Source organism: Trichosurus vulpecula, chromosome 9 (assembly GCF_011100635.1).
Source record: "Trichosurus vulpecula isolate mTriVul1 chromosome 9, mTriVul1.pri, whole genome shotgun sequence".
In the NCBI taxonomy this organism is placed as follows: domain Eukaryota; kingdom Metazoa; phylum Chordata; class Mammalia; order Diprotodontia; family Phalangeridae; genus Trichosurus; species Trichosurus vulpecula.
In genome coordinates, this window is record NC_050581.1 from 4,364,826 (window position 1) to 5,295,113 (window position 930,288).

At 41.5% G+C, this 930,288-nt stretch overlaps 2 protein-coding genes across 2 annotated transcripts; both read right to left on the reverse strand.

Annotated features, from left to right (window-relative positions):
* Positions 1 to 97,238: 97,238 nt before the first annotated feature.
* PRKCB (protein kinase C beta) lies at positions 97,239 to 744,187 on the reverse strand. Its single transcript, XM_036739147.1, is given in 18 exon segments — positions 97,239 to 98,960; positions 186,863 to 187,003; positions 231,764 to 231,871; positions 233,367 to 233,447; positions 241,050 to 241,188; positions 250,056 to 250,118; positions 258,241 to 258,332; positions 287,038 to 287,211; positions 305,915 to 306,061; positions 353,084 to 353,180; positions 367,768 to 367,902; positions 372,530 to 372,686; positions 449,755 to 449,883; positions 460,375 to 460,486; positions 510,338 to 510,420; positions 743,098 to 743,129; positions 743,857 to 743,914; positions 743,917 to 744,187. Coding segments are annotated over 18 exon segments (2,013 nt in total). The 5' UTR covers positions 744,029 to 744,187; the 3' UTR covers positions 97,239 to 98,807.
* Positions 744,188 to 886,867: 142,680 nt separating this feature from the next.
* Positions 886,868 to 898,243, reverse strand: AQP8 (aquaporin 8). Its single transcript, XM_036739467.1, has 6 exons — positions 898,189 to 898,243; positions 897,378 to 897,636; positions 893,123 to 893,249; positions 891,573 to 891,787; positions 888,076 to 888,210; positions 886,868 to 886,916 (listed from the first exon to the last, which is right to left on the reverse strand). The coding sequence occupies exons 1-6, from the start codon at positions 898,241 to 898,243 to the stop codon at positions 886,868 to 886,870; spliced, it is 840 nt and encodes a 279-aa protein (XP_036595362.1).
* Positions 898,244 to 930,288: the final 32,045 nt, after the last annotated feature.

Genomic DNA, 930,288 nt, shown 5'->3' on the forward strand with positions numbered 1-930,288 from the left:
TTAGGAAAGTTAATCTGGTAGTTTTAAGTATGATAACGGAGGTAGGAAGCTTTATAATGCTCCAGACGAGAAGCAAAGGAAGAGAAGGCGGTTACTTGGAATACTGTAGGTGTGTATAGGGAGAACGGGCAGTGTAACCGCACTCGAGGTGTCAGGGCCGTTGATCTATGGAGCATGAAGGCCTGTTGTGTTAATGAAGTCTTTCCATTCTTAGAAAACATTTCAATATGAGCTTTTTAAGAGTTGATATCTTAACTTGTACATTATATTACAATGGCAGAACAGTAGGCATTAGGTGTTATGGCTTAAGAGAAAGTTCCCTAAGAAAGCAGACTGAGGCATGGAGAAGTACTGGGAGCAGAAGGCAGGAGGAACTGCAGTGCATTAAGAAACTGGAGGAGAAAGCGAGTTATTAGTTACATGAGGGCAAATAAAGAATACAGGCCCTGGAAAACTGTGAGTGATTGATTTATGGTTCCTTATATTATCCCTGCCTACAGAAGTATTTAACTTGGGATATTGAGTAGAAATGAACGTGCAAGTGAGGGCTGAGTATGGATAGCTGGTGAGGATGCAAGAGTGGCAAATCGACGCAGGTAATTACAGTGAAGTTATGAATTAGAACCATTGGATATTTTAGCTCAGATGTAATAAATGCTTATTGATTGAAAAATAAACACAAAAGATGCTTCATAGAATTCTTTTCTTCCTTCAAATTCCATTTCCTTCACAAAGCATTTCCAGATCCCCCCAGCTATCAGAGCCCTCCTTTCCTAAATACCTTCTATTTAACTGCTTTGTATTTAATCTGCATATAATTATATATGTTTGCGTTATCTCCTTTAATAGAATGCAAGCTCCTCCAGAGTAGGAATTGTTTCATTCTTTGCATCCCCAGCGCCTAGGACAGTGTCTGGCCCTTAATAAGCGCTTGTTGGTTGATTGATTGATGTCCAGGTCTGACGATGCCAATCTCCTGCTCATAGATCATCAATGACTCCCTATTGCCTTCTCCCAAAAGACCAAACTCCTGAGCCTCACATTTAAAGGCCCTCTACAATCTGGCTCTGATCTATTTTTTCCAGCCTCATTTCACACTCTTCCCCCTCCCATACTTTATACTCCAGCCAAACTGGACTATTCACCATCCCACCTACATGCCCAGAGCTTTCCCACCTACGTACTTTTGCTCATGCTGTTCTCTGTGCCTGGAATACCTTCCCCCTCATCTCTGTGTGCTCAGCGCCACATCAATTTGTACCTTTCTTAGGGTTGTTAAATGAATGAATGAATAAAAAGCAAGGGCTTCTGGGGTTAGAGACTCATTCCTTCAGTAAGTACTTAAAATCTGCCACTACCTGTGGCTCAGAGACAAAAGGACTGTATTTAGGAGAAAGATATTTCCAAGGTTGCTTACATTAACGCCCCCTCACTGCTGGCACCGGTGCCATGGTATAAACTTTTCTTCCCTGTTGCCTGGACTTTTAATAACCTCCCAACCGGCCTTCTTGTCTCTACTCTCTTCCCCCTCTAAGCCATCCTACACATGCATATGTAGTCAGATTAGCCTCATTAATGAATAGCTCTGGTAGGTTCAGTCCTCCTGCTCGAAAAACCTTTAAAGGCCACTATTATCTACATCTGGGAATAGCCAAATGTGGAGGCAGAATAGGTGACTACCTATGTGATTTCTCGGGAGGATTTTCTGCCCCTTCCCCTAAAAAAATTTCCCATATATTGTTCAGATGCTTTAATTCCACAATTAGGGTTTCATTCCTTTAGCTAATGCCCCATTGAAATGCAAGTGCTATTAGAAGGTAGCAAATCATGAAGCCTTATCAATCATTGATCCTTTGGTTTCTGAATGTTGTTTGTATTAAGGGTAGTGCAAGGGGGAGAGAAGGGAGGGGAAGTAGAGCATGGAGATTTGGGAACATTCATGAAAACTCCCTCATAACAACTCTGTGTTGGAGGCAGTACAAGTATTATTCTCCCCATTTTATACATTGAATCTCAGAGAGATGAAGTGGCTTGCCCATGGCCATTCTGCTGATGAATGGGGGAACTGAAAGTCGAACCCGGGTATTCTGAGTCCAAGTTCAGGGCCCTGTCCCACCTGAAGGATTAGAGGAGGAGGTAGGCAAGGGCAAGGGTGAGAGGGAGGCTATAGAAGGTGGAGATCAAAGTGGTCAAACACAACTCACCTAGACACTTCTCCCTGAGCCAGCCCTACCCGGAGCAACGAATCGGAATTCCTCCCTACTTGACACTTAGAATCCTTCCACGATCTGGCCCTAGCTCACCTCTCAGGTTTCCTACCCTGTTTTCTCTTCTTTACTTGGTCAGTTCTCCTCCATCCTCCAAGGCTCACCTTCTCCAAGAAGCTTTTCCCAAGGATCCCATTTATCATGATCTCTCCCTCTTCTGTCTGCCTGAGGTCATAATATATAACTGTAAGAAACAGATAGGATCACAGATTTAAACCTGGACCTTGATAGGCCTAGAGGTTGAATCTACCCTGCTCACTTTACATTTAAGTAAACTGAGACTTAGAGGGGTTAAGTGACTTGCCCAGGGTCACACAGCCAGTAAGTCTCAGTGGAGAGATCTGAACCCAGATCTTCTTGATTCTGAGTCCAGTACTCTATCCATTAAAACATGCCATCTTCAATACTCAAATCACATTACTTCTCTACCTAAAAGCTTTCAGTATCTCTCACATATTTCCACTGCCTGCTGAATAAAGTATAAACTCTTTAAACTGGCCTACTCCCCATTACCCATTCTTGTCTCTTCCTATTACATGCTTTTGCTCAATCGATCAAAGGACATTTATTAAGTGCCTACTATATTCTCTGGGGTAAAAATTGGTCATTGCAATTAGTTAGCCTGCCTTTTAGGGTTGCTTTCATATTAATTTACATTATCATGATCATTTCTATATCGGTTCCCAGTCTCTACTCTCTTTGCTGGGCAGGCAGCCGTATAAATAGGCAGTACCATGGCGTAGTTTTATGTATTTATCTAACCTCCCACCCTGCCCAACAACCATTTGACTATGAGATCAGTGAGGGCAGAGTCTGTCCAATAACCAGTACAAGACCTTGCACATTTGAGGCACTTAATGTCTTTTGAATTGAACAGGCTTCTGTTTGTTTCTTCATTATTCCACATGGGAGTCTTCCAAACTACTCGAGGAGAGATCTATGTTTGATCCTATTCTTTGGTGAAAAGGCTCTCTACAGATCCCCACTGCAGTGAGGGATTGGGTCATAGTAAATGCTTACTAAACCTTTGTCAAATGCACTCAGACATCCTAAACTAAGAAGGTACCCAGCCAGTCTCGGGGTATCAGGATAAATTCCTCAGATCATCTAGGACTTCTTCACAGCTATGAGATGCTTTCCTTTCCTTCCAGGACCCCTCTGCAGGAGGGGAGTGGCAAGTATTTTTAACCTTATTTCATAGTGGAGGAAGTGAAGTGATTTGCCAAAGGTTACAGCTAATGAGTTGGGTCTGGAAATGAAGTGCTCTGGATACAAGAAGTGTATTACTCTTTACAACATACCACACTCAACTACTTTCCTGGACAAGAAGGAAAAAACCCCTGTAATTGATAGGTTCCACAGCCTTGAACGTTAACGTGTAGACACTATTTGTTCTTAGGGCTCATGACTTGGCCTTCTGTCCCAACTAAAATCTCACCATCCATAGGAAGCCTTTCCATATTCCCCTTAATTCTAGTGTCCATCTCCAACTTGTCCTGTATACAGCTCGTTCATATATAGTTGTTCACGTGTCATCTCCCCCATTAAGCTGGGACTTCCTTGAGAGTAGGGACTTATTGATTTATTTTTGGCCTTTCTCTGTATCTCAAGTGCCAGGCACATAAGAATGTTTATTGAATGACTTACTGACTGACTCAAGACCTTGACATTAGGTACCAGCACTGGCCTGTCCCCAGGGCGTTGAGTGGCCCTTGTTTAATGCTAAGAATAGAAGAAATGCCTTATCTCCCCACTGCTCATGATGGATAGTCCAGTTTACCCTATCTCTATCTGGATCGATTCCAAAGGCATTTTTACTCCAACCCCTTACTATTTCCTCATCTGTGAACTGAGGAGGTTGGACCACATGATCCTTGTGGTTTCTTCCAGCTTTTAACCTATGATTCTTTAGCAAGCAGCTCTAATGATTAGGAAGCCATCCTTGTATCTGCCATTCAGAAAGTCTTAGAGTCATAGAGTTAAAGCATCTCGTCCAATTCAAGTAAGTGAGCTACTGAATGTCAGAAAAACTTCACAGAATCTCAGAGATCCCAGAGGCCACCTTGTCCAACCCAAACTTGAAGAAGAGCCTTCTCTACAACATCTCCAACAAATGGTATCCTCTTGGAGACCTCTACTGTGAACTCACTACCTCCATGTCTCTTTTGGATGGTCCTAATAGCTATGAGGTCCTTCTTTAGGTCAAGCTGAAGTCTGCTTCTTTCTGACTCCCATGACATTTTCCTTTCTGAAGCTATACTGAGTAATTCTAATCTTTTGTCCCATAATGGTCCCTCTAATTTTTGAAAAGGATTCTGTCTCCCTTGCCTTACATCTCCTCTTCCTCAGGCTAAGCATTTCCATTTCCTCTGACAGTTTGTACTCCTACCTGGTTTCTGGTCTGCTCACCATCAGTTTAATTCAATTCGATAAGCACTTAATAGCAGTAATGATAATAATAAACATGCATATGGTGCTTACTATATACCAGGCACTATGCTAAAATGCTGACTACAAAGCATTTGGCTTACTGCTAGGAATGCAAAGACAAAAATGAAACAATCACTGTTCTCAAACAACTTACAGTCTACTGGGGAATGTGGCATGTATATAGATAAGTAACTTCAAGGCAGTTTGAAGAGAGAGAACAGTAACAATTGGAGGAACCCGGGAAAGTTCTGAGTAGGAGGTATCTCTTTAGCTGCGCCTCAAAGGAAGCCAAGGAGTCTAAGGAACAAAGCTGTATATGTAATTGTGGAGAGGAAGTGAATTCCAGAGAAGGGGTACAGCTTGTGTGAAGGTAGGTGATGCAATGTTGAGTTCAGGAAGTAGCTAGTAGGCCTGTTTGGCTGGAACATAAGTACGTCAAGGGAAATAATATGAAATAACTCGGAAAAGGTAGGCAGGAGCCAGATTGTGGAGGCCAAGAATGCCAGGCTGAGGTGTTCATGTTTAATTCTAGAAGTGATAGGGACACACCAAAGGTTTTGATCAGGAGAATGGCATATCAGCTTTGTGCCTTGTGGAGATGAATTTGGTATATATGTGAAAGGTGAATTGAAGACAGAAAATGGAATTGGAGACGGGGCAGGAAAACCACTTAGTTAGTTATGATGGTGGTCCTAGAGCCATGTGAATGGAAAGAAGGGGACAGATTCAGGGGATATTGTGAAGCATGATGCCACAAGACCTGGCACCTGCTTTGATGAGGGAGATGAGGAAAAGGGAAGAGTCAAGGATAGCTCAAAGGTTGCAAACCTGAGTGAGTGGAAGGAGTGGTGACTTCATCAGTAATAATATGGAAAATAATGAAGGAGCAAGATGAGCAAGGAAGGTTAAGACTTCCATTTTGGGCACACTGAGTTTGAGATGCCAATGCACTGTACAGATCCATGTGGATCTATAGTAGTCGAGACTTAGAAGTTGATAGATTTGGGAGTCATCTGCATAGAGGTGATGCTTGAACCCGTGGCAGCAAATGAGTTTACCAAGGGAGAGGAGTGTAGAAAGTAAAGGTGACTAGGATAGAGCTGGTTTACTTTGTCTGTGCTCTAGACTGTCAATGTCCTCAAATATGACCTCCTTGACCCTGGATCCTTTACTGCATAATGTCTTCTAAGGTGAGCTTGGCATGCTTCCCATTTGGGGCCTGACAAAATGAGCAGTTTAAGAGGAGTACCACCTTTGGATTGTGGGTAGTCAATGGGGCATCTCAAGTTGGTGAGTTAATTTCCACCCATGATCTTAAAGTTGAAGAATGGACAGAACATTATAATTATTGTCAGAAGACTTGGGTTTCAACCCCAGCTCTTCTACGTCTTACTAATGTGAACTTGGAAAATCATTTCCCCTTTCTGGCCCCCAATTTCTTCTTCCATAAAATGGAAGAGAACAAGGAGAAGTGTTAGATTTCTAAGCTCCAGATCCTATGAATTCTTATCCTTTAGAACAGAAGTGTCAAACATATTGGACTTCAAGGCTCCCAAGTGTTGCTGAAACTGATTAAAATTGGGAAATATTTGACAAAATAAATAAAAATAAAATAGAACATAGATAGTGTTAATATATAGTTTTCTGAATCAATATGCTGCTGCAGGGATCCTTATACATGGTTTAGTGACTTGCATTTCTATTTGAGTTTGACACCACCGCTTTAGAAGATGCCTAATCCAATTCACCTCTCACAATGTCACTTTTATTCTCCTGGCGGAGTAGATAGGGTTTTGGACTGGGAGTCAGATAGATCTTGGTTGAAATTCTGTCTCAGACACTACTAATGCGATTTTGGGCAAGTCGGTTAGTTTCTCTGTGTCTTGGTTTCCTCATATATAGAATGAGGATGTTGGGTTTGTTGGATTCTAAGGTCCCTTCCAATTCTAAGCCCATGATACTACGATATGATGATGAATTTGTCATAAGTGAATTTATTGGGTAAACAATACTCCCCTCCCCCCTCAGGCCTTAGCTTTTTTCATCTATAAAATGGCAGAGGGTAGAGAGCAGACCAGATGCTTTGTAAAGTTCCTTCCAGCTTTGAGGTGCAGAAGAAGGGATACTGAACTGGCAGTTGGAGAATTTGTTTAACTGCTGGTAGGCCAGGTTGCTTCTGTTGGAGAGAGGGCTCAAAGCTACCATGTGGGCAGTAATGTAGAAGGAGGGCCATTTTCAAACTTTGAATAGAATGGATAGCTGTCCTGTTCTGGCTTTATGGAGGACCCATTATGGGCCTCCACAGGAAGATAACTATGAAATCATAAACATATGATGGTAAATGTTGTCATGGTGTAGTCAGATGTTGGTCAGACACTTAGAATCTCAGATTTGGAAAGAATTTTAGAGGTCATTCCATCCTTGATTTACCCAGATTGTGAATGATGGAGCCAGACTGAGATGGCAGCTAGGTGATGCAATGGGCCTGGAGTCAGGAAGACCTGAATTCAAGTCCAGCCTCAGACCCTTACTAGCTGTGTGACCGTGGGAAAGTCACTTATCCATGTTCGCCTCAGTTTCCTTATCTGTAAAATGAGCTGGAGAAGGATATGGCCAATGACTCCGGTGTCTTTGCCAAGAAGACTCCAAACAGGGTCACAAAGAGTTGGCTGAGACTGAATGACTATACTTGTTAGGTGTGTGACCCTGGGTAAGATGTTTCGCCTCTCTTTGCCCCAGTTTCCTCAACTGTAAAATGGGAATAATGGCTCCTACCTTCCAAGGTTGTTGTGAGGGTCTCAAATGAGATGATATTTGTAAAGCATACAGTAGGTGTTATATAAATGCTTATTGTCTTCCTCTTTCCCTCCACTTGACCAAGAATCCCATATACAACCCCCTCCCCCCAGCCAACACCCGCCTCCCACCAAAGGACTCAAATAACCTGTTTGGAGACTTCTAGTGATGGAGAATTATCCCTTTTTGAGGAAGCCCATGCTACTTTGGATGTATCAAATCTTAGAAATGTCATGTGTTGTAGGGTTATAGCTTTAAAGCTGGGATGGAACTTGGAGCCATCTAGTCCAACTCCTGCATTTTTCAGGTAAAGAAACTGAGGCCCATAGAGTTGATTAAGGGACTAGTCCAAGGTCACATGGATATCAAGTAATGGAGGTGAGATTTGAACCCAGGTCCTTTGACTCCAAATCTAGTGGTCTTTCCAGTACTCCATGCTGTCTGCCGAAGTGCATCCTCATACTTCACTATGTCCACTTGGTTTGTTTGTTTATCTTCATAGCAGAGGATTGTCCATGTCCAAATGTTCCTGGCTCCTAAAGTGGGGGTGGGGGGAACACCGCCATCACCTTCATATAGCATTATATCAATGCTGTCCCTCACGTTTCTCTAGAGCTGTACCATTATCCATCACTTTGTTTGATCCCCACCATCACCCTATGGGCTTGGTGGGACAGAATCTTGTTCCCATTTCATAGCCGAGGAAACAGAGGCCTGAAGAGGAGAAGGCTTTGTCCAAGTGGCTGAGCTGGGACTAGAACCTGATTCCAGGTCCAGGGTTCTCTCCCTGGCTCGGCCCCCTTACCCCGACCCCAGGCTGCCTCTCAGTATGAGACAGCATTATTATCCTTATCATCCTTCCTCCAATGTACGCAGTCTCTCGACCTCCCTCCCAGTCCAAGATAAACAATTATCTCCTCCGATGCACTGGCTTTGGGGCCTGGCTGTTCAGTCAGGGATGACAGACTTTGAATGCAGCCCCGTGGGCTCAGCTAATGAACAGCAGCTGTGAGTTCCCCCTCCTCTCCACTCCCCCCCGTCCCCACCCCCAGGCCTGCCAGCAGAGCCTTAGCCAACAGCAGGAACAACAGCAGGCTCCTTTCCACACTGACAGGTGTAGAGGGGGGTGGTGGCATTTCTCACCAGAGGCCAAGGGTTCACGGGCGAAACTGTCCTGCCCGTGGATCTACCTGGTGCCTTGCTGTGATGTCCTTGCTTCCTTCCCTTTCTCCACCATCTGGAAGTAAGGACCTAGCTGGGAGTCAGGAGACCTGAGTCCTAGCTCCAACTCCCCCACAGATCTGTGGCGTAACGTTAATAAAGCTCAGTTTTCCCATCTATAAAATGAGGGGTTTGGGCTGAAATGATCTCTAAGGTTTTTTGGCAACTTTAAATCCTAGGATCCTATGAAGGAGTTGGGAGATGTGGATTCCAGTCTTGGCACTTTAAACAACTCACTGTGTGGCTTTACATAAGTACGAGTCCCTCTCTGAGCCTCAGTTTCTAGAAAATGAGGGATTTGGAGTAAGTGATGTCTGAGGACCCTTCTAGGTCCGACATGATATGTTCTCTCTCTACATTTGCACAGTTATTCCAGGAAAATCTCTTCCCTCCTTCTCCCTCCCTCTTTCCTTTTCCCTCTGTTCTTCACTTAATTAGTGAACCCCAAATATACCCTAATCCGGGTTAATAAGCATAAAAGTTGTTCTAGTAATGCAACTGTTTCAAGGAAAAGAAGAGCCCTAAATTTGGAATTATCCCTGTCACCCTCCTCCCTCCCCTTCTCTGGACATTAAGGAGTCCTCTGGAAGCATTGGTCAGGAAGCCTGAGGGACTATGGGCAAGTGTAGACCATGCCCACTTCATTCTGTTAAGGCCTCACATATTAGAATGATGGTTTGGATCGGGAGGAAGGCCGAGTGAAGAGCACTGGAGTACGATTCGGCCAGCTCAAATTCTCATCTGGCCTCTTCCACCAATCTGCTGTATGATCCTAGATTAGTCACTTGTCTCTTCTGGGCCTGAGCTTCCTAATCTATCAAATGCACATGATGGACCCTAAGCTCCCTTCTGAGTCTGACACATTTTATTTTATGTCCTGGGTTTCCTTCCGACTCTTACCAAGGTCTTTTCTTTGAATGATCTGGCAATACAAGCTACCCTCCGTTTCCCAAGCAATCCCAATAAATGGCATCCTCTGAATGTATTTTGGACTATGTTATTTGGTACCTGCATACATGATGTTCTCATGTGTTCAGCTATGGCTTTCCTATCTTGTCAACTAGATTATACACTCCTTTTAGGAAAGAACCAAGTTCTTTATGTCTTTATGTGTCCCATGATCTCTAATATGGGATTAAACGCTTTTCAATGGATGCTTGAGGAAAGAGAAAAAAGGGGCAGTGCCATAACTAGGATGGAATGGCTATGGCTTTTCCCCAGGCTCTGATTTCAGAGACCATTGATAGCAGTATAAAAACAATAGCATTTATCATATAATTTGCAAAAATAATTCATTAAATTAAAAAGCTCCTGGATGGCAAGTTATGGTAAACTCCTCTGTCCCACTCACCCCTACCCTACTAGGGGTGAGACCGTGTCTTCCAATTTCCCAGAATCCCTACCATCCCCTCAGTTAGATAATGTCCCATGGGGCCTACTTCCTCCTCTCTTTCTACCTTTACGCAATTATTCCAGGAAAATCTCTTCCCCTCCTTCTCCCTCCCCCTGTCCTTTTTCTCCTGTTCTTCACTCAATTAGTGAACCTCAAACATACCCTCATCAAGGCTGATAAGCATAAAAGTACTTCCAGTGATGCAACCATTTCAAGGAAACGCAAAGGCCTAAATTTTGAAGTGTAATTAGGAATAATAGAAACAGTGCCATCCACCACCAAAGCCTTGGAAAGTCTCCACATGTGCCCTTCAGACTCTTCTCAAGACTCCATTTACCTTCTCTTCCTCATCTCACTAAACCTACATTTCTACAGGCATAATGACGGAAACAAATCTCTTTTTACTCAATTGGACCATTTGTTTGTTTTTTGATTTACTAATGCTGCAGTAGCATTGCTTTCTATTCCTCTTCATGACAAATAGCCAGGTGCCAGCTTACAGATGGGGCCCGTTCCCAAAGCCACTTATTTGGACCTTGGAGTGCATTTTCCCACAGAAGCAATGCTATAAAAGATGTTTCGATTTCAGGCCTCTACTGCTAATAGTGCTTTCGTGCTAATAGTTCTATTTCTGTTGTGCTGGGGGATTAAACAGCTCTCTCTGGACTAGCCTGTGAACCTAATCACTGCGTATAACATGCCTCTAAGGGAATAATAAGCCTTTGGGGGTCCGTGGTGAGAAGTGCACGATACGGATCTAGGAACATGCCTTTCAATTCTGGATACAGTTGAAAAGAGCATCTGGCTCTGGTGGTTGAGGTCCGTCCTGGGTTCAAAGTCCACCTCTAACACCTACTACCTGTGTGAACTTGGGCAAGTCACCCTCCCTCCACCTCAGTTACTATAAACTGAGGGAGGGGTGGACTCCGTGGCCTCTGTGGTGCCCTTCCGCTCTGTGTCTGGGATCCTGTGATCTGCCAAATCCCCCTGTCAGTGTCTTAGCCTTTGCTACGGTTAAGAAAAGAACAGCGTGAGGGGACTTGGGATATTTTCCTCTCTTCCCCCACTACTGCTGGAGTTGTAATAGTCACCGTAGATGCCTAGAATGAAAACACCAAAAAACACTTTTAGAGGTAGAAGGGGCCTTATAGACCTAGTTCAGCTGCTTCAATTCACAGATGAGGAAAATGAGGCAAGAGAGGCCTTGATTTACTCAGACAGTGAATGATGGAGCCAGAACTGACACCTAAGTCTCCTGATTCCAAATCTGAGTACTTTCTAAAGAGCTTCTGAATTTATCCCCTTGTCTCAAGTCCCTTCCTTCCCCAATGTGTGGTCAACACGTCTGCCAGTGTTTTTCCTAAAGTACAGGTCTGTAGGGGCAGCTAGCTAGGCGGCACAATGGATAGTGTACCAGGCCTGGAGTCAGGAGGGCCTGAGTTCAAATCCGGCCTCAGGCACTTACTAGCTGCGTGACCCTGGGCAGATCTATTAACCCTGTTTGACTGAATCTCTAAAATGAGCTGGAGAAGGAAATGGCAATCCACTCTAGCGTCTCTGCCAGGAAAACCCTGAATGGGGTCACAAAAAGTCAGAAACGACTAAAGCAGCTGAATAACAAGAAAGGGCCTGTGTTGAATTTCAGTGACACCATACGCTAAAGAGGCTTTGGGGGGAGAAAGAGGGTGCACACTCACTGGGAAGCCCAAGTACCATTTACGGATACTTTACTGTTATGGAATAATGCAGTCTGAGTTCTAAACAACTGAATCTCAAATGAGATTTGGGAACATAGCACATCTCTAAATTGGGGATTTCCTGCATTAGAGACTGTCACTCAGATACCTAAACATGTCCCCATTTTAAACATCTCTAGGGGGTAAATATTTAAAGTTATCAGCTGGTGCTCGTACAGAAATTCTCCACCATGTTTACCATAATGCCTCATCTCTTAGAGTCTTCAGTCAGTTGAGATCCACTGGTTGATGTTAGAACCCAGGCCGGATCTAAGACGGGTGAGTAATAACAGCCATGCTGTCCTCTCTGTAGTCTGTGGGTATTTTGGGGGCACTGGGGGGAGCTCCACTGGAGAATCTCCTCCCCCTTCCCCACCCCCTCACTGTCTGTAGCTTGGCTAGATACCATTCCCTCTCATGAACTAAGAGGCCTTCCCTTTAGGTTCCTGGCTGCATTGATTGTGGGTGGTATGCAGATGGGAATAGCATTTTACAAATTGCTGCTTAGATCATGGGATTTGGAGTGTAGAAGGGACCTTGGATATGATCTACTCTAGGGGTCCTTCCTTGTTTAGTGTCACGGACCCCTCTGGCAATGTGGTAGCACCTATGGGCCCCTTCTCAGGATGCGGTTTTTATAGGCGCCAAATTAAATACATAGGTTTACAAAGGAAACTAAATATATTGAAATATAGTTATCAAGTTATTTAAAAAAAAAACAAGTCCATAGACACTGGATTAAGAACCCCTGACTTATCCCCTATTTTACAAATGAAGAAACCAAGGCATGGAGAGATGAAGTGATGGTTGCAGTTACAGAGCTATGAAGTGATGGAGCTGAAACCCAAGTCGCAGGATTCCTACTTTTGTTGTAAATAACCACAGAGACAAATCAAAAATTCCCAAGGGAGATTCAGTTTTGAAAATATAGATGAGATAATTCGCCTACAATTTCTGACTCGTTCCCTCCCCCACCCCCAAGCCCTGCCTCCTACAAGGAAGTACTTTAATATAATGATAATAGCTAGCATTTATATAGAGCTTTAAGATTCACAAAGCATCTTATACATGTAAACTCGTTGGAACCTCGTAACAACCCATGGGAGGTAGGTTCTGTCATGGTTCCTCATCTATAAAGTGGGGATAAAAGCACCTGCCTTCCAGAGTTGTTGTGAAGATCAGATATGATAATATCTGTTGAGTGGTTTACAAACTTGAAAGGTGCAGCAGTGCTTATCATCATCTTCCTCCTCCTCATTTCCATTTTACAGATGAGGAAACAGGCTGAGAGGCTAAGTGTCCAGGTTCACACAGCCAGTCAATATCTGAGGCAAGATTGAAACTCAAATCTTGATTCCAAAACTCCAAGTCCTACATTCTATCCACCATACAGCTTAGCACCAAATATTACAACAGACTTCTGATTTTGTCTTCATTCATCATGTAAAAAGACTCAAACATTTATAAAATGCCTCCTCTGGTGAGTGCTGGAAAGTATAGAACAATAAATCATACCATCATAATACTGTATTTTAAAAGTGTTATATATTGGCATATGTAATGTTATATAATATGTATCTATATGCACATATATACATATATATATATATATATATACACACGCACATGTACATACATAGTAGTGGAGCTATCACCAGACACAGAAAATGACCTTGGCCTGGTCACTCGTCCGGTGAGCCCCCATTTCCTCGTCTGTAAAATGGGAATGATAATGCCGGCACTCACAGGGGTTTTGTAAACCTTAAAGGATGTAGAATTCTGACATATGTTATTAGTCAGATGATGCATAGACCCTGTTCTCCTGCAATTTAGATTCTTGGAGAGAGTCAAGACACAAACACAGTCACCATGGGACATGACGTTACGTAATGAATGCACCAAAGTGTTATAAAACAAAATGCAAGGTGAGGCCTCCACGCAGATCGCTACGGTACTTTACCTTCAACGATGGTTAGTTTCATGTGGCCAAAAATATTCATCGCCTAGTAGCCAACCATCTGGCAACAACTACACGGGTTGTCAAAAAAAAAACCTAATGAAACAGCAACTCTGCCAATGTATCTTGCCTATTTAGTGTTGCCTATCACATCCTATTACCCTAAGTTTCCTCCATCAGACACGCCCACAAAAATTCCCAGACACCTTTAAGGACCTTTGGCAAGAAGATCTACTAGTCTATATGAGGTCCACATGGCAGGGGACTTATCTCTTCTAAACACTGTACTTTTCACAGTTGCTAGCACAGTGCCCTGTGTACATTAGGTGTTTAATAAATGTTTACTGAATGAACAAATCATTGAGGATTCCCTAGTTCAAAGAGAGTCCCTATTTCAAGGTAACCAAGAGCCTAAAGGGCCCTTAGCTCTGGCCACATCAACAAATTGCCTCTTGCAGGAAGCCAGGCTTCCTCCAGACATGTTCAAATACTCAGGAATGAGGCAATGGGGAGACCAGAAGTCTGGGTGACTGGCTGGCTTGTTCCATTCTCATTAGCTGGTTTGGGAGTCCTATAAACATTGCCCCAAGCATGGTTTGCTTTCCCTCATGCACACCGTTCATGAAATCTTCCTCCCTACCCCTCCCTTTCCCCTCACCCGTCTGGGAGCATTGGGTTCTTTCCCCAATCCATTTTTTAAGTATAATTTTTGCTTTATTCTAGTCTAGGTTTTACCCAGATTTCTTAGGACTGACTCAAAGAAAAAGGCATTTTGCTAAAATAGCTATGTTGCTTTGAAACAATTCTTACTCCTACTCACTTTTCTTTTTGGAAGACAGTGACTGAATTTAGATTTGAGAGAGAAAAGGAGGGAGAGAGAGAGAGCTGGAGAGAGAGAGGAGGTAGGGGATGGGGGAAGGGAGAAAAGGAGGAAAGGAATCAGGGAGGGAGAAATGGAAAGGATGAGGGAGAAAATTGGAGGAAGGAGGGAAAGAGATAAGGAAAAAGAGAGAGGAGGTAGAGGGGGGGAAGAAAGGGGAGGGAGTGGAGATAGGGGGAAGGGAAGGAGAGAAAGAGGGGAGAGGAGGAAGAGAATGAGGGAAGGGAGGAAGAGAAAGGAGGAAGGGAGAAAGAGAAAGGGAGAAGGGAGGAAGAGAAAGGGAGAAGGGAGGAGGAGAATGAGGGAAGGGAGGAAGAGAAAGGGAGAAGGGAGGAAGAGAAAGGGGGAAGGGAGGAAGATGTAGAGAGCAAAAGAAGGGAGAGAGTAATATAGAGGAGAGGAGAGTAGGAGAGAGAAGTCAAAGAGAAGGAAAGGACAGTGTGATATAGGGGGAAGGGAGGGATACAGAGATAGAAGGGGAATGAAGGAAGAGAAAAACAAGATATAAAAGAGGGAGAAGGGAGAGAGGAAAGAAAGAGGGTGAGAATGACAGATGGAGGACAGAAGTGGGAGGGAGAGAGAGAAGGGGAGAAGAGAAAAATAGGAAAAGGAAGAGATATAAGCTCGAGGCAGACCTGACTAGGTGGGAAAATTATTTCAAATCTTGAAAATATCCAGCACTTTGAGTTGTCTGAAGCTTTACCTGAAGATGAGCTCTTGTTCATTTGCTAGAGCAGGAGTCACTCTTCACGTTGTTCTCAGGTTACATTGAACAGGAGACACTTTCACACATCCAAGGAGATGTTTCTGAGTCTTTTCTAAGCAGGGATTGGGTGCCCTAGTGGGTAGTGCAAGACTAGGTCAAGCGCAGACTGGATTCAAAGTCCTGCCTTCTATTGACTCCCCTTTCTCTACCTGGCTGAAAACAGACTCCAGAATCTCAGAATGCCAGAGCTAGAAGGGCCTTCAAGAAACCTCTCATTTGACTCCACTGCACCATTGAGGTTACTGAGGCCCACAGTAAAGAAGGGACTTGTCCAGGGTCCCACAGTGAGTTGATGACAGTATAGTATTTGTGTCCAGATTCTCAGTCAGTTCTCCCCACCTGCCACTCCCACCATGCCTTCTCTTATGATTGACATGGAGGTGGTTGAAATCCTATAAATACAATTTCAAGTGTATCTTATATGAACAGGCTTCCAGGCAGCCAGGATCTGCATGGTAGGAGGAGGAGTGGGGTGGGATAGGAGGAAGCTTTTATTTCTTGTTGTGATCTTTTAACCTGATTTCTCCCCTGTATCTGCCCCACTCTTTTGACTCACCCTAGGCTACTACCGTCAAGATCTCATCACCAAAGGCCTTTTCCTGTGGTCCTTTTATCTTTTGCTTCTTCTGGAGGTTTAAGTGGTGGGGGACCATTGGCCATATAGCACAGGCACGGGCCAGAGTCTGAGGGACAGGCTGCCACTCTCTAGGGTTAACTCTCCCTGGGGCAGACTGTTTTCTGTCTGACCCCCCTCGAATGAATTTGACCCCTGGTGCAAGAATTCCTAGTTGGATGTAAAGTGATGGTGGGGTTGGGGAGGAGAATTCATCTTTCTTTATCAGCACCCCCACACATTTAACCTGAAGTTAATAGTCTATAACCTTTCCATACCTGCTTCGATGTTCCCTTCCCCTTCTCTACTTTCATTTCACATTATGAGAACCCACACAAGGAAGCCTCATCACAGCCTATCCTGGCTGGGATCCCCTCATACCGCCTACCCGTAGTAAGTACCGTCCATCATAGCCATGCTTTCTGGATCATCCCTACAGGGCCACCTTCTCTGAGTCCTACGGAAGTTGACTAGAGTCATCTAATCTAACCCTTGCCTAATGCAGGGTCCTGGAAGGCACAAGCTCTGTCTTTTACTTTTAAAGTAACTGTCATAACAGCGCTAAGATTTGTGAATTGTTTTGCATATATATATATATATATTAATTATCTCATTTAATCCTCACAGTAGCCCCATGGGTAGGTTCTATTATTATCCCTATTTGAGGAAATGAAAGCCAGGAGAAGGCCAGTGATATACCCAGGGCCATATAGCTTGTTATTGTCTGAAGCAGGATTTGAACCGAGGTCTTCCTGATGCCGTGTCCAGTACCCAATCCCCTAGGCTACCTAGCTGCCTTATCTGTCACGGCCTTTAGCAATTACTGACATGACTCACCTTCAGAGATAGAGGCTCTAAAGTGACCCCATCATGTGGTCATCTAATATCTCCTTGAATACCTCCCTTGACAGGAGATTCATTACCTACTGAGACAGCTCATTCCATTTTGGAACACCTTTCATTTTTGAGCAATTCTTCCTTATGGGTTATTTCTTCTATAACTTCTACTCATTGCTTCTAGTACTCCTTGCTGGGAGCAAACAAAGCAAGCCCAATTAATCTTCCATCAGATAACTTGTTCCAGTTCTTTGATATTATTTATCCTATCTTCCATAAGTTTTCTCTTATGCAGGCCAGGCATTTGCAATATGCTCCAGTGCCTGGCATATAGTAAATGCTTTATAGATGATCGCTGACTGATAGAGGCATGATGAGATTCAAATCTGTGATGTGGAAGTACTCCCCATACCACCGACATTGCGGCTCCATAACTCTATCGACTCACATCGAGCTTTGGGTCTATCAAACTCCTAGGTCATTTTCATTTGACCTACTAATACTCTCATCCCATACTCATGAACTATATTTAAAAATTGCAGGGTGATGTCCAAAAAGTGTGTTGTAATCTGCACATTGTTAAAATACCAGTGTGAACGTTTACACTGTGGAAATCAGTAAATGCCATAAATTGGGACTTGATTTATTGTTTTATCGATCGTGTAGATGTAAGAAAGTGGTGGGTTAAATGTTACTAATGAAAATTAAGCTTAAAAGTGTGTCCTGAATTTTTGAAGAGCCAGTTGTTAAACATTTAAGCATTAAACACTGCTGGTATTATGTTTCAAAATGAGTGATCTGGAATTATAATTGGTTGTTGTGTTTATTAGATTTCTTACATCTTTCAAAGTGGTGAGTGGAAGGGGATCATGGGCAAGGAGAACACGGGTGCTCAAAGGATCTTGAGTCAGAAAGTCTATTACTCACAAACATACAAGCTTCCTCACCCTATAGTTCCATTGAGACAGGGTGCAGCAGTGGCTGAGACATACAGTGTGATGTGCACCCTGATTGAGAGCCTACATCTCCTGGGTCTTTGCCCTTCCGTTTGATCGTCATTGCTGGGCAGACTCACTGGAACCGAGTGTGATGGGAACCTTAGGGACTGTCGATCTGCAGGTGGTTTGGACCTGAACCTCCAGGACCAACCACAAGGAGACTGTATTGCTGATAGTTTACCAATCTTGCATTCCTAACCTTAATGTAGTTGACCAACCCAGTTGTTGGGTAAATAGGCACTTATTCGTTATATAAGCTGGGTAATTGGTGGTCAAACATGCAGTCACTTCTGTCAGCTAGGGCCTAACAGCAGGCCAAGCCTCCCAGTCTCTACAGTGTTTGTCATTGAATAAAGTGGTCTCCTGGTTCTACTCACTTCACTCTGCATCAGTTGATACAAGTCATCTGAAGTTTCTCTGAAGCTGTCCCCTTTGTCATTTCTTATGGCACACTATGTTCTATTGTAGTCATGAAACATGAGATTTTTGCTTGGTTATGTATTTTATAGAACTTATAACAAATTTACATATTATAATAAAACAAGGATTTTGTTTTTCATTTTCATTTCAATGGGAGAGGGGAGGTAGGAGGCAGATAAAATAGATTTTTGTTAACTTAAAAAAAGATTTAAAAAATTAAATGAGGACATTGGAGAAAATAAATCCTTTTAGGTGACAGCCAGATAATTTGATAAGCAAATCAAGTGGGGGTGCTAATGGGAGAGAACCCAGAGACCCTTCCTTTGCTTCCAGGGAATACATATGCAAAGAATTATTTGATTCTGAACTGGAAGGGACCTAAGAGATCACCTAGATGGCCCTTTCACTTTAGAGATACAAATACTGAGGCCCAGAAAAGTTAAATAACTTGCCCAAGATGGTGGCATAGTTAATCAATAGAAGCTAGAATCCAAGCCTGGGACTTTTGACTCCAAGTCCATTTTCTTTTCCCTGTACCACAGATAATGCCAGTGGTGGAATTCAGCCAGTTCGTACAGGTTCGGTAGAACTGGTACCTAATTTTAGGTTGAGTTCTGCGAACTCGTTGTTAGTGGGGGCAGGGCCTGCTCCCCCTCCCCCCGCCACACACACACACACATCAGTGATGGGGGCGGTGCCTCGGCTTGGTTTTGTGGAGAACCGGTCATTAATTCATTTGAATCCCACCAGTGGGTAAAGCTATAAATCAACAGGGGAGTTCTGGAGATGATACGTTCCTCTTTGTTGCCTAACTTGTTACTGATTCTTCTGAAAGGGATCATATTATACAACCCTATTTACAAGACACTTTCCTTAAAACAAACTGGTGAGGTAGTGGCCTGGAGTCAGCAAACTACTTAACCCCTCTGGTCGTCCTCAAACTTCTCAAGTGTGAGTAATAACACTCACAAAGGTTATCTCACAGCCTGATTGTGAGAAAAATACTCTGTAAACCTAAAAGCAGGTTAGGAAAGGTGAAATATTAACTAACATCCCCATTTCGTGGAAAAAGAAATGGGCATTAGGAGAACTAACGTACTTTTCCCCAGTTAGCCGGCTGGTTGGTGCTTAGGGGTCAGACTTGAACCCAGTACTCTCTATCCTAAGCCACATTGCTTCTCATGGTGGGAAACTCAGCCCAAGGAGAAAAGAAGAGTAAGACTATTGGTGGCAGGTGGGGTTGCGCTGTGCCCTCCAATCACATGGCGGTAGGCACCCACCTAGTCCGCCTACGCCCACAGGACTGGGCCCTGTGATCATGCCAACACTTGGAGACGAGAAGCTTTGCAAAACACTTCCCACTCTCTTCCAATTGAACTTGCTTTGCTGACTTCGGTTAGAATCCTGCCAACTTTAAAGTTTATCGTTTCAGCTGGTAGGGAATTACACAAGCCCCCAAATGCTAGGGTGCTTTTTTTAGAGTAACAGAGTTGCATGTCTTTCCCCCCACCGTCACAGAACTATTTGAAAGGTTTTTTGTAGATTACTGCTATGTATATATATATATATATATATATATATATATACACACACACACACACACGCGTGCGCGCACACACACACACACACACACATATATATATACGTATACATATATATATATATGTATATATATATATATATATATATATATATATATATAAATTTAAGATCTTTGGCTAAAACCCAAGAATGGAAAATTTCAGGGAGATGTCAAGGAAGCTATAAGGGTCTATGATGAAGAGAAATAATTGTAATCTCTCTTCCAGCAGATTCTGAGTTCTCTACAGAGGATGCTGCTTATCCACAGCTTTCTATCTCCCTGTCTGGAAAGAGCTCCAGCCATAGGTTGTCCTCTTGGCTCAGAGCCCCTGAATGTCAGTGCCTGTGCGGTAAAATCAGCCCTCCAGGCATGCCTTCAGCGAGGACTCACCAGTGACCGTGAAACACCTCACAAATTGGTGGCCACTTTTCCAAAGCACACAATTATTCCATGGACGAGGTTTTCAACCACATGCACACACATACACACATATACACCAGTTTTGCTGGATTTATTCCTCTTTGAAATCTCAGAGCTCAAAACGACCTTAGGATATAGAATATGACACCAGAACAAGAAAACATAGGATATCAAAAGTGGAATCTTAGAACATAGAACATAGTGGGATCTTAGAACATAGGATGAGATTATCAGACCTTAGAATCTTAGAAGATAGAACATAATAGGTTCTTAGAACATAGAATGAGATTATCAGAACAGGAAGGGTCCTTGGAACATAGAATGTAAGTGGAATCTTAGAACATAGAACAAGATTATTAGAATAGGAAGGGACCATGAAACATAGAACACAGCCTATCAGAGCAGAAAGACAGCTTAGAACATGGGCCATCAGAACTGCAAGATACCTTAGAGAATACAATATAGATTATCAGAGCTGGAGGAACCTTAGAACAGAAGACAGATCATCAGAGCTGAAAGGATGCTCAGAACATAGAATATAAGCTATCAGAATGGAAGAGACCTCAAAACATAGATTGGTAGAGCTGGAAAGAATCTTAGGACACAGAATATAGATTGACAGTTAGAAGCGACCTTAGAACATAGATATAGAATTACAACTGGAAGGGACTTCAGAACAGAGAAGACAGTTACTTAAGAGCTGGAAAGAGCCATAGAACTACCATGGAAGCAGAAGGGACCTCAGAGGCCATTTGACCCAACCCTTTTATTTGACAAATGAGGAAATCAAGGCCAAGTAGTAATCCAAAACCACCCCCATTAACTGAAGAGTATGAAACCTGCTCTGCTTCCCCACATGGGGAGATCTTCTTACAGATTTCACACAGCTCAGTGTTTTGCATTTTTGAGGGCACTCTTCGTATCACCATGTGTTACAGTTATTTCTGCTTGTCTCCTAAATCCCACACTGATGCCTCATCATCATGGATGATGGAGGATATGCCTTTGGAAAGCTTGGAAGGCTCCAGTACCTCCTAGAAAGTGACAAAGGCTTCAGATATGTGTTCAGTGGCTGACTACATGACTGGTGGTCCTCACCAAGGTCATAGAAGACATCACCAAGTTAGCTTCTGGGGGGAGTTTTTTGGGGGAGGAGAAGGGGTCATCATTCTCAAAAATGATGTCAGGTGTAGGAGATCCATGATATGTCTCAGTGGAGGGGATATCTATGCCAACAAAATCATAAATCCTTGAGGTATTCATGAGCCATGACTACTACAGACAACAAGAACTAGCTTTTATATGTGGCATCTTAGGATTTCAAAGCACTTTGCAAATATGATCTCATCTGATCCTCATAACAGTCATGGGAGGGATGTGCTATCATTATTCCATTTAACAAATGAGTAAACTGAAGCAGGTAGAGATTAAAAAACTTGCCCAGGGTCACACAACTAGTAAGTGTCCAAGGCTGGATTTACACTCAGGTCTTCCTGACTCTAGGTCTGGAACTCTATGTACTGTGCCACCGAAATGCCTATTAAGCTTGCTGAAAGTCACATACTCTACCAAACTGAACTCCCTAAAGGCGAGGGATGTGTCTCACTTAAACTCTCTAGCCCCCTCAGCTCCTGACACAGTGTCCTTTTTACGCTCTAGGTGTTTAAAAAATATCTGCTAAATTGAATCAGAGAGGCCCTTGGGACATTGAATGTTGAAGGTGGAAAGGATCTCAGAATACAATATCTAATAATAACACTGGAAAGGCCCTTAGAGTATTGCAGCTTGAAGGGACCTTAGAGCATAGAACATTCTAGTCAGAAATTAGAAACAATCTGCCCGTTCTTCTCATTTTACATGTGGGGAGAATGAGGTCTTGAGAAAAGTGAGAAGCCTATTGGCTTGGAGTCAGAGGACCTGGGTTCAAATTCTGCATCTCATGCAGCCTTTTTTATTTCTTGGTTATTTTTTTTTTTACTTTTTTTGTGTGGCACGGACCCTTTGGTAATCTAGTGATACCCGTATGTCCCTTCTCAGAAAAAAAATTTAAATTGATAAAATAAAAAAAGACTGCCAAGGAAATCGATGATTAGTGAAAATGTAAGGTTTATTCCCATCCCAGTTCATGGGCCTCCTGACAGCTATTCACAGATTCCATGTTAAGAACCTCTGCTGTAAAGTACCTGCCTGACCTCAAACAAGTGACTCTCCACTCATCAATTTCCTCATCTCTAAAAGGAGCAGACTGGACTAGATGACCGGTGAGGTCCCTTCAAGCTTGAGATTTATGACATTGTATCTGCCACTAAGACTTGCTTAAGGTCGCATGGGTAATCAGGATCAGATCTGGGACTCAAACCCAGGCTTCCCGGATTTACTCCTCCTTCTTTACAATAGTACCAATTATCAGACTCTCTGTGTGTGTGAACGTGTTTAGATACCGCTGACACTCCTGCAGAATGAATCAGCTATACAATCATTGTACAGTATTTCAGCTTCAGATTGCAAACAACCCCCCACAAATAGGATTCTTGCTTTCTAACGAGCTGGGAATGTGTGGAAAATAGAATCAATCACATTAATAGTGAGCCACAGATGCTCCATGGATCAGGCAGGCTGTTCAAAGCTCAAACAGAGTTTGTGGCAAGGAGAGGGATGGGGTGGGGGTCAGGGATCCAATTGCTGTCAACTCTGACAGGGCGTCATGAGATGGAGCCAAATGGGGACGTGGATTTGGATTCCGTCACTAAAGCCACGACCTTGGGATATTACTGCTTATGGGAGTGCCTCCTGGCATTTCACTTACGCTGATTCTCCCTGAAATACAGCCGTTCTCTGAATGATTCAGGCTCCAAACCTACTTTTCAATCTATCTGTCTAGTCAGCAATCATTTTTGAGCACCTACTATGTGCAATGCATTGCACTAGATTTTGGGAGAGGTACTGGGATGAATAAGACACAGTCTCTATCTTCAAGGCAGAAAACTATGACAGATCCACAAACATGTGGTAACTCTTCAATGAATCAGTGAAAGTAAAAAGTGCAGGTGACCCCAAGGGCAGTACCCAGAGAATGGGGGGGCAGGATATAAATGGATATCAATGTTTTGCATAGGAAGAATGAAGGAAGGAAATACTTTAGTATAGCCAGGTCTTGATTAGTGTGAATAATGAATTCCCTGAAGGGATCCCATCTATTAAGGTCTGTGTTATTTGAAGTTATGGTTCTGCAAAATATGGTAAGTGATTCTAGCCCAGAGGAGCCAGGCAGAGTGAATTAACATGACCCTTGGCTACTCGCATTGATCAGGACATAGCTGTAGTAGCTTGCCTTTAAGCATTTTACATACCTCCCATTTGATCCTTATACCAGCCCTGGAAATTAAGGGCTACTATTACCCCATTTTAACGACGAGGAAACTGAAGCTGAGGCAGTTTAACTGAATTGCCCAGCTAGGAAGTATCAGAGATGGGAGATTGACCTCAGGTTTTTCTGTACCAAGTTCAGGGCACTGTCCCCTACTAAAGCCACCTCTAAGGAAGAACATGGATGGCTAGAAAAGGCCATGGGCAGCTGGTCATGTAACAAGAGTAAGGGATAACTGATGGGCGACCCAAGCATATCATCATTGTTATCATTATTAAGTATTTATATGGGGCTTTAAGTTTTGCAAAGCACTCTACACACATTTCATGTGATCTCACAATTATCTTCTGAGGGAAGTGGTATTATCTCCATCTTACTGCTAAGTAAGGCTTATATAGGTGACTCCCCTGGCGAGTAAGGGCAAGAATTGCACAGGGTGAGAATAGATGGAAGGCTTGCAATCTCCTCTAGTAGAGGGAATGCCCACACTCATGACATCACCAGTCTACCAAAGGAGCAAAGTAACCATATATGATTTGCAGAATAGAATAATAATGCTGTATAGAATTTGGTAAATCGGGTCAATAAGAATTTTTTAAGTCCCTACTGTGTGCTCAGTGTTGAGGATACAGAGAGGATTAAAGAAGAATATAAAGTTCTGTGATGTCTATAGAAGAAAGATCATTTCTAACTGGAGGTGGAGGTGAAATCAGGAGGAGCTTCATGGAGGAGGTTGTATTTGGGTTGGGCCTTGACAGAAGAGTAGGCTATCAACAGGTGAAGAAAGTGTGATTGAAAGGCACCAAATTGTGGGAGGCTTTCACATGTCAGGCTAAAGAGTATGGTTTCTCCTCTAGAGACAATGGGAAGCCATTGTAGAATGTAGCATCTGGGAGAAGAATGAAAGATGGTAAAGAGGAGGTTCACATAGCACATTAGAGTATCTCAGAGTCCACCTGGGCCAGCCTTCTCATTTTGGTAGTTGGTGCTTGAATCCAGATCACTCTTCATCTCAGTATACCTCAGAGGCAGGGTTCCTTTTCTCCTTCGCTGTCTCTGGGTGTATATTTTTGGACCAGAGTCTTGGTTACTAGTTCAGAGGAAACATGTTGAGTCCTTTGCCTCCCTTGGAGGATAGAACTCTTTTGCTCTCTGCTTGTCTGAGTGTCTTTGAGGCACCATCCTTGCCACAGGTGTTGTGGGGCAGGGCTGACTGGAAGGAAAGGAAATTCCCTTTGAGCCAGGAATATGAGATCTGCTAGTCCCAGGGCTAGGATGAAATGACTGCCCCCCACCCCCATCTCAGAGGAAGGCAGCATCTGGAGGTTGAGACCATCAAAATAGATATTCAAGCTACTCACTCCTGCCATCTGGTTGCTTAAGGATCAAGTTCCTGCCCCAGGAGAAAACAAAATGACCAAGAGGCCTAGACCAAGACACTGCAGTGGTGGTCAGAAGAATCATGAACCTCAGAGCTGGAAGAGACCTTAGAGTCTTCCCAATATGTGAATGAAATCCATTCTACACAGATCTTACAAGTGGACATCCTAGAATACTAGATCTGGAAAGAGACCACCAAGATGAAACACTTCCTTTTGTACTGAAGAAGAAACTGAGGCACAGAATAGGCAGGTGACTCCCCATAAATCACTGTTCTGTTGGGTGGTAGAGTGCTCACTTTGAATCATGTCTTACCAATGTTCCTTCCTTCCTCTGTAAACTTGGGCAAGGCATTTAACTTCTTCAGGCCTCAGTTTCCCTGTCTGGAGGTTGAGAGGGTTGGATTTAGATGATCCTTAAGGGTTCTTCCAGCTCCAGAACTCATGATTCTATGTTCTGGGAAAGCTTACTATGCTAGGGGGTACCAGGTAGAAGAAACCCAGGGAAAAAAAAGTGACAGATGTGACAAGCTCCCTGACTCATTGTCTATGAGGTGGCACTGTGTATTTGTATCTGGGGAAAGGGGGTTCATGTCCACAGAGAATCCTGTGATTAGTGTATGATTCTTCTTTCCCTCCCCACCCCAAATACTTCCTGCTTTATGTACTGCTGTGGTTATGAGTGATCTCTCTGATATCTAGAGCTGCTATATGGAGAGGTCTGAAGGTAGGTTCTGAGTTGGACACTTTGTCAAACATTGGTGGCCATCGATAAACATCCAGAGGCTCAATCCATGTCTGGAAGTCAAGGAAGACACAGGAAAACCCAGGCCCCTTACAGAGCATGTCAACGGGAGCCCTTATAACTAGACAATGAAAGATAGGGTCATTCATCCCCCGACTTTCTTCTCCAGAGGGCAGTTTGGTGTCTACCAGACAATCGATTCTGAAGGATTCAAAGCTGGCTACAACTTTATTGGTTGTTTCTGTCTCAAGTAGAGGCAGAGCCTTGTGGGTCCATTAAAATTTTATCGATTTTTTGTTTGTTTTTGCTTCACCTTCATTTCCAAACATAGTCCCAGAGAGCCATCCTCTATAACAAAGAATGAAAAAGGGGGGAAAAGGGAGTTCATCAAAACTAATTAGCACATCGAACAAATAGGACAATGTAGGCAATGTTCCAGACCCATGGTCCCCTACTGTTACAAAAAAGGGAGGGAGATACATTTTCTCCTTTCTTCTTTGGGGCCAAACTTGATCATTATAACTTGTAGTTTCACTTGGAGAGTCCAAAAAGAGAGAATGACTGCTCCTAGGAATTTCAGGTACTACATTAGAAAACAGAAGGTCTGAGGATGCAGAAGTTAACCTGAGATCTAGAGAAGGAAGAGATATCCTGAAAGGACAGCTGGGTTTCCAAGGTCCAGACACCAACATTCTCTGTGAATTCTTCCATGATGTTCCAGTCAGAAATTAATTTTTCCTTCCAGGTACCTCACGTTTGCCTTTCACACTTTTATGGATGTATACCTTCATCAGGCAGCTAGGTGACACTGGAGTGCACAGAGCACTAAGCCCGGAGTCAGGAAGACTCATCTTCCTGAGTTCAAATCTGCCCTCAGACTAGCTGTGTGACCCTGGGCAAGTCACTTAACTCTGATTCAGTTTCCTCATCCATAAAATGAACTGGAGAAGGAAATGGCAAAGCACTCAGTATCTTTGCTAAGAAAAGCCCAGATGGGGTCAAGAAGAGCCGGACATGACTGAAAATGACTAATCAACAAGATTCTTTCATAGTTCTTTATGTCTATCAGAAAGTCACGGGATCTCAAAGTTGAAAGGGATTTAGTCCAACCTCCAACCTGACCTGAATCCTCTGCACTATACTCTGCACATATAATCAACCTGTTGAAAAGTGAGTAGAACTGCAGATTTGGAGTCAGTAAGGTCTAGTGGCAAATCCTGGCCTTGACACTTGGGCAAGTTGATCTCTTTCAGTCTTAGTTTCTTCACCTGTGAGACGGGAGAAGTGATAGCAACAACGTCAGAGGATAAAACGAGATACTGTACGTGGAGTACTTTGCAAAACTTTAAAGCTTTTTATTAATGTAATAACTATTTTTACTTGAAGACCTCCATGATGGAGAACTCACCACCGGTTGTGGCAGCTCATTACATTTGTTGATAGTTATGACTGTTAGTTTTCCCTTATATTTAGCCAAAATTTGCCTCTCTGCCACTTTTACCCTTGCTTCTAGTGCTGCCCTGGGAGGCTATCTCTCCTCTATTAGAGTCATTCAAATATCTGGAGATAGCTATCATACTCAGAATTCCATGCTCCCCCTCCTTCCCTAGGCTAATCGTCCCTATTCCTTCAACTGATCCTTATATTATGTGGTTTTGTTTCTCTATCCATTCTTGTCTCTTTCCCCTGAATGTATTCCAGCTTGCTAAATGTCCTTGAATGAATGGATGAACAAAAAAGTGTCTTTTATTAAGCACCTCCTATGTGCTATGTACTCAGGATATAAACTAAAAAAGAAAGACAGTCCCTGATCTCAAGGAGCTCATGTCTTACTGGGGGAGACAGAAAACACGTGGGAGGTTTCATCTTCAAGTCAGATGCAAAGGCCCTGGGATCCTTAGGGTGCAGTGGCAAAGCAGATGGTAATGAATCGTGCTGTCCAGAAATGAATGCAGAACTTTGGGTATGGGATAGCCAGAGAAGACTGTCATCTCTTTTGCTTTATTTGAGATGTGCTTCACCACCTGGCTGCCCCATGCAGTCATGGGACCTGAATCCAATAAGATAAAGTTTCTTTTTGCCTCTCATCACAAATTTCACTTTTTCTTAGATTCAAGCCATCCTTGTAGCCTGTTGTACTATTCTTCCCCCATCTGCTTAGACTGTAGGCTCCTTGAAGGCAAAGATGATTTCTTTGCATTTCCTCACCATGCCTAATGGTGTTCTGTAATAATACTACTGGCTGAATTAAAGTGTATTGAACTGGCTTCCTGTTAGGAGAATGGAGTACTGCAGGTCTGGGAGGCAGACGGCAAGGACCATGGATTTAGAGCTGGAAAGGAGCTTAGAGGTCGATGCGTTCAACCTCCACATTTTATGGGTGGGGAAGAGGAGGCACAGAGTGGTTTGTGTGGTTTACTCCCCTCACAGTAGTAAATACTTGAAATGGGATTCCAGCTCGGGTCTTTCTGATTCCAAATCCAGCATCCTAGCCAGTCTGTGGTTCAGAAGGAAAGTTCCCTCTCGGATCTTTATACTCCAATAGGATTTGATGAGGGCAGTGTTTAATGGAACAAGCTTTTCTGCTGGAGTATTCAGGGGTTATGGAGAGTAGGAAAGAGACTGCTATGAATGGTTTAATGGGTACAGAGAACAGTCTTCATTCTGGGAGAGCACAGTTGTGATGGCCTGTGGATGAGGGTTAAGGGATTGTGTGCAAATATGTCCTCTGACCCTGGTCCCTTAGTTTCTCAATTTCTGCTGTTGTTTTCCTGGTGCTGAATGCCCACTTCTTTGGACTGCTAATATCTAGAGGCAGTTGGATGGTCCAGCAGATAGAGGGCTAGACCTAGAATCACAAAGACCTGAGTTCAAATCCAGTCTCAGAAACTTACAAGCAAGTTATTTAAGTTTTGTCTGCCGAGGTTTCTACATCTCTAAAATGAGAAGAATGATAAGACCTACCCCCAGGACTGTTGTGAGGGTCAAAGGAGACATCTGTAAAGGGCTTTGCAAACCCTTAAGTGCTATGTAAATGTTATCATTATTATCTTTAATTACCCATCCAACCACTGCCTGGATTGACATTCTGGATTTTGGACTCTATTTCTACCTCTACTTACAGTCATAATATCTGACTTGTCCTTTCTCATAGGACACAGAGAGGTCTCAGATAATGTTTTCTTGGCTCCCACATAACTCCCTACCCCACCCCTGACTGTCTGTTCCTAGATTAATGGCCTCCTGGGTATGTACCTATGTTTAGATCCCTGGCCTTCACCCAAACCCTTTGGGGATATCTGGCCTTCCCCTGGCTTGGCTCGTTCAGATTTATGATGCTATATGATGAATGCCACGCCAGCATCTGAGACAGGCCGCCTCTCTGCTCCCAGGATTATGTAGATGGTGTAGTAAATCATGGAATGCAGAAAGGGGAGAGCAGAAAGGGGCTTTACTACATAAAGCCGAGACTATTACAACTAAAAGGGAATTTAGGTTAGAACATAGAGTGTTAGAGCTAGAAGGGCTTTGGAACATAAAGAACATTATAAGGCAACTTTAGATGTCATCTAGTTTGATGATTGAGCCTTTGTTGGACAAATGAGGAAACTGAGGCCCAGAGAAAAGGAAGGATTTTTATAGGGCCACACGTCTAATTAACTTCAGAGCTGGGATTAGAACCTTGGTCTTCAACTTACAGTCCAATGTTCTTGCTATCGCTTCACCTAGTTGGCCTGTATAACTACCTAGAGGCTGAATTATCCCTCTCCTTCTGAAGGGAGCCCTTCTTTTAATATTCCCTCCTCTCAGTAGCCCAGTAATTATTTCTTAGGTGGCTAATATATGCCTAGTCAAGGTATTTATATTTTATATATAGGTATATATACATACACACATATATATGTATATAGTATATGTCTTTCTGGGTATGTGTTGTATCCTCTGCAGTAGAATGAAAACTTCTTGGGGGCAGGGCCTGTCTCACTTTTATATTTGTGTCCCTAGTACCTTGCAACGTGACTGGTATATAAGAGGCTCTCAAATGCTCATCACTTGATTGATTGATGCCCGTTGAGAGTACAGGAGAACACCTGGACCTCTCTATCCCTAACCTTGACATGCTTATAGATGAGTTAATGAGACAGAATACCCAAGAGGTAGGTCCCATGTGTCCTTTGCCCAACTTGCTCAGGGAACACACACACACACACACACACACACACACACACACTTTAATAACTACTCACATCCATTGAGAACAGAACATAACAGGAAAATGGGGTTGAACATGTGCTTTGGGTCCATTATCTCTGTTACATATATAGTACTTTATGGGCACCAAGCACAGATAGTAAGGAATAGAAGTGGGGAAATTGAGATCCAGTGAGATTAAGGTGCTTGACCAAAATCATACACAATTAGAGCCATAGGGACCAGGATGAAGAAGGTCACAGTCCTACCATACTTGGGTTTCTTCCAAGAGTACTGTTTTCAGTTCTAGGGGCCACTCTTTAGGAAGGACCTCCCTTGCCAAAGGAAGTGTGTCCAGAGGAGAATGTCCAGGAAGGCGAGAAGACTAGAAACCATACCATGTTATATGATGTAACCATGATAGATTGATGGAACAAGATGAATGGGTTTAGCATGGGGGGGAAAAGACTTGTGGGAAGGGAATATGTTCTTCAAACAAGTATTTGAAGAGATATTAATGGAAGAGAGGGATTAAACTTGTTCTCCTTGGCCCTAGCCAGAAGAACAAGAAGCAAAAAGGGCAGATTTAGGTTCTGTGTAAAAGGGAAAAAAGTGCTAATAACTATAACTTTCCCCCAAGAAGAGGGACTGTCTTGGACATAATGTGTTCCACATCACTAGAGACTTTCAAGTAGAGGCTGAATGACCAATGGGAAATATTACAGAAGGACTTTCTATTTAGGCGGGAATTGGATGAGATGCCTTTTTGAAAAAATATCTTTCAACCTTGAGGATCTATTAAGTAGTTGATCTCCACATCCAGGTTCAGGGCTTTTCCCACCTTTCCAGGCTGTCTCTCTGTTTTCTGTTTTCAAACTGTCTCTTTGTCCTTTGGGTGGCACAGACTTCTTGTTAAATCCTCTTGACATGCCCACCTTTGTCTCAAGCCTCCTGTAGCTTATAAGAAATACTGAGCACAGCCTTTTTCTAATCCCCAACTCAGAGCAAGGTAATAACGAGGAGCCACATGACCCCAGCTCTCAGACATATTCTTCAAGCCTGACCTATATCAGATGCCTTGAGGCCAGAATGACAATTAGTCAGAAATCACAATTTCAGATTGCAAAAGGTCATCACTGTGAGAGCCAGCTTCGGAGTTCATGTTCTGATCACAAGATAGGAGGGCGGGGGGGGGGGTTGGAATTGTGGCAGAAGAGGTGATTAAACAGACCATATCTTGGTGGCCCCAATAAATTATGAGTCTGATGCCAATCAAGTTGCCAGGATCTCCATGTAGTCATAGCATTCTTACTCTCATTGAATGATGTACCTATCAGTGTTCTGCACACAGTAGCTGCCAACAAGTATTTGTTATCTTGAATGATCCTTAATATATCCTCTTGGTTAAATTTTCTAAATGGGAAGGAGTATGTGTTTGAATACAATAGACACAGACATCTGGATTCTAAGAGGCAGCAAGGTGTCAAAGGAAAGAGCCTTGTTCTGGAGTCAATGTACCTAGGTCTGAGTCCTGGTTAGGCCACTAAGTTTACTGTGTCACCTTGGTCAAGTGATGCTACTTCTCTTAGCCTCAGTTTTCTCATCTGTAAAGTGAGCTAAAATGACTTAATCACTATTTTCCCTCATAGTTCTATATTCTAGGTTTTTTATTCTCTTCCACTTCTGACATTTTATGATGTGTTCCTTTTCTGACTTCCTTCTGGTGCTGTTCTAACACCCCTTCCAGCTCCCAGGTTCTTTGTGCCAAGCTCTTCTCCAGCCCTAACATGTTAGATCCCATTCTTTATGTGCTTTGGGAGGAGTACTGTGTTGTAGTAAAGTGGGGACTGGTCTGTGATTTGTTGTCTTGAGTTCCAGTTCTAGTTCTCCCAACAACTTAGAGACAAGTAATTAATCTGTATGCTTCCCTTTCATCATCTTTTTAATGGAGAGCAATCAGATTTGCCCTGTTTACTTTCCAAAGATGTCGTGAGGGTCCAATGAGCTTCATTTCTGTGAGGGAGTAGTGTGTATGAAGAAAGAGAAAATATGTAGGCGTATATGAGTACGCATGAGTGTGTGTGCATGCGTGTGTGTGTGTGTGTGTGCATATGTGCACATGCATGCAGGAGATGGTGCAGAAACTCACTTAGAAAGCCCAGGCCATGAAGAATGGAGTATAGGTAATGGCAGAAGTCTTGTGGGATCTGTAGGAAGAAGGAGTTCTGCCTGGTCAATGGCTACAACGCATTTGGGGGAGTTTGGATCTGCTGAGGCCTGAGCTGTGTTCTCCTACCTTTGGTGTGGAAGGAAAGAACGTAAGCTCGCTGAGAGGAGGGACTTCTAAATCACTGTTTTCTTCCGGTGCCTAATACAGGACCTTGAAGTAACTTTGCTGCCGTTTAATAAGCGCTGGTTGAATTGAATTGGCTTGGACAGCAGGAATTGGAGTCAGATGTCAAGAAGAAATGAACGTAGGAAGTGGGAGTGAGGGGAGAGGAAATGAAGGATGTCCTGTCTTCTGGAAGAGCTGTGGAAGGGAAGCATAGGAGACAGTACCGAATCCCCGATCAGTGATGATCTTCCAGCAGAGACTGGATCAGCATTTCTCTCACATGTTGTAGAGGGGGTTTCAGGTATCCCAAAGATCGCATGACCTCTGAGACTCCTTAGAGTTCTCAGATTCTGTGATACTATAAGAGAATCTATGGAGTTCTTACTAGAGGAATATGGTAGGAAGTTTCTTTGAAGGGAACATTCATTGAGAGCTTGCTTATAGAATCATAGATTCTTTAAGTTGAATGGGACTTAAGAGTTCACTTACTCCAACATCTTCTCTACAGCATCTCCTGGTATAGTTGGAGAAGTACTGGATTTAGTGCTGCAGGATCTGAGTTCAAATTCTGATGGTTATTGCCTATGTGACTTTTGGCAAATTTCTGGGCCTTGGTTTCCTTATTCGTAAAGTCAAGGAGTTGAATTAGGTGATCTTTAACGCTACTTTCTTCCAGCTCTAAATCTTTTTATCCCTTACATGGGACCATTCAGTTTGTGTTGTAAGAGCTCCGCTGACAGGGAACTTACCACTCACAAGACAATTCATTTCCCTTTTAGACAACATTAGTAAGTTTTCTTTTACATTAAGGCTAAATATGCCTCTTTTGCATTTGGAGGTAGCAAGGTGTCCCAGTGGATAAAAGGCTGGATTCGAAGTAAGGAAGACCTGGATCCAAACCTAGCCTCACACACCTTATTAGCTGTGTGATCCTGTCTAAGTCACTTAACCTCTGCCTTAGTTTCCTCCACCCATGAGTATGAAAAGACATAGCATTTAGCATGGTATCTGGAGCATTGTAGGTTCTGAAAAAGGCTTATTTCTTTATTCCTTCCGTTGCTGCCCTTCACAGATGAGCAGAAAAAGTCCAACTGCCTTTTCATGCAACTGCCTTTCATATGCTTGTAGATGATTATTGTTCTCCCGTTAGTCTCCTATTTTCAAGTAAAATAGCTCTTGTGCCTTCGACTAATCCTTTTATGACATGACTTTAAGACCCCTCACCAACTCAGTAACATTCCTCTGGAAGTTCTATGTGAAGTCAATGTTCTTCCAGCGGCAGTAGGGGTTGGATTGTAATATAGTCCATGGACAATGGAGCCGGTGCCCTAGCTGCTTCAGAAAAAAATAGATCAGCACTGAAGGACTTGGATTCTTTGGAGTGATGAAATTATCTTATCGGCAGCCTAGCAGGGAAAGCTGCTGATTCAGCAATCTCCAAAAAGCAATGACTCTACCTTCCTCCTCTTCTTTATTCTAGAGCTTATCAAAGTCTTCCAGTCTTTCTCTAGAGGGGCATGTGTGAGGCTGGTATCCTCACCTGGTCTTGGGGGCGGGGTGTAAGGTGAACTGTGAGCATATGGAAAGCTAAGCCTGTGTGTGGCTTTAGGCAAGCTTGCTCCTGGTCCTGGGGGCCTAAGTTGCTATTTCTGTCTTATTTCTTTCCTGAATATAAGTGATCAAATAATGATCTTGAGATCCTGAGGATACCTTGTGAATTTGAGGGGTTCAGAGATCCTGGGTCTCTTGGTCATAGTTGACTGGATACAGAGGGAGTTTCTATATTGGAGATGATGGCCACTAATGGGGGAGAGAGAACCTCTACTCTGAGACTAGCTTGCCAGAAGACATGGTCTTAGAGGGAATTGATTGGACAGTGCAGAGCTGAGGTGAAATGTAAAATGCTTATTCAGCAGTCTCACAGGCAGATCTTGATGTTTTAATAATCAGTATCCTAGGAGAATCGAGCAATACTATGTCATCACTGCTACTTTAACATTTTCTGTCAGTGCACGTTGGTGAGTCATTTGTGTTTAGCATTTCTTTTTATGTAGGGGAAATAGATATCCTGTGTCTGATGCACATTAAATATTAGGCACCTTTTTATCCCTTCTTTTGAGAGAGATCCCAGACATGAGGCAAAACCTAAGCATTAAGTAATTACTCTAGGCTTGAGGTGGAGGTGGGGGATATAAAGAGCCAAAGAATCAATAAGGCAAAAGGGCCCAACTCCTTTCTTTCAAGGTTAGGATCCCCCAGGATTGAACCTAGTCCGTGTTCATTGGCCTAGGGCTGAGAAGGGGGCCCTTTAGTGGAGGCAGAGGGTGCCCGGTGCCTTTGGGTCCATCATCTGTTTTTTAGTGTAATGCTGAAATGTGGCACCCGTAAATTAAAACAGTAATCCAAATATGGTCTGCCCAAATCAGAGTACCCAGCATCTAGCACCCCCTTTGTTCTGGGTACAGTATTAGTACAGCCTGAGATGTCAGTAGGTCTTTTGACTGGCGTAATACACAACTGATTCACATCAAGCTTGTGGTCCAGTTGGATCCCTAGGTCTTTTTCTTCCCACATGCACTGCTTTCACTTTCTCCAGGGGAGGAGAGCAATTGACCAGCAAGGCAAAACTCCAAGTATCAGTTCACTTTAGGCAAATCTAAAAGATATAATTGCAGTGATTCAGAATCTTGTGAGGAAGGACTTTGACATGAAGAACAGATCAGTGGAGATTATATGAGGAGAGAAAAGACAAGGACTGCTAGGAGGGACTAAGTTAGAGCTTCCACTGCAGTAGACCACCGCTCCATCCATTCTCTACAGTATTAAAATAGTATGTAAAGGAAATTAAAGAAACAAAAAACAAACCACAAACCAATCTAACTTTCCTTTAAGAAATTGTAACAGGACCTGTAAAAGGGGGGCAGGCTCAATTGGGGTTGGGAGCTGGGAATAGAGGCTACAGGGAGAGGATGTTAAGGGATCTGGGTTCAAGTTACAATTCTGCCATTAACTAGAAGTGTGATTTGGTGGAAGTCTTTAGCACCTCACCCAGCCTCAGTTTCTTCATAAGTAAATAAGGACATTAGATTAAATGGTCTCTTAGCCTTTCTAGCTCTGACATTGATGGTTATGTGGTTCCAGAATGTATGAACAAGAATTGTAATAAAGGGAGGGAGAAGCAAACTACCTACCAGGGGCTTTTCATTTAGGGACAGGAGGTTTTGGTTGGGATTGGGGATGGTTAAAAGCTTACAATAGATGTGACTCATGAGGCCATCTGAGTGCGCTGTCAATTCAAGAATAGCGTTTTAGGTGTACAGGTCAAGAGACTAGGAGTCTCTGCTGTAAAAAGAAGACAGCCCAGAGCGTGGTAGGCAGGGCAATTTATGCAGACTTCCCCAAATCAAATTCCAGTATAAGTGTAAGGGGGGCAGGCTTCAAGGGAGTCAGGAGAAAAAGAAAATAAAACAACAGAGCCAACAACATCTGCTGAAATTGAAGGCAGGGAGAGAAGAGAAGGGAAAGCCATTTATTTAGAGGAAGTTTGGGGAAGAGGCAAGGAGAAAGAGAAGATGGGCTTTGCATTGTGGTTGGGGAAACTGAAAGAAAACAAGGAGAAGAGGAATGAGAGGTATATGAGAGAGATCGCAGGACTGAGGGCTGGAGGAAACTTTGGAAATCATTTAGATTAATCTTCTCCTGTTACATATTGGGGAAACTGAAGCCCAGGAGGGAATGGACAAAATGAGTTGCTCAAGGTCATAGAGCTAACAAATAGCATAGCCAGGATTTGAATTTAGGTCTTCTAACCCCAAAGCTCTATTTACTAAAATTTTCACCACCATTCCTCCCCTACACAGACCTCAACTTATAAAGTTATTTTGGTTCATAAATTTACTGGCAAGTCAGTTTGGAACACAGAACATACTTTTCCATAAAAACAATATTTTAAATGGAGAGGTAAGGGTCCTGGGCTAAACCACAAAGACTATTTATAACCCACAGTGTAGATAAAATATTTTATGTGTGCAATGGAAAACAGTTTAAAATACTTTCAAAAGTAGCAATTAAACAAAACAGAATAACAAAATAAATAACCAATATTTATCTTGAATGCTGCTACTATGAGGAAAAAGCAGGCTTAATTAGAAGAGGTGAAGAGGGAAATGTTAACTGGGAATTGTGCAGTATTTTCAAGGGCTTTAGGGGTTGGTGACTCTGCTTCATCATTTCCCCCGTCCCAGCTTTATTTTTTAATCTTTATTGATCTCTCTCTCTCTCTTTTTAGATCACTTTCATTTCTGATTAAATCCTTCCCTACTCAGCAAGCTATCCCTTGTAACAAAGAACAAAAAGGAAAGAATAAAAGAAAAGCAGCCCAGCAAATCTAAACAACACGTTAGCCAGCTCCGATGGGGCATACAACATCGCATGCTCGTAGTCACCTGCCTCTGCCAAGATGGAAAGAAGGTGTGTTTTCCAACTCTTCTTCGGGACAAAGCTTCATCCTCACAGCATGTGAAGTTCAGTGGGTTTTTTGGTTGGGGGGAGTTTGGTTGTTATCGTTCTTTCAATTTCCTCCAGTTTCTGGAGTCCAGGGGGGTGGGAGCTTGGCGTGTTTGGAACAGGTGAATTGAAACTTCCCTCTGCTTAATTTTTGGCAATGGGGAACATGGCCAGTAGTGACCTGGAGACTTATTGCAGATGTCCAGAAAGAAGTAATGTTTGGGTTTGGCTGAACATGCTATGTGGGATGCTGTTTGTAGGACTAGGCACAGGGAGAGTGTCTGTCTTTTATGTGACTTCTGTGTCTGTAACTGCCTTTGTGACTGAGCTTCCTACTGTAAGATGATGGGTACTATTAACTTACTAGCCCAAGGCTTTCATGATAATGACAGAACAGTCAGTTGTGATATGATGATGATGTAGTTAGCACGGATAACGATTTGAACCCAGGACTTTTGACTTTAAGGCCAGTTAATCTCTTAAGATACTTTGTTCAATTTCATTTTTTCCTTCCCTTTTCATTTGCTTCAGGAGAACATAACACAAACTCTACTATCGTAAGTGCATAAGGGTCATTATCATCACCTTAATGACATTATCTTAATGATAATTTCATCCTCCAAAAGGTGAAAGTAATGACAAAGGGAACTGAGGTTTTGGACCTGATTCCCAACAATAAGAAGGTACTGGTTCCTAGAGCAGAAATGGTAAGAATCCTGGGGATAAAGTGACAATTCCATTATAGAATGCATGATAGTAAAGGAATGAATGAAAGCAATTATTAAGCACTCATTGTGTACCACCTTCTGTGCTAAGGTACTGGGGAAAAAAATAGAAAAGGAAGACAGTCCCTGCCCTCAAGGAGCCCATATTCTAATGGGGGAGACAACAACCATGGGAGGTTTCAGCTGTTAAGTCAGAAGGAAAAAAAAAGAAAGAAAAAGAAGAAAAAAGTCAGAAGGAAAAATCTCATGATCCTGAGAGGACAGTAGCAAAGGAGATGTTAACGATTCTTCTTGTCATTTCTTTTTCTCTTTTTGGGGTGGGGAAAGGCAGGGCAATTGGGGTTCAGTGACTTGCCCAAGGTCACACAGCTAGTACATGTGTCAAGTGTCTGAAGCCGAATTTGAACTCAGATCTTCCTGACTCCAGGGCTGGTGCTCTACTCACTGTGCCATATAGCTGCCCCCTTTTTGTCATTTCTACTGATAAAATCATATGTTTCTGATATTGAACTATTTGACAAGTGGCAAAGGAGAGGAGCACTGTGTATAGGATGGCATGAACCTTACATATTTGAGGAAAACAGTTTTCAAAGGACTTGGATAAAGGGCAGGTAGGATCCCATGGCCTAATATTTTGAAAAAGAAATTTGGTGTAAGGGAGATGAGATGGTCTTTGGAGGGAAATTGTGAAAACACAAGCAGAAATGATTCTAGAGAAGGGCAAATGCCATTAACTGAGGTGTTTTCAGAGGATGGTGAAGAAACTACACCATAGAAAGATTGGCTGAAGGAACTGGGAATGTTTAGCCTAGAGAAGACCTGATAGACAGCACATGATAATGATCTGTAAGTATTTGAAGGACTGTCACAGAAAAGGATTCTATCCATTCTGCTTGGCTCCAATGTGCTGAATGAGGAGGAAGGGGACAAAGTTGTAGACAGGATAGAAAATATTACAAGATATAGAATGGATAACTTTGATTTTATTAAATTAAAAAGTTTGCACTAACAAAACCAATGGAGCCAAAATTAAAAAGAAAGCAGAAAACTTGGAAAACATTTTTACAGAAAGTGTCTCTGATAAACTGAGTCAAATGTATATGAATGCAAGTCATTCCCTAATTGATAAATGGTCAAAATATATGAAAAGGGAGGTTTCAGATGAAGAAATCAAAGCTATCTATAGTCATACAAAAATGCTCCAAATCACTATGGATTAGAGAAATGCAAATTAAAATAACTGAGGTACCAACTCACACCTATCAGATTAACTAATATGACAGTAAAGGATAAATGTTAGAGAGGATTGTGAAAATTGGGGCAGTAATACACTATTGGTGGAGTTGTGAACTGATCCAACCATTCTTTAGAGCAATTTGGACCCACATCCAAAGGGCTATAAAACTGTGTGCACCCTTTGACCCGGAAATACTAACAAGGTCTGTATCCCCAAAAAATGGGAAAAAAGGGAAAAGGGCCCATTTGTACAAAAATATGTATAGAAGCTTTTTTTTTTGCAGTTTCAAAGAATTAGAAATTAAAGGGATGCCCATCAACTGGGGAATGGCTGAACAAGTTGTGATGTATGATTGTGATGGAATGCTATTGTGCTGTAAGAAATGGCAAGCAGGATGATTTCAGAAAGACCTGGAAAGACTTACATGAACTGATGCAAAGTGAAGTGAGCAGAACCAGGAGAATGTTGTGCCCAGTAACAGCAACATTGTATGATGATCAACTATGAGTGACTTAGCTATTCTCAGCAATACAATGATTCAACGCAATTCCAAAGGACTCATGATGAGAAATGCTATTCACCTCCAGAGAAAGAACTGATGGAGGCCGAAAGCAGATCGAAGCATAATATTTTTCAATTTATTTTTCATGTTTTTGTCTGTGCCTTCTTTCACAACATGACTAATATGAAAACATGTTTTGCATGATTGCACATGTATAACCTATATCAAATTGTATACTCGCTTAGGGAAAAGGGAAGGGAGGGAGGGAGGAAGAGAATTTGGAGCTCTAAATTAAAAAATGAATATTAAAACAGTTTTCATATGTAATTGGGAAAAATAATTTTTCAAATTATTCAAATTCAAATTCAAATAAAAAGAGATCAAAAACAAAAACCAAACTTGTAGAGAGACAGATTCTGGTTTGTCAGGAAAATCTTCCTAGTAGTGAGAACTATACAAAAGTGGGATGGACTATCTTGGGCAGTAGTGAATATGTCCAGAGAAAGGTGGCCAGGAAGCTGAAGGAACTTGAAACCACATCATGGAAGGGACAATTGAAGGGACTGGGATATTTTGCCTAGAGGGAAAAATTACTTATGGGGTGGGGGAGATCTTTTAGTGGTCTTCAAGTATTTGAAAGGCTTTGTTTTGCATATTCTTTTGATGATGCATTTTTGCTAAGTTTTGAGTTTCTTTTTGTTTTTCCAACAGGGAGGAAGGAAGGGAGGAAGGAAGAGAAAAGAAATCCTTGCCAATTGGGAAAAATTTAAACAAAAATAGAAAAAAGAAATTAAATTAGACTTGTTTTGTTTGACCTCAAAGGTTAGAAATAGGAATGATGAGTGGAAGTTATCAAACAACACCACATTTTAGCATTGATCTAAGGAAGGATTTTCGCAGGGAGGCATAGAGGAAGGAGTGCTGAATCTAGGAAGTAGGTCTCAGTTCAAATATTCTCTATGCCACTAGTTACCTGAGTGACCTGGGGTAAATAATAACCCCTGTAGGCCTCAGTTTCCTCATATGTAAAATGAGTTGGTTGGACTAGAAGACATCTGAATTCCCTTTCAGATTTGAATCTACAACACATGATCCAACTACAATGGATTGTTCTGGGAGGTGGTGAGGTCTCCATCCACAGGAGTCTTGAAGTGGAGGCTGGATGATTGCTTGTCTAGAATGTTCTTAAGAATTTCCTCCTGTACCAGCAAAGGCAGCTAGGTGGTGGGTGAATAGAGTATGGGGCCTGGAGTCAGGAAGACCCGGGTTCAACTCTAGCCTCAGATACTTCCTTGCTGTGTGATTCTGGGCAAGTCACCTAACTTCTGTTTGCTGCAGCTTCCTCAACCTTAAAAAGGGGATAAAAACAGCATCTACTTGCTCTGCTAGTGAAGATCGAATGAGATAATATTTGGAAAGCTCTTAGCATAGTGCCTGGCAAATAGTAGGTGTTTAATGAATGCTCGTGTCCTTCATTCCTGCAGGTTAGACCAGATGCCTTCTAAGCTCCCTTCCAACTGTGATGAAAGCATTGTGCAGCTCAGTCAGAGATAAGTTTGCTTCCTGCTTTCAGGATGCAGGTTTTAAACCCTCTCAGGCCAGGCTGAGTTCATCTGACCTTTAATATTATTGAGTCAGGCTGTAGTGTGCAGTGTTCCATGCCACCCTCCCCACTCCCCAGTCAGGTAATTGGCCAGGCTGAAAGCAATAGATTTCTTTTCTGGGGTAGTGGTAAATGAAGGAATGATTCAGGAAGAATAACCTTTTTGCTGCTGTACGAAGATATGTGTGTGTGTGTACTTGTCATCCTTTATAAGTAATTTCCCTATTAAAAATACATCACTTGCTTTGAGATGCCTAGAATGCTCCTATTGCTGCTTCCTTTAGATAGCAGAATTTGGAGCCATGGGGCTTAATTTTTCTCTTTGTTACTGGAGACTTCTTTTCCCTTCCCATGAATGGAGGTTTATGGAAGGAGCTTAGAGCTAGATTTTGAGAATAGACTGTCATCTAACTAGAACAGGGGTTCTTCACCTGGGGTCCACAAACTTCAAATTTTTGCTAACTATATTTCAACAGACCGGATTTACTTTGTAATCCTATACATTTTATTTTATTCATTTAAAAATGTTATTCTGAGAAGCAGTCTGTAGGCTTCACCAGGTTGCCAAAGGGGTCTGGGACACATGAAAAAGATTAAGAACCCCTGGGCTAGACATACTCTTGACAGACTTCTGGTCCATTCCTGTTCATGAAGGACTGCAAACTGCTTATGCAAAGGGCAGAGCTGGTTTTTGAAAAAAAGAGGTTATCGATAATCTCCATGGGCATCAGTTTCTACATTTGTAAACTGGAGAGCAGAAGAACTGTAAGCATGGTGAAGTGACCCAGGTTTGGCCTCAAAGTTCACATTTAGAAGGCACTATTAGCACTTGTACCCCTTCAGCAGATGGGTACAATTGAGCTTATCCCCTTGAGGGCAAAGGTGGTTTAATTTTTTTGTCTTTGCATCTCCACCACCCAGCACAATTTCTAACATACAGTAGTCACTTAATACATGCTTACAATTGATTGGTGATTTAGGACAGGAAGATATCATGTGGGCCTAGCTGCCCACCAGAAGCCAACATCTCATGTGAACTCTCCTTTCTCTGTTTCCTCCCTGTCAGTGGCCAGGGTGTTATTGTGGGCACCAAACAGGGTCTTATGTCCCCAAATCCAAAGATTTTTTTCATATTTCCCCAAGGATTTGTCTTAAAGATTTGTTTTGAGGGCATCTGTCATGCCCAGGGGATGCACGATTGGGTCACAAACAATAGCTGACATTTATATAGCAATTAATATGTGTCAGTTACTGTGCTAAATGCTTTATAATTATCTCATTTGACATAGCCTGAGTAAGACCATGCCTTTTCTTGTTCAGTCATTTTTCAGTTATGTTCAACTCTCCATGGCTCCATTTGGGGTTTTCTCAACAAAGATACTAGAGTGGTTTGCCATTCCCTTCTCCAGCTCATTTTACAGACGAGGAAACTGAACCTAATAGGATGAAGTGACTTGCCCAGCATCACACAAGGTCAGGTTTGAACTCACGAAGATGAGTCTTCCTGACTCCAGACCTGGCACTCTACCCAATGTACCATCTAACTGCCCCAAGACCATGCTAGATGACCTCCAAGGTTTTTTCCAGGTCTAATATTCTATATTCTGCCCTATAAGGTTCCTAACAATTGTAATATTCTGTGTTTTATGTCCTGAGGGTCCTACCAGCCCTAAAATTCTGCATTCCTAGTTCTAAGGTTCCTACCAGCTTTAATAAGCTATGTTTTATGTTATTAAGTCCCTTCTCATGTGAACATTCTGTGTTCTATGGCCCCATCTGAATGTAACATTCTGTTATTCTAAGGAAATTTCCATGTGGTTGGACCTTACTATTCCAATGAATACAAGTTCCCCATATCATCCTCTTTTTCCAAGCCAATGATACACACGAATTCCTTTCTCTCACTGGTCCTGTCCTTGTGCCAAGTTGGAACAATCCTAGTGCTCACTAGCAAGTAGCCAACCTACCACTTAGGGGCCTGGCTTTCCTGGGGTGGCTTGTGAGGGGCTCTGTTGCAAGGAGTACTCCTTCTACGTATGGGGATGAAAGTGCTTATAAAGAAATGGTCGGGGTACCATGCCCTCCCATTGTGCCTGAGAGCTGACCTAGGCATCCTGAGTGCTGATTGCCTCCCAAGCCTTGAAGCTGTCTTTGCCTTTAGACATGAACAGCATGGGATCCTGGGTGGAAGTAGTTGATCTCCTGTTTGTAAAGAGTCAGGATGAGCTGAAATCTGTTTAATTTCAGAGAGACCTTTTCTGGGTGTGGAATCAAACAGATAATCTTGGGATGTTACAGAATTAAAGGCCTCAAAAAGTTTGAAACCTTTATTAGAGCAATAGCCAATACCATGATGTTTGTGAGCCTGAAGATCTCTCTGGCTTCTGACTGTCATTATCTTTGAATCACTTGACTTTGCCTTGTGTATGGTCTCTTGCTAATGCCTTGAACCCTGCTGACCACAGCCACCTGCTTCTGCTTTCTCCCAGTCCTTTGACAGTGATGTTAACTCTGTGAAACTTTGACTATCTAACCCTGTTACTGCCTGAATTCTCACATCCATCTCCTTCTACCCTGGGGTCTCACTTGGGGCAAAGTAGAGGTTCCCCCACATCACTGTGAAATAGATGATTTATTACTAAAAGTTTAGACACTGTGAGCCTAACTCCTCTAGGCATTAGAAGAGAATGCCCCTTTGTAATACACAACTCCTGTACTTATCTGATAGGATCCCTATAGACACAACTCCAGAGTCTCATTCTCATACTTTCATGGGGTTCATGGGAAGATGGGTGACACCTGAAGACCACCTCTGAGCTGGAAATTACAGGACTGAGTTTGGTTCTTCCACTTACCTAGTATGGTGCGTTACCTTGTGTTTATCTCCCTAATCCTCTACAAATGGAGACATTGTATTATTTGTATGATCCATTCCATATGGATATTGTGATGATAAGGTGAATAAATTTAGTGAATTAAAACACTTACAAAAAGGCAATATTTATTGAGAAGCAGCATGGCATAATGGAGGGAGATCCAGGACCAGAATCAGGAAGTCCTAGGTTCAAGCTCTACCTCTGACATATATTGCCCATGTGACCCTGAGTAAATTATGAAATCATTTGTTCATGAAGAAATGTTCTAAGACTAAAAGTTGCACAGTAAGTGACGATCTGCCTGGTGGAGAGAATTTCTCTGCTGGAAATGAAATCATCAATCAGGTCTCTCTCCACTCCTCCCTTCTCTTCCCCCATCTCCATTAAGAATGTGCTATTTGCTAAGCACTGAGGGATACAAATACAAAAGAGCAAAGGGGAGATTCCTATAGGAAGAAGCAACATATGTAGGAGCCTGATGGCCAGGGAACAGAGTTTTGGCCTGGGAGATTACAGAGATTGTTAGTAGAGCCATAAGGGAACATGATGTTTTTATAACCAATGGTAACATTGATTTATTATAGTTTCCAGAGCAAGAATTAAAAAGGAGTATGGGGGTTATGATACATGTTTGGTGGCAGGTAAGATGGCAGAGATGGATGGATGGTGTCATGGGATCTGAAGAATGATCCGTTGGTCTGGGGCTCATTAGATGTGGTAGTCAATGTGAGTTTGTCCTTATTCACCAATCAGGATAACTCACTACCAGAGGAGAGTTCCAAAGCTGAGTGGGCTAAGTCTCTAAGGGAGCTTAATGATATCATTAGAGTAAAATTCTTTATTAGCTAAAACTGAAGCCTGGGCTGGTGAGTAGAAAGACTTCCTGAGCTATTAGCCCAAACCTATGGCCATGGCCATGGTTCTCATTTATTTTAGCAATGATTTAGAACTTAGCTTTGAACTTCCTGGGACCATGCCTCTTTATCTTGGCTACCTCCCATCCTGCCTAGTATATCATTCCTCCCTCACTCTCTGCCATACACAAACACTTTCCACCCTTTTCATTGAAGGTCTAGTCAAATCAACACTACCATTGCTTTTGGAAAGGGCATGTCAGACAATTGCCCTATTGTTTCCTCTCATCATTCCTCCTCATCATTCCTCTGACTTCCTAGACAAAAATATCCCTTTCATCATTCACTTCTATGTTGTTTACCCCATTAGAATGTAAGCTCCTCCTCTCTTCCAAATGCTCTAAACAAAGATACTGAGGGGTGCCCACAACAACTGCCTTGACATCACATTTCTCCAAAATGGACTATAATACCTTAGGCTTTGGCTTATACCAGGGAATTTAATGGCATTTTCAACCTTGGAAAAACCTCTTCAGAACTCCACACTACCCTCTCTTTATGACCAATCTGGTTTGGAATGTATCAAATCTAAAAGTCAAGGCTCACCTGTCAACACTTCCCCCACCTGCATACTGATGGAAAGATAGAAAGAAGGAACCACATGTTTGAAGCTGCTGGGGGAAGAGGTGTGTATGAGAAGTTAACCAATGCAGCTTCTAGTTTCAATTGATCCACTAGAAAGCTGTGTGACTGTGAGGAAGTTACTGTCTTCTCTGGGTCTCCATTCCCTCATCACCAAAATTAAGGTATCAAACTAAGTAATCTCTAAGGTCTCTTCTAGTTCTGACATTTTATGTTCTTAAGTCCCCAATATTCTAACAACATACATGTCTCTACCTCTTTGGAGACTAATAATTCATATGCATATAGACCTTTAAGAGCTACAAAGCATTTCTGTACAATAACACTGAGAGATGGGCAGTGAATGCATTATGAGCCCCATTTAACAGTTGGGGGTAACTGAGATATAGAAAGGTTGAATGACTTTCCCATGGTCACACAGAAAAATCACTGTTGCAATCTTGAATCAAACCCAGATCTCCCAGTGCCAAGTCAGGTAGTCTTTCTACTACACCAAACAACATATTCTCAACAAGATGCTGAACTATATTCACACTCCTGGCCGCACTCACAATACTACTATAAATACTAATATTTATGAAACACAACTCTTTGTTTTCCAGTGAAAAGTGGCCTATAAGATCTGGTAGATGAAGTTTAACCCCACCCCCTGCAGGAAGCCCCCTTAGGTGTACACCTAATACCTCTTACCTGTACAACCAATGAAGAAAAGAGATGTCCACTTCCATGGACTTTCCCCCAAAACTCAGACGATAAATTCTGTGACCTTTATGTGTGTAGGTATAATGGTATGGTGAAAAAAGTCTTGGACTTGGAATCATCGAATAGTGCCTCAGTCCCTTACTTGTTGAGTGACTGTAGGCAATCCAGATAGCATGATGTAATGGGGGGAAAATGCTAAACATTAGAGAGAGAAAACCTGGGCTAAAGTCCCAGATCTTCCTTTCCCTGTGTGACTCTAGACAAATTATCTAATCTTTTTGGACCTCAACTTCCCTATCTGTAAAACGGGTACTAATGATGCCTACAGACCTACCTCATAGGGCTATTGCATGGATCAAATGTGATAGTATGTTTAAAACACCTTGCATCCTTTAAAGTATTATATAAATATCACCCAAAGTGCAGTCAGTGGCAAAGTGGATAGAGTGCCAAGCCTGGAATCAGGAAGACCTGAGTTCAAATCCAGTCTCATACTTCCTAGCTGTAGAACCCTGGGCAAATCACTTGATCCTGATTGCCTCAGTTTCCTCAAGTATAAAATGAGAGGAGGAATAGAAAACCTCTCCAGTATCTTTGCCAAGAAAACTCCCCCAAAGGGGTCACAGAGTTGATACTACTGAAAATGACTGAGCACCATCAAACATCAGCCAAGTGACATTTCACCATTCTCTGCTCTACTTCAGAGAGTCTGATACAGACTTACATCCCTGGCCGTGTTTTCACTGCTCTTCTGCAGAAGTGATGAGGAGTTTAGAGTCCTCATAACAGATTCAAGTATCCATCTCAAGCAGTTACAGTACCTGATTGATTGGAACAGCTATGCCCACAAAGGCCATTTCTGAGAACTCTTCATCAATCTGCAAAAAGCTGGTCCTCTCCCAACCCAGGGAGGATACTGGGAAAGAGGGTTGTTTTAGGTTCCTGCAGTCAGCACTGTTCTGGGCCCCCCACTCCCAATCTAGCACAGGAAGTTCTGATGAAGAGGAAGGAAGTCAGGGCTTCACCTTCCAACCCTTGAATATCTCCTGTCTCTGAGCTCCAACCCAGCTGACTTTCACTGCTGAGCCTCAGATCTGGCCAGAGGCTATGGCCCTGGCCTTAGGCATGGATATTGAAAGCTTGGGGATGGATAGGTATATGATTCCCTGCCTTGAAAAGGTCAGGACCTATCAAGGTCTAATTAATCCCTGACAGTTCTGCTCTGTGGGACTGAGCTGACCTGAATAAAGGCTTGCTACTTTTGTTAGAGCGCTGACTCCCATGGAGCTGTCCTTAGTCCTGAAACTGCACCCTGCTTGAGACCATTCTGACTGCAGATTACCTGACTGCGTTTTACCTTGGTCCTATGCTATTGGCTTTAATCCTCTGGTCCCAGCCGGTTGATAAGGCTGTCATCTGAACCATGCCATCCATACCACCCTCTGTGGTCCTGCTCTGTACTGTGTGCTACCCACAAGGCCAGCAGGGATAGGCTTGATGCTCTCTAGGTTACCTTAGCTTGTATAATCCATTAGCTTGATTCTGCCTAATCAAACCCAACTTTGTTTAGAGATAAGTTATGGGGGAACCCTTACCCCACCCATTCAGAAATGACTCTATTTTCTCCAATCTTAGAAAGTTCCTTATTTCTACCTCTGTTGTGCATTTGTTCTATTTGTATTGTATTTATCTTTGTATGTATCTTATTTTCCTATATGATAGTGATCTCCATAAGCAAGGATAACAATAGCTAGTATTTATGTAGTGCTTTAAGGTTCACCAAACACTTTACAGATGTCATCTCATTTTATTTTCACAACAACCTTTTGAAGCAGATGATATTATTATCCCAATTCTGTCGATGAGGAAATTGAGATGATGGTTAAGTGACTTGACCAGGGTATTATTCATCTTTCAGAATCCTCAACATCAAGCACTCTATTGTGCCTAGTAGGTGCTGAATAAACATTTGCATTATTGAAATAATTTCAATCTATTTTTAAGGGAGATGGATATTCCTTCCTACCCACCCACCTTTATAAGGTCTCTGAGCTATTTTTATTGGAGAAGGCAGAACCAGGCTGCTGATATTAGCCCACTCAGCTCTCAGCAAGCAGCTCTCTCTGAAAAAGTTCATTACCAGCCTCTGATCTCAATGACTTGGCAAGGTATGGCATTAACAGCCCAAGAAATAAGGAAACTGGGTTCAGATGTGGCAAGAGCCTAAGAACATGACTGTTTGGGGGGCTGCCTACCAAATATGCAGTCAAAAGACTGGCACTTCCTGGTTGTATGGTCTGAGAAAGTCACTTAATTTCCCTAGCATTCAGGTTCCTCATCCGTAAAAATGGAGGCAATACATTTATACTACCAATTGTACATGCTTGTGGGGATCTAACGGGACAAAGTGTGCAAATTGCTATGTAACCTTTGAAGTGATATTTAACTAGAAATGCTACATCCCCACCTCCCTCTTCCTCTTTCCCTTTTTCCTTTTCTTTCTCATACCTCTTTCCTTCCCCTCAGCCTCTCCTCTCCATTTCCCCTCTCCTCCCTTCCTTCCTTTCCATCTTCCTTTCCCTCCCTTTCTCTCTCTTGCTTTCTTCTTCTTCCCCTCCTATTCTTCTCCTCTTTCCTTCTTCTTCCCCTCCTCTTCATTTCCCTACCTTTCTCCATATCATTCTTGATGTCATATGAGTTATTTCCCTCCCTCTGCCTCAAATATCTTCTTTAGATAAAACCTAAATGTGATACCTAGCTGCTTTTATTTTTTCTCTCTGTGGATGTTTGGAGATGTAGGTGTGTGGGTATGTACATGTGTGTATTCCTTTAAAGAGAATTCATTTTAGAGATGAGGAAGAGCTGTATTTCAGTGTGATCTATATTTATGCCAATAAATTATTTCCTGATTCCAAGGCTATGTCTAAATAGGGTCTGATGGAAGCTTAACAATCTAGTCACTCCCTTAGGTGCTACCAGACATTCAGATATTGGTGACAGCTATGGGGTGGTAGAAAACACCCTGAACAGAGAGTCAGGAGAACTGGGTTCTGGTCCCAAATCTTTTTATGAACTAATTGTATCATCTCTTTTGGCATTAATTGCCTCCTCTGTACAATGAGGAGTTTGAAGAAGACCATCGGTGAGGCATCTTTTAGTGTGCTTTAGAGACAAGAAACAGATCACTGAGGACATTTTTTGCACTTCATCTAAGTGTTGTAGCTCTATGTATGGCCAGCTGGCTCCACTGACCCATTTGAATTTCTATAGCACTTTCAAATTGCAAGGTGTTTTTCTTGCAACACCCCACTCCCATCCACGACCACTTCTGTAATGTAGGTAGTGCAAGGATTATTATCCCCATTTTAAAGATGAGGAAACTGAGGCTCAGAGAGAGGTAGCTACTTGTCCGTGGACATGTGGCTGATAAGTATCAGAACCAGAATAAATCACTGAAATCCCAAGACAGTGTGGAAACAGAATTAAAGGATCTGATACTCAAGGCCAAATAGCTTAAGTAGCAGAATTTAAGATTCTTGAGGGTAAGAATTGTTTCATTTTTGTCTGTCTCCAGTACCTAGGATGGAATCTGGTATGTGGAAAGTGCTTTAAAAATGTTTGCTGAAGCGAATTGAGTTAAATTAAGGAAAGAAACCTCACGCTGAGATGTGGGTTTGTCACATGTGAGTGACAGTGCAAAGCTCCAACACCATACAGAATGCAAGCCTTCAGCAGGTTTCTTTAAAGAATGAATGATTTAAAAATACCCCAAGGTGCATTCTCTTTAAATTAGAAGTCGCCTGGATGGCGAGAATATGAAGTTGTAGCAGCACCTATCATTAAGTTGAGTGGTAGCAGTTCAGTTACTTTGTTGTGTCTGACATGTAAGACATTTGAATATTGCATTGTTCTCTGTACTGAGCCTGAGCATTTGCCTGGGCTCTGTCAGTGTTCAGGAACAAAGAATCAAGACGCTGCGAATAGCCCAGGCTCCGTGGTGCTTTCTTGTGGCAGGACGGCTTTTTAATCAAAGGCGCTTCTCCCCATGCCTGATGAAAGCTTGCTTTGCCCTCTTACATCTTGGTTCAGGCTGAACAATGCCTTGCTATAGCTTGAACCATATAGAACTTGAGGAAGAAATACCAGAAAATCTGTTCAGTGTTGATGCTCTGCCCCAGAGGACAAGGCAGCAAAGATTCCTGAAGGAGAAGGAAGGAGATGAGAAGGAAGGATGGCGATGAACCAGAAGGAAAGAGCCAGTTCATGTAGAGATGCGCTCTAGGATCTCTTCCAATCATAATCTAGATTTAGAGGTCCTCCACAATCTTTCTAGCTTTATTATACTACTGTGCGCTCTAACCAAACCACACTATTTACTCTCTCCCTTTCCTTCACTCAGCAAGGATGTATTAAGTACCTACTATGTACCAAGCACTATGCCAGGACTGAGGATGCAAAGGCAAAAAGATAAACAATGCCTGCCCTCAGGAAGTTTATATTCCTTGTTTCTCATCTGATTTCCTCCTCTTACTGTGACTTGATTCATGCTCTCCCTTGTGTCCTACCCACACTCCCACATTTCCCTGTAGTGGATTATCCCTGCCTCAGCCTTCTCTACATCATCTACATACTCTGTTGACTTAGATCTTTCTCCTCCTTCAAGGCCTCATTTCAGGTGCCACCTCCTTGAAGAAACTTTCCCATATCTCTTTCTACTTCCTTCCCAAAGCTGTCGGGTAGTAGTAGATAACAATGGCTTTCGATTCAGGAGCCCTGATTTTGAATCCTTGCTTGGCCACTCATTTTCTGTGTGATCATGAACAAGTCACTTACCTTCCTGGAGCTTCAGCTTTTTTAGCTGGAAAACAAGGATAATAATATCTGCCTTGCCTACCTCACGGGTTTTTTATAGAGTCAAGTGAAAGAAGTTATGCGCGCATTTTATTAACAGTAAAATGGCACAGAAATGCGATCCACTATTATTGTTTGGAAGTATTATTGCATGTTTTCGTCTCTCCTATGAGACTAGAAACATAGTACATTGGCAAGTATGCCGGTCTCTGAGGCAGAAGCCTTAGGTTCAGATCTCAGGATTTTCATTTACTGGCTTTGGGGTCACCTGTCTTGGTCTCACTTTCCTCATCTATACAATTAAGGCACTAGACAAGATGATCTCTTAAATCTCTTACAGCTCTAACATCCTATAATTCTAGGTCTAATATGCTGGCATCTTTTATTCATTCCAACTCCAATATTCAAAAACTCTATATGTCAGGGTAGTGTGCAGCTTAAATAGTTTATCTTCTAGCTCTCTTCAAGCTCTAACATTCTGTGATTTGGGGCCCTGGGGGTTAGAAAAAGGAAAAAGAAGGCAAGATGGTAGCATACAGCAACTAGTGTGTGCCAAGTACTGTGCTAAGCATGATCGCACATTTATAGATGTTATTGCATTTGATCCTCAACCACCTACTGTTTTCCTCATTTTTGTAGTTGACAAAACTGAGGCAAACAGAGGTTAAGTGACTTGGCCAAGGTCCCAGCTATTAAGTGTTTGAAGCTGTATTTGAACTCACCTCTTCCTATCTCTAGGCCCAGTATGCAATCCATTCTGCCCCCAGCTGCCACAAGCAGGAAAAGGAAGCAGGGAAAACAGCAATTTCCTGACATGGGTCTTTGTTCCATCTTGAAGATCTTGAGTCACTAACCTGGCCCACCTCCTTCCCTGATATCTTTCCCTCCCCTCCATAGAATATGAGTTTTAAACTTTTAAAAATGGTATCATTCCACTTAGATTCTTAAAAATGGGCAGTTTTGCATTAGAGACAATAGGAAAGAATAGAATTCTTCAGGGACTGATTTTAAAGTCATATATTCCAAGGGGAGGCCCATCCTTTTCCTCCTATCCCCATGTTCAAATATATAAGGAGTAACCAGCTTAGATTTCTTTCTCTGAATTTGTCCATTCCACGCCCTCTCTGTATCTTGGCTTCATTGATTCATTCATCCATTGAGCACCTCCATTGGGCCTAGAATTAAACTACGCCTTGTGGGAAGACACAAGGAAAATAGAAGATGGGCTTTCATGGAGTTTACAGTTTAGGAAGAGAGAAAAGATATCCAGATCCAAAATCTCAGTGGTAATAATAGCTCACATTTCTGTAGGTCTTTACAGTCAAAAAGCATTTTATATCGATTATTGAATTTGACCTCACAGCAAGCACTGAGGTAGACAGAATAGGTATTGTTTCCTCCATTTTACAGAAGCCCAGAGAAGTTAAATCAGTTATCTAAGGTCAGACAGCTGGTAAATGACAAAGGCAGGATCTGTACCAAGGCTTTTGTGACAGAGGAGGAGGACATGTGGATTTTGCCTACAAAAAAGAGGTCATCTGAAAAAGGACTGCAAGCGCCATATGAGTCAAGTGTGATATGGCTGTCAAAAAAAGCAAATGCCATTTTAGGTTCCATTGAGAGAGATGCCATGTCTAGGATGAGGGAGGTGATGATCCTGTTGCATTCTCTTCTGTTTCTACATGACTGGAGCATTGGGGGTGGGGTGGAGAGTGCTGCATCTTAGGAAAGACACTGACTAAGCTGGAAGATATCCAGAAGAAGGTAACCAAAGTGGTGAAGGGAGTTGAGCTCATGCTGTGTGAGGCTTGGCTAAGGGCTCTGGCTATATACCATATTTTCCCATGTATAAGACACATCCTTATTTGAAAAATTTGGGGTCTAAAAACTGGGTGTGTCATACAGCGGCTGTAGATTTTTTTACTTGCATTTCCTGCTTTTTCGCACTTTTTGTCTTTGCACTCATTGTTTCACATTTGTTACTGGTATGTTAGGTTATGTTTTGCCACGTTCTGCCCAGAAATGGCTCAGAAAAGATTTTCATACAGCTGCCATGAGAGATGAATGGAACCCATGGATGAAGTCTCCTGGGGACAGTTTGATACCAGCAGGAAGAGTGAAGAGACCAACTATAGGAGAAGTTTGTACCTGGGTGAAAACATCCTGGAATAATATCAAGATTGAGATCGTTGTCAAGTCATTTAAGAAGTGTGGCATTTCAAATGCCGTAGATGGAACTGAGGACGAGGCAACATATGAAGACAGTGATTCGTCATCAAACACAGATAAGGTCAAGCTAATGGAGGGGAGTTTTGACAGTGATGAGGAGTTGTATGAATTTTATGATGAATAAAACTTGAGTTCAATAACTTTATGTAATACTTTTTTTTCAAATTTCGGACCCCCAAATTAAGGTACATCCTATACATGGGGGAATGTGGTAGTAAGCCTGGAGAAGAGAAGACAACGGAGACCTGCTAGCCATCTTATAAGTATTTGCAGGTTGGACATGTGGATGAGGGATTAGGCATGTTCTGCTTTGCTCCAGAGGGCAGAACTAGGAGCCTTGTGTTGAAGTAACAAAGACAAAGACTTGATGTCAGGAAAAAACTTCCTAATGATTAGCGCTATGAAGCCACAAGAAGTAGTCATCCCTCCTCCCTGGAAGCATCCAAGAGTGCCACTTGTCGGGTATGATGCAGAGAGGATCTTTGTTCAGATGTCATTTGGACTCGATGCCCTTTGATGTAACTTTCACCTGGGAGGCTCTGTGATGATGTGGGTGAGATCCATCAGGTAAGGCTCATCAAAGGAGACAGCCTGAGCTGAGTACTTAAAAACTTGGTGATGTGGATTGGTGAAGTTTCTTCATTTGTAATAGAAGTCCAAGCCATGCATCCTGATGGCCACCAACCCAACTGAAAATGTCTTCTGGGGCTGCCCCAACCCAGCCTTCCTGGGTGAGAACAGAATCTAGAATTTTAATAGAGTGATATTGCCTGAATGTATTCCATCCCAAATAAAAATTCATTACAAGCAGATTGGTTAATTCAAAGGTTTCAGCCTGAATCCACTAGGCCACGAGGATCTCAGCCATGTCACTGTGACCCTAGTTACCTAGACCCAGTTACTGTGATCCCTAGTAGACCTCTGATTCCGATTACATCACAACCACTTGATTTTGTTTCAAAATACCTCAAGCAATTCAGTTGCATCCCAAGGCTAGCATATTTTACTAAAAGTCGTTGAAACATACACACCCCTCAAACCAGTGCCCACTCTGAGTTATGCTTTTGCCAGGGGGTTGTTTTAATCTGATAAACATCTAATTTGTTTTGCTCTCATGTAATTTTCAAAAGGTCGTAATGCTTTGTTTTAAACATGATTTTAAATGACCAAGCTTCAGCACTGAGTGGATTTGCATGACTGAGAACCGGCATTTTTAATGAAACTGTCTACAGAGGCTGAGAATGGCAACTGTGAACAGTTACCCCTTTGCAGCGTGTTGCTGTAATTTGCCAGGTTTTCTCCCTGCATTTCAAAGGCCGTACAGTGCACACTGTGGACCATACAGTAGAATATTTTATGTCTAGAATTCCATTTCCTTTAGATCCAGGAAAAAGTCATAAATTCTTAAGCATCAATGAGGGAACAGACCCTTTAGCACATATACTCCCCCTTTCAGTTTCCCACACTTAAATTCTCCCTTGAAATAATTGAATGGTTGTCACAGGGAAGAGGCATTAGACTTATTCTGCTTGGCCCTGGAGGGTTGAACTAAAACTAATGTACAGAAGTTACAGGGATTCTGATTTGATTTTAGTATAAGGAAGAACTTCTAACACTGAAGCAGTCCTGAAATGAATAAAGAAGTGCTTCTTGCTCTCTGACTATGTGTCAAGCATTGAGGATAGAAATAGAAAAATGAAACAAGTCTTGCTCCCAAGGGGCAGACATTCTATTCAAGGAAGACAACATGAATAGGAGGACCTGGAAGGAGGGCCAATGATAAAGCCATGGGATCTTAGGAAGCAGTGTTTGGGCAGTAGAATGAGGTGCTTAAGCCACTTCCCATTCACCCAGGTTTGCTACCTTGGGGAGCCACCCTTGACTCCTCTCTCTTTCTCACTCTGTATGTCGACTCTTGTTGATTCTCCTTCTCTCAGATTCATTCTCTTCTCCCCACTCCCACCACCACCACCTTAACCAGACTCTTGCCCCCTATTGTTGCGCTTATCTCATAGTCTCCCAATAGATAATCCAGCATTGATTTTCTCCCCCTTTCATCCCCTACAGAACTGATCAATGAACATTCCTAAAGCCCTTTTCTGACCATGTCACTCCTATTAAAGAGGCCTTGAAAATGTCTCTTCAGTACCGTCATGATGAATGCAAACTCCTCTGATGGGCATTTAATTGTCCTCATAATCTGGCTCCAGCCTGTATTTCTCGGGTGTTTACATATTACTCTTCTTTTTTGCCCTCTAAGTTATAATCGTACTGGCCTACTTGCTATGTCCCGTAGGTGAAATTCCACTTCTCTTCTCTGTGCCTTTGTACTGGCTATTCTCCATGTTTGCAAAGTTCTCCCTCCTCACCTACACCCCTGGGGACCCTTACCAATCTTCCAGGTTCAAACCAATAGCCACCTCCTTCAAGAGCTGTTAATTCTCTTATCCCAATCACTCTATAATTATTTTATATACATCCTTCACTTATCCATCTGTGAACATATTGTGTTATCCTAATAGAACATAAGCTCCTTTAGGAAAGGCTTCTCACTTCTGTATGTTTACCTCTGTGTAGTCCAGTGCGTTGAAGAGAGGGGGGAGGTGAAAGTAGACTTGGGGGTTCTTTTGGCCCAGAGAACTCTCAATGAGTTTGCTTGGCTCTAAAACTGCTACATACCCAAGGCAGGCCTTGAGCTCAGGCCTATTCCGATTGCCAGTCTGGTTCTTTATCCTATTAAGCAATACCACACACTGAGTAGTGTGACATGGAAGGAGAGACATCAGAAAGGCTTTCTGGATGAGATGGCTCCTCTTTGAAGGAAGAGAAATATTTCAGTGGGTGAAGGTAGTGTTTACAAAAACATGAAATCAGGACGGGGCATATAGGAGGTGCTCAAGAAATGCTTGTTGGGTACTTTGGTAGGTATGAGTTCACTGACTCTGTCTAAGCAGAGACTGGACAGCCGCTTGTGAGAAAAAGGAGGAAGCAGGCTCCTTCTCATGTATGGCCTTGACTAACTGACCTCTAAGTTTCCTTCCAACTCTGAGATTCTGTGATTCTTTGATAAAAATAACTCGATTGGTTCCTTTTACCACTGGTTGCAACATCAAAAGAGACAAAACAACAGTTATTCAGGTATGAGATATTTGCATGTTAGGTAGTTCTCCCAATATATAATTTCTCCAAGGCTAGGTTTCTAAATCAAAATTCCTGACAGTTGGGTTGCCCACCTCTACAGGGAAGCCTGGATTAAGATGGTATCCTTACAACCCTCAAATATCTCATCGACTGATCTTGGTTGCTTTGATACTAGATAGCTAGGTGGCATAGCAGACAAAGTGCTGAACCTAGAGTCAGGAAGACCTGAGTTCAAATCCAGCCTCAGATACTTATTAACTATGTGACCCTAGGCAATTAACAATAACTAGCATTTCTTTAGCACTTTAAGGTTTGCAAAGCATGTGATAAAGATCTCATCTTATCATCACGACAACCTTGGGAGGTAGGTCCTATTATTACCCGTATTTTACAGAGGAGAAAGCTTAATCTCTGCCTGACTCAGTTTTCTCATCCACAAATGGGAATAATGCTAGCCCCTACCTCCCAAGGTTAGTGTGAGGGGAAAATGAAGTAATACTTGTAAAGCCTTGCAAACCGTAAAGTGCCGTAGAAATGCTAGTTGTCATCATCATCATCATCATCAGTACACCAGTTGACACGGTGGTTTTATATAGGATGGAAATAGCCCAGCAAGGGGTCGAGGGGAGTGCATTGAGAGGCAGGAAGCTACAATTCAGTATTGGTCGTCGTGGTCCACTATAATAGGGTCCTGCTCAGTGTCTTAGCTTCTAGGCTTATCAAATTGGAACTATAAAATCCCTGTTTTCCTTTCCTTCTTCCCTCCAAACACACGAGGTCCAGAGCATTAATGAGATGCTATTGAGGAGGTCCTCTAAATAATTTTGACACAGGCTGTCATAGAAACTGTGTCTGCTTGGTTCCCGAGGGCAAAACCAAGACCAACAGACAGGAACAACGGGAGTGTCTCTAGTTCCTGTAACCTGAAGCAGGACTTCCCTTTACGTCAGGAGCTCTTCACCTTTTTTTCATGGACCCCTTTTGGGGTCCATGAATGAAGCCTCTGGACCCCTTTTCAGAAGAATATTTTAGGCTTATAAAATAAAAGACATAGGGTTTCCAAGGAAAGCAGTTATACTGAAATTCAACTGTCAACATTTATTTTTAAAAGTTCATAGACCCCAGGTTAAGAATCCCTTCTCTAAAACACCCCCTTGATTGGATGGCCACTCTCTCCTTGACCATCTCCAATGACAGAGAACCAACTATCTGCCTAATAATGAGAGGTGATATTTATATGCCATCTTGTGTTTTACAAGTCACTTAGCACACTTGATCTTATCTGAGCTTCACAATAACTCCAATGAGAAAGACACTATAGATATTAAAACCCCCATTTTAAAGATAAGGAAACTGAGACTCATCAAGAGGTTAAGTGGTTTTGTCACTGATCACAAACCTAGTAAAGGTCAGTATGTGGATTTGAACCCAGCTCTTTCTTTTTTAATAGAGAACAAGATTTTTTTTATTATTTTATTATTTATAATAAGATTATATAATAAGATTGTTTATTATTAGATGGATTGCCAGATCTTTTTTTTTAATGGTTTGTTTAATGTTCTTCTTCAGCCTTCATTCTTAAGTGCTCCTCTGGAGATGTGGTAGGATTGGATCTCTGGCCAAGCTTTCTGTATGTGTTATTTTCTTCCCATTGCTCCTCACTCTTTTTTAAATAATATTTTATTTTTTCCCCAATTGCATCTATAAACAATTTTTGGAGGGGGGAAGGCAAGGCCACTGGGGTTAAGTGACCTGCCCAAGGTCACACAGCTAGTAAGTGTGTCAAGTGTCTGAGGTCAAATTTGAACTCAGATCCTCCCAACTCCAGGGCCGGTGCCCTACTCACTGCGCCACCTAGCTGCCCCAACAATTTGTAACATTTATTTTTAACCCACTTCTTTCTAACTCCAAGTCTAGCATTGTATCCATTATGCCCAACTGTTTTCTAAGATGGCTTGATTTGTTAACAGCTAGGTGAGGCAGGAGATAGAGTGTAGGAATTAGAGTCACTGAGACCCAAGTTCAAATCCTGCTTCAGATTCAAAGATCTTAGGCAAGTCATGTAATAGCCATGTGCTTCTCTTTCCTCATTTGTAAAACGGTAATGCCAACCGCTTCTACCTCACAGGATAGTTGTCAGGGTCAAAATGAGATGACATCTACAAAGCACTCTGCAATCCTTCAGGGGCTATAAAAATATGAACTATTGTGGCAGGGCCGATTGTTAGCCAACTAGCATTTACCAAGTGCCTACTATGTGCCCGGCACTCTACTACATGCCACGAACACAAAGAAAGGCAAAGATATAGTTCCTGCTCTCAAGGATCTCACAGTCTAACGGAGTGGAGGAGACAACCTGCAAACAACTATGCATGCCTGTTATGAGTTCTTGCTTATATTTCAAGCAGCAGAAGGGACCCGAGGACACTAGACATCTGAGGAATCTTTGACATCATGTAGTTAAGTTCCAAGGCTATAAAGCTGGTCGGTGACATAGTCCAAACTAGAAAGCAGGACTGCTGCTGCCTCGTCCAGGTGGCGTGGTGTTAGTGAGAAAGGTTTGCAGTCAGGAGCTGAGTGGTCTTGGACAAGTCACTAAACCTGAGTTCTCAGTTGTTGTGTCTATGTGGTGAGAGATAATATTCTTAGTCATTTGCTGTATCAGTTTTCATGCTGCGTCTGGATATTTCCACCTTGTGTCATGACAATTCCCCAGACACCCTACAGAGGCCAAAGGGAAGGGCCTGAAGAGCCGTGTGAACCCGCTCTGGCTGGTTTTACAAGCCCGTGTTTGCATCCAGAGTAGACGCCGACCCAAGAATATGTTTCCATATTGATTTTATCTGGCAAAAAGGAACTTGTTGGAGTTACAGAAACAGAGACCAGAAAGGCTATCTTCTGCCTGATGGTAGCACAATCCTCCCTCATCTGGGAAACCCTTGTAGGGATGAGGGTTAGGCCGACTTATAGTATCCTGGGAAGGTTTGTCCTGAGGAAGGTGCCATGGAAAGAAGAAAAGGCTCGGGTTCAAGCATTGGCTCTGCTGCTTAATAACTGAGCAAGTGGGTGATTTCATTTCTCCGAACTTCACTTTCCCTATTTCTTCAATGGGTATATGGCACTTCTAAATATATTAAGCTCTTAATGTATATGGAGCACCACACTGGGGGAGATATAAAATTAAGTAATATATTTATTCCCCGCCTTTATAAAACTCACAGACCAGTAGAGGTACAAGACACGAACACAGAAAGCTATTGTCCAAAATAACATGCTGAGGGAGTAGGAAGAGTGACAAACAGTGGGCTAGGAGAGACTTGAGGGCAAGAGAGCATTCAGGGAGATCAGAGAAAATCCCTAGTGGAAACCGCACTGGAGCAGAGCTTTGAAGGCTAGTTAAAAACCTCACAGGATCAAATCAAGTTACAGATGTGAAAGTACTTTGTAAAGCCGTAATAGAAATGTAATCTATTATGGTTATTCTTGAAATGGCCATGAAGCAGTACGCAAAATATTGTGACTGATGACAATGGATGTGAAATGGTCTTTGTGAGACTTCAGACTGAAACATGGTTCAGCACAGACATGCCTTACATCAGGAGAAAGAGGAAGGGAGGGGCCAAAGCCAGTTTGTAGGGAAAGTATCCACCAGTGGGAGCCATGAGGGTCTTTGATAGAAGTGAGGACAATAACATGTTTATTAAGGACTTAGGGTGAACAAGGTCCCATGCTGAACTATAAAATCCCTCTCTTACTATGGAGCAGGGAAGGGAATAAGATATACCCATGTTACTGTGTTATAATTTAGTACATAATAGAGCTCAAACAAAAAAGAACAAGAGATTCAGGGATAGAGAGATCAGTTCTAGGGAGGGCTGAGTAAGGAAGATGAAGGAAGACTTCGTGGAAGAGGTGGTACATCTGAAGAAAGATGATAATTTCAATGGGTGGAGATTAGAGTTTGGGCAGTGTCTCTTCCCAAGATGGGAAATAGCACGCAGACACAAGGAGCCAGGAGAGGGAGAGCAAGATGAGACTGGAAATAAAGAACAGTTTAGTTTGATAGGAGCATAGAGTTATAAAGGGCAAGTAGTATGCGATAAGCCTAGAACAGTCAGTTGGAGAAAGATTGTAGAGAGCTTGAATGCCAGACTAAAAAAATCCACATTTTATTCTGTAGTCATTAGGAACTAAGGCTCCTGATAACACCCTAGGTCAGGGGTGGGGGACCTGCAGCCTTGAGGGCACATGTGGCCTTGAGGCCACAGGTCCCCCACCCCTGAGTGAAGTTTGGATTTAGTCAAAGGACCACACTTGAAGACCTAGAGGGACACATGTGATCTCCAGGCTGTAGGTTCCCCACCCCTGACCTCAGATCTATATTGGTGGGCATAGAGAACCAGCTGCTCACTCATCTGATTGGAGAATGACAAAGAGTAGCTTTTAAAAGCATCTCAAATATCAGCTAGACATTGTCAAAGATTTGGGACCCCATCGGAGGAATCACCCTCAGAGAGGAGGGAAGGTCTCAAGTCAGATGTGTCAGATAGACATGCAGCCGAGCTGTGGGCACTCCCTTAATCGCTGGCCTTCCCTCTGGTGCTTACGTTGCCCCTGTCTCCGTGTCACCGGCTCTCACAGTTTCTAACAAACACAGTGACAAGACTACTCCCCCAGGGAACACAACCACTAGACACATCCTCTGGGTGTTCAATTGAGCTGACTAAATCCCTTGGGGTGCCAAAGAAAGTCACACATAGGGGAAAGAACTTAGGAATCTGTGACTGAGTCAGCACCCTTTGATGAAGGCCACTCTCAAATGTCTCTGATATTCACATCGCTTGGCTCCCCAGTTTGCTATGGCAGATGACCGAGGGGCCCTTTCTCAGTCATCAATGTCCTTATGCTGCCGAGGGCTTCCCAAGTAGTGTTGCTTAAAGGTGTTGGTGTCTGTCTCCTGCTCCCTTTTCTGTGCTGTGCCCCTGCGGGCTGGTGCTGCTGGCAGATAGAATGGGGAAGAAGTATTGTGGTGCAGTAGACAAGCTGCTGCATAGAGAAGCAGAATGTTATTGTTGTTCAGTTGTCTCAGTTGGATCTGACTCTTTGTGACCCCCTCTGGGGTTTTCGTGGCAAAAATACTAGAGTGATTCACTATTTTCTTCTCCAGCTCATTTTACAGATAGAGGAAACTGAGGCAAAAGTGACTCGCCCAGGGTCCCATAGCTAGTAAGTGCCCGAAGCATGATTTGAACACACAAAGATAAGTCTTCCTTACTCCAGACCCAGCACCTTATCCACTGTGCCACCTTACCACCCCCATAGAATCAGAGCACTTGTGTTCAAATCCTAGTTCAGCCACTTGCTAGCTGTGTGATCTTGGGGAAGTCACTTTTCCCTTCTGAGCCTTAATTCCTTCACCTATAAAATGTGGAGAGATGACATTTACCACATCCGTCTCACAGGGTTGTTTTGAGGCATGTGCAAACCATGAAGGACCATAGAGATAGCAACAATGATCGTAAAAAAGACTAGAATGCCCTCAGTCTAGGTAAAAACCAAGAAAATCTCCTTTCTTTGTCTTTGGCTCTTAAAGTCCTTCACAAAGTGGCTTCAGCACGTATTATACCAATTTCACACACCGCGTTACAACTACAGTAGTCTATTTGCTGTTCCCCATACACAACACTTTACTTCCTGCCTTTGTATAACAAACCTCCATGCCTGGCATTCATTACCACCTCCCCTCTAGCTCATAGAATCCCTTTCCTTCAACACTCAGTCCGGGTAACACACATTCTGCCTAAGGTCTTTCCTGGCCTCTCCTTCTCTTCCAGCTGTACAGTACTTCCTTATATTGTACATAGTTTGCATTTACCTATGTATAGACACGATTCCCTGTTCCACCCCGTCCCCCAGTTGATTGTGAGTTCCTTGAAGCCAGGGAGTACTTTAATTTTTGTCTTTTGTGTCAAGTGCCTAGCACAGGGTAGGTAATTAATGCTTATTAAATAAATACATGAACATTTGTTTAGACTGGTTTCTGAAATTTATATCACTGCTACAAAATGGAATTGTCATGTTAAAAGGAGCTCCTTAAGCCCACTACCGAGGATATATTTAATTAGCTGGAGAGGATTGGTATCAGGATGGGAGTGTTATGGGTGGTGAAGGAAAGAAGCGCCACAGGGGAACATTACTGTTGGGTAATGTGGAGTCCATGGACCTGGATAGATTTCAGGGAATCTGCCAACTTGAGTGAGAAACAATTACAATTTTATTTCAGTATGATTGGTTTCCCTTGTAGTCCTACATATTTTATTTTATGCATTTAAAACTACTTTTTTCCTGAGGAGTCCATAGGCTTCACCATGCTGCTAATGGGATCCATGACACAAAATGGGTCCAGAACTCCTGCTATAAAGGATCTGGAGAAGTGGATACATTAAAGAGAATCTTGGGTCCAAACAGTAGCGTGATCCAAGTTGATAATAAATGAAACTGGCTTTCTCAAGATAGTTCACCAGTCCTAGGAGACAAGTTGGATCATCCACATTTTTGTTTTTCTCATTCCTCCTACTAAGGACCCTAAAATGCCAGGACAGAAGGCATGAATAGCTTGATTACAGTCTAGGGCTTTGCCCGGGTGAGCATGAACATCTTTTGAGAGGAAGCTTGGTGTAATGGAAAGAACACTAGACTAGGAAATGTGGGTTTAAGTGATATCGCTTCCACTTGCAGATTTGTGGCTATGGCCTAGCCACTCCAGTTTTCTGAGTCTCAGTTTCCTTATCCATGAAGTGGGGAGAATAATATACTACCATCCTCTTTCTTCCCTCTGAGATTACCTACAAATTTATACCATACACAATGTACATAGACATGTATACATATGTGCACATACATATTATATAGAATATGGGCATGCATGATATGCATGTTGATATGATGTATATATTCATATTATAACACGTCCACTTGTATATATTATAATATTGCCACCTAGCTACCGGTGTGGTACATTATACATGTATACATGTGCATATATCATCTACACACATTTGTGTATGTATTTATTTGCATGTTTTCTCTCATTAGAGTGTGACCCTCTTGTGGGCAGTGGTTATTTCTCCTTTTTTTGTGTCCTCAGTGATTAGCAGAGTGCCTCATACACAGTAAGTGTTCAATAAAGGCCTGTTGACTACCTCACTCTTACTTACCAGATCATCGTGGAGATCCAGTGAAACAATGTGTGCAAAGTTTTTTTGAACCACAAAGTGCTATATAAAAGAGAACTCCTGTTTCTATTGTCTGGATGCTGAATAAGAAGGAGGAGAGAGGGGAACTTAGTTAACTTAGTTAACTAAGGGAAGATATTGGGGAAACTAAGAAAGTGCCCAATCTGGGTCTCCCTGATAGCAGCTGGATTGAAAAAATAGCATGAGCCTGTTCCATTGTGGTTGTAAGCAAGTCACTACCTTAGTAGCAGGGGCTGATCCTGCCTTCTTCACCCATTCCAGGAGCTATGCATGCAGCTGCAGCAAACCATACCTGATTCCATTGTACTGCTAGAGACCCTGGTAGGAATTCTTAGCCTGGTGCCCTGGCAGCAATACATTTTGAAGCATCAGCCAATGGGCAGGCAAAAATTCTCTATAGGTAATCACTGTGCCCTTTGCTTTGCTCATATTTAGAGGAAAAATTGATGTGGAATAATATGCTACCATTCAGATGAAGTAAGAGTGGATGACGTCAGAGCTTTGTGTGACACTAACATATGAAGGTAGCAAAGGACCTTAGAACATAGAATGTTAGAAAATAAAAAAATAAGATATCAGACATGGGAGGGAAACCATAGGATGTTAGAACATGATAAGAGTTGGTAGGGACTTTGGAACAAAGGATAGCAAACATCAAAACTGGAAGATGACTACCTCCTCATTTAAAAGATGTGGAAACTGAGATTCTCTGTGGTGACAGAGATGGGACCTAGGTGTCCTGGATCCCAGTTCAGCATTGCTTCCATTACACCAAATTGCTTCTCAAGTGGCTTTTCCACAGCTGCAGCCTCACAAACTGCAAATTTGTAGTATTGAAGACTGAAGTAATTTTAGCTGTGCTACAATCAGGACAACAGTTTTCCACGGTGTCAGGACTATGGGAAGAAGGCTGAGAGATGATGTAATATTACACTGGCGAGTGAAGTCATAGCACTAGCTACTGAGACATTTGCACAAAGACATTTTTCTAATTAGTGTGTGAGAGGTACACCATTAAAAACAGCAGTAATAGCTAGTGTGTATATAAGTCTTTAAGGTGGTCGAGGGGTGGAGAGATGACAGGAAGGTGGGCAGGGGCCATCTAGCCATGTGGTATAGTAGAAAGAATGCTGGATTAGAAGCCCAAAGAGCTAGATTTTAGAACTATGCTGTCATTAACTATCTATATGATGACCTTGGACAAATCACTGCCCATTTTTGGCTTTAGTTTCTCCATTTATAAAATGGCTGGGTGGGTGTGGGTTGGGGGGGATCTGACTCTGAAATCCCTAAGATTGCTTCCAGCTTTGATATTCTGCTTCTGTGCAGCAGTGGCATCATATAATGGAAAAATTCCAAATCAGAATATCTGACTCTGCTACTAACTTGATGCAAGACCTTGGGCCAATCACTTCTCTCTCAGTCTCAATTTCCCCATTTGTAAAATGAGGAATTTGGACTGGTGGATTTCTCAGATTCCTGCAGATTTTTATTTGGTGCACCTGATCTCTTTCCGATTGAAGGAACTCTTAAAAATTGTGTTACTTTAACTAACCTCTCTTCCAAGTCATTCATGAAGCTTTTATACTCAGTAAGAGCAGCACAGTTGCCATGTTGGACTCTCATCAGTATTCTGAAACAGTTGTCTTTTTCCTTGCCTTATTAATCACTCACTTGGTTTGAGGTTTTTATTCATCACTATTGGTAAGTTACACACAAACAGCAACGCAGACATTTTTCAGTTAATGGGTAAATGCCAGTCATTGAAAAATCAGCATAAAAAACATGTGGATACAGGGGAGGAAGAGACTCTGGCTTTCATAGACTCAAAGAATGTTAAATACAGGAGGGACCTTAAATGTTGAGTGTTAGAAATTGAAGGCATCTTAGAACATATCACATTGAATGTTGGACCCAGAACGGACCTTTGAACATACAGAACATAGAATGTCAGAGCTGGAATAGACTTTAGTAGTCAATTAGTCCCCTCTCCTCATTTTGAAGATGAAAACTGAGATCCAGAAAGGGGAGGTAACCTCTCTGTGCTCCAGTTTTAGGGGCTTCTTCAAGTGTGCCCATCACTGTAGCTGTTGCTCCAGGTTGTTCAAAGATTCATCTGTGCGGCTAAGGGGACCTCAATCTTGGCCTTCTATTTTGATCAACTTCCTCCATCCCCTGATCCCTAAAGAGCTTTTATGTTATGCACGATCTGCCTAACAGTTTCTACTGGCACTTGTACACTGCACTATCCCCTTTCAAACCTCTTTTTCTGCAATGAGAACAAGTTTTATAATAAGAAAGATTAACCAGAACCTACTACCACAGCCAAACAAATACATCTGGGAAAAGCAAATATTTGGCCTATATTCTTAATTACAACTTGGAAGATACCCTTCTAGTTTAAGCCAAAGACAAATTTTGACTTAGAAGAACCAGTTACAATGCTGCTGCATTTTGAGGAATCAGTCATGGTACCTTAGAATCAGCACATTTTGATTCATAGAACATTAAAAGCAAATAATCACAGAATCTTAGAATCACAAAATATTAGAATTATAGAATCGTAGAATCAAAGAAGTGACCTCACAGACCATCTAAATCACCCCGTACAAAAAGCATTCATTCCCCAGATGACGTACCCAACAAGTGGCCATGCTTTAGCTTCCAATGACAGGCAGCTCACTACCTAGAAGGCACCCCATCAATCTGACAATCTGAGGGGGCCATAAACAAAATATATCTCCGGTGTGTGTGTGTGTGTGTGTGTGTGTGTGTAGGATTTGAGGGAAGGAAAAAAAACCCTTCTTTTTGGCAATAGATGGTTTCCTGGGAGTTGTCAGCCCGAATGCTGAGGTTTCAGCTTCCTTTGATGTGGCAGTGGGTGGTAGATATCCTGATGTGAAATAGGGGGGAAAGACAATGAAGTTTTCCTTAGCTAGTGTGTGTGTGTGTGTGTGTGTGTGTGTGTGTGTGTGTATGTATGCCTGGGTTTAGTAGGAGTGTAAGTTACCATGATAGTGTATGTTTTTGAAGGGGGGGGTATGGGAATATTGGGAGGGACAGGGGGGTCCATGAAAGGCACCCACTTTGGAAAATTTTTGATAAGCTAAGATTTCTGGTGAGAGATGTGTAAAAGGATAGAAAACTGTCCCTGTCATAGGTTTCACCCGGTATGGTGCAATGCAAAGCATGTTAACACTTGCAGCCAGAAGTCTTAGATTAGCGTGCCCAGTTGACCACTTATTAGTCTTGTGACCTTGGGCAAGTTACTCCCTTCTCTGAGCTTCAGCTTCTTCCTCTGCCTGCATTCCAAGGCTGTTGAGAGGAATGGACTTCGGAAATCGTGAAGCGCTATGGAACCGTGGGCTTTCAGGGGAATGCCTGATCTGGATAACTCCTGGCCGGCGAATGCGGATGACAACTAGTACAGGGAGAACCTTGGGAGCCAACACCTCCCCCTTCCCGCTCTCCCCCCCCCCAAGCTCTAAGAAGCCTAAAAGACTTTGGAAGGCTCTGGGCTTTGGCAAATGACTTCCTTAAACACCGTTGCCACCTACAGTCCTGTGCAGTCCCAGGCCAGCATGAAACCATTCCCTCCACCTCACAGAGCTACACTGCTCTTGATGCCATTCCGAGTCTACGGTCTCAGTTAGCCTGAGCACTGGACACCTAAATCTTCTCAGCAATATCCTGAACTAAGCACTCCCCGCATTCCCCACCTCCCACTCCCCCCCCCCCCCGCCCCCATCCCTTGGCTCGAGAACATTTGGAAAACCTTGAGAGTCAGTGTGAGGAAAGATGTAAATACCTTCCAGGCAGCAGGTCCTCCAAAGCCCTGAATGGGTCATGACTTCCTCGTTCTTCCGACTGGTTTCGTTATCACTTGTAGACTTAGTCCTACATACGCCTCGGGAATACAGCCAGTAGTCTGTGCCCACCGCAATGGTCATTAAACTAAACGCAGCGAAAGCTCCCACAGTGGTGATCAACATCTGGATACCTCTGTCACACATCCTCATAATTCTTCATGGTACGCTGCTAGATTGGGGGGTGGGGGAAGAAGTGGAGGGCGGGGGTCTGGGGCGGAGATGAGGAGGGAGCTGAATTACCCCACAGCTAGACAGCTGGGGCAGGCTGGTACCCTTGGAGATCCCAGAGCAAGCCTTTCAAACGAACAGGTTCTTCCCTTGCCTGGGGCTTTGGCAAGGCTAGGACTGGTACTGCCCGTCCGGGAATGGTCTCTCTCCAGCCTGCCGCCTTGTCTATTCCCCTCCGAGGGGGGCGGGCTCCACCGGGCTTGCCAGCATCTCCTGGTCCTCCCCAGAGCACCCGGGACTCCTTTCATTCCTCTCGGGCCTCGGGGCTGGATTCTGTGTGGGGCATGGCCCCTGTGGTGGGAGTGGAGGGTTCCGGGATGCTTGGCTATCTGGGGAGGATCCAGGCGAAAAAGAATCAGAGAGGTGGCAACCGGACTGTGTGCGTGCGTGTGCGCGCTTGTGTGTGTGTGTGTGTGTGTGTGTGTGTGTGTGTGTGAGAGAGAGAGAGAGAGAGAGAGAGAGAGAGAGAGAGAGAGAGAGAAGCAAGCAAGCGTGGGGAGGTGGGTGGGTGGGTGGTGAGGGCGGATGGCAAAAAATAGCTGTTATTTCAGCTGTGGGGACCAGCCCTTGAGAGGAGTGCCCTCGCCTTTCCCAGCCTCAGGAAAAGCTATCTGCTTGTCCCTAAAGCCCCCGCCCAATTGGGGAGGAGACGCTGTCCAGGGGACATAGCCAGCCAGACCAATAGAAGAAGGCAAAAGGATCTGTCTGTGGTCCTGAATGTACAGCTCCCACGACTGTGCCATCCAGTCACTGGGCTGAAGTTACAGGGTGTTAGGGGGTGGGTTGGGGGTGACTGGATGACTGTGTATGCGTGTGTGTGCATGTGTGTGTGTGTGTGTGCGCGCGCGCGTGTGGTAATATTGTATTGGTGATGGCTGAAATAGCGCAGACTGCTCTGGTTCCCGTCCCCAGAGGCCAGCAGCCTCAATCCCACCAAGACACCAAAGTTTCTGGGGCCAAAAGGACAGTAGAAGCTCCCTTCCTCAACCCCCTGACTTACCAGTCAAGTTTACATCTTGCTGCGGGCTCCACCAGAGCCCACTGATGCGGAGAGAATGAAACCCAAGAGAAGACTCCTGCTTAAAGGGACAGGCTGCTCTGGGGCGCTCTACCAGCCCGGCAAGAAGTGTTGTCAGCACAGCTGTGTGTAGTCTGTCTCAGTTTGTCCCCACAAAACAAACCAAGATGTCTACCCTTCTTTCTCTGGAGTTCTGGCTAACACCAGATATGACAACAACAACCTAAATGGTATGTGTGTATGTATACACACACATAACCCATACACACACATATATACATATATATGCATATATATATACACATACAAACAAATATATAAATATATAATACATATATACTTACATCCTTACATACACACATATTGAATGGCCAGAAAATTCTGTATCTTTGTAGAGCACCTTTGTATCAATAGCTCTCATTCTCTCACACTAGAAACTGGTTAACAGAATATTAAACCTTTGCATGTGATGTAATCATAGTTAACAGATTATTGAGAACCCTTTCTATGTTCAATGAGGATAGCATCATAGAACCTAGACTGTCAAAACTAGAAAGGATTTGTAATAATAACTATACCATATTTAAAGAGCCCACATTAAGGCTTATATGATCCTTTTCTTCTAACAGCCTTGAGAGGTAAATAGTAAAAGTATCCATTTAACATGAGGAAACAGCTTTATTGATGTTGAATGACTTGTGCTGGATCTCAGTAAATAGCCAAGTTACAAGTCAGGAATCTCTCCTGACTTCATGTTCAGAACTCTTTCCATGGTATCATGTTACAGAGCGTAGAATACAAGAGCTGAAAAACACCTCGAGAATAATCCAAACCAAACATATCATTTTACACATGAAGAAAATGAGACACTGATTTAGAAAATGACTTGACAGAAGCAAAGAATAATCTAGAACCTGGGTCTCCTGACTCCCAATCATTTGCTACTGAAGCCCAGTGTAAGCACCATCCTAGAGCTGTCATTGTGGCTGTTAGAGCCTAGGGACAATCAAGGTATGAAGCTAAGGAAAGAATGAAGTGGGTCTGTGTTGATGAGATTTTTTGTAGGGGGAGGAGGATGACAAATAACTGACTATAACATGGTTAATCATTTTCTTTTGGATTGGTGTCATAGGAAAACAAAATGACCCAGGAGTCAGTTAAAGAACATCAATAACTCCAAAACTATGCTTGCTGAGTGAGTATACAAACCAGATCAATAGGTAACTAAGATTAACAAAAAAACCTTTGGAAAACTTTCTGGAATAGTCTTGGTCAAATACATCCTTTTTACTCCTTCCCAGTCCATCCTACTTCCCAAGTGCTCCTCAGTTATCCCCTCTGTAAAATCAAGAGGTTGGATTGACTGATCTCTAAGCTTGAAGCCCTAACATTGCGTATTCTAAGGTTCTCTCCAGTTCTGATATTTTGTGTTCTGTATCCTAAAATCCATTACATCTTTACATCTTATGTTTTAAGGAACAACAATCCATTGTTGTAAGGTTTATTCCAGCCCTAAGATTCTTCAAGACTCTCAGAAAGCAAAATCAACGAAACCTCTATTTGTTGTTACTGGACCAATTTAAGTTGCTACTTTCCTAGCCCAGCCTTCCAAGATATTAAGTTCTCCTTCCTCCTTGCAGCTATCTGCTCCTGGTGATTCCAGCCAATTTTGATCTCACCTTTCTCTAGCTCCATTTGCATTTATCATCGGTATCCTGCCATTTATACCTGATCACAGGTGTAAATGGAAGCAGCCAGGTTGTGCAGTGGATAGAATGCTAAAGCTGTAATCAGGAAGACCTGAGTTCAAACCTGGCCTTCGATACTTACCGGCTGCGTGACTCTTGACCAGTTACTTAACCTCTGCCTGCCTCAGTTTTGTTGTCTGTAGAATAGGAGTAATGACAGCACCTATTTTCCAGCACTAGGAGGATTAAATGAGCTAATAATTGTAAAATGCTTAGCGCAGTGCCTGCCACATAGTAATCACTATATAAGTGTTGGCCCTCCTGGAGGTAGAAGAGAAAAATGCACGGCAAAGAGTGACTGCGACAAGATGGTGAAGGATATAGGGCATAGAAAGGGTTAGGATATGAAATACACAATGTTAGGGTGGTGAAGAGGGGATAGGGTAGTGGGAAAAGTAGGAGGTAGCAGAAATTATGGTGCCAAACCAATTGAAATATTAAGAATACCTTTGAGGTGACAACTGGGTGGGATCTCCCCCAAAAAACTCAGTGAGCATTAATAACCAGAGGAGACCTCAGCAGAAGTCCCAGCACCTTCTCAGGTGATCCCAGAGAGTCAATTCCAGGTGCTTATGAAGGTGTTCTTCTGGTTAAATGAGAAGGGATAAGTAATCCAGTTCAGTAGTGCAAAGTCACCCTCTGTGTGCTGGAGCTAAATCTGAAGTGATGATGGTGGGGGAGGCCCAGTGTTTTCCTGATCCATTTAAGATGAGGAAACAGCTTTACTGAGGTTAAATTACTTGTCCAGGATCTCAGTAAGTAGCCAGCTTCTCATCCAGACCTGTGCCTTTTATTACCCAGGAGAATAATCTCAAAAATGGCAATCCATCTTGATTTAATTTAATCAATTTCAATAAACATTTATTAGGTATATACCATGGCAGACATTGTTTTAGACATTTGAGGAAGTTTGGTTCCTGAACTCATGGAGCAGTCCAGTAGCTCTAAGAAGCAGTGTAGCAGCTTGGCCTATGAAGCAGGATAGGCTTGGTTCAAGTCCTGCCTATAATGAGTATTGTCTGTCACTTAGCTTCTCAGGACCCTAGACAAGTCTCTAAAACTATCAATTGCAGAACAATTGCCAATCTGAATTATAGTATGTCCTGACCTGGAACTTTTCTCTCTACACTGATCACTTCACAGGTCTATACTAAAACAAACAAACACAAACAATGAAAAACAACACATCTTCCTGAGATGCTTCCTCTTTTTTCTGTCCCTTTTTTCTCTCTGTTTTCTTATGTTCCTGCTCCTCTATCCACTGTCTTTTGTTTTTTCTCTTTTCTCTTCCATCTTCTGTCACTTTTCTTTTCTCTTTGTTCTCTGTCATTTCTTTCTATTCTTTCATTTCTATTTTATTCCCTCTCCCTCCTTTTCTTTTCCATTTCCTCTCCACATTTTCCCTTCTTTCCCTCTTTTCATTTCCCTGTCCCTTCCTCTTCCCTTTCTATCCCTCCAATTCCCTTTCTCCTCCTCTCCTCTTTTTTCCTTCTCTTTTTTCCCTTTCCCCTTCCCCTTTTTCTTCTCTTCTCCTTTCATTCTGTGACCTACCTTCTATTTGTGAGCGTACCCTAGGTTATTGTCCTGGGCAATCTTCTCATCTCGCTCTCTCTATAGGTAAATTCATCAACTCCCATCTCTATACAGAACTCCCAGATCTATATATCCAATGATAATCTTTCTCCTGAGCTGCATTCCTAAAGTACCAAGTGCTTGTTAGGCATTTCCCACTTGATGTCCTATAGGCATTTCAGTATCAAAATACTCAAAACAGAACTATTTGTTTCCCCGTCAATTCATTTTCTTAGCCTTCCTAGTTCTGTCACTTGGATTTGCAATCTTACCATCATCCTTAACTCCTTGTTCTCCCTCAATCCCCACATCCAAATAACTAACAAATCTTACTGATTCCACCTCTTTGATATCCCTTGTATTCTTCCTCATCTCTCTGTTCACAAATCTATCATTTTAAGTTAGGTGCTGATCACCTTTCTCTAGACCAGTAGTTCTCAATATGTGGGTCAAGGCCTCCTGGGAGTCTCCATTCAAGTCAAATCTATGTTCATAAACACAAAAAGATATGATTTGCCTATTAAAATTCTCCTCCCTTTTCCCATTAGACAGATGTGGTCTTTTTTGCCTATACTTCAAACAAAATATATTACAAAATATTTAATGCAGAAGTAGATATGGAATCCAGCTTTCTTCTGTTAAGTCAGACTTCAAAGAGATTTGCCCAAATACATAAAACAATGAAGATACAGTTGTTTTTTCATAAAATACATTATTATGTTAACATCATTAGTAGATTTATCATTATTTGCAATTGAATCAATAAATAATTTCACAATATCCATTTTAATTTTAACACTATACATATCAATAGCTATAACCCACATAAACAAGAAGTCTTTGGGGTCCTCAATAATTTTTATAGGCATGAAGGGTCCTGAGACCAAAAAGTTTAAGAACTAATGCTCTAGACTCCTCTAGTAGTTGCCTAATTGATCTCCTTGGCTCAAGTGTCTTTTCCCTCTCAAATCCATCATTCACAATGTTGCCAAATGGACATTTCCTAAACCACAGGTTTGACCAGGTCAACACTCTTACTCAAAAATATCTAGTGGCTCCCAATTGCCTCTAGGCATTCCATGTGTATATATTGTTTACCCAGATATGGTACGGATCATTTTTTTTCTTTATATTCCCAGTGTCTGACACAGAGTAGATACTTAATACATTTGCTTTTCTTTGATTAAGCTAAAGTCCTACCCCATATATCTCTGAAATATCACTTTAGTTATTATAAGTACAATACTTATTTAAGTACTAACACAAAATTTTTACTTTTTTTTCTTAAATAAGAATAGAATGAGTGTAATTGGGCAGGAGAGACAGGAATGTAGAGTCAAGAGGTGACACCAAAGACAGACTGATTTCCTCAATGATTTGCCCAAGGTTGCCTGTGAAGAAAAGCAGATACTGAAGAGAAAGGCCTTAAGTAGAGTTGATTTCCCTTTCTGGGTCTCAGGTTCTCCATCTATTACATGAAAAAGTTGGGCTGAACGAGTTCTAAGGTCTCTCTAGCTCTAGAGTTCTAATTATCCATGATTCTATGGTTCTAAATCCTTGGGAGCAGGAGGTGAATGGGGGAATTATTCAACACTATCAACTCCCTTCCTCTCTTCTTGACAATATGATCTCTCCTTATCCCCACTCTACCCCTTTGCTTCTACATAGAGTTCTTTGTCTTGAACCTACTGAGTTCATTTTCTCCTTTGGACTCCATGGAATCGGTTCATTTGGTCTCTTTCTAACTCACAGTGCCTATTGCTTTTAATGGAGTTTCTTTCCTCTCCAAAGGCAATGCAGAACAGACTCTAGTCTCCCAAACCTGTCTATCCATACTTTCTATTCCATGAATCAAACCCAGTCTTTATCAGAGTTTCCAAGAGATTTTATGACTCAAAGTTATACAAAAATAAACATAGAATAGAAATGACAAATGTGGGAATAGTCACAAAATTTCAAATAAAAGTTATCCACGGACTATAAACGGAAGTGGGCCTTACTTCTCTTAATTCCCTGGTTCTATAGCTACATCATTATTGTTGTTCTTAGGATATCTCTGAAGGTTTTTGTGCCTCACAAAGCATTTTATGTATATGATTGTTACAGACATGTATTGTTGGTACTTTCATGATCATCGTCATCATCAAACATTTATTTAGTGCCTAAATATTCTGAGAACTGTGCTAGGTGCTTCTATTCCAAAGGAATGGAAGAGCTTTCACCATCAAGAAGCTTACATTCTAATAAAAAAGACAACAAGAAAAAATGTTCAGTATATACTGAATAAATATAATGAGAAATACTAACAAACAAGTTAGGAAAGTTGGGGGAGGTCAGGGAAGACTTTGTGTAGTAAGTGATGTTTGAGCTGAATCTTAATGGAAGAGAATGACTCTCAGGTGGAGTTTAGGAAGGAGTATATTCCAGGCACAGAGATGGGAATGCAGAGTCATGCTTGAGAAACACAGGTGGCAGTTTGGTCAGATCGTAGCATATAGAAGGGGAAATAATATGCAATAAAGTGGGAAAGATAGTTCCAGGCCATGTTATAAATAGTTTTAAAGGCTAAACAGGGGGTTTATATTTTATTCCAGAGGCAATAGGGAGCTATTGAAGTATGTTGAGTAGTGGAGTGACATGGTAAGAAAGAGTGAGGAGTCAAGGATAATACTCATGTTAAAATCTGGAGAAAGGAAGAATGGTGCGACCTTCAGTAGAAATAAGGGAGTTTGGAAAATGACTGGGTTTGAGTGGAAAATAAATAGGTTCTGTTTTGGACATGGTCATTTTGTGGAAGATGTGTCTGGAACATCCAGCCTGAAATGTCCAATATGTCACACTGGACTCAGGGAAAAGACCAGGGCTGAATAGATCTTTGTGACATCTTTGTAAAGGTAATATTTAAATCCAAGGGAGGTCACCAAGAGAGTAGAGTGAGAGAAAAGAAGATAACTTTAGGAATCACTCACAGTTTGTTGGTGAAATGTGGATGGTATTGGCAGCGAAAGAGACCGATGAAGGTTGGTCACCTAGGTGGGAGGAGAATCAGGAGACTGAGATCTCAGGTTCTGACCTGTGAGTCAGGTTCTGTAATTACTGAGATCCTCATGTTATAGATGAGAAAATTGAGAATGTGAGCCATGAAATGATTTGCCTGTTTGTGCAACTAAGGTCAGAATCTCTCGAAGTTCTGCTTTGCCATTTCAAGTCCAGGGTTCTTCCTCCAAACCCTCTGCACACCTTTAGTTCCCAAGCTAGTGTTCTTTTACCTTCCCATTCATGAAAAAGTCTCCATCCTAGGTGCCTTTTTCTCTTTTTCATTTGCAAACCTTGTAAGAGGAGGCAAAAATAACTGTAGGGTGTAATGGTGGGTCTTTGGGTGCAGGAAGGAGAGAAGAAAGATTTAGCTCAAAGGAAACTCAGCTGTTCTGTCTCTTCCTCAGGTATCTTTCTTCTCCACAAAGAAAGGTTAGCAAACATTGTCTTACTGTGACTCATTAAGTTTCTATTTAACTGGTTAGTAGCGGTCAGGGCTGCTGTCTGGGGAGAACTTAAGGCTGAAATCAGCTTTAATGAGGGTGCTGGAACTAGGGCTGTCCTTGGGTTTCTGTGAGGGCCCAAGGCAATCTCTCTGGGGGAGAAATCCAGGGATGTACTTGGTAGTGTGAGTTGGGAACTCCGAGTTTGTAGAGGAAATGTAGGCCTGAGGTAATCCTTAAGAGGGACTGTAGAGCTGGCGACAGTCTTCTGAGTCATATGAGATGGACAGTGGAAATGGGCTTAGACAATGCCTAAGGACAAATGACCGGGAATTAACCCTCAGGGTAGGGGTTGAGGGGCCCAGATCATCCTTAGGAGAATTTAAGGTATCATGTCAATCACACTGTGCCATTCATCTCCCCCTCCACACACAATTTGTGTGTTTAGTGGAAGAGGTAAAATGAATATCAAAAGAATCCTTGAAGAGAAAAAAGGTCATCAAAGGGAAGCTTGATGTAACAGAGGAGAGTAGTGATGGTCCCTGTTACTTCATTGCTTAGTAATGGTGAGATATTAAGGAATACTTGCCCACTTATGATGCTTAGGCCTTTTTTATTTAGTGGATCTTCACACAGACCCAAGAACAGCCTCAGACCCCACTGAGGTGGTGCCTGGGAGATCGTTATTACCAGCTAAGGACTGGGTTATTCATCTAATTAGCTGATTGGCGTGATGTTGGCCTGGTGTCTGGCACCCGCAGATAAAGCAAGACCAGGAAGACATATCTGGATGGTGCTTTCCTTGCTAGTATTAGCATCAATGCAGTCCAACTTAAGCAACATTCTTGCTCAAACTAAGGGCATCAGGCTCCCCATGCCACTAGATTCAGTTACCTGTCTGTTGTGTAGAGATGACTATTTGCTATGGAAGATAATGAGGACAGCAAGGTAGCAGAAATCCTTCAGATGAAAAAAAATGAGTAGAAGCTGATAGCTGGGGCATAGTCACATCGAGATGGGTTAAAAACTCAAATGTGCTCATAAAATGTTGAGTGCAACAAATTATGTTTTTGAAAAATATGTATTTAATTGATTTTTCAATGGCATATTCATTTTCCAAACTCCTCCCTGCAACAGAACCCTCCTTCATAACAAAGATAAATGATTCAACAAAAGAAACTGACAGTGATTTTTTTAATCATAAATGAAACATTCTACACCTATAGTTTACCACAGGGGTGTAATGAAACCATCTCTAACCAGGAAGCTAATTGTTAGATTTTCAGTGTGAGCATTTACCTTCGAATTAGTCAGGCCTTGGTTTTTTTTTTTTACTACCTATACTTAAGCGAGTGTCAATAATACAGATTAAACTTAAAAGGATATGTTCGTACATTTTCCCCACCAGAGAGCCTGGTGGTTAAATATTTACCAGCATACCCCTGTTTTGCTCTCTAAATAATACTTATCTCAGCAGGAATATAGTAGAAGGTTCAGGTCATCACCAAGTTGGAGGTCTTGTGATTGTAAGCCTAACAATAATAAAAGTAACTAACATTATACAGTTCCCTAAGGTTTGCAAAGTGCTAAATTTACATTACATTATGTACAGATTACATTATATACATACATTCTCTCATTTGAGTTCACCACCTCTTCCATATGGAGAGAACTGTGTTTCATCATCGGTCCTCTAGATCAGATTTGGTCATTACATTTAATACAAATTCTGATCTCTTTTAGTATTGATTCCATTTACATTATTATAGTTCTCATATTGTCTTTTGGTTATCTTGTTTTGTTCTGGATCAGTTAATACCTGTTTTCCCAGGTTTCTCTGATTTTCATATTTTCATCTCTAGCAGGTAACAGTAGAATAATATCCCCTGGCACTTATCTACCGTAATATGTTCAACCATTTCGCGGATCTGGCCTTCACTTTGTTTCTCGTTTGTTTGTTCATTACAACAAAAGTGTTGTTATGAATGTATTGATATACTTGGAGCAGCTATATTTCTGTCTTTCACTTCCTTGGGCTATGTTCCCAGTAGGAGAATCAGTGAGTGAATGGGAACAAGCAGTTTCTTTTTTGTTTGTTTGTTTTTGCATAATAAAATGGATTACAGTTAGTGAGGTTCAATAGCCAGTGATCCCAGAGGGTAGCGCTCCTCTGTCTTGTTACTCTTAGTTTTTTACCAGCATTTTAATGTATCTTTTCCTTTGGCCCCATTAGTATGAATGTTCTACCAACACCCTACCTGTAGGTCAGTGTAAGCCATGCCAAGAATCATCGTTGGGAAGGGTAGCCATTCTTCAACTTTGATACCTGAGGAAAGCTTTGTATTTAATGTACGTCTGCTTCCATGTAGATAGAAGAAATGGTATTATACTCATGAAGATCTTCTTTTAGGGACATATTTTTTAAATTCAATTTCAATTTATTTTCAGTTTGGAATTCTCTTGTTTCCACCTTTCCCTCCCCCATCCATTGAGAAAGCAAGAAAAACAAAATCCATTACAAATATGCAGAGTGAAGCAAAAAAACCCAACATTTCTGTATTAGTAAGATTAAAAAAAGCTTCAGTCTGTACTCTAAGGCATCACTTTTCTATCTGGAGGTGGATAGAGTACTTCAACCTGAGTCCTCTGGAATTGTTGATCATTGTATTGATCAGAATTAAGTCCTTCAAACTTGTTTGTCTTTAAAATATTGCTGTTATTGCATAAATCGTTCTAGTGGTTCTGCTGACTTCACTTTGCACCAGTTCATGTAAGTCTTTCCAGGTTTTTCTGAAATCTGCCCGCTCATCATTTGTTATAACACAATAATATTCCATTACATTCATATACCACAACTGGTTCAGCCATTCCCCATTTGACGGGCATCCCCTCAATTTCTAATCCTTTGCCACCACGAAAAGAACTGCTATAAATATTTTTGTATGTATAGGTCCTTTCCCCCTTTTTGTGATCTCTTTGGGATACAGACCTAGTAGTGGTATTACTGGATCAAAGTGTATGCACGGTTTGGTTGCCCTTTGGGAATAGTTCCAAATTCCTCTCCAGAATGGTTGCATCAGTGTTCAACTCCACCAAGAATGCATTAGTGTCCTAATTTTCCTTCACCATCTCCAACTTTTGTCATTTTCTTTTTCTATCATATTTGCTAATTTGATACATGTGTGGTGGCACCACAGAGTTGTTTTAATTTGTATTTCTCTCATCAACAGTGTTTTGGAGCTTTTTTTGCTATGACTATAGATAGCTTTGATTTCTTCATCTGAAAACCACCTGTTCATAGCCATTTACCATTTATAAATTGGGAAATGGCTTGTGTTCCTTTAAATTTGACTGAATTCTCTATATATTTGAGAAATGAGGCCTTTATCAGAGACACTTGCTGCAAAAATTGTTTCTCAGCTTTCTGCCTTCTTTCTAATCTTGGTTGCATTGGCTTAGTTTATGCAAAAACTTTTCAATTTAATATAAACAAATTGTCCATTTTAAATTTTGTGATGCCCTGTCTCTTGTTTTGTCATAAATTCTTCCCTTGTCCAGATATATGACAGGTAAACTATTCCTTGTTCTCCTAATTTGCTTATGGTATCACCCTTTAAGTCTAAATCATGTACCCATTTTGCCCTTCTCTTGGTATATGGCATAAGATACTGGTCAATACCCAGTTTTTGCCATATCACTTTCCAGTTTTCCCAGCAGTTTTTGTCAAATAGTGAGTTCTTATCCCAGAAGCTGGGGTCTTTGGGTATCAAACACTAAGTTACTATGGTCATTACCTACTGCGTCTTGTGTCTATTCCACTGATGTACCACTCTGTTTCTTAGCCAGTACCAGATAGTTTTGATGGTTGCCACTTTGTAATATAGTTGGAGATCTGGTATGGCTGGGCCAACTTCCTTTGCATTTAATCTTTCATTCTTCTAGCTGAATTTTGTTGTTGTTTTTCTAGCTCTATAAAATAATTTTCTAGTAATTTGATTGATATGACACTGAATAAGTAAAATAATTTAGGCAGAATTATCATTTGCATTATGTTGGCACAGCGTACCCATGAGCAATTGATATTTCTCCAATTATTTAGATCTGACTGTGTGAAAAGGGTTCTGTAACTGTGTTCACATAGTTTCTGGGTTTTTCTTGGCAGGTGGACTCCCAAGTATTTTATATTGTTTACTATTAATTTAAATGGAATTTCTCTTTCTATCTCTTGCTACTGGGCTTTGTCAGTCATATATAGAAATGCTGATGATTTATGTGGTTTATTTTATATCTTGCCACTTTGCTTTGTTGTTAATTATTTCAAGTAGTCTTTTTTATTTATTCTGAGAGGGGAAAGTTGAGGTCACCCACTACTGTAGTTTTGCTGTCTATTTCCTCCTGTAACTTATTTAACTTCTCCTTTAAGAATTTGGCTGCTATACCACTTGATGTACATATGTTTAGTACTGATCTTACTTCATTGTACCTCTTTAGCAAGACATAATTTCCTTACTTATTCCTTTTAATTAGGTCTGCTTTTCCTTTTGCTTTATCTGAGCTCATGATTGCTACCCCTGTCTTTTTTCACTTCTGCTGAAGCATGATAGATTCTGCTCCAGCCTCTTACCTTCATTCTATGCATGTCAAGTATGTTCTTCTAAACAACATATTGTAGGATTCTGTTTAATCCACTCTGCTATTAGCTTCTATTTTATGGGAGAATTCATCTCATTCACACTCACAGTCATTGTTACTAACTGTGTATTTCTCTTCATCCTATTTTTCCTCCTTTTTATCCTCTCTCTTCTTTCACCCTTTCCCTCCTCACCAGTGTTTTGCTTCTGACTACTGCCTCCCACAATCTGCCCTTTCTTCTGTTAGGACCTCACCCCGTCCTCCACCCCTTACTTTACTCCCTCTTCTCCTACTTCTCTATAGGGTAATATAGATTTCTATACTCAAGTGATTGTGTATATTATTTCTTTCTGGGCCAATTTCAATGACAATAAAGTTCAAGTGATGCCCACTGTGCACCTCCTCCCATCTTCCCCTTCACTGCAATAAGTCTTTCACACTTCTTCATGTGAGATAATTTACCCCATTCTACCTCTCCCTTCCTTCTGGTCCTAGTATAACCTTTCTCACCCCTTAATTTTTTATGTCCTCCCCTCAAAGTCACCTTATACTTACACCTTCTGTCTATATATAATCCTTTTAACTACACTAATGATGATACAATTCTTAAGAATTATAAGTATCACCTTCCCATGTAGGAATGTAAACAGTTTAGTCTTATTGAATTCCCTGTTTTCTCTTTACTTTTTATAAACCTTTTCATGCTTCTCTTGAGTCTTGAAATTGAAAATCAAATTTTTTGTTCAGTTCTGGTATTTTATTTAGGAAATCCTGAAGGACTTCTATTTTATTGAATGTCCATTTTTTTCTCCCTGAAGGATTATGATCCATTTCACTGGGTAGGTTATTCTTGGTTGTAGTCCTACCTCCTTTCTTCTGAAATATCATATTCCATGCCCTTTGATCCTCTAATGTTGAGGCTGCTAAATCCTGTGTAATCCTGTCTGTGGCTCCCTGATATTTGAATTGTTTCTTTCTGGATGCTTGCAACATTTTTTTTCTTGACCTGGAAGTTCTGGAATTTGACTATAATGTTCCTGGGAGTTTTCATTTTGGAATCTCTCTCCCAAGGTGATCAGTGGCTATCTATTTTACCTCTGGTTCTAGGATGTCAGGGCAGTTTTCTTTGATAATTTCTTGAAGTTCGATGTCCATGTCCTTTATTTTTATGGTTGTGGCTTTTAGGTAGTCCAGTAATTCTTAAATACATCTCCTGGATATATTTTCTAGGTTAGTTGTTTTTCCAATGAGGTATTTTACATTTTCTTCTATTTTTTCATTCTTTTGATTTTGATTGACTTTTAATGACTCATGGACTCATTAGCTTCCACTTCTCTAGTTCTAATTTTTAAGGATTTATTTTCTCCAGTTAGTTTTTCCATGTAGCCAATTCTACTTTCTAAGGAGCTCTTTTCTTCAGTAAATTTTTGCACATCTTTTTCTATTTTTTGTGCTTCCTTTATCAAGCTTTTGACTTTTTTCATGATTTTCTTGCATTACTCCCATTTCATTTCCCATCTTTGTCTTCTACCTCTCTTATTTGATTTTTAAGCTCCTTTTTGAGGTCTTCCAGGAGTTCCTTTTGGACTTGAGACCAATTCATACATTTCTTTGAGGCTCTACGTGTAGGCATTTTGACATTATCATCCTTGTCTGAGTTTGTGTCTTGATCTTCCCTGTCACCATAATATCTTTCCATGGTCAGGTTCCTTTTTTGTTTTTGGCTCATCTTTTACAGCCTATTTTGTTACTTTTAAAGTTGAGCTGTCCTCCTGAGGTGAAAGGGGCATTGTCCCAAGCTTCTTGTGCCAGAGGGTGCAGGCTCTGGCTGTTTGCCTGGTGCTGCAATAGGGATGCAGGATGAAGGGTCTGGCGACTTATCTGGTGCTTCACTGAGGTACACAGGGAGACCTGGTGCTAGAGTCTGCTTGTTTGCCTGGTGCAATACTGGGGTTCAGGGTCTCCTGCTGGCTTGCTAGGATGTTGTCTTCCTGGACTGCACTCCCCTTAGTGAGACAGACCTTTTCTGCTGACCTCCCAAGTTGTCGTGGGCTAGAAAATTGTTTCACCCTGTCTCTTTGTTGGTTCTGCCATTCCAGAATTCATTTTGTGGAACTATTCTCTAGCTTTGGAAGTGACTATAGGAGAATTCAGATGATTTTCTGCTTACTCCACCATCTTGGCTCCCTGAAACTCCAGTTTCCTTATATGTAAAGTGAATGTGTTAACCTAAAGTATATCTACAGTCCCTTTCAATTATGGTGTTCTTCTGATCTTGTAAGGTGCCTTCAAAATCAAACAATCTATATTGTACAAGGTCTGAGAAGACTGTGTTCTTTCCAGTGCTAGACTTATAGGGCTTATTTGCTAACATCTTTGGCAGCACTAAAATCCTAAGAGTATGACACTTAGTGTTAAGGCTGCTGATGTTACTCTAGAAAGCTAATGGGTGAGACTGGGTTACAGAGAAGTTATGAAATGAGTACCAGCCAACTACTACACAGAATCATTAGGAAGAGTGATCTGGGGGTAACGAAAGACTCACATGAGCCTAAATCTCCCTGTCTTGGACCATGAGATACTGTGGCATGGCACCTAAAGCATAGTTGTGGCCCAGGTACACACTGACATCTCAATAAAAAGTTATATTTTGTTTTATTTTTCAAATTTGTATTTTCAAAGTAAAGTTTAGTCATTAATTAAAAACTATTTCATTAAGTTTTAATTTCTTTAGTTTCTTATGATGAATAAAAAAATACCCTTTGTGATTGAGCATTTAATAAATGCTTGCATCAAAAAATAAAAAAGCAAAAATTCCTGGCTGCATAGATTGTGATTGTTTATAGCATGGGATCATAATTTTGGACTTGAAAGAGACATTAGAGATTATGAATCTAATCCTCTTATTTTAGCAATGAGGAAAATGCAGTACAGAGAGGACTTGTCCAGGCTTACATGCTTAATATTGAGATGGAGTTGAAACCCAAGGCTTGCTGACTACAGGTCCAATAATCTTATCCAGAAGCTATGGTACCTCATGTAACCTTAAGGTCCACCTAGATATATGAATTTCATCTTGGTTAAGACATTAGAGTCACAAAATCTTGGAGTTGGAAGGAGCCATGGAGATTATCCTAGATGGTCACCCAACCTTTGCTCTGCTGCCTCCATGTCTTCACTCGTTCTCTTCCCTAAACTTGCACTATTTTTCTCTGTCTCTTCACCTACTAAATCCCTATTGAAAACCTAAGTCAAATCTCTTTTGTTCCAGGAAGCCTTCCTTTATTCTTCTTGTAAGTGATGACCTTGTCATTCCCCTTTGCGTCTCACATAGAACTTCATTTTGCACATTGTTAATGTACTTACTGTGCATTCCTGTTAATTATAGTTATTTACATATTTTTAAGCCAAGAGGATCAAGACTACTTCTTGTGCCCAGTCTATGACAGAAAGTTGGATGAGTTAGTCCATGAGCAATGTCTATTTTGGACAGACACCATAGATAGACAGTGAGTACATTAGACAGTGGATACTTGGAGTCAGAGAACCTGGGTCCAAATCCTGATGCTGACTTTTATCTGCCTGTGGGACCTTGGCCAAGTAACTTGGCCTCTATTTACTCATATAAAGGACTTCAGTTTATGCATATAAAAATGAAAGGGATTGAAACAGATATCTGACTCTGAAGTGTCTCTATACCTCTAAACTTGTGATTCAATGACAGTGACCTCAGCCCTGAATTGAATAGGAAGGGGTAAAAGAGAGGAGTAAGGCTAGTTTGCAATGAGGAAGTTATATGTAGCTCTTTAATTGACTCTCAAGGTTCACCCTGACATGACAGCCCATTTTTCGAAACACAATATCCTCTTAGGGATGCTTATATTCCTATTAATCAGTAAATATCACGATTAAAGCTGTAGGTGAGCTCCAGAGGGCAACACAGAGAAAGAGAGAGTCATAGTGGACATAAATAGACTGCAACGTTATACCAATGACTACTTGTGCACAAGAGGGGGCATAAAAAGATTGTCACCTAGAACATGTATAATTGAAATGGAAAAAGATGTGGGCAGACCATGTTGTGAGAATGAGGGATAACAGATGGGCAGTCTGAGTAATGCTTGGGTACCTAGAGAATGGTAGAAGACCCAGAGGAAGGTATCTAGCATGTTGGGTATTGATTTGATTTGGAGAATTTGGGAATGAATGTGGACGAGAATTACCCATGATGAGAAGGCATAGATGGGATGTTATATCCTCATTGATGAGATCATGAATTGATCTAAGTATTTGAAAAGTAGATACCCTTTTGTTCCTTTTCTTTATTCTGTATTTGTGTTCTGGCCCTTGAGTCTAAAATTAAATTAAATTTAAAAAAAGAAAAGTAGTTATCTGTATATATGACTGTGAAGTTTATTATCTAAACATCAAATCTTCCAAGACGCACATTTTAGGTGAAGAAAATGGGACCCAAAGTGTTAAAGTGATTTATACTCATGGGCACGCAGCTAGACAGTGAGAGGGATAAGCAAACAAGCACCAGGTTATTTGATTTACCTGTTAGCACTTATTAACTATGTGACTTTGACTGAATTCATTTATCTCTCTGGCTCTCCGGCTCTGTGAATAATGGAAGAACGTTTCAAGGTTTGCAAAGTGCTTTCCATGGGTTACCACATTTGATTCTCAAAACAACACTATGAGATAGGAGATGGTATTATCTGCATTTCCCAGGTGAGGAAACTGAAGTTGAAGAGAGTTGAAGTCATTTGCTCAGGATCACATAGCTAGGGAATACCTGAGGCAGGATTTGAACTCATCTCCTTGATTCCAAGTTGCTTAGCACTCTATACACTGAGCCACCCAGATGCCTGAAATTGGGGGAGAAAGGGCAGGGATAGGGAGAGAGGGAGGTGGAGAGGCATCCTGAGAGAGTGAAACTGGAGTCCTGGACTGGGAGTAGAGACCGAGGTTTGAGCCCTGATTCTGTCACTAACTAGCTGTGTGTCTTTGAGTGAGTCATTCCCCCTCTTCTGGACCTTGACTGCATCCTTTGCAAAATGGCAAAAGCTGGATTCCATGTCCTCCAAGATTTCTTCCCACCCAAAGGATAAAAGGAAACCAATAGCTCCCATTTTCTAGCACTTTCTGGCTTGCTAAGAGCTTTGTGTTTATTATAGTTATTTCATAGAAATAAATACAACAATAATAAATATCAATAATTAATATTATATTGAGAGAGAGGGAGAGAGATTTGGGAGCTTCATTTTATCTTCACAGCAGCCATGGGAAGTAGATGCTATTTTTTTTGGAGGGGGGAAGGCAGGGGAATTGGGGTTAAGTGACCTGCCCAAGGTCACACAGCTAGTAAGTGTGTTGAGTGTCTAAGTAGATGCTATTATTATCTGCATTTTACATATGGAGAAACTGAGGCTGAGGGAAGTTAAAAGACTTTGCCCAGGGTTCCATAGCTACTTAGCATCTGAGGCAAGATTCACTCAGGTCCTTCCTGATGCCAAGTCCCACTCTGTAATAACTATGTAGTACTAGCTAGCTATATCTACGTCTATGTATGTGTACCTACATGTATATATATATTATATATATATACATATATACATATATACACATATGCTTATATAGTGATACATAGTAAACTCACATATATAGTCTATGATTCTGAATAATTATATAAAATCTTTAAAAATCACATGTTATAAAAACCAAAATGAAAAACTGAGAATCAAGGCAGGGACAAGTGGGAAGATTTTGTGAGAAATCAAGTAGAAACGATCCCTAAGTGACGTAGTAGGCGATTTGTGGTAAGGACTAGGCACCGTGGGTGGCTCTTAGGAAAAAGAGCTTTTGTCTTTGTTCTAGAATCTGTGGGTCAGAAGTAATGGTCAAACCCAGACAGAAGAAGGCAGAGACTACAATAGCCACTGCAAGTTTGGGGTATAGAGTGTGACCAGCATACCTTGGGGGAGCACTCCCATTGACCCTTCCCCCAGGGGTCAGCCTGAGTACACTTGACCCACACTCTATGCACTCCTATGTTTTTGGGGAGGCATGGAGGGTTTAAACCAGCAGAGGCCTACAGAGGCCAACAGTGATCACAACAATGAAGTCACTGACCCAAAGATGGTACATGTTCCTACCAACCAAGTATACCAAAACCCCCACCAAGTCCATGGAGTGAGAGAAGTATTGGAGTGGGATTTTTGGTGGTTGTGTTCTCTGCACGCTTCTTCCAGGGAATCCTCGTGCAACCTTGAAGAGCAGGGTTTAAATTCGCCCGGTCGGGCCTTGGTGTAAGTTATGTAGTGATGATAAATAAGGCACTTCATTCAGTTTGGAGGCAACCTCACACACCAGACTGCTGAACTATACTGTTTATTATGCTTTTATTACTACTATCTCCTGAAACTTCTTCAGGTCCGTGCCTTTCATTACAAAAGGCTGGCCCTTCATCTAAAATGACAGCTAGCCAGAGCATTTCTTTTCTTCTTATCTACTCCTTTGCCTTTTCTTGAGCCCTGCCTGGAAACCTGGCCTCCAAACCACTTCTCCTGTTGAGGAATTTCTCCACCTGAGTTCTTGGAGAGCCCAGGGAGATTCCTGCCTGGAGGTCAAATGAAGTAAGGAGCCAAACTGAAAAGAAAAGAAACATGCTTAGTGAACTGTTGTTACTCATCCTTCTTGGCGCCCCAGGTGAGAGTTGGGTGATGGAGGACACCAACGGTGAATGAGCAGCCTCGAAAAGGGCTTGGCAAGTCCTCACACCAGAGGGGCTAGTTCTCTCTGAACACCCCATATACACCTCAACCCATAATAGAAGGGGCGGGGAGGGGAGTGAAATTCAGTTAAACAACACATTCCAATCAAGGTTGTTTTCCTACCTCCGTGCTGGGGCACATGTCCCTCCTTCTTCCTCTTTCTAAGGTCCCCTTTATGTATTTTTTCTCCCATTAAAATATAAGCTCCTTTAGGGCAAGGACTAGTTTTTGTGTGCTTTTATTTGTATCCCTAGCACTTGGCACAGTGGCCTGGCATATTTTTGTTATTGTTCAGTCATTTCGGTCACGTCCAACTCTTCATTGGTAGGGTGCTTGGACCCCATCCCTAAGACTATAGATCTCCCCGGCCCAAAGACCATATTTCTGGCAATAACTCACAAGTAGGCCCCAGTGAGGCAAACTATCTCTCCCTGTTATAAGAACAAGCTGACCTCTGTAGAATTTCTCTATCTTATACCAGCAGAACTATCATGTACTGATTTCCCAGAGTTACCATATACAATCTAGAGGTCAAGCTTTAGACATCAACTCCCAAGGCTATCTTGTTACAGATGTAGCAGACCAACTTAGAAGTGCCTCCCCCCACCCCAGGTTTTCCAGTAGTGAATGACACCTGTGCCCAAGGTACAGAAACTGACCACCATAGAGCTGACCACTCCCTAATCCCATCCTGGACCACATAATTAGCATAGTTGGCACACCATTCACTCTACTTTTTCTTTATAAGCTTTAGATTCACCCCCCATTAGGATACAAATTTCCTGAGGAGCTCTGTCCACTTTGCTAGCACTATAATAAACTTTTGCCACTTGACTGGAAGACTGCTTGAGTCTGTGAATTCTTTGCAGATGACTCTGCCCTGTATCTTGATAGTTTTGGGTCCCTGCGCTCCTAACCACATCATCATGATCTGATTTGGGGTTTTCTTGGCAAAGATACTGAAGTGGTTTGCCATTTCCCTCTCCAGCTCATTCTACAGATGAGGAAACCGAGGCTAACAGGGTTAAGCGGCTTGCCCTGGGTCACACAGCTAGTAAGCGTCTGAGGTCAGATATGAACTCACAAAGATGAGTCTTTCTGAGTCCAGGCCCAGCATTCTGTTCACTTGCACCGCCTAGCTGCCCAGCCTGGCACATGTCAAACACTTAATAGATACTTCACGTAATTTCTCTGTCTGTATGTCTACTTATCAGCGGACCTCCCTTCCCGCCCTTCCGGACGGCAAACCAAGCAATCATAGACCGTCGCTTGTCGTCTTCACGTATCGGATCCTCTCGGCGCATTGCCTCGATTGTACCTGAGCAGGGGTTGTTGAATTGAAGCGCTTCTTAAACACCAAGGACTGGATCCTCTCTGCTCTTTACTTCTGGTTTGCAGAGATTCTGGATGTTTGAAGGTTCCGGAGTTTTCTCTGAGTAACCTCGGGCTTGACTGTGTCTGCTGTGATTTCCTCGTGCTGTGATAAAGCAGGTTTACTTCTTCAGCGGCAAACTGAACGTGGGGGCACTGAGAGGGACGCTGGGATACAGAATGAACTGAAGCTTAACGCAGGACTTGTCCCCTAACATGGGCATTTAGTAAGCGCTAAATAATAAGGCAGTGATTGGCAAGGACAGGGTCTTAGTACCTAGGAATGCAGTAAAGCTGATACAGTGAAGGGATTGGTGGTAATGGGTGGGGAGGAGGACAAAGATGACTGGCAAGCAGCTATATTAAAAAAAAACTGTCTTAGTGGGAAAAGTTGCATGGGACCATCATTCCGCTGACATCTGCCACTCTCCATCGTGATGTATTCTCCTTGATTCTGATCTGATGTCCGAAGCCCTAGGCCGCTGCTATAAGCTTTTGTGCTTTCTGTCTCCTGGAAGAGGTCTTGCATTTGGTTCCCCCATGAACTCTGACTTATCTCAGTGCTGTCTGTTGTTTACTCTCTTAGATCAGGACTCTGACCTTGCTCTCTTTTCCCCATGAAGGTTCTTTCATTAGAGGTTGTTAATTGTCCCCTAATCACCAGCATGAGTCTAGTCTAGCTCTCATCCTCTCCCCACAGGGCCATAATTGAACATTCAGGGATGAAATCTAAGGAGGGGAAAACACTGAACACTTGGGTTGTGACAGGGGTGTGTGTGTGTGTGTATGTGTGTGTGTGAGAGAGAGAGAGACAGACAGACAGACAGACAGACGAGAGAGACAGACAGACGAGAGAGAGAGAGAGAGAGAGAGAGAGAGAGACTCCTATTAGGGGCCTGATGTGGGGTTTCAGGTGGTGGCTGGGAGATTCATCTGTGCCAGAGAAGACAGTGGTCTCAGCAGGCTCCCTGAAGCATCCTCACCACTCAGGCTGCACAGACGGCTCAGAAGATAGTGGGTGGAGTAGGCTTCTTCAGCCGTGAAATTAAGAGAAGAGAAATAGTTCCATTCCTCATTCAGCCAATGGGGCTCTGGCTCCGCTCCCCCAGTGAGAACTCTAATCTGTTAAAGCCCATCCGTCCATCCCCCTCTTCCCTTTTGTCCCCTAACACTTCCATTGCAGTCCCAGGAAATCTCTGGGTTTTGTGATGATGCTTCCCCAAGGCAAAATGATGTAATGCTAGTTTTCTGCAGTCAGAGCGGATCAGTCTGAACCCCTTTTGATGGTGCTAAATGGAGAGTGACAGGGGATGTGATATAAGCCTCTGGCCTCAGACACACCCAGGTTCTCCTCCAGCATCTCTGCTCTCCTGAGGCCCTCCTGTCTGAAGGACACTGGTGACATTCCTTTCACTTTACATTTTAGCTTCACAAGTTCAGCACTTAAGGGACTGCTTCCTGCTTCCTGGATACTCTGTCTTCAAACAAGATACCCTGTCCACCCAGTAAAGTAGGAGGTTGCATCTTGGAAGTCAAAGGTCAGAGATGGTTCTGAATATCTTTGTTGTTCAGTCATGTCCAACTCTTTGGGACCTCATTTGGGGTTTCCTTAGTAAAGATACTGGAGTGGTTTACCATTTCCTTCTCCAGCTCATTAAAAGTTGAGGAAACTGAGGTAAACAGGGTTAAGTGACTTGTCCAGGGTCACACAGCTAGTAAATGTCTGAGGCCAGATTTGAGCTCACAAAGATGAGTCTTCCTGACTGCAGGCCCAGCACTCTATCCGCTTCTCCACCTAGTTGCCCTTTTGAATCGCAGCTCCAATATTTCTTGATTGTGTGACTGTGATTAAGTCACTTCATATCTTGAGACTGAATTTTCTCATCTGTAAAATGGTGACCATAATATTTATTCTACCTACTCTTCAGGGTTCTAAAGAAAGTATTTTGTACACGTTAAAGCACTATAGAAGTGGGACTGTGGTAAGTATTATTATGTTGGTTACATCTTCCTATGTCTAATACTTAAGGTATTGAGAGAGGGAGAAGCATCCACTCACTGCTCATTTTTTAAAACAGATAGAAAAAATAGATCTCTTTAATAAAGCAGTTAAAATATTTGGCATTACTAAATTCACAATGGAGTAGGATTTCAAAGAAATAACCAGATATAATTTGATAGCTTGCTCAATAATCCTTAACTATTAGCAGCTACCATTTTACCTAACTCGTTTTATCTTCTAGTGTTAGCAAAAAGCTCTCTTCCAACTTGACCAGTGATCTCACATACCCCAACACACCGCTTTGTTCTTTAATTCCCAATTGCCTTTGCTGTCCTTCAGAAGCAGAAGATGCTTCATCTTTTGGGACCCAGTTTTCACCTCTCTTCTTCCTTGGCTTCCTCTTCTCCTCACCTCAATCTGAATCATCTAGAATTCACAACTCGGTAGGGCACACAACTATGCCTTAGTACTCGGGTGAGACTATTCAAGGTATGGGCTAATTTGCCAAATTGATAAACAATAGTCAATTGAGCTTACTTTTTCAGTTTTTATTTTGTTTTCATTTTAAAATACAATTTATTGATATATTTTGCTTTTACTTCACTTTGATTTCCCACAATATTTCTTCCCAACTGATCCCACAGAGCCATCCCTTATATGAAAGATTTTTTAAAGAAATATCCAAATTAATTACAAAGGACATATGAAGAAATATACTATCTTCATCCAGAGAAATAACTCATAAGTAGATGTATAGAATGACTTACATTTATGTATATATATACATATATACATATTTGTGTTTAATGGTGGCCATCTATAAGGAGAGAGGGAAGAAAAAAAAGAAATTTACAGGATAACTTTATAATATATTTAAAAGGAACAGCAAGTTGTACATAATAAATTTGCAGTTTCATGTGCAATCATCTTTTTAAAATATACTATGTTGTGGAAATGCTTGTTTTATTCCATAAACTAAAAATAAAATAAAGAAATAAAGAAAAAAGAGGAAGAAGAGAAAAAATTTAGCAAAATCATTTAATACAGCGGAAAAAATATTATATGTAATAATCCACACTTGTGGGCTCCCATGTCTTCAAAGGAGCAGTGAGAACTGTCATCTCATGTCTTTTCTTTGGGGCCAAATTTATTCCCTATAATTGTAAAACATTCATATTTGATTGTTTTGTGGCTTACTTACCTTTTAAAACAACATTAACCACCTAAGGATGAAGACACGTCATGGATATTGTTTGTCTTCATTTGGTCTATCTGCTAACCCTGCCTTCCATCTTCAGTCAGTCTACTTTTCATATAACTAATGTAGACATTCAGACATACACTAGGCTCCACCCGCAAAGCCCACAGATGCATACATAGATCCTTCTTAAGTACTTCATTACTGACATAACAGTCATTTCCTTCATGTTTCGGAGGATCTTGCTTGATATCTAACCTTAAAAGAAAGTCCTTGAGAAGATATGTGTATACACACATTTGTATATGAATGATCCACTGATAAGTGCACGTTGTTGTGATATGGAAGTATGCTAAAGCAGTATAGAGTTTGATAGGTCATGCCAAGCTGGATGGGCTTGGAGTACAGGCAGAGAAATATGCCTTGGGTCTGTCATCAGAGAACCAGCTCCTAAATGCAAAGAGGTTCTTTACCAGGATGGAGAAGTCATCTTTGTTGATCACAGTGACTCATGAAGACTATCTACTAAGTTATGTAGGGCTAGGACTTGTAAATGTGAAGGGGGAGTTGCACCTTCACTAATGAAATCATGAATCTTTTGAAACATGGACACACACTAGTGCTGTGTGAGATAGCTGGCTGAACATCTGGACCTGAAGAGGGTCGATTAATGGATTGCTGCACATTTGGAGGGAGGTCTCTGGTGGATACAACAGGACCCTTTTCTTTACCTTGCTTCTGTGCAACGTGTTAATTAATGATTGAGATGCAGACACACATGGCATGTTTATCAAATCTGAGTGTGATACAGAGTTGGCAGCAACAGCTAATACATTGAATGAGATGATTAGAATCTGGAAAAATTTAGACAGACAAATGATGAGTGAATCGAATAAGATAAAACTGAATAGGGATAATTATAACACCTGGGACCACTGCAGAGGGACAAGATGGGAGGAAGAGGTGGCTGGGCAACAGTTTGTGTGAGAAACATCTTGGCGGGGGTGGGATGGGCAAGTCCAATAGGAATAAAAAATGAGATGTAGCAGCCAAAAGAATTAATGCTGTCTTAGGGTGCCTTAACAGAAGCACAGCATTCTGAACGAGGAAGCTGGTCATTCCATTGATCAGACCAAATCTAGAACATCGTATCTGGTTCTGGGAACTCTACAGATAAACCGTAATCTGGGCATATTCTGAGGAGAGTCACCAGGGGTGGGGAGAGGACTTTAATCCATGTCAGACCTGTTAAAGGTGATGAACAAGGAAGCTGGTAATTCCATTGACCAGACCAAATCTAGAGCAGTGTATCTGGTTGTGGGAACTCTACTGATAAACCATAATCTGGGCATATTCTGAGGAGAGTCACCGGGGGTGGTGAGAGGACTTTAATCCATGTCAGACCTGTTAAAGGTGATGAACAAGGAAGCTGGTAGTTCCATTGACCAGATCAAATCTAGAGCAGTGTATCTGGTTCTGGGAACTCTACTGATAAACCATAATCTGGGCATATTCTGAGGAGAGTCACCGGGGGTGGGGAGAGGACTTTAATCCACGTCAAACCTGTTAAAGCTGAATCAAGAGAAGACACATGGTCTCCATTGTCATTTCATCTCGAGTTCATATCATGTCAAGTTAACCCAGGCAATAAGTGGCAGAATGGGGATTTGAACTCAAGTCTTTGATTCTGAAGCCAGTGCCCTCTCCATTAGACCAAGCTGCCTCCAACTAGAATGTTAAAGCTGGGATTGACCTTAAAACACAAAATATTAGAACACAGAGGGATCTTAGCACAAGGAATATAGAGTTCTAGAGCTGGAAGGGGTCTCAGAGGCCATTTAGTTCTATCCCCTAATTTAAAAAGGCAAAGGCAGCTAGGTATTGCAGTGGATAGAGTGCTAGGCTTGGGGTCAGGAAGACTCACCTTCCGGAGTTCAAATCCAGCCTCAAACACTAGCTGTGTGACCCTGGTTCCCTCAGTTTTCTCGTCTATAAGATAAGCTGGTAAATCATTTCAGTGTCTTTGCCAAGAAAACCCCAAGTGGAAGCATGAAGAGTCAGACATCACTAAAATGACTCAACAACAATGATTAATGAGGAATGAGGACATTGAGGTCAGTTTCCTGTCACTGGGAAGGTGTTAACATACCTATAAATCCAGGTTCTAAGGATCATATATTTAGAACTGTAAAGAACCTTTGAGATGAAGACAGAGAGACCAGGGACGAAATGGTGGCTAAGGGCATGGAGGTCAGAAAGGGCAGAGATAGGCTCACTAAGGATAAATAAAGCTAGAGTAGCCTTGGTTGCCTTTTTGACAGGATTATTTGAGTGGTAGGTTAAGATAAATCCACGGGTGTGGTATACCTAAATTTGGACCGGGTATTTGCCAGTGGTCGTAGAGGCGACAGAGAGATGTAGAGTAGATGTAGCACTGGTTAGACAGGGACCCAAAGCATAATGATCAATGGATTAATGTCAATTTGTGGGGAGGTTTCTTGTGGAGTATCACAAGGTTCAACCTTTAGGGCAGTTCATTTCACCATTTTCATCAATGTTATGAGTGAAGACACTGATGACACACTTATCACATGTGTACGTAACAGAAAGTTAACAAGCATAGCTATTACATAGGATAGCAGAATTGTGATATAAAAAACTTCTGACAAGCTGGAATGAATAGGTAGGATCTAATAAGAAGCAATTTAATAGGGATAAATGTAAAGTGTTTCACCTAAGCATACATACACACACACACCCCAAACCCAACTGAATCACTACAGGACTGGAAATGTGTGACTATGGAATATAGCTCATGTGAAATGAGATCTGGGGTCCTGAGTAAATTGAATATGAATCCTCACTACAGTAGGGCAGCCAAAAGAGTTGATGCAATCTTAGGCTGCATTAACAGAAACACAGAATCCAAAACAAGGGAACTGATAGATGTTAGTTGACTGACTAACCGACAGTTTCCTTGGACTTTGCCTGCTTGGACACTACGTCCAGTCCTAGAAGACATACTCCTGACAACATGGAATACCTAGAGGCAATGATGATTAGAATAGTGATGGGGATGGAGAGGGCTCTGGGCTGGAGCAAGGAAACCCAGGTTCAATTCCAGCTTCAGACACTTAGCTGTGTGACTCTGGGCAAGTCACTTACCCTCTGCCTTGGTTTCCTTAACTGTAAAATGGGGATCATTACTTCATAGGGCTGCAGTGAGGGTCAAGTGAGATAATGTTTTTAACATCTGCAGCACTGTGCCTGGCACATAGTAGGCACTTAATAGTTGCTATTCTCTTCCCTTCTCCCTTGCTTTTTGGAGAACAGTCAGACTTCTGATGTCGAAAAGAGAAGACTTAGGCAGTCCATGATCACTATCTTCTTTAAATAAATTCCTCAGTTCTCAAGAAATGACACACAGAGTCTTAGATTTCTATAAATTATAGCTTTATTTATTTTCATACATGCAGCAAGTGGAACTGAGGTTATATATCCATCTATGATGCAGTCTTTAGAATTCCTTTAGTCAAACACATTAGAGTTAAGATAATGTATCAAAATTATCAATACTTGCAGATGAAAAGAAAGTCACAGTACACACAAAATGGAAAAGTGGATCATAGCATCTTTGCATTCCCCATGAAACATGATCAGAAACAATGCTATGTGGAATCCAAGAGTCCCTTAAGAGCCCTGCCTCTTGGGGGAACAGGGAGGACAACCACCATTTTTGGGTGGGCCAGGGTCTTCCTTTTCTCCTCTTCTTTTTATGTTCATTTTAGAAAAAGTAAACCACAAAGACCAGCCAGCTTGGCACAGCATGGCCCAGCACACTGAATCTAACATAACCCCCTCCTTTGGTGGGGCCAGTAGTGAATAGTGCTTATGTTTTCTGAAACTTGTGTGAAGAAGCAGGACCCCAGGCAGGAAAGAAGACTGGCTGGATTTAGCCAGCTCTAGGGTTTTCAAACTCTACAATTCTTCCTGCAATCTTTACTGACTGGTCCCCAAGGTCTGGGGCAGGAATAGGCCCTTATATAGCTTTCTACCTCTATCATCAACTTTGGTCTGGTTTGGCCTAGATATTCCCCTCTTTTTCCCTTAGCTCAATTGGAGACAGAGTTTGGTTGTTGAATTCTTTAAAAGAGCTTCACTAGTACTTAGGGAAAGAAAGTAAAAGTACAACAAATTTACGGATCTGTCAAGCCAAAAGCCCAAGAATCACAGGCGAAGAAACCCTAGGTTAGCCAAACTGGCCAGCATTAACTGTCCAGGCTAACCAGTTCTGAGAGGGATGAGTAGAAGATCTTTCCTTTCCTTTCCGGGGATTGTTTCCTCACATGCTTTGGGGCAATCTTGCTGGCCTGTTTGAAATAAATGCTTCAGACCTAGAATCTGTTCATCATGTTGGTCTTGAGGCCTTGGGTTACCTCTACTCAGGGGGAGGGCAAGGGGGACTTGAAGAAACTCCCTAAGAGCATTCTCATCTCATCCCTCAGAGAGTTCCAGACCTCTATAAAAGACCCCATCAATAGAGTAAAGCTGTTAGGTGGACCTGGTTTGACTCTTCTGAATCACATGAGAAATTGGACCCTGGTAATTGATCAAAGGTGTTCCATCTTTCAGGTGTATAATTTGCATTGGCTTTTCTTTGTGCATGTTATTTCTTCCCTGCCTCCTCCCCCATCTCAGTAGAACGTAAGTTCCTCGAGGGCAGGGGCCATTTTGTTTTTGTCTTTGTGTACTCCCCAGCCTTACACAGTTCCTGGCACACAGCAAGCACTTAATAAATATTTTATTGCATTGAATCTGATTGAGACCAATCAAGAGTTCAGTCTTCAGCAGCACCGGGGAACTTAGATTTCAGTTAGGGCAACATCGTCTTCCCTTTCTTAGGTCTCAGTTTCCTCCATTGTGAAAGGAGATGGCTGAACTCGATCGCTCTTCCCAGCTCTGGCATCCTGTATTCAATGTTCTAAGGTCCCTCCCAATGCTCACCACCTGTGTCCTTGTTCTAAAGCCCCTTCCAGCTCTGACCCTCTGTGTTCAGGAGGCAAATTTCTAAGACTGTAAGTTGTAGATGCTGACATTGATGGGTGAAGGGAGTTCCTTTAATCAACTTAGCTTGGACTAAAAGTCAGCTGAGCCCTATAGCTTCAAAGTGCATTTTGTGTAGAGTTTGGCTTTTGCCAATGTGATAGTAGCAAGGGGTCAGTAAAAATAGGCTGTGAGGATGACATCAGGCATGAGCCAAAAGGACAAATAACTGGGAAAAGTTTGGTTTTTCTGGGTATTGACAGGTTTTATTTCTCCCTATCTATCACCTCAGAGGAAGGAGAAACATCTAAACCAACTTAGGCCTTCTCAGGCCTCTATATATCTTTATGATGATCTGCCCCATTAAGACAAACTGTTTAATGCATCTCTCACTGTGTTGTAGAGAAAATTAGTCCCAAGGTTATGTGGCTAGGTGCCCTTTATTCTACTCACTTCATTTTGACACATTCTGTGGATTTTTATTTTGTTACCTGTATGTGTGTTGAAATATTTTTGCCATGTGAAAAGTGGCTGTGGCTGGCAGAGGGACATGGGGGAAAATAGAGTCACCAGGATTGTTATAGCTTGCTCCCTTAATACGTCATTTCAAAAGAAGATATATCCAGTGGGAAAACATTGGCATTCGTAAAAATGACAAAAATCTGTTTTTTAATAGCCTACAAGAAGAATATACACATTTTGTGCCCCCACCTTCCATTCTTCTGGTCTTGATGGGTACAAATTTTAATGGGCAACTCTGCCATGTCTTTGAGAAGATGACCCTAAATCTGGGGGGTGTGTGTGTGTGTGTGTGTAGTTGGAAGTATAAACATCTCATTCCAGGTCTTAAGTCATGGGAGTTGTACTGCGCATGAGGCGAGTGAGTGGTGGGGGTGGGGAGGACCGTGAGTCATCTTTGGAGAACATCACAGTTCATTCAGTCTGACAGCAATGATCTTTGCTACTGCCTACTAGCCTTGGCAAGAGCAGAGACCTCTTGCATGGTACATCCAGGCTGGGATTACCACGTCTTCACAAACAGAATCAAAGGAAAAAACAATATAGAAAAAAAAGAAATTAATAGCAGTAGGGCTGAATTTTGAACAGGGCTGGAAGACTGTTGAGCAATGTATGGAGGCTAGGTAGGCCCTTGCTGGAAGCCCCCACCCTGCTTACTATCATTTTTATATGCTACATAAGAGTCCTTTTAGGACTCATTGGAGAAAGGTGGAGATGGGCCAAAAGGAAAAGCATTCATCAGATTTGTCAGAAAAAACATAAGATCCTAGAATATAAGATTCAGAGAAGAAATGTTAGAACAGAGAGTGTCAGAGCCACAAGGCCTCTTATAGCTTACCTAGTCCAAACCGATCCTTTGACAAAGGAGTGGAATGAGGCATGGAGAAGACGAACTTGCCGATGACCTTTAGAGACCACTACTTTACTGTTCCCTGCTGAGTTTCATGGTCAAATATATCTTTGGAGAGAGGAAGACAGATGTATACCCTTTATAGAGTAAGGAAACCCTCACAGAGAGGTGTGTGGGCTCAGCTCTGTGGTTTGGGCTGTGCCCCTCCCCCTTGCCTTCCTTCCTGGGGTGACTGCAAAAAGAGAAAAGTACCCTTTGAACAGAAATGTCCTATTTAGCCAATGGGCAGATAGAGACACCCCGGAGCCATTCCGGCTCTAGGAAGCTGGCCTTCTCTTTTGCTTGTTTAGTGCTGTGTAGACATTTTTGCCTGAGTCATTAATAAACATGAAAAACAGTGAATGAATGGCCAAGTGGATACATTTCCTATGAGTGAAGGAGGAAGACATTAGCTTCATCAAGCCTGTTATACTATATACAATGCGCTTAAAAATAGAAATGGGTAAAGCGTACATCTTCAATACATTAATCAGATTTAATCATCTCAACTTCTTGAACAAAAGGTTCCTCTAAGAGATACTAAGTTCACAGTAACAGCAAAGCTTACTCACAACTCTTAAATATACCGACCATGCTTAGCATTCGAAGGGGGAAAAAGAAAACCACTGTGGAATAACTGTAAAAACTTTACCAGAATGTCAGCTTCTGATTTTAAAAATTACAAAGATGGAAGCATTTTGGGACCAGACACAGGAGTTGGAATATTTTTTTTTTGCTCATTCAATGCATAACTAAGGTTGGATTAGAGGTTGGAAAAGTTAGACCTCTTGCTATTAGGTTAATGCATTTTACTCCAAATGAAACATTTTCAAATGTAGAAAACAAACTGGCAAGATACACGTACAAAGAGAGGCCCCAGAAAACAATCTCTCCACATGGTGAATGGTGGCATCTGCACCTCACATCCCAGAAGACTAGAATTCCTATTTACAACTGGGTCTAAAGTCGCTGACTTTAGGCATGACCACAGGGTTATACATCTCATCTACACATTAATAACAAATTCTGGGTTAGTGTAGGAGAATCCAGCAAACTCATTTTGGTCCAAGTTCATGATGAAGAGTTTATCAGTGGGAGTGAGTTCCACAGGCTGTCTGGTGAACTCTTTATCGAAGTTGGACGTATCACGCTTGTCCCTCTGTTAAACGGAAAGCAGACACATTAACACAGAATGAGAAGGGAAAGAAACAAAGACAGAGAAATGCCCCATCACTGAGATCCTGACACCTTCTTGGATACAATGGCAGGAGGTATCAGTGCTTTTGTAAGTGGTAACGGACACAGCAGCATAATACTGGAACTTCCATTCTACATTCAGGGTTCACTTCAATACAAGACACCCAAGCAAACTTGATAGGAAGTTTGCAAATTAACAAACAAAGGAAGAACGAACCACAAACACAAACTGTTCTCTAACAGATGCCCTAATATGATGGAGTCTTCTTGCATTATGAAAGGTTACGATGTGATTTTTTTTTGTATTTTCATATAGTTGTCCACACACAGAGACAGACAGACAGACAGACACACACACACACACCCCTCTCTGTGTTCTGTCCTTCCAGTGGAATTATTTTAAAACTTTTTTTTTGTAACATGTTAAACAGTCTCTGCAAATAATCATGGGTTAGCATGTTAGCATTCCCCAGTGGGGAAAAATGTTTGCTTACTGCCCCGAGTGCCCAGGGAGGAGTTCTTCATGCTCCTGTGTTCAGCCATTCAGGAGGCTGAGAAACAACATGGACATCATTCATCAGAGGATCCTTCCCAGCTTTAGCGCCATAGTTTTCCTTTATACTGAAGCTTGCCCAAGTGACCACATGGGAAACCAAGTGATGCCTGAGCTGAGCTGCAGCTGGCAACTATAGAGAGGGCACAAAGCAGGAGATTTCCTCCAAGGGCATTCAAGACTAGATAATAGCACTCACTTTAGTAGTGACAAAAGCCCCAAATGGAAATAAGCTCCAGATGTGTGACCTTTCCCAAATAAGGCTGTCTCCAAAATTGGCGCTTAAACAAAATCAATCGCTGAGCTGATGGTATTATTTTAATTAGGTTGATAGTCTCCTCAGAGTCGTTAAAATTCAGTCAGTTAACAAAGAGCTATAGTTTGCTCCCCCCTGAGTTGTACCAGAGAGTATCTCAGTGGGAGCTGAAGCTCCTGGAACCTGCGTGGAGCTTTGGACTCTCCCCAAGCTCTTCCATGGCTAATATCTATTCTCCTTCTCAGGACAATCCTGTGAGGATGGTAGATCATTTATTACCAGCCTCATTTGACAGAGGAGGAAGCTGAGGATGAGGAGAGAAATGAAGTGACTTGCATAAAGTCACCCGGTGGAGTTAGAGAACTGAGACCAGATTTCAAGAACGATATTGACTCTCACATCCAGGCTTGCCCTAGACTCCAAAGATCTAATTATGGCCTGGTCACTCAAATCCTCCGGCTAGGGGCCAGTATGGTGGTGGAGCAATAGCGGTAGATCGCCTAGGGTCGGGAAGCTGAGTTTTACTGCCACTCTTGAGAAGAGTCTCGGGACTAGTGTATGGTCAGTGATGTGAGGTGTTCGTTCTCAGAATTGTTTAGAATGGAGGGATAGGGCCATTCCATTTCTTGGCAGAAGTTTGGCCTTGCGGATTGCCTAACTTGATGGCAGCTGAGAATAACAATTTTTCTGGTGAGTATAGCCTTCTGTTCTTTTCAAACTTTTCACGTCCATTGTTCATGTGGTCTTTCTCCTGCTCACCTTTCACCTCCCCTCCCATATCACAAGCTGGGTGAACTTCCGAGGCTCAAGAACTGCGTTGTGAGATCAGATGAGCCCAGTAGCTGTGAAGCATATGGACTGGGAAAGACGATCGTCTACAGTCACAGGGTGGGAGGGGTTAGAGAAGGCTGTGCAGGGAGATGCCTGGTGTTACATCGTGGAAACGTGGCTGTGGGTGGGCACTGCCAAGCAGTTTACTGTTCCACTAGCCCATTCCATCCCATGTGATACCACACTGCACACCTGGGGCTTGGACAGGGCTGGGAGACCCTCCCTTCCCGGGTGCTGTGTAGTTGGCATGAGACACCAATTCCCAACTATTCTATGCAGCCTTGTCCTGCAAGATCCTGAATGACTGAGCTAGAACCAAGGCTGAATCTGTAGGGAGATATGTTTTAACTTAGTATAAGAAATAACTTCCTTCCTTCCTTCCTTCTTGCCCTCCCCCTCCCTCCCTCCTTTCCTGCTTCCTTCCCTCCCTCATTTCCTTCCTTCCTTCCCTTCTTTCCTGTTTACTTCCCTCCTGTTTCCTTCCATCCCTCCCTCCTCTCTACCTCATTTCCTTCCTTTCTTCCTTTCCTTCTTTCTTCCCTCCCTCCCTCATTTCCTTCCTTCCTTCCCTTCCCTTTCCTTCCTTCCTTTCCTGCTTCCTTCCTTCCCTCCATCATTTCCTTCCTTCCTTCCTTCCTTCCTTCTTGCCCTCCCCCTCCCTCCCTCCCCTCCTTTTCTTCCTTCCTTTCTTTCCTTCTTTCTTCTTTCCCTCCCTCATTTCCTTCTTTCCTACTTCCTTCCTTCCTTCCTTCCCTTCTGTCCTGCTTCCTTCCCTCTCTCATTCCTTTTCTTCCTTCCTTTCCTTCTTTCCTGCTTCCTTCCTTCTTTTCCTTCTTTCCTTCCTCCTTCCTTCCTTTCCTTCTTCCTTCCTGCTTCCTTCCTGCCTTTACTCCCTCATTTCCTTCCTTCCTCCTTCCTTTCCTTCCTTCCTTTCCTTCTTTCCTGCTTCCTTCCTTCCCTCCTTCCCTTCCCTTCTTTCCTGCTTCCTTCCTTCCCTTCCTGCTTCCTTCTTTCCTTTCTTTCTTTCCTCCTTCCTTCCTTCCTTTCCTTTCCTTCTTTCCTGCTTTCTTCCTTCCTGCTTCCTTCCCTCCCTCCCTCCCTCATTTCCTTCCTCCTTCCTTCCTTTCCTTCTTTCCTGCTTTCCTTCCTTCCTCCTTCCTTTCTTTCCTCCCTCCCTCCTTCATTCTCTCTCTTTCTCTCTCTCTCTTTCTTTATTTCTCTCTTTCTTTCTTTCTTTCTTTCTTTCTTTCTTTCTTTCTTTCTTTCTTTCTTTCTTTCTTTCTTTCTTTCTGACAATCAGGGTCAATTGACTTGCCCAGGGTCACACAGTTAGTAAGTGTCTGAGAGCAGATATGAACTCAGGGCCTCCTGATACCAGGGCTCTATCCACTACTCCACCTAGCTGCCCCATAACTTTCAAATCATTAGGGTTGTCTAATGATAATTGGCTATCTCTCAGGGTAGTGAAGCAGAAACTGGGTGACCACTTGGGTTGTTTTAGTGGGGAATTCATGGTACAGTTAGAGGTTGGGCTATTTGGTAACCCATAAGTTACTTTCTAATTCTGTGACAAAGGATTCTATATGAATGGCACCGAGATATTCAGGAGGACCCACTTCAAATTATTCCATATGACATGGTGTTATATTGTGAGCCCTTAACCTTGGCCCAGATAATAATGATACATTTCAAAAGCAGGGGGTCTAGGTTAGGATTTTCCTAGAGTATAAATTCTGGCTTTTTTAGTAGCTTAGGTTGGTCATCTTATTGGTACCCAGGTCTTTGATGCATGTTCCTGATAGGACACAGTTCTAGTGGGAGCAGCCCAGAATAAGCCCTTTTAACCAGAGGAACCACAGAAGAGTTTGGACTATGAAAAGGTCTCCTCTATGGTTTTTTAATGGTCGATGAACTCATCCAATCTATTTTTGGCCCTCCATTCATTAACTTTCCATTCTTAAAAAAAATCATTAAATGTCTAAAAGTTGGAAGGAATCTTACAAATAATCCTGCCCATTCTGAAGAGGAGGAAATTATGACCCTAATATGCTAAGCGATTTATTTAAGGTCACACAGTCTAGACTACTGACTTCTAACCCAATGTTCTTTCTATTATCTCATGATGCTCTCTTCCACTTCCCTGCTCCATCCATCAAACTGTTTTCTTAGAAAGCCATGTAATATGGAAGAAAGAACATTGGTTTAGGGATCAGAAGATATACTCTTGAGCCTTCTGTATGATCTTGGGGAAGGCACTGGTACTCTCTGGTTCTCTATTGTAACATGAAGGGATTGGATTGACCTAAAGGTCAGCTTTCACCTTCCAGATTCAAGGATGTGGTCCTGTGAGGGGGATGTCTCCATCATTGATTGTTCCTGCCCTTCTAGCTGTCCCATCCCAATAGCGCTTTAATGATCAGGGTTCTGGCTCATTTCATAGGATCAGGATTTCCAGTTATGCAAAGCAAAATCTGCCAGTTTTTCATCATTTTCTCTTTTTTCTAAAATAAAAGAAAGTAAACATATTTCTTCCTGGAGAAATTTGAGAAGCTGTTCTTAGGAGACACTAAGGGACACTGACGTCATAAGATAAATGAATTGCTTAATCTTTTGGAACTTCAGCTTCTGTATTCATAGGAGACACTTAAAAAAAGATCCAGTAATAAGCCTAGCACTGCATATGTAGATGTATGAAGTATGGGTAATAAATGAAGACCACTGGATATCCTAGTACAAAGAGACAAATTTGACTTTACAGCTATCACCGAAACTTGATAAGATGTGACCAGAGACTGGAACCAGAGACTCCCACAAGGTGCCAAATGGATAGAAAGGAGATGGTAGCAGAACAGCCTAGGAAAATAAGAAGGTATGTTCTTGTAAGGGCTATCCACAGTCCTGAGTGGGTGAACCATAGTAGGAAGCCTTTGGGAAGAAGCGATAGAGAACAAAATAGAAACCTGGATAATAATATTCTACTTGGTCTCAGAGGGCACAATGAGGAATAATGCATGGAAACTGCAAAAGGAAAATTTAGGCTTAGTGTAAGGAAAAACTTCCTAATAATTCTGGCCATTCCAAGGTAGAATAAGTGGCTTTGAGAAGTGGCGGATCCCCCCACCCCAGGAGAGGTTAAGGAGAGGTGGGATAACCAGTTGTTGGGTACATTCTGTTGGAGATTCTTTTTCTGCATGGGTTGGACTGGAAGGCTATTGAGCTTCCTTCCCATTCCCAAAATCTGTGATTCTATAAATGAGGAAATATAAGAGTTGGGAAGCATTGCAAACCTGACACAGAGAAATTACATGATATTGGGCAGGGAGGGTCTGCTACAATTATCGGAATGTTTGCTAGACCAAGCAGAGCTTTCCATGATTTCTTCAATGTGCCTAGTGATGATTTCATCTTGCAAGAGGTAGAGGAATAGATCAGGGAAACTTCTATTCTGAGTTTGACTCTCACAACAAGGAGGAAATGGTTGTCAGTTTAGAAAATATGGAATTCTGTCTCAGAATTTATGCTAGAGGAGAGGAGAGCCAGGCATAGTTAGATATAGATCCACGATTTTGAAAGTATATTTCAAAGGATTTTGAAGAAGGTTCCTATGGGGGAAGTTCATCTAGGAGCCGGGGGAAGCTCTTGAGGGTGAAGTTTTGAAGACATCATTCTGAAGAGAAAGAAGAGGAAGAGCTGTCTAAGGTGGATTCATCAAGCAGTAAAAAAAGAAAAAATAAGACACGCAGAAGGTAGGAGCAAAGGCAGGTAACAGAGGATGAATGCCAAATGTGATGTGGTCCTGTAAGAATTCTGACAGGTGTGCTAAAGCTCAGAATGAGCTGAAGCTGCTGAGGAAAGTTAAAAACAACAAAAGGGCTATTTCAGCTGTGTTTGGGGAAAGACTAGGATCAACGAAGGTATAGGACTGCTGTTTGGGGTGAGTGATGAAAGATGTCAGAATGGAGAGCTGCTTGATCTTTATTTCTATTCCACACGCCTCCCCCCCCCCCCCAGGAGAATGATCTTTGACCTGAAAAGGACAAAACGAAAATGGTTAATTAGGGAACTGGTGTCCAAGATAAATTGGAAGATTTGGGGGAATGAGAAGAGCAGCGCTGCAGATTCAGAGAAGGGCAATATTTTTCTTAAATAAGGGGAAATAGATTGATACCTGAACATGATAGGCCAGGGAAATTGACTGTATGCCTAGAAAAATCCTAGAGCAGGCTATTTAAAAAAGGATGACTAGCGAACATTTAGGAAAAGCAGCCTGCAGCGTGGCTTCATCAGGAATAGGTCGTGTTAAACTAACCTGATTTCTTTTTTTGACATACCTGCTGGACTCTGTCGAATAGAGCACTGCTGTAGATCAAGTTTACCTAGATTTTAACAGAGAATTTAACAAAACCTCATGTCATTCTTGTGAAAAAAGTGGAAATAGGTGATCTGGATGATAACACAGAGGGGTAAATTTGTAACCTGTTGAACAAGCAGACCCAGACTCAGTGGTTTAATGTCAGCTTGGAAGGAGGTCTCCACTGTGGACCCAAAGAATCGGGGGTTTAATGTCAGCTTGGAAGGAGGTCTCCAGTGTAGACCCAAAGAGTCAGGGGTTTAATGTCAGCTTGGAAGGAGGTCTCCAGTGTAAACCCAAAGAGTCAGGGGTTTAATGTCAGCTTGGAAGGAGGTCTCCAGTGTAGTGAATCAGAAATCTGTGATTGACTGTGAGCTTTTTGACATTTTAAAAAAAAATCAATGACTTGGTTAAGGGTGTAGATTACACACGCTTATCAAAGTTTTAGATGTGTGTCATCTAAAAGCTGGGAGGGGTAGATAACATCATGGATGACAGAGACAGGATCTATAAAGCTATGGACTATGGATCACATTGGAACAAAGCTAACATGATTCTATTTAATAAGGACAAAAATGTAAATGTTGACACTTGAGGGTCATTATTAACTTCACAAGTATTAGATGTGGGAGATCTGGCTATTTCCGAAAGAAGATATGGAAGTCTTAGGGGCTTGTGAGCTCATTATGAATCACCAGCCTAATAAACAACCAAGAAAGCTAATGCACTTTTAGTCTTTAGGACTGGTATAGTGTTAGGAATGCTAGCCCTGCTGTTTCTTCCCTGGCCAAATTACACCTAGCATATTGTGTTCAATTCTGGAACTGATAACTGGGGAGAATCCAGAGAAGGGCATGAGGGTGGCAAAATGCCTTGAGATTACATATGTTAAAGGACATTGAAGGAATTAGGAATATTCAGACTGAAAAATTAAAGGCAGGATATTTGCTTTCAAGTGTCTATGGGGTTTGTCACATGGATGAGGGATTAGACTTTTTCTGCTTGGCCTCAGAGAGCAGAACTGAGAACAGTGTGTAGAAGCTGCAAACAGGTAAATCTAAATTTAGGAAGAACTTCACAATTATGCTTACCCCAAAGTAGAAAGGACTAACCTCAAGCCACAGTGGATTCCACGTCATGGGATGTCTTCAAAAAGTGGCTGCGTGACCGCTGGTTAAGAATGTCATGATGAGGGTCCTGATTCAGGTACAACTTAAACTAGATAGCTTCTGAGGTCCCTTTGAATTCTGAGATTCCCATTTCTTTTTGCATGTGTTTATGGATATTAATGTGAAAGGAAGATATTTGCCTGGTACGAATCCTTAATCTTCTGCTAAAGTCATACTTCCTTTGATGCCTCATTGGCACGAAGGCGACCCTGGGCTCTTTAAACCGCATTCAATAGAGTTCAGTAGGTATTCGCAATTCCTCCTCAAAATATAACTTTATGCCCTGAGGAGTATTTGGAAAGGGCACAATTCAGTCAATTCTCCAGGACCTTAGAGAGTCTTTCAGCTTTAGTTAGGGTTTAGATTATGTACCGGTCATCCAGGGAATAGCCTAGCTCAGTTGGAAAGGGCTCATTACCAGGAGTTTGGCTTACATGTATGAAACCTGGATCCCTGAAAAAAAAATTCCTGCTAAGATTCCCTGTTTTTTTTTTCCTCTTAAAATTCATTAGCCCTCTGATGACAGTACTACTAGCAAGACCAGGAAGAGATTGAGTGATAGGATGTGCTGAAGAAGAAAGGGAACAACTATAGAGAAGAATTCAGCCTACATTCCTAAGGGTGGAATAGTTGAGGCACAGGTTAAACTTGGGAGGGAACAGGGTGAATCTGAAAAATGATGTCTAAAGAAATATTTTTTCTCCCAATGCTGTCCACAAAATAGTCTAACATCTAACATTCATGAGGGTCAAATTGGTTCTTTTGTTACAAGTTTCATATGAATCATCTTTGCCAGAAAAAATGCCTGGGTTACCAGATGGCCACTCTAAAATCAGAACTGTCAAAGGAACTAATGATTCAGAGTCTAATCAGAAAGAACAGCCAGGTGAAGATTCTAGGAGCTCCACCAGCCTGTCAGCCAGTAGACATGGCCTAGGGCTAAATCTGAAATTCTGTTTTGTGTGTTTTGGACTGGAAGTCAGGAGATCAAGGTAGTCTTGATAGTCTTACTGACCAGCAAATCACCTCTTATTTCTGAACCTCATTTCTGGACTAGATGACTTCTGGGATCTTTTCTAGATCCAACATTCTGTGTTCAAAAATCCAATCTGGAACAGACATTTCACATTTTGTGAGTCTAAATGAACCCTAAGGACTAAGGTCTCTGGCCCTTTCTAAATGGGGAAGAAGCGATATCTGTTATAGAGGACTGCCTTCCCTTCTCACAAAGGAAAAGCCACTAACTCTTTCTGATTTTGGAGAAGTTACTTCTCTTTGGGTCTCAGTTTATCTGTAAGATAATTTTTGGGGTCTTATTGGTTCCTCATTTTTCTTCTAGTTCTAATATCCTACTACTCTCAACTATAACTATTTGTCACTGCCTGGACCATAGTCAGTGACAGCAGAGAAGGAAATCCCATGTTATAGAGTGAAGGGAAGAGAAAGGGCAAAAGAATAGAGTTCAGGGTTATAGGGGATGAGCAGAACTCTGGAACAATCTTTCCCCTTAAGGAGAAGAAATCTTACCTCGGTGCTGCTGGTCAGGTTTTCTAAATGCCCTTGACGATCTTTTGGAAGTTCTGGATCTCGATAGTATATAAGCTCCTTGAAGGCAGGAACTATTTCATTTTTCCTTATATCCTTGGTGCCAAAACAATATCTGACCCATAAAGTAGGTGCAAATATATGCTTAGTTGATTGATTGATTCTAAGGGATGCCAGGAATATATGGAGACCCAAGCCAAAGGCCGCTGGGGCTGGCGGGGAAGTCATTTGGGAGTGTTAGCTTATGTTGTGTATCCCTGGTGAACAATCATTCTTCTTCAATAACTTCTAGGTCCCTTCATTCATCAAAGCAAAAAATGCATTTATTTTATTAATTGGGGAAGTAGCACAAAGGGACTGCACCCACAGGAACTCTTTCAAACCTCATGGGAATATTCCCAGTCCAAATATTCCCAGTGAAGGTTTTTCTATCCTTTCTTCCTCATTCTTCCTAATGGGAATGGTTTTCTTGGATCCACTTTTGCCTAATGATTCAAAGCTTCTGAAGAGAATAGTGAAAAGAACATCAGGTTCTTTTTACTGGCCCAGAGAGGAGAACTGGGTTCAAATTGTGACTCTTCCCCTAGTTATGGGACCGTAGACAAGTCACCATCTCTGTTTGCCTCTACTTCATCTATAAAATGAGAGGAATGGGGTCAACATTTTGCAGGGATCACTTTCATCTCAAAAATTCCACTCTTTCCATATGTTATAGTAGCCTGCTCTCTGCACATACTCCCTGCCCTGGGGTGCATTTGGATGGGGCATAGCTCAGCAACATCTGCAGATCCCTGGTTCAGCTAGAGATTGGGGGCTGGAGCCTGATCAACCATGGGCCAGAGGCAAGGAGGGATTTGAATCCTAGTCCTTACCCTATAACTAATTTGGTGACCCTGGCCAAGTCACTTTCCCCACTGGTTCTCAATTTCCTCATCCTCAAAATGAAAGGGCAGGACTAATTGATCCTCAATATCCTTTCTAGTCCTAATTATATGATTAATGATCTACAGTCCATTCCTAGTCTAATATTCTGGTCTTTGCTTCATCTCTAAAATTCGAGATATAACATTCAGGCAGTTTTGAATAGCATACTGAAATTGGAATCAAAAGACCTGGGTTCAAATCTTGGTTCTTCCATTTGCTAGCTGTGTGACCATAGGGATGCACCGTTACTCCTTTGAGCCATTTTTCTCATCTGTAAAATGGGTCTAATAATATACCACCTAACTCATGGACGTGTTGTGAGGCTCCAAATAGATTATATATTTCAAAGTGTTTTGAACCGAAAAGTGCTACGTAAGTGGCAGGTGTAATTATTAGTTGTTATATTCTAAGGTCCCTTCCAACTCTGACATTCCATCCTCTGTGATTCCAAGGAGGAAAAGTAAGGGTAGCTTGTGAAAAGACAAGCCTGAGTGAATGAGGAAGAAGACCAAGAAGATGAGAAGGGGTCAGGCAGAAGAGGATGGAAAAGAGGGCAGGAAAAAAGGTGAGGCAACAAAGGGTGGAATGAAAATGAGGAATCCACACAAAAAGGAGCAGATGGGAAAAGCAAGAGCCCATGGAAAAGGGTCAGAGAAGAAGTGAGGGGAGGCGGAAGTGGGGGAGGGGGAGGGAACATAGAGGACTTGGCTGACTTGTCTTTTGGTTAATTTGACCATGGAATCAAAACATCTCTGTCAGGGGACTTCCTGAGTTTTACCTCCAGCTGAGACCCCAACCCCATGCAGCCAGTATCTGCTCTTTAAGGACAAGTCAGGTGTGTTGGGTCATTCAAGAGGCATCGTCTCTACGTGGGGCAGGGGGGGTCGGGTGGGTGGAAGGAGAGCTCTCTTACAACCACAAAATACGTCATGGAATTGGAAGAAAATGCTGAATGGAATTAGACATCAAGGCAAGTTGAGAAGAGTTGGGGAAGGAAGCAATGAGTAGCAGATGAAATTAGGGAACTGGGGACTCTAGTCCCTGGTCGTCTAACTGCTATGGGGAACATGCTGTCAAAAGTGACAGAGTTAGGAAAAGAGAAAGAATCTTAGTGACTAATGCCTGGTTTTCTTTTTATCTCACTCGTTCAACTTTACCTTCTGTCTAAGAGCACAAGGCCAGAGCCAGTGCTCCTATCCAAGGGCCCACTAGACCTGAACATCTCTCCTTGAACTTCTTCAGGCTGCTCTGTCTGACCTTTGACACAAGGTTGAGACTGGGATAGTGATAGAGGCTGGACTTATGATTCCACAGGTATGAATTCTGATGAGTAAACTCCTACCAGTGCATGTTAACACCTTGTCTGCAGTGTATAGTCTTAGACAGTTGCCCAGATAGAGCCCCAAGAGAGTATGTGGCAGGGAATAATGATGATAATGATGATGCTAAAATGTGTTTGACACTGGCATTTACGTAGCACTGAATGGTTTACAAAACTCTTTCTGTTTCCCTCATGTGATCTTCACAACAGCTCCATGAAGGTATGCAGCATTCCCCCCCACCCTTTTTTAACACCTAGGGAAACTGAGACTCAGTGAGACTAAGTAACTTGTTCAGTGTCACATAGGCAATGGCATGGCAGAGTCAAACCTCAGAGGAAGTAATCCTTTGAGCCTCGGGGTGGTTATTCTTTTAATAAGAGAAGGAAGAATCTAGTTTTGAGGGAATTTGGGTCTTTGTCTGACTCTTAAGTTGGGTCACTTCTCCTCCTAAACGATTCTCCTGTAGTGACTTACTGTGCTCTAATGTGGGCTTCAGGGTTCTATAGTTAGTGTTCGAATGTCTTCCCCTCCGACTGAATGCCCTATGACCCTTCACCTCTCCATCTCATCTGGCTTTCTGCTGGTACACGGCATCAGGGGGCCCCAAACTATAGCACAGGTCAGCGTTTATCAAAGAGAGTAGTTGTCGTTTGCTTCTCTTTCCTTCCATTTTTATTATATCTCAATACTGGAAAAAAAATGGGCACATTACAGATATTAAGCATACCGGTACAAACTGACACGTCCACAAACATCTCACAAAACATCGTAAAAGGAAATAAGAAAACTGTTTCAAGAGACTTGTCCTTCCCAAAGCTCTGAACTATTTTCCCAACGGCAAAAACAAATCTAGACAAATCCTATATCCAAAGGCAAGTATCTGTGTGAATATCCACTCTGACACCTTTTTTTTTTACAGGTACGGTTAGGTTTCACAGGCTCTTCTTTTTTAAAATCATAGCAATTCATTGTTGTTAACATTTTGGACACATATTTGAAGCACGTATAACAAAGTGAGTAACTGTTTTGGCATTTGAATGACAATCAACCCCCCCTGCCCTCCCCCCCCAAGAAAATCAAGTTTGGAATGTAATGTAAAACCATATTATGTAGGGAGCTAACTAGAGTGACCATGAGCTTTCAAGAGTTTGTTTCAAGTAGTTTGGAGATGGTGGTGGATACATGCTGTTTGGAAGCAAAAGCGTCATGACAGTAATATAACAAGCAGCCATATTAGATCACCAGCAGCAGGATTTCTGTTGCTGGTTCCTATAAATTAATTATCTATAGGCAAGAGGAAGGGCTAGAGAATGACAACCTAGCTCAAATGCCTGTCTACAGTTGATTCTCCCCTAGAAATAGAAAAGCATATTCTTAAAGGAGAATGTGTAATCTTTGTTTGTAGATAAAAGAGGAATATGGTTCCTTTTGTGGTTTTACTTTAAGATCTCATTTTCTTTGGGAAATTTTCAAATATTAGGATATAAATTCTGTTCCGGATCATGAGACAAGTTTAGTGCTAAATGCTTCAGTCTCTCCTGCTAGGAAAAGAAAAAGGCTAGTCTACCAAAGTGGTCTCAGATTGTTGGGTTAAATATCTTACCCAATGGTCAACCGGATCCTTAGCCAGCTCAGAGGATCTATAAAAATGATGCAGCAGAACAAGCGACACGAAAGGAAAGATAAGCTTCCTTTCTTTTGACCAGTTGGGTTACCCAACATCTGGATAGAATCCACTCTGAGTACAATTTGATAATGTGCGTTTACGTGCTGTGCCATTTTGCGTGATCCCAGATGTTAGAGATGCTCTTAACTACTTGAAAACACTTATGGCTCTGAAATATGGTCACTCTAGTCTAACTACAAAAAAAAAAATCACAAATGCAACTTTGCAATGAAAAAGGTCACCAAGACAGCTGTTGGGATTGCATGATAGAAATGAAGGACGGAGATCTACACAGCTACTTAGCTCTTGACTTCGGGTTTTAAAAATTCAGAGTTAACAAAGGAAAATCCTTCGAATTCTGATTGGTCAATGTTCCTGATGACTTCCTGGTCAGGAGGTGTTAGGACGGGTGGATGGCGGGTGAAAAACCGGTCGAAGTTTTCGGCATTTCGCCCACACTATGAGAGGGGAAGAAAAGAACTTGTGGTGGGTGGAAACCAAAGCAAATTAAACAAAACAAAACTGGGGTGTGGTTCTCTTTCATTTCTTCCCATTCACTCTTTGTCCAGATTAGTTCAATGATCAGACATGATAGAAAAGAAAAGCAAAAGCAAAATATTTATGACTTTGGGTTTCTGCCATGTTTTGGGTTAGCTCATGAGTAGCTCTTATGATTATGCAGCCCAGCCAGGGATTGTGGAATAGGAATGAGATGGCAGGGCCAATGACATGTGGTGTAGCCCCCACTTCCAGCTCATTGGAAACAAGGGAACCAAGCTTTAGAAAGAAAAATTGTTACTTGAATAGCAGCCTCTGTCCAACATGCTTCATCTTTACAGTATGCAAATTGACTTCTGGAAAATCATTTATACGTCACCTGAGAGCTCTCAGTACCTTGCTGTGGAGCAGGCACAATCCTTTCTTCCTGTTCTTGGTGAGAAAGCAACAGATGTTTTCCATCTTAGAACATATACATTTAAAAACTCTGTTACCTGATGGTGTTGAGGGGACCATGGAGTTCCATGGCAGGGTATAGGTCTTAAGGCTGGCAGATGAAGTCAGTCACCGGGAGATGTTTGATAAATATTTGTTATCTCAACAAGTTAATATGTCAACATTTTATAGGAATACTTACTTCTTGGGCAGAGTAATTTGATGAGAAGATATGTGAAGTTATACTTTTAGACAAGACCCAATTATTTTACTTAGTCTGGGGCCAGGTATCCTCAGCAGTGGCTATCCTTTGTAATTTAGTTGGGTCTTCCTGTAGTCTGTAGATAGACATTCTCTCCCATTCACACACAAACAAGACTTTGTTCCCTGGATTCAGACCTGAATAAGCCAGCTCCTAGGGAACATCCATTCACACAATTGAACAAGGTTGGGGGAGGGGTATCTCAATACTGCAGACGAAAAGGTTCCCAGTTTCTGTGGCCCAGTGAGGGTTCCAAGGAGCCAAACAATACTTCATCCAACCCTAACATGCTCTGCCCAAGCAGCAGCAAGTGACCAGATCATATCACCAAATGATGGTATCTTAGGGTAGCTGCTGGCTCGCCTTGAACTTGTCCCTACTGTATGCCTCCTGATACTGTTCTTTCCCTGTGCCATGCCTATACGTTGGAGCTTTTACTATCTTGGTGTGTCTGATAGTTGCCTCCCTTGCTAGTTCTTACCTTGAAAGGATTTGACTTTTGCCAAGCACTTGTAACTGTGCTGATAGTTTATCAACTTACCCTGAAACCTTTGTAGCTAGGAGAACTTGGCAGGAATTACTTTAGATGGTTAAGTAAGATGTGTGTCAAATAATGACTTGAATGTTCATCTCCAACCTCCTTATTCCTTCATTCTCTAGGTTCTCCTCAAAGACCAATACCTGCCAAAGGCACAAACCAGATGTCTCCTAGGCGATAGTGAAAATTAGATCTCAGAAAGGTACAAAGTACAGCGTTCTTTGTTCCTCCAAGAAGTCAGGCCATTACAAGGAGTGTTTGGTGGAGCACAAGAGGATGATTCAGCGGGGGTCATTAGTCATATTCCTAGACTCCATGGTGCCCACCTTGTTTCCCTCTCAGATCAGACCCCGAGAATTGACAACAACGAGGATCCACAAGAGAGAGCAAGAACAAGCTAAAAACTACTATAGAATTCTTATGGCCCTTTGAACTTCTTTATCTTGGTGTTTATAAAATATCCTACCCTCTCTAATCCATTCTCCTTAGTAGGTTAACCTTTGTTGTGTATAGATAAAAATCACATTCCCCTCCCCACCACACTCAAAATAGTTCTGTGGTTCACTATTGCCTACTAAATTTCTGATCATAACATTCAAGGCTCTCCCCAATAGGGCACTACTTTGACTTCCTAGACTTATCTCCTATGCTCCAAGAAGGGCAACTGGTCATCTTGGCAAAGACTGGTATTCTCCTGTCTTAATTTTGAATGTTTCCTCTATCCTTCCTCACACCCCATTTCTGTTGAAACCCTAACTCTTCTTCAAAGAAGCCATATGGGGTGCTGGCTTGAGAGCTGGGCTTAAAAACAAGAAAACCTGGGTTCGAGTCCTTCTCCTGACATATACTGACATCATCCTCTCAGTGCTTATGGGCAACCCTCTAAAACCTACAGATTTCAGAGAAGGTGTTGACCTGCATTCCTAGAAAGCCTTTCAGTACGGCAGAGCTACAAATGAGATCATAGTTAACAACTGATGATGGAGGGGGTGTTTTCCTGTCCCAGATCTAAGGAAAGACCCCCTTTGGTTTGGTGCTATGGCCCTCAAGGAGGGATGGGGATCAGCTTCTGTGTCTGCCAAGCTTAGGCTCCAGTGTCATTGGCATCGCCTCACCTCCAAGCAGGTGGATTTAGAAGCATCCTAAGCTACTGGATTCAGAACTGGGGAGGGTCTTAGAGGCCGTCCCATCCAATCTCACCATTTTACAGATGAAGAAACTGAGGCTCAGACAAGAAAACTTGTCCAAGGTCACACAGACGGTGAAGAGTAGAGCCAGGCTTCTAACTCCGAATCCAGTCCCTTTTTCCACTCTACTACAATGTCTCCCCAAGACACAAGACCAAGCATGTGTGGCCAGAAGGAGTGGCCAGGGCTTCTGGGGTTTTATCTTTGACCTTACTTCTTCTTGCTTGCCTTTCAGATGTGGAGGCAGCACCAGTCCAATAGCTCTCCTCTTTTTCTTTTTTTCCTTTTGGTGGCACAAGAGAACTCTAAGTTTCCATCTCTCTTGGTTTTATATACATGCCTGGATGATTATCCCCATTTTTACAGTTGAAGAAACTGAGGCACTGAGTGGTTATGAGGCTTGTCCATGGTCACACAGTAACCACCTGAGGTAGGATTTGGGGTCAGGTCTCTTGATTCCAAGGCCAGCAGTCTATCCACTATGTTATCCTGACTCTCAGCATTTAATTATTAAAGTCTGCTTCAACAAATTTATTGTAGAGACTTCTATACATTCAACAAATGTACTTACATCATTAAATCCAAAGTGGTTAGCCTTGGGGAACATGTGACTTTAAATGAAGCCTTTCCTGATTTTCTGTAATTCTAGTGTCTTCCCTCGGCTGAATATTTCCAATTTATCTTGTATATAGCTTGCTTAAATAGTTGTTTGCATGTTGTCTGCCCCATTAGATTAAGAGCAGGGATATTCTTTTACCTTTCTTTGTATGCATAGTGCCTGGCAATAGTAGGTGCTTAATAAATGTTTACTGACTAAGCTCTGGTGATGCCTTTTTCCATTCTTCTCTAAGCAAACAGAAACTGGAATATGATGTGGATACCTGTTAGTATCTGCTAACAAGTGAGGAAGATCGAGTGGATTTTTTGGGGGTGGGGCTCTTGATGTCACAATTGTTTATTTCTTTCCTGGTCCAGGAGCAGTTGTAACTCAGTTACATAAAACTCAGCAACATTTCTTGCTGTTTAAAATGGGCCTCATGCACTCGAAGAGCCTTGGTGTGAATCAACATTTTCACACATGACTCGAATCAAAACCATGGCTGTGATCACAGATGTCAGATGTTCATTTGGAAGACCAAATGAAACTGAATTCGAGTGTCACACCAAGTTCTGAGTTTACAAGCAGATGCAAAAGGGGTCATTAAATGGTGAATGCTTCTTTGTAACTTGTACTTAAATCACGGTAAACATGAAGGATGGTACTAAATGATTGGCCAACAGGGGATGACTTTTTTGGCAATTCATGGAGCCTAAAAAATGGAGGTGCTGTCATCTCTGTTGGTAGAGGGAGAGTACCCATTCTGATGGAATCCTTGATCTTTTGAAGTAGTGAAATGAATGTAAAGAAATATAAGCAACCTTAGTAGGAAAGGGAACAAACACATATAAAGCACCTACTATGCCCCAGGCACTGTGCTAAGTGCCTTACAAATATTGTCTCATTTGATCCTGGGAACAACCCTGAGAGATGGGCCCTTAGTCCCGTTTTACAGTTGAGGAAACTGATACAAACAGTTTAAGTGACATACCCAGGCTCACCCAGACATACCCAGCTAGTCATACCTGAGGCTGGATTTGAACTCAAGAACTCCTGACAAGAGGTATTCTTTTGGGGGGGCGTCTTTCACAAAATATCTCTGGATCATTCTGGTCACACCTACACAAACTCAAGGCATGTTAGTGAATGATATTTCCATAAAAGGAGTGTACTGAGCTTCCTTGCAAGTTTAGGCTAAGACATAAAATACAGAAAAGGTTTTATTTAACACAATAAAAAGACACTAGAGACTCATACCCAAGCCTACATAATAGTTGACTATATAATTGTCAAGAAACTCTCCTCTTTCTGGTGCCTCTTTCACCCCCGGCCAACAGGAAGCTACAGGATCCTTTTGACTTCTAGTACTAACTTACGTATGGTGCTCTGCCAGATAAAATAAAGGGAAAGAATTAGGCATTGCTCGAATCAAGCAACCCTCCCCTCAGAATTATGTGTTTCACTAGGGTACTAAGTCCCTACACCTGATGACTCTATGTGACCTTTCATACCAGTAAGGATCAAGGTCTGAGTTTATTTCTCCAACTGAGGCGGACTCCTGTTGCTCCTCAGTGACCCCTCCTCAATTTACTGGTTCCCATCAGGTCTGTGTCTGTCTCCCCATCAATTGGTGGTTCCATTGTGATGGCTCTCAGATATTTGTAGGATACCACAGTAGTGTTATATCAACTCTCTTTCCACCCACCTGCCCCAGGGGGTGATCACTGTTGGTCTTTTTCCCTACCTCTCCCTGGGGCACATCAGTTTCTTCCCCCTTCGGTGCTCAGCCTGCTGCTGCCACTATCTCTGTTGTCACTTCCTGCTGTCTCCCTTAAGGAAGGATAACAACTCTTTTTAGGATGTGATCGCCATAGCTTCTGAGTCATTTACTGCTTCTGTTCTTTTTATCCAGGTTTCACCGTCCTGTCCTTCACACAGTAGGACCCCACAAGGTGGCTTGTTCTCAAATGGAAGTCCCTGGTTCTCTCTCCTATCAGTGTTGAAGTACGGCAGCCTGGATCCATTTACCTCTTCAAGGCCTGAGTGCTACTTGGTTCAGGTAACTCCCTCCTCCCCATGGGGTCACCACCAACTCTGGGGTCTTCTGGGAATTGGAGCAAAACATAACACACACCCTTTTCCATTTGCCATTCTGTTTTCTATCATACTCTAATCCTCACCCCAGTGATGGAAGTCAGACTATGCAAATCCCTTGAGACTCAGAGAAGCCTGGAGGAAGTACTGGAAACATCAGTGTAGTTCAAGGACGTCCTCACGTTTTATGCGGACTATTGGAACAACCTCCTAATTGATTTCCCTGAATCCAATCTTTCCCCTCTTCAGTCTACCCTTTACACAGATGTTAAGTTAATATTCTTAAAGCACAGGTCTGACCATGCATGTCCCTACCCAGCTCAAGAAGGTACTGTGGTTCCCTATTGACTATCATCCGTAAAACTCAAACTCCTGTTTGGCTTTCAAAATCAGGTTCCGCCCTATGTCATATTTTTCCCACTTGTTCCCTATCATCCTTATCCCTTATTTCCTACCTCTGCTTTTATACCTGGAATGTTCCCCCCACTCACCTCTCTTCTTGGAATCTCAGTAGGCCAAGGCTCTGCTCGGGTTAGAGCCTCCTGCACCAAATCTTTCCTAATCCCTCCGCCCTGCGCCCCCTTCCCCCCCCATTGTTAAAGCTTCCATCCAAGTTACTCCGTATGATAATGCATATTTGTACAGCACTTTACAAGGGCCATTGCATCAATCCTCACGACAACTCTGGGAAATAGGTGCTATTTGTATGCCCATTTTAGAGATCAGGAAACCGAGAGAGATAAAGGTTAAGGAACTTGCCCAATCTAGCCAGTGACCGAGGCTGGATTTGAACCCAGGTCTAGCACCCTATTCACTGCATTACCTACTATATCCAGGCATAGAGACAGAGGGCACATATTTTATATTTGTTTATCTATATATGTATTGTCTCCCTGCCCTCCCCTACCTCCCACCCTGAAAAAAAGGGATATAAATTTCTTGGAGGGCAGGGGCTGTTTCATTTTTGTCCTTGTATTCTAATTGCCTGATGCCGTGCATTACACATTTTAGGGACTTAATACATTCCTTTTTGATTGAGTATCTAAAAAGTGACCATCTAACTTCTACTGAAAGTCCTTTAGAGTGAGAGATAATATGTTCCCTTCTCAGCTAGTCCAGTCTACTTTCAGACAGCTGTGATCAGCAGAAAGCTTTTCCTTATATCAAACTTTCTGGGGTTCAATGGAACACTCTTTCTTCCAGATTACAGCCCCTCAGATAGGAGGACAAATATCAGATCAACTCACCTTCCCCCACCTCAAGTCTTATCTTTTTCAAGCTAAGGGTCCCTACTCCCTTCATTAAATCCTTTTGGGGCCTGAACTTGAACCTTTCAGCATTCTGGTTGACCTCCTCTATAAACTTTATCTAGAACAGGGGTTCTTTACCACTTCTGTTTCATAGACCCTCCTCCTTTGGCAGTCTGGTGAAGCCTCTGGGCCCTTCTCAGAATACTATTTTTATATATATATATATATATATATATATATATATATATATATATATATATATAAAATAAAATGCATAGGAAACCAATTAGATCTAAACACAGTTGTCAAAATATTGGGGAAAAACAAATGAAACAAGTCTCCAGAGCCCAGGACAAGAAGCTCTATGCTGGCTTATTAACGTCCTTCCTAGGAGAGCTTGGATACCAGATGCTTTAGGCCTTCTTTTGAGAATAGATTCCTCACCTCTGGGCTAGCTTTCCTTCACTAACATAGCATCAGTACATGATGCCAAGGAATGGAAAACCTAACCATTTTATTCTTTCTGCTCCAAGGAGAGTATTGCCTGAGCAGGGAATTCTGCAGTCAGTTTCCTTCTAACTAAGCTTAGGCTTGACCAGAAGGAAGAATAAATTTATTGGGGGAGGGGGATGTTGAAGACTGGTTCTACTCCGAAGTACTATTTCTCATACCTTCTCTTCCCCACCCTTCTCACTTGCAAGGCTCTGACCTTAGCCCCTGTCTAGGCTGCTCAGTCAAGGTTGGAATTATCAGAGGCCACATTCTCCACGAGAGACATCTGGTGGAGACGCCCCAAAGGGCAGGGATTCCATCTCTCTACTTAATTGGTACTTGAATCTCCACTTTGCCATGAAATGGCTGTATGGCCTTGGGTAAGTCATTTTACAGTTGAGGTAACTCACATTGGTATTATCTATCTCATGGGGACTATTGTGAGGATCAAGTGAGATAATGTAAGTAAATTGCTTTGTAACTGCAAAATGTCCTATAGAAATGCATCTCTCTAATTCAGGGGTTCTTAACCTTTCTGTGTGTGTCAGACTCCTCAGAATAATTTTTAAGAATTCATAATGGTGAGAAAAAGAAAATGCTATTAAAATAAAAAATTCATAATGGAAGCAAATGTTAAATTTCAGCTAGAAGTTAGTGAAAATAAAGATATATTTTTTTCCATCAAAGTTTACAAACCTCCTGAAATGAATTCATGGATTCACCGCCCCCCCCACACACACTGACTTTGGGATTCATGGACCCAAGCTAAGAATCCCTCTTCTTCATTAAAAATCTTCTTTTGAGGTGACCCTATGTTGTTTAAGGATCAGCCAGTGGAATATAAGCTCTGGTAGTTTCTACCACATTGAAAAGACCTTAAGTGTAGAGATGGACTGTGTGTCTTTCTAGGAAGGACCTGCTTAGTCGAGTCTGAACACGTTTGTCGTTAGAAGATAGGCCACTGAGTGAAAAGGTTTGCCCAGAGCTGCTTACAAAGACTGTCTGCTGAGGCATGGAGAGAGAAAGGGTGGATCCTTCAACTACTGAAGTATGAGTGCTACTCATTCTCATGACTTACATAGATACCACACAGCTAGTAAGTGTCTGAGGTCAGATTTGAACTCATGAAGATGAGTCTTCCTGATTCCAAGCCCAGGGTCACCTAGCTGCCCTTATACACTATTACCAATGTAATTTTCCTTAAGTTCTGATGTGACCATGTGACTCTCCTACCCAATCAACTCTAATCATCTGTTTAACTTTTAAAAACCTATACAACCTGGCCCCAATCTTCCTCTCATCCTCATTGGATATTAGCATCCTTCCTACACTCTGTGATGCGGCCCAACTGGCCTTCTTTCTGTTACTGCCATATGCCTAGAAGATACTTTCTCTTCTCTTCCACCCGATAGAGTCTTCTTCCTTTAAGATGCAGCTCAAGTACCATCTTCTCTCTGGACTCTTTCCTAATCCCCCAAACACTAGTAGCTTCCTTCCCTTACTACTTTGTATAGATTGTATTTATTCACTTTTTATTTATGCTGTGTATTTTTTAAATGTACTTGTCTTCCCCATTGGACTTGTGAGTAGGGACTGCTTTGTTCTTTGTAGTGCCTAGCATAGTTTCTGCCACATAATGGGTGCTTAATAAATGCTGATTGTTCTAGACACAGCATGGTGTAGTACAGACCAAAACAGATTGGGAAACTGAGAAATAGTTAACAAAATAAATAAAACATAATGTTTGATTTTCCAAGTCAATATGTGGCCCTGAGGGATCCTCATTTATAGTTTAGTGGTCCCATTTCTAATGAGTTTGTGGATATCCACACTGAGTAGTGGATAGAAAGCTGGCCTCAGAGTCAAGAAAAATTGGGTTCAAGCCCCATCTCTAACACACTGGCTGTGTGCCTCTGGGCAGATTATTCAGTTTATTAGCACCCTCCCACAAAGCTCTAGCGCTAAATTGTAGAGCAAGCATTGATCTGAATTGATAGAGTTTCATCAACAGGAGTTCTTTACTCCAATGAAATGACAGGTTTGGTCCAAATAAGCTTTAAAAATTGTTATTACTCTTACAGATTTCCCACCCTTCTCCCAGAGAGATCCATGATTTCTCTGTAAGTTTGGAGACTGAAAACAAAGCATGTGGAGTAGGGCGGATTTATAAACACATTCAAAGTTAGGCTGGGTGATACCTAAGACAAAAAACTCTGCCCTGCCTTCCTGGGGCTGTGAGCTCCTCAAGGGCGAGTCCAAGTCTCAGGACCCAGACATACATCTGCTCCCCTTGAACAGGCACCAGAGGTTAGAGTGGACCGTCCTCACCAAGGAGTATCATTTTCTTTAGTCCCTCACTGAATCAGAGCTCCTTGAAGGCAGACCTGAGAACATCTAGATTAGTGACTGGAGAAAAAAAAAGGTGATCTTATCTATCAATATGCTAGATAATTGGACTTCATGATACATATCTCCGAATATTAAAGCTGGAAGGGAACTTAGAAGTCATCTGGTCCACACTTTTCATTTTATACATGATAAATCTTGGCCCAGAGAAGAGAAATTACTGATCCAAACTCACATAGCAAGTTAGTTGGCTAAGCTGGTGCCCAATGAATGAGTATCTTATCAATAGTTGTTGAATCTCTTGAAATCCTTCAGGGAAAGGGAACCTACTACCTTCCAAAGCACCTCATTCCATATTTGGTCAGCTGTTAATGTATCACGCCTAAATCTGTGCTTCTATAACTTCAAAAGACTGTGTTCTACATCTAATTTTCTTGGTATCCCCCCTGCAAAACATTCCTTTTCCAACCCCTAGGTCTTTGAACAGGCAGTTTTCTATGCCTATGCTATGTTCTCTCCTTATATATGACTCCTAGAATGCCCTGGTTTCCTTCCAGATTCATCTCATGAAGACCTTTCCTACTCCCTACCCCCAAAGTTGTCAGCACACTCTCCCTTCTTTGCATAGGCTTAGTATTATTATACAAATATTTGTAGGTTATATTATAATATCTCCTAAGTACAATGCAAGGTTCTTCAGGACTGGGATTCAGGATTTTGTTTTTGTATCCACAGTGCCTTGCCTATTGTAGGCATTTAATGAATTCTTATTGAATTACTCTTAATTCTATGCTCTGGGGCCAAGTAGAACAAGTCTAATATCTCGTCCTCATGTTTCCCCTAAATCTTTTTCAAAATAAATACCTCAAGTCCTTTCCACTGATCATTATGGTCTTTAGTACCCTCATAATTTTGGTCCTGCTTGAAAGTGATTTGACCTATTATCAAGGTCCTTCCTAAAACATAGCAGTCATAATGAAACACAGTACTCCATACGGGGTCTACTGGATGGGGTGGAACATTATCTTCCTCTCGTTCTAGACGCTATGCCTCGTTCAATGCAACCTAAGACTGCATTAGCTTTTTGGGGGGGTGGGCAAAGGGAGCTCCAATATCAATGTCGCATTGTTGACTCTTACTGTTGATCCAGTAGCCCACTTGAACTTCAGTATTTCTCTTATGTGAACTATTATCTACCTACATCTCTCCATTATTTGGCTTATTTCTTGAGCCAAAGCACAATAATTTACATTTATACCTAATTGTTGTCATTTCATGAGATTTAGCTAATCAGACTCCTCTTTAGATCCTGTCTACCATCCAATGTGTTGGCCATCCCTCTCAGTTTTGTCATCTTAAGCTGTGATAATCACACTGCCTGTGCCTTTATCTAAGTCACTGATAAAAGTTCCCAATGGCACAAGGCTAAGGGCAGATCTCTCAACTTGATGCTGACCAAGTAATGGTGCCGATTTGATTCTGTTCCCTGTATCCTTCCTGCTGGACTATCACCTGGCCTACCTCTTTCCATCTTGTCAGCAAGGATGGAACAACAGACTTTGCCAAATACTTTATTGAAATCCAGGTAATTATATGTTTATGGCAGTTCCTCGATTTAACAGTCTAGTGACCCTGCCAAAAAAGGAAATGAGGTTATTCCAGCAAGACGGATTCTTAGTGAAGCCATTCTGCCATACTGTTTCCCTTTCAAAATCATCCCTTTAATAATAGGCTCTTTAATTTTTCCAGGAACAACAATAATAGTACCTACAATAATGGTTGTCACTTATATAGCACTTTAAGGTTTACAAAATGCAGTATGTGTATTGTGTTTCTAATGACAAAAAAGCCAAATTAGTGATGATTCAGAGCAGTACCATCAAATTAAATAGAAATGGGGCCACTGAATTGTACATAGAGATCCCTGCCAGCTGCATATTGTCTTAGAAAACCACATATTAACATTATCTACATTCTAGTGAATTTTTACATATGTTATCAATTATATTTGTCAATATCTCATGTTAATAAATTATGCTATGTTATATTTCTATTTATTTACATATATTTATATTTGTCAATCACATTTTAACCTGGTTCAGACTGTCCTTGGGAGTATAGGGACACCTCTGATCCAGAGGATGGCATCTCCACCTCCTTGAAGGGAAACAGGCCCAGGCTACATAAAATAGGAGTTGCTCCCACTATAACTTCCAATGTTTATGATATGCTTTCCTCACAACCACCCTGTGAAGTGAATGGAATAAATATTATCCCTATTCTACAGATGAGGGAATTGAGGCTCAGAAAAGTTATGCCAAATGAGACAGACAACATGTGCAAAAGCACCTGGCACATTGTAAGTGCTGTATACACGCTTGTTCTCTTCCCTTATGTAGCCCAGAGTGATGTGGCCAGTCTTCGAGTCAGAATTTGAACTAGGTTCCTGAGTCCAAGTTCAGCCCTCCTGTCATGTCACCAACCTGTTTCTAGTGAAGACAAGGAGATGAAAACTCTTCTTTAAGGTGCCTAACCAGGACAGCTGTAAAATGTACCATGCAAAAGTATGCTGTGGTGCTGTGAGCCTTGTGGGAGTCGCTGATTCATGGAGAGGACCCTTAGCCCCTCAGGAGTTAGTTTGCTCCATCCTAGTATTTGCCCCGACTGTTAAGAGAGTCAGTTTCTTCCTCCAGATTGTTCCTGCCACTCGCGTGGCCGATACCAGTGCCGTCTCAGAATGGGCAGGCAGGCGTGAGTTTAGAAGAAGGCTAGCCTGGGGTTGCCTCACATCACTCTGCTCAGACCCCTGCTGTCTTGATCAGTGCACAACCTGTCTCCAAACCTTTCCTGTTCCACCCAAATACACAGAGACCAGCAGGGAATTCTCACATGGAAGGGGCACAGCAGACAAACAACTGCTCTCCTGGGGTGCAGAACAAGGCATAGCATGGGATCTTAGGGGTCTCTTAGAACAACGTCCTAATTTTATAGATGAAGAACCCGGAGCTCAGAGCCACCGTGACTTGTCTCTGATCAAGTAGCAAATTTGTCACAAAAACAGGACCAGAATTCACGTCTCTAGACTCCCAACTTGTTACCCTTCCTACTACACTACAAAACAGGGCCCTAATACTCATAACCCAAGATACCTTGGGCCGGGGGGCTGGGCACAGCAGAGCTCCCTTGGAAGAAGATTCTGTTGTCAGCTCACCTCGTAGGTGATTAGAGTCACTGCTTTGGAACAGCCAGGTCAGTACAAGTAGTCTGGGATCTCTGTTCTCTGCTGGGCTTTAAGAGGTGCTGGGGCTGCAGTTATGTGGGTGATGTATTTACAGCTCCCACATCTGAACTCTAGGTCAAGTGGGCCTGCCACTTACTAGAGGATAGCCCTCTTTCCTCAGCAGGTGTGTGTGTGTGGATATAGATAGATATACATACACACATATATGCATATATATGTATGTATGCACACGTGAACATATGAATGTCTCTGCATCTATATACATTAATGTGTTTTGTGCACACGTATACATATGTGTATACAGACATGTAAGTAATGCACACATGTATATACCTGCATGCACATACATGTACATATGAATATATTGTATGTGCATATATAATTTTTACATTAATACATGAAAATCTAGTGGGATACCATTAGAACATTAGAATTGGCTGCCAAGGAGGGTACGTAGGTTCTAAGTGGCAAACTACTGAGTTCTCTCCTGTGATATTACTTTCCAACTGGGGGAAGGAGGAGATAATATCTCAGCAGCAGTTCTCAGGTACATGTTAGCCAGCAGGGCATGTGGACAATTATCATCACGGACCAGTTCCTGCTGTGTTCTTCGTGATCCAAAGCACATTCCTCACAGTTCTAATTCTCTACTTTAGCCCACAGACCCACAAAGGCCAGTTCTATTCTCCTGTAGCTCACAGAGACAGGCCCAACTCCCTGTGGTTGGTTTCTGTCGAAAAATACCAGTGAGAGTTACACAAAAGTCATATGTATTAAGGCAAAGAATGGTGCCCAATGCCATTATGGAGAGATAGGGACACATAGGGTTGGTTGGATCTTTATCAACTTGTCATCATGCAAATGTATTCCAATGATTCAAAAAGAAATAATCAGAGAGTTGCTTCTCTTCTCCGGACAAGCTCCAGCTGGTCAACATCCTTTCCAAAATATGCTACTCAGAACTGATGTGGTTTAAGTTGGGCACATGACAGCCTAAGGTAGTATCAAACAGCAGCATGGCTTAATGGAGACAGGGGCAGCCTGAGGCTCAACTGTAAAATGAGGATCGTAATAGCACCTGCCACCTAGGATTGTTGCCAGAATTGAATGAAAGAATATTTGTAAAGCACCTAGCACATAGTAGGTGGTTTATAAATGCTTATTCTCTCCTTCCCCTCAGGAAGATCTGGATTCAAGTCCTGTTTTTGATACAGACTAGCCAATTGTCCACAGATGTATTACTTATTGGTGTCTCTCCCAAATAAATTCTCTCAAACTAAATTATAGGCAAGGTGTCGATCTTCATCTCTTCGTGGGGGGAAATTTCTCCGGTGGAGTTTTGCCACACCAACAAAGTCACACACAAGAAATACTATTAGATTTTGGGCTGCCAAACCATGCAGGAACTTAATATTGAATGTGCAGCTCATGATAAGCCACTGGGCTTTTTCACATGAAACATTGCCTGGCCCTTCCCTCTTTTGTTTTGTACTTATGCAGTGTTGTTTGTAGGATGTTCCATTTACCTTGTGAAATTCCGTCCAGTTTGCTTTGATTTGCCAAACTAGCTTATCAAGGTCTTTCGAATGTCTAATAGAATATATTAGCTGTCCCATCCAGCTGCCTGCCACCTGTACATTGCAAAGCATTCTATCATCTGTGCATTCATCTCAGTATTTAGGGGGTCTTAACTTTTTTGTGACACGGGCCCCTTTTCAGAATTACATCTTTAAATACACAAATTAAAATACAGCAGAAAACAATTACTGTATGTTGAAATACAGTTGTTAAAATATAAGAAAAAAAATTCATAGGTCCTGGATTAAGAATCCCTAATCTAAGTCCACCAATAAAATGTTCTCCAGGACAACTGGCTCATCCTGACAATCACCAACCTTACAGGAATTGGTGCAGTCCCTCTTCCAAGTTGCTCATAATGACTTCCCTGAGGACATAATTGCCCATAGCTGACTGCAGAATTCTGCCCTGAATTTCCTTGTGCCTGAGTGCGTACTATTCATGTTGACATCTCTTATTTTGACATGGGAAGAGAGTGTACCCTGGTTTCTATGAGATTTTTTTTAATCTGGACTTAGTGGCATTTTCTAAGTGACAGCAAAAGAGATGAGATATAACAGCTCCAAGAGAGCCAAGGAACACAAATTGCCTCGAAGGATAATCAAAGTCTTAGGATAGCAGAGAGCTTTCTCAGGAGACTTGTCTGGAATTCCCTTTCTCTCCAGGATTTTCACTACCCCAGGAAGAACTAATTGTTCTTGAGAGAAAGTGTTAAGACAGAAACAATCCACTCCTCTTTTTGCTCATTGGCAAGTGAAGACTGATTGAGAAATGAATCATCTGAAATGGCTGATCCCTAGGAGACAAAGGTCCAAAGGTGGGAAAAGTTAACATGCCTTTGGTTTCACAAATGGAAACAGATAAATTACCTATTTACAATGATCATCCCAATAAATGATATCATGGCAGTGGGGCGGAACAACTTGACCTCACTTACCAAGCTCTATCCAAATTATCAACCTCCAAGACCTTATCAATGTAACTGGCTCTGCGGTACCCTGGGCTTCTAGGTCTAATACTTTCATCTTATGGAGGAGCCAGGACAGCTTGAGGCTTTTGTGTGTTAAAAGAAACTGCTGAAAAGTCCTCCTTCCAAAGATGCTGTCTCTCCCATGACATCCAGAGGCTACTGAGTCAATCCCATGTGGTCCTTCCCACGTCCTTCCCCATTCACCTGTTCATCAGATGATTTCCATCAAGCCTACACACAAGTCTGGCTCACAGTGTGCTTGTTCTTCTCTTTTCTTCTTCAGAATGAAAATAAAGTAAATTTAAAGGAACTGCGGAAAGCATTCCGTGGTGCACCAGCTACTAAGCCCTTTAGACAAACTAAACATATCATCAAATACAACATTTGTTCACGATGTCAGTCTGAGTAGTTTTTTTTTTTCTTTTCTCAGCCAAGGGAAAAGACAAAGTTTATTAAGGGTTTGCCATAATTAAAGGGTTTCCGACCCTTTGTGACTCCTGTTTTCACAAGCAGGCCAGACTCAATCTACTGAACTAGATTGAATCTGAGCCAATCTGGGTATTTTTCCTACAGTAAGAGTTGAAAATCTTATTTCAAATTATGAAAATGTATTTCCTATACAAAGAGATGGTGCTGGTGTAATGGGGCTTTCATCTGATTTACAAATCTACTCTCATCAACTAAATGGAATCAAACCAATGATAGTGACAACTGAACTCAAGTATTTACTGAGTACCTACTACATGCAGGGCCCTCTGCTGATAAAAAGAAAAATAAAGCATAGTCCCTGCCCTCATGGGGTTTACAGTGAATTAGGGAGCAAGAGAGAGAACAAGAAAAGAAAACAAATAAATAAAATACAAGGTAGGATATGCAAGTTAAGTGCATGCTAAGACAATTGCATGGGACAGTGGATGGACAGCTGGACCTGGAGTCAGAAAGACCTGAGTTCAGCTCTAGCCTCGGACAATGAGTAGTTATGTAACTGGGAGCAGGTCATTTAACCTCTGTTTGCCTCAGTCTCCTCATCTGAAAATGGACATAATAACAGCCCTTAGCTCCCACCAGGGTTATAGCCCTTTGCCAACCTTAAAGTGCTACCATCATCATCATCATCATCATCGTCGTCGTCGTCGTCACACAATGCTACAAGTTAGCTAGAACCCATGTCGCACGATGAAAATCTTGAGTACTTTCTAGCACACCTGGCTTCTCGATGCCACTTAGGAATTACTTTAAAAACAACCAAAGATTATGGAGAAGTTCAAATTTTACATAAAAATATATTCAAAGTAATTTGGAACATCAGTAATACCCCATGTGATTATCCCAGTCTAGAATCAGACTGTGTTTAATTAGTCGGCAGGACTATGACTTTCTCCTAAGACAGCAAATTGTTATTTAGTTGGACTCCACTAATTCAAAATTTGGGAGAATTTGAATACAGCCCAAGTGAAGCTTGCTCTTGTACTCCTTAGAGGGGAAATTTTTTGTTGAACATCTAATAAGACTTTGGGATAAAGAGTTAGCCAGCTGAAGAACAATTGTTTCTGAGGATACTTAAAACCACTTCAGCAATGCCAATTCTGAAGCTGCATATTACAAATGATTCTTGTATGTCTAGTCAAGGTCTGGAAGGGCAATGACTTTGTAACACCTTATTAGATTCTTTATAATGGTATATACTTCTTCAGTGTGTCTATGACCTCATCATTGTGGGTACTGTAGAGGAGAAAAATCTGATACAGCATTTGGTTTTGGGAAGCTTTCAAGATTAAAAGGTAGGTTTTCCACTAATTTAGACAAGACTTTTTATTCCCATTACTTTATTCTTTCATTAGGATCTAGTGAAGCCTGGAGGGCACAGTAAAACAAACACTTAACCGGAGTCAGAGGAACTGGGTACAAATCCTGCCTTTGATGTTTACTGCCTTTGTGACTGTGGACGAGTCAGTGAGCCTCATTCCCCTCATCCGTACAACGAGGGGTAGAGTCAGATGACCTCTGAGGCCCCTCCCACACTTAAATCTACTATCCCATGAGCCTGGAAGCTAGAAGGGGAGGTCAGATGTAAAGTAAAACCCCAAATCTCTTAGGTCTCAATTTTAGTTCATTACGCTGCCTGGAATTTGACTAGCAAACGGCACAGTCACCATCTCATCTGTAGGCAGGATTACAGAATCATAACACTGTAGATCTGGAATTAGAAGCTACTGAATCCAATCCCTTCATCTGATAGGTGCAGAGAGTAAGACCAAGAAAGGCTAAGTGAATTGTCCTAGGTCACATGACTAGTGGATTTGAACTCTGGTCTTCCTGACTCAAGCCTGGCATTCTATCATGACAAATATCTAACTATTTTATCATCATATCTATCATAGTGTTGGGCTAGATATTCTAGGATTTTCTGAGTCCATGGTTGTCCTTCAAGGCTCATAAGGAATCTTTGATTTGAAAAAAAAAATTAACACAACCGATCAATACATTGAAAAAGCCTGAAAACATGTGTCATGTGTAATACCTGTGAACCCTCCACAAAGGGATGGTTTAGGGGTGTCATTTCATATCTCTTTGAGTTCTGCTTGATCTTTATAATTTTGTTACATTTACTTTTTAATTTAATTTTATTTTTTTCCAATTACATGTAATAACAAATTTTAACATTCTTGAAAAAAAATTTTTTGAGTGCCAAATTTTCTCCCTTCTTCCCTCCTCTTCCCTCCTCCCTAAGATGGTAAGCAATTTGATATGGATTATATATGTGCAATTATGTAAAGTATATTAGTCGCGTTGTGAAAGGAGAAACAGAGCAAAAGAAAAAAAACATGAAAAAATAAAATGAAAATCACATGCTTCAATCTGCACTCAGAGTCCATCAATTCTTTCTCTGGATGTGAATAGCATTTTTCATCATCAGTCCTTAATAATTGTCCTGGATCATTGTATTACTGAGAATAGCCAAGTCATTCATAGTTGATCACCATGCAATGATGCTGTTACTATGTACAACGTTCCCCTGATTCCGCTCACTTCCGCATCAGTTAATGTAAGCCTTTCCAGGTTTTTCTGAAATCCGCCTGCTTGTCATTTCTTGTAGCAAAATAGTATTCCATCATGTTCATGTACCACAACTTGTTCAGTCATTCCCCAATTGATGGGCATCCCCTCAATTTCCACTTCTTTGCCATCACAAAACAGCTGCTATAAATATTTTTATACAAGTAGGTCCCTCCCACTTTTATCTCTTTGGGATATAGGCCTTAGTAGTGGTATTGATGGATCAAAGGGTTACATTTACTTTTGATAAAGACTCCTGAATGTGGACTTCTTCATAAAGACTTCATGGATCTCCTTCAGTTAGAAATTATCTTTGCTTATTCGGAGTTCCCTTAGCATCTTCCTTGTACCTCCCCCTTGTGTAGTTATTATATACTCCTTTGCCTTATAGCATGTTTTATTTCCATTAGTAGTCTACCAACTCCTTGAAGAAGGGAACCAGACCTTATTTATCTGAGTATTTTCCTTAGCACCTAGCACAGAATTTTTCACATTGAGTTTCTCTTTTACTTGGAGGCATGGAGGAGGGGTAAGTCAAGGGAGCTCCTGTCTCTAATCTGTACTTAGGAGGTTGTCGAGAACATTCAAACAAGACTAGATAATCTCTAAGTTCTCAGGCCAGAATGATAAGATATGACACATAACAAAATCCCATTGAGCACAAACTGGTTGTGGAAAGAAAAGGAATTGAAACCAGAATTCTGGGATCTCTTAAAAATCCATCGAAAAGAACAGCATTCATTTCTCAAATATATAGGGAACTGAGCCAATTTTATAAAAATATGAGCCATTCCCCAAAGGATAAATGGTCAAAAATACGAATAGGCAGTTTTCAGAAGAAGAAATTAAAACTATCAATAATCATATAAAGTGCTCTAAATTACTATTGATTAGAGAAATGCAAGTTAAAAGAACACGTCACCTATTAGACTGACTAACCCAAGAGAAAAGGAAAATAACAAATGCTGGAGGAGGTGTGGAAAAATTGGGATTCTAAGGCACTATCGGTGGAGTTGTAAACTAATGTGACTATTCTGGAGAACAATTTGGACCTATGCCCAAAGGGCTATAAAACTGTGCATACTCTTTGACCGTGCAATACCACTACAAGGCCTATATCCCAAAGAGATCAAAGAAAAGGGAAAAGGATCTATTTGTACAAAAATATTCATAGCAGGTTTTTTTTTGCAGTGGCAAAGAATTGCAAATTGAGGGGATGCTCATCATTTGGGCAATGGCCGAACAAGTTGTGGCATATGATAGTGGTGGAATACTATTATACCACAAAAAAATGATGAGCAGGATGGTTTCAGAAAAACCTATGAAGACTTACATGAACTGATGCAAAGCAAAATCAGTGAAGTACAATGACGAACACTATACACACTAACAGCAATATTCTAAGGATGATCAACTATGAAAGACTTCATTAGTCCTATCAAGACAATGATCCAAGATGATGCCAAAGGACCCATGATAAAAAATGCTATCTACCTCCAGAGAGAGAACAGATGAACTCTGAGTGCAAATCGAAGGATACTTTTCTCACTTTCTTTATTTTTCTTGCCTTCTTTTGGCAACATGGCTAATACGGAAATATGTTTAGCATGACTTTTCATGCATAATTGATATCATATTGCTTACCTTCTCAATAGGAAGGGAAGGGGTGGTGAAGGAATTTGAAACTCAAAATTTAAAAAAAATTAATGTTAAAATTTTTTTACGTGTAATTGAGAAACATTTAATGAAATAAGTAAAAATATATTTAAAAGAAAGGAATGGCACGTGTAGTACCCATTATATAATTTAATTTTTAAAAAAAAATCTTTTTTTTTTCTTTTCATATGCAGGAGAAAGAAGATTCATAGACTGATGGCTGGAAGGGACCTTAGAGACCATTCAGTCTAATTTCCCTTATTTCACAGATGAGGAAATGGAGGTTTGGCAATAGGAAGTGATTCGCTCAAGGTAACTCAGGTTGTACATATCAGAAGAACAATTCAAATCTAAGGCCTCTGACTCCAGGGCTAGTGTTGGTTTAGTTTTTAAGACTATATTTGTCTCATAAAAAGATTCTGGTAAGGTGCTTTCTTTCTTCACTTTTAAGAATAATTGGTAAGTATGGGTATTAACTATTCTCTAAAAGCTTGATAGAATTCTCCTGTGAATCCGTTGGAACTAGGAATTTTTTGCTTTGGTAGTTCTCTCACAGCTATATCTACTTCCCTTTCTGAGACAGGGTTATTTAAGATCTTTATCTTGTCTTCTGATACTTTGGGTAATTTTTTAAAATGTATTCCTCTATTTCTTTCATGTTCTCAGTTTTATTAGCAAATAACTATATGGTATGTTCTCATTCTTTTTCTTCTGATGCTATGATTTCACTTTGCTCATTTGCTATTCATTGATTTGACTTTCTTCTCTTTCTTTTTAATTGGATTAGCTAAAAGTTTATCAATTTTATACCTTTCAGTTTTATTTATTGTTTCTATGGTCTAATTTGTTTCCAATTCATCTATTTCTCATCTAATTTTTAATATCTTTTTGCTCTGATTTTAGTTTTATTACTGCTTTCTCATTTTAAAAAAGTGCATATTCAGTTTACCAATCTTTTATTTTTTATATTTTGTTAATATATATTTGCTAGGATATGATGTTTCCCCTAAAGACTGCTTTAGTTGCATCCAAGGAATTTTGGTTATGTTGTTTCATCATTATCTTTTACACAATTGTTAATTTTTTCTGATTTGTTTTTTCATCCACTCATTTAAAACTTGATTGTTGTCTCTTCATTTGGGTCTATGTCTTTCATTTGTGGTCACTGAACCAATTCCCATTTTTATTGCATTATGGTCTGTAAAGGATGTACAAACTATTTCTGCCTTTCAAAATTTGTTTGCAATAACTCTGTTACCTATTACAGGTCACTTTTTGTAAAAGTACCATTTGCTGCTGAGAAATATGCATTTTCTTTTGCTGTCCTCATTTAGAAGATGTCATAGGCCTTTTGACTCTGGATTCTCCAGGAATTTTTCAGTTCCATATTTTCCCTTTTGTTTATCTTTCTGCTGGATTTATCTAAAAGTAGGAAAGGATATTGAAGTCTTCTGTCACTATTGTGTTATTGTTTATGGCATCTTGCAGTACAGATAATGTAACCTTTATGAATCTGGATGCTAAGACATTTAAAGCATATAAGTTTATTACTAATATTTGTTGCACATGGTTCCTTTTAAGCATAATTTTCTTATTTATCACTTTTTTGAATATGTTTTTTTGCAGGGGAGAGGCAGGACAATTGGGGTTAGGTGACTTGCCCAAGGTCACACAGCTAGTAAAGTGTGTCAAGTGTCTGACGTCACATTTGAACTCAGGTCCTCCTGATTCCAGAGCTGGTGCTCTACTCACTGCACCACCTACCTGCCCCTGAATATGTTTTTATTTTGTTGGATAGCATAATTGCAACTCCTACTTTGCTTTGGATTTGCCTGACACATAGTAAAAATTTTCCCGATCCACTCAATTTTATTTTTTGTATGTCTTTGTTTTTTAAATGCATTTCTTGTAATCAACAGATTATAGGGCTTTGTTTTTCATCCTGTCTGTTACTCTTTTTCATTTTGTTGGGTTGTTTAATCCATTCATATTTAAAATTATAAGAGTGAGGTTACATTTTCCTCAATTTATCTCTAATATTGGAGTTTTGTTCAAGTTATATATTTTTTCTCTTCTATTGTAAACACAGTACTATTTTCCTTTAATAACTTAATCTTATTTTTTTAAAGTAGCTTTGTTTCCACTGGCTTTCTTCACTTTACCCCTAATTCACTACTCTCCATTGTTATTCCTTTCCCTTTGGGGTTTTGCTTATTAGTTATTTTTCTCTCCTGCTTTTATCTTGTTACATAATTCTATCCTCCTCTTCTTCCTCTCAGTGAGTCAAATAGATTTCCCCCTTTCTCTCCTCCCCTTCAACTAATCCGGTTCATTAGTTTTTTTCAATTTCATTTTATGAGCCCCTTTCCAAAAAGGATTTCTCTCACTCTCTTCATTATCATCCTCTCTTTCTATCTTCTCTAGACCCTCATTCTCTGATTTATGATGCCTATAATTAACTAGTCTCTCTCTTTTCTTTGTATTCCGCATGCAATCAAAACTTCCAAAGGATCCATTCTAAGCTCTGCCCTCTAGGTGGTTTCTGCCACTGACTTAATCCATGGGGCAGAACTTGTCCCATGGATTGCGTTTTTCCATTGTGTCTTACTCCCAGAACAATGCTAATTATTTCAATGTCAGAGAGGACACTGCCCTGTGGTAGGGCTCCTTTCCCACCACATCCTTGTGTGTGCAGCTCTCCACTGATATATGCTCTCCCCTGGTTACTTTTTCCCTCCATTTGCCTCAAAATTTCCTTCCTAAGTTCATGCTCTCCCACTCCCCCAGGTGCTAGCTGTCCCCAGGAGTTCCAGGTCCCCATCTCCTTTCACCTACAGGAGCATTCACCAGTGGGGTCCTCTCCCACTACCAAAGTAAGGCCAATTCCTTTCCCCCCTTTTTGATCCTTTCCCCTTCCTTCTCACCTCCTCCCTTGTAGTTTTTTCTCTAAGACCTCACTGCTAGCTCTTGATTTGATCCCAGCACATTACACATTCCTCTCTATCCTCCTGCTCCCCTCTTCTATTTCATGTAACCTCCCATGTGGTAATGTAATTCCACAAAACCATTAATTCACCTGTAGGCAGCATGTCACCAGATTCTGTCTATAATGCCCTCTATCCTTCTATTCATTGCTACCTCCACAGGACTTCTGCTTTCATCCCTGTCTCTTTCTTAGAAAGAAGTTTCTCATTGGTCTCTGTGCCATCCCTCTGTGGATATTGTTGTCCTTAGCTGCTGCGTTTATCCACCCCTCCTACATCTCTGTTTTTTGTGGGGAGTGTCTTGGAAGCAAATCATTTCTTCACTTCTGGTTTTCTTTCTGAAAATGTTTCAAACACCTCTATTATTCAATGTCCATCTTTTCTCACTTATAGTTAAGCTCAGATTTGCAGAGTAGGTCACCTTAGACAGAATTCTAAGCTCCATTGCTCTTCAAAACACATTATTCCATTCCCTCATACGTTTTCTGGAGGATGCAGAATAGTCTTGCATTATTAGAATTTCCTTTCCTTTGTATTTGAAGGTCTTTCTCCTCATCATTGGCAGAACTTGTTGTTTCTGAAGTTAATTTTTAAATTTAACCATTATGAGTCCTGGAGTTTGAAGCCTTAGGGTTTTGTTTTATTTTTCCTGCAGGTGATGTATGAATCCTTTTAATTGGTATTTCCTTTTCTACCTTTAGAAGTTCTGGTTAATTCTCTCTTATTATTTCTTACATTATAGAGTTAAGGTTTGTTCTGTAGTGTTCTCCTGGGAGACCTGTGATCCTCGAGTTGTCTCTACACATACTGTCCTTGAAATCAGTATGTTTTACACGCATAGTGACCATATTTCCTTTTAAAGTTATTATTATTATTTTGCTTCTCTCCTTCTAGACTGGCCTTCACTTTTACGCATTTGAATTCCCAATCTATCGTTTTCTCTTTTGTTTCTTTGGTGCGACTTGACATCTGAGATTCCAAGTGTTCTCTTCCAGCCATTATTTTTGTTGCGCAGGCCACGAATTCAGCTCTCATAATTCTCATTTCTCTATTGAGACATTTAGGAATAACGCGTTATGGTTCTGCGTTCTTCTCTCATTCCGCAGGGTCCTTCGTCTCCTCAGCTGTTGGATTGTTTTCCTTAATTTTGCAGTATTTATTCACAGATGCCTGAACTTGTCTACGAGACCCGGAGGCTCTATTTCCTTCTGGTGTTAATGTCATGTCTTCTTCTGAGATCTTTGGTAATCTCTTTTGTTCCTCTTGATGTTCCCCTATTTACTTCCTGACTCTGTCCCTTCAGATTGTGGTTTCCTTTGGGGGGTTAGATCTCAAAGTGTTTCAGCCTTCTCCGGTGTTTGGCAATTTATGGTTCACTAGCCTAGGTTTCTGCCCTAAGTGGCTTCTGGATAGTCAGAACTGGCCCCAGCTAGATGTTGTACTTTTTCCTTCAGGCTTAAAGGAATGATGCACAGGCCCCTCCTCCCCCTCACACACAGTTCTGGTGCTGTTCTATACTCCCTCTGTTTTACAGTTCTCTAGCCTGGCACCAGCAGTTCAGAGAGTTGCCAGGCTGGTGCTACAGATTTGTCTGGCCAGCCCTGGCAACTCAGAGCTTTGTAGTGCTGGTGCTATGGTGTTGCAGCCCCCAGCAGGCTTTTGCTTCTGAAAGGCGGCAGCCTGTCACACTGGGTTTCACTGCGTGAGCAGACTTCTGCCGCAGACATCCAGGGTCTCCATAAAGCACTGGAAAGAGGAAGGGGGGAGGGGACCAGCTTGTGCATTTGGGCTTTGCCATAAGCCCTGACTGATGTGTTGAGTCTTTGGGTCTGCTGGCGTAGCCTCGCTGCCCTTGTATGGGGGAGGGGTTCTGAGTAAGTTCACGGTCAGTGAGTGTCAGATTTTTTTTAACCTTTTTTTTGGATAGTGGGTGTCCTAGACTATACAATTGCCTTCTCTTTGGCATGCAATTTCTGTTTTGGATAGGTTGTGCAGATGAGAGAAAATGTCATCTTGTCGCTCACATGACCCTTCATTCTTAAAGGTTAAGGCAGTGAAGGGCTAACCAAGTTGGAAAGGCTTAGAGTATAGAGTGACTGTCTATTATCAAAGGACCAGCATAGCAAAGCTTAGAGGGACTCCCTGGAAGGGCTGTCACCAGGGGAACTGCTTTGACTATAGCAACTCATTAAACTGTCTTCTAAGGCAGGGTGGTCCAAAATGTGGCCTGCCTACAAGCATAGAAATTTACATAAATGCTTTAGTAAAGAAAGCAGAGCTCTCACAAAAATGGCAAATCAAATATATTGTCTATTGTTTCAATAAAAACCTAAGGTCGAACAGTCCTGTTCTAAGGCATATCCATAGGAGTGCTCAGTCTGATGAAATCATAGCCCTTCTGAATTACTGAAGTACCAGATAAGTTGAGAAAGACATAGGGCTTGTACACCTCTATACGACTTGAATTCTGTGCTCTCTCTATTTGAAGACCACAACCGCTCCCCAAAAGTGGTGAATACAGTTTCTCCATAAAAACTTGGCAAGAACCTCAAAATCTCTCCAGGCAGTCCATTCCAAGCTGAAGTAGCTTTAATTGTTAGGAAAAGGCCATCCTGATATCAATGCCCAAATCTGCCTCCTTAGAATTTCCACCCACTGACCCTAGTTAGACTCTTTTGGGCTAAGGGGATAACATCTAATTCTTTTTTCATAGTGTGGTCTTTCAAATACTTGCAGACATTATCATGGCCAACTCCCACTCTTTAGTTTTCTCTCCTGCTGCCTGACCATCCCCAATTATTTTAGCTGAGAAAATAGGGCTGTTTAGACTAAAGATGATCAGGTGGTGGGGGGAGGGGGAGCATATGATTGCTCATTTCAAACATTTGAAAGGCTCTCTTTCTAAATTTTTTTTAATTTATGAATTTAATCATCAATAAATATGAACCTTTCAATATACAAGGGAAAGGATTGTATAATGGAATCCTGTTATGTTATATTACCTTTACAAGAAAGATTGGACTTACTCTGTCAGACTCCAGAGAGGAGAATTGAGACCAGCACTTTGAAATATAAACAAGAACTTCCTAACAATTAAAGCAATTTAAAAAAAAAGGCATAAAGAGGAGAGACCAAGGGCAGGAACAAGTAATTATTAAACACCTACTAGGGGCCAGACACTTTGCCAAGTGCTTTACAAATATTATCAAATTGATCCTCACGACAACCCTATGAAGTAGGTGCTGTTTACTATTTTCCCCATTTTACAGTTGAGGAAACTGAGGCAGAAGCTAAATGACTCACCCAGAGCCATACAGCTAGTATGTGTCTGAGGCAGGATTTGAACTCAGGTTCAATGCTCTATCCACTGTGCCACCTACTTGCCTGCTTGGGCTGCTTAGGAAGGGAGGGACTTCTCATGACTAGAATCTTTAATAATTTTCCAGCATAAATAATTTCCTTCCTTTTTTCTGCCTGATGCTTCCCACTGAACTCCTTGGGGTCAGAGAAATCCTGGGGCACTGAATCAGATTTGCTCCACCTCACTGGCCAGGTCACAAAGGCCTGGCACAAATCCTTCAGCGAAGAGTCGACCCAGCAAAGTCAGCTAAATCGACTTCTCATTTTTCCTTCCTTCCCAACACTCATCCCTAAAGATAACATATGCTTCCTGCAAGGGGGCGTTTTCATGGTGTTTAACTTCTATTTACAGAGAAAATGGACTTGCATTTTTAATAAACTCCACGTCAGATTTTAAAGCACACACTCATTATTCAACTCCAGTTCATGCGAGCTTTAGTTTCACACGCTTGGGGGGGCTCCCTGAGAGCCAAGTACACATAGTCACCCCCTGACAGTATGTTTGGCTTGGTACACTTGACCAATGTGCTCCTCAACTCTGTTTTCTAATTTGATGGAACTAGAGATAGTTATTCAGAAGAAGAAAAAACCTAGGGGGCACAGGGTTAGCTGGTCTTGAAATATTTGAAAAGCTATGTTGCAGAAGAGAAAAGCAGACTTGGTTTGCCTAGCCTCAGGGGTCCCAGCCAGGAGTAATGACTGAAAGGGGAGGGGCAGAAAAGGCATTTATCAAGCCCCCACTCTTGGGTCAGGCGCTGTGCTAAACGCTTTACAAATATTATCTCGTCTGATCCTTACATCCAATGAGATGAGTGCAAGTCAGAAAGAGGCAGATTTTTATCCTTCAGAAGGAAAAAAGTCTTACCTTCCTAACACTTAGAACTGTGCCTGAGTGAAGTAGGCTACTTCCTTGGGTAGTGAGCTGACTGTCCCTGGAGGTTGTAATTGGAAGTTAGATTGCTGGGTGTCAAGGCTGTAGTAGAAGGGATTCCTGTACAGTTGTGTTGTTCTTCGGGCATTTTTCAGTCTTGTCTGACTCTTTGTGACCCCATTTGGGATTTTCTTGGCAAAGATACTGCAGTGGTCTGCCATTTCCTTCTCCAGCTCATTTTACAGATGAGGAAACTGAGGCAAACAGGGCTAAATGACTTGTCCAGGGTCACACAGGAGGAAGTATCTGAGGCCAGATTTGAGTTTGGGTCTTCCTGACTCCAGGCCCAGAGCTCTGGCCACTGCACCATGGTGGCCAATATGATCTCTCAGGTCATGATTTATGTCTGGAGCCCTAGACCTGGGTTTCACTTTCACCTCTGATACTAGTTCTGAGACCACGGGCAAACCACTGAACCTCTCTAAGGTCATTTTCCTTGACCGGGAATTCAGGACAGTAAAGCCTGCAGTGCCAACCTTATAGGGCTATTATGAGGCTCAAATGAAAGAATGGATATAAAGGGTTCTATGAATTCTAAAATGCTATTTGAATGCCAGTCGCTGTTATTTCAAATCTGGATTCTATGAATAGATTATGGCTCAGATTGGAACAGATTCATCAGGTCCAGCCTATGGGTCTTGACATCTACTCTACCATCCAGACTCCAGAACTTGAGGTCATTTTGAAATTAAATGTGGTACGGTGATGACCATTTTCCAGATCCAGAAACTGAGTACTAAAACTAACATGATTCAAGGTCAGATAATGTTAACATCTATGTTTGAATCCAAGAATGATATGTTTGGCTTAAAAGGATAGATTAAAAAATGGTATCAATGAAATAGAAACCAACTTACCTTAAATGTATTAGACTCTATGTTAAATCTTATCTATGCTGAATTTTAGGAATGATTTCAATTAGCAGATAAATGACACATCTTTGCTTAATCTCTCCCACAACCCACCTGGAACAGCCTCCCTTTTTCCTATCAAGTCTTGGAAGTTCCTTATTAGTTGTAAGGATTTAAATAAATTAAATTAATACAGCATGTACTTGCCACTGCACGCAAGATGCTTGGCTATAGGTTGAGGGAAGAACGGTCCAGCTCTAAATCTTGCCACCATATTTTCCTGTGCTTCCAGATAACTGGAATATGAAAAAAATTCTTCCTTTGCCTTTAGTCAGTTTCTCTCTTCTTGTGGGATTGCTTGTCCAGGAACACAAGCTACTGATCTCTTTTGACCTCCTTTGTAAAGCAGGACTAGTGTTAAGATCTGAATTAACATCTGTGATTTCCCCTCTGAATATCTGATGGGTGTGGTATAGTGTAGTGGAAAAAGAACTGAAATCGGAATTAGGAGACTGGGATTCCAGTACTGATTCTTCTCTTCACACACTGTGTGACCTTGGGAAAATTACTTTACCTTTCGGGAAAGCAGGAGGTTGAATTAGATTAGATCTCGAAGGTCATTCTTCCCCTTTTAATCTAAAATTCCATTTAGGAAATTAATCTCTAGTCCCTTACAATAAAAGAGCTCATATATTTGTTGTGCTTGGCAGTTAACAAAGGACTGAATCCATGATCTCATATGATTTGCCCAAGAATCCTTGTAAAGTAGGTAGCCAATCACTTTCATTCCCATTTTACAGACGAGGACACAGGCTCAGAAGGGTAAGGCGATCTGCCTGAGGTTGCAGAGTTAGTAAATGAGGGAGTCTGGATCCCTAAATTCAGTGTTCTTTCCCTTTGCTCATTCCTGCCTTGGAAAGAATTGGTGTCTGTATCAAGAAAACAGTATACAGCCTTTTTTCCTTCTTCTCAATGGCCCATGACACTGAGGTCACCACCTGCCCTTTCGGATGAAATAAATACCATACTTCCAAAAAGTCAGGTGCTCTGGGGAATATTGTTTGCATTTTAAAAAATTAATCTTAGAATTTGACACAATATACTGCATGCCACACATCTCAGAGGTCGGGACACACAGAAAGGTCTGCTGAGACTATAGAACAAAATTTTCCAATCTTTAATATCTAGCTATACAATAAAAAGGTCACTGTGCACACTGGAGAGGGAAAGAGTTCTACTTCCTGCCTCCTTTCTTCATATTGCTTAAATGAAGGTAATTAGGCCCCCAAGGTATCTCTCCCTTCCCCTTCTCAAGGGACTTGCTATGCCGGCCAGCCCTAGGTGGAAGAGCTCCCTAATTTTGGAAGGTGTCTTGGGCCTTGAATAAACTCATGTCCCAGGCTTGACGTTTTTGAAATTGTTGCTCAAGAACAAGCTGAACAGACAGCTACACATAGGCAAAAGGAAGGGGGAAGAAGAGAAGGGAGACGGGGAATGAATTGCATTGCAGAATCGATTAAATGATTAGGAAAGGAAGGAGAGGAAAATGTGCCTTCCCTCTTGAACATCTGGGAGTCCCACATCTCTAATCAGTTGCCAAAGGCTATACATGAAAAACCAGAGTGGATGCTGCTGTGCTTCGATATACTCATGTGTCCAGGCTTTACCTCCTTGTCAGAGCTGGCCCAGGCTGACCATCAAGCCCAGTCACCCCTTGCTGCTTTTTTTCTTTTTCTTCCCCCCACCCCCTGCTTTTCTTGTTGACATGGACCTTTAGGAATCAGAACCACAACTACGGTGCAGTAGCTGGAGTTTTGTCCATCTGCTTACACAGGTAGGGGAACATGCTTCCTACTTGTGGCTCACACTTTGTGGCTACCCCACTCCCTCTGAGCACTCCCCACCCCTCCCACCTTATCCCCATGAGGGTAAAGCAGGCCTGGGAGAGAATGAGAAGGTGGATTGGAGGCCAAGGAGGATATTGGGGCAGGGGTGGGAAAATTAAGACTTTTTCCCATGTATATATCTCCCTCTGTTATTATCCTTTGTGCACCTGCCCCCCGCCACCCCCACCCCAAATGGTCTTTTCACTGCCACCCCAGCCCCTCTTAGCTCTTTCTACCTCATTTCAAAAAAAAATACCCATTTACAGTTCTGCTTGGATCTACTTTTCATTCTGAACAATCGGCCAGGAAGCTGCATACTTGGTTGGTACCTAAGCTTTTCAAAAGGAAAATTGGACCTTTAGGGGATTCCCTCTCTGCCTATCTCCTCTCGGATATCTACTTTCCATCAAGGCACAAATTGCAAAGGGGAGATTTAAGCAGTTGATCCCTTTCCTTCTGATAGCATGGAGCGCATCAATTATTCCCTGTCCATGAGCTGAGATGGGGTCCTTTGAATCTTCCCCTCTGGAATGCTGTAGCACACAGGCCTCCCCTGACAGAAGGCTGCCCGGCACTGCCTTTTGAAGATGCCACAACAAATTAGAATTTCTACATCCTCTTGGAACGGCGCAGTCTGTTGTCCCCAGGGACTAAAGTCTGTGCAGCCGTCCTCCATTAAACCCATAAGCTTTAAACTTTTTAATTTAACTTTGACAGGGAGATGTATCTGTAGCACTGACACAGAGGGAAAGACAAGACCTATGGCTATAGCTTACACGCACACCGGACATGGGCTTCTCGACAGAGAGGAGCACGACGTGAGGATCATCCATCCATTTGGCTGCAGGAAAAAGTGACACCCGTAGTCATAACACCAACAACGGGAGTGATAGTAACGACTCACAATAGCTTATGATCAGAAGAATTTTGTCACCAACATTCTCCCTTTGTTCTGTGACAAGGAAGGAAGGTGGAAACACTTATGAAATACCTGCCATGTGCCAGGCACCGTACTCAGTGCTTTATAAATATCATCTCATCTGAACCTCACAACAACCTGGGAGGTAGGTGCTATCATGATCCCATTTAACAGTTGAAGAAACTGAGGCAAGATTTGACTGGATGCCAGGCTCAGCCCCCTGGATCCATTTTACGGGTGAGGGTCCTAAGGCTGAAAGAAGGAAGATAATTGCTCCAGGATATGTGGCTATGAAGGACTTGAAACCAGCCCTTCTAATTTCAGGCCTTTTCCAAATGAAGTATATGTATCACCAGCCTCTAGACCATGAGCGTGGAAGGAAAAGAGAGAATTGCAGCAGGCAGCTGGCGCTGGTGAGAGGCAGTGCATAGACCACCCTAAGGAGGTTTCCACCATGTTGTGGCTACAGCCAGAAGCTGCTACAAAGCCAGCGGACTGCCTTGGCGCCTGTGCCCAGGGCTGTGGGAGCCAGGGTAATTAAAGGAAGCAGGCAGAGTAAATAGTCTGGGGCATTCTTATGAAAGCTGGCTGTGACCCACGTCCAAGGAGGACCATGCCACGTCTCTCCCTTCACCTCCACTCAATACCTTCAGTGGCTGCCTATTACTTCCATGATTAAATACAAAATCCTCTGTTTAGCTTTAAAAACCCCTCATAACGGGGTTTCTGTCTTCTTAACACACTCCAAATACTCAGATCCAGTGACACTGGCCTCCATACTGTCCCTCCAACACAATACACTTCCTCTCTAACCCCCGGTGCTTGTCCCTGATGTCTGGAACTCCCTCCTTCCACCTCCTGGCTTCCTTCAAGACTCAGTTCAAATGCCACCTTCCACAGGATGCCTTTCCCAATTCTTCACACTGCTAGTGCCTTCTCTCTGAGACAACCTTCCATTTATACTGTTTATATCTTGTATGTATATAGTCATTTGCACATTTGTCTGTGCTGTTAGAATGTGACCCCCTTGAAGGCAGGAGGGTTTTTTTTTAAGGCAATCAGGGTTAAGTGACTTGCTCAGGGTACCACAGCTGGTCAATGTCGGAGGCTGGATTTGAACTCAGGTCCTCCTGACTTCAGGGCCAGCGCTCTATCCATTGTGGTACCCAGCTGCCCTGCTACTTTTTGTTGTTGTTAAACTCTTCTTTCTCTCCTTAGCTCTTAGTATAACACCTGGCACAGAGTAGCAACTTAATAAAGGCTTGTGGACTGACTGGGTGGTCAAGAGTTGTGTGCGAATATGGAGTGAGAATAAGCTGAGTGGGTGTGGCTGAACGGCAGGGACACGGAAGCCGAGGGTCACACCATGCCCCTCGGTGCTCGGCACTTCCACGTTCCCCTCCATTGCCTTTGGGAATTCAGCTGGGGTCTTTGTGTCCTGGAAGTACAGCCTATGGGATGAGGCAACCCTGCTACCCATTGCCTGGGAGTCACCTGCACCCTCACCTGCAGACTGGGCATGTCCGAGGATCTGGTGCTCTGTCCCTGAGAACGCACTGAGTCACTCCCTCACCTTCAGGGCATCTCTGCAACCCTAGTGGGAAAAGAGTTGAATATCTGCTGTGGAACCTATAGAGGGCACCTCTTCCTGTAAATGTCAGAAGATCTGGCCCTAGAAAGGGATCACAGGATCTCGGATTTAGAACTAGAAGGTGCATTTGAGGGGGAAGGGTCCAACCCCTTCATTTGACAGATGAGGAAACGGAGGCACAGAGAGCTTACGTGATTTCCCCAGCTTGTGTCTCAGGCAGGATTTGAACTCGGGTCTTCTTGATTCCAAACCCAAGAATTTTAACCACTGTGCCACCAAATAGCTGCCTTTTCACTATGTCCTCCATATGATCCTCACCATTACTATGGAATCCTAGGCCTGGAAACCACTGTGTCCCTCACTGTCAGCCAGCCCCACACCTGCCAGATATACCAGAGAGGCTTCCAAAAGAAAATCTGTAGGAGTCCTCAGAAGAGGCATTGCTATAGATTAAAAATAAAAATATTAGAAATGGTCTTTATGTCTTGCTCAGAGGAAGCAGCATCTATCACACATTTACATAGGCTTTCCCCCTCCCCAGCCCACTTATTGATCTCAACAAAAAATACACTCAGAAATACGAGGCTTTTTCACATGTGCTGGGGTTGGCCTCCGCTTCTTGAACAAACAGGAAGATTGTGTCACACACATTCTAGCCGCGATTTGAGAAAAGACATTGGCCAGCTCTCATAAATCCCGAGGACGCTGACGAAGACAACGTGGGGACTGGAGAACGTGCCACGTGGGGAGTTCCAGTGAAGGAACTGGGGATGTCTTGTTGCAGAGGAGGAGATTTAGGGAGCACATAATGGTGATTTTCACATATCTAAATAAAGGACTGCCGCATGGAAGAGCAGTTAGATTTGTCTTCTCGGCCCCAGGGAGCAGAACAAGAATGAATGGGCAGAAGTCAGTGAAGTGGAATTCAGCTTACAGGAGGAAAATTTCCTATCCAAAAGTGAAATGGGCACTTTGGAGGGCTCCCTCTTCCTGGAGGGTCGTCTTCAAGCAAAGACAGGCTGACCGTTCGTCAGGAATGTCAGTATGAGCTGGAGGGGAAGGGAATACGCACTTAACTAGTACCTACTATGTGCCAGGCCCTGAGCTGAGAGCTTTACAAATGTTCTCTCATTTGATCCTCACAGCAACCCAGGAGGGAGGTACTGTTCTATCATTTTCCCCATTTGACAGTTGAGAAACTGAGACAAACAGAAGCTAAACGACTTTCTCAGGGTACACAGCTGGAGGGTGTGTGGCTGGATATGAACTCGGGTCTTCCTAACTCCAGGCCTGGCACTCTTCATTGTGCCACACAGCCACTGTTGGACATTTGGCTGTGTGTGGCCCCTGAGGTTCTTTTCCGTTCTGAGATTCTGTGGAAATGTTCATTTTGTTCCTTATTCTGTCTTCCCCCTTCCATGATTCCGTGCTCAGCCCTTGGAGATAAATTCCCAGTCAGCTCATTCTCCCTTGGGATGGCAAGGATTTTGTCTTTTCCCATAAGGCCTTGATCTTGATGTCTACAACCTAAATGTGCTTTCTGTTGATCTTTTTTTGTGTGTGATGGAGTTGCCCCCTACTCTTTCTTTATGAATTTATCTAATTTAATCATTTTTATATACTCAGATGACTGGTCCCAAAATTCTTGTACGTAAATAGTTATTTGCATGTTGGCATCCCCATGAGAATGTGAGCTTTCTGAGGGTAGGGATTGTGTTTATCCTTTTTTTCACACCCCCTCTGTCTTGTGTAGATGTTGGGCTCTAAGGTCCCTCGGCACAGTACCTAGCATATAGTAGGTGCTTAATAAATGCCAACTGACTGACTCTTTGGCCACTGAGGGTGATAAAATGCCGAGAGAACATGAAGAATCTAAAAGATTATCTTGTTTAACTAGAAAATTGAGGCTATTCTCATTCTCTCTAAATGGGTTGCCTCAGAAAAACTGAGACCTGGGAAAGACCTTAACTTAGAAAGACCAAGGTTGCCCACTGCATCCTGGTCTTGACCTTTGTCTTGCCACTGGACTTGGATGACTCTGGAGGAGAGAGAGAGGCTGATGACTTTGCACAGCTCTGCCTCAACTTAAACCCAATTCGCGCACAGGCCAAGACATCAACCTCGTGATGCCATCGGTCCTCTTGGAGAACTAAGGACGCACAACAAGGTTGTCCTGGCATTGAAAGCCTTTCTAGCTCCAGCCAATCTTTCAAGACTTTTTTTTTGATATTGCTCCCTATGATGCACATGTATTCTAATTCCAACTAAATTAGCCTCATCATTATCGCTTCCTAAACTCCTCCCTCTAGTTCCTTCTTCCCTCCATTACCTTTCTTCAAGATTCCACCTCAAGAACCCATTCCTGACGTGCTCCCTCCCCTACCTGTTAATGCTGTCCTCCCCCTCCTGAAATGATCTTACAATTCCTTATCTGTATCAAGGTTTCATGCCTCAAGAAGCAACAGTGGTGGTGACAGTGAAGACAGCAGCAGCTCGCATTTCCAAAGCATTTTAAGATTTGCAGTCTTTTGCACACATCGGCTCCTCCGGTTCTTCCCAAAGCCCTGAGAGGTAGGTGCAGGTGCCATTATAACCCCTGTTTTACAGATGAGCTGCTGTCTGAGGCAGGGTTCAAATCCAGATCTTCTTTGTTCCCTGACACGTATTTTTCAATCCAGTGACACTGACCCAATGGGCCTTCCTCAAAGAAGACCCTCCATCTCTCAGCTCCAGGCATTCTCTCTGGCTGTCCCCAATGTCTGGAATGCTCTCCCTCCTCTGCCCTGCCTACTGACCTACCTGTCTTCCTTTAAGTCTGAACTGAAATCCTGTCTTCTACAGGAAGCCTTCCCCAACCTCTTTTAATTTCAGTGTCTTCTTCTTACTCTGTATAGAGCCTGCTTTGTATTTATTTGTTTGAATGTTGTCCCTTCCAGTTAGACTATGAGCTCCTTGAGGGCAGGGACTATCTTGCCTCTTTCTGCATGTTCACCGTTTAGCACAGTGCCTGGCACAGAGCAGGCACCTAATAAATGCTTAGCGACTGAAGTCCCAGCTAAAATCCTTCCCTCTACAGGAAGCCTTTCCTAATCCCTCTTAATTCTGGTGCTTTCCCTCTGTTAATCATTCCCATTTATCCCGCACATAGGTCATCGGTACATGGCGTTTTGCATAGTGTCTCCTCCATTAGACAGTAAGCTCCTTGAGGTCAGGAGCTACCCTTTGCCTCTTATTGTATCCCCTGCACCTGGCACACAGCACAAAGTCTTGTTGATGTGAACAATGCTGTCCTACATTTACACGGTGTTTTCAGGTTTATAAAGTGCCTCATAAACATCTCCTTTGATCCTCACAATGACCCTGGGAGATAAGGGCTAGTATTATTATCGCCATTTACAAACGAAGAAACTGAGGCAGACAGCACTTACATAACCTGCCCAAAGCCACACAGCTGGTAAACGTTTGAGGCTGGACTCAAAAGTCGTCTTCCCCAACTCCAGGCCCAGTGCCCTATTCACTGCGCCACCTTGTGGAATTAATGGCAGAAACAGGCCTTGAACCCGGGTACCCTTGTTTGGTGTTCCTTCCATTAACTCGGTGGTTTCTCTCCTTCCTCCGTACATGCTGCTGGTCTTGACTAATCACCTGCTGCGTGCGCTCCATGGGCCACAGCCTGCATGGCGTTCTGCTCTGCCCTGGTTATTTCCTATCTCAGGCAGTCTTTTATCTAAGGATCCTTTTCATCTCATTTCCCTCCAACCTTTCAATGACTGTCTTCTGTTTTTATTACCCTTATTCCTGCAATAGCTCTGTCTATGGAACTCTGTTTTTGTTCTCGAAGGGAGGCAGCCTGCTTTTCAAGGCAAGAGAACTCTGCTTCTAAGCTGATTTAAGGAGTAGCAGTCACAGAGATTTAAATACTGAAAAACAAATCTGTCAGGGAAAAAAAAATCTAACTCCTAGCCAAAGGGTTAACAGGATCTTTGGCTGTATTGTTGTAAGGGTACCTAGAGGTCAATGAGTCCAACCTTGACATTTTGTTTGTGATGAGGAAACTGAGGTACGGATCACAAAAGTCACTTACTCATGGTCACATAGTAAGCTGAAGGCCTAGACTTTGAACTCATTGGCTCCAAATTCAGTGTTCTTCCCCCTGTACTAGGTTCACCCTTTGAGTTGCAACCTCTCCATAAGTTGTCAACAAACTCTATCTCCCGGGATCAAATCTTGGGAGACCTTCAAGGGTGGTGGTGTGGGGAGAAGAATAAAATAGGATTCTGGTCAGATAGAGATCCGGTGAGGGAAACACTCTAGCCTACTACTGGAGAGAGAGGAAAGAGTCTAGATAGCTCTGTTTCCACAATGAACCAGCTATGTGGACATTAAGCAAGTTCTACTCTCTGAATTTCAGTTTCTTTTGTAAAATGAGGGTATCAGAATGGATGGTTGTATTCTAAGGTCCTTCCTTGTTCTGGCCTTCTATGTTCTCATGTTATACAGGAAGCCCTTCCTAGTCTGTTCCCCACCTACCCCCACTGTTAATACCTTCCTCTTGCAGATTACCTTCCATTTACTCTGCAAAGTATGTACATGTATACGCACATGCAAAACTCTAACACTATGCTCTATGTTCCAAGGTCCCTTGTGGCTATGGCATTTGGTGTTCCAAGGTCCTTTCTAATTCTGACATTCTATATCCTTATGACTATAAGTAAAAAAAAAAAAAACCTGGTTATTTACCACATGCCCAGCTGCTCCTGAAATTGGAAACCAGAACAAAGTGAAAGGTCTCCAGAATGTTCTCCCCACCCCCAAATTTGTGACTGTTCCCACTGGTTTGTATGCTACGCCACAGGCTGGTATATCAACCGACAGCTCTCAGATGGGAGATGTAGCAATGCCTGCAAATGCTTTCTTTTCGAGCCTTCAATTTTGCATCAAAAACTCGAAAACAAATTCATCCAAATGACGCTGCCCTCCCTAAAGGCTAAGCGATCTAGCAGACAGATACGGACTCTGCTCAGCTGCCACTGTCTGAATCCCCACTGTGTCAAGATAAAATTAAATAAAATAAATCTCTTGGTGAGATAACTGAGAAAATACACAAGAAAGACTGGAGATTACCAAGAGGGTAAAATCTATCCCAACAAGATTTTCCTGTTAATAAGCAGCTTAAGGTAATCGTGGTTCATATCCATCCTATTAAGTCTTTGGGTGCTTTTAAAATCTGGTTGTCACTGCCCATTAGCTCCCTAAGATCTTTGGGCAAAGGGGTGACAGCCCATCTGAACTCTCTGACAGCACTAAGCCTGCTGTTGCATCCTTTGAAAGAAACGTTCTGGCTGGCTTTTGCCTAATAGCAAGAAGGTGTGCTCACACAACAGCTCCTTCTCCACTTCTCCCAGGCAGGAGGGATAGATTTCTGTTTCCTTACCTTCAGCCACAAAAGCAATCAATGATCCCATGGTCAGAAAATGCCCACAGGGTACTTGATAGCCAAGAAGCTAGAGAGAAATCCACTGCTCACATCTGGTATTATTTACCAAGCTGAGGCTTTTCTACATCTGAAAAAACCAGGATACCAGGATTTTGCACTTTTGGAAGGGTCTTGGAATGGTGGGACCCAAGGAGCTCTGAAAAAGCACATCTGTGGGATGTTCTTCTTTTAAAAGAAATAAAAGGTGTAATTGTCTCATAAATACCAAACTTCAGAAAGTGTCAAAAACTCATGTAGATTCCAAGCCTGTGAAGCAAGGTATTTTTCTAAAGGACTAACTGGCTTAGGACTGACTTTCAACCCTTGATCTCTTTTATTTACTATCTCATCCCCCATGCCTACAACAGCATAGTGTATCCAGTAATCATTCAACAAATATTTATTAAGCACCTGCTGTATGCCAGGCGTTGTGCTTGGTACTGGAAAACACCAAGACAAAAGCAAAACAGTCCATGTCCTCGGGGAACACACAGTCTAGAAGAGAGACAGTGTGTGTCTATACTTACATCCATATATGTATATACACACACACACACACATATATATTATAGACAATATATTATAATACATACATGTATTATACCATATGTATATATACACACATATATACATTCATTTATATAGCCAGTCCATATATAGCAAATCTAACAGTGTTTCATATATACACATACGTGTCTATATACACATACGCACATACATGTCCATATGCATGCATACATATACACTAGATTTCAATATGATTCATAACCTGAATGGCTTTGGGCAAGTCACTTCTCCTCCCTAGGCCTTGATAAGGAAGTTAGACTAGAATATTCTATAGGGTGTTCCTAAAGTCTGGACACATAGGCAAAAATGCATATTTTCAAGAAATGAAATGTAAATTTCAACAACATTTTATTTAATTGGAATATTAACAAATAACATTCAATATGATTTCCATCATTTGTGATGCAAAGGTTGATGCGCTTTGCAAGAGTCACGTGAATTCAATGCAGTAACTCCACACTGCTGTCAATTTTAGCACATTCCCTCTTTATGCGTTCAATCAAGTGTGTCGCATCTGTGATTTTCATTGAGTACCTTCTCCTTTAGCGTACCCCAGAAAAAGAAGTCAGGAGGACTTAGGTCTGTTAATATTCCGAATATTTCAAAATATGCATTTTTCCTATGTGTCCAGACTTTAGGGACACCCTACCTCCCTGGAACACCCTCCCGTCTTTCTCTATTGACAGTGTTCCAATCCTAGCTGAAATACTGTTTCTTCTGTGAAGGCTTCCATGATGCATTCAGCTAGAAGTGAATTCTTCTTCCTCTTGGTATTTCTCTTACGTGCTAATCACATCCTAATTTGTATTCTATCTATTTGAGTACATATCTGTTCTTCCATCCCCTTCTGAACTATATGATCCATTAGAACCTTAGCTTTGTCATATACAAACAGTATATTTCCCAATTCCTGGGACACAATAAATAAATAAATTGTGGATACAATAGGTACTTAATAAATGCAAAGCATTGTGTTGTAGTGGAAAGAATACTGAATTTGGAGTCAAGAAACCTGGATGCATATCCCAGCTCTGATGCTTTCTCGCTGTGTCACCAAGTCATTAACCTCTCTGACACTCAAGTTTCCTAATTTACGATATTTAGATAATAACACACCACTTACCTCCTAGGGTTGTTATGAAAAACATGCTTTGTAAACAGCAAGAGCTAAATGTGTGTATATGTGTATATACACATAAGAGTTATGACTACATGCTTGCTATCCAAATGTGATAAATAATTTTAGTACCAGAGGATAAGTGATAAAAATCTATCTTACTTCTGCTCAGTAGGAAGATGGGGGACTACAAAGCAGAATGCCGTTACACAGCAAATTCAACATATCCAAAAGAGAACTCATTACCTTCCTCTCCCCACCCCCCAAACCCTCCTTACTACTAAATGTTCTCATTTCTATGAAAGGCTCTCTGTTTTTCCAGGCTTCCAGGTGTGTAAGCTTGCCTTTATTTTTGACTCCTCGCTCGCCCTCATTCCACACATCCAATCTGTTGTCAAATTTCTACCTCCACAACATCTGACCCTTTATTTCTACTCATAGAGCCACCAATTTAGTTTAGGCCCTTGTCACCTCTCTTCTAGACCATTACAATGGCCAGCCTCCAAATTAGGCCCCCTGATTCAAATCTCTCTCCACACCAATTTATTCACCACAAAGCTGCCAAAGTGAATTTCCTTAAGTGCAGAGCTGACCACATCAATCCCCTACTCAATTAACACCAGTGGTTCTCTCTTGCTCTAAAATAAAATATAAACTCTGGTTTTTAAAGTCCTTCACAGCCCATCTCCAAACCTGTTGTTTCAAGCTCATTATATATTATATTCCTTCTTACATTCTGCTATCTGGACAAACTGACCTTTTCTCTGTTCTTAACACATGGAATTCCATTTCCAATCTGCATGCCTTTGTGCACTGGTCCTCTCCCATGCCTGGAATACATTCTCTCCTCACTTTTACCTAATAGACATTTTTTTACTTCCAAATACAATGTAGGAAATTTCCATATTATCTTTCTTTATCACACTAACTGCTGGTCCATTCTTCCTCCCACTTTGTAATTTGTGTGTGTGTGTGTTTGTGTGTGTAGATGTTGTCTCCCTTGCTAAAATGTAAACTCTTTGAGAATTGTGACTTTGAATTCCAAGCACCTAGCACAGAGACTTTCACACAATAGGCACTTATCTGGCACAATGGATAGAACGAGTCAGGAAGACCTGAGTTAAAATCTGGTCTCAGACACTTACTAGCTGTATGACCCAGGGCAAGTCACTTAACCCTGTTTGCCTCAGTTTCCTCATCTGTAAAATGAGCTGGAGAAAGAAATGGCAAACCACTCAAGTGTCTTTGCCAAGAAAAGCCCAAATGGGGTCACAAAGAACTGGACACAACTGAGACAACTGGACAACAACTTAACGCTTATAATTGACTGATGACGTGAGATGGGAATCACTGTGTTGGTTGGCTTTGCTTAAAATGTTTTTCTTCCTTTTAAGAAGGAGGGCTCCTTGGAGAGAGTGTAATGGCAAATGACTATGAAGTCAAAATAAAAGACATCAATAAACTTTAGAAATGTCTGCTGAATGAATGAATAACTCACAGCAGTGACCTTATCACTGGGTCTGATCATCACTATGCAGTTTTAGGAGGTTCCCTGATAGCTGTGACAGTACCAGTAAGTCATGACATCAGACGGTCTCCGCAAGAAGATTTTAGGTGGGTATTCCAAAGGCCTTTTAGCATACTGCCCACATCTTCCTCATCTAACTTTGCCTTCTGTTAACATCTTACAATACAAGACCCAACTCAAATGTGACCTCCCTCCTGCCTGAAGCCAACCCTGACTTCTGCAGCTAGATGTGAACTCTCCTTCAAATTGATAATAGCATTTTGGATCTCTCTTAAAGCACTGATCATCCTCTTCATTTGATAGCCATCTATATAAATGTCTTATTCTTGCTACTAACTTCTTGAAATCAAGAACCGGGCTTTATTATTCTTTGTACCCGTAGAGCCTAGCAGAGTGCTTTAATATATAATTGGTGCTTAATAAATGGTAATCAGAATACAAATGAATTTACTTTCTCGGGCTGAAATGCTTAAAAGGGCTTGCCTAGGAAGTGGCAGCCCCAGAGCTCAGCTTTGAAGGGAACCAGGGATTCGAGGAAATGGAAGTAAGGAAGGAAAGCATTCTGGGCCTCAGGGATTGCCTGCTTAGGTAGGGCCTGGTATTTTCCTGGCTAAATGGATCATCATTTTAAGAGGCAAGCAAGGAAGTCAACACCATATCGTATAGTACTCTATCTGAAAACAAGTGTGCCAAGGGATGAAGTGGAGGAAAGTATTGTTTGTTCTTGGGCATCACGACAGTTCAATCATACGAGGTAATTAATAAGCACCTATTATAGCCCCACACTAGCCTAGAACTTTCTGAATATTACTCTTTCCATATTGTGCACTGACATCTAGTTAATCCGTTAGATTATAAGCTCCTTGAGGGCAGGGACTGCCTTTTTTCTCTTTTTGTATCCTCTGCCCTTACCTGGCACATAGTAGGCACTTAATAGATGTTTAGGGAATTTAATTGAAAATCTAATTTCTGTATGTGCATCAGCACCCACAGGCCCACAGGAGTTGGACTACGTTGGAATTGGATGAGGATGTGAGAACAAGGAGCAAAATATCTTAGACCTGGATGGACGGATGACGTGGACATGATAACAACAACTGACGTTGGCATAATTCTTTAACGTTTATAAAAGTTTTTTTTAAATCTCTTTTGAGGTTCACAATGATCCTGTGAGTTACCACTACAGGTAATCTTATTCCCATTGTATGGGTGAGGCACAGAAGGGTGAAACAGCATACCCAAGGTCATGCAACAAGACTAGAATCTAAGTCTCGTCAACTCCAATTGAATTCTTTTCCCACTACGCCAGGCTGCAGTCTGGTCAGAATCATATTTTTGGCTGCAGAAATAAAGTTACTTATGTGACAGCTTTTCATTTTTCCAATACACAGTTTCATTTTCTAAAAGGAGAATGTACATATGCATAATCTCTCCCCCTTCTCTTCAAGAGGAGGTGACAAAGCCTCTGTCAAAATGTCCCTGGCTCCCGTCTTTACCATATGGAAGACTCCCCTCTTCTCAATATGCGTGTAGGGTGCAACAGTGTAAGGACCTTGGCAAAGTCATGATGTCACTGAACCTCAATTTCATTCTCTGTCAAATGGGGACTCAAACTAGCTACCTTATAATAGGCAAAATACAATAATGAATGTGAGATCAACATTCATTCAACAGATATTTATTACGAATTTGTTACTTAAATCATGACCACTTAACGATTCTTCCTTCTCTCCAGGAAATGGAGTCATAAAATCTTAGAGTTGGCAGGGTCTACAGAGGTCATATAGTTCAATCCCTGCCTGAAGAAAAGAATTATTTCTACAACATATCCAACAAATAAATGGTCTCTCCACCTGGAAGGTAGAAATGAATCACCTTTAAGATAGCTCATGAGTCCTAGGACGTTGTGGGAAGAAGTATAATTCATGTTCTTCAAGGCTCAGCTCCAATCTAGACAGAAGTGGCCTCTCTCTATTCAAATCTGCAACAATTGGTTTGTATTTAATTCCCAGGAATTAATCATATTCCAATTTGCGTTATAGAATTTCTTATTCTCCTACCACACTGTAAGCTATAAGAGGGTAAAGGTCATGTATGAGCTAAACCTTGTACCTCTCCCTATGCCTAGAACTACATTCTGTACATCAGGTCCTTCCCTAGCCTGGCAATCCTTTGTTTTCTGGGTGCTTAATAAATATTCACTGGCTGAACCAAATGAATCAATCATTCCACATTTGGTCAGAAAAAAATGACGGATTTAGGACAGTTTTCTCCTCAAGCCACCAACACCACTCTCACCCTTTTCTTTCTCAGTGGGCTGTCTTGTATTTCACTGTCCTGAGAAGAATCAGTTCATCCAATACAAAGTTCTTCATTTCCTCCACTTCATACCTCAAACACTATTTTAAAAAATATTTTCCATTTTCTCCTACTTTCCTGTGGTTTCTAAGGATGTGATAGCCTTCTTCTTTGCCCAAGAAAGTATTTCTACCTGCGTCTTTGATCACTTCCTCTTCCAAGTCCTGCACTATAACTCTATCAATTTTCCCTCCTTTTTTGCATCTTGAATGTCTCCCTTTCCATTGAGTTCTTTCTTTTGGTTTCTAACAATGCTTAGTTCTCCCCATACTTAAAAAATAAAAAAAATGATTTGGTCTTGGCTCCCATTTCAAGTCACTGTACTTTCTCTCCTCTCACACAATGCTAAACTTATATAAAGAAGAGCATATACTTCTATTGTCCACTTCCTCACAGTCCATGTATTCCCCCAATTCTCTGCTTTCTGGTTTAAGTTCTAATCTTCTATTGAAATGACTCTCTCCAAGGTCATGATGACAGCTTATTTGTCAACATAATGAAAGTTTGTTAATGCTCAGAACTGTGAAGTAATCAACATTGATGGCCACGCACTCCATCTTGACCTTGTCTCTGCCATTGGCGAATAGGACACTGTTTTCTTCTGGTCTCTTCTTCATTCTCTGAGAATACCTCCCTAATCTCCTTAACTGGTTCCTCTTCCTCCTTACTTCCCTCCATGTAATTGTGGACATTCCCCTCAGCTCTGTTCTCTCCACTTTCTCCCTTGGCAACCTCATCTATTCCCTTTTTTCCAATTATGTGGATATAACTATGTGGATAACTCCCAAATCTACATCTTTGCCTGATTTCAGTTTGCTCACCTGTGAAATGAACAGATTGGATGACACGGGCTAGAAAGACCCTTTCGGCTCTCGATCTATGAGCCGGTGATTGTCTTCAGTCAGTTCTTGACACACTTAGTCAATGTAATAATACCAATATATAGCTCTGAGATGACATTACTCCTCTACTCAAAAACATTCAGTAGTTTTTACAAACTGCACAACGCAACGAAATCCTCAGTCTAATATTCAAGCCCTTTCGCCATCTCCATTGGATTCCTCAATCTTTACTTCGCCGTCCCATACTCTTTCATGTAGGCCGTGTTTTGGCCAAAGTGACTATTCCCTGTTCCTCAACGGGCAGCATTACTAGCTGTTTCCCAGAAGACATGGTGTCCCTCATGCCTAGATTTGATTTCTCTTTTGCCATTTTTCTCTATTGAAATACTTCTCTCCCTTCAAACTCAGCTCAAATATTTTCTATTTCCTGAAACCTTTCCCGTTTCTCCAGCAAGAAGCTATAGTTTCTTTCTTGAATTTCTTGGAGGACTCTTTTTGACCTCTTCTATGAACCAGGATCATCTAAAACTTGTATTATAGTTTCTTGTTTACATTTCTAATTACACACTCTTCCCTGCCTTCCCAGCTCCATTTATTGCTTTTCCTTTCTGTCCTCAGTATATAGAAAAATGCCTTACACTTAGTGGACATTTAGTAAATGATAGTTGAATCATATCATATTCTGAGGGTTAACTCCCTCAACAAGCACAGACTACATAATCTGATGAACAAGCCCCAGAATAGCTAACATCTTATCTTCCAAGAGCATGCCAATCACTTTTTTTTGGACCTAACTTTCATAGAACTCCGTATCATTACTTAACAGTATAGGAGACTCCCGCTTAATCCAGAACCCAAACTATAAGAAAGCACAAATAAACAGATTTTTTATGGGCAGAAGTTAAAAAGGGAAGTTGTCACTGAGAAATCCTTAAATTTAGGCAAATCATTGCATCCGTTTAATCTCTCTACAGATTCTGTTTCTTCACCTATAAAATTAGGAGATTGGTCTGTTCTAGGTCTGGCATTCTCTAAAGTAGTGGTGACACATATCTCCTGAATCAGATTAAAATGCAATTAGAAAGTATTTAACAAAATAAATAAAAATATGATAAACATAAAACATAAATAATACTACATTTCAAAACAGTCAATATGCCATCTCCACCCAAGGATAGTTATGATTGGATTAGTGGTCTCCATTTCTATTTGCTCTAAAGAACAGAGTTCTATGTTCTGCATTTCGAAATCTTTTCCTTCTCTATTATTCTATGCTCAAGATTCCTTGTCATTATAACATCACATATTTTAGGGACACTTCTAGAACTGTTTTAAGTACTAACTTTAAACTGATATTCTAATTGGTTGGTTTGCACATCAGCAGTATATGAGACTAATCCTGGGAGCAGAGTATAGAAGAGAAGAACCAAGGAAGATTAGAGATAAGGGATAGGAAAGAAAATCCAAGGCCAAGGAGAGAAGGGAAACATCCATAGATGTAAAGGAAAGAAACTGTGACTCTTAGGGGCTGAAGGGGTAGAAGGGCCATAACAACAGAACCCTGGTGGAGGGAGGGGGGGTGGAGTCAATCCATACCATACATTAAAATATGCAAATAACAGAAGATTACAATCAACCCAGCTCTGCAGGTTCCAAAAACCTAGGGTGGTAGCATTGAGCAGTGGAAAAGAATCCTGTTTCAAGAGCCCGGGTAGATCATGAACTTGCTCTGTGACTTTTATTAAGTCACTTTGTTTCTCTGATCTCTATCAATACAGAAAGAGTCTGGGCAGCTTTAGAATTCTGATGGCCAGGTCTATTTGGGCAACGGTAGTTGGGTGGTACAGTGAGTGGAGCACAAGGTCAGGAGTTCAAATCCAGCCTCTGACACTTACTAGCTGTGTGACCCTGGGCAAATCACTTAACCCTGTGTGCCTCAGTTTCCTCATCTGTAAAATGAGCTAGAGAAGGAAATGGCAAAGACCTCCATAATCTCTGCCAAGAAAACTCCAAATGGGATCACAAAAAGTTGGACGTGACTGAAAAGTGACTGAAAAACAACAGCAGCAACATGTCTTAGTCATTTAGGGTTTAGGGCTAGAAGAGACTCTTAATCCAACCCTCTCCACCCCATCTATCAGATGAAGAAACTGAGGCCCACAGACCCTAACTGACTTGCCAGAGGTCCACCCTTCCAAAGGGTTACAGACCTACAGAACGTTAAAGCTAGAAGGGACTTTCAGAATCCTCTAGTCCAGGGGTCTTCACTTTTTTAAGTCATAGACTTCTTTAGCCATCTGCTAAAGCCTTTGGATCCTTTCTCGGAATCATAGTTGTATTAAGAAATTCATAGCAGAAATATTAAATTTTAATTAGAATTTCATAAAAATTCAGATGTATTTTTCCCTATCCAAGTTTAAAGACCCCCTAAAATCAGTCTACCCTAGCCTAAGCCAAGTGTCCCCATTCCGTTGTATAGTGGAAGAATGTGACACCCAGAAAATCAAGGTTGAAGTCAAGTAAAGGAAGATGTACTTTAAAAAAAAATTATGCTAATGCCACAGGCCTTTCCACTTAGGGCCAGGATATCTGTCTTATGTTTATCTTGGACTGGAGAAAACTTCTTGTTTTTTCTCTTGTTCCTTTTTATCACCAATCTTTAGATCTATTTTTAATAATAATCATAATTCGTACAATTGTATAGCAGTTTTACGGTTCACCAAATTCTTTCATTTATCACTGTATTCTGACAATAGCCTTGGGAAGTAAGTAGAGCAGAGATTAACATGACTTGTAACAGGGAGGGGAACAGAGCCTCAGAAGGGAGGCATGAGCTCTGGACCAGAAATGAAGAGACCTGAGTTTGAATCTCACTTCGTGCTAGTCAGTGGGAGAACTGAGATTCCAGTTTCCTTATTTCTTGTCCAGGGCTCTCTCCTCTGTACCACGCTGCTAATCCGACATGGAAAACAATGTTCATACTCACATTACAGGACAGATTGAGATTTGCAAACCAGCATCAAAATAAGGCTAGGGTTGCTTGATTCCGGTTAGGCACATCTAAGGGGAACTCAATCATTTATAATCGTACTCTCTATTACTGGAGCCTATTTGCGTTCATCTCTGCCATCAAGGTTTTTGCTATCATGGCCAACAGCACTATTAGAGGTGGGAAATGGGGTGAACCTAGAAAGAGAGAGAAGACGGGGAAGGGGAGTCAAAAGCCTGGCCGCTAAGAACACAACGGACGTGATGTGTTCCATTGGTTCTTAGTACAAAGCTGAGCTCTGAAGGAAGGTAGGGATTCTACAAAACAGGAGGGAGAAGAGAGTACATTTTAGGCATGGAGGACAGGAAGTCTTTGCAAAAGCACGGAGAATGGTTGTGGGAAGCACAGAAACAGGGAATTGCAAACAGCCAATGTGGCTGGAACATAGAGCACATGAAGGAAAGCAATTTGTACTAAGTCCTGAAAGGTCGGCTGGACACAGATTCTGCCAAACAGGAGTTTGGGGCAATATGGATCTATTAAAGATTCTGGGGGGGAGTGACTGGTCAGACTGAGCCTTTTATTTTTATTTTTTTGTCTTTTTATCACCAGCACTTTTGTGCACAAAACCTTTTGTGTTTGTTGTAATCAGTGCCTTGGGCATTTTAGATGCTTATTAGACATTTATTGAATTGGATGGATGATCTCTAACTCCCAACTCAAAGATTCCATTTTATAGATGAAGGAGCAGAGGCCCAGAGAGAGGTGGTTTTCCTAGCATGGCAGCTATTCAGTGACCCACCCGGAACTAGAGCCAATGTCTCCTGACTCCAAGCTGAGGCAACTGGTGGGGGAAGGGTGGATTTCAAAGGTCTTAATGAGGTGATGGGCCAGTGCCCTGGAACACAGGCCATGTTCTGTTCCTGTTCTAAGACTGCTATTCCTGGACCAAATTCAAAATGCCCCAGTTAATGGTTTAATTAGGAGAGAATCCTTGACACTTACATAAAACCTTCCCTATGAGGAGTGGAAAATTAAAAAAAACAAAACAAAACCAAGGTAAAATGTGAGTAGGGGGAGCTGCGGGGGTCAAACCAGATCTTGAGGCTACTATTGTTGTCCCTGAAGTGTTAAGATGAGGATAAACACGAGGGGGGAGGGCCACATTTCCTCATCTGCACAATAGATTTATCCATTTAAAGAAAAATCTCAATGTTGAGGTAGTTTCACACCCATCCCTTCAAACAGAGTTGTTGTTTTTTGTACCCCACTTAGGGGAGATTTTTTTTAAACAGAAATTGATATAGTAAAACAAACAAAAATCAAGATCTGTTACTTTGCCTTTCTGGGTCATGGCTGTGTCCCTTGCATGGGGAATTGGAGTACACGGTGCCTTCTTTAGCTCCAGTCATGACCAAGGAGAAGAAGCAAGGCCTCCGCTGCCTGCAAAGCACAAAAGTCCCAGGGATGTAGTTGTGAGGGTTTCCTGTTCTCTCTTAGCCTCCCTAGGAGAAGGCAGTCTGGTTATATGTCTTGGAATAAGGGCCCCAGACTTGGGGGTAAAGAGACCTGGCTGGGTCCCAAACCTGGCTGGGCCATTTTGATTATAGATTAGAGACTGAGAGCTGGAAAGGATTTCCAAAATCATCTAACCCAACCTAGTTTGGTCCAACTTGGATGTCTCACCATAGCATGGAGGCAACCCTGGGTCACTGAAGGCTATTCCATGAAATACAAGTTCTGGAAGGCTTCAAGAATGGTACCAGCTGTAACAGACTGTGTCTTCAGCTTAAGGACCAGTCTAGTTAAGTAGGGTAGGCACCTGGTAAGGAATTCTTTGGCTGTCGCAGCCCATGAAATGAAGAGTAATACAAAATGGCCCATGGTATTGTAAGTTCTTCTTCTGATAACCTAGTGATGGTGACAGAATGGGGGTGGGAGAAGCAGGAAGATGATGCTAATAATCATGTGGTTTTTGGATGCTCTTTAGACCTCAATTTACTCTTTCTATGCCCAATGTGAAATTTTTGTCAATAACCAGTGAGCTGACGTACTCCTGGAAGAACTGAGCCACGTTAATATGGATCTTCACTCACTGTATGGGATAATAAATGGGCCACCCAAGGGCTGCATGGGTAACCATGCAATGTTAAAAGACCTTCAGAAAGTCTCCCAGGTCATTGGGTAAATACTCCATGAGGGAGAGACAGGAAGAGCATGGTAGGCAGCTTGGCAAAATGGAAGCCATATAACCTGGGTTCAAATCTTGTTACTGATACGTCCTGGGCAGTGTGACATTAGGTAAAATCACTTAATCTCCCTGGCTTTCAGTTTGCTCATGCACAAAGTGAAACTAGACCTGAGGTCTCTTCTAGCATATCTCTGACCCTATGAAGAACTGGATGGGATCAGCAGAAGTGAAGGAGAAGGTCTGCACTTTGTAGGTGTTCTCCACAATCATGAGTTCACAGCTTCATTAAAGTATCCCCTAGTAGAGGATGAGCTCCATCCAGGCATATACTGTTTTATCTATACACCCTCCGTCCAGAGCAAGGCAGAGTACTATGCACCTAGCGATAAATGGAAGATTTTTCATCTTTGAAAAGTCCCCTGTATACTCTGCTGTGGCAGTGAGAAAGGAGAGCTGTACTTTACTGTGAAGTCCCTGAGATAATTTCTAGAGCTCATCCCTCATCTACTTCCATGACTACCAGGCCCCATTTCTCCATCAAACATTTTAAGCCCAGACAGGAAACAGCACAAATCCCATCTTGTGATGCAGTCAGATTTTCATAGAGAGGAGGCAATGTGGATTAGTGGACAGTAGAGTAGTGAGTAAGAAAGTGATGAGAAGAGCTGGGTTGGAGTCCAAGCTCTTCCCTCTTCTAGACATGGGGCAATTCAATTCAACCCAGGAAATATTTGTAGAGTTGAGCCTACTCTTTGCAAAACACCATGGTAGGTGGGACGCTCTAAAGGCAAAGGTAAAGAATACAATTGGTACCCGATCTCGAGGAATTTATGCTGTAGTATCTTTCTGGGTCTTAGAATACAGAATATCGGAGAGTTTAGAACCTCTGATTTATGACGTTACAACTGGGAGGGACCATTTGTTTTGGATGAGTAAACGAGCTTCAACATCGTACATTCAAAGTTCTCTTTCAAGTCTCAAAATCGGTGATTTTTTAAGATCAAAGATCTCTCCTAATTCTAAAATTCTGTGATTCTTCAGGCCTTTTGATTGAGGTGGTGAGTAGCCCAACATCTTTACTACTTTAAGGCTTTCCCCCCAAGTCTACTCTGTGATGTCTTAGCAGGTTCCTGTTATGTACTTTAGCAGGCCATCTTCTGGGCTTCAGCCCCACAGAGAAGGAATGTCTGTGAGAATTGACTATCTTTCTAACCTGGTGCCCATGAATTTAGTTGAAAAATGTTTTTTATAGCTGTACTTCAATATAATTGATTTCCTTTGTAATCCTATGCATTTTATTTTATAAATTCAAAAATGGGGTTCTGAGGGCTTCATCACACTGCCAAAGGAGGCTTTGAGACAAAAATGGTTAAGATCCCCTCTACATATAAACCATAAATTTGAGAAAGAGCCTTGTTTGTTCCTCCAGAAACATTCTTGTAATGAGAACCGAGTCTCATGCATTTCAAATGGAGCCCATTTAACTTGAATTTCAAAGGGCTCTCCAGCGATTCATACATTCAGATGGGTTAAGTGTTCCTGACCTAAACCATGGTTGGTTAGTTCTTAGTCACTGGCTGAATCTAGGCCAGTCTCGTGGATGGAATAATAGGAAACTTAGAGCCTGGATCCTGAAAAGAGCAGATAAAACAGACTAAAGAAACATGAGCTCATTAATAAGCCTTGTCTTAATAGCTCATCCCAGATTCTGAAATGCCCTGTTTCCCTCGGTTTGGTGAGCTCCTGTTAATGACTGCTTCTCTGTGGAAGCTGGGCTTCAGGGAACCAGTGAGATTTGCATCTTTCTAAACTCTGACAGTCGATTACAGAAAGTGTGAACATGCTACGTGTTTGTTGTCATCTTTTAAAATAAACTTTGAATCATTTGAATTCTATTAATTTTTGGTCTTTTCTGTTTCATAACAGGCAGCCGTGAGAGTATGTTATCAAGACCTCCCCTCCTCCCAAAACCCAATTAGTGTGATTACAGCACTTAAAAAACAATCAGGCTGCCCCAAACACAGGACATCTCCAATAGGGTCATACAACCGCCCTGGGGGAAACAGAATGATTCACAGTCATCAGCCTGATTTCTAAAGGTTTGTACAGCTTTATACCTTTCACTAAAGACTTTCAAAGCAATATTGGAAATAACATATCAACTCATTAAATTGCTTGTGAGGGTAGAGGAGGGAAGGAGAAGCATTTGTAGCTGGAAAGGATCTTGGAAATAATATAATCCGACTTAGTTTTTACAAATGAGGAAGCTAAGGCCCAAGAGGGCAGTAAATTGGTCAAGGTCATACAGGTAAGCAGCATAGCTACCATTCAAAATCAGGTCTTTTGACTCCCAGCCTAATACCCCCCACCCTACTACTCACTGCTGCCCACACCAGAACCGTGGGAAGTAGGTAGGGCAAGGATAATTATCTCCATTTTACAGATAAGGACATTGAGGATGTTGAGAGGTAAAAATATTTGCCTTTGATCACAAGGCAGAGGTGGGGCCCAAATTCAATCCCTTGTCTTCTGATTCCAAATACATCATCTTTTCTGATATAAAACATTCTCTCCTCTCTTATTCTTTTATCACTCAGAGGACATGAGCTTCAGTTTCACCAACTCATGGGCTATATAAAAGTGGCTGTTACAGATGTATCTTTGGGGTCTTTAAAGGGTCTTCTTACAGGAAATGAGATGAGCCTTCCTGACTCTGGGTCAGGAGCTCTATCCACTACATCACCCACCTGCCCCAAATGGGGTCACGAAGAGTCGGACGTGATTGAAAAATGACTCAACGACCACAGCATTCAGTTTCTGTGATCTTTCTTGGGCTACTGTTGACTCACATCAAGCCTGTAGTCCACTAAAATCCCCAGATCTTTTTTTCTGCTGAACTATTGGCCATGTCTCACTTATCTCCGACTTAAGAAGATGGTTTTTTGGAACCTGTATAAAACTATATTTTCCCCTATTAAATCTGACTCCATGTTCTTGCTATAAAAAGATTTTGGGATCCTGACTCTGTCACCTGGTATTTCGACTATCCCAAAAAACTTTTTGTGCAATCATGGGCTATCACAGACTCAGCTTTCACAGACAACTCCAAAAGACTCATGATGGAAAATGCTCTCCACACCCAGAGACAGAACTTTGGAGGCTGAATGCAGATCCAAGTAGACTATTTGCACTACTTTTTTCCTCATGCTTTTCCCCTTTTGTTCTGATTTTCCTTTAACAACATGACTAGCGTGGAAATATGTTCAGCATGGTTGTGCATGTGTAACCTATATCAGATTGCTTGCTGTCTTGGGGGAGGGGAGGGAGAAAAAATTGGAACTCAAAGTCTTATAAAAATGAATGTTGAAAACTAGCTTCACATGTAATTTGAAAAAATAAAATAGCTATTAAGTGGGGAAAAAAAGCATAACAAAAAAAGCAAGACGTGGCATATTGAGAGGAGGATAAGGACACCTAAGAAATTCATCAGATGTATATGTGAGAGTAACTGCTTTCCTATATTTGTAGTCTTTTTTCTTCAATAAAAGGAATCAGTCACAGTAACCCTGCCCGCCCCCCAAACCTTTGGGTAATCGGCAAACTTGATAATGACATCTGTATCTTTCCTGGATGTTTAGAAAATATATCAACAACACAGGATCCCTAAATCATCCAAGAGAGACCTCTTTCGAAGTTGACACTGAACCACATTCAATCTCTGTTTAGGCCCAGTCATTCAACCCATACCTCACCTACTGTATTATAATGCAGCCCATATCTCTTCATTACTTTTTTTTCTTAAGTGGCATGAGAGACTTTGTCAAATGCTTGGTCAGAATCTAGACAGGTTACGGCAACAGTACCGCCTTAATCTACCGGGTCTCATAGACCTGCTTAAAAAGGGAATGAGATTAGGCTGACCCTCCTCGGTCCTGATGAACCACACTCTTTGTGGTAACTGCTTCCTTTCCCAGCTGTTCATTATTCATTGTGGCTGTTGAGTTGTTTTTCAGTCGTGTCCGACTCTCCACAACCCTGCTTGGGGTTTTCTTGACAAAGATACAGGAGTGGTTTGCCGTTTCCTTCTCCAGCTCATTTTACAGCTGAGGAAACTGAGGCAAACGGGGTCAAGTGACTTACCCAGGGTCACACAGCTAGTCAGTGTCTGAGGCCTGCTAAGTATTATTGACTCCAGGCTGGGCAATCTATCCACCATGCCAACTAACTGTTTATTATACATCCTTTTAATAATACTTTCCAGTCAAAATCAAAACTCAACTTCATAGCTTACAAGCTCATTCTCTGTCTTTGGTCCTTCTGCAATTTTATGGTAACCTCTCCCTTTCCCCATGAACCCAGGTATCCTTCCCTGCTGCCTCACTGTGAGGCAGAGCTGACCCTGGATTCTCAAAGACTATTCCAGCAGATCACAATGTCTGCCAGTCCTACCAAGCTGGAAAAGCTTCAAGAATGGGTCTGGCAATGGATTAGGTCTCTGTTATGTGAATGCCAGCCTAGACGAATGTAGAGAGGTTCATCACCAGGGGGCTGGCTGCCAGTTCATGAGTTATTTTGGACACAGCTACCCGTGAAGAAGTCCTATCTACTACTAAGACACAGAAAGGTAGCAATCTGTACATCAAGCCTCTATGCTGCTAAAACGGCTCATTTGCCGAATCATGGCCATACGTATCATTCTGACAGGAAAAGAAGGGAGAAAAGGTAGAGGAAGATGGACCCTTGATTTTATATTTAAGTAGAACATATTGACAAAAAATGAAATCCACCACTTCGACCTAGAGTTTGGATTTGGGGTGGAAACGGACAAAGGCTCTACTTTCTCTCTCTGATTGGGAAATATTGGCACAACAAAAACACTTACCAGAGCGAGGCTGCTGCTCGTGGAGTTTAAAGGGCAATTCGATCTGGCACAGAATGTTATACTAACAGAATTTCATCTCATTAAAACCCGAGTTGAAGCTTTTGGCCTGAGATAGATAAACAATGTTTTCAAATAACAGAATTACCACAAATCTGAGACTCATGAAGAGCCTTATTTTATTTTTTTTTGAAGCAATTCATCACCAGATCCCCCAGAGTGATCTGAGTAACGCAATATGATCTACGTGGGCCATGAACATGGCATTTAATTAAGGGTAGTATTAAAAGTAAATGGGGGAGAAGACCATTGCTTTCTCAGCCTTCCAGTACCCTGGGTTTCCTTATTTCAAACTGGTGCGTGTTTCAACCCTCTAATCACTCTCCCTTTACAAAAGAGAAAACATGGAAGCAGCAAAAGCAATTATCTCAATCAGAACCAATACATTAGGTCCAGGGTGAGTGGGGAGAAGTATGGAGGACCGGCAGAAAGTCAGGGCAGATGGCATGCCAAGTCTGTGAACCTTTCATAGAACAGTCACATTTATGTCTCCATGTTGGGATCTGAGGTTTCTCACATAATTAAGGAAGGACCAGAAAACTTCCCTTTCCTTCTGCCACCCCCCACCCCGGGCTACTGTTTTCTTCATGGGATTATGTCTAAGATGTTGACACTTATACAAGTGAGATCAGCAGTGGGCACAAAGCCTAGATGCCAGGTGCTCCCTCCTCTTTTTAAGTGTCTTAGATGGTTTGGAGATTATTCTTTAATTTTTTTAAATTCTGAATTTAATGAATACAAAAAGAACTTTCCAGCATACAAAGTAGAACAAAAAAAAGACCATATACAGAACACTAAATCTCTATTACATACTTTTAAAAAAGCATATAATAAATTTAACACGTTCTTAAAATTGTTCTGCTTCTCTGTTTTGCCTTCTGAACTTCCTTTTCTGAGCCCTCATTTTTCAGTCGCTATATTCCCATACTTTGACAAGAGACCATGAGTCAACTGACCATATCCCCTCCCCCATCAGGTTTCATCCCAATAAATTTGGCTTCAGATATGTATATTCTTTGCATGGGCATCTTCCGATGGGTTACTGCTAAGTGGCTTGCTTAGAGAGCATTTGCTGCTAAATGGTAGAGATGACAGTACGTGCCCTGAATTATCCTTTAACTTAGCACAGCATTCTACGTGCAGGAGTTCATTATGTTCTTGGTTGATCTGAACTGAATGACTTCATTGCCTGCTTTACAGGGGCTATTGTGAGGATTGAATGCTTCAGCTTCCTCACTGTAAACTTAGGGGGTTGCACTAAATCATCTCTGAGGTCCTTTCCAGATAGATTTTGTGGAAATTCAGCTAAAACGAGATAATCTATGGAAAGTACTTTGTACACCATAAAGTGCTATATAAATGCCAGTTATCATCAGTATTCTCATTTGTTATTGATTAAGTTTTCTTACCAGTGCTCCTAACAAGTTTATAGTCAGAATGAAATTGTCAGCTTCAGAAGAGTTTATTGCAAAGTGTTTCTGGATCACTTACTCAGGGATTGGAGCACAGCATTGATAAAGACAAGTTTCAGGATTCAGTTCTCTTTTTGACCAGTTAACTTCACACTAAGAAAAATATTCTTCTCCATGACAATTTATTCGTGCATTCATTCTTCAAGCATTTATAGTAAATACTTGCTAAAAGCAAAGTGGACATTTCCAGTCTTGGCCTCAGAGACTTTCTTGGGACCTACTAGGTTCTAAGGTCTAGGGCGGCAAGGATCACCTCTCATCTAAATGTTTTTACCTTCTCTCCCTCATCCCTACCGAGCATTGGACAGAATAGGCCCTTTCTATGTGTCTACGGACTTCAACAGAATGATAATGGCTTGCTTTCTTCATGCTCCTTTAAAGGAAACAGTGTATTAGATCTTCCAGGTGAGAAAAGTAGCTCTCTCTCCAGAAGCTCAGATGAGTCAAGTTCTACCTAGTTAAGAGTGGGTGGTAGCCCTGAACTGGAGTACAGGTCTTTGGATTCTGAGGTCCAAGATCTTTTCACTAGGCCATGCTCAGCTTTCCTAACCATGAAGGTTCCAGGACACAGTGGCTGCCTGATTCCATAACTTGTCTGACTCAGTTTCTTCACCTGTGAAATGAGAATATTAATAGCACCCCCCTCCCCAGGGCTGTCAGGCTAAAATGAGTAGTGTTTGTAAAGTGCTTTAGAAACCTTAAAGCTTTATATAAAGGCAAGTTATCATTACCAGGAAAGGTTTCATGCAGATTGTGGCACATGAGCTGAGTCTGTAAGGAGACTGAGAATTCTAAGAGATGGAGGGGGGAACATTTATACAGCATGTTAAGGTCTTCAAAGTGTTTCATGCACACTATCTCACATGAGTCTCATAAAATCCTGTTTGGCAGGTGCCATAGGCATAGTCAGTCAATAAGCATTTATTAAGCACCTACAATGTGCCAAGCACTGTGTGGGGTGCTGGATGCAAAAAAAGGCAAAAGTCAGCCTCTGCTCTCAAGGTGCTCAGAGTCTAATGGGTGAAACAGTGCGCGCACACACTCTCGAACACACACACACACACACACACACACACACACACACACGATAAACTGAACCTAATCAACAGAAAGAAGGCATTAGCATTAAGGAGGAGCCAAGAAAGACTTCACATAAAAGATGGAATTTTAGTTGAGAACTTAAGGAAACCAGTAAATCCAGGAGACAGAGATGAAGAGGGGGAACATTCCCGGCATGGGGAACAGTTGATGAAAATGCAGAAATGGGGCAACCAAGTCTCCGAGAGGTTAAATAATATTACTCAGCGTCACAGAACTTAAAAGAAGGGATTTGAACTTAGCTCTTCTTGACTCCAAGTTCAGCATTCTTATGACCACACAACTTCTTTCCTCTTCCTCCATAGCTCTTAAGACAGGGCAGGAAACATGTATTCTTACTGATTGATTATATTAAATTGATCTAGTGTGGTTCTGTGGGCAGCTAGGGTGGCAGGTCTGGGGTCAGGAAGATTCATCTTCCTGAGTTCAAATCTAGCCTCAGGCTCTTACTAGCTACGTGACCCTGGGCAAGCCATTTAATGCTGTTAGCCTCAGTTTCCTCATCCTCAGTAAAATGAGCTGGAGAAGGAAATGGCAGAAGACTCCAGCATTTTTGCCAAGAAAAACCCAAATGGGGTCACTGAAAATGACTGAACAACAACAACAGTGTGGTTTTCATTTTGATGGCCATTTCACTTATACCGTTTTTGCTTAACTTCAAGACTTCAAGACTTAACTGTCAAGACTCTAGAAATCATGTTAAGTATCTAACCTTATTTTCTATGAATGGTCTGATTTTGGACTTCAGTACTGAAAGGATTTTCCCCCCCTTTATCACTTGGTTTTTGAATTATTTCTTCAAACTTAGAAAGAAATGAAGCAGCAAACAACAACTAACATAATACTTTATTAAGACCAAGCGCTTTCCATTTGTTAGTTCGTTTGGTCATCACACCCATCTGAAGAGGCTGGTGGTGTACACGTGAAGGTTTAAATAAAAGCTGATAGTCACAGAGCACTGGAGTTTGGTCTCAGAACAAAGAGCCAGAATATCAGAAGTGAATGGAATGCTAAAACATAGGCTGCACAATGTTAGAGCTGAAAGGGGTCTCAATTATTTTTTAACCAGTAGGGAAACTGAGGCCCAAAGAGAAGAAAGTGATTTTCCTAAGGTCTCACAAAATTAATGACAGAGCCAGAATTAAAACTCAGGTCACCTGACTACCAAACCAGCATTATTTTTTAGCAAGCCTTGTTATCTCCCTGGTTAATTTTAAAATGCTAAACCAATATACTTGAGGATCTCAAACTTTGGAATGTAGTTTCCATAACAAGGGTATGAGTTTAATAACAGTAAAAATTTATATAGCGCTTTAATGTTTGTGAAATGTCTTAAAATACTTTATTCTCACAGAAACCTGGGGGAGTAGGTGCTATTATTGTCCCAAATTGACAGATGAGGAGACGTAACCTGAGAGAAGGTAAGAGACACAGCTAATGTCTGAGGCAGGATTCGAACTCAGGTCTTCCACACAGCTGTGTCAGGGCCCCAAGTAAAATATGCATAAAGCTTATTCTCCCACAAAACCCTTCTTCTTTCACTGTTAGCCTCTATTTGCTCCAGGGACAGCATCTCCTGTATCAACAAATAGCTACCTTCTCATGCAATTTGTCTTCCACAGCCTTCAGATCTGTACTGAATCTTTATCACTCTAACCAGACTAAACCTGATTGCACAGAATCATACAATATCAGAGGAAATGACCTTAGAGGTTGTCTGGTCTAAGTCCTAGCTAAAGCAGAGATCTCTGTAAAACACCCACGAAAACTAGTCTTCTAGGGTTCTTTGAAACTCTCCAGTCACAGAGAAAGCTCTATCTGATAAGGCAGGGACATTCTATTGTTGGACAGTCCTAAATGCTAGGACATTCCAGTTTCTGCTAAACTTAAATATGCCCCCCTGAAACTTCCACCCATTCATCCAGATCTTCAGATATATTGGCCTCCTCCAAATATCTGAAGACAGTGCTCATCCCCACCTTCTCTTCTCTTCTCTTCTCTTCTCTTCTCTTCTCTTCTCTTCTCTTCTCTTCTCTTCTCTTCTCTTCTCTTCTCTTCTCTTCTCCAGACTATGTCTTTGTTCCTTCAATCAATCCTCAAATGAAACAACTTTGACCCCTTTCACCAGGCCATTCACTCTTTCCTGGAGGCCTTCAGCTTGTCAAAATCTGCCCCCAAGATGGCCAACAACTGGGGAACAGCTGAACAATTTGTGGTATATGAATGTAAAGGAATATTATTGTTCCATAAGAAACAGTGAGCAGGCAGAAAAACCCGGAAAGACTTACATGAACTGATGCTGAGTGAAGTAAGCAGAACCAGGAAAACATTGTGAACAGAACAGCAACATTGTGCAATGACCAACTTTGATAGACTTAGCTCTTCTCAGCAATGCAATGATCAAAGAGAATTCTCAAAGACCCCTCATGGAAAATGCTATCCATATCCAGAGAAAGAACTATGGAGTCTGAATACAGATCAAAGCAGACTATTTTTCCTTTTTTTTCCCTTTCTTGTGGCTTTTCTTTTTGGTTCTAATTCTTCTTTACAACATGACTAATTTGGAAATATGTTTAATATGATTGTACGTGTATGGCCTATATCAGATTGCACATTCTCTTGGCTAGGGGAGAGGGGAAGGAGGGGGAGAAAATTTAAACCTAAAAATCTTATAAAATTGAATGTTGCGGAGCCAAGATGGCGGCTGGTAAGCACAGACTAGAGTGAGCTCCGTACCTGAGTCCCTCCAAAAACCTATAAAAATGGCTCTGAACCAATTCTAGAATGGCAGAACCCACAGAACAGCAGAGGGAAGCAGGGCTCCAGCCCAGGACAGCCTGGATGGTCTCTGGGTGAGGTCTATTCCACACGGAGCTGGGAGCTGGGAACGGAGTGGAGCAGAGCCCAGCCTGATCGGCGTGGACGATCCAGACCAGAAGCCGGGCGGAGGGGGCCCTAGCGCCCTGAATATGTGAGCTGCGGCAGTTACCAGACCCCTCGACCCACAAACACCAAAGACTGCAGAGAAGGTTAGTGGGAAAAGCTGCGGAAGTGGAAGGAGTTCGCGGTTCGGCTTCCAGCCCCGGGGGCAGCGGAGGTGGGGCAGCTACAGCTGTTGTTACTTCCGGCTCCAGGCCCACCTGGTGGGAGGAATTAAGTGGCCAATCAGAGCAGGAGTGCAACAGCCTGCTGAAGATCTAAGCCCAATCTGGACTGGGGGTCCTTGGGGAAGGAGGAGTGTGGCTCTGACAGAGCTGGCACCTCCCCCCCAAACATAGAACATAGAACTCTGTAGTCTACAAGCAGTCATACCCCACTGAAAAACTCAAGGGTCAAGTTAGTTGGTTGGGAATATGGCCAGGCAGCGAAAACGCGCCCAGATTCAGTCTCAGGCTTTGGATTCTTTCTTTGGTGACAAAGAAGACCAAAACATACAGCCTAAAGAAGACAACAAAGTCATAGAGCCTACAACCAAAGCCTCCAAGAAAAACATGAACTGGCCCCAGGCCATAGAAGAACTCAAAAAGGATTTGGAAAAGCAAGTTAGAGAAGTAGAGGAAAAATTGGGAAGAGAAATGAGAAGGATGCAAGAAAAACAGGAAAAACAAGTCAATGACTTGCTAAAGGAGACCCCAAAAAATACTGAAAAATACACTGAAGAAAACAACACCTTAAAAAACAGACTAACTCAAATGGCAAAAGAGCTCCAAAAAGCCAATGAGGAGAAGAATGCCTTGAAAGGCAGAATTAGCCAAATGGAAAAGGAGGTCCAAAAGACCACTGAAGAAAATACTACTTTAAAAATTAGATTGGAGCAAGTGGAAGCTAGTGACTTTATGAGAAATCAGGATATTATAAAACAGAACCAGAGGAATGAAAAAATGGAAGACAATGTGAAATATCTCCTTGGAAAAACCACTGACCTGGAAAATAGATCCAGGAGAGATAATTTAAAAATTATTGGACTACCTGAAAGCCATGATCAAAAAAAGAGCCTAGATACCATCTTTCAGGAAATTATCAAGGAGAACTGCCCTGATATTCTAGAGCCACAGGGCAAAATAGAAATTGAAAGAATCCATCGATCGCCTCCTCAAATAGATCCCAAAAAGAAATCTCCTAGGAATATTGTTGCCAAATTCCAGAGCTCCCAGATCAAGGAGAAAATACTGCAAGCAGCCAGAAAGAAACAATTTGAGTATTGTGGAAACCCAATCAGAATAACCCAAGATCTGGCAGCTTCTACATTAAGAGATCGAAGGGCTTGGAACGCGATATTCCGGAGGTCAATGGAGCTAGGATTAAAACCTAGAATCACCTACCCAGCAAAACTGAGTATCATGTTCCAAGGCAAAATATGGAGTTTCAATAAAATAGAGGACTTTCAAGCTTTCTCAGTGAAAAGACCAGAACTGAATAGAAAATTTGACTTTCAAACACAAGAATCAAGAGAAGCATGAAAAGGTAATCAAGAAACGGAAATTGCAAGGGACTTACTAAAGTTGAACTGTTTTGTTTACATTCCTACATGGAAAGATGATGAGTATGATTCATGAGACCTCAGTATTAGGGTAGTTGAAGGGAATATGCATATATATATATGTTTATGTATATATATAAGTGAATGTGTATGTATGTATATATCTATGTGTATATGTATGTGTATGTATGTGTATATATATATATATGTTTATATATATATATATGTAAAAGAGAGAGAGCAGACACAGGGTGAGTTGAAGATGAAGGGAAGATATCTAAAAGAAATAAAATGAAATTAAGGGATGAGAGAGCAACATACTGAGAGAGGGAGATAGGGAGAGATAGAATGGGGTGGATTATCTCGCATAAAGGTGGCAAGAGGAAGCAGTTCTATGGGAGGAGGGGAGAGGGCAGGTGAGGGGGGAATGAGTGAACCTTGCTCTCATCAGATTTGGCCTGAGGGGGAATACCATACATACTCAGTTGGGTATCTTACCCCACAGGAAAGAAGAGGGAGGAAGATTAAAAAAAAAAATAAAAGGGGGGGGGGGGATGATGGAGGGGAGGGCAGATGGGGGTGGAGGTAATCAAAACAAACACTTTGGAAAGGGGACAGGGTCAAGGGAGAAAATTCAATAAAGCGGGATGGGTTGGGAAGGACCAAAATGTAGTTAGCCTTTCACAGCATGAGTATTGTGGAAGGGTTATACATAATGATACATGTGTGGCCTATGTTGAATTGCTCAACTTCTTAGGGAGGGTGGGTGGGAAGGGAAGAGGGAAGAGAATTTGGAACTCAAAGTTTTAAAATCAGATGTTCAAAAACAAAAAAAGTTTTTGTATGCAACTAAAAAATAAGATACACAGGCAATGGGGCGTAGAAATTTATCTTGCCCTACAAGAAAGGAAGGGAAAAGGGGATGAGAGGGGAGGGGGGTGATAGAGGGTAGGGCTGACTGGGGAACAGGGCAACCAGAATATAAGCCATCTTGGAGTGGGGGGGGTAGAAATGGGGAGAAAATTTGTAATTCAAAATGTTGTGAAAATCAATGCTGAAAACCAAATATGTTAAATAAATAAATTGCATTTAAAAAAAAATAAAATTGAATGTTGAAAACTAAAAGTGAATAGATTTTTTAAAAAAGAAAACAATCTGCCCCCAAATGTGGCTCCTCAAACCGGACATGTTTTCAGATATAGTCCAAACAAGGTGGACCGGGGTTGGCTCTTTGTTCTCTTTGCCACCTGGTGACTACTTTTGGATACGCTCTTCAGGGGTCCCCTTCCTTTGCTGACTACCCACCTTCTCTCATTTTGACCCCACACAGGGGTCTACTGGAGCAGATGCATTGACCTTGGTAGCTCCCACATGGGTTCATTACCATGGATTTGAGAGGGCAATGTATTTTCTGAGCAAAACCTGCAGGCACCAGAAACCTGAACTGATTCAGTTGCACAGATTGCTCTCCCTTGACTGTTACTGAAAGATTTCCCAAGGCAAACCATTAGGAGAGAATCGATAAAGCTTGCTTCCCATTTCAGGGCCTCAGATTGAAAAGGACATTCATCAGCATGCAAGGGCACATTGCATAGAGTGAGAAGTGTCTTCAGAAAACATTTGGGACAGATCTTAGCCCTTCAGATGAAGGATGCCTAGTACATAACCCTCTGGATGAAGACCTAGTACTTGGAAAACCTGGAATGTATGGAGGAAGAAAGGAAGCCAAAGACAGACACAAGTGGAATATATGTGTAAAAGAGGAACCTTTCCAACAGGATTTAGGGATGCTGGACACAGTCAAGAATAACAAGGACCCTCTTATTACCTCAGCCCACTACAATTTCTCTGTGTTGCCATCTTGGTGTGTGATCCTAGTCAAGTCACTTCTACTCTTTGGGCTCCAATTTCTTCCTTATAAAATGATGGAGTAGAATTATATGAGCTCTAATGTTCTTGCTGGTTCTAACATGCTATGTTCTATTTTCTGAGATCCTTTTCAGTTTGAACATTTTATGTTCTAAGGTCCTTTCCAGTTCTAACATTTTAAGAGCTTCACTTACCATCATCTTGGGATTTAACTACTGAATTGGTAACATTCAATTCAGTCCAGTCCCTGGGCACCCAGAATTCTGGCCCACATTCTGCACCGCCTTTCTCCCTCATTAAGTCACCAGTGTTTGCTAACATCACATTCATATCACCTTCTTACATTGCAGGATCCTAGAAAGTTGAGACCCCAACTAATTGGTACCAATGAGTAACAGATTTGCATCTCCTGCTTCCCTAATTCCAGTGATTAGAGCAATTAGGTGGTATTGTGGATAGAGTCTGGAATTTGAAATTAGGGAGATATGAGTTTGAATCCTGCTTTGGAAACTTACTAACTAGTTGTGTGATGCTGGGCAAGTGACTTAACCATTTCATCTCCTTCAAACTTCTCCTGCTCTCTCAGCTGAAAACCTTGTTTAGTATTTTATAGAAAAAAATTGAGGTTGCTCGCCATGAGCTCCCTCTCCTCCCCCTTCCTCATCTCCTGTCACTCAGATGCCTTCTGCTACCATCTCCCTCTTCACCTGTCTCACAGGAGAAGGTGGCCTTACTCCTTACCAAGGTCTACTCTTCTGCCCGCGTGAAGGGTCTCCTTCCATCCCCTTTCCTCCAACACATTGCTCTTCTGTCACCCCCGCTCTCTTACGATCTTCCATCTCTCCCTATCTATTGACTCTTTCCCTACTGCTTACAAACATGCTCGTGTCTTCTCCATCCTCTAATAATTCTCACATGATCTTTCCATCCCTGCTCCCTATCATCCATCTCTTTTTTTGAGGGGGGAAGGCAGGGCCATTGGGGTTACGTGACTTGCCCAAGGTCACACAGCTAGCAAGTGTATCAAGTGTCTGAGGCTGGATTTGAACTCAGGTCCTCCTGACTCCAGGGCTGGTGCTCTACTCACTGCACCACCTAGATGCCCCTATCCTACATCTCTTTTGCTGTGTGTCCAAACTTCCAGAAAAGACCATCTACAATTGGTGCCTCCATTTTCTCTCCTCTCCCTTGTGACCTTCCAAAGACCTAGGGAGAAGAGAGTAATCAACAGTGTCAAAGGCTGCAGAGAGGTCAAGAAGAATGAGGACTGAGAAAAGACCATTGGATTTGACCATTGAGATCACTGGGAACTTTGGAGAGGACAGGTTCAGTGAAATAATAAGGTCAGAAGCCAGATTAAACCTAGGTGTCAGCCTGACTCTTCACTCTCTCTCCCCTCCCCCCATATCCAATCAGGCCTACTGACTTCACATTTGCACCATCTCTCCAATATGCCTCCATCTCTCCTCTAATATTGCCACTACCCTGGTGCTAGGCCTTGATCAACTCATGCTTAGGCTACTACAATAGCCTAATGATGGGTCTGCCTGCCATAAATTTCTCCTCACTCAGATCCATATTCAATTCAGCCACCAAAGTAGTTTTCCTGAGGGGCAAGTCTGACTACGTCACCCTCCTCCTCCATAAACTCTGGTGGCTCCCTATTGCCTCTGGTATCAACTACAAAATTTTCTGTTTAGCATTCAAAGCCTTTCCTAATCTACCCCAACATTCGCAGTCTTTTTACACCTGACCACATACTTTTTAATCCAGTGATGGTGGACTCCTTGCTATTCCATAAATGAGACATTCCATTGCTCAGATGCAGGCATTTTCTCTGGCTGACCCCTGTGCCTGGAATGTTCTCCCTCCTCAGCACTGCCTATTACCTTCCCTAGCTTCTTTTAAGTTCCAACTAAAATGCAATCTTCTACAGGAACCCTTTCCCAACCCCTCTTAATTCTAATGCCTTCCCTCTTTTAATTATGTCCTATTTTTTTTTCAGTATCTGATTTGTTCATACATACTTGTTTGCTCACTTCTCCCAACAGATTGTGAACTCCGTAAAAGTTGGGACTGTCTTTTGATTCTTTTGTCTCCTCAGTGCTTAGCAAAGTGCCTGGCACACAGTGAGTGCTTAATAAATGTTTATTGACTGATTAATTCAACCTCTTTCAGCCTCTGTTTAATATCAACTACCCCATAGGGTGGTTGTGAAAATCAAATGAAATAATAGAAGTGAAGTGCTTTGCAAGTTGCTATATAAATGATAGCTTTCATCATCGTCATCATCACCATCACCATCATCATCACCATCACCGTCATCATCATCATCACCATCACCATCGTCACCATCACCATCACCACCATCACCACCATCATCATCACCATCATCATCACCATCACCATCATCACCATCGTCATCACCATTGTCACCATCATCATCACCACCATCATCATCCGCAACTGTGGGCTCCTGCAATGAATTCTTCTTTTCCTTCCTTCCTGAACTCTTATCCTTGTCTAGTTCAATACTACCTGGCCCAGTCCTTTTCCTCTTCTTTCCTCCTTTTCTATTCTAACACCAATAACCCTGCTACCACACTTCAAGCTTCTTTTCATCTTTTATCTCTTATTTTTCATATTTATGGAAAACAGAGTCTTTCTGGAAGATTGTTTGTCCTTTGTTCTTGAAGAGGACCATGACATGAGGACAAGGATGCCGTGAATTGGATTTAAGTGAGGGAGGGCTGTGCAGAGTCACCAGCCTCACTTTCTTCTCTGGAGCCATCTGGGTCCAGTGGTCAGACATAGATCAGGATGACTGGAGATAGCCATAGATATAGCGGGAAACCTTGCCCTTTTCAAGTTAAGGTCTTTTGGAGTTCTCACTTTGACTGAAGCAATACCCATTCACTGATAAAGGCTAGTTAAGAAATGAGCCCAAGAATGGCTCTTTTTAGTAGGTCAGAATGTTATCCATTTGTGCCGGAGCTACAGTCTCCCTGCTTCTAATTTGTACTTTCTCCAATCCATCTTCAACTCAGTTGCTAAAATATTCTGAATGAGCACAGACTGATCCATGTTGCTATTCTGCTCATTTTGTGGCACCTATTTTGTGGCACCTGTTTTGCGGTACCTTATTGCCACACTCCTTTTTTAAAAAAAATGTGAACCTAGGATTTTATTGGGGTAGTGAATTTCCAGGAGGTAGGGGTAGGGAGGGGATTCTCTTCCTAGTCATGCAGGCAGCAGCAATGCATCTGGGATTTATAGTCTAAGGAGGATTGCTGGGGAGGCACTAAGCAGTTATATACATTGCTTGAGATTATCCAGCCAATGCATGTCAAGGCAGGACTTGAATTCAGGATTCTCTGATTCCAAGACCAGCCCTTGATCCACTGAAGCATGTTCTTTCCCAAACTCTTTAGCCTGGCTCTCAAGGCTTCCCACAATTTGGGTTCCATCTACCTTCTCGGTCTCTGTTTATAGTAGCCTTTAGAAAAAAAAAACAAAAACAAATTCTACCTTCTATCCACTCTGGACAATGAGCTGCTGCCCATTACTCATCTCTAAGCATTCCCACAAGCCATTCTCCATGCCTGAATGCATGATAACACCACCTTTGCTTCTCAGAAATCTTTTTTCCTTTGAAGGCTCAACTCAACCCCCACCTCCTTCATGAAGTTTCCTCCTATTTCTCTCTCCCTCTACACTCTGCCTGAGTTGTTAGTGCATGTTCCCACCTTAATTTTTTCTGCTTATTAAGACATGTTTTCTCTTCTGAGACGTGAACACCTGGAGGGGGGCAAGAGCTGCTTTGTTTTTTTGTCTTTGTATTTCAGAGGCTAGCACAGTGCCTAGGTGCCTTGCCACCTTTGAAATTTTGTGTTCTGTGTTTAGTGCTAGCATTTTTATGTTCTGTGATTCCAAAGAAACTATCACACGATAGGATTCTCATTTGCATTTCTGTCATGTGTCGCTTGCTGTTGTCAAGTTTGCTATTCCCTTCTGGGTTCTTCTATCCCATGGAACTCTGGCATCCTTTGAAGACCAGTTCAGCTATCTGTCCAGAGATGGTGCCCTTTTTCTGACTATGGTTCCTGTAACCCTCTGGTGCCCATGGAGCTCAGGGTTCCCCCGAGGGGTTTGCTCAACAACACTACAGCTATGCTATATATCTGCACAAGTTCAAACAAAGACCTCTGAGGAGCCATTTGCCTCTGGAATGGAGAAGGCTGAAAACAACCTTTAGAATCTCTTTCTGAAATTATTTTCCCGAGCACACAGTGATAGCATGCTTTATTGCTCTTTGAATATTATTCTGTTATTGTTACTTGATTTTTCTATTACAACACTTGGCTTAATAGCATCCATGAATCAATAAGTCCTGACAGATGAATTTATTCTTTTTAATATCCTTTATGTAACACACATCCTTGTGCACATGCTTTGCCATAAGCCACCGGAAACTGATGGGGTATACAACAGGTAGTTAAGGGGACAGAGATGGGAGAAGGGGGACCAGATAGTGCTATCCCAGGAGCAGGTGGGTCTTAACGGGAATTCCAGACTGTGGTGTGTGTGTGTGTGTGTGTGTGTGTGTGTGTGTGTGTACGCATGCACATGCTTGTGATTTCATGGGTTCCTTGGTGAGGAACTGTCCACCGAGGCACAGCCACAATTATTCTGCAAGTTATAGGAGGATTGCCTGAAGTACTAAATGGTCAAGTGACTTGCTCAGGGTTAAACAGCTCGTATTTATAAACAGCAGGACAGCAGGACTCGAAGCCCGATCTTTGCAACTCTAAGGCTAGCACTCTAAATGATCTACTTGTTGCCCATGTGGGAGGGTCTTAGAATCAAATAAATACTAGAGCTGTACTATATCTTAGCCCATGGAATTTCACAGCTGGAAGTGTTCCCATATTTATACTGAGGAAGGAAAAGATCCTATGCTTTGTTAAAGGTGGAAGAGAGCACGGTTGATGTTTACATGCTAGCGTCTGGTATACCTCCAACGAAGCCTTCCTTCAATGGCTCACAGTAGAATAAAGGTGACCTTGACTTCTCAAAGTTTATACCCATGGAGGGAAAGCTATCACGTGCCTCCCAAGCTAGAAGGGCTCTGAATATGGGTCCAGTGACAAATGATGAATTTGTGGACCAATCCGGCTCAATTCAGATGTACTCATCACCAGAAGGCTGGACACTAGGTGATGGTGTTTTGGAGAACAGAAACTCATGAAGACTGTCTACTAAGGCTAAAGAGGCTGTGATTTGAGTAGTTTAGCGATCCAATGAGGCAAGTCCACACTAGGCCTCGGTTCTTTATCTACAAAATGAGAGAATTGCAATAGATGATGTCTAAGGCCTCTCTCAGATCCAAATCCTATGCTCATGTGACAAGGGACAGAGAGAAGGGGCACCTCAGACTTTTATCACATCACTTCCTCCTTGAATCCCTGTATTAGCTTTTTAATGTAGTACCCTGTTTCCGGTCTTTCCACTGTGAGATATATTTCTACTATCAGAGTAATTACTATTGCTACTGCCAGTAATTAATATTACTATCAGAGTAATCTTCATACTCTAAAGCATGGGGCTTGACTAGGTCACTTTCAGAGTCAAAAATCTTAAGAGGCTCCTATTACCCATAGAGTGTCCATAGAGTAAACTAGGCATCGATTTACTAGCCTGACACTCAAGGCCCTCTAAAATCTGGCCCTAAACTACCCATTTAACTTTATATCACAATGCTTGTCTTCATGCATGCTCTATGCCTCTCAAACTACGCCACTCTCCAGGCCCTATTCTTGTCCTATACTCCCCTGCCTCGGTACCTTTGCCCATGCCAGCTCCTGTGCCAACTTTCCTCCACATGTCCAATAGTTAATTTTTTTTTCCTTCAAGACCCAGCTGGGGCGTCATTTCCCTCCATGAAACCTTCCCTGAGGCTTCCAACAGGAAATAATCCTTCCTGTCCCAACCTTTCACGCCTTTCTGTCTGATGTCTAACATATTTAATCTGGACTTTTGTGTGGAGATCCCTCCTGGATTTACAACCTCCTTGAGGTCAAGGATTACGGCTCATTTCATCTTTACATCTCCAGTGCCAGCTAGCACATAGTAGGAGCTTAGTTAATGCTAGCCTACTAAGTTTGAATCTCACCTCAGACACTTACTGTCTGTGTGACTTTGGGCGAGTCACTATGATTGCCTCAGTTTCCTCATCTGTAAAATGGGGTGATAGTAACACCTGACTCACGGGGTTACTGTGAGGGTCAGATAAGGCATGTGCAAAGTGCCTTGCAAAACCTCAAAGCTCTATGAATGGCAGCTGTCGTTACACTCAAGGTCCATTCTGTCGGTCTACCGTCTACCGCAGAACAAGTAACTCACCGGGGCCTGAGCGCCAACGCCAACTCCAAGGAGCAAGAGGACAAGAGGGCATTTCTCTTAAGAACTTCTTCTTTGAGGAGACTTCCTAGTCCTGGCGGCACCAGCCATTATGGAATATGGGACAACAACAACAGCCTTTGCAGCTATCCCAGCTTTAGCACTGAGAGGTGGTTGTAGGGGTGGGCGTCCACTCGCATTGCTCAGAAAGCTTCGAATTCTCCCCTTTCCCATCCCAAGGCCCAAGATTTCTGAACCAATAAGCTCACTTTCTGTACTGAGGCTCCCTGTCAAGCCTTCTCCCAAACAACTCATAAGCGAATTTTAAGTGGATATCTCAGAGAGGAGATACTTTACTACCTTCCTCCAGGTGGCCCTTCAGAGAGGACCCAAGGATGAGCCCCTGTGAGCATCTAGACTGTCCTTCAGGGACACGGCTGTCAGAAGGAGTTACATCAGTGCCTTAGCGGACTCCAGGTTCACCCAGTTTAAGGACACAACAAACAACGCACCCCAGGCATGAGACAATGGCACCAAATCCTTTTCACACAGGGACAATGCCATTGGATCATACAGGGGTCTTCAAATTACCATATAGAACTAAATCTCCTCACTCCCATTTTCCACATCCCATGATATAAGATGGTTTTTACATTTTTAATGAGTCACTAAAAATCACCAAGGCCCACTGCCATCTACTTATGAATTGGATACCCAGCCAGGTGAGACTTTATTTGCCTAAAGTCTTGGAGCTAACAAACAGCAGAGCTGTGATTCAAACCCAGGTCTTCTGATTTCAGATCTGGTGCCTTCTGTTATGTTATATTTTTATGTTCTTTATATAGACACTTTCATCTGGAATGAGGAGAGGCAGGAGAGAAGATTAAATATCATTTTAATTGACGAGGGTCCTATTTGCATGGCTGGTATTTCACAGGTGACACCAAGGCAGTACAGGCTCTGGAGGGTCTTATCAAGCTGGAAGGGTTCAGAATAGAGGACCAAGGACAGACAGTCTTGAGGACCAGTTGAGCTACCAAGTTCAGAGACACTTCACTCCACATGATCAAGTTGTCATCTGCATTGGCATGAGAAACAGACACCCACCCTAAGGAGATTGCAGATCTTTGAAAGTACTTCACGCAATGATAATTGGTCCGAACTAAGCCCTTCTGCATTTATTAGAGTCATTATATCAGTTAATTAACTTCAGCAAGGCATTCAGCAAAGTCCCTTATGATATCTTTCTATACAATGGAGAAATATGGCTTTGATAACGGCAGGGTTAATTGGACCTCAAAATGACTAGATAATGAGACTCCCAACATGTTGGTTAACTTGGAGGCGAGACTCCAGTGGAAGGTCTCAGGGCAAGGCTTTGTCCACCATTTTTAGCAGTGGCATGGGTGAAGTTGTCCCTGGACTCTGAGGCTGGGCTTCTATCCTCCTTGGGCTCGTGTTGCCTCTACAATCCTGTGCCTCATTGTCAATCCTAAATCTGCTGCTCGTTAACCAACAAGACCTTGAACAACACACTTTAATCTCCTTGGGCTTCAGGTTCTTCATTTGTAAAATGAGGGGGCTGGATTAGGTCATGGGGAGAGTAGCTTCCAGCTCTAGATCTAGGATGCTCATCTTTGGAATTGGGAGATACTTGCCCCTGACTGGCTACATGACCAGAGGCGAGTAATTTAATTTTTCTTAATCCTCATATATAAAAAGAAGATAGTACTACCTGCAGTATTGTGGTCATAAAAGCACACATTACAAATAAAAATCTATAACATGCACACACAAATGTGAATATATACATCTGTGCACCCATATATACATTTATATATGTTAGTATCCCAAAAGGCTTAGTGCCGTTTCAAACTTTAATAGAGCAAACCTGTATAAGACATTTTAAACATCATATGTATGTTTATGTGTATGTGTTTGTATGTATAATATGTCTTGTAGGCTCAAAAAAATCCCAGTGACTGGGATGAACATACGGAAAGAATGATAACCAAATCTGCAGATGACTTGAAGGTGAGAGGGGTAGCCAGTATGTGTAATGACTGAATCAAGATTTAAAAAGTGATTTCAATGGGGTGGAATAATGAACCCAAACCAGGAAGGGAAATTTCTATTTCAATACTTAGGATCACAGAAATGTAGATTTAGAGTTGGAAGGAGCCTTAAAGGGCATCCAGTCTAAGCCCCTCACTTTTCAGATGAGGAAACTGAGGCACCGAAGATTGTCTTGTCAACAACTAATAATGAGATAGGATATAAGATAGGAGTTTTTCTGACTCCAAGACTAGACCCATCTCCACTACACTTCAAGGACCTGTGATTATTAGTCTGTCTACTGACTCAGACCGCAAACCTCCCATGCTTTAGTCCAGGGGCATCAAACTTGTGGGCAACATGTCTGCATTGCTCCCAAGTGCTACCTGAGCCATATTAAAATGGAAAATATTTAACAAAATAAATAAAAATACAATAAAATATAGATTAATGTTACATTTTAAAACTAAGTCAATATGTGACCTGGAGGGATTAGTGGGCCCCTATCTCTGAGTTTGATGCTGCTGCTTTGGTTGACCATCTTCAGGATGGTCTTGATCTTCCTGAATTGCTGTGTTTGCAAAAACAAAAAAACAGGAGCCATCACTCGATATCCAACTTCCGGGCCTTGATTCTTCCTGAAGTTAAGTACACTTACATTTCAATGACAAATAGTTTGTTGCCAGGCTCATACAAAAAACTTTTCATTTGAGGAAGACCATTCATAGCTTGCATTGCACTAAAGATAAACGTAAGGACCTGCATTTAGGTTTAAAAAAAACACAGGTCATGAGAATAGGATGAAGGGCATCTGGCTTGAGAGCAGTGTTTGAGGGGAAAGTCTTGTGGTTTCTACTCAGTCAGAACTCAACAGAAACTAAAAGGATGGTGCAGCTACTAAAAATATGAGCCAAATTGTGGTTTGTATCAATGAAAGATTGAGGGAGATAATAGACCCATTATTCTTTGGCCTGGGCAGAGCATATTTGGAATATTATTTCTTTTCTTGGGACACTTTAAGATGGATGTCAGAAACTGGGAGGGTGTCGGTTCCTTAGGTCCAAGAAACAAGGCAGCAAATCCATGGAGGTGGGACGGTGTTGACTGCTCCCAATAGCTCCAATAAAGACCTCAGCTCCTCTTCCTCTCTTAGGCTGCCTCTTAGACAGTTAAAAACAGGGAAAGTCCAGGTCTCTCAGCTGGCATTCTTTAAACTGATCTTCATGCTTGGTTGTTAAGTGATGGGTATTGATAGCAGGGAAAGAAAATGAGCCAAGTGAGTCAGGTTATAGAAGAGCCTGTGCTTTCTGGGGAGTGAGGTTATCTGGGAGGCTTTCCGTTCATGTTTATATCTGTGTGCCCAGTGCATGCCACTGAGAAAACTCACAGGTACTGGGCTGTGTTGTAGACTGTCTGAGGTCTTAGAGACAAGCCTCATAGCAAAAGGTCAAGCAATGATAACCATGTCATAAGGACAGCAATAGCGTTGCCTTTGAGACCTCCTGAGACCTTTTCTATTTTCTCAGGAATACCCTAGTTAGCAATTGAGAAAGCCTTAAAGTTTTGAAATGGTGTCATATTAGAAATATTTGAGAGACTTAGGGATGTTTGTTTGTTTTTTCCAGGAAGAGTAGATATTTGAAGGGTTGTTGTGTGGAAGAAGAAGTAGGTATCCTATCTGTCTTCAAGGCATACAAGATTTGAAATCTGAGTTCATTATGAATGAGGCTGAGCCTCTACCAATCAGGGATGACCATCAATGCAACAGACTACTTTTCAAAGCAGTGAGCTTTCTATCAATAGAGATATTCAAGTTAAAGTTGTCATGATTGTAACAGAAGAGACTCCTACGCTGAATGAACCAGCCTGTCCTTAGATTTCCTAAGTTTCTATCACATAGAATTCTATGGGAAGGTTTAAATTTCACATGCTAAGATTTCTACAGAATTACAAACCATTTCTACACAATAACACTTCTAATTAAGTCATAGAGCCCCACTTAAACTAAAAATATTAAACAGAGTCAAGAGACTTGGGTTCTAATGCTGGTTTTGCCTCTGCCTAGCTATGTGACGTTGGGCAGGTCCTTTGTAGACTTCAGCTGCCTTTTGATTTTGAAATTACAGTGTACTAGATGAACTCTAACGTTTCTTCCTTCTGATTCTGAAACTCCATGACCTGGAGCTTCTAAGAACTAACCTTCCTCAGTGAAGTAGAAACAAAACCTTAATTAATCAGAGAACTAATTGTCCTTTCCTGTTGGGTCCTTAGCTATGACAAACCCTCTAAGGCATGAGTGGAAAAATTCATAAGTATGCAGGAACACACCCATAGGTACACACACACACACACACACACACACACACACACCCCTTAGAGAACTGTGTAACTTGAGTTCTTAAATTATAGAAGAAAAATTGCCAAGGATAGTTCCACAGTCAAGACCCTCAAAGGGGCTGGCTAACATTCACAAACCATTCCAACTCTGATGTGTCCTGTATTTCACCTTGGGCAGAAGTGGATCAGAGAATTACCACAAATTACTGACTCAGACAGCATTTGAGTTTCTGAATTAAATTTAAATATGGTTGAGATAAACAATGTGACCTTTTCAACACCAGTATGAAGAGAAAGTGACATAATCAAACCAATGGAAAGAACCCAGGTGAAATTAGATTCTTCGTCACAGCCCACAAAGAGAGCAGGATGAAAAACCAGTCATTCTCCAAAAATTTTCACTTAAGACACTCATTATAATTACAACCATAAAATCAAAACTCACTAACCCTAATACATTTCCTGTAACTATAAAGGGCAGATGGTCTATGTGTGGAGTTAGAGTTCTAAATCTGTTAGTATGTGTGTATTTTACAGGCATCCATATGTTTTGGTATATAGGCTTGCGTAGACGCATGAGAAAGTACATAAATATATACAGCATGTCTGTATCTTGCACAGTGCCAAGAGCACACATACTCTAAGGAGAGAGAAAAAGAGAGTATGTCAGAGGAAAAGAGAGAGAAGGAAGGAACAAAGGAAAAAAGAGAGAGGTGGGATAGAGAACAGAGGAAGAAAAGAAAGAGAAAAGTGAAGAGGAGAGAAGGAGAGAGGGAGAGGAAAAAAAAATGAAATAGTTGACTTACAGCCTTTGGCTTGTATGGGGGCTGAATCTCCTTGCGTTCAAGTTTCTCCCAGTCAATATACCGGAAAAATGCGTGTTCCTTAATATCTCGTTCACCTTCAGGCCCACATCCCAGACGTTTACCGGGGTGTTTGGTCATCAGCTTAAAAACAGAGAGAAATGTTTCATTCACCTGGTTTTAGAAATAGAAACAATATGCTGACACACTATTTCCCAGCTGAATTAGTAAAGGAAATGAATTAAAGAATTTCAAAGGTTTGCCTTCTTCCCACCCATCCTTCATCTGGCCGCCCTTGCCAGCATCCGCCTGCTTCTCATCAGCGTCAACATCTAAAGCAACTTCATCTCACGGAGAGGTCTCTCGAACAACCTAAGCTGTAGCCTAGTCGAATGTAAGCTCCTAGGGGGCAGGAATTGCTTTTCATTTTGTATTACCAGTGCTAGATACAGTGACTTGGACATTTTAATTTTGGAAAAGACCTCTGGCTTCCTTGGTGGAGAGAATTCCTGATGTGAAACCTTCTTCTACTAATTCAGGTCTGTACCTGCTTTCCAACTTAGATCCTTAGACAGCTTCCTAGGGCACTGAGAAGTAAAGTGACTTACCCAGGGTCACACAGCCAGCATGTGTCAGAGTAGGAATTTGACCCCAGCTGGGTCTTCCTGATTACGAGGCAAGCTCTCTATTTACTGTGCCACGCTGCTATGGTGCCAAGAGCCTTGAACAGAAGGCACTTAATAAATGTTGGGTTGGGTTGATTTTTAACTGTTGGACTACTGAAACACAATCATTTTGTCTAGGAATAAATTTGGTGAACCTATAGATATGATCCATGAGGATGGCTTTAAATCCTTCAAATTACATACCTACAAAATCCATTGTGAGAGGCTGCTGAGTCGACTATATAATAAAATCCCTGTAGAATGTCAGAGTTTTAAGGTATCTTAGAACTTATTGTCTATGAAAAATGGGGGAGAGGGAGCCACTAGATCTGCTTTCCCTCCCTCATTTTTCACAGATGATGAACTCTAAGCTACCTTCCAATTCCAACACCTTACCCACCTTTCATAGATGGGGGAGGGGGAGCAGATCTAGTAGCTCCCCCTCCCCCATTTTTCACATAAGGAAATGGTGTTCCAGATAAAGGAAGAGACTCAGTCAGGGTAAGCAAGGAATCAAACCTGGGATCCTGTCTCCCAGTCAAGGGCTCTCTCCACTACATGAGGCTGCTTCCCTTAAAGAAACTGCCAAAATATTAGAGCAAACATTGGTCACCAGTAATTACTTTTTAAAGCTCATTAAATAGTCAAAACACACATAGCTCTTATTTTCCCCTGGATCACACACCAGGCTCAATTCCACTGAGATTTCTCTGGTTTGCTGTTTAAATTACTTAGTTATCAACGTGACATCTTTGTATCTTTGAGCTAGTGCAAAAACACAAGATGAATAGCAGCTCTGAGACACAAACAAAACAGCCTTCCTTTTTTAAACCAGTATGAAATGGTGCGAAAATTTATTTGATCTCAAGTCTTCCATATATTTGGGGGCAGTTGGGAGAGGCAGCTGGTATAGTCAAGCAAGCAAGGAAAGCTAGGCTTCAGTCCCCTCCTTGCTACTCACTATTCACAAGAATGAGCTTTATGAAGCAAGTCAATTAACCTTTCTGGGTCTCAGTTTCTCCACCTGAAAAATGGGACTGATTCATTGCCTACTTCACGGTGTTGTTATGAGGAATGCTCTTAGTAAATCATTAAGCACTATATAAGTATTCTAATATGTAATTTTGTTATATATAATAATATATATAATAGTATTTTGTTATATTAAATGTGAGCTCTAAGACTTATTGTAACAGTGAGTATGGGACTGCGGAAAAAAACAGTGGTGAGCAAGAAGGCATTCCAAGGGGATAGAAAATGCTAATGAGGAAATATAAAATATTAAATAACGGGCATTTATTAAATACCTACTGTATACAAAGCACTGAGCTTGATGCTGAAGAGACACAAAGTTTATATAAGGCAAGATCATTGCCCTCACTTAGTTTAAAGCGTAGTAGAAAGGAAACGTACACAAATAATTATAAGACAAAATAATCCAACATTTCCAATCAATTCAACAAACATTTTTGGGGTGCTTGGTATGTGCAAGGCACTGGGAAGATGAAGAAACAAATAAAAGAGAGCCTGCCCTTGATAGCTTACGAGGGGTAAAGGACATGCAGGTAAATAAAGATCGTACAAAGGAAATGTAGGTGGGAGAGCACTAAAGGGATTGGGAAGGTAGCATTGTGCAGAGTCTTGGGGGAAAAATGAGGCTCGGCAGTGAAGATGAGGAAGGAGATCATTTCAGGCACTGGGAGCAGCTTCTGTGGACTCAACAAGGTGAGAGATAAGAGTATCAAGATCAGCTAACCTCTGGACTGCAATATAAATGTCAATTTGGAAAATGGGTATATAGGGAGATAATAAGTAAGGGCCAGATTGGGAAGGGTCTCAAATGTCAGGCTAAGGAGTGTGCATTTTATTCTATAGGCATGCTAAGTGAGTAAAAGAAGGACAAATGAGTCTTGGGGGAAACATGATGATGACAGGGACCATAATGATGATGGTGAGGACAACCATGAAGATGACTGTGGTGGTGATAAGGATGATGATGGCATGAGGTCTCTCTGCCTCAATTATGCTGGAGGTACAGCGGCCACTCATGGCTGGATCCCAACATCAAGTGGTACAGAAGCTTTGCCCAGCTCTATTTCTGACCTGGGGCATTTTGCCCATCCATAGGCAACCCAGTGGCTTCCTGCTGCCAGGGCTTCCCAATAGTGCTGCCACACCTAGGTGGAACCTGACTGACTTCAGCCCTACCACGTCTCAGAATTCCTAAGCTCATGCATTCCATGAATCTGAATCTCTCTGGGGGACTCTCTAGCAAGGACTGTAGGCAAATACCACCACACTTGGCTAGAATGGTCATTTTGAAAGGCAGAGTCAGAAAAGGCTTTTCTGGAGGAGATGGCCTTAGAGTTGTGGTGCATAAAGTACATAGGAGAACAAGAGATGGAAGGGCATTTCATGCATAAGGAACAACATATACTGAGATTCAGAGGAAGAACAATAGGACAGGTTGCCAGGAACCCAGGTAGTGGGTTCACCCTCACTGAAGGTCTTTAAGCAAAGGCTGGATAAACTACCCCATTGAGTGTACTAAAAGGGACATTTTTTTCCTGCTATAATTTAGAGTGGTCTCTTCTAGCTCTGAAATTGTGTGTGTGTGAGTATGTGTGTACATGCGTGCATGCACGTGCATGTGTGTGTGTTTTGTGAAGTATACAGTATGCTCCTACAGGGAACAGAAAGTAATCTAGTTTGGGTGGAATAGTCAATATGAAAAAGAGAATAGGACTAGATCGTGCAGGCATGACTGTGATAGTTTCCTAGTCACAAAGTGGAACTCAATAACTAGTCTGTCGGACACAACATCAGAATTCCATATTCATGGGAGGCATCGCAGCAGAATAGAGAGCCAAGAAGACCTAGGTTCAGGGGCCATCTCTGACACGGTGCCCCAGGCAAATCTTTTAATACTGTAAATTGCAGGTAAGGTACTAATCTGCAGTAAAAGAAAGAACTTCCTCACCTGTTCTATAAGCCAATGAAATCACAGGTTTGGTTCCTACTCCTATCTATCTATATATATATATGTTAAAAGTTGTGTTCAGATAAATATAAACCTCTTTCTCTCTGTCTCTGTCTCTATTTCTCTCTCTGTGTCCCTCTCTCCAGATAGACAGATGGCTAAATAGATAGATATTGCATTGATACTATGAAAGAACTGCTCTTTTGAAGGTAGAGGCTTCATAAAATACTATTAGAAATACATTTGGGAAGTAGAGTCATGAGCAGGCCTCTGTGATCTGACCTCTATGGGTTGGTCTCCAAGGTCTCCATTCTTCCCCCTCGAGAACTAACATATCCACAAACCAGGGATTTCTGCCCTTCTGAGGTAGAATAAGCCTTCTTAAGGCTGAATTAGGTGGCAAAAATATCCAGGAAGACATTCATACAGGTGTCCCCCGCCTTCAGGGACATGCTGATATCTCACATGTGCAAAGTGCTCCTCGTTATGACTTGAGGCAGTCTGAGCTAGGTTGTTTCATATTTTGACATTTCCTCATAGCGATTAAGTAGTAAAGACCTCATCCCAGAAATTCCAAAGGGAGTGATTGGATCAGCCGATTGCCAGTGTCAGAGCTGCTTCTGTCACTGCCTCATATGTCCTAGTTGTTAATTGCTTTCTTGAGGTGCCTATTATATTACAGGCACCAAGTATACAAAGACCAAAAGGAAACAGTTTCTGCTTTCAGGGAGTTTACAATTGACTAGGGAAGATAACATAGTCACCTATAAGTATAAACAGAAAAAACACTCATTAACAAAAGACGAAGTAGTTTAGGGAGGGAGAGAACTAGCACTTGGAGGGATGGGCTTCCAGTAGATCAGAAAGGCTTCCAGTACAAGATGGTGCTCGATCAAAGTCTTGAAGGAAGTAAAGGATTCTACATGGCAGAGATGAGGAGGCAGTTCTTTTCCAGAATGGGGAATGACAAAGGCATATGAAGACAGGAGAGGGAGGGCCATATGTGAGGAACAGAAAACTGGCCAATTTGGCTGGACAGTAGAGTATGGAAAGGAAAGCAACACACCACAGAGCTGGAACTTGGTTAAGGGGCAGCTTGTAAAGGAATTTAAAAGTCCAATCAAGGCACTAGGGAGGCACTGGTCAGACCTTTATTTAAGGAAAATCACTTTTGTATCTGTGTGGAGAATGACTTGGAGTGGGAAAAGACTAGGGGCAGCAAGACCAATTAGGAGGCCAAGGCAAGAGGTGATGTGAGGGCTTAGATTAAGGTGACTGCCATGAGAGTAGTTAGAAGGTGACAGATGAAAGAGATCAAGATGGTAAGATTGGTCAGCTAAGTGGACATGGAGGATGTGGGAGAAGGAGAAATAGAGGGTAAGTTGCAAACCTGGGAGATGGGAAGGATGTTTGGTGCCCGCAACAGAAGAAGAGAAGTTTGGAAATGAGTTTGGGGATAAGAAAATGAGTCATTTGGGGTAAATTTGGGGTTTCTATAGGATGTACCATTTAGAATGTCCAGCAGGCAGTTGGTGATTAAGGACGTAAGCTCAAGGAAAAGACCAGGGCTGGAATAAATCTGCAAATCCTGTACATGGAGATGATGATTAAAGGAAGTAGGGATCCCCATTGCACTTGATATGGTCACCACTACACCTGCACATTTACTCTTGTCTCGCTGTACCTCCCTACTAGAAAAGCTCACCCTTCTGCCTGTGACTGAATGGGGGGGGGCATGTCCTTTGCCAACAATATGTGGCATGGTTCATTTTCCTTTCGATTCCTGCTAAACAGAAATGCTGTTCACAAGATATATACACAGAACCTCCGGAAGAGAGATTGCCCAGAACTGTTACGAAAACTGATAGATGGAACTCCCGCCATTTTGTTAAGCAGAAATAGCATACTTATAAAAATGGTAGATGACATGCTTTCATCTGCTCCCAAAGGTTCAATTATCATCTCTGTGCAGATGACATACACCTATACATGAGTCTTACTCATCTTCAAATCTCTAGTCCTGCATCAAAAACTGCCTTAGAGATTTCTACCTTGATGTCCTTACTAGCTCCTCAAATGCAACAGAACTTATGGTTTCCCCTTTAAACCTTTTCCTTCTCCAAACTTTCCTGTTTATATTGAGGGCATTGCCATCTTCCCAAACCCCATATTTACAAGTTTATAATCATCTTAGACCATGGGTTCTTAACCTACAGTCTACTGTAGATTTCAGGGTCCATGAACTTGGATGAGGAAAAGTTACATCTTTATTTCAATAAAATTGCTTTCCTTTGTAATTCTATAAATCTTGTTTCATGCATTTAAAACATTCTGAGGAGTCCATGGGCTTCATTAGACTGCCAAAGGGAAACATGAAGCAAAAATGGTTAATCTCTGGATTAAATGCTTTTCTCTCTCTCATTTCCCTGATCATTGACCAAATCCTATTAATGTCCTCCACATGTCTCTTATCCATCCTTTTCTCTATACTCACATAGCCATCCCCTCAGTAGAGGCCCCTACCACCTCTTGCCTGAAATATTTTAATTAGTCTCCTTGTTTCTAGTCTTTCTCACTCCACCAGAACAGCCCCAAAAGAAACTTGCTAAGCTGTCAATGTCACTCAATCTACTTTAATACCTTCAGTGGCTCCCTAGGATAAGCTCCTTACCTGGCATTTAAGGCCCTCACAATCCATTTCCAACCAATGTTTCCAGGCTCATTTCATGTTGCTCCCTTTTCCACACTCTCTGTTCCAGGCAAATTGGATTACTAGCTAGAACCTGACATTTCATTTCTGCCCTCTATAAATTTTCCTAAACCATAAATCTGTGCCTAGGATGCACTCTCTTCTAAACTTTGCCTTTCCCAGTTCTTATCTTTATCTTCCTTGCTAGCTCAGCTCAGGTGTCACCTACTTTGCAAAGCCTTCCCTGATACCCTGGTTGTTGATTCTCTTTTCAAATGGCTTTGTCTTTACTTATATGTGTTTATGCTGTATGAGTCCAGCAGAATGTAACCTTCAGAACAGCAGGAATGGTTTTACTTTTTGTCAGTTTAACGCATAATGAGTTTTTGATAAATGCTTGTCAAATAATTCAAGTGAAAAAGATAACTTGCGTGTTGGATGATGGAATCATGTTTAAAAAAAAACAATCTCAAGGGGCTACAGTAGTGGATCAAATCTAATGGGATAAAATTAACAGGGCTAATTTTAAAGTCCTACGGCTAGGTTCAAAAAATCTGCCACTGGCTCTTTTTGTGGTGGCAATGAATGGGAAGTTGAGGGAATGCCCATCAACTGGGGAATGCTGAACAAGTTGTGATATACAAATATAATGGAATACTATTGTTCCATAAGAAATGGTGAGCAGGCAGACTTCAGAAAAACCTGGAAAGACTTACATGAACTGATGCTGAGTTAAGTGAGCAGAACCAGGAGAACATTGTATGTGGTAACAGCAACATTGTGCAATGATCCACCATGAATGACGGCTCTTAGAAATACTATGATCCATGAAAATTCCAAAAGACTCATGACTGATAATCCTATTCACATCCAGAGAAAGAACTGATGGAATCTGAATGCAGATCAAAGTATATTATTTTCACTTCTTTGGTTTTTTTTGTTTTTTTTTCTTTTTTTCTGTTTCTTTTTTCACAAAATGACTAATGTGGAAATACGTTTAACATGACTACACATACATAACCTATATCAGATTTCTTGCTGTCTTGGAGATGGAAGAGGGAAGGGAAGGAGGAGGGAGAAAAATTTGGAACTCAAAAATCTTATAAAAATGGATGTTGAAAGCTAGGTTTACATGTAATTGGAAAACATAAAATGCTATTTACATAAAAAAATCTACTGCTGGGTGGAAATTTCAGTGGAGTAAGGGCTTGGCAGGACAAACTGTCAATAAGTGATATATGCTATTTTTTTAGCTTCCTTTTGATTTCCTTGACTTTCACAGCACCTTTGGCTTATCTCCTTAGCATTTGATGTGTGAAATGCCTGATTCTGAGGTAGAGCTCACCTGACATTTTTTTCCCTTGGAAAAGACTGTTTTTTAGACAATTAATTAACACATCTGAACTAAGAGGCCAGTAGAGTATAGCTATATTCCTTGGTTAAGTGCTATGTAACTGGTAACTGACTACCACCAGGTGTCATGGCAGCAGACTTGGATTACTCATTAAGTACAAGAATTTAACAAGATCTACAAACGTGGATTTCCATTCAACATTGAAAACACTTAGATGTTTCTGGATTAATACTGTCTTAATACTTTTTCATGGACCTGCTTTTTATTCGTCTTTGCTTATTCCAATGTTCCAAATAGAGCCTATTCAGTCAGAGTCCAACTCCTATTGCTGCCAAATGTGCTAATTCTTTGACCACCACCTTCCCTCAGACCCTAATTAAGACATCTCAAGACCCCAAACCCAAGAACCTTGGAAATAGCAATGCTTCCAACCTAGTGGCAAATAGTTCAACACCAGAAATTAAGGCGTATCACTATTTTCTTTGCTGCCGCACCCTAAGGACCACGAGACCTTTCCCTCTGACTTAAAGTTGAAACTTTTTCAATGTGTTGTCTCCCCTATTAGAATAGACAGAGGCTTGACAGAGGCTTCCCTATTTGTATGCCCAGCATTTAGCACAGTTGGTTGCACATAGTAAGTCCTTAATGCAGGCTTTATTCATTCATTCAGTGTTGTAGTGGCTCTTCTCTCTGATGCTGGTCATTGATCTTTGGTCCTGAACACTGGCTACTCATTGCTGCTTCTGCACCTGCTCCCTACCCTGTGCAATTAAAAAATGGTGTTCTTGACCATCAGTGGTACAGATATTATTCCTGTCTTTATCTGGATAGACAGGGACATGTCTGGATGTGATGGATAAGTATAAAACATAAATCTCTTCTGATTGAAAAGAATAATCAAGGGGGAGTTGTTGTCCCAAATGTAGGGTACAAATGGCCATTTTCTCTATATTTTTTCCTTTTTAACTGTGGACAGGAAAGGATATAGAGACCCTACACACTTAGAGAGTTGGTCAGGTGTTCAATGAAGGTGACTTATGGTCTTCCTTGGATAGCTGGGTGGTGAGGGGATAGTGTTGGAACTGGAATCAGGAAGACCCAAGTTCAAATCCTGCCTCAGATATTTAACTAGCTGTATGATCCTGAGCAAGTCACTTAACCTCCATTTGCCTGGGTTCCCTCTTTTATAAAATGGGGATAAAAATAGCACCTGTCTTCCATGGTTGTTGTAATGATCAAACGAGAAAACATAGAGTGCTTTGTAAACATTAAAGCATTAAGTAACTAGCAGAAAGCAGAGGTGAGATTCTTTCACTAGACTAGCATAAAGACCTCAGCAGCCTCCCTCCTTCTCCCTAACCCCCTCACCAAAGGAAGATGTTCCTAGAAACTCAAATCTCTAACTGAAGTAAGGTAATGAGGTTTAAACACCAACTAGCTAGCTATTCCCTAGGTGTTCACTGCTAGGACGAATCAGCACTACCTGAATGTGGACTTGCATGCCAGGTCCAGGCCCTCTGCTTCCTCTCCTTGAGCCTGATCCTGCCTGACCTAGAAGAGAATCCTATAAAAATCCACCAGGCTTTACCAGTCTTGGTGTGCCCTTCTGCTCAGGGCCCCGATGGAATCTGACGTGTTTCAATCCTCCCCGACTGCCCCTCTGATTGTATTTCCTCTCTGACTCATTTACATTCTCACTTCTGACTCCAATACTTGCTACATTCTGCATTCTGGTGCTCTGCCCTTCCTCGTACTGCAAACTGGAGCCCTGAACCTCGCTCAAAACACATTAAGTGTGTAGTCTGGCTGGAGAAGGGCTGCAGTGGTAGCGATACCCAATGAAACTATAGGAAAACTCCCAAAGGGTCTAACTTCAAGAAAGATTCAGGATCATCTAATGTGGATCTGTTCCAGTCTGAGATAAAACCAAGTTTAGATTAAAAAGTTAGTGAGGTTAGTGAGCAACATTAGCCTATACGCTGTGCATATATTCCTTTAAATTTTGCTGTGAACTTTTTAGCAACACTTTTAATATAATAATATTCTAATAGTTATTCAGTCATATTTTAGCCATGTCTGACTCTTCATGCCCCTATTTGGGGTTTTCTTGGCAGAGATACTGGAGTGGTTTGCATTTCCTTCTCCTGCTCATTTTACAGAAGAAGAAACTGAGGCAAAGTTAAGTGACTTGCCAAGGTCACACAGCTAGCAAGTGTCTGAGGCCAGATTTTAACCCAGGAAGATGAGTTTTCCTGATTCCAGGTCCGGCACTCTATCCATTCTACCGCTTAGCTGTCCCATTATTCTAATACTAGGTAATATTTAACAAAAGGGCTGTTAAAGTGCTGGTCCTGGGGTCAAGAAGACTCATCTTCCTGAGTTCAAATATAGCCTCAGACATTTACTAGTTGTGTGACCCTGGCAGGTCAGTTAACCCTGTTTGCCCCAGTTTCCTCATCTGTAAAATGAGCTGGAGAAGGAAATGACAAACCACTCTAGCATCTTTGTCAAGAAAACCCCAAAAGGGGTGAAGCAAGGATGCCCATTATCACCACTATTACTTAATATTGTACTAGAAATGTTAGCTTTAGCAATAAGAGAATAAAAAGAAATTGAAGGAATTAGAATAGGCAATGAGAAAACAAAACTATTCCTCTTGGCAGATGTTATGATGGTATACTTAGAGAACCCTAGAGAATCAACTAAAAAACTACTTGAAATAATTAACAACTTTAGCAAAATTGCAGGATATAAAATGAACCCACATAAATCCTCAGCATTTCCTTATATGACCAACAAAGCCCTGCAGCAAGAGATAGAAAGAGAAATGCCATTTAAAATAACTGGAAACAATATAAAATACTTGGGAGTTTACCTGCCAAGACAAACCCAGGAACTATATGAACGCAATTATAGAACACTTTTCACACAAATGAAGTCAGATCTAAATGACTAGAAAAATATCAAGTGCTCACGGGCAGGCCAAGCCAATAGAATAAAAATGGCCATCCCATCTGCCTAAACTAATTTACTTATTCAGTGCCATACCAACAAAACTACCAAAAATTATTTAACAGAGCTAGAAAAAATGACAAAGAAATTAATCTGGAAGAACAAAAGGTCAAGAGCGTCAAGGGAATTCATGGAAAAAAATACAAAGGAATGTGGCCAAGCAATACCAGATCGCAAACTATATCACAGCGTAGGAAGTAGGAATCACCAAAATGACCCGGCACTGGCCAAGAAATAGACTGGTGGGTCTGTGGAATAGATTAGGCAAACAGGACACAGCAGTCAGTGACCTAGTGTTTAATAAACCCAGAGACCCCAACCTTTATGATAAGAACTCACTATTCGACAAAAATTGCTGGGAAAACTGGAAGACAACAGGACACAAACTAGGTATAGACCAACATCTCACACCACATACCAAGATAAGGCCAAAATTCATGAGTCACTTAGACTAACACCATAAGCAAATTGGAAGATCAAGGAGTAGTCCACCTGTCAGATCTACGGAGAAGGGAAGAATTCATGACCAAACAAGATAGAGAACATTACAAAATGTGAAATAGATCATTTTGATTACATTAAATTAAAAAGCTTTTGTACAAACAAAACCAGTGCAACCAAGATTAGAAGGAAAGCAGAAAGCTGAGAAACAATCTTTACATCAAGTGTTTCTAATAAAGACCTCACTTTCTCAAATTTATAAGTCAAATGTGTAAGAATATAAGCCATTCCCCAATTGATAAATGATCAAAGGATATAAATAGGCAGTTTTCAGATGAAGGAATTAAAGTTATCTATAGACATACAAAGAAGTACTCTAAATCACTTTTGGTTAGAGAAATGCAAATTAAAACAACTCTGAGGTACCACCTCATATGTATCAGATTGCCTAAAGAAAAAAAGAAAAATGATAAATGTTAGAGAGGGTGTGGGAAAATTGGGGCACTGATGCACTGTTGGTGGAGTTGTGAACTGATCCAAGCAATTTGGAACTGTGTGTTTGGGCAACCAAATTGTGCATAGCCTCTGATACAGCAATACCACTACTAATTCTGTGTTCCACAGAAATCATAAAAAAGGGAAAAGGACTACATGTGCAAAAATATTTATAGCAGCCCTTTAATGGTGTCAAAATATTGGAAATTGAGGGGATGCCCATTAATTAACAAGCTGTGGTATGGGAATGTAATGGAATACTATTTTGTAATAAGAAATGATGAACAGGCAGATTTCAGAAAAACCTGGAAAGACTTGTATGAACTGATGTAAAGTGAAATGAGCAGAACCAGGAAAATGTTGTGTCAGCAACACCATATAATGATCAACTACGAATGACTCAGCTCTTCTCAGCAACATAATGATCCAAGATGAGTACCAAGGACTCACAAAGGAAAATGCTCTCCACATCCAGATAAAGACCTGGTGAATTCTGAATGCAGATTGAAGCATATTTTTTCCCTTTGTTCTTTTTTGCGTTTTTTTTTCCTCTTGATCTGTTTCTTCTTTTACAACTGTGACTAATATGGAAATATGTTTTACATGATAGCACGTGTATAGGTTACTATACCAAATTACCTACCATTTTCAGAAGATGGGCAGGGGAGGGAGGGAGAAAAAATTGGAACTTAAAATCTTGTAAAAATGAATGCTAAAAATTGTCTTGACATGCAAGTGGGGGAAAATACTATTTAAAGAAAGACAATCTCAAAAGGGGTCATGAAGAGTTAGACACGATTGAACAATAACACTTTAACAAAAAGTCCTGTTACTAAAGAAAAAGAAAAAATTAACGGAAATGAATCAGAATCTTTGATTCTGTTAACCTCTGTGGAAAGCCTAGCGATGTGGAAGCTAGCAGTCAGTGTGTGGTGGGGAAGGAGCACTGGACTGGCAATCAGGAAAGCTGGGCTTCAGGAGCAAGAGTCCCGCCACCAACTAGGTGTGTGACCTTAGACAAATTACTTTATCTTCTGTATATAAAATGATGGAGGTCGACTAATTAACCTTTAAAAGCCTTTTCAAGCTCTAAGATCCTGTCTCCTCTGACCACTAAGCCAGTCAATATATCACTGACCATATAGTGGCAGCTTACTCAATTAGCATGTATAATACCCAAGGGGAAAAAAATAAAACAGCCTTGCAAAACCAGATGTGTAAAGCCACTGCGAATACTGTACTGACTCTCCTGAAGTGGTTATTTTTCTTTTGTGTCCCAGGCGTAAAACACTGGCTTTTGCAGGAATTAAATTCATGAGATCTAGGGTTGCTGTGCCCTTCAGAGCCTCAGAGAAGAAGCTGAAAGGGCGAGGCAGGGTACAGAAATCTGTGGGTGGGAAGAGTAGCGCTTAGGGAGGAAGAGGAGCAACGTTAGTTTAAAAATGTATGGAGTATCTAGAAGAAGGATTTTTATGTTTTGTAGGCCTGTAAATATTAGTTCCAGGCTAAAGTATGGGAAATACTGGTGAAGATAGAGACTAAATTCTAAACACCTCAAGGGGAGGGTACTTTTTTTTGTTTTGGGTTTTTTTCTTTTTGGAGGGGAGGAAGGGAGGGCATTGGGGTTAAGTGACTTGCCCGAGGTCAGACAGCTTGTAAGTGTGTTAAGTGTCTGAGGCCGAATTTGAACTAGGTCCTCCCTGACTCCAGGGCCTGTGCTCTAATCACTGGGCCACTCAGCTGCCCCAAGGCTAGGGAACTTTTTTCTGTACACTTTCTTCCTGGAAGCCTAGCTTAGGCCTTTTGAATACAGTAAGCACTAAGTAATTGAGTACTGTAGTGCATTAGTTTTTTTTTCGTGGATTGAAAGAAACAGGGATAAGAGAGATAGCCAGTGTGAGCTATGGTGCCTATATAATGTTAAGAAATCTAGAGCAAAGATCCCAGCACCTCTTCTAGAAAAGTTGCTGGAGGACATAGACAACAGTCACCCAAGACACAGAGGCAACTCAGGGCTGTGGTGAAGGGAGATCCAACCTGGGATGGTGCGGTGTGGTGCAGTGCGGTGTGGTGTGGTGCGGTGCGGTGCGCTGTGGTGCGGTATGGTGTGCTGTGCTGTGCTGTGATGTGGTGTGCTGTGGTGCGGTGCCGTGCGCTGTGCTGTGGGAAGGCATCATATTGTATTGTGTCATATTGTATCATCTCATATTGTGTTATGTTTTATCATATTGTATCTTGTAATTTGTTGTGTTATATTATGGAGTATCTCCTTAAAGTTTCCCCTAGTCAAAGCCTGTGAGGAAAGGGATCCTTGAGAATTGGAATCTGAATTTGGGACTGCTTGGCTATATTTTGAGAAAGGAGATTGGAACTTGTAGCAGCAAATAGCCTGTTTTAGTGTTCTACAGTGACAAGTAGAGGATCCCAGATAGAGCTAAGATGAGGCAAGGCAGGAGGAAAGAGAGAGAGAGACAAGGAAGGATAAGGGAGAAAGGAGAGGGAAGTAGGAGAGTGGGAGGCTGGGGCACAAAAGCGGAAAGGTGAAAATACCAAAGTTAAATGAGTCAAGAAGAAAAGTTTGTTTTGGAAATCATCATTCTATGCTTCTGCCATGACTTTCTAAGCACTTGTTCTTTAATGTATTCCCTGGATTCTCTCTTAAAAGCCTATTTTAGTGGATAAGAGGGAATAGAAAAAGAGTTTTTTATTGGGTCTGGGGACTTGGAAAATTCAGAGAAGAAGGCTTGAGAGAAGAGTTGGTGGTGGCTACCAGAAGTCTCCCTAACCTGTATTAAAATGAGTGTGACGTCAGAGGTCACACTTATGAATAGGCTCAGGAATGGGCAGACAGGGCCCCTTCCTTGCTGCTTCAATGTGTGTTTGTTTTGCAAGGTCTATGACCATCCTGTGCACAGTCAACACTACTTAATGATTGTGGATGACTCCATTTGTGGAAGATGCTAATGAGAGGGTTCCTGGGAACGGTTGTGATGTACTCCTCATTAAGACAAATTAACCTTGCCATGGACCCACAGGAAGAATAAATCATTGTGGGCTGAATAGCTTGCTCTTTTCTAAATTTTGACAGTCATTAATTTAGCCGGTGTAGATCAAAGAAAGTCAACCAAGGATTAGGCAGGTGATTTGCCAGGTACCCAGGGAGGTATAACTAGGAATGTCCTGGAGTAAGCAGCATGTGGATATTGGGGAATGGATGGTTAAAGGTGGGACCAAAGAACAGGTGTGATATCCTGCCCAAGGGCCTATATATGCATGTAGGTAATTAGGTAAATACCCAGGCAGGGAAAGACTATCCCTGCTTGGAGCAGAGAATGCAGGCCTGAGTTAGGAAGAGAACAAGTATTAATTATAGTGATGATGATGAAAGCTACCATCTATGTAGCATCTAAAGTTGTGCAAAGCACTTAACATTTATCATCTTATTTGATCCTTACATTGTCTCAGCGAAGTAGCTGGTATGATTGACTCCATTTTACAGATGAGGAAACTGAGGTTGAAAAAGATTAAGTGACTTGTCAAGGGTCAAAAAGCTAGCAAATGTCTAAGATGGTATTTGAACTCAGGGCTTCCTGACTCCAAGACCACCACTCGATCCACTGGGCCACCTGTCTAGGTAGAAAAAAAAAAGCTAGACCAGGTAGGTAAATATTAGAATATCTACAAAACAGTAAAACACAGAGGGACTATTGTGAAGCCTTGAGGCTCTTGGGAAAACCACTTGGCAGAGGAGACTTTTGTACCAAGAAGCCTATGTAGATCAAGAACCAAAACTGTAGGGAGGTAAAGAGAGTCAGCTGTTTGACTCTATCCGTATTCCCCAAAATCTGTTTTGTTTTATTTTTTCCTTTTATGGCACTTATTGAGTTTCCACTCTCTATCCCTCTGTTGATGTGGTCAGGAGTGCAGTCTTCCATGCCTCCTTCAGATTCAGCAGGGCCTAAAAGGCCATGGGATTAGACATAGGGGAGGAGATCTCAGTTGAATGAGAGATGGCTTATTTAGGAATGGAGAAGGATCCTGGGATTAGAGAGAAAACAAAATCCCAAGCATCAAATACTGCAGACGTTTTCTAATTCTTTTTCAAATATTCTTTCCATACACACACACACACACACACACACACACGCGCGCGCGCACGCGCGCACAGAGGGCATAGGATGAATTGAATATGAAGGGATGATATCTAAAAAATTAAATTAAGGGGTGAGAGAGGAATATATTGGAGGAGAAAGGGAGAGAATGGGGGTAAATTATCTCACATAAAAGTGGCAAGAAAAAGCTGTTATAATGGAAGGGAAGAAGGGGTAGGTGAAAGGGAATGAGTGGATCTCACTCTCATCGGATTTGGCTTAAGAAGGGAATAACATACACATTCAGTTGGGTATCTCACCCTACAGGAAAGTAGTAGGGAAGGAGATAAGGGGGGATGATAGAAGGGAGGGCAGTTTGGGGGAGGTGGTAGTCAAAAGCAAACACCTTTGAAAAGGGACAGGGTCAAAAGAGAAAATTGAATAAAGGGGGATAGGATAGGATGGAGGGAAATATAGTCAGTCTTTCACAACATGACTATAATAGTCTTTCATGCCTCCTTCAGATTCAGCAGGGCCTAAAAGGAAGTGTTTTGCATAATGATACATCAATAACCTATATTGAATTGCTTGCCTTCTCAAGGAGGGTGAGTGGGGAGGGAAGAAGGGAGAGAATTTGGAACTCAAAGTTCTAAAAACAAATGTTAAAAAATTTGTTTTTGCATGCAATTGGGAAATAAGATATACAGGCAATGGAGTACAGAAATCTATCTTGCCCTACAAGAAAGTAAGGGAGAAAGGGATGGGGTTGGGCAGTGGGGTGATAGAAGGGAGTGCAGACTGGGGAAAGGAGCAATCAGAATACATGCCATGGGGGGGTAGAAATGGAGAGAAAATTTGTAACTCAAAATCTTGGGGAAATGTATGTTGAAAACTAAAAATAAATTTAAAAAATAAAAATATAAAAATTCAAACACTCTTTCCCCACAAGGTAGATGCTGAGAATATTCCCTCACTTATCCTCAACCTTTCCTAGCAGAGTTCTTCACTTTTGTTTACATTCTAGTTGACTCTTGCCTCAGCCTTCCTGGAATACTCTTCATCAGTGTAAAATCCTCCATTGACATGGACCACAATTTCTATATGCCTTAACAGATGGTCTTTATGAGTTATGTTTTCATGGCCAAAAATAGTCATCATCTCATAGCCATCCTTAGCCACACAACTAACTAAGTCCTTAGATGATGGGAACAAAATCTATCACTGGGTTTGCACCTGAAGCCTTTCTACCTTGAAAGGATTGGCTAAAACATGGAGTCCTTAAGCCCTGAGGGCTGTACCAGAGGGAATGATGGAAGAGGCTTTTGGTGTAGGATGTTCTCTTTATCAATTTTAAATGCTGCTCCCCACTTCTGCTGTTACCAGTGTGATGTTGTAAACAACCACCAACTCACCAATCGACAGTCATTTATTAAATGTCTTGGCCCCCACATAAAGTACTAGGATATTTCAGGTGGAAAGAACCATAGATGCTAAAAAAAATAACAAATAAAAAAACCCCAAAGCAGGTTAGAGTCTCTGTTCTGGATTATTAGTTGGCCAAAGGGGGAAAAAATAGAGAAATTGAGAAGCAATTTGTCATTGTCCTTTATACCATATTATTAAACATGCCATTTATTAAATGTCTTATTGATCTATACATATAATCTATACATGTGGTTTTCCATTTTGTAGATCAGAGGTGTCAAACATGCAGACTAAAAAGCTCCTGAGTTTGGCTATTAAAATGTAATTGGGAAATATTTTACAAAATAAATAAAAATACAATAGAACATAAAAGGGGGAGGTTGATATGTTAGATCTGTGAGTGTTTGAATGTGTGTGAATTCTCTAGCACTGTTTATGTACTTTCCCCTGTATTAATCTTCATAAAAGCTTTAACTTCAAAGACAATTCTATTTTATTCTGGCAGGTAAAACGAAAAGCTCTCCTACTTCCTAACGGATATTAAACCATATGTTAGCCTAGAGGAAAAAAAAAGAACCTTAGAAATCATTCCATGCATAGATTGTGTTGTGGAAGGAATGCTGAGTTTCACGTGAGATAAGCCGGGTTCAAGTCCAAGCTCTGTTACTTACTCTGTGTGACCTAGGGCAAGTCAAGGGGCTACTCTCTTTTAGCCTTGGTCTGTTCCTCTACAAAATAAAGGGCTTGTATTAAATGGCCTTGAAGATCCCTTCCAAGTCTCTATCAATAACAGAGCTATAAGTAGCTATGAGTATACCCCCAAACTGTCCTGGGTACTCTTCTCTTTTCTGTCTATATTCTTTCATTTGTTTTTATCAGTTCCCATGGGTTTAATTACCACCCTTGATTTCTATATCCAGCCCTAGTCTCTCTCCTGAGCTTCATTTCCACATCACCAATAGCCATTTGGATATTTTGAAATGGATGTCCTGTAGGCATCTAAAATTCCACACGTCCAAAACAGAACCCCTTATCTCTCCTCCCCAGACTTCCCCTTCTCTGAATTTGCCTCTCTTTGTCAAGGGCACTACCATCCTTCCAGTCACCCATATTCACAACTCTGGTGTCAAGCTTGACCTCTCGCTTACGCCATATATCCAAGCAATTGTCAAGTCTTACCACTCTTATCTTCACAATATCTCTTTGCAAATGGCCCCTTTCCTCTATTCCAAACAGCTACAAGCATGTGGTGGAAAGAACACTGGACCTGGAGTGAGGAAGACCGGAATTTAAGTCCTACCTCGGACATTAGCTGTGGGACCTTGGGCCAGTCACTCCACTTCCATTCGCTTCAGTCTCCTCAAATACAAAATGGGGATAAAAATAACACCTATCTCCCAGGGGAGTTGTGAGGATCTGAGATATCTGTCAAACACTTAGCAGAGTGCACGAAAGGTGCTATATAAATGCCATTGATTATGGTTATCTACTCACACAACTATCTTACCTTGGGCCCTCATCGCCTCTCACCCGGACTACTGCAATCATCTCCTAGCTGGTTTCTTTGCTTCAAGTCTCTCCTCCTTCCACTCTGTTCTTCATATAGCCAAAGTGATCTTCCTAAAGTCCAGGTCTAATCACGCTACCCTATGCCTCAATAAACTGTGACTGACTTAGGGTGATGCTAGACATTGAAAGCATTTTGGAGCCCGGTCTCGCAGAACCTTCCCAGTCTCCTTCTCACACTCTGCGGTTCAGCCAAAGCTATTTGCTGTTTCTCACAAAGGACGCCATACCCCGTCTCTGTGCCTTCACATTCGCTATCTTTCATGTCTGGAGCACTCTCCCTGCTCACCTCTGGCTCTGGGGATCCTTTGTTCCCTCCAAGGCACAGTTTAAGTGTCTCCTTTTTTTCAGTCAAGAAGTGATAAACTTATTGATTTGCTCCTCATAAAGGCACTAAAAGTCAAGTTTAAAAAATATTTTATTTTTCTCCAGGAGGGAGGGGGAAGGCAGAGCAATTGCAGCCAAGTGACTTGCCCAAGGTCACACAGCCAGTAAGCATGTCAAGTGTCTAAGGCTGGATTTGAACTCAGGTCCTCCTGACTCCAGGGCCGGTGCTCTACTCACTGCACCACCTAGCTGCCCCTTAAAGACAATTTTGAACATTCATTCTTTAAAAATTTTGAATTCTAAATTTGCTCCCTTTCTCTTTTACCTCCCTTCTCCCTGAGACAGCAAGCAATTGGATATAGGTTATACATGTGCATCCAAGCAAAAAAACTTTTCCCGTTAGTCATGTTGTTAAGCATCTCCTTCTACATGAGGGTTTCCCTGGCTCTTCTAGCTGGTACTATCTTCCCCTCCAAGGTGACTTTTTACCTCTATCTGCTTAATATACATTATGTATATATCTAGATATGTAAAATATAATAGCTACCGCATCTACATCCCGCAGAGATCAAAGAAAAAGGAAAAAGACCTGTATGTACAAAAATATGGCAACTTTTTTTGTGTTGGCAATGAATTGGAAATTGAGGAGATGTCCATTGATTGGAAAATGGCTGAACAAGTTGTGGTAAATGATTGTGATGGCATATCATTGTGCTATGAGAAATGATGAGCAGGTTGGTTTCAGAAACACTTGGGAAGACTTACATGAACCGATGCAAAGTGAAGTGAGCAGAACCAGGAGAATGTTATACACCGTACAGCAATACTGTGATGACGAGCAACTGTGAAAGACTTAGCCATCTGATCACTACAAGGACCCAAGACAATTCTGAAGGACTCATGATGAAAGATGCTCTCTACCTCCAGAGAGAGATCTGATCAACTCTTGGCATATTTTTCACTTTCTTTTTTCTCTTGCTTTTCTTTCAGCAACATGGTTATGTTTTGCATGATTGTACATGTACAATTAACATCACATTGCTTGGCTTCTCAATGGAGGCAGGAGGGTGGAGGAGAATTTGAAATTTAAAATTTAAAAAAGAATGTTAAAATAAATTATAAATTTACCTAAAACAATAATAATGATAGCTAGCACTTACACAGTGCTTCAGTGTTTACAAGGTACATTGCAAATTGCATCTCACGTTATCCTCACAACAACTCCAGGAGGTATATTATTATTAATAATAATAATATTATTATTAATATTATTATCTCCACTTTACAGATGAAGAAACTGAGGCTGTGAGACATCAAGTGACTTGTCCAAGGTCCCACCACTAGTAAGTACCTGGGGCTGGATTTGAACTCAGGTTTTTCTGATTCCAGGTCCAGTACTTTATCCACTGTGTTACCTAATTTTCTCATGCTGCATATGTTATCTCCCATTGTAATGTGGGCTCCTCAAGGGCAGGGAGTGTTTCCGTTTTTCCTTTTTGTCCTCAGTTCTTATCATTGTGCCTAAAATATGGTAGATGCTTAATAAATGCTTGATTGTTTGGTGATCTATGTATGGTCTGTCATTTTACAGAGAAAGAACCTAAGAGCTATAGCCTTGACCAAGAGCCTCCTCATTGTCAGTCCAGTGCTCTTTTCTCATGAGAGCCAACTGGGATATCGGCCAATCCCTTCTCTCGATAAACACTTCTGATTTTTTCATTTGCCTTGAAGTGCCTAGAAATGATTTTATTTTTTAATTTAAAGAGAAAACTGTGGTCTCTAATTACATTTTAGTGCTACATTTCATGCCTCTTAATTAACAAGCTGAGAACTGGCTTTAACCACCAGATGTGGGATTTCACAAGATTAAAGATTTAGAGGGAGAAGGCACCTTCAAGGTCATCAAAGGCAATACCCTAATTTTCCAGTTGAGGAAAGTGAAGCTCGAGGAGATTATGGGACTTGGTGAATATGTGAGAAAGGATTTGAACTCAGGTCTTCCTGACTCCAAGTACAATGCTCTACAATGCTCACTAAGCCACCTAACTGTTCCTCATTTTACAGCACAGGACAACTTTTGGGGGTTTTGTTATCTCGTTTTTGGTTTGGTTTTGTGGTAAAGAAGAATCTTGGTAACACCAATAAATATGGTTTGATGCTACAGTGATAGGGGCCAGTGATGTTAAGGTTTGGGAAATTATGCCTTATGCCCTTAGCCTCTTCCTGTATAGTTTGGTCCAAGTAGGAATGTTTGCCACAAGCCCTGGAATAGTACTGGAGTCCCTAGGAAGCTGAAGCCATGCAAATACTCCCCAGGTTTGTTTTGGGGGGATATGGTATGAGCCAAGTTACACCTGTGACTATACTTTGTACATATTCTGTATTTAATTCTATGTGTACATGTGGTTTCCTTGCAGTAGAATAAAAGCTCCTTGAGAGCAGGAACTATTTTGTTTCTTGTTCTTTTATTTCCAGTGTCTAGCAAACTGCATGGAGCATTAAATGCATGGCATTTAATAAAGGCTTGTTGAATTGAACCACACTAACGATCATAATTCCTTTTCTATTGTCATGCTATTCAATCTCTTCAGTTGGTCACATTGTACTTCAGGAGAGAGTCCAGTGACAGGAACAAAGGAAGCAGTTCTGACCTATTTGCTTCATCTATGATTTCTTTCCTCACTCGCCCTCTGACCCTGGAGATGCCCATCACCTTAGTATATAGTAGTGACCTCGCATATATGAGCAATGAATTGGGTATCCCATACCTTTAGAGCAAGGAGTTTGGTATTTGTGTCACGGACCATTTGGCAGTCTGGTGAAGCCTATGGACTCCTTCTTGGATTAATGTCTTTAAATAAATAAAACAAAATCTGGCCAATTAAAGTAGGATCCAGTTGTACTTTGCATGAACATCCTGAAATCTATTCATGGACCCTAGGTTCAGAGCCCCTGATTTAGAGGATCTGGAAGGAAAATCACGGCTTGCTTGAGCAAAAAGGCTTTTGACCTAATCTGACAAAAGATTTTCCTGACCTCCCTGCTTTGGTATGTTTCATCACATCTCCTAAGTTTTCTGCGAAGTGATCTCCCACCCTGTTAGGGCATCCCTAGAATTACACAGCATCATCAAGTCCAATCTCGGTACCTCATGTGCCATTCTGTGTCTGACCCCTGGCAAAAGGACTGTGCTCGTCCTCTGAACTACAATGGTGCAAATCACAAACTTCTGCCTTCCTCAGTTTCCTTAACTGTAACATAGGAGCAATGATAGCACCTGCCTCCCAGGGCCGTGGTGAAGATTAAGTGAGATGTTTGTAAAGCACTTGACGCTCGCTGGCTTGTTTCTTTCCTTCCTTTCTTCCTTCTTTCTTTTTTTCCCTCCCTCTTTCCTTTCCTTCCCTATCTTCCTTCCTTCCCTCCTTCTTTTCCTTCCTCTCTTCTCTTTTTTTCTTTCCTTCCTACTCTTTCCTTTCTCTTCTCTTTCCTTCCTTCCTCCCTCCCTTCCTCCTTTCTCCTCCTCCTCTCTTGCTTCTTTCCATACTGCAAAGCAATAGAGTCCAAAGAAAAGAACTATTTCTTTCCTTTACTAAGTGTCTATGTTCTTGGGCCAGTAAACTCATTTCTCTAGGTCTCAGTTTCCCCATCTGTAAAATGCAGCTTTTGGACTAAATGACCTCTAAGTGCTCTTCTGACTCTACTCTATGATTGCAGTAAATTATGGATTTAAAAAACATTCCTCTCTTTTGGCACCATGGCATTCTGGCTTGTATTCTAGGTATCTGAATACATGCTAAATCTTCCCTGCTCTACTGTGAGCTTTCCTTGGGAACTGAGGCCATGCCTTACCCATTTCATTTCCTCTGCAGGACTGACCACAAAGCTGTGCCCACAGTAGGTCCTCAACACATAGCTACTGAATGAAGGAATCTCATGTGCTCTGTCAGCCTGTGCTGCAGGATTCTAGCAGAGTCTTATTATTAATATTTAGCTATGCCAGTGGCTCTGGTTTTTAATATCCTCCCTTCTCCTTCTTCAAATTTCATAGTTAATAGCCCTTTCTGTCACTGGCTTAGTCATTTCTCTTTTCTCTCTCCCCTCAATACTTGATGAAACACTCACAGTTAACATTTGCTAGGATGGCCTTCATAAGCTTCCTGGAACCCAGCTGTGAGAGGGACCATCACACCCAGAAACACTTCACTCCTTGCACCCTGATGGAACACTTTCATCCTCATTCTTGCTGACATTTCCAGAGTTCTTGACAGTTTACAAAGTGTTTCACATCCCTTGTCTCATTTGAGCTTCCTAATAACCCACTGGGATAGGTAGTGTCAGTGTTATTATGATTTAGAAATAAGGAAAGTGAGGGTCGGAAGGCTGTGATGACTCATGCCCTATGTGTCTCAGCTAGTTAGTGACAGAGCTGCGACATACACACGTGTGTATATGTGAATAAATATATATGTATATACACACGTGTGTATATATGTATGTGTGCCCATGTTATATATGTGTGTGTGTGTGTATAAATATCTATGTCTTCTGATTCCAAGTTAAACTTTCTTTCATACTTTCACATCCTTTTATCTCGTCGACATCCCTACTACTTTCACATCTTTACCTATGGATCACAAATTTAATATTATTTGTTAATTGTAATGACCAAACTCTGCACTTAAAAGAGTCGAGAAAATGCACCTCCTTTTCTTCCTTGCAGAAGTGGGGGATTATGGGTATGGAATACTGTATACACTGTCTGATGTGCTGGTAGATTTTGCTAAACTGCCTTTTTTCCAATTTCTCTTTAAATATTTTTTACAAACAATGGCTCAGAGGGCAAAGGGAGGGATCTATTTGGAAATAAATGTGATGTTAAAAAAAGCATCAAGAAAAAGTAAAATAAACATTTTGAGTACTGGCCCCACTTCCAGGGGTGTTGTAAGACTCCAGTGAGATAGATGTAAGGGACTTTGCAAACCTTAAAATACTACATAAATGCAAGTTGTTGCTTTTCTTATTATTATAATAATCACCAGTCAGTAGGCCTCCAGTCTGGGGATGATTTTATGGAGCAATAAGAGGTGCGATGGTAAATGTTTAACAATCAAGGTTTTTAGCAGAAAATAAACCTGCAACCAACTTTCAAGTTAAATCTGTATTATTAACACTCTTTAAATCTAGAAAATCAGCAAATAAAAAAGTCAGGCTCTGATTTATAGCACTGCTGATATCTGAGGTGTAAATGCTCACACCAATAATTTAACAATCAGCTGTCTGAAGCAGGTTAGCAACAGAAGCATGGGAAAGGGATTAGAATAGCTACGCTGAAGTCAGAGGATCTAGGTTCAAATCCTTCCTTTGACACGACTACAGGCATCTAGGTGGATTAGTGCAGGGCTGTCCAAAATGCAGCTGGAGGGCCATATTTGGCCAGCAGTGAGATTTATGCAGCCCGGCCTACAAGCATAGAAATTTACATAAATGCTTTAGTAAAGGAAGCTGAGCTACTGCAGAGCTCTCACTAAAATGGCAAATCAAAATATACTGGCTATTGTTTCAGTAAAAACCTAAGGTTGGACAGTGGGTAGAACACTGGATCTGGAGTCAGGAAGACTCATCTTTGTGCGTTCAAATACGGCCTCAGATACTTACTAGCTGTGTGACCCTGGGTAAGTCACTTAATCATGTTTGCCTCAGTTTCTTTACCTGTAAAATGAGCTGGAGAAGAAAATGGCAAACCACTCCAGGAAAACCCCAAATGGCATCACAGAGAGTCAGACATAACTGAAAAATGACCAACTAGAATGATACCATGCAAGATCTTGGACAAATTACTGAACCTCCATAATTCTTAGTCTTAACATTTGTAAACTGAAAGCTGCTGGACTAGATGACCTCTGAGGTCCCTTCCAGTTCTTTCCCTATGGCCCATGACCCTTCCCAGCCTCAGAATCAATCCAAGTATTTCTCAATCCTAGTATTTCCACTAGCCTCTGAAGAATGCAAAATATAGTTCAAGACATAATTCCTGCCCTCAGGATGCTTATAGTTAAGAGAAACAAGATAAATGACACACAAAGCCACGCTTAGGGGCCAATAGTTCCAAGAATAACAGATCTGTACTCAGATCCACATTCCAAACCGAGTTCTGTCATTTACTAGCTGTATGACTAGAGGCGACTCAGCTACCTTTGTTGGCCCTTACCTTCTTCTTCTGAGATAAAAGACTTTTACTAGATGGTCTCCAAGATCCCCTTCCTCTCAAGACCTGGGATTCAGATCATGTGATTTGCTAGTCATGGGGATTCAGGAAAGCCACTTAACCTCTTTCCGAGACTTTGCGGTCCTTATCTGAAAATTGGGAGTAATACCCCTCACCCGACCTACCACGCAGGGTTCGTGTGGGGAAGTAATGAAATGAAGTATACAAAAATACTGTGTGGACTACAAAGAACTATACAAAAGTCATGTGTTGTAATTGCTAATATCATTTCTCCACTAAAGTCACCCTTTGCAGCATTCCCTACAATGGAGAGGTGGCTTTGGGTTCTTCTAGGCTACTCCAGGAGATCTCAGTCTTTAGCAGGTCCATCCAAGCTGTAAAGGCTTTAAGGATGGGCCTGGCAAATAGACTGGATGTCTGTTGTTAAAGAAGCTAAGTGTAGGGGCAGAGCCAAGATGGCGGCTGGAAAGCAGGGACTTGCGTGAGCTCCCTGCCAAGTCCCTCCAAAAACCTATAAAAAATGGCTCTGAACAAATTCTAGAACTGCAGAACCCACAAAATAGCAGAGGGAAGCAGGGCTCCAGTCCAGGACAGCCTGGATGGTCTCTGGGTAAGGTCTGTCACACACGGAGCTGGGAGCAGAGTGGAGCAGAGCCCAACAGGGGCGGCGGTAGGGCCAACCAGACAGGGAGCCAGGCGGCGCAGGCCCTAGTGCCCTGAATCAGTGAGCTGTGGCAGTTACCAGACTTCTGAACCCACAAACACCAAAGACAAAAAAGAAGAACTGCAGAACCCATGAAATAGTGGAGGGAAGCAGGGCTGCAGCCCGGGACAGCCTGGATGGTCTCTGGGTAAGGTATATCGAACACGGAGCTGGTAGCGGAGCAGAGCAGAGCCCAGCATGGGCGGCCACAGGACCAACCAGACCGGCAGCAGGGGCCCTAGCACCTTGAATCAGTGAACTGTAGCAGTTACCAGATTTCTCAACCCACAAACACAAAAGACAACAGAGAAGGTTAGTGGGAAAAGCTGTGGGAGTGGAAGGAGTTCACGGTTTGGCCACCACCCTGGGGGCAGCAGAGGTGGCTTAGCTACAGAACTACAGCTGCAGTTGCTTCTGACCCCAGGCCCACCTGGTGGGAGGAATTAAGTGCCCTGAATCAGTGCAGAGTAGGAGTTTCAGAGCCTGCTGAAGATCTGAGTCCAGTCTGGGTTGGGGGTTCTTGGGAAAGGAGGACTGTTGGTGTGGCAGAGCTGGCTGTAATAGCTCTGAAAACAACAGCGCATCCCCTCAAGCTTGAACAAAGTACTCTTTACTCTACAAGCAGTCATACATCGACGAAAAACTCAAGGGTCAAGTTGGCTGGGAACATGTCCAGGCAGCGAAAACGCACTCAGATTCAGTCTCAGACTTTGGAATCTTTCTTTGGTGACAAAGAAGACCAAAACATACAGCCAGAAGAAGTCAACAAAGTCAAAGAGCCTACAACAAAAGCCTCCAAGAAAAACATGAACTGGTCTCAGGCCATGGAAGAGCTCAAAAAGGATTTGGAAAAGCAAGTTAGAGAAGTAGAGGAAAAATTGGGAAGAGAAATGAGAAGGATGTGAGAAAACCATGAAAAACAAGTCAATGACTTGCTAAAGGACACCCAAAAAAATACGGAAAAAAATATTGAAGAAAACAACACCTTAAAAAATAGACTAACTCAAATGGCAAAAGAGCTCCAAAAAGCCAATGAGGAGAAGAATGCCTTGAAAGGCAGAATTAGCCAAATGGAAAAGGAGGTCCAAAAGACCACTGAAGAAAATATTACCTTAAAAATTAGATTGGAACAAGTGGAAGCTAGTGGCTTTATGAGAAACCAAGATATTATAAAACAGAACCAAAGGAATGAAAAAGTGGAAGACAATGTGAAATATCTCATTGGAAAAACCACTGACCTGGAAAATAGATCCAGGAGAGAGAATTTAAAAATTATGGAACTACCTGAAAGTCATGATCAAAAAAAGAGCCTAGATATCATCTTTCAAGAAATTATCAAGGAGAACTTCCCTGATATTCTAGAGCCAGAGGGTAAAACAGAAATTGAAAGAATCCACAGATCACCTCCTCAAATAGATCGCAAAAAGAAAACTCCTAGGAAAATTGTCACCAAATTCCAGAGTTCCCAGATCAAAGAGAAAATGCTGCAAGCAGCCAGAACGAAACAATTTGAGTATTGTGGAAACACAATCAGGATAACACAAGATCTAGCAGCTTCTACATTAAGGGATCAAAGGGCTTGGAATATGATATTCCGGAGGTCAATGGAGCTAGGATTAAAACCAAGAATCACCTGCCCAGCAAAACTGAGTATCATGCTCCAAGGCAAAATATGGATTTTCAATAAAATAGAGGACTTTCAAGCTTTCTCAGTGAAAAGACCAGAGCCGAATAGGAAATTTGACTTTCAAACACAGGAATCAAGAGAAGCATGAAAAGGTAATCAAGAAAAAGAACAAGAAAAAGAAATCATAAGGGACTTACTAAAGTTGAACTGTTTTGTTTATATTCCTATATGGAAAGATGATATGTATGATTCACGAGACCTCAGTATTAGGGTAGCTGAGGGGAATATGCATATATATATATATATATATATATATATATATATATATATATATATGTATGTATATGTATATGTATGTGTATATTATATATATATGTATATATATATATATAGACACATATATAGACAGAGGGCACAGAGTGAGTTGAATATGAAGAGATGATATCTAAAAAAATAAAATAAAATTAAGGGATGAGAGAGAGGAAAAAAGGGAGAGATAGAATGGGGTAAATTATCTCACATAAAGGTGGCAAGAAAAAGCAGTTCTGTAGGAAGGGAAAAGGAGGCAGGTAAGGGGGAATGAGTAAATCTTGCTCTCATTAGATTTGACCTGAGGAGGGAATACCATACACGCTCAATTGGGTATCTTACCCCACAGGAAAGAAGGAGGAAGAAGATAAAAAGGGGGGATGATAGAAGGGAGGGCAGATGGGGGAGGAGGTAATCAAAAACAAACACTTTCGAAAAGGGACAGGGTCAAGGGAGAAAATTGGATAAAGAGGGATAGGTTAGGAAGGAGCAAAATATAGTTAGTCTTTCATAACATGAGTATTGTGGAAGGGTTTTACATAATGATACACATGTGGCCTAGTTTGAATTGCTCGACTTCTTAGGGAGGGTGGGTGGGAAGGGAAGAGGGGAGAGAATCTGGAATTCAAAGTTTTAAAAACAGATGTTCAAAAACAAAAAACAAGTTTTTGCATACAACTAGAAAATAAGATACACAGGCAATCGGGCATAGAAATTTATCTTGCCCTACAAGAAAGGAAGGGAAAAGGGGATGGGAGGGGAGTGGGGTGACAGAAGGGAGGGCTGACTGGGGAACGGGGCAACCAGAATATACACCATCTTGGAGTGGGGGGGGGGTAGAAATGGGGAGAAAATTCATAATTGAAACTCTTGTGAAAATCAATGCTGAAAACTAAATATATTAAATAAATTTTAAAAAAAGAAGCTAAGTGTGGAGAAGGATGGCCAATGGGGGCTGTGATTTTTTCACCCTAGCAACTCATGGAAGTTTCTTCTAAGGGGGAGAAAAGGCTTGTGATCCACATTAGCGAAAGGAATCATCACAATGAAGTATTATCATGATTATAAGACACTATACATGCCATAATGTGTGGTACAGACAAATTCTGAAGAGGTTAGTTTCAAGGAGGGACAGGTAGGTAGAAGACTTCATAGAAGGGATAGGATTTTTCTTAGGGTCACAGAAGAGACATTGTAAATTTTATAGTACAGCCCCATCATTTTACATTTCCCTATAAAAGGGAGGTCGGAGCAGTAATCTAGGCATGAGGGCCCGCATTAGCAATGGTATGGGGGAGAGGTGACAATAAAAATGAATTAGAGATACGTGTTGGAGATAATGTGAAAGAAGAAATACCAAATTTGTAACTCAAAATCTTGTGGAAATCAATGTTGAAAACAAAAAATATTAAATAAATAAATGAAATTAAAATAAATTAAAAATCTAATTAGAAAAAGAAGAAATACCAAGACAGGATTATATGTCTAATACGTCTAGAATATTGTGATGGCAAGGAAAGTGGGAGGGAGAACTATCTTGGGGAAGATGTTTTGGTCACTACACGAGATGGTAGTGGCAACTAGACCAAAAAAAATGTCTAGGGGATAGATGGAAATATAGGACTGCAAATTAGGGGAGAGGCCAGGACTAGAGATTTAAATAATCAGAGCCACCTACACACAGAAAATACCTACAGCCATGAGAATGGCTCAGCTTTCTGAAGCACAGAGCGTAACTCCCGCCTCTGACAATTGCCAGCTGTGTAACTATGGACAGATCACTTCACCCCAGTTTTTCTCATCTATTGAATGGCAACATTTATAATCACAGTCCCTGTCACGTAGGGTTTTTGTGAGGCTCAAGTGAAATAATGCGTGTACATTATTCTGTTACTCTTAAATCACGTTATCGTCAGTTATTATTAAAAGAACCGAGTTCTGGACTCTGCAGCCTAGCATGAGCCCACCATCAGAATGAAGGAAGAAGAACCAGAAAGGGAAGTAGAGAGAGAAGAAGGAAGAGGGAGAGAGAAATTGGGAGGGAGGGGGCAGAAGAAAAGGAAGAGACAGGGAGAAGGGGGCAGGGAGGAGGAGAGAGAGGGAGAAAGAAATGGTGGTGCGAAATGTGGAGAAAGGGAAAGGAAGAGGGAGGAGGAGAAGAGAAGGGGAAGAGTGAAGGACAGAGGAAGAATAAAAGAGAAAGAGGAAGATGGGGGAAGGGAAAGAGAAAGAGAGGGCGTAGGAGAGAATAAACAGAAATGAGGGAAGAGAAGCAAGATCACATAGTGTTACAGAAACCATGGAAGAAGTGGGGGCTCAAGAAGGGGGCTGTCAGAAGTTTCAAATGCTACGGGGAAGTCAGGAGAAATACCAATGAAGAAAAGGCCACCAAGTTTGCAAGAAAGAGGTCACCAGTGACCTTTGTGAGCAGTTTCAGGACAGTGATGAGGAGGAAAGCCATATTGCCGGGGGTTAAGGAAGGAACCATGGTAAGGCAGCAGGTGTCAACCCACTTGTTCAAAAAGTTGGGTCGTGAAAAGGAAAGAAATAGGACAAATAGGCCATAAGGACTAACTTCATTTCTCTATTTTTGTGGAGTTTCTAGATTCTTAGTTTTGGATTTCTGCATGGGCTCTGAAGAAGTCTTTCCTATCTTTGTGGGGAAGGCAGCGGAAAGCCAACCCTTAGGTGGACTCATAGCTGGTCGGAAAACTACTTGGAGGGCTAATTTACTATCCTAAGCAGGAATTGGGGGAAAGGGGCTCTCTCGGGGCCTGATGCTTGTCTTTAGCCCTGATCTGTTCAACCTTTATACAATGGCTTAGACAAAAGCCTAAATACCATACTTCACAAATTTTTTGGTTACACAGAACTGTGTGTGGGAATCCAGTGCCACAGAATCAGGATACAAAAAGCTTTCTACCACCATACATAATGAGTTGAAGTCAACAATCTGAATTGTAATTAATAGAAATGATTTAGGTCCTAAAAATCTACAATGCGATTTAGAATAAAGAAAATTGGACTTAATAATAAATCACAAGAAAAATACTTAGAGGTGTTATTAGATTAAGGCAGGAGTGGGCTGGAGAGACATCTTACTGGCTCATGAGAGCTGATTGTTAAATGTGTGGGTGTGAGTATTTATACCAGGAAAATCAGCAAGTGCTATAAACCAGGGCTTGATTTATTGTTTTTTATTGTCTAGACTTAAGAAAGTTATGGAGAAAATGTTACTAAAGCAGATGAAACCTAAAAGTGTGTTATGGGCATACTACCCTACCCCAACCCCAAGCTGGTTGTTAAACACTTGCCAGCATACCCCTGCTGTAAGTTAAACATGAGTCAAAAGTAAGACATAGATGCATCCCTCCTCCGAGACCATCAGTGCTGTTGGGTTTATCAAATAGAGACATATCTAGAACACGGAAGGCGATGATTCTACGCTTCCAACCCGCTCTGCAAGGCCAGTCCTTAGAGAAGCCAGCCCATCTCCTCATCTAGAGAGCAGCGCACAGTTCTGGGTATCACACTTTGAGAGATAAAGGGAGAAAAGGAATTTTTTCCAGAGGAGAGCAACCAGGATGATGGGAAACATGAGGATCAGCTTAAGGAAATGAAACATTCAATGTAGAATAGGGAAGAGACAGGAATGGGGAGGCAGGAACATGGCTGTTACTTTCAAGAATTCAAAGGGTCAATAAATTTCTAAAGGACTGGGTTTATTCTGTGGTTTCAGAAGGCAGAATGGAATGTTTACAGAATAAATTAATTAGGGCCAATTAGTGGTTGCTGCAGAGAGGCAGATTTCAGTTCAATATAAGGAAAATCTTTTTTTTTTTTTTTTTTTTTACCATTTTCAGAATGCTTTAAGCTTTACAAAGCATTTTCTTTACAACAAATGTATGATGTGGGGAGTCAAAATCTTTTTATCCCCGTTTAACAGGTGAAAAGACTGAATTGCCACAGCTGGTGTTAGCTATGGGATCTGAACCTAAATCCACTGCTTTTCAAAACACCCCTCCCATCTCTAATGCAAGTTGGGAAGACTGTGAATGAGGTAGAGTTTGCCTCCAGAATAATCCCACCTCCCTTTCATTCATCTTGCTGCCTGCTTTCAGCGCTACCTTCCTCGCCCAAAGTAAGGACCGCCTCAAGATGAGTATTTTGCATAGTCAGGAATATAAGATTGAATGCAATTTAATACTCATATTATAATTACATGCTGATGTTTTATCCCTTTAATAGAGGAACAGCAACAACAGATAGCATTTATATAGTGTTTTGTTGTGGTTCAATCCTTCCCAGTCATGGCCGACTCCATGTCATGACCCCATTTGGGGTTTTCTTGGCAAAGATACTGGAGAGGTTTACCGGTTCCTTCTCCAGCTCATTTTAGAGATGAGGAAACTGAAGTAAACAGGGTTAAGTGACTTTCCCAGGGTCACATAGCTAGTAAGTGTCTGAGGCCGGATTTGAACTCAGGAAGATGAGTCTTCCTGATTCCAAGCCCAGTGCTTTAGTTCCCCCATATAGTGCTTTAAGGCCTGCAGATTGCTTTACATATATTATCTAATTTTCCCGAGAAAACAGAGGGGATGTGACTTGCCCAGGATCACACAGCTGAGTCAGGATTTGAACTCAGGTTTTCCTCACTCCCAGCCCAGCAACACTCTACCCACTGCGTCACCTGGTCATTAGTAAGCCTAACACTTAGAGTTACCTAACCATGAAATGGGACATCACAGGAAACAGTAAGTGCCCTATTCTTTACACCAAACAAATGTTAGACCACCATTTGTTGGAGATATTATAAATGGATGTCTGTTCCTGACCAGGGTTGGACTAGATGACCTTTGACATTCCAACTCCAAGATTCAGTGATTCCATGATTCTAATAAACAACAGTATGATTCCAATAAACAATCCATCCTGAAGTACGGTTTCATGACTTCAGTGCTGCTGACGATTTCACTTCTTCGCACGGAACAAACCCCTTTTCACCCACAGTCTGTAACCGTGCCCGGCTCTGGGTTATAGATGCCCAAGCCCTGATGAAAGGTCTATTTTCTTCAAACAATCTATGCTGTATCAGGTTCTAAGAAGGCCCTTGGAGTTGCTGTCAGAGGATTTGACCTACATTTGCTTCATTCTCATTACCATGAAGGCACCATCTGTTATTGAAAACTAAAGCCTGCTCAAACCAATGGACTGTTCCTCCTGACGTCAGGCAGAAATTTTGTTTTAAGTGTGTGTGTCACAGAAAACAAAACTGGCTTTATTCGGGTGGCAGAGCAACGGCAAATGCACCTTTGTACAATTTCACTGGAGAGACAGGACGTATATACGCACATACATGAAAAACTACCACATAGAAGAAAATGTATAGATGCTAAACATACAGATTTAGAGCTAGAAGAGATTTCAGACATCATCTACACCAGTGGTATCAAACTCAAAAAGGAACAGAGACCGCTAAGTAGTACATAAGGACTCCCATGGACACATATTGACTTAGAAAACCACATATTAACATTATCCACGCTCTATTGTATTTTAATTTTGTTAAATATTTCCCAGTTATATTTTGATCCATTTGGGCTCACATTCAGCCTGCTGGCTACATGTCTGACACCTGTGATTTAGATTAACCCCTTTTGTTTTATAGATGAGGAAAATAAGGTCTAAAGAGGTAAATGACTTGCCTAAGGTCACACGGGGAGTAAGAGAAAGGACCCCTGGACTTGAATCTAAGTCCTCTGACTCTAAATCCCATTTCTTTCCACTGTACCATGATGCCTATAGGGATAAAGTCAATCATGGAATGATAAGAGCTAGAGAGGACCATAGAGCATAGAGTGTTAGAGCTAGAAGGGAAATGAGAACACGAATGATTGGGATTGAGAAAGTACAGACCGTAAGTGGGATCACAAAATTAGAGCTGGAAGTGACCTTTGTTGTTCTTCAGTCATTTTTTCAGTCATGTTCAACTCTTCATAACCCCTTTGGGGGTTTTCTTGGCAAAGATACTGGAGGGGTTTGCTATTTCCTTCTCCACCTCATTTTACAGATAAGGAAACTGAAGTAAACAGGGTTAAGTGACTTGCCTAGGGTCACATAGCTAGTAAGCGTCTGAGATCAGATTTGAACTCAGGCAGATGAGTCTTCCTCTCTCCAGGTCTGACACTCTATCCACTGTGCCACTGAGGTGCCTGGAAATGACCTAAGAAGTCATCAAAAACAGCCCCCCTTAATTTATAGATTAGGCGCTGAGGCCCAGACATCTTAAGTGACTTGCTGAGGGTCTCACAGCTAATATATTCTCTGAGGTGGAATTAGAACCCAGGTCTTCTGATTCTGAGTCCAGTACTCTGTCCACTATAGCCTGCTCTCTCTCAAAGTCAAACTCCTTCATTTGATAGATGAGAGGGGAAATTACGTCCAAGGTCACAGAGTTAGGGATTGGTTTACTGGCAGCACACCAATCTCTATAACTCAAAGCCAGGACAAGGCTGTTTATAACCAGTGACAGCTTTATCTTTGGGCCTAGAGACCATAGGCTGGAGTATAGTAAAAGAGAGGTGATGTTGGGGCCCCTAGCCCCTGGGGATAAGAGGAGGGAGGGAGGGAGGGAAGGAGAATTAACAAGAAGCCTTTGCAGCATTTCTGGAAGGGAAAGGACATGATCAAAATGGTGCTTGAGAAGCATGATTCTTATTTCAATGTACAGGATGGACTAAAATGGGGGAGATACTGAAGTCAGGGAGAACAAGAAAATAAGGGGGCCACAGTGATACAAGCCCTCAATGGGCTGCGACTAAAGAACAGAAAATCAATTAATACATCGAATCCCTATTGACTACTACTCCTTGCAAAACATCGGGAGAGCTATGGAAAAGACAGAAGACACAGCCCCCTTCCCTTAATGAGCTTGCTTGCTATTTGGGAGGAGAAGAGTGGGGGAGGGAGGGAAGGAAAGAGAGGGAAGGAAGGGAGGGAGGGAGGGAGGAAGGAAGGGCGGAAGAGAGAGAGAGAGATAGGAAGGAAAGAAGGGAGGGGAGGGGGGGAAAGGGAGGAGAGGGAAGGGAAGGGGAGGGGAGGGGAGGGAAGGGATTAATAAAATCGCCATTTTAGTATTCAAGTACCGTATTTTCCCATGTATAAGAAGCACCCTTTTCCCAAAAATTTGGGGTCTAAAAACTGGGTGCGTATTATCAGTGGTTGTAGATTTTTTTACTTGCATTTCCTGCTTTTTCACGCTTGTTGTCTTTGCACTCATTGTTTCACATTTGTTACCGGTATATTAGGTTACATTTTGCCACGTTCTGCCCAGAAATGGCTCAGAAAAGATTTTCATACAGGGCTGAATTCAAGTTAAAAGTGATCGAGTTTGCAAAAGTGAATGGAAATTGTGCTGCTGAATGTAAGTTTGGTCCTCCAACTGAGAAAACAATCCGAGACTGGCTACGGGAAGAAGAAACCCTTCTGAAAATGCCACAGCAGAAGAAGGCCATGAGAGGCAAGTCAGCAAAATGGCCTGATTTAGAGAGGGAATTGAAGATATGGATTGAAGGGCAGAGGACAATTGGAATTCCTGTGTCCATAAAGATGGTTCAGCATGAGGCAAGAATAGCTGATGAAAAAGAAGTTACTGATTTCAAAGGAGGACACGACTGGTGCTTCAGGTTCATGAAACGGAATGGACTAAGCATGCGCACATGCACCAGACTTGCCTAAAAGAGGCCTGAAAGCTACGAGCAGATGAATAAAACTTGAGTTCAACAACTTTATGTAACACATTTTTTTTTCAAATTTAGGGCCCCAAAATTAAGGTGCATCTTACACATGGGGAAATACGGTACCTCCTACCATTTTTATCCTCAAAAGGATCTTACCAAAATCCCACAAATCTTTGGAGAACAATAGAGAGTCTTCATCTGCCTGGGGCAGAGGATTTATGGTGGGATAGGTAAGGATAGATATCATGTCCTGTGTAGGTTATTATCCTGTAAAGACACCGACAAAGTGGAATCCGTTCTGAGGAGGCTGTCCACGATGGCGATACTCCTTCCACATAAGAAATTTTAAAGGAACTAGGGGTGTTTAGCCCAGATAAAAGTTGGGGGGTGGGAGGGAAGGATAAAATGGCTGACTTCAAATATTTCAAAGTCCATTGTACAGAAGAAGAATTAAAGGATTCTGGGTAGCTTGGAGGCCATACAACTAGAAGGAAGAGAGAGTGGCAAGTTTGGCCCTAATAGAAGGAAAACTCTCTGACAACTACAACCATCCCAAAATGCAGCCTAAGAAGGTAGTAAGTTCCCCTTCACAGGAAATTTTCTAGAGGAGCTCAGATGATCATCTGTGTTGGGATTCGATAGAAGGTATTGTTGTTCAGGTGTGACTTAGACGAGACGGCCTCACAGATGTTTTTCAAGTCTAATGTCCTATAATTATGAAAAGGGTGGAGTGGGGTTGGGCTTTGAGTCACTCAATATTCTATTCTAAGAGTTGGGGATAGAAGGAGAGGAAAAGATAGTCCCTGCTCTGGAGGGGCTCACAGTCTCATGAGGGAGACAGTATGCAAATAACCACGTGCTAACACATACAGAATAAATTTGAGATAATCAGCAGAGGAAAGATGCTAGAATTAAGTGGGATTGGGAAAAGGTTCCTTTAAAAGGTGGGATTTTAGCTGGGACTGGAAGGAAGCCCAGAAAGCCAGGTGGCATATTTGAATGCCGAGCAAAGGAGTTAATGCTCTTCCTCTTGCTTCATCACACTCTGGTAGCACTGAAGTGTTTGCAGAGATGCCCTTTCCCTCTTTTAGGCCTATCTGGCCTCCTTCTGAGGATCGATAGCATGATAGTCAGAATCATCTACCTTCTCTACCTTAGCCTTTTCTGACTCTTATTTTGACAGTCCTCTTCTCAGTGAGCTCTTTCACTTCCCCCCCCCCATAAGTTATGTGTAGTGCTTTGTAAATTTTATAAAATTTTATAAAAGTCAGGTATTATTGTTATCTCAAACAGTAAAGATCTCCAGAGTAGGATGAATGTGCAGGTCAACCCGCAGGTGCAGCAAATCAAATGAACAAAAGCAGGATAGGAGGGATATTGGCTGGACAAGAATTCATCTGAAAGAGAAGTAGGTGAGTAGAAGTTGGAGGGTTGTGGACTAAAAAGCTCAATATATGGGCACCTAAGTTGTGCAGTGGATAGAGTACAGGCCCTGGAGTCAGGAGGACCTGAGTTCAAATCCAGCTTCCAAGGTCAGCTGTGTGACCTTGGGCAAGTCACTTAACCCCGATTCCCTTACCAGATACATAGATAGATAGATAGATAGATAGATAGATAGATAGATAGATGAATAAAGTGAAAAGCTCAATATGGGTGTATATCATGGCATAGAAACAAAAGAACATCTTATGTGTATTAGTAGACACATAGTATCCAGAGTAAGAGAACTGATAGTTTCTGCCATACTCTGCCTTGGCCAGATTCCACATTATAATATAGATATTTAATATAGATATCGACAAACTTAATGTATCCAAGTAGGGTGACCAGTGACAAGTTTAGAATCATATCATATGAGGATTGGTTGAGAGAACTGGGAGATATTTAGCCTGGGGAGAAGACTCAGGGGTGGGGAAGGGATGTGGCAGTGGTTTTCAAATATTTAAAAGGTTTCCTTGTGGAAGAAAGTTTAGACATATTCTGTTTAGCTCCAGAGGACAGGACTAGATAGTTTTAAGAGGTGTCTTTCAACTTTGATATTTTATCATTACGATTATTTGGGGTGGGATTGGGTTTTCAATGCCAAGCTAGATTCTGCTTAGCCTCACAGGTCCAGTAGGTTTTAAGGGGAAGACGGGAGCAGATGCTGGCTCAAGATAAGGAAGAAATTTCTGACCATGACAGCTACACCAAAATGGAACAAATTGTTTCTTGAGTCAGTCAACAAGCATTTATTATCGTTACGTGCCAGACAGTGAGTTCCCCATCACTGGAGGTATTCAAACAGAGGCTGAGTAACCATTTATTTGGGACGTTATAGATAGGACTCCTTCCTATTCATGAGCTCATTTAGATAACCTGAAATTCTCTGATGGAATGATTTAGTTAACCTCTTCAAAGCTCTGATGAACTCCACTCTATTAATGACAATCATGGCTTCCATTTTCCCACAATGGAAACAGTGATGCTTTGATGGCTTCTTTTTAGGCAAGAAAAATACTTTTGATAAAATGTACACAGACTAAGGAAGATAGACTTTAGAGGCAGGGTTCAGTCTCTCTCCATGCTAGGGTACGTCTAGCAAAGCGAGGGAAGTCATCCTAGCAACATCCAACAGCTGTTTCCATCATGTTTTCATCTCTGCCCATATACAGCCTTCAGGTCCAGACATATGTGACAGAAATGATGCAGACAGCTAGATGTAATCACTGCTCCCATCGCTAATCACTTACCAGAGTTATTCCCCAGGGCGCATGGTGAATAGCAATGTGTTCTGCTGTACTGTTAACCATGTCCAGCCTTTAACCCAGAACCAGCCTTTAAAAAAACACAGTTGGGATCTGGCCCAGCTTTCCCCTTAAACCCCAATCTCTCCAACCTGCCCCCTCAATCACAATGAAAGATGGTTCGGTTCACTTTGATTGGGGTAAATTCTACAGAAATGCGATCACACCTCATCATAAGTATTTTCTGTAGATGAAATTGACTGCTAGTTGACCTGGAAAAAAATTAACTTCTCCATGACCCACTTAAAAACTAGAGCCCTTCAGCAGCCTGGCCTGGCCAGGGGCAAAATGGAGGAGTTGGCAACATTTGCTTTTAGTTTCCTACCTCCCCTGGCAGAATATATCGAAAAGACCTATTTTCAGGTCTTGAATTCAGATGAGTGGCTATGCTTTTTTTTACCTGCATAACCATCCTGAGCAAGCCACTTCAGCCTACCAACCCTCAGCTTCCTCACCCGTAAAATGGGTGGGCTGTACTAGATGATCTAAGGTCACCGCCACTTTTAGCATTCTACCATTCTTCCAGCATACTTCTGTTCTCTTACAGGCCTTTTCCTCTTCCCCACAAAAAATTTCACTCAGCGACCTCATGCAACCAGCCCCTCACAGTCACAGGGCTCCCCACGGTAATGCCTTTGCCCTCGGCCTTCCCTTTTGCTACAGGGCTCGCTCCTTGATTCAAAGCTCCCCTTGGTCCAAACATTCACATTCCCTAGATGCCCTTCTCCTACCACTTTGGAAAGGTAAGACTATACTGCACTAAAGTATTAATGATGACAGCTCAGTGTTCACAATGGTCTCTTAATAAATGTCACAACGTCCTACAGTGAATTGACCATTTCCACCAGAAAACTTTATCTTTCTTGGGAACTTTTCTATTGGTGACACTGCAATTTCCCCAGGCTGAAAACCTTGGTATCATCTTAGGAAATATCACAGTATTGGGGAAAGCGTGAGTGCTGGCCATGGAGTCCACAGAGAAGTGGACTGGAATCCTGCCCATGATGCCTAAAATCTGTGGCCACCAACAAGCCATTGAGCCAGACCCTCAGTTGATTCATCTATAAAATAGGGATACAATTTTGAGGACCAAATGAAAATGTCTGTAAAATGCTTTGTAATCTTTTTTTTTTAACAAGGCAATCGGGGTTAAGTGACTTGCCCAGGGTCACACAGCTAGTGCCAAGTGTTTGAGGCCAAATTTGAACTCAGGTCCTCCTAACTCCAGGGCCGGTGCTCTATCCTTGTGCCACCTAGCTGCCCCAATGCTTTGTGATCTTAAAGCACTATGCGAATCTCAGCTATTCTTATCTTTGACTTTCTCTTTCTGTCTAAGCAGTTGTTAAATCCTGGCAGTTCTATGCCCAAACATCATCTCTCATAGCTGTCTCCTTTCTATTCGCACTACCTAACTACCTGAGGGCTCAGGCCCTCCCTACCTGCTGTTGCCTGGCCGGCCCCCCTGCTTCCTGTCTACTTCCTTTGCAAGCTTTTCTTTTTTTTTTCAATTCATGAAATAAAACAAGTGTTTCCTTAACATAGTGTAATAAAAACGATGATTACACATGAAACTGCAAATGCTTTATGTACAACTTGCTATTCCTTTTAAATGACTATTATAGATACCCAATTAATTACAAAGGACGTGTCAAGGAAAACACTATTTGTATCCAGACAAAGAACTGATAAATAGAGTCTTGCACAGAATGATTTTTACATATAACTGGTAGCCATCTCTGGCAGGGAAGGGGAAAAAAAGAAGAAATTTACATGCCTGCTACTCTTCATCACAATGCAAGTAACATTCGTAGTCACCAAGTCTGATCATGTGTGGCTTGCTCAAAGACCTTAAGGGACTCTCTATTGACTCCAGGATAAAATGCAATCCTGGCATTGTGTCTTATTGATTATATTCTTACAAGGCCCTATAAGATTTATCAATAACTCCAACTTACCTTTGCAAACTGATTTCACATTACTTTTTTATGTACTTTGTGGTTTCTTAATTAATGGGACCATTAGCTACTTTTTTGATCTCTACCTGCCTTTCCCAGGCTTTCAAAAATCCTCCTGGACTATTCTTATCCCTGGAACACATTCTCCTTCACATCTCTGCTTTCTGCAAATGTTTTCTTCCTTTTACGGTACCGCTTTCAAGGTACACCCCCCAATGTTCCTAATTGAAACTTCTTCACTGTATCTAACTGCATCTTTCCTTTGCTTGTCTCATTCAGTCTCGCATCATAATTATTTGTGCCCAAGCCATAACCCTTCCACTAAACCTTAAGTTTCTTGAGGGTGAGGACAGTGGTGGGTTTTGCATCCGTAGCCTCAACTCTAATCACTATGCCATGCACATGGTGGGAGCTTAGTAAATGTTTACTGAATTTAATTAGATTACTGTTGAACAAAGGGACAGTTGGAAAATTCACTGAAGCAAAAGTCTAAGTTTCTAACGGTAGAATTTCAGGCCTTGAGGCAGGGGCAATGAGAAAGACATTTTTGGGGATCACAGACATGCCCTGAATTCCTCAGCTCCTTCTGTCTGGTCAGAAGATTAGCCTAGGCCAATCCTCCTATTCTAAGGAACCCGAAAGCTTTAACAGTCTGATTCCACACTTTCCTGCGGCTTTCTGGCTTTTGAACTTACACACAAGCACAAAACGTTAACACTAACTCATTAAATACTGAACTGTGGCTCCCCCAAAGCTTTCGCTGCTCGGCTTCTGACACACACTACCCACTTTTACAGGGAATTTGCCCTTTTCCACAGAGCAGAGCATTTACAAACGTTAATGCTGAATACAAGGAAGGTTTTCTGCATGTGATTTTTCTCTAGTTTTTCTTGGCTTAAAATGTCTAACAGGGGAGGTCTGGGAGGGAGAGATTGTTCTTGGTTTTATATAAGTGATAATTGCCCCTGTACTCTGTCTGATGTTATGTGGACCCAGAGTGGGGAGGGCACTTTCTATTCCTTTTGAAAGGCCCCCTCTCCCTTAAGTATACCCTGTGCCCTAAGGGAATGCTCAGTTAAGTGTGGCTGAATGCTTGACTTTATCCCTAGGATTCCAAGGCCAGAACTTGGTAGGGGAACTTGGCCACCTGATGGCTCCACATTGCCTGGGTAATGTGCTTTCCAGACCCACTGGGAAAGAGGTACACGGCAAAATGACAAGATTTAAAATTTAATTCCCTGTAGAAAGGCTCATTTTTCTGCCTACCTGTTCTCTTTGGTTTACACTGAGAGTTAACTATAGCAGAAGCATTTGTTACATTCAACTCATCTGGCTACTCTAGCACATAGATCTTTAAGATGAAGTAGTTGAAAGATTTGAATAGTAAAGAATATGGGCAACTGAGTGGCGCAGTGAATAGAGTGCTGGGCCTGGAGTCAGGAAGATCTGAGTTCAAATCTGGCCTCAGACACTAAAGGAAGGTTCCCAAACTACTAGGTGCTGAGGTGACATATGCTTAGCTGGAGTCAGATGTGGGAAGTTTTGGGAGGCATGTAGGAGACCCCATTGGACCTTTTGCATGAATTATAAGATTGCTCTGCCCCTAAGACAGTCAAGAAGCTGGGTCGGAGAGTGGATGGAATGCTGGGCCTGAAGTCAAGAAGACTCATCCTCCTGAGTTCAAATCTGACCTCAGACACTTTCTAGCAGTGTGACCCTGGGCAAGTCACTTATCCCTGTTTGCCTCAGTTTCCTCATCTGTAAAATGAGCTGGAGAAGGAAATGGCAAACCGCTCCAGTATCTTTGCCAAGAAAACCCCAAATGGGGTCATGTAGAGTCAGACATGACTGAAAAATGATGGAATGACAGTAACAACATGGGCTCAAATCTAGGCAATGCTTACTTCCATGTCATGTGAAGCTTTCTGGGCCTCAGTTTCCTCATTAGTAAGATGGGGGAAGGGGAAGTTGGACTAGGTAATCGCTAAGATTTCTTCCAGGTCTAAGTTCTATAACCCCACAACAACATATGGCCAACCCTCTGCTAGAGCTGGGCTGGCAGAGTTCTAGGGGAATCTCTTCTCTTTCCTATACTAAGCCAACTCATCACAGGCATTGGCATAGAAAGAAGCTGGGGGAAAAACTTGAAAAGGGATCTTCGTCTCTTAGTAAACTCCTTGAGTGAGTCTGAGCAGGTGACACCGAGGACATGGAGAAGGGGGCTAGCCTCAGTCAGAATAAGCTGGCCCCATTCAACAAGTAAAGTAACATCGAACCCAAGGCCCAGGAGAACTGGAGATGGGACATCTGGTGCCGTATCAACAGAAAGCTCATTACAGGACATTAGACGTAGACACAGGGTGGGAGAGGGAATGGGAAAAAAGACTGAACAGTTCTGGAAAAAAAGACTTAATGAGGATGAGCTTCAACTCAATTCAGTTATTATGAAGTGCCTACTATGTGCAGAGCACATGTAGTAGGATGTACTCTGGATAAAATATATGCTTACTTCCAGATCAGCTTGGAGAACTGAGTTTCTGTTGGCTTGCAGGGGCTCATTAGGTCAGGTCCAAAAATATTATCATAACAAGAAAGACAGTACTGGAATGTGGGCACAGAGGGTTATAGATGAGACTGTATGTAGGAAATGACCCTTGATTCTTCCACCTATTCTGGGGACTACAGTGAGCAACTGAGCTGAGTCTGCCCCCACATCTCTGCCCGGGGCTGTGGTAACCAGGGTATTAAAGAGAAAGGAGTAGAGAGCATGACATTTCAAGGCTGATACAATCTGCAGTTTTCAGAGTAACTGTGAAGAACAGGCAGGAACCAGGTGAGAACAGGAAGGAGCCAGGTGAGACTTTTAAGTATGGCCGGACAGCAGTAATAGTGCTCGGTGGACTGAACTTTATTCCTCTTATCTGCTTTTATGTGCTTTTTAAATAACCCTTCTCTCTAGAAACTCCCTCTAGGACAGATTCTTAAGCTTATTTCTGTCATGTACTTGTTGGACAGTCCAGTGAAGGATATGGATCCATTTTAGAATAATGTTCTTAAATGCATAAAATAAAATCCACTGGATTACAAAGGAAACCAATTACACTGAAATAAAGATATAATTTTTTCCATCCGAGTCTACAGACCCCTTGAAGTTTATCTACAAATCCCTTAGAGGTCTACGGTTCCCAGGTGGTAAAGTGTTGCTCTAGAAGCTGTATTGTGTGTGTGTGTGTGTGTGTGTGTGTAGGTATATGCACATGTATATGTGTGTGTCCTTGGTGTGTCATGTCTGTGGCTCACAAAAACACAAAATCATAGCACTGAGATCTGGGAAGGAACTCAGAGGTCATCTAATCCAATAGCCTCATTTTAGAGATGAGGAAACTGAGACCAAGAGAGGTTAAAACGAGTGAGCCAGTCAAAACCATACAGGTAATAGCTAACAGAACTGTGTCAGTCATTGTCTTGTGGTTGGACCTTTCTATACGTTGGGGTTTAAATGAGAAGGAGCATCTCCTAGGATACTCTATGAGGCCACCTGTCTACCCCTGAGAATTATGTCCCCCAGGGGTGCCCAATATAACAATAATATGGTACCCATGACCCTGGGCTCCAATGCTAGGTAGAGACCTTAATGTAGGTAGACCTTTCTTCTCCATAGCCCTTGTCTGAAATGGTCTTGAATGAATGCTATGGATTTGACAAACAGTCCTGGGACCAGTACTGGTGAGCTGGTAGTTCAGTGTTGGCGAATGCTTGACTTTCCCCTAGGATTCTAAGGCAAGAGCTTGGTGGGAAAGCTTGGCCACTTTTTTGCTCTATACTGCCTGGGTACCATGTTTATCTCGAGCCATTGAGGGTGGAAAGCACTATGTGGAGTCTCTTTGTCCAATCTAGGGCTTCCTGTGGAAAGGGGCCAATTCTCATATCTTTAACCCTTACTCCCACCAAGTATTCTAGCCTAGCATAAGAGGAATCTGAAGGGGCCAAGACCAAAGGCCTTCTCCTTAGCTTAGAAATCCCATAGAGCTTCTGGAACCACTTAAATCCCAAGGAGAACTTGGAGAGCTGGTTCAATGTACTTCACACCCATAGGAACTCGAACATCACGGAGCATGCAGTGCCAGCCCAGAGTCTCTCCTACCTGATAATTACAAATGGCTTAGTTTATAAACCAGAACTTGTCCCAAACTGACAGGACCTTTTATGGGAAGGACTATGTGTTTTAGGGTTATAGTATCATCAATTTAGAATAGGAAGTAACCAGAGAGGCCATCTAATCCAACCCTTTCCCTTTACTGGAGAGAAACTGAGGCTCACAGAGGTTAAAGACTTGACTCAGGTCACATAGGTAGCGAGCAACACAGCCAGGATTTGAGCTCAGTCCTTCTGACTCCAAATTCAGGACTCTTTGCACAGTATCATGCATGTGATATAGCAGTAACTCTGTTCCCTCCACTTTCCCCATCCCTGAAATGCAGACATAGCTATTCCAAATTCAAGTATTTCCTTACCCCTTTGCAGATGGCCACAGCTTCCTTTGACATGGACTTGGGGTAGGCCACATTGTGCTCCATGATAGACTGGAAAAGCTCATCTTCATCTTCTCCTTCAAAAGGAGCCTGTTTACAGAGGTCAAGAAAAGCGGGGACAAAGAATTAGTAAGGAGAGAGATTTCCTTCTGAGCATTCTGGGGGTGACCAGTAAGTCAGACGGAACTATTCTAGTTTTTAAGGTGGCTGGCATGTTGACTATACCCCTTTCTAGTGTCTTGGTTTTCCCTTGGCTGGGGGAAGGAAAGTTAGATAATGAGTGAGTAAAGAAGAAGGCACGTGGTAGGAATCAAGGGGCATCGTGGTTGGCAGAGAATCCACCTCGTTCTATAGGATGGGCAAATGAGCTAAGTTCAGAAGGGTGGGAAAATTCCAAGTTTGTGAAGGAGAGATGAGGGCGAAAGAGAATATTCTGGGTTAGAAAATGACACTTTCTACCATCTTTATAATGACCAAACTTGGTCCCGAAGAATATAATGAGAAAATACACCTCACTCCCTTCTTTGCAGAGGTGGAAGACTATGCATGCAGAGCTTCTACTGAGCTGGTTACTTTGGCTGAACTCTCTCTTCCCCCTTCTTTGCTATGAGAGGTGGTTCTTGGATACTGGAGGGGAGAAATATACATTGGGAAATGGAAGTGACATAAAAACCAAACATATCGGTTGATTTCTTTTGAGAGACATCCATTCTCCGGTGAGGGCTGTGAGGGTACTTAATGAAGCAGTGTAGATTTCAGACAATTGTGAGCCATAGAGTAACTTAAGGAGTTTAGGCCCCATTCAGGATGGAACTTTCATTCACGCTTCTAATAACCTTACTTTGGGTTGTTTGCTTTGAATTATGATAAGTCCTAGATATAATATGACAGTGATATATGATTTATTATTATATATTATGTAATAAACCCTAGAAAATCCAATCCTGAGGTTTGGAGTGGACAGCAGACAAGGAGAGAACTCAGCATCCAGTTAAGGTGGCATCGGCACCATAAAGGGTAAAGGTGATAAAGGAAGAAGGGAGGCAGATTTCTGAACTTGGGAAGCCAAGCTGGCTCAGAGACTTTAAAGAATAGGAGGCTTGAATTGAGGGTTAGAGGTCAGGTTACTATTTTCAAAAGTAGTAAAGGATAAAGCTATGGGAATCAGTGCCAGGTCCCCTGAGTTGGCTCTAAGAGGGAGCCAGAATATCCCCAAGAAATTGGCTCAGCTCAGCAAGCCTAAAACCTAGTGTGGGACCTAAGGTATCTCCCTCCGTATAACTGCTCTTCATCTGGGATATTGGCTAACCCTAAGTAATGCATCTTTCCCTCCTTGGTTCACCTTCTCAGTACTAAGCAGGCAGAAAGTGGACTGGGATATGTGGCCAGGGAGGAAGAAGATGGCAGGACAGCTGTGATCCAAGGCTAGATGTTCTGAGCTTGGCTGTCCACAGGGTCAATTTCCTGTCTTTCACACGGTTGTAAACAACCCCTGACTGGATGCCTATTAGCACATGGACTATTGGTGAAATACACAGACCAGGAGGAAAGCAAGTCCTGTGTGAGTCACTTAAAATTCAATTACCTGGCCAGCCAACATTTCATACAGCAGCACTCCAAATGCCCACCAATCTACCGACTTCCCGTAAGGCTGATAGGCAATTATCTGGAAAACACAAAATGTGCCATCAGGATTATGAGTAGATTTCCGTCTCTCTGGGCAATACCACAAGCTAAGTCCATTAATGATAAAGACCTGGACCTGCTATATGTGCCACATTTAACTCCCGCACATCTTTAAAGAGACCCAGTCCCTTTCACAACACCACATGCCAAGACTGTGTTGGCAGTTAGGAGAGAACAGGAGGTTGTTAGGTCTTTCTCTCTTCTTTAAACTCCAGTGAGGGTAGGAAATTTGGACACCTGGCAAAGACCCTTAGACCCCAATCTCGTCCTGGTCTCTCTCACTTCCCTCACAGACTCCCAGCCCTACCTGTTCAAAGCCTTCCCTCCCCTCAAGACCAACTTCAAGCACCATGAAATCTTCCCTGATTCTCCATGTTAGAAATAATCTGATCGTCCTCCAATCTCTCCTAGAGCTTTCTATTCCTCTTTTGTCCTGATCACACTCTACAAGGATCACGGTGATTTGCGTGTGCCAATTTGTGAGAGACAATATGCCATAATGGATAGAAAACTAGCTTCAGAGTCGTGAAGCCAGGAGCTCAAGTCCTATGACACATACTATGTATTGACTGTACCCCTTTCTAGTGTCTTGGTTCCCATCCCCTTCCAAGTCGTGAGTGCTCAGGCCCTCTGGCAAGACTAAAAGACTATTAAATTGCAAAAAGTGTTTGTGATTTGCATTGGTGGGAGAGCTTCCAATGGAATTCCAGCTCTGAACCCATAACATTTGTATAGGGTCTTATCTCCTCTACCAAACTACAAGGGAATAGACTATGTAATTTTTTGTCTTATTTCCCAATGCTGAGCGTGCAAAATTCCTGTCCAAAGTGAGCGCCTAAACATCTACTGAAGTGAATTAAATCAGCTGAATGGATTTGAATTGAACTGAGTTGTTGACAGGAGAAAAAGTACTTGCCAAAGCTCTTCTCTCATTTGACTGTATTAGGTATGGCATATTCTTGTTTTGGAGGAAGAAGTGGAGTTACATAAATCATAACCTTAGAAGGAAATAAAACATTAAAGGGAAAGGGAAAAAATCAATCCTACAAACAGAATTAATAAATAGTATTACTAAAACAGAGCTCTGATCATGTGATCAACTCCAACCCCAACTCCAAACTCTTCAGTGGCTCCCTACTGCTTCATACAATACAAATTCATCAGCCTGGCGCTTGTGGTTGTTCAATTGTTTCTCAGTCATGTCTGACTCTTTGTGACCCCATTTGGGGTTTTCCTGGCAAAGAGTGGTTTGCCATTTCCTTCTCCAGCTCATTTTACACATGAGGAAACTGAGGCAAACAGGGTTAAGTAACTTGCTCAGGGTCACACAGCTAGTAAGTGTCTGAGGCCAGTTTTGAAAAAGCACTCCGGTATGTTTGCTAGGAAAACCCCCGATGGGGTCACCAAGAATGGGATGTGTCTGAACAACAGCTACAATCATGTCCCACCCAAACCTTCAGGTCTCTAAGCTTAACGTATGCCCTTTTTCTTCAGTCATGTATCAGAGGATAAGTTCCCCTGTCCTACACTTACATAATTCATTTTTAAAATCCTAAACACAGAATTTTATATCCTTGAAAGAGAATGTTATTCTTGTTACAACTCATCTTCCCCCTAGCATTCCAGGCTGTTAAGATAAATTTGAATCTTTATTCTGTCATCCAATCTATCAATGACCTCTGAGGCCCCTTAAAGCTCTAAATTTATAATCCTATGATCCTATAAACTACCTACCAGCTTCATGCCATCTATAAATTAGGTTTATGAAAAAAACCCTTCTATTATCCTGGGAAGTTTATATACAGTATATTTGTACTGTTAACATTTTTTAATGAGGTTGAAGTTTTACCCACAAAGCCTTCATTGTACTTTCTTTTTCTCTGTAAATTGTTTACCTTCTTATGGGTTATATTGTCCCTTACATACAGTGCTTCAGGATTCCAGTCTAGCTGGCCATGTCATTACTAGTGAATTTTTACCCTGGCAGTACTATATCAAAAAAAAAAAACAATAAATTAATGTTTATACAATACTTTAGGGGGTATCTTGGTGGCACAGCAGATAGAGTGCTGGGCTTGGAGTCAGGAAGACTCATCTCCTTGAGTTCAAAACTGGCCAAATACCTACCAGCTGTGTGACCCTGGGCAAGTCACTTAACCCTGTTTGCCTCAGTTCCTCCTCTGTAAAATGATCTAGAGAAAGAAAGAGTAAACCACTCCAGTACTTTGCCAAGAAAACCCCAAATGGGGTCACAGTTAGACGTGACTAATCAACTGAACATCAACAACCAATCAGAGATGATAATAGCATCTATCTCCCAGGGTTGTTGTGAGAATCAAATGAGATATTTGTAAAGTGCTTTGCACACCTTCAAAGCTTGATCTAAATGTAAGCTGCGATGATGACGTCTTACAGTGTTCTATATCTAGCCAGCATTTTATATTATCCTATTTTTAAGCACTTAATTTATGCAAGGGTCTGTGCTTGGTTCTGGGGAAGAGAAAGGATAAATTAGACATGTTCCATGCCCTCAAGGAGCTTACAGTCTGGTGGGAGATGTACATCATTGTGCAAGTAAAAGACAGAGAAGAATGCAAAGGCAGATTGCTGTTGAGGTGTGTTCAGTCATGGCTGACTCTTGTGAACCCATCTGGGGTTTTCTTGGCAAAGGTACTGGAGTGGTTGGCCATTTACAGATGAGGAAAATGAGATAAAAATTGTCAAGTGACTTGCTCAGGATCACACAGCTAGTAAGTGTCTGGAGACACATTTGAACTCAGGTCCTCCTGACTCCAGGTCTGGCTCTCCATCCACTTCCATTTGGCTGCTCTCAGTGAGAAGATCAGATGAGACAGACTTCACTGTCATGGAAGGATTAAGAACGGTTTTGAGAAAGAGATAGAATCTGAGCTGGGACTTGGAAGATATGTCAGCAGGCAGTCTGACATGGGGGCAAGCAGCGTATTCCTTACATATAGAATGGGGCTAGCAAAGGAACAAAATCAAGAAATCAGGGATCATATCTGACGAGTGTCAATCAGTCCAAGTTGGTTGTACTTCTGCTTTGGATCTTTGATCCCATGAGGTCAAGCACTGGGCACTGAATGGAAACTTCCTGACTTTATAGTGTTACCTAAACTTAGCCATCCTAATCCCTTTGTGCTTGATTTCTATGGGAACCCTTTGATTTAATGGATATGGGGAGTTTTAGTACATGCATCCCTCAATTTAGGAAATAGGTGCATTACTGCCATACTGTGTATCATTTTGGAGATATTTTGGAAAATGATGGCTATTTTTCCTTTGACTTTCATTAAAAAAGTTGGAGTTGGGTAATTGGAAAGAAAATAATTTCCAAAACTGAAATGAAAAGTTTAGGCAAAAGGAAGGTTAAAGTTAGGCCTTGACTATAAGGTATGCTAGCTAGTGTACAATGGTCATGCTGTGCCTGCTGGGCTTATAGCCCTCACCAACCGTCCACTATAAAGCTGCACTACCTCTCCAAAGGACTAAAATAAAAGCTTTCCTAGCATGAACTCTGGCAATCTCTCTGGCTACCATTCTGAAGGGCTTTTTTAGTGGGCCATCACTTGAGATCGGAAAAGAAGACTCAGTGGGGAGCTGAAAAATTCATAACTATGAAAGATAAGGTAATGTGTGGGGGGAAAATCTCAGCTTTTGAAAGTTCATAGTCACAGAATCTTAGAGCTGGAAGGAACCTTAGAACAGAGAATGCTGGAGCTGCAAAGGACCTCAGAGCACAGAATATCAGAGTGAGAAGGGGCCTGGAAATTTGGAATATGACATACTTGAGCTGGAAGGGTTCTTAGAACACAGAATGGTAGAGCCAGAAGGCATTTCAGAGATCACAGTGGCTGCATGAACTTGGAGTAAGATTGAGCAAGTCCTCTGAGGCTCAATTTTTCTCACGTGTGAAATGGGAACACCTGAATACCCTACTTCTACATCGTTGTGGTGAGGAACAGATGAAATAACCTGTGCAAAGCATGGAAGGAGTTCTTAACCAGTGGCCCATGGAATCCTAGGGCTATGTAGGTAGATTTCAGAGTTTTAGGTAGATTTTAAGTAGATTTCACATTAATTTGTATGAGAAAAATATATACTGCCATAGTTGTTTAGTCACTTTTTTCAGTTGTGTCTGACTGTTGTGACTCCATTTGGGTCACTGGAGTGAATTACCATTTCCTTATAGATGAGGAAACTGAGGTTAAAAAAAAGGCTAAGTGACTTGTGCAGGGTCACACAGCCAGTAAATGTCTGAGGCTTGATTTGAACTCACAAAGATGAGTCTTCTTGACTCCAGTGCCAAAGTTCTAACCGTTGGGCCACTTAGTTGCTCACAAATAAATACAAAATAAATAATAATGCAGATAAAACAAAATACATAGAATTACAAAGGAAATCAATTGTTTTGAAATGCGCACATTACACATATAATTCAAATCAATTATTTTGAAATTTTTATACATATAAAAAACGTTCTGAAAAATGGTCCACAGTCTTCATCAGACTGTCAAAGGGGTCCATTGTGTAGATAAGGAAACTGTGGTTCAAGGTCACATAGTCAATGGTAGAGCTGTAAGAGAAACCTAAGTCTTCAAATCATCTTTTTCCCATTACACTTAGGGAATTAATCAGAGTACAGAAAGACTTGGTGGCATCCGCTGCAAACTTGATTTTCTACATCCTCCACTTCTGGGGCGAGTTCCAGAAGCTCTAGACCTCTTCTGGGCCTAGGAATAAACAATGATGGTCCTAGTCCGTGACCCTGCTTGACAACTTTGCATTTTAAGAAAGAATGAGTCCTCTCCCTCCTGCTATGATGCTACCTTTTTCTCTCTAACTAGTACAGTCCTACCATGACCTGCAGACCCAAGAGTTTAGGCTATTTTAGAAGAGCATTAATCTTTCATAGCTTCATGGCCAAATGCCAACAGGCTATCAATCTTAATCCAGACAGTGGCCAGAGTGAATAAAATACATCATCTGAACTAATAGGATGTCAAATACATTCCCAGGTACCATAAATCACAAGTGGGCTAAGAATTGTGATGACTAATTCAACACCTCCAAAAAGGCAATTTGTATCCTAGGGATCTTTCATCTTCAGGTGCTACAGTTTCAGCAGGAGAGGTGAAGTTTAAGGAGTTGAAACAATTACATTCTATAATGTAATGACTCCATGTTTGTGAAGAATGCCAACAAAATAGTTGTAGAAACTTGGGCAAACCCCGTTACGTACATGACCAAAAAATGGCTGCTCTTGATGTGTGCTCTCGTGTGCATTGCAGTGTTAAATATTCATGGGATTTAGTCAATTGACATTAAGCTAAAAATGTAGGATGACTACCTATTGGTGATGCACAGAGAGGAGTCCAGAATTGGGTCAGTGGTTGGGCTAGATGACCTCTAAGGACCCTTCCAGCACTAAGATCCTAGGATTTCAATATTTAAGTTGGTCTGATTCTAAGAGTCAGAGTATATGAATCTATGATGAGACATTCTCTCTTTGACACTGGTTGTTTAGATTAAGTATGATAACCCTGAGACTATCCCTAGAAGTCAAAGGAATGGCAACTCAGAAAAGCAAGGATTCTCTCTTCAATTATAATCCGGGATATGCAATGCCCATTTTCAGAATTTAGCCAATGTCTTTTTTTAGTGAACAAAAGCCACTTAGCTCTCCTTACTTTCCTATTCTCTTTCCCTGTTACCCCTTTTCCCCAACATACATAGACCCAGAAGAAGCATTTGTATTCTAGTCCTTTCCTAAGTATCAATGGTTGTTTCCCTAAAGGAAGCTGTCAATGGACCAAACTACTATTGGGTGAGTTACTAGGAAAGCTTGCTTGTAGTTCACCACATCCTAGGGAAAATGTGCTACAGGCATTTTGGTTCCTTTAAATCTTAGTCACAGGAAGAAAATATCGGGCTTCTTCTGGAAGACTCAGATGCAGGTCCAACATACCTATCAGCCCACAAACCATATTGCCACCCAGTCAAGTTTCACTAGCTCGTCCCACACATTCCAGTTTCATAATTATGAGGCATCAGATGGCCATGGACAGCAGCAGCTTGAAAAAGGACCTCACTGATGCTTGGATCATAATTTCAAGTTTGCTTAAATCCCTACTTTTCCAAACTTTGACTACATTGGACACAGGCTCTTGTATCTCTACTAAACTAACTTATGTGGCTACCTGCTCTTAGGGCCAAAAGGGAAGGTTTCATATCACAAGCCCAGAAGATTAGGAAGAATGGCAGCATGGAAAGACCAATTAATTTGGAATTAGAAGATTTGGGTTTGAGACCTGCTTCTGCCATTTACTAGGCTGAGTTTCTTTAGGCAAATTTTTTTCTAGTTATCTGGGCTTCGATTTTCTTACTTGTAAAATGGCTATAAAAATACATCCTCTACCAATCTCACAGGGCTGTTATGAAGAGGATCATGTGTGCAAGTTGCTCTGTATATGATAAAGCACTATGTAAATACAAGCTGCTATTAAGCTTGTATTAATAGGCACCCCCATATATTCTCTCTACCGTGACTACCAGAGCGTGCAATGTCCACTTGGTAACCCTCTGCTGCTTTTCCCTTGCAACTACAGGAAGAAAAGTGGGTTTCAAAAGGCTAGCAATTAATTAAGGGAAAGCAGGTTAAAGTACAAACCAAACTTACGTGGCAGCATAGCTTTATTTTACCTTGAGATATCCTCTCGGTGTGGCCATGAAATAACTGGTGCCTGGCTACTTGACTCCAGTTCTCCAATTACTAGAAGGAGGTCCTGAGTGCACATGGTGGCAAGTCTCCACCTTGCCTGAAGATAAACCCCTCTGTCTGACTGCTGCCTCCACTAAACCTTGAATAGTAATACTGATGTGATGATGACAGTAGTAACTGAATAAGATATAGTATTTGAAGGTTTGCAAAGTGCTTTACATGTTATCATACTCGATTCCACAAGAACCCTGAGAGACAGAGATATTATTACTATTTTATTTTCTTATTCCATTATCATCCCCATTTTTACAGAGAAGGAAATTGAGTCTGAAAGAGGTTAACTGATTTGTCCAGGATCACAGAGCTTGTAAGTATGTAAGGCAGTATTTGAAGTCAGAATCTTTCTGATAGCAAGTCCAATGCTCAAACCACCGTGAAGCTGAGCGACTGTCTTTTATTCTAGGAGCCTACCACCATGACTAACTCTTTCCACATGTTTCAGGGGCTTTTGAAAGCCTTCATAAGCAAGTCTTCACCCACTTCTCCAAATGACTGATGTTTCCCTCCTACCCCCAGGAATGACAGGTATCCTTCTCCCACATGAGGGAAAATTCAGAGGTTTTAATAATACATGGCTGATGTACAGTCATACACCCACATACAAACTCTACTCAAGGGAAGGGATTTCTTCCACAAAGTTCGTAGAGACTAGGGATTGTTTCTGGTTAACTCGCTTGGTATGTGTTCCTACACAGCTCAGCCACAGTAAATGGATTGTAAAAGTGGGGGTGATGATGGTTCAGTCAGTGAGGGGCTGCCTTCTGCTGCTACTAGCCTTACCTCAGGGGCAATGTAGTCTGGAGTGCCACAGAAGGTCTTGGTGGTCACCCCATCCCAGATGTTCTCCTTGCACATGCCAAAGTCAGCGATCTTGATGTGGCCTTCAGAATCCAACATTACGTTGTCGAGCTTTAGGTCTCTGCAACAGAAATACAAAATTGTATCCAATCTATAAGTGGAAATATGATTTCATCGGCGTGAGCATTCCCTTCATTGATACAGACAAGAACACGTATCAGTGCTTTTGTTTTGGTTTGGTTTTTGGTTTTACTTTGTCTTCAAAAGAATTTTGAGAATTCCCTCTATGTTTTAAGAAAGCCCTCCACTTGGGAGGAAGATATTCAGAGGAAAAACTTATTAATGGTCACCATATCACAGCATTAGAGATGGAGGTGATAAGAGACATCATACAGTCTAATCCTATTTTAGAATTAAGGAAACTGAGGCCAAGAGAAGTTAATTGATTTGTCCAGGATCTAGGTGGTAAGGGGCAGAGCTGGGACTCAAACCCAGGTCCCTTGACTCCAGATCCAATGCTCCAAGGCAAATATTTATATAAATTGAACCTCATTATCCGGCTCTCCTGGGCACAATAATGTACTCTGACTGGTATGTTAAAAAGGAAAACCTCTAGAATCTATCTACCCTTGTCATGGAGGAAGCTAAATTGTCCTGGCCCTAGGGAGGATAACTCTACATGGATTTCTGACACTCTAAATGGCGACAAGCAGGGCTGCAGAACTGAGGGCACGATTTGGAAAAGCAATCATTTCATTTCATAACATTTCTATCATGACTCCCTTAAAATTATTTTTATTTTACTTTTTAAAGATACACTATATATCTATATATACACCCTGACATATACATGTTCATACATACATACACACAGACGCATGTGTATATATGTGTGTGTGTGTGTGTGTGTGTGTGTATATGTATATATGTATATATGTATATATGTATGTATGTATGTGTGTAGTAGATGGAATGCCAGGCCCTGGGTAAGTCACTTAACCTATTTGCCTCAGTTTGCTCATCTATAAAATGAGCTAGAGAAGAAAATGGCAAACCCCTCCAGTATCTTTGCCAAGAAAACCCCAAATGGGGTCGTAGAGAGTCAGATATGACTGAAACCTGAATCACAACAAATAAACACGCCGTGTGTGTGTATATCCTTCCCATAACCTCGAGTCTTCCATTTTGATAAAGAAAAAACAGTTAAGCAAATTAACTAACAGTGGGATCATGTCTAATACATGTATAATGTACCCTGTCCCACAGCTTGTCATCACGCCACTGAAAGGAGGAACATCTATTTTGTCATCTCTTCCTCAGGACCAAGTTGGGCCATTACATTTCATGATATTTGGCTTTATTTTTATTATCCTTTTCATTTGCATTATTCAAATAACTCCATTTTATAATCCTTTATGGTCTGTAAACCACTTTCTTTGCAATGACCCTGTTAGCTAGGTCATAATAGCTTCAATATGCCTTATAACAAGACAAGGATTATGCCAGAACCAAAGCCTAGATGTTCTCCATCTCATCTTACTCGTGGGCTCCCTTCCCAATCGGCACTTTTTTAAAACTGCCCAGGAACTCCAAATCGAAAAAGTGATATTACTTGGAAATTTTCGACATGAATTACAATCAGAAAGGCCATCACTATGTGATCAGTCCACTCATCCCCTGTAATCAGTAATACCTGGATGTTTTTATTCACCTTATGAAAGTCATGTTGATTCTTGAAGAATTTTCTTTGTGCCTCTATTTACTCCAATATGGACACAAAAGTAGCAAAGCCTACTACAATACTCTAAAACCCCTCTCACGTCAAGGTACTTGCTGTAAGAATCACATTAGTAATCAGCAGTCAGATGATGGATGGCAGCCATGCCACATATCCCGAGCCCATGTGGCTGATGCTCAGCACATCAAGGCCCAAGGCCTCAGAATAACGAGTACACAAGTGTCTAGAGAATCAGAGCTTTCTCATTCTGTTTAAAATCCTTATCCCCAATCTCTGGCATGAGGGTTCTGTAACCTCTGACTGCCAGGGTCCTATAGTCTCTGACACAGGAATGGCCAAAGGAGAAGGAAAGGTCTTAGAAGATGTTTACAAGAGCAAAGCTCGGGTTGATCTTGTAATAGAGAGCCATCACGACGCCAACACTTCAGTATTGACTTGTGCCCAAGACCTTGGGAGCCTCATAACATAGTGTGACCAAATAAGGTTTTCCTAGACACACAACACACAGGATAACACAGAGTCATATCCTGGATGTTGGTCCATCCAGTATCAATAGGCCACCAAAGCCACATTGCTCTCATGCACAGAGGTTTTACTTGCCTCTTTCTCTTCCCTTCTTCATGGAAAGCCAATTGTATGAGCAACCTTGCCAGGAAGAGTAATTCTGCTTGTTTTTCCCTTCTGCATGCAGTCCCATAGTAGGAGATAGTCTGGTGCTAAAGTGCTACTACTAGTCAGTCAATAAAAAATCTGTTAGGTGCCTACTATGTGCCAGGCCCTGTGCTAAGTGCCACACTAGTACGAAGAGATTTGGCTTGCAGGCCCCACATCTCAGTTGCCTTGGTTTCCTTTCTGTAACAACATCTAGTGATTAAACTTGTCTTATCTTTCCTTCCCTTTTCTACTTTCCTCCTCATCTTCTAATGTCTATTTGCCTTTGAGAATGAAATCTTAAGTACTTCAGTGCCTTTCCCTCTCACATTCCAGGCCAATAATTTAAATCAAAGTTCTGGCCCTTAGGGCTGTTATAGAAAAGTATCAAAGCAAGAACCCTAGACTCCAAAGGCCCTGATTTCAACAAGAATATGGCACTTTCCTCTTGTGACAAAGTTGTTATAGCTTAGTTTACTTTTCTAAATAGGTTTAAGTTCCTTATTGGTGACCACAGACCCATTCTGGCATTTTTTATTCCAAGGAAGAAGGTAAAGACTTAGGTATCATTGTCAAGGATGAAGTTTGTTTTACTGACTTTATGGCACAGATTCACCATCAGCAAGGTCCCTTAGTATTCTGTGCGACTAAGACTTTGGGCAATCTGAAAGCACTGAGCAGCACACAAGACTTCACCGAAGATACAACCCAATGTAAATGAGCTCAGACATATAAGGAAGGCCAACCAGGGACACTAGACCCTTGTATCTGCACAGTTCCAACATAAAGGCTCTATTCTTGGCTCTCTCTTCTTCCCTCTTTTAAAGCCAATTAACTTTGCATTGGCAATACTATTGGGCCATTGTCAAACATTAGCAGACAAGCCCTAGTTCTCCAAAATTTTATGTGCTGGCTAAATCACTATAGAAAAAAAAGCCAGTAATATTCTTGGGCTACTCACTGGAGATTCTACCTTTCCATCTCCAAGGTTCAACCACCTTACCTTCCTTAATGAAATGACAATGACAGTCCTGATATTCCCTTTTCATCACTAGTTCCTGATTGGCAAAAGAAAAAGTATGTCATGGATACAATCTCCAGTATGTATCTAGATGTTCACTTTTGTTGTTATTGTTGAATCATTCAGTCACATCTGATCCTTTATGACCCCATGGACCATAGCACAGCAGGTCCTTCTATCTTTCATTATCTCCCAAAGTCTGTCCATGCTCATGTTCATTGCTTCCATGACACTGTCCATCCATCTCTTCCTCTGCCATACCCTTTTCCTTCTGCCTTCAATCTTTCCCAACATCAGGGTCTTTTCTAATGAGTCCTGTTTTCTCATTATGTAGCAAGAGTATTTAAGCTTCAGCTTCAGTATTTGCCCTTGCAGTAAATAGTCTAAATTAATTTCCTTAAGTATTGACTGATATGATCTTGCTGTCTAAGGGACTCTCAAAAGTCTTGCCCAGCATTACAATTCAAAAGTGATGATTCTGCAGGCTTCAGCTTTCCTTATAGCCCAACTCTCACAGCCATACATTGCTACTGGAAAAACCATAGCTTTGACTATATGGACCTTTGTTGGCAAGGTGGTGTCTCTGCTTTTTAGTATGCTATCCAGATTTGCCATAGCTTTCCTTCCAAGGAGCAATTGTCTTTTAATTTCATGATACAGTTGCCATCTACAGTGATCTTTGAGTCCAAGAATATAAAATCTGACACTGCTTCTATTTTTTCTGTCTCTATTTGCCAGAAAGTGATGGGGCTAGTTGCCAAGATCTTAGTTTTTTTGATGTTCAGTTTCAAGCCAGCTTTTACACTTTCCTCTTTCGCTCTCATCTAGAGGCTTTTTAATACTTCTCTTTCTGCTGTCTGCATACCTGAGATTGTTTATATTTCCCCAGCAACTTTAATTCCAGATTTTGATTCATACAGCCTGGAATTTCACATGATGTACTCTGCATATAAGTTAAATAAATAAGGTGACAACATAAAGACTTGTCATACTCCTTTTCTAATCTTAAATCAATCAAATGTCCCATGTTTGGTTCTGTTGCTCCTTTGTTTGAATATAGGTTCCTCAGGAGACAAGTAAGATGATCTGGTACTCCCATCTCTGAGGACTTGCCACATTTTTTGTGATCCACACAGTCAAAGACTTTAGTGTAGTCAATGAGGCAGAAGCAGATGTTTTCCTGGAACTTCTTTGCTTTCTTTATAGTACAGCAAATGCTGGCAATTTGGTCTCTAGTTCCTCTGCCTCTTAGAAAACCATCCTGCTCAGCTGGTAATTCTTGGTTCACACATTCCTGAAGCCTAGCTTGCAGAATCTTAAGCATCACTTTGCTGGTGTGGTGAAATGAGCACAATTGTCCTGTAATTTGAATATTCTTTGGCGTTGTCCTTCTTTGGGATTGGGATGTAAACCAATCTTTTCCTATCCAGCAGCCATCTTTGAGTTTTCCAAACTTGCTGGCATATTGAGTACAGCCCTTGAATAGCATTTCCTTTTGGGATTTTAAATAGGTCAGCTGGAATTCTCTCACCTCCACTAGCCTGTTAGCAATGCTTCATAAAGCCCACTTGACTTCATTCTCCAGGATGTCTGGCTCTAGATCAGTCATCGTACCATCAGAGTTACCAGCGATGTGAAGACTTTTCTTGTATATTCTTCTGTATATTCTTGCCACTTCCTGATTTCTTTTACTTCTGTTAAGTCCCTACCATTTTGCCTTTTATCATGTCAATTTTGCACAAAACATTACCTTGATATCTTTAATTTTCTCACAGAGATTCTTGTCTTTCCCAGTCTATTGTTTTCTTCCATTTCCTTGCATTGCTCATTTAAGAAAAGCTTCTTATCTCTCCTGGCTATTCTCTGGAATTCTGAATTCAGCTAGGTACATTTTTCCCTTTCTCCTTTCCCTTTTGTTTTCCTTCTTTCTTCAACTATTTGTAACGCCTCCTCAGATAGCCATTTTACTTTCTTGCTCTTCTTTTTCATGGAGGATTTTTTTTGTTGTTGTTGCTTCCTATACAATATTGCAAACTTCTATCCATAGTTCTTCAGGCATTCTATCTGATCTAATCTCTTAAATCTACTCATTGCTTTTACTTCACATTTATAAGGGATGTTATTTAGGTCACATCTGTATTGTCTGACATTTTTCCCTAGTTTCTTCAATTTAAGTCTGAATGTTGCAATAGGAAGCTCATGATCTGGGCCACAGTCAGCCCTAGCTCTTTTGTTAACTGACTGTATAGAGTTTTCTCACTTTTGGCTTCAAAGTATATAATCAATCTTATTTTTATATTGACCATCTGGTGAGGTCCATGTATAGAGTCACCTTTTGAGTGGTTAAAAAAAGTGTCATTGCTATGGCCAGTGAGTTATCTTCTTTGTTTTTGGTGGTGGTAGTGGGGGTGGGGGGTAGCAATCAGGGTTAAGCAATTTGCCCAGGGTCACACAGCTAGCAAGTGTCTGAGGCCAGATTTGAACTGAGGAAGATGAATCTTCCTGACTCCAAGTCCAGTGCTCTGTGCACTATGTATATAGAATGATCACCTGAGTTAAAGTCAACCATCCCCATCCATTTGAGTTCACTGACATGCAAGATGTTGACGTTTAATCTTCCATCTCCTGTTTGACCACATCCATCTTACCTTGGATCATAGATTTCATATTTCAGGTTCCTATGCAATATTGATTTTAACAGCATTACTTGTTCCTTTCATCACCAGATATCCACAACTGAGTTTCCTTTTGGCTTTGGCCCAGCCACTTCATAGCTACTTGCAGTTTTCTTCTGTTCTTTTCCAGTAGCATGTCAGATACCTTCTTTGTCATATCTTTTATCATTTTAATGCTGCTCATGGGATTTTTCTGGAAAAAATACTGGAGTGGTTTGCCATGTTCTTCTCCAAGGGATCATCTTTTGTCAGAACTCTCTACTATGATCTGGCCATCTTGGCTAACCCAGCTACACAGGCCCCTTTGCCATGACAAGGCAAGGAGGGGAGGTGTCCACTACATTTTGGATTTTATGGAGCTTAAGGTCTATAGAAGACACAAGGTCCTTTTCCTCCCCTGGCCTTAACAGATAAAGAAGAATTCCAAGTTCCCTCTTGATCTGGCTTGAGTAGGTAATGGAAAACTTTGAACTTAAAAAGTGGAGGGATGAGATATTTTTATGATGGAGGCAATTAAGGGGGATAATATGCTTGTTACATTATTTGAGTTTATTGAATTGTGCACTGTAAATTTTAGGGGTAAACACCTGCTCCCAAATAGCTGACCAGTGTCATAAGGTCACTGAGAGGAGGAGGACACAATCTTGGCCTCCTCAGATTGGTATAATAGACTCTAAGTCAGGGGTGGGGATCCTGTGGCCTTGAGGCTACATGTGGCCCTCTAGCTCCTCAAATATAGCCCAAGTTGTTCTGTGAAGTTTGGATTCAAAGGGTTACATTTGAGGACCTAGAGGGCCACATGTGACCTTGAGGCTGAAGGTTCCCCACCCCTGCTAAGTAATGCTTACTTTAAAACATAATTATTCTAAATACATTTACTGTGATGCCATTGGGCAATTGCAGCTGTTTTCCACATGTGCCTGGGAGCTGTCCACAGCAGGTCATTTAGTAAAAAACAAAGAACAAAAAACTGAGGTGAGCTTAGCCGACATGCTCATTCAATCAAGAAGCATTTATTAATCACCTACTTTATGGTGAGAATTTCAGTCAGTTGAACTGGAAAGAGATCTTTTTGGCCAAGTGCGTTTGGGTACCTGGTTTATTGAACCCTTGCTTGGCCTTTTTTCCTGTTTTGCCCCTTGGATCTCACTAACACACTTCTCATCTATACTTTACTTAGAAGCTCATCTCTTGTTTCTGTTCCATGTCTATTGTTTCTGATAGGAGACCTTGCTTTCTCCAATACCATTGAGGTCTCTCAATTACTTCCTTAACTGCAATATTATCCTGACAGATGACCTCTGCCCAGGCAAGGCCATTAACCTTGGCCACATAGGTTATTCAGGTGTAGCTCCTGACTCAGTCTACCAGTGATCTCACCTTGGGGTGGGACACCACAAGTCCTCTGTTCGGGGACCTTCTCTATCCTCATCAATAGGAAGACATCAAAACATCAGCTATGAGCAGAAAACCAGTTTTTTAGGTGTGCTCAAGAGCCCCCAGCTTAATATACCAGTTCAGAGGGAAAGAAAACATGAAGCTAAATCTCTCTGTAGAAGCCACTGGTGAAATTCTCTTCTTGGATCCATATTCCAGAGAGACGGTTGTTCCATAAAACACAATCAAAGCTGTGGATGTGGTGCTCTTTGTACCAGAGTTAGTGGTATCCAACATGCCCTGTGAATATGAGGCTCCACAGTGAACTTTGCAGTCAGTGTGGCATGAAGAGAACGATACAGATGGGTCTTTGTGATGAAAGAACAACTTTGGGTTCTGTGATCTTCTTAGCTAGACATCTAGACAATCCAAATAAGCCATGTATGAGTCATGAAGACAGGACCAAGTTTGATCTCCCTTTTCGTCCAAACCTCTGAATGCCAAGGCTTAAGTTTATCCTCAAATGTCAATTTGGGGGTGGGAGTGGGAGGTCAGAAGCATGCATATAGCACCTACTATGTGTCAGGTGCTGCGCTGAGGACTTTAAAAGTATAATCACACTTCAACAGACATTTTTGAGCACTTACTGAATTGATTGTTTCAGCTACTGGGGATACAATGACACACTTCCTGCCTTCAAGAAGTTTAAAATCTGAGGGAGAAGGGTGATGATGGAAACATGTAGACGAATAAATTAATTAAAATATAAAGGAAAATGTGATAAGGGCAAGGGAGAAGTCTGGGCAATGCATGATGGCAAATGGGAGGAGAGAGTGATCACACTCAGTTGGGGGGCCAGGGATATCTTCATGGGGAAGATGGCACCTATGTTAGGCTTTAAAGGCTGGGAAGGACTATGACAATCAGAGAGGTAGTAGTATCCATTCCAGAAACATGGGTCAGGGTACAAAGAGAGCAGAGAGTGGGATGAGAATTGGGAATAGTGACAAATCCAGTCTGGTTGAACTGCAGTGTATGTGAAAGGGACATTGGGAGTTTATATTTTGTTTGGCAGCCAGTAAGGGAACCATGGGAAGCTTTTAAGTAGGGAATTTCAGGATTCAAAACATTTATTCCTAAACTAATAGTTAGGATATGATAAGGCTGTCATACCCAAATGACAGCTAAACTGCTTCTCTTCCTGTAGAAAGATACTATTTAAGGGTAGGAGAAATCAATGTTCCATTTGTGAGGTCCCAGCTCTATAACACAGAGCAAAGGATGAAATACATTCATGCCTAGCCCTACCCCCTCCACAGTAAAGAGCCACCAGGCTCCTGGGGCTAGACAGAGCCCCAGTGTGGTCCCAAGTTGAACCAGCTACAATTCAAAGAGTCCCTAGGATTTCTGTTTGTCCAAAATTACAATCTGTAGGTAGTACTTTTGGGGGGGAAAAATGAATGAGAGAAAGGAAAGAAAGGAGTAGAGGAAGAAGGGAGGAGGGAAGGAATAAAGTGCTCACCCACCGATAAATGATACCTTTGCTTTGTAAGAAGAATAGACCGATAGCAATTTCTGCGGCATAGAATCTGAAATACAAAAAGAAATCAACAGAACGGGCCTGTTAAAGCAAATATGTTAAAGTTGAGTGCTTTCTAAATCTCATTACACAAAATTCAATTACCTGGATACAAGGTACTAAAATCCCGCCAGCCACACAGCATGCAAACATGTATTTATACAGGTAACTTTTAATAGCACTGACAGTGTAGAATAATAAGCAAAGTAATGACTGCCAACTACAGTGTGAGAACATATCTGTTCCTTTTAAAACATATGGCTTTGAGGGACCAGCTGGCTGAAAGAACCAGTGTGAGAATCAGATCTCCCAGGCAGAGGTCGGATTCCAAACTGTGTCACCAGGGACACCAGCAGTCCTGAGAAACCTATGTGACATCCACCACTACGTTCGGGCTGTTATCTAGCAGATAGAGGCCAATGGCTCATCTGGGACAATACGGATCAGAGAAACCATATAGAGGAAGAATCCACATAAGAGAGTTTCTATGACGAGCATTGATGTTGGGATAATGGAACATTTATTGACTACTGTAGCACCAGAAGGTTCAGGTGGGTAACTATGGTTTCTGAGAAAGAGAGTGATGATTAAAGGCCCTAAATGTACTTGCTTGCTTTCTGCTTATCTTGCAAGGAAAAAAAAAGAGTACGGTTCTTGCTAGTGATAAATAATGCTTCTGCTTTGGAAGAAGGACAGGCCAGCGACAATTTCTGCATGGTGTATACATTCTTCACACAGAGGTATGCATGATCCAGGTTCCTACCTCCTCCCATTTCTGCTTCTTGCTCCTATCTGCTGCTCACAGAACACATGACTAAAACTGACTTGGAATTTTCCTGTCTCATCTGGTCATTGTTGGGAAAAGTAAAGAAAAAGGCCGAATGAGGTCAGGACCAATTGATAGACCCAAGATGGAGGGCATGGCAAAACAAAGCAAAAATAGTGTCAGCCTAATTACCTCCCCTCCCCTAACCCCATTCAGATCGGAGACCCTCATTCTCACTGAATACCACTTATAAACCAGGTCCCAATCTTTCCTACTCAACCCACATTATATATTCCTATATGTAATATAGGAATATTATATATTCCTACATGTAATATAGGAATATTACAGTAATTGAATATATTGTGTTGGAATTAAATAAAGACGGAGGCAGCTCGTTGGTAGGGTGGATAGAGTGCAGGGCTTAGAGTCAGGAAGACCTGAATTCAGATTTTTCCCTGAGACACTTACTAGCTATATGATACTGGGCAAGTCCTCAGCCTCTGTTTGCCTCAGTTCCCCCATCTGTAAAATGGGGATAATAAAACCACTTTTCTCCCAAGGAGAAAGGATTGCTGTGAGGATAAAATTAGGTAATATTTGTAAAATGCTCTGCAAGCCTTTTAAAGCACTATACAAATGCCAGCAATTATTAAAGTCAAAACGACAGTGCTTGGGGAACATATGGTTTTGTAGACATTTTGCAATAATTTATTTCCACTCCCCCCCCTGTCCCCACACCACCACCACTACCGCCACCAAGAGTCCTGGGAATCGTTGGTTGGAAAAAGCTACTCTCAAGTGCCTTTTCTGTTTCTTCTATTCCTGTCCACTTCATCTGACCCACGATTTACATTTGTGTGGCTATGATGCCCTGTTATGGAACTGCATCTGGTAAGTCCTGGATTTAATTGTTTTTCTGAGGTTGCATTGAGCTAGATTAGGCCTCGCCAAAGAGGTCATTTCCTCAAAAGTAGAATTCAATTAGGTCCTTTAGTTAAAACTACAGTTAGTCATCCATGTCTTCTTGAGCCAGACTAGTTAATGAGCATTCTGTAACCCCATACAATCGGCATAAGTGACGCGATCTCAGATTCTGAAACTGTGGATGTTATCTCTCATGCCGTCTCCTTCCTCTGCACTCCCACAGTCGCTGATGACCTGTGTGACCTACAGATGGAGCATCCTACCTTTCCTAGGGCAATTCGAGTTCTTCTAGCCCAATGGCCTGGCTAATAATCCTAGTAAACAGGCAAAGAACAGAATTCACCTGCCTCCTCCAAAAGATATTGTCACAGAGACAGGTCAAGACATTGAAGGGAGGAGTAGGGTTGCAGGTGGAACACCATAAACAAGAAGGATGATGTGGGTGGAGCCTGTGATTCCTACAAATACTACCGTGCCTTTCTACTGGCTGGCACATAAAAGTTCCACTAGGCAGTGCAGTGTCAGGCTTGAAGCCAGGAAGATCTGAGTTCAAATCTCATTTCAGACACTTATTAGCTATTTGACCCTGGGCAAGTCACATGACCCTTTTCAGTCCCAGTCTTCCCACCTGTAAATGAGGAATTTAATAAAATCTTCCTTTTGGGGTTGTTATAAGGGTCAAATGCAATCATCTATGTAAAGCATTTTGCAATACTTAAGGTGCTATATAAATGCTAGCTTTTATTATAATTTTATGAGGATAAAAGGAACTCGGAGGTCATCTAACACCACCCCCACCTGAAACATGAAGGCCCTCTGCAATGTCTCAAAATGGAGTCAACCTATCTTTTCTTGAACTTTCTCAGGGATGGTGAGCTCACTACCTACTAAGGGAGCCCATTTAATTTCTGGACCACTCTCATTGCTAGGAGGTTGTTTCTTATATTGAGCTGAGAGCAAATGCCTTGATATTCATGGCTTTCCATTCTGTACTTTCTTTAAAGCCTGATTCAGCTTTTAAAAATAATCCAATATATTTGAAACTTGTGTGAATTGCATAATAAAACACAGATATAATTCATCACATAAAAGATAAATATCATAAAAATAAAGGTTGACACTTACATAATACTTTATAGCGTATAAGACATTTTGCTCACAAAAAACTATGAGCGTAAGCACACTTTATGTGATTTGCACACAGCCATATGCTTAGTAAGGGACAAAGGCCAGCCTCAAGCCCAAGCTGTCTAAGCCCCATAATTTTGACCAAGCAGACTTACTGGGCTGCCTCAGTAGGTAGTGAGCTTATCATTCCTGAAAAGTTTCAAGCAGGGGGAAAGGAAGGCGAGGGAATAAAAATTTAGTATGCACCTACCATGTGCTAGGCTTGTGATTTACAAATATTATCTCATTTGATCCTAACAATGACCTTGTGAGGAAGGTGCTATTAAGGACCCCCTTGTAACAACTGAGTAAACTGAGGCAGATGGTGGTTAAGTGACTTGCCCAGGATCATACAGCTAGCTGAACTCACTGCTTCCCCACTCTAGGCCCAGTGCTCTATCCACTGCACCACCTAGCTGCCTCAGAGGCAGTTAGACTACATTTTAAGGATATTGTAGAGGGTATTCATGCCTCAGGTCAGAGGAGGGGTCTTAGATGACCTCTGATATCCTTTTCAATTCTAATATTCTAGGATTTTTGGACCAGTCATGGGAAAAGCATTGTAGTATCTGAGGAAAAAAATGGAAGCGTCCAATCCCATTTATAGACAAGCTAGAGCCAAAAGCCACAAGAGACAGAGGGAAGATTGTACCAATCAGGCCTGCTTCTCATTCTGGTGGATCCAGAAAGTGAGGATGCAAGGCCCACATGACCCTACTTAATCCAGTTAAGCGGCCGGGGGCTTAATGGGTAGAGTGTTGAACTTGGAGGCTGGAAGACTTGACTTCAAATCCTGCCTCAGACACTAGCCGGGTGACTCTAGGCAAGTCACTGAACCTCTCTGAGATCCAGTTAATGGGACACTAACAGTGGCCACCTCGCAGAGTTATTTTGAGGATCAAATGAAGTGGGGCAAATGAGGATCACATAATAATAAGTAGCAATTTTGATCAAGTACGTCCAGCTTTGCCAACCTTAAAGTACTAGGTAAATGCTAGCTATTGCTTTAGAGGCAGCGGTTTAACTGACAGCACGGAGTTCAGTCCTTCTTCAAAAAAGAATAATGCAGGAGTCTTTAGAATGTGGAAGGAGAATACAGGAAAAGAGGAAAAGTCTGGGTGCCCTCATCTCCCCTAGCGAGGCTTCATTCAGCATGCCCTCAGCGACGTCTCTGCACTAACTAGTCCATACCAGAAAACTATAGACCAGCTCCCAAACCATAAGTGAATCCAGCATGCCACTCAGGAACAGTGTGCCAAGATGTTAAACATTCATCAGGACCCACAGAGTGAAGTTACTACCACTGGACTGCAACAGACAGGAAAAAAGGCCTAATTTGAAATAGGTGCCAGAGGAGAAAAGCAATACCCCCCACTGCTGGTGGGAGTTTATGTTCTCAAGCATGGAGCTCAGATCATGGATAACTTGCTAAGCTCGTCTAGGAGTATCACAGAATCATGGGCTGGTAGAGATAAAAGGGACCTTTCAGATCCCTTGCCTCATCTTACAGATGAGGACAACTGAGGATCAGAGCAAAGAAATGACTTATCCAAGGTCACACAACTAATTTGTACCTGAGCCAAGACTAGAACTCAAGTCATCTGGCTTTGGTATACTATCCCTGGAAAGAGAATATATTCCAGGGATAGTAGCACCTTTGGGGTACAATTCAAGAAGAGAAAGTGGCATATATAGCCCTGATCTTCCTTAACTCTGAGCTCAGTTGTGCCCAGAAGAAAGCATCTAGAGCATGTCTATTAATCTGAGAATGAGAAAAATATGTAGTCCAAATGGTAGAGCTTAGACAAATGAGTAGGAGTTGTAGAAAGATTTAGCTAGGAAGTCAGGAAAAACTTCCTAACAATTTGATCCATCCACAAATACAGTGGGCTGCTTTAGGAAATAGTGAGTTCCCTGTCTCCATAGGGAGTCAAGCAGAAGCTGAATGATGCCTTGATGGCAATATGGTAGAAAAGGATTTTTGTTGGATTAGACGGCCTCTGACGTCTCCTCCAGTTCTTAGATTTTATAACACTTTCTTCACAGAATCTCACAGTTGGAAGGAATCCCTGAGGCCATCTCTTCCATCCCCTACCCACGTAGCATCTGTAGTTCCAGCACCGGGGGGAGAGAGCCTTTTAACCTCTAAGGAAAGTGCCCTTATCCTCTGACATGGTAAGGGACTCAGCCTGTGAGATCGGTTTGGCATAATCTATGCTGAAGTCTGTTATATATCTAGATCTATATACATATATGTGTATGTGCATTATTGGATATATTATATGTAATATTTAATATTGTATACATTATATTTATATATTACTATAGATAATATATTATATATACTATTATATTATATACATATCATATGTATGAGATACATATATGTATATTATATATATAAAATTATTGGAGCTAAATCTTTAGTATTAGCTGGTAATGGTCCTGCTTCGGCTCTCATCCCTGACCTTCTCCCCTCCCCTTTCCCACCACACATCCAAGGAGAGAGGCATTGGCTCTGGGAACAAGAGACAAAAGTGCACATTTAGGGTTTAAGGGGGAGGCCAAGGGTAGCTGGTGAAAGAGAAATACGATTAAGGCGGAAGTTTGAACTTGGCTTCCCCAGTGACAGCTGACGAATCAGTCAGTAGACAGTAACAACAAACAGCATCCATACAGGACCATCTGTGTGCCAGGCACGGGGCTAAGTGTTTGGCAGTGATTATCTTATTTGATCCTCATAATGTCCCTGGAAGGTAGGTGCTAGTATTATCCCCATTTTACAGACAAGGAAACACAGTGGATAGAGCGCCAGGCCTGGCGTCAGGAGGGCTCCTCTTCCTGAGTTCAAATATTGCCTCTGACACTTACTAGCTGGGTGACGCAGGGCAAATCATTTAACCTCATTTTCCTCATCTATGAAATGAAGTGGAGAAGGAAATGGCAAACCACTCCAGTGTCTTTGCCAAGAAAACCCCAAATGGGGTCACGAAGAGTCAGACATGACTGAAATGACTGAACATCAAATGGGGGTTAGGTGACTTGCCCAGGGTCACACAGCTAGTTAGTATCTGAGGCCGGATTGGAACTCAAGTCTTCCTGATTCCAGATGCGGAACTCTATTCACTGTGCCAAGATGCTGTGATGAACAGTGACAATGATCAACAGAACAAGTCAGCCTACATATGCCAGGGCACAGGGGAAAAAAAAGGAGAAAATACAGGCTTCCAAGATTGAGAGGTAATTTAACTAACCCCTGGGCAAAACAAGACTCTTTTTTACAGCCTCCCTGACAGGTGGTCATACATCCAGCTTCTCTTTGATGCAGAACTTACTGACACTTGAGGCAGCCCTTTCTACTTCCGGACAGCTCTTAATTGTTAGGAAATTTTCCCTGATATCTATCTTCCTGTAACTTCTGTCCATTCCTCTAAATTCAGCTCCCTCTAGCCAAGCAGAACAAGGCTAATCCCTCTTTCACATGACATCCCTTCAAATGTTTGAAGACAGCGATACAAGTAGAAATGGAGGACATGGGCTAGAACAAGTCAGATGCAGGAAAATGAACAGAGGCAGCCAAGGCTGAAGAGTCTCTAAGTGGGAAGAAATCTCCCAACCTGGCCACATTTGGAATCTGCATATACAATTCAATAAATCGAGGGATGAACGGGAGAGCAGAGTAGAGACAGTGTTCCTTGATCACTCCTCATGAATGGGCTAAGAGTATACTGAAAATGACTAAAGAGGAATCAGGAGATGATGGAGTTTTTTTTAAGTATGTTCCTTTAACCCCATATTCCCAGAGAACAGAGAGTTTGCTAGTTTCTCCTTCATTCCACCTGTCTTTCTTTAGTCTCCCATTGTTTTTAATCCATTCTGCCCATAATCCCTTCCCTGAGTCATAGAAGATCAAAGTTTAAGAGGATATGAGAGGATATATTGTACAATTCAGATTTGAGCAGGAATCCCTGCTATAAAATCCCTGGAAGTTTCACGTCGCTTCAATACCTCTAGTAAAGGGGAACTCATGATTTCCCATGGGAATTCATTGTACTCTTGAGGGAGCTAGGTAGCATTAAAAATAGAACGCTGGATTTGGAGTCAGGAAAACCCAAATTCCAACCCTTTCCCAGATTCATACTAGCTGTGTGATGCTGACCAAGCCACTTAACTTCTCTGTCTTAGTTTTTTTAACTAATCGATAAACATTTGTTAAGTCCCTACTATGTGCCAGGGCAGCTAGGTGGCACAGTAGATAGAATGCAGTCTAGGAATCAGGATGACTCATCTTCCTGAATTCAAATCTAACCTCAGACACTAGCTGTGTGACTCAGGCCAAGTCATGTAATGCTGTTTGCCTCAGTTTCCTCCTCTGTAAAATGAGCTGGAGAAGGAAATGGCAAATTTCACCAGTACCTCTGCCAAGAAAACCTCAAACGGGGCCATGATGACTTGGACATGACTAAAATGACTGAACACCAACAATTATGTGTCAGGCACTGTGCTAAGTTCTAGGGATACAAAAAAAGGCAAAAGACCCTCAAGAAGATTACAATTTAATGGGGGAGACATCATGCAAACAAAAATATAAAATATATAGGATAAGCAGGAAATAATTAAAAAGATGGAAGGCAGTAAGGAGGTTAGACTCGATGGTTTCTAAGGCCTCTGTTGTCTCTAAACATATGATTCTATGAGCCCCATTTTTTTCAGAAGTCTTATTATGTCAAACCAAATCTGCAACTTCCACTTTTCTCTCCAGTTCTGCCCTCTTGGGTGAGTACAACTGATATAATCCTCTTCCATGCAACAAACCTTTTAAATACTTAGCTATCATGTTCACACCCATGTCTTGTCTTCTCCAGACTAAACATCCCTAGTTCTTTCAAATGAATAGCTGGTCACCATCCTCTGGAAAGATGCCAAATTGTCACTTAATTTGTGACACTTAAATGAAATCTGATCAGGGCAGAAACCAATGGGACTATCACTCTGGACACTATTCTCTCTTAATTAAGCCAATGATTTTTGGTTGGCACCGTTGATGGCACTAACTAGTAGATGGCATCCCCTAACACCATTAGGTTTTTTTCCCCATAGAAGCTATTCTTGAGTAACCCCTCCCCCATCCTATACTTAGGAAGCTGATGCCTTGAACCCAAATGCAACATTTTACATTTATTCATATAAATTTCATCTTACCACATTTATCACACCATTCTGCCCAGTGCCCACCCTCCTACATCTAATTCTGATCATGGTGGAAACTTACACAGCATGCGGCTCTTTAAATCGTCCAACCTGTTGGATCTGGTACATGAGATCTCCACCATTCACATATTCCATCACAAAATATAGGCGATCCTGGAAAAATAACAGAAGAAACAGAAAAATTAGCGCTCTGGGGATCTTGGGCTTTGAGTGAGAAAAAAGGGAACCATTCAAACCTCTGTTTTCATTTTTCGTTTTATTGTTGTTTTTGCAAGGCAATCAGGGTTAAGTGACTTACCCAGGGTTACACAGTTAGTAACTGTCAAGCATCTGAGGCCAGATTTGAACTAAGGCCCTCCTGATACCCCACACAGCGCTCTATCCACTGCACCACCTGGGTGCTTCAAACCTCTGCTTTATGATAACCAAGAAATACTGTGGCTCTGGGCAGCTGGGTGGTGCAGTGGGTGGAGCACTGTGCCTGCATTCAGGAAGACTCTTCTTTCTGAGTTCAAGTCCAGTCTCAGGCATTCACTAGGCTGCATAACCCCTGGGCATGTTGCTGAAGCTCAGTTTCCTCATCGGTAAAAATGAGCTGGAGAAGGAAATGGCAAATCATGCCAGCGTCTTCTCAAAACCCCACAGCCTCCAAACGGAGTCGCGAAGAGTCAGACACAGCTGGAACAACACAACAACGATGGTACCGCGGCTCTCTGTGGCCTAGCGTATTAAATAGGAATAATCGAAGAGAAATCCCATCAAAGGTAGAGCCTGGGGTGAGACTTTAACATCCCTGAAGATTCCAAGAAGCAAAGGAAGGAAGGAAGGAAGGAAGGAATGCATTGTAGACTTGGTAGCCAGGCTGTACAAACGCAGGGAGGCAGGAGATGTTACACTGAATCTGGCCAAGAGCTAGTGGTTTAGTATGGATAGAACACAGCATGTCTAAAGGGGATCCCTGGAAAATACTGCTGGCGAGGTAGGCTAGGCTGGCTCCATGTTCTTAAGGCCTTTAAGTACCAAGCTGAGGAATTTGTATCTTATTGTAGAGACAGTGGCAGCTGCTGAAAGTTCTTGAGCAGATACACGGTCTCTTTACAAAGGTTATTTTAAGAGGAGCCTGGAAGATGGGTTAGAGAGGAGAGAAACTGTCTAGAGAGAAGCTAGTTAGACTGCTACAATAATTCATGTGAGGAGCGATGAGCATCTACACTAGGCCAGTCACCATGACAGGGGAGAGAAGACAGATGCAGGGGGCATCTTCTCTAGCCCTTAATTCACCCACAGTTCCTTAACTATGACCTCTAAATTTCCAGCACCTCCCAGAATCTACTTCTTGTTCCTGATTCTAGGATTTTGCCCAGTTGTATTTCTCAAATGGGAAATGCTACAAGGAAAGTACACTTTTGAGTTTTCTAGTCCCCAAAAAGCCTATTTGGGAAGTAGCCAGGACATGGGACATGGTAGGAAGAAGCTTGCCCAGAAAAAAAAGTACCTTGGACAGTTTAATGTCATTTGGGCAACACAATTTTCAAAACCAGAAAAAAAACTACAACTGAGAAAACTACTAAGCCCAATCTAAGGGGCCAATGGCAAAAATAACGTACAATCAGGAAGGGTTTTGAATTTCTCGAGAGCTTTCGACAATGCCAGTGTAAGGGCAAGTGTTACAACGGCCATTTTATAGATGGGAAAATGGAAGCTCAGAAGAGGAGCAACTTGCCTCTGGTATAGAATCATGGTTACTAAGTTTTGGAGTCAAGACTTGAACCCAGAACTCCTGATTCCCCATCCAACATTCTTTCCATATTCTGCTATCTCTCAGGCCTGATGAACTAAGGTGAGCTTAAGAGAGTCAAGGAGACCCCTTGTCACTAGGCACCCTAGACTGGATATGGGCATTAGAATCTGGGTTTCCAGCTCCAAAGGAGGTACATTTAAAGAAAAATGAACTGAAACCGCCTAAATAGAATTAGCATCTGTCCAGCCTCAAAACCTTGGATGAAGTCCAAAGACTTCCACTCCAAAAACTTGGGTTTCCTTAATGAATTTTTCTCAGGTCATTAGCCATGATAATACAGTGCTCATTAGAGGCTCTTACTAATGCATACCCACTCCTTTGTGCCTCCTTTAATGGACGACTCATGCTGTCTGGGTCAGTTAATGCATGGCCATCCTGGACCTGTAGAAGGTCCCATGTGAATGCATGTTCAGATTTATCTGGGGGTTGGGAAGGTTTGCAGAGGCTTGTGAATTTGAGTTCTATTCCATAATAGAATCAGTTCACATCCCTATTACTATTCAGAACACCACCAGCCCTCTAGGCTCAGAAACTTAGATTCATCCTTGGCTGTTTCCATCTCCCTTGCCCAGCTACAAGTCACCAAGTACTGCTGATTTTACCTCTGCAGTATCTCATACAATGACCCTTCCTTTCTATTCCACTATCACCACCTTCATTCAGGCCTTCATCAGCTCATACTTGGGCTGCTTCAATAGTCTCCTCGCTTCCACTCTTCTCTATCTCCAATTCATCCTGCAAACAGACTGATTTTCCGAGAAGTATAACTCTGATTGTTCCATTCCCTTGCTAAAAGACTCCTGTCATCTACTGCCCAGAGTTATACCTCCTTAGTCTGGCATTTCAAGCTCTCCATAATTTTTCCCCAAATTCTATTTCTGATCTTACCTCTTACTACTCCCCTTCCCCGGACTCTAGTGAAAACAGCCTTGCATACTGTTCTCTGGGCATAACCTCATACTTTTCCACATTTATGCTTTCCATTACTTCTGTCTGGATTACCTACAGCCCCATCCACCATTTTCTTCATCAGTGATGCATGATTTCAACTGTGTCTGGCGAATGACACAGACAGCAAGCCTCTCTATGGTTTAGTATATAATCTTTGAAAGTTTCTGGGATGGAAAAAGTCAACCTTCTGCAGCTAGTATGATCATGGAGCTCCTTGAACTTGGCTAGGCTTGTCCTCAGACTACAGATACACCATCCATCACCTCTAAATGTTGTGCTTTGGACATCATTCTGTCCATTTATCCATCCACCCATTCATTTGAAATGCCACTTCCTCTAGGATTCTTTCCCTCATTTCTACCCTCATCCACAACAAATAATGTTTCAATCAAATTCAACTCATATTTGCTACCAACAATAAGCAAAGGGCTCTGCTGCATGAGAGAGACACAGCTTTGTCAAGTCCCTTCCCTCAAAGAGCTTACATTCTGTGAGGGAAATGACAGCAACATGATATACATGTCCACAAAGAATCTATGATTCCACCACTCCTGGGAGCTCCTGGTATAGATTTCCTTCCACTAAAGTAATACATCAGTATCAGTCTATGATTTAATAGAGAAATCCTAGAGAGAGACCTGAGGTCCAGAGGGGCCAAGTGAGCTGTCCAGGGTGAAAAAACCAATCAGATATCTGGACCCAGGCCTTTCTCACTCCAAGCCCGCACTCTATGCAGCACGACATGCTACCTCTGTAATAGTAATGATGATAACAATTAAGAACCACATTTATGTAATGCTTTGAGGTTTGCAAAGTAATTTCAAACACTGTAATATAGGAGGAATAAGCAATATTATCTCTCTTTTGTAGATAAAGATACTGAGGCCCTAAGAGGATAAGTGACTTGTTCACCCCAGGCAAGTATGCTGTGAGGTAATTTGAGGGGACAGAGAGGGAGAGAGACAGAGAGACAAAAACAGAGATGGGGGAGAGATAGAGACAGAGAGATAGAAGGTGGGGAGAGACAGAGAGAAAAGGGGACAGAGACAAAGAGAGAGAGAGAGAAAAGGGGAGAGAGAGAAAGAAGGGGAGGGAAAGAGAGGGAAGAAGGGAGGGAGGGAAAGAGGGAGAAAAGAAGAGGGAGAAAGGAAGAAGGAGAGGGAGAGAGGAGAGAGGAAAGGAGAGAGGAGAGAGAGGGAGGGAGAGAGGGAGAGGGAGAAGGAGACCTTGCGCTTAGGGAAAGCTTCACGAGGGAGTTGGAATCTGAGCTGAGTACTGAAGGAAGATAAATAATTTGAAAAGCAGAGATGAGGAGAGATATGCATTATGGGGATGGATCATAGGAACATGGATCTACAGCTAAAAGGGCCGTTGGAGGAAATCTCTTGCAATCCCTTCATTTCATATATGAAGAAGCTGAGGCTGAGGAAAGTTAAGTGACTTCCCCAAGGTCACACAGATGGTACTCATCAAAGGTCAGGTTGAGCCCAGGTCATCTGGTTCCAGAGCTCATGCTCATTCTACCATGCTGTACTTTTACTAGCTCTGGCTTGAGCAAATCCAGAAGTAAAAAATCGAATGTTGAGTTCTGTGAAAAGCTAGCACTTCACTTTGTTTGGAACATAAAGAGTATAGGAAGGGATATTATGGGAAGGAAGACAGGGCAGTTGGATAGGAACCAAATTGTAGAGAGGCTTAGAGGCAAGGCATTGGCTTTTATCCCAGAGGCAGGAGGGAGCCACAGACAGCTTTTGAGTAGAAGTGTGACCAAGTCACATCTAAGCCTTAATAAAATTATTTTGGCTGCTTTGTGGAAGATGAATTGGAGAGTGGAAAAAACTGGAGCCAAAGAGACCAATTAGGAGGTTATTATAATAGTCCAGGCAAAAAAAAAGGAGAACTTAAATCAGAGTAATGGCTACCTGAGTGGAGAGAAAGGCACCTATGGAAGAAATGTTGTGTAAATAGAATTGACAAGCTTTGACAACTAATTACAAGAGGGAGGGGACAAAGGAAGAGCCAAGAATGGCTCAGAAGATAAGACCCTGGGCGTTCTGGAAGAATGATGCTGTATCTGCCTGTAAATAGGGAAGTTTGGAGGAAATGGTTTTGGTTTGTTTGTTTTGGTGGGCAGGGTGAAGATAACAAGTTAGGATTTGGGCATCTTGAGTTGGGGATGTCAACAGAGCACCCAGGTAGAGGTGTCATTCAGGAAATTAGAGCTAAGGGACTGAGGTTCAGGAAAAAAAGGTAGGGCTGAATAAATATATCTTATTGTCACCTGTGCAAAGATGGTATTTGAACTCAAAGTAGAAATGATATTACCAAGCGAACAAAGGGTAGAGAAAAATGAGAGATGGAGCCAACAAGAAACCTCAGGAGACATCCACGACTGGGGTTCAACAGATTGTTGATGTTCACCTTCATTTGCAAAGAGGATCAATGATATCATGGGGTGATGTCTTGATTTATGCGTGAAAGGGATTTAAGTTAGGCAGAATTGCCCCACTCTCTCTTCCAGAGTCATCAAAGTCCCGTGGCAAGACAAAAGTCAAGATCAGTGACGATGGCCCAGGGTACAATGGATGACCTTGGCATCTTTGAATTCTGACCAAGTTCGAAGTGCTCCATAGCACCTGCTTCAGCCACCTTCATGGCCTTTGAAACAAATTGTTTTCATCTGCCCATTCCACCGGGGGAAGTCTTCACATGCTGGGGGTAGACATCCCCTAACTCACTGATGGGTTGGAGGCCCATCAGTTACTCTCCACCTGGTTTAGCTGCTTCTGCTGAGATGGTTTTTACCAGTGTGTGGCCACTGCACCCACTGCAGCTTCTTGGAGCCACAGGAGCTGGTTCTATGGATGACGACTCAGCAAGGAAGACTGGCAAGGAAGAGCTTGACAGGTAGGAAAGAACACATAGCAGTAGAGGTCAAGGGAGCAGAAAACATCTGAGGAAAGAGGATATTTCAAAAGCTGCAGAGTTCTCGGAGGGGCGGGAATGGAGAAGAGGCCATCATTGGTTCTAGGGAAGCTGTTTTAGTAGAGTGGTAGAGTGAGAAGCCAGACTGCAATGGGATGAAAAATGAGTGGGTGAAATGAGTGGGCAGTGGAGATACGGAGGCAGAGTATTAATGTCTCCTCCTACTCTCTCCATCCTCCACCCCAGAGCTTGTGGTAAAGGTATAAAATAATATCTCAGACCTCAGGTAGCATTTTGTTCGTACCTCTCTTACCTACTTGTATAGTACCTTGTATTATTTTTATCTCTCTGTAAAATATCCCTCTACTTGAACATAAGCTCCAAGAGGGCAGGTAAAGGAGTATTTTCTAAAAATTGATATATTTCCCAGCATCTACTACAGTACTCTACACACGGTCACTGCTTAACAAATGTTTCTTGAATGGTAACTCATTCAAATGTCCATTCCATTCAATAAAGCAGATATTTATTAAGTGCTTATTATGGGAAGGGCACTGTGATTTGGGCTATGAATACAAAACTAGGTATATCACAGACTTAGCTCTCAAGTAGCTTACAATCTAATAGGGGAATGATATTTCCTCAAATAACCAAGATAAGAATGTGAGATGAGGGCAAAGTAGAAGCCCAGGCAAAGAGCCATGAAAAAAAATTAGGGAAAGAAACCACTTTCACCTTTGAGGTCTGCCTTGGAATTAGATTAACCTTTCTAGAAGAGGTAACACTCAAGTCAGGCCTTGAAGGGAGGGACTTTAGCAGATGGAGGTGGAGGCTGAAAGAAGTCTATTCCAAGCATAAACAAAAGCATCAAGATAGAAAAGAGTAGGACGAGAACTGGGGGATAGAAAGTAGAGTTGTTTGGCTAGGACATAGAATATGTGAAGAGGAGTATATGAGATAAAGGAGGAAAGGTGGGCTGGAGTTTGATTTTGGAGGCCTTGAATGCCAGGCAGGAATAGGAGCAAATATTTTATTCATTAGGCAGTGCAAAGTTAAGGAAAGTTTTGAGGTGAATCCAGTAACGTGGCAGACACATTCATTACTCAAAGGTTCTTAATTTGGGGCACACATAACCCCAGGGGGTATGGAGAATATTATTCATTTGAGAATAATGGTGAATATGTGGAGAATAACATTTATTTGAATGTGTTCTGATAGATATTTAGTAAATTTATCATGCTAAAAATGCTATGTGCTGAATAGTTTTCTTTATGAAAAATTCATCTTTGTTTCTTATGTACATATGCATAGTAGAATTTATTTCCTTTAATGTTAAATAGGAAGAAGACGAAGGTTTACTGAGAGCCAAGGGGTATCAGAACAGAGAAAGGGTAGAAACATCTGCCATAATCTAATAGAAACACTGAAATCACCGACCGAGAACACAAGTATCAAACTGGCACGGGACCAAGAAGGATTTGGGATGATGAGGGAACTCAAAGTCACATGATATAACAGTCAACTGAAGGAACTAGGACTATTTATTCTCAAGAATCAGGGTGGGGGAACATTCTAAGAATAAAATATGTTAGCGATATTATTCCATTTAAGATAATAATGCTGACCCGGTAAAAGTAGGTACTAGAGACATCAGTTGTGCCTGCTTTCCGAGCCTCATTTTTAGCTCGGGGGCCTAAAGCATCACAGAAGGGATTTGAGACTCTGGCTCCTCCAAAACTCTTTGTCCTGTGAGTTACCTCTCACACTATTCTTTTAAGGTTCATAAGATTTTTGCTTAAAGTTGGAAGGTGAAATTAACATACCATACAACTAACATGTTATAACAATGGCTTGAAATTAATTAGCTTAATAATAATATAGACAATTTTTATAGTATTTTAATATTCACAGTGATTTCCCCATTTTACAAATGGAGAAATTGAGTCTAGAGAAGTTAAGTGACTTGCCCACCATCACATAGCTAGTAAGTGTTAGAGGCAGGATTTGAACCCAGGTCTCCCCTGATGCTAGGTCCAACACTTTCCACTTTATACCATGTTGTAGGTCTTGAAATTAGCATAAGGGGAAAAAAGCAATTAGACATGTAAAACCTAGAGGAAGCAGAGCTAGAAAAGAGCTCTCGCGAAAAGGATGGAGGGGTTTTAGTGAGCTCAGAATGAGTTCCGAGTATGATGTAGCTTGCTAAAAGACCTAATGCAATTAGGCAACATGGCATTAACAAAAGTATAAAACCCTGCACAAGGAAAGTCGTAATCCTATTATAAACAGCCTTGATGAGGACACATTTGGAATTTGGTATTCACTTTTGTGGGGCATGCAGAAGACAGTGACCGGGATGGTGAGGTGAATAGGAATCTTGACATACAAAAATCACTTGAAGGTACCAAAGCATTTAGCTTGGAGAAGAGTCGATTTTGGCAGGGCAAGTTATAGGAAGAACTGTGTCTAACAGTTAATACTATAAAAATGGAATAGCCAGCTGTGGTAGGAAGGGAGTTCCCCATCATTGGAGATATTGATGTAGTAGCTGGGAGAAAGCTGGTGGGGTTGTTATACATAGGAGATTTGTGGTTCGGACTAGATGACCACTGAAGCCTTGTCCAACTTCAAGATTCTGATTGGCTGATTCTATGCCATTTTTCCAACTATACTCTTTTAATTATTTCATCTTTCCTAGCCCCAATGCAATCTGACACCTACTTCCTTTAACTTTAGGTTTATTGTGGAATTGTAGAAATAACTGCTAGCATTGCCCTTACTCCTAAGCCCTGAGTAGCTCAGACCCTGTAGGGCAGCCTGGTAGTAAGACCAACATGGCTGCTCATACCACTTGAATGACCTGGGAATCACTAACTATAATTCTTTCAGTGAGATGGAGGACCTCCAAGCTTTACCAGCTGCCCTGCCACTGTGTCCTAATGTTCTCCAGGCCTTACCATCTACCCTCTCATTGTGCCTTCCATACCCTTGGTAACTGCCATTCCACCTACTGATATGTCCTTAAGATCCCTGGGATTTGCCATTTGCCCAACTGAAGCATGCTTAGGATGTCAAGACCTTTCCATTCACCCATCCAGCAGCTCAACTTTCTTACGTGTGCCGTCTCCTCAAATTAGAATGGAGCTACTTGAGTGTACCACCATGTATCACCAGTACTTAGCATGTAAACACTTTTTCATTTGCCTATTCTTTCTTTCATTCAATAACACCACTTCACTGAACACGGTGATGCATGTTCCAGCTACCAAGGAAGCTAAGGCTAGTCGATATCTTGAGCTTAGTAGTTCTGAGCTGCAGCAGCCTATGCCAACTGAGTGTCGCACGAAGTCTGGCATTAATATGGCAAGCACACCCAGAACAGGGGGAGGGGTGTCTCCAGGTTGCTGAAGATGAACTCATCTGGGATAGAAACAGGGCAGGGTAAAGCTTCCATGCCAGTCAGTAGATGGATTAGATCTGTGTGTAGACCCTGCATTTCCAGTCTGGGCAAGATTGACTTAGTTTTTAAGAAATAAATAAATAGCACTATCTTCCTCTACCCACCCACCTGCCAGTTATCCAGCAGTCATTTCCTCACTTCTTTTCTCAATCTTCGTCCTGTTGGCTTTTCAAAATGATTCTAAGTTCCTCCCTTCATCCTTGATACTTTATGATCCTATCACCCTTCACTTCCATAACGGGGCCACCTACCAGTCTTTCTTGGTCTCTGCTGCTGCTTTCATCCCATAGTTTCCTTTTTGTCTCTCTTCATTGTCCTTTCCTTTAAATACGAGCAATGTCCATAGCTCAATCTTTGACCTTCTGTTCTTCTCCTTCCTTCTTCCTACTTCTAATGACACATCACAAATTTCATCGTTTTGCCTGCCAGATGTATTTAGAAGACCCTTAAACCTGAAATGGTAGTTTAACCCTTTCATTACCACTCCAGTGCGATGCTACATCTGAAACATATCGGGAAAAACTGAATATCTATTCCAATGAATCATCACCCTGAGCTCACTCCCCTTTTTCTATCAGTGGTACCCATTATTCTATCCAAAGGTAACCTCAGTTCTCCAACTGTCCTTTTTTGTTTCCTTTCTTCCATAGAAACTCAAAACCCAGCCCTTTAGCTGCTCCATGTGCCTGTGCCAATCTAGACTCTAAAGAATAGAATCACCTTCAAGCACTCTTTTGTTCTTGTCACTCCACTCTCATAAATCTGCTGAGGCTTCTATCATACCCAATGTGTCATCGTGGTCTTCAAGGCCTTCTACATCCACCTCTATTTCCGTCTCACTTTTCCCCATGGACTCTTAAATTTGATCTTACAAGCCTGTTTGATGACTTCCTTACCTGGCTTGCATTTCTGGATAGGCTACTCACCTTGTCTGGAATGTTGCCCTACATCCTCTCCACCAATTACATCTTACTCTGAATTTATTTCCTTCCCCAAACTCCACCTTATTCAAATAACTCTATTACTCTGCCCCTTTAGGGCCCACATAGCTTACACTTTATTAAATTGGACTTATTGTAGTTTTTAGTTATTGTTTTCATGTCTTATATTTGTAGCGTCTCCTCAATTTGATTATAAGCCCAAGGGTAGGAACAAAAAGAATGTTTCTTTTCTTATCCCCTTAAAATGATTAAGACAATGCTTCACATATTCATGCTCATTCATCCATCCATTGATCCATTTTAAAAATATGTACTGATCACCCATAACATATAAGGCACAGATGTGAGGGATACAGAGATGAGTGTGAGAGAGTCACTATCCTTAAGGAGCTTACATTCTAGTAGGGGAGATCAAAGCATACAAAAATAAATAAAATTACAAGGTGTGATGAATACCAAAGAAGACATATAAACAGTAGTTTTCCTCTATTACTTTGTTTTGAGAAGCTTTTTAGTCACAGAGGTAAAAGAGCACAAGATTGAGAGTTGAGTTCTTACCCTGACATTAACTGGTTGTGTAAACCTTGGGTAACTCGTTTTATCTTACTAAGCCTCCATTATCTCCTTTGGAAAATCAGATGAGTGAATCAGATGAAGCCCCATCTAGCCATAGCATTCCAAACTCTAATATATCCTCTTGACATCCCAAAGAGAGAGTGGAGGAGGCTAAATCTTCTGCCCCTATTTTCAGAATGCAGGTCACATAAGGATAAACGATTTGTCAAAAGGTCACAACGCAGCATACTAGAGGTAGAAGACTATAACCCTGGTCTCCTGACTCCTGGCCCAGAATTCTTTGGGTATTTGGTAGAAAACAAGACTAAAAATACCACTTGTCTTCGCCTCACTTTGAAAAACTAAAACACTTGCTTTTAAAAATTATTTTTAAAATGAGCAGATGGCACCTGCCACAAGAAGAGAAGAAAGTAAATGAGTGCTGCTGATAGGAGATTTCACTTGGGTATTCTGAAAACCTCAACCCAACCCACTATGCAGATACCCATGAATCAGGATGTTCTAGGGGCATTTTTCATTTCTGAATAAGAATTCTAATGAAGCTCATGTTCCATGCTTGGTTGGTCAACAAGCGCTTATTAAGCACTCGCTAACTTTATTAAGCACTTACTACTCTGTGCCAGTCACAGCAGTAAGGGCAAAGGATAAAAAAATGTATTCCTGGCCTTTGAGTGTGAAAATGTGAAAATCAATAGTATCTATATGGTCCTATAGCATGTAGATGCATTATATTTAATAAACAAATACTAATTAAGCACCTACTATGCACTGGGCACCATCCTAGATTCCAAAGATACAAAGACAAAAGCAAAACTCCCTTCCTTCAAACAGCTTACATTCTAAGGAAAGGATCGACATGCATATACATAGGTAAATAAAAAACCCACAGGGAAGACATAGAAGATGGTCTGAGGAAAGGTGGAAGGAGAGACTGAAGGGACAAATTATTAGCATCTGGGGGGAGGGGAAAGTACTCCAGCAGGAAGCAGTGTTTGAGCTGAGTCATGACAGAAACTATAGATTTCAAGGAAGTGAAAATGCATTCTAGATACAGGGGACAGTCAGCACAAAGACACAAAGACAGGAGATAGGCTGTCACGAGAAACAGCGAGGAGAATTTGGCTGAACTGCAGAGTGGGTGAAATTGGGTAATGTGCAAGAAGGCTGGAAAGTTTGGGTTTTGGCGAGCTTTGAATGCCAAACATAGGAGTTTCTCCTTAGAGGTAACAGGAAGCTACTGGAGCTTATGAGTTAGGAGGGGAGGGATAGAAATGACATAGTCAGATCTATGCTTTGGGAAAATCACTGGCAGCTCTTTAGAGGATGGGTTAAAGTACAAAGAGATATGAAGTAGGCAGACCAATTAGAAGACCATTTTAATGGTCTCAGCAAGAAGTAATAAGGATCTGGGGTCAGCTAGGTGGCACAGTGGATAGAGCACTGGTCCTGGAGTCAGGAGGACCTGAGTTCAAATCTGACCTCGGATGCTTGACACTCACTAGCTGTGACCCTGGGCAAGTCACTTAACCCCAACTGCCTCATCAAAAAAAAATGAAGGAGGAAGTAATGAGGACCTGAACTAGAGTGTGAATAGTGAGAAGGGAATAGAAGTCAGAGAGTTTGTTGGGGTAGATACAATGAGATTTGGCAACTAATTGGATATGGTGTGGGGTAGGGTAAGCAAGACTAAAGGGTCAAAGTAATACTGTTTGTGAACCTGGGAGACTGGAAGTCACATCAAGCCCATGAGCCTTTATTAAGAGCTTAGTATGTGCTGGGCAAAAACATGGTCCCTGTTCTCAAGGAGCTCACATTCTTATGGAGGAGACGACATGAAAACAACTACATACATACATCACACATGCATATACACACATATACATATGGTATAAACTGGAAGAAATCTTAGAGGGAAGCTTCTAGAAGTGGTAGGGCAGGGGTTGGAGGAGAGGAACAAAACCAGAAAAAAATGTTGGTATTCTAATAGAAAAAGGGAAATTTGAAAGACGGGAGAGATTTTAAAGAGAAATTATGAGTAATATTTTAGTTATGTTGAGTTTGAGATGCATGCGAGACATCTAGTTCAAATGTCCAATCTGAAGTTTGTGGTACAGTAATGGAAGTGGAGAAAGGGCTTGGAGCTGGATGTAAAAATCCAAGAGGCATCTGCATAGAGATGACAGTTAAACCCAGGGATGTGCTGAGAAATGTTTAACAACTGGCTCTCCAAAAATGAAATGGTGACACGTTTTTAAATTTAATCTGCATTATTAACAATTTTTTTAACAATTTCTTAAGTCTAAACAGTCAACAAAACATGATTAGTTGTATTTGTTGATTTCTGAGGTATAAATGCTCACATTGAAAACTGGACAACTGGCTCTCTCAAGTCCTTTCAAGCTGGTTCCAGCAGCACCCTGGTTAAACTCATGGGAGTTGATGAGGTCATCAAATGAAATGGTTTAGAGAAAAGAGAAGAGGATCCAGGGTAGAGCCTTCAGAAACACCCATAGATAGGTGTGACATGGATGATGATCAGACAAACAAAGATGGAGAAGGAATGCTCCTTTTCCTCCTCCTCCTTGTTTGTCCTTCGTTCTCAAAGAGGACCATGACATTGGGAAGGTTATGTCATGACTCGCAAATGAATTGGATTTAAGTGAGGCAAGGCTGTGCAAAGTCACCAGCCTCACTCTCTCCTCCTGAGCCTGAGCCTCCTGGACCCAATAGCAAGATATAGATCAGTATGGCTGGTGATGGCCTCAAATGCAGTGAGAGACATTGGCCTTTTAAAGTTAAGACTTTAGGAGAAAAATCAAGAGAGATAAGTGTCATGTCAGAAGAAGAGATTGGCCAACTGTGTCAAAGGCCACAGAGAGGTAAAGCAGGATGAGGATTGAGGAAATGCCATTAGATTTGGCAATTAAGGGATCACCAAGGATGCAGTGATCCAGAACCTTGGTGAGAGCAGTTTCAGTTAAGCACTGAGGTCAGAAGACAGTTGATATAGAGGGAAAATCATAACTTGTTAATAGAATCATCCATGTTCTAATCCTGGCTTTGCTACATATATACATATAACCCTAGGCAAGTCTCAACTTCTCTGGGCCTCTGCTCATCAGCAAAAAAAGAGGTTGAATCCAGTTCTAACATCCTATACAATCTTTGATTTCCAAAGTAATAAATTCCATTTCCACTTTATGTTATGGTTTAAGCATTTCAGTTTATACCCTCCTATGAAGTTTTAAAATTAAATGTTTTTTGAAAATTTAATACTGAATATCAATACAACTACTAAAACTTTTTTAGTAACCATTTAAGTCAAATTAATCAGCTTCAGTGGCCAGAATTAGCTTAGATTTTTTTTACCTTTTCTTCAAAAGGTATAAAACCATTGGGCATCAATTCGTCAATATCATTTAGTCTGACTTTTATATATGGCTTTCCTAACTATCTCAGCTTAAATTCCTGGACCTAAGTTTCTTTCTCAATTAAAGTAGAAATATCACATAATATCTTTTCAACAAAACTATAAGCTCATTGGAGACAAGTTTGATATTTTTTTTACTACTTTTGCCCCATCAACATCTAGTGTAGGGAAATGTTGGTCAGTAGATATTTAATAAATGCTGTCAAATGACTAAAATACTATATCGCATTTATGTAATGCTCTATAATTACGATGCTCTTTCTGCTCCTCACAACAAGCCAGTGAGATAGGTGAGGAGGAGTAGGTATTATTATCTATTTTACAGATAAAGCTGTTTATTGATTATCCATTTCATAGATAAAGAAACTTAATCAGAGAAGGGTTAATATAAGACTCAGAATAGTCTAGTTCAAGAGACCTTTCATTAGAATTTTTATTCTGGATCTGGTTCTGACCCACAAGGTGAATCTAGCTGCAGAAGTAGAATTGATGGGAAGTTGGGGAAGAAGTGGCCATTTCATTTGGGGAAAGTGGGTTTCTAAGAAAGGATCTTTTAGGTAGAATATTTAGGACCCCACAGCCTAATATTCTACAGGGAATCCTAAGAAGTAGCCAGGTGTCGTAGTGGATAAGAGCACATGGCCTACAGTCAGGAGGACCTGAATTCAAACAGAGCCTCTGACATACTAGTTGCATGACCCTAGGCAAGTCACTTAACCTCTGTTTGCCTCAGTTTCTTCGGCTTTAAAACCCTGCTCACAGGGTTGTTGTGAGGATAAAGTGGAATAACATTTGTAAAGCACTTTGCAAACCTTAAAACACTATGTGAACGATGGCTGTTATTATTATTAGGTTGGAAAAGAATGAGACTATTATGAAGGAAATTTTGAGAAAAGAAACACACATGATTCCAATAACAAAATAAAAGATGCAATAATAAACATACAATATCTAGAATCAGGTGGGAAAGAGTCTTACAATACCTTTCCATGGTAAAGTATACTGTCAGCATATCACAGAATGTATGCCACCCAAACCACATCTGCAATGACCGTATGTGGTTCTGCAAGGTCCTTTGGAGGATCAAAAGAGACAATTATTTGTGAAGGGTTTTGCAGACATTGAAGCACCCGACAAATGCTACCTATTATTCTCAGTGCCATAGTTTCCCAAGTTTATTGACAAACTGGAGTGCACACAAAGAAAGGTGGCCTTGAAGTTTAGAAGACCCAAGATTGTGCCACATCAAGATCGTTTGAAGAAACTAAGAATGTTTAGCCTGAAGAAAACAATCACCCCCAACCTCAGGCCCCTCATGTAGAGCGTGGCTGTTGGGTTCAAGTATTGGAAGGGCTGATAAGACCTGTTTTCCTGGGTCCCAAAAATCAGAACTAGGAACAAGAAGTAGAAGTCACTTAATGGCAGATTTTGGCTTGATGTAAGGCTCACAATTAGCGAGGTCTAGGTATTTAATTGGAGGCTGGATGGCCACTTATTGGAGTCATTGTCTAGATGGCTTCTATTCGACCCAAGGTCAATAGCTGTGTCACCTTCCAGCTCTGAGGGTCTAGAAGGCAGAGGCTTTTGTTCAGTTACAGAGTACATATTTTTCAGGTATAAGACCCCCAGCTCCATCTCCTATGTCTCCATTTTTTTACCTCTGGTTTTGTTATGGAGTATGTGCTTGACAGCGTATAAGCAGCATCTGATTCTCAGCATGATGTAATGGAAAGAATACTAGATTTGGAGTTAAAAGACCTAAGTTTGAATACCTAATAACTGAAGAGCTATGTGACCCTAGGCTAGTCACTTTATCTCTATGAACTTCATTTTTCTCATGATTAAAATGGGGATAAAAATACTTGCCATGCCAACTTATCATAAGATTATGGATTTAGAGCTGGAAGAAAACTTAGAAGCTGAGTCCAACCTCTTCATTTTACATATGAGGAAACTGAGGCAAAGAGAATTGAGGTGACTTGCCTAAAGTCATATAATTATTAAGTGAATGATACAGAATTCGAACACAAATCTTTCTGATTCCAAGACCAGTGCCATAACCACTCTACCATCCTGCCTCTCTATTCATAAGGCTGCTGTGAGGATCAAGAGACATGATGTTCAGAGTTTCTTGAAAACCTCAAAATATCAGACAAATTATTAAATTTAGTTAGAAGATATGGGTTCAAGTGTTGGTTCTGCCTACAATATGCTGTGGGACATTGAGCCAGCCAAGTCACTGCTCTGGACCTCAGAGGTTATTGGATTCTATAATCTCCAAAGTCCCTGACATTTTATACTTTGGGTTTTACCATCCCTTCCAATTCCAACTAACAATTATTTATGAAACACCAACTATTGGAAAGGTACTGTGCTCCAGGAAAGGTCTGACAAATGAAAAAAAATACAATGTGGAAGGTAGTAAACTGTTAAGCATGCTATCTTGGAGCCAGGAAAATCTGAGTTCAAATCCAGAGATTCAGGTAATTAATAGATTTGTGACTCTGGGCAATTCACTTAACCTCTCTCAGTCTCAGTTTCCTCATCTGTTAAAAAAACCAAACAGTACCTATCTCACAGGATTGTTCTGAGGTTGAAATCAGACAATATTTGTAAAGTGCTTTTCAAACTTTAAGGCAGCACATAAATGCTGGCTGCTATGATGATGATGATCCCCCAAAACAAATCAATATGAGATGGGGTAGAATCTGGAAGGCCAAAGCAAAGATCCAGAGAAAATATCGTAAGAAAATTTGAGGCCAGAAAGATCACTCCAAGCTCTCATATACGATTCTCTTTGATTTGCCGAAGGTCACCCAGTGAGGTAGTTAAAGAGATAAATGAAAAGCCAGGCTTCCTGCTCTGAAATCCAGAGCCACACAGTACAATCTGCTGTCTCTTTTAGTCAGGCAGGAATGAGAGAAAGCGGCCCTTACCAAGAGGGTGGATCAGAAAAATTGGGGAAGGAAATGATATCTCTCAGTGATTCCAAAATAACTAAAAATCTAATTCCAGGGAGGAAAAAAAGCCCTGTTCACTTATGTTCATTAAAATACACAGAGAAATAGGATGTTATAATGAAAAGAGGGCAGGACTGGGAGACAGAAGACCCATGTATGTTTGGGGGCTAGCTCTGCCTCACTATGTGACCTTGGATAATGACAATGATAACAATATAGTATTTATATAGCTATGTGGGTTTACAAACCACCTTGCAAACATTATCTTACTATTCTCACAACAACCCTGGCAGGTAGGTGATGTTAATATCCCATCTTATAGATAAAGAAACTGAGGCAGGGAGCGATTAAGTGATTTGTCAAGGGTCACCCAGCTATTAAGTGTCTGAGGCTAAATTTGAAATCAAGTCTTCCTGAACCCAGGTCCAGTGTTCTCTCTACTTAGCCATGGGACAATAACATTTGCAGGACAATGCTGTGTGAAAGCATATTAAAAACCTCCTTTTTAGTTAAATCAAAAATATTAAGGAATAATATTTCCCCTAAAGCCCTTTCCAGATTCTTAGGAAAAGTCCTTTAGAAAGGTAGATGATAGGTCAGGCCAAAAGGCAAAAATCCCCTCCACTGGGTGAATGAATTAAAGGCAGAATATCTCTCATATGAAAGGTAGAGTACTGATGCAGTATCTCGTCTCTAGGTCACAGCATTGCTCTCCATGCCTCCACATGAAGTGGCCTGGCAGCATTAGCCATTGAGAAAGGATTAAGACATCTATTGTAGGGAGGAGATTCCTTTGCTTAACTCCTGGGGTAAGGGGTGTAGTTGAGGAGGATGGAGATAGTAACTTAGGTGCTCAATTTTGGAATGTCACCCAAGATGTTTTTAAGATATCTTTTCCCTATTTGAGATGTCTATAAAGGGTTACCTGAAATCTTGGTATAGACTCACATCAGGGGGCATGACATTATGCTAGTTCAGACATCTTTTTTCTCCAAGCTAGAAATGGCTTGGCTCTCAAATTGATGATAAATAAAATGAAATTGTTTCTGGCAGATTTGAACTTCAATCAAGCTGCCTCAGTATAGTTAGATGGCCCACTGGATAGAGTATGGAATAAGGGTATGGAGTCAGGGAGATCTGAGTTCAGATCTGGACTCAGGCACTTATTAGCTATGTGAGACTGGGCATGTCACTTAACCTCTTTTTGCCTCAGTTTCCTCAACTGTAAAATGGGGATCTTAGTAGCACCTATGTCACAAGGTTGTTGTGAAGGTCAACTAAGATAATATAATAAAGTACTTATCCCAATGTTGCCACATAGCAAAGGCTTGATAAATGCTTGTCCCCTTCTCTTCCCTTCAATTGCACAGAACCCTCTGTGTGTTTGTTATTGTTGGAAGGGAAAGTGCTTTGTAAGTTGTGGATTGTCATAGGCACACATTCACATCAGACACATACCGATGAGCTAACGTAAACTGATTTTCCGTATTTTTAGGTCATTGCACCCATTACTGAGTTGAATGCATTGCATCAAAAGATCTCTAAGATCACCACAAAAGTTAACCTCAAAGCAAAGGCCACAATCCTTTGGTCTATAACCAGGAAAACTCTCTGATCCTCAATTTCCTTGTCTGTACAATGAAAGGGTTGGACTAAGTGATTTCTAAAATTCTCTCCATAATTCTGTGTATTGCCACTTCTTTGAGTCTGTAAACAAAGAACTAGTATTTTTGTAGACTGATAAGAAATTTGGGACAGACCACTGCTGATTAGGAAACATGAGCGTAGCTGTTATTAAATTTTATATAAATGTATAGTTGGAAGGGATCTGAGAGGCTATTTACTTCAACCAAGACAAAAATCCCATCTATATCAGTCCTGATATTGATTATCCAGCCTCACTTGAGGGTTCTGGGTAACAAGGAGCTCACTACTGGCCTTGGCAGCCCATTCCACTATAATGTCTTCCTGATCATTAGAGAGTTTTTCCATATATCAAGCTGAATTCTGCTTCCATATAACTTTCACTCATTGACTTCATCTGGACCTGAGCAGAAGTCTAATCCTTCTTCCATATCACAGCTCTTAAAATATTTGGATATAGATACCATATATGGCCTCTACATGACCCCTCCTTCCCACGTCTTCTGTTCTCCAGTCTAAGTATTTCTGTTTAATAAGTCAGTCCTTGCTTGATATAGCTCTGGTCTCCTCACCTTTCTGGCTGCCCTCTCTGAGGGGTGATTCAACTTGCTGAAATGCTCCTAAAACATGGTACTCAGAATTTGTCACAATATCCCAGATGCGGTCTGACTAGCACCCTGGACAGCAACACTATCACCTCTTTTGTTGTGGACACCAATGCTTCAATTACACCCTTTTTAAACTGCATAGGGAAAGGGCCTTAAAGAGTCAATGTACTCTACATCTTAACCTAAAATGGCACATTCTCCTTTGGCTGCCATTTAATGCTGCTGCTCATGATCCACTCTCCCTAGGGAGGATCTGGTAGAGTGAGCACTGGCTGACCACAAATTCAATCTCCAGAGTGAGAAGAATGGACGATAATTCATCTGGAACAAAGTTCACACCAAAGCTACACTGGGAATACTGAGTCAGGCCATTAGAAGAAGTGCAAAGGGTAGGGGAAGTACGTGGATTACACTGTATAAACAGGACACAGATGAAAAGTGTCTCCATGCTTGGTCTACTTGGCGAACTGGGTCTCTGCCAGTACAAATAAGCTATATTGTTTTGCTGCACCCCAATTCTTGACTTTGTCCCTTAGCAGTGGTTTAGGCAAACCATTCTGTTTTCCTTGCAGTAAGAGACCTGGTACCCAAAGTCACTAGTTCTGCAGGTTATGATCTTTTTTCATTAAGAGATACAATGCAGTATAGAAAAAGATGATAAACAAAGCCCTGTGTGACCCTGTACATGTCACTTCAACTCTTTAGGGCTTTGTTTTCTCACTGGCAGAAAAAGACGGGCTTAGATTCAATGGTTTCTAAGGTCCATTCCAGCAACTAGCAGATTCCGGATAACAGATTAGAAGGGCTCCTAGAGGGAGGATGGAAGCCTGTGACACTGGAATCATCTCTAGAATCTTATTTCCCACATTAACAGCCCAGGAATGAATTAGGTAAGCAGCCTACACAGGAAAAGCCTGTCCAAAAAGACATTGCCTCTCACCAGCTCCCACAAATAGCACTAGTAATGATAATTCCTTCTCTTTAATGATTTCTGACTTTCCAAGCACCTTCACATCTAAGCCCTGTGGTGGAGGAAGAGTCGGTATTATTATCCCCACTTTACTAATGAGGAAACTAAGGAAACAGTTAAGTCACTAAGGTCTCAGCTTGTGAGGGAGAGGTCTGTGTATGTGAGGAGGCAGGCTGACTGGTATTTGCTTTTTCTCAGGGTCACCAGGTTCTCTTACGGTCCAGGACAAACTGTAGCCATGGATTAAGTAGGAGCCATCATCACTCCTCTCCTTAGGAGGCTTTAGCAACTCCCTACTGCCTGCAAGATCAAACACAAACTCTTCTCTTTTGGGGTCTAAATCCCTTCCCAATGCAGATCCAGACCTTTCATTGGTTATTTATTGGGTTCATATCTGGTTCATCTTTGTAAACATGAGATGGAATCTCAGAGCTGAAATGTTTCTGACAGTTGCTTAAAGTAGGGCAGGCAGCTTCAGCTGCTTGTCGGGGTATCCAACCTTCCTCTGCCCCCTCCCCAACCTCTGTACCTCGGGCTCAGTGCTGTTGCTGTTGCATGACATCAAGGTCCCTCCTATTCCTGACCCCCCAGGCATAAACTACCTCTAACTGGGAATGGGTAGAGTCAGCTAAAAAAAGTTAAGGTTCTATATTTCATGTATTCAAAAATGCAGACACGCTGGAAACTGCGTAACACCACTGTAGAGCACGCCCTCATCACCTCTCACCTGGAATATTAGAATAGCTTTTTAATTGGTCTCCAGGCTTTTAGTTTCTTCCCTTCTCTAACCCATTGTCCAGTACAGGCCTGATCATATCCATCCCCTGCTCAAGAAAGTTCCAGAATAAAATACAAACTTCTCCACTTTTCATTTATAATCCTTTACAATGTGGATCCTACCTACCTTTCCAGAAATATCAAACTATTTGTCTTCATACATTCTCCATTTTTTATAGGACCATAGGATAATACAGAGAGAGCTATAAAGGATCTTAGAAGTAAGCTAGCACAACCCTCTTATTTTACAAATGGAAAACCTGAGGCCCAGGAAAGTGACTTGTGTAAGGTCACATAGGCAGTAAGTGGCATAGCCAGAATTCTAACTCCAGGCCTGTGATTCTACACTCAATGTTTTTTCACCATACAACAACAAACTTTGTGCCTTAGCCATATTTGGAATCTTCTTCTTTCTCATTTCTCCCTCTTAAAGGTCCAACTCTGGTCTGTATACACATCGTCTCCTGAGGTCCCCAGTTGTTAGTCTGCTCCCTATTCCAATCCTTCCAAAATTACCTTTCATTTATTTACCTGTGTACATATTATCCTAGAACTGTAGGTGTACAGCTGATATGGATCCAACTTCATTTTAAAGATGAAGAAACTGGGGCAGAGAGAGTTTTAGTCACTTGGTCTGTGCCACAAAGGTAGTAATCATCAGAGGCAGGATTTGAACTCAGGTCCTCTTGACTTCAGAACCAGTGTTCATTATACTGTTCTGCTGTATTCCTTTAGGAGAAGGTCAGCTCTGTGAAGGCAAGGACCACTTCATTTTTTCCCTTGTATTCCTAGAGTCTAGCACAGTACCCTGTATATAGTTGGTACTTAATAAATGCTCATGGATTAAACTACAAATAATAGGCTGTACACATACACTGCTTTTGTTAGATGTACATGGTGTGTGTGTGTGTGTGTGTGTGTGTGTGTGTGTGTGTGTGCGTGAGAGAGAGAGAGAGAGAGAAGCAGTTTCTGATAGCTGTACATGAAGAATATGTAAAAAATGAAAAAATCTGATTCTGTTGGAGATACGTGGCTTGACTACATCCATCAGAGAAAGAAAGAAAAGCTGTTTCTGTAGATGTAGATGGTATACATACACATGCATGACAGAGAATGGCTACTTCTATCAAATTTATTTGGAGAGGAGAGGAGAGGAAAGGAGAAGAGAAGGGAGGGAGGGAGGAGAGGAGAGGGACTGTTTCCATTGTATAATTTTATGAAGAAAAAGCTCAGCCCATGTCTGTTATTGGTAAATTAAAGTCTTTAATGGGAATTGAAGCTTGGACTGTGCTACATAAATCACTATCTTTTGGACTTGCATGGGAGGATACTCTCTGCCTTACTAAACATTTTGATTACATTACAAGCCTGATTACAAAGGAGCTACTGCAGGTCTCCAAGGAATAATTTTGTTCAGCCTCCCTTCAGATGGCAGGAAAAAATGGCTTGAAAAATTATTTCCCATGCCACAGTTTGATTACTGTGCTATAATCTGGTCACATTCTCCTCCAGACACTTAAATTCACTCACTGCGACTGAGAATCAAGCTGCTGGAATATGGACAGTGTCACCTTCAGGAAAGCCACTCTCCCCTGTGCACGTGCCAGCAAAATATTAGGCAATTCTGAAGTCTCCACGTAAAATCCTGTTCAGCTGGATCCTGTTCTCCCAAAGGCTTTTTTCCCCCTTTCTGATCTGCAGAAATTGATGATGCTGTTTACTTAGAGCCGAAAGCCATTTGCATCCTGAAGCTGCTTGGCTCTCTGGAGCCCCTGCTCAGCTGACAGTTTGTAAGCCTGGAGACATCACAAACCCTGGGTGTAGTCCTAAGTCTCAGCCGGAGTCAGATTCTGGTGTGGCAGAATTGGGTGGCAGGCCATCCTAAGGTCAGGGTACAGGACAGGGGTCTGGTTGGAAGGCATCAGCCAAGTGGCTTCCATCTCAAGTCTTCTTTTGTAAAAGGATGGGTGTGTCTTGGATGTGAACTGAATTCATGAATGAAAGCAAAACACTCTTAAAATACCTAGCTGTAATCTTCTTCCCAAAGCCTAGCATTCTTTGTGCCAATGTGCTGAAAAGGCATGAGATGTGTGCCATTCAGAGCTAGAAAATAATGCAAGCAGGCCCAGTCCCTTTCAAAAGTAGAGAGTGCTCTATCTGGTAAAGCAACTCTTTTTGATAACTCCCCAAGTCTCTTACCCCTTACTTCCATCCAATTACTTGCTAAATCCCAATTATTCTTTCATTTTTATGTCTCTCTTATGATACCCTTCCTCTCCACTCTCACCACTCCCACCTTTGATCAAATATTCACTGTTGTTGCTAAGTTGTTTCAGTCTTGTCTGATTCTGTGTGACCCCATCTGGGGATTTCTTGGCAGAAATACTGGAGTGGTTTGCCATTTCCTTCTCCAGCATATTTTACAGATGAGGAAACTGAGGCAAACAGGTTTAAATGACTTGCTTAGGGTCACACAGCTAGTAAGTGTCTGAAGCTGCATTTGAATGCAGGTCTTCCTGAGCCCAGGCCTGGCATTCTATACACTACGCCACCTACCAGCCCCTCAAATATTCATTACTCTCACCCTAATTATTACTTTCTGCTGTCTGGACTCTAGTCTCTAGTCCCTCCTCTAAAACTTACCCTATGTGTGCTGTCAAGTGCTCCAATGCACTCCTCTAGAGCACTGGACCTGGAGGCAGGAAGACCTGGATTCAAATTAGACCTCAGACACCTACCAGCTGTTTGGCCCCAAACAAGTCACTTAACCTCTGCCTTACTTCCTCACCTGAAATGGAGGTAAGAACAGCACCACAGTTGTCGTAAGGCTAAAAGGGGACAATATCAATGCTTTACAAACCTTAGAGCGCTATATAAATGTCAGCTATTATTAAAAGTATTCAACAGCTTTCCCTTTCCTATGGAATAAAATCCAAACTCCTTAGCCTGGCAAGCAAAGCATTCTCCAACCTGGCTTCAAACTACCATTCCAGCCTTATTTCCTCACTCCCCATCACATAATCTGGGCCTGATCAGACCAACTGTGCATCTCCCAAACATATTAAACAATATTCTTTGCTACCTTTATTCCTGCTGTCCCCTCCACCCAGGTAATGACTAAGGGTGGACTTCGCACTCGTCTTTCAAGGATGAGTTCCAATATTAGCTCCTTCATGAAGTCCTCCATGGTCTTCTTAGTCAAAAGGGCTGTTTCTAGTCTTTTAATCTGCCATAATACTTTTGTATAACTCCCATACACGCATCACATTCTACTTTGCATTATATTTCTACATACATTTCATTTCCTTTTCTAGACTGTAAGTTTCATGAGAGGGTCTGTGTTATTCATCTATGCTACTTCCTAGCACCCAGCATAGAACTTTACACATTTACTCAATAAATAATGTAGAATGAATGAGTGAATAACATGTGAAGTGGGTGGATTTATGTGAAATCTAGCTTAGGCAAGTTCAACCTGACTTAGAAGAAGCCCCCTCCCCACAAAGGTTGGGGAAAATGGAACTCAAGTACATTAGGGAGCACAGAAGCCAATTAGAAGAAATTTTAAGCATCTTTCCATCAGATGAATATGACCCCAAATATGTAAAACCCATATAAGTAGCACCCATCTATTTCTGTATCAACAGCTTTGAGACTGATTTGCAACTAAGATCATAGAATGCAGAATAGCAATAAATCTAGCAACATGCATTTATTAAGCATATCCTGTGTGCCAGACACTGTGTTAGGCACTGAGGATGGAAATGCAAAGAATCAAACATCCTTAGTCTCAATGGTAGAAGGGTCTTTAAAAAATATAGAACAAGTAATATTCTAGATAGAAGGAAGGGCCCTGGGAACATAGAAGATCAGAGCTGAAATACAGAATATTGACAGTCCAGACTCGAAGGAACATTAAGGATCATTTGGTTCAACTCTCTCATTTTAAAGAGGAGGCCCATAGAGGGGAAGACATTTGTTCAAGGTTATTTAGCACATGAATGGCAGAGTCTGTACTTGAACCTTCATTTCCTGTCTCTTAGTCCAGGGCTCTTATTATTATCATGTCACACAATTCCTTACTCTATAGCAGAACTCAGTTCAATGTGAAACCCCATACTTAAATATGGACAATACTCATTAGCAGGCACTATCACTTTTGAAGTGGCCCCAATGCACAGCCCCTAAGGACAGGTTTGGTTTGGTTTTTAAAGCATGGTATTTCTTTTCTAATGGGACTGGACCACTGGTGATCGCCATTCTTAAATCAATTTCACTCTGTGAAACACAAATGGCCAATTCAGAGCCACCAAAACTCTGCTTCCTCTTTCAGAGGGAGCTTCATGCTTTTTTTTGTATTTAAGTCACAAAACAAATTGCCTCAAACTCCTTTATCATCTCTGAGAAGGTGATGCTTCAGGGGAACTGTACAGTCTATGCTATAAGAACAGGAATTAAATATGCATTTTCCTAGTATAACTGTGACCCTGGGCAGTTCAATTCGACAAATTCAATTCCATTCAACACACATTTATCAAGTGCTGACTACGTGCAAGGCGCAGTGCTAAGTGGCATGGACACAGTAATAGATAAGACACAGGCATTACTCTCATTGTCCCACTCTGGGTCTCGGTATCCTCATCTCTACAATAAGTGAATTGGAATAGATCACACCTCTAAGGTCCCTTCTACACAGATACTCTATGTTCTAATAGTCCTTTCAGCTCTGACATAAGGTGATCTATGGTTTAAAGACAATCTCCTGTTCTAAAATTCACAAGACTATAACCTAATCTGATTCTTATGCTTTCCCCATATGAGGCAGTGTGGTGTAGTTGATAGAGTACCAGGCATAGGTTAAGGAAGATCTGGGTTCAAATCTTGCCTCAGACACTTGAAGAACTTTGGAATTGATTGTATGACATGGCTGATGCTGGCAAAGGACTGCCCAACATGGTGTACCTGCAACAGAGAAGGTGCTGCGCTCTATGAGCAAAGCAGAAATGAAGTAGCTCAAAAGAAACACAAGATGGCAAATTTAGACAACCCACCCCAAATGTTCGCATAGACTATTTGTGCCTGACGTGTGGCAGCATGGTCCAAGCTCATATTGGTCTGATCAGCCACAGCTGGATACATTGTTGCTTGACTTTAACATAGTGATGTCATTTTGGTCCTCTTTGAGGATGAAGGACAATCAACCAACCATGTGACTCTGGGAAAGTTATTCAATCTCTCTGATTCTCAAACTGGGAATGATATGAGCGCTTACCAACAGGGTTTTGGTGGGACTCAAATGACATGATTACGTAAAGTACTTTGAGATGTCAAAGCAACATATAACTGTGTGCCATTGTCAATCATCAACATCCATATGATTATCTTGTGTTTTCCTCAAACAACCTAAGGGGAAGTTTCTTTTGGGAGAACAAGGATGCTCAAAATAAGGACCCCAGCTATCCTGGATTTAGGATACATGCCCTCTTCCTCAAGAGGTCCCATAGGAAATCAAATCACATCATTTTGTTACAGATTGTCTCACTACTGCGTGGCTTTGAGTACAGCACAGATCAAGCGATGTTCTTTGAAATAAATCCCTGTGGAAAAAGGGGTGGGATGCAACCTAGCTGAGGGGTGTTAACTCCCATCCCATGATAACAACATGATAAAGAGGTTCTGCTGCAGTCATTTACCAAAAAAAACAAAGTGAATCAAGAGGAATTTTGCCAAGAAAATTTTCTAGGTATTTGTCAAATCCTGTTGAAATTGACTAAGATGTCCTGGGGATGTTGGGCAGCCGGGATTGGGATTGGATGACTTCAAAATGGAGAAAGAAGCACACATTTATGTACATAAATAGATGAACAACTTTTACATATACATATATATATATATACATATATATATATATCACATTTACACAGCTTTTCCTTCACCAACACCTTTTGAAATAGGTAGAGCAAGCAATATTACCTCCATATTACAGTTGAAGAAACTAAGGCTGATGGATCTGGAGCAGCTTTCTCAAGGGCACATGGCTAATAAGTCCTAATCTAGGAATCAAACCTAGGTCACGTGACTCCAGGCCCAACGTTCTTTCATGTTTACCTCATTGCCTCCCTAGATGCTGAGCAATGTTTATAAAATCTTGAGAAGTATGAATGGAGGGTGAATTGGGGCTTGTCCACCAAAGCTCAGAATGCTAGAATGACCAGCTCCCCCTTGAAAGTGGTCATTTTAAGGACAGATAACTCCTTTTTCCTACAGCAGGTGGCAAACCTATTGAAAGCTCTACCTCAGGAGATGATAAAAGCTAAACAAAATTGGTTCGAAAATGTTGAGACAAATTTGTGGCTGCGTAGGAAAAAAAATAAAATCTGGGGATGTTCTTGACCTTTGATTAATGGCCCAATCAGAGACGAATCGGGGCTGCAACAAACACTCTGCTGACATAAGGAGGCATTTCTCAGTTGTTTGGGAGATATTTTTCTCCTTGATCTTACAAAAGTTTTCATTGGCAAGACAATCTAAGAAAGCATCAGGAAAGGCAGTGTGGTGTACAGAGGGAGGAATGGACTTGAAACCATGAGACCTGGGTTATAATGTCTCTCGCTAGTTATGTGACCCAAGGCAAATAATTTCATTTCTCTGTGCCTCAGTTTCCCATCCATCAAGTAAATGAGCATAATAGAACCTGACCTTTCTACCTCACAGGGTGGTGATAGATCTTTGCCAACACAGAACTATGAACAATGACTGTCATCCAACTAATAGTTTCTTGAGTTCAAATGGGCTTTACGTGCCCAGTATAATTCAGCTCCAGATTCTAGTAGGTAGCAATAGTAACCTGGGGCGGCTTCTTTAAAATCCAAAGTTTGTTAATATTGAAGTGCGGTGGGAGAAGGACTGAATTTGTTCAGTCCTTTGCTGTGGCATGAATTTGGAGTAAGAAGATTTGGGTTCATGAACCAGCCCAATCAGGCCTCATTATGTAACTATGAACAAGTTGTAAAATGTCCTGGGTCGAAGGCGTTTTTTTAAATCTAAACTAGAGGCCATAACACTTTGCTTACCTGCTTCAAAGGGTCCATAAGATCTAGAGGTAGACATGGACCTGAGAGATCATTTAGTCAGTCTCATATTACTGATTAGATTCAAATCAATAAGCATTTACTAAGTGACTCCCAAGTGCTAGATGCTATGGATAAAAAGGCAAAAATGAAATAGTTCCTTTCTTCAAGAAGCTTCCATTCTCCTAGGATGACACAACAGAGGCACAGATAAAAAAGTACTAAAGACTGGAGAGATCAGGAAGGGTTTTGTGGAGAAAGTAGCACCTGAGCTGAGCCTTGAAGGAAGCCATGCATTCTAAAAGGTGGAGGTGAGGCAAGAACACAGGCCACTCTTAGACAAAAGTCTATACCAGGGACATAAAAACAGTGGAAGGCAAATGAGGTTAAAAAACCAACTAGTAGACAAATTTGAATAAAAAAGTATGTGAAGAAGAGACAATGATGAGGCATCCAGATAGAGGTAGTAATGCATTACTGGGGTTCAAGAGAGAGGTTAGGGCTGAATGTATAAATTTTGGGAGAATCATCTGCATAATGATGATTATTTAAACAGAGGAAAATGAGGACCAAAGAAGAGAATTCCAAAGTTCATCAGCTAATAAGCAGCAAAGCCAAGGTTTAGACCCAGTTCCAATAACTCCAAATTCATGGCTTTTGCTACACCACCAAAGACCTTTTAGCATGAGAGAAGTGCAAGCCACTATTATGCCTATAACAGAATGATTATTAGCAGAAGAGTTACCATTGTCTGGAAACAGGAGTGTAGCTGTGTCAGGAATGGAGGCTTCCCAGCAAGAGCAAGCACCCTCTTCTCTACCATTGTACATTCCACATCGTCATCCTGGATCACGACATCTTTCTTCAGGATCTTCACGGCATAGAGTTCATCGGTGCCTTTTCTTTCCGAAAGCATGACCTACAAAGGAGAGAGAGTGACAATCAGGATTCTTTGGGGCAATGATTCACCCAACATTCAGTGAACATTCGTTACATCCCTATTATGTGCAACATATAGGAGAGGCAATGATATAGAGTAGATAAGGGATCAACCTTAGAGTCACAAAAACTACATTTAGGTCCTGCCTCTGACACCTACAACTTGTATAATCATCAACAAGTCATTTAACCTTTTAAAGACAGAATGGGAGTCTTCTATCTCTCCTCTCACAGCACAAGTAACTTCGTCTACAAATGAACCCATTCCATAGAAGTAATATCTATATACCCTTCCTCTTACTAACATTTATGTTTCTACCCTTTTCTAGTTCCCCTTCTGTGCTGGCTACAGAGAGAAACAAAGGTATCTTGCTTGGTTCCCTAGGTCAATGATAGATAAATAACTCCTGCCCTTATGCCAAGGAAGATGGAGGGAAGGAAGGAAGGGAGGAAGGAAGGGAGGAAAGAAAGAAAGAAGGAAGGGAATGAAGGAAAGAAGGAAGGAAAGGAGGGAGGAAGGAAGAAGGAAGGAAGGAAAGGAGGGAGGAAGGAAGAAGGAAGGAAGGAAGGAAAGAAGGAAGGGAGGAAGGAAGGGAGGGAGGGACAGACAGAGGAAGAAAAGGAAGGAGGAGGGAGGGAAGAAGGAAAGAAAGAGAAGTCTGGTTTTGATAAGCCTTAAATACCAGATCTTATCATAAAGTTAATAGGAAATCATTGAAGTTTATTGAGAAGGAGGATCAGATGATCAGACCTGCACTTTTGGAAAATCATTCTGGCAGCTGTGTAGGGAGGATAGACCAAAATAGATACAAACTTGAGATAAGGAGAACAATTAGAAATCCACTGCAATAGTCCAAGTCAAAAAGTGAGAGCTGATGGTATTGTCATCATAGTGATGTGTTTAAGAGAAAGTGTTTAAGTAACTGAAGAGAAAGGTGTATATATGTATAAGAAATGTGAAGAAAGAAATGGCAAGGTCTTGTAACTGATTGGGTATGTGGGATGCGGAAGAGTGAGTTGAGGGTGACAATGAGGTCACAGATCTAGGTAACTAGAACCATAATGGTACTCTTTGACAGTAAGAGGAAATTTTGGAAAAGGGGAGGGTTTGGGGGGAAAGATAATTAGTTCTGTTTTGGATATATAGAGTTTGAGATGTCTATGCAATATCAAGTTTGAGTTTTCCAAAAGTCAGTTGATATTTCAAGACTGTAATTTAGAAGACAAGAGATAGGAATGCTGTCAATTAATTGATCTTTTCCTTCCAGAGCTTGTAATAAAAATAAAACTTCTCTATCTGACCTATACCTCAAATGTATGAACTGTGGTCCTTTTACCATGACAAGACTATATATTACAGAAGAATTGCTGATCTGGATCAGTGGAAAGAATTTCTGCACTCAAGTTCTTTATATTGAGGAAAAGAAGACAATTGCCCCTGCAAAGTGGACTTCTGATCCACAAACTCTTATCTAAACTGGACTATCCTTCAGTCCCCATCTACACAACGTTATTTCCCATCTCCATTGCTTTGCTTCCACCTGCCTCCTTTCATCTGTTGAATTAAAGCCCAGGTTAAATGTCACCTCCTTAAGGAAGCTTTCCTTAATTCCTCCAGTCAGTAAAGACCTATTGACCCCTGAACTTCACAAAACACTTTGTTTGCCCTTCTATGATACAGTTAACATATTTCATTTTGCATTATGTGTATCATATTCTCCTAGTATATTAGAGCCTCCATTGGAGGCGATTAGTGAGTAAAAAATGCAATACAAAGACAGGTTATGATAAGGAAATAAGAGGAAAACAATACCCTGTGGGATTAAATGAGAAAAGATTACTCACTATGGGGAATCAGAAAGGCCATGCAATAATATTTCTTGTAGTACATATAGTGCCGAACTTGGAGTTAGAGACATAGGTTTAAACATCTCTACATATCCTAGCAGTGTGAGCCGAAACCTGAGAAAGCCACCTAAGTTCTCTGGGCCTCAGTTTCCTCATCTGTAAAATGAGGAATTTAGATGTGAGGACCTCTAAAGTCCTTTCTACGTCTAAACTGATGATCCTATGAATGCAAAGGAAATAAAAAAGCAGAGAAGGGGACAGAGAGAGGGACTTCTAAGGTTCAGGGAAGAGCATGGCAAAAAGGCATGGCTTTGGAAGTGCATGGGCCCTTAAACAGATTGGTAAGTAGTCCAGTTTTCTTGAAGCATGGAGTAGAGTGAGATAAGAGTGGTGTGGTAGGTGTAGCCAGGATGTGCTTAGGTCAAGTAGATGACCTCTGAGGTTGCTTCTGATTCTGAGATTCTACCAGGTTAAGGAGCACGCACTTTCCACTGAATATTTTTAAACAGTAATGACAGCTCAATCAGAATTTGTTAAATGTCTACTACTGACAATGCACAGGGGGTAGAATGCAGAGGATGAAAGGCAATTCTTGTCTTTAAGGATGTAACATTCCACTTTCCCCAAATCCACATCCTTGTGCTGTCTGAGACTTATGTTAAGCAATAACCTAATATGCTTCTCCTTATCCCCTTAACACTTACCATCTAGTAGAGGAATATGATGCACACTCACAACTAATTATTCCTCCCCTACTAATGTCAAAAGTCAATTCAAATCTAAGGATGTTTGCTGAATCCATGCCATCTACCCAACCCCATGTCTCTGTAGCATGAGACAAAACATACTCTTCCTTCAAAGAGCTTCCATTCTGATTGGAGATAGAAGATGGACAAAGAGAGTGAATAATGAGGGAACAAGGCAAGACTTTGTGATGCCTGCCTAACATGTCTTTGTTGTAGATATGTGAGCAAATTAAGAGATAATAAAGGTAAGGGGCAATGTAGCCCAGTGGACAGAGAGTTGGGCAAAGAGAAGGATAAAGGTTCAGATCCTACCTCACACACTACCTGTGTGACAACAAGTCACTTCATTTCTCTGCACCCCAGGAAATTCTAAGACTATAAATTGCAGGGCAGTTGCCAATTTGCATTGGTAGAGGAAACTTTTTCACAATGAATTTCTCTGAATTGATGAAATCACAAGTCTGGACAAAAATCAAAACAAAAAACTGAACCACAATCGTATTTACTAAGAGAACTCTTTTCCCCTAGAAGATGCCAACTATGCGCAGACCAGGAAGAAACACAAATAAGCAGTAGAATGAGAAAAGAAAAAAGTATCTGTTGTCATGCAGCTGAGCCAGGCTCTAATTAGCTGAAACCTTTTTACTCTCTAGAGACAGTTAACATCTAACAATCAGCGGAAGACACACATGGACACTGGTGAGCTGCTTTATCTGCTTCAGTGAGGTAGTTTATTTTTGAGTGAAATTAATTGAGGGGGGCAGTTCTAGAAGCGGGAGGCCCCTCTCACTCAAGGTGTTAAAATTTTATTATCTTATTGTCTAGCTACATGAACTGAGGCTTCTTGCTTATTTGGGTCTGGCTACAGGATGCCATGCCTGGGTACATGCCTGCAAGATTATGGACTGCTGGGTATTTACTCTGTATATCTATACACCACAAAAGGGAACCAACAAGCTGGTCTGAGTCATGTTACAAAAGGTGATCCCAGTTGATAGGATATCTCTTAATATGACCTTGCTCCAGACTAGGCTCACTAGGTTTTTATCTGAGAAAGAAGCTCAGAAATGCCCCCTAATTCTAAGATATACAGCCAGGGAAGAAGACAGCACCACATACAAAGACACACATAGTCACTGCCAAAATGTGTGGGCCACCTCATAAGTGCTATGGTTCAAAGAAAGGAGAGATCAATGTACTTTCGTCAGCATTTCTCCTTGCTCTGGAATAAACTGTGCTACTAATGTATTAACGCATTCATGCTGATCTTTATTATGTATTTATTATAATGAACAGAGGCTATAATATCTCCTGCTACCATAACTTTCTCTCCCTAATCAAAGCAGGCAAAGAGAACTCCTAAAAGACTCCCAGTGACACCCCACATATCATGAAGATGCATGGCCACAATTTGCAAGAAACCTCATGAGGAAAAAAAAAAGGCTTGTTTGCCAGACACCTAACTCAGATTTCCAGGTGTATGAGACCCTTTTTTTTCTTGCCATTTTCACCTTAATGTTCAGGTCAAATATTCAGAGAAATCAAATGAATTCCCATTTTGTAAAGAATTATCTGATTTTTCCCTCAGTCAGATTCCAGTCTAAGCAAGCGTCGTTCATGGACATGATGAAAAATCAACAGAGAAATGTGGATGTTTCTTGGCATAGTGAAAAAAGCATCAGACTTCGAGTCAGAAGATTTGGGGTCAAATTCCATAATTTTTCACTTTTCCTGTATATGTGACCTTGGTCAAGTCCCTTCTCATTTCAGGGCTTCGGTGTTCTCAGGGGTTTTTCTCCTAGATGACCTCTATTAAGTCTGTTCCAGCTCTGCCATCATTCTCTGTTTCACATTTTATAGTTCCTTTCAGCTCTGACATTCTATAATTCTACATTCATATTGTAGAATCTACACTATGAGTGTAGAATTTTAGTGGCTTCTAAACAAAAGCCAGGTAGTGTTTTGTAGCCTTGGGTGGGGAGGAGGGAAGTACCATACAGTCATGGAAAAACAAATCCATTCCATCATCTGGGCTAGCTAACCCTAAAATCAACCAGTAACCAAGGACATCCTGAGTGACCAACATGCCCAGCACTGTTAGGCATTGGGAGTAACAGAGTCAAAGACAGTCCAGACCTTCTCGTGGAGCGTCTCAAAGACTAGCTAAGGCAATGGGACTTACATATATTAAACCATCAGAGTAAAATGAGAAACAATAGAGAATCATGTCCTAGAATGTTTGAGAGAGATGATAAAACTATAGGAATTCTGAAAATGGTTAGATGATAAGAGAACCTTTTGAGAGTCTAGAAATTGCAATTTTGAGAATTTTTAATAGCAATCGACATTTTTAACTTCTGAGAAGCTAAATTAAACAGTAGAAATGTCCACTTTCTGGGAGATACCAAAGTGCAATTGGAAACAATTCATCATGACAGATGACAAGTAGGTGACAATATATAAAAGGATGTTGTTCCCAACCCAAACTAAGGTAGGGTGGGGTAGTGGAAAGATCACTGAGAATTGAAGTGGAAGACTAGTTTCTAGTTTCATTTTGAATTTTATTGCTATATTTTGTTTTTCCATCACCTCGATTTCTCAATATATCCCTATATTTCTCCTCCCAGAGTCATCCCTTAAAAGAAAGAATAAACAAAGGAGGGTGAAATAGTTCAGTTTGAGAACACCCCCATTAACCTGGTCACACAGGCTCACAATCTCTATATCATCCTCAACCGCCTACTCTTTTGCAATGTGCCCCCCTCCCCATCCAATCTGTTGCCAGTTCTTATTCATTCCTCCTTCTTTCTTCTAACACAAATCTGGTGTGGGCTTTCATCACCTCACACCCGGAACACTGCAATAGAGCCTTCTGCTAAGTCTCCTTAGCTCATGTCTTTGCCCCCTCCATCCCATCCTGTGCTCAACTTCTGTGTAAGCTTCCTTAAAGTACAGATCTGATCATATCAACCCCCCCTACTCAATAATCTCCAATGGCTCCCTACTACCTCCAAGATAAAGTGTAAATTTTTATTTGATTTTTAAAGCCTGGCCCCCTCCTACCTTTCTGGTCACCTTTCAACTTATGACCCTCCACAGACTCTAAGACCCAGTGACACTTGCTTCCTGGCTATTCCTCAAACGTGACACTCAGTCTCCAAACTTCTTGACTTTTCACCAGCTCTCTCCTGTACCTAGAATGTTCTCCCTTCTCATTTCCACTTCCTTACCTCCTGACTTCCTGGGATCAATTCAAGTCTCAGCTCAAATTTCAACTTCTACAAGAAGTCTTGGGCATCCTTTAATGCTAGTGTCTTCCTCTATGGTTGCCTCCAATTTACCCTGTAAACATCTTACATTTTCATAGTGGTTTGCATTTTCCTCCCCCATTAAAATGTAAGCTCCTTGAGGGCAGGGACTGTTTTTGCCCTTCTTTACATCCCTAGTGCTAGTAAAGTATCTAGCACAAAGTAGGTGTGTTTACTTAACCTTACCAAACATGCAATGGACTGACTGACAATGTTGTAAAAGAGCACAGTCACTGAGCAGAACCAGGAGAACATTATACGTGATTAGAGACACACAGGGCCTGTGATGATGAACTTTGATAGACTTGGCTCTTCTTAGCAATGCAAGGTTCTAAGACAGCTCCAAAAGACTCTGATGAAAAACACTATCCACATCCAGAGCAAGAACTGCAGAGTCTGCATGCAGACGGAAGCAACTATTTGCTCTCTCTCTCTCTCTCTTTTTTGGTTTTGTTTCTTCTTTCTCATGATTCATTCCATTGGTTCTAATTCTTCTTTACAACCTGACTATTGGGAAAATAAGTTTAATGTGAAGGTATATGTAGAACCTACATTGGATTACATACCACCTTGGGGGGGAGTGTTACAACTGAGTGTTGTAAACTAAAAAGAAAAAAATAAATTAAAAATTTAAAAATAAGTAAAATATCTCAAAGTAAAAAAAAGAGCAGAGTAACTAATAATTCCATGATTTACCTTAATACTTTTCCAACCTTCAACAGGTGAGGGGAGATTGTTATTTAGGACAGTAAATTGGTACAAATATTTTAGAGAACTATTGGCAATATACAACAAGATTTAAAAGACTGATGGGCTTTTTAACCCAGAGTTTCCAAGTCCTAGCACTCTGTCCCTTCAAAAATAATAAAGGGGGAAAGGAGCTCTTGGTACAAAAATATTCCTAGTACTTTTATTTACAAGAGTAAAAAATGAAAACAACTTATATGTTCACTAATTAGCAAATGGCTAAATAGATGATGATATATTAATATAATGGATTATTATGGCAATGTAATAATGATTAATAGGAAGCATAAAAGGAAAATATGGGAAGGCTAACATAAAGTCCTCTAACTGAAGAGCCATGGACTACATCTGTATAATACAAGAAAAAAGAGAGAGGAAAGCAAAGAGGTAAAGAGAGTAAAAGGTGAGGGAAATACCAACTGGCCTAAAAGGGACACAGCACCAAGGCCTTTTCTTTGCTTTTTTTCTTGTTTCTTAATTTATTTGGCCCTGCCTTGTCAAAGGCTAAGTTTGGCATTTAATTTTACATCTTGTTTTGTATGTTTATTTGATTTTTTTGTAGTTGGTTTTAAAATTTACAATAAAAATTACTGTTGGAGAAAGAATCAAGAAAACTCTACTGGACCCAATTCCCACTAATTAAAAGAATCTCATTTTTAAAGTAGAAAGGATGGTGGGAAGCATGGGGAAAGGTGACCTCTCCATCTGGGAACTCAGAATAAAGGTGAGAAAGATTCATTATAATCTAAGGTGCACACTAGATTTTTTGGGAGAGCAAGTGGTTCAGAGAAAGGATTGGAAGGATCCCATACTAAAATCATACAGGGGAAGTCAATCCAGGAGGGCTAGAAGCTCTCAAGAATGAAATTCTGAAGACACCAAGAGAGATAAGTCTGATGAGGAAGAAAGGAGAGTCCAGGATAGGAGAAGTTCTCTAAAGAGATTGATGTAGATAACACAAGGAATTCATCAAATAACTTGGATTTTTGAAAGATATGTATAGGAGTTGAAACCAAAAAAAGGTAATAGACAACGAATTCAAATGAATGATGGAGTACTGTAAGAACAGCATTAGGAGCACTGAAACATTAAAAAAAATGAACAAAGACTAGCAAAGAATGTTAGAGTGGAGGTAGGGGCCAAGTGAGTCATACAATCAATTGCTTCCTTCCAATTAAGGTAAATGATGCTTTTTGAGGTGAGAAAAATCAGTCGGAAGTGTGAACTAAGTGTGAACAAAGCCTATTGGATTGGTCAGTCAACCAGAGGCTTTAGACTAAATGTGGAAAGTACTGGATCAATTGATTTCCTTAAAAGTCACGGATGAACTGATCTGATGTCGTATAAGTAGTAAGGAATGTATTCAAACAAGCTTAGGAACAACATCCTCTGCAGTGCTGGGATTCAGCTGATTTGATTCTCACTGGTTCGGTAGAACCAGTACCTCATTTTAGGTTGAGTTGGGCCAACCGGTTGTTAGTGGGGGTGGGGCCTGTGCCCACCATGTCAGCCACGGGAGCAGCATCTTGGCTTGGTTCCATGGAGAACCGGTTGTTAATTCATTTGAATACCACTACTGACCCTGTGGGTCATCTCGCTAGCTAGCTATGTATAATGTATATAGATATAAATAGATACAACTATTCCTATATACTACTAAATAGATACTATCTATCTATATGTCTATCCACGTATAGATATATACAGAGATATTCATAACACACACACACACACACACACACACACACATACTAGTTCACAATTCAGAAATTTGAGGTCTGTCCATATAAAAGGGAGTTGTTCCATCAAAAATCCCCAGAAAGAATAACTTGGGAAGGAAGAGGAGAAAAGCCTTAGATTCAGCCTTGGTCTCAGTTTCTTCCCTATAACCTCTCTGACCAGAGGAGAACTTTGGGAATTTCCAGAGGGTTGCTTTATACTTATGGAAAGATAAATATTATTCCATTTTTTAAATGAAAGAGTAGAATAGGCCTATAGGCTAGTGAGCTTGGCAAAGTCCTAATAAAACTCAGAAGCTTATTACTAAAGTGATGGTTAGGAAATATATAGAAAAAGGAGCAGTAATAGCAAAAAATAGGTCTAGCTTTTCAAGAACAGGTCACTCCAAATTAACCAGTTTCTGTTTGGACAGGGTAATTAGATTGGTGGTTTAGGGGAGTACTATAAATATAGTTTACCTAGATTTTAGGGAAGCACTTGACAACTCTCTTGTGCTGTTCTTGTGGATAAGATAGAGATATGTGTGCTAGACAAGAATACATAGAAGTGGATTAAAAACTAGTTAAATGGCCTCCCACAATGAGTAGTGATCAATGGTTTGGGGTGAACTGGAAAGAGGTAGAGTTCCCTTATGATCATTCCTTGTCCCTAAGCTGTTTAATATTTTTATCAATGACTTGGATGAAGGATGGATGGTATTGAAATAATATAACTAGGAGGGATAGCAAATATGCAACCAGAGAAAAATCAACATCCAAATGTATATCAACAGGCTTGAACATCAGCTGAATTCAAATAAATAGGAAATTTGATACGGATAAAGAAGAAGTCTGTAACAACAATGCTGCTAGCAACTGCTGTGGAGGTGTAAGACCAACAACACCAGCACACAGGAGGGCTACTAGCACAGCTTCTTTGATCTGCTTTTCCAAGGAAAGCAACTTTAAGGGGTTTACAATCTCACTTTAATTAAACATACATATATCATTCACTTAGTTCAGGGGGAGAAGCCAGCACCCTGAACTTCAGAGAAAACACAAACAGAAATTACAAGCAGAAATTATATAAACAGAGCAAAATAATACAAATCAGCAAACAGGGCTTCTGTCTGTCCATGTCAGTGTGTACATAGTTAGCCAGAGAGAGAAGCACCAACATCTGGGTTTTCAAAGCCAGGGGGGCTCCTTAACAGCTACCCAGAGTCTCGTCTGGCGAAATCACAGAACACTCTTCCAATGAGTGAGCCCCCTGGCTTGGGTTGAAAAAAATCAACTCCCCAATTACAAGATGAGGGAGGCATGGTTATATATTAGTTTGTCTGAAGACGATCTAGTGGGTTTTGTGAACTAAAGCTCAAATGTATGAATGAATGAAAGGACGCATTAAGTGCTTATTATATATCAGTCCCTGTGCTGGAGATAAAAATACAAAGGTGAGCCAACCTCTGCCATGAAGGAGCTTGCATTCTAATGGAGGAGACCCTACAGATAGGGGAGTGGGGGCCAAGGCAGAGAGTTATGGTTTGGGAAATTTCAAAGGTGCTGAGTGGAACAAGGGAGCTGTCCACCACGGACTCACCCTTTCGAGAAGCAGTGGGAGCAATCATTTGATTACAGTTTGAAACAGGGAGAAAGAAACTGTGGGCTAAGGAAGGAAGGTACTTCCAGGGTCAGGCGGAAAATGAGGACACCAAGCCTCAGCAGACGCAGACCCAAGCAGCCTAGCTCCCCCACGCATGAACTACTGGTCCCATCTGAAGGATGGAGCAACAAGAGTAATATTGGGAGATGGCAGACAAGCTAAAGCAATATAATCTTAGGTTACATCGAGAGCCAAAACATCTAGAAATGAGATCTTCAAGAACATGCCTGGAAGCTTTTTTTCATAGAGTCGTAGATCTAGAGCTCAAATGGACACCAGGAGGCATCTAGTTCAACCCTCTCATTTTATAGATGAAGAAATTGAGGCCGGGAAGCTAAATGACTTGCCTAAGTAAGGTCACACAAGTATGAACAGTCAGAGGCAGGATTTGAACCCAGGTTCTCTGACTCCAGTGATGAGTTGGAGTGCACCCATAGAAGGGTCCACATGAAACAGATATGAAGAAACTAGAGGAGTTTCAATTTGGATAAGAAAACACTTCAAAGGGGACATGATAGCTGTATTCAAAGATCTGAAGGGGTGAAAGAGAGATGACCTCTGCTCTACTTTACCCCAGAAGAAAGGACTAAATACAATGGGAAGAAGTTCAAAAAGGTAAATTTAGACTTGATATAAGGAAAAACTCCTGAACCTATTAGTGCTCAATCGAAACATAGCAGGCTCTTTCAGAAGGGAGGGGGCTTCCCCTCATTGAAATCTTCAAGCAAAGCCTCGATGACTGTGGAGTAGAGGATATCTTCATTAGGCAATAGAAACTTAATCAGGTTTCAGAAAGGGCAATTTACCATGGTGTTATAGCAAGAATGGATGGTACCAGTTTAGGCATGGCTTGAACCAAATAGCTTCTACAATTTCTTACAGCTTCGAGGTTCTACGATTCAAATGTATGGAGATTCCTTCCCTCACTTGAACTCTGCCCCTGACATTCTATGGTAAATAATGTTGGTAAGCATCTTGCTAATCAGAGAATAGTTATAAGCTTGAAAGTGCTTTACAAATGTCAGCTGTTATTATTATCATCAGAAGGTTCATTACCAGTGGAGGGTTTTTCTGGGGGGAGGAGAGGAGGGGGGACACCAGGCAACTCATAAGGAACTGTCTTGAGGGGCTATGATCTGTGCAGTCAATTAAATCATGATCATCTGTAGCATCAAAATGATTACTGTCATCATGATCATCATCATCACAGAGAAAGTTCTAGCTTTTGGGTAACAATAAGGAAAACCATATTCAAATATTTTCCCTCGATTGGAATTATTCCATATTCAATTGGAAAACAAAAGCAGTTTCTGTAGAGGAAGCTCTGGTAAATAACGCTGGGCTGCGTTTAGGTTGTTTACTCCACTGGCCCTATCCCTTAGGGGGAAGGATTCCAAGAGATTGATTGGACATGCTGAAGTGATGCCAGCACGCCATGCTTGTCAAACCCCAGGCCATATCTGTCACCCAAGCGGCTTCTCTGTAAAGAGTGTGAAGAGCTGCAGATGAGATGGGGAAAAGGGCCCCAAGACTGGGAACATTTCATCTCTCATATTGAACTGGCAAATGCAAATGGAAGAATGTACTGATACATACGAGCATTTGACTATTGCAGGTAGGGGGAGGGTCCCAGTGATGGGCCACAGGGACTCTGCATTCAAAACGAAGATCTGTTTACAAGCCCAGGCAGAACAGCTCTCGAAGCTGGATCAGGGAAAGGGCATCTCTGCACTAGAGGGCACATCTAGTCCCCATTTCACATTGTGCAGAGATGCCTAACCTGTATCATGGACTTCTTTGGCAGTCTGGTGAAGCCAGTGGACCCTTCTCAAAATAGTGTTTTTAAATAACTGAGAATGTTGAAATTCAGTTAGAGATTAATGAAAATGAAGATGCGATTTTCCCAACCAAGTTCATGCCCTCCCTTAAATTATCCACCAACTCCTTGCTGGGGGGGGGGCAGGGTTGAGTTGTGGCCCCAAAACCCTAGAGGGATGAAAAAGTGGCAGAATAAATTTCCATGGATGAACACCTCCGAACTCCATGGGCAATGCAAAGACAAATGAACTCTACTAATAACTAATTCACTGTGTGACCTTGACAAAGTCATTTAATCTGTGACTTCAAGTTTTCTCATCTGTAAAATACAGGTAATCATATCTGCAGTGCCATCATCATCATCTCATCCCTGGAATAACACAGACCCCCATCGATGGGAAATTGTTCTATCACCTTCCCACCGGTGACTGGTGCAGGGACCCCCTCCCTCACAAGGTCACTGCGAGGATCAAGTGACATAATTTATGTAAAAGGGATTTGCAAACCTTCAGGTTCTAAAATAAGTATCAGCTAGAATCATCATTGAATTGATAATTAATTTATGAAATTATGAAGCAGGGCAGGCATGCCCAGTTCTCTGAGTTCTCACTGGGAAAGATCATGATGGCAGCAGAGAATAAGGTTGCAATCACACTTTAATAGGTCCAGAGGGTTTAGGGGTAAACAGTCACAGAAAATACAGAGAAGTGGAGAAAGGAGGATACATAGACAGACAGTGTGAGGTTAGGGATGGCGTGGTGAAGGAAGGCAGACTGTGTTGGGGAACAGGATGGGGAGAGAGCATACACAGATAATCACTCCACAACCATGGATTGGAGTTGGGAGCACTAGGCAGCATGGACCCAATGGAGATGGAAGAATGCTGGGGAGAAGGGCAGCAGTTTGACGTCTCATTTTTATAGAGTCTGAAGGGAACAGAGTAACTCTTATCTGTGCCACCTTGGGGTTAATTCAATAACATATCTAAATCATCTCATAGTTGTTGGTAAAACTTTAAAGTTAGCACGTCACATTCTCAGACTTATCAGTACTGTTTGGTGTTCTGCTGCTCTAGCTGCGGATGCTTGGGATTTCTCTGAGATTTAGAAATTGTAGGACCAAAAGGTCCTGACAGTAAAGCGTAGGTGGCTTCCCCAATTTAGCACATATTACTAGAAGGCGATTTTTGGTTAATACATGATAATAATGTGTAAATTACACTCCTTTGACCTTTGGGAGGGTTTGTATGTGACTCTTCGCAATCTTTGCTTTTGCTACTTTATATGAACTACTTACAAACTTCCTGTACTGACTAGAAGTGAAGTGTGGTCAGGCCAGAGCAGGACAGAATTTTAACCCAATCATCCTCATCATTGTCACTGTTCTTTAACCGAAAGGAATAAGAAGACTAGGAAAGGTCTTGGTGCCCCACTGAGTCACAATGCATGATCCAAACTGTTCCCTTCCATCACTTTCCTCAGATTGCAGCAGAAGACTCAAGAAAACCAGGCTGAATTCTGTTTGTGACGTATCATCTCCCATTCCTTGTACATACCCTGAGACAGAATTGTGAAACTTTAGAGATGGAAGACACTTTAAATGTGGGGAACCTGAGCTTTAGGAGGTTCAATGACCTGTCCAACCGAGTATAAGTGCACACTTTCCAACCTTCTGCAATAAATGTCCTCATTCTGCCTTGTGGTGTAGGGGACCGAAGACTTAAGAGAATCAGGAGCCCTGGGGTCCAGTCTTAGAAAAGAAATGGTTCCTGATTTAGTCCTATAAGTTGGGCATTCATTAGCAAATTTAGAACAGTTAGATCCACTCAATCTAATGCAAGTGTGTACCTTTCTCAAAAGCTTGCTTTAACTTTCCAAATGGTTTCTCAGTTCTCCTTCTCCCCAGTCCCTTCCTCCACACCTGTAATTGAGGCACTTAATCAGAAAGGCAATTTAAAGCCCTATTTCCGCTTGTCAGCATGGAAGGAAATCGTGGTTATTCAATTAATTCACCATCCCTAAGGGCCCCCAGCTATTTCCATGTGGAAAGACTTGGGGGAGGGAAGACAGGCTCCAATGGACTGGAAACACCTCCAACTTGCAAGAAGGTTCCACCTTACACATCAGCACACCCTCTAATTAAGGATGACTCTTTTAGAAAATTCAGATCCATTTAAACTCTACCTCTGGTCCCTTCCATACCTAGGTGGCCCACAGAGATCACAGGGCTTGTGTCTCACAATATGAAACTTTGAATTCCCTATCAAGATTCATTGGTCAACTTGGTCTTTGGAAGGGAAGGTTGAGGAAGGTGGAAAGGCCAAAGGTCAAGAAGTCTAGCAGGAAGTAGTGTTAAGATCATCAATGTTCATAAAACATTGCCTAAATACCTACAGCACTAAGTGACCTTCTTAAAGCACACGTCTGGCTCTGTACGCAATAAACTCAATAAACAGCAGTTCCCTTTTATCTGCAGGATCAAATATAAAATCCCCTGTTTGGCTTTTAATATCCCTTCATAAACTGGCCCCCTCCTACCTTTCCAGCCTTTTCATTTCTCTACAATCCAGTGACCTCAGCCTCCTTGAGGAAAACATTCCATCTCCAGACCATAAATTTGCCTTGGCTGGCCCCCAAGTCTGAAATTTTCTCCCCCTTCACCTCTGACTCCCTGCTTCTCTGACTTCCTTCAGGTCTCAGCTAAAATCCAACCTCCTTCCAGAAATTTTTCCTTCCCCACCCCCCACCCCAAGATGACCTCCAGTTTGCCCTGTTCGTACAGCTGTTTGCCTGTTGTCTGCCTCCTTAGAACACAAACACCTTGAGGACAGGGGCTGTTTCGACCTTTCTTTGTATTTTAAGGGCTTCGAAGGGTGACTGGTATACAGTAAGCATTTAATCAGTGTTTGCAGAGTAACTGAATGCCAAATTCTCCTTCCTTAGGGTTGCAAAGGAAGGGAGTGGTCAATGGAAGGCAAGCATAAGCAGGGGGCTCTCATAGGCAGCAGTTTATCTGACGATTGGGGAGTCATCAGAAAACTGCCTTTCCTCTTTGGAGGGAATGGGGAAGGGGGGCTAGAGGACGACCTCCATCAAGGCACACTCCTACGAGGAAACCCTTTACTATCTTGTATGAGCTTGATCAAGTCACCTTATTTCTCTGGGCCTCTGCTCATCGATAAAATAATCGATAAAATTGATTTAAAAAATAAAAAAATAAGAGAGAAAGAGATGCTCCCTAAGGTCTCCTCCGCCTGCAGTCTATGTTCACTCCCTGATTCCTTTCATCCCACTCCATAGATACAAGCTATCTTACCCTCTGCAGTGGTTAGGTGGTGCCATAGTGCACAGAGGGCTGGGCTTCAAACCAGGACGATCTGCGTGTGGATTTGACCATAGACACTTAACGACCTGCGTGTAAAACTGGGCAAGTCACTCCATTTTTAATAGCCTCAGTTTCTTCAACTATGAAATGGGATGATAACAGCACCTACCTCTCAGAGTCGTTGTGAGGAGCAAATGAGATAATGAGGGGTAGCTAGGTAGCAAAACAGATAGAGCCCCGATCATCAAGTCAGGAGGATCTGAATTCAAATCTGCCTTCAGACGCTTACTAGTTGTGTGACCCTGGGCAAGGCACTTGACCCTGTCTTCAAAAACAAAGTGCTTAGCACAGAGAGTGCTAAGTGCGGAGAGCAGGCAATACATAAATGCTTATTCACGTCCCTTCTTTTCTTTCCCTCTCATCAGCTCAGTATGGTTCCTCTTATATATTTACCGTACTCTAACTTGAGAGTTTCATGCACTTCCCTTTTCTGCCAGATTACAAACCCCTTAGGGACAGAGACTCACCTCCATTTCTTAACAGAGTATCTTACACCAGATGTTGAATATTTTTTTAAATTAACTGACAATAGGGTCAGAAAATGACGACAGGTAGCATTTATCTAGTTCTCGAAAGACCGCAGATAGCATCTCATTTATCCTTACAAGAACCCTAGATTATAGGCACGGCATCATCACCCCCATTTACAGATGAGGACATTTGAGGCAGAGATTAAGTGACTTGCACAGGGTCATATGATTAGTGAGTGTCTGAGACTAGATTTGGACTTAGATCTTCCTGACTCCCGGCCCAGGGCTCTAGCCACTGCACCACCCCACTGGTTCCATCTCTGCTTGGAACCATATTCTTTTGTCTATATTCCAAGGTCCCTTTAAGCTCTGATGTTCCGTGTTCTATGTCCAATGCCCCTTCCAACTCTGATGTTTTGTGTTCTGCAGAATGTCATCAAGTTGTTTCCAGCTCCACCATCTTACTTTCTAAGGTCCCATTAGCTGCAAATATATACACATGTATGTATGTGTGTTGAAGTGATTTTTTCATAAAGAGATAAGTTAGATATTCTGACTAATAGTTGTTCCAGGAAGTTTTAAACACAATGAAGAATGTCTGGGTCCAGGGACCCTGGACATGGTAGACTTTTCAGAAGATTCCTGCTTAGCTCCTACTGCCATTCATTCCACTGGATAGCCTCTGAGGGTATGTGTGTGTGTGTGTGTGTGTGTGTGTGTGTGTATACAATCAGCGTTAAGTGACACGGCTAGTAAGTATCTAAGGCTGGATTTGAACTCAGGCCCTCCTGAGTCCAGGGTTGTCTCTACTCATTCCATTGGGCAGACAGGATCAGTTGGAGAGAAGGGAGAAGTGAAAGAGGGAGAGAGAACCATGGCATCAGAAAGACCCCATCTCAAGGCCAGACAACTTCCATTTAATTTTTAGCTCTGTACCAAACTCCTGTCACAAAGTTAAGACAGATAAGCACATTGGGCAGTCTTGTCCTGGTGCCAGGGACACCAAGAGTCTGTGGGTGGAAGCAATGTAAGAGGTCAGAAGCAATAGATTAGAGTCAGTCAATAGTCTATAAACATTTATTAAGTACCTACTATGTGCCAGGTACTGGGCTAATTACTCCTCATTGTCTTACTAAATAATTGTGTGACATTGAATAATTCAATTGGACAAGTCAATTACTCTCTTGGGACCTTAGGTTTTTGTTTGTTTTACCCCCTAAAATGTCTAGTATGGCAGTGGAAGCCTTGGGTTGAGCTCCTCACTAATTTTACTAGCTATGCGACGATGGGCAAGTCCCAGACTCCCTAAGCTTCTCTTCTCTCATCTACATGGGGAACATTCTACATTTTAAGGTCCCTCCCAGCTCTGACATTCTGTGTTCTTCATGATCCAATGTTCCAAGCTTCAAACTGAAACTCCTGTCTTTAGGTTGCTCTCTTTCAAAGAGTCTACGTGAAGTTGCATCCCTAGGGTCATGTTTCAATCCAACAGAGCGAAAGATCTGGATTTGGGAATCCTAGATTTTAGTACATGAATTTAAGAAGGAGAACAGCAGGAGCACTCAACCACAGTTTACGATGACTGTAACCTTTACAGCAGCTCATCCTGTTATATACAGCCCATCTTGGGGACTGTAAAGTGCAAAAGGAGGCATCCTCTTTCCAGTCCACCTATGACATGGCCCTAAAACAAGCAGGTGGCCTGAACAATGGGTTACAGATGGCAGCTTCCTGACTGCTTTCTTTCTGGAAGCACATCCCACACCTGTGTTGTCACTGGATGGCAGCTGCTCCAGAAATAGGTGATTTAATTGGAGCATCATCAACGAAAACTCTAGTTATTTATTTTTCAGATCCAACACTGAAAACTGGGGCTTGAGTGTTTCTGTGTAAAATGTCATGGATTGAGAGTCATGGGTACCTAAAATATTAGAGCTAGGAAATATCTTAGAACCCAGAATGTCATAGATGGAAGTGACTGTGGAACACAGCATGTAGTGTTAGAGATGGAAAGGACCTTGGAACATAGAATGGAGCATCAGCGTTGGAAGGGACCTTGGAACACACAATGAAGTGTTAGAGATGGAAGGGACCTTGGAACACAGAATGGAGTGTCAGAGATAGAAGGGACATCAGAACATAGAGTGGAGTGTCAGAGATGGAAAGGACCTAAGAACATAGAACACAGGGTCTGAGATGGAGAGACTTTAGAACAGTATACAGAATCCTGGAGTTGAAAGGAATCACAGAGTCATAGATCTAGACATAGAAAAGACCTCACAAGTCATCTAATGAAATACTCTCATTCGACAGATGAGGGAAATGAGGACTACTGAGGTTAAGTGACTTGGTCAAGGTCACACAGGTTGTGAGTATACAAGGTGGGTTTTGAACTGAGATCCTCTGATTCCAGAAACAGTACTCATTCCATTGTACCACATTGAGATTTTATGGATGTGAAAACTAAGGTTCACTGAGGAAAAGAGGATCCCACCAGAGTCACAGACAGAGCTAGGATTATAACCTGAATCTCCTAACTCCCAGTCCACCATCCCTTCAATGACATCAATCTCCCCAAAGCACTGATGGCTCATGGGATTCTCCTCTGCCTCATATTCTTTTAGGCAGGAAGTCCCTTGAAGACCAAGATGATTTCCCCCGGATTACTGATGCAGTAACAAACATAGGACCTGTGCAGCTGCCTATCGATAAATGTGTCTAAATGATAAAGTGAATAATAAAGCTACGTGCATCCCACATTAGCTTAGAGGAGGCAGTGCAATGGAAACATCCTAAACAAATGGTATGAACAGGATGAGAATTGAGGTTGTTTTACTTTTAATCCAGTGGGTTGATACTCCAGACCGTGTTGTTGCTTTGTTAAGACAGAATACAATTTTAATTGTACCAGATTCAAAGACCCCACATCCTAGGAATGCTCTTTTCCTTGTGAAGCCACTCATTGCCGCGCCATGCTCTACCTTGCCAAAGCTGCCTTTTCCCAGCACCATGAGGAAATTAAAGTCAGTCAGTTTCATCCGATCTCGGTTTCCGTTGTTGTCAATCTTAGATATTGCATTGGCTGTCTTTTCTTCAGTAACTTTGGTTTCCTGGGCAATCTTGGCTCTCTGAAAGGGAAAACACACAGAACATTTAGAAAGGATCCACAAAAGCATTGAAAAATACAGACAATACACACACATTATAAATAATGGGGAAGTACCCACAGCCATAGTAATAAGCACCATTATTTTCTTCACCTGGACCTGTGATTTCACAGGCTTAGGAACTGACATGGAAACTTGCACCAGTAAAGCAGATCAGCAAGTTACTAATAACTTAAAGTCATTAGGAAGTTGCCTGGGAGAGTGAAGGTCAGTGACTTGCCCAAGATCACCCAGCAAGTTAGTAGTAGCTGAATTCAGGTCTTCTAGACTTCCAAAAGTTTTCCTGACTCCACCCACTCCGCCACACTTCCCTCCTAGTAAAGACTCATTGTTCTATGGAAAAGAGTGTCCCTCACAATGATGTTGTGAAATAGATGATGCAAATATTATCATCACTACTATCCAAATGGGAAAACAGAGGTTCACAGAATGAGCAGCATTGGGCTCATGTGAGGACAGAGATGCTCTTTGACCTCAGCAGTGACTTTTACTCTGGCCTCCCCTCCTCTTCTCATTGACTGGTATTGACTTCAAACAGATTTAAATATACTTTAAAGTTTCCATGTTGCTTACACACTGCTTGAGGGGAGAGATTGTTACATATTTTTTGGTATTCCCAATGCCTAGCCCATAGTAGGCATTTAATAAGTGTTTCCTGATTCACTGATTCAGAAAGGGCAGGAAGCCCAAAAAGATGCTTCTGGTTGAGGTATGCATGGCTCTAAATGATGCTCCTCCTGTGCTTCGGCACAGCTGGTGCTTTCCATCTGGTCCCCTGTGCATCTCCATTCTCCCCCTGTGCGATCCAGACCTCTAAACACCTGCACTGACTTTCCCTCAAGCAATGTGCTTGCTGGGTTTCTAACAGTTTGGTTTCTGGCCTATTACTTGTGTTGACTCCCAGCATCCATGTGTGCCAGACTTAGAATCCTCGAATCCCAGAGCTGAAAGGCATCTCAAAGCTCATCTTCTTCAATCTGCTTCTCAAGGCAAAAACCCCCTTTGTGGTGGTTGTTTATCCAGCTTCCACTTGAACAACCCTAGATACAGGGAATTCACTATTCCCCAAAGAATTCCATTTTTATACCACATTAGAGTTTAGGAGTTTCATCTTTATATTACATTAAAAAAGTGCCTTCCTTTAACTTCCACCCATTGGTCCTAGTTCTCCCCTCTGGAGCTACTCAGAAATTTATTTCCTCTTGATCTAATAGACTTTTAGCTATAATAAGGTAGTACTAATACCTCCCCTACCCATCCTCATCCGAACCTGAACCTTAAGTGCTTTGGCCACATAATGAGAAGACAGGTCTCACTGGAAAAGACCCCAGTATTGGGAAAGATCAAAGGCAAAAAGAAAAGGAGACAGCAGAGTCATGAAGGCTACAAATATGATCTTGGACAATCATCAGGAGATAGTGGAGGATAAAAGGGCCTGGACTGCTATGGTCCATGAGCTCATGATGAGTAAGGACCGAATGACTGAACAACAACCACCCATCCCGATAAGTCTTTTTTTTCCTACAGACTAACCATCCCTAGTACTTTTCACTATTCCTCAGAGGAAACTGTTTATAAGTCCTTTTAAATCATGGTTACTGATCTTCAGATAACCACTACTTTGTCAATGCCACCCTTAAATTTCAGTACCTAGAACTGAACATGATGTTCCAGATAAATCTGACCAGTGCTAAGGACAAAACCATTGTCACTGCCCTCATTTAGGACATTAGACTTCTTCTCACATGCCTCTTCACATCTCTATGGACCCTATCCCACCCCCATTTCCATAGAACCTAGATATGGCCATGATCTTTAAATTTCTTTAAACTAAATAAAATTTGTAAAGAGTTATCACATGGCTAGTGCTAAGTGCTGGGGCAGAAATGAAAGTTTAGATAAGACAGTCCCTGGAACCTGGAGCTTCCAGTTTAGTAGGAAGAGAGGGCACATACCATACACAAAATAATGCAGAATAAATGCATACAGGGTGCTATGTAAAGCAAATCATTACTGATTAGGGAGGGGAGATGGGATCAGAAGAGTTTTCCAAGGACTATAAATAAATACTTGGTCTTTATTTTTTTTTTACTTTAAAAATAATATATTTTTACCGTTTTTTCTTTTTAAATTTTTAGTTCCAAATTCTCTCCTTCCCTCCCACTCTCTCCCCACTGAGGGGGCAAGCAATATGGCATCAATTATACATGTGAAATCATGCAAAACATATCTATGTATTAGCCATATTGAAAAAAAGCAAAAAAATAAAGAAAATTATACTTCAATTTGCATTCACAGTTGATTCATTTTCTCTCTGGAGGTGGGACAGCATTTTTTTCACCGTGGAATTGTCTTGGATCATTGTATTGATTAGAGTAGCCAAGTCTTTAACAGTTGATCATCATTATAATGTTGCTGTTACCATGCACAATGATCTCCTGCTTCTTCTCACTTCACTACTTCACTTTGCATCAGTTCATACAGGTTTTTTTTTCTGAAACTACCTCCCTCATCATTTCCTATAGTACAACAGAACTCCATCACAATCATATATCGCAACTTATTCAGTTCAGCTTTTTAAGAAGTTCTTTTCTTCAGTGAATTTTTCTGTCTTTTTAATTTTTTCTTTTTTACCATTAGGCAAATTTTGTTTTTTTTTTAAAATATTTTCTTCAGTACTTTTTATGTCCCCCCCCTTTTTTAACCAACCTGCTAATTCTCTTTCCATAAATTTCTTACATCACTCTCATTTCTTTTCCTAATTTTTCCTTTACCACTCTTATTGCTTTCTTTAATGCTTCCAGGAATTCTTGTTGGATTTGGGTCCAATTAGCATTTTTCTTTGAGGCTTCAATTGTAGCTGTTTTCACATTTTTGTCTTCTTCTGAGTCTGTGTCTTGGTGTTCCCTGCCACCCTGGTAACTTATGATCAAGTTCTTTTTTTGTTGTCTATTCATTTTTCCAGCCTATTTCTTCTTGACTTTCAATGTTACATTAAAGTTGGTCTCTGTTCACCTGGGGGTAGAGAGATACTGTCCCACAATTCAGGCTTTTTTCATGCTGTTGTTCTCAGAGCTAGTTCTGTGGGGTCTGTAAGTTTTCTGTGATCCCAAGGTGTAATCTGGGCAGAAGTGTAGTCATTGTTCTCCTGCTCTATGCTCTGGTCTTTAACCAGAAAAGGCCTCTGCTCCCCTACCACCACAAGCATTAACCCTCATATTGGCCCTGGAACTGTGATCAGGTCCCTTGTTCTCCTGCAGCCACCTTGTTGCATTCTTCTTGGCTTTGGAGCTGGGACCAGGGCCCCTGCTCCCTTATGGAGCTCCCTTGTGGCTATGCCCAGGAACCATGACCCAGAACTGCATATGGGCAATAGAGCTGCCAATCAGTTCCAGCTGTACTCAGTGCCACCAGAGGGTCCCCTGTGATCTCTTTCTGACCAGTAGTCCAACCTCCTTACCAACTCTGGGCTGAGAGCTCCTGAAGCTGTTTCAGCTACCTCGGCTTTTGCTATTGCTGCATATGTGTGCTACAAACAGGCCTTCACCCTGGTATCACAGACTCCCTCCTGCCAACTTTCTAAGTTTTTTTAGGCCAGAAAAATGTTCCACCCTGACCTTTTGTTGGCTCTACCACTTCAAAATTTGATTTCAGGAGCCATTTTAAAGTTGTTTGGAGGGGAATGTTGAGAGAGTTCAGCTGGGTTGCTGCATCTAATCTGCCATCTTCTCTCCAGCAACACTTTCTGTCTTTAAAATGTTCTCGGGTTTTTAAGTGATCTCTGAATCAACAATTTGCCAGTTTTCAGTACTGGGGAGAAACTACTTACCATAATATGGGGGCACCCCTGTCAGGGTTTCCTTCTTCCTCTGAATCCCTCCCTCCTCATGGTCTGTCCTACTCAGCATTAGCATTCATAATTTTGCATTGTTATTCAAATTTTCACACAGATATCATCTCCCCATCTATACTGAAAGTGATGAGAGGTCAGGAACCGTGCTTTGGTCATCTGTGTATTCCCTTAGCACAGGAACGGGCATTAAGTAGGAGGTCAGTAAATGGATGGAGGTTACAGAAAAGCAAATGTGGGCTTGAAGTAAGTAAAATCTTTCAATCTCAAAATAGAACGGGCTTCCTTACCAGGGAATGGGTTCACCCAATATTGGAGGTCTTCAAGCAAAAGCTAGATAATCATTTACTAGGTACCAGCTCAGTTCCTGACTCTCCAGCATGCCTTTCCACCTTCAATTCAATGGCTTTCTCCCATTGGCAACACCTCCATTCCTACAGCATCTTCCTCCAACAGGCAAGTTCCTCTTCAGAATTTCCATTTATGGAGGCACCACACAAGCCCTGCTCACTCCATCCTAGCTCAGATTCTTTCCCACCTTGCCCCCAATGGGCACCTGTTCTCTCTGCCATCCCATTCCATCAGCCTCTTTTGAGTTGTCTTCCCTATTAGAATGCAAGCTCTTTGAGGTCAGTGACTTTCTTTTCACTTGTATTTCTTGCCCCAGTAATTAGCACAGTGCCTGACACAAAGCGACTGCTTAATAAATGCTTTATCTAATCAAATCTCATGTGGTAGAAGGAATCCTTGTTCAGACAGAGGTTGAATAGATGTTTTCGAAGGTTCCTTCTAACGATGAGATTCTGAGGTCCTGAGAAGCGTGTGCCAAGAGTTGTTTGTTCAGTCGGCGTAGATGATTTTTTTCATATATAAATACAGTTCCAGGAATACAGATGGACAAATGATTTCATGCTCATACTTCGAGCTAGAGGCTCTTGAACTCAGGATGCAAGTGGAAGCAAATCGATTTGCCCATTGTTCTTTTGAACAAAGAACCCGACGTTTTCTAGAATAAATAGTGTAAAAATAGCTCACATTTCTACAATACTTTACAGTCTGAAAATCACTTTACTTTCAGCAATCCTATGAAGCAGAGAGCATAAATATTACACCCACTGTACAGATAAGGGGACTGAAGCAACTAGAGGTTAAAATAACTTGGCCAAGGTCATACCTTTATCAGAGTTCTGACTTGAATTCAGGCCTACTGCATCCCAAAGAGATCATAAAAAGGGAAAAGGACCTACGTGTGTGTGTATATATATATTATATATATATATACATATATACATATATATATATATATATATATATATATATATATACATATATATATATATATATATATAGCAGCTCTTTTTGTTGTGGCAAAGAATTGGGAATTGGGGGGATGTCCGTTACTTAGGGAATGGCTAAACGCATTGTAGTGCATGAATGGAATGGAATACTATTTGCTGTAAGAAATGACAAGCAGGGAGGTTTCAGAGAAAAACCTGGAAAGACTTACATGAACTAATGCAAAGTGAAGCAAGCAGAACCAGGAAAACATTGTACACAGTAACAGCAACATTGTGTGATGAACCTTCTCAGCAATAAAAGGATCTGAGACCATTCCAAACGATTCATGGTGGAAAATGCTATCCATATCCAGAGGAGAACTCAAGTGACGCCTGAGCGCAGAACGAAGCATACTCATCTTACTCTATTTTGTTCATGTTTGTTTTCCTTTTGGTCTGTTCTTTCTCTTACAACATAACTAATAATGAAATACACCATTGCACATATGTAACCTATGTCAAAGTACTTACCATTTTAGAAAGAGGGAGTGGGAGGAAAGGAGGGAATCTGGAAGCCCCCCCCCAATTTTAAATGAATGTTAAAAAGAACTCAGGCCTAATCCACTGCACCAGGAAAATCTGGTGTCAAGTGTACAGCAGCTCTCCAAGGTGTCTTTTTTCCTCAATTAATGAGAGGACTTGATCTTTTTTGAAGGAAGTCCTAAATTCAGCACCTGACTCTAAAATTAGATATTCTTCTCTAAACTCACTAAGTAGTGGTGGTGGTGGTGGTGGTGGTGGTGGTGGTGTTCATCCTTAGTTGGATGAAATAGTAACTCAAAGGGCATCCCTGGTCGTGGTTCACTTGCTCCATCTCCAGACTCCACATCTTTCCCCCAGTTGTTTCTCCTTCCTCCTCCTCTGCCTCCTGGCTTCCTTCAAGACTCAGAAGTTCCATCTTCTGGTCCAAATTCATTCCATCCCTCCACTTTTCCCCCTCACTACTGCTAGTGCTTTCACTTTGAGATAATTTAGCATTTACTCTGTACATATTTGGTTGATAAATATTCATTTTCGTCTTATCTTCCTCCTATCAGAATGGATGTTCCCCAAGGCCAAGGACCATGCTTTTGCCCTTTTTCGTGTCCCCAGCACTTAGGACAGAGCCTGGCACCTAGTAATCAATGCTTATTGACTAACTTGGCAAAATGTTAGGGTTTGAAAATTCCTCCCTTGGTTCTGATACATTCTTCGTCCAACCAGAAGCTGTCCACAAAATCATTTCCTAGGTCCTGGTGAAGAGTAAAGAAAGGATTCCATAGGAGCTCTCGTATACAGTCTGCCTGCTTGGCAAATAAGACTTCACGGTCTGAATACCAGGATTTCAGGACAAATGTGCATTGATCTTACAGGGCCTTGAAAGCTGAGCATCTCAATCAGTTAAGAAGGAGATAGACGTGCAGCTAGAAGATGAGGTTGTAGTAGATTAGAGAGAATTAACATGAGAGATAACAATAGGAAATGGTAAAGTCCAGAGGAGAAGCAAAAGAAAAGCAAGGATCAGATGAGATGAAGGGAAGGAAACAACCATCGATTAAATGCCTACTATGTGCCAGGCAACGTGCTAAGTGCTTTACAAATATTATCTCATTTGATCTGTACAATAGCTCCAGGAGGTAGGTGTTATTATTGTCCCAATTTTACAGTTGAGGAAACTGAGGCAAACAAAGATAGAGCAACTTCTGAGCGCCCAGGTCACACAGCTAAGAAGTATCTGAGGCTGGATTTATATTCAGGTCTTTCTAACTCCAGGCCCAGTGCTCTATCCAATGTGTAACCTAGATCTTTCCAAATGAAACAAGGAAGCCCAGAAAACCAAGAAACTGACAATTTGACTTACATTGGAGCACAAGCTTTCAGGGCATGTGATAGATATGTCTCCTTTTTCCTCCTCAAGGGGGAAGTGCTGCAAAAATGTTGGTATTGCACACAATCTGACTATTCTCACCTAAGTAAACTTCTCAAAGTCCTGGCGTGGTGGACCAATTCAAGTTAACAACCACAGATGAAGCACTTTCCTTGTGTGTGTGGCAAGGTAGGAAGGGGCAAAGAATAAGCATGTAAGTACCTACTGTGTGCCAGGCACTATGTATAAGGCTTTACAACTTGGCAGCTTACACCCAAAATGAAAAACGTCTTAAAGCCATACGATTGGGGGTTGGAAGGGATCTCAGTAGCTGTTTAGTCCAAAATAGAACCTCCACTATGACACAGCCAACGGATGGTCATCCAGTCTCCTCCTGAAGACCTCCAGTGACGGAGAACCCACGGCCTCCTGAAACCTTGGCTCCAAGGAGATTACACTCCACTGGGTGTGTATAACACAAGACGTTTCTTGTCATAGGACAAGATTTAAGGAACAAAAATGTATTTCAAAATTTCAAAGACCTGTGATTTCTCCATCATAAATCGTCTCTCCAACTATAGACTTTAACCCCTCTACACTTAAGTGGACAGTCTTTTTTTCTCTCCCCATTTCATCTATCATTCAATGAACACTTATCACATTAGGTAGTAAATAAATATTTAGTCCTATTTTTATGCACTGTGGTACCTTGGGGCACCAAAGTGAACTTACAGGGACAGAGCAGGATACTGAAAATTTTCAACTACTGTTTGAAGTAGTTCACAGCTTTGAGATTAGATCATAGTCCGTTGTTTTCTAGAACATTCTTTAAAGTTTGAGAAATGTTTTGTTTACTTGTACTTTCAGTTACATAAGTGGTGTCTCAAACATTACCATTTTCACCATCGTACCTCTGCAAGCTGGGTTTTCCCTTAACACAATGCATGGAACATAGCAAGTGCTTAAGAAACGTTTAGTGACTGTCTGATTAGTGCTATATTGGTAACTGCTCTGAGAAAAATCAAGTGCCACATGGAAATCAATGCGAAGCAGGAAGTGAGGAAGGTGTGCAGTGCCCACAGGCTGACATATCCCATCAGGAAGTAATTGTGGCTATTTCAGAATAACATAAAAATATTATTTTCCTTTCAATTTATGCGTATCATTTTTTTTTCAAATGGCTACTAAGTTGTTAGGACACAAATACTCACCAAGTTGTTTGGACCTAACTGCATAATTAATGAAATTAGGTATTTTTTCTGGCCTAGGGTCACTCTCAAAAAATGACTAAGACTCTAAGGGTGCCATTAACAGAGAAAAGTTTAGGAATCTCTGGTTGAGTAGATAGTAAATCAATGTCATATTAGATGTATAAAGAAGTGATCTGAGAGCTCGAAGAGAGAGAAGGCTCTCAAGTGGGTGATCATCTTGAGTCGCTATGCTGTGGCACCTTCCCTAGCCCCCCAAATTCCTCAATATCAGGCATTTTTGGCTCTGACACCAGGACTCTGCAAACTCCACTGGCCTGTTCCTTAGAAAGCAAACAACAGTCTGTCACCACACCTGTCTTACCAAAGGGAGAGTCTGTGTGCTCTCCTGCCAGTCTTGAAGAACCCCTGATCACCTCCATACCATGGTGATTCCTCCAAGAAAGGCTTTGGAAGGAACTGAATCAGATAGTTGAGGTCCTGAACTCTTATCAGGCCAAGCTTTTGTTGTTCTGTGGTATGGAAAGTTAAATCTATAAAGGCAGCAAGTGCTCCAAGAGAATATACAATGCCTGGGGGAGTGATTGGAGAATGTAGAAACTAAAGAAGTCTGAATTCAAGCCTTTGGCATTTCTTATTAAGGTCTGGCAGAACACCCATTCGAAAGCCCTAAATCTCATCACCGGACACAATCTTTTATTGCTCCAAGAGCCATCTCCTTTTGTGAGCCAGAATTTGTAAAGGCTATCTTCAAGAAAGACTATTTAATTTTCTGAAATATGCCATATTGTGGAGACTGCACAGAGCTCAGCCTACCATGAAATTCCATTAACCCGATTCTAGCAGCTCATTCTTACTGTCGCTCAGACCTTCTCCAAAGAGGAGGCTCGAAGGTAATTTCTGAGTTTCTACTGGCGCTAATTGGTTATTGCAAGGCATCACATTCCTCCTATTCAAGGTCATTCAAAACATCTCTTAGAGCGTTTGGGGGTACCACGAAAGCAGCTTTTAAATCTGCTGATGCAGTACATGGGCTGACTAATGGTGAAGGGTAGTTATCCACAAGTGATCTCAGGACAAAGCATAAATCTTTGACTCTCCTGAGGAGGAGAGGGAGACCTTAAGGAATATAGATAAAGCATGCTTCTATTTCAAAGTCAGAAACGGTCTGTACAAAAAGCTTTATTTATATATGAAATGTTTTCTCACCACCACCCACAGATTCCGAGGTGGCACCATCGTTTATCTGTAAGTGTATGTGCTCTAATAAAAAAAAAAATTCTAAATTAACTTCCCTCCTCCTTCCTATTCCCTGGCCCTGCCATGTATAACACCTGCTTTCTCTACAGTCCTATTCGCTGTGCAAGGGAGGGAACACTAAACACTAGATTCTCAAAGGCTATGAAATTGAAATGCAAGCACTTGGGGGGTGGGGGTGGGAGGTGGAGGCAGGGCTAGAAAGATGGGTGGTACAGACCTGACAATAGAATGTATATCCATAGTTCAAGGATGAGCTGAACTCAGTACAGAAAACTTCATTACCACAAGCTTGGCCCCAAAGTGAATATGAATATATATACACGTACATATATATATACACATAGGTATGTATACATATATGTGTGTATATGTATATATAATGCAGCATATACCGCAGCTCATAACCCCTGAGTCCAAAAAAGGACTATAGGTATGTACCACCACCATGTCTGGCTATCACATACTATTCTTTCTTTTAGCGAACAGTATTGAAATGGAGACTCATGGTTTCATATGCAGCTCTGTTTTTGCATTCTGCTACGCATATATATATATATATATATATATATATGTATAGATACACACACATTTATGAGTATATATACATGCATCTACAGCCAAAATAACAAAGACATATTTACTAAGATGTAGAAAGAGCATGATATATCTGTGCCAACAGACAAAATACCCATGCCAATGAAATCATGAAACTTTTGAAATAACAGAAAGGCTGAGACCAAATATATCACACAGTTTAATGCATCACCAAAACACAACTGAATCATAAAACTGAAAACTGACTGCAGAGTGGTCCTCTTCCATCAGCAGACCGAATTCCTCAATAAGTCTGCGGTACTATAAAGTTGGGAAATCCACCAATAACTGATATTTATACGGAGCTCTAAAACTTGCAAAATGTTTTACCTACATCATCTCGTTTGAGCCTCCCAATAAGCTGGTGAAGAACCTCCTACAGGCTTTTTTATATCCATTTGATAGACAAAGAAACTGACGTTCAGATATTTCTTGCCCATAGTCAAATAGTATCAAAGGCAGGATTCAAACCCATTTTTATGACTCCAAGTTCAGGATTTTGACCACTAGAGCTCACTACTTTGAATTTAGGCTCTATAGATAGAAATACAGGGAGGTTATATTCATATTTCAAAAGCCATAACATGGAAGGGATAGAGTTATCCTGCTTCTAGAAGACTAAAATCAATAGTTGAAGACTGTAAAGAGACAGATTTTGGCACAATATAAGGGAGACTTTCTTAAGAATAAGAATTATCCAAGGTGGAATGAGCTTTCTCAACGGGTAAGAAGTTATCCACTTAAAGGCAGGATTGTGGATTGAAAACTGAAAGGCTCCTCATAGGTCATATTGTACAAATTCCTCATTTTATCTATGAGGAAACTGAGGCCTATAGAGATGAAAGATTTGCCCAAGGCCAAATGTGTAGCAAATAGCAGAACTGGTATTTGAACCCAGGTCCTCTGACCCTAGAACCAACATACTTTTAACTGTGCCTTCGAGTGGAAGACAAATGGCCTCTTGTTGGGGACTTGGAAGAAGGGATTCATGTATGCTTTGGGGAGCAGGATTCACCTGGCTGACTCCAGAGGTCACTTCCAACTTTTAGATCCTAAGATCCCTCAAATAACTCTTTTCTAGGTATGGATGGAGTGAGAAAAGGCAACGTATTTAGCATTGACTGTAACTATACATATCATGATGCTAATTTGTGACTATTTCTGACAGGGCCTGAGTAGTGAGTAAAACCTTTGTGGGTTCACAAAGGAGCTCAGGCTCTACCTCTCAGTGCTGCATGTTCAGAAGCTCAATGTTATTTGTTCACCCAGGGACAATCAGGCTCTAGGAAATCTAATCAGGATGGCTTTTGACCAGAAAGTGACTTTTACAGAGAAGCAGATAGAGAAGTACTATGGGGCACTGATAGAGACACAGGATAGTACCATGGTGGTGCCCAAAAAAGAGGGGCATTGGAACTTTTTTTTAATGCCCAGAAATGAATAGAGGGAAATTCAGAAGGAAGCATAGACAAGCAAGATAGTTTTGAGAGCAATTACTGCAATTTATTATGTACTTTTCTTCCTTCCTTTTTTTCTTTTAATAAGACTGAATTTATCTTGCCCAGGTTGGGAATACAGAAGCTAATCATGGGCCCAATTCCACTCCTTACTGGCATGGGAGCTTTGACCTGCTGTGTTTCCAATCTGGGCTCACTTGACCCTCCTTAGGCAACGCAGAGGCTCCCTATTCCAGGGTGTTCCTATATTGATGCTACACTTAGTGAGGAAAATTGACTGGCTTAGCCCACTGCAGCTCACAACCCCTGAGTTCAAAACAGTTGCTAACTTCATCCTCCCCAGTAGCAGGGATTATATATATAGGTGTGTACCACCATTCCTGACTATCATATACATTTTTTTTTCAGCAAGCAGTATGAAATGGAGATTCACAGTTTCATATGCAACTCTATTTTTGCATTCTGCTGTATATATGGAAATGCTCTCTTTTGCAGTGTTTAAGTTCAGGATTTAAAAATAAATTAAAATAAAAAGAGATTGACTCAAGATAACAACTCGCAAGACAGACTGAAATAACAGAATTTACAGTAAGAGGTATTTCTAGCACAAAAGCTAGGGTTGAGTCCATTACACAGAAAATTCCATTCCTGATGAGAAGCTTCTCTCAGGAAACAAAACTGTAGGTTGTATATTTGAGGAACAACTCTGTAGAATTCAATGAGCCTTTATTATAGGGAAGATATTTCATATTCCAATGAGGCTGGATGGAAAGATGAAAGTGAAAAAGAATCCTCACCCTCAAGAAGCATATATTCTTCTGGAAGACACAACACATAAACAGAAAAGGCAAATATAAGCTGGCTTGAAGAGGAAGAGCGCCCTACCTACTAGAGGGATCAGGAGAGACTTCCTATAGGCAGCGGTAGCACAGGAAACGTCCCTGAAGGAAGCCAAGGATTCTAAGGAGCATCAGTAAAGAGGGCATGAATTCCAGGTGAGAGAGGGAATGCGGTGTGCAGGAAGGGGTGTAATGTAAAATGAGTCTGGAAAGGAGTGCTGGAGCCACATTAGATGAGTTTTACCTTTCAAGGTGAGGAGTTTTTGTCTTAGGAACAGTAATAGGGAACTGCCGAAGGTTTCTGTTGGCTTGTTTAAATTTTTTTCAACTTCTGTGCTGATGTTAACAGTCTGGAATCACACCAAAGGAAGGTTAAGCAACTTGCTCAAAGTCACCTATTTAATTATTAACAGAGCCCATACTAGAATCCAGGCCTCTTAGCTACTATTCTTGTGCTCTTCGCTCAAGGTGTTTAGCAGAAAACCTAGCACATAGTAGGTGTGACGTAAAAGCTGATTCCTTTCCCTTCGCCTACTCCCTCTTCCACTCTGTAACATCCCATCCCATCTGTCTTTCTTTTGGGTGACTGCCAGAGAGCAGCTAACCGAACATGCTGATACATGCTAGCAGGGACTAGTTAAACAACTAGCGGCAACTAGGGCAACTAGGCGGTGCAGAGGTTAGAGTGCCAGGCCTGGGCTCAGAAAGGCCTGAGCTCAAATTTGGCCTCGGGCACTTACTAGCTGTGTGACCCTGGGGAAGTCACTTAACCCTGTGTAACCGGAATGGCCTTTGTTTTCTTTGAATGACTCAGCTTACCTCATTGAGCCTCTGGACACTGTGGCTTGCTCTTCCGGGGCAGGAAGCCCAAAGAGCATTCCAGGAAGCAGACAGCTTCCTGTGTGATGAGTCATGGGGCTGGCTGAGGGGAGGTGTTAGCTCCAGAACCTGGTCTACGCTAGGGGGAGGGGCCAAGTCAAGAACCAATCGGCCCTGGTCATTCAGGTGGCGCTTGATGATGTCAAAAACTCTATAAGAGGGGAGAGGACAGCTTGAAGATCCCCTTTTCCTTTTCCGGTTGGTGTGGGAGCAGCAGCAAGCAAGGGTGACTCTGGGCCAGCCCTTGCTCTGGGGCCAAGCCCAGATGTTGGTAACTGTGAATTGTACTGGGTCTGTCCGTTGATATTTGTAATTTGTTTATATTTTGGTTTTGAGGTTTGGGGTGCTGGTTTGTTTTTCCCCCAAACTAAATGAATGTTTTGAACCTCAGGGTGCTGGTTTTTTTCCCCTGAACTAAGTCAATCAATCTGTATTTGGTCTGTCTCTTGATGCTTGTCTGTATGCTCCCCTGAACTAACTGAATGCTGGTGTTTTTTCCCCTGAACTAAATGAATGTTGTCTGTATGCTAAGTGAATGCTGGATTAAAGTAAGCTGGTCAACCCCTTCACCGTGCTTTCCTTGTTTAAGCAGATAAAAAGAACCTGTGCTTTCCCGGCAGCCTCCTGGGTCCCAGCAGCCCCCTGGTGCTGGCTGTGGGGGAGGGATCTTACTCCCCCAGAGAAGCTGCTAGCTGGGTTGTTAAAACACCCTGTTTGCCTCAGTTTCCCCATCTGTGAAAAATGAACTAGAGAAGGATATGGCAAACCACTCCAGTATATTTGCCCAAAAAAATCCAAAATGGGGTCATAAAGAGTTGGACATGACTGAAACTACTGAACAACAACTCTAATGATCTACCATCTCCGAACCTCACCTTTCTTATCTGCAAAATAGGATAATTATACCAGTACCATTTACCTCGTAGAACTTTTTCTTGGAGGGGACAAGGCAGGGCAATTGGGGTTAAGCGACTTGCCCAAAGTCACACAGCTAGGAAGTGCGTCAAGTGTCTGAGGCCAGATTTGAACTCAGGTCCTCCTGACTCCAGGGACGGTGCTCTACTCACTGAGCCACCTAGCTGCCCCCCTCATAGACCTTTTATGAGAATCAAGAAGAGACTATGTATATATCAAGCGCTTTGAATACCAAGTGCTATATGCATCAAATATTAGCATTAAAATTAGGCTAATATATAATGCATCCTGTATAACGGTGTTTGCATTTATTGGGGGCTTTTAAAAAACATGTCTTAATCCAAGGAAGCACTTCTATAACAGGCATGGTAGGGATCATTGTTCATCAGTGGGGGAGGGGCTTTGAGACAAGGGTGACTCCACCACAGGACATCGGAGCTATAAGGGACCTTTATCATCAGTTAGATCAAATCAATTCACTTTACAAATGAGGAAACTGAGGCCCAAAAGGGAAGTGACCTGGCAAGGTAACACAGTCAGCTAATGGCAAAGCTAGGAGGAGAGCCCTGGGCTCTCACTTTGAATCACGGTATGCTCATTCCACAACACCAGCATTTCCTAAGTCATAGTCTGGTGCTCTGCCATTTCAAACAGCATGAAGTAGAGCTTTGGTGAGAAAATGTCCATGCAACAATGTTTTTATCTAAGATATTGAATATGCAATTATACATGGGAAGTCACTGCCTAAGCATAAACAGATCCTACCAAGCCTTCGATCTGAACATCATCTGCTTTAGCACCATGTCCTCAGCTGTTAACTGAGAGAGAAACTATATAATAGAAAGAACATTGAGAATCAGAGGTTCTAGGTTCGAACCTAGCTTCTGCAATTAACTAGCTTAGGATCGTGATTCTTGGTTTCCGGTTCTATAAAATAAGAGGGGGTTGAACCAGTTTCTTGTTAAGGTCCCTCCCGGGTCTCAGTCGGTCTGATGAGTCTATGACCAACATTACCTTTGCGCTGTTTCCATGAACCACAATCCTTCCCCCAGAAATCAGCTGACCCTAAGCATGTTTCAGACCTGCCTCTTCAGAGGACAGTAGGAAATTAGTGGATGCCTTGGGCAAGCAGTGAACTCAAGACACCATTATGACTGGAGGGAGGCACAGTCACAAATGCACCCCAAACAGATTCCTAAGTGGCTCCTTGGGAAAGCTGAAACAGAACTGAAACCAGCAAGAATAGCGTGGCTTTCAGAGCCACCGTCTGTAGAAAGAACCCTTTGAGAGGCAAAAAGGTGCAGGGGAAAGAGCACTGGAGTGAACATGAGCAGAGCTGGGTTTGTACCACGGTTCTTTGTCATTTAACTTCTCCAGGATTCTGTTTGTTCACATATAAACTGAATATTAGACCAGATGATCTCCGAGTTCCTTTTCAGCTGGGTCTATGATCTGATGATCTTTCCTTGAATCTGAGACGAGTCAGAACCACTCCGTCCCACACCTGGCATGTTTGACATTGGGCTAATTCCTTTACCAGCTATAATAGGACTTCCCCCTTAGCCATGACTATGCTCACCAATAACCTGAGAGAGGGCAAGGTTGCAGTCTATAGTCATGGGTAATACTAGAATGGATTGAGAAGCCAGTTTAGGATGAATTGATAGCTACAAAAAAAGTTTAGGCCAAATAAAAGGCCCTGTTACTTGAGCACAGCTGCATTACCTCATTTTGAATATCTTTTCTGCTGACCTATCATTTTCCTGAAATTCAGAGAATAAAGACCAACAGAACCTCAGAGGTTTTCTAACCACCCCCTCCCCAAAACAGGAATTCCTTACACAGTATTCCCAACACATGGTCACCATCTTAAATGCCTTTGCTCAGTGGTTTCAGTCATGTGTGACCCTTCCTGACCCCATTTGGGGTTTACTTGGCGAAGATACTGGAGTGGTTTGCCATTTCTTTCTCTGGCTCATTTTACAGATTAGGAAACGGAGTTAAGTGACTTGCCCAGGGTCACATAGCTACTAAGTGTATGGGGCCAGATTTGAACTCAAGTCTTCCTGACTCCAGGCCTGGCTCTATATCCACTGTGCCAACTAGCTGCCCTTAAATACGTGGATACTTACAATGACGAGGAAGATAACGACAAGAAGAAATGTTTTACTTATCAAGGCAATCCGTTGGTGGACAGCACTAATTGTCCAGGAAATTCTTTTCATTTTGAGCTGAAATTCATCTACATGTAATTTCCACCCGTTTTTCTTCATCTTTTTTTCTCTGGGAAAAAGCATTTACTATTCATTCTAAACCATCTTCAACAAAAGAGCCCTTCAAATAGCCAAAAGATGATCTGGATTCCTTCTAGTTCTTTCTCTTCGTTAAGTGAAGAACCCTATCGTTAGCGTCAAACTGTTGGGTTAAAGCACTCTGTCTCCAGGAGGCCCCTGCTGAGATGAAAGCATGTTACCTGCAAGGAGTAGCACATTAACCTATTAGCACCCACTAGCATGGATCAATCTATTGCATTAGCTAGCAGTCACATAGGGCCTCACGGGAAGGAAGACAGCCCGAATGAGTTTTGTTGGTTTAAGAAACAAGGAGGCAAATGTTTGGAACGTTAGTGTGGGATGTTTTGGTGGGAGAAACTGGGCAATGGTGGCAGGGTAGGTGGAAGGTGATGAGTGCTTTGGGCCGAAAGACGACTTGGGACACTCATAACAAGAGGGAGTGGTTACGAAACCTATTTATGATGCCAAATGGATGCTTGAGTAACAGAGTCACCAGTGGCTTCTTAGAGTCAACCAGCATTTATTAAGAGTCTACTATATCTTCCCCAGAGTTGGACGTGATGGCATGTGCTAAGTGTGGACTTAGAAAAAAGTCTTAGGAAAGATGAAGCAGAACTGAAATAAGCCAGAATAACATGGCCCTCAGAGCCACTGCCTGCAGAGAGAACCCTTTGAGAGGCAATGAGATATAGGGGAAAGAGTGCTGGATTGAACACGAGGAGAGCTGGGTTTGTACCACAGTTCTTTGTCATTTGGCTTCTCTAGGATTCCATCTCTTCACATATAAACTGAGGATTGGACTAGAAAAGATCTGAGATCAGCCAATTAACCAGGATCTTCTACAACATGGCCCCAGAGCCACTGTTGGCAAAAGAAGGCTGGCCTGGGGAGTCTCTGGGTCTGACCCAGGACAGAAGATGCCATATGTCTGTTTCCCATGGATCACCATGACAGAGAGGGCACCATGTGGGCATGGTAGAGGAAGACAAAGCAGAAAAAAGCCTGCCCTGATGGTGTTTAAAGTTCTAGGTGCCACATTGTAGGAGTGAGGATGAAAAACATGGCGCTTCTTTATGTAAGAAAGATCTGGATGAGGAAGGGGTTGGAAATCTCTTCATGTAAGGAATCGATAGAATAACACCTGCTGGAGTTTATGTAGTACTTGAAGACTTGCAAAGTGTTATTTCACTCAGCCTTCACAACAACGCTGGGAAGTAATTACCCAATTTATTATTATTTTAATTAATTAGTATTATAATCATCTTTTTTCCAGATAATGAAACTAAGACTGAGAGAAGTTAAATCAATAATTCATTCACACTGCTAGGAAGGCTCTGAGGTAGGATTTGAACTCAAGTCTGGCACTCTATCCATTGTGCTGCTCAGTTGCCTCTTTTAAATGACCTAGAAAGGGTTAGCCTGGAAAATGGAAAACTTGAGAGGAACACAGTTCCTGTGTTTAGTCCTGTGTGGCCACGCATGGGAGAACTGGGAATAGTAGGCAGGAGGTACATAGGGGCAGATGTCAGTGTGATGTAAGAGAGGACAGGGCCACGTAAGAAGCCACGAAAGCCATCCACTCTTTACATGGCTGAAGAAATAATCTCCCTGAAGCACATCTGATTGTGTTGCTCTTTTGCTCAAGAAACTCCAGGGGCTCCCTACAGCCTCTAGGACAAAATACAAAGTCCCCAGTTTGGCATTTACAACTCTATGCCATTTGGCTCTAGCCGGCCTTTCCTGATTTCATTCCCATCATTCCCCCTCACGCTTACTAAATTTTTGCAAAAAATGGACTAGCCGCTTTCTCCTGAGCTCAGAATCCCACCTCTTAGCTCTTCACTGTCGTAGTGTCCTCCATCCTCTCCCTCTTCTCCTCTGCTCCTTTAGAATCCTCAACTGTCTCCAAGACCCAGCCCAGGTACCACTTCCTAAGGAGAACATCTCTGATCCCCTTACTGGATGGTGTATCCTCCTGCGTCAAAGTGTTTAGTGTTCACTTTTCTGTTTATATAAAGTAGCCTCCAATAGCGTTGAAGCTCTTTGAGCCTAGAGACTGTCTTCTCCTTTTTGTCTTTGGATACCTTGTATCTAAAACATTGGCTTCCACACAGTAGGTACTTAGTTGTTAAATTGGGGGGATTTTCAGTTAGCTGCGGGCCGAAATAGCTGGCTACTGAAGTCTATGTCACATCTGAGATGGCCTGGTGCCTAATTTCGAGGGGGCTCCGTCAGATGAAACAACACTTCCCAATCTTTTCATCCTCTTAGTGGATCATCAAACAGCAGCTTGCAAAGAAAATCCTCTTTAAGACCTTGAAAGAATTGCAAAGGTGATGCTGGAGTCGCTTACAACAGAAAATCAAATCCTTAATCCCCAATAAGCGGAAGAAAGCATACAGCCCTTTTGCTTCATAGCTTAGTGCTATCAAGGGGACCGGTGACTCTGATTGCCAGAGGGACAGATCCACTACCAAGAAAGCAATAAGTGTTTACCCTCCATGGATGCCAGTGGGAGGGAGCTAAGGCAGGTGGGGAGACTCGGGAGTGCAATCTTTGCACAGTAAAGGTGGTCTGTTACAACTCAGAACTCGACAGGAAGTTCAGATGATGCATGAGACCACAAAATGTCCCTAGAGAAAGCTTTGCATAATTGGACGAGTTCTTATCTGATTGGAACACACGTCCAGACAAAAATTACTAATGAGGGATGTAGGTGTGCAAAGACCTGGTTTCTGACACTGGTACTGCCACTAATTAGGTGGGGGTTTTTGGACAAATAAATTTCTCTTCCCTGGGTCTCAATTTCCCCAATAAAAAAACAAAGTTAGCCTAGAGGTGGCCTCTTCCACTTTGAACATTCTGTGTTCTAGGCTATAAAGTCCCTTCTGGTTCTGACATTCTAGGTCCTAGGGTCCCTGTACAAATTGAAGTCTATGATTCTTAAAAAAAAAAAGGGAAAACACAGTAAATTTTAAGCTTGTTAAGGAAGCAGTTTATATTTCTTCTCTTTTCTTTGTATCAGTAACTTCCTAGCTACCCCAAGAGTCATGTAAAGTATTTTACTAACACAATTTTAATTTAAACACTAATTTTGAAAACATTAACTTTCTAGGAAGCCAAATTAATTGGAAAGAAACAGTAGGAAAAGGTCAGAGTTCATTAGAAATGCTTCCGATGAGACAAAGGGCAGATGTCGTTCTTTCTCTCAGAGCCACGGAATCCAGGAAGCCGAAAAGGGCCTTGGAGAATGAGTCCAACATTTTCCATGACACATGAAAGACACAAGTGATCATCCGGCATCATTTTAAAGGATAATTGGGTCATAGCTCTGGAGTTCAAAGGGACTTCAGAACCCACCCATTTTAGAGATGAAGAAACTGAGCCCTAGGAAGGTCAAGGTCATGGAGGTAAGTGCCAGGGACATAATTTGAACCCACTTCTTCCTCTGGTGTTCTTTCTACTGTATCTCTCTGCCAGCTAAGAGAATCTCATAAGGTAAGAAGTGTTTGCTTTCTTTTTTCAGAAGGTTAGAGTGGTATTTCAAACTTATTTATTCCTATGTGGAAAAGCAGTTCAGAGTAGCAGATAGAGAGCCAGCCTTGGAGAGAGTCAAAAGACCTGGGCTCATACCTAGACCTTCCTCTTTAATGCCCACATGACTTTGGGTGAGTCATTGAGCTTCTCTGGGCCTCAGGTCCTTGTGTGAAATGACAGGGCTGGACAAGGGAACTATAGGTTCCTTTCAGGTCTAAATCTATGACCTTATGATCTTAAGCCCTGAGTTCAAGTCCCAATTCTGTCATATACTGGCTGTGGGAAGCCAGGCAAATCCCTTCACAGTGCCTGAGCTGTACCAATAGAGGGCAGAAACTCAGAGATGTGGTCAAACCAAAAGCAACAACCACAACAAGAAAAACCCAATGAAAATCCTCAATGTGATGACTGAAGGATGTTTTAGCCTAAACGTTCCTCATAAAGTCACTGTTTTCTGCCATCCACATTCAGAGAAAGAACTGATAAGAGGAAGAATACTATTTTCATTTTATTTTTTTCGTGTTTTTTTTTTCTTTTGCTTGGTTTCTTCTTAAGTGATGGCACATATATAACCTATGCCAAATTGCTTACCCTCTTAGGGGGAACATGGCGGCAGGGGGGAAGGAAAAAAATTTGGAACTCAAAAAAATTTTTAAACGAATGTTAAAAATTGTCTTTACACGTAAGTGGAAAAAATGAAGTACTATTTAGAAATGTAAAAATGAGAAAAAAGTCACTATTTTCATGATAGCTGCCAAAAGGGGAAATCTCTGCTCCCAAGCCAACCCAAACTGTCCAACGAGGGAGATAAGACGTATTTAGACCAACTTAATCAGAGTTCAGAGAAAACCTAGCTTATCTTCAGGTTCTCAGCCAGTACAGAAGAGAAGAAAGGGCGCAGAACGAGTGCTGGTTAGAACATTTGTTAGTAGTACGGTTGTGGGCAGGTTGTCTACCTTCTCAGCTTTAATTGTCTCTCCCATAAAAGACGGATAATGGAAGAAAAAAATGCATTAGACATGGACAAAGAGAAAAATCTGTTCTGCCTGACTATGCATATTTAATATAAGGAGTTTTTCCCCTTTTTTTTAAAGGACAGGGAGTGAGGTAGGGGGTATAGAAAATAAATTAACTGGAGGGAAAAAGGAATAGTGATAGGGTTATAAGGAAAGCTCTTTGTAAATGCTAAAGTGCTCGAAAAATGTGAGGTTTTAGAAAAATCACAAAATGTTAAAATTGGAAGTTACCTTGATTTTTATTATCTAGTTCAGTCCTTTCATCCTACAGATAAAGAGATTGAGGTTCTGATAAGGGAAGTGACTGACCCAAGTTTACAGAGATTATACAGCTGTACCTAGAACTCATCTATATATACATATATATATATATATGTGTGTGTGTGTGTGTGTGTGTGTGTGTGTGTGTGTGTGTGTGTGTGCATGTGTGTGTGTATATATACACACATATATATATACACACATATACATATATACATGCAAACACACATATACAGCCTCTATATTGAGTGTGATTGCCTATGACTGCACTTGTATGATTCATCTACTGGCCTGAAGATAAGCTCATTGCTCTTTTCAAACAAAGAGAAGGTGTAGTGGGTTGACAGCCCATATCGACTTGCTTCACATAACAGAATCGATTTTCTATAAATCCATAACTGACTCAGTCATTTGTAAACACTAAGTGTGAGTGTCATTTATAAGGTGTGCCCCCACTGAATCACAGAATCAGAACTTGATGAATCTGGCTGAACACTGCATCATGAACAGGTCCATGCCTAAGATTCTCCAAGTTACCAGCAGTTTTGTCTGCCTGTTCAGTGCTTAGCTCGGGGTCTCAAAAGCATTTGAGACAAGGAAATATAAAGATCTATCATTTCTTAACAAAGACTAAAACAAATTATGCTGAACTGTCTGTGGGACATGTGGTGTAGACAGATGTGTACTGACCTGCCCAATTCATTTTAACTCATGACTTCAGCTAAACTTGAGGGCTCCGAAATGAAAGTCTAATAAAATACACTGTAAGACTTTGGACAAGATTTGCTTATGCTGGAAATCACAGGAATGGGCAACCACAGAGTCACAGTACATCTGGGTTGACAGCAACCTTAAAATATAGAATGTCAGAGCTAGAAGGCACCTTAAAGATCATCTGGTTCAACTCTCCCCACCCCATTTTAAAGATGTGAAAACTGAGGCTCAGAAGAGAAATGATTTGCCCAAGACCAAAAAAGGGAAAAAGAGTAGAACCCAGGTCTCCCAGTTTTCAGTCCAGCAATCTATCCACAACATCACACTGATCACCACTTACATTCTTATAGGTATTATAGTCCTATAATTTTAATGCTTTAATATTTTTCTCAGGATCCTATTCTCTTTAACGTCAGCATGAATGAGGCTTGTTTGGCCTTTTAATTACCATCCCTATACAGATGACTCACAGACACATATTTCTAACCTCAATCCTTCTCCTAAGACATTTTAAACTGGGTGCCCTATAGGTATCTCAAACTCCACATGCCTCACACTGATTTCATTATCTTCCATCCAAAAAGAATCCTCTCTACTCTTTTGAACTCTCCTATTTCCACCAAGGGCACCATCACCCCTTCAGTTACCCAGATTTGCAAACTTGGAGTCATCCTTACATCTCACTTAACCTACATATTCAAGACGTGGCCGAATCTTGTTTCTCTCTCCATGACATCTCTAGCATCTGTCCCATCCTCTCTCCTCACACAACCACCGTTTTCTTTCAGGCCTTATAGACCTATTGTAGTAACTTTCTCCTTGGCCCTCTGCCTCAACTACAAAGCCATCTGCCACAAAGCTGCTAAAGAAATCTTTCTAAAAGCCCAGGACTAATCTTGTTATTCCACCATTAAATAAAATTCAGTGGTTCTCTATTATCCCTATAATCAAATACAACTTTTTCCATCTGGCATTTAAAGCCATTCACAACATGGCCCAGCCCTCATCTTTTCAGCCTTATTGTGTATCACTCCCCTACACATAACCTATCGTCTACCTAAGCTGGCTTTCTTCCTATTCTTCTTCCTTGTTCTGTCTTTATTGATTGATTTTCTATTCTAAAGATCCTTCCAAGTCTAATCCGTGTTCCTCTGTCCCCTGCAGCTCTGACATCCTGAGTCTATAACTTCACAAAGGGGAATTCCAAAGTGCTCTACATGACCCTGCTATGTCAAAGAAAGAAAGGGAACAGATCTGAGAAGTTGATACCTCTGAACCCAGACATGTTGCTGTTGTCGTTCAGTTATGTCTGATTCTTCATGACCCCACTTGGGATTTTCCAGGCAAATATATTGGGGTGTTTTGCCATTTTTCCCTCTACCTCATTTTACAGATGAAGAAACTGAGACAAACAGGGTTAAGTGACTTGCCCAGGGTCACACAGCTAGTGTCTGAAGCCAGATTTGAACCCAGAAAGATGAGTCTTCCCAACTCCGGGCCCTATACTGGATACACTGCACCTCCTAGCTGCCCCAAACCCAGAGATAGCAGACAGCTAAAAAGTAGAGATAGTGGAGCTGAACATGGTAGGCAAAATATTTAAGCCCTTTGACACGGAGACAATTTCCTCTGCCTACAATCAAGAGTGTGCTCTCAGCAGATTTAAGAAATACCTTCAGCATTTAGAAAGCTATCGTATCAGGAGCAAAACATATTTAATATTCTTCCACTGCCAAAGTCACAATTGTTGGTGTTGACTCAGAGTCACCCAAATTCCTGGCCTTTCGAAACTAAGCACCTTGTAAACAGCTCCTCTCCCATGATGAGTGAGGATTAATACTGAGAAAGGACAGAAAGGATGCTGACTTGTGTCTCAGACTATTTGCTGAGTCCCAGGTGGACATGAGGCACAGACTCACAGCTATTATCTTTTGATCTAGCCACCTCCTGCAGGGGAGGTTAGGTTGATAAAAACTGAGCCTGGGGGTGAGGGTGGGGGGAGGTAGAGAGGGGAAAGAGCTTCTGAAGCTAGGTTTTTTTTTTTTAAACAAGGATGGACTAACAGGTCAGCCAAGATAGCCGAGATTTACAGTTACAAGACGAGAAACAACTCATGGCTTGAGAATAAGTTCTAATTCAATGCAGATCAAAGCACACTATTTTCACTTTATTGTTTTGTTTGGGTCTATGATGGGTCTATGTTTTCTTTTACAATATGTCTAATATGGAAATACGCTTTGCATGATTGCACATGTATAGCATATCAAATTGCTTACCATGTTAGGGGGAGAGGGAGGGAGAGAATTTGGAACTCAAAATATTAAAAAAATGCCAAAATTGTTTGGGGAAAAATAAAATATTATTGAAAAAATCTAATTCAAAAAGCACTGACATCGGGGTTAAAGGATATGAGTTCTAGTCTTGACTGCATAATTAACAAACTGGGTGACATGAAGCAAGCACATTCTCTCTCTAGGATTAAGTTTTCTCATTCAGAAAAGATCTTCCTTCCTGCTTTGACATTCTGTATTTTTAAGGTGCACATGTGGAACTGTAAATAGAACTTTGCCCCCTGACTTTTCCTAGGATGCCAGATTCAGAGAGAGTTGCCAGTCCTTCAGGAGCTTAGAAACAACAGAATATAAAACAGAGCTAAAAGAATCTAGCAGCATCTAGTTAGCAAGGACAATCAGTTAAACCAGAATGTTATCAGAGGACTCTTCTTCCCTTGGCAGCATCTGTGTTCTGGGGTTGCTCTTTCCCCTACTTAATTAATGGTATCTTTTAAGCTACTTGCCCAAGGCACCAAAATTCTTAGGTATGGCTCTGCGCGCACACAGACACAGAACCATGCGACCATATCCATAAGCATGTGTTAACATGTAGACACATATATGCAGAGCATCGAGAAGAGATATTGATATACCAGGTGGAAGACATTACAAAGAGAGGCCATAGGATTTTGAAATGGAAGTAGAATAACTGACTGCATTGCAAGCTAAGTAAGCAGCCACAGAGCCCTTTGTGGGGTCAGGGTGCATGCAGTGTTATTCAACAAGCGTTTTATTCAGCACCTACTATGCGTCAAGTAGTTTACTAGGGGCTGGAGAGACAAAGGAGGAAATGTGGTATTTTCCTCAGAGAGGATACTTATAAGAAGACCAGAAGAGGTACAGAAGGTTTGCCCTTTGAGGTCTCCTGTATGGAGACAATGGGCTGCTGAGAATGTCTGGCCTGTGATCTTTTGATCTCAGAGTGATGAGTCTGTAATTCCTGAAATCTCCTTTGAGGTTCCTTTCTGCATACTCTGTACATGTCAAGGCAAGTCTAACACGAAACAATACAGGTGCTGAAGCATGAGTCATAAGACAAAAACATCAGGATGGAAGAGTATATACACCACACATATTTTATGTCTCTCCATGCCTCTGCCTCTCTTTTTCTTTCCCCCTCATCTCTGTCTCTCTCTTCTTCTCCCTGTCACCTCCATCATGTGAAGCCCGGCCTAATTAAACATGGAGAAGCTCAGCACCAAAGGATCAGCCACCAAGTTATGATTGTTTGGGGGTTTTTGAGGTTGTAGCAAGCCAGGAGTAGGTAGTCAACGTTATTACTAAGCACTTTATAAAATGCTGTGCAAAGGGAAAACATCACTCTATTTTGCAAGTATTAATAACTCCGGTGCTGCATAAGCAGGTGATTTTAGGCAGATCATGGTTTCATTTGTTTTAAACTACAAAAGCCAAAGAGGATCTTATATAAGCATCTGAGGTCAGCATGGAGGGTGCCATCCTTTATGTGGGTGCAGGGCACTTCCAATGACTCCACCACTTCCAGGACTCCAGGAGGTTTTGCTGCTGACAGGCAGAAAAAGATCCATGATTTCATCAGTGTGGGGTATGCCACCCACCAGAGCATTGGTGATCACTCCAGGGCTCTTCATAAGATTTCATCATTTATTATAGCAAAAAGGACAATAATAATAAAATAGTAGACCCTCAGTAGCCAGCCTTCAGGTAAGGAGTCTCTTAGCACTTAACAAGGCTGCTGATCAGACGATAGACACAGTCCTAGCCACCAAACCAGTGGGATAAAATGAAAGCTTACTTTCTGGGCAAGCCTTGAAGAACTCGAGAGACACCTCTATGCCACAATAAAGCATCAGAAGAGGATTTTAGAATAGGTGCCAGTATCCAAAAAGAACTTTTAAAAGACCACGTTCTATACAATGTGGTTAGATCTGTCTAATCTTTGCCAAGAAAACCCCAAATGGGGCCATGAAGAGTCAACATGACTGAAATGACTGACAAAGGGGAAGGGGAGGAAGACGATAACCAATAATCACACAGGCTGTTGAGTGTGTTGGCACATCCTTCACACCCTTCTAGAATACCTATGATTGCAGTATCCCCACCCAAATTGAGTTAGCCCTTAAACAGCTGGTAGTGATTGTTTTTAACTGTATCTATAGAAGAAAAAACCTGAGAAATAGTGTAGAATACTGGAGAGAGAGCTGACCTCAGAGCCAGGGAGATCTGAGTTCAAGTACTACCTCTAACAAACAGTGGCAATGTGACCCTGAACAGGTCACTTGAGCTTGTACTGTCCTAGGCAACTCTGAAAAGCCCCCACCTTCCTGTAGGGAAGGTGCAAAAGGCTTAGGTAGGGAAGAGGGCTTTCCTATTCCAATGCAATCACAGGGCCAGCCCTTATTCCTGTAGAAAGCAGTTAATTAGACGGCTTGTTATTGATTGAAAAGACAACTGTGAGAGAATGGTGAATAAGTGGCTTGATAATTGGAAGAGAAATGAGAATGTCTGCAAGACCAGAAAACTGGGCTGTAGCAGAAAAAATATTCTAGCAAAGAATTATGAACATAACCCTGCCATGGGAAAGCAAATAAAATCTGTATGCTACAGTTTAGAGGAGAATATAAAATTGAAGAACAGAGGTGGGGCTCGTTGGGTCCAAAAGGGACTCTATCCTTGAGGTTGGCTTAGATGGGACCATGAGTGTGCGGTTCTCCTGCTCTTTCTCTCACTTCCCCCTTGTAGAGGGGGCAGCTAGGTAGTACAGAGGATAGAATGCCAGAAGATCTGTGTTCAAATTCAGCTTCAGGAGCTTACTAGCTATTGCATTTAATCTTTGTCTGCCTCAGTTTCCCTACCTGTAAAATGAGGATGATAATAAAACTTATCTCTGAGCATTGCTATGAGGGTCAAAGGATCAAATATTTGGAAAAACACTTTGCACAGTGGCTGGCACACAGTAGGTCTTCATAAATGCTTATTCCTCCTTTCCTTCCCTTCCTCCCTTCCTTTCATCTTCCTTTCCTCTTCCCTTCCCTCCCTTCCTTCCACCTTCTTTTCCTTCCTCCCTTCCTTCTTTCTTCCTTTCCTCCCTCCCTTCCATCTTCCTTTCCTCCCTCCCTTCCTTCTTCCTTTCCTCCCTTCCTTCCTACCTACCTTCCCATCTCTGTGTGTACATCTCCTCCCTCTCATGAAACAGCCCTAACCACCTCCCCTAGGTTTGTGTGCCTTCTCAGCTTGACTGCTTTGTGAATTACTGTGAGAATTTGCTAAAGCTCCATTCTGCCACCTGATTAAATTAATTCTCATTTTTTGATTAGCAATCATTTACATATTTTTTCTTTGAACTAAAATTTCTCAACAGCAAAGAATCTATATAGAAATGGAAAGAAGACTGGTTGAACATTTAGAGATCTGGTTCTCTGCCACTAGGCTGGGTGACCTTGGGTAAGTCATTCACCTCTTTCTGAGCTTTAGTTTCCTTCACTGTAAAATGAAAGAGATTTATAGGTTTATAGATTTAGGGCTGAATGAGACTTTACAGTTTCATTATGTCTAGATTTTACAGATTAGGAAAATGGGGTCCAGAGAGTTTATGAAGCTTGCAAAGAGTCACAAAGCTTGTGAGTGCCTGAGGCAGTTCAAACTCAGGTCTTTCTAGCCCCAAGTTCTGTACTCTACCTAATGTATCAAGTGTTCACACCTGGGGTAAAATACAGTTCTCAAGAGAATATAAAGAACATTTGGCAAAGACCATATTATCTTTTTTGAAATTAATTAACATGCACATAGCAGGTCAACACTAGAATTTATTTCCTATCATATTAAATAGGAGGTTTGGGAATGTTCACTGAAAGCCAAAGGATATAATGGGGGCAAAATGGTTTGAAAACCTTGGTACAGCAGCTAGGCGGTGCAGTGGATAGAGTGCTGGGCTTGGAGTCAGGGAGACCGGAGTTCAAATGCAGCCTCAGAAGCTTCCTAGCTGTGTGACCTTGGGCAAGTCACTCAACCTCCATTTGCCACTGGAGAAGGAAATAGCAAACCGCTCCAGTATCTTTGCCAAGAAAATCCCATGAACAGAAGTCCACATGGTCACAAAGAGTCGGACATGATTGAAATATCGGCATGATAGCAACAACAAAGTCTTTTCTAGCCCTGACTCCACGAATTGTTGAATCAATATTTAAATTCTTCATTCTGAATATACACTCCCGGTTTTAAACAAGGATTTAGGGGAGTTGTTGGATACAATCTACCAAGATGCAGTATCGTCAAAGTGCGAGAATCCTAAAATCATGACTCTTGAAACATGTCAAGAAGCACACAGCCTTGGGAGAAGCTTGGTAATAGCGGGCGTAGCACGAAGTATGGGGATCGCCCCATAAGAAGTTAAGAGACTCACCACTCCAAGGTCATGCAATTCGTAAATGTTTGAACCGGGCCTCAGATCTGGGTCATGGGATTTGGGTTATAGATTTAGAGCTTGCAGGTACCTTAAAGGTCATCCAGTACAAACCCCTCATTTTACAGGTCAGAAAATGATGGCCCTGGAAAGGTCATTTCTTCCTCTTGGTCCAATGGTCATCATTCTACTATCTGATGCCACCCCTCTGCTGGTCACATGACACTCCAGACAAGGACTACTGTCTCCAGTCACATTTCTGTTTGAAGCAAGGCCCTGGGGAGGAGTCCCCCATTGCAATTATTCTACTCAAGCATCTGATCCCCCTCCCGGTTTTGGAATCACAGCTTTGTGTTGCAATCAATCCTGAAGCCCCAACTGAGTGTGAATAAATCAGGCAGAATTCCTCAGCTGTCAACCCTCCAGTCTATTCTCTAGTCTCGGAGCCTTAAAGCCTCCTGGATTGCGATTCAACTCCCTAGTTCTCCAAGCACTTTTCATCTCCTATGTGACCTTGAAGATCCACTCCCAGTTCCTGTGGGAGTATCACAAAACCAAAGTTCTTATTTATCTAACCGGGTGTTTTTTGCCTTTGACAGAGCCAGCTCTCCCAGTCCGACTATGTTAGAGGCCTCAAAAAATATATAATTATATCATTATAATATAGATTGTATAGATAATCTATATTATAACATAATAATATGTTATATTGTTATAATATATGATAATATATGTATTCTGGATTTTTACCTTCTGAATTTAGACTAGCACTCATTCAATAAGTATTTATTAAGCACCTACTATGTGACAGACAAGAGCTACTTGTCTAACATCAAGGAGCTTACATTCTAGCCAAAGGTATATATAGGGTTACAGATATATATGGGAAGGAGATAGAAGGTAATTTGGCAGAAGGAACTTTTGCAGCTGGAGAATCAGGCAAAATCTCATGTAGAATGGGGTTCTTGAGCTGAGCCAAAATTTGCAAAGATCACAAGATTTGGAAGTCGGGAATCCAGTCCCAGCTTTGCCACTTACTGGCTCCTATCTCTCTTGGCTGAGTACAAAAGGAAGGCTTTGGACTAAACAAGGTCTAAGTCCCTTCTAGTTATGACGTTCTGCGTTCTAAGTACCTACATTCTAAGGTCCCTCCCTGCTCTGAAATTCTGCATTCAAAGGTCCCTTCCATCTCTGACATTCTCTGCTTTAAGGTCTCTTTCCTTTTGGGCACTCTATCATTCACTCTGATGTTCTGTGTTATGGGCTCTCTTATTGATCAGACGTTCTGTGCTTCTGGCCCATATGAGTGAGGTTCTGCCATACTTGCTTCTCTTCATGACCCTATTTGGGGTTTTCTTGGCAGAAATACTGGAATGGTTCACCATTTCCTTCTCTAGATCATTTTGCAGATGAGGAAACTGAGGCAAACAGGATTAAGTGACACACCCAGAGTCACACAGCTAGTAAGGGTCTGAGGCCGGATTTGAACCCAGGAAGATGGGTCTACCTGACTCTAGGCTGGCGCTCTGTGCACTGTGGTGCCACCTAGCTGCCCCCTACTTGCCTTTCTAGTTTTATGGATTATATGAGATAGGAAAATATTCCCAGGCTTTTATTGTAGAGTTCATTGATAACTACCTCATTTATGCAGAACCCCACATGTAGTAAAAATGCACATGTTTCCAAAGTCTCCTAAAGCAAAGTCAACACCAGTTAATTTTTTTAATTTAAATTTAAATGATAACTCTTTATGCATATGATAGACATCACCTCATAGTGGATAAACATCCAAAGTCAAGAGGGAATGCATTCAAGTTCTGCCTCTGGCACATACTGGCTTTGTGACCCTGGGCCCATTATTCAACCTACCATTGCCTTAAACAGAAATGTGTTCATCCTCTCTGGAAATGTTATACTAGATAATACCCATTCAAATAGAATAAAAGGCTTTCTTAGGCATTTTGGAAGATTCTCAATTCTACAAAGTCAGTACTTCAGGCCATTGGTTATCAAGGTGAAGCTATTAGCTCAGGACCTACAAATCGAATCACAAGGTACTTCGCCCTCTTCTAACCAACCTAAACAGATGGGATTCTCCATAAGCATCTAAATAAACCCAGGGCAAAGAGCTCAGTTTCTTAATGTTGAATTTCTTTAAAAGATTTCCTTTCAAACCTTGTCTCCAATCCAATTATACCAGACACTGAACTGATTACATTAATTTAGATCTAGACACTGTCGTAAACACACAGAACAAATCCCATTGTGTGCATTTCCATTGTTCTGAAATCAACAGCATGCTAGGTTAGGCTAAAGACAACCTCTTTTTCCTTCAATTTGGAAGCATAGGGTATTAGGTACTAATTCCCCCCTTTGCTCTGGCTACCCTTGGGCCATTTTAAAAAACACTAATTTTAAAAGCACATCACAGAATCACTGAGCTGGAATAAAATTTAGGGGACAGAATATAGAAAATTAAAACTGAGACTGGGCTTACTGTATCATGCAGAGCTGAAAGGGGCCTAAGAATACTGAATTTTCAGCTTCCATTTGTGTTCTAGCTTTTCCTGTTAGATTGGTAAGCTCCTTGAGGGCAGGGACTGTCCTTCTTTTCCTTATTTGTATTGCTTAGCCCAGCACCCGGCACACTGTAGACACTTAATTAATCTTTATTGAATTGGTCTCAGAATACAGAATATCAGAAGGTAGACCAGTGGTAGCTAATAACAGCCCCTTCCAAAGTTTAATAGACTAGTCTATGAGTTGCTGTGCTTAAACCTTTCATCACTGGTAGTCACCCATCTGGGATACAGCCAGGCGGCTGTTCAGATGACCATGCATCCCCAAACCTGTACAGAAGCCCCTTCCAGCTTAGTAGAGCCTATCTCCTTAACACATCACACTTGTTCCTATCCTTGTGACCCTGTTCATATTATTTCTTCACCTAGATTTCCCTCCACCTACTTCTCTACCTATCTAAATCCCACTCAGCTTTCAAAGCTCTACTCACAAGTGGCACTAAAGTGTGCTTCAGAGGGATACTCTTAGATAAGGATTTACTTAGCTTCAATATAAGTTAACACTGTGACATGCCACTCACTAATAGGATCTTGGATTACGTTAATAGAAACATCGTGTCCAGAAAGAGCGTGGGGACAATCTCATAATATACTCTGTTCTGATGAGAGTAAATTTGGTGTACTGTATTCTGTCATGCATGCTCAGTTTCAGGAAGGACATTGGGAAGATGGAACTCATCCAAAGGAGAGGGCTAAGAGTGGGGAAAGAACTCTAAGCACTTAATCAATGCTCTATCTATCTATCCACGATCAACTTAAAAAAAAAAACCTGAGGATGCTTAGCTTGGGGGAGGGGGAAAGACTTGGATAGGTGGTGATATAATCATTTTCTTCAAGAATACTAAAGACTTTCTTTCTTTAGAAGAAGGATTAGACTTGATTGGCCCCAAAAGGAAGAAGTAGAAGTAGTGGGTAGAATTATACTGACTGACATTTATGTAGTACTTTAAATTTTACAAAGGGATCTCCATGCACATTGAAGTGTTTCAGGAAGAAGATTTTGACAACATATAAGGGGGGAAACTGTCTTAATAATTTCCTCTGTAAGAGTTGAATGAACTGGAAGGTATAGAGCATCCCATCACTATAAGTGTTCACATGGAAGATAGATGACCACTTGTCAGGGTTTTTTTTAATAGGAGAGTTCTGCTCAGTTAGGAGTTGGACTAGGTGATTAACTCTGACATTCTAAGCTCCACTTCCTTCAGGAAGTCTTCCATAGCTACTCTGTCCTATATTTTTCTTATCCATCTTTAAATTCACTGAATCTCAGAATCCCAGATTTGGTAGACCATACAGTTGGGCTGACCTCAAATGAAACTCTGGCTAAATTTCGATAGGTAGGTCTCACAAATTTTATTTGACTCATTTTCTTTTCTACCAGGAAATCCAACCAAATGCCTAATTTGTTGCTTTGGAGGTCCTCTCACTTCCTTCTATGTTTTTCTTTTTTTCACTCATGCCTCATAGACCTAGCCTTTATACAAAAGGTTCTCCTTAGGTGACTATGGAGACTTTCTCATTCATCCTTCTTAAATAAAGGTCTTTTCTTAATTCTTACTATAGATGAGTTGGGAATTCCATCTATATCTTCCCTGCTTAAGACCTCAAGTAGTATGCCTCCCATGTCACACTAAATCTTTTCATTTTGGGGGGGAGGGGAGAACAGTTAAGTCTCTATTGTCTTTACAGCTCCTGTCTCAAAGTTCACAGATATGTGACTCTCTTTAATGGTGGAGATGAATGTCCTGCCCTGCATGAGAGGTGAGGCAGAGTTGTCAAGAGAGCTCCAGCCTTCACCACTCCTTTTTGGGATTCTCCAAGAAAGGATTTCCTCTTGAGTTCCCCTTTGGGACTCTTAAGGAGCAGACTCCCTCATGCTTAAGTCTTAATGCATCAAGTGATGTCTTCCAGTATCTTCAGGCATTGAGTAGTATCTTCAAACCTCAAGTAGCATCTTCAAGCAACAAGTAGCATCAAATTGCTTCCAGCACTTCTGGCTTCCAACTTCAAGACGGAAGATGGAAGAGGAATCCCACATCAGGCTGCTGAAGGAAAAGACTCTGCAAAGACATGAGTAGATCTAGAAGTCTCCATCGTGGCTCTGCCCTTAACTTGCTACACTAGAGACTGGGAAGGTTCCCCTTGGGTGAGATCTGGGAACCTCTCTCTTGGCTGAGTTGAGTTCTTTTGCTTCCAATAGGACAGCATCTTCACTCTGTATTGTCTGGTATACACTCTCCTGTGTATACCTTCTCTGATTTCTATTTGGCTATAACTTGGATATGAGTTTCTTTGCTATTTGCTTTGTACATTCATTCATTGTGGAAATGGTATCAGGTGCAAAAGGGGTTAAGCCTTGGATTTAGAGCTTGGAAACTCCTTCCCCTAAATATAACAAAGCCATCAGAAGTTATATGGAACTTTATAGATGAACAATATCTAAGGAAGAAAATATCTATATATTTAGTCTGGTACCCCCTTTCTCTCAGAAGAACAGAATGGCCTCTAGATGTCTATTCTGCCTCCCATGGACAACTATCTTCCTTATGCCTTTATATCTTCTTTTTTACTCTTCTCCCCCCTTCCCCCACTCAGCGCCAACCATGCAAATTACCCAGAGACTTAAAGAAATCTCCAGACAGCAATAGAAATACTGATAGTAAAAGGGGAAAGTTGATCTTCACTGGGGCAGACACACTCCAATAGCAAAAATATATATCCCCATCAAACTTCTATATTGTACAATGCTGAGTACATAGGTGCCCAATAGGTTTTTACTGATAGCATTAGTGAAAATATTTGAAATACCCTGTGGGCAAGTAGAAAGCTGGAATGGATGAACTCTAAGATTCAAATAAAATTGTAAATATCATTTGTTTTCACATGACCTAAATTTCCCCCGTATTCTCTCCTCTTCTATCTCTCAGAGAGCCATCCCTTAAAGAAGTTATTTTAAAAAAGAAAAAAGAAAGAGAAAAAAATCAGCAACACTGCTCAGTATGTACAAACAAATCTGACAATTATGTGCAATGTTCCACATCCACGAATCCCCAAACTCTGTGGGGGGAGGGGAGTTATTTTCATTTCTCTTCTTTGTTTTTTGTACTTTTACAACTTCATGTTTATTATTTTGTAGTTGTCATTTTCTATTTAGATTATTGTAATCATTGCATATTTTTTCTTGGCTCTGCTTACTTCATCATTCATTCATTCATTAATTCATTTTCCACATTTTTCTGTCCTTGTCATAGCCATTGTTTGTAATACAACAGTACTATTCCATTATATTCTTTAGCCATTTCCCAATTGATAGGCAATCTTTTAATTTACATTTCTTTGCCATCAAAAGAAGTTCTGCTATAACTATTCTATTATTTATGGAACCTTTATGTCTTAGATACCAAATCCTTATCCAAGAAATCTGATAGAGTTGTTTTCTCATTCAGCCACTTTCCTTCTTACCTTAGATCCATTAATTTTGTGCGTGCAAAAGCATTTTAATTTCATGTCATCAAAATTAGGAGGCAACTAGGTGGCTCAGTGGATAGAATATTATGCCTGGAGTCAGAAAGACCTGAGTTTTAACCTGGCCTCATATACTCTCTAGCTGCGTGACCCTGAGCAACTCACTTAACCTCTATTTGCCTGCATTCACTAGAGAAGGAAATGGCAAAGCACTCCAGTATCTTTGCCAAGAAAAATCCTATACAGGGTTATGAAGAGTCAGATGTGACTGAACAACAATCAAAATTACCTATTTTATTATTTATAATTTCTTCTGCCCCTTGTTTAAATAAGAATTCATCTTCTACTTCTAGTTGGAAAGAGTATATGATATGCTTCTCTTCTAATTCTTTGACATAATTTTTGATATTAAGATTACATATACATTTCAAAGGTATTGTAGAATGTAGTATAGGATGCTGGTCTAAGTCTAATTTCCGCCAGACTATTTTCCAGTTTTTCCATCAGGGAGTTCTTTCCTAAATAATTTATTTTTTGACGTTTATTAAACATTAATTTATTGAGTTTCATTATTTCTGATCCTTCCTTATATTCTGATTCTTCCTTATATCTATGTTTCTATATTTCTCACTTTTAACCAATATTAACTAATTTTTATGATATCTGATTTATGATACAGCTTGTAGTATGGAAATAGCATTCTATATGCATCTCTATTTTAAAAATCATTTGCTTGTATAGTCTAGATCTTTTGTCTCTCCAAATTAATTTTATTATTTTATCAAGTTCTGTGTAGTAAAAAGTTTTATTGGTATAGCATTAACACTATCACATCTTGGTAGTATTAATATTTTATTATACATATATTGGTACATTTCAGACATGAGCATGATTATTCTTCAGCTAAGTTGTTTTCCATTTCTTTAAGGAAGATTTTGCAATTGGATTTATACAAGTATTGGGTGTGCTTTGGTAGAATGAATTCCAAATATTTTATGCATTTTGTAGTTATTTTAAATGAGATATCATTTTCTATTGGATTTTGTTATTATGAAGAAATTCTATTGATTTACATGGCTTTATATTATAGCCTGCAGCTTCACTGAAGCTATTGATAGGTTTGATGCCATCAAATAGGGATAGACTTATAGTTCAGTCATCTAGCTTTATGCCTTTAATTTTTTTCCTTGTCATTGCTATTGTCAGTATTTCTAGAAGTGTATAAAACAGCAACGGGCAAAGGGATATCCTGGCTTTACCGCTGTATTTACCGGGAACGATCCTAATGCATCCACATTGTAGATGACTTTTGCTTTTGCTTTTAGATAGATATTTTAATGATATTTTAAAAGATTCCTCTATGCCTAAAAACTAGGGATTTTGCACAAATTGCTTGTACTGTGTTAAAGGTTATTTGTATCTTTTGAGAAAGTTTTTAATATGCTTAATTGTGCTAGTTTTCTTAAGGTTAAATTGTGGTGCTTTCCTAATATAAATTCAGTTTGGCCACAATGATTCCTTAGCTAAATTTCTATATTCTGTTTGACAAAAGTTTTATTTAAAATTATTCACTGACATTAATAATATTGGTCAATAACTCTCCTTCTTTGCTTTAGCCTTCCATGGCTTATATACTAGGTCTATATTTCATAAAAGGGGTTTGGCAGACTGCTTTCTCTCTCGAAATTTGAGAATAATTTGGAAAGTATTGGTATTGATTATTCTTTAAAAGATAATAGAATTCTCTTATAAATCCATCAGGAACAGGAGGTCACAGAAATAATATTAAACACATGTTGATTTTAGGAGAAAAATATAAATTATGTTGGAACCACCTAAGTTACATGATAATGAAGAACCATTTTACTTACTCCGATTCTGTCTAATCTCTCACTGGGTTTAAATTACTAAACCAAGAGGAAGGAGAGTATTTTAATGTTCCAGTTCCTCCTAAAGGACAAGAAGTCCATGAAGAGCTCCAGTAGAAATCTGATTTTACATTTCCTTTACAACTATTTCTATTTCCTTTTTAAAAAAGGATTATTTGTAATTCAATTTGGTTTTCTTAGTTTGGGTATTTTATACTTTTGAGGGCAGTCCTCTTTCTTTAGTATTCTGAATTTTGTAGGTTTATAATTATGCATAGCAGTTTCTGATTGTTCTTTTATTTCTAATGGGTTAGTTCTGATTTCACCCTACTTTATTTTTTTTTCTTTTTAATCAAGTTGGCTAATGTCTTTTTGTTGTTGTTCAGTTGTTTTCAGTCATGTCTGACTCTTCATGAGCCCATTTGGAGTTTGCTTGGCAAAGAGTAGTTTGCCATTTGTTTCTCCAGCTCATTTTACAGATCAGGAAAACTGAGTTTGACTTGCCCAGGGTCACACAGTTAGTAAGTGTTCCTTGTTCTTTCAAAAAACGATTTGAACTCATGAAGAGGAGTCTCCCTGACCCAAAGTCTGGCACTCTATCCACTGCACCACCTAGCTGCCCCAAAGTCTTCTTTTGCCCCCTTAAAGAATCAGATTATAGGGTTTTTTTTTCATTTCTATAGTCCATTTGGATTCAATTTACCTATTTCACCTCTAATCTTCAATATTTTCTATTCCTTCCTCTTTTTATCTATCTGAGGGTTATTTGTTGGTTTTCTAATTTTCAAATATACATTCAGTTCACTAACTTTCTCCTTTTCTATGTTAAATGTTCTTTTAATATATTTTTTTTTCTCCCTCTGAGAGCTACTTTAGCTGCGTCTCCAAAATTTTGTTAAATTATTTCATCACTGACATGGTCTTTCACATAATTATTCAGTCAGTAGATAAGCATTTATTAAGTTCTAACTATTTGCCCACCAATGTGATAAGCACTGGGGATACAAAGAAAGGCAAAAATAATTCCTGTCCTCAAAGAATGTCCATTCTAATTAGAGAGAAAACCTACAAATAATTAGGTACCTAGAAGACACAGGTATAGTTGGATGGAAGGTTCATTGTATTCCTTTCTATGCTTTGCTATTTGACCCTTCTCGTTATTTTAGGATTGCATTATGAAGACCCATTTGGTATGTAGCTTTTGTGCTTCCTAAAGTGATTATTAATTTTATTCTACTATAATCTTTAAAGAATATCGTTAACGTTGTTGCCTTTTTACATTAAATGGCAATACCAATGTGCTCTAATGTGTGCTGAATTAGATTAAAAATTCCATGAGAAATATTTATAGTCTTTAGTCATTCAATACAAAAGATTAATAAATGTTTTGGCTCTAATTTTGCCGGAAATTTGTTCAATCCTATATTTTTCTTTTTTATCTTTATTTTTCAATTTATCAAACACTGGGAGAGGAATATTAAAGTATCCTACGATTATTATATTACTGTGTCTTCTGGCAATTCAGTTAATGTTTCCTTCATGAATTTAGATGCTATAGTATTTGATGCATACTAGATTAATATTGATTTGCTGTTTATGCAGCATTATGCAATATCTTTGTTTAATTCTGTTTATATTGTGAATTTTTGGTTTTGCCTTGTCTGATTGCATGACTGAAATACTTTTTTTATATTTTTAAATTTATTTATTTAACATATTTAGTTTTCAGCATTGATCTTCACAAGACTTTGAATTACAAATTTTCTCCCCATTTCTACCCTCTCCCCCCACTCCAAGATGACGTATATTCTGGTTGCCCTGTTCCCCATTCAGCCCTCCCTTCTGTCCCGCCACTCCCCTCCCATCCCCTTTTCCCTTCCTTTCTTGTAGGGCAAGACAAATTTCTATGCCCCATTTCCTGTGTATCTTATTTTCTAGTTGCATGTAAAACTATTTTTTGTTTTTGAACATCTGTTTTTAAAACTTTGAGTTCCAAATTCTCTCCCCTCTTCCCTTCCCACCCACCCTCCCTAAGAAGTCAAGCAATTCAACATAGGCCACATGTGTATCATTATGTATAACCCTTCCACAATACTCATGTTGCGAAAGACTAACTATATTTTGCTCCTTCCCAACCCATCCCCCTTTGTTGAATTTTCTCCCTTGACCCTGTCCCCTTTCCAACGTGTTTGTTTTTGATTACCTTCACCCCCATCTGCCCTCCCCTCCATCATCCCCCCTTTTTTATCTTCTTCCCTCTTCTTTCCTGTGGGGTAAGATACCCAATTGAGTATGTATGGTATTCCCTTCTCAGGCGAAATTTGATGAGAACAAGATTCACTCATTCCCCCCCTCACCTGCCCTCTCCCCTCCTCCCACAGAACTGCTTCCTCTTGCCACCTTTATGCGAGATAATCCACCCCATTCTATCTCTCCCTATCTCCCTCTCTCGATATATTCCTCTCTCATCCCTTAATTTGATTTTATTTCTTTTAGATATCTTCCCTTCATCTTCAACTCACCCTGTGTCTGTGCTCTCTCTCTCTCTCTCTCTCTCTCTCTCTCTCTATATATATATATATATATATATATATATATATATATATATATATATGTATATACACACACACACATACATATATATATACATACATGCAAATTCACTTATATATATACATAAACATAAACATATATATATACATATATATATATATGCATATTCCTTTCAGCTACTATGATATTGAGGTCTCATGAATCATACACATCATCTTTCTATGTAGGAATGTAAACAAAACAGTTCCACTTTAGTAAGTCCATTATGATTTCTCTTTCTTGTTTACCTTTTCATGCTTCTCTTGATTCTTATGTTTAAAGTCAAATTTTCTATTCAGCTCTGGTCTTTTCACTGAGAAAGCTTGAAAGTCCTCTATTTTATTGAAAATCCATATTTTGCTTTGGAGCATGATACTCAGTTTTGCTGGGTAGGTGATTCTAGGTTTTAATCCTAGCTCCATTGACCTCCGGAATATCGTATTCCAAGCCCTTCGATCTCTTAATGTAGAAGCTGCCAGAACTTGGATTATTCTGATTATGTTTCCACAATACTCAAATTGTTTCTTTCTGGCTGCTTGCAGTATTTTCTCCTTGATCTGGAAGCTTTGGAATTTGGCGACAATATTCCTAGGAGATTTATTTTGGGGATCTATTTGAGGAGGTGATTGGTGGATTCTTTCAATTTCTATTTTGCCCTATGGCTCTAGAATATCAGGGCAGCTCTCCTTGATAATTTCTTGAAAGATGATATCTAGGCTCTTTTTTTGATCATGGCTTTCAGGTAGTCCAATAATTTTTAAATTATCTCTCCTGGATCTATTTTCCAGGTCACTGGTTTTTCCAATGAGATATTTCACATTGTCTTCCATTTTTTCATTCCTTTGGTTCTGTTTTATAATATCTTGATTTCTCATAAAGTCACTAGCTTCCACTTGCTCCAATCTAATTTTTAAGGTAGTATTTTCTTCAGTGGTCTTTTGGACCTCCTTTTCCATTTGGCTAATTCTGCCTTACAAGGCATTCTTCTCCTCATTGGCTTTTTGGAGCTCTTTTGCCATTTGAGTTAGTCTATTTTTTAAGGTGTTGTTTTCTTCGGCGTATTTTTCAGTATTCTTTGGGGTCTCCTTTAGCAAGTCATTGACTTGTTTTTCATGGTTTTCTCACATCCTTCTCATTTATCTTCCCAATTTTTCCTCTACTTCTCTAACTTGCTTTTCCAAATCCTTTTTGAGCTCTTCCATGGCCTGGGACCAGTTCATGTTTTTCTTGGAAGCTTTTGGTGTAGGCTCTTGCACTTTGTTGACTTCTTTAGGCTGTATGTTTTAGTCTTCTTTGTTACCAAAGAAAGAATCCAACGTCTGAGACTGAATCTGGGTGTGTTTTCGCTGCCTGGCCATATTCCCAACCAACTAACTTGACCCTTGAGTTTTTCAGTGGGATATGACTGCTTGTAGACTAAAGAGTTCTATGTTCCACGTTTCGGGGGGGATGCGCCAGCTCTGCCACACCAGCACTCCTCCTTCCCCAAGAACCCCCAACCCGGACTGGGCTTAGATCTTCAGCAGGCTGTGCACTCCTGTTTTGATCCGCCACTTAATTCCTCCCACCAGGTGGGCCTGGGGCCGGAAGCAACAGCAGCTGTAGCTGCCCCACCTCCGCTACCCCGAAGGCATCGGCCGAACTGCGAACTCCTTCCACTCCTGCAGCTTTTCCCACTAACCTTCTCCGCTGTCTTTGGTGTTTGTGGGTTGAGAAGTCTGGTAACTGCTGCAGCTCACTGATTCAGGGCGCTAGGGCCCGCTCCGCCCGGCTCCTGATCTGGTTGGTCCAAGCCGCTCACGCTGGGCTCTGCTCCGCTCCCAGCTCCCAGCTCTGTGTGGGATAGACCTCACCAAGAGACCATCCAGGCTGTCCTGGGCTGGAGCCCAGCTTCCCTCTGCTGTTTTGTGGGTTCTGCAGTTCTAGAATTGGTTCAGAGCCATTTTTTATAGGTTTTTGGAGGGACTCGGCAGGGAGCTCATGCTAGTGCCTGCTTTCCAGCCACCATCTTGGCTCTGCCCCCTCGAAATACTTTCTTTTTACAATATTTCTGATGCATATTAAATTTTGTTCTAGCCTTTCCCTTTTGTTCCATGTATGCCTGTGCTTTTTAAATGTGTTCAAGCAACAGATTTTTAAGTTTTGTTTTCATAGCCAATCTGTCTCCCTCTTTTATTTTATTGGATATTTTAATCCATCCACATTTAAAGTGGTTGAGAGAATTAGAATAATATTTTGTTCCATATGTGTTTTGGATAGTCTTTTTTTCTGAATTGGCTTTTTTCTTGGGAGCCCCTTGTTCTTTAAAAAAAAAATAATTTGTCCCTACAATTAGTCTTACTTAATTTAAGTCAATCCTATTCCCACAGACTCTCTTCCCCTTGCCCTCAAACACTACCCTTATTGTTAATCAACCTTTTACCTAGTATGGGAGTTTTTCTTAACTCATTGACTCCTTTTTAAAAAATTCTTTTTTATTTATTTGCCTAGTTCTTTCCTTCTTTTTCACCTTTTTTTCTTCCTCTCCATTAAGTAATTAATTCAAAATCCTTTTTCCTCTCTTCCTTTCCAGTTTCTTTCATTAGTTTTCTTCTTTTTAAAAAAAGGATTACTGTGGCTTAATCTCTTCATTTACTCTTTCCCTTCTTTGTCTAATCTAAGCTTTCGTTCTTTGAATCTTAGTCTTTTTACTTATTTATTCCATCTTTAGTCTCCTTAAGTTCTTCATGGAATTACAGTTACTAAAGTACAAAGTTTAAGTTCCTTCTTCCAACCAATATCTATGTTACTGCCTTTTAGTTTTTTCCCCATCACCTTTTTTCTGTTGTGCCTCACTCTCAGAAGGATCAATTTCTGGGGAAAGTAATAAGCATAGATGTGTTGTCCCTTTGTGGTGGTGGACAGAAAAAGGCAATAAGCATTCATATAGTGCCTTCTATATACTAGGCATCATGCTAAGCACTTTCACAAGTATGATCCCATTTGATCTTCACAATAAACCTGTGAGGCAGGTACTGTTATTACCCACATTTTGCATTTGAAAACCTCAGGTAAAGGGAAGTTAAGTGACTTGCACAGGGTCAAACAGATAGTGATCATCTCAGGCTAGATTTGAATTCAGGTCTTTCTGACTCTGTGTCCAACTCTGTATCTACTACACCACTAGCACCACTTGCTACCATTTCTCAATGTCACAATTCATTCAATTCAATTCTATCCTCTCACTTCTCCGTGATCTTTTCTTTCCAATTTTCCATGCAATCTTCTCCCTGGGTCCATGCACATACACCTTTCTACGTACTGATTGCCCAGAAGACTTCTGATTTCCTTTGTCTGGAACTAGGATGCTGTCCATAAAGGTGCAATGCTCTATTAGAGGAAATGGTCATCCCATGCACCAAATCCCTGTAGGCCTGCTCCTCTGTTGTCACTTCTATTCTTAAAATTCTGCTTTGATCTTTATCTCCTGTAATACTTTTAGAAAGAGATATTTTAATGGTATCTCTCCCCCCTTTCTAACACAATAAAGTGTCTTATTCATTTAAAATTTTTCTTTTATTAGTCTATAAAAATGGAGTGACTTATTTTGTTGTGGTTTTGCTTTCCTTGGTGTTGGTATTTGTTTACCTTCCCTATCTTTCTGTTTAAAATTTTTACAAGTCAAATAATCTGTTTGCCCTTTTTTTTTTGCAGGAAGGCTTCAAATCCTTTTTTTATTGAACATTCATCTTTTTCATTAATAGAATTGCTTTTTCAGAATATATCATTAAGAGTTGTTTCTTCAGCTTCTTTGTTTTTTTTTTCAATATATTATTCCAGTCCCTTCTGAGTTTTTTTGGTGAATGTACAATAATCTCATGTCATTCAAATTTCCTTTATTTTAAATTTGAAAGTCTTTTCCAGGTCCCATGAAGAATTTATCATTTGTCATTGGAATTGTAAGATTTACTTAGTATGTGTTTCGGAGTTTGAAGTATAAGATTTGTTTTTTCTGCTGACAATCTGTGGGTTCTTTTGAATGACACTTTGTTTGCTATATCACAAAATTCTGGGCAATTTTCCTGTATTATTTCTTATACTAGAGTATTTCAGTTTTTTGATTTGTCATGCTCTTCTAGGAGGCCTCTGATCCTTAAGTAGTCTCTACGCATCAAATACAGATTTGAGATCAGTTCATTTGGCATCTATAGTGATCAGATGTTCTTTTGGCATTACACTTTTTGTCTTCTTTCAGATTATTCTTTAGTGTATCTATATTCCCAATATATTTTTCAATCTTTTATTTATTTAGACATTTTGGACTTAACAACACACAGTCAAGTTTTACTATTCTGTTGTTTTTTTTTCTGCTGTTCAGCCATAAATTCTGATATCTATTTCTTCTAATTTCTCTCAAGATTTGTCTCTTGAACCATTCTGGAACATTCTACCGTGGTTTCATAATATCTTGGGAATCTATAGAGCTATGTGCTTCATCAGATATTGGTTCAATTTCCTTGTCCTGAAATATTTATTTAGAGATTTGTAATCTTTTGGATTCTTTGGCAATCACTTCTAATTTCATTATCTTCTCTGCTGATTTATCTGTTTGTGCTCTAGGGTTTTTAACTGAATTTTCTTCCTCTTAAAATATCTGTTGCTTTTAGCCTCTCCCCCCTAATTATTCTCTTGCTGGTCCTTTTCCGATACCTCTGTCTGTGATAGCTGGTTTACCCCTCTAGCTGGGCTTCAAGTTTGTCTCAAACTTCTTCCACCTCAGTTAACTCACTTTTCCCTACCCTGGGTCCTTAACCTTCTGGTGGTACACTACTGGCCCTTGATAGATTCCAATCTCTTTCCGATCAGGTCTGGTACAGTCTTACATGTTAGACTCCTATCCCAGTTTCCTCCATTCTTTGATCCTTTGGCTAGCCTGATTATGTGTCTGGAACTTTTTGAAAGATTTCAGGATGGCAGAATCGATATTTTAGGAAGTTTCTGCCACCTTTGAGTTCTCTAACCCAGAAGGGCACTGTAGGAAGAAGGGAAGTATGAAGTGCCACCACCCACCCACATTCATTCCCCCCTCTGTGGTTGAGCAGAATTGAGGTCCACTGCTTGTTACAACAGAATGCTGAGGGAAAGGCAGTGGCAGCATGTGGCAGCAGAGTCTGCAGCAAAAAAAAGAAATACCTGAGAAGGTCCCAAAACATAAGTTGATGGGTTATTGCATAAACTCTGCTTTGGCTTGTATTCAGGTGGGGAAGGGGTGCTAGGCTAAACAGTTCTGGAGTAGCATTCCTTCTTGCTAATTCATGAGGCTATTTCTTGGTTGGCCTTCTTCTCTTCTTTTTCTGTGGAAACAGTTATAATTGCTCTACCTCGGGTGTAATTCTTAACTCGTTTTCCTTTGCAAGTTAGCCAGGACTAGAAAAATAGCTTTCTAGCTTCTTGAGCGCATGACATAGCCTTGAAAGAACATTTGATATAGCTCTCAGTGCTTTTACAATTCTAAACAGATATCTCAAGTACTCACTTCTGAAACTTAAAATTTCCAAGATTTCGGTAAGATACCAGAAGGAAAACAATAGTTGAGCCTTTTTCTGAACAAAGATGACATTCCTTTATTACCAACAGGAGCGATTCTACTTTGAGCTATTTCTTTGATAAAAGAAATAAACCACACAAAGCCATCCACACTCTTTTGCTCTCTATGATGAAGGACCCACATTTGCAAGATGGCAACTTGACTTAGGTTAGGGTATTTGTGGTCATGGACCAGAATGAGGCTAACTGCCCACATGTTTATCACACTCATCATTGCATTAGCATGGTCAGAAGCAACCATCATTGTACAGTATGTTGTTGATACATATTCATGTATACCTGCTGCATCACACTTTAAAGTGATCCACCCTGTCAATTACTCTTTTTGCTTCCAGAATTACCTCCTGCTATGCTTTTGTATGGTATAGTGAGGATGCTGCTTCCCTTGGTGCCATAGGCCAAACACAGATGTAAAAAGTACTTTAGAGCTATACCCTGTGATATCTCATGGAGCCTAATCTAGAGTTAGTACTCATTAATAGGCAAAGCTTGGTTCCCTAGGAGCTTTCTGTTACCTGTGGAGAAACAGGGCCTAACTACCAAAGCAAGCTTTCTCCCTTGGGAACAAGCAAATGAGAAATCATTCCCTGGACCTCTTCTGAATGATCAGGTTCAGATGGAGACAGACAATCCTACAAATGGACAACCAGGGTCAAAATCCCAACCCTGTTGGCAAAGGCTTCATTGGGTCAAATGATCTCTTCAGTTGCCTAACTATGAAATGCACTAGAGATTCATGCAAAAACAAAACAAAACAAAATCCTCCCTTATAAAAGAGGATCAATGAAACATTTAACGACATACACAGAAGGAAGTTCCAAAAAGGACAGAGAGAAGCAGGGTAATTGCTACTGTTTTGTTAAGCATAACATACTCTTAAACATAATTGTTCAGAGTTTCGTATACATTTATGTACATTTATGTATGTAAATATATATTTATGTACATATATATATTTGCGTATGTAAATACATATATATTTATGTATTGTATTTATGTACAAAGAACTTTGTGCAATGAAATGTTTATTTTGTTTGATATTTGCTTGGATTACAATTTTTTTTCAAACCTGCCTTCTCTTAGTAGAGCCAAGTGGCCAGAATGAGCTCGCCCCAAGGTTATGGCCTAATGTTGGTTCTTATAGATCTGTTGTGTTCATGGGTGTCAGCTGATGAAGACCTATACCAGCTATGGGGCTAATGTGCTTCTTAAACCTATATGTTTTGATGATTTCTCTTTTGGAAATATTTGATAACTCTCATTAACAGTTGTATGTGCATGATAGAGGGGCAAGTAAGGCTTTTGTTGGTTGTCAGTGACAGATCAACAAACAGATACTATCTGGTAGTCTCTGTGTTTTTTTTTTTTTACTATAGAAGTGTGGATTTCCTAGTCCTCCAGGAAATCATACCTTCTCTCCTTCAAACTCTACCCATTCAGGCTTCTCCTTAACACAACGGTGGTGGTGCAGTTTAATGGAAAGAATGTTGGTTTTGGAGTCACACTGACTTGGGAGGTTTTCTTTTTCCCCCTCAGTTCTGCCACTTATTACTTGTGTGACCTTGGGCAAATCATTTAACCTCTCAATTAACTCAGTTTTCTTATCTGCAAAATGAGGGGGTTGGATTAAGTAGCGTTTGGGGGTCTCTTTCAGCTCTACCTTTATGCTCCTGCGACCTTCAAGGTCCCTTCCAGTTCTATATCTGTGATCTTACAAAGACCATCCAAGGAGAGGAAGTCATCAGCAGGTCAGAATCTCATGTAATGCCACGTAGCTAGCAGAGTTAGACAGTGCTTTAATTAAGTGTCATCCCAGCTTATCATCACAACAACCCTGGGATCTAGGAGCTGTCATTATCCAAATCTTACAGATGAGCAACCTAAGGTGGACAGAGGGCAAATGATTTGCCCAGGGTCACACAGCTAGCAATTTGCTAAGGCCAAATTGAGCTCAGGTCTTCCTGACTCTGGGTCCAACATGCTGCCCTCTATGACACCTAGATACTGATTCTGTTTGTCACTGGAGAAAATATTAATATATCAATAACAACATAATTAGGCTATATTCTAGAGAAGTACCAACAAAACTATGCTAAAAATTTGAGAATCATCACATATTATGTAGATGTAACTCTCCAAGTGACCAGATAAAAAACCAAAAACACTCGCCTCAAATTTCTGCCGGAGCTCTTCATTGCCTTCTTCTCCTTCAGGAGGAACTGGAACATTAAAATACTCTCCTTCCTCTTGACTTAGTAATTTAAACCTAGAGAGAGACAAGACAAAACCAGAGTTAGTAAAATGGCTCTCCTTTATGGTGGTTTCAACAACATTTATATTACTCTCCTAAAATCAACATGTGTTTAATATTATTTCTATGACCTTTTCTTGGGTATTTTCTACCAAACTTTAAAAAAATAGCTCTTAGCTCACATTTATAAACCACTTTAATGTTTATAAAATTCTTTCCTCCAAACAATACTGTCCGTAAAGCTGTATACCCACCCATTTTACAGATGAGAAACATAAGGTTCATTAAAGTGAATTGAATGATCCAAAGTCATATAGCTAATAAAAATAACTCACATTGGTATGATTCTTGACAATTCACAAAGAGCTTTCCTCAGAACCCTGTGAGATGTGTGTTACAGTATTACTGAGAAACCTGGGGAACCGGCTTGCCCAAAGTCATCTAACAACTAGTAATGTCCATATCCTGGCTAGAGAGAGAGAGAATTTAAGAGCTATGAGTTGTTGGCATTCTGGCAAAGAGTGGTAGCCAGCTACTCACATCAGAGTGGGCCACTATTAAAGACATATTGGAATAACAAGAGGAAAGAATTAAAGGAGAATTACAAAATACACATTTCTGTGAAGCCATATAGCCATTTCCCATTGCTGTCAGAGAATGACTTTGACTCAAGTGAGCCTCTGAGGCACAGGAAAGTCATGGGTACACTGTCAGAATTCCTGAAAGACTTTGATGAAGATGCATCGCTGGGTGTTTCCCCTATGACACCAACCCCTGGGGAAGTGACTGGAGGGAATGATATATGTGATTATATTTTCCCTTTGATTCTAATGAATCTTAGACTGTGGCTATGTCTGATACTTCCTTAAATGGCCAAAGGTCAGCCTTCTGCCAGCTAAATCTGTAATAATAAGTCCTTCTTTAGTCAGACTAATTGTATCTCAGATATAGCACCCATCCCATCAATCTCAGGGATGATGCAACAGGCACCATGGATCTGGCTTCTTTTCCTCTTCCTCCTGTCTTACTAATTGTTCACAAGTTAAAGGAACAGCTGCATGGACAGCAAAGAGTGATTACCAAGGGGTGTTACAAGACTGGCCCATTCATATCACCATAACTGCATCCCCAGGACAGTAAGTTGCTGCAACCATACCCCATCAGCCCCATCCCACCCTGACCCAAAGCATGCTGCCATGTGGCCATGAATATTTTTGATCCATGAGAATTGGCATTCGAGACATACCCTCCCCTCTTTGTAACAGATCAAACATGGGTGGTCTTCCTGAGAAGGAAAATTAGGAAAAAGTACCTACAATTAGGCAGTTGCCTTGATAGAAATAGAGAGTCCCCTATTGGGAGATTATAGGCACCTCAAGGGGTAGTCCATAGTGGTGTTTGGGCACCACAGATGGAAATGTAATGCAGTTCGAGAAAGATCTGGATTAAAATTGTAGACTTTCATACAGTGCTTTAAGGTTTAAAAAGCACCTTATATTGATATAACAAGGGGACCAGAGAGTAGATGGCTATAATCAATGAGTTTCAGCAATTATATTGAATTGCAGATTGGGAAGAAGAAATAGCTGGGAAGCTGTTGAACAAATAACTAAAAGACTGAATTTCAGGACTTTGGGCTCCTATATACTTGGATAGAGTAATAGATCTTAATGTAACAGATAATGACTGGACAAGAAATAGAGGAGAGTTTGCAGTCAGGAGTCTAGCAGAAAAGCCATTAGGGAGCACGAGAATCCCAAACTAGCAGAGTTAAAGGCAAGTGTATGTGGGGGGCCCATTATCTCCAAAGGAGTGAGAGTTCCAAAATGATCACAGTCTTTGTTTCTGTTTCAGTGCCACTGACCACAGAGATCAACAATGCTAGATCAACACAGCCTTCTAATGCTTTGAGAGTTGAGATCAGGCAGGAGCAAGATGGGCTTTCTGGAACAGAGAGGGATGGGATGGGATGGGATAGGATAGAATGGGATGGAATGGGATGGGAAGGGATGGCATGGGATGGCGTGGGATAGGATAGGGTAAAATAGGATAGCACAGCATAGGATAGCACAGGGTAGGGCAGGATAGGATAGGATAGCATAAGGTAAAATAGGATAGGATAGCACAGCACAGGATAGGGCAGGATAGGATAGGATAGCATAGGGTAAAATAGGATAGGATAGATAGGATAGTATTTCAAGTCAATTCAATATACATCTATTAGATGGCATTTTCCAGAAGATATCTAGGGAAGATTTTTTTTGAAAATCCAGTCAATCTTTCAAGTGAATTTTTCTTTTCCTTTTTCTACACTATTCTAAATCACTATCAATGTGAAAGCATCTGGAAGTTTGGCATCATGAAGGTCACAATCTGGATAACTGACAGTTCCAGTTAATCCTGTCATGAAACGGAATCTCCTGGAGGGTAAAACATCCAGATGTGTAGCCCTGGGTGGCTCAAATATCCTTATGGCTGATACAGTTTTGTACTTTTTATCCAAATGTTTTGTTGACATATAACAAAGAGAGAAAAAGATTGAGTCATATGAGTTTACTTGGTAGACAAGCTGGGCTTAGGAAGGAAAAAAAATAAACATCTAATTTATTCCTAGATTCAGGAAAGGCTCAAGGGAGATGGGGGAAATCAATTAAAAGAGAGAGTTATCTTTTCAGGAAAGTTAGATAACTAACAGGGCAGCTGAGTGGGACAGTATTAGATATAGCACAAGGCCTGGAGTCAGGAAGACCTGAGTTCAAATCCAGGCTATGTGACCTTGGGCAAGTCACTTAACTCTGTTTGCCTCAGTTTCCTCATGTGTAAAATGAGATGGAGAAGGCAGGGACAAACCCCTCCAGTATCTTTGCCAAGAAAACCCCAAATGAGGTCACAAAGAGTCAGACATGACTGAGGACTGAACAACAAATGACTAAACCCTGTTAAAATTTTCTGAAGTTAATATAACATTGACCATGAGAAATCTGAGTAAAATCCCAGGTTTTCAGCATGGACCACATAAGGAAATGCTCTCCACCCTCCCCAATATATACAAATTCACCTCTTTCCTTCTTTTTTTTTTTTTTTAAATGCAATTTATTTATTTAACATATTTGGTTTTCAGCATTGATTTTCACAACATTTTGAATTACAAATTTTCTCCCCATTTCTACCCTCCCCCCCACTCCAAGATGGCTTATATTCTGGTTGCCCTGTTCCCCAGTCAGCCCTCCCCTCTATCACCCCCCTCCCCTCTCATCCCCTTTTCCCTTCCTTTCTTGTAGGGCAAGATAAATTTCTACACCCCATTGCCTGTGTATCTTATTTTTTAGTTGCATATAAAAACTTTTTTTGTTTTTGAACATCTGATTTTAAAACTTTGAGTTCCAAATTCTCTTCCCTCTTCCCTTCCCACCCACCCTCCCTAAGAAGTTGAGCAATTCAACCTAGGCCACACATGTATCATTATGTATAACCCTTCCACAATACTCATGTTGTGAAAGGCTAACTACATTTTGCTCCTTCCCAACCCATCCCGCTTTATTGAATTTTCTCCCTTGACCCTGTCCCCTTTCCAAAGTGTTTGTTTTGATTACCTCCACCCCCATCTGCCCTCCCCTCCATCATCCCCCTGCCTTTTATTTTTTTTTTATCTTCCTCCCTCTTCTTTCCTGTGGGGTAAGATACACAACTGAGTATGTATGGTATTCCCCCTCAGGCCAAATCTGATGAAAGCAAGGTTCACTCATTCCCCCCTCACCTGCCCTCTCCCCTCCTCCCACAGAACTGCTTCCTCTTGCCACCTTTATGGGAGATAATCTACCCCATTCTATCTCTCCCTATCTCCCTCTCTCAGTATGTTACTCTCTCATCCCTTAATTTCATTTTATTTCTTTTAGATATCTTCCCTTCATCTTCAACTCACCCTGTGTCTGCTCTCTCTCTTTTACATATATATATATACACATATAAACACATATATATATACACATACATACACATAGATATATACATACATACACATTCACTTATATATATACATAAACATATATATACATATACATATATATATATATATATATGCACATATTCCCTTCAACTACCCTAATACTGAGGTCTCATTAATCATACTCATCATCTTTCCATGTAGGAATGTAAACAAAACAGTTCAACTTTAGCAAGTCCCTTGCAATTTCTGTTTCTTGATTACCTTTTCATGCTTCTCTTGATTCTTGTGTTTGAAAGTCAAATTTTCTATTCAGTTCTGGTCTTTTCACTGAGAAAGCTTGAAAGTCCTCTATTTTATTGAAACTCCATATTTTGCCTTGGAACATGATACTCAGTTTTGCTGGGTAGGTGATTCTAGGTTTTAATCCTAGCTCCATTGACCTCCGGAATATCACATTCCAAGCCCTTCAATCTCTTAATGTAGAAGCTGCCAGATCTTGGGTTATTCTGATTGGGTTTCCACAATACTCAAATTGTTTCTTTCTGGCTGCTTGCAATATTTTCTCCTTGATCTGGGAGCTCTGGAATTTGGCAACAATATTCCTAGGAGATTTCTTTTTGGGATCTATTTGAGGAGGCGATCGATGGATTCTTTCAATTTCTATTTTGCCCTATGGCTCTAGAATATCAGGGCAGTTCTCCTTGATAATTTCTTGAAAGATGGTATCTAGGCTCTTTTTTTGATCATGGCTTTCAGGTAGTCCAATAATTTTTAAATTATCTCTCCTGGATCTATTTTCCAGGTCAGTGGTTTTTCCAAGGAGATATTTCACATTGTCTTCCATTTTTTCATTCCTCTGGTTCTGTTTTATAATATCCTAATTTCTCATAAAGTCACTAGCTTCCACTTGCTCCAATCTAATTTTTAAAGTAGTATTTTCTTCAGTGGTCTTTTGGACCTCCTTTTCCATTTGGCTAATTCTGCCTTTCAAGGCATTCTTCTCCTCATTGGCTTTTTGGAGCTCTTTTGCCATTTGAGTTAGTCTGTTTTTTAAGGTGTTGTTTTCTTCAGTGTATTTTTCAGTATTTTTTTGGGTCTCCTTTAGCAAGTCATTGACTTGTTTTTCATGGTTTTCTCACATCCTTCTCATTTCTCTTCCCAATTTTTCCTCTACTTCTCTAACTTGCTTTTCCAAATCCTTTTTGAGTTCTTCTATGGCCTGGGGCCAGTTCATGTTTTTCTTGGAGGCTTTGGTTGTAGGCTCTATGACTTTGTTGTCTTCTTTAGGCTGTATGTTTTGGTCTTCTTTGTCACCAAAGAAAGAATCCAAAGTCTGAGACTGAATCTGGGCGTGTTTTCGCTGCCTGGCCATATTCCCAACCAACTAACTTGACCCTTGAGTTTTTCAGTGGGGTATGACTGCTTGTAGACTTACGAGTTCTATGTTCTACGTTTGGGGGGGAGGTGCCAGCTCTGTCAGAGCCGCACTCCTCCTTCCCCAAGGACCCCCAGGCCAGACTGGGCTTAGATCTTCAGCAGGCTGTTGCACCCCTGCTCTGATCCACTACTTAATTCCTCCCACCAGGTGGGCCTGGGGCCAGAAGCAGCAGCAACTGTAGCTGCCCCACCTCCGCTGCCCCCGGGGCTGGAAGCCGAACCGCGAACTCCTTCCACTCCCGCAGCTTTTCCCACTAACCTTCTCCACAGTCTTTGGTGTTTGTGGGTCGAGGGGTCTGGTAACTGCCACAGCTCACATATTCAGGGCGCTAGAGCCCCCTCCGCCCCGCTTCTGGTCTGGATCGTCCACGCCGCTCAGGCTGGGCTCTGCTCCACTCCGTTCCCAGCTCCCAGCTCCCAGCTCCGTGTGGAATAGACCTCACCCAGAGACCATCCAGGCTATCCTGGGCTGGAGCCCTGCTTCCCTCTGCTGTTCTGTGGGTTCTGCCGTTCTAGAATTGGTTCAGAGCCATTTTTATAGGTTTTTGGAGGGACTCGGGTACGGAGCTCACTCTAGTCCGTGCTTACCAGCCGCCATCTTGGCTCCGCCCACCTCTTTCCTTCTTATTGTCCCTTCCCAACTCACAAAATCTTAGTTGAAATAAATGTTCTCTCTGTCTCCCTTCCCCCCATTTCCCTCTCTCTGTATTTCCTTTCTCCTCCTTCCTCTGCCCTCTCTCCTCTCTGCCCCTCTTGCTTATACATAATCTTCAACGTAGAGTCAACTCTGATTCTCCTTATCTCCTTCCCTGTTTCCCTGTCTTTTTCCCTCCCTCTTCCCCAGTCAGCATTGAGATCAACCCTCTTTCTCCTCCTTGCTTTTTCTCCTCTCATCTTGCCCACCTCTGTCTCTGTTATATGACTCTGAACACAACAGTCCCAGGACATGGCCACTCAGGGGATGACTAGACCAGTATATTGTCTTGACACAGTAGGAATAATCCACAGCCAGTTACCTTAGTAAACCTGAGCAAACCTGATAAAAGAATATCTAAAAATGGCATCAACTGGACACTATCATGAGCCAATGGTAGTAGGAAGAGCAGCACGAGCAGGGAAGAGTCCAGATGGTTTTAACAGAACTCACTGACAAAAGGACTTATCTTCATCACTGTCACCCATCATCATTCCATATTTCTGTGACACTTTACAAGGCATTTTCCTAAAAGCCATCCTGTGAGGTAGGCAGAACAGGTATTGTTGTGTCTTTTTTATGGATGAAGAAACTGATACTTAGAGAGAGAAAGAAGTTTTGCCCAAGGCCACATTCTATTCTTGATCAACGTGGGTAACAGGCCCATTGTCAAGGTGTTTCACTGGAGAGATGTGTGTAATAACAATGTTGCTGGCAGCTGCTGTGGGGGTGAAAGACCAACAACACCAGCACACAGAAGGGCTGCCAGCACAGATTCTTTAATCTGCTTTTCTAAGGGAAGCAACTTTAAGGGGTTAATGATCTTACTTTAATTAAACATACATATATCATTCACTTAGTTCAGGGGGAAAAGCCAGCACCCTGAACTTCAGAGCAAATACAAACAGAAATTATAAATAGAGACAATATAAACAGAGAAAACACACACAGTTATCAACAGACAGGCCTCTAGCTGTCTGACCAAAAAATTACATAGTTACCAGAAAGAGAGGCACCAACATCTGGGTTTTCAAAGCCGGGGGGCTCCAGAGGCTACCCAGAGTCTCGTCTGGTCAAATCACACAACACTCTTCCAGTGAGTAAGAGCCCCCAAACAAAACACTAACCTCTGAGTGTCTATACCCTGTTCAGGGTCAAAGGGCATCACAACCATGCTACTCAAACCTATGTGAACCAGGCTTTCTTGTTTCTTAACCAGGTCATCAAAGACTCCTGATTTAATCAAAGAAACAAAGGCCAGACTCATCAAAGGTACTTGATTACCTCAGTGCTCCAAAAGAGAAAAGATTAAAAAAAATTCTCACCTTAATTACCATAACAATTCAGAATATGCTATTATTTTTATTTTATCATGTCCAATATATTGATTGGCTCGATCTACCAGCTCAGACATGAGCAAACTGATTTACTTGTAGAACATTGATACTCACTTTATACAACAGATGTGTTTGTGAAAAGTTGAATGTAAGTCATTTTTTAAAAATCAACTTCTCTCTCAAACTAGAGGAGTAAAGTGAATTCTTATGTAAACAAAAATTACTCCCTAATTTATTCTCTAGGGCACTTAGGTGGTACAGTGAATTGAGTGCCGGACCTGGAGTGAAGAAGACTCATTGTCCTGAGTTCAAATCTGGCCTCACGCACTTATTAGCTGTGGGATTCTTACTAACAAGTCTCTTAACATAGTTTACCTCAGTTTACTCATCTGTAAAAATAAGCTGGAGAAGGAAATGGCAAGCTATTCCAGTATCTTTACAGAGAAAACCCCAAATGGGGTCATAAAGAATCAGATGCGACTGAAAACACGACTGAAACAACAACAAATTGATCCTCTTTGTTAAATTCAGGTATTTACAGGAGAGGTTTGCTTAAAACAAGGCACTTCCTTCTATATCTATCATTCTCAATATTGTGGATCATGGGAAATGGTGTGTAAGCTTAGGCATGCTATGACAGTATTTGAGGCATTTTAAATTTGTGAGAAGCAAAGTTGATGGATCCTTAGAAATGTGGTAGACTAATGACAGCTGGAGGAACCATGTCAGGGCATCACCTTTGAATGGAAAGAGGAATCTGCAAATGGAGTCTAGAGGAGGATGGGAAGAGCCTTAATGGGTTCTTTTTCCCTCCTTACAACAGGGACTGGCTATGTGGCCAGGCAAAGTTAGTTCAAAAATATACAACGGCCCCATGGCCAGGAAAGAACTATTTTAGAACAATCCCTTGTTCTATAATTTAACAATTATCTGCTCTGTTTCTGTTTAGTGCTTTTTGAAAAAGGCCATTTGAGAAACCCAATTTCTGTATCCAGGTGAGCTAGTAAGGAGAAAACATGTGAGGGTGGGGAGTTAAAAAAGACTAGATAGCAAGTGGTGGCATGCCATAAGTATACAAGAAGTGCCTCGCCTCCAAGAGCTTAGGAGGTGATCTAAGGTATGGGGCAGAAAAGAAAGAAGACTCCCCCCACCAGGTGGGATGGGAACTAATTCATCTCCATTCCCAACAGGGTCCTGTTTCTTCACAGCAAACAAAATTTTAAAGATCCATTGGTATATTCTTTTGTAAGTTAGAAGATCGGAAGTCCTGTAATAGGTTGTATAGATGCAGGAGAAAAATGCTTAAATCACCAATTGACTTAAATCAAGAAAATATGCCGAGCCAAAGCATTTCATCTGACCTCGGGCTGAGCTCCAGTTCAATCTATGACCTCTTTCTGGGCACAGATAAGGCAAGAACACTTTTTCAGTTGGGTTTTATCTACAGAACAAATATCTACACTGAAGCAACAAAATGTTATTTCACTGTGCCTAGTATTGGATAGGCTCTTCCTCTGAGTCACTTTCCCTCATTTACTGCAGATGTTAAGATACAAAAACCATCAGACCATTTCCCTTTGCTTTATTCCAGGAAAATCCTGCGACAAGGAAAATAATTTGGCTTTTCCCTTGCAATGGCTCAAAAAATAACATTAAAAAATTACCAGATTTCCTTGCAAAGTGGCCATACCTCTTATCCCAGTTTTTCAGCCTTAAATAAGAGTTTCACAATTTTTTCATATGAAAGAAAGTAGTGAGCCAGCAGTGGGAGGCAGATGATAAAAAAAAAAGTGAAGAATATGCAAGGGCATCGGGGAGAGATGGGGGTGAAGAAGAAATCCGAGTTCTGCTCATGGAATATTTGCATATATCTAGCGAGTCTATTGAGCCCCAAATGACAGTGTGACCATTACATAATTGACCACAATTACTTGAGTCAATAGATCACAGAATGCTAGAAGGGTCCTTAGAAAAATACAACATCAGAGCTGGAAAAGGGCTTAAGACTATTTTGTTCATTCCACTTATTTTATAAGCAAGGAAACTGAGACCAGAGAGAGGAAAAGAGAGTTGTTCAAGAGCACACAGCCAGTGAGGGACAGAGCTGGGCCTAAAACTCAAGTCATTTGATTCCCAATTTACCACATTTATTTTGTTCCTTAATGGGTTAGTTTGTTTCTATCTGGGTCTGTGATTTCCTTGCTGTAAGGCAGTGGTCTCACACTCAAACAGAAGCAGATCCCAGTGGGACACAAGTTGACTTAGAAAACCACAAATTAACATCATCTATGTTGTATTGTATTTTTAAAAATATCTCCCAATTATGTTTTAATCTGATTTGGGTCAAACTTGAAAATTTTACTGGCCCCTTGTGAGCTGGTACTGAGTGCTTGACACCTCTGAATAGGGAATTACCACTTGGGGTACAAAGAAGTTTAGTGATTTTCCTATGGTAACATAGCCAGAATCTGTCAGAGACAAAACTTGAATCCAGGTGTCCCTGAGTCAATTTTCATTTAATAACCAGTTATGGGTATATCACTACCCACTACTAAGGATATTACTAGTTCCCTGTATCATGCCATCCAGGGACTTACCAGGGAAGCAGGGCCTATCCATGTGTCTTGTCATCTGCCCTGTCACTGACCAACCCTGCCTTCAATAGTGACATGGCAGACTGGACCTCTAGCGACCATTCCCCCATCCCACCAAACCTCTCACTCTCAAGGGAAAGAATTCACTCGGCTTTGGAATTCTGCTCCAAGCCTGGGTGGTCCTGAATGATAGGGGATTACAAGCTCACCCAACCTACTACCTGTAGTCAGCCGCAGTCTATGTTTCACATTCCATGAGGTCATTTACCAGGAAACAGGATCTAGTCATTTGCCTTGCCTACATGTGACAAGCCCTAGCACATTCCATTAAATCAATATTATCTTTGCTCCTCAAAAGGCCATGACAATCTACTACTCTATGGCTCTGCTCACGATCTCGGTGACTACTCAGACCAATGCTCTCTTCTTTGTGTTGTCTCCCCCTGTTAGAATGGGAACTCCTTGAGGGCAGGGGCAATCTCACTTTTATATATGTATCCTCAACATCTAACATAGTGCCTTACACATAGCAGGTGTTCAATAATTTTTTTAACATTCATTCACCTTCCAACGCCTCATTGTAGCATAGATGTGATCCCTGGTTTCAGAAATGTTTGAAGAGCAAACTGATAGGTTCTGCCTAACAGTCTGGAAGGAATGTGAATGGGAGCCTCTCGATGAATTGTACAAAGCTGTCATCTGAAAACCAAGGAGCAAAACTGAGCAAGGCTCATCAGAAAGTGAATTTCTAACCACAGTCAGTCATGAAGACCATCTGCTAAGGTATAGAAGTTGGGTATTCTATCATGGGGGAAGAGAACGTCCCAACTGATGAAATCCCAGCTCCTTTGAGGCAGTGAGGAATGCCTACGGCCAGGGATGTGCTGCTAAATGTTTAACAACCAGCTCTCCAGAAGGAAAAAAAAAGTTTACTGGACACACTTTTCAGTTGAATCTGCATGAACATTTTTTCAATCAGTTTCTTAAGTCTAGACAATCACCAAAAACAATAAATCCAGCCTTGATTGGTAGTATTTGCCAAGGTATAAATGCTCACATTAAAATGCAGCAGAAATTCAGGCCCCTCTACATCACTACAGATAAATAGACTTGTGCAGTCAGAAGAGGCCCTGGAAATCATTTAGACTAAGCCCCTTGTTCTATAAAACAGGGATCGGAGGCTGTGCGGCTTGACCTGGGTCCCACAGCAAAGAGATTAGAAGGGACAGTTTACAAGAGACAGAGTAGCAGGACCAAGGGACAAGGAAAACTGGGCTCCTGTCCTACTTCTGCCACTAACTTGCTACCCGACCTTGGGAAAATCAGTCAACTGCCCTGCGTCTTATTTATTGTATCTCTGAAATAAGGACAATGAGGCCGGAAGGAATGGTGACTAAAGAGCTGGCTTCTGGAGAGTCAGGAAGATCTGAATTCAAGGGCAACCTCTGATACCTGCTGGCCACCGTGAGACCCTGGTCAAACCACTTAAGCTTCCTGCCCCAGGTAACTCTCAAGATTCTAACCTATAGAGCAGTTGTTGATCTGCTCTGGGAGACAGGGCAGCATTCTCTGATCCAGTGAAATCACAGTTCCTATGCACCCTTAAAAATTCAGGGAGTTAGAGTAAATTATGGATAAGATCCTTGTTTGCACTAACATCCTATGTTCTATGGTGCCTTCCATTTGAACATCTTACATTCCAAGATGCCTTCTAGCTATAACACTGTTTGAGAGTCCTCTCCAGCTTTAACATTTAACGTATTTGCCTACTGAACTTGTTGGGTGCAACAAAACCCATTCCTCCGGTTTAAGCACTATATCATAAGCTCTCAGAATCAAAATTCTGGAGCCCGCAGGAATGCTGCAAAGTATGAAAATGATTCATCAAATGCCCTGGGCTCCAATTCTCATCAATGAAGTTAGAAGTTATCAAAAGGGAAGTGATCTGCTTGATCTCTTCCCTGGCAACCTCCAAATGGCTAATCTGGCCACGAGCAGCTGAATTATTATAGGGTCTTAGAGCAAGAACTGGAAGGAACCTCAGGGAACATCTGATCCAACTCTTGGTTTACAGAAGAGGAAACTTGGTCTCAAAGAAGCACGGTGATTTGTTTAAGGTCACACAGCTCCTAATGGCAGAAGAGAGATTTGACCCTCAGTCTGCTGACCCCAGATTGCAATGCTATTTTCCCCTTACTCTGTCGCCATATCCCAGAGATCAGGCTGCACTGTTATTCAGGTTGGGAAAGAGTGGGGAGACGGATATCATTCAAACTTTCCTCCAGAGCATCCTGCAAACAATTCCCCATGCTCTCAGGTAATCAGAGAGGGGCTCAGGTGGCAGGATTGAGCATGTGGGGATAGGTTGGGGTCTGTGCCATCTGCAGGGGAGGTGAACCTCACATTTCATGGCCCTTAATAGGAGACCGTGGCTTTGGGGACCTCAGCATCACAGAGGGAAATGAAAATGGCATGCATCCTGCTGAGAAAGGAGTCAGGAAAATGAATAGACCTATTCATTCTTAGACCTACTGTGCTCATCTTCTGGATGGTACCGAGTGACAGTAATTGCAAGCTTTGGACAGAGTCTCCTAGGGGTCTGAAGGCAACCCATAATCAATGCTTCTTTGAGGCCCTGGCTCCAGAAGCCAGTGTCACACTGAATTATTCATACTGACTCCCCTCCTCAGCTACCTCTTAAACAGCTACCAATGGGGATTTGATGGCTCCTACTGTGTAATTAGCAGGAGGGGAAGGAATTCTGGATGTGGGAGTAAAGTTAGCGGACTCAAGCACAAAGAAGATGACAAGGATGTCACCTGTTAAGTCCTTTTGGGCTTGATAAACTGTCCTCTTTAAGGCGTCCCTGAGAAGAGCAGACCTATGGTTTGGCTGCTTCTAAAGATAATGTTAGGTCACCACCCTGGGGGCTGTTACAAACCCATTTCATAGATGAAGGAACCGAGGCACAGAAAGGTCAATGACTTGGTATCACCTATCAGCCAGTAAGTGACAGAGACAAGGCTTGAAACATTCTAGGCCAACGTCCTTTCCATTACACCACGTAGCTAGTAATAGTAATGCAACTTCAAATAACACTTTAGAAAATGTTTTATATCTGTTATCTCATTTAGTCATCCCAACAATTCTGGAAGGCTTCAGTATAAGGATTTCCATTTTACAGATGAAAAGACAGAAGCTCAGAGGTAAAAAAAAAAATGACCTGCCTACTGTCACATAACTAAGAGCAGGACTTGAACCCAGGTCTTGTGACTCCAAGTTCAGTCCCATTTCCTTAAATCATGTTCACTTTCTTCCATCAACAGCTCACTCATTCATTGAATAAACATTTATTAAGCACCTATTACGTGCCAGCCGCTGTGCTAAGTGCCAGATCACACAGCTCAGGCTCAACATATCCAAAAAGGAACTCATAGTAATTTCCCCTAACCCCATCCCTCCTCCAAATTTCCCTATTTTTCTTGAGGGCAGTCACATAGGTTCTTAACTTTGAAGTTATCCCTGCCTCCTCCTTTGGCCTCACCCTTCCCATTTATCCAGGTAACAAATCTTGTCAATCTTATCAACTCGACTTCCATGCCATCTTTCAGATCCATTCCCCTCTTTCTAATCGTGTTACCCTAGTTCAGGCCTTCACCACCTCTCACCTGCAGTACTGCACTCATTTCCTAGATGGTCTCCCTGCCCCCAATTCTTTTTCTTCTCCAAATCCATTGGCTACACAACTATCAAGTTAATATTCCTAAAATTCCCTTGCCCAAAAATCTTCAAGGCTCTCTAGCTTGGATCTATCTCAGCCTCACTTGTGTACTAGTTGTTCCTGAGGGTCAATTCCATCTCTGCTCCTTTGAACCAACTTGCTTTCCCCACTTTGCCTAGGAGCTCCTTCCTCACCTCTGTCTGATTTCCTCACTTCCTCCTGGACTCAGCTATCCCACTACCTTCTAGGTGAAGCCTTCTCCCTTTTTCCAGGGCACTGTGCTCGCTGTGTCCTCAAAGGATCATGTATTTATTTATCCATGCATATCTTCCCTCCTTCAGCTAAAATGAGAGCTCCAGGAAGTTTAGGATCGTTTCATTCCCTTCTTCCCCCAGCACCTAGCACGATGCTCAAACATGGTAGGTGGTTAATTGAATTAACCATTTAACTTAATTAAGTATGCTAAGGGCTTGTTAAATTGAAATGTTTGTAGAGCGCTTATATTTCCAAACTGCTTTATTCAACTAATCCTCCCAACAGCAATGTTTCTTTATCCCCATTGTACAGATGAGAAAAATGAGGCTCAGAAAAGCTTAAGGACTTCTGTAAAGTCATTAGTGAATGAATTGAACCAGGATTTAAAAACAGGATTTTCAATTTCCAAGTCCAGTGTTTTTCCACTATAGTAAATGGCTTGTTCCTCTTCCACATTTGCAGATTTAAAAAAGAAAAAAAAAGATTGAAAGGAACTCAATCTTCCCTCTTCCTTACTTTAATCTCTGGACTTGAGAGAGAAAGAGAAAGACCACATGTAATATTGGGTCATTATGGACTCTTAGCTGTGGCTTTTGAAAAAATTAAAGCATTTCTCACCATCCATCAACACCAGCTTTCTGCAGCTCTGAGATCCCAAAGGACAAGGACCCCATGAAGTCATTCCTGCTGGTCAGATCCCAGTCCCAAATCTCCACAGAAAGTCGCCTATCTTTGTCAGCTTCTTTCAGTTGACTACAAAGAAAAAAAAAGATTTTCACAAGACACTGTGTTACATTACAAAGATAACAATCAAAATCACATTTCTATAGGGCTTCAGGCTTACTACGTACTCTCACAATCACCATATTGAGGCAATTATGGTTCTCCCCATTTTGTAGACAGGGTAGTTGAGAAATCAGAGAGAGGTGAGAAGACTTGCCGAGTCACCTACACAGCTAATAATGAGTGTTCCAAGTTTTTTCAACTACTGTACTTCCTTGACATTTCCCAGACAAGCTGTAAAGAACAAGAAAAAATATGGGCAGAAACTTTGTTGATGACCCTGTCACCTATCCATTAAGGCCCTCATCTTCCACAGCCTCTTATCTCCTAGATCTTTAAGAGAACTTGGAATATACTGCTGCTGCCAGGAATGATACAAAAAGAGGACTACAATGGGCACACAACTGAATTATTAACTAGATGGTTTCTAGATAAATGCATCATCTCTGGTTAGAGAAATTATAAGCCAATCAGGAGTAGAATAGGAAGAGTGCTGGACTTGGACTCAGGATTTGAGTTCAAATGCTGGTCATCTTGGGTAATTTCACAGGATTTCAATTTATGAATAGACTTTAGCGATCAACTCATCCAAACTCTGTACAGTTTCCGAATCTGTTAAATAAGGATTTTGAATTAAATAATCTCCAAAGTCCTTTACAATTTTGAATTTCTGATGTTAATCTGAACCTGGGAATGTAGGTAGGGGAAAGGATGGAGGACACTGCAAATGTGGTTGATTGAACATGTATGGAAGGTAACCAAGAAAGTCTGGCAACTGTTAGAAGCTGCACCTATTTTAAAGGAGAAGAGGAACCAGGCTAAGGTTTAGGCAAAGTAAAGAAAGAGAAACAAAGAACAAGGTGTGTATGTGTGTGTGTGTGTGTGTGTGTGTGTATGTATATATATACACACATATACATATCCATATATATATATATATATATATATGGATAGGATTGAGAGCCAGGAAGATCTAAGCTCAAGTTCTTCTTTTGACAGATAACTGGCTATGTGACTCTGAGTAAGTCATGGTTCTATGAGGCTCTTTAAAACCATGAATTGAAGAGAAGGTGCCAATCTGTACTGATAGACGATCCTCACCCAGAACCCCCTCTACTAATGAAGCCACAGGTTTCATCCTTATCCTTATCTTTCAAGAAAAAGGACACATGGAGTATTTCTCCTAAGCATTATTATGGCAACAGCAAAGCAGCTGAGATTGGAAATAGCTAAACAAGGAATCTGTGTTGGCCATTTATGGGATTATTAAAGAAAATTTATTTTTAGATTTTGTAATTTTATAATCTGTGTTTGTTTTGTTTGAGCTTTTCAGATTGTCATAATAGAAACACAATGTCCAGAGCTAAGAAAATGATTGCCCTAGATTCTCTCCTCTGTCGTGGCCAGGCCGTATTTAAAACACCGGGTCTGGTTCTAGGAACTAGGAGTAGGACCAGCAATAACAAAGTGGATCACATCCAAAGGGGAGGGGTTTTGCTTTGTTTTGTTTCTTAAAGTGGAAATCAAACTCAGTTTGAGTCAACAGTGTGATACCCATCCAAAAATATGAATGTGGTCCTTGGCTAAATCAACAAAACCACTGCAACCAGAACAGGGGAGATGAATGTCCCACTGTAGTAGGTCTGGTTAGATCACATATCTGGAGTATTAAGTTCAATTCTAAGCAGCAGATATTTGGAAAGAGCTTGACATTCTAGAAAGCATCCAGGAGAGGGTTAGCAGAATGGTTAGTGACCTGAAGATCCTATTTCAAGTCCTCATCATCTCAGGCCTGTAATCACCTCTCAGGACAACATTCCATTGACTTTGTTGTTGTTGAGTAGTTTTTCAGTCATGTCTGACTCTTCATCACTCTCATTTGGAGTTTTCTTGGCAAAGGTACTGGAGTGGTTTGCCATTTCCTTCTCCAGCTCATTTTACAGATGAGGAAACTGAGGAAAACAGGGTTAAGTGAGTTCAGAAGTCACACAGCTGGTAAGTGCCTGAGGCCAGATTTGAACTCAGGAAGATGAGTCTTATTGACTCTGGGGCCAGCACTCTACCCACTGTGCCTCCTAGCTACTATTTGCCATGTCCCAAAACATGAGTCTGAGCGTACCATTCCCCTACTCGAAAACTTTCATCATTCTGTCTTGACCATAAAATAAAATGTAAAATACTAGTTTGGGATCATGAGTAAACTTCATAGATTTTAGAGCAATGGAAGGATCTTAGGGACCCAACTCATTTAAACTCTGCAGATTTTAGTTTCTGAATCTATAAAATCAGGAAGTTGAATTAGATAATTTCCAAAACCCTTTCCAGTTCTAAATCTAGGACCTTAATCTGGTTCTGGAGAAAGTAGACAGACCTTTCTAAGCATGGCAGACTGACAGTAACTGGAAAGTGACCCAGAAAGCTGGGCACGTAAAGACTTCTGTAGTCTAGCTCCCTTCTTATTTCACATTACTCCCCTTTATACATTCATGCTTCCAGTCAAACTGGCGTACTAGACAGGTGGTCTCCCATGTCTAGATCATCTTACCGCTTTACTTTGGCCTATATCAATGCTTAGATTTTTTCCACAGTACCTGTGCCACTGACATGGGAATCTGTATAAGGCCTTTTACTAATTTACTTATTTACTATTAATTATTCCTGATCCTTTCTAGGTACTATTGCCCTCACCTTCTTGAAATCATTTTACACAACTCTGTATTTACTTATCTCGGTGCATATTTTATTTCTTACATCTGAAAGAAGATCCTTGAGGTAGCTTGTTTCATTTTTGTCAGTATATCCCAAGCAAAATGATTATCAAATAGATAAGACTTAATAAAAGTCTGTTGTATTAAAATGGAAAGCTAGACAGGTATTGGTAGAAGTGACTGCGGATGTTTTGACTGCAGAAGCTAAGATTTATGGGACACATGATGGGCATCTTTAAGTATCTAAAAGACTGTCAAGTGGGGAAAAAAAGTTATTGTACTTGTTCTTTCTTGGCCCAGAGGGAAGAATGAGGAACAATGAATGGAAATTCCAGGGATAAGTTTGGGCCTGGACTAAAGAAAAACTTCTTCACAATCAGAACTTCCTAAAAATGGCATAGGCTGCCCTGAGAGGTTCTGCCATTGGAGGCCTTCAAGAAAAAGGCCAGATGACCATCGTCTGGCAATATGATGAAGGAGAAGGTCTTGGTTACAACAAAATTGGGCTAGATCTCCTTCGAGGTCTCTTCAAACTCTGAAATGCTATGATTCCATGGATAGCAATGAGGATGGCTAAGAGAGCAAGCCACATCAGGAACTGCTGAAGGAAAAGGGAATATTTAACCTGGAAAATAGAAGACATAATCACCATCTTCAAATATATGAAAGATTGTCGTACATTTGTTTTGCTTGGGACCAGAAGGAAGGACTTGATAGAACTTCGAGAAAGGAAGATTTTTATATTCCTCTTAGGTAGAATGGTCCAAAATTGAAACAGGCTTTCTCAAGAGGGAGTGATCTCCCCATCCTTGGAAGTATTCAGGAGGAGCAAGGGTTGAAGTGTTCTTTGGGGATGGAATGGTCAGGATTTCTGTTTCAATAAGAGGTAGGACTTAAGTGACCTTTGAGCTCTTCCATCTAGCAGGACATGTGCTAATTCCAATTAATTCTAATTGAAAAACCCAACCTCTCTCTCAAGTGAACTACGAGGAAAGAAGAGAGGATTCCCCTGCTTAGGCCAGGAAGATCAACAGGAATTAAATTAGAGAATAAACCCTAGAGGCCAGGCACAGACTGGCAGAAATAATATTGTAAAAACACACAAAAGAGAATATAATCCTTGAAGCTTTTGGAGGGTAGCCAATAAAAGTTGAACAAAAAAGAGAGCTCATGGAGGATTGGGAGAACATTGGGAGAACATGTGCCAGAATTACACAGAATGAGAAGGTAGGGAAGAACAGCGATGTGGAGGAATACCCATGTCAATGAGATCAGGAATGTTCCAGACTATTGAGACATAAGGCAGTCAATGAGTAGAAGGGAAATCCCAAGTGGGATTAGATTGGACTAGTTTTTTCCCTAACATCCCATTCCCTCATAATGACCTTCTGAGAACCCATTCTGGGAATTAAAAAAGTGACTTCACATCCCCTGGTGAGGAAGATATCTATCATCTATTGTCCAGTTTGAGAAGGTTTCCTTCTCTGTCTTGAAAGGCAGCCTTCATAGACCTAAGGAGTTTAGGCCTGAGATAAAGAAAAGCTTACTATTCATTAGAAATATCCAAAAATGGAATAGGCTGCCTTGAGAGGTAGTGAGTTCTGCCTATTTGAGAGAAGAGCTCAGGAACTTGATTGGGAGGAGAAGGAGAAGGGGAAAAGGAGAAGGGGAAGGTAAAAGGCAAGGGGAAGGGGAGAGGAATGGGACAGAGGGAGGGAAGGGGGAGAGGGACAGAGAGAGACAGAGAGAGGTAGAGAAAGGAGGGAGGGAGGGGGATAAAGGGAGAGGGAGAGAGACAGACAAACACAAGCTAAGAGAGACCCCCCAAATCTCTCAGTGACCTGAGCCCAATCCCTACCAATCTACCCAACTAGATTTATGATACTTACAACTTAAATGTCTCATTCCACTCAGGGTTGAGAGAACACTTGATGGTTTTGGTCTTCTGCTTGCTTTCACTCTTGGGATCAGGGATGAGCTTCAGTTTTACATAAGGATCTGATAGACCATTAGGGTCCATAGGTACTAGATTTTTTGCATCTCTTACTGAAAAAAAGAAAAAGGGAGAAAATTAGGATCTGACACAGAAAACACAAAGCAAAAACATTTCAAAGTAAAAAAAATCTTGAAGAATATAGTGCTTTTTAAAAGAATGCTTTACTACACCACTTTTGCTTTGTGTACCTTAATAGAAGTATATCCATATTCATTTCTATACATATACATAAAATACATATAAATATTGTCTCTCTAAAAAATAAAGTCTTGAGGGTAAGGCCTTTTTTGTCACTGTATACCTAGGACCATGCCAGTTACATAGTAAAAGAGCTTAATAAATGCTTATTGACTGCCTTTATTATTCCTGGAACAGTTAGGGGCAAAGACCACATATTATCCTAGGGAATACGGCATGACAGAAACCTTCCACAGTGGGAGAAGGAGAGGCGGGAATTTGGGTGGAAACCAAGGGATGGACATTGTTCTGTGAATAAAGGCAGAAACCCCCAGAACACCAGCTCTCATATGTGGAGGGTGCAGGACCACACAAAGCCCTGGTAGGGAGCAGACAGATGCTTTGAGAGAGGAGGAGAAAGATAAAAATGTTTCGAACCCCCCTTACCCCAGCAAACCTCTCAAAGTAATCTCAGGAGCCATGTAGCTCAATTCCTTCATTTTATAAGGGAGGAAGCTGAGACTTCAGAGAGAAGTCATTTGGACAAGGTAACAGAGGAACTTTTATTCAAACTGAGGCTGAGCTGACATGGAGTCAAATGGAAGAATCTCATAGAGTCTCACATTATGATGTTAGATGGAATAGCGGATACAGCGCCAGACTTGGAGTCAGGAAGACCTGAGTTCAGATCTTGCTTCAGACACTTAATAGTTGTGTGACCCATTCAAGTCACATGATCTCTCTCAGCCTCAGTTTTCCTCATCTGTAAAACGGGGATGATAATAATAGCCCCTATTCCCAGGTTCGCTGTGAGGATGAAAGGAGCTACCAAGTCTAGATCACTTCCCAAATCTTAAAGCCCTAGAGAAATGCTAACTTCATTCCGTAGTGTTGTCATCACCATCATTATTCTATCTGGAAGGAAACGTCAAGATAGCTTCATCTAAACCCCTCATTTTGCAGGCGAAGAGAAAGAGGTCCAGCGTGAGGACGGGGGGTTCCTAGAGAGCCTGGCTTCCTGGCTTTCCAGTCCAATACTCTTTGAACCAGATTGCTGAAATCTGACATTTGGAGATATGTCCAAGGCTCCCTTCCACTTGCTGGCCCTTCCTGATAACCAGTCCTTGGTCTCATGACCCAGGACAAATAGCTGAATGGGAAAGAGGACATGTCCTCCATCCTTCCCAGGCTCACCCCAGTGAGGGCAGCCAAGCAGCCTACTCTGAGTGGCAACAAGGGCATCGGAGGTGGGGGGGATTTAGGGCTGCCACCAAACTGTGGCAGAGTGTGGGGAGGTACAGGCAGCAGATTATCCAAATACCCCTTGTCCCCATCCAGCCCCTTGGGCTCTAAATCCATCACTTGAAGTGCCAGCCATGCTTGGTCCAGGCCTCCCTCCTTCTTCATGAGCTGGGCCAGAGTTCCAGTGCTGGCAGCTTTAGACTTCAACCTCTCTCCTCACCTGAGGGACTCTACCAGACAGACTTAAAGGCCAAATTGTGTTCTCCTCCTGTCCCTGCTATTATCATGTATTATCCTGGTGTTGCTGAGCTTGGCCCCAGCTATTATCCTAAGAGAATTTCGAGTGCTGTTGACATTCCTACAAATTTCCTGCCCTGGGGCAGATTTTCCAAGATCAGAAAGGCCCATTTCCCAGGCCCTAGTTTTGATTCTGTACAAACAGACCCTCTTGTTACTGTTATATCAGTGGGGTTGACAGAAGAGCAGCATACCCTCCGTAACAGCAGTGACTTGACACACCCATGGCAGCCCATTTGTCATTTCACACACACATTCACAGACACACATCCCAATTCAAGGAGGAAAAAAATGTATTTTCAGCTCAGGGAAAGCATGAGAAATGTTCCCTTCTCCTTAAAGACTCACTATCTAATGAAGACCAAAAAGCCTGCTGGTAGACCCAGAGTGCATCTCCTAAAACCAAGATTAATTACTACCAGCGATTCTTGATATATCAGGAGGCAGCAAGCAGGGAGGATAACGTGGGTTATGTGTGCGTACCACGTATGTGTCAAATAAATGCGATGGGCACCATCCGTTTGTCAATACTATGTCATGTGTATATGTGTTGTAAACTCTATTTGTGGCACGTGTGTAGCATTCCTGGTCTGGGTCCTCTATGTGTCATTGCAACAGCAAGCACTAGCATGCCCAGGATGGCCTGCTGGCACAGGTTCTTTGATCTGCTTTTAAAGGAAAGCCACTTTAAAGGGGTCAACAATCTTCTTTAACTATATTCACTAGTTCAGGGGAAAAGTCAGCCCTGTGAACGTCAGAGAGAAGCAGAGAAGTTAGACCAACAGACAGGGCTCTGACTTCCTGAATCAAAGCAATATTGCTATACACTTTGCATACACCACTGAATCGAGAGAGCCTTTGCATCTGAGCAGTCAGGGGTCTGAACATACAGCTACTCAGAGTCTCGACCAGGAAATCAAAAGGTCCTTCTTGTAACAAACACCCAAAGCAAAATACCAGCTCAAAGTATATATACACTTTTGGCTAATAGGCTCAGAGCCAGAAGGCATCACAACCCTCTTGACTCAGTGCCTAATTAGCTTAGTACCAAAAGGTGTGGAAGCGTTCCTACAAGCAAGCTTCCCCTAAGCAAGCTTCCCTTAATGGGCTTCACGTGAGTCCTATTAAAGGTCAGGGAAGATCTTCATATCCCATTAACATTACAGTCATGTAGATGGTACATGTACAGTATGCATAGTATCCACAGACATTTATTCAGTTGCTTTAATCATGTCTGATTCTTCATGACTCCATTTGGGGTTTTCTTGGCAAAGATAATGGAGTGTTTGCCATTTCCTTTTCCAGCTCATTTTACAGATGAGGAAACTGAGGCAAATAAGGTTAAGAGATTTGCCCAGGGTCACACAGCTAGGGAGAGTCTGAAGTCAGATTTGAACTCCTACCTTTCTAATTCCCAAGCTCTATTCACTGAGTCACCTAGCTGTCTATTCACAGGGAGTGCATATATTACATATCTGTTTCATTTACATGTAACAGGCATATTACCAAAAGGTCTTTATTCTGTGTAGTATGTTTGAGAAGTATATATGGACCATATACACAAAATGTGCATTTGCTAGGTGTAGATTGCCTAACAAGGGGAAAAGAACCCATGAGGGCTCCTTTAGACTCCATTTGCAGATTCCCCTTTCCATTCAAAGATGATTACCTGACATTGTTCCTCCAGCCCTCATTAGTGGTACAATATATAGAGCCTAGGACCTGCAGGAAGACCTGAGTTCAAATCTGGTCTCATACACTTACTCTCTATAAGACCTCAGACAAGTCACTTAACCTCTGTTTGCCTCATCTGTAAAACAGGGATAATAGTCCCTGCCTCCCAAGGCTCTTGTGAAGGTCAAATGGCTTAACATATGTAAAGTGCTTTGCAAACCTTAAAGTGCTGTATAAATGGCACTTATCATTGCGATCGCTGTGTTTAGTGTCATCACTGGTATTATTGAAGTGTGGTGCTATGTATGTCTGTCAGTCAATCTGTCAGAAGCCTGAACAGAGTGCCCAAAATGGCGTGGAGAGCCAATTTTAAAATCAGCAGTAACGATTTACAGTTATGTAATTCTACAAGGTTTACAAAGGACTTTCTTTACATAGATATTCAAACAGACTTATTTGTGGAGGTGGAGGTAACACAAGCATTATTACAATCCCAGTTGTGAAAAGAAGGAAATGGAAGTTTGGTAAAATGAAATTATTTCCATTCATTCAACAGGGCTTTATTAAATGTCTAGTATATGTCAGGCCCTGGAGACTCGAAGAAAAAAATGAAACAGTCCCTGTCCTTAAGGAGTTATACTAGGGAAAACAATGGGAACAAAGAAAATAAACAACCACACACACACACACACACACACACACACACACACAGTAATTAACCAAGGGATGGTACTAGTGACCGTGAGGAATCAGGACAGGAAACCTGAGGGAGATAGCATTTGAGGTGAAAGTCGAGGACTCAAAAGGATGTATATGAGGTAGGAGTGTTGTCCAGGCATGGGTGAGAGCCTGTAAAAAGGTTCAGAGATGGGAAGTGACATGTATATAAAGACCAGAAAGCAAGCAAGCCAAATGTCTATGATCCTGTGATCCTATAAAGACCAAGTTCCTGGAGGAGACAAGAGGGGATAGGATCAGAGGCTCAAATACAAGGTGCAGCTTTGACAAAGAGAGGGTCACCTCTCCATCTGAGGCTGTGTGGGGATAGAAGAAAAGATTATTTGAAGTGGAGAGCTGAGAAGAGTCAGGAACTTATGGCTGATATCCTCAGTGTTTTGGGGGAAGCATTTGACAAGGTATTGGTGTTCAGCAGTAGAGCTATAGGAGCAGAGGAGGCAGATGATGGAAATGGTCCAGAGTTGGGACTTATAAAGGGGTGAACGCTGACTGGACAAAATGGCAAGGGGTTCCAGGCCAGAGAATAAAGTTGACTTGCCCATAGTCACATAGTTAGTGTCAGAACCAGGACGAAAATCCAAATTTCTGAATTTCAAATACAGTGCTTTATCTGTGCCTAAAGATCTGCAGAATTTAGCATGAACTGGAAATGCCTGATTAAGATTTAATTTTAAAGTCTCTCAAGAGGAAGAAACTACATTTCACATCTTGTACTGAGGATTCATCACTCACCTCTAATTCACTAGAGAGCCGGTTTCCAGTATCTCAGAAGAATTAGGACAGAAGCACATAATCCTAGTCATTCCAGTAAAGTGGGAAGAAAAATATGGCACTCAGAATCCAGTTTCCTAAGGTTCCCTAGGGTCTTGGACAGTGGATGCTAAATACCCAGGAAATGGTTGAGATTTTAGAATCAGAGAAAAAGAATCACAATTTATGAGTTGAAAGGAACAGTTAAGTGTTGTACCCTGGATTGCAGCTACTGCTTTTCACTGAGAATCTAAGAGTTGAAGGGACTTCAAAAGCCATCCAGTCCAACAGGGATGTATTGGAGTCAGCTTCTACTGGCTCGCAAGAGCTGACTACTAATTTTTCATTGTGAGCATTTGCACATCAAATGCTACAAATTAGGGTTTTATTTAGGAGAATGGCAGAGAAATATTAATACTTCAGACTAAACTTAAAAGGTGTTGTGGTTACATTTTTTTCTAAGAAGCCAGTTATTAAATATTTATCAGTATATCTCATTAGTCCAGCCCATATTTGATGGAGATTCCTTTGTACAATATACTCAACATATGGTCATCAGATCTTTGCTTGAAGATGTCCAGTGGAGGAAGACCTACTACCTCCCTAGGCATCCCATTGCACTTGTACATATTTCTGATGGTCATAAAGCTTTTCCTAAAGCAAGCCTAAATTTGCTTCTGTACTCCCTCTGCCTACTTCTGCTAGCCAAGGTCAATTAGAATAATTCTATTGCCTTTTCAATGTACTATCCCTTCCAAAACATGAAGATAACAGTTATATTCCCTACCCCTACAAGTCATCTCTTCTCCATACTGAAGATTACCAATAGTTTTTTTTTTAAATCAGTAGATCAAGAATTTATTAAGGGCCTACTAAGTGCCAGACCTTGTTGTAGGCACTGGGGATGCAGAGACAAAAGCGAAAGATGTATGTTCTACTCCTCTCTCCTCCCCCTCTCTTTACCCTGACCTATTAGACTTTATACAGGCACTAGGTGAGACACCAATAGCTGCATGCCTTCTCACCCACACTTCTTGCTAATGCCCCTTCTTGGCTAGACGCTGTCCTTTCCATCCCCCACCAATAGGTCTGGGTAATTAACACATGAGGCTATGAAAATAAAGGCATTTATTACCACTCTCAGAACCACTCAGAGATTCATGCAGATTGGATATACAGGTGCAATTTTAAGGCTTCCTCCTTGCTAGTGATCTCCTCCAGGCCCCTGCCTTGTATGGCTTTCCACCCTCATTGGTTATGTCTTCTTATGGGTACCATGATCTCAACTAGTTTGTCAGGCACGGAACTGAGAATTCTCAGTCTCGAGTTCCTTGGCCTAGGATAGGAATGCAAATCTTTAGTGGTACCTTACCTTTGCTTATTGGAGGAACAGAGGTGATTTTTATGTAAAGATCACTAAATTTAGTACCAGAAGACCTGGTTCTGTCATGTGACCTTGGGCACATCACTTCCCTCTATAGGTCCTAGTTTCTCTCCTCCAGAAAATAAGCATAACAAAATTTGTGCCACTTCTCTTAAAGGGATCTTGGAAAGAAAGTGTTTTATAAGTTATAAAAAGCACTAAATAATACTTGATAAATCAGTCCCTGTAGGGGTGGGGAGCATCTTTCATTGACACATAGACTTTCATTTGAACCCCTTAAAACAAGGCAAAGCAAATCAGACTGCATTAATTTACGTCACATCTTCAGATAACGATAGTTCACATTTCTACAATGCGTTACAATTTCCGAATTTTTTTCCTTACAGTAACTCTGTGAGGTAGACTTGCTAGTTGAGTGGGGAAAAAAGCATTTGAGAGATGATTACGCAGTTAAGTGGAACCGAGATTCCAAATGTCCTTTGAGGCCAAGCAGTGATTTTGCTCCTGAACCATGTGTAGTGGGAACAACATTCTCACCCTTGCCCCATGCAGGTTAGGCTACCTTTTTCCTTTAAAACTACTGAGACCATCCTCAAGTCCTGATTGTCTCAACAGACCAGAGGCTCAGGCTGTGGCTGTCACTTCCCAATCGCTTGAATACAAAGCAGCCAGGAGGAGTTCCAAGTGCTCTCTTTGATACTTGGTTGGGAGAACATGATGAGCAACTGAGGCAAGCGAGCTTCACTGAGCTGAATCAACATGAGTTATCCTCAGCACCTATCCTTGATGAAAAGCTTTCTACCAAAGCTAAGTGAATCTCCTTTTGTTAACTGAATGACTTCAGAACGTCTCATTCTTTTTCCAACATTGAACCAACACTATCCAGAGACTGACCTGAGTTAGGGCCATTCCAGAATACCATCACACACACACACACACACACACACACACGCACGCACGCATGCACGCACACACACTGTCTGTGTATAAAGAGACAGAGTTCTCCCTTTAAGCAAATGGGCCAGATCTCTACTTAAAGTGATTTTTTTATAATACAAATTTGCCCCACCCACCCACTTCACTTAGCCTCTACCACAAAGGCATTCGTGAAATGATACTTTGATAATAACAAGTCATAAAATGTACTAAAACACAGACATATTAATAATTATAATATGATAATAATGATAATAATATCATTGATAATAAACAGGATTATGAAAGGTAAAGTTAATGATAAAGTACATGCAGTCCTATACAGTAAAGTTAACATAGGTGTGCAGCATGTTACCCCTGCCTCACCCACTCTCCCTAGCCTTTATCATCGGCAGTTGGTCATACAACTTTTTTTAATGAAACTCTCTTTTCCTCACATATCTGATGATAGTAAGCAATGTCATCCTCAACTAGTCTTTGAACTTTAAAAAATCTTGAAGTATTTGGATCCATCTTTTCAATACAAGAAAAAATTCACTCAAATGATGAAATGCTTCTGCCAACGATTTCATCGTGAATTGCTTTGGTTTGACCTCGACTTCTGAATCTTCCCTTTCGTCTTCTGCAATCTTTGCAACTAGCAGCTCAATTAGATCCTCATTCAACAGTTCTTCTCCACAAGACTCAATCAGCTCCTCCACATCATTCTCATCCATTTCTAACTCCAATGCTTGTGCTAATTTTGCAATCCTGCTACTTCTTCAAAAGTTTCATCTTTGTCAAATCCACAAAAATCACGAATGAACTTCGGGCACACTGTTTTCCACACTTTCTCTATACATGTTTCTGTTAAATCTTCCCATGCCTTTCAGAATTCTTTACATAAAGGTGAATTTGCATAATGTAAATTTACATAAAGCAAGAACTGTATGTGTCTATATGTGTATATATACGTGTACACACATATAACATACACACGAACACATATAAATATATATATGTCTATGTCTTCCTTTATCATGAAAAATGGAGGTATTTGCCTAATAAACTGGTGTTAAATCCAAATATTCAATTCTACATCTATACAATGAATGCAGCTAGCATTTCCATTTCAACATTTCAGTGGCTGAGTTTGAGACACCTCTGTTTTTAATCACATACAACTCATTCTCCAGGTGCTGTCTCAATTATTCAATAAGCCACCAGTGGTTCAAGGGAAACTAGTAGGTGCAATAGAAAAATACTGAATTTTGGGAAGGCCTGGGCTTGTGTCCCAAGCAGTTCTCCTTTCCAATATCTTATATGATCTTAACCAATTCACTTGTCCTCATTCTGGCTCTTCCTTCAAAAGGGAAGTTGAACTGAAAGAACCCTAAAGTCCCTTCCAGATCCAAGTCAATGATTTTATGTGCTGCTTTCTAGGAGAAGGAATTTGGAATGTAACATCTAACACATGGGGAGCTAAATAAAGATAGGATTTGAGAAGACTTATGGCATCAGCAATTTCACTGTCTGAATGATTGGCAGCACATCTCCAAATAAAAACTTAACAGGATGCTTCCTCCTGGTAGAACAAAGGTTAGTTTCTAACAGATCCCTTTTCATTTTCCTTCTTTATAAGTTGATATTGCAATGAAGACCACCTGTTTGAGACATTTGGTTTATTCTTCTCTTCTCTTTAGCTCAGGAATTCATAGTAACCTTATGGTGCCCCTTGTACAATAAGAAAATGTGTTACACACTGAAGCTGTCAATGTCTCAGCAAGTAATAATGTTTAAAATACAGATCCTTGAGAAGAATGACTAAAAATAATGTCCACTTGAGAAGATAGTTCATTTCCCCTGGTTATCATCCCTTTCTTTCTAATCACAACCTCTGTTGCTGGACTGACCAATTTCCGATATGGGAAAATTTTGGCAGCAGCTGGGAGCTGTCCATTGCTGAACATCACTTGGAGAGTGAAGCAAAGAGAGCAGGGTCAGCACCACAGGCCAATCTTCTCAAAAGCCATCTGGTTCAAACCCTCATTTAACAGACAGGGGATTGAGGCATACAAGAGCTCAAGTGATTTGTTAGAGGTCATGCAGGTAGTATCTGAGGGGGAATTTGACTCAGGTCCTTTGACTCCAGAGCAAGATCTTGCCATATTAGGTATTAAAGATTATGTGCAACCTTTTTGCTCAAGCTCAAAATCATTTGGACACACTTGATTTCTTTGAACTTTTCCTTGGAAAGCCTTTTCTTTCTTGCTCCTGGGATTCCTTTGCCACCACTTTTATGACTTGCTTTTCTAGCCTACAGAAAGAATATCATGGTGCAACTCAAAGAGTACAAAACTTGGAGTCACAAGATTTGTATTTGAACTCTGATTCTCTACTTAACTACCTGTATCACCTTGGAAAAGTCATTTAACTTTTCTAGGCTTCCATTTCCTCAGCTATAAAATGAAGGCATTACACTGAATGTTCATTAATGTTCCCTCCAGTTCTAAATCTATGCTCTAATAATTTACTACCTCAGGTTCTCATTGTGTGATATTTCAAGCTTGCTATCTAGGTAACTGACCCTTCTACACTATGGGACCCATCTATTGCTTGTTTCTAATCCCTTTTAAATGGATACCTCATTATTGATAACTTTCTTAGCCCATTCAGACTGGCCAGTAACAACTGCAGCCAATGTCATGTAAGACTTTGGGCCATAGCGCTTGTCTAGTCCTGTCCCCTGATCTTACCCCTAAGCAGCACATATAGATAGATCTTCAGAATACAGGCACAAACAAGATTCTCTGGCCTAAGTTAAATTCAATTTTCATAAGGCTGTGAGGCACCAGTAATCCAATTGGCCTAGAACCAAAATTAGGATGCATCTAGTTCTATATAAATATGTAGAAACAAAGAAAAACCCATAGAGGATTTCTGCTCCTTGGTAACATGAAAAACCAAAACCCAACATGCCAGAGCAGGAGAAAATAATGTGCCTGGTCATGTGATGCTTTCCCAGTAGAATCAGGAGTAAAGCAAGAGTACTCCTTTTCCCCCACTATTATTTGGAATAGTTTTAGAAATGTTAGCAAAAAAAGTAAGGCAAGAGTTAAAATTAAACGACAAATATTGTCAAGGAAAAGATAAATTTATTTATTTTTTTGGAAGATATGATAATGTACTTTAAAAACCTCAGAGAGCGGCATGAAAATATAAATACATAAACCCACAAAGATCATCGAGATTTATTTACACTACTAATAAAAACCAGGAAAATATAAAAAAGTCCCATTCAAAATAACTACAAAATGCATAAAAATCTTGTACTTAACCTAACAAGACACACAAAATGTATATAAATACAACTATTCTTTACAGAAATAAAAAGAAACAAACGATTGAACAGATAATCACTGCTAATGGTTAGACTGTGACAATGCAGCAATTTACAGATTTTATGCTATACCAATCAAAAAGAGGCAATTTACATCTGATATAATAACAGAATTCATTTGCAAGAACAAAAGGTACAGAGTCACAAGAGAAATAAAAAGAAAAGAAGTATGAATGGAGGGCACATGGAATTCCCATACTTCAAACTATAAGACAGTAATCATCAAGACAATTTGGAACTAGTAAAATGCTATATCTTCCATAAAACTTTTCTCCAATTCTTCCCAACCCCCAAACATAAGTGATCCTTCCCTCAGATCTCTGATAGCTCTCTGTTCCTTTCCTGTATATTCCTATCCTATTCTGTATTACAATTATTTCAATAAATATGTTATCTCCTCTAAAATGCTATAAGCTCCTTAGGGTCAGTCATTTATTTCTATATTTCCTTTTTTAGTATTTATGAAAATAACAGGATTTAGAGCAGGAAATAACCTGAGTGATCATCTAGTCCATCTAATTTTACCAATGAAGAACCTTAGGTCTGTAAAGGTACCATAATTTGCCAGAGGTAACATGGATAATAATAGAGGGCTCGAGTTGAGGTATCTAATTCCATACCTAGTGATCTATTTGACATACCACAAACTATACTGCACTCAACACAGGCCTGATAAGACATTGAATATTTAAGTTGTCACTTCCTACAAGAGGATTCCCTCAGATTCCTGATTCCATCAGTCATTACTGCACCATTTCTTTAATAATTTTGTATGTATATATCTTTTATGGATTTGTCTGCGATGAGCATGGGAGGGCGGTGTCCAAAAGTCAAGATTTAATCATTTAAAACTACATTAAGACTTTTGGACCATCCCATATTTATGTCTCATATTTACATATCCCCCAAGTAAAGTGTAGACTTCTTGAAGGCAGGTACTGCCTCACCTTTTTATTTTTAATTTCAGCACCTATCACAGGGCCTAGCAAAATGTACCTAGTCCCAAAGATTACTATCATGGGACTCTCTCCTTATTGATGGAAAGCAGTACCCCACACCTGTGTCAGGGGAAGTTGGCAAGAGTAAGCTCCAGTCTCTTCACTCTTCTTCTAGTTTTCTTCAACCTTTCAGTCCTTTGGGTCTCTTTAAGTCTCTTTGGCTTCTCCAGGCTCTTTAGGTGCTTCTGATTTTCAGCTTCAAGAGAGAAGTTGGAAGACGTGAACCCTACTTCAGATTGCTGAAGAGAGGAAAAGACTCAAGGAAGAAGCTGGCTTGAGAGGAGTTGGCAGTCTCCATTATGTCCTTATCAGCTTGCTATCCTAGAGACTGGAGAATTTTCCCTTGGGTGACATCTAGATCTGACTGACTCTCTCTCTCTCTCTCTCTCTCTCTCTCTCTCTCTCTCTCTCTCTCTCTTTCTCAGTTGAGCTGAGTTATCTCACTCTCACTGGGGGAACTCCTTCATCCTGTACTGTCTGGTACATATTCTCATACATATACATTCTCTGATTTGTTTTTCCTGATTTGGATAAATGAATTTCTTTGATATTCACTATGTGTGTTCATTGTAGAACTGGTATTTGGAGGGAAAAGGATCAATCCTCAGATAAAGAACTTGGTATCTTCTTTCCCTTCAACAATGAAACAGAGAACAGAAGTTAGCTTGAATCTGAAAGCCACATCCTCCAGATCAGGGCTTCTTTTTCCACTCACGACTCCATCAGCACTTCCTAAACTGTGGGTCGCCAGAGCTTCTTAAACTGTGGGTTGTAATCCCATTGTGACCCACAGTTTAAGAAGAGCTGCAGATGAATAATATTTAAGGGAGTCACAAATAAATAATGTTTAAGAGAATTACAAATAGGTGTAATTCTAGCCCATGACTCCCTCTCTCGGAGGAAAGCAGAGTGGCCAAACTGTCTGACCCCATTTTCCTGCTTCCCATCCTGATGGGAATTAAAGTCTCCCTTGGAGAAGGGTGGAGGAAGAAGAAGCTAGAGGTGTCTATTCTGCCTCCCTTTGGAGTTACACAACAGCACCCCACTGCTGCATATGGGGGCTGGGGAGGGGAAGATAGCCCTCAAAACACATGGGGCTCGCCATATAAGCATTTTTACAATTGTTAATTGATTGATTGAAATTGGTTTGTTACAATTTAATACTAGTTCAAAATGTGGTCATTATTCCTTAGAAGGAGGTATCTTTGAAATAAATTGCATGTGTATGTATGCATATCATTCAAGTGTATATTGGTTTTCGATATATGTATATGCTACGCATATATGTATATTGCAATATAGATGCATATTATATATTGCATATGCATCCGTGTGTGAATATATATCCACATGTCAGCATAACATAGCAGATAGATACAGTGAGAGCTTGCCTCAATGTCAGGAAGATTTGGATTACAATCCTGCTTCTAAAACATACTGTCTGTGTGACTCCAGGAAAATCATTTAACCTTCCATTATTGTTAAACAACTCAGACTAGCTGGTGATCTGCCTTGAGAGAAGAGCTTCCTCATAAGGAACTCCCCACAAAAACAAAATAAAAAGTCCACATATACCTATCCATACATATACATATACTCACATATACAAATTAAGGCACATATAAGTACATATATGTGTGTATATGTATATGTGTCGATATAAACATATACACACCAATACATACTCATAAAAAGAGAAAAAATTGCCATTATATGTGTTGTCCTGTTTTTTTTTAAATGAAACACGCTGGGGAGAAAGTGAAGCTGTTTGGGGGCTAATACAGTATGAACACATGATGGACATTGGGGACCAAAATCCAAAGAGACAGTTATCTCATTCTTTATGTTTCATTAAGCAAAGTGCAATTGGCCAAAGTTGACAAAGCAGTGCTAAGCAGAACATGGGGTGAGGAAGGAAGTCTCCCTGGACTCTATTTGGCAGGAGTCACTTCGATTTTCTTGGTTAGATGTCTCTTCACTATCTTTGTTGAAATCCAGCCAGGCCAGATGGCACGAAATGCTGCACATGATACGGAAACATTTGGCAATTTTTTCCCTGTCAGATATGTGTGAGAGCAATGAAGAAATGGGTCTTCTGATTTCTGCAACTGTAATCTTTCTTGAATGAGGAGATATAGCATTAATGCAAACCATTTCCAAGCAGGTTTTAACTAAGTCTGCATTAGGCAATAGATGAGACTCCAGAAAATTTATCTACAGAAACTTGAGGGCTTGATATTGATAAAAGGTGTGTGTGTGTGCGTGTGTGCGTGCATGTGCGTGTGTGTGTGCGTGTGTGTGCATGTGCGTGTGTGTGTGTGCGTGCATGTGCGTGTGTGTGCATGCATGTGCGTGTGTGTGCATGTGCGCGTGTGTGTGCGTGCATGTGTGTGTGCGTGCATGTATCTGTGTGTGTGCGTGTGCGTGTGTGTGCGTGTGCGTGTGTGTGCATGCATGTGCGTGTGTGCATGCATGTGCGTGTGTGTGCACATGTGCGTGCGTGTGTGTGTGTGCGTGCATGTGCGTGTGTGTGCGTGCATGTGCGTGTGTGTGTGCATGTGCGCGTGTGTGTGCGTGCATGTGTGTGTGCGTGCATGTATCTCTGTGTGTGTGTGTGTGTGTGTGCACGCGCGCTGACATAGCTCACTCTCATGGAGGTCACAGCAAGAGAACAAGTCAGATTCCATAGTTCATCAGGACAAACAATATGTAGTAGAAATTGTTTCTCGTACCCTTACTTAAAAGTTCAAATTCATTCCCAGCTCATTAAGCAATACAAAGTATGTCAAATTTCTTGCTTGAGCAATTTTTCTGATTTTCTGGTCATTCAATGGTCATTGTGATAATATAGATGGGTAATAATTAGGGAGGAGCTAGATGAAAAAGATACCATAAGAGTATGGGGGAGTTCATAACTGATTGCATTGGAGCAATAAAGAAGAGGCAGACCCAAATACAACGCATAGCAGGATTTTGTGGTCACTAGGTTACCCCCAACCCTAGTCTTACAGAAGATTCTAGATTTTTAGTCATTCCATAAGACCAGTCCCTAGACAACTGAGGCCTTATATTGGCTTAGAACCCACAGATCTCAAAATACTTTTCAACACTGTTAACTGTGAATTTTTCACAAGCAGTCTGTCATCTGGAGATAGTCGGCTTTGCTAATATATGACAAGTGAGGCTAAAATATGACAAATTGAATGATTTTGCCCTAACCCTATTAATGCGACAACTCTTCCCTCTTCTTATGTTTGAACTCTAAAAATAAACTTAAGGAGGTGAGGAATGACAACGTTGTTAAGAGGAACTGTTCAAGCAGCTGTGTCTCAGTCCTCTGCTAATCTTGGGAATTCCTACCCTGCTTCATAAATAATAGTGACTTGCCTAGAGTTACACAGCAAAGTTCATCATAATATAGAAGGAAGAAGACGATGCTAAGTGAGTCAAAATATAGTGTTTAGAAATATAACTTCATTTGCTTTCCTGTTTTACTGTTGAGGCTCCAAGGTATAAAAGTCCAGGTTAGTGATGCAGTAAAACCGTACATTGCTGGTGTCTTTCTAGGGTGCAAGGTACCCTGAGGACCCCACTAGCCCGTATCATTAACCCTGCAGATAGACAAAGGAAGAAAAATCAGGGCGGAGGTTAGGGAGAAGATAAGGTTATGGTTTTCTTTCTTGGTGCTTCTGCTCTACTAACTCAATAGCAATAAGAACATTAAAAGCCCCCAAAAGTATGATTTTGAGGATCGCTGTTGCTGCTTCATATATTTAATGATGGGAGCTTCTGGGAAGCATGGAAGCTTCAGCTGGAAATCAATGTTTATCTGACAATTCCAGTCTGGAGAAATCAGCAACTAAACTATAGATTCCAAATATTTCTCGAAAACACCTCTACAGATGTTTTAAATGTGGTTTCTAAGACTACTATTTATTTGAGGAGGAACTCAGTCTTAGAAAATTAAATTCAACAAACATTTATTAAAGTTATAGAGCTAGATCCTGGGAACACAAAGGCAAATGAAAGAGTCCAGGCTCTCAGAGAGCTTACACTCTTCTAGGAGGGATTCATGATGACTGAGGAGATCCAGCAATACCAATTGGAAGAATCGGGGAAGGCTTCACAGACTAGATGACAGCTAAGTTAACTTTGATGGAAGATGAGGATTCTGAGAGGCACAGGTGAAAAGGAAATACACTCCAAGCTTTGAGGAAGGGTTTATGTGATTACATCAAGGCAGGAGATGGATTACAAAATTCAGAGAAGAGTCGGTAATAGTGTGGCTGGGATATAGAACTAATGGAATGAAGTAGAATAAAACTATTAATAATGATAATAATAACTGACATTTATAGAACACTTACCATATATATGCCAGGCACTCTGCTAAAAGCTTTACAACTATTATCTCATCTGAGCCTCACAGCAACCCTTGGAGGTACGTACTATTGTTATCCCATTTTACAGATAAGGAAACTTGGACAAGGAGAGGTGAAGGGACCTATCCAGGGTCACATAGCTAGTAAGTATCTGAGGCCAGATGTGACTCAGGTCTTCCTGACTTCAAGCCCAACACTTTCTCCATTGTAGCACCTAGGGGGAACCAAACTGTAGTAAGTCTTCGAGGCCAGACTGGGAGATATGTATTTTATCATTTGGACAATGGGGAACCACTGACAATTTTTGATATGGGAAGTAACATGGTCATATTTGTGCCATAGAAAGACTATCCTGACAAGTGTGTCAAGGGTATATTGGGGAAGGGACATACTAGAAGCAAACAAACCAATTAGGAAGTTATTAAAATATTCTAGGCAAGAAGTTATGAGGGTCTAGGGTGGGAGTTGTGGGAGTAGAGTGAAAGGGATTCTGTTCTTTTTGTTGTTTGTCCTTCCTTTTTGAAGAGAACCAATGATATCACAGGGTGGTGTCTTGACTTGCACGTGAATTGGATTTAGGTGAGGCAGAGTTGGGCAAAGTCATCAAAGTCCAGTGGCAAGACAAAGTCAGGATGACTGGAGATGGCCCAAGATGTAGTGGATGGCTGACATCTTTGACGTCTGACCAAGCTCTAAGTGCTCCACAGTGCCTGCTTCAGCCACCTTGACAGCCTTTGGAATAAATTGTTCTCATTCACCCATTCCACTGGGGGGGGGGGAGTCTTCACATGCTTGGCGTGGGACATCCCTCCCAACTCACCAATAGGTTTGAGGCCTGTTGGTTACCCTAGATTAGCCCATCTGTCAAGAGGGTTTTACCTGAGCATTGCCACTGCACATGCTATAGTTTCTCAGAGCCAAAGGTGAGGGCTGGGGGACAGGTGGACACCAAAGATGAATGAGCAGCCCTGAAAAGGGCTCAGAAAGCCCTCATACGAGAGATGCTAGTCCTCCCTGAACACCTCATACACCCTGAACGGGATTCTAGAAAGGTTGTGAAGGTAGAATAGACAATACTAGACAAGACTGTATATAACAGGTGAGGGATGAAAGGGTTAAAATGATTCCAAGGAGGATGATAAAAATAGAAAGGGCTGAAATAGAATGAAGGTCAAGGTAACATAAGGAAGTCATTGTTCTGCTGGCTGGTAAGCCTGCCTCCATTCATGGAATCCTAGACCTGCGATCAGAGAAGTCATTGTGCAATGACTATTGTCCAGTGACTATGTCCAATGACATAGAAGTCATTGTCCAATGATTGTACTCAAGTCCAGTCCAAGACTGTACAGGAATCTTATCTGAAACATCCCCAACAAGTGATTTTTAAAGTCTGTTTGAGAAGTTCCAGGGATGGAAGAGCTCATATAAGCCAAGGCAGATCATCCACTTTTGGGATAGTTCTATTTGTTCCCTGAAACTTCTACTTCTTACTTCTTCTCTCTAGTTCAAGATGGGACAAATTCAGGATATCATAAGCTGATGGAAATCTGACTCATCAATCACTGAAATGTACAAATACTTCTCACCTTTGTTGGCATTTTCCACCTAACCAAGAGTGAAACAGAAACAAAGCGTACTTTAAATATAACTAATGCATTAAGATCATCATTCCACCTTCATTCCACCCTTTGGATTCTTGATTTTCTGTCAAGGCTGTGCTTAAGCATTACCTCTGTTATAATTAAGCACAGCTCCTAGCACAGAGTAAGTACTTAAAATGTTCATTCTTTCATTCTGGGATAAATTGATTTAAGTAAGGAGAAGTAGATAAGGAGACAACAATTTGCAAAGTTCTAAAAGGAGTGAAAAGAAGGGCTTACATTTGGTTACTCCTTTATGGGGTATTAAGAAGTACTTCAGGGGTATCTTCCTTAAATGGGTGGCATCCCCCTCACTTGGATATCTCCCATTAGTGGGTGTCCCCCTTAAGTGGAGAGCATCTCCCTTAAGGACCTGTCTCCCTGAAACAGCCCTTTTCTTTGAGGGGCTGTCTTCCTTAGGGGGCTGCCACCACTCCCCCTTAAGCAGGGGTCTCCCTTGAGCTGTGTCTCCCTTAAGGGGCAAAGGAGCCTTCTTGGTGTTACCCACAATACATGCCTTTATTTGATTTGGGGGAAAAAGGAAGTCCTTCAGTCAAGTCTGATGGAATTAGAGGTGTAGTTAGCACTGGCTGACTGAAGAAGCAATCAAGGAAAGAGACAATTGAATATTGTAAGATCTGGCAGTGAAGAAGAGAGCTAGCTATCGAAGAAGAATACAAATCACGGGAGAGAATCACTTTTCCCCTCTTTGGAGAGAGGATTTGTTTCTGCCCAGCCTCTCTCCTCCATTGGCCAGGGGAGGTATCTGTCCACCAGAGAGAGCACCATAAGAACACAGGAAAAAAGAAAGGGCATCAAGGTCTTGCAGGGCCATAACTGTGAGGTATGAGGACCATGTACATTCTCCGTGTGTTCCTCTCTATTAGTGAATTCTATATATGTGCCAGTTTTTCTCACTGATGCTATATGTATTTGTGGGAGAGTGAGCCCCAGGTTGACATTGGGGGTGGAGAATGTTTTGATACTCTTGTTCATGTAATGCCAGCTCAGTAAATGCCTTTGTTTTTTGTCCTACTTTCTGCGGCTGACTGTTAAAGGTAAATGTATTGGTTGGGTCTCATGAGCCATAGCCATGCAGATCCAAACAGTAGCTCAAACTCCAGGATGGTTGCCTCTCTAGGGGCTTAACCATTGAGTGTCAACTGGGGTTTAGGACAGCATACCACCTATTTGTACACTTGGTTATTTTACTTCTCTGTGTACATTATACTCTCTTTCCCCTTCCAGTAGATTGTAAACTGCTTGGGCGCATGGAATGTTTTGATTTTGTCTTTGAATTCCTATGTCCTAGTACAATGCCTTGAACCTAGTAGGTGCTTATCAAACACTTTTGAAATTGAATCGAACTCTACCTGATAGTAATTCAAATAAGGCTACATTCTATAAATCAGCGAGACTAACAGTTTAGACGTAACTCAAGGCAAATTTGACAATTCTCAGTTTATTTTTATCATTAAAAATGTGTGTTAAGACAGCAATAACCATTATGTGCATGGCATTGGTAGTAGGAATCAAAGCTGTCTTTCTTAACATGAAACACAGCTGCTTGAGTCTATATGAATTCTTAAATACCTTAATAGATGGTATTTTGAATTACTGAAGCCAAAAATAAATTAATTCCTTAGAGGCCAGAAACATAATCATAAACCTATTCGAACTGAGTCATGCCAATTCTTGGATAACAGAGACAAAAGCTCATACCTGAGGCTTGTCCAACTTGTCCTGCCTGAGTGTGAGCTCCATTGGTTTAAGATTGGGAAATCCCAAGAGACACTTTCATGCCCATTTAGTGCAGGACACATTCAAAGCCAAAACCAACATGCCTTTCTCTGTGTGCTACTTTCAAAAGGATATAAGTAAACTGTGGAGACTGTCTTTAATGAAGCTAAAATACTACTTGCAGTCTGATATAGAACACACCTTGTTAGGATTTATCACAAGACATGGAAGCCATCTCTAACCTTATCCTTCCTGGCTAGAGAGTCTGGGACTCAGAGACATAAAGCAAATTCCCCAAGGTCAAATGGCCAGTGGGTACTGGAGCTAGGCCTTGAACCAATAGTGCCCTGGAGGCTTTGAAAGTCTGGCATATATCCAAATACTGTGTGCTGGGGCTTTTTTGCTCCCTAAAGGAATTCTGTGCTTGCAAATTCACAAAGGACGTGAAGGCTGCACAGGGGCTTAGTATCAATGGACAAGCAGCCCAGTGTAGTGGGAAGATTAATAGCCTAGGACAGGGGTCAGCAAACCACAACCTGGACCCAATCCCCACCCCAACCCCCATGAGCTAAGAATGTGGTGGTGTTGTTTACATTTTTAAATAAAGTTTTGTTGTATTTAAAAGTGTGAAAACCATTCTTAGCTCACAGGCCAGACAAAAAGAGGCAGCAGGTGGATTTCACCTGCAGGTGATAGTTTGCTGACCCCGGTCTAGAAGACAGGAAGTTGGGTTCAGGTCTTTGCTCTGCCACTTAGTATGCGACCATGGGAGCAATTCATTCTCCCCTTAGATTTTAGTTTCTTCATCTATAAAAGAGAGGGGGCAGGGCAAAGTACATCAGATGTTGTCTCAGGTCATACTCTGACAGTCTGTGATCTTAGTTCCCTTCCAGCTCTGACATCCCATGTTTTATTGGTTCTAAGATCCCTCCCCCTTGTTTTTCTATGAGTCTATGGTAATTAGATGAATCTAGCAACTATGTAGAAACGCTTAAGGTATTCATCTCCCTAATTTTTTTTTTACCTCTAGGCCTGGGCATTTGAGGATGAATCCTTCCCACCAAGCTCTCCCTCAGAAGGGTAAAGAAAGTAAAACACATTAAGCAAACCATCTTTAGGAAACATCTGGCATAATGCATTCCTCGCTCAGCATGAGTGCTCATGTGTAAGAGGAAGGATTCCAACTGCCCATCTTCCTCTCCTCTCTTCTCTTCCTCCAGTCTCAGAATTTTAATATTGACTTTTACATAAATGCATGCCTGGTTATGTGCTTCACAATCACTAATGGGGAGCCAGCATGGCGTTATTTAAATACAGCAAGATGGAGAAGACGTGTTGTTATTTGCCCTTCTAATAAGGGCTGCTAGGGACAGAAGCAGCAAGAAATCCCCTACAACACTGATAAAATGACTTCCCTGAGCCATTTAAAAACGTGATTATTTTCAAAGTTGTGACATAAATACTAACTCTGGGCCTCCAAAGCTGGATAGAAGCTATTTGGCAGCTTAATTTGGACACTCAATCAAAATCTTATACAGAAAGCCTGGTGCAATCCAGGCAGGAAGGGCCAGAGGACTCGCTATCTGCTCTGAGATCTCTAAGTGATGAGTTTAATTTCCAGAGGCTGGAAAACACTCCACGCCCGAACGCCTGAAAAGGAGGACTTTTTTTTCCTCTCTTTTCTACAGAAAACAATACATATTCCCCTGGCATTCGGATGGGCTTTAATTTGCTTGCTTTTGAAAGAGCAACCATATCTATAGAGCCACAGCCTTCCTTAAATTATAAAATCCAAAGCGCATGTGAAAATCTGATAGCCGCACCTGAACACAGTATCAGAAAAGCAGAAAGTGAGGTGTGGGGAAGAGGAAAATGCCTTATTTGGAGATAAGTTTTCAGTTATTTCAGTTGTCATTTGGAATTGGTATAAGAAAATGTCTATTAGCTAAGGCCCAATAGCAGAACGTTTCCCCTTATACTTGTCTCATATTCACAGTTTCACTGGGATAGTAAAAATACGTTTTTTCCTATTGCATCTTTTCCCCCCATTTTAGCTTAGACTGGCAAAACTCTTCTGCCTTATAAATACACACACACACACATACATATACACACACACACACAATATACATATTTACATAATATATACACGCACCTACACATATACATATACATAGGCATACACACATCTATACCCATTTATCTATCCACCTGTATCCCTTGGGGATATACATACATACACAGGTATGAGAGAGTGTGTGTACGCACATCTCCCTGGATTATTTACATAAAAGTAGAGTTGGAAGGGACTTTAGAAGATAGAATATGTAATGTCAGCAGGAGAAAGGACCTTACACACAGACCAAATAAAATATTAGGACTGGAAAGGACCTTAACACACAGCTCCTTATAGCCTACCAAAGAAAGTTCAAATTCCTTTGCCTACAATTCAGTCGTTCAAATGGTCGCAGAGCCAGTAAATGTCTCAGGCAGGATTTGAACTCCAATACCACTCTATCCAATGTCACCTGGCTGCCATTATTCTCCATAGGTGTTCTGGCTGTAGAATGTGGCCCCTATAAGGGATGCAGTGAAGTTCCAGATGGGTATTTAAGAACAATGTGGTTGGATTGCAGAAGCAATCTACATTGAAGTAGAATATTAAATCCATAGAAGGGTTTTCTCATTGTGGTTAAAAATGTGAAAGTCTTAGTAACACTCTATAAACTCTTTCCATGTTGGTTAGCCAAGCTAGAATCAGCATTTCTTCCTTCTCCCTCTACCCTTCGCACACAGGAATTATACACATATGGATACAACAAGAAATAGTTCTGGACTGATGTCAGAAGAGCCATATTCTAGTCCCACTTTCACAAATAACTGTTGTGTCATCTTTGACAAACCATGTTTCCCTTTCTAGCATGTTAGCGTCCTCATCTGTAAAATTAAGGCATTGCAGTAAATAATCTTTAAAGTTATTTTCAGCTCTAAGAGTCTATGTTCTAAAACAAATCCATTCTTGCTGTGACATGCTCTTTTCTGTGTTCTAAGGTTCCTTTTCCAACCCTAATTCAATATGTTTCTTACAGCTATATTTTACCAATTAGCATTAGCATTATAATAATAAAAATAACGAGCATTTGACACTCTAAGGTTGGCAAAGTGCATTGCATGTATGATATCACTGGATCTTCTTAATCTCATGAGGAGGCTGCGATTATAATCCCATTTTGCAGATGAGGAAACTGAGGCTCAGAGAGGCTAAGTCACCTCCCCAGGCTCATACAGTTATTAAATGAATTCAATCGCAGGTCTTGGCGTTTTCAGGTCAAACACTCTAACCACTAGGCAAGTTCCGCTCTAACGGGAAGTTTTAGAGCTTCTGTCCCTGGAACCATCCTTAGCAATTCCATAGTATTAGGCTGGATGGAACCCTAGATATTCTAAAATCTCTTAAACATGGCAGCACTACTGCAGTTGCCCGAAATCTACCAGGGAAAAGATCCTTTCCTGAAGGTCTGGGGGTTTTCAAAGCCTCAATTTCAACCATTTCTTCCGTTACAGCAAAATAGAAAAGAGATAAAACTCAATACAAATTTCATGATTGCTTTTGCCACCACTAGACCTTTTTTTATTTTTATTTTTATAAATGGCCAGTGAAAAAAAAGCTTTTCTTTCTTCTGTGAAGTTACTTATTTTTATGGGCTGCTTTCGGGAAGTAAAAATCAATTTCTGAATACATGTAATATATTTTACACCCCCCAAGGATGAAAGTGGGAAAATTAAAGGCCCCAAGGAATGATATTTATGTTCTGAAAAGATCTAAGATATGAAAAAAACAGCCCTGTTCTTAGGCTTAAGGTTTATAAAAACCTTAAGCATTATTCAATGGCTTAAACTGGGAACAGCTCATGGAAACTCACAAAGAGGTGGCATGTAGCAATATTATTAAGGCCCCCCCACATGCACACACTCATCCAAGAGTCACACCCAGATACCTTGCTCCAAATGTTAGCATTCTGAAGAGCAAAAACAAAGACACTCATGACTGTGTGGACAGAGAATCACATTACTGTGTGTTACTGAGGTCTCACTGTTAAAGCAAAATACAGAATCCTAAAGTTGGAAGATACCTTAGAGATCATCTGGTCCAACTTGAATATTACCAAGAATTCCCTCTGTACCATCTCCAAAAAGTACTCATATAAGTTCTGATTGAGGGTTTCCAGTGACAGGGAACTCATTACCTCCCAAAGCAGTCCATTTCATCATTGGACTAATTATTAGAAAATTTTTCCTTTTATCAAGTCAAAACCCGCCTTTTTGTAACTTCTACCTTTAGGTCTTAGAAGGCAAGCAGAATTAATCTAATGTCTATTCTACATGACAACCACTCAAATAGTTGAAGGCAGTTAATCACGATCCATTCCTCTGATTAGTGACAGTTTCCCCTGACCCATTATTTCAAGAAGGTCCCCAGCCATAATTCACTTCACTCCCTCCTGTCATCTTTTCTCCCACTGTGCAGAGACTAGAGAGTATGGCCAGGAAGCTTTAATGTTTTCATTTATGGAACTTCTTCTCAGGACCTCTTATTCTCAAGGGCAACTGCTTCACACAAACTACAATTTCAAGGAGGTCCCAGCTAGGCTTCACTTCTCTTCCTACTCCCCGGCCTTCTTCTCAATATTCTTGCTGGTCACCTTGATGCAGTGTCCGTACCTTCTCACCTTTATAACTGCCCACCCCAACCCCTACAATTTTGGATCTATGAACAAATCATCTTCCACAATCCTTGGAATTTCAGTCTGCTCCCTGATGACCCTACTCATGATCTTTTTAATTTTTCATTTTGTACAACAAAATTCTTTGGCCACCACTCCCCTTTGTGTGTGGTCTCACTTCCACTCCCACCCCCACTAGATAATAAAGTTCTCTGAGGACAAAGACTGACTTTATATTTGCACTTAAATGTTCAAAACTTAAGACAGACAACGTTTGTCACATAGACTTAGATTGACCATTAAGTCTAACTTCCTCATTTGTTGAGGCTCAGAGAAAATAAATGCTTATTCATTCATTCATTCCTACCTTCTCTTCTACAGGCTCAAAAGCCCAAGTTACTTTAATTAATACTTAGTAAATGCTTTTTTCATTCATTCATTCATTCTCGAGTCTTCTCTTCTACAGGCTCAAAAGTCTCAGTTACTTTAATTAATATTTAATAAATGCCTTTTCATTTATTCCTAAGTCTTTGCTCTATAAGCTCAAAAGCCCTGGTTACTTTAATTACTACTGGGACCACACAATTCTGAGCCTGCTTCCTTTTCTGGCTATACTCTAACTTGTTAGCATTCCTCCTAAATGTGGCACCCAGAAACAAATAAAACCTACCAACCAGATGTGGTCCGACCAGGTAGAAAACAAGCAAGTACACCAAACTTTATACACCACACAACACCATATTTCAATTAGTACAGCTAATGTTTGCATTAGCTTTTGTTTGGCCACTGTGTCTCACTGCTGACTCATAATGAGTTTGCAGTTCAAGCGAACCTCAGAGGTCTTTCTCTCAAGCTGCATCTCTCCATCCTGTTCTCACGCAGTATTTTTTTTAACCCAAGTGCAGGACTTTATGATGATCCTAATCAAATTTCTTTATGTTAGACTTGTCCCACAAAGCAGTCCTGTGAAAAAACAGCCAGTTGCCTGCCTACTTATGCAAAGAAAACATTTTTTTTTGTTAGGCTAGGTGGAGAAGGGCTGGTATTATTTGTATTTCCAATGGAGTACCTTCTAGGGTGTAGTAATATGTTTTTAAAAATGATGGGAGTAGACATGTAGGAAAGGTTTATAAAACTTTGAATAGTTTTTCAAAGCCCTCTTCTCATTCATAGATGAAGCTTGATGGGTAAATATAGGGATGAGAAATACTGTAAATAAACTAAAGAATCAAAAGCAAATAGAAATGCAAGTCATTTCCCTCTCCAGGTTTGTGAAATGGAGTCAGCTAGATGTTTTCCAAAGTCCTCTCAGGCTCTGAGAGTCTATGCTATAAGATCCCTTCCAGTTCTGACATTCGGTGTTCTAAGGTCCATTAGAATATGAATACTTTTGTTGCTGTGTTCTGTGGTCCTTTCCAACTTTAATATTTCATGTTCTGAGAACCACTCCAGCTTGAACATTTTTTGGTCTATGTTCTAATATTCCTTTTAGTTCAAAGATTCTATGTTTAAGCTTGTTATCACACTAGCATCTATGCTTTTAAATTCTGATCTCGCTAGCCTGTTACATTCTCATGACTCTTAACTGGTTATAACCGACATAACACTTGTCATTTGGGAAAGACTGGTTTTCCTTGTCACTGAGCCTGGATTCTCAGTCTCTGTAGTGGTGTTCCCTGGGGCACAGAGGCCATGGACAGTATCCTTTGACAAGTGGTATAAAAGAAAATCCATCAACAGTTATCCGTACCCTAATCCCTACCAACCATCATACTCTGAGACAAGAAGATGTCAGCGGACAGCTCTGTGGAAGCCCTCATGCCTGTGAGGCTAGCCATAGAAATTACAGCTGCTTTAGGAGCCAGAAAAATTCAAGGAGAGTAGACTATGTGTGTGTGTGTGTGTGTGTTTTAGTAGGAGGCAGGAAGAAAGATTGTATAGAGGAAAGCTATGCAAATAAGCAACCAAATGAGTGTTTTTAGACCACATTATTCCCTAAGCTACAAGCAGAAGCTCATTTTAACAAGTCAGACTGGACAGCAAAATTTCTTCAATATATTCAAACCTCTTCAGAGGCAAAGCTGCAAATCACCCAGGGAGCAATGTAGAAATGCACAGAGAATGTGAGGAGACTGTAGCATATGAGGAGCAATGAATCGTGCAGGAAGGACAGTGTAAAAGATGTTAGTGGAGAAATGCATGACCAGTAAGGAGGAAGCCATCCACATCGTGAGCATAAAGCATGACCAATGGGTAGCCTGGGTGCTCCTTTGACACACACACAATAACAAGATCTAGTTAAAGGTCTCTATGTGGGGTGGATCCCCTGAAGAGGAGTTTGGGGAGTATATAAGAATGAATCTCATACAGAGAAGGCATGGGTGGCTCGTGATCTATATCACTGGAGAGAAAGAAGCTTTCAAACCTCCACAGAAGTCTAGATCTCATATTATCACAAAACAAAAAAGGCCTTTGGAGAGCACAGAGTCCACATCCCTCATTTTTTTCTTTATGGATGGGGGAACTAAGGCCAAAAAGCAGCAAATTATTTTAGCCTTAGACCAATTGCAGAGGTATTAGAAAGAATGAAGGATCTTGGGTAATTCATTGATCTCAGTTTCCTCATCCTGTAAAAGAAGACATTGGACTAGATAACCTCTGAGGCCCTTTCCAGTTCTAAATCTATGCTTCTAGGAACCTTGGAAGGATTCTTTGGAATTGACATTCATGAAAAGTAGTAGGAAAGATTTATTTCAAGGATTTGGGAGCAAAATCCAGATCTGTGATTTCCTTAGTATCTTTCAGTACAGAAACTCCCTCCACAGAATCAGGTCACTAATTAATGTGTAACTCTCACAGAATTGCCTGGGGGAACTGGGAGGTTAAGTGATTGGCCTATGGTCACATAGCTAATATGTGCCAGAGGCAAGATTCAAACCCAGGTCTTCCTCCCTTGATCCACTATACACTGCCTCTCATTGCAAGGTTATGCAATGCACTTAGTAGTTCTGTCAGAGATGGTGGAAAAAGCCCCTGTCAACAGCTCTCTTAGCATCAAAACCCCTGGTTCCCCAATTGTTATCCATAGGCATATTCAGGACCCTGGATAGAAGGCAGAATTAGAGACACTTAGTAGGACATATATAGCATAAGGTGTTATTAACTGAGTTGGAAATAGATCATTGAACTTCAAGGTTGGGAGGGGTCCTAGAAGATCATCCTGTCTAACTGGCTCATCTTAGAAAACAGGAAAATGAAACAAGGAAGAACAAATGATTTAACCAAGGTCACTGATGTTATCTCTGGAAGTTAGATGGCTGTCTTCCTAAAGACTGGTGACTGGGTAAAGAAGGGAAGGTTGAGGGGGAGAGGCAACAAACATGTAAAATTCATAGCTTTTTTACAAAGTAGTCATTTTCAACCCACTAATTTTTTTTCCCTGAAGAAATGGGATTTTGCTCTACTTCCAGAGACCCACAGTAGGCAGTATTCAAGGAAAAGCTGAAAAATCCACAGTATGTGTCTGGGACAGTGCTCAAAAATGTACAAATAGAGTCATAGATTTTAAGGTTAAGAGAACCTAAGGCCATAAGAACTATGCCTAAAAGGCAAACAGATTTATGTGGATTAAATCAGTGGGAAGAATCAAGACAGATTCTCTTATTGGAGGCTGTGAAACTTTTGGAGGGAAGCAAAGGCAGAATGATAGAAGTACAACAGGATTCAAAATCAGAAGAACTGAATACAAATCCCAGTATTACTACTTCCTATCTGTGTAACTTTGGACCAATTACCTTCCCTTGAACTCAGTTTCCTGACACATAAATGCAGGATCTCTAAGACCTGTCCAAACTCTAGTATCCTGTATTCTAATGCCCCTTCTACCTTTAAATCTTATGAGAAGCAGGAGCAGACTCAGGCAGCAAACATTCCCTTGGAGACCAGGAACACTGAGACATGGTATGTAATCTCACAAATAGTTTAAAAAAATAATCTCAGCACTGCCTTTACAATTACAAAGCAGACTTGTCTTTCTGCTACATTTCTAATCTATTTGTCCTTAAGTCCTGAGTTCAGTCCAGGGGTGTAGCAATCCATTTGGAGCAGAAATCATTAGAAACCAACCATTTAATGCTTTTAGAGTTTAAGCACAGGACTTTTGTTCTAGAGGCAATCTGTGTATTCTTTTGATTGGTGCTTCCTATTCCATACTCAGAAGTTCTGAGAGGCTTTCTTGGAATATTTCTTGCATTGTGGCATTCAAATTTTTCAATTCATAATATTCTTCTGGTAGTCTATGATCTTTAACCTGTCTCTGGGTATCCTGTCTTTGAGAATAATGTATTTTGCTTATTTCTAGGTCATGTGTTCCTTTAATGTTGCTGCTATTGGCTTCTTCCAGATCTTTCCCCCTAGGATAGTTGTATTCCCAATCCATTATTCTCTCTTTTGGTTCTTTGGAGAGGCTTAATAGCATAGATTCTACTTTTTACTATACTAATCATTTCTGCTGTGCAGAATATAAATTCTGACATATATTCCCTTCTAACTTTTTCAAAATTTTGATTACTCAGGGGCACCTAGGTGGCAGAGTAGATAGAGCACAGGCCCTAGAGTCAGGAGGACCTGTGTTCAAATCCAGCCTCAGACATTTGACACTAGCTGTGTGACCCTGGGCAGGTCACTTAACCCCATTGCCTCACCAAAAAAAAAAAAAAGATTCTTATTTCTCTCTTGAACCATTCAGGAAAATCCTACTGAGGTACTATGCTTTATTGGGATCTACAGAGTTCTGTTTATTAGATATTAGTTCTATTGGGGAAAAGGGGCTCATAATATTTATTTTTAAAAGTTTTTAATATTTTCAATGATTTGGCACTCATTTTTTCTTCTAATTTTTGTATCTCCTCTGTTGATATATCTGTGCTCTGGATTTTTAACTGAATTTTCTTCTTGAAGCCTTTTGTGCTTTTAGACTTTTAAAATTATATGTCTCTATCATTCATTTTCTGACTCCTTCCCTTTGATAGCACATTTACGCCCTGAAGGTTGGACCACAAGATAGTCTCGGCTACTTCGCATATTGAGGAATTTACTTTTCATTAGTCTCAGTCCCTGGCCCAAGTAGCTTCTTGGAGGACCAGATGAATCCCAGGTAGGTGCTAGTCCTTTTTCCTTAAGGTCCAGTGCAGTCATGTATGCTGGCCAATTGCCCCAGTTTCACCATTCTTTAGTACTCTGGCTAAACTTACTCAGCTTCTGACACTTTTTAAAAGGTTGGGAGAGAGGAAGATGGATGTACCCAGCAGAGTTTCTGCTACATTGGGTTTCCCTAACCTAGGCACTATTCTAGTGCAGGAAGTGAAAAGGAATCCTGATTCATTCTTATTCTCTCCTCACATGGCTGAGCAGAGTCAATGTCTACTGAGCATAGGAAATTTTATGGAAGAAAAACTTGAGTGAAGGGTGCCAGTACTTTCTGCAAATAGAGAGAAACCCCTGAGTGGGTACCAAATTACAAGCCAATGGGCTAGTCTAGGTGATTTGTTGTAGCATGGAGGCTAGTGGGCAAGGGTGCTGAGTGAGAGTTTTATGGAATAGTGGTCTCTGCTGTTAATTCATAATGCTGATATCTTCCTGGGATTTTTTTTTTTGCTTCCTTCTTTTGATTCAACTGTGATTTCTATACATCTAGTACAAACTTCCTCTTTTTGGTCATGAGGGTTTATAGGGCCTAGAAAAAATGTCTAGTCCATCATTTTGTGGGTCACATGACCTAAAAGTCCAAATCAGTCAACTAAATCGATTAGACCAATCTCATCATGGGTATCCCATTTCAGGAAGGACCATGAAAACCTAAAATAAGTCTAGAGGATTTTGACCAGGATGATAAGAAACTCAAAACTGAACCATGCAAGGATCTGTTGAAAAAAATGCAGGAGACTTTTAGCCTAGAATATTACTTAGGGGAAAATTATAGCTATTTTCAGATATCTGAAGGGTTATCATCTAAAGGAAGGATGAGATTTACTCTGTGGGATCACAGAATAGAGACCTAGGAATTAAAGTGTAGTGGGAAGAGAAAACTGCTTTCCAATTTAATATAGTTTGACTATTTTCTACAAAACATTTTTAGGAATACATCTAATTTGGATATTGAATCAAATTTTCCCTGTCATAATGTTGGAGATGAATTTCTACTTGTGAAGAAGAAGTTTCAATATGACATAAAATTATAAAAAAAGAATCATAATATTCCCCTCCTGGAATTTCCTCCCATCGGTAATGTTGAGCCTCTGGACATTTAATTCTTATACAGAATTCCTCCAAAAAATAATACTCAAGACAAATGGAAATTTTCTTTACAGAAGCCCCACCACATGGGTATCTAGCTCAATTTGCAAATCTTCAGTGATGGAGAACTCACTACTTTATGAGAAAACCATTCCACTTTTGCACAACTCCAGATTTTATAATTTTTTTCTCTTTTTTTTTTAAACCACACCTGTGATTTTATCAGTGCCTGGAGCTACTAGTGACAACTTTCTCCTGCTAATACTGATCTGAACCTTTTCTTCCCCTTGTTGTCTTAGTGGGTTGCCTGGTCATTGAACTGTATTGCCAAAGAAGAACCCTGAAAATACACTGCATCATCTTGGTGGTAAAATAAAAAGGTATTTCCAGGTACTGCCTTCATCAGGAAGGACTGATATTAATCTTATTTATTAGTAATGAATAGGGGATTTAAAAAAAAAAACAATGTTTTAAGTACACAAGATTTAAAGAGGACACTTTTCATATGTTTAAATTACTAAATTGCTAAGACACAAAACAAAAAAGAAAGAAGGAAAAGGGAGTTGCCTAGTGATAATGAGAGGTTAAATGACTTGTCCAGGGTACACAGACTAGTATATATTAAGAGCAAGAATTTAACGTAGGTCTTCCAGACTCCGGGGACCAGCTTGCCGTCTGCTACATGTTCTATCTGCCTTTTCAATTGTCCTTATATGAAACTGAAATCTGCCTGTATGAAAATTTGATCCATTTGATCCTAGTTCTCCCCTCTAAGGAAAACCTTGAAATTTTATGATGACAATGTGCTGTCTAGCCACTTCCTTCTCAAGCCACACGATTTCATATTGTCATTAAAAGCAAGCCTGGATTAACCAGCCCTTTAATGCTCATTCCATTGTGACAATGCTTAGTACTTGTTTGTTTAAACAGACATGCTGTTAAACAATTGTGTCAGATATTATTCAGGAAATCCCACTGGAGAGCAGCTCTGCACTGGGAAGATCACATTAATCCACAACTGATCACCAAGTATTTATTCAATACCCACTAGATGCTGGTTGTAGATGCTGGAGTTAGAGGTACAAAAATAAAAGAACTCCTGCTTGTTTGGAACTTCTGTAGTAATAGGAAAAAGAAGTACATATAAAAATATAGAGAGCTGAAATATAAAGTGAACAAAGGCAATTATATGCATGCTTTTATATACAAGGTAGCTTAATAGGAAGGGAACCGGCAGGTGTGGGGAATCGGGAAAGGTTTCATGGAGAATATTATATGCATGTAAGCTGCATCTTAAAGGAAGAAGACTCTAAGGGCAGAGGCAAGGAGGGAGTGCTTATGGGATGGCCAGGGCAAGGCACGAAGACTAGGGATGGAGCATTGTACATGAAGAAATGCCACATTGCATGGAGAATTTTGATAAATGCATACATCTAGGGAAGGGCAAAGACAATAATATGAGAAATAGAATAAGGCCAAAGACCAGTTGAAAAACTTAGGCACATTTGGCCCTGGAATAGAGAAGATCTAGGGGAGATATGCTTGCTTTCACTAAGCATGTGAAAAGTCATCCTGAGGAAGAGGGATTTAACCCATTCTCCTTGGCCCCAGGGCAAAGAACCAGGGGAAGTTACTGGAAGAGTTGATATAAGGAAAACTTTGCTAATAAATAAAGTCACCTGAAATTACAATGTTTCCCATTACTGGAGGTCTTCAAGGAGATGCTGGATAACTACTCGTGGGGCACACAACAGAAGAAATTGCTATTTGCATCCTGGTTAGCTGGAATCCAGGGCTAACATATGTCAAATTTGTCCAATTCTCTCATGCTATTTTGATTTAATGATTTTAAAGGGTCTATGAAACATGCCTTTGCATAATCATGACATGACCATTATTTCAATAACAAAAGGAAAAGACATAGGACAGACTTGAGTTTTGTCAACAGGCATCTGTCAGCAAATTAAGAGGGAAATATACCCCCTTATAGACAATGAAAATGTGAAAGAAAAAAAGGACCCAGAAGGACTGAAAATATCCAGCAACTGCCCTGACTATTCTGGAAGTAAGTCAGGCAAAAAACCGGGGATGGGGGGTGGCGGTGGGGAACAGTCAAAATGCTAACACACAGTTACTGGTACACCTGATCTCGAATTAACAGCAGCAATACCAGGAACATTGGGACAAACAGAACAAAGTGACAGACACGGTGAAAGAGCTTTTGCTGTATCCTTTTCAATCATCGTAGTAAGCCCTTCCCCATGAAGTCCAGTCTAGCATTTCCCACCCAAAACTATTCTGTGGGCTATCAAACACCTACATTGTTTACCATGGGTTGTTCTGCCTTCTGTGGCCTCAATATAGCTGCTCTCAGAATCTTAATCATGGTGATCAGGAACTTGAAAGAAGAAAGCCAGGGATGGAAAGAGCGGGGTTCACGAAGGAGAAAGAGGGAGGGAAAGGAGAAAGAGTAGAGGAAAAGGAAGAATGAAAAGGAGGAGAAAGAAAAGCAGAAGAAAGAAAAGGGGGAGGAGTCACAAAGAAAAATGGAAAAAGGAGGAGGAAGAGCAATTTTGCTAAGTTTGTGTATTTTAAGAAGCAAAATGTCAACTTCTTTAGGGCAGGGACTGAGACTGTTGTTTTTGTCTGTTCCTCTACATACCTAGGGCCCTGCATAGTACCTTTACACATAGCTTAATAAAAGCTTGCTAAGTTGACTTAAACTGATTTTTTTAGCAATAAACATCTTGCGGACAGATCAAAATCTGTCACATGCTGCTAGCTGGCAAGCACTTTCTCAGTAATGCCACTTTCGAAACCTATGAGACTTTCAGCAAATCACACCCCCTCTCAGAGGCTCAGTTCTCTCACCTTGTAAATTGGGGACCCTAATACTAAACTCTCTTTGTCCTAGGGTTTTAGTGAGAATTCAATGAGATGATGGATATACAACATGCCAGAACTATAAAAAGGCTATGTAAATATCAGCTACTATTGTGATAAGCAGCATTTGCCTCAATGTGTCTGTGGATGTGCACAAAACTCCTTCTCAGCACAGAGAGATTGCTTCCTCATGGTAGGAGATGACAGACCCAGGACTCAAAAATTCAGGTTCTCTATCCCTTTCGGCAACATCAAACTCTCTCTCACCCCATACAACTAACCACTGACCACTTTCCCTCCAACAGCCAGAGGCTAACAAGGAAAAAACACTCCTTCAAACATCATTATTCCTCTCATAACCACCCCAGGAGGGCAAAGGATGCCCCAGGCATGAAGAAGCATAATGATTACTTCAGAGAAAGATACATGTGCATGGATTCTTATAATCAAGGGGAGGATTTGGTATGGCCAATTATTCAGGCCTGGCAGTTATTAAAGTGGGCACTGCCCTCCCCAGTAACCAACTGCTCTTATCAGAGTGGTTATTACTTGTATGCTTTCTGAAGCCACAGGTGAAGAAAGAGGGTGAGGGAGGGAGTGAAATCAAAGAATAAAAGTCACAATCTTACACATGTAGAACAGGGTTGGTGGCATTAAACCAAAGACCCTGTGGAGATCCATTCACCATGCAGAGACAGATGCTCCCCACAAGGCCTATGGAAATGCTGCAAATCCAGCCAGTCTTCCAAGGGACAGAAATCCAGCTCCCTACCCTTCTCTCACACAGCAGATGACTCACATGGAACCTGGGAGGGGGCCTCAGAGGTCAGGGCTGCTATCATTTCTCATCCCTGCTAAACATTCTCAGAGCCTTGCAGGCAGCCAATAACAATACTTCAGTAGAGTTTGACAGTCCATCTGGGGTTTGCTGTCTCTCTTATTTCCAATCTCACAGTGCCTAAAGGGGCTGCAGAAGTGATGGGTTTCTGACCTCACAGAAAGCCCTGTTGCAGAAAAAGAAGATGAGCTCTGGATGATGTTTGCTTAGACAGACAGACAGACAGACTGATAGATAGATAGATATACATGTATAGAGACATAGATATAATTGTGGTTATAGTTATATAACTAAATTAGATAGTTGTATATAAATGTGCTTTTAGATATAGACACACACATACAATTGGTTTCCTTTGTAATTTCTGGAATTTTATTTTATGCATTTAAAAACACTGCACTGAGAAGGGTTCCATAGGCTTCCCCAGACTTCTCCAGAGGCCCATGACACAAACACGATTGAGAAGCCCGCGCGTGTGTGTGTGTGTGTGTGTGTGTAGAAGCATAGTAGTAGGACTAGCTTTTTCAAAGGAAATTGAAGGGAAAAATCAACACGGTACAGTGGAAATAACACTGGAATTCAAACGTGGGTTTGAATCTTGGCTCTGCAACTTATGACGTATGTCGTAACTTTAAGAAAGTGATTCCCCCTCTCTGGGCCTTAGTTTCCTCGTCTGTAAAATGAGAAGCATGGACGAGATGGCCTCCAAAGTCCCTTTCTAGTCTAAATCCAGATGGTGTGATATATAGAGCGCCAGACTCAGAGTCAAGAAGCCTCGAGTTCAAATCCCACATCAGACAATGTCCTAGCACTGCAATCCTGGGCCAGCTGCTTAGTTTCCTCCTCTGTAAAACAGGGCTGATAATGGCCACTGTCCAGCAGAGTTGTTGCGAGGACACAATGAGATGTTTTTAGAGTGTGCATTTAGGGTTAGAATTTACAGGATGATATTTCTTGCTGTTGTTATCCTATTATCTTAAGGATCAGCACAATCTAGTGGAAAAAAACATTTATTAAAGAGTCATGAGATGTAGGCTCTAATCAACAAAGATTTATGAAGAGCTTACTATGTGCCAGACACCGTGTTAGGAGCTGAGGATACAAAAACCAAAGTGAGATAGTTCTTGTCCTCAAGGAACTTAAATTCTGCTGTGGGGATACAACATGCTGTGACTGTCTCTGTCCCTCATTGGCTCTATGCTCTTATGCAAATCCCTTCTCCTCTCTAAGGTTTTATTTCTTATCAGAAAACTTGGAGATCAGGACTATACAGTATGGGAATTCTCTTTTAACATTCTAAAGCTCCTTCCGGCCCTGACATTCCATGTTCCAAGGTTAAAGTCCAGTTCAGACATTATATGTGTTATGTTTTAAGGCCTCTTCTAGCTCTGACACTCTATTATTCTATCTTCTGACTATTTCTTCATGAGGCCTCATAGTAGACATGATACAAAGGAAGTCACACAGGGAGGTTCTGTACTAGAGGCCAATAAGATTTCAAATGAATAGAAGTGATTAGAGACTGAAGACATATATCAAAAGGAAGCTGAGAAAGGTACAGTGTCTTTTAAAGACAGGACACACAAATTATTCCATTAAATCTATGTAAGTCCATACAATGGATGGATCATCCATACAATGGATGTGTCCCATTTGGAACTCAGGAAAACTGAAGGTCTTAGGGAGCAAAAATAGAGACACATTAGAACAAAGGGGAAGGTCTTGGGGATATAAAGTGTACATTTCAAACCATTAAAAAAAGATCTGAGTGGGGGGCAGAGCCAAGATGGTGGCTGGAAAGCAGGGACTTGTTTAAGCTCTCCCCCAGGTCCCTCCAAACACACATAAAGAATGGTTCTGAACAAATTCTAGAGCTGCAGAAGCCACAAAATAGCAGAGGGAAACAGGGATCCAGCCCAGGATGGCCTGGATGGTGGCTGGGTAAGGTCTATCACACAGAGCTGGGAGCTGAGCAGAGCACAGCCCAGCATGGGCCATACCAGAACCAACCAGACTGGAAGCCGGGAAGAACAGGCCATAGCACCCTGAATCATTGAGCTGTGGCAGTGACCAGACTTCTCAACCCACAAACACCAAAGACAACAGAGCAGGTTAGTGGGAAACACTTCTGGATCAGAACGAAAGGACTGCGCTGTTGGCCCCAGCCCCAGGGGCGCGAAAGTGGTGCAGCTCTGGGGATACTTCCAGAGCTCCAGCTGTGGTTGCTTCCAGCCCCAGGCCCACCCAGTGAGGGGAAATAAGTGGCAGATCAGAGCAGGAGGGCGGAGCCTGCTTGGATCTGGGTCACAGTCCAGGTTGGCGGTTCTTGGGGGAGGAAGAGTGCTGGTGTGGCAGAGCTTGCTGTGTAGATGTAGCTCTGAAAACAGCAGCACAGCCCCTCAAGCTTGGGACAAAGTACAATCTACTCTACAAGCAGTCATACCTTGACAAAAAACTCAAGGGTCAAGTAGTTGGCTAGGAGGATGAACAGGCAGTGAAAATGGACTCAGATTCAGACTCAGACTTCGGAATCTTTTTTTGGTGACAAAGAAGATCAAAACATACAGCCAGAAGAAGTCAACAAAGTCAAAGAGCCTACATCAAAAGCCTCCAAGAAAAATATGAAGTGGTCTCAGGCCATGGAAGAGCTCAAAAAGGATTTGGAAAAGCAAGTAAGAGAAGTAGAGGAAAAATTGGGAAGAGAAATGAGAGTGATGCAAGAAAATCATGAAAAACAAGTCAATGACTTGCTAAAGGAGACCCCCAAAATACTGAAGAAAATACCACCTTAAATGGCAAAAGAGCTCCAAAAAGCCAATGAGGAGAAGAATGCCTTGAAAGGCAGAATTAGCCAAATGGAAAAGGAGGTCCAAAAGACCACTGAAGAAAATACTACCTTAAAATTAGATTGGAGCAAGTGGAAGCTAGTGACTTGATGAGAAATCAAGATATTATAAAACAGAAACAAAGGAATGAAAAAATGGAAGACAATGTGAAATATCTCATTGGAAAAACCACTGAACTGGAAAATAGATCAAGGAGAGATAATTTAAAAATTATTGGACTACTTGAAAGCCATGATCAAAAAAAGAGCCTAGACATCATCTTTCAAGAAATTATCAAGGAGAACTGCCCTGATATTCTAGAGCCAGAGGGTAAAATAGAAATTGAAAGAATCCACCTGTCACCTCTTGAAGAAGATCCCAAAAAGAAAACTCCTAGGAATATTATCGCAAAATTCCACAATTCCCAAGTCAAAGAGAAAATACTGCAAGTACCCAGGAAGAAACAATTTGAGTATTGGGGAAACACAATCAGGATAACACAAGATCTAGCAGCTTCCACATTAAGGGATCAAAGGGCTTGGAATATGATATTCCAGAGGTCAAAGGAATTAGGATTAAAACCAAGAATCATCTACCCAGCAAAACTGAGTATCATGCTCCAAGGCAAAATATGGATTTTCAATAAAATAGACGACTTTCGAGTTTTCTCAGTGAAAAGACCAGAGCTGAGTAGAAAATTTGACTTTCAAATACAAGAATCAAGAGAAGCATAAAAAGGTAAACGAGAAAGAGAAATCACAAGGGACTTACCAAAGTGGAACTGTTTTGTTTACATTCCTACATGAAAAGATGATGTGTGTAATTCATGAGACCTTTCTCAGTATTAGGATAGTTGAAGGGAATATGCATAGACAGAGGGCACAGGGTGAGTTGAATATGAAGGGATGATATCTAAAAAAATTAAATTAAGGGATGAGAGAGGGAGAAAGGGGAGGATAGGATGGGGTAAATTATCTCACATAAAAATGACAAGAAAAAGCAGTTCATTGGAAGGAAAGAGGGGGCAGGTGAGGGGGAATGAGTGAATCTTGCTCTCATAGGATTTGACTTGAGGAGGGAATAATATACACACTCAACTGGGTATCCTACTCTACATGAAAGTAGGAGGAAGGGGATAAAAAAGGGGGGATGATAGAAGGGAGGGCAGATAGGGGGAAGAAGTAACCAAAAGCAAATACTTTTGAAAAGGGACAGGGTCAAGGGAGAAAATTGAATAAAGGGGGACAGGATAGGAGCGAGGGAAATTTAGTTAGTCTTTCACAACATGAGTATTGTGGAAATGTTTTACATAACAATATATGTGTGGCCTATATTGAATTGTTTGCCTTCTTAGGGAGGGTGGGTGGGGAGGGAAGAGGGGAGAGAATTTGGAACTCAAAGTTTTAAAAGCAGATGCTCAAAAACAAGTTGTTTTTGCATGCAACTGGGAAATAAGATATACAGGCAATGGGGCATAGAAATCTATCTTGCCCTACAAGAAAGTAAGGGGAAAAGGGATGGGGGAGAGGGAGTGGGGTGATTGAAGAGAGGGCTGACTGGGGAATGGGGCAATATATGCTATCTTGGAGTAGGTGGAGGGTAGAAATGGGGAGAAAATTTGTAACTTAAAATCTTGTGGAAATCTATGCTGAAAACTGAAAATATAAATTAATAAAGTATGGAATTCAAAAAAAAAGGTCTGAGGCTTGAATATCTCATCTGCCTACTAAGAGGGTGATGGGATAATGCACGTGCCTCTAGGATATACACTGCAGGGCACTCATCCACCTCGAAGACTCAAAAAGCAGTCTGGGAAGTATAAATGGTTGAGCCTTAAAGTCAAGGAAATGTTTCAAGTTAAAGGAACTGGCCCAGAGTCAGGAATAACTGTCCAATAGGAGAGGCCAGACTCTCCTATTTCCTGCCTCCGTGTAAGAAACCTCAGAGCCAAGGCTGTAAGAGAGTCAACAAAGAGATCCTCCTGCCAATCCAACCTAAAATAGCCTGATAACACTCTAGCTAAAGAGATAGCAGCACCACCCAGTGAAGCCAGTAGAAGAAGGTAGTTAATGACTATAACTGACCATTAAAGACTGAACTAAGAAAATCTAAAAGATTGAACCAATGCTGAGAAGAGCTTAGTGACTGAGAATTCTTGCTGGCCCAGCCCAGACAGTCACAGCCCAAAGACCTGCCTGACTCTGTCTAGTCACCCTGCAAGAAAATGACCTCCCTGGCCCCATCTGGCAACAGGTATCAAGGATTAGACTTAGCTGGCCAGATGAGTCCAAGAACAACCTGGAAGCGAAGGCATCTGCCTGGTTCAGCCCAGCAGCCAAGCCCAGAAAAAAGCTAAGCAAACCTTGACCCAGCCCAGTGGCAGATTAACCCATCTGTCTACAAGGAACCAGACAAACTAAGCTGTCAATCCAACAAAGACATCCTGCCCTTCAAGGAACCACCCAAGCTGAGAAGTGGAGCAACTTTCCCATCACTAACACCATAACCTGAAGCATGAGGACTCTGGAGGAAGCAAAGAAACCAAATCCTTCCAGAGGTGGGAGCTGCCTTGGCCCCATGTATTTCCTTCACATATATCTCATTCCTATTGTATTTGCAGTTCCCTCCACCACAAACTCTGGGCATGTTTGTGAAAGAGAGTGTGCCCAAAGCTTTTGGAGGAAATGCTTCATGAGCATTGTATTTGTTGTCAATTTAATAAATTGCTCTGCTATAGGATTCAATCAGCTGCTGGCTGATTGTTAGGGAAAGCAGTTAAGATGGTGACTCATGAGCAATTATTAAGAGAGTCTGGGTACCCCTAGAATCCTAGAAGCAGCATAGGGACACTTGGGGACTCCTCTGGGGACTCAGCATGCCACTACTTGAATGTATTGGGGAAGTGAGTCCAGAGAGGGTACGCTACACAAGTTGGTAGCCATGTCCAAGGCTCCTAGAGAATACTATTTCCAAGTCTACCATCAAATGAGATAATGGACATAAAGCACTTTGTAGCCATAAAGGAGCACATAAATGTCAGTCTTTTTTATTACTGTCACTGATACTCCCTAGTCATTTTAATGGCATTCTTTGACTGCCAAGGTTTTTCACTATCCAAACTATTCACTTTACTGTCTTTCTCTCTGTGCTAAGGCTGGTACCCAGGAGAATGAGAGCATTTGAGGAACACTAAGACTAAATGTAGTTACAACAGATATACCTAACCTACCTGGGACTTCTCCATTTCCAAATGTCCATTTGTGACTCAAAAAGCTTAACGAACTGGTCTCAGACCTTCAAAGGACCTCAGAGGTCCTCTAGAAAATAAGGACCTTCTATGGTGTCGTTAATAAATGGACATTCAGGCTCTTAGGACTTTTCAGATTCCTTTCCAAGCTGCTAGCACTGTCTATCCTGCCCTTCCCCACCCCAGAATTACCTCATTGTTTGGTACATACTTTACATTTACTTATCTGCATATATGCTGCTTGAGGGCAGAGTTTCTTTTTTGTCATAGCTCCAGCACCCATCCCAGTGCCTGGTACTAGCAGATACTTAAGAAATGCTTATCAGTTTACTGGAAGGATTGCGATGTTGGAAACTCACTACCTCCCAACAATAAATACCCTTCCCAATGTTGTACAGTTCCTTTTTGTAAGGAAACCTTTATAAAGAGCTGAAATATGCCTTCCCTTAACTTCAGCCTAATTCAGCACTTTGATATTAAGAAAAGAAAGTCTTCCTTCTCCTTCAAGCAACTGGAAAACATTTTAATCGCTAAGATGGACTCTTTAATCAGCCTCAAGGGATAGAGCAGTCCCTTCTCTAGAGCCTTCCTGACTTCAGGAAGTCTCAGTCACAGGACACTAAAGGTCACTGGAGACAGGTGGGGCTCTCTCCACTACTCCCACAAAAATCCTGCTCTTCCTAACCAGACTCTCCTATTGAAAAGCGTTAGCAAACAGGGTGAGCTGTATTTTACAAGGATTTCCCATTGCCAAAAATCTAGTTCACATGAACAAAGATGTGATCTCAATTTTTTCATATAAAAATTGGAGTTGGACTAGACAATCTCTAAGGTTCCTTCCAAGTCTTTGATCTTACAACCTATCAAATGCCCATCCTTGCTACTAATCCTTGAGTGTAGTTAATTTTCCATCCCTGAGTAAAACTGACTGATGTCCGTCAGGCTTGATCACATGCCTGTTACTTTTACCTTGGAAAACACAGCCTGAGGGGGAGAATGTGGTATAGCTGGTCACGATAATAACATCTGAAGTTGCTCTGAAATCTCCAAAGAGTGCTGAAGACTTTATTCCAAAATTCAAACTGTAAATCTCTCCGGTCTAAATCCTTTCAACTAAGAGGTCTAACATCAAAAGTCCTCCCCAAAATTGATGTATAATATATTTATAATAAATGTATAATAGTTTTCTTCTCTGTCCCAGTCAAACTGGCCTATATAACCTTCCTCATAGACAACATTCCATCTTGCATCTCTATTTATTTGTGCAGGCTGTCCCCATGCAAGGAAAGTGTACCCTCTTCACTTGTCCTTCTTAGAATCCCCAACTTCCCTGAAAATACAGTTTCAATCAGCCCCTCTTATGTGAGTCCTTTTCTGATTCTCCTAGGTCCTCTGAGGCCAGAGATACTGTCCCCACTATATCCCTCTATTTTAATATTGCTTTTAATAGGTATTTATAATTTAACTGAACATTACATTGAGATGTATAAGATACAATTTGTGGGGCAGGGGAGAGAAAAAAATAAACAAATGTTTGCCTTGAGAGCCATTTCTGATCATTTCAGCTATTTAACCATCTTAGAATATGAGAACTAGAAAGGACATTAGGAATCAAGCCTAAGTATCTTGTTTTGAAGACAAGGAAACATCAGGGCTGCAATTAGAAATCTTAGTACCTGGGGCAAGAAGCTGAGCATGTGCATGTGCTCACATGCACAGACACATACAGACGAACACACACACACACACACAGAAATGAAACAGAGACCTTGGGACGTCAGTCCATATGAGTGTTGAAAGGGTGGGGAGGGGTAGGGTACAAAGCATGTCATTTATGAAACTTTTCATATTAACGAATTATTCTTGCTAACAAGGTACAAAGCTCAGTTGTTTCCATCTTGTGAAATATGAGATGGAAATTTTGGTGCCCTGAGATAAAGCCCCAAATACCTTCCCTAATTTGGGCTCAACTAGAAGTCTAAGAAAAAATTGGTCTCCAGCATGACTGGGACCAAGAGAACATGAATATACAGACACATGGTGGAAGCTGCTTTGGTTTATCCTTATAAGTAGATGCTCCAGTCCTGTGAAGGCAGTCCAGGTAACTTAGTGATTCTCAAATATAAGTCTGCAGCAACATACCAATGTACAAGAATCAACTCATGTAACAGCCACAGAAATCCTTTTCTTACCCTCTAGTTGTAAGTACTCTCTCCCCCTCCTCAAATTATTACAAATTATTATCTAAAGAAAGGATTCTCCTTGTTCACTTGGTCTTTCCCACGAGGAAAGTCAAGCCTAAATTTCTTGAATCATCTGGGATCTCTTCCAGGAGCCTCTGCAATGTTCTTGGACTTGGTGCACCTGGAATGATGTCATCCACAAAACTTGAGCCTCTGAAGGACCTCTCTATTCATAGGGAAACTATCCTCAGCAACTTTGGTTCTCCATTGGATCTTCTTCTCATAGTGGTGTACACCTTTGGTGAGCTTACAGTCACTCATTTATGCCTCACCTGAGATTCATCATCAGAGGGCCAAGGAACATGGTTATTTCTATTGTAACATATTTCAAGGAATCCTGAATGATTTCAATGCACGGATCAGAGAAATCTTATTGAGAAGGAACCTTTAAGGCAGGGTTTTGTTCTATTGCATCAAATGGCTTATTTTTTCCTAAACAACTAATAATAAACACAGTGGGATCTTTCAGTTAATTGCAAAATTGTAAAGATGTGGTACATTGTAAACTATTGACTGAGAAACCCTGTCTGTTCCCCCACTAATACTTTCATTAAAATATTTTCAATTCCAGGATAGATTTGGACAAGAAGTTAGATAGAAAAATCTATTTTTTGTTGTTCAGTGGTTTCAGTCATATCCAACTCCTTGTGACCCCATTTGGAGTTTACTTGGCAACGATATTAGAGTGGTTCGCCATTTCCTTCTCCAGCTCATTTCACAGCTGAGAAAACTGAGGCAGAGTTAAGTGGCTCACCCAGTGTAACACAACTATTAAGTGTCTGAGGCCAGATTTGAACTCAGGAAGATGAGTCTTCCTGACTTCAGGCCCTGCATTCTATCCATTGTACCACCTAGCTGCCCAGACAACCTATAGAACTTATTAATCAGTATGGACAGACAGTAAGGGTGAAAAATTAATTTGGCCAGTACTAAACAGAAGGAAATAGCTGAATTGCCTTCCAGAAATTGTAAAACTCCTTTAATGATCCAAAGTGTCTCCTGGAAACCAAGGTCTATCTTTTAAATACAGATATTCTATCAGGATCGTTGTGTAGACTATGAAGCATGGAGCACAACTGTCTCCACAGAATGTATAATGAGTATCAGGTTGAGGGTGGAGATAAGTTGGAAGCAGGTTGCCACGTACAACAAATAAAGACTAGAAATAAAATATATCAATAGGCACATGCAACATGGGAAGAGAAGATGAGCTGGTCTTACGAGGGCAATGGCCAATTGGTAAAAATCCTAAGGGTTCTACAGAATTAGGTCAAGAGTCAAGAGAAGAGTCAAAAGTCAAGAGAATTGCGAGAACCTCCTGTGGAGAACTTATGAGAGGATTTGAATGAGTCTTATAGGTTGGAAAGGCATGGATGGGTTGCAATTTGGATCATCTAGAGGAAACATCCAAATTGGCAAAATCACAGATCCATTTGAGTACAGTTATCCATACAGTTATCCAGACTTCCACATCGCAGGGGTTAGGGGCAGCCCCCCTTGATCTGGAAAATCCGTGAAAAGTTTTTGGCCCTCCTTTCATACCTGAGAAGTATGAATTATTATATTAAAAGATAAAATACGTTGATATTATACAATACTATACATATTTTAATGCATTTCTGAGTTTCTAAATTTTGTGTCATTTGCTGGCCTTCACATGTCATCTGTGGCTTCCACAAAACTCCCAAAAGATTCCCATTTAATTTCTTATGCCAACCTATGATATACTGAAATCACAATAGGGAAAGTAGAGATGGGATAGATGGGTTAGAGAAGGGATAACTGTATTTCCTTCACCAGCAGAATGAAACCTCTCGAGGAAAGGACCTTGTGTGTTTTGCCTTTGATCCCTAGTGTCTAACACAATGCCTTACATATAGTAGATACTTAATAAATATTCAGTGATTGCATTGCAAGGTCTTTACTATAAAAGGTCTCAACTAATCAAAACCTAAGACTTCAAAAACTGACTTATCTTTCTCTCACCTGCATCCTGGCTCCTTTTCCCCCACTCCCTGAACCCCAAAGAGCTTTTGTGCTGAACCTGCCGGGTGGTTTACATGCAAAATGTGGCTATTTCACTAGTTGACAGTATCATCAGGTTCTAAGCTCCCTTATAGCTCTAAAAGTCTATGTTTTAAGGTCCCTTCTTTCTCTAACATTCTAATGTTTAGCACAATGCCTAGCACATAGTAGGCACATAATAAATAACTGTTGATTAACTTACATTCTATGCTCAGTGTTCTAGAATCCCTTCAAGTGCTAACATTATATGATTCCTGACCCAAAGGCATGCTGCCTTTCCATTATTGTCTCCAGCAGTTAAGAGTCTTCTTACTCTCACGTACAATTTTGAGGACCACTTTCTGCCTCAATCCTGATGTACAAGGTGACAACTGGAAGCAACTGAGTCAACTAGTTAGCAAACTTCTACAGCCTGCACAGCTGCTGAAGTTCAGTGCCATGTCACACATAAAACAATACTGTGCTCCCTTCAAGATACATTAACTTTTAATAAATTTCAAAGAAAAGGGCAGATCTAACATTTCTATATGAGTTCATTTAGAAAACTAAATATCATGGTCCTCAAACAGGCTTGGCACATTGTAATGTATACTGGGAAAATACTATATTAAGATAAAAGCGTATTTTCTTGATGGCATTTTAACATCTCATAATTTCCTACCTTGTGTAGCACAGCCTTTTTCTCCATCTAAGAACATACTTGTTGAAGTCTACCACCTAACAGATATGCAGATACAGAAAACATGACACCCAAACCAAGAAGAGATCTTAGAACATGGAATGTCAGGAGGAAGCAAATGAGTCATTTTATCAGCAGTTAACAGATGTTACAAAGTCTTGGAACCATAGCCTCTGCATTGCATTAACAGAATTGTTCAGGGCCTAACTTAGAGCTCATTTACTCTTACTTTACACAAAACTGTAATAGACTCATTGACTTCTTTTCCCAACTGACAGCAAATTAAGAGGACAGAAAGTAAGTGGCAGAATTCAGTATCAAGTGACAGGGAAAGAGGAGGCAAAAACACAAGTGATCATGCTATAATGAAAAGAGAGGTGGATTGGAAATTAAGAAACCTGAGTCCTAGCCAAGGCTCTGCCTTTCATTGGTTATGTGAGCTTGGGGAAGTCACTTGCTGTCTCTGAACAAAAGCTCTTTATCAGTCAAATAAAGAGATTGGATTGAACAATTCCCTAAAGCCCTTTCCAGATATCTGACATTCTTTGAAACTCCTATATTACATGCAGCACAATAAATAATAGATGCTTATTAAAATAATCATGAGTCATCATTCTGGAAAGCAATTTGGAACTATGCCCAAAGGGCAATCAAACTGTGCACACCCTTTGATCCAGCAATACCACTAACAAGGTCTATATCCCAAAGAGATCATAAAAAGGGAAAACGACCTACATGTCCAAAAATATTTATAGCAACTCTGTTTGTGGTGGCAAAGAATTGGAAATTAAGGGGATGCCCATCATTCGGGGAATGGCTGAACAAGTTGCAGTATGTGAATATAATGGAATATTACTGTGCTATAAGAAATGATGAGCAGGTGTATTTCTGAAAAACCTGGAAAGACTTACATGAACTGATAATGAGTGAAGTGAGCAGAACCAGGAGAACATTGTACACAGTAACAGTAACACTGTGCCATGACCAACTGTGATTGACTTAGCTCTTCTCAGCAATATAATGATCCAAGACAACTCCAAAGGACTCATAATGGAAAATGCTATCCACACCCAGAGAAAAACCTGATGGCGTCTGAATGCAGATTGAAGCATACTATTTTTACTTTTTGGGGTTTTTTCATGGTTTTTCCCTTTTGTTCTATTTCTTCTTTCACAACATGACTAATGTGATGATTAAACATGTGTGACATATCAAATTGCCTGCCATCTTGGGGGGCGGGGCAGAGAAGGAAGGAGTGAGAAAAATTTGGAACTCAAAATCTTTCAGAAGATGAATGTTGAAAATTATATTTACATGGAATTAGAAAAAATAAAATACTGTTGAATAAAAAATAATCATGAGTCATCAAGGAAATATGTGCTATATTCAATATATGCTATTGAAGAAAGTAGGGATGTGTGCTATACGTTTTTCAAAAATTGTCCATCTGTATTGGTTAAAATGTCTATTAACGTCAGCCTGAAATGCTTCATTGGGGCATGGAAGCTACCTTGGATTATTAGAGGTAAACAAGTAAAGTATATGCTTTGGCAGGACCCACTCAGATGGAGAGGCTTCAAATACAATCCAGGAAATGGGCATATACGTCAACTGAGAATCAGTCTATCTAAACATAGACCAGAGAGTATTGACTACCATGGTTGATGGGCATGAAAGTTGATGGATTTTTCTTTTCTGGGCACAACTACTGATGAAGAACTATCTACTATCACGTGAGGGAGTTGTGGTCTAGGTTGGCAAAGGGAGTGCCAACAGCAATTGATTCACAAATATTTTGAAGCACTAAAGTGTGGTTAAATCTTAATTTTTGAGGGCTTAAAGGTCACGCTTCAGTTGAGTGGTTCTCAGAGAGTCCGTACAGAAATTCAGTGCAGTTCAAGTTACCAACAATTTAGTAATGTGAATAAATCTTACTAAAACTGAAAAACTCTGTGCAAAGTGCTGGGAGAAATATAAAGTTCAGATGAGACATTTTCACTATCTTCATGGATGTGGAAAGTCTAGTAAAGAACTAGGACATGAACACAAAGAACTAATATAAAATTATACTTAAGGGTATACCAGGGATGCAGATTCATAGCTATGGGAGTTCAGAGGAGAAATAAAATCTCTACGAATATGGGGACAGAGAGGAGGATTGGGCAAAGATTCATGCAAGAATAGGCAACAACTACTCAGGATATCCATTTAGAATTATGCCAGAAAAATGTCTATCTATACTCTTTGATACAGCAGTCTCACTACTGAGCATCTAGGGTATTAAAGGCAGGAACAAAGATCCACTACGTATCAAGATAGTCATATCAGCATTCATGCGGTAGTAAAAAACAGAAATAAAGTGAGAATCCATCACTATGGAAGCAGCTGAAATAAACACAGTACTCTTACCACTACCACTACCACTACCCAATTACTACTACAACTACTGCCATAGTCTAGTACTACTAGTAGTAGTAGTAGTAACTACTACTTCTGCTTCTACTAATCCTACAACTAATAGAGTTATCCACTGGACCACCTAGCTGAACTAATTTTTGTGTGCCATGAACACCTTTGGGAGACAAGGTGAAGCCTAAGGACCCCTTCTCAGAATAATGTTTCTAAATACAAGAAATAAAACATATAGGATTACAAAAGAAGCCAGTTATGTTGAAATACACTTATTAACATATTAACATATAAAATTTTAAAAACCAAAAGTTCATAGATCCCAGTTTAAGAAGAGTAGATCCCCTGGGATCCCAGGATCTGGACTTGGGTTTAGATATCAATTCCTCACCTTGACTTTACAGGTCTCAATTAATACAGAAGATCTTTGTAAGCAAATTATGAATACTTCCATGTGTACCTAGGTTCCTGTAATGGTAATCAGGGAAGGATTTTCTGCTGTTCTTCTCTTTTGGGATGCTAAGGCTATCAAGTGCCTTTAATGAGTCTGGTCTTTGTTTAAATGGGGCAGGTAAAGTGGGATCTTTTTTATTGTCTTGGAGTGTTTCTCAGCGCTAAGACAACTGGGAGTCATTCATATGTATATGATGTGGTACTAGTGATTGGAGAGCTTTCCCACACCCTCAGGGCCCTGAGCTGGGTATATATATGTTGGAAGGTTAGTGTTTCACTTTTGGAGGCAGCCTGGGTGACGAGACTCTGGGCAAGCTGTTGAAACAGCCCCCTGGCTTTCATAACCCAGATGTTGGTGCTTCTCTGATAACTGTGTATTGTTATGGATAGACTGGTTTGTGTTATTTGCTCTGGTTATAACGTATGCTTGTAATTTCTGTTTGTATTTGCCCTGAAGTTCAGGAAGCTAATCTTTTCCCTCTCAACTAAGTGAATGATATGTGTGTGTGTGTGTATGTATATATGTATATGTATGTATATGTATATGTATATATATGTGTGTATATATACATACACACACACATATATATGTTTAGTTAAACTGAGATTGTTAACCCCTTAAAGTTGCCTTCCTTAGAAAAGCAGTTCAAAGAACCTGTGCTAGCAGCCCTTCTGTGTGCTCTTGTTGTTGGTCTTTCACCTTCCAAACAGCTGCTAGCAACATCATTGTTACAACTCCACAGACAGATTCTGAGGGCAACAGAAAGGAAACAAGGATGTGATCTGAGTTAATCAAACGATTAAAGAAGGAACCTATAAGTCAAATCCAGGCCTAAGCAGGATAAATCAAGGCCATGTCTCAGAGTATGTCCTTGAGGTTCCTCGTGTATCCACTTTCCAAGAGGTACATCCAAAGCAGGACTTCTTAACCTAGGATCTATAAACTTTTTAAAAATTTGTTTTGTTTTCTTTTTAACATTCGGATGACTGTATTTCCATAAAATTGGTATCCTTTGTAATCTTGTTTTATTTTATGCATTTAAAAACTTTACTCTGAGAGTCCATAAGCTTCACCAGATAATAAAAGGGATCCAGAACATAAAAAAGATGAAAAGCATCTCTCTCTCACACACACACACATACACACAGTCACATACTTTCAACTAATACAGACTTTCATTTTCTTTTTTCACTGAAACCACATTAACGAGATTTTACTACAAATTTGAGCCTGATTTTTTTCCCATTTTACCTCATACTCTATTTCAGCACGCCATTTCCCTAAGCCATTGGCTACAATTAAAACATGGTCTGAGAAAAATAGCTTTACAGAATGTTTAACTTTCTTAATGATAGAGCTACATAATAACATAGAAGTTTAGAGTTAAATTGTGATAAATTGCCTGTGACTGGAAACAACTGTGGATTGGAAAGAGAAAGGGTTCGGAATCTAGGACCTGGGCTTACGAGTTAAGTTATATACTGGACCTGCGACCCTAAGAAAATTGCTTTAGCTCTACGAGCCTCAATCTCTCCATCTATAAAATGGGGAAAGTCAAAGGCTGCACTTGCCTACCTTATAGGGTGTTTTAAATTGTAAAGAGAGTCAGGAGGAAGGCTACAAATAAACAGCAGAATCATGACCCCAAGAGATCTCTATGATGGTTTGGACCTAATAAGATGAAATTTAATTTGTTTAAATATAAACCCCTGCTCTTGGATTTAAAAAATTCCACTGTACAAGAAAAGGATCAGAGCAGGGGAGCAAAACTGCTTCCTAGGATGAAGGCAGAAGGGTTTGTCACAGCTTGGAAAAGGAACAAACACTTATTAAGCATCTACTGTGTGCCAGGTATTGGGCTAAACGCTTTACAATTAATATCTCATTCGATCCTCACAATGACCTTGGGAAGTAGGTGCTATTATGCTCCACATTTTACAATTTAAGAAACTGAGGCAGGCAGAGTTGAAATGACTTGCCCAGGATCATACATCCAGTAGTGAGCTCAATACGATTCTGCAAGATGATGCAGCCATTGCTAATGTGACTTTCTGTATTAAGGTGACTGTAAGAAGAAAGGCGGACTACACCATATGAGGGAGAGGACAGCAACGCCCTGTTTTACTCTGGGCAGACCATCCCTGGAGCAGAGATCATCATCAGATCTGGAGTTTACACTTTGGCAAGGGTGTTGATAAGCTCAAGGGAACCCATGGGAGGCAATCAGGGTGAAGAGGGGACTCAAAGGTATATGATATGAAATCAGCAGAAGGAACTGAAGATGTTCAACCTAAAGAAGAAAAGACTTAGGAGAGGAATAATAATTGCCTTCAGGTGTTTTAAGGGATGTCCTATGTAAGAAGGTTAGACTTGTTCTACTTGGCTCCGGATAATGGAACTAGGACCAGTAAGTGGAAAGTATGAGAAGGAATATTTCACCTCCATATGCAGAAAAATTTCCAAAACAATTAGATCAGGGGGGTACCATGGTATAGTGGATAAGACATGGGGATTGGAGTCATGAAGACCTGAGTTCAAATCATGTCTCAGACACCTACTAGCTGTATAACCCTGAACAAGTCTCTGTGCCTCAGCTTCTCTAATGCCAAGGAGAATAGGACATGATGCCTTTAAGGTCCCTTCCAGCTCTTCATCAATGATCCCATGAGTCCTGCGATGTATTTCCTTCACAAGTGTTGACTTCATTGGAAGTCTTTAAGTGGAAGCTGGGACAGCACCTGGTTGGAAGGCTGAAGCATTGTTTGGCATGTAAGAAGTGGATTGGATAGTCCCCAAGGTCATTTCCAAGCACAAAATTCAATAGCAACAATAGACATGTATGTACCACCACAAAGGACTTCCCATGTATTCTCTCATTTAAACTTCCTCATAGCTCTTCAAGACAGGTGCCGCAGCATTGCTAGTCTCATTTCCCAGGGCTATTATCTGGGTGACTTTGGGTCAGTCATTCAAGTACCTATTCCCTCAACTGTAAAAGGAAAGATTAGAGTAGGTAGCCTATGAGGCCCCTCCCAGGTCCAGAGCCTTGACTTGCTATCGGCCACATAGTTAAGTGTCAGAGTCAGTCAACAAGCACATATTAAGCTCTCAGCATGTGCTGCCGTTCACTGCTCTAAGTGCTGAGGATACAAGAACAAGTATCCCTGTCCTCAACAATCTAACAACACAGAAAAGGCGACTGACTGCAAAGACATGGAGGGAAGCGATGTGCAGAGGCATGATGGTAAAGTCAGAAGCCGAGCCGAGAAAGGGATGAAGGATGGCTGGGTCAGACCCCTCCCAATGTGGAGGCGGGATATGAATCTAGCTCTCCCTGACTCCAAATCCAGCATTCTATCCCCTATCTCACGCAGTGTCACAAGCAACCAACACTGTCTGGAAACCTTGCTTGATTGTCTCAGTGGATTGGCCATAAAAAATGCTCTGGCATCCTTCACCACTGGACATCTTGTGTCCATGTCTTATGGAGCCTGGATCCCCTTTTGTGCTCTACGTGGTATATTACACGGTTATGCTCGGTTGTTAAACAAATTAGGCAGCTTGGGCATGCGGTAAACCATTATTACTGCTGTCCAGAAGCATTTAGGACTACAGCTGTATGACTGACCAAAGACCATGGCCAGTTCCAATGGTATTTACCAACACCTGCTGCAAAAGGAATGTTAATCTGTACCTTCCCAGCAGCAGAATTTCTCCAAGTGGAAATGTCGCCATCCAGTGATGATCCAGTCATCATGCACCTCCAGTGGCTTCATTTGCTATAGGACTCCTAGCCATGCCATGGGTAGCTAGATATTGTCTAGTCCAGGGATGGGGAACCTGCAGCCTTGAGGCCTCATGTGGCCCTCCAGGTCCTCAAGTGAGGCCCTTTGACTGAATCCAAACTATCCCCTTAATAAAAGGATTTGATTGACTAGATTCACATCTCCCTCACATTTTACAAATGAAGTGCTTGAAAACCAGAGGGTTAAGCTACTTGCCCAAATTACCCCAGAACTGACCTGAATCCAGATCCTCTCACTGCCAAATCCAGGGTTTTTCCTACACTAATTTTTATTGTCACACAGGTAACAGTCTATGATATATCTATTCGGATGATTTTCTAGACTCGGTATTTTTTGGAACAGAGAAGAGAACTGAAGGGCAGCATGACTCGGGACAAATCAGAGGGTTAAAGGGAAGACTGGAATGGGTTATAGAGCCACAGAACTAGAAGGCACCTTCAAGATCAACTCCAACCCCACTCTCACTTATCTCTCCTTTGTACTGCACTGACTTGTCCAAGTTTTCACACAGTGAATCACTGGCAGAGCCCAACTGAGAGGTACCCTTGGGTCCTAGCCCAGTGTTCTCTTCACTATGCCATGGCAATCCAGGCTGAGTTTAGAGAACAGATGTCTAATTCATCACGTTTCCCACTATATCATACTGGACCCCCTTTATCTCACCCAAGTTTTCTTTGTTTTGTTTTTAAATAGAATCATTGAAACAGAAGGTAAGAGACATACTGTAGAGTTTACGGTCATGAAATGCATGAAGTCATACAGAAGAAAAGCGTAGCTAGGTGGCGCGATGGGTCGAGTGCTGGCCCTGGAGTCAGGAGGACCTGAGTTCACATCCGGCCTCAGATACTGACTACCTGTGTGACTCTGAGCAAGTCAATTTACTCTGTTTGCCTCAGTTTCCTTATTTGTAAAACGAGCTGGAGAAGGAAATGGCAAACCACTCCAGCATCTTTGCTGAGTCACAAAGGGTTAGATACAAATGAAATGACCAAACAACAACACAGAAGAGAGAGGGTGGCAAAGACATGCCTTGGCAATTGGCAATCCAAGTGACCTAAAAGTTGCATGGGAGAGGGAAGCAGGAGATAGAAAGGATGATAAATCTGGATTAGAAAATGCAGGTTCCAATTCCAGAGCTCTGCATTGGAAGAGGTGGCTTAAGATCACTTAAAACCACTCTGACCTTCAATTCTCTAATTTATGAAGCAAGGACTGCCTTACAAGGTTGGGGGGAGAATGAAAACAGATAATGTTTGGGAAAGCATTTGTTAAAAAGTTACACACTGTGGGTATAGGTGAGATCATAAGATTTAGAGCTGAAGGCAGTCTTGAGCAATATCTCATCCAGAGGTCAGCAAACTACCTTCAGACAGCGGGCGGCCTCTTTTTGTATGGCCTGCAGCTAAGAGTGGTTTTTAGGTTTTAAAATAAAGTTTCGTTTATTTAAAAATATGAAAATTCCAGATTTGGTACTCAGGCCACAGTTTGCTGATCCCTGATCCAATCCCAGGGCTCTTCACCTTCTTTTGGGTCACACACCTCTTTGGCACTCCAATGAAGCCTATGAATCCCTTCTCAAAATGACTTTAAGTGCACAAAATAAACTGTGGGGCATTGCAAGGAAAAGAATTATATTAAAATAGTTATCCAAATGTTAAAAAAAATTAAAAAGATCACCAACTCTAAGTTAAGAACCCTTGATCTAGTCTAAATCTCTCATTTTACAGGGAAGGAACCTAAAGCTAACTGGCTTGGCCAAGATCACACAATTAATTTTGTCAGAAGAGCCAGGATTTGAACTCAAATCCTAAAATAATAACATCACAGATTCAGAGCTGGAAAGAACCCCAAAGGTCATCTACTATAACCCCTTCATTTTCCATCTGAGGCGACTGAGGGCCCCAGAGGTTAAGTGACTTGCCCAAGGTCACAAAGGTAGTATAAGCGGCAGAGTTAGGCTGTGAACCCAGGTCATATGATCATAGATTTTGAAATGCAAGAGACCACAGAGGTAACTCCCACAGTTAGGGGGCACCTTCGTTTAATAGATTAGTAAACATGCTCTGAAACACAAAGGAATCAAGTAACAGAACTGGGATCTGAACACAGGTCTTTTGACTTCCAAACCAAATCCAGCATTCCTTCTACTGCACCACGATGCTTCTCCTCTGCCATACATGTCAGATAGTATTTGGATGGGGGCGGGGGGGGGATGGAAGATAGAACTGGAGAAGCAGGAAGAGTAGGAATAGAAAATGTTTTTGTCTTTTTTTCCTTTTCTGAATGGGTAAAAAGAACCAGTGGTACACACACCAGGGCATTAAGCATCTCAGAAAGCAGGAGAGTGGTTTTTCAGGTGGCAAAAAGTTGGGGTTGGATACAAGGAGCTAAGGCAGAGCTTCAGGGAAAAGCAGCAAATTGCAATTAGCAGTAACCTAGCTTCTTGTGGTAGCAGAGGGCTTTTTAAAAGGACAGGCACAAAAGTGTTACTGGTGAATGATTCAGCAAAACTCCATTTACCAAAACAAGACTCCTTCCTTCCTGGGAAAGGCGGTGCTGGCTTAGAAATCCCAAACACTCTTTTGTCAACATTCACATCTGATTCTGGAGTCCCAAGCTGAGGATTGGGGAACCTCAGGCCCATGTGCTGAATCTGGCCTTGGGGTTTGTTTTAACTAGGTCAAAAGCAAACGAATCATATACTAGAACCATACTAATACCTGAAATTCATTCAGATAAGTGGTTTAAGATTTACAAATCACTTAATATATGTTATGTGTCATTTGAATCTCACAACAACCCTGTGAAGATCATACTTCATGTATTATGATTGACATTTCAAGATGGGGAAACTGAGACCCAGAGAAGTGCCTTGATTGTGGCCACGAGGTTAGTAAATGTAAGAAGTGAGATTCAAACCTATATCTTTTTAACTCCAAATCCAGGTCATTTTTTACTATACCACAAATGTCAAAAATAAAAGGGACCAGAGAATATAAAATATGAATGCTGGAAAGGAATTTAGAATCTAGAATGTCAGAGATGCATGCCACCTTAGAATAGAAAATCACAGGAAATCAAGGTTGGGAGGTCTGCACAATGCAAAGTAATGAACCCAAAGAGTTAGGAGGGCCCTTAGAGATGACTTATTCTAATTTCTGTCTGAGTAGAAATCCCTTTGACACACACCTCCCCCCCCCAACAAATGGTCATCTGGCTCCTGCCTGAAAGAATGACAGCTGGAAGGGGAGCAGAATATAGAACATGGGATATTGTTGTGATGGAGAAACTACCAATATCCTAAAGCAACTTATTCCATTTTTAAGGGCTCTAATTATTAGTAAGAGCCAGTTTGGCGTAGTGATTTGGAGGCAGCTTCAGAACTAAGAAAACCTAAATCCAGTTCCTGCCTTTGACACATCTGGGCTACATAATACCAAACGATTTGCTTAACCTCTCCTAGAGGCTGCTCTAAGCAATGCTCTAAGATTATAATTTGCAGAGAAGGTACCAATTGCATTGAGAGGGGATATTTACCACTGAAATCATAGATCCAGTGCCTGTCTCTATCCTTAATCAATAATAAGTTTTTCCTTATGTCAAGTCATAACTTCTCTCTCTGCACTAGGGCAATTCCACAGAGAGCCTCCCTCCTTCCCCCTTGACTTTCTGGCTGACATTTATTGATTAAAAGCTACCGTTTAGGGCTAGTGATTAAAGTAGTCCTGAATTCACCTAACTGCACTATCATCCCCATATCTCCATCTTATCCATAAGAGCAGCCTGAGAGATGCTGTTAAATGCTCTGAAATATAGATAGAAATAGATATAGATGCTGAAATATAGATAAAATATGCTGAAATATAGATAGAAAAAGAAGAAGAAATTATGAAGATCTGGAGGTTTGGCAAATTTAAAGAAAGCCAGAAATTGTAATTTAGGAAAGCTTGGGGAGAAGAAGAGGGAGTAGGAAAAGGACTTGAGTTGGAGGAGGAGGAGGACAATAAATCAAGAAGAAAGAGGAATATAAAGTGGAGGAAAAGGAAGAGAAGGAGAAGAAGAAGAGGGGGAAAGAGAAGTTTGGTTACATAAAGAACTGGATATGCAAGTCAAGGCCCTAATGAGGTGAGGAGATATTAAGGAGGTGAGAAGAATGACAAATCTTAAGGCCCGCCCAGGAGCTAGTACAGAGGTATAAATGAGATAAACAGGGATACAAAACTTGAGCTATCTATTTATCTGTGAGACTCCTCTCTATCAAACACAGAGAAACTATTAATTTCTTGTCTTGCCTTAAACAATCATTTTGTTCTTCAAAAAGCATAGAAAGCACTGAGCAAGAAGACCATGCTGGACCTAATAGTCACCACAAGGAGAAACTGCTTGCTGGCACAAACCTTGGGAGGAACCACTCCAACTCTGAAATTGAATTTTCCCTCTTCTTTTATATCAGACTCTTCCTGATTTTCCTCTCCTTTATCACAAATTTTAAGAGTTCAGAGAAAGGATATGTAGAATCCCATGATCTAAATTTTTAAATGATAAATCAACCGAGGAGGGATGGAAAATTCTCAAGACATAAGTTGCATAGCTCATGAGCCCCCAACAATGTGTTCACTTTTACTGAGCCAATCATACAGGACAGAGTAGTTCAAAAGAAAACAATGTATCAAACAAGTTGGATTTAAGTTGTGATAGGGAGCCACTATAGGTGTTTGAATGACTGCACGGTATGGCCATACTTCTGCTCTAAGAATATTACTTTAGCATTTATGTGGAAGATGCCTTGGAGAATGGCTAGACTTAAGGTAGGGAGGCCAGTTAGGAGGCTCTTGTAATAGCCTAGGTGAGACATGATGAGGGCCTGACTTAGTGCAAGACATGGTCCTATAAGAACAGTGTCAAGAATACTAAATCTCTGAATGATCTAAATCTGGCAAGAAATACTAAAGACAACAAAAAAGTTCTAGTGTTAAGACAACTTAAATTCAACTTCGTGCTAGCTCCTCAAACATTCCATTTCTCTCCTCTATGCCTTTGGTTAGGCTGTCCCCTTTCTCCTGGTCACATTGACATTAAAGGTCAAGAGCAGAATTAAAACGCCTCTGAGGTACCATCTCATGCCTATCTGATTGGCTAATATTACAGAAAAAGAAAATCCTGAATGTTGGAGAAGATGTGGGAAAATTGGGACACTGAGATACTGTTGGTAGAGTTGTAAATTGATCCAACCATTCTGGAAAATAATTTGGAACTGTGCCTCTAGAGCCATAAAACTGTGCATACTCTTTGAACCAACATTACCACTGCTAGGTCTGTATCCCAAAGAGATTTTTTTTTAAAAAAAGAACCTATGTATACAAATATTTATAACAGCTATTTTTCTGGTGGCAAAGAATTGGGAATTGAGATGTCCATCAACTGGGGAATGGCTGAACAAGTTGGGATACATGACTGTGAAGGAATATCACTGTGCCACAAGAAATGATGAGCGGGATGGTTTCAGAAAACCCTGGAACTGATGGAGAGTGAAGAGAGAAAAACCAGAAGAACCTTGTACACAGTCACAGCAACATTGTAATGATTGTAATGATGATCAGCTGTGAATGACTCCATTATTCTCAGCAATATAAAGACAGAAGACAATTCTGAAGGTCCTATGATGAAAACTACTATCCTCTTCCAGAGAAAGAATTGATGGAATCTGAATAGATTGAAGCAGACTGTTATTTTCTTTGTTTTTCCATGGTTTGTGTCTGTATTTTATTTCAGAGCACCACTACTATGGAAATGGGTTTTGTATGACTGCACATGTATAACCTTTATCAAATTACTTGCATTGTCAATGATAGGGGAGGGGAGGGAAAGTGGGAGAGAATTTGGAACTCAAAACTGTAAAAACAAAGTTTAAAAACTGTTTTAACATATAACTGAGGAAAAAATAATATATTAAAAACATTTTTAAAAGGTCAGGGGAGGATTCAAACCCAGAGTCCTTCTGGCTATTAGTCCAGCATTCTTTCTGCTACATCACATTGCCTCTCAAGGAGGACATGTTAGTTAAAAATCCAAACTATTTGGAAGGCAGTTGTGGTTGCTGAAAAGGTAGGAGCTGTGGTACCTTTAGATGAGGCCTCTACAGGGGCTGCTTCTCTGGATCATGGCTGTGGGGTCACTATTCTAGCTAGTTCTAGATCAAGCTATTCTAGTTATTTCTAGAGCTTCCTCTCCTAGGATATAGAGGGAGGTGGTGGTAGTGATTTGGTCTGCCTAGCACATACCTCCTCCTCCTGCTGCTGCTGCTACTGCTGTCCCTCCATCGAGGCATATTGCTACTTTGGCTAGGCTGTCATGCCCTTCGAAGCTAACTTTGGGGGCCAGTCTAGAAGCCAATCTATTAACCAGAGGAGAGAGGAGTGCTGCTATTCCCTGGGCTTCCTCTATTAGGGTCTGAGGGGAGGTAGTGAAGATAAGGAAGTCGAACACACTGGGTGGAACCTCTGTGGCAAAATAACTTAAAAGAAGATCATTGAAAAGTATCACATGAGACAGGCAGAGGCATGGATGGTTTGTGATCTCCATTGCTAAGAGGGAAGAGCCATAGCTCTAAAACCATTTGAGTGTGTGAGAAGAGAGTTTTTATTTTAACTTCCATTTACAAGCACAGATATTCAGATAAATGAGGACATAAGAAATTAAAAAGGAAAACGAGCATGCAACTGCTTTTATTGTTACTGTTACTCCATGTCTAGTACACCAAGTCCACAAGCATTTATTTAAAAGATAAAAAGCCACTTGGAACTTTGGGCGCCTATACACGAGGCTGTTTCCTTTCCTCGCTCCTCATTTCTTCCTTTTTTTTTTTGAAACTAGGAAGGGGATGGGGAGTGAGGATTAAATGTAAGCTCTAGCTGTTAAATTTATCTATAACCTCAAACATCACAAACTCAAATCTAAATTCCCAAACCAATGAACAATACACACACATGCATAAAGATTCAGGCATTTGGAAAAAGTAAGGTGGAGAAAAAGGAAATGTACTGTGAGTCCTCCCTCTTTCCCAAACTGTGCTTATCTTATAGTAGGAAGAAATGTCAGTTTAGAGCCAAGATACTTGGGTAACAGCCCGAGCTACAGAACTTAAAAGCTGGATGACCTTGAATAAGGCACTTACTACCAATGGGTGGACTGTAGTTTTCTCATCTGTCAAATGAAGGTAATAATTCATTGCACCTCAAAAGGTCGCTATGAGGAAAGCATTTCATAAACCTTCCAGTGCTATGGAAATGTGGGGTCATTAAATCACTCGCTAAAGAATTTACTGCCCACTTCAGAAACCAACTAGACGTCAGCTTCTCAGGCCAAGAGGATCATTTCTCACGCTGCGTCCATTTTAACAAAACTTAACAACAATGAAACAAGTGGACAGGCAAGTTTAGTGCTTCTCACACTGGAACTTTTATTCCCGTTATCTGTACATCGATCTTAACCTCCTGCTAGACTCTGAACTGCTTGAGAACAGGGATTATACCTTTATCTTTGCATCCCCCCATGCATTATTCATAATGATCGCTTAATAAATGTTAGTTGAATTTAATTAAGTGAAGAGAACCAGCTCCCTTTGAAAATGGATAGCTGCAAGTAGTACTCTTCTGCCACCTTGTGGCTGTTGGTTTGTGGTGCACATGTGCTCCTACAGAGACAGCTCACTTCAACAAATTAGCCCTTGCCAGGCACCCTGCCACAGTACAATAGAGGAATTTGGTGTTACTAGATACTTCTCCCTGAGATAGGGGGCATAGGTACATAACTGCAGCTAAAATGGATGGCACAATGTTCTCTCCTACAAATCATAGAGGCTTCCCAGCTAGGGCACTGTATACACGTCTATAGTGGAAGAGACTTAAGAAGTCAGAGTAGGTGCAGGAAAAGGTAAATGATATAAGGATGAGGAGAAGGGAAATGTAGCAGGACAGTATATAAGGGCCCTGGTCCTGGTGTCAAAGGATTTGGCCTGCTAACAAACTCCCTGATTTCATTTATAAAATGGAGGTAATTCCTGCCTTATTCATAGCATATATGTATATGTGTCTATATATATATATATATATATATATGTGTGTATATATAAACTTATACATATCTGTGGGCATGTATGTGTGTATAAATGTGTATATACATATATATATACACACACACACACATATGTGTGCATATGTGTATATGTATGTATATATCCCTCTTGGCTTCTTCCAATTCTGTAAATAAAGGAATATGTACACATGTTTTGTGGGATTATAGAAAAACTCCATATTTATAACTATGTACACACACATATAAAACACACAAATGTATACACACATATATTTTCCTAGGGAATCTAGATGGCACAGTGGATAGAGTGCTGGCCCTGGAGACAGGAGGACCCTGAGTTCAAATCTGGCCTCAGATACTTACTAGCCTGTGTGACCCTGGGCAAGGCACTTAGCCCTATTTGCCTCAGTTTCCTCATTTGTAAAATGAGTTGGAGAAGGGAATAGAAAACCACTTCAGTATCTTTGCCAAGAAAACCTCCAATGGAGTCATGAAGAGTCAGACACGACTGACTAAGTAACAACAATTTTCCTACAACCTCACAAAAAAGTGTGAAGATACTGAGTAATCAACTTGAGATTACAAAGTCTTAGCCAGTGAGTAGTAGGTATGTGTAAGGAAGTTTTCCCACATCTTTTCTCTTTTAAGAGGCATGAAAAAGTCACTTAATGAACTTGAAAGGATTATAGCATCATGGCCATTAATAAAGCAAAGGCAATTAATAACACACATGAACGTCTAGCGATGGTTGAATGAATGAATCAGTCATGCCCCTTGACCTTATTTTAAAAAGCAAGCCAACCAGCTCAGAGAGGAGTTCTGGCAGTGTAGAAGAAAGCCAGCTAGATCACTCCATATTTCCCCTTTGCATTCCCACAATGTGCAGCACAGTGACGGAAGACATTTTTCTCTTTTCCCACCCTCACACCCCTGCCCCTGGGCATCTTGTAGTAGATAAACATAGGACTTGTTCTGATGCTGTTTCCATTCATTTATTGACATGGACTAATGCAAGAGACTGAGAGGAGAAAAAGAAAGAATCAAGACTGTTAGGGAGTCTAGTTTTGAATGAATCAGAAAAAAAAGATTTGAGTATAATACCCAAAACTGGGATACCACCCAGGTGATGGCAAGCCCCAGAGCCAAGACTTCTGCTAGGATATGATCTCTAGTTCTTTCCACAAGTGTAGAGATGTACCCTAGAGACAGGATGTCAGCCAGCCCAGTCAGTCAGTCAACTAGCACTTTTTGGGCACTTACTATGTGCCAGGCACATAGTAAGTTAACTACTAGCAATACAAAGAGAGGTAAAAACACATTTCTTAAGTTCAGGGAAGTCACGTGGGGACCAACATGCAAATAACTGCACACATGAGGTGTATATACATATATATATATGTATACATACACACACACACACACACACACACACACACACATATATAGTGTAAATGGTAAAAGGAAGGTAACTTCATAGAGGGAAATGGAAGCAGTGGTGACTAAACCAAGTAGTGAAGCAACATCCAGTGGAGACTCCAAGACAAATGGAAGTACTCTAAGGACATTAGTGACCCTGAGACCTTGCAGCATCACTCCTTCTCCCATGTGCTTCAGCCATATATATTGCTGTTGTGTGAACCTCTCTGCTAGTATACTCAATGCACGTATCAACTCTTCTCAAAGAGTACTTGTAGCAGACTCCAGGCTTATCAGGGAGATGTTCCGTTACTATTGTTTTTTTAATATGACAGCTTAGGAGATGCCTTTGCTTTGAATTCACTGTATCACCTGGCTGACTCATGAAAGTGAAACCATCAGTGGGGGCTAATGAGCTATAATTTTAGGAATATAGACCCAAAGATTGCCTTGAACCAGGGAAAGGTCACAACTTACAAGTGTGACTTGGCGATGTAGCTCTATTTATCTTTATATATTAATACATACGTGTAAAGTGCTATATAAAACATAACACTATGATTAATATCATCATTAGGCTAGGGAGATGAAGGTTGATCCAAAACTACAGTAGGACTACAGGTACAGCAAGGGTGAAATCCCTGAATGTCAGCAGCTTTAGGAAGCCCCCTTAACACCTGACACAAGTACTATTGGTTTTTAGATTTGTTTCTATGTAAGTACAATGACCATATTTTCCAAATGGAAAATCATGTCTTATATGCAAGTAGTATTTTAAGAGGGAAAAGCATTTATTAAGTACACAGTTCTAAATGTTCTACAAATATCTCATTCAATCCTGACAACAACCCTGGGAGGTAGATGCTATTATCATTCCTGCTTTACAAATGAGGAAACTGAGGCAGGCAACAGTTCAGGGACTTGGCCAGGTCCACACAGCTAGTAGGAGTCTGAGGTCAAATTTGAAGTCATGCCTTCCTTAACACCAGGCCCAGTTCTCGATTCACTGCATCACTGAAGTAGATTGTGCAAGTGTGATGGGGGCTTATCTCTGAGGAAATCTGTGCCCATAAAAACAAAAAGCTGAGAAAAGCCAAAGAATTGAGGGGTGAGGTGATATAACCCTCCACTACCAGAAACTTGAATTGAAGGGCTCAAGGTCAGAAACTAGAGGGATATGGAAAGATGTAAGGTGGTAGGGGAGGCAGAGAGCACTTGGCCAGGTCTTGCTTACATACATGCCAGCTCCATAGACATGTTCTAAATGCAGTGAGAAGCAGCCAAAGGTCTCTGCTCATTCTAGAACAATGAAAGGAAAAACACTGGCTGTCGTCACTTCTGTCTGCTCCCATGCTGACGCCCCAAACCTTGAGAAGACACTCAATCCTAGATCCAGAATTCCTGAGTCATTCATCAGGTGAATGGCCCTACCTGGAAAGGTGACTTGAATATTAGTTGGGAACTGTGTTGTATTTTCTACACTCTTTCACCTACTTCCAGGAAGAACAACTGTTGGGAACGAAATAACCAAGTTGTGTCTTCCCTACAAGTCCTGGGTTCAAATCAAAGCAGGTCATTTTAATGCCTAGGAGCTGTGCAGGTCTCAGAGAAGCTTCAGGAGTTCTACCAAAAAGCAGATGCTTTGTTATTGTTTCAAGAATAAAACACTGAATAGAGTTAAGATGCTCCGTCTGTCCCTGGGGGGAGGTGACTCCGTCGTGCTAAAGTTACGTGACTGGGATTCAGCAAAATTGCAAGATCTGGGAAAACATTGGTTGGTTGTCTTTTTTTTTTCTTTCAGTAGGTGGGGGTGAGGTGGTGTTAATGCTAACTTGATTGGTTAAATCGACAGGAGTCTGACTCCCTAGACTAACAAGAAGGCATAGGGAAGGTGGTGGTGGGAGGATGTGGAGGAACTGAGGAAAGGTAGGGATTGATTCCTCCCTCTGAGGATTGTAGAGAGCTTCTTACTTCCTCAGAGAAGGGTGAAGCATATGACCACCAGTGAGCCTGGCACTTGACCAGAGCCTGATCCTTTCTGTTGGAAGATTAGCAGCTAACAGCACCAGCTTGTGGTTGAACAAGAATTATCACCTCCATTTTACAGAATTTACAATTTACAAACTGAGGTTTAAAGAGTGAATGATTTGTCCAAAAATCACATAGCCAGTATGACTCTTTGCAATTTGAACCCAGATCTCCTAAGATCTGCTCCTATGCTCTTTCCAAAAAAAGGGTCTTTTACAGAGGGCAATGAAGTGTAATTAAAATGGCAGTGTGGTATTGTGGGAAAAGAACCAGCCTAGGAATCTGGAGATTAGGGTTCCGGTTTTGAACTGCCCACGGGTCATTTGTGACCTGGGCCAAGTCACCTCATTCACTCATTTAACAAATATTAATTACCTACTATGTGCATAGGGTGGTACGTTGGATAGAATGCCAGGCCAGAAGTCAGGAAGACTCATTTTCCTGAGTCCAAATCTGGTCTCAGACACTTACAAGCTGTATGGCCCTGTGTAACCTGACTTAACCCTGTTTGCCTCAGTTTCCTCAACTATGAAATGAGCTGAAGAAGGAAATGCCAAGAAAATCACATATGAGGTCGCAAGAGTCAGACACACCTGAAAGGAGTGAACAACAAATGTGCCCAGGACTACGCCAGGCGTTAGGGAAGATGGAAAGTTAAGATGAAATATCTGCCCTGAATTCATGGAACCTACCGTCTAATAGAGGAATTAGATGCAGATACAGATCATGAGAATGAATAGAAGGGGATACAAGGCACAATGGTGGGATTAAGAATAGTCCCTAAGTCCCTGCATGGCATAGACTGACTCCAGGGTTTTACTGGCTTGGGGCCGTGCCCAGTCAGGCCTCTTAGGACCATTGCATCTCATGCATTCTCGAGCACAAGCGCACATACACAAGCACACTCATACGTGCGCGCGCGCACACACACACACACACACACACACACACACACAGAATGAGTGGCCTACACATCCAGAAATCAGACAGACACAGTTAGTGTCCCTGGCAGGAACCATACTACCATCCCAAGCTATAATCTTCATATGCTTGGAAAAGATTACACTCATGTATGGTAACTGGAGTCAGTTCAAGGCCTGGGGCTCCAGTGAACAGATGGGCAGTTCTTGGTGCAGTTCCAGGATTAGGAATATTATAAGGGAGAAGAGGAGGAGACTTGGACTCAGAAAATATGGGTTTTTATCCCCTCTGTGCTACTCACTTGACCTGTGAGATCTTGGCCAAGTTGTTTCACATTTCTGAGCTTCAGTTTTCTCATATGTAAAAGGAGGGATTGGGATTAAGAGATCTTCAGTCCCTACTTGGAACAAACTGTTATTCCACATGACCAAAGGTATTGAGAGAAATGATCATTAAATAATCAATTGTTAATATTGGGGAGATCCAGGATTTTTTCCCCTTCCTATTTCCTCATTCTCTACTAGGTTAAATAAGCCTTTGAAAAATAGGGCTGATGATGAGATTGGATTTAACATTCTCCTCCATCTAGCTCAGACCCCACCCAACTAGGGAAACCCATTGTTTCTTGCTCAGGCTTGGGTGGGGGGTAGATGCTTGGTCTAGATTGCCCAGGCTGGGGGCAGTCTGGGAGTAAGAGGGACATCTAAGTCATGTCCCCCTCATTAGAATAGGTCCACATCTCACTAAAATATTCCTTTTCTCATCAGTGGTAAATCATTCAGAGTTGATTGGGGAACACCCAACTCTTCCAGCTGTATACAAGTGTCAAGAGGCCTCCAAAATTTGTCTCTGGTTTATGAGAGATGACCAAATGACCATTCTTTTAGTAATTATTCACTAGCCATAATTAACAAAATGATTAATTACCCAGAAATTTTATCTCTTGAACTTTTTACACATCACAGTATGGAGACCAGGGAATGGAAATTCTATTCTACAATATTTATACTTCTATTCTAAAAGAGGCAGTGGTAGGCCTAGCATAGTGGGACGTACCTGCTACTAGAGAAGCTGAGGCTGGTGGATTTCTTGAGCTCAGGAGGTATGAGCTGCAGCAAGCCTAAAGCTAAGTATCTATATTTAGTCTGGCATCAATATGGTGGACCTCCTCCCCACTCCCAGGAGCTATAAGCCACCAGGGCTGCCTGAGGAGGGGTGATTCAGCTCAAGTTGGAAATCAAAGGTCAAAGTTTCCGTGGTAATCATTAGTAGAATTGTACCTATGAATGGTTGCTGGACTTGAAGCCTGAGCAAAATACGGAAATCTAGTCTTGAAAAAAAAAAGGCAGTGTAGTGAGGAGTGACCCTGGCAAAAACCAGTAGATGGCCATGAATGGCCTTGCCTTGGAGTGGCCTTGCCTTGGAGTCCAAAGAACATGAATTGAAGTAGAAAGTACCATGGTGCTAGATTTGGCTTCAGAGTATCTGTGTTTAAATCCTGCTGCCTATGTGACACTGGATAAGCCACTTAACCTCTGTGAGACTCGGTTTCTCCATCGGTAAAATGAGACAGTCAGACAAAATGACACCTGAGATTTCTTTTATCTCTCAATCTTTTAATCATGTATCCGACATGCAAGGTGATCATCAATAAAGCTAGTTTACCTCCCAGCACCCAAAGCTAATGGAAAAGTTGCAGTTCTCTGCTGCTGGGAGAGGTTTCCATAGAGGGAGTTCCCTACTAAGGACCCAGATCTTTGTGCTCCCAAGGTTAGTGTGTCTCCAAAATTCACTGATACAATAACAATAACATTTATAATGATCATGGAATTTGTTTAGCACCTTAGGGTGTGCAAAGCCTTTTACGTATGTTATTTTATTTGATCCTCACAACAACCCTGCGAAGCAGGTGCTATCCCCAATTTACATATGAGGAAACTGAGGCTGGAAAAATGCTAAGGAGCATACCCAGGGTCATGAAACTAGTAAGTGCATTCTTGGGCCAACCCATGATATATCGAAATCTCATTGGGGAAAGTTGAGATGTGGAAGGGATAACTGTAATCTCTAAGTATTCTAACTAATCTCCCTGCCTCCAGTTCCCAGCCCCAGTGCCACCTCAATCCAATCCCTATCTCCTACAGTTGCCAAAGTGATGCTTCTAATGCACAGGCTTGACCACATCATTCTCTTGCTCAATAACTCAGGGGCTTCTTACTGACTTTAAGACGAAATGCCAACTTCCTTAACCTGGCATTTAAAGTCCCCATAATCTGGCTGCAGCCAACCGTCTTGACCTTACTTCACCCTGCCCTGCTCCCGGTATCCTTCCTTTCTGACCAAATTGTCCTATTTATTTCCTGAGCTTGGAATTCCTTCTTCTACTCCTGTTCACCATTCAAACGCTGTCTGGATTTCCCTCTCCCTTCATAGCTCTTCTTGTGGAAATATCTCTCTTCCTCCAAGGCTCAACTCAAGTGCCATTCCTCCATTAACCATCACTCTCTCTCCTTCCTCAAAATTTCCCAGAGCACTTTAGATTCCTTCTTCACACTTACCGCACCCTACACTATATCATACTTTTCTACATGCATGTAATTAGATTACCGATTACATCCAAAGTTCCTTGAGGGCTTTTTTCTTCTTTATAGCTCTAATGCCTTTCACATATTAAATGCTTTGCACTTAATAAGTTTTTGTTGAATTAAATTTACTTGCACTCTAACCAATTTTTCCCCCATGCTGCACTTAGGCAGTCATTTTTTCTAAACTCAACTATATGATATTACATTGATTCTTTTTCTATCTCACTTTATTAGCATTGGCTCATTTGTTCTAGCCAAAAATCTTTCGAGGATCTTGACTCTGTCTTCAAATATTGAATAGCACAGGGTTTCTAATAGTTTCCCTAGGTTACTCCACTAAAGATTTTCCTCCAAGTTGAAATTATCCATTAATTGTCAATCTTTGAATCCAGTCATTCAATTAGTTTTGAATGTATCTAACTACATAATCCTCTCCAGTCCACATTAGTCGACAAGGATCTTGTAAGAGAATTTATTAAAATCATTGATAAGCTCCAGTCATGCTACGTCTATAGGATTCCCTTTATCCATGTTGAATAATAGTATAAAAAGAGGAAATTAGTCTGAGGGCTGGTGGATGGCACAGTGGATAGACTGCCGGGCCTGGAGTCAGGATGACCTGAGTTCAAATTCAGCCTCAAACACTTACTAGCTGTGTGACCCTGGGCGAGTCACTTAACCCTATTTGTCCCAGTTTCCTCAGCTGTAAAACGAGCTGGAGAAGGAAACGGCAAACCACTCTAGTTTCTTTGCCAAGAAAACCCCAAATGGGGTCACAAAGAGTCAGGTACAACTGAAATGACTAAATAACAAGTTAGTACCTTGACTCATTCTTGATGAACTTACGCTGGCTCATATTAACTAATGTTTCCCTTTCTAAGGGCTCAGAATCTACCCTTTCATCATTCTTCATGCTCCTCCTGGACTTGTTCCTCATTTAATTTAATCTTCACTATGTCCCCTCTACTGCTGGATTTTCATGGAATTTCCTTCAATGTCCTGGTCTTCCTTGTCCTGAATTTATAATTTGAATTAACTGAGGTCAGTTAAAAGGAATCTTGCTATCACCTGACTTATTTTGGTTTTCAATTCTCTGTTAACTATTTTTTGTTATATTGTCCTGCCAAAAGATAATTCTCCCTGTTAAATCAGAATCAAAAAAGTTGTCACACATAGGTCCCAGCTAATATGAATAATGGATCCCCTGGAGTGGTTGCATGTATTCAAATTTATACTGCTCCAAGTTATAATTATGTAAAATATGGTAAATAGTTCCAATCCAATGGAAATATGGAATAAAAATTCAAACAATGCAACTACTTCAAGGGATTAATTATTTGCAGTAATTGGAGCCTGGCTATAAGTACTATTAATTTTGCTATAATTTATATCATCGTTATCACACCAATCCCCAAGAATTGATCTTATTAATTTCTTATTTTTCTTCTTACCCTAAAAATAAAGCATTTTAAAATGCCTTCTTGCTATATGTTTTTTTTCCTTCAAGTCTCAATTCATCTTTATATATTCTACCTATTGATACCTGTAGTTTCTGGCTTCACAGATAGACACGGACACATTTTCCCATGCCTCTCCGTTTTCAGTTTTAAGCTCTTTTGATCATTCCATCTAGTCAAGAAGCAAATACATTCTTCTAGATCTTCATTAGATCTTTGCCAGGAGCCAGTCATGCTCATGTCATTAACTATGTTTCAGAAAACTTAATCCCAATTTCTAAAACTATCTTCCCAGCCATGTTTTAAGTCAGCAAACATTTATTAAGCACATACTATTGGTCAGGCACTATGCCAAGCTCTTGAGATACAAAGAAATACAAAAGACCTAATCTTGAGGAGCTTATAGTATAATGAGGAGAGGCAACATGAAAACACATAGACAAACAATACAAATTGTAGATAACCAAGGGAAGGCATTGGAATTAAGGGAGATCAGGAAAGATGTCTTACAGAGGTTGATATTTTGGTTAGGACTTGAAGTAAGCCAGGGGAGATGGGAGGAAGAGATGAGGAGAAAGGGAATTCCAAGCATAAAACACAGTTAGTGAAAATACCCAAGTCAGCAGATGGGGTATCTTGATTGAGGCAGAAGGAGGGCAGTGTCACTGAATTACAAAATACTTGGATTTGGAGTGAAGTTAAGGTCTAAGAAAACTGGAAAGGTAGAAGAGGTCAGGCTGTAAAGGGCTTTGAATGCCAAACAGAGGGTTCTATATTTGATCCTGGAGATGATAGGGAGTCATTGGAATTTAATGAGTGGGGCCAGAACTGTGCTTTAAGAAGAGCAATCTGAGTGGAGGATGGACTGGATGAGAGGAACTTGTGTCATGGAGACCAATCTTTGTCTTCAGTCTGCAGCAATGATAAAAACACCACCTTTGCCCCCAAATTTACATTTCATTTTTAGTATTTCATAATCCGTAGAGACTCTTTCCTTGTTTTTTTTCTATCAACACTATATTGGAGAGGGATTTTAAGATGTGGAAAAGAAATTCTCATTGAATGGCCTCTATTGTTTTTTTTTTTTCCAATAAAGTAAGCAAGACAAAGGTTCTCTCTTGAGAGAGATGGGGGAAAGGATTTTTTTTTCTCACCTTTTTCCCCTCTATTTTTTCATCAGCTGCTCTGTTTGGTTTCAGCTCTAGGAGACATCACACCTTTCTCTAGATAAACTAACTGATCACAGGCAGTCTCATCACATGCAGATTGATGCAGTTTTTAATATTCAGCACTTTCTCAACTCCCTCAGTTGCTTCTCCCCTCTCATTGGAGGGCTGGAGTGTGGAGCATTAAACTCCTCCCAAAGCCGTCCTTTACAGAGTCACGTACAATCAAAGTGTGAACTCGGAAAGAACTTAGCTTAGAAAGGCCAAGGTCTTGCACTGCATCCAGGGCCATCTCAAGTCATCCTGATCCATATCTGGCCACTGGACCGGATGGCTCTGGAGGAGAAAATGCCCTCCCTCACTTAAATCCAATTTACTCGAAAGTCATGGCATCACCTTTCTGATGTCATGGTCCTCTTCAAGAACAAAGGACAAACAACACATAACTTTCCAATAACTATTCTCTATAAGCAACTCTGTTCAGTTTGGACGCCATGAACATCATGCCTTAGAACATCATGCCCCCAGTGGCTTTTGACCTCTCAGCTTTCTTTTGTTATCTCCCCCTTTAGATTGTAGGCTCCTTGAAGGCAGGGACTGTCTTTCTTTTTCTTATTTGTATCTCTAGCACTTAGCACAGTGCCTGACACATAGTAGATGCTTAATGAATGAATGTTTATTAAATGGAATTGAGATGTTAAAAGAGGTTTGAGGAGAGCAATTTATAATAGCTGCTCTAGATTCTGTATTCAAAGATTCACAGGATTTAGAGCCACAAGATGACTTAAAGAACATTTATCCCAAACCCCACATTTTGCAAAAGAGGAAACAGGCCTTGAGGAGTAAGTGATTTTCCACAGAGGTAGTCTGTTTCAGAGCCTGGATGTGAACTCAGGTCTGGTGCCTTGAAATCCAGATTTCACTGGTTCACAGCTTCTCTTTCCTCCCCTCTTCACTGCCTATCTTCTGCCATGTAAACTCTGGACTCTGATCTGGATTCCCCTGAACATCCTCTACATTTTCCACTGGAGACCTACTTTGGCATCCATCATTCCTTTGATCCTATTTGAGCATACTTTTTTATCCTCTTTATAAAGCTGTAGATGAGGCAAGTTGCTCATCCAGACCTTTCATTTTCTCAGCTAGCAGGGAGTCCAATTTACACTTAGTGCCTACGTGGCTGTTAATTATTTCTGTACGAACTACAAACACAGTCCAATGCTTCTTATCATTTGCAAAAACAGATCCCTTGATCTCCACACAATCCTGGGGTCCCTGTTGCTGTTACTAACTACTCTCACTGCTTACTATACAGCAAACTTTGTCATGGCTTCATGCTGATTCCTGTGGTACTGGGGAAGGAATGATGGCTCTGGAGAAGTCAGAGGACCTAGGGTCACCTTGGACACCTTCAATATTTACTATATGTGTAAACTACTGGCAAGTTACATCCTGCCACTGGGCCTCAGTTTCCTCATCTGTAAAATCAGGGCCAGGCGACATAGACCTTGAGGACCCTATCAGCTCTAGATCTAACTGCTGTTTGTAAATATTTTAACAAGCATGTATTCAGTCCCTACCATGTGTCAGGCACTGTACTAAGCATTTTACAAAGACTACGTCATTTAATCCTCCCAATGTCCCTGGGAGGCAGGTGCTATTATAAATCCCATTTGACAGACAAGGATATTGAGACAGATGACATTTGGCCAGGATCACACAGCTAGTAAGTGTCTGAGGCCATATTCGAATTCATGTCAGGAGGCAGCTACATAGAGAGAGCACAGGGTCTGGAGTCAGGAAAACATGAGTTCAAATGTGGCCTCAGGCACTGGCCAGCTGTGTGACCCTGGGCAAGTCACTAAACCTGTTTGCCTCAGTTCCCTCATCTATAAAATGAGCTGGAGAAGGAAACGGCAAATCACTGCAGTATCTTTGCCAAGAAAGCCCCAAACGGGGTCACGAAGAATTGGACACAACCCAAACAACTGACTCCCGTGTGTCTACCAAATAAGTAGTCAGCATGACATAACGGACGAGTTCTAGACCCGAAGGGAGCAGTTCCAGTCCCAGCCCTGACACCAGCTAGCTATGTGACCTTGGTCAAATCACTAACATGGCTAAGTCTCAGTTTCCACATATGTGAGATGAGGAAGAAAGAAAAAGAAAGTGGGGCAAGGGAGAGAGGGGAAGAAAGGAAAAGGGAGGGGGAAAAGGAGAAGGAAAGAGGGAAGAGGCGGAAAGGAGGAGGAAGAGGAGGAGAAGGTGTTCCTAGTGTCAGGACTTCAAAACCACACCCCTGCACTGGGTACCTTCATTCCCTTCCCCAACTCCTTTTTCAGAATCTTGAGTACAAGAACAAACTTTCTACTTGTATTTGTATCCCCAGTACTTATCACAGCACATAGTATGTGCTTAATAAATGCTTATTTCTTTCCTTCTTCTCTTCAACAAAGTGCACCAGTGAGTAGAATAAGGACATCTTAGAAAAACAAGGCCTCTTCAGGTGGGATGTTTAGAGGTGATGTGAACACAGTCTATAAAGTTAGGAAAGGAAGAGGGAAAGAAAGATCCTGCTAAAAAAAGAAGAGGGGCAGACACTGACAGTAGTGCTAGACACTAAAGACACAAAGACAAAGATGGCAAAAGTCCCTACTCTCCAAAAGCTTCCCTTCTACTAACCTAAGAACCCCGGGGTAAGAGACCTATGTCCGTCTTTGAAGTCTGACAAGTTTAGTTTAGGCTACGTGAAGGGACATCCAGTTATAATGAGAGGGTCATCTGGTCTGAATCATATCTGAGGATGAAGCTTCTCTACAACAAATGGTCACCCAGCTTCCCTTTGAAGGCCTCCGGTGATCTGGAAACTCACTAGCTCTAGAATGTCTCTTTTTTTCCAACCCAAGGATGGTGTCTTTATATCTTGAGTCGTTCAGTCTATGAGAATTCTCTTTTTAGAATTCTAAGGGCTAGAAAAGCTTTTCTTAGATACCTTCCCAAAGCTGGTTCCATCCATCTATTGAGCAATGCCTTGAACATGGGAGATATTTAATAAATGTTTGTCAAATTGAATATACAGCTTCTAGTCCCTGGAGCAAAGATGACTACAATTCCTCTTTCAAATAAAAGAACTGAAAGATACCTTTCCTTTTTTCTCTAATTCTCCCTCCTAGATCAAACATTTCCCCATTTTTCTAATTTATTGTTATATGACCTGCTTCAAGCCTCTGCTCATTCCTGATCACTCTCATCTTAGAGGAGTCTCGTCCATGTCCTGCCTAAAATGGGGTGTCCAGAAGTGGACACAACAATCTGTACCAAAGCAGAGGACGAGGAGACTACCTCCTCCTTGATTCTGGGATTTCTATTAAAGAGGCTTAAGATTGCACTAGCTTTTGTAACAACCACATCACACTGTGGCCTCCTACATAATATTTAGTAGACTACCCCCACATACACCCTGCAAGTCCTTTTACCTGAGCTGCTGAATAGGTATTTCTCCCTTATTCTGCATTTTTTATTGCTGCTTCTTTGATCTCAAGTGGAAGATGTCACACAGATCCCTAATACATGTTACCTTTTTAGTTTTCCTCCATCATTCCATCCTAGTAAGATCTCACTGGAGCCTGACTTTGTCATCTAACAAGTGAGACATCTATGTCTTCATCCAAGTCATTAATTTCTAAAAACTCAAATAGAACAAGGCCAACTTGACTGTTGAAAGAGATTGCGTTCATTCTTTCTGCACACATCATGATTTCAAAGATCCAAGTACATCCCCCCTTAGCCTAATTTTTAGAACATGAGATCTTAAATTGGGAGCCTGTGAACTTGGATTTTGATAACTCTGTTTTAATATAATTTGTGTCCGTTTTAATCCCATGCACTTAAAAATGTTATTTAAGACAGGGTCCATAGACTTTACTGGATAACACAAAAAGTTTGAGATCCTGTATTCTATGCAGAAGAAGCATAATATCACTATTATGTCACCAGGCAGCATCCCTCGACTCTCCCCGTTGCCATCTTCTTAATTTTTTTTTTCAAGCTGGCTTTCACTGCTTAAGCCTTCTGTAGCTCAGCTTTCTTTAGATGTGTGTATCCTAAAGAATGTCACAAGGTGGCAGCAGATTCTCATTTTTTGCCACGACTATTACAATGGCTCCCTCTGGAGCCACCTGTAGGCACTGAATATCAATGATGGAAGCATTCTGTACTTAACCAGCTCCTCACTCCCCCTCCCCAACCATAAAGCTCTATTTATATGTTACTTCTCCCTGGCCCAGGCTTACATGAAGTTTCCCCAACAGTTTATTCCGGGGGTGCGGGGTGGGGAGGGGTGGCAAAAGGGGCATAGCTATTCACCACACCAAAGGAAAAAGTAAAAGGCATTAGCCTTAGACTAGTCATGAGAACTTCCCCATGGTACACTAATGGGTCAGGCTGTGAAATCTCTTTCAAATCTCTTTCCCAGCAATCTCTAGGAAGTGGAAAGCAAGCCATCTGTTTTCCATTCTGTTACTTGCCGAACCAAGGTAGAGAATAGATTTTGTTTTTCTTGTCCCAACCCCATGGCACAGATCACAGCACTATCTTAGCCTGGCATTCATTGCCTTTTGCATTAAACTTTAGAAAGCCAAGCATGAAGGCCTCTTCTATGTATTCAAAAGGACTAGGTTAATCTGCTCAGAATATACCAATCAGGAGCCAGCTGCTGCCCTCTATTGGGCCAATGATGGCACCCGAATGGACTCAATCCCAGCTAGATTCAAAGAGTTCATGTTAATTGGGCTGAGTCCAAAGCAAAGTTCACTCTGCAGGTGTTACTGACACCTTCTGTTTCTTGGAGGTTTTACTTAAAGACAAGAAGAGAAAAGAGAAACAAAAAATTAAAAACGGAGAGGAAGTGGGGATTAGAACCATAACCCAGATCAGCTCCCTAAGGCAGCTATGCTTTGGATCACCAGTATCAACAAGGACTCAAGCAGGTTGGGAAGGATAAGGGATAAGTAGACATATGGAACCATGCCCACCAGAGGACCATGGACAGCAGGTAGACCTCAAAATTCTCTCTTCTGCACAGGAGTTCTCCACGACAGCTGAGCTGAACAGAAACCTGCCTCGTCATATCTTATATCCATTGCTTCTAATTCTGCCTTCTGAAGCTATCCAGTATAAACCCAGATCACCACTTAGGATTACAGAATCTAAATGCTGGGAGAGATGTCAGGGGCCACCTAGTACAACAGATACTTGACCAAGAATCACTTCCTTTTCTTTCTTTTTAAAAAAATTCTCTTGAAGGCAATTGGGGTAAAGTGACTCACCCAAAGTCATACAGCTAGTAAGTGTCTGAGACCAGATTTGAATTCAGGTCCTCCTGAGTACAGGGCTGGTGTTCTATCCACTGTGCCATTTAGCTGCCCTCAAGAATCACTTCCAAATCACAGAGCAGTTATCCAGCCTCTGCCTGAAGTATTCCAGGAGGAGAGACCCACTCTTCCCAACGAAAGTTAAATCACTGAGGTCAGCTCTACTTGTTAGGAAGTTTTTCCTTGCATCAAACATAAAGCTGCCTCTCTGAAATTTGCCCCACCATCATTCCTGATTCTGCCCTCAGAGCCCAAGCAGAACACACCTAACCTCTCTTCTTCAAATGCTTGAAAACAGTTAGCCATTTGGCCCTAGGGTATCTTCTCTACCCTAGACTAAGCCTTTCAAGTTACTTCATCTGATCTTGACATGTCACGATCTGGAGTCCTTTCACCAGTCTGGCCTTCCTCCTCTGAACACTCTCCAACTTGGCAATGTCCTTCATAAAATGAAGTGCCCAGTACTGGCTAGAACACTCCAGATTTGCTCTGACTAGGAAACAGTACAGAGGTTCCATAACCTTCCTCTTTCTGGATGCCGTGCATCTCCACGAAGCATCAGCTTATTTTGGGCTGCCATATCACACTGACGATCTCTATATAGAGGCTGCCATCCATATCTTTTAATGTAGAAATTGACTTTATGTCTCTCCCATCCTTAACTTTTAAAGTGGACTTTTTTAACCCAAAGCTTAGAACCTGACCTTTGTCCCTATTAAATTTCATCTTGTTGTTATCTAGCACGCTAGATATTCCTCTCAGCCGCGTGTCACCCACAAACTTGATAAGGGTGCCTTCTATGATTCCGTCCAAATTACCAATTAAAGAGTTCAGCAACAGAGGCCCAGGGACAGATCTCTGCGATGCTCCATTAGAAAATTCAGTCCAATCTGAAATAGAACCCCCAATAATCACAGCTTGGGTTTAGTCCCCTTAGCCAATATCTATCATCACCTAGACCACCACTTCTTAAACCACGGGTCTTGACACCATATGGGATCACGACACATGGTTTAAGAAGGGCTGATTCTAGACCATTTCTCTCCATCTTGTCCATAGGACAGCATGATGGATTTACTCTAATGCTTTAATGATATTGAAGTATGCCATATCAACTTTACTGATCAGTCTACATACCCAGTCCAAAAAAAAGGAAGCTGTCATATTCAATCTTGACTTTTTTTCCCTTAGGCATTCAACTAATGACTAGGATTTAAAAGTCATCTGATGAAGCAACTGTTTTGCTGGTAATCATATGATGAGCTGGGAAGGCCATTCGTGCTAGCTTGCTGGGGTGTTGTTGTCAACATGTATTTTTCAAATATGAGAATCTCTAGGAGTGTCAGTAAGTTTCCTTTGTGAATGGCCAGCTTCTTGTGGGACATGTATCTCTTTGCCATCTTAAGCCACTTTCCAGTCCCAGGAAAGACAGTCCTGTTGAGATTTCATTGCTCTATTTGTCTGTGGAAAAGGGGATGAAGCCCTAATCCTCAGTTCCCTTCAACTGAGGTGGTGACAGAAGGGGCTGTGGACTCTGCCCATGAGCACATATCAATGTGCTTTTATGGGGAGAGGTGTGTTCTCCTGCTTCTTTTCTTGATCTTCTTGCTTACAGAAGTGACCATTCTCTCACATTCAAAAACAGTTTTGGTTCTAACAACCTAAAAAAATAAGTGACCATAATCTCTGGCACAGCCTTGACTTCCATTAGGCTACTTAAGAACCAGAAGGTCAACCCACAGGACACAGGACATCTAGTTTACATGGACACCAAACTCAAACCTTCTGCCATCTTCTGAAAGCCAGCCCCTCCCTCTTATCCTCCTCCCCATGCTCCGCAGGTCTGTGTGTAGTGAATATTTGTTTCCCATGAGGATGTTGGTGGGAACCAACTTGCCATTTATGTTCTATTAATAAAAATCAAGGGATTTGAGTACATGGTGTTTAGAGAGCTACAAAAAGACAGGAAGAAGGAAACTCCACAGGGAGTGCTCAGAACTCCCTCACAGAGGCCCCAAGCTGACTGTAGTGCTAGACCACACAGCCCTGGGGGCCTCATAAAAACAGTAAGAATCACTGTCACAGGGAACAACACCAGTTGTGAGGCCCATAGAACCTGACCAACATGGGACTCTGGACTAGTCAGGAAAGGGCAAAGCTCACAAGTCAAAAGTAATAAGGCAGGCAAGTCCACATCTCTAAGGGTCTCCTGCCCACAGACATTTCCTGCCCTCTTCCCTCATCAGCATATCAGGGATATAGCAAGAAATATATTTCAGGAGATCCCAAGGCTATATTCTGATGTCAGCACCTACCAACAACAGTGAGAACGTCTTTATCAATCCGGGCCTTGATGTAGATTCGTCCTCGACGCTCAGTGTGGTCTGTTCCGCAGAGGCTCGGGACATTCATCACACAACGTTTGTGCACATTCATCATGCAGGCTGGACAGAAGAGAGAAAAGGAAAAATCCATGTGATGGAGGTGTGGGCTTTGGATGATAGGATTTAGAGATAGGAGGGACCTGAAAGATCATTTTGTCTGACCCCTACCCCATGGAGGAGACTCAGGTACAGTGATTTGTTAGTATCCAAACTCCCAATGTCAAGGTTATCCCCAGAGCTCAAGGAAGAGCAGAAAAAGTCTACCATTAGTAATAACAGTAAAGGAAAAAAAGTGTGGAGGAGAAGGGAGGGAAGAAGAAAGAGGGAGAAGGGTAGGAGACAGGGGGAAAGAGAGAGAAGAGACAGGGAGGGGTGAGGGAGAGAGAGAAGGGGGAAGGGAGAGAGAAAGAAAGACAGAGAAGGGAAGGGAGAGGAGAGATGGAGAGCAGGAGAGAGACAGGGAGACAGAGAGAGGAAGGAGAGACAGAGAGAAAGAGAGACAGGGAGAGAAAAGTACACACAAAAGAGAAAAGGAATGGCAGGTCATTTGCCTCAAGTCCCAGATGCAGAGCTTGGATTTGAACCCTGGTCTTCTAACTCCAAGTTCAGTATGCTTTCTACTATACTACACTGCTTTTAGCTTTGGAGAAGTACTAGAGAAGTGCCACAGAGAGGAACAACTAGTAAAAATAATTATAGACATGTATAGAGGGCTTCACAATTTGCTCACTGCATTACATACATTATCACACTTGAGCCTTACAAAAATGCTGAGGTGCGTGCTGCAGATTTTCATTGCTGTCGTTCAGTCATTTCAATTCTCTGTGACCTCATTTGGGCTTTTCTTGGTAGAGATACTGGAGTGGTTTGCCATTTCTTTGTCCAGCTCATTTTACAGATGAGGAAACTGAGGCAAACAGGATTAAGTGACTTGCCCAGGATCACACAGCTAGTAGATGTCTGAGGCTAGACTTGAACTCAAATCTTCCTGACTCCAGTCTCAGTGCACTGCACTCCACTGCACCACATAGCTATCCAAGGTACTGCAGATTATTATCCTCCTTTTACACATAAGGAAGTTAAGGTTCTCAAAGGAGTCAAGCAAACATCCATTCCATCTCTGTCATTTCTCTCAGTATTGTTTAGCATAAACTACACAAGATGGATGGTACAATTCATATTTTCACTTTCCATATCTCAGAGGGGCAGATTCCAGGGTCAAAAGAACAACTTTCTCATTCTGCACAGCATGATATCAAAGGACATTCCACATGGTTCTTCCCCAGAGGAGCCAGCGAAAGATTCATTTACATGTCCCTACTAGTGAGGCTACCTGTCCACCCTCCTTTTGACAGTCAGCCCCTGAGCTCCGGGCAGTGGTACTAAGAGCTCATTCAATAAAAACTGTAAAATGAATACTGAGTAACATAAGAAGGAAGAGAGGATGAGAGAACAGATGAGAGAGACAGAGACAGAGAATGAGAATATTAGAGAATGCAATGCTACACACAATGCTGCATATGTGTACGTGTGAGAGAGAAAGTGAAGTAAGAGGGAAGGAGGGAGGGAGGAAAAGGAAAAGGGGAACAAGGAGAGGGAAAAGGGGAGGGGAAGGAGGGGAAAGGAAAGAGAAAGAGGGAGAGGAGATAAAGGGGAGGAAGAGGGAAGGAGGGAGGGAGGAAAAGGAAAGGGGGAACAAGGAGAGGGAAAAGGGGAGGGGAAGGAGGGAAAAGGAAAGAGAAAGAGGGAGAGGAGATAAAGGGGAGGAAGAGGGAAGAGGAGGGAGGCAGAGAAAGGGAGAGTTAGAGGGAAAGGGAAGAGGGAGAGGAGCAAAGAGAAGGAAGGGATACAGTAGAGTAAGGACAAAGGAAAGAGGAGAGAAGGAAAAGAGAAGAGAAGAAAGAGGAGGGAGAGGAAAGAACATTATTTTATCTCAAACTCTCTTCAGGCATCACTGGGCTCATTTGCTATTCCTGACTTGGCATATTATATCTCCCAACAGTCAGAAAGGGAGAAGAACAAAGAAAGGGAAGTCCCTAGAGAAATTCCCTGTGAACATGTTTGGGGTGGGAAATGGCACAAAATTTGTCACCACACTTAAAGCTCAATCACTGGGCTCAGTCATCAGCTCTCCAAGGCTGGTCAGATTTAGAAGGGTGACGTGTCCTCTAGTGTACCATTTTTGTCTTCCACCCTCTCCTTGTATGATAGCTCTTGGCCACTGTCCACCCACTGCTTCCAGCTTCCACCAACCCAGAAAGATCGTCATCACTCCACTCACAAACCCTGGTTGAGCACCCAACATATGGGGAGTCAACTACTGATTTCCAAGTCTCAAACCTCATCGTGGGCCCTGGAGCCTGTGTATTCAAGGTCCAAGCCAGAATATTTGAGGAAATAAGAAGTTAACAAAGCCACCTCTGCCAGCCTGCCAAATCAGAGAGGCTGAATGGAAGGGTAGAAGGAAAAGCAGGGGGTCCCAGGGGCACCTTCCTGCTCCCTTGAAGTAGTAACAGCCCTAAAAGAGAATTAACAAACACATTTCTCTGTGACTTGGTCTTTAGGGACTAAGTCCAAAAACAGAGCAGGCAGCAGAGGCTGCGTGTGCCTGAGGGGATGGGGGAAGTCAGAATGACAGAGCTTTCATGGAGGGCAATGTTTACATAATAATACAAGTGAGTGTTACCTGGGGATTTTAGGGAAGGGAAAGCTATGTGTGTGTGTGTGTGTGGGTGGGTGTGGGGGGGGGGGGGGTGTGCGTGCGTATGGATGTATGCATATATATATAGCATTGAGATACAACAGTCAGTCCAAAAAGCTAATATGATCTTCAGCTGCATAAATAAACATAATGCCCATAAGGAGGGAGATACCGGCCCCACTTTACTCTGCCCTCATCAGATCACATTGGGAATATTGTTTTCATTTCCGGCCACTGAATTTTAAGTAGAAATTGACAAGCTAGCTTGTGACCAGGATGGGGAGGAAACCAAAGGCCACGTATATAAGAATGGATTGACAGAACTAGGGACATTGAGTACAGGAAAGAGAACACCTAAGGGGAACATAGCCCCTGCTTGAAGGGACCAGTAGGTGGGAGGAAGAGTTATTCTGATTCTGGATATTGAAGGAAAGCAGATCTTAGTTTCATGTTGAGGAAAACTTCTGGAGAAACAAAGCAGCTTGAAAGTAGAATGGACTGCCTTAGGGGGTAATGATCTCCCTTAGGAGGTCTCTAAGTGATCAACTATCAGGGTTGTTACAGAACAGGAATAAGATTCTTATTCCAGGACAGTTTGTCCCAAATGATGCCCAAAGCCTCTTAAAAGGAATGAGATTCTATGATCCTGTGACTAGAGATCTCAGTAGATGATGGGGCACAGTATGGAGCCAAGGGCGTTTTAAACTTGGCAATTAATGCATTACCACCCAGGGATATAGCTCCCTAACATTTCTCCAGGTGCCTAAAAGAGGTTGACTATTCCCTTCCTGTTAGCCTAAGAGAGATAAATAAAATTTAAAACGGCTTTTTAATCAAGTCAAAATAGCAAAGAGGGGAGAGACAATAAGATTACCAGGCTCCCTAATCCTTTAAAGAAGAAACGAATCTTTGGAAACTGAGTGATAAAAGGAGAGATACTTATTCCTTACTTTCATGGAAAGGGGAAACTAAGACACAGAACAAGAAGAAATAACCCAAAGTCATTAGCAGTGTCAAGGTAGAGGAGAAATATAATCCTGGTACTTGGACTCCAAATCTATGCTCTGAGCTTCAAGTGAGGGGTGATGGAAAGTGTCCGGAATCACAAATCAGGAGAGCTGAGGAAATGTTTGTGAAGCATTCTGCAAACTTTAAAGTACCATGTAAATATCATCATAATTATCAATATTGCCATTTTCATCACTCTCAACCCAGCTCTACTAAAAACTTTAACAATTCATCTGATATCAGGGCCAGTCATTTCCCCTTTCTGGACCTCAGTTTCCTCAGATATAAAAAGAGGGGAGAGGGAATTCAATTAAATTATCTCTAAAGTGACAGGAGCAAAGGGGCCTTCAAGACCATCAAGTCTAATCTGCTCATTTCACAGATGAGGACCCCCAGGCCCAAGCAGGACAGCTGACTTTCCCAAGGTCACCATTAAAAGTACTGAGTAGTTGAGTTGGGATCCCAACCCAGGTCATAAAAGTCATAGAATCTCAAGAGTTAAGAACAGGTCATCTAGCCCAGCCTCTCATCTAGTGTAATGATCCGGTCTATAGAACCCTCAAGAGATGACCATCTGGCCTCTGGTTTAACATGCCCAGTGTGAGAAATGAATATTTCTCTTGTGTTTAATAACTAATTATTGTATTAGGACCAAGGTTCTTCTCCTTTTCTACTTTCTCATCCAGAAACCAACCAGTGTGGGAAATGTCTCTTAGAGATTTACCTGAGCCAAGATCTAATTAGACAATAAAAGAAATTCGAAGTATGGGCTAAGCAGGTATGTATCTGCTCTTTGTGTTTGCTCAGGCAGGCCTGGGAAAAGGTTGATTCTCCCTATTATCAAGACAGATGGTATGGAAATTGATGTCTCTTTGACAAAGCTTTGACTGACTAAGTCACATACCCCAAGACCTTCAATTTAATATAGCCCATACTTCTCTTTATTGCCACCCCTTGGGAATACCTCCTCTTTGAAGGGCATATAAATTGTGGCCCCATTTTTATGGTCTTCGGTCTAAGAGAGATAGCCAAATGACCATCCTTTTATTAATAAGCTGCTAGCCTTATTAATAAAATGATTAAATTACCCAGAAGCTATGTCTCTGGAACCTTTTAAATATCACACCAGGGACAATGAAATAATCCTACCCTGAGGCCATCCAGTACACATTTAGTTTTTTGTTTTGTTTATCTGGGGTTTGTTTTTCCCCCAAGGCAATTGGGGTTAAGTGACTTGCCCAGGGTCTCCCAGCTACTAAGTGTCAAGTGTCTGAGTTCAAATTTGAATTCGGATCCTCCTTTATCTACTGCACCACCTAGCTGCCCCCAACACACTTTTAAAAGAGAGCCAAAACCCGCTTCTCTGCATCTTTCACTCATTGGTCCTAGTTCTAACCAGCAGAATTCTTCTTCTACATGACATACACATTTCATTTTCTTACTGTACCTTAGCCATTCATACCTAGCTATTTGTACACCTACCTTATCTCCCAAACAAGATTGGGAATTCCTAGAGGCCAGAGATGAGATCTGAGTTTTCTTTGCATCATCTGAGCCAAGCAAAGGGTCTTGCCCATTGGAAGTATTAAATAAGTGATTCATTTTAAATTGTGTTTCAAAGTAGATAAATGTCCCTGGGGCACCAAAGACATAAAGAACAATTTATTTGAATAAAAATCACTCATATGGTTCTCAGTATAGACATTGGTTGTCCCCACTGTTTCAAAGGGAAGGATGCCCTCCTGATTATAACAATAGCTTCTATTTCTATGGGACTTTAAGGTTCTAAGAGCCTGAAGAATCACACATAGAAGGCTGCCCTCAAAGCCAGGAAGAACTGGGTTCAAGTTCAGTCTCTGACACACACTGGCTCTGTGGTCCTGAGCAAGTGCTCAGTATCCTGGGCAACTCTCTAAGACTTTAAGTTGGAGAAAAGGTGCTGACCTGCAATGGTAGAGGGAGTTTCTTCACCTGGAAGTTCCATATACTAATGAAATTACAGTTCTAGTTCCTATGTTCCTGAAAAGAATTCTTTGAAATAGTAAGAATAATGTTATCTCATTTTATAGATGAAGAAGCAGGTTTGAGAAGGTGATCCACTGTACTTTGCCCTGGACAGCTCATGTCTGCAATATTGGGTTCAGTTCTTGGCAGCACATTTTAGAAGAGACGATGAGAAGCTGGACTGCATTCAAATGAGAGTAACCAGGACACTCAAGGAAATGGAAACCAGGCCAGAAGACCATGGACTGAATGAACTTCAGATATCTAGCTTGGGGAACAGAAGAGGTAGAAAGGGACCCAACGGCTGGCTTAAATTGTTAGAAAAGCTTTCATGTAGAAGAGATTGGTCTCGTTCTGTTTAGGTACAGAGAGCAGTAAGAAGGGAAAATGAGTGGATGCTATCAAGAGGGGCTGATTTTGACTCCCACCACAGAGAAAAAAACAAACAAAACCTCCTAACATTTGGAGCTGCCAAAAGGATAGTTTGGGCAGCTAGGTGGTGCAGTGGATAGGGTGCCAGGCCTGAAGTGAGGAAGGTGCATCTTCGTGATTTCAAGTCTGGCCTCAGACATTTACTAGCTGTGTGACCCTGGACAAGTCACTTAACCCTGTTAGCCTCAGTTTCCTCATCTGTAAAATGATCTGGAGAAGGAAATGGCAAACCACTCCAGTATCTTTGTGAAGAACACCCCAAATGGGGTCATGAAGAGTTGGACACAACTGAAATATAACTGAAAAACAATCTAGTGTAAAGGGCTGCCTCAGGAGGTAATGATTTACATCCCTCTAACGGATTTCCAGTAGGGTTGGGTGATCATTTGTAGGGGGTGATCTCAAGGGGATTCTTGGTCAGGCAGAGCTTGGCATAGATGGTTTCTTAAGTTCCTTCTAATTCCGAGATTCCATGACTCCGGGAAGTGACTTACTCAAGGCCATGCAGCTAGAAAATGGCAGGACAAGAACTCAAACCTTGGTCTTTAAAATCCAAATCCAGTATTCTTAATTGCCTATATTTATATAGCCCTTATGAGTTAAAAAGTAAAGCCTTGGATTCAAAATCCAATGCTCGTTCCATTGTTACAGACTTCCTCCAGCTCTGAGAGACAGAGAACAGAGAGACAGGCAGAATGAGAAAACTCCGCACTATTCTGCAGGCACTCAGAACCTTTACATACCATAGAAATGGAAGCTATTATCATCATCAGTGGTGCATCCTTCCCTTGACACAGTGGGGACAACTGAAGTTTGTGCTGAGAACTATGTAACAGAGACAAAGAGACAGAGAAAGAGGCAGAGAGACAGAGATAGAGGGACAGAGACAGACACAGAGAGAGAGACAGAGAGATGTTGTCAGGGAGACCAAGATAGAGACAGACAAGAAACAGAGACAGAGATAGAAAGAGAGAGAAATAGATAAAGCATTTATGAAGCACTGGCTATGTTTTAGCATTGTGCTAAAAGCAGTCTCTGTCTAGTCTTTAAGGTGCTTATATTCGTGTGTGTGTGTGCGTGTGTGTGTGTGTGTGTGTGTGTGTGTGTGTAAACTCTGATGCATAACCAACAATCAACGTGGCATCATGAAAACAATATTGAACCTAGAATCAGAAGGTCTGGGTACAAGTCCCAGGTCCTCTGATTCCAGACTCAGCTTTCTTCTTAGCTTTGGAACCTCGGGCAAAAACTTCAATCTTTCCACTCCTTGCCCAGTACATGAGGATCATAGGTACAGCCTGAAGGATCTTGGAGATTATCTAATCCAACTAACCCCCTCATTTTACAGGTAAGGGAACTGAGGCCTGAAGAAATGAAGCTAATTGTCCATAGTCACACAACTAACAAGTTTCAGAGGTAGGATTTGAACCTAGGGCTTCTTGACTCCATGTCCAGTGCTCCATCCCCTTGAAGCACCCACTTCACAGAGCTGCTGCTGTATCATAGGAGATGACATGTGAAGTGCCTTGCGTAACTAAAGGCAATATAAAAATGTAAGCGAGGTCGACGCGATGTGATAGGAAGAACCCTGGATTTGGAGTCAGAAGCCCCAGACTGGAATCCTAATTCCAACATCGCAGCTGTGTGATCTTGGCCGAGTCACGTCGTCTCTTTAAGTCTCAGTTTCCCAAACTGTAACGTGGGGATAATATACACATTAACTCCCAGTGGAGGCAGCTAGATGGCAGAGATGGCAGAGGGCTGAATCTGGAGTCAGGAAGAACTGAGTTCAAATCCAGCCTCAGACAGTTACCAGTCGTGTGACCTTGGGCTACCGTTTGTTTACCTCAGTTTCCTCGTCTGTAAAATGGTTATAATAACAATGATAAAATGAAAATAACAGCGCCTGCCTGCTAGGGATGAGGTCATCTGTAAAGTGCTCAGCGCTGTGCCTTCCACAAGGCAGGTGCTAAATACATACTGACTATTTACTATATTAGGACAGCAGCTAGGGGGCGCCATAGCGCACAGAGCCCCGCTCCTGGAGTCAGGAAGACCTCAGTTCAAACCTGGCCTCAGACACTGACTAGCTGTGTGACCCTGGGCGAGTCACTTAACCTCACCTGCCTCAGTTTCCTCATCTGTAAAATGAGCCGGAGAAGGAAATGGTGAACCAGTCTGGTAACTTTGCCAAGAAACCCCCCACGGGGGTCACAAAGAGTCAGACGTGACTACTACTACCGCCGCTGCTGCTGGTGATGGTGCCACAGGACAGACGCGTGAGTTCTTACCGGCACCCTTTCCACCCCCATGCGGATCCGCACCTGCTATTTTCAGTCACTCCTGCTGGAGGGAGGTGACCCCTGATTCTCAAAGGCAGCCGGTGGATCCTGTGCCAGCTGCAGCAGGATCTATCAAGCTGAAACTGCTCAAGAATGAACCCAGTCATAGGCCCCACGCCTCCCGTCTGGTGGCCAGCCTTGCCAAGTTCTGAGGCAAGGATACAGGCACAGGGAAACGCCTACCACAGGTCTGGGGTCGCCTTCCAGTAAAGGCACTCCTCAAGAGAGATAACTAAAGGCCAAGTAGAAAGGACAGCTCTGGTTATCTGTAACTGCTGATGACTACAGACTGGCCACAGGGGCTCTGGCTCACCCCTAGGTGGCCAGAGGGAAATGCATTGTTCTGGGCACAGCCAGTCTGGAAGACCATTTATTGACTGCATCGGAGGGGCTGTGATCAGCCACTGATGAAATTACACATCCCTGAAATAGCAAAGCACTCTTGCCTGCAGCGCCTCCAGCTGTTTTCCTCTCTGCCTTAAAAGTTGGCTCTTTTCTTTGCTTGATGAAGGCATTCTCAATTACCAAGTGCTCCAGACGATGTCACTCCACCTACCCCCAAGGGTTCCTCGAAGACATGGGCTAAAATGTATCTAGTCTAGCTGACTCTGCACCCCTCCCCAAGGAAGGACAGCTTCTGCCAGGAGAAAAGCATGGCAAAGGATTGCTAAATTATACTATCTCTTAAAACCTCTTGGTCCTGACTGATGAGAAACACTCATACCTTCTTGTGAAAGGAAACAGTAACAGAAAGAGTCCTGAATGTGGGAGTCAGAGGTCCTAGATCTGACACTTACAAATTAGCAGCTAGGTGGTGCAGTGGACAGAGCTCTGGACCTAAGTCAGGAAGAGCTGAGTTCAAATCCAGCCTCAGATGCTTGGTAGCGGTGTGACCCTAGGCAAGCCACATAACCTCCCTCTGCCTCAGTCTATTCCTCTGCAAGATGGAGATAACACCAGCTATCTCACTGAGTAGTTACGAGAATCCAGTGAGAGTAATAAACAAAGATCACTTGGCAAACCTCAAAGGGCTACGTCAATGTTATCTGTTATTAGCATCATCAGTATTCAGAGAAGTTTATCAGGAGAGTGTTGGTCTTTAGAGCATAAGCTAGACAGGACCTTAGAGTCAGAAGTGAATTTCATGTTCGTCTCGTCTGAGGAACTGAGGCCCGAGGACTTGAGTGACTTGCCCAAGCTAAGCGATTCTACAAGTAGTAAGGGCCAGAGGCAGGAACTGAACCCATGTCCTCTGACTCCAAATCCAGCTGTCTTTCCACTGTATCTCACTGCATCGAACCTCATCATCTAACAGAGAAGGAAACTCAGATCTGTCCTGATCCAGTGAGCTGTCCAAGGTCCTAGAGGTGGTAGCAGAGGCAGGATTCAAACCCAGGTGCTCTCACTGAAAATCCAGTATTTTTTTCACTACACCGTGCTCTCTCCCAATCAGAGATGAGGAGGCCTTACATCTGAGGCATTAAGAATCTCTTGTTGAGTGAGGCAGGTTAGGTTTCAGGAACGTTCCTAGTTTTAATTTAGCTGGAGCAGAATAATGTGAAATGAGGCCAATCACTAATGGATTTTGTCTGTCAATTCTCATTTCACAGCAAAAGCAATGGGAGGTCACTAAAGATTTGGGGGCTGAACAGGCACCTGGTTAAATTAATCTGACAACTCTGAGTTCTTGAACGATTATTTTCTTGTTGACACAATTTATAGAGACCATCTTCACAGGTACGGAAGAATTGCCATTTGCATGGGAATAGGAAGTGCCCACACTGGTGAAATAATAGATCTAGAAACTGTTGAAGAGTCACCATCTTCACAAGCATCTTCTCTCCAGAACCTACTCAGCCTTTAAACATCAGGCTGAGGGAACAGATGTGGTCCTAGCCTAAACTAAGGAGCAGAAGCAATCACATTTGTGTTTCCAAACCACCCAACCTTGACCTAAAGAAAATTCACTTTGGACATAAACACCAAACCCAACAAAAATGTCCCTCTGATTTGCTTCCAGCAGCCAATAAGTAGACAGAAAAGAGTTGAGGGGGCTTCACTTACTGTCACATTTCATTCCTTGGTGAATGAGCCCATACAGTAAAGAGCCGCAGTGATCACAAAACGTTGGACTGGAATAAGTGTGGATTTTAAACTTGTGCTTGCTCCGTGGATCCTGAAAATTAAGGGAGAAAATGATGATTGTTGTTTTATTTGAATTTCCAATAAGCCAATAATAGGTCCAAAAACACAAAAACACTAGGTGACCATTTATAAGTAGCTGTATAAATAATAAACATATACTTCAACTCTTACTGAATGAGGCCATTCTTGTAGAGCCCAGACTGTCCTACTCTGCTCATGCTACTCTCCTAACCAAAATCCTTCAATGACATCCCATTGCCAACAGGATGAGGACCAATTCCTTAGCCTCGCACTCAAAACCATCTATAATCTATTTTCAATCACCTCCGCACCCTTATCTTATACTATTCCCTTTCATGTCCTACTTTTCAGACAAGAGGCTTACCAGCCATTCCCCAAACACACCCTTTACATTCCCTTGTTTTGACTCTTTGCTCATACTGTACCCTGTGCCCAGAATTCCCTCCCCATTCTTTACCATATCAAATCATGAAGGCCTTGCTCAGAAGCCTTTTCTTTCCTTCCCTGGCATCCCCAGCCAGAAGCCATCTCTTCCTGAATTTTACTGTCAAAGATGGCATTTTGCTCATATCTGTTACCATTCACTTTACTCCACTTCAGAGCAAAAGTATGGAGGCCCTTTCATTTCAGTTCAAATAAAAACACAAACCACGACAAATATACACTGGCAAATAAACTCTAGATTGAACCAAAGAATAGTTCTGAATGGGCTGGACAGATTTTAGGATGGAGTTCTCAATAATGATCACCAATAGCCCTACCAGGTCTCCCGAACCAAAGACAATGGAGTTCCCAAGAAAGGAAATGGAATTTATTTCAGTCCATCTAGGCTTCAAAACATCATGAACTTTGGAGTGGAAAGGACCCTTATACATAATCTAGTCTAATACGTTCATTTAATAGATGAGCAAAGTGAGTCCTAGAACAGTTAAATAACTTGTCCACAGTTGCATGTTGTTGTTGTTTAGGCATTTCATTTGTGTCCAACTCTTTGTGACCTCATTTGGGGTTTTCTTAACAAAGATACTAGAATGATTTGCCATTTCCTTCTCCAGTTCATTTTACAGATGAGGAACTAAGAGAAACAAGGTTAAGTGACTTGCCCAGGGTCACACAGCTAATAAGTGTCTCAGACCTGATTTGAACTCAGGAAGACGAGTCTTTCTGACTTCAGCTGCCTTTGGGGGCAACCATCCCCAAGGTTACATAGGTAGTAACAAAACTAGGATTTGAACCAAGATACTCTCAAATCAAGGACTGTTTCTTCTACATCATGGCTGCCTCACTATTATATTCCAAGTTCCTTCAAAGAATTTTCATCTCCTAATCTTAAGGAAGAAGTTTGTGGATGACGAATGAGCAGCAGCACCCCACTGCACATAGTGCATACTTTAGCCATGGGTCCTGAATTTGATTATATTCTTAAAATGGTCTTTCCCTGATGTAGACCTAAGCATATGCACTCCTTTATACTGTCTCTGATCTCTTATACCCTTCCCAAGATGATCTTTCCTGATGAAGAGATACACTTCAGTTATAAGGATAAATAAGGTACCCCAAGGATATAAGGATAAATAAGCTGCCCCAAGATCCCCCGAATTGCCTATGGTGAACCCAGATGTATGTATAATTGGCAGCCTCCTGATTGTAAGCCATTATCTTCATCAAATATCCTAAGATCTACCTATGAGAAAGGCATGGGATCACTTAGAAAACATAAATCTCAAACATGGTTGCTATTAGGTAATACACCATTTTGAATGATCCTAAAGAAAAACCTGAAGAAGAAAATTTCAAGAATTTAAATTTGTGTGAGCCATTTTAATTTGCTATAATTTTTCTTCACAAGATTCTAAACCCAAGGCTGTGCTGGTAAGATGAACAAATTCACCCTTAATTCAGTAGAGCTGAAAGAATGAGACACTTGACTTTAGACTCCTGCTGATTTAACAGCATAGCGTTCCACACTAACACCCTTTCACATGTAGAATGTTATAAGCATAGACATTCTCTCTTGTGCATGATCCAAATGGCTACCTTCTTATAGCTGGTTTTGCCAAGTCTAAAGAAAACACTAAGAGTTTCTTGTTTAATGACAATTAAGCAATCTCTTGGAGGTCCCCAGGCAATGAAATCTAGTCTATTAAGTCATGCTTACAGCAATATTCCCCAGCCTTCACCATCCTTATGGCATGTTTACTAATTTCTCGCTTAAAACTTTATCTTGAAGACTACAACTTACAATCTGTCCAGTACTCACTTCCCCGCGTACTAGGCCTTTTAAAAGGCCAAGAAGTAAAGAACACATTCTAATTCATCCTCAAAAGAAAGTCAGCAGAGCTAAGCACCTATGTATGACAAACTGTCCACACTGGGACAATCTACTGAATTTAGTGAGTGCTTGATTCCGCTTTCCTGGCATCTGGCCTCAAGTTTTATTTGGTCTTGAGTTTTGTTCTGCCTGAACTTCACCCTTTAAAGCAACTTGGATGTCCTCAGTATCTGATCATGATAATACTTGGGCAATGGCTTTCTCACTGTTTTTAATGTATGCAGAAACTCACTCTCTGGGTGACCCTGAGCAACTCACTTCATGTCTCTGTGCATCAGTTTCCATATCCATAAAATGAAGAGGTCAGACTCAAAGGCCCCCTAAGATCCTTTCCAGCTCTAAGGCTATGATCCTATTTACTGCTTTCTTCCAACTGTTATACTCTATAGCTATGAAGGAAGGAATCACCTTGGGAGAGATTGGGTGTGTCTATACCACACCAAGAAGTTGTGCGTCCGTCTCTTATCATAGGTGGTTCTCTGGGATAGTAACACATTCTAATCTCTCACTCACCTATTTTCTGGTACCCTGAGTGACAGCTAATTCTAAACTGTTGCACACCTATTCTTAAAACCAACAGGGAGTCAGGGCCGCCTCAAGATCTCCCACATTGCCTATGGTGAACCCAGATATAACTACGAATCCTATGGCTAGACTCCCCACAATTCATGAAGAAGGATAGTAAGGGCAGTGGACCTGACACAATCTGGGCTACCGACACTGGCTGAGTCCTGGACCAAGTCACTTCAACAAAAAAATCTGTGGTGAGGGCTTTCTTAGTGCAAGGCCCTAGAAATCCACAAAGGTGAAGTCAGCATTCAGAAGAGTGAAGAATGATTTTTGAAATGTAGAGGTGATAGAAATAGCTAATAAGAGCTAACATTTATTTAGTGCTTACTGTGTACCACCGTTGTGCTAAGTGCTTTACAAGTATTATCTTATTCGATCCTCACAATAACCCCAGGAAATAGGTGATATTATATTTCCACTTTACAGTTGAAGAAACTGAGGCAACAGAGGTTTAGTGAATTGCCCACAGCTAGTAAGTTTCTGAGGCTAGATTTGAACTCAGACAGAGCTTCCTAACTCCAGGTCCAATGTTCTATCAACTGTACCACCTAGTTGCTATGAAGGGTCTGTCTTGGGGGGGTGGGGGTAAGAAGAGATAACTTTGGATCGGTAAGGTAAGCAACAGGAAGTTTCTGAGGGGAATAATTGAAGGGGTAGAATAGTGAGGACATTCAGGTTCTTTTGGGCCTCCTTTTCCATTTGGCTGATTCTGCCTTTCAAGGGGTGGGAAAGGGGAGTTCAGGGAAGCGAAAGGAAAGAGGAGGGATTTGATAAATTCTGTACAGAGAGAATTAATAGAACATGGCAGCCTGGAGAAGTATGGACACCGACTCCTCCCCAAAGGGAAAGCCCACATGACATGGCTATTATGAAACAATGCCAATTGTCTGGGATGACAGTGTGCCTGGCACATTGGCTAACATGCCACTACTGTTACATAACAGTGTGGTCTTAGTCAGAGGAATTGTGTGAAAAAAAATTCCTCTGGTCCCCATTTATTGTGCCCTCTAAAGCATGACTGGGCTCATCTCCCAGCCTTTGATTTCCTGTTACAAATGCCTTTCCTGCCATCTGTCTAGACTCTTGGATTTCATTACTACAGGATTTGACTACTAGGTGAACTTTGTCCTGACCCCAAACACTTAGACCACACCCACTTTCTCTAGGTTTGTTCTTTACCTCAGATCACGTTAGTTGTTCCTCTTTTTCCTCACTATGCCTGATTCCCTTCTCAAGTTTCAATAATCATCAGTCACCAAATTGTTGGAGCTGTTCCAAACTTGGTATTTGTAGTTCTATTTAAGGGAAGGGGGCCTGAAGTGTCATACCTCCATCTTTAAAGGCCTGTCTTCTCCAAGAAGTCTTTCTTGATCCAACCAGTCCACTTTGAAGGTCTCTTTAAAGTCATGAAATCTTAACCCTCTAAAGATTTGAGTCAGTGATTGGGGGGCACTTAGAAGGAAAGCCTCCGCAGAGGGGAAGAAGATATAGGTTTGAATCCTTTCTCAGACACAGTTGCATGGCCATCAGTAAGTCACTTAACCTCTAAGTGCCCCCAGTTTCTTCATATATCAAATTAGAATAATAGTACTTTGGGAAATAGCATGATCCAGTGGATAGAATATTGGCTTTGGAGTCAAAACTGCTAAAAAAAAATAAAGGACAGGCCATTGTGGATCAAGGCAGGGTTCTGTGGGTAGAGGCAGCCAAGTAATGGTCTAGAAAGGGGGTAATTAACACGGTGTCATGATACTATAAAAATTATCACAAGGGCTTTTTTTTTTCCTCACACAACTTCTCTGCTCCCGACAGTACACATCCCATTGCCTCCTTACTTTGCCATGGTCTTAGGATTAAATACTTAGAGTGGAAATGGACCTTAGATGCCACCTACTCCTATTCTCTTCATTTTATAAATGAGAAAACTAAGGCCCAAAGAAGTTAAGTGACCTGGCAAAGGCCACGTAGGCAATAAACTTTACAATGTCAAGACTCGAACCCCCATCTTTTGACTCCAAATCCAACATTCTATCCACTGAATCCACCATCTCCCAAAAGTACTATTATTCTAATATTACATAAGAAGAAATTGAGGTTCTCAGAGATTAAGTGGCTTACTGATGGCCACACAACTGTGTGTGAGAAAGGATTCAAATCCAGGTCTTCTGACATCAAATTGGGTATATCTGCTATGCCCCACTGCATCCCTATTGGTCCTGGTGAACCAAAATGAGTTTGGTCTTACTTAACATGTCTATTAATGATATGTCAGGGCTACTTCAAGAGAGATGAGCCGTGCTGAGAAGTCAGGCTGGAGAAGGGGCTGCGGGAGGAGTGGGGAGGAGTTGGAGCTTCCAGCCTAATCATTCAAGCACGGGCTGACACAGGCTCAGCTGATCCTGGGCAGAGGAACATAAGGCAGGGGCAACACAGGTCCCAACCACATCCCGAAGCACCAGTATGTCCCTCCAGTCTAGCAACACCCCATGTCTAAGTAAAGGACATGAACATCTGTTATAGAGACATCAGCAAAGAATTAGAAGGTGATGTGTGAAGAGGAAACAATAAACCTGGAAATACTGTAGCGAATCTGAATAAAGATCACCTCTGCCAAATAAAGATAGGTGACTACCAATGGTCAAGAAAAATGTGTGTGTGTGTGTGTGTGTGTGTACGTATGTATAAACATATGTGTGTGTGTGTATATATATATATATGATACGTATATATGTGTGCACCTATGCATGTGTACATACACAAATACATATATACATACACAAACACACACACACATAAAACAGTGAAAACAATACCCATTGATTATTTGCACTCAGGATTTATAGAAACTACATGTGGGGTGAAGCAGAGAGAGTACGTGGGATTAATGTAGTAAACTGCTTAGAGAGATGCATAGGAAATGGACCTATGATTTCCTGAACAGAGGGCACTGCCAAATGAGAAAATTCCCTCTAATACAGATCAGCCCCTTCTTGACAACTTACAGTGTCAGAAAATCGCCTAGAGCACTGAGAGGTTAAGTGACTTGCCAGTCATGTAGCCAGTAGGTATCAGAGGTAGTACTTGAACTCAGATCTCTACTCCCCCACCCCCTTTCCACAGGCAGCTCTGCTTGGTTTCAACTCCAGGGAACATGCCTCATTCTGGGCTAACCCCTACCGTCCCCCTTCCCTTTCCAGATTCCTTTTGTGTGTTTTTTCCCCCATTAGAATGTAAGCTGCTTGAGGTCAAGGGCTAGTTTCCTTTGTCTTATTTGTATCACCAGCATTCAGCAACACAGTGGCTGGTTCATAATAGGTGCTTAATAAATGTTAATTGAATTCTTGGTTCCAAGCCTAATACTTTATCTATTATGCCATGCTTCCCACTTAGAAATATGGATAGGCAATAAAATTTCAGCTGGTAAACTTATATTTGAGAAGAATCCTGAAACCATGTATGAGATGTATTTCCCCGAATGAAGCAGACAGTCTTGCCCTTCACCTGTGGATCCCTACAGTGGTTTAAAAATCCTGGGCAATCAATAAAGGTTTGATGAATGAATAATAAGGAAGTGGAAAATTACACTGATATCAGCAAAACAAAACCAAAAGTGGGGCTTGGCTTTCTTTCATGCTTAATAATTTAAACCTTACTTTGACTAAGAACCACGTGGCCGACAAGTGGATGACTGCAGAGATATAAATTAATTTCCTGGTCTGATCTTTCTTGGGTCTGTACACTCAGATTAACTATGAAAGAAAGGAAGGATGACTGATGATGGTGTAGCTGTGTTTCTAAGACTAATGACCAGCTCTTCTATTGTAAGTCCTTGGAATGGGGATGGAGTGGGTTTGTGTTTATGTCTGATGCATCGAAGATCAGAATTACAATATTTTTAAAAACCCTCACTGCAGATGCATCACAAAGCTACAGTACAAAATAAATCCAACCCTGTGGATATAGTAGAAAGGACACTATATTTGAAGTCTAGAGGCTGGACTACATTCTATCATTACCTAACTGTGTGATTATGCCCAAGTAATATCTCCTTTCTAAGTAAAATTTCTTCCTCTGTAATAAGAGAAGATGATCAGGGGTTCTTTACCTGAGTTCTATGAAAATATGGTTTTTAAAAACATTTTATTACTATTATTTCAGTATAATTGATTTCCTTTGTAATTCTACACATTTTATTTTCTGCATTTAAAGGCATTATTCTGAGAATGTATCCAAAGGCTTCAGACCACCAGAAGGGTGCATGACAGAAAAAGGATTAAAAAAAATCCATTTCCTACATGGCCTCTAAGGCCCTTTTCCAGCTCAGAAAATCAATGCTCTATTGTCTCTTCCAATGCTAACACACTATGTACTAAGGACCCTTCTAGTTCTCAGCTTCTGCATTCTAAGGTCCTTTCTGACTCTAAGAGTCTGGGATTCTATTATCCTATGTTTGCGTACAGCCTATTTTTATGGAGACTGTATTTTAGCATCCGATGTCCCCATTGAGTACAGTAGCTGTTTAAAGGAATATTCACACTGCATCAGATCACACCCTCAAGTTATAAATAAATCCTCTCTCACCCACCAACACACACACACCCCCTCCCAGCAACCCCCTTCCCCAATCATGGCAAATGCCAGGGATGCAGCACATTCTTTCCTCTCGCTGCCGGATTTGGAATGCTTGAATGCAAATGTATGACACGAAATTACATAACCTCTGAAGTCCCTGTCAGCTTGATTTATGGGTGTATTTCAAAGCTCCCAAGTATGCTACCACCCTGCTCTGCTCTACCATGGTAGACCTCAGAAATCTGCTTTTCAGAATAGCACACAGAACCTTTTTATAGCTGAATTAGTGAATTACAAAGTGAACTGCTGCAAACTGCAGTTGAAAGAAAATACTTCCTTCCTCTTCCTTTCTGGGTGGCGATGAGTCAAGGGAAAGGGCCCTGGGCCAGAGATTGCCACAGACCTGCCCAAGGAAGGAAGAAGACCTCACTTGTTCATGGAAAACAGAAATGAACACTGCCCCCAGTTAAGGAGAAGGGAGTTCAGAGGGTACTGGTGTCAAGAATAACCATGACTTTCTCTAGACTGGCTATAATCCAAGGGTTACTGGTATACCCAGGAATCTTCTATTCCTTCCTTCTTTACAGGAAACATTAGTAAACTGAGCACCAGGAACTAAAGAGAGACAGCAAATGAAAAGGGAAACTAGGAATATATCAAAGAAGGTGGGCAAATTAATTCTAAATAATAAGTTAACAATGCATTAATTAATATTATTAATAATAATTATTAATATACTAATAATAACTAATAAGTTAATTTATTAACTACCTGCCCACCCATGCCTACCTGTGCAAGTACCTATCTGTACCACCCTGAAGTCAGGTTCTGCCACTGTGTAAACTTGAGGAGATCACACCACCTTTCTAAGCCTCAGTTTCTCCATTTGCAACATCGGGGGTTGCACTAGGTAATTTCTAAGATCCCTTTTGCCTCTAAATTATGGGACTTGTGATCTGATGTGGTATGTTCTAGTGACCTTAAATTTGGAGTCTAAAATACCTTTGGGAGGTATAACCTTGGTTCCAGATAACTGACAGCGACACCTACTTTGCTCTATGGAGAATGGGGTGGTGGACTACGGGCACAGATGTATTGCATATACTGTCAGGCACAACTGCTCTGTTGGTTTGTTTTACTTGACTGCTTTTCCTTGTTAGAAGGTTCTATGGTAAGAGAGGAGGGAATAACTAGGAAGTCAAAGTGAAATTTAAAAAAAGATATCAAAGAAACATTTCTCAAAATAAAATAAAAAAATAGATGGGCATTTGGCCCATTCTCTTGCTATCCACACTCTCCCTTAGAGAGCGCATCTGTTCTTGTGGCTTCTACTACTGTCTTGATGCAGATGACTCTAAAACGTCTAAGCCTTTAGTTCTGACACCTCACCTTTCTTCTGGTTCCAGTTTTCCTATTGCCTGAGGATCTCTCTCACTGGACACTCTGACACTATTTCCAGCTTACCTTTAGTTGTTGTTATTAAGTCATTTTTCAGTCATGTTCTAACTCTTCATGACTCCATTTGGGGTCTTCTTAGCAGAGATACTGGAGTGTTTTGCCATTTCCTACTCCTGCTCATTTTTACAGTTGAGAAAACTGAGGCAAATAGGGTGAAGAGACTTGCCCAAGGCCACACAGCTACTAAGTGTCTGAGGCCAGATTTGAACTTGGGAGTCTTCCTGACTCCAGGCCTGGCACTCTATCCACTGCCCCACCTAGCTTACCATAGCCAAAGCCAAATTAATCATCTTTTCCCTGAAACCAGTTCTCCTTTCCATCTTCCTTGTTTCTTTTAGTGGCAAAAGTATTTTCTCAGTCTTCCCAACTAGAAATTTAGTCACCACCTTTGATATTTGCCCTTCTCCCAGACAGACACAGACTGATACCTCCCATAGAAATTAAGAGAGTAAAGTAAAAGAGTTCTGGGAAAATAGAAGAGACTTTAGAACAGGGTATCAAATTTCAGCTCTCTGTAAAGAGCAACTTCCTAATAATGGGAAGTGTCCAACAAGAAAATGGGCTGACTCAGTAGGTCAGTAAGTGCCCAGTTCTGGAGGTGATCAAGCAAAGGTTCAATGAGCACTGGGCAGGGGCGCTATAAAGGGAAGTTAGACTAGATACCCTCTGAGATCCCATCCAAATCTAAGTTGGCTGAAAAGCCAAGGAAGACCATTAAGAAACAAAATTGAAGAACACAACAAAAATGATTTAAATAAGGAGGAAGTAAATGATATGTCCAAAAAGACATATGACTGCATATCAAATGAGATTATATTTGAAACGATGAAGGCAACATGCTATCCAAAGGCAAATATAAAACAATGGCAGAGACCTGTCAGGGAGGCTGAAGCCCAGTATTAGCCAACACTTACCAAAAAAAATCTAGGAATTTCTTTAAAGTGTTTTAACTCATTTTGGGGGCAGCTAAGTAGCACATTAGATTGAGCACCAGACATGGAGTCAGGAAGACCTGAGTTCAAATGTGGCCTCAGACACTTACTAGCTGTGTGACCCTGGGCAAGTCACTTAACCCTGTTTCCTTCAGTTCCTCAACTTTAAAATGAGCTAGAGAAAGAAATGGCCAACCCCAAGAAAACCCCAAATGGGGTCATGGAGAGTCAGACATGACTGAACAATCTGAACAACCAAAAAACCCATATTGAGGGGCAAAACGGACAAGACTGCTCTTGGGTGTGTACATTACAATGATAAGAGATAACAGAGGTGAGATGATTTATTCAACAAATAATATTTTATGTCTCTCCTCTCTGTTGCTGTTCAGCCATTTTTCCATCACGTCTGACTCTTCATGACCCCAATTAGGATTTTCTTGGGGGGAAAAAAACTGGAGTGGATTACCATTTCTTTCTCCAGCTCCTTTTACAGATGAGAAAACTGAGGCCAACAGGGTTGAGAGACTTGCCCAGGGTCACACACTTTGTAAGTGTCTGAGGCCAGATTTGAACTCATGAAGATGAGTCTTCCTGATTCCAGGCCTGGCACTCTGTGCACTATGGCGCCACCTAGCTGCCCCTCTCTCTTCTCTACAAGGATGATAATCCTCACATGCAATGCTTCATTTCCTCTCTCTTTGCCTTTGTACTGGCCACCCCCTATAACTGAAATACATTTTCTCCTTACTTCCATTTCATAGATTCCTTCTTTTCCTTTAAGACACAGCTCAAGCACCATCTTCTCCATGAAACCTTTCCTGATTCCCTGCTAGAACCCTCCTTCCTAAGCTACTTGTTTCAACAATCTGGCTAGCAGCTTCTGTGGGGGTGTAAGATCCACCCACAGCCAGCACCCAGAAAGCTGCCGGCATGCTGGGAAAGCACAGGTTCTTTTGATCTGCTTAACTAAGGAAAGCAAGGTGAAGGGGTTGACAAGCTTACTTTAATTCAGCATACAGACAGCATTCACTTAGTTCAGGGGAAAAAGTCAGCACCCTGAACTTCAGAGCAAATTACAAAGTACAAACATCAACAGACAGACCCAATACAGATTCATAGTTACCAACATCTAGGTTCAGCCCCGGAGCTCAGAACAAGGGTGTGGTCTAAAAGCCTCCCTCTCCCAGGCCCTCCCTGGAGTTAGCCCCACCTTGGGCCCCACCTTAGTTGCCAATCCACACCCACTAAGGTTTTACAGCTAATAGGGGTTTGGGCCTGGGGCTTAGCACCTAGTAAGACTCAATCAAAGACACTGAATTAATCAAAGGAAACAAAGGCCATACTCCTCAAGGGCACTTGTTGAACTAAGTGCTAAGGAGCCCATTTTGATTACCAACACACTACTTCATATTTAACTTCTTTGTAGGTGCTGTGTTTCTTTGCTTTTACATTCATGATACACAGATATATACATATATGTGTGTACACACACACACACACACACACTCATACACACTTGGTTTCTCCCTTATTAGCATGTAGGCTTATGGTGAGTAGGGCTTATTTCAATCTTTATACTTTGATCCTCAGTACCTAATGTAGTCCCTGCCACACAGTAAACACTTATAAAAACCTGCTGATTCATTGATCTCATACCAGAAAAGATTGGGGGAGGGGAGAGTTAAGGAAGAACTGACACCCACCACAAGTTAGTACATAGCTGTACTTCATGAATTAATGTCAACTGATTTGAACAAATTATATTCCAGGATACTAAAGGAACTGGGGTATACCATTCTTACATATGAGAAATCTTTGTGGAATCATGGTCCTCATCCTCCTTTTTTCCTCAGTAACCAATACTGTGGAGTGACATTTCTATCTGGACTTCCCACTGACACCTCACATTCACAATTTCCACAATGAAAAATGTCATCTTTCTCCCTAATCCTCTTTCTGATTTCTGTATTTCTACAAATGGCATCACCATTTACCTATCACTCAGTAATCAAAATCTTCTTATCACTAATTATTTAATCTCCCTTACCTTCCACATGCCATTAATTACTGAGTCTTCCCGATTCTACCTCCATGATATCTCTAGCATATGTCCCTTACTTTTTATTCTAGCTGCCACCACTCTAGCAGAGACCCTTATTAGTTTTCACCAAAACTATTTCAATAAAGACAATTCATTTCAACAGATATTTGTTAACCTAAACTGGCCTCCCTGCCCCTAATCTATACTCTACACGGAACCAGGGTAATTATTCTTAGAGCTGACCATAGCATAATAGCATAATTTGTGGCAGCTCTTTTCTAGAGGTAAAGAATTAGAAATTGAGGGGATGCACATCAGTTGGGGAATGGCTGAGTAGGGTGTGGTGCATAGTTAGGATGGAATACTATTGTTCTATAAGAAATGATGAGCAGGATGCTCTCAGAAACACCTAGAAAGATTTACATGGGTTGATGCAAAGTGAAATGCACTGTGTACAAAGTAAAAGCAACATCATAAGATGATCAGCTGTGACTGACTTAGCTATTCTCAGCAATACAACGATCCATGACACCTCTGAAAGACTTAAGACGAAAAATGCTAGCCATTCCCCGAGAAAGAACTGATGGTATCTAAATGCAGCTCAAAGCAACTTTTGTGGGTTTTTTTTTACCTTCTTTATTTTTCTTGAGGTTTTTTTTTGTCCATGTTTTCTTTCACCACATGACTATTATGGATATGTTTTGCATGACTTTTATATATGTATATATATAACTTATGTGGAGTTGCTTGTCTTCTCAATGGGGGGGAGGAAGGGAAAGAATTTGGAACTCAGTTTTAAAAAGAAATGTTAAAAATTGTTTTTACATGTAAATACTAAATAAATACCAAAAAAGAAAAAAGAATGATAAGTAGAATATCGTAGTTGAAAAGAACCTAAGAAACCACCTAGTTCAAACTAGTTCTAAGCAAAAATTCCACCCCCACAACGTTTCCAATAAATAGCTATCCAGCTTCCACTTTACTACAATTCAACACTTTTTTAAGGCACCGAATAGTGCCTAATATTTATCATGCATGGTCCTAGTTGGATTGAGTCTACAAAGATGAAAACCAATAAAGACTCTTCCTGTCAGAGTTTCCAATCAATTGGGGGGAATACAACACAAATGCTAATAAATAAGGTAAAATGTGATAAGAACAAAGAAGACATACAAAACAAATGTGCTTTTTCAAAAAAAATCAAGGATAGATTATTTTCAGCTGGGGCAATTCAGGATGCCTTCATGAATCAATAAATGAAGCAAGTATTTACTATGTGTCAGAAGTTGCAATCATTGATGGGTATACCAATATAAGTGAGAAAGTCCCTGACCTTGAGGACAGGACTAGTATTTTAATGGTCAAAGACAACATGCATGCAGAGTCATGGAAGTGACACCTGGGCTGGAAGATAAAGATTATGAGAGAAATGTAAAAGGATTATATCTAGGCATAAGAAGCAACCTGATAAAATGCAGAGTTTTGAGAGGGGACAGGATGAGATAAGGTATCTCCTAGTAGGGCAATTCGTCTGAAACACCGGAGTGTTTAAAATACAGTTGCATGAAATAGGCTTGAGAGGTAGATTGAAGCTTTTTTATGACGGGCCATAAACGCCAGGCTGAAGAGTTTGTATTTTATCCTATAAGCATAGGATAGCACTGGGGTTCATAAGCAGGGGAATGTTCATTGGAAAGAGTATTTTGGCAGCCATGTGAAGGATGGATTGAAGGGGAAGGAAAAATTGGATGGATTCAAGAGGAACGAGAAACAGTAAGACCAATCAGAAAGCTTTTGCAATATATGAGGTGATTAAGGCTGAACCAGAGTAGTCATGGTGGGAGAAAAGAGGATGGATTCTAAATATAGTATTGAAAAAGAATTTATAAGATATGACATGTGATTGGGTGAGGATGTGAAAAAGAAGAAGTCAAAAAAAACCTGAGATTGTAAGCCCTAGCGTCTGAATAGTGGTGCTGTCAGCAGAAAGAGGAAAGCTGGGAGGAAGGACAGGTGCAAGAGAGGAGCTAAGTGCAGATTTGGACATGTCGAGTGTGAAATGGCACGAAGACCAGGTGAAAATAGCCAGAAGGCAACTGGAATTATGGAAGAAGAGCTTGAGTGACAGGCTAGGGAAGGAGATTCAGTTGTCAGAATCATTTGTATAGAAGTCATGATGGAAGCCATGGGGGTGGTGGATCTCACATAGCATTTTGCCCTTTTCATATTCTATTTTGTATTTCAGTAATGCATACGTTCAATACTTCTCCTTCACTTTAAGCCATAGAAGCAGCTAGATGGTGTAGTGGAGAGAGACATGGAGTTGGACTCAGGGAGACCTGAGTCAAAATCTCACCTCAGACTCTGACCAGTTATGTGACCTTTGGCAAGCTTCTTCTCTGCTTGCCTTAGTTTTCTCACCTAAGAAACTAGGGATAATAGTAGCACCTACTTCCCAGAGTTGTTGTGAAGATCAAATGAGATATTTACAAAGCATGTAAGATGTGTCTGGCACATAGTAGGTACTTAATAAATGCTTTACAAAAATAAAAAAGCTCCATGAAGTCAAGGCCCATGAAGTATTGAGAGTGATTTTTTAAACAAATCTTTTGTGAAATTGATCAGCCCCACTCTAGGAGGGGAGCTAATTTCAAAGGAACGTACAAGCACTTAATGCGTTTGACAGAATTCCTCTTTCTGTTTGTGGACAAGATGAAAAGATTTGGTCTGAATAATAATACAGTTAGAATTCTTTCAATGATGATGTAAAATATAGTAGATTGATAGACCAATGTCAACTTAGAAGTCTCTAGTGGTGTGAGATATGAGAAAGATATTGCATACATGCTAAACTTTAGAAAAGCAGACCTCAAAGGAGACAGAGAACAGATAAGCAAACCTCATGCCCTAAACTTCAGCCCTGAAGGAATAGGAAACTCTCAACAATCAAATTCTGTGGACACAAAGAAAAATGATTCTTGTGAGGAGAAAAGTAGAAGCTGTCTAAAGATACCACTGAGAAAAGTCTTCCTGTTCCAATCCATGTAAAGGAAACCCTTAGACTAACTATAATTTTTTAAAACATATGTAGATAATAAAAATTCAGTTGCATATAAAATATTCTTATTATATTTTCCATGCCACAAGTTCATATTTCTTGATGTTTGCCAAGTTCATAATAAAAAGGGAAATCTAAATAAAATTTTAAATGTGAAGGTAGAAAACAAGAGCAGGTAATCGAATAAGAATGAAAACATGCCATAATCCTGTAAAAAAAAAAAGTAACAGCATCCTTAATATCAGAAGGAGCTAAGGCTTGTGAGGAACTCTAAGAATAATAAAAAATTAAATTACATTGGAGTGAGAGGGAAGACAATCAAAGAAAAGGTATGATTCTGCTCAAGGTAGAGAGCAACAGAGTAACAAATGAAAGAAGGCAGAACTACTCAATTTGTATTTTCCCTCTGCTTGCCCTGTCAAAGTGAATAATCCTTGAACTAGAAACAACAAAAACAGAAATGTCTAATGGGAGTTGAAGTCTAAGATAAGAAGATAGACAGTAAGTATCTTGCTGCCTATAATGAGTCCAGTCCTAGACACCAGTCACCAGTCCTAGATAAACCGTATCCCAGGGCACCGAAAGAACTGGTAGGTGATAGTGGTACTGTTGTCAAGTAGTCTCAGTCATGCTTATTCATCATGACACCATTTGGGGTCTTCTTGGCAATGATACTAGAGTGGTTTGCCATTTCCTTCTCCAGTTCATTTTACAGATGAGAAAACTGAGACAAACAGGGTTAAGTGACTTGCCCAGGGTCACACAGCTAGGGTCTGAGGCCAGCTCTGAACTCAGGAAGACAAGCCTTCCTGACTCTGGACCCAGCACTCTATCCACCACACCTAAACCACTGTCTATAATCTTAAAAAGACTGTTGGACTGTGGAGAAGGAGAGACATGCAAACCTTATTTTCAAAAAAAAATGAAGATAGTCAACAAACTGCATGCAAATGAGGTTGTCTTTAACTGGGGGCAAAATTCTACAATGTATTATTAGAGAATTGGTAACTGAATACCTAGAATGGGAAGCAGTGATCAGAAGCTAGGATGGCTTTATCAAAAATAGGTCATGAAAGACTGATCTCTTTTTCTGACAATTATTACACTGACAGATCAGAGGAATGAGGTAGGTATCATTTACCCACATTTCAGAAAAATATCTGACAAACTCATTCCACCCTTGAGGAAAAAATGCTAAAATATGGGTAACACATAACAAAAGTGGATTTATAAGGAAAATGATCAGACCCCAAAAGTTGGCCAAGAATGGATTGATGTCATTGTGGAAGGAGATCTCAATCTAATGTATTATTTCTCGTTCCTCTTCTTGCCTCTGTGCTATTCAAAATTTTTAGGACCTTAATGGAATAGGGTAAGGAAAAGGACCTTCCTTCTCTTTGAGTGGGTGGGAAGAGATCAATAATTCTTGCTGCCAGAGAGGTCAAGGAGATGAAGCACTAGATTTGGAAATTAGGAGGTAGTGGTAGACCTTGGAGCAAAGTTCTATGAAAAATATCCAGGTATAAGGAACACCTAAGAAAATGATGCTACACCATAAATTATGGTGTTTACACTACTAAGTTCAAAATATCTGACACCAAAGGAAGAAGCAAAAGGACTGTAGCTAGAATCATAGAATCTCATATCTAGAAGGTATCTAAGAGGTCTTCTGTTCTAATATGTAACTAAGAGGGAATCTACAGGTCCTCTGGTCAGTAGGACTTTTCCTTTACCTGCTCTGTCAGTGAAATATCCAAAAGCAGTTGGCTGAGGATAAAAAGGTCATCTTAATAAGCCACAAAAGAAGGGAGTCATCCTCCTCTGTGAAAAACTGAGAGTTGGCTGGATTTGCACAAACAGATCTTCAGAATTCATTCCTCCAAATAGTTTTGGCAGGAGAATGAGACAAAACACCAGGCCCAGTTTGACTCCAGTCCAATAACTACTCACCACTTTGGCTCAACTGAATCATGTTGAACTTATTACTAAAAAGGCAGGCAACTTCTGTACTCTTGTTGTGCCATGGAATACTTCAACATTCCTGTAATAAGTAGAGACTCAGAGCGCTAACGATGGAAGAGGGTGAGAACGCAGAATGTCAAAACCAGAAGACCTTAGAATTTATAATGTCATTTAGAATTTAGAAATTGGAAGAGACCTCAGAATTTAAAGCTAGAAGAGATCTTAGAATCTAAAAATTTTAGAACTGAAGAGGATCTCAGAACATAATGGTCAAGCTGGAAAAGACTCTAGCAATCATCTAATCCAATGCCATCATTTTCTATCTAGGGAAAGTGGAGCCTTGAAATGTGAAGGGTTTAGAGGCAGTATAGTCTAGTGGTAAGAGTATTGTGCATGGAATCAAGGCAATAAACATAAGCACCTACTATCTGCCAGGCATGGCACTAAGTCATGGGGATACAAAAAGACGTAAAAAAAAATTCCTGCCCTCAGGGAGCTCGCAATCTAAGGAGAGAGACAAAATATATATATATACGTATATATATATATATATACGTATATATATATACGTATATATATATACGTATATATATATACGTGTATATATATATATATATATATATATATATATATATATATAAGCTATATGCAAGGTAAATAGGGGAGAAAAAAGAAGGAAAGCACTAGAATTATGAGGAGGTGGGAAAAGCTTCCTTAAAAGATGGAGTTTCAGGCAGGACTTAAAGGTCAGAAGTCAGTCAAAAGAACCAAGTTCAAGTCCCAGCTCCCCCAGTGACTACCTATGTGACCTTGGGCACATCACAGTAATGTACCGTTTTCTCATCTGAAAAACAAGGATGATAATACACACATGACCTGACTATCCTACAGAGATATGCTAAGGATCAAATAAGGGTAAGTGGCACTTTTGAATAGGACCCAGGTTTCCTGCACCTGGACCAGTGCTACCCCTCCCCAAAGTCACTTCCTTTTCTCCCAATTTCCCCAAGTCCAAAGGTTCTCAGGAACCAAGGGGTTCTGAGAAATGGCCTTTTGTCAGGCTGTGAGATCTTTCCCCAAAGAGAAGCCAGGGTGATGCACAATGCAAGGCATCTGCAGCCTCTCTTCATGTCACAGCACTTTCCCCTTCATGGGGAGAAGAAACAGTTGGTTTCATTTTTTCTGACACCGTCTATCATGGATTTTTCCCCTCCACAGCATGAGATAGTTTGTCTCCTTGACAGTAAAGGACAAAGGAGGCAGCTGGAAGCAATTCTTTCTGACCTTTCAGTATTTCATTTGCTTTTAAGCTGTTCCCATTAACCCATGGTAGGTATACAAGAGAGCACATTATGAAATTCACAATGGTTAATGAGATCCTGGGTGTCGCTAATAGAAAGACAGCACCCAAATGAGGAGGATGGCTATGATGTCTTCTGCTCTGTTCAGACAACATATAGAATACTGTGTTAAGTTCTAAGCACTCCATTTTAGGGAAAGCATTGACAAGCCAGAGCTTATCCAGAGGAGGGAACCAATATGGTGAAGGGACCATGCCATATGAATATAGCTTCAGGGAGTTCCAAGGGCAAAGAATTAATCACTCTGTGGCCAACCTAATGGTGATGTGCCTCTCTGCACTTGGACTGGTCTGCAGGAAACAGCCTTGATCTCTTGCTGAGTCCATGCACAGTCCTTCCAGCTCTATAGAAACCTGCTGTAACTTGCATTCTACTGGCATAGCCCTCAAGAACGTCTATGGAATGATGAGGGATCACAACAGGAATTTATGGAGGACTTTAGTCTGAAGAAAAAACGATTTAGGGGTGAAATGATCACCTTAAGTATTTAAGGGGGGGAGGGTAGAAATGGGGAGAAAATTTGTAATTCAAACTGTTGTGAAAATCAATGCTGAAAACCAAATATGTTAAATAAATAAATTTAAATTAAAAAAAATAAAATGGAACTGGTAAATATTTAATAAATGAAAATGAAATTAAAAAAAAGTATTTAAGGGGATGTCAAGTAAACAGTGATTGGGCATTGTCTTTGCTCCAGGAGAAAACTAGAAGCAGTGGATGGAATTTACACAAGGGCAAATTTTAGCTCAACCTAAGGAAAACCATTCCTAATCATTTACACTGTCCAAAATGGGAATGATCTTCCTCAGAAGCAATGTGGTATAGTGGCTAGAGAGCCAGTCTTAGAGCAAGTAGACCAAAGGTCTAGTTGTACCTCTGACACAAACTGACTATGAGACCTTAGGAAGTCATTTAGCTTCTGAATGCTAGAGACAACTTTCCAAGACTGTAAATTGAAGAATTAGGTGCCAAATTGCATTAGAGGAGGCAATATCCTCAACCCACAGTTCCTTACACTGATAAAATAACAGGTCTAATCCTGATCCTGATCCTCTATTCTGGTGGCACTAAAACCATCAAGCAGAAGTGAGAGATGATCATTTGTTGGGGAGTTATACATTAGATTCCTGCTCAGGTTAGGATGGGACTGATGACCTCCACCTACTCTGAGATTCTACAGCACTATGATTCTCCTTGAGTCTTGCAAAGGAGCAATAATCCAATGTATAAAATGAAGATCGCTCAAGGAAAGTCAGTAAGCATGGCTGCTTTCAGGTACAGCACCCTAGTGTAGTCTAAATAGAAACGGATTTGGAGTCCAGATGTTTGGGTTCTTATTCTGGTTCTTGAACTTAATAGCTATGTGATTGTACTCCTGTTATTTTATTTTGCTGGATCTCAATTTTCTCACCTATCAAATGGTAGTAATAATTCTCCTGCTAGTGGAAAGAACACTGACTTTAGAGTCAGAAGGTCTGGGTTTAAATCCAAGCTCTTTTACATCCTACCTGAGTGACCTTGAACAAGTCACTCACCTCCATCTGTAAAATGAAAAGACTAGACTAGATGACTTCTAAGGTCCTTTCCAGTCCTAAATCCATGATCCTCTGAATTTTGAGGGTTTGATTATATGATTCGTCAGTTACTCAAGGTAACATTGTTAACATATTCTTATTTCACAGAGAGAATAAAGGCACAATTTTGCGATCACAAAGCTGGTGTGAAGAACGAATTGACTGCTTCTAATTCTTTAGAACTGCCTGTTCCTAAAGACTGAGTATCTTGAAAAATGAAGGACAGAACTTCAGTTTGGTAGGACCACAACTCATTTCAATGTATAGTCCAGAGCTGTGATTTCATTGGTCCAGGGAACTTCCATTGTAGAAACTTTTTCCAGCAATGCATATCACTCCTCCATAACTTAACCACAGAGAATAGCCTGAGGCACTGAGAGGTTAAAGTTTATGCTCATGGTCACACAGCCTATAATAAATCAGAGGCAGAATGAGAACAGAAGTCTTTCTGACTCTAAAGACAGCCCTCCAGCCACAGGACCTCTTAGTTTTTTTGACATGAGGGTAAAAAAAAATTAATGTACAAAGACCCCCCAAACCCAAGCCTGGCCTGAAAATTCTTGATAACCCACACTCATTTCTGCCATGATTTTTCTTCCTTCCTGAACAGAGGGTCATTTGTTCAATCATATAAAGCTCCAGTCTTTCTGAAAGGAGACTAGACAAATAAGAATACCTTGCAACAAAAACTCACAAAGACAAAAATAGTTAGTGTGGTGCGATGGAAAGAGTCAAAGGGCATGGATTATCATTTTGGCTCTGCTCATTTATAGGCAAGGTAATTTACCTTCCTCTGGGTCTCAATATCCTCAACTGAAAGATGAGAGGGTTTTGTGAGATGCTTCTCTTCCAAATTTACACATCTAAGACCACTAAAATTTTGCAAGGAAAATATTCTTTTGAGCACAGAGGTTAAGGATCAACAGCTAAACCAACTAGTAATCAGAATAACAGAGGGGGATCAGACATCTCAGCAGGAAAGAAACTTGGGCCATAGAATAGCGAGGACGGCAGAGACATTATTTGTTTTTAATATTTTATTATTTATTTAATATTTTTAGTTTTCAGCATTGATTTCCACAAGATTTTGAGTTACAAATTTTCTCCCCATTTCTACCCTCCCCCCAACTCCAAGATGGCATATATTCTGATTGTCCCATTCCCCAGTCAGCCCTCCGTTCTATCACCCCACTCCCTCCCATCCCCTTTTCCCTCACTTTCTTATAGGGCAAGATAGATTTCTATGCCCCATTGCCTGTATATCTTATTTCCCAGTTGCATGCAAAAACAACTTTTTTTTTGAACATCTGCTTTTAAAACTTTGAGTTCCAAATTGCATCCCCTCTTCCCACCCTAAGAAGGCAAGCAATGCAACATAGGCCACAAGTGTATCATTGTGCAAAACCCTTCCACAATACTCTTGGTGTGAAAGACTAACTATATTTTGATCCCTCCTATCCTGTCCCCCTTTATTCAATTTTCTCCCTTGACCCTGTCCCTTTTCAAAAGTGCTTGCTTTTGATTACCTCCTCCACCTCTCTGCCCTCCCTTCTATCATCCCCTCTTTTTTACCCCCTTCACCCTTCTTTTCTGTGGGGTAAGATACCAAATTGAGTGTGTATGTTATTCCCTTCTCAAATCAAATCCAATAAGAGCAAGATTCACTCATTCCCCCTCACCTGCCTCCTCTTCCCTTCCAATGAACTGCTTTTTCTTGCCACTTTTATGTGATTTACCCCATTCCACCTCTCCCTTTCTCCCTCTCTCATTATATTTCCCTCTCATCCCTTAATTTTATTTTATTTTTTTAGATATCATCCTTTCATATTCAACTCTCCCTGTGCCCTCTGTCTATGTGTGTGTGTGTTTGTGTATGTATGTATATTCCCTTCAGCTACCATAATACTGAGGTTTCATGAATTACACACATCTTTCCATGTAGGAATGTAAACAAAACAGTTCAACTTTAGTAAGTCCCTTATGATTTCTCTTTCTTGTTTACCTTTTCATGTTTCTCTTGATTCTTGTGTTTGAAAGTCAGATTTTCTATTTAGCTCTTGTCTTTTCACTGAGAAAGTTTGAAAGTCCTCTATTTTATTGAAAATCCATATTTTGTCTTGGAGCATGATACTCAATTTTGCTGGGTAGGTGATTCTTGGTTTTAATCCTAGCTCCATTGACCTCCTGAATATCATATTCCGAGCCCTCCAATCCCTTAATGTAGAAGCTGCTAGATCTTGTATTATCCTGATTATGTTTCCACAATACTCAAATTGTTTCTTTCTGGCTGATTGCAGTATTTTCTCCTTGATCTGGGAGCTCTGAAATTTGGCAACAATATTCCTAGGAGTTTTCTTTTTGGGATCTTTTTCAGGAGGTGATCTGTGGATTCTTTCAATTTCTATTTTACCCTCTGGCTCTAGAATATCAGGGAAGTTCTCCTTGATAATTTCTTGAAAGATGATATCTAGGCTCTTTTTTTGATCATGGCTTTCAGGTAGTCCAATAATTTTTAAATAATCTCTCCTGGATCTATTCTCCAGGTCAGTGGTTTTTCCAATGAGATATTTCACATTGTCTTCCATTTTTTCATTCCTTTGGTTCTGTTTTAGAATATCTTGATTTCTCATAAAGTCATTAGCTTCCACTTGCTCCAATCTAATTATTAAGGTAGTATTTTCTTCATTGGTCTTTTAGACCTCCTTTTCCATTTGGCTAATGCCTTTCAAGGCATTCTTCTCCTCATTGGTTTTTTGGAGCTCTTTTGCCATTTCAGTTAGTCTATTTTTTAAGGTGTTATTTTCTTCAGTATTTTTTGGGTCTCCTTTAGCAAGTTATTGACTTGTTTTTCATGGTTTTCTCAAATCACTCTCATTTGTCTTCCCAATTTTTCCTCTACTTCTCTTACTTGCTTTTCCAAATCCTTTTTGAGCTCTTCCATGACCTGAGACCAATTCATATTTTTCTTGGAGGCTTTTGATGTAGGCTCTTTGACTTTGTTGACTTCTTCTGTCTGTATGTTTTGGTCTTCTTTGTCACCAAAGAAAGATTCCAAAGACTGCCTGTTTGTGTTCCCAGCCAACTACTTGACCCTTGAGCTTTTTGTCAAGGTATGATTGCTTGTAGAGTAGAGAGAACTTTGTCCCAAGCTTGAGGGGCTGCGCTGCTGTTTTCAGAGCTACTTCTACACAGCAAGCTCTGCCACATCAGCCCTCCTTCTCCCCCAAGAACTGCCAACCAGGATTGCAGCACAGATCCTGGCAGGGCAAAGCAGGGTCTGCATTCCCACTCTAATCCACCACTTAATTTCTCCCACCAGATGGGCCTGGGGCCGGAAGCAACTGCAGCTGTAACTCTGGAAGCAGCCTCAGAGCGGCACAGGTGGCCTACCGCAAACTCCTTTCACTCTGTCCCTGCAGTTTTTTCCCACTAACCTGCTCTGTTGTCTTTGGAATTTGTGGGTTGAGAAGTCTGGTAACTGCCACAGCTCAATGATTCAGGGCTCTACCACCTGTTCCGCCTGGCTCCCACTCTTGTTGGTTGTGGCATGGCCCACACTGGGCTCTGCTCTGCTCAGCTCCCAGCTCCATGGGATAGACCCTTTCCAGCAACCATACAGGCTGTCCTAGGCTGGAGCCCTGCTTCACTCTGCTATTTTGTGGGTTCTGCAGCTCTAGAATTTGTTCAGAGCCATTTTTATAGGTTTTTGGAGGGACCTTGGGAAAAGCTTAAGCAAGTCCCTGCTTTCCAGCTGCCATCTTGGCTCTGCCCCTGCCAGAGACTTTAGAATACACAGCATTGAATGTTAGCACCAGAAGGAACTATAGAATAAGACAATTAAGGCTGCTAAGAATCTTAAAGAGCTGAATGAGTCCAACCACCCTATTATATAGATAAGGAAACTGAGACCCAGAAAGAGGGAGTGACCTGTCCAAGGTCACATTAACAATGTTGTTTCTCCTTCATTTTAAAGAGGACCAATGATATCCCTGGGTGATGTCTTGACTTATACATGAATTAGATTTAAGTGAGGCAGAGTTGTACAAAATTGTTGGCCTCACTCTTTCAGAGTCATCAAAGTCCAGTGGCAAGACAAAAGTCAGGATGACTTGAGATGGCCTAAGACGCAGAATATTGGTGTCTTTGATACCTGACCAAGCTCTAAGCACTCCACAATGTCTGACTCAGCTGCCTTCATGGTCACTGGAATAAACTGTTCTCATCCACCCATTCCACCATTCCACATGCTGGGGGTAGACATTTCTCCTCCTTGCCAATGACTTTGAGGCCTCTTGGTTACTCTCAAACTGGTTTAGCCCATCTGCTGAGACAGTTTTACCAAGGTATGGGAGCTGTACATGCTATAGAACCTTGGAGCCACAGGTGAGAGTTAAGTGAAAGGTGGACACAGAAGATTAATGAGCAGCCCTGAAAAAGACTCAGCAAGACCTCATGTCAAGGGGCCTATTCCTTCTGAACAGTCCATACACCCCATCGCAAAACAACAGTAGCAGAAGAAAGACTAGACTACAGGTCTCTCACACCCTAGATGAGTCTCTATTACATCAGAGTCGTCTCAGAGTTACAAGAAATCTCAAGTGGGAGCAACAGCAACTTCCAATTCTTCACCTCCCAGCAGACCCCACACAACACATTCAAGAGGGCCTGCTTCAGGCAGCCCCCCCTGGGGCTATGGCAAGGGACTTCTTGTCATAAGAAGAAGGACCCAAGTTATGATGCCATTGAATAGTTGGAAAGAGCAAGAAAAGCATCTCTCCCTAAAGAAAACGTCCCACAGTAAAGAAGGAATGAAGAAGAATCCTTTCCACCCTGAAATCTCTAGAGCTTCTTATGAGAAGGGTGGTAGAACTGGAGAATCATAACGAGAAAGCATCTAAAATGTCACTAACGTCCACTCCCCTTTTGCACACCCAAAAATACTAATATTATTTTTCTTAAGTTTTCAAGCCTCCAGAGAATGACATCCTTGAGGGCCACTATGTGTAACATGCCCCCAGGGATAACTGGGAACAATCACTGGGACAGCATCAGGAAACTCTCCAGGAAGTCTCCAGGTACCAAAAAGAAAAATCACTGAACTGGCACTCAAGACCTGTGAGACTCTGAGCGCAGACAGTTGCCCCCAAAACAATTATGATGTACTGAAAAGAGCACTGGATTTAAAGTCACAGGCCCTGAGTTCAAATTCTAGCTTTACTATTTCCTACTTGTATGACCCTAATAGATTCATTTGACCTCTTTATAACTCAGTTTCCTCATCTAACTCTGTATTAGATGATTTCTAAGGTCTTTTCTCATGCTCAATAACATGATCTCCAGATTAATACTACGAGCTCAACACACAATATAAAGGAAGAACTCCAAAGAAATAGCAATGGGGACCTAGGAATGTTTAGCCTGGATAAGAGATTGGTTGTGAGGGGAAGGAACAGGACATGATGTCTTCAAATGTTTGAATGTTGTGTCATGTACAATAGGAATCGAATTTGCTCTCCTTGGTCCCACAAGGAAAAACTGGTACTGATGGGTAGAAGTTATGGTAAAGCTGAATTTAGAACATAAGAAGAGCTTACTAATAATTAGAATTGTTAAAAAATGGGGTGTGATACTTCATTAGGTAGTAAATTTCCCATCGCTAGGGTTAAGCAGAAACTCCAAGAATCAATAGAAAGGATGCCAACAGTGGCAGGAGGTTGGATCATACGGCCTCTAAGGTCCCTTCTAAAGATTTGACGATTCTTCTAAAGATTCTATGATGCTAGATTTGAAGAATTTACTCTTCTTGTTGTCAGGGCAAAGGTAATAATGATATTCATTATCAGGACACAACCCCTGAGTGAGCACTGCACATCAGAAGCTGTGCCAGGGACTGTGAGCAACGTGTGCAGGAGGAGTCAGCGGCTGGCTCTCTCCAGAAAGGCAGAGTTTTATTAGATGCATACAGATGAACTAACAGTTTAAAAACACCCACTGTGTGTATAACACCCCTGGGCACTAGGAAGACACAGTTGTTGCTCTGAAGAATTTATTATCTAGCTGAGGATGCATAACATACATACACAAAGAAGGACTGAGAACCCTTGCAAAGTAAGTGCAAATGAATGAGTGCAAATCAATGCCTTGCATCTAGTAAAATCATACAGTTAAAGAGACATGGAATAAAGTGATGATCTGAATGAGAAAAGACTCCTTAGAATCAAAGAATTTTCTAAGTAAAACAGACCTTGGAAAGAGTTCTTCACCTTTTTTGGTGAGGGCAGGGGGGTGGAGGTAGGGTTAAGTGATTTGCCCAGGGTCACACAGCTTGTAAGTGTCTGAGGCAGGATTTGAACTCAGGTCCTCCTGACTCCAGGACTGTGCCATCTAGCTGCCCCCTTCACATTTTTTAATGTGCATCCTAGACCCCTTTAGAAATCTGGGAAAGCTCATGGATCCCTTCTCAGAATGTTTTTTAAATACATAGAACACAGGATTAAAAAGGAAACTAATTATGTTGAAATAGTTAATAAGATTTTTTTTAAGTCCACAGCTCCAGTTTTAAGAAATGCTGCCTTAGAAGTCAACTATTCACAGAATCTCAGAATGTTCAGAAAGGAAAGGAACCTCGGAAGTCATCTACTCCACTCTATCTGAACAAGAAAAGCTCCATTGGTAGATCCAACAAGTTGATATGCAGCCTTTCCTTGAAGAGTTCTAGTGATTTTTCCATGTGTTTACAAAGGTTTGCTGTCCTACATGTCAGAAGTAACCTTTCTCTCCTCCTATTTCTAGAATCTTTAGCTTCCCTTAAGGATCAAGAAAGGTTTTCTTGTTCATTTGTTTTCAGTCATGAAAATCACAGAACAAGTTAATGGTGCAGTTGGAACTAGCTTGGTCACCGGAGAGCCAGTACCAGGGTATATGACATGTAGGAAAAATATTAGAGTCTCAGAATATTAAGGGCTAGCAGGGCCTTTAGAAATCGATTGCAGGGCTGCCCGACCTTAGGTTTTCATTGAAACAATAGACAATATATTTTGATTTGCCATTTTAGTGAGAGCTCTGAGATAACTCAGCTTCATTTACTAAAACATTTATGTAAATTTCTATGCTTGTAGGCAGGCCCCATAAATCACACTGGTGGCCACATGTGCCCCGTGGGCCACATTTTGGATAGCCCTGATCTAATCTAGAGGTTCTAAACCTGGGGCCTATAAAGTTAAAAAAAACATTTTGATAACTATTTCAACACAACTGGTTTCTTTTATAATCTTGTACATATTCTTTTATGAATTTAAAGACATTATTCTGACAAGGGGTCCACAGGTTTCACCAAGCTGCCAAAGGGGTCCAGGGTGGGGGCAGGGAGGTTAAGTGATCTTGATATAATCCAATCACTTGATGGTGACCTGAGAAGTCAAAAGTCACATAATTAAGCGCCAAAGATGGAACCTGAACCTGCATTTTTTGACTTCAGATCTAAGATTGTATATTATGTTGCCTCTATTACTCTCCATTGGGCAGCTAGGTGGTGCAGTAGATAGAGCGCCAGATCAGGAAGACCTGAGTTCAAATCTGGCCTCAGACACATATTAGCTGTATGACCCTGGGAAAGTCACTTCACCCTGTTTGCCTCAGTTTTCTCATCTATAAAACAACCTGGAGAATGAAATGGCAAACCATTCCAGTATCTTTGCCCAGAAAAGCCCAAATGGGGTCACAAGGGGTCAGACATAACAGCAAAACAACTACATAACAACAACCAATTATTCATGATTTATTTGTTCTAAACTATTCTAAAAGGGCAAGGCAAAGGAAAGTCCTGTTCATTCCATCCCCTATAGATAAGCATGAATTCTGTTTAGGCCTCTTCTCTGAGAGCAGCAAGTTTGTTCTCTAGTTGTGGGATGCCTGTACCACTGCTTGGGGATAATGTATTTTATAAGTTCACTAACTTTTTGTGAAACAGTGGTTTCATTTATTTTAAACAGAATGCTATGATGGAAAGAGAGCTAGACTTGAAGTCAGAAAAAATAGGTTTAAATTCTGCCTTTGATAAACTGAGAACTCAGTTTCCAAATCTAAAAATGGGGACAATGCCCATAGTATCTCCCTCACAGGGTTGTTAAAGATTATGCAGGATCTTGTCTGTAAAGTGCTTTTAACCTTAAAGTACTTCAAAAATGTTATCTTTTCTTATTAGTCCCCAGTTTGAGAAAAATCCTAATGTCCCAGGATTCTGTGAACAAGCATTCTTTCACCTTCATCCTCTCATTTTTCATAATTTTACCAACTTCCATCATATCCTTTCTCAATTTTTCCCTTTTCCAGAAGGGAAACTATCAAGTTTTGACTCATCTGGAAACTCCTCTGTTTCTAGCCATTCTACCTATCTTTTTGAATACCACTGCCATATTTTTTATGTTTCTCCCAATATGCAGTGACCAGAAACATGACTTATATTCTAGGTTGGTTTTAATGCATGAGGAAGACCATTACTGGTGATTGGTTTACATATTCTGCTGACAACACACATTATGTAAAGGGCTAGGGAAGGGGGCTGGAAACCAGTAAAACCAAAGAAGAGCCTAGAATCTCAGAGGGAAAAGAAAAGGCTTAGGATTAAAGAACTGGGACTAGCAAGTAGATGAAACTATTTGGAGAACTAGGGAAGGATGAGCTCTGTCTGGCTTAAGAGAAAGAAGTGATTTAGATTCTGTTAAGAATAAACTTCTTAGAGATCCAGGCATTGGTAGGAAGGCAAAGTGGTTTAAAACTAGAGGGAAAACTGATTAGACTCTGGGGACTAAGCAAAGGTATCAAGATCAAAGGAAACCAGTAAGGGAAGCTACAAATGCTGGCCTCCACATGTACTTGATGTATCTGAGATTGTCGAACCTGTAAATGTTTATAAGTAAAGTATCTTCAGTGCCCGTAGCAAGATATTTTTGTTTCAAGCCAGTATTCTTGAGTTCAAGTGTGCCACTCGAGTTGAGTAAGTACAAAGAAGGGAACAAGTGATGAAAAGCAGAAGACATTCCCAAGTTAAGACATAAGAAACCACAAAGATGGGGCTGGCTGTCCCAGGAGCTGCCTCCTATATCTAGAATATCTAGTCCTGACTTAAGATTGTTTACAAACTCCAGGAACTACAGTAGTCTTGGGGAATCATTCCTGAAGTATTCATTACCCTTCAACTAATTGGGTAATGAATCTCCCTGAAAGCTGGTCCTAGAGATGAAAATCAATCAAAAATGAAATCAACAAGCATTTCTTAAGTAAGTGCTCACTATGTGCCAGGCATGTTTTATGTGGGGGGGGGGGGGGGTGAAGACAAAAATCAAACAGTCCCTTTCTTCAAGGAGCTTACATTCTACTGGTGAAAACAACGTATGTGTGTGTGGATATATGTATGTGTATCTAGATAGATACACACACAGATATACTCATATATAACATATTACACACACACACACACACACACACACACACACACACACACATACGTATTCCAGGAGAGGAGTGGAGAGAGAGAAATAGTGCATGAGATAAGTAAAGCAACGTCCAAGGAAGGTAAAATACCAGAAAATGTCAGCAAAGCTGAAGACTATAAACAGTGACAGGCAACAGGCTAGTCAAGTAAGTTAGAAGTAGATGGTCTGAGAGTAAGCCCAAACTGGAGTAATGTCAGAACCAAGGATAGCTCCATTTAAGTTAATGATCCAAAAAAGCTTGCAGGGCTTGTTTCCACCTCTTGGCACATTTTCTGCATGTTAAAGGAGACTATCACATGACTAAGATGAGTTATCATCCTCATCCATTTAAAAAAAATCTTTATTATTAGTGTATAAAGGTATTTCTGTTTTCTGGCCTGACCTAGTCCTCATTTCCCTAGGGAAGCCTTCATGGTTGGATGTCAGAGCCAATGGATCAGCAAAGGTACTGATCTCTTCATTAGAGCTTTCATGACAGGGAGAGCTAGTGACAGAAGAAGCAATTTCCTCTGAAACACAGATCAGAGCCCTGCCATACATTAGCGCACGTAGCCACAGGTCCTAAGGTATTTGAGAAGGTAGCACAGGAGTAAGAAAGATCACTTACTGCAGGAAAAAGGTAGATGACTCAAAAATGGATCAACAGGTAGGAAAACAGTGGTGTCATCCTCATATAGAATCTCAGAATAATAGAATGTTCAAGTTGAAAGGGATATTAGACATTTCCTCATCCAACTAACTGCTAAGAGAGAAAACTGAAGCTCAGAGAAATGCCACCAAAGATTATTGTGGCAACCCCAGAGCCAAATACTACCAAGTACTAATAACTGACATTTATATATCACTTTAAGGTTGTCCAAGAGTTGGAATACAGTATGTATTCTCTTGACTAATCCTTAAAATAATCCTATGAGGTATGTACTAGGGGTATTTATTTTAAAAAATGAAAGCCTCACTTTACAGGAGAGAAAACTGAGGCTCACACAGGTTAAAAGATTTGTCCGTGGTTACAAATCCTAATCTCTAATCTCTGAACTATTGCCAGTAAACTCTTGATGCTGGTAACAAAGAAATGTCCAAATCAGAATTCAAATCTGGGTATCTCTTGACTCCAAGGACATGCCTCTCCTAGAATATAGGTCTTCTAACTCCAAATCCTATGTTCTTTCCACTATACAGAAGTCTCCCTACCCTGGACACTGTCCAGCTACTTACATTAGAATGATCTGACCTAATCCAAAGGAGTTTAGGTTTCTTCTGTTTTTATTTATGCTACATGGAAAATACAAATGATTACAGCCACTCTGGGTAGGAGATGATGGACAAGACAAAAGGATTCTTCTGACAGTTGTATTCAAACCAGGAAAAGTTACCAAGGGAGCACTATGTTCTGGCATTTTATTTTACTTATTCATTTTTCATAAAGCAGACAACATATTTCATTGATTTGTGTATGTTGGCTTAAAACAATATTTACGAGTTGGTATAAAGATGAATTACTTGCCAACAACTGCCTGCCAAAAAGTTTCTGGCTTGCATTAATAGTGGACAAAGAGACCATTTAGTATCTAATGTTAAAGCATAAGGTATAATTTTTAACTAAGAGAACTGGATTTGCAGTCCAAGGACCTGGGTTTGAATCGCAGCTCTGCTACTTACTAATTATAAATTTGAGCAAGTTATTCCTCCTTTTCATGCCTCAGTTTCCTCACATGTAAAATGAGAGGGCTGGCTTAGATCAGTGGTATCAAACTCAAATAGAAACAGGGGCCACTAAATCATACATAAGGACCTCTGCGGGCTACATGGTCACTTTGAAAACTACATATTAACATTATCTATGTTCTTTTGTGTTTTTATTTATTTTGTAAAAAACTTCCCAATTACGTGTTAATCTGGTTCTAGCTGCACTTGAGAGTGTTGCAGAGGCTGTGTGTTTGCCAACTCTGGTTTAGATCATTTCAAAAGTCTCTTCAGGATTTAAATAATTCATACATACCTACATACACATACGTATATATATATATATAAACACACATATATATAATTGTATGTATACATATATATGTGAATGTGTATGTATACACATGTGTGTCTTCTGATACTTCATTGTGGTGTTAACGTAACTGCAGATTTCAAAGGCTAAGCCAGTTAAACACAAGCTCTTGAAAGACCTACAATACTGCAAAGTCTTTGAACTACAGTCTTCAAAAGTTGTCTAGGTACCATGATTTGAAGTGTTGAGTTAGATATTTAAAACATACAAGGTTCTAGTTAGGCTGTAGACTGACTCCATGTTACACCAGGCAGAGCTATATAAAGCAAGGTGAGTAGCAGACTTTCATTAATTAGGCACATAGCATAAAAAAAACCATCAGAGAAGGAATGAGGCAAAGAAGATTTTAGTGCAAGCTCTGCCTCTGGCAGAGGTCAGATGCAGCTGTGAAAACAAATTGGGGTCAATGGCACCATCATTCACCTTGATTCCCATGCTGGAAATCTTGGCGTTAGCTTTGACTCTTCCTTCTATCTCTCACCTCTCCAATCCCAGGTACCCAGTCCTGTTTGTTGCTCATTCTGCCACATTTGTCCCACTCATCCTTTTCTCTATACTGCCGCTGTAATAACCCTAGTCAGGCTCTTCTTTTTCCTCATCTAAACTACTGTCAGTAGCCTCCAGATGGCTTTTCTTGCCTTTACTGTTCCAATCGATCCTTGATAACAATGCAAGACAAATCTTCTTGACCCATAGATCCTTTGCTCAAAACCTTGTACTGGTTCCCTAATGCCAACTGAGTAAAGTGGCTACTTCTCAGCAGGTCATTTGAAGCCCTCATATCGAACATTATCCTATCCAGCCATCTCAAGTCACTGTTCTCAACATGGCCCTAACAAACAGGATTCTTCCCTCCTTTCCATACAAACCCTAGACTTTTTGATTTCCATACCTTTCCTCATGCCCTAAATTAGGAGTACCTTCATTCCTCCCTATCTGCCCACCGAATTACTACCCTTGATCTACCCACGATCAAATGCCATTTCTATCAGAAAGGTTTCCTTAATCCCTTCATATAATAATAAAAGGCTTTTTTTCTCAGAACCAACTTAGACTTCATTTATTCTTTCCCTCATTGTGTTATTGAAAAAACAGTGGTCTTAGAGTCAGAAGCCTTGAGGTCAAGTCCTAGATCTAATTTGCTATGTAATGATAAAAAGTTAATTAACCTTTCTGAACCCCAATTTGCTTACCCACAAAATGAGATAATAATTCTTTAACTACCTGTGCCCCATGCTTGTTCCTTAACAAGTTCCTAAGGGAACTGCATGTAAATTATCATTATTTTGCATTATAATTATTTGTGTATGTGTCCTATCCCTTATTAGAACATAAGCTTCACTGAACAAGTACCACATCTTCCCTAAACTCCAAATCTCCACCCATGCTTCAAATAGAACTTAGCACACAAAAAGTGCTTTGAGAAATTTTTGCCAAATTGAAATGAATTGAACAAAAAAAGTATGTCCCAATTTCTGTGCTCCATGCTTTGTATCTATGTGTCTTTCCATTTCTGTCTATGTCTCTAAGTCGATCTCTGTTTCTGCCATATGTCTGTCTCATCTTCTTCCCTACACATCTTGTTTCCAGGCATATATATCTATCTGCCTCTCTGTAGGCCTCTGTTTGAGCATGTGTTCCTGTCTCTGTTTCTATCTGCATTTGAGTGTCTCTAAGAGGGGCTATTTATCTCTCTGTGTATCTATGTCTGTGTCCCTAGCTCTGGACATATTTCCCTTTCTCCAGGTGTGTCTCTGTCTTTGTATCTCTATCTTTGAACCTGTGTCCCTATCTCTACGTGTGCAAAAAAATGCAGAAAGACATTAGGCACTGTGTGGTACAAATTATCTAAGAGGATGAAATGAGCCCTGGTCAGGGGCAGGTTATGGGTGGGAAGGGCAGAGAGAAGGAAGGAGAGACATCCAGACATTGCACACAATGTAAATGCAGGAGAGAACTCGCTCAGGAGTGCATGATGGAGAGGGGAGTAAAGGACGGCGTTTGCCTTTAATGTGCTGCATAGGACTTTGAGAAGACCTGGCTTCCATTCCTATCCCTGCCTTGGTTTCCTGGGACTCAACCAGATGATGATGGTTAAGACTCCTTTCAAATCTGAAATTCTCCTATTTACATGAAAATCCTTTGGAAAGTAAAAAGCATTTCACCAAGAAAACAGTCCATCAGTTACAGATTTCCACACTTCCCTAATTACTAACATTACTCGCTCACACGGAGACTCTACTGGCAATCCACATTCCAGCTTTTGAACCATCAAATGTAGCATTTTATACAGAGCTTTAAGGTTTCCAAAATACTTTACACATACTATCTCATTTGAGCCTCACAACAATCATGTGAGGTAAGGGCCATTATTAACCTCATTTCACAGATGAGAAAACTGAGGCAGACAAAATTTAATTGACTTGCCCAAGGTCACTCAGCTAATAAGTGTCTGAGACTGGATCTGACGTCACATTTTCCTGATTCTAGGTCCAAGGCTCTTCCACTGTGCCATCTATCTAATGCTGAGGTTTAACATAGATAGAGACAAGAGACTCAAGAGACAAGACTACTTCCTCAACCAGCACACTCTCTTATCACAACAAACCACCAATCAGCTTACAAAGGCCCCAAGTAACGGGAGGTATCTGGTTCCACAGCTAGAGCAATACAGAAGTGCTATTGTCCCAGTTGCGTCTACATGGGTGGATGGGCACATGCATGTGTATAGGTGGTGGGACCAAGCACAAAGTGGAAACAGTAGCAACATCTAACAAGTTCCCTTTATATTTAGAAGGACATCGGCCAAGAGTAGGACAGCTTTCATGAAAAGACTTGCCAAAAAAAAACCAGCTTGTTCCTCTCCAGCCAGTAATAACAACAACCACGCTAGCTTCAATACCTGTAGAATCTGTGATTTTGCTGCTGGTGTGGGCACTCTCTGTCCACTGATGCAGATCACAAACCCCACGACACCGAAGGCTTTAGAGTGTGGCCATTACCCCGAGGACAGCCTCATGACGAACTTCCGCAAATTTGGTTGAAGGTTGGCCTTCAGATGACAGTCTGAAGTCACAGCTGCAGTCCTCATGTGACACCACCCTGGTTTAACAGTACCCACCAAAACTGGCACATCGCTGTCCAGGATCATTTTAAATCTTCATCGAGCCGTTACAACAGGCCGGTGGTGAAGGAATTAAAAAGATCAAGTATGTGAAAAATTATAGCAGAGATTCTTAACGGGGCACTCATAAACTTGGGTTTTTTCAAATATATTTCAATAACTATTTCCAATATAATTAGTTTCTTTTGTATATAGTACATAATAGTATGTGCTAATAGAATACACTGAACAGCTGGGTGGCACAGCGTATAGAATCAAGAAGACTCATCTTTCTCAGTTCAAATCTATTCTTAGACACTTACTAGCTATATGACCCTGGGCAAGTCCCTTTACCCTATTTGCCTCAGTTTCCTCATCTGTAAGATCAGCTGGAGAAGGAAATGGCAAACCGCTCCAGTATCTTTGCTGAGGTCACGAAGAGTCGGACCCAACTGAAACAACTGAACACATACACATACAACACATACATCCACATACAACAATAAAACAAAAATGATGACGGTGATGACAGCAATGAGAACGGCTGACATTTATAGAGTGTCCATGGGCCACCCACTGTAGTCGGCAAATTTTATACCTTTATATGCTCATAACAACCCTGGAAGATAGGCTCTATTAATGTCCGCATTTCACCATCGAGGGAACTGAGGTTAAACAGAGATGAAATAACTCTCACAAGGTCACACAGCTAGTAAGTGTCTGAGGCTGGATTTGAACTCAGGTCTTCCTAACTTCAGACCCAGTGGTCTATCCATGTGCTACTTACCTGACTCTGAATCTTTGTAATCTTATTCATTTTATCATACACATGTAAAAACATTTTTTCACAAAGGGGAAGCAGGTTTCAGCAGATTGCCAAAAGGGTCTATGACGCAGGCAAAAAACATGGTTAAGAACCCTTGGTTTGCAAGGTATATTTCCCCACTTGACCACAGGTGAGTCACTAGAGATCCACAGTCCAAAGTTGGAAGGGAATTTAGAGGTCATCTAGTCCTGCCCTCTCATGTGACAAATGAGGAAACTGGGACATTAAGGGGCCAACCCAGTCAGGTGGGTACTTAGGGAATCAAGATTGGAATTCATGTCCTCCTACTTGAGAGCTGGGACGCTTTCCACTATACCTCATTACCTCTTAAGTTCTTTGAGTCTGTGTCCTTTTTCATAAAATTCTTCCAAGAGAACATTGTATACAGTAACAGCAATATTGTTTTAAGAATGACTTTGAGTGACTAAGTCATTTTGACTATTATAAATATTCAAATTAACTTTAAAGGACATATAAAGGAAGACACCACCTGCATCCAGAGAAAGAACTGATACGTAGATGCATAGAATAGTTTTACATACATACATACATACATGTGTATATATACATATACGTGGGTATGCTTATCTGTGTCTAATGGTAGCCATCTCTAGGATGGGGGGGGGGGAGAAAAAAGAGGAAAAAGTAATTTCCATGATAACTTTATTATATATTTGAAAGGAATAGCAAGTTGTACATGATAGAGTTGCAGTTTGATGTATAATCATCCTTTTTATTATACCATATTATGGAAATGCTTGTTTTATTCCATAAATTAAAAATAAAACAAGATTATTGGACTAGATATGTCTAAAGACTTTCTAGAAATCACATTCTACAGTCTAAGGGCTCCTCCAGTTCCAGTCTCTTATCGCACGAAAAGTCTATGCATTACGACCTAAGGCCCCTTCCCCTTCTGATTCCACGATTCCTGATGTTTGCCTTGGGCCAGGGATTTCCAAAAGAAGAGATCTGTCCTCCAAAGACCCCCAATTACAAAACTTTCCCCCCATTTTCTCATCAGCTCTATCCCTCACCTCTTCCTACCTACAGCAATATAGATAGCTCATGGTTCATTCCAGTTTATAATTACTGAATATATGAACGAACCCTAAGGTACAAACTAAAGAAGGCTGGGTACTGGAAAGAACAATGGTCAAGAAGTCAGGAAACTGGGTACATGGAAATGTACACTAATGGGATAGGGTCATATTCCCTTACGCATGCTTCCAAAATGTGATTGCAGATAGCCTTATTAAAGAAGTAACTTCAGAATCTACTGGTCCTGGTGACAGATATTCATAGATCTGGAAGGAAGTTCAAGGGCCATCCATCCAAACCATGACCGCCATAATAATCCACCTCCAACACCCCTAAAACGTGATCATCCAGGCTTCACCTAGAAAACTCACTACCCCACAAGGTAGCCAATTCCACTTTGAGCCAGGTGTAACTGTCAGGAGAATTTTTTAACATCAAGCCAAAATCTGCCTCTCTCCAGCTTCCATCTACAACTCTTATTTCTACCTTTTAGAGTGAAACAGAACAAGTCTGATCTCTTTTATAACATGAAAATCCTTTCAAATATGTAAAGACAGATACTATGCCTGCACTCATCCTCACCCTCAATCTTCCCTTCTTCAAGCTAGACATTTCCAGTTCCTTCAGGTAGTCATTATATAGCATATGCTCAAGGCTTCTCACCATCCTGGTCACACTTCTCTGGACAGTCTCCAGCTTATCAATGTCTTTCTTAAAATGTGGCCCCCACAACAGAACATGATGCCGGAGAAGTGGTCTGATCAAAGACAGACTAAACTATAATGATCATTTCCCTCGCTGTATTCAATGCTTACAGTAATACATCTAAGATCATATTTGCTTCCTTGGCTACCACGTTGTTTTGCTCACTGACTTTGAACTTCAGCCCACCAAAACTCCCATGTGTTTTTCAATAAAACTCTCATCTGGCCATGCCTCAATCATCCTGCAGTTGTCAGGCTATTTGTCTTTTTGATTCAGGTAGAAAAACTAATGGATTCAGAATCAAAGAATCCAGATTTAAATCCCAGCTCTACCTCTTTAAGATCTGTACAACTTTGGACAAGTCACTTAACCTCTCTCTGGTTGGCACAGTGGATAAAGCGCTGGGCCTGGAGTCAGGAAGACCTGAGTTTACATCCAGCCTCACACACTAGCTGTGTGACCCTGGGCAAGTCATTTCACCTTTGTCTAACTCAACTGTAAAATGGGGATAATACCAACACCTACTTCTCAAGGTTGTGGGGAGGACCAAAGAAGATAACATTTGTAAAGCACTTGGCACAGTGCTTTGTACATAGGAGGTGGTTAATAAATGCTTGTTTCCTTCCTTCTGCCTCTCAGGTTTCTAATTATAAAATGGATAAGCTGGACAATATAACCTCTGAGGTATCTTCTATCTCTAACTCTATAATCCTGTGACTTCATATTAATTTCTAGTAAATTTCATTTTATTAGATTCAGTCCAAGGTTGTAGCTTACTGAGGCATTTTTGGATACTAACTGCAGGATGGAATGCCCTTTTCTCTTCTCCATAGAGGGGCAGTAGACTACAGGTTCAGTATCTTTCCTTTATCTCCTTGTGAGTTTTAGGCCTGTATGGGTTTCCATTTGATTTCCATGTGGCTATGGCAGTCAAAAGGAGGCAGGGTGGCAGGGGAAGGGCCTTAGTCATTTCTTTATGTTTTCAGAGAGAGTGAAGATCTCTGGGAAAATTTTTTCTAGTCTTTGTGAGAAGATGGACTAGTGTTACAGCAAGAGTGACATATAACCAGTGGAGAACCTCATCATGTCAAGAGTAGTTGAGAAGAATCCTCAGTACTTTGGATAGGCTCCTAATGGGAAAATACACACACACACATGTCTGTGCATGTGTATATGCATGTATATATGTGTGTTTGTACAAATGCATGTAAACATTCACAGTCACTAGTTTATTTCATGTATGTATACATATATTTTTAGATAGATCAATCTAGAAGGGAGAGACATGGGCCAAGGGAATGTGCACATTTGTGAAGATCATAGATATGATTGGAGTACTGTCCATTTATGAGCCATGGAGATAAAAATGAAAGTTTGCCTAAGGTTGGGATAAATCACTACAGGAACATATGTGTAATGAAAACTGACCCTAAGTCCTGCTGGCTAGGGACCTCCTGAGAGCATCTTGTGGGGCATTCCTTTCCAGTTCCAATCGATAAGATTGTGTACATTATTCAGTCTAGAAAGCCAGAAAAATGTCTATAAGTGAATCACTTTCTTTACCTGGCAAGCTAATTTAGGATTTTTGCCAAATAGTAATTGAATTTTAATTAGAATTAATAAATAATTACAAGTATTTATTTCCACGGTAGTAAGAAATAGTAGTTAGAATACCATGCACCAATTCACTTTCTCCTGACTGAAATTTAAACCCACAACCTATCAACTTTTAATTTAAAAATTATACTTAAACACCCATTCGACAATTTTCATTCATGCTTTTCCTAGTAATAAAAAATTAATGAAATGGTCAACAAAGATAGCCTGTACTAATTGGCCACTGAGCCATAGAGAGGGCAGTGGGCAGAATTGCCTAGCAACGCTGTTGTGCTAGGGGAGGTCAGGGAAAAGAACAGAAAAATATGACTAACCAGAAACTGCAACCTCAGCCTGAGCTAGTTACCAGCCATAATTCATCCAGGGCAAAGGCTGGGTTGCAGAATTTGAGGGTTGGAAGGATCCTTCAGGACTCCGAATATTAGAACAAAGAATGCTCGAGCTAGAAGGGATTTTAGAATACAGAGAGGAAGGTGAGAATCAAAAGAACTCTTGGAATAAAGACAGACATTGTTGGAAGGGTCCTTAGAGGTCTTTATTTTTCAGATGAAGAAACTGGGTCCTAGAGGTGAAGTGACTCTCCCAAAGTCATAAAGCTAATTAATGGCAGAACCAGGCCTGAACCCCAGGCTTTCTGAAGGCCAGTTGAGTTTTCTTGTACTAAGTCATGCAGCCTCTCCCTAAGGTGTTCTAATCCAGTCGGAGAAAAGCACTATAGAAATCAAAATAAATGACTTTCCTCCTCCAGAAGCTGTAAGGCTACTCTGTGTGTGCGTCATTACTGCTGATGGACACTCCATTCCATTTATGAGGTGACTAATACTTTGATTACTTCCTTCCATTCAGCATGAAGGTTGGTTCTGTGGGTGTCTGTGTTAAGTGCCAGTTTAGGAGAGCCCATAAAAGTCTTAGCCTGGAAGAATCACTGAGTGGTCATCTAATCTAATCTCCTGTCTCTAGAGAAGATTGTAACTAAATCATCTTAATCAGACAGCTCCTGAATTCTTTAAAACCTGTAGAAAGGACTGCTCACATTCTTGCTTGGCATTCTGGTATTTCACTCATCTGGAAGGGTTGGAGAAGGGAGTCAGTTCAATGTAGAGGAGTAGGACTCCAAAGCTCCAAAGACCTGGTGTCTGATCCCCAATTTTACTACTAACTCATGTGACCTTGCGAAAATCATTTCATTTCTTTTGGCCTCACTGCGATGTTGTGAATGCATCTAGGTGGTGCAGTGGATAGAGCACCAGGTCTGGGAGATCTGAGTTCTAATCCTGTCTCACAGTTACTAGCTTTGTGACCTTGGGCAAGCCACTTGACTTCTGTTTGCCATAGTTTCCTCCAGTAAAATGGGGATAATAATAACTCCCAGTATAATGGGATAACCATGAGACCGACCTTCCAGGGTTGTTGTGAAGTTCAAATGAGATAATGTTTATAAAGTGCCCAGCACAGTGTCAGACACATGGTAGACAATATGTTTCCTTCTTTCGTTCCTCACTGTCCTCACTTAAAGTGGAGGATGGATTACATGGTCTTTAAGGGACCTTCCAATACTGACATCCTATTTTCTACGTTCCAGGCCTACCCTTCCATACTGATATTTCCCCCTCCTCTTGACTGTCCATTGGCTCTATTGAAAAATTCAAGGCTTGGGAAGAATTTCTCAAAGGTGAACCTTCACATGCCTCTGCTGACAATTTTGCCTTTGTTAGTAAGTATAGACAGGCAAGCTAAATGCTCCCTCCTCCCTCCAGCTTCACAGTCCTTTACCATTCCCCTGCCTCATTGCATTTGTGTTTAAGGCAGGGCTGTCCAAAATGCAACTCATGGGCCACAGGCAGCCCGCAGTGTGATTTATGTGGCCCACCTACAAGCACAGAAATTTACATAAATGTTTTAGTAAACAAAGCTGAGCTGCGGCAGAGCTCTCACTAAAATGGCAAATCAAAATATATTGTCTATTGTTTCAATAAAAACCTAAGGTTGGACAGCCCTGGTTTAAGGCATGGTCCTTAAAAAAGAAATCTAGCTTGTAAACCCCAAGATACCTTGCTAGGTTTCAAGAATCAAAATTTATATTCCTTTGGGCAGAGAATCTGCAGGTAAGGGTATAATTCCCTATGTGGGCAGAAGGAGAGGAGGCAGAGGAGGGAAGGAAGGAAGGAGAGGAAAGAAGGAAGGAAGAGAGAGAAGGAAGGAAGAGAGGGAAGGAAGGAGAGAGGGAAGGAAGGAAGAGAGGGAAGGAAGGAAGAGAGGGAAGGAAGGAAGAGAGGGAAGGAGGGAAGGAGCTGTGTTGCCCAACTGGAACTGCCCAGTTGGGTGCCCAGTGGGGCAGCTACTGATATTCACAGATTGTTGATTGCCCTTCATTCTGAAAGAGGACCATGACATCAGGAAGGTGATGTCATGAGTTGCAATTGGATTGGATTTAAGTGAGGCAGGGCTGTGCAAAGTCACCAGCCTCACTCTGTCCTCTGGAGCCATGGGGTCCAGGGGCACTATGGTTCTCACTGATTGACTAACAATTGGTCCCAGCCCAAGCCTCATTTGGTCATTGTTTGGGCTCTCACAATTCTGAGTAAGTATAAATAACAATTGTTTCTGTTTTGGCCAGAAACCTTGAGGGCATTTCCCCCCAGACTGATTTTTATTTTTTGACTAGGTAAAAGAGGCCATTCTTTGCCTCATTCTTACCTAGCCTGAATGGGCATTGCCTCTAACAAACTGAGACCTGGAAAAGAGAGTTTAAAAAGGCCAACACCTCCCACTGCATTGGGGCCATCTCCAGTCATCCTGATCTGTGTCTGGCCATTGGACCCAGATGGCTCTGGAGGAGAAGGTGAGGCTGGTCACTTTGCACAGTCCTGCCTTACTTAAATCCAATCCACTTGCAAGTCATGAGATCACTTTCCCAATGTCACGGTCCTCTTTGAGAAATAAGGACAAACAACAACGCATACAGACTTGCCCGTTTGCCTCATCCCTACCCAAGAGGAAGCGAATAAATGAAGACAAGGCATGTCACTTCTGCAAAGAGGTTGACCCCTGATTGAGCTTTTTTCTTCCCTAAGAGCATGAAGGTAATTAACTGTCTTAGATTAAAAGACCTTTCTTGCTAGCTTAGCCTCCTCAGACTCACTATTCTAATTCTGGCTAAATGGCAAGACTGCCCTTATAGCCAGTGGAGATAGAGATGATGACAGTAGCAACACAAGAATCATTTATGCTGTAATTCCCAGAAATATTAGCTATTTCCTACTGCTTTGTGGGGATCAAATGTGATCATACATACAAAGGCTTCAGAATCATCATGCCAGCAGTTGTCATCATGCCTCTGCGTGGAGGGACTCCAATGCTGAATATGCCATCTTAGGTGGGCCCAAACAAGAAATAAAGACAATAAGAGACAGATCTTGTGGTCGTCATCAAACACCTAGTCTGGCTTAATACAGAAAGGTTTCTCCCCAGAAGGATGGAAGTTTAGGGGGAAATTTTTTTTGGACTACAGCAATTCAGAAGAATTATCTACTAAAGGTAGGGAGCGCTGCAATCTTTGTTGGCAAGTGGAGTACCCATGATGATTTTTCAAAGTATTGAAGGAAAGAGGAGAGGGAGGAGAAGAAGAAAAAGAAGGAGAAAAAGGAAGAGGGTGAGAACAAGGGTCAAGTCAGGTGACAGTGATGGTGGAAGTGATGAATAAGATGTACTGGCCTCAGGGTCAGAAAACCTGGCTTCAAGTCCCACATCCTGACTGTGTGACCTTGGGCAAGTCACTTAATCTCTTAGTGTCCTATTCCAAGGCTACCAATTGCAGTGTCTAAATATTGGTAGAGGGAATTCCTCACTGGGAACCCCCCACATCAATAAAATCAAGGGACTGGTGGCAAAAGCAAAACAAAATAGGTAAAGGACAATTCAATTCAAAGAGTGTCCTCTCCCCCTATTATTCCTCCTGATAACCCTACCACACTTCCCTACCCAAAAATAAATAAATAAATAAGTTCCTTATGGAGCATAAAACTCTACTACAAAAACTCTAGTAGTAAGATGAATTTCTAGGGTCATGGGGCAGAAGAGATGAGCTGACCCTCAACTTCTGCCCACCTACCCACGACCCTCCAAAGAGCCTTGTGGATTTTAATTGGCTCGCCTGCCAGTAACACTCTCCTGCAGAGAGCAGATGGGGGGCCTTCACACTTCCCTCAGGATATGTAAATGATATGAAAACTTGATGCCTGCTCGATCTTACTCAAATTCGCTAGACTGCTTGATAATGATTGAAAAACTGGACAGGGTCCATTCTTCCTATTGTGAAAGCTGCTTCACTGTAAAGAATCTGAACATGATGCAATATTCAGAGCAATGATGGGATGTAGTGGAAAGAGCATTGAGTCTGGAGACAGAGACCTGGATCTAAGGCCTATCCCTGACACTCACCATCTATGTGACCTTGGGCAAGTCACTACTCCTCTCTTGGAATCAGTTCCCTTATCTCTAATGTCAAGGACTTAGGAAAGATGATCTCCAAGGCTCTTTCCAATCCTAAAATTCAATGATTGCTTCTGGCACCATTGAACAAGAATAGCCTGCCATCTTCAAAGACAATAGAATTGTAGAATCTTGGAGTTAATTGTGGAGTCTAAGAGTTAAGGGCAGGTAGGTGGCATTTTGGATGGAGTGGCACCCTAGCCTCAGACACTTACTAATTGTGTGACCTTAGGCAAGTCACTTAACCACGTTTGCCTCAGTCTTTTCATCCATAAAACGAGTGGGAGAAGGAAATGGCAAACCACCCCAGTATCTTTGCCAAGAAAAACCCAAATGAGATCACGGAGAGTGGAACACGACTGAAATGACTCATCCGGAACAACAGGTCATCAAATCCAATCCCTTCTACAACTTCCCTGGCAAGTGTCTGACCAATCTCTGAACGCTGACTTCCAGGATCCATGATTCATGACAAGTAGGTATACCCTCCAGCAGATAAAGCTTGCCATCCATTCATGCCTTTGTTCATGGACCACTTCCACCACCCCTCAAAAAAAAGAAAATCCACCATCTGGTGGCTGGCCTTCTGGCGACGAGCCTCTCTGAATTCAGCTAGGCTAACACTCAGATGACATACATCTGCTCCTGGGACCATATTAGAAGTCCTTACTTGGCAGGACTGGCCACAGCTTGTACCTTACTGCCTTACCTTCCATAACCCTGGCTCACCCAACTCCATAATGAAGCATCAGAAGATGACTTTCAGTCAGGCTAAAGAACCCAGACAGGTGACAAAACTACTGTGCATGAAAATCCTCCCGATGCAGGCTGTGAGCCTTCCTTCCTTAGAGAGTTAAAGGAAACTCTTTCTATTATCTGCAGCCAGATTGTAGGTGTAGGAAGGGGGCTGGAGGCGGGTTCCCCGGAGCCAAGTTCACCACCTCACCAAGAACGGCTTCAAAAAGCTTTCCCACAAGCCAGCTCATGATCATGTCCCCAGGAGACACCTGCCATTCAGCTTCCTGCTTTATACTCTAGCTAATCATCAAACATATATTTAACAACATTTGTCTCAACTTTAGCCTTTTGTCTGCCCACCATATCTATTTTTAATGTTGTTTTGTGTCAACAGACAATTATTTCTGAAAATCCAAATTTTTTCTCCCTTTTCCTTTTTTGTTCTTTATGCTCCCCTACCCCCACACTTTTGATCAATCCCTGAAATTATCTGGTTTCCATGGTAAAAAAAAAAGCCAGCAAGATTGTATGGCCAAGATTGTGCAAGAAAATTCCCATAGGATACTCCCATATTGCTGGACTAAGATGATCTCAAAGGCTCCTTCCAGCTCTAATCATCTCTGTCCTGAGGATGACAAAGAACAGAACGAAGACCAAGATCAAACCTTGGCTCTACTGCACATTAGCCATAAAACCTTGGTCAAGTCATCGTTCCTCTCCCAGCCTCAGTTTTCTTAACAATAAAATGGGAATAACGATCTTTGTACTGTTTATATCCAAAAGTTATTGGGAAGCGCGAATGAAATAACGTCAGCAAAACACCGTACAAACCTTACAATGCTCTGTAAATGTAACCTGTTATTAATATCGAGATCTCTTCCATCTCTAACAATCTGAGTTCTGAGTTCTACTATCCCTTTCAGGTAGGAAATTCTATATTCCAAGATCCCTTGAAACAGCAACATTCCTTAATCAGTGTTCTTGGCCCCTTTCTGGCTGGAGCATTTTGAGTCTGGTGCCTGGGCCACCCTGGAATACCTGCTTATCCCTGGGGCAATGGGGAAGTTGAGCTGGCTTAATGAGTAGAAGATTCCTTGTTTCATAGAAGGTTCCCAGGTTCTTCTGCCTCCTCTGCCCCACCACTAGAGACCAAATTTCAGGGCTTTTCCACCATGAGCTAAATGACTCACAATGTCAAGGTCATTCTTGACATCCATGGCATTGCTAGGTATGTAAATTACATTGCCCAAGTCCTCCATCTTACTCCAACCTACTTATCTAGCTTTCTTCCTTTTTTCTCCCTCCTCATATAGTCTGTGTGCTAAGACCAGACCAGACCATACTTCCTGAAAGTGCTTCCTTACCTTTGTTTCCTCTTCCTTCCTGAGTCTGGAACACTACCCGCTTTCCATTTCTGCCTTCTGGCATCCTAGCTCAGTTAAAATCCTAACTACTTTTTGATCTCTTTGCCTATTCCCTCCCCAAGATGGAAGTATTCTCTCCTTCGTATGACCTTACGGCATTTGTATTCTTCTTAGGTACCTGTTATATTTTAATTTACATCATATTTATCTAGTCATTTCCAGAGCAGGCCACTGGCACTCTGGCCATTTTCCTCATACTACTCATCCCGTCCCAGTGGGAACTTTCAGCTTAGACACTGGGCTCCGAGCAAATGAAGAACTGCCCTTATCTTTCCCCAGAACGAAGCCCCCATCACACTCTAGCCATTTGGAATGATCTTGACGGGGGTGATGACAGCCAGCCGTTATAGAGAATGACAAAGTTTGCCAGGAGCTTTACATTGCTTGTCTGATTTGAATCCTCACAGCAACCTCGTAAGGTAGGTGCTACAATCATCCCCATTTCACAGACGAAGAAATTGAGGCTGAGAAAGTCTAAATGACTTATAAAAGGTCACACAGCGAGCATCAAGGGCAGGATTTGAACTCGGGTGTTCCTGACTCCAAGGCCTCTATTCATTAAGTCAGCATGCCACAGCTGGCTTCTCACTCCTTTTTTCCCTTTATATGTTGTCTGCCCCTATTAGAATATAAGCTCCTTGAGAGCAGGAACTATCTCACCTGCTTGTGTTTGCATCTCCAAAGCTTAGCACAAGGCCTGGTACATAGTAAGCATTGAATAAATACTTCATCATTAATTCATTCATCTGCAAACTTTCCTTATGTTCTCCAACAGGCTGTAGTCAATTAATAAATAAGCATTTGTTAAGTGTCTACTAAGTCCCAGGTACTGTACTATGCTAGGACAGGGCCAAGAACTACATCTCTCAGATAACTCTCTCGTAGTATCAATTAGGGTGAATTATATATAGGAGAAGCTACATGAAATAAATGGTAAATCATTAGACACTGGGTCAATGGAGCCAGACTATAATCAATCATTCAAAAAGCAATTATTAAATACCTACTGCGTGCTGGGCACTATACTATTCATATGACTTCCATGAGGGCAAGGATAGCATTTCTTATTTACGTTTTCATTTTGCCTAGTGTCTATTAAGGTAAATTATATGTGGGAGCCGCTTAATAAAATAATAGTTAAACGACTAAATAAAAGGAAGGAAATGGGCTATCAAAAGTATAGGGTCTGTATCAAAGGGAAATAAATGCAGGTCATTTCCACAGGAAGCCTTCCTCAAAGCTTAATTTTCCAATTTGCAAAAGGCACTGGGGAGAAAGAATCTTCAGGTACTGGGTCATGAGCGATAGGCCTAATACTACTGATACAAACATGGACAAGAAATGTTTCATCTTTGAAAAGAGAAATGAGGTCTTCCAGGCCAGCTATTTAGTGTGAGGCAAAGTGGAAAGTATCCAGGGCCGAGTCAGCATAGCTGGGTATCTGTTACCCGTGTGTGCCTGTTACCTGTATTTCTAAGATATGGAACCTCAGCCCTTGAGGCTTGGCTCCCCCATCTGTAAAATGGGGATAACTCCTTCACCTTCTCTGCCAGATGGGCTTGGCTCAGTGTACTTTGAGTGGTGTTACATTCTATTTCCACGGTGATGGGAACACTGCATCTGTTAGTATTTCCTTGTCCTTCCCTTAGTTGGGGGAAGGAGGAAGTTAGGGAGCAAGTGACTTCATTGGAATACCTGAAACTTAGCCAGGCAATTAGATAAGGCTTCCTGATTGGCCAATGAAGAGCCAGTCTGGAAAGGCAAATTATCTAGCGGGCACAGATGCAAACCCCAACAGGTGAAGGAGGGCTGTGGGCCAGCTTGTACTTTGTTCTCTTCTGGCATCCTGAGGAGGCTATGTGTTCCATATGATCACCAACAAGCAGTCAACAAGTATTTATTAAGCACCTATTGGTGCCAAGCACTATCCTCAGCCTTAGGGATGTATAGAAAGACTAAAACAAACAAAGCCAGCCCTGCTCTCAAAGAGCTCACAGTCTTCTAGAGGGTGTAATAGGACAAGTTAGCAAAATAATAATGGAGGAAGGAGCACAGAATTCAATGATAACAGTAAGAAGAGATTGTCTTCCCCATTAGATCGCTACCTCCCTGACATCAGGGACTATCATTTGCTTTCTTTGTATCCCCATGGCTTAGCACAATGCCTGGCACGTAGTAAATACTTAACGAATGTTTATTGATTGGTTAATAACAATTAGCATCCACATAACATTTTAAAGTTTACAAAGCACTTTACATACATTATCTCATTTATTCTTCAGAACAACATGGGGAGGAACTAAGTGGCCCAGTGGATAGAACACTGGCCCTGGAGTCAGGAGGACCTGAGTTCAAATGCAGCTTTGGACACTTACTGGCTATGTGATCCTGGGCAAGTCACTTAACCTCGATTGCCACAAAAAAAAAACATAACAAGGGATATGTTAACCCCACTTTATAGATGAATAAACTGAGATTAAGAAAATTTTATTACCTTGCCAAGGATCCCACAGCATGGCATTTGAACTCATGCCTTTCCTGACTCCAAGTTCTGTGCTCTATCTCCTATCACACCATCAAATTCCAAGAGGATTGACCATCGTGAGGAAGGAAGCTTTCTAACCCTGATTATGTTATATAAATGTAAGGTATTACAGAACTGGAAAAGATCACAGTTATCAGAATCTAGACCAGTCTCATTTTGTATATAAGGGAAGTAAAGTCCCAAGAGGCTAAATGACTTAGAAGCTTGTTTTATTGTTTTGTTGATCGTCTAGACTTAAGAACATGATGCAGAAAACATTCGTAACAGAGGTTAAACTTAAAAGTATGTCCTGTAGATTCCCTCCCTGCCACCCCTCCACCCCCTCCCCAGAAAGTTGTTAAACGTTTACCAGCTTACCACTGATTGGACTTGCAGTTGAGGCTTGAAAACTACCTCCAATTTTGCCATTAGTCAAATATGTGGCCCTAATCGTATTTCCATTTCTAGGCCCTCAGTTTCTTCCTTTGTAAGATGGAGACAAAAATGTGGCAACCTCTACATTAAGGGACTATTGGGGAAAAGAGTTTTGTAAATTATAGACCTCATACAGGATCTTGCAAATAGACCATATTTTAGATAAATATTTGTTGAATTAAACTATGAACTACCGTCAAGATTTAAAAAAATACCTTTGCTCTCCCAGCTCCCTGAGCTATTCAGATGACTGCTGAGATGTAACGGTAAAACCCTGTATGCTCCCTGATAAAGAGCTCCAGGAGGGGCAGGCAAAGTAGCCATCACAGTTCCAGGACAGTCAAATAAATACACCAAACTGGTGGGATTCAGCAGGATTCAGACAGGTTAACTCATTTATTTTCACAACCCAAATCAGTTGCAGCAGCTACTTAGCCCAAAATACCTCCCTTTTAAAATTGATACCATCTGTTCAAGCCCTCATCACCTCCCTGGTACATTATTGAAACAAGCCTTCTAAGCGGACCTCCTGCCTCCCTGTGCCCCCCACCCCCAGGCTCAGCCATTTGGCACTTACTGTCAGAGTCATTTTCCTAATCTACAACTCTGATCAAGTCACTTCTTTACCCAAAAGTCCTCAGTTTGTGAGCCTCCTCTTCTCTATTCAACACCTGACTGCCTATGGCATAAGATACAAACTCGTTTGCCTGGCATTCAAAGCCCCCTGATAAGCCAATTCAGACCTTTCTTTTCAGCCTTCCTTCCTGCTATTTCCCTTCATAGATTTCGTATTCTATCAGAACCCAGCTACTCGATGGTTCTAGAACTGGTCTTTTCCTCTCTCATTCTGCTCATTCGCACACATTATCCCCCAAGCCAAGAACAGACTCTACTTTTTCCCCTTTTCAAGGACCTCCTCAGGAGTCACTTCTTCCATGAAGCCCTCCCCAAGCCCCCCAGCTAAAAGTGATCCCTCCTTCCCTGATCTCCTCTCATCTCTCCTATCCACTTACCATACATTATTAGTTATTTGTGCCCATATCTTGTCCTCCAATCACTTCATAAGCTCCTGGAACCACCATCAGATTTTTGTAGCCACAATGCTTGGAGCACTGGGCACCTTTCTATTTTTCCTAGAGGTAGGAAGGGGTATCCAGTCCCATATTTTATCAGCATGAGGAAATTCCACCTCCCAGTGCAGATCAACACCTGCTCTGAACCTTCGCTCAGGAGAGTTGCTTGGTCAAACATCCAGTGTGTGTCAGACGTAGAGCTAGAACCCAGGTCTTCCTGACTTCAAGGTCAACTCTTCTCCATTGTTATGCTGTCTAGTACACACCAAAGTAAACTGGAAAAAGAAAGTAGGCCTTTTCTTGATCCAACCAAAGTGAACTGTCAGTCTTGGGACTCACGCATACAAGATGACCCTCGCTATAAAGAGCAGAGAGCCTCTCTCCATTTATTTTTTACAAACTCTCTCAGTTTTATTCTCACTCATTGCCCCTAGTGAGTATAATAAGAGGTTAGCAAGTCCAGTTACTTACATCAGAGGCTGGGCCCTTATCAGCACCCGGGCAGGAGAAGGTGACAAATTCATGGCATCTCTTATGGACTACGAAACAGCACACTGCAAGAGAGAGGACAGCGTACATACACACACACACACACATACACAAACACACAGAGAAAGAGATCATTAAGCCAAGGGGTCAATTCAAAGTTTTAATACCAAATTTGACAAAACATCAAATTCAACAAACACATGAGTTATGCCCTCAATTTGCAGAGCCCTGAAATCCTTCCCTGGGAGTCTTTGTTTTCTGGGGCTTGAGGGTTATGTAGGAAGCCTAACTAAGTAGCCCTTTCCTACAGCTGAGGGTGTTCAGAAAGTCTTTTTTCATAGGATTTTAGAATTTAGGGTTGGAAAAGGACTTCGCTAATTACTAGTGTAGGCCAAACCCCCCATTTTCCAGATAAGGAAAACAGAGGCTAAGAGACATAAAAGGAACTTGTCCATTTCGACTCAGACAGTAGATCACAGAGTGAAAACTCAAACCCAGGTCTACTGGTCTTAAGGGTTGAATCTTGCTGAGTGATCGACATTGAAGAAGCTTCTCCAGAAAGCTCGTTGGGAGGCAAAACCAAAAGCAATAGCCTGTATAGCTCTGAAGACAGCTTCTTTTGTCTTTCCCAGGAAAGATTTGAAGCAATAGGCCGACCTTTCTGGCTTCACATGGTTCTAAGGCTGTGATGTTTATAAAGCACTGCCCTCAAAACACACCTGTCAGGTAGGGAGCAGTTTAAGTCTTGTAGCCATTTTTACAAATGAAGAAAGACACAGAGGGGGCACAGGTCTTGCCCATGGTCACAGAGCTACTGCAGGCAGGGGGCGGGTGGACTTCAGAGTCAAACCCAAGTCTACGCAGTCCAAGGGCAGCATTCTTTCCCACCTCCCATGAGTGCCCGTGGAGACAACAGCTGAGTCAGGACCAAGATCTTAGTGTTCTACAGAGCCCTAGGTACAATGAGGCAAAGCCTTTCAGTGTTATTCAGCAGATAGAGTTTAGGATTTGGATTCATAAAACTGGGGTAAAGGATGTGTTATTATCCCCATTGTACAAATGAAGGAACAGCCTCAGGGAGCTACAGTGCCTTGTCCAAGTGGCACAGCTGATTAATGTTGAGGCCAGGCCTCCAATGCAAGTCTTCTGATACCAAGGGCAGTGCCTTCCCACTCCACAGAAAAGCACCAGCTGAGAATGAAACCAGCTAAAAGCAAATCAATGAACACAAGGCGGTCTAAGGTAGTTGTCCTGCTATACTCACATGGCAAACTGAGGTAAGCACTAATAGGGTTAGTGACGTTGTAAAAAGGAAATGAATGATATTTAATGCAGGGTGCCTACATTTAAGACTGAGACATTCAATATTTCCTTCATTATAGAGCACTGTAACGATGTAGAAATCAGACAGTAATACTGACAGTCGTTGGTAGGACAGTACCATGAAAATAAATGGATGGGTTTTTTTCCAAAAAAATTAATTTGAATTTTATACACAACCTTATGAAGAGAGCACCAATCTGGGCAAAGGAATAGCTCTGTTCTAATCCCAACCATGACACCGATTAGCAGTGTAATAAGCAAGTCACTTTCCATAAGGATCCTTCCAGTTCTACGCTCCATGTTCTAAGGTATTGCCCACTTCTAACATTCCAAGTTCTAAGGTTCCTTCTGGTTCTGACATTCTATGGCCTAAAGTTTTCTTTAGATTTGCACAAGAATAAGTTCTGGCCCGTATATTCTTTGTTCCAAGTTCAAAGGTCATTCCAGCTTTAACATTCTATGATTCTATAATATTCATTTTGATACAACCGTCTAGAACCGAATTTCTCAATTCTTCAAATTCCTCAAGAAGCCCTCCTTTTTCCCCTAGCCTTCAGCAACAAAACTACGTGACCACATCTTAGATGTTAGGATCACTCATAATTACCCTACTCCGAGATCCGGGAAAGAGAAATTCCACTCCCCAGCCACAACATCCTCTCTCAGCATCCCTTCCGCTCAAATGAAATCTAGGTCTTGTCCTTATGACGATCCATTCAAACATCCTAATTGCCCCATCTATTTCTACTCCACTGGCTTCATTTGCCTCTACCACCTAGCCATGGTGTGCTACTTCAACATCTCAATAGCTACTACGCCAAACAGCTGCCCTTTCATGTTTGCTCTTGGCCTGAGAATCCTCCTACCCAGATAACCCTCAGTACATCGATTTCTCTGCTTCTGTTCCATGCTTGCTCACTGCTGCTAGAGAAAATCACAAAGTCAAGCCTGTTTCAACCACAGTATACAATCTCACTTCTACCTTCACTGTTACCCAACCATCGCCCTACCCTACCCTCACCAACACCTTATATTATTCCCTACAAGTGTTCCCCCAATTTTTTCTTCTTCTCTCACCATCAGCCCTGCCCCCAGCTCCCTAACTTACAGCAGATGGCCTTGCCTCCTTCACTGAAATTGAAACCACCTGGCATGAATTGTTTCTCCCCTCCTCCATTCCTCAGAATGGCTCAGGATCACCATTCACTCTCTTCTCCTTCCCTCTCATCACAGAGTTGTCCCTACAACTCAGACTTAGTGCCTACCTGCACCTTTGACTCTGTATCCTCCCCCTAAACCTCTTCTAGGACTTTGGCTCCAGCATTCATCCCCTGTTTCATATGCATTTTACAGCTGTTCTGCTCCACTGGTCTCTCATAAGCCAGAAAACATGCTTAGGAATCTCCAATCTTTTTTAAGGCTTTCCCTGACCCTTTTACACCATGCAGCTGCTATCTCATCTCTCCCCACCTCTCTCTTCCCCTTAACCAGGCCCTCCCCCGGCACTGCCTCCAGGACCCCCTCAACCTCCTAGACATTTTCCTTCAGATAAACCCTAATTTATCAATGGCCTTCCTAAAATGAAGTATCCAGAACTGAAGACAACAATCCAAACAGTTTGACCACAGCAGAGCTGATACAGCAAGACTGTAACCCTTCATCCTGGACACTATGCCTCTCTTAATGAGGTCTGACATTAAATTAGTGGTTTGATGCTGCCACCACACAACTGACTCATAACTGAGTTTGCAATACATGAAAATTGTCACAAGAAAACTTGTCTAACCATGTTTCCCTCATCCTTTAGATAATTTTCAGAAGCCAAGTGTAAGAATTTACATTTATTTCTTCTAAATGTAATCTTCTTAGATTTTGTTCATCTTTCTGCCTTGTTGAGATGTTTTTGAATTCTGACACTTTCATTGAACGTGGTAGCAAACCTGTCCCGGAATCCCATCATCTAATATTTGATATGCATGCCACCTAGGACTTTAGCAAAAACAGCCCAGAGCCAAAGGCAATTTGTTATAGGCGATAGGTGCTGAACTGGGTTCAAATTCTGTCTCAGACCCTTACTAGCTGTGCAACCCCAGGCAAATAACTTCTGTGAGCCTCAGCTTTCTAGTCTGTAAATTGGGGTTAATAATAGCACTTTACCTGACAGGATTGTTATGAAGATAAAGTGAGATGATGGATGTAAAGTACCTTGCTAATAATAAAGTGCTTCATAAACGTTAGCTATTATTTATCACTATTATTGCAAGTTGACATTGGCCCATTAAAGAGAACTCTTTTAATCAGCTTGTTCAACCTGTTCCAACTCCACATAATTGCACATTAATTTAGCTAGTAATTCTCTATTTTAGGGATTGAAAACTATAGCCCATAAGCCTACTCACCTGTATGTCACAAATTAATATCTTTTATAGTGTGAAAGCAATTTTTACATTTTTACATTGTAAAAAGCATTCTTAGCTCATATTTCCATGCAAATATAGTATATAGTTTCACCTAATTGCCAAAGGGGACCACAACACACACACACACACACACACACACACACACACACACACACCTTTAAGAATCTCTGCTGTAGAGATAGAACAACCTGTCCTTTTTGCTAGCACCATTAGAAACAGAAACACAACAGACTTTGCAAATAATTGTCAAGTTCCTCTTGTCCTCCATCCTTCCTAGAAGCAAGACCCTCAATCCTCTATTTTCTTATTGTCAGGTCTCATGGCCAACTCATCTATTGTACCTCTGTGGCCAACAGCCTCTCTGCCTGGCCCGTTTAACTTATGTGTTGCTAAGTTGCTATCCACATGGAGATCTGCTCACTTGCAAACAGGGGCTCCTGGATGAGGCTTCATTATAGTATTCTTCATGCTTTTTCTCTTGAGATAAGCATTAACCCAATCTCACACGTAAGAAACCCTGGGACTACCTTTAGGGCTTTCTTTCACCTTCAATCATTTACCAGGTACTATCAATCTCTGTTCACAATATTTCTCACACCTGTGCCCCATTTTCTATTCATACTGGCACCTGTCTTGTTCCAATCTCATTACCACTCTCCTGAATTATTCCAACAGCTTTCTTACAAATATTAGAATCTCTATTGTTTACCCTGCTATATGATCCATCCTTCAGGTCATCATCACAGAACATCCTGTCTGTATTTTTGGCCGTCTTATTGCTATATTCAAAAGTCTTCAGCACTTCTCTATCTTCTCCCAAGAAAGTTCAAACTATTTTACCCAGGATTCCAGATCCTCCACAGTCTGGTGCTAACCTAATTTCATATTATTCCCCTTCATCCTTCAGCCTGATTAGATGCCCTCGACATATGATATGCATTCACACCTTTATGTCTATTATGCTCAGGTCACTCTCAAGGCTCAAAATGTACCCCCTCCCCATCTTAACCTACTGAATCCATACCCACTCTTCAAAGCTTAATTGAATTGCCACCTCCACCAAGAAGCCTTCCTTGATTCCCCTGGTTGATAATAGCTTTCCCCTCTGAAGCCCCGAATGCATTTTTGTAAGTAACGTGACACTTATGCAATTGTATATCATAGATACCCTTCTCAGCACCGTATAGGGCAGCTAGGTGGTATAGTGATAAGGCATCTGAAGTCAGGAAGACCTAAGTTCAAATTCAGCAAGTTGCTTATTCCCTGCTTGCCTTGGTTTCCTTATCTGTAAAATGGGGATAAACTAGCATCTACTTCCCAGGATTGTTGGGAGAATCAAAAGAGATAAAAATGTTAATGTGCTTAGCCCAGTGGCTGGCTAGGTGGCATGGTCAATAGAGGCAGGAATACTCCTCTTCCAAAGTTCAAATCTGGCCTCAGATACTTACTAGCTGTGTGACTCTGAGCAAGTCACTTTATCTCATTTGCCTTGGTTTCTTTATCTGCAAAATGAGCTGTAGAAGGAAATGGCAAAGTGCTCCAGTATCTTTGTCAAGAAAACCCCCAATGAGATCACCAAGAACTGGAGACTACTGAAACAAGTCAACAACCAATGTGTGATAAAAATAATGATTATCACTGACATCCCCCTACTGGTCTAGAAAGCCCTGGAGGATGGGAATCATGTCTTATCTCAATTCTGTATCTATCACACCTCCTTAAGGTTGCTGGATGTACTGAGAGCCGTGAAGGGGAATATTACCAAGTTTATGAGTGCTCACAGTATTCCTTCCCACTGATCAAAGACTGACCCAGTGTATGATTAAGTCTCTTCAGTCCATTCCTATGCCTTTTCCCCTTACGTTGCCAAAATGTTATCGTCTAAATGGAAAAGTAGCTATTGGCAGAAATGGAATCTACCTTAGTTCTGCCTCGATAGAAGTATAGTAAATGCATCTCTGAAAGATGGTTCCCTAACAATGTCAAGTTCTCAAAGCCTTAAAGTCTCTCAGAGACAATTCTAATGACTGCAATGCTTATGTGCATTCACTTTGATTAAATAGCCATTCATGAAGTGCCCACTATGTGCAAGGCACTGTGCTGGGGGTGGAAACACAAAATCACCTTTGATCTTAAGGAGCTTAAGATTCTATTGGGGTGGGGAGGGGATACACTATTAACTCAAACTAATAAATACACAAATTTACAGGGTTGATAAAGCATAAAACTGCACTGAGACATCTGGGACACCCTTGAAACAAAGTTTTACATAGTCATTTGAAGAGGGAGGATTAACAACTGAGGAGCTCAGGAAAAGGCTGCTGTCCAAGGTGGCACTGGAGCTGCGTTTTGAAGGCAGCCAGGCTTTCTACACGGCAGAGGGGAGAAGGGAATACATTCCAAATGTGGGGGAGTATGTGAGGTGAGGAAATGCAGGCAATGACTCTATATGCCCTCTTCTTACAGTTTAGCTATGACAAGGAGAAGAGAAATAGTACGCCAGCTTGACAGGATGACAGAGTAAAAATTTTTTCTAGGGATTGGATTGGGGAGACCTGGGCATATTTGTGGGCAATTGGGAAGAAGCCAGTGGATAAAAGAGAAATTGGAGATGAGACAAAGAGAGAGAATGATCTGGGGGGGCAATCCCTGGAGGTGACAAGAGCATAAGTATGGCTGGCCTTGATTTAGAATCACCTCTAAATCAGAAACTAGAGAAAAGAAAGAGAGGAAGGGAAATGATGAAGGGGGATTTTGAGGTGTAAAGTAAGAGTGAAGATGGAGCTCCAGACAGAAGACTTTTCTTTTCTCAGTAATGTTAAGAGGTGATGTCCCAGACTGAGTTCTATTTTGTATCATAATTGATTGTGTTTGGGTTCATTCCATCGACCACACTGTAAACTCTAAGAGGGCACGAACCAGATCATTATGTATTCCCATACCTGGTGCTTAGGTAAATGTTTACAGAATTGAATTTACATCCATTTTCTCATTGGAATTGTACAAAAAAAGACCTGGGATATAAGTAGTATACATTGTAACACCCTCAATTTACAGATGAGGAAACTGAGATTCAGAAAAATGATTTGCCAGTTGGGAGCAAAGATTCAATCCTACTCCAAGTTCAGTATCCCTTCCAATACCTGATGCTTCCTATGTGCTAGGCCTCACTGGGGAATATACAGTGGTGTCGAGATAGCCATTTATTCTGATTTTTCCTTTGCTCTGCTGTTAAATTCAGAGTAGACCTAACAATAGTTGATCCGGCTGCTCCTAGTTCTGACGTGCACCTCTCTCCAATCTTTCTCCAATTTTCCTCCTTTTATATCAATGCATTTCTCCTGAAAATAAATTACAGGAAGACTTTATTGGCATGAAATATATGAAAAGTCTGCACTCCTTGAAAGAGCTTCCCTGGAGCAGCGCTCCAAGAATACCTTTAAATTAGCTCCAATCTCCATTCCAAATGAGCTATTCAATGTCTATTCAGAGACTGAAAGACAAATCCAATGAAAGGATTCAGAGAACTGGTGAAGGTGGGATTGGTCTCTGGGGTAGGAGGTGAAAAGGGATTTTCTATATTATAGAGTCCTCTCGACAGAAGCAGAGATAATACAGACTCTTGGAAGGGGAGCTGAATGGGACGACAGAATAGAGAAAACAGTATGTCGGAAATGAATGCCAGAATTCTTGAGAGTGCTAATCGCTGTAAGCCTGCATGGCGTCCTTAAGAATGTCACATCAGGCTAATCTCATTGCCTTCTTTGAACAGGTTACTGAATCGATAGACACAGCATGCTTAGGCTTCAGCAAACCATATGGACAAGTCAGAGAAATGTGAGATGAGGGACAGTGACTTTTGGCCCATTTGGATATGATAACTTGAACCTCTAATTGCAAATAGCAGTGATTAATGACTCAATGTCAACTTGGAAGGAGGTCTGTAGTGGAATGCCACATGGATCTGTCTTTTTCCCTGTGTTACTCAACAGTTTTATTAGTCTCTTGGATGAAGGCATAGACAGTGTGTTTGTTAAATGTAAAGATGACACAAAGTTCAGGAAGATCTAACATGTCGCTGATAAAGATAAAAAGAAAGAACTCAATGGTCTACCGATGGGCTGAATCTAATAAGATGAAATTTAATAAAAAAGAAAAGCCTACACTTGGCTTAAAAATATCAAATGTAAGGTGCTGGGTGAGGAACATATGGTCAAAAATATTCATTTTTAAAAATCAGAACATTTAAATGCAATACAAGCTATATACAAATTAACAAGGTGATGAAACAACCCAAAAGAAGTTAATGCAATATTGGGCTTTTTAAATAAAATCCTAGTGTCCAGAACTAGGGAGCATTATACTCCTGTTACAGTGCTTAGAGCCCACCTAAAGTACTATGGTCAGTTCTGATGATTGTTATTCCAGGAAAGACATTGACAAGATGAAGCCCTTCTGTGTCAAGGACTTGAAAGGACTTGAATCCAAGTTATATAAGGATAGGTTCAAGAAGCTTAGGGTATTTAAGGAGATGAGGGGAAAATGAAAGAAGAAGGTTTGGACTTGCCTTGCTTGGCCCCAAAGGACAATGCTAGGAATGGGTAAAAATTACAGAGCAAAGTTCAGCTAAAAAGAAGAAGAAAATTCTTGACAATTAGAGGTATCTGAAAATAGAATAAGGATGAGTTCTTCTCTGGATTTCTGTGTGTGTGTGTGTGTCTGTGTCTGTGTGTCTGTGTGTTTCTGTGTCTGTGTGTGTGTGTGTGTCTCTGTGTCTGTGTGTATGTGTGTGTCTCTGTGTGTGTGTGTGTGTGTGTGTGGTTTGTCCTTTGTTTTTTAAGAGGACTATGACATCAGGGAAGTGATGGCATGACTTGCAATGGAATTAGATTTGAGTGAGGGAGGGCTGTGCAAAAGTCACCAGTCACTTTCTCCTCCAGAGCCATCTGGGTCCATTAGCCAGAAATAGCTCAAGATGACTGGAGATAGCCCAGGATGCAGTGGGAGACCTTGGTCTTTTAAGGGTTGTCTGAGTTCTCACTTTGAGTGAGGCAGCGCCCACTCAGCCAATAGGCCTGCTGAAGAAGTGGGTCAAGGGATGGCCCTTTTAATAAAAAAAAATCAGACTGGGAGGGGAATTGTCTCTCTGGATTTCCTAAATAGAGGCTGGATGATAATTTAATAGAGACATGAAACATCCTTGCAGCAAGCATGACTTCTACTTCAGGCATGGATTGGACTCTCTCTTCTGGCTAGCCCCAAGGGATATATAGTGGAACAAAAAGAGGATATTTCTTGAACACCACGGCCACAAACTAATACTGTCTTGGGGTGAAAATTTTCATAAGTCAAGTTACCATTCCACCATTAACTCCTGCTCCCCCTTCATAAAACATTTCTTTGATTTCCGTGATCATCTGCCCATTTGTTGCCTGATTGTTGGTTAACTCATAAGCTCTGGCTTGATGAGGCCTAGCATTTTCTTCAGTCTCCTGGGTTGTAGCTTGGACCACCATCTTTCCCAGGTGGAAACTTTTCCTTGAGCCCTGTCGAATTCTCTTAATCAGCCTTCGTCAGCCCTATACTCTCATTAAGAGCAGAGATTAGATACCTTCCAAAATGGGTGATTCTAGGATTATATGAAAGAGATTTTGGAACTGGGCATGGTTGCAAACGCCTGTAATGCCAGCTAGTATAGAGTCTGGGGTTGGCAGATCATTTGAGCTCTTGAATTCTGAGATGAAGGTAGCTATGCTAATGGCATGTCTGCATTGTTTAGCACCAATAAAGTGAACCCCTGTGAGTGGGGTGGGGGGCGGGGTGGGCGTAGAGATAGCCTAAGGAAGGTTGAACCACTCCAGATCAGAAATAAGGCAGGTCAAAGTTCTCAAAGCAATCAGGAAGAAGACTGGGCCCATGAGTAACCTGGGCCAGATGGAGGAGGGAGGAAAGGAGAAAGGAAGGAAGGAGGGAGGAAGGGAGGAAGGGAGGGAAGGAAGGAAGGAAAGAAAGGATGGATGGAGGGAAAGATAGAAGGAGGAAGGAAACTTTAGAGGGATATAGAATAGTCGAGTTCAAAAGGACCTTAGAGATTCACAACTCCAACTCCCTTATTTCATAGAGGAAATGTGATCCAAGAGATAAAAGCATATTTAACAGGTGATTTTAAAAAAATTATTGAAGTACCTGCAGGAGTGGAAAGAGAATAAGGAATACTGTCAAGGAAATATATAATCAGAAAAGAAGGCAGGCTTGTCACATTGAGAGAATAAGTGGTAATAAAATGGATCCCACTGGTATTTATGAACTATAAAAATGCATGGAGGAAGAAGCCAGTACTTTGGTCAAATCTCCATCCAGTAAGTAGGAAAGAACAGAGATCCAGAATTGCCCAGAATGAGAAGTCATGAGGTTGGGAGTGCCCACATTAATGACAGTGCAGACCCACTGAAGTCTAAGAAGTGGAAAAAGCGCCGATCCTGGAGCTTCTCCAAGAATCTCCTTGTGTACTCCATGTATCATCCAAACTAGTGTGTTTGCTGTACCTTTCACCCAACATTTCATCTCCTGCCGCTTTGTTTTTAAATAGTCTGTTCCTCATTCCATGAAATGTTCTCCCTCCCTCCCTCCTTTCCTCCCTCCTCTCCCATCTCTTTTCCCATCTTGCTCAAGTTGGAAGCACAGGGACTACTCACATGCACACATGTATATATGAATACACACAATATACCTGTGCACATGTATGTATGTATGTATACACACAATATACCTGTGCATATATATATTCTGTGCTTCTCTATGAACATGTGATCTCCCCAAGTAGAACATAAGCTCCTTACAGGAAACCTGTCTCACTTTTGTATCATTATCCTCAGTGCATAGCATAATGTCTTGCACCTAATAAGTGTTTGATAAATGCTTGTGGATTGATTGATTCTCATTCACCGGGCTGTCCGACCTGACAAGTCACTGTCTCTTCCCCGACTCTTAGTTGTGTCTCCTATAAAATGCTTGGTTTTTTCCTGCTTAATCTTTATGGTCCTTTCTGCCTATAGAATGCTAAGGGTAAATGGTGTACTGCTGATCACATGGGAAGTGAGTGACATAACCAGTGCTAGACCCCAGATCTTCTGGCTCTTAGTCCATCATTCTTGCTACTTTCTAAATGATGTGTACTCACTGGTGGAATTCATTTCAATTGTGACTTAGCTAACTCTAGGAATTGTCAGGGAGCATTCATTATGAACTGAGTTTAGGGTACAGTTAGTGTCCATACCTCCCCTCCTTTTCTTCTTCCTCAACCTCACATAGAACTGCATCTCTAGGCTCCTAGCGTCACAGAATGTCACATTTAATAGGCACCTTAAAGATCATCTAGTCCAATTCCCTTTATCTTATCAATGAGGAAGAAAAGAAGGAAACAAACATTTGTTAAATGCCTACTATGTGCCAAGCGCCGTGCTAAGTGCTTTACAAAGATTATCTCATTTGATCCTCACAAAAACCCGAGGAGGTGGGTGCTACCATTATTCCCATTTTCCAGTTGAGAAAATTGAGGCAAACAGAGGTTAAGTAATTTGTCTAGAATCACAGAGCTAATGTCTGAGGCTGGACTTGAACTCGAGTCTTCCAGACTCCAGGCCCAATAGTCAATCCTCTACACTACCTTGCTGTTTTGTAAATTTTATTGCTATATTCTGTCTTTACGTCATCAACATTTCCAATATATTCCTCCCTTTCCTCCTCAGGATAGTGAGGTCCAGAAAGGGGATGTGTCACAATTGTTAAGTAGAGATGCTGGGACTAGATTCCAAATCTCCTGGCATTCAAAGCCCTTCCCAACCTGGCCCCATCTTACTTAGTACACATTACTCCTCTCCACACACCATATCGTCCAGTCTAAATTGCCTTCTACTATTCCTCACACATTCCACCTTCTATTCCCATACCTCTTCACTGGTAGTCCCCCTAGGCCTAGAATGCACTACCTCCTCACCTCTGCCTTCTGGAATCCCTAGCTTCATTCAGTCCTCGGCTCAAGCATCACCTTCTACACTAGCTCTTTCCTGTTTCCTTTTCTCCATCCACCTGACCTCCACCCCCACCCCATGTTGTTAGTGTCCAATCACTCAAGCATGTCCAACTCTTCATGACCCCATGGTCATGCCAGACTCTTCTCTACCATCCCTCAAAGTCTGTCCAAGCTCATGTTTGTTGTTCCCATGATACTATCTATCTCATACTCTGCTGTCCCCTTTTCCTTGTGCCTTCAATTTTTTCCACCATCAGGGTTTTTCTAATGAGTCCCATCTTCTCACTGTGTGGCCAAAGTATTTAAGCTTCGATTTCAGTATTTGACCTTCTAATGAGAAGCCTGAATTAATTTCAAGTATTGACTGATTCGATCTCCTAGCTGCCCATCACTTGCACACCATAGCATAACCTCCCTGACATCATGGTCCTCTTCCAGAACGAAGGACAAACAACAACCTCTGTGAGTAGGAGTAGGAGCTGCCCCACTGGAGACAAAACTGGAACTGGCCAGTTGGGCAACAGAACTCTTTCCTTCTTTCCGTCCCCTCTGTTCACATAGGGTACCATACCCTTACCTGTGGGTGCTCTGCCCAAAGGAATGTAAATTTTGATCACTGAAACCTCATTCTGGCTTTCATTGATTGGCCAACAACAGGTCCCGGGTCAAGCCCCACTTGGTCACTGTTTGGGCCCTGATTGGCTCGGAGTGAATGGAAATAGCAATTGTTTCTGTTTTGGTCAAAAACCCTGAGAGTCTTCCCCTCCCTGATTGATTTTTTGACTAGGTAATAGAGGCCATTCTCTGCCTCATTTCTTGTCTAGTCTTAGTCACTGAATGGACATTGCCTCAGTCAAACTGATACCTGAGAAAGACCTGAACTTAAGAAAAGTCCAAGGTCTCCCACTGCATCCAGGGCCATCTCCAGTCTTCCTAATCTATACTTTGCCACTGTGCCCAGGTGGCTCAGGAGGAGAGAGTGAGGCTGGTGACTGTGCGCAGCCCTCCCTCACTTAAATCCATCCCATTTGCATGTCATGGCATCACCTCCCTGATATCATGGTCTTCTTTCAGAACGAAGGACAAACAACAATAGAAGTCTTCTTCAGCAAGCCCAGAAGTGTTGCTTCTGCAGGGCTCAACTTCCCTTATGGTCCAACTCTCACAGCCACACAGTGCTACTGCCAAAGCCAGTAGAGCTTTGACTCTAGGGACCCTTCTGGACAACCTTCTAGATAACATTTGTACCCAGGCACATGGCAGCTGCCTGATAAAGGTTCCACCCCTTTCCCTTTGTGTCTTACTCTGCCAAGTCTAACTTCTATCTGGTTTTGTATATACTGATATACCTTCGTGTTATATGTACCAATATCTGTTCATGTTCTTCCCCATAAAAATCTGTTACTTGGCAGGAGAAATGGCTTTGATTTCATCTTTGTATCTGGCATGCGAGAGGTGCTTAATAAAAGAATATTGATTAATTCACTCATTCATAACAGCCTGCTGCAGGAGAGGAATGGTTCTGCAGGTGACCTTGTTTCCATTCCTGGTTTTCTCCAGTTTCTATGGCCTGAATATATTCCCTTTTTTAAATCATCAAATTCTCTTCCATTTCCTCTCTAGTTACTCAGAGGTCATTTGTGTACAAAAGCAGTAACAGAAGAGAAGCCGGAAGAAATTAGGACTCTATTATTGAGAACTGTTTGGGATTGAGGAGTAATATGTATAATAAAAATTCAAGAATGGGGACGATCAGGGGCATGTGTTGAAGCCCAAATGCAGAAACTACTGCAACAGCAGAGAGGTTTCAATGATGCAGTAGGATTCATCTCCCGGTGTTTATGTAACCAGAGAGTGGCGTTGCGGCTAGATTCAAATCACAGAACAAAATTCCTGCTCCTAGCACAGGAGAGCTGGAGGGATCTTAGAGCTCCTGGGAGATGGGAGAGGGGTGGGGAAGAAGGGAGTGAACAGTCACACAGTGCCCATTATGTGCCCAGAACTGTGCCAAGTGCTTTAAAACCGATTCTCATTTGGTCCTCACAACCTGCTGTTATGGTTCATATTTTACAGCTGAGGCAACTGAGGTAAATGGAGCTCAGCTGAGTTGACCAAGGTCACATGTTGGCTAGTTTGTGTCTGAGGCTGGATTTAAACTCAGATCTTCCTGACTCTAGGCCCAGTACTCCCTGACTCTAGGCCCAGTACTCTATCTACCATACCACCTAGCTGCCTCATCCAAATCCAACCTTCCCCCCTTCCCATTTTTTTTTTAGGTATCAGGACAATGAAAGTGACTGCCCAAGATAATCCAGCAAATAAGCTTCAGAATCTGCCAATACTTGAACTCAAGTCCCTTAACTCCCAATGCAGGGTTTCTCTCCATTAGAGCCCACTGCCTCTCCGTTGTGATATTTTTCTCTTGAATTAGGCTGAGGATCAGATAGAATCCCAAATGAGCTGTGTCTGAGGATGACAAGTGAACTTGAGTGCACAGCAAAATGTTCCAGAACATCAGATTAAAGGTTCAATTACTCAGTGAAAAGCCATTCAAATGGCACTGAGGCTCTTGTTTCCATATAAAATATGGCCAAGTGGGGCTTTCATATACAGACCCATGAAATCAATATCCATTTCCTTTCCAGTTATTCAGCAGGGCAGTGGGTTCCCAAATCAGCTCTGGGCTAAAAGTTTACGAAGAATCAGAGAACGTCAACTGTCAGAGCTGAAAGAGACTTTAGACTTCCTCTAAGGTGTAGACAGTGGAACCCTCAGAAATGAAGTGATTTTCCCAAATCACAGAGTTAGCAAGTTGTTGACAGAGAAGAGACTTGAACACAAGTCTTCCAGTTCTATAATCCAGTAATCTTATTCTACCAATAAACTCTAAGAAAAGCAGCATTATACTATGGAAAAAGAATTCCAGGTTTGATGGTAGAGCGTCTGAGTTCAAAAACTGCCTCTGACATTTACAACCTATTTACCTCTCTTGTAGATGTGCCTTTCTCACCCAGCTCCCACCCTAGTATGGGTTCTCAGCACCTCCTGCCTCAACTAGTCCAGAAGCCACTGGACTTTGATGACTCTGGAGGACAGAGTGAGGCTGATAACTTTGTACAACTCTGCCTTACTGAAATCCAATTCCAGTCAAGACATCACCCTCATGTCGTCACTGGTGCTCTTCTAGAATGAAAGACAAACAACAACATCCTGCTAGTCGGTCTGTCTGCTTCAATCAGCTGTCAAATTAATCTTCCCAAAGCACAGGTCTAACCATTTCACCCTTCTCCTGAATAAACTCTTGTGACTCCTGGTTATCTCTAGCATCAAATATTCAAAGCCATCTTGCCCCCTTCCTACCTTTCCAGTCTTCTTACACTTCACTACCCTCCAGTAAAAACAGTCTTCTTCCTATTCCTCAAACATGATATTCCATCTCCCCCCGAACACACACACACACACACACACACCTTTTCAGTGACTGTCTCTAATGCCTGGAATGCTCTTTCTTTCTTCTCACCTGTGACTCCACTTTCCTGGACTCCTGTATGACTCATCTGAAATTCTACCTTCTGCAGGAAGCCTTCTTTTCCCGGTTTTTCCTTCCCACCCCCGAATGACTGTGCCTTCCCTTTGGGGGCATCTATACTGTCCACCTACCTTCTATGCACACTTTGTTATGTGTTGTTTCCCTCCATTAGAATGTAAACTCCCTGAGGATTAGGACCGTGACTGTGTGTGTATGTGTGTGTGTGTGTGTGTGTGTGTGTGTGTGTTTAAAATCTCCAGTGCTTAACACAATACCTAGCACAATGGTTCTCAATGGTGACCAATGGAGGGGTCTCTGAGGTCAAAACTCTTTTCATAATAATACCAAGATGTTTTCATTTCTAACGTGGCAAATATTAATAGGACCCACATAAGCCAAAGCTCTTGCAGGGTAGGCCTCAATAATTTTTAAGAGCATAAAGGGGTCCTGGGACCAAAAAGTTCTAGAGTTAAGTCCAGATAAAGTCCGATCTTTACCTGAAATATGAATTCATTCCAAATTTCCTCAGGAGGGATCACGTGGTCTGTCTGAAGTTCCTCCCCAGTGTTGAGGAGCTTCCTTTCTCTTTGGAGCCCTCCCCCTTTTTCTCTGTTGAACACCTCTAATTATTAGGTGGTTCTTCCTAAGACTGAGCTAGTATTAATGAAGAGCAGGACCTGGAGAGCCTCTGGGTTTGTATTATCACTTCATTAGTTTGGGATTGACCTCATTTCCTTTAGGCCTAGCCCTGTGGGCCAGTACTGATTTGCATGTCTGCTTCAAGTTCGGAAGGGATATTTCTTTTCGTAGACATCTCTGCCCTGGGCACCCTGCCGCAAAGGAATATGATGCTCACTTATGAATAGTGTTCTCAAAATCACGTCTAGAAAACGTATCAACTTATCTCCTGTGCCTGATTATGACAGAGTTGGAATTCTAATCTTAACTCCACAGAAAGTAAGAGCTGTATTTGGTGGTTTTCATTTTTAAAAAATGCAAAACCAAAACTTGACACTTAAAAAATGAACTCTGTGCTACTATTAAAAAAAACATTATTACTTAATTATTTAGAACATTATAACTTAATTATTTAGAAGATTTTGTTTCCTCTGAGCCACTTTCTTATGCATCCTCTGGTACATCATGATTACTATTCATCTCAGGGAGGATTATAAGTTTATTTTCATGGATTCAGAGCTGGAAAGAACCCTCAGAGATCATCTCATGCAAATCTCTCATTTTATAGATGAGAAAACCAAAGCCCAAAGTGCCAGTTAGTCAAGCAACGAACACTTATTAAGCATTTACTATGTGTCAGGCCATTGGTGCTCAAACTTTTGGACCTCTTTATACCTTTTAATGAAAAATAAAGCTATTTTTTAAAAAAAGCTTAGTGAGAAGAATGACATTGTTTTACATATTTTTGTAAATCTCTTTAAGGTCTGGCTTAATAGAAGACAGCTGGATTCTATCGTATCAGCCTCAGCATTCAATCTGTTACAACATATAATCTTGCCTCACACAAATCTGGCCTCACACAAATAGGTAGTTGGAAATAAGATGAATATTCAAATGAGCAATTCATTTCTTAGTACCATTATGAAATTAATTTTGACTTTGAGGACCCTATGAAAGGGTACTTTGAGAACCACTGGACTACCTGATCTCAGAAATTTCTTCCTATTCTGACCTTTTAGAACCTGTGACTCTTACCTGCTTCATTTCTACCTGTGAGAAAGCAATTAGAGAAAATCATGGAAACCTATAGATTGCCCATTATGCAATCATATACTCAACAAATGTTTATGGAAGGTCTGCGGTATGGAAAGTCCCATTCAGGGCACTGAAGGAATACTCATGACCCAAAGCCAACACCACTAGGCATATACACAAGAAGGTCATGAAGAAAAAAGAAAGGCTCTGTAGCCACCAGAACTTCTACTACGGTGCTTTTTGTGGTGGTATAGATCTGAAAACAAAGGAGATTTCCATGGATTGAAGGAAGGCTAGACAAATTATACTAAATGAATGTAATGCAATATTTATTACTGTGCTATAACAAATAAACAAACATGATGAATACAGAGAAGAATGGAAAGACTTCCATGGACTGATATAGAATGAAGTAAGCAATGCCAAGAAAATAATACACACAATGACTACAATATTATAAATGGAAACAACAACCAACAAAAAACAAGGGAAGGAGGGAGGGAAAGAGGAAGGGAGGGAGGAAAGAAGGAAGGAAGGGAGGGAAGGACGGAGGGAGGGAGGGAGGGAAGAAGAATTTATTAAATGCCTACGATGTTCCAGGAACTATGCTAAGTGCTTTACACATATAGCATTTGATCCTCATAACAACTCTGGGAAATAGGTGCTATTTTATATTTTAGTTTCCCATTTTATACTTGAGGAAACAGAGGCAGACATAAATCAAATTATTTGCTCAGGGTCATGAAGCTAGTAAGTGTCTGAGGCTGAATTTGAATTCAGGTCTTCTTAACTTTGGAACCAGCTCTCTATTCATTGCCTCATTGAATGCTGCAAAATTTTAAACACCAAGCTTGACCCCAAATATAAGAGATGAGAAGGCACCTCCCCCTGCTCCTTTGCAGATGTCTTCCCATTGTGGAAGACAGAATATAATGTTGGGTGGTGTTTTTTTCAATATATTGATTGCTTTTGCTGATTTTTTTCTCTTCTTCCTCTTAAAAAAATTTTAAACAGTAAAAATTTGCTGAATTCTTTTCCTCTTCTTTTAAAAAATTGTTATAAGGGATAGATTTCTGAGGTGAGGATAAGGAGAGAGAAAAGGGAAGTCCACAGCTCAATCTTAGGAATGTAGGCAATGTAAAAACAAAAGATATCAGTAAAATCTATTTTTTAAAAAAAGAAAGGAACATGCAGATGGATGAGGATATCTACCAACTTCATTCTCAGTTTCATCCTTTCTGTCATCCTTATGCTATTAAATAAAGAATCATGGTTCATGTTCTCAAAAAGCTTAAGTCTAGTAGGGAATAAAACACATGTACATAAATAACTATAGTCCAAATAGAATGTACTGAGTACTGAAGAAAGGTACAAAATAAAGTGTTAAGAATATTCAGAAGAGGAGAAGAGAACTCCCAGTTGGTAGGGATAAAGGGAGACCTTGTGGCAGAGACCAATCTGAGCTGAGCTTTGAACAGGAGAATTGATGTCAGCAAAGACTGGGGCAGTGGGGATGGAAGCGGAGGGGAGAATTACATGCCAACATAACTGTACAGACAAAAGGATAGAGGCAGGATGCCATCACATGTTTGGGGAAAAGCAGATGGCCTTGCTTGACTGTGGGTGAAAAAAGTACAAAGTAAGTCTGGAAAGGTAGGTTCAACCCAGATTGTGAAAGGTCTTGTGCCAGTCTAAGCAGTTTGGACCTTAATCTGTGGGATGTTTAAAAAGTTCAAGAGACACAACTTCTGGGTAATAAATCATTTTATTAATAATGCTACCATCTTACCAATAAAATGGGTGAGTGACACTCTTGGAATGCCAGAGATGAATCATGGTGGTGATATGCCCTTGGAAATGTGAGTGTTCCTGGAGGTGGCAATCAATTCTGATTGGATAACAATTAATGGGAGGAATGAATATTTTAATGAGAGGTGGACTTCTAATGAGGGGCTGGGGCATGTAACTCTGATCATGGATTCATGGGGGAAATCTAGACAAGAGTCTATATCCCTAACCCAAGCCACAGCAGAACACAATGGGCTAGGAGTTTCACCTTAAATTAAATTCCTCATAGGACTGGGTGAGGTAGTAATACCTAGATTAAGGAGAATGTTAATCCTATCTGCTATGATCAGTCTGGTTCTTCAGAGGCTGAGCCTTGAAAGGAGGACTCTAGAAAAAGGGGGAGAACTCCAGATCTCCCTAAATCATTGGGTATTAATAATCATTTCTCTCATCCAGAAGCAAGGAGTGACTGAAAAAAATAATTTGTCAAAGTAGTGACATCATAAGAACAATGCTTGTCAACCATAAAATGAGAATGACACCTGCCCTACCTCCCTGGCACAGTTAATGCAAGGGTTAATGGGGATTTGTGTGTCTATATGTGTGCACATACAAATTGCTTGCACTACATAAATGTGAGCTGTTGATTCATCCTGCCTGCTAAAATCTTGTTGTCTTGTCCTATCATGGAAGGGAGCCTGGGTTCTAATAGCCAATGCCAGCAAAACACAAACTCTTTTAGGTATTCTAACCCTGGGAAGGCTTTGAATACAAGCCCGACACTTGGATCTGTCACTCAAAGACCAGCCTAGCCAAGATCAGAGAGTCTCATTCCCAGAAGAGTAGCCAGGGGGCAATATTTTTTTTAACAACAACAAACGATAAAGACCATCTTCTAAGGCATGAAGGGGTTACAACCTGCCTCCGTTGAGGGAGTTTCCATACCAATGAAATTATGGATCTTCTGAAATACTGAAACTTTGTGGGGGCTTTCGTCAGAGCTTGGCACGTTGTAGCACTTCATACACATTCACTGCACTGTTTAGCTGAACAGTCTAAAGATGAATCTTTTATGTGTAGCAGCACCATAGGCAACAAAGTGTGGGATGTATCAAAGGGAGTTTTGGCTAAAAGAGACCAGCTAAGAGACTGTTTCTGTGATCCAGGCCTGAACCAATCATCAGGATTAAGGCGGCATTAGTAAGTGTTGTCAAAGTGGAAGAATGAACCTAAGGTTTCCCGTTGGATACAGACTTATCAGACTCCATCCATGCACAAGGCAACAAAGAATAGGTATTTACCCCAGGTTTGAGCTGCATTTGGGACTAGGGTACAATTGTCAAGCCAGTCCCTCATTGGTAAGATTCACAGTGGAATATGGAGGAAAAGACAGGAGGGGACAGAGCCAGGCAAGGATGTGGGAAGCTTGCAGTGGTTCGGACATGGTTCTCTTTAATCCTGGCTACTGATCCCATAGGGAAGGCCACCAAAAGCTCATGGGACATACCCTTCCCCCTCCTGTTTTTGTTTGTTGTCCAGTTAGAGCCTATCTGGCTCTTGAACCAAAGCGCAATATACACAAAGGAAGGAAGTCTAAACCATGATGAGCTACCCTGCAGACTTGACCTGAGAACTACATATCTGATCTTTCAGAACTGAACACCATCAGCCATCACCTCAAAAGAGGGCCCTATAGCAGTCATCTCAGGTAACAAGTGATGGCTGGGGAAGCGAATAGGAATAGGAAAAGCTGGGAGGAATTTAGAAGGATGAGTGCACAGAACCCAATGACAGTTTGTACAGAGGGTAAGGAGGAGGACAAAGATTCAGAGATGATTCTCACAGTTGGAGCATGTGAGACATAAAGAATGGCACTGTACATCTCTCATATATGCCCCCTTCTTTCTTCTGACAGTACTACCACTTTGATGCCAACCCTCATCAACTCATCCCCCATTTAATAAACGCCATTGGCTCCCAATCTTCAGAATCAAATATAAAATGCTTTTTTGGCATACAAAATCCTTCATAATTTAGCCTCCCTACCTTTCCTTTATTCTTACACCATACTTGCTTGCCCCTCCACCACCAGCACCACCATATTACGCTGCAATTCTGTGACACTAGTCTCTTTGCTATTCCTGACACAAGATACTCCATCTCTCAACTCCAGGAGTTTTCACTGGAATGGGGGTGATGAGGATGGTCCCAGTGGAAATGCCTTTTTAGACTATGGGTATCAAGGAAAGAACACAAAGGAGAGGAATCAGGGCTAAAAATGTAGATTTCAAGGGATAACAGGACTTGGAAATAGAATAAACCTTAGAAGCCATCTAGTGACCCCTTTACAAATGAGAAAACTTAGGCCCAGGACAGTTACTGGACTTGTACAACATCACAAAGGTAGCAAGTGCCAGAACTCAGATTTAAACTGAGATTCCCTAATTCTAGATCATCTGACTTCAAATTCAGCACTTTTTACACTAAGCTATTTACAGGTCACTAAGCACAGAGGTTACAGTTGACATTCTATGATTAGATGAGGGGAGCTCTCTGAGATAGCAATCATAAAGAAAGAAGAGGAAAAGATTTCTCGGGTGATGCCCACATTTCAGAATCAAGATGAGGCAATGACAGCAAGGGAGGGAGAGAAGCAATGATCAGACAGGTAGGAGAAGAAGCAGAGAAATAGAGTTTCCCGTACATACTGGTTTCCTACTCTCCATTTAGTTAAAAAAAAACAAACCACTCAAAGTGCTGTCCTTTGATGACTACAAGATGGCTCCTCTGAGCATCAGAATCAAAGTGGAGAAGGCCTACTATATAATTCCTGTTTTCCCAACTATTTCTCTACCTCCTCTCCTTCCCTGACATATTCTTCTTTTCACTGGTGAATCAGCTGTGTGTTATGCATGAGAAGCTCCAGCCATACTGCTCACTTTACTTCTGACTCACTCTCTGGTCTACCCTGCCTTTACCCTGCATGCTTCCCTTCCCCTTCCCCCTCCCCCATGCCTTTCCGGCTCCCATTAATGTTCTCTTCCACCATTAGAATGTAACCTCCTTGATAGTCAGGGACCATCTTGGGTTTCTGGCTTTCGTTTTTACATACTCAGAACTTAGCATAGTTTCTGGTGCATAGATAGCGCTTAATAACAGCTCTACATTCTTCCATCTATCTACCTATCTATCATTTGATCATAAATTTAGTCTCGGAGGGACTTTAGGGATCATTAATTAACACCCCTCTCATTTTACATATAAGGAAAATGAGAAACCATAAATCAGGTGAAGTGATTTACCTAAAATCACACAAGGAGTTAAAGAGCCAGGATTCAAATACTAGGTGGCACAGTGGAGAGAGTGCCAGGCTTGGAGTCAGGAAGACTCATCTTTCTGAGTTCAAGCTTGGCCTCAGACACTTATGAGCCATTTGACCCTGGGCAAGTTAGTTCCCTCATCTGTAAAATGAGCTGGAGAAGAAAATGGCAAACCATTCCAGTATCTCTGCCAAGAAAACCCCACAAGGGGTTGAGAAGAGCTGGACACAACTGAAAAAACTGAACAGAAACAATAACTCAAATATCCGAATTGTCTAACTCCAAATTTAGCGCACTTCCTATCATGCCACCTCCCGTTTATCTTGAGCGCTCAGTGATCCTTCACGTGTTTCTACAGACTCACCCTCTCGAGCAGCCAAGTCAGACCCACCCTCTAATACTGAACCAATTGGGCTTAGTGGATCATGGCACCCAACTTTCAAGAAGTTCTTGTCTAAAGGAACAACCGGATGAGGACGAGCGATGCCCAATTCTTCACTATATGGTATACATAGTGAATTAGGGTCAGAGCTCAAAGAACTCTTGGGGATTCTGCCAACAAGCGGGTAATTTAAATTCACTGATCTATGACCCTGCTCCCTCTGAGGAAATGATATAAAAACCACTGTATGAATAGGACGTTAGAGCTGGAAGGGACCTAGAAATCACCTAGTCCAAGCTCCTGTCAGTCATCTCAGTCATGTCTAACTCTTTGTTCTTGGCAAAGATACTGGAGTAGTTTGCTATTTCCTTCTCCAACTCATTTTATAGATGAGGAAACTGAGGCAAATAGGGTTAAGTGACTTGTCCAGGGTCACAAAACTAGTAAGTGCCTGAGGACAGATTTGTACTCTGGAAGAGCAGTCTTCCTGACTCCAGGCCCAGAACTCTATCTCCTGTGCCATCTAGCTGCCCTCCTGAGGTTACGTGTGTGTGTGTGTGTGTGTGTGTGTGTGTGTGTGTGTGTGTGTGTGTGATTTATAGATATAGATATATACACACACATATATACATACATACATATATACACACACATATATATATAAAATTTAAGCAAATTACTTAAGGAGAGCCAAGTCTCAAAGCCAGGTTTTATGAACCCAAGTCCCAGACTAACAATGTCTACCTCACCAAAGCTGCCTTTCTATCACATCCTTTAACTACTGCCTCATCCTCAGAAGGAAACCTTCCAAGCTCTTTTTCCAGCACCAAGAATGTTACACTGAACCACTCTCATTGTCTACAATATATCACTTTTTGACCAAGGACACATATTTATGAGACAGTTGGCCAGGATTACGTAGGGATGGTTTCTGTAGCCAAGAAAATGAATTTTTCTCAGTGTGAAACCCAGATGGGACTGGACTTGTAACCACAGTCACATTAACACCATGCTTATAATCACTCATTTGAAACTTCAGTGGACAACTTTATATGAGGCACCTTTATTTGCCAACTCTATGAACTGTACAGGAAGATAATTACAATTCACATGCCAGTAGATCTATTAAGATTATTAGGAAAAATGGACCTTTTCTTCCTAGTTTGTCTGGCGATTGACAGTCTAATAGTAGAATCATAGAATCATAGAATGTCAGAGCACCAAGGACCTTAAAACAAAACATGCAATTCTGGAATGGAATAGAACCCTAGTAGATGGGTCATCAAAGATGGAATGAACCTCAGCTCTTCAGAATTTAAGGGGAGCTAGGTGACATAGTGAATAGAGCATTGGGTCTAGAGTCAGGAAGGCCTGAGTTCAAATCTGGCCTCAGACATTTACTAGCTATGTGACCCTGAGTAAGTGACTTGACTACTCTGTGCCTCAGTTTCCTCAGCTGTAAAATCTGTATAGTAACAGCACCTATTCCCCAGTGTTGTTATGAGGAGTAAATGAGATAATATTTGCAAAGTGTTTAGCACAGTGCCTAGCACATAGTAGGTACTTAACAAATATTTATTTTCTTCTCCCCTCTTCTAACTGTGGTGCAACACATCATATGATTCTTGCATATATTTTATAACCTTCGCATAGACTGTAAGCTCATGAGATCAGGGACCCTGTCATTTAAACTCTGCATATTCACCTTTCCTAGCACGTACCACACAGCAGATGTTTAGTACAGTCGAATTTGAACATGGAGTCAGAGCCATCTAGTCTGGGTAAAAGGTGCTAGATAACGCTAGGTGGGACTGAATATGTAACAGTCTGTGTGTAGAGAAGGACCTATCAAATAAAAATGATGATGACGATGATGATAGCACTTAGATGTATCTGCGGCTTTCAGTGACTGTGATGCTTCCACTGATGCTCCTTCCCATAAACTATTCCACCAAGCACATGTCCAACCCAGCAGACAGCCAAGGAAAAATCATTAAATCTCTCTGGTATGCTGAAGTATGGAGACTGCATGGAGAAAAAAAGAAGTGATGGCCGTAGAGTCGAGAAGACCTGGGTTCAAATACTGTCTCTGACACTTACAACTCCATGATCCTTATTTTTCAGACAACTTCACAGGTAGGGAGCATGATACAGTAGAAAAACAGTGGCTTTGTACCCAGAGGCTCTGGGTTCAAGTCTAGATGTTGCTATTTGTATCCTGTATGACCTTAGACAAGTCACTTCTCACTAGGACTCAGTTTCCTTTTATAAACAATGAGGAGGTTTCTGAGGTCTCTTTAAACCCCAAATCTATGATTCAAAAATCCAGTGATTTCTCTGGCAAGTTGTAGGTGGATTCTGTCACAATCTATACCAAGTGGAGTTCCTATACCGAGAGTTCTCCGTGCCAATGACATTAAAGATTGCTTACCAATTCCCATATGATGTACCAGCTGGAATGCCTTTCAAGCCAGTCTTAGAATGGGACATCTTCCAAATATTGATTTCAAACTTCCCAATGAAGGGTACCAATCAAGAGGCATGCATTTCTAATTATGGAAACCTCAGGTTCCCAGAAGTTCAAACCTATTCGTTCTGTTGTAAGGGTTACAGAATGACAGTGAGAGCTCACATTCATGGAGAACTTTAAGATTTACCAATCTTTTTCACCAACGCTACCTCTTTTACTCTTCATGATGGGTCTGTGAGAGAGGCGGTGAAAGTAATACTGGCCACACTTTAAAGATAAAGAAATTGTCCAGAGAAGGTAAAGAGGCTTTACCTAAAGTCACTATAAGATAATCAGCTAGCAGAGCCAGGACTGGAATTCATGTCTCCTAGCTCCAAGTGCAATCAGGCCCCTTTCCACTCTGCTTCGTTGCTTCTATGGAGCCTTTAATTTTAGATTAATTTTGAAATTAGATCCACTCTTTTCATATTTAATTATGAAAAGGGTCATCAATCATACATTAGGTTTAGATGTCTCATTCACAGCACATTAGATCTGCAGGGCTCCCTCACTAAGTAAAAATAAAATCTAATATGTTCCAAACATTATATTTGATAATTCAATTAAGGCAAAAACAGATTTATTCAATTCTGAAAAGGTAAATCAATTAAGTCGATTATGGTAGGTCTACCACTAACTTACAGGAAAAATCTCTCTACATGGATTCATCCTATTAAAAGAATAATGCACCAAATCTTATACAAACTGTATCATATCATCTATCTATCAATGTCCACAAACATCTATATAGTATATGTTACATGTATGTAGATATGTATGTAGATTATATTGCATGTATATATACATACCTCTATATGTCATATGTTATCTATAAATCACAGATATAGACATGCTCCATAAAAAATAAACTACTCTGAAGGAGCAGAAACAGCCCATCTCCAGAGTTTGTCATTACAAGGTTCTTACTTAGATGATCATATACTTTCTCTCCCCCAATGATCTCATACTTCCTATTCGTCTTCAAAACTTAAACACTTGAGCTGGTTAGCTCATTTGTTGAACAGCCTGTGATGATCAGAGAGGACTTTTTTGGAAAGGGGGAGATAAATAGGGGTGAAGATCAAATTTTCAATGGAGTACCAAAAACTAAAAGGCTGGATATTCACCATAAATTCAAATATGGTACATAACCTTGACATCATACTCCTTCCTTTTCCCCTCCCTAGTCTTTGACACTGCGGTGGTCCTGCTCTTTGCCAAGGTCAATTTATCTTCATGTGCCCTAGATCTCGTCCCCACTGACCTCTCCAGCAGTTTACTAACTCAACCCACCTCTCTAATCTTCAACTTCTCCCAATCGACTGGTGTCTTCTCTACTGCAGTGAAACATGCCTTACACTCCCACAGTCTTTGAAACAAACCGACAAAAATCCTCCACTAGAACCTTCTATTCCTTCAAGCAACCATTCTCTCTCCTTTACTTCTTGGCCAAACTTTTAGAAAAAGCTGTCTATGTTCACTGCCTCTATTTCTTCCCCTCTCATTGGCTGTTTAGCCTTTTCCAATGAGGCTTCTCACCTCATCACTTAACTGAAACCACTTTCTCCAAAGTTCCCAATGACCTATCGTATCTTAATTTCATGAACGAATAGTCTTTTTTCAGTCCTCATCCTTCTCAACTTATGGTCTACTTTGACGTGGATGATCACCTTTTCCTCCTAGATTCTCCCTCTCCTCTGGACTTTTTGTGAAACTACTCCCCTGGTTCTTCTGCTCCTTGTCTAACTACCTGCTCTTTCTCAATCACCTTTGCTGGTCCATCATCTATGAGTACAGGTTTCCCTAAGGATCTGTCCTAGACTTCCTACTCTTCTCATTCTTCACTCTCTCAATGACCTTATTATCTCCCATGGACTTACTTATTATCTCTATGCCATGGACTCCTAACTCTATATATCTAGCCTCAGTCTCTCACCAGAGCTTCAATCTTGCATCATCGATTACCTATTATACATGTCAGACAATGTCTCAAAGACACCTTAAAACTCAACATATCCAAAAAAAACCTTCAACATGTTAGATCATGAGATTCTTCTGCTTAAAAACTTTCACTGGCTCCCTATTGCCTGCAAATTACTATTTGAACTCCTTTGCCTAGCATTCACAATCAGGTACCACCGTACCTTAACAGCCTTATCAAATATTACTCTCATTCATACATTCTATGATGCAACCAAACCAGGCTACTCTCTGTCCCCCTTCCCAAATTCTCCATGTTCTCCCACTTTCACCTCATACAAGACATTCCATCTCCCAAAAGCCAGTATTTTCACCAGCTGTCCCCCATGCCTGGGATGTTTTCCCTCCTTATCTCTATCTACTGGCTCCTTTCAGCTAAAATCCCACCTTCTTTGCTGAGTCGTTTCTCAGCTTTTCTGACCCCATTTGGGATTTTCTTCGCAGATATATCAGAATGTTTTGCCATTTCCTTCTCCGATTCATTTTATTGATGAGGAAACTGAGGCAGACAGGGTTAAGTGACTTGCCCAGCATCACACAGCTAGTGAGTATCTAAGGCTAGATTTGAGAGTCTTCCTGACTCCAGGCCCAGTACCCCATCCACTGTGTCACCTTCTATAGAAAGCCCTTCTGACTCCCTTAACACTGGTGCCTTCCCTCTGTGGATTATCCTATCTATTTTATATTTGTACTTAGTTGTTTGCATGTTGTCTCCCCAATTAGGCTGAGCTCTATTTGAGAGTAGGGACTGTCTTTTACCTTTCTTTGTATACCTAGCACAGTGTCCAGCACAGAGTAGGCCCTCGGTAAATGTTTGTGGACCATCTGACTGATTCATAGCTCTGATCTATGTCTAGAATGCCTTTTACTTTCATCTCTAACCCTTGAAAGTCTAAACCAGATGCTACGTCTTCTAAGAAGACTTCCTTGATCCCCTCATTAGCACTGACGTTCCAGCCTCACACATCACACCAGACTTTGCTCTGTACTTCTCGAATGAACTTTGTCATCCCCACGAGGCTGTAAACTTCTTGGAAGGATGGGCAGTCGTACCTACCTCCATTTTATATCTTCTCCGTGCTCAGAGATAGAAGCTCTTACTGAATGTATGTTGATATGTTGCTGAAGGGATCCATATTTGGAAATAAAAAAGGTTGGTTACACTATACATACAGATCTTTATGACTCCTAAGAGGCCATAAAATAACATTACCAAAGTGGTTTAGAAAGTAGAGGGGAAAGGGTAGCTATTCCAGGCTCCTAATTCGAAAGATAACGAAAGAATCTTGTTCGATGAATGGTAAAATCATTAGGCCCTTTTGATGGTCTGTATAAATCTAAACATGTAACAAGAGTCATCCCCAAACTCAACAACTGCATTAAAGCAAATCTAAAAGCTCTCTGACAAATTAAAAGCATCCTAGAAGGAGAGGGAGCATTATGATTACAACACATGCAGTCAACTTTGGTTGCATTCACCCATCAAGATTGAATGAATGGGTCCTGAAGGCAGCTGACTAATGGGACAAACATACACAACTGGTCATCAGAAGAGCTGGGTTCGAATCCTGTGGCTGATCAGTCATTTCAGTGTCTGACGATTCATGACCCTATTTGGAGTTTTCTTGGCAAAGATCCTGGAGTAGTTTGCCATTTCCTTCTCGTGTTCATTTGACAGATGACGAAACTGAGCAAGCAGGGTGAAGTGATTACATAGTTAGTAAGTGTCTGAGGTCAAATTTGAACTCAGCCCTTCCTGACTCCAGGTCTGGCACTCTATCTAATTCACCACCTAGCTGCCCCCCCTTGAACGCTGATCCAGACACTAACAGTGCAGTCTTGGCTAAAGCATTTAACCTTCTCTGGAACTCATGAAAACTGCAGTGGTAAAGGAGGGGAGGCAAAAGACACTATGATCTCCAAGGTTCTTGTAGCAATGTATGAAATTCAGGTCTCTTAGCTCCACAGTTCCATGTAAGGCACAGAAACACTAAGTACCTCATCACTATAAATCAGATCCTTCGTATGGCAAGTACAGCATGTGGCCTCCGGCTACAGCTAACGCTTCCAGGATTAGCTATGGTGCCCAAGCCCACTGGGCTCTGTTCTCTGCAGGGAAAAGCTCAGGTGGAAGGAAGAGGATATTCAGGATTCTTTCCTGATTCCTGTGGTGACTGGTTCAGGCCCCAGAGCAAAGGGTCCTGTTGGCCATCTGGTTGCAAAACAGCAGTCATAACTCCTGTTATAAAAGCAAAGAATGTTCCAGCTGGAAGGAACCTTAGAACATGGAACATAGAAGGCTAGAGCTGGATGACTGACCTCTGAGCAACTGTCCCCTTAGTGATGGGTTCGTGCCTTCTCTTTCACCAAATTATCATGTCTGTCCTTCTGCGTTTATATACTATACCATCCCCCAAACCCTGCCCCAGTAGATTCCTTAAGGGAAGGGATGGCTTTTCATTTGGTCTTTGTATCCCCAGAGGCTAGCTCATTTCTTGGCATACAGGACAACCTTGACAAATGCTTGCTGAAGCTCTTGTGGTAGCAAAGAATTGGAAATTGAGGGGATGTCCATCATTTGGAGGATGGCTGAACAAGTTATGATATATGAATATAATGGAACAGTGTTGTTCCAGAAGAAATGACGACCAGGGATGTTTTAGAAAAACCTGGAAAGACTTGCATGAACGGATGCTGAGTGAAGCGAGCAGAACCAGGAAAACATTGTACCCAGTAACAGCAAAATCGTGTGATGACCAGCTTTGATAGACTTGGCTCTTCTCAGCAATGCAATGATCTAAGACAATCCCAAAAGACCCATGGTGGAAAATGCTATCCACATCCACAGAAAGAACTATGGAGTCTGAATGCAGATGAAAGCAGTCTATTTTCTCTTTTTTTTTCTTTATTGTGGTTTTTCCCTTTTGTTCTGATTCCTCTTTCACAACATGGCTAATGTAGAAATGTGTTTGGTATGATTATACACGTACAGCCTATATCAGATTGCATGCCATCTTAGGGAGGGGGGAGGGGAGGGAGAGGGTAAAATTTGGAGCTTAAAATCTTATAAAAGTGGATATCGAAAACTAAAGATAAATTAATTCAATAAAAATTAAAAAACCAAATGCTTGCTGAAACTGTTTCTTCTTTCACAACATGACTAGTAAGGAAATGTTTTTCCAAGGAAATTACGTGATTGGGCATATATAACATATATCAAATTGCTTACTGTCTGAGGGGAGCATAGGGAAGGAAGGAGAAAATTTGGAACTTAAAATTTATAAAAAATGAATGCTAACAATTGTCTTTACATGTAACTGGAAAAATTTTAAAAAAACAATTACAAAAACAAGAATTAGGCTAAAAAAGCTTTGAGTATGCATCCAAAGATTTTTTTTTCACTAGAGGACAACTCCTCGTGGAGAGGCCTTGTCACCAAAAAGGGGACCATTAGGTGCTGTTCCCCTTCCATAGTCACTCACAAAAATCATCTTTTGAGGCCTGAAATGATTATAATTATAGGATTAAAGATATAGAGCCACAGGGATATTAGAGGTCATCTAGTCCAATCATCTCATTTTACAGATAAAGAAACTGAGGCAAAGGGAACTTAAGTGATTACACATGTAGTAAACATCCAAGGCAGGATTTGAACTCGGGTCACCCGATTCCTAAGTCACTGATCTTTCTCCTATCCTAGGCTGCTTCCATTTGTGACACTATAAAGTCAGAGAACCATGGATTTAAACCTGGAAGGGATCTTAGAGATCAAGTCCAACCCCCTCATATTAACAAGATGAGAAAAACTGAGACACAGAGAAGTTATGGGACTTGTCTAGGGTCTCGCCCAGGTCTTCCTGACTACAAGTCCAGCACTGTGTCATAGGTAGGTATTCTCCCACTAATGAAGCCACAGATTTCTTAAAGTATTTCATTATTACAACCATAATAATAACTCATGCCAATGTGGCACTTTAACGTTTGCAAAGCGCTTTCTTCATGACAAGTCCTTTTAGTGAAGTGACAGCACTGGCAGAGCAGCGGGCCTGCAGTAAGGAAGACTTGAGTTCACATCTGTCCTCAGACACTACTAGCTATGTGACACTGGGAGTGTCCTGGAACAGCTCTCAGCCTCAGTTTCCTCATCTGTCAATTGGGCCTCCCAGGGTTGCCCTGAGAATCACTTTGTAAAGCATAAAGTGCCATAGAAAGGCCAGCTATGGTTATTATTCCCCCATTTCACAGAGGAGGAATCTAGAGCTCAAGAAGGGAATGTGCCTCACCTAGGACTTGTTGTTGTTTGTTGTTCAGTCATTTTCAGGCCTGTGTCCGACTCTTTGTGACCCCACTTGGGGTTTTCTTGGCAAAGATGTTGGAGTGGTTTGCAATTTCCTTCTCTAGCTCATTTTACAGATGAGGAAACTAAGGCAAACAGGGTGAAGTGACTTGTCCAGGGTCACACAGCTAGTAAGCGTCTGAGGACAGGTTTGAATTCAGGAAGATGAGTCTTCTGGACTCCAGGGCCAACGCTTTGTGCAATGCACCACTTACACAATTATTAATGTCAGAACGCGGATTCAGTCTCTGGTCTTCTAATCTCAAAACTTTCCATTTCCTTTCTTTTGCAAATATGCAGTATTAGATACAAGCAAATTAACACACTCTCTTTCCTGGTGTGACAACACTCATCTCCTCGATATGTCAAACTGAGGAACTGCCCTGAAAGCAGACAAGATGACACAAGATCTCAAGTGTTTTCATGTGGAAAAGGGATTAGACTCTGTTTTGCCTGGCCCCAGGGGGAAGAATTAGAAGCAATAAACAAATTTCAGAGAGGCAGATTTCAGCTCCTTAGAAGGAAAACCTTCCTAACGATTAAAGCTACAACAAATGGAGACAGGCTGCCTCAGGAGGTAATGAGCTTCCCATGATCGCAAGTTCGAGTATAGGCTGAATGACTGTGACTGCTTGACAAGGATGTTTTAAAGAGGATTCCTGCTTCAGTTAGGGATTGAACTGGGATGACTTCTGAGTCCCTAAGACTCTATAAGCCCAACTTTTCCCTATGTAATCCAATTCTCCCAAGGCATTCCAGTGAAGGATTCGTATACAGGGGAGACAAGTAGGATCACAAGGTGGGAAAAGTGGCAAACTCTGAAGTCGAGGGTTCCAATTTCAGCTTTTATTTAATAGGCAGATGAAGAATATACCTATTATTCACTAGGCACTCTGATAGATGTTGTGGATAACAAAAAGATAAAATAAAGTCCCTCCGCTCAATAAACTCACAAACTTGCTGGGGAAATGACCATGTCAAAATCATATATATGTATAGTTTTTATATGCTATGTATATTTTTATATATTACTAGTATATACTATAATTATATTCTATTTATATATAATTATGTATTATATATTATATTACATAATAATATATTACATATTATTGACTATATATTTATATATGTATAGTTTTTTATATACATATATACACACGTATGTGTATGTATGTGTGTGTGTGTGTGTGTGTGTGTGTGTACACATATATATATGATAAATTGAGAATAATCCCAGAGGGAAGATACTAGCATTAAGGAGGACAGAAAAAGATTTCTTGAAGAAAGTAGGATTTTAGGTAAGACCTGAAGGAAGGAAAGGAAGCCAGGAGGCCAAGATGAGGAGTGAGAGCATTCCAGGCATAAGGAACAGCCGGTGAAAATGCACGGAATATGGAGAAGTATCACATGCAAAGAACAAGGAGGCTCATGTCATTGTCATTACTCGTAGAAGTTCTTCTCCCCAGGCCTCAGTTTCCCCTCTGGAAAATAAGGGAGTTGAACCAGACGCTGTCTAAGTTCCCTTCCAAATCTGTATCTATGATCTTCTACAGAGCAACAACCTTGAAATTTCTCCTGTTGAGCCATCTTTGCAGAGCAAGAAGCCTAGAAGAGGAGCAGGATTGGCTAAGAGATGCTGACTCTGAATTGGCAGCGAGTGAGTCCTAAAAGAACGTTGGGCCTTTGTTTCCAATGTTGTGAGATTCCTTGGGGTAATAGACCCTGGAAACTGGTGAACAGCTGGTCAATGATAGTCCCAAAGCCTGGCTGCTGATTGGGACCTATTACCTCAGCTGTTGCCACTATGTTGGGAGGACCAAGTGTGAAAATGAATGTGAAAATATTTCAAAACGATAAAAAGCTAGGCATGTTCATTTATTAATATGAGGGCCCAGGTGAGTGAATTTTTTAATATGAAGAACTCCCAGTGAGGAAACTCCCTTTACTGATGCAAATCAGCACTCTTGGGCCACTTGGCATCTTAGGGAGATGCTTGGAGCCCTGAGAGGTTACATGATCGGCTCAGGGTCACACAGCCAGAGGTAGGTGTCTGAGGTAGGATCTGAACTCACGCCCTGATTTCACAGCTGCCTCTTCCCACTGTACCATGCTGTACCACTTCCTTATGCTTTTATCATAATTATTATTTTAATTATTAGAATGACTTTTAACACAACATCAAAATTAGCCACAGAAATAACAAGAGATTCCAGTCAAGGAATAAAACAAATCATGGCAGTTAATTTGTTTAGCTCTTTGTGCATCTGCTGATGGGAAATTGGAATTGGAAACACCGTTGAGAAAGTTATCTTATTAATATTTTATATTATAATAATATTATTATCTTATTAATCTTATTGATTCTGGTACGAATGAGCCTTGCTTGGTGCGTTAAAGGTGATCCTAGAGAGAGGTAGAAATCAGAATTCTGTAACTGAAAAAATCATAAATAAACAAGCCGAGCTGTCTACTTCAAGAAACTTCAGGCCAATGTCAACTCCTCAGAATTAATTTTGTTTTTGCAGATTTGGTTTTGTGTGAATGCTGATTTCTTAAGAAAGACCAAACCTTTGTAATTTTCAAAGTTCATATGAAGAGGCCTGGCCCCCACTTGAAGATTCTCCAAAAAACATTAGGTCTAGAAGGAAGGACTCATGGAACGTAAAATTTTAGAGCTAGAAAGGACCATCAGAACTGGGAAGAGTCTTAGAATGTAAAACATCAAATCTCAGATCTAAACAGTGCCTTGGAATGTAGATGGACAGAGCTCAAAAAAATCTCATACATCGCTAATCCACACCTCCTCCTCCTCTTACCTACGGGGAAACTGATTCTCGGAGAGGAAAAGTGACCCATCCAAGATCACGCAGTGAGTATGTGGCAGCCCCAAGAAGGGAACGTCACTTGTTCACCTTAATTCAGTCAACAACCCCTTGGCAGGCGAGGAGTAAAAGCCTTGGCTGCCAAGAAAGATCTCACACCTTCAACTGCCTGGCACATAGTAAGCCCTAAATATTGTTGGTGAGTCATTTTTCAGTTGTGTCCGACTCTTCATGACCCCATTGGGAGTTTTCTTGGCAAAGACACTGGAATGGCTTGCCATTTCCTTCTCCAGTTCGTGTTGTAGATGAGGAAAATGAGGTAAACAGGGTTAAGGGACTTGTCCAGGGTCACATGGCTAGGAAGTGTCTTGAGGCCAGATCTGAACTGAGAAACAGGTCTTCTGGACTCCAGACCTGGCACTCTGTGCCCCATGGCGCCACCTAGCAGCCCATATAAATATTAGCCATTGTTATTATCATTACTGTCAGTAGAGAATACACATTAAGTATTACATTCCAAATCAACATGGTGGGCGTCTCTGATGCCTCCCTAAGAATCCTCCCTGTTATCCAGAAGGCCCTCCGTGATGACTTCAGTTACCTCTCATCCATCATCCCAATGAGGCCTTGCCAAAGCTGGAAGCTAAGGACCATGCTAAAGCCTCCTCCCTCCCCCCACAAACGCAATAGTGGATCCCCTGCCACCTCATTTATGTATGGGGGGGCAGGAAGCCACTCATCAAAGGGTGAATTCTTTCTCTACAGCGTATCCTCTCCTTCCCTCACAATCGCTGTCAGCTTCAGAAAACAGTCTCTCACATGTATACCACATAAATCCCAGAGAGAAAAACTTTGCAGCAACTTCAGAAATCTGTGATCTGACAGGGGAAAAAAATCATTTGTGAATCAACAGTAACTTCCATCGCTCTCTGGAAGAACCACGGCCTCCATATTCTTTTTCAGATCCATTTCATTCTCTAGTCTCATCATCCCCTACCATGGTTGAGAACCTCATCACCTCCACTGTAATCATCACAAATTCCTAGCTGGTCACTTCACTTCCTGCCTATGGTTGAGAACTTCATCACCTCCATTGTAATCGTCACAGATTCCTAGCTGGTCACTTCACTTCCTGTCTATGGTTGAGAACATCATCACCTCCACTATAATCGTCACAGATTCCTAGCTGGATACTTCACTTCCTGTCTATGGTTGAGAACGTCATCACCTCCACTATAATCGTCACAGATTCCTAGCTGGATACTTCACTTCCTGTCTACGGTTGAGAACGTCATCACCTCCACTATAATCGTCACAGATTCCTGGCTGGTCACTTCACTTCCTGTCTATGGTTGAGAACGTCATCACCTCCACTATAATTGTCATAGATTCCTAGCTGGTCACTTCACTTCCTGTCTATGGTTGAGAACCTCATCACCTCCACTATAATCGTCACAGGTTCCTAGCTGGATACTTCAGTTCCTGTCTACGTGAGAATGTCATCACCTCCACTACAATCGTCACAGATTCCTAGCTGGTCACTTCACTTCCTGTCTCCCCCTGCCCTGATCTTATCCTTCCCATGGCTGCCCCATCACCTTGCTAATGAACAAGTCAGATCACTTCCTTCCTCTACTTAAAAACCTTCACTGACTCTTATTGCCTATTGATTAAAAAGAAATACCTTAGCTGGGGCATTTCAAGCCCTCCATGACATGACTCCACCCCACCTTTCCAGTCTTCTCATATCCTTCCACTTCACATATTCTAGATTTTAGTAAAACATAACTATTTTCTGTCCACTCTTCTTATCCAGCCTTCTATCGTTCACAGGATCATCACCATCCCCACCATCAAACTCGACTGTCTCTACTTGTCTATTTATTGTAGTCTCTCCCTTCAAGGCTCAGCTCAGGTGCTACCTTGTCCATGAAACCTTCCCTGACTTCCTTAACTAAAAGTAACTATTCTTGCTCAAATTTCTCAGGACCTTTCCTTCATGATCAGGGTCCACCCTGTATAACAGTTATACGTATACATGTCTTACCTCTGTGAGTTCCTTGAAGATAAGATGCATACCTTATTCCATCCATATGTTTCCCACCAAACCTGCACATTATCTTGCCCCTAAAAGATGCTTAATCAATATTCACTCAAGTGAATTCAAACGGGTCATCAAGGAGTCAAAGGGAAGAACTAAAGCCGGTGGTAGTGTTGGTTCACTGCAATCTCTACTGGTTAAACCAGACATGGAGTGCCAGAGAGCACCTCTACAATCAGGAAATGTCTAAGACAGGTGGGGGGGGGGTGTTGTGGTTCACAGTGCAAGAGAAGGGAAGAGCGTTAACACAAAATCAACATCAGCTAAACATTTTCCTTCCTATGGCCAGAAAGATTAACTCCTTACAATGTGGCAGAGGAACAGAGTGCTGGACTGAGCCTCAGGAAGGCCTGGGTTCAAATCCTGTTTCTAATACCTACTAGCTGTGTGATCCTAGACAAGTCTCTTAACTTCTATGAGCTAGCTTCAGTTTCCTCACCTATAAAATGAGGGAGCTGGACTTGATCACCTCTAAGGTCTTTTCGATCCTAAATCCATGACCTCTCCAATAGAACCATGTCCAATGCTTATGCTACAACCCAACAAAAGAAGACTTGCTAATGCCTTGGGAACCAGTAGGAGCACTGTCTGTGTGGACCATAGAATAGTAAAGCAGTAACATTACCACCATGGTGTCCCAAAGAGTTATCAGGGACACTAAAGGGAACATTCCTCTGTTGGATGGGACCTTGGAATTAGTGACTTCTAAGGTCCCCTCATATTCAAAGGATCTGTGGTTCCTTGACGATAGGGCTGACTGGTTCCCAAGGACTCAGCAAAGGTACATCCCATAATCCCTATTAGCACAGGTTTAAGGACTGAATGAAAGGTTGAATAAATGAGTAAGAAACTTGAGGGATGAGAGGGCTTTGAAAGGCCTCTTAGATCTGTGGGTGAATGTTCTGCTTTTCCATAAGTACTTCTGTGATTGGCATATCCAACACACTGATAAAGCATGGTCCTGATTTATGCAATCTGCCTACTGCCATCATCCTATCATGTCAGCAAAACCCCACTTAACCAGTAGCACAAGCCACTGCTTGACATTACAAATGAGTCACACATGCCAAATTGTGCCTCCAGAGTCAGGCTATTTGAAGCCAGGATTAAAATTCTTGTCAATTCTAGCCTCCCAGCCCACTCTATGCAAAAAAAAAAAAACCAAAACTGGAGAGCAAAGCCTCCTTAGGAAGGAGAGACACCAGTGGGAGCTCTGCAAGAAGAGTGACCCCATCTTGTCTCACCTTTGTCCCTGGACAGTGCCTTGCATATAGTAGATGCTCAATAAATGCATTGGATTAGAAATGATAGAATCTTCGAGTCAGAAGGAGCATTGAAGGTCACTCTATCCCATCTCTAATCCTTTCTACAATGTCTCTAAAAATGGTCTGACTGAACAGTTGCAGTAAGAGGGTGGTCATCAAACAACAGACAGTCAACCAGTATTATTGAGTTCTGTTCATTGCCTGGTGAGTGGCACTGTGCTAGGCACTGAGAACACCAAGACAAAAATAAAATAGTCCTGGTCCTTGAGGAGTCTCCATTCTACTGGGATATTCAGGAGATTTGATTGTCGTTCCACCTCCAAACTTACTACTTTACAGGGTTATGGGCAGGGGGGAAACAGTGTTTTGTAAATCTAATCACATTGTATACATGTGATTTCTTAATAATACCCAATGCCAAGTACTGACACAGAAAACAATTTGTAGAAAGGAAGGGAAAGAATTGGAACCATCCCCTCCCCCAATTCCTCCAGAAACCCAGGTGGAAATGATAAATAACTTATAAAATGATTCATGGTTGCAAAGCATTTTACAAGTAGAATTTCATTTGATCCACCCAACAACCCTAGGACATAGGTGCCATTGGTATCTTCATTTTATTGAGGAAACTGAGGCAGGCAGAAGTTAAGTGATTTGTCTGAGGTCACAGAGATGGCTCTATCTATACCTGCATGCAAGGCAAAGGATGAAAGATTTAAAAAATCAGAGACCAAAGTTATCTGTCCCTAGTGGAAATTTAAAAGTTTTATAAAGGAATGAAGCTATTTTCCACCTTAGCTGTGGGCTTGACAGAAAATTCAAGTACAATATATCAAAAGTGTTCAACGCCTTCTCTCATTGGTGCTCTCAATCACCGATCTCTTCCCTGGGGAGACTTCATTCTCTTCCTGTTCTATGATTCTGCCCACAGTGTCCTTTGGGAACAGAGGCTGTTGTTACGGATCCTTCTTCTTCCTGAAGAGCCCAAATTGCCTTTTCTGAATTGTACTGATTTTACAAGACTCAAAGTCTGCTCTGCTAATCAAACCCGGCATGGAAGGAAGGCCACCACAAGTGATTTCTCAACCCATAAACAGGAATACAGCACATACGAGCAAGAGATACAATCCAGGGATATTATGAAGGGTCATTCGATTTGCACGCAGGGGACCTGGGTTCAAATCCCAGCTCTGTGTAGTGTTAGGAAAGTTACTTCACATCTCTGGCTTGCAGTTTCCCAATTTGAGGGGGAGGGCTCAGTTACATTCACAACACCTTTCTATTCCATGGTTTACTAACAAATCCTAGAGTCGGGCAACATCTTAAATATCGCAACCTCTCCTTGTTGTCCAGTCATTTCAGTAGTGCACAACTCTTCATGACCCCATTTGGGATTTTCTTGGCAAAGAGACAGAACTGATTTGCCATTTCCTTCTCCAGCTCATTTTGCAGATGAAGAATCTGAGGCAAACAAGGTTAAGTGACTTGCTCAGGGTCACACAGCTAGTTAAGTGTCTGAGGCCAGATTTGAATTCAGGAAGCTGAGTCTTCCTGACTCCAGGCCTGGAGCTCTGTCCACTGCACCCTCTAAGCTTCCCATTCCCTAGCTTGAGCTGAAACTGCTTCCTTCTAACTCTTTTCCATTGATCAGCCAGATAGAACAAGTCTACTTCCTTTTCCATGTCCCCTTCAAATGCTTTCCAGCACTGAGTTCAGTGGCTCCACATTGTTCCATACTCCCTGAACTGCCCTCTCCAGCTGATGTCACCACTCAACATCACGGTCACACCCTTACCTTCATCATGCTAGAGCACTCCCCTATTCAGATCTCCCTCTCTCGCTACAACATCCTAGCCTGTCATTTTCCCACTCTCCACTGCCCTGAGCCCCTAAATATGACTTTTACACAGCCTCTTCTTAGTTCACTGAGTCTAATCTTCTTACTCAACTCCCTAGTCTTGACACCATGATCAACTTCTTTAGTCCTAGTAGTAACATAACCCTAGACTCACTTGCCCCACCCAGCCCCCAACCCCTTCTTTCTCCATTTATCTCTTTGTATATATTCACCCTTTGAATCCACCCACCCCCAACCCACCAACCTCAGATAAAGATCATAAATTATCTTTGTGTAGCTGGAAAGGACTTGGGGTGCCACCCTGGCCAAGCCATTCATTTGCAGATAAGGAAATTGAGGTTTGGGAAGATTAAGTCACTTTTCCAGGGTCATACAAGCGGTAAATGTCAGAGGTAGGTTTTGGACCCAAGTCTCCTGACTCCAGAACCAATGTACTCTCTCTAAAGCTAACCTCTATGCCTGCCTCCCTCCGGATCCCATCCTCGCCTAACTCCTGAGATATTTCTATTCCACACTTAGCCCTTCCTGCTCTAGAATCTTCAACTCTCCCTTCTCTACTCATTGCTTCCCTTCTATCTCTAAGAATCAACAAGACCCTCCCCCTTTAAAAAAAACCATACATACAACAAAACAACCAAACATCCTCCATTTTGAGGGCTCACTTGCCTGTTCTGATATATTTCACTCCTTCCTCTCACTTTCAGACTTCTTTGGTAGTCTACACACGCTTCCATCTTCTTTCTATGCAGTTTCATAGTACATTCCATCATTAGAGCTTCTGTCACCATTCCTCTCCCACAGATCTAATCACTCTAGTCAAACCAGTCCCCTCATTGACCTACAAACAAACCAAATCTCTGAAATGTTTTGCTCAAGTTTGTCACCTTGCCAGGAACACCTGCCCTTCAACCTTTTACCTCTCTTAATCCTCCTTCAGGGCCTGGTGCTAGTCTCCTCTTCCATGAAGCCCACCTTGACCACTCAACTCCAGATGTCAGAATTATTCCAACATATGAGGTAGTCATATCTACCCTGTACTTTTCACTATAATTTTGTGTGCAAATCACTCACATTCCCAGTTTATGAACTCTTTGAGAGTAGAGGCAGAGTTTTATATTTCCTTGTATTGCTACAGTACCTGACACAGAGTACATACTCAATAAACAGTTCTTAATTAAATGTTGAGTCCTTTTACAGATGTAGGATTCTAAGAAAGTCCGCCTTGAATAATCCATTTCTAAGCAGACCCCAACATTCTGTGAATCTTAAGAAGTCCTACTTTCATAAAATAATTGTTGGTTAAAATTCTGGACATACAAAGTAGTCCGAGTCAGAGTTTCTAATTATCTTTTTTTATTCCCTAATCTATCTCTGCTGCTTGATTTTTGATGGGCTCTGAATTTTCTTCCAGTTGGCTCAAAGGCTCTTTCCTATACTCTCTCTAATGTAGCACTCAGCTTCCTTTGTAAGACAAAAAAAGGGAGAGGAGAAGATGAGTAATATGCCAGAGGAAAAAAAAGAATTCTCCTTTCTCTCCTGAAAGAACATGAACCAGTAACTACCACACACAATGGACAGTCAGCAGCTCTGCTGGTAGCTTTCACATCCATTAAAGTGTCAACAATATGGCCTTGAGAAAAAATGGCTTTCCAGGAGTGAACTGGCTTACTTGTTGTTTAAAAGACAAGGCATTGCAATAGATAAAGGGGAAAGGGAGAAGAAGTAGAGTCAGTGGAACAAGGGGCTCTCTCTGCTGGTGCCATTTATACACTGCATTACTCTGAATTTGACTTTACCTTTCTGTGACTCATCTTCCTCATGACAGAAGTCAACCATCATCTACTGACTCATCTGAAAATAGTTCACTGGCTCCAGTGGATGGCAATACAATACCCCAAAAAAGCTCATGAGCCCACAGACTGAATGGAAAGAGGCTTAGTTGTCCAGGTCTTAGAAGGTGACTGTCCTACTGTACACACTCTGCTCTATTCAAGTTACCTCTAGAGTACTATCATCCATTCTGAATATCATATGGAAAGTTTCCACAGAAAGCAACTAGCATGGTAAAGGGCCTCAAATCCATCCCTACAAGGACTTGCTGACAGAATTTGGGAGGACTAAGGAAGTGAGGAAGGAGAGATATGAAAGATGACTTTAAGCATTTGAATATCTGGCAGGTTGAAGAGACAAAGGATTTTTTCTACTTGGCCACAGAAGGGAAAACAAGGAACAACAGGTAGAAATTGCAATAAGGAACCTCTAATATTTTTTTTATAATCACAATCATTTATATAAATGGATTAAACAGTCCAATAAAATAAGAGTGACGGAATAAAGGAAAAATGAAGCCCAACAATTTGCTGCATAGAAGAAACACATTTTTTTTTGCTTTTATAATAAATACTATCTTTATTTTTTTTTTAATTTCTTTATTTATTTTTAGTTTACCACACACGGTTCTACATAGTTTTGAGTTCCAGATTTTCTCCCCTCCCTCCCCCCTCCCTCCCCAAGACGGCATGGAATCTCATATAACTGTCATGTATAACTTCGCATTGAATTAATTTATGCACTAGTCAAGTCGTGGAGAAGAATTTTGACCAATGGAATGAATCATGAGAAAGAAGAAACAGAACCAAAAAAAAAAAAAACAACCCAAAAACAAAAACAAAAGAGAAGCAAAAAAGGCGAGCATTTAGTGCACCTCGATCTATATTCAAACTTCGCAGTTCTTTCTCTGGATGAAGATAGCATTCTCCACCGTGAGTCCCCTGGAGTTGTCCTTGCCCCTTAGGTTGCTGCGAAAAGCGCAGTATGTCAGGGTTGGTCCTCACGGAATCCACATATCTGTGGCTGAGCACAACGTTCTCCTGGCTCTGCTCCGCTCACTCACCATTATGTCGTGTAGGTTTTTCCAGGTTGTTATGAAGTCTGCATCATCCCCATTTCTTATGGCACAATAGTATTCCATCACCTTCATATACCACAGCTTGTTCAGCCATTCCCCAATTGATGGGTATCCCTTTGATTTCCAATTCTTGGCTACCACAAAGAGAGCCGCTATAAATATTTTTGTACATATGGGTCCTTTTCCCGCTTGCGTGATTTCTTTGGGATACAACCCTAGAAGTGGTATTGCTGGGTCAAAGGGTATGAACATTTCTATAGCCCTTTGGGCATAGTTCCAAACTGCTCTCCAAAATGGCTGGATCAGCTCACAACTCCACCAGCAATGCAACAATGTTCCAATTTCCCCACATCCTTTCCAGCATTTATCATTTTCCTGTTTTGTTATTTTAGCCAATCTGACAGGAGAGATGTGGTATCTAAGAATTGTTTTGATTTGCATTTCTCTAATCAATAGTGATCCAGAGCATTTTTTCATATGCCTGTAGATAGCTTTAATTTCTTCCTCTGAAAACTGCCTGTTCATATCCTTGGACCATTTCTCAATTGGGGAATGGCTTGTATTCCTATATATTTGGCTCAGCTCCCTGTATATTTTAGAGATAAGGCCTTTATCAGAGATACTAGTTGCAAAGATTTTCTCCCAATTTTCTGCTTCCCTCCTAATTCTTGTTGCATTGGCTTTTTTTGTACAAAAACATTTCAATTTGACATAATCAAAATCATCCATTTTGCATTTTGTAATGCTCTCTATCTCTTTTTGGGTCATGAATTCTTTACTTTTCCACAAATCTGATAAGTAAACTATTCCTTGCTTTCCCAAATTACTTAGAGTATCAACTTTTACTCCTAAATCATGAACCCATTTTGACTTTATTTTGGTATATGGTGTAAGATATTGGTCTATGCCCAGTTTTTGCCCTACCATTTTCCAATTTTCCCAACAGTTTTTGTGAAATAGTGAATTATTAGCCCAGAAGCTGGCCTCTTTGGGTTTATCAAAGAGTAGATTGCTAAACTTGTTGATTTCACCTACTTGTGTACCTATCCTATTTCACTGATCCACACCCCTGTTTCTTAACCAGTACCAGGCAGTTTTGATGACTGCTGCTGTGTAGTACAGTTTAATATCTGGTGTGGCTAAGCCACCATCTCTAGCATGTCTTTTCATTAATATCCTAGATACTCTAGACCTCTTGTTTTTCCAAATGAATTTTGTTATTATTTTGTCCAGCTCAGTAAAAAAATTTTTTGGTAGTTCAATTGGTATGGCACTGAATAGATAGATTTATGTAAAATTGTCATTTTTATTATATTAGCTCGACCTAACCATGAGCAACTGATATTTCTCCATTTATTTAGATCTGATTTTATTCGCGTGAAAAGTGTTTCATAGTTATGTTCATATAGGCCCTGGGTTTGTCTTGGCAAATAGACTCCCAAATATTTTATAGTGCCTTCAGTAACTTTGAATGGAAGGGAACCTCTAATATTTACATAAGTAAAATCTTGCTGACAATCTGTGCTATCTAAAAGGAGAACAAGCTATCTCTAGAGGCAGTGGGATCTTGCTCACTAGAGGTCTTCAAGGCAAGGCTGAATGGCCATATGTTAGGACTATGGCAAGAGGATGGGGATTCTTCTTCAGGTGTAGTTTGGGCAGGTGGTCTCTGAGAACCCATCCAATTCTGAGGAGGTGTGATTCTGTGACTAACAACTAAAGCATATATATTAACATTTTGGGGCTCTGATAAAATAGATCCTTTGTTAACTCAGGTCAGTATGACATGTGGTATCTGTTCTTCTCCATCTGTCCTTTCCCCTTGATTTTATTTAGGACATTTTTTAAAAACAAGTGGTACTTGATTCTTTAGAGGCTGACTAACCAAGCTCTTCTTTTCTTGTCTCTTTCCAACTCTTTCTGCCTCATAAGCACAGTCAACAGAAGAAGAAGACAGGAAGAAGACCATGAGACACACAACTGATACATTAGTCATGAACTCAAAGAATGTTAGATCTGGAAGGCACCTTAGAACTGAGAAGTTGGAATGTCAGAAATGGGAGGGACCTTAAAACTTAGAGCCTAGAATGGAAGACAATGTAGTATAATTGTTGAGGTGGGGGGGTGGGGAAAGGGAAAGAGGGAGGGGGAGACGGAGGGAGGGAGGGAGAGAGAGAGAGAGAGAGAGAGAGAGAGAGAGAGAGAGAGAGAGAGAGAGAGAACTGGATTTAGAGTCAGAGGACCTGCTACTAATTCCCCATGTGACTGTGGGCAAGTCATTTTGCCTCTTTGTAACTTAGTTTCCTCAGGTATAAAATGGGAGAGTTGGATTACATGGCTCCTAAGGTCTGCCCCAGCCCCAAATTTATTATTCGTATGATTTTATAATCATATTATTGATGACTTTTTATGACACATAGTTGGTTCTACTGAGACCATAGAGACTATTTAGTACAGCTCCTTCATGTCAACGATGGAGAAACTCAAAGAATCAATTATCTCAACTAACAGGAGAGAATCCAAAAAGAGAGAATCCAACCCAGGCAATTTTCCAAAAACCACTTAAAATTGGCTTTGAGGACGTGTTCTCATCCTTACCTTCTCATTCACAGAGGTGTGTTCCATAGACTTAAGTTGCAACAACAAAAAAGAGGATGTATTCTGATAGTTAGCATTTCTACATTTTATTACTTTAAAGTTTCCAAAGCATTTTACAAATATTATCTCCTTTGATCCTCACAATAATCCTGGGAAGTAAATGCTATCGATCACTCCTACTACGAGCAAGTAGTGTCTGAGACAGGATTTGAACTCAGGACTTCCTGATTTCAGGTTTAGGGTTCTACCCACTGTACTACCTAGCCACCTGATGATAAGGATAGAACTCAGAAGGCCGGAAGCAACCTCATTTTGCCACTCTGGAACCTGTTTAGATGCTTTCCTGTTCTCCATTCCACTCCGAAGACAAGACGTGCCCACTCTCAGACCTTTCTTGGAACAAGGGAGGTAAATCGAACGTCTGAGTTTCAAGGGAGACATCTGAGGCAAGAAAAAGCTGAGAACTTCTTCATTAACCAGATGCTTGCCAGCTGGGCAGATGCCTGCTGCTGGTCACAAACGGGTAGAGAAGACCTCGCCAAAGCAAGTAAGGGAAAGGGGCTGATGGCGCTTCTGTTAACAAGGGTAGATGATAACAAAGCACGACGACAGGAAGGGACAATTCGATCCCTGAGAGTCAACTGTCTCTCTAGTAAAGATGGCAGCCATTGGAGCAATGAGGTCATTGAACCACAGAACAGGAAGGGTGCTGGAGATCATTTAAGATCAACCCTTTCCTTTCACCAGTGAAGGAACTTAAGCTTAGAGAGAAGGAAGTATAAGATTATACATTGAATCAGGGAGAGAATAGGGACAGAACCTAGGTCTCCAGACTCCTAATTTCATGTTCTTTCCTGTTATGCCATGCCACCTCTTCTTGGAATTTTCTGTGCCATTACCCACATCATTCTTTCTTCTCAATCATCGTGGATAATCAAATTGGGAGTAGGAGTTGATTTGATCTCTTTTCCTTTTTTTTCTTATTGCCCAGATCTCACATCTATCTTTGTGCCTTCCCATCAACCTATCTGCAATGAGCTCCCAAGGAGGTGATTCCACAAAGGGAGGGATGGAGATAGAAAGGTCTTAAAAGGAAGGAATGAGGAGCTAGATGTAGTCCTCAGTCACTAGGTGGTTATTTTCACACAAATTCACTAAACACCATGCCATAAAGGAAGCTGAAGGATGAAGAGGGACCCCTCCAAAGACAGATCTTCCACATAGTGACATTCACTAGCACTTTAGAAACACTTTGTTTTATCAAGTCAGAACTCTCCACAGCCCAAGTCCCCCCGGAGCAACATCATCAACTACCTTATACTAATAATAGTGGAAATCATTGTTAAAGAAAAAACAACAAATCTAGAATGTGGCCTTCCTCTCTGGGAGCTCTAGAGTTGAAGTGAGTGTGAAAATTGTGGAGCAGCTATCCTGAAACCTGGAAGCATACAATCTCAGACTTGGAAGGAACCTCAGCAGTCCCTTGTCCGAATCCTACCCAACACCTGGCAACCTAGTCTAGCCTTCTAGATGTCCTGGATAAGTGGCCACTCAGCTTCTGCTAAAAGATCCTGTTATTTGAAACTCATTCATGTCCTGAGGCATCAAATTCCACTTATGCATAACGAGTCAATCCATGAACATTTATTCAGCACTTGTAGGCAACTTGGCAGTTCAATGGTAAAGATGCAGGACTCAGGTTAAAATCTAGCTTCAGAAACTTACTAGCTGTGTGACCATGGATAAGTCACTTAACCTCTTCCACCTAAAATTCCTTATCTCTAAAATAGCGATGATAACGGCACCTACTTCCCACAATTGTTGTCAGGATCAGATGAGATACTTATGTAAACTGCTTTGCAAACTTTCAAGTTCTACATAAATGTTACTATTAATTATCACTATGTACCTGGCACTTTGGAGGCACTGGGAATACCAAGACCAAAGAGAAACGGTTCCTGCCTTCAAGGAGTTTACATTCTCCCGAAGAAGAGACTTACAGAGATAAGGAAATACAGAACATATACAAATTAATACAAAGTAACAGGATAGACGCTAACAATTGTAAAAATTAGGTAAGGCCCTGAAAAAGGTGGTACTTGAGCTAAGCCTTGAATGGATGTAGGGGTTCCCAAGGTTGAAAGCAAGAAGAGAGCTCATGCCAGTTATGGGGGCACAGCCTGGGCAACGGCACAGAGGTAGGCAATGGAATGCACTGTACAGGGAACAACAAGCAGGCCAGTTTGGATAGAAAATAAAGTGCACCAGATTCAAGGTCAGATGCTATAGGCCAGTCTCGTTCACTAGCTATGTGAACTGGTACAAATCATTTTTCCTCTGACTTTTTGTTTAGTCATCTCTAAAATGAAAGAGATGGACTAGGAGGCCTCCCTTCTATCTCTAAATACTAAGATCCATAGATAGCTTGAGAGGAGCAGGAAGGATTGTAGAATCATAGTCTGAGCTAGAAGGGACCTCAGGCCATCCATTCCAACTCTCTCATTTTTGACAAACAAGGAAACTGAGGCCCAAGGAAGTGATGTGACTTGCCCAAGGTCATATAGGTACTAACACAGGCAGGATTTGAATTCAAGTCTTCTGAAGCCAACACTATTGTTTTTTGTTGGTTTTTTGTGTTTGTTTTTGATTTGTTTTTTTTTTCCACTGCACTGCATTAGCTACCAAAGGGGGTACATATGCTGAGTCTTCAAGGAGGAAAAGACTGTAAGTCATAGACAGAGGCTTCCTGTTCACTCTGTCTATACCCTGACATTAAGTGAAGTCTGCAGAAGTCCTACATAGCCCTGAGACCCCTGTCCTCCCAAGCTTTTTCCTACCAGAGGAGTAAGAGGATGGGATAGATTGTGGAAAGAAAAGTGCCTTCTACTCTCCTCTCCCATGCCTTCAGCGATCCAGTCCTCTTGTAATCCTCCCTTGGGACCCAGCTAGTTGAAAATAAAATGTTCTAAGCTGCAAGAGGCACCTAAATTAGGTACTGTTGTTCCATCTTGATATCCTGTCATTTGAGCAACACTCATCCACTAAGCATTCTGAATCCTCCTCTGTTTATGTTCCGAAAAAAGAAAAGAAAAAAGCGGGGGGGGGGGGGGGGGGGGGGGAAGAAGCTCACGTAGGAAATGAGCAGGCACTGACATAACGTGGAAGAGGGTACATGTGAGCCAGAGGTCCTCCAAAATAGCTGAGAACTTTTTAAAGGGACGTCCATGGCAGACTGACAAGCGAGCTCCTCTGCATGACAAAGAGCATGCTTGCTCCAGTCAGGCAGGAGCCCCCTCTCTCACACACATATCCATCACTCACCGAAAGGCAGAGTCTGGAGGAGGGAGAAGAGATGACAGTGCTGTCAACGAAGAGCTGGGAGGGCCTGTCGGCAGCAGCTCCATCCAGCTGGGATCCCTCCATTTCTAACTGGCTGCTTGTAACTCGGCCCTATCCACGACCCGAGGTGGCGCTAATAATTGTAAAAATGAAAACTGCCTCTACCCCTCACGTTTATAGAGCAACCCTCAGAATACCAAGAGCCATCCTTACACCCACCCTGCGCAATAACTTAGGCCAGCTAGCAAGAGGCGACGCTAGTGCCCGGGTCTTCTCAATCCCACCTTAGGGGCTGCTGCTTAGCTGGTCAACATCATCATTGGTAGGCTGAGGGAGGGGGCTGGAGCCCACCGTGTCACGTTTTTTAAAGCCAGAGCCTCCCGACTTCGCCAGGGGAACAATGGGTTCTGTGACCACCTTGTATATTGTAGTACTAGCAGCAGCAGCGGCAAGAGCAGCTGCAGAGTAGTAGTAGTAGTAATATTAGTAGTGGTACTAGTGGTGGTAGTAGTAGTAGTGGTAGTGGTGGTGGTGGTAGTAGTGGTAGTAGTGGTAGTAGTGGTGGTAGTGGTAGTAGTGGTGGTGGTAGTAGTGGTAGTGGTAGTAGCAGTGGTGGTGGTAGTAGTGGTGGTGGTGGTGGTTATAGTGGTGGTAGTAGTAGTGGTTGTAGTGGTAGTAGTAGTAGTGGTAGTGGTGGTGGTGGTGGTGGTAGTGGTAGTAGTGGTAGTAGTAGTGGTAGTAGTGGTGGTAGTGGTAGCAGTAGTGGTAATAGTGGTGGTAGTGGTGGTAGTAGTAGTGGTAGTAGTGGTGGTGGTAGTAGTGGTAGTGGTAGTAGCAGTGGTGGTGGTAGTAGTGATGGTGGTGGTGGTTATAGTGGTGGTAGTAGTAGTGGTTGTAGTGGTAGTAGTAGTAGTAGTAGTAGTGGTAGTGGTGGTGGTGGTGGTGGTAGTGGTAGTAGTGGTAGTAGTAGTGGTAGTAGTGGTGGTAGTGGTAGCAGTAGTGGTAATAGTGGTGGTAGTAGTAGTGGTAGTAGTGGTAGTAGTGGTGGTAGTGGTGGTAGTAGTAGTGGTGGTAGTGGTGGTAGTGGTAGTAGTTGTTGTTGTCATTGTCATTACATGGCACAGTGGATAGAGTGCTGTGCTGGGAATCAGGAAGACTCATCTTTGTGAGTTCAAATCCAGCTGCAGACATTTGCTAGTTGTGGAGCCCTGGGCAAGTCACTTAACCCTATTTGCCTCAGTGTCTCATCTGTAAAATCAGTTGAAGAAGGAAATGGCAAACCACCTTTGCCAAGAAAACCCCAAATGGGGTCATGAATAATCAGACACGACTGAAAAACAACAAGAAGTGGTAGTAGTAGTAGTAGTAGTAGTAGTAGTAGTAGTAGTAGTACAATAGTAGTAACTTTTGTAGAACTTTAAGGTTTGCAGATAGAGATGACGTAACAAGATACTATATGAGGACAAAGAACTTATCTGATTCATCTTCCTCTCCCTCTCACTAGTGCACACTTTCAATTCCATTCAATTTCCATTTTGCTTTCCTTCCTTCTTCCTTTTTTTCTTTCTCCTTTCTTTCTTCCTTCTTTCTTTCTTCCTTATTTTCTTTCTTCTTTCCTTTCTTTGTTCCTTCTTCCTTTCTTCTTTCCTTCCTTCCTTCCTTTCTTAGTCATTCAAGCTAATGTTTGAGGTCATCCAGGGAAGAGAAGACTACCTCCTGAGAAAGCCCATTCTTCTTTCCCACAGCTCCCACAGTTAGGAAGTGGCTCCTGACCTCAAGCCTAAACCTGACTCTCTGCAAAGTCGATCTCTATCCAGTGCTCCTAGTTCTACCCTCTGGGGTTAATAAGAACAAGTTAAATTCCTCTTCCATGATGTCAGATTTTCACATTCTTGAGATAAGTATTGTGCGTCCCCTAAGTTTTCTCCTTTCAAGGCTAAACGTCTTGATATGGCAACACCTCCAGTTTATCAATGTCCCAGAATGGGACACGATATTGCAGATGTGCTCTGACAAGGGCAAAATATGGCAGGACTAGGGCTTCCTCATTCTGGAACTTGCAATATAGCCAAAGATCACATGAGCTCGTTGGGCCGACACGTCTCACTCAACTCACTGGAGAGCTGGCAGTTGACTAAAACTCCCCAGACTTTTTGCAAATAAACTGCTACTTCTCCATGACTTCCTACGTTCTCCCTGGGACATGCTTTTGAACCCAACTGTTGGACTTTATATCAATGAAATTTCAATTTGTTAGATTTGGCCCAACATGCCTGACCTGTCAAGGTCTCTTGAATTCTGACCCTGTCATCCTTTGTGTTGGTTATCCCTGTCACCATCAGGTCACCTCCAAATTTCAAAAGCATCCCATCAATGCCTTGCTCCAAGTCACTGGCAAAAAGGTCACATAGCATGGAAAGAAAGATAGGTCCTTTAAGGATGCCTCTAGAACCTCCCTTCAAGTTGTCCTCAGCTAATTAATAATTATTCTTTGTATCTGGTCATCTCACCATTTCTAAAATTATCTTTGATGTCTGAGGAACTCCCAGTGTGGGAAAATCCTCCACCGATGCAGATCAGCAACTAGTCTGTGATATAGGAGTCTTAGAGAGTTTACCACTACCTCGCTTAGAGAAAGGGGTGCTAAAAAGTTAAGTAACTTGCTCATGGTCACACAGCAAAACCAAGGCACTGACTCCAAAGCTGATCTATGTGCTGCACCACACAGCCTCACATACTCTAGCCCATATTTCCCTGTCCTCTTCATAAGTATATAGGAGAGACTCTGTCAAATGCTTTGCTAAAGACTGGGTAAAGCAGACCTTTCATATTCTACTGTGTCAACCAGTTGATCAGAAAATAGATGGGGATTCCATGGATACAAATAGATCTCCTGTCCCTTCCCTCCTGAGGTCATTCTTTTTATCTCTCAAGGGGCAAGGAAAGCAACCAAAGCTTATGAACAAAGGAAATTAAACTAATATTAGGAATCATTGCCTACAGACCATCATATTAGCAGAGCCCCAGGAAGGCGACATTTCACTACTCCTGCCACGATCCGTTCTTTGGAAGGAGATATAGTCCCTGACTTCAAATGCATAGAGGCCTTCTACATCCAGGAGAATTAATCAGGCTGGCAGAACAATTAGCAATGTCAAGGAGGCAAAGCTTTTTGTTCATTCATCATTCATTTGTTCGCTATTACGGAGTTTTTGCTATTAGCAAAAGGTCTCCAAGATGCTAGGGGGATCTCAAGGTAAATAAGAGGTAATGTCTCTAAAAGAAGGAGCATTGGACTCGGAGTCAGCAGATAATATAATGATAGAATTTACTTAGCACCTTAAGGTTTACAGAGTACTTTTACAATATCATCTCATCCTACCCTCACTACAACCCTGAAAGGTACAGACCATTATTATCCTCATTTTAAAAGATGTTGAAACTGAGGCAGAGAGAGGTGACTTGGCCAGTGTCTGAGGCAAGATTTGAACTCAGATCTTCCGGGTCCAGCATTCTATCCACTGTGCCATCTAGATGCTTCAGTCTTCCTTATTATCTATGTGACCTTGAACCTGTCAAGTTCCCTTTCTCTGCACTCGGGTTCTCTAGAACATAACAAGGTTGGACTAGAAGATCTCTCAGATCCTTCCTAGCTCCAGAAATGCTATGAATATCCAATGGTGTATATATACAATGAATTAAAATTCAAAATTTAATAAGCATCTACACTGTGCCACAAGCTGAGGTAACTGTAAAGTCTAAATAAAGCACAGACCCATGGGCAGTCCAGAAGAGTGATAAGATAAATTACACAGATAAGCACAATAAGCAATGTTGTAATAAGGTGGAAGGCCCTCCTCTCCTTCACTCATGCCCAGGCTTGGAATCACCATTACCATTGCCTAGAATGCACTGAGATAAATGATCATTTTCTGTTATATCAATAACCCGTTATAATTAGGGTCCAGGCTTTTATTTCTTCATTTAGAGTGCAGCCCCTGTAGAAGGTCAGTCAGTCTCCGAAGGACATGGCTGACTGATAAGATGTCCCTAACCCTCAGGGAACATGTTCCTCAATCTTGGGCTGCACCCCACCTAACAGGATAGGAGGGAGTATAAACAGAATACAATCTGGGTGAGTCCTTGCCACAAGGAGAACAGTTCTCTCCTTGTACTTCTTCATTGGAATTTAGGGTGACCCAGCTCATGAAGGAGAAAACTAACCAAGGTGGTCTGGATGGAAATGGATTCCTCTGTACAGATTGCTGGAGGCAGCTGAGTTTCATGATCAAGCCACGTTCTCAGCAGAGGAGCAGAAAACTTCTAGCCCACCTCCTCATTTAATGTCCACCAACCAGAGCTGATTTTCACTTGCCAGGGTGCCCTCTTTTACAAAGGTATTTAAAGCATTCAGTGTCTCCATTGGGTGTCTGGTTTTCTGAGAGAAACAACTGATCACTGATTTATTGATTACCAGCTAGTCTAATTAATAAATTGATTATTAACTGCCCAGAAACTCTGTCTCTTGGGTTTTTCCATTCATCACAGCACTCCTTTCTTATTTCCTCCTTATGGAATCCCTGTTGTTCAGTTGTCACTCGCGGCTGACTCTTCGGCGCCTATGTACTATAGCACACCATACTATCCATGGGGTTTTCTCGGCGAAGATACTAGGGCAGTTTGCTATTTCCTTCTCCAGTAGATTGAGGCAAAATAGAAGTTAAGTGACTGCCCAGGGGTCACACAGCTTATAAGTGCTTGAGGCCAGATGTGAACTCAGATCTTCTCTACTCCAGGCCCAGCACTCTACCCACTGAGCTGCCTCGCTGCGTAGTTTTCCATTTCCTTCTCCAACTCATTTTACAGATGAGGAAACTGAGACAGGCATGTGAAGTGATTTGTCCAGGGTCACATAGCTAGTAAGTGTCTGAGGCCAGACTTGAACTCAGGTCTTCCAGCCTCCAGGCCCAGCACTCCAACCACTGAACCAGCTAGATGCCTCTCATAGAAGCCCTTAGCTTCCTTTCAAAACATATTTTAACTGGTACTTCCTACATAAAGGCTTTCTTTTCTGACCCCTCTCCCACCCCATTATAAGCACCCTCTTCATAGGATCAGGGTTGGAAAGACTCTTTATTTTGAAACGAAGAAGCACAGGCCAGCTGTTTCACTGAACCCCAAGATCACACCAGTCGTAAAGCAGCAGTGCTCGGTTCCAAACATGGAAACCCTAACTCGAATCCAGTGCTCTTTCCACCCCACCCCCAATTACAGTGCCTAGTCTTATCTCCCACTATCTCCCAACATGGGCCAAGCCAGGCTCCTCATAGACTGCTTCTCCCAAACACAAAGAGACTCCTTGCCAGCTCCAAGTTTTTGATCATTCTTTTCTCCCTGCCTGGATACCCTTGGAGGCCTTTCCAATTACACAAATCCTAACTGTTTTTCAGGGTCTTGATTGCATCTCATTTCTGAAGCTTTCCCTGGCAACTCGGCCTGCACTGATCTCTCCTTTCTATAAGCTCATACAGAGCTTACTGTCTGAATCACATCTTTTTAACAAGTACCAGGTGAGGAGCATCCTGCTCCCAAGTTCAGGAGGACACAAAAGCAGACAGACACTATTCCCTACTGAATCCAGCACGCACCAGGATGAGCTTGCTCTCCTCAGGGACATAAATGGGGCTCTGGTTCCTGACTGGGATTTTCTGGGTCGAGAATCTCTAGGATGAAGGAACTGATATGTTCACAATAAGAGCTGCAGTAGCATTTCACTGGATGGAGAGAGAGCAAAACACAGCTTTCCTGGGGCCTAGCTGTCATGTATTCACAAGCTATTTTCAAGTCCTCTGATCTCTTCTGGGATAAGAAAAAAAAACTTAAGGCAGAATTTAAGCCTTAGACAAGCAAAGATGATAAAGGATATTCTAGGCATAAGGAACTACGTGTGCAAAATGTGTAAGAGTGTAATGGGTGTTCAGAAAAGAAAACTTATCTACCAGGGTGGTTGCAATGAAAAAACGAGATAATATTAGTTGGAATGTTCCCCACACCTTAAAGCACTGTATAAATGCTAACTGTAGTTACTGTGATTATTAGCACAGGCATGTTTTAGGCTCTAAAGAGGCTACATGCTTTTAATGGCAGTGACTGAATCTTTTGCATCTCTGTTATCTTCCACTTTGCTCAGCACCCAAGCCCTGTATACACTAGGTGTTCAGTGAATGGTTGGTAAGTAAATGAATGAAGGACTATGCACAAGAGAGAAAATGTGCCTATCCCACAGAAGTAAGGAAGCAGCAAGTGTAAGTAGCAAGGTATGTGCTGGTAAATATTTAACAACTGGCTCTCTAGGGTACAAAAATTAGCAACATTGTGTTCAAACGTATCATATTACTGAACAATAAAAAATATACATGGGTACAGTTGAAATAAAGTATCACCACTCAAAACCAAGCATTCCAATGGGGAGAAAACAAACATGGTAAATAATGAAATCGCAAAGGAAGTAACTTAAATCATGTTCCATTTTTAAAAATTATTTATTTTTTTAATACTTTTAGTTTTCAGCATTGATTTTCACAAATTTGAATTACAAATTTTCTCTCCATTTCTACCCTCCTCCCCACTCCAAGATGGCGTATATTCTGATTGCCCCATTCTCCAGTCAGCCCTCCCATCCGTCACCCCATTCCGCCCCCTATCACCTTTTCCCTTACTTTCTTGTAGGGCAAGATAAATTTCTATGCCCCATTGGCTGTATATCTTATTTCCCAGTTGCATGGAAAAACTTTTTTTGAACATCTGCTTTTAAAAATTTGAGTTCCAAATTCTCTCTCTTCCCTCCCCACCTACCCTCCCTAAGAAGGCAAGAAATTCAACATAGGTGACATGTGTATCATTACGCAAAGCCCTTCCACAATACTCATGTGGTGAAAGACTAACTATATTTTGCTCCTTCCTATCCTATCCCCCTTTTTTCAATTTTCTCCCTTGACCCTGTCCCTTTTCAAAAGTGTTTACTTTTGATTACCTCCTCCTCCTATCTGCCCTCCTTTCTATCATCCCCCCTTTTATATCTCTTTCCTGTGGGGTAAGATACCAAATTGAGTGTGTACGTTATTCCCTCCTCAGGTCAAATCTGATGAGAGCAAGATTCACTCATTCCCCCTCACCTGCCCCCTCTTCCCTTCCAATGAACCACTTTTTCTTGACACTTTTATGTGAGATAATTTACCTCATTCTAACTCTCTCTTTCTCCCTCTCTCAATATATTCCTCTCTCATCCCTTAATTTGATTTTTTTCCTTTTTAGATATCATCCCTTCGTATTCAACTCACCCTGTGCCCTCTGTTTATATGTGTGTGTGTGTGTGTGTGTGTGTGTGTATGTATATTTCCCTCAGCTACCCTAATACTGAGGTCTCATGAATCATACACATGATCTCTCCATGTAGGAATGTAAACAAAACAGTTCAACTTTAGTAAGTCCATTATGATTTCTCTTTCTTGTTTACCTTTTCATGCTTCTCTTGATTCTTGTGTTTGAAAGTCAAATTTTCTATTTAGCTCTGGTCTTTTCACTGAGAAAGCTTGAAAGTCCTCTATGTTATTGAAAATCCATATTTTGCCTTGGAGCATGCTACTCAGTTTTGCTGGGTAGGTGATTCTTGGTTTTAATCCTAGTTCCATTTACCTCCGGAATATTGTATTCCAAGCCCTTCAATCCCTTAATGTAAAAGCTGCCAGATCTTGTATTATCCTGATTGTGTTTCCACAATACTCAAATTGTTTCTTTCTGGCTGCTTGCAGTATTTTCTCCTTGATCTGGGAGCTCTGGAATTTGGCAACAATATTCCTAGGAGATTTCTTCTTGGGATCTTTTTGAGGAGGCAATCTGTGGATTCTTTCAATTTCTGTTTTACCCTCTGGCTCTAGAATATCAGGGAAGTTCTCCTTGATAATTTCTTGAAAGAGATGTCTAGGCTCTTTTTTTGATCATGGCTTTCAGGTAGTCCAATAATTTTTAAATTATCTCACCTTGATCTATTTTCCAGGTCAGTGGTTTTTCCAATGAGATATTTGACATTGTCTTTCATTTTTTCATTCCTTTGGTTCTGTTTTAGAATATCTTGATTTCTCATCAAGTCACTAGCTTCCACTTGCTCCAATCTCATTTTTAAGGTAGTATGTTCTTCAGTGGTCTTTTGGACCTCCTTTTCCATTTGGCTAATTCTGCCTTTCAAGGCATTCTTCTCCTCATTGGTTTTTTGGAGCTCTTTTGCCATTTCAGTTAGTCTATTTTTTAAGGTATTATTTTCTTCAGTATTTTGTGGGTCTCCTTTAGCAAGTCATCGACTTGTTTTTCATGGTTTTCTCGCATCCTTCTCATTTCTCTTCCCAATTTTTCCTCTACTTCTCTAACTTGCTTTTCCAAATGCTTTTGGAGCTCTTCCATGGCCTGAGACCACTTGACATTTTTTCTTGGAGGCTTTTGATGTAGGCTCTTGGACTTTGTTGACTTCTTCTTGCTGTATGTTTTGGTCTTCTTTGTCACCAAAGAAATATCCCAAAGTCTGAGTCTCAATCTGAGTCTGTTTTCACTGCCTGGCCACGTTCCCAGCCAACTACTTGACCCTTGAGTTTTTCGTCGGGGTATGACTGCTTGTAGAGTAGAGAGTACTTTGTCCCAAGCTTTAGGGGCTGCACTGTTGTTTTCAGAGCTACTTCTACACAGCAAGCTCTGCCACACCAGCACTCTTCCTCCCCCAACAATTGCCAGCCTGAACCACAACTCAGATCTAAGCAGACTCTGCATTCCCGCTCTGATCCACCACTTAATTCCTCCCATCAGGTGGGCCTGGGGCCTGAAGCAACTGCAGCTGTAGTTCTGGAAGCAGACTCTGAGCTGCACCACCTCTGCCACCCCCGGGGCGGTGGCCATACCAGGAACTCCTTTCACTCTGTCCCCACAGTTTTTCCCACTAACCTTCTCTGTTGTCTTTGTTGTTTGTGGGATGAGAAGTCTGGTAACTGCCACAGCTCACTGATTCATGGTGCTAGGGCCAGTTCCGCCTGGCTCCCAGTCTGGTTGGTCCTGGCACAGCCCACACTGGGCTCTGCTCTGCTCCCTGCTCCATGAGATAGACCTTACCCAGTGACCATCCAGGCTGTCCTGGGCTGGAGCCCTGCTTCCCTCTGCTATTCCGTGGGTTCTGCAGTTCTAGAATTTGTTCAGGGCCATTTTTATGGGTCTTTGGAGGATCCTGGGGTAGAGCTTTAGGCAAGCCCTGTCTCCATCTTGGCTCTGACCCCAATCACCTTCCATTTTTACAAGCCCCTCCTGGAGTGACCAGAAAATTTTGGTTTTCCTTTTTGGCCAAAGAAAGAATATATAAAACTGCTGACGCAAAATCCTCTATTTACAGTGTATATTTTGTTAAGAGCTAAATAAAAGTGAAAATAACAATCATCAGAACACAGATGGATTTTTAGATGTCTTACAACAACTCTAAGATCCTGCATCCACGGTCCAGACTGGAGTAAAAGATCCCACCTTGCTCTAACATTCTACATTATATTCCTTCTGGTCTCAACACTGGGTTTTCTATTTTTAAAGTCCCTTCCTTCTCCAACTTACTGTGTTCTAATATGCTGAAGTTTAAGGTCCCTTCCAGTTCTGATCTTCTAAGGCAGGGGTATGCTGTTAAGTTAACCAGCCACACAACCCACTTTGATATCAATCTGCATTATTTACATTGTGTCCATCACTTCCTTTGGTCTACTCACTGTAGACAATCAACAGAGCAAGAGATCAAGCCTTAATTTGCAGTGTTTGCCTATTTCTGACGTCTAAATGCTCATGACGACTAGAACAATTGGTCCAAGCATATTAGAGATGGCTCCAGCACACGCCTGCTCTAAGATCTCTTTTAGGTCTGGTATTCTAGTTAATTCAACATTTATTTATTGCCTACTACATACAGAGCACTGTGTACTGTGATCTAAACTGGAGAAGAGAAGATCCTGTGATATTTGATGATGAAGTAGTTGCAGTCCAGATTATTAACTTAATGTATCTGAATTAACTAGCTCCAAACCAACTCAAGGAGACGGTTCACAAAACTGGAAAACTGTCAATTACCTGAGACGCTAACTCAGAGAGCCTAACCATGCCCTATGTCCTATTTATCCATAGAAGTTACACCACTCTCTTCTCTGTTCCCCTTCTGGATCTCACAGTAACTATGTGTTAAATTACAGATGGTCTCAATAAAAACTTAATAGGCTGAAAAAGACCAAGAGAGAAGAATCATTAAAGACTTGGCTGACCTATTCTGACTCAGGCAACCTGGTCATTTAACATTGTAATTGAAACTTTGGACAAAGCTGCTCATACCAAGACTGTTCAGTCTATTTAAAGTTGGATGAAGGCTGTGGCTTGAGAAGAGAGACCAGGAGCAGCTCTGGTATGTAGAGCATGGAGGAAAGGAAGAGGAAAGAAAGAAAAAGAATGAGGCTCTCAAGGCCAGCAGCTTTGTTCCTGCTAATACAAGTAACTATTATTGGGAATAAATTGGTCTCCTTGGATTAGAGGAATGAGACATAACGGAGACATTATTAGGAAACAGAAGGAAGATAAAGGACAAGGGAAACTTTCTGTGACAGCCACAGGAAGCTCTTGAGAGCCCTCAGAAACAAGAGTATAAAGAACTATAATGAATATCACAGGATAATAGAGCGATAGAGATCCTCTCCTCAGATCAAATGAAACAAACAAGTGTTAGAAATAATGAGCCTGGAAACCAGCATAGAGATGTTAGAGAGAAGAAGGTCACCCATCCCCTCCCCATGAGTGGTGAAGGGACAGGTGGGAAGGTCCTACAGGTCCATGCACAGGATCAAGTCCGTAGTCACCTGGCTCTCGTTTCTGTTAGTGGCGATCCAAAGCCTACTTTGGAATCAGGCACCAGAAGAGGGAAACGAGTCAGCAATAACACCCAGGTTCCCAGTCTGAAATAAGCAGGGTGGGGCGGTAGAAAGAGCGCTGTGTTGGGAGTCCAAGAATCTTAGTTGGAACCCAGCTCTGCTCCCCGCATGCACATAACCATGACTAGTCACCTAGCCTCTCAGAAAGCTCAAGGTCACCCGCTGAATCTTGGGCCATTTCCAGTGGCCTTAATCTCTGTCTTGTCACTGGACTGCGATGACTGTGGAGGAGGGAGGATGATGACTTTGCTCGGCTCTGCCTCAGTCAAATCCAATTCACACACAGGTCAAGACATTCACTCTCGGGAAGTCATTGGTCCTCTTCGAGAAGGAAGTTCAAACAGCAACTTAACCTCTCTTTTGTCTAGGCTTCTGTTTCAATTCTTCAAAATTAAGGTTTTGGATTAGATCAATCAATTGACAAGCATTTACTAAGCGCCTACTATGTGCTAAGCACTGTCCTAGGTGCTGAGGATAAAAATGTAAACACAAAACAACCCCTGCCCTTACTGAGCTTAAATTCTTTTAACTCTCTAGCATCCCTACCAGCTCTAAATTCCATGAACCTCAGCTTGTATCTCATTCATCCCTTTGTCCTGCTCAGTGCCTAGTGTAAGGACCTTCTTGATTGTTATTTGTTGCTTAATAAGTGCTCAAGAAATATTTGTTAAAAGGAAGGGGAGCATGTTCTTAAGGAGGAAGGGTTAGAAATGACCAACTTGATTTGGGATATGTTGTGTTTCAGGTACCAGGAGGAGATACCCAGCAGGCACTTGGAGGAATGGTATTAATGCCCATCATGGGGGTTCAGGTTTGGCTAAGCAGGTTAAAAAACCCATCCATCATCATCACCATCAAGGTGGTAGTTGAAATGATAGAAGTGAATGAGCTCACCAACAGAGCAAATCCAAAGAGAGATAAACTGGAGGCTACAAAGATAAACACTCCTAGTGAGGGACAGGAAAAAAATAGCATCAATAGAGAAGACAGAAGAATGGGCGAGGAGGTAGGAAACCCACTAGGAGAGTGCAACACCACAGAAACCAAGGGAAGAGGAAGGGGTTATTCAATAGTGTCAAACATCACATGAAGGAAGACTGAAAAAAAAGAGATTCTATTTAGCAAGAAAGGCTCACCAGAAAGAACACTGACCAATCTGCAAATGGAGGAAGAACAGGGCGACCACTCATCTGAGGCACCAGCGACAATCGTTAACATCCTATTATATTCAAGCTCCTGTACATTTGTGCCGGAAAACTGCCATATTTAGTTTTATTGGCGCTGCCTAGCCTTCCCACCTTTTTCTTCTTAAAACCTATCATCAGATCCACTCCCAGCACTGAAAGCAAAGCAGCAACTGCACGTTCCAAACATTTCAATGGGGCAACCAAAAATACTCTCTTATTATTACACTGAAAGGGTTGGGAAGGCCCTTGACGAACTACTATAAATGGGGAGAATGGCATTCCAGTGGGCTGCCCCCATTTCCATTTCTCATTGTTCTTCTTCAATTTACAGGGAGTCGGTTCATTTGGGATTCACAAGGGGAAAAGGACAGGATGTTTATTATTGTCAGTATCTCTGATAGAAATAACTCAGATCCACTGAGCGTGTCACAGTTTTCAAAGCATGTTTCTATTCATCATCTCATTCAAATCCCCCAATACCTCTTTGAGGCACATACTCAAAGTATGATCTCCATTTTATAGGCTGGAAAAAAACTGAGACTCACAAGGTCAGGTGATATTCCCAAGACCATACACCTAGTAGATGGCAGAGCTAGGAGGAAGATTCACATCTTCTGAATCCTATTCCAGAAGTTTTTTGCTTGGTTTTTTTTTCCCCTTTAAGGATCAAGATACTTTAAGATTGAAATCTATTTCTGTTTCTGACCCAACAGCAGCCAGATACTAGTTTCTAAAACTCTCCTAAAGTAGTACAAAGATAGAGCTAGATTAGGGATCCCCTCTTGTAATAAAGATAGTGCTAATATTCCTGTGGAGAGGTGGGGTGCAGATAGGTGGCTCAGTGGATAGAACACCAGGCCTAGAGTCAGGAAAACTCCTCTTCCTGAGTTCAAATCTGGCCTCAGAGACTTATTAGTTGTGTGACCCTGGGCAAGTCATTTAACCTTGCTTGCCTCATCTGTAAAATGAGCTGGAGAAGGAAATGGCAAACCACTCCAATATCTTTGCCAAAAACACCTCAAATGGGGCCATTAAGAGTCAGACATGACTGAAAAGAGACTGAGCAACCACAACAAACGTTCTCTGGGGCTGGGTGTCCTAGGACCACTAGAGGTGCTCTGAACCATAAATGCCTGGGTGCAAACACATGGCAAGAGAAGGGCTCCTGATATGCAGCCAGTTGGCTAGCACCCTGAAGCAATGCTTCCTGCAAGACCATCCCATCAGCCACAAGATCTGGTGACAAGAGGAGGGCAGGACCACTCCCCAACAGCAGGCACCATGGAAAAAGAGAAACATGCAGAAGCTGGGCTCAAGGCATGGGGAGCAAGCCACAGTCTGGAATGTTACAGCCTCTCAAAGGGTTCTTAAGGGAATACTGATAAATAAAACAGCCTAGAACAGCACCGGAGGTGGCAGCTGGGTTATTTTCTTCAAACAGAGGTGTCAGATGGACTATGACTGAGGAAGAGGCAGGAATTTCCAGAAACAGCAGACTCAGCAAATAGCAGCTGTGACCACCAAACCAGAGACAAGCAAGCTGCAACAGCATGGACAAGGCTGACGGTCACAGATGGGTGTTATAGGCACCAGCTGCTCTTCTGAGCAGCCTAAGGTACAGGCCCTGGCTAGCAAGGGCAGGCCAAGAAGAGATCCCACTCTCTAACTACAGGAAGAACTTGTGGAGGGCACCAAGGGGAAGGTGGCACATGAACCCAGGCCATTCTTTTTTTTGTTTTTGTCTTGTTTTGGGAGGCACAATCAGGGTTAAGTGACTCGCCCAGGGTCACACAGCTAGTAAGTGTCTAAGGCTAGATTTGATTTCAGGTCCTCCTGACTCCAGGGCAGGTACTCTATCCATTATGCCACCTAGCTGACCCCACAAACCCAATCCCTGGAACCCACCTTGGCACATAGAGGTGGTAAAGGGGGTACAAAGAACCCTCACCCAAGAGTTGAGAGTTTAGGGTTCTGATTCCAGCTCTGCCATTAGCTTATTATGACACGCTGGGAAAAATCACTTCACCTCACTCCTTCTTCTTGTCAAACAAGTGAGTTGTACTAGGTTTCTAAGGTTTTTTTCCAGCTCCAAAGGTCTCCGTAGAGGAGGCACAAGGTACAGTGGGGGGAAAAAAGCATTTGATTTTTGTGGTTCTGTTCCCCTTATTAGCAATGTGGCCTCAAGCAAGACGTGTAACTCTTCTGGGCCTCAGTATCCTTATCTATACAATGAGAAGATTGCACTGAGGCCACACTAGGCGCCACGTAGAGTTGGACTGGCAATCAAGATGGGCTTTTAGCACGTCTTCAGCCAAGTGCCCTTGAAGAGTTTGGCCTTTGTTTCCTTGATTAAATTAGGAGTCCTTGGTGACCTCCTTGCCTCAAGGGAAAGCCTAGGTTACTTGGATTTGAGTGACACATTTGTGACTTCAGAGGCTTTTAGACCACGTGGGTTTAAGTCCCATTTTTGTAATGCTTTTAGGTCACTTGGGTGTGTCGCATGGGTGACTCACCTTTGACCCTGAACAAGATATATAAACCCAGAGGTTGGCGTTCTCTTGGAGACTGTCACCCCTGGAGGTGAGGGACTCTGGGCAGCTGCTTTAAGAGCCTCCCAGCTGAATTCAGATGTTGGTGGTTTCTTGGTAGCTATGAATTGTATTTGGTCTGTTTATAAATGTATGTTTGTAATTTGTTTGTATTCTCTGAAGTTCAGGGTGCTGGCTTTTTCCCCTGAACTAAGTGAATGATATTTTATATTGGATTGAAATAAGATTTTTAACCCCTTAACGTTGCTTTCCTTAGTAAGGCAGATCAAAGAACCTGTGCTGGCAGCTTTCTGTGTGCTGGTTGTTGGTGGGTCTTACACCCCTACAGCAGCTGCTAGTAGATTTGTTGCAACAAGAGTGATGAATATAAAATGGAAAGAAGAACTGAATTCAAATCCTCCCTCAGACGCTTAAAATTGTGTGACCCTGGGACATTTATCTAACCCCTAGCAACCTCCATTTTCTCATCTGTGAAATGGGGATAACAATAGAACCTACCTCTCAGGGTTATTGTGGTGGTCAGAGCTTTGTGTAAATGCTAGCTTTTGTTTTACTATTAGGTGATCTCTGAGGCTCCTTCCAACTCCTGATCTCAAGCTATGAGTGTCACTATGAGTCAGTCACTAAGCATCTATTAGATGCTTATTGTGAGCCAAGCACTGTTCTAGAAGCTGAGAATGGAGGGAAAGGCAATAACCATACTTCAAGGAGTTCACCATCTGATGGGAGAGACAACATGCAAATAAGCATGTACATACAAAACCTGTACAGAGTAATTGTATATGTACAAAAAGACAGACACGGTGTCACATTTTACACTCTAGGAAACAGTCCTAGAGAGGCTTCTTTGGGATTGATCATTGATTTAGATGGGGCTGGAGCCTGACCTCTAAGATGTAGGTGCCAACAGCTCAAGAGACTAAGGAGTCAAAAATTAGCGAGTTACTCTTTCATTTGTTCCTTTTTTTAATAAAGCTTCATGATTTTGACAAAACCCTGTACTACCGTTCTCCTCTGATGCCTCATCATGGCAAGATAATGAACCTGGCTTCTCACAGGCTATGCCAGTGGAGGGCAAGCGGAGCTGTGAGCTTTGCCAGTAGAAAGATAGAGGAAGCATGCCCTCAGGTCAAAGGAGGGATCTTTGAATTGCTGGAACACTGGCCAAACCATGCTTTCATTTATTTCCTTTCTTTTGGTGCATCATTTCAGTGGCTGGTCATTCAAGCAACCCCAAATCCTAAGGAGATAAGCTTAATGCTAGAGTATAGGAAGGGAGAGGGGCCTAGAAGTCATGAACCACAGAGTAACTGAGAGTTAAGGAGGAGTAGGGAAGAGGGGAAGGAAGGTCAGGGTAATGGTCAAGTTGGCATAAGCCCAAGAATCCTAATTTCTCTTGGAGAGTGGATGGAGTACTTTGTGTGCCCCAAAATGTACCCCAATCCCCCATAGGATTAGATATCCACCCCTTCAGATACTGGATAGAGGACAAATGGGAGCCTGGAGTTAAAAGGAAACAGAATCCCTATGGTAAGTAGAGGGGGTGGGGTTCCAGTCAACTCACCAAGGTCTCTTGGTAACATCATGGTCATCACCTCCTTTGGACTATTCAATTTGTACACACTGAATTGGGTAAAGGGGCAGGAGGTGGGGTGAGATGGTTCAAACAACCACCCTGTGAGGCTAATCTTCCGAGGTCCTGAGCTCTTGGGAATTTAATTCTTTTCCTTGAATAAGATAGTCCATTGGCTGTCCCCCACGCCTAGAATCTTCTCTTCCTTGTCTCTACAGTCTGGCTTCTCTAACTTCCTTCCAGTCTCCACTAAAACCCCATCTTCTATAAAATGCCTTTCCTAGTTCCCCTTAACGTTGGCATCTTCCCTCTGAGATTACACCCAAGATGCAGCTGTAGCTGTAGAAGTTGACGTAGACGTAGACGTAGACGTAGATATACACACATATCGTATATTATATATACCTATACATACATGTACAAACATATACATATAAACCTATACACACATACATGTACGTGTATGCACATATGCATTGTGTGTGTCTATACATGTCTATCTTGTTCATACATGATTTTTACATGGGGCCTCTAATATTAGATTGTGAGCTCCTTGAAGGCAGGAACTGTTTTTCCCTTTCTTTGTTTTCCCCAGCACCTGGCATGTAATAAGAGCTTGATAAAGACCTGTTGACTTGAGAGGGCAAGTTGGGGTCCTACAGTAATCCATGAGGTGTAAGCAGATCTGGAACCCTGGATGAGGAGCCAAAAGGCTTGGGTTCTAGGCCAACTCTACTACTCACAACATGAGCTTGTTTAGTTCAGTCTCTTCCTCATGCTGGGCTTCAATCTTCTCATCTGCCAAATGAAAGAACTGGACTGAATGCTTCCTAAGGTTGCTTTTGGTTCTATGACCTAAGTGATGAAGTCCCCTCCACATTCAAAGGTTCCTCCTAGTTCTGTGAATCTAGGATGCTAAAACGCTGACAGGCTGATGGCATAGTCACCATGATATGGATGGGGAAGCATGAAGGAAAGGCCAGTGTAGGATAACAACTTAGATTTGTAACTTAAAAGCACAATGACCCCTGGATACAAATAGTACGACATATTGGTCCAGACTTGTGATTTCACTGGTATAGGGAACTCCTGGTGAGAAAATTCCTTCCACCCATGCAAATCAGCAATGATTTTATGATTTTAGAGAGCTACCTGAAGGACTAAGAAGTGGCTTGTCCAGGATCACAGAGCTAGTATGAGTCAAAGGTCATACTTAAACCAAGGACTTCCTGATTTGAGGCCTTCACTCTATCCATTGTAACCAACTGTCTCTCTCTACCGCAAAAAATTATCATCCTCATTTTATTGATGAAAAAAGAGAGGTGTCATGGCATAGGGCACACAAAATCAACCTTGCAAGCAAAAAGACCTAGATTTAAGTCCTACTCCTGACACATACTGGCTGTGTGACCCTGGACAAGTCACTTAGATACTTAGTGTTTCAAGCAAATCTATGAGATTATATAATTTTTTAAATGTCATTAGTATTTTATTTTTTCCAATTACATATAAAGACAATTTTCAACATTCATTTTTATAAGATTTTGAGTTCCAAATTTTTCTCCCTCCATCCCCTCCCCCTCCCCAAGACAGCAAGCAATCCAATACAGGTTACATGCAATCACATAAAACATATTTCCACATTAAGACTGTAGAATTTGTAGAGAAGGTGCTGATTAGCATCTGGAGAGGGAATTACCCCAACAGGAATCCCTTATATCAATGAGATCACAGGTCCAATCCAATAATAAATAAATGAGCAAAGTGGGGCTTGTATATGTATATATGTATACATGCAAATGCTTATGGCTCTTATTGTGAGTATGTGTCTGGTCTCTGTTGAAATATTTGAGTCTTGGGTAGATTTTTCAAAATTAAAGCATTTCCTTCCCTCTTCTTTTTTCTCTGCTTCAGCTTAAAGGATTTATGCCTCCTTTTACTGCCTCATGGTCAGATCTCGCTTCACATAAGATGAATAGAATCTCTCTCTCCATCTGAAGGACCAGGCTCTGTCTGTCCTAAGACCTCTTTGGCCCTTACTATTCCCAGTGCCCTTATGCAGCCAAGGCTGTTAGGATCTCCAGTAATTAAACTGGTTTTCCAATTTTAATCAACAACACATATTATCAAAGACATTTCCAAGCCCAAAACCCAATTGTGTCAAGGGAATAGGGGTTAGTATTTCTGATAACCAGTTCACTAAATGAGAAAAAGAAGGTACAGAAAGTCCGTGGGTAACAGGGGCCAGATCAACAATAACATGTCAACAGACAGCTCTGAATTCTGATCACTCACAAAGGCAGCCAGCCTCCTGCTCCAGGCATCTCCACTGGTATCTTCAGATCCAGGGCTGATTAGCTAGTGTTGGCACCAGACAGACTCTCCCTTCTCCTTCTACTGTCTGGCTCATTAGCCACCCTACTGCTATCAGTCCCTTTCCCAAATTAAAAGATTTGAAATAGTGAATTTTGCTATTTATGAGTGATGTAGAAGGAAAAAAAAAGAATAGCCAAGAGAATGAGTGTTGGAGGAATAATGAGGAAACAGGGCAGAAATGTAGTGGACTGTCTGCCTTGCTGCACAAGGTATAGGTTGTCAGATATGCTCAGCATGTGGATTTATTTTGCTTCTCTAAACTTATTTGCTAAAAGAGAGGGTCCTGAAGACAACAATCTAATGGGGAAAAAAGATATAAAAAAAGAAACTGTAATTATAATGACCAATCTTGGCCCCAGAGAAGAGATGAGAATACACTTAGCTCCCTTTGCAGAGGCGAGGAATTAGAGAGACTCAAAAATATTTACTGAATACTACTTATGCTATCCAATTCAGCTGATGTATTAGGTGGTTTTGCCAAACTACTTTTTCCCTCTTTTTAAAAAAAATCTGTTACAAGAGATGGCTTACTAGGTAAAGGAAGAAGGAGAAATATGTTTGGAAATGAAGGTGATATAAAACAAAAGATTAATAAAATATTTTAAAAGTGAAGCTGCAGGGATATTGGAAAATGACAAAAGAGTAAAAAATAATCAACAAAACATTAGCTTCTTTTTTAAAAGAAGGAGCACTGAATGCCGAGCTTAGTCCCAGCTGTGCTGTTATCAATGGCTATGGGACCACAGCTAGTGTATGTGTACAAATTCTATTCGCATATAAACTGGTGCAAGCTCTACCGAGCCTACTAATTTCATATCTCATCTCTCAGCCTCATTTTTTCTATCTATGAAATGGCATCTGATTAGGTAATACTGAAGGTCCCTGCCAGATCTAATGTGCCAAAGCCAAAGGAATGTTCTGCCTCTGTCATTCTATCATCCACCAGCAGGTGCTTATCTGTATCCTTCTATTTGACAGGGGAGCCAGTTATTGTCAGGATTCTTTGCACTCTGGCTAGTAGAATATAAGCTACTTAAGGGCAGATGCTTTTTTTCATTTTGTCATAGACAGTGTAACAGCAAGCACCCTGGCACACCCACGATGGCCTGCTAACATAGGTACTTTGATCTGCTTTTGAAGGAAAGATAGCTTTTAAAGGGGTCAACAATCTTACTTTACTTACACTCACTAGTTCAGGGGAGAGAGCAGCACCCTGAATGTGGAGAAAATACAAGCAGAGAAATTAGCACAAAGATCAACAGACAGGGCTCTAATCATCTGAGCAAAGCAATATTGCTATAGACTTTACATATATCACCGGATCAAGAAAACGTTTACATCTGAGTAGTGGGGGGCTCTGAACAAACAGCTACTCAGAGTCTTGACCAAGAAATCAAAAGGTCCTTCTCACAAGCAAACCCCTGAAGCAAAATACCAACCTCAGACTATATATACACTTCTCAGAGCCAGAAGGCATTACAACCCTCCTGACTCGGTGCCTAATTAGTTTAGTACCAAAAGGTGTGAAAGCCCTCCTACAAGCAAGCCTCCCAGTAAGCAAGCTTCCCCTTTAAGCAAGTTCCTCCCCCAAGGGGCTCTACATGACTCAGGATCTATCAAGGCTGTGATTGAACACGTGGTCACATAGGCCTAATAATGGAGAGAGAAGATCTTCCTATTCCATTAACATTACAGCCAGCCAGATGATTGTTAAATGGAATTGGGTTGAATTTATATGGCAGATTGTCTTGGGGACGTTGCTGCTGCCATTTGTCCTTCGTTCACAAAGAGGACCATGACATCAGGGAGGTGATGCCGTGACTTGTGAGTGCATTGGATTTAAGTGAGGGGGAGGTTATATGTCATGGAGATAGCTAACCTCAGCAGGACCAGTGGCAGGGCTTGATTCAAATGATTCAAGTTCAAGTTTAGAAAGGGAGCAAGGAACAGTAAAACCTACCCCTGGTGAACAGTTAAAATTATTGTCTAAGTTAAAAAAAATAGCCAGGTAACGTGGCTACAAAAATTCATATGATATTCATATGATTCAATCAATTTTCTTTGGTTTGATTGACTAGAACAAAAATGAGCTAGAGGGAAGGATCTAATCCTTCTACCATCCCTTATGCTATTCAAAATGCTTTTAGAGTACACCTTTTGAGAAAGGATCCTGGCAAAATAAAGGAAGTCAGCCCTCAACATTTGGGTGTTTAACTTTCAGGACTTCAAGCATTCACATGATTTTATTAGTAACCACATTTTTACTTTCACATTGGCAACAATGCACCTTTGCAGCTCTGCACAATAGAGAAAAAAATGATAGAGATAGGCATTCAAGTTTGTGGAGTGGCTGGTATCCTACTGGATACTTCACTGGTCTTGTTCACCCTACCATTGTAGAGTAAAGAGCTCCCTGTGCATTCAGAGTGTTGAAGATGATGAAAAAGCCTCACCAGTCTTGCCATCTTCTGAAAGCAGTGACTAAAGTCCCAGAAGCCTCTCCCTTGGTTTTCAGAGGGAAGGCAAGGTAGAGAGGTTTACAGCAGCATAGAATTGTATGAAATTAATGTTTTTGGTTTTGTTTGTTGTTTTTATTGAGATGTTACAAAAAAGGTCACAGAATTCTAGGAATGCCTAGCAAGAAAAAATGTTTTGCATGTTAACTATTTTATTTTGTGTACTGCATTTTGTGGATTATTTCATGGTTACTGTGTTAGGAAAAGTACATATTATCAGAATTAATGTTTTGTTATTTATTAATGCTTTGTTTTGTTTGTTTGTCATGAATGTTTTGTTTTGTTATTTTCAGCAATTTCTAATGAAAGATTGCAACTTTTAGTAGTTGTGGGAACTTAACCCCCCATTTCCTATAGGTTCAATGTATCAACATTTGCATTTTTTACTTTTGCAAAATCTTCTAAGAACGTTACTCCTGCAAAAGTTGAAGACTGACTATATGTAAAACCAAAAATCATTTAATTTGAGTAGCCTCCTCAGGCTAAATCGGAAGTTCAGAGAGTATAAGAGAAAAAGTAGAAAAGCAGGTTATAATAAAGAACAGCCTGGTGAGCCTCGAGTGCCAAACTACAGAGTCTGAATATCATTCCATATGCAGTGCTCTTTATGAAGATTAGTCTGGCATCGAGTGAAGAAATGGGCAAAAGCAGGGAAAAGACAAGATAGGGAGATCAGGTAGGAAGCTATTGCAATAAACCAGGGGACAGACCCCCTCCCCAAAAGAGAAAAAAAACCAATGAGATTTGGTAATTGATGGGCATTGGGAGCAAGTTCCTCAGCTTGGCCCGCAGTAATGAAATTCTGCACACATCTACCCTAGTCCAGTCTCTACTAAGCCTGCCAATTTCTGCAGCATCCCTACATCAAATCACTCCCATTATGAGACAGGAACCATTAGCCAATTCCACTGTGGGCTCCAGGCTCCTGTGAAAAGCATTTCCATATGAATAACCTGTTCTGTAGAAGGTACAATAAATATTTACTCTTTTTTTTCTCACACTGCAGATTATTCGGGTCCACCAAGCTGACTGACAACCACAGAAATAAATTTACCGTTTCCAACAATGACAAGAGAAAACCAACCTCTAGTGACTTAGGTCTGATAACTCATGGGCTTTCCTGATTAAACCACATCCCTCTACCCAAAGCTTGCCTCTATTTCCCCCTGAAGATCCAGAGAAGTGCAGAAACTTATCTTGCTTTTACTGTGTGGTAAGAAATAACGAATGTCAAGAATACAGAAAAGCTCAGGAAGACATGAGAAATGATGCAACACAAAGTAAGCTCTGACAATGTCCGTGGAAAGGACAGAAAATTCACAACTGAACAGTGTGGGATTATAATGCCTGGGCTTGGCCCCAAAAGATGAGTAAATGCACCTCCTCCCTGTCTTTGCAGAGGTGGGGGATCTATGGGTGCAGAACATTCCGGATATTGGCAGATTCACTTGATATGTTGACAGTTTGGCTGAATTGCCTTTCTTAAAAAAATTCCTTTCCCCTTCCTTTTTATTTGCTATAGGGGAATGGCTCTCTGGGTAACAAAGGCGGAATGGTATACTTGGCACCACAGGTGATATAAAAACAAAAGAATAGATTTAAAATTTTTAGCATCTTGTACTATGCCTCCTAACAACTGTGAACAGCACACCAGGTGATTTTAGCAGGGACTCAAGTTTCATAATTGGTGTGACAAAGTTCTGCCAACAGCAATGTATTCTACCTGGGGGGAGCCAGGAGACAGTTGGTGAGTGGAACCTAAAGCAAAGGGAAGAAACTTCACCACATCACACACAGGGCCTAGGAAAACTGCCACTTACCAAGCACCAACCACAGGACTTAATGTCTACATGAGTTGCCCTCCTTCCCCTAACTTGGAGGGAAATACTCTGCATTCCCTCCTCTGAGCTCCTCCTAGTGCTCTTCTGTCTCAATAACCTGAAAGCTAACATGGAAAACTCAGTCATCCCATAAAGAAGGAGGCTTAGAGAATAAAGCGTTTCATGTGATGGGGAGGGATGATAGGAAAAGAGACATGGGGAAGTAGGGGTGGAAGAAGAGGGACCACAGGCTCACAGATTTCAAGCTAAATGGGATTTTAGAGATGGACAAGTCCAACTTTCTCATTTTAAAGACGAGAAAACCAAAGCACAGATGGTTAAATGGTTTGTCATAGGCCACATAGCAAGATTTAAACTCTAGTCTTCCTGACCCTCAAGTCCAGTGCCCTATCCACCAAGAACACTGGCCTGAGAGTCAGAAGAGCTGGGATCTATCTGATCCTGACTCTGTCACTTCCTAGTCAGACGATTTGAGGGCAAATCATCCTGAGTGCCTCAGTTTCTTCATCTATAAGAAAGCAACATGGCGCAGTGCAAAGGCATCAAACAGGCAGCCCACCAGATTAAAATGTAATAGGGGAATATTTAACAAAATAAATAAAAATATGGTAAATCATAGGCAAAATTAAAACGTGGCTTTTTAAGTCAACAGGCAGCCCACAGGAATCCTTATGTATGGATTAGTGAACCCTATTTCTATTTGAGTTTAACACCACTGAGGTAACGCAACGAACACTTTATTTGGCCTTTGGCTACTTAGGGTTGAATCCTGGTTCAGCTAACCTGCTACTTGTGTCTCTTTGGGCAAGTTACTGTGTATATACAGGGCCTCAGTTTCCTTATCTGTAAAACAAGGTTAGACTAGATGGTGTCCAACTCTAAACCTTATCATGCCATAAATAGGAACAATAACCCTTGCACTCTCTATTCTCAATGGTCTCTTTAAACTGCAGCACTATAATGAGAAGCTAGATGGCGCCATTGTGCACAGGGCACTGGCCCTAGAGTCAGGAAGATCTGAGTTCAAATTCAGCCTCAGACATTTCCTTGGTCTGTGACCCCGGAGAAAGTCACTTCACCCTGTTAGCTTCAGCTTCCTCATCTGTAAAATGAGTCGGAGAAGGAAACAGCAAACCTCTCCAGTGTCTTTGCCAAGAAAACTCCAAATGGGGTCACGACCAATCGAAAACAACCAAACAGCAAGAATAACGGTCATTGTCCTCCCCACGAGCAACTCCGACCACCTGGGGAACTCCTCTGGAGACGCAGGAACCTCAAGAGAAACAAATCCATCCCCCAAGACAAAGGCACCTCTTGTCCATGTTGCAGATCAACCGTGGTCATGGCTTATAACCAGCGGGAGGATCTTGACATCCACCTGGCCACTTCTCCCTTGCCCACCAGGCCATTTGGCATTGGGTGTGCCAAACGTCAGATCCTGGCTAGCCAAGACGGCAGGTGTCGCTGCTTCCCTTTGCCTTGGGTGAGAAGACCCCAAATCGTCTGTGCAGGAGGTTTTAGTCAGCCCAGGGCTGCCGGCACCCACACATCAGAGGGCTCACCACAAGATTACTCACATGGGTTGGCCAGGAGCACCCTCCCCCAGGCCCAGGCTCTGAGCCCATCAGTGGACACCATCCAGCCACAGGAGATAGCTACAGGAAGCCTGTGGGTGATGCTGCCAGAGCCAGGAAGCAAAGCCACACACGTTTCCTGTAGCATTCAGAACTGGGACTAGCCTTGAGCCAAAGCAGATTGGGCTGGAGGGAGCTCCAAATACCAATCCTATCCTGCCAGGATGATCATGGGGCCACATGGCTTAGGCAATTTCCTGGCCCTTGGAATAGCATCAGGGGCATCGAGCTTGGCAAGATGAAGATGGAAAAGAAAATACATTCCTATTATACATGTCCCAGAAACTGCTGAGCTCCTCCAAGGGGCTAATCTGTCAAAAGAGGACAGCTGGATGCCGAAGGGCTCTAGGCCGATGACTCCAAAGTCTCTCTTCCTGTCCTGATGTCTCTTCTTTGTTCATATCCACACCTCAAACTGCCTATGGGACATCTCCATCTGAATGTCCCCCGATACCGCAAAGTCAACATGTTGATAACAAAGTCCATTATTCTTCCCTGTAAACCAACCAGCTAGAAATTCCAGCCCCCCAACATCACATAGCAACCTGTGTGCAGACCTGGATCACAGAATAGTGTGCACTTTAGATATCTATGGGTCAGCTCTCCCATGTATACTGTAAGCTCTATAAGGGCAGTGACCCTATTTACCTCAGCTGGGAATCTCCTACAGAACCTAACATAGCACTCTGCACAGACATGGGGGAGGTGACAAAGAAGGAGGAGGAGCCTGCTCTTCCTTCTGATATTCTATTTCAGTCAGTGACACCAATATTTCCTTAGCCTTCTGTGTTCAAAATCTGGGCATTACCTTTTCCTCTTCCTTTTGCCCACCTCCCAATATCTAATCATTTTCAAGCACGGGAGCTTCTATCCCTGAAATACCTCTCACATATTCTCTACCCTTCCCCCATTTTAATTTCATCACCACCATCCAAGCTCTGACCTTGACTATCGTAATAGCTAAGAGTGCTTAGTATACATTGGGTGCTTAATAAATGTTTATTGAAGTCCTGAAGTGGTTCAAAGAAACTTTGTGCCAGATGTCAGAAAACCAGGACTCTAATCTTTCCACATCTAACTTACTATGTGATCTTGGCTAAGTTATAAGGGCCAGTGGAAAGAACATTGGGTCTGAAGTCAGATGGTCTGGGTTCTAATTCTGCCTAGGATGCTTAGTTTTCATGACCAAAGTCCTTGGCACTATCCAATGGCTCAACATCAGAAGGAGATAGCATTATTTTATCAATAAGAATGACATTAAAGGAGATGCATCATCTCCAGCTTTGCCACAGTACCCTAAGGACCATGAGATCTTCCCATCTGACTTACATCTTAAATCTCTTAAACATGTTCTTTCCTTCATTTGAATACAAGCTCCTTTAGCACAGAGACTTTTTTGCTTCTTTAAACTTATATTCCCAGTGCTTTGTACATATAAAATTCTTCATAAACGGTTTTTCAAACCTGGAAAGACTTAACATGAATCGATGCTTAGTGAAGTAAGCAGAACCAGAACACTGTACACTGTAACAGCCACATTGTGCAATGGTCAGCTATGATAGACTTGGCTCTTCTCAGCAATACAATGATCTAAGACGGTTCCCAAAAGACTCATGATGGAAAATGCCATTCACATCCAGAGAAAGAGCTCTGGAGTCCGAATGCAGATCGAAGTGTACTACTTTCACTTTTTTTGTTGTTTTCCCATGGTTTTTCCCTTTTGTTCTGTTTCTTCTTTCACAACATGACTAATGTGGAAATGAGGTTCCATGATTGCACACGTATGACCTATATCCCATCGTTTGCTGTCTTTGTGAGGGGGGAAGGAAGGGAGGGAGAGAGAAAAATTCAGAACTGAAAATATTATTAAAAAATCTTATGAAACTCAACATCTTATCTTTATATATCATTGGGGGAAAATACTATTTAAAAAAATTAATAAATGGTTTTTCATTCACTCATTCATACTTACTTCCTTTATGTCCTAGGCCTCCTTTTCTGCATCAATAAAATAAAGGTGCTGGACTAGATGGCCTCCCAGTCTAGATCTACAATCCCATCCTAGGAACTTTTCCTCAGTGTCTCTATCACCTCATTTTATTTTTTCTTTTAATTAATTAATTTATTTTATTTTAATTTATTTATTTTTAGTTTACAACATTCAATTCCACAAGCTTTTGAGTTCCAAATTTTCTCCACCTCCCTCCTCTCCCCCTTCCCCAAGACAGCATACGATCCAATATAGGCTCCATACATACATTCACATTAAACCTATTTTCACATTAGTCACGTTGCAAAGAAGAATTATAACCAATGGAATGAACCACAAGAAAGAAGAAACAAAACAAAAAAAGAGACAGAGTAAATAGTTTGCTTCACTCTGCATTCAGACTCTGTAATTCTTTCTCTGGATGTGGACAGCATTTTCCATCGAGCCTTTTAGAGTTGTCTTAGAACCTTGCATTGCTGAGAAGAGACGAGTCTATCAAAGTTAGTCATCACACCATGTATCTGTAACTGCGTACAATGTTTTCCTGGTTCTGCTCCCCTCACTCGGCATCAGTTCATATAAGTCTTCTATTGCCTCATTATAAAGTGAATATCTTATACTAACTAGATGACTAATATGGCCCCTTCCAGTTCAATCATTCCTTTATAGGTTCCCGAGTACTCTCTTCACAACAAACCACTGAGGAAGGTGATAGATGCCATTTAACCTTAATGAAAAGGAAACTGAGGCATATAGACAAGTGAGGGTTATGATGCTAGTAAGTATCCCTGCTCAGGTTTAGGTCCTTGTCCTCTGGTTCTAAGTCTTGGCCAGTGCTCTTCAGTACTCTAGACTGTTGATCCTCTTAGGTGCACACTCAGTCTCTCTGTCTCTCTCTCACTCTCTCTCTGTCTCCTCTGTCTCTATATATCTCTGTTTCTTTCTCTCTCTCTATCTCTCTCTCTCTCTCTCTCTCTCTCTCTCTCTCTCTCTCTCTCCCTCTCTCTCTCTCTCTCTCTCTCCCCCTAGCTCAACGATGTTCAAAGACCCAACAGATACCACACAGCTCAGTTATATAGAATTCTTGTCTACTTAACAAGAGAAATGCTTCAAAGGGGAGTTATCAGCTAACTTTGCAAGCAAACGCTGACTGTACTTGCTAGAAATGAGTCTTCCCTAACCTGCCCAGCTATGATCCCAGTACCCTACAAAAGTACAGTAGGTACTCTATGTCAAAGCATCAAAGCTACAGGGTACTGAGATCCAAAGGGGCCATGTAGGTGGCAGGAACAGAGAGGAAAAGGGAGGAAAGAATTAAAGTTCTCAGAGAAGAAAGGCAAGAAGGCAAAAGACAATGAGAAGCAAGGGAAGGACAGACCAAGGGTGAGGTATGGGTAGAAAGAGAGCCAAGACAATGGAGAGGATGATAAAGCAAAGAGGGGCAATGGAAGGGTGGGAGGAAACGGGATGTAGGGGCACAGAGAGGAAAGGGAAGTCAGGAAAGGAAACAGGCAAAGTGAGTGGCCACAGCCTTCCCAAATGAAAACTGCCTTAAGGATAGGTGGATAACTTTTAGGGAGGATAACCTGGCTCTCTAAATGATCCTTCTAATTGCTGGGTCAAAGAGAGAAACCACAACGGCTCTTCATTCTAGAGATAGTGTGGCATAGTGGGAAGAGAGTTAGACTTAAGAACCAGGGAGATGTGGCAGCTGGGTGCCACAGTGGTAGAGCACTGGCCTTGGAGCCAGGAGGATCTGAGTTCGAATCAGACCTCAGACACTTATTAGCTGTGTGACTGTGGGCAAGTCACTTAACCACTGTCTGCTTCGGTTTCCTCAGCTGTAAAATGAGGCAATCATAGCACGTATCTTAGAGGGTTTTTGTGAGGCTCAAACGAGATAATGGCCATAAAGTTCTTGGCAAACTTGAAAGCATTACATAAATGTCAGCTATTGGGATTATTCCACTGTGCCTTTCCTGAACACTTCAGTCCTTACTGATCCCCACCCACCCAACCACCTCTTTCTTTCTTGGAACTGCAAGAGAACTCTTCGCCGGCACCAAATAACACTTCATTTGAGACTAGTCTCTTTAACATGAATTAGTCTGAAACTAAATATAATGACGATGATGATGACAATGGTGATGATGATAAAATCATAAGAGTAGGAGCTGCATTTCAATTTGAAATTTACAATTTTCATGGTTCTCTCCTTGCTACTACCCTGTGAGGTATGCCAGACAAAATGATCTTTCTTTCACAGATGGGGAAACTGAGGCTCAGGGGCATGATGATATTTGTCTAAGCAAGGCCACACAGCAAACTGGCAACTGTCCAAGGATTCGAATCTGTCTTCCAAGTCCCAGTCCAGTGCTCTTTCCACTACCCATGAGATGCTTCCTAATTGTCTATTCCATGGTCTTCCTTTTCCTCTCTGGTTCATACTATGCCCATCACCAGGCTAGTTGGATCGTTTAAGCCAGCTGCCTCTAACTATGATCTCTACCACAGCCTACACCCACTCCAGGAAAGTGTTCCAGCAAAGAATGAGAGCGCCATCCCCAATGGTGAATGCCAGCTGAGAGTAGCCCCCAAAGGGAAACACTCAGGCCTTGCTGCCTTGGCAGCCACAAGAAATCTGCCTTCTGTTTGGAATGAAGTCACCAGGGCAGAGCAGATTTAAGCTGCAAGGACATCCAGGATACAGGATGCTCTCTTGGCAAAGGCAGGAGCTTTTCTGCTGTGGTCTCACAAAGCAGATTTCAGTAGTCATGTTTCCTCAGTTTTCCTGTGTCCAAGGGCCCTTTAACAGTTAGCTGTAGGAGGTGCCAGGCAAGAGAGAAAGGGAGGAGGTTAAGGAGCACTTCAAAATATAGATATAGATATGTTGCTCCCTTCTGACAGATGGACAGATGCCTTTGTCTATGTCTCTAGCACAGTACTGGAACCAAAGGCCAATAACTTTATAGAAACAATCCCCAACACTTCCAACTCAACAGTGACCCCTCCCCTTCTCTGAACCCTCCTGTACCACACTGAGTTGTCCTCTTATTGCTTCCCCGATGTTAGCTACCACCACCCTATGTGTCAGGGGCTAGGTGGTGCAGTGGATAGGGTACTAAACCTGGAGTCAGGAGGCCATGAGTTCAAAAGCAGCCTCAGACACTTACTAGCTATGTGACCCTGAGAAAATCCCTTAACTGCTGTCTGCCTCAGTTTCCTCACCTACTTCCCAGCATTGCTGTGATGTTTATAAAGTGCTACTACATACATGCTACTATTACTACTACTACCAGCAGCACCACCGCACCTCCAATTGTCCTGATCTAGATCCTGCCACTGGAGCCAGATGGCTACAGAAGAGAAAGTGAAGCTGGTGACTTTGCACAGCCCTCCCTCACTTAAATCCAATCCACTTGCAAGTATGGCACCACCTTCCTGATGTCACGGTCCTCTTTGAGAACGAAGGACAAACAACTACTACCACCACCCCCACCACCACCTCCATCACTACCGCTACTACTACCTCTCCACCTCACCAGACTATAAGCTCCTCAAGGGTCCAGAGATCTTGCCTAACACCAAAAGGAATAGACTCGTAATTTTATAGTGCCATGAAGATTGCAAAGTGCTTTCTTCACAACGACCCTGGAGGCAAGAATTACAAGTAGTATCCCCCCATTTTACAGACTGAAAAAAGTTTCAGAGAAATGAAGTAATTTACTCACTGTTGCACAAATAGTCATAATGATGAAGATAATGTTATCAATTATTCCTATTTCTGTAACCCAGAAAGCAGCATGGAGAGCAAGATACAGAGCTGGCTTTGGAGTCAGAAAGTCTTGGGCTCAAGTCCACCCCACCCCTTTGTGCTCCCAGGTACCTCTATCAGATTCTGAGTAATATAGTAGGTTCTGATCTACACTGGTAGGGGGAGTTTGCTCACAGGAAATCCTCTGTATCAATGAAATCATAAGTCCAGTACAAAAATATTTCTCTACAGCACTAATATTTACAGAACACTTTCTTCCTGATAATTTCATGAAAAAGACACTAGAACTAAAAGAGATTAAGTAACTCGACCAGTTTCACTCAGGGAGGCAGTAGGGGACAGACAGAGAATCTGATATCAGAGGACCTGGATTTAAATTCCACCTTTGACATTTATTTACCTGTGTGACCTTGGGCCAGTCATGTGGACCTCAGTTTTCTCATCTGTAAAATAAGGGGGCTAGGTTACATGGTCTCTTTGGTCCCTTCCAGCTCTGAATGCATGATTCTATTATTCTCTGAAGTATAAGTGTGAGTTGTTCTTCAGTCATTTTTTCCGTTGTGTCTGACTCTTGGTGATCCCATTCAGGTTTTTCTTGGCAAAGATGCTGGAGTGTTCTGCCATTTCCTTCTCCAGCTTATTTCACAGATGAGGAACTGAGGCAAACAAGGTTAAGTGACTTGCCCAGGGTCACACAGCTAATGTTCTCAGGTCAGATTTGAACTCATGAAGATGAGTCTTCCTAACTTCAGGCCCAGCACTCTGTCCACTGAGCTAGCTGGCTGCCCTATAAGTGGATTCAAACACAGGTTACTTAGAGAGGCACAATCCTCCTTCACATAAGGAGGAATTTCCTAACCATGAGACATACCCAACGATGAAAGGGGCTGCTTCATAAAGCAGTGAGTTCTCTAGCCTTGGCTGGATTCAAACAAAAGCTAGTTGACTTCTCATGGATGCTACAGAAGGGATTTCTATGCCGGGTGGGAAATTGGAACAGATGCCTTCTCAGATCCCCTCCAATTCTAGTGTTCTAAAAATTCAAATCCAGTGTTTTTTCAACTCAATCTCCTTTTCCTCTTGGTTTTTTTTTTCTTTAGGAGTGCTGGGTGCAAGGCTGGGCAAATGGAAGGCATTCAATATAAGTCTTGTTAGGGATCAGCTGCATCATGACATTAACCTTCACTTGAGCAGGAGCCATTTATCAAAACATGCCAGTGTGCGTGACAAAGCAACCAACCATTTGGAGAGCCTACCTTGGGCTCACCATGAAAAAGAAGGCAGCTTTCAATCAGCAGCTATGCCCACAATAACAGACTATTATTCTCTTCGCAGGGCCCAGCTGATACATTGCTTAAACACCATATGACAGATTTTCCTTCTGATTTACTGGAATCGAAGGCCAGGGGCAGGCGTGTTTCAAGAAGGACACTGACAATTTGAAGAGAGAAAACTGAATGACAGGGGTACTCAAATGCATGCCAGAGAAGGATCGCTTGAAGAAACTCTAATGGCAAAATCATAGAGTTTATACCCTTGTAAGTCATTGTGCCTGTAAAAAAAATTGTTTTTGTTGCACTGAAGAAAAAACTAGCCTATTTTCAGGGGCATAAGACAAGAAGGGACAGAGAAGCTAACGAGAGCCACAGAAAGAAGCCTCCATAATGAGAGCTAATGTTGACGTAGTGCTTTACATGTATTTTCTCAGTTGATGCTCAAAACAAGCCCACGAGGGAGGTGTAATGATTATCTCTATTTTACAGATGAGGAAACTGAGGCTGGGAGAGGTTAACCGATTTGCCCAGGATCACATAGAAAGTGTCTGAAGAAAGTCTCTCTGCTGTATCTACTACACAACGTAGTCCAAAGCCTTGCATATAATAAACTAGAGAAGAAAAGGTTTGGTCCTAGAGGGGAACCAGAGAGTTGTCATGAAGCATTTAAAGGGCTGTCACATCAAAGAGGGATTATACTTGATTTGCTTGGCCCCAGGGGGCACAACTATCAGCCGGTGGTAGAAAACTGCAAATTGAAAGACTTCAGCTCAATATAAGGAGAACGGGCCAAATAATTAGAGCTGTCCAAAAGCATAATGGACTGTCTTTGGAGGTAATGAGCTCCCCATTCATCAATGGAGGTCTTTATTGGAGCTCTTCATCCCTGGAACAGAGCCCAGATAACCATTTTGCAAGAATGTTGTAACACAGATTCCTGCTCAGAGAGAAGTTTTACTGGACAATGTCTGCACTCCCTCCAGCTCACAGATGTGTTTTTCTATTGGATACCTTCATAAGGGAGATTCAGCTGCTAATTCATACAGCTAAGTAAGGGACACAGTGGATATAGCATAGAACCCCAAGGTAGGAAGATCTGAGTTCAAATCCTTCCTCAAACATGTGCTTCTTGTGTGACAATTAAGGAGCAAATCATTTAACTGCTTCGGTCTGCCTCAGTTTCCTCACCTGTAAAATAAGATAATAATAGCCCTACTTCCCAGGGTTGTTGTCCCAGGCATAAAATGAGATAATATCTATAAAGAGCTTTTCAAACCTTAAAATGCTTTACAAATGCTATCACCATCACCACGATGTCAGTCCCACATGATGCTCAGGATTCCCGTGGATCAGTCCCATGCAATAACCAAGCCCTCAGCACTGCTATGACTGATAAAACCAAGAAGCTTGGCCGTGAGTCACTCCAGCAACATATCAGGCTTCTTCCCTTGCGATCTCCACTCAAGGCTTTGGGCTCCTCTACTGTGGATCTCCCCCTTCACTTCTGAATCTTTTCTTCTATTGTCACGGAAAATACCCCTTCAGACGAGTCGTACAACAAAAGCTATTTTTTACAAATGGGATGATTTCTGTGAGTATAAACTGCAATCACACGGATAATTACTGGTCCATGGGGTCTAGACTGAGCACAGCTCCGTGCAGTTTAGGAAGGAAATCCTAATTCAGGAGCCCACAGTTGTGGATTCAGTTCAACAAGCAGTTATTATGCACCCATTATATGCCGGGCACTATGGACAGCATAGTGCTTTGATGGCAAAGACCAGAGTTTTCCTATCCCAGAGCCTCATACAGTGCCTTGCACACAATGTAGGCATTTCACAAACGTTTGCAAATATCCCTTCCCCTTTTGTCATTCTATGTTCTAAAGTCCCTTTCAGCTCCCCAGTTCTGTGATTCTGTGACTTCCCTACTCCCCATTCCCTCTCCCAGCTCAAACTGCCCTACACACCACCACTCACCACCTCCCACCCCCCACCGCCCACCATGAGCTCCCAAGCTGTTCATGAAGGTCTAATTTAGTTCCCACCTCCTACTGAACTGTCATGAACTGTCCTCTATCTCCCTCCTTAACACCAACACCCTGCTTTGCCTTATTGTTCCAGATCTGCCTCCTAGTACAGCAAGGAGATGTCATAGTTATCTGGCATAAATCTCGTAGTTTATTAGCACCAACAATTGTTAGCCACCAACTTTCATAATCCTGCCCTGACCTTTCCACTAGCATTTGAAATGGTTCTTTCTCCTTCCTCTTCTCCCTTATTCTCTTTATCACCTGCAGCCCAAATTGTACCTTAAACTCATTTGTTATTCCACAGGCTCTACTGTATGACTTGTATATTACCCAAATGTTCCTAGAGTATTTCAAATACATTTTTTCATTGCCCTCAAGCCAACCACTCCAAAGGATCGCATAGAGAAGCTTAACTAATGGAGACATGAAGACAGAAACCTTAAATATGAGTAGTCCCATTTACATTTTGCTTTCGAGTTTCATAGTAACTCACTATGTCCATAAACGCAAAGGTAAAAGTATTGTTTTCATTCTTATATATGGGGAAACTGAGGCTCAGAAGTATCAGCTAGTGACAGAAAAGATACTAAAAGCCAGGTTTTCGGGCTCCAAATCCATTGCTCTTTCCACCACACCCCATCTCTTCTCTTTTTTTCCTGCATAGTTACAGCCAACTCTCAATTATACACACCATCTGACCAGTGGCATAAGAATCAGAAAATATTCAGAACATATTAAGTAACAATTTGCAAGAACAGCGGATTTTCCTTCCTATTTCAAGACACTTTTCTCGGAAATATGCTCAGTAACAGAAGGAAGGCAGTTTGTAATTCTAAATTTCCATTAGCTAATAAGTACTCAAAGTGGACCGGACTGATGCCTGGAGCATCATTCAGACCTGTAGAACCATAAATGTTTATTCCTGTTGTGGAGTCACAGATGTTCTTTGATCAACAGGAACAGAAGGGACCCTCCAAGGTAATCCAGTTTAAACCTTTGTTTTACAGAAAAGGAAACCCAAGCAGAGAAAGAGAAAGTAACTTCTCCAAGGTCACCTGGGGCATTACTGGAACTGCTAGAAGGAGGACCCCAGACCTGGAGGCTAGTGCTGCGCTCTTTCAATTACCTACAATGCACTTACTTCTCCAGATCTTTGTTCTGATTAAGGGAAGTAAGATCTACTGCTCAGTACGTAGTTTGTTGAGGTCAATACCTCTCCCACTTTCCTTTAAGTCTATTCTTTCCTTCTCCTGAGATTTCAGTCCTGTACCTCCCCTCTCCTTTCTCTTTCCCCCCAGGGAGGAATGTAGCCATTCTAAGCCTAATTTATAGTCTCACTCAATGCAATCTCCCTGCCAAATCAAAGTGTTTATAAGAAAATCACATCACCAGCATGGCTGACATCAGTTACACCCCCTTGAGAAAAATGTGCCTTGTCACCAAAAACCCTGCTGGCATTCTTTACACTGGACTGGCTTTACTGAAACATTGAGCTAAAAGAAAATTATTCGCAAAGAATTCTTTCCACCCTAGGGTAGCTTTCTGGGCATCCTTTCTATTCTATTTCTTTGTGGTTCTCCTAAAAGAGTGCACGGGTCCTGTAGTCAGAAGAGCACTACACATCTGATTGGGTCCTGGGTCAACTGTGTACCTCTCTGGGTCTCTCTCTTGTATTACAGTAATAAATGGAATAAAAAGAAAAGAATTTATGCTTTGGAAAATTTTTTTTTTAAAAAAAGGATATAGCAAAGTGAGGCATAATTAGATTTTTCAGAGGAGGAAACTGAGATCCAAAGGGAAGGGATATACCCAAGGTCATACAGCTAATTATCAGCAAGCAGGGGCAAGACTTACACTGGAAGCTTTTTCTTTGTACAACACAAATACAAGTCTGAAGAAGATCTTACACTATAGGAGATGAATCTAGAGAAAAGACTTCTTATCCCTATGTTAGTTCTAAGCTCAATTGAAGCACTCCCTTTTATACAAAGCCTTTTCTGATCCCCATTCCCACACTCCGAGATTATCACCACTTTATCTTGTTGATATCTTCTTGGGAAATAGTTGTTTGCATGTGATCTCCCACATTAGACTGGAAGCTCCTCAAGAGCAGGGACTATCTTTTGTCCTTGTTTGTATCCCTAGCCCTTAGCACAGCACCTGGCACACAGTAGGTGCTTAACAAATGCTGGCTGAACTTGACTTGACCCTAGCTTCTCTTGCTTCCTTCCCAAAAATTTACCTTGCATTTATAATATATGTACTTATATGTGTACATATCATCTCCACCAATGCAATATAAGGTCCTCAAAGGCAGATGGTATCTCACTTTTGTCCCTGTGTTCTCATTTGCTTAGCACAGTACCTTGCACATAGTGGATGCTTAATAAATGCTTATTGATTGATTTCTGTGATTGGTTCCAGTGTTATCCTTTAAGGATGAAGAAGCCAAGAGAAGAAAGAGAAAAGACTTGACCAAAGTCACTCAGCTAATGATTAACAGAGCCAAGACAAGCACCTGTCTCTCCTGACTCCTGCTGTAGCCCTCTTCCCATTCAACCCCATCACTTGTGTAAATACAATTATTCCATGGTGTTGAAGCTTTTGTGTGCACAGTTTGGCACATACTTACTTACTCTTGCATGTTTCTCTTTATTGATCTTCAGTAGGTCTCTGATCATCCTACTTTCTCCCTTGACAGTTTCATTCACTCCAATAATTTCAACTACCCCCCTCATGGTGGAGTGGAAAGGAGGCTGGATTTGGAGTCAAAAAACCTGGGTTCACATCCCAGCTCTGCTGCTTACTACCTGTGTGACCTTGGGCAAGTCACCTGAACTCTTTGGACCCCAATTCCTCATCTGTCAAAGATGAGATAGCCACTAAGTTTTTAAATCTTCAATCTATCCAGATGACTCTCAAACCACCTTCTTCAACCCTGACCTCTCCAAAGCTCCATGCCATCATCACCAATTGCCTACAGAATATTCACCTGGATCTCTGTGTTGGTAACCAAAAATGGGCTCCTTAGCACTTAGTCAACAAGTGCTCTTGAATAGTTTGGCTTTTTCCCCTGAACTAACTGAATGCTGGATTGGAGTAAGCTTGTTGGCCCCTTCACCTTCCTTCCCTTAATTAAGCAGATCAAAAGAACCTGTGCTTTTCCCAGCGTACCTTACACCCCCGCAGAAGCTGCTAGCCGGACGGTTAAAAACAGCTTCCCTTGGAGCCAGAGACAGCTACAGCTACAGCCGAAGCTGAAGCAGGAGCTGCCGGTAGCAGAGCTGACCTACGTGTGGATTGAGGAGTGCTGAACAAGGACTTGAGGCCAGTGGGTAATCTTTTTACCATAGAGGGGAAGCATGTATATGATTTTGCTTTATACCATCATGCTTCTCTGTGGCCTCCTGGTTACTCTTGTGAGGCAGACTTATTGGGCCTGGAAGCTTTTGATCAAAATATCAAAATGGGGATGCTGGTTCATGGGTTGGTTACTGTGGAGCCTAAATATATGCTTTGATTCTTCTGCCTCCTACTTTGAGAATTCCTTATATCCAGCGGTTCCGAACCTTTCAGACATATACATGATTCTTTTTGAAATTATAAATTCTGCCCTCATAATACAATCTCCCCGAGGAAAGCTCGTACTCAATTTGTTCAAAGCCTTCATTATGGTCAATCACACCACCAAGTCTCCTGTGTTTGAAACTGGTGTTATCTGTGACCCTTTCTTTTCCCTCTCTTCTTATATCAAATCAGGTGCCAGGTCCTGAACACAACCCCTTTCCTATCTATACCCTCCCTACTCTCTAGTCTCATTCCTGTCTTTCTGGAATTATGCAGAATCCAAAGCCATAACTCCAGTAGGGCCATCAGGGCCTTGCTCCAGTGTGCTGATGTTTAGAGAACACATGGTTTCAGCAAACAGAAATAAGTGAGCTTGCCACCTAGTTAGCAGGAATAATTAGTTAAAATAGGAAGCTACCAGATGGCAGGATTTCTCCCCCCTGCACCTACACCCCAGGTGAGTTCCTCCTCCCTGGCAGCAGCCTTCCCAGCAGCATTTGTTGTTTCTGTTTTCTTTTGTTTTTCATATCCCTCTCCTCCAATGAAGCTAGAGTCTCATGATCCAAAGTCTCTCCTCCCCAATCTAAATGACCTTTTGTTAAAAAGTGACTTGAGTCTGAGGCAAGATTTAAGCCTAAGTCTTCCTAAGTTCAGCATTCTATCCAACTCTATCTTTGCAACACAGCTTTTCCAGGATATAAATACTACCTTTGGGTTGTACAGAGAGGAATTTCACCTAAATAAAATGCTGGGAGAAAAGAGAGGCAGAAGGATACATTGGGAAGAGCCTGGAATTTGGAGTCAGAAGACCTAGGACTAAATCCCAATTCACTGACATGAATTTGTATTTCCCCATCTGCAAAATGCAGGGTCTAGATATGATCTCAAAGATTCCTCCCTGTTCTAACACTGATGTTCTGATGAAAAGAAGCCCCTTGGACCCAGGGTGAATGGTAATACAGGTAGCCTGGGATAGAAACGAAGGAAGAGAAAGGGAAGACAGATGGGAATTGGACCTGTGAATTAATTGGTATAGAGAATTCCTCATTAAAGAAATACCTTCTACCAATGCAGGTCAGTACCTTTTCTACATCTGAGAGTCTTCAGATGTTGCAGACACTGCCATTGTGGTAAACACAACAGAAAGAATTCAGGACGTGGAGTCAGGAAGACCTGTGTCCCGATCTCGCCTCAGATGCTTAATAGCTATGTGACCCTGGACAAATCACTTAGCCTCTCTCAGTTTCAGTATCCTCATCTGTAAAATGGGGCTCATCATAGCAACTACCTCACATGGTTGTTGTGAAAGTCCAATGAACAAACCTATGCAAAGCACACTGAGAACCTCAAAGCTCTATATAAATCGTGGTTATTACAACTTCTATAACACTGAGAAATCAAGCGACGTGTCCAGAGTCACACAGACGGTATGCATCAGAGCTAGGGCTTGAACTCTGGTCCTCTTGGGTTCAAGGTCAGCCCCCTATCCACCACTGTATGAGGAAGAACAAAAATTCACCTCTCTGCCCCCAACTATACTGCCTCTTCCCCCCTCCACTCCAGTTCTCCTTATGTGTACATCTCTGTCTCTCCTGCCTACTAGGTTAGAGGAAGAGGTTATCCCTCAACCCTGACATACAATCGTTTAGAGACACTTCTATTAAGGCCCAATAGCCTTAAGGAACAGGCACATTTCAGGAAGGATAGATTCCTCCCCTTCTCCCCTCTCCAACACACACACACACACACACACACACACACACACACACACACACACCGCTGCATCTTAAAAGAAGATATGACCAATGTGACCCAGGGATCTGAGGTTAAAGCCAATTGGCTAACAGTCTTTCTCCTGGTCCTTGTGCCTCAAACGTGTAACTCAAAAAGGACTCATAATACTAAATGTCAACATTACCTTTCCCTCATTACTAAATCAGCTCCCTAGGTTTTGATGGCTCTGAATGAACACATATAACAACTGTTTCTGTTCTGGCCAGAAACCCTGAGAGTCGTCCCTTCGCAGGTTGATTTTTTTTTAGAGTAGACAAACTAGGCCCTCTTTTGTCTCATTTCTTACCTATCCTTAAATCACTGAATGGGTGTTGCCTCAGACAAATTGAGACTTGGGAAAGACCTTAGCTTAAAAAGGCCAAGGTCTACCCCTGCATCCAGGCCGTCTCTAGTGGTCCTGACCTACATCTTGTCGCTGGAATCAGATGACCCTGGAGGAGAGAGTAAGGCTAATGACTCTGCACAGCCCTGCTTCACTTAAAGGACAAAAAAACAACAAATCAGCTCCCTATCTCTCAGCTGCAAAGAAAGGAAAAATTATTGCCTTCTAATGGGACAAAAATAATCATAGGTCATTTAGACTCTAGAGTGATGGGCCTCCCACATAGTATCCATTTTGGAGCAGAAAATATCAAGATAAAGCACAGGGAATTACTTGGCTGAATAAGAAAGGAAGTTTGGTATAATAGGAAGAATACTGGACAGAGACAAAGAATTTATATGCCAGTCCCCTTTGATATGCACTGCTTGGATAAATCTTGGGTGAATCACTGAACCTTCTTGGGTCTCAGTTCTTCGTATATAAAATGAAGGTTTTGGATACATGATCTTCAGATATGTGGATTTGTTTAAAAAAAAACAAGCTCCATATTTCAAATACTTCAGTCTATGAGGTCATAGTAAGTAATAGCTTATGGGGGTAAGGAAGAGATGGGGAGAATCACACAAATAGATGAAAAAGAACAAAAGGTCACAAAGAATTCAAGGCAAAGAGGATTCTGATTTCGCCACTAGCCCGCTCCAACATGAAGAGATAGAGATATTCAGAACTTGGCAGGGTCAAAAAAAATGACTTTGGTGCATTTCACATTTTCACAGCCAGAGCTTTCACACAGCGTTAGCTCGGTGCTGCTTTTTCTTGACCCTAATCTTGTGCATCGTGGACAAAGGCCTGTGTGGACTGACCTTCACATTGGGGAGCCCCAGCAATTGGTTACAGATGTCACATGGTGGTTCTGTCAGAAATACACTGCCTGCTTTGTGCTAATCCCTGCTGGCTTGGCAGTAGACCCAAGCTAAAGGCCTCACCTTAGGCAGGCCTGACATTTTTGTCACTCTCCCATTATATATACAGGATAATAATGCAGTAGATAAAGACATAGTGTGGTGAAGTGGAAGCAGCATCGGAATCCCTGGGTCCACAGCCCATACCAACATTTCCTAGGTGTCCTTGGGCAAAGCACTTAAATCTCTCTTTCCCTAGATTTCCTCATCAATAAGGGAATCAGACAAATAAAGGGAAGGGAACCTCTGGCCTCAAGACCACACGTGGCCTTCTAGGTCCTCAAGTGTGGCCTTTGACTGAATCCAAATTTTACCCAACAAATCCTTTTATTAAGGGAATTTTTTCTGTGAGATTTGGATTCAGTCAAAGGGCAACACTTGAGGACCTAGAAGGCCACACGTGGCCTCGAGGCTGCATGTTCCCCATCCCTGGACTAGATGATCTCTAAGGCTTCTCCTGGATCTAAATCCTCTGGTCAAAAATTATGATTAAGGCTAGATAATATAGTAATAGAACATAATAATCCATTCCATTATATAAGTAATATGCTATAATAATAGATAAGCATTAACGAAGAGGATGAGAAGCCTCATGGATTATCAGAAGCAGAGGCAGGCTTGGGGGGCAGGAAGGCCTGGCCTCAAATCTCACTTCTAACTCCTTTTGAATATGTGAGCCTGGACAAGACGTCACCTCTCTGTGGTTCATCCAACTTTCTGAGGCTCCAGAATAGTTGCGTATTTGCATCAATAGAGGTCATTTCTCTGCTAGAAGTTCCCTATACTGATGAAATAACAGATCTTGACCAAAAAGAAGGAGGAAAAAAGAAAAGAAATGAGCAGAAGGGAAAAAAAACAAAGAAAATTTAGTCTAGCAATGGTACGAAATTGTCAGAACCTTTATTGACAGAGAGAAGAATATAGGGAGCATAGAAAACGGTTACCAAATAGCAACACTCCTATACCAATATAACACTTCACCATTCAAACAGTCTTTTCCTCAAAATAATAGTGAGCAGGGTAGCACCCACCTCAGATCCCACCTGGGATTATCTCCAGTTTACAGTCTAGGAAAACTGAGAAGGGCCAGAAACCAAGGCCAGGTATGCGGAATCCAAGCTCTGTCTACGCTCAGCTCATTTCCTCTGCACTCTTAACTACGTGGTTGGTGGTTGGTTGGTTGGTTGCTGTTGTTATGCTATGCACTGTGGGTGGGATAAGATGGCCATCTTCACCAAGTAAGAAACTTTAGCATGACTCTGCTGAATAGCAGAGGGAGGGGGGAAGAAGAAGAATTAGCAAAACCAGCTGTGATTTTTAATGAGTGGAGCCCTAGAGGGCCATGCTCTTGCTTTACTGCCTCCGAAAGAGATTTTGGAGGCCCCCTCCCTCTTTTCCAGTCAAGGAAAGCTGCAGTTATCAGTCATCAACACTTCTTTAATGGAGGCTAATGGAAATATCCCACTGATGCACACCGCTTTAACCCAATCTACACCTCCTTCATGCTCAGATGACAAAAGCATGTGAAACCCTGCAGAATGGTCTCCCTTTTAAAATTATTTTAGTTTTTTTTTTTATCTTAACCCTAACAACCTAAGAGGATAGGCTCCTAGATTTAAGAGTTGGAAGGGAACTCACAGGCCATCTACTACAACCCCCCCACTTTTAACAAATGAGGACACTGAGGCACAGAGTGATTAAATGACTTGTCCAAAATCAGATGAGTAGTAATGGGCAGACCTGGGATTTGAACCTAGATTCCCTGACGCCAAAACTAGCATTCTTTTAACTATACCAAGCTACCCACGTCGTGCTGCCTTTCAGGTCGGACCCAAAACACAGTTTTCTCATTTTCAGCCAGCCTCCCCACTGAAAAACATTGAGGAGATGACAACTTTCTTCAATCTGTCAGTATGCCCAGACATACATGTGTGTGTCTGTGTGTGTTTGAGTGTGAGTGTGTGTGTCTACACAATATAAATACAAGTCAAGGAAGGAGGATCCTTACCCTTACATTCAACTGGAGACATGACCTCAGACCCAGAATACACACATACACACACACACACACACACACACACTCACAGAAAGAAATGAGAGAGAGGAACAAAGGAAGGAACAAAGGAAGGAACGAAGGAAGGGAAGAAACAAAGAAAGAAGAGTTCAAATCCCAGCTAAATTACCTGGATGACCCTAGATAAATGACTTCATCTCTTTGAGGAACTATTTTCTCTTCTGTAAAATGAATGGTTTGGGATAGATGGTCTCTATGCTCCCTTCCAGCCCTAAATCCTTCACAGTTTACAAGGTCTCTGAAAGGTTAGTAGTGTAGGCATTATTAACCCCATTCAGCACATGAAGAACCCAAAATTTAGAAAAGTGAAATGACCGGTCCATGATCACACACATTGAAGCTAACAGAGCTGAGACTTGAAGGCAGGTCTCCAGACTCGCAATCCAGCACTCTCTCTGCTACTCTCTCCTCACTCAAAGCCTTTTGATTCTGCTCCACTCAAACATACTTTCAAAGTCAATTTGAAAAAGAAGCTAGTTAGATTCCTCTTCTTTTAGTTTCATTCTCTGCCCTTTTACACTCCAAGTGAGAAGGAAAGAGAGGGACTCGTCCCAGAAACATTCTGCTCAAGCAACTCCAGCTCCCCAGAGGTACCAGGATTTTGGCTCTTAGCTTCTAAAGCAGACAAAGTGCATCTAGTCCAAGTGGTCCCAGGCTGGCACGTCCTTGTACCGAATCTGCACAGTGTATCCTGCAGTTAAGCCCTGGAATTTAGCTCTGGGTTTTTTCCTCCCTCTTATCACCTTTTTCAAACCCTTAAGCTTTAGTGACATGGTAAAAAAACCTGCTAATGCAGATGATGTTATCAGTAAACTTGTCCTGAGTAATATTTCTATACTATGTTTCAATCATGAGGCTAAAACTGGGGGAATTTCAAGGTCCACATAACTCAAGAGCTCAGCCATGAATTCTCCTTCCCCTGACCTTTCACAAAATCTCTCTCAAACCCTCCCTTACAAATACTCTCAGTCATTATCAGTTCAAGGTTAATGATATAGCAATTCTTCATACAACTGTAGTTTCAGTTCCTTGTTTTATCCAGTACTACCTTAAAATGACACATTTTTCCTCCTCTTCCTCAGTCCTAAGGTAATTTAAAATGAATTATTTCTAAAATGCCAAATTATTTTTTTCCATTAGCCTGCCAGAAAAAAATGTGATGGTTTATGGGGTGGGGGGTGGGGGGATGAAAGCCATCAGAAAGCAAATGTTGTTGGTACATGGTGACTTCCGTTTTCTATCACAAACAGGATACGTAAATTGCAAAGTAGGAAAGGTAGCAGGAGCATTCCGGAACATGAAATGTCATCCTCAGTAAACACCATCCTGAAAACAACATTCCTTTCCCCCTTGGACATGCCTACATACTCCCTGTTCAGCAGGGCTCTAATGACCCCTCCATATGGTACCAACCTTGGCAGAATAATTTGGCTTCTTTAGAAGAAAAGAATAAAATAAATACAATCCTAGTTGATGGATCAGGTTGGGACAGAAATTACATTTCTTAGGTAGTTTATACCTTTTACAGAGTGATTTCTTCACAGAGACCCTGTGAGGTTAGTAATGACAAACTCATATCCATTTTACAATTGGAGAAATTGAGGTGAAGCGACTTGTCCATGATCCCAAAGACAGTTAATGAGTAGAGCCAGGATTAGAATGTATGTCCCTGGGTTCATATTTCCAGGAGTTTTTCTATTTCAATATCTCATACTGTTTTCACTTCAAAATACAACCTCAGCAGCCCAGGAGTGATTGCTAGTTAAGTTGGGTGATCTCTAAGGTTACTTCCAACTAAGATCATAGGATTCTTTAACCTTGCTTACCCAAGTGGTTCTATAACTAGCTCAAATTGCCAAGAGCCTGGAAGGGGCAAAAATTCCCAAGCCCAGCCTCTGAAAAGAACAGAAACAGCTCATATAAAGGGTGATGGCTAAGTCAGATGGGAAGCCACTGATCACACCTGCTTCTGGATACATACATTTGAGTTTCTAGCATTTTCTCTCGGGCCTGAGGCGTTCATTTACCTGGGAACAACCAATACAGAGGCAATTAGCCAAACCCAGAAGTCATGTCTGAAACATATTAAAGCTCACAATGTCTTACCCTCTCTTTTGCTACACTCACCAATGTTATCTGTGGGAACAGATGCTGAGCAAGGAGCACACATAAAATCCATGTGCATCATGGTTAACTTCAAAGAAAAAAATTTAAAAAATTATTTATAAAAATGCTATATTCACAGGCAGTGTTCTCTGCTTGACACATCCCCCTCTATTTAACATTTTGAATGTTAGAAACTTACTAGAATGTCCAGAGTTGCTGATTCCTCTTAATTCTAATGCCTTCCCTCTGTTGATTTTTTTCTAGTTTATTCACTTTATAACTTGTTTGTACATAGTTGTATATATGTTGTCTCCCCACTGGATAGTGAAGAACTACCTTTTGCCTTTCTTTGTATCCCTACATCTTAGCCCGGTGCCTGGCACATAGTGGATGCTTAATAAAGCGTATGTGCCAGTGCCTGGCATATAGTGGGTTTTTGATGTGTTTATTGACTTATAAATTTCACGCAGTTGTCCTAGAATCACAGAACACAGAACGTCAAAGTGAGAAAGGCCCTTAGAATGTTAGAGCTGAAATGAATCTAATTACATAGCTTGTCAAAGCAAGAAGGTCCATTAGAGATCAAGTTCCTTCCCCTATCCCCTCTCCTCCCCTCCCCCTTTTTTTTTCTTACAAATGAGAAAGCTGAAGCTAAGAGAGATGAAATGACCTCTCCCCAAGGTCACAAAGCTAACCAATACCAGAACCCAATCCACTGTTCTTTCTATTTTACCCAGCATCATTTCATCTCCCACTCTGCAGGGTGTATAAAAGCCAATGATTTTATTTTTTTAATCTTGAAAAAAAAATCTTTTAAAGGATTTTCTAAATTTAAAACCTTTTATGAAAAAATGCAACCTATATAAAGATAACTAAGATCTGTTGAAGCTCAAAGATGACATCATAGGATGGGGATCATAGCTGCTAATTATATAGTATTTGAGATAATATATTCATGTAACCCTTTTAGAAAAAAAAATTATAAATAGCTCACCAAAGGCTGTGGAGTCTCTACCAGGGGTTCATTTTAAAGGCATTTCCAAGGGTTCTTCTACAGATTATTTTAAAAGAAAGTACTCTACCCAAGGGGAGTGAGCATTCAGTTAATCCAACGGATAATAAACATTGCCTCACCGAAAAAAAAAAGAAAGTAAACTCTTGGAAGACAATGACTTGTTTCTTTTCGGTCTTTGTAATTCCAGAACCCAGCACAGTGCTTGGCACATAGTATTCAATAAATGCTTGTTGAATCAAACTGTCTCACCATGAACATCAGATCTGCCTGCACATCAAGCCTAAAGCAGATGGCTTTTTCCCCTCCAAATACTACGGGAAAACTAAATTCAGAGAAGGGAAACAATCCCAAAACTCAATCAAATATAGCACTGCACTGAGTCTGGTAATGAAGTCTCAAACAGTTAGATTAAAAGCTCTATTAAAAGTTTCAACCCATTAGCCTTCTATAAATTGCAAAAAGTTTCAGCTAATTCCATAGCTCTCCAATAGAAATCACCTTATGCAATATGCTGGTAATTTTTACATAAAAACAGAAACACTGTGATTTTGCACTGGGTCAACCAAAATGCGTGAAGATTAATAAAAGACCTGGGGATTTAAACTGGAAGAAGAAAGATCTACAGGGGAAGGGGACTAGAGAAACATTGCAGCTCTTTTTCAAATTCTCTGAAGGGCTTTCACATGGAAGGACAGATAAATTTATTCTTCTTGCTTCCAGGAAGCAGAAATGAATGGAAGGTTCAGAGAGTAGATTTTAGGTTGACAATAGGCAAGGTTTCCTAGAAAGGTGAGCTTTCTAAATGTGGAAGAGAATGCTTCCCAAGGGAGTGAGTTTCTCACTGATGGAGGTCCTCAAGAAGAAGCTGGATGACTATCAGATGTTACATGGGAAGATTCTTGCCAATTATAGGTTGGATAAATTGTTTCCGAGGTCTCTTCCACCTCTCAGATTCTAATATTCCACCCATCCTACTGTCACTGTATAAAAGAGGTTTAAATCATAGGACAGGCATATGCTACTTTTTGGCTACTTGTTGTTTTTGTTCATGGTTTTATCATATGCCTCCTCCACCTCTTCCTCTTCCTCCTCCTCGCTCCTCTTCCTCCTCCTCCTCCTCCTCCTCCTATATTAAATGTCCCTATATTGGAATCAGGAAGACTCATCTTCCTGGTTCAAATCCAGCCTCAGAAACTTACAAGCTGCGTCACACTGGGCAAGTCATTTCACCCTGTTTGCCTCAGTTTCCTCATCTATAATGAGCTGGAGAAGGAAATGACAAACCCCTCCAGTATCTCTGCCAAGGAAACCCCAAAACAGGGTCACTGAGGAGTCAGACACGACTGAAACACTCAAACAACAATAGAATGCTCAAAACTATGCCCTTTTCGAGACTACCTTAACTAGTTCAAGCTGTTTGCTCCCTGACTGATTCTAACGTCAACATCTCTTCTCACAGACTAACCCAATCCTCCACACCACCGTCAGATAAATTTTCCTAAAGCACAACTCTGAGCGTGTCACTTCTCTGCTCACCAAACCCTCAATGACTCCCCAGTTCTCAACAAATCAAGCCTGAGCTCCTGAGTCTGGCATTCAAGACCCATCCAATTTAGCTCCAATCTACATTTCCAGTTTGTCTCACACTGGACCTGTTGAGTTGCCACCCAACATCAAGATACTTTGAATCATGATGTTCTCTAAATCTAGAATGGCCCTCAATTTCTTGCTGATGGCATCTGTGCCATCTTTCAAGGCCCAGCTCAAATACCACCTATTTTGTAAAGCCTCCACTGGCCGCCCCCGCTGAAGGTATTCCTCTTCTTCATTTGATGACAAAGGACACTTTATTCCAATAATGAGGTAACTTCTCACTAGCTATATGACTAAGGATAGCTGGTTATGCAAAATCAGATAGATGTGAAAAAGACCAAAAAAAAAAGTAGATACTCTTTTTGGAAAGTTCCTAAGGGACACACTTGTCCTCAAGAACAGTACAGACATATACAAACTGCAAGGTTTTAAATATGTAATTATTGTATTCTGTAATTATTATATTCTATACTTACATATGTATTTTATCCCCCTACTAGATTATAAATTCCCTGAGAACAAGGACAATAACTTAATGGATGAAGAAAGTTTAAAGAATCAGATGCAAACAATACAAGACTTGTAAAGGCCCTTACCTACATTTCTTCCTCATGGAAAAATACTAATATATACGGCGTTAAACAATAATACTAAATCTAGCAAAGTTATTTTTAAAACTATTAGGACTTCTCATTGAGCTTGGTCCAGCTGGTGCCCAGCCCCCATCACCACTTTTGTTCTCCACATTACCAACTCCCCATAAATTCTCATTTGTATAACATGTGTATATACATGTATATATTTATTTTTTCCCATTCTCATGATAGGCCAACAGAGCAATAACAGGATTTTTAAAAAAACAAAACCAAATCCTAAAATGTAGTTGGCTTGCCAGGCCCAGATCTCATATATCTGTGTGAGGTTATCTTCCAGGGTACAATTCATATGTTCTACCATGCCTGATAACAGGAGGTGGTAGGCGATATGAGGTTGCTGTTCACACTAATAGCCAGGAAAGTTATTGGCCCCCGGTGCAATGGAGTACTAGTCTCATTTCTGATTCCACTGTACATGATACTCCCTATCAGCAAAACTTTAAAAAATGAAAAGAGGAGGGATGGGAGGGAAGATAAAGGAGGAGGGAGATACGGACAGCAGTTGGCTCAAGAGTTTTAGAAATAACCATGCTAAAGAGGCATGGGCAGCAGCTGGTCTTTTAAGATTTTAGACATAACCATGCTTAAAAAAAACTGGAAACCACATAAATGCTAAGTGATTAAAGAATGGCCAAATAAAATTGTGGTACATTAATATAACAGAACATTGCTGTGCCATAATAATGAATATGGAGAATAAAGAAACATGGAAAGACTTATATGAATAGATGCAGAATTAAATAGGCAGAACCTGCATGTATGCATTAGACCTTATGTGTGTGTGTGTCTGTCTCTGTTTCTGTCTATCTCTCTGTCTCTATCTTTATCTCTCTGTCTCTATCTATATGCAATTACTACTAATAATAATAACATTTATATAGCAGAGAGATGGTGCCAAACTCCCTCTTCCTTTACATACCCCAGTGAGGAACAAAGCTCGCAGGTCTGAAGGACCCCAAAGCAAGGGACTGAGGAGACAACATAGAACTTGGCAAAGCAAAGTTAGCACAACATTAATTAGACCTCAGTATCCTGCTGGAGTTGAATAAATACAGAATGCAAAATAGAAGATTAGAACTACTATCGATTTTACCTGGCAAATTCCCCATCACAAATATGTAGTGCCTCATCCACAAGGGAAAGAAGTCTATGTCATGCACCAAAGTCTATACAAGAGTCAGTGTGCATCAGACAACCAAGAGTCAAATTAGAGATGAGAAGAGCCAACAAAGGTGGTTACAGGATGGGGCCCAAGGGACACAATTGTCCTCAGCAACCATCTGGATAAATACAAGCTGTAAGGTTTTAATCCTCATCATGCATTAGGTAAGAGTACTCTAGGTACCATTCTCTAAGAAAGGAGATAACATTCTCCCAAGTAATGAACCTCCCAGAAGAAAAAGGGGAAAGAGAGAAGGGGACGGATTCCTACATTACTTGTAAATTCTGTTACACAAGTGCTGAGAAATCAACATAGACTCCCCAAAGCTGGCTAATATTTCATCTCTCTCAGGCAAATGATGACTTTGAGGGTTGGATTCATGGTTCATCGCACGTGTGTTTGTGTGTGTGTGCATGTGTGGCCATGTGTTTGTGAGTCTGTTGTTTAAGTGTGTGTATGCTAGTATATTTAGTTTTGAAAGTACTAATATTTTCTCTGACAAGTAACCAAATGTTAAATAAAAATGATCTAACTGCACATGTGCATGTATGTGCTGAGCTGGGACGGAGGAGGAGTAAGGGGAGTTGACAGTTCCAGGGAGAAAGAAAGTTCTTCATGATATTCCAAACTATTTAAATTATAAAGTAAGAGCTCCTGTGATTATGCACTTAAAGTTAATAAAAATTTATATCAAGAAATTGTAACTGACACTTCTCGTTATACCTGGCTAATATGAAATGATAGTTCAGATCTAAATTAATTGTGACAAAGACCAATATGGAGTTCCTTTTTTTATGGATTGGGATGTGAGTTCATCCACACAATGCATTTTTCTCCACCCAAGGAACCAAAGAAAATCTGAATTTTACTTTCTAAACTTTTTATCTGATTTTCTAAATTTTGCATTTTTCGTGTTATTAATTAGAATTCTTTATAAGAGAATAGTTTAGCAAAAGGGATAATGCATTCCTAAACCTTTTGTTAGTTAGTATTCTTCTGGAGAAGGTAGCTTAATGAAAATCATCTGGGGCAATGGGTCGGGGAGGAACAATTGGATTCACGATCTTAATGGCATAGTGGATAGAGTGCTGGGCTTGGAGTCAGCCTAGTTTAAATCCTAGTAGCCTCTGTCTGAGAACTTCCAGATCAGAGGGTCTTGTTCAACTTTGTCATTTTATAAATAAGATAAATAAGGCCAAGAAAGGTCTTAGGATCATGAGATGATGGATTTAGAGTTGTAAAGAGCTGTAGAAGTCATTGAGATTAAACCCCTCAACATATATAATTGGGAAACTAAGACGCAGAGACTTGCCTAAGGACAAAGGGGTAGTATGTAGCAACTGAGGATTTGAACAAAGGTCTCCTCAGGCCAAATTCAATGCTCTTTCTGCCCTCTGGAAAAATCACTAATAGATCAGTCACAAATTCGGTTCTGTCTGAGGGCATAAGCAGGAGCTTTCATTCCCAGCTTGAACTTTTTTTTTTATTTTTAAAAAAGTGTTTTATTGGTGCCTTTTATTTTTCCATCACAGTTATTTCTAGGTCTATACCACTGTCCCACCCTCCCCCTACTGAACCATTTTTTGTAACAAAGAAAAACGAGTGAACAAAACTACCTGATAATCGCTCTGACATTTTCCTTTTGTATGTCTCCCCCTCACTTCTGACAAAGGGAGACCACTATGTTCCCTTATCTGTTCTCTAGCACCATTTCTTTTTTGTTTTCTCAGTCCCTCAGAGCTCAGGTTCCTTCTTGCGATTTTTCTCCTTTCTATCATAACAGGAATTATCACCTTTCTATACCAGTTTACTTTTGCTCCACTTAGTTTCCAGTTTTTTGTTGTTACCACAAAGAGTCCTGCTGAAATGATTTAGTTTTCATCTTTGAACTTCTTGGGGTATACATCTAGTAGAGGGATTTATTGGGTCAAAAGGTATAAACGGTGATGTCACACATTTGCATAATTCCAAATGTACAGCCAAAATGGATGGATGGATCATTCAGCTCTACCAACAGTGTATGAGTATTCCTTTCTTCCCAGAACTCCTCCAGCACTGACTCTCATCATTTTTTTTTCTTGGTCAATTTTCAGGGTGACAGATGAGGACTCAGAGTTGTTTTAATTTGCATTTCTCTTATTATTATTGATTTGAAGCAAGTTTCCAAATGGCAGTTAATGTAATTTAAAATTTGCAGTTCTTTCAAAAACTGTTCCTATCTTTTGACCACTTATCTCTGAGGAATGGCTCTTGGTTATTTTATTCCCTTTTGTATCCTTGAGTGTCAAGATAGTGCTGGAAACATAACTGATATTTCATAAATTCTTCCTGTTGATTCAATTCAGCAAATATTTATGAAAATAATTCTGATATTAAACTATAAAGAGAGGAAAACTAACAGGGCCAAATATTGACCCTTTGAAGCTAGGAGTGAAAGTACTATCATTCTTGCTGAAATTGGAAGTTGAATCTTATTTCAAGACTGTTCTCTTCCCTCCATTTAGGAAACTGGTGGAGTTTGATAGTCTTGTCTATGGAGTCCCAAATCTCATGCTTGTGTGTACTCGGATTCATCAGGTGTGATCTTTCTCAGTTTACCCACACAGAGCAAAATGAGTGTGAGAAACCAGAGACTCCAGCCAATAGCTGCTGCAATCCAACCATCTTCATCCATTTCGTGCTTACAGCACTGGGCAGCCTTAGAGCAGAAATCTACATCTATATAGCACTGTTCTGTGAATGCCGAGTCTGACACAGGAGAAGGAACTGATGAGGAGTTGTATGTTTCTGCTAAGCAAGTTATGTAGAAGGACGCAGACAGGAGGACGAGGCTGATGGGAACATAGATTACAGAGGAAAGCTGCTTCATGGTGGAGATGGGAGGCACCTGTCCAGACTGCCCTAGTACTGCTTGTCCTCTGGAAACCTTGAAAATGATTCTGGCAGACCACAGGGAAACCTCTGCTCTCTTGTTTAGGAGAAAAGAGAAGGGCCAGCTTGAACTTTCAAATCCTATATCACTAGTGAACATTCCGTGATGCCAGCATGTGGATTACAAAATGATCGCTTTGTAAATTGTCACCTTGAGTATCCTAATTCCTGTACATCCATTTGTGCCAGGATGTACTATGTCATAGTGGAAAGACCACCAGACTTGGAAACAGAAGAATTCAGCCTGGCATATTTGTTAGCTACATGACCTTCGGCAAGTCGCTCCACCAATCATCAAAGACAGGAAGGGTTGTTATGTGAAATATGCATTAAACATGCTGTGACTGGTGCCCAAGGATAGAACCAGGACCAATGCAGGAAATTTCCAAGTAGGAATTTGCTGGAGCTAGCTCAAACTAGCTTACAAGAGGTGATTGTTAAATTTTCAGCGTGAGCATTCATACCTCAGAAATCAGCAAATGCGATGAATCGGAGCTTGACTGTTTCGTTGAATGTTTAGGTTTAAGAAAGTAATAGAGAAAATGTCAATAATGCAGATTAAATTCCAGAAAACTGGTTGTTAAACATCTACCAGCACACTACTGGGCATAAGGCAGAACTTCCTGATCAGAACTTTCCTGATAATTAGAGCTTTCCCATTGGGAGGGCATGAAGCATTGGCTCAAGACAAACTGTGTCTATAGAACGAGGGCTAGTTAAATTTGAAGAGAATCACCAGCAGGAAACCAACCATTGATTATATTGGGGGCTTTGGCACCAATAATCAACACCCAAAGTGCTGAGACACGGGGACTTTCCTCTGGGAAGAAAGGAGCCACATGCTGACGGATCTTCCAAACCATCGAAGTATAAGAATCCTCTGAGATTAAATCAGTCTGCGTCTACCCTACCTGGTCCTGCTCATCTTAAATTATTGTTCTGCCACCCCCCCGCCCCCAAAAGCTCATTTCCTCTTTATCCTCTGTTCACTGATCTTCCTGACTTCTTCCTTTCTTCCTTTTCCTCTTCCTTCTTTTATCTCTTTTTCTATTTCTTTCTTCCTTCCTCCCTCTCTTCCTTTCTTTCTTTCAGAGTCCACTATTCTCATCTACTAGGTTACCTCCCACAAGTAATTCACAGATCTATTCCGGGCCATCCTCTCCAAAATACCTTCCCACACAAAACAACATAGGGGTCCCCTTTCTCCCCCCCTCCCCCACTCATTTTCAAGTTCATGTGTGTAGATTAGAAATTAGCTTTTTCTATTTTAAGCCATTTAGCTGTTGGCCATCTGCCTCATGTAGAGGCATCACAGTTTGGTGGGGAGAAAAAAGAAAACACTGTGCTCAATCACAGGGAAACCTGAGGTATCTTCACACCTCTGCTATTATCTATGTGACTTAGGAAAGCTTGTTTAACCTCTTCTTGTCACAGTGTCTCCATCTATAAGGTGGAGATGTCACCTGTCCTTTGCCTAACTCATCAATTGTGAAGTTAAAATGGGACCTTAGAATGAAAGAGGTTAGAAATCTATAACATAAAGGCAAGATGATCTTATGGTCCTATCATTAGCAAGAACAAAAGCTCCTTGAGGGCAAAGCTCACGGCTTCTTCATTAACCCTGCCCTCTCTTCACCATACCCCATACCACACCACACCACACCACACTACCACCCACAACAGCCACTACGGTGCAGGCACTTTGTATTCTTGCTTCAATCAGTTATAAAAGATCCATGATATTTTGGCCATCTCCATGAGCTTCTGTGATGGAAAACCTCTGTGAACTGATGGCTGAAACTCCACTACTGAGTTCCTCCAACTTTACAGTATATAGGCTGGTGCTCGGATAAAAGACAAACAATTTATTTTATTTTGGCCCATACATGAAGGTCATCCCAATTGGTGGTGATCTTCTGAAATAGCCTTTGAGAAGCTAGGGTCACTTTCACACCATGACAAGGCAGCTGAGCAAGATTTCTGGGAAAGTAGGTAACTGGGAGGATTCATCTAGGTTACTTCTCTTCCCCCTTCTAACTCTAAGTTCCATGGTACTGTGAATGATCTACAAGAACCCTGTCCCCTTGGTTTTCTTCCCTGTCCCACCTAAGACTGCACTGCCAACACTCTCCCTCTAGTTCATGTTGGATTTCATCCTCAATTCTTCACTCCATCTTCTCAGGAATAGACAAAGATGGAAACTAAATAATGATATCACTTTTATGTAGTACTCTAGAGGTTACAAAGTAGCTTTCCTTCCTCAAAACTCCCTTGTGAGGCAAGTAATGCAATTGTAAGTACTCCCATTTTGTAGAGGAAAAAACTGAGTTTCTAAGAGGTGAGGGTGAGGTGAAGCAGGCTCAAAAATAAGAGCTATTGCTGATCCAACCAAGCCAAAGATAGAGGATCCATTCGTGGCAGAATTCAAAGCAATAACTCACAGCTAGTTTCCTGCTAACTGCTGATCTGAGTCACTGAGATTTTCTTAAAAGGGTCAACTTTACAAACTCACATTAAAAACAACAAAAGCAATCGGCCTATGGCAGCAGCCCATTCACACTGAGCCCGGGCTGACTCAGGGAAAACGGAAACCTGCTGCATCTGACATACATGTATATATCTATTAGCCATGGTCTCAACTAAGGAAAATTCTACATGTTAGCGTCACATGAAACCTGACTCAGAACTAGGGCTCAAGTGAATTTTCTAAGAAACACTCATCTCAGGCCACAGAATCACCAGCTGCTCCTCATTCCTGCTAAAGACTAGATCCTGAGACATACCACCTCCTGACCAGACTCCCAGAATCTCTGGATAATCCCTCTTCCGTTCATATCTACCATGAGATGGGTCTCACAGAACACAGTAGCCTGCCACAGAAGATCTTGAGGAATGAGCCTGGACCTTCTAACCACATGCTTTACCATCCATTGCTACTCTGCCTGGACTCATTCCTCAGTAGTATATTCCCACTTCCTCTTCTCCTCCACACCCTAGTGACAGAATCCTCAAATTGCCAAAGAACAACCCTCCCTCCACTTGCTCCCTCCTTCCCTTTCACCTCAACCCAAACCCTACATCGCCCCACTCCTAACTCTTGTCATTGCTTTCAAGGGGATGCTTCCTCCATGATTCATAAGCTCCCTCTCATCTCAATCCTCTCCTCCTCTCACCTCTTCCATCTTTTGGTACTCACTTCTGGTACTCAAGGTGATATCAAACAACATCCATGGCCAACTCTTTCTAGGACTAGTTACATTTTCATATTCCCACTGCCACCTTGCCCATGTGATAGTCATGATGGGGAAGTCAAAATACTTCTTGCTATCTATTGCTATGTCCAGAATCTCCACTACCACCGTGCCTCCTTTGAAATCCAAGACATTACCCAATTCAGATCCTGGTGGTAATTCTCTCCCAACCCCAGGACATTCTCCTTTCCTCAATGAGCTCAGTGCCTGACTCTCTCAGTCTTGGCTTCCATTCTAGTTCCTTCTCCCATACTAAGGGACTTCAACATATATTCTGATACTCCCTCAAATACCCTAACTGCCCTGCAAGCATGCAACAAAACCTGGCAGTGTGTGGTTGAATGACATGGGGGGCAGGGGGATTATATTTTAGGGAGGGCATGACAAAAATAGGAGAAGGAATCCTTTGAAACTTTTCCGAGGTGTGTCTTTGTACCTTTGGGATTATATATTATGTGTCCTTGAAAGAGAGACATGGTAGTTTCCCAATTGGTTAGTGTTCACTAAGACTAAGTTGACAGTTACCTAGAAGGTAGTTAAACAGGACAGTGTATTTGGCAAGCAACAAGCTTACTATGAATCAGAAAGCTTTCTCACTGACTCAGACTGAGCCTAAGATGAGCCCAGAGAAATTAATTTCCCTAATCAGCATCCAATCAATATGTGAAAGGAGCGGAGTAGTATGATATATATATATGTGTGTGTGTGTGTGTGTGTGTGTACATATATATATATATATATATATATATATATATATATATGAGTTTGGCAGGGGGGAAGGGCGAGGTGGAGTGGATATAAAGACACTATTTTCTTTTGGCATCAAGAATGAACCAGATAGCCCTTGGGAATAGGAAGTAGGGGAAGGGATGGAGACTATAGCAAGTGACCTAGGAAGTTTCTGTAAGTAGAATAGTTTAGGAATAATGGGTCAGATGTCATGGAAATTATGCAGCCCTAAACAAACAAAATGGGGGCAGCTAGGTTCAGTGGATAGGGTGCCAAGCATGAAATCAGGAAGACTCATCTTCTTGAGTTCAAATCTGGCCCCAGACACTTACCAGCTGTGTGACCTTGGGCAAGTCAATCCTGTTTGCCTCAGTTTCCTCATCTGTAAAATGAGCTACAGAAGGAAATGGCAAACTACTCCAGCATCTTTGCCAAGAAAACTCCCAATAGGGTCATGAAGAATTGGACATGACTGAAAACGACTGAACACAACACACAAATCGGATCAGGTCGTGCTTTAAGGGTGATAAAGTGTTTTCTTCACAATAGCCCTGTGAGTAAGCAATTAAAGTAGTATGCCCATTTTACAGGTAAGGACACTGAAGTTCAGAAAAGTTAAATCACTTGTCTATGATTGAAAAAGTGTCAAAAACAGAACCTGAAGGAATATAAATCCTCTCTATGACTGTAAGTTGCAGAGAAGGTGCCAACCTATACTTACAGAGAGTTTCCTCACCTGAGAGTTACCGATACTAGTGAAATCTCAGGTTCAGCCCCTATTCCTAACCCTATCCAAGCCTCCTCACTCCAAAATCAATATTCCTTTCACTAGAGCACATCTATGTTGGGCAGCATCCTTTCAGAAATGTTTCGGATTTCCAGAAGCTTCATTAATAACATTTCAGTAAATTGTCTTTTTCCTTATGAATAAATGCCCTAGGGAAGGTGCGATAATGTCCCAGAGTCTGCAGGAAACAGCAAGAGGAGAAAGGCAAGATTTAGCCAGATGTGATAGCAAGTAGGTATTTTGGGGAAAGGGAGGAAGTCTGAACCATGTTACAGTGTGGGCAGAACATTAAGCTTTAGCCGACTTAGCTGCATCAAGCCAAAAACTAGCCCTTCCCCCTTTTTTGGTTAAGGATATAGCAGGAAAAAACCCAAACTCTACCCCAAAGGCAAAGGGTTTCCCATGGTCAGTCCAGAGAAAAAGCTGATAATCAAGTCAGTCAACAAGCATTTATTCAGGGCTTACAATGTGCCAGGCACTGTGCTAAATTCTGGGAATAAAAGAATACAAGAAAAGAAAGAGAATCCTTCCCTTCAAGTAGATTACAATCTAATGAAGGAATCTAACACACTCTTACGGAAGCTGAAGGATGGGAGGATGGATGGAAGGCCATGATGGTACCTGGTGCACAAGGAATGGTGGAGGAATCCCAAGTACAGTCTGGCGAGAAATAAGAGCCTCTGAATCTGAGATCAGCAGCAAGACCTAACCTGGGGTAGAATCCTTGGATTTAGATTGGGAAGACTCCTGGAAGACCATCTAGTCTAACTTCCTCCTCAATCTACAGGTATAGAAATGGGAAAAGGAAGTGAAGAGACCTATCAAGGTCCCTCCAAGAGGAAGACCCTAGATTCAAACCCAGATCTTCGAGCCCTAAGGATTAAAATAAACTATTGTCCCATAAGTAGCAGAAGTCGATTTCCAGTCATGCCTTGACCCAGCCCAGTGTTCCACCACAGTAAGAGGACTGCCAAAGAAACATGCTGGGGAAAGCGTCGATCACAAAGCAAGAGAGGAGGTATACTGTAAAAGCCAAACTGCAGGGAGGGAAAAAACTGAGTCAGTCAATCAATAAACATTTACTATGCTTCTCCTATGTGCCAGGCACCGTGCAGAGAACTGGGGACAAAAAGAAAGGTAAAAGAGCCCCTGCTCTTGAGTAGCTCACCATCTAATGGGGAAGACAACATACAAATAACTTTAGTAGAAACAAGCTATATACAGGATAAATTGGAGAGAATCAATGGACGGAAGGCACTGGAATTAAGAAAAATAGGGAAAGGCTTCCGATAGAAGGTGAAATTTTAGTCATCAGAAAACCTAGATTGTAATGCTCTCCCTACACTAACTTGCTATGTGGCCTTGGGCAAGTCACTAAAATTCTCTTGACTTCAGTTTCTTCATCATTCCTCGCATTATACAGGGGTAACAATAACTCCCCTACTTTCTTTTCTTCTTTCTTTTTCTTTTTTTGGAGGCAATTGGGGTTAAGTGACTTGCCCAGGGTCATACAGTTAATAAGTATCTGAGGCCACGTTTGAACTTGGATCCTTGACTCGAGGGCCTGTTGCTCTATCCACTGAGCCACTAGCTGCCCCTCCCCTACTTGTTGTGAAAAGTTATTGAGATACTGTGCATGAAATCTCTTTGGCTATTATCAAGCATTACACAAATAAAGAGCTATTAAGACTCAAGGTGGCTGAAAGGAGGCTATAGAATGATGACTTACATAAGAAGTGGGGTAAAAGGCATCACCATGAAGGGACAACGAGATCGGTTATCTAGCAAAGATGAGAGACCAAGACACAGCTCAAGCTGTACATATTGAGTTGTAATTCTGAACTTTAATAAAAAATAAAAAACAGAAGAACATATATTCAGAGGATTTAGAGGCAAAATGAAAACGATTTGATGACTAGAGATTATCTAGTTTTCTAGCCCAATCCCCCTCCCCTGTTTTTATCAATAAGGAAACTGTTCCAAAAAGGCAAGATGCCTATAATGTATTGGGCAGGTGCCTTATGGAGAAAAAAGAGACAGGATAAGAACATGGTCATAGGATGATAAAGATGGAAAGGACCTTAGCAGTTAAGTAGCCCAATCCCCTCATTTTGTAAACTGACTCCCAGGGAAGTGAAGTGCCTTATGTAATACCATGTAGTTAATAGGCAACAGAACCAGGATTCAAATCCTGCACCCCCAGTTCCAAGTCCAGAACCCTTTCTAATGTGTCACAAGAAGTCATAGTGCCTAGCACAAAGGAGATGCTTATTAAATGCTTTGCAACACCAATTAAAGGGTTATGATCTGCATCACTACAGAAACTATCCATGCCAACGAGACAACAGATCCATTACAATGTTGTTGTTGTCATCGTCACCATCATTTTTATTTGATGAGTCCCTCACTATACACAGGCCATTTGGTCCCACCTAGCACCACCTGACACCTTTTACCTAGAATATACGGCTCTGACTCCAAGTTCAAACTCAACTGTACTGCATACCTACTGTGCGCTAGTTGTGAGGAAAGGCGAATATATAGAGTTTAAACTACAGGGTCCCTGATCTCAAGGAGCTTAAAATCTATCTGAAGGCTATGAAACGTATGCGAATATCATCTGATGTTTTGCACCACAGTTAGGAGAGGGGAAAGGGGAAGAAGCATTTATTTAGTACCTACTATGGGCTAGACACTGTGCTAAGCACTTCACAAATATCATCTTATTTGATCCTCACAACAATCGCAATATTCCCATTTCACAGTTCAGGAAATTGAGGCTAAAAAAGATTAAATGACTTTCCCAAGTCATACAGTGAGGAAGAGTCTGAGGTCACATTTGAACTCAGATCTTCCTGGGTCTACACCCAGCACTGTATCCACTGAGTCACCTGGCTCCTTCAAAGTATCATAAAGGTCTGAGGATGGAGAGGCCATTAATGGAGTTGATAAGGAAAGTCTCTCTGGAAGAGGTGGCATTTGAGTTAACCATTGAATATGTATAGGAATTCAACCAGGACAGTTGGGGTAAAAAAGAGGCAGCGGGTAAAGAAAGAGAAGAGATAATTCTAGGCATAGAAAATATGAGCAAAGGTAAATACAAGAAACAGTGGGGTATATACCAAAGATAGCAAGTAATCTAATCTTTCTGGAACACAGAGTATGAGGAAGGAAATAGTGTGATTTAGGGCTGGAAAGCAGATTGATGCCAGGGCTTTAAATACAGGGCTTTAAATTCCAGGCTAACAAGTTTAAACTTTCCTCTAATAACAGTAAGAAGACACTGGCGGGTTTTGAAAAGAGGAATGAGGAGCAAGACTGTATATCTGCCTGGACCTTGTGATGTCACAGGAGAACTCATGGATAAAGAATATATGAGAGACAGAGACCAAGACAGGGTGAAACAGACTCAGAGACAAAGACATAGACAGAGAGACACAGACACAAAGAGGCACAGAAAAAGAGAGACCAAAAGAGAGAGGCAGAGAAGGAAACAGAGACAGAAAAAAGAGACAGACAGACTTGGGGTCAGGAAGAACTAAGTTCAAATCCAGCTTCAGATATTAACTAGCTATGTGAGTGTCAGCAAGCCATTTAAAGTCCCTGAGTTTCAGCCCCCATTCTATAAAATAGTACCTACCTGACAGAGTAGTAAGGCTTAAATGAACACATGTGAAGAGTTTTCCAAACCTTAAAGGCCTATGTAAATACAAGTGAATTATTCCTATTGCTATAATGGTTGCTATTATGGTCGTTGTGCCAGTTCTGCTAATAATCAGGTGTGTGATATTGGACAATATCACACTTCCTCTCCCGCCTCAGGAAAATGTGGCCTAAACGGGTGCCAAGATTCCTTCCAGCTCTAGCTCTATGAAGTCTAGGACCCCCTTGGGAAAGGCCACTGCTTTGAGTTCCTTTCATTCCCAAACCTTCCCAATGGTGCAGAGGGAGCAGGGCAGGCTCGAAGCTGCAGCGTACTCTCACCCACTCCTTTTCCCTGGTGTGAGCCCACCCCGAGAGCTCCGCATTCACAGCTCCCACTCACTGCCTGACAGCAAGCACTGCCTAACCTCTCCATTGCAGGAGGCTTTCCAGAGGCTCCATTTCTTTCAGAAATTACATTAAATTGTTCCATTAGTGTCAAAATGGAAGATACATGCTATTTTTCTTAATTTTTTAAAGAAAGTTCCCTTCCTATCACTTCCTGAGAGCTGAACACTATTTGGAGCCAGAATTTAGTTATAATTGTTCACAGAAGAGGGTTTTTTGGAAAGATGAGTCTTGGTACATCTAAATCCATTCAAATCAGATTGCCTGAAACCCTCCAGGCATAAATTTGTATTATATCTTATATAACATATAAGATATAATTAAATGATACAAAATCATCAGGTTTAATAAATAACATTTCTGTGTTTTAAAGGCAGATGTAACACATTGGGAAAACCACAAGTCTGGCGGTCAGACCTAGAGTTTAGTCCCAGCTCAGCCAGTAACCTTAAACAAATCGCCTCGCCCATGGGGAGCTCCATTCGATGTGCTATGATGACGATGACAAGGATGAGGAGGAGAATGACGGTCACTTGAAGTTTGCAAAGCACTTCACAAATACGTCATTCAATCCTCACGACCGCCTGACTATTCCCACTTTACAGATGAGATGACTCGCCCACGTTCACACAGCTATAGTGAGTGTCTACGGCGGCGTTTACAGTCAGGTCTGCCTAACTCTGGTCCTAGCTGCCCTCTAGCCACTGCACCAAATTGCTTTTCTGGGATGGGAGGAGCAGGTTAGGGTTATAAAGAGGGCAACTACCACCTGAAATCTAGTCTAGGGAGAAAAAGGAGGCATCCCAGCAGAGCGAAAAGAGTTCTTCCCAGTTTTCACTGTTTTATGGCCTGGGGCGTTATAGTTCTCACATTTTATGTTTCATGCTCTGGTTCTCATTTCTTCTGGCTCTAAAGTCTGTGGTTCTTTTGTTTTGGTATTACAAATTTATTTTATTTTCAATTCATGGAACAAAATAAGCATTTCCATAACACAGTGCAATAAAAAGATGATTGCACATGAAACTGCAAATCTACCACATACAACTTGCTATTCTCTCCACTTTTTTTTCATTTTTTTCTTCCCTCCCTGCCCCCCACCACTCTAGAGATGGCTACCATTAGACACAAATAGGTATATGTGTGTGTGTATGTGTGTATATATATATATACATATATATATATATGTAGGTATGTATATGTATATATGTATGTGTGTACATGTACATATGTTGTGTGTAAAGTTATTCTATACATACTTCTATTTATCAATTCTTTCTCTTGACACAGAAAGCATCTTTCTTCATATGTCTCTTATTTTTAATGTTTATGAACTCAGCTCCCCTTCCTGTATCCAGCTAATAATCTCTTGTCTTCCCATCCCTTGCTTACTTTCTTTTGGATTTGGGCCTGTGATTTCATTGGCATAGGAAGACTCTGCCAATGCAAGGTAGAACCTGGGGCAGTTAGTTGTCTGGGGATGCTGAGACATTAAGTGGGTTGCTCAGTCAGTGCATGTCATAGTGAGGACCTGAACCCAGCCTCTCCTGACTGTGAGGCTGGCTGCTACTCAGTACGTTGCACTGCCTCTCATGACAGGTAAGGGATACACAGATACGATTCCCCAAAATGGGCTGTGACTATGAAGCAAGATGGCCGGTTTTGTAACAAGAGGAGAATTTATGATAGTGAAAAACGAGTGCTGTTCATTTCAGAGCAGTCACTTAGGGAGGACTTACAGTTACAAAGATGCTATGACTGTTTAAACATCTCCTAGGACTCTTCTAGACACGTCTTCCTAACTTGGGATGTATTAACAATCTATTTAATAAAGAGAATTGGGTTTTGAACCTAGGTCTGCCGACTGTTGTTTCTACTACATCATGCGGATGTTAAGTCACCCCCTGAATCCACAATCACTTTTTGGGAAGGGGAGTATTTATATGTGACCAACACAGATTCCTTGCATCAGCATAAACTCAAACTCTTTTCCTTCTGAGGTCAACCTTTAGGAAATGATTTACCTCTAACACTCTTTCTCTGACTTGGAAATATTAAAACCATCTGATCCTCTGCCTGGGTGATTCTATCCTTGCTGAAGTCTCTCCCATTCATAGTCTCACTCGACGGTACACACGCACACACACTACCACCCCTCAAAGAATTCTCCTTTCCTAAGCTCTTTCACCCTTCTTCTCTCCTGTTCAGTTCTTGGCCTACAAAGCATCAGCTTATCCAAATGTTTATAGTTCATATTTCAATAGCAAGATACACTCTACAAAGTACTTTACTCACAAGGTGGGTTAATTTATTAAGATTTGAAGGAACTGTGAGCTTGTCCATATGGAGCTCCCAGTGTGAAAATTCCCTCCTCCAAGATAGAGCATAACCCATCTATAACTTGCAGTCTTAGAAAACTTCCTGAGACTTTGTTGTTATTGTCGAGTCATTTCAACTGTTGTCCAACTCTTCATGACCCCATTCAGAGTTTTCTTGGCAAAGATACCAGAGTGGTTTGGCATTCCTTCCTCTGGCACATTTTACAGATGAGGAAACTGAGGCAAACACGGTTAAGGGACTTGCCCAGGTTCACACAGGTGATAAGCATCTGAAGCCAGATTTGAACTCAGGAAGATGCCCAGCCTCTATCCACTACACACCTACCTGCCTCTTCCTGAGGTCTAGAGATGTTAAATGACTTACTCTTCCCAGATCCAAATCTAGTACTCTTTTCACTGTACTGGAAAAGGAACTAGATAACTAGGTAGGAAGCGCAGTGGATGTCGTCCCTACTCAAGGAATAACCAAGGAGATTTGGGTTTTCAAAATACGCCAGTGTAACTCAGCTAAGACCACCCCACATCTCAGGAGTCAGAGTCTTTGGAGGACCCAAGGTCATCAAGATTTAGTAAACTTCTATGTGTGCCAACATGCATTACCCTGAGTCCTTGGGGTCTTAGATCTTTTGTCCTCAAAGGGACTTGTAGCTAGGGACTTCTTGATGCACATGGAAAGAGAGAGATGGAGGGACAGAAACAGAGAGACAGACAGACAGAGAGAGAACAAGAGAAGGAAGAGGAAGAAGCAGGTGCCCCAAGACTACACACTTGTCCCATGTATGATAAGGAGAAAGGTGGCTGAAAGTAAGAGAAAGAGGAAGTAAAAATACAGGAAGTAGACGTATGATGACTGAACACACGAGAGAATGGAGACAATGAGAGAAGGCAAAAAATAGCCACATCCAGGAATTCAGTCAACCCAAGACTGGGGCTGATGAGCAGTGGCAGAAAGTGAGAGAAAGTAGAGGGCAATCTGCAACTTTCTCCCCTTCCCTCCTGCTAGTGCTGTGCTGAGGAAATTCCAGGCCAGCTTTTAGGTGTCAATCCCTTTCCCTTCTGTCCTCTTCAATATCTGCTTAGAGAAGGGGTGGGGAGGAAAGCAAAAGAGAAATCAACCCTGCATGCCATCTAACAGCCTGCTATTGAAAACACTGCTTCTTTTTAAAGTCTATTTGCATTTTGTTATTTATTGTATTAATAAACCACACAGTCATTAGTAGTAAATTATTGAATCTCATGATTTAGAAAGTTGAGAAGGGGGGCATGGAAAATGGGGGGGAAGGGAAGTGGCTGAGGTTGGGGTTTTTTTGTTGTTTACAATTTCTGACAGTTTCTAGTTATACTATAGAACATGACTGATATTGACCCTGAAGAGATTGAGAGCAAAGCAATGAGTCATGGGTACTGCGGTTGTCCCCAAATGCACCTTTCAGCCCAAAACATGACAACACACATTGTACTGGTGCCCAACATCCTGTCTCCAGTGAGATATGCTTTGGTTTGAGTGTTCTAAGATCTACTTCTTCCTAGTGTACACATCAATGAAGTCAAAAAACCAATGAGTTACTTCCTGAGGAAGGCTATGGCTTAAATGAATCAAGATTTCACATCTAATCCATTCTTTCTTTGAAAAAGAAAAAGGGCGCTAGGAAATCCACCTGTGGTTGGCAGCGGATAGAAGGACTTGGTGCTTAAAAGAGGAATGGAAATGAAACCCTAAGCCAGAGGAAGCCGTTGACTCTTGTTTCAGTCATGTAAACAGCCATATGTATTTATTAAAATTGAATTACCCTAAGGAGTCCCCGGAGATCAAGTCTAAGTGGTGAGGGAGGGAAGGGAGTGGTAAGCTGCCAATTACACCTATTTTATTTCATAATGCAATCCAAAAAAACATAAAGTATGTTCCAACACATAGAGGTCAAAGTCGAAGTTGAAGTTAAAGTCGAAGAAATCATACCATTTTTCTTATTCACCCACCCCCTTTCCAGTCACTAAAATTAGGTATGGACTGATAATTCCTATCCTCACTGAGGAACCAAGTCCCAAGTGATGCCTCTATCCAAGGACTTTTCTATAATTCCTGACCTTTCTTTCCCTTTTGCCCAAAAACCCTTTTAAGTGAACTTCGAAAAGAGGATATTAGAGAAATCAGAACTGTCTTGTCATACTAGCTGCCATCTTAGGCATTTTCTGATTTTGTTGGCAGTGAAATTGCTAAGCCACCAGCCCTACAGTAGCAGACAACAGAAGCAAACATCCTCCAAAACGTGTACATTCTTCTCTTCATCATCGTCCTTGTCATTTATGTCATAATCTCAAAACACTTTTCTCACAATGCCCTGGTCTGGTATGTAAGGCAAATACTAATTCCATTTGAGAGACAAGAAATCTGAAGCTCTAAGAGGGTAATCAGGTTGCCCAGTCAACAAGTTGTTAAATTATGGTGGGAATAGTATTGGACTGGGAATCAAAATTACTGGGTGCTGGCATCACTCCTGCCACCAATATGCAAGTTTCTTCATCACTCTGGACCTCAAGTTCTTCATCTGTAAACTTAGGGAGCTGGACCAAATCATCCCTAATACTAATATCCTAAGACTTCCTAGTGTCAGATGCTGGACTCAAACTGTTTCCCAACTCAAACTCTTTCCAAGTTACACCCGCTGATAGTTCCAAGGACAATGACGAAGACCCTGCAGTTATGACTCCTGCAGCCCAGAGTATGTAAAGAAACAATCATTTCCCAGATTAGAACTTTCCCTCCAACTCAAACTATGACCAATCATAGGAAGAGTACTCTGGAGAGTTGCCCTTTTCACCTAAAATCAAATGGGAGATTCAATGGAAGAGAAATGGGCAAGGTGTCAGGAGGTGTGCATGCCAGCTCTACCTCTTCCATTAACTGTTATAACTTGGACAAGTCCACTTTCCCTTCCTGCTCCTCAATTCCTTCTTCTATAAAACAAGGGATTAGAACTGATGATATCTAATATCCTCTGTGATCAATTAATTAGCAATTCCCTATTAAGCACTTACTATGAGACAGCGAGGTGGCACAGTGGATAGACTGCCAGCCCTGGAGTCAGGAGGACTTGAGTTCAAATCTGGACTCAGACACCTACTAGCTGTCTGACCCTGGGCAAGTCATTTAACCCTGCTTCCCTCAGTTCCTCATCTGTAAAATGAACTGGAGAAGGAAATAGCAAACCACTGCAGTATCTTTGCCAAGAAAAAAAATGGAGTCACGAAGAGTCAGATGTGACTAAAATGACTCACAACAACAGCTAGTGATAAGTACTGAGAATTCAAAGACAAAAATGGAACAGATCCTGCCCTCGAGGTGCTTATATTCTACTGGAGGGAAAAAACATGTTTATATGTGAGTATATTCAAAATATACACAGGATAAATACAAGGTATTTGGGGAAGGGAGATGAGGGAAAGCTACATGAAGAAGGTAGGACTTGAGCTCAGTTTTAAAGGAGATATGGATTCTAAGAGACAAAAGTGAGAAGAGAGTAAATTCTAGGCATAAGAAACAGAGAACAGAGATGGAGTGCCATGTATGAGAAAGTGAGAAGGCTAGCGTGGCTGGATTGTAGAGAGCATCAAAGGGAATAATGTGCAATTGAACTTGGTTGGATTTAGGATGCAAAGAATTCTTTTTTGGTAAATTTTATCATTTATTTTAAACTTACATACAAAACAAAAAAGAAGAAGAAACCATTGCCATGCACACAGCAGACCATAAGAGAGGATTTAATATATAACAATAAATTTGCATTTCAGAAAACCTACATAATAAACACTACACATCATTTCCAAAGCTGCCCAACTTTTCTTTGCTTTCTCATAGTTTTTCTTTTGTTCTCTGCTGTGCACTTTTTACTTCATTTTCCCCTCCCTCCTCTCTATCTTCTCACCCCTGCCCTAAAGGATATAATCAAGCATGGATGTATATACACATAGATAGATATCTATAAATATATACATATATATATATATATATATACATATATATATATATATACGTATACAGTCATACGCATTCATGTGAGACCGTGCTATGTTTATTTCCACTTGTCATCTGTTTCTCTGAATGTGGATAGCATCTTCCTTCATAAGTCCAAGTCTTTCCATGTTTTTCTAAATCAACCAATTCATCATTTCCTACACCACAGCAATATTCCAACCCAATCATATCGTATCTGAGGGACTGTCTATGAAAGTTTTTTCCCCAATTTTCTGTATTCCTTCTATTCTTGTCTGCATAGGCTTTATTTATATAAGAAAATTTTAATTTAAAATAATCAAAATTATCCATTTTATACTCTGACAATGTTCTCACCTTATGATACAGTTTAAGGTCTGATACTGCTGAATCTACTTCCTTTATATTTTTTCCTCTGGTTTCTTTGAAGTCCCTGACCTTTTGTTCTTCCATATAAACTTTGTTATTTTTTTCTAACTCAGTAAGATTTTTTAGTAATTTTTAGTAATTTAGTAATTTAATTGGGGTGCCATTGAATAAATACATTAGTCAGGTAAAATTGTCATTTTTATTATAACAATAAATATTACTTCAATTATTCAGATCTGATTTCATTTGTATAAAAAGTGCTTTATGTTTATGTTCATACACCTCCTGTGTCAATTTTGGCAGGTATACTCTCAGATATTTTATACTGCCTGGTTATTTTAATTGTTCTAAAACAATATTAAATAATATTGCTGACACATAGTGTACTTTCCCTATTTTTCTCTTTTGATTAAATCTATTTTGGCTTTAACTTGGTCTGAGATCATTATTACTACCCATGTTTTTTTTTACATAATAAACTCTATTCCTGCCCTTTATTATATCTTTGTATGTATCTCTCATTTTTGTAGTGTTTCCTGAAAGAAACATACTATTGAATTAAAATTTTTAATCTGCTATCAGTTTCCATTTTATGGGTAAGTTCATCCCATTCACATTCTAAGCTATAATTATTTGTGTATTTTCTTCCTTCCTATTTTTCCTCACTATCCTTCTCACCCTATTTCTATCCCTCCTTACTCCTTTGCCTTATTTCTACCCTCTACCTTATCCTCTTATTCCTTATCCTAGTCACCCTTCCAAGAGTCCTTCCCTTATCCTCTCTCCCCACCTTATCCCCCTGCCCTCATTTCTTTCTATATTTAGAAGAACTTAATATCTTTCTAGATATATATGTTGTTCCCTCTTTAACCCATTCTTGATGGGAGTAAGGTTCCATCACTGCCCACCCTCCCCCCACTTGTTTCTTCTGTATCAGTTTTTCCTTTTATGCCTCATTTATATGAGATAATTACTCCTTTTATCTCTCCCTACACAGTTTTATTTTTTCAGGAACACGTCATCAGACACAATTCAGCCCAAGCCTTGTATTCAAACTACCCAAATACTGATGACAGTCATAAGAGTACTGATAATATTTTCACATACAAGAAGTAAAAAATTTGACCTCATTGAGCCCCTTATAATTGGTCTTTAATGTTTACCTTATATTTCTCCTGGATGTTTTATGTCAAATTTTCCCTTAAGTTCAGCTGTTTTTGTCTCAAATACCTGAAAGTCTTTCAGTTCATTAAATTTTTTTTTCATTCAGAATTATGATTAACTTTGCTGGGTAAGTCACCCTTGGTTGTAACCCCAGCTCTTTTGCTCTACAAAATATAGTATTCCAAGACCTATGGTCCTTCAATATAATAGCTACTAGGTCTTGTGTAATCCTTAGTGTAGCTCCATGATATTTAAATTGTTTTTTTCCTTGTTGCTTTCAATATTTTCTTCTTAATCTGGGAGCTTTGAAATTTGGCTATGATATTCCTGGAAGTTTTCCTCCTCAGATCTCTTTCAGGTAGTGACTGGTAGATTTTTTTCTATTTCTGCTTTGCCTTCTTGTTCTAGAACAAGAGCAATTTTCCTTGATAATTTCTTATAATATTGTATCAAGATTCTTCTTTTATGGTAATTTTCAAGTAGTCTGACTATTCTTATATTATTTCTCCTTGATCTGTTCTCTAGATGAATTGTTTTTCTGATGAAATGTTTCACATTCTCTTCTATTTTTTCATTCTCTTGATTGTTTTATTATTTCTTGGTGTCTTAGAATGTCATTAGCTTCCTTTTGCTCCATTCTAGATTTCAAGGAATTATTTTCTTACTTAAGTTTTCAATTCTCCATTTCAAGTTGGTTGATTGTGTTTTCATAATTTTCTCAATTTTCTTGGATTGCTTTTTTTTCTAATTTTTCATTGATCTCTCTTATTTGATTTTTAAAGTCCTTTTTAAGTTCCTCCAAGAACTTATTTTGTGCTTGGGACCATTTGACATTTCTCATTAAAAAAGGAGTGGCTTTTTTTTTTGCTTCATTATCTTCCTCTGAATATGAACCCAGATCTTCCCTATTTCCATAGGAGCTATCTATCTATGCTTGAGTTCTTTCTCCTTTGCTTACTCATTTTTATTTGTTTATTTTGTTCTTAGCAGCTATTAGTGTAATCAAGTTATAGTCCCAATGTATGCAGAATGATGTCCCAAGCCTCAGGTCCTTCCTACTGTTATTTTCTGAGGTCCGTCCTGGGGTGCAACTTTTGGCTCTCCTCTCCACTCCTAAACCATGGCTAGGGACCCCAGCCACACTGTCCCACAAACGATCTTTCTCCCTGCAGTCCCTCAGGTGGCTGCAAACTACAGCTCTCCTCTCTGCCCTGGAACTGAAACCAGGGACTCTGCTCTCCTGAAAGTACCCACTGCCAGCAGCTACTGTTGCTGCACTCACCAGGTATGGACTAGCTCCTTCTCTTAGAAAGCACAGCCTAGGATGTGTCTGGTCAGCACAGATGTGCTTGGCATCCCTCAACAGTGGAAGGTGGAAGGTCCTTCAATGTATTCCTACACACCCATCAGATCCCCCACACAGTCCACAAGATGATGGTTTCTAAGGCTGAGGCTGCCTCCCAACCCCCAGGGCTTATTTGTTGATTCTGGAAAATCAGCCTGGAGGTGCACCTCATTCAGGCTGAACCTCCAACCCTAGAGTTCAGGTCTTTCCTGGGGTCTTCTCAAGTTGTCTTAGGAGAACAGTTGCTTAACCCTAACTTTCGTTTATTTCCCCTTCTCTACATTCCCTCTGGGGCAACGTTCTGTCTCTTTTTGTGAAGGAAATTTGGAGAGCTGAAAGTTTTTTTTATCTACTCCGCCATCTTCCCAGAATCCTCTTCAGGATGTAAAGAATTCTGAATACCAAACCGATGAGTTCATATCTGAAGTAATAAGGAAGAGTGACATGGGCAGACACGCACTCTACAAAAATCACATCGGCAGCTGTGTAGAAGGTGACTAGAGAAGGGAAAGATTTACAGCATCTTTAGCTCTAACAATCTATGTTCTCTGGTCCCTTCTAGCTCTGACATGCTACATGCCATGTGCCAAGGTCCTTTTAAGCTCTAACACTTCATATTTTATGATTCCTTTCAGCTCAAAGGTTCTATGGTGTATGTTCCAATGCATCTCCCAACTCTAGCATTCTGACAATGGGAGACAGGACAATAAAGGGAGTAAAACTTCTGCAAGTAACACTCACCCAGCATCATCACTATCCATAACTGACAGTCCCTCCCTCTTCTCTGCCTCAGATGGCACAACACCTGCTTTGCTATTCTCTCATCAGGCTGATGAGTGAAATTAGGCTGGGGGTGTCAGGTAAGTGCCTCCAACTCTAACCCCTACCTTCTTCCTGTTTAAGACTGACAGATTTGAAATGCTTTATACTAGAACATAGCAGACTCATACATATCACTCATTTTCTCCCCAGATGTCTTTATTTATAGCTTTCAAGGCTATAAACTGCTTTTGTCACATTCCTTAAGTTCTCCCCCTTTTTTCTTCCCACTCACAGTGAGTGAGAGGACTTCTTCCTTCTGCTAAGACTTGGGTGGAGGAAGGAAGAAAGATTGGAACTCGGGGCTTATAGGATGAGAAATCCTAACATCTTGCTGTCCTCAGTGCCAGGATTGTACTACAGGGACCCTCCTTATGCTCTGTGAGAAATCTTAAGATGTTAGAGACAGCAGGAACTTGAAAGATCATCTCTTCCAATTCCTTTTTACAGAGGAAACTGAAGCTCAGGAAGAAAACTACTTATCCAAGGTCGTACAGCTAGGGATGAAAGATGCTACCTTCTAGTACAATCCAAAACAGAAATCAGAATTTCTCTACAAAATCCCTCTTGGTGGCAAAAGTCACTATCTAATCCCTCTTCTGTTGAACATGAAGTTGGCAAGGGTCCAATTCTCATTTCCTCTTTCCAGTAACCTAACTGCCCTCTCTGTTGCTATCCTTTGATAAACAGGCATGTGCTAAGCTAAGCTAAAGAGCTGGATGTGAGTCACAAAATCGAGCTGATTTTACCCACTGTCAGTTTACGGGGTATGACCTCAGGCTGGGCCCAGTGCTCGTCAGTGAGCCTTCGGTAACTCTTACTGACTTCTTCCACCTCGACTGTTCCAAATCCCTTCCCTGTCTCCTGAACATTCCAAGCAAACTTACCCTTCAATTCTAGTTTTGCCGCTCCCTCCTTCTATGGATCACTGTGGGCAGACACCTTCGCCTTTTCTAGACCTCAGTTTCTCATTTATGAAATGACTTAGCTGGATAAAATGTACTCTAAGGCCCCTTTCCCCTCTCATCTATGATCCTGAACTCCTCCTTCACTGAGAATGACATCATCCAAAGGAAGCTTCCAACTTCCCTTTGCCCAGTCTCTAAAATGTCTCAGCATCACCACCCACCCTCTCCTCTCCTTGTTCTTGTCTCAGTATGTTTTTCTTCTTGTTACCGAAGCCAATTCCCACCACTTACCAAATAAAAGTGAATTCTTTGGCCTGCCAATCAAAACCCTATCTACCTAATATGATACCACTCTGTTCTTGCTCATTCATTCAATCATGTTCAACTCTTCATGACCCCATGGACCATACATAGCCCACCAATACTGTCCACGGGCTTTCTTGGCAAAGATACTAGAGTGGTTTACTATTTCCTTCTCCAGTGGATTACGGGAAACAGAGGTTAAGTGACTTGCCCAGGGCCACACAGCTAGTAAGTGTCTGAGGCTGGATTTGAACTCAGGTCTTCCTGACTCCAGGTCCAGCTCTCCATCCACTCAGCCATCTAGCTGCTCCGACACCACTCTACCTCATCAGTATCTTGTACTGAACCAGTCTCACCTGCTCTATACACAAACCAAACTGAAAAGCTTGCTGTCTCTAGTACAGAGAAACACAGGAAGCCAAATTGAACTTTCTCTAGTACACAGGGAACTTGGAACTTCACCACTTCCATACCTTTGCCCATGCTTTTCTCAATGCCAGTTATTCCTGCCTCCACCATTTCTAGCTGGCAAATTTCTACCCATCCTTTAAAACCTGAATCAAATACCACCTCCTCCAGGAAGTCATTGATAAGCTCCCCATAACAATAATAATCTTTATTCCATCCCACCAAGGCTTCATAAAGCATTTTTTGTTTTTTAATATTATTATACTTTTTCCAATTACATGTAAAGACAAATTTTAACATTCAATGAAAAAAAATTGATTTCTAAATTTTCTCCCCCCCCCCACCTCCTCCTTCCCTAAGATGGTAAACAATGTCATGGTCCTTTTCAAGAATAAAGGACAGACAAAAACAAACAATTCAACATAGGTTATATATGTGCAATCACACAAAAACATATTTCCAAATTAATCATGTTGCAAAAGAAGGAACAAACCAAAAGAAAAAATCATGAAAAGAAATAAAGTGAAAATAGTATGCTTTGATCTGCATTCAGACTCCATCACTTCCTTCTCTTGATTATGAATAGCACTTTTCATCATGAACCCTTTGGAGTTGTCTTGGAGCCTTGTATTGTTGAGAATAGCTAAGTCACTCATAGTTGATGATAATACAATGTTGCTGTTACTGTGTACAACATTCTCCTGGTTCTGCTCACTTCACTTTGCATCAGTTCATGTAAGTCTTTCCAGGTTTTTCTGAAATCCACCTGCTCATCATTCTTATAGCACAATAGTGTTCCATTACATTCATATGCCACAACTTGTTTAGCTATTCCCCCAATTGATGGGCATCCCCTCAGCTTCCAATTCTTGTCCACCACAAAAAAAGAGCTGCTCATAAAACATTTTGTTTGCTCCTCTTCGATACACTTATTACCTAATGTTTTTGTAATATAGTTATTTGTGTCATCCAAGTAAGTTAAGTGGTATAGCTAGGGTTGAAGTCAGGTCTCATGACTCTGAAGAACATAAGAAACACCAGAGGATCATAAGATTATCGATCTAGAGATGAAAGAGAGACCTTGGAGGTTACGTAAAGGGAATCACTGATTTTATAGATTAGAAAACTGAGACACAAGAGGTTGTCTGACTTGCCCAAGGTCACAGAACATTAACTGGGAGAGATGGGATTTGAACTCATGCCCCATTCCTCTCAAGTCCAGCCCTCCTGTTCAGCATTCTTTCCACTTCACCATACTAGTTAAAGCCAGGTGGAAGAAGGCCCCCGAAGGAGTCTGGACTTGATCGTCAAGACAATGAGAGAATTTACTGATGGTTTTTGTTCAGTGAGGGAAATAACACAATCAAAGTGGGAATTTGGGAAGATAAGTCCAATGGCTCTGTATAGGATAAATTGGATTGGGGAAACTAATAGTGGATGTGCTGCAAAAGTCAAGGACTTCAAAATACATAAGGACAAAGACAGATGGCTCAAGGCCTAGTCGAGCAGCAACAAAGAACCTAAATCACAGGCCTTCAAACCAAAGGACTTGGGCAGGGGGAATCCAGGGAGAATGGCACAAAGCAGGTATAGAATTGTAGAAGCTCAGAGCCAGAAAAAACTTTAGCCATCATTTAGTGAATTCAATCCTTCCCTGAAACATGAATCTTCTCTACAATGTACCACAGAAGCAGGGTCAAGGACCTCTAGTAATGGACAATGACCATCTGCCCTGGCAGCCAGTTGCATTTTTGAAGCATTCTAATTTTTAGGAAGCTTTTCCTTATGTTGATCTGAAACTTAGTTCATAGACATTATAGAACTAGCTCTAATTCCCTAATTCCTCCCAGCTGGGGCCAAGTAGGAATATTAGTCTAATCTCTCTTCCACCTAACAACCCTGTGGCTGTCTGAAATTAGTGATTTTGCCTTAGCTCCCCAACAAGACTCTCTCCTCCAGGCAAAACATTCCCAGTGCCTTTAATTAATCTCCTTCTCTCTAGGACTCTTGCTTTCCTGAGTGACCCTCTTCTGGATGCACTCTAGCTTGGCAGTGGTGGTTTTTTCTTTCTTTTTTTCTTTTTTTCCTTTCTTTTTCTTTTTGGAGGCAATGGGGTTAATAAGTGATTTGCCAAGGGTCACCCACCATCTTTTCTCAACTATAAGCCAAGACCTTCCTCCTCCAAGAAAGGTCCCTTGAATAATCCCACCTCTCTCTGGCCAGCAAGCAGAATCTTCAACCCAGGCTCCCCTCCCTCCAAACACTTTTGTAATTATACATCTATGATGATAAAATGACAATTAGCAAATTCTGAAATTATCTTGTTTACACCTCAAATTGGTTAATTATATAAAAGATTCTCCATCACTGTACACCTTGGGTGTCCATCAATTATCAAAATAAACCATGTACTCATTTCACAAGTATATTTAAAAGTCTTAAAATTTTAAATTAGTGACAACATGGGACAGTGACTTTGGATTCAAATCCCACATCTGACATATTTCAGCTCTGTGACCTTGAGCAAGTCACTTAATCTCTCAATGTTCCAAGCAACTCTCAAAACTATAAATTGTAGGGCAAGTGCCAATGTGTAAAAGAGATAGTCCTCACCAGGCCATATGAATAAAATCACATGTGCACACATGCGTGTGCACACACACACACACACACAATCTTACATTATTTGTAAGGGAGCCAAGTTCAGTCAACACTTCCTAATTCTAATACTTGAAATCTAAGAATAAAGAACAGCAAGCCAGGAGTTAAGAGGCTTCATAGGTGCCAGCTGCCATATGTAGCTTCATTACCTCAGAGAGGCCCTTGGGCCCTAGGACACAGAAGTGGAAAGCTGTTACAGCTGCAGTCATGCCCAAAGATCAGCTGTCATTCCCACTTAGAAGCAACAGAGCTGATATTATATAAAGAAACCCCAGAGATCTCCTGGTCTTGGTCAATTCTGATTGGTCCCTTCCTGGTTTGACTGTGAAGTAGTGTCAATATGTATGGATAGAGTGAAGGGGGTCGTACAGAATCTGGTCTTCTAAAGAACTCCATCCTTATAGGCTCTTGTGGTCAGCCCAAATCTCTGTGTGTGTGTGTGTGTGTGTGTGTGTGTGTGTGTGTGTTCATCTCTCTGGGTCAGAACCTCCAGCCCTTGTCCAGTGAAAACAGAGCTCATTCTCTCTTGAAAGTAGAATCTTTATCTTGGATCTTTGTCTCTTTGGTAGCAAGTTGGTGGAAGGATAGGTTGGTCCCAGATGGTCAGGTTACTGAAGGCGGAAGCCACTGATGAGAAATGACCTCCAGAAAAGTCTAGCAATTCTCCCACATGACACCCCCTTTGTCTCCATTAGAAAGAGCGATGAATTTGGAATTAGAGGTCCTGGGTTCAAATCATTGCTCCACGTCTTACTATCTTGTATGGCCTTGGGCAAGTCATATAATTTCTCTAGGCCTTAATTTCCATAACCTTAAAACGAAGGGTTTGGACTAGATCAGAGATTCTTAGGTTTTTTTGTGTCATGGACCCTGCTTTGGCCAGGTCCATGAAGCCCATGGCCTACTTCTCAACATAAGGCTTTTAAATGCATAAAATGAAATACATAAGATAATAAAGAAAAACCAATTATATTGAAATAGTTTCAAAATATTTATTAAAAAAAAAAGTTCATAGACCCCAGATTACAAACCCCTAGATGAAATGATCTCTAGGGTGCCTCCTGGCTCTAAATACTATATAATCCTAATACTGTTAATGAGAACCACCAGGAAGAAGCAACATTACCGCAATTGATAGTAACATGGAACTTTTGAAACTGAAGAATGACTAGAAGGATAATTCATGAACTTACTAATCACTCTTCTCCACTGGGAAATTAGCTCAGTAACGCATGCATGCAAACTACATCTACTGATTACATATTGGTCCATTATCCAGTTCTTAGTTCTAAGAGACTATAAGCCCTTTAAGGGCAGAGACTGTATCCATTCTTACCCTACAACCCAAACGCCTAGCAGAGGGCTCCATAAATCCTTGTTGGCCAAATGCCTCTGGAGTTTTTCCAATGCTCAGGCACACTCTAGTATGCTCTAATCTGTACTTCTAGTAAAACAGTCCCTGATCCCAGGGAAAGCTGGCACTGCAGCCACATAAAGTTTTGTATAAATTACAATAAGAGAATTCTATATTTCCCATAGCCCAGAGATCCTGAGAGCATTCTGAGCTAAGTTAAATTCCAGAAGTCGGCCTGCTAACCACCAACAGCATTCCAAGATCACACTTCAGTTTACATTTATGTGGCTCTCAACAGGACAGCCTCTCAAAATGGAAACAAACTTCAGATTCCCCAGCAGCAAGTCATCGTGCCACAGTCCTAATCTTTTCATTTAAACACAGGGCACGCGCACACACACACACACACACACACACACACACACACACAGAGCAAAACAGTATTCTTTTAAGGGAGTAATCAGAAGAGGCTAGACTAGAATTTGACCTTTTTCTTAAAGTATAAACAGTGGAGACACTAAAATATTAAATTAAATGTTTGACCTGGCCTCACCAGGCAGTGTGAGGTAATGGAATGATTACTGTAATAGGAGCCAAAGCCTCCATTCCCCGCTTATGATTTTAGGCAAACGGCTTTTGCCTCCCCAATCCTCAGTTTCCTCATCTGTAATATTGGGGAGATAACACCAGCACAACTGCCCTTGTGAGGTGCTTGGACGATTGTGTTGTATCCTGTTCCTAAAGTGCTTCATAAACAGTAATGAGCCCTACAAACAACAGTCTTTATTGCTAGCACCAGTATTACCACTGGGAATGATTAGATACGCAGGCTACTCACCAGCTCACCAAGGGACTCAGATAAATTACTCAGTTTTCCATTGCTCATACGCAGTTCATGAAAGCATTCCAAGACAAGTTAAGCCTTGGATATATTTTATGGCTAAAGCAGCGAGGGTAAACTTTGTAAGTAGATGGCTCCTAGCTGCCCCTACTGACAGAATGAATTCAGAGACTGCAGTGCCAGTAACCAGGACTAGAACTTTCCCTTATGGAAGAGCCTCTGAAGGCTTGGTCAGAGTAGCTTCAGCCTTGCGCACCTCTAAGCAATCTTCAAGCATTTACTAAGCACCTGCTTGGTGCCTAACAATACCTACTGTCTACGGAAACCAGGCAGTCATCACTTCCTCATCCCTCTCTCTATTTTTAATCTTTTACCAAATCCTATCAGTTCTTCTTCTCGCCCCTATCTTGGATTCACTCTTCTCTCTGAACTGCTCCGACAGCATCCTAACGGGACTCCCTGACTCCATTCTCCCTCACTGTGCTCCTGTCAGATTAATCTGCAAAACCATCATCATTCTGTGCCAGTGCTCAAAAACTGGTCCATGTTGCCTATAGGCTCAAGCTCATGATGTTCCTGTAGCTCAGAAAATGAAAAAGCATTTATTAAGTACTATGTACAAAGTACCCAGCTAAGTACTGGAGGGGATACAATTAATAAAAGACTGTCCCTGTTCTTAAGTCATCCACATTCTTTGGTTCATTTTTCAGTCATGCCTGACTCTTTGTGACCCCTTTGGGGGTTCTCTTGGCAAAGATACTGAAGTATTTTGCCATTTCCTTCTCCAGCTCTTTTTACAGATGAGGAACTGAAGCAAACAAGGTTACAGAAACTTGCCTGTGGTCACACAACTAGTAAGTGTCTGAGGCAGGATTTGAACTCAGGGAGGTCTTCTGACCCAGGCGAGGCACTCTGTAAACTGTGTCACCTAGCTGCCCATTCACATTTTAATGGAGGAGAAAACACATATGCAAGATACATGCAAAAATCCTTAGAGTATAGCGTCAATGCAAATAATAATCCCTGTCCTTCAAGGTCATTTCCACTAACAAAATCATATTGAGCTATTTGACAATGCCAAGGACTCTGGCAGCAAGAAATTTCTTTTCTGGGTCTTCAGTAGCTATGACTGTAGCCCCTGAAGGAGCTGTTGCCAGGCTGCTTCTCCAGAGGAGTTATTTCCCAAAATGATGGGTAGGCAAGAGGTAGAGGGGGAGGTGAACCAGAATCAGGGTGCTGGCTACTCTTCTCTGTGTTGCCCTTACTCCTCCCCATCTAAATAGGTCTTGCTCACCTTGGAAGTCCCAGCTTAGGTCTCCCCTCTTCAGGAAGCCTTCCTTGATCACCCTAGTCCACACTGGTCTCTGACTATACTAAGTGTTATAATTTTGTGCACAATTCATCACTTAATTGGAACTGCTCATTTCCAAGTTCTGTCATTTCATCAGTGTGGGTATTCCTTTCACCCATGCAAGTCTCAATCCCTCCATGCCTCAGTAGATGGCTTCCTGAATTGCTGTGTTCCATTTCTCCCCCACTCCAAAACTCAAGGAATCAACCGATGGCCAACCTTCTTTTGATGAACCTTTGTGAATTTATCAGGGCTAGTCCTTGAGCTGAGAACTTGCAATCTGACTCAGGAAAGGCAGTACACAAAAAATGTAATTATGAGCCTTTTGAAATACTTCTGGGTGAGAACTGTCCCCTGCTACATTATAAGCTCGAGTGCCATGATCTCATTTTCAACTTTTTTCTTATCTCCCATAAGGCAAACGTTAGGGAACTCAAGAAGTAATTGTTGAATGAATGAAGATGAAACAACAGATAAAGTGCTTTGCCTGGGGTCAGGAAAACCTAAATTCAAATCCAGCCTTGGATACTTACTAGCTTTAGGACTCTGGGCATGTCACTCTGCCTGCCTCAGTTATGGAGATAGCAACAGCACCTGCCTCACAGGGTTGTTGAGAAGATCAATGAGATACGATTTATTTTCAAAGCACATAGCACAGTGCTTGGCACATAGTAGGCACTTAATAAGGCTTATTTCCTTCCTTTAACTCTCCCCAAAGAGATATTCCAACCCATTGGCTGCAAACAACCTCTGCCTTTGCCATCTAGATCAAGGCTGTAGGAGGCTCTTAAGAGTGAAGAAGTGATCATTCCAGCAATACACAAGAGAGTTTGAAAAGAGAAAGGAAGAGGGAGCCATGGATGAATACACTGTGCTGACAGGCTCCCTCCAGACCACCATCAGGCAACTTGTGGCTACAGCTGGTTCAAATGGCCATCTAAGAGAAGGGACCAAATGAGTCTTAGGGATGCTAGAATCTCAGAGAACCACACACTTTTAGAACATCAGGAAGGAATAACAGAGTTCAGCAAGGATCATGGGATTATAGCTAGAAGGAACCTAATAAACCATCTAGTCCAGCCCCCTCCTTTAACAGATGAAGAACCTGTAGCTCACAGAGATTAAGTGACTTATCTGGAGTCACAGACTCATCCCAATCCTTTTGGACAATATCCCTGTGGTCTTCTAGCCTCCCTTTAAAGACTTCTATTGATGGGGACTTTATGAGGCCCCTCATTCCACTTGGAACAGTTCTAATTGTGAGAAAATATTTCTTTCCATCAAACCAATATTTACCTCTATAATATTTACTCATTGGTCCTAATTCTGCCATCTTGGTCCAAGCAGAACAAGTTTAATCTTCCTTATACGTGACAATCCCCTAGGTCTTTGAAGACAGCTCTCATGCTCCTTCCCACCCAACCAAAGTCAGCGTTTTTGTCAGAAGGCAATCAGGTGGTATATTTCAGAGAGGACAGTACTTAGAGTCAGGAGGATCTGACTTCAGACTCCTGCCTCAGATACTTACCAGCTGTGTGATCCTGGGCAAATTGCTTAACCTTTCTCAGCCTCAGTTTCCATCTGTGAAATGTGGATAATAACAATACCAACCTCACAGGATTGTTGTGAGGAGCAAATATTTGTGCTTTGTATAACTTAATATGGAAGCTAGGTGGCTCAGTGGATAGAGTGCTGGGCCCAGAGTCAAGGAGACCTGAGTTCAAACCCAGAATAAGACACTCATTAGTTATGTGACCCTGGGTAAGTCATTTAACTCTGTTTGCCTTAATTCGCTGGAGAAGGAAATGCCAAACCATTCCAGTATCTTTCCCAAGAAAACCCCACACTGGTTTGGACACCACCAAACAACCGAATGATTCCTTGATACGCCATTAATGCCAGCTGACATTATCATTCCTAGCATCTATATCAGTCAGTTGGGACACTACACTGGTAGACACTGAGAACAAAAGTAGGCGCCGCCATGTTCAGAGAAAGAAAGAGCTCCCTACACTGCCCAGCCATTTCTGCTAGAATATTTAGGGATGCCAGATAGAAATAAAGGGACTGGTGAATAAATGACTGGCCAACGCAGGCTCCAGCTGTCATTCAGTGCCATACAGAGGGGGTATTCAGTCAAATGTTAATGGAGATGAAGCAACAGAAACTCTAGAAGAGAACAGACCAGTAGGACCTGGAAGGCATGAGGCTACAGCAGCTCCTACAGCACTGGACTTGGGCCATGCCCCTTCTTTTCATCTCTGTGGCATGTAGGGGTGTTCATGGATGGCTGTTTATATCACTCTGGGCTACGCTTTCTGTTGCTGCTGAGCCCACACATAGCAAGCACATCTCACTCCTGGTTCCCATCCTTGAATTAAGATACCACCAGTTGCTCCATCACTGGGTAGCCTTAACACTTCAGACCAAACATCCCCAGTTTCTTCAATGCATCCTCATAGGATCCTCTTTTTCCCTTCCTGTTGGCCCTCTTTTTCTAATATTACTCAGCTTGTCTGTTTTTAATTCCTACCTGGTATTACAAAGTGAGTGACAGAAGCAGCCTTCAATATCGCTGTTAAAAGAAGGTGCATCTAACGTGGCCATTCTCTCTTAGTTCTCCTAGCCCCACATGCATCCCCCCCCCCGCCCCCCACTGCAGTTTCCTGTAGATAATCCTTTCTGCCTTGCTGATCAGACTGCTGGCAACCAACAGGCCTCCAGTATCACTCCTGTGGCCAATTCTGTTTCAGGCTCTAGCATGAAATGAAAATTCTCCAAACGAAGGAGGGTAAGGATCCTGCATTATAGGTAAAGAGGAGAATGACAATACAGTAAAATACCGCAATCAATTTGAAATGCCAATGTGTAAAGGGCTCAGTGACGAGAGGAGTAGCAGGCCAGCTTATTTGCTAAGCCAAGAGCGATCTGCAAAGATTGGTCTTGGCATGTGCAGGCACTTACAGCCCCAGAGCAGCCAGAGTCATTTGTATTTTAAAACAAACATTTGAGTTCAGAGAATGCACAAACTAGGCAGTCACCCTTCCAAGCTTACACTGGGAGTGAAGATTATGATTGCAACGGGACAGAAGAGAAAACCACTTTGCCTAAGGACACAAGCCTCGCTAGTGGCAAAGTTAGGGTTCATATCTTCTACCTGAAAATCCACTGTCCTTTCCATTATGCCACATAAAACTCCTTTGGAGGCAGTTAGGTGGTACAGTGAGTAAAGCACTAGGCCTGGAGTCAGAAACACAAGTTCAACTCCAGCCTCTGACACATACTAGCTGTGTGACCCTGGGCAAGTCACTTAACCCGTCTGCCTCAGTTTCCCCAACTATCAAATGAAGATAACAATAGCTACGTACCTTCCACAATTATTGTGAGGCCTAGACGAGACAGTATTCGTAAAGCACTTTAGCACAGTGCCCAGCACACAGTAGGCACTTCATAAGTGCTCATTTCCTCACTTTCTGCCTTCCTCATGAAAGTCTTTTGGAATTGACCCTGTATTCAAGGGAAGGAAGGGAGAGAGACTTTTGGTACCTTTCATTGAATGGTCATTGAGTTGGATGGTGATTGACAGACAGTCTTTGTAGCCTCTAAAGGCCAAGTATGCTGACTATGCTGGTTTCACCGCCTTTTTCCCTATTTCAGGTCCTATTGATATTAAAATGTTGATGAACCAAAGGGTTTTCTAAGGCTCCCAGAAACACTGGAAAGATCCCATGGTGGGTAGGTAGGGGTCCTTGTTGTTGTTTGTCCTTCATTCTTGAAGAGGACCATGACATCAGAAAAGTGATGTCATGACTTGCAAGTGAATTAGGTTCACTTGCATGCCAGGTCACAGGGTGGTGGTGGGGGGGGGGGGGTACAGGAACAAAGGTCCTGACAGATCAAAGATTCTGACAGGTTATCCTTAAGTGGGATAATCTTATCTATTGACATTCCTTGGAGGAGTCACTGAGCCCCAGGGACATTTGCTAAATGCCAATAGGTTTGAGTCCATTCTTTATTATGCAAACTGGGGTTTTAGTTAGGGGCTGGGGGCAGGGTTCTCCTTGATTTCTCCAGCGCCACACCTTCACACAGATGCCAAAGTACAGGTCATGCCATGTTGCTACCATGTCCAACAACTTTCAGGGGCTCCCTATTGACCCTTAAATAAAACACCAATTCCTCTGTTTGGTTTTTAAATTTTGGGGGCAGGTAGGTGGGCACAGTAGCTCCATCGTCTGACACAAGCCTCGCTAGTGGCAAAGTTAGGGTTCATATTGTAAGAAATGGGAGGAGGAGTTTTGTTTCCACAGAAGTAAAGGTGTGCTTCCCTGCCCTCCCCCACCCCAGCTTTAGCAGAGACCAGGCCTCAAGGTCGGGTCAGGTGAGAGGTCAGGCTTGTACTCATGTGCATACTTTTTGAGAAGGCAGTCTGGGGAATTAGAGAGGCCAAACCCACTTGAACCTGTTCAAGCTTATCTAGGGTCTGGTCTTGGTCAAGAATCCAGGCCTACTGATTTGCATCATTTGCATATGTTAAAGAGGGAAAGTAGGGGAAGTAAAAGAATATAGTTTAATCCTAAACTAAGACAAGGAAAATCTAATTAACTTCACTTTTGCTTCTGTATCCTTATTATCCTATTTATATAAACTGTATAACCTAGGAAAACTATGTAAAAAACAAAGATTGTAAACTAACCATGACTCTAGCAGGAGTGGAGGGAATGGTTACCCCTGCTCCTGCAGCTGTATCAGTGTGAGTGTTCCCGTGAGCACTGCACCCGTTCTCCCGGGGAGCGTAATAAAATGCCTTCCTCTGCCCACTCTGGTCCTGAATTCTTTGGGTGTGAATGGGCAAATCACATGGATTTTCCTAAGGTCAAGTGAAGGGAAGCAACAGGCAGCGGAAGCTCGCCAGGCTTACTCCTGGATCTTGTCTTGGGGTGTCCTGTGATCCCCCCCTGCGGTGTTAAGAGGGCTACCACTCTAGATTCCCTTGGGGAACCCTGTGGTCTGCACGGCCTTCTTAAGGGGACATCACATGGGACTTCCGGCCCTGTCTCGGGAGCCTTGTGATCTTACTGCCATCCTAAGGGGCCATCACTTGGGTCTTCCTTAGGGTCTGACCCCTAGGAGGCCCTGTGATTCCCACAGATTAAGGGATGGCTACCACTTGGTCTTCCTCTGGGAGTCCTGTGGTCTGTACAGCCTTCCCTAGGGATTATCACAGGGTTCTTCTTCAGGACTTTGGCCCTGCCTAGGAAGTCCAGTGATCGCCAAAACCACGTTTCTCACAATATCTTCTACCTGAAAATCCACTGTCCTTTCCATTATGCCACATATTGTCTGACCAGTCCAAATCCAACAATAAGGTCCACCCCCACCTTCCAGAAGGGATTTAGGAAAACAAACCAGAAACAGAAAGGCCATAGAGGCACCGTCAATACTGGAGTGGGAAGAAATCGCAGACCATGTTTCACAGAGTATCAGAGATGGAAAGCATGTAAGAAGACAACTAGTCCAACTCCCTAATTCATAGAGGAAGAGAATGGCAACCATATTAAAGAAGTGACATACTCATACCCAGTGATATAGGAAATACAAAGGTCTTCTGCCTCCAACCCATCATAGAATGTTGACTTTGAGAACTGAAGGATGGAGGAGTTCTCATACCATCTACGTTCCAGCGGGGAGGATGGCACGGGACCACAAACAACTAGAAATGCTACCGTCATCATTACTCTATTCCACTAGTCCCTGGAACATTGATTTCAGGCTAAGAGACCTTGAGCTCTTCAAAAGATCCCTGCCAATGACCTTGAATAAATGTTGTGGGGCATTTCCTTGAAGCCAAGCCAAGGGCCTGGCCAAAAAGAATGAAATGAGCCTCTGTCATATAAACAGTGCTTCTCTTGAGGGATGGACAACACTCAGATACCGATTACATACGTGGCTGAATACATCCACATGACTCAACAGCTCATGCCAAGCCCCTAAATGAGCCACCTCTAGTCGTCCTGATGCATCCCCACTGGATCCAGATGGCTCAGGAGAAGAGAGTGAGGCTGGTGATTTTGCATAGCCCTGACTCACTTAAACCTAATTCACTTGCAAGTCATGACATCACTTTTCTGATGTCATGGTCCTCTTCAAGAATGAAGGACAAACAACAACAAGGACCCCTACCTACCCACCATGGGATCTTTCCAGTGTTTCTGGGAGCCTTAGAAAACCCTTTGGTTCATCAACATTTTAATATCAATAGGACCTGAAATAGGGAAAAAGGCGGTGAAACCAGCATAGTCAGCATACTTGGCCTTTAGAGGCTACAAAGACTGTCTGTCAATCACCATCCAACTCAATGACCATTCAATGAATGCTTTCTTAACAAACACAGGGTACTTTATTTGATACCAGATGGGGAAAGGATGGATGCAATATAGTCACCACCCTCAAAGAATTTACACATTTGTGGGAGGGATAAGACAGACGTGCATAAAGAATTATAAGCCTTGGATAATATAAAGAGTTCAGTTATTTACATACGAGTCTTATCTGCATTTCTCCTCCCCCACTGTCTACAAGCTCTTTAAACAAACAAAGTGCTGTGAGCTATTCTAGGAAGGGGGAGATCACCACCACCACTGCTGTGGTGGAGATACGATGGAGGTGGGGAAAGCAGGATTTAGGAAGACTACTATTGTCAAATACTACTATTGTAGAAGGTAGCAGAGATCCAAAGACAAAAGATAAAGGAGCCCTTCTACCCTCCGGGAACTGGTTTTTAATAATAGTAGCTATCATTTACACAGCGTTTTAAGGTTAGCAAAGAACTTTACAAAGAGCATCTCATTTGATCCTAACCACAACCCTATGAGGCAGGTGCTGTTATGAGCTTCATTTCACAGTTGAGGAAACTGAGGCAGGCAGAGTTTAAGTGAGTCACTAACGTAAGTGTCTGAAGCCTGATTTGAACTCAGCTCTTTCTGACTCTGAATGCTCCATCCACTGTACCACCTAGCTGCTAGTTAGACAGTGTAGCATGTACAAGATAAGTTAAGTCACTAAACATGTATCAGTTACTTATGTGCCCCGCTGGGTATACTAAGAAAGGCAAAAACATGGTCCCTGCCCTCAAGGAGTTCACACTGTAATAGATTAAATACAAAGTGATCTGGGGAAGAGGAGAGAAAAACTTCGCAATTTAGCAGGTTGCAAGAATAAAGGAAGGCTTCTTGGAATAAGCGGTACCTGAGCGAAGCTTTGAATAAAGATAAATTTTCCCAGAGGTGGAAACAACAAGCCTGGGAATTCATTAAGTGCCTACGGCATGTCGGGCACTGGAGATACAAACACCAGAAGGATGAAGTAGCCTCTGCCCTCAAGGAGCCTACATTCTATAGAGGAAACAACAGAGTTAAAATAAAGAGCAAGCAAGGTAAATTGAAGGTAATATCCAGGAGAAGGCAAAGAATAAGCAAGAGCCTCATGTAGGAAGTGGTGCTCTGTACTGAGCTTTAAACACAGCCTGGCATTCTAAGAGGAAGAGGCGAGGAGAGAATGCCTTCCATGCATGGAAGACAGCTGGTGCAAAGCATGCGAGCAGGAAGTGGAGGGTTATAGATAACGAACAATAAGTAAGCCAATTTGCCCAGAACATAAGGGATGTAAGGGAGAGGAAAACTTAAGTCTGGAAAGGTATGCTACAACCAAATCATGTGGTTGTTCTTCAGTCATGTCCAACTCTTTGTGACCCCGTTTGGGGTTTTCTTGGCAGAGATACTGGAGTGCTTTGCCATTTCCTTCTCCAGCTCATTTTATAGATAAGGAAACTGAGGCAGACAGGGTTAAGTGACTTGCCCAGGGTCACGTAGCTAGTAAGTGTCTGAGACCAGATTTGAACTCCAGAAGATGGAGCTACTGTGCCCACCTACCTGCCCCCAAAATTTAAAAACCAAACAGAGGAATTGGTGTTTTATTTAAGGGTCAATAGGGAGCCCCTGAAAGTTGTTGGACATGGTAGCAACATGGCATGACCTGTACTTTGGCATCTGTGTGAAGGTGTGGCGCTGGAGAAATCAAGGAGAACCCTGCCCCCAGCCCCTAACTAAAACCCCAGTTTGCATAATAAAGAATGGACTCAAACCTATTGGCATTTAGCAAATGTCCCTGGGGCTCAGTGACTCCTCCAAGGAATGTCAATAGATAAGATTATCCCACTTAAGGATAACCTGTCAGAATCTTTGATCTGTCAGGACCTTTGTTCCTGTACCCCCCCACCACCACCACCCTGTGACCTGGCATGTAAATTTCAAGAGATAATTAACCACTGCACCCTGTATTTTCTATAAATACTATGTATTCACCCCAACTCAGGGCCATTTTGATTTGGGTTGAACCCCGAATGGATGCCAGTTAATAAATTCTCCATTTAAAACTTACACTCTGTGGAGTGTCTCACTTGTTCTTGGTATAACAAAGGAAAGCTTAGCAAGGGCACACACTTAAAAATGAAGATCAATTAGGAGGTTTCTATAATAGTACAGGTAAGAAGTGATGAGGGCCTTCACTAGGGTGACAATCCGAGGGGCAGAGAGAAGGTGATAGATATGAGAGATGTTACAAAGATTGAAATGATGAGTTTGAAACTAATTGGATATGGAGAATGAGGAAAAGAGAATGATGCTGCTGCTGCTAACTAGCATGCACAAATCCCTCTAAGGTTTTCAAAGAGACTTGCATATATCATCTGATTCCATCTTCACAACAACACCATGAGAAGGGGTTATTATTATTCCATTTTGAAGATGATAAAACTGAGACTAAGAGAGGTTAGGTGACATGTCCATTGTGTGTGGTGTGACCACCCAGCATTTAATAAAAAAAAAAATCAGAGGTTTCTCCAGGTAGAAATCTCGCCAGAAAGGGCGTCATCACTACCAGCAGCGAGCTAGTAGGAGAGGCCCGGTATAGGAAGTGAAGCATGATTATATACCTTAGTGGTTCCATCCTCCTCCCACCACTGATCTTCACCCTCATTGGTGGAGTTCAGGCTCACAACCTCGGGAGAAATTTAACCCAGGAACAAGGAAGTAAAAAACATCTTTCTCTTTATTTGGCAAGGCACGTGCTGAGGTAGTAGTGGGGAGGAAGTGGGTCCAGCTACTCTAAGTTCCGGATTCCTATAAGTCAGGTGATTTCTCAGTAACTCAAGACTTAGACCTAGCTGTCAATCAGAAGTCCTGAGCCATGCTGATCCCATTCAATTTACAGAAAGGTTGTGATTTAGATTTCATGATTTCATGAGAGGTCCTCGCAAAACCACTCACCCACCATCACATAGCTATTAAGTGTCAGAAGCAGAATTCAAACTCAGGTCTTCCTGATTCTAAATCCAGTATTCTATGCATCCTGAGCTGCCTGTCTGCTCCTCACCAAGTTTGCAAATATGAATGGAGGTGCCCTCAAGGAAGTTTAGAAGGTCATGCATCTGAAGGGAAAGATAATGGGTTCTGCTATGGACACAATGAGTTTGAGGTGCCCATGACATATCCAGTTGGAAATACCCAATATTGGTTATTAGAGTTGTAGTTCTGGAGGTCAGGGGAGACAATGGAGCTGGAGTCCTCGGAGATCTTGGAGTCATCTGCATAGAGCTGATCATTCAACTCATGGAAGTTGAGGGGGTCACCAGAGGAAAGAGGAAAGATAGAAAGAAGAGAATCCAGGACAGGGCCTTAGAGTACATTCACAGATGGAATGATGATCAAGCAAAGAATACTGAGAAGGAATGGCTAGCAGGGGTGGGGAACCTGTGGCCTTGAGGCCACATGTGGCCCTCTACGTCCTCGAGGGCAGCCCTTTGACTGAATCCAAACTTTACAGAACAAATGAAGTTTGGATTCAGTCAAAGGACTGTACTTGAGGACCTAGAGGACCAGTGTGGCCTTGAGGCCATAGGTTTCCTACCCCTGGTCCAGACAGGAGGAAAAATGAGAAAGATCAGAGAAATGAACTCATGAAAGCCCAAAGAAGAGAGGATATTTAGGAGAGCATGGTCAGCAATGGCCAACGCAGTAGAAAATTCAAGAATGATGACCGAACAAAAGGCCACTGGTCACTTTGGAGAGGGTAATTTGAGTCAAGTGATGAGGTCAGAAGCCAGACTGCAAACGGGTTGATAAGTGACAGAAGCAAAATGTGTCCATCTGTTGGAGAATGCCTGAATGAACATGATCTATAAATGTGCGCCATAAGAAATGACAAATATGATAGATTCAGGGAGACTTGGGAAGACTTCTGTGAGCAACACGGAGGATGTTAGAAGCCAGAAGACAAAATGGAAAATGAGTGAGATGAGGAGTGACAGAAGGGACAAAATCTTATAGGAGAGAGTAGGGAAAGTGTCAGGGGCACAAATACAGGGGTTGGAATAGGGCCTTCCTCCAAGCATAAAGGAGAAAATTGAGAACACTGTAAAAAGGGTTTGAGGCACAGAGTAGAAATTCAGAGGTTGCTCACAAAGCACTAGCATTGATTCTCCCAGTAATATCAGGCTCTTTTGCTAAGAACAGAGACTCTTAATCTTTTCGTATGCGTGTCAAGGATACCTTTTGGCAGTCTAGGGAAAACTATGAACCACTTCTCAGAACAATGTTGTTGTTTTTTTTTGATGCAAAAACATTAAATCCAGGGAATTAAAAAGGAAACTGATTTTATTGAAACAGAGATGCAATTCTTCCCAATCAAGTTCCCAGTCAAGTTCCCAGAAACCTATTCACAGAACCCCTCAGATTCCTTGAACCCCAAGTGAAGAACCCTTGGTTTAGAAAGAGAAAGGAGAAAAGGACATGGGAGAGTTGAAGAGAGAAGTTTTAAATGAGGCACATGCCAGTTAATCAGGAAATAATTGAGGGTCTAATTGAAATTAGAGAACAGGAATCTGCTTTGGACTCAGTTGGCATGATTGTATGATTTCTTCCTGTGTTATCCAGCAAGACAGGAGTTGAGATAGAGAAGACAAATGGTAGGGCTAATGCAGAGCTATAGTTGGGCACAGTGAGAATGGCAATAGGACAAGGGATCAAAAGATTCAATGATAGAGGATACTATGGAGTTGGAATGGTTGACTATAGAGTTCAGACAAAGCAGGGGTGATGGCCTAGAAGGACAGGAAGGAGGGGAGATATTGGAGATCCCAATGAGAATGAAAATAAGATCTAGGATGAAGGAGAGGGAGAGGTGCAAGGACAAGAAATTAACATCAGAGTCATTTTAGAATCATTTTCTTAGATGATCAGTGATGCAGAGCCCAGTTGGCACTTCCTCTGCACATGGCAGTAGATTCCAGGGTGAGGTGACTCCAAATATAGGGCCTGAGAGGGGCTAGGGCTGGAGTATCCACCCTTGCCAGTACAGTGACGGGAGCTCCACCCCCTTCTGGGCATAAATCCTTGCTCATCTACTTCCACATACACTTCAGGAACTTGAGTTGAGTCTTAAAGGAAGGGATTGATTTTAAAAGGTGAAGATATGTAAGGGGGCTAAGGAGGAACGGAAGGGAGAAAGTCCATTCCAAGTAAGGAGGACAGGGCAAGCAAAGACATCTTAGAAGGGAGGAGGCAAGATGAAAAAGTAGCCCCGTTCGACCTAGAACATGACAGGAGATATTGAAATAAGGTTACAAAGGCAGGGGGTTATGGTCCAGGGGTGGGGAACCTACAGCTCTGAGGCCGCATGTGGCCCTCTAGGTCCTCAAGTGTGGCCCTTTGACTGAATCCAAACATCACAGAACAAATCCCCTTAATAAAAGAATTTGTTATGTAAAACTTGGATTCAGTCAAAAGGCCATACTTGAGGACTTAGAGGGCCACATGTGGCCTCGAGGTTGCAGGTTCCCCCTCCCTTGGTGGTACCTGATTAAGAAAGGTAGTGAATGCTAGGCTAAAGAATTTGGATATCATTAGGCATATGATACAGAACTGATAGGTAGCTTGTCATGGTGGAGAAAGAGCTGGCCTTGAAATCAAGAAGACAGGCTAAAGTGGCACTTCTGACACATACTGGCTGAGCAACCCAGAGAGAATGACTTAACTTCTCAGTGCTGGGGCAAGCTCTCTTCTTTGGTAGAGGCAGCTTCCTCACAGGCTACCCCCTATACCAATAAAATCATCCCCCACCAGTACTTACCCCCAAAATATGGGGGGGGGGGGGTCAGAAGAGTGGCAATGGTCAACCGTTGGAGCACCATGGATTGAAGGAGGGACGAAGTAGCAGTAGGGATGAAGTAGCAGTGAGAAGGCCAGTTGTGGGCTATTGTAATAAACAAAACTGATGGTAATGAGATCCCAGAACAGGGTGATGACAGTGGAGGTAAGTAGGAGGGGACGGATGTAAGAGATATTTCAGAGGCAGGATTGACAGGATTTGATGACTGATTGAGTGTAGGAGGTGAGGGAAGGGGGAGAATGGAAGCTCCCACTGGCTCTGTGGATTAAGCTGTTCAAAGTGAATTCTTATTCCTGTTTCAATGATTTGCAGTCCTGTTTTTGCAAAACTCGTGCCTTCATTTATCTCCAAGGAGTGTCCTATAATTCCCAAGAGAAAACTAAATTACATTTTTAAAATCACTGTAATGACTTTGACATTTTTGAGCTCTTTATATGTTTCAAGAGAGTCAGAGTGATACAGTAGAAGTCAGAAAGCCCTAGGTTCTAGTCCCACGTCTGAAACTTCCTGGCTCTGCGTCTTCACCATTTCAGGGTTCCAGGCAATCCCCCAAGACTATAAATTATAGAGGAGGTGCCAAACTGTACCACTGAAATTCTTTATGCCAATGAAATCATGAGACCAGTCCCTTGCCCTGTCTCAATTTTTTTCAAAAAGCTCCCCCGCCCCCAATCCATGTCCCTGTTCACTGGGAAAGCCTCCCAACAATTCAGAGAGGTACGCAGGGGAGGAATTATAACGCTCATTTTAAAGATAATGAAATGTAGACTATGAGAAATTAAACAACTTTTCCTACTTCCACCAGCAGGCAAATGGACAGCACTGGGCCTAGAAGGCTGGTCCCCTAGCTTCCAAGTACAGTGCTATTTCCACCACTACATGCAAGGGGAGTCTTCAAATCCTGCAGTGATAGCCTACTGGAGCCACCCCATTGCTTCGCTTGGTCACTGCTTCTCCTGGGCTACTGGGAGAGTCGCTGCGTGGCTCCGTGTCACCACCTAAAAAAGGGAGATAATCCTATATTCTTAAAGTGGAGAGAGAGAAGGAGCAAGGGCAGCAATCAGAATTTGGATAAAGATGCAAAGGACATTAGTTACTTTATGAATCCTGAGAAAACCGTGGCATTTCTTGCTGCTGGTCCCTTTGCCCTCCGACTGGACTGTTTCTTAAATCAGTGATATCAAATTCAAATAGAAACAGGGACCCTTAAACAGTATATAGCGATTCCTGCGGGTAACACGTAGACTTAGAAAACAACATAGAAACATTATCTATGTTTGGTCGTATTTTTGTTTATTTTGTTAAATATTTCCTAATTGTACTATACTCTGGTTTGGGCCCATATCACAGCACTGGAGAGCACCTGTTTTAAACCACTGGAAAACACAGTTTTGCAATGTTCGCCCCAAAGCTAGGGGTATTCGTTTTTTGCAGAGGCCACGTGGTGACCTAGTAGAGAGACAGTAATGGACGGAATCCAGCCTACTGACGCTGGCTATATAACCATGGCCACGTCTCCATGTCTCTGGGCCCCTATCTCCTTATTTCTAGAAGGAGGCGAATCTTCTAACACTGCTCATCCCACAAGACATCAGTCAGTCAACAGATATCCACTAAACTTAAAGTGTGCCAAGTGCTGGCAATACAAGGAAAGGCAAAAACATCACCCCTGTCCTCAGGGAGCTTACATTCCAATGGAGGAGCTGACAAGCCGACGAGCTGTACGCAGAGTCGTGCAGAGGCGGTCTCACAAGGCGGGCATCAGCTCTGAGGGGCACCTGGAAAGGCCTCTCACAGACAGTGGGGCTTGAGCTGAGCAGAGCTGCTCTAATAACACCTTGCTCAGCCACTTCAGTCGTGACCCGATTTGGGGTTTTCTTGGCAGAGATCCTGCAGTGGTTTGCCTTTCCCTCTCCAGCTCATTTTATAGACGAGGAAACTGCAGCAAACAGAATTCAGTGCCTTACTCAGTTAGCTAAGCCTCTGTGGCCACATTCGAACTCAAGTTTTCCTCTCTCCAGGCCTGGTACTCTATCCACTATGCTACCTAGCTATCCCATAATGACATATACTATATGTAATAATACATATAATCTTTATAACAAGAGGTACTTTGGTAACTCTTAGGTAGCTAGAGAGCCGGGCCTAGAGTCAGGAAGACCTGAGTTCAAATCTAACCTCAGACACTGGGCAAGTCATTTAAGCTCCGTTTGCCTTAATCCACCGGTGAAGGAAAGAGCGAACCACTCCAGTGTCTTTGCCGCGGACAGCACTGTCATGCCATGCTATAAGGAAGGAGCGTTCACAGAGCGCTTTCAGATTTGCGAGGTTCTCTGTGTGTATTTGCTCATTTGCTCCTCGCAACAACCCTTGGAGGCAGGCACCATGACTACACCCATTTCACCGACGGAGACACTGAGGGTGAGCGTGTGTCAGTGACATGACACCAGCAAGGACCTGAGCGAGGTTTCAAACTCCCACCCATAGAGATGTGATTCATCTAAGAATAGCTCGCATTTCCAAAGCACTTTCCTGTTTGTCACAACGACCCAACCGTGTGAGGTGATCACCCCCATTCTTGGGTATGGTGAGTGAAGCCTAGAATGAGGAACTGACTTTGGCTGTGGTTACAACATTGGTAAGAAACCGAGCTGGACTCAGACCCAGGTCTCAGGACTTGCTCCCTCAGAGCTCTTTTCACCACATCACAGTATTCATCCTTACATTTCCTGAGCTCCTCGGAGCATTTTTGCCATGGATTTCCAGCCCCTCACCTGCTGAACTAAAGTAAGGTCAAAGGTGGGGGAGAGGGTGAGGAAAGGAAGTGAAAGGAGGAGAGCAAAAGGCATGGAGGTGTGGTTGAGCAGCAGTAATAACTTCAGTCATAATTACTACCTTGATGAAACGCTTAGTCAGGCTGACATTATGTTATTAAGGTATTTTCCGGAGAGTACCCAGCAAAAAAACATCATAGGATGTCATAGCAACTCCCCTCTGACGCCCTACTACCTTGTAACCTTGCGTAAATCTCTTAAATTCCCAGTTTCATCATCTTTAAAAGGGAGCGGATAATAAGGCTATTGGTCGGTAGTTTTGCAGTCATGCCCAACTCTCCATCACCCCATTTGGAGTCTTCTTGACAAAGATACTGGAGGATTTTGCCATTTCCTTCTCTAGCTCATTTTACAGATGAGAAAGCTGGGACAAATAGGGTTAAGTGACTTGCCCAGGGTCACACAGCTATTAAGTATTTGAGACCAGATTTGAACTCTGGTCTTCCTTACTCCAGATCTAGCTTTCTATGCACTGCACCTCCTGACTACCTAGATGGCCTCTGAGACCCTTTTCTGCTCCAGATCTATGATCTAGTTTCATTTTAAAGGTAAGAAACCTAGAACCCCGGAGAAGGGAAGTAAGTTTCCCAAGGTTGAAGACAGCCAAGATTATGACCCAGATCTCCAGACTGTCCCCAATGGTCTTTTTGCTGTACATGTGCCCCAACTTCTTTACTCTTCTCTCTGTCATGACTATGATCTTCATCATTAAAGAGGATAAGATTAAGGTGCCTAGTTACATCTCCTCATTCCTAAGTATTGGTAGGCATAAGTGGGCTGCAGCATTTTTCCTATGATGTACCACCTGCAAGGACTATTACAAACAGATTGTTCTAGAAGTGTTTAATCAGAAAAGCAGGTAAGTTGGTCATGCAGCAATAACATGTCGGGATAACAAAGAGACAGAATGAGTGGTGCACTAGTACCCACAGAATGTTAAAAAAAAGACCCAAAAGAAGGACTCGACATGTTAATTAGGTAGATCGTCCTTGGAAGACCTGTGAGAAGATGGAGAAAGTGGATACGGCAGGACTCATAGTCAGGAAGACCTGAGTTTGAATCTGCACTCAGACATTAGCTTTGTGACCCTGCGTAAGGCGTTTAACATCTTTCTGCCTCAGTTCCTTCACTATGCTAACAGTACCTACATCACGGAGTTGTTGTGAGGGTCAAATGAGTTAACGTGTGTAAAATGCTTTGCAAACCTTAAAGCACTATGTAAATGCCAGCTGTTGTTGCCATCAGATATGAACAAGAGTCACATGGCATAGCAACGGATGGGTTGCAGTCTGTATGGAGGAAAGGAACACCTGCGGTGATGAGGTCTTGGACCTGCTGAGTGGAAAAATAATGTGCCACTGTTACTTTTTCTAACCCAAGCAGTGACTCCACTTAAATGCAGATTGTTATCCATTCCAATGTCCAACGGCTCTTTTAAAGTCCTTCCTACCCTTCATTTCCTCTTCTCAGGTGTGAAGGAGTGCAATGTTAACAGGTTAGGAAGATCTTCCCCCTCTACCAATAGGCCTATGTGACCTGCTTTGAGCTCTGACCCAGCTCACAGCTGCAAAACAGCCTGAGTCACACACAGCCTGTTGGGGGAGGAACTTGCCTAAGAGGAATTTGCTTAAAGGGGAAGCTTGTTTAAGGGAGGCTTGCTTGTAAGAAGGCTTTCACACCTTCTGCTATTTTCTAATTAGGCACTGAGTCAGGAGAGTTGTGATGCCTTCTGGCTCTGAGAAATGCATATATACTCTGATCTGGTATTTTGCTTTGGGGCCTCACTTATGAGAAGGACCTTGTGATTTCCTGGTCAAGATTCTGAGTAGCCGTATGTTCAGACATCCCTGACTACTCAGATGTAAAGGCTCCCTTGATCCAGTGATTGATGGATGCTTTGATTCAGGCAGTTAAGAGCTCTGTCTGTTGGTCTTTGTGCTAATTTCTCTGCTTGTATTTTTCTCTGCTTGTACTTTCTCTGATGTTCAGTGCTGACCCTTCCCCTGAACTAGTAAATTTAATTAAAAGTAGGATTGTTAATCCCTTTTTGAGCAGTCTTTCCTAGTAAAGCAGATCCAAGAACCTGTGCTAGCAGCCATCCTGGATGTGCCAGCGTGATTGCTGCTACAAGGAGTATGCTCAGAGTTCTGTGTTTTATGTCTAACTTGGCCTGAGAATCACATTCTCCGATAATGTGCCTCCTAGTTACGTTTGCAGTTAGACTTAATCCCTCCCCAAAAAAGTGTTAATTAATTGTTCATAGACTTAACCTTTATGGATTTTTAAGATTTAATATGAAGATCTGGCGCAAACATGTTAAATGACTTGGCCAGGCTCACATATCTAGTATCTAAGTATCTTGTTACTGTTTAGTCATTTTGGTTATATCACCCCATTTGGGGCTTTCTTGGCAAGATTACTGGCATGGTTTGCCAGTTCATTTTGCAGATGAAGAAGCTGAGGCAAACTGGGTTAAGTGACTTGCCCAGGATCACACAGCTAGCTAATAAGTGTTTGACGCCAGACTTGAACTCATGAAGATGAGTCTTCCTGATTCCGAGCCCATGCTCTATCCACTGTGGCGCCACCTAGCTGCCCATAAGTATCTTGCTAACTTTTAATTTAAATATGAGTCCACTAATGTTCAGATCCCCAGGGGTCTATCAGCTCAACTGCTCTATGGGCACCTGAGGGAATCATTCATTCTGAGTGCCTCCCAGGTTTCAGGGAGTCACACAGGGCTGGAATGTTTGTGCTGAAAGGGACTTTACAACAACACAGAACATAGTTCCTAGTCAGAAGAGTCCTTAGCGCATAAGACTATAGAATATCCATGTTGGAAGGGACCTTCAAATACAGAATGTTGAGTGTTGTGACTAGAAAAGATTGTAAGGCCTCCAAACTAAAAGAAACCTTTACGAATTCAACTGCCTCATTTTACAGATGGGGAAACTAAGGGTCAGATTTACCTAAGGTCACCCATGAGTCAGAAGCACCTGAACCCAGACCCAAGTATCCTGGGTGCAAATGATTTGAAAATGGGTGGAATATGCTCAAGCATGCCCCCCGTCAAGAGCTACCTTCATGTTGCCAGGTGATGTATTGGTATGCCCATTTGACACACGAGGGAATTAAACTTCAGAAAAGTGAAGTTGATTTGCCCACAGTCATAGATCTAGTAAGTGTCAGTTGGAACTCAATCCCAGGACTTCTGACTTCAAGTCAATTTAAGGAATATCTTTGGTCACCCTTCTGTGAGTTCCTGTATGGGGACATTATTTGGTTTATATTCTGAAACTCCTCGGTGAGCTTAGTACAAATTCTTTTGCCCTGAGGCCTACCCCTCTCCTCCTAACTCCTTCTAACTCCTCCTCCTCAAGCCATTTTTCTCCAACTGAAAACCTCACACTCATTTTTGGTCACAACTACTAAAAGAAGCAGAAAATATAAAAGTTATCAAGTCCTATCAATTTTATCTCTAGAGTGGCCTTACATCCACCCCCTACTTTTTTACTTATGTTACCACCACTGACACTCGTGGTGCAAAGAAAAGTCTGCTGGAGTTAGAAGACAGGGGTGGAATCCTGGCTTAGCTACTATCTATGGAACCTCAGACAAGTTATTTAAGCTGTGCAGGCCTCAGTTTCCTCATATGTAAAAACGTGTTGGACCAGATGACCAATCCAAAGCCCTGTCCTGGGGCCCTCTTCTCCCACTCTATTATTTCACTTGGTAATCCCATTTACCACCATTGATTAAAGAATTATCTCTATGTAGATGATTCAAGATCTACTATCCAACCCTGACCTGTCATTTCCCATCTCCAGCTATCAGTTGGACATCTTCAGTTTGATGTCCATAGATATCTTAAACTCAATACATTCCCAAACTGAGCTCATCATCTTCCCCCACCCCCGACCCCAATTCTCCCCTCTTCTGAACTTACCTATGGCTACTGAGGGCACTACTAGTCACTCAGACTCACAACCCAGGCACCATCCTTGACTCCTCATTCCCTCTTCAAAAACCATCCACTTGCCAAGTCATCTTGATTCTACTGTCATAACATTTTTTGTATTCACCACCTTCTCTCCTCTGACAAAGCACCCACTCTTGCACAGGGCCTCATCACCCAGTTCTGGACTATCAACATAGACTTCTGGTTGGCCTTCCTTTCTCAAATTTCTCCCCACTGCAGTCCAACTTCCATTCATCTGTCAAAATAATCTTCCTTAAGCACAAGTTTAACCATCTCCTGTTCAAATCCAGTTCAAATCCAGCCTCAGACACTTACCAGCTGTATGACCCTAAGAAAGTCACTTAACCCTGTTTGCCTCAGTTTCCTCATCTGTAAAATGAGCTGGAGAAGAAAATGGCAAATCACTCCTGTATCCTTGCCAAGAAAACTCCAAATGGCATCACGAAGAGTCAGACATGATTGAAAAACAACTAAACAACAAACCTAGCCCCTTCCTATCTTCCTAGCCTTCTTACAAATCTTACTCCCCTCTATAGATTCTATAATACAGCAGCACTGTCATCTTTGTTAATCTTTGCACAAGACACTCCATCTACCAATCCAGCAGATTATTTTCGCTGGCTGTTCCTCTTGCTTGGAATTCTCTCCCTCCTAATTCCTGATTCCTGGCTTCCTTCAGGTCCCAACTAAAATCCACCCTTCTGCAACTGCCAATACCCACCCTTTAATGTTGGTGCCTTTCCTCCGAGATCATCCCCAATCTATCCTGTATATATCTTGTGTATACACAGTTGTTTGCATGTTGTCTCTCCCACTAGACTGTGAGCTCCAAAAGAGGAGGGATCGATTTGTTTTCCTTTGGGGTTTTAGTGTCTGTTCTTTTTTTCCCTGTCTTTGTATCTTAGCACAGTGTCTGGCACATGGCAAGGGCGACGGAAGTGTTAGCGGTCATTATTAATATTTTATTGTTGTTGCTGTCCCTACGTGTTTTCTGTGTTATGTTAGTATTGTCCTACACGTGATATGCCTTATATATTATGTTACTGTCCTGTGTTATATGCGTTATATATGTATGTCTATGTGCACACATATGCTATGTATAATAACCGTACATTATCATTGTTATCACCTTCATCCCCCCTCTTCTCACTGTCTGAAATTCAACCCGTCCTTTATGTTAGCAATAGAGGAAAGCAGCTGGGGCAGCTTCAGAAACTCCCCCCACACCGGACTAGAAAAGGGATTTAAGCAGGGTTGCTGTCGCTTTCAGCACGGGCCCACCCTTTGTGAGATTCAGTATGCAATGCATGGGAGGCCGTGGGAATGAACGGCCAGCTATCCCTCCCAGGTGCCCCCGGCAGCTCAGCCTTCTTGTCCTGGCCAGATCCGAAGCTCCCCTGTGTTGGTACGGTTTGACCTGCTGCTGCTGTTCTGAGAGAAACAGGAATGAGCCCCTATGGCTTCCCTGTCTGTATTCTTCTAGGTGTCTGCATGTGAAGCTGAGATTAGGGCCTGGGTTGCTGTAGGGCCAGGACCCAAGAATATAACAAAGCAGAGACAGGAGTGATAATAACTTGTCTCAGCCTAGAACCATATACCTGATTCTACATCTGAACTCTCTGGTGGTGACAGAAGGAAGACTATTGTTGTGGTGGCTGTTTAAGGGGTGGCCGGTTAGAGCAGGCCTCTGATTCAATTGGCACTGTCTTTGCAATGGATAGGCTTAGAAGGTTGCCTGAAGGCACTGACATATTAAGTGGCCAGCCCCAATTACCCAGAGGTAGTACTTGAACTGGACTGTAAGGCTGGCCCTAGATCTGCTGTGCTGAGTCTTTAAAGATCTGTTCAATGCTAACTCCTCCATGAAGCCTTTCTCCTCCCTCCTTCCCAGACCTCCAATAGCACATAATTTGCAGCTTTCTCAAACATCTATCCCACGTCATTTTGTTGTATAGCTGTCATATCTTCCTTACTAGATCCTTTAAGGAAGGAGCGCTTCATATTTAGTTGTTGCATCTCTCAGTCCCTAACAGTGCTCTGCACACAGAAGGAGCTCAACAAATGTTTGCTGAAATCAAAGGCCGCTAATGATACAGCCAGAAGTAATATATCCACCCTGGCCATTCAGAAGCTATATCATTACTTAGCCTGACATGTCAATAAAAGAGCTGGCCCAACACACCAGCCTGACATCAATTGTAACCTGCATTGGTGCTGTCAGGGAAGATCTCTACTGCTAAGTTCCTAATGTAGAATTATGGATTCTCAGCCAACAACTACATTTACATTAGTACTGAGCTAAAAGTGTCCCATTTATCAAGAGGCAAACATTTGCTCTATACACAATATCACGGCTATATGTAGCTACAGGGCCTGTCAATATACAGAAGGAAGGAAGGAAGGAAGGAAGGAAGGAAGGAAGGAAGGAAGGAAGGAAGGGAGGGAGGGAGGGAGGGATGAATATGAGCAAAACAGCATTTATTAAGTGATTACTATGTACACTGTGCTAAGTACTGGGAATCCAAATAGAGAAGGCAGCCTCTTCTCCCAAGCAGCTCACATCGTAAGGAGAGAGACAACACACATGGGAGGTTTCAGCTGCAAGTCAGAAGGATACTTCCAGTGCCCTTAGGGTGCAGCAATCAAGCCGATGGTAATGCATCATTTTTAAATATCATTCCCGCTGCCAAAACCACATTCATTTCTGATGCTGAGCCACCTGACAGCACCAGAGACTTCAGTGGCAAGAGCATCTTTTCTGTGCCTTCAGCAGCTGTCGCCACAGCCCTGCAGGATATTTAGTTACCAGGTGGCATCTCCATGGGGGTTGTTTCTCAGGATGAGGGCTGCTCGGGCCAGGCTGGGCTGGAAGCAGGACCAGTGGTGTGTGTGAGCGTGTGAGCTTGGGTTTATATGCCCTTAGGAGGCAGCTGGTGAGGGGTGAGTGGTAGTGGGGGTAAGGAAGGAGGGCTGACTACTGTCCTCAATAGCAGCTGAAATCAGGACCAGTGTTTTAGAGGACACTGCCACTCCTGGGCTTCTTTAGGGCTGTCTGTTGGTCAGCAGTTGGTGCTGGGGGTGGCAAGAAAGGTAGGTCCCTTCTCAATAGCAGTTTCTCCCTTTAAGGATGGGGATGGAGCCTGCTACAAAGCAGGACCAGTGATCTGGGAGGCCCTGCTGTCCCCAAGGTTCTTGATTTCAAGGTGCTGAGCTATGTCCACTGGGGGCTGAGGTGAAGTGATGATCTAGGTGGTGGTGATGTGTTGACTTACCTGGCCCATGCCACCTCCTGTCTGTCCCTCGGAGTGCCTTGCTGCTTCAGCTAGGCAGGCTTTTCTGTGAAGGGTTTTAAAAACATTTTAAAACCTCCACTACAGCTCTCCTGTATTGCCTCATCATATCATAGGAGTGATCCTGGCTTCATAAAGGCTATGTCAGAGTAGAATAAGCTCAGGCAGTTTCTACCAAGCCAGAAAACCCCTATGAGATGGAACATGTTTGTCATCTGAGAACTAGCCTAGTTAAGATGGAGCGGCTTGCCCCCAGGCTGAATGCAGCATAATGGAATCTTGATTACCATCTGCTATAGCATAAAGGGTTATGACCTATGTCAGTGGAGAGAGCACTCATCAAAAACACAGATCCTTGGCACTAAAGGGTCCATCATGACATTCTATAGGTTCTCTGGAAGCTCTACTTGCATCCTCTTCCAATATCTCATCCTACTTTGTTCTTGGAAGCCCTAATAGGGCACAAGCTATGTATGGCAGGTCCTAACAAACCATAAAAAAAGCTTCAAATCAAGGCTTAGAGTCAGAAAATGTATATAGGCCAACCTAACTACTGTCAGATACACACGCCACCAGATGACTGATTTCTAGTGTCTAAAAATACTCAAAAAGATCATCTACTAAGATTTGGGGAGCTTGATATCTGCTTCGATCAAGAAACTGCCAATAGTTCTATGATTCTATTTTTCTCCACTCAGCTTCCACTTCAGCCAAGCCAGACTGCTTCCTGTCCAAGTCATGGTTTCCTACCTCCCCATCTTTGCTCATGCCTTTTCCTCTGCCTATAGAAACTTTATTCATCCTCCAAGATCCGGTTCAACTGCCACTTCTCTCCCTTCCCTCTCCCTCATATTCTCACTCTCTCAATCTCTCTCCCTCTCCCTCCCTCCCTCTCTCTCTCTCTCTCTCTTTCTCTCTCTCTCTCTCTCTCTTTCTCTCTCTCTCTCTCTCACACACACACACACACACACACACACACACACACACACACACACATATTCTACAAAATAACCTCTCCGTCTTCTGAACTTTAACTCCTTGTTTGTACCATTCTGGTGAAACCTGGGCACTCTGTCTAGCATTATAGTGATTATAATTTATCACCTCTAGGCCACTATAAGTTCCTTGTTAATAATAATGATACTTACAGGGTACTTTTAAATCTTCTCAGCCTCAGTTTCCTCGTCTGCAAAGTAGGGCTGATAGTAGCAACTGCCCTGCAATATGGTTGTGATGATCAAATGAAAAGTATTTCACAAACTGAAAGGACCCTATGAATGCTGGCTGTGATCATGATGGTGATGTTATCCTCACGAGGACCCAGTGACTTGCCCAGGGCCACACAGTTAATAAAGAGCCATAGGCAAGACTTTAGCGCAAATCTTTTCTAACTCTGCCAAGCGAGAGGAGGCCATGTGATACAGCAGAAGTTACCTTGGGTAGAAAAGTCCAACCTATACCACTCATTGGCTACATGACTTTAAGCAAATCTCCTCCTCTCCTCGGGCTACCTATGAAATGAAGACATTGAACTAACTGACCTCTAAGGTTCTTTAAACGACCAGTGTTATAAATCATGAGGCCATGTCTCATTCCTCTTTGCTAACCCCACCTTTATTAGGTTTACAATCTAGACGAGGAATTTGACATACATAGCCATAAATATAAAAGAATAAATGCCAAGATCAGAAGGGAAAAAAGAATCATCCGTGTCTTATGTAAGGTTCTACAGATTCAGGGGAGGGAAAAGAAAGGCCATTATATGAGTTGCAAAAAGCAAACTAGCTTGGCTAAAGGAAACAGAGGGTCCACAGACAGAAATAACAAGAAACATATTGAGGATATAAGGTGGAATCAAACGTAAGTGCATTTGGATGGAGAAGTCCCAGTTGAAGGACTCAATAGTAAATGCTAAGAAATTTGAGCCAAATTCACAGAGCAATGGCGGGAGACTATCATATTCAAACAAAGGAGTCACATATTTGGGGAAAGAAAATTAATCTGTTGTACAAAAAAATGAACCAAGGGGAAACACGGACCAGAGGCAATTTGTCATGGTGCTAAGAGCCCCCAAACAAAAGCCAGCAAACTTAGGCCCTAGTTCTAGCTCCACCACTCAGTTGATGTGTGACCTTGCAGTGTCTCAGACAGGGACACTTTGAATTGCCTTGTGACTACCATCTAAGGGAGAATTTGAACCTTTATTATAACATATCTAACTTGAGTTAGCACAAAACAGTTACCTATTTGCCATGATGAGTTAAATTTCCTGGCATTAAAAACTTGTACAGTTTTTTGTAAGAAACACACTTGAAACAGAGAGACACACACAGAGTTATAATAAGGGGCTGGAGCAGAATCTATTATGTCTCAGCTGAAGGAAAAAAATAAAAAGGTAGGAGTAGCAATCATGGCCTCAGACAAAGCAAAAACAAAAATAGACATAATTAAAAGAGATAAGCAGGAAAACTACAACTTGCTAAAAAGACACTAGAGACAATGAAGTACTATCAACACCAAATGGATATGCACCAAATGGCATAGCATCCATATTGTCAAAGGAAAAGTTAAATGAATTGCAGGAGGAAATGGGCAGTAAAATTATACTAATGAGGGACTTCAACTTTCCCTTCTCAGAGCTAGATAAATCTAACCATAAAATAAATGAGAAAGAAGTCAAAGAGATGAATAGAAACTTAGAAAAGTTACATATGACAGACCTCTCGAGAAAGTCAAATGGGAATAAAAATGAGTATACCTTTGTCTCAGCTGTACATGATGGCTTCACAAAAATTTACCATCTATTGGGCATAAAAACCTCATAATCAAACACAGAAAAGCAGAAATATTAAATGCATCCTTTTCAGACCATAATGCAATAAGAATTACATTTAATAAAAGGCAGTAGAAGCATAAATAAAAAGCTAATTAGGAACTAAATTATCTAATCCTAAAGTACGAGTAGGTCAAAGAACAAATCATAGAAACAGCCAATAATTTCATTAAAGAAAATAACAACAATGAGACAATATTCCAAAAGTTGTGGGATGCAGCCAAAACAGTGCTTAGGAAAAAAATTAAATCTCTAAATGCATACATCAGTAAAAGAGGGGGGAAAGCAGATAAATGAATTTGGGCATGCAAATAAAAATTATTTAAAAAAATTAAAAATCTGCAATTAAACACCAAAATTAAAATCCTGAAAATTAAAGGAGAACTTAATAAGATTTAAAGAAAAAAAACATTAAGCTAATAGATAAAACTAGGAGCTGATTTTATGGGGGAATAAACCAAAAAAAAAAAGATAAGACATTAGTTAATTTGATTTTTAAAAAAAGAGAGAAGAAACTAAATTATTAGGATCAAAAATGAAAAGGGTGAATGCACAACCAGTGAAGATGAAATTAAAGCAATTATTATGAGTTATTTTGCCCAATTACATGCCATTAAAACTGACAATATAAGTCAAATGGATGAGAGTTGAAAAAATATATAAACTGCCCAGATAATTAGAAGAAGAAATAGAATACTTAAATAACCCTTGAACAAGCCACCAACGAGCTACTTAAGGAAAAATACCCAGGACCAGATAGATTCACAAGTGAATTCTACCAAACATTTAAAGAACAATTAATCCCAATATTATATAAACTATTTGAAAAATAGGTTAAAAAGGAGTCTTACCAAATTGCCTTTATGACACAAATACAGTTTTGAAAACTAAACCAAGGAGGGTAAAATCAGAGAAAGAAAAAATTTCCTTAATGAATACCGATGCAGAAATTTTAAATAAAATACTAGCAAGGAGAGTATAGCTATACAGCACAAAGATCATACACTATAACCAGATGAAATTTATACCAGGAATGCAGGGCTGGCTCAATATTAGGAATACTGTCAGTATAATAGACCATATCAACAAAACCAATAAAAATCATATGATTATATGAATAGATGCAGAAAAGGCTTTTGACAAAATACAATACCCATTCCTATTAAAAACACTAACAAGCACAGAAATCAATGGAGCCTTTCTTAAAAAGATAAGTAGTAATTATCTAAAACCAAGAACAAGCATTATCAGTAATGAGGAAAAACTTGAAGCCTTCCCAATAAGATTAGGTGTGAAGCAAGGATGCCCATTATTAATATTATTATTCAATATTGTACTAGAAAAGCTAGCTATAGCAATAAGACAAGAAAAAAAATGAAGGAATAAAACTAGGCAATGAGGACACAAAACTATCACTTTTGCAGATAATATGAAGGTATACTTAGAGAACCCTAAAACAAACAATTGACAAGTTCAGCAAAGTATCAGGATACAAAATAAATCCACATAAATCATAGGCATTTCTATATACTACCAACAGAACCCAGTAGCAAGAGACAGAAAAAGAAATGCCATTTAAAATAACTGTAGTCAATATAAAATACTTGAGAGTTTACCTGCTAAGACAAATCCAGTGATTATATAAACATAATTACAAAACACTTTTCACACAAATAAATACAGATCTAAACATGTGGAGAAATATTAATTGCTCATGGGTAGGCCAAACATATAATAAAAATGCCAATTCTGCCTAAGTTAAATTACTTATTCCGTGCCATACTAATCAAATTACCAAAAATTTCTTTTATAGAGCTATAAAAAATAGTAGAACAATTCATTTGGAAAAACAAAAAGTCAAGAACATCAAGGGAATCAATGAAAAAAATGTCAAGGAAGGTGGACTGGTAATTCCAGATTTTAAACTATATTACAAAGCAGTAGCCATCAAAACAATATGGTTCTGGCTAAGAAATAGAGAGGTAGATTAATGGAATAGATTTGACACACAACACACAGTAGCAGATAACCACAGTAATCTAGTGTTTGATAAACTCAGAGATTCAACCTGTCGGAGTAAGAACTTGTCATTTGACAAAAATGCTAGGAAAACTGGAAAGGAGTTTGGCAGAAACTAAGCACAGATGAATGTTTCGCACCATATACCAAGATAACATCAAAATGGATAAATGATTTAGACATAAAGGGTGATATCATAAACAGATTAGATGAGCACAGAAAAATACACCTGTCAGATCTATGGATAAGAGAAAAGTTTATAACCAAACAAGAAATAGAGGGGACTGTGGGGACTGTGGAGAGTAAAAACAACAATTTTGGTTACATGAAATTAAAAAGCTTTTTGCACAAACAAAATTAATGCAACCAAAACAGAAAAAAATATGTTTACAGTGAGTTTCTCTGAGAAAGGCCTCATTTCTCAAATATATAGGGAACTGAGCTATGTTTACAAAAATGAAAGTCATTCCCCTATTGATAAATGGTCAAAAAATGTGAAGTTTTCAGAAGAAGAAATAAAAGCTACCAATAGTCACATGAAAAAATGCTCTCAGTCACTACTGATTAGAGAAATGCACATTAAAACAACTCAGATACCACCTCACAGCTATCAGATTGACTAACATGATAGAGAAGGAAAATGACAAATCCTGGAGAGGATTTGGAAAGATCGAGACACCAATGCATTGTTGGTGGAGTTGTAAACTGATCCGACCATTCGGGAGAGCAATTTGGAATCATGCCCAAAGAGCTATAAAACTGTGCATACACTTTGACCCAGCAATACCACTACTAAGTCTGTATCCCAAAGAGATTTTTTAAAAGTTATTTGAGGGAATAACCTATTTATACAAAAAGACTTGTAGCAGTTCTTTTGTGGTGACCAAAAAATGAAAATCAATGGGATGGCCATCAATTGGGAAAGGCTGAACAAGTTGTGGTGTATAATTGTGATAGATTACTATTGTGCTATAAGAAATGAGGAGCAAAATCGTTTCAGAAAAACCTGGGAAGACTTATATGAATTCATTCAAACTGAAATGAGCAGAAACAGGAGACCATTATACACTGCAACAGCAACATTGTAAGGATTATCAATTGTGGAAGACTTAGTTACTCTGATCAAGACAATGACCCAAGACAATTCCCAAGGACCCACAATGAAAAATGTTGTCCACTTCGAGAGAGAGAACTGATGAACTCTGAATGCCAACTGAAGTATACTTCTTAAGATATATATTTTTATCTTTATTGTTTTATTTCATTTGTTTTTTTTCTTTTACAACATGCCTAAGGTGGAAATGTTTTGTATGACCTCACACATATGATTGAAATCAAATTGCTTGCCTTCCCAAGGAAAGGGGAGGGACAGAAGCAAGAGAGAGGATTTGGAAGTAAAAATTTTTTAAATTATTGTTAAGAACATTTTACATGTAATTAGAAAATGTTTAACAAAATAAAAATAATTTTTAAAAGGTGTACATAAATAAAGCATGTTTTAAAACTGTCTTTCATTGCCTTCCTACCCAATCCCACATGTATCTTAATAATATAGTTAAAATTTATTAAACTCTTTAAGTTTTCCGAAAACCCTTTATGCAACATGAAGTCATTTGACATCATTCAATCCTCACAATAACCTTGTATGGTAGGTGTTGTTATCATCATTTTATAAGTGAGAAAACTGAAGCTGAGAGAGGACAGATCTCTTGCCCAACATCACACAGTAAGTAAGAGGCAAGATTCAAATTCAGGTCTTCCACACTCAAAACCTAGTGGTCTATTTTCTGTTCTAAAATCCCTCTCAAGTTGTTCCTCCTAATTCCTGTTCTGAATCGGAGGCAAGCCATTCCCCTTGTCTGGGCCCCAGTATCCTCATAAAGAAAATGAGGGGGTCAATTAGATGACCTCTCAGGTCTTTCCTACATCTGGCATTTTTTGTAATGTCCTAAGGGCCCTGCCAGCTCTAAGAGTCTATGTTTAATGGACCCTACCACTTCTAACATTCTATGATCCAATGAAATGCAGGATCACTATTCAATTCTTTGATGTTAGTTCCTGAAGTAACATATTTGTTAGAATGTCAGTTCTTTGAAGGTAGGATTGTGATTTTGCCTTTCTTTGTATCCCTAGCATTTAGCACAGTCTCTGGCGTGTAAGTGCTTGAAAAATGCTTTGTTGGCGTCATTCCTTAAGCAGGAGAGTAGGGAGAAAAAGAGGGGGAGGGGATATCTGGTGGGCTGGGAGCTCACGGCACATTTATAAGTCCCATTTTAACTCAACCTGCATCTTCTATCCCATGTAGCCACACTGTTCCTGATTATGAAAATACCAGCTGTTGCAAAAACCCTAAGCTCAAGTTGGTCAAGGCCTGGTCTATGGTTGGATGTGTATGTGGCTACTTATCAAAGTTGTTACTGAAGGCCTTCCTGTTGACTCCAACCCTCAAGGCCTATACATAGTCCCTTCAACAGTTATTTCCTTTATCAGCTGGCTACAAGCTGTGGTCTGAGTAGGTCTGAAATCGCAGGCCTAGCCCTGATGCTAGTACTTAAGGAAAAAGAGAAAGTTGAGGGTGGAGCCAAGACAGCCTGTGGACCAAGGGCTGGTGTGAGTCAGAGGCCACCTCAGTGTTAGTGAGCTGGGGAAAGGCAGACCAGTGTCTGTGGCAAAGTTGACAACTGTCTCAGAAGCAGTGGGTTCTGTGAATTCTTCCCACCCCACCCCACCCCCAACCTCCTGCTGCATGTGCACATGATTAAAACAGGAAATAGTTACTAAGAGTCCTTCTGCTTATTAGAGAGAGAAAGGAGGGTAAGGCAGATCTCACTATACTGGGTGCCAAAGGCATTCACTGGTGGCTAGAATATCTTGATACACGGCATCATGGGGCAATAAATTTAGAGCATCTTCTGCTATAGCCAAATCAGGAGGACTCCTACTACCACTAACATGGAGGCAAGAGCTTCTCCTTGACACTGCTAGCTGCAACTCTTACATGCACAGGGTGACATCTTTCAAAGCAGGGTCCAACAAAATCGTAAACTTATCAGGGTGAACACTTGATCGCCTCAAAAGCCACTGTGATTCTAAATCAGACACTCGTGATGGCCTAGGAGCAATACAACTGGATAGATCCATTTCTAGTTGGACGACTCTACCCAAACCATGGTGATTAATATATCAACGTCAATCTGGAGAAAGGCAGTTAGTAAATTGCCCAGGGCTCTGAACTTGGTCCAGTCCTGTTCAACATCTTGGATGAAATCATAAAAGGTATATTCACTAAATGCTGATAATATACAACTCAGAGAGATAGCTTTGATGAATGAATCAGGATCCTGGAAGATCTCAACTGGCTAGAATGATTAGCTGAAATTATCAAAACAAAGTTGAATGGGTATAATTTATTATCTCCTTATTAATTATTATATCTAATTCACATTTAAATGCAATTTAAAGAGGAAAAGACCTACATTACAAAAATATTTACGGCAGTTCCTTTTGTGGTGGCAAAGAATTGGACATTGAAAGAATGCCCAACAATTGGGCAATGGCTGAACAAGCTGTGTCATATGAACGTAATGGAATACTACTGTGCTATAAGGAATGATAAACAGGCAGATTTTAGAAAAACCTGGAAAGACTTCTATGAACTGATGCTGAGTGAGGGGAGCAGAACCCGGAGAACATTATACACAGTAACAGCAACTTTGCGCTATGACCAACTATGATTGACTTGGCTCTTCTCAGCAAGACTATGATGCAAGACAATTCCAAAAGACTCATGATGGAAAATGCTATCCACATCCAGAGAAAGAACTATGGAATCTGAATGCAGATCAAAGCATACTATTTTCACCTTTTTTTTGTTTTTTGTGGCTTTTCCCTTTTTGTTCTGTTTCTTCTTTCACAACCTGACTAATGTGGAAGTATGTTTACAGGACTGCACAAGTTTTATAGCTTATATCAGACTGCTTACTGTCTTGGGAAGGGGGGATGTGAGGAAGGGAGGGAGAAAAAATTTGAAACTTTAAATCTTATAAAAAATGAATGTCGAAAACTATCTTTACATGTAATTGGAAAAAACAAAATACTATTTACCAAAAAAAATGCATTTTAAGTGCCAAGATCTCCTCAAAACCACCTTGTGAGGCAGTGCAGATATTTATCATGATTTTTGTAGGTGAGGAAACTGAGGCAATAAATGATTAAAAGACTTAGCTTGGACCACACAACTAGGTAAGTATTTGAGATGGAATTGGAACTCAGGTCTCCCAACACTAAACCTCGTACTCGATCCAGTATGCCGTCTCTCTGAGGCTTAAGCACATGCCAAAATGAGGCCCCCAGTTCTTTTAATAATAGGTTACATGAAAATACAAATGTCAGGATTTAGCGACCACAAGTCCAATGAATCAACACTGAGACGTGATTCTCAATAAAGTAATTTGAGCTAAACCTTCATTAACAGATATAGAATAACCATTCCAGGGGAGGGTGAGAAGAGGAAGGGATGGAGAGAATTTGTAACTCAATTTCTTAAATTAATTTTTAAAAGTCATTTTTATATGTAATTGGAGAAGAATAAAATGTTATTTAAAAAACAGGTATAGAGTATAGGTTCTTTACCTTTTTGTACCATGGACCCCAATATGAAAATCTGATAAAGTCTATGGACCCTTTAAAATAATAGTGGGTTTCATTCACAACTAAAGGAAATGCTAAATTTCAGTTAGAATTCAATGAAAATACAGATGCAATTTTCCCCCATTCGAGTTTGCAAATCCCCTGAAACCTATCAATGGACACCAAGTTAAGAAGCCCTCGTCTAAAATAAAGTAGGAGTCCCACTGTACTCTCCCTGGTCTGACCCTATCTAAAGCTGTACCCAGGTCTGAGAACTACATTAAGAAGGGCCTTGAAAAAGTGAAGTTTGTCAGGAGGACAAGCAGGATGGAAAGACAGCAAATGGTTGGAGGAATAATCCTGGAGAGGAGAGGTGTTCACAGGGACAAGGGAATCGCCTTCAAGTATGAAGAGTTGTTATACGAAAGAAGGCATACACTTTTATGTAACTCCAGAGGGCAGAACTAAGCCAGATTGGTGGAAATTATAGCAAGGCTTGAAATTTGAACACATATTAAATGTCAGTTATCATAATTCTTGCCATTTACCATGCATGCAGGAGCCACATATTCATCATCTTCATATTTCTCCCAACCCCAAGCCCAAGTTTGTGTCCAAAGGAAGTGCTTAGACAGTGTTTGCTGAGTGAGTAAATGAATGGATAAAAAATGTATCAGTGGCAAAAGCAAGGACTCATTCCAGTACTGAGCAGAGTCTGGCATTTAGTAGGCACTTAATAAACGCTTGGTGACTTTTAGAATCACACAGACACACAGACACACACACACACACACAATCCCAGGAGCTTCCAAAGAGAACTCTGGAGCCCTAATATTATATATATGTATATGTATATATGACTCCCCAGTCAAGACTTTTCAAATGCCTCAAATGCATGTACACAAACATACACATAGATGCAGTGCCTTCTAAAATCAATTAAGCAGTACAAAAGAGTACACAAAAGAAACCTTTTAAAAAAACTAAAAGAGAATATCTCAGAGAAATCCATGTCAAAAAATGAAAAAAGAGGAAGATGCAGGGGAAACAAACGAAAGAGAACAAAACACATCTAGTTCTCCCTTCTTTGTGAGATGAAGTTGTGATTTCTTAGGGTCTGGCTCTCTGGACTTACTCCACCCTGCCTCTAGGGAGCCCCTACAATCAAGTTAGTAGCAAGAGGAAGAAGAAAATATATTTAGCTCTCATCAGTGTGTCAAGCCGAGTGACTGACAAGCCAGGTAGCCCTCACGTGTCAGGAGGAGAAGAGGAAAGAGAAACCTGGCAACTGCTTTCCTAGTAAGAAGCTGAATAGCAATGACAGCAACAGAGAGTTCTTCTCCAGAACTCTAAGGTGTGCTGAATGCACTCATTCTCATAAGCCTTTGAGATAAGCAGTGAAAGTGCTATCATATCCATTTTACAGATGGGGAAACTGAGGTTCAGAAAGCTTAAGTGGATTGTCCAAAAATATGTGATTAATGGCAGGAAGGAACTGAACTCCAGGTCTGATGCCAAGTCCAGCGCCCTCTCCACTTAACCTCGCCAATAATATATGACCTATGAACCTACAAACATAGAATGCTGTCCAATGTGTCCCTCCTCTTTTCATGTGTGTGCTAGGGGAAAGCACAAGCCACAATCATCTGTTGAGAAAAGCAATTATGAAATGCATGCGGGACCGTGTGTGTGTATGTGTGCGTGTGTGTGTGTGTGTGTGTGTGTGTGTGTGTGTGTGTGTGTGTTTAAATTATTGCAGCACAAACCTACCTTAAGTTAAGCTTCTGGAAGAAACTGATATGCAAAATCTCAGAGGAGGATATCAGTGAGTCTTAACAAAACTTGGAAAAACAAACATGTTTGCCCATCAAGCCACTCTCATGTTATTGGGAAAACTTTACCACAGAGATGATAGAAGTCTGGAAATTCTCATTTACGTCATTCGCAAGACATCCCAAATTCATTCTACTTGACAGACCCTCAGTCTTAAAGGCTTGACACGATAAGGGGTGTGGCAGGAAATTGAGGGTTTAGTTTGGGTTGGGCCAGAGGAGGGACGGGAAATGGGGAATCTTCTAGAGAGGCATCTTGAAGTAGTATAAATAGCACCCAACCTGGGGTCAGAAGGCTCACAAGTTTAGATTCCATTTTTTAAGATCTTGGGCAACCAATTTAAACCTTCTGAACCTCAGTTACATCAGCTATAAAATGGGGGTGTAAATACTTAGAGTAACTACCTCAGGTACCCCAAGGCAGCTCTCTAAAACAATAAGTTCCAAGTGAGATCTTCACCGGTGGAGGGAGTTTTCCACACCAGGGTTTTTTCACAAGGATGAAATCACAAGTCCATAGGTCCCGTACCTTTCCACCCTACCCCCCAACCTGAACACTTTACCTCCCAGGGTTATTATGAGGCTCAAACAAGATGATGAATATAAAGTACTTTGACACCATAAAGCACAATATAAACATGAGATATGGGTGTAAAAATATATATCCCTTCACTGAGGTTCTGTTCTGATCCTTGGTCGTGGCATTAAAGCAGCATTTCAACATCTATGCCAAAAGAGAATGGGACTTAACAATGGGAAAGGCTTTGAACACAGGCTTTGTGAAAGACCATTCCTGTTCAGCCTGTCTAAAGGAAACAAGATCCCTCTCTGGTTGGCTGTGAATATGTTTTGGCCATCATGACTAGTTAAGATTGTCTACTGATGCAGTGTGCGGCAGAGTTGGGAATATGGACTGGTTGAGGGAGGACCTGTAACAATGAAGGTGCCCGATCTCTTGAAATATTTAAGCAATAACTTGTATATTTCATATTTCTACAGTATTAAATATAAGGCAGCTAAGTGCTATAGTGGATAGAGGGCCTGACCCAGAGTCAGGAAGATTCTTCTTTGGGAGTTCGAATCTGGTCTCAGATACTTTCTAGCTGTGTGACCCTGGGCAAGTCACTTTACCCTGTTTGCCTCAATCTCCTCGTCTGCATGACTAGCTGGAGAAGGAAATGGCAAACCGCTCCAGTATCTTTGTCAAGAAAACCCCAAATGGGGTCACAGAGAGTCAGTCACGACTGAAGCTACTGAACAGCAACAGTAAATAATGAAACCTGAGCTCAGACTCTGCCAGCTGAAATCATCTCTGATTACGTGGGCATCTCAGAGTCACTGGATTTGGAATCAGAAGATCTGGTTTCAAATCCTGGCTCTCACTTGAATGACCTTGGACACAAATTACAAACTCCCTCGGTCTTAGTTTCCTCATGTACAGCATGATGAGATTGGACTAGATCATCTCTAAGGGTTCTTCCAGTTACCAAGTCTTATGATCTTCCCCTCTCAAAAAATAGCAGCCAGTGGAAAGAAGAGTTTCCACACAGGGGACGACTTGAAGGTTGCACATTTCCCTTGCCCTTGTTGTGTGCTTAGCGAGTGCCAGTATCAGCCTGAGAAAAACAGAAGGGGACAGCAGTCCTTCTGCACAAAACCCAATGCAGCCCAAAGCCAGGTACAAGAAGCGCTGGATCAGACCATCTCTTCAGACTACTTCAAACTCTCTGACTCTATCATTTCTGAGTAAGTCGTAGTTTTGTAATAACCCCTTCGCAAGCACAGATAAAAATAGTTCATGGAATAAACAGGAGAATTTACTCTGTAATCCCCACCCCCATCGTTTTCTATACTGGTTAAGCCATTGTTAGAAGACTATGTCCATTTTGGAATCTTGAGGTGTGGGAGGGAAAATTGCTTAGAGGATTAATCAAGCTATCAAATTACTGTAATAGGTATCAAATTAACGTAATATATTTGCTGAGGCATCCATCTGACAGGCCCATCGATGAATCAACAAGCTTTTTTTTAAGTGTCCACTATATGCCAGGCACTGTGCTAGGCTGTAGAAATGCCAAGACAAAAAGAGAAATAATCCCTGCCCTCAAGGAGCTCCCATTCTAAGAAGGGAGTCAATCTGTACCTATATGGGAATAGATAAAACACATACAAGGCAACCTTGATGGGGAGAAGGGACAGGCAGCAGCCAGGGTAGACCACAAAAGGCCAAATGCATAAAGTTGGGCATCAATTGAGTCTTGCAAGAAACAAGACACTCTAAAACACACAGTTGAGGAGAGAATATAGGACAAGCAAGAAGAACAGTCAATGAAACTGCCTGGATGCAGGCGACGGAGTACCACATGTGTAGAACAGTGAGGCCTATTTGGATGGACCATAGAGGGCTTAGAGGGAGTAAAGTATAATAATGCTGGAAAGGTAGGATCAATTCCCTGTAGATTATTAGACTTGGAAGCAGGGTCCTTAGGGCATTGACAGAGGGTAAGCAAATTTTAATAAGCATAAGGAGAAGGGAACAAGTACAGGAGTCAAGAGATGTGGTTTCAGATGTGGGCAATGTCTGTAACTTGCTACGTGACCTTGCACACTTCCCTCACCTATAAAGTGGAGAATAGAAAAGAAAGGCAGATCTAATGGGATGATCCAACAGGAAGCATTGGTAAGACAAAGTATCTCATGACGGTCTTGAATGTTAGGAATAGCGGATACTGCAGGAAAGGAAAAGAGACATCAGTGAGGAAGTAGGGGTGAGAGGCAGTTCCAGAAAGGGAAGTCAGGGTTCCAAAAACAAACTCTTTGCCTTTCACAATTTTGTCTCAGGCTAGCCCTGACCCCGAGTACTCATATCTTGAAATCTTTGGAAGAAAAGCACTAGATACATTTATAAAATATGCAAATGAAAGTCTATTACACAGCTGTTATTTTGCACTGATAGAGCCTAAAAGGATAGGCTAAAAGGACAACATAAAGTATATTGGTAACAAAGGGGGGATGGAATAAGACCCCCTCAGAAAAAAAGTTCCTCAAAACTAAGACTCTGGAGGTCTTTCTCCATTCTTCAGAATATTAAATAAAATTGTATGATACAAAAAAAGTTTTTAAAGATTTTATAACACTTTTTTCATGGAAAACCTGTTTATTGCTTTATTTTGTTTGCAAGCTATTCTTAACATTTGAATTTATATCTTAAGACTGAAATATAAAAATAAGCCATTCATACAGTTCTATTTTTACTTTTTGAAGGGAAAGAGAACTTGGAAAGTTGTAGAAGAAAAACTGGATTCAGAAAATACAAAAATTATACTAATTATAAATTGAACAAAGCTATAATATAAAATCAAAGAAAAGGAATTTGGGAACAGCTGACAATCATTAAGAGAAATTTAAACATTGGCAAAATTATGCATTCTTCCGCAAGTTACAGGAGAATAATAGTCTTACATATTAACTGTAACACTGAATTCCCTCTCTAGGGTGGAGCGCATAGAACAGGGAGAGCCATGTAGGCACAGATGTTGTGATCAGGCTTGGAGTCCAAAAAAGTCAGGTCGAGTTCAGTCTAGATAGAAACTTGGGAGACTGTAGGGGCTGTGGCTTCTGAGGGTACTTATTACCTGGAACATGTTCCTTACCCAAAAAATACTGAATGACATAAATTCCCAGAATCCAAGGCTCTGAAGCTAAGCAAGAAGGTTGGTAAGTGAAAGGGCTAAAGGCAGAGTCAGCACATATGCAATCTGTTTAAAACCTGTATCTTGTAGCATGCTTTCCACTCATTAATGTCTTAGCTCCCACTTACCCTGGCAGCTTATGGTGTAACCTTAGGTAACTTACCTCCACCACAAGGTGGGGAGTTGTCCCCACCTAGAATACAGTGGTCAGGTCTGGCTATCAAACCTTAATGAAAGTAATGCCCAGAGCTAGAGACAGGGCATCTAAAGTAAGAAGGAAGAAAGAAAGAAGAAGGAAGAAAGGAGAAAAGGTACTGGCAAATGAAGACAGACTCAAAAGGTGAGGCTTACAAAGGATATGGTCCAAGCCGATAAAAAATCATTTAGACAGATATAAGGAATACAGGCTTATTGACCATAGTTAGAGCATTAGTACAAAGAAGTCAAGTAAAGAAGCATTTATCAAGGATTTACCACCTATCTGCCAGGAACTGGGCTAAAGAAAGCCCAAAAACAGCCCCTGATTTCAAGGAGCTCACAGTCACATAGGTCCCTTCAAGTCTGAATGAGGTAAATTTAGGACAAATTAAAGCAAATACAACTTTTCATAAAAGGTTGTAAATTTATGGAACATGTTAATTCCAAGAAGTGGCAAGAATAACCATAATAATAATAAAAAACAACAGGTCAGGATTACAGAATGTAATATGTGGAGGAGACCTCAGACACCACCTTGTCCAGAGGTTCTTAACCATTTTTGTGTCCTGGACTCCTTCTGAATAATGTTTTAAAATGCATGAAATAAATCAATTATATTGAAATGAAGGTGTAATTTTCCCCATCCATGTTTATTAATCCCCTGAAATCTATGAATAAACAAAAGCTGAATGGACCCCAGGTTAAGAACCCCTGACATAGTACAATGCCATCATTTTTTTTTCTATTACAAACATGTACAGTAATGCAAAACATATTTCTGTATTAGCCATGCTGGAAGGAAGAAAATACGCTTCCATCTACATTGAGTCTATCAGTTCTCTATCTGGAAGTAGATGACCTATTTCCTCGTGAGCCCAGAATTGTGTTGCATCATTTTGTTAATGAGAGTTACTGAGTCTTTCAAAGTTGATTATCTTTACAATATTGCTGCTATTGTGTAGATTGTCCTCACGGTTCTGTTCACTTCAATTCACATCAGTTTATACAAGTCTTCCCAGGTTTTTCTGAAACCATCCCCTTCATTATTTTTTAAAACAAAATAGTATCCTATCACATTTATATATCATAGCTTGTTCAGCCATTTCTCAATTGATAGGCATCCCCTCAGTTTGCAATTCTTTACCACCACAAAAGGAGCTTCTGTAAATATTTTTATACAGATGGGTCCCTTTCCCCTTTCTTTGATCCCTTTGGGGTTTAGCCCTTGTAGTGGCATTGCTGGATCAAAGAGTATTCAGAGTTTAATAATCCTTTGGACATAGTTCCAAATTGCTTTCCAGAATGGTTAGAGTAGTTTACAACTCCACCAACAATACGTTAGTATGTCTTTTCCCCAACAACTCCTTCAGCATTTGCCAATTTTCTTTTTTTGTCATCTTAGCCAAGGGGATGGCTGTGAGTTGGTATACTAGAGTGGCTTCAATTTTCATTTCTCTATTTTTTAGTGAATTAGAGCATTTTTTCACATGACCACTGATAGCTATGATTTCTCCTTCTGAAAAAGGTTTATTCATATCATCTGACTATTTATTGATTGAAGAATGGCTTTTATTCCTGTAACTTTTACTCAGTTCTCTATATAGTTGAGAAATTAAACCTTTATCTCAGAAATTTGCTACAAAGATTGTTTCCCAGTTTCCTACTTTTTCTTCTAATTTTAGCTGCATTGGTTTTATTTGTACAAAAGATTTATTTTTCAGACAACACCCATTTAACTTCTCTATCAATTGTTTGGTTATGAATTTTTCCCCTATCCATGGACCTGACAGGTAATTTCTTCCCTGCTCCACTAATTTGCTTATGATACCACTATTTCTATCTAAATTATGAACCTGTTTTGAGCTTATCTTGGTGTCCAGTGTGAGATGTTGGTCTATGCCCAGTTTCTGCCAGCTTACTTTCAGTTTTCCCAACAGTTTTTGTCAAATGATGACTTCTTGCCCCAATAGCTGGGATCTTTGGGTTCATCAAACACTAGATTACTGTGTTTGTTTGCTGCTATATGTTATATACCTATTATGTTCCACTAACACTATCACATTACAAGTGAAGAAACTGGAGCCCAGAGAAAAGTGACTTTCCCAAGGTCCCAAAAGGACAGGGCTAGAACTCAGGTCTCCTACTAGGATCTAGCCTCTGTCCACTCCTTTCTTCTACTATACTGTTACTTGACAAGCATGCAGTACTTTTCAGTACTGCTGTCTGGTAACTATCTTTTTATATCAACAACTGATGGCTTAATTCAAAAATCATTTCTAGTCTAACAACTGACAGAGAGGCCAGACACAGCTGAGAAACAGATGAGCATGCCCTGCAGCAAAACAAGAACGGGAAATGAGAAAGTCATCATCAAGTCTAGATGAAAACATCTTTCATACTGAATAGGTGATGATCCCACACCACTGTGACAGAATTGGGAGACTCTAGATTAAATGGACCTTCCATTGTTTAGGAACTAGATTTTTGGAAGACCATTTTCAAAGGGGCCTAGCCAGTTGTTTTCAATTATATAAAATCAGGCCCCCTCATGAGCTCGATTCAACTGAATTCAACAAACCCTTATTTTATTTGATAAACATTTACAAAGTACAAGAGTTCTGTGCCACATATGGAAGGTACAAATACAAAAACAAAGCAGCCTCTGCCCTCAAAGATCTTGTGCTCTATTGCTAAAATAGTAGCAGCAGCTAATACAGTATTGCCATGCTAATTTATGATTTGTAATTCATTTTCCTCCTCAAATGTTATCTTCCTTATTTTGCAGATGAAATGGAAATGCATTGATTATGTGCTTCCTATGTGACGAGCATAGAGATGAGCCATCTGAGGGTTAGAAAGATTAGACAGGATGCCCACAGTCTTAAAAACCAGTGCCGTAACAACATGGGCTGTTAGTACTATTCATGGCATTACTATTATTTATATCAGTTTCTCTATTAAAAAAAGATGGCACTCTTTGACCCCATGCCTCCCAAGGAGGCTAGAGCGATAATACTCAACGCACTAGTACTCCAAATAATTATCTTTAGAATCACAAAATATTACATATCATATGGATATGAATCAGAAATGGAGAGGTCCAAGATATCCCACCCAGTCACAACGGTTTTCTTCCCTATCTTTACTCCTAGAAACCTGAATGGCTATTAATAGTCTTCTGTTTATGTATCCTATCCTTCTATAAAACAAACAGCAATCTCCATGAAAGCAAGGACAATGTCTTGTCTAAACTTTGAATTCCCCCACCAGCAAAGTTTTCTCCAAATACTATTTATTAAGTAGTTAATTAAATTAATTATATACAAATTAATTAGCTAATTTTAAGATGTTTGCTGAATGAAGAAGCACTATTGTTCCTATCATATATCAATCTGTATTATAGTAACTAGGGTATGACCCTAAACACTGTATCCCTACCTGCCCCAAGAATAATGTTTTATATTCGCTAGGCACTTAATACATTTTCATGAGAGTTGCTGTCCCTGTAGCAGGGAAACGTGGATGTGCTTATCTTCAGTATCTCCTGCCCCACGCTTCTTTGCCTTTTTTTCTTTTGCCATCTTTCTTCTTTTTTTAGCCTGCCTAGAGTGACTGAACAGGCCCTGGGGATCCTTCTTTCCTCCTCTTCCAGTCCCAGGGAAGAATATACTGTGAGACCAGAAATCCAAGGCCAGAGGAAGATAAAGTCCTGAGCTAAGCTTAGATAATGATGACACAGAAGCACTTCTGAGAGGAAAAGGGAAACTTCAGGGAGAAGTAGAAAGAAGGAAAAGAGTGAGCAAAGAAAGAGCCTGAGAAACAAAGGGCCATCAGGGTAGCATCTCGTTCCTGTTTGGTTTAGGAAACTGGAATCCAGATGGACAAAATGACTTACCCAAGGTCACAGAGCTAGTTCATAACAGACTGGGACTAAGTGCCATGACTTGTCAAATGCTCTTTGACACTACATTCAGGCTGCTGAGAGGTATAAAGAGGGAAGCATGATTACAAGTCTCACAACTTTCTACCCCCTCGGTAAGTTACTGAAGAAGAGGTCTCTTGCCGTCCCCTAGCTTCAGAAACTTTGCTTATGGAGAAGCTATGGCAGCAGTTTGGAGGAGCCTGCAAAGCTAGCATAATTTGGAGATTTGTATGGTGAGATTGTGGGCCTCTCCCAAGAGTTACCTCAAATAGACCTGAAATTTCATATAGGTAGGCATCAACCAGGTCTAACTTTTCTCTGGAGATAAGCATAAGTGTTTCTGTCAGTTTATCAATTAGGATGCTTTTCCTAATCCTCAGAATACCAACCCACTTTTTAATATTGGGGAGAGGAATTTCTTTTATAAAAAAAAATTATTTGTTGTTATTATGGACTTTCTAAATACCCCAAATGTCAACATTTCCATACACAAAGAATAGAAAAATAAGATTATGTCTGAAACTTCAGATCTCTACTATATCCAGTGTGTTTCCTTTTTTACGCATCATCACATTAATGTCAAAGCTGTCCTGTTTATCTGTGTCTCCCTCTGAGCCCCTTTCTCTTCTTTTCTCTTCAAAGTTTCATTATTCATTGCTGCTGAAACTTCCTACGTTCATTGTCTCCTCCTGTTAAAACGTGCTCTGCTACAAAGCCGGGATCGTCTTGCTTTTTAATTTGCATCCCTAGCACTTAGCACACTGCTTCCGCGGGCTTGGTGCTTAATAAATGCTTTTTAAGTCATTTCTTTCTTTTCTTCTTTTTTTTCGCTGTATCACTATCACTACTCCTATTCCCCTAATTTTTTTCAAAATGCTATGTCATAATAAAGACAAGTAAAACAAATCTACATATTGGTCACGTCTGAAAATATGTCTCATTTTAAGATATCCTTCCTGATAAAGGCAACTTATAAGCTCCCTGACTGTGGGTGGATCGAGGGAAGAAGAGGAGAAAAGAAAATGTTAAATAATTTCCGAACATTATGCAAATAGTTTTCCCAAGGCTTCAGACAACAGGAGTTTAAGTCTTTGTTCCTTTAAAGTCAGCCAGTCAACAAGCATTTATCAATCACTTACTATGTACCAGACTCTGTGCTAAATGCTTTACAAACATCTCAAGGCCTCACTTTACAAACGCCTCATTTGTATCTCACAACAACCCAGGGAGATGAACGCTACTGTTATTCTCATCATACAACTGAGGAAACTGAGGCAGACGGAAGTTAAATGCCTTGTCCAGGGTCACCTAGCTAGTTGTAAGAGTCTGAGGCAGAATTTGAATTCAGATCTTCCTGAACCCAGGCAGCTTCCTAGATGATGTGGTAGTCACAGAGGCTATACAATTCTAGACTGCATTAAGAAAGGCCTTGTGTCCCAAACTAAAGAGGTGATAGACCCACTATGCTTTAATCAAATCAGACTATATCTGGAATGTGATGTTCACTTCTAGGTACCACACTTCAGAAAGAACATTGACAGGCTGTAAAACACCCATGGTAAAGAGACTTTCCATGAGGCTCCATGAGGACTGGTTGAAGAAATCAGGAATATTTAACCTGAAAAGAAGTCTGATTGGGACGTGAGAGCTGTCTCCCAGTATTTGAAGGACTGTGATGTAAGTCGCAAGGGTTATACTTTTTCTAACTGGACCCAAAGGGCAGGCTAGGAGCAAAAGGAGGAAGTTTCAAAGCAACAAGAATTTTTTAAGTACTTACTATGTGTGTCAGACACTGTACAAAGTGCTGGGGATGTAAATACAAGAAAAAAGAAAGACAGTTCCAAATCTTATGGGGGAAGATAACACACAAAGGGGTCCTGAAAAGGAGGGGTGAGGAGAAGGTACCTGCTCTGGGATATGCTATGGAATTCCATTGTCAGAAGCTTGGAGAAGGTCAGGGGAGAGGGGGAGAGAAAGGAACCAGGGAATGAAGAAGGTTGGCCAGACTGGACTCCACTGCCAAAATGGAGGCACTTGGAGAAACTCACCAATGGCAGAAGGGGGTCAGCAAAATGGAGGGATGCTTCAGGGTAAGGATGCCATGGGCACTGAAGGAAGTTCCAGCAAACTTGGGCCTGACATAAGGAAAAGCTTCCTAGCAATGAGAACTAGAATATGCCACCTCTGAAGAAAATGGGTTTCCCCTCATAGGAGATCTTTAAGCAAAGGTTGAATGGCACCTTCTCAAGTAAGTTGTAGAGGAGATTCATGCTCAGGAATGGATTAGATTAAATGGTCTCTGAGCTCCCCTCCAACTCTGAGATTTTGTGATTCTCTGACTCTGGGCAAGTAACTGAACCTCTTAAAGACTCAATTTCCTTATCTGTAATATGTGGTGACAATAATTGTACTGCTTTGTATGCCTTTAAAACACTATATAAAGGTGAAGTTTTAATATAGTTTACCACTTGGGTGAGCCTAGCCTTATTTGTTACTCGGTTTTCTAATCTGTAAACTGGGAACACAGCCACCTGCTATCAACCTCTTAGTTTCCAAATGGAATATCTCTATCATGAAACCAAAGCTACCCCTCTCCCCAAAAAATGTATATCATATAAATACAGAGTAGAAGGGTCGTTTTCATAAAGGAAATTGTCCCGTTTCACATCCTCACCAGTTTTCCCTCTCAACACCTTTCTGACACCACAGCAAAAAGAAGGCTACACTAGGAACCAAGAGACCCACGTTCTTGTTCCTGTTCTGCCACTGTGGAACCCTTTGATAGTCATTCCCTAGACCTGAGCTTCAATTTCTTCACCTGGTCTGTGGGGTTGGATGTGCCAGGAGCTGATATTCTTTGAAGTTATGACCACATCTGGGCAAAATGCTACTTTTGGCAGCTGTTACTGGATAGAGTAAAGTCAGAAAACATAAATTAAGGGCTAGGGGCCTAAAGGGAATTTGTGGTTTAGATTCAGAGGGAAAAAAGTCTGCATACAAGTCCCTCAGTTTGAAAAGCAGTTGTTTGAAGAGCAGTCGTGCTCCTTGGAGAGGGGAGGCTAGCTCTCTGGATGACATTCTCAAGGCAAGAATCCCCTCTGTGGATAGGCGGAAGAGACATCTACCTTCTACTACGGGCTCCCAACAGAAAGGCTTGTCACCAATTGCTTGAAAAAGATATGAATAATTAAACAGGCTTTACTCTTGAGATATCTAACTCAATTATCTTTGAGTAATAATAAAAGGTTGGAGAAGAATCACATCTCTGTATCTTGAGGCAATTTAACCTATTCTAAGACTGCTTAAGTTGTCAGTGCTTACTCTGTAGCCACTTTCAGTGCCACTGATAATCAACCAGGATATCTTTGTAATTGTCAAAAGGGAGAGGTGGAAAGGGAAAAGCATTTATTATGTGCCTACTATGTGTCAGGCACTGTGCTAATAATTGCTTCACAAGTATTTTCTTATCAATGCAACATATTATCATTAAAAAAAGCCCTAACCTTCAAGTGAAGGGATGGGGATGTGGGATCAAGATCTCTTTGGGTTTCAGTTTTCTCCTCTACGAAATGTGATTATATCACCTTCCTTGGATTACTACAGACTATTGCCCTCTGTGTATTCAACATTCCAGGCAAACTAGATTCTGGCCCCTGAAAAGACTCTATTTTCCATCTCTGTATCTTTTACTACAATAATTCCCTACACTAGAAGGCCCTCACTCACCTTCTTAGTCTCACGGATTTAGAGCTGGAAAAGCTTTAGAAGTCATCTAGTTCAGGGTTTCGTAAACTTTTTCCACTCACAACCCCTTTTTGCATTTTGGCAATGTTCACTGGTGCTTCGTGGGTGTGACAGCACGCGCAGTGCAAAGTGCGCATGCTGTGTGTTCAGAACCAAGGCTGTACTGAAGTTGCGCGATGCAACATGGGCAAGTGCTGCCAGAAACGCCACACCACAGATTCATTACCCATCTGATTTGTAACTGATTTTTGGTTGTTATGCATACAGAAACCTTTTACTGTTGCCAAATTTTTTGTGACCCCATGGGGTCACAACCCACAGTCTAAGAAACACTGATCTAGTCCTGTGTTCTAATTTTACAGATGAGGAAATAGAGAATTTTAAAGGTGAAGTGATTTTGACTTCTAGAAGGTCATAAGTAGTAAGGAGAGAAATAGAACTCAAGCAAAGGTCACAAACTGCAAATTGAAGGCATCTTGCTTGACTTCAATTTGTCAGAAAATTCTAGAATTGGTATTCTAGTATTGATGTTAGTAAAAACTTAAAAGATAGGTAGCAAATATCTTAACAAAGCAGTGGTGGCCACAAATCACCATGGCTTTATCAAGAAGAAGTCGCTTATTTTATTCTGGTTTTGACAGACTTACTAAAGTATTAGATGAGAGTGGAGATGTGGATGGCATTTCAGCAAATGCTATGGAGAGATATGTGAACAGATTTTTAGCAAAACTTTTGATAAAAGTATCTCATATTATTCTTTTGGAGAAGATGTAGAAATATAGATTAGAAAATAATGCAAAAAGCTGTATTCAGTACTGGCTGGGAGTAGTTGTCAATGGTTCCATATGCAGTGTAAGGAGGTCTTCAGTGGAGTACTCCACGCATTTGCTCTTGATAACATTTTGACTAATGACTTGGATAAAGTCATAAATGGTATGTTCATCAAATGTGCCAAGGATACAAAGCTGAGAGAGATAGCTAACTCAATGGATGTCAGGGTTAAGACCCAAAAGGGTCTTGACAGGCTGGAGCACTGAACTGAATTTATTAAGATGAAATTCAGTAGGGATAAATGAAACAATTTTTACTTTGTTACAAAACATCAACTTCACAAAGTGGGGGATGCACGGATCTTGGGGTTTTCATAGATCGCAAGCTCGGTATGAGTCAGCAGCGTGATGCGGCAGCCAAAAAAGCTAATGTAATCTTAGGCCGCATTAAGAGGGCCATAGCTTCCAGGAATAGAGAGGTAAGAATTCCACTGTACTCTGACCTCATCAGACCTCATTTGGAAGACTGTATTCAGTTCTGGGGGCCTTAGTTTAAAGAGGACATTCATAAGCTGAAGAATATACAGAGGAAGACAACCAGGAAGGTGGAGAAGGGGGTCTCTGAGGCTTTGCCATATGAGAATCCATTGAAGGGACCAGGAATGTTTAACCTGGAGAAGAAACGATAGCCATTTTCAAGTATTTGAAGGGTTGTCTTGAGGAAGAGCAATTAGGCTTGTTCTGTTTGGCCTCAGGGTATCAGAAGCAGTGGGGTAGATGTGGCAGAGTCAAACTTAGGCTCGATGCCAGGAAACACTTACTGACAAACAGCCATCCAGAAGTAGAGTGAGTTGTCTCTAAGAAGTGGTAGGTTTCCCCATGCATCCTTAGAGATGTTCATGCAGAGGCTGGATGACTACTTGGAGCTATGTTATAGGAGAGATTCCCTTGATTTGTGAGTTGGATTAGATGGCCACCGAACACTCTTCCAACTCTCAAATGCTCTCATTCTGTGATACCCTAAATCCACACTTTCCATGCAGCATTCTGCCTTCATAAGGCAGCTGGGGCCATCTCCAATCAACCTGACCTATATCTTACCACTGGACCCAGATAGCTCTGGAAGAGAAAGTGAGGCTGGTGACTTTGCACAACCCTCCCTCACTTAAATCTAATTCACTTGCAAGCCATAGCATCACCTTCCCAATGTCATGGCCCTCTTTGAGAATGGAGGACCAACAATAACTGCCTTTGTAAAGCCTTTAAAGCCTAATTCTAATGCAACCTTGTCCAGGGAGCTTTTCTTGAGCTCCCAGTCAATAAGAAGAGAATATTTTAGTTCCACCTTGGTTGTGTAAGAATCTTGGTATGTAACATCTTTCTATGTGCCATGTTGACCAACTAGCCTGTGGACATTTCATAGGATCATAAATCTATGGAGTTCTAGTTCAACCTTCTCATTTCATAGATGTGGGATCTGAGGCCAAGGGAGGAAAATTAACTTACCCAAGGTCACATTGGTAATAATTATCAGAAGTGGGATTTGAACATTGTCTTGTCTAAATTATTTATGTTCTCTACCTACCCCTATCATCTACACTGCCACAGTGTTCTGCACATAGCAGACATTTAATGTTTGAGAATTGAGGTGAATCTTTGATTACCTATCTTATGGGGGCATTTTAAGGAAAGTCTTTATAAACATCATCTATTACTTTTGTCTTTCAAGCTCATATTATGTCCTCTGTGGACAAATAATGGAAAAACAACTAATCCTCATCTGGCTTAATAAAATCCTTCACATATTTAAATACAGTCATCAAAGGACCAATAGCCTCCTTTTTCTCCCAACCAAAAAAATGCCCAACTTCATTAAGCCAAGTACGGCAGCTTGTAAATCCTGCCCTGCTCCCTTCCCACCTCTCCCAGCAATCCCGATTGGATCTATTGTCTAAAACTAGAGTTCTTCACATTTTCGGTGTCACAGACTCCTTTGGCAGTCTGTTGAAGCTTATTGATTCCTTCTCAGAACCATGTCTTTGGTGTCATGAACTCCTGTGACAGTCTAGTGATTCTTATGAACTCCTTTTCAGATTCATTTTTAAATGCACAAAATAAAATTACAGGATGACAAAGGAAATTAATTATCTTAAAATAGAATTATTAAAAAAAGAAATTTTAAGCAAGTGCATGTATTCCAGGTTAAGAACTAATGGTCTAAAGGGAGGTGGGGTTCAGGAAGCAAGAAGGAAGAAAAGATTAGGTATGTCAGTCTTTGGATTCTTTTCATACTTGATAGTAGAAAGCTCACTTTGGCTATATTGTGTGGCTTTCAAGATTAAATATATCACTTCAACGTAAGAGGATTCAGAACAGAGAGATCGCCCGCAGACTTTACCCTAGCTCCAAACCTAGCTCAGTTTTGATTTTTGTCCAAACGTAGAGCAGACAGGAAAAAGCAAAATGCAGAGAAAGCCCATGTTTCCATACATCCTCTTCTCCCTCACACATACAACTACCATCCCTTCCTCACATGCACTCCCCAGCCCAGTCAACTCACCAAATATCTACTATGCAACAACTATGTTCAAATGCTGTGGTCAGCACTGGTGGAATGGGGAGGGTCAGGAAAGGCTTCAAGAAGGAGATTGTATTTCATCTGAGTCTTTAAAGGTAGGTAGAAAACTCTGAAATACCCAAATGAATCTGTGAATTCAGACTTGAATATTTTTTGCAAAGATGCAAATCATAGCCCATCCTTGCCTGTCCATCCTGTGTTAATCACAAGCATTTGTTAAGCACCTAGTATGATCTGAGTATTGGGCTAAGCACTGGGGATACAAGGAAAGGCAAAAAAAATCTCTGCTCTCAAGAAATTCATCATATCCTGTATACAGGATGAGTATGTCAAAGCTAATATTTATCTATCCACTGATTATTAGCTTGTCTAAGATCAGAAAAACATGTTTGAGGGCTTCCGCAATTGCTCTGGACGTGAGGATACAAATGGAGCATTCTGGGTGCAAGACGTATCTCACAACTATCTTCTCTTCCAACCACACGTGTCTTTGATGATTCCCATTCTTTCTTTCTTGGCTATATGGAGTAATCTGCTCATACTCATCCTGCTCCTATGCACTGCTCTCTGTGTGATATTCATTTGCAATTCTCAAGATACACGTGAATTCTGTGTGCTACAGAACTCAACGGATAAAATAGGTGGTAAGAGATGTTATCTTCCAGATGTAAGGGATAGTGTGAGCAAAGACTCGGGGAAAGGAAACAAGATGTATGTGTGTAGGACAAACAAGTAGTACAATTTGGTTGGAACATGGAATAGATGAAGGGGATAAGTATGCAAAAAGGCTGGAGATTTAGGGTGACTCTAGACTGTGGATGGCCTTGAATGCCAGACTGAGGAATCAGGACCTACCTTTGCAGGCAAAAGAGAACCACTGAGGTGCTTTGAACAGAGTAAATGATAATATTTGTGATCAAATCAAATTAATCTAACTACAAGGTTTTTATTTTGTTTTGTTTGGATTGGTTGGTTGGTTGGATAGATGAATGGACAGATGGATGGATGAGAGGGAAGAAACTAGTGTCCTTAGAACTATCTGAAATTCATCTACGTGAATGAAAAAGTCAATAATATTCACTTCAAAGAGGCAACACTATGGGCCTTCTCCCCACTGTTTCTTACTAAAAAGGAGGTTATGAACCTCAGCGGTATTATCTCATTGTCTGCCCTAGGAGACTGACATCTTCTTCTTCCCATTGTTAATTAACAATCGCCTTTTTAATGTTGGTAATTCATTTGCAGCAGGCAGTTCTGAAAGGAGCTAAGTGGTCTTTTCCCAAGTACAATAGGAGGAACATGAAAGGGATCCAGACTGAATGGCCAAGTGGGAATGGACTTGCAAGGGAGGAGGGGAAGATCCTGGACCCATCTGGGGACTGTGGGAGTTGTTACAACACAGCCAGCCTGGAATCAGGATAAAAGCTGCAGATGTCAGTCAGTGGCAATGGAGCACAGACTCAAAAAGAAGGAGGATAGGATGACACTGAACTGGCCTGAACCTGCAAGGACAGTACAGGAAGCAAAGATTCAGCTAAAGCTTCTGTCTATGGGACGGTCAAAATCAAAGTCCCATAAGCATCTCAAATTCACCATGTCCAAAATGACTCATTACCTTTTCCCTAAAACCCACCCCCAGGGCTTAGTACAGTGCCTGGAACACAGTCGTAGACACCTAATGTTTGTTGACTGACCGCCATTCTGAATTTCCCTATTTTTCACAAGGCACCATTATCCTTCCAGTTGGGCAGCCTCAGAGCCAACCTCATCCCCTCATTCTCCCTCATCTCACCTATCCAATCAGTTGCCAAGTTTTGTCAACTCAATTTCCCTATCATCAAGTTCCCTATTCAAATGGCCACCCCCAAGTTCAAGCCCTCATCAACTCTCACCTGGATTTGTTTTTTTTAAATAGTTTTTATTTTTTGTTACTCTGTCCATACTTGACAAACACAAATTAACATGAACATCCCCAAACACAAGAAACATGAAAAGATTGTATATGAAAACTTTAATCTCTGTTACAAAAAGCTTGCTTTTTAAAAGCATGTAACATTTTAAAATGTTCGTTTTAAAGCTGACATACTTGCATGTCTCACTCTAACCCCCTTTGGTCCTTTTCAGTATGTTTTTAAATTCCTTAATAACCCTCTTCTCTTTCTTTTTTTCTTTTCTGACACTGATATCACTCCCTCCTCTCTAATGTTCCTCCTGATTTTTTTTAAACTTCCCTTGTGACAAATAAAGATAGTCAATCAAAATAAGTTCACACATTGGTCATGTCAGAAAATGTCTATCTCATTCAATATGTCAAGTGCTCTTCTCTGTCAGAAAGCATGAGGCATGCTTCATCCATGGTCCTCTGGTTCTGCTCACTTCACTCTGCATCAGTTTCCTTGAGTCTCCTCACATTTTTCTGAATCCATACTTTCCGTCATTTCCACGTCTGGAATGCACTCTGTCCTCACCTGCAAATCCCTAGTTTTTTTTTTCTAAGTTCATCTCAAAGACCTTTTCTGATCTCCCCACCTCCTAGAACATTCCCTGAAATATTACCTTGTATTTAAATGTGTACATATTTTCTATCCACTTATAATTTGTTTTGCTCTATAATATATAAGTTCCTTGAAATCAGGGATGATTTTTTAATTTGTGTCTCCATGGCTTAGAACAATGAAGAAAGGAGGAGAGGAGAGGAGAAGAGAAGGAGAGAAAGAAAGAAAGAGAGGGAGAGAGGAAGAAAGAAAGAGATAGAGAGAGAGAAAGAAAGAAAGGAAGGAAAGAAGGAAGGAAGGAAGAAAGGAAGGAAGGAAGGAAGAAAGAGAGAGAAAGAAAGAAAGAAAAGAAAAGAAAGAGAGAGAGAGAAAGAAAGACAGAGAAAGGAGGAAAGCAGGAAGGCAGGCAGGCAGGCGGGCAGGAAGGAAGGAAGGAAGGCAGGCTTTGGCCTAGACAATTTCAAAGGTCTTTCTACTTCCAACCTTCTACATACTACCTTCTAATGTCCCTCCCAGTTCTAACACTCAGTTTAACTCCTCATCCAGCTCAAACATTCCATAACCAATGAGGCTGTGGTATAAAGGAGGTCAGTGAATCAGAGGAAAGTGTCTGTACCTAAGTTGAGTAAGAAACAACACTAAAATTGTTAAACTTCTTTCCCATGGATTCAGGCAGTGTTGTCCTAATCAACAAATTCTAGCTCTTCCCTCCCACTCTTTCCTCCCCCATTCCTGTTCCCATAGGAAGATGAGATTCCTAATGCCAACGTGTCAAGGCTTAGCTACAGACTGCACAAGCATAGTCCTTCCAATTCAGCTTCTATCCCAAAAACTGACTAGATAGAAAGTGAAAGTGGCAGCTTCCTCTTTTTCTCTCTCTCTCTTCTAAAGAAAACTGCCTGAATGCTGAACTTCCTCTCTCTTAACCACGACTCACTACTGCTTTTGACTTTGTATGATTCTTATTTAACTTTAAAAGCCTCCCTAGGAGAGGACGGATGTCTGGCAGAGCAACTGCCCCTAAGGTTACTGGGGTGAGGAGGGGGAGGAAGGGGAACAGCATTAAGTAACAGAAACCATGAATACAGTTACAGCATCTTTTGTAAAAAAGGTGGGTGAGCACTTTGAATTCAGACATCCAACTTCAAGCCATCACAGAATGTTAGCATTGGCAGGCACCACAGCACCTCTGAGCGGGAAGAAACCTTAGAACATTTCACACAGAATGGGAGAACTAGAAGAGACCTTGAACACAAGACCCCTAGTCTAGTGGAATTCCTTCTACCCCAGGTATGCATGAAACATCAGAGCTGTGCAATCATCAGGACTAAACTCACACAGCTAAAAGAACTTGATAAAGGTTGATCTGTGCTTACAGATCACCATGGGTCACCTCAACAAGAACACACAAATGACAAGAAACGTCAAGAGCGCTCTGTCCTTTAATAGCCCTTCTCTGACACATCTATGACACTGTTCACATCACAATATGAGTTATTCTGAGCCATATGTTTCCCCCCCCAAAAAAAAATGGAAGGGCTGCCCTTATCTTGGCATGGGATTCAACCTTATTTTCCAAAGTGCCTTTGAATCAATAGCTACTCCTTTACATCCGCTCTGCTTGTTCATTCAATTTTTAAAGTACGGAAGGAAAACCCCAACAATAATCCCTACTCCTCTACTGTTTCCCTGATCATAAGAAATGGACCTGGAAACTGGTCTGGAAATAAAATATGGGCAAATCACTTAACCGCTCTCTGTGTCTCCATTTCCCCATCTGTAAGAGTGAAAGGCATTGGACTTGCTAGCCTTGAAGGCCCTTCCAGCTCTAAATTTATGATGCTCTAAGTATATAGATTGAAAGCGTTTTCCTCAGAAGAAAAACGTGAGGCAGGAAGCCACAGGTTTTATCTCTATCCTCAGGGGAGAGAGTTGAACCTGGCAGGCACCATTAGCAGAGATCTCCCTCACCCTGGTATTCTCCAGTCCACACATAAGCCTCAATCTGGTCAACGGAATCACCTTCATAGCAGCATTCGGGTGAGAACTTTGGGGCCGAATGAGTCTGCAATCTTCTCTAACCTCAATATAAGTCCCTGCCTTTAGCCTAGCCAGGTCCTGCCTACTCTCTGCCACTGCCCAAGCAAAAAGACTTTTCCCGTGATATTTCTCGTGAACTTTGATCCCTACATAATTCTCAACAGCACTCATCCTTTTCTGCTCATCCCTTACAATTCCCTTGTTAAAACCCTTCTTTTCAATTAGTCAATCAAACAAGCAAGAAGCATTTATTAAGGACCTACAATGTGGGTGGTAACTATGAAGACACAAGTATGAGAATGAAACCTCTCCTCATAATGAGCTTACATTCTAATGGGGAAGACAGACAAGTGCATATAAAAATATACACAGCATATGTAAAGTGAATAAATGCAAACTGATAGAAAGTCATTAACTATGAGATAATTAGGGAGGGAGGGTGGGAAGAAGGAGAATCAAGAAAGGTTTCATGTAGAAGGTGGTGCTTGAGCTGTGTCTTAAAGGAAGAGAAAGATCACTATGAGGTGGAGGTAAGGAGGAAGGGCATTCCAGGCATGTGGGAAGATCAGTACAAAAGCATAGAGCTTCAGGATGATAAAATCCCCTTCTTCCTCAGTCTGTTCTTCTCAATCTACTCAGTCACTGATACTTCTCTGCCACCATCACTTAATGATACTCCTCCTTTAAAGTTCTCACCATCTAATTCCATTGCTCCATCTAGATACTTGCTGTTATCTGTTGTTTTATCTGTTGTTATTATCATCATTGTTCTTGGTCACTCTTTTCAGTCATATCCAACTCTTCATGACCCCAGTTGCAGTTTTCTTGGCAGAGATACTGGAGTGCTTTGCCATTTCCTTCTCCAGCTCACTTTACAAATGAGGAAACTGAGGCAAACAGGGTTAAGTGACTTGCCCAGAGTCACACAGCCAGTAAGTGTCTCAGGCTAGATTTGAACTCAAAGAGATGAGTCTTCCTAATTACAGGGCCCAATACTCTATCTCGGATATCCAAATGGATAGAGTGCTGTTATCTACCAACCTCCAGATCATTCTTCCTCTTCAGTACCTAGTTCAGAGTCAACCTCAACCCAAGCCTTCAAACTTAATAACTTTAATATTGACACTGATTGTCAGCATGTTGGTTTCCCAACTTAGAAATTTGAATCACTAGCTTCCTTTGAGGCTTAATTCTGATCCTCCCCACTCTAGTTATTAGGGTTTTCTCCCTCCTTAAATTTATCTTGTATTTACCTATCTGGATATATGCTGCATCAACTCTCCTCACAATAGAATACAAAGTTCCTTGAGGGCATAGGCTATGTTGTTTCATCTTTGCATATGCATTTAGTAGGCCCTTAATGAACAGCTGGCTGAATTGAACTCAACAGAGGAAACAGAAGTACTGGTAACAACCTGACAGTGGTCACATGGCCAACCAGCTAGTAGATGTCAGAGCTGGAACTCTACCTTCAACTTTCAAACACAGCATCAAAGACTGTTGGAACAGAAAGTGACTTCAGAAATAAAACAAAGGATCAAAGAGCGTAGACATCTAGTGTAAGCTACTCCTTCATCAAGTCACACAGTGACAGGTCAAGCATGGATCCAACCAAAGTCTTCTTACTCAAATTGGGGTTCTTCCACAACTATATCTAAAGGCCTTTTCTTTGTCTTCATTCTCATGGATCTCTCTATAATTAACACTGCCAAACCTCACCCTATCCCTGTTTTTCTAAGGCTTCCCTAACACTGAGCTCTGCTAGTTCTACTACTCATTTGGCCATTTTTTTCAGTCACCTCTGTTGAATCATCAGTCGTCGTCTTCTCTCTTACTATCAGTGTCCTACAGAGTTCTATCCGGCACCCTTTCCCTCTGTTATCTTGCTCTGTTCAGTTCTCATAGTTTCTTATCATTGCTATGCTGATAACTCAGAGACAGAAAGACAAAGACAGAGGCAGACAGAGGCAATGTCAGAAAAAAGAGACAGAAGTATTTAGTAGATCGATAGATTTGCAGCCTTACTCTTTCTCCTGAAGTCAAGCCTCACTTCATCATCTACTTGTCTGACATCACCTGGATCTCCCATAGGCATCTCAAACTCAACATATTCCAAATGGACCTCTTTTTGGACCATGGAAGGGAGGAGGGATTATCTTCCCCCGGAATCATGCCCTCTGCCAAACAGTTATGCTGAGAACCCAAGTACCATCCTCCCAAGTATTCATATTCCCTCTTCTCTCATATCAAATCAGTTGCCAAATCTTCCCAATTCTTCTTTCTTCCCTTCCCCTCCATTCACACTGACAACACCCTTGTTCAAGGCATCTCCACCATCCGCTTGGACCACTGTAGTAACTTCCTCATTGGTCTGCCTATACCGAATAATTCTCCTCTTTAGTCTTCTTTTCACAGCAGCCAGAATAATTTTTCCAAAGCACAAGTCTGACCATGTCATTTCACCTGCTCAGAAGTCTTCGCACATGTTCTGTATTCCATATTGGATTATCAACCGTGCCCCTATCTCAACATCCCATCTCCAATCTCCATGTGTTGACACAGACTCTTCAGCTTAACTCTTTCAGGAACATCCTCTTCCTGTGAAAATTACCTCAGTTGCCACCTCCTCTGTGAAGCCCTCCCTGACACTCCCCCAATTTGTTAATGGTTTGCACCCACTTGTCAATATACATGGTATACATCCCCTCCCCAATAGAATGTAATAGTCTTACCTCTTGAGGTAAGAGACTATTTCTTATTTGTCTTTGGCTACCCATCACCTAGTACAACATCTTATACAAAAGGACTTAATAAGCATTGGTTGAATTTCACCACGCTGCCCTCCACTAGACCACAGGCCCTTCCACACTGAAGTGCTCAATCTCAGCTATAGAATCAGAGACAGAGTGGAGAATATTTGCGGATTCAAAGAAATGACCGGATCCCTAACAGGCTCAAGAAAAAGCATTCCCAAATTAAAACCAGTTCCACTTCATTAAAAAACTAGTGAATTAACATGGAATTCATGCTTCTAAAAATCAACGATCATCACTTTTATTTTGGTAACACGGTCCTTTCATTTTTGTCCCATTCCATTTCTCCATGAATGTGTCTATGCCTAATATCCCGTACGCTCGTCTGACTTCTCTCAGTTGACATAAAGGAGCACCTTGCCACGTGCCCCCCTCTCCCCAACTACCTCTGTCTTCAGAAAACTATAGCCATGAGATAACATAACATCCCTATAACCTTTTCCTACTATCAAGAATTCCTATACTTCTACATACTTCATGCATACCATACAGAGTATCCTTTTACCTACATTTTTCCCCACCACAACACAGTCAGCTCCTTTGGAAAGACACTAGATATGAAAGTCAAATGACCTCTAAAAATTCCCCACTCTAAATCCTGTGATCTTTCCATGTAAGATGAGAAGTTGTAGCATTTGCTATTGGCACAGAGATATACAAGTTACAAATAATAATTCTTCAACTGTCAAAACGATTACTAGATATTCATTCAATCCTGAGGGGTAGAGACAGCTTAGCACTGATATCTCTCCTTCTCTCTCCTTCTTCCTTTCCTACACCCCAAACGTTTACAGACTGGAAAACTAAAGGAAAAAAAAGGAAAAGAGATTTTCTTGAGATAAACATTTTTAAGACATATGAAGCCCCTATGTAAAAAACCCTGTTTTAGGCACTGTGGAAAATTAGATACATGACCCAGAGGAGATTATAATCTCTTTGCCCCAAATCTTCAAGAGCCCTCAACTGACTGGATACTAAGTAAAAACTCCTTAGTCTAACAGCCAAGGCCCTCCAAAACCTAGCACCACAGTACTTTTCAGACTTGGGGAAAAGTCTTGCTAAGATCTAGCAGCACAGTACCTTTTCAGCCTGGGCTGAGAGGATATTCTGTGGTACCTTCTTTACTGGACTACATCATCACTTAATAACCTTAATAAATGTCTAGGTTTATATTTCTGTGATTATCAGCTATTCACCCATTTGTCTGGTAGCAAATGAATATATCTGGGTGAAAACACCTGCTTATAGAAATGATACTCTAATTCCTAGAGAGGAGTATCTGCTTTCTCCTCTCTTTTGTAAGTTAACTTGTTGACTGTGATGCTATCTGATGAGGGCTACAGAGGTTTCCATCAATGAAACACTATTTTTAGGCTGTGTGTACATGTTTATTTCTCTCCAAGACAGCAGATCATACATATAAAGATATGCATGAGGGTTCATTGTGAAAATGAGCCCAAGGGTGGATAGACAAAGGGGACCTTATATCCTCAGAGAAATTCCCCCTCATCCCTCCCTCCTTTCCTTGCTCAGGATGCTCGTGTCAGCCAAAATTATAGTCTCCATATGTGCTAACCATAATACGAGAAAGGAATTTCTTAATAGGATAGATTGTAAATAAGATAGGAAGTGTCAAAGTGCCCATTGAAATTATAGTTCCAGAATGTCTGTGTTTCTTCTATCATTAACATGACATTATAACATATAACATAACATCAGGAAAGAAGGATGCCAATACTCAAGATAGTGGCCAACAAAGGAGAGTTAAGATAAGGGAAATGTCTCGTTGACCTGGTCCTTGTCAGAAGAATGTCCCCAGTCAGCAAAATCCAGCAAGAGGAACTAGGCTCACTCAGAAAGCAGAGCCAAGCACGTCTGTAATGCCAGAGTGTGCAAGGCATTATGGTCGGTTAAGCTCATAGGCCAGAAATGTCTTTCTCCTGATTGGCCAATCCAGGTCTTAGGAGGTTCAAAATGATCTCAAAGGATCCTCATTTCCCCCTTTTGGTCAAAGGTGTGCTAAAGGCACCACCTGTAGTCCAAGGAATGCATGGGGAAGTCTTCACTCTTCCTCAGGGAGTGGGAAGAGATGGTGAAACACCTTTCTTGAAAACACATGCTTACAGTAGCCAGGTAATAATGGTTTTGCCTCAGCAGCTGATCAGATTTGCTACTTAGTGCTTTATATTTACTTTTTTTTCATTCTATGCATAAATTGGAATTCTTGAGAGGAAGGCTTGTACAACAGAAAGAGCACAAAACTGGGAGTCAGCAGATCTGGGTTCTAGTCCCACCCTTACCACTATCTGTTCAGCATTGTACTAGTCACTGCTCTGGGTCATCTTTGTTTCTCTTCTGTAAAATTAGAAGTTGAATCAAATAATTTCTAAGGTTCCTCTCATCTTGGGCTTTCTATATTTTCATGTTCTTTCCAGTTCTGGCATTGTATATTTTAAGGTTTCTTCTAGTTCCAACAGTCTGTGTTCTGTATCTGAAGGTCCCCTCCCACTCTGACATTCTTTATATTAAAGTCTCTTTTACTTTGGGGCATCATGTTCTATACTTTGTAAAGATCCTTTCTAGATGTAACATTCCATACTATGAGACCCTTACGGCTCTGACATCCCGTGGCTGTATTTAATACTCTAGAAGCCTCATTAAGACCTACAAGATAAAGTACTGACTGAATCAGGAGAGTAGGTTTTAATGTCAGCCTTATTACTGATTTGCTCCATGGAGAGTCACATCACCTTCTCGTGTCACCATTCCCCTTTCTTAAGACGATAATTATGACTTCTTCTTCTCCTGCTGTTCAGCACTTCAAGATCTTTGAAGGGTACAGTGCTTTACAAAGAGGCAACATGGTACGTGAACCCACCAGTGAAACCGTTTGAAGTGCAAGATCAAACATTAATGAGTGTTAACATCCTATGGTCCTTTTGTCTACTACCCACATATTCTCTTCTACCTAGACTCTACCTTCTACCTTTGTCTAGGTACTAGTGCTTCTACATGTATGCCTGAATGTTGAGGGCAGGACTAACAGGAAGGGGCAAATCTGTGAATGTTTATCTAGATGGGTGGTTTCTGCTTGTCTTCATATATCTATATATTTGTCTACCTTGATGAGTCAGTTCTCATTAGATTACAGAATCTTACTGTTGGAAGGGACTCTGGAGTCATCTGAACTAGTCACTAAAGCATAAATGCCTTCTATAACACCCCTAACCAATGATTCTACTTGAGCCTTAATTTTTCCCTTTTTTTCCAATTTTTTAACATTTTTATTTAAAGTTTTGAGTTCCAAATTCTATGCCTCTCTCCCCTTCCCCCTCCCTGAGACAGTAAGTAATCAGATATCATTTATACCTGTGCAATTATGGAAAACATTTTCATATTAATCATTTTGTACAAGAAGATTCAAATAAGAGAAAAAAATGAAAGTGAAAAACAGCATGTTTCAATATGTATTAAATCAATACGAGTTCTTTCTCTGGAGGCTGCTTCATCATTAGTCCTTTGGGATTGTCTTGGATCATTGTATTACTGAAAATAGCTAAGCCATTCACAGTTCTTCATCAAACAATACTGCTGTTACTGTGTACAATGTTCTCCTGTGACCCTTCATTTTTCCTCTCTTCTTTTCCATGCCCTCATGTTCTTAAAGTATGTTTCCAGATAAGGACAGACCTGCCTAGGAGACAAAATCTTTGGTTCTAGGGAGTAAGAATCATCTCCTTCAATGATTGGAATGATAAATTGGATGTGAAGTTATTTTGGATTCCTAATGTTTCTCTACTTTCCCTCTTCCCAAGTAGTTGTTAATGCTTTTGTATAATTTAAAGTTTTTCAGGCTAGATCTCACAGATCCCTGGTAAATTTTGCATAAAATTGGTTGGTTTCCTCAAAAGCATGAGTATATGATTGAAGAAACACATTACATTTCTCCTCATGTATAAACATTGTTAAGTCTTGATAAGGTCCTTCTAGTTCAAATATATTCTCTGTCCTATACTGGCCACAGTGTCATAAATTACCATCCACCCTTCTGATCTGACATCCTCAGGAAAACGAAACCTTCATTCTGGTTGAAAGAAATCTCTGTCTCCCTCATGTACACTGAACACTTTGGCTTTGCTCTCTGTTCACCCATGCACTCCAAGTGTGTCATAAGAATACTGCCCTCTTCACACATTTCACCCCTCTTAACATCATTCAGTGAAGGCCGATCTACAACCATGCTAGAACTTCTCTCAGAGATGTTCCAAAACCAAGCCTACAGAGACTTTCTCAGGAAACCCTCCTCCTGGATCACTACATTTTTGTGGTGGAGGAACTTGCTAGATAGGTCATATCAGAAAATTCTGACAAAAGGTGATCCACTGTGGAGAAGGAAATGGCAAAACACTTCTGTATCTTTGCCAAGAAAACCCAAAGGAGAAGTACTAAAATGATATTAGAGATGACATTGGAAGATGAGCACCTCAGGTTGGAAGGTGTCCAACAAAGAGCAAAGGACAACTTCAAGTATCTCCAGAAAGAATGAAGTGACTAGGCCAAAGCCAAAAGGAAGCTCAGCTGCAGATGTGTTCAGTAACAAAAGAAAGTCTGATGCTGTGAAGATTAATATTGCATAGGAACCTGGAACGTAAGATTTATGAGCCTTCTTTCATAAGCTGGATGTGGTCAAACAGGAGACGGAAAGTTGGAAACTCAACATCTTGGGTGTCGGTGAACTTAAATGGACAGAAATGGGTGAATTTAATCCAGGTAATCATTACATATACTGCTGTGGACAAGAATCTCTTAGAGGAAATAGAGGAGACCTCATAGTCAATAAAAAGGTGAGAAAAGCAGTACTGGGATATAATTTCAAAAACGACAGAAAGATATCTATTTGGATGGGAGGAAAACATTCAACACCACATTAGTACAAGTCCATGCTCCAACCAATGAGGCTGAAGAGGCCAAAGTTGATCAGTTCTATGAAGAGCTACATCTTCTAGAAAGAACACCAAAAAAGATGTCACATTTATCATAGGACATTAGAATACTAAAATAGGAAATCAAAAGATAATCTGAATAACTGACAAATTTGGTCTTGGAGTACAAAATAAAGTGGGGCCAATCCTAATAGAGTTCTGTCACGATAACTCACTGGTCATAGCAAGCACTTTTTTTCAACAACCCAAAAGGCAACTCTACACATGGACATCACCACATAGTCAATATTGAAAGCAGATTGCTTATATACGTTGCAACCAAAGGGCAAGAAGCTATACACAATCAGTTAAAACAAGACCTGGAGCTAACTGTGGCCCAGATCATAAGCTTATTATTGCAAAATTCAGACTTAAATTGAAGAAAGTAAGGAAAACTATCAGACTGTATGTACAGCTATGACCTAAATACTCATCCTTTATGAATATTTAGTGGAGATGATGAATACATTTAAGGGATTAGATCCGGTACACAGAGTGCCTGAAGAACTATAGACTGAGGTTCACTATACTGTACAGGAGAGAGCAACAAAAAATATCCCAAAGAAAAAGAAGAGCAAGAAAGCAAAATGGTTCACTGATAAGGCTTTACAAATAGTCAGGAAAAGGAAAAAAGGGAAAGACATATTCAACTGAATTCAGAATTACAAAGAACAAGAAGGAGAGATTAAAAAAAAAGGTTTTCAGGGGTCAGAGCCAAGATGGTGGCTGGAAAGCAGGGACTTGCTTAAGCTCTCCCACAAATCCCTCCAAACACCTGTAAAAAATGGCTCTGAACAAATTCTAGAGCTGCGAAACCCACGAAATAGCAGAGGGAAGCAGCTCTCCAGCCCAGGACAGCCTGGATGGTTGCTGGGAAGGGTTTATCACATGGTGCTGAGAGTAGAACACAGCCAAGCATGGGCAGTGCCAGGACCAACCAGACCAGGAGTCGGGATGAGCAGGCCTGAGGGCCATGAATCATTGAGCTGTGGCAGTTACCAGACTTCTCAACCCACAAACACCAAAGACAATGGAGAGGGTTAGTGGGACAACTGCTGGATCTGGTTAGAAAGTGGTCTGGCCCGAGCCCTGGGGGTGGTGGAGGTAGTGTAGCAGTGGTGGCAGTGGCAGCAACAGGAAGCTCCTGTGGCCGCTTCCAGAGCTCCAGCATCAGCTGCTTCCAGAGTCCCTGGCTCACACGATGGGAGGAATCAAGCAGAGAATCTGAGCGGAAGGGCAAGGAGTACTTTGTGGGCACAAAGGCAGGTTCTCTTGCTGTGCCCTGTTTGGATCTGGGTACTGCAAGCAGCCAGAAAGAAACAATTTGAGTATTGTGGAAACACAATCAGAATAACACAAGATCTAGCAGCTTCTACATTAAGAGATTGAAGGGCTTGGAATATGATATTCCAGAGGTCAAAGGAGCTAGGATTAAAACCAAGAATCATCTACCCAGCAAAACTGAGTATAATGCTCCAAGGCAAAATATAGACTTTCAATAAAATAGAGGACTTTCAAGCTTTTTCAATGAAAAGACCAGAGCTGAATAGAAAATTCGACTTTCAAATACAAGAATGAAGAGAAGCATGAAAAGGTAAACAAGAAAGAGAAATGATAAGGGACTTGCTAAAGTTGAACTGTGATGTTTACATTCCTACATGGAAAGATGATGTGTGTAATTCAGGAGACCTTTCTCAGTATTAGTCTAGTTGAAGGGAATATACACATATATAGACAGAGGGCACAGGGTGAGTTGAATATGATGGGATGATATCTAAAAAAATAAAATTAAATTAAGGGTGAGAGAGGAATATATTGAGAGAGTGAGAGATAAAATGGAGTAAATTATCTCACATAAAAGTGGCAAGAAAAAGCAGTTCTGTTGGAAGGAAGAGGCAGGGGAGGGGGGAATGAGTAAATCTTGCTCTTATCAGATTTGACTTAAGGAGGGAATAACATACACACTCAACTGGGTATCTTACCCCACAGGAAAGCAGGGGGAAGGGGATAAAAAAGGGGGGATGATAGAAGAAAGGGCAGATAGGGGGAGGAGGTAATCAAAAGCAAACACTTTTGAGAAGGGACAGGGTCGAAGGAGAAAATTGAATAAAGGGGGACAGGATAGGATGGAGGGAAATACAGTTAGTCTTTCACTTTATGATTATTGTGGAAGTGTTTTGCATAATGATACATGTGTGGCCTATGTTGAATTGCTTGCCTTCTTAGGGAGGGTGGGTGGGAAGGGAAGAGGGGAGAGAATTTGGAACTCAAAGTTTTAAAAGCAGATGCTCAAAAAAAAACAGTTGTTTTTGCATGCAACTGGGAAATAAGATATATAGGGAATGGGGCAGAGAAATCTAACCTGCCCTACAGGAAAGTAAGGGGAAAAGAGATGGGAGGGGGAGTAGGGTGACAGAAGGGAGGACTAACTGGGAAATGGGGCAATCAGAATACATGCCATCTTGGAGTGGGGGGAGGGTAGAAATGGGGAGAAAATTTGTGACTCAAAATCTTGTGAAAATCAATGTTGAAAACTAAAATATTAAATAATAAAATATGAGAAATAAACAAAAAAGGTTTTCTTAAATGAGTAATGCAAAGAAATAGAAGAAAACAATAAAATGGGCAGGACAGGAAATTCTTCAAGAAAATTAGAGATATCAAAAAAAAGTTTCATGCAAAAAACAGGCATGATAAACGACAAAAATGGAAGGCATTTAACAGGAGTAGAAGAGATTAAGAAGAGGTGGCAAGAACATGCAGAAGGATACACAAGAAAGATCTTAACATCAGCAATTACCACAATGGTATGGTTACTGATCTAGAGTCATATATCCTGGGAAATGAAGTCAAGTAGACCTTAGAAAGCATTGCTAATAATAAGGCTAGTAGAGGTGACAGAATTTCATCTGAGCTATTTAAGATCCTAAAATATGATGCTGCTAAAGTGCTGGGTTCAATATGCCAATAAATTTGGAAAATATGACAGCAGCCACTAGACTGGAAAAGAACGTTCAAATTACCAAAAAATTGTGCTCATTTCACATGCCAGCAAGGATATACTTAAGATTCTGCAAGCTAGGCTTCAGCAATATGTGAACTGAGAATTACCAGACATGAAGGTTCGTTTTTGAACAGGCAGAGGAACTAAAGACCAAATTGCCAACATTTGCTGGATTATGGAAAAATGCAAGAGAGTTCCAGAAAAAACATCTACTTCTGCTTCACTGACTACACTAAAGCCTTTGAGTAAGTTGGTCACAACAAAATGTTGCCAAGTCCTTAAAGAGACAGGAATACCAGATAACGTTACCAGTTTCCTGAGGAAAACATATGCAGGGCAAGAAGCAAGAGTTAGAAATGAACAAGGGAAAACTGGTTTATGTGATTAGGAAATGAGTACAAGGCTATATACTGTCATCTTATTTATTTAACTTATATGCAGAATACATCATGCTAAATTCCAAGCTGGACAATTCAAAAGCTGGAATTAAAGTTGTCAGGAGACATATCAACAATCTCAGAGATACAGATGGTACCACCTTGATGGCAGAAAGTGAAGAAGTATTAAGAATCCCCTGGATCAGGGTAAAAGAGGAGAATATAAAAACTGGCTTGAAGCTTAACATTTAAAAAACTAAGTTCTTGGCAACTGGTCCCATCACTTCCTGGTAAATGTGGGAGAAAAAATGGAAGCATGTCAGATTTTATATTCTTGGGCTCAAAGATCACTGCAAACAGTAAATGCAGCCATGAAATTAAAAGACACTTGCTCCTTGGAAGGAAAGCTATGGCAAATCTGGCCAGTATATTAGAAAGCAGAGACATCACCCAGCAGACAAAGACCCACCAAGTCAAAGCTATAAAACTTCCTGTAACAACGTACGGCTATGAGAGTTGCACAATAAGGAAAGCTGAGTGCCACAGAATCTATGCTTTCAAACTGCGGTGCTGGAAAAGACTTTCGAGAGCCCCTTGGACAGCAAGCAGAGCAAATCAGTCAATACCTAAAGAAATTGACTCGGACTATTCATTGGAAGGAAAAATATTGAAGCTGAATCTTAAATACTTTGGCCACATAATCAGAAGCCAGGACTCATTGGAAAAGACTCCGATCTTGGGAAAGATTGAAGACAAAAGGAAAAGGAGACAGTAGAGGATGAAATGGATAAATAGTGTCATGGAATCAATTAACATGAGCTTGGACAAACTTCCAGAGATAATGGAGGACAGAAGGGCCTGGACTGCTAGGATCCATGCAATGAAGGAGAGTCAGACATGACTAAATGAATGAACAACAACAACCCTACACAACTGCCCTCTTTTCAACAATGCAGGCTGGGACCATCAGATGAATACTTTGCCTACAAAGCCAGCCACAGCTCCTGACCCAACAGGGGCAGCAATTGGACTGGATTTAAGATGAAAAAGGTGAAATTCCTACAAATCCATAACTATCCATCCTAACATTTCTCAGAAAGCAGGTTCTGAATCTGATAAGTTTGTATATATAATCTGAACAATTTAGTAATTCAGCTTCTCTGCTTGGGTGCTATAGAATTTCCAAGACATTACAATTTTTACACTTAAATTTTTAAATGATATTCCTTGGGTTTTTAACCTTTTTGTGTGCTATGGATCCCTTTGGCAGTTTGGTGTAGTGTATAGATCCCTTTCCAAAATAATAGTTTAATGTCCCCATTCCTAATTGAAGGAAATGTATAATTTCAGTTAGAGATTGGTAAAAATAAAGATGCATTATTTTCCCATTCAAATTCATGAACTCTCTGAAATCAATTCACAGACTCCAGGTTAAGAATCCCTAATATATTCCTACTTTGTGTAACTTCCTCTCCCCCTCCAGGTCTCTTTTCTAGGAACTGCTCCCCTCTGATACCAAAATTTTTGTCTGACCAATTCCATCCTAAGTCCATTATGATTATGGACCAAGTGACAGATATTACAGGGTCAATTCTTGTCCACTTGTCATATACCTCATCAGTACCCTCTGCCCCATTGACTGAAGGTTGGAATCATAAACTCCTTTTGAGCATATGCTATGGTCCCATATGCATGTAGGACAAGGAAAAAAGAGCACATTTGCTCCCTATAAACATCTAACCTATATTCAGTGGAACCTCCAACTAGAGAAGAGATTTAGTAGAAAGAACATTGAATATGACATCAGAAGACCTGGACTCATTTCCAGTAATTAGCCCTGTCTCTAGACAACTCATTTCACCTTATCATATCTGTTTCCTCAATGGCAAAATGTAAGCTCCTTGAGGACAGGGTCTTATTTTCATTTATTTTGTATCCCCAGAGTCTTACAATAGTAGATGATTATGAAATGCTTGATTTGATTAGATTCTAGGGTCCCTTCCAGTTCTGATATTCTCCCATTTTATTTATATACCAAAAGGTTCCCTAGGTCATATGAGATCACCACCTGATGAGGATGAAATACCAGACTGAGGATTATGGATTTAAACAAAGACCTGGCCACAGGTGTCTCCCAGTTATTTTCCTATGCAGGTCTAACTCCCACACTCCCACACTCCCGCACCAAAGGCTTACATTTCAGCAAAGTCATAGATTATATGTACCCTAATTTCTAATACCCTCGAGAGATCCAAGAGAGGCTTGAGTTGCCTATATTTTGCAAGTCAGAATAAATGACTGTAGGTCCTTCCAACAATATAGCTGCATATTTCTAGTTGTCTCCAAGTCAAAAAAGCTATATTAAAAAAAAAGAAAAATCCTAAGAGTCTTAAAGTTTCCTGAAATGCAAATGTAATGGCGGAGCAACTAGGATGTCCCCCACTTTTTTCCTTTACAAAATGAAGGAAACTCTGCAAAGAAGCCATTGGGATAAATGAGAATACCACAAGTACCCTGAGAGCTGCCAGAAAAGGCCAGGCAAAGTCCAGTATATAGTCACTGTTGCAAAGGAGGCAACAGTGTTCTTTCCATGACTCCTTATCTCCCAAGATGTTGCCTAGTTGATCACCGCCACCACCACCGTACAATTACTGATCTGTCTACTCCGTGCAGGGAACTAGACTTCATTTAGCAACTGAATCCAATAGATGGTTATCGAGCCACTACAACATATATAACACTGTAAAAAGCACTGGGGGAAATCCAAAGATGGTAGTGATCGACATTTCTATGGCTCCTTAGGGGACACAAAGTGTTTTACATACCTTGCCTAAAATGATACTGATCCTTCTCTCAAAGAGCTTCTAAACCAATAAGGAAGAAAGATGCCTTCACAAATAATAATGCGGAAAGGAGAGTCCTAGGAAAATTCTGGAAGATATTTTACAAAGGGAATATCCCTTTTGGCTTGGGGCTTAAGGAGTTGGCATGGTAGGGAATTCATTGAGGACTTCATTACAGAGGACATCCGGTCTGACCTTGGTCTGATCAGGCCTCTGCTCTGGAGAAGAAACAAATTCAACAAGCAGATATGGGGATTATGGGCAAAGTCCATCCTAAGAATGAAATTAACAAAAGCACCAAGACAAAAGAGGGAGGAATGGAAATGGTAGGTGGGAAGCAGTCTGGTTTGGTGGGGACATCAATAGGTAAAGGAAAGCAGTGCGAGATCAAGGCTGGACAAGTAGATTGAAGCTGACTCATAAAGGGCTTGAATATCAGGATCAGTAGTTATGTTGTACCTAGTAGACTAGTGGTATCAAACTCAAAGAGAAAAGAGGGCCACTAAACCATATATAAGAATACCTTATGTGGTCCACATATTGATTCTAAAAGGCACATATTACCATTGTCTATGTCCTACTGCATTTGTATTTTGTTAACTATTTCGCAAATACATTTTAATCCGGTTTGACCACACTGGCGGATGTCAAAGGCCAAGTGTTTGATATCTCTGCAACAGGCAATAGAGAGCCATTTGGATGGGAAAAGGTGAGCTAAAATATATATGTATTTGATACATTGTGTAGAGAGACCAGCAAGGTTGATGTTGGATAGATCGCAGTACAAAATTCAGTGCTCTTGATGCTATCAGATGTGCGTCATAAAGGCAGAAATGTGGATAGACTCAATGATGCTGATTGCCCCAGATCAAAATTTTATTCTTACTCCTAGGTTTAATTACATTCCAATTAGGGAGAATTCAGGGAAGGAAGGAAAGCCTCCTCATCCAAATCTCCATATGATTGCTTTGGGGTTTTGTTGAAATGCAAGATGGGTTCCAGGAAAGCAGATTGATAATCTAAGATTTAATAGGAATAAAAATAGTTTTTCTAACTTCTAGTCAGATGCTTAGCTGGGCCAAGGGCCTTGAGACAGCATGAGGAATAAAGGAGTCCAAAGAATATGCTTAACCTTAACTTGGAACATTCTGCTTATTTTGGTTGACTACCTGGCTAAATGTGGTGTCACATAACTTTTGGCTTTGCACTAGAAGGGATTTGGCCCTCCATTGACAGGGAGAGGCTTACTAAACACTATGTCCTATCATATGGTTATGCAGAGGGTGAAGAATGGTAGACAGTAGATAAAAACATCTCAACACCCATGAAACCAAAAGAGAAACCCATCAGAGAGTATAGATATCATGCCTAGAGTAGAGCATGGCAATTATTTTACCAGAAGAAAGTCATAGCTCTGAAGCAACAGAGTACTAATTTCTTCATACCTGTGTGCCTGTTGTATATCCTTTAGTGCATATTTCTTGGCCATGAATATTCCCTGCATGTTAATCTTTCACTCATATTTTCTGTCATACATGTCTCACCAATCCCCCTGATAATGTTGGTTTGATCAGGGTAGAAAAGAGCCCTTGTATATATGAGAATGGGGGGGGGGAGGTTTAGATTGGAATTTTCTTTTCATTTATATTTTTATGTTGCTTAATTTAATGTCTTTTGCTATGAATCAATGTGTCCTTTTTGGTTGGCTTAGGAAAGAAAGAAAGGGAGGAAGGGAGGGAGGAAGAAAGGAAGGAAGGAAGGAAAGAAAGAAAGAAGGGAGGGATGGAGTGAGGAAGGAAAGAAGGAAGGAAGGAAGGAAGGAAGGAAGGAAGGAAGGAAGGAAGGAAGGAAGGAAGAAAGAAAGAAAGAAAGAAAGAAAGAAAGAAAGAAAGAAAGAAAGAAAGAAAGAAAGAAAGAAAGAAAGAAAGAAAGAAAGAAAGAAAGAAAGAAAGAAAGAAAGAAGAAAGAAAAGAAGGGAGGCAGGGAGGGAGGAAAGTAGGGAGGAAGAACTATATTTGTGGAGCTACGGGCTATGGTTTTGCATGAATGCTGATCCACACCACAACATGCCTCAAACCTAGGGTAGTGTGTTGGGAAAAAGGGAGAGTTGTCCAAATGCAATCATTACAATAGCTAATTCCCTATCCTAGGACCTTTTAGCTAAAACCACGTATCTGTTCTTCCCAAGAGCTCTCACATACCTGGCAAAATAAGGCACAGCAAAGGCTTAAAATTTTCTAAATAGTTTTTAAGAGAAGGTAGGGAAAGAATCAGCTCATAACTCTTTTAAGCTCTCCTCCTGGACCCAGCTCAAATTCGTCCATTAAGCTACCTGAATTCAGTCTAGTTTCCTTTGTCCTTAGCAATATCCCCTGATAGCACTGTATTTTAATAGGCTTACATTTAAACTTCCTAAGAAGAGTCTGGCAGGATTTCAGGAATAGGACTGAGGCCAATCTATGCTGCCCAGAACTGTGCATAAGGGGTGTTATTAAGAGCCAGGGATTTTCTGGGTGACCTGGAGCAAAGAACATTTCTTCCCTGTGCCTCACTCTCCAGTTCAACAGAATGAATACATTAAAAATAAAAATCGTTCCCATTTATATAGCCCTTTGAGATGTTTCCCAGGAAATCTCATGAAGTAGGTAATACAAATATCATAGTCCCCATTTTATAGACTGGGAAACTGAGCCTCTGTCATACAGTTAATCAGTGACAAAGCTAGAATTGGAAGCCAGGCCATAGAATTATAGGATTTGGAACTGGAGGGATCTCAGAGATCATCTAGTCCGACTGCTTCTTTTTACAGATGAAGGAACTGAGGACCAGAGAGATGAAATCACTAACTTATTCTTAGGATCACATAGTTAGGCAGTGGCCAGGCCAGGATTGGGCTCTAGCTCTTGTCCTTACATCACTTATATCATGTCAGTCTTCTGACTTCAGGTCCAATGTTCATTTCTAGATTCCTCATAGACAAAGGGAATTTAGCCTGGGCTCCAAGCTGGTAGCGACGTATGAGATACAAAGCCCTTGGGCCAAGTTCAGACTCTCAATACTACTGCTTACTCCAATGTCATGGCCATCACTTGTGATTAAAACCACAGAAGTACTCAAGGTCCCCACAGGTATATCCATCCCATTTTGTAAAACAAGGCCAAATAAGGGCACCCACCCTAGGCCAACTTTTGGTGCCAGCTGGGTGGCCCAGTGGATAAAGCACCATGCCTAAAGTCAGGAAGATCTGAGTTAACTCCTTAACACCTTAACTCAGATACTTACTTTGACCCTGGGCAGGTCACTTAACCCCTATTGCCTCAGTTCCTCGTCTGTGAAATGGGGACACACTGCAAGGAAATAGCAAACCATTCCAGTATCTTTCCCAAGAAAACCCCATGGATACGTAGAATCTGTGTGTTATGTAGATTCAGACATCACTGAACAACCAAACAAGGCCAACTTCACTGCAGACAGCAGGGAGTTCTGTCTCCTGCCACCTGGGGAGCAACCATTTAATGAGCAATGAGAAACCACACAATGTAGGAAAGGGCCAAGAGTACAGGGCAAAAAGAAAACACGAATCATGCCTCTATAGTTAACCGTCAGACCAAGAAGTGGGAAGCTACATAACTCAGTGGAAAGAACACTGACCTGTGTCTCAGGAGATGCAGGTTCACGTTCAGAACATCTAGAATCTAGACCCTTCCGCTCTCACTCACCGTTATTCGTTTACCTGAGCCTCATAAGTATAAGTATAGTACATATCTACCCAAACAACCATCTGAAAACCTATAGCCATGAAGGAAAAAGTGAAACACATCCTGGAACAAGCATTTCCAACCCAACAATTCATCAGCTACTGGATCTTAAGTCACTTAAGTCACAGTGGAGATTTCCCAACTTTGAGAAGTTTCCTTCCCCAATGGGCCAACTGTGCAGTTCTGAAGCTGTATTTTAAGCACACAGTTAACCATTCTCATCCAATTCAGTCCAAGCCCCTATTATGTAGAATTTACTGTGCTGAGTGCTGCCCAGGATACAAAAATATTGTAGACAGGTCCCCCACCCACAAGGAGCTTATGGTCTAGAACAGTGGTCCTCATTTAGCAATTTACTAACTTCTTGTAGGTTTGTGATGATGGTCCAAGGGGGTTGGCTAAAAATTCCTTAATAGCACCTTAAGCAGTAAAGAATTGCCCAATGGCACTAGAAATATACAAACACACAAATATAAATTTTTTCCTCTGTGACAACAAACATGTGCATGTTTGAAGCCTTTATTTACACGTATCCATATAGGTACATATAGACACAAATGTATCTATAGACATACATATGCATATGTGTGTATCTATATACATACATGTGTTTGTATCTATATGTACATATAGATGCATACATAAATTTTAATTTGAAGCTTTTGGGGGGCAAAAGTTATTGTTGTGGTTATTCTAAATGTTTACTGGATAACTCTAAAAGAAAATTATAAGTAGTATACTAAATATTCCTGGTGGTTCACAACACTTTTGGGGTTGAGAGGGATTCAAGGAACAAAAAATAATGGGAACCACTGGTCAACTAGAACCAACCAGTATAGATATAATGTCAATATTTTTAAAATAGCATGCCGATATGTAGAAGATTCTATGGGAGGATAAGGAGCAAAAGTTCATTTCTGACTTGCAGAAGTGATGCAAAGGCAGGAAGAATTCATGGAGCAGGTAGCATTATAAACTAATCCCTGAAAGAAGGGTAGAATTTGAATAAACAGAATCTTATTTTCAATACACCCAGGTGGTTGCTTTCTTCACAAGGACACTGTAAGGTCTAGTAACCATTTAGTATGCTTTCAGATCAACCTCTGCTAAAGGGAGGCAGAGCAATGTTATAAGACCTGGGTTCAAATCTTGGCTCTGCCACATTCCACCTGTGTGACCTCTGACCTAAGTTCCTTCACTTCACTGGGCCTTGGTTTCCAAATATGTAAAATAAGGAGATGGGATTGGTGACCTCTAAGGTCCTTTTCAGGTCTAAATCTATAATCCTGTGACTTTCATTCCAAAGTTCTCTCACAGCAAAGGGGTGACCCTCAAAAGCTACAGCAGCAGGATGTGAGCTCTGGCAGAGCCTACAAAGGCTTCACTATAGGCTGGGCCAACAGACTGCCTGTCTGTCCTCCAAGGACTAGGCTAGAAAAGTGCAAAGAAGAGGAACATTAGATCACTGGGGATGAAAAACAAGACAGGAAGAATAACTAGGAAGGGGCAGAGGAGTTCCAATCAGCTATACTGGAGGGAATACCCTTGCTGATAAAACCATGAACTTTTTGAAGTGCTGAGATGAAAGGTTGGGATTTATAGAGCACCTCCATTTGTCCCAAAAGGTTTCAAGCGCCTTTATAGCTATCATTTTATCCCCACTGATTGCACTGCAGTAGGGATGGGAAACCACTTCAATTTCTGTTTTATAGATGCAGGAACTAAACGAAAGAAGACAAGAAGTGGGTGACACAGGTAACAGCAGAACCCAAGGAGTGGGCTCTCCCTGGAGAGATAGAACACCACAGTGGAACACCATGGAACCAAAGTGTCTCTCATGTGGGGGAACCTAGGCTTCCCATCGATTTCACCCTCTTTTCCTACTACTGTATGTCAATTGTAAACACCATATAGCTGATGAAACGACATCTTCCATCCCCTTGACAGGCGAATCATACCATCTTACTGTACATGAATATTGATGTAAACCAGAATTGCTTAATCCACCTCCAGGTTTTCTGTGCTATCTTTCTTCTCTGAAGCATTCTCCTGGGCCACAGAAGTGGCATAAAGGCTGACTTCTTTCTAGTTCCCAGAATTCCCCAGGATTCTAGGTAACAATCACCATGATCAAGCCTTTATTAAGCACTTCCTTTGTTCTTGGCACTGTGCTAAGTGCTCCTGACACTCAAGAAGCTTACATCCTAATAGGAAGACAACATTCGAACTGCTATGTATATACAAGATATACACAGTGTAAACAGAAGGTTATGATGTCAGAGAGAAGATACTGGCTGAAGAAGAAAGGACAGGGAAAGGTCTCCTGGTAGAACTCGAACTGAATCTTAAAGGAAGTCAAGGAGAGGCAGGAAGCAACAGTGAGAACAGACAGCATTCCAGGCATGAGAGACAGCCAGTGAAAATGCAATTAGGAATTTCATATGGGAGAAAAAGCAAGAAAGCCAGTGTTCCTGGATCACAGAATACATGGAGGGAAATAAAGTGTTAGAAGACCGGACCTGAGAAAACTGACACCCAGAGAAAGAAGATGACTCACCCAAGGTCACAAAGCCAATGAGTGGCAGAGCCAGGACTTTTGATCATACCCCAGCGGTTTACTCACTTGAAAGCAAACTGCTTCCCATAAGGAATGGGACAGAGAGAATCATGAGGGAGCTTTCCTTCCTTTTGTCCCCCAACCTACTAAATTTCTGGTATAACCAACAGCAGGTTCATTAATTTCCCCAAAGAACAGTTGGAAAATTCCCTTCCCTGCCCCAAGAATGAGGTATAAGAAGACAGTGTGTACCCACCATTCGGAAAGCCGCTTTCCCGCTCAATGTTTCTGAAAGGATGTTAAGTCAACATGGGTATCATCCCACTATCCCTAAGCACCTTCTGGTGTTTGCAACAACAAAAACAAGCAGGAATGGCTCTTTTCCTGGTTTCTCCACCCCCCGCCTCCCCCCCCAAGGACCTGAGATCTTTCTCCTTTCTGATGTCCACTGTCCTAAATCTAAAACAGGTGACAGTGCCCTGGGAAATAAAAGACCTTCTTCAGCAGGAGGAGGAAAAAGAGCAAAAGAATGTTGACCGGTTAATAACTCATTCATCTCCTTTCGTTTATTTCCCAGTAGCAATAGGTGACACACACAGAATTCCTACTATGAAGGTCTGCTCTTAGAAACCCTTACCCTGAGAAACTTCTTCCAGAAAGGTCACATCCTGACTTTGACCCACATGTCTCCCTGCAGTTCAGGGAAGCACCTTCTCCAGTCCCTTGCAATCTGCTCACTCCCCTGCCTTTCCAAGGCTAACATAAACCCAGCTAATAAAGTAACCTCTTCTCAAATCCATGTCATTCCAAGATATATTCTGCACGAGGAAGAGAGAGACTTACTCTACTGATATCTGACACACACACATATGTCTACTTAGTACAAATACAGTCAATTAAAAGAATGATTTTTAACTATTTAAATATGTAGAACTGTGAAAAGACAGCTTTAATGTTATGGGTCACTGATAATAATTTGTAATATTAATTAATGGCTTTAACTTACTAGCTGGGTGACCCTGGGCAAGTCACTTAACCCTGTTTGCCCCAGTTTCCTCATCTGTAAAATAAGCTGGTGGAGGAAATGGCAAACCACTCCAGTATCTTTGCCAAGAAAACCCCAAATGGGGAAGAGTTGAACACACCTGAAATGACTGAACAACAACAAATTAATCAATGACTGGAATATTCTCCCCCACCCCCACCTCCACTTACTGAAACCTTACCTACCCCTCAAAGTCTGGCTCAAATATCTTCTCTTCCATGAAGCTTTCCCTGAGCTTCCTATCTGGAACTAACTTCTCCCTCATCTAATTTCCTAGCACCTAATAATGCACACATCAGATTGTAATCTGCATTGTATTTATCTGTATATACGTCTTATCTTTCCTACAAAACTATGAGTTCCTTGAGGACAAAGGATCATACCATTTATTGACTGAATGAACCTTGTACACAGTAAACACTTAATAAATATTGGTTCAATAAATCAAATTCGAAGGTACTCTATGTCATATTGAGGCAATATGTCTGTAAGATAACTTTAGAGTTTTATAAAGAGGAAGCAACAGGCCATGCACTCTATTGTGATACCAATATTATGGGCTTCATTGAAGGCTTATGAAATGTTGAAAATAAGCAAGTGCCAATACTTTGCCAAGACAAGATCCCATTGGGCAAAGGGATGTGTAGGGTCAGTTGTATCACACTGTGGTTTGGAGTCTTCAAAGATAACACACTTTAACCAAACACAAAAACCCATATGCAAGTAGAGGTACCATCAGAATAGGCTGCCCTGTGTGGTAGCGAGCTCTAAGACTCAGAGCTTGTTAACCTCAACATACTGAGAAAGGAAAGTGGCTCTGATTGCCCTTTTGTCTGTAACTCAGTATATAAGGAAGGGATCACTTCTCTCTAAAAGTGAAACACAGCCTCAGTTTAAGTCCCAAGTCTGACACTACACTTACTATGTGACCTTAGTCAAAGCACTATCTTTATGGACCTCAGTGCAGGGGGGAGGGGAGAGAAGGTTAAACTCTGATTTCAGCTAGCTCTGACACTGTATGTTCAAAAGTCCCTTCGGATCTAACATTTTACAATCTTGGCTCTGGACAAGCTACCTGGAATGTTCTCCCTTATTTGCTTTGACCATTATTAACTTTCTTAGCTTCCTTTAAATGCCAACCAAAATTCCACTCTCTACAGGAAGTATAACTCCTTAATTTCAGTGTGTTCCCTCTTTTAATTATTTCCTAGTTATCCTGCACAGAGCTTGTTCTGCATATGTTTGTTTACAAGTCGTCTCCTCCATTTGATCGGAAGCTCCTTCAGGGCAAGAATCTACTTTTGCTTCTTTTTGTATCCCCAGTACTTAGCACAATGCCTGAAACATAGTAGATGCTGAATTAAAAAAAAAAAAAAAAAGATCGATTGGTTGAATTAAGCTACTAAAATTTGAAACTTCACTAAGACACTTGGGACACCTTGTATATGAGGTTTAAATTCCTGAATTTAAAAATACTTCATAACTTTTCCTTAGTGATTAATAATGATGTCTTTAATAGGATCATAGGTTTAGAGCTGAAAGGGACTTGAGATTGATTCTGTTCCAAATCATCTGACAACCTCATGAGAAGCTGGATTCGCTGATAACACTTCCCACACAAGGTTATGCCCACCACCGAAGGGGTATAATGAGCATCTTCCAGAGTAAGCTTCCTCTCTCTTTCTTCCCTCTTTTTCTTCCCTCTTTCTCTTTTTCATTCTTCCCTAGCCCTTGGTAAAAATTATCCTTCTGAACTCTCAAACTTCAGTCAACTCCTACAGCAAACCCTCCATCACCCCCTACTCCATCACTCCTTCTCCTGGTATTTCACAGCTCTCTTGTCATAGGATTTAGCTCACATTCCAAAATGTTAACTCATAAAGACATAATCCCAGCCTTCCCAAGTCCCATCCTTCGGTAGCTCCCAACTTTTTCCTGACACAAAAGAAAAGGTTCACAGAGGTGAAAGGTTCCAAATCTATTCTAAATTTCAGAAAGTAGTTCTCCTCGTTGAAAGCAATTTGTATTCTGTATCCCCTCTGAACTCCAAGTACTTTAAGATTACAAGTGGTAGCATGAACTCAATGTCAATGAAATTACAAAATGTTATCAGGTGTACCAATTAAAGAAAATAAGTAGATCTGAAAATTTTATTAGCTACCATTTTGTTTAAAAAAAGCAGACATCCACATATCAAAATTAACATATATCTCAGTTACCCTTTGAAAGTAGGCCAAGTGATGTTTAAAAAAAAACACAGGGAATTCTTTCAAATAGCTTTTCTTGCTCAAAATATAGTACTCCAGGGGAAAAGAAGAGACCAGAGCCCAGACTTCTGATTCCCAGTTCACTGGCTATATGGTCAGCTTATCTAATCGAAATTCCGCCAGTATCCTGAGCACATCAGATGCTTAATAGGTGTTCATGGGTTTAAATTGGATTTGAAGATTTTAATATTTCACCATTTTAAGTTATGGATGACATATACCTAGTACTTTAAAGCTTAAAAATGTATCTTGTTGCTGTTTTGCTATCACCTTCGTTAATATATTCCTCCTCTCCCCACTACTTAGTAAGTCATCCCTTTTCACAAAAAATAAAAAAACTGGGGGATGGGGTGGGGGCAGGGAGAGGCAACTCAGCAAAACTAACCAACACGTTACCCAAGCCTGGCAGTATATGCAGCGTTCCATCTCTATCATTCTCCACCTCTAAAAAGACAAAGGCACATTTTTTTTCATCTCTTCCTTGGGCTCAGTTCATTCATTATATAACAGTGTTCAGCTTCAGGTTCTTTTTGTTGGTAACTAGGTGCCACAGTGGATAGAGCATTGGGCCTGGAGTCGGGAAGACCTGAATTTAAATCCTTCCTTAGACATTTACTAAACTGTGTGACCCTGGGCAAGTCACTTAACCTCTGCCTCAGTTTCCTCAACTGTAAAATGAGCTTCGTGATAGCACCTGTCTCTCAAGGTTTGTTGTGAAAATCATGAGATGATATTTGTAAAGTGCTTAACATGTACCTGGCACATAGTAGGTGCTTAATAAATACTTGTTCCCTTCCCCTCACGACCTCCATCCTGCTCTTTTCCATTTACATTGTTGGGACCACTGTGCATACTGTTTTCTGTAGGAGTCTGTAAAACTTTTCTGATTTATCTCATTTGATCCTGACAGCGGCCCTGGGAGGTAGCTACCACAGGTAATGTTCTCTTCATTTTTCAGAAATGAAGACAACAAAGCTCAGAAGTCGAAGGCCTGTGGTCAGACCTTAAGGATCAGGTGAAGAATTCAAACACCAGGTTATTCCTGACTCCCAAGTCAAGCATTCTCTCCACTATACCACACTGCTAATAATACTGTCACCATTTTATAAATGTGGACACTCAGGATCTCAGTGCTTCGGTGATTTGCCCATAGCCACACAGATACTAAGTGTCAGAGATGGGATTTAAACATGGTTCTTCCAACATCAAATCCATCGTTCTTTTGCAGGAATTATTAGGGGGCATATTTTTTAAAAGGCCTTATAATTCATAATCAGAGCTCACCTTTCTAGAAAAAAATCATGATTCTAAGGGTTAGAAATATCCCTTCAAAGAAAGTCAACTGCTCTTCTCTAAACAACCCAGGAAGCTTTCCTGGAAGTGTTTGAATGACAAAAGAGAGACAGCTTGCCTGGGGGGCAGAGGAAAGGAGGTAGCATTCAAAGCAGATGGTCCAGTTTGGAAGAAGCCTCTAAGGTGGGAGCAGGATGAACAAAGAAGCCTCTGAGCACATGTGCCTGAGTCAACTAAAGGAGGTGGCCTGGAACGTAGGAGGAGCCAGGAAAGAGCATAAGAGGCTCTAGCAAAGGACCTAGAAGCCAAGAGCAAGGACTATGGATGAGATTTGTTCAATGAGACTGAATTAAATCATGCCTGTCTCCAGAAGGTGAGGCTACTGGCTGAGTGTTCAGGGGCCATAACACATCCTCACCTGAGGAAAGGACATGGACATAGGCAAAATGCAGAGTATTCCAGAATCAGGATGCTTTGTTTGAAGTAACAGATATTTGTATAGAGTCCTTTGTGTTTTATCTCCTTCATTGGACAGTGAGCTCCTTGAAGGCAGGGACTGTTTTTGCCAATATTCCAAGCACTTAGGAAAATTCTGGCACACAGTAGGTGCTTAATAAATGCTTATTGATCTGATTTGAGAAAAGACAAGGCAGTGCTGAACCAAGAGTCTGGGAAGAAACAGGTTGCAATAGTCTAGATGAGAAAAGAACAGAGATGGGAAGAAAAAGCAAGATACAAAGGAAAAAAATTATGAAGGATACCATGTAATATTTAACAGCAGACCAGAGAGTTGTAATTTAGAAAAAGGCCGGGAATAAGATGACTCTGAGTTTTCTTATTTCAGCTAACATATTAGTTACTGGATTCAATGTGTGTTCTAACACAAGGGAAGGATTGCATCTGACTTTGTTTCTAAAGCCGTTCTACATTGTCTATTTAGTTTGAGAATATGGTGATCTTAAATGCCTGATATAGACTGACTGAGCTGAAAGGGAAAGGTCAGTGTCAGACACGTAGACATCTATGTCCTTTATTCAAAAGGTATTTATTGAGCATTTACTATGTGCCATTTTTGTATTCATGGGATTCAGTGACATATCTTGGGATTACAGATTCATAGACTATCACACATGCAAGATACCTTAAGAGATCATTTAATCTAACACTTTCATTTTACAGATGGAAAAACTGAGGCCCAGGGAGGTAAAGAAACTTTTTCATGGTCCTAATTTATTAGCTGTAGAACTAGCACTAGATATCAGGTCTTCCCAGATAACTTTTTGTTGCTACAAGTCAAACAGTCAATAGGTGTGCATTAAGGGCTTACTATGTGCTGGGCTTTGTGCTTAGCGTCGACACTGCCTTCCTGGGGCAACTGCGAAGGGGCCAAAAACAGATCTCTGAGATATTTCTCTGGTTCTGTAGAGATTTAAATTATCTTCCCAAAAAGTGCTGCGAGGATAGCAAGGATGGTATAGCCAGAGAGCCAAGAGGAAGAACAAGTCCAAAGAGAGTATTTTGGGGGGATAGGTTGCAGTGGATTGTATTCAAAAGCTGCAAAGGAAAAGGATCAAAGTAGAGACAACATTGTTTATATCTGGCAGGGGGAAAATGACCTTTTAAGCCTGGCCACTGTGAACAGGGAATGAAAGCTGCATTGGCAGGGGCCCAAGAGAGTAAGCTGACAGGGAGTCCATGATGAAATGGGTGAATTGGCACACTCCAGGATGAGAGGAGCAAAGATGTCTAAATGAAAAATAGTTCAGAGGTCACTGAGTCCAACCCCCTCATTTTACTGATGAGGAAACTAAGTCCCCAAGAGGTTAAGCAACTTTCCAGGGGCACTCCGCTAGTAAACTTGGGAGGCAAGCTTCAGACCCAAGTCATTCTGACTCCAAATTCAGTATTCTGTCCAAAATACCATGCTGCTTCTTGGAGAAAAGCTGGGGAGAGACGGGTGGGTGGCTGGCGGATGCCCAAGGGTCTAGTGAGGGTTTCTTAAAGATTGCTATGACCTCGATATTTTACAAAGGGGAAGGATCTATGAGGAAGGAAAGAATTGAAAACATTATCACTCTCTGATGAAGTTGCTGAAAAGCAATGGTGGGTCTTAAGGATATACAGAGGAGACTGGCTCCCTCCTGTCTATGGAATAAAGTCCATATTTCTTAGCCTGGAATTCAAAGTCTTCCATGACCTGGCTTTTGTTGTTGCTGTTCAGTGGTGTCTGACTTCGTGACCCCATTTGGGGTTTTCTTGGCAAAGATATTGAAGTGGTTTGCCATTTCCTTCTCCTGCTCATTTTACAAATGAGGAAACTGAGGCCAACAGGGATAAGTAACTTGCCTAGGATCACACAGTCAATAAGTGTCTGTGGCCAGATTTGAACTCAAGAGGAGTCTTCCTGACTCCAGGACTGGCATTCTTTCCACTGCACCACTTAACATAAGCCTATATACTCTTTACTCACACAACATAGAACAAATCCATTTCACTGAAACTAGAAGACAAAAAGACATAAAACAGAGCAGGAGTTCTTAAACCAGAATATATTTCTTTTAATATTTTGATAACAGTATTTCAATATAATTTGTTTCCTTTGTAATCCCATGCATTTTATTTTATAAATCATGAATTTAAAAATATTATTCTGAGAAGGGGTCCATTTTATTTTATGAATTTAAAAATATTCTAAGAAGGGATCCACTGGTTTCAGCACACTTCCAAAGAAGTCCAATACACAAAAATGGGCTAGAACTCCTGCAATAGGATGTGGGATGAAGAGCAAAGAGGCTAATCCGAGGAGTTGGGCTGGGAGAGGATGGAAGAAAGGAAGGAAGGAAGGAAGGAATGGAGAGGAGAAAGGGAGGGAAGAAGGAAAAAGCACTTATGCTCTGAGGAAGACTGAAAGTTGGTAGTGGGGCGGACAGTGGTTACTACTGATAATAATTGTATTCCATGGAAATAAAACTTTCTGCTATAAAAAGGAATGTACTATTCATGTTTGTATCTTCTCTCATCATCCAACAAAGTACCCCAGCACATAGCTGACACTCAATAAAGATGTGAATTAAAGGCAGTAAAAACTCCCAAAAGAAGAAGTTCAGACAAGAACTGATGGCATTATGATTACCTAAAATAAGAAACATACTTTTTATATTTATGCCTATTCCACTCATGGCTTAGGAGTACAATGGGGGCTGCCTAGGAAGTAATTAACAACTTTAAAAGTCTAGAGTTTGATATCTCAGACCTACGGAAGTCAGAAACAAAATTAGTTATGTTACCACAAGGAAGGAAAAGAAATACGACTTCAGTCACAGTGGGGATAAATTAAAACTCTGAACCCTTAAAATAGTCTCTGTGGCCAATATAAAACAGATGCCTCTGTAGGAAGGCAAAGGGCATTGTCATTCTAATTTTTGACTTTAGAAGAATCTGTGTCTTATATAAGAATTTTATTTCTGGGTACAAAGGAAGGGGTGGAATGGAAAGAGTGAGTCTGGAAACTGTTTGTCTTTATGACTTTAAGGTTTTCTCATGTTCCACTTCAGTGAACACAAATATGAATGGTTTCTAGAGATTAGAATCTGATCCTTATAGAATGTTAGAGCTGGAAGGAGCCTTAGAGCATAGGGCAGACAATGCTAGAATGTGATGGTTCCTTAAAGAGCATTTTAAGAGGAGAGTCAGCAGCAGGATCTGCATGAAGACATTCAGAGAGGAAACTCTAACGGTAACCCAGACACCTCGTCTGTGCCACTGACTAGTTGTATGACTTACCTCTTTAGCCCTCAGCTTCCTTGTCTACAAAGTAAATGGAGCTGGAATGAATGAGTTCTCGGGTCGTTTCTAGCTCTAAAATTCTGCAAGCTATCATCTAACTCTAATATTTTATAGAGTAGGAAACAGGCTCAGAGGACAGACTTGACTTGTATATGGTCACATAGATAGACAGCATCCTTGTCTGTACAGTAAATGGAATTGGTCTGGACAGTTTCTAGGGTCCTTTCCAGCACTAAAATTCTATTACCTATATTCAATCCCATTACTTTTCATAGGAAGAAACTGAAGCCCAGAGGACAGACATGACTTATGCATGGTCACATAGATGTATAGAAGCTCAGAATTTCAGAGTTGAAAGAGATTTCAATGCCTTTTATCAATCGATCAAAAAACATTTATGAAGTGCTTGCTATGTGCCAGACGCTATGCAAAGGACCAGAGATACAAAGACTGAAAAAGCCCCTGCCCTCAAGGAGCTTACATTCTAATGAGAGACAAGTATACATACAACTACAAACAGAATATGCATGAAATGAAGACGAGTATTTTTAGGGGGTACATTAGAACCTGGAGGATCCAAGAAGGCTTCATGAAGATGGAAGCACTTCAGCTGAGTCTTGATGGAATCCAGAGGTTTCCAAAAAAAAGAGAGAAAGGAATATATTCCAGGGATAGGAGACAGTCAGTGAAAAGGCACAGAGATGGGAAATGTGCTTGTGTGTGTGTGTGTGTGTGTGTGTGTGTGTGTAGCAGAGTACAGGCCAATGTGGTCCATCGTAAGAAGACTGAAAGGTAGGAAGAAGCTAAGGTGTGAAGAGCTTTAAATGTCAAAGAAAGGAGTTTCTACTTGATTTTTGAAGCAATAAGGAGCCACTGGAGTTTGGTGAGCCTGGAAGTGACCTGATTAGACTTAAACTTTAGGAAAATCACTCTGACCACTATGTTTAAAGCTGAAGGAGGCTTGAGGCAGGGATACCAAGTAGATAGGTGAAAGGTGATGAGGGTCTGAACTAGGGTAGTGACTGTGTGAGTGAAGAGAGGACTAGACGTTTTCTAGAAATGTGGTGGAGAGAGAAATGAGAACATTTGGTATCTCAAGAGATTGTGGAGTAAGATAGTGAGGAATCAAATGCAGCACCAAGATTGTAAACCTAGGTGACTAGAAAGATGGTAGTACCCTCAAGAGTAATAGAGAAGTTTGGAAGAAGGATGAGTTTGCAGTTTGGGGAAGGGAATAATAAGTTCTCTTTTGGACATGGTGAGTTTGAGATGCCTCTGGAAAATCCACTTTGATATGTCCAAAAGATAGTTGGTGATACAGGACTGAAGCTCAAAAAAGACTAGAACTGGATTTGCTTGAACACATTGAAAGAAGGGGAACGGAACCTCCTTCCAAGGCAGTCCAGGTTTTCGTTTGCATTCAAAGAATTGGTTTAGTCCTTACTGTTAAACAGATCATGGAAGAAAGGCTTCAATGAGCTGGCCATGTTGTTTGAATGCCAAATGGACATTTGCCTAAAAGACTATTTTATGGAGAACTCACATAAGGCAGGCACTCACATGGATGGCAGAAGAAATGATACAAGGACACTCTCAAGGTCTCTCAGAAGAACTCTGGGATTGATTGTGTGACATGGGAGACACTGGCAGAGGCCTGTCCAACATGGCATGCTGTCATCAAAGAAGGTGTTGTGCTCTATGAGGAAAGCAAAATTGCAGTAGCTCAAAAGAAATATGAGATATGCAAACTTAGAGACATCTCCACTCCAAATGTTCATGTGGGCTATTTGTGCCCTATCTATGGTAGAGCCTTCCAGGCTCATAGTGGTAGTCTGACACACTGTACCTTGACTCCAACATAGTGATGTCATTTCGGTCCTCTTGGAAAACAAACAACGATCACAACGGCCAAAAATAATTTCCGCATTTATCTCAGTATATATATATGTATTATAAGCAATAAATAATTATTTAAGAGAATATCTTTCCTTTTTATAACAATTATTTAAAAATATTGGTAGGACATGGGTTATACTATAAAATCAAGACTGGGCTTCATATATATTTGCTAAAGTTCAAGTAAACTGTCACCTAAAGACTCTGAGGAACAGAAAGGTTTATTAACTCACATATAGAAATGCAATTATACCGCTGTGCTCTAAGAAATGACAAACATGAGGAATACAGAGAAGCATGGGAAGATGCAAACTTGAGAGATGAACTGATGCAAAGTGGAGTAAGGAGAGCCAGGAAGATAATGTGCATGATGACTACGACCACATAAATGGAAAGAACGGCAATAAAACCATCGAACTATCAAAACTGAATGCTGCACAACTATGAAGGTCAAGATTGTCCCCCCAAGAGGGACAATCAATCACTAAGTCTTTCCATTCTACCTCCACGTCTCCCATTTTTATTTCCTTTTCTCATTCACATGTGGTCACCACCCTAATTCAGACCCTCCTAATCTATCTTCAATCCAGCCTCAGACACTCACTAACTATGTGACCCTGGGCAAGTCACTTAACCCTGTTTGCCTCAGTTTTCTCATGTATAAAATGAACTGGAGAGGGACATCGCAAATCAATCCAGTATCTTTGCCAAGGAAACTCCAAATGGGGTCGTAAAGAGTCAGAAACGATTAAAACAACTGAACAACAAAAATTCTATGTTCTGGATCATTAGAATTGTTTCCTAACTGGTCTCCCTGCTTTCAGTCTTTCTTCTATCCAATCCATCCTCAACACAGTTATCAAAATAATTTTCCATTATTTTCTTATTCTAAATTTAAGGAATATGATATATATAAATATAATATAATAAATATAAAGTATTTCTATAAGCAAAGTAGAACAGAAAAAGATTGTGTATGAAACTGTGAATCTCAATTAAATTTATCTTACCTTTCCTTTTAAACATAGAATTACAAATTCAACATATAACTTTCAAAGCTGTCCTATTTGTCTGTGTTTCCTCAAAATAATCTTCCTAAAGCACATCTTACAATTTCACTTTCCTGCTCAAATGACTTCCGTGGCCCCCAATTACTACCAAAGTAAAATACAAACTCTATCCTGCTATTCAAGGATTTCTCTAGAACCTAAATCCAATCTACCCTTCCAGTCATCCACATTATTCCCCATCATATACTCAATAAACTTGACATTTCATCACCCACCTCTATTCATTACCACAAGCTTTCTCCTGTGCCTAAAATGTACTCCCTCCTCATCTCTGTCAGAATTTGTTTTTTCTTTCAAGGTTCACCTCAGATGCCACTTTCTTAGTCCCTCCAGTTGTTAGTCCTTTCTTCCTTCTCAGTTCATCTTTTATTGTGTGTGTGCGTTTGTGTGTATGTGTGTGTGTGTGTGTGTGTGTGTGTGTGTGTTTTATATTCCCTCCAATAAAATGTGAGGTTGCATGAAGGGTACAAAATTTTTAATACATGTTTGTTGAATCACAAGGAAGGAGAACTGGGTTCAAATCCATATTTTGCTACTTATTAGCTATGTAAACTTGGGCAAGTCACTGAACTTCTCTGGGCCTCAGTTTCCACCTAAGTAAAATGAAAGTTAAACTACATGACCTCTATAATTTCTTCTAGATATAAATCCTACAACCTAGTCACCCTAAAATCTAAACATAAGATACTACCTCTCCCTTTTCAGGCTCTACTTGTCAGTAAGGTCAATAAAACCCTAGGATTATTATTTCCAGTCTGCTTTACCCATAGTTTGGTCACATGGGGTGTGGCAGGAGAGCAGGAGAATGGTGACAATGAATGCTGTAGCATCTTCCCATTTAGACTTTCATTTCACAGGAAGCAGCAAAATAACCAGATTAGATACTGTCAAAGGATCACGGATTCAGAGCCAGAAAGGACCTTAGAAGAAACTGAGACCTGATGAGATTAAATTATGAAATTATCTGCCTAAAGCCACAAAGGAAGTAAGGACAGAGCCTGGACTTGAGTTTAAGTCTTCTGACCACCAATCTAGCGTTCTTCCAACTAAACCACATTGCCTACCAGTTTCATTTTTGGTGAGGTATTCCTAAAAGTTTCCATTTCTATTTTTCTCACTCATTTCTCAAGCTCTTCACCCACTCAAGGATACCCGTGTCCACAGACAGAAGAATAGTTTTATCCTATTACTGAAGAGATCCCATACTAGGTTGAAAAAAGAAAATGTGGCACAGTCAGAAAGGCTGTCAAAAAGTTTCAAAATAGATTGGTGTAGGATAGGGGAGAGAGGGAGGAGGAAGAAGATAACAGACAATGGTTCTATTTTCTGAAGTTTTCTATATAAAACAATTGGTACCATAAATGGCAGGCAAGAAGAGGTCTCTAAATCCTGTAGGGCATTCAGCCCTGAACTGGCAATCAGAACACCTGAGTTTAAACTTTAAGTCCATACTTAGTATAGTTCACATCTCCGGACTTCAGTTTCCTCATCTGTAAAATGAGGAGGCTGAACTAAATTATGTCTGAGGTTCCTTCTAATTCCACCTTCCACGTTCCTACCTATTCCAAGGCCTCAGGTTGAGCATCATCTTTGCTAATATTCTTCCTTCCATCAGTCTTTTCCTCAGAGTCCTTGAGACACAGAGGGACTTACTTTGGTTCTTGATCATGGGTTTCCTGGCCACTAAATCTCAGAGCCGGAAGAGACTTCAGAAGCTATTCATTCCAGATGATACCCTAAATGGGCACTTTCCTTACAATAACACCTAAACATCTGAGAACTTCCTAAAGTAGTCTATTTGTGAACCACTCTAAATGTTAGGATGTTTTTCATTCTACTAAGTTGAAATTTGCTTCTCCAAATTCCGTCCATTATTCCTAGTTCAAAGTTTGATAATCTCCAATATATCTGCCTATCTCTTGGTTTTAAGTTCCTTTACAATGTGGTTACAGCCTCCTCTGGATATACTCTAGCTTACCAATATCCTTCCTAAAATTGGGTACTCAGAATTGAACACAACACTGCAAGTGCAGTCTGGCTAGAGCAGGGGGCGGAAGAACTATGAATGTCCTCGTTCCCGGCATCATTGCCTGTAAATGCAGCCTTTTGACTATCATGTTACACTGTTGATTCATAATGAACTTGAAATCTAATAAAGCCCTCAGGTATTTTTTATAAGAAGGTGTCAATCCACATTTTCCCCATTGTATTTACAAATATAGGACTTTATTTGTATCCCGGTAATATTTCTTATTAGACTTAGCCCATTATCCCAATCCATAGAAATTTGGGGAATCGTAGTTCAGTCACCTATTTTATTAGTAATTCCTTCCACCTTCTTGTGATTGTCACATTTGGTAAGAATGTTTCCTATGCCTTCACCAAAGTAACTAACAAAAATGATTGGGCTAGAACCAAGGTCAGATCCTTCTGTCGTACCACTCCCAAGCCTTTCCTGAAGATCGACAGGAATTATATCCAATTGTTCTTTGTATATGTCTCTAGGTTCCTCAGTTAGATTATGAGCTCACTGGAGAACAATGTCTAATAGTTATAACACCTCTCCCATAGCCTAGGACAGGGCTGAGAACACAGTAAATAACACAATAGCAACAGAGTGATATGATGGACAGAACATAGTCCTAAGAGCTAGGCAGCCTAGGTCTGCCACAAAACAACAAACGAACAAGCAAACAAACAAAACCTGTATCATCTTGAGCCTATCACTGCTTGTCTCTGGGTCTGTTTCTTATTTATAAAATGAGACTAGATAATGAGAGGTGAAGGGAGACTTTCAACTCTAACACGCTATATCCTAAGGTCTCTTCCAGCTCTAACATTCCATTTAAAATGCTAGCATGACATCTGAGACCCTCCAGAAACTCATACCATCTTACCTTTCTAGGCTTATTTCATACTACTCTGCCTCACATACTCTGCACTCCAACCAAGCTGGACTCCTAGCTTTTCCACAGAATCAACATACCATCTCCTACCTCCATGTACTCATACAGGCTGCCTTCCATGCCTAGAATGTACTTTTCTTCTTCATTTCTATTTTTTGAGAATCCTTCTCTTCCTCCATGGTTCAACTCAGGTCCAAATTCCTCAATGAAGCTTTCTCTGATCCCTCTAGCTAAAAGGATTCCTTGCCTTCTTGAATCTTCACAGAGTACTTTACCTGAATATTTTGTTGACATCCTCCAATCCTCATTTGAGGCAGCTAGGTGGCTCAATGGATAGAGTCAGGAAGACCCGAGTTCAAATCCAGCCTCAGACTCTCACTAGTTGTGTGACCGTGGGCAAGTCACTTAACCTCTTTTTACCTTAATCCATTGGAAAAAGAAATGGAAAACCACTCCAGTATCTTTGCCAAGAAAATCCCATGGACCATATGAAGAGTCAAACATGATGGAATGACTGAATAACAACATCAAATCCTTGTTTTGTACTTATCTATTACTATGTGCATGTGTACGCTCACATGCAAGAGAGAGAGAGAGAGTGTGTGTGGAGGTGGGGGTTAGGTACTATGGTATAAAGTCTCAGAGGCAGGAATATCTGGGATTAAGTCCTGCCTCTAACACACACTGGAAGTGTGACCCTGGAAAAGCCATTTAGTCTTATATTACTCTAGGCCAGAAGTGTCAAACTCACAGCCAGGGGTTACATGCAGCCCATGACATTCCCAAGAACAACCTGAACCAAATTAAAATGTAATAGGAGAATATTTGATAAGATACAATAAAACATAGATGATGTTAATATGTGGTTTTCTAAGTTAGTATGTGGCCCACAAGGATCCTTATGGATGGTTTAGTGGTCCTTGTTTCTATCTGAATTTGATACGACTGCTCTAAGCAACTAGAGTTAGATGTGGGAGAAGGTGCCAATTTGCATTAATAAAGGGAGTCTCCTCATCATAGTTTCCAATATCAATGAAATCATAAGTCTAGTTCTGGTGGCAAAGACCTGACATTAGGGGTAAGCCCCTAATAAGCTTTTCTGTCTCATGTACCTCTGACAACTTCTTTATCTGGCTCATGTTGCTACCGCCCAAGTGATCCTTAGAAACATCAGTCTATGACATTCTCCACTAAGGAAATGTTAGATCCCCCACAAGCACTCATGCTAACAAGGGCATCAAGCATAGAGGTTTTATTTAACAGAGTCAAGGACAGCAAAAGCCTTATACTGAACCCATAGAAATTCAAGAGTCTTTTTCCCCCTTCTGGCTAGACCCATTCCTTCAGGGTCCTACACAGTCCTTGTGGTGCATAATTCTGTCTAGAAAAAAACCCTAACAAAAGGGGAAAGTTCTTCTATTTTTAGTTTGTCCACGGTGTTTGCACAAGCCCACTATTTCTCCTGATCACTTCCCACCAAGAACTACCCATTAGTTTCCTTGCTTCCTCTATATAGCTCCCTTTCCTATGGCTGAGTTCCCATCATCCCTTTGTGTTGCCTACCTAACTCCCCTGGCACGGAAGATTCTATTCATAAACTTCTTATCTTACTCTTGGACCAGTGGTGGGATTCAAATAAATTAACAACGGGTTCTCCACAGAATGGAGCAGAGGCGCTGCCAGCACCACTGACATGGCAGGTGTGCGCCCCCCGCCCCCAACAACCAGTTCCTTGTATTCAACCTAAAATTAGGTACTGGTTCTGCCGAACTGATGTCAGCCATCTGAATCCCACCACTATCTTGGACACTATATTGTTTGCCCTGCCCAGAAGTTGCTTCCCCTTCATGAGCGCACCTCCTCCAGCACTCCCCTTGTACAGGGGTGGAAAACAAGACAGACCTAATCTGACACAACACTTGTGCCTGCCACAGAAAATGTGTTTACTACAGTAAAAATGTAATTCTCAAGTCCCAATTATGTAGAATCATATCAATACATGTTGTAACCTATCCCTCTTCTCCAAGAATATAAGCTCCTTTTGGTCAAAGACCTGGTCATTATTTATCTTTATATGTTGTTTTTGTTCAGTCATTTCAGTTGTGTCTGACTCTTTGTGACCTCTTTTGGGGTTTTCTTGGCAGGGATATTGGAGTGGGTTGCCATTTCCTTCTCCAGCTCATTTTACAGACAAGGAAACTGAGGCAAACAGGGTCACATAGCTGGTAAGTGCCTGAGGCTGGATTTGAACTCAAGTCTTCCTGACTCCAGGACTGGCAATCTATGCACTTATCTACTGCATCACCTACCTGCCCCTTATCTTTATATAACCAGCATCTAATGCAGTCCCTTGCACACACAGTAAGTGCTTAATAAATTTTTATTGAATTTTAATTCCTGTTCTAAAATTCCTCCCAACCCTAATATTCTATATTCTACGTTCTAAGGTCCCTTCCAGCTTGACCACTCTAGGTTCTGAGGGCTCTTCCAGCTGTAATATTTTGTGTCCTATATTCTAGTGTCCCTTCCAGCTTTAACATTTTAGATCAAGCATTGTTAACCTGGAGGTTCTGAACTTGTTTTTGTTAAATATTTGGATAACTATAATTCAGGATAATTGGTTTCCTCTGCAAGTCTATGTATTCTATTTTATGCATTCAAAAAGCATTATGTTGAAAAGTGGTCTATAGGTTTCACCAAACTGCCAATGGGGCTCATGAAAGCCACAAAAAGGTTAAGAATCCCTACCTTAGGTATTCTGGCACTCTTCAAACTGAGACATCCTATGACTTGAAATGCTTGTTAATTAATAACTGAAATCAATAGAAAGTGACCATGATCAAAGAATACTACATATGAACTCCTCATCTTTAAATTATGCAAGAGAAAAAAATAATTTCTAAAAAGATATTATCTCTCCAATTACACAATGCTCCTAAAGATGCAATGGGGAGATACACTTATTGTTAGAATCACAAAAATAATCTAGCAAGCGCCCTAAAAATAGATCAATCAACAGTAAGACTGACACGAAAATCCAAATGTCTCATTTTTAAGCTCAGACAACAGCTTCAAAGAGCTTTCATTACTGAAAGCAGATTTTCTTAAAGGCACTTCTTCAATGCCCATTTCCAACACTTTGACCTTAGCTGGCATCAAGTCCTGTTCCTTCGATCTCTCTCTCATATCTGTCCCTTGCTCTCCATTCCCATGATCACCACAATCCTGCTTCCTATCTAGATTACCATGACAGCCTCCAAGAGGACATCTTTGCCTCCAATCTCTTCTGCTTTCAATTCATTCTGCAAACTACCTACCCTCCTGTTATAGGGTGTCCCAAAACTCACAGTGCAATCTTAGGTTACTGAAATCACAAAATTTCAAAGTTGGAGGGGACCTCAGTGGCCATCTAGTCCAATCAATACCTTAACATGAATCCTTTCTATGATACTTCTGACAAACTGTAATACAATCTCCATCTGAACACCTCTAATGAAGAGGTTCTTGAGATAGCCCATTCAACTTCTGGAAAATTCTAATTGTTAGGAAATAACAGCATTGCCCAACAGAACAAATGAGAAGTAAGAGGCCAAAAGGCCTAATTATTTCCTGAGGTCACAAAGCTAGGAGTAAGACAGCTGAGACTAGGACTTAGGCTAAACCACATTCCTCAGCCTTGAATTCCAGACTATCCATCATTTGACCCAAAACTGTTTTTCCGGTCTTAGTTCCTAGCATTCGCCTATGCAAACTTGCCTCACTTGCTCATTGTTTGGGTTTTAATGTCTCAGGGTGAGTGTAAATTGCAATTTCTTCTGTTCTGGCCAGAAACCCTCAGGGCCCTCCCCACTCTGATTCCTTTGTGAAGGCAAAGAAGACAATCTTTCGCCTCAATTCTTACCTAGCCTCTAACTACTGAATGGGTGTTGCCTCGGACAAACCAAGATCCAGAAAAGACCTTAATTTGAAAAGGCCAACATCTCCCACTGCACCCTGCACCATCTCCAGTCATCCTGATCTGTGTCTTGCCACTGGACTCCGATGATTCTGGAGGAGAGAGTGGGGCTGATGACTTTGCACAGCTCTCCCTCACTTAAACCCAATTCACTTGCAAGTCAAGACATCAACCTCCTGATGTCCTTGGTCCTCTTTGAAAACAAAGGACAAAAAACAACAATTGTTAGGAAATGTTAAGCCTAAATTTGCCACTTTGCAGCTTCTACACATTGCCTAAAATAAGGATGTGGAAATGTACTTCACTTGCCTGCTCTAAAACATTCTATGGCTCACTTTGGTTCGCAGGATAAACACATAGATTCATAGCATTGTAGAACTGGGAAAGATCTTGGAGATCAACTCTCTTAATTCCATCATTGTACAAAGGAGGAGTAAGTGACCAAGAGGCCTAATTATTTCCTGAGGTCACAAAGCTAAGAGTAGGACAGCTAAGACAAGAATCTTGGTCTAATCCACATTCCTCGGCCTTGAAGGCCAGACTATCCGCAATTTGGACCCAAACTCTTTTTCCAGCCTTAGCTCCCAGCACTCCCCCACGCAAACTTTGGCCTCTCTTTAACATGCCATCTTGATAAAGATCCCCAAGACCGTGACCTTCCGCCCCCTCTTTATGGCATCACAGGAGTCAGACTCAGGAGGGCCCGTTTGCTGCTGTTTGGTTGTTTCAGTCATGTCCAACTCTTTGTGGTCAGATTTGGGGTTTTCTTGGCAAACATGTTAGAGTGATTCACCATTTTCTTCTCCAGCTAATTTTACAGATGAGGAAACTGAAGCAAATAGGGTTAAGTAACTTGTCCAGGGTCGCAAAGCTAGTAAGTATCTGAGGTTGGATTTGAACTCAGGTCTTCCTGACTCCAGGCCCAGCACTCTAGCTACCACCTAGCTGCCCAGAAGGGCCCATAGAGGCCGTATAAACCAACCTGTAACTCAGCAAGAATCCTCTCTACGATATTATTGGCAACTGGTCATCCAAATTCTGCCTATTTTCCTCTAGTGACAGGGTACTCAGGATCTCCCACAGCATCTCATTTCACACTTGGACATTGCTGATTGTCACAAAGATATTTCTATAAAAAGCTAAGAATTTTCTCCTAGTTCTGCTAACTGGTATCAAAGAGAATAAGTCTTCCACATGCCAATGTTCAAATACTTGAGCCAAGTAATCCCTCCCAAATACACACACACACACACACACACACACACACACACACACACCCCTCTTCTACTCTCAAAGCTTAACAGACCCAATTTCTTGACCTAATTCTATTATGCCAATGTCCTTTTTCCATCCTAGTTATACTTTTACAGACAGGCTCCAATTTGTCAATATTCTAATTAAAGTGTAAGCCCCAGAATTCAGAATGAGACAGACACAGAGAGAGAGAGAGAGATTAAAAGGACCACTCCCAGTTCTGTTTCTTGCTAGCCTATTGAACATGCCCAATAAAAGGGAAGGATTGCTAGGGCATGAATAGCTGGTCCTTTGTATCCTCTCCTCCAGCACTGAAACAGTATTACCCCAGTTTCCTCCTATCTAGAATGCCAGTACTCATCCCTAGTCTCTCTCCTTCATGGGATTGCTATGATGATAAAATGAGAAAATGAAGAACTGAATTTTGGCATTGTTCTCTCCTGGTTCTCTCCATACATCTCTGTTTTCTTCATGTGCTTCTCTGCCCCTTCCTCCTCCCTAAGTGTGAATATACACTAAGTTTTTGTCATGGACCTTCCTCTTTTCTCCCTCTATACTCTATGCCTTGCCAGTTTCATCCACTCCCATGACTTCAATCATCATTTCTATGCAAATTACTCCCAGATCTCTATCTCTAGCTTTACCTTCTTTCTTGAGTTCCAGTTGGACACTTCCTGCTATACATCTTTCTATGGCTGACACACTGGAACCTCAAAATTCAAAAACGTCCAAAAAGGACCTAAGCACCTTCCTTCCTAAAACCTAAACCTTCTCAAATCTTAGGTATTTCTGTTGATAGCATCAACGTTCTCCTGAAATCCCAGGCGTGAGACTTCAGAGTCGCTCAACTCCTCCTTCTTCAACCTTCCCATCTCCAGTCAATCAGGCCCTCGTGGCTTAGAGTGAATGTCGATGGTAACTTTCTCTTTGGAACAGCAATCCTGAAGGTCTTCCCCTCCCAGCTTGATTTTTTTTCTTTTTCTAATTAAAGGGACCATCCCTTGACTCATTTCTTAAAGAAGCCCATTCATTGAATGGGAATTACCTCACTCTAAGTGAGTACATGAAAAGGCCTCAGCCTAAAAGGGCAAGGGTCTCCCATTGCATCCTGGGCCATCTCCAGTCATCCTGATGAATATCAGGTCACTGGATCCAGATGGGTCTGGAGAAGAAAGTGAGGCCAGTGACCTTGCATAGCCCTTCTGCACTCAAATCAAAGTCAACTATAAGTCATGTCATCATGTCCCTGATGCCATGGTCCTCTTCGAAAACAAAGGACAAACACAACAACACAAGGCCATTTTGTCCTCTCAATTCTATAAAAATGTCTCTCACATGTATGTAGATATAGAGATAGATAGATAGATAGATAGATAGAGTGTGTATATGTATATCCTCTTTTACAATGATGCTGTTACCACTAGAGTTCAGAATCTCATCACCTCTCCCTTGAACCAATGTAATAGCTTTCTCTCTTGTCACCATCTCTTCAGTCTCTCCCCTCTCTCATCCATCTATCACATCATTGCCAAAGCAATACACAGAGGTTTCATCACGCCATTACCATGATCAAAATTCTTAAGTGTCTTCCCAATGCCTGCCAAATAAAACAAGCTCATTAGCCTGACATACAAGGTCCTTTATAATCTGGGTCTCCAAAAGAGAAACAAGAAACAAGTAAAGGACCTGAATAGAATTTTAGAAAAGTTGGATATGATAGATCTTTGGCTATTATCAAATGGGAGAAAAGGAATATACATATTTCTTAGCTGTATATGGCACCTTTATAAAATTTATGTACTAGAACAATTAGAAGTTCATAAGCGAATGCAGAAAAGGAGAAATATTAAACATAATTTGGCTCCCATGTACCACTATTTCCTTATTTCTTACTACTCCTCCATCTCAAACTATTCTCCAGCCAGAATAACCTAGCCATTCCCAGATTTTTTGCTGCCTTTTCTCATCTTTATGTTTATTGTCCCCTATGACTAGAATGGTCTCCCCCAGTATACTGTTTCAACCTCTTTAAATTTCCCTTCCTTATAAAGTTCAACTCAGGTTGAATTTCTTCCACAAAGTCTTTCCTAGTCACTTCAGCTAAAAACTATCTTTTCAATATCTCAGGGCTCCATAAGTAACTTCATGAGGAGGCAGAATGATGCAGTAGAAATAGAATTGGATTTGTAGTCAAATCTCAGCTCTACCCCCTACCACCTGTTTAACCTCTGGGCCACAGTTTTGTCACCTGAAGTGTTTTGAATTAGATGATTCCTTCCAGTTATAAATTGATGATCCTATGATCCAATGTACTTAATCATTTCTAACTTTTATTATAGCTATTTGCATACATGGAGGAGGGACAATTCATCTTTGTCTCCATGAGATAGTTCTGTTAGGAAAAGTGAAAATTCACTTCCTTTTAACTTTCACAAACTGATTCTAATTTTCACCCTAGAAACAAGTAGACTGATTCTAATTCTTCTTCCAAAAGATGACCCTAGGCAGCTAGGTGGTACAGTGCGTTGAGCTCTGAGCCTGGAGTCAACTCTGAAAGATGAGAGTTCAAATCTGGCTTCAGACACTTACTAGTGTGACCCTTGGAAAGGCAGTTAGCCTCTTTCTGCTTCAATTTCCTCAACATATAAAGGGTAATAACAGTCACTACCTCCCAGAGTTGTTGTAAGGACCAAATATTTGGAAAGCTCTTAGCACAGTGCCTACACATAGTAGGCACTTAATAAAAGATTATTTCTTTCCTTTGCTATAATACTTGAAGACAGTAATTCTATCTCCCCTAAGTATTCTTTTGTCTCCCTAGTTCTTTCAATTGTTCCTTATATAGCATGGTCTCCAGTCCTCTTATCATCCTGGTTGCTTTTCACATGCTCAATTCAAAAAATTATAGTAGCATGTGGCAGGAAGGGACATCAGACATCAAGTACTCCAGCTGGCACGTGAACAGTAACCTCTCCCACCACACGTCCAACAGCCACTCATCTTGACTTCCCTTGCAATTCTTTAATAATGTGTAACTCACTAATGACTGTTCATCTCACTTCACTTCCAGTTGTCAGGAAATCTTTCTCAAGGAGAGCTGAAATGTTCCTTTGTCGCTTATACCCATTGCTCTGAAGCCAACCCTCTGAAGCAGAACAAACCAAATTCTTTTTCTATATAAGTGCATTCTATATAACAGTCAAATGCTAGATATAGGACTCTGGGCAAGTCAGTTAACTTCCATTTGCCTCAGTTTCCTCAACTTTATGATAGGGCCAGTAATAATGCTTCCCAGGGTTACTGTGAGGATCAAATGAGATGACGTTTGTGAAGTGCTTAGTAAGGTGTCTGGCACGTGGTAAACACTCAATAAATGCTTGCTTCTCACCTTCCTTCCTTGACCCTAGTGTTAGCACGAGTGGTTACTTTTAACATCGGTTGGACTAAATTAAATAGATGAAATTATTTCAGAGGGAGGATGGAGCTTAGAAATTAGTATCACATGGAAAGGAAGCTGGGGGATCATTTAGTCCAAAACATTCATTTCACACGGGAGGAAACTGAGACCCAGAAGAGCAAAGACCTGCCAAAGATCACAGAGCTTGCTAGTTGTAGAGTCAGGACTAGAACCCAAGTCTCCCTGGTACCAGTAACCCAGGGCTCCTTTCACTCCACTGCAGCTAACATTTGCCAAATGGATGGATGGCTGTCTCTGGGCTTTGGTGCTGTCTTATTGCAGAAGTGTAACTGAAAGAAAGCCAAGACAAAGGCTCATGGGTAAAATTCACTCCCTCCAACTTGAAAGGTCCCTGGGGAGGAAGGCGAGCTAATTTCCCCTGGGTCAGCACTTCCCCTAGAGCAGCTCCTTCGGTAGGCTGCCTGCCCTGCTAACCACACACGAATGAAGTGCGTTATCACTGTTACTCTGGGAGTCCACACATAGGACATAAAACGGCTTAATGAGAGGGGCTGATGGTGGCATGAATACAACGTGTTCTTCACCCTCCTCTAGCTCAGCAGAACAACATTACCCATCTGGCAAGAGGAAGAAGGGGAAAGTGAGAATCAAACAGGAAGACTTCGATGACCTATTAAAATAAAATGGCAAAAAGAAATTGTATTGCTTTGTTCTAACCCCGGCCCAGGCCTCTTTTCTGCCTATTACAAGACAAACAGATCCCCTAAGTCCCCAAACAGACTCAGAGAAACACCTCGGATTTCTTGTCATCACCCTTCACTTTCAGATGGTATGTTTTAAAACTGTAAAGCTAACTTCATTGCTCCCTACAACAACCCTTTGAAGTACGCAGTTTAGTGAGCATCATGCCCATTTCACTGATCAGAAAACTAACGTTTCTCTTCTCCCTCCCCCCAAAAACAAAAGTTAACCATTTGTAATTTAGTTGCTTGGAACTGGCAATGCATTTTTCCCATAAAACTCAATGTTATATGTCTTTGTTGCTCAGTCATTTTGAGCTGTATCTGACTCTTCATGACCCCATTTGGGGTTTTCTTGGCAAAGATACTAGAGTGGTTTGTCATTTCCTTCTCCAGCTTATTTTACAGAGGAGGAAACTGAGACAAACAGGGTTAAGTGACTTGCCCAGGGTCATACAACTAGTTTCTGGGGTCAGATTTGAACTCGGGAAAATCAGTCTGCCTGACACTCTATCTACTGGTTCACCTAGCTGCCCCATAGATTTCTAGTCAGTCCCATAAAAGCCTACTAAAGCTGTTGGCTAAAGATTAGTACTAGCCACCATTTTATAACAATACTCCTCTAGGAAAATATTAAGTCTTTTGAGCCTCACAGGTACCCCATGAGGCAAGTAGTGTAAGTTTCATCATCCCCATTTTACAGAGGAGCAAACAGAAGGACAAGTGACTTGCCCAAGGTCACATAGCGACTAAGTGGCAAAAGCAGGATCCCAACCTTGGGATGACTCCCAGCCCAAAACTCTTCTCACTGTATAATGCTTCCTCTTCTCTAATTCAGCTTTCAGAGTGATCAAGGAAGGAGTCAGGATGCCTAATAGGGCCAACGACAGCAAAGCTCCCCTTTAGTATTCCCTCTCCCCCTCCCACCACTCTCTTTAAGAGCCTCATGCTTATGTTTTCTTCTCTATTTACCACCTGATCTCAAGAGACCTGATCTCGAGAAGCAATGATCGATCACCAGATGAGGAAGCCCCATCCCCCCATGTGATCTCCTTGGTCCCCACACCACAAGACACACTTACCTTATAATGTGGTCTATTAGACTAATCAGTGTGTGTGTCTGCTCACCCTAGTAGAGTTCAAGGTCCCTAAGCACTGGCACTGTGTCTTATCAAAACTTCCAAAATTCCCCCCCACGTGTCTTGTACAGTGATCTGTGTTGTACGAAAGCTTGTTGAATGAAATGTCACCCTTCACCAAGTATCTATAATTTTACCAAACTAACAAGTCTTGAGGCAAAGGAATGAATCCCTAATGGTTAAATTCTAAAATTCAAGGAGTTAAGTCTAATAGGGGAGCCAACTTACAAATAATAATGTACAATAGGATACAAACAGGATAAATTGGAGATAATAAATGGGGAGTGGGGGCAGCCGGTGGGGTTGGAAAGGCCCTAGGATTAAAGAAGTATTTGAGAAAATAGCACACCCATCTATAGCATTTTGCAGGTTCCAAAGCACTTTCCTCATAACCCTAAAGGGCAGGTAGTGCAAATATGATTATCCCCTTTTGCAGGGAAGGAAGGAAGGAACAAACGAATGAATGAACAAAGGAACAAGGGAGGGAGGAAGAAGAAAGGCAGGCACCTACTATATGCCAGGCACTGTGGCAAGCACTTTACAAATGTTATCTAATTTGATCCTTACAACCACCCTTTGAAATAGTTGGAATTATTATCTTCATTTTACATCTGAGGAAACTGAGGCAGAAGTCAAGTAACTTACCCAGAGTCACATAGCCACAAAGTGACCAAGTCTGGTTTTGAACTTGGATCTTCCTGACCATAAGTCCTGTGCTCTATACACCATATTACCTAGTTGCCTCTAGATTAAAAATTAAGGCTCAGAGCAGCCATACTTGGTACAACAGGTCTGACCTTGGCCCCAGGTTTTGTGACTCTAAAACCAGCCCTCTTTCTACCTCGCTTTACATCCTCATCTACCATTTCCTCAACCGTCCATTCACTAATCTCTCTTATTCATTCAACAAACATCTGTTGAAATGCTTTTTTTTATCTCAATTTGATAATTTGGGCTTGCTCTTCCACCTCAAATCTTCACTCAATCAACTCAAAATGCAGCAGGGATAAAAAGGAAGTCAGATTATTATCTGAAATTTAGTCAGTCAGAGTAACACCTCCTGACCTCCTTTAAACACAACATTGCCATCCCACCTTAAGTGATGGGGTTTTTTACAATCTTAGGAAGAAGTTTAATATAGAGTTTCAATGGAAATGTCTAGCAAAGACCATTTTGTCCATTAGCTCCACCAAACCTTCTTTTAAGAGGGACCCATAATGTCTAAATGCTAAGTCTAAGGGCTAAGACTTATGTAGGGTTACAGATGATTCGAAATCTGGGTTTCCTGTTAATGATGGTTCCAAAGCACCTTCATCATGCCACCTAGCTGAGCCAGTTTTTAGCTGAGTTCCTAGAAGATAGTAGGTGCTTAATAAATGCTTGTCAACTGAGAAATTGACTGACCTTTAAAGTGCTAAATAAATGTTAATTATTATTATGCCATTACTTCATTTGGCCTCACAATAACCATGTGAGGGAAGTGATGAATCTAGTATTATGCCCAGTTTACAGATCAGGAAATGAAGACCAGAATAACTTCCTCCAATGTCACTTAGCTAATAAGTGGAAGAGCTGGGATTCAAACCCAGTTCTTTTTGACCCCCAGGTCCAGGGTTCTTTCCAGTAAGTTACATGAGTAAAGCTGAAAGTGAAAGGGAGGTCAGAAATTGTCTAATCCAACCCCTTGAGTTCACAGATGAGGAAACTGGAAATACCATCTTCATTTCTCTCAAGAAAGACTGAAAGTATCTCAAAACTAAATTAAATTCACTTGAATCTTATACAAAGGCAAATACAGAGCATGCAGAGCTTCTTTGGCGGGAGAAAAAGGGCTGCGGGAAATCAAAGAAAGAAATTCTAAAATTGTTGGGAATCAGATCATAGATGTATCATCTAAAATCTGAACACAACTTTCATTTAAGATTGCATTCGGCCATGGAGTATTTTGGAAGGCCAAACAACAGATTTTATGTGACAGTCAATGACTTAACTACCTGAAGCCAGAAAAGGTTTCAAAGAGGATGTCTAGATCCCAAAAATATGCTTCACATATTACCTAGGTCAGCATATTTTTCAACTATCCCCCAAGAACTCACCGACAAGAGCCCTGTTTGCCGTTATTCAGTTGTTTCAGTAGTGTCCAATTCCTCGTGACTCTATTTGGGGTTTCCTTGCCAAGGACACTGAAGTAGTTTGCCATTTCCTTCTCCAGCTCATTTTATAGATGAGGAAACTGAGGCAAACAGGGTTAAGTGACTTGCCCAGGGTCACACAGCTAGTAAGTGTCTGAAGCATAATCTGAACTCCAGGCTCTTATATTTCTTAAATCCCCCTCCTACCCCCGAGAACTCATCAACAAGAGTATTTGAAAGTACACAATTACACTCAAAAGTAACAATAATTCAACTTTCTTCTCCAGAGTAGATCCTTTTCCCTGTTTACCCACCCAAATTACGAACTCTTTGAATGTTACTCTGGGCAGTGCCTCACACATCACTGGCACTCAGAAAATAGTATTTTTCCTAAAGTCAATATCTTAGAGTTAGTCTACAATATCCTCTAGATTCCCAAAAGGTCACATTTTTCATATTTTCCTAGGTATTATGTTGCACAGAGCGGGATCTTCAGACCTGCATTACATACCATGAACCAAAAATAAGATTCTTATCAACAGCTGCTAATAACACAACTCCCTTTCTCAGACAATCTCATCAAAACCCAAAGATGTCCAATGAATTTTTGCCATTAGACTGTGAAAGGGTCATCTGTATGACCTTGGACAAGTCACTCAACCTCAATTTCCTCCTCATTCCCGAGAATTCAAGAATGGGACTAGAGCTGCTCTAAGTTCTCCTTCAGCTCTGAGATTGTGCAACAAACTGAACTTGAACTTACATAGAATCATAAACAATTAAAGCAGGAAGGGGCCTCAGGAGAGGAATGAATGACAGAATCAGAGCTGACAGGGACACTGAGGACAATATAACCCAACCTTCTAATTTGTCAGGTGAGTACACTGTGACTAAGTCTCTTTTTCACTTGGTCCAACAAACTGGTTAATGGCCTGCAGTTACTAATGCTTAACCCTCCTCAATTATCTATGAGCTACACAAATACCTCTTTGTCTAATGAGTAAAGCTTGGCAAGAGGAGCACAACTAAGAACAGTGAAGTTATAAAGGAATAACTAAAAGTTATTATTATTATTATTATATTTAAAAATGAGTCCTTATTCTGCAATAAAGAAGACACGAAAGCTGTCTTCACATGTTGAAAATGCTATCAGGAACACGAGAGTGTGGGCTTAGTCCACGGAGTTTCAGAGGGCAGAACCAGGCTTATTCGATAGATACAGGGAGGCCAATTTCGATCAGGATAGGAAAGAACTTCTAACAATAGCATCAGTCCAGTGGATTGCTTCTTGAGACAATAAGCTGCCTATCACTGGCCTTTGACTATCTCTCAAGATTGTTATAGGGCTGCTAAGTGGTACAGTGGATAGAGTGCTAGGGCTGGAGGCAGGAAGACTCATCTTGATGGGCTCAAATCCAGCCTCAGACATTTACTAGCTGTGTGACCCTGGGTGAGTCACTTAACCCTGTTTGCCTCAGTTTCCTCATCTGTAAAATTAGCTGGCAAAGGAACCAGCAAACCACTCTAATATCTTTGCCAAGAAAACCCCAAGTAGGTCACAAAGAGTTGGAGATGACTGAAAAACAACTAAACAAACCAAAAAACCCAAAGATGGAGGCAGAGTCAGGTGACTAGAGTATGAAACATTGCATACCTTGCCAGACCCCGTAGATATGTTGATTAATTTTGATGAACTCCTTTTTTCCTCTCTTTCTTTTTATTCTTTGTTACAAAAGAGAGTTATAACAAGGGGAAGGGATAGAAGATTAAAGGAGTAATATATTTGGAAATGAAGGTGATCGTAAAACAGAAGATAACCGATAAAAAGCTTTTAAATGTTATATTCTTGAATCGGATCGGAAGTTGAACTAGGAGTGATCTGAACTTCTACCTCAGAAATGGTGTAATTCACTGAAACTGGAGGAACTATAGGAATAGGCAAGGGAGATAGGATTACAGGGATAGTTCTACGTGAGAGATCACCAAAAGTAGTAACTTCTCCATCGAATACCACAATACACAAGTTCCCCTTCCTTCTGGTTCCCACTCAAGGCATCCTGATTCCTTCTCCTGTCTTTTCTGTCTCTATCTATCCAGCCTACCTGTCACTCTAACAGGTCCAAACAGAAAACCCTCTAGTGAGGAGGAGTAGATGGCAAAATGTAGCCAGAGCTCAAGGGGCCATAAGTCACATCCTTCTAGAAGCTGGACTCATGGGTTTCACCATGAAATTTCACTCTGCCTGACCCATTAGCTACCTACCTACATGACTGGTCCTACCTAGCTCTTAACTCTCACCAACACCATAGCCATGGCATGGGAAGATTGAGAATGGGTAGGGCTAGAGAATTCTATATTGAAAATTTGCAGATTTTATTGGGAACCAGAAAAAATATTTGTTTTTCTTCTTGTTGTTCAGTCATACCCAAATCCTCCAATTGAGGTTTTTTGGACAAAGATGCTGAAGTGGTTTGCCATTTCCTTCTCCAGCTCTTTTTACAGATGAGGAAACTGAGGCAAACAGGGTTAAGTGACTTGCCCAGGATCACACAGCAAGTAAGAAGCTGAGACCAGATTTGAACCCTCCAGGCCTGGCACTCAATCCACTGCATCACCTAGCTGCCCAATGTTATTTGTCATTAATAAAACAAACTATGTTCCTAAAGTTCCAACAAAAAATGTTCCCACTTCTAGAGGAGGTGAAGGCCAAGACTTATCTAAATGATTTTCCTATCCATTGCAGATGTGAAGTCATCTGGAAACTTTGGCAAGACTATAGACCACACCTTAGGACTTTTGATGACTTTTCTGATCTTTAATAATAGGTAACTAAGTACTAGGCAGTATGTCACAGTGGAACGAGCCTTGGGATTGGAGTCAGAAGCCTTCAAATTCAAGTCCTAGCTCCTACTTTCTAGCTGTGTGACTGCAGGAAGTCACCCTTCTACATCTCAGTTACTTCTTCCTCTTCCGGAAAATGGGAATAAGAAAACTTGCACTATCTGTCTTATCGGGTTATTATGAGGAATGCACTTTGTAACCTCAAAGTGGTGCGCAAATGTGAGCTGAGCTGCTGTCAACTTAATATGTGGATCAGGAGCTTAGCAGGGAAAACGTTGACATCATCCCTTTACCTCCAAAATATTTCAGGAATTTTCAGGGACATGAAAGAGAGCTCTAAAAAAGAGATTGAAAATAACTAGGATTTTTGCAAGTCATCTTATTTGATCTTCATAACAATGCTATGAGGCACACGCTACTATCATCCCTACTTTACAGATAAGTAAACTGAGGCTGAGAGGTTAAGTGATTTGACCAGTGTCACATAAAAAGTAAGTGCTTGAAGAAATATTTGAATTCAGGTTTTCTTTACTCTGGGAAGAATCTTAGCCTTTAAAATATAGCCAGGTTACTTCCTGAGAACGCTGAAAAAGGAGCTGTTAAAACAGCCAGAAATGAGTCTATGCCCACTTGGTGCCCACTAAAATGAAATAGCCCTCCTCATTTGCAAATCTCTGACTATTGAACAATCCCAAAGTTGGGTAGCTCTGGCCAGTTTTTAAATGCAAATTTGCTCGTGAACAACAGCTTCACTGATCACCACATAACCTTGTTGAGATACTTAGCTGCTGTAATTGTATTTATATTTAACTTGAGATTGGTTTTTTTTTTTCCTGTTGAGGGCTCAAGGAAAGGAAGAGAACAAAAAAACCCTCCCAAACTGGCTTAGAAGGAGAAGCGAAATCACTGACTGTCAAAGGAAAATGACAATCTCACTCATCTGAGTAAAGGGTCCTGTTAACTCAGGGCATGAGGAAGCAACTTGATGAATCAGGTAGCACACAGGACTGGGAGTGAGGAAGCCATCTGGGTTCAAGTTCCGTCTTTCACACTTGGCAGCTGTATGACCACGGGTAAACCTCTCTGAGCCTCAATTTTCTGGTCTGTAAATTGGGAATAATACCACCTATACCTCCCAGGGTTGTGATTGTCAAATGAGACAGGGGAAAAGGGAACAAGCATTTATTAAGCTAAGCACCCACTATGTGCCTGGCACACTACTAAGTGCTTTACACACATTAGTTCATTGGTCCTCAACAAAACCACTCCCAAGGTAGCTGCTATTATCTCCATTTTACACTTGAAGAAATTGAGGAGACAGAAGTTAAGTGACTTGCCAGGATCACCAAGTGAGTGTCCAAGGCCAGATTGAGTGCTGGATTCAACATTTATTTGATGCTTTAAGTTGGAAAAGAAGTTTATAAGCCTTAAGGTTACTAACTTAGGAGGAAAAAACGTGCACTAAACTTGGGAGTCAGGAGACTCTAGTCCCAGTTCTGCCATAGGACCTTGGGCAAGTCATTCGCTTTCCTGAACCTCCTTTCTTTTTGTAAAGAAAAAGGAGAGATGGGTTGGACAAGTGACCTTTCCCAAGGTCCCTTCTATGAGTCTATGATGTAATGATCTCTGAGATCTCATACAGCTTCAACACTGTGATTCTGATTGTGTCAAAACCAGCCTCAATTATTTCTTAGTTCTAAAAAGAATTTAAACACCTTAATGAAACAATGAACACTGAAATATCTGAGTCCGTCTTGAAATAAAAGCTGAAAAGTATTTACCAGCGGAACTCAAGAGATTTAATGAGTTATGGATCCCTAACATCATCGGATATGTAGAACCGGCACCGGCAAATGGCATTGCTGTGTTTTTGCTGCGAACACAGTCGAGGGAAATCAGTGTTTGACTTTAACTACCACCTGTAGCCCTAACAGGCCACCTCAGAAAAGCTTCAGAAAGGGTTTGGATCCTTTTAGGCTCTGCAGAGGAGAGTTGGCTGTTGCTGGAGCCCAAGTCTTTGGTTCACAGTTGTGCCAGAAAAATGGAGGCAAAGATGAAGTAAGTACTACAAGTAATGGAGTTGGAACGGAGGAAGGAAAAAAGGCTTATGAGTAACTTGAACGTTCAAATGAAGACTGATCACCAAAATCTTTCTGCAGTCTGTTTTCTTTTTTGTCTCGAGGAGGAAGATTAGCAGTGTGCTCCTGGCTGAGACAGGACCTTAATGACACTCCAACCTAAATTAACTGTTCTGATACTTTGGAGAAAGATTCATGGAGGGAGGAGGGGCAGCAGGAGAAGAACGGAGAAGTCACCACCTTTTCTTTGTATTTAAAGACATCCCCCTTTGCCCCCCAGAGGCTTGGAGATGGAATTAACTGTGTGACAGGAAGTTCAGCGTGAGCACCATCACATCAGCCAGCCAGCCCCCACCTAGGTGGGTGGCCCATGGGCTGGGGCACTCTCAGCTTCCTTCCTTGTGTCACCCTGGGGGTTAAAGAAACGTTTCCTTCTTTCTCCAGGGCCCTCCTCCTGTGCTAAGGGCTCTAATGTTAAGAGTCATACCGGGAGGATCCCCTAGCTAAAAACCAGGGCTTCTCATCACCCACTACTGGTCCCAAACTTTATATATGGACCGGCTCTAGGCTCAGCGCAGCGCCCGCTCACGCGCGCTCACACACACCCACACTCGGGCCTGCTTCCACAGACCGCAGGCAGACGTTTGTTCGCGCACACCAAGCGTCTATGCAGTGAAGAATCCTCAGGTAACACCTACCTTGACACTGAAATCCCTGTTTCCCGAATCCCCTGCAAAGGAGACGGAAGACCCATTACCCGGTGTCTCTCCCCGCCCTCTCCTTCCCCTTTCTCCCCGGGGTCCTCAGGGAGCTGGGTGCGCTCCCGCTCCAGGGGGGCTGCGGGGAGCCTGGACTCCGTGCCCCGCCCCTCTCCCCCCCAGAAGTGGAGCCGCAAAGTGGGCTGGCTGGGGGAAGCCGACCGGCGGCTCCGAGGGGGCTCCCGCGGTGGCCCCAGGATGCGGAGTCAGCGCGCGCCGGCCAGCCCGGGAGATGGTTCGGGCGGGCTTGAGGCTCCCGGGCCGGGAGGAGGGCGGGGGGGGCCAGCGCCGTGAGAGGGCGGCAGGGGATGCGCTGCGCCAGAGGCTGTCCCCGGAGTGGGGCTGGGGGCGGGGGCATCGCGGATCCCCGGGGGAGCCGGGCTCCGGGGCCGGGATTGTGCCGCAGCGGTGGCCGCGAGCAGGGGGGGGCGGGACCGGGGTGCGCGGGGCGGGGGGACCCCGGGGTGGCGGCGGGGGCGGGGGGCCGGGACCCGGGTGGCGGCGGGGCGGGGGGCGGACCCCGAGGGGGCGGCGGGGGGCGGGGAGCCGGGACCCCGGGGTGGCGGCGGGGGCGGGGGGCCGGGACCCGGGGGGCGGCGGGGGCGGGGAGCCGGGACCCGAGGGGGCGGCGGGGGCGGGGGGCCGGGACCCCGGGGGGCGCCGGGGCGGGGGCTCCCCGGGGGGAGCGCGCCCGCTCACCAGATGAAGTCGGTGCAGTTGCTGCAGAAGTTGGGCTGCTTGAAGAAGCGGGCGGTAATTTGTGGTTCTTCACCTCGTGCACGTTCTTCTGCCGGAGGGCGCCTTTGCGGGCGAAGCGGACCGTGTTCTCCTCGCCTTCGCTCGGCGGCGGCACCGCAGCCGGGTCAGCCATCTGCGGCGCGAGCGACAGCCGAGAGGCGCCGGGGGCCGGGGGACGGCGCGACAGCGGCTGCCGGGGCCACTCGGTCTTCCTTCTTCCCTCGCCGTGCGGTCTGTCGCCCGCCGCCGCCTAGCCTAGCGGAGCTCCGAGCGTGTCCACTGCCCCCAGCTGCCGTCGCTCCTCCAGCTGCGCTCTGCACCGCTGTCCACAGCTGCGTGGGGTGGGAGGCGGAGACCGGAGGGGCCGCCCCCTTCATTTGCATTACTCTTCCAGGCCCCACCCCTCCCGGGCTTCTCATTTACATATTCGCACTCCCTCTGCGGTTTCAGACCTCCCCAACACCCCTCCCCCTCCGCTCGCGCATCCGCAGCGGGGCCGGAGCTGCCCCGACTCCCCAGCTCCTGCTTTGCATAACTGAGCCGGGCTGGACTCCTGGGCCCGCCGAAGTCCTACCCAGGCAGCTTCTCCTTTGCAGGGCTCGGGTACCGCTGCAGCTGCAAGGGTAGGACCCCGACTCCTACAGAGACCTCAATGACACCAGCCGCATGGCTCCTAGGTGCGGCTCCTTCCGCAATCGGCAGTTCCCCATTCATTCCCCGTGCTAACACCGGGATCCTTGACAGGGGAAGAAGGAAGGAGGTCTTAGATTGGAATGAAGACCAAATGTGGAAATCTGCCTGAAAAATCGCGGGCTTGGCTGCGACGGCAGTCACCTTCCCCCTTTCTCTGTTCTGACTGCCCTTCCCTGCCCCCGCCGCCCCCTCCCCCTTTTCATTATCTATTTTAGTGTCTTCTTGACAGTAGGGGACATAGATTCAGTGAAGAGATGTCCATGTCCTTTCAAATGCCATTCATAAAGTCTTCCTGACGTACCTCCTGCTTTCCAGTGTCTGCAGAGATGGTGATGTGTGCATATGTGACAGGGAGGGCTGAACAAAACCAGAAATGTCCCTGTTAGAAAGAACTCTACCTTTGGGAAAGATAGAACACCTAAGGTTTAAAAGAAAATTCCAGCACTTGCTAGTTGTAAGACCTTGCCCAAGTCACTAGACCTCCTTGAGCAATTTTTCCTCATGAGGGAAACAGAAATGATCATCTCTACCAGACCCAACTCACAGGGTGGCTGTGAGGGAAGCACTTGGCAAATTAACCACAAGGTCTATAGGAATGTAAGCTGTGTATCATAGTGCTATTAATATCACAAATCTGGTCTCAGACACTGACAAGCTGTGTGACCCTGAGAAAGTCACTTAACCCTGTTTGCCTCAGTTCCTTATGTGCAAAATGAGCCGAAGGGGAAATGGCAAACCACTCCAGTATCTTTGTCAAGAAAACCCTAAATGGGGTCACAAAGAGTCAATCAGGACTGAAAAGGACTGAACAACAGTCAGCGTAAGGGAGGTTTAGGCAAATAAGATTCCTGCCTCTGCTTGCACCAACATTAAAAGTCCCCCACCTTATTCCTCTCACAGAAGGAGCTGAACAGATCTCTAGAGATGAATGGTGGAGCTATAAGGCCCTTCCTCCTGATAAAGATCAATTCTAATCAGATTGCTTTTGCCTTGAAGGTCCTGAGATAAAGGTTGTTATTTCTCAGCTTCCAAAGAAAGATGCGCTATAATAATGAAATATGCCTCTTCCGCCTAGCTATTCAAAGGTTGGGGGGGGAGCAGGAAGCAGTCACTTTTAAGGGCAAGTTGGCCAAGGATTTCTATTCTTATCTTTGAAAAGCCCCACAACCTCATAGGAGATTTGGGGAAATGTTGTAGCAAGAGACAACACTTGCAAAGGTTTGTTTCCTTTGAACCTATGAACTAGAGGCTTTTATCCAACATCCTGCCCTTTGAACGAAGCCCACTCACTCAGTTTTCTAACAGCAAACAATAAATAGCACCAGCCTGTGAGACTGGAAGTGGGAATAAGGGATGGTTAGCGCCCCACCACTGCCCTCTGACTTCAAAGCAGACTTGGAAGAAAGCTACTCCTCCTTAAGGAGGGAATTTTAGGAAAGACCTCTCTAAGGAAGCCAGAGAAAGTTCAAGGAGGAAAAAAATCCACTTGTCATTGCCTGGGCTGTACTCAGTGGAGGTAAAGTGAGCTAATGAGCAGCCTTGCTGCAAATGTCCCAACAAAATTTGAATAATATCCTATCAGTTATGTTTTTACTATTTATTATTCCTTTTCCTTTGTGGGAATAAAACTACCTGTTCTATAACTGATTATGCTTGTACTCTGTGGGGACCTTTTTTACTTTCTTTTTTTTTTTAACCACCTAAACCAGAACTCCTTGCACTAGCCCAAAATAGATCTGTTGCTCAGGAATCTGAGGTGGAAGTGGTATTGAAGCGTTGGGGAGCCTAGTTCCTCTACTGAGGAGACAAGCAAGTCCAGAGCAGTGAACCCAGGGCAAACCACACGGGTGGGTATAGGGCAGAGATTGGTGAAGGTTGCCAGCCCCTGTGGCTTCAGCCTATTTGTCCTGGGCAAGCTACTGGGATAAATTTGGATAACCAGTACCTAGCAATTGATTAATAAATTTGTATCAAAGTGAATCAAATCAAGTGATTTTTTGCCAAATGGGCTGCCAATTTCCTCAAAATTTTCCAGGGTCTCAGCAACCACAACTTCCCCTAATGGCCTGCCCTTTGGAAACTATTGCCTCTGAAAGACTGAAAGGTTTCTCCCACCCCCAAGCATTTACTGGGTTCCTTTTCAAAGAGGGAGGGGTGGTACTTTCTGCTGCTTTGAAGCAGGCTTCCTCAAAGAGAGGCCTTCCTTAAGATTCCCTTCCCCTAAAGACAGAGTAGTGGAAAGAGCAGAGAAACCACGAGAGTGAGATACGTATAAACTAGAACCTCAACAATTTAAAAGTTATTCAAAAAGCACCTTGTACGGAACTTTAAAGACAGTATATGAGAGGTTCTTTAAACACTGAGGGAGGAAGCTAGGGAAAAAGATAACGCCAGAGGGTGGAGAAAGAAGAGAGTGAAAAGACTGCAAGGATGTTTTTAGAATGACATCTTTATATCTACCTTCAATTTGCTAAGAGAAATTCTCACTCCCAATCCAGGTTGGAAGACCTAAAACAGAGGTATGAATACATGATAGCTCTAGAACTAAATAAGGAAGGATGTCTAAATCTCTCACTGGAACCTGCACTGAGGTCGGCAGGAAATCCCAAATGACATTCATTGTCCAGAACCCAAACTGCCCATTATAATATTGCACTATGCACTAATAACAGGCAATAATCACTATGCAGGAGGACTAGAAGGTTCCAGGTGGGGCCCCTGTTTATAAGGACAACACCAACAGGGGCTGAGAGCCTTGGCCTGAATTTCATCTCCGTACTGGGCAGACTAGTGGCATCAGCAATAGGATAGGCTCCCACAAGGCTTAAACACACCTTCCATTTGGAGAGAAAGGCAACACGGTTCCTACAAAGGTAAATCATGGCTGATTAGTTTGTTTGAGGGGAGGATTCTAAATTAGGGATGAAGAAGTAACTAATAGATTTCATTTATTTAAAATTTCAAACAAGCTTTTTATACCAGTCCCAACATTTAGAAGGATCTAAGTTGGTTTGACATATGGAAGAGAACTAGAAGGAAGCAGCTGTGGGGTAGTGGAAACGATGTAGGCATTGGAACCAGGGTTCAAATCCTGGCTCTGTTGTTACCACCCATTTGACTTTAGGCAAATAACATCCTCTCTGGGCCTCAGTTTACCTAAAATAAAAGGGTTATACTGCATTCTATCATCTACTATAGCTCCAAAACTATGAAATCAAAGGACCAAATCTTAGCTCTGCCACTTCTTGCCTATTTGACCTTGGGTAAGTCATTTATTCATTTATAGCCCTCAGTTTACTCATCTGTAATATTAGAGGATTGAGCTCAACAATCATCATCTCTAAGGAATCATTTAAGATCTAATTTAAGAAAAATTTTCCACTTCCTTTAAGAAGATTTAAAATGATACAAAAGGACAGCCTGTCAGAGCATACCTGAGTTTGATAAAATGACTTTCGGTGTTCTTGACTCAATGCAGTTTTTTAAATTTAATTTCATTTTTTCCAAATAACAGGTATTTATCTTCTCTCCCTCCCTACCTCACCCAAACTAAAAAACAAAAACAAAACCCTTATAGCAAATATGCATAATCAAGAAAAACAAATTCCTACACTGGTATTTCCAAAAAGATGTTTAATTATGCGTCCAGAGTCCATCATCTTTGTCAGGAGGAAAGTTTTTCCTCTGGCATCATGGTTGCTTATTGTCCTGACCAAAGCTCTCCAGGCTTTTCAAAGTTGTCTTTACAATCTTGTCATTATATAAATCATTCTCCTGGTCCAATTCATTTCATTCTGCATCAATTCATGCAAGACTTCACTGATTTCCCTGAAACCATCCCTTTAATCACTTCTTAAGGCACAGTAGTATCCAATGACATGCATATACCATGATTTGTTCAGCCATTCCCCCAACTGAGGAGTTAATGCAGCTTCCCTGCCCCTTCTGCCAATCTCAAAACTGAGTTCTCCAATCCCCACTGTTCTGGTCTCTGATCCCTAAATATTCCATCAAGCCTGCACCTCAAAACCTCCAACTTATGCTTTCTTCTCTGGTGTATCAACTCCATTCTCACTGTCTCCCTAGTGCAAACCAAGGCCCATACTCTTGACAACCCTAGCGGCTTCTCTCTGATTTGGATTCTCACATTTCCCAATTTCCACAACAGAGTTGCCCTCCATCTGCAGGTAGCTGTGCGGTTAATCCTCTGATAGCTGAATGGGACACCTTTAATGAGTTTTTACACAAAGACTATTTTTTCAAAATTGAGTCACCATGAGGTTGGGGAGACTTGTTTGTCATGGTTAGGGAAGGGATCAATACTAGGACTCTTACATAAGATTTTTATACATGATCTGGAGGAGTGAATATGCAGTGACATCTCCAAGTTTGCAGATGACTCTGAGCTCTTCTGGGTGGTGAAATGCCAAGCCAATGTGGATATGCTGTAGGAAGAACTCATAAGGATGTATGAGTAGGAAGGAGAATGACAGACGAGATTGAGTGTGGGTAAATGTACCGTACTGCATGTAGGGGAAAATAATCTGAACTGTACTTATGTGATGACTGAATCAGAGCTTTCACTAATGACCCAGGAAATAGGCAAAGGACTCACTGTACAGAAAAATGATTGCAGCTGCTTGGAGGAGACACTTGATTTTCAATTCAGTTCAGGACAACAAACACTTTCATTTACGGGAAATCAGAGAAAACTTCATGGAGGAGATGATACTAAGATTAATTTCGAGGAAAGGAAATAATTTCATCACTAGAAGACTATGGCTATAGAGAATAGTGTTCATTCCAGGTGTGGAAAAACATCATGGACCTAGTCATTGAGAAAGGAAAAAGTGAGATAAGAATGAGGGATGGAGTAGTCCTATTTGACTAGACTGAAGAGTATATGGAAGGAAGAAATGAGAGATAAGGCTAGACAGATTGGCTAGAATGCCCTTTTCTATTTCTGCGCCTTCTGCCTAGCTAACTGCTTTGTTCATGGGTCCCGTAGAGCCTCATGAACCGCAAGACCCCAAATAGATAAGGAGCTATTTTTAAAATGCGTATAGACTTGTGTTCCATAATCCAGAGCCAAATATCTGCTATTCGTGACTTGGAATAGCATGGTCACATCAGGTAAGAAGGAATGAGAATAGTAAATGCTTGCTAAGCAATTACTGTGTGCAAAGTCCTTGAGCAGACACTGTGAGAGATGTAAAGATGAAGACCTAGTCCCTGTTCCCAGAAAGCTTACAGTCTAGTAGTGAGGAAAGAAGAAGAAGAAGAAGAAGAAGAAGAAGAAGAAGAAGAGAAAATAAGAGAGAAGAAGAAGAGGAAGAAAGAAGAAGAGAAGGAAGAAGAAGAAAAGGAAGAAGAAAGAAGAAGAAGAAGAAGAAGAAGAGAGAGAAGAAGAAGAAGAGAAGAAGAAGAGAAGAAGAAGAAGAAGAGAAGAAGAAGAAGAAGTACCTTTGTGTACACTATATGCCAGAGTGCAGAGGTGTCAAACGCACTCAGGCAATACTCTCTGGTGCTGCTAGAACCAGATTAAAAGGTAATCAGAGGCAGCAGAGCCAAGATGGCAGATTAGATGCAGCAACTCAGCTGAAGTCTCTCAACATTCTCTTCCAAATAACTTTAAAATAATGCCTCAAATCAAATTTTGGAGTGGCAGAACCAACAAAAAGTCAGAGTGAGACATTTTTCCTGCCTAAGAAACCTTAAGAGGCCTGAAGGAGAGGTCAGGGTGGAGGTCTGTCTGGAGTGAACACACACTCGCGCGCGCGCACGCACACACACACACACACACACACACACACAGCAGTAGCAACAACAGCCACAGTGACTGTGACAGCATTTTCCAGAGCTCTCAGTCAGAGATGGTAAGGGGGGCTGGACAACTGGTCAGAAGAGATTACAGGGGACCCATTGCTAACACTGGATACAGCTGGTGCTAATTGGCAACTCTATTGCCCATTCACAGTTTGGGGTCACAGTGTCAGGGCAAAGAGGAGCATTTGTAGTCAGTCACAAGGGAGCAGGGAACCTGGTCACAGTTCCAGTGCCAGGAGGAGTGCTAGTGCTTGTAGCTTCAGGGGAGCAGGGGCCCTTCCTGGGTAAAGACCACAATACAGACCAGGATAGCAGTGTTACCCTGATCTCCCCAGATCATACCACCTTGGAAGCACTGAAAACTTCCAGACCCCAGAACTAGCTCTGAAAACAGCAGCATGAAAAGTCTGAAGCTTAGGACAGTACTTTCCCACTCCCAGGTGAGCAAAGCCCAACTACAACATAAAGTTCAAAGTCAAGAAATAGGGTGGGGAAAAATTGAGCAACAAAAAAAAATAACTTGACCATAAAAGGCTACTATGGCAGCAGGGAAGACAATGTGAACCGTCTCATCAGAAAATAATGAAAATAGATGGAGGAGAGATAATTTAAGAATTACTGGACTACCTGAAGGTCATGATCCCAAAAAAAGAGCCTATTTCAAAAATTATAAAGAAAAAACACCCCAATATCTTATATCCAGAGGGTGAAATAGAAATTGAAAGACTCCTCTAATCACCTCCTGGAAGAACTCCCAAAATGAGAACTTCCAGGAACATTATAGCCATATTCCAGAGCTCCCAGGTCAAGGAGAAAATGTCAAGCAGCCAGAAAGAAACAAAGTATTGTAAAGTCAAGTTAGGAACACACAAGATTTATCAGCTTCCACATTAAAGAAGCAGAGGGCTTGGAATATGATATTCCAATAGGCAAAAGATACTGGGTTACAATGAAGAATAACCTACCTAGCAAAACTGACATAATCCTTCACGGGAGAAAAATGGGTATTTAATGAATAGAGGACTTCCAAGCATCCCTGATGAAAAGACCTGAATGAACAAAAATTTTGACATTCAGACAAAAGGTTCAAGAGAAGCATAAAAAGGTAAACATGAAAGAGTAATCATACGGAACTCAATAAAGTTAAACTGTTTACGTTCCTATATGGGAAGATGATGCATGTAGTTCCTAAGAACTTTATCATGATTAAAGCTGTTAGGAGTCTACATAGACAAAAGGCATAGGTGCAAGTTGATTATGTTGAGATGATCTCAAAAATTAAAAAAGTAGGGGTGAGAAAGAGGGATGCACTGAAAAAAGGAGAAAAGGAAAAGTAGAATAGGGACAATATCTCACTCAAAGAGGTATGCAAGGAAGAACTTTTATAGTGGAGGGGGAAATGGGGTGTGGGGTGACAGGCAATGCTAAACCTCACTCTCATCAGAACTGGTTCAAAGAGGGAAGGATATATATACACACTCAGGAATAGAAATCTACCTTACGCAAAAGGGAAATAGGAAGGGAGGGAGGTGAAAGATATGGAGGACGAAGATAATAATAAAAGAGAGGGTAGATTAAGGGAGGCAGTGATCCAAAGCAAAATAGAGTTGAGGAGGGACAGGATAAAAAGAGAGAGAGAAGGATAAGCCAAGGAAACTAGGTTGAAGGAAACACAGTTGGTAATTATAACCCTGAATGTAAATGGGATGAGCTCACCCATAAAACAGAAGATAAAAGAATGGATTAGAAACAAGAATCCAATAATATGTTGTTTACAACAGACACACATAGAGTTAAAATAAAGGGCTGGAGCAGAATCTATTATTCTTCAGCTGAAGTAAAAAAAATCAAGGGTAGCAATCATGATCTCAGACAAAGCAAAAGCAAAAATAGGCCTAATTAAAAGAGATAATCAGGGAAACTACATTTTGCTAAGAGCTACCATAGACAATGAAGTAATATCAAAAAAAATCATATTAAATTTCTCTGATAAAGGCTTCATTTCACAAATATAGGGAACTGAGTAAAATTTCTAAAATAAGAACTATTCCCCAGTTGATAAATGGTCAAAGGATATGAACAGTCAGTTTTCAGAAGTCAAAGCTATCTCTAATAATATGGGGTAAAAAATGCTCTAAACCACTATTGATTAGAGAAAAACAAATTAAAACAACTCTGAGGTATCACCTTATACCTATCAGAAATGACAAATGGTAGAAGGGATGAGAGAAAATAGATACACTATAAACTGTTGGTAGAGTTGTGAATTGGTCCAGTCATTCTGGAGAACAATTTGAAATATGCCTAAGGGCTATAAAACTGTGCATACCCTTTGATCCAGCAATACTACTACAAGATCTGTACCCCAAAGAGATCAAAAAAAAGGAAAAGGCCTATATACAAAAATATTTACAGTAGATCTTTTTGTGGTAGCAAAGAACTGGAAATTGAGGAATAAATTGGGGAATGACTGAACAAGTTGTAGCATATGATTGCAATGGAGTATTATTGCACTAGGTGGTGCAGTGGATAGAGTACCGGGGCTGGAGTCAAGAGAACCTGAGTTCAAATCCAGCCTTAGACACTAACTTTGACCTTGAGCAAAGTCACTTAGCCCCTATTTGCCTCAGTTCCTCATCTGTAAAACGGGGACACACTGGAAAAAGAAATAGCAAAGTGCTCTAGTATCTTTGCCAAAAGACCCCAGGGACAATATCCATGGAGTGACATAGAGTCAGACATGACTGAATGACTGAACAACAACTATTGTGCTATAATCCCCTATATGTGGGTGGGGGTAAGTTCAGAAAACCATGAGAAGACCTGTATAAACTGCTGCAAAGTGAAATGAGAAGAAGCAGGAAATCATTGTGCACAGTGATAGCAATATTGTAATGATGACCAACTGTGAACAAACAGCTTGGCTGCTCTGATAATACAATGAGCCAAGACGATTCCAAAGGATTCATGATGAAAAAATGTTATAAACTCCCAGAGAGAGAGAGCTGATAAATTCCAAGTGCAAATTGAAGTATAATTTTCTCACTTTTCTTTGACAATATAGCTAATATAGAAATATAAATAATTTTGCATGAAAAAATATAATTGGAAAATATTAACAAAATAACTGAAATACAATAGAACACATATAACCTTAACATGTGATTTTTTACATCACTATGTGGCTGGCATGTACAGTTTAATGGTTGCATTTCTTTGATTTTGACAGCACTGGCATAGTGGATAAAGAGCCACCTCTGGAGTTAAAAAGATCAAGGTTCAAGTCCTGCCACTAAACATATTGTCCAGGGAGGACTATGAGCTAGTCACTTGATTTCCTAGTGCTCTCAAGCCATCCTCTACCATTATAAATTATAGATGAGTTCCAAAGGTGAGAGTATTCCCCTCTGGCAGATACAATGTGAGGTCTAAACCAGGAGTGCTTTAATGTTTTCAAATGTTTTCCTCATAACCACCGTGTAAATGAGAGATTTCCCATGCTATTCTCCATTAAACCAATAAGGAAAATGAGGTTCATAGAGGTTACTGATTTAGCCATATGTCTAGGAAGCGACAGGGCCATGACTCAAATTTACATTTCCTGACTCAACTCTTTGCATGACATAGTGTTCACTTTAATAGAAAGTAGAATGAAATCGGTTAAGAGAGATAGAAACGATGGCCTATGAAGGTTTAGACATTATCTCCAGCTGGTAGAATCAAGGAATACTTCACAGTGTTCACAATTTTTATAAATTTAGGGATCATACCTTATTTTTCCTAATGTAACACCCTTCACATAGGAAGGGTTCAGCAAATGTTGCGTGCCAAGGGAATAAAGTAAGTGGCTGAGCTTTAAAGGATAGATAGGACTTTGTGAAAGGAAGATAGAAAATCTGTGTAAAGGCAAGGAAGGGGTGGAAAGGGGGGTGGAGGAAGCACAGTGCCCATGTGAGGAATGGTGAGTAATCCAGTTTGACTAATACAGGAGTGCATGAATAGTTAGAGTGAGAGATAAGGCTGAATGGGTAGGTTGGGACTAAGTTGTAAGGAATTTGTAATACCAGCCAAAAAAGCCTGGAATTTATCCTGATGACACTGAAACCTGTTCAGTAAAGAAGCAATATGATCAGAGAAAGCTAGGTGGCACAGTGGATAGAGCGCTGGGTCTGGAGTCAGGAAGACCTGAGTTCAAATCCAGCCTCAAGATACTTCCTAGCTGTGTGACCTTGGACAAGTCACTAAAGCCTGTTTGCCTCAGTTTCCTCATCTGTAAAATGAGCTGAAGAAGGAAATGGCAACCACTCCAGCATCTTTGCCAAAACCAAAAACAAAAGAATACTACAATAGTTGATTTAGAAAGTGAAGAGGGCTGGACAAGAGTAGTGGAAAGGGAAAGAAATAGATTTGAAAACTGAAGTACCTGGCAACTGATTCAATGTGAGGGGTGAGGGGAGGGTGGAGTTAAAGATAATTCCAATATTTCAAGCCTAGGTGACTAGGAGATGCTACTACCTTTCTAATGTAACTTTGTGACCTGAGTTGGGGTTTTCTTGGCAAACATACTGGAGCAGTTTGCCAGTTCCTTCTCCAGTTCATTTTACGGATGAGGAAACTGAGGCAAACAGGATCAAGTGACTTGCGCAGGGGCACATAGGTAGTAAGTATCAGAGGTCACAATTAAATTCAGGTCTTCCTGACTCTGGGCCTGGCGTTCTATCTACTGTACCAACCAGCTGTCCTGTATCTGTGAGTACATATGTGAGTACTCCTTGATGGACAGCTAGCGTTATGGGCTAGCTCCTTGGAAGTAGCTAGGGAGTGCAGTAGAAAGAACTCAGGACCCCTGGAGTCAGGAGACTCTATGTTCAGTGGTGGAATTCAAATAAATTAACAACTGGTTCATGGAACCAAGGCGCCGCAGCCATGCTGATGCGGCAGGCGCAGGGCCCACCCCCGCTAGCAACCAGCTTGCAGAACTCAACCTAAAATTGGGTACCGGTTCTGCCAAACTGATGCAAACTGGCTGAATCCCACCACTGCTTTGTTCAAATACAGCCTCAAACACTTACTAGCTGTGTGACCCTGAGTAAGTCACTTAACTACTGCCTGCCTCAGTTTTTGTAAAATGGGGAATTATAATAGCAATTGCCTCGAAGGGATGTTGGGATGATAAAAATGAGATATTCACAAAGCACTTCACCAGCCTTGAAATGCTAATAATGACAATGACCACGATTATGATGTCATCAGGGACTGTTTCATTTTTGTCTTTGTGGCCCCATTGCCTAGCACATAGTAGGCACTTATTAAATGCTTGTTGGCTCAAATACAAAGAACAGTGATAGGAGGTTTTGTTTTTCTTTTCAATCTGCATTGTGCAGAGGAGAAATCCCAAATCCCAGCCCATGGGCCATGCTGACCTGATTACAGCCCTACAAGGAAAATTTATTCAGTCCTCTGCTCTTTTGTTCAAAGGACTACATAATCAGATGGACAAATCTTTGGGAAGAGAAACAAGGGTTTACTAGTAGGTGCAAACAGACAAGCAGCATTAATACAAACATGCAGTATGGGTGGGAGAGGTCTAGAAGAAAGGGTGTGTGAGGTGTCAAACAAAGGCAGATTTGTGGAATATGAAATGAGACGCTGCTTATCATTGGCTTCATATCTTTTGGAAATTAATTCCAGGGTCTTGAATGCTTTCTAATACAGTCCATGTGGGAGGCACTCTCAAGGTAAGCAGTTTTTTCCTGTTATTATGTAACAAGGATGTGCCAGAGGCCAGAACAGGAGGCTCAGTGAAAATGGATTTTGCCATTTTTCTAAGAGGCTAACAGGAGCCTTCAGGTTTAAAAGAAAATCCTGATGAAACATCTTTCTTCTGCCCTGGAATTCCTCTTGTGACCAGAATGCCAACTTCATCTTGCGTTGGCTATGTAGGACACCAATTCAAGAAATGAATCTTTCAAAAAGAGACAGTTCTTTTAGGGTAAGAGACTTCTAAGCTAAAGAGTTTACAATCTGATCCAAGAAATGTTTACTGAGTGCATACTTTGTGCAAAGTCCTAACCCTCCAGGAGCTCACAGTAGACTTGGGAAGGAGGGTAAATCATGCAAACAAATAACTCTAGCGAAAGTTAGGTGATCAGTACATTGGAGAGATCAAACAGAGTGACCCAAGAGATCCAACAAGAAAAAGGTCACTGCTACATGAAGGCCATAAGGTGGTGGCAGCTGAGCTGGATCTGGGCTGGGAAGAAACCAAAGGATGTTGGTAGAGAAGGGGATGGCTGTGGGGGAAGAAATGGAAATCACAGATATGAACCAAGGCATATCCAAAAGCACACGTTGGAAAGGGTAGGATAAGATCTGGGAAGAGTGAGGACATTCCAATTTAAATGGAATATGGAATGCATGAGAGAAATATCGTGAAATAAGACTGAATAGTTGTGTGAAGCCAAATTATGGGACCTTGAAAGCTAACAAGTTCCCATTCATTTGGTGAGCAGAAGGGAGCCATGAAAGTTTTCAGACAGGTGTTAGCAACAGAACAAAATAACAAGGAAATTGCAAGACAGAATATCGGGCTTTTATTGCTATTCTGATTGCTATCTGTAAAGGGTGTGGGGGGAGGGGAGGAAAATTATGGTGTAATAGAAAGTGTCCTAGATTGGAGTCAGAAGACCTCAGTTCAGCTTCTAAATACGCTGTATGACCTTGGGCAAGTCATTGAACCCTTCTGTGCCTCAATTTCATCATCTGTAAAATGAAGGTTGTACTAGAAACCTCCAAGGTCACTCCCAGCTACAATGCTCCTAACAGATTTTTTGTTTTCTATTCACTTCGTCCCGAGTGTGACATTTCTCCTTGGAGATGAATCCTTCGTCGTCAACAGGACAGGAGAGCCGGCTCAATGACAGTTCATGGGGGAAAGACTTGGGGGCTGTTGTGTACTGACTACAAGCTCCCAGTGAGTCCGTAGTATCCCATGACTGCCAAGAAAGTCAGTGCAGCCTCGGGCTGCCTAAATTAAAGCCCAGTGTTCAGGACGGCAGGGCCCACGGTACTCTGACTGGTCAGACCGCATCTGTGTTTGTTCAGTTTTGGACGCAACATTTTTAGAAGAACATTAACACTGAATCGTGCTCAAAGGAGGATGACCAAGAAGGTGAAGGGATTCAGAACTTTGCCACTTGATCTATAGAAGGGACTGGGGATTTACCTTGAGAAAGAGAGACTGGGGGCAGAGGAGATTGCCGTCTTCTGTGCCATAATGTGGAAGCAATTTAGATTCATTCTAATTGCCCCTAAATAGCTAAGACCAAAGGATTTGACATGGGAGAGAAAGAAACTTGGCCTTAATATGAGAATTTGTAACCAAGATCACTCCAACAGTGGCAATGGCTATCTTGGGAGACAGTGCAAGCTTCTAAAGTATAAGCTTTATAGAACCATCACTCATTATTAGTTGCAGCATTATTATTTATGTAGGGGACAGTGGTTAAGAACCCTGAAATGCAGATACCTGATGCCTAAAGGAGAATTCATGGTGGTTCTGAACTGTTGCACACCAGTATCAGTCTGTAGTCTCTTTCCTCTTGTCTGGGAGCCAACCTAGTAAATGCAAAGAGGTTCATTGCCTGAAAATGACAAATAAAACACTCCATTTCCCAACTCAGGAAATTTTTTCTGATGATACCTTACATCTGGGATTCTCTCCTTTGTCTCCATCTCCTAACTTCCCAACCTTCCTTCAAGTCTCAACTGAACTTTGAGACTCAACCTTTCCCAATGGTCCTGAATCTTCATGCTTTCTCTCTGTCGATTAGCTCCAATTTTTCCTTTCTGTATCTTGTCAGTACTTACTTGTTTCTGTTGTCTCCTTCATCAAACTGTTTGCTCTTTGAGAGGAGGCACTATATTTACCTTTCTTTGTATCGTGATAATCCACACAATGCCTGGCATGGTAGGCAGTTAATGAATGCTTATTGATTCACTGACTGACTGACTGACTAAAGGTTGGAAAGCAGGTACTAAGATGTTTTGTCCACAAAAACTAATGAAGACCATAAATCTAGTCACAAAGCTATGGAGAGGTCGCAGATTCTGTTGGCAGAAGGAGTACCCGAACCAATGAAATTATATGTGCTTTAGATAATTGAAATATATTAAAAGTGCTGGTTTGATTCTGGCTCAAAGGAGAGATGTCAATTGGCTGGTAGGTGGCACAGCAGACAGACCACTGAGTGTGGAATCAGGAAGACTCATCTTCTTGAGTTCAAATTTGGCCCCACATACTTAACCAGCTGTATGACCCTGGGCAAGTCGTTTAATCCTGTTCGCCTCAGTTCCTTACCTGTAAAATGGACTAGAGAAGGAAATGACAAACCACTCCAGTCTTTGCCAAGAAAACCCACAAGCAGGGTCACAAACAGTCACGCACAACTGAAACACTCAACAACTACAACAACAAACAACAACCGTTAGTCCTAGTTCTGACATTTACCAGCTACATGACCTTGGATAGGTCATTTTCCCTCTTCGATCCTCAGGTTCCTTATCTGTCGAAATGAAGGGGTTGTCAAGACAATTTTTTTCTTTAACAAAAAGAGTTTACTCAGCAATTACATGGAAAAGGCGCTCAACTAAAATTCAGCGTTTGTCCAGTTAGGCGCCACTCCTCTCACCTCTGTATTTGCTATGAGTATGAGGTCAAAAGAGTGTGCTGAGCTGCATGGCAATGATTAAGTCCATCCAGCCACAAAAGCTCCAGCCTTCTCTTCTCTGTACCACCCAGTTGCCAAGATGCCGTAAATGTATAGTTAACGAGAACCAGAACCGAAAATGCATGCTGGATTATTGGGAAATTATACAGTTCTTTAAACAATCCCAAGATTCACTCTGCAAGAAAAGCACATTTTTTGATATTTTATTCTTCTGGTAATATATAGTAGTAAGGTATGGAATTCCACAACCTGTGAAATACTGAAGATGAGAATCACCCAAAGGACAAAAGAGAAGCCACAATGGTTATGAGCTGGCTGCAAAATGGTACAAACCAGGAGAAACAGTTTAAAGGCTATTATCAGAAAAATGTATGGCCAGAACAAAAGAAAAGATAAGCTGGAATTTAGTGAGAGTAAGGTAAATGATGGATGGCCTGTGTGCTCTATTGGTATTCATACAATGTCAATCTAGAGGAAGGCCCCTGATATTTTGAGTGTATCCTCCTACGTTCGATTTGGGGAAAATATATGTTGAAAAGAGTAGCACAAGATGGATAGGCATGAATGAGTTACAATCCGTATCATAGGGGAGCCCACTTCAGCAAGTTCACAGATCCATGGAAGAACCAAAATAATCAGATGTCTCACCAAAGCCAGTGTTCACTGATTTTTTATGTATTAAATAAAAATGCATTAGCAAAGCCAAACAGCGTATCTTTGTAACATACTTTGCTTAGTCTTTCATTGACAAAATTTGCTGATGGCCTATTGCTTAAGAGATTTCAAGAAGCTAATGTTTGATTCCTTTGACGATTGTAAATCTAAGTTGTTGAGATCCATATGTTGTTTACACAAGAGTCAGCTTTCCTAGGTTCCATCTTAACAACAATTTCAAATAGTCTGGCTTGTAACCTTCGGCCCTGGTCCCTTAGGTTATCAAAATAAAAGCAATAATAACTATAATCTAACTATGTAAAGGTCATTAAACTAACCATTACTAATGAAACCCTTTATTGCTTTCACTCAGGCCATACAGTCAGACCCCTGATCAGTCCAGCTGAGAGTAGGCCTTTCTTCTTGGTCATTACTGGTGAGCTGCCCAAGTTTTATTCAACATGGAAGGAGGACTTACTCTCAGTGCCTTAGCTAATGTTGTCCTGTACTGTACTGTTCAACCACAGACAAGCATGATAGGATTTCTTGGCCTCTGTCTTTCTTGAGCAAGTTAGTATCTTCAGTATTGACTACATACCACATGAGCAGAAGATGACATTGGTCTGAAACTCTTCTCTAATCTCTTTTGTTTTCTTTTTTAAATTGATTCCTCTTGTTTTCCATCATCATTCAACTGTATGACTGTAAAAGTCTTTTCTTCACTCTGGACCACATTTGGTCCATCAAGGTTTGAGAAGAACCTTATCTGAGCCTCAATTTCCCCATCCATACATGAGAATATTGGATTAAAGAATATCTTAAAGTTTCTTCCAACTCAAAAATGTCAAGATTCTATGATTCCATATCTCTTGATCCAAGTAGGAGGAAGGGGGACTGGGAAACTCACCAGTGCTGGAGGTGCGAGTCAAGTTGGAAAAAGTCTTGACCATTATTTCCAGAGCTCTTTTGTATGTTGTCCTGGTATGACTGTTCCACTTTTCACCACATTCACAGCCCTGGAGAACATTTAAAAGACCATTCCAAGATCACCCAAGAAAATGGCAGAGCTAATATTCAAACTGTTGTCATTGTGGTTCTTCCTCTTCATCCTTCATTCTTGAAGAAAACCAAGACATCGGGAAGGTGAGGTCATGACTTGCAAGTGAATTGGATTTAAGTGAGGCAGGGCTGTGCAAAGTCACCAGCCTCACTCCTCTCTCCAGAGCCATCTGGGGTCCAGTAGCAAGTTATAGTTCAGGACAACTGAAGATGCCCACCCCACCCCATGCAGTGGGAGACCTTGGACTTTTTAAGCTAAGGTCATTCCCAGGTCTCAGTGTGTCCAAGGTAACGTCCATTCAGTGATCAAGACTAGGTAAGAAATGAGGCAAAGAATGGCCACTTTTACCTAGTGAAAAAATAAATCAATCTGGGAGGGGATGACCCTCAGGGTTTCTGCCAAACAGAAACAATTGCTATTTACATTCACTCTGAGCCATCAGAAACCAAACAATGACCAAGTAAGGCTTGGGCTGGGACCTATTGTTGGCCTATCAATGAGAGCCAGAGTGATTTGGGTTTAAGGCAGAGTCCTTAAAAAAGAAATCTCGCCCCCCAAACCTCCAGGTATCTTCTGAGGTTTCAGCGATCAAAATTTATATTCCTTTGGGTAGAGCACGTGCAGATAAGAGTATGATTCCCTATGTGGAGAGAGGGAGAAGAGGGAAGGAAGGAAGGAAGGAAGGGAAGCAAGGAAGGAACGAAGGAAGGAAGGAAGGAAGGAAAGTAAGGTAATTTCTAAGGTGCCTTTTCACTCTAAAGTTTATGACCCTAGGTGGAGTAACTTGCCCTTTGTCATATATCCAATAGGTGTCAAAACCAAAACTTGAGCCCAACTCTACTGACTCTTAACATCCCTGTTATTTTTGCTATAATCGGGTACCTATTTAGGGATCCATTAGGCAAATGAAAATACTTCCCATTCATTCCCAAGCTACCTAAGCAGTCCAAGCTTGATTTTCCATTGGCCTAGCTCTTCCCTTTGTACCTTAAAGGTTATTATGGTTATAAAAAGTTAACATAGGGTTTGCATGGAACATAGAGCTAGATCAAACCTCAGAAATAATCTAGCCCAATTCTTCCCATTTTTAAATATTGAGAAACTGAGTCCCAAAGACAGAAAATGACCTGTCTAAGGTCACATAGCTTGACAGTAGCAAAGTTGGCTTTCAGACCTGGGTCCCTTAACTCCAAATTCAACACGCTCCTCCCACTACACCAGATTGCTTCATCATTTATACACCTAATTCCAGGGCATGATGCATATAGATCTTGAACAGTACAGTCCTCTAAGCCACATTAGCACAGACTCCCGTGAAGAGTACCATCCCCAATCCCCCACACCTCAATGACTAAACAGTAGGAGGATATCCAAGATTAAAAACCACAGGCTTTTGCAACCAGCAGCTTACATCACATGGCCTGAGCTTAAGTGGTTTCTCACTTGCACTTCTCCTTGTCACCAAACACTTAGGTGTAGGTCAGTTTAAGCAAGAGACACCAGCCCCCTTGCCCCATCTGATTCCCTTAAATACTCATGTGAAAGTTCCAGCAACTTTAGCCTCCACTCAATTCATCTGTTTCCTAAAGTCCTAGTGACATAAGACTATCCCAGGGAAGCCAATCCACTCAACTCAGCTCTGCTTGTACTCTCTTTTACCCTCATGCTCCATAGCACCTCATTTTTCCCTTTTCTTTGGGGCAGCTAGGTGGCAACATGGATAGAACGCCAGGTCTGGACTCAGGAAGACTTCTGAGTTCAAATCTAGTCTCAGATAATTCCTAGCTGTGTGATCCTGGGCAAGTCATTTAACCTGTTTACCTCAGTTTCTTCATCTGTAAAATGAACTGGAGAAGGAAATGGCAAACCACTCCAGTATCTTTGCCAAGAAAACTCCAAATGGGGTCACAAAGAATTAGACACAACCAAAAAACAACTAAAACATTACCAACTTCTGAGTTTCTTCAGTGCTGCCTTTAGCACCCTAGGTTCCTATATCCCTTTGAATTTCTACTTTGGCTGCTAAGCCATTTCCTAATCACCCTTTCTATCTGTTTGTTCCTGCTCCCAAGCTTCAGAGTACTGCTGGAGAAAGATGAAGGATCAGGCTGACCTGGCCCACTATGAATCCATGCTGTCCAACATCAACTAGGTTCAGTTCACACCGCTTCTCAACAATCCTATCATCAGTCCAGCTTTTATAAATTCCCAGAAGCACTACTCTAAGCAGCTTTTCTAAACCTTCTCTTTCCTTGAGCCCTTAATCCTGCCCCATTACTCTTAGCAGATGAATTTGCCTCCTCCTTTAATCCAGCATGAGCCCGTAATCTACTCTCCTCTTCACCTCAATGTATTTCGCCTCTGCCTCTGCCTGTTATGTCTTCATTTTCCCTAAAGCCAGAAGAAGAGATGTCAATTGTCCTTTCAAAGGACTAACCCCTCCACCTTTGTGCCTTAGATTCATTTCTTTAGGAATTCTGAAGGAAATTACCCATCTTATGTCACTGAAACTCTGAGCTAGATTCTCTGCTCTTCTGTGTTTCAGGGATTCAAAAAGAACCCTTTTTCAGCTAGGGTAGGGAAAGAGAGAGAGAGGATTGTAATTCTCTATGCTCCCTAGAAGGGAGAGGCTGCCTAAGGACACCATGTCCTGACCATGGCCAATGTGTACAAAGACCTACATATGAAACCTTAGATGTAAAGTCTCTAGATTTCCTGCCTAATCTTGAGTGATGGCTTGGCATGATGATTTTCATTGCGTTGTTGGCTCATAGTTATAAGCCTAGCTTCCAGAAGTTGTTTATTTCCTTCTAGGCACAATACCTGTAACTACAGTAGTTTCTACCGGTGACGCTTGCATTTATTGCTTCATAGAACAACCAGTTAGCCTTTTCCCAGGAGTAAATAATGGATCGAAATCAGTATTATAATATGAAATCCAATAATTTTTTGCATTTTTAAAGTCATCATCATCACATTTACATTTTTATAAACCATTTTAGTTTTTATATCCACTATCCCGTTTCATTTCACAAAAACTTTGTTAGGTCAGCAGAACAATACTATTATCTCCATTTAACAAACGAAGTATATGAAACTGAGAAGGGTCATGTTAAATTGTGTAAGGTCACACAGCAAGCCAAGTGGTCAAGCTGAAACTAAAACTCAGGTATTCTGACTGCTAAAACGGTACTCTTTCCATTACACTGTCAAAACAGTATGGAAATATAAAAGGAAGCAAGCATGTAAAAGGAAAAACAACTTCTAGAAGGCTAGGCTTATAACTATAAGCAAACAACTATGTGTCAGGCACTCTGCTAGGCATTTTACCAATATTATCTCATTTGATCCTCAAATAACCCCAGGAGATAAGTATAACTATGATTCCCATCTCACAGAGCAATCAATTAGTCATTTAATAGTTGTTACCCTCAAGGAGCTCACAATCTAATGTGGGAGATAACATGTAAACAAATATATACAAACTGTATACAGGATAAGAGATAATAATTAACAGAGAGAAGGCAATAGAATTAAGCAAGATTAGGAATGGCTTCCTGTAGACAGTAGAATTTTTGTTGGGACCAGGGAAGACAGTAAGCAAAGTTGAGGAGGGAGAGCTGTTGAGGCATGGGGACAGTCAGATAATTGAGGCAGACAGAGGTTAAGTGACTCACATAAGTGTCTGGATAAGTATTATATATGTTGAGAAGGTATAAATATTGAATAAGAATTATAGTAAATAAATATTTGAGGCTTGAGTTGTACTCAAGCCTTCTTAACTCCAGGTCTAGCACTCTCCACTGCACCACCTATTTTTTCTAGTGAGCTATTAATATAACAGCAAAAATAGTTAATGAATCAGTTACAAAGGATGACACATCACTGATAATTCCTGTAGCATAGCCATAGTATTGGCCCCTGTACCCTAGAACTCCTTAAATATACACACTTGCAATGTGCACGGTCTGCCCTTCTAGTGCGAGAATACTTACTGTTTTGACACAAGGGGCATCTATTCAATGCCCCTCTGATTCTTATAGTTCATTGAGCAATTTTGCTCCCTTTAGGCACTTGGCATTTGTAGAGAATTGAAGGACATCACCTTGTCCTTCTTAACCAGTCAACTATTTTTTTAATCTAGCTTTACAACTCATTCTTAATATGCAACACATTTCCCGGCAATATAGAATACCATTCAAAGCAATATAAATAATAGAAAGTGGCTATTTGCTCAATAAAAACCTTTTCTGCCTAGTATTTTCTACTCTACTTCTCCAGTATTCCCCAAGAAAGCACAACTTGCAAAAGCAATTTCTAGAGACCAGATCTTTTAAGGAATTTCTGTACTCAGTGCTCCTGCATTGACTGAACTTGCTATTCCTAAATTCTACAGCCTTGCCCTCTGACAAAGTTCTTCTGGACTCTTGGCTACAGCTTTGTCACAGGGAAATTATCACATGCACTTCCCAATTTGGCTATGTGATGGAGACTAGCTCCTCCCTAACTCTAATCTCATTGCAACAAAAATTCATTGAAATATGCCTGCTTTTCCTTTGTCCACCTAAGAATTTTGTCCAATCAGGAATATCCCCGCTTAGAATTAGATACATCTTTAGCTAAAAGAAATTTTATTAGTATAAGGAATATATGAGCTAATTCTGAACAAGTTTCTGGCATGCTTCAGTTGCCATTTACCAAGTCTGCTTTGGAAACAATAGAATAATCACAGCTCATGCTTTGATAGTACTATGTAGTTTTCAAAGCACTTTTCTCACCACAAAAGTCATGATGTAGTTGGTGGAAGCCTTATCACCATTTTACAGGTGAGACCGAGAGAAATATAACAGAGACATGGGTTTTCACATTTTTATTAAGTTTTTATTGATGCCTTTTTATTACCATAGTTTTCCCAGAATCCCTCCCCTTCCAAGTACAGTCCCTACAATGAATAGTATTTTTAAGATGGAAAAAAAGATGAAAAAATCTGCATAATTGATCCATATATCAAAAAGTATTAAATATAAATGACATACAACACTTATGGATTTTCTACCTCTTTGTTTCAACAATTCAGCTAGTAGCTACTGTGGTGGTGAAAGACCAACATAAGACAAACAACAAGAACGCTGCCAGCACAGTTCTTTAGATCTGCTTTACTAAGGAAAGCAACATTAAGGAGTTAACAACCTTACTTTAATCCAACTATACATATAAACTCACTTAGTTCAGGGGAAAAAGCCAGCACCCTGGACTTCAAAGCAAATACAAACAAATTACAAACATACATTTTAAATAGACCAAATACAATTCATACTTACCAAGAAACCATCAACATCTGTGTGAGCCGGGAGGCTCTTACAGTGGCCGTCCAGATCCCGCCAACACTCCTCTAGGAGTGAGAGCCTCAAGGGAGAATGCCAACCTCTGGGTTTTATATCTTGTTCAGGGTCAAGGTGAGTCACACATGCAACTCACCCCCTGGTCGGAAAGCCTCTGATGTCACAAACATGTCACCCAAACCCTTGCAAACTATCTTAATTACCAATAGAGTAGGGAGGAATGTCTTCTCATATCTTTTCTATCAAGCCACATTTGTGCTTATTATAATTTGCAACAGTCACTTTAATTTTTTGGGTATGCTCGTTCTTTCCATTTCAACATGGTAGTGTATTCATACATACATGTGTATACATACATACGCATACATATTTTTTGCTCTGCCTACTTCCCTCTGTATCAGTTCACGTAGATCTCTCCATGCTTTGCAATTATAAAGAATTGCCAGAAGCAAAGCTTTGCCTCTTCTCCCACAGGTGTTTCCAGAGCTTTCAGTCTTTTCTTGAACCTTGAATGTTTTTCGTGGTCTGGCTGACCTTAATCATGGGAAGGGGTAGAAGAAAGGGATGATGAGTTGGAAGAGCGATTGAAAGGTGCCAACAGACTTGGGGATTCTGTTATTGAACCCTGAGGTGAAGGAAATTCAATCAACCTAACTTAGGTTCAGTCAACCCGAGCATTAGGTGTGAACACAATCACTTGAAATCTATATAGTGGCCTACTATAAGGGGCCCTTTGGCAGGCAGGGAAGAATTGTGGGTCTAACAAAGCAACTGGAAATGAGTTGACTAGCCCAGAAGCATATTGGCCCTAGTTATCATATGGGGGGGGGCAACAAGAGAGACCTCAGTAGCATTGAAGCATAGAAACATAAAGCTTTGACTGGAGAAATTAGATAATGCTGAAGTGTACATAGACCAGATGGAGAAAGTGATAGTACATGGACATGGAGGAGGAAGAGAAGGAGGAGGAGGAATGAAGAAGAAGAAGAAGAAGAAGAAAAGAAGAAGAAGAAGAAGAAGAAGACAGCTAACATTTATGTAGCACTTGCTATGTGCAAGGGATTGTATTAAGTACTTCACAATTATGATATCATTGGATCCTCAAAACAATCCTGAGAGGTAGATGACATTACCTACATTTTACAGATGAGGAAACTGAGGTGAATAGAGGTTAAGTGACTTACTCGATCACACATCTAGTAAGTGTCTGAGACTAAGGTCAGGTCTTCCTGATTTTATCCATTGTGCCACATACCCCAATAGCAGCAGAGTAATGGAGGAGTTCTTCAACCAAACCAAGAATGAGGTGGTTTAAGTTGGAGCTGAATGGATAAAAGCCAGCAATCATGAATGAAGTGGATGAAGAGCGGATTTTGGGTAGATGAGTTCCCGACCAAGAAGAAAAGTTCCTCTATCACATTGAGAAGATCTTGAATTACATCAAAGAATTTGTTTAAATCAGGAGCCGCTAGAGACAAATCCCAAGTGGTGAAGCCCATGATCACAACATGAAGGAGCAATCCTAGATTTTTGTCCTGTGCTACTGTGAGTTTAGACTATGCAGGTTGTGGGAAGGAAGGTCAACTCCCAGGATCCTCAAGTTCTTTCTCCTCTTTTTGATGTGGCTCCCCAATGAGAGTCTTATGGGTCTGACATGACTAGATAGGTCCCTGGGGAAGGTAGGTAGAACTTATTAGTGGAGTAGGTTGCTTGATTCTCTAAGAAATCCAAATTTTATTTTCCCACAAGGAAAACCTCAATACCAGAGTGGTGCCATAGGGTAGGAATGACAACATAGGTGAGAAAGGTGGATCCTACAAGAATGGAAGATTTTCCTTGATAGCCTACAGACGTAGCTGCATCTTGTCTATAGTGTTGGTCATATATTAAACTTCTATATTTCCAGTCTTTTTAGCCTCAGTTTCTTACAAGGGAAATGAGCACACTGGATAAGAGCTAAAAAACCAGCAGGGTATAGTGAACAGAATACCAACCTCAGAGCCAGGAAAATCTCAGTTCCAATCCCAACTTTGACACTTACTAAATCTGTGACCCTGGATAAATCACTTACCTTCTCTAAGCCTCAGTTTCCTCATTTTAAAGTGAGAATAATAATTGTAGCATCTACCTCACAGACAGGCTGTTATAGGGATTAAATGAGATAACATGTGTAATACTTCGCAAGCCTTGAGTCATCATATAAATGTCAGATATCACTCTGAAATATCGGTGGATCTGTGAATATTCCTTCCATAATTATGGATAGTCTCTCCAACATGCAAATTTCAACCTATCCCGTATGACTCTTACCCATGTCCTCCTCTAAATTTGTCACAGACTTTTATATTTTGTTTACATCATAAGGATGCCAACGGAGCCAGCCAGACCATGAAAAACATTCAAGGTTCAAGAACAGACTGAAATCTCTGGAAACACCTCTGGGGGAAGAGGCAAAGCTTTGCTTCTGGCAATTCTTTTATAATTGCAGATTTATTAGGCTATCTATCCATCTGTAATGGTAGGGTTTCCATCCTCACCCTAATTAATATAATTATAGACAGCTTAGACACTTTAATTGAATCAATCAATAACTAAGTTCTGAGGAACTTTCCTATAACTTCCTCACAATGTATGGATAAATCCTCAATCAGTTTGAAATGATTGTAAGATTTGTGACCATTGGATGAAAGGTGTATGGCTTCACATAGGAAACATCTTGTGATTGCTTGATAAGATCAAGTCCCTCCTCTTAGGCTACATATAAAAGAGCATTTAGTGAAGCTCTAAAATGGTTGACCAGTCTAGTAGTGAAGGACTTCAGATTCAAATCCCTGAGAGGGACTCAATAGGGTTTGTAGGAAAGAAATTCTCTCCCACCCCTACCCCCAACACTGATGATGTCACCAGAGAGAAAGAACCAATAGCAATAAGGCATCCAGTCAAGAGCGCATTTAATAAATAAGAGCAAGAGACAACGCGAGAACAAATGTAGACAAACACAGGTGATACAGAAAGATAGGAAAGAAGAAGTAGCTTTAAGAAATATGATCCCTTGCACCAAAGAGGAGTGTCAGAAATGGATTCAAGCAAGGACTTTCAATAACCAACGTGTCTACTCTTTGGCTTCATGTCTGCCTCACTTCCTTTAGACCTTACCTTGAGCCCTCTCTCCCCAAGGCCCTTGAATATGAGTGACCCTAGTTTGGAGAGACTTTTGTAACTTCTGCTCTTACTATACCATCTTAGTAAGGTAATTAAAAGTAATTGTCTGACTGATTGTTAATGGGAAGTACCTCAATGGGTAGGGTAGTTGCTGGTTAGGGTGGGAGGGAGGGGAATCATGAACCACAGTTCTAGAAACTCTAGACCTTCAGGGTTACTCCAAGCTCCTTGAGGGTAGTAGTACACCTGTCCTCTGGGAATCCAGCCTGACAATGTGAGTGTGAGTTGGGTGAATAAGCCCAGAGCATGCCTCCAAGTAACTCTTGCTTCATAACCAGATTGTCTTCTTTTTCAGAATATATTTCTTTGATGACTCTTGCATAATTCCTCATTTGTAATGTGTTTCAGCCTACTCACACCCACCATGCGCACATCACTTGCCCTTTGAATGATCTTCAACTTCAATTCTTCAGAAACTGTGGTGTTCCATGTTTTGTAGCCATACAACATTATTGGAATTATACTAGTGTTAAAGTATTATTAAACAAGCCAAATTCATATTTTTTTCAATGAAGAAAGTGGTAGATCTGTAATGAGAATATCTGGGTTCAGATCCCAGCTCTGCTACTTATAAGCTGTGTAACTTTGGACAAATTATGTAAGCTTTCTGGGCCTCAGTTTCCTCATTTGTTAAATAAAGGGATTAGATTAAATGGTCTCTCAGGTCATTTCAGCTCTAATTCTGTAATTCTCTATGACTCTCTTTGTGCCTTTGGGTTTCCTTCAGTAGGGGCACAAACACAAAGAAAGTTAATTATGGAGAAACCCCTGAGATGATGATATGTGATCCTGGATCTACCTTCTTGCAAGTTGTTGGGCTGTGGTTACACCTAGCTAGTAGTGATGGTGACCTGAACCTAGGTCACAGGTCTCCTAAATCAGAGTATGAAGAACTCACCCTGCCTCTTATTTACTGACTTCAACTAAAGGTCTATGAATATATATACTGATGAACTAGTAACTGGCAGGTAAACGAGCTAACTGAAATCCTACTTTATTTTTTAAAATATTTTATTGTCACCTTTTTTATGTAACCAGAATTTCTTCCAGTGTCCCTCTTCTCCCTCCCAGAGAACCATGCTATATAATAAATAGTATTTTTAAAGAAAAAAAAGAGAAAAATCAGCAAAACTGATCAATACACTGAAAAAGTCTAAAAATGTGCAATGTTCCCGATTGTAGACTTCTTGCCTGGGCAAAGGAGTGGGGTGGAGATGTCTTTTTATATCTCTTCTTTTGGGATATGATTGTTCTTCATAATTTTGCAACATTCATTTTTGATTATTTGTAATTATTCTTACCCTTTTCATTATTATAATTATCTGTATATTATTTTCTTGGTTTTGCTTATGTTACTCTGCATCAGATCATGTAAATTTTCCCATTCTTTTCTATATTTATCATGTGCATATTTGCTTATAGAAAAGAAATATTCCATTACATTCATGTACCACCACTTGTTTAACCATTCCCCAATCAATGGGCATCTAGCTTGTTTCCAATTCTTTGCTATCACAATAAGTGCTGCTATATATTGGTGTATATGGGGACTGTCTTTTGTCAATGGCTTCCTTGATGTATAAACCTTGTAGCAGAATCACTAGGTCAAACGGTATGGACATTTTAGTCACTTTATTTACCTAATTCCAAATTACTTTCTGAAATGGCTGTACTGATGTGCAATTCTACCAACAATGCACTGGTGTGCCTATCTTCCTACAATCCCTCCGACATTGATTATTTTCATCTTTTCTCATCTTTATCCATTTGCAAAGTATGAGGGGAAACCTCAGAGTTATTTTGATTTTCATTTCTCTTATTAGTGCTTTCTTTCATATAGTAGTTCATGGTTTGCTATTCTTTTGAGTACTACTTATTCATATCATTTTATCCCTTATCAATTGGGGAATGGTTTTGGGATATCTATACATATCTGAGTGTGCACGTGTACATATATATGGATGTGTTTATATGTCTATGTGGGTGTGTATATAGGCATGTATATTCCTACATATATGTATATTGCTTTTGTTCAGACATTTTTCTGCATTGTCTGACTCTCCATGACCTCATTTGGGGGTTTTCTTGGCAGAGATCCTGGGGTAATTTGCCATTTCCTTCTCCAGCACATAGACACACAAGGTATGTATAGATACATAATATATTGCTATAGATATGCATGTATCTGTATATATATATACATATATAGATACACACGTACATGTGTGTGTGTGTTCACCAGTTGTTCTGTATCTTGGATACCAAACTCTTATCTGAGAAATTTCGTACCTTTTTCCCATACCACCCAAGATCAAAGGACCACAGGATTTAGAATTGAAGAGGGCCTCAAAGACCACATACTGCATATGAGAATAGTGTATAACTGCATTAGAAAAAGTAAAAATTACAAGGGGGTCAGCTTCCCATCACTATCTAGAGAAAGACAGCAAAATAAATCATCAGCTGACCAATTTACAGTCACTTGGAAAATCATAAACATCAATGACAGGCAGGACCCGTCAGTCCTATCTAAGTAAGGTAGGATTGAAAAATAGATGACTAGTGGTGAAGGAGATGGTTACAGAGAAACCTGGACAGACTTGTATGAACTGATGCATAGTGAAGTAAGCAGAACCAGGAGAAAATTTTCTATAATAACAACAATATTGTGAAGACAATTAACTTTGAAAGACATAAGAACTCTGACCAACATAGTGACAAACCACAATTCCAAGTGACTCCCGAAGGCTATCTATGTCTCATAGAGAGGTGATAGACTCGGTATGCAGATTGAGACTTTTTTTTGACAGGGCTAACACAGGAACAATGTTTCACTCAACTATACGCAGTTGCAACAGTGGTTTTGTTTTTGTTGCTTTCTCGATGTAGGAGAAGAGGCGATAGGGAAGGAAGGTAAATCATCATTTGAAAAAAAAATTTTAAAAGCAAGTGAGTACTAACAACCTTGGGAAAACGAGTTTTCTATTCTACTGCTGTCTGTTGCCTTTCCCCCAAATCCACTGTCTCCCCTCAGCTTTAGCCTGGAAAACTAGTAGATCTCTCATTCAGTTTCTCTTTCCATGTCCCATTCTGTCATCTCTTACCTTTCTTCATCATGGACTGAATCCTATCAAAGGGGCCTGTCTTAGGTTAGACAACAGCTCCACTCAGATCTCTTCATGGTTCCTCTCATTCATTGTTCCCCCTCCCGCCATTGCTCCACTAGGCAACTTTCTGACTTCACCTGGGGTTAGGAAGTACAAGACATTCTATCCAGCTTGCACCAGTGGACGGGATGAGCTGTGACCAGGACGTGCTAAAGCCAACTCCTAACAATTCTGAGCAGAGTGTTAAAGTTTTAGTGAGCATTTATACCTCAGAAATCAGCAAATGCTACAAATCAGGACTTGATTTGTTGTTTTGCTGACTGTCTATACTTAAGAAAGTGGTAGGGGAAAATATTAATAATGTACATTAAACTTAAAAGTGTGTTATATGTACATTATTTTTCTCAGAGAGCTAGTTGTAAACATTTGCCAGAATACCTCAGGCCGTGACAGTAAGACGAGCATTCTTTGTGGTTTTGAGAAGAAAAAGGGTGCAGGCCTGCTTTGTGGTAGAAAAGAAACAGAAACAAAATGAGTTTCAGGCAATTTTGGAATAGCTGAATAAACTATGGTATATAAAGCTAATGAAACAGTATTGTGCTCCAAGAAATGATGACTGAGGAATTCAGTGGAACATAGGGAGATGATGCAGAAACAAATAGGACCAGAAAGAACTACATACACTATTGCTACAAGAACATAATTAAAAAGATCAATAAAAGGAAGCCAAACTCTCAGTAATGGAAAAACCCAATAATAGTCCCAGAGAACAGATGATAGGATAGACCTCCTTTTACTCAGAAGAAAGGCAGGGGACAGAATATTATATACATTGCAAGACCTTGTCAGATCATGTGGCCTCCTAGAGTTTCTGCTTAGCTGTTTTTCTTTGTAACAAGAGAGTTCTATTACAAGGGAAATGGAATGGGTGTGGGTCATTTCCAGAAATAACTAACAAATAAATATAAAAAGTGTCAATAAAGCATTTTTTCACTGAAAGGGTTAAACTAGATGATTTCTTGGTGCCTTTCTAGTTCTTCACCTATGATCCTATGAGTATGGGTCTGATGATAGTCAGCTATCGTCTGAACACCAGCTGTAGTTAAGTCTGGAGAGACATCACCAGAACATTGGTCACAGCAACTCCCAAAGCCACCTACTAAGGGGCAAAGGACCTGAGGTCCTCCTGAATAGGTTGTTGTCATTTGTCCTTTATTTTTGAAGAGAACCAATGACATCACAAGGATGATATATTGACTTACAGAGTTGCACAAAGTTGTCAACTTCACTCTTTCTTCCAGAGTCAACAAAGCCCAATGGCAAGACCACTGGAGATAGCCTGAGATTCACCTTGGAGTCTTCAATGCCTGCTCAGCTCTAAGCACACCACGGCACCTGCTTCAGCCACCTTCATAACTGTTGGAACAAATTGTTCTCAACTACTCATTCGCCAGGAGAAGTCTTCATACGTTTGGGGTAGACATCCCCCTAATTCATGGATGGGTTTGAGCTCTGTCAGTGACCCTCCACTCGGTTTAGCCCATCTGCTGAGATTGTTTTACCAGCGTGTGGCCACTGCTTATGCTATTGTTTCTTGAAGCCACAGGTGAGACCTGCTTTGGCTTGGCTGTTTTTTAACAAGGAAGGGTTCGATTTCAGAGAAAGCAGAGGAGGAGTTTCCAAAAATGACTGATGTAAAAAAACAAAAGGCATCAATAGAAAATGTGTAATGCCCTTCTAGGAGAGATAAACATAATCAAAAAGGGAGTCTTGAAGGTTCTGTTTGATAGCTAGGACTGTGTGGCTTCTCTGTACCATCCTTACATAGATAACCAACAAGCTTGAAGGTCTGCCTCAAAGGGTCATTCTCAATGACCCAAGGTCAATGGCCCTACAACGACACGCAATACAACATCCCACAAGAAGGAGTTCAGACACCCATTCCTATTCAATCTTTTCATTAATGGCCTGGAAAAAAGAGTTGAGAATGTGCTCATGAAATTTGCAGATGATACTAAATTAGGTGGAGTTTTTAATGTGCTAGGAGACAAAAATAAGATTTAAAATGACTTTGACTTACTAGAAAAAATGATTCTAATAAAACAGGATAAAATTCAAAAAAGACAAATGCAAGGTGATTTCCTTAAAGGCAAAACTAGAGATTTAATATTGGATAAGGCAAGGTTGTCTAAGCACAAAAATAGGCCTAGAGGCCACAACTGACCACAAGCTTAACATTTAGCAGCAATTTGGTGGAAAATGCCTTCATGAATCCAGGCTGTGTTAAGCGGAATGTGACATATAAAGAGTGGAAAGTAATCCTTAGTCTAGTCTCTGCATTAGTTAAATCCTCACTAGAGAATTGTGCCCAATATTAAGCATAGAAGCTTTAAAAGATGTAGATGAATGGGAAAGGGTTCCAAACAGACATCAAAAGGACATGCAAAATAGGCCATAAGAAGAAAGGATAAAGGAACTGAGGTGGGGGAGAGGGGAGGGGAGAAGAGGAGGGTTTATCCTGGAGGAGACTATAAAGTGTTGGGGGGGGTGTGAAAGGGAGGCTGATGCTGATCAACTGCTATATGTAAAGAAGGGACTCCTGAGTAAGGAAGAACTAAGTTCAAATCCTACCTTGGATACTTAGCAGCAGTCTGATCTTGGGGAAATTACTTAACCTCTGAGCCTCAGTTTTCTCATCTGTAAATTGGGAATAATGACAGCATCTAATTCACAGTATTGTTGTAAGGGTCAAGTGAGATAACTTTAGATACAGTGCATTGTAAACTACATGTGCTAGTGATCATCATTACTGACCATCTGAGCAATAAAATCACTGGGAGTCCTAGGATCTTAAGAAAACAAAAACCAAAACAAGCTGTGCCAGGATGGCTTAGACACTTACCTGCCTAATGTCGGGAAGCTCTCTGTGTCAACCTCCACCTTCGGGCTCCACAGCATCTCCATGACCTGCCCATTGTTCTTATGCCAGACCAGAGGATATGAATGGGGCTTATATCCCCAGCTGGGTATATGGGAAAATCAAGGACTCTGCTGGAAGTGGAAGTCCCTTTGAACTCTCACCTCTTCCTTTCCTAACCTCTCTTGCACACTTAGAAAATTTTTTATTTATGAAGCAGTTATTTTTGTTTCCTATCTCCCCTATATTTAGTCACCCATGGGTAACATAAACTAGTCTTCGCCTTTCCCAGGAATCCCTGATCACTCAGGAGCTCAAGAATCAATCAGTAAACATGTTATTTATTAAGCATCTACATAGTGCCCAGCCACTGTACCATAGATGGAGTGTGAATCAGTGAACCCTCAAGGAACTTACATTCTCTGCACTTCTCCCTCACAATGCTCTGACCCAAAGGGTCTAACGCCTTCAGGAATTCATACATACTACAAGAGAATAAGGAAACCTACATACTATAGAAATTGACCTCTTCAGACTACAGAATCCTTTAGGAGCATCCTGGGTAGAGAATTATGAGAGACTTCATTCTACAATACTTTTGCCAACAGAGGTGCAAAAGGAAGTAAAGCAGCAGAAAAAGCAGCAGTCGCCACCACAGCAGCAGCAAGAGATCACCGCATTAGAGGAGTGAGTCTCTCATGCTGACTGAGAAAACCCAAGTCCGACCAGGAGAAAAGCAGCTGATGACAAAATGAAAATCCAGTTTCTAAGTTTGTGAGACTATTCTCTGTACCTCCATCCCCATATCTTGAATTCACTAAGGCTTCTCTAGTTGTGTCGACCTCGTTTTGTAGCTGCCGGCTGACTGGTGGGCTTGGGTCCCAAGCACCTTTAAAAGCTCAATACCTAATGCAATTGGTCTGTACCTCTAGCGCCCCAGATGATCTTCAATTAAATTCAACAAGCATTTATCGCGTCTGCTGTGTGCTGATATGGACCCAGGGACATACTGTGTATTTGTCATACACGCGCCGTGGGGAGAGGCTCATCACCACAGGTATGCCACCAGCAGTTGGGGCTGGATCTGCCCAAGCTATATGCATGGCTATGGCCACCAAGCAATGATTTTTGTTTCAGCCACAGTAATTCAAGACGGCCATTCAATAAAGGTATGGGTGGGTTAAGATCTGTGTGGAGGGATACCTAGGCTAATAAAATCATGGGTGTTCGAAATAGTGACATCTATACATGACATTGTACTCAGCACTGAGGACACCAAATACATTCCTCACCCTCAAGGAGAGTAATGTGGGAGGGCAGCAGAAGGGGAAAAGATAAGATATATGCAAACAGCAGGATATATGGCAGAATGTAATATGTATGAAGGAGGGATCCTAGGGAATATATATCAGAAGTCTGGGGAAGGAGAGATCACTCTTCCCTAGGGGTGACAGGGGACAATGCACATCTCTTCTTCTTTGAAAGAAGAAGAGTTACCACCTGATCTGGGCCTTAAAAGGGAAAGAAGCTGTGCAATGGACAAGATAAAGGAGATATGTTCATCTACCTTCCTTCATCCAGTAATAATAATAAGCCTTCACATTAGATAAGGGACCTCTCGTCCCACAGAGCCGGCATTTATGAGTAAATGTGGAAGTGTGAGATACTCATGAGTGCTATGGCTAGTCATTAAAAGGTATTAGGAGGTAATCCATAGATGGTTGCCATGGGATACTGGTTGGAAGTGACCTGACTAGAAAGAATATTCTTAACATCCTTCATGGAAGTAGATGACATGCATTGTCTGTGACACTTGAGAAAGTGAAAAGCCTAGGAGAAAGGGCTAGTTCTTCCTATATTCCTGTTTCCTACTGAATTTTTCCGAATAAAGAGCATTCATGTACAAAGCACTCTAGATCAGGAATCAGAAGAACCAAGTTGTTGTCCTGGCTCTGTTACTAAATACCTTAGTAACTTTGGATAGGTCACATACCTTTTTTAGACCTCAATTTTTTCCATTGGCAAAAGGAAGAAGCTAGGCAAGATTTCTAAAATACTTTCTAGCTCTGACATTCAATGCTATATTCCTTTGTGCCATAAGTCTCTTTCAGTCTATGATTCAATATTAATAAAACTATCCCTTGCTTTTCTACTAAATGGCTGCTTCCACATAATCAAACAATTTCTTACACTATTCAGCATCTAAAAGGTCACTTGTTTTAACTACATATAGTAAGACTGAATGTTACATGGAAACCCTATATTTTTCTAGAGACTAGCTACTTTAAAAAAAACTTGTTGAGGTTAAATTCTCGAGGAGGAAAACAGAATATTCTCAATTACAATATTCATCTGTGACGATTTAGAACTGAGCTCAATAGACAATAAGGGGAATGAATGGGGATCCTAAGGAGAAGAGGAATTGAAAAGAGTAATGACTTCATCCTTATGAAATCTCCAAAGAGGAAAACTGGTTCAGTTCGTTCCCTGGCGGACACAGCTGGAGGGGCTGGGGCCAAGGCAAGGGGGCGGTAACCAAGCGATAGATAGTGGAATATACATAAGGGGATCCACATTTCATCCGAGACCACAGATAGGTCTCTAGTCAAGTGGGACCAGACGTGAAACTCAAATTTCTTTTTGTGTCGTCAGGAGGAAGCTTCATGAAGCAGGTGGACCTGTTCAGAATTCAGTAGGCTTTCACTTCAATTCAGTATCTATTAATGATGTACTATGGTCGGAGCACTGTGCTAGGCCCTGGTGGAGACACAAAGCTAAGATCAGCCACAGCTCCTGCCGCTTGCCCTGATGGAACTCACAGCCTGGAGGAGACAGGAGGAAAAGATGGAGTAACGGAGGACGTCTCTACAGATCACCAGGATGGACGGTCAGAAATAACGGCACATTTATACGCAGCGTTTTAGAGTTAAGTGCTTATACATCTCATCTGACACTCATAACAACCATGTGAGGCAGTAAAAGCAGTATTAGACCCATTTTAAAGCTGAGAAACTGAAACTTAGAGAGGCGGCGCGTCTGGTCCAAGGTCGTACCCTGAAGCGCTGGAGTCAGCACTTGATGCCAGTACACCAGGCTTCCCTCGCAGTGCCTGTTTCCCGTACTTGCAAGGCATTCAGCCCTTACCTCGGCCTCTCAGAATGCCTACTTTCCATCAAAACTTAGCTCAAGTGCCACCTGCTGTAGGGGGTCTTTTTAGTTCCGACCCTCCCCCACAGCCTCACCCCAGTTGCCAGCGCCTTTCCCTGGAATGTTTTCTTGTGCAAACTAAGGAGAGCAATCCTTCGCCGCTTCCAGTGACACACGTGGCACTTTGTAGTGACACAGCAATCCCCGTATTGGTCCCTTGGGCCCCATGATGGCAGCAGGAGTAAGGGATTGGGGACTGCAACAAAGAGGACAGGCCACTGAGTTGGCGTAAAAATAGAAACAACTACTGAATCTCCTCCTGCCTCTCCCTTGGACTTCCCATAAAAGAAGGAAAAGATCCCACCCCACAGCCATGGCAACTCCTCACACATGGAATCAAGCTCATGTTTTTGTATAAGGAAACCCATGACCCCAGCAGCCTCTTCCACTTTGGGTCTCGTTCCCTGAACACAAGTAACCAAACAGCATACCTGAGATGCTTATTTCAAACCTGCTTATGAAAGTTAGGGAGTTCCTTGGGTCCTCAGGAGATGCTGGATACCCTGTAAAAGGTGCTCCCATTGTCTCAGAGGAGAAAATTCATTCTGACAAGAGAATGAGCTGAGCATGCTGGGCAAGCCAGAAGATAGAGACATTGAGTGAATTGCTTAGGCAGCCAACCTGAGGTGAAAGTGAAATGCCTGTTACATAGTTCCACAAAGTGTTTCATGTTTTAATGTTTAAGCATAAACCTCCTAAGAAAATATGATATGAATTAGATCATGCTTTAAATATTTGCCAACACATATTTATGAATCTTTTGTTTTAGCATTTCTTTTATAGAAGGAAACAGCTGTTCTATACTCGATCTTCTTGGTACAATGAACATCTTTCTAGAAGGGACCCTGTTAATCCCTTTTAGGGAGACTCTAAGAATGAGCCAGACCTAAGCTTTTGTAAGATGACTCTCTCCAGAGCACCATTCTGCCAGTGACAAATGGAAAAGGTCTGAGTCCTCTCTATGGAAACCAGGCTCCCTAAGTCTGAACCAGTCTAGTGCCCATGAGTCTAGCGCTAGGACCCACTGATGGCTCATGAGTCCCCCTGGACCAGTGAATCTGTTAAACTTACATCTGTTTTATATGTGTTTGTGCATATACCAATATATGTGTAAGTTGTCTACTCATTAGAATGTCAATTCCTTGAAGGTAAGGACGTTGTCATGTTTGTCTTTCTATCCCCAGCACCCAGTACTCTGCCTGGCACCTAGAAGCTGCTTAATAAATGTTTGTGGGTTTATTGAGTCATTCCACTACACTAGTTTTCCAGAAGTAAGTAGCCTGTTGTGTATGTCTATATGCATACTATTGTAGATATTATGAAGAAGGGAACGGAAGGGAAGGGAAGGGAAGAGAAGAGGAGAGGAGAGGAGAGGAGAGGAGAGGAGAGGAGAGGAGAGGAGAGGAGAGGAGAGAAGAGAAGAGAAGAGAAGAGAAGAGAAGAGAAGAGAAGAGAAGAGAAGAGAAGAGAAGAGAAGAGAAGAGAAGAGAAGAGAAGAGAAGAGAAGAGAAGAGAAGAGAAGAGAAGAGAAGAGAAGAGAAGAGGAAGGGAGGGGGAAAGGAAGGGAGGGGAGAGGAAGAGGGAGAAGGGATGGGGATGGAGTGAGGGAGAGGAAAGGAGAGTAGAGAGAGGAAAGAAGAAGCAGGCAGTACTACACATGAGTCCAAGAGATGGGAGGCATGGAAACAAGCTGGAAACGATAAAGAATGACCCTTTTCTCCTAAGTAAAAATTTCCTGACTGATATGAAGAGGGGACTAGGAACTAAGAATGATTTAAAAGAGCAGGGCTGTGGGACTTTGGGTCAGGAAGCCTCCTTATTCCCAGCTGTACTGTGGATGAAGCGGGAAAGGAGATGGAATTGCAGATGGAGAGATCCATAAAGATAGAGACCCAGTAAGATTTAAGGAATTATGAAAACTAAACAGTGCAGAAAGAAACACTGTGCCAACTTTTAACACAGAAAAGAGGATTATGAGGGGAGACAAAGACAGATTAGGGCAAGTTTAAGAACACTGGAACTGATGAAGTGAATAACATTGGTATAGAAAGGAATAAAACTGATTGGGGTTTAAAATTATCCCATTTGTCAGAAACCCCTTTCCTTCCCGTTTATCCACGACCTGACTCCTGTAAGCATCAGGGGTGGGGTTGGAACTTTCCTATCAGTCAATTCTGGCATTTGAAACATTATTTCATCTTGGCCTGATTTCAGATATCATCTAAACGAATTTTTCCCCTTTCTTCATTATGAGAAAATACCCCCCCACAACCAGAGGCATGATGGGAGACTTGGTGGGAGAGACTGTCAAAATAAAGTCAAAAATAAGGGTAGAGCCTTAAGTATTTTTTTTTAGAATTTAGTGCAAGTCAGAAAGAGTTGATTTTAAAATGCATGGGTGCATTTAGAAGCCTTGAAGATACTATTAAAAAGGACTTTGCATCACACAGGCCTGGGTGGAACAGGTGGTGGTGGGTTTTTAAACCCTCACTCAGAAAAGAGGACAAAGATGAGGTGTAAAGAATTGAGAATTGCCATATGAATCCAGTTCCATCGAGAGATGAGATGCCAGAGTGACCCAAGGAAAGAGAAAGGAATTGAGCGGAAGAGGGTGAACGACACTCAGAAGAAGACCAGAATTCACTTCAATAAGCAAATTTTAGAGAGGAAGTTTGATGGAGGAGATGGAGGAGATGGAGGAGATGGAGGAGATGGAGGAGATGGAGGAGATGGAGGAGATGGAGGAGATGGGGGAGATGGAGGAGATGGAGGAGATGGAGGAGATGGAGGAGATGGGGGAGATGGGGGAGATGGGGGAGATGGAGGAGATGGAGGAGATGGAGGAGATGGAGGAGATGGGGGAGATGGAGGAGATGGGGGAGATGGAGGAGATGGAGGAGATGGGGGAGATGGAGGAGATGGGGGAGATGGAGGACTAAGGACCTGGGTTTGGAAGTGTTTCTTCTACATACTGGCTGCAAGTCTCTGAACCTCTCACTGCAGGTGAGGTCTAAGTGATCTCTGAGACCCTTCGCACTCTCTAAAGTGGGGTGGTGCAAAATGCCATTCATGCAGCCCACCTACGAGCGTAGAAATTTACATAAATGCTTTAGTAAACAAAGCCAAGCTACCACAGAGCTCTCACTAAAATGGCAAATCAAAATATATTGTCTATTGTTTCAATAAAAACCTAAGGTGGACAGTGCTGCTCTAAAGTAATGATTCTATGATTCTACTAACTGAGCTGAAGCCAACTCCCACCAGTGGCCACTAACCTGACAATTCAGACCAAGTCAGAATCTGCTTCCAAATCCTTCCAGCCCCATGCAGAGACAAACAGAGGCAGGCAGAGCAGCTCCATCAGGATGTGGAGACCTAGACTCAGTTCTCCTGTACTAACACCCAAAGTCGTGGCCCAGAAAGAAACACTCAGGTTCACAACACAAAGCAAGAGAGGCCCTGATCTAATATAATACGATGCTTTGCTGCAGATCAGAGTTTCAAAGTCATACATGCATCTCCAGCACTTTCTCTGAGTCCCAGTTCTACGCAGCTCTACCCTCACCGAATTGCAAGCTGGGCTTCTATAACCACCCCTGAAAGGGGCCAGATGCCAGGTCCTCCAGCTGAGAGTCACCAAACTGAAATGTGGAGGATGAACCATAGCTCAGTGCTTGTAAGTGTCACAACAGACTCTTTGGCTTAAGAAACCAGGGCATCCTCTCCCACTAAGGGACCTGAACTCTGGACTCATGCAGAGACCGGGTTCAATTCTGGGGGATCCCAACCTCTAAACAAAAGGATCAAGCTCTTATTTCTTATCTCTGGCTCTTTATACTTCCAGTCTAGAGCCCTGGAGCCTCTGGGAAAATCACTTAAAGCTTAGCTTTGGCTCACATACATTATCTCCCCAAAAGGGAACAAAAAGGTACTGAATGTAGAAGGTAGATAGGGAATAGAAGAGCTATTTATTCCCAGCACACAAAAGAAATGCTTAAAACACAAAAGACTCATAAGTGTGCACTGACAAAGACTTAAAATGTGACATAGTAACCTATAACTCCTATTATGCTCTCCCTGGAAGTTGATACTTAAAACATCAAAGGATGAAACATTTCGTGGGACTACCCCTTTCACCTTCCGCTTGCCTCAGTACTTCCCAAACCGACAAAGGTCTGTGTCTTCTTGGAGCTAAGGCATAGCTTGGGTTCAGTTTCCTGGCAGAGATTATTTTCTCCTCTAAGTAGAATAGAATTGCAGAAAACCACTCCTGTTGTCAGTCAGTTCTGATTGAAAGAAAAAAATCCAGGACCTCCTAACTTCTCCTACTCATGAGACTTTTGCCTAAGTTAGGAGTATCCACAGCAAGATTCCCGTTTGATCACCTGGTCTCAGGGAAGGAAAAGCAAAGTGGCCAACACTGATAAATGTGTGTTGACTTGATTGGACAAAGAAAATGCTGCTAATGCTTTGAGACCAATTCTCAGATTCGCCTAGGACTGAATGCACAAGCATGTCTGATGCATGTGGAGTCATCATTGCCACAATGCAAGGCGGAGGAGGCAGAATGGGGAGGAGATCCCAGAGAAAGTTCTAAGCTACATATTCCAAAGAAAGGAAGTGATCAGGAGCGCTTTTCTCTCTTTTCTCTCTTTAAAGTCTAGAGAGTGGATAGTTCTTCCTGGTTCAGTGGCCCATGCTCTGATAAAGGTCCCTCCCCTGCTGCCATGACAGAGACCAAGAGATATCTGTGTGATTCCTCAGAGCTCCAGTGCTGAGTCCAGGTTTCGCTGAAGTGTCCAAGGGAGCTCATATCCATTCCATGCCTACTCCATGGGATGTGCTACCACCATTGCATAAAAAAGGGGGCAGGTGAGTTTGATGTTTGGGGGCATTTTGTCCAAGTACTGGATCTCATTCTCTGATAAGCTGCCTGGTTTGCATGTCCAAATCCCAAAGACCCAGTTTCAAACCCATGATGAAATGATGGAAGATCTCTCTCATTTCTGAACATACTAGACACTTCCCTGCTGTCAACGAAAATGCTCTACCACCCTTAAAAACTGTCTAATATTTAAACCATGAACCATGCTTATCAAATTTGCATATGATGCAATGCTGGGAGGGACTCTGAGGAAAAGCTTCCTAACAATTAAAGCTGTCCCAAAGTAGAATGAGCTGCCATCATTGAAGTCTTTCAAGTAGAAGTTAGAGTACTTGTCAGACATGTTATATAGTAAGGATTCCTTTCACTGATCACTTCAACATAAAAAGACTTCAGTCTAGAAAGGATATTAGGAGATAACTCTCTACATAAAGTTCTCCATAGTGCTGATTTTTTGCCTCTCCTTCTCATCCCCTCTAATGCCTTGGCTTCAGTGACTCCCCATTACCTCCAGGACACGGGTTCTTAATATTTTTTGTGTCATCAACCCCTTTGGCAGTCTGGTGAAGCCCATTGACCCCTTCTTGGAATACTATTTTAAGTGCATAAAATATATAGAAATACAAAAGAAACTAATTATATTGAAAAAATTATAAAAAATTAATTTTAAAGCATAGACCCCATGTTATAAATTCCTACCTTAGCATTAGCTATAAGCTCATTTTTTTAGCACCTAAAGTTTTTTTTTTATTTTAAAAAATCATTTATTTTTAATTTAGGGAATAAAACAAGCATTTTCATAACATTACCATAACATACAGTATAATTTTTAAAAAAGATTTTGCACTTGAAACTGCAAGTCTCTTATGCACAGCTTGCTATTCCTGTTAAACATATAATAAAGTTATCATGTAAATTTCTTGTTTTTCTTCAGATGGCACTTTTGCCTAATTCCATTCACCTCAGTTACTATTGCCTTCCCATCCCATTACCTTCTGTCTGTTTTGTTCATTTTGCATGTACCCCTAATTGTGATTACTGCTTTTAGCTTTGTGCCGAACATAGCAGTACTTTGTTGTTTGATTGATACCAACTTGACAATGCCAATGGAAAGAGAATTGGCCATAGAGTCAAGAGACTTCGGTTTGAATCATATCCATTGAATGGGCTTCAGGTGGGGCCAACTAAGGGAGGTCTGATTAGAGAGAGGCCCTCACCCTTTAACAAATTAAGTGTGAGGCCCCAGGCCAGTTAGCAAACTAGTTCCCTAGTTTGAGAGAGGCAGGAAGCCCTCAGGGCCCTAAGGGGAGTTGCTAAGACCAGAGCCAATGGTATGTGCCTGAGCTCTAGTCAATCAGATGACAGCTAAGGGCTGTATAAAAAGAGAGAACAGAGCTTGGAAAGAGCAGAAGCAGAAGAAGCCGAGAAACAAAGGAGCAGAAGCTGAAGAAGCCGAGAACTGGAGGAGCTGAAGTGGCAGAAACCGAGAAATGGAGGACTCGAAGCAAGAAGCTGAGAAACTGAGGACTGAGAGTGCAGGATTCAGGAGCCAAGGGCCAGCTTCCAGATTATGCAGAGCAGAGAGTGCTGAACACAAGAGGGAGCTTCAGAACTTGGAGTCAACAGAGCCGCAGAAGAGAGTGCTGAGCAGGGACTTAGGCCTTGTAAGTGATCCTCTTAGGGAGGGTTCTAGCATTGAGGGGAAGCACAAGTATGGTCTGGCTTGCTGCTATAATATTTTGTTGTAACTTCCTTGTTACTAAAGTGAGGTGGGCTTATTGGTTTTGGAATGTTGTTTCCACGATATCGAATTGGGGGCATTGGTCCTTGGGTCTGATCCTTTGGAGTCTAAATAAATGCTATACTTCCTGTGCCTTCTACCTAGTGAATTCATTATATCCTGCAATTCCAAACCATTCAGGCATGCTTCATGGTCCTCTTCAAAATCATGGATTTTGCCTTAATGATATATCTGGAGACAAGGATGGGATCACGGGGTATAAAATCTCTATTTAGAAGTAGAAGGACTTCAGAGGAAGAGATGAATATCACAGGGCAGGAGGATCCATCTCATTCCTCCCTAGCAAAGGAATGGGCTAAAGGAGCTGGACTCTGTGAAAACTGGGAACCAAGGCTACAGAGGGAGACCCTAGGGAATTGGAAAGATGTTTATGAGAGGTTAGAATTGAGCCAGGGGAAGAGTTGCTGGCATCACAATCTAGGCAAAGTGGGATAGTGTTATCAGCCTACTGGCTGTTATATGAAAGACTGAAACTAAGTGAAAGAAATGGGGATACTCCTGTGCCACAGCAAAATGGGGAATCTCAGGCAGCAAGAGAACAAGTTGTTGCTCAAGAGTCTACTGACTCAAATGAGAATTTTGCCATTAATGTGGCTAGGAGAAACAGGAGGCCAAATAGGTCAACTCAGCCCAGATCAGCCTGACCTCCAGCTTCATCCTTGCCATGGTGGCAAGGGAAGGGAGTCAAGAGAAAATGAGTCTTTGATGACCTCCTTGCCTCAAGGGAAAGCCTGGTTTGCATGGGTTTGAGACACATGTTTGTGACACCAGAGGCTTTTAGGCCACATTAGTTTGAGTCCCATGTTTGTGACACTTTTAGGTCACGTGGGTTTGAGTAGAAAGTTGTGATGCCCTTTGACTCTGACCAGGATATATAAATTCAGAGGTTGGTGTTTTCCCCTGGGGATCTCACTCACTGGAAGAGTTGTGTGCAACATGAAGAGACTCTGGGCAGCTGTTAAGAGCCCCCCACCCCAGCTTGTAAACCCAGATGCTGATGCTTTCCTGGTAACTACGAATTGTGATTTGAATCAGACAAAGTCTGTCTGTTGATGTTTGTAATTTCTATTTGTATTTGCCTTGAAGTTCAGGGGGCTGATCTTTGTCCCCTGAACTAAGTGAATGATATATGTTTAATTAATGTTTAATTAAACTGAGATTGTAAACCCCTTAAAGTTTCCTTAGTAAAGCAGATCAAAAGAACCTGTGCTGGCAGCTCTTGTTGCTGGTCTTGTTGAGTCTTACACCCCACAACAGCTGCTAGCTGAATTGTTGCTACAAAAATGGTGTAGTCATGCAGGACCTGCAGATTAAAAGGAAAGTATGGAGTTTCAGGGTACTGAGATGGTGGTTGAATGTTTCCCAGTTATTGGGTTGCTCCTTGTACTTGTGGAGGCTATGGTTCTGTGGAGCCCCAGGAGCAACAAAGGCCTGAAGGAGAACAGGCGGTAAGAGAACAGCGGTGTACTTTCTCTTCTTATGTTTGTCTTGGGTATATAGTTCTCTACTCTTTCTACTAGTCTAATCTATCTGATAATATGGTCAACAGGGAGGAGAAATGATAGAGGGGTAGAAACTCTATCCTTCCCCTGTTCCAAGAGCAATTCATGTTTAAGTGGCCTGGATTCCTCAGCTTCAGAATTCAGAGTCCTCCATTTAACTGGATCACTGCTAAAGCAACTTGCTATTTTCATATATAGCCCAAGGAGTATAACTAGATCTTCTAAACTAAATCACAAGACATTTCAGATGTAGTGTCTTTTGTCATACAAATGATAACCTAAATCCTATGGTCCTGTTAAATTATCTGCACATTATGATGAGGTTACAGAAAAATTTCTTAATATCTAGTTTACTCTATTTATTTATTGACTCAATTAAGACATCTGTGCCTTTTATGGCTACATTGGTTGGAGTAGGGGTGCAAACCTCCATTCTTATATTTGGAAAAGAAAAAAGAGAATGGGGCAAGGTCAGAAAGTTATGGGTTACAGTCCCTCCCTTTCTACCTCGGCAACTATCTGCCCACTATCTCTCTCTCCCTCCGTCCTTCCCTCCGGTCTGTCTGTCTGTCTGTCCCCTTCCCCTCCCTCCCTCTCTCTCTCTCTCTCTCTCTCTCTCTCTCTGTCTCATTTCACTAGAGTCAGCAAAGAATGGGCAGGTAAGCCAGGAAGGTTAAACTAAGCAGCATTTATCTGTTTGGTCTCTCTTATCAGTTGCCTCCTTACTCCTGAGGCAGGAGAGAGCTTTTCCCATATATCCTGGGAGAAGGAATAGGAGATGGAGCACCTAATTCATAAAACCATGGCAGTACCTCCTTCCTAAATATTCAGCCCCTCTTCCTATTGCCTACCAAATAAAATATATACTCATTAGCCTGGCATTCTATCTACTCTCAAATTATCTACCGAGTCTTAGCTCCTACTACTTCCCTTTATATATTCTACAATCAAGATAAACTAAATTACGAGCCATTTCTCCATCTCATCTTACTCTCTTCCTATTTTATGTGTTTTTTGCCTTTCTTTGCATCTTTAGTACCTGGAATACAGGAGGCCCTTAATAAATGCTCAATGACTTGAGTTGTTGACCACCTCTGGTGGTAGAAATGGATTCTTCCAGCCCCTGCAATCTTTCCCTTCCTTTAAGGCTTTCTTCTTTAAACTCTCCGTAATCCCCATAGCTCTAAGTAATCTCTGCTTCTTCTTGCCTCTCACATCTCCTTTTTTTATTGTCTACCAAGTGTTATAAATTTGTGTGCATATCTTTTCTGCTCTACTAGCCAGCAAAAGTAGGGATTGTTTCCGTTATCTTTGTAACTGCCCTAGCACCTAGAAGAGTGTCTTACGTATCTATGTGTACACATGTATGTAGCGTTTAATAAATCTTTGTTAAATTTAATTCTGTAATGAATACATACATATATGTGGATGGATATATATATATACACACATATATGGTAGCTATTGTTGTTATTAAATGCATTACTAAATTAGAAATAATCATATCCAGTATTTATATAGCACTTTAAGTATTTATATAACCACTTTAATTTTTATAAGCGCTTTAATAAGTAATGAAGGATAAAAAGGAATTTACAAATATTATCGCATTTGATCCTTACAGCAATCCTGGGAGGCAGATGCTGTTTTTATCCCCGTTTTATAAATGAGGAAACTGAGGCAAATATGGCTTAAGTGACTTACCAAGGGTCACACAGCTAGTAAGTCTATGGGGCTGGATTTGAACTTAGGTCTGCCTGACTCCAGGTCTGCCATCCTATCTATTGTGCCATCTACCTGCTATCACTTGAGAATTTTGGTCCTAGTGCACTGAACTTCTTTTTTTGTTTGTTTGTTTTTTTAGTTGTTTTTTTTTTGAGGGGAGAAGGCAGGGTAATTGGGGTTAAGTGACTTGCCCAAGGTCACACAGCTAGTAAGTGTGTGGAGTGTTGGAGGCCGGATTTGAACTCAGGTCCTCCTGACTCCAGGGCCAGCACTCTGCTCACTGCGCCATCTAGCTGCCCCATCCACTGAACTTCTTGGCAAACGTCATCATACTCTGAAAGTCATCTTATTAAAGGACAGTGATTCATCTAAAGCTACATAGCAATCAATGGAAACTGAAGCATCACGGAATAGTGGATAAAATACTGGACTCAGGGTCAAAAAGGTCTGGGCTGAAATCTCGCCACAGATGCTTCGTACCTATGTGACCTCAAATAAGTCACTTGATCTCTCTTGTGCCTCAGTTTCCTCATTTGTAAAATAAGAAGATTGGATTTGGCCTCAAAGGTACCTTCCGCCTCAAAATCTCTGACCCTGTAATCTCTCAATTTTAAGAACACCTCCTGCTAGCATTTTTCTGCTAATGCTGCTTGTAGAAAAAAAAACATTTAAATCAGACTGTAGGTTTCATTTATGTTAATGGCAGAAAAACAAAGAGTAATTAAGAGAGGGAAGGTTATTTGGAAGTCATTCATTCATTCAAAAAAATGTTGATCGAGGGGTTCTGTGTACAAAGCACTGCACTATCAACTCCAGGAGATAAAAGGCCCTGAACTCAAGGGAATTTATAATTTCATTGAGCAAGATGTGTTCACGTGAAGCAGTCATGCCATTTTAAAAATCGTAATATTATGTACCAACGAGAGTTCAGTTACCAGCTCTGCTACTTATTGGTTGGGTGACTTTGGGCAAGTCATTTAATCTCTCTCTGCCTCAGTTTCCTAATCTATAAAATGGAGGGGTTGAGCTAGCTAATCTTCAGGTCCCTTTTCTACACTAAGATTATATGACTCTTTGGATCATTTGCATGCATTAAGCACCACAGTGGTTCAAGAGGGGTAGAGACCCATGTGGTTTGGGAAAGCCAAGAAGGTTTCATAGAGGAAGTGAGATAAATTAGAGTAAGTGACATTGGAAGATGGAAACAGTTTTGATATGCAGAGTATCAAGAGCAAAGTCATAGATGTGAATGGCATGTGCAAGAACAATGGACCAGCGTGGCTGACACAGGGGGCCCGTGTTAGGGGCAGTGGGAGATAAGACTACTGTTATCACAATCAGGAGAGCAGGGCATTTGAGCTTTGAGGACAGGAAGGCAGCAGTTACCACTAGTTGCATTAGTGAGGATGCCAATATTGCTTTTGCTCTAAGGTAGTTCATAGGCACCAAATGAAAGCTGGCTTAGTTCAGTCCATTATATGGTTGTGTTTAAGGTGTGTGTGATGGAAGGAGGAAAAAGAAGAACAAGAAAATGAGGTGAGACTTCTGTGTGGCACAGCAATGGGGACCAGTGTTCTTTGATGGGTTTCTGTATGTGCCCAAGTCTTGTTCACCTTGTTGTTTGTGTCAAACTGTATCACAAGCGCTAAGAATACCAAGGGCAGGATGTTAACTATGTGTCCCTGGGTCAGCATAAGCTACACCCTTACCTGTATCCTCTAAGCGCCATCTTTTTCTCCTGAGTGTGTTTATCACAGGGGTCTCCACATCTGGAGAGACTGAATGCGCTCAAGTTGTAGAGTTGTGTAGTTGTGTAGAGTTGTGTGATTGCACCCAAGAAGTCAGGGTAATTGATCTTGTGGGGAAAAGGAGCCAGCAGCTACTAGCAAAAACCCCAGTTAGGACACCAGACTTTCTCCCACTCTTAAGCCACCTACGCATTGCAGACAGCAGAATAGAGCCCAGAAATTCTGAAATAATGTTTCGAAAGTAGCCTTTATCCTGTCTATGGGGAGTTGATTATTTGAGGAAGGAGAAAAAACAGAGAGCCAGTTGAGAATCCTGTGGTAGATCATTGCAATTCAGGAGAGGCAGATTAGCCTGGATCCCAGGGAAGGAAAGACCAAGCTCACACAGCTGCTTTCTCCCCACAGAGCTGGAAGTAATTTGGGGGCCAACCACCCTACATCTCCAACCTCAAGGGAGATAAAAGTGAGTCAGAGATAAAGAAGGAGAAGGTTGAGAGGCAACTGAGATCAGAGAGAGCTCATTCTCTGTCTCTTTTCATCACCCCCCAACCAGTGTTGAGCACTTCCTCCTTCAATTGCCTTCCCTGGCACAGACGGAACATATCCTGCTTGAGGGAGCCGACACCTGCAGGAGCAGCTGCTTTTTCAAAAGAGAAACGCTGGAGGTTAGGTGGTTGGGGGAGGAGAGAGTGGGGAGAGGGGTCATGTGAGGAAAACATTCATTTTGATCTCCTCAAATACAGACCTGCTATGCTGCTGCTAATCCCTCACATCCCTTTGCAGGCTGGGTTAGGCTATGGCTAAAGACAATAGGGAGCCATGTCCATAAATAGGGAAGAATAATTAACACATGCATTCATTATGGTCCTCTTTGCAGTCACATTCTGAAGGGCAATCATTTGTCAGCTTGTACCTTGATTACAGCTGCAATTTTGTGAAAATATTAAAGGGGTTGAGTCCCTGGTAGAACACAGAGAGTTTTGAAATTCATACATGCACTCGGAGAAATCAAGCACATTCTCCCTCAGTGACAAGTATTAATGAACTAAGGAGACCTTGGTTCAATGGAGCCAGCTTTGGGCAGGACCTAAAAGGATTTTTGTGATTTTAACAGGGAGATAGAGGAGAGGGCACTAGAAAGGAAGTCACCCAAGGTGTTGGAAAAGGTGTGGAGGTGGATACCGAGTATGTCCCTGGCAAATAGCTGTTTGTTTATAGTGTATCACAAGTACAAGTACATGAGAATAGTGTGACATAAGGTTGGAATTGAGGCTGTGGAGAGGTTGCAGAGGGTTTGGATACTACAATAAGGAGTTTGCCCTTTATTCAGCAGGCAATAGGGAGTCATTGGAGAGTGAACATGGAAAATAGATGTTTCTAATGTCTGAAATAACATGCCTCAGGAAGATATGATGGAGGGTTTCCTGAGACTCATCAAATATGATGACTTCTAATGATTCATATGGGGATGTATAATGCCATCAGGAAGAACCTAGAAGGTATTTACAGGGATCTTGAAATCTTGAGCAAGAAGTTGAAAGTTGTAGTATTTTCCTCAGGAAAAAAGGAAGATTTGGGAAATGAAAAACTGTTTAAGAAGATGGTATCTAAGATTTGCATTTCTGGATCGTGAATTAAAAAAATAGGAATATGATGGGCTTTTGGTCAGGAATGGGATATGTGTAACGATGTAATGTAATGATGTGTAATGAGGTGTGTATGTAGATATATGTAAGTTATTAGTATATTAGTAAGTAGCAAAGGCAGGATTCAAACTCAGAACCAATGCTCATCCCACTGTTAATGAAAAATGGTTATGAAGAAGGAATTATTCAATTCTTAGTCCCCTTCTGTTGTCTATAATAAGAATGATTATCATATAGCTAAGTATATTTTTAAATGGGCAGCTAAGAGATGAAACTCCCATGAAGAGATTTTTCTAGCTGGGGAGCACCTAGCCATCGTCTTGGAGTTCAAGTCTCCAAGCTTAATTCCATGATCATTGAAAGAATAGATGATTGTTATTCCTGAACAATTTCTAGGGATATCTGGAAAATCATGAAGAATGACAGAGGTACTTAAAAGAATGGAGAGAAGTAAATTCCTGCTTTTCAAAAAAAAAACCAAAGAAGAAGATTGGAGTCTGCAAACAATAAGACCATGAGTTCACCTTTGATTGTCAAGCACATTTTTGAAAGACTCATTTGTAAGCAGTTAGAAAGGGGAATAGTGATCCCTGGATAGTCTTATCAACATGTCAGTTAGATTCATAACTACTGCACTGAATTCTTTGAATTTCAGGGATCTGAGAGTCTTGAATGGATTGATATCAACTTAGAGGGAGTTCTCTAGTGAATTGTCCCAGATATCTGTCCTTGATCCTGAACCGTTCAATGTGTTTATTAACAGCTTGAATGATGGCATGCATATCAAATTTGTAGATGACACAAAGCTGAAAGGAATAACTAATATATCTCAGCAAGCTAAAATATTGTCTTGAGTCCAATAAGATGGAATGAAATAGGGATAAATGTCAAGTCCTACACATGGATCCAAAAACATCAACTCAACAACTATCCTATAGGAGAAAGACAAGGTTCCTGTAAGACATCAGAAGAGTTTTATTGGGCTACGAGCTCAATATGAACCAAGACCGTGACATGGCAGCCCAAAAGAAAAGGGCTGACATCACTTCATATTGACTTGTAGAAGCATAGTGCCCAGGATAATGAAGCTAATGATCCTATTGTACTTGCTCTGGTGTATTGTGTTCCATTCTGGGCATCACATTTTAAGAAAGATATTGACACACTGGAGTGGTTCCAAAGGAAGAAGACAAAAGTATGAGAGTGACAGAAGCCATGCCATCCAGGGATCTGTTATAGAAGAACATAGAGAACCAGATAAAAGATACAGAAGACTAAAAGGGAAAGACAATGGATGTCTTCAAGTACTCAAATATCTGACGTGTTGCCTTGGTGAAGAAAGACTAGAATTGTTCTGCTTGACCAAAGAGAGCATAAGTGAGAGCAATGAGTGGGAGCTGCAGAGAGGTAGATTTCAGCTCCATGTAAAGAAAAATTCACCAACAGTAAGCAGCGTCTGAAAGTATAACGGGCGTCCTCAGGAGGTGGTGGGGTTCCCCAGCATGGAAGGCATGCGGGGGCAGGGCTGGATGACCACTCTTCAGTGATTATTGTTTAAGGGATTTCTGTCAAGGTGCATGTTACACTACATGACCTGAGAGTTCTTCCTCCTCTGAGACTTAATGAGTATGATGGCTTCGAGTAGTAGAGTGATTTGATTAGATCTGTGCATTAGGATGGTTACTCTGGCAGAATACGCAGGGAGATTTCTCTAATCTTCTCTTCTTTTCCCTAGCCCAGGTAGAGATGTCCCCTCCCTCCTGAGAACCCTCACAGCACTTTTTTATACCAATCTTATGCACCTCAAATGCAATTCAACATTTGTTACACAGCTGTTACTGGACCTGGGCACAAAGACCAAAACAAGAGTGCTTCTGCCTTCAAGGAACTTTTATTATAAGTGGGGGAGGCAAGAGAAAACAACAGACACAGACTATGTAAGGTGGAAGCAAACATTAATAACTGGAGAAATGGAGGAGGTGACACTTTATGTGAGGCATAAAGGGAGATAAGGCTTCTGAAAGACAAGAGACAAGGACAGAAGGAGTTCCAGACATGGCAGATGGTTTGTACAAATTCTCAGAGGTGGCAAAGGGAATATCGAGTTCACAGGACACTTGCCAGGTTATATGCAGGTTTATACATACGTGTATGCACATGGTATCTGCCCTACTAGACTGTAAGTTCCTTGAGTTCAGGGGCCATGCTGGGAGATAGAAGGGCACAATGCAAAGAGAGGAAATGCAGTGCAGTAGAAATGGCACTAAATTTGTAGTCAGAGCCCTAGCATTAGAAGTTTGGTTCTGCCACCTGATCTGTGTAACCTTGGAAAAGTCATTTAACCTCTCTGTTCCTCAGTTTCCTTACCTATAAAATGCAGGGGTTGGACTAGATAACCTCTAATCTCCCGCCTAGATATAGATCTATGGTCCTGTTACTCTTTTTCTGTTATTCTCAGTGGCAGTGGCTAGCAGCACCATTTACACAAAGCAAGTGCTTAATAAATGTATGTTCAATGAATAGCAAATGATTCCAGCTGGTGAGGACAACATGACCTTACATTAATAAATTTGCTTATCCTGTCCTCTTGTCTCTAGAAATGGTATTAGACAAAGTCTATCCTCACAGCAGAAGCCCAGACAAAGGCAGGAGCAGCTGATTACCAGCAGACACGTGTATCTATTGTCTCATAGATACAGCCTCACAGAGTCAGCCAAGGAGAGCCCTGGGAAAAGCCTTTAGAGACTATCAAAGGATGTCAGAGGGTGATGTTATAAACTAATGAGTCATTCCTGACTGCACTCACCTGTCCTCAGGATAAAGAGATCACAAGATTATCACCTGCTCACGGAAACCTCCCAATAATTCCTTGGGTGACTATTCAACAAGTATGCTAGATTTTCTCCGACCAGTAGGTTTGATGGGCATGATAGCTGTTTTCAAGGGCTTTCATACACACGAGAGACCAGAGACCAGATCATTCTGCTCTAGTAGGCACAACTAAAAGCCTGGGGCAGGGAAGAGGAGGACAGATTGGGGCATGGTACAAAGAAAGACTTGCTAACAACCAGAATTGTCCAAAAGCAGCATGAGTTTCCCTTTACTGGGGATCTTTAATTGGAGGCTGCATGACTCTTTGATGATTGTAAGAGATTTCTATTTAACTGAGGGTTAAACAAGATGATCTCTGATGTCACTGTCCTATCTCTCCCCAGGCTGACCCATTTCAACAATAAAACCATACTTTGCAACAAAAACCACAATAAAGTAAAACAAATGAACACATTACAATGTCTGATGTATTCATTGTGCTAATATATTACTGATTGTGGCACTACCCTCCTTAGGATCTTTCCTTGGCTCCCTGCTGCCCACAGTATGGGGTCCAGACTCCTTGGTCTGAGATCCAAGGTCCTTCACAGCCTGGTTCTAGCTTACCTTTTCAGCTTGCATCTCCAGTTCCCTTCTACATGAACAGTATAGTCCAATAGAACCAGTCTCTTCCTTGTACCCCTTACAACTCATCTCCTAATCCCTATTCAATGATCACATTGCCCCCCTCGCCCCACCTCAGATACTATCCCTTCTGCTCTGACTCCCCAAATCCTTCCAGGGTAGTTTAATGCCCAGTGCCCAACTGCTCTGTTGTTGTTGAGCCTCCATTCTCAAAGATGACCAATGACATCCCAAGGGTGACGTCTTGTGCACTGAATTGGATTGAAGTGAGGCAAAGCCATGCAAAGTCATCAGCCTCACTCTCTCCTCCAGGGTCATCGAAGTCCAGCGGCGAGACAAAGGTCAGGATGACTGGTGATGGCTCAGGATGTAGTGGGTGGCTTTGGCCTTTCTAAATGAAGGTCTTTAGCTTTCCTTAATCACCTCGAAGTGATCTCCTCTGAACTTTCAAGTGTAAACAATATGTGCGCTGGCTCGATTCTCATTAACCTAGATCTCTGCTGTCCGGATGATTGGTAGCAACGTCCTTCCCCTGTTTGCAGGCTTTTAAATTGTGTGCCTTTCTCTACTTGCTGTATACTGGGGTGTGCTTATGCAATGCTGGTGTAACTGTAATCGATTTTCTTTTGTAATTATTTAAGCCTTGACATCATCCTACTTTGTAGATCTCAAGGGCTAGCTTTAAAGTCTGCAAGATGATATCGGCATTGTAAACCCCATTTTATATATGAGGGATCTAAGGCTCACGGAGGTTAAAAGACTTGCCACTCCCAGTTTTAAGTGTCAGGCACTAGGATTTTAACCTAAGCCTTTTTGACTCCAAGCCCAGCATGCTATCCAGCGCACCACATAGCCTCTCTTGTTGTGCCGTTCCCACAGGGCCGTTTATGTTGGGCCGTGTCACTCATAATATAAAAATTTATTCCCAGATTTGGTCCAGCCGGGCCTCCTGGCTCTTTGGTATGTGCACTTCCCATCTGGCAAATATTCTAGGGACAATTCTGCCACAATGTGGCTCAGAGGCCAGGGGTTCTGACACCCAAGGGGCTTACTATACAGGGAGAAATGGCACTTTGTTTCTTTGCCCAATAAAGCAGCCTATTGGTGCCATTAGCAAACGTGTTCCTGCTTGTCTATTTCTTGGCTTGACTTCCAGAATGGAGAGAGCCTGTCCGTTTGATCAATATTGGCTGATGTGGTCCTCACGCCAGCCGCAGTCAGCCAACCACAGTTGGCATAGGCGAGTACCTTATTTGCTCACAAATTTATTTTCCCGTGACGTTTTCATTTCAGAATTGGTGACTTTTTTAACGCAAAAATTTCTTATTCCACTTAAGTTATAAGAAAGTGAAATTTCTAAGGGAATCAAAGCCTCAAAAGTTTGTTGTCTCCATTATGCGATGATTTGTTTTGGTCTGTATATAAAACTGTCACGGCTCCTGTACCTCACCCCCTGCATCAAGTGCGCTTTCTCATGACATCTATATGATGCAAAAAGGAAATGCGGATATAAACATGATTTATAGACAGTTTCCAAGCTTAGGGCAGGTTACATTCCTGGGAAAAAGTACTACGAGTTAAAACGCTTTAGATTGAATGAAACTTTCTCATGGAAACCATGCTATACTAACAGATAGGACTTCCAACCAAGGGCCCGATGGCCATCTTTAAAAATATGAAAGGCCAAATTAATGTGATTAAATGCAGCACAATGCGAATTAATTATCTTTCAAGTCACTAAATTGTACAGACCTTTCGACCCAGCAGCATAACTACTATATCTGTACTCCAAAGAGGAGGAAGAAAGAGAGAGAAGGGTGGGGAAGGAGGAGGGAAGGAAGGAAGGAAGGAAGGTGGAAGGGAAGGAAGGAAGGACTTGTGAAAATATCTTGACTCTTTTTGCAATGTTAAAGAACTAGGAACTAAACAGATGCAAATTATCGTTTAAGAGTGTAATGGCACAGGGCAGCTAGGCGGCGCAGTGAGTAGAGCACCGGCCCTGGAGTCAGGAGGACCTCAGTTCAAATCCAACCTCAGATGCTTGACATACTTACTAGCTGTGTGACCTTGGGCGAGTCACTTAACCCCAATTGCCCCGCCTTCCCCCCTTCAAAAAAAAAAAGAACATAATGGCACACTATTGTGCTATAAGAAATTATGACATGGAAGATTTCAGAAAAACCTGGGAAGACTCCTGTAAATCGATGCAGAGAGAAGTGAGCGGAATCAGGAGAACAACTTACATAATAACAATAACATTGTAAATCCAAACAACTCTGAAGGAATTCAGAACACTAATTAGTATGATGACTGATCACAATCCCGCAGGACTAACAAGGCAACACGCGACCCACCACCTCCTGACAAAGAGGCTATGGGCTCAGTGTTCAGAACGAGACATATACTCTTTGGACATGGCCAATGTGGAAAGTTTGTTTTCCTTTTACCATGCATATTTGCTAAGAAGGTTTTCTTTTTCTTTTTCTTCCCAATAAGGAGCAAGGTAAATAGGAAAGAAAATAGATTGTTTTAAATTTTAAAAAATAAAATTTTACTTAAACCCAATACCCTCCCTTTCATTTTACAGATCTAAGGCCCGGAGCCATTAAATTACTTGCCCAAGGTCACTCAAGGAATAAGTGGCAAAGTAAGCATTCAAATCAAAATTACCTGACTCCAAAGTTCAGGATTCTTCCTGCTGTAGTATCTTTCTTCCTACTCCCCGATTCCACTGCAGTCCTATTTCAGTGTCTTCTTTTAGCCTGGCAATGACCCTAGCTTCTCAAAGTCAACTTGGAGGGAGCTGTCTGGTGGAGAGTCAGCAGACTATAAACTCTAATAGGTCCTTCAGGCTGGACCGGCTACCAGGTGATAGAGTAGCTAAGTTCAGAACCATTCACCATTGGTTACCAATAGGATCATGAATTGTCCGGCCACAGCAACGCCAGAACACCACCCACCCACTAAATCGTAGCTAGAATCGAAGGCTTGCCAAGGACTTTACAGATATGTTTGCTACTCTCAACAGCCCCAAAAGGTATTTATTAATATTATGATTCCAATTTTACAGATGAAAAAAATGAGGCGGGTGAGGGTCGCACAGGGTCCCACTGCGCGCAAGTCCCTGAGGCCAGATGTGGACTCGGGTCTTCTGGTTTTGTGTGGCTGGGGAAGATATCCACACCAATGAAATCATATATCCTTAATTAATCAATTATAAATACATACTAATATATGGTATATAATTAAGTAATTAAGTCCAAAGTGACACAATAGAGCAGGTCCAGTAGAGAGCAAGGGCCATGGACTTTGAAGACCTGATTTCAAGTTCTGACTCCAGCTTTGGGACCCTGTACAAGTCACTTAGCCTCCCAGAGCCTCGGTTTCCTCCTCCATAAAATGAGGACCACCTGCTTCGGAGTGGTTGTGAGTAAGTGATTTGCAAACATTAGAGGACTACATAGAAAGAAAGTCTATTACTGTGACTGTTCAGTCGTTCCTCAGTTATGTCCAACTCTCCATGAACCCATTTAGGGTTTTCTTGGCAAAGATACAGGAGTAATTTGCCATTTCCTTCTCCAGCTCCTTTTACAAGTGAGGAAACTGAGGCAAGCAAGATTAAGTGACTTGCCCAGGGTCACACAGCTAGTAAGTGACTGAGGCCAGATTTGAATTCAGGTCCTCCTGACTCCAGACTCACCTAGGAACCTAATAAACATTTGTTGGATTCAATTAAAGCATATATAAAGGAAGCAACTTCAAATTTCTCAAATTATGTCCCATAATACATTGCCGTTCCTTGGAGCAATCCAAGTTTCTAAGTTTCTAAATTCTAGTTTCCAAATTGCTAAACTTGTGATACCTTAGAACCTCAGGCAGCTTGCAGCACAGCACAGCACAGCACAAAAGGTTTTCCCAAGGGCATACACAACACAAAAAAGAATAGACACAAGGAAAACCAACGAGGAACAACAGACTTCCACAGCCACACAGCTCTCTGTTCCTCTCTGTCCCATGTGTCTCTGGGTATGTCTCTCTCACCCCCCTTCCCTCCTCCCTTCTTCCAAGATGAGGAAGTCTATGTATAACAGCAGCAGGATGGATATGTCTAACATACAACAATAGCCCAGAAGTCCTACTTCTTTCTTACACTTTCTACTTGCTGCCTTCAGGCTGCCTTAGAGTACCAGAAAGGATGGCACAGTCCTTAGAACAACTGCCTGCAGCTGATACTCCAAGGCTCTTCTGCCGCAGCTTCCCCACTGCGCAAACACTGGGGACTTCTGCTCATTTCAACTGGACAACTCTGCCTCCTGACTTTTTGCTTTATTCACCTAAACCAAACTGTCCTCTATGTCCTTACCTGACACATCCTATGTTGTTCAATATTATCAGCATGGGGCTACCTTTCCCACTCTTTCCTTGGCTACTACAAAGGAGAATTTTTTTTTTGTTTTGTTCAGCATTTTCTATGCCCACAGTGAATGTAGTGGGGCTAGGTTGATTCTGGCTGGGCAAAGTGGTGGGGTACAGGCTCTGGGAGCCCCCTTGAACTCTCCTTAACTCTTCCCACTTGATCTGGCATTCACCTGAGGCTATAAGCCTTCCATTATCCCTATGCCCAATTCTCTGTTACCCTCAACCTAGCCTAGCCCTCCATTATCTGTTATTGCCAGATCTCCTTCTTCTACTCCCCACCCTCAATCCTATCAAAACCCCGTTCTCTTGGTTCTAGCATCTGACCTCTAGTCACCTCACCCTACTGGTCACTCCCTTCAAGATCCTCCCTAGACCGTCCTCTTCCCCAGACTACTTGGCCACCCCTAGATTCCTCCCACAGTCTTTCTGTATACAAAATCGATGTGGACCTCCATGAAGAGGCTCAGATTCAATCTGGCCCACTTGTATTAGTGTTACAAATATTCAGATTCCTTAAGAGTCTCTACCCAGTATGGCAGATCTTTAATAAACTTTGTTTTTGTTTGGCTGAAAGAAGGATTGAGTCGAATTCATTCGGGCAGGAGCCATGTGTCGCTGTTTTGGGGTCCCGGCACCCCTAAACCTCAACATAAGGAAACCCAAATATTCACATTCAATACCTTGTGGATAAAACAAGATTGTAGTGAATTCCTATGTTATGCTTCTTTATTCCCCTAGTGTCTTATTAATCTTGTCTTCTTGCATGTTTCCCTTTGTCCCTCTCCTTTCTCACAAAGCTTTGGATAGCCAGAGGCAGCTACCTCTCTATCCTGTGCAGTCATCTTAGGGAAGTGTAGTTCCCTCCTTATTCTGGCTCTACCAGGAGGAGGAGGAGAAGGGAATGAGCTGGGGAGCTGTCAGCTCTGTATCTCACATAGGCAAAGAGACAAAGAGCAGCCTAGGAAAATGGGTTCTGTCTAGTCCAGAAAGGGACAGTAGGATGGGCTGATGAGCAAACTGGAAAAAAGGAAAAAGGTGTAACATGGTCAAGGAACCAGCACATCTTTGCCCTCTGGTCACTAGAAAAGACTGAAAAACCTGAGTTGGTACTGCCCGGCCATGATCACTATTCCCTATACTTGCTGATGTAAAAGGGGAAAGAAGCGGCAGAGGAAAGCATTAGCATTAACACCTAGGTCATCCAAGTCCCTAAAACTAGAAGATTGCCTCCTCCCTGTAGCAGTAGGAGGAAGAGGTTCAGGGCTAAGCAGGTAAGTTCTGTTCCCTAAACTGGTTTGGGAGCTTTCCCGTAGACTAATAAGCTTTTGGGCTGCCTCATTTGACGGGAGTGAGGGGGAAAGCTACACAGAGGTGCTTTGGTAGTTGTTTTGATGTATTTTGGTTTTATCCCCTTTTCATCGACAGCTAAAAAGAACCATCATGCTGGTGGTACTGACTCTGTTGAAATACATAACCAAGGGATAAAGTTTCTCAATGGTCATGGGGTCTACAAGCCATAAGAGTATAACGTAGATAAATCATATGTACATCCCTAGACTAATGAGATAAGGGCCACCGTGCACAAAAACTCAGAGCTAGGAAATAGAGGAGCCAGCTCTCTGAGAGCCAAAGAGAGGTTGGCATTTCCTGCCAGAGTTCCCTCTGGTTAGCAGTATTCAGTAAAGGTATTGGTACTGGTATTCAGTACCAGTGGTATTGGTATTCAGTAGAAATACTGGTATTTCTGATATTCGGTAGAAAATATAATTGCCAGCATTTGCACGGGACTGCTAGTATCCAGCCCTTATCATGGGGGTAGGCTTAGATAGTTAACAGGGACCCATGGCTGTTATACAAAAAAACCAAAATAGACACAAAGCTTCTATCCAGATGTTTGGTTGGCAAAAGTCTTCCCACCAGTGAGCAAAGGCTGTAGTTATTACAGCTACAGATTCATTAAATTCTAGATCTAGAAAGGGCTTTGGAACACAGAACAGTGATTGTCAGGACTGAAGAGCACCTTGGAACATAGAGCATTGAATGTCAGAGTCAGAAGGGACTTGGAGATACTTTAAGCCATCCCTCTCGTTTTAAAGATCAGAAACTTAGTCCTAGAAATACAAAGTGACTTGCCTAAGGTCACACAACCAGTAAGTCATTGTGTAAGGACTAGAACCCAGATTCTTGAATCTCAGACCTGTTCTCTTTCTCTGATACATGATCAGAGAAAAGGAAGAGGAGGAAGAGGAGGAAGAATAGTGATGAAGGATAATAAGTAACACAGCGTTTTAAGGTTTGCAAATTGCTTCACAAATAGGATCCTCACAACAATCCCAGGAGGTGGGTGTTCTTATTACCTCCACTTTACAGATAGGGAAACTGAGGCAGGCAGCAGTTAACTTGTAAAAGTTTGGGGCTAGATTGGAACTCAGGTTTTCCTTACTCCAGGCCCAGCTCTATCCACTAGTTGCACCACCTAGTTGCATCTCCTTCCTACTTCCACAAACAAGTGTAACTAATGAATTAAGGTAGAAAGCTTTGCCCTTTGGAATCCAGGCTGAATCTGAGTTTCTGTGACATACTCCATGTCCTTCATTGTCATTTTTCTGCAGACCCCAGGCTTCAGATGCATAACAAAGTGACCCTTGCTTCCACTGGCTGGCTGGCCTCCTTTAAAAAAAGCTCTATTTTCCAATGACATTAAAACAAGCAAATGGAAAAAGCTATCATATTTTCTCCTCTTTTTTCTGCCTGCCCTGTAGCTTTTTCTCTCATCCCAGGAACAGTACACAGCAAGAATCTTTTATAAATATTTAAGCTTCTGGAGCTGCCAAGTGGAAACACAAGTTGCTCTCTGGAAATCCCATTGGCAAGAGATGCCACGATCTCATCCTGCTGCTCTTTCTCTGTCCTGGGTAGGGGCCTGGGCAGTCGGTCCAGACAGGGAGGGCAATGCTATGCCCATGAAGGAGAACACAAGAGTCTTGGTACACAGATACCCACATTCTCATGCATATACCCCCAAATACTTTACTCATAAATACAACACACACATCCACAAGTGAGAGCTACATCATATACACCTTCATAGATACAGACACACCACGTATATAAACTATATATGTATAGAAATGAAGCACACATATGTAAATGTATATGTGCACACATTACCTACATACATACATGTACCACCGCACAGCTCAGTGCCTGCTGCTCATTCACAGAGACCATAGGATCATAGGTTTGGAGACTGGAAAGAACATCAGAAATTGTAGCAAGGCAAGAACAAACGAGCTAAGGATTCAAGGGAACTAAAAGGGGGGAAGCGAGCCATTCTCTGCATTTTGGTGTTACATGCTTAAAAAGCCTACGTTACAATCAATTCTTTCCTGCCTGTGCTAATGGAAGCAGAATAAAGATGAACACATTTTCTCATCTTTATTTCACAGTCAAAACTCTCAAAGGAGTGGTCTTTATCTACTATATTCTCTTTAATTAACACATCACCCATCATCCTTCTTAACCATCCCCCTACTGGAGGTGATCTGACATTGGGTTGGGGGAGGGGAAAGAGACTACTCTGCTGATTTGGTTCTCTCAGAGGTCACAAGCAATCTGCAAATCGTTAGATCTAACGATCTTTTCCCAGGCCTCATCGTGTTTGGCCTGAAACATTGGACACAGATAATCAGTTTTTCCTCTCAGCAATTCTCTCCTTGCTTAATTTCCACCATTTGCCTCTCATTTATCTGATTTCTCGTTTATTCTTTTTTGTCTCCTTTTTCATTCATTCAGTCAACATTTATTGACTACACTCCAAGGTACCATAGATGTTACATACTCCTCTTCTTCCTCCCATCCGCTAACTGTGACTGTTGCCCAACACTCTAATCTCCATCGGGCCAGTTGTCTTGACCTTTGTCTTGCCACTGGCTTTCAGTGACTCTGGAGGAGAGAGTGGGGCTAACTACTTGGCACAATGCTGCCCACTCATATCCAATTCACAAGCCAACTAAGATATTACCCTCATGGTGTCATTGTTCCTTTTTGAGAACAAAGGACGAACAACGATCTTCATTGTCAGTTGTTTTCTCTGTGTACTAACCCCCTCCACCTTATTCACTCTCTGGGCTTCAACTCTCAGCCTTTACTCATACATCTATGTATGATAGACTCTCAAATCAACATCTCTAATTCTAATTTCTCACTCAAACCCAGCTCTCAAATCCAGGGAGATCACCCAGAAGAAGGAACAGACTTGTTCAACCTCACCCTGAAGGACAAAACTAGTATTCATGAGGAGAAGTAATAAGGAAGCAGGTTTTAGCTCAGCAAGAGCAATATTGGCTTGTCAGGAATATTGTTGAAAGAATTTTTCATTAAGCACAGGCAGGACTAGATGCCTCTGAGGTCCTTTCCAATGCAGAGCTTCTAGGATTCTGTTCCCAAAACGAAATTCATCATCTTCGCCACATAAAACTCGCTCCAATTCTCAACCATTCAATTTAATTAAATACATTCAATTGAGTAAATGTCTATTGATTTGAAAAAGTTTGAGTGCCTGCTAGTCCATCAGTAGTGTCAGTGGTCCAGTCTACTAGGTTAGAAATCAATTCATCCACCAATAATCACTTATTAAATATCTTCTATGTGCCATGTACTGTGCTAGGTACCAGAGCCATAAAAACAAAAGGAAAATAGCCCCTGCCCTCAAGGAGCATACGGTCTAGCCATAGGAGTTAATACATACTTGCATAGAAACCATAAGGCTGCCTTTTATTCTTCCTTCTTGATTCCCTTTATTCAATTAATTAACAAGTTCTTTTGTTTCCTCCTAGAGCAAGTTTCTTAGGGTGTCCTATTCTCTGCTCCCAGGGGTTCAAGATTCTGGCTCAAGACCAACCCTTGAGAGGACAGCCTCAGGAGACAAAGAATTTCCCATCACTTTAAGTTTTCAAGTAGAGGCCAGATGAGCCTCTGGGGGTTCTTGTAGAGATCTTTGCTTGGGTTTGGGATTGGACCTGATGCTCCCTGAGGTTCTAAGTCTAGAACTCTAAACTTGTGATCTGTCATGCTGGAGTTGTGGATAGAGGCTACTGCAGATAGTAAGACTTATCAATTGTCGATTGAACTGAACAGCTTCAAATTGCATAACAAGTCGCTCCCTGCCCCATCCCTCTACCTAAAATACACATGCTTTGCATGTTGCCTCTCCCATTAGAATGGGAGCTCTTTGAGGGCAGAGATCCATTTTTTATTTTCTTTGTGTCCCCAGTACTTAGCATGCGTCTAGCACATAATAAGCATTCAATAGATGGTTGTCCATTGATGAATTGAGTAGTGTGGACCGCTATGGCCCTCGACCACATCAAGATCGTGCATACAGTGATCGTTGCTTCCATTTCTATAGTACCTTCTTATTTACAAATTCTTTCCTCCTTTACACCTCTTGAAGTAAGTAGTACAGATGTTTGTTGAATGAACGAATGAATGAATGGACAGACGGAATGGTGAGAGTAGGGAATCCTGTGGTGCTGTAGGATCTCACCACTCCATTTTTACCATTCTGTAAACTCAACTATCTGTTCTCCCAATAATCCTAGAAATATTTGGCCTTTCAGCTACATTCACAAGAGACCAGAGAACAGACTCTCTGAGCAAAGTCATAGTGAGAGACCATCCAAAGGCATATGGCTCAAGAAGAATGAGAAATTCTCAAGAATAAAATTATAAAGTGCAATCAAAAATTCTCCCACTGAAGACAAGCAATCCATATGGCTACATGAGGTTCTCTTTGATAATCTCACAATGAAAATGTTTTTGCAATCCAAAAAGAAATTATTTTGTTCTGCTATAGTCTCGATGTCTCCAGCCTATGAACAGAGTAGAAAACCAGTCCACTCTGCCTGAATGAGAGATGTTCATTTCCTAGGCATGCCTCCCCTTCCAACCTTATTCCCTCTCCTTCTCTGGAACCCCTCTCCCATAACTAAAACCTTCTATACTCAGGATAATCTAGGTTGTAAACCTCCATTTTTCTAGCTAGATGTCTCCAGTCCATGAATTCAGAGGTGGGAAACCAGTCAGCTCTGCCTGAGCAAGAGACCTCCCTTATGAAACATCTAAGCTGACCCAGAAGCTTCCATGCAACATAAATCAAAGAGTGCTACACCATCATGGACTCCCTATTGCTGCCATGTTCCTGAAGCTCCTTAGAGGTGTACCTTATCATATCCCTTCTGAAACCCTTCCTAGTCCCATCTTAGAGGTGTAAATTCTTGCCCCAGAACAAAGGAGGTCAGTGGGCTATCTTTTGAAGAGATTGGCCCCAGGGAGAGTCCATTGAGAGACTACCTTAATTTGGAGGGGTTGGTCCTGGCCCTAATGGGAAGGGCCTTTGAGCTACCCTAGGACCCTTACCTTGTCAATATACCCTCCTTCCTTAGATATCTTCAAATAATCCATGTGGTCCTCTCTCCGAGTTCTTACCTTTGACATTCCAACTACGAGTACCTACTGCTTTCACCAACCACAGAGAAGAGTGGCATACTGAGTAGAGTTATTTAGCATCAAGAACTAGGTTCAAATTCTGCCTCTAGCCCAACACATACAGCTTGTATAACTCTGCCAGTCCCTAACCTCTTAGTGCCCTGTAGGAAGCTCTCTAATACTATAAGCACATAGCAGACACTGCCTGCATTGTTAGAAGGCCTTCCCTTATGTAAAAGGAATCATGCTTCTTTTTTAATGCTTTTAGGAGTGATTGGGTCCTTTTAATTCTTCTATGAAGCAACTTTTAATTCCAGCAACAGAATTAGAGAGATAGATACAATAGATGAATCCAAGGACAATTGAGGACAAAGTGTTAAGAGAAGAAATGAATAAGCTGAGGCTTTCAAAGCTACTAAGGATAGTTATGGTCAAGGCAATGAGATGACCATGAAGGACTTAAGCTCTGGGGGCAGATGGAACATGAACAGACAACAGAGAGAAAGGAGAAGAATTTCCCTCCTCTTTTGTTTCTACTTTCTCTATCAGGCAAGATGATCTTCAGGGTAGAAAAAGTAAAACAACCCCAGATAATAGGAATTTGAGGTTCAAGGTTGATGAGATAGGGCAGAGAAGGGCTTCAATTAGTGAATGTTAGATGAGTCCAAGTCTCCAGGGACAGAGAGACTATGTCTTATAAGTTTAGTCTAAACTTTCAAGTCGGCCAAGATCTTGAATCCATCCAACATGTTAGCTATCACTCATAGCTTTGTGTTATCCATACATTTCATAAACATGCCTTCAAGGTCTTCAACTAACTCACTGATAAAAATGTCAAGTAAGACAGTGTTATAGAAGTAAACCTGTAAAGAGAATGTTGAAAAAAAGAATCATAAATCAATGAGCACAAAAAAATGTTTATTGACAAAAAAAATGACTAAGGGCCTTTATTAGCCAGTCCCCTATTAAAGAGTGGAAAAGCATTTCAATTACATATAAACTAATTGTTTCATGTTTTTGATCACCTCTGTCTCTTTTTTTACTAAATTTCCCTCAGCTATGCTGTGGTCTTGTTCTAGAAGTTTTATCCACTGCCTATTTTTTGCAGAGGACCATAAAGAATATTTATTTTAGAGACAAAAGTATGTTTAGTGAAGAGTGAGTATGTTAGTAATGAAGATATTCTTGGCATTACTTTGATTATCATTTTAAACAAGATATCATACTGTTTCTAAGTCAAATGTAGATTTTTATATGTAGTATTATTTTATAAATTTATGGAAACGCAAAAAAAGAAGAAATAAACCTGTGGGTGTGATCATGGAGCTAATGTTAGTAGTCTTTCAGAACCTGTCCTTGGTGTTCCAAAAGTCTTATTGCGGCTTTAAGCAATTAAAGATTAAAGCTTCATTAAGACTTTGGGGATACCCTGTATAGAAACTGACAGCTGCTGAGAAGAATTTATTGTTGTTATTTGGTAGTTTCAGACTCTCCATGACTCCATTTGGGGTTTTCTTGGCAAAGGTACTGGGTTTGCCATTTCCTTCTCCAGCTCATTTTACAGATGAGGAAACTGAGGCAAACAGGGTCAAGTAACTTGGCCAGGGTCACACAACTTGTAAGTGTCTGAGGATGAATTTGAACTCAAGTCTTGCAGGCTCCAGGCCCAGAGTTCTATCTACTTCACCACCTAGCAGCCCTTGCTGGGAAAAATGGGGACAAGCAAATGTCCCGATTTTCAAAAAACATTTCAAAAGCTACATACCAACTGGAGAGTTTTAATCCATTCCTTGGATAATTCTAGAATAAATTACTAAACAAATCGTTTGTGAGTGCTTAAAAAAATGTGTCCAAGTCTCCAGGGACAGAAAGACTACATATTGTTAATTTCGTCTCAAAAAGCTACAAACCAACTGAGAAGTTTGACTCCATTTCCTCTGATGACTCTAGAATAAATTATTGAACAAGTATTTTGTGAAAGGCAAAAGAGGAGGAGGATGAAAAGGAAGAAGAGGAGGAGAAGGAAGAAGAAGAACAAAGAAGAAAGAAGAGGAGGAGGAACAAGGAAGAAGCAGAAGAAACAAGGAAGAAGAAGAAAGAACAAGGAAGAAGAAAGAACAAGGAAGAAGAAGAAGGAATGAGGAAGAAGAAGGAACAAAGAGGAAGAAGGAAGAGGAAGGAGGAAGAGGAAGGGGAAGAAGAAGAAGAAAGAAGTGGTGATCACCAGGAGCTAGAATAAGTTCACTAAGAAAAAATCCTACCAACCTAATCTTATTTCCTTTTTTGATGAGGTACTAGACAAGCAGATCAAGACTGGAGACAAAATCTATACACCACTTGAACGAGACTTTACTAAGTGTCTCACGACATTCTTAGGGATAAAATGGGGAAATGTAGACTCTGTTCAACTGTCATACGCACAAATGTGATAGCTCACTTGAATGGATTCATAGACAATGAAACAAGAGGATTCAAAGACAGTTAATTAGTAGACTGATGGCAATTCTGTATGATGTTTCCAGTGGCATTCAATTTAATCCAACAGAATTTATTCCACAGCTTTCCTTCTTCAGTGCTACTCCATTCTATACTTTCATCGGTGACTTTGCATGAGAGTCAAAGGCACACTTAGGAAATACACGGCCAAGATGAAGCTGGAAGGATCAAGATTCAAGAAGATCTTGGCAGCCTTGAGTATTCAGGCAAAACTGACAAGATGAAATCATTAGGGAAAACAGTCAAGTCCTGGATGTAGGTTCAAAAAAGCAATTTTTCAAATAGAAGATGGGAAAATTTGAAAATAATTCATGCAGGTGAGAAAAACAAAACAAAACAGGGTTTATAGCTGCCCACAAGCTCACCATGAGCCTACTGTATAAAGACATTACAGCATCCAGCACAAGGACAATTAACCAAGGTCTCGCCACTCAAAGTATATCTGAAGCATTGTGTCTTGTTCAGTTTTATAGGAATTTTGATCATAAGGGGCACATCTGGACAAGGGTGACCAAGATTGTGAAGGGATTGGAAATCTGTTGTAACAACCAATTGAAAGAACTGGGAATGTGGAACTTGGACTCTGTGAATACAATCCCAAGCTACTTGCTGCCCCCAAATCCCCTTTTATATCCTAATATTCTACAGGCAATGCTATACATTTATTTTTTTTACATTTTTAAATTTTTAATTTATTTTATTCTAAACTTAAGAAATAAAACAAGCATTTCCATAACATAGTAAAATAGAAAAAAAGATGATTGTACATGAAACTGCAAATCTATTATGTATAACTTGCTATTCCTTTTAAATATAGAATAAAGTAATCATCTAACTTCCTTTCCCCCCTTTTTTTCTTCCCTTTCCCTCCACCCCCTAGTTAATCATGGAACTGTGCTCTACCATTGCAGAAGAATCAGAATGGCTGATGACTCAAGGGGCAATGAAAGGATGCACAATGGGTCTATACCATAGGCTATAGAATGTTACCAATGATGCTTTACACAGAAGAACATATGAGGATTAGAAAAGGAGATGGGCCGGTCACAGACGACTCAAATACCACACTAATAGACATGAAATAGTAAAAGGACGAGTCACCACTGAGTTGGTTAGGTACTACATGACAGATTTATTGGGGTAGGGGTGGTGGCAAGGGGATATAGTAACAAGGATCACACAGAATAGCAAAGCATGATTGGGTTGTGATCTGCACCAATGAAGTGACTATCCATGTTGCGGAGATCAAGACTCTGTTAAACTATAAGTCATGCATCTAAAGGTTCAACTTATGAGTCTTTCCAAAGGGCAGAACCAGGACCAGTGGTTGAAAGTTAAAGAAAGACAAATTTCAGTTCAGTATAAGGAAGATTTTTCCCCCACAACTAGAGCCATTCAACAACAGAGCTGATTTTCATGAGATAGTGAAACCCTAAATGCGCTCTAGATTTGTTCAAGCAGAGGCTATATCTGTGGAGAAGTTTCCGTCGGTAGGTGGAAGATTGGTACGGGTATAAGTATCCTTTATGGCTCTTTCCAAATCTAAGAATCACTTAAAGATAAATAAGTAGCATCTTAATTAGTTTGGGCTCTGTGCGTGTGTGCATGTATACACATGTACGCTTAAGAGAGAACAAGGAATACAAAAAGCTCAATTTACCTACTTTAAAAATTAATAAAAAGAGACCTTAAGGCGGAGCCAAGATGGCGGCTGGTAAGCAGGGACTAGAGTGAGCTCAATACCGAGTCCCTCCAAAAACCTATAAAAAATGGCTCTGAACCAATTCTAGAATGGCAAAACCCACAGAACAGCAGAGGGAAGCAGGGCTCCAGCCCTGGACAGCCTGGATGGGCTCTGGGTGAGGTCTATCCCACATGGAGCTGGGAGCTGGGAGCGGAGCGGAGCAGAGCCCAGTGTGAGCGGCATGGAACAACCAAACTTGGAGTCAGGCGGATGGGGCCCCTAGCACCCTGAATATGTGAGCTGCGGCAGTTACCAGACCCCTCGACCCACAAACACCAAAGAGTGTGGAGAAGGTTAGTGGGAAAAGCTGCGGGAGTGGAAGGAGTTCATGGTTTGGCTTCCAGCCCCGGGGGCAGCGGAGGTGGGGCAGCTACAGTTGCTGCTGCTTCTGGCCCCAGGCCCACCTGGTGGGAGGAATTAAGTGGCCGATCAGAGCAAGAGTGCAACAGCCTGCTGAAGATCTAAGCCCAGCCCAGGCTGGGGGTTCTTGGGGAAGGAGTAGTGCGGGTCTGACAGAGCTGGCACCTCCCCCCCAAACGTGGAACATAGAACTCGTTAGTCTACAAGCAGTCATACCCCACTGAAAAACTCAAGGGTCAAGTTAGTTGGTTGGGAATATGGCCAGGCAGTGAAAGCACACCCAGATTCAGTATCAGACTTTGGATTCTTTCTTTGGTGACAAAGAAGACCAAAACATACAGCCTAAAGAAGACAACAAAGTCATAGAGCCTACAACAAAAGCCTCCAAGAAAAACAAGAACTGGCCCCAGGCCATAGAAGAACTCAAAAAGGATTTGGAAAAGCAAGTTAGAGAAGTAGAGGAAAAATTGGGAAGAGAAATGAGAAGGATGCGAGAAAACCATGAAAAACAAGTCAATGACTTGGTAAAGGAGACCCAAAAAAATACTGAAAAATACACTGAAGAAAACAACACCTTAAAAAACAGACTAACTCAAATGGCAAAAGAGCTCCAAAAAGCCAATGAGGAGAAGAATGCCTTGAAAGGCAGAATTAGCCAAATGGAAAAGGAGGTCCAAAAGACCATTGAAGAAAATACTACTTTAAAAATTAGATTGGAGCAAGTGGAAGCTAGTGACTTGATGAGAAATCAGGATATTATAAAACAGAACCAAAGAATGAAAAAATGGAAGACAATGTGAAATATCTCCTTGGAAAAACCACTGACCTGGAAAATAGATCCAGGAGAGATAATTTAAAAATTATTGGACTACCTGAAAGCCATGATCAAAAAAAGAGCCTAGATACCATCTTTCAAGAAATTATCAAGGAGAACTGCCCTGATATTCTAGAGCCACGGGGCAAAATAGAAATTGAAAAAATCCATTGATCGCCTCCTCAAATAGATCCCAAAAAGAAATCTCCTAGGAATATTGTCACCAAATTCTAGAGCTCCCAGATCAAGGAGAAAATACTGCAAGCAGCCAGAAAGAAACAATTTGAGTATTGTGGAAACACAATCAGAATAATCCAAGATCTGGCAGCTTCTACATTAAGAGATCAAAGGGCTTGGAATGCGATATTCCGGAAGTTAATAGAGCTAGGATTAAAACCTAGAATCACCTACCCAGCAAAACTGAGTATCATGTTCCAAGGCAAAATATGGATTTTCAATAAAATAGAGGACTTTCAAGCTTTCTCAGTGAAAAGACCAGAACTGAATAGAAAATTTGACTTTCAAACACAAGAATCAAGAGAAGCATGAAAAGGTAATCAAGAAACGGAAATTGCAAGGGACTTACTAAAGTTGAACTGTTTTGTTTACATTCCTACATGGAAAGATGATGTGTATGATTCATGAGACCTCAGTATTAGGGTAGTTGAAGGGAATATGCATATATATATGTATATATAGATAGATAGATAGATAGATATATGTTTATGTATATATATAAGTGAATGTGTATGTATGTATGTATGTATATATCTATGTGTATATGTATGTATGTGTATGTATGTGTATATATATATATATATATATATGTGTGTGTGTTTATATATGTATATGTATATGTATATATATATGTAAAAGAAAGAGAGCAGACACAGGGTGAGTTGAAGATGAAGGGAAGATATCTAAAAGAAATAAAATGAAATTAAGGGATGAGAGAGCAACATACTGAGAGAGGCAGATAGGGAGAGATAGAATGGGGTGGATTATCTCACATAAAGGTGGCAAGAGGAAGCAGTTCTGTGGGAGGAGGGGAGAGGGCAGGTGAGTGAACCTTGCTCTCATCAAATTTGGCCTGAGGGGGAATACCATACATACCCAGTTGGGTATCTTACCTCACAGGAAAGAAGAGGGAGGAAGATAAAAAAAATAAAAGGGGGGGGGATGATGGAGGGGAGGGCAGATGGGGGTGGAGGTAATGAAAACAAACACTTTGGAAAGGGGACAGGGTCAAGGGAGAAAATTCAATAAAGCGGGATGGGTTGGGAAGGAGCAAAATGTAGTTAGCCTTTCACAACATGAGTATTGTGGAAGGGTTATACATAATGATATATGTGTGGCCTAGGTTGAATTGCTCGACTTCTTAGGGAGGGTGGGTGGGAAGGGAAGAGGGGAGAGAATTTGGAACTCAAAGTTTTAAAATCAGATGTTCAAGAAAAAAAAAGTTTTTGGCATGCAACTAAAAAATAAGATACACAGGCAATGGGGCGTAGAAATTTATCTTGCCCTACAAGAAAGGAAGGGAATAGGGGATGAGAGGGGAGGGAAGTGATAGAGGGGAGGGCTGACTGGGGAACAGGGCAACCAGAATATATGCCATCTTGGAGTGGGGGGGAGGGTAGAAATGGGGAGAAAATTTGTAATTCAAACTGTTGTGAAAATCAATGCTAAAAACCAAATATGTTAAATAAATAAATTTAAATTTAAAAAAATTAATAAAAAGGAAAATAAAATTTTATTCAATAAATACAAATAATAAAAAGTATAGTGAGACAGCATGAGAGCAGATCAAAACTGGTCTAAAAACTAGGATGACCCAGGTTCAAGACCCGCAGGTACATCTTGACTATGTGACCCTGGGCAAGTGACTCACCTCAGGGCTCACAGCAATTAACAATCAATCCCCCATTGGGGTTAAGTGACTTGCCTAGGATCACACAGCTAGTCAGTGTTTGAGGCTGGATTTGAACTCAGGTCTTCCTGACTCCAGAGCTCTATCCACTGAGCCACCTGACAGCCCCATTGCAGCAACTCTCTAAGACTAAGGTTGCAGAGAAGATGCTGACCTGCATTGGTAAAAGGAGTTTCCTCACCTGGGAATTCCTTATACTAATGAAATCAGAGGTCTAGTCCACCCATAATAAAAAGTATCCTTCCATTTCATACTATTGCCAGTTAAAGGAGGGAGAGGGGAGAAGAAAAGAAGAGAGGGAGAGAGTGAAGGAAGGAGAGAGAGAGGAGAGGGAGGGTTGGAGAGAGAGACAGAGAGAACTAGAGAGAGAATGAGAACTAAGGAAAACTAAAGGAGAAAGAAATCTCAAAATTAGTCCACCCAGGTGGATTTCTATCCATTCTGCTCTACTGGGGCCTTAGTTAATAAGCCTCTAGCCGTAATCTCTACTTCTGTCCAATCAGTGGCTAACATCTGTTCCCTCCTATAAGCACAGTCAAGTCTCTTGCCTAAAGCCTCCCTAAAAGGGAGGACCAAGCTATAATAGTTGTCTCTCTGAATTTGAGCTGAGATTGAAAGGAACCCAAGTTTGTAATTTTCACACACAAGGCTAGTAAAGCGCTGCTCACTAGAAGTCTTTAGTGGACCTGTATCCGTAAATAAATAATAACAGTTATTCATTCACTCTACTGCATAACTGTAAGTGGATGATTCTGATGTGCATGAAGTCTAAGGAGTTGAAATATTCCCCCTGCAAACCTGATGATTATGGAAGTTTCTGCCACGTTCAAGGTACTGTTCTAGGCAGTGTGGATACAGGGATGAAAAATGACATCGTCCCTACCCTGAAGGAGCTTAGAGTCTACTGAAAGGTTAGGACTCAGGCACAAATGAATTGTAATATAGGTGAGAAGGTGTTAAGTGTGTAGATAGAAAAGGTCAAATAGATACTCAGGGGGATCCAGGCAGAAAGGGTTCACTATAAGGAATCAGGCAGAAGGGCCACCTGAGATAGTCACTGAAGGTTAGAAAGGAAATCGATAGGCAAAAATGGAGGAGGGGGTCTCTCTCTACGTGCAGAGGATGATGTGAAAGAAAAGAAGGGGCTCTATAGAGAATCAGTGGAAACATTCAGAGTGCCTAGATCTGAGAGTGTGGGAAGGGAAGCAGACACTCTACACTCAGCAAACACTATCTTTATTGATAAAGCCCGGCCTTCCACCCAAGTTATCACAAATTTCCAATACCACCAGCTGGGTAATAGCCTGTGTTATGGGAGACTGTAGCATCCTTAGAATCATTCCCTGATAAGCCGACGCCTTCCTTCTCTAATCTCTGAAGGGTCTGGGAATATCCTGGGAATTCTCCACTTGGAATACCCCAGTCATACTCAAATTTGTGACATTCCCTGGGAAAGTCTTGTTTAACCATCAGCTATGCCCTGAGTACTGTGCTATGGGCTACAACACAACAATAATGAAAACTGACCTTTCTGGATGTAGCACTTTAATGTTCACAAGGATAGAGCATGTTTTTGCACTTGAGCTTCATGCCAATCTGGTGAGGTAAGTACTACAGGTATTATCACCCCATTTCACAGGTGAGTAAACTGAGATTCAGAGATGTGGAGCCTATTTCAATTAGCAGGTGTCAGAGGTGAAATTTAGAGCTAGGTCTTCTTGACTCTGATTCTACAACCTACCCGCCCCAAACTGCATGATGGGTGATGAATAAAGATATGTTGATTGTCCAAATGAGACACTGAACGTAAAGTATTCCGTATTTTATAAAATGCTCAATAAAAGCTAACTGCTGCTAGGCACGGAACATGGTCTCTCTACAACAAACTAGGGGCAAAGATCGTCATTCCTATACTGCAGATGGGAAAGCCTTGACACATGATGGAAAAGTTATCTGCCCACAGGCACAAAGCCAGGCTTACAGAGCCAAGGCTAGAACCCTCAAATGCTCTTTTTTTACCCTAACACCTGCCTTTCTCTGGCATTGCTTCTCTCTTAAATCAAACCTCATTATACTAATTCCTGCTGTGCTTATTTGTCATCTGGAATCATTCCCACGGGGCTGAGCTCAAGCATGATTTTTTTGTTAAGTGTGGATTGTGAAGTAAACACTGCTCATGTATCTTGGACAAGTCCCTCTCCCTCTCTGGGCCTTAATTTCCCCACTTATAAAAAGGAGATGTTTGAAGTAGTTCATCTAAGAGCCATTCCTGCTCCAATACTTCATAGTCTAAAAGTCCTTTCTAATGCTCATCTGCCTCATGACTCAGGCCTCCCCCAACCAGGGACTATGGGCCTTGATATACAAAGTTTCATCCCAGGGAACTGCCTAAAAAGGGGTCATTATCTTTCTTTGACTTACACTGCCCACCCCAGAATGTTATTTCAGGGGCATCTCCAAAACAAAATTTAGGCATGACTAAAGTATAGATTTCCCCCAAAGTGGATACCAGGCTTTGCATCTTCTTCACAGGCACCCAAAATACAATATTGGCCTCATTAAGTGATCTCAGTCTCTCTCTCTCTCTCTCTCTCTCTCTCTCTCTCTCTCTCTCTCTCTCTCACACACACACACACACACACACACACACACACACACACACAATGCATATGACTCAAAGAATTTCCAGGAACCTTTGAACAAATGTAGAAATGTAAACTACCCAGCCCATTATACTCTCCCCTCCCCAGAAGGCAAAGACAATCTGGGGACTGCTGCATAATTGATCCCCATTTACACTGGACCTGTACCATCTGCAGGGTAGGTGGTTACACATTCCTTTCCCTCCTTCCTCATGGTGCAGGTCTAGTCCATCAGAGGCAGGACCATCGTCTGATGAGGAGCCTCTTCCTTTTCCAGAAAGCAGGTGATATCTCATCTGAGCCTCATGGAAACCCTGTGAGGTAGATTACACGCTCACACATACATGCATGTATGTACCTGTGCATATGTATATAATAGATGTAATAAACGTCTGTACTGGCTTCCTATCCTTCACATACATGCACGCGTGTATTATGTATGTACGTATGTATACATTATGTATATGTGTGTATATTATATATGTTTATATGCAGTGTATAATAGATGTAACAAATGTTTGGACTGGCTTCCTATCCTTCACATACATGCACGTGTGTGTCATGTATGTACGTATGTATACATTATGTATATGTATGTATATTATATATGTTTATATGTATGTGTATATAGAAACATATAATTCCAATTCCCATTGTGTAGATGAGGAAACTGAGGCTCAGAAAAGCAATCTGCTCAAGGTCACACAATCAGCAAAGGTTCAGGATAAGATCTGAAGCTGTCTTCCTGAGTCCCAGTCCGGAGCTCTGTGTAAAACGCCATACCACTCGCCATGATCGATGTTCAATCTTGCAGGATCCCTTGGGGTGAAGTGGGAAGAGGTGATAGTGGAAGGGGAAAAGACTTAAAAAACCTCATCTAATAGCATCTCCCAGAATTACCCAGAATCTTTAAACCACTTAAGAGAAGAAAAATTTTAAAGAAAATATGAAGCACGTTAGAAACATCCATTTACAAACATTTTACATGGCAGTTACAAACCATTCTGATTTATTGACTAAAATAAGTCCCCTAAGAAGTCCTAATAGGCAAACTTTCTTAGTCTAGTTCCAGTAACTGTTTAGAATTCAAACTTGTCATTCAGCAGTGCCCCCCCCTTCCCCTTCTCCTGAAAGTCCTATAATTCAACTCAATTTCATTCCCACAGACATCTATTAAGTTCCAGTTGTGTGCAAGGCACTCTAAGAGGCACTGGAGATAAGAAAGACAAAAAGCAAAGCATCTATTGTCAATGAGCTTACTTTCTACTAGAGACACAATGTTTACAGGTAAGTAAGCACAGAATGCATATGAGGTAACAGCAAAATAACTTTGAGAAGGAGGCAGCCAGGGGTGTGCTAGAGCCCACTGGGTCTGGGTGAAAGGAGATTACTAAATTTCCAGTGTGAGAATTTATACCTCGGAAATCAGCAAACCCATAAATCAGGTTTTGATCCATTGTGCTGTTGATTATGTAGACTTAAGAAAGCAATGAAGAAAGTGTTGATGATGCAGATCTGACTTATAAGTGTGTCCTGAATACTGTTTCCACACCTCCCCCACCTCACCCCACGTTGGTTGTTAACATTTGCTAGCACACCCCCAGAGACAACATCAATGAGAGGCTGGAGTTGAAGGTGGCACCTAAAGTATATCTTTTTTTTTTGGATGAGTTTTCATTTATTCCACTGGGGCTGTGTTCACATTGTGAAGATCCAAAATCCATTGAAACATTGAAGTATGTAAGTATATGAAGTATATCTTGAAATTTTCTCGCTGAGATTGTGCAGGTCACAAAAAAGGACAAAGATTAAGGGCAGTCTAAAAGGGAGCCCTCCCACAAGCTCTGGGGCTGGGGCTACAGTAGCCAGAACTTGAGTGCCTGAGGTAGTTTTGTTCCACTTTAACAAGTGAAACAAGGGCTTTAATCAAGCCTTAGTTAACATTTGTACTAAAAGAAATTACACAGTATTTCTTTTTAAATATTATATAACTCATCATTTAAACCAGTGACTTTTTCTCAACTTCTCTGGGACATCTGAACCTGCTGACAACTCCATCCTTGAAACTTTCTCCCATCCTCCCGGGCATTATTCTCATGGGAAAACCTCTTGACACTCAGAATTCCTTCATTGGCTCTGATTCATCTTCCAAATTCCTATGTTGGTTATTCGTCAGCAATTTTCATCAGTAGGTTTTTCATTATATTCATTTTTATTCGTCCCTTCAGAAATAACATCACTTCTCAGAACTTTAACTCTCCTCCATGGGTATATTGTTTCCCAAACCTATGCCTCTAGGCTTGCCCTTTCATTTTAATCCCAGATCCCATAGTTCTAACAGCCTGCTGCAGATTTTCACACAGGTATCCTTCCATCCCTTCAAACTCATTTTGTCCATAGCAGAACTCATCATTTCCCTCCTAGAGGCTTGCCTTTTTTCCCATTTTCCTCATATTTTTATTATTTAATATTTTTAGTTTCCAACATTGATTTCCACAAGATTTTGAGTTAAAATTTTCTCCCCATTTCTACCCTCCCCCCGCTACAAGATGGCATATTTTCTGATTGCCCCATTTGCCAGTCTGCCCTCCCTTCTGTCACCCCACTCCCCCCAACCCCTTTCCCCTTACTTTCTTATAGGGCAAGATAGATTTCTGTACCCCATTGCCTGTATATCTTATTTCCCAGTTGCATGTAAAAAGAACTTTTTTTGAGCATTTGTTTTTAGAACTTTGAGTTCCAAATTCTCTCCCTTCTCCCCTCCCTACCCACCCTCCTTGAGAAGGCAAGCAATTCAATATAGGCCACACATGTATCATTATGCAAAACACTTCCACAATAATCATGCTGTGAAAGACTAACTATATTTCCCTCCATCCTATCTGGTCCCCCTTTATTCAATTTTCTCCCTTGACCCTGCCCCTTTTCAAAAGTGTTTGCTTTTGATTACCTCTTCCCCCAATCTGCCCTCCCTTCTGTCATCCCCCCTTTCTTATCTCCTTCCTCCTTCTTTCCTGTGGGGTAAGATACCCAATTGAGTGTGTATGTTATTCCCTCCTTAAGTCAAATCCAATGAAAGAAAGATTCACTCATTCCCTTTCATCTGCCCCCTCTTCCCTTCCAATATAACTGCTTTTATGTGAGATAATTTACCCCATTCTATCTCTCCCTTTCTCCTTCTCCCAATATATTCCTCTCTCATTCCTTAATTTAATCTTTTTTAGATGTCATCCCTTCATATTCAACTCACCCTGTTTCCTCTCTCTATATATATGTATATTCTCTTCAACTACTGTAATACTGAGAAAGGTCTCATGAATTACAAATATCATCTTTCCATGTAGGAATGTAAACAAAACAGTTCAACTTTAGTAAGTCCTTTATGATTTCTCTTTTCTGTTTACTTTTTCATGCTTCTCTTGATTCTTGTATTTGAAAGTCAAATTTTCTATTCAGCTCTGGTCTTTTCATTGAGAAAGCTTGAAATTCCTCTATTTTATTGAAAATCCATGTTTTGCCTGGGAGTATTATACTCAGTGTTGCTGGGTAGGTGATTCTTTGACCTCTGGAATACCATATTCCAAGCCCTTTGATCCCTTAATGTAGAAGCTGCTAGATCTTGTGTTATCCTGATTGTATTTCCGCAATACTCAAACTGTTTCTTTCTGGCTGTCTTCCATTTTTTCATTCTTTTGGTTCTGTTTTATAATTTCTTGATTTCCCATAAAGTCACTGACTTCCACTTGCTCCTATCTAATTTTTAAGGTGGTATTTTCTTCAGTGGTCTTTCACACTTCCTTTTCCATTTGGCTAATTCTGCCTTTTAAGGCATTCTTCTCCTTGTTGGCTTTTTGGAGCTCTTTTGCCATTTGTGTTAGTCCGTTTTTAAAGGTGTTATTTTCTTCAGTATTTTTGGGGTCTCCTTTATGTTGACTTGTTTTACATGATTTTCTTGCATCACTTTCATTTCTCTTCTCAATTTTTCCTCTACTTCTCTTACTTGATTTTCCAAATCCTTTTTGAGCCCTTCCATGGCCTGAGACCAATTTATATTTTTCTTGGAGGCTTTTGATATAGGCTCTTTGACTTTTTTGACTTCTTCTGGCTATATGTTTTGATCTTCTTTGTCACCAAAAACAGATTCTATAGTCTGAGTCCTTTTATGCTGCCTGTTCATGTTCCCAGCCAACTACTTGACCCTTGAGCTTTTTCTCAGTGTATGACTGCTTGTAGAGTAGAGAGTACTTTGTCCCAAGCTTTAGGGGCCTTGCACTGCTGTTTTCAGAGCTACTTCTACTCCATAGTCACTGCAAGCTCTGCCATGCTAGCGCTCCTCCTCCCCCAAGAACCACCAACCAGGACCATGACCCAGATCGAAGCTGGGCAAAGACAACCTTGCCTCTGTGCCAAAGAAGCAATTCTTGTACTCCAGCTCTGATCCACCACTTGATTACTCCCCCTTGGTGGGCCTGGGGCCAGACACAGCCACAGCTGGAGCTCTGGAAGCAGCCACAGGAGCTTCCTGCCACTGCTACCTCACCACCTTGGCTGACCCCGGGGCTGGGACCAGCCCCTGCACTTCTCTCACTCAGATCCAGCAGTTTTCCCACTGACCTGCTCTGTGCTCTTTGGCGTTTGTGGGTTGAGAAGTCTGATAACTGCCACAGCTCAATGATTCATGGCCCTCAGGCCTGCTCATCCCGACTCCCGGTCTGGTTGGTCCTGGCACAGCCCATGCTGGGCTGTACTCTGCTCCCAGCATGGTGCGATAGACCTTTCCCAGCAACCATCCAGGCTGTCCTGGGCTGGAGACCTGATTCCCTCTGCTATTTTGTGGGTTCTGTAGCTCTAGAATTTGTTCAGGGCCATTTTTTACAGGTGTTTGGAGGGATTTGGGAGAGAGCTTGAGCAAGTCCCTGTTTTCTAACTGCCATCTTGGCTCTGCCCCACCCCCACCCCCACCTGCAAAAAACTATATCTTGAAGGAAGCTCCAACAAGTAGCAGAGAGAAGTGTTCATTTCAGACTTGACAGAACATTTATGCAAAGATACAGAGGTAAAGATGAAAGGTCTTGTATAAGGAACAGTGAACAAGGCAGTTTGATTGAATCAGAATGTGAAAGGGAAGAGTTACAAAAAATAAGACTGGAAAAGTGAGTGAGCTTTCTGGGCTGTAGAGGGCCTCAAATGCCAAGTTAAGGATATTATAATTTATCCTAGAAGCAACAGGGAGCCATTGAAGATTTTTTCAATGAGGGAGTGACAGGATCAAGTCTTTATTTGGCCGCCATTTGAAGGATAGATAGGTTTCACTCTCCTAAACTAAGATGTGCTGGGACTTTGAAGTCTGTGCATCTTGTAGCATGGAAATGGCCCACAGCCTGTACTGCCTGTGGTTTTTATCCTAAAAAGTAATCATTAAGACCTTAGACTCACAGGTCACATTTCATTCAATAATGTTGCAAAAAAAAATCTGTGTGAATGACATTTGTGTTGTTTGCATCAAATCTCCTTCCCCCATTGGCTATCATTTCAAAGAGCCTCTCTATATTCACTTCTCACTGGCCAGGATCCTCCTGCTTGAGAGCTACCCCTCAGAGTAGTTAAGTATCTGTAAACAAGGAAATCTACAGTAAACCTTTTTGTAAAGCAAACTTCTGTTTGCAACACAAATCACAGAATCACAAAAGCCAGAAGGGGTCTCAGAGGTCATCTAGTGTGGTTTCTCCTTTTATATCCAAGTAGGCCAAGTGGTTTCTCCAAGGTCATCCAGATAGTAACTCTTTCCTTTATTAAAGGCAACAATCAATCAATCACCCCTTGGGTAAAGATCTATTTTGTTAAGTTCTGATGACCTAGAAGTGGCGAATACCACATGACTCTCCTTTTCCTGTCCTCTCCCACCAAAATGTCAAATAATTGAAACAAAGTTCAATAGAGTTATTATACTTGGGGGAAGTCTTCTGACCTTCATCTAGGCAATGATAGAGACCACCAGGCCCCATCTTGAAATTGGTTCTATAGCAACTTGGGGACAGAATTTCCTTCCCCCTGCCCCCCCAAAAAAGCTTAAAGGGAGCTAAAATCCCACCTTCTATAAGAAGCCTTTCCCAACCCCTCTTAATTCTGGTGTCTTCCTTCTTTTAGTTATTTCCTATTTATCCAATATATGGCTTGTTTGTATTATATTTGCCATTAGATTGTGAGCTCCTTGAGAGCAAGGATGGCTTTTTGCCTCTTTTTGTATCCCTAGCACTTAGCATAGTGTCTGGCACATAGTAGGCTTCTAATAAACGTTTATTGACTGACAACAAAAACAAAGGAAAATGTTCTTATTGTGTCCTGTCTGATTCTTCAGGACTATGGATGGGATTTTCTTTGCAAAGATACTGGAATAGTTTGTCATTTCCTTCTCCAGGTCATTTTACAGATGAGGAAACTGAGGCAAAAGGGTTAAATGACTTGCCCAGGATCACATAGCTAGTAAATGTTTGAGGTCACATTTGAACTCGGGTAGTCCTGCCTCAAGGCATGGTGCTCTATCCACTGCACCACCTAGCTGCCACAAAAAAAACTATCTAGAATCATAGAAAGTCAGATGTGGAAAGGACCATAGGATGGAGAACGTTAGCATTGGAACAGTCCTTAGAGACCATCTAGACCATCTTACAAGGAAGCCCAGCATTTTAGGAAGCTTTCTTCTTGACCAGTGTGGGTCATCTACCCCCTTTCCCTAATCCGAATCCGAATTCTTTATGGGATCCACTCATAATTTAAAATGCTATTCATGTATGAGTCTCTACCTGAAGAGTAAGGTTAAGTGAGGGACCAAGCCCCTGTATTTGTTACTTATTGTATCCTGAAACCATAGATACAACGATCATTTTGGAGTCCTCACATAAACAGGAGAAACATTTGTATCGAGTACAGTTTATTGTAATCTTTGCTTGCATGCTGAGTTAATGGTGTTCTTTAAAGTTTGTCTGCAGGTAACTTCATAGTTTGCACGCTAGATGTTCAATACTTGGGTTTTTTTTTTTCTTTTATAACTTTTCCAAGAAGCCTAAGTTAGTATTGTCCTTGTTCTAAATTCGTGTGTGCTCGCACACACACAAACACACAAATACACACACGTACACACACACACACACACACACACACACAGAGTGAGATAATGGCAGCTTTTTTTTCCAAGGTCATTCTCAGGATAATTACTAGTCCTTGAAGCAGGCAAACTGCCAACTCTGAGATAACAGCCACCTGGCAAGGTTACTGAATGCATGTCATCCTTATGTTAATTATGAGAAACTGCCCATTATAGCTCCCTCTCCTCCCCACCAGCAAGAGAAAGCCACCTGCATTTGAGGCCCCCGGGGTTCTTTAATGTGAGCCAGGATGGGTTGCCTGAAAGAGCAATCATGAATTCAGAAAGGGCTTTCCACGTCAACCCTAGCCAACTCAACCATGTGTATCCTCTCCAGTAAGTCTTCCCTTCAAGGCCAATTGAAAAGTGAGACCTTGCTGATGAGTGACTGACATCAGAAATGGATCCTTTTCTCTTCATAAGAGAGATTAATTCATCCTGAAATTGCATTCTGCCAAGGATTCATTCTGCTCAGTATGACTACTTCTGGTAAAGAGCAAACCTGCCCTCCCCAGTCATGAGAACTGAAGTAACATGAAGAGCCATCCCAGGCCTTGGGGGTGCGTTGAAGGCAGCCACACTCCAGCACCTTTCTCCTATCTCTGGGGATCTGACTGACTATATTGTAGGCTTAAATTGATCCCACGTGGTCATGTAAATTACGCATTGGCCTTTTCTTGTACTTTTTAGCGGTGCTGTGGTAAATGCTTACTACACAACCATTCATTTAGAGAGCATTTCATGGGAAATGAGCAGGAGAAACTGATTACCTCTCCGACCTCTGACATTCTCCCCAGTGAGTAATATTTTTAATAGGGTGGGGAGGAGGAAGGGAGTGATTTTCTTAAAATCACACAGTGAGCTTGCGGCAGATCCAGGATAGTAACCTAGTTCACAAATCTCACCTCAGCTTGTCTCTCTACAGTCAGGAATTAAATCCTATTTTTGTGATTTTATTCTCCTAGTCACTCTCTCGCCTCGTCTCTCCTCTTGCCACCTTGGAATAGTAAAGGAAGATTTCTTTCCCCCAAGTCATTAAATAAAAATATTTTCCCTTCTTCATTCCCTCTCTTGCTCCAGATGACCTGACTATGTGATCCACATTCACTAACTTTATCACCTTGGGTATATCACTCATCATTCCACCTGAAACTCAGTTTCCCCATCTACAAAATGGGAATGGGAATATTCACACTACCTACTTCATGGCTTTGTTGAAAGCCAGATAGAGCTCTATAAATATGAGCTGTTAATGTATAGTGCTCCCCACCACCATCATTTTATAGGTACAGCTGCAGTTCAAATAATTGGCTGTCTCTGGGGATATTTATGATTTCCCTGGCCTTAAACCTTGTATGGAAACACTACCACTATGTCGGTGTTTCTCCTGAACATATAGAAATCAAATATCAGTCATCCTCAACTTCTTACTATGAACAATTCCCTTCTGCAGCATTTTAAGGTTTACCAAGAGATTTCCTATCACTTTCCAAAAGCCCATTTGTAAGCTGGTTGCTGAAATCTGGAATTCATTTTCCCAAGGAAACAATATTATATGTGGTGGTTAGGCTCCAGGGATAGACCATGAAAATATATTTAGCCCAGAATGTACCTGAAATAAAATACCGTACTAATAGGAACATAGAGCCTAACTCCATGTGTTAAAATATTTCTGTGGAGAAATGCGCTAAGAATTCTAATTTAGAATGACAGGTAACCATCTCTCCCACCCTGCTTCCAATGCTGAATTGTATTACTATTCCTTCCCCTGGGTCCCCTATTTACTAAGATTTTGCCAGCTCTGCTCCCCGCTCCTCCCAATTCCAAGTCAACAGTCACCAGGATCTGTGGTAAGGAAGTTGAGGGGTAGGCTTCAAGGAATTCCGAGGATGAGAATCTGATATTGAGAGGAGGGGGTTGCAGCTGGGGGATGTCAGGAAGTAGAAGTATGGGGATGGGGCAAGGTCAGGCTAGGATATGAGGAATGAACTGGGATTATAAGGGAAAGAGCCTTAGAATGTGGGGGGAGGACAGTAGGAGTTGGGCAGGTATTTCCCTTCTTCCCTTTTAACTTCACCCTTCTTTTCCATTGAAGACCTGGAGCAAATCACTGGGGCCACTTTCCTTTCCTACAATCTGTAGGAACTAAATCGGCATGATTCTCCTCACAGAGTCACAGGTAAGGGCTTCAGGCTGAGGCACCATCTCCTTCTCCCCAACCCCTACAGAGGAAGAGTCCATTTCTGCCCAGTTTCTCTCCACTCACTTCCAGTCCCTGAAACCAGCACAGAGCCCCTTGGAGGTGTGCTAAAACACAAGAAACAGACTGATTATTAAAATCACTAATAAGGGGAAAGTTACAGTTTCAAGAAGTCTCACAAAGTTATGTAAATGATGGAAGGATGTAAATGAAACTCAGCCTTCTCTTCCTCTCCTGCTCCTCCCTCCACAACGACTTACCTTCTGTCTGTTCTTTGTCTAGTAGGAGATAGGGATCCTGTCTCTCCAAGAAGCCTCTAAGTTTAAGCCTCCGTTTTACCCTACCAGTTCCAACCCCCCACTCTGCTCTCTCCCTTAACCCCAGGCCACCCCTCCAACCCCCAACAGACACAGCCTCTTTTGTATCATTCCTCTAAGTAAGATTTGGAAAAAAAACCTAACTGTACTGTTTGGTAGCTACATAGTACAATGGATAGTATGTTGTATGTCAAGTCAGGAAGGTTCCTTTTCATGAGATCAAATCTGGTCTCAGACACTTACTAGCTGAGTGACCCTGGACAAGTCACTCAACCCTGCTTACCTCAGTTATAATCCGTAAATCAGTTGGAGAAGGAAATGGCAAACCACTCCAGTATTTTTGCCAAGAAAAACTCAAAGGGGTCACTGAGAATCAGACAACTGGAAAATGACTAAATAACAAGGCTATTACACTGACTAGAGGGGTGAGGTCTGGACCCTTTAACCATCCTGAGAGTCAACTGTGGTATAATGAGCATTGGATGGGGAGTGAAGAAATACCCGAACTCTCTTGGACATGCCTTTTCTTGTCGTCTGAATAAGAGCTGGAGTCACAACTAAAGCATGGCACTCGAATTCCATTGCCTTTAACAGATGCCTTCTCATTATACACAAGGGAAAATTCAGATCCAGAAAGAGGAAGTGACTTAGTCAAAATCGTACAGACCGTTAGTGGCAGAGTGGGGCCCAGAAGTCAACCCTTCAGATGTCCAATTTAGCCAATCAAGAACTGCCTGAAAGTGAGATTGCCCAGCAGAAATCATCAGCCATCCTGGATGAGGTGACAGAACCAGCTGAAAGGAAGGCCTGGGGTCAGGGTAACACAACTTATAGAAGTCTATGGATGGGCTTTCCTGCCCATCGGAAGAGAGGTGATGAACTTACAGATGGGGAAACTGAGTAACAAATGAAATGTCTTCTGACAAGGGCAAATTAAAAGTCACACAAGAAGTAACTAGAAGACCTAGGGTTTGAACCCAAGTTGTCTCACTCTAGTGTTCTTTCTGTCACTTGATGGTATTTCTAGAAAACTTTTCCATATGCAATAGAGTACCTACAGCAAATGTCATAAAGACTTTCTGGACAAAGAGAGAACACTGAGGCCCTGTAATTTTAAAATTTTGAGTTGCCTCATCCTTGTGTGCTTCCTACATGAACACCATTGTACTTTAAGCCTGTACTTACTCTCCTTACCTCCCACAGACTCTGTATGTATTTGTAGAAATGGTTGGAGAGATCCTGAACTACACTTTTTAAAAAAATCAACATTGATAGCTTTGGTTTTTACATCACAGTCATTCCCAGATATACCTCACCACCACCAAATGAGCCCTCCCTCATAACAAAGAAAAACGGTTAAGCAAAAAACAACCAATAATTCAACATCATGTGACAGTATATGTAATATTCCATAATTTCATGTTCTCTCCTGCAGGGAGCAATTTGTTTCTATAGCTCCTTGAAGCATATTCTTCTTTGGGCTAGGCAAATGAAAAGACAAAGCTATTATCTTTTAGAAGTCTCACCTTGTATGAGAGTCATTGAGACAAACAAACAAAGAGAATATATATGTGAGTACGTATACATATATATAGTGTATATGTATACACACATACATACATAGTTTGTTCATGGGTATGTATACATGTATGAATGTGTATGTATGTGTATATCTAGTTTGTTCATGGATATGTATATTTATATATACCTACATATATGTCTGTGTGCATATAATGTATGTATCTGGTTTGTTCATGGGCATATATACATATATGTATGTATGTGTATATATGTGTATGTGTGGGTGCGTACCCATGAGCAAACGAGATCCTAGCATTTCCTAGAAGGGGAAAGAACTAGAGGAATAGGAAGAAATGAATCAGTAATGTTTGGAAGGAACAGCACAGATAGACTTTATTCATAAAAAAATGGAGTGCTGAGGAGAGGAGAGGGAATCCCAGATTGCATGTTTACTGGGCTAGGGAGGGGGGCTTAAAAAAAAGAAAATCAAAGAATGTTGGCTTGAGATGGACAGGAGAAGGAGAAGGGGTCTGTGAGAAGAGACTGAGTAGAGATTGCTGTAAGCAAAATAAACCTCGTACTGTTTTTTTTAACCGAATATAACAGAATATGAGGGAGGGAAACACAAGTTTAATTTTAACTTTAATTTAATGGAACTCATCCATAAAACATGAGAGTGACAGAATGGATTAAAGAATAGGACCCCCAAACTTACTGCTACAAAACATACATACCCATAACAAGAAGGCAAAAACTTGACATTTTGAGTTGGACTAAAATTTATTATGCTTCAGATGAATAAAAAGCAAGATGTGATCATGAATTTGGATGGGGAAACAGTAACAAGAGATGTTAAGAGAGACTAATAGGGAAACCACATTACACTTAAAGGAATAAAAGCTTAGGAAGCAATGCAAATATTAAATCTATATTTACCAAATGGCACAGCCTCTAATACTTAAAAAAAGAGTTAACCAAAATGTGCAAAGACCTCAACAGCAAGACAATAATTGTAGGTGACTCTAAACATTCAATTATAGAAATGATAACCAATTACGACAGTAAGACACCATAATAAAAAATATGGGATGAAGCTAGAGTGATCCTTAGAGGAAAATTCATGTCCCTGAAAAGAAAAGGGAAAAAAGAGAGCTAATAAATGGAGCATGAGACAAGTTCCTGACAGGACAGCCACCTGAATGGGAAGCAGGCTGTCCAGTTCCCCCACACCTATTCCAGCAAAACATCAAAGTTCACATCAGACTGAAAAATGATCACAGAATCCGGTGAGAAATTATGTTATGTGACACCTTCCACCTTAGAACTAAACAGAAAGTCGGGCAAAATTGGGCCTCTCGAGCAAAGTGAGCCCCAGCATGACCAGAGATGGGTTGTACATAGCCTCAAGGCTTTCTATCCAGAGACTTAAAAGTGGAGTGCTCCCCTAAGAAAGACCCAGAGAATGACAGCACAGTGTCACAGAACTCAACCCAGGACAGCCCAAGTACAGTGGTCCTGAAGCTCCTAACACTTTGTCCTGAGACACCAGAGAAGACTGTGAAGATCCACTGCTTTGAACCTCAAAGATCCTAGGGAGGGTAGGGGCTAAACCTGAGAGATAAAGATCAGCCTAGGAACCTAGGGAACTCAGGGCAAGATCACCCCAACTCAAAATGTAATAGAGGGCACAGTCTAGCCATGGAACAAAATGCCGATTCAGTAACTAAACCTGGAGGGATTCATAAATTTTTAAAAACCCACCAAGCAGAATAAAAAATTATTACAAATCAAAGTCCCTAACAACTGCAAGCAGAGACACAAAAGGAAAAAAATAGACTTTCCACAAGGGCTACATGAATACCTAGAAGACATAAAGCAATAAAAATAACTGAGTAAACAACTGGAAGGAGAGTAACTTAGCAGAGAAAGCTGTAAACCTTTCTTAAGAAATGGAATTCCTCCAAACAGAAATCAATTACTTCCTGATACAGCAACAACAAAAAAAGATAAGAACAAATTCAAAAAGGCTGAAAAACATAAACAAATGTAAGTTCTCTGGCATAAGGTGGAGCAAAAATAAGAGATATTGCAAAGAGGTCAAGGAGGAAGAATCTAAGAATCCCTGGACTCCCTAAAAGCCATTATTTTAAAGCCTGGATATTATTTATCAAGAAATTGTAACTAAAGACTACCTGGACTATTAGAAGTAGGGGGCAAAGTAGAAATTAAAAGAATCCACTGATTACTCCTGAAAAGAACCCCAAAAGGAAAAGTTCCAAGAATGAAACAGCCAAAATCCAAAGATATCACGTGAAAATCAAAGTACTGCAAGTATCCAGAAAGAAGCAGCTCAAGTACCAAGAAACCGTAGACAGGATCACATCAAGACCTAGAAGTTTCTACTCCAAAACAGAGATCTTGGAATACAATCTTCCAAAAAGCAGACTATGTAGGATGACAACCAAGCTCGGGTAATTTCATCAGAAATTGTTGAAAGTCCTCTTTCCATTAAAAGTCCATTTTTTCATCTCTAGAATTCTATTCATCTTTATAGAGCTGCTTCTTTCTGGATACTTGCAGAAGCAAATGTAAAATATCTGGTGTAATATATCGATAACAAATGATCCTGCAAAGAGCTCGAGGGTTCCTTCACAATCTTGATGTCTTCACATAGCAATAAGGGACTAAGATAAAAAAAAAGGAAAATAAAGTAGATTGATGCTGCTCTTAGGATGTGATTTGGGGAAAGAGAATGGAGGGTAGAAGAGAATTTACTAGGGTGGAAAATAGGAAGAGAGAGGAGGAGCTTGCTATTTCTCATAATTGAGGTATATGAGAAGAATATACAAACACAGAGGAATGAATGAGGTGAGTGGACATCAGATGAATTTCACTCTTATCTGAAACTGACCAAGGAAGGTATACACATATATACACACATTTTGGGGAACAAGCAGGAGAGGGAAGGGAGTGTTAAGACAGAAGATAATATATGAGAGGGAAAAATCACAAGCAAAACAAACTGATCCTAAAAGAGGATTAAAATTGGGAATGGGGAGAGAAGTGGAGAAAAGAAAAGAACTAGAATCTAAAAGGATGCCTTGACTGCCCCTTAGACAAATGGGGAATGCAGAAGAACAAATGATGTATATAAATGTAATAGAAATGAGACAATTTTAGAGAATCCTGAACAGTATGAGCTAAAACAGTTACCTCCAGAGAGATTGGACAGACACATAAATTCTCAGACACAGCCACTATGGATTTGTTTCATTTGGCTAGACTTATTTGTTATAGTCATTCCCCACCCCACCCCCCTTTTTTGTTCATTTAATTTTCAGTTAATTGGGGAGAAGGTATAGTCAGAAAGGAGAAAATGGTTACAATAGTAATTTTTTTAAAAGAGTGTTGCTGAAAGATTTTTTTAAATACACGGAATAGAATAGAAGGAGGTTTAGAAGGCAAGATAGATAAGTAAGACAGTTTTGAAAGTAACCTTTAGAATTTATTATATACTTTTTAAAAAGAAAGTGACATGAAATAGAGATTAATGGCTTCATATGACTCTCTCGCCAATGTGTATATGGAATGCACTTTTTTATTCTTTACATTCAAAATAAAAACATTAAAATTTTAAAACTTGAGCATTCAATTAAAAATTAATATATTAACAATATAAAAACAGGCACAAAAGAAAATTTTGATCAAAGAAGAAATCAAATTGAGAATAGTCTAACTGTTCAAAAGAGTTGTTTAAAAAAACAAAATTAATAAACCATTAGCTAATTTGATCAAAAGGAGAAAATGCAAAAGCAAATTCTTAAAATAAAAAATTGGGATGTGAACTCACAATTAGTAGAAAGTAAAGTATCTCAAAGGATCAAACTATCATACCCAATTTTATGCAAGCAAAAGAAAGAAATTAAAAGAAATGGATAATTATTTAAAATGAAATACGAAATACTCTGATCAGAAAAACAGGAAAAAGAAATTATACTCACCTTAACTTCAGAAACAGAAGTAGAACAAATCATAAATTAACTCCCAAACATAAAAAGAAAAGATCTCCTCACCCAGTTACATTTACTAGTTAATTGTATCAAACATTGAAAAAGCACGTAATCCCTATGTCAATCAACTTTCCTTAAAAACAAAGAAATAAAGCATTCTATCAAACTCCTTTTATAAGATAAATATGGTTCTGATACATAAACCTAAAAGGGATAAAGCAGAAAAAGAGAACTATTGTCCAATATCACTAAAGAATATTGAGGCAAAAATTGTTAGTGAAGTTGTAACAAAGGGATTACTACTACATCCAAAAAATATATTCATTATGTTCAGCCCAGACATCAAAGTTGGATTGTGCCAAAAATGTAACAATGGCTCAACAGCAGGAAAATATTAGTGTAATTAATAATAAAAAACCCCAAAACAATAAAACCTACATAATTATAACAAGAATTAAATAAATAATCCTCCAAAAAACATAATACCCTTTTATACTAAAAGCCCTAAAAATCAGGAATGGCAGGATGTTTCCTTAACATGATCAGACATTTTTCCTAAAACCAAAAGCTAGCATTATTTGCAATGAGGAAATTCTGTCCTTTCTTTGGAAAAAGCTTCTGTATTTCTGGCGGTATTTGAAAATCATGTTTTTCTTGCCCTTCTGTGAGTTTGGATTGATTCCTCCATGTTCTTCTGACACAAGGTAGCAAAAAAGGATCAGTCCTTTGTGTGGGCTATCCTAGAAAGTGGGGTGCCCTGAGGAACATTTCTTTTTTTTGATCATAAATTTATTTTTTATTTTTAGTTTACAAGACTCAGTTCCACAAGTTTGGGGGTTCCAAATTTTCTCTCCCTCACTCCCCAGACAGCATGTAATCCAATGTAGGTTCTACATATACCTTCACAACTTATTTACATAATAGTCTAGTTGTAAAGAAGAATTATAACCAATGGAATGAATCATGAAAAAGAAGAAACAAAACCAAAAAAGAAGGAAAAAAAGAGAGAGAGAGCAAATAGTTTGCCTCAATCTGCATTCAGACTCCATAATTCTTTCTCTGGACCTGCAGAGCTTTTCTAGCATCAGTCTTTTGGAGCTCTCTTTGAACCTTGCATTGATGAGAGAAGCCAAGTCTATCAAAGTTAGTCCTTACCAATACCATGTGTCTGTAATCGTGTATAATGATCTCCTGGTTCTGCCCCCCTCACCCTGAGGAATATTTCATTGGTATTGTTTGTAGGCTGTTGGAGCTGAAAACATGACATGGGTGAGTTAAGATCACTAGAGGAATTAATTCTGATTATATTTGACCAGAGCTTCAACCAAAGGTAAGTAGACTTTAGCCATACTAAGGAACGTCTTCATGAGGCATTTCCTTCTCCCATATCTAGCAGGGAAAGGAGGCAGTATCCAAGTAGGTTGGGAGATAAAAGGGAGACCAGGGGAAAAGATAAAGAGGACAAGTTTACTCAATCCCCTTCAGACAGGGTCAAGCAGGGTTAAAGAGAAAACTCTCTCTAATCCTGTTTTAACTTTAATGCCTTCAGCTTTGCCCATTTTTTAAAAAGAGAGATTGTTCTTTCCCTTCACCCTGCTGTAAAGCTTCTTTTAAACCCCAAATGCCCTAGACAGAAGTTGAGAGAAACATAACAGAGTTCTTTGGAGCTTAGGGCTAGGCTGATGGCAATGATAAAGGAGAAGAAACACTCCAGGGCACTGACTTTAGGGTTCAGTATATTCTAAGCTGAGATAGAAGGTAAAATCATTAAGAAAACCTAGTCCTATCTCCTTATTTTTCAGGGGAGAAAACTGTCTTGCAAAAGGTGCTCTCAGGTTACTTACATGGAAAACTGAGGCAGGAGTATGGGAGGTGGGATGGCTATCAAGTGTGCAAGAGGAAAAGAAATTATCCTGCATTCAGCTGGGTGGAGGAAGGGTGGATCTGCCCAACATGCTGACCTAGCATGAAAGATGGCACCACAAAGACGCCAAGTAACACAGACTGTACCCTCAGCATCCTCGATGCTTGTATACATAGCTCTTTCTTGCATTTTCCTGCTCTGTGTTTCACTGTAGTTTATCAGGCAAATAACCACTTTTTTTGAACTGTTGAGGACATTAGCCTGCAGAGACTTTGCCTGGCTCTCAAACACTACTTTCAATCTCTGACCCTATTTTGTCCCACTGTAACTGGGTAGTCATCTTGGTACTGATGGATAGAAAAATAATAAAATGGGTCCAAAGCATACATAAAACAAAAAGATGTGAACTTAGGCTCAAGAATCATTTTCGAGCAAAACTCAACTTTGTTTTCAAAGGCAATTCCATTTCATTCATTTGACAAACATTTATTAAGCATCTTCTGGGTGCAAACCACAAAGCTACACAATGGAGGGGGTACCAAAAAAGATATTTAAACCCGATGAAATTTCAGAATTCTTAAACAAAAGTCTGTACAATTAAAATTGGAACAACCCCACAATGGAGAGGCAGCATGGAATAGTTGATTGAATAGTGGATTTAATCAGAAGAAATGAGTTTGAGTCCCTGCTCTGCCACTTATGAGCTGTGTAACTGTGGGCAAGTGTTGCAACAGTTTGGCTAGCAGCTGTTGTGGGGGTGAAAGACCAACACAAGCCCAACAACAAGGATGCTGCCAGCACAAGTTCTTTTGATCTGCTTTACTAAAGAAAGTAACATTAAGGGGTTAACAATCTTGTTTCAATCCAACATACAAATATCATTCATTTAGTTCAGGGGGAAAAGCCAGCACCCTGAACTTCAGAGCAAATACAAACAAGTTACAAACATACATTATAAACAGCCCAAATGCAATTCATAGTTACCAAGAAACCAACATCTGAGTTCAGGAGCCAGGGAGCTTATAATAACAGCTGGCCCAGAGTCACGTGCCACTCCTCCTGTGGCTCAGAGCTCCAGCAAATAGCTCTGCTCTCTTTTTATACACTCTTTAGCCATTGTCAAATGTCATCTGAGCGACCAGAACTCAGGCTCCTACTATTGGCTCTGGTCTTAACAACTCCCCTTGGGCCTCTGAGGGCTTCACACCCACATTGGCTTAGCACCTAGTAGTTAGGGGTTTGGGCCTGGGGCTTTGCACCTAGTAAGGTCAATCAAAGACATGTAATTTATCATTCTAAAACAGTAGGAAAGTCCCACCTTAGTTACCAATGCAGCAAGTCACTTTAGTTCTCCATTTATAAAATGGACATAGCTATTGACTGTTTTATACTGAAGTCTTCTAATCCCTCACCATGGAGCAGAGAGGAGAATGAGCTCTGGATGACTAGGAGCATGGAACACTGGAACATCTTTGGGTATGAGTCGGGCAGCAAGCTATGACTAGGCAAGAGTAAGGAGGGTGGGCTTAACTCTCATCTCCCTATCACCCATAAGTGCTCTGCTTCCATTAAAAAACAACTCTGGCTTCCTATCATTCCATCATCCCTTGTGCCTTGCTCCTCCTAATCGTCCTTGCCATATTCTCTAGTCTCTTAACCAAACCAAACCCAGGCCTGGTGTTCTCCAGGCCATCACCACTACTTTGGCCTCATTTTGCTTCCTTCAAAATCTTATCCCTTCAGTCATCTAGTTCAGTCATACATTGTCCTCTAAGCCCGAATCTCTTTTTCCTTGGCCTATCATCACTCATGCTTTGCCAAGACCCATCCCTGGATCGTCCCCACCATCTGTTTTCTCTACTCTTATTCATTTGTTGCTGAACAGTAATGAAGTAAATAACAAAATCTGGCAGACCAGTTCAGTCGTTTCAGTCGTGTCTGACCCTTTTTGACCGCATTTGGGGTTTTCTGGGCAAAGACACTTGAGTGGTTTGCCATTTCCTTCTCCAGTGGATCCATTTTATCAGGTAATCAGAGGTTAAGTGACTTGCCTAGGGTCACCAGCTAGGAAGTGTCTGAGGCTGGATTTGAACTCGGGTCTTCCTGACTCAAGACCCAGTGCTCTTGAGCCACTGAGCTCTATGGCTGACTACTTATAGCACAGATTTGTTATCTAATCTCAACCGGGTCCTCACTGCTGCACATCAATCTTTTTACTCCTTTCTGCTTCACTCATCATCAACCATGTGTTTTCCAAATGTTTTCTTCTCTCTTCTGGCATCTCCTCCCATTTCCTTTCAGCAGAGGACCCTATCTAATATTTTCCTGACCAAATGGAGGACATTCACTGCAAGCTCTATCTTTTCTCCTATTTCTGCATCTCAGAACCCCTTGATATCCATTATCCGCTTCACCTCTACTTGAACTTTTGATGAAAATATAGTCCCTTCATCCCATCTGTTCCCATCTTCTTCATCAGCTTACTCTTGTAATCATTTCCCTCCCCAATTCTCTTCTTATTAATTGACCTGGTGCCTACAAACATGCCAAAATCTCCCCTACCTTAAAAACCTTCCCTTTACCCAATCCCCCAATTAAGCCATATCTATCATCCCCTTTGCACTCAAACTCCCAGAAAAATCTGTGAATTTTCATTGCCCCAATTTCCTGTCATCTCATTAATTTCTAACCTTTTGCAATCTGGCTTTCTCCAAAATTACCAAGGATTTCTTAGTTTTCAAATCCAATGCTTTCTTTTTGATCTCTCAGAATCATTTGACACTGTTGAACCACACCCCCCACCCCCCACACTTTCTTGGATTTGCTTCCCTCCTTGATTTTTTTAATTTAAAAAAAATTATTTTATCTTTAATTTATGAAATAAAACAAGCATTCCTGTAACTTAGTAGATTTTTTTAAAAAAATACTTGCACACGAAACTGCAAATTCATTATGTAAAACTTGTTATTCCTTTTAGATATATAATAAGATATCATGTAAAAATTTTTATTGGAAATACCAGCAATAGCACTAAGAAAAGAAAAAGAAATAGAAAGAATCAGAATAGGCAATGAGGCATTAAAACTGGCTTTTTGCAGATGACACGATGATATACTTGGCAAAACCCTCCTTGATTTTTATAGCACTAATCTTTTCTAGTTCTCTTCCTGTATGTCTAGCCCCTCTTCTTCTGCATACATGTATATGTACCCCAGTCCTGTCTTGAGCCCTGTTTTCTATATACATACTCTCTCATCAAATCCCATAGACTCAACTGTCCTCTCTCTATAGTTGATTATATAGCCAGCCCTCATCTCTCTCCTGAACTCCAGTCAGTCTTACATTACCAACAGTCTATTGGACAGCTCCAACTGGACGTCCCATAGGCATCTTAAAGTCCAAAATCAGACCCAGTCATCTTTTCCCCAAGACTCTTCCCTCTTCTTTACATCTTCATTTCTGTTAAGGGTACCACCATCCTTCCAAGTACATAGACTTACAACCTGAGTCATTCTGGACTCTCCCTCCATCCCCACTCCACATAGCCCATCAGTGTCCGAGTCTTAATTTTTGACCTCTGTCTCTTTCACACCTATCCCTTTCTCTCTACTTAGAGTCAGGGCCTCATCACCTCTTACCCGGACTGTGCCAGTAACCTCTTTACTAACCTCCCTCTATCAAGCCTTTCTAATCCATCCATCATATAGCTGCCAAACTGTTATTCCCAAAGCATATATCAATATCCTTGATCGAGAAGCTTCAATGGCTCCCTGGGATACCTTCAAAAAATTTCACTTTCTCTTTTCAACACTTAAATCCTTTCACAGCCTGGCTCCAATGTCTATCTCTTTAGGCACCACACTCTTCCTCATTCACTCCATGTTCCAGTTAAACTTGAGCTGATGTCCCTCTTACATAGAAATCTAGCTCCTTCCTCTCTGCCTTTGCACAGGTTTATCTCCCATATCCAGAAAGCTCCCTCTTTTCAATTCATCCCTTTGAAATCCCTAGTTCCCTTCAAGGCTCACTTCAAGTGTTTTCTCTTTCAAGAAGCCTGTTCTTGCCACTGGACTCAGTTGGCTCCGGAGGAGAGAGAGAGGCTGGTGACTTTGCACAACGCTCCCTCACTTAAATCTAATTCACTTGTAAGTCATGGCATCACCTCCCTGATGTTATGGTCCTCTTTGAGAACAAAGGACAAACAACAATTTAGTTATCCTAATTGGTAGGGCCCTCTCCAACAAATCACTTTATATAGTTATTTTGAATATAATACATAGAAAAGTAACCTAGCATAAGAAAGTGATGAACTCAGAAAGACTCAAGTTTCACCTCTGACATGTACCTGCTTTGGGACTGTGGGCAAACCATTTATCCTTTTAGTGGCCTCCATGCAACTCCCTAAGATTATAAATTACAGAAGGTGTCAATGTGCATTGGTAAAGACAGTTTTCATTGTAAGCTTCCTAATCTGATGAAATCACACATCTGGTGTTTCTCAAATCCTAGATTTACTCATCTCTGTCCTCTAGTAGAATATAAGTTCAATGTGGGCAGAAACTCCTGTTTTTATATTTATATTTCCCATGTCTGGCACAGCACCTGTCGCATGACAAGTGCTTAACACATGTTTGTTAAATGATCGATTTCAAGGGACCTGTGACCGCTGACACAGGCACACAGGAAGGAGTAGGGAAGAATTCAGAGGGTGCTGTCAAGCATGCGATTACAATAGACCTGGTGACACAGAGTTATCACACCCCAAATCCTTTTGTGTCTAAGCCCTTAGCTTTCAGGGTAGCCTAATCCTTGAGATGTTCCCCAGGACCACATATGATACAGGGAAAGTTAACCACAGTCAGACTTACCAAAGCTTCCACATTGGGTTATGGCTTTCTTACTCTGCTCTAGGTCAGCACATTCAACTTTTCAGCCACCATCTAAGGACCAGTTTAAGGGAACCCAAGAGCCTAGAAGCTCCAGATCTTTCTGCCTGTATCTGCTGCCTACAAACAGCTTCCAAATGAGAGAGAACCTAGTGCCCTCATTCCCACAACTGGCAGCAGCTGATGTCTTTCTTCTCCCATAGTTCAACTGCCCTCTTCCCAAATGTAACACTCAGGAACCCAGGGTTGCCTCCATGCCACAGTGAAACATCAGAATGGAACTTCAATATAGGGTAGGCATAATTTTGAGAAAGAAATAAAGCAGTTTCATGCATGCTAGCCTTGCAAACCCCAAGCTATGAAATGAGAAAAATATCATTAAAAGAAACAGATAAGGCTTTGTGATTATGAGGTACAGGACAAGTGTAAATCAACAATAAACTGCCATGAGGGCTAGTAGATCATCCTGAAGACAGACTAGGCTCAGATTAGCATGATTTTGTGTCCATCCTGACCTGTCCTTCCTTCCCCCGTGTGTGTTGAAGAAGGAAGGGGGAAGGTGTTAAAGAATGAATAAGATATTAAAGCAGAGAACACCGGTTTTTAGTTTCCTTTGAGATTTAAACGATTCTCACTTGGATTCTTTGTGCAAGGAGACCCATGAGCAACAGCCTTCAAATTAAAAATAAGACATGAATTGGATGAGGCCAGCTATGGATTAGGAAGAAGGAAAGAAGCTAAGAATGCCTAGCCCCATAAATATGCCAGGAAACACTAGGGATACCTGAATGGGGTTTCTTGTAATTGTAACAGCTGTAAAATAACACCTAAAAATGAACAACTATTAAGCAAGGCACTGTGGTAGGTGCCGAGGCCACAAAGAAAATTATGACTCAGGTCCTGACTGCTTTGAAGGAGCTTACAATCTTATGGGGGAAAAGATCATCCAAAAATGTCTGATATAAATGAATGAGATAAAAACAACGGAGAAGTCCTAGCAAAATGATGTGAGAAATTTAAGGAGTAAGGGGTGTCACTTTCACTTAGATGATGGGAAGGGAATCTGGGAAGAACTCATGGAGGAGGTAGTACCTAATTGAGCCTCGAAGGACAAAGAGGTACTTCCACAGATGGTGGGGTTGGAGAGCAGGAGTACAATCCAGGCTGCACAGGTGATATAAGCAAAGGTGAGGAGGCAGGAATGGGCAGGATGAGAACAGGGATGGGAAAGGATACAATTTGGCTAGAATGTACACAAGAAGGGGAATAGCATAAATCTAGACAGGTAAATTGGGGTCAGATGGCAGAAGTCTTTGGGTGCCAGAATCAATTTGTGCTTTATTCAGTAGGTAATGGAGAAAGATCTTGAGTAGAAAAGCAACTTGATTAGAAATACATTAGGAAAATTAGGTGGGAAGGATTGCAGAGGGGATAGTCTAGAGAGAGGAAGAGCAGTAAGGAGGCTATCATAAATAGTCTAGAGCCAAAAGAGTTAAGAGCTTGAGAGCTAGAGTGTTTTCAGTAGGGGGTAAAAGAAGGGATAAAAAAGTTAGATCATGGAGGCAGAAACAACATAACTTGGCAATTCACTGGACCTTTGGGCTAAGTTTGTAACTTCCTCTTGGTTATTTTTACCCATTAGTTGCCCTGTATTTACTGACAGCAAAAAGTCCCTATTAAACCTACAAAAAACTGTGCGCTTGTTCCAGGATGAGAAGAGAGGTGCTGTAAAACTATGTTTTGGAAAAGTTTAATAGAAGGGAAGATGGTAACAGTAGAAGGGTCTACATCAGGTCCTTGACTCCCACAGGAGAGAAGTGGCAAATGAGATTGGATGGGGCCAGATGCCTGGGAGAAGTCCCAGGCATTCAATGAAATTCAACAAACATTTATGAAGTACCTACTGTATGCAAAGTCCTGTTCTAGATACTAGGGATGCAAACCCAAAAGAAAAACCCTGCCCCTGCCTTCAGAGAATTTATATTCCACTGGTGAACATTGGCCAAATGCACATGCACATAGTATACAGAAGGCAACCGGAGGTAAGAGAAAACACTAACAATGAGACAGGTCAAAAAAGACCACCACAGAAACAAGGACTGGATAAAGTCAAAGATGAAAACCGAGGCAATGAATATTCATTCACTTCATCCACTCAACTGAGTTTTTATTAAGACCTTCCCAAGCTAAGCACTTGGAGGTTCAGAGGCTTCTAGTCCACCATCTCTCACATACTCAGTATCTACACCACGGAAATGAACATGTCTTTGGCATATAAATTTGGCTGGTTCCAAAAGGGCTTTCCTCACCACAGTCCTGTGAGGCAGGGTCATTCTTCGTTTACAGGTGAGGAAACAGAGGCTTAAACAGGGGCAATCTCTTGCCCAAGGTCACATAGCTAGGGAACCCAGAACTCAGGCTTAAAGCCAAAGTCTTCTGACTCCAAGTGCAAGATTCTTGCCACTAAACAGAATCCCTAAGCACTTTCAGATTCTCTGAAGAGAGGGAGGAACTGAAGAAAGCAAAAGAATCTTTCTTTTATGGCCTGGAAATGAGACTTCCTGTATTTCTTTCACCCAGGCTATTGAACTTTCAGGTAGCCAAGTGGCACAGTGGATAGAACATCAGTCCTAGAGTCAGAAGGATCTGAGTTCAAATCCAGGCTCTAACACTTATTAGCTGTATGACCCTAATTTGCCTCAGTTTCCTCATCTGTAAAATGAGCTAGAGAAGGAAATGGCAAACCACTCTAGGATCTTTGCCCCGAAAAACCCCAAATGGAATCACAGAGAGTTGGACATGACTGAAATGATTCAGCAATAACACTAGACTCTCATTGGTGGAGAGGATGCAGAAGAGATGGCGTATAGGAGAGTTATTGAATAAATCACAAGGGCGTCTGCCCACACACTGAAGGTTTCTCTAGGTGGAGAGGAAACCTGGTCTAATGAAATGTCCCACTTGGTCCTCTCCCTGATCATTGACCTCAGGAAAGAGAATAACTTTGACCCTTAGAAGATGAACAGGATTTTCCTTCACTTGAACTGCCCAGGCTGAGGAGAAATGATCCTGGCCCCAAAACCATCTCAACCCCCTTGCAGAAAGGTCTCCTTTTATCCCACTTCTCTGTACCCATACTCTAGGTTATTCTAAAATAACAAATCACTTCCCTTCTCAGTCTAAGTTTCCTCGTCTGTAAAATGGGAATGAGTAATCAATCAACTATTAAGCAATTTTTTCGTCTTCTTTTTTTAATTTATTTTTTATTTTTAATTTACAACACTCAGTTCCACAAGTGCTGGAACTCTGAATTCTCTCTCCCTCTCCCCAAGACTGCACGTGATCTGATATAGGTTCTATATATATATGTATATACCTTCAATTTAAACTTATTTTCCCAACAGTCAAGTTGTAAAGAAGAATTATGACCAATGGGATGAACCATGAGAAAGAAGAAACAAAACCAAAAAAGGAAAAAGAAAGGAGAACAAACAGTGTGCCTCCATCTGCACTCAGACTCCACAATTCTTCCTCTGGATGTGCAGAGCTTTTTCCATCATGAGCCTTTTGGAGCTGTCTTCGAAGCTTGCATTGACGAGAAGAGCCAAGTCTATCAAAGTCAGTCCTTACAGATACCATATGTGGGTAATTGTGTATAATGTTCTCCTGGTTCTTCTCCCCTCACTCAGCATCAGTTCATATAAATCTTTCCAGGTTATAATGAAGTCTGTCTGTTCCTCATTTCTTATGTATTTCATTACATTCATATACCACAATTTGTTTAGTCATTCCCCAATTAATGGGCATCCCCTTGATTTCCAATTCTTTGCCACCACAAAAAGAGCTGCTATGAATATTTTTGTACATACTGGTCCATTTCCATTGTGTGATCTCTTTGGGATATAGCCCTAGCAGTGATATTGCTGGGTCAAAGGGTATGCACATTTTTATAGCCCTTTGGGCATAGTTCCAAATGGCTTTCCAGAATAGTTGGATCAGTTCACAACTCCACCAACAATGCAATTGTGTTCCAATTTTCCCACATCGCTCCAGCATTTATCATTTTCCTGTTTTGTCATGTTAGCCAATCTGATAGGTGTGATGTGGTACCTAAAAGTTGTTTTGATTTACATTTCTCTAATCAATAGTGATTTAGAGCATTTTTTCATATGACTATAGATATCTTTAATTTCTTTCTCTGATAAGCAATTATTCATTAAGCAACATTATATGTCAGATAATGTTCTAAGTGCTGGGTTTGCAAAAGCAAAAATGGATCTCAGTTTTCTCATCTGCAAAATGAGGAAACTGGATGGCTTCTGAGAACTCTTCCTGTTCTAGATCCTTGAGTTTATGATCCAGTCTTTGCCATTTTATATTCACTTGGGAGAAACACATGCATATATAAATATCTAGAGATGTTAACAATAGCCCAGGGGCACCTACAAAAAGCCTCCATGTCTGGGCTCAGGGAAACCGGATTTAGTGCTGGGTGAACCTGACCCACAAGTGAGAGAATAAGAGTCTTCTCAAACTCTATGGCTCATTGACTCCACGCTAGAGGAAAACTCCGGGGAAATTTTCTTAAACTATAGTTTAAGTATGGCTTCTTCTAGGGTCACTGCAAAATTGTCAGCACTTCTAGAAAAGTTACTCAATATACAAAGTAGATACTAGGTATGGGACAGCTATTAATTTCCTCCACCAGGAAAGAAAATTTTAAAACACAAAAGACTACATGACAAAACAGGAAAATAATAAATGTTGGAGAGGATGCAGAAAATTGGAACACTGCTACACTGTTGGTGGAGTTGTGAACTGATCCAGCCATTCTGGAGAGCAATTTGGAACTATGCCCAAAGGGCTATAAAAATGTGTATATCCTTTGACCTAGCAATACCACTTCTAGGGCTGTATCCCAAAGAGATCACACAAATGGGAAATGAGCCAGTAAGTACGAAAATATTTATAGCAGCTCTTTTTAGTGGTGGCAAAGAACTGGAAATCAAGGGGATGCCCATCAATTGGGGAATGGCTAAACAAATTGTGGTATATGAATGTAATGGAATACTATTGTGCTACAAGAAATGAGGAGCAGACAGACTTCATTATAGCTTGGAAAGACCTATATGAACTGATTCTGAGTGAGTGGTGAGTGAGTGGAGCAGAGCCAGGAGGATATTGTACACCATTACAGACACACAGTATCTGTGAGGACTAACTTTGATAGACTTGACTCCTCTCATCAATGCAAGGTTCAAAGACAGCTCCAAAAGGCTGATGATGGAAAAAGCCATGCACATCCAGAGAAAGAATTATGGAGTCTGAATGCAGATTGAGGCAAACTGTTTGCTCTCTTTTTTTTCCTTCTTTTTTGGTTTCATTTCTCCTTTCTCATGATCCATTCCATTGGTTATAATTCTTCTTCACAACTGGACTATTATGTAATGTGAAGGTAGATGTAGAACCTACATTGGATTACATGCATCTTGGTGGGGAGGAGGGAGGAGAAGGAGGGAGAGAACATTTGGAACCCCAAAACTTGTGGAACTGAGTGTTATAAACTAAAAATAAAAAATAAATTTATTTTAAAAAACACAAAAGACTAGTCAGTATACATTTATAAATGTAAAATAACCCATAAAACAGTATCTGTCATTCTTATTACACCCTCTGGGTGGGCAGAAAAGATTCACAACAGACTTGGGGGATTGCTAAATAAATTTCTTTTTCACCTTAGTCTATACACCTAAGTAGGAACTCCCTCTTGAGCTGCACATCTTCTGGTTAGCTAAGCATGTATTGCTCATTGTCCAGACGGTGATCATCTTCTCCAAGAAATGCTTAGCTACGGGAAGAACCTCCCACCGGACTGGTCTATAATCTTGAACCTCTTGGACTCACAAAGGAGCCATGAAGGCTTGGAACATCCACCTCAACATCACTCTTCCATTCTCTGTGCTCAGGGAGTGAAACATAAAGCAGAAGGAACTGAGGACTAGAGATTCAGTCTTATGCTCACCTAGGCAAGCACATGTTTTTGCTACCCTATGGAGATTGCCACCATTACTCCGCCTGTCTCACAGTGTTGTTGTGAGGTTCAAATGAGATTATCTATGTAATGCACTTTATAGGTGGAAATAGCCTATTTATTATTGTCGACAATTAGAGAATCTAAAAGACCCTGGCCCCTTCCGGGACCTGAAATCAAGCAAAAATTTTGAAACCCTGCCACCAAAGAGCACGCTTTTAACTGAAAAAATATTTGTAAGAAACAAAAAACGAGATTGCCTTGGAACGCCTGGCCAATGTGGGCTCGTTAGCAGAAATACAATGAGATGCAATCAGTGAGAAGGCAGCTTTGGTAATTACTCATTAGCCTTATGGACCAGAATAATTACGATAGCAGAATTCTACATATTTGATGAGCTGCGGCAGAATAAATTCACACAGTCTTCTCCCCCGAAAGAAGTGAAATATCTCCCATGCGTCTGTTTGCCCTCTGGAGGAAATCCATTTTTCTCCAGAATCACCAGACAATAACTCTAGAGACGATTTCACGATCCCTCAGTTTCCCCATCTGTAGAATAAAGATCGTCATGACAGCGCCTGCTTCCCAGGGTAGTTGTGAGAATCACACGGGATAATAGATGCAGAGCTCTGCAGACGGTATGGATGTCAGCTGCTATTCTGCATTAGTTTAGAAAGATGCCGAATATTGGAAGCGGAAGGAATCCTGGAACACGGCACGTAGAATGTTAAGGATACAAGGGTCCTTACAACAAAGAGCACGGGATGTTAATGCTGGAAAGACCCTTAAAAGACGCAGAATCATCGTCACCACGATCGCCATCACCAGACGTCGCTAAGCACTTGCAGCGCACTGTGAGGTTTGCAGACGTCATCCTGTTGTGTTCTCCTCACCATCCTGCGCTACAATGTTGCAGAAAGCGGAATCCTCAGCTGTTACTTGTCACCATGACGTAGACAAGGAAGCCAAGGCCCACAAAGGTTAAGTGACTTGTCCACGGTCACATGGCTATTTCACGCCTAAGGGCACATTTGAACTCAGGACAGCCGCTACTCTTAAGACCCTAGGACAATCATTTGACCGCTGTCTGCCTCAGTTTCCTCATCTGGAAAATGAAGATAATAACAGTACCCAACTCCTAGGGGGGTGGTGAGGAGGCATTGGAACTCGCATCTTCCTGACACCAGCTCTGCTGCGCCACCTAGCGGCCGCCTCTTATAAACGTGAAACAAACCTTAGAACGCAGCACGAAGAATGGAATCGTGGACAGGATCCGGGAGATGCTCCGGACCAGACTCCTCATTTAACAGGCCATTTCAAGAAGGAGATAAGTCAATAGTATCAAATAATGAGGAAGAGGATAAGGATGAGCCGAAGGAATACTAAGGCGGGGCAAGGCTTGGTCCGTCTCCTACCGCCCATCCCAAGCCCAGGAGCTGACCGTGGGTCCAAGCCTGCTGGGGAGGTGTTGTTGGAAAACCCCAAACACAAGAGAGAGAAAGAGTGAGGGCATTAGAGTCAGAGGACATAGGTTCAAATCCTGCCTCAGACATTACCTATGTGACTGTGAACAAATCAAATCAATCCTTTCCCCTCCGTTGTCTCGTCATATAGTAAGCTCTCAATAACTGCTGGTACATACTAAGTCCATAATAAATGTTCCTCGATTGATTGATCTGTAGGATGTAGGGTGAGGAGGAGAGGCGGACTAGACGACCTCTGAGGTCCCTCCCAGCTCTAAATGTATGGTTCCATGATCCTTCAGAAGTTCCCCTCCATCACCCCTCCCCGACAAAAAGGCGATGATCAGAGAGGTAGATTTGCACACCAGAGAAGAGCAGAATCCTAGAAGACAAGAAAGAAAGAATTCAGGAGGACAGACGGGGTCATCGACAGCATTCAATACTGCAGAAAAGTCAGAGGGTGAAGAGAAAAGAGTCCCTCACTTTGTGAATTAAGACGTTACCCTGGAAAGAGCAGTTTCAATATGATGATGGTGATTATAGAGAGGGAAGCTAATAAGGAAGTGGAGACAGTGAATGTAGAACTGGCTTTTTCTAGAAGTTTGACTGTAAAGGGGAGGAGAGGTGGAAGACAGTTAGATTTCAAGGGGTCAGAGGAAGAATCAAGTTTGGGAAGACAGCAGAGTATCTGAGCCTGCTTACGAACAGAGGGCAAGTGAGCACTCATTAGGCAGAGGGAGAGACTAAAGACATATAAAGAGAGGTAACTGTGAGAGCAAGGTTCTGGAAGAGATGAGGCCGATGAAATGTAGAGCAAGGGTTCTTAAGTTGGTGTCTGTGAACTTGCCTTTCTAGGTTTTTTGAAGTTTAAAACTGCATTAGGACTTTTTGGGACATGCTGTGTCAAGAGATAAGTGTATATCAATATAATTGATTTCTGTGGGAATCCTATGCATTTTATTTTGTGCATTTCAAAACATTATTCCAGTGAGGAGTTGATAGAGTTCACCAAGCAGCCAAAGGAGTCTATAATACTAAAAAAAAGGAAGAAGCCCTCATTTAGAAGGATTAGCCCTACCCAAAAAAGGGACCCTCTCTTCTTCTGAGACATAAGAGAAGGAGGTCTGGGGGTGGTGGAGATGGAGGGAAGTGACTTAGAGATGGGACCATGAGGAGAGCATAGGTTTCAAATATCTGTTGGATGTAATGCTGTCTTCTTTTATCTCCTCCACGCCATAATCTCACACAGAGTTGAGCACACAGGGAGTTTCAATTAGTTGATTGACACATTGAATTTGTGGATGGGTCAGTCCCAGCTATTTATTCTTCAGGGAATACAGATGGGGTGCCAAGTCCCATGTTCCATACCAAGTGCCAGATCTGCCCAGTTTTTATAGCTACAGAGAATTGGTTTGAAAGTTCTATGATCTCCCTTGAGCATCACAAAGGACAAAGCATTTGCCAAAAAAAAAAGGACATTACATCATTCATTAAAACTCTGGTCTATAATTTAAGAAGGGTGAACATCTGGACTATTAGAGTTGAAGTCCAGTGCCATTTGTCAGGGGAAGAAAATTTCTCCAGTCGACCTCTGGCTTTAATGTCAAAATGAGTTCTGCCATTCTTCATATTTCATGAGTGGGTCACAGCATGGTCCGACTGTGGGGAGGTGAGACCTTAATTTAGATCCTGTCATCATGTGTGGGTTATAAGTCACTTCACTCAGGGAATTTGAAAATTCCCCTTTAGTTAACTCAGCTTCCCTGAAGATTATAGAACACAAAATGTGACAGCTGGAAGGGGCCTTAAGATGTAAAACACAAAGTGTTATAACTGAAAGGATCTTTAGAACCAAATGTCTTAGGGGTGTAACGACAAGGGTCATTCCCCAACGTGGAGGGCTGGTCGTTGAGGGGGTGGCCACCCAAGGTTCAAGGTTCTCTTGTGGGTCCACTAGCCCTTACTAATATGTTTACCTTTAGTAGTCAGCCAATTATTCAGTCGTGTTCAATTATTTGTTACCGCACTTGGGTACTGGATACTGGACACTGGCGTGGTTTACCATTTCCTTTACCAGCTCATTTTACAGATGAGGAAACTGAGGCAAACAGGTTGAAGTGACAGACAGCTAGTGAGTATCTAGGGCTGGGTTTGAACTCATGAAAATGAGTCTTCCTGGCTCCAGACACTGCACTCTATCCACTTTGCCCCAGTCAGCCAGAGGTCACAATTAATCCACAGCAAAGGCATTTAATGAAATGATTCATAGGATCATAAGAAGTGGAAGACATCTGAAAGAGCCATCTAGTCCAACTCCCTCACTTTATCAACGAAGAAACCAGGCCTCAGAGAGGTTAAATGACTGGTCCATTGACCTTCTGCCGAAGGATACTGAGTGTCAGAAGGAATATCTAGGCCTTCATCCTCTGACTCCAGAGACAACTCCCTTTTCCACAATACTAAGAAAAGGCACAACAAAACAATTCCATTGTAACTCTTTGGCCCCCTCCCCCACAAAAACATAAATCAAGAGGAAGAGAGGACACACATGTATGGTCAAGACTCATTCAAGGGAGGACTCATATTTCTGACACCATAAGTCTTCTCGTGACGTCATCCTGCTGCCCACCAGGGCTATTCCCTGCTAGTCTTATATAGTCAGCCCCCTCCCCATGTTGGTCTCTCCACCAGGGGCCACTTGCCTATCTGCAGCCCGTGTAAAGAAAGGAGCCAGATGCAACCGACAGCCCAACTCGATCTTCACCATGGCTCAGTACTAGGTAGGCAGCTGGGTGGTGCAGTGGTTCTGGAATTCGGAACACCTTAGTTCAAATTCGGCCTCAGACACATACTAGATGAGTGGCCCTGGACAAGTCACTTAATCACGGTCTGTCTCAGTTTCCTTAGCTATAAGATGGAGATAATAAAAGCACCTATCTCTCAGAGTTGGTGTGAAGAACAAATAGTATTTATGAGGTGCTGACTTAGCAGAATGCCTGGAATATAATGTATGTTTAGTAAATATTCATTAGTTTCCCCTTCCCCTGCATACTGCTCACAGAACTCCTGACCCTGCTCAGCTGAGGCCAGCTTCCATCTCAGAGCAAACTCTTGACCGTGTCTGCCTCCTTGGTACTCCCTTCCTATCGTGAAGGTTCTTGAGTAACTGAACGAGTCCTCAAAGGACCCGGATGGGTTCACATGGTGTTGTGCATGTATAATCCCAATTGACCCCTGTGAGGCAGGTGACATTATTATCCCCATTTTACAGATGAGAAAGGTGAGGCAGAGAGAGATTAGGGTCACACAGCTAGTAGGTGGGGTGGGATTTCAGCTTTCTAGTCACCACAACCCCTAGCCGCTTCTGAGCTGACAAGAAAAAAGGAATGCTTTTCAAAACAAATTAAGGATCAGTTTTGTGGGAGAGAAAAAACCTTTAAAGACACTTATTAAAATATATTTAGTTTAGTTTACATTCATTTGTCAGCTTTAACTACAGAAGATGGCCTTAACCAACTCGAGTAAGAACTTGTAATAAAAGATCACATTGACTTTCTGTGAAGAAGAAAGAAGGGATCCCACAGACAAGGTGTCAGAATAAAGCTTGCCAGGCAGACCCAAAGCTAAAGGAGATAAACCAGCCTCTTCCCACCATCGACAAATTTTTAGTTGTGGTTGGCAGAGTCTCTCTCCCTTTCCAGACACAGATAGAGCCCTCCCCACCTAGCCTCACTCTCCTTTCTAGACTCTGGGAAGACACTTGCCATTTTATCATTCATTCAATGTGCTCAGTTTCTATTATCCCCCATTGTACCACATTGGGCCTGGCTATGCCCTGACTTAGTTGGAGGTGGATAACTACATGGTGGGTGACCCTTCTTGACTCTTTATTTTACATTTTGGGCTGCCTCTGGACTTCTGGGAAGACCCACCCGTGGGAAAGGGTCATAGCATTGATCAAGGACCATATTCTTCTACATTAGGGAACGATGATCTTCTATCATATTAATCAGCCTTTTCTGAATGCATTAGGCCTGAAATGAGCTGACAAAATCAAATTTCTTTCTGAATGGAGATCCTGGAGGCTGAAAGAACAGCATCCCTTAAGGCCCAGCTTCCATACAGTTTCTGTAAAAGATCACTTCTATCCTCAGGCTATTATCTTTGCCATGACAGAAAAATCATACCTAGAATTCTTCAACTCTCTTAATAATGTTGATGAAAACAATCCCAGATTAATAATTAATCTATTTGATATGTATTTAGCAAGGAAGCATTTGGCCCTCATGTTAAGCCAGTCAATGAATCGCTCAATCAGCAAGCAGTAATTAAGAACATACTATACACCACTGTGGTGCAACGATCTCACAGAATCATTATAAAGAAAGCACTTTGTAAATGTTGTAAACTTTGGAGCACATAGAAAGGTGCATTATATTGTGAATTCACAGTCATCTGAAAAGGCACTGGACTATATCCAGACAGAGAGGGAAGGGATCATAGGAGGGCTTAGAGCAGACACAGGAGCCTGTACCCAGATGATTGCTCCACACCATGAATCCCACCTTCCCTCCCTTGGGAGAAAACACAAGTTGGACAAATTCAATGGACGTTAAATTCCAAAATATTTGTTGAATTGGAATTCAGCTATTGCAGCTATCTAACCTATTAAATAATATCTATTAAATTTCACATTGTAGCTGTCTGAATTGCACTATTTGCTGTCCATCCCAGGTGACTTAGACAGAGCCTGAATCATAGTCTGGGGTCCTTTCTGCCTGTTTTCTCTCCTCCTTCCGAGGGCAGGTGGGACAAACTACGGAAATGGTGATTTTACCCCACTCAGGGCAATAGTCCTTTCCTCTAGAATATTCTCATCTAAAATTCCCCCATTTATTCTGTGGTTCTCCCTCCTTAGGGAGACCTTCATCTAACATTCTCCCCTCTACCAGAGCTATTACCTATCCCACCACCACCACCCCCATCTCTTATAATTCCTATCTAACAGGCTCCTTTCTTTGGATTGTAATTCTCTTTCCTAGGTTTCTTTCTTATCTAACAGTCCCCTTCAGTGTCTTTAAGACTCTGCAAGTTTATGGGCTTTAAGAAATGATGATATGGTTGGTATTTCCCATCTCATTCCCACCATTGTCTCTGTTTTCCCTCTTCCCACCCATCCCCAGCTCTGTATTCTTTAAGTTGGTGTAAATAACCAGGAATGGGGGCTCTAAGAGGGGAGAGAGGCTCTCTAGATGTGAATATAGAGTCCTTAAGACTAGAGACTATTTCTCTTTTTTTGCCTTTATATCTCTAGCAAAGAATCTTTCATAGAATAAAGTATTTATTGAATTGCTAAATCGAATGGAAATGTGCAGTTTTAGCTCTTCATTATATGATTTAACAAGGGAGGTGATCTCAGGTAAAAAGGAGTCCAGTTAGCGTTGAGGTAACCCGAGTCTGGACAACTCACTAGGCAGGGCCATGTGCTGACCTCTGTGGACTAGGATCAATGCCTAGCACACGCCAAGCATCAACTTTACAGTTGCTCCTCTCAGGGAGAAATGGGTCCGAGAAAACTTGGGCCACCTGTGAGAGTTCTAGAGTGACTAGTTCTAGCAGTTGAAATGCCTGAGGAGGCATGGGGCTATGAGAAGGATTTAGGCTGAGAGCCGGGCCTGGGGAGGACCTACTAGGGAGGAGGAGTAAGATGGGTTCAACATCCCCTCCCCTTTCGATGCTGTTTTCATTTGCTTCAATCATCATTCTCCTGCTTCCTGTCTCATAAACTCAATCGCACTGAATATATTGGAAATTTAATATAGTGGAATCATATCTTGCCAGGGGCTGGGTTCTAAGGTCATACAGTAAGGTTTGATAATTGCATATAGTTAAAATTACACTTGAAAATCCCTTAAAACTCTTGTACAGAATAGTAATCTTTAAACTGTTATATCTGGAAAGGAGCTAGGGTCTCTTTAAAAAGAAGGCAGTATGTATCAGGAACGAATGTGTTGGAAATGGTTGCTATGGAAACAAACGAAAATTTCATTTTTCATATACTCAGCTCAAGATATTGATCAGAAGAGAGGAAAGAACTAGGACTTTTATTCAAACAGAAAACAAAACAGGCAAACACTTAGCTGGCAGAAAAACTAATAAATGACTTAGGGGGAAATATTCTTGAATGGACTTTTCACATATTCATGATTGCATTAGAGCATAATCACACCACTATATGTCTCTTTCTTATTACAGAGCTCATGGAAACACAAAAGCAGGCACAAAGTGACGGCTATCCAGGCGCACTAAACCCTTAAAGTCTCAGTGTTCTGCTCTTAGAGGGTCTCAGCTGATTCCTTCCCTCTTCCTTCTCCAAATATAACCATATTAGTATAATAGACCAACCACAAAGAATCCTCACTTCTCCTAGTTTCTAATGTGGTCAGCCTCAGGATGAGCGAGATTGGTGCCTTCTTCGGGACTCCTGCTTTCCTGGACCCACAACTCAACTGTCATGCCTTTCTTATTGTGGTAGCCACAAAGGGCCTTCTCTGCATGCAACATCCATGAGCACCTGTTCACTGACACCTAAGGTGATCCCTAGTATGAGGGCCGCATGAGTTTCTTGCCTTTGTTAAGCTTCTTTACCTACCCTTTCTGCCTGATGTCGTGACACCAATTGTGGCAGAGAAGGGACTAAGTACGGATGACGCTACGGATGGATGACTAAAGAACAAAGTGTGAGAGAATTAACAAGTGTCTTGGAAATGGTGGGGGTCAGCTAAGTACAATGCCCAAGAATCAAATGGACAAAGCCAGAAATCCAATAGATACCAACTCCATGGGGCCTGGCAGCAAAGAATCCACACAGAGTAAGAAACAATAGAATGATATTTTATGCCTTGTCCCACTCCTGATCCAACTGAAGGTCATGTCGCTTTAGATTCAGACACCACAACCCCATTTCTTTACTCATAAGCCCCAGGCCTGGTCCCACTACCAAGGTTCACGTTGACGCACTCTGCTCTTCCACCTAGGGTCCCCTCCGCCCAGAACCCATGCAGAAAAGGTTACAGGGTTTCTGCCTCTTCCTCACCTCCACTCTGATCGCTCAGAAATAAGCACACTGCCCTCTGTAGGTTTTACAAGGGGGTTTGCTGTCGTAATTGTTATTTTAATCTTTGTGGGTCAGAACCCAGGACTGGATCAGCCCTTAGAAGAATATCAGAGCAAAGAGACCTTAGAATAGAACATGGAACGTCAGAGATGGAAGAAACCTAAGAACATAGAATGTCAGAACTAGGAGGGACCTCGGAGGTTTCCTAGTCTGAACTACCTCATTTTACAGGGCAGATCAAAGTATGGAGTTTATTCTAGGTCATACTAGTTAATTATAGAGTCAGGATTCAAACCCAGTTTATTCAACCACCAGTGCAGTGCTGTTTCCATTTATGAGGTACACAAAATGTAAGTGACTAGGAGAATGGTCTCTGGTTGGGGCCCCATTACTACTGTCCCCATGATAGATGGTGCTCTCAATTGCCCCAGCACTGTAGTGGACAGCCTGACTCTGAGTGCCAAAGCTCTCTAGGGATCTGGTTGAATTTTGCACATATTCATTACTGATCCTTCCCCAGAGCTATCTGTTATCTCTCAGACTCTTGATCTTTGCCAAGTCTTGTCTCCTCCTTTAGTCAGACTGACAGCTGAGAACAAAGGTGTTCCTGAGCCTGCCTTCTCTTTCCCTGTGGGAAGCCCAGTGGAAACCCAGGGGATTCAGTGGTGCTCAGTCCTTATCCTATCCAACTTTCAGAGAGCCCAGAGTGAGTGACATTCCTCCCTCTTCTGAGACAGGAACTGTGTGAAGGATTGTTTTCGCTCTTCTCCCAGAACAGCTGTCAAGGAAATCTGTTTATGAAGGCTAACTGTATGCTTGCCTTGTTACAGAATGATTTGGGACAAGGAGGTTAGGGGCAAGCACATGTGCCCACAAGTGCATGAACAAGGATATTGAAATATGTGTGCAGAAGCACTTGTGCACACACATATCTCATTTGTGTACATGTCCCTAGGCACATACACACAAACATGTATAAAATCCATGAGAGCAGGAGTTGTTTCATATTTATCTTTATCCCTAACACCTAGCATAGTGCCTGACTTAATAAATGCTTACTGGCTGTTTTACTGATGATTGGTGTGTACACATGTTGGATATTCACAAATATATATATATATATATACATATGTATTGCACATAGATACATAAATTCACCTACATGTACATGTACATTTCTATATGGAAAGGGTGATTCTTATACTCAAGGCACATATGAACGTGAAAATAGAAACACATCCACATTTCTGCGTCCATCTAAAGACACTAACAAATGCACAGGTGCATAGGCCCACGCACTATAAGCTATAGAAAGCTTGAGAACCAGTTACTCTGTGGCTTGAATGAGGAAGTCCTCTCTGAACCTAACAGTTAGACACATGATTCTTCATAATTGACATGCTTCTTTTTGTCTGGACAAGTTACTGGGGAGGAAGGAGGCAAGAAAAGATCAAATCAAGCCTCCTGCCTAGAGGAAAAGGGTTCCTCCTCCCGTCCCCCTAATGCACTGCTTACTAAAGGCACAACCTGGAGCAACTGCATTAGTGAGATAAAGATAGTGGACTAGATGACCTTCCAGTTCTTAATCTATGCTTCTCATCTGTTGGCCCCTCAGAGGCTTTGTTCTGGGCTAGATGAGGCTAGGGCTGGGAGTGGGGGGAGGTGTCATAAGGCACATGGAGTATTTCTCCTGGATGCATGACCCCTCCCACCTACAATGCACACGAATCCTCTAAGGAATGGCCAAAACCACAGTAGTAGAACCAGCCCACCTGGTCTGACCCAAAGTTAAGTCGGAACAGTTAATAACCATAATAATGATGTCTGGTCCTTATGTCATGTTTTAGGATTTGTAAATTGCTTTGTCACATATTATATCATTGCATTTGAAATCGAGTGCTGATTCTGGGGCTATTATGTCTCAGATGAGGAAACCAAGACAAAGAAAGATTAGGTGGCTTGCCTAGGGTCACACAGCTAATAAACATTTGAGGTAGGATTCCAACTCTTGCTGACTTCTGGTTCCATGTTCTATCCATTATGCTGCCTTGTTGCCTTCTCGGCATCTCAGCTGCGGTCTTCTCCTACACTGTATAGCACAGGCATGCAGACATCCTGAAATCGGAGCAAATTAGTGGGACTCACAGACCCTGTGGATAGAGGAGAGAATGCCAAAACCTTGATTCTTTTCTCCTCACCCGCTTTATTCTGGGAGGAGGAAACCACTTTACTTTGCAAAGAAGGAACGCCTCCTAGAAAAAAACTCAGTGAGTTCTAGCCTTTATCCTTCATGCATCCAAAGCCCTGCCATTAGGTCTAGGGTTGCTTTTGTCTCCCCCTAGTGGGACCATGTGCAGGAGAGAAGATGAGGAGGGAAGTCTAGCATGGAGTCTTTCTCATCCATCCATCTCATCTGATCTCATCAGAGATCCAAGAAGGATCTATGTACACAGGGGGAGCAAAGAGGCAGGTCTGGGATCACACGAAGGAGAATGATATAATTGCATCATGAAGAGAGCTAAGAGAGAACAATCCCAGCTCCAAATATTTTCCAATAAACAGAAGGGATAGCTTTTGTTTCTGAGATTTTTGGGGCATGGGGGAGTTTTTGTGACTTTCCCCGTGTGTGTTATTTTTTACTTCCTGTTTGCTTCTCTGCAGCTGCTGGCAGTAATAACACAGAAAATGCAGCAAGCCTTGGTTCAGGGACAAGAGGGGAGGGGGAAAGTGGCATGTCTTGGGTTCTATTCCACAGAAAGCATCCAAGTGTTAAATATAGTAACTGGGAACTCTTTCCAGGTGACACAGGATGGAGATCATGGCAGCCATGCAATTCAGAGGCCAAATGTGCAGAGCACATCATCGTTGCTCAGATCCCCTGTTGTGACCCCCCCCTCTATGACCTGGCTCCAGAACAGCATGGGTCTTGACCACGGTCCATGTCCAGACACTCAAGAGGAGCACAAACATGCCACATGAGTTCCTGTCTGTATTCCCCGGGAGGTCAACAACCAAGACCTTAAAAAACAAACAGAGCGGGGAGCTGGAATAAATATTTATTCAGGGCTGGATTATATTAAATTACCTCTGAGGTCCCTCCCAACTCTTAGAGTCTATGACACTGTAGCCTGTGAAACCCCAAATGACCAGAACTGAGTCACTTCATGCTTCCCAAAGCCTAATAAGAATTACAATAACCATACTTTTTAAACTAACATTTATATAGAATTTTGAAGTTTGAAAAATATTTTACCTATATTAGCTCATTCGGTCCCGATAAAAATCCTGCAAAGTAGATGCTATTACTATCTGTATTTTACATTTGAGGAAACCGAGGCTGAAAAACATTAGGTGACTTACCTAGGGTCACACAGCTAATAAGCATTTGAGGTAGGATTCAAACTCTTCCTGACCTGTAGTTCCATTTTCTATCCATTATGCTGCCTAGCTGCCCTCTACTTCAGTCCTTCTCTGCTGCAGTCTTCTCCCACACCATATCATGAATCTCATAAGGATGGACTGGTTTAGAACTTTATACAGGAAAATCTTAAACCCATGCAGGTTCGGGTGGAAACTTTAAAGCTCATCTCTGTTGCTTATCTCTAGCAGCCATCGCCAGCACTGAGAAGAGAGAAAAATCCAGGTCAAAACTAATGGTTGCTGGTAATCTTAAGGGAGGAGGGAAGCCAATCTCAATGTAGCACGGGAGAAAAGAAAAACAGGAGAGATGGCCTAGGTACGGGAAAGGTCCTCTTTGGAGAAGGGATGGGGGCAGGGCTTATGCCTATATATGTGTGTATATATATATATATATATATATATATATATATATATATATATATATATATATATATATATATATATATATAGGAGAGGTCAGTTGCAGGGCAGATGGTAAGTCCTGGTGGAACTTAGGGTATAATGCAGAGAAGACAGTCAGGTGCAGAGGTCCACCATCTTACTGGAAGGAAGATAGTGGATGACTCCCAGCTTTGCTGAGTGGTGTAAAAGACCATTTCCCTGACCCACAAATGGTAGGTAGGAGGTAATAGTCCTGTACATTGCAACTGCTTCCCACAGGGTTGAAGATGGTAGGGGGGATGGTTCAGCAACCAACTAGAAGGGAACATCCAACACTGGAGATGAATAAGACATTAGGGTCTGGTGCAGAGAAGAAGAAAGACTTCTCACAACCAGTTTCTGCTGGATCCTCAAGCTAGTCATTGGAATATGGGCATGGAGGTGAGCTGGGGCAGGGGAGGGGAGGGGATCTTGGTTCCCCATGTCACCTACTCTTGCTAGGTCCTGCAGATATCATAAAGAGTCCAAGATCATCTCTAAATATGGCTTTCCACAGTTCCTAAGGGGGTCCCTTGAGGAATAGTTGCAAAAACATATAAAGTAACATCCTAACCAGTATTGCATTGCACAGAAGTTGGGAATCTATGTTCAAATCCCAGCTCTGGTACTAACTTCGTAGGGTCATTTAGCCCCTCTGAGCTACAAAATAAGGGTAAGACATTTACACTATCTCACAAGGTTGTTGTGGAGGAACTACTTTGCAAACTGTAAAGTACTATATGAATATGAGCAGTCGCTATAACCCATGAGCATCCATCCCTTTCACCACCAAGTCTTTACTTCTTAAAATTTTTTTTACTAGACCTGAGATTTCATTGGTGTAGAAGAATTCCAATGAGGAACTTCTGCAACTGATACTGGTCACGTTTGTTCTGCATCTCTGGTCTTAGAGAGTTATTTGGAAACACTGAGAGGTTGAGATTTGTTCAGGGTCACAAAGTCAGTATTTAGCAGTGGAGGAACTTGAACCCAAGTCTCTATCCACTGTGCCATGTTCTCTCTCTTTCAGCCTAAATTTATAAACATTTCAAAATCAATTCTCACTCTACTCTTATCTATATGCTGCTCCTCTCACTCACTCCCAGATCTCTCTTTCTTCCCTCCTCTACATCAGCCTCACCTTGAGCAATAACTATGCTGAGACTAGGGAGCTGTCCAAGGTAGTACTACTCTGATGTTTCATTACGGTGTGGAAGTAACCTTCAGGTCTCAAACATTAAGCTGCTGAAATAAAAAAGATTTAGACTAACAAATTGTATCGGCTGTCCAAGTACTGAGGTAACCAAATATGGAGAGGTTCATGCCCAGGCGCGTAACCATCAAGGGTTTGGTTTGGTTTCATTTTTGCTTTTTGTTTTGTTTTTTGGTTTGTTTGTTTTGCTAGAGTAATTCCTAAGGCAGGAAAAGCTTGCAATCTGTATCAGGGTAAGGAATAACTACTCTGATAAAATCCCAGGTCCTTCAATTCAAGTCAAATCAGCAAGCATTTATTTAGTGTTTTCTATGTGCCAGGCACTATGCGAAGTTCTAGGTACACAAATACAGGCAGAATGAATGACAATCCCTGGCCTCAAGGAGCTTACATTCTCAAGGGGAAAGACAATATACAAAGGGAGCTGAAAAGTAAGGGGGGCTGTGGGTGTGGAGCAGAAGATACCTGTGTGGGGGCATGGTAGAGAAAGTCTGGAGAATTAAGAGTAGAGTCTGGAGAGGATGAAAACATGGATGGCCTGGGGTTTTTGTTTTGTTTTTTGTTTTGCTTTGCTTTACTGAAATGGAGGTTCTGGGAAGAACCAGCCAGTCAGAAGAAGGGGCCTCAGGGCCAGAAAGTATTTTCAATGTGAGAAGTCCCAGGGTGGAGTAGACTTCTAATGTGAGGAGGATTCTATGGCATGGCACCAAATCTTTGGAGAGACTAGAACCTGGAGAGGAATGAAGATGTGACTGGCCTAGGCATATTCCTTAAAACAGAAGTTCTGAATGGAACCAGGCAAGCAGAGAAAGGTACTCGCGGGTCCTTGAAGTATTAAAATATTTTGAAGCCCTGGAACACAGAAAGTTTGGTTTCCAAAACAGTGTTATAATAGATCTCAATGGCCAAGATCAACACTAGAAAGACTAGAATCTGAAGGCAGAGAGGAAGAGTATGGTCATTGCAAATGGTTGTCTTTCTTTATCTACTATACCCAGATCTTCCTCAGACATTGATTAGGTGGATCTGAATATGAATGGTGGGTAGAAAATGCCAGTCAAATCTTACGGCCTCTCATAAAATGTGTTGCTATACATAACTCTTGCAAAGGATTCCTTGGATTCTGATCCTCAGCCTTAGGGATCTTCCTCCCTCACACCTTCTCCCTTCTCTGCATTTCCCCTTATGCCATTTTCCACCAGTCCTTTGCCAGCAACTCTCTAATGCCAGAATAAGGACCTCCTCCCCCACCCCCAATGCACCCCTTGCACATGCATAATACATATTAGTTGAATTGAATCGTCGCCATCACTTCTTACCCTAGAGCCTGAGCCCTCGCTCCCTTTTTCTTTCCAGATCACCTGCTAGGCTCTGTAGCAAAATCTGACAAAACATGGAGAGGGTTCTCAGGAGCGTGTGGCCCCCCTGAACAGAGCTGTTCGCCTTGTGCACAGCTAAATAGGAACCACTTCCACAGCCTCTCCCAGAGTGATAGGAACACCATCTACTAGAGTACCTACCATGTAAAATGGGATAGTTTTTCCCCAAAGGCTGGAAAACTGCCCCTAAGAGATGATTGGTTCAAAGGCTGCGGGCTTGAGCCATTGACACGGCTTCTTGGCCATTTAGGGTACATAAGTACCCTCCTATGAGGAATCAGCATCTCTCAGACTTGAAAGATGTCTCACTGCCATAAAAGTTAGCACGACCTGCTGACCCAACACTCCCTTCCGACCAGATATATTTCCACACATAGGCTGGGAGGGGTGGAGTGAGAATCTACCTGGACCACTGCTATATTCTTTTTTTTTTTTTACTGATAAAAGCAAAATGTAATTAATTAATTAATTTTTTCCCTTCTTCTTTTATTATTTTTGACAGTTTTTTTTAATTTTATTTTACCAGAACACAAATACAAAATAGAAAAAAAGAGACAAAAACATATCATAAACCGAAATATTGAAACTTAAATATAAAGAAAGAAAAAAAAGCATGTCATGTGCATAGCAGAATATAGGAGAGGATTCAAAATATGTAGCAATAATTTTTCATTTCAAGAAAGCCTTATGATAAATAATACACCTTATGATGAGAATGGTCCATCTTTTCTTTGCTTCCTTGTGTTTTCTTTTGTTCTCCACTGTGCACTTTTTAACTTTGTTCTTTTTTTCCCCTTCCCCCTCCCCCCCCGGAAGGCTACAATATAATTTAGATGTGTTCCTTGATATATACATACACATACAGATATATACATATTCATATATATATACATATGTATATAGACATATACTTTCCCAAACATACTCTACTCCTGCTCTTAGATTTTTTTTATATTTGTACATATCTTTGGTTTCCTAACTCTCCTGCCTCCTCTACTTTACTTCTACCTGCTACATCGCCTTCCTATTACTTGCCTTCCCCGCCTAAGGATCCCTCCCCCATCCTCCCATTCCCATTGGTCTGAACTCCCTTTACCTATTCCCTCATTCTCCCCTCTAAAAATCCCTCCCTTTTCCTAATCCCTCCCTTGTCCTCTCCCCCCTCACTATACCCCTACCATTTTATTTCTTCTAAATTTAGAAGATTTTTATACTCTTCTAAATATATATGTGTATTGTTCCCTCTTAAACCCATTCCCAATGAAAGTAGGTTACCAGAACTACCCAGCCCTCCTCCCTATCTAAATTCTCTGTATCCTTTCTTCTTCTTGCACCTCTTTTGTATAAAATAGTTACTGTTTTTAGCTGTTTCTAAATGGTTTTACTTTTTAAATCCGTATCATAGTCGGGTTTATCCCCCTCTTTCTTATGAGCTCAACAATTATTAATAAGAATGTTAGACATACATTTTACATTTTATGTTATATAAAAGGTAAGCAGTCCGTTCTTATGAATCCCTTACAGCCAGTCTTTGGTATGTACCTTAAGTTTCTCTTGATTCTTGTATGTCGAATCTTCTATTAAGTTGGGGATTGTTTTTAACAAAGTCTTGAAAGTCTGAGGATTTGTCAAATGTCCGTTTTTTCATTCAAAATAATACTGAAATCTGAAGGGTATGATATTTTTGGCCAAAGGTCCAGGTCTTTTGCTCTTTGATATATTGTGTTTCAAGACCTGTGGTTCTTTAATGTCTCTGCTGCTAGGTCCTGTGTAATTCTAACTGTGGTGCCATCATATTTAAATTGTTTTAATCTTTATGCTCTTAATATTTTATCCTTGAGCTGGGGGTTTCAGAACTTGACTATGATATTCCTAGGAGTTTTCCTCATAGGATTTCTTTTAAGTGGTGTTTGATGGATTTTCTCTATTTCTGCTTCCCTGCCTTGTTCTGATGCTTCAGGACAATTTTCTTTAATTATTTCTTGTATTATTGGATCAAGATTCTGTTCCTGATCGTAACTTTCAGTTACTCTGATTACTTTTATATTTTCTCTTCCTGATCTATTCTCCAAATCTGGTGTTTTTCTTATGTTTCACTTTCTCTTCTATTGTTTCATTATTCGTGTTTTGTTGAATTATTTCTTGATCTCTTATAATTTCAATGGCTTTACTTTGCCCAATTCTAATTTTTTGAGGTGTCATTTTCTTCCTTGAGATTCTGGATCTCCTTTTCTATCGGTTGACTTTCCTTTCATAACTTTCTTGTTTTTCTTGGACAATTTTTTTTTATATTTTAGTTTTTCCTCCATCTCTGTCATTTGATTTTTAAAGTCTTTTTAAAGATCTTCTATAAATTCTTTTTGGGCAAGTGACCCTTTAACGTTGCTCTTTGGGGGTTTCTTTACTTCAATATCCTCCTCTGAAGATGAACTCTGGTCATCTCTGTTCCCATAATAAGTTTCTATGGTTGGATTCTTTCTCCTTTTTGCCTGTGCATTTGTGTGGGGAGGGGGCGGTAATGACTTGATTTCTGTAATCACCTCTGGCCCTGAGGTATGAGAAATGGTGCCTCTTGCCCCAAATCTTCAGTTCTGCCCTCTAGCCTGGAACCAAAGCCAAACCTCTAACCTCCTGTAAGTGCCCACAGCCAGGGAGGGACTTTCTGCCCCACTGCTTCTGCACTCACAGGGCGTGTGCTGGTTCCTTCTCACCCCCACTGCTCTTCACAGCACAGCTGGGTCTGGCATTCCTCGTCAGCAGAGGTTACCACAGGCTTCCTGGGCTCAAACGCACAACTCCCCTCACTATACTGGGGTGAAAAGTTGTAGTGGCTGGGGCCGAGCAAGGCAGCCTCTCAAACCAATACCCCTGGGGTTTGCTGCTATTTGTTTCAGCAGCTTGCCAGTTGTTAAAACGGAACCTAGCCTGGAGGTGTTTACTCCTCGCAGGGACCAAACCTGGTCCTGAGGTTTTTCTTCAGATCTTGTCAAACTGTCAGAGGAAAATCCCAGTTGTGCCCCTATTTTGCTTTGTCTCCACCCACACTTTGTTCACCATAAGGTGCTATTTTAACTCTTTTGTGGGGGAAAATCTTGAGAGCTTGGAATTTTCTGACCTACTCCACCATCTTCCCAGAATCCTCTCCTTTTTATTTTTGAGTTTTTTATTTTATTTTACCAGGACACAAACGCTATATTCTTGCTAAGTATCCTTTCCATGCAATTGTTAAGAAAATTCTTTTTTTAATGTTGGCTGGCCTACAAATACCTCATTTTATTCCAGTCCTGGTCTCCAACCATAAGAAGGGCCTGAGTCAGGCCTGGTCCACAACACCTTGTAACTCTCCAAACTTTCCCCGAATTTTCCCCTTCTGGCTGTACTGCTCTGAAGATGTTGCTCTAAGGAGCTCAGAGAAAATCGCAGTTTCCTTCCCCCTCAGATTCCCTCTCAATCTGATCGGAATTGTCCCAGAGAATTACATCATTTCCACCCCAACCAGATCACATACTGAGTCTGGCTAGTGACAGGGATCAGGAGGAGGAGGGGGCAAGGGAGAAAAAATAGACAATTTAATTTTATCCTGTCTCAGCCTCCAAAGAACATCCCCTCCCTCGATCAATGTCAGCCGCTTGGGGGAGGGAGTGTCTCCTTGAAAGTCTAGTGAATAGCGTGAGAGGGAAGACAATGGACTGCAGAGATGACCAAGGAGATTAATAACTCATATTTATACGATGGCTTAAGGTTCACAAAGCTCTTTGTTTTAAGGTTTGCAGACCATAGCACTGTGACATAAGTGCTTTGCGTGTTTTAGGTTCTTTGTTTGACAGGTGAAGAAACTAAGTCTGGGGGGAAGTAACGTGCTGAAGGTCACACAGCTCTTTAGTTTGGGGCCTGGGATTCAAACCCAGATCTCCTGATTCAAACCCAGGTCCCCTGACTCCAAATCCAGCCCTTTTCTCCCTGCCATAGATTTCATGTCAAGTATGTCAGTCTTAGAATGAATGGGTGTTTTCATTATTCCGTTCACTTGCACTGACATTTCAAATTTGGGTCCGAGCTTCTTCCTGCGGTATTTTGGGACAGTCTTAAATCAAGAGGCTTCTCACCAGATCTCACATTTCACAAGACTTTTATTTGTTGTGATATTTTTCTTTGGGGCTGTGGGAGTGGGAAAGGAAAGAGGAAGAATAGGAAAGGCAGGGCTCTGGACAACCTCGATTTCAGTGAGTGATCTCTGAGCCTTAGCACTTTCCCTTCCATTCCCACGTCCCAGATTACTGAAGGCTCCCCAGTCACCCTGCCTAAGTCACTGCGTGGTACATCCATTAAAAATGCCCTGTCCCTCTCCCCTTTTGACTTTCTTATCTGTATTTATGGCATAAACTATAAGCTCCTTGCAGGCAAGGACTGTCTCTTGCCTCTTTTTAAGGCAAAGATAAAAATTAAAATTAACAGGTCATGGCAACCACTTAGATATGGGGATGTGAGATAGTGAGGAATCCAGGATGACTCCTAGGCTGTGAGCCTGAGGGACTGGGAGGATGGTCTTTCCCTCTGCGGTAATAGGGAAGGTAGGGGAGGGGGACCAATTTGAGATGTCTGAAAGGCAGTTGGAGATGTGAGATTGGAAGTCAACAGAGAGATTAGGGCAGGAAAGGTAGGTTTGAGAGTCATTAGCATAGGGATGGTAACTAAATGCATAGGAGCTGACAAGATTGCCAAGTGAAGTAGTATAGAGGGAGAAGAGAAGAGGGCCCAGGATAGAACCCTAGAGACTTCTCTGGTTAAAAGCAGTGATCTGGAGGAGGACCTAGCAAAGGAAACAGAAGAGTTGTCAGATAGGTTGGAGGAGAACCAGAAGAGAGTGGTGTCTGGAAAACATGTGCTCCAAAGTCTCCATGGACATTTGCACCAGCCACATGTGCTTCACATGCTCATGATGTCTGAACTCATTCCCATAGAGTTTGCTAGAACAGTACCCCCATCACCACCAAAAGTTTTCACCAATTGGCAACTTGGCTACTTGGGGAATAAACTTTATTTATTTTAAATATATTATTTATGTAGAGTTAGAATATTGATTTGTTTAGAATCATAACCACTTTGATGCTTTCATACATCTTTGATCTCATCAATATAGACCCTCCCTCCAACAGTATAGACTAAACCCTGCCCTTGCTTTGTCACCCTGTGCAATGCTTGCCAACGCCCTTCCATAAATATCCCATAGGGGGTTCACCCAAGATACTAAGGGCCTTCCTCTAATCTAGATTTCTTTCCACTTGAAGAACGAAGACTGCCCATTAGTAACGCCTTGCTCAGTCTTCCTCCTTTTCCAGTCATATATCTCACTGATGCCGTTCTTTAAACCACTTCTCCTATGCCTTTCTTTGGGAATAATTTCACATTTTTTCCTTTTTTAAGGTGTAATGGAGATCTAGCCAATTTGGGCCCAGTCCTCAGAGCATGTGCAATGTAATATTCTCTGCTTGTTTCACTGCCATAGAATTTTGGGGAGCCCAGCTTCAGGCTATGAGTGACAGAGGAACAGGTTCTGTACAGTGAGGAGAAGCTTTCTTGTTGGCTGCAGAGGTACAAGGATTGGAGCTGAAACTGAGTTTGCAAAGAAAAAGGCTCAATGTGCCCCTTCCTTACCGATTTTTGTGCTTTACTTTTCTCTGGGTGCTATCACTGCACATCTACTGAGTCCAGTGAGGAGCCAGCCCTGAGAGCGACCTACTTCATTTAGTCCAGCTATAAACTGATTTAGCAGAGAAGGAATGGTATCCTGCAACTCATCCAATCAGCTATGCCTCACTTGGAAGTGAACTTGGTAGAAACTCCTCAAAAGGAGAAAAGGACTCTCAAGGCGGGGACAGGTGGGGAACTGGACATTGAGGGACCATTCCAAATATAAATTTAATAATCATCAACAAACACAAATATTTGAACATATAATGAAGAAAAAAGAAGATTTTTTAAGAAACCTTGAGAAACCTTACATACAAATTCTTATTTTTAAATGCATATTAACTTTAAGACAGTAGAAATAAAACTGCCCTGTTTGCTTGTGTCCCCTTCCAGACTTCTTTCTGTTCTCTTTTGTGTACTTGTAAGTGTTTGGTTAATATTTTCTTTTTTTTTTCAGTCTCTATCACAACTCACTTTTACCCCCATCTGCAAATGTGTGTCCCCACTATCTCACCCTAATCCCCTCTCTTGTAACAAATAAGTGTAGTCAAGCAAATTTTGTGGTTGATCTCTTTCAGACTACTCAAGACTACTCATGCCCACCATGTGTCTCCTGAATTTATTAAAATTAACGAGCGATTCCATTTGTACAGTGACAAAGCTCTGTCATATCAATTTATCTGATGCTCACAACAACTCTATACAGTATGCAGGGCTGTGATTATACTATTTCCATTTGACAGATGAGAAAGTTGAGGACCAGAAAAATTAAATGAATTTGCCCATGGTCAGTGTTGTTGTTTTGTTCAGTCGTTTCAGTCATGTCTGATTCTTTGTGACTCCAGATGGGGTTTTCTTGGCAAAGATACTGGCTTGGTTTGCCATTTTCTTCTCAAGCTCAGCTCATTCTATGGTTGAGAAAACTGAGGCAAACAGGGTTATGTGACTTGCCCAGGGTCACGGAGCTAGTAAGTGTCTGAGGTTGGATTTGAACTTAAGTCTTCCTGACTCCCATCCTGGCACTCTATCAACTGTGCCACCTAGCTGCCACTTGGTCACAGTGTTAGTGAGTGGCAGTGTTTGGACTAGCACCCTGATTTCTTGACTTTCTACTCCAAAATACTTTCCACTATCTCTTGCTGCCTTTCCTGCTGCCTCTTGGAGCCAGGATTCTTTTGTCTTTGTTCTTTTCACTCAGTATGAAGTTCAGAAAATAAACAAAAAGGACTGAGAAGGGGAAGTGAAACTAATAACAGGATACAGTGTCTGTCTCATGAAGGCTATGGGCAGTTACGAAGGACCTTAGCATAATGGAAAGTGTACCAGACCTGTGATTAGGAGACCTCGGTCTAAATCCCCATTCTGATAACTACTAGACATCTTAACATGGGCAAATGCCTACCCCTCTCTGGGACTCATCTACAAAACGGCCATAACAGCACTCTGATGAGCTACTATCATTGTAAGGAAGGTACTTTGTAAGCCTTGAATCGTTCACTATGGAAATGTGTCTGATTGTTATAAAAATGCACCCAGAAGAAGCAGATCTGTTTTCAAAAGCCCACCCTGAGTCTTTGTTGAGATGCATAGATATTACTGGACATTAAGTAGCTGCTCCAAAGGAAAGGAGCCAGGTTAGAGAGGTTCTTCATCTGAGGCGCTTCACCTCACTCTTACAATCACAGAACATAGAAGAGGTCAGCCTTGTCCTGGAGGATGCCTCTAACCAGACCTCTTTGTAAGATCTGGCCATCTAAGTTAAATGACTTTGGCCAGATCATTTCCTCTTCTCCAGGTCTCTGTTTCCCTACTCATAAATCGAGAGAACTGAGATGAATAGGAGTAATTCAGAGAATTATGGAAAGATTGTACAAACTGATGTAGAGTGAAAATAAATAGAACCAGGAAAAGGATATCCACAATGCATAATGATGTAAATGAAAACCAATTAAAACAAAATTAAATGTTCAATACTAGCTTGCATTTATATAGCACCTTACCAATGTCACCTCATTTTGTCCTCACAACAACCCTGGGAGGAAGGCATTATCGCCATTCCCATTTTACACATGAGGAAACTAAGAGGGGCAAAGGTTAAATGACTTAAGGAGGCTCACACAAGTAGTAAGTGTGTAAGGCTGGATTTAAACTTCAGTCTTCCTGAGTTCCGGTCCAATGTTTTATTGACTGTGCCACTTCGCCACCCTATAATTATAATGACTAAGTTTTGCCTTAGAGAAGAGATGAGAAAATATACCTTCCTTTTTTTGAGAGAGAGAAATGAAGAAGTATTGTGTATCACTGTTAGATGGATTGGATCTGCAGTAGGGTTGTCTACTGAGTTTTTAAAAATATCTTTGTTACAAGAGCAGGCTCTCTAGGTAGGAGAAGGATGGAGGAGTATATTCAGAAATGCACATTATATAAAAAGAAAAGTATTAACAAACCCTTTTTAAAATACAGGAGTTGAACAAGGGGACCTATAAAATTATGACTCTGTAAACTGTAGGGTGTGGGTCAACAATCTCTCAGAACCCTGGAAGAGGTTGTAAAGAAATAGCCTCAGGGAAGAAGGGAATTGATGCAGTCACATGATAGACCATAACCTCACCTGAGATTTTCTTTAATGTATTGGTATAAGTCACATCCCAAAACTATTGGGAGTGTTGGCCCCTGGGTCTCTTCTCATAATGTTACCAAGGAGAGGAAGAGAGGCTGAGGGGAGGAAGGAGAGAGCAGATAATGAGAAAAGGGAGGATGGAGGAAGAGAGAAAGTGGGAGGAGAGGAAAAGAGGGAGGAGAGGGAAAGATGAAGAATAAGGAGGGGGAGGGTAATGAGAGATAGGGAGAGGGCTCACTCCATCCAGTTGTAACTCTGATGGAAGTGAGTGCTTGACTATTTCCATTAGGGAGAAAATAAAGAAAACTTCTAATAAGACTGTGATCTGGAATATACCTGTAAGCACTGGTCCCTTGAGAGAAAATGGAAGCCAGGCAGAAGGGGGCCAGCTTTAGCAATTCTTCTAGTCTGCTTTTATCTGCTCAGGGTAGAGGACTCTTTGTGTTTCTACTGTGGCTACTAGCCTGAACCTAGCCTCCATATTCTTCAGTGCAAATTAGTAGAGCCAAGATTTGAACTCATGTCTTCTTACTTTAAACCAGAATGCCTGCTGTTTTATCAAAACTGAGTTTTCTGTGCCTAATAGCAATGAAAGTTATCCTCCAATACATTGGGAGGCTGAAGAAAAGCAGAAAAGTGTCTGAGAAAAGTGTCATGGCATCTCATAAAACTTTGGAGTTGGATCAGCAGCCATGTTGGGCCACTACATCTGAAACATGAATTCCCTCTATAACAGTCATCCAGTCTCTATTTTAACATCTCCAAGGATAGGAAAATTCACCCTGTTCTATGGCAAACTGTTCCATTTGGGGGCAGCTCTCTAATTCTTAGGAAGTTCTCTTATGTTGGGGCAAAATCTGCCTTTTCTTTACTTGCCGTTGTAAACAATCGATGAATCTAGAACCATTTAGTAAGCATTTAGTATGTGTCAGACACTGTGCAGAGCACCGGGGATGCCAAAAATGGCAAAAAACAAAACCAAAAACCAGTGCCTGCCTTTAAGGAGCTTACATTCTAATAGGCAAGACAATATGTAAATAAATAGATAAATACAGGATACTTACAAAAGGTAACCTTAAAGGAGAAGGATCTGGAAGCTAGGGGAAAGTGGAGTGTATAATGTACAGTGGAATGGGCCTTGGAGTCAGAAAATTGGACATCAAATCCTACATCTGATGCTTACTACCCAAATAGAACTTGGACAAATAGCTTTTTGAATTTTTTACATTTATTTTCCAATTAACAAGCATTTATTTTCTTTTCTCAAACACCATCCTCTCAAAAAAGAAAAAAGAAAAACAAAACCCTTGTAAGAAATATTCATGGTCAAACAAAACAAATTCTCACATTGGCCCTGTCTGAAAATGTATGTCTTATTCTGCATTCTTAGTCACTTCTCTGTGAGGAAATGGGTAGGTAGCATGCTTCATCGTCAGTCTTCTAAGATTGTGGTTGGTCCAGTATATTGATCAGAGTTCTTAAAACTTTTGAAGTTATTTGTCCCAACAATGTTGTTGTCACTACATAAATTATCGTCCTGGATGGTTCTGTTCGCTTTGCTCTACATCAGTTCATGCAAGTTTTTCCAGGTTACTCTGAAGCCATCCCTTTCATCATCTTTTGTGGTAAAATGCCATTTCATTGTACTTACATAATACACAACGTTCAGCCATTCCCAGGTTGATGCTCCACCCCACCCCCTTAGTTTCCACTTGTTTCCCACTCCGAAAAGAGCTGTTAGAAATCTTTTTGTGCATATGAGTCTTTTCCCCTTTGATTTCTCTGAATAGTTCTAGCTGTGGTATCGCTGTGTTAAAGGATGTGCACAGTTTAATAACTTTGGAGGTATAGTTTCCATTTGTCCTCCAGTGACTAGACCAATTCAAGGTTCTAACAGTAATGCATTTGTGCAATTGCTTTCCTGCAGTCCCAATATCTGTTGTTTTCTCTCTTTTTTTCTCAACATAGCTGATCTGAAGGGTGTGAGATAGAACCTCCGAGCGGCTTTAATTTGCACTTCTCTAATTATTAGTGACTTGGGCCATTTTATATGACTATTAATAGCCTGGATTTCTTCCTTTGAGAAGTACCTATTTATACAATGCAATTGTATTGCATAGTTTGTATGGTACAGTTAGAACACTTATCAACTGGGGAATGATTCATTACAAATTGGAAACAGTTACTTATATAACTTAGAAATGATAATTTTATCAAAGAAACTTTCTCCAAAGTTTATTTCCAGTAAATCATTTACTTTCTTATCTTGGGTGCATTCAACCTTTATATTCCTTTAAAAAAATTATTTTTTCAATTGATAGAAATCCACATTCTCCTCCTACCACCTCCTACCACCTCCCCTTCCCCAACTGAAAAAAAGAAAAAAAAAGAAAACCGTTGCAAGAAATCTGCATAATCAAACAAAACAAATTTCCACATTAGCCATATAGTTTTCAAGTCTTAGTCTGCACCCAGAGTTATTCACTTCTCCTTCAGGAGACAGGTATTATGTTTCATTCTGATTCCCCTGGAATCATGGTCAGTCAATTGTCTATCAGATTTTCCTGCGCCCTCTTTATAAGGAAGGGAACACTCAGCCCTAGTGCTCTAGGTTTAATGTGATCTGGTTCTGCTCCCTACCTCTTCCCAATGAAAGCTCTTTACCCTTTCTTTCTTTCCTTTTCAACTCCTCTTTGCAACCCCGCCTTCCACAAATTTAGAATTTGTTTTGCTTAGGACTAATTTCTTCTTTAATCTACCCTCTCCCTTATTCTGTCCTATCCCTTCTTCCCTTTTCCAGTTTCCAGGTGAAATATATTTCTGTACCCAACTGTGTGTGTGTGTGTGTGTGTGTATTCTTCTCTTCTTTGCCCAGTTCAGATGAGAGGTTCAAGGGTCAGCCACTCCCCAATGTCACTGGACATTGTTGGATATGGCCACTAGGTGGATTCATTTTGTTGATTATATAAATTTATTACAAGAGTTTTTTCACTCAGTTTTTAAATTGGGGTAGGGTGGGAAAATGGGGTTAGCGATAGTGATACCAAATAAAAGATGACCAAAGGAACACTTTTTTAATGCACAGAAGGAAATTCATAAAGAAATACAAATAAGCAGGAGAGTTTTGAAAGTAATATCTGGAATTTATTATTTCCATTTCTAATTGGAGACTCATAGTTTTGTATGCAGTCCTCTTTTATGTCCTGGTGTCCATATGGAAATGTCCTTTAGTGCAGAATAAAAGGTAAAACTAATTTTTTTTTAAAGAGAGACAAAAGGGGACTGTCTATGTTCCTATATCATAGAACTAGGACTTGAACCCAAGCCTTCCACCTCTAAATCTAGCACTCTCTCCCCTGTACCATGATGTCTCTATAACAGTAGAAATCTTTTCTTTATTTTTGGAGGCAATCAAGGTTTAGTGACTTGCCCAGGGTTGCACGGTTACCACACGTGTCAGGCTGGATTTGAATTCAGGTCCTCCTGATTCCAGGGCTGATGCTCTATCCACTGTGCCACCTAGAAGATTTCTGGCCCAGAATGACCTCCTGTAAGGGATATTACTGAGGGGAATTTCTTCATGGGCCTAGCATTTGGACTAGGTGATCTCAAGGGTTCCTTCCAGTTCCAAGAGGCTATGTCTGATTCTATCTACCTTGGTCCGACAGAACATTCGTCATTCAGCTTTGGAGCAAAGAAATCATCTCTTTCCATTCCAACAAACTGGCTCATCCCAGTCCCGACAATTGGAATGTCTTTCTTGGACTTTCCATTTAGATGTCAGAACTAAAATGTAGGTTAGAGATTAACTAGGCCAATCGCATTTTACAGATTAAGAAACTGAGTACAAGAGAGGGAAAGTGATTGGCCCAAGTTACACCGCTAATTTATAGCAGAGTTGGGCCTACAGTTCAGGTCTCTTGATTGCCAGACCAGGGCTTTTTCCTTTCTAGCACTGCTCTTACATGTCTGGGCTGCAGCCTGATGAATCAGTAATAAAAGATCTAAATCAGAGAGTGAGACATCTACTTCGGACTGACACCTTAATTAGCTTGGTGACCTTGAGTCACAAAAATGGCCTTCTCTCTAAGACTCGATTTCTTTCGTAACTTGATGAGACTGGACTAAATGATCTTTAAGGTCCAGCTCCAATATCTTTTATTCTCTATGTTCTAAAGTGCCTTCCAGCTCTAATATTTTGTGTTCTAGCTCTGACATTCTATATTCCAATATCACTTCTTGCTCTTACAGTATACATTTTATCGTCTAGGGTCTCACCCCTTTACGAGACAGTAAATTCCGACCAAAAGCCTTTTCCTCCTGACAGACTGATGGCCTGCAGAGGGGGCAGTAACACTGCCTGGTGAAGGAAAGTTTAGGCTGAGCCAGGGGGACTGCCCAAGCAGACAAACTAGCTGTTTACTCTCCTGGACAGGCTGCTTTGACCATAAGTGCTATAGACAAAGACCAACCACTCAATTCCAGCTCTTCAGAGCTTTCAATTCTCTCCTGATCAGGGATTGGGAATCCTTGGTCTCTGGCTCAGTGACAGCACTTGGCTATAGAAGAAAAAATTAAAATCAGTCACTGTGACCTTCTCTCTTAAAATTTACTTTCTTTCTCAATAGGATCAAGATGCCGAGTGTATATGGATTGAATACTGTCTATATAGAATGTTAAGGATGGAAAAGATCTTAGAACATGGTGGGGTGAGAGATGGAGGAGCCCATACATACATTCCTACCACTCCAGTAACCAGAGGAGGGTTCCAACCCAAAGAAGATTGAGAAAATCCCCATTCCTTCTTCAGCATCCTCCTTCCACTATAACTTTCAGCTATCCTCCGAATAATTCACCTGAGCAAACTTCCTAAAGGGGAGGTGGGGAAGATTCTATTACACTAACGCTTGGATTAGAACCTTAGGACCAATTTAGCATCTCCATGTTTGGTGCTTCCTCTATGTGGTGGCTTCCATGTCCCTATCTCCTGTTCCTTTAATCCTGGTCATTCAAAAGTGCTGCCTGCCTAGGGGAAAATCCCTTTCCCCTGTTTCTCCTCCCAATATTGTTATCCCAATCCATCTTCCCTAGTCTCCACCTTCCCACATCCCTCTCCCATCTACAGTTGTACGCTCACCCCTTCGTACCTAATCCATTGCCAAATCTTGTCCTTTCTACTTTCACACTACCTTGCCAATATATTCCCTTCTCCCCACCCAGACAGCTATGTAGCCTCCTGGCGCAGCATCTCGTCACCTGGTCATTATTTCTAATACATCCTGTATATCATTTATTTGTACAATATTGTGTGCATGTCATTGTGGTGATTGAATGAGATAATATTTGTAAAATGCTTGGCAAATATTGGAGTACTACATAAATATTAGCATAATTAATTAGCTAATTAGATTGATATGCATATTTGTTGTAAACATCCTGAACCTTCTCTTCAGCCTCATCGTAGGCCCCATTCTTCCTTTTCTTTTCTTTCAGTACACTGTTCTCATTCTCAGTTTACTTTCCTTCCTTCAATCCTTCATAAATGTCCTAGATTTAGAGCCAGAAGGGACCCAAGAGTCATATAATCCAATCCCTTCATTTTACAAATGAAGAAAGTGATTCCCAGAGAAATTAAAAGACCCGTTCAATACCATGTATGTCTTGGTACCTCACAGATGGCCCTTTCATCAAAGTCTTGTCCTTCACCATTGAATGCCTTGTTTCTTTGTTCGACTGCCATTACTGGCCTGCTGTTCCCCAACACAGAGTTAGTTCTGCCATCTGCCTCTCTGGTCCTACCCTCAAGGGTCCTACTCTATTACTGATAGAGGAAGTCACAGAAATGTTAAATGGGTCCACTATAAGCTCATTCTATTCAACCTTTTATTCATGTCTAACTGACTCCCTATCACATTCCCCAAAGCCACTGTTCCAAAGCTCCTTCTCTATCCTCAAGCCTCCAGTTCCACCCCTGTCCCCTTCTCCTGGCACATGGCAGATACTTAATATTTGTTGAATTAATGACTTTATTGAGAAAACTCATATCCTCTCTCATCACTAGCTCCCTCATGTGAGCTTTCAGATCTAAAAAGTTGCCTTCACTCCGTATCTTCTCTGTTCCAGATGCAAAAATTGAGGTGGCTATTCTCCTCGTCAAGACTACATCTTCTATTCACACCCTTGATCCCTAGTTCTATCTCCTGTGGGACCTTAATCCATGAACCATTTTTCCTTCTCTTTTTTCAATCTCCTGCCCTGGCTCATAGATCTAGAACCAGAATTACATTAGAAGACATCTAGTCCAATCCCTTCATTTTATAGATGGGGAAACTGATGCCTAAGGATATCAAGTGACTTCCCCAAGGTCATACAAGCAATAAGTGCCAGAAATGGAATTTCAAAGGAATGTGTGTCTAGGCACATACTTATTTATGTCTAATAGTAGTCATCTCTAGGACAGCGGGGGTGGGGGGCAGAAAGAAATTTACAGATAACTTTATGATATATTTAAAAGGAAGCACAAGTTGCACACTTTTGTGCCTAATCATCATTTTTATTATACCATGTTATGGAAATGCTCGTTTTGTTCAATAAATTCCAAATAAATAAAAAATTTTAAAAAATTAAAAAGGGATCATAGAGCATAAAGGTACCTCAAGGACCAATTAGGCCAACTGACTCCTTTTACAAATGAAGAAACTGAGGCTCAAGAAGGTAAAGTGACTTGCCAAAGGTTATATAGGTAAGAGTCAAGAGTAGGATCTGAACCTGCCTTCTCACACTCCAGGGTTCTTTCCTCTTATACCTGTAAACCCACTCAAACCACTTCTTTCTTCAAAAAAAAATCCCTTTGCCATTCCCCCAAGCTATTATTCCACATATCTCCTCCTCTTTAATGCTAACCCCCTAAAGTGAGTAGACTGCACTCACCGCCTCATTACTCCTCACTCCTCAACCCCTCACCATGTGGCATCCAACCCTCCCTCACCCTTCCACCCTACCCCTGCTCTACTAAAGCTGCTTTCTTCAAGGTCACCAGAGACATATTCATCGCCAACTCCAATGATCTTTTTCTCAGACTTCATCCTTCTTGACCTTTCTGTAGGAGACTGATATTATCGACCTCAAAGAAGCAAAATCAAGAGAAACCCTGTGAATAAGCAAATATCTCTTCCCCTGTTACAAATATTTGCACTCAGCTGCCTACCCTGGAGAGTGAAAGAGAGACTGATGGAAGGAAGGAACCTAGAAGCACAAGGCGCCACAGATACCTGTGGAGGAGGGAGGCTGGGAAGAGAAGCAGCATTTCTAGTGGAAAGGGGCCAAGTTCAAGGGCTGAGAAGTTGACCAGAAAGAAGTATCTGGGGGGGCAGAGCCAAGATGGCGGCTGAAAAGCAGGGACTACCATGAGCTCCCCACCGAGTCCCTCCAAAAAACCTATAAAAAATGGCTGTGAACCAATTCTAGAACTGCAGAACCAACAAAAGTGCAGAGGAAATTAGGGCTCCAGCCCAGGACAGCCTGGATGGTCTCTGGGTGAGGTCTATCCCCCACAGAGCTGGGAGCGGAGTGGAGACCAGCATAGGCAAAGCAGACCAACCAGACCAGGAGCCAGGTGGAGCGTGCCCTAGTGCCCTGAATCAGTGAGCTGCAGCAGTTACCAGACTTCTCAACCCACAAACACCAAAGACAATAGAGAAGGTTAGTGGGAAAAGCTGCGGGAGTGGAAGGAATTCGCAGTTCGGCTACCGCCCCGGGGGCAGCAGAGGTGGGGCAGCTCTGAGGCTGCTTACAGAGCTACAGGGCAGTTGTTTCTGTGGCAGATCTGAGCAGGAGTGCAGAGCCAGCTTGGGTCTGGGTCTGGTCCAGGTTGGTGGTTCTTGGGGGAGGAGGAACGCTGGTGTGGCAGAGCTTGCTGTGTAGAAATAACTCAGAAAACAACAGCGCAGCCCCTCAGGCTTGGGACAAAGTACTCTTTACTCTGCAAGCAGTCATGCCTCGAAGAAAAACTCAGGGGTTGAGTGAGTTGGCTGGGTACATGGCCAGGCAGCGAAAACGGACTCAGATTCAGTCTCAGACTTTGGAATCTTACTTTGGTGACAAAGAACACCAAAACATACAGACAGAAGAAGTCAACAAAGTCAAAGAGCCTATATCAAAAGCCTCCAAGAAAAACATGAACTGGTCTCAGGCCATGGAAAAGCTCAAAAAGGATTTGGAAAAGCAAGTTAGAGAAGTAGAGGAAAAATTGGGAAGAGAAATGAGAAGGATGAGAGAAAACCATGAAAAACAAGTCAATGACTTGCTAAAAAGACCCAAAAAATGCTGAAAAATACACTGAAGAAAACAACACCTTAAAAAATAGACTAACTCAAATGGCAAAAGAGCTCCAAAAAGCCAATGAGGAGTAGAATGCCTTGAAAGGCAGAACTAGCCAAATGGAAAAGGAGGTCCAAAAGACCACTGAAGAAAATACTACCTTAAAAATTCGATTGGAGCAAGTGGAAGCTAGTGACTTGATGAGAAATCAAGATATTATAAAACAGAACTAAAGGAATGAAAGAGTAGAAGACAATGTGAACTATCTCATTGGAAAAACCACTGACCTGGAAAATAGATCCTGGAGAGACAATTTAAAAATTATAGGACTACCTGAAAGCCATGATCAAAAAAAGGGCCTAGATATCATCTTTCAAGAAATTATCAAGGAGAACTGCCCTGATATTCTAGAGCCAGAGGGCAAAATAGAAATTGAAAGAATCCATCGATCACCTCCTCAAATAGATCCCAAAAAGAAATCTCCTAGGAATATTGTTGCCAAATTCCAGAGCTCCCAGATCAAGGAGAAAATACTGCAAGCAGCCAGAAAGAAACAATTTGAGTATTGTGGAAACACAATCAGAATAATCCAAGATCTAGCAGCTTCTACATTAAGAGATCGAAGGGCTTGGAACACGATATTCTGGAGGTCAGTGAAGCTAGAATTAAAACCAAGAATCACCTACCCAGCAGAACTGAGTATCGTGCTCCAAGGCAAAATATGGATTTTCAATAAAATAGAGGACTTTCAAGCTTTCTTAGTGAAAAGACCAGAGCTGAATAGAAAATTTGACTTTCAAACACAAGAATCAAGAGAAGTATGAAAAGGTAATCAAGAAAAAGAAATTGCAAGGGACTTACTAAAGTTGAACTGTTTTGTTTACATTCCTACATGGAAAGATGATGTGTATGATCATTGAGACCTCAGTATTAGGGTAGCTGAAGGGAATATTCATATATATATATATACACATATATATGTTTATGTATATATATGTATATGTGAGTGTGTATGTATGTATGTATATATGTATGTGTATGTGTGCGTGTGTATATATATATATATATAGAGAGAGAGAGAGAGAGAGAGAGAGAGAGAGAGAGAGCAGGCACAGGGTGAGTTGAAGATGAAGGGAAGATATCTAAATATCTAAGATATCTAAGATACCTAAATAAAATCAAGGGATGAGAGAGGAATATATTGAGAGAGTGAGATAGGGAGAGATAGAATGGGGTAAATTATCTCGCCTAAAAGTGGCAAGAAAAAGCAGTTCTGTAGGAAGGGAAGAGAAGTCATGTGAGGGGGAATGAGTGAATCTTGCTCTCATCAAATTTGACCTGAGGAGGGAATACCATACATACTCAATTGGATAACTTACCCCACAGGAAAAAAGGAGGAAGAAGAAGATAAAAAGGGGAGGATGATAGAAAGGAGTGCAGAAGGGGGTGGAGGTAATCAAAAACAAACACTTTCAAAAGGGGACAGGGTCAAGGGAGAAAATTCAATAAAGGGGGATAGGTTAGGAAGGAGCAAAACATAGTTAGTCTTTCACGACATGAGTATTGTGGAAGGGTTATACATAATGATATGCATGTGACCTATGTTGAATTGCTTGACTTCTTAGGGAGGGTGGGTGGGAAGGGAAGAGGGGAGAGAATTTGGAACTCAAAGTTTTAAAAACAGATGTTCAAAAACAACAAAAAAAAGTTTTTGCATGCAACTAGAAAATAAGATACACAGGCAATGGGGTGTAGAAATTTATCTTGCCCTACAAGAAAGGAAGGGAAAAGGGGATGGGAGGGGAGTGGGGTGACATAAGGGAGGGCTGACTGGGGAACAGGGCAACCAGAATATATGCCATCTTGGAGTGGGGGGGGAGGGTAGAAATGGGGAGAAAATTTGTAATTCAAACTCTTGTGAAAATCAATGCTGAAAACTAAATATATTAAATTTTAAAAATGTGAAAAAAGTGTCCCCCAAAGTCTATAAGTAGAAAGAAAACCTATACTCTCCTGACTCGTCCCAAAATACAGAGTCTCAGACTTGGAAGGGCTCTCAGAGGTTATCCATTTAAGCCAAACTTCACAAGTATTCATCTCCACCGTATGCTCTAGAATGATCACAGAATGAGACATATACGTGTATATATGTGCATGTACATGTATATAGATATATGTGCATGCATGTGTGTATAGATACATATATATATATTGGACATGGCCAATATGGAAATTTGCTCTACCTGAAAATGCATTTTTATTACAAGAGTTTTGTTTTACTTTTTTCTTTTTTTTTAATTGGGGGAATCTGAATTTTGTAGAGGAAGTTCCTCAATGCGCATTCTCCACACCAATCTACTCACAAGTGCGGTGCGTGGGGTGTTCAGGAAGATAAGCACCTCTGACATGAGGGCTTGCAGAGCCCTCTTCAGGGTTGTTCATCCACCTTTTGTGTCCACCTGATTCTCCCAAATTTCACCTGTGGCTCCAAGAAGCTGCGGCATGCACAGCAGCCACATCCTGGCAAACCATCTAGATGGCAGCTGGGTAATTGACAGGCCCCAAACCCACTGGTGAGTTAAGGGGTTGTCTACACCGAGCATGTGAAGACTTCCCCCGGCATAATGGGCAGATGAGAACAATCATTCCAGTGGCCACGAAGGTGGCTGAAGCTTAGAGCTTGATCAGACATCGAAGACATCAAGGTCATCCACTGAATCGTGGGCCGTTGGCAGTTATCTTGACTTTTGCCCTGCCGCTGAACTTCGATGACTCAGGGAAGGAGGGTGACACTGATCACTCAGCCTTCTTCAGAAACGAAGGATGAACACCAACACTCAAAAGTCAAGGTTTTTATTTGTTTGTTTCTAAAACAGGGAGACCTCTCATGAAGGGGAAGCCGTTAGCTCCTCAGACAGTCCATTCCACTCTTGAATATCTCTACTAGGAAACGTCTCCTTACGTTGGATCAACTTCTCGCCTCTCTGATACTCATTTTGTCCGTTATTCTGTGTCCTGCTCAGTGGGGGCCACCTGAAGAAGTCTAATTCCTCTTTTACAGTAGCTTTCCAAAAAGTGAGCATGGCAGATAGAAAGCTATAAAGTCCCTACCCCCAAGTTTTTCATTCTTCAGCTGCACACTTCTCATTTCTTCTGTCAGTCCTTGTATGGCATGATCTTCCTAGATAACCTCTTGTGGACCATTCCTGTTTGTCAATTTCCCTTCCTAAAATGTGGCACCCAGAGCTGGAAAACAACCTTCTAGATGTGCTATGACCAGAGCAGGCTATAGCAGGAGTACAACCTCCCAGTTTCTGGACACTAGGCCTCTGTTAAAGTAACACCAAAACACGTTCATTTTTAAGTTACCACGTTCCATCTTCAGTCCACTAAAAGCCCTAATCAAAGGTGGGGAACCTGCAGCCCTAGATCATAGATTCTGTCGTTGGAGGCCTGGGCTCTGATAAGTGAGAGTTCACCTTAATTTGCCAGGAATGAAGTCTCCATCCCAGTGATTTCCTGGCCATCTCTGCACATGCTGCTTTATGTATCCCCCCTCCCTTGCCAAATCCCCTTCACGTATTGTCTTCCTATGTTAGAATGGAAGCCCCTTGAGGGCAGGGACTGTCTTGCTTACTTGTATTTGTTTCCTCATCGATTAGCACAATGTCTGACATACAGATGTTGTTTGTCCTTCATTTTGAAAAGGACCGATGACATTATGGGGTGATGACTTGAGGGTGAATTGGATTAAAGTGAGGCAGAGTTGCCCAAAGTCCTCAGCCTCACTCTCTCTTCCTGAGTCATCAAAGTCCAGTGACAAGGCAAAAGTCAAAATGACCAGCAATGGCCTGGGATGCAGAGGATGACCTTGGAGTCTTCAATGTCTGACCAACCTCTAAGCCCTCTACAATGCCTGATTCAGATACCTTTATGGACACTACAACAAATTGTTCTCATCTGCCCATTCTTCACATGCTTGGGGTACAGATATCGCCCTAACTCACCAATGGGTTTGATGCCTGAGTGGTTTGCCAGAATATGGCCGCTGTGTATGCTACAGCTTCTTGGAGCCACAGATGAGAGTTGGGTGAATCAGGTGGACCCCAAAGGCGGACAAGCAGCCATGAAAAGGACTCAACAAACCCTCACACCAGAGGTGTTATTATGCTCTGAATACCCCATATGCCCCATACAGGCCTGGCATACAGTAAACATTTAATAAATGCTTTTCTTTTTTCATCCATTTGTCTCTTCCATGCAAACTATTGTCTATCCATGCTTGCCCTATTTTGTACTTATAAATCTAATTATTGAAAATGCAAATGGAGGGGGCGGAGCCAAGATAGCAGCTGGAAAGCAGGAACTTGCCTAAAGCTCTCCCCCAGGACCCTCCAAACACATATAAAAATGGCTCTGAATAAATTCTAGAACTGCAGAATCCATGAAATAGCAGAGGAAGGAGGGCTCCAGCCCAGGACAGCCTGGATGGTCTCTGGGTAAGGTCTATCGCACAGAGCTGGGAGCCGAGCAAAGCAGAACCCAGCATGCGCTGCGCCCGGACCAACCAAACTGGGAGCCAGGCAGAACAGGCCGTAGCACCCTGAATCAGTGAGCTGTGGCAGTCACCAGACTTCTCAACCCACAAACACCAAAGACAACAGAGAAGGTTAGTGGGAAAAACGGCAGGACCGAGTGAAAGGAGTTCGCAGTTGGCCACCACCCCAGGGGAGGCAGAGGTGGTGCAGCTCTGAGGTTGCTTCCAGAGCTAGAGCTGCAGTTTATTCTGGCCCCAGGCCCATCTGGTGGGAGGAATTAAGTGGCAGATCAGAGCAGGAGTGCAGAGCCTGCTCATATCTGAGTCTGGTCCGGGGAAAAGGGGATAGGTGGGGGAGTGGAGTGACAGAAGTGAGAGCTGACTGGGGAACGGGGCAATCAGAATATATGCCATCTTGGAGTGGGGGGGGAGGGTAGAGTTGGGGAGAAAATTTGTAATTCAAAATCTTGTGGAAATCAATGCTGAAAACTAAAAATATTAAATAAATAAATAATTTTTAAAAAGAAAATGCAAATGTAACACTTTACATTTATTTCTACTAAATTTCATACTTTTGGATTCAGACCATTGCTGATAGCCTGTGGCAAGATCTTTTGGCATCCTGATTGTCATTCAGCACATAAGCCATCTTTTCCAGTTTTATGTCATCTGCAAACTTGTTAAATATGCCAAGTATGCCTTCAATAAAAAAAATTAAATAACGCTGGGTCCAAAACAGATCCTCAGGTCACCTCTGGTTGACAAATGACACAGGATCTGTTAGGAAGAAGAATGCTCATCCAAGATATGACTACAGAGCTTCAGGCTGGGTAACCAAAGCATACCTAACCTGCTGCTTCTTGGATGCCTTGAAAAGAGAGATGTCATCTTCCCAGGTCTCCAGCTCTCCATGGTGGAGTGTTGTGGAGTCTGAGGTACATTATGCCTGCAGAGTCAGGTCAAAGGGCCATAGGGTCATAGCTTTAGAGCTGAAAGGGACCTCAGAGTCGTCTAGTCCAACACCTCCATTTTACAGATTATGAAACTGAGGCCCAGGGAGGTCAAAGGAATCACTCAACGTTGTGTGACTGTTGTAAGTGGCAGAGCTTCCACTCAACCCTAAGGACTCGTCCCACTGTATCATACTGCCTCTTATGGGGAAGGAAAGGAGAAGAAAAAAAGCACTTATTAAGTGTCTACTGTGTGCCAGGTGCTGTGCCAAATGCTTTACAAATATCTCATTTGACCCTTACAACATCCCTGTGAACCAGCTGCCTTTCGTTATCTCCATTTTACAGGTCAGGAACAGAGGCAGACACGGATCAAGAGACTCGCCCAGGATCACAAAGCTCGTGAGTGTCGGAGTCTGGATTTCAACTCAGGTTTTTCTGACTCCGGTGCTCTGTCCATTGCCTCTTGGTGCTGAATCTTGACCCTTTGCGCTCTTCCATTTCAACACCCATTGACTACAGGGAGACAAGGACAGGGCTGTTTTGGCTGACTTTCTAGAGGGCTCCCCCATGGAGGGAGGCATCATCTGTTGAGAGAAGATGCCTGTGGAAGTTTCCATAGCCTATTCATTTGGGAGAAGATCCAGTTGGCTAATGACACTTTCTACTCTTTGCATTCCTTTTTGTCTCTATCCATCCAACTGTACCATGCTAGAAATACGTGCCTGGCTTAGAGATACGTATCCGTAGCACCTCCTCACACCATGGCAGTCTGGAGTGGAAGAAAGGAGAGGCAAATAGCTGCATTTTCACATGGTTGCCAAGTCCTGAAGCCAAATGGGGACAATCTCATACAGGTCACAGAGCACAGGCCGTAGCCCCAAATTCACAGGCCACAACTCAACCCAGCCCAGCTCAGCTCTCCTCTAACAATTCCCAGCAGTTCTCCCAACAGGCGCCTTAAGAGAAAAGACAATTAGCAGCTGCTCATTGCCAAGCCTCTTGGAAAATGAAGGTAGAAATAGCTTTTCTTGTTATTGTTTACCCAGTCTACACACACGTGAGGCTAGCCACATATAAATATTTATATAAAACTGTGCCAGAGTCTAGAATCATCAGCAGATCTGGCTCAAAACCAATTACTTTCTGTGATGAGCAATGAAGCACTCGAAAGACTATTCTCTCTAGGTAATTTGACTGAAATTAGGGTGTGCAGCAACCGGGTAGGCAGTAGTGTCTTGGTCATGTCCTCATGGTCCCGGATCAGACAAAGTAAAAGAAGATGATCGCTAAGCTTTTCTCATTATCCTTTTTAAGGAAGACGTTCATGTTCCCTGTGGGGAGCTACATTTTCCACAAGCCTGTATGGTGTGTTTATAGCCAAACGACATCCCGATCTCTCCCCACATACATGTACAGTTATCCCTTCCACATTGCAACTTTCCCCATCCTGGCTTCAATACGGCAGCATAAGAAACTAAATGAGAATTGGGGGGAGTTTTGCAGAAGCCCCAGACGGCATGCGAAGGCCAGCAGATGACACAGAATAAGGTTAGAAAGTCAGAAATGCACAAAATATATGTATTGTATATATAGTATAGTATATAGTCTATTATGGTATAATGTATATATAAAAGAGTATACTCTCAGCATATTTTATCTTTTAACACTGTAATAATTCAGATTTCTTCTCTGGTATGAAGGGAGGACCAAAAACTTCCACGTGGATTTTCCAGATCTCAGGGGCACCACACCCTTAATCCCCACGACGTTGAAGGGATAACTGTACTGTTCTCAGAACAGGGGTTTTCCAAATGTGTGGAGGTTCTGAGAACGGTGCTGAGGAACCTGGGATGGGTGATGAGGATAAGCTTATGGCCGCTACATCTGGTCCATTTCTGTGTTGGGCGCTAGGTGGCGCCATAGTGCATAGAGCATAGTCAGAAACACCCGGGTTCAAATGTGACCTCAGATAACTTACTAGCCATGTGACTGAGCAAGTCAGGTAATTTTTGTCTGCCTCTATTTCTTTAACTGTAAAATTGATTTAATAATAGCATCTACCTCCCAAGAGCTGTTGGGAGGATCAAACAGGATAACATTAAAGGTCTTGGCACAATGCCTAGTACACAGCAGGTGCTTAATAAATGCTTGTTTCCTTTCTTCCTAGTGTAAGTGAGAGAAGCAAGAGGCATGGGGCAAGTAGATGCTTTCTTTTGGGACACCATGTGCTTTCATCCTATCAGACTAAGAATATAAATACAAGTACAAGTAACCCAGACAGAAAGGGAAGGCCAGAAATGCTGCTGGTCGTGCAAAGAACAGTGACCTTGACACTGGTTTGATTTGGTTTGTGTGCCTCTACTCCTCCTACTCATTTGAATGGAAGAGAAAAAGAATGTGTGAATCGAGAAACTTGAGAACCCTGACTCACCAGAGCTCCTGGCAGTTTGTGGAGTGAGGATTCTCTCAAATGAGTGCTGGGCAGAGGTAGCCCAGCCATCAGCAGTTAAGCAGAGAGCTCATGAATCTCCAAGTCTGACAGAGACTCACATCTTGTGAACGTTAAATACAGATATAAAAAATGATCTAAGCCTGAAAGCAGTAGGTAACTGGGTTCTGCTCTGTGTCCCGAAGATATAGGCAGCTGGGGTGAGGAATCTCCTTCTGGAGAGTAAAGCCATTCTAACCAAGCCTCTGAGAAACAGACAAACTCCTACTTTTGGGAGGGGAAAAAGCCAGGAAGGGTTTTCTCTACTCTGATGATTGGGTATGTTAAGGCTTTCTGAAAGAGATATAGCAGAAAAGGTCTATGACCTTTAAACTAAAAGCAGTGGCATATCCATCCTTTCATGAGACAGAGAGAGCATCCATCCTTCTATGCGGAAGAGATAGCGCTCTCTTCCAGAACTGAAACCAGAAACTGGAATCAGAGAAGCTACGCAACTTTGTATCCAGTGCAGCTACCTCTGACAGCAGCGGGAAGGACCTATAGGACTAACCATAAGAGCTGGCACTTATTTGGTACATTAAGATTTGCCAAACACTTTATAATTTATCTCATTTGATCCTCATAATAACCCTGAGAGACAGGGAATTACTATTACGCTCATTTCACAGTTAATGAAACTGAGGCAGACTGCAGTTAAGAGACTTGTCCAGGGTTACACTGCTAGAAAGGTTCTGAGGCTGGATTTGAAAGCTGTTCTTCCTGTCTCCAGATAAAGAGCTGTATGCGCTACAACACCAAGCTGCCACAATGCTCAGCCATAACCGGGGACACAAGTGGGGAGCAATGCACCACAGAGAGCATGTATCTAGTACAAGTGACATCACAGAAATGCATCAGCAGTCCTATAGCATCAAGGGTAGGGGTTGACTCTTCACGCATGTGTTATGGCCACATGGGTTCCCATGTATGCCCATTCACTCATATCCTTGGACTCATACGTTCTCCACTTACATGTGTCCACGCCTCCCACTGATGATGTGTGGGTTCACAGAACAGCATGTCCCAGTTTTATAGCTGCTTTTCTCACAATGCTACTTCATCAAATACCTTTGCTTTGAACTAACTGTGCCCAATAAAGATAAGCACACTGATAGGGTTTCATGAGCTGTGGTTTGGAGTGGATGTAGACGCTCCCCTCCAGTACCTTTCACCTGTCTGAGGGACCCACAGAGAAAGTTGGAGGATGCCTCCCCAAATGCTCCCAAAATACACATATATAGCAATATTTTAAAGAAACAAACACCTAGGTACCTCGCCCACGAATTAGGTACGCGGCTCATGAATCCTAATTATTATCAATCGCTGGTTAATAACCTGGATGAAATAGAAGGCTTCCTTTGAAGGAGAGAGGCTCAATTCCCCAAATCACAGTGTTGGGGCAATTTCTAAATGGGGTTGGAAAAGAGGAGTTTCTCTACCTTTTCCTCTCCTTCTAAAAGTGGTATCATCAGGACCTGGCCAGACAAGTAACCAGGCTGCAGAGGGGGGTGCCCTCCTTATGAGGGCAAAGTAATTAACTGACGTGTGAGTTCCATGGTCTATCCGGGGGAGGTGAACCTGGGGCTCTGAGGCCACGGGTGGCCCTCTAGGTCCTCAAGCACGGCCCTTTGACTGAGTCCAAAATAGTTTAGTTGGATTCCATTTCAATGACCTTCTTTCCTTCCTTTCATTCTTTTTTTCTCTCTACCCTTCTTGTATTGCCCCTTCTGATGTTTCTTTTCCTCTTTCTTCTTCTGTCCTTCCCCTCCCTCTCGTCTTATCCTTTTCTCCCCTCTAATTCTCTCCCCCTTTCCTCTCTTGCCTCCTTCCTTCCTCTCCCCTTCTTTCCTTTTCTCCCCTCCTCTCTCTTGTCCTCTCCTTTCCCACACTTTTCCTCTCCCTTGCCTCTACTTATCCACCTTCCCCTCTCCTCCCCTTCTTTCCTTTTCTCCTTTCCTATTCTGTCTCTACTTTTTGTCCCCTTCTTTCTTTCTCTCCTCTTTCCAGCCCTGTCTTCTTCTTCCTTTCATCTCCTCTTCCCCTCTGCTAGGGCTATTTCCACCCAGCCCAACCTGAGGGCTCCACTCTCCTGAACAGGATACATTTTTGACATTCCTAAAATTAAAAAAAGAGAGAGAGCCAGCAAATGGGCAAAGAGGGGTGGAGGTAGAGAAACACTGTTTATTGGAAAGTGAGCTGGAAATTTCCATATCAGCGAAGAGAATATAGGAAGGTAGCTTTGAAAAGTCCCTCATCCCCATAGCAGGCAGGAGAATCAAGAGGAGAGGACTTTGCTGTTCCTAAAAAGAATCCCTCAGAAATTAAATAGCTGCCTTTCTAGACTCCTTCTCCTCCTTCCCCTCTGTGCAAAGTGTGAATGAAACAACCTTTCCCTCTTCTGGCTGCTGTTGTGCCTCCTTTCTCTCTCTCTCTCTCTCTCTCTCTCTCTCTCTCTCTCTCTCTCTCCCCACCCCCCCCACCTTAATAATTTCATTTTATAAGAAAAGCAATTCCATGGTCCCTGCTGTCTCTTCCCAGGCCACATGAGATGCTAATAACACTACTTAGGCTTTTTCTAGAACCTTCCCAACAACAAATCACTATCCAGCAGCCAGAGAGGAAGGTATGATTCAGCATTCCTTCAACAGGAAGGAAAATGAGATGCCAAGGTAGAAAAACAGGGCACAGCGTGCAGGGAGCATCCCAAAGCTGGCGTGGCAGTCTGTGCTTTTGGCCAGACCAGGGCCCAGGGGCGCTGTCCACCTGACCAGCCAGGCGCTGGAAGGAAGTCTTGGGAAATCACAGGGGAGAGTCCCAGGGCAGGCTCATTCCCCAAAATGGTGGACAGAGCAGAGCAGGCCCCACTCACGAGAGGCTCTCCCCTTCATTATTCGAGGCTAAGCCAAGCCTAGACGAGAAGAATCCAGGGCGAAGCAGCAGTCCTGTGTCCGTACAAAAGGCAATCGCTTCACAGGCGTTTTAGAAACAGGCGGGTTTTCTGATCCCCAATGAGAACCCTGAGGAAAGAACAAACCCAGTGAGGAAAGGTCCTGGTCATCTGCATTTATTCTGATAGGATGGGGGAGGGGAGGAGATGGGGGTGAAGAGAGCATGGAATTCCTTTTAACTGTCACAAAAATTCACCTGACTCCTGCTCCTTCACCTTTAACATTCAGAAGACTTTTGAAGTCACTGAATCTTAGAACTGGGGGGAAAACCAGAGAAATTATCTAGTCCAACCCCATTGTTTTATAGGAATTCCAAAGTGGAAAGGTGACTTGCCCAAGGTGACTCACAAAAACTATCTCACAACAGAGCTGGGGCTAAGCTCAGACCCAGGACTCTGTCGAGACAAAGGAAACGTTCCCTTCCCACTCCTCAGTTCAGTTTAGGGAATGAATGTGCAGAATCCTAGGGCTATAGATAATAATAAATGACCCTTAAATGTTACCTTAGGGTCTGCAAATTGTTTCGTAAGGCTGAGAGGCAGTGCTTGTCCCTCTGAACTACAGATCTCAGGAAACCAGTGAGTTCTCAAATCCTTATTACACATTCATCATCTCAGCTGACCCTAATAAGGCCGTAATGTTGGTGCTACAGGCATTATTATGCTGATCTTCAAATAAAGCTTGAATCTTGCCTCAGATATGGACCAACGGTGTGAACAGTGGCAAGCCACTTAACCATCCTCAGCCTTGGTTTCCTCCTCTCTACAAGGGGGTGACAGGCCGCCTGGCATAATCAACAGAGAGCCAGCCTGAGAGTCAGGAAAACCTGCGTTCAAGCCCACCTTGGGCTTTGTGACCCTGGGCAAGTAACGCAACCTCTCAGTGTGCCCAGACAACTCCCTATGAGTGCAACATTCAGGTAGGTGCCAATCTGCATGGCCTGTTGTCCCTCCCCCTCTCTAAGCCTCAGTGCCCTTATTGTCAGAATGAAGGGACCCCTCCTGTCCTGCGCATTCTATGGTTCCTCATGTCTACTAGGAAGCATTTGCTCTTCCCCTGAGCATGACAGCCCACCCCAGATGCTTCTCTCCCTCTCCCCCCCTTTTCTCCTTCTGTCTTTCCCTCCTTCCCTCTCCCCTCCCCCTTTCCCCCATCTCTCCCTCTGCCTCTCCCTCTGTCTCTCTCTGTCTCTCTACCTCTCCTTCCTTCCCTCCCTCCCCCCCATCACCTTATCAGTGCTCCTGCGACCAGGCTGGCTGCCAATGGCCCCACCCAGTAGACCCACTGGTACTTCCAGTAGTTGGCCATCACCGCAGGCCCAAAAGCTCGAGCAGGATTCATGCAGGCTCCAGATATAGCCCCTCTGTGAAGCGATAGGAACACACATCTGTACCTCTACTTGCCTACTTGTTCTCATACACACATATGTACACATACACCGGCCGTCCCCCATGCTGGTCATGCTCTCCTTCATCACCTCTGACTCTCAACTTTCTTGGTTTCCTTAGACTCAGCTCAAATCCAACATTCTAGAAGAGGCCTTTCCCAGCCCTCCCCTCTCAGCCCCTTCCCTCCAGAAAAACCTTCCATTCACACTGTACAGGGAGTCCCAAAAGTCTCAGCGCAGTTTCAGATTATTAAAACTCACAACAGCACAGAGACTTTTGGGATGCCCTGTACACGCCTTGTAGATACATGGTTATTTGCACATTGTCTCCACTGTTTGAATGTGAGCTCCTTGAGATTAGGGACTGCATTGCTTTCCCATTTGTATTCTCAGTGCTTAGCACAGGGCCTAGCATACAGTAGGTGGATAATAAGTGCTGGCTGGCCTAGCACACCCAGGATTCACCATGGAGTTTAAGGTGAATCACAGTTTTGTGCATGTCATCATAATCTACCATTTATTTCTACGATGTATGCATTTTCCTGTCAAGCAGCATCAAGGGTCCCCCATTGGCATAGGGGAGGAATAAATCCCAGTTTGTTCCCAGGCCGCTAGAGAAGCCAGCTCTGATAAGAACATAAGTCCTAGTCAGAAACCCTGGGTTCCAATTCTGGATCAGAAGTTTACTAAAATGCTTACTAAGTGTGATTTTGGGAAAGGCATTTTACTGAGCTGGACAAAATAATAACAAGATTCATCTGGAAGAATAAGAGGTCTAGAATATCTAGGATATTAATGAAAAGAAATGCTAGAGAAGGTGGCCTAGCCATACCAGATATTAAACTGTACTACAGAGCAGCAGTCATCAAAACTACCTGGTACTGGCTAAGAAACAGGGATGTGGATCAGTGGAACACAAGATGGAGACATCAACAACTATAGCAATCTACTCTTTGATAAACCCAAAGAGGCCAGCTTCTGGGCTAAGAATTCACTATTTCACAAAAACTGCTGGGAAAATTGGAAAATGGTAGGGCAGAAACCGGGCATAGACCAATATCTTACACCATATACCAGAATAAAGCCAAAATGGGTTCATGATCTAGGAGTAAAAGCTGATACTATAAGTAATTTGGGAGAGCAAGGAATAGTTTACTTATCAGATTTATGGAAAAGAAAAGAATCCATGACCCAACAAGAAATAGAGAGCATTACAAAATGCAGAATGGATAATTTTGATTATGTTAAATTGAAAAGTTTTGTACAAAAAAAGCCAATGCAACAAAAATTAGGAGGGAAGCAGAAAATTGGGAGAAAATCTTTGCAACTAGTATCTCTGATAAAGGCCTCATTTCTAAAATATACAGGGAACTGAGCCAAATATACAGGAATATAAGCCATTCCCCAATTGAGAAATGGTCCAAGGATATGAACAGGCAGCTTTCAGAGGAAGAAATTAAAGCTATCTATAGGCATATGAAAAAATGCTCTGGATCACTACTGATTAGAGAAATGCAAATCAAAACAACTCTTAGATACCACATCTCTCCTGTCAGATTGGCTAAAATAACAAAACAAGAGGATAACAAATGCTGGAGAGGATGTGGGAAAATTGGAACATTGTTACATCGCTGGTGGAGTTGTGAGATGATCCAGCCATTTTGGAGAGCAATGTGGAACTATGCCCAAAGGGCTATAAAAATGTTCATACCCTTTGACCCAGCAATACCACTTCTAGGGTTGTATCCCAAAGAGATCACACAAGAGGGAAAGGGACCCATATGTACAAAGATATTTATAGCGGCTATCTTTGTGGTAGCCAAGAATTGGAAATCAAAGGGATGCCCATCAATTGGGGAATGGCTGAACAAGCTGTGATATATGATGGTAATGGAATACTATTGTGCCATAAGAAATCGGGATGATACGGACTTCGTAACAACCTGGAAAAACCTACACGACATAATGCTGAGTGAGCAGAGCAGAGCCAGGAGAACATTGTACACAACCACAGATATATGGATTCCGTGAGGACCAACCCTGACAGATTTCACTCTTCTCAGCAACGCAAGATGCAAGGACAACTCCAGAGGACTAACGATGGAGAATGCTATCTTCATCCAGAGAAAGAACTGTGAAGTTTGAATACAGATTGAGGCGTACTACATGCTCATCTTTTTTCTTCTCTTTTGTTTTTGTTTTTGGGGTTTTGTTTTTATTTTTGGTTCTGTCTCTTCTTTCTCATGATTCATTCCATTGGTCATAATTCTTCCCTACAACTTGACTAGTGTATAAATTAATTCAATGCAAAGTTATACATGGTAGTTATATGAGATTCCATGCCATCTTGGGGAGGGAGGGGGGAGGGAGAGGAGAAAATCTGGAACTCAAAATTATGTAAAACCGTGTTTGGTAAACTAAAAATAAAAAATATTAAAAAAATAAAAGGAAAAAAAACCTTATCGAACCTCACTTCCCTTATCTGTAAAAATGGATATGAGATCTAACATGGTATAACAGTTAAAGACTCGGTCCTAGACCAAGAAGACCCAGGTTCAAATCCGGCCTCTTAGACCAACTGGAGTGTAGCCAAGTCACTCTCTCAGAGCCCTGGGCAACTTTCTAAGTGTATTAAGATGAAGAGCAGATGCTCACTAGCTTGGCCAAAATGAATTTCTTCACTGGCACTTCCCCATACCAACGAAATCACAAGTCGGGCCTCTATCCCCACCCCTAACTTATTAATAATGATAATTATAATATATTTAAATTGCTTTTTGAGATCTGAAATGTTTTCCTCCCAACAATTCTGCACATTAGATTGTGTAAATACTGTCGCCTTCTTACTGATGACTAAACTAAGGTTCAGAGAAGTTGGTTAACTATCTTGAGCATATTGGCACAAAGCTAGTAAGTGTCTAAGCCTGAACTTTGGTGGAATTCCTAAAATCCTGGATGGAGAGCTGGAAGGGACCATCAAGGCCATACAGTCCAACCCCTACATTTTACAGAGTAACATGAAGTAACTTGACCAAGGTGAGGCGGATAGTGAGCAAGATTTGAACCCAACTCCTTCGGCTCCAGAGACAGAGTTCTTTACCACTGTACCATTCCACTTTTCTCAAACCCAGGACTCCTGACTCTGAGACGGGTAGTCTTTCCGAAAGACCATGCCCTGTCTCCTGCAGCTTCCAACGAGAGAGTCCCTGAAGTTGGGTGCCACCTGAGTCCCCTCTTTCCTTTAGACCTGGACTAAGCTCCCATTCCTTTGTCCGCCCCCAATGTCCCTCTGTTGCTACTAATTCAGCCAACTATCGCACCCATTATGACTAACTCACCCTGCTAGGATGTCCACAGTCACAGCGAAGCCAATGCAGAATGGAGCCAATGGACTCTTGCTTTTCTCATTGACAGCTGCCATACAGACGGTCAAGATCAGGAACAACGTCATGACGATCTCAGCCACCACAGCACCACCCACCTGGTCATCCCCTCCGATGGTTGTAAAGGCTGCCCCAGAAGCATTTAAGAATCTCTCTTCTGTGCTCACCGCCTAGAAGAAACATCTCCATTAGTGTAGAGACCAAAGCAACAGGATCAGAGTAAGCAGAGTGCGTGGAGACAGAGTGAGAGACAAATGGACATGTCCATAGACATAGACACAGGGAGAGTGAGAGAGAAATAGACACAGGCATAGACATAGACACAGACAGAGAGGGAGAGAGACCGTTAGAGGTAGACAGAGGCTTAGGCCAAGAGAACAGGGACAGGAATGGAAAAAAACAGACAAGAGCTTCCCTTCACGTTTCGAAAATTGCCAAGCAAAGGTCAACCGCTTATCTTTCTTCTGGAAGACCAGGTACAGGAGCAAACGAGCTGAGTTGTTTGCCAAAGTGTTGAGAGCTTAGATTAGATGTGAACAAGTAGATGAACCACAGCCTATTTTATCTCAGCCGTAAATTAATCAAATGGACAGCTGCCCTATGACTCAGGTAGCATAGGCAGAAGGGGAACAGAAGCTTATTTGCTTCATCCTCTTTTCAAAGACACACACACACAATCCAGGATGAAGGCTCTCAGCCTATTGGGTGGACCTCTTGGGATGAACTCATAGGACATGGCTAGGGAATCACACAGAATGGAAAGGCATTTTGACCTCAGTCATTGGAAGACATGTCCATATCAAGAAGATCATGAAACCATTGGAGTATGTCATACATCTTCAACTGGCCCTTACCTCCCCAGGGAGGAAGAAAATGAGTAAAAAGAAAGAGGGAAGGCAAAAGAATATGGTAACAGGGAAAAAGAGCTTTACACTGAGTTCTCAATTATTTTTATAGTTATCAAAGCTATAGTAGAGATCTAACCAATGATTCCCACTCTGTACCCCACCCCTATAGACTACTGAAGGATCTTGGACATATTGAAAATATTTCCACAATCAATACACAAATCCATAAATAAATAAATACCAACTTCTGTGGGCTGAGTGTCTCCATCCATATAGGTATTACTATTTTTCAAAAGTATGTTGTAATTAACAAAACGCAAATTCATTTGAAAGCATTCCTGGATTCACGGTAGCTTTTATCCATGTGTCTTCTCAGTTGATGGATTCTAACAGCACAGCTACTCTTGTGTAGAGATTTTTGAAATTTTTTTATCTTAAAATAGGATTATCATACACTGAAAAAATTTATAAGCACTAGATTTATCTAAGTATGTGACAGTCCAGCAGAGCTCAAGGACCATTCAAGATAGGTTGAGATTTAGGCAGCTGATGCCTCAGTGAGCATGGGGAGAGAGTGAACACGTGATGAGAACATTTGAGAATTCGGTGTGTGGTTGGTTTGCCTCACCCTACATTAGCCACTATGCGCTCACCCACCTTGGCTAAAGCAGCTCCTATGATCCCTCCAACCACTTGGGAGATACAGAATGGGATGAGCATCATGTAATTCAGGCCTCCAATCAACATGACAGCCAAGGAGACAGCTGGATTGAAATGACCGCCACTGTAACCAACGGAAATGAATGAATGAATGAGTGAATGAATGAATGAATGAATGAGCATTTAATAAGCAATACCACAACTCTGCCCCCTCGGCAGCTTCTTCCTGCAAGAGCCATTGTTATGACCAAGGCCGTATGAAGTAGTAAGAAGAGCGCTAGATTCCAAACCAAAGTTCAAATTCAGCCTCAGCTGTGTGACCCTGGGCAAATCACTTACCCTCGGTCTTCCTCCATTTCTTTAACTGTAAAATAAGCATCTGTACCCAGGGCTGTTGTGAGAATCAGACGAGATGATAAATGGAAACCGCTTTGCAAACCTTACTGTGTTATATAAATGCTAGCTCTTATTAACATTAAGGCTTTTCCCAAAGCCTTCGCAGAAGTTAGACAAACACAGCTCCCTTTCTTTCCTCACACCAAGAGATGGGGTCCCTGCCAACCTCTCCCTCCAAATTTACAGCCCTTCATCCCCACTGGCATTTACAGCCTCTTGTCCCCAGTAAAGTTCACTGACCTCCAGTTCTTGCACTCTGGATATCAGCCACCCTTAGGTTACTTCAGACTTAAAAATAAGTGTGACCCTGGCACCTGCTGCAGAATTCCTGCCGCCCACTCAGCTTGTCTACCACCCTCAGAACAGAAACAATGAGGCAAACTGAGTTTCTAACTAGCTAAGAAGAAATCAGATTGTGGCCGAAGGTGAGAATGTCCCAAAATGCGCTCCAAGGTTCCCAAGATTCATGGGGAACACAACATGCTGAATCTACTTCTCTAACCCAACCAAGGCCCTCAGGCATGGAGTCCCTTGTCCAATATCCTAGATTCTCATCCTCCCCCGCCATACGGCTGCTATCGTCAGGCCACATCCTATTTCAGCCAAACTCCTATTGATACTTGAGCCTCAGTAGACCGAGGATCCAACTTCTAAATGCCCATTAAAAATTCGAGCTTTTATAGTCTTTCCAAGTCTCCAGAGAGTATCTGATGGGCCCATTAGTGGGCCACTCGTGGGGGCAACTCAGTGACAAAGGGCCAGATATGGAGTCTTTAAGACCTGAGTTCATATCCTATCCCAAATACTAGCAATGTATACTGTATGACCTTGGGCACTTCTGACTGTCTCAGTTTCCTCATTTGTAAAACGGGGTTGTTGTAAGGGTCAAATGAGATAATATTTGTAAAGCACTTTGCAAACCTTAAAGCACTCATGAATGCTAACTATCACTGCTGTTAATAACCCAGGGCTGATGTCCTTCACAGACCAGGCAGGCCCCACCTCTCCAGACCCGATATGACCTGAGAATGTGAAAGAGGGGCCGAGTCAGGGCGGTCTTGGGTCCATCTCAAGCTCAACTCCATCAGGATACCAGCATTTCACCACATGAAGGGCTTCTGCTCTTTGAAGAGGATAAATCAAGTGCCAAGTCCTAGGATTATTGAGGAATTAGGGATGTAAATGGGGCCTGTACAGTTTCAAGTTTGGTCCAAGCTCTGGACCCTTCAAGGGGTGGTAATGTTCAGATGGAGGAGGAAGGCAGTGTAGAACTACTCAGGAGACAGATTTGGGAATATTTTCAGAATACCTACAAATGCAAAGCCCTTGGTCAGCCCCCAAAGAGCTCATTAGCCTTCATTTCTCCAGGCCCATTAAAGCTCAGGTTGCCTGTCAAGGACCATAGGGTGGTAATGTTCAGAGGAAGGAGGAAGGCAGTGTAGAACTACTCAGGAGACAGATTTGGGAATATTTTCAGAATACCTAAAAATGCAAAGCCCTTGGTCAGTCCCCAAAGAGTCCACTGGCCTCCATTTTGCCAAGCCCATTGAAGCTCAGGTTACCTGTCATCGGTAAGTGAGAAAGCCAGATCCCACAGATCATTACTCTTCCTGTGAGAAAGCTGGATGGAATTCCGCATTGGCTGCTCGTCCAATTGTTTTATTCCTACCAGCGCTTAGAAGGGTGGCTGGCATACAGTAGGTGCCTAATAAGTATTTAGTGATGGGTCAGTTGATTGGTTTTGCCCTAAATACATTTCACACGCACAAGTCATCGGAGGAACATCGGGTAGGGAGGTTCAGAGCTAGAGGAGGCATTAGGGTGATCTGGCCTCACCCTTCCTTTGGCGGATGAAGAAGCTGAAACCCAAAGAAATCAAGCAACTTGCTTAAGGTGGATGAGAGGAAGAGCTAAGATCTTCTGTCTCCAAAGCCATGTTCTTTCTACTAGACCATGTTGCCTTCTTCAATTTCTTGGAAATCTGATTTTTTTAATCCGCCCACTAGCAAAGAATCAAACATTAAGTCATTTCAGTGAAAGAGCGCACATTCACTTGAGAAGTCACCGGGGCTCACAAGCTACTGGATTTTCCACTTAAAATTTCATAATTCATTACATTACATTACATAATTCAATGTGAAGGTATATCTAGAACTCACATTGGATTACGTGCCATCTTGGGGGGCAGGGGGAGGAGAGGGAGGGAGAGAAAATTTGGAGCCCAAAAACTTGTGGAACTGAATATTGTAAACTAAAAATAAAAAATAAATGTATAAAAAAAATTTCATAGTCCAATGGAAGGCAGAGGCCACTCTGGGGAAAGAGAAATGCTCCCTGTCGTTAACAGTGCACAACAGAATCATGGATCGAGAGCTGGAAGGACACCCAGTCCAACCCTAGTTTTTCAGATAAGGAAAACTAAGGTCCAGGGAGCCTAAGTGACTTGGCCAAGGCACCACAGGTCATGACAGAGGCAGAGTTTGAACTCAGGTCCCTTGACTCCAAACCCTTTGACTCTTTTGATTGTAGCTCACAGAAAAATGACTAGTCAGATTTGCCTGGCATGCCCAGTCCCTCGCTTTGCAGAAAGCACCAAAGGAGGCTTCCTGATGCTTCTCCATGTGCCATGATCCAGCTCCATTGGCCCACTTGCTTTTCCTCTCCCAGGATGCTCCATCTCCCATCTCCATGACATTACACAGGCTGCTCCCCCATCCCTAGAGAATGCTTTCCCTTCTCAAATCTACCTCTTAACTAGCTTCCCTGACCTGCTCCAAGACAGCTCAAATCTGATTTTCTGCAGGAGGCATTTTTTTGTCCCCTAATCTGCTAGTGCCTGAGATCATCGTTCCTTTTTTTGCATGTGTCTTTTATGAGCCTGGTTATTTACCTGTTGTGTCCCTCATTCGAATGTTTGCTCCTTAAAAGCAGGGAGTGTATTTTTGCCTGTCTTTGTACCTCTAGCACTCAGCACAATATCTGGCATATAGTAAAATAATTAACAAATTATTGACTAACCTCACGTGCCTTTGATTAGCAAGAGCTTGTGATCCCATCAGCAGCTTCAAAAACACACCCCTCCCTTGATTGTTTCTCCCTCTCCACCTTCACTCCCTTGCCTTTTTCCCGTCTCACTGTCCATCTCCAACTCTGGGTTTGACTTTATCATCTATCTCACCCTTGGGTGGCGGGGTTAAAAAGACAGCAGGCATCTCCAGGGGGCCCAAATAACTATGAACAGGGAGATCACCCCAAAGCACAGAACTGAGAGGGAGAAAAAATACCATCTGTTTGGACTGGACTTTTAAAAGCAGCAAGAGAGTTGGGAAAAACACTGGGTCAACCATCAGAATTCCTGTGTTGAGTGAGGTCCTGCCTCTCCATGACTACAAGCACGTTGCCCCAATTTCCCCATCCGTACATTGGGCCAATAATACTAGCCCTACCTCCCACACGAGGTTGCTTGGAGGAAAGTGTTTTATAATATTAAAGCTCTATATGATTTCAAAGTGAAGAAGTTGATGGATTTGATGACTTCTGATCTCAGAAGATGTCAAATCCAACATCCTCATTTTATAGATTAAGAAATTGAGGCCAGAGAGGCTAAGTAACTTGCCCAGGTTCAAACAGCTAGTAAGTGTTTAGGGCATGGTTCAAATCCAGGTGCTCTTGACTCTAAATCCATCACTCTACCAACTATAGCATATTGTGGCCCTACGGTCCCTATTTACGGCAACGTGATCCCTGGGAATGATGACCCGAATATGGGCTCCACATGACACCCAAGGCGGATGAGGCACAGCCCCATGGACTCTTGTCAAGGATCCAGGATTCGAAGATCCAAAGAGGGTCTTACCTGATCTTTCCCAAGAAGGCAATGGTGACACCAAGGGCCAACCCGTGTGCCAGTGCAGGTTGTAACCGACCAACCCCCTCAACATTCTCGATGACGGACAGGCAGCCAATGAAGATGAAGAGAGCTGAGCCCAGCAGCTCCACTATGCAGGGCTGGAGGTACTTTTCATACCAGTGAAGCTGGTCCGTGTCATATCTGCTCTCTGGGTCTTTTTCCTTCATCGTCATGTTCCCTGAATTTAATTCACACATAGGGACGGCTGGTAGAAAGAAAATACAGAAGTCAGTGGTTCTCAACATCTTTGGGCTCTTCCACCACCTTGCCTGAAAAACAAAAATCTCCAGTTTCAAAATATTAAGACAGGCACTTTTCCCAGACATTACCAGATTTTCCATAAAAACACCAGTCTCACAACAATCCATGACAACTCTGAAGGACTTAGGATGAAAAATTCTATCCATGCCCAGAGAAAGAACTCATGGTATCTGAATACAGATTGAAGCAACTTTGCAGGGGTCGGGGTTCATTTTATTTTTCTTGAGTTTTTTATCTATGATTTCTTTTACAACATGACTATTATGGATATGCTTTGCATGACTACACATATATAACACATATGGAATTGTTTGCTTTCTCAGTGAGGGGAAATGGAGAGGGAGGAAGGGAGAGAATTTAGAACTCAAAGTTTTAAAAATAAATGTAAATGTTTGCATGTAACCAGGAAAAAAAATTAAATAATAAATTTTAAAAACCAAAACACCAGTCTCAGAGTCATAAGGCATGCAGACAGAGCACTCACTCTGACACTTACTAGCTGTGTGGTCCTTGGGAAGACATTTCATTTCTTTGAGGCTCACTCTCCCCATCTCTAAAATGGGGACAATAATAACTCCATTATGTGGATCAAAGGGATGTTGTGGGGGAAAGGTTTGGTAACTTTTAAAGAGCTAGAAAAATGAGAACTATTATTATTAACAATAGTGACTTTATTAAAAAAGAAAACAACAACAAAGCCAAAATCCACTAGAAATGGAACCCTGGACTTCCATACTCCAGGGCTCAACCCTTATAGGGAAAGTTTCCCGTGGGATCAAGAGGAGGTCCCATAGGCTGCCAACAGACTCATTTGGTTTCCAATTCAAAACAAAAATTGAAGAAGCTTGACAGAATTAAAGAGCCAATAGCACTGATGAACTTACATTTTCCTATAGGTCCCCCTGTCTCGGAAAGTGGAAAGTGCATAGTCTTCTGGCTTCTGTAGACTGGTGAAGTTCAAAACTTCTTCCGATGCTGGAGTTATCTCTTAGGGATGGATGTCTTGGCGGCTCCGCTTGCTTGCCTCCTCCCAAAGGCTGAGCTTTTAAGTGTGGGGAGGATTTACCCTGGTGCTGAGACAATCATAAAATAAAGGAGGGGGCTCCTCTAGGAGAGAGAAGTGGAAATTCCCCTTATCTCAACAAGGCTAGAGTTCAAGGATCACTAAGCTCTCTGCCAACAGAAGAAAATACAACTTCTTTTGCTGCGCGATTTGCCCAGAGCCCTCTGTGAGATTGTACACGATCACGGGAGCCTGTAAAAGGGAGAAAGGAGGGCACCCCCAGCACAGTCTTTTCCCAGAAAAGCCAAGAAAAGCCAAGCCATTCATCTGGTTCTGAAATGGTAGCCAGAGGGCTGTCCCATATCTTTTTTTTTAATTAAGATTTTTTATTTTCAGTTTACAACACTCAGTTCTGCATAATTTTGAGTTCCAGATTTTCTTCTACCCCTCCCCGCCCAAGATGGCATGGAATCAGATATATCTTCTACATATAACTTTGCACTGAACTTATTTACACAATAGTCAAGTTGTAAAGAATTATGACCAATGGAATGAATCATGAGAAAGGAGAAACAAAAACAAACAAAAAAAAAGGAGAGTATGCAGTGTGCCTCAGTCTGCACTCAGCCTCCACAGTTCTTTCTCTGAATGTAGATAGCCCTCTCCATCATGAGTCCTTTCGAGTTGTCTTTGAACCTTGTATCGCTGAGAAGAGCAAAATCTATCAGGGTTAGTCATCACAGAATCCATATATCTGTGGTTGTGTACAATGTTCTCCTGGCTCTGCTCCGCTCGCTCAGCATTATGTCGTGTAGGCTTTTCCAGGTTATTATGAAGTCCGTATCTTCCCCATTTCTTATAGCACAATAGTATTCCATTACATTCCATTACATACCACAGCTTGCTCAGCCATTCCCCAATTGATGGGCATCCCTTTGATTTCCAATTCTTTGCTACTACAAAAAGAGTGGCTATAAATATTTTTGTACATATGGGTCCTTCTCCCACTTGTGTGATCTCTTTGTGTCCGGTATCTTTTAAAAAGAGGAGCAATGGGATGTAGCAGAAAGAATGCTGGATCCACAGGAAGGAGACCTGAGTTCAAATCCTGTTTCAGATAGCTGTGTAGAGGCCTCACAGCCTCAATTTTCTCATGCATATAATAGGAATCATGATGCCTGTGCCAATGGGATTATTGGGAGGAAAGCACTTCGTGAACCTTAACATGCTATAGAACTATGACTATTAGTATTCTGGATTCATTTTAATTTACTATTGTTAGAAATACACAGACAAACCCAAAGAGGTAGATGTGCTTTATTGGTTAGTTGTGGAAATATTTATCAATAAGTATCTATACCTATGTGTGTAGTGTATTTTGATGAAGTGAGTCCATGAGTACTCTGCTTGGATACTTGGAAAATGACCTTCATATTTAGATATAATATTTTTTGCTTAAACTGGACCATGATAAATCCAGGAAAATGTCCCCCCCTTTTTTATAGCTGATTTTTTTTATTGTAAAGTATTTGTAATAATGTAAAAGTGAGTCTTAACAAATGTCCAATAAAAATCATGTCTTAAAAAAATTTACTATTGTTGTTACTTATTGATAACTTACATTTAAATGAATACTTTACAAGTGTGAAATGTTTAACATACCTCATCTTATTTGATTCTATCCACAGCCTCATCTCCATTTGAAAGTTAAAGAAAGTTAAAGTTCAGCACCTCCCCCAAGGTATGTCTATTGTTATTAAGCCCCAAAGAAGCAATCCTCCCAATGTCTCACTGTAAAGGAATTATGAGACATTGGAGCTGGAAAGGACCTTAAAACAACAGAGGATGTTAGATTAGAACACAGAACCTAACACATTAGATTTGAAGCTTTAAGCATAGACTGTTAGAGCTGGAAAGGACCTTAGAACACAGAAGGTTAGAGCTAGAAGGAATATTAGAACAAAGCACCCAGAATATTAAAGCTGGACCCTAGAACAGGGACTGTTAGAGCTGGAAGGGACCTTAGAACACAGAAGGTTAGAGCTAGAAGAGATATTAGAACAAAGCACCCGGAATATTAAAGCTGGACCCTAGAACATGGACTGTTAGAGCTGGAAAGGACCTTAGAACACAGAATTTTAGAGCTAGAAGGAATATCCAGCTGAGAAAGATACATTGGACATTAACTTCAATCTCAATGTCCAATATGTCATTGCCAATAGTTCTTGCTTTTTTTCTGAGTCTACCCTTTTTATTATCTTCCCTAATGTCTCAAAACTGAAGGTCTGTTTTGCCCTGAGTTGAAACCAAATTTCATGAGTTAGTTTGTTTCCTTAATGGATATGAATGTTTCCAACCACAGGCCATTTTTTTATGTGCTAAAATCCTGGGCCAAAGCTCCTCTCACTCCCCTGCACACACACAAAAAAAGCTTTGTTTTCTGCAACATTGGAAAGTCCAATTCCAACATTAAGCCAATAAGGTATTGCCCATTTTGTCAACTAGTCTACTACCAGAGCTGGGCTAGCATCCCAGGGATTTCTGGCTGTTACAACTAATGCACATTTCAGTAGGTCTGATCTCTCCTATTTCAATGATTCTATAAAAAATGACACAAGGTATTTGTGAGTCATAAATGCCTGCTTTATGTAACTTTTTAGCACCTCTAAAGGTCTAAGGTTAGGTTGGGAACATGAAAATATTTATAATAAACTGGGTTTGTTCACGTTATCATATTTGGGAGTCAGGACTAAAGTCCTTGCACAGTCATATGACTTTGGGTGAGACAATCAACCTCTTTTGCCCATGGTTTTGTCATTTGTAAAGTGAAGGTTTTGAACTAGAGGACCTCTTTTCTTTTAATAACATTTTATCTTTCCCAATTACATGTAAAAACAAATTTTTAACATGTTTTTGCTTTTCTTAAAATTTGAGTTCCAAATTCTCTCCCTCCCTTCCTTCCCCCCCCCATGGTAAGCAATTTGATATAGGTTATATATGTGCAATCATGCAAAATATATTTCCATGTTAGTCATGTTGTGAAAGAAAACATAAACCAAATAAAAACACACGAAAATGTAGAAGGTGAAAAATAGCATGTTTTGATCTGCATTCAGACTCCAGTGGTTCTTTCTCAGGAGGTGGGCAGCATTTTTCATTGTGAGTCTTTTGGAATTGTCTTGGATCATTCATTGTATTGCTGAGAAGAGCTAAATCATCTTTGAACGATCTTGCTGTGTACAATTGTGTACATTGTGTACAATGTTCTCCCGGTTCTGCTTACTTCGCTTTGTATCAGTTCATATAAGTCTCTCTAGGTTTTCTAGATTAAGCCTCTAAAGTCCTTTCGAGCTAGATATTCTATGTTCTAAAGCCTCTTCCAACTCCTAAGTCCTATGACTTTCTCCATTCAATTTAGGGTTTTGGTGTATTCACTGAAAAGGAACAGCAATTAGGACAAAATGAACTAACCAGGATCATATAGGCTAGAATCAGCTCGGGCTCGTTCTAGCATTTGAGGCCTCTCAATAGCTTTCAAAGTCAAGGAAGGCACATGAAAATAAAATATTCCCTCCCCCCAAAAAAGTGAGCTGTAGCTTGGAGACATATACGTATATGTGTGTATGTGTGTGTGTGTGTGTATGTATGTATGTATGCACATATGTATGTACGTGTACTGTGTGCCTATGTATGTACCTATGTGTATGTTGTACATATGCATATATTATAAATTTACACATCACATAAATGTATACGTGTGTTGTATATGTATATCCGTATATGTGTGTATATACGTATATACATCGATATATATCTTTTTAAAATCCTTTTTTGGACTTTTTCAGTCCCGATGCACTAATGTCAGAGGGGAATATCTACCTTTCCTGTAGCATCCCAGTGGACATTAATCTTGGCAAGGCTCTTGTCCCATAGCTCAGTGGGGATGGATCTTTACCTTCTCCCTGCCCTAGAGCTTGGATCCCAAGCCAAATGATCCTGCTCTCTGCCCTGCCCCCACATAAGCCCTGAACTTGAGGCCTTCATAACATTTTTTTCATCCTGTCATGTGTCATTCACTAGTATTCCAATTTAAAAGGGCCTCCTTTGCAAATGTCCGTGATCCCATTCGATCCCACAGCAGCTCTGTGAAATGGGCACTATTATTTGCACGGCAAAGATGAGGAAAAGAAGGCCCAGAGAGGATAAGTAACTGAACCCAAGGCTTCAAAGCTAGGAAGTGACTAAGGCAGGATATGAACCCCTGTCTTCTTGACTTCAAGTCCAGGAGGCTATCAGCTTTGGTATTCTGCTTCTCAAAGAGGAATAAGGGTGGTAGCTGCTACCAGAGTTAGTGCACACACCTTATGGGCCCTGGCTATAATACTAGGTAAAAAGAGTCCTTCAATGCCACCTGAGAGAAAACAATGATTACCAAGTAGCTCGGGATAGAAATATCCCTCCAGCAGAAAAAAGTTAACTTGTTAGGAGTGAGTCATTTATTGAAGCCAGAAAATGGGCAATCTCAGATCTCTTTAATTCGGGGCTTCTTAACTTTGGGTCCACTTGGGGTCCAGCTCTAAGGGATAGATTTCAGGAGGTCCATGAATTTGTACAGGAAAAAAATACATCTTTACTTTCACTAACCTCTGACTGAAATTTAGCGTTTTGTTCAATAACTTAAAAACATTATTCTGAGAAGGGATCCATAGGCTTCACTAGACTGCCAAAGACGTTTATCACACACACACACACACACACACACACACACACACACACACACACAATTAAGAATGCTAGCTTTAGTGTAAAAAAAGCCCAACATTTCTCATAACATTCTGAAGGTGCCTCACCCTGCAGGTGGACTCATAACTTCCACTGAAGCCCTCCTCTGAGTGGCACATGAAGATAACTGAATATTACTGTGCCGTAAGAAATGAAAAATATCATGGCTACAGAGAGAAGCAGGGAAAGATTTACATGAGTGAATTAAGCAATGTATACAATGCCTACAACAATGTAAACAGAAAGAAAAATCACAGAATGATCAAAAGTGAGAGGTGCAAAATTAGCAGGAATAAGCAGGACTCCAAAGAAGACACCCCCACCCCACTCTTTTTCAAAGGTGGGACATCTACGGGTGTGATACATTGCACGGATTTTTAGACTTTTTCAATATATGGACCAATTTTACTGATTTTTTTCTCTTCTCTTTTAAAAAACTGAACACTAGAAATACCAAGCGAATCAACTGATGCCAAAAAATTATACCTTAACTTTGAAAAAGAATTTTCTACTACTATCGCTATTTTCTTTGCCTTGTGGAGTAAGGGTACTTTTGATTGACTCAGCTTGGTCCTTCCATATATTCTTAAATTCCAGCCCTTCTGTCTCATGGGGGGGGGGGGCAGCAAGGAGAGAGACACTGGGAGAAATTTTGATGATATAAAAGCCAAAAACCAAAAAAAATCAATAATTTTTTATAAATAAAGTCTTCTTCTGATCACTCATTATGGGTCGTCAAAGACTGTGCCAATGGAGCACAGACTCTGAGAGGTCGTACACCAAGCTGGAAACACCCAAAGTATGGGTCCACTCTGGGTCCAATCAATCATTCAACAAGCATTTATTAAGCACTTACTACTAAGTACCGTGCTAGGGACTGAGGCCACAAAGACAAAAACGAAGCAGTCCCTACTCTAAAAGAACTATGTTTGCCATCAGACAACCAGCCTAGCTAAGTGTAAAGATAAGTCAGCATCCTAAGGTTGTCCATGGCATGATGAAACTTTTTGGAAGCAATAAATCACAAAGACAATCTGTTACAGTTGAGATCTGCATTATTGGAGGGGGTGCCCCCATTGATAAAGTCATAGTTTTTTTTAAGTACTGGAATATAGACGCACAAAATGTTAGAGCTGGAAGAGCCATTTCAGATGATATAGACCAACACTCCCATTCTACAGAGGAGGAAAGAGAAACGGTGCTGCGTGGCGTTGTTAATAAGCATGATAAGAGCTAAAGGAAGGGAGAAATTAGTATGTAGAGAGTATTACTGATTCTGGGGGTTTCTGAGACCCTTTCAGGGGGTCTGCAAGGTCAAAACTGTTCTCATCGTAATATTAAGAGGTTTATTTGCCTATAAACACACTCTTCCCTTCTCCCTTTGCCAACTACAAATCTGTGTGAGGCTGGATTTTCTCCATATACAGTACTTCAACCAAAACACATATTGCAAGAGACGTGAGAATCCAGCCGCCTTCTATTAGGCTAGATATCAAAAAGATCTGCAAAAATATGTAAAAATTAATGTCTTTTTTCACAAGTTGTGGATACCCAGTGAAAACAATGGTGAAGGAAAAGAGAACCGAAAGGAAGCCTGACTCTGAACAATTTAAATAATCACAATTATTCCAGAGAACAAATATCAAGACATAACTGCCTACTTTTTGCAGAGACAGGGGATTGACTACTAGGCCTGAATCTTACAAGTGCAGTCATTCTAGCAGCTGCTTTTGCTTAATAGGTTTGGTGGGGGGAGGGTATTATAAAGGAGCACTTAATTTTAAGGAGAGGAGGAGTGGAGAGAGGGGAGTATTTCCAGAAAATACTGTCAGGTAAGACCAAAATGAATCATAAAACTTTTTAAAAAAGCAATTTCTGGGCTAGGCATGGTGATACACACTTGTAATCCCTGCTTCTGGGGAAGCTGAGGCTGGTGCATCTCTGGAGCTTAAGAGTCGGAGCTATAGTAGGCTATGTTGATCAGTGACTTCACTAAGTACAGACAGCATCAGTGTGGTGAGTCCTTGGCAGTTGAGGAGAGGAAGGGGCCAACAGGGTGACTGAGCTGGCCCAGGTTAGAATTTGAGCAGGTCAAAGTTCCCATACAGAACTGTGGTGTGATTGGGCCCATGAGTAGTCACTTCATTTCCAGCCTGAGAAAGGAGGGGAAACCCAGTCTTTTAAAAAAAAATGTGTGTGTTTTTAAAGTTATGACTGTCTCCAAGAGGAGCTAGGGATAATATTCAAAAATGGACTCAAGAACCCCACAAAATCATGACATCAAGGTATTTGAAAGCCTGAGCCCAATTCAAGATCAACCATGAAAATACCCAAGCTATAAGAGTATGAATATCTGAAAAGCTATTAAGTCTTCTAAAAGATATCTCATTTAAAGAATAATGTATTTCCCCTACCTTTGATAGAATGGTGGAGTCATCAAGTATGCCTAAGCTAAGGAGTGGGGCAGAACCCAAGGTCATTGACCTAAAAAGAAGACATGGGATCAAAAGTTCAGAGAGAAGTGAAGACTGAAGGATTTGAATGTAGATTGTTTAACCATTGGGAATATCCGAATTAACCGAGCTTCCAAAAGGTGTAGACAAAATTACAGAGTTTATGGTCAGATCAACCTATCCATGATTTCTTCTTTCCATATCAAGATGATCCTTGCTGAAAAGGAACAGATTATTCCTAAACCAGAAGAAGTTGCTCACAAGACATGTATACTCCAAAGAAAATGAAGAAAGAAAACTTAATGACGTTTGAGAATATAACATATTAACAAGCAAAAAGAAATAGATACTTGTTTTAAAAGAACAAGTTGTGTCAGACAAGCCTCATTTCCTTCTTTGAAGGAGTGACTAGACCAGTAGAGTAGGCAAAAGCCATACCTATACAATCATCCTTTCCACATTGCAACTTTCCCCATCACAGTTACAGTATGTCGCAGGCCAGTGTAAGAGATTAAATGGGAATTTGGGGGGAGTTTTGCGGAAGCCGCAGATGACATGTGAAGACAAGCAGGTGACACAGAGCCTGTGACCAAATACTTAACCCAAATTTTACAATAAGTTACTGTAAACACACCAGAAAAGAAAAAGAAAAAAAGAAAGAATTCAGACTTCTCTGGTACAAAGGGAGAGCCAAAGCATTTTATGCAGATTTTGCAGATCATGGGGGCACCATGCCCCTAACCCCTGTGATGTGAAAAGGATAACCTTGGACTTAACCAAAGCATTTGGCATATCCATGATTTTCTTTAGCCTGAGAGAACAAAATGAAAACTAATGCAGCTAGTTAGATCCAAAGTGGATTGAACAACCAGTCCTAGAAAGTGGGTGATTTTTTTAATCAATGTCACCCTGGAGGGAAAACTCCAGTATAGTGTTCTATTCAAAATCTTCATCAATGACCTGAATTAAAAACATAGTTTGCATACTTATCAAATATGCAGATGACACAAAACTGAGAAGGACAGCTAACATATTGGATGGCAGAAATAGAAATTGAGGCTGGATGTGAACTCAGATCTTCCTGACTCCAGGTCCAGGGCTCTATCCATTCTGTCACCTAGCTACCTCATAATGAAGTATGTGAGAACAACTGCATAGGTCAGGTCAAAGAGGGCTACAGGATTCAGTGAGGAGAAGATCACCCCTAGTTGGGGGAAGAGGAAGGAGGGAGGAGTGATCAAAGAACTCTTAATAGCCCCTCCCCCCCTTCTCAGAAGACAACCAATAACTTGGATGAAGCCCTAAAAACTATCTTCGTCATATTTGCAGATGTTATGAAGCTATGAGAATTAACATGTAGTGTGATAGTTAATATCCCAAAAGTTCTTAAGAGACTAGGATTGGCTGAATCTAGTGAGATGAAATATAGTAGGAATAGAAGGTAAGTCTTTAAAAAAAAAAAAAACTTCACAGGTGGCCCAGGTGTGACTATACACCTAGGCAATGAGGCAGTGTGATGGGTAGACCTAAGGACTTGGAGTCAGGAAGACCTGAGTTCAAATCTGGCCTCAGATACTTACTAGCTATGTGACTCTGGGCAAGTTGGTTAACTTCTGTTTGTCTCAGTTTCCTCAATTGTAAAATGAGCATAAAAAATAGCACCTGCCTCACAAGGTTATCATGATGATTAAAAATGAGATAATATTGGTAAGGTGCTTAGCAAAGTGCCTGGCACATAGTAGGCACTTAATAGATGCTGGCTCCTCTAATTCTCCTCTTTTAAACTCTACCTCAAATGCCATTGGGTCTAAAAAACCTTCCTTGGTTCCTCCTTAAACACACACACACACACACACACACACACACACACACACACACACACACCCCATGGATCCCCTCTCTTAAATCTCAGTCTTCTCTGACAAGGCTCATATATTACATTGCAGTGTAACTCTCCAATGTTCTATCTTATACTCTTCCTGCAGCTGTCTAGTGCCTAATCTCTCCCCTTGACTGAAAGCTCACTGAATGTTTGGATTCTTCTTTTCCAAGACTTTACCTCTCTCTTCACAAAGCACAGACTTCTGAACACATTTCATGTTTGACTAATATTTATTTTATTGTACAAATGTATTGTTTATTGTAGGGGTAGCTAGTGGTTCAGTGGATAGAGTGCCTGGCCTGGAGTCAGAAAGACTCATCTTCATGACCTCAGATACTTACTGGCTATGTAACCCTGGGCAAGTCACTTAACTCTGTTTGCCTCAGTTTCCTCACCTGTAAAATGAGCTAAAGAAGGAAATGGCAAACCACTCCAGTATTCTTGCAAAGAAAACCCCAAATGGGGTCACCAAGAGTCAGACATGACTGATATGACTGAACAACTCTGTTTATTGTATCCTTTCTAGCTCCAGCATAGGATGGCTTATTTTCCAAGGTCCCTTCCAGTACTGACATTCTAGAATCCTACCCAAATTATATCAGTCTTCCTTCAATTTTCTATTACATTTATGGTCAATACCAGTTTTTCCCATTTTCCTGAGAGTGGACAGAAAAAAAATTAAAAAAAACATTTAGTAATGGATTAACTACTCTATTAATGAGATATAATCAGCCAAAATAGGCTATGAACCAGACTCATGGTGAAATGGAGGAACTGATCTCTGAGGTCCTTGTCTACTCTGATACTCTGAATTAGGAAAATTCCCTGTAGTAAAAGTTGTTTTCAGTGATACTGAGCCACCCATTTGTATTCTTTTTCTTCTTTGGTTTCTTTTTCTGAAAATGATCACCTTGCTTACATGCTTGGCACTGAGGACACCAAATCCAGGAACTTAGTACCTTCCTTTGGTTTTCCTCTAATGGTAATGGTTCCTTTCCCCTCGAGTTGTCCTCTGCTTCTCAATACCATCCACCATCTACTTTCTCTACTTCTATTCCTAAGCTGGGGAGCACAGCCAGAGAGATTAAGGAAGTTACCCTGACTGAGTCCACTCCTATCTAGCCACAACTGGGCTCTCACTGCTGCCCAGCAATCCTTTTATTCCTTTCTACTTGACTTTATCACCTTCCAAACAACAGTCATTCCAAACATTCCACTGTTTCCTCAGACCTCTCATCCCTGGCTCTCTCTCAATAGAGAGCCCAACATGGACTCCATCTCTTCCTCTCTCTCACTCTGTCACCACAGAAAACCTCACTTTCTAGTCTAGTAGAATCATCTACTGTGAGTTCCTTCGATTCCCTTCCTTTAGCCTTAAAACCTCTTTGTCCTTACCCATCCACTCTTCCTTCCCTCAAATCTCAGAGAAAGAGCTAGTCTTTTCCTTTGTTAAAGGTAAGCCCAGTGGCTTTGACCTTACCCCTCCTTTCAGACCTTGCTCCTTCAAACATCCCCACCCTCATTTTCATTTCCCCCCACTCTATTGGTACCTTCCCCTCTACTTAATTCATTTGGGAGTGGGGGCAGGAATCCTGATGCATGATTTCATTAATTAAAATTCTCCTGTGAGAAAACTCTCTCCACCTATGCAAATCAACAACTATCCTATGACTTTTAGTCTTAGAGAGTTGTCTGAGGCATTGAGAGATTAAGGGACTGGCCCAGAGCCACCCACCAGTCTGTATCAAAAGCAAGACTTGAAGCTGGGTTTTTCTGCCTCCAAGGCTCTCTATCCACTGTAACAAGCTGCTCATATCTCTCAAAGGAGCGGGAAAGGGAGGGGGAAAGGGAGAGGCAAGTGGAATCATTCCCATGACCCTGTTATCATCCTCTTTCTCCCCTCCCACTCACTGCCAAACTTCTAGAAAAAAATTAGTGTACCTACTGTGCCCGTATATTGTTTAGTATCCATATGTCCATGTCTCTCTGATGTCTACCTGCCTTTTCTTCCCTTTGCTGTACTAGAACAACGCTCTCCAAGGTCATTAGAGATCTGATTATAGAAAACTTTGATCATGTTTTCTGAGTCCTCTTCTTCCTCGGCTTCTCTGAACCATTTGTTACTGCTCACCAATAATCTCTCCTTTCTCTACAATCGCTCCCCTTCACTGGATTCTTTTCCTCCTCATGGTACCTAAATACGTTCCTTTGTGCCCCCAAAGGCACCACCTCTTTTTCCTACTTTCTATTTTGCCCAATATACAATCCCATGGCTTCAATTATCTCCTCTCTGCAGATGATTGTCATCAATACAGTGGAAAGAACAAAGGCTATGGAGTCAGAGAACCCGTGTGACAGACATTGGACAAAGAACTTGACTTCTCTGGTCTTCAGTTCTTCATCTGTACAGGAGAAGGTTGGACAAGATGACTTTTAAGGTCCCCTCTACCTCTAAATCTAGGCATCTGTCTCCCTAGCTCTAATGTCTCCTTTGAGCTCCAATACAACATTTCTAATTTCCTTGTGAATCTCCGCCCCCCCATACCCCAACCAAGATGTCCCACTGGCAGCCAAAACTCATCATGCAGAAAATGGAACTTATCATCTTCTCTCAAAAAATCTACCCATTCTCCTGACTTCTCCATTTCTAATGCTATCACGCATGCCTGAAGCCACCACCATCCTTAACGCCTCCTTTAATACCCATATCCAACCACCACACTTCATCTTATTAAAGAAAAGCCTCTAAATAAGGACAGAAGTTTTTAATTACAACCTACCTTTCCTTATCTAGACCTATATGAAAAACCCACGTTCCCCACTAACGTTGAGACACCTTGCACTGTTAGTTACCAAGTCTTGTAAATTCTGCCTCCATAGCACCTCTTACCTCAGTGCCTTCCTTTCCTTTGCCATCGCCATTATTCAATTATAGGCTCACGTTACCTTTCATCCAACCCACTTTTAGGAAAAGTGTAGTTGCACAAGTGCTGGGCTTAGAGTTAGGAAGATACTCACTGTGTGACTCCAGCCAAGTAACAACTTCTTGTAGCCTCATTTTTCTCACCTGTAAATTGGGATAATAATAGTACCTACTTCACAGAGCTGTTGTGAGGATCAAATTGAGATCATGCATGTAAAATATTATGTAAATGTTGGCCTATGACTTCCCAGACCGCCCCTCTACCTCTGCCCCAGTGGTATTCTCATACCATCAATTTCTCCACCCCCCACTGCCTTTTCTTCTGTTTGTTGAGTTCCTCCTTAGATCTCCATTTGAGGAAGCATCTACAAAAGCCATCATGCTCTCTTCAATCCTGGACCAATCCATGGGGATGCCCAGGCCACCTTCCCATCTTCCTAGCTCCCTTTTATGTTTCTTCCTCTGTTAAAATGTAAACTCCTTGAGGACAGGGACTGTCTTCTTTATGCGTGTACTTGTATCCCCAGCACTTAGCACAGTGCCCAGCACATAGGAGGTAGGAGAGAGAAAGAGACTGAGAGAGAGAGAGAGAGAGAGAGAGAGAGAGAGAGAGAGAGAGAATGAGAGAGAGAGAGACAGAATGAGAGAATGAGAGAGTGACAGAATGAGAGAATGAGAGAGAGAAATGGTGGTATATGAATATATGTAAATATATAAATAATAATTTATAAATAAATAATGAAAAATATTTTATATATCTATCTACCTATCATGATTATTTTTAGCCTTCTAATTACTTTCCCTGCCTCTTGTTAGCCCCTCCTCCTCCAATGGATATTCCACATAGATGCAATTCCTTTGAATTCTAAACCATATTATCCCCAAAGTCCTTTTTTTTTGTTTTGTTTTGGACCACACATGATTTCATTGTTCCAGGGAACTCCCTGGTGAGGAAACTCATGGCACCACAGCAAGTTAGTGCACCCTGGCTCCTACTCTGCCACTCAGACATTTAGAGAGATGCCAGGGATCCTGAGAAGTAAAATGATTTCTCCAAGATCTCCCATGAGTCAGGTCTTCTACTCCCAGGCCATGGCTCTGTCCCCTGCATCAGGCTGCCTGCCTCCCAGTACCTACAAAGTAACCTTCTCAGTGCTCAGTCTGGCTCCAAGCTATCTTTTCACCTTTCATGGAGTTCCACCTCAGCCAAACTGGAATACAAGCCATTCTCCAATATTACCCTGCCTTCTCACAGGTCATCCCTTATGCCTACGGTGATCCCTTTCTAAATTTCTGTCTATTTATGGAATCATAGACTTAGAGATGGAAAGGCCATCAGAGGTCTTTTGGCTCCACCCAGTCATTTAACATATGAGGAAACTCAAGCTCAAGAGATTTAAAGACTTGACATCCTTAAAGGTCACACAGGTATTAAGTGACAGCTAAAATTTGAACCCAAGTCCTCTGGTTCCAAATCTGGCACTCTTTCTCCTGCACCATGCCAGAAATACTTCCTTTCCTTCAAAGAAGGACCCACATCTGCTGTTATGACCTGCATAGAGCCTTCCTTGATTCCCAGTCCCCACCAGCTAGGAGAGATTTCCCTTCTGTACTCACTAATCTCACACATTTGCACAGCCCTTTAACATCTGAAAAATACTTTACATACATTCTCTTATTTAAGCCTCACAACAACCCAGCAAGTCACCCACTGCAGGTATGATTATCTCCATTTAACAGATGGAGACACTGAGGATCTGGAAAGGTGAAGTAACTGGTTCAGAGTCACAAAACTAAGCAGTTTTGGAGTTGGGATTTGAACCCAGACAAGGGAGGTGATGGTATAAAAAATAGAAAATAAGCAACAAAACAATAAACCAAGCTTTTATTTGTTGCATTGCCCATTTTTGAGGTGCAAACAAATGACCACACTGAAAATTTAACAATCAGCTCTCACAGAGGACAAGGTGGTTAGAGTTGACTTCAGTACCCCTGAACCCAGGTCTTCATGATTCTGAGTCCAGTACTCTATCCACTATGCAACACTGTCTTCCTGACAGCATATCTTGTATTACAATCACTCCCCCACCAAATAGTGTGCTCCTAGAAGAAAGGACTGTGTCTCATTTCATTTTTTACTACCCAGCACTGAGAACAGTACCTTGCAGAAAGCACGAGTTTTTAATAAATATTTGCTGAATTAAATTAATGTGCAGAAATGGAGATGTTGGATTCCCTGAAGATCTGCAGTCTGTAGTTCCATCCGTAAGAAAAATGTGAAGCCTTGACATGGAAATTCGATTTCTAAATTGTAATTATTGCCTAGGGGCAACTAGGTGACTCAGTGGATAAAGTGCCTGGCCTGGAGTCAGGAAGTTCAAATCTAGCCTCAGACTCTTACTGGCAGAGGGAACCAGGATCCAAAAGGACCTTAATAGGCTAGAATATTAGGCTTCTCTCCAAGACCTTAGCCGGTAGTTTAGGGTAATACAAATTTGGTCTTTGTTAACTTATCAGATTGTTTCCAAGTGACATCTAGCTGAGAGAAAGCTTTAATATAGGATGCATGGCAGAGAGTTGAGCACAGGGTCCTATCAAGACAGGACAACAAAAAAGATGATTTAAGTTTGGCTGGGTACTACGGAAAGGGAGCCATATAGTTACTGTTCCTAAGGCTCCTTACCCATAGAGTCAAGATGTAGGTTCAGGCCTACCTTCCCCATGAAGCACTCCCTGGTATCCCCATCTGTACATGATATCTCCTTCTTAGAATCTCTCCCACCATGGTACTTGCCCCCTTCCTAAATACTCACGTGCAATCTTTGGGTCAGAAATTGTCTCCTGACTTAAAGTTTCCAGGTATTTTTCAAAGGATTTTCTCATTCTCTTAGTTCATAATCCCTACCCAAATATTAATGACAGTTCCTTAATATACTAGACCAAATCCCTGCCTGTAAGTGCATGAGCATGAAGTTCATAATATTATTGAAGGAAGTTTTATTAAGAGGAAGAAAATGAAATGAAATTCCTTAAATGAGTAGTCATTGGTCCCAAAGGAACAGAAGAATTCAGAGTCACTTACAGTCTGCTGTCTCACTTAGGTCAGAAGGGAAGGGGTGGGGACATGCTTTTGGTTACTGTAATATTAATTAAGGTGGGACTTTTTTTTACTGTTTTCTCTTTTAGCATTTATTTAATCAAGTACCTTTAATGAGTCTGACCTTTGTTTCTTTGATTAAATTAGGAGTCTTTGATGACTTCCTTGCCCCAAGGGAAAGCCTGGTTTGCATGGGTTTGAGTCCCAGATTTGTGACACATTTAGGTCACGTGGGTTTGAGTCACACATTGTGACACCCTTTGACCCTGAACAAGATATATAAACCAGAGGTTGGCATTCTCCCTTGGGGCTCTCAGTCACTGGAAGAGTGGTGTGGGACTCCGGGCAGCCATTTTAAGAGCCCCTGGTTTGTAAACCCAGATGTTGATGCTTTCCTGGTAACTATGGTCTGTTTATATTGTGTACGTTTGTAATTTGTTTGTATTTGCTCTGAAGTTCAAGGTGCTGGCTTTTTCCCCTGAACTAAGTGAATGATATTTGTATGTTGGATTAAAGTAAGATTGTTAGCCCTTTAACGTTGCTTTTGTTAGTAAAACAGATCAAAAGAACCTGTGCTGGCAGCTCTTGTTGCTGGTCTTGTTGGGTCTGACACCCCCAGCAGCAGCTGCTAGTCGAATTGTTGCTACAGTTACTCTCCACCTTCTACGCATTCCTCATGATGTTTTCATCCTTTTAGCACTCTCAGCCCATCCACTAGTTTCTCAGTCAAGACAATGAGTCATTTCACTTTTCTGGAGCATCTCACCCATGTGAGATAAGGGGAAAAACCTCCCCAGTCTCTTCTGAATTGCCACTGCTCATTTCTCATCTATCTTTAGTGACTTCTTCAGTATATACCAGTTCCCAGTCCCAACCAATGCCATGCATCCTTTGGGCAGACACAATTTATTTTCTCCAGTTACTGAAAAGAGAACATGCTATGTTATAACTGAGGATCATGGGCTCATTTCACAAAGGCAGTCTCCCTTATTCTTCTCCTCCTGTTCGTTCTGGGCCCAGCTCATTGTCTCTCCAAGGTATGACGGACCAACATTCTGTATGTCACCTCTCCGACTACAAATCATAGCCAGATCAATAGGCACTTTTCACTTATTTACTTTTTCCCATGTCAAGTTGAACTGTTTTGGTTGATTACATATCTCATTTGGAAATCTCTGCAGTGTTGCATGACCTGGTATTGTCTCTGCCTGAAGCTGGTATCGTCTTTCAGGAAGAAAATACAACTGAGCGCACAAGAGGAATGAGACCACAGGATACAAACCAGGGAAAAAGAGAAATGCTTTCCTCACAGTCAAAGACAGCTGGTGGGTTACTAGTAAAGATGGCATCCACCACTGGGGGCCATAAATCGACTTGAGGTATTTGAGCTGGCAAATGTTATCTGCAAATAGAAGTGATTGAAGGACCTCAGAAGACGTAGGGAAACTCTCTTGGAAATGCAACATGGCATGATAAATGGTCAAAGGCTATGGATGTGTAGTTTTCAGATGAAGAAATTAAAGCTATCGACAGTCATACAAAAAAATGCTCTAAATCACTATTAATTAGCAAAATGCAAATTAAAACAACTCTGAGGTACCACCTCATACCTATCAGATTGGCTAAGATGACAGAAAAGGAAAATGATCATTACTGGAGAAGATGTGGGGAACTTGGGACACTAATGCATTGTTAGTGGAGTTGTGAACTGATCCAATGATTCTGGAGAGCAATTTGGAACTATGCCCAAAGGGCAATCATACTGTGCATACCCTTTGATCCAGCAATACCACTTCTAGGTCTGTATCCCAAAGAGATCATAAAAAAGTAAAAGGACTTACATGTATAAAAATACTTATAGCAGCTCTTTTTGTGGTGGTGAAGAATTGGAAGTTGAGGGGATGCCCATCCATTGGGGGGTGGCTGAACAAGTTGTGGTATGTGAATGTAATGGAATATTATTGTGCCATAAGAAATCATGAGCAGATGGATTTCAGAAATACCTAGAAACACTTACATGAATTGTTGCTGAGTGAAGTGAGCAGAACCAGGAGAACACTGTACACGGTAACAGCAACATTGTGCGACAATCAGCTATGATTGACTTGGCTCTTCTCAGCAATGCAACGATCCAAGACAATTCCACAAGCCTCGTGACAGAAAATGCTATCCATGTCCAGAGAAAGAACTATGGAGTCTGAATGCAGATCGAAGCGTATTATTTTCACTATTTTTTGTTTCTGTGGCTTTCCCCTTTTGTTCTGTTTCTTCTTTAACAATATGACTAACATGGAAGTACGTTTCCATGATTGCACATGTATAACCTATATCAGATTGCTTGCCATCTTGGGGAGTGGAGAGGGAAGAGAGAGAAGGATAAAAATGAGGAACTCAAAAATCGTACAAAAATGAATGTTGAAAACTATCTTTACGTGTAATTGAAAGAAATAAAATACTATTTACAAAAAAAAGAGATCCAACATGGCAGCAGCACACATATTTGGCAAGCACACCTCTCCTTGTGCTTGATATTAATAATTAGAGGGTCATAGAACAAAGTTATCACCATTGTCTCATCTCTCAAGTGATCGTGTATGATTTTGATATATGCATGGGAGATACCTTGTGGGAAGCTTTTTAAGGCAGCTCATATTTCTGGTTTAATTTATAGCAAACATGTCACTGTTGATATGACAGTTTTCTTATAGTCTATCCACTCATTACAGGACAAGGATCTCACATTTAGAGTACTAACAGCTAAGTTACTGTTTGTTTGCAGGCATTTTAAAAAGTGTGATTCTTAGCACTCTGCCCCTTTCCTATGACTCTGCCACTGTCGCAACAGAAGGAGAAAAGGGCCCTGCACAGGATTATGAGCCATTTTAATTTGTTTTTGTTTCATGGGTTGCTATGACAACCTATGGAATTCTTTATTCTTCACCAATTGGCCATCCTACTGGAGATAAGCATCCATGTAATTTAGTAAGGTGGATCCTCAGAGAGCAGATATTGCCTGTTGCTGGGACCTTATCGGAAGTCTTTCCAACATGGAAGAATTTTCCAGATTTTATGCTCTGCTGCTAACCTTCAAGAACCTTATGTCCCCTCCACTCCACAAGGAGGCATTCAAGTAGGACTTTGTTACACATGTGTAATTCAGTTAATGTTTATTAAACGGGAGCGAAGTGAACCTGCACTCCTGACTTGCTTTTATCCTTTTCAGTTTCATTGATTCATAATCACAATTGATAAGGCTACTTCAAATTAAACAAATTTAAGCTTCCATTATACTATTCAAACTTTATGTGGAACCTTTTCCTACAACACTAATTTGGAGAAAGAAAGATGAAGAGATCACACAGTTTAGTAAAGGATTTAATACAAACCTACAGATAACTATTATAGTCCTAGTCATCTATAAAGCTCAACTCTTCACTTATTCACTTCTTGCTGTAATATTACATCTTATCCTAATATTCCAAGTGGGCCTATCACATCCAGCGGTGGGCACCATCTATGGGGTACTAGCTTCCTTGGACTGTTCAGAGAGTGGTTCTTTTTTTCCCGGTCCACAGCCTGTGGTCCCATTTCTTCTATGCACTAAGTTCCTATTTCTCATCTGAGAAACAATTCCAGCTCTCAGTTAATTAATTAATCAATCAAGCTCTCTTAATTTTCAGAAAAGAGTTGGTTAACTGGTTCTAAAGCCACTTGCTCAGATTGCTAACTGTGTCCACTTGCCCCGTGTTCCATGATGACTCATTCCCCAAGTATCCCCGGGGGAGAGGTAAACTATTACTGCAATGTCTTCAGCCATGGAGATAAACACGTCCTGCTGCAGTGAGGACTATGATTCTTGCATACCTTCTTCACAAGATCAGATGAGTTAATGAATTTAAAACCTTCACAAAATCTTGGAGCACTCTAGTAATGTAAGCGATTCTTAACAAGCTTAGACATCCTCTAGTCTAGTCTCATTTATTATTTAATAGTTAATTTATATAATTAGTCATTATAAATAATTAATTAACAATTTAATCATTAAGAACTCAGTTCAGGATTCAAATTCTGATTCTGTAATCGTGCAATGTGTGGCAATCACATAACTGAGGTCCAGAGAAGTGTGATTTGCCAAAGATTACACACTAACAGAATCGGGATTTGAATTCTGATTTAGAGACCAGTGGTCTTTCCAGCACACTAGAGTGCTTTTGGGGAAGGGCAAGGAAAGAAATCTTTATATGATACACATACACACACATATATATGTTTATGAAGCCAGAGAACAGGAACCATCAGATATTGTCATGATATAATATAAAAATTATCTATCAGAGAGGTTGCTGAGCTCTAGTGGAAAGAGAAGTGACTCAGGTTTTGCTGGAGAAACTTTGACAAGCTGTTTAACCTCTCAGCCTCAGTTTTTTCATATGGAAAGTGGAGGTGATAGGACCTCAGAACTTATAGAGACTCCCTCCTCACTTCAGACTCTGCCCTGAAGATCCTCTGACCATTTTTGCCTCCCTGTATCCTTCATACCCTACAGGTTGGTTTTGAGAATCAGGTGGGTGCTTTGTAAACAGCAGAGTGCCACATGAACTGGCGGTCATTACATTACTGTTTCTGTGCCTCTTAGGGCAAGCTGCTGGGCTAAATGGAGCGGTTGGCCCAGCCAAATTAGGCAGATCTGTTCATGTAACATCTTTTATGTCATTCAAACATCATGGGCTTGATATTTGCTAAAGTTCCCTCTCACCAACAATCCCCCCCTCAGCATAATTTACATAGCAATTACCACACTGTAAGGGAAAAGAACCCTGACTCTGACCAGCAGTGACCAATGGTGACAACAGAGGCCTATTGGTAAAAGGTGCTTCCTGCCCCTTGGTGTAGAGCTAGGTTCATAGATCTAGAGCTGGAAGGGACCTGAAGATCATCAGGTTCAGTCTTCTTATTTTATAGATAAGGAGACAAAGGCTCACAGATGGAAATGATTTGCTAATGGTCCCTAGCTAGTAAGTATCTGAGGTAGGATTTGAACCCAGGTCTTCATGATTCCAAACCCTGAATTCTATCCATTATTCCTCACTGGTGGATTATAGAATAGGTGGTTTAAAATACAACGTACGTTGTCAGACGGTGCAAAAGTGTTGATTTGTTTGCTTCGATACTTTTTTATTACAAAGGAGGGTTCCACTGGGGATGTGGGGTAAGGCGCCATTGGGAGCATCGATAAAATATTTTTCAAAAGCTTTCTTTGACTCCTATCCTTGCCCTCCTGCCTACCTTCCCGATCTTTGATAATCTTCAATAGATTCCAGGAGATGCTCAAATAAAAAATGGCACCCAGAGCAGAGTCTTGCTCATCGCTGAGCTAATGATGTAAGTAGAATTAGGGGTAAGATGAGACAGGACTAGTAGTGAAAGAACGATGTGACCAGCAGGGCTGCTAATCTCCTAGTTTAGACAGAGTCCCTGTTCTCCCTCCTAGAGCCAGCTAGGAGGCACGGTGGATAGAACTCTGAGTCTAGAATCAGGAAGATCTGCGTTCAAATTCAGCCTCAGACACTTAGCAGCTACGTGAGCCTAGATAAGTCGAGTAACTGGTCCTCTGGCGACTGATCCTCTGCCTCGATTTCCTCAACTGTAAAATGGGGTTAATAACAGCGCCTACCTCACAGGGTTCCTGAGCTCTTTGTATATTGCTTAGCACAATGCCGGCACTCGGTAATTACTTAAAAATGCTTATTTCCGCACTTCCCCTGCCTTTTTTCTTTGACTGAATACCAAAGATTTTTCTTCCTTGCCACTACGAGATTCAAGAAAACTTGGTCCTTAAAACCCATGTACCTCAAATAAACACATAAAAATCAATCAACTGCAGAATCTGAGACACAGTGAATATTGGGGCTTCAACGGGACTTGGGGTGTAGAATTCCAAAGCCATAAGAGACCTTGGAACATAGAATATCCAAGCTAGAACACATGATGTAAACTTGAAGGCGAGGGACTATGCCAGATTTCCCCCTGTATCTTCAGTCCTTGGCATACAGCTGTTGCTTAATAAATGCTTGTGGAATGAATATCAGATGAAATATAGTGTCAGAGCTGGAAGTGACTTAAGACAGTAGAATAAAGAAGTTTAGCTCTAGGAGAGAGAGTCTTTAGAAAAGACTCTGGGTGAGGGAGAATTTGCCCGTGATTAAATATCTAACTTGTAGATCCTGAAGCAGCAACTCAAACTCGTATCTCCCTGCTCTCAGTTCAGAGTTCTTCCTATCAAATACTGCTATACTAACAAAAAGTCGAATGTTATCATAAATACCGACTCCTCTCCAATGTCTCATGAGTACGTAAGACCCCAAACCTAAAAGTCTTAGGAAGGACAGCGCTCCTCAGACCCCCAGACCTACGTCCAGCGCAGCCCTCACACCCATCACCCAAGAGGATGACTTCTTTAGAGAAGGGGCACGCCATCCCAACCAACTGGTGACCAAACACAGCAAGAAGCCCAGCGGAAACACTGAGGCAACCTGGGGGAGAGACAAGGAGATGGCACGTGCCAAGCAAGTCAAACCACCATCGCCACCTTCCCTCAGACCTCAACAGAGATAGCCCGGGATGCCGAATCTAAGGGTCTTAGAAACAGTAGTGCCCTCCAGGCCAGCACTTCTTAAACTGTGGGTCCCAACCCCATATGCAGAGGCAAAAAATGTGGCAACTGTGAAAGGTTTCTGAACGAGCAACGACCAAAAATTAATTAAAATTAAATGCATAATGAATCCAAGGTGTTTCTGGTAGAACTTGTCCATGATGCATCATGCAACTTCACTGCAGCCTTGGTTCCCAACACAAAGCATGCGCACCTCGCACTGCACATGCCCTTCAGACATACAACACCAACAAACACTGCCAAAACAGGAAAAGGGGTCGCAAGTGGAAAAGGTTTAAGAAGCCCCACTCCAGGCCACTGGTCCTGCTTCCAGTCTGGTTTCCACAACCATCACTGAAGGGAGAAATCACAACAGGAAAGGGACCCACCACCAACACCAAACGCAACTGACAGGCAAGTCAACGCAAGGACCCAACGAGTGTCACTGCACTTTGGTTCAGCAGTCCTGCTTCCAGTGCAGCCCTAGCAGCCATCACCCTGGGAAACATGGAGACGCCGCCTGGTGATTGCTTCTACAGGGACTCAGCCGCAACTACTGAGATCCAGGGAGGAAAACAGTTTTCGCCAATAATGTCTTTGAACAAAGAGTTCGACATCAGAAACAGGTACAATTTTATCAGTGGAAACAGCAGCTAAGTGACACAGTGGCTAGAGCGCTGAGCCCAGAGTCAGGGAGACCTGAAATCAAATCCAGCCTCAAACACGTACTAGCTGTGTGACCCTGGGCAAGTCACTTAACCTCTTTTTGCCTTAGTTTCCATTTTTTTGTAAAAAGGGGATAATTATAGCACCTACCTGCCTGGGTTGTTATGAGGGTGAAATAATCATTGTAAAGCAAGTGTTCACAGTGCCTGGCACTCGGTAAGTGCCATTATCAGTGTTAAAGATGACGCCTAGGGGCAGCTAGGAGGCGCAGTGAACAGAGCACTGGCTCTGGAGTCAGGAGGACCCGAGTTCAAATCCAGCCTCAGACACTTGATACTTACTTAGGTATGTGACCTTGGGCAAGTCACACAACCCCTACTGCCTTACCTCCCCCATCAAAACAAAACAAACCCTAAAGATGATGCCTTGCCATCTGCTTTGTCTCTGCTCCCTAAGGACCATGGGACTTTTCCATGTGAGTCAGCTTGTTTTTGAATGTGTGTTCCTTGAGAATAGACTGTCTTGTTTTCTATTTGTATCCTCAGTGCTTATCACAAAGTACATAATAAGTACAAATGCTTTTTCATTCATTTATTCAAAGCATTTGAGAACCCACCTCGTACACTAAAAGACAGACCAAGTCTTCCTGATATGGGTCAATATTCAAGAATCTGCAATTTCATCATTGTGAAAACTTTCCACTAAGGCAGACCACAACCACAAGGCCCAGAAGGGTCCGAAGTGGTTTTCCCAAGGTCATACAGATAGTAAGCAGCAGAGTCAGAACTTGAACCCAGCTCCCTTTAAGTCCAAAACCAGCCATCTTTCCCCTATATCATGCCACCTTCACACTTTCTCATTTGTAACATCTGGAGGGTAATGGATAGAAAGCTGACTTCAGAGTCAGCGTGACCTGGGTTCAAGTCCTTCCTTAAATGCATACTGGATGTGTCACCCTGGCCAAGTCACTCTCAAGGCCCCCAGGCAGCTCTTTGTGCTTCAGCAGGTGATCTTTGTGAAAGACTCGAGACAAAAACACTCATACTCAGTGATGCACCCCTCACAATTTAGGGAGACTAAGTCAAGCTGTCAGGTCCATACTCAAAGCCTTCCCTATTGGTATGGCCCTAGAGAGCCCAAGCTGACCTCCAAGGCACAGGAGGAGTATAATTTTCTTATTATAGACACTAAATTTATGCAATTGAAATGAATTATTTAGAAACTTGGAATCATGGATACAGAACTGGAAAAAAAATCAAGCTCATCCAATTTTTTTCATTTTACAGTTGAGGAAACTGAGTCCCAGAAATGTTAAGTGACTTACCCGAGGTGACAGGTAGTAAGTAATTTGAATCCAGGTCCTCTGACTCCACTTTCCACTCTCTTTCCACTGTATTCCAGAGATAAACCAGAAACCCTAGCTTGGAGTCCTCACTCAGATGCTTATCACTATATCATTTTGGTTACTTCATCTCTCTGAAAAAATAGGAATAATCAAACTTGCATTATCTATCCTCACAGATTTGTTATAAGGATCAAATGAAATCAAATGATGTCCAATACTATACAGCCATAAAATACAGCCATATTCAGCATAAGCTGCTGTTGCTTCAAGTGAATTTTCTGAAGAGAGGGACATGAGGAACCAATGAAATCAGAAAGTTGAGCTGGGGTGTCATCCCTGAAATCTGTGTTATTTGTAATTAGGCAGTGGAAAAGACAATGAGCTTGAAGGCAGGGACAGAATCACAGAATTTCACAGTCAGAAGGGATCTTGGCTGCCCCCCAACAAGCCCACACCTGAAAAAAGATTCCCTCTACACATACCTGACATACGATCATCTGATCTTTGCTTAAAAGCTGCCAATGAAAGGGAACCCACCCACTCCTGAAGTAAACTACTCCACTTTGGGATACAGCTAATTATCTTTTTCCAGTGTTTCCTTATACCCATGGCTTGAGCCTGCTCAAAACCAGCTCCCAGATCTGTTAAAGTTTCGTGAACTTTTATACCTGGGAAAGGCATGAATTTGATTTGTTGTTTTGTCAAACTCCTAAACTTAAGAAAATGATGAAGAAAAAGCACTCCAGATGCAGTCTGATTACAAACTATCATCCCCTTATTCCTTTCATCTCATCCTCTCAATGTAGGCTAAGATAGGAGTAACTTCTGGACTGCTGTTTCACACTGTTGCTTCATATTGCCTTTACAATCTGCTGAAACCCCTGGTCGTGCTGGATTCTAATCCAACCACTATTAACTAGCTGTGTGACCATGGGTAAATCACTTAGACATTGTGGGGCCCAGTTTTTTCATCCACAAAATGAGAGAGATAAACTAGATGGGTTCCAATGTGCCTTCTAGAACTGACATTCTGTAATCTATGTTCCAAGGTTCCTTCCAGCTCTAAATCGATGATTGCCTAATCTGATTTTCTATGATTTCATTTACCCTCTCAGCTGGTCAAAGTTCTTGTTTACATGTTTTCACCATAAATTCAATTAGAGATTCACTCTTCTATTTCTCTGTGATGTTTCCTTCCATGGGATGTCAGAGCCTGGACCTTAAGACTCTTATAAAGTCATTATAAGACTTCAGTGGGTTTTCACAGGAGTCATTGATGGGGAATTTTAGGTAACAGAGTTCTACTGATCTTCATACTTGGGGCTACAGCCAAGACAGTTTCCAATATGGTGTACACAGCCTTCTGGGTATTTTTTCTAGCTGAGACCAAGTCCTGTGAACCTTTCTGGTGATAAAGAAAGAATGAAATTCCTTTTATGGTGGCCAATCAATGTGAAATTAAGATTCCCCTGACTCTTTGACCAGCAGTTCTTTGCTCACATAGATAAGCTTGTGGTTTACTAGCAATTTATTAAATGTCCTGATAAAGACAAGTGCTAGCTACACAATTTATTTCAACCACATAGACCAAGGGTAGGGAACCTGTGGCCTTGCAGACGTGTTAAGGGGATTTGTTCTGTGAAGTCTAGATTCAGTCAAAGGGCTGCACTTGAGGACCTAGAGGGTCACACGTAGCCTTGATATCCCTGGTATAGACTTAGCCTATAGGGAAAGCTACATAGGAAGCTCTTCCTCTTCAAAACTGCCCTTCCTCCTGTTGATACATGTGCGTGTGGCACATGGGGACTAACCAGAAGCCTTTGGTTGCACATGCCTCTTATCAAGAGGTCAAATCATACATCTCTCTGGAAATGGCTGGCACGCAGGATCGGGACCAGGCATACTTGACGGGACGACCGCTAAAGACCTATTTCCAAGCATGTTCCATGGGATGGGACCTAAACCCTTTTTTCCATTACATAAATATCACTGTTACAGAGAACCTCGGGAACGATTATCTTTAATTCATAGAAGAAGAGGAGAGTCCACAAAGATCAACCAGAAGGCTATCCCCCAGATCTGATATATCATTACATCAAGCTCCCACTGCTCCTCTCACCATCATTCCATGAAACAGGGCAGCTTAGCAATGGAGGTGAGTGCTAGTGGTTCTATAGAAGGAAGCATGGTCTGACGCAGGCATGTCTTTGGCTTTCCAACACTACAGAATGAAAAATGTCAATTAGCAAGGTTGCCTGGGAAATGGACATTTAAGTCACTGAAGGTTCCAGGCAGAGAAGATTCCAGAAAGAAGAGAGGGTATTTCCAGAGCAGAAGTAGCATACTGGAAGAAACAATAGGCCTCCCCAAAAAGAGATTTTCTTTCAGACTACCACATATAACCGCCACTGTAGTTCAGGGCCTCATCACCTCTCACTTGGCCTATTGTAAGAAAATCATCACTGGATATGCCCCTCTCAATATTCCCTTGAATCCATTCATCTTCAACATAGCTGCCGAAACGGTTTTCCAAAGACGTAAGTCTAATGTGTTCACTTCTCTATTCAAAAATTTTCATCCGCATAATTGAATAAAAGGTATAAAGAACATAAGAGCCAAATGTACTAGTTTGTTAAATATACATGTATGTATACATACATATAGACATTGACTTGATTAATTAAATTTTAATATATGTATATATATATATTTGTTAGAGCAAAATGTCCTTTAAAAAGCTGTCTTCTTGCAAAGTGTCTACTATTAACACATTCATACAAGATTTCTTGAAAGTTGTAATAGAGATAACTAAACAATAAACGGGGAAATATATGTTTACCAAAAATGTCAGCTAATGGGGCAGCTAGGTGGCACATTGAGTAGAGCACCGGCCCTGGAGTCAGGAGCTCAAATCCGGCCTCAGACACTTGACACATTTACTAGCTGTGTGACCTTGGGCAAGTCACTTAACCCCAATTGCCCTGCCTTCCCCCCCTGCAAAAAAAGTCAGCTCCTAACAATAAGAATGTCCAATACAGAGTCCAAATGTAAAAAAGGACTCCACTAAGTGATAAAGTACTCCAAATGTTCCTGTTACTGGCAAAATGTGCTGATGACATCAAGCCCTGGAGCATTATGAAGCCTCCTAAATGAGATTCACAACCACTCAAAAGAGTTGGGCCTAACAATCTAGACAGGAAAAACCAAGTGGATGAAGAGCATCCATTCTTCTTACCATGACTTCGAGTCGTATGAATAGTCCATTGGGCTAATCACCAGTAGGTATGTCTCGGACAGAAGATGCAGGTCAACGAGAGTTTAATCCAACCTGCCTACCTGCCGTTGTCCAAACTCAGCAGCATCAGTGCCCATGTTGTTCCCAGCTCTTGGAAAGGAACTCTCTCCTCATCTCGGCCTCTCAGAACCATCGGCTTCTCTCCAAGTTCCAATCAGGCGTCACCTCCTACGTCACACCTTTCTCTGTCCCGTCAGCAGGCTTTTCCTCCTCTGTATTTGCTTCTCCGTTCACGTGTTGCATTGCTCAATAAAATGTAAGCTCCTTACTATCAATAACAACTATAATTAACTAATTATATTTATACAGCACTTTAAGGTTTGCAAAGCGCTTTATGTGTTATCTCACTGAATCCTCACAACCACCTGTGAAGTGGGTGCTATTATTAATCCCTTTTTACTGACAAAAAACTGAGGCTGAGAGAGGTTAAGTGACTTACCAGGGTCACGCAGCTAGTAAATGTGTCAAGTGTCTGAGGCCGAATTTGAACCCAGGTCCACCTGACTCCAGGGCCGGTGCTCTACTCACTGCACCACCTGTCTGCCCCTAGGGATAGATTTCAACTCAGGTTTTCCTAACTGTGAGGCGTTAAGGAGTGGATTTTGTTTTTTTGTTTTGTTTTGTTTTGTTTTTGTCTTTTGGTCCCCAGAGCCTAGTACAATGTTTTATACATACTAATATACACTAATACAATGTTTGTAGAACTGAATTGGTGAAGTTAGTGCTGGATAGCCTTCAAGAAACTATGCAGTACTTTTAACCCCAAATTTCTCCCTGAAACAAAGATCCATCTTTTTGTTAAACACGAGTGTTCTTTCAGTGTGATGCTACATGCCCACCAATCATGGAATACAATAGTCGATTTCATATCACCCAAAGGGCAGTGGAGATATGAAGGGTGTAAATAAGCTACAAAATATTGCCAGTCGTGACTCCCATATAAAAAAGCATAAAAAAGACGGCATAGCCAGAAAAGCAGATGAGCTAACAGATGGATGACCCGTGTGCTACAATGGTACCCAAACAAGTCCTAGACATGCTCCCTGGGCTCTTCTCCTGACTCTCCAGACTTCTTTCTTTTCAATGACCCTGGAAGATCACTCTGCCTCTGCAGACCCTTCCTTTGGTCAATTCCTGCCAGAAGCTCCATTTTAAGAAAAACTCCCAGGCCAGCCACGTTCACTCCTTCATTCTTCTCTAGGTTCTGCTGCTGACTCTCTGGATTACTTTTCCGTCATGCCCTGGCACAGATGCCTTCTCCTCTTCCCACCTCCACTTTTCAATTTCCTCTTCTCTGTTATCTTCTCCTGTTAGAACACAAGCTTATTTAGGGCAGGGAATGCCTTTTTTGCTTCTTTTTTTTCCTGGGTAATTAATCATTTTATTAATCATGCTCGTAATAATAACAGGGTCAGTGGCTCTCTTGAATGCCAAAGACCCCTCATGGAACCCACTCAACGCATATATGCCCTTGAAAAAGCGGATGCTCCTGAGGGCGGCGATCAGTTCTGATCGGTCAACAAGTAATTGAGAGAATGACTGTTATAATGAGGGGTGGGCTTCTTCTAATGAGAGTCTGGGGGACGTGGCTGATCACTCAGTTTTGGTCAGAGACACTTATCTATAGCACATCGCACCATCGAGGGTACTGTAGTCCAAAGGGAGGGAGGGAGGGAGGATCTACTTTTTCCCAGAACTGTCTGAGTAAAACACAATGGCCCAGAATCCATCAATTCACTTCAACTAAAATTTCTTTACCTTTTGAAAAGATCTGAGTTTTCCCTTTCATTATCGGCCCTGCACTCCAAAGGCTGCCAGAATAACCTACGAGGGCTGATTTCTGAATGAGGGAACAGAAAAGGGGAAGAGCCTTAGTCCTGACTCAGTACTTGGTTATTAACAGAAGAGAGAAATAATCGTCTCTCATCTGCTGCCTGTTGAATTTTTATCGGGAGGAATCAGAATCACAGCATACCCCTCCTCCCCTGCCCCAAGTTTTATGTACGTGAACTTGAGCCCAGTTACTTGGGTGGGACATGATGGAAAGAGGATGATGCCGTGATTCAGGTAGCCTTAGACACTAACTTTCAGCGTGATCTTATACAAGTCACTTCTCCAACCTTCGGAGTTCAGATAAGAAGTCCTGCCCCATCGCTACCTCATAGGACTGTGAGAATTGAAATGAATAAGATTGAATTGAATAATAGAAAAATGAGAGATACTTCAAACCAAAACAAGAAAGAAACTTCTGCCAAATACATTCATAGAATGTTACGGCTGGAGGCTGCCTTCGAATTTATCCAGGGACAGCCAGGTGACACAGTGGATGGAGCACTGGAGTTAGGACAACCTAAGTTCACATCTGTCCTCAGACATTTACTAGCTGTGTGACCCTGGGCAAGTCACTTGACACCTCCAAAACAAAATTTAAAAAGCAATTCATCTAGTCCAACCCTCTGATTTGAAGAATGGCATAAATGAGGTCCAGAGAAAGGAAGCTGACTTGTCTGAAGTCATAGCTGGTGAGGGTCAGAGGCAGGACTAGAGCCCAGATGGTCGTCTTACTCCCAAGGCTGCTTTCTGCTCTATGAAGGTACATTCATTAGTACGTGCAGTCATCTAGACAGAACAGTGGATAGAGCACTTGACCTGGAGTGAGGCAGATCTGGGCTCAGACACTCACTAGCCGTATGACCTTGGGCCAGTCATGTTACCTCTGTTTGCCTCAGTTTCCCCATCGATCAAATGGGAGTGATAATAGGGTTGCTGTGAGGATCGGATGAGTTGGAACCATGCAGCACGTTGGCCGGCGCATAGTGAGCGCTGTAGAAAAGTCAGCTGTTGTTTTTTTATAGTCATCAGGATTTCTTACGAAAAGAGGAAACAAATGAAGATTATACCTCCCGTAATACCTGAAGCAAAGGCCCAGGTCTCTTAAAAGTGCCAAGTAATACCTTCTTTTTAATGATTGATTCTCACAACCACCTTGTGAAACTAATATTAGCGATCCTATTCTTCAGGTGAGGAAAGCAGTTCAGCGGGCTTTTCTGGATTCCCATACACATCCCACTTCATCAGTGCCTTTCCTGCAAGATTACCTTTTATTTACGCTGTATACATCTTGTGTGCATGGTTCTTTGCATGTTGTTTCTCTGTTAGAGTGTAAGCTCCTTGAAGGCAGAGACGACGTTTTAGCTTTCTCTTTGTATCGCAGTCGCTTAGCTCAGTGCCTAGCACAGGCATTTAGGGATGCCCTTTTAAATAAATTGTCCAAATCTATGCAGCTCTAGCAGAGGCAAAACTTGAATCAAGTCTTTTAATTTTCCAAATCCATTTAACTCTTTTCTCTACCACACTGCTTTTCCCAACAAGATTCATATAAAATGTTTGCTTTCTAAATCCTGGCTAAATTATTCCTCTCTTGGGCTACTGAATGAGGCAGTGTGTCATATAGTAGTTAATGTGGTGGATCTGGATTTAGGAAGACCAGTGCTCAAAGTCACCTTTGGATCACTTAGTGGCTGTGTGGCCATGGGGAGGTCAATTAGAACTTGAGATAGCTTTTTAATCTAGATCCATATTTGGAGGCAGAATTGCATATTGTAAAGAATAAATTCTCTTTTATTGGTCGGCCAATAACCTTTATATGGCTTCTCTCTATTATCACATGTCTTCTACCATAAGGTCACTCTCTCCAGTTTCTCAGTGATGTCAGTACTGAGGCATTACATTTTTCCCCACCTCCCATCATCTTCAGAGACTTTAATATTTATTGTTCAAAGTTCAAAATGTTCATGCTGCTGACTCCTCTAAAAACTTTACCTCTCACTTCCTTCTTTTTTTAGAGACTGATTCTTTTTTTTATTTTATTTTTTTATTTAATTTATTAATATATTTAGTTTTCAGCATTTTCGCAAGAGTTTGAATTATGAATTTTCTCCCCATTTCTACCTTCCCCCCCCCACTCCAAGATGGCGTATATTCTGGTTGCCCCATTCCCCAGTCAGCCCTCCCTTCTCTCACCCCACTCCCCTCCCATCCCCCTTTCCCTTCTTCTCTTGTAGGGCAAGATAAATTTCTATGCCCCGTTGCCCGTGTAACTTATTTCCTAGTTGCATATAAAACCCTTTTTTTTTTGTTTTTGAACATCTGTTTTTAAAACTTTGAGTTCCAAATTCTCTCCCCTCTTCTCTCCCCGACAACCCCCCCTAAGAAGGCAAGCAATTCAACATAGGCCACATGCGTATCATTACGTATAACCCTTCCACAATACTCATGTTGTGAAAGACTAACTATATTTTGCTCCCTCCTATCCTGTCCCCCTTTATTCAGTTTTCTCCCTTGACCCTGTCCCTTTCCAAAAGTGTTTGTTTTTGATTACCTCCTCCCCCATCTGCCCTCCCTTCTATCATTCCCCCTTTTTATCTTCTTCCTCCTTCTTTCCTGTGGGGTAAGATACCCAATTGAGTGTGTATGGTATTCCCTCCTCACGTCAAAT

Bases quoted from the DNA above. Each gene is read 5' to 3' on its own strand.
- AQP8 (XM_036739467.1), bottom strand. From the start codon at position 898,243: ATGGGGAGAGTGAGCCTCAAAGAAATGAAATGTCTTCCCAAGGACCAC. The intron at 891,788-893,122 runs GTGGGTGAGCGC...TGTTTCTTCTAG, and splicing joins TAGGAGCTGCTTTAGCCAAG to GCGGTGAGCACAGAAGAGAG. The intron at 888,211-891,572 runs GTGAGTTAGTCA...ATCGCTTCACAG, and splicing joins ACTGTGGACATCCTAGCAGG to AGGGGCTATATCTGGAGCCT.